This window comes from Hemitrygon akajei, chromosome 9 (assembly GCF_048418815.1).
Source record: "Hemitrygon akajei chromosome 9, sHemAka1.3, whole genome shotgun sequence".
Lineage (NCBI taxonomy): Eukaryota > Metazoa > Chordata > Chondrichthyes > Myliobatiformes > Dasyatidae > Hemitrygon > Hemitrygon akajei.
In genome coordinates, this window is record NC_133132.1 from 63,817,044 (window position 1) to 64,854,435 (window position 1,037,392).

Consider the following 1,037,392-nt stretch of genomic DNA (forward strand, 5'->3'; position numbering starts at 1 on the left):
CAAAAAATACCCCACACATCTCCTTTAAACTTTTCCCTTAGACGTAGTGAGCTGATGATGGGTGTCCAGGCATTGCTACTCTAGGGCTGTGTGTGTGCCCATGAGCACCCGGCATGGGATGTGCCCAATGGTTTAGACAGGACAGAACTGCCAGATACTCTTTCAGCACTACATCCAAAGCAACCCCTTCAGCTCTTGACATTTCTACCCTGCAAAAAAGTATTCTGAATGTCTCCCATATCTATTTTAGTCATCATTTTATAAATTTCTGTCAGCTCTGCCCTCAGCTTCTAATGTTCCAAAGAAAACAGCCCAAGTCTGTCCAACCTCGATAATAAAGGGAAGAACAGAGGTATGAGAGAGGAGCTGGCTGAAGATGATTGGAAGGGGTCACCAGCAGGGATGATGGCAGAACAGCAATGGCTGGAGTTTCAGGGAGCAATTCGAAGGTGCAGGCTAGATACTTCCCAAAAAAGTATTAGTATTCTAAAAGGATGATGATACAATCATGGCTGAAAAGGGAAGTCAAAGACAGCATAAAAGCAAAAGAGAGGGCATACAATATAGCAAAAATCAGTGGCAAAATAGAGGATTGGGAAACTTTAAAAAATAACAGAAGGCAACCAAAACAGCAATGAGAGAAAAGATGAAATATGAAGGTAAACTTGCCAATAATATAAAAGAGGATAGCAAAAGATTTTTCAGATATACGGTATAAAGAGTAAGAGGGAAGCGAGACTGGATATCGGATTGTTGGAAAATGACACTGGAGAGCTATTAGGGAGAAAGAAACAGCAAGTGAACTCAATATTTTGCATCAGTCTTTATTATAGAAGACACCAGCAATATGCCAGAATTTCAAGAACGTCAGAAGTACATGTAGTTACTATTACAAAGGAGAAGGTGCTTGGGAAGCTGAAAGGTATGAAGGTAGATGAGTCACCTGGACCAGATGGACTGCACCCTCGGGTTCTGAAAGAGGTGGCTGACGAGATTGTGGAGGCTCTAGTAATGATCTTTCAAGAATCACTAGATTCTGGAATGTTTCAGTAGGACTGGGAAACTGCAAGTGTCACTCCATTCTTTAAAAAGGGAGGGAGGCAGAAGACAGGAAAATACAAGCCAGTTAGCTTGTCTTCAGTGGTTGAGAAGATGCTGGAGTCCATTATTAAGGATGAGGTTTCAATGTACTTAGTGGTACATGATAAAATAGGGGGAATCTTGCCTGTTGGAATTCTTTGAGGAAGTAACAGACTGAATAGACAAAGAAGAGTCAGTGGATATTATTTACTTGGACTTTCAGAAGGCCTTTGACAAGGTGCCGTATGTGAAGCTGCTAAACTAGATAACAGGCAATGGTGTTCTAGTAAAGATGCTATCATGGATAGAAGATTGGCTGACTGGCAGGAGATGAGTGGGAATAAAGGGGCCTTTTCTGGTTGGCTGGCAGTGACTAATGGTGTTCCACAATGGTCAGTGTTGGGGCTGCTTCTTTACACGTTACATGTCAACGATTTGGTTGATGGAATTGATGGCTTTATGGACAAGTTTGCTGACAATACAAAGATAGGTGGAGGGCAGGTAGTTTTGAGGAAACGGAATCTGAAGAAGGTCTTAGACAGATTAGGAGAAAGGGTAAAAAGGTGGGAGATGAAATGTATAGTCATGCACTTTGGTAGTTGCCTATTTTCTAAATGGGGAGAAAATTCAGAAATCAGAGGTGCAAAGGATTTGGGTGTCCTAGTACAGGAGTTCCTGAAGGTTCAGTTGTTGGTAAGGAAGGCAAATACAATGTTAGCATTCATTTTGAGAGGACTAGAACATAAAAGCAAGGATATGGTGCTGAGTCTTTATAAGGCATTGGTCAGACCACACTTGTGAAAAACTTCATCGATGAAAAAGTTTTCTGGCTTTGGAGAGGGTCCTGATGAGGTTCTCAAGAATTATCCCTCAAATGGAAGGGTTTATATATGAAGAACGTTTGATGTTTCTGGACCTGTACTCACTCAAAATTAGAAGAATGCAGTGGGGGAATCTCATTGAAACCTATCAAATGTTGATAAACTTGGACAAAGAAGACATAGGGAGGAAATCTAGGAGTAGAATGGATAACCAGAGTAGAAGGATGTCCTTTAGAACAGATAAAGAGGAATTTCTTTAGCCAGAGGGTGGTAGTCCATGAAATTTATTGCCACAGATGGTTGTGGTGGCCAAGTCATTGGATATATTTAAGGCAAAGTTGGCTAGATTCTTGATTAGGGAGGCTGTCAAATGTTATAGGGAAAAGGCAGGAGAATATGGTTGTCAGGGATAATAAATCTGTCATGATTGAATGGCAGAGCATACTCAAAGGACCAAATGGCCTATTTCTGCTCTTATGGTCTCTCTTTACAGCTCACATTCCTATCACCAGTGTGAGAGTTACTGCTGCAGGTGAGTGAACCAGTGTCATTGCTCAGTTTCCCTGGTCTCAGGCTCCTGCAACCCCTGTGCCCTCTGTAGTCTTCCTACCTCTGGCTTCTTCATGCTGCCAGAGCTGTATCTGAGGGACTTTTCTTCCATTTATCTAGGCCTTCCACAGCAGCGGGGTAGTTCTTAGTATGAAGGGTGTTCACCCTCCTTGGCTCTCTGATTTCCTGGTGGCACAGATGGGCTTCCTTGGTCACCACTTGTGTGGGTGAATGTCTTCCCTGGATATGTCTAGGACATACGGCATAATGGGGCAGATCCTGGAGGAGACACCATAGGACGTCACAAAGTCAGAGCATGGAAATGGGTCCTTCAGGCTAACTCATCTTTACTAACCAAGATGCCCATCTAAACTAGTCCTATTTGCTTGCATTTGGCCCATATTCTTCTAAACCTTTCCTACCTGTGTAAGTTTCCCTTTAAATGTTGCAATTGTACCTATCTCAACTACTTCCACATATTGACTACCATATAGGTGGAAAATGTTGTCCCTAAGGTTCCTATTAAATTTCCTCTCTCACCTTAAATATATGCCCTCGAGTACTTGCATCTCCAGCCCTGGGGGAAAACAAACTGTACATTCACCCCATCTATGCCTCTTGTGATTTTACACACTTCAATAAGGCCACTTCTCATTCTTCAATCCTGCATGGAATTAAATCCCAGCCTGCTCAATGTCTCACCTTAACCTAGTCTCTCCAGTCCCGGCAAAATCCTCATAAAACTTTTATGCACTCTCCAGCTTGATGGCATCTTTCCTATTACAGAGTGACCAAAACTGAACATGTTCCAAATGTGTCCTCACCAACAATTTGTACAACTCCAACATAACAGCCTCCCCCCTCCCCATGGCTTCTATACTGAATACCCTGACCGATGAAGGCCAGTGCTAAAAGCCTCTTCATCACCCTGCAATGCCACTTTCATGGAACACAGCATCTGTACTGCTCTACAACACACCCCCGGGCCCTATCATTCACTGTCAAAGTCTCTCTCCACATCATTAGCCAATGATTCCAAGTCCCTCGATAGAAGTAAGTAGTAGACATTGACAATGAGTCAAGGAAAGTCTCTTTGCTCCCCTCTCATTCAGCCCTCAGTTACTTCGCCATTACTCGACACAACCACTGCATTACATTGCTTCTCTTTGTGGCACAGCTAGCAAGTTCACTCCTGTCTAAGATTCTGCCCATATGGAGTTTGCATGTTCTCCCTGTAACACTGAGGATTTCCTCCAGGTGCTCTGGTTTCTTCTCACATCCAGAAGCTGTGCCAGTCAGTAGGTTAATTCTAAAATGGCCCTAGTGTATAGGTGAGGAGTAGTATTTGGGGGAAGTTCTTAGGAATGTGGGGAGAATAAAATGGGATTGGTGTCATGTGTAATTAATACGGGGCTGACCTGACACAATGGGTGGGCAGTCGGCATGGTGCAGGCAGTGGGGACACCATTCCAGCCATTTCATACGAGCTCTGGACTGGCACACAGGAGAATCATGGAATTAAATCCCAGCCTGCTCAATGTCAGTGAGGGTTTTCAGTCAGTGGAAGTCAGTCATTGAGGGTCAAGGGTCAGTGCAGGTAGTGGTCAGCCCACAAAGTGGTTGAGGTGAGGAGACAGACGCCACCATTAGGTCTGCCTAAGGGTCAATGGGAAGAAATACTCAGAGAGACCCCTCTCTCTCTGTTACTTGACCCCACGTTTTGGTAAGTGGATTTATTATTGTGACATATACCAAAGTAGCGTGAAAAGCTTTTAGCTTGTATTCTAGACATAAGTACATTGACAATATGGTGCTGTACGTGCAGGGAAAGTGCAGAGCAGGCGGACAAAATGCAAAAGCCATGGCAAGGTAGGTTAGAATGGAGATCGAGAGTTCATCTTTTAGTTTTCTGAGTTCCTGTGTCTGGTAACAGCAGGGTAGAATTTTTCATCCGGACTCTGCTGTGAGTGTACCTGCCTCCACCACTCTCTTAGACTCACCGTCTGGGTGAAATGGTTCTTCAGCATAGACAGACAAGGTGCAAATCAGCAACCATTTAATGTACTGTAAGGTCTGGAGGACCTGTTCCTCTCCCAGTGACCCAGGCACTGGGCATGGAATCACTGGGCTCCTTGTCATCTCTATCTCTTCCAGCTAGGCATGGAGTGTCTGGCTTGGAGGTGAAGCCTCTTTGAGATGACTCCCTACCCCCAGTTGTGGCCGAAGTGGGGTCACACCTATACACTAGCCGTCCCTATTGTCCCTGGGGTGGGGGACAGACAGAGATGGTCCCCTCCCTTGAGCACACCAGCAGAGGCCCAGCCCAGACACGTAACCTCAGCCACTGACTAAGGGCGGGATGTTGAAAGCCTTACTTGGGTGGTGTAAGGACAATGGCCACCAGTTATCTGCAGGAAGTTGCTGCAAGTACATTTCCTGCCCTAGTGTTGGTCTAGAGCTGTCTGTGCTGATCCTCAGCTCTCCTGGAGCAATACCCAGGTACAGACGCATACAAAAGGGAAACAGGCCATTTAGCCCCATATATACATGCTGACCAGTAGGCACCCATCTGTATTCATCCTATTGTCTAGCACTTCACCCACAGCTGTCTATGTCTAGGCGATTCAAATGCTCATCTAGACACCTTTTTGATGCTGTCACCTTTCTTTCCAGCAGGGTGCTCTAGGGCACCTCACCCATAGGGAGAGGTCCACAACAAATCTGCTTGAAATATCTCATGCCGCACCCTAGATCTACATCCCCACTCCTGAAGTGAGATGGGTTATGTTGGAATTTAGAATATCAGTGGAACCCCACTGGGATCCCCAATCCTGTCAACTCTCATACCATGCTAGTCCAACCCCCTCCCCCCACACTGTGTGGCAAACCCAAGTCCAGAAATAGTCCGAGTCCATCACAGGTGCAGCCCTCCCCACCACTTACAGCGTCTGCAGGAGGCAACATCTATCAATAAGGATCTCCACCATCTGGGTCCCGCCCTCTTCTCACTGCTACCGTCAGGCAGGGAGTACAGAAGCCTGAAGTCCCACACCACCCATCAGGTTCGGGGGCAGTGACTTTCCTACAACCATCAGATATTTGAACTGACCTGAACAACTCTAACCCTACCTCAGTAATGGAAAACTACAGACCTCTTCCTGCACTAGCAAGGACTGGTCTCTGTATTTTTTTCTTTTGCAGCGTTATTGCAGTCTTTTTTCTTTATTGTCTTATATAATTTATATTTTGTGCATTATCTGTGTGCTGTGATGCTGCTGCAAGCAAGTTTTTTATTGTACCTGTACCTCACTGTACTTTTGCAGTTGGCAATAAACCAGACAGGAGTCTGTTCCGTTTCTCCCTGTCTCTGAAGCCTCCCCTAGAAGTCTGCTCCTCCCACTGACTCACAGCTCTCACACATTCATTTTTTTCAAAAACTGCACTCTCCGGTTCACTGGATTATGTCTGCAGGAACGCTGGCGGAGAGGTGAAACCCCGGAGTTGGTTTAATCCTGAACCGATCGCTTGTGACTTTTACTAAGAGTGCCTGCCGTCTGCTCCGTCCGCGTGGGTCCTGAGGTGACTGATGTGGTAAGTGTGGACTACAGGTTAGAAGGTAAGTGGCTGACGGGTAGCTTGAGACACAAGAGAGGGCAGCTGTTGGAATCTGGAGCAGGAAACAAACTGCTGGGGGTAACCAGTGTTGCATGGGATATCAGGGCGAGGCTGTTTGCCAGGACAGAGTGCAGAAAGAGACAGCAAGGGGTGAGGCAGGGGTTGGTAGCTGTCAAGGATAGCTTCCATCCCCCTGCTAGTAAGACTCTTGAACTCCTGAGTTTTTAATCTCTCAATCTACCTCATGGTGGCCCTAGCACCTTTTCGTCTACCTGCACCGCACTCTCTCTGTAACACTTTATTCTACATTCTGTTACTGCTTTGTATGACCTTGGAGTGCTTATGTATGGAATGATCCATCTGCATGGTATGTAAACAAGTTTTTCCACTATATCTCAGCACACATGACAGTTGCAGTCTAATCCTGTCACTGGGTTTGAAGAATCTGACGGAAGCAGTGTTGGTAATAGCTGATATTGCTGAGAGGTCCCCTCTGTAAATTTCTCAATGCAAACGGGGTAAGAAACGCTGCCCTCAGAGGGTCATCAGCTCAACACTGACCTTCAAATACTCTTCCCACCAGTCACTGAAACGTTGTCCTGCTGATGTCTGCCCTCAGTGAGAGGAGTCTCCTGGCATGTTGTCCTGATAAAGAGTCTTGGCCTGAAATGTCATCTGTTTTCTTCCATTTCCATAGATGCTACCTGACCTGCTGAGGTCATCCAGTAGTTTGTGTGTTGCTCCAGATTCACTGTCTGCAGTCTTATGCCTGTTGTCATGGGTCTCTGGTGGGCGGTGGTGTGCCGGGGAGGGCAGCTTGATGAATAACCTTTGCCTTCCAGATGCTTAGTGAAGATCTTTCATCTCACTGTCTTAGCTAAAGGAGAGAACCGTGGAGCTCCCCCTGTGTGCTGAGCTCAGTGACCCACCTTGGTTCCGCAGCGGGGTAGGGGCATTTGGTGGTGAAGCTGAAACAATAGTTCAGAACTGAACTCGATGTGAAGCAGTAGTTCCACCAGCTGAGCCACCATGCCTCCCCAAAGTGGCAAGGTGCTAGAGAGCAGGAGGGGGTGCTCAGCCACAAAATCAGGGAAAATCTACAGCACAGAAACAACCCATCTTGTCCTTCTACATCAGTCCTATTTGCCTACAGACGTACCCCTATCCCTCTTCACTTTTCCTATCCAAGTATCTGTTCAAAACTTTTTAAGCATAATTGTATCCATCTCCCCCACTTCCCCTCTCAGCTTGTTCCAGATACCCATCATCCTATGTGTGAAAAATGTGCCTCTCAGATCTCCTTTAAGTTTCTCCCTTCTCACCTTTAACCTGCAACATCAAGTTTGATTCCCCTACTCTTAGAAAAAGATGCAGACTGTCTACACAACTTGTTCCCCTTATGATTTATATAGACCTCAATCAGGGAAGGGAACAATCTGGTGGTCTGTGCTCACTGGTACAACAGTGATGGAACTGTGCCTCTCCTCCTGATGGAGCATCATTAATCCTATCTCCACAGCAGCAGCTGACCAACTGAGTCTCTCCTCCATGATCTGTTTCAGCATCTGCGATGATTTTACTTTCCTTGCTGTGCCTGAAGTTAGTTCCAAGGGAAGGTGTGTACAGGGAACTTACTACCTGTGTAATAATGAGAGGTGGAACAAGCTATCCACCTCAATAGGACATGCCCCCTCACACCCCACCCCAATCCTGCTGGGGTCTCACATCCCTGTGTAAATCACCAATTGGCCAATAGTTGGTCACTAGTTAATCTCACCACAGACAGTGAAGACTGGTAGTTAACAGTGTAAGAACTGAGAGTATAGTGACAACTGTTCCCTTATTTTTTTTCTCCAGCCCAGGAAACAAACATTTCAAGCAACAAACTATCTGATGGGAGGAACTTGAGGGGTCAAGCAGCATCTGTGAAAAGAAGTCCCGCTAATGCAAGATTTTGATCTGAAACATTGACAATTCCTTCTTCTCCCCCCCCCCCCCCCCCCACCCCCATCGCACATGCTGCTCAACTCATCGAGATCCTCCAGGTTGTTTGTCATTTCCAGGTTAGATCTTAAATCACTTCAATATTTCCTTAATTTTCCATTTTGTCATTATTTTCTCTCTTCCATAATCTAATCTTTCTCCTTTGAATGTTGAGGTTTCCATCTGTTGAGTTGGAGAGTAGTTTGAGATAGCCTACACAATCTACAAACACTACCATTCACCCATTCCAAATTTCCCACTGTTCCTGCTCAATGGCCAGACACCTCACAAGGCAGCAGAGAAGACCCTGGGGAGGAGGAGAATGCCTGGAGCTCAGAGATGGGACCAACTGTCAACAGCTTGCGTGTGGTTGTGGACCTGAGCAAAAAGACCAATCCTTCTCCCTCTGCTGCTCTTGTTTCATTCTCTTCACTATCTCCTGAATAATTTGGGACAATTCCTCTTACACCCCTTCCCCACCAGCCATGAAAATGTGCTTTTAGCAGCAGCATGATATATTACAAGACAAAGACAAGCAGGTTAACATATATACTTAAATTAACATGTATAATTTACATAAATGCTGAAATAAGAATAACAATACAGGTGTGAGATTGAGAGAGAAGAAATGTCATGTGAGGTAGTGTTGGGGGGGTTTCAAGTTCTTGTATCAACCTGATGGCAGTGGGGAGGAAACTTGCTGAATTTTGTCTTTAGGCTCCTAAATCTTCTGCTTAATGGCATCATTGAGAAGAGGGTATGGACTGGACAGTTAGGCTCCCTGATGATGGATGTTACATTCTTGAGGAATTGATAATGTGAAGATCTGTACCCAGGATGGTCCACCGGTGTCTAGTCGCTTGCATTTCTGTGCACTGGGGTTCCTATATTAGGTCGTGATACGACCAGTTAAAACATTTTGCACCATAGTCTGTACAATACACCCATTTACACAGAACAAGTGCTGGTAAATGGGATTAGTATAAATGGGTATTATGGTCATTAGATATAGGAGCAGAATTAGGCTGTTCAGCACATGGATGTAGTGGGCCAAAGGGCTTCTCCTCTACTGTGTGACTCGATGCAGAGCAGTGTGAGGGAGGATGGTTAGGGAGACATGATCACCTGGTACCCCAGCTCCTGGTGCAGTGACTCCAAAGCCAGGACAGATGGAAGGGTCCCCTGCCCCTGAGTGCCTCACTCTCTGCAGCCCCTATTCTCTACAGGGCTTACTCTATCTGAAAGTGACAGTAAGAGGAAATGTGACAACCTACGCTTGCAGAAGGAAGCGTTGTCCAACACCCGCAAAGAGAACAATCTGTTCCTCTGAATTACACAACACTCCTTCCTTGAAGTTCCTCCTTCTAAAGATAATGATTAGCTTTATCGTCACGCGTACGTCGAAAAATAAAAACACAGTGAAATGTGTCATTTGTGCTGTATCAGCACCCAACACTGACCAAGGAAGTGCTGGGGACTCTACAAGTGTCACTATGCTTCCAGCACCAGCATAGCATGCTCACAATTTATTAACCATTACTAATCCATATCTTTGGAATGTGGGAGGAAACCAGAACCCCTGGAAGAAATCCATACAATCATGGGGACAATACATAATACAAACTCCTTACAGACATGTCAGGAATCGAATTCCAGTTGCCAGTGCTGTAAAGTGTTACACTAGCAACTATCCTGCTATGTCGCTTTTCTGTTGGGCTAAGTGACTAGTAGATCATCCCTTCATGGCACGTCACCCAGAGAGAGTCGCCTGGTTGTACAGACTACAGTTTGGTGCTGGTGGAAGAGCCTTGACAATTGAGGGGTTATTGATGACATCCATTGCTCCAGAGGCACTGGGAGAGGAGTAACAGCCGGTGCTTGCCCTGCAAGTGCTGAATCCTCAATGCTGGCCTCCCACACAGTGAGAAAACAGGTGGAGATAGAGGAGAGAGGAAGGGGAACTGTTGAGAGATGGGAAGGTGCTGGTGTTGAGAGAGGAACATGAAGATTCAGCTCCAGCTACAGCTGTAGTTAAGTATTTTATTTGTCTTTGTTGCAAGAGGAATTGAGTACAGCAGAAAAGCCTGTTGGCTCCAGATGCGTACATCTTTGTCAGCAGTTCCTTGGGATCAAGGATTATACGGGGTCCTGATGAGAGTGCGTATGAAATATTGTCTCAGGATTCCCTATCCAAGGATGGAGATAATTGACCTATAAGTATACAAGGTATTTGTATCAGTTTATAATTGTCAAATGTTCCAAGAGTGAAAAGCTTTAGTCTGCATACCATTCATTCAGATAATTTGATACATTTCAAGGTAGTTAAGAGAAAACAGAATATCATGTTATAGTTACAGAGAAAGAACAGTGCCAGTAAATAAAAATGTGCAAGGGCTATGAGGAAGTAGAATGTGATGTTGAATTCATTTCTGAATGTGTGAGAGGTCCATTCAATAGTCTGATGACAGTTTCCAGGGTAGGTGGAATCTGTACAAGCAAGATGAACTGAAGCTGCTCCAGTGTCTTCACTGAAAAGGGAGGGAATTAGAATCAGGTTTAATATTGCTAGCATATGTCACTAAATCTATTGCTTTGTGGCAGCAGTACATTGCAATACACAATTTAAAAACTACAAATTACAAAGAACAATAGAAGTAGGGATCTACCACACCAGACAAGACAAGAGCCAAGATGCAGACTGCACAAGGAATCTGCTGAAAGCATCCAGCATGTATCAGCAGGGTGCAGGACGCAGACAGGGACAGCACATGCTGAACGGCACAACCAAGTTGCAGGAATTGTGTACAGGAACATCTGCGCTGAGTATGGATTGGACACTCCCAAGTCCAGATAGTAAACACCCTAGAAGGTAGTGGAGAATAACAGAGCTAAGATCCTGTGGGCCTTCCAAATACAGATCAACCAGGCATATTAATACTGCGTAAGGAACAGAAGAAAGCAATGGTAATAGATGTGGCAATCCTGAATTATAGTGATGTCAGAAAGAAAGAACAGGAGAAGCTGGAGAAATACCAGGGCTTGAAAGAGCAGATAGAAATGATGTGTAAGGTTAAAGCCAGAGTAATCCTTGTGCTGATAGGAGCACTTGGAGCTGTGACTGGGAGAGTGGCTCCAACAAATCCTGGGAACAATGTCTGAGATCTCAGTCCAGAAGAGCATACTACTAGGAACAGCATGGATACTATGCCGAACCCTGAAGCTCACAGGCCTCTGATAGAGGACCCAAGAATGAGGGAAAATACACAGATACATGCCCATAAGGGGTGAGAAAATACATGGATATATAAAATTAAATTAGTAGTGCAAAAAGGGAGAAAAAGAAGAGAAAATGAGAGATAGTGTACGATATATGCATTGTTCATTCAGAAATCTGATGGAGGAGAAGCCATTTCTGAAACTAACTGAGCAGGTGAGGGTGAGGTATAGAAATAAAACTAGGCCGATGGACAGGCCCATGAGAGGACTGAAATGGTTTAATGAAAAGAGCCTGATTGATAGGTAAGGAGATAAGGTGAGAGAGGGAGATGGGAATGCTGAAAGGGGGAAAATACCAAAAGTTTGAGGAATCAATGTTCATGCCATCAGGCTGGAGGATAACCAGACGGAATATAAACTGTTGCTCATCATGGCAGTAGAGAAGGCCATGGACTGACATGTCAGAATGAACGGGTAGTAGAATTGAAATGGGTGGCCACCAGGATATCATGCTTTCTCTGGCAGATGGAGCATAGCTGCTTGGCGAAGCAGTCTCCCAATCTACATCAGGTCTCACCGATATACAGAAGGCCAGACTGGGAGAACCAGAAACAGTACATGACCCCAACAGATTCACAGGTGAAGTGTCGCCTCGCCTGGAAGGACTGTTTGGGGCCCTGAATGGTAGTGAGGGAGGAGGTGTAGGGGCAGATGTGGTACTTATTCTGCTTGCAAAGTTAAGTACCAGGAAGGAGATCAACGGGGAGGGACAAATGGACAAGAAAGTCGCTAAGAGAGTGATCCCTGCAGAAAGTGGAAAGTTGGGGGAGGTGGGAGAGAGGGAAGGACGTACTTGGTGGTGGGATCTCGTTGGAGGTGGCAGAAGTTATGGTGAATTATATGCTGGATGTAGAGGCTAGTGGGGTGGTAGGTGAGGGCAAGAGGAACCCTATCCCTGGTGGGATGGGGTGAGGGTAGACGTGCATGAAATGGAAGAGATACAGGTGAAGGCAGTGTTGATGGTGGAGGAAGGAAAGCTCCTTTCTTTGAAGGAAGAGGACATCTCATTAGTTCTGGAATGAAAAGCCTCAATCTAAGAGCAGGTATGGCTGAGACAGAGGAAGAAGAGGAGAAGGGGATGGTATTTTACAAGTGACTGGGTGGGTAGAGGTATAGTCCAGGTAGTTGTGGGAATCTGATCATACATGGAGACTATTCTTGCAATTAATTCAAGCTGATTGAACAAAGGGCAGGACTGGCAACTCAGCAAGCCAAGGTGCTTACAGGGGTGATGTGATAGAGGAGGGGGCTTTGGAATATTCAACAAGGAGACCATCACTGCAGCAAAGAGAAAGGTATAAGGAAAATAGGGTTGTAATAGAAAAGAATTCTAATTTCCCCAATAGAGACTGGGATCACTTTACTGTGAGAGCATTACTTCGGGTAGAATTAAAATGAGTCCAAGAGAGCTTTTTGTGCCAGAATGGAGATGGGGCACTGCTGGACCTCTCCCAGAGAAATGGAAGTCTTTTAAATGTGACATAGGCCAATATTTTCCAAAGAGGATGAAGGCTATGAATAGCAATGCCAAAAATCCTGAACCTCAAGGGATACTGTAGATTTGATGAAGGGAGGTATATTATACACATGGGCAAAACATATAGAGGGCCCATCCTCTATATAGATTATGGAAGTACTTAACAAAAAGGTACCAGGGACACAAAATATCATGAGCAGGTAAGAGTAAGGAAAAATCCAAAGAAATTTATAAACCATTTAACAACTAAGGGCAACCAGGGAAAGAGTGGGAGCCTGTTAGGGACCAAAGAACGAGAGAGGTCTCAGATGAATATTTTTCATCTGCATTCACTGGAGAGACATTGTAGTTGGAAATTTCAGCTGGGATGGTGAGACTGTAGAATATAGGGAATACTTGTTTTATTAGCTTTGGTTTAGAAAATATAAGCAGGAAGGTCTCCGCCAATTAAACATTGGTTAAGCCACAACTGGAACACTCTGCACACTTATAGTCACCACACAACAGTGATAGGACTGGAGAGGATGCAGAGGAGGTTTACCAGGATGTGAGATGGAACATTCAGTTATGAGACTGGCTTTGCTTTCCTTGGAGCAGAGAAAGCCGAGGGGTCCTGACAGAAACGTGAAGTTATGAGAGGCATAGACTGGTAGAAACTTTTCCCCATAATGGGGGTATATAAAACCAGAGATCATAGTGACTGCAGTAAAACCACTATGTACATAGTACAGTGCAGCACAGGAACAGACCCTTCAGCCCACTATATCAGTGCTAACCATGATGTCCATCTAAATTAATCCCATCTACCGCACATAATCCATATCCTTCTATTCCCTGGAAAATTTTATAAACTTCTATCAGTTCTCCCCTCAGACTCTGGTGCTCCAGAAAAAATAATTCAACTTTATCAAACCTGTCCTTATACAGTCGTTCATAACAATCCATGCAATATTCTGGTGAAGCTTGTCTGCACCCACTCCAAAGCCTCCACATTCTTTATGTAATGTGACCAGATTTGCACACAATACTCCAAATGTGGCTTCGCCAAAATGTTATACATCGGCAGCATGATTTCCCAACTTTTATACCCAGTGCCCTAACCCATAAAGGCAACTAAACTGTGCACCTACTTTTCACCCCATCTACGCGTGGTGTCACTTCAGTGAACTATGAACTTGTATGCCAAGATCTTCCTGTACCTTAGTGCCTCTGAAGGTTCTGCCATTAACTGTTTACTTTCCCTTATATTTGACTTCCCCAAGGACCACACCTTATACATGCCCAGATTGAACTCCGCTTCCATTTCTCTACCCACAGATTTATACCATATTGTATCCTTTTACAACCTGCTTCCCCAGTCTTTGAGTAATCTGCAAACCTACTAATCAGCGTATTTGCATGTTTACCCAGAAACTTTATATCTTAGCAATCACATATGTGGTTGGGAGAACTGTGATTGCCTGTGGCATATTAACGTGATGAGACCTTTCTCTGACTACTCCCTCCTCACCTTCTTCTCTCTCCACGTTTTCTCCATCTAGTCTATCTCTCTGACTTCTCCTCTCTTTCACCTCTCTTCCCACTCTCCCCATCCCTACTCTTCCTCCTTCTTACTCTTGCCTTTCTCCTTCTCGTCCCCCAGCCCCCTCGTTTCACACCCTTTCCCACGTTTCTCTCTAATTCATGTCCTTTTCCACTTTAGTTTTATATTCTAACCACCGTTTTCCGAAGTTACCTTCCTGTAGCCCTTCCAAAATCAGTCTCTACTAAATCGCTCTGCCTCCTCTGCCAGAGGCTGAACACCCTCTTTCAGGTCCAGAAATCCATCAACAGTTTAATGCAATATTCAATATCCTGCCTCGTCTCTTGCTTCAAACACACCGCAATCTGAATAACTGGCTTTCACATCCTGCAAACTTAAAAGGTAATTATGAGTCAACAATTACCTCAGCACTTAGTGTTCTTTTATTGATTAGTCACGCTCACGTTTTGCTCCTCCATCTTACACTGTTTTGATGGAGCCAATAATGGCTGTAACTTGCATTAATATGGGGCTAATAACATTAATAATCTTTACAGTACTGTTCCACTCTAGCAACAAAATCAAAACACTAGGACGTATCACTTCAAAATTTAAATATTTTAAACATTTCAAACACGAGAAAATCTGCAGATGCTGGAAGTCCAAAGTAACACACATACAAAATGCTGAGTTCCTCCAGCATTGTGTGTGCGTGTTTTAAACATTTAATTATTAAACTCTCATCAATGTCCTGCGCCAACCTCGCTATATCCCACTGACGAAGTTTACTCATAAACTTTGTACAGGCATTCTCTTTGGTTCTGACCTAATTATGTGACTCAGTGCTGCAACCAATCCGGACGTAATTATTCCAATCCAGGGATAAAGTCCGAACTTTGTCTCTGTGCTAGTATTGTGTAGCTTCAGTCCTGCTATTTCCTGTTCCCCATTTTGGGTCTTTGACTATGCAAAGCTCGTCCGATCATCACTGTCAGTTCGTCGTTGGAACCAGTCGTAATTATTTATAGTTTCCTGACAGGGATTAGGTCAATTCAGGATCAAACCATCATTTCCTGAATATTTCAAACACGAAGGAGGTCACGAGAGCTCTTTCGCAACGGGAAGCGAAGTTCCTCTTGAATCACTTCCAAATCCAGTCTCTGTCGGTCATCCCAATCCTAAACCCCATCTCTTTTCAAATATGTGAAAAGACGTAGATGGTGGAGATCAGAAATACATAAAAAAGGAACACCAAGTGTGTTAGACAGCTATCTACGGTGAGAGAAACAAGTAACATTTAAGGTGTGAGAACCTTCATCAAGACAGTCTCCAGCCTGAAAAGCTGACCGTTCCTCTGCACAGAATCAATCTCTCTCTCTCTCCTTCCCTCTCCCCTCTCCCTCCCTCCCCCTCCCCTCTCTCTCACCCTCCCCCTCCCCTCCCTCTCCCTCTCCCTCTCTCCCTCTCCCCCCTCTCCCGCTCGCTCTCCCTCCCCCCCTCTCTCTCCCTCCCTCTCTCTCCCTCTCTCTCCCTCTCTCTCTCCTTCTCTCCCTCTCTCTCTCTCCCTCCCTCCCACCACCCCAGTAATGTGAACTCTTTCCTAACCTGCATTTGTCAAATAACTGCACGTCCAACACATGGTTTTGCCGTCTATGTCCACCAGAGTTGTACCAACTGAAATCGATCACAAATTCCACACCCTCTTTGTCAGAGTCAAGGTATCGAGCCTCCCTTACCGTGGAACATTGTCTGGAGCCGTGGTGAGGACAGAACCGGGATCCAAGATGTAGATCAGTATCCGGAGTGTAGACAGAACCGTGGTCCGGGATCAGTAGTAAGGACAGAACCGGGAATAAGGGGCAGACAGAACGAGGTCCAGTCTGTAGATCAGTGTTGGGTATGTGGGCGGAACCGGGGTGTGGGGCAGGACAGGATTGAAATTCAGGGTATGGACAGTATTGGGGTCTGGAGCGTGGAGTAAGGATCGGGTTTGAGGACAGAGTTGCTTTTTTCATGAGCTGTCACTTACTTACAAGTTTTCACACCCGAGAATAGTTATTGGCAGCGGAATTAATAGTATTACTGGAATGTCCATGGAATAACAAGAACAGAATTTTCTTACCATAAAATTGACATATAACCTTTGTGGTTCCTTTCTTCAGCATCTCATTCTAAATCTACCAGTGCATTATTAGTCCCGCCGGGATCCTTCTGTTACAGTCCTCTTAGAACCGGACTGAAGATACATTTTGTCACAGAAAATAATATTCAGACAAATACTAAATCCGAACATTTGGCTGACGAAGTTGCTACAGGACTGTCTGCAGGCAAGTGAACAATACTTGAAGTAATTGGGAACCACTGGACCTCATCTCCTAACATTTACCTCCAGCTGTTTAGAAAGGAACAGAATCCATTATGGTTTAATTTAAGAGCCTGGGGTTAATCTGCCCCTTTCAGAGGAATAGTAATACCTCGGGAAATTATTTGACATATTTTGAGATACAAGATTAATGTGCATGTGGATCAAGTATGGTCAATGTCCCATCCTACAGAACAATTGACAAATATTAATTTCCTCCTAACAGATTTAGCAAACACCTCCGATTTCTTTTCACTTTCTCAGTCTCCCTCTCATTCTGTTTTATTTCTCTTTCCGTGTCACTCCCTCTCTCTGGTGGAACTCAAAAACCTTATATAATACTTTAAAACTTTCAACATATTTAGATTGGTTCAGGAAGAAGATGGCTTTAGGTTCAAACAGATAAAGCAGCAGAAAATCCAACTGCTTGGATTTCAAGAAACAGTTAAACTGTAAGGATTGAATAAGAGGCCAATTGCGACAGGTGAGTGTTGATGGGAATGCGCTGAATAAAGCGGGTGAGGGTGGGGGCAGATAGACAGATTGTCATATACATCAGGGTGCAATGTCAGTATGGACTGGATGCTTTAAAGGGCCTATATCTATCTATATCTATATATATATGTATCTATCTTGCTCTATCTCGATGTGACTATGAGTACAAAGGCTTGTTTAGTTACCTATCATCTACATATTTAAATAACCACACGTTAACACAAAAGGTGCTGCTCGACACCCCTGAGTTCCTCCTGCAGGTTGTATCTCTTATCAGGACAGAGCTCTGGGTTACAGAGCCTGTTGGTCCAAGGCCTTGGACTGTGGGGACAGTCCGACTGCATGCTACAGAGGGCTGAAATGGGGACAGATCATTTCTACATGATTAACCATTTTCAGTGTGGGCTCCCAGACCTCAACCTCTATTAAACACTCATGCACCGTACCTTTTAGGAGACTGGTCTGTGAAATTCGTAGCAAAATCTAGTAGAAGCAACTTTGTTCTCCTCTATGGAGGTGTCTCACTGCAGTTAGAAGAGCTGTTGGGGGATATTTTGGGTTGTTCTAGAACCTGGTGCAGCTGGGTTTTGCTCCAGAGACCGTTCTCCCCTGGTGTGGGGGTAGCTTGTTTCACTGGCTGTGTCAGGAGCTGGGACAAGCAGTTGATGATCTATTTTGTGGAGGAAGTTTCAATTTTATATGGGCAGCCTGAAACCATCTGGTGGAGAAACCAGTCAGGGCTCACAGAGCAACTCCACCATGAACACTCTCTAAATGTTTGTTTTTTTAAAAATTTTAATTGATTTTTTAATGCATTTTCTACAACACTACAAATAAAAAAAACCCAAAAACAAAGTAGAAAATTAGTACTGTGCAAGATAAACATACAATAATAATATAATACAAAATGAAATAATTGAGAAAGCACCCAAGTTGAAGTCATATAAAGTTAGTGTCCTCCCCAAACCCCACAACAAAAAAAAAACTCCAGACCAACCAAAACAAAATGTAGAAAATATAAATCAGAACATTCAAATCCCCAAAACTGTAAATACACTTGAAAACAGAAGATAATAATGCCTACTACCAAAAAAAAAGAGCTGAAAGCAAGGGACTAAAAAAAAACTTAATTAAGAGGAAAATTATGAAAATAGTCAATAAAAGGTCCCCAGACCTTATGAAACTTTATATCAGAATTAAGAATTGAATAATGAATTTTTTCAAGGTCTAAGCAGGACATAATGTTATTAAGCCATTGAGCATCCAGGGCGGGGCAACATCTCTCCATCTAAGGAGGATTAGACGTCTAGCCAGGAGAGAAGCAAAAGATAATATTCGACATTTAGTCGAACTCAAGCGTATATCTGTCTCACCCAAGAAAACAAACAAAGCAATTAAAGGGTTAGGTTCTAAGTGGTGATTCAGAGTACAGGATAAGGTTATAAAAACATCTTTCCAAAATTTCTCTAGACTAGGACAAGTCCAATACATATGAATAAGAGAAGCCTCGCCAATTTTGCATTTATCACAAAGAGGACTAATATTAGGATAAAATTGAGATAGTTTAGATTTGGACATATGGGCCCTAAGAACAATCTTAAACTGTAAAAGACAGTGACGAGCACAAAGAGAAGTTGAATTAACCGATTTGAGAATCGAGTCCCAAACCTCATCAGATAAAGAGATATTTAAGTCATGCTCCCAAGCCATTCTGATTTTATCCACAGGGGCACGCTGTAAGGATACTAATTTATCACGGATAAAGGATATTACGCCTTTACCCAGTGGATTAATAGAAAAAGAAATCCATAGCATTTTTCTCAGGCATTTCAGGGAAGTTGAGAATTAAAGGATTGATAAAGTGTCTAATTTGGAGATATCTAAAGAAATGGGCATTAGGCAGATTGAACTTAGCAGAGAGTTGTTGAAAGGATGTGAAGCGATTATCGATAAAAAGATCTTCAAAATGCCTAATGCCCTTTCTATACCAATCATAGAATGTTGAATCATACATAGTAGGTAGAAAAAGATGATTATGTAAGATAGGACTAGAAAGGGAAAAACCATAAAAACCATAAAATTTCCTAAACTGGGCCCATATTCGCAAAGTATGTCTAACAAGAGGATTAACAATTAGTCTAGACAAACTACTAGGGAGTGCAGAACCAAGAAGAGCAGAAATAGATAGATCTTTAGTGGAATTCAGCTCCATTGCTACCCAATTAGGGCACTCAGATTGGCTATGAAAAAAAGACCAGAAGATAGTGCAACGAATGTTAGCTACCTAAACATTTGTTAAGGAGCCACCTCAAAAGGTGACATAATACAGTGACATATGACGTTTCAAATTAGTAAAATGACTCAAGCCACCTACACTCTAGCTCCCAGAATCCTCTTTGACATATGTACAAAACACACATACAAAACCACACAGACAAGTGGTGATGCTTCCCTGCACCTGTATCTCTGAATATTATTTATCTTTAATCACGTGGTGAATTTACACAGAACTCATCACAGCGACAACTCAAGCAGTTCTGTTACTCTTTGCAAATTGACCCCTTCTCTCTGTCCCATTCTACTGTAATCCAAAACTCCATTTGTGACCTGCCTATGTACCCCATGACATAAGTAGCCCGAGTATGTTCACTCTAACTAGGTAGCACAGGAGTATAGTTCTCATTTACAATTTCAGGCCCTTCTGGCCCAACAAGCCTGCGTCTCCCAATTACACGTGACCAATTAAATTATTAACCTGTACGTCTGGAATGTGGGAGGACCCAGATTCTTCACACATTCCAAAGATCCACACACCAATGATCAGCAATTGTGGGCAGGGGAGGGGTTTCAATTCCTGCCACTCCGTAAGGAGTTTGTACGTTCTGCATGGGTTTCCTCCCACATTGCAGAGATGTACGCGTTAGGGTAAGTAGATTGTGGGCATGCTCTTTTGGTGCTGGAAGCATGATGACACTTGTGGGCAGCCCCAGTAATCCGTGGAATGTGCTGGTCTTTAATGCAAACAACACATTTCACTGTACGTCTTGGTGACTGTGACAAATAATGCTAAACCTTATCCTCTCTTTTTATACCTCTATAAAATTACCTCTCAATTTCTCATCTTGATTGAAGTATGTTCCATCCTGCTCAACCTCTCTCCATAACTCAGTCCCTCAAGTCCTAGCAACGTCCCTGTAAAATCCCCTTTGCACACTTTCAAATATAATGGCATCCGTTCTATAGCAGGGTAACCAAAACTGAACATAATATTTCAAATGAGGTCTCACTAATGACCTGTATAACTGCAACATAAAATCTCACCTTCAATACTGAGTACCCTGACCAATGTGCCTTCATCACCCTGCCTTCCTGGATCTGTAGGGGTTTGTTTCAGGGTTGGTGTGGTCCAGACCAGGATTGCACAGAGTGTGGATTATTCTTGAGATATGAGATCACTCTCAGTTTTCCATAATCCAGTGAATGAAGTCAAAAACTGTTCAAGCTCTCCCCATGAATGGTTGGCCGCTGGGAGTTTGGTGGGGTGACCTTGTTGCTTGATTGATATTTGTCAGTATTGGGCTCTGCCGTCACTGTTTAAATCTCTCGACGTCACAGTGATAGCAATGTTGTGGTTGTGAACTAGTTTGGAACTTCGGCTCTTTTTGTGAAGACACGGAAAAGGAGGAACAAATGCCTCTCTTTAACAGCACAGCGCAGTATAGACCTTTCAGGCTATGAAGTTATCGTGACCTACTCCACTATCAGTCTAACCCCTATGTCCTAAACAGCCCATAACCACCCAGTTTTCTTTCATCCCTGTACCTAAGAGTCTCTTTGATATCCGTAGTGTAACACCCCCGACAGCACATTCCAGTCACTCTCTGTGTAAAACCTACATCTAACATCTCCTTTAAACTTTCCTTCATTCCCCTTAAAAGGATGCCTCCTCTGGTATTAGCCATTGCCACCCTGGGGCAAGATGGCAGCGGGATAGCAGTGGCAGCGGACAGAGGAGGCGGAGGTGGGACAAACACAGCGGGAACCGTGAGAACGCGTCTCTTCCTAAGGAGGGTTGGACAAGATTTTGTGTTTCCTGTTATTTTTTCCCAGGAGCCCACCTTCGCCTGTGACGTCTGCTCGCAGCTCTTCGCCACCGCACCAAGGCTCAGCAGCCACCAGCGCTGCCACTTCGAGCCCAGGCCCAGGCCCTGCTGCTCCATCCCCAGTGTCCCAGCCACCACAACACCCGGCCCAGAGCGCGGCATGGCAAAATGCCCCAGGCCCAGGCCCTGCTGCTCCATCCCCAGTGTCCCGGCCACCACAACACCCGGCCCGGAGCGCGGCGTGGTGAAATGCCACAGGCCCAGCTGCTCCATCCCCGGTGTCTCGGCCACCACAACACCCGGCCTGGAGCACGGCGCGGTGAAACGCCCCAGGCCCAGGCCCAGGTCCAGCTGCTCCATCCCCAGTGTCCCAGCCGCCACAACACACGGCCCAGAGCGCGGCGTGGCAAAATGCCCCAGGCCCAGGCCCTGCTGCTCCATCCCCAGTGTCCCGGCCACCACAACACCCGGCCTGGAGCGCGGCACGGTGAAACGCCCCAGGCCCAGGCCCAGGACCAGCTGCTCCATCCCCGGTGTCCCAGCCGCCACAACACCCGGCCTGGAGCGCGGCATGGCAAAATGCCCCAGGCCCAGGCCTTGCTGCTCCATCCCCGGTGTCCCAGCCGCCACAACACCCGGCCTGGAGCGCGGCATGGCAAAATGCCCCAGGCCCAGGCCTTGCTGCTCCATCCCCGGTGTCCCGGCCACCACAACACCAGGCCCAGAGCGCGGCGCGGTGAAATACCCCATGCCCAGCTGCTCCATCCCCAGTGTCCCAGCCACCACAACACCCGGCCTGGAGCGCGGCGCGGTGAAACGCCCCAGGCCCAGGCCCAGGTCCAGCTGCTCCATCCCCAGTGTCCCAGCCGCCACAACACCCGGCCCAGAGCGCGGCGTGGCAAAATGCCCCAGGCCCAGGCCCTGCTGCTCCATCCCCAGTGTCCTGGCCTGGAGCGCGGCGCGGTGAAACGCCCCAGGCACAGGCCCAGGTCCAGCTGCTCCATCCCCGGTGTCCCAGCCGCCACAACACCCAGCCCAGAGCGCGGCATGGCAAAATGCCCCAGGCCCAGGCCCTGCTGCTCCATCCCCAGTGTCCCGGCCACCACAACACCCGGCCTGGAGCGCGGCGCGGTGAAACGCCCCAGGCCCAGGCCCAGGTCCAGCTGCTCCATCCCCGGTGTCCCGGCCATCACCACACCCAGCCCGGAGCGCGGCATGGCAAAACGCCCCAGGCCCAGGCCCAGGCCTTGCTGCTCCATCTCCGGTGTCCCGGCCACCACAACACCCGGCCCAGAGCGCGGCGTGGCGAAATGCCCCAGGCCCAGGCCCAGGCCTTGCTGCTCCATCCCCGGTGTCCCGGCCACCGCAACACCCGGCCCGGAGCGCGGCGCGGTGAAATGCCCCAGGCCCAGGCCCAGGCCTTGCTGCTCCATCCCCGGTGTCCCGGCCACCACAACACCCGGCCCAGAGCGCCGTGTGGCAAAATGCCCCAGGCCCAGGCCTTGCTGCTCCATCCCCGGTGTTCCGGCCACCGCCACACCCGGCCCAGTGCGCGGCGCGGCGAAACGCCCCAGGTCCAGCTGATCCAGCTGGTAGCACCTGATAAATGGTCCCTTGCTCAGCGTTACGAGCGATGGCCAACAGCAGACCCAGCAGGAGACTGGTGGGGAAGACGGCAGAGCTACGACCTTGGAAGACAATGGTTGCTTTGCAAGCAGATGATCTACCAAGAGAGGTGGTGATCTCCTGGCAGAAGGCAAAGGCAAACCATTGCTGTAACCTGCCGAGTCCACGATTTCCCAATATGTCAGTCTCAATAAAGGATCAAAACAACGATGTTAACGACAAGTGTCGGCACAGAGCGGCGTGAAGGGAAATCGTCCACCAACTGGAAATTCCAGATGTGACCTGACGATGACCCTGGGAAAAGGCACTGGCCCTCCACTCTGTTCCTTATAAGCTAAATTATCACGTTGCTTCTCATCCTCCTTCACTCCAAAGAAAAATGTCCTTGCTTCATTCTCTAATCATGAGGCACCCAGAAATGAACACAATGTTTCAGGAATAGTCTAACCACAGTTTTATAGAATTGCAAAATTTCCTTGTAGCTCTTGACTAATGAAAGCCAACACACCATCACAGCATACGTCTTCTTATCTGTTTCGTGGAGAGTATTTCAACTGGTAAGGGGGGGGGGGGGTGGCTACTGCATAGGACCAAAGTAAGCTGCAGAGAGTTGTAAGCTTAGTCAGTTCCATCATGGACACTAGCCTCCGTAATATCCAGGACATATTCAAGGAGCGATACGTCACAAAAGGTGGCATCCATGATTAAGGACCCACATTACCCAGGATATGCCCTCTTCTCACTGCTACCATCAGGAAGGAGGCACTGGAGCCTGAAGGCACACACTCAATGATTCAGGAATAGCTTCTTCCGCTCTGCCATCCGATTCCTGAGTGGACATTGAAGCCTTGAACACAGACTCACTACTTCCTTATTTTTATTTTTTGTGTACTACTTATCCAATTTAACCACTTACTGAAATTCTCAGTTTTTTCTCCCTAAGTATTGCATTGTACTGCTGCGGCAAAGTTATTAAATTTCACAATATATGCCAATGATATTAAACTTGATTCTGATTTGGATTCAACTTGGTGACAACTTTCAGGAATCTATGTACTTGGACCTCAAGATCCCTTTTTTCTTCCACGCTGCTAAGAATTTGCTATTAACCATATTTGACCTTCCAAACTGTATCAGTTCACACTTCTCCAGATCGAACTTCATCTGCCACTTATGCTGACCTCACATTCATCAAGGTCCCCCTCAGTACTGAACACCAAAGGAGAGTATTCATTAAAGACCTCCTTACCTCATCTGACTTCAGGAACATATTTCTCTCTTTATCCCTTTTGTCTGTGAGAATGCCTGTCACCCTGGCCATTTCCTTCACTTCCTTCTGGCAGGAGATGCAGGAGCTTGAAAGCCTGGAGCACCAGACTCATTAACAGCTTCTTCGCCAATGCTATCAGACTTACTCATAGAGACTGGCAGCACAGAAACAGCCCTTCAGCCCTGCAGGTCCGTGTGTACACCATGATGCCCTATCCAATTTAGTTCCATTTCCCATATGGTCTAAATCTTCCCAATCTACCTGTCCAACTGTCTTTTAAAAGTTGTTATTATATCTGTCTCACATAGATAATCCTTTGTGTAAAAAAAGCTGCTCTTCGTTCCTATTAAATTTTTCTCCTCAACTTATAGTTCTTGATTCCTCAACTCAGGGAAAGACACCATGTGCATTCACATATCTGTGCAGCTCATGATTTTATACACCTCTATAAGATGTGTATACATCAGTCTCCTAAACTCCAAGAAATAAAGTTCTAACCTCCCTGACTTCTCCCTATAACTCAGTCCTGGCAACATCTTTGCAAATCTCTTCTGTACTCTGGAGAGTTTAATAACATCTTTCCTATAGCAGGGTGACCAGAACTGAACACAAAACTTCAACTCTTGAACTACTTTTTTCACACCCATTACCTGGTGGTGCAGTCACATCCTTGAATCCTTACTTCTAGCTTCCCACTATTGTTACTTCAGCATTTCTTTTTCCACAAGTTTAGTCTGCACAACAATCACTACAGTATCCTGCTGTTGTATTTATTATCATCATGTTACTGTTTATTCAAGTCAGGTTGAGTTTATTGGCATGTGTTCCAGTACGGTGAGATACAGGAACAACGAAAGACTTTCTAGCAGCATTGTCACAAGCATGTAGCTACAGGTAACACACAAAACAAATTATACGGACTGGAAGAGAGAGCAAAGATTGCAAATCAAGACATTTGTGCAGAGACAAGTCCATGGTAGTGCAAGAGGTGGTCTCAAGCCCAATGTAGTGCAGGAGGTGGTCTCAAGCCCATGGTAGTGCAGGAGGTGGTCTCAAGCCCATGGTAGTGCAGGAGGTGGTCTCAAGCCCAATGTAGTGCAGGAGGTGGTCTCAAGCCCATGGTAGTGCAGGAGGTGATCTCAAGCCCAATGTAGTGCAGGAGGTGATCTCAAGCCCATGGTAGTGCAGGAGGTGGTCTCAAGCCCATGGTAGTGCAGGTGGTGGTCTCAAGCCCATGGTAGTGCAGGAGGTGGTCTCAAGCCCATGGTAGTGCAGGAGGTGGTCTCAAGCCCATGGTAGTGCAGGAGGTGGTCTCAAGCCCAATGTAGTGCAGGAGGTGGTCTCAAGCCCATGGTAGTGCAGGAGGTGGTCTCAAGCCCATGGTAGTGCAGGAGGTGGTCTCAAGCCCATGGTAGTGCAGGAGGTGATCTCAAGCCCATGGTAGTGCAGGAGGTGATCTCAAGCCCATGGTAGTGCAGGAGGTGGTCTCAAGCCCATGGTAGTGCAGGAGGTGGTCTCAAGCCCATGGTAGTGCAGGAGGTGGTCTCAAGCCCATGGTAGTGCAGGAGGTGATCTCAAGCCCATGGTAGTGCAGGAGGTGGTCTCAAGCCCATGGTAGTGCAGGAGGTGGTCTCAAGCCCATGGTAGTGCAGGAGGTGGTCTCAAGCCCATGGTAGTGCAGGAGGTGGTCTGTAGTGTTCGTTGCAGTGCTGGATTAAAGTTATGCAGATTGATTCAGGAACCTGATGGCTGGAGGAAAACAATTGTTCCTGAACTTGGTGGTTTGGGACTTAAGGCTTCTGTACCTCCTGCCTGCAATAACAGTGAGAAAAGGGCATGGATCCTTGATAATAGATGTCATCTTTTTGAGGCAGAGCCTTTTGTAGATGTTGTCAATGTTGGTGAGGGCAGTGCCCATGCTGGACTCTGCAGCCTCCTGCATTTCCATGTCAGGACATGACTGGCCAGGATACTTTCTGTGGTGCGTTTGTAGAAGTTGCAGTGGCATGCCAAATCTCATTAAGCTGCTAATCTCTGCAAGTTTCATGCAAGTAAGGAATTATATTGCACTCTGGTATACATGATAAAAAAGAAAACATGACAAAAATTATATTGTAGTTGTACAAGACATTGGTGAGGCCACATTGGGAATATTGTGTTTGGCTTTGGTCATCCAGCTACAGTAAGAGTGCAAAGGAGATTGTGGAGATTTGAGGAACTATGTGATGGACAGAGATTGTGCAGCATAGGAGAATGAGGGGTGATTTTATCGAGTACAAAATTATGAGGGTCATAGACAGGGAAATGCCCAGATTGAGAAATCAAGATTTAAAGAGAATAGATTTAAGGTGAGAGGAAAGAGATTTAATAATAACCTGAGGGACTGATTCACTCAGAGTGTGGTCAGTATTTGGAACCGACTGCCAGAGGAAGTGGTTGAAGCAGGTTCAATAACAACATTTAAAAGTTGTTTGGACGGTATATGGTGAGGAAAAATTTAGAGAGATTTGGGCCAAATGCATGCAAATAGAACTAGCTTGGTTGGGCACCTTGGGTAGCATGGACAAGAAGGGCCAAAGGGCCTGTTTCTGTGCTGTATGAATCTATGACTAACAAACTAGGCTGATCTAATCTAAAGGGGGCAATGGCCAAGGGAAAGGGTGCAGGGTCTCAGGGACCTTAGTAATACAGGAAATCACCTGCCCTGAGGGTCAGATGAGGCAGCCTCTGGGGCAGGGGGTGAGGAGGTTGTCTCTGAGTTGCTCTGTTTCTCTGCGAGTTGGGTGGATGCTGAGTGAATCCTGGCAGGCGGAGAGAGAATTCACTAACAGTCCTTTCCCTTCTGTTCCTCTGCCAGGCTAGGACCATGCGACTCTCCACTTTCTTCCTGCTGGTGGCAACTTTCAGGTCTGCCCAGTCTCTCTGCTCCCGATATGGGATTTACCTGTCCTGCGTGAAACAGAATCTGAGTCGGCCACCAGCCGTGCCAGCGGGTGTGGTGTACCTCAACCTCAACTGGAACAACATCAACTACATTGAGAGGAGCTCCTTCTCCTGGACGGACGAGCTTCGCACCCTGACAATCGGGAAACAAGACAGTAGGTGGATGGACGTGGGGCCCAGTGCCTTTGGGAATCTGCCTAATCTGACATTCCTGGATTTAGGAGGCAACATTCAACTGCAGTTGGACCTGGAGGCGTTTGCTGGCCTGGGACAACTGCAGACTTTGCTGCTGGACTATAATGGTCTGAAGGACTCAGTCTTACAAAACGGGTACTTCAGACACTTAACTTCATTGCACACTTTGGTTCTGGAAGGCAACCAGTTACAACACATCAGACCAGACCCAACCTTCTCCAACCTCCGGGCACTGCAGAATGTTGACTTCAGTTTCAATCAGATCCAGCAGATTTGCAAGGAAGACCTGGTTAATGTTCAACACAGGCTTTTCAGAATGTTTGATATATCCTGGAACCGTCCTTTGTATGCAAGTAAATCCCTCAGCTGGGAGAGGTGTGGTAACCCCTTCTCCAACATCTTTCTATACACTCTGGACATATCGGGCATTACTCTGAGCGTTCAACAGCTGGAGAAGATGTTTCTGGCAATGAGGGGAACCCTCATCATTGAGCTGAGAATGAGACATTTGTCTATCGGGGCATCATTCGGTTACAACAACGTTCCCGATCCCAACAACCAAACATTTTCAGGGCTTGCCGAGAGTTCTGTCATGATCTTGAATCTCCACCAGACATACATCTTCTCCCTGCAGCCCCATGTCTTCTCACACTTCCCTGACCTAAAGATCCTCTCCTTAACTCACAACCGCATCAACCTCATACAGAAAAATGCCTTCTTTGGCCTGGAAAATCTACTGACGCTGAACATTTCCTACAACTTGTTGGGTGAGATCTACTCATGGACATTTGCGGGTCTGCAGAATGTTTCCTACATTGACCTACGACACAACCACATTGGGGCCATCCAGTTTGGTTCCTTCGAAGGACTCCCTCAGCTTGTCACTTTAGACCTTCGGGAGAACTCTCTTTCCCATCTCCCTGCCTCCAAGCCATTGCCTGGCCTGCAGTACCTCTTCTTAGGATATAACCGACTAGAAGAGGTGTATGGGTTGGGGAACGTGGACAACATCACCTTTCTCGATCTTTCTAACAACGCGTTTGAGAACTTGCAGGTGTTTTACGAGATTATGAAGCAGCCCACAGTGACTCACCTTCTGCTAAGGAACAACCGCTTATCCGTGTGCACCATCGCACCTACCAACACGATCCCCAAAAGCAACCACCTCCGTCACCTCGACCTTTCCGGTAACTTCCTCCAACTAACGTGGGCAGCTGGCAAGTGCTGGGATGTGTTCCACAACCTCTCCAACCTGACGGAGTTACTTCTCCAGCGGAACTATCTTGCTAAGCTGCCCCAAGGCGTCTTCAGTGGCTTAGTCTCCCTGAAGAGGCTTAACCTGTCCCTGAACTCACTGACCCAGCTCAGCCACGACCTCTTCCCCAGCAACCTTGAGATCCTGGACCTGTCCAGCAATCGCCTGATTTCACCCGACCCAGCTGCCTTTAGCTTCGTCAGGCGTCTGGACCTGAGGAACAACCAGTACATCTGTGATTGCAGCCTCAACCGCTTTGTCCTCTGGCTGAACCGCACTGAGGTGGAGTTGGTGGGACCCCTGACCCAAATGGTTTGCGCCTTCCCGAAAGGGCTCAAGGACGTACCCCTTCTCTCACTCACGCCAGGCTGTGGGATGGAGGAGATGCAGTTTGCCCTGTTTGTCACCGTGACCACACTCCTGCTGATTTTTCTCACCTCTGTTCTCCTCTACACTCACTGCTGGTCCTTGATCCTCCTGTGCTACAGGGTGCTGACCAGGACTGTCCTGGAAGGAGGCAAGACAGAGCCAGACAGGTTGGGATACAGGTTTGATGCCTACCTCTGCTTCAGCGGCCAGGACCTGGAATGGGTGAAAGACAGTCTGCTCTTGAATCTAGAGGAGAACCGGTTACAACTGTGCATCGAGGAGCGGGATTTCATTCCTGGGGAAGACCACATTACCAACATACGGGAGGCCATATGGGGCAGTAGGAAGACAGTGTGTGTGGTCACCAGGCGCTTCTTGAAGGATGGCTGGTGCCTGGAGGCATTCAACATTGCCCAGAGCCGCCTCTACCACGAGTTGAAAGACGTTGTGGTCCTGCTAGTGGTGGGTTCCCTGAGGGACTACCAGCTCCGGAAGTACAAGCCCCTACGGTCCTATCTGCAGAGTAGAGGGTACCTGCGCTGGCCGGCCAAGCCCTACGACCAGTACTGGCTCCTGCAGAGGCTGGCTGACAATATCCGGCAGGACCCCAAGCAGAGAAGGGTCAGAGCCAGGAGGAAAACATTTCTGGGCCTCCTCCCCTGGAGGAAGGAAACAGGAGAGGTCAGGTTACAGAGGGTGGCCACCATCTCTGGCTGACTGGTATGCTAACTCGTGTCCTTGCTGGATCCTGGGGGAGCACAGAGACAAAAGTCACTGAGTCAGATTGTGTGATAGAAATGGGGAGATGGGGAGGGGGAGGAGGAAGAGAGGGATAACATTGGGGACAGAGAGTAAATGGAAGATGGGGTACAGAGGGAAAGAGAAGGAACTGGGGAGATAGGGGCCATCCCGTTTACCGTCCCACCCAGATTCATTATATCAACACACTGAAGTGTTACTACTTGTCCCTTAGACAGATCACTAACGCGCTTAGTGAGCAGTTGGACCTCAACACTGATCTCTGGGGTTTCCCAGCAGATATCACCTGCCACCCAAGGATTCATTTATTCCCATCCACATCTACTTTCTGTGAACCAACTCCCAGTTCATCCTCCACAACTCCCTGTTCACCAACCCAGTGCACAGACCTTATCAACATCTCCAAAACACCATGTTACTAGTCAGATCCTCAAACCCTCAACAGAACAGTCACACTTGACATCCCCTTTAGAAATTCACTCTGACTTCGTTCAATTATTGTTTTCAAGACATCTTAATATTTATAACAGATTCCAACGTTTTCCCGACTACTGATGTCCAGTGAACAGATGTGAATTCCCTGTTTTCTCCCTCCTTACAGGATTGTTGGGGTTACATTTCCACCCTCTAATCTACAGGAATATTTCCAGAATGTGTAGAATTTTCGGATGTCGCCTGTGTCCTCACTATCAACAGCCACCTGCTACTGGGATGTGGAACTTCAGGTCCTTAGGAATTTCAGCTAGTGGGCTTTATTTCTATATTATTATTTCCTCACTTATTCTTTGTCCTGTTTTATTTTCTGCAGACAGATACAAGTCATTGTTTATCTGAGATTGCTGGAGATTTAGATGGTAGTTGTGGAGGGGAGAGGAATTGATGACAGTTCCTTATCCCCCACAGACGCTGCTTGACCTGCTGAGTTTCTCCAGCAGTTTGTTAACTGTTTAATCCCTGCCTGCAGTAGCTGGAATGGAAATATTTTGCTTTTGCTTGATGGAGGAATCAGATGGCTGCGTCTGATTCTGTCAAAAAGGCAGAGGAGCCAGCGGGAACAAGGCAGGGTGGGATAACAGCAGAGACAGAGTGTGCCGGCCTGCAGAGAGCTCAGCGGTTCAGATCTGAGAGACGCAGAGGGGCAGGGGGCAACAGACACTTTAAAGGCAAAACAGGGACAATGTATACACCTGCTGGATAAATGTAAAATAAACTTTTTGGATTAGGATGTAAAGTTGCAGGTAAAAGTATGAAACCACAGAGAAAGTAAAGTTAGAAGGTAGAGGAGAGAAATATTCAGAGACCAAAACCTGACCAATGGTTTATCAGAGATTAAAATCATACTATAGTATCATTACCCTGTGGTTTCTTGTATTACTGTTTGCAGAGCTTTATATTCCTTGTTTTGCTACTTGTTTTTAAATAAACTTTACAAAGGAAAACCGAGCTGTGTTCACAAATTCACAGAATCGCTCACTGTTTGCCAACCACTGCACCTATCTATACTAATTCACAGAATCACAGAATTCCCAGAAATTCACGGAATCGCTCACTGTTCACAGAATCACAGAATTCCCAGAAATTCACGGAACCGCTCAGTTTGCCAACCACTACGCCTATCTATACTAATCTTGCATTAATTCCATACCCCTCTGTGCTCTCTTCAATCAGGTACCTGTACAGGTTTCTCTTAGATGTTTTTACTGTTCCTGCTCCACTATCTCCTTTGGAAGCTCTTCCAGAGATCAACTACTCTGTGTGAAAGATTTACACTTCACAGCCGAGAGAGTTTGCAGATGCTGAAAGTCCAGAGTAACACACACAAATGCTGGAGGAACTCTGCAGATCAGGCAGCTTCTATGGAAAGGAATAAAGAGTCAATGTTTCATGCCGAGACCCTTCATCCGGACTGGAAGAGGCCAGAATACGAAAGTGGGATAGGGGAAGAAGCACAATCGAGAAGGTAATAGGTGAAGCCACATCTTCTTAAGTCTCTTCCCTCTACCCTTAAAGTTATACAGAATAGTTTTAAGCATTATATCATGAGAAACTAACTCTATCTTCCCTATTTCCTAACTATTTTATCTGCTATCACGTTTCTCAGCCTTTCTAATCCCAGTCTTTCAAAACTCTCCAGTCCCAAACACATCCTTGAAAATCATTTCTGCTTCCTCTCAGCTTAATCACATCTTTGGAGGGCAGAACTACACACAACAAACCAAGTGTCACACATGATTGCTGTGAATACTGGTAGCTTTACTACTTCAGAATAGACATGGCATGGGATAACAGCTCACCCTATCCATAAATAAAGCTGGTTGATAATCTCTAACACGAGTTCTAACTGCTTCATGCTCCATTACAAGCTAAAAGGGGAATCCCAAAATCACCAGCAAAAAGTGCACCCTGACATTTATCTATGATGAACCAAATCCTCTCGTTTATAATGCGTAACTGTATTTGCCTGTACTTAGAGTCAGGGCCTCAATGGTAATCCAGTGTTTACGGAGGGTAAACTTCCACCGCGCTTTTAGGAGGGGAGTTTTTGGATTTGGACCTAGTGATAATGAAGGAATGGTGATTTATTTCTAAGTCAGAATGGTGTGCGACTTGGAGGGGAACCTGTGGGTGGTGGGTTCCCCTGCATTTGGCGGTAGAGGGGGTGGTTTGGGATCTGCTGCCAGAGAGACTGCTCTGCATTTTGTAGACGGCTCACACTGCAGTCACTGTGGGCTGGTGGTGAAGGGAGTGAATGTGTAGGGTGACAAATGAGGAAGTCAGTTCAAATCACCAGCAGTATCGATGTCCTGGAGAAGGCCCTAAACTCTCTCCTCCTCCTTCACAATTCATTGACTCAAGCTGCACACACAGCTGCCACTGTTCCCTTCCACACTCTACTCACCATAGGGTACAACAGAGCCAAGGGCCCAGCCTCAGAGCCTCTAATACTCTGAGGGGGAATTTCTTCAGCCAGAGCGAGGTGAATCTCTGCAATCAACGGGCTGTGGAGACCAAGTCACTGGGTATAGATTGGTAGGTTCTTAATTAGTAAGGAGGGTTATGGGGTGAAGATGGAAAAATAGGGTTGAAGAAAAATCAGACAAGACTAAATGGCCTAACTCTGCTCTATATCTTATGACTTATATCTTATATCATAAGACCTATATCTTATGGTCTGTCTCCGCCCCAAACTTAAGTCAACATTTAATTTGCTGTGGGGTTGTGAATTCCCCCCGAAACTCATGTGGTTCCCAACTCTACCCTACCACTTGGAATCCTAGAGACTCTGATTGCTTGCAGAGGCACAGTGTACAGGGAGAATCCTTCGGATAAACCATCAAACACCATTTTATTCTCCTGTCAACTCCCCTGAGATTTTACCCCTCATCATTTTACAGCAGGCAATTATCCTACCTCTCTGGGGTGGAGGAGGCAACCAGTGTACCCAGAGAAAACCCACACGGTTACAGAGAGAACATACACACTCCAAACAGTCAGCACCTGGGGTCAGAATTGAACTCAGGCCTCTGGATCTGCAAGCTGCGAGACAGCAGCTGTATCCCCTTCACCTCTTGAGCTGGCCAAGCAGTGAACAATGCCCCTTTAGCCCAGACACTGGGTTGGTAGCTTAGACAGATTTCTGCTGCCCCCCCCCCCCCCCACTCCCTTTTACTCCCAGAGTCAGTGGCAAAGGGCCAATACCACAAGCCCTGATCGGACTCGGCTTGTACGGGGGCGGGGGGAGGAGCTCATATCCTTGATACTGGATAATGCCCCACTGTTGCATATGATGTTTCAGTGGTGGAACAGCTCCGGGTGCTGTTGGCAGACTGAAGCTCTCAGTGTAAGGACACACTGGGTGCACCAAGCTCGAGGAGATGTGACATTACACCCTTCCTGAACCACTAAATTGGGAACTGCCACCCCCAAGACCACTGTTCGACTGGTGCAACCACTCCTGCAGATCCTGTCTAGTGTGGTCCCATCCTTCTTGTAGTATGGTGAGCAGAACTCCGCATATGGCCTACCCAAAATCATATCATATCATATCACAGAATGTTACCCAGACTCGAGAGCCTGAGTTGTAGGGTGAGGTCAGACAGATTGGGATTTTATTCCTTATAAAGGTGTTTAAAATAATGAAGGGCAGAGATAGGGTGAATGCACACAGTCTTTTTCATTGGGATGGGAAATCAAGAACTAGAGAGCACAGGGTTTAAGATCAGAGGGCAAAGTTTTGAAGTGGTCCTGAGGGGCAACTTCTTCATCCAGAGGGTAATCAGTGTATGGGACGAGCTGTCAGAGGAAGTGGTAGATGTGGGTACAATTACAGGGAAATGGGCCAAATGCTTCATTCTCATGACTGTGTAATGCCATATTTAAGTTTGCTGATGACACCATTGTTGTTGGCTGAATCAAAGGTGGAGATGAATCAGAGAGATTGAAAATCAGGCTGAATGTTCTCATGGGCGGTGGCAATTCTGGAGCGAAATCAAGTGACATCAGTGACAACAGGGCTTCACTTCCAGATGAGCTCAACGACCTCTATCCTCACTTTGACCATCAAAACATGGAGGAACCACCACAAATCCCCACAGCCCCCGATGATCCTGTGATGTCAGTGCAAGCAGCCTACATGAGGGTGACCCAACGAAAAGCAACTGGCCCAGATGGGGTATCTGGCCAAGTACTAAAGAGCTGTGCCGATCAGCTGGCTGGACCATTCATTGAGATCTTTAACCTCTCACTTAGACAGTCTGTGGTACCCACCTGCTTCAAACAGGCTTCAATTATACCGGTGCCTGAGAAGAACGTGGTAATTTGTCTCAATGATTATCATCCAGTAGTATTTACATCCACAGAAATGAAGTCTTTTGAGAATGAACATACCAACTCCTGCCTGAGAGGTGACTTGGATCCGCTCCAATTTGCCCATCGGAGAAACAGGTCCACAGTGGATGCCATCTGATTGGCTCTTCACTCAACCCTGGAACATCCGGACAGCAAAGATGCATACGTCAGGATGCTCTTGATAGACTACTGCCTATCAGCCCTCAAAGCTAATCAATAAGCTGCAAGAACCTGGCTTCAAATCCTCCCTGTGCAATTAGATCATTGATTTCTTCACTTGCAGACCCCAGTCAGTTTGGATTGGCAACAAACATCTCCTCCACAATATCCATCAGCACAAGTGCACCGCAAGGCTGCCTGCCCAGCCACCTTCTCCACTCACTTTACACTTATGACCGTGTGGCTAGGCACTGCTCCAATGCCATATTCAAGTTTGTTGATGACACCACCATCAAAGGTGGTAACTGTTGTGTATTTAATATTTTTTAAATATTTGAGTAATCTTGTGTGTACATATAAGACCATAAGATATAGGAGCAGAATCAGGCCATTCGGCTCATTGAGTCTGCTCCGCCATTTCATCATGGCTGATCCTACTGTCCTCTCAGCCCCAATCTCCTGCTTTCTCCCCGTATCCCTTCATGCCTTGACCGATCAAGAATCTATCAACTTCTACCTTAAATGTACATAAAGACTTGGCCTCCACAACTGCCTGTGGCAAAGAATTCCACAGATTCACCACTCTCTGGCTAAAGAAATTTTTCCTCATCTCTATTCTAAAAGGATGCCCCTCTATTCTGAGGCTGTGTCCTCAAGTCTTAAGACTATCCCACCACAGGAAACATCTTCTCCACATCCACTCTATCAAGGCCTTTCCCCATTTGATAGGTTTTAATGAGATCACCCCTCAATCTTCTGAATTCCAGTGAATACAGGCCCAGAACCATCAACCACTCTTCATATGACAAGCCATTTACCGGTAATCCTGGAATCATTTTCATGAACCTCCTTTGAACCCTCTCCAGTTTCAGCACATCCTTTCTAAGATAAGGGGCCCAAAACGGCTCACAATTCTCCAAATGAGGCCTCACTAGGACTTTATAAAGTCTCAACATTATATCCTTGTTTTTATATTCTAGTCCTCTTGAAATGAATGCAACGACGTATTTACCTTCCTCACCACAGACTCAACCTGCAAATTAACCTTCAGGGAATCCTGCACAAGGACTCCCAAGTCTCTCTGTGCCTCAGATTTTTGTGTTTTCTCTCCATTTAGAAAATAGCCAACCCTTTCATTTCTTCTACCAAAGTGCATGACCATACACTTCCCGACACTGTATTCCATCTGCCATTTCTTTGCCCATTCTCCTAACCTGTCTAAGCTCTCTACTTCCTGAAAACTTCACACCCTGCCACCTATCTTTATATTATCTGCAAACTTTGCAACAAAGCCATCAATTCCATCATCCAAATCATTCACACATAATGTAAAAAGAACTGGTCCCAATACAGACCCCTATGGAACACCACTGGTCACCAGCAGCCGACCAGAAAAGGCTCCCTTTATTCCCATTCTTTGCCTCCTGCCAATCAGCCCCTAGAAACTAGAATCTTTCCTGTAACACCATGGACTTGTAGCTTGTTAAGAGGCCTCATGTGTGGCACCTTTTCAAAGGCCTTTTGAAAAGCCAAGTACATAAGATCAACCGATTCTCCTTTGTCTATCCTGCTTGATATTTCTTCAAAGAATTCCAACAGATTTATCAGGCAAGAATTTCCCTTGAAGAAACAATGCTGACCACAGTCTGTTTTATTAAGAACCTCCAAGTACCCTGAAATCACATCCTTAACCATTGACTCCAACATCTTCCCAGTCACTGAGGTTAGACTAACTGGCCTTTAATTTCCTTTCTTCTGCCTCTCTCCCTTCTTGAAGAGTGGAGTGACAGTCTTCCAGAACCATTTCAGAATCTAGCAATTCTTGAAAAATCATTACTAATTTCTTCACAATCTCTTCAGTCACCTCTTTCAGAACACTGGGGTGTGCACCATTCAGTCCAGGTGACTTATCTACCTTCAAATCTTTCAGTTTCCCAAGAAACTTCTCTCTAGTTATGGTAACTTCACATACTTCATGGCCCCTGACACTGGGAACTTCCATCATACTGCTAGTGTCTTCCATGATGCAAAATACTTATTCAGTTCATCTGCCATTTCCCATTACTACCTCTCCAGCATTGTTTTCCAGCAGTCCTACATCCACTCTCACCTCTCTTTTATATTAATGTATCTGAAAAAACTTTAATATCCTCTTTAATATTGTTGGCGAGTTTACTTTCATATTCCATCTTTACCTTCCTAATGATGTTTTTGTTGCCTTTTGTTGATATTTGAAAGCTTCCCAATACTCTAACTTCTGACTAATTTTTGCTCTATTATATGCCCTCTCTTCGGCTTTCATGATGGCTTTGACTACCCTTGTAGCCACAGTGCTGTCAGATTGCCTTCAGAATACCTCTTCCTCTTTGGGATGTATATATCCTGTGCCTTCCAAATTGCTTCCAGAAATTCCAGCCATTACTGTTCTGCCATCATCCCTGCCAGTGTTCTTTTCCAATCAACTCTAGCCCACTCCTCTCTCATGCCTCTGTAATTCCCTTTGCTTCACTGTAACACGAATACATCTGACTTTAGCTTCTCCTCAAATTTCAGCGTGTTTTTGATCACTTGCCCCTTTATTTTAAGCTCTCTAATCAATTCTGGTTCATTGCACAACACATAGTCCAGAATAGCTGATCCCCTAGTGGGCTTAACCATGAGCAGCTCTAAAAAGCCATCTCGCAGGCATTCTAGAAAGGCAAAACTTGCAGAAAATGCCACAAAGTTCAATGTAAATTTTATTTCAGAGTACATACATGTCACCACACACAACCTCAAGATTCATTTTCCTGCGGGCATACTCAGCAGATCTATAGAATAGTAACCGTGAGAGGATCAATGAAAGATCAACCAGAGTGCAGAAGACAACAAACTGTGTAAATACAAATGTAAATAAATAGCAATAAATAATAAGAACCTGAAATAACAAGATAAGTATCCTTAAAGTGATACTTAAGTATTGGTTGTGGGAACATTTCGATGAATGGGCAAGTGAGGTCACACACAAAGATCATATCAGGTAGTCAGAAATAAATGGACTGCACAGAGAAGAAAAAAAATTAAAAAGTTGCAATTTCAAAATGAGCTCTCGTGCATGCTGTTGATGAAAAATCTGATAATCACACAAGTGACACAGGACTGTGTAGCCTTGAGATTTCCATTGTGAAAATTAACAATTCACAAGCACTATGGCTAACGCCAGAAGTGAATGGCAAATTAATTAAAATGGAATTGGACACTGGTTTGCCTGTTTCAGTCATTTCCTAAAAAGAGTTTTAAAGGCATTTTAAAGATACTGGACTGAAGCCTGCAGAATGCGAGGTTTGATATTGTAATTTAAAGTAAAATTGGATAGGTATACGGACAGGAAAGGAATGGAGGGTTATGGGCTGAGTGCAGGTAGGTGGGACTAGGTGAGAGTAAGTGTTCAGCACGGACTAGAAGGGCCGAGATGGCCTGTTTCCATGCTGTAATTGTTATATGGAATTGTACAAAGGAGACGGGTTGCATCTTAACAGGCGGGGGACCAGCATTCTGGCAGGCAGGTTTGCCACTGCTACACAGGTGTGTTTAAACCAATAAGTGGAGGGGGGGGCGGGGAGGAGATGAACTGGAAAGATAAGGATACAGTTAAAGGGAAAGAGAGAATAAGAAAAGTTAAGAAAGACAACAGAATTAAAGGGGCAGAAAGCTCAGGAAGGGATCGGAGAGTATGGCCAAGTGCAATAGGGATCGATGTGAGAAGCGAGGGGAATAATGGATTAAAAGTATTATATATGAATGCACAAAGTGTAAGAAATAAAGTGGATGAGCTTGAGGCTCAGTTGGGAATTGGCAAGTATGATGTTGTAGGAATAACAGAGACATGGCTGCAAGAGGACCAGGGCTGGGAAATGAATATTCAAGGATATACGTCCTATCAAAAGGACAGACAGGTGGGCAGAGGGGGTAGGGTGGCTCTGCTGGTGAGGAATGAAATTCAGTCCCTTGCGAGGGGTGACATAGAATCAGGAGATGTAGAGTCAGTATGGATAGAACTGAGAAATTGTAAGGGCAAAAAGACCCTAATGGGAGTTACCTACAGGCCCCCAAATAGTAGCCTGGATATAGGGTGCAAGTTGAATCAAGAGTTAAAATTAGCATGTCGCAAAGGTAATGCTATGGTTGTTATGGGGGATTTCAACATGCAGGTAGACTGGGAAAATCAGGTTGGTACTGGACCCCAAGAAAGGGAGTTTGTGGAGTGCCTCTGAGATGGATTCTTAGAGCAGCTTGTACTGGAGCCTACCAGGGAGAAGGCAATTCTGGATCTAGTGTTGTGTAATGAACCAGATTTGATAAGGGAACTCGAGGTAAAGGAGCCATTATATGACTCCATATAAAGGACCATAATATGATGTTTTAATCTACAATTTGAGAGGGAGAAGGGAAAATCGGAAGTGTCATTACAGTTGAACAAAGGGGACTATGGAGCCTTGAGGGAGGAACTAGCCAAAGTTGACTGGAAGGATACCCTAGCAGGGATGACAGTGGAACAACAATGGCAGGTATTTCTGGGAATAATACAGAAGGTGCAGGATCAGTTCATTCCAAAGAGGAAGAAAGATTCTAAGGGGAGTGGGGACGACTGTGGCTGACAAGAGAAGTCAAGGACAATATTAAAAGAGAAGTATAACATAGCAAAGATGAGCAGGAAGCCAGAGGATTGGGAAACTTTTAAAGAGCAACAGAAGATTACTAAAAAGGCAATACGGGGAGAAAAAATGAGGTACGAAGGTAAGCTAGCCAAGAATATAAAGGAGGATAGTAAAAACTTCTTTAGGTATATGAAGAGGAAAAAAATTAGTTAAGACCAAAGTTGGGCCCTTGAAGGCAGAAACGGGTGAATTTATTATGGGGAACAAGGAAATGGTAGACAAGTTGAACAGGTACTTTGGATCTGTCTTCACTAGGGAAGACACAGACAATCTCCCAGATGTAATAGTGGCCAGAGGACTTAGGGTAACAGAGGAACTGAAGGAAATTCACATTAGGCAGAAAATGATGTTGGGTAGACTGATGGGACAGAAGGCTGATAAATCCCCAGGGCCTGATGGTCTGCATCCCAGGGTACTTAAGGAGGTGGCTCTAGAAATCTAGAATGATATAGAATCATTCTCCAATGTTCTATAGATTCAGGATCAGTTCCTGAGGATTGGAGGGCAGCTAATGTTATCCTACCTTTTAAGGAAGGAGGGAGAGAGAAAACAGGGAATTATAGACCAGTTAGCCTGACATCAGTGGTGGGGAAGATGCTGGAGTCAATTATAAAAGATGAAATAGCGGCACATTTGGATAGCAGTAACAGGATCGGTCCGAGTCAGCGTGGATTTACGAAGGGGAAATCATGCTTGACTAATCTTCTGGAATTTTTTGAGGATGTAACTATGAAAATGGACAAGGGAGAGCCAGTGGATGTAGTGTACCTGGACTTTCAGAAAGCCTTTGATAGGAGATTAGTGGGCAAAATTAGAGTACATGGCTTTGGGGGTTGGGTACTAACATAGATAGAAAATTGGTTGGCAGACAAAGAGCAGGGATTAACGGGTCCTTTTCAGAATGGCAGGCAGTGACTAGTGGGGTACTGCAAGGCTCGGTGCTGGGACCACAGCTATTTACAATATACATTAATAATTTAGATGAAGGGATTAAAAGTAACATTAGCAAATTTACAGATGACACAAAGCTGAGTAGTAGTGTGAAATATGAGGAGGATGTTAGGAGAATGCAGGGTGACTTGAACAGGTTGGGTGAGTGGGCAGATGCATGGCAGATGCAGTTTAATGTGGATAAATGTGAGGTTATCCACTTTGGTGGCAAGAACAGGAAGGCAGATTACTATCTGAATGGTGTCAAGTTAGGAAAAGGGGAAGTACAATGAGATCTAGGTGTCTTGGTTCATCAGTCACTGAAAGTAAGCATGCAGGTACAGCAGGCAGTGAAGAAAGCTAATGGCATGTTGGCCTTCATAACAAGGGGAGTGGAGTATAGGAGCAAAGAGGTCCTTCTGCAGTTGTACAGTGCCCTGGTGAGACCACACCTGGAGTATTGTGTTCAGTTTTGGTCTCCAAATTTGAGGAAGGACATTCTTGCTATTGAGGGAGTGCAGCGTAGGTTCACAAGGTTAATTCTCGGGATGGCGGGACTGTCATATGTCGTAAGATTGGACCGACTGGGCTTGTATACACTGGAATTTAGAAGGATGAGAGGGGATCTGATTGAAACATGTATGATTATTAAGGGATTGGACACGCTAGAGGCAGGAAACATGTTCCCAATGTTGGGGGAGTCCAGAACCAGAGGCCACAGTTTAAGAATAAGGGGTAGGCCATTAAGAACGGAGTTCAGGAAAAACTTTTTCACCCAGAGAGTTGTGGATCTATGGAATGCTCTGCCTCAGAAGGCAGTGGAGGCCAATTCTCTGGATGCTTTCAAGAAAGAGTTAGATAGAGCTCTTAAAGATAGCGGGGTCAAGGGATATGGGGAGAATGCAGGAACGGGGTACTGATTGTGGATGATCAGCCATGATCACATTGAATGGTGGTGCTGGCTCGAAGGACCAAATGGCCTACTCCTGCACCTATTGTCTATTGAGAGGAGGTGCAGGGTGCAGCGGCTTACAGACTGGTGCAGAGCCAACAACCTGTCTCTGAATGTGAACAAAAGAGATGGTTGTTGACTTCAGGAGGGCACAGAGTGACCACTCTCCGCTGAACATCGACAGCTCCTCGGTAGAGCCCTCAACACCAGCTCCATAGCAAAGAAAGCCCAGCAGCGTCTCTACTTGCTGTGAAGGCTGAGGAAAGTCCATCTCCCACCCTCCATCCTCATCACATTCTACAGAGGTTGTATTGAGAGTATCCTGAGCAGCTGCATCACTGCCTGTTTCAGAAATTGCACCATCTCGGATCACATGACCCTGCAGCGGATAGTGAGGTCAGCTGAGAAGATCATCGGGGTCTCTCTTCCCGCCATTAAACATTTACACTACACGCTGCATCCGCAAAACAAACAGCATTATGAAGGACCCCACACATCCCTCATACAAACTCAAATGTATTCTCTATTGAGTTGGAGTTTACAGCTAAGCAGGGAGGAGTGTGGTGTATTTAATACCTCAGTAGTATTTGAGTAATCTTGTATATATACACATATTGGTTGATTGAGCATTCTTTTAAATAATTAGTCTAAATAATTCAATATGGGTATGCATATGGGTGCCACCATGTGATACATCCACCTCGCTTACAAAAAATGAAATGAGACCACCTTTCAGGCTCACATGTCTTCCTTTGAATTAGTTCAATATTTTGAAGATGCAAAATTGGAATTGAGATTGAAAATCTGGCTGAGTGATGCCACAACAACATCAGCAAGATCAAGGTGCTGATGATGGGATCATCAGATGGTCAGAGGTGGATAGGATCAGCAACTTTAAATCCCTTGGTGTTATCATTTTGGAGGACCTGTCCTAGACCCAGCACGTAGCTAGACTTATAAAGGAAGCTCAACAGCACCTGTACTTCCTTAGGAGTTTGCACGAGATTTGGCATGACATCTAAACCTCTATAGATGTGTGGTGGAGAGTATATTGACCGGCTGCATCAGAGCTTGGAACGGAACCACCAATGCCCTTGAATGGAAAATCCCACAGAAGGTAGTGGATACGGCCCAGTCCATCACAATAAAACCCTTCCCACCACTGAGCACTCCTACACTGAACGTTATTACAAGAAAGCAGCACCCATCATCAAGGAGCCTCACCACTTATCTCTTTTCACTGCTCATGATCTCTTTTCACTGCTGCCATCAGGAAGACTCAGGACTTACACCACCAGGTTGAGCTATTAGGCTCTTGAACCGATGGAGATAATGTTCCTCAACTACACTTACCCCATCACAGAAATGTTCCTACAACGTATGGAACTTTTAAGGACACTTCATCTGATGGTCTCGACTTACTGCTTATTCATTTATTATTCTTTCTTTCTTTTTGTATTTACAGAGTTGGCTGTCTTTTGCACACCGGATGAATGCAGCCTTTCAATGATTTTATTATGGATTTATTGAGTATGCCCGCAAGAAAATGATTCTCAGGATTGTATAGCATGTACTTTGATAGTAATTTACTTTGATCTTTGATTTCCTGAAGGCAAGCATCCTGTGTCAATACTCCCAGAATGCTGGAGGAGCTCAGCAGGTCAGGCAGCGTCCACAGAAATGAACAAACAGTCGATGTTTTGGGCCGAGACCCTTCCTTGGGACTGAAAAGGAAAGGGGAAGATGCCAAAATAAAATGGTGGGGGAAGGGGAAGGAACACAGGTAGAAGATGATAAGTGAAGCCGGGTGGGTAGGAAAGGGAAAGGGCTTAGGAGGAAGGAATCTGATAGGGGATGAGAGTGAACCATAGGAGAATGGGAAGGAGCAGGGTTCCAGGGGGAGGTGATAGGCAGGTGAGAAGTAAGAGGCCAGAGTGAGGAATAGAAGAAGAGGGAAAGTGGAGGTATTTTTTTTACCGGAAGGAGAAATTTCAGGTTGGAGGCTACCCAGGCAGACAGAATATGAGGTGTTTCTCCTCCACTCAGAGGGTAACTTATTGTGGAACAAGAGGAAGCCATGGACCCACATGTCAATGGGAGTCCTTGATTGGAGTATGGTGCAGTCACATTAAAAGCGTTCCTGCACAAGTCCAGCGAAAAGCTTTAAACCCAGTCTCCATAAAAGAGGGGTACCGTTTAGTGGAGCAGTCATTGTGGGAGTGGTCTGAGTCAGTGTGGTAAGGCTTTGGCTCAACAGGGCTTCGGCAAGAACAGGCAAGTTCACTCCTCATTTCTTTTTTCTTATTTAACTCTTGAGGGAATAGGGGGTATGTTCTGTTCTGGGTGTCAGATGTGGGATGTCCAGGAGTCTCCCAGCCTCCCCAGTGGGCACATCTGCATTGAGATGCAGCTCCACAAGACCCCGTTAAGGAACTGGAGGTGCAGCTTGACAACCCTGGACTTGTTATGGCAGTGATCGTCAGGAGCTACAGGGAGGTAGTTACCCCAAGGCTACAGCAGACAGATAAATGGGTGACTGTCAAGAGAAGGAAGGGGAGTGGAGAACATCCCTGTGGCCACCACTCCACAATAAGTACTCCATTTTGAGTTCTGCTGGGTGGGGGGATGACCTACCTGGGGGAAGCAACTCTGGTACTGAGTCTGACCCTGTGGCCAGAAGGGTGGGGAACTGAAGAGGATGGTAGCAGTAATAGGGGACTCAATATTCAGGGAGACAGATAGGTGATTCTGTGGATGTGAAAAGGAAACAGGAATGGTTGCTTGCCTCCCAGGTCCCAGAGTCTGCGATGTTTCTGAACGCACCCACAATCTCCTAAAAAGGGAGGGCGAGCAAACGGAAGTCGTGGTACATATCATTTACTTGGATTTAGTGAAGGCATTTGATAAGCTGCCACACATGAGGCTGCTTAACAAAATATAATCCTATGGTGTTAAGGGAAAAATACTGGCATGGAGTACTCCATGGTATGGTTGACAGCAGAAGGCAGTGAGTGGGAATAAAAGGGGGCCTTTTCTGGTTGGCAGAATCTAGTGGTGTTCCTCAGGGTCAGTATTGGGACTCACGAGTGAATCTGCAGATGCTGGAGATAAATAAAAACACAAAATGCTGGCAGTTCTGTGTTTTCAGTATTGGGACTGCTGCTTTTCAGATTGTTTGTCAATGATTTAGACAATGGAATTGATGGAAACACAAAATGCTGGCAGACCTCAGCAGGCCAGACAGCATCTATGGGAGGAGGTAGTGACGACATTTCGGGATGAATGGACAAGGGAGTTGTGTAGGGAGCGATCCCTGCGAAAAGCCGAGAGTGGGGGGGAGGGGAAGATGTGGCTGGTGGTGGGATCATGTAGGAGGTGGCGGAAGTTACGGAGGATTATACGTTGGATCTGTAGGCTGGTAGGGTGATAGGTGAGGACCGGGGGACTCTATCCCTGGTGGGCTAGCAGGGGGATGGGGTGAGGGCAGAGGTGCGTGAAATACGGGAGATGCGATGGAGGGCAGAGTTGATAGTGGACGAAGGGCAGCCCCTTTTCTTTAAAAAAGGAAGACATCTCCTTTGTCCTAGAATGAAAAGCCTCATCCTGAGAGTAGATGCAGCGGAGGCGGAGGAATTGAGAGAAAGGGATAGCATTTTTGCAGGAGACAGGGTGGGAGGAGGAATAGTCTAGGTAGCTGTGAGAGTTAATCGTCACTACCTCCTCCCATAGATGCTGTCTGGCCTGCTGAGTTCTGCCAGCATTTTGTGTTTTTATTTATTTATTTCCAGCATCTGCAGATTCACTCGTGTTGCAATGGAATTGATGGCCAAGTTTATGCATATATTAAAAGTGGAAGTTGATCAGGAGGGTCGGGAGAGCGAGAGCGGAGGTGGTCGGGAGCTACCGACCCTATCAGGTCCAGACCCTCCCGACCCCATCCGGTCCCGTCTCTCCCGACCCCCTCCGGTCCAGACCCTCCCGACCCCATCCGGTCCCGTCTCTCCCGACCCCCTCCGGTCCAGACCCTCCCGACCCCCTACGGTGCCGTCTCTCCCGACCCCCTCCGGTCCAGACCCTCCCGACCCCATCCGGTCCCGTCTCTCCCGACCCCCTCCGGTGCAGACCCTCCCGACCCCATCCGGTCCCGTCTCTCCCGACCCCCTCCGGTCCAGACCCTCCCGACCCCATCCGGTCCCGTCTCTCCCGACCCCCTCCGGTCCAGACCCTCCCGACCCCATCCGGTCCAGACCCTCCCGACCCCATCCGGTCCCGTCTCTCCCGACCCCCTCCGGTCCAGACCCTCCCGACCCCATCCGGTCCAGACCCTCCCGATCCCATCCGGTCCCGTCTCTCCCGACCCCCTCCGGACCGTCTCTCCCGACCCCATCCGGTCCCGTCTCTCCCGACCCCCTCCGGACCGTCTCTCCCGACCCCATCCAGTCCCGTCTCTCCCGACCCCCTCCGGACCAGACCCTCCCGACCCCCTCCGGACCCGTCTCTCCCGACCCCCTCCGGTCCAGACCCTCCCGACCCCATCCGGTCCCGTCTCTCCCGACCCCCTCCGGTCCAGACCCTCCCGACCCCATCCGGTCCCGTCTCTCCCGACCCCCTCCGGACCGTCTCTCCCGACCCCATCCGGTCCCGTCTCCCCCGACCCCCTCCGGTCCAGACCCTCCCGACCCCATCCGGTCCCATCTCTCCCGACTCCCTCCGGACCCGTCTCTCCCGACCCCCTCCGGTCCAGACCCTCCCGACCCCCTCCGGTCCAGACCCTCCCGACCCCACCCAGTCCCGTCTCTCCCGACCCCCTCCAGTCCAGACCCTCCCGACCCCATCCGGTCCCGTCTCTCCCGACCCCCTCCAGACCCGTCTCTCCCGACCCCCTCCGGTCCAGACCCTCCCGACCCCATCCGGTCCCGTCTCTCCCGACCCCCTCCGGACCAGACCCTCCCGACCCCATCCGGTCCCGTCTCTCCCGACCCCCTCCGGTCCAGACCCTCCCGACCCCATCCGGTCCCGTCTCTCCGGACCCGTCTCTCCCGACCCCCTACGGTCCCGTCTCTCCCACCCCCCTACGGTGCCGTCTCTCCCACCCCCCTACGGTCCCGTCTCTCCCGACCCCCTCCGGTCCAGACCCTCCCGACCCCACCCAGTCCCGTCTCTCCCGACCCCCTCCAGTCCAGACCCTCCCGACCCCATCCGGTCCCGTCTCTCCCGACCCCCTCCGGACCCGTCTCTCCCGACACCCTCCGGTCCAGACCCTCCCGACCCCATCCGGTCCCGTCTCTCCCGACCCCCTCCGGACCAGACCCTCCCGACCCCATCCGGTCCCGTCTCTCCCGACCCCCTCCGGTCCAGACCCTCCCGACCCCATCCGGTCCCGTCTCTCCGGACCCGTCTCTCCCGACCCCCTACGGTCCCGTCTCTCCCACCCCCCTACGGTGCCGTCTCTCCCACCCCCCTCCGGTCCAGACCCTCCCGACCCCCTCCGGTCCAGACCCTCCCGACCCCACCCAGTCCCGTCTCTCCCGACCCCCTCCAGTCCAGACCCTCCCGACCCCATCCGGTCCCGTCTCTCCCGACCCCCTCCGGACCCGTCTCTCCCGACCCCCTCCGGTCCAGACCCTCCCGACCCCATCCGGTCCCGTCTCTCCCGACCCCCTCCGGACCAGACCCTCCCGACCCCATCCGGTCCCGTCTCTCCCGACCCCCTCCGGTCCAGACCCTCCCGACCCCATCCGGTCCCGTCTCTCCGGACCCGTCTCTCCCGACCCCCTACGGTCCCGTCTCTCCCACCCCCCTACGGTGCCGTCTCTCCCACCCCCCTACGGTCCCGTCTCTCCCGACCCCATCCGGTCCCGTCGCTCCCGACACTCCCCCCCCCCCCCCCCCCCGGTCCCGTCTCTCCCGACCCCCTCCAGACCCGTCTCTCCCGACCCCCTCCGGTCTCGTCTCTCCCACCCCCCTACGGTGCCGGCTCCCGGCACCGTAGGGGGGTGGGAGAGACGGCACCGTAGGGGGTCGGGAGAGACGGCACCGTAGGGGGGTGGGAGAGACGAGACCGTAGGGGGTCGGGAGAGACGGCACCGTAGGGGGGTGGGAGAGACGGGACCGTAGGGGGGTGGGAGAGACGAGACCGTAGGGGGTCGGGAGAGACGGCACCGTAGGGGGTCGGGGGAGACGGCACCGTAGGGGGGTGGGAGAGACGGCACCGTAGGGGGTCGGGAGAGACGGCACCGTAGGGGGGTGGGAGAGACGGCACCGTAGGGGGGTGGGAGAGACGAGACCGTAGGGGGTCGGGAGAGACGGCACCGTAGGGGGTCGGGGGAGACGGCACCGTAGGGGGGTGGGAGAGACGGCAACGTAGGGGGTCGGGAGAGACGGCACCGTAGGGGGTCGGGGGAGACGGCACCGTAGGGGGGTGGGAGAGACGGCACCGTAGGGGTTCGGGGGAGACGGCACCGTAGGGGGGTGGGAGAGACGAGACCGTAGGGGGTCGGGAGAGACGGCACCGTAGGGGGTCGGGAGAGACGGCACCGTAGGGGGGTGGGAGAGACGGGACCGTAGGGGGGTGGGAGAGACGAGACCGTAGGGGGTCGGGAGAGACGGCACCGTAGGGGGGTGGGAGAGACGGCACCGTAGGGGGTCGGGAGAGACGGCACCGTAGGGGGGTAGGAGAGACGAGACCGTAGGGGGTCGGGAGAGACGGCACCGTAGGGGGGTGGGAGAGACGGCACCGTAGGGGGTCGGGAGAGACGGCACCGTAGGGGGGTGGGAGAGACGAGACCGTAGGTGGTCGGGAGAGACGGCACCGTAGGGGGGTGGGAGAGACGGGACCGTAGGGGGGTGGGAGAGACGAGACCGTAGGGGGTCGGGAGAGACGGCACCGTAGGGGGTCGGGGGAGACGGCACCGTAGGGGGGTGGGAGAGACGGGACCGTAGGGGGTCGGGAGAGACGGCACCGTAGGGGGTCGGGGGAGACGGCACCGTAGGGGTTCGGGGGAGACGGCACCGTAGGGGGGTGGGAGAGACGAGACCGTAGGGGGTCGGGAGAGACGGCACCGTAGGGGGGTGGGAGAGACGGCACCGTAGGGGGTCGGGAGAGACGGCACCGTAGGGGGGTGGGAGAGACGGCACCGTAGGGGGGTGGGAGAGACGAGACCGTAGGGGGTCGGGAGAGACGGCACCGTAGGGGGTCGGGAGAGACGGGACCGTAGGGGGGTCGGGAGAGACGGCACCGTAGGGGGGTGGGAGAGACAAGACCGTAGGGGGTCGGGAGAGACGGCACCGTAGGGGGGTGGGAGAGACTGGACCGTAGGGGGTCGGGAGAGACGGCACCGTAGGGGGGTGGGTGAGACGGCACCGTAGGGGGTCGGGAGAGACGGCACCGTAGGGGGGTGGGAGAGACGAGACCGTAGGGGGTCGGGAGAGACGGCACCGTAGGGGGGTGGGAGAGACGGGACCGTAGGGGGTCGGGGGAGACGGCACCGTAGGGGGGTGGGAGAGACGGGACCGTAGGGGGTCGGGGGAGACGGCACCGTAGGGGGGTGGGAGAGACGGGACCGTAGGGGGTCGGGAGAGACGAGAGCGGAGGGGGTCGGGAGAGGCTGGACCGGAGGGGATTGTGGTGAACTACACAACTCCCGCTGACTGCTCCTGTGGCTCCTCCCACAGACCCCTGTATAAAGGCGATTGGAGGCACTGCTCCTCCCTCAGTCTCCAGGATGTTGTGTGATGGTCTCTTGCTGCTGATAGTGCTCTCTCTTCCAGCTAATAAAAGCCTATCTCTCGCCTCACGTCTCCAAGAGTTATTGATGGTGCATCAGGGGTCGGGAGAGGCTGGACCAGAGGGGGTTGGGAGAGACGAGAGCGGAGGGGGTCGGCAGAGGAGGGACCGGAGGGGGTCGGGAGAGGAGGGACTGGAGGGGGTCGGGAGAGGCTGGACCAGAGGGGGTTGGGAGAGACGAGAGCGGAGGAGGTCGGCAGAGGAGTGACTGGAGGGGGTCGGGAGAGGAGGGACTGGAGGGGGTCGGGAGAGGCTGGACCAGAGGGGGTTGGGAGAGACGAGAGCGGAGGAGGTCGGCAGAGGAGTGACTGGAGGGGGTCGGGAGAGGAGGGACTGGAGGGGGTCGGGAGAGGCTGGACTGGAGGGGGTCGGGAGAGGTGGGACCGGAGGGGGTCGGCAGAGGAGGGACTGGAGGGGGTCGGGAGAGGCTGGACCGGAGGGGGTCGGGAGAGATGGGACCGGGGAGGGGGTCTGGAGAGGGGGTCGGGAGAGACGGGACTGGGGGGGGTGGGGTCAGGAGAGGCTGGACAGGAGGGGGTCGGGAGAGGAGGGATTCGGGAGGGTCACAGTGAGGCCTCACCAGTGTTTTATAAATTCTCAACATTACATCCTTGCATTTAGTCCAATCTGTCTCCTGTGGTCCTTCCACTTTCTCTGTATCTGTATCACCCTATTCTACACTGATGTGTAATGATCTGTTTGGATGGCACATAAGCAAATGCTTTTCACTTCATTTCGGTAGATGTGACGATAATAAACCAATTTTCAGATAGACAAATGAATACGAAGGGAGTGTCAGGATATGGATGATACCAAGGACATTTTATATGCTTCCATCAAAAATGGGCTGTTCAGTACTGATATATGTTCTGTGTTAAATTATCAGTCGTGTTCAAGGTGAGACATCGAGACTCCAACAACCCTTTGATGGAACACAGCTGGGCACCAAACAGGAGATTAGCATTAGGGAAGAGTGGCCACAGGACAAATACCAGCCTTGCTCCAGTTCTGCCAGTCTAACTCCTGTCCCTCCTCACTTTAAGAGAGCTCTTCTGAAGCTCCCAACACCCCCCTCCCCTTTGAGATGACCCCTCAGTCCTGGCACAGACAGAAAAATGGAACGCTGTGTGACTGGGGTTAGATTAGGTTGAAAGGTCAGAAGATATAGGTTGAAGTATAGCACCTATACTGTGCTATAATATTCTTTTCCTAGCATAATAGGAAGGAAGCTTAAATTCTATAAATAAATGGAAGTGAAGCACTAATTGCAGATGTGGTTACAAAGCATCTATTTCCTAAAGCACAGGAGAGAAATTCAATGCTGGATCCCTCATCAAACTCCAGGCCTACCAGAACTGCCCTTTGATCAAGCTCCTGGGAGGCCCACAGATTGGTGGGGGGGGGGGCGGGGGGTGTTATTTGGGATATGTAATAAATAATGGTCTTGCTCTCATCGCTCATATCTTCATTTCCTGGTCAGAGTGTTGCCCTTCCTCAGTCCTTCTTGTCTAGATCCCAGTTCGATTTCCCCTTCTGGACAGTTATAAATTACCTCCCAATTCCCAGATATTCCTATAATCTCGTGGATCTCCTCCAGTCCCCTGCAACTCTTTTCCATTTTAAACATTAAAGTCATTAAAAAGAAACAATGGATCTTTAAAATGGGCAGAGTCAGGATTGCAGACAACCCAGGGAGCGACAGCTGAAGGTACAACGTAAATCTTCATTGTCTGAGTTGGGCTGCAGGTAAAACTGAAACACAAGCCCTAAAGTCCCCAGCCTCCTCTCGGCAATGTAGTCTTTAGAAAATGAAATTGAAAACCTCAGAGCAAGATTGCAGTACCAAATGAATGCTGGGGACTGCTGAGTACTCCACTTCACAGAGACACACTGTAGTCTTCACCCGCAAGGACCAGATTACACTGGTGTCAGGTAATCTGGCTGTGTATAAACGTGGCAGTTCTGTCTCAACCTTGCTCCCCTGACCTAGTATCATCTGATGAGCCAAGGGAGTTTATCACCAATGTCCATTCCACCCTCAAGATGGGAGTGGAAAACCTTGAACACTGCAGTCAACAAATGCGAGACAGTGCATCTTTGCAAGTGACTTAAATAGGGCCAGCTTGAAGTCATTGCTGACCAACCACCACCACGTCACCGATGGAATACACTCCATCCCATGCCTGCCCTATTGCTGTACTTTCACTCTCAGCAGACAGGCAGACACTGAGGACTGTAGCAGCTGGGGTGAGGATCATGCCGAAGAAGGGAAGGGCGAGCTGTCTCAACAACCATCACACAGTAGCACAGTGATGATGTGCTTTCAGATTGGTCATAGCTAGAATTAACATAGCAAGAATATGTATCTGCTGCATTGTCTATTGTTACAGTGGATGCAATCTGATTGGCACTCCACCTAGTCTTGAGATACCTGGACAACAGCAATAACTACGGCTGCACATCGATTACCACTTGGTGTTCTACACCATCATCACTAATTAACAAGCTTCAAAACCTGGATCCTTGACTTCCTCACTGTCAGGAGCGATCGGAAATAACATCTCCTCCTCATTGATAGTCAATACACATGCATGCCAAGGATGAGTGTGTAGCCTCCTACTCTACTGTCTCTCTACACCCATAACTGTGCAGCTAGTCATATCTTAAAAGACAACTATAAATTCATCCATGGCACCACTGTCATTGGCAGAATCGCAGATGGCGAAGAGATGTTACAGGGGTGAGATGGATTGGCTGATTAAGTGGTGTTGTAGCAACCTTGCATTCAACATCATATATACTTACCATATATAGTTACTGCCTCTTATGCTGCTGGTGTTTAAGGAAGCCGACTACTAACCAAATGCATATACTAATATACATGGAATACTAATTTTATTTAGTATTAATCCAAAGCATTCTATTCCTTGGTGACTGAAATGTTTGTCTAGATACCTGTCAGTTTCATATGTGAGTGAACCTGCCTCCACCTCAGCATTTCCAAATTTCAACAGCCCTTTGGGTGGAGAAATCATTCCTCAAATACCATCTGAGCCTTTTACCCCTTACCCAAACTTTTGCCTTTTAGTTTTGGTCACTATGCTCTGCTATGGAGGAATGTTTCCTGCTATATTTCCTATTTATTCCATTTAGATAAGTACATGGAAGGAGACTATGGACTCATTGGATAACTCCATCTATGAGCCAAAGTTGCTGGTATGATCTAAAACCAGGCACCATCTATAGAGAGGAGTAAACAGTCTATAAGTTTGAGGCTGAGAACACTCTTCCAAATCATCAATGTAAATGGTAAACAGCTATAGGCTCAGCACCGATTTCTGCAGCACCCCCCTCACCACTGACTACCAACCAGAGAAATACCCATTTTACCAACTCTCTGCCTTCTATTGGTTAACCAATCCACTATCCATGCCAATACACTTCCGCCGACTCCATCCATATCTTACTTATAAGTCTCTTGTGTGGCACCTTATCGAACGCCTTCTGGAAATCCAAGTATATGACATCTATCTGTTCCCCTCTATCCACTGCACTCATTATGTCCTCAAAGAACTCCAGTAAGTTTGTCAAACAGGACCTGCCCTTTCTGAATCCATGCTGCGTCTGTCTAATGGAACCACTCCCTTCTAAATGTTTCACTCTTTCTTCCTTAATGACAGCTTCAAGCATTTTCCCAACCATAGATGTTAAGCTAACTGACCTATTGTTGCCTGTCTTTTGTCTACATCCTTTTAAAAAAAGTGGCATGACATTTGCTGTCCTCCAATCTGCCAGGACCTGCCCAGAGTCTGAGAGTTATGGTAAATGATTACCAACGTGTCTACTATAACCTCCACCAATTCCCTCAGCACCCTGGGATGCATCCCATCAGAACCAGGGGACTTATCTCGAGTTTGCTCATCACTTTAACAACAGTGATTTTATCGAGGTCCTCACCTCCCATTTCATCCATAACATCATTCTTTGGCATATTAGACGTGTCCTCCGCCATGAAGACTGACACAATATAGTCATTCAATGCCTCAGCCATTTCCTTATCACCCAATTATCAATTTCCCCCTCTCGTCTTCCAAGGGACCTACATTGACTTGAGCAGCTGTGTGTCTCAGAACCGAGTCAGCCCAGTAGTGCTGGTGCTGGGTTGAAGAGTATGCTTTGAGTCTTTCAGATATCGTTCAACATGGAGAAGAGCTTCATCAGCTGAGGGAATGCTGGAGGCTGATCACAAGTACATGATTGCACAATCAGGCCATTCAGACTTTTAAACTTGACCTGCATTCCGATCTGATCTGCCCAGCCCTCAACTCCTCCTGTGCCTGTCCCCCTTCAAAGCCTCAAATGATCCAGCCATCACACTGCTCTCACATAGAGAATTCTAGAGATTGACGTCCCACCCTCAGCCTCCCCTCCGAGAAAACTCTGTCTATACTCCTCACTGCCTCAGGTAGGCAGCTAACATAATCAAGGACCACACAGGCCATTCTCCATTCTCCCTTCTCACATTAGGTAGAAGACACAAAATCTGAGAGCACATACCTCCAGGCTCAAGAACAGCTTTTGTTTTGTTGTTGGAAGACTATTGAGTGCTCTCCAGCTATGATATGGTGACCTCCAGTATAATTCATCTTTACCTTTCACCTTATTGTCAGCTTGCATTGCGCTTCCTTCTTCTGCTTTCTTTATTGTTTTTGCGTGAACAAGCTCAATGTAAGGAAATGATCTGGACAGGCCAGATCCAAGACAGCTTTGTCACTCTACCACTATACGTGTGACAATAGTAAATCAATTCATCAAGAGTGAAATCCCAGTAGAATGTGTTTGAATAAATTCATTGCACTTTGCACAACGCATACTTGTCAAATAGGAATATTTTGTTTAATAGCTGTCATAATTTTTTTTAAATAGCATAAAGCATACATTAAGAATGCAAGTATTAAATTATTCTCCCAATACTCAACTCAGGTCAAGAAGAATAAAATGAAAAGGGGAACAGGACGGCACACTGGTTCAGAGGTCTGATCATCAGGAGTTGATCCCAGTTTGTGTACAAAAGTCTATGTGTAAAAATGTGACATGGTCACAGTTAAATCTGATGCAACTGGCAAGATGATGGTAGAGAGAGGAGGGGAAGGTAGTGTTGATGCAGTGAAAGGTTTGGTCGACTTGAGCTGTTCTATGGTTGGGAGCTGAGAGAATGGTGCCATGATCAAAGACTTGATGTTAGGTGTTAATAATCAGATGGTCAAATGAATAAATTGGACTGAGTATTGATAAATGAGTGCCCTGATGTTGGACAGGATTGATCGATGCTTGAGGACACAGTCCGCTGCAGAGTTCCTCCACTGTAAGACAGAAGCCACCCAGAGCTCCAGATGACAGGTGCGGAGAGTCACATTGATACCAGCTTTTGCACTGCAAGAAGCTGGAAGAGGTGGAGGGAGGAAAGATGGACAATGAAACCTTCACCTGCTCTATGAATGTCATTCTATAGATGATTCACAAACAAGGTGTGAAACCTTCCTCTTAGCACCAGACTGCACCTGGTCAAGGGAAGACAGTGAGTAGGGACTGATTATCCGATGGGCCATGATGGATTACCTATGGTGCACGGTCTGGTGGTGGAGAAAGGACAGGGAAACTGATGGTGAGAGTTCAGTCCTGTCTCCCACCCAGACTGGGTGGGGTGGGGGGGGGTAGAGATGGGTGCAAAGATTGAACAAATATAATAGATGTGACACTAGGACCATCTCCAAGTGCTGGGGGAAAACCAAGATGAGAAGCTCAGCTGGAATTCCTACTTCCAAGGTCCCCAAGGGGTTGGGAAGAGGTAATCTGCCATTGAGGTGGAGAGCCAGCTGTCGAGTGGTGGAGCAACACCATGGACAACCCTCACTTCTGCCTCTCGGTGTGAGGTAAGTGACATCAGATCCCAGTCTCCTCACTAACAGAGGTAGGGCGAAAACAGCCGGATGCGGAAAAACTGCTGAAGGACACTGAGACTAATGAATGATGATGGTGGGGCTGGTGGTGGGGTTGTTGGTTATAAAGTGGGAGAAAATAAGTTGGGAAAAACACAAAGAGATACCTTTATCGTGGCACCATCTCCGACCCACATGTCCTTTAATAGCTGGATTTTTTTTGCCTTGATACCATCCCACCCCACTCCTTCGATGTGCTTCTGCCTCGAGTTCAAGCTCCCCAGCATTGTTCACGGGGAGCTCGCGGTTTAGATGGGATATGAGAGTGGACATGGGTTCTGTTAGCCTTTGGAAGAGTGATGTGGACACAATTGCACTTTGCTATGGTGACAGAGGGAGATCAGTCACCGGGACACCTCCCCGCATCCTGAGGACTGACTGTGGTCATCCACAGCCTGCTTCAGCTGGGCGAGCAACTGCAAGGGGCAGTCTGTTCACCAGGGCCCTGCCAGTCTCTGCAGGGGGAGATGCCTGGGTTTTGGTTCGTGCTGTCCTGAGGAATTGCCTTCACAAGGGGCTGGAAGTGGAGGCTGGGGCCAATAGGAGGTCCAGGAGGAGCTCTGTCAGTCAGCTTTAACATGCACACTTCTCCACGGCCCTGGGAGGGGCACAGAGGCTCCCAGGAATGGAGACAGTCTGCAGGACTGTCTACACACTTCTCCACTGGCCACTGGGCTTGGAGAGGCTTCACTGGATCCAGTTACCCCCGGGCCAAGGGAAGGTCCACTGGATCCAGTTGTTCCTGAGTTGGGAGGGTCCACTGGCTCCTTAGGTGCCACTGGTTGGAGAGTGTGCACTGGCCCCAGTTGTCCCTGGGTTGGATCACTGGCCCCCAAGATCCCACTGGTTGTGTCCGTAGTTCCCCTGCAGGTCTTTAATGGGGGTTGATGTGGTTATGCTCTCCGCCCTTCTCCCCCGAGTACCCCGGAGGGCTGCTCAGTCCCAGTGGCAGGAGGAGGGGTGGCAGGCTGGTAGGCAGGTGCCCGGCTCCCATTGAAGAGCCAGGGGTCAGACATCCCGACACCCTTGGGTCCCCCAGCCAGCGGCTCCAGCTCAAAGCCCTCGGGCCGGGGCCCCCCACTGGGTGTGGTGTGGTGGGGGGTGGAGGGGGGCAGGCTCCGCCGGCGGGGCAGGGGTATCTGCCCGCAGGAGCCCTGTGGCCCCAGGCAGCGGCACAGGCACTGGAAGAAGAAGGTGGCAAAGCCCCAGCTGACGCACATGATAAGCATCATGAAGGTGCCTAGCTGGGTGTAGGCCAGCACAGTGGAGGGCATCATCATGGCCCCTGCTACAAAGCTGGTCAGCGCAGCCATGGCGATCGCTGAACCCATACGGCTGAGCGAAAAGACCACCTTGCCCTCACGATCGGCTTCAGGGGCCAGCCGGTAGGCCACCCCATAGTGTACGGCAAAGTCGACGGCCAGACCCACAGCAACCGAGATGGTAACTGACTCCAGCACGTTGAGCTCCCATCCCAGCAGCACCAGGGAGCCAACGGTGACGAAGATGGTGCCGGCAATGGAGGCGATGGCGTAGAGGCTGATCACCAGGTTGCGTGTGGTAAGCAGCATGACACCGAAGGCCACGGCCACTGACAGCCCCATGGCTACCAGGGTGCCGTCAGACAGGCTGTCCTGCAGGTCGAAAAACTCCAGGCCGCTGACAAACCAGCCCTGGCTGAGTCCAGCGGGGGCTCCTCTCAGCTCCTCCGACACCCAGGCGTCCACCTCGGCAAAGAAGCGGCTCATCTTCTCGTAGGCCAGGGTGAAGAGGTAGGTGCTCTGGAACTCCAGCACCACAGCCCGGATGGTGTCGTTGATGTCGAAACGGGGGCCGGGGGTCTTGCTGTCCAGGTGGTAGCCTGTGCTGCGCTCGAGCTCCATTATGGCCCGCTTGATGCACAGCTCAAAGACCTCCTGCTTGTAGGGGAAGGTGGACTGGCTGCAGCAGGGGTAGAGGCTGGGCTCCTCACAGTCCTGGTTCTCCATCCACTGCCGGAAGGTCTCCACAAAGCAGCTGGTGAAGTCCTGCTCCTCGCTCTGCCGGTAGAAGGTTTGGTTCCTCAGCTGCTGGCAGAAGTGCAGCAGCCACAGCTGGGAGGCCGGGCTGGCCACATTGAAGGTGGAGTCCAGCACCAGCCGTCCCTTGTTGTGTGGGTTGAGGGGGTCGCCGGTGTCCACTGGCAAGACGCCCCACACCAGGGTGATAGGCATGTGCAGCTCCTCGCCGTGGTGGACCCGCTCGAAGACGAAGAGGCGGCGGAACTCGGCGTCGTAGCGCTCGAAGGGGTGGGATGACCGGAAGACTTGGAACTCGGAGAGCTCCAGCGAGGGCAGCTTCATCTTGGGGTCAACGCAGACGATGTACGCGCCGCCCACTGTGAGCGCCAGGAACCAGCACAGCCAGATGTAGCGGAACTTGATGACGATGCACGGTAGTACCTTCTCAAAGAAGACATGGGAGGTGTGGGAGGCGGCCTGCAGGAGGCGGTGGAGCCGGTGGTGCAGCTGGGCGGGCCAGCCGTGGTACCGCGCCCGCCCGTCCCCACACTGGAACAGGTGCAGCAGGTAGCGCTCATGCAGCACCACCACTGCTGGCAGCCAGGTCACCATCAGCACGTAGTTGACCAGGATGGCAGTGCCAGCGTATACCCCAAAGCACCGGATGGCAGTGATGTTGCTGACGTAGTTGGCGTAGAAGGCAGCGGCGGTGGTAAAGCTGGTGACAAACATGGAGAGGGCAGCGTGGTTGAGGGTGATGCTCATGGTCTCCACCAGCTCCGCCTGGGGCTTGTCGAACTTAGTGTGGTTCCACACATCGCACAGGACAAAGGCATCGTCGGCCCCAATCCCCACTAGGATGATCAGGGCAGTGAGGTTCATGAAGGGGAAGAACTTGAAGCCAAAGACTATCCGGTAGAGGAAGTAGGAAACAATGAGGGAACTGATGATGGCAAACATGGTCATCAGGGTGATGAACATAGACCTGGTGTAGATGCACATGATCAGGAGGACAATCACAATGGCTATGGCAGGATACACTGTATCCATCAGAAGGTAGTCCTGGAACAAGTTGTGCTTGATCCCAAACTCGATGCCCGCAATGGTGGTGATACCATCCGAGCAATTCCAGTTCTCGAAGTTGTCCAAATAAATGTCCATCATGCTCTTCCCCTTCTCGGTGGGGATGAACAGCATGCTGTACTTCAACGCCGGAATCACGTAGTCCAGAGTTTGGGGGCTGAGGAAGTCCTTGTCCACCAGGTAGTGGAGGATCTGGTAGACTGCATTGTACTTGGTGCACTTGCGGGGCACGGATGTGCATTTGAGCTGATCTTTGCGCCGGGTGGTCATGTCCCAGCAGTCGGGCCCCAACGTCCCGTTGTGGTAATACTTGACACAGGAGCGGAGCAGCTTCAGGGTATGGGCCACGTCCCGCTCAGTGATTTTCTGACATGAGGAACGATTGTTGAGGATGGCGATGTAGTTGCCCAGTGTCCAGCTGGGGCAGCAGGAGGCAGCTGACGCTCTCTGGCAGAGGTCCCCAAATTGAAAGTGTGATCGGATCTGCAATGGTATAACACATAGTCAGAGTCAGCTGTATACACTGGTCATAAACTGGGAGATTAACACATCACATTTGTTCATCAATAAATCTCCCAAAGCAGTATTTCTATGAAGGCTAAGGAAATTTGGCACATCTTTGATTATTTATTTTTTTTACAGATCCACCACAGAAAGGATCGTATCTGGATGTATCACAGCTTGGTATGACAACTGCTCAGCCTACAGCCACAAGAAACTGTACAGAGTTGCAGCTTCAAGGAAAACAAACATAGCCTATTCAGTCTCTCCTCACAACAGGCAAACCAGCCTCCCCTCTGCTGACTACTTCCGCTGCCTCAAGAAAGCAGGCAATGTATCAAGGACCCCTCCTCGTCCGATCATCCTCTCTTCTCCCCTCTTCCATCATGCAGGTTCACTGGTAAACTGATAGACCCTCAGGACCACGGTGATGGGGCGGGGGGGGGAGGGGGGGTGTAGTTTGGACTAAATAGAACAACTCTTTCAGATCCTCTGCCAGAGCAGGTGTAATGAAACAGAGGGACCCAGGAGTATGAGCATAGTTTGTTAAAAGAGGAGAAAGTAGTGAAAAAGACATTCAGAATGCTGGCCTTCATCAGTCGCACACTGGTTATTGGGAGATGCTGGGCAGCTAGATCTTTATTTCTTGAAACGTATGAAAATGATTAAAATTATGAGATGCATAGATAAGGTAGATAATAACAGTCTTTTCCCTATGGTGTGGGAGACCAAAGCTAGGGGGCACAGATTTAGTGAGGGGGAAAGATTTAAAAGGGATCTAAGGGACAATTTTATCAATACAAGTGGTAGTGATATATGAAACGAGCTGCCAGAAGTAGTGACTGAGCTGGTACAGTAGCATCATTTAAGAAGAAATACTTATCTTTTTATATAATGTATTGCATTGAACTGCTGCTGCTGAGTTAAAAATTCATGACACATGCCGGTGATAATAAACCTGATTTTGATTCTGATTCTGAAGCACTTTGATAGGTACGTGGAAGGGAGGGTCTTAGAGGGATATGGGCTGAACGCAGTAAATTAGGACTAGCTGGGGTGGGCACTGTGGTCTGCATGGACTTGTTAGGCTGGAGGGTCTGCATCTGTGTATTGATTTACGGCTTCCTAACTCAATAAAATGCAGCACTGTAGTTTATCCAAGAATCTTATGATTCTTCTTACAGCCGGGGTCCTTCATTGCATTTTTGACACAGGGTGACACCTTTGTAAGATCCAAAATCCACAGGCTTTACCACGTCCTTACCTACTCAAAATGCTGCTTTTCACAACTTGTGAACCAAATCCTGCAGCCCTTCCTGTCCACCCCATTACGGGAAGGTATGGAGGCGTTGGAGAGGGCGTAAAAGAGGTTCACCAGGATGATGTCATCAGCTTAATTTGCTCGGTGCAACATTGTGGGCTGAAGGGCCTGTTCTTGTGCTGTATTGCTCTAGGTCCTATGGCTTCAAAGGATCATGATTAGAAAGTGGAACTCCAAGCAGCAGGACTCAAACCACCATTTGATACAAACAATGATGTTTCAAGTGAGGTTAAGTAGTGTTTTTGAAGAACAAGGCGATAAGCCAGGCAACAAAGTTCACATCAGTCAAAACAAGGCAGAAAATCATTAGGCTTACTGCCCTCTCCATTCTCAAAAGTATCTTCCCCTGTACCTTCCTATTCCAGGCAATATGTAAGAAGTTCAAAGGAGGAAAATCTACACTTGTGATAACAAGGGTGGCCTGTCCTTACCTTGGTGTTGTCAAGATTGCACATGGATTTTATTGATTGCATCCGCCACATGTTCTCCCCGTCAGCTGAGGCAAACACCACCCGCGAATACCGGTCACCTAAAGGAGAGAGAAAGACGATAGCAAGTTAATGACTGGCTAGTTAAGGAATGGGTTCATGGATGGAAGTGCACTCATACCTCAGAGTCCTGATTAAAAACCAGAGGCTAACATTGACATTTGATTTTACTTCTTTGAACTTGGCTCCAAACCAGAATGCGGACAGAAATAACCTGTTTTCTATCAATGTGACCAGGGAGTTGCCACATTGCTGTATATTTTTAACAGTGCTTTGGGAAGGAAGATTCCAGCCCAGTCTGACAGGAAAATATATCAGCATTTTCCCATCATCAACAGGTCTGAATCTTGGAACAACTGAACAAAATCACTTAACCCACAGACAGCAGCAATTGAAGCTGGAGTCACAGGCGACCTGGATGGGCAATGAATGCAGCAATTAGCTGAGGCATTCATTCACCATGAGTGAACAAAAGGAATGTCTTTAAACTACTTGAAAAATCCTCTGGTAGTTTTAGGGATGGTTTCACTGACTGTCTGAGCAGACATGCTTCATCTGGAGAATGATTTTTCAACAGTGCAAGTTGCTTAGAAGTGGAACCTTCGAAGTTAATTTATTAGCACAGGCCTGCTTTGAATCAGTGGACTGGATGTATTCAGGGATTCATCTTTGAACCTGGATGAGTATGCTACACTTGTTACCGACTTCATTAAAATCTGTGTGGATGAGTGTGTGCCGACAAAGACTTACTGTACATTCCCAAACCAAAAGCCGTGGATGAACCAGGAGGTACGTCGTCTGCTGAAGGCTAGATCTGTAGCATTCAAGTCTGGCAACCCAGGCCTGTACCAGAAAACCAGGTATGACCAGGTATGTGGAGGGCTATTTCAAGGGTGAGGAGACAATTTCAAACGAGGTTGGAGGCGATATCAGATGCACAGCAACTCTGGCAAGGACTGCAAGACATTACTTCCTACAAAGTGAAACCGAATAGCATGAATGGCAGCAATGCTTCACTACCAGATGAACTCAACGCCTTCTATGCCTGCTTTGAAAGGGAGAACACAACTACAGCTGTGAAGATCCCTGCTGCACCTGATGACCCTGTGATCTCTGTCTCAGAGGCTGATGTTAGGCTGTCTTTAAAGAGTGTGAACCTTCGCAAGGTGGAAGGTCCTGACAGAGTACCTGGTAAGATCTGAAAACCTGTGCCAACCAACTAGTGGGAATATTCAAGGACATTTTCAACCTCTCACTGCTACGGGCAGAAGTTCCCACTTGCTTCAAAAAGGTAACAATTATACCAGTACCTAAGAAGAATAATGTGGGCTGCCTTAATGACTATTACCCAGTAGCACTCACATCGACAGTGATGAAATGCTTTGAGAGGTTGGTCATGACCAGACTGAACTTCTGCCTCAGCAAGGACCAGGACCCATTGCAATTTGCCTATCACCACAATAGGTCAACGGCAGATGCAATCTCAATGGCTCTCCACACGGCTTTAGACCACCTAGACAACACAAACACCTACGTCAGGACGTTGTTCATCGACTATAGCTCAGCATTTAATACCATCCTTCCCACAATACTGATTCAGGAGTTGCAGAACCTGGGCCTCCCTCTGCAATTAGATCCTCGACTTCCTAGCCGGAAGATCACAATCTGTGCGGATCAGTGATAACATCTCCTCCTCGCTGAGATAAACACTGGTACACCTCAGGGGTGTATGCTTAGCCCACTGCTCTACTCTCTGTATACACATGACTGTGTGGCTAGGCATAGCTTAAATACCATCTATAAATTTGCTGACGATACAACCATTGGTGGTAGAATCTCAGGGGGTGATGAGAGGGCGTACAGGAGTGAGATATGCCAACTAGTGGAATGGTGCCGCGCACAACATCAGTAAGATGAATTGTGGACTTCAGGAAGGGTAAGATGAAGGAATACATACCAATCCTCAAAGAGGGATCAGAAGTGGACAGAGTGAGCGGCTTCAAGTTCCTGGGTGTCAAGATCTCTGAGGATCTAACCTGGTCCCAACATATCGATGTAGTCATAAAGAAGGCAAGACAGCAGCCATACTTTATTAGAAGCTTGAAGAGATTTGGCATGTCAACAAATACTCTCAAAAGCTTCTCTAATTGTACCGTGGAGAGCATTCTGACAGGCTACATCACTGTCTGGTATGGAGGAGCTACTGCACAGGACTGAAAGAAGCTGCAGAGGGATGTAAATTTAGTCATCTCCATCTTGGGTACTAGCCTACAAAGAACCCAGGACATCTTCAGGGAGCGGTGTCTCAGAAAGGCAGCGTCCATTATTAAGGACCTCCAGCACCCAGGGCATGCCCTTTTCTCACTGTTACCATTAGGCAGGAGATACAGAAGCCTGAAGGCACACACTCAGCGATTCAGGAACAGTTTCTTCCCCTCTGCCATCCGATTCCTGAATGGACATTGAAGCTTTGGACACTACCTCACTTTTTTAAATATACAGTATTTCTGCTTTTGCACATAAAAAAAAATCTATTCAATATATGTAATTGATTTACTTGTTTAGTATTACATTTTATTTATTATTATTATTATTATTTTTTCTCTCTCTGCTAGATTATGTATTGCATTGAACTGGTGCTGCTCAGTTAACAAATTTCATGTCACATGCTGGTGATAATAAACCTGATTCTGATTCTTATCGAAGTACATACATGTCACCATGTACAACCCTCGGAGATTTATTTTCTCACAGGCATATAGAGTAAATCCATGAAACACAATAGAACCAATGAGAGACTGCACCCAACAGGATGGACAAACAAGCAATGTGCAAAAGACAACAAACTGTGCAAATACAATAGAAAGATAATAAATAAATGAATGAATGAATGAATGAATGAATGAATGAATGAATGAATAAATAAATAAATAAATAAATAAATAAACAAACACTAAGTATTGCAAACGTAAGGTGAAGAGTCCTTGAAAGTGAGTGCATGGATTGTGGAAACAGTTCGGTGATGGGGTGAGAGAAGTTATCCCCAGTGGTCAAGAGCCTGATTGTTGAAAGGTAATAATTGTTCCTGAACCTGGTGGTGTGCGTTGTGAGCTCTTGTACCTTCTTCCTGATGGCAGCAGCGAGAAGACAGTATGGCCTGGCAGGGATCGCTTTCAAGCGAGAGTGCTCCATGTAGATGTGCTCAGTGGTGGGGAGGGCTTTACTCACGATGGACCGGGCTGTATCCACTACTTTTCATGTGCTTTTCCATTCAAACGCATTGGTGATTTCATACCAGGCTATGATGCAACCAGTCAATATACTCTCCAGAACACATATATAGAGGTTTGTCAAGTTTCAGATGTCATGCTGAATCTTTGCAAACCTCTAAAGAAATAGAGGCTTTCTTCATAATGGCAGTTACATGCTGGAGCCAGGACAGATCCTCTGAAATGGAAACACCAAGATGCTGACTCTCTCCACCTCTGATCCCCTGATGAGGACTGGCTCATGGACCTCCAGTTTTCTCCTCCTGAAGTCAATAGTCAGCTCCTTGATCTTGCTGACATTGAGTGAGAGATTGTTGTGGCATCACCCAGCTAGATTTTGAATCACTCTCCTATATGCTAATTCGTCACCACCTATGATCCATCCACAACAGTGGACAAACTTAAACATGGCATTGGTGCCTTATAGTCAGAAGTATAAACCAAGCAGAGTGGGGGGCTAAGCACATATCCTTGTGGTGTACCTGTACTGATACTGATTGCGTAGATGCTTTTGACAAACTGAACTAAATGGGGTCTGCAACTGAGGAAACTGAGAATTCAATTGCACAGGGAGGTATTGAAGCCAAAGTGTTGAAAATTATTGATGAATTTTGACGGGATGGAAGTATTGAATGCCAAGCTGTACTTGATGAAAAACATCCTGATATATGCATGTGGACTGTCTAGATCTTCCAGGTTTGAGTGAAGAGCCAATGAGCCAATGTTGTGCAGCTCTCTTGGTAAGAGATGGAATTACATCTTTGTGGGTGAAGTTAAGAAACGGCAAGGGTAAAAAAAAATTATGGACATCATATATAGGTCTCCAAAGCTGTGGGGTTGAGATTGCAAAGGGAGCTGGAAAGACCATTTAATAAGGGTAGTATCACAATTGTAATGGGGGACTTTGATATGCATGGGGAATGGGAAAATCGGGTTGGTATCAGATTGTGAGAGAGGTAATTTGTTGAATGCCTATGAGATGGCATTTTAGAGCAGCTTGTGCTTGAGCCTACTCAGGAAAAGACCATCTATGATTGAGGGTTGTGTAATAATCCGAATTTTATTAAGGAGTTAAGGTAAAGGAACCCTTAGGAGGCAGTGATCCTAATATGACTGAAATCATACTGCAATTTGAGAGGCAGAAGCACAAGTCAGATGTATCAGTATCGCAATGGAATAAAGGGAATTACAGATTTATGAGCGAGGAGCTTGTCTAGGTGAATTGGAGGGGGATACTGGCGGAGGTGGCTGAAGTTTCTGGGATAATTCTCAAGGTGCAGGATGGATATGTTGCACAGAAGTAGTACTCAAATGGCAGGGCTGACAAGGGAAGTTAAGGATTGTATAAAAGCTATAGTGTAGTAAAAGTTAGTGGGAAGTTGGATAATTGGAAGGTTTTTAAAATGCAACAAAAGGCAACTTTTGCAGTTATATAAAGAGTATAAAGAAGGTGAGAGTTGATATTGGACCACTGAAAAATGATGTTGGTGAGGTAGTAATGGGGGACAAAGAAATGACGGATGAACTTAACAAGTACTTTGCATCAATCGTCACTGTGGAAGACACTAGCAGTGTGCCAGAGGCCCGTGAGTGTCAGGGAGCAGCAGTGAGTGCCATTGCTATTACAAAGGAAAAAAATTGTTAGGCAAACTCAAAAGTCTTAAGGTGGAAAAATCACATGGACCAGATGGACCACATCTCAGAGTTCTGAAAGAGGTTGCTAAAAAGATAGCAGCTGCATTGGTTATGATTTGGCAGGTCTATGGGGTTGAGTGGGATCCTTGATCAGCCATGATTGAATGGTGGAGTAGAATCAATGGACTAAATGGCCTAATTCTGCTCCTATGTCTTATGGTCTTATGGAAATAGCATCTGCTGTGAACCTGTTGTAACAGTGGGCAAACTGGAGTGGATCTAAGTTGCTTCTCAGGAAGAAAGAAATGATATGTTTCATCACCCATCTCTCAAAACACTTCATCACTGTGGATGTAATTGCTTCTTGATGATCATCATTGAGTCAGGCTACTATCTTCTCCTTAGGCACCGGTATAATTGAAGCTGATTGAAGCAAATGGGTACCTCAGACTGCCGAAGCGAGAGGTTAAAGTTATCAGCGAACACTCCACTTATTTGATCAGTACTTGGCCAGGTACGCCATCTGGGCTGGATGCTTTCCATGGGTTCACACTCCCGAAGGATGGTCTCATGTCAGCATTAGAGACTGAAATCACAGGGTTATCAGGGGCTGTGGGAGTTTGTGAAGATTCCTTCATGTTTTGATAGTCAAAGTGAGCACAGAAGGCATTGGCCTCATCTGGGAGTGAAGCCCTGTTGTCACCTCTGTCGTTTGGTTTCACTTTGTAAGAGGAACTAGCCTTCGAGCCCTGGCACAATGGTCAAGCATCCTTCAGTGACTCAAATTTGGTCTAGAATTGGAGTAAGAGTTACCTTGGAGAAAGGTGAGGGGGTAAGAGAATCTGAGAGGAATTAAGTACCTGGAGAGAGTGATGGAAGCAGATTCACAGGCAGCATTTAAGAAATGTTAAACATGAGCAACTGAATCAGCTAGGTATAGGAGGTCACGGGCCCGAGCTGAACAATACGATGGGCATGGGTATAGTGGGTCCGAGCTGAACAATACGATGGGCATGGATATAGTGGGTCCATCAGCTGAACAATACGATGGGCATGGATATAGTGAGTCCGAGCTGAACAATACGATGGGCATGGATATAGTGGGTCCATCAGCTGAACAATACGATGGGCATGGATATAGTGGGTCCGAGCTGAACAATACGATGGGCATGGATATAGTGGGTCCGAGCTGAACAATACGATGGGCATGGGTATAGTGGGTCCATCAGCTGAACAATACGATGGGCATGGATATAGTGGGTCCGAGCTGAACAATACGATGGGCATGGATATAGTGGGTCCGAGCTGAACAATACGATGGGCATGGGTATAGTGGGTCCATCAGCTGAACAATACGATGGGCATGGATATAGTGGGTCCGAGCTGAACAATACGATGGGCATGGATATAGTGGGTCCGAGCTGAACAATACGATGGGCATGGGTATAGTGGGTCCATCAGCTGAACAATACGATGGGCATGGATATAGTGGGTCCGAGCTGAACAATACGATGGGCATGGATATAGTGGGTCCGAGCTGAACAATACGATGGGCATGGATATAGTGGGTCCATCAGCTGAACAATATGATGGGCATGGATATAGTGGGTCAGAGCTGAACAATACGATGGGCATGGATATAGTGGGTCCATCAGCTGAACAATATGATGGGCATGGATATAGTGGGTCAGAGCTGAACAATACGATGGGCATGGATATAGTGGGTCCATCAGCTGAACAATACGATGGGCATGGATATAGTGGGTCCGAGCTGAACAATACGATGGGCATGGATATAGTGGGTCCGAGCTGAACAATACGATGGGCATGGGTATAGTGGGTCCGAGCTGAACAATACGATGGGCATGGATATAGTGGGTCCGAGCTGAACAATACGATGGGCATGGATATAGTGGGTCCGAGCTGAACAATACGATGGGCATGGGTATAGTGGGTCCGAGCTGAACAATACGATGGGCATGGGTATAGTGGGTCCGAGCTGAACAATACGATGGGCATGGATATAGTGGGTCCGAGCTGAACAATACGATGGGCATGGATATAGTGGGTCCATCAGCTGAACAATACGATGGGCATGGGTATAGTGGGTCCGAGCTGAACAATACGATGGGCATGGATATAGTGGGTCCGAGCTGAACAATACGATGGGCATGGATATAGTGGGTCCGAGCTGAACAATACGATGGGCATGGATATAGTGGGTCCATCAGCTGAACAATACGATGGGCATGGATATAGTGGGTCCGAGCTGAACAATACGATGGGCATGGATATAGTGGGTCCGAGCTGAACAATACGATGGGCATGGATATAGTGGGTCCGAGCTGAACAATACGATGGGCATGGATATAGTGGGTCCATCAGCTGAACAATACGATGGGCATGGATATAGTGGGTACGAGCTGAACAATACGATGGGCATAGATATAGTGGGTCCATCAGCTGAACAATACGATGGGCATGGATATAGTGGGTCCATCAGCTGAACAATACGATGGGCATGGATATAGTGGGTCCGAGCTGAACAATACGATGGGCATGGATATAGTGGGTCCGAGCTGAACAATACGATGGGCATGGATATAGTGGGTCCGAGCTGAACAATACGATGGGCATGGATATAGTGGGTCCGAGCTGAACAATACGATGGGCACGGATATAGTGGGTCCGAGCTGAACAATATGATGGGCATGGATATAGTGGGTCCATCAGCTGAACAATACGATGGGCATGGATATAGTGGGTCCATCAGCTGAACAATACGATGGGCATGGGTATAGTGGGTCCATCAGCTGAACAATACGATGGGCATGGATATAGTGGGTCCATCAGCTGAACAATACGATGGGCATGGGTATAGTGGGTCCGAGCTGAACAATACGATGGGCATGGGTATAGTGGGTCCGAGCTGAACAATACGATGGGCATGGATATAGTGGGCCCGAGCTGAACAATACGATGGGCATGGGTATAGTGGGTCCGAGCTGAACAATACGATGGGCATGGGTATAGTGGGTCCATCAGCTGAACAATACGATGGGCATGGATATAGTGGGTCCATCAGCTGAACAATACGATGGGCGTGGATATAGTGGGTCCATCAGCTGAACAATACGATGGGCATGGGTATAGTGGGTCCGAGCTGAACAATACGATGGGCATGGGTATAGTGGGTCCGAGCTGAACAATACGATGGGCATGGATATAGTGGGTCCGAGCTGAACAATACGATGGGCATGGATATAGAGGGCCCGAGCTGAACAATACGATGGGCATGGGTATAGTGGGTCCGAGCTGAACAATACGATGGGCATGGGTATAGTGGGTCCGAGCTGAACAATACGATGGGCATGGATATAGTGGGCCCGAGCTGAACAATACGATGGGCATGGATATAGTGGGTCCATCAGCTGAACAATACGATGGGCATGGGTATAGTGGGTCCGAGCTGAACAATACGATGGGCATGGGTATAGTGGGTCCATCAGCTGAACAATACGATGGGCATGGGTATAGTGGGTCCGAGCTGAACAATACGATGGGCATGGATATAGTGGGTCCATCAGCTGAACAATACGATGGGCATGGGTATAGTGGGTCCGAGCTGAACAATACGATGGGCATGGGTATAGTGGGTCCGAGCTGAACAATACGATGGGCATGGATATAGTGGGTCCATCAGCTGAACAATACGATGGGCATGGGTATAGTGGGTCCGAGCTGAACAATACGATGGGCATGGGTATAGTGGGTCCATCAGCTGAACAATACGATGGGCATGGGTATAGTGGGTCCGAGCTGAACAATACGATGGGCATGGGTATAGTGGGTCCGAGCTGAACAATACGATGGGCATGGGTATAGTGGGTCCATCAGCTGAACAATACGATGGGCATGGATAAAGTGGGTCCATCAGCTGAACAATAGGATGGGCATGGATATAGTGGGCCAGAGCTGAACAATACGATGGGCATGGATATAGTGGGTCCATCAGCTGAACAATACGATGGGCATGGATATAGTGGGTCCGAGCTGAACAATACGATGGGCATGGATATAGTGGGTCCGAGCTGAACAATACGATGGGCATGGATATAGTGGGTCCGAGCTGAACAATACGATGGGCATGGATATAGTGGGTCCATCAGCTGAACAATACGATGGGCATGGGTATAGTGGGTCCGAGCTGAACAATACGATGGGCATGGATATAGTGGGTCCATCAGCTGAACAATACGATGGGCATGGGTATAGTGGGTCCATCAGCTGAACAATATGATGGGCATGGATATAGTGGGTCAGAGCTGAACAATACGATGGGCATGGATATAGTGGGTCCATCAGCTGAACAATACGATGGGCATGGATATAGTGGGTCCATCAGCTGAACAATATGATGGGCATGGATATAGTGGGTCAGAGCTGAACAATACGATGGGCATGGATATAGTGGGTCCATCAGCTGAACAATATGATGGGCATGGATATAGTGGGTCAGAGCTGAACAATACGATGGGCATGGATATAGTGGGTCCATCAGCTGAACAATATGATGGGCATGGATATAGTGGGTCCGAGCTGAACAATACGATGGGCATGGATATAGTGGGTCCATCAGCTGAACAATACGATGGGCATGGATATAGTGGGTCCGAGCTGAACAATACGATGGGCATGGGTATAGTGGGTCCGAGCTGAACAATACGATGGGCATGGATATAGTGGGTCCAAGCTGAACAATACGATGGGCATGGATATAGTGGGTCCGAGCTGAACAATACAATGGGCATGGGTATAGTGGGTCCGAGCTGAACAATACGATGGGCATGGATATAGTGGGTCCAAGCTGAACAATACGATGGGCATGGATATAGTGGGTCCGAGCTGAACAATACGATGGGCATGGATATAGTGGGTCCAAGCTGAACAATACGATGGGCATGGATACAGTGGGTCCGAGCTGAACAATACGATGGGCATGGATATAGTGGGTCCAAGCTGAACAATACGATGGGCATGGATATAGTGGGTCCGAGCTGAACAATACAATGGGCATGGATATAGTGGGTCCGAGCTGAACAATACGATGGGCATGGATATAGTGGGTCCAAGCTGAACAATACGATGGGCATGGATATAGTGGGTCCGAGCTGAACAATACGATGGGCATGGATATAGTGGGTCCGAGCTGAACAATACGATGGGCATGGATATAGTAGGTCCATCAGCTGAACAATACGATGGGCATGGATATAGTGGGCCCGAGCTGAACAATACGATGGGCATGGGTATACTGGGTCCATCAGCTGAACAATACGATGGGCATGGATATAGTGGGTCCGAGCTGAACAATATGATGGGCATGGATATAGTGGGTCCGAGCTGAACAATACGATGGGCATGGATATAGTGGGTCCGAGCTGAACAATATGATGGGCATGGATATAGTGGGTCCGAGCTGAACAATATGATGGGCATGGATATAGTGGGTCCGAGCTGAACAATATGATGGGCATGGATATAGTGGGTCCATCAGCTGAACAATATGATGGGCATGGATATAGTGGGTCCGAGCTGAACAATACGATGGGCATGGATATAGTGGGTCCGAGCTGAACAATACGATGGGCATGGATATAGTGGGTCCATCAGCTGAACAATACGATGGGCATGGATATAGTGGGTCCATCAGCTGAACAATATGATGGGCATGGGTATAGTGGGTCTATCAGCTGAACAATATGATGGGCATGGGTATAGTGGGTCCATCAGCTGAACAATACGATGGGCATGGGTATAGTGGGTCCGAGCTGAACAATACGATGGGCATGGATATAGTGGGTCCGAGCTGAACAATACGATGGGCATGGATATAGTGGGTCCATCAGCTGAACAATACGATGGGCATGGGTATAGTGGGTCCGAGCTGAACAATACGATGGGCATGGATATAGTGGGTCCGAGCTGAACAATACGATGGGCATGGATATAGTGGGTCCGAGCTGAACAATACGATGGGCATGGGTATAGTGGGTCCATCAGCTGAACAATACGATGGGCATGGATATAGTGGGTCCGAGCTGAACAATACGATGGGCATGGATATAGTGGGTCCGAGCTGAACAATACGATGGGCATGGGTATAGTGGGTCCGAGCTGAACAATACGATGGGCATGGATATAGTGGGTCCATTAGCTGAACAATACGATGGGCATGGATATAGTGGGTCCGAGCTGAACAATACGATGGGCATGGATATAGTGGGTCCGAGCTGAACAATACGATGGGCATGGATATAGTGGGTCCATCAGCTGAACAATACGATGGGCATGGATATAGTGGGTCCATCAGCTGAACAATACGATGGGCATGGGTATAGTGGGTCCATCAGCTGAACAATACGATGGGCATGGATATAGTGGGTCCGAGCTGAACAATACGATGGGCATGGATATAGTGGGTCCGAGCTGAACAATACGATGGGCATGGATATAGTGGGTCCATCAGCTGAACAATACGATGGGCATGGATATAGTGGGTCCGAGCTGAACAATACGATGGGCATGGATATAGTGGGTCCGAGCTGAACAATACGATGGGCATGGGTATAGTGGGTCCGAGCTGAACAATACGATGGGCATGGATATAGTGGGTCCATCAGCTGAACAATACGATGGGCATGGATATAGTGGGTCCGAGCTGAACAATACGATGGGCATGGGTATAGTGGGTCCGAGCTGAACAATACGATGGGCATGGGTATAGTGGGTCCATCAGCTGAACAATACGATGGGCATGGATATAGTGGGTCCATCAGCTGAACAATACGATGGGCATGGATATAGTGGGTCCATCAGCTGAACAATACGATGGGCATGGATATAGTGGGTCCATCAGCTGAACAATACAATGGGCATGGATATAGTGGGTCCGAGCTGAACAATACGATGGGCATGGGTATAGTGGGTCCGAGCTGAACAATACGATGGGCATGGATATAGTGGGTCCATCAGCTGAACAATACGATGGGCATGGGTATAGTGGGTCCGAGCTGAACAATACGATGGGCATGGATATAGTGGGCCCGAGCTGAACAATACGATGGGCATGGATATAGTGGGTCCATCAGCTGAACAATATGATGGGCATGGATATAGTGGGTCCGAGCTGAACAATATGATGGGCATGGATATAGTGGGTCCATCAGCTGAACAATACGATGGGCATGGATATAGTGGGTCCATCAGCTGAACAATACGATGGGCATGGGTATAGTGGGTCCATCAGCTGAACAATACGATGGGCATGGATATAGTGGGTCCATCAGCTGAACAATACAATGGGCATGGATATAGTGGGTCCGAGCTGAACAATACGATGGGCATGGATATAGTGGGTCCGAGCCGAACAATACGATGGGCATGGATATAGTGGGTCCGAGCTGAACAATACGATGGGCATGGGTATAGTGGGTCCATCAGCTGAACAATACGATGGGCATGGATATAGTGGGTCCGAGCTGAACAATACGATGGGCATGGGTATAGTGGGTCCATCAGCTGAACAATACGATGGGCATGGATATAGTGGGTCCATCAGCTGAACAATACGATGGGCATGGATATAGTGGGTCCATCAGCTGAACAATACGATGGGCATGGATATAGTGGGTCCATCAGCTGAACAATACGATGGGCATGGATATAGTGGGTCCGAGCTGAACAATACGATGGGCATGGATATAGTGGGTCCATCAGCTGAACAATACGATGGGCATGGATATAGTGGGTCCGAGCTGAACAATACGATGGGCATGGATATAGTGGGTCCGAGCTGAACAATACGATGAGCATGGATATAGTGGGTCCGAGCCGAACAATACGATGGGCATGGATATAGTGGGTCCGAGCTGAACAATACGATGGGCATGGATACAGTGGGCCAGAGCTGAACAATACGATGGGCATGGATATAGTGGGTCCGAGCTGAACAATACGATGGGCATGGATATAGTGGGTCCGAGCTGAACAATACGATGGGCATGGATACAGTGGGCCAGAGCTGAACAATACGATGGGCATGGATATAGTGGGTCCGAGCTGAACAATACGATGGGCATGGGTATAGTGGGTCCGAGCTGAACAATATGATGGGCATGGATATAGTGGGTCCGAGCTGAACAATACGATGGGCATGGATATAGTGGGTCCATCAGCTGAACAATACGATGGGCATGGGTATAGTGGGTCCATCAGCTGAACAATACGATGGGCATGGATATAGTGGGTCCGAGCTGAACAATACGATGGGCATGGATACAGTGGGCCAGAGCTGAACAATACGATGGGCATGGATATAGTGGGTCCGAGCTGAACAATACGATGGGCATGGGTATAGTGGGTCCGAGCTGAACAATATGATGGGCATGGATATAGTGGGTCCGAGCTGAACAATACAATGGGCATGGATATAGTGGGTCCGAGCTGAACAATACGATGGGCATGGATATAGTGGGTCCATCAGCTGAACAATACGATGGGCATGGATATAGTGGGTCCATCAGCTGAACAATACGATGGGCATGGATATAGTGGGTCCATCAGCTGAACAATACGATGGGCATGGGTATAGTGGGTCCGAGCTGAACAATACGATGGGCATGGATATAGTGGGTCCGAGCTGAACAATATGATGGGCATGGATATAGAGGGTCCGAGCTGAACAATATGATGGGCATGGATATAGTGGGTCCGAGCTGAACAATATGATGGGCATGGATATAGAGGGTCCGAGCTGAACAATACGATGGGCATGGATATAGTGGGTCCGAGCTGAACAATACGATGGGCATGGATATAGTGGGTCCGAGCTGAACAATACGATGGGCATGGATATAGTGGGTCCGAGCTGAACAATACGATGGGCATGGATATAGTGGGTCCGAGCTGAACAATACGATGGGCATGGGTATAGTGGGTCCATCAGCTGAACAATACGATGGGCATGGATATAGTGGGTCCGAGCTGAACAATACGATGGGCATGGATATAGTGGGTCCGAGCTGAACAATACGATGGGCATGGATATAGTGGGTCCGAGCTGAACAATACGATGGGCATGGATATAGTGGGTCCGAGCTGAACAATACGATGGGCATGGGTATAGTGGGTCCGAGCTGAACAATACGATGGGCATGGATATAGTGGGTCCGAGCTGAACAATACGATGGGCATGGATATAGTGGGTCCGAGCTGAACAATACGATGGGCATGGGTATAGTGGGTCCGAGCTGAACAATACGATGGGCATGGATATAGAGGGTCCGAGCTGAACAATACGATGGGCATGGATATAGTGGGTCCGAGCTGAACAATACGATGGGCATGGATATAGTGGGTCCATCAGCTGAACAATACGATGGGCATGGGTATAGTGGGTCCGAGCTGAACAATACGATGGGCATGGATATAGAGGGTCCGAGCTGAACAATACGATGGGCATGGATATAGTGGGTCCGAGCTGAACAATACGATGGGCATGGATATAGTGGGTCCGAGCTGAACAATACGATGGGCATGGATATAGTGGGTCCGAGCTGAACAATACGATGGGCATGGATATAGTGGGTCCGAGCTGAACAATACGATGGGCATGGGTATAGTGGGTCCGAGCTGAACAATACGATGGGCATGGGTATAGTGGGTCCGAGCTGAACAATACGATGGGCATGGATATAGTGGGTCCGAGCTGAACAATACGATGGGCATGGATATAGTGGGTCCGAGCTGAACAATACAATGGGCATGGGTATAGTGGGTCCGAGCTGAACAATACGATGGGCATGGATATAGTGGGTCCGAGCTGAACAATACGATGGGCATGGATATAGTGGGTCCATCAACTGAACAATACGATGGGCATGGGTATAGTGGGTCCGAGCTGAACAATACGATGGGCATGGATATAGTGGGTCCGAGCTGAACAATACGATGGGCATGGATATAGTGGGCCCGAGCTGAACAATACTATGGGCATGGATATAGTGGGTCCATCAACTGAACAATACGATGGGCATGGGTATAGTGGGTCCGAGCTGAACAATACGATGGGCATGGATACAGTGGGCCAGAGCTGAACAATACGATGGGCATGGGTATAGTGGGTCCGAGCTGAACAATACGATGGGCATGGGTATAGTGGGTCCGAGCTGAACAATACGATGGGCATGGATACAGTGGGCCAGAGCTGAACAATACGATGGGCATGGATATAGTGGGTCCATCAGCTGAACAATACGATGGGCATGGGTATAGTGGGTCCGAGCTGAACAATACGATGGGCATGGATATAGTGGGCCCGAGCTGAACAATACGATGGGCATGGATATAGTGGGTCAGAGCTGAACAATACGATGGGCATGGATATAGTGGGTCCATCAGCTGAACAATACGATGGGCATGGATATAGTGGGTCCGAGCTGAACAATACGATGGGCATGGATATAGTGGGTCCGAGCTGAACAATACGATGGGCATGGGTATAGTGGGTCCGAGCTGAACAATACGATGGGCATGGATATAGTGGGTCCGAGCTGAACAATACGATGGGCATGGGTATAGTGGGTCCGAGCTGAACAATATGATGGGCATGGATATAGTGGGTCCATCAGCTGAACAATACGATGGGCATGGATATAGTGGGTCCGAGCTGAACAATATGATGGGCATGGATATAGTGGGTCCGAGCTGAACAATACGATGGGCATGGGTATAGTGGGTCCGAGCTGAACAATATGATGGGCATGGATATAGTGGGTCCATCAGCTGAACAATACGATGGGCATGGATATAGTGGGTCCGAGCTGAACAATACGATGGGCATGGATATAGTGGGCCCGAGCTGAACAATACGATGGGCATGGATATAGTGGGTCCGAGCTGAACAATACTATGGGCATGGATATAGTGGGTCCGAGCTGAACAATACTATGGGCATGGATATAGTGGGTCCGAGCTGAACAATACGATGGGCATGGATATAGTGGGTCCAAGCTGAACAATACGATGGGCATGGATATAGTGGGTCCATCAGCTGAACAATACGATGGGCATGGGTATAGTGGGTCCGAGCCGAACAATACGATGGGCATGGATATAGTGGGCCCGAGCTGAACAATACGATGGGCATGGATATAGTGGGTCCGAGCTGAACAATACGATGGGCATGGATATAGTGGGTCCGAGCTGAACAATACGATGGGCATGGATATAGTGGGTCCGAGCTGAACAATACGATGGGCATGGATATAGTGGGTCCGAGCTGAACAATACGATGGGCATGGATATAGTGGGTCCATCAGCTGAACAATACGATGGGCATGGATATAGTGGGTCCGAGCTGAACAATACGATGGGCATGGATATAGTGGGTCCATCAGCTGAACAATACGATGGGCATGGATATAGTGGGTCCGAGCTGAACAATACGATGGGCATGGATATAGTGGGTCCGAGCTGAACAATACGATGGGCATGGATATAGTGGGTCCATCAGCTGAACAATACGATGGGCATGGATATAGTGGGTCCGAGCTGAACAATACGATGGGCATGGATATAGTGGGTCCGAGCCGAACAATACGATGGGCATGGATATAGTGGGTCCGAGCTGAACAATACGATGGGCATGGATATAGTGGGTCCGAGCTGAACAATACGATGGGCATGGATATATTGGGTCCATCAGCTGAACAATACGATGGGCATGGATATAGTGGGTCCATCAGCTGAACAATACGATGGGCATGGATATAGTGGGTCCGAGCTGAACAATATGATGGGCATGGATATAGTGGGTCCATCAGCTGAACAATACGATGGGCATGGATATAGTGGGTCCGAGCTGAACAATACGATGGGCATGGATATAGTGGGTCCATCAGCTGAACAATACGATGGGCAAGGATATAGTGGGTCCGAGCTGAACAATACGATGGGCATGGATATAGTGGGTCCGAGCCGAACAATACGATGGGCATGGATATAGTGGGTCCGAGCTGAACAATACGATGGGCATGGATATAGTGGGTCCGAGCTGAACAATACGATGGGCATGGATATAGTGGGTCCATCAGCTGAACAATACGATGGGCATGGATATAGTGGGTCCATCAGCTGAACAATACGATGGGCATGGATATAGTGGGTCCGAGCTGAACAATACGATGGGCATGGATATAGTGGGTCCATCAGCTGAACAATACGATGGGCAAGGATATAGTGGGTCCGAGCTGAACAATACGATGGGCATGGATATAGTGGGTCCGAGCCGAACAATACGATGGGCATGGATATAGTGGGTCCGAGCTGAACAATACGATGGGCATGGATATAGTGGGTCCGAGCTGAACAATACGATGGGCATGGATATAGTGGGTCCATCAGCTGAACAATACGATGGGCATGGATATAGTGGGTCCATCAGCTGAACAATACGATGGGCATGGATATAGTGGGTCCGAGCTGAACAATACGATGGGCATGGATATAGTGGGTCCGAGCTGAACAATATGATGGGCATGGATATAGTGGGTCCGAGCTGAACAATACGATGGGCATGGATATAGTGGGTCCGAGCTGAACAATACGATGGGCATGGATATAGTGGGTCCGAGCTGAACAATACGATGGGCATGGATATAGTGGGTCCGAGCTGAACAATACGATGGGCATGGATATAGTGGGTCCGAGCTGAACAATACGATGGGCATGGATATAGTGGGTCCGAGCTGAACAATACGATGGGCATGGATATAGTGGGTCCGAGCTGAACAATACGATGGGCATGGATATAGTGGGTCCGAGCTGAACAATACGATGGGCATGGATATAGTGGGTCCGAGCTGAACAATACGATGGGCATGGATATAGTGGGTCCGAGCTGAACAATACGATGGGCATGGATATAGTGGGTCCGAGCTGAACAATACGATGGGCATGGATATAGTGGGTCCGAGCTGAACAATACGATGGGCATGGATATAGTGGGTCCGAGCTGAACAATACGATGGGCATGGGTATAGTGGGTCCGAGCTGAACAATACGATGGGCATGGGTATAGTGGGTCCGAGCTGAACAATACGATGGGCATGGATATAGTGGGCCCGAGCTGAACAATACGATGGGCATGGGTATAGTGGGTCCGAGCTGAACAATACGATGGGCATGGATATAGTGGGTCAATCAGCTGAACAATACGATGGGCATGGGTATAGTGGGTCCGAGCTGAACAATACGATGGGCATGGATATAGTGGGTCCATCAGCTGAACAATACGATGGGCATGGGTATAGTGGGTCCGAGCTGAACAATACGATGGGCATGGGTATAGTGGGTCCATCAGCTGAACAATACGATGGGCATGGGTATAGTGGGTCCGAGCTGAACAATACGATGGGCATGGATATAGTGGGTCCATCAGCTGAACAATACGATGGGCATGGGTATAGTGGGTCCGAGCTGAACAATACGATGGGCATGGGTATAGTGGGTCCGAGCTGAACAATACGATGGGCATGGATATAGTGGGTCCATCAGCTGAACAATACGATGGGCATGGGTATAGTGGGTCCGAGCTGAACAATACGATGGGCATGGGTATAGTGGGTCCATCAGCTGAACAATACGATGGGCATGGGTATAGTGGGTCCGAGCTGAACAATACGATGGGCATGGGTATAGTGGGTCCGAGCTGAACAATACGATGGGCATGGGTATAGTGGGTCCATCAGCTGAACAATACGATGGGCATGGATAAAGTGGGTCCATCAGCTGAACAATAGGATGGGCATGGATATAGTGGGCCAGAGCTGAACAATACGATGGGCATGGATATAGTGGGTCCATCAGCTGAACAATACGATGGGCATGGATATAGTGGGTCCGAGCTGAACAATACGATGGGCATGGATATAGTGGGTCCATCAGCTGAACAATACGATGGGCATGGATATAGTGGGCCCGAGCTGAACAATACGATGGGCATGGATATAGTGGGTCCGAGCTGAACAATACAATGGGCATGGATATAGTGGGTCCGAGCTGAACAATACGATGGGCATGGATATAGTGGGTCCAAGCTGAACAATACGATGGGCATGGATATAGTGGGTCCGAGCTGAACAATACAATGGGCATGGATATAGTGGGTCCAAGCTGAACAATACGATGGGCATGGATATAGTGGGTCCGAGCTGAACAATACAATGGGCATGGATATAGTGGGTCCGAGCTGAACAATACGATGGGCATGGATATAGTGGGTCCAAGCTGAACAATACGATGGGCATGGATATAGTGGGTCCGAGCTGAACAATACAATGGGCATGGATATAGTGGGTCCGAGCTGAACAATACGATGGGCATGGATATAGTGGGTCCGAGCTGAACAATACGATGGGCATGGATATAGTAGGTCCATCAGCTGAACAATACGATGGGCATGGATATAGTGGGCCCGAGCTGAACAATACGATGGGCATGGGTATAGTGGGTCCATCAGCTGAACAATACGATGGGCATGGATATAGTGGGTCCGAGCTGAACAATACGATGGGCATGGATATAGTGGGTCCGAGCTGAACAATACGATGGGCATGGATATAGTGGGTCCATCAGCTGAACAATACGATGGGCATGGATATAGTGGGTCCATCAGCTGAACAATATGATGGGCATGGGTATAGTGGGTCTATCAGCTGAACAATATGATGGGCATGGGTATAGTGGGTCCATCAGCTGAACAATACGATGGGCATGGGTATAGTGGGTCCGAGCTGAACAATACGATGGGCATGGATATAGTGGGTCCGAGCTGAACAATACGATGGGCATGGATATAGTGGGTCCATCAGCTGAACAATACGATGGGCATGGGTATAGTGGGTCCGAGCTGAACAATACGATGGGCATGGATATAGTGGGTCCGAGCTGAACAATACGATGGGCATGGGTATAGTGGGTCCGAGCTGAACAATACGATGGGCATGGATATAGTGGATCCGAGCTGAACAATACGATGGGCATGGGTATAGTGGGTCCGAGCTGAACAATACGATGGGCATGGGTATAGTGGGTCCATCAGCTGAACAATACGATGGGCATGGATATAGTGGGTCCGAGCTGAACAATACGATGGGCATGGATATAGTGGGTCCGAGCTGAACAATACGATGGGCATGGGTATAGTGGGTCCGAGCTGAACAATACGATGGGCATGGATATAGTGGGTCCATCAGCTGAACAATACGATGGGCATGGATATAGTGGGTCCGAGCTGAACAATACGATGGGCATGGATATAGTGGGTCCGAGCTGAACAATACGATGGGCATGGATATAGAGGGTCCATCAGCTGAACAATACGATGGGCATGGATATAGTGGGTCCAAGCTGAACAATACGATGGGCATGGATATAGTGGGTCCATCAGCTGAACAATACGATGGGCATGGATATAGTGGGTCCGAGCTGAACAATACGATGGGCATGGATATAGAGGGTCCATCAGCTGAACAATATGATGGGCATGGATATAGTGGGTCCAAGCTGAACAATACGATGGGCATGGATATAGTGGGTCCATCAGCTGAACAATACGATGGGCATGGATATAGTGGGTCCATCAGCTGAACAATACGATGGGCATGGATATAGTGGGTCCATCAGCTGAACAATACGATGGGCATGGGTATAGTGGGTCCATCAGCTGAACAATACGATGGGCATGGATATAGTGGGTCCGAGCTGAACAATACGATGGGCATGGATATAGTGGGTCCGAGCTGAACAATACGATGGGCATGGATATAGTGGGTCCGAGCTGAACAATACGATGGGCATGGATATAGTGGGTCCATCAGCTGAACAATACGATGGGCATGGATATAGTGGGTCCGAGCTGAACAATACGATGGGCATGGATATAGTGGGTCCGAGCTGAACAATACGATGGGCATGGGTATAGTGGGTCCGAGCTGAACAATACGATGGGCATGGATATAGTGGGTCCATCAGCTGAACAATACGATGGGCATGGATATAGTGGGTCCGAGCTGAACAATACGATGGGCATGGATATAGTGGGTCCATCAGCTGAACAATACGATGGGCATGGATATAGTGGGTCCGAGCTGAACAATACGATGGGCATGGGTATAGTGGGTCCATCAGCTGAACAATACGATGGGCATGGATATAGTGGGTCCATCAGCTGAACAATACAATGGGCATGGATATAGTGGGTCCGAGCTGAACAATACGATGGGCATGGATATAGTGGGTCCGAGCCGAACAATACGATGGGCATGGGTATAGTGGGTCCATCAGCTGAACAATACGATGGGCATGGATATAGTGGGTCCGAGCTGAACAATACGATGGGCATGGGTATAGTGGGTCCATCAGCTGAACAATACGATGGGCATGGATATAGTGGGTCCATCAGCTGAACAATACAATGGGCATGGATATAGTGGGTCCGAGCTGAACAATACGATGGGCATGGATATAGTGGGTCCGAGCCGAACAATACGATGGGCATGGATATAGTGGGTCCGAGCTGAACAATACGATGGGCATGGATATAGTGGGTCCGAGCTGAACAATACGATGGGCATGGGTATAGTGGGTCCGAGCTGAACAATACGATGGGCATGGATATAGTGGGTCCGAGCTGAACAATACGATGGGCATGGATATAGTGGGTCCGAGCTGAACAATACGATGGGCATGGATATAGTGGGTCCGAGCTGAACAATACGATGGGCATGGGTATAGTGGGTCCGAGCTGAACAATACGATGGGCATGGATATAGTGGGTCCGAGCTGAACAATACGATGGGCATGGATATAGTGGGTCCGAGCTGAACAATACGATGGGCATGGATATAGTGGGTCCGAGCTGAACAATACGATGGGCATGGGTATAGTGGGTCCGAGCTGAACAATACGATGGGCATGGATATAGTGGGTCCGAGCTGAACAATATGACGGGCATGGATATAGTGGGTCCGAGCTGAACAATACGATGGGCATGGATATAGTGGGTCCGAGCTGAACAATACGATGGGCATGGATATAGTGGGTCCGAGCTGAACAATACGATGGGCATGGATATAGTGGGTCCGAGCTGAACAATACGATGGGCATGGATATAGTGGGTCCGAGCTGAACAATACGACGGGCATGGATATAGTGGGTCCGAGCTGAACAATACGATGGGCATGGATATAGTGGGTCCGAGCTGAACAATACGATGGGCATGGATATAGTGGGTCCGAGCTGAACAATACGATGGGCATGGATATAGTGGGTCCGAGCTGAACAATACGATGGGCATGGGTATAGTGGGTCCGAGCTGAACAATACGATGGGCATGGATATAGTGGGTCCATCAGCTGAACAATACGATGGGCATGGGTATAGTGGGTCCGAGCTGAACAATACGATGGGCATGGGTATAGTGGGTCCGAGCTGAACAATACGATGGGCATGGATACAGTGGGCCAGAGCTGAACAATACGATGGGCATGGATATAGTGGGTCCGAGCTGAACAATACGATGGGCATGGATACAGTGGGCCAGAGCTGAACAATACGATGGGCATGGATATAGTGGGTCCATCAGCTGAACAATACGATGGGCATGGGTATAGTGGGTCCGAGCTGAACAATACGATGGGCATGGATACAGTGGGCCAGAGCTGAACAATACGATGGGCATGGATATAGTGGGTCCGAGCTGAACAATACGATGGGCATGGATACAGTGGGCCAGAGCTGAACAATACGATGGGCATGGATATAGTGGGTCCGAGCTGAACAATACGATGGGCATGGGTATAGTGGGTCCGAGCTGAACAATATGATGGGCATGGATATAGTGGGTCCATCAGCTGAACAATACGATGGGCATGGATATAGTGGGTCCATCAGCTGAACAATACGATGGGCATGGGTATAGTGGGTCCGAGCTGAACAATACGATGGGCATGGATATAGTGGGTCCGAGCTGAACAATACGATGGGCATGGATATAGTGGGTCCATCAGCTGAACAATACGATGGGCATGGGTATAGTGGGTCCGAGCTGAACAATACGATGGGCATGGATATAGTGGGTCCAAGCTGAACAATACGATGGGCATGGATATAGTGGGTCCATCAGCTGAACAATACGATGGGCATGGGTATAGTGGGTCCGAGCTGAACAATACGATGGGCATGGATATAGTGGGTCCGAGCTGAACAATACGATGGGCATGGATATAGTGGGTCCAAGCTGAACAATACGATGGGCATGGATATAGTGGGTCCATCAGCTGAACAATACGATGGGCATGGGTATAGTGGGTCCGAGCTGAACAATACGATGGGCATGGATATAGTGGGTCCGAGCTGAACAATACGATGGGCATGGATATAGTGGGTCCGAGCTGAACAATACGATGGGCATGGATATAGTGGGTCCGAGCTGAACAATATGATGGGCATGGATATAGAGGGTCCGAGCTGAACAATACGATGGGCATGGATATAGTGGGTCCGAGCTGAACAATACGATGGGCATGGATATAGAGGGTCCGAGCTGAACAATACGATGGGCATGGGTATAGAGGGTCCGAGCTGAACAATACGATGGGCATGGATATAGTGGGTCCGAGCTGAACAATACGATGGGCATGGATATAGTGGGTCCGAGCTGAACAATACGATGGGCATGGATATAGTGGGTCCGAGCTGAACAATACGATGGGCATGGATATAGTGGGTCCATCAGCTGAACAATACGATGGGCATGGATATAGTGGGTCCATCAGCTGAACAATACGATGGGCATGGATATAGTGGGTCCGAGCTGAACAATACGATGGGCATGGATATAGTGGGTCCATCAGCTGAACAATACGATGGGCATGGATATAGTGGGTCCATCAGCTGAACAATACGATGGGCATGGATATAGTGGGTCCGAGCTGAACAATACGATGGGCATGGATATAGTGGGTCCGAGCTGAACAATACGATGGGCATGGATATAGTGGGTCCGAGCTGAACAATACGATGGGCATGGATATAGTGGGTCCATCAGCTGAACAATACGATGGGCATGGGTATAGTGGGTCCGAGCTGAACAATACGATGGGCATGGATATAGTGGGTCCGAGCTGAACAATACGATGGGCATGGATATAGTGGGTCCGAGCTGAACAATACGATGGGCATGGATATAGTGGGTCCGAGCTGAACAATACAATGGGCATGGGTATAGTGGGTCCGAGCTGAACAATACGATGAGCATGGATATAGTGGGTCCGAGCTGAACAATACGATGGGCATGGATATAGTGGGTCCATCAGCTGAACAATACGATGGGCATGGGTATAGTGGGTCCGAGCTGAACAATATGATGGGCATGGATATAGTGGGTCCGAGCTGAACAATACGATGGGCATGGATATAGTGGGTCCGAGCTGAACAATACGATGGGCATGGATATAGTGGGTCCGAGCTGAACAATACGATGGGCATGGGTATAGTGGGTCCGAGCTGAACAATACGATGGGCATGGGTATAGTGGGTCCGAGCTGAACAATACGATGGGCATGGATATAGTGGGTCCGAGCTGAACAATACGATGGGCATGGATATAGTGGGTCCGAGCTGAACAATACAATGGGCATGGGTATAGTGGGTCCGAGCTGAACAATACGATGGGCATGGATATAGTGGGTCCGAGCTGAACAATACGATGGGCATGGATATAGTGGGTCCGAGCTGAACAATACAATGGGCATGGGTATAGTGGGTCCGAGCTGAACAATACGATGGGCATGGATACAGTGGGCCAGAGCTGAACAATACGATGGGCATGGGTATAGTGGGTCCGAGCTGAACAATACGATGGGCATGGGTATAGTGGGTCCGAGCTGAACAATACGATGGGCATGGATACAGTGGGCCAGAGCTGAACAATACGATGGGCATGGATATAGTGGGTCCGAGCTGAACAATACGATGGGCATGGATACAGTGGGCCAGAGCTGAACAATACGATGGGCATGGATATAGTGGGTCCATCAGCTGAACAATACGATGGGCATGGGTATAGTGGGTCCGAGCTGAACAATACGATGGGCATGGATATAGTGGGCCCGAGCTGAACAATACGATGGGCATGGATATAGTGGGTCCGAGCTGAACAATACGATGGGCATGGATATAGTGGGTCCATCAGCTGAACAATACGATGGGCATGGATATAGTGGGTCCGAGCTGAACAATACGATGGGCATGGATATAGTGGGTCCGAGCTGAACAATACGATGGGCATGGATATAGTGGGTCCGAGCTGAACAATACGATGGGCATGGATATAGTGGGTCCATCAGCTGAACAATACGATGGGCATGGATATAGTGGGTCCGAGCTGAACAATACGATGGGCATGGATATAGTGGGTCCATCAGCTGAACAATACAATGGGCATGGATATAGTGGGCCCGAGCTGAACAATACGATGGGCATGGATATAGTGGGTCCGAGCTGAACAATACGATGGGCATGGATATAGTGGGCCCGAGCTGAACAATACGATGGGCATGGATATAGTGGGTCCGAGCTGAACAATACGATGGGCATGGATATAGTGGGTCCATCAGCTGAACAATACGATGGGCATGGATATAGTGGGTCCGAGCTGAACAATACGATGGGCATGGATATAGTGGGTCCATCAGCTGAACAATACGATGGGCATGGATATAGTGGGTCCATCAGCTGAACAATACGATGGGCATGGATATAGTGGGTCCATCAGCTGAACAATACGATGGGCATGGATATAGTGGGTCCATCAGCTGAACAATACGATGGGCATGGATATAGTGGGTCCGAGCTGAACAATACGATGGGCATGGATATAGTAGGTCCATCAGCTGGTTTCCTTGCTGAAAGCCTCTATTCGTAGGAAGGTCTTTGTTGAACTGTTGTGATGTGAACAAAGTCACCAAAGAGACAGTGAAGCTAGTGGATATAGAAGTGTTTTATTCAGCAAAAATGAGCAACAGGTGGTATATTGAGACACTCTTTGAAGAAGAGAACTAGCCGACCTAATATTACATGACATTTTTATATGCTAAGAATCAAAAGTAACAGCAGGACAATTCTATAGTTACAATGTATCTACAATGCTTTCTTTGAATTGCATATAGTTTTCAAACACCTCCTTCTTTGCACCCACACTCTAGACAACTAAAATGAATGTAAATTCCCAATGACTCTGAGCCACGTTCATGCATATCCAGGCTGCTGCAGTCAAATGGAAGCCGATTGTTTGCAGCTGCATTTTAAATTTAATCTACAATCCATGTTCAGGTCTGAAGACTGGCTGCTGTTAAGATTACTATTTGGAATATACCATAACTCCAGAATATGCCCTAACAGACCATAATTCAAATAAGTACTTACACAGCAAGGACTGTGTTCTAGCTCCTGCTGAAAAGGCCACATGTGGAGATGCTCTATCAGGTACTGTATGAACTTGTATGAAACCCCCATTGTAAAGTAACCTGTGATACAGAGCAAGGATATGCCACTTGCCTTCATGTAATGGAAATGTCACAGTCCAGGACGTGCTTCTACATTTATGGTGACTGCACTTCATCAGCTGGAGAGCTCTCTGAGAGATCCTAACGGAAGGCAGTTTATAAATGCACATCCATTCTGTCTTGCCTGGTCAAGTGAAATAAAACGGGAAGGATGGAGAAATGGTTCTAGATTAATACCGTCTACACTTCTTGCTGCCGTGGAAAAGCAGCCAGCATAATCAAAGAACCCTCCCACCCTGAAAATATGCATCATCAGGCTCAAGGACAGAGTCTACCCCACTGTTATAAGTCTTTTGATGGACCTTTCGTACATTAAAGGTGAACTTGACCTCACAGTCTACCTCATCATGTCCTTGCAGTTCATCTGTCTGCACTTCACTCTCTGTAAAGTGGCACTCTGTACTTGCTTTTCTCTTGTACTAACTCAAAACATTTGTTTTTGAAATGGTCTGTATGGATGGCTTGCAAACTAAGGTTTGCACTGTACCTGTAACAATAATAAACCAATATTCATCACACACACTTGATAAATTGGTTCATTATTATCACATGTACTATGAGGTACAGTGAAAAACTTGTTTTGCATATAGTTTGTTCAGATCAATTCGTTACAACAGCGCATTGAGGAAGTACATGGTAAAACAATAACAAATGCAGAATAAAGTGTTAGGAAGTGGAATGCAGGCAGACAATAAGATGCGAGGTCATAATGAGGAGGATTGTAAGGTGAAGAGTCCATTTTATCATACTAGTATTACAGTAACAAGATAGAACTGTCCTTGAGTCTGGTGGTACTTGGTTTTACGGTTTTGAATCTTCTTTCCAATGGGAGGAGGAAGGATTGAAGAGGGAGAGTGTCTGGTGTGGGTGGGGACTTTGATTATACTGGCTGCTTTACTAAGGCAGCGAGAAGTCTGCTGGCATTTGCACTTCTCTTGTTCCCTATGGGTTTGTCTGATTTTGATAGGTCAACCTGAGTGGACAAGAACTGACGGAGGTTTCTACCACATAGAAACTGCTGCAATATTTGGCATCTATCTGTAATAGACTTTCCTCACAGGATGCCTAAAGAAAGGAATTTTCCAGGTTTATCATGGTTTCCGGTGATACTCTAGACCTGGACCAGCAATGAGCAATGCCACTGGATATCATTTAGCTGCTTAAACAAAGGTACATGAAGATTGCACTTACTTGGAACATCGCAGAAGAAACTGTCCTTGTGGAAATTCCACTCTGCCTGTCGTTTGTCCCTCTCATATGCGTCGTCTGACCACCTGTCCTCTCGGTGACTTTTGTGCAAGCAGAGAACAGGTGTGAAACAACAACGTTACAGGTGAGCTAGAGGCTGATGCACCTCTCACTATGCCTTTCACTTTAAAGTCATACAAGATCTGTCAAAGCCAGCCAGTAACCACTAACAATACAACATGGTGGATTGCTTTGTTCTAGGTTTAAAAAATACATGCTACAAATGCAATGCAAAGGACTTCCTCACACAACAACATAAGTATTATATTCTGCCTATGGCTTCAGGCTGATGAGTAACTCAAAGTTCTTTAGGGAAGTTTACTAACACTTCAAATAGCAATTTCTAGTTTGACATTACATGTGAGAAAAATATTCAGTACCATCTATAAGGATGTTAACCATGAAAGAAAAGAGGTTTCAGACCACACAATTTATCTCTAACATAGTCAAAGATCTTCTGTCCGCCACAACAGACAGGATCTCCCGGTTGCCACTCACTTCAACTCTCCCTCTCATTCTCATTCGGATATGCCCATACATGGCCTCCTCTACTGCTATGATGAGGCCAAACTTTGGTTGGAGGAACAACATCTCATATACCATCTGGATAGTCTCCAGCCCCTTGGTATGAACATCAAATTCTCCAACTTCCGGTAATTCCCTCCCTCTCCCTTCCCCATCCCACCTCTACTCTGTCTCCTCTTCTAGCTGCCTATCACCTCTCATGACTCTGCCTTCTTATAGTGCTTTCCCCTTAGGTTCCCTCTTCACCTCTCCTGCCTATCCCCTCCCTGCTTCCCCTCCCCCACCCCTTGATCTTTCCTCTGATTGGTTTTCCACCCTCTCCCCACCTTCTTTATAGGGCCCCTGCCCCCTCCTTCTTTAGTCCTGACGAAGGGTCTCGACCCGAAACGTTGACTGCTTCTTTCAACGGATGCTGCCCGACCAACTGAGTTCATCCAGCTTGTTTGTACGTCTTCCTTAAAGTTTGCCTTGCAGATGACCCCTTTCCGAAAATGCTCATCCCTATCTCTTGCTGATATTTGAGGTCTTGTTGCTGTTACACTGGAATCTAATTCCCACAAATGCACAGAAAGAGCCAGGACATACAGAGTAAATGATAGGGTGCTAAGGGATGTTTATGTTCAGAGCCCTTGGGGGTTCAAGACCATAGTTCCCTGAAAGTGGCAACACAGGCAAATAATGAGAAGATGTACAGCATGTTAAACTTCATAGGTTAGGGCATGGAATATAAAAATTTGCTTGGTATGAGACAACTTTATAGAATACTTGTAAAACTCCACAGAATGTTGTGTGCAATTCTGGTCACCACACTATAGGAAGGATATGATTGCACAGGAGAGAATGCACAGAAGATTCATTAGGATTTGGCTGGGCTGGATAATGAGAGATTGAATCAACTGGGCTATTTTCTCTGAAACCAAAGGAAGATGTGGGGATGATCTGACAGAGGTATCATAAATAAGAAGGCATGGATTTTAGGTAAGAGGACGAGTTTTAAGGGGACTTGACGGGACAGATCTTTTTAAACAGAGAGAGGTTGATATCTGAAATGTGCCGGCAGAGGAGATGGTGGAATGAGATATTTTTAAGAGACATTTAGTCTGGCATTTGAATAGGCAAGGCATAGAAAGACATGATCCTAATGTAGGCAAATAGGATTCGCGTAAGTGAGCAAAATGATTGTCATGGATATGTTGAGCTGAAGGACCTGTTTCTCAGCTGTGTCACTCTATGACTATGTGCTTTGGTAAGAAGCTTCCAATGTTGTCCAGACCACCGTGGAAATGATCAACAAAGCCCAAAAAAAAACAATTCTGGTCAAAAATATTCAGATGGTTTTCCAGTCTGGATGCAAAATGCGTGTTTCAGGATAAAACGGTCCATTGTTCCAAACTATACCTGTGACACCAAAGAACTTTGATCTGAATCATCATCGCTTTACTGACAGTAGTTACTGGGCTAGGCAGCTCACCTCTTGGCTTGTTCCTCTGCATATCTGAAAGGATAATTTGCAAGAGTCGCCTGATACCCTGTGTTCTTCACCATGTTATTCCAGGTGACCAACCTCTGGCCGATTGTTGTCCCTCTGGGTTCAAACCCCTGGAAACAATTCACAGCAAAGCATCACCTTATCTACAGGAACATCTCTCCAATTCTTCGTAATCCATGCACCACTGTCACACACAAGGCAAGCTGTCAACAGGTTTGTTTTCAACTTTCACTCCTTCCCCGTGACTCCCTTAAGCCACTAGACATTGTCTGGAGTTCTGCTGTTTCCGTAGCTGGGAGGCCAGTTTGTGGAGGAGGTGAGTGGATGCTCAGTGGCGATGTTGTCGCTATCTGATCAGTTAGATGGGAGGTGCTCTCTGTTGCAGTAATCCTGAACCTGTGTGTGGAGACACAGTGGCCAAACCACATGTCTTAGTACCCATATGAACTTCCCAGCAAGGCTAATGCAGCTCCTTTCCCCTCCCTGAACCCTAGGGTGCTTGAGTCAGCCCCTGCTGCTATGCTATAGTCTCTCTTTTCTCTTGCACCTTCGCCAGCCTCCTGCAGGTGGTGCTCCATCACATGCACAGCAAAGGATATCTACTCAGTCACCTTAGGGAAAGCTCAGCAATGTACCTGGAACCCCTGCTCATTACTGGGGGGAGAAGGGGGCTCAGAGTAATTGTTCAGATGGAAATGTGCAATCACCTAGAGGAGAAATAGTGAGGGCAATAGGCAGAACAAGAGGCAAAAGCACACCCAGGAAATTCAAAGCTATTCTCATGCAAGTAAACTAGATAAAGTTTTAAACATTGGGGATGGGGGTGGTCTGCGATGTTTTTGCCATCACTGAAGGATGAGCAGCTCAGTATTTCTGGGGACAGAATTTTCAGGCAAGACAGAGGGAAGCAAACAGGGAGGAGCTATTATACTGTTAGTCAAAGACTGCACTCTGTCTACACTGCTCGCTTGCTCAGTAAAGCAGCCAACATAATCAAACAGGGTTATTGTACTGGGAGATTTCAATTTTCCAAATATTAACTGGGATTGTCTTAGGCATTAAAAGCTCAGATGGGGTGTTATTTTTGAGGCATGTTCAGGAGAGCTTTTTTGAGTGGAGTGGCTAAGAATAATCAGAGACAGCCAGCATGGCTTTGTCAAAGCAGATTTTGCCTGACCTGTTTGATCAAATTATTTGAAGAAGTAATAAAGAATATTGATTAGGGCAGGACAGAAAATGTAATTTATGTGGACTTTAGTAAGACTTTTGACAAGGCTCCACATTGGAGTCTGGTTCAAAAGATTAGAGCCCACGGGATCCAGGGCAAGTTAGCAATATTGATTTGGTATCAGGAGACATAATGGGTGATGGCACTGCCAGAGAGTGTTAGAAGCAGAATCACTGACTGCATTTAAGAAGCGTCTAAATGAGCACTTGAATTACCTCATCACCGCAGGAGAGATGGGATTAATAATATGGATGGGTGATAGCAAATGGTTGGTGTCCCACATGGATCAGAGCTAGGACAGAGCTGTTTGTAATCTACCAGAATGGCTTGGTGGTTCATGTGGGAGGCACAAACAGCAAATTCATGGATGACATGAAGAATGGAGTTGCTGAAAACACAGAGATACCAAAGTGTTGGTGAAATAGCCTGAGAGCTGGCAATTAAGAGTTTAATCTGGTTGATGCATTTTGGGAGATCTGATGAAGCAAGGACATACACCATGAATGGTATTGAGGAACACAGGAATCTTGAAAAGCAAGACCATAGATCATTGAAAGCCGCAACACAAGTAGATAATGTGGTTAAGACGACATAAGGGATACTGACCTTCATTACACAGAGCACTAAACACGAGAGCAGAGAAGTTATGCTCCAACTTTATAAATCATTGTTCAGATCTCAGCTTAAGCACTACACAGCCCAGGTCTCTGTTCTATAAGGAAGGATGTGATAGCTCTGGAGGGAGTGCAAAGGAGGTTCACCAGGATGTTCCTACCAGTTATGAGAGCTGGGTCTGTTCTCTCTGAAGTGGAGAAAGCTAAAGTGGGCATGATTGAAGTATATAATATTATAGAGGATAGACTGCAGAAAACCTATCTCAGATCAGAAGTATACAGAACTAGATTTAGGGGGAGGCGTGAGATATTTAGAGTGGATCTAAGAAGAACCTTTTTCACCAAGAGAAGGGTGAGTACCTGGAATGCACTGCCAGAGAAAGTGTTGGAAGCAGAGTCACTGACCAGGTTGAGTCAGTAGTAAGGAAAGCACAAAGATGGGTAGAGGGAGCAGGGAGTCCACAGGACAATGAACAAACAAGTGGTGAATAGAATAAAATGTAAGGAAGTGTACTTTGGACAGTCTGTGAACCCTACCTCATTATTCCTTTTTCTTGGCACTATTTATGTATTATTGTAGTTTATAGAAATTTTATGGCTTTGCACTGATTTGCTGTCTTAAAACAAATCTCACATCATCTCAAGATATTGATAATAAGTAAATCTGATTCTGATCCTGCATTCTGGAGTGTGAGAGCAGGTATGACCTCAGTATAATGCAGCAGCCAGAGAGCAAGAGCACGAGCTTTGTGCAAAGTATCCCTCTCTTGCTGAGAAAGAGTGAGATTTGACACTTATGTGAACAAGCAGCAACTGGATTAACAAAATCCAATCCTCACTGTTTATCCAGCTGTGACCTGACATGCCATTAGTGGCATCAGCTGCTACTAACTACACCATCATTTTACAGTCTAACTGATAGAGCAGAAGTGACAGCTTTCTAATTGTTCTGCTTTCCACGCTGAGTGGCAGGTCACCTCACCGACACCCTGCGGGGAGCACAGCAGAACCACAGCACAGCAGAACCACAGCACATCAGAACCACAGCACATCAGAACCACAGCACATCAGAACCACAGCACATCAGAACCACAGCACATCAGAACCACAGCACATCAGAACCACAGCACATCAGAACCACAGCACATCAGAACCACAGCACATCAGAACCACAGCACATCAGAACCACAGCACATCAGAACCACAGCACAACAGAACCACAGCACATCAGAACCACAGCACAGCAGAACCACAGCACAGCAGAACCACAGCACATCAGAACCCTGAGCACATCAGAACCCTGAGCACATCAGAACCACAGCACATCAGAACCACAGCACATCAGAACCACAGCACATCAGAACCCTGAGCACATCAGAACCCTGAGCACATCAGAACCACAGCATATCAGATCCCTGAGCTCATCAGAACCACAGCACATCAGAACCACAGCACATCAGATCCCTGAGCACATCAGAACCACAGCACATCAGAACCACAGCACATCAGATCCCTGAGCACATCAGAACCACAGCACATCAGAACCCTGAGCACATCAGAACCACAGCACATCAGAACCACAGCACATCAGAACCACAGCACATCAGAACCACAGCACATCAGAACCACAGCACAGCAGAACCACAGCACATCAGAACCACAGCACATCAGAACCACAGCACATCAGAACCACAGCACATCAGAACCACAGCACATCAGAACCCTGAGCACATCAGAACCACAGCACATCAGAACCACAGCACATCAGAACCACAGCACATCAGAACCACAGCACATCAGAACCACAGCACATCAGAACCACAGCACATCAGAACCACAGCACATCAGAACCCTGAGCACATCAGAACCACAGCACATCAGAACCACAGCACATCAGAACCCTGAGCAGATCAGAACCCTGAGCACATCAGAACCACAGCATATCAGATCCCTGAGCTCATCAGAACCACAGCACATCAGAACCACAGCACATCAGATCCCTGAGCACATCAGAACCACAGCACATCAGATCCCTGAGCACATCAGAACCACAGCACATCAGAACCCTGAGCACATCAGAACCACAGCACATCAGAACCACAGCACATCAGAACCCTGAGCACATCAGAACCACAGCACATCAGAACCACAGCACATCAGAACCACAGCACATCAGAACCACAGCACATCAGAACCACAGCACATCAGAACCACAGCACAGCAGAACCACAGCACATCAGAACCACAGCACATCAGAACCCTGAGCACATCAGAACCACAGCACATCAGAACCACAGCACATCAGAACCACAGCACATCAGAACCACAGCACATCAGAACCACAGCACATCAGAACCACAGCACATCAGAACCACAGTACATCAGAACCACAGCACATCAGAACCACAGCACATCAGAACCCTGAGCACATCAGAACCACAGCACATCAGAACCACAGCACATCAGAACCACAGCACATCAGAACCACAGCACATCAGAACCCTGAGCACATCAGAACCCTGAGCACATCAGAACCACAGCACATCAGAACCACAGCACATCAGAATCACAGCACATCAGAACCACAGCACATCAGAACCACAGCACATCAGAACCACAGTACATCAGAACCACAGCACATCAGAACCACAGCACATCAGAACCACAGCACATCAGAATCACAGCACATCAGAACCACAGCACATCAGAACCACAGCACATCAGAACCACAGTACATCAGAACCACAGCACATCAGAACCACAGCACATCAGAACCCTGAGCACATCAGAACCACAGCACATCAGAACCACAGCACATCAGAACCACAGCACATCAGAACCACAGCACAGCAGAACCACAGCACATCAGAACCCTGAGCACATCAGAACCCTGAGCACATCAGAACCACAGCACATCAGAACCACAGCACATCAGAATCACAGCACATCAGAACCACAGCATATCAGAACCACAGCACATCAGAACCACAGCACATCAGAACCACAGCACATCAGAACCACAGCACATCAGAACCACAGCACAGCAGAACCACAGCACATCAGAACCACAGCACATCAGAACCACAGCACATCAGAACCACAGCACATCAGAACCCTGAGCACATCAGAACCACAGCACATCAGAACCACAGCACATCAGAACCCTGAGCACATCAGAACCCTGAGCACATCAGAACCCTGAGCACATCAGAACCACAGCACATCAGAACCCTGAGCACATCAGAACCCTGAGCACATCAGAACCACAGCACATCAGAACCACAGCACATCAGAACCCTGAGCACATCAGAACCACAGCACATCAGAACCCTGAGCACATCAGAACAACAGCACATCAGAACCCTGAGCACATCAGAACCACAGCACATCAGAACCACAGCACATCAGAACCACAGCACATCAGAACCCTGAGCACATCAGAACCCTGAGCACATCAGAACCACAGCACAGCAGAACCCTGAGCACATCAGAACCACAGCACATCAGAACCACAGCACATCAGAACCACAGCACATCAGAACCGCAGCACATCAGAACCCTGAGCACATCAGAACCACAGCACATCAGAACCCTGAGCACATCAGAACCCTGAGCACATCAGAACCACAGCACAGCAGAACCCTGAGCACATCAGAACCCTGAGCACATCAGAACCACAGCACATCAGAACCCTGAGCACATCAGAACCACAGCACATCAGAACCCTGAGCACATCAGAACCACAGCACATCAGAACCCTGAGCACATCAGAACCACAGCACATCAGAACCACAGCACATCAGAACCACAGCACATCAGAACCACAGCACTGCAGAACCCTGAGCACATCAGAACCACAGCACATCAGAACCACAGCACATCAGAACCCTGAGCACATCAGAACCACAGCACATCAGAACCCTGAGCACATCAGAACAACAGCACATCAGAACCCTGAGCACATCAGAACCACAGCACATCAGAACCACAGCACATCAGAACCCTGAGCACATCAGAACCACAGCACATCAGAACCACAGCACATCAGAACCACAGCACATCAGAAAAGCAGCTCATCAGAACCACAGCACATCAGAACCACAGCACATCAGAACCACAGCACATCAGAACCACAGAACATCAGAACCACAGCACATCAGAACCACAGCACATCAGAACCACAGCACAGCAGAACCACAGCACATCAGAACCACAGCACAGCAGAACCACAGCACATCAGAACCACAGCACATCAGAACCACAGCACATCAGAACCACAGCACATCAGAACCACAGCACATCAGAACCCTGAGCACATCAGAACCACAGCACATCAGAACCACAGCACATCAGAACCACAGCACATCAGAACCCTGAGCACATCAGAACCACAGCACATCAGAACCCTGAGCACATCAGAACAACAGCACATCAGAACCCTGAGCACATCAGAACCACAGCACATCAGAACCCTGAGCACATCAGAACCACAGCACATCAGAACCCTGAGCACATCAGAACCACAGCACATCAGAACCACAGCACATCAGAACCACAGCACATCAGAACCACAGCACATCAGAACCACAGCACATCAGAACCCTGAGCACATCAGAACCACAGCACATCAGAACCACAGCACATCAGAACCCTGAGCACATCAGAACCACAGCACATCAGAACCCTGAGCACATCAGAACAACAGCACATCAGAACCCTGAGCACATCAGAACCACAGCACATCAGAACCACAGCACATCAGAACCCTGAGCACATCAGAACCACAGCACATCAGAACCACAGCACATCAGAACCACAGCACATCAGAAAAGCAGCTCATCAGAACCACAGCACATCAGAACCACAGCACATCAGAACCACAGCACATCAGAACCACAGAACATCAGAACCACAGCACATCAGAACCACAGCACATCAGAACCACAGCACAGCAGAACCACAGCACATCAGAACCACAGCACAGCAGAACCACAGCACATCAGAACCACAGCACATCAGAACCACAGCACATCAGAACCACAGCACATCAGAACCACAGCACATCAGAACCACAGTACATCAGAACCACAGCACATCAGAACCACAGCACATCAGAACCCTGAGCACATCAGAACCACAGCACATCAGAACCCTGAGCACATCAGAACCACAGCACATCAGAACCACAGCACATCAGAACCACAGCACATCAGAACCACAGCACATCAGAACCACAGCACATCAGAACCACAGCACAGCAGAACCACAGCACATCAGAACCACAGCACATCAGAACCACAGCACATCAGAACCACAGCACATCAGAACCACAGCACATCAGAACCACAGCACATCAGAACCACAGCACATCAGAACCACAGCACATCAGAACCCTGAGCACATCAGAACCACAGCACATCAGAACCACAGCACATCAGAACCACAGCACATCAGAACCACAGCACATCAGAACCACAGCACAGCAGAACCACAGCACATCAGAACCACAGCACATCAGAACCACAGCACATCAGAACCACAGCACATCAGAACCACAGCACATCAGAACCACAGAACATCAGAACCACAGCACATCAGAACCACAGTACATCAGAACCACAGCACATCAGAACCACAGCACATCAGAACCACAGAACATCAGAACCACAGCACATCAGAACCACAGCACATCAGAACCACAGCACAGCAGAACCACAGCACATCAGAACCACAGCACAGCAGAACCACAGCACATCAGAACCCTGAGCACATCAGAACCACAGCACATCAGAACCACAGCACATCAGAACCACAGCACATCAGAACCACAGCACATCAGAACCACAGCACATCAGAACCACAGCACATCAGAACCACAGCACATCAGAACCACAGAACATCAGAACCACAGCACATCAGAACCACAGCACATCAGAACCACAGCACATCAGAACCACAGAACATCAGAACCACAGCACATCAGAACCCTGAGCACATCAGAACCACAGCACATCAGAACCACAGCACATCAGAACCACAGCACATCAGAACCACAGCACATCAGAACCACAGCACATCAGAACCACAGCACATCAGAACCACAGCACAGCAGAACCACAGCACATCAGAACCACAGCACATCAGAACCACAGCACATCAGAACCACAGCACATCAGAACCACAGCACATCAGAACCACAGCACATCAGAACCACAGCACATCAGAACCACAGCACATCAGAACCACAGCACATCAGAACCACAGCACAGCAGAACCACAGCACATCAGAACCACAGCACATCAGAACCACAGCACATCAGAACCACAGCACATCAGAACCACAGCACATCAGAACCCTGAGCACATCAGAACCACAGCACATCAGAACCACAGCACATCAGAACCCTGAGCACATCAGAACCCTGAGCACATCAGAACCCTGAGCACATCAGAACCACAGCACAGCAGAACCCTGAGCACATCAGAACCCTGAGCACATCAGAACCACAGCACATCAGAACCACAGCACATCAGAACCCTGAGCACATCAGAACCCTGAGCACATCAGAACCACAGCACATCAGAACCACAGCACATCAGAATCACAGCACATCAGAACCACAGCACATCAGAACCCTGAGCACATCAGAACCCTGAGCACATCAGAACCACAGCACAGCAGAACCCTGAGCACATCAGAACCACAGCACAGCAGAACCCTGAGCACATCAGAACCCTGAGCACATCAGAACCACAGCACATCAGAACCCTGAGCACATCAGAACCACAGCACATCAGAACCACAGCACATCAGAACCACAGCACATCAGAACCACAGCACTGCAGAACCCTGAGCACATCAGAACCACAGCACATCAGAACCACAGCACATCAGAACCCTGAGCACATCAGAACCACAGCACATCAGAACCACAGCACATCAGAACCACAGCACATCAGAACCCTGAGCACATCAGAACCACAGCACATCAGAACCACAGCACATCAGAACCACAGCACATCAGAACCACAGCACATCAGAACCACAGCACATCAGAACCACAGCACATCAGAACCCTGAGCACATCAGAACCACAGCACATCAGAACCACAGCACATCAGAACCACAGCACAGCAGAACCACAGCACATCAGAACCACAGCACATCAGAACCACAGCACATCAGAACCACAGCACATCAGAACCACAGCACATCAGAACCACAGCACATCAGAACCACAGCACATCAGAACCCTGAGCACATCAGAACCACAGCACATCAGAACCACAGCACATCAGAACCACAGCACATCAGAACCCTGAGCACATCAGAACCACAGCACATCAGAACCCTGAGCACATCAGAACCACAGCACATCAGAACCACAGCACATCAGAACAACAGCACATCAGAACCCTGAGCACATCAGAACCACAGCACATCAGAACCACAGCACATCAGAACCCTGAGCACATCAGAACCACAGCACATCAGAACCACAGCACATCAGAACCACAGCACATCAGAACCACAGCACATCAGAACCACAGCACATCAGAACCGCAGCTCATCAGAACCACAGCACATCAGAACCACAGCACATCAGAACCACAGCACAGCAGAACCACAGCACAGCAGAACCACAGCACATCAGAACCACAGCACAGCAGAACCACAGCACATCAGAACCACAGCACATCAGAACCACAGCACATCAGAACCACAGCACATCAGAACCACAGCACAGCAGAACCACAGCACATCAGAACCACAGCACAGCAGAACCACAGCACATCAGAACCACAGCACATCAGAACCACAGCACATCAGAACCACAGCACAGCAGAACCACAGCACATCAGAACCACAGCACAACAGAACCACAGCACATCAGAACCACAGCACATCAGAACCCTGAGCACATCAGAACCCTGAGCACATCAGAACCACAGCACATCAGAACCACAGCACATCAGAACCACAGCACATCAGAACCCTGAGCACATCAGAACCCTGAGCACATCAGAACCACAGCACATCAGAACCACAGCACATCAGAACCCTGAGCACATCAGAACCACAGCACATCAGAACCCTGAGCACATCAGAACCCTGAGCACATCAGAACCACAGCACATCAGAACCACAGCACATCAGAACCCTGAGCACATCAGAACCACAGCACATCAGAACCCTGAGCACATCAGAACCACAGCACATCAGAACCACAGCACATCAGAACCACAGCACATCAGAACCACAGCACATCAGAACCCTGAGCACATCAGAACAACAGCACATCAGAACCCTGAGCACATCAGAACCACAGCACATCAGAACCACAGCACATCAGAACCCTGAGCACATCAGAACCACAGCACATCAGAACCCTGAGCACATCAGAACCACAGCACATCAGAACCACAGCACATCAGAACCACAGCACAGCAGAACCACAGCACATCAGAACCCTGAGCACATCAGAACCCTGAGCACATCAGAACCCTGAGCACATCAGAACCACAGCACAGCAGAACCCTGAGCACATCAGAACCCTGAGCACATCAGAACCACAGCACATCAGAACCACAGCACATCAGAACCCTGAGCACATCAGAACCCTGAGCACATCAGAACCACAGCACATCAGAACCACAGCACATCAGAATCACAGCACATCAGAACCACAGCACATCAGAACCCTGAGCACATCAGAACCCTGAGCACATCAGAACCACAGCACAGCAGAACCCTGAGCACATCAGAACCACAGCACAGCAGAACCCTGAGCACATCAGAACCCTGAGCACATCAGAACCACAGCACATCAGAACCCTGAGCACATCAGAACCACAGCACATCAGAACCACAGCACATCAGAACCACAGCACATCAGAACCACAGCACTGCAGAACCCTGAGCACATCAGAACCACAGCACATCAGAACCACAGCACATCAGAACCCTGAGCACATCAGAACCACAGCACATCAGAACCACAGCACATCAGAACCACAGCACATCAGAACCACAGCACATCAGAACCCTGAGCACATCAGAACCACAGCACATCAGAACCACAGCACATCAGAACCACAGCACATCAGAACCACAGCACATCAGAACCACAGCACATCAGAACCCTGAGCACATCAGAACCACAGCACATCAGAACCACAGCACATCAGAACCACAGCACAGCAGAACCACAGCACATCAGAACCACAGCACATCAGAACCACAGCACATCAGAACCACAGCACATCAGAACCACAGCACATCAGAACCACAGCACATCAGAACCACAGCACATCAGAACCCTGAGCACATCAGAACCACAGCACATCAGAACCACAGCACATCAGAACCACAGCACATCAGAACCCTGAGCACATCAGAACCACAGCACATCAGAACCCTGAGCACATCAGAACCACAGCACATCAGAACCACAGCACATCAGAACCACAGCACATCAGAACCACAGCACAGCAGAACCACAGCACATCAGAACCACAGCACATCAGAACCACAGCACATCAGAACCACAGTACATCAGAACCACAGCACATCAGAACCCTGAGCACATCAGAACCACAGCACATCAGAACCACAGCACATCAGAACCACAGCACATCAGAACCACAGCACATCAGAACCCTGAGCACATCAGAACCACAGCACATCAGAACCCTGAGCACATCAGAACAACAGCACATCAGAACCCTGAGCACATCAGAACCACAGCACATCAGAACCACAGCACATCAGAACCCTGAGCACATCAGAACCACAGCACATCAGAACCCTGAGCACATCAGAACCACAGCACATCAGAACCACAGCACATCAGAACCACAGCACATCAGAACCACAGCACATCAGAACCACAGCACATCAGAACCACAGCACATCAGAACCGCAGCTCATCAGAACCACAGCACATCAGAACCACAGCACATCAGAACCACAGCACAGCAGAACCACAGCACAGCAGAACCACAGCACATCAGAACCACAGCACAGCAGAACCACAGCACATCAGAACCACAGCACATCAGAACCACAGCACATCAGAACCACAGCACATCAGAACCACAGCACAGCAGAACCACAGCACATCAGAACCACAGCACAGCAGAACCACAGCACATCAGAACCACAGCACATCAGAACCACAGCACATCAGAACCACAGCACAGCAGAACCACAGCACATCAGAACCACAGCACAACAGAACCACAGCACATCAGAACCACAGCACATCAGAACCCTGAGCACATCAGAACCCTGAGCACATCAGAACCACAGCACATCAGAACCACAGCACATCAGAACCACAGCACATCAGAACCCTGAGCACATCAGAACCCTGAGCACATCAGAACCACAGCACATCAGAACCACAGCACATCAGAACCCTGAGCACATCAGAACCACAGCACATCAGAACCCTGAGCACATCAGAACCCTGAGCACATCAGAACCACAGCACATCAGAACCACAGCACATCAGAACCCTGAGCACATCAGAACCACAGCACATCAGAACCCTGAGCACATCAGAACCACAGCACATCAGAACCACAGCACATCAGAACCACAGCACATCAGAACCACAGCACATCAGAACCCTGAGCACATCAGAACAACAGCACATCAGAACCCTGAGCACATCAGAACCACAGCACATCAGAACCACAGCACATCAGAACCCTGAGCACATCAGAACCACAGCACATCAGAACCCTGAGCACATCAGAACCACAGCACATCAGAACCACAGCACATCAGAACCACAGCACAGCAGAACCACAGCACATCAGAACCCTGAGCACATCAGAACCCTGAGCACATCAGAACCCTGAGCACATCAGAACCACAGCACAGCAGAACCCTGAGCACATCAGAACCCTGAGCACATCAGAACCACAGCACATCAGAACCACAGCACATCAGAACCCTGAGCACATCAGAACCCTGAGCACATCAGAACCACAGCACATCAGAACCACAGCACATCAGAATCACAGCACATCAGAACCACAGCACATCAGAACCCTGAGCACATCAGAACCCTGAGCACATCAGAACCACAGCACAGCAGAACCCTGAGCACATCAGAACCACAGCACAGCAGAACCCTGAGCACATCAGAACCCTGAGCACATCAGAACCACAGCACATCAGAACCCTGAGCACATCAGAACCACAGCACATCAGAACCACAGCACATCAGAACCACAGCACATCAGAACCACAGCACTGCAGAACCCTGAGCACATCAGAACCACAGCACATCAGAACCACAGCACATCAGAACCCTGAGCACATCAGAACCACAGCACATCAGAACCACAGCACATCAGAACCACAGCACATCAGAACCACAGCACATCAGAACCCTGAGCACATCAGAACCACAGCACATCAGAACCACAGCACATCAGAACCACAGCACATCAGAACCACAGCACATCAGAACCACAGCACATCAGAACCCTGAGCACATCAGAACCACAGCACATCAGAACCACAGCACATCAGAACCACAGCACAGCAGAACCACAGCACATCAGAACCACAGCACATCAGAACCACAGCACATCAGAACCACAGCACATCAGAACCACAGCACATCAGAACCACAGCACATCAGAACCACAGCACATCAGAACCCTGAGCACATCAGAACCACAGCACATCAGAACCACAGCACATCAGAACCACAGCACATCAGAACCCTGAGCACATCAGAACCACAGCACATCAGAACCCTGAGCACATCAGAACCACAGCACATCAGAACCACAGCACATCAGAACAACAGCACATCAGAACCCTGAGCACATCAGAACCACAGCACATCAGAACCACAGCACATCAGAACCCTGAGCACATCAGAACCACAGCACATCAGAACCCTGAGCACATCAGAACCACAGCACATCAGAACCACAGCACATCAGAACCACAGCACATCAGAACCACAGCACATCAGAACCACAGCACATCAGAACCACAGCACATCAGAACCACAGCACATCAGAACCACAGTACATCAGAACCACAGCACATCAGAACCCTGAGCACATCAGAACCACAGCACATCAGAACCACAGCACATCAGAACCACAGCACATCAGAACCACAGCACATCAGAACCACAGCACATCAGAACCACAGCTCATCAGAACCACAGCACATCAGAACCACAGCACATCAGAACCACAGCACAGCAGAACCACAGCACATCAGAACCACAGCACATCAGAACCACAGCACATCAGAACCACAGTACATCAGAACCACAGCACATCAGAACCCTGAGCACATCAGAACCACAGCACATCAGAACCACAGCACATCAGAACCACAGCACATCAGAACCACAGCACATCAGAACCACAGCACATCAGAACCCTGAGCACATCAGAACCACAGCACATCAGAACCCTGAGCACATCAGAACAACAGCACATCAGAACCCTGAGCACATCAGAACCACAGCACATCAGAACCACAGCACATCAGAACCCTGAGCACATCAGAACCACAGCACATCAGAACCCTGAGCACATCAGAACCACAGCACATCAGAACCACAGCACATCAGAACCACAGCACATCAGAACCACAGCACATCAGAACCACAGCACATCAGAACCGCAGCACATCAGAACCGCAGCTCATCAGAACCACAGCACATCAGAACCACAGCACATCAGAACCACAGCACAGCAGAACCACAGCACAGCAGAACCACAGCACATCAGAACCACAGCACAGCAGAACCACAGCACATCAGAACCACAGCACATCAGAACCACAGCACATCAGAACCACAGCACATCAGAACCACAGCACAGCAGAACCACAGCACATCAGAACCACAGCACAGCAGAACCACAGCACATCAGAACCACAGCACAGCAGAACCACAGCACAGCAGAACCACAGCACATCAGAACCACAGCACAACAGAACCACAGCACATCAGAACCACAGCACATCAGAACCCTGAGCACATCAGAACCCTGAGCACATCAGAACCACAGCACATCAGAACCACAGCACATCAGAACCACAGCACATCAGAACCCTGAGCACATCAGAACCCTGAGCACATCAGAACCACAGCACATCAGAACCACAGCACATCAGAACCCTGAGCACATCAGAACCACAGCACATCAGAACCCTGAGCACATCAGAACCACAGCACATCAGAACCCTGAGCACATCAGAACCACAGCACATCAGAACCACAGCACATCAGAACCACAGCACATCAGAACCACAGCACATCAGAACCACAGCACATCAGAACCCTGAGCACATCAGAACCACAGCACATCAGAACCCTGAGCACATCAGAACCACAGCACATCAGAACCACAGCACATCAGAACCACAGCACATCAGAACCACAGCACATCAGAACCCTGAGCACATCAGAACAACAGCACATCAGAACCCTGAGCACATCAGAACCACAGCACATCAGAACCACAGCACATCAGAACCCTGAGCACATCAGAACCACAGCACATCAGAACCCTGAGCACATCAGAACCACAGCACATCAGAACCACAGCACATCAGAACCACAGCACATCAGAACCGCAGCACATCAGAACCGCAGCTCATCAGAACCACAGCACATCAGAACCACAGCACATCAGAACCACAGCACAGCAGAACCACAGCACAGCAGAACCACAGCACATCAGAACCACAGCACAGCAGAACCACAGCACATCAGAACCACAGCACATCAGAACCACAGCACATCAGAACCACAGCACATCAGAACCACAGCACATCAGAACCACAGCACAGCAGAACCACAGCACATCAGAACCACAGCACAGCAGAACCACAGCACATCAGAACCACAGCACAGCAGAACCACAGCACAGCAGAACCACAGCACATCAGAACCACAGCACAACAGAACCACAGCACATCAGAACCACAGCACATCAGAACCCTGAGCACATCAGAACCCTGAGCACATCAGAACCACAGCACATCAGAACCACAGCACATCAGAACCACAGCACATCAGAACCCTGAGCACATCAGAACCCTGAGCACATCAGAACCACAGCATATCAGATCCCTGAGCTCATCAGAACCACAGCACATCAGAACCACAGCACATCAGAACCACAGCACATCAGAACCACAGCACATCAGAACCACAGCACATCAGAACCCTGAGCACATCAGAACCACAGCACATCAGAACCACAGCACATCAGAACCCTGAGCACATCAGAACCACAGCACATCAGAACCACAGCACATCAGAACCACAGCACAGCAGAACCACAGCACATCAGAACCACAGCACATCAGAACCACAGCACATCAGAACCCTGAGCACATCAGAACCACAGCACATCAGAACCACAGCACATCAGAACCACAGCACATCAGAACCACAGCACATCAGAACCACAGCACATCAGAACCCTGAGCACATCAGAACCACAGCACATCAGAACCACAGCACATCAGAACCACAGCACATCAGAACCACAGCACATCAGAACCACAGCATATCAGATCCCTGAGCTCATCAGAACCACAGCACATCAGAACCACAGCACATCAGATCCCTGAGCACATCAGAACCACAGCACATCAGAACCACAGCACATCAGATCCCTGAGCACATCAGAACCACAGCACATCAGAACCCTGAGCACATCAGAACCACAGCACATCAGAACCACAGCACATCAGAACCACAGCACATCAGAACCACAGCACATCAGAACCACAGCACATCAGAACCCTGAGCACATCAGAACCACAGCACATCAGAACCCTGAGCACATCAGAACCACAGCACATCAGAACCACAGCACATCAGAACCACAGCACATCAGAACCACAGCACATCAGAACCACAGCACATCAGAACCACAGCACATCAGAACCACAGCACAGCAGAACCACAGCACATCAGAACCACAGCACATCAGAACCCTGAGCACATCAGAACCACAGCACATCAGAACCACAGCACATCAGAACCCTGAGCACATCAGAACCACAGCACAGCAGAACCACAGCACATCAGAACCACAGCACATCAGAACCACAGCACAGCAGAACCACAGCACATCAGAACCACAGCACATCAGAACCACAGCACATCAGAACCACAGCACATCAGAACCACAGCACATCTGCCTATCTGGTCCATCCTTGTTTGGGCTTGCACTCTTCCTCCCCTGCCCTTTCTTTTAGCACTTCTATGATACTATGAACTCTTTATAATAAGGACTTTGCTACCATGTTGACTGAGATTGGCCATTCGATGGCGAATGAGCTTGGGGAGCCTATGCAGAATCACACAGCATTGCCGGCTGTTCAGCACACTGCCAATGTGCCAGCTCTTTGAATAAGCTATTTTGGTAATTCCATTCTTCTTCCTCTTTCCTCACAGAGTTAAAATGATTCGCATTCCTGTATTAATCCCATTCCCTTTTAAAAGTAACAATGCTCCCTTCATTCTTCCAGATCAGAGCAGCTACATAAAACTAAAAAAAGAAAAGGTTAAGCACAGAGCAATCAAATGATTAATGTAAATTTCAAATAGGCACAAGATTTGGCATGTCACCAAATACTCTAAGAAACCTCTGCAGATGCACTGTAGAAAGTGTCCTGACTGATTGGATTACGGCCCGGTACTGCAATTCCAACACACAGGAAGAGGGGGCACACAGTAGTGGGCACAGCCTGGTTCATCACAAGCGTAGTCCTTCCCACCGCTGACAGCATCTACGGGAGCTGCCTCCACAAGAAAACAGAATCCTTAAGGATCCCCACCATCTGGGTTACTCCCTTTTTTCACTGGTATTGTTGGGCAGGAGGTCCCACACCAAAAGATTCAGGAACAACTACTTTCTTATAGTCATCAGGTTCTTGAACTGACCTGCACAACCCTAATCCTCCCTCAGCAACAGGACACTGCAGACCACTGCATTACTATATTTTCTTTATTTTTCTACTAATGTTCTGTTTTGGACACCTTAGTTTTCTTTATCGTCTTGTAGAATTTATGTTCTCTGAAGTACATGCTTGTGACACTAAATGCATGCATGTTTTTCATTGTGTCTATACCTCACTATACTTGTGCATTTTAGACCATAAGACATCCGAGCAGAATTAGGCCATTCAGCCTATCGAGTCTGCTCTGCCATTCCATCACGGCTGATCCTGGATCCTACTCAACCCCATAAACCTGTCATATTTGACAACAAAAATGACTCAACTCGAATTATAGCAGCACATAAACAGGTTCTGCAGCCCAACTCATCTACGTCAACCAAGCTAGTTCTAACCAAACCAGTCTAAGCTAATTCCATTTAGCAGGCCCATTTGTTCTCCTTCCTGATGACCCTGGCTTGGACTTCTCTTAAAACCTACCCCGCATTTCAATCTTTTTGTAGCCAAACAGCAAGTTAACATTTTTTAAAAAATTAGGCAATAGATGCACAGTGAAAGAAGATAGTTGAGATGCACAGAATTAGGGACAAGGCTACAAAACAGATCAGAAGAGGGCTGGAGGGTTCAAATGGAGAGTGAATTTTGAAAGAATGAGATGGGAGTGGACTGTGATGTTCCCCAGGATTCTGGCTTGAGATCGATTTTGTTCATCATCAGCATCAGCACATGGATTTTAGAGTTAGAGAGCTTAGTGTTACATCTGTGGTAGTCTGGAGGTCAAACATATTGGGAGGCACATGAATTTCAATGTTAGCAAATAAGAGGAGGTCAATAACTGAATACTGACTGGGAAGGAGGTATGTCTGGAAAAAAAAGGGATGCTCAGCTTAAGTATGTAACCATACAATCTCATGGGGTACCTTGTTTTTATTCACTTAGCTTTATGATGCAGGTGTTGCCATCAAGACCAAGGACAATCGTCACTCCTCTGAGAAACAGGAAGCACTCACCAGCAGTGGATCAGAGAAATCTGGAAGATCAGGCACCAGGATTCCAACCAACGCACATATAACTATCAGCACTGTGCAGAGTCCCAGTACCACCACTGGCCAGTCAGCGATCAGAGCTGCATAGCTACAAGGAGGAAACACCAATAACATATTATATTACCTAAAACATGAAGATTCTGCTACATGCAATAAATCAAATCCAACTCCCCAGGCTGACCTGTCACACTGAAATCCATGCCCGTATTCATTGTGAGCATTGTATACTGAAAGTAGGAGCACCAGTTCCAAAGGCTGGCCATCCATCATCTAGAACATTGGTGGACTTCAACAGAGTTAATAAATGCTTTTCAACATAGACTCATTGAAAAGTACATAACAGTAACAGGCCTTTTGGCCCATCCAGTCCATGTTGAACTACCCACTCTCATCAAACTGCACCCGAACCACAGCCCTCCATACTCCTACCATCCATATACCTATCCAAGCTTCTCTTAAACATTGAAATCAAGCTTGCATGCATCACTTGTGCCTGCAGCTCATTCCACACTCTCATGGCCCTCTGAATGAAGAAGTTTCCCTCATATTCCTCTTAAACTTTTCCAGTTTCACCTTTAACCCATGGCCTCTAGTTGTAGTCTCACCCAACCTCAGTGGAAAAAGCCTGCTTAAATTTACCCTATCCATGCCCCTCATAATTTAGTATACCTCAATCAAATCTCCCCTCAATTGCAAGGAATAAAGTCCTAATTTATTCAATCTTTCCCTGCAACTCAGGTTCTTGAGTCTCAGCAACACTCTTATAAGTTTTCTCTGTACTCTTCCAACTTTATTTTCTTGTAGGTAGGTGACCAAAACTGCACATAATACTCCAGATCAGGGCTTACCAACATCTTATACAACTTCAACATAACATCCCATCTCCTGTTCTCAGTTTCTTTCATTTATGAAGGCCAGTGTGCCAGTTTTCTTTATGACCTTATCTACCTGTGCCGTCACTTTCAATGAATTATGGATCTGTATTCCCAGATCCCTTTGTTCTACCGCACTCTTCAGAGCCCTACCCTTTACTGTGTAAAACCTGCCCTGATTGATCCTACCACAGTGCAACACCTCACGCTTGTCAGCATTAAATTCCATCTGCCATTTTCCAGCTGGTCCAGGTTCTGCTGCAAGTCATGATAGTCTTCCTTGCTGACCACGACACCCCCCATCTTGGTATCATCTGCAAATTTGCTGATTCAGTTAACCACATTATTATCCAGATCACTGATATAGATTACAAACAGACTAGCACTGATCCCTTGGCACTCCACTAGTCACAGGACTCCAGTCTGATAGCTACCATTTACTACCACTCTCTGGTTTCTCCCACAGGGCCAATGTCTAATCCAATTTACCATTTTATCTTGAATGCCAAGCGACTGAACCTTCTTGACCAACCTCCCATGTAGTACCTTGTCAAGTACCTTACTATAAAGTCCATGCAGACAATGTCCACTGCCTTGCCTTCATTGTCTTTCCTGGTAACTTCCTCGAAAAATTTCAATAGGATTGGTTAGACATGCCCTACCACATGCCTATTCAAATACTCCTTTATCCAGTCACTTAGAATTCCTTCCAATAACTTCCCAACTATTGACGTCAGGCTCACCGGCCTATAATTTCCTGGTTATTTTAGAGCCATTCTGAAACAGTGGAACAACATTAGCTATCCTCCAATCCTCTGGTATCTCACCTGTCACTAAGAATAATTTTAAAATGTTTCCTAGGGCCCCTGCAATTTCTGTACTTGCCTCCCACAGGGTCCAAGAGAACACCTCGGGAGGCCCTGGGGATTTCTCTACCCTAATTTGCCTCAGGACGTTATAGCTCCTCCTCTGTAATCTGTATAGGATTCATGACCTCACTGCAGCTTTGCCTTACTTCTATTGACTCTGTGTCTCTCTCCTGAGTAAACACTGATGTAAAAAATCCACTTAAGATCTCCCCCACCTTTTTGGACTCCACACATAGATTATCATTCTGATCTTCCGGAGGACCAATTTTGTCCCTTGCAATTCTTTTGCTCTTAACATATCTATTGAATCCTTTAGAATTCTCCTTCACCTTGTCTGTCTGGGCAACCTTATGCCTTCTTTTAGCCCTCCTGATTTCTTTCTTACGTGCTCTCTTGCATTTCTTAAACTCCATAAGCACTTCATTTGTTCCTCCCTGCCTATACCTACTATGTACTTCCTTTTTCTTCTTAACCAGGGCCTCAACATCTCTTGAAAACCAAGACTGCCCACACTTGTTATCTTTATCTTTTTTCCCCTTAACAGGCACACATACAAGCTTTGAACTCTTAAAATTTCACTTTGTTAGGCCTCCCACATATCAAGTACATCTTTGCCAGAAAACAGCCTGTCCTATTCCACACTCGTCAGATCCTTTCTGATACCATCAAAATTGGCCTTTCTCCAATTTCGAATCTGAAGCTGCAGATCAGACATACCATTTTCCATATTTACTTTGAAAATAATGGTATTATGATCACTAGACACAAAGTGGTCCCCTACACAAACTTTTGTGACCTGCCTTGATTCATTCCTTAATAGCAGATCAAGTATCGCACTCTCTTTCGTTGGGACTTCTATGTACTGATTAAGGAAACTTTCCTGAATATATTTGACAATCTCTATTCCATCTAGTCCTTTTATAGCATTGGAGTCCTAGTCAATATGTGGAAAGTTAAAATCACCTACTCTTACAATCTTATGTTTCTTGCAAGAGTCTGCAATCTCTCTGGATGCTTGACAAACTTCTATAGATGAGTAATGGAAAGTGTATTAACTGCTGCAATATGACCTGGTATGGGAACACCAATGCCTTTGAGAAGGAAATCCTACAAAAGATGGTGGATTCGGCCCAGTACATCACAGATAAAGCTCTCCCACCATTGAGCACATCTACCTGAAACATGATTGTAGGCAAGCAGCATTCCTCATCACAGATCCTCACCACCCAGGCCATGCTCTTCTCTCGGTGCTGCCATCAGCTTGAGGGTACAAGTGCCTCGGGACTCACACCATTGGGTTCAAGAACAGTTACTACCCCTCAACCATCGGGTTCTTGAAAAAAAGAGGATAACTAGACTCATCTAAAGAGGTGTTTGCACAACCAGTGATCTCACTTTAAGGTAGTGGTCACCAACCTTTTTAAGCCCAAGATCCCCTACCCCGGAGAGAGCGACTGACCGAGCGAGGAGGAGTGCGACAGGGCGCGCACCCGCCCCCGTTGTAGGATCTATCGGCTGACAAAAGTTTGTTTCAGTAGATCACAGCGAGGTAGCTGCTCTGCTACTTACGAAACCCTGAGGCCGAATTAGGTCGTCTGCGAATATTTTAGCACCAGGTTCCCCACGAACATTCGGTGTGCTGCACAGGTTTAGAGGCGGCGCCCATCTGTCCGCGCTCCAGGCCGGTAGCGACGGCACTTCCCGCCGGCTGCGCAAGGCCAACCAGTGATCCCTGGCGCAAGGGAATCACTGCGTTTAGTCGCCTGATGACTGTCGCGTGGGTTCAAGTTCAACAGCGGGCGTGACAAGGAATGAGGAAAAGTGCAGCTGACTCATATTGTTTCCTCGTGGCCCGGTAGTTGGGGACCACTGAATTACACTGTGTAGTGCCGGGGAGCTACACGCATGCGCACTGGGCAGAAAGAACGGAACTAAAACCTCGCAACCTGGAAACAATCTCTCAACAGTATTTGTGTATTTATTTTTCATGTTTTTTCGGGATCTACTGGGAAAGTCTCAAAGATCAACCAGTCGATTGCGATCGACGGGTTGGCAACTACTACTTTAAGGAATCTTTATCTTGTTATTTATTGCTATTTATTCATATTTGCATTTGCATAGTTTTGCTCTTTTATTGATCCTGTTTAAAGTTACTATTTGATAGATTTGCTGAGCATGCCTGTAGGAGAAACAATCGCAGGGTTGGATGTGGTGACATGTATGTACTTTGATAATAAAAGTTACTTTCAACCTTCCTCTAAATCCTGCAGACTGTTGGGTGGTCTATAATATAGCCCCATTATCGTAGTCGTACCTTTCTTAGTCCTCAGTTCCACCCATAAAGCCTCATCAGACAAGTTCTCCCATCTGTCCTGACTGAACATTGCCGTGACATTTTCCCTGACTAGTGACACACACGTCCCCCAGTGTCGGGTCCAAAACAATGGAACCCCAGAATACTGAGTTGCCAGTCCTGCCCCTCCTGCAACCAAGTCTCATTAATGGTTACAATATCATAATTCTATGTGTTGATCCATGCTCTGAGCTCATCTAAAACACCAGTCTGAAATGGGAAGAGGAAAGGGATAGATGAGGTTCAATGATGATCTGCTCACTGAGGTCAGGTCTGTACTGAAGGAAGGGTCAGGAAGAAATAAGCTCAAAAGACCCTTTTCACATCTTGCTCTGTTTTGAATTGCAAATTGTATTATTAAAGCTTTAGGTAAAGAGGCTCATAATCTTCTAACTCAAATATCAGTTTAACCTTCCAGCTTCCACTGTACTAGAACAATGATCAAAGCAAAACATTAACTGTGCAGTTGCTGATAGTGCTAATTAAAATTCTAAACTACAGTGCAGAGAACTCTCAGCTATGTTGATTCCCACGAACAACACCTACACCAGCCTCCTCAATCCCATGAACACCTAAACCAGCCTCCTCAATCCCACGAACAACATCTACACCAGCCACCTCACTCCCAAGAACAACACCTACACCAGCCACCTCACTCCCAAGAACAACACCTACACCAGCCTCCTCAATCCCATGAACACCTAAACCAGCCTCCTCAATCCCACGAACACCTACACCAGCCTCCTCAATCCCACGAACAACACCTACACCAGCTTCCTCAATCCCACGAACAACACCTACACCAGCCTCCTCAATCCCACGAACACCTACACCAGCCTCCCCAATCCCACGAACAACACCTAAACCAGCCTCCTCAATCCCACGAACAACACCTAAACCAGCCTCCTCAATCCCACGAACACCTACACCAGCCTCCTCAATCCCACGAACAACACTTACACCAGCCTCCTCAGTCCCACGAACAACACCTATACCAGTCTCCTCAATCCCACGAACAACACCTACACCAGCCTCCTCAATCCCACGAACAACATCTACACCAGCCTCCTCAATCCCACGAACAACATCTACACCAGCCTCCTCAATCCCACGAACAACACCTACACCAGCCTCCTCAATCCCACGAACAACACCTACACCAGCCTCCTCAATCCCACGAACAACACCTACACCAGCCTCCTCAATCCCACGAACAACATCTACACCAGCCTCCTCAATCCCACGAACAACACCTACACCAGCCTCCCCAATCCCACGAACAACACCTACACCAGCCTCCTCAATCCCAAGAACACCTACACCAGCCTTCTCAATCCCACGAACAACACCTACACCAGCCTTCTCAATCCCACGAACACCTACACCAGCCTCCTCAATCCCACGAACAACATCTACACCAGCCTCCTCAATCCCACGAACAACACCTACACCAGCCTCCTCAATCCCAAGAACACCTACACCAGCCTTCTCAATCCCACGAACAACACCTACACCAGCCTTCTCAATCCCACGAACACCTACACCAGCCTTCTCAATCCCACGAACACCTACACCAGCCTCCTCAATCCCACGAACAACACCTACACCAGCCTCCTCAATCCCACGAACAACACTTACACCAGCCTCCTCAATCCCATGAACAACACCTACACCAGCCTCCTCAATCCCATGAACAACACCTACACCAGTCTCCTCAATCCCACTATTCCAGGATGCTGGATGGCAACAAGGATATGGGCAGAAAGTGGGCACACAAAATGAAATGCTTTTAACCTGACATCTAAGCAGCACTGCTCTCCTCTACTGCCAGTCTCCCTAAGTTCAAAGTTAGCTCCAAAAGTTTCCAGTAGCCCTAGTGGTGTGCACCCTTGTGGTGTAAAACCATGTCAGTTACCACTACCCTAGTGCCAAATACTTGGTAATAATGGCTGCTCCCCTATCTCTCTGCTCCTAACTGGTGCCCCATCAGTGTCCACCATTGACAATGCCAGTTCCTTGTTGGTGCCTGTTTCTCTGGTCTTTGTACCCTTCTGGTTTGCACTCCACTTCTTCAACTCTTTGTGATGTCCAAATCATGCTATCTTATTGTCTAGCTTCTCTAATTTCTCCACCTGTGAATGCCCATCCCCTCTGTATCCATACTCTTCACTCTACATACCAGCCTGTATCCACCCCTCCAGTTTCCTTATCTTCTGTTATAACCCATGTTATCCAAGTTTCTCTGGTCTCTACCCCAGCCAGTGCCACCACATTAGGTATCCTGATCTTCACTCCCAAGGCATATTAGAAGCGCACCAATTGATGGGTTGATTGGCCAATGTAAATTGTCCCTGACATGTAGACAAGTGATAGAATCCAGGAGGAGTTGATAAGAAAGTGGATTTGTGCGGGGTTAGTGTAGAGGGATGCCCAGTGGTTGGTGAAAGGCCTATTTCCCTGGTTTATGACTCTCAGTGCCTGTGCCTCCTCCTATGAGTTTAGATCTCTGCACTAGATATCCCACTGAAGGCAGATCTTCATGAAGTCTTCTGTAAACCACTTTGCTTCTCTGCCAAGTATCCCCTCTGTATTTGGGGTATTGGGGTACATCTCCCCAAGTTTCAATGTGTAACCTTAGAAACTGTTTTCAAGGTTTGCATAAAGCCAGTCAGAGTAACAATAAGGTCTGGTTCCTACCGAGACAATAATTCCTTCTCTGTGAGTTCTTTGCACCAGTTGGTCCAAAGCCACCAATTAAATAATGTGCAACAATCTTTTCATCAGAGCACTTCTTCACTGCTCGAATCTCCGGCAACACATTAGCACTCACAGCAAAGACAAAAAAGCATGCTCAATAAAACAAGATGCCCGCAAAGGAGAGACTACCATGCAGAACCAGCTGGTTAATCTGTGGAAAGTGTGGGTCTTCTAGTAAGGGCTGGAAGGAAGAATGGCAGTTCCTTTCTGTATAGTTCAGCTCAATGGGTAAATACTTGATCCTATGAGAGATTGATTGATTAGGTTTATTGTGGTTGTTAAGAGTTTTTGGGTTAGCACGTGTAGCAAATAATCTTAACTGCTCTTCTGCCACTAGTCTTCAGATTTGAATATGCATTGAAGATTAAACTTAAAATGCAGCTTGGAACAGTAAAATGCAGACTAGGCAGACCAGGAAACAGGGACTTAACTAATTGCCTAAATATGCACTAACCGAATCAACATCCCATTGCATAGATACAATAATTAACACTTATTTTAGGTGTGATGGTGGGAAGATCCAGGCATTTGAAACTTTGACATGTAGTTCTAAGGAAGCATTATATATATTTGTTTGAATTGTCCTGAAGTTTCCTTTGATTTTTATCATGTAACAAGTTGTGTAGTTTTGGGTGACGCAGACATCTTGCTCTGAAAGTGTCTCTCTCTCTCTCTCATGATTCCAAAGGCTGTCAATTTATTTACGACGTTTTGTTGAATAAAGAAACTGCTTCATACCTACCAGATCATCCAGTAGCCAGGAAGGAAATGCACATCATAGAGTCACAGTGAGATTTGGCACAAAAGCTGACCTTTTCAGCTGACTTGAGTCTAAGCTGACCGTCAACCATCCATTTACATCAATCTTATATCAATCCAATTTAAAAAAATTTCTCTCCACATTCCCATCAGCTCCATCCCTAGATTCTACCACTCAGCCACATGCTAGGGGAAATCTACAGTTGTCAAGTAACTTACTGACTGCATGTCTTTGAGATGTCAGATTTGAAATTTCCCCCATTAGATTCTGGGGGGGGGGGGGACCTATGTGGTCACAGGGAGAACATACAAACTCCAAACTGAGAGCACTTTGAGGTAGCAGCTCTCCCAGCTGCATCACTGTATCCACCTATGTGAATGTGAGAGCACTGAAATAGCAGATTAATCCCAAGCTGTTGGTGAAACTACCGCCCGTCAGATTGTACACATGTTCACCAGTCTAATGTGAAGGTGCTACTCATAAGATTTCTGCAAAAAACTCTTGGATGCAACCACAAAGGATAAGGTATTTCTGGGTATCTTTTGCATTCTTGCTAAATATGGGAAATACTGTAGATATTGGAGGATATGTGATACCTAAAAGGAGGAGATCGGGCCACCTCAAACATATTCCATTGGCATTGTATCCTGAAATGGATAGAGCAAAATAATGCTGAAGGGAACATACAGCCTAGGTGAATGTTGGAGGCAGGTACTCTCACAGCATTTGTGTGTGGACAAGCACTCGAATTGCCAATGTATGGAGGGTGATGGACCAGGTGCTGACAAGTGGGATCAGTATTGATAGGTACTTGATGGTTGGGATGTACATGGGGCTTTTGTTTCTATATAAAATGGTGCCAAATGCCAGAGGTTTTTGCAGATCCAGGTGACTTCTTCCAGTTTGTCTGCCAAACAGTTTTTTTTTCTTCCTTTCTCATGTCTCCTCTTTCTTTTCAAGGTGGTCCTGTTGGAGTCTGTGATCTACCGCTGCAGCTCAAGCTACTGTTCTCCATGGCTGGTGGGTTGTCACTCTCGGACTTGCTATGCGGCCTGGTGTTTGATATCCACAGGTGTGCCTTCGGTGAGGGGGCAGTGCTGTGGTGGCCCAGTTCCTCACTGATGTCACCAACTGAAATGTCGTGGGAGACTGAAACATCGAGACATCAGGCTGTATGTGCTGCTATCGGAAGGCCCTTGCACTCAAGCAATCTCTCTCTCTCTGTCTTGATGGTGAGGTAAAGTTATTGGTCCTCAAGTCAGGCAACAAAGACCAGCAACATCGAAACAGCAAACTGCTAGTTTCCCATTCTCATTGTTTCAGCAACAATAGCTCTTCCTCCTTCACTAGTGAGAGAGAGCCTGCCTGAGGTGTTGAAGTGTTGGGATGGACAGTAGTTTTTTGATGGACTAGATCGTGGTCTCTGGGGGGCCTACATGTGGGTGAGTGGGAGCAGGGTGGTCTGATGCTTTTGCTGTTGCTTGTGAATGGAAAGGGGGAGGGGGGCTTTGGAGTTCTAACATTTTCTGTTATTCATTCTTTGTGTTTTTTTCTGTTTTGTGGATTCAGGTTGTAAACTGTATACATTTTCTGATATTAAATTGAACCATTGAACCACTTGACTCTATAGCTCTATATCAAATGCTGAAACACTAAGGCGGGCAGGGATCAGCATGGATAGAGGAAGTAAGTTACCTCTTCATCAGAACCAGAAACAACTTATTCCTAGGGTTGGAGAATGAAAAACTAAAGGGCATAGATTTAAGGTGAGAGGGAAAGATTTAATGGGAACCTGAGGGACAAATTTTTCCAAACAGAGACTTCACAGAATGATCTGCATGAGGAAGTGGTTGAGACGGGTACAATAACAACATTTGGACAGGTACCTGGATAGGAAAGATTTGCTGGAAAAATGCTTCTTTGCTGTGTTACTCGTTGACTTCATTAACCTTTAATTCTGCTGTATGATCCTATGAGCAGAAAGATTCAAGGCCATTGACCAGATGCTCAGTCTGTTTTCTCTGCACAGTTACTGCTTGACTTCGGGGTGTTTGCAGCATTCTGTGAATTGTGTAGACTGATATACCCCCTGCTACTACCGTCAACTCTGAACATTCCCAGTTCCCATACATATCCAACACCAACCTCCCATTACTTGTCAACTCTGTAAAAGCATTGATCATGCTCTCAAATAAAGCCATTTACCTTCGAGGAAATCGGAACGGCCTTGGAGGTCTGTAAAGAAAACACAAAAAGGTACACAGTTAAATTGGTGCAGAAAGAGCACTACACATTGCTCTCTCGAACATTCACCCTGGGGAGGTAAGGCTAGACAATAACTTTCCTTCCTCTATCGACACTGATGACTTCAGGGCAACACTCCCACATCCTTGCTCCGTGGTTCCATCCTGTGAGTATTACCATTTGTGACTATTGCTGGTGCTAGAAAACACACAAATCAAATCACTCCATCTTGCATCAAGTGACACACCCAGTGCTAATGCAGTACAACCTTCCATTTATTTGCTGTCTTTAACTCCATTAGGCATTACAGAATGAAATAAGGACAGAATATATTGGAAATTCTCACCAGGTCAGGAATGAGAAAGTTAATGCTTCAGATTTCAGAACAGTACAGCACTTCAGCCCCTGATGTTGTGCCAAACTAATTAAGCTAATGAATGAGTTTGACCTGAAATGTTAATTCTGTTTCTTCCTCCTCAGATGCTGCTTGACCTGCAGAGTGCTTCTAGCATTGTTAATCTTTTTATAACTTTAGGAAATAGATGGGGGCTTCACTCTTGAACATGTAATGAACTTCAAGAGTGTTGCTCATCGTCACAACTAGGAAAAATGCTCAATAATACTCCTAGTAAGGAGAGGAAGGGGAGGATATTGCTCCTGTTTCAATTGTCATGCTTGTCCCCGTTTCCCACCACCCCTCCATTGCACCAGTACACAATGAAGATATAATGGAGGCAGCTTACAAGTGGGAAGTAGAAATGGAGATGCTTAGGAAAAATTGATGAGGCTGTGGGGGAAAGGGTGGAGGTGGAATGAGTGGGTTGCTCTGGCAGAGAGCCAGTATGGACATAATGTGCCAAATGGCTTCGCACAGTGCAGTAACCATACTCTATGAGTCAATGAAACTGGCCACCTGAGTGAGCCGTTTCCTGGAGAGGAACATGGTGGAGGCTGGGAAAAAATAACCTCAGTGTTATTTTGGCCTCTTGGATATCGTTATATTTGCATTATGGGAACAGTACAATTTACCATCTGCTATTACAAGCTGCAATAATCGTTAAATAAATTTCCCCAAATCCTCTGGAGCGCAATATAATCCATGGTGTGGCTGAACAGGCCTGATGGCCACCTTCATTTCAGCTGTACAAACAGAAGAGAGAAAATCAACTGCTGATCAAACAGCAGGACCACGCTTCTCTTCCCCACTCAAATACCGTCACATATTTAACTCTCTGCCTCGTGCAGTCAAACCTGAACCAAATTCCATCTGCATCATAGGAGTCAACATCTGTGTTCACTTTCCACATGATTACTTTCACCTTGGAGGGTGGAAAACAAGGGCAAGCTTCACTGCAAAGTGAAATAAAAACCACACTCAGTCTCAGTGGCAAGGAGATCCAAACCACTATTCCAGGTTTCCACAAGCCACCCCCTTTTTGGAAAGCTGCTGATTTATGTCGCTTGGTCGCCTGTTCCACAGCATTAAAGTTCATGAGATCCAGTTGACTTGGTTATGGGCGGCAGAAGGTAGTGGCAAGTTTTGATTTTCTGATTGGAAGTGTGAGATGGTGGTGTACCACAAGAACTGGTATTGATGCAGAAGGCATTAGTTACAGAGAAGCATCAACATGATGCCAGGTCGGTTTGGGGTTGTTTGACTCTATGACTGTACACATAAGCACATTTTCCAGAAACCCCACCATAGGTGGTTCTAAGCCCTGCTGCAAAAGGAGGAGGGTTGGGCATGAGGTGAACAACTCCATCCTGTAAAAACCCACAGCTACAGAAATGACAGCAGAAGCTCCAAAGACCTCATCATTGGGAGAGGAAGGATCTTCACCAAGAAGACACACGAAGCCGTGAGGCAAAAGCAGAGGCACATGGTCGATCAACCTTCAGCAGAGGGCAGAGGACTCTGGTGAGAGGCCCTAACAGTGGTGATGTGCTTAAGAAGAATCGTCAACATTTTCCAGAGGGGCTAACACTACATTGGTCAGCATTCAACTCACACAAAATGCTGGAGGATCTCAGCAGGCCAGGCAGCTTCTATTGAAAAGAGTACAGCTGACGTTTTGGGCTGAGACCCTTCGGCAGGATTTCAGCTGTCAGGAAATCATGGGTAAACGTGAATGATTCTTGCCCTGCATCCATGACTGGAATCCTTGTAGAATCTCAGGTGCTACAGCCAATGGGGTACATTTACCAGGAGAAGAAAATTCAGAATAATTTACTGATGAAATGTCTTGACCTGAAGCATCGACTGTTTATTCTTCTCCATTGATGACATGCTGAGTTCCTCCAGCATTTCAGTTGGGTGTTACTCCGGATTACCAGCATCTGCAGAATCTTGAGTCCAAATAATTATTATTGGGTTTGGTTGACATACTTTCCCACTGGCCTTCCTCTACACTTCACTACCCTGCCTCCTTCTCCTCAACTCTTCCCCCAAACCTACCCTGAGAGGAAGCTCAGCTCAGTTGAGAAATGAGTCTCTAAGCCATTCACTGAGATTGAAGCTGATTCCATCACAATTCTGACGTGGCTCCATTCCAACTGTATTCCCTGAATAAAAGATGTCAACTGTGCTCAGGTTTAAATCCAGGTAGTATCTACTGTCTTTTTGAAAGATATCTCATCATGTGTATTTGTCTTTATTGCCTATCACATTTCCTGCTCAATACTTCCCACTAGCTGCAAAATATTCTCTCCATCAGTCCCTTTGACAGTTCTCTGTATCTCGACTAGGGAAGGAGATTAACTGCACCTTGGAGCAGACACGACTGGGCAGATGGTCTCTTTCAGTGCTGTATTAATTAATGCGTCTGTGAATTCACCCCTTGATCTTCCACGCTGCAGAGTATAAATGGCTAAGCCTCTTATAAGCTAATGCTTGGAGCCTCGGTAAAAATGCTAAGGACAATAAGACATTGCTTTCAGAATTGAAAACAGCACTTTCAATATAGTTTCACTGGAGCTTAGTGTAGATGTAAGAAAACCTACATTTCTACACTTCTCTAACTTCTATCCTGCTAGGCACTAAAGCTAAAATTCCATTAGACCTTTTGATTAATATTTTGCATACAAGGTAGTCTTAAAGCAAAATACTACAGATGATGGAAACCTGAAATGGAACAGCTAATGCTGGAAATACCCAGAAGGACAGGCAGCATCTGAAGGGAGACAGCCAGTTCAAATTGGTGTCCTTGCACCAGGTCACTGACCTTTAATGTTAGTCCTGCTTCTCTCTTAAGAGTTACTGCCTGATATCAAGCATTTTATGTTTTATCGCAGTACACTTTTGTGACCTTTGTGCTTGGATCTCTGAACCCTTTTAAACACAGACTTCCATTTGTATAACACCTTTCACATCCTTTGCACAATGTTTACAGTCAACAGAAATATTTTTAAAGCATAGTTACCATTATAATGCATTAATCAGTTTATGCACAGCTCTCAGTAACAGGAAATAGATTTAATGATGATTGCTACTGCTCCAGAGCAGCAGATTACAGTTCCCAGGAGGGGAAGAGAGGGGCCTCTGAGCAGTAAATTTCTATGTTTTTCCAATCAGGAAGGACCTCCTGTAGCAATTTGTTAGATGAGAACAGCTCACTTAAATGTCCATTTTTACGTGGGACCCCATACAGAATGTTTACCAGAAGAAAACATAAGAGATGGCAGGTGCTGGAATCTGGTGTAAAACAAAAGTGACTTGCTGGAGGAGCTCAGTAGGTCAGGCAGAAACCGTGGAGGGAAATGGACAGTTAATGTTTTGGACTGAGACTCTTCATCTGGGCTTCAGAACGGAGCCCAAATAAAGGGCCTCGACCTTAAACATTGACTTCCTATTTCCATCCACAGATGCTGCCTGACCTGCTGAGGTCCTCCAACAGTTTGAATTTTGGAAGAACGGTAGTGTTTGGATGGGGGAGAAGGTGATATGAAGCATGACAAGTAACAGTAGGCCTCTTGGACATAATGCAGTTTCATATTAGGAATTCCTCGGTGACTGGGCAGCACAGTAGTGTAGTGTAGCATGCCACTATTACAGCAGCAGTGAGCTTTAGTCTTTAAGAAAGGTTATGACCATACCATTGATCATGAATAATGCCAGGCTGGAATTAACTGCGTCGTCATCATTAGGGAATTATTATTGGGGAAAACAATGGGTTTAAATGTTGATAATTCCTTTGATCAAGAAGGTTAGTTCTGCTACTGCCTGTAAGGAACTTGTACCGTCTCTCCCTGACTGCATGGGTTTCCCTTGGGTGCTCCAGTTTCCTCTGACATTCCAAAGACGCATGTGGTGGTAGGTTAATTAGTCACGTTGATGTAATTGGGTGGCCTGGGTTTCTTGGACCAAAGGGCCTATTACCGTGCTGTGTCTCTAAATTTTAAAAAAATCAATCAGATAACCAATTATTCTCCTTTACCATAGTGCCACAGAACCTCTTTTCCCACCAGACAGAGTACATAAAGGTTCAGTTTTACATCTTATCAAAAAGACAGCACTTCAATCAATGCAACATTCCTCAATATTCAACTGAAGCAACACCCTGTACGTTTGTTTTGGAAGATGCCTTTGCCTCCATTACCTTTGAGTCATCAGTTCCAACGGCAGTCAGGTACCCTATGCTTCATCCTGTGGGAAACCATACTGTATCTGGTCAAATGAAAGCAGTACTAGGACTGACCACTCCTTAAAGAGATGCAGAGATACAAGTACATGGCTTCCTGAAAGTATGCAAGGTGATGAAGGAAGAGTATAGCATGCTTGCAAATGGGGCACTGAGTACAAGAGCTGGGATGTCATGTTACAGCTGTATAGAATGCTGATGAAGGATCGGAAATTGTGGACAATTTTGGACTCCACACTATAGGAAGGGTGTAATTTATCTAAAGATGGTGCAGAAATGGGTCACAAGGACGTGGTCAGGATCAGAGTGATTGAGTTACAAGGACAAACTGCTTTCCCTGGAGCAAAGGAGGCTGAAATATGTTCTTATAGAGATTTATAAGATCATGAGAGACACAAGTGGATGGTCACACTCTTTTAATAAGGCAGGAGTGCCTAAAATTAGAGAGCATTGGTTTAAGATGAGTGGGAAAGATTTAAAGGGGACCAGAGGGGGAAATTCTTATTTAATAAACAAAATGGAATGAGCTGCCAGATGAAGTAGTAGAGGAGGGTACAATTACAGCTCTAAGAGACATTTTGAAAGATTCATGAACAGGAAAGATGTAGAGAAGCCAAATGCAGGCATATTACCTCAGGAAGACACTTTGGCCTACATGGAAGAGTTGCACCGAAGAGCTGGTTTCTGTGCAGTATAATTTTATGACTTTTCTGTGCCCTTCAACATGGAATTTGTTTTGTCATTAATTAATTGCAAATGTTAGAGACATATTAGTCAGTGCTGATTGAAGCCTTCCTTCACAGAGAAATCATAAGAAATCTGAAACGTTCCTTTCCCATGAAACAGGTGCCAGGAATTAGTTGAAATTTCTAAACATAGAATGACATTTTTTTTCATTAAGTAGGGGCAGAAGCAAGGGAGAAAACAAGTTCAGGCAATCAGCTGCAAATTCATGGAACGACAGAACTGAGTTGAGCAGCTGAACGGCCTTCTCTGATACCTCTGCTGGGCTGGAGTGAGTACCTTGTATAAAACCTAGGATAGTGCATGTCTTGGCACTAAGTTTTTGGTTAGAGCAGTGTAGATAGAGAAGGTCAGATTGTGAATCTCATGAAAGTACAGTGGCTCTGGTACCCCCTGACTGCTCCACAGAACCCACGCACACTGGCAGGAAGACTGCCTCAGAGCAAGGTCTGTAGTTACCATCAGCTACCGCAGGGAACCAGGAAAGAAAATACAAACTTCTTCAAAGACAAAGCCTGGACAAATGCAAGCCACACAGAAATACGAGCTCCACAGAAGTCCAAGAAATGCTGTAATGGATAACAGATGGCTCTGTGAATAACTGGGACCTCAGTGGAAAGAGCTCATTGTTCACTCATTAATTTAGCACCAAGCTGACTTTTATTCAAATTACTCACATGACCTACAGGACCTTGTTGTGTGCAAATTGGCTACAGTATTTCTTTCCCAGGTTTGGGAGGCCTTGGGATTGAGAATGGTTCCAGTTAAACGAAAGGCCCTCTTAAGGTATTAAGAGAGAACCTGAGGTGAGTTGTGGACAGAGACGATAGTGACAGGCAGCTCAAGGCTCCCCAGGTTGACCTTTACTTTGAGCTTAAAGATGAACTGCTGGCATAGACAGGGTAGACAGTCAGAGTCTTTTTCTCAGGGGAGAAATGTAAAGTATTAGAGGACATGAATTTAGGGTGAGAGTGGGAACTTAAAGGAAATGTGCAGAACAAGTTTTTTTTTACCTGAGTGGTAGGTGATTGGAATGGGCTGCCAGGGACAGCAGTGAAAGCAGAAACTATAGTGGTGTACAAAAGGCTGTTCGACAGAGACATGAATATGCAGGAGATGGAACTACATGGAACACTAACAGGCAGGAGAGATTTAGTTTAATTTGGAATTGTGTTTGGCACAGACGCTGTGGGCCAAAGGCCCCGTTCCTGTGCTCTCAATGTCAACCACATGGCTAAAGTACCGTATCCAGATGCATCACAGCTTGGTACGGCAATGCTCTACCCGAGAGAGTTGTGGATACAGCTGAGCACATTACAGAAATCACCTTTCCATCTATCGCTTCCTGACTGTCTACACTTCTTGCTGCCTCACTAAAGTTCTGCACTTTCTCTCTTCTCCCTCCTCTCATTCGGCACAAGATACAAAAGCCTGAAAGCTCATGGACAGCTTCTATCCCACCGTTATAATCTCCCAATCTACCCTGCTTTTTGGCCCTGCACCTTGCTGTTTCCTTGCATTGCACTTTCTCAGTTAATTCTGCATTCTGTTAATATTTCCCCTTGTGCTCTCTCAATGCACTGTTATAACGGAATGAGCTGTCTGGATGGTTTTCACTGTATTTCAATAGATGTGACAATACTAAACCAATTTACCAATCTTTGTACCATCTATAAAAGCCTCTACTATGGCTGTAGATAACACTTATACAGATGATAGATAGATAGATAGATACTTTATTCATCCCCATGGGGAAATTCAACTTTTTTCCAATGTCCCATACACTTGTTGTAGCAAAACTAATTACATACAATACTTAACTCAGTAAAAAAATATGATATGCATCTAAATAACTATCTCAAAAAGCATTAATAATAGCTTTTAAAAAGTTCTTAAGTCCTGGCGGTAGAATTGTAAAGCCTAATGGCATTGGGGAGTATAGCATATACAACACCAAAAAAGAGGGACTTAGCCCTGAACTCTGTGGAACTTCACTTGTTACAGCCTTCCATTCATAAAACACCCTTAACCACTTCAAACAACACACACAAAATGCTGGTGGAACACAGCAGGCCAGGCAGCATCTACAGGGAGAAGCACTGTTGACGTTTCGGGCCGAGACCCTTCCTTGTGTTTGCTCATTAACCACCTCACTTGGTTTCCTGTTATTGGGCTAATTTTGGATCTAACTTGCTATTTCCCTTGCCAGGATGATGCTCATCAAAGTCTTGGTAAAAATCCATTCACTGTCCTCTCGGGATCCACCTTGTTATCTCCTCTATTAATTCAATCAAATTGTTAGAAAGTTCATCATCATCATCATAATTGGCCTGGCCCAGCATTGTGGACCAAAGCACAGAAGATTCTGCAGATGCTGGAAATCTTGAGCAACACACACAAAATGCTGAAGGACTCAGTAGGTCAGGCAGCATCTATAGATAGGGGATAAAACATTCACTGTTTATTCCCCTCTATAGATGCTGCTTAACTTTCTGAGTTAATCCAGTGTTTTGACTGTGGGCCAAAGGTCCTGTTCCTGTGCAGTCAGAAATTACTTTCACTTAACTACATGCTGACCGTCCATAATTAATCCACACCTTTCAGAAAGTTAAGTTTATAATATCTTTTTGAATGATTAGGTGGCTCGTAAATGTTTGGTTTATTCTTTCCTCTCTTACCAAACAATAGTACAGTGTTAGCCTCCCTCCCAGTCTTCTAGGCCATTTGGGCAGCCAGCGAGGATTAGAAAGCTGGGCTCAGACCCTTCACAGTTTTTTTCCTTGTTTGCTCCTTCCCCTGGATGTATTTCATTTGGATCTGACAACAGTTGCAAATACAATTAAATTCTAATAATTGTCCCCATCAACATTTCACACCTGTCTGTCTTGACATAGGAATCATCACCCAGTTGCAAAGTATTAATCAGGAACTTTTCCTACGTTTCGTCTCCACACACTGGTTATTAGTTCTTGGCTTTGCTCCTTCCTGACTCCCTTTGGATTAGATTTTGCTGGATTATACTTGTCAATATGTTTCGATGCTCTCTATTGGCTTTCCCAATTGCCTTTTTAATCTCACTCCTACACTTTCCAAACCACGACAGAAAACTTGCAAAAGTGTCCTGTGTTCAACAGGAAGACTGTTACCTTTGAGAGACTAATCCTCTTCGGGGTAGCCATGAGAAAGGAAGGTCACTTGACTGTAGTATTTTATATATTTCAGAATCAGAATCGGACTTAATATCACTGGCATATGTTGTAAAATTTAACTTTATGGCAGCAGTACAATGAAATATATGATAAATAAACAGAAAAACAGAATTACAGTAAAAATATATATATATATCTTAAATAGTTAAGTTAAAATATATTGTGCAAAAAAACAAATAAAAAAGTCGTGAGGTAGTGTTCATGGGTTCAATGTCCATTTAGGAATCGGATGGCAAAGGGGAAGAAGCTGTTCCTGAATCGCTGAGTGTGTGCCTTCAGGCTTCTATACCTCTTTCTTGATGGTAACAGTGAGAAGAGGGCATGTCCTGGGTGGTGAGGATCTTTAATGATGGACGCCACTGAGGCTCATACCCATGATGGAGCTGACTAATCCTTTAGTTTCTACAACTTACTTCGATCTTATGCAATAGCCCTTCCCCCCAACCCACCCCATACCAGATGGTGATGGAGCCAGTCAGAATGCTCTCCATGGTCCATTTGCAGGAGTTTTCAAGTGTTGTAGTTGACAAAGCAAATCTCCTCAAACTCTTAATGTAATATAGCCACTGCCTTGCCTTCTTTATAGCTGCATCAATATGTTGTGTCTAGGTTAGTTCCTCAGAGATATTGAGGACCAGGAACCTGAAATTGCTCAAGGTGTTCCAATTTGCTTTACACCCAAAGTACTTGAGTACAGTGGTGTTGGACACAGTAAGATCTCAGTAAGAGTACTGTGAGGTGTAGCATACAACAGCAACAGAATCAAGGTCAGAATAAGACCATGCCAAGGTAAACCAGTGGATTGCTTTGAAAACCAGGACGAGATGGTATTGCTAGGGTTCCTAAGGGTGCTACACACCAAGGCACAGGACAGGTCCTATGCTTACCTCAGCAATCTGTCTAAGCCAGACTAAGTCCTGTGTTCTATACTGATCTTTATAGTTACCAAACGTGGAAATTTCAGAAAAGCTTTCTTATCTTGAAAATCATAAGCATCCCATGTCCAATGCAATTAGTGGTCTGGAGAGAGAGGTGGAATAGACTATCAAATCTCCACACGCACCATCAACTGAAAACGTAAGATGAGCATCACAAAATATGGCTGTCACTTCAAAGTGGCTGCTTAATTAATGAAGACATCTGAGCTATGAACAAATGAATTTCAGTGACTGACTGTTTTCGACAAGTGGGAAAATACCACCCAGTGGAGCAGGAACAGCTGTGACCTCAGTCATACAGCTACTTCATCTCTGAAGTAATGGCACAAGAGCAAAAGGACAGGCAAACCTACTTGCTTCCCCACTAAACTGTACCTCATATGGAGCTAGAAACAAGATTGAGATGGTGGGGATTACTTATGTTTTATCCAGGTCCCTTCAGAAACAGTTCATGCAAAATGTTAGCACCAGTTCATGGCAGAGTAAAAGGAATCAAAAACAGTGAATATTGGAATGAAATACTGTGCATTTTGGTTCATTGGGACACATAGGGACTAGTACATTTTAGCCCAATTAAGTGGCAGCCCCTATTAGTCCAAGTGTTATAGAAATAGTTAAAAGCAATAAAAAGAAAAAACTACCGTTTAACTATGTAACAAACTACACTGTGTATTTAAATGAAATACAGAATAAATTAGAACACTAACAATACCTCTAAAGTACTATAAAACTGTGTATTAATTCCTAGTAGTTATCGATGGAGGATTTCATCTGTTGTGTTCTTTTAATTAACTGTAAATGAACGAATCTGTGCAGACACCTAGTGCAGATAATGGACTGCCTTCAAACAATGCTTTCTATGATTGCACCCTCCAAATCTTCAGTTTCATTGGAACATTCAAGATGATTGTTAATACCTTTGTAATTCCTAACCTGATGAAGCAATGAAATGGCTTGATTTTCACTCTTGGCTGTTTCTGGCATCTCCAAATCTGAATGCTTGAAACCACAGTGAGCAAAACAGTTCTGAATTGTCTTGCTGCTTATTTCTCAACAACTATCACTGACAGAAAGCAATGCTTTTTGAACACAAACACATGCAATTGACACTATTTAAAAACAGATTTCTCTAAGAACAGTTGTGGAAGCGCAAGTGACTGATGCTAGTTAGAAACTGTTCGGCGACAGTCACTTTTCCTGATTAAGTGGCATATTGTCCCAAATTTAAAAGAGGGAATCCTAGCTATTTCCTCAATATAGTTTTTGTTCTTTAGTTGTCTCAAATAAATGGTTGTCCCAATTAACCCAAATCCACTGTATAGACACAAGAATTCAAGCACTTAATTTTATGTCCTGATGAAGGGTCTCAACACAAAATGTCATCTTCCTGAGCCCCTAAAGCGTTTTGTGTGTTGCTTGCCGTTTATGTCAGAGGTTTTCAGTGGAGACACAAGACACTGCAGATATTAGATTCTGGAGCAGCAGCCAGTCTGCTGGAAAGACTCGGTGGATCGAGCAGCAGCTATAAGGGGTGAGGACTGTTGATGTTTCAAATTGAAACTCTGAGCCAAAACTTCAACAATTCATTTCTTCCCACAGGTGCTGTTTGACCCACTGAGTTCTTCCTGCAGATTGTTTGTTCCTCTGGTAACAGACCCTGAATTCAAGATCTTGAATCTTGAATCAAAGGGTTCAAAGGTACATTGAATGTCAGAGAAATGTACAGGTGCCCCTCCCCCTTTACAAAGGTAGAGCGTTCCTATGAAACCTTTCTTAAGCTGAAATGGTGTAAAGCGAAGAACCATTAATTTGTATGAGAAAAATTTTCGTAAAAGCGAAAATCCTCTTTGCAATGCAAAAACAGGTTACTAATGTAGGTCTTTTGTAAAAGCGAAGTGATGTAAAGCGAACATTCGTAAAGCGAGGGACACCTATATACAATATACATCCTGAAATTCTCTTTCAGGATGCATTGTCTTGAATTATAATGCATTCATGATGACCTCTAGCATATATTGATGCACCTTCACAGGGACTCCTGAAAATAATTACAACAAATTTAATTGTGAACTCACTGAATAACTCATAGGCTCGAACAGCACAGAAACAGGCTCTTCAACCTGATCGTCCATGCCTTCCTATACTAAACCTATTTTCCTGCATTTGGCCCATCCTTCTATTCCTTTACTATCCATGTACGTATCTGTCCAAATGCTTTTTAAACATTGTGATTGTACTAACTGCCTCTACTCTGGCAACTTGTTCCATATACCCTATTGCACTCTGTGTTAAAATACCTGCCCCTCAGATCTTCAAGTATTTCCCCTTTCACCTCAAACTTACATCTGGTTTCAGACTCCACATTCTTGTAAAAAGACTGACCATCGACTCTATCGATGACCTTCATAATTTTATAAATCTTCAAGATCACCCCTCATGAAACAGGAATGAAAAAGTTTAGGAGTAGAATATCATTTATGAAACGGGGCAATGCTCCATGATTACAATGCAAAAAAAAAGACACTGTGGTTAAAGTGAATAATTAACAATTTTGTTCTGTGTGGCCCCTGGGTGGGAAGACCTGAACAGAATTTGTCATGGAGTTGAAGAGTAAGCTGGTTGAATCAGTAACCAGGGTGGCGAACTGAAATGAATAAAACCACAAAGGTATAGGATGCAACTTGGCTGTAATAGAATGAGGGATTTTACTAAATAGATAATATTTAAATTATATATTGATGAATTATAACATAAACACAAGATGCTGGAAACCTTGAGGAACACGTAACAAGGGCTGAATGAACTCAGCAAATCAGGCAGCATCTATGAAGAGGAATAAACAATTGATGATTTATCCCCCTCCCTCCCTCCCCCACCTTATTCTGGTTTCTCTATTCCTCTTCAGTCTTAATGAAGGGACTCGGCCAGAAACCTCCATTTGTTTATTCCTCTCCAAACACTGCCTGACTTGCTAAGTTCCTCCAGCACTTTTGTGTTCCTGATGAATTATAGCATTATGAATGATGGATTACAAAGGAAATTACATTAAAAAAGGAGATAAAGTAACACTTCAAGAACAGCTACTTTCTTTTAACCATTCAATTCAAACCAACCAGTGTCAGCACTTCAGTTAGATCCCAGAGTGACAATGCAGCAATGAAAACTGGAGCTTTGAGAGTGGAAAAGGGATAAGGAAACTGGAGGTGGAACTGTAGAGGAAAGGAAGGGATATCAGTGCTTTACACTATTCTAAGTACCAAGGAGCTCCATTAAATAGGTGGACAAAAGCCTGACATGTGCACCAATATTTGGAGTGGAAAAGGCATATTCTCAACTTGCCTTCAATTATCCGGGATATAGGGGAGCACGGAGGTAATGGTTTGTTATGCTACACTTGAAGTACTGTGTGTGGTTTTGGGAAGGAACCTTTAGGTTGTCATAGCCGGGGGTTAGTGGGAATAACTCCTACTACCGGGATGCACTCTCACATTATTTAAGATTCAAAGAATGTATGCAGTATATAACCCTGAGATTTGCCTTCCCACAGACAGCCACGAAACAATGAAAACCATGGAACCCATTCAAAGAAAAACATGAACCCCCAACACACAAAAAACTACAAATCACGCAAACATCAAAATAAGCAAAAAACACAGAATATAAAACACCCACCCACAAAGTCATCACAAAAATGAACTAGACAAGCACGTGGATCACCAAGCCTTAGAAGACTATGGACCATTGCTGGTAAATGAAATGAATATAGATAGGTACATAGTAAAACACAAAGCACTAAAGAAACCTATGGAGAGAACCCGACAGTTGACGTTTCAGGTTGAGCCCCTTCTTAGTATAAATGGGTATTTGTCCTGATGCAGTGTTTTGACCTGAAATCCAGCTTGCTTTATCTATATTTTTTCTCTTTTTCCATTCTCGTTTTCTGCCTCCATCTATCATTCGCCTGCCACAGTTCCAGCTTCATCCTTGCTCACATCCTCTACCTGGCACAACCTGCCCATCAGCTTATACCCCTCATCAGTCCATCAAATGCCTCGGAGTCCTGTCCCATCACCCAATCCCCTTCTCCTCTCTATACTGGCCATCTCACCTCTCCACTCTCAGCCCTGATGCAGACTTTTGACCTCAAATATTTCTTTCCTTCCATAGATGCTGCTCATCCTTTGTTTGTCATAGATGAGCAGTTGATGTTCAGCAGGGCTACAGTGGGCCAAAGGGCCTATTTATGTGATACTCTTAAAAAAATTATCAACAGGATCAAGGTGATTTATTGATTAATCAGAAATTGCTGAAGATCCATGCTGTATACATTGTACAGACAATAAAGGAGTTAATGTAACTGAGGATTTACAATGTAATGACTCTGCCACTAGATGTCAGCATCAGACAGTGACAAAAGAGCCAGACTGCAGTTTCAGTTGGTCCTACGAACTAATAAAGGCTCTGACCTGGTTCCTTTAACAGCATCAAGATCTAATTTTGAAGGGCCCATAGCTTCACCTTAGTAGCTTAAGATTATATTCTTTACAACTCATTACAGAAACATTTGGGATCTTTGGAGATGAGAACAGTAAGGAAGTTATGCTAAAATATTACACTTCTCAGCTGGAGGGCACCACACTTCAAGAAGAAAGTTAAGGTCTTGGGGAAAGCAAGGCATAGATCATGTATTAGATTAGCAGGTCAGGCAGCATCAGTGGAGGGGAATAAAGAGCTGAGATCCTTCAGTTTGAAGGGGAGATTTAATGTAGGTATTGCAAGTGATCATGTCCTGATGAAAGTCGGTGGGCAGAAGCCAAAGGGGAAAATTGAAGAATTTTGTTTCAAGTCAGTTGCTGTGATTGGAAATGTATTGATTGCCTGGAAGATTGGTGGTAGGAGGAGCAGTCGTAGAGACATAGGAGACAGCAAGTGCTGGAATCTAGAGCAACAAGCTGCTGGAAGAACTCAGCAGGCTGAGCAGCATCTGTGGGAGGAAAGAAATTGCCAACGTTTGGGTTGAAATTGTTGCTTGATTGGCTGAGTTCTTCCACCAGATTGTTGATCTAGAAACAGTAAATTGGATAAAGAGGGGAAAAGAACATGGTTGTGGGGGTGAAGAAGAGCAGAATAACTGGGCAAACATGAGCACAGGTACAATGTCCTTTCATCTTAGATTATTCTGTATTTTTTATTTATTCATTGATTTTGAGATGCAAGCTATTTTCCCCTTTGGCTTCTGCCCACCAACTTTCATCGGGACATGATCACTTGCAATACCTACATTAAATCTCCCCATAAACAGTCAGCTTCAAAGATTAGGAGCTCAACCTAAAACATCATTCCCCTCCATTTCTATGCCTTGCTTTCCCCAAGGCCTTAACTTTCTTCCTGAAGTGTGGTGCCCTCCAGCTGAAAAGTGTAATATTTTAACATAACTTCCTTACTGTTCTCATCTCTGTTACGATGCCAAAGATCCCTAAGCTAACTATGAGCCACTTTTGTGAAGCACTGTGGTCCAAGGGAGTTCCAGGAATTAGACCAGGTGATGAGAAAGGACCAGAGATATATCTTTAAGTCCAGAGGTTGTGAGATCCTGCAGCTGGTGATAATGGTTCCAGGCATCATGGCCGGTCAAACGCTGCCCTGATGTCTGAGCAGTCACTCTCACTTCTGGAATTCAGCTCTTTGATCCGTATTTGCTCCAAGCTGTGTTGAGGTCCAGTGAAACTCAAACTGGGTGCTGGCAAGCAGACTGCTTGGTAATAACAGCTTTCCTACAACTTACACTATGTGATGTGACATTCCACTTTGATAAGATTATGTCCTGCCATGAACATTGGAAAAAACCACTACTGGTAAATTATGAAGTATACTGAGGTGTTGCTCATAATGCACTGAAATCTCCATATGGTTAGTTTCAACCTGACTAGTGGTGATTAAATACAAGCTTCTGACTATGTGCCAGCTACACAGCTTGGAACAGCTGGGACTGGGGCTGGGGGTTACAGCAAATTTCACAGATACTAAGCCTCCCCTCAGCATTCCCCTGGCCTGAGCTAATGGACATCAGAAGGCCCCTTCATGGGAGAAACACTGACCTCCAGCTTGCCTGACTAATCTTGTCTCAACCTCGTTTATCATTTCTCCTGAGGCTTTTGCCTTTTCTGACAAAAGTCTGACAGGATTGATTTCACATCTGGAGCCCGCTCAGATGTTAGGGTGGCACTGTATTAATACAACAGAGTTTACACATAACTTCACTGGATGACAGCTCAAGCTCTGCTGTGAAATAAAGTCTAAGGTTTAATATAAAACCCAAGCTCACCTTTGCTTAAGATGATCAGCAATAATAATAGAACAAATATATCTAATTCAGTGATGCTAGAATATTTCCTAAGTGGGCACAGTTCTACAATTCAGTGGACAGGACTGGAAGAAGCTATAGAGGATTGTAGACACAGTCAGCTCCATCACCCTTCCCACTACTGAGGACATCTTCAAGAGACAGTACCTCAAGCAGGTGGCATCCATCACTAATGGTCTCATCATCTGGGACATGCTCTCCTCTCACTGCTGCCATTGGGGCGGAGGTATACGAGCCTGAAAAGGGTCACCAACAGTTTCTTCCCCTCTGCCATCAGGTTTCCGAATGGCCCATGAATCCAACCACATTATTTTTTTACACTATATATTTATTTTTGTAATTTATATCTTTGCACTGTATTGCTGCTGTAAAACATTTTCTTAGGGCCCCAAACTCCTAGTACCCAGTATCCCACCAATAATATTCATGTCCTCAAGTGCTAAACAAAATGGATGAAATACCATTGTTTTTAAAGCCCAAATGATTCTTTGCGTGCTCTGAGAACTTGATTTTTATTTGCGAGAGTCTTCAGTTCAATTCCAACAAGAAGACTGTTAAAAGGTAAATCTTTGTCCAAGTTCCAGCATTCCTTCATGGACCATGTTCCTTCCCTTCCACACTCGTTTCATGTCTTGTTCCCCTCCTACTTTCCATTTCTATTTATTCTCTTTTGAATTTCTCAGTTATTTCTGCCTCTGGAGCACTTCCCTTCCCTTGCTCCTTCTGCAGCGCTAGACATGGTACTTGGGGAGGAAGCTTGCAACTGAAATAAAGACCAAGCAAGTACAGTTGCCAGGAAGCATTTGACCAAGAATCCTGATCTCGAGCTTGTGGCACTCCTTTGCAAATTAAATCCACCACTGGCATCTACATAGCACCATTGACCAATAAAAACATCCTGAGGCATTTCTCAGAGATATTGTGTCAACCAATCAGAGGCAAGGCCCAGCAGATACTACAAGAAGTGAGTGACAAGAGGCTACAGTTAGGAAAACATTGCATCCAGCGGAAAAGCTTCGAGTTTGGAGGTGGTTAAAAGAGTGAATGGGTTCAAGGTGGGTGGAAATTGAGTATGAGATCATTAATTAATCTTTCTCATCATGTAATGAGAAAATCTGTTTCAGAAGCAGTCTCCAAATCAGTCAGTCAATTTCCAATTAGTGTTATGAAGGAAGGTGCAGCAGAACGGACAGTCTGCAGCAGGAGTTTGTGTGGCAACCATTCAACGCTTAGCTCACAGAAAGACATTGGAGAAGATATACTTCAGACATGACCATCCAAGTGAATCTTCAGAAGGAGTTGAACACAAGGATGAGGATTACAAACTGCAGAGAGACCGATGAACCTATATCCCAGAGAACAGAGATGCCAACCCAGAAATCCAAAGGCAGGGGGCTGAGCAGGACCGGGACAGCAGAGCAGAATCAGGAAGATGTACGGAAGATGAAAGATAGGAGGCAGACAGAAAAGCATTTGAAGATTCAAGTATGCGGGTGACAAATGTTCAGTTGAGGGTTTCAAGTGGAGATTGATGGGAATCAGACATTACAGAAGGAAAGAAACTATACCCATTCTCATTGTTGCTCCTTCAGTGTACCACTCCCTTACTCCTAGATCCAATAACCACTCCCCTCTGATCTGGCCTCACTCCCAGTTCCAATAACCACTTCCCTCTAATCTAGTTTAACTCCAAGTCGCAATGACTACTTCCCTCTGGTACTGTTTCACTCCCAGTACTGATAACCACTCCCACTCCAACTGACACTCCCCTCCGATCCAGTTCCACTCCCACTCTGACACTCCCCTCCAATCCAGTTCCACTCCCACTCCAACTGTCACTCCACTCCGATCCAGTTCCACTCCCACAAAAACTGATACTCCCCTCCGATCAAGTTCCACTCCCACAACAACTGATACTCCCCTCCAATCCAGTTCCACTCCCACTCCAACTGTCACTCCCCTCCAATCCAGTTCCACTCCCACTCCAACTGTCACTCCCCTCCGATCCAGTTCCACTCCCACTCTGACACTCCCCTCCAATCCAGTTCCACTCCCACAAAAACTGATACTCCCCTCCGATCAAGTTCCACTCCCACAACAACTGATACTCCCCTCCGATCCAGTTCCACTCCCACAACAACTGATACTCCCCTCCGATCAAGTTCCACTCCCACTGACACTCCCCTCCGATCCAGTTCCACTCCCACTCCAACTGTCACTCCCCTCCAATCCAGTTCCACTCCCACTCCAACATTCCACTCCGATCCAGTTCCACTCCCACTCCAACATTCCACTCCGATCCAGTTCCACTCCCACTCCAACTGTCACTCCCCTCCGATCCAGTTCCACTCCCACTCCAACTGTCACTCCCCTCCGATCCAGTTCCACTCCCACTCCAACTGTCACTCCCCTCCAATCCAGTTCCACTCCCACTCCAACATTCCACTCCGATCAAGTTCCACTCCCACTCCAACATTCCACTCCGATCCAGTTCCACTCCCACTCCAACATTCCACTCCGATCCAGTTCCACTCCCACTCCAACATTCCACTCCGATCCAGTTCCATTCCCACTCCAACTGACACTCCCCTCCAATCCAGTTCCACTCCCACTCCAACTGATACTCCCCTCCGATCCAGTTCCACACCACTCCAACTGACACTCCCCTCCAGTGTAGCTTCACTCCCATTACTCTCTGAGCTGGTTTCATTCCCAGTCCCAATAACCATCTCATGATCCTGAGGAGCACAGAGAAGGTGAGTGATCTTTTTGCAAGCTTGAGAAATCGAAAACTAGAGGACATAGTTCTAAGGTTTGAGGTAAATGGTTTGGTCACAACCTGAGGGGCAACTTTTGTTTTGAGGAGTTGGTGACCACCCAAACCAGTTAAAAGCACCAAGACTCAGAGTCGTGGGTGTCTTGCTTCCATGCTCTATCTGTGATTTGTCCTCTGAAGATGGTGAAGAGTGGCAGGGATGCGTAGAATGACAAAGGGGCAGGTGGCATGTGAAATTTTGGGTGGATACTTATTTGTATGTTCCTGATGTCATGAGTTACTCCTATTGTTCTGATAGAGGCTGCTCAGTGTCTGCTGCTGCTGCTCCTCATTCTGAATAGGCCAGGAATCTGTATGAGTTGACAAGGACGTTATACTTGGAGTTTCAGAACACATACTTGGGAGATTTTTCTCAGTCCTCCTATTAATCTTTTGCCATGATTGAGTGCTTGTTTCAGAAATCTGGGAGCTGGCAAACAGTGTACATGGCCCATAACCTAGCCTGATAAGAGTATAATCTTAATGCTGGAGATATTGCTGTGAGAGAAGGCACTAGTTTACCCAGATCACCAATGGATTTAGATAATATGAAAACAAATGGTGGTGCTTCTCCAGCACGCAAGAGGATCTATCTTACAGTAAACATAGAGAAGATAAATGTCCTCTATTAATCAACCCCTGTGGTTCATCAACAAACCCAATAATCGAGATCCACAAGAAGACCTTGGAAAACATGCATCACTTTCAATTTCCCTGGACAACAAAGATTTTGCTTCCTGAATACTTTTTGGTGCATCTTATGGATTTTGGGCTGCTGATCAGGAGGGATAGACAAGAAAGAAAAGGAGGTGGGGTAGCATTGCTGGTTAGAGAGGAGATTAACGCAATAGAAAGGAAGGACATTAGCCTGGAGGATGTGGAATCGATATGGGTAGAGCTGCATAACACTAAGGGGCAGAAAACGCTGGTGGGAGTTGTGTACAGGCCACCTAACAGTAGTAGTGAGGTTGGGGATGGCATTAAACAGGAAATTAGAAATGCGTGCAATAAAGGAACAGTAGTTATAATGGGTGACTTCAATCTACATATAGATTGGGTGAACCAAATTGGTAAGGGTGCTGAGGAAGAGGATTTCTTGGAATGTATGCAGGATGGTTTTCTGAACCAATATGTCGAGGAATCAACTAGAGAGCAGGCCATTCTAGATTGGGTATTGAGCAATGAGGAAGGGTTAGTTAGCAATCTTGTCATGCGAGGCCCCTTGGGTAAGAGTGACCATAATATGGTGGAATTCTTCATTAAGATGGAATGAGACATAGTTAATTCAGAAACAAAAGTTCTAAACTTAAAGAAGGGTAACTTTGAAGGTATGAGACATGAATTAGCTAAGATAGATTGGCAAATGATACTTAAAGGGTTGACGATGGATATGCAATGGCAAGCATTTAAAGATCGCATGGATGAACTACAATAATTGTTCATCCCAATTTGGCAAAAGAATAAACCAGGGAAGGTAGTGCACCTGTGGCTGACAAGGGAAATTAGGGATAGTATCAAGTCCAAAGAAGAAACATAAATTAGCAAAAAAAAGCAGCACACCTGAGGACTGGGAGAAATTCAGAGACTAACAGAGGAGGACAAAGGGCTTAATTAGGAAAGGGAAAAAAGATTGAGAGAAAACTGGCAGGGAACATAAAAACTGACTGTAAAAGCTTTTATAGATACGTGAAAAGAAAAAGATTGGTCAAGACAAATGTAGGTCCTTTACAGTCAGAAACAGGTGAATTGATCATAGGGAACAAAGACATGGCAGATCAATTGAATAACCACTTTGGTCCTGTCTTCACTAAGGAGGACATAAATAATCTTCCGGAAATAGTAAGGGACCGAGGGTCTAGTGAGATGGAGGAACTGAGGGAAATACATGTTAGTAGGGAAGTGGTGTTAGGTAAATTGAAGGAATTAAAGGCAGGTAAATCCCCAGGGCCAGATGGTCTGCATCCCAGAGTGCTTAAGGAAGTAGCCCAAGAAATAGTGGATGCATTAGTGATAATTTTTCAAAACTCCTTAGATTCTGGATTAGTTCCTGAGGATTGGAGGGTGGCTAATGTAACCCCACTTTTTAAAAAAGGAGGGAGAGAGAAACCGGGGAATTATAGACCGGTGAGTCTGACATCGGTGGTGGGGAAAATGCTAGAGTTGGTTATCAAAGATGTGATAACAGCACATTTGGAAAGAGGTGAAATCATCGGACAAAGTCAGCATGGATTTGTGAAAGGAAAATCATGTCTGACGAATCTTATAGAATTTATTGAAGATGTGACTAGTAGAGTGGATGGGGAGAGCCAGTAGATGTGGTATATTTAGATTTTCAAAAGGCTTTTGACAAGGTCCCACACAGGAGATTAGTGTGCAAACTTAAAGCACACGGTATTGTGGGTATGGTATTGATGTGGATAGAGAATTGGTTGGCAGACAGGAAGCAAAGAGTGGGAGTAAACGGGACCTTTTCAGAATGGCAGGCAGTGACTAGTGGGGTACCGCAAGGCTCAGTGCTGGGACCCCAGTTGTTTACAATATACATTAATGATTTAGACGAGGGAATTAAATGCAGCATCTCCAAGTTTGCGGATGACACGAAGCTGGGTGGCGGTGTTAGCTGTGAGGAGGATGCTAAGAGGATGTAGGGTGACTTGGATAGGTTAGGTGAGTGGGCAAATTCATGGCAGATGCAATTTAATGTGGATAAATGTGAGGTTATCCACTTTGGTTGCAAGAACAGGAAAAGAGATTATTATCTGAACGGTGGCCGATTAGGAAAAGGGGAGATGCAACGAGACCTGGGTGTCATTGTACACCAGTCATTGAAGGTGGGCATGCAGGTACAGCAGGCGGTGAAAAAGGCAAATGGTATGTTGGCATTCATAGCAAAAGGATTTGAGTACAGGAGCAGGGAGGTTCTACTGCAGTTGTACAAGGCCTTGGTGAGACCGCACCTAGAATATTGTGTGCAGTTTTGGTCCCCTAATCTGAGGAAAGACATTCTTGCCATAGAGGGAATACAGAGAAGGTTCACCAGATTGATTCCTGGGATGGCAGGACTTTCATATGAAGAAAGACTGGATCGACTAGGCTTATACTCACTGGAATTTAGAAGATTGAGGGGGGATCTTATTGAAATGTATAAAATTCTTTTTTTAAAATTTTTTTTAATTAGTTTTTCAAAACATTTTACAAAATTAAAAACCCCAAATCCCAATGAGGAGCATTAATACAGTGCAAGATTAAGCATACAATAACAATGTGCTACAAAGGAAGAGAATTTAACAAAAAAGCACCTAAATTAAAGACAAGTAAGCTTAGTGTCCTCCCCAAGCCCCACAACACAAGAAAAAAAACAACAACAACTCCAGACCAACCACCACACAGTATAAAGAGTATAAGTCCGGACAGTCAAACTCCCAGACTGTGAATACACTTAGCAACAGAGGATAATAATGCCTACTACCAGAAAAAAAAGGGAGCTGAAAGCAAGGGACCGAAAAGAAGAAAAAAAAACAAAAAAAAGAAAAACCCTAGTCAGGAGGAAGGTTATGAAAGTACTCGATAAAAGGTCCCCAGACCTTATGGAACTTTAGATCCGAATTAAGAACTGAATAATGAATTTTTTCGAGGTCCAAGCAGGCCATAATGTCGTTAAGCCATTGCGCATGAGTGGGCGGGGCAACATCTCTCCATCTAAGGAGGATCAAGCGTCTCGCCAGGAGAGAGGCAAAGGATAGTATTCGGCATTTGGTCAGACCCAGACATAAATCTGTCTCGCCCCAAAAACCAAACAGAGCAATTAAGGGGTTAGGTTCTAGGTGCTGATTCAGAATACCCGATAATGTAGTGAAGACATCTTTCCAGAATTTCTCCAAGCTAGGACAGAACCAGTACATATGGATGAGAGAGGCCACGCCCCTCTTGCATTTATCACAGAGCGGACTAGTGCCAGGGTAGAATCGAGATAGTTTAGATTTAGACTTATGGGCTCTATGAACAATCTTAAACTGTAAGAGGCAATGGCGAGCACAAAGGGAGGTTGAGTTAACCGATTTGAGAACTGAGTCCCAGCTCTCCTCGGATAAGGAGATATTTAAATCCTGCTCCCAGGCCATTTTAATTTTATCCACAGGGGCCCGTCGTAAGGCTGCTAGTTTATCTCGGATAATTGAAATTAAACCTTTACCTAGTGGATTAATGGTAAGAAATAGGTCCATAGCATTTTTCGCAGGCATTTCAGGAAAGTTAGGAATTAAAGGAGCAGTAAAGTGTCGGATTTGGAGATATCTGAAAAAGTGAGCGTTAGGCAGGTTGAACTTAATGGAGAGCTGCTGAAAAGAAGCGAAGCGATTATCAATGAAGAGATCTTCAAAATGTCTAATGCCCTTCCTGTACCAAACATGGAATGCTGAATCGTACGTAGTAGGTAAAAAAAAGGTGATTATGTGCGACAGGGCTAGAAACGGAAAACCCCTGGAAACCATAGCATTTCCTGAACTGAGCCCATATACGCAAAGTGTGTCTAACCAGAGGGTTAGCTATTGATCTGGGCAGACTGCTAGGGAGTGCAGAGCCAAGAAGTGCAGATATAGATAATTCTTTAGTGGAGCTCAACTCCATTGCCACCCAGTTAGGGCACTCGGGTTGACCGTGGAAGAAAGACCAGAAAGCAGCACAACGTATATTAGCTGCCCAGTAATATAAGCGAAAGTTAGGTAAAGCCATGCCACCCTCTTTTTTAGATTTCTGGAGGTGGATTTTATTAATTCTAGAGCGCTTATTCTGCCACAGATATGACAAAATAATAGAGTCTAAGGAATCAAAAAAGGATTTAGGAATAAAAATTGGGATAGATTGGAATAAGTATAAAAATTTGGGGAGAACATACATTTTAACAACATTAATACGACCTACCAAGGACATAGATAGAGGTGACCATTGTACCAGACTCTGTTTTATAGTATATGAAAGATTGGCAAAGTTTTCACAAAAGAGATCTTTAAACTTCCTTGTGACTGTAATTCCAAGATAAGTAAATTGATTATGGACTACTTTAAAAGGGAGATCACGAAATATTAGTTCTTGTGCTTCTTTATTAATTGGGAAAAGTTCACTCTTATGTAAGTTGAGTTTATAGCCAGAGATCTGGCTAAACTGGTCAAGAAGTGAAAACATTAGAGGTAAGGATGTAGACGGATTTGAGAGAAAGAGTAATAAGTCATCAGCATAGAGAGAAACTTTATGCTCAACACCCCTCTCCAAATCCCGGTCAATTCAGGACAGTTTCGAAATGCTATCGCCAGAGGTTCTATAGCCAAATCAAAGAGAAAGGGACTTAAGGGGCATCCCTGACGGGTGCCACGTTTGAGATTAAATACTTGGGATTTCTGAAAATTAGTTAAAACAGAAGCAGTAGGACACAGGTACAGCAATTGGATCCAAGAGATGAAACTTTGGCTGAGGTCAAATTTTTCTAAGACTGCAAAAAGGTAGTTCCACTCTATACGATCAAATGCTTTCTCTGCATCAAGGGAGATAACACATTCAGGAGTCCCAGTTGGAACTGAGTATAATATATTAAATAGACGCCGAATGTTAAAAAAAGGGAGACGGTTTTTAATAAAGCCTGTTTGGTCATCAGAGATAATGGAGGGAATAATGGTTTCTAATCTATGAGCCAACACTTTAGCTAAGATCTTTACATCAACATTGAGCACAGAGATCGGCCTGTACGAGGAACACTCTGTTGGGTCTTTGCCCTTTTTTAAAAGAAGAATAATAGATGCCTCATTGAAAGAGGTTGGCAATTTGCCGTAATTAAACGAGTCAGATAATACTGAAAGTAACTGAGGAGAAAGAAGTGAAGAGAATGATTTATAAAATTCCACAGGGAACCCATCAGGTCCAGGAGATTTCCCTGAGGACAGTGCAGAAATTGCAAAAGATATTTCTTCTGGTGATATAGGCTCATTGAGTTTGGCTTTGGAATCAGATGAAAGTGAGGGCATATTCAGATTCTGTAAAAATTGATCCACAGAGATATTGTCATTCAGGGATTCAGAGGAATAAAGCCGAGAATAAAAATTTTAAATGCGTCATTAATTTCTAAATGATCCGATGTAAAGTCTCCGTTCTCCTTCCGGATCTTTGTAATATGTTGTTTGGCTTTGGAACGCCTCAGCTGATTGGCTAGGAATTTACCAGACTTATCCCCATGAATGTAAAAGCAGCTCTTGCTTTCGAGAAGTTGGCGTTCGACAGGTTGAGTGGACAGAAGGTTAAATTTAGTTTGGAGTTCAACGCGCTTCTTGTATAATTCAGGGTTCTTAGTTTGGGCATATATTTGATCCAAATCTTTAATCTGGTTAATGAGGTCTGCTCGATCTGCACGGGATCTTCTATTGAGATTTGCTGTGTAAGAGATTATTTGACCCCTCAGATATGCTTTCATGGCATCCCAGACAATCTGGGATGGCACTTCAGGTGATGTATTAGTGTTAAAATAAAAGGTTTTCTGGTCCTTAATAAATTTTACGAAATCATCATCCGATAATAAAGTTGAATCGAACCGCCAGTGTTTGTTCCTCTGAGGGAGACCAGGAAAGTTCAGAGAGAGGGTAATTGGGGCATGGTCAGAAATCAGTATACTCTGATAGTCACAAGAGTGGGCAAATGGGATAAGTTGGTTATCGAGTAAGAAATAGTCAATTCTAGTGAAGGTATGGTGAACATGTGAGAAAAAAGAATAATCTCTCTCCGTAGGATGGAGGAAACGCCATATATCAGAGATACCAAAATTAGAGAGAAACGATTGAATAGCTAAGGCAGATTTAGTAGGTGATCTGGTAACAGAGGACGATCGGTCCAGTTTAGGATCCAACCAACAGTTGAAGTCACCACCCAGTATAAGAGAGTATGAGTTTAAGTCTGGTAGTGAGGAAAAAAACCGTTCAAAAAAGTTAACATCATCAAAGTTGGGGGCATACAGGTTTGCTAGTGTAACTTTAGTGTTATATAGTTTACCAGAAACAATAATAAAACGGCCATTTGTATCAGATATTTTATTATGGAGTTCAAAAGGAATATTTGAGTTAATAAGAATGGAAACTCCCCTAGCTTTAGCGGCAAAGGATGAATGAAAATGCTGACCCGCCCACTTTGACAGAAGCCGGGAGTTATCAGAACAACGAATATGAGTTTCTTGGAGGAAAGCAATGTCAGCTTTGAGTTGTTTAATATGTGAGAATACCTTCCTCCTTTTAACAGGGTGGTTCAATCTCTTTACATTCCAGCTCACGAATTTAAGTGCATTAGCCATTATCAATTACTAATGCATAAAAGGCAGCAGGCATATAAAAAGTCAAGCAGTACAATAGCAGTCTGGGAGCAGAGATGTAAACATAGATTCGTAAGGTCAAAATATAAACATGTCCTAAGCAATAAAGAGATGTTGGAACTGGAAAATCCACCCCATCCGCACAACCCAAAACTAGACGGCTACCAAAACAAGTAGCTAGCTCTACCAAAAAAATTAACCCAAATACAACTTCCAGATCTGTGTCATTAACAACAGTTCCGTATAAATACTATAGCAAATAATAACTAGTTTATGCACTAGAAAACATAACTACAGATTAGAACATCTTCTGCAGAAATATAAAACTTAATACAGAGAAAATCAGAAGAAAACCAAAACTAACCTACCCGTGAAAAATTATAGAAGAATAAAGTAAGAGAAAGGGGAAAAAAAAGGTAAGAAGGAAAAAGAAAAAAGAAGAGGAAGGGGAAAATTATAAATTCAAGACGAGTATTTATCAACCATTTACAGAGAAGGGAGAAAAAAATTCAGAGATTAGAAAAAAAGGGGTGAAGAAAAGAAAAAGATAAAATAAATAAATATTTAAAACAAAGGAAAAATGAATCAGCAGTTGAACTGTGAACCGACAAACAGGGAGGCCTTGACTAAAGACTTCGAACCTCCAAAACAAGTTAGAGTTAGTTGTAGAACTCTGTAGGTAAAGTTATACAAGAATAAAAATAGATTACACACACACCAAATCCCGGGAGAGATTGTCAACAGCCCTTAAAGTTTCAATGAATAATGTCTGAGTGATTCAAGTGAATTCCGAGTCCAAAGAAAGTAATTTTACTACGAGGAGTACTTATCCACCATTTTAGGAGGTCCGATCAGATTCCGAAGATGACTGGATAGCCGGAAGACTTGCCACAAACGCTTCAGCTTCCTTCGCTGATTTGAACCACTTGAATTTCCCGGTATTAAGCTTGATTCGTAGGTCAGCAAGGTTACGAAGGGAAGGTTTGAAACCACGATCAAAAAGCACTTTCATTGCGCCTTTAAACTCAGCGTGCATCTTTAAGGTCTGGGGTGCAAAATCTTCCACAAAGCGAATGGTTGTATCCTGGAAAGAAAAAGAACCTCTGCGACGTGCCTCCACAATCAGACTGTGTTTTACCTGGTATTGATGGAAACACAAGACTACTGGTCGCGGGCGGGAGCCCAGAATTCCGGGGGGAACATAAACTCTGTGTGCCCATTCGAGCTCGGGCGGCTTCGGAAGCAAATCTTTCCCGAATAACTCACAGAGAAACTCGGCGAAAAACTTCACGGTTGATCCCTTTTCAGTCGCCTCTGGTAATCCCAGAATTCTGATGTTGCAGCGTCTGCTACGATTTTCGAGATCCACCATTTTGGAAAGAAGTTTATTAGATTTTTCCTCTAAGCTGGAACAGAGAGTCTCCAAGTATCGAACACGACTCTCTAAACCTTCAGAAGTCGAATTGATGCGAGATAAGTGTTCAGCATGTTTGTCCACTTTATCGTTGATCCGATCCAGTTTGTCTTCTAACTGTTTGAAAGCGGTTTTAAATTCCTTTAAGATTTCATCTCGGAGCTTTCCAAGCGCAACCATCGTCTCGTCCGACGGGGTCATAGCTTCTTTTCTCCCGGATTTAGAACTCTTGCTAGACATTGTAAGTTAGATATATTCACAGGCAAGTAAGAGATACCGAAATAATTCCTAACTAAGGTTTAAAAAATGAAGACATTTAGTGCAAAGATAGCGACAGTAACGGAACAAAAGTTCGGAGCAGCTAAACAATCGCCATCTTACCGGAAGTCCCAAATGTATAAAATTCTAAAGGGATTGGACAGGCTAGATGCAGGAAGATTGTTTCCGATGTTGGGGGAGTCCAGAATGAGGGGTCACAGTTTAAGGATAAAGGGGAAGCCTTTTAGGACCGAGATGAGGAAAAACTTCTTCACACAGAGAGTGGTGAATCTGTGGAATTCTCTGCCACAGGAAACAGTTGAGGCCGGTTCATTGGCTATATTTAAGAGGAAGTTAGATATGGCCCTTGTGGCTAAAGGGATCAGGGGGTATGGAGAGAAAGTAGGTACAGGGTTCAGAGTTGGATGATCAGCCATGATCATACTGAATGGCGGTGCAGGCTCGAAGGGCCGAATGGCCTACTCCTGCACCTATTTTCTATGTTTCTATGATCATGAAAATCACCATGAAATTCCCCTATCACATACCATTAAAAATTGTCTACATTTATTATTTCAATTCATAATTCAAGTTAATTAAAATATTGCCTACAATATAAGTTGAAAAGTTTTCTTTTAGGCATGCTTAGGCAGGGCAAATGCTGCAAGGCAAGACAGGTTTTAGAAAGGCTATGAAAACAATATGGTCAGAGATTTGGATTGTCAGAGGCAAAAACAGAATTACTGGGTTCAAGACTACAAGGATGGAATCTGTTGTCACCAGGCACAAATACTTCCATGAAGGATGTCGATATTTGAGACAGATATTTCCCAGAATAACTGATGCTAAGGTTAAGGAAGGCATTTTTTGTTTTGTTGTTGATTCATAAATCAAACAGGTCATCAATGACAGGTAATCCAAAGAATTTTTATGTGGGGCTGAAGAAAATTGCAAGGAAAGCATTCACGGATATTGTTGAAAACTTTGTTGGCAACCAGAGAACCAAATTATGTGTAACTGGTTGGCCATATGCTTCAAGCATACAAAACCATGAAGTGCATGTCGCTAACAATTCATTTTCTGCATTCCCAGTTAGACTTCTTCCCTGCAAATCTTGGCGCTGTCAGTGACATACATGGTCTTAGGTTTCGCCAGGACATTGCAGTCTCGGAGAAACGGTTATCAGGGCAATTGGAATCCACCAATGCTGGCTGATTATTGTTGGGCACTTGAGCAAGAAACCTCAGACACTGAGTTCAAATGAAAATTATCAATAAAACATCTTCAACTTGGTTGGACTATTGCAAAGTGTCAGCACCATTATGAAATTAAATATATTATCTTCAATAAAAGTTATCTTTTCTTGTTTCTCCAAATTCCTATGTGATACAAGTAGGCTGAAATTATATTTGTGTTCATCCTTAAGCAGTCTATCATAACCACAAAAAGTTTCTGAGGAAGCAATACTTTTCAAAAAAAAAAAATTGTTGTCCAGTGTTTCCCAGGAACCTTCTCTGAACAAAGGTAAACCAGTTTTGGCACTCCTGCTGCCGTCAAGTTGTGAGAAACTAAGGAAACTTGTTCAAAGACCAAGAGCCTGAAATCTGGCACACAGGTCTGTGGACTATAGAGCAGCAGCAATCCCTACCCTTCTGTTTGCTTCAGAATATGAGCAACCTACAGTAGGTATTTCAAAGGAGGACAATCACCCATACAGAAAGGGAATTAAATCTATAAGTCTTTAGGTTTCAACAATGCTATCTTGTACAGAATAAAACCTTCTAACTACTTTAGCTGTATTAATAACTATGCTTATCCCATGGATGATGAAAGTTCAACAGAAGTGCAATGATGATAACGGAACAGATTTTGCTGATCTCTGTTTCCATCTCCATCTATCCCTCATCTGGCATTGCTACACTTGGAAGTACTTTAAAGTTATTTCAAGGCTGAAGCAAAGATTTTGAAAACAAGGTTGATGTGGTTGAAATGGGAAGGTTAAAAGGCCAGAGCATTTTCCTTTTACCTTTAAAAGGGAATCTGTGGAATGCAGTAATTAGGGGGCTGCTATAGGAGTCAGAGGCACAGATAACAACAAGCCACAGGTTGGAATGTTCCACCACAGGGATGCCGTTGGGAAGGCTGTTAAAGAGCCTTTTAGAAGTGGCTAAGGGTGTGAGCACACAAACAGATGTAGGGTAAAGTAAAAAGGAAGAGAGCTCACGGCAAGCTTATTTCAAATGCTGTCATTTTGTTTTAGTCCTTGATAGAAACTCTTTTTGAGCTGAGACCATTTAAAACAAAATTTTCAGAGAATGTGTGTTCTGAAATTAATAGAAATATAGATGTTAATGTTTAAAGGTTGGAACCAGTGAGATGCACTCCTGCCCAGGGTCAGGGTCTGTTTTCCTTGGTAGCAGTGCCTAAAACTAGAGGACGTAGGTTTAAGGTGAGAGGGAGGAGATCTAGAAGGGATCTGAGAAGCATGTTATTTTTAATTAAACACCGGAGCAGTAAGTATCTGAGATAAGCTGCCAGAGGAGGTGGTGGAGGCAGCAACAGTAACAACTGATGCTAATGGTTTTCAAGAGGCTTTCAGATAGCCACAGGGATGTGTAAGGAATGGAGGGATATGGATCAGGAGCAGGCAGAAGGAATTAGTTTAATTCAGAATTGAGCTTGGCACAGACATCATGGGCTGAAGGGTCTGTTCCTGGCTGTACTGTGTTGTGTTAACATTAAAGAGCATATCCAGAGATAAGGAATTCATGCAGGGAAGTGGCATGGTACTGAGAGGAACATTGGTTGGATAAACACAGTTGGCCTAATTATATGCTGTACAACTCTGACTCTAAATTATTTACAGTATTTTCTGGAGTTGCAGACCTTACTGGGACTGTTGCTGCAGAGGAACAACACTGTCGCTGCAGAGGTACAACACTGCGCCTGCAGAGGTACAACACTGTGCCTGCAGAGGTACAACACTGTCGCTGCAGAGGTACAACACTGTCGCTGCAGAGGTACAACACTGCGCCTGCAGAGGAACAACACTGTCGCTGCAGAGGTACAACACTGTCGCTGCAGAGGTACAACACTGCGCCTGCAGAGGTACAACACTGCGCCTGCAGAGGTACAACACTGTCGCTGCAGAGGTACAACACTGTCGCTGCAGAGGTACAACACTGTCGCTGCAGAGGTACAACACTGTGCCTGCAGAGGTACAACACTGTCGCTGCAGAGGTACAACACTGCGCCTGCAGAGGTACAACACTGTCGCTGCAGAGGTACAACACTGCGCCTGCAGAGGTACAACACTGTCGCTGCAGAGGTACAACACTGCGCCTGCAGAGGTACAACACTGCGCCTGCAGAGGTACAACACTGTGCCTGCAGAGGTACAACACTGTCGCTGCAGAGGTACAACACTGTCGCTGCAGAGGTACAACACTGTGCCTGCAGAGGTACAACACTGTGCCTGCAGAGGTACAACACTGTCGCTGCAGAGGTACAACACTGTCGCTGCAGAGGTACAACACTGCGCCTGCAGAGGTACAACACTGTCGCTGCAGAGGTACAACACTGTCGCTGCAGAGGTACAACACTGCGCCTGCAGAGGTACAACACTGTCGCTGCAGAGGTACAACACTGTGCCTGCAGAGGTACAACACTGTGCCTGCAGAGGTACAACACTGTCGCTGCAGAGGTACAACACTGTCGCTGCAGAGGTACAACACTGTCGCTGCAGAGGTACAACACTGTGCCTGCAGAGGTACAACACTGTCGCTGCAGAGGTACAACACTGTGCCTGCAGAGGTACAACACTGTCGCTGCAGAGGTACAACACTGTCGCTGCAGAGGTACAACACTGTCGCTGCAGAGGTACAACACTGTCGCTGCAGAGGTACAACACTGCGCCTGCAGAGGTACAACACTGTCGCTGCAGAGGTACAACACTGTGCCTGCAGAGGTACAACACTGTGCCTGCAGAGGTACAACACTGTCGCTGCAGAGGTACAACACTGTCGCTGCAGAGGTACAACACTGTGCCTGCAGAGGTACAACACTGTCGCTGCAGAGGTACAACACTGTGCCTGCAGAGGTACAACACTGCCTGCAGAGGTACAACACTGTCGCTGCAGAGGTACAACACTGTCGCTGCAGAGGTACAACACTGCGCCTGCAGAGGTACAACACTGTCGCTGCAGAGGTACAACACTGTCGCTGCAGAGGTACAACACTGCCTGCAGAGGTACAACACTGTCGCTGCAGAGGTACAACACTGTGCCTGCAGAGGTACAACACTGCGCCTGCAGAGGTACAACACTGCGCCTGCAGAGGTACAACACTGTGCCTGCAGAGGTACAACACTGTCGCTGCAGAGGTACAACACTGCGCCTGCAGAGGTACAACACTGCCTGCAGAGGTACAACACTGCGCCTGCAGAGGTACAACACTGCGCCTGCAGAGGTACAACACTGCGCCTGCAGAGGTACAACACTGCGCCTGCAGAGGTACAACACTGCGCCTGCAGAGGTACAACACTGTCGCTGCAGAGGTACAACACTGCGCCTGCAGAGGTACAACACTGTCGCTGCAGAGGTACAACACTGTGCCTGCAGAGGTACAACACTGTCGCTGCAGAGGTACAACACTGCGCCTGCAGAGGTACAACACTGCGCCTGCAGAGGTACAACACTGCGCCTGCAGAGGTACAACACTGCGCCTGCAGAGGTACAACACTGTCGCTGCAGAGGTACAACACTGTCGCTGCAGAGGTACAACACTGTGCCTGCAGAGGTACAACACTGTGCCTGCAGAGGTACAACACTGTCGCTGCAGAGGTACAACACTGTCGCTGCAGAGGTACAACACTGCGCCTGCAGAGGTACAACACTGCGCCTGCAGAGGTACAACACTGTGCCTGCAGAGGTACAACACTGCGCCTGCAGAGGTACAACACTGCGCCTGCAGAGGTACAACACTGCGCCTGCAGAGGTACAACACTGTGCCTGCAGAGGTACAACACTGTCGCTGCAGAGGTACAACACTGCGCCTGCAGAGGTACAACACTGCGCCTGCAGAGGTACAACACTGCGCCTGCAGAGGTACAACACTGCGCCTGCAGAGCTACAACACTGTGCCTGCAGAGGTACAACACTGTCGCTGCAGAGGTACAACACTGTGCCTGCAGAGGTACAACACTGTCGCTGCAGAGGTACAACACTGCGCCTGCAGAGGTACAACACTGCGCCTGCAGAGGTACAACACTGCGCCTGCAGAGGTACAACACTGCGCCTGCAGAGGTACAACACTGTGCCTGCAGAGGTACAACACTGCGCCTGCAGAGGTACAACACTGTCGCTGCAGAGGTACAACACTGTCGCTGCAGAGGTACAACACTGCGCCTGCAGAGGTACAACACTGTGCCTGCAGAGGTACAACACTGTCGCTGCAGAGGTACAACACTGTGCCTGCAGAGGTACAACACTGTCGCTGCAGAGGTACAACACTGTCGCTGCAGAGGTACAACACTGTGCCTGCAGAGGTACAACACTGTCGCTGCAGAGGTACAACACTGTGCCTGCAGAGGTACAACACTGTCGCTGCAGAGGTACAACACTGTCGCTGCAGAGGTACAACACTGTGCCTGCAGAGGTACAACACTGTCGCTGCAGAGGTACAACACTGCGCCTGCAGAGGTACAACACTGCGCCTGCAGAGGTACAACACTGTGCCTGCAGAGGTACAACACTGCGCCTGCAGAGGTACAACACTGTCGCTGCAGAGGTACAACACTGTCGCTGCAGAGGTACAACACTGTCGCTGCAGAGGTACAACACTGTGCCTGCAGAGGTACAACACTGTCGCTGCAGAGGTACAACACTGTGCCTGCAGAGGTACAACACTGCGCCTGCAGAGGTACAACACTGTCGCTGCAGAGGTACAACACTGTGCCTGCAGAGGTACAACACTGCGCCTGCAGAGGTACAACACTGTCGCTGCAGAGGTACAACACTGTCGCTGCAGAGGTACAACACTGCGCCTGCAGAGGTACAACACTGCGCCTGCAGAGGTACAACACTGTCGCTGCAGAGGTACAACACTGCGCCTGCAGAGGTACAACACTGCCTGCAGAGGTACAACACTGTCGCTGCAGAGGTACAACACTGCGCCTGCAGAGGTACAACACTGTCGCTGCAGAGGTACAACACTGTGCCTGCAGAGGTACAACACTGTCGCTGCAGAGGTACAACACTGCGCCTGCAGAGGTACAACACTGTCGCTGCAGAGGTACAACACTGTCGCTGCAGAGGTACAACACTGCGCCTGCAGAGGTACAACACTGCGCCTGCAGAGGTACAACACTGTCGCTGCAGAGGTACAACACTGCGCCTGCAGAGGTACAACACTGCGCCTGCAGAGGTACAACACTGCGCCTGCAGAGGTACAACACTGTCGCTGCAGAGGTACAACACTGTCGCTGCAGAGGTACAACACTGCGCCTGCAGAGGTACAACACTGTCGCTGCAGAGGTACAACACTGTCGCTGCAGAGGTACAAAATGCGCCTGCAGAGGTACAACACTGCGCCTGCAGAGGTACAACACTGTCGCTGCAGAGGTACAACACTGTCGCTGCAGAGGTACAACACTGCGCCTGCAGAGGTACAACACTGCCTGCAGAGGTACAACACTGTCGCTGCAGAGGTACAACACTGCGCCTGCAGAGGTACAACACTGTCGCTGCAGAGGTACAACACTGCGCCTGCAGAGGTACAACACTGTCGCTGCAGAGGTACAACACTGCGCCTGCAGAGGTACAACACTGTCGCTGCAGAGGTACAACACTGCGCCTGCAGAGGTACAACACTGCCTGCAGAGGTACAACACTGTCGCTGCAGAGGTACAACACTGCGCCTGCAGAGGTACAACACTGTCGCTGCAGAGGTACAACACTGCGCCTGCAGAGGTACAACACTGTCGCTGCAGAGGTACAACACTGCGCCTGCAGAGGTACAACACTGCCTGCAGAGGTACAACACTGTCGCTGCAGAGGTACAACACTGTGCCTGCAGAGGTACAACACTGCGCCTGCAGAGGTACAACACTGTGCCTGCAGAGGTACAACACTGTCGCTGCAGAGGTACAACACTGCGCCTGCAGAGGTACAACACTGCGCCTGCAGAGGTACAACACTGTCGCTGCAGAGGTACAACACTGTGCCTGCAGAGGTACAACACTGTCGCTGAAGAGGTACAACACTGTCGCTGCAGAGGTACAACACTGTGCCTGCAGAGGTACAACACTGCGCCTGCAGAGGTACAACACTGCGCCTGCAGAGGTACAACACTGTCGCTGCAGAGGTACAACACTGTGCCTGCAGAGGTACAACACTGTCGCTGCAGAGGTACAACACTGTCGCTGCAGAGGTACAACACTGTGCCTGCAGAGGTACAACACTGCGCCTGCAGAGGTACAACACTGTGCCTGCAGAGGTACAACACTGTCGCTGCAGAGGTACAACACTGCGCCTGCAGAGGTACAACACTGCGCCTGCAGAGGTACAACACTGTCGCTGCAGAGGTACAACACTGTCGCTGCAGAGGTACAACACTGTCGCTGCAGAGGTACAACACTGTGCCTGCAGAGGTACAACACTGTCGCTGCAGAGGTACAACACTGTGCCTGCAGAGGTACAACACTGTCGCTGCAGAGGTACAACACTGCGCCTGCAGAGGTACAACACTGTCGCTGCAGAGGTACAACACTGTGCCTGCAGAGGTACAACACTGTCGCTGCAGAGGTACAACACTGTGCCTGCAGAGGTACAACACTGTCGCTGCAGAGGTACAACACTGTCGCTGCAGAGGTACAACACTGTCGCTGCAGAGGTACAACACTGTGCCTGCAGAGGTACAACACTGCGCCTGCAGAGGTACAACACTGCCTGCAGAGGTACAACACTGTCGCTGCAGAGGTACAACACTGTCGCTGCAGAGGTACAACACTGTCGCTGCAGAGGTACAACACTGCGCCTGCAGAGGTACAACACTGTCACTGCAGAGGTACAACACTGCCTGCAGAGGTACAACACTGCCTGCAGAGGTACAACACTGCCTGCAGAGGTACAACACTGCCGCTGCAGAGGTACAACACTGCCTGCAGAGGTACAACACTGCCTGCAGAGGAACAACACTGTCGCTGCAGAGGTACAACACTGTCGCTGCAGAGGTACAACACTGCCGCTGCAGAGGTACAACACTGCCTGCAGAGGTACAACACTGCCTGCAGAGGTACAACACTGTCGCTGCAGAGGTACAACACTGTCGCTGCAGAGGTACAACACTGTGCCTGCAGAGGTACAACACTGCGCCTGCAGAGGTACAACACTGCGCCTGCAGAGGTACAACACTGCGCCTGCAGAGGTACAACACTGCGCCTGCAGAGGTACAACACTGTCGCTGCAGAGGTACAACACTGCGCCTGCAGAGGTACAACACTGTCGCTGCAGAGGTACAACACTGTCGCTGCAGAGGTACAACACTGTCGCTGCAGAGGTACAACACTGCGCCTGCAGAGGTACAACACTGCGCCTGCAGAGGTACAACACTGTCGCTGCAGAGGTACAACACTGCGCCTGCAGAGGTACAACACTGCGCCTGCAGAGGTACAACACTGTCGCTGCAGAGGTACAACACTGTCGCTGCAGAGGTACAACACTGTCGCTGCAGAGGTACAACACTGCGCCTGCAGAGGTACAACACTGCGCCTGCAGAGGTACAACACTGTCGCTGCAGAGGTACAACACTGCGCCTGCAGAGGTACAACACTGCGCCTGCAGAGGTACAACACTGCGCCTGCAGAGGTACAACACTGTCGCTGCAGAGGTACAACACTGCGCCTGCAGAGGTACAACACTGTCGCTGCAGAGGTACAACACTGTCGCTGCAGAGGTACAACACTGTCGCTGCAGAGGTACAACACTGTCGCTGCAGAGGTACAACACTGTCGCTGCAGAGGTACAACACTGTGCCTGCAGAGGTACAACACTGTGCCTGCAGAGGTACAACACTGTCGCTGCAGAGGTACAACACTGTCGCTGCAGAGGTACAACACTGTCGCTGCAGAGGTACAACACTGTGCCTGCAGAGGTACAACACTGTCGCTGCAGAGGTACAACACTGCGCCTGCAGAGGTACAACACTGTCACTGCAGAGGTACAACACTGTGCCTGCAGAGGTACAACACTGCGCCTGCAGAGGTACAACACTGTCGCTGCAGAGGTACAACACTGCGCCTGCAGAGGTACAACACTGCGCCTGCAGAGGTACAACACTGCGCCTGCAGAGGTACAACACTGCGCCTGCAGAGGTACAACACTGCGCCTGCAGAGGTACAACACTGTCGCTGCAGGGGTACAACACTGTGCCTGCAGAGGTACAACACTGTCGCTGCAGAGGTACAACACTGTGCCTGCAGAGGTACAACACTGTGCCTGCAGAGGTACAACACTGCGCCTGCAGAGGTACAACACTGTCGCTGCAGAGGTACAACACTGTGCCTGCAGAGGTACAACACTGCGCCTGCAGAGGTACAACACTGTCGCTGCAGAGGTACAACACTGTGCCTGCAGAGGTACAACACTGTGCCTGCAGAGGTACAACACTGTGCCTGCAGAGGTACAACACTGTCACTGCAGAGGTACAACACTGTCACTGCAGAGGTACAACACTGTGCCTGCAGAGGTACAACACTGTGCCTGCAGAGGTACAACACTGTCGCTGCAGAGGTACAACACTGTCGCTGCAGAGGTACAACACTGCGCCTGCAGAGGTACAACACTGTCGCTGCAGAGGTACAACACTGTCGCTGCAGAGGTACAACACTGTCGCTGCAGAGGTACAACACTGTGCCTGCAGAGGTACAACACTGCGCCTGCAGAGGTACAACACTGTGCCTGCAGAGGTACAACACTGCGCCTGCAGAGGTACAACACTGCGCCTGCAGAGGTACAACACTGCGCCTGCAGAGGTACAACACTGTCGCTGCAGAGGTACAACACTGTCGCTGCAGAGGTACAACACTGTGCCTGCAGAGGTACAACACTGCGCCTGCAGAGGTACAACACTGCGCCTGCAGAGGTACAACACTGTGCCTGCAGAGGTACAACACTGTCGCTGCAGAGGTACAACACTGCGCCTGCAGAGGTACAACACTGCGCCTGCAGAGGTACAACACTGTCGCTGCAGAGGTACAACACTGTGCCTGCAGAGGTACAACACTGTCGCTGCAGAGGTACAACACTGTCGCTGCAGAGGTACAACACTGTGCCTGCAGAGGTACAACACTGCCGCTGCAGAGGTACAACACTGTGCCTGCAGAGGTACAACAATGTCGCTGCAGAGGTACAACACTGCGCCTGCAGAGGTACAACACTGCGCCTGCAGAGGTACAACACTGCGCCTGCAGAGGTACAACACTGTGCCTGCAGAGGTACAACACTGTCGCTGCAGAGGTACAACACTGCGCCTGCAGAGGTACAACACTGTGCCTGCAGAGGTACAACACTGTCGCTGCAGAGGTACAACACTGTCGCTGCAGAGGTACAACACTGTCGCTGCAGAGGTACAACACTGTGCCTGCAGAGGTACAACACTGCCTGCAGAGGTACAACACTGTGCCTGCAGAGGTACAACACTGTGCCTGCAGAGGTACAACACTGTGCCTGCAGATGTACAACACTGTCGCTGCAGAGGTACAACACTGTCGCTGCAGAGATACAACACTGTGCCTGCAGAGGTACAACACTGTGCCTGCAGAGGTACAACACTGTCACTGCAGAGGTACAACACTGTGCCTGCAGAGGTACAACACTGCCTGCAGAGGTACAACACTGTCGCTGCAGAGGTACAACACTGTGCCTGCAGAGGTACAACACTGCGCCTGCAGAGGTACAACACTGTCGCTGCAGAGGTACAACACTGTCGCTGCAGAGGTACAACACTGTCGCTGCAGAGGTACAACACTGTGCCTGCAGAGGTACAACACTGCCTGCAGAGGTACAACACTGTGCCTGCAGAGGTACAACACTGTGCCTGCAGAGGTACAACACTGTCGCTGCAGAGGTACAACACTGTCGCTGCAGAGGTACAACACTGCGCCTGCAGAGGTACAACACTGCGCCTGCAGAGGTACAACACTGCGCCTGCAGAGGTACAACACTGTGCCTGCAGAGGTACAACACTGTCGCTGCAGAGGTACAACACTGTGCCTGCAGAGGTACAACACTGTGCCTGCAGAGGTACAACACTGTCGCTGCAGAGGTACAACACTGTGCCTGCAGAGGTACAAACACTGCCTGCAGAGGTACAACACTGTGCCTGCAGAGGTACAACACTGTGCCTGCAGAGGTACAACACTGTCGCTGCAGAGGTACAACACTGTCGCTGCAGAGGTACAACACTGCGCCTGCAGAGGTACAACACTGCGCCTGCAGAGGTACAACACTGCGCCTGCAGAGGTACAACACTGTGCCTGCAGAGGTACAACACTGTCGCTGCAGAGGTACAAACACTGTGCCTGCAGAGGTACAAACACTGTCGCTGCAGAGGTACAACACTGTGCCTGCAGAGGTACAACACTGCCTGCAGAGGTACAACACTGTCGCTGCAGAGGTACAACACTGTGCCTGCAGAGGTACAACACTGTCGCTGCAGAGGTACAACACTGTCGCTGCAGAGGTACAACACTGTCGCTGCAGAGGTACAACACTGTGCCTGCAGAGGTACAACACTGCCTGCAGAGGTACAACACTGTGCCTGCAGAGGTACAACACTGTCGCTGCAGAGGTACAACACTGTCGCTGCAGAGGTACAACACTGTGCCTGCAGAGGTACAACACTGCCTGCAGAGGTACAACACTGTGCCTGCAGAGGTACAACACTGTGCCTGCAGAGGTACAACACTGTCGCTGCAGAGGTACAACACTGTGCCTGCAGAGGTACAACACTGTGCCTGCAGAGGTACAACACTGTCGCTGCAGAGGTACAACACTGTCGCTGCAGAGGTACAACACTGCGCCTGCAGAGGTACAACACTGTCGCTGCAGAGGTACAACACTGTCGCTGCAGAGGTACAACACTGCGCCTGCAGAGGTACAACACTGCGCCTGCAGAGGTACAACACTGTCGCTGCAGAGGTACAACACTGTCGCTGCAGAGGTACAACACTGTCGCTGCAGAGATACAACACTGTCGCTGCAGAGGTACAACACTGTCGCTGCAGAGGTACAACACTGTGCCTGCAGAGGTACAACACTGCCTGCAGAGGTACAACACTGTCGCTGCAGAGGTACAACACTGTGCCTGCAGAGGTACAACACTGTCGCTGCAGAGGTACAACACTGTGCCTGCAGAGGTACAACACTGTCACTGCAGAGGTACAACACTGTCGCTGCAGAGGTACAACACTGTGCCTGCAGAGGTACAACACTGTCGCTGCAGAGGTACAACACTGTGCCTGCAGAGGTACAACACTGTCGCTGCAGAGGTACAACACTGTGCCTGCAGAGGTACAACACTGTCGCTGCAGAGGTACAACACTGTGCCTGCAGAGGTACAACACTGCCTGCAGAGGTACAACACTGTCGCTGCAGAGGTACAACACTGTGCCTGCAGAGGTACAACACTGTCGCTGCAGAGGTACAACACTGTGCCTGCAGAGGTACAACACTGTGCCTGCAGAGGTACAACACTGCGCCTGCAGAGGTACAACACTGTCGCTGCAGAGGTACAACACTGTCGCTGCAGAGGTACAACACTGTCGCTGCAGAGGTACAACACTGCCTGCAGAGGTACAACACTGTCGCTGCAGAGGTACAACACTGTCGCTGCAGAGGTACAACACTGCGCCTGCAGAGGTACAACACTGTCGCTGCAGAGGTACAACACTGTCGCTGCAGAGGTACAACACTGCCTGCAGAGGTACAACACTGTGCCTGCAGAGGTACAACACTGTCGCTGCAGAGGTACAACACTGCGCCTGCAGAGGTACAACACTGCGCCTGCAGAGGTACAACACTGCACCTGCAGAGGTACAACACTGCACCTGCAGAGGTACAACACTGTCGCTGCAGAGGTACAACACTGCGCCTGCAGAGGTACAACACTGCGCCTGCAGAGGTACAACACTGCGCCTGCAGAGGTACAACACTGTCGCTGTAGAGATACAACACTGTCGCTGCAGAGGTACAACACTGTCGCTGCAGAGGTACAACACTGTCGCTGCAGAGGTACAACACTGCGCCTGCAGAGGTACAACACTGCGCCTGCAGAGGTACAACACTGTGCCTGCAGAGGTACAACACTGTGCCTGCAGAGGTACAACACTGTTGCTGCAGAGGTACAACACTGTCGCTGCAGAGGTACAACACTGCGCCTGCAGAGGTACAACACTGCCTGCAGAGGTACAACACTGTCGCTGCAGAGGTACAACACTGCGCCTGCAGAGGTACAACACTGTCGCTGCAGAGGTACAACACTGCGCCTGCAGAGGTACAACACTGTCACTGCAGAGGTACAACACTGTGCCTGCAGAGGTACAACACTGTCGCTGCAGAGGGACAACACTGTGCCTGCAGAGGGACAACACTGTGCCTGCAGAGGTACAACACTGTGCCTGCAGAGGTACAACACTGTCGCTGCAGAGGTACAACACTGTCGCTGCAGAGGTACAACACTGCGCCTGCAGAGGTACAACACTGCGCCTGCAGAGGTACAACACTGTGCCTGCAGAGGTACAACACTGTCGCTGCAGAGGTACAACACTGTGCCTGCAGAGGTACAACACTGTCGCTGCAGAGGTACAACACTGCGCCTGCAGAGGTACAACACTGCCTGCAGAGGTACAACACTGCGCCTGCAGAGGTACAACACTGTGCCTGCAGAGGTACAACACTGCGCCTGCAGAGGTACAACACTGCGCCTGCAGAGGTACAACACTGTGCCTGCAGAGGTACAACACTGTCGCTGCAGAGGTACAACACTGTCGCTGCAGAGATACAACACTGTGCCTGCAGAGGTACAACACTGTGCCTGCAGAGGTACAACACTGTCGCTGCAGAGGTACAACACTGTCGCTGCAGAGATACAACACTGTGCCTGCAGAGGTACAACACTGTCGCTGCAGAGATACAACACTGTCGCTGCAGAGGTACAACACTGTGCCTGCAGAGGTACAACACTGTGCCTGCAGAGGTACAACACTGTCGCTGCAGAGGTACAACACTGTGCCTGCAGAGGTACAACACTGTGCCTGCAGAGATACAACACTGTCGCTGCAGAGGTACAACACTGTGCCTGCAGAGGTACAACACTGTGCCAGCAGAGGTACAACACTGTCGCTGCAGAGGTACAACACTGTGCCTGCAGAGGTACAACACTGTGCCTGCAGAGGTACAACACTGTCGCTGCAGAGGTACAACACTGTGCCTGCAGAGGTACAACACTGTCGCTGCAGAGGTACAACACTGTGCCTGCAGAGGTACAACACTGTGCCTGCAGAGGTACAACACTGTGCCTGCAGAGGTACAACACTGTCGCTGCAGAGGTACAACACTGTCGCTGCAGAGGTACAACACTGTGCCTGCAGAGGTACAACACTGCCTGCAGAGGTACAACACTGTGCCTGCAGAGGTACAACACTGTGCCTGCAGAGGTACAACACTGTGCCTGCAGAGGTACAACACTGTGCCTGCAGAGGTACAACACTGCGCCTGCAGAGGTACAACACTGTCGCTGCAGAGGTACAACACTGTCACTGCAGAGGTACAACACTGTCACTGCAGAGGTACAACACTGTGCCTGCAGAGGTACAACACTGTCGCTGCAGAGGTACAACACTGTCGCTGCAGAGGTACAACACTGCGCCTGCAGAGGTACAACACTGTCGCTGCAGAGGTACAACACTGCGCCTGCAGAGGTACAACACTGTCGCTGCAGAGGTACAACACTGTCGCTGCAGAGGTACAACACTGTGCCTGCAGAGGTACAACACTGTCGCTGCAGAGGTACAACACTGTCGCTGCAGAGGTACAACACTGCGCCTGCAGAGGTACAACACTGTCGCTGCAGAGGTACAACACTGCGCCTGCAGAGGTACAACACTGTCGCTGCAGAGGTACAACACTGTCGCTGCAGAGGTACAACACTGTCGCTGCAGAGATACAACACTGTCGCTGCAGAGGTACAACACTGTGCCTGCAGAGGTACAACACTGTCGCTGCAGAGGTACAACACTGTCGCTGCAGAGGTACAACACTGCGCCTGCAGAGGTACAACACTGTGCCTGCAGAGGTACAACACTGTGCCTGCAGAGGTACAACACTGTGCCTGCAGAGGTACAACACTGTCGCTGCAGAGGTACAACACTGTGCCTGCAGAGGTACAACACTGTGCCTGCAGAGGTACAACACTGTGCCTGCAGAGGTACAACACTGTCGCTGCAGAGGTACAACACTGCGCCTGCAGAGGTACAACACTGCGCCTGCAGAGGTACAACACTGTGCCTGCAGAGGTACAACACTGTGCCTGCAGAGGTACAACACTGTCGCTGCAGAGGTACAACACTGTGCCTGCAGAGGTACAACACTGTGCCTGCAGAGGTACAACACTGTCGCTGCAGAGGTACAACACTGCGCCTGCAGAGGTACAACACTGCGCCTGCAGAGGTACAACACTGTGCCTGCAGAGGTACAACACTGTGCCTGCAGAGGTACAACACTGTGCCTGCAGAGGTACAACACTGTCGCTGCAGAGGTACAACACTGTGGCTGCAGAGGTACAACACTGTGCCTGCAGAGGTACAACACTGTGGCTGCAGAGGTACAACACTGTGCCTGCAGAGGTACAACACTGTGCCTGCAGAGGTACAACACTGTGCCTGCAGAGGTACAACACTGTGCCTGCAGAGGTACAACACTGTCGCTGCAGAGGTACAACACTGCGCCTGCAGAGGTACAACACTGTGCCTGCAGAGGTACAACACTGTCGCTGCAGAGGTACAACACTGTCGCTGCAGAGGTACAACACTGTGCCTGCAGAGGTACAACACTGTCGCTGCAGAGGTACAACACTGTGCCTGCAGAGGTACAACACTGCGCCTGCAGAGGTACAACACTGCCTGCAGAGGTACAACACTGTGCCTGCAGAGGTACAACACTGCCTGCAGAGGTACAACACTGCGCCTGCAGAGGTACAACACTGCCTGCAGAGGTACAACACTGTCGCTGCAGAGGTACAACACTGTGCCTGCAGAGGTACAACACTGCGCCTGCAGAGGTACAACACTGCCTGCAGAGGTACAACACTGTGCCTGCAGAGGTACAACACTGTGCCTGCAGAGGTACAACACTGTCGCTGCAGAGGTACAACACTGTGCCTGCAGAGGTACAACACTGTGCCTGCAGAGGTACAACACTGCCTGCAGAGGTACAACACTGTGCCTGCAGAGGTACAACACTGCCTGCAGAGGTACAACACTGTGCCTGCAGAGGTACAACACTGTGCCTGCAGAGGTACAACACTGTCGCTGCAGAGGTACAACACTGTCGCTGCAGAGATACAACACTGCGCCTGCAGAGATACAACACTGCGCCTGCAGAGGTACAACACTGTGCCTGCAGAGGTACAACACTGTGCCTGCAGAGGTACAACACTGTCGCTGCAGAGGTACAACACTGTGCCTGCAGAGGTACAACACTGCGCCTGCAGAGGTACAACACTGTCGCTGCAGAGATACAACACTGCGCCTGCAGAGGTACAACACTGTCGCTGCAGAGGTACAACACTGTGCCTGCAGAGGTACAACACTGTGCCTGCAGAGGTACAACACTGTCGCTGCAGAGGTACAACACTGTGCCTGCAGAGGTACAACACTGTGCCTGCAGAGGTACAACACTGTCGCTGCAGAGGTACAACACTGTCGCTGCAGAGATACAACACTGCGCCTGCAGAGGTACAACACTGTGCCTGCAGAGGTACAACACTGTCGCTGCAGAGGTACAACACTGCGCCTGCAGAGGTACAACACTGTGCCTGCAGAGGTACAACACTGTCGCTGCAGAGGTACAACACTGTGCCTGCAGAGGTACAACACTGCGCCTGCAGAGGTACAACACTGCGCCTGCAGAGGTACAACACTGTCGCTGCAGAGGTACAACACTGTGCCTGCAGAGGTACAACACTGTCGCTGCAGAGGTACAACACTGTGCCTGCAGAGGTACAACACTGTCGCTGCAGAGGTACAACACTGTCGCTGCAGAGGTACAACACTGCGCCTGCAGAGGTACAACACTGTCGCTGCAGAGGTACAACACTGTGCCTGCAGAGGTACAACACTGCCTGCAGAGGTACAACACTGTGCCTGCAGAGGTACAACACTGTGCCTGCAGAGGTACAACACTGTGCCTGCAGAGGTACAACACTGTCGCTGCAGAGGTACAACACTGCGCCTGCAGAGGTACAACACTGTCGCTGCAGAGGTACAACACTGTCGCTGCAGAGGTACAACACTGCGCCTGCAGAGGTACAACACTGTCGCTGCAGAGATACAACACTGTCGCTGCAGAGGTACAACACTGTGCCTGCAGAGGTACAACACTGCCTGCAGAGGTACAACACTGTGCCTGCAGAGGTACAACACTGTGCCTGCAGAGGTACAACACTGTGCCTGCAGAGGTACAACACTGCCTGCAGAGGTACAACACTGTCGCTGCAGAGGTACAACACTGTGCCTGCAGAGGTACAACACTGTCGCTGCAGAGGTACAACACTGTGCCTGCAGAGGTACAACACTGTGCCTGCAGAGGTACAACACTGCCTGCAGAGGTACAACACTGTCGCTGCAGAGGTACAACACTGTGCCTGCAGAGGTACAACACTGTCGCTGCAGAGGTACAACACTGCCTGCAGAGGTACAACACTGTCGCTGCAGAGGTACAACACTGTCGCTGCAGAGGTACAACACTGCGCCTGCAGAGGTACAACACTGTCGCTGCAGAGGTACAACACTGCGCCTGCAGAGGTACAACACTGCGCCTGCAGAGGTACAACACTGTCGCTGCAGAGGTACAACACTGCCTGCAGAGGTACAACACTGTGCCTGCAGAGGTACAACACTGTCGCTGCAGAGGTACAACACTGCGCCTGCAGAGGTACAACACTGCGCCTGCAGAGGTACAACACTGCGCCTGCAGAGGTACAACACTGTCGCTGCAGAGGTACAACACTGTCGCTGCAGAGGTACAACACTGTGCCTGCAGAGGTACAACACTGCGCCTGCAGAGGTACAACACTGCGCCTGCAGAGGTACAACACTGTCGCTGTAGAGATACAACACTGTCGCTGCAGAGGTACAACACTGCCTGCAGAGGTACAACACTGTCGCTGCAGAGGTACAACACTGTGCCTGCAGAGGTACAACACTGTGCCTGCAGAGGTACAACACTGTCGCTGCAGAGGTACAACACTGCGCCTGCAGCAAAACAATATTAATATACAATATCCCGCTTCAGACTGGTTTCCAACTCCTGACAGAATCGGTGCACATAGGCAGAACTGGCTGTGGGGGTTGAACAGGGAAATAACCCATTTCCATTCACTGACTGCGCTAATGACAGTGTCCACTTGGAAGATGTATCAGAGGAAGGTTGGTTTCTGGAAGAATACACAACTAGCATTGGGGCTTTCAAATATAACATGATGCTGATGAGGATTCTAACGGGTCCACATCAGCATTTACATTCAACATCAGCTGTAGTTCTAAACACACTCTCATATTCTGAATGACACCTTCCTGCAAATCTTTTTCTATTTAAACATCAATTTTTTTCTCTGCTTCAATCAGATTCCATCAATCTGTGTGAAAAGTTTGCTCCTGCTCCCTGCCATACATTTTCTACAATTAGTTTTACGTGCATATCCAATTGTTTTAGACCAGGGGTGTCAAACTCATTTTAGGTCACGGGCCGGATTGAGCAAAATGCAGCTTCATGCGGGCTGGATCAGTCGGACGCGTGCGAACGCAGCTTTCGTTGCCTCCGTTTTTTCAGCCTGCTCTCGTGTCTCAGTCTCTGCTATAACTACAAAGTGTTTCACTTTACAAATTCCGTTTCTTATGAAGAAGACTGCCGAGCAAGACTGCCGAATAAACACTAAAAACCCTGAAAACCTGGTACCTGAATAAACTCAGCATTAGCCATATCATACGCCATAGGCGCTTCGATTACTGGGGCCAGCTTTAATAGTAATTAGATATTATCTCGCGGGCCAAAGATAATTCCACCGCGGGCCGGATTTGGCCCGCGGGCCTTGAGTTTGACATATATGTTTTAGACCATCAATTACTGAAGGCCATCTTTCAGTCTATTTTACTCATTTTAATTGCCATCCCCAAATTCTCTGTATTTGTTGTAAAGCTATAACAAATCCAGCAGATAGAATGAAAGAATTATACAGAATGGAACAAGGCCTTCATCCCAAATGGTCCACGACAACCAAGATTTCAATCTAAGTTAGTTCCATTTGCCTGCATTTGACCCATATCTCTCTATACCTATCCAACCCATGTATCCACCCAAATGTCTTTTAAAATATTGTTGTTCTATCTGCCTCTACCACTTCCTTTGGCAGCTTGTTCCATTAATGTACCACCCTCTGTTATTAAAATGTTGCCCCTCAGGTTCCTATTAAACTTTTCCTCTCACCTTAAACTTATGTTCTCTAGTTCATAATTGTCCAACGCTGGGAAAAAGACTACACGTTCATCCTCTCTATGCCCCTCATGACTTTATACACCTCTGTAAGATTACCCCTCATTCTCCTATGCTCCAAATGAATAAGGTTTTAGTCAAGGTTCCCTCTAATTATCTTTTTTCTATACAACTGCATGGACCAACCATTGCTGTGAGCAGGAAACTTTTACACAGCCTGAAAGCTGCGCGGCACTTTAATAAAACATTATTTAAAAGACAATTCCAGCTGCGTGTTAACAAAGGCTATGTGTGTAGGAGCATTTCAATGCATTTACAGCATAAAAGTACAGACACACACCTGCACACCTTAAAGGGAACAGTGGTCTTAATCTGCCCTGCCTCTTCTTATAAATCAGTCCCTCAATTTCTGGCAATGTCCCTGTGAATCTTCTTTCACTCTTTTCATTCTAATGGCATCTTTCTTACTGCAGGGTGACCAAATACTCCAAGTACAGGCCCACTGACTTTATTTCCCAAGTTATAGTTACTATCCTCAAAGTGTTTACTACTGGCACTTTGATACAACAAAAAACTAACAGAAGTATTCATTCTTGCAGATGGAAATGAGTTAAATGTTTACTTCAGCTAACCTGCACTATAGCCTCTAATCATGAAGCCTATAGTTTCTCGATGTGGTCTTATCAAGGTTGACTCCCTGACATGTTTACATTCTAATCTCTTGCCTTATCTACTTGAGATGCAATATCTCATTCAGGCTGAGCCCATAAAACCCTTGGCTTATCCACAACTTCCAACTTCATTCCATTTATATGATTATCATGAGAGGGGGAATAGTTATAGTTATAGAAAAGTACAGCATAAAAACAGGCCCTTTGGCCCATCTAGTTCACGCTGAACCATTTAACCTGCTTAGTCCTGTCAACCTGCACCTAGACCATAGAGCTCCATACCCCACCATCTATTTACCTATCCAAACATGAAATCAAGCTCACATGCACCACTTGCACTGGCAGCTTGTTCCACATTCTCACAGCCCTCTGTCTGAAGAGGTTTCCCTTCATGTTCCCCTTAGATTTTTCACAGTTCACCCTGAACCTATGACCTCTAGTTGTAGTCCCACCCAACCTCTGTGGAAAAAGCCTGCTTGCATTTAATCTATCTATACCTCTCATAATTTTGTATACCTGTATCAAATCTCCCCTCAAAATTCTACATTAGAACATAGAATAGTACAGCACATTACAGGCCCTTCGGCCCACAATGTTGTGCTGACCCTCAAACCCTGCCTCCCATATAACCCCCCACCTTAAATTCCTCCATAGACCTGTCTAGTAGTCTCTTAAATTTCACTAGTGTATCTGCCTCCACCACTGACTCAGGCAGTGCATTCCACACACCAACCACTCTCCGTGAAAAACCTTCCTCTAATATCCCCCTTGAACTTCCCTCCCCTTACCTTAAAGCCATGTCCTCTTGTACTGAGCAGTGGTGCCCTGGGGAAGAGGTGCTGGCTGTCCACTCTGTCTATTCCTCTTAATATCTTATACACCTCTATCATGTCTCCTCTCATCCTCCTTCTCTCCAAAGAGTAAAGCCCTAGCTCCCTTAATCTCTGATCAAAATCCATACTCTCTAAACCAGGCAGCATCCTGGTAAATCTCCTCTGTACCCTTTCCAATGCTTCCACATCCTTCCTATATTGAGGCGACCAGAACTGGACACAGTCTCCAAGTGTGGCCTAACTAGAGTTCTACAGAGCTGCATAATTACATTGTGTTTCTTAAACTCTATCCCTCAACTTATGAAAGCTAACACTCCATAAGCTTTCTTAACTACCCTATCTACCTGTGAGGCAACTTTCAGGGATCTGTGGACATGTACCCCCAGATCCTTCTGCTCCTCCACACTACCAAGTATCCTGCCATTTACTTTGTACTCTGCCTTGGAGTTTGTCCTTCCAAAGTGTACCACCTCACACTTCTCCGGGTTGAACTCCATCTGCCACTTCTCAGCCCACTTCTGCATCCTATCAATGTCTCTCTGCAATCTTCGACAATCCTCTACACTATCTACAACACCACCAACCTTTGTGTTGTCTGCAAACTTGCCAACCCACCCTTCTACCCCCACATCCAGGTCGTTAATAAAAATCATAAAAAGTAGAGGTCCCAGAACAGATCCTTGTGGGATACCACTAGTCACAACCCTCCAATCTCAATGTACTCCCTCCACCACTACCCTCTGCCTTCTGCAGGCAAGCCAATTCTGAATCCACCTTGCCAAATTTCCCTGGATCCCATGCCTTCTGACTTTCTGAATAAGCCTACCATGTGGAACCTTGTCAAATTCCTTACTAAAATCCATGTAGATCACATCCACTGCACTACCCTCATCTACATTCCAAAGAATAAAGTCCCAACCCATTCAATCTTTCCTTATAACTCAGGTCCTCCCTTCCCAGCAACATCCTTGTGATTTTTCTCATCACTCTCAATTTCTTTTACATCTTTTCTGTAGGAAGGTGATCAAAACTGCAGACATAACTCCAAAGTATACCCACCAATGTCTTATACAATTTCAACATAACATTCCATCTCCTGTGCTCAGCACTTCGATTTATGAAGGCCAATGTGCTAAAAGCTTTCTTTACAACCTATCTACCGGTGAAGCCATTTTAAATGAATTATGGACCTGTATTACCGGTCGTTCTACCACACTTCTCCAGTTCACTGTTTAAGACCCACCCTGGTTGGTCCTATCTAAGTGCAACACCTTACATTTGTCTGCATTAATTTCCATCTCCCATTTTTCAGCCCAGTTTTCCAGCTGGTCCAGATTCTGCTGCAAGCTCTGATAAACTTCCTCACTGTCCACTACACCCCCAAACTTGGTGTCATCTACAAGTTAATGAGAAATATTCTCTTGAAGTAACCAAGTTTGTCCTTTATGTAGTGGAGATGTGCATCACTTGCATCAACAACTTAACATTTTTGCAACACACAAAACGTTGAAGGAACTCAGCAGGTTAGGCAGCATCTATAGAGGCCTGACCTGCTGAATTGCTCTAGTGTTTTGTATATTGCTGCAAATTCCACCATCTGCACTCCTTTGAAACTCCAGCTTAACTTGCTAGCTTAAAACAAACACACACCCCACTCTACTGCATTCAATCAGCTTTGTGAAGAGACAAGCCTCAAAATTTCTTCCATCCCAAAGATCCTTAAAAGGACATTGAAAATGACGCAATAATGAGCAACATAAAAGTTAAAATCAGGACCACTTGACTAAACCTAGGTGTGCTAATACATTCAGGCATTTGTCCATTTCCTCTCCTTATTTTTCATTCATTTCTCAGGGAAGATCAGAAGCAGGGGATATACATAATGAAAAGTCATTAATAAACCCAACAGGGAATTCAAGACGAGAGTTTACCAAGACGGTGGTGAGAATGTGGAACTTGCTGCTGTAGGAACAAGGAAAGAGGAAAGAGCAGAGGCATGCTGAAGGGAAAGGTAGAAAGGAAAAGGATGGTGATGGGCTTTGAAGAGGTAGGGTCTGTAGGCAGCACAATCACTAGCAAAGACCAGTTTATCCTGCTCTGCATATTCCAAACAAGTATTGTGCGCCAGACGAACAGATTGTTTGACTCTGTCTGCATCAGTCCACCCAAGAAAATATCTGGGTTGATAGGGCAAATTGTTAAATTAGCTTATTATTGTCAAATGTACTGAGATGGGTGCATGCCATTCAGAGAAATCATTTCACTACATCAATGCATCAAGGGAAAAGCAGTAAGAGTGGGGTGTTCAGAAATCACTGAAATGTAAAAGTAGATCCAATAAAATACTAGAAACACTCAATAAATGAGCAAGTTTCTCGGATATGCTGGTTTGCTGCCTTCACTTCTTGACGGGCAAGCCTCCACGACTAACTTATTAACTCTCGATCAAAGACAAACAAGTATGGAGAGAGGGTGCTGAGGAGTCAAAGAATTTGACTGTCTAGTTGCCAGGTATAAAATGGACCAGAAACAAATGGAGAATTCTGATAATATTAATTCTATTCCGCTCTCCACAGATGCTGCCTGACCTGCTGGGTATTTCTCTCAGAGGGCAACAATTTCAAGAGGAAAAAATGCCAGGCCTTATTTAGACCCTGAGAACTGGCCTTGGGGTGGGTATGTTGCAGTCGGATCAGGGCAGGGTGCAGAAACTTGGCTTCTTGTAATTACTGAGAGGTGACCCAATTAATTTGTTTAAAATAATAAGGAGGAATTTTAAGATTAACTTGAATAATTTAAAAGTAAAATCAGAGATTCAGCATAAAAGTAGTGAAGGAAATCCTGGATTCACCTCACATTCTTGACAAAGGATGTAGTGATTTAATTGTGGGAAAATGGAACTGGTTGGAGGGAAGGAATGTGATTAGATGTAATGGCACTGGAGAGAAGTGGCGAGATTGATGTTGCCAGGGATGAAATATTCAGTTATGAGAAGAGACTGGAAAAGCTGTTTTCATTGGAAAGGAACAGGCTAAAGGATACCTGGTAGATGTGCACAAAATAATAAGGGACATTGGGAAGGTGGGTAAGAAACTTTTCCCCATAATAAATACATCTGAAACTAGAGGGTGTGGCTCCAATGTGAGGAATAATGAGTTTAGCAGATCAGGTGAAAGGTTTATTGCCCAGAGGATGGTTGCAATTTGGAACACAGCACTGAGAAAATGATGTAGAAAGGTGCTCTCACAACAGTTGAAAAAATATCAGGATAGGCACTTGAAGTACCAAGCCACAGAGGGCTGTGGCTCAAGTGCTGGTAAATGGGATCACAATGGATGGATACTTGATGGTCAGTATGGAAATGATGGGCTGAAGGGCCGATGTCTGTACTGTATGACGACAGCTCTAACATCAATAGGAGAGTACTTCTGTAGCAGTGATCTTAATTATTATAGATACTGGAAAATGACAAAGATAAAATTGGAATGAATGTTCAAAACCGTGCATGGCTAAATTAACTAGATGATTAGGGATATGGCAGCAGCAGCCGGGAACCAAATACAAGAAGCTCTCAGAGAAATGGGAAGGAGTTGATTGGATTCAAGTAGTTCAGCATGAACATGTTCCTACAAAGAATAAAAAGACTGCCAACTCTTCAGACCCTCAATGATGAAACAAATAAAGGGTACAATAAGGCAGAAAGATATCAAAAACAACGCAGCAGAGGGAAATTCACAAAGTAAAACGACAGTAAGAAAGAAAATGCAGATAAGACAAATTCATGGGCTAAATGCTTAAAGGTACAGACTGAGCAAGGAAGTAAGATTTGTCCCCGATTAGGTAACTTGTGTTTGATGGCAGAGGATGTGGATGGATTTCTAAATAAATGAACAGTACAGAGCAGGATGATGTCAGTGTTGCAGTTCTGAAAAACAAATGCAAACATTGGATGGGATCAACATAGCAAAACAAAAAGGAGGCATTAAAGAGTTTACCTTCTTTTAAAATCGATAAACCAGCAGGTTCAGATGAATTCTTCCCTGATTGTTACAAGAAGCTAGGAAGTCAAAGATAAATGAGGTACTGTAAAGTCTGCTTCTCTCTCCACAGGTGGTACCTGACCAATCGAGAATTTCAAGTGTTTTCTGCTATTACTTCAGATTTTTAGCATCAGCAGAATGTTGCCATTTAATTATGGATAAGTTAGTCTAACCAACAGACGGCATATTATTTCAATTCATTCCAAGGAACAGTATAAACCTTCATTTAGTAAAGCACATATTAATCAGTGATAGTCAAAACAGATTTATTAAGGGAAAGTTGTGTCTAAACTTGACAAAGGATGCAACAAGGAGAACTGATGAGGACAGTGTTTGATGGATTTTAGCAAAGGAGTTGACGTGACAGGCTGGTGAATGAAGTAAAAGCCCATGGGATCCAAAGGAAGTAACATTTAATATAATGATTAGCTCAGTGACAGGAAGCGAAGGGTCAATAGGTGCTGTTGTGACTGTAAAGCAGTTTCCAGCTGGGGTCAACGTTTGGCTTCCTGCTTTTCAAAACCTACCTTGCGACATAAAACTAAATGTCTTACCCCAGAAAGGGGCACGAGACAGGGTTGTGCATGGTCATTGCTACTCGTTGCATTATATCTGGAACCATTAGCTCAATACATCTGACAAAATGAAGATTTCGGGAATTACTATTGAAGGGACAGAGCATAAATTGGCTTGTTACGCGGATGACATTTTGATCTATCTAGGGCAACCAACATACTCTTTACCTAAACTGATGCAATCCTTTGAACAATATGGTCAATTATCAGGATACAAGATCAACATAGATAAAACCCAATTACCTTCATATTACTATAGGCCACCAAGAGAAATTGAAAGTCGATATCCCTGGGCATGGCAAACAGAGTCTTTCAATATAAATACTATTGATAACCCGTGGGTAAAATGGACTCTTAAAATATGGAGAATTATTATAAAAGAATATAAACTAGAGAGAGACATTGCAATTCTTAAATGGTGTGCATATGACTCAGATTTTACACTGAATAAACTGGATGCTAGATTTAAAGACTGGACAGCTAAAGGAATAACAGCTATTTGCAATATAATGAAAGAAGGAACACCGTTCAGTTTTGAAATGTTCGAAGAGAAACACTTGTTAGAAAAACAAGACTTTTATCAGTATTTACAGATGCGACAGTATGTTAAAAGGATGGTTAAAAATGTAACCAAGTCAAGTACATGTCTGATAGAGCTATTTAGAAAAGCATATAATTCAGACAATGGTAGTAGAATCATTTCAAGCATGTATAAGGGTTTGTCAAATCTTAAAACACATTCAACTTCATACATTAAAACAAAATGGGAGAAGGACGAGGGATAATTATATCTGAGGAAGAATGGACAATAATGTGGAGGTATCAATGGAAGTGTACAGTTCACAGAAATGGAGGGAGTTTGGGTGGAAAAACTTGATAAGATATTTTATTACACCCTCTCAGAAATCGTGTTATGATAGTAACATCCCTGTTTGCTGGAGAAGTTGTGGAAATCAAAATGCAAACCATTATCATATTTTCTGGGAATGCCCCGTTATCAAAGACTATTGGAGTGGGATACATAATGCTTTACAAGACATCTTTAAATGTGAAATACCCTTAGAGAGTAACACCACATATTTGGGGTATATACCTCAAGAATGGTTGAACAGAGATAAATATTTAGTGAATATACTGCTGGTGGCTGGTAAGAAGGCCCTTACCAAGAAATGGTTATCACAGGAGAGCCCAACTTTAAATATATGGATGGAAATTACAATGGACATTTACAAAATGGAGAAGATAACAGCATCTGTTAATCATAAGCTGGAACAATTTGATTCATACTGGGAAAAATGGTTTAACTGCATAACACCTCATAGGCCTGATTTTATTCTCACAAATCAATGAATATGTTGTAAAAAAAAGATCACTCCCTACTTTGTACATAGTTTTCTCCTTTCGCTTGTTCTTTCTTTCCTCTCTTTTCTATAAGTGTATACCTCAGATAAATATTATGTGGAGATTTGTGACAAATATGATTATATGATATATATGTACAGTATCTGAAATACATCTTATGGAAATGTTTGTTTGATGATAAACTTCAATAAAAAATAAATTACAAAAAAAAGGAAAAGCTAGGGTAGCTTCCTTGGGAATAGAAAAAAAGCTAAGAAAAGACTTCATTTAGTTGTATAGAACCCTGGGGTTTAGAGAGAGAAAATAGGAAGACATATTTCTCCAAGTAAAGGGATCAAAAATCAATTACTCACCACCTGCAACCATGGTAGAGGCAAAGGCAAAGGCATTGGATGTATACTTGAAGAGCCATGAACTGTGGAACTACAGATACAATGCTAGGAGAGGATGAGCACAGATGCAATGGGCCAAATGGCCTCCTCAACATAGCAAACTTTCTATTATTCCAATGCCAGCTAAAAAGACCATTTTTCTTTAACTGGCCTAATATGTACTCTGCCCAGTCAAGTTCATGTATCACTGGAGAGAACCAGGCATTGCAAACCGGAGACTTGATGTGTGATTAATACAATCTGAAGATGAATGTTTCTAACCTTCCAAGCTGGAACTCGGCTGCTTTACCTGTCCATGCACTGCCTGAGTGCTGATGGACATGATGAATTAACAATATTTTTGCTCTAATCTCAGATTATGAGTATTTGAGGGTTTAGCTTTTTTTCTTTAGAAATGCAAAATACCAATTCAAAGTGTTCATTTCTTTGAAATGTACATTTAGAGTCATTAACATTTCAGTTAATTTATCACTATCTCTAAAAATAACAGCTGGGTAATACTTGTGCTTTGCGTGTGTATTGCTGAGGCTGGGTTTTACCTTGTAGGGAACGTGTGAGAGATCAACAAAAGAACAAGTTTCTAATAACAATCATCAACCTGACAGATAATTAATCCCATAAATCACCCACCATTGAAGAAACATGTATCATTTCCCACGATTGACAAAGAATATTTGAGGGAAGAGGAGGAAAATAGCCACTCACAGGAGACCTGGCCCACGCCCAGGTTTACGGCTGCACAGGTGGAAGGTCAACTGAGGAAGATCTGTACCAGCAAGGCGGCTGGACCGGATGGAGTTTCCCCACGATTACTGAGGGCCTGTGCGACTGAACTGGGAGAACCACTACAGCGCATCTTCAACATGAGTCTAGATCAGAGAAGAGTACCCAGACAGTGGAAAACATCCTGTATTGTCCCGGTACCGAAGAAACCACAACCAAAGGAGTTGAATGACTTCAGACCTGTTGCCTTGACGTCGCACGTGATGAAGACCATGGAGCGGCTGATAATACAGAATCTGAGGCCACAAACCAGGCACGCCCGGGATCCGCTTCAGTTTGTGTATAAGGAGAAGGTGGGAGTGGAGGATGCTATCACGTATTTGCTGCACAAATCACTCTCTCACCTAGATGGGGTCAGTTGTGCTGTGAGGATTACATTCCTTGACTTCTCTAGTGCCTTTAACACCATCCAGCCCAAGATCTTAAAGCACAAACTAACGGAGATGGGAGTAGACTCTCACATGGTGGATTGGATAGTGGACTACTTGACAGAGAGACCTCAGTATGTGCGGTTGGGAGACTGTAGGTCTGACACGGTGGTCAGCAGCACAGGAGCGCCACAGGGAACCGTACTCTCTCCGGTCCTGTTCACCCTGTACACATCAGACTTCCAATATAACTCGGAGTCCTGCCATGTGCAGAAGTTCGCTGATGACACGGCCATAGTGGGGTGTGTCAGGAATGGACAGGAGGAGGAGTATAGGAAACTGATACAGGACTTTGTGATATGGTGCAACTCAAACTACCTGCGTCTCAATATCACCAAGACCAAGGAGATGGTGGTGGACTTTAGGAGATCTAGGCCTCATATGGAGCCAGTGATCATTAATGGAGAATGTGTGGAGCAGGTTAAGACCTACAAGTATCTGGGAGTACAGTTAGATGAGAAGCTAGACTGGACTGCCAACACAGATGCCTTGTGCAGGAAGGCACAGAGTCGACTGTACTTCCTTAGAAGGTTGGCGTCATTCAATGTCTGCAGTGAGATGCTGAAGATGTTCTATAGGTCAGTTGTTGAGAGCGCCCTCTTCTTTGTGGTGGCGTGTTGGGGAGGAAGCATTAAGAAGAAGGACGCCTCACGTCTTAATAAGCTGGTAAGGAGGGCGGGCTCTGTCGTGGGCAAAGTACTGGAGAGTTTAACATCGGTAGCTGAGCGAAGGGCGCTGAGTAGGCTACGGTCAATTATGGAAAACCCTGAACATCCTCTACATAGCACCATCCAGAGACAGAGAAGCAGTTTCAGTGACAGGTTACTGTCGATGCAATGCTCCTCAGACAGGATGAAGAGGTCAATACTCCCCAATGCCATTAGGCTTTACAATTCAACTGCCAGGACTTAAGAACTTTTTTTAAAGCTATTATTAATGCTTTTTTGAGTTAGTGATTTAGATGCATATCATATTATTACTGAGTTAAGTATTGTATGTAATGAGTTTTTGCTACAACAAGTGTATGGGACATTGGAAAAAATGTTGAATTTCCCCATGGGGATGAATAAAGTATCTATCTATCTATCTATCTATCTATCTATCTATCTATCTATGACACCAGATTCATACTGCCCATTACACTTGCTTTCTCTGAAAACAGATGGCAAAAATACTTAAGTAGAGAAGCCTTCATTAATTATTCTTTCTTCCCTGTCCACTTTCCTGAAAGACCAAGGGGTGACCACAGATAACAGCACACATTTAATTTGATATGTTAAAGCCCAGTCTATTAAATCAGACCATATCCGCTGAAGAGCACTTAGAGCCTTCCTCACAGTTAACCATTCTTCTATGTCACCTGAAAGCTCTCATACAAATGAACAGCTCTTTTTGAGATCAGGAGTTTTTCCAACAACAACTCCAGGGGACACCACTTTTTAATCTTAAACACATACTAATTACAATTCTCTGTTTCCCATGTTTTAACTTCCTGTCCATCTATTCACATAAATTGAGTCATACAGCACAGAAACAAGCCCTTTGGCCCAACTAGTCCATGACAACCAAAATTCCCATCTAAGCTATTCCCAAATACTTGTATTTGGCTTATATCCCTCTGAAACTTTCCCATACATGGACATGTTCAATTACTTTTTTATATTTATGTTCAAAACCACATAGCTTTCTTAAACTCACACGTTCCAAAGTAAAGAACTCGGGATTTATCAACCTTAGAACATCTCATATGAGCCACTGCATTGTCACAATGTTAATCTGGGAAAGGCGGCAGCTAATTTGAACAGGGTAAAATGCTACAAGCTACAATGTTATAATGACCAGGTTTGCTGAGTGAGGGATTAATGTTGACCAGGATACAGTGGAGAACCCAAATCTTTTACATCCACCTGAGAAAGCAAACCTAGAAGTTCTGTCATTTTGACAATTTAGACCTAAAGCATTACAACCTTTATCAAATCTCTCAATTTTCTCAAAAGAATTAATATAAAAAATAAGGAGACACAAAATATCATGTAAATGGTGGAATCTGGAGCAACAAGCAATTGCTGCTGAAGGAACTCGGCTTCTGATAGTTGATGTTTTGGGTTGAGACCATTCACCTGGAAAGCAGAATTCAAGAAATGTGACAAGAGTTTTTACCACATTTGCTATAAAACCATCCAGGCAGATCATAGGGACAGAATGTCGGTTCCAGTCCCCATGAAAGGTCTCAACCCAAAATGTTGTCCATTTCACTCCTGCCTGTTCTGTTGAGTTCCTTCAGCACCTTGTTTTTGGCTTAATATATAAAAAAGTTACTTCAGGTTAGAGTAGTATTACAATCCCCTGAAGCTGGGTCATCACCAAAGAGGTAACTAATCTAAAGTAAAATAGCTGATATCCTTCTGCCTTATTAAACAAGTCAAGTCACTTTTTATTGTCATTTCGACCATAACTGCAGGTACAGTACACTGTAAAAACGAGACGACGTTTTTCAGGACCATGGTGCTACATGAACAATACAAAAACTACACTGAACTATGTAAACCAACACAAAAACGACACTAGACTACAGACCTACCCAGAACTGCATAAAGTAACACAGAGCAGTGCAGGCATTACAATAAATAGTAAACAAGACATAGGCACAGCAGAGGGCAGTAGGTTGGTAGACCGATGGCTTGGGGGAAAATCTGTTACATAAATAATCAGCTGAATGGCGGCGTCAGGGATTCTGTCCGTTTCTGTACTCCTGCCGAGTATTTCGTTGCCACAGATGTAGTCCAATTTAATGGCCACTGGAGAGCAGAACGGACAGGAGAGCCGGCCGGCTAGGGCTTGCTTTTTTCCTGGCACGGACTCCTGCCCGCTTGCCTCACTTCCGCTTCCTCGCACACCGCCTACGCCGTCCCCACCTCCGGCCACCGGCATCAGGCGACTCTGAGGACTGCAGGCCCGATTCCCTCGGCAAGCCGAGGTCGCGCAATCTAACCAGCAGATTTTCATGAAGGTTTGATTTTGGGCAATCTCTGTATTGTAGCAGTCTCTGGCGATGGTACATATTCGCTCTGTTATCCATTGCCCTAAACCCTAATTGTGCCTTAAAATTAAATTAAAAAACTAAATTAAAGTAGCACCAGATCCGAAAGGCCCCTGCTGCCGTGTGCCGCACTGCCTACAGGATCACATCACACTGAGAACCCACCTGTGCCATAACAAACTCTGTAGTCAGTCTCTGCTATTTTCTTTCTTGCTTCTTCCACAATCTAAGATATACGCCTCAAGGACCTGTGCCTTTCTCAACTTCTTTGTTTTACAATAGATCATCTGTCTATTTAATTTACTCCCTACACTTATCTGTTAACATCAAATCATTGATAAGAGAGAAAAAGAATGGAAGTGAATGTGAAACCCATAGAAACAAACAGGAAAACTGAATATAACATGTCTTAAGGTGTCCTTAATGTTTTGGAATAAACATTAATCTTGTCCTGGGCAAAACTGTAGAATTATGACCCAATGGGGAACATGATGTGGCATGGGGTGGGGGATGAGGAGTGGTGGGACTTTGATCAGACCTTTGGCTTTTACAGACCCATCTGACGTTGGCCAAGATGGCACTGGGTGTATAACGATCTACGTGCCAGAGATGGCAATGAGTTTGAATTACACAGCTGCCTAGCCCTTTGATATTCTTCACATATGGTGGCACTTTTGGGTGTCCTGGTTGGTAGAGCTATTGCTTCACAGTATGAAAACCGAGGTTCATTCCTCACCTCACATGCTGTCTCTGTGGAATTTGCACATTTTCCCACGTAGGTATCCCCCAGCTTCTCCTCTCATCCCAAAAAAAAGCTGAGGTTGCTGGGTTAATTGGCTGTTGTAAATTGCCTTAGCGTGTAGGAGAGTGTAGAATATGGAGGGGGTGGTTAATATATATGTGGAAAGAATAGTACTAATGTAGGATTGCTGTAAAACGGGAGATTGACAGTCCGTGCAGACTCAGTGGGTGTAACACCTGCTTCTATGCCGTGACTTTGACACCATGACGACGACGATGCGGAGAATTACCGATTTCAGCTTCCCCTCCATGGACACTTCTACACTTCTCGCTGCCTTAGTAAAGCGGCCAATGTAATCAAAGGCTCCTCCCACCTCATACAGTCTCTTCTTCCCCTTCCCATTGGGCAAAATATACAAAAGCCTAGAAACATGTACCATCAGGCTAAAGGACAGCTTCTATCCCACGGTTATAAGAATATTGAATCAAAGTCAGATTTAATATCACCGGCATATGTGGTGATGTTTGTTAACTTTACAACAGCAGTACAATGAAACACATGATAAATAAATATGGAGGAAAAAAAAATGAATTTGTGTGTGTGTGTACCTACTTATATAGATATATACATTACATATATATATCTATTAAATCGTTAAGTTAAAAAAAGTAGAGCAAAATAACAGAAATAAAAATAAGTCTTGAGGTAGTGTTCATAGGTTCAATGTCCATTTAGAAAGGGGAGGAAGCTGTTCCTGAATCGCTGAGTACAATTAGGTGGCCTCTCAATCTCATAATCTATCTCATCATGATCCTTGCACCTTTACTCCCTGCCTGTACTGCACTTTCTCTGTAATGGCAACATTATATCCTGCTTTATGTTATTGTTTTCCCCTTGTATTACCTCAATGCACCGATGTGATGAAATGAACTGGAGAGATGGCATACAGAACAAGTTTTTCACTGTACCTCAGAACACATTACAATTATAAAGCAATCTTACATGGGAAATGAAGGGGTTCTGTGAACGGGCGGACACCTTCAGACAACAAGGATGACAGCTTTCGACTCATTGCTATGTAATACAAATCAGTGGAACAGAACAGGATGTCAGAACTTGGGAAACCATTTTACTTTAATTTTTGTTTATTCCCCAACAAAAAAATGAATGTCAAAAATGTCATATCATCTTTGTGAATGAAAACAAAAGGGAAAGTATAGCTGAGGCTGCTGTTTTACTTTTCGTATAAAAACTATTACGCTGACAACTTTTTTATATATGGAACACAGGCATCATAAATTAATATGACTGCAGCAGTGAACACTGCTACTGACAGTACAGATGACGCTTCAGCAAGTGCTAACTCGACAAAGCCACACTTTCTGTGATTACTGCAGCAACCTTCTTCGGTGCTGTGTTATTACCCATACAGAACAACTCAGACATGTGTGCTCAGCAAATGGGATGCAGGAAATCTTTTCTTTCCCAGTGTTAAGAGAAAGTATTCCTAGGAGCTGTGTGTAGAGATTTAAAAAGACAAATGCTGGAAGAGCTCAGCCAGTCCGACAGCATCTGTGGAAAGAGAAACTAGTTAATATTAAGCTCCATCTACTGCAACTCAATCTGGGGTTGCAAGAAGGTTCCTTTGGTTCAGAGTGCAAAGTGGCATGTTCCCTGTTTTGCTGCACTCTGAAACATCGTCTGTTTAAGAGCAACACAGAGATTCAGCGGATAAAGCCCATACCTCACAGCGTCAGGGACTCAAATTTCATCCTGACCGTGGATGCTGTCTGTGCAGAGTTTGCAAGTTCTTGCTGTGACCATGTGGGTTTCCCTTGGGTGCTCCGTTTCCTGCTCATCCCAAAGATATGCGGATCAATAGGTTAAATGGTCACTCTATTTATTTATTTATTGATTGAGATCTAGCGTGGAACAGGCCCTTCTGGCCCTTTGAGCTGCGCTTTCTAGCAACTGCCAATTTAACCCTTGCCTATCCACAGAACAATTTACAGTGACCAATTAATCAACCAACTGCTACGTCTTTGGACTGTGGGATGAAACTGGAGCACCCAGAGGAAACACACCCATTCCACGGAGAGGACGTACAAACTCCTTACAGAGGATGCTAGGATTGAATCTGAGATTCTGGTACTGTAAAGTGTTGTGCTAACCACCACACTACCATGCCGTCCCTAAGAGTAGGGGGTAATGCTACAGAGAATTTTAGAAAAGTACTTAATGTGGTCAGTATAGACAATGGGTCGAAGGGCCAGGTTCTGTACTGCACCTCTCCATTACTCAGTGTGAAGGATGGCATTTCCAATTGTCAGTCTTTCAGGTTCTGACCCCCTCAGATGAGTTGGGGAAAACATGGCCAGAGCACCGATACACTTAATGGAGAGAGCTGCATACTCAATTCACCTCAATATGGAAAACCAAAGAGGCTGCAGGTGCTACCAATCTAAATGTATGACGCCCTTCCATAAGAGCAGAGGGCTGGTGAATGATCATCAACCTGATTTTGTTCTGATGAAAGGGCATTGATCTAAAGCGTCAAGTCTGTGCATCTTTCCTCAGATTCTGCCTGACCTGCGGAGTGTTTCCAACAATTTTATTTGGCCTATAAAAGATATGCTTTCCTTTATTAGCTGAGGCAAAGAACATAAAGGCAGGGAGTTAAGTTAAACTGCCATATGTCCAACCCACTTAGGCTTGAGTATCCTGTGCAGTTCTAGGCACCACAGTACAGGAAGATGCAACTGCACTGGAAAGGGTGCACAGGAGATTTACAAGGACATTTCCAGAAAGTTGCAGCTCGATTGTTTGGAAAAAGTAGATAAACAGGGGTTGTTTCCTTTGCAAATCTCTGGGAAGACTTCATTGAGGTCAAATAATTGGGGGAGGGGGTAGATAAATTGTAAATTAGTTTATTGCTGTCATATGTACCAAGGTATAGTAGAAAAACTTTGTTTCGCTAGGATCATTTCATTACATCAGTACAAGGAAAAAGCACGAACAGAAGAAGAATAAAGTGTTAAAGAAAACGTGCAGTGCAGGATAAGCTATCTAGGTGGGCCATGAAGTGCCATTCCTCTAGTTTGACTTTGGCCTCACCCTGGCGATGGAGGAGGCCAAGGACAGACAGGCTGATTGGGTACAGGATCTCCAGATAGTCATGGTGGACGGAATATAGGTGCTTGATAAAGCAGTTGCCCATTCTGTGCTTGATTTCACTTACAAACACAGGAAGCTGACTGACAGGTGGGATTAGTGAGTAAGTCCTTCCCCTTGAGCATTACAGACTGCATTCTCCATTAGGCTATTAACTTACTGGTCATAAACCTGTCTAGCTGAAGCAAGGATGAAAGTCTTTGTGAACAGACTCAAAGTGAACAACTTCCTCCAATGAATCCTTCATGAGTCTCATCAGAAGCTAAAAGGATTGTGCAAATGTGAATTAATATGATAACTTGCAATAAGTTGTTTTTAAATAAATGAATCCTCAAGGAAGTTAGGTTTACGAATGAAAATGGCAGAGCGTATTTTTGGCAATGACTTACATACAAATATCACATCGATAGACTGTCAGATTGCCTTCTGCCCACGTAGTATTTTATGTTCAATTGTTGGTATATTTCCTTTCTGTCTAAACATTTCACTGCTCCTCTCCTTAAGGGAAGGTTAGGTATGCGTAATGCAAGGAAGTTATTTACCAGTTACCAAAATTTCACCCTTACTCAACATTACTCAAACAGATTGTGCGTCCATGGGTTGAGGAGGAGGAAAGGTAAGTGCAATTGATGCATTGTAACAGAATGTGCTGATTTGATGGTACAATGAATGTAGAGAAAGATGAGTATTGATTAAATTTCCTGTAGAATCATCCCCCCAGTAAAGAGCAGATTCTGCTTCTGATTTAAGGCTGATTTTGTCCATAAATCAGAAAGCATCACTGTGGTCATTAGCATACTGCAGTTTGTAAGAACTTACTCTGTGTCACAAACAATCTGCTGGAAGAACTTACTTGTGGGAGAAAAGGAATTGTCAATGTTTCAGGTCAAAACCCGCATCAGGACTGATCAGTTGTTCTGTTTCCTCCATTAAAAGGGTCATAATTCTGTGAAGGTACTTTTCTGAACCATTTGGAGTATCACCAAATGATACATAAACCTATTAGGAGAGAGAATCATTCTTTTTCTTTTTATAGCTCTCCCCACCTTACTCAGAATCTTATCCAATCCTTGCAATAATTCCCTTATCCCTAATGCCCAACTTACCTGGGAAGCAAATCAACTTTTAAATGTCAGTCAAACATTCCCTGCCCCAACAAGAAATTAAAAACACAATTATTTTCTCATCCGTGTATGTTTTTTCCCTCCTCTTGGCTGCTTGCAATACCCTGGTGATCAGTATTTATTTCCTGGAGACTCAGGACCAGTTGATTTGACCATATAAATACACCAGACCACTGCTCCTTGCCAAGCTGATACACTTCAACAATCAGATCACAAATTCAAGTCAATTTATTCTTCAATGGAAATTTACATGAACAATGAGAACTGTTGGACAAATGAAAAAGTTCCCAGCTGTCTGGGACCATCACTCTCCACAACAAATTCAGACGGTCAGGAAATAAGTAGTTTCTGTGCTACTGGGAAGAAGCAACAGTTTAGATCCTCCGAACCCTGAACGGGTTACAGGTCCCACCTGCCAACATTAAATTCTTTTGCTTTGAAATGAGAAAGGCAGCGATTCTGAAAGAAGATGAACATTGAAGTGATAGATCCCTGCTGAGGCTGCTCTAACCATGAGCAGTCACTCAGTGATCAGCTGAGAAATATTCGAAGTATGCAGCTTCCATTCCCGTTAACCTGCTGGTTAGTGCCTGGAAATACTGCAGAGTGAGCACAAGATAAACTGCAGAGGATTTAAGTATAGAATAATGGACATCAGGGAGTGACTTTCAACTAAAATCTAATTGAGGCGATCAGACACAGTTTATGTGTGGTATGATAAATACTTTGTGCTATTATAAGGCTCAACTTTAGTTGGGAAAAATATGGTTGGTTTGCATAAAGAGTAGCTCATAACTGGGAGTAATGACATTGCTAGAGTTTAAAAAACAGATTCAGATGTTTTCTGGGCATTGGATAACTAACATCATGAAGAACAACCTACTGGAGATTTTGATGTCAAAAAGCCACAGATGTGAAGTTAAAACGTTCTCTGATATAAAATTAAAACAATGTAATATACTTTTCAAAATGCATTTATAGTTATGCACTTTCCCCTCTACACTTTGTAAACCTTCATGCAAAGAACTCATTTTCTGGTGTTTAGTTTAATTCCATTGACAAGACTCCCTGTGTATCACCAGTTGGCTAACATTAAGTGGCCATGTCTTTGTTGTATCCATCCTTTCTTCACTTTTTCAAACAGAGTGACACACATCTCCACACTCATCTGGCTGTGGTATGCTCCTTCCAAAGGATTCCTGCTCTTTCCCTTCCTCTGCTTGGATAAATTAAACTTATATCTCTTACTAGTCTGGGATATTTCAATGCAGCCTTTGGTTAAAGCCACAGTTCAGGACTACTGGTCTATGGTTTCTGCATTCATCAGATGTACTGTACTTAGATTTAATTCAAAAACATAAAACTAATTTAAAGGAAAAAACAGAGAGTCCGAACTGGGAATCTAATTTAAGTTTTTCCTTTAATTATATGTATATAATATATACATATTATATGACGTATATGACGTGGTAGCATGATGATGTATGGAATCCATGTACTATTACATATAACCTACAAAGCATTGTGTGAACAACAAAGAATGATTAATCAAGAAATATATTTATTATATTACTGAAATACTAAATATACAACATTTCTTCCTGCTTAGTTATAAGCTCCAACTCAATATAGAATGCAACTTGAATACATATACTATATATACAATATAAAACAACTAGTATACAGACATGTTGGCGCGTGGCCTAGTGGGCAAGGCATCAGACTAGTAACCTGAAGGTCACTGGTTCGAGCCTCAGCTGAGGCAGCGTGTTTGTGTCCTTGAGCAAGGCACTTAACACATTGCTCTGTGACGTCACCGGTCCCAAGCAGCATGGGTCCTAGTGCCCTTCCCTTGGACAACATCGGTGGCGTGGAGAGGGGAAGGCCTGCAGCTTGGGCAACTGCCGGTCTCCCATACAACCCTGCCCAGGCGCAGATCCATGGTCTCTCGAGACCGACGGATGCCACCAATACAGCCATACATAGCATATTAAATTTTAAATTATCCTAAATCAGGCCCTAAAGATTTAATAGCTGTGGAGGATTTCTTACTCTGTGGGATAATGTCTTTCCTGACAAAGGGATGGGGTTCACTCTGCTTGGCTGAGGAGACTTGTGGCTGTGAAATAATCTCAGGTTCTAGGGCCTCCTCTGGGGTGGTTGTAGGAGTTGACTCTGGGACTGCAGGAAGTAGTTCTGAGAGCTCTGGACACCTTTTTTCTCTAACAATTGACTCTGCTCTCCACAACTGATCAATGTGTGATCTCCAGATGATATCGGACTCTCCCACACTCTCCATTGTGTGGGAGAGTGGTCCAGTTCTGTCCTTAATCTTTCTGAGTACCCACTTTTGATCACCTCTATAGTGCCTCGCAGGACTGCTTGTCCAGGAGTAAAACTTCGAATCTCTTTGTTTGAGGAGCCCTCAATTTGTCTCAGCCATTTATCTCAAGGCTACCCAGCCCTCTGCTACTCTCATCATTATCAGAGTTTTCATCAACAGCATGCAGATTAGTGATCTTTTTGAAGATTAGTGCAACTTGACTTTTTATCTTTTCTCTTTGCTGTGCAGTCCATTTATTTTTGTCTGCCTGACATGCTGTTTGTATGTGTCCTACTTTGTTACATTTTCTGCAAGTTTCACCTTTAAACCAGCATTGGTCTGGTGTATGTGAGCCTCTGCCAGAACGATAAGACAATTTGTTTGGCCAGGCAGGTATATGTTGCAATTTTGTTCACGCTTACTTTCAATCCTGACTGAAACTCAATTGCGTTCCTGTCCAATGTTTTCATTGACACAGATATCTCAACTGCTCTTTTTAATGTAAGTTGTGTTTCATTTTGGGGCCATTCTTGAATGGTTTCTTATAACATTCCACAAAGTGAACGATCTCTTAGTGCAGCATTAAGTCCATCATTGAACTGACAATGCTCAATTTCTTCAATTCAGCATCATAAGCTGAAACGGACTTCCTTTCCTTTTCATTCTGCTTATGAAACCTAAAGCGATCTGCAATTAACAATGTTTTCAGTTTTAAGTGTTCCTGCATTATATTCATGATATTAGCAAAGCTAATTTCAGCTGGTTTGGTTGGAGCGGTCAAACTCCTAAGCAAACTGTTTGCCTTTAAATCCAAAGCACTCAGCAAAACCAGCACTTGTTTTTCATTTCCTTTAGAATACTGCTCAATCCATTCTGTATATATACTCCAATTATCTCTTGTGTAATCAATATGTCAATCTTCCTGAACTAGCCAGCCATTTCTGCTCTATTTTAAAATGATTAGTATAAGACCATAAAACGTAGGAGCAGAATTAAGCTATTTGGCCTATCGCGTCTGCTCAGCCATTCAATTGTGGCTAATTCTTTTTTTCCCCTCCTCAGCTCCATTCTTTGGCCCTCCCCCCATAACATTTGATGCCATGGCCAATCAAGAACCTATCAACCTCTGCCTTAAATACACCCAACAACCTGGCCTCCACTGCTGCATGCGGTAACAAATTCATCACCCTCTGGCTATAGAAATTTCTCTGCATCTCTGTTTTAAATGGATAACCCTCTATCCTGCAGCTGTGCCCTCTTGTCTTAGACTGCCGCACCATGGGAAACATCCTTCCCACATCTAATCTGTCTAGGCCTCTCAACATTCGAAAAGTTCATCCTTCTAAATTCCAGCAATTATAGACCCAGAGCCATCAAACGTTCCCCATAGGATAATCCTTTCATTCCCAGAATCATCCTTGTGAACCTCCTCTGAACCTTCTCCAATGACAGCACATTTTTTTCTCAGATGAGGAGCCCAAAACTGTTCACAATACTCAAGGCGAGTATTGTGTATTGTCTCAGGTTCTGGGGCCTCCTCTGGGGTGGTTGTAGGAGTTGAGACAATACATCAGTGCCTTATAAAGCTTCAGCATCACATCCCTGCTCTTGTATTCTAGACCTCTTGAAATGAAAGCTAACATTGCATTTGCCTTCCTCACCACCAACTCTATCTGCAAGTTAACCTTTAGGGTGCTCTGCACAAGGACTTTCAAGTCCCTTTGCATCTCAGATTTTTGGATTTTCTCCCCATTTAGAAAATAGTCTGCACATTTATTTGTACTACCAAAGTGTAGGACCATGCATTTTCCAATGCTGTATTTCATTTGCCACTTTCTTGCCCATTCTCCTAATCTGTGTAAGTCCTTCCGCTGCCTTCCTGTTTCCTCACTCCAATCTTCGTGTCATCTGCAAACCTGGCAACAAAGCCATCCATTCCATCATCTAAATCACTAAACAGAACATAGAAAGAACTGAGCCCTGCAGAACACCACTAGTCATTGGCAGCCAACCAAAAAAGGATCTTTTTATTTCCACTCACTGCCTCCTACCAATCAGCCAATACTCTAACCATGCCAGTAATTTTCCTATAATACCATGGGCTCTTAACTTGGTAAGCAGCCTTATGTGTGGCCTTCTTAAGGTCTAAATATACAATATTCACTGCATCCCCTTTATCTACCCTATTTGTAACCTCCTCGAAGAATTCCAACAGGTTCGTCAGGCAAGATTTTTCCTTGAGGAAACCATGCTGACTTTGTCCCATCTTATCCTGTGTCATTGAGTACTCCATTAACCTCATGCTGACAACTGACTCCAACTTCTTACCGACCACTGAGGTCAGGTTAACTGGTCAATATTTTCCTTTCTGCTGCCTCCCTCCTTTCTTAAAGAGTAGAGTGACATCTGCAAATTTCCAGTCCTCCAGAACCATGCTAGGGTTCAATGATTCTTGAAAGATCATTTACTAATGCCTCCACAATCTCTACCACTACCTCTTTCAAAACCCTAAGGTGCAGTTCATCTGGTCTGGGTGACTTATCACCTGGTACTCACTGTTTATGAACCCATGATTTTTTCCATTTTGTGCCTGTGTTTTTAACAATCATCTTTCCTTTTGTGCAGAAATCGTGCTGCTACAAAGAAAAAAAATGTGCTTTTTAAAAAAAAATTTGCCTGTATCTCACTGTACTTTTAAAAAATTCGAACGACTCACTGAGCTTCAAGAGGTAGGTAGTTGTTCAGTTAAAACATCTTCGTCGCTATTGTTACACTTTGTAACTCCAAAGCATAAACTGAAGTTGCCAATAAATTGAAAGGAAAAGGTGGAGAGCCTGAAATGCAGGTCTAACTTCGTTTTCACTTTAAGTGAGGCATGTGCATATGACGTGGTGGAATGTTGATGTATGCAATTCACATACCATTACATATACAGGTTTCCCCAGCAATCCGAAGGAAGAGCATTCCTACGAAATCGTTCGTAATCCAAAATGTCATAAATCGAAGAAGCAATTACCATTAATTTATATGGGAAAAATTTTTGAGCATTCCCAGACCCAAAAAAAACCCTACTAAATCAAAGCAAATAACACATAAAACCTAAACTAACACTAACATATAGTAAAAGCAGGAATGATGTGATAAATATACACCCTATATAAAGTAGAAATATTGTAGGTACGGTGTAGTTTCACTTATCAAACTCGGGAAAATAGTGAGCCAAAATCGATTTGGAGAAAAAAAATCGGCACGAACACGCATACGTACGCACATACGACGCACGTACACGCATGCGCCAACAACTGCCCGCACAAGGCTTCACGGTCATTGTAGTCTTTCTCGGGGGTAAACACACGTATAAAGCGGGCGTCTTTTTTCGTAAAAGTGAAAATCCTAGCGAAAAGTGTAAATCTTTCGTAACAGCGAGTTGTCGTAAAGCAAACGTTCAAAAAACGGGGGCCACCTGTAACCCACAATGCATTGTGTAAGCAACAAAGAATGCTTAATCAAACAATATTACTCAAATATTATTGAAGAATTAAATGCTCAAGTTACTTCCCCGGTAGCTAAATTCATGTGGTTTACTACATCATGGTCACAGGCCAACTATACCCATAGAAAATGAAGATGGCAACGATCCAGCCCCTAACAGCAGTGCACATGAATGTTCAATATCCAAAGGAGTTGGCAACTTTTGCAAGAACGGTCTCAAGAGGTAATCTATTGCTTAAAGTGTCCCTACAAATGTATACCACCCACAACTCCAACTACACGTAGCATGAATCAGGAAGAAGGAACGCCTGGGGAAATTCACACAGTTCATTGTTATTTTTTGCATTAGAAAACATAATATTAATTGGCAACTTCAAATATTTGAGGGCACAGATGGAGGGTGGGTGGTGGTTGGGATCATGCCCAATACTAACATGGAATCTAGCGTTCAATGGAACATTCCTGTTGAGGAAATGTTAAGAGTGTCCCTTATAGTACACATCAAACCCCCAATGACCCTAAATTCTCCTGGTGTGACCTCTTGTATATCGGTGAGACCCGACATTGACTGGGAGACTACTTCGCCAAGCATCTACACTCCGTCCACCAGAACAAGTGCGATCTCCCAGTGGCCACCCATTTTAATTCCATTTCCCATTCCAATATGTCCATCCATGGCCTCTTCCACTGCTGGAGGAACAACACGTTATATTCTGTGTGGGTAGCCTCCAATCTGATGGCGTGAACATTGATTTCTCAAACCTACAGTAATGCGTCTACCCTCCCCCCCCCCTTCACCATTTCCCATCTCCTTGTCCCTCTCTCATGTTATCTTCTTGTCCACCCATCGCCTCCCTCTGGTGCTCCTCCTCCCCCCCTTCTTTCTTCCATCAACTTGTGTCTCTTTCCCCAATCAACTTCCAGGCTCTTTGCTTCATCCCTCCCCCTGCAAGTTTCACCTTGCCTGGTGTTTCTCTCTCCCCTCCCCCCAACCTTTCAAATCTACTCCTCAGTTTTTCTTCTCCAGTCCTGCCAAAGGGTTGCGGCCTGAGACATCGACTGTATTTTTCTCCATAGATGCTGCCTGGCCTGCTGAGTTCCTCCAGCATTTTGTGTGTGAGCCTAAATTCACTATCATCAAACTGTGAATGCCCTTCAGAATGGTGAATAGCTTCTGTCCCAGATATCAGCGGGTAATAGGGAAGGTGAAAGACTCATGTCAGTGCTATTTTCAGTTAAAAATTGGGGACCACTGATCAAACATGGATGTGCACTATCAATATAGTACTGTGCCCATTTAATATAAAATGTTTAAAATTGTAAGAACAAATTATGGAACATTTTCAGCGAGCTTCCTGAACACAGAATAATTCCTGAATAGATGGGCACTACTTCCCCTTGACCCCAATGTGTGGTTCAGTGGTAGAAGCTCGTGGGGGGCAGAGTAGATGAGAATATGGAGAGAATAAAAAATGGTATTAGTGTAAATGAGTGCTGGATGATTGTCGTAGGCAAGGATGAGGAGGCTGGCTCTGAATTTCATAGTCTGCTTATGTACACGTAAGTATTCTGACATCCTTCACCATGACACCCAACACTGGCTTTCATCCACTGCTGTCAGGCTACCATTTAATAAGTGATAAGTGTTTCAATGGGCACATCTGTGCCAGAATTCCAGTTCCATTAATCTCCTTTTCAGATAAACCTGGTTTTCCCTTCCAACATACTGTAATCAGTATTAATATCTTGACAAAAATACTGCACTACTTTAAACTTTGAAATATCAAATGGAAACACCTATCTTCAAAAATTAGAAGCTTCTTGGCATGCCAGGTGAATTAAATTATTCCAGAGATATTCTCTGTTGGGAAATGCAGCGCTCAGAACAAAACCATAAGATCTGTGAAAAACACGGGCATCTGATTGTCTTCGGAAAGACTGCCTCCTCTGCTGAGTGTCACTAAAGCTGGGTCTTATTCTAGGATTTTTGAGGTACAGTATTTTCACTTTACCAGTCCAGACTGTTCACGTACACTTTCATTCATTCACGATGTTTCTACTAACACTCATACAACACAGCAATAAGTAACGATTTTGTCGGGGAAGGCAGAGTCTTTGGTCACATAACTCATGTATCAAAGATCACAAAAGGAACAAACAGACCCTGGTATGGTGACTGTTTTGTTCAAAAGAAGCTGGACTATGTAAGGTCAGCAAAGGGGAAAGACAGAGTGAATGGGGTGGGAAGGGATCAAAAATGAAAAAGGGCTTTAAAGTAGGAAGAGAGAGCAGATGGAGGGAAAGAAAAGGGGATATGGGGAGAAGGAGTGGGAAAGGATTGGGGTAAGATTAACTTGCAGTAGCATTCATATTAATAATTAATTAAGATTGCGAGGATCAGGGAAGTAGTGACAGAAAGAATGTAACATTGGAAAGCCTGCGCACAGCAAGTATAAAAGCAGAGAATGCTGGAAATGTTCTGCATCTCTCACTGCAGAACTACTCGAATTGCTGAATATTTCCAGCATTCTCTGGTTTTGTTTCTGGTTTTCAGCATTGCCAGTATTTTGTTTTACAATTACTCTCACTAGCTTGAATTTTTCAAAGAGGTTACTTCAGACAGTATTGGCCAATCTCCTCTCTCAAGCTCCAGGAATCACTGCACTGACTTCAGGGAAGCTGCTTCAGTGTTTTCATGTACCTTTCTGTGGAGAAGGCAGTAACTTCCAGTTGTATGAAACAAAACAATCTAAGGTGCATTTCAAAAACAGTCTTCACACCACCTTCTACATGATGCCCTTACCAGACATGTATCTTTATTCTCCTCAACTTTCAGATTTGTGAAGGAACTGTTCCTTCTGTTCACTCTCCCATCTCCACCAACACTCCCTCTCATTGTCATCTTCCCATGGAACTGCAGGCCATGCAATGCCTGCATATTTATCTCTTCTTTCCTAATATTCAGGGATCCAAATACTCCTCATGGGTGAGGCAATGATTCACTTCTAGATTTTCTATTTTTTTTTATAATTATTTCTTGATTTACAATAAATATATGAGGATAAGACAACGTGGACAAACAGAATTTTTATTCCAGGTTGGGAATGTCATATAATAGAGGGCATAATGTTTTAGTGAAAGTGGAGAAAGTTGTAAGGAAGTATATGAGGGAAGTTTTTTTTGAAACACAGAGCTTGGTGGATGCCTGGAACAGACTGCCAGGGGTGGTGGTAGCAGCAGATATAGTGGTAGCACTTTTCGATATGCACAGGTTGGGAATGGAGGTATAGGGCTTATGTTCAGAAGGTGTGAGACATTTACCCAGCCATTGTGGATCAACGGACCTGTTCCTGTGATGTACTGTTCTATGAGTCTTTGAAAAGCACAGCGAGTTCTCAAGCAGTTATGTTCAATGCTATAGTAAACACAGGAGATTCTGCAGATGCTGGAAATCCAGAGCAACACACACAAAGTGCTGGAGGAACTCAGCAGATCAGACAACATCTATGGAAATAAATAAATAGTCAACATTTTGGCTCAAGACCTTTCATCAGGCCTAGTCAGGAAGGGGGAAGATATCAAAATAAAAAGGTGAAGGAGGAGAAGCTTGAAGATGATAGATGAAGCCAAGTGGGTAGGGAAGGAACGGATGAAGTCAGAAGCTGGGAGGTGATAGGTGGAAAAGAAGAAATCTGATAGGAGATGAGAGTGGACCATAGGAGAATGGAAAAGTGGAGAGGCACCAGGGGAAGGTGATAGGCAGGAACTTCTGCATCAAATACATCATTCTTGCAATTTACTCCATCTTCAATGGAATCCTACCACCAAACATAACCACTCTGCTTTCCACAGGGATTGCAACCTCTGTAATTCCCTTGTCTATTCATCACCCCCCACCCCCCCATCTAATCTCCCGCCTGGCAGTTATCTCTGAAATTTATTCAGTCTGGTTCAAGTGGCTGAAGGTTGAGGGTTAATGACTCTTCCTAAACTTGGTGGTGAGACTCCTATACCACCTTCTTGATGGCAGCAGCAAGAAGACAGCATGGCCTGGTGGTGGGGGTTATTGATGATGGATGCCACTTTCCTGCGACAGTGCTCCTGGTGGGCTAAAGAGCAAGACTCCAGAGGCAAGGACAACAAAGAGATGGTTGTGAGAGGCAGTGCAGCAGCTATGGGATTACTTTGAGTTGGTGGACTGGGCTGTGTTCGAGGACTCTTCAGAGGACCTGGACAAATACACCATGGTATTCATGGACATTATAAAAAACAGCCATAGACAAGAGTATCCCCACAAAATCATTCAAGTCTTCTGCAACCACAAACCTTGGATGAACAATCTGAGACCCAGATCAGTGGTGTTCAGGTTTGGTGACCTAGTAAAATACAAGAGGTTTAGGTACAATCTCTAGAAAGCCATCTCACTTGTGAAGTGACAATTCTGGACCAAGCGAATCACTGAAGGATGTTCAGCAGTTGTGGCAAGGGTTTGAATGCTATCACCTCCTCCGAAGTGAAGCCAAGCGACATAGGTGACAACAAGGTTTCACTCTCAGATGAGCTCAATGCCTTTTATGCTCGTTTTGACTGTCAAAACATAGAGTCATCTTCACAAACTCCCACAATATGTGATGACACTGTGATTGTAGTCTCTGAGGCCTATATGCGAGCATCCTTCAGGAGCATGAACCCAAGGAAAGCATTCAGCCCAGACGAGGTACATGGCCAAGTACTAAAGACCTGTGCTGATCAACTGGCTGGAGTGTTCACTGAGATCTTTAATCTCTTGCTTCAGCAGTCTCGGGTACCTACCTGCTACAAGCAGGCTTCAATTATACTGGTTAACATACTCTCCATCATACATCTATAGAAGTTTGCCTAAGAAAAATGAGGTAACCTGCCTCAATGACTATTGTCCAGTAGCATTTATACTCACAGTGAAGTGTTTTGAGAGATTGGTCATGAAATGTTTGAATTCCTGACTGAGAAGTGACTTGGATCCATTCCAATTTGCCTACCATCACAACAGGTCAACAGCAGATGCCATTTCATTGGCATGAAACTCAACCCTAGAACATCTGGACAGTGAAGATGCATATATAAGGATGCTTTTCATTGACTATAGCTTAGTATTCGATACTATCATCCCCTCAAAACTCATCAATAAGCTTCAAAACCTCACCTCAATACATCCTTATGCAATTAGATCTTCAAATTCCTCACTTGCAGACCCCAGTCAGTTTGGATTGGCAATAATGTCTCCTCCACAACCACCACCAGTACAGGTGCACCACAAGGCTGTGTGCTTAGCCCTTGCTCTACTTGCTTTATACTTATGACAGCGAGGCTAAGCACCGCTCCAATATCACTGTCACTGACTGAATCAAAGGAGGTAATGAATCAGCATACACAGGTAGGAGGGAGATTGAAAATCTGGCTGAGTGCTGCCAGAATAACAACCTCACACTCAATGTCAGCAAGACCAAGGAGCTGATTATTGACTTCAGGAGGAGAAAATTGGAGGTCCGTGAGCCAGTCCTCATCGGAGGTTCAGCAAATTTAAAGACCTCACTGTTATTATTTCAGAGGACTCGGGGTCCAGCACCTAAGTGCAATTATGAAAAAAAAAAATCACAGCAGCAGCTCTATTTCCTTAGAAGTTTGCAAAGTTTTGGCACGTCATCTTAAACTTCGACAAAGCTCTATGGATGTATGGCAGAGAGTATATTAACTAGTTGCATCAATGCCTGGTATGAAAGCACCACTCTCCCCACCCACTTGGCATCACCTATTGCCTTCTAGCTTGTACTCCTTCCCCTCCTCCCACCTTCTTATTTTGGCTTCTTCTCCAGTCCTGAAGAAGAGATTCAGCCTGAACATCAGCTCTCTATTCATTTTCATAGATGCTGCCTGACCTGCTGAGTTCCTTCAGGATTTTTTGTGTTCCATAGCCTTTGCTATACCTGGCACTCTTGGTGATTTGTTGATACTACGTGCAGTAAATTGAATTGGCTGGAGATGGGTTTCTGTGATGGTGGGGATGTCAGAAGGATAACAACACACACAAAATGCTGGTGGAACACAGCAGGCCAGGCAGCATCTATAGGGAGAAGCACTGTCAATGCCCGAAACGTTGACAGTGTTTCTCCCTATAGATGCTGCCTGGCCTGCTGTGTTCCACCAGCATTTTGTGTATGTTGTTTGAATTTCCAGCATCTGCAGATTTCCTCGTGTCAGGAGGATACTGCGCTGTATCATTTCTTCAACACTAACAAATACTTTGATATTAGCTGAGTTCAGTACAGTATGCAGTTGAGAAAGAAGCAGAGACGGGTTTTGATTGTTTTGGTGGGAAAATAGCGATGAGGGAGAAATTATGGTATGGGATAGGCACAAAAAAATCTGTGCTAGAGGTGCATCAGCTGTATCCAACAATGTAGGGTTCCAAACAGACAAAGCACATCTCATGGAACTGTGTGAAGAAAATGCATGAGGTTCAGATGGTGTAAACCACGTCAAACACTGTAATTAATTGGTTAATTATTGCCACGCTACCAAGATGCTTTCATGCCAACCACAAGTAAGTACATTAAGGTAGGACAACAAAAAGAATGCAGAATGTAGTGCTACTGTTACAGAGAAAGTGTGGTGTAGGAAGACGACAAGGTTCAAGGCTACAACAAGGTAGATAAGACATGTAAAAGAGGTTTGTTCGAGAGTTAGTATAGAAACTGACTTTGAGTCGGGGGGTTCATGAATGAGGAATATTCCAAGTCAGAAATAAAGCTGATAATGAATTTCTGTGATTTACAGCTGGACTGAAGGGATTTGACCTAGATGTTACGAGGCTGGTGGCTGATTGTGCAGAGAACTGTTGGAAATCAAGTGGTAATTGGCTCGGGTGGAAGGCTGGGACATATTTTTAGTTTCTGTCTCAGGTAAACGCTGCAGAGCCCTCAGGCACGGAGCCTGGAGCAGCTAGAACAGGCCACAGCCTCAGTTCAGCAAGAGCAAAATTAAACATAAATTCTACTCATTATTATGGGCAGCAAAGCTTGGGTGCTTGTCTGCTTGAAAAAAAAATTCCAATTACTTGCTAATGACAAATCAAAATTTGGTCTCAGCTTGTCACACCATACAAGGCAGGGCTGATGATCTCAGAAAGGTTCAAACAAAATTTTTACATATAGCCCCACGACGGAGTCATTGTGCCTTCGAACACAACAGCACAGAAATAGCCCTTCAACCCAACTAGTTTGTGCCAAAACATTAATCTATCCAGCCCCATCAACCTGCCCTGGACCGTAGTCTTCCATATCCCTTTCTTTATTTTCTTTTCAAATTTTTTATTATTATTATTATTATTCAGAAATAGCACAAGTACATCGAAGTAACAACATTTACAATGCCTCAAAAAAGAAGAAATTATCTTAAGGATTGAAAATTTTTGTAAATAAAAATAAAGCCCTACTAGGCAAGAAAAGTGAGGAGAAAAAAAAGAAACCCATTGGAGGTACAACTCCGGAGCCATGCGTCATACAGAAAGCTTCTAAAAATAAACATCAAACCGCCAACAAGAAAAAAAGATACATTAAAAAAATTACATTTAGATCGTGGAGGAAATCTATCAGTTAACTGAAATGATAATAACGAGCAAATGAGCCCCATCTCTTCTCAAAATCAAATAAAGGTTCAAAGGTTCGACTTCTAATTTTCTCCAAGCTAAGACACAGCATCACTTGAGAGAACCATTGTGACAAAGTAGGAGCTGCTATATCCTTCCACTGAAACAAGATGGCCCTCCTAGCTATCAATATAACAAACGCAATAACATGTTGGTCAGACACAGAAATACCATGGATATTTTGAGGAATTATTCCAAATAGCACAGTTAATTTATTAGGTTGTAAGTTGATTCTGAGTGCTTTAGAAATTGTCGAAATTTATTATTTGGACTGACTTCCAAAACTGTTTTAATATAGAACATGACCAGAACAGATGTGTCAGTTTAGCTATCTCAGTTTTACATCTATCACAATACTTGTCAACATTGGGAAATATTTTAGAAAGTCTCTCCTTTGTCAAATGGTAACGATGTACAATTTAAAATTGAATCAGTGAATGACTAGCACAGATCGAAGAAGAGTTAACCAGCTTCAGAATCTGCATCCAATCCTCCCATACAAAAGTCAAATTGAGTTCCTTCCCCCAATCCTGTTTAACCTTAAGTAAAGGACACTTATATCCCATTGTAATAATAAATTATAAATTCTTCCAATAGAACCTTTCATATTCATAATAGTATCTAACAAGTCAGCCTCCAATATGTAAGGAAAATTACTTAAATATTTTTGTAAAAAATGTCTAGCTTGAAGATATTGTAACAAGTGTGAATATGAGAGAGAATACTTATCGACTAATTGTTCAAAAGACATAGTTTGCCTTCTTTAAATAAATCCAAAAAAGAATTAATACCTTTATTTTTCCAAAGTAAAAAAAGTTCTAAAGTTACGGATTCTTTTAGATACTTAGGTGTTATAATTACTAAAAAAAAATAAGGATCCTTATAAAGCCAATTTTCCTCCTTTAGTGGACTCTATGAAGTATTCACTTAGTAGATGGAGCCCAGTTACATTTTCACTTGTTGGTCGTATTCATGTAGTTAAAATGATGATTTTACCAAAATTTTTATGTTTATTTCAAAATATTCCTTTTTTTTGACTAAGAAGTTTTTTGATCGGATTGATTCTATTATTTGGGATAATAAAAGAATTGGTAAATGTAATTTGCAAAAGTTGAAAAAGGATGGAGGTCTCACTTTGCCTAATCTAAGAATGTATTATTGGGCTGTTAATTTGCGATATGTGTCCTTTTGGTTATATTGGGGTGATAGGAATGATTGGCCAATTTGGGTAGACCTGGAACTGAGAGCTGTGAAACAGTTTTATTTAACTTCGTTATTAGAAGTTGCTCTACCTATGCAATTAGCTAAAGTTGCTAATTTAAACCTGTATCCTGTGGTTAAACACTCTTTACAAATTTGGCTCCAGTTCCGCAAATTTTTTAATCTTAAAAAATTTAAACTTTGTAGTATAACTTATCGTAATTACTTTTTTAAACCTTCTTGGAGTGCTCCTTATCCCTTTCATTCATAAACCTATCTAAATTTCTCTTAAGTGTTGAAATTGGCAGCTCTTTGCACTCTCACCACCCTCTGGGCGAAGAAGTTTCCCCTGAAGTTCCCTTTAAACATTTCACCTTAACCCGTGACCTCTAGTTGCAGACTCAGAGGGAAAAGCCTGCTTGCATTTACCAACCCCCCATACCCATTCTTATGATGAAGAATGGTTAAATTTAAACACTTGACGGCAGTGTGTAATCATTATCTAGATTGCTTATGCATTCTCAATGCACAAGATTTACTGACTGCCGCAATTACCTCTCAATTTTATAGCCTGGGTTTATCGCTCTTGGGACAGAGCGAGCAATAATCTTTTCGCCACTTCTATAGGGATGTGAAACTGTACGACTCAAGAAAGGCTAGGTGTTTCATCAACTGTCAAAACTATACAATTAATGTTACATTCACATAACAAGTGTGAGCAGGTTGTCAGTCTTTATTGCACTTAACCATCTCCTAATCGGAAACCTTGGGCAGCATATAATGATTTGCCTATATATAACACCACTGCACCACAACCAAGTGTGCACTGGATCGATCTGAGACTTCATTTCTTTGAGGAAGTGGTTTACCTTGTTTATAGTTATGACAGAATGAACAGTGGTAATGATGATCATTTGATTCACTGTACTTAGGCCAGTTGTTTCAGTTATTCAATTACTCCCATTCCACTGCTCTTCTTGAAAAACAAATAATTTTTTCCCCTTCAAATACATATCCAGTTTTCTGAAAAAAATCACATAGCCTTTCAACAACCTTCCAGTTAGTGCATTCTAGATGCTAATTTCAGACCCTTCTCAATATGAAATGTCAACTGTTCATTTCACTCCAAGATCCTGCCCGACTTGCTAAGTTCCTCCAGTATTTTGAGTGTTGCCCTTTAGTTACTCATCTACCTGTTAATAATAAATTAAGACCGAACTAGGTCCCAAGTCATGCAATGAAACTTAGATTTTAAAAAAAATAGGCTGCTGGAGAACTCTCAGCAGGTCAGGCAGGATCTGTGTAGGGAAATGGACAGTCAATATTTCAGGTCAAGACCCTGCTTCGGGACTGCATGCAGTCTGTTGTGTCTCCAAGCAGTAAATTCTATCCAGGGTGGACCCAACCTGTACAAAAACAAGGAGCCTCAGCTTCATTCCCCAAATCCACTGATTTCACATTATTATTTTCTGACTGCTGTGATATTTCATCTTTTCCCAATAGCCTTTCCCAACTCCTGAAACAGGCTAAATGTCCCTATTTTATCCTTCTCACTTTTCATAAACAATGGGCAATACTTCAAACTGCAGGAGGCAGTCCAGAATGGAAGAAACTAACTACAATAGCCACCAACATAACAGACCTCATTCAAAACTAGATGTCAACCATTAGGTCCTTGAGTGAGTAATCAGCTTCAAAGCTGATAAATCCCTAGCAGTATGTTTTTTTAACTCATGTTTATTTATATTATTTCCTCATTTGCACTGGTCATTTTGCTCTCCATTATTTCTGAGAGTCTTTTATGTATTCTCTTCAATAAAGACAGTCAACATATCTGTTTAATTTTTCTGCTTCACATGAGCAAGGAATTTTATCTCAACTTGCTGTGCATGACAAAATATCTAATCTCAATCTGTCACTTCTTTAATCTCCAATATAAATTCTCTATTTCTATTAGTCAGTGACTCACATTTTTCTTTGCTTCCTACTACCTCCGCATCCCCAACCTTCTTTATCCACCTACAGAAGTTTACATATTTTATACACACACACACATGAAATGTTGACTCAATATGAATGCCGACTGTTCATTTCCCTCCACAGATCCTACCCGACTTGCTAAGTTCCTCCAGTGTTTTGAGTGTTGCCCTTTAGTTACTCATCAACATGTCAATAATAAATTAAGACCGAACTAGGTCCCAGGTCACGCAATGAAACCTAGATTTTCTTTTTATTTGTACATTGTCTTTTTTATTAATTCCTTGGTCATCTGTGGTTGATTTCTAAAATGTTCCTAATCCTCTGGATTACTGCTTTTACCGGCAATTGTATAAATCTTCTCTTCGGACGTAATACAATTTTTAATTTCTCCTGAGATCCGTGGAATATTATAACCTAACAGAATAATCTCAGCTGCCATCAGCTAGTAACACAATCCAATAAAAGCTTCAATGAACACAGGTTGCTTTGTTCCCACAGACAAATGCTGGTCAGCAGCTGATAACTAGCCACTGTTTGAATACACTGCTGATGGGGGAATCAAGTAGTCTCACCAAAAATTACACTGAATTCTCAATTTGAGTCGCTGATTTGGCTAAATTGTGTGCTATGGATGTTAAGTGTACTTTGCTGTAGTTTCTGAAATTAATTGCCTGTGAATAACATACAAATTGCTGGAAGATCTCAACAGGTCAGGCAGATCAGGAGAGGAATAAAGAGTCAATGTTTCAAGTCAAGACACTTCATCAGGACTGGAAAGGAAGGGGAGAGAAACCAGAATGAGAAGGTGTGGGAGGGGAAATATAAGTTGGCCAAGAGCAGCAGAGATCACAGACCGTCTCTCTGAACTCCTGTCGAAGAGAAGATTTAAACTTTTTCAGTGCAGGCATACCTGAAAGAGACTTGACAGGGGAGCAGCAAATCATAAACTCAAGAGATTCTGGCAATATCTTCCTCAATGATTTTACAATTTGCTGTGGTTGATGTTGAAATGGTTCAAGGCTATAAGTTCCTAGGAGTGAACCTATAGCCTTTCCTGGTTCAACTATGTGGATACCAAGGATAAGAAAGCTGATCCAACACATCTACTTCTTCAGAACACTAAAGAAATCTGGCATGTCCCGGTGGATCCTTACCAATTTTTACTGATGCACCATAGAGAGCTTCCTTTCTGGATGCATCACCACTTGGTATGGCAAAAAAAAAAGCTCTTCTCATGAACACAAAGAACTATGGAAAGTTCACTACATCATGGAAACCAGCATCGCCCATCTCCCCCCCCCCCCCCGCCCCCATGGATTCTGTCTCTAATTCTTGTTGCCTCAGTAAAGCAGCCAGCAAAATCAAAGAAACCACCCACCTCATTCTGTTCTCTCCTCTCTCACTGGGCAGGAAATACAAAAGTATGTACCACTAGGTTCAAGGACAGCTTTTACCCCACTGCTGTAAGACTACTGAATGGTTCCCTAATCCAATAAGTTGAACTCTTGACTTCACAATCTACCTCATTATCTTCTTAAACCTTATTATTTATTTTATTCAGAGATACAGTATAGTAACAGGCCTTTTGCACCCAATGATCCCAAGTCACCCAATTTTTGGGATATGGAAGAAAACCAGAGAACTCAAAGAAAAACCTGCACAGCCGTGGGAAGAACGTACAAACTCCTTACAGACATCGTAGAGTTGAACCTAGGTCACTGGCGCTGTGATAACATTATGTTAACTGCAACACTATTGTGGCACCCACACGTCTACCTGTACTGCGCTTTCTCTGAAGCTGTTACACTTTATTCTTAACTTTGCTACTGCTTTACCTTCTACTCCCTTAATACAGTGAATAATGATTTGATCTGTAAAAACAGTATGGAAGACAAGCTTTTCACTACATGTGACAATAATAAACCAATTTCAATTCTTCCAGTGTCCCTCCACTATCACCCAGTTTTCTGGGACTGTAGTTTCATTCCTTCTACCTAGGATATCTTCTGCAATGGCTTCCTTGTTCTCCTGTGCCTGTTCTGGGATTTCTGCAAAATCTAACTTTTCTTCCCACTAACAGTTTATCTACTGCCACCCTTAAGATCTTACACACATATTCAGGAGCTGCTTTCACATCAACTTCCAGAAACCTTCTCAATCCCCTGACTGCCTTGTCCAATATCATCCAAAAACAGCTACAATTCTCTCAAGTCTAGCTCAGTATTTTAACAGAAAGAGAAAGGATTTTCCTTTGCATTATCTTGATGTTTTGAAACAATCTGTATGGATGGCATACAGAGCAAAGTTTTTCACTGTATCTCGGTACACACAACAATAATAAGCTAATGACCATTATTCACATAGCACTGTTGTATCTAGAAAAAATGTTACTCCAAATTTAGTGAGGGTGCAGGAAGAGTAGACAATGTAAAATGATTCATTTTAGCAGGAAAAGCATGGAGAGGACAAATAGATTAAATGGCACAGCTGCACAGCATGTGCAGGAAGAGAGGCATTAGATGGATATGTACGTAAATCTTCTAAATTTCACAACACATTAAAATGTAAGCAAATGGGATTCTGTGATTCATAAATAGAAGAGGACAACCTTGGGCATTATATAAAATATTAGGCCACAACCTGAGCATTAACTCCAATTTACATACTTGAAGACATAAAGGGAGGTTGTAGCCAATATTTAATAACATAATTCCAGGGGCCAGGAGCGGATTAGAGAAGCAGGAGTTCTTCTCTTTGGATAAAATGGAATTGGACAGAAGATGCACAAGATTATGATGTGCTTAGTAAAGAACATATTTCCAATAGTAGGTGGTTCAAGGATTGGAGGGCCCAAATCTAAAATTATGGCAAAAAATCAATGGAGACGAGCATACAGAGTGCTCGTCATCTTGTCAGTAAGAACTGTCAGTGGACAGAGTCAATCAGAGCTTTCAAAAGGAAATTAACAGAATCTTTGAAAGAAACTGATCTTTAGGGCTAAGGGGAAAGAGCAGTGTGGCAGAATCTCAGTAATGGAAACAGGCCATTCAGCCCAACTCACCCATGCTGACTGGAAGGCACCATTTTGTATTAAACCTATTGGTGGAACAGAACATTGCTCTGTTAAGGTGCCAGGACAGACCTTTATGGACTGAATGGCATTTTTATGTGTAATGAAAATTCCAAAGGAGTTACACATCAAAATTTGACAAAGAAATGGTAAGTGCCCAGTTGGAATTAAAAGCCAGTGTGCTTTGATAATGTTTAGACATTCTTTTGATGTCTTTTATCTTAATGTGAGCACAAAATAAATCTTATTTTTCACATCAGACCTTGCAGCTCAAGACCACAATTTATGGCTAATTCTACAGTTTGAATGCGATTGAAATTATAGAGGCAAGAAAATGGAAGCTAACATCAGTTCATTGTGTCTGGGGGTTATGGGGTTAAAGAGCAAATGTGGTGAAATCAATACATTTCTAGGAACTGGAAACCTCTTTGCATACTTACAGGTTGAGAGTAAACACAAAAAGATCACAATCTGTTCCTATCAACTTAATGCATAGTGAACATGATCTGCCAGCTACTGTTTTAAGAGTTGTCAGGGAAAAACCCAAACCCTGTCAAAATGTCCTAGTTCTGCCAGTAATATGATGCTCAAGTACCACCAGCTGAACACCATCTCCGTAAAGACTTTGAGAGTTTTTTGGCACCTTTAATGGAGCAAAATGTTGCAGGGTTATCACAAGATTTATCAAGAGATTGTTTTTAAAAAGTAGGTTTTTAAAGTGCATATCAGTAAAGATGAACAGGCAGGAAACAGTGGCATTCAGAAAGATTATTCTAGAGTCGAGGGCTTCAGGAGTAGTGGTGAAGCAATTAAATCTGGAGACAATCAAAGGTCTAGAAATGGTGGATGTGGGTATCTAAGAGAGTTGTGAAGTTGCAGAATTCAAAGGAAGGTAAGGGTGCAAATGTAAGAGTAGCTATCTAGGAGCTAACAGGCCGGCAATTGTGGGCAGGTAAGGTGACTCTGACAGGAAATTATAAAGTAGTGGTGATGGGGTGGGTTAGTGAGTAGAGGTGTTGGTCAGCCTTACTGCTCGGAGAAAGTAACTGTTTTTGAGTCTCGTGGTCCTTGTGTGAATGCTAAGTAATCTCCTCCCTGATGGGACTGGGTCAAATAGGATGGGTGGGATCCTCCATGATATTGATGGCCTTTTTCAGCCATCTTTTTGTATATGTCTGCGATGGTGGGTAGGCTGGTGCCAGTGGTGCATTGGGCAGTGTGGACTAACTGTGTGCCTTTGTGTCCACTGCAGTGCAGTTTCCGAGCCGTGGGGTAATGCAGCAGGTTAGGATAACCTCTGCTGCATGTCTGTACAAGGGCATGAGTATAGGTGTGCATAGTTGAGCTCTCTCCATCCTCCTGAGAAAGTAGAGGCATTGGGGAGCTTCCGTAACCATGGAGGATGTGTTCTGGGACCAGGAGAGGTTGTGCGAAAGGTACTCAGTTTTCACTGCTGTGCCACCAGTACAAAGAGGGGTGTGAATGGTGTGAGTTCTCCAAAAGTTGATAACCATCTTCTTTGACTTGTTGGCATTGAGGAAGAAGCTATTTGCCTGGCCCCAGGCCTCAAACTCTTCCAACTCCCTTCTGTAGGTCGTCTCATCACTGTTTGTGATCAGCCTCATCGACAAACTTGACAATGTGATTACTCAAGTGTTTGCTACAGCATACAGCAATGGGCTCAGCACACAGCATATCCTTGTTGAGGATGATGGGGAGGCAGGAGAAGTTGTGCATCCTGACTATCTGAGGTCTGTTGGCTAGGAAGTTCAACACCCAGTTGCACGGTGGTGTATTTAGACCGAGGAGTAGGAGTTCATTCACCAGGGTCTGTGGAACAACACTGTTGAATGCTGAACTGAAACCCAGAAACAGCATTCTGATGTGTTCTAGGTGAGTCAGGGCCAGGTGTATGACAGATGCTGTGCAGTAGCTTCCACCCCCCATACCAGACTGTGATGCAGCCTGTCAGAATGTTCTCCACGATTCATCTATAGAAGCTTTTGGGTGTATTTGTCTATGACTGCATTGATATGTTGGGTCCAGGTTAGGTCCTCAGAGATCTTGACACCCGGGAACATGAAATTGCTCACTCTCTCCACTTCTGATCCCTCTATGAGGATTGGTATTTGTTCCTTCGTCTTACCCTTCCTGAAGTCCACAATCAGCTCTTTTGTCTTACTGCCAGGTTGTTGCTGTGACACCACTCCACTAGTTGGCGTATTTCACTCCTGTACGCCCTCTTGTATTCATCTGAGATTCTACCAACAATGGCTGTATCATCAGCAAATTTATAGATGGTTGGTTACCCTCCAAGTTGTGCACGTTCGCAGCACGAAGATGGCTTACTGTCACCTTCTCAGAAACATGTAGGTTTGCACAATACGAACTGGCATACATTTCTTTATTAATGCTGACTAAAACATTTCCTTTGCATAACATACAAGGTCAGTAACAACATGATCACATTTTGTAACAAAGTAAAAAATATAACAAAATATAGTCATATGGAACATCCTGGCTGGATGATATCCATCGTGTATGTAGCTAACAGGTGATATATCACAAGAATAAGAAAATCAATTAGTATTCAGCTTATTGTTGAGTGGTGTCAAAGCAATAACCTTGCACTCAGCATCAGTAAGACCAAAGAGCGGATTACAGACTTCAGGAAGGGTACGATGAGGGAACCTGAACCAGTCCTCATAGATGGCACCACTGTCACAGGCCAAATCAAAGGTGGTGACAAATCAGCATTCAGGAGAGAGACTGAAAATCTGGCTGAGTGGTGCCACAACAAATACCTCTCACTCAACGTCAACAAGACCAAGGAAATGATTATTGTCTTCAGGAGGAGGAAATTGGAAGTTCATGAGGCAGTCCTCATCAGAGGTGGAGAGGGACAGCAACTTTAAATTCTTGGTGTTAACATTTCAGAGCACAGCAGCACCTCTACTTTCTTAGAAGTTTACAAAGATTTAGCATCTAAAACTTTAATAACCTTCTATAGATGTGTGGTGGAGAGTATATTAACTGGTTGCATCACAGTCTGGTAAAGAAGCACCAATTCCCTTGAATGGAAAATCCTGCAAAAAATTTAATATCTTATACTCACCTCCAACTGGGATTCCTGAATGTGTTATTTCCCTCGATGCGGAGAAAGCATTTGATCGTATAGAGTGGAACTACCTTTTTGCAGTCTTAGAAAAATTTGACTTTGGTCAAAGTTTCATCTCTTGGATCAAATTGCTGTACCTGTGTCCTACTGCTTCTGTTTTGACTAATTTTCAGAAATCCCAAGTATTTAATCTCAAACGTGGCACCCGTCAGGGATGCCCCTTAAGTCCCTTTCTCTTTGATTTGGCTATAGAACCTTTGGCGATAGCATTTCGAAATTGTCCTGAATTGACCGGGATTTGGAGAGGGGGTGTTGAGCATAAAGTTTCTCTTTATGCTGATGACTTATTACTCTTTCTCTCAAATCCGTCTACATCCTTACCTCTAATGTTTTCACTTCTTGACCAGTTTAGCCAGATCTCTGGCTATAAACTTAATTTACATAAGAGTGAACTTTTCCCAATTAATAAAGAAGCACAAGAACTAACATTTCGTGATCTCCCTTTTAAAGTAGTCCATAATCAATTTACTTATCTTGGAATTACAGTCACAAGGAAGTTTAAAGATCTCTTTTGTGAAAACTTTGCCAATCTTTCATATACTATAAAACAGAGTCTAGTACAATGGTCACCTCTATCTATGTCTTTGGTAGGTCGTATTAATGTTGTTAAAATGTATGTTCTCCCCAAATTTTTATACTTATTTCAATCTATCCCAATTTTTATTCCTAAATCTTTTTTTGATTCCTTAGACTCTATTATTTTGTCATATCTGTGGAAGAATAAGTGCTCTAGAATTAATAAAATCCATCTCCAAAAACTTAAAAAAGAGGGTGGCATGGCTTTACCTAACTTTCATTTATATTATTGGGCAGCTAATATATGTTGTGCTACCTTTTGGTCTTTCTTCCACGGCCAACCCGAGTGCCCTAATTGGGTGGCAATGGAGTTGAGCTCCATTAAAGAATTATCCATCTCTGCACTTCTTGGCTCTGCACTCCCTAGTAGTCTGTCCAGATTAATAGCTAATCCTCTTGTTAGACATACTTTGCGTATATGGACTCAGTTTAGGAAATGCTATGGTTTCCACGGTTTTTCCGTTTCCAGCCCTGTCGCACATAATCACCTTTTTTTTACCTACTACGTACGATTCAGCATTCCATGTTTGGTATAGGAAGGGCATTAGACATTTTGAAGATCTTTTCATTGATAATCACTTCGCTTCTTTTCAGCAGCTCTCTGTTAAGTTCAATCTGCCCAATGCTCATTTTTTTAGATATCTCCAAATTAGACACTTTATTGCTCCTTTAATTCCTAACTTTCCTGAAATGCCTGCGAAAAATGCTATGGACTTATTTCTTTCCATTAATCCACTAGGTAAAGGTTTAATATCAATTATTCGAGATAAATTAGCAGCCGTACGACGGGCCCCTGTGGATAAAATTAAAATGGCCTGGGAGCAGGATTTAAATACCTCCTTATCCGATGAGAGCTGGGACTCGATTCTCAAATCGGTTAACTCAACCTCTCTTTGTGCTCGCCATTGCCTTTTACAGTTTAAGATTGTTCATAGAGCCCATATGTCTAAATCTAAACTATCTCGATTCTACCCTAACATTAGTCCGCTCTGTGATAAATGCAAGAGGGGCGTGGCCTCTCTCATCCATATGTACTGGTTCTGTCCTAGCTTGGAGAAATTTTGGAAAGATGTCTTCACTACGTTATCGTGTATTCTGAATCAGCACCTAGAACCAAACCCCTTAATTGCTTTGTTCGGTTTCTGGGGCGAGACAGATTTACGTCTGAGTCTGACCAAATGCCGAATATTATCCTTTGCCTCTCTCCTGGCTAGACGCTTGATCCTCCTTAGATGGAGAGATGTTGCCCCGCCCACTCATGCGCAATGGCTTAACGACATTATGGCCTGCTTGGACCTCGAAAAAATTCATTATTCAGTTCTTAATTCGGATCTAAAGTTCCATAAGGTCTGTGGACCTTTTATCGAGTACTTTCATAACCTTCCTCTTGACTAGGGTTTTTTTTTCTTTTCGGTCCCTTGCTTTCAGCTCCTTTTTTTTCTGGTAGTAGGCATTATTATCCTCTGTTGCTAAGTGTATTCACAGTCTGGGAGTTTGATTGTCCTGATTTATACTCTCTATATTGTGTTGTGGTTGGTCTGGAGTTGTTTATTTTTTGTGTTGTGGGGCTTGAGGAGGATACTAAGTTTACTTGTCTTCAATTTAGGTGCTTTTTTTGTCAAATTCTCTTCCTTTGTAGCATATTGTTATTGTATGCTTAATTTTGCACTGTATTAATGTTCCTCATTGGGATTTGGGGTTTTTAATTTGTAAAATGTATAGAAAAACTAATAAAAAATAATAGAAAAAAAAAATCCTGCAAAAAGTAGTGGATACAGTCGTTCATCAAGGATAAACTCCTCCCCACCAATTCACACATCTACACTGAGCACTGTTGCAGGAAAACAGCATCTATCTTCACCACCCAGGACAAGCTCTCTTCTCACTACTGCTATCAGGAAGATGGTACTGGAGTGTCAAGACTCACCCCACCAGGTTCAGGAATAGTTATTACCCCTCAACCATCGGACTCTTGAACCAAAGAGGATAATTTCACTCAACTTCACTCACTCCATCATTGAATTGTTCCCACAACCTATGGGCTCACTTCCAAATACTCTTCTCTCACATTCTCGCCACTTATGGTTTATTTATTCATTATTATTTATTTTTCTTTTTGCACAGTTTGTTGTCTTTTGCCCATTGGTTGCTTGTCTGTCCTGTTGGGGTGCGGTCTTACATTGATTCTATTGTTTCTTGTATTTACTGTGAATGACCACAAGAATATGAATCTCAGGGTTGTTTATGATGAGATATGTGTACTTTAATAATAAATATACTTTTGAACTTTGAACAATGACTACATGAAAAGCGCTCTATAAATAACATTATTATTATTACTACTAATCTTGTACTACACCCAGCCCCCAACCCTTGACTTAGCAATACCTGAGCATTTTCTTTCCAATGTTTTATGCTGTTTGGCTCATCTGCTCCAATGGCATGCAAACTAACCCATAGGCTTCTTTGCCGAGAGGGACCATGTCATAAAATGCCAATGCCCCTAAAGTTCCTGCTTTATTCAACTCTCTTCAAGCAGCTGTTATATGAAGTCACAGTCTCTTCCCAATATCCCAGTCAAACAGGTGCTTTACTTAACCAACCAGATACGAAATGGGAGGAATATAATCATTTAAAAAAAAGCAGTACAGTGAGAAGTTTGCAATACAGGTGGTTCTGCTTAGATCAAAGGAGCTTGTGCTTCTTCTTTTTGCATTTGCCCTTGGCATCATACCTGCCTCTTCAAAATAAACTTCATGACATCACCAGCTGCAAAAAATACAAACACAGAATAGTACAGCACTTGACTGGCCAATCAGCCTTTGATATTGTGCCAATCTTGAAGCCAATTTATGCTAAATGTTCACCTTCTGTGTATCATTCCTTTCATAATCACATGTCTATCTAAAAGCCTCTTAAACTCCACCAAACTGTCTGTTTCCACCACTACTCCGGGTACTCCGGGTAACACATTTCAGACATCAAACACTCTCTGTGCACAAAACTTGCCCTCATTTTGCCTTGAATCTTCCTGCCTCTAATCTTAAAAGTCTTTGACATTCCTACCCTGGGGAAAAGATTCTGACTGTCTACCCTATCTACGCTTCTCATAATTTAAAAAAGCCCTATCTGCTTTCCCCTTTGACACTCTATGAGGAAAAACCCAAGTTGGCCTAATCTTTCCTTTATTTAGATGCAGCCATATTTAATATTCTATGGAGTAACGGGCATCCAGCAAAACATATATACAAAATTTCAACTACAGCGCTTTGATCCATTAGAGTTATAAACAGTTCCATGTCCAAGATATTTAAATGTCCATTTAAGGTTGAACTATTCAATAAGTCCCCTGTATTATGTGTTTCCCATTAGCAGGAATCATTAAACCCCATTATGACAAGAACATAAACAGAGATTTGGGTCTCCCAAAGCATATTTTTCTGGATTACTAATGCAATCCTTAAACATTTTTCCATTCCCTTCCAAATTAGTTCCACTGTATCACACAACATTCTCTGGCTGAGAAAGAAAGCAGCTGTCTTAGGAAAATATACTAATCCTCAGGTTGAGCTTCTGTCAGCACAAGTACTCCCACAGCTCCAACAAAACAGACAAATGCATACTTCACCACTTCAGCCATTCTGCCTTTTTTTGATGCACTAAGCATAGGTCACCAGCAACTGTAAAGTTTAAAAATAAATATATACAAGAGCTGATTTTAGGGGCAGAAGGCTAATGTTCCAGCAATTCTCAGTCTGTCCCTAGCACTTGGAGACACAGGAGTTATATATTATGAAAACAGGCCCTTCGGCCAAATTTCTCCATGCCAACTAAGGTTCCATCTAAGCCAGTACTATTTGCCCATGTTGAGTCCAGATTCCTCTAAACCAGCCTTTCTCAACCTTTTGCCCCGGAGGAACCCTTGAAATAATTTTCAGGTCTCAGGGAACCCTGGAAGAAAAATTATTTTATCTGGAGTTCATGGTACATTAGCGTGATCAGTAAGTTTTAGATATAATAATCCAAAAATAATTGTCAATCCTCTTCTGAGTAGTGAATGAATTTTTAGCCAACCAAAAAATAGTTAAGCTTAGCTTACCTTTCTAGCAATTACTCTTTCTATTTCTTTTTCCAATATTTTTATTAGTATCTATATAGAATACAAAGTACAAGAAAGTGCATATAAAAGGGCAGAAAAGATTAGAAAAACTACCAGTTACATTATATCTATTCATAATAACAATTACATTACCCTGTATTCATATAAGTTAATCAATAGTTATATTGAACTATACTAATTTATTACAAAAGAACCATTTTTAAGTGTGATTCTGAGCTGAGCTGGATAGTGAAGGGAGGGTTTAAAACCCTTATTAAAAGCAGCAATGAAAACATGTCAAAATTTCCTTTTGCAGCATAATTTTTCCTTTTAAATCCAAGAGTCTTGTCAGTTGAAGTCAAAACATTTTTTCCAGGGCCTTACAGAGACTTATTCAATTGGTTCATGTGATGAAAAATGTCTGCTAAGTAGGCTAGTTTCTGCAGCCATTCTTCATCTTCAAAGCACTTAGCAAAATCTGGCCCACTATTTCCTTAAAAGTACACCTGCAATCCACCGTTCAGCTCAAACACCCTGTTGAGAACTCCTCCTCTGCTGAGCCACTGGATTTCTGTATGGAGCACGAGATTGGTGTGCTTTTTGTCCAGGTTTTCACACAATTTTTTTCAAATATTCTCGAGTGAACTGGTCTTAAAGCTACTAAATAACTTGCTTCCTGGGTCTTTTTACTGACTGTGACTTTATTTTCAAAAGCTTTAATCTGTTTATTTTGAGATTCCAATAGTTTAGTTTTCACTGGAAGGATATGGTACCAGCTGATTACTTTAGTCGCGCCCACTGCTTTTGTCTGCAGGACCCAGAGGAGGGTGGTGGACAACTTCTAGGGTAACAGTAGACATTGGGTCGTGGCTGTGGTCCTGAGTCTTCTGATCACGGAGGGCGGTCAGTCGTTGGTGTGTGTGTGCACCCAGCTGGCAGCTCTCCGCCTCAGAACCCTGCAGAGATACCTGTATAGTGACCACCTCCTGAGTCACATGCACTGCTGATGCACTTTCTCCACCGGGGACACCTGGCTTCCAGCGGACAGCACCACTTTGTGGGAACCGCCTCGCTTTTACCAAGAGCTGTTGAGGGTATGGAATGTAGTCTCACCCTGACAGGGTGATGGGGGACATTGCTCTAGCTGCAAGGGGTACTCATCCCCATCTTATCACAGTGGGTCCCAGGGTGCTCGGGGAAGTGGAGAGATTTCGGCTACACCACCACCTGATGGGCCAGAGGTGCTCATTGGACCCAGGACCCAGGATACCATGCAGGAGAGGGTCCCACATAACGTGAGTCATCTCCTGGGGGTGCCCACCGTGCCCTTCCGTGACACTCCAAATCATTTCTTGTACGGGCTGCTTTTACACATCTTTCAATTCCTCACCTTCATCTGCTGGCCAGACTTGCCTTAGCGATCTGTTACTGTCTGGCAGCAGAGGAGGTCTCCAGTGGAGATCTCTTTATGCAGTGGTCCTTCCACTGTACATTAGGGACCTGAGGTGGAAGGTGTTGCAAAGGGCAGTACAGTGCGACAGGTCTTTAAGCACCCCGTTCACCTGTCCTTTCTGTGGCCAGAAGGAGTTAGTGTACCACAGTTATATGGATTGTGAGAACCCCCGTTTGAGTATCTGAAGGGGCTGCTCAGGATCTTGTTGCACTTCAGCCCTGTGCTCCTAGTATATGGGCACCCAGTATGGAAGAGGGCAGGTTGCGAGGAGGATCTACTAGTGGGCTTGCCCCTGGGCCTGGCCCTCTCTGAGGGTACATTTGTGGTGGGTTATCCTTGGAGAGGGTGTGTGCAGTCACAAGAGGTACAGTGGGGAATTTCTGGGAGCAGTAGATCCTCCCCCCAGGAAATTTGATTCTTTTATACACAGTAGTAATCATATTTTAATTTGAATTTATTCACTGTCTTGTAAATATTTAATGTTTCGAATTGAATTGAAATGACTTTATTACTTATATCCTTCATATACACGAGGAGTAAAAATTTTTACATTATATCTCCATCTAAATGAGTAATAAAAGTAATTTATAATTAATATTATGTACAACAGTATAGACAATATAGCAGAGAAATACAGTTGCGTCAGCATGAATTAATCAGTCTGATGGCCTGGTGGAAGAAGCTGTTTGGAACCTATTGGTCCTGGCTTTTATGTTGCAGTACCGTTTCCCAGATGGTAACAGCTGGAACAGTTTGTGGTTGGGGTGACTCAGGTCTCCAATGATCCTTCAGACCCGTTTACACACCTGTCTTTGTAAATGTCCTGAATAGTGGGAAGTTCACAACTACAGATGCGTTGGGCTGTCCACATCACACTCTGTAGAGTCCTACGATTGAGGGAAATACAGTTCCCATACCAGGCAGTGATGCAGCCAGTCAGGATGCTCTCAATTGTGCCCCTATAGAAAGTTCTTAGGATTTGGGGGCCCATACCAAACTTCTTCAACCGACTGAGGTTAAAGAGGCACTGTTGTGCTTTTTCATCACACAACCAGTACATACAAACCACGTGAGATCCTCGGTGATGTTTATGCCGAGGAACTTAAAGTTGTTCCCCCTATCAACCCCAGATTCATTGATGTCCATAGGGGTCAGCCTGTCTCCAGTCCTCCTGTAGCCCACAACCAGCTCCTTTGTTTTTGCGACATTGAGGGAGAGGTTGTTTGACACCACTGTGTCAGGGTGATGACTCCTACTCTGTAGGCTGCCTCATTATTATTTGAGATTGGGCCAATCAGTGTAGTATGGTCAGCAAATTTAATTAGCAGATTGGAGCTGTGGGTGGCGACATAGTCATGGGTATACAGAGGGTAAAGGAGAGGGCTTAGTACATAGCCCTGAGTGGCTCCTGTGTTGAGGGTCAGAAGGGCAGAGGTGAGGGAGCCCACTCTTATCATTGTCACATGATTATCACAGGAAGCCCATTGTGGTGATATCACGTACAATGATGTGCCAGTACATGATTGAACAGAGCGCTGAGCATGCGTGGGATTGCTAGAATGTTCCAGCACGTGGCTGGGTTAAGACGTGTTTGTTTATTACTGTAAATAAAAGTTCTCTGATTCTTCCAGAATATGATTCTTCATTGCTAACCCATGGTATGTTTAAACAGAAGTAACATAACATGGTGTCAGGAATCGTTCTGGAAGAATAACATGGGAGAATCAAGAATTGAAGATAATCAAAAAAAAGAGAAAAAAACAAGTTCGAACTGTAATTGGTAAAATGGAAGGGTTACAACACCGATCAAAATTTCAGCTGACTGGCAACGTAGCTGAGAATTGGAGGATATTCAAGCAACAGATTGAACTGTACTTATCGGTGATCAATTATGAAGAAAAATCAGAAAAACCAAAGCTGCGCTTTTGCTCTATGTAATCGGGAATGACACAGTAGAGGTATATAATAATTTTGTCTTTGAGGATAGAGATAATTTCAATTTAAAGTCAATAATGGACAGATTTGAAGTATTTTGAATAACTAAGTGTAATTTAATGTATGAGCGATATAAATTCTTCACATGTATGCAGAGAGCTGCTGAAACAATTGATCAGTATGCTACTGAGTTAAGAAAGCGCAGTAGAACATACGAGCTTAGATTGCTCACGGACACTCTCATTAAAGATAGAATTGTTTGTGGCATTTGAGATAATGCTTTGAGAGGGCAAGATTTAAATTTTGAAAAAACATTGGTGCTTTGTAAAGCTTCTGAGACTGTGGTGTTGCAGGCTGAAGAACTTTTTGTCAAAAACTGCAATGTAAATGCTGTAAAAAACACAAATATGTCAAGAAATATAATAATACGTCGACAAAACTGACAGAGAGCAAGACAGCATTTGAAAGAAAAAAGTAATGTGACCGCTGTGTGCGGGAACATCGTCCAAATCAGCGTCCCGCATACGGCAAAATTTGCAATGGCTGCGGTAAGATTAATCATTTTTCACGCTGTTGTAAAAGTAGAAAGGAGGAAAATAAAATGAAACAAATAAATGCTGTGATTGAAGATGATCGTGAGGAATTTTATATAGATGTGCTTTGTGAAAATAAACAAAGTAAGAATGACTGGACTATTCCTTTGCATGTGAATCAAAACAATATTCTGTTTCAACTTGATACTGGAGCGCAAGTAAATGTTCTTGCAGAACCTGAGTTTAATGCTTTAAAGCCAAGACCGAAGTTACATCAGACAAATATAAAAGTGACTGGGTATTCAGGTGCAGACATTCCAGATAAAGGAACATGTGTGGCAAAAGTATCACACAAAAATATTGTGCACACGCTTTCATTTGTGGTCGTGCCAAAAAAATGTACAGTCAGTTCTGGGTTTATCTGCCTGTGAAAGACTTAATTTGGTGAAAAGAAATTTAGTCCTGGATAGCGACACAGAGTCAGATACAGTGACTTAATGAAGGAGTATGAAGACTTGTTCAAAGGGGTTGGTTGTCTTCTAGGAGAGCACTCGATTAAAATTGACCACACAGTGCAACCCGTAATATACATCCATGCAGAAAAGTACCTTCTGCATTACGTCAACAACTGAAAACAGAGCTAGACGAAATGGAAAGGCTAGGAGTCATAACAATAATTGATGAACCAACTGAATGGGTCAATTCGCTTGTCATTGTTGATAAGAAAAATAGAAAACTGAGGATTTGTTTAGATCCAAGAGATTTGAATTGGGCCATTAAAAGAGAGCATTTCAAATTGCCCACTCATGAAGAAATTATGTTACAGTTTGCTAAAGCAAAGTATTTTAGTAAATTAGATGCATCCTCCGGATTCCAGAAACTCAAATTAGATGAACTGAGTTCAAAATTGTGCACCTTTAACACTCCTTTTGCCAGATACTGTTTTCTTAGGCTTCCATTTGGAATTGCATCAGCTCTTGAAGTGTACCATTCACATGTTATATCAGCACACTGAGGGCGTAGATACATCCATGGACGATGTTATTGTTTGGGGATCGACTAAACAAGAGCATGACACCAGGCTCAGACAAGTCTTTGAGGCAACACACAAGGCTCACCTAAAATTGAATAAAGAAAAATGTCAAGCAACACACACAAAATGCTGGTGGAACACAGCAGGCCAGGCAGCATCTATAGGAAGTACAGTCGACGTTTTGGGCCGAGATCCTTCGTCAGGACTAACTGAAAGAAAAGATAGTAAGAGATTTGAAAGTGGGAGGGTGAGGGGGAAGACAGGAGGGGGAGCGGGGGAAGCTAAGAGCTGGAAAGTTGATTGGAAAAAGGGATACATAGCTGGAGAAGGGAGAGGATCATGGGATGGGAGGCCTAGGGAGAAAAAAGGGGGGAGGGGAGCACCAGAGGGAGATGGAGAACAGGCAAGGAGTGATTGTGAGAGGGGCAGAGAGAGAAAAAAAAGGGAGAGAAAGAAAAAAGGTGGGGAATAAATAAATAAATAAGGGATGGGGTAAGAAGGGGAGGAGGTGCATTAACAGAAGGTAGAGAAGTCAATGTTCATGCCATCAGGTTGGAGGCTACCCAGACGGAATATAAGCTGTTGTTCCTCCAACCTGAGTGTGGCTTCATCTTGACAGTAGAGGAGGCCATGGATAGACATATCAGAATGGGAATGGGATGTGGAATTAAAATGTGTGGCCACTGGGAGATCCTGCTTTCTCTGGCAGACAGAGCGTAGGTGTTCAGTGAAACGGTCTCCCAGTCTGCGTCGGGTCTCACCAATATATAAAAGGCTACACCGGGAGCACCAGACGCAGTATACCACACCAGCCGACTCACAGGTGAAGTGTCGCCTCACCTGGAAAGACCGTGTGGGACCCTGAATGGTGGTGAGGGAGGAAGTGTAAAGGCAGGTGTATACCCAATCTCTCGGAACAGCTTGCTCCATTGAGGCAGCTAACAGAAAGGAGAAATGAATGGAGCTGGAACCATGAACAGGAGAAGGCATGGCAAAATCTCAAGAAAGTACTCACAAAAGAACCTGTGTTGAAATTTTATGATGCTGAGAGACCCATCAAAATCTCATGTGATGCATCTCAAGTGGGCTTAGAGAGAGTATTACTCCAAAAACATGATCAGGAATGGCTACCAGTGCCATATGCATCTCGTGCATTATCTGATCCAGAAACAAGGTATGCCCAAATTGAAAAAGAATTGCTCAGCATTATGTTTGCTCTATGAGATTTCATCAGTTTGTGTCAGGGCAATCTATTTTTTTTTAACCTTTTGTCATTTTATTTCAATAAAATCTGAACATTGAAATTGCAGCTCTTCACTTGAGTTCTTTGACAGCCAAACCTGGGGGCAAGGACTGTTTGAGTTTTTCAGCCTTTTCTTTGTCTGTGATGACTAGTGTGTACAGATACCTACTGCACCGTACTTTAAATTTTACATTATCTTTGTTCTTCTTGATTTTCACAGACTTTGCATCCTTTCTTCTTGCTGTAAGCAAGAAATCTTTGATTTCACAAATATAACGAGGCATGGTGGCGGCTGATCCAGCGGTGGAGGTACGGCACCTGAAGCTGAGCGGCTACCGAGAGAAAGAGGGAGAGCAGGGCAATCTATTGATGTTGAAACCAGTCATAAGCCGTTGATTGCATTGTTTAACAAACCTTTAAGCAACTGTCCTTTGCAAATTCAGCGAATGATGATCAAATTGCAAAGATATGCGTTGAATGTGTCATACACACCTGGAAAATTCATGTACACGGCTGACACACTTTCCAGAGCTGTGGATCCAACAACAAAAGACAGTCATAGGGATGTTAATGATGTTCAGGTATTTATTGATATGGTCGTAGAAACTGTACCTGTTGCTCCCAAAAAGTTGGAACTGCTGCGTCTTGAGACAGAAGGACAAAATTCTCAGTCAGGTAATGCAAGTGGCGATGGATAGATGGCCAGATAATAGGCATGACTGTACCTCAGTAGTACAAAATCAGTGGAACCACAACTCAGAACTGTCTGTTGTGGGTGGGATTTTGTACAAAGGTAGTAGAATTGTTATACTTAAAAGTCTCTGTAAAGAAATGCTTGATAAAATTCATGAAAGCCACCTAGGTATTGAAAAATGTAAGAGAAAGGCACGGGAAGTGATGTTTTGGCCCAGGATGAATCAAGAGATGGCAGAATTGGTGCTTTCTTGTCAAATATGCCTTAAATACCAACATAGCAACCCTAAGGAGCCACTGCATCCACATCCGAATCCTCAGAGACCGTATAAGAAGGTAGGCATTTATCTTTTTATAACTAACAACAAAAGACTATCTATTAATAACAGATTACTACTCATTGTATCCTGAAGTGTGTTGTCTGGGCAGAACAGCTGCAGAAAATGTAATTACATGCATGAAATTAGATTTTTCAAGACATGGTGTACCTGATGAAATTTTCACAGACAATGGTCCACAATTCAGTAGTGAATGCATGAAACATTTTGCTCGTGAATGGGGCTTTGTTCATACAACATCTAGTCCATTTTCCCCTCAGTCTAGTGGATTAGTTGAGAAATCGGTAGGAATTGTCAAGAAACTGATATAACAAAGCAAAAGATAATGGAAGTGATTTTTATAAAGCCTTGTTAGCCTACCGAAGTACTCCACTTGAATGTGGATTTTCGCCTGCTCAGCTCTTGATGGGACGACGTTTGAGATCTAATCTGCCAATGGATGAGAGCCTTCTGAGAACAGAGGGAGGTGAACAAATGAAAAGATGGAAAGATGAACTCAAAGCAAAGCAGAAAATATACTCTGACAGACGTTCTCATCCATTACCTGAACTGCATCAGGAAGATGAAGTAAGAATACAAGACAAAGTGAACACATGGACACAGAAAGCTACAGTACTTGAAGTACAACCCAGATCATACATGGTCCAAACGGAGGAGGGAGCAGTGGTAAGAAGAAATCGCAAAGACCTCAAGAAAGAGCCTACTTCAGGGATTCAGTTAACGGATGCAGACGAGACAAAACATGTAAATAATAACAAGGAAACACAAGATCTGTGTGTACCACTTAGGAGGTCTACACGTGTTCGTAAACCCACAGAGAGACTGATAGAGACTTGTTGAATTATGTATTTGCTTTGATTAATGTTGTTAATTGTACTTTTTAAGGAAAGGAAGATGTGGTGATATCATGTGCAATGATGTGCCAGTACATGACTGGACAAAGCACTGAGCATGTGTGGGATTGCTAGATTGTTCCAGCACGTGGCTGGGTTAAGACGTGTTTGTTTATTACTGTAAATAAAAGTTTTCTAATTCTTCCAGAATATGATTCTTCATTTTTCACCCTTGGTATGTTTAAACAGAAGTAACATAACACCCATGATCCAGCTGCACAAGGCAGGGTGAAGGCCGAGGTCTCTGAGCTTCAGTCCAGCCTGGAGGGAATTATGGTGTTGAATGCTGAACTGTAATCCAAGAACAGCATTCTCACATCAGCATCCCTCTTCTCCAGATGTGTAAGGACAGTGTGTAGAGCTGTGGCTATTGCGTCATCTGTTGATCGGTTGTGTCGGTAGGCAAATTGTAGGAGGTTCAGTGTGGATGGCAGCAAGCTGCAGATGTAGTCTTTGTCCGGCCTTTCAAGGCATTTGCTTATTATTGAGGTGAGTGCGACAGGACACCAGTCATTCAGACATGTTACCTTGCTCTTTTTAGGTACAGGGACAATGGTGGATATTTTGAAGCAGGAGAGCACTCCACACTGGGAGAGGGAGAGATGTGCTGTGCACATCCTGAATACCTGCCCTGGGATGCTGTCTGGTCCTGCAGCCTTGCGACTATCCACTCCTTGGAAACACCTGCGTACTTCGGCCTCAGCGATGACCAAGCTACCGGTCACATCACCTGCAGGTCTCCTCAGGGGCTCAGTGTTGGCAACATCGAATCGAGCGTAAAAAAGATTTAGCTCGTCTGGGAGACAGGCAGCAATGTTGGAAACCCCAGTGTGTTTAGCTTTGAAGACTGCGATGGTGTGCGATCTTGCCATAAGCTGTGTGTGTTGTTGGTGGAAAGCTGAGTCCATATCTTGCCTCTGTACTGTTGTTTTGCTGCCTGGATGACTTTGCACAGATCAGGGCCACATTTCCTGAGCTGCTGAGGATTACTGGCAACATAAGCTCTGTTCACATTGAACTGTTGATCCAGGGTTTCTGGTTTAGATAGACCCTGAACGATTTCTGAGGGACAACATCCTCAATGCACCTCCCAATGAAACTCATGACCCCTTCCATGAACTCAGAGACATTGTCATCATGGAAGACAATGTTGATATCATCAAACCGTCCAATAGTGGATGGTTTTAACTATGGCCACCTCTTGTTTCAGCTTCTGCCTATACTTTGGCAGCAGCAAAATGGAAGAGTGATCTGATTTTCCAAACTGGGGGTGGGGGGGGGGGGGGGAGTGAAGGAGCGCTTTGCAAGTGTGCACAAGGGAGAGTAGCTATGGTCAAGTATGCTATCTCCCCGTGTGCTCACCTGGATGTGTTGACAAAACTTCGGAGAGAAATTTATTCACTGTCTTGTAAATACTTAATGTTTTTACTTTGTGGTATTTGTTATGTAAATAAACTTTTATAGTTTTGCAAAAAAAGACATACTTTTTGTGTCCATTGCTGCATTAGTACAGTGAAATGACTCAGAAGATTAATTCTTCATTAACCTTATCAGAATTGTCCAAATGGCTAGGTCTAGAATCCTCCTCTTCAAAAATCATCACACTGGACTGCCTTTAGAATGAAAATTTTCCTCCAATTTTCTACTACTCTGGTAGAGTTTGTTTGCTCCCATAAGTCAGTCTGCAGCACACACGGAGAAGGTGGGGTAGGGAGAGGCTGCATCGCAGCCCAAGTTGGACAAATCTATTCAGTGCTCAGAAAACTCACTTCATGCTCATCAACAGCCTGTTGTCCTCCCCTCCATGCAACCCAGCGCTCACCATTAACCTACCGTCCTCCCTCTCCATGCAACCCAGCGCTCACCATTAACCTACCGTCCTCCCTCTCCATGCAACCCAGCGCTCACCATTAACCTACCGTCCTCCCCTCCATGCAACACAGCGCTCACCATTAACCTACCGTCCTCCCCTCCATGCAATACAGCGCTCACCATTAACCCACCGTCCTCCCCTCCGTGTAATACAGCGCTCACCATTAACCTACCGTCCTCCCCTCCGTGTAATACAGCGCTCACCATTAACCTACCGTCCTCCCCTCCGTGTAATACAGCGCTCACCATTAACCTACCGTCATCCCCCTCCGTGTAATACAGCGCTCACCATTAACCTACCGTCCTCCCCTCCATGTAATACAGCGCTCACCATTAACCTACCGTCCTCCCCCTCCATGCAATACAGCGCTCACCATTAACCTACTGTCCTCCCCTCCATGTAATACAGCGCTCACCATTAACCTACCGTCCTCCCCTCCATGCAACACAGCGCTCACCATTAACCTACCGTCCTCCCGTCCAGGTAATACAGCGCTCACCATTAACCTACCGTCCTCCCCCTCCATGCAATACAGCACTCACCATTAACCTACCGTCCTCCCCTCCATGCAACACAGCGCTCACCATTAACCTACCGTCCTCCCGTCCATGCAATACAGCGCTCACGATTAACCTACTGTCCTCCCCTCTGTGTAATACAGCACTCACTATTAACCTACCATCCTCTCCCTCCATGCAACACATTGCTCACCATTAACCTACCATCCTCCCCCTCCGTGAAATACAGCGCTCACCATTAACCTACCGTCCTCTCCCTCCATGCAACACAGCGCTCACCATTAACCTACCATCCTCCCCCTCCGTGAAATACAGAGCTCACCATTAACCTACCATCCTCCCCCTCCGTGTAATACAGCGCTCACCATTAACTTACCATCATCCCCCTCCATGCAATACAGCGCTCACCATTAACCTACCGCCCTCCCCTCCGTGTAATACAGCGCTCACCATTAACCTACCGTCTTCCCTCTCCATGCAATACAGCGCTCACCATTAACCTACCATCCTCCCCTCCATGCAATACAGCGCTCGCCATTAACCCACCGTCCTCCCCTCCGTGTAATACAGCGCTCACCATTAACTTACCGTCATCCCCCTCCATGCAATACAGCGCTCACCATTAACCTACCGTCCTCCCCTCCATGTAATACAGCGCTCACCATTAACCTACCGTCCTCCCTCTCCATGCAATACAGCGCTCACCATTAACCTACCGCCCTCCCCTCCGTGTAATACAGCGCTCACCATTAACTTACCGTCATCCCTCTCCATGCAATACAGCGCTCACCATTAACCTACCGCCCTCCCCTCTGTGTAATACAGCGCTCACCATTAACCCACCGTCCTCCCTCTCCATGTAATACAGCACTCACCAATTATCAGCCTACCGTCCTCCCCTCTTTGCAATACAGCGCTCACCAATTATCAGCCTACTGTCCTCCCCACCATGCAATACAGCGCTCACCATTAACCTACCGTCCTCCCCTCCGTGTAATACAGCGCTCACCATTAACCTACCGTCCTCCCCTCCATGCAACACAGCGCTCACCATTAACCTACCGTCCTCCCCTCCGTGTAATACAGCGCTCACCATTAACCCACCGTCCTTCCCTCCGTGTAATACTGCGCTCACCATTAACCTACCGTCCTCCCCTCTGTGTAATACAGCGCTCACCATTAACCTACCGTCTTCCCTCTCCATGCAATACAGCGCTCACCATTAACCTACCGTCCTCCCCCTCCAGGCAATACAGCACTCACCATTAACCTACCGTCCTCCCGTCTGTGTAATACAGCGCTCACCATTAACTTACCGTCATCCCCCTCCATGTAATACAGCACTCACCAATTATCAGCCTACCGTCCTCCCCTCTTTGCAATACAGCGCTCACCAATTATCAGCCTACTGTCCTCCCCTCCATGCAATACAGCGCTCACCATTAACCTACCGTCCTCCCCTCCGTGTAATACAGCGCTCACCATTAACCTACAGTCCTCCCCTCCATGCAACACAGCGCTCACCATTAACCTACCGTCCTCCCCTCCGTGTAATACAGCGCTCACCATTAACTTACCGTCATCCCCCTCCAAGCAATACAGCGCTCACCATTAACCTACCATCCTCCCCTCCATGTAATACAGCGCTCACCATTAACCTACCATCCTCCCCTCCGTGTAATACAGCGCTCACCATTAACTTACCGTCATCCCCCTCCATGCAATACAGCGCTCACCATTAACCTACCGTCATCCCCCTCCATGCAATACAGCGCTCACCATTAACCTACCATCCTCCCCTCCATGTAATACTGCGCTCACCATTAACCTACCGTCCTCCCTCTCCATGTAATACAGCACTCACCATTAACCTACCGTCCTCCCTCTCCATGTAATACTGCGCTCACCATTAACCTACCGTCCTCCCTCTCCATGCAATACAGCGCTCACCATTAACCTACCGTCCTCCCCTCCATGCAATACAGCGCTCACCATTAACCCACCGTCCTCCCCTCCGTGTAATACAGCGCTCACCATTAACTTACCGTCATCCCCCTCCATGCAATACAGCGCTCACCATTAACCTACCGTCCTCCCTCTCCATGCAATACAGCACTCACCATTAACCTTCCGTCTTCCCTCTCCATGTAATACTGCGCTCACCATTAACCTACCGTCCTCCCTCTCCATGCAATAGAGAGCTCACCATTAACCTACCGTCCTCCCCTCCATGCAATACAGCGCTCGCCATTAACCCACTGTCCTCCCCTCCGTGTAATACAGCGCTCACCATTAACCTACCGCCCTCCCCTCCGTGTAATACAGCGCTCACCATTAACCTACCGTCTTCCCTCTCCATGCAATACAGCGCTCACCATTAACCTACCGCCCTCCCCTCCGTGTAATACAGCGCTCACCATTAACCTACCGTCTTCCCTCTCCATGCAATACAGCGCTCACCATTAACCTACCGTCCTCCCTCTCCATGCAATACAGCGCTCACCATTAACTTACCGTCATCCCCCTCCATGCAATACAGCGCTCACCATTAACCTACCGTCCTCCCCTCCATGTAATACAGCGCTCACCATTAACCTACCGTCCTCCCTCTCCATGCAATACAGCGCTCACCATTAACCTACCGCCCTCCCCTCCGTGTAATACAGCGCTCACCATTAACCTACCGTCCTCCCCTCCGTGTAATACAGCGCTCACCATTAACCTACCGTCATCCCCCTCCGTGTAATACAGCGCTCACCATTAACCTACCGTCCTCCCCTCCATGTAATACAGCGCTCACCATTAACCTACCGTCCTCCCTCTCCATGCAATACAGCGCTCACCATTAACCTACCGCCCTCCCCTCCGTGTAATACAGCGCTCACCATTAACCTACCGTCCTCCCCCTCCGTGTAATACAGCACTTACCAAATATCAATGGCCTTACTTACCTTGCATTAAAAACTGAGAATGGGCTCAAGCAAGGAAACATGCTCTTACTACGCATTGCCATACTGGGCTGAGAGACCTCTAAGAGATTACGAACAAAGATGCTCGGTCACTGCCCATCACTGCGATTGTTAGCATTGTGCGATGTGTGAATTACAAAAAAATGTTTTTTTCTAAAATCACCTTCTCTCAGAGAACCCCTAGCAACCGCTCACGGAACCCTCAGTGAGAAACCCTGCTCTAAACCTTTCTTTTCCAGGACCTGTACAACTGCCTTTTAAATGTTGCTATTAAAACCTGTCTCAACCACTTCCACTAGCATCTCATTCCATATATGCACCACCCTCTGCGTGAAGAAGATACCCTTCAGATCCCCTTGAAGCTTTCCTTTGTGGATTGGTGAAAACATCTCCTCCTTGCTGATGATCAACACTGGTGCACCTCAGGGGTGTGTGCTTAGTTCACTGCCCTGCTCCCTCTATAACCACGACTGCGTGGCTAGGCATAGCTCAAATATCATCTATAAATTTGCTACCAGAACTATTGCTGGTAGGATCTCAGAAGGAGATGAGAGGGTGTACAGGAGTGAGATATGCCTGCTAGTTAAGTGGTGTTGCAGCAACAACCTGGCACTCAATGTCAGTAAGACGAAAGAGCTGATTGTGGACTTCAGGAAGGGTAAGCGGAGGGAACACGAACCAATCCTCAAAGAGGGATCAGAAGTGGAGAGGGTGAATAATTTCTTAGGTGTCAAAATCCCTGAGGATCTAACCTGGTCCCAACATATCAATGCAGCTATAAAGAAGGCAAGACAGCAGCTATATTTCATTGTAGCTTGAAGAGATTTGGTTTGTCACCTAAAACACTCAAAAATTCTATAAATGTACCATAGAGAACATTCTGACAGGCATCGCTGTCTGGTATTTGGGAGCTACAGCACAGGACTAAGGAAGCTACAGGAAGTTGTAAAATTAGTCAGCTCTAATTTGGGTAGAAGCTCCATTGTATCCAAGACATCTTCAAGGAGCGGTACCTCAGAAAGGCAACATCCATTATTAGGACCCCCATCACCCAGGATATGCCCTCTTCTCATTGTTACCATCAGGAGGGAGGTACAGAAGCCTGAAGGCACACACTCAGCAATTCAGAAACAGCTTCTTCCCCTCTGCCATATGATTCCTAAGTGGACATTGAATCCAGGAAGACTACCTCACTTTTGAAAATATATATTATTTGGGGTTTTTTGCACTATTTACACTATTTAATATACATACAGTATATATACTTACTGTAATTGATTTACTTATTTTCTTCTTTCTACATTATCATGTATTGCTTTGTACTGCTGCTGTGAAGTTAACAAATTTTACGACACATCCTGGTGATAATAGACCTGATTCTGATACACCATAAACCTACAGTATACTCTAGGTTTTCATTCATGTCTCTCAGAAAAAGATGGGATGCATTCACTCCACCTATGACCCCCATCTATATCTTCTGAAAACTTTCCTCATTATCCACAACTCCAAAGATGTTCATCGTGCTGGCAAATGAGAGTAACAAAAACAGGAAAATTGTGGTTGCCATGGATATGATGGATTGAAGGTCTGTTTCTGTGCTGTACCATCCTATGTTTCTACTTTGCTACTTTCGAAAAAATAATCTAATGTTAGTGAATTTAATTAAAGAATACATATTGGTCAGAATACTAGGGAGACCTTGTTCAAAAATAGTTCCCTGGCTTCTTTACATCCTCTTCAGACAGAAGAGGCAGGTTAGGGTAAACACCAAACATGGAAAAGTAAATACTTGGATACAGTTTTTTCATAGAATGTGCAAACATTTGCAATTTATCTCATAGACCTCAGTCCTGGGAAACAATTGCTAACTTAAGGCTTAAATGCCGCCAACATTTGGACACATTAATTTCCCCTGTTCCTAATATGCATTTTTCTAGGGAAAAATAATCGTTATTTCCAACATATTGTGAACAGAAAAAGGTTTAGCAGCAGATGGAATTTCCTTTCCAAAGAAAATAACCTTCTAAATTCATTGGCTGCTGCTGACATTAGGTGCTCAATCACAGCTTGCTTTGTGCTACAGGAAGATTCCATCACTATTTGATTCCTCCAACAAGCCTACATAAAATACCACACACTGTTGTGAACAGCGCTGTTCCCTCAGTGAATTTAAATGGGTGCTATGAGAAACTTCAAAGACATACATTTAGCAATTACATCAAGATTATGAGTCCAACACAAGAACTGGAGATATTTTATGATCCAGTACTAGTGCAGTGAAAAATTCAGTTTAATTCACAATGCTTTTTTATCACAAAACCATTGTTCCCTATTAGGGTACAATTTACACACATCAACTAGTTTCCAACATACAGTCAGAGTAACCAGGGATTTACAAAGGCATTAATTGCCAAGCCTAGATCATGACAGGATGGACAGCCATTGAGCAGATGCAAGTAGTTTCCTGAAAGTCGCATGGTGAGGAAGAGTTATCTCCAGTCCTCTGGCGCCGATGGAAAGAATGGAACAGATAGTCCCTCTGACCCAACTGGTCCATGGCGACCAAGCTTGTCCCATTTGCATGAGTTTCACCTATAACGTTCTAAATGCATGCACGTTTGAAATACTGTTAAATGTACCTGCCTCAATCACTTCTTCTGGCAGCTCACTCCATATACCAACAGCACTCTGGGTGAAAAAGTTCCCTCATGACCCCTTTAAGAGTTCCTCTCTTAGCCTTAACATTTAGGGAATAGGTTTATGATAGAGATGAGGAACAGCTGCTTTTCTCTGAGAATAGTGAATCTGTGCAATTCTCTGCCAAGGGAACCAGTAGAGGGTACCACATTAAATAAATTTAAGACAAAGTTAGATAGATTATTGCATAGCAGGGAAATTAAAGTTTATGTAGAAAAGGCAGGTAGGTGGAAATGAGGGCATGGTTTGACTGAATGGCAGAGCTGGCTCCATGGGCCAGATGGCCTATTCCTGCTCCTATTTCTTATCTTCTTACTTTAAACCTATGCTCTATGATACCCCAAAGCAGGGAAAAAGACTGTGTGTGTGTTGACCCCATCGATGCCCTTTACAAGTTTGTACAGCTCTATAAGATCATTCTTCATTTTCCTACACTCCGAAAACAAGTCCTAACCTGGTCAAACTTGCTCCATAACTCAGTCCACTCAATTTCAAATGCCCATCATTGTGAAGAAGGGACACTGAATTACTGAGAACAGTGCAGTTTGTGACAACATATGCGCAGCACTAGGTTCAGGAACAGATATTTCCCCTCAACCATCAGGTTTTTGAACCAGAAGGGATACTTCACTCGACTTTACTCCCCCAAACACTGAATTGATTTCACAACCTATGGACTCAATTTCAAGGACTCTACAACCCACGTCCTTGATATTTATTGCTTATTTATTTATAATTATTTTGTTTTTTTCTCTCTTTTTGTATTTGCACAGTTTGTTGTCTTGCATGCTGGTCATTTGTGTATAGTTTTTCATTGTGTTTCTTTGTATCCAGTGTGTGCCCACAAGAAAATGAATATCAGGGTAACAGATGGTGACATATATGTACTTCGATAACAAATTTACTTTGAACAAATTTCTTGTACAAGGCTCTTAATTCACCATTCCAAACTGATGTCACCCCAAAAATTGCATCATCTCTAATTCACCTTAATGTTGCACACTGTAAATATACTTCATAACGGCAGTATGGGGAGAAAGCCATTTAATACATCAAGACCATGCTGGCTCTTCATAGTGGTCAAAGTGATTTTCTCTCAGATAACCACCCCAATTTCCTCTTGAAGACTAGGACTGCTATCTTAGTTCCAGATCATAAATGCTACCAATGCAATAAAATATTTCAATTAAAATACCTAAGTATCATTTGTTCACCACAGTAAATCTATGTCCCACAGTCATCGAACTAACTATGAAAGCAACAGCTTTCCTCCTTTTATCCTGATTAAACTCACATTGTTCTTATACAACTTCCTTGCTCTAAGCAAAATAACCTTAATTCTTGGAACTATTCTATTTTATTGTTTTCTAGTAAATCTAGTAAGATTCTAGTAAGGCAAGTGCATCAACAACACTTAAAAGGTACTTGGACAAGTACATGGATAGGAAAGGTTGAGAGGGATACGGGCCAATCATGGGCAAATGGAACAATCTTAGATTGTAATCTTGGTCACTCGAGACCAGTTGGGCTGAAGGGTCTATTTCTGTGCTGTATGACTGTGTTTCTTCTGGGCATCCTCTGGACTTTCACTTCACTCCTGAACTGTGGTGATCAGTTTACTTCCAAAGACCGAGCTTGAGTAAAGAATCAGATAGTCATTGTACAAAAAGGAAGAAAATAAAATTACTTCATACTATAGCAGGCAAAATGTACTAGCTACCCATACACAGTCACCTGATTTTCTAACCATGACATCAAACATTATGAGTCACTATCATTAGACAACTTAACTATTTTTCTTTCCTTGACAATTATGTTCGGAATTAAGTCGTTAAACCATTGACTCATTGCATGCATGAAAGCTTGCCTTGAAGGAGCATACCTGATGTTTGGGATGTGTTGCTGCTGCAGAGGCTGATGCTGGAAATGGTCGGGCCAGCGATGATGCAGACAAAGCGGAGTGTGATCGATGAGACGTGAGGTTGGCTGATGGCAGCAGCCAGCCGAATGGTTATGGGGATTGTTTTGGCACACAGATGTCGGGTACTCAGAGTGAGGCTGCAGGCAGGAGGGGGTCAATGGAGAGGTGACGGTGGTACTTCCCAAGGAATGGCAATCTGGTTGGTTACCATGACAACACAACGGATGGTGGTATGGACAATGATGGCAACATTGCAGTGCAGGTCTTTGGTTATTTATTGTGCTCTCTGGAAAGAGGGTGGATGGCTTGGCCATACCATATGGCAGCATACTGTTCTGACTCACTTTTGTCCTTGAGGTCTCCTTGGATGACAGGTGTTGGGAGAGGTGGTCTCCATCACAGGCTGCAGGGATGCTGTTACCGTTAGCATTTGATGGGACACTGCCATTGCTCTGAACCATGAAGTCACCATTCCCATTGCTCATAGCCATGCTCTTATTCCACTGGCTCCTTCACAACCGTCAGGCTTCTGGAAACAGAGGGAAAAGAAAACAACATTTTATAATCTTTACAGTCAAGGAATATTACAATTTGTACAGATGACTTTAACATAATACAAACACCAATAAGCACCACATCTTGTTCCAATTGCAACCTCACTCCTTCTGAACGCTCTGCTCTCCACTCCCTCCGCACCAATCTCAACCTCACTATAAAACTCGCTGATAAGGGGGGCATTGTTGTAGTCTGGCGTACTGACCTCTACCTTGCCGAGGCACCAACAACTCGCTGATACCTCCTCTTATTTACCCCTCAATCATGACTCCACTAAGGAGCACCAGGCCACTGTCTCCCACACCATCACCAACCTTATAAGCTCTGGGGGGATCTCCCATCCATTGCTACCAACCTCATAGTTCCCACACCCTGCACCTCCCGCTTGTCTCAGCTTGCTTCTGCCCCACTGAACTCATTTCTGCATACCTTGACACTGTTTTATCCCCCCGTTCAATCTCTTCCCACCTATGTTCGTGACACTTCTCACGCTTTGAATTTTTTCAATGATTTTAAGTTTCCTGACCCCCACCGCCTTATTTTCACCATGGACGTCTAGTCCCTATATACCTCCATCCCCCACCGGGACGGTCTCAAAGCTCTCCACTTCTTTTTGGATTCCAGACCTAACCAGTTCTCCTCTACCACCACTCTCCTCTGTCTAGCAGAATTAGTCCTTACTCTCAATAATTTCTCCTTTGGCTCCTCACGCTTCCTCCAAACCAAAGGTGTAGCCATGGGCACCCATATGGGTCCCAGCTATGCCTGCCTTTTTGTTGGCTTTGTGTAACAGTCCATGTTTCAAGCCTACACATGTATCCATCCCCCTCTTTTCCTTCGCTACATCGACGACTGCATTGGCGCTGCCTCCTGCACACATGCTGAGCTCGTTGACTTCATTAACTTTGCCTCCAACTTTCACCCTGCCCTCAAATTTACCTGGTCCATTTCCGACACCTCCCTCCCCTTTCTTGATCTTTCTATCTCCATCTCTGGAGATGGCTTATCTACTGAAATCTACAATAAGCCTACTGACTCTCACAGCTACCTGGACTATTCCTCTTCCCACCCTGTCTCTTGCAAAAATGCTATCCCCTTCTCGCAATTCCTCTGTCTCCACTGCATCTGCTCTCAGGATGAGGCTTTTCATTCCAGGACGAAGGAGATGTCTTCCTTTTTTAAACAAAGGGGCATCCCTTTCTCCACCATTAACTCTGCTCTCAAACGCATCTCTCCCATTTCCCGTACATCTGCCCTCACCCCATCCACCCGCTACCTCACTCGGGATAGGGTTCCCCTTGTCCTCACCTACCACCCCACCAGTCTCCAGGTCCAACATATAAATCTCCGTAACTTCTGCCACCTCCAACGGGATCCCACTACCAAGCACATCTTTCCCTCCCCCCCTTTCTGCTTTTCGCAGGGGTCGCTCCCTACGCGACTCCCTTGTCCATTCATCCCCCCCCCCATCCCTTCCCACCGATCTCCCTCCTGGCACTTATCCTTGTAAACGGAACAAGTGCTACACCTGCCCTTACACTTCCTCCCTCACCACCATTCAGGGCCCCAGACAGTCCTTCCAGGTGAGGCTACACTTCACCTGTGAGTCAGCTGGTGTAGTATACTCCGTCTGGTGTTCCTGGTGTGGCCTTTTATATATTGGAGACCCAATGCAGACTGGGAGACCATTTCGCTGAACACCTACGCTCAGTCCGCCAGAGAAAGCAGGATCTCCCAGTGGCCACACATTTTAATTCCACGTCCCATTCCCATTCTGATATGTCTATCCATGGCCTCCTCTACTGTCAAAATGAATCCAAACTCAGGTTGGAGGAACAACACCTTGTATTCCATCTGGGTAGCCTCCAACCTGATGGCATGAACATTGATTTCTCTAACTTCCGTTAATGCCCCTCCCCCCATTCTTACCCCATCCCTTATTTATTTATTCCCCCCCTCCTTTTTTTCTTCTCTCTGCCCATCACTCTTTGCCTGTTCTCCATCTCCTTCTGGTGCTCCCCCCCCCTTTCTTTCTCCCGAGGCCTCCCATCCCATGATCCTTTCCCTTCTCCAGCTCTGTATCCCTTTTGCCAATCACCTTTCCGGCTCTCAGCTTCACCCCACCTCCTCCGGTCTTCTCCTGTCATTTTGCATTTTCCCCTCCCCCTACTACTTTCAAATCTCTTACTATCTTTCCTTTCAATTAGTCCTGACGAAGGGTCTCAGCCCGAAACGTCGACAGTGATTCTTCCTATAGATGCTGCCTGGCCTGCTGCGTTCCACCAGCATCTTGTGTGTGTTACCAATAAACACCATCTATCTTTCCCTAGGAAACATTTGGAGCCAATAAAATTTTCTCATTTTATCAAGTAATGCTGCCTATTCCTTATCAATAGATCTGCAGGATATATTTACAGAAATTACTGACGAAGAGAAAGGTCATTCTAAGTGACATGCCAGAATACCCTCCTGAAGAATCCAATATAGCAGCCTTTTCAATCTACAGAACTAGGACTAGACAATTTCTCCTTCCTTTCATTTCTAATTGCAAAACAGCATGGATCACAAGAGACTACAGAGTATTGTAGACTAACCCAGGTCCATCACAGGCACAATCCTCCCTATCACTGAGGACATCTTCAGGAGGCAATGCCCCCTCATCATCTGTGACATGCCTCTTCTCTTCACAGTCAAGGAGATGGTTCAGGATCCTGAAAACTCACACCCAGCAATTCAGGAACAGCTTCTTCCCCTTTGCCAACAGATTTCTGAACGGCCCATGAACTCAAGACACTAACTCATTATTTGTTTTTTATACATAATTTATGGTAATTTTATGTCTTTGCACTGTTGTGCTGCTGCAAAACAACACATGTAAAACAACAATGATAATAAATCTGCTTCTGAATACTAACAACACAAAGCACATACTGGCCATAGAATCCACACTAACTATACAAAAGCAATCCAGCTGTTACAGAATTTCACTCTCTCCCCAAAGCCCTGTAAAGGTAGACTGCTTTGCTTCCTGCTGAATGCTACACCTGGTAATTGGTTTATTATTGTCACATGTACCAAAGTACAGTGAAAAAATTTGTTTTGCATGCCATCCAGACAGCTCATTGTAGTACAAGGAACAGCAGTGACCGAATGCAGAACGAAGAGTTAAGATTACAGAGTTAAGGGCAGCGCACACAGGCAGTAGGGTGCAGAGCTATGATGATATAGACTGTGAGGTCATTTTCTAAAACCATTCAAAAGCCTTATAAAAATGAGACAGAAGCTGCCCTCGAGCCTGGTGGTATGTGCTTCTGCCCGATGGGAGGAGGGTGCTTACAGGGAAAGTCCAGAGTGGGCAGGGTCTCAGAATCTGTCCCCACTTCTGCCTGTGCTCCAGTCCCTATGCACTCATTATATTTCATTTTGATCCTTTATTTTATAAACCCTGATTCTTGACTCCCTACCAAAGACAAGAGTGTATTTCATCTACCCTGCTAAAGTCTTCATGATATTATACAGCCTCTTAATAACCATCTATTCCAAAGAGAACTATAGTTTCTTCAGTCTATCCTGCCCCATCCCCACCACTCCACAATTCCACCTCTTATCCTGTCTTAGACAGCTCGTCAGGAACACGGTGACATGACTTTCCTCTGAGAGGTGTAAGGTATTTGGCTAAGCGGCGTAACTGCCATATCTGACTCTGCATACTATTATTGCTTTTCCTTTTACAACCTCAATGCACTTTTGTAATGAAATTATCCGACTGGACAGTGTGCAAAGCAAGCTTTTTATTGCACCTTGGTACACGTGACAATAATAAACCAGTTTACCAATTTATTCAAGGGATTCCAAAATGTAAACTACTCGGCCTTTGTTGTAATTAAATTTTATTACTTTAATGTTTTACTCAGTATTGTTAAAACCTCATTAATTATGTAGAAATGTAGCACATCTGAAAAGATCCAAGATCATCACAAGCAGTCCCTTCTGTGTTTTGAAGGAGCCTTTACTGGCCAATAGATAAACAATCAGCTTTCAGAGAAATGATCAAAGGACAACTGGCACCAGCCTGCGGGTTGAACTTAAGATGCACACAAACTAAGCAAAGCCGTATGAGGCATGAGACGACCTGTATCGCAGTTTAAACTGCACATATCAAAGGGCAGGAGCACTGGGAATGAGAGATTTAGCTTTCTTTTTGTTAGTTTAATACTGGCTGAAGAAGGCTAGCAGCTGCCAGGTGTTAACTAACACACACTAAGTTCAGGCACGAGCGTTTTTAGATGCTGCTTTTGATTGGGCAGACTGGAGAACTTTGGCTTAACATCTGAAAGAAATGAGATTGTATCCCATTTCCACCTCTTTGAAAATTGTAATAAGGCTTACTGAACTATTCATTTCAGATTGTATAGAATCTGCAGAGATAAAACTGAGACAAGTAACTACTCAGATCTACTGTGTATTTCCAACATTTTTGGTTTTATCATTAAGCTTCCAGCTGCAAGTGTTTCTGATTTTATTAATCAGATCTGACATATTCCTTTGCTGACACCTGAGTACAGCAGTTTCAAAGGTTACTCACTCAGATTCCCATTATTCCCATAGGCCTCCAGAGAGTCAAGATGTACGACTGAGATTGCAAAGGGAGCTGGAAAGGGCATGTAATAAGGGCAATGTCACCATTGTAATGGGGAACTTCAGTATGCAAGAGGATTGGGAAAATCAGGCTTGTGTTGGATCACAAGACAGGGAATTTGTTGAATGCCTTTGTTACGGCTTTTTAGAACAGCTTGTGCTCAAGCCTACTGGGGAAAAGAGTATCTTAAATAGGGTGTTGTGTAATACTCCAGATTTTATTAGTCAATTTAACATAAAGGAACACTAAGGAGGCAGTGATCAGAATTGACTGAACTCATACTGCAATTTGAGAGGGAGGAGCACAAGTCACATGTATCAGTATCACAGTGGAATAAAGGGTATTACAGAGGCATGAGAAAGGAGCTTGCCCTGGTGGATTGGAGGGGGCTACTGGCAGGGATGCAGAACAGAAGTGGCTGAAGTTTCTGGGAATAGTTCACAAGGTGCAGGTTAGATATATCCCACGGAAAAAGTAGTTCTCAAATGGCAGGGGTGGGCAACTGTGGCTGACAAGGACTTCATAAAAGGCAAGGAAAGGGCATATAAAGTAGCAAAAGTGAGTGGGAAGTTAGATGATTGGGAAGCTTTTAAAATCCAACAAAAGGCAATAAAAAGCTATTAGAAGGGAAAAAATGAAATATGAGGGCAAACTAAAGCAGGATACTAAGAGTTTTTTCAGTTATATAAAAGAATAAAAGGGAGGTGAGAGTTGATATTGGACCACTGGAAAATTATACTTAATAAGTACTTTACTTCTGTCTTTACCGTGGAAGACAGTAACTGAATGCCAGAAGTCCGTGAGTGTCAGGGAGCAGGAGTGAGTGCCATTGCTATTGCATAGGAAAAGTGCTGGGTAAACTGAAAAGTCTTAAGGTAGATAAGTCACCTGGACCAGATGGATTACATCCCAGAGTTCTGAAAGAAGTTGCTGAGGAGATAGCAGATGAATTGGTCATGATCTTTCAAGAATCACTTGATTCTGGCATGGTCCTGGAGGATTGGAAAATCGCAAATGTCACTCCGTTCTTTAAGAAGGGGAGAAGACAAACAAGAGGAAATTATAGGCCAGTTAGCCTAACCTCAGTGGTTGGGAAAGGATTAGAATCCATTATTGAGGACGAGGTTTTGAGGTACTTGGAGATTAATAATAAAATAAGCCAATGTCAGCATGGTTTCTGTAATGGGAAATCTTGCCTGACACATCTGTTAGAGTTCTTCAAGAAATAACAAGCAGGGTGGACAAAGGAGAGGCAGTGGATGTCATTCACTTAGATTTTCAGAAGGCATTTGATATGGTGCCTCAGATGAAGGTGCTTAACAAGGTGTTACAGGAAAGATACTGGCATGGATAGAGGAATGGCTACCAGGCAGGAGACAGTGAGTGGGAATAAAAGGGGCCTTTTCTGGTTTGCTGCCAGTGACTATCGGTGTTCCTCAAGGGTCAATATTGTTTGTCAATGATTTAGATAATGGAATTGATGGCTTTATGGCAAAGTTTGCAGATGATATGAAGATAGGTGGAGAGGTAGGTGGTACTGAGGAAGCAATGCAATTGCAGTAGGACAAATTGGAAGAATGAGAAAAAAAGTGGTAGATGGAATGCAGTGTTGGAAGACATAAAACAATGCATTTTGGTAAGAGGAACAATAGTGCAGATTATTATCTAAATGGGGAGAAAATTCAAACATCAGAGGTGCAAAGGGACTTAGGAGTCCTTCTGCAAGACTCCTAGAAGGTTAACTCTCAGCTTGAGTCTGTGGTAAAGAAGGTAAATGCAATGTTGGCACTTAATTTATGGTGAATGGAATATAAAAACAAGGAGATAATGCTGAAGCTTTATAAGACACTAGTCAGGCCACACTTGGAGTATTGTCAACAGTTTGGGCCCCTTATCTCAGAAAGGTGTATTGTCATTGGAGAGAATCCAGAGAAGGTTCACGAGGATGATTCTGAGAATGAAGGGGTTAACATATGATGAGCGTTTGGCAGCTTTGGGTCTGTACTCACTGGAATTTAGAAGAATGTGTGGGGATTTCATTGAAACCTACGGAGTGTTGAAAGGACTAGATAAGGTGAACGTGGAGAGGATGCTTCCTCTGGTGGGAGCATCCAGAACTAGAGGGCACAGCCTCAAAATTGAAGGGCAACCTTTTTGAATAGAAGTAAGGAGTAAGGAGTGGTGAATAAGTGAAATGCTCCGCCACAGACTATGGTGGAGGCCAAGTCTGAAGGTATATTCAAAGTGGAAGTTGATAGTTCGCTGACTGGTCAGGGCATCAAGGGATATGGTGAGAGGGCAGGTGTATGGGGTTGAATGGGATCCAGGATCAGCCATGATGAAATAGCAGAATGGGCTCGATGGGCTGAATGACCTAATTCTACTCCTATGTCTTATGGTCTTATCATTATTAGTATTATTGGTTGTTCAGATGAATAGAACTTGGGAGGGTGAACAACTGAAGTAGGATTTGTTAACAAAATCCTATAAAGCCTCCATTTATACACTACTTCTCACAGCATCACAAAGTGCAGTTATTGTTGCACTGTAAGAAACACAGCAGGTAATTTACATACGAGGTCCCATAAGTATCAATGTCATCATGGCCAAAAAAATTATGTATTTAGGATATTGATTGAGGGAAAGATTGGCCAGAATTACCTTGACCTTATTAGTAATAGAATTAGACAGCACAGAAACAAGCTCTTCAGCCCAACTGGTCCATGCTGATCAAGATGAGCCATCCAAGCTAGTTCCATTTGCCAGCATTTGACCCATAAATTTCTAAACCTTTCCAAGTACATATCCAATCGTCTTTTAAAAGTTGTTATTTGGCCTGCTTGAACCACTCCTTTTGGCATCTCATTCCACATTGATACCACCCTGGCTGTCCTTCAAGTTTCTATTAAATGTTTCCACTCACTTTAAATCAATGTCCTCTAGTTCTTGATTCCCCAACTCTAGGAAAAAGACTGGGTGCATCCATCCTATCTGTGCCCCTCATAATTTTATATACCATTATACGACTATCTCAGTCTGCTAGGCTCCTAGCCTGTCCACCCTCTCCCTATAACTCAGTCCCTTGAGTTCTGGCAGCATGTTTGTAAATAATTTCTGCACTCTGTTAAGCTTAATAACATCTTTCCTCAAGGGCGACCAAAACTGAACAAAATACTCCGACTATGGCCTTACCAGCTGTACAACCACCATGGCCTGACTTATGAAGGCTAGTGTACCAATACTTTTAAATAGTGCAATGAGAACTTTTAAATAATTCCATGACAACTTCACATCTACCTTGGTTTAAAATTTCATTTTGAAGGCCAGTGCTCACTCCTTCAGCTAAACACTATTACTGACAATCTGGATTCTGTATTCAAAGCTCTGGAGAAGGGTTTGAACCCATTCAGCTGCATTTAAAAGTCGTATATTGATCATGTATTTTAATTTCCATTACCCATTTGTCTGTTATTTAGAATGGATGTATGAATTTATTGCATGTAAGTACAGCTGCTTTTGGTGGTGGTGGGGGTAATACATTTCTTTTAGATTCTATTCTTCACTCAGGGAGTTTGTCTCTCCTGAGATTTTTGTACCAAGATAAATGCTGCCTCACAGAACTTTGTGTAATCGTTCAGTGCATTAAGTGCATCCTCCATAATATATGATGTTTTACAGACTAAGATGTTGATGTTGTATTTAACTAGCTTTCGTTGTAGCTGAAAGCCAGGGACCCCAGGCAACCAGAATTCTCATTGCACTAACAATTCTCCAGCTGGACGATGGGATCAGATTTTGTTTCACTGCCTCTCGCCAAGCAGCTGAGTACCTCATTAAAGTTTGTCATCGGGACCTAGCTGAGAAAAAGCCAGAGTGACTACCCTATCAGTCACAACAAATTTGGATCTACCTCAACAAGCTTAGAAGCAAAACCCCTATAAAAGGAGATTAGAGGTGAGGAGTATGGAATTGAAATGGACATCCTTATCATTTGAAATGCTCACAATGCAATTCTTTCTCTTGGTGTTCCCTCTCTCCACCTTTGAACGCCATCCAATTAACCACCAAGCCACCTCTCCTTGTTAACTTCCGTGCCTTGTATACAAGAATGTGCAACATGTTGTATATCACAGTGCTGCTGCCTCACAGCGCCAGAGACTCGGGTTAAATCATGACCCTGGGTGCTGTCTGTGTGGAGTTTGCACATTCTCCCTAGAGGTTTCGTACGACATCACAAATATGCAGATTGACGGGTTAATTGGCTCCTGTAACATGTCGTTAGTGTGTAGAATATAGGGGGAGTTGGGAAGAATAAAAATTGAGACTAATTTAGGACTTGTACAATGGGTGAATGATGGTCAGCACAGACACAGTGGGCTGAAGAGCCTGTTTCTCTGCTGTATGATTCTTGCCTAGCTACAAGGAAATCTCAATTAAACTGGGTAAAAGTTCTCAGCTAAATCATTAAAGTGCAAATATTTTTCTTAACACTCTCTGAAAATGAGTATTAGAACCCAAGTTATGAGGATAGATCTCATACTCCAAAGGAGACGCACTAGGCTAATTCCTGGGATGAAAGGTTGACCCTGTTGAGAGCGATTGGTCAGTTTAGGTCTGTATTCTTTGGAGTTTATAAGACTGAGGGTTGATTATTATTGTCACAAAAGACAGCTTTCCAGACAGGTCATTCCACATAGAAGTAGTACATCAAGGTAGTAAAAAGGAAAAACAGAATGCGATATATAGTGTTACTGTTACAGAGAAAGTGCAGTGCAGGAAGACGATAAGGTGCAGGGGCAACAATGAGGTAGATTGGGAGATCAAGAATTCATTTTTTAGTATGTAAAAACTCTGTTCAATAGGAGCTGTACTTGCATTTAATGGTACATGTTTTCAAGTTTCTGTATCTTTTGCACTATGGGAAGAGAAAGAAGAGAGAATTACCAAGGTGGGAGGGGTCTTTGATTATGTTAGCTGCTTTCCTGTGGTCTCTATTGAGATCTTGGCTCAAACTTAGATGTTTTTTAAGTTCATAGTGATGGTTTTGGGACAGAGAAAGAAGCTAGGAGTCAGGTTAGGATTTAAGGATAGTGATGTGAGGGAGTTAGAGATTAGAGGGACAGAGGTGTTGAGGAGTTAGAGGTCAGGCCTCTGCTCCAGAGTCAATGGCTAGCATGTGAATAGGTAAGAAAGTGCATTCAAAGGCCAAATACCTAGATGTAGGATGAAGGACATCTGGAGTCTAGGCCTCTGCTCTGTGCTCAAAAGGCCAGTGAAGTGGACAGGTGACAAAGGACATCTGTGATTGTTGGGCTGCTCCAGGTCAGTGGGTCCCAGGATCTGATGTTCATGCAAGCAGAAGACATAAGGGCCGGAGAATCGGCACACCCAAGGTTTGTACCTGAGTTCAGAGTCCCGTCAGCTGCTAGTCTGGGGCTTGATACCAAAGATCAAAGCCCGAAGGTTGATCAGAATTCCAGAGGTTGAAGCCCATTGGCCAAATTATGCAGACTGGAGGCCCAGAAACCTGTCCTGAAGTTGGAGGACATGCTATGTATGTTTATTTGCTTGTTGTATTCCATTTTGTTGGATTTTGTATCATTATGTGAGCATTATGGGTATGCTAAGTTGGTGCTGGAATGTGTGGCAACACTTGCAGGCTACCCCAGCACATCCTTATGTGTTTTGGTTGTTAATGCAAATGATGCATTTCACGGGATGGCTTGACGTAGATGGGAATAATAAATCTGGATCTTATTCAAATTTGAAGACTGGATGTCAAGATGTTGACAATGATACACTAATTTATGAATAAATCTCGTACTTAGTGTCTCAGAAAATGGCACCACACACACTATTCAAATGGAGATCATCTCAACCTATCTGTGACTAAAGTTCATGATTCTAGAGCTAGAACAAAGAATAATTAGAATGGAAAACAAGGTAGAACATCAGAGGTATATTTTCCCAAAAATAAAAAGGAAATAAAGCCATTACACACTGCACAGTATTTTAAATATGCACAGGTGTTAAGTTTGAGTTTATTGTTGTTAGCTATGTGTATGGAAACTCATATCCTTTGACAAATTAGCAGTTCAGCCTACTAGTCTAACTCTCGACATGCCCTCTTATTCACTGCAATATTTGAAATATTTATAAGCCTTCCATGGCTTGAACTGCACATTGAAACATTTATTAGTTTCCATTTGTTAAATGCATCGAAAAAAATAATTACAGACCAACTAAAAAATAAAATTACAGCAATTCTAAACAGTTATCAGACACCAAGAAAAGATTCAAATGTACATGTATATCTAACACTTGTGCAGAACTCTTAATTCCTCCCTAAGGAATTGGCAGAGGAAAAAGTGGTTGTACATTTGAACTCAATTTGTCTTTTAACCAACATGGTAAAGTTGGTTGGCAAGACATATAATTAATAATAAATTATCATACAGAAAATGTTTAAAATAATTAATGGGTCATGCTGCATCTTCTGGACAAGAAATAGAGTTAACGATTCTGATCGATGATCCTTAGACGTTAGTCCTGTTTCTCTTCCCAATGGACACAGTCTGATCTGCTGAGTATTTCTGTTTTGGTTTATATCCAGTAAACCAAGGCAGGCTTCTCAAACTTCTTCAGTCTATATCAAGGTAAACTCACTATTTTTAGATAGAATTTTCAATAATTTTGACACCATCCAAGAAGGGATATTAGCACAATTGTTCTGCTGAATAGTGGTTAGTCCCTTGTTGTCTGTTTCGTTCTTCAGCCCATGACACTTGGGCAGGCTGCTATCTTCAAAGTGAGGCTTTGAAGCTTGGAGATTGGCCAAGAGAGGTTCTTGGATTGTAGGCAGCACTAGCAGGGCCCACTTCTGACTGACTGAGAAGATGGTGTTGAGCTATTTTATGAACTGCTCCAGTCTGTCTAATGAAGTTTTCTACAGCTCTTTAAGGTAGGCTGTCTAAGACTGAAATGTTAGAGCAATAAGACAAGAAAATTAGATTTCCAAGTCAAAACAGTGTGCAGGTCAGAGAGGATTAGTAGAGGGGTATAGGGTCAAGGAGTTCATATTTATCTTCCAGAAACCTGGTATCTTATCTAACTGGTGGTGGTTGCAGCTTTTGAAAAAACTGCCAAAGAAGCCTTGATGAATTGTTGCTGGTGCATCTTTGTAATGCATGGATTTAAACATTACAGCTACTGGGAACAGTAAACATTTGGCTGATGGATGGGTCAGCAATCATTTCAGCTGCTTTGTCCTGGATGATGTTTGAGTTTGAGTGCTGTTGCAATTGCACTTATCCATGCAAGTGGAGAGCATCCCCCAAAACTCCTGACTAATGAGTAGAATTCAAAGGTTTAGAGAACCGAGGTTAGGTACTTGCTCTGGAATATGCATCCGTGGCTAAATATTTGGTAATTGCACTGAACTAAGAGTAGGCTACACTGCAGTGAAGATATCATTGAATATCAAAGAGAAGTGATTAGACTCTTGTGTTGGATATAGCAAGGGGCGAGTATTATTTGACACTTGACAGCTTCTGAATTAACGTTGTAAAGCCATCTCACATATGAACATCTAAGGAGGTGCAAGCGGAGGAATTGAGCAATCTTTCATTCCCAGTAGGTTTTGAATCCAAGAGAAAAGCTTAGAGAACCAATGACCACATGACTGATAATGACAAGAAATGGCAATGAAGATAGAAGATTTAAATAGATTGAAGGGGGTTTGCAATAGGAAAGACTACTTATTGTACATCAATATAAAGAAACAGCCCCTTTATACTATTCTCACAAAGCAGTTTTATCTCAAGGGTAGTGTTTAGGCTAGTGCATGGAAGTCTTTCCTGTATCCATGAGAAGAACAAGCTCTTGAGTATCAATTCTGAAACTCACTTGAGCGCATCTGAGGAAGTGTGTGAAGAAGACACATACAACTACTGCTACTAAGCTCCAGATAAGGACCTTAGCCTCAAATATCAACAGTCATTTCCCTTCCCAGGTGTTGCATGACCTGCTAAGTCCCCCGTTTGTTGCTATCGATTCCAGCATTTGCAGTCTCATGTGCTTCCATGCTTTTACCAAGTGCTGAATCAAATTCTCCGTTGAACTGAATAAAAATCAAATACAAGGCTGGTTATCTAATCAATGATTCTCCCTTTATCTCCAGCATTCATCCACACTCATTCCTTCTGTCAGTGCTCCAGTATAGACGCTCCACTCAGCTTTCTCTTCTCATCTATTACAATGTTAGTCCACCATTTGTGCTAATAATAAACAGTTCAAAATGACATGACATGAACTTCTTGTTTAAAAATATGTTGACTATAGCATCCCATTGTCATTAGTCTAACCTAAACAATGGACTTAGGCACCAATGACCAGTAAATAGATTTTTTAACATTTCAAAAATAGACTTTAGTTATCATAAAAAACATTAAACTATTTTTCAATGATTAGAACTAGCATCTCCAATCTCCAAGTGTTTCTTTTTGTAATTTCCTCACTGTTGAACATCCAGCAATGTACTAGCATCCACTTCCCATTGATGTCCATTTTCAACTGACCTACAACTTTCTACACTACACTTCTACTTGAACCATTTTAAATAAGATCTAGTTATTGTACTTAATAGCACAGAGAACAAATCAGTAATCTAATCATTGTCATTGTACTGCTAATCATGGAGGCTCCAATGTACAGGATTGCAAGAGGGTGTAGAGATTGTACACTCACTAGCTTGATCATGGGCACAACCTTCCCCATCATCAAGGAATCTTCAAAGGCAGTGACATCCATCAACGAGGATGCTCATCATCGAGGACGTGCCCCTTTATGTTACCACCAGCAGGAAGGAGGTACAGCTTCCTCCCCTCCTCCATGAGATTTCTGAATGGTTCACGAACCCACAAATACCACCACATTACTCTATTTTTGTAGTATTTGTTTTTGATATTTATTGTAATTTTATGCACTTGCAAAACAGTGAAACTTATTTCATATAGGTAAGTAATAATAAATCTGATCTTCCAGAACCTCAGTATTTTAATCTTTAACTGCTTTGTTCTTATGATTTACTTGCTGTTGTTAATTTCTATTATCTTTGAACTTATTCACGTCATGTTATTTTCTCCATGTTAGAGAAACAAGGAGATGGAGGCGGGATATGGATTATCCTAATCTAGGCAAATGGTGCAACAGGCTTGAGGAAGTGAAACAGCCTGCTCCTATTCCTAAACTTCCTATACAATCAGGCCAACTCTAGAAAAACATTTTTCTCCAGCATGTTTCATATTTTGTGTCAGATTTCAGACACTGGTCTTTTTAGAAACCATGGTGCAGTACATATCTGCCTCAAACCATAATCACTGGAGTTCACACTCACAACAGAGAGGAGACACTGGAGCCCCGTTAACCTTTCCTTCAGGGCCAGAATCTCAACAACTGACCTCCTCAAAGGACAGCCTTAGGAACACTTGTGTGATGTGTTGTAGGGTTTCAGGGACATTAATTTTCTGCTGAGATTTCATTTACCTACTAATTTTAATCATGTAAAAATAGACACTTGCTTAGGAATTGCTGACAATTTCTTCATTATGAAAAAATAATGCTGTTGGATCCTTTGCTCCAATTAAAATCTGTATTTTAATAATATCTAAACTTGCTTTGGAATTGCCAGCAAAGGTTTATCTCTCTACATCACTATTCTCTCCAAACTGTGCTAGTGCACGGCTGTGTAGTAACTGAAATACTCCGATGCACATAGCATTTGTTGTCACACAGCTAAAATGATTATTTGTATAATGTGCTATACAGTTTGCAGGCCACGTAAAAATTCCTGCTCAAAGCAATAGTTGGTCTGTGCAGCTGTAAGAAAATTAGAGGGAACATAGCTTCTACATTAAAAAAAAATCATAATATGCATTTGTATATTTATAAAAAACTTTAAAATATATAAACAAGGGAAGTTTAAATCAGTTTTTTCTTAAGACATACCACAATTTCCATTACTTAACATCAGCGCATCATTAGTTATCATTAAGTTGTAAATTTAAAGTAAATATCCATGGGGTTTTAGGCACGTTACCTACTATATTTGAACAAAGAGAAAAGGAGGGTGATATGGCTATTACTAACATTCCTGCTGACTATAAATGGAGCATCAGACACAAGACTGCCAAGGAGCATTGATGAGACTGGTAAGCACAAAACTGTCCATTCACTCTATCAGAAATGGAACTTGCAGTAATGACATAGCCTGCACTGAAAACCAATCCCAATGTTGTGGCTAAAACACTGCGTCAGGATTTTATAATCCAGAGAGATGCCATTGGGACCCTTCCACCATCAACAATTGCTTAAAATATCTAATTAATTCCCACAGTAAATTAACTGATGTCAGGAAATTTAACAAAAATAGCTTTCCATTAAGTTCTCCAACCCAGTTTTTCCACAATTTGTAGCATCTTGGAAATGTGCATATAACCTCTCAATCCTTTCCCGTGTTCAGGAGCCTGATACACATCAGAAGTATCTGCAGGAAAGTTAATATAGATCACAAGGAAATATCCACATACCTCAACAAACAAAAGATGGAAATCTTCAATGTTAGAAATACAGACAGACATACTTTATTGATCCCGAGGAAAATTGGGTTTCGTTACAGTCGTACCAACCAAGACTAGTATAGAAATATAGCAATATAAAAGCATAAATAATTAAATAATAATAAGTAAATTATGCCAAGTGGAAATAAGTCCAGGACCAGCCTATTGGCTCAGGGTGTCTGACACTCCGAGGGAGGAGTTGTAAAGTTTGATGGCCACAGGCAGGAATGACTTCCTATGACGCTCAGTGTTACATCTCAGTGGAATGAGTCTCTGGCTGAATGTACTTCTGTGCTTAACCAGTACATTATGGAGTGGATGGGAGTCATTGTCCAAGATGGCATGCAACTTGGACAGCATCCTCTTTTCAGAAACCACCGTCAGAGAGTCCAGTTCCACCCCCACAACATCATTGGCCTTACGAATGAGTTTGTTGATTCTGTTGGTGTCTGCTACCCTCAGCCTGCTGCCCCAGCACACAACAGCAAACATGATAGCACTGGCCACCACAGACTTGTAGAACATCCTCAGCATTGTCCGGCAGATGTTAAAGGACCTCAGTCATTCAACACTAGAGAAAGTTAATAACTTTAGTATTACTGCAGGGTGAGTAGCGGACAGGGCTATAACAAATGAACACAAAAGAGAACAAAGACTGTAGGGAAGGAACAGAGCACAAATGTGTACATAGTGAGTTTATTGTCAAAAATTTCATGTAGACTTATAATTATACAACACAGAAACAGGCTCTTTGGCTCAGCTCTTCTATCCCACCAAGATGCCTAACTATGCTGATCCCATTTGCCTGCATTTGACTAATACCACTCTAAACTCTTTCTTATCCATGTACTTATTTAAATGTCTTTCAGATGTAATTGTACCTGCCTCTACCTGGTAGTTTTTTCCATGTACCTACTGCCCTCTGTGTGAAAACTCGGCCTTCAGATCCCCTTTAAATCTTTTTCTTCTCACCTTAAACTATGTCCTCTAGCTTTACACTCCCTTACCCTGGGAAAAATACTGTGCCCATCATATCATTACCCTTCATAACTTTACAACCTTCTATGATATTACCCTCTCAGCCACCTTTATTCCAGGGAAAACAGTCCCTGCCCATCCAGTCCCTCTTAATAACTCAAGCCATCCAGTCTTGGCAACATTCTCATGAATCTGTATTCATGTGCAAGGAACAGAAATCCTAAGAAGGTAAGTGAGAAAGGCTGTTTCGTGGGCAGTGAGTGAATGCAAATATATTAAAAGCAGATCAGATTTTTTACTCTCCTCCCATCCGGTAGGCGCTACAGGAGCCTCTGCTCCCACACCAGCAGGCACAGGAAGAGCTTCTTCCCTGAGGCTGTGACCCTGCTGAACCTCACATCACAGCGCTAAACAGTATTGCACCCATATTGTGCTGTCTCAGTACTTTCATATTTGTGTGCTGGAGCACTTACTTTTTATTCGCAGTTATTTTGTAAATAATACTATTTTTTGCATTTCTCTTTAGATGCTAACTGCATTTCATTTGGCTTTGTATCTGTACTCGGCACAGACAATAAAGTTGAGTCTAATCTAATCTGATTTACAAATTAACCCCCGCCCCCCACTGACTGCACGCATTACCAACCTCATTCCTACCCAAGAATAAATTATGCCTTTTCTGTTCCCTTTCACCTTTTCCAGGGCCTTTCAGGTGACATTGTGTGATGTGTCGCAGGAAGTCCAAAACCGGCACCAGCCAGCACACCGAGAACTTTAGCCTGAACAGCTTACCAGTCTCCATCCATGGACTCTGTCTATACTTCTTGCTGCTTTAGTACAGTAGCCAACATAATCAAACCCCCTCCCATTCCAGACACTCCCTCTTCTCCCTCCTCCAGTCTGGAAGAAGATACAAAAGCCTAAAAGCAGATACCACCAGGTTCAAAGACAGCTTGTATCCTGCTGTTATCAGAATACTAAGTTGTCCCTCGTATGATATGATGGAACCTTGACCTCACAATCTACCTTGTAATGGCCTTGCATCTTGCTGTCTGTTTGCACTGATCCTGTAAATCTAATACTATACTCTACATCTTGTCACTGTTTCTCCCTTTGTACTACCTAGGTGTACTGATGTTATGAAATGATCTGTAAAGATGGTATGCAAAGCAAAATTTTTCACTGTACCTCAGTAAATGTGACAATAATAAACCAATTATTAATTAAATAATTCGCATCTCACTTTATGCAATATTACCTCCAATGTTAATGCTAATTTTGTTTCTCAATGCAAAAGGGAAACAGAAGCCAGAGCAACTCTGGATAGTGAGAGCATTTAAAATGATTCTTTCACTATACCCTCATTGCACGTTCTGGTTCCAATCAATTCACAGCAGGGATCTCTCCATCTAAGAGCAGCTTTAGTTGAATGTGACCTGTGAAATGTTTGGTTTGCCAAGCTTGGCAATTGGCTTGCAGATGTTTCACCACCAGCTGAGGTGGCGTCATCAGTGGGTAGCTGTTGATGTTTCTATCTGGGTGTGAACCCAGAGAGAACATCAACAACTGTGTACTGAGGTTGTCACCTTGACCAATGATGAAATGTCTGCAAGCTCAGTGAACATTGCAACATCAAATGCCTCAACCCGAGCTACAAATATTCAGTTCCATCCTAAGTCTGTTAATCGTATTGTTAATCCTACTTGGATCTGATAAAACTTCTATACCCTGACCCTGCTGTTCCTTGAGACCAGATGGGAAGGGAACATGGAACATTACAGTTTAGTACCAGGCTCTTTGGTTGATGATGTCTGTGCTGACCATGATGCCAAATAAAGCTAATCCCAACTACCTGCACATGAGCCATATCTTTCCATTCTTTCATGTTCATGTGCTTGCCTAAATGCCTCTTATATATCACTGATGTGTCTACTCCTCCACCTAGTTGGAAAAAAAACAAGTTCACATCTTTAATCTGAGTTTAGCTGGAAACTGGATTATTACTTGTGCTTGTGGATTTGAGAGGAAGAGGGGGAAAGCAGCACTAGTTATTATTCTTAATCTTTATTCAGCAGCTCAAACAGAAGATGTGAAACTGATGCTTCTGCCTAAACTAGGGTCAGGTTCAGTTGTCATGATTCCCACTAATAAGTAATGACAGAATTTCTTTCTGACATAAAACTGTAGGTCCAGTTCATCCACCAGAATTGCTGTCTGACTCACGTCTTCCCTGGTAGGTGCTTGTTAAAGTGTTGCCATCAGCTTGCTGTTGGTGTAATTAAACTTTTATGCAGTCAAATCTCATGGCACAAGCATGCTTGAGCATAATCTACTATTCTACAGAATTGCTTCTGCTTGAAGCTCAGTCATACAAGGGCAATCAGCAAAGTTAAATGAAGATGTTCTACAGTAATATACTATAAACATGGACATAAACATCTCTTTATATTACTGGACATGGATAAGCTCGGCACAATTTATGAGATCAGCTCTTTCACAAGTCAATGCAACACTCCTACCTTGATTCTTTGTCGCAAATTTCTGAAACAAAAGCACTCTCTGGAATCGGAGGAATGGGAGTTGAGCAAATGCCTACAAAAGTTAGTCTGCAAGGGATTAGCATGAAAATATTTAATGCAGAGAAAAACCCTCATAGGTATTTGAAGGAGAACAGAACCAGAGCCTGGATATGTAGAGGTCTCTGCAGCTATGTGATCAGAGGTAGACACCCAATCACACTTGCACAATTCTTTATTCTGAACCCAGTCTAAATCGTTTCTTTACAATCCTGTGGGTTCCATCTATCTGCCTCCCTTAGAATTGTTGGCAGTATGGATATATTTGGCTATCCAAGAGGAAGAAAAGAAATAAACAACCTTTGTCAGTGCAGTAAGAATACTATATTATGTATTAATGATCTAGACCAGTCCAAATACTGGTAACTTTTTTAAGTTTGGAGATGACAAAATCTCAAAATTAAAGCTACCTCCAATAACAAATTTCAGGACAGTGGTAAAATGGATAAAATTTAGAAAGTATACAGTCATCTGTTGTGGGAGAAAGAACGAGGAAGTCACCATGTTGCATTTTCATAGGGATTGTAGGAATTGAAAGATTCAGTAAGCACATGAATTCTGGAAAGTTATACTATAAGATGAACAGGCTGCTTAAAAAGCAGAGTAGCTGTACAAAAAAAAGGGAAGATATGCTGATCTCCATAAATCACTTCAGCCGAAGCATTGTAGCCATTCATTTGGTTCAAAGGGTCACAGGTTCATTTATTATCAAAGTGTACAACTCTGAAATTCATATGCTCCAGGTAGCCATGAAACCAAGAAAGAAAAGAACGGCATCACAATCATCAATCCCCAAATTCCCCCTCCCTGTGCCAAAAAAAACCAAACACAACGGAACAGGCACATCAATCCACAAATCCTCCCCCTATGCACAAAAAGACGAGAAAGAGCAGGTGAAACACAGAATATAAAAATCTTCAAAACTGAAAAGATTCTATAGTCCAAGTCCATGTCCAAAGTGCAGAAAACCTGGGTAATATTCTCTGGACATAGCAAGCTCTCTCCCCTCCAGTAGTGGGCCGATTAAAAGGCAGGCAGCCGACACTCACCTTCTGCTTTGCCTCGATGTTTCAATCTCCCTTGTCACTTTAATCAACCAAATGGAATCAAACATCAGCTCACAGCCTGCTTGCCATGAGATTTGCTCCTGCTGCCTCTGTCTCCTGGAATCCTCTCAGAGACTGCAGAGTGCTGGAACACCCAAACAATCTCCAAACAGCAAATCACAGGCACCAACAGTTTCAGAATCACATCCAAGATGAAAAATAAACATAAAAGACATAAAAAGTGAAATACAGGGTTTCATGATCTACCAGAAGGTGTTGTATGCAGTCGCCATCTTGATCGGAAGCTCCTTCCTAATGTTTGGGAGGGACGTTAAGGTTTAAGAGAAATGGAGAGGACTTTTTTTCACCAGAAGAGATAGTGCAGATGCTAGAAATCTGGAGCAGCACACAAAATGCAGGAGGAATTCAGCGGTTCAGGCAGCATCTATGGAGGAAATGGACAGTTGACATTTCAAGCTTTGAAATGCCGACCATCTGTTTACCAGAATGGCATCAGGAATTTGGAACAATTATGTGAAAAGATTGCAGAAATCAAGGTTCTTTTCCAAAGAAAGGTACTCAACATCAAAAAATAACAAACCATCCCCATGGCAGGAGGGTTCATAACAAGACACCATCGTTTTACAAGGAGAGCAATTTTGGATTTTTCTGAAAAACTAATGTGCCCTAGAACCCTATGCTTGATAGGAAGGAGGAATTAGTTTCAGCAGTAATGTTTAAAATAGAATTTACTCAGTATTTTAAAGGCAAAATCAGGCTGTGGGGAAAAGAATGGTGAAGTGGACTAACTGGAGAAGTGTACCAGAACTGGGCATAGGCACATGGATCCTCTACCCCCTCCACAATGGCAGCAATGCCTCTTGAAAATGTTCATGACAGTGGGAGGGGCTGTGCCAATGAAGGAGCTGGCTGAGTCTACGCCCTCTGGAGCCACTTCTAATCCTGTGCATTGGATGCTACACACCAGACCGTGATGCAATCAGTTGCAATGCTCGACACCATACACCTATAGAAATTTGGAAGTGTTTGGAGACATAGCAGATCTCCTCAAACTCCTAATGAAGTAGAGTCACTGGCATGCACTAACAAGACAGGCTTTGATAAATCTTCTGACATGTTGACATCTTGGAACTTGAAGCTGCTCACCCTTCACGAAGACAGGTGTGTGTTCTCCAGACTTTTCTTTCTGAAGTCCACAATCAGTACCTTGGTTTTGTTGATGTTGAGTGTGAGGCTGTTGTTGGGACACCATTCAGCCAACCAATCCACCACACTCTTGTAAGCCTCCTATTCACAATCTGAGATTCCACCAACAACAGTGAACTTACAGGTGGAGTTTGAGCTACGTCTAGCCACAGAGTCATGTGTACAGAGAGAATCGAGCAGTGGACTAAGCTCACGGTCTTGAGGTGTGCCTGAGCTGATCATCAATGAGGAAAAGTCGTTATTACTGATCCACAGTGACTGTGGTCTTCCAAGAAGGAAGTTGAATGTCCAATTGTAATTTTTTTAATAAAATACACTTTACTCATAATTAAAAATATTTACAAGAATAAACAGCGCAGTCTTTTCACTCCTACATTCATAGACAATGTGATTAGGGTTAAATGACATTTTTTAAAACTAATTGCACCATTGTCACTCATGTGGGCCCCTCTAGTGGTACGCGACTACAATAATCAAAGGGTTTCCTCACCTGACAGTCTCCTGCCCAGTAGGGGAAGTACCTTATACTGTGGTCCTTCCCTACCAAGCCCTTGCAGTGACTGCACCATGCTTCAACATGTACTCCTACAGTGTGGAGCATGCCAGTTGGCAGCATTCTGCTATGGATTTCTTGATGCACTGGGAAACTAACAGCTCTAACTGATTAACAGTAGCCTGCAACAGCTGTCGAGATGCTTCAAAGCTGAGTGGAGAGGCAATGAGATTGTCTGTGGTGGAGGAAGGCAAACTGCAGAAAGAACAGATCTTTGCTTCAGCAAGAGTTAATTCTAACCATAGCCAACCTCTTGAAGCACTTTATCTTGGTAGATGTGTGTGCTACTGGGCAAAGGCCATAGCAGCTTTTCTTAGCTCCCAACAGGCAGGAGGGACAGAAGCCTGAGGTCCCATGCCACCAGGCTCAACAACAGCTCCTTCCCTTCAACCATTTGGTTCCCGAACCAACCAACACAGCCTGAGTCACTACAGCTTGGCAACACCTTGATCACTTGGCACAATTGACTTTCTTTTTGTTCCAATTGTGTCTTTCTTTCTTGTAAAAGCAGTGTATAATTTTATGCTTTTCTAGTAAATGGCACTTATATGATGCTATATGCCTGTGATGCCACTGCAGGTTTTTCCATTGCATCTCTGCATTAGACAAGAATTTGACTTTGAAATTATGTACTTTTGCATTTCAAACACTCTGGACTTACTTCTAACGTTTGATTCAATTAGATAACAACTCAGCAATTTTTTTCAGCAAATTGAAACCACAGCACAAGATATGTAAAGAGAACGGAAAGAGGCAAAGTAAGGAGTGTGTTCAGGTGAAATCAAATCTGTGTTATAGCTTGAAAGGAAAATACTGGACAGCGTGGGGGAGGGAGGTAGGAAGTGTGCAGCAAGAAGTCAAGCAAGGATATGGGATTGTGGGGGGATGTTAGGGAGGACAAGTAACCAGGAGAAGTGAGGTGATGAGAAGGTGAGATTGGTGGGAAAAGCGAGACTGGGAGAAGGGCAACGCAAGTGTTGAGGTGAAAGAGGGTGGGGAAGAACTGCAGAACTTTTCACACCCATATGACTCAGGAATTTCCACCACTTTCTGCAGGGATTCTGCAGTTGATTACAGCCACCTGGTGGGTTTCACCTAGGGACGTCATCCAAGATCCAAGTTATTTTTAAATTCTCGCTGGTCTTGCCTTAACTTTTCACTTGAGTCTAATTTCAACCTGTTTTCATTTCAATTAGATGAGTATTCTGTGAGACTTGTGGCCATTGCTGGTGTAAAATGTACATCACACTGCTTCATGAAGTACAGACTCTCAGAAAATGCTTGGAGTGTAAGATACACACACACACACACACAGTATAGAAAGTGTACACAGATACAGAGACTGGGACTGAGATCGGAGCGGGGGGGGTGGGGGGGAGAGGAATGCAGAGCGAGAAGCAGATGAGAGAAAGAATATCCTTAGGAAGAGCACGAGCAAGAGAGATTGATACCCAAAGAGGGAGACATTGAGTTGAAAGAGCTGGTGAAGCAAAAGACAGATGCAGTAACAGCAAGGAAGGACAAGGCAAAATCGAGGCAAGAGTGCTCAGGTCAAACAGAGAGAGACCAATGAAACACTAGATTCTTTCAAACAGGCTGTGGCCCCGCAGCTGACCTCCAAGATTCTCTGTTGCAATCCCGGAACTTAATGGACCCACTCTAACCTAGATAAATCACTCTGAGATATGTTCAAGCAGTAAAGGTTCCTAGGTTATTGAGATCGGTAATGAAATAAACCATTACACTGGAACATACATTCAACAAAGAAAAGTGGCAAAACCCGGGGAAATACAACCTCTCTCCCGTTAAGTAAATGAGCCAAGTCACTTTATTAGACAAGGCTTTCTGAAGTGTACTACTTAAAGCAAGTTCTGTCAGCCTTAAAAAAAAAGGTATCAACTCAGCAGTAGATTTGCCTTGGATTAAAGAGAGATCCAAATTCACAACATTTACAATATCTTTCAGTTCACTGTACACAGTCAATGATCTAATACATCAGAAACTGCAAACCATAACACCAGACAACAGAGACACAGGCTTTACTTCAGCGAGTCATCCAAGGACTAGAAAAATGACTGCAGAATATTACTAACGAATGCCTCCTCAAAAACTGAACTCTTTTACAGCTTTTTACTGCCAAGCCTACAGGGCAAGAAATACGATCTACAGCACTGAAATTACTCTCCACACGGTTTGCTGCTGCTACTGATAGCTGGTGTGCACAGTGCATTGTTTATCAAAAGCAAACACTAACAGCAGTTAGTTCCAACTTTCTGTGCGCCACATATGGTGAGCTCTATGACTTACTTTCCTTTCTTTCTCAAAGCAAATTCAGCAAATTAGCCGTCTCGCTCCCAGCTCTTCTGAAGGTACAGGCAGCACTGTACAGTACACAGGAACATAAAAGAGAACTCTAATTACACAGCAAAAAAAAACAAGAGCTGACCTGGCAACACAAGGGAGTTGAAGTCTGAATGACAAGCATGTGCTGATCGCTTTGGGGTTGGACAGGTTATACACAGGGCTGTAACTTCCAGAGCAAGGCAACTCCTCATGTAAATGACAGCTGAGTTTATCGGCAACTCGGCTGCAAGTGTTGAGATGAATGTGAACAGCTGGCTTTATAAAGGGCCATGCGGATGGTGCAAAGTTAACAGGCATGAGCGGGAAAGAGGAGAGGGGAAAAGGGATGCAGAAAAGGGGCAAGAGGTACATGAGGCAGAAAAGAGAGAAAAAGAGGTAACTGAGACAGGAGAGAGGTATAAAGTGCTGAAAGGAAAAAGTAGATTGCAATATAGAGGTAGTTTGTGTTTTCCTTTCACAACATACATCAGCAGTCTGCTAGTTGTTCTATTTTCCACACCATGGCCCCCCTGGACGCTGATTATTAACAAGTTAGAGGCAGCTGTCTATATAGGGTTATGCCCACAACAAACTATAAGCTTCCATAACACACTCGACATCGATTTTTACTCTATCATTGTAAGATTACCTGACATCAGGCAGAAGATGCAAAAGCCTGAAAGTACATTCCACCAGGCTCAAGGACAGCTTCCATCTTGCTGCGTTAAAACTATTGAACAGACCTCTTGTACAACAAACAGGACTCTTAATCTCACAATCTACCTCACTGGCTTTGCATCTTATTGTCTGCCTGTACTGTTCTTTTCTGTAACTGTAACGCTTTATTCTGTATTCTGTTATTGCTTTTCCCATGTATTACCTCGATATGCTGATGTAATGAAATGATCTGTATAGATGGTATGCAAAACAAAATTGTTCACTGTATAAGAATAAACAATTTGCCGTTATCTCTTACTCCAATTATGAGGCTTAGAACAACGACCATACTACAAAAAAAATTCCCCTAAAATATTTTGATATCTGAAACAGGGAAGTTGCAACTGAAATGCAAGTCTCTTCTTCGTTATTCTGGGTAATGGAGGAATTATTTATCCCAAAGTTGACTGGACTCAAATCAAGTTCAAGAAGTAAAACATCATATATGCATCTTTCCTCATTTAAAACCACAAATAGCGCAGTTATGTACAAAATTAATTATTCAAAAATTTCCAAAAATGGTAATGATTCAGCAACCACTCCTACTTTTCTTTACGCAAGAGTCAAAGGGCTGACTGTCTGCATGTGAACGGCTTAAAGACCAACAACAAGTTTTCAGGTTAAAGTAAATTTGAGGGAGATCTTATTTACAGTAAGACTATTAAATGTAAATGGTTTCTAACAAAATATGTCAGTGTGGAGAATCATTTTTGGCTAGAAGCCATTTACCAATATATCCCACTCTAACTTATGAGACTTACGACAATGACCGCACTAAAAACACATTATTTGGGTCTAAGATAGTTTGGTATCTGAGATGGGGAAGTTGTCCCTTAACCCCGTCTGTAAATTCTCTCCTTTTCAAAAGACTCAACCATATATTCTAAGCTTGACCATTTAGTGAGCTGGGTGATCTTAGTCTAGGTAGGTAACCTCATAAAAATAACCTCAGTATATCCTGGTTGAGATACAAGGGAATAAAAATAACAAGCAATGATTGCTGCCTTAAAATCACTTTCTAGTATTCACTGCCCAGGTTTTACATACAGCATGCCCACTGGGTGAAAATGCAAGCCTAGTTCCTATAAAACTCTATTATTCAGACAGTATCAACTTGAATATTATTACCTCTTATAAAATTAAACCAAGCAACATAGGTGACAACAGAGCTTCGCTTCCAGATGAACTCAATGGCTTCTCTGTTCACTTTGACCATCAAAACATGGCGGAACCATCACCAACTCCCACAATCCCCGATAATCCTGTGATTTCAGTCTCTGAGGCCGACGTATGAGTAGCCTTCAGGAGGTTGAACCCACGAAAAGCATCTGGTCCAGATGAGGTACCTGGTCAAGAATTAAAGACCTGTTCCTAAGAGTAATGTGGTAACTTGCCTCAACACAGTGATGAAGTGTTTTGAGAGACTGGGGATGAAACACATCCACTCCTGTCTGAGAAGTCACTTTCTCGACCGGAGCAACAGGTCCACAGTGGATGGCACCTCATACGCTCTGCACTCAACCCTGGAACATCTGGACAGCAAAGATGCATACACCAGGATGTACTTTATTGACTACAGCTCAGCATTCAATACTATGCTCACCTCAAATCTCATCAATAAGCTCCAAGACCTTTGCTTCAATACCTCCTTATGCAATTGGATCCTCAATTTCCTCATTTGCAGACCAAAGTCAGTTTGGACTGGCAACAACATCTTGTCCACAATTTCCAGGTGCACCACAAGGCTGTGTGCATAACCCCCTGCTCCACCCGCTTTAAAATAATGACTGTGTGGCAAAGTACAGCTCCAATGCCATATTCAAGTTTGCTGACGACACCACTGTCACAAGCCAAATCAAAGGTGATGATGTATAGGAGGGTGAAGGAATATCTGGCTGAGTGGTGCCATAACAATGACTTCAATGTCAGTAAGATCAAGGAGCTGATTATTGACTTCAGGAGACGGAAACCTGAGGTCCAAGAGCCAGCCCTGGCCACAGGATCAGAGGTAGAGAGTGTCAGCAACTTTAAATTCCCTAGTGTTATCATTTCAGAGAATCTGTCCTGTGCCCAGCACAAAAGTACACAAAAATTATGAGGAAAGCACAGTGGTTACTTTGTGATTCTAGTCAAAAGACTCTAAAGCAAACTCTACTTCCCTAGGAGTTTGTGAAGATTCGGCATTGGCATGTCGTCTAAAACTTTGACAGACTTTTATAGATAAGTAGTGGAGAGTATATTGACTGGCTGTATCACAGCCTGGTATGAAAACACCAATGCTCTTGAACTGAAACTGCTACAAAATGTAGTGGATGCGGCCCACTTCATCACAGGTAAAGCCATCCCCACCATTGAGCATATCAACACGAAACTCTGTTGCAGGAAAGCAGCATCCATCATCAGGGGCCACCCAGGACATGAACTCTTCTCACTGCTGTCATCAGGGAGAAATTACAGGAGTCTCAGGACTAACACCACCAGCTTCAGGAACAGTTATACCCCTCAACCATCACGCTCTTGAACCGAAGGAGATAACTTCAGTCAACTTCGCTTCATTGAAATGTTCCCACAACCCTTGGACTCACTTTCAAAGACTCATATTTTATGTTCTCAATACTTATTGTTTGTTTACAGTATTTGTTATTTCATTCTTTGTGTATTTGTACAGTTTGTTGTCTTTTGCACACTGGTTGAATGCCCACATTGTTGCGGTTATAGTTATTACTGTAATATGGATGTATTGAGTATGCCTACAAGAAAATTAATTTCAGGATTGTAAATGGTAACATATATGTACTTTGATAATAAATTTACTTGAACTTTGAACAACTCTTTACATTTTGGCCTACTCTTTCCCCTATTGGCTTAAACCAGCACTTTAAGGAGGAAAATAGCATGCAACAAGTGTAATATAATCACAATATTATTTATTTATTTGAAGCACGCATACGCACATATCATACTGGTGGACTGTCATACACACATAATAACGTAGGTTACAGTGCAACACAATTGATACAGCACTACATGAAACAATTGTTTTTATTTAGTAAACATCTTTCCTGAGCATTGAGGTCTTCTACTGAACATAATCCCAGCGTTCCTTCCATATTTCTTGAAAATATGGAGTGACACTGGCTGCAACTTCCAGCATTTGCAGTCTCTTGAACCCCCTACAACACTGTCCCATCAAAACTCCATCTATTGCCTCCACTTTGATTGCAGCAAATGTCAACAGGCTTTGAAACTCTGGGTAACTAAACAGACCAGCAAGTGTGTCATTTGCGACATAGACGAGCAGCCAGCAATAAGGATAGAAAACTTTTTCTTTTATTTTCACTCTCTGTACCTGAGGCCAATTTCTTTGACCAGCCAAAAGCTACTGTACTTCAGTGCGGCAAGGACTTGTCTTGGCTCTGAATAGGAGATCAGCACTCATTGCACTGGTTCAAAGCAGACACAGGTTGAGGTAATGGGTGACTGGCATCAGGAAAGGAAAGAAAAATTGTACAGGGTGGAGAGCAGCATCCTGAATGATGAAACAATTCCAAGTGATGATATTGCTCAATATTAAGTATGTACAGGCAAAGAAATCAAGTTCCCAATGCTCAAAGTGATCTTGGCACATCAGAAGATAATGGCAATTGTAATCTAACACTGGTGTTTCCAAATTCTTGCAGTAAAACATTATTTCTTTCATATTAATCTGCATTAACACACTGAAAGATTTAAGTCAAATTTATTACCACATGCATAGGTGCAATGAAAAATTTACTTGCAGCAGCATCAAACACACATGGCATCATTCACAAGTAAAATATAAATCATACCAGTTTTTAAACAAAAAACACAATTAGAACAATAAAAGTCAATTTTAGTGCAAACTGGTCAAAGTGGTCATACTGTAGGTTTGCAAAACTGTAGTGATTAGGGCTTTGCATATTGGTTCAAGAACTGAATAGTTGATGGGAAGTAGCTATTCTTGAACCTAATATTCTGGCTATCAGACTGCTATACTTCCTGTCTTGATGGCAGCTGTGCAAAGTTCATGGCCTGAATAGTGGGGATCTTTTATGACAGATGATATCTTTTTGAGGCAGCACCTCCTGTAGATGCTATCAATCATGGAGAAGGATGCTTCTGTGATCTATTGGGCCAAGTCCACTCTCTCTGCTGCTTCTTACATTTCAGTGCATTCAAGTTGTCACAAGATACAATAAGACAGGATACTTTCATCTGTATCTGTAGAAGTTTGATAGAGTGCTCAGTGACAAACCTAATCTTCTTCACTTCCTAAAAAATAAAGTTGCTAGTGTAAACACCAGAGGTTCTGTAGATGCTGGAAAACTTGAGCAACACACACAAAGCATTGGAAGAACTCAGCAGGAACTCAGTCAGGCAGCATCTATGGAGGGGAATATAAACAGTCAACATTTTGGGCCGAGATCCTTCATTAGGACTGGAAAGGAAGCCAGAACAAGGTGGTCACAGGAGCTTAGGAAATACAAGCTAGCAGGTAATAGGTGATAGCAGGTGAAGGGGAAAGTGGGTGGGTGAAGAAGACAGAATGAAGAAGCTGGGAATGGATAGATGAGAGAGGTAAAGGGATAAAGAAGGAATCTTATAGGAGAGGACAGTGGACCATGGAAGAAAGGGAGCTAAAATAAGCTTGCTAAGATACTTAATACTCTCCCATTTTCAGAGATAAAATGTTCTAGAAATTTATTAACCTTCTTCCTTAATTCTCCAACAATAATGCCCTTCACCTTAGTGACTACAGATGAGCAGTAGATAAGAAGTATTTATTGAAGGCCTCACTTACATTCTCTGGCTTTACAGAGATTGACATTTTGATCTCCAATGGCACTTGTTTTTCTTGGACATTTTCTTTCCCTTTATACAAAATACTTTGGGGCTTCTTTAATCTGGTCTGCCAGTGATATTTCACGCCTCCTCTTTGTCCTCCTACTTTCTTTATTTTAAATATCCCCCTATACCTTCTACACTCCTGAAGAGCCTCAGCTGTTTTCAGTTTTCTATACCACCCAAAAGCTTCCCTTTTCTGCTTTATTGAGCCTCTATATCCTTTGGGATCCATGGATCCTTGGATTGCTCTCAATACTTTTCACCTTCATGGAAAGATGTTGGCCATGAACTCGCACTATTACACTTTTAACAATTCCCACCCACAAGTAGTGTTCCTAGTGTAATTTTGCCAGGTCCAGTCCCATGTTATAAAAATCAGCCTACCCTCCACTGCAGGACCTTAATTATTAGACTATCTTTATTTTTTTCTGTGATTTCCTCAAAACATATGGCTATGATCATCATTTCCAAAACACTCTCTTGCTTCTCGTCATTGGGTGCCCAGATCTAATCCCTAAAAATAGGTCCACTACTGCCCCTTCTCAAGTAGGATTATATAGGTATTGGTTTAAAAAGCTCTTCTGAACATACCTTAAAAATTCTGCCTGTTTTTCATACTAATGTAGGGAAAATTAAAGTTCCCTACTATTATAGTCTACTTGCTCTTACATCTCAGTGAGATCTATCTACATTTCTATTCCTCCTTCTACTTTGTCACTTCTTTAGTCTTAACTTGATCAAGTCTGACACATTTTCTTCACATGGTAAAGGAGGACTGCAACTTCGTCCTTTTCTATTTCTGATACTGAACTCAAGAGCATCTGTGGTTTGTCTAGTCGATGACTGGCAGGGAAAATATTCAGCAGTTCAGGCAGCAGTGAAAGCAACACCTGCTTTAGAGCTTTTCTGATGAGAACATTGGTTCTATTGCTCTCTCCACAGATACTGTCTAACCTGCTGAGCGTTTCTAGCATTGACTGTCGACTTCCCTCCATAGATACTGTCTGACCTGCTGATTTCCTCTACCATTTTGTTTTGCTCCAGAGTTCCAGTCCTCCTTCCCTGTGTCTCCATCATCAGACTCTTGCTTTTTAAAAAATCTGTAGCAGAAAAGCCAATTGATCTTTCCTCCAGTTTATCAGTTCTGAAGCAGCATTAGTGGTTGAGTGCAGCTAACATTGTATTGAACAGAATTCAAATCAGTTGCCATCTTATTTGAAAACCACAGATTTGATAATTCTTATACTAATTTTCCCACTAGGGAAAGTTTGGGCGGGCTAGGAATGCAGGAAATGGAAATGTGACTTTAAAGAGGTGTGTAAAATCAGGTGAATGCACACATTCTGTTCTCCCCAGGGAAAGGGAACTAAAGACTAGAGGGTATAGGTTTAAGGTGAGAAGTGAAAGATTTAAAAGGAACTTGAAGGGCAACTTCATGCAGAAGCTGTTAGATATATAGAATAGGCTGCTAGAGAAAGTGGTTGGGCAGGTACAATAACATTTGGATAAGTATATGGATAACAAAGGTTGATGAGGATATGGCCAAATGCAGGCAAATGGGGCTACCTTGGCAGGCACCATAGTTGGTATGGACTAGTTGGACTGAAGAGTTTGCTTCTATAGTATATTACTTTATGACTCTTTGTGAGGCATCGGTAACGTCCATCAGGGAAGCAGATGTTGAATATCTGACCTACGCATATAATCATTTGAAAAGTCTTAAGTAGAGATTAATTGTAAAATAAGAAAAGTCTTTCTACATCATCTTTAGTAGCTTTCTAGAATAATGTGCTATTTAAGCTCTATTGTAAAATAAAAAGTATGGTAGCTAGATTGCACACCCCTTTATTTACTGAACAGTTAATTTGTCTTTAAAATTTTACTTGACTATTGAATAACCACAAAAACATCATTGAAGTCATGTCATCCAATCTCTTACACCTACCTGAGCCCAGGTGGAACCTTGGTTCACTATACCAGCACTTGTGGCAGTGCAATGCCCCTTTGGTACTGCCCTGGACTAATAGCCTAAATATTTGTGCTTATGTCAAGAGTGGGAGACACAAGAGACTGAAGATGTGGAATCCAGAGCAAAACCAAATTGCTAGAGGGACTCAGGGGATCAGGCATCATTGGTGGTAGTTAGGGAGTAGGGAGTAGGGAATGTCAACATATCAGTTATAGACTCTGCATCAGGACCTGCATCAAAAAGTCACCAATTCCTTTTCCCATTTCCACAGATATTGATTGACCTGCTGAGCCCCTCCAACAGCTTGCTTCTCATCTAGAATTGGAAAATTGAACTCAAACAAGAGAAAATCTGCAGATGCTGGAAATCCAATTGAACCTAAATCTTCACAGCAAGTGTGTTACCATCCGGGCACAGATAAAAACAGAGCATAACCGATAATTGGAAATTTGAATTGCTGGAACACGCAACAGTTCCAGAAACAAAACAAAAGACGGATTGACGTTTTGCTTTATTACTGTCACATAATCCAAGATACAGTGAAAAGCTTGCCCTGCATACTGTTCATACAGATCAAATCATTACACAGTGCTTTGAGCTAGAATAAGGTAAAACAATAACAATGCAAAATACAGTGCAAAAGCTACCAAAAAATGCAGAACAGATAAACAATAAACTGCCAGGTGATAATGAAGTAGACTGTGAGGGCAAGAGTCTATCTTATTGTACAAGAGGTCCATTCACGGGTTTGGATACACTGGGATAGACGCTATTCTTGAGCCTGGTGGTACATGCTTTCAGGTTTTTATCTTTTCCCTGATGGGAAAGGGCAGAAGAGAGAATATCTGGGGTGGTAGGGTCTTTGATTTTACTGAGGCAGTGAGAAGTACAGGCACAGTTCATAGAGGGGAGGCTGTTCCAGTGATGTGCTGAGCTGTGTCCATAACTCTGCAGTTTCCTGTGGTGACATGCAGAGCAGTTGCCTTACCAAGCCACTCCGCATCCAGACAGAATGCTTTCTGTGGTGCGTCGATAAAAATCAGTAAGAGTCAACAGGAAGCAAGTCACCACTAATCTCAGTGACAGGCTGAAGTGACACTGAGTTTCCAGTAAACCCTAACACGAGGAAATCTGCAGATGCTGGAAATTCAAACAATACACAAAAAATGCTAAGGGTCTCGGCCCGAAACGTTGACAGTGCTTCTCCTTATAGATGCTGCCTGGCCTGTTGTGTTCCACCAGCATTTTGTGTGTATTGCTCCAGTAAACCCTATTAGTTTAACCCATGCAATCCCTGGCAATACGGATGCAGAGAATTTCTTTAGTCTCCTGAGGAATTAGAGGCGATGGTGAGCTTTCTTGGCTGTGACATCAAGTGGCTGGACAAGTATTTACATTCAAGCATAGATCTATTCTGACAACTTCCTTCTGAGATACCACCAGACATAGCCATATCATTTGCCTTTTTAAATATCCTTGCACAGTGAGGTGGCCACAGATAATTCTGACTTGCAATCAGTGAAGTCACTATAGATAACTCTGATAATAATGTTTCCGCTAAATGTTGTGGGCATACTCTGTTGGTGCCAGAATGTGTGGCAACACTTGTGGGCTGCCCTCACCACTTTCTTACGTTTTTCTGGTTGTTATTGCGTAAAGGAATTAATTCACGAATCAAACTGTATGGGAATTACAAACTTAGGAAAAATTGCAAACAGAAATCGTATTAACCACTAGAGACCGAAATGAAAATATTCTCTTACAGTTTAAAATAAAGACAAAATCAAACTTGATCCAGATTTAGAATCTCAGGTGGAAGACCAAGGCCTCTAACTCACAGCATCAAAAATGAAAATAATTCAACAAACAAGTAGTATGTACCATGTACAAAATACACCGCAGCAATTGACACACCATCAAACCCACAACTCTATCACCGAGGACAAGAATAGTAGATCCATAAGATCATCATCACCTGCAGGTTCCCCTCCAAGTCACACCATCTAAATTTAGAAATATATTGTGTGTCCTTCATTATTGCTGCCCTAAATCCAGGAACATCTTTGCAATAACACTGTAGAATCACTATCACCAGAACTGCTTATTGCTGCCCTAAATCCAGGAACATCTTTGCAATAACACTGTAGAATCACTATCACCAGAACTGTAGCAGTTGAAGAGGCTGGCTCACTACCTACCACCTAACTGAGGGCATTAAGGGAGGAGTAATAAATAGTGACCTTGTCGGCAACAGGCAGATCCCAAAGATGAATATAATTACAGCATGACAAACAGATGCTCAGTTTAGATTGTTTAAAAATTGGCAACATATTTACTTTCTCAGGAGGTTAAGGAGGTTCAGCTTGTCACCAAACACAAATGACAAACTTCTACTCTTGACTGGTTGTGTCATGCATCATTTATCTCTACTACCAAAATGCATGGCCATGCATTTTCCAACACTGCATTTCATTTGCCACTTCCTTGACCATTCTCCAAATCCAAGTTCTTCTGCAGCCTTCCTGTTTCCTCAACACTACCTGCTCTTCCAGAAATCTTCATATTGTTTGTAAACCTGGCAACAAAGCCATCTATCCCATCATCTAAATTATTGACGTACAGCATAAAAAGAAGCAGTCCCAACACTGACCCCTGAGGAACACCATTAGTCATTGGCAGCCAACCACAAAAGAATCCTTTTATTCCCATTTGCTGCCTCCTACCAATCAGCCAGTGCTCTAACCATACCAATAACTTCCCTGTAACACCATGGGCTCTTACCTTGGTAAGCAGCCTTATGTATGTCACCTTGTTAAAGGCCTTCTGAAAGTCCAAATATACAACATCTACTGCATCCCCCTTTATCTATCCTACTTGTAATCTCCTTAAAGAATTTCAGCAGGTTCATCAGGCAAGATTTTGCCTCTAGGAAACCATGCTGACTCTGTCCTATCTTGTCCTGTGCCACCAAGTACTCCATAACCTCATCTTTACTAATTGACTCCAACATCTTCCCAACCACTGAGGTCAGGCTAACTGGTCTATAATTTCTGTTCTGCTGCCTTCCTCCTTTTTTAAAGAATGAAGTGACATTTGCAATTTTCCAGTCCTCTAGTACCATGCCAGAGTCCAATAATTTTTGAAAGATCATTACTAATGCCTCCACAATCTCTACCGCTGCCTCTTTCAGAACTCTAGGGTGCAGTTCACCTGGTCCGGGTGACTTACGTACCCTTAGGCCTTTCAGCTTCTTGTGCACCCCTCTCCCTTGTAAAAGTAACTGCACTCACTTCTCTTCCCTTACACCCTTCAACATCTGGTACATTGCTAGTGTCTTCTACAGTGAAGACTGATGCAAAATACTTATTTAGTACATCTGCCATCCCTTGTGTCCCATTATTACTTCTCTGATCACATTTTCAAATGGTCCTCATCTCTCTTATTATTTTTTAAACATACTTGAAAAAGCTTTTACTATCCACTTTGATATTGTTTGCTTGCTTGGTTTCATATTTCATCTTTTCCCTCCTAATGATTCTTTTAGTTGCTCTCTGTAGGCTTTTAAAAGGTTCCCAATCCTCTGTCTTCCCACTAGTTTTTGTTTTCTTGTATACCCTCTCTTTTGTTTTTGCATTAGCTTTGACTTCCCTTGTCAGCCGCAGTTGTACTATTTTGCCATCTGAGTATTTCTTGGTTTTTGGAATACCTGTATCCTGCACCCTCCTCATTTTTCTCAGAAACTCACGCCTTTGCTGCTGTACTGTCACCCCTGCCAGCATCTCCGTCTAATTTACTCCTTTCTCATCCCACTGTAATTTCCTTTACTCCACCGAAATACTGCTACATCACACTTTACTTTCTCCCTATCAAATTTCAAGTCGAACTCAATGATTTGTAATCACTGCCTCCTAAGGGTTCTTTTACCTTAAGTTCCCTAACCACTTCTGGTTCATTACCTAACACCCAATATAGTTTCGCTGATCCCCTAGAAGACTCAATGACAAAATGCTCTAAAAAGCCATTGCATAGGCATTGAACAAACTCACTCTCTTGAGATTCATTACTAACCTTATTTTCCCAATTAAGATGCAGATTGAAATCTCCAGTGACCATCATAACATTGCCCTTTTGACACACCTTTTCTGCTTCTTGTTGTAATCTGTGGTCCACATCCCAGCAACTGTTGGGAGGCTTGTATATAACTGACATCAGGGTCCTTTTACACTCACAGTTCTTAACTCAACCCACAAGGTTTCAACATCTTCTGATCCTGTGTCACATCTTTCTACTGATTTGATCCCATTCTTTACCAGCAGAGCCATGCCACCCCCGCCTACCTTCCTATCCGTCTGATACAAAGTGTAACCTTTTACATTCAGCTCTCATCTACAACTGTCCTTCAGCCACGATTCAGTGATGGTCACATCATCATCCCTGTCAATCTGTAATAGTGCAACAAGATCATCTACCTTATTTCTTATACTCCATGCATTGAGATTTAACACTTTGAGTACTGTATTTGCTACCCTTTGTGATTCTGCATCCCTAACATCCAGCCGGTGGCTGCAATTTTGTCCTATTTGCCTGCCCTTCCTGACAGTCTGACTGCATGCCATCTTTGATTTTTAACCATCTGGCCTATCCTGAGTCCCTTCACTCCAGTTCCCAACCCCCTGCCAAATTAGTTTAAACCCTCCCCAACAGTTCTAACAAACTTTCCCGCGAGAATATTGGTCCCCCACGGGGTCAGGTGCAAAGCACCACTTTTGAACAGGTCATAACCCCCCCGCCCCCCCAAGAAAAGATCCCAATGATCCAAGAACTTGAAGCCCTGCCCACTGCACCAGCATCTCAGCCATGCATTAATCTGCCAAATCATCCTGTTTCTACCCTCAATGGCACTTGGTACAGGAGGCAATCCAGAAACTATGACTCTGAATGTCCTGCTTCTCAGTTTTCTACCTGGTTTTCTAAGTTCTCTTTTCAGGACCTCTTTGCTTTCCTTCCTAGGTGATTGGTACCAATATGTACCAAGACATCTGGATGCTCTCCCTTCTTCTCCAAAATGCTGTGGACATGATCTGAGACATCCATAACCCTGACACCAGGGAGAAAACATACCATTTGGGTGTCCTGTCCACATCCACAGAATCTCCTGTCCGATCATAAGAGATAGGAGCAGGAGTAGGCCAATCGGCCCCTCAAGCCTGCTCCGCCATTCAACAAGATCATGGCTGATCCAATCTTAACTCTAGTTTTCACCGAATCCCACAAGGCAACAGTGCCAACTAACAGGGCACCATGCCGCCCATTTTATTTTATTATTCATCCCGCCCAAACCCATGTGATCACCCAGGGGAAAAAAACCGAGTTGCCAATTGAGGAGAAAAAATCTGGAAAATTCCTCTCCGACCCATCCAGGCTATCGAAAACTGGTCCAGGAGATCACATGGCTGATCTAAACCTAGCCTCATGTCCACTTACCTGCTCGCTCACCGTATCCCCTAATGCCATTTTTATCCAGGAAAATGTCTATCTCCGTTTTGAATTTATTGAGTGTAGTAGCTTCCACAGCTCTCTGGGGCAGTAAATTCCACAGCCCCACTACCCTCTGAGTGAAGAAATTTCTCCGCATTTCAGTCCTGGAATGGCATCCCCTTATTTTAAGATTATGCCCCCTAGTCCTAGTTTCACCCATCATTGGGAACATTCTCCCCACATCCACCCGATCAAGCCCAACTCTCTGTTTTCTGTTAGAAAGCCAATCCTCCACCCATGCCAGAATATTATCCCCAATCCCATGATTTTTTACTTTAAGTAATAATCTTTGGTGTGGCACCTTGTCAAATGCCTTTTGGAAGTCCAAATACACCACATCCACTGGTTCCCCTTTATCTACCCTATATGTTATGTCCTCAAAGAACTCCAACAAATTTGTCAAACATGACTTCCCTTTTGTAAAGCCATGCTGACTTTGTCTTATTAAGCTATGTTTATCCAAATGCCCTGTTACTGTTTCCTTAATTATCGATTCCAACATTTTGCCAACCACAGATGTTAGGCTAACTGGCCTATAATTCCCAGCCTTCTGTCTATTGCCCTTTTTAAATAGTTACATCAGCATTTTTCCAATCTGCCGGGACCATTGCCGAGTCCAGCGAGTTTTGAAAAATTATCACTAATGCATCCACAATCCCGACCGCCACTTCCCTTAAGACCCTAGGATGCAAGCCATCCAGTCCAGGAGATTTATCCACCTTCAGTCCCATTAATTTATCAAGTACCATTTTCTTGGTGATTTGAATCGTAGTTAGCTTCTCTCCCCCTACAGCCCCCTGTTTATCCAGTGTTCGGATATTTTGAGTGTCCTCTACTGTAAAAACTGATACAAAATATTTGTTCAGCGTTTCCACCATCTCCATGTCCCCTACCATTAATTTCCCGGTCTCATCTTCTAGGGGACCAACATTTACTTTAGCCATCCTTTTTCTTTTTATGTAACTATAAAAACTCTTACTATCTGCTTTTATGTTTTTCGCCAATTTACTTTCATAATCTATCTCCCCCTTCTTAATCAATCTTTTTGTTATTTGCTCCTGATCTTTAAAAGCTTCTCGATCTTCAATCTTCCCACTAGATTTAGCTACCTTATATAACTTTCTTTTTAGTCATATACTTTGCTTTATTTCTTTACTTAGCCACGGATAACTATTTTTTCTTTTACACCCTTTTTTCTGCAGTGGAATATATTTTTCTTGATAGTTGTAAAATAACTCCTTAAATATACACCACTGATCAAGTACCGATCTACCCCTTAATCTATTTTCCCAATCCATCTTAAGCAATTCCGCTCTCATACCATCATAGTCTCCTTTATTTAAGCTCAGTACGCTTGTTTGAGATCCAACCCTCTCATCCTCTAATTGAATATGGAATTCGACCATGTACTGGTCACTCATTCCAAGGGGATCCTTTACTAGGATATTTTTTATTAGTCCTGTCTCATTACACAGGACCAGATCTAATACTGCTTGCCCCCTTGTCAGCTCAGTAACGTATTGTTCAAGAAACCCATCCCGAATACACTCAATAAACTCTTCTTCAAGGCTGCCGTGACCGACTTGATTAGTCCAGTCAATATGAAAGTTAAAATCCCCCATAATTATAGCTGTTCCCTTATTACAAGCCCCAACTATTTCCTGATTTATGCTCCGACCAACTGAGTTACAGCTGTTTGGAGGCCTATAGACTACTCCTACCACTGCCTTTTTCCCTTTACTATTTCTTATTTCTACCCAAATTGTTTCGTTATCCTGATCCTTTGAGCCAATATCATTTCACTTTATTGCAGTGATTTCTTGCTTTATTAACATAGCCACCCCACCTCCTTTTCCTTCTTGCCTGTCTCTCCTAATTGTCGAATACCCTTGTATGTTTAATTCCCAGACCTGGTCACCCTGCAGCCATGTTTCCGTAATTGCCACAATATCATAACCATACGTAATTACTTGTACCGTCAACTCATCAATTTTATTCCTAATACTACGTGCATTCAAATAAAGGACTTTCAAATATGTTTGACACTTATTTCCTACCTTTTCCTTTTGTACAACTTTACGCTTATCTCCGTACATTCTTTCCCCTCCTGACACACTCTGTCTTTTTATTCCTCCACTTTTACCTACATCCATTACCTTCTCCATTGTCTTTTTAATTATTTGCTCTCTGGAATCCTCCCCCCCACTAGTTAGTTTAAAGACCTCTCTGTAGCCCTAGTTATATGATTCGCCAGGGCACTAACCCCAGCCCGGTTCAGGTGAAGCCTGTCCCTCCGGAACAGTTCTCTCCTGTCCCAGTACTGGTGCCAGTGTCCCAAGAAGCAAAACCCACTTCTCCCACACCAGTCTTTGAGCCACGCATTTAACTCCCTAATTTTATTTAACCTAACCAAATTTGCTCGTGGCTCAGGTAATAATCCAGAGATTATTACCCTTGAGGTTCTGTTTTTTACTTTGACCCCTAGCTGCTCATATTCCTGTAACAGAACCTTCTTCCTTGTCCTATCTATGTCATTAGTACCGACGTGTACTAAGACAACTGGATCCTCCCCCTCCCACTGCAAGTTTCTCTCCAGCCCAGAAGAGATGTCCTTAACCCTGGCACCAGGCAGGCAACATAGCCTTCGGGACTCTCGCTCTCGGTTGCAGAGAACCCTATCTATCCCCCAGACGATACTGTCCCCTATTACTACAACATATCTATTGACTCCCCCCTCTGGAATGGCCCCCTACTCCACAGTGCTATGGGCAGGTTGCTCATCCTCCCCACAGTCCCCGCTCCTGCCCTCACAGGGAGTTAAAGCCTCGAATCTGTTGGACAAGAGCAAGGCCTGCATCTCCTCCAGCCCTACCTCCTGGATTCCCCTTCTTGCCTCACTCATAGCCACACCATCCTGTGCTTGACTGCAATCTACATTAGTTAATCTATTAGGTGTGGCTATCTCCTGGTACACAGAGTCCAGGTAACTCTCCCCCTCCCTGATGTGTCGCAGTGTCTGAAGCTCGGACTGCAGCTCATCAATATGAAGCTGGAGTTCCTCGAGCAACAAACACTTGCTGCAAATGTAGTCGCCGTGTCCCTCAATGGGGTCTACCGGTTCCCACATCTCGCAGCAGTAACACATCACCTGCTCCATGCTATATAGTTAATTTAATGTACTAGTATTAGTTATGCAAGAACCCTTTGCCCCAATACAGCTAACTATCACACTATTTAACAATACTTTTAAAGTTATAAGTGTTAAAGGAAGCAGGACTACTTACCAATACTGACCAAGCAACTAGCTGTGAGAGCTCTGCAGCTCCGGTCTTCCTCGCCTCGCCCGGTTCAGCCAAAGCCCTTAGGCCTCCACTCTACTCCCAGCTCACTCCACTGCCCGCAACGACGCATGACTATTGAGTCCCCTATCACTCCCACTCCCCTCTTCTCTCTCGTTCCTTTCTGCACCATGGACCTACGCCCATTCCCAGTAACATGGTCTCTGCGGCATTCCCCTGGAAGGTCATCCTCCACAACAGTATCCAAAGCGGTGTACTTATTATTGTGAGGAAAGGCCACACAGGTGCTCTGCACTAACTGCCTATACATCAAATACCTATCTACTTTCAGGAACACATCATCTGCTGAAGGAACTCAAAGAGGGTCAATTCAGCAGCTTATTTGTTGCTCCACATTCCAGCATCTATAGTTTCTCAGGTCTCCACCTATTTTATTTTTTGTTGATTCCATTTACCTGCACTTGGATTGTAATCCTCTACTCTACAGGTTAGCAACTCAGTTATGTGTCTATCTAGATACTTCTTACACAAGATCAAAAGTCAGGAAGTTATGTTACTGCTTTATAAAACTCTATTTCTGCTGCATCTGGAGTATTGCATTTAGCTCTGGTCACCCCATTATAAGAAGAATGTCGAGGTTTTGAAGAGAGTGCAAAAAAGGTTTACCAGGATGTTGCCTGAATCAGAGGGCATGTGTCATCAGAGGTTGGACGAACTTTCAAATTAATTTCCAGTTCCATTCAATACATTTACAAAGTCTAAAAAGGAAATACAGCGGATTTCAGTTAATTGGGACACATCAGGACCAGTACGTTTTGACCCAATTAAGCAGCCATCCCAATTAGACAAAGTTTCATGGAAATAGTTAAAAAAAGACAGATTACTGTTTAACCAAGTAACAAATTATGCATTTACACTTGGTAAATGAAATACAGAACAAATTAGAAAACTACCAATACTACTATAATACTATATGTGTAATAGTTCCTAATAGTTATTGACAGAGGAATTAATCTAGAATAAGCTGCCATGTTCTTTTGATTGACTGTAAATGAATAAAATCAGTGTAATTAGGGTAATTTTTTCTGCTGGTGTCAAATCTTCTTGTGTCATTTTGGCAAGGGTCTGAAATTTTTTAAAAGTCAAAATAATAAACAAAATGATCAAAAATCACTCTATTTTGAATCAGCATCTACTGGTACAAATGGAATACCATAAGCACATGCAACTGATATTATTTAAAAACTGTTCACTTTAGGCATTGTGTAGTGTCTAACAGCCACAGAAATGCATATGATTGACACTAGTTAGGAACTGTTCAATCTCCTGTCCCAATTAAATAGCATAGTATCCAAAATAAAGAAAGGGAATCCTGGCTATTTTCTCAATCAGTTTTTGTTCTTGAAAAGTTGACCCAAGTTAATAACTGTTCCTATTAACTGATCATCCAATTAACCGGAATCCACAGTATTTACAAAAACACATGTTAACCTTTGAATGAAGGATGATTATTCCATAATCAGTGGATAAACAGAAATGAAAATCTTCACGTTCAATAACTAGGTCTAAAGCTTATTACAGCATCTCTCAACTATGTAGCTACTGAAACCTTTCAGCACATGATTCCATTCTCTTGAGAATGCAGTGAAGGTTCACTAGACTGATTCCTAGGACAATGGATTGTTGTGTGAGTGACCTTTGCTTTCGAAGCATACAATGTTAGTATGGGGTATGACAGGACAGATGCAGGGAAGGTGCAGGAAGTACACAACCTGGGGTCATAATTTCAAAACAAGAGACCAGCTATTTATGATGGAAAAGAGTATATGTGAGTGTTAGGAAATCTCTGCCCATGAAGACTGTGAAAGTTGGTGCTGACTGAGACCAGACATTTTTAGTTGAATTGGGAATCAAGCAACATGGCATTAGAATTGGGTTAAAATCTGGGTTAAAAGATCAGCTGTGACCTTCCTGAACAGTAAAGCATGATTGGCTGAATTGCCTCCTACTTCTATTTCCTATATTATTGCGTTCCCCCGTTGAATTCCCGTTGAATTCCCGTTGAATTCCCCAAATTCTCCCCGTTGAATATTTAAATTTTAAATAATTTTTTAAATTATCAAATATACTGCATTCCCTTCACACTTTCAGCCCACCTTTTGGATATTTCCTCATCATCTGGATCAACATCTGCTTACCAGCCTCGTGATAATGGGGAGGGGGGAATCACCCTATCCAGCACATCAAAACACTAATATTTGAATGCCTCTCGACTTTGTTTGCTTTATGGAGAAACACCTCAATTTCCTCAGAAGCCCCACATGATTGTCGTTCCTCTCCCTTCCCAGGTCTCTAACAATAGATTTCTTACTTCTCCTCTCCTGAGGCTCTACATCATCCATGTACAGTACCAGATCTGCAGATATATTATTCTATAGAGGATTAAACATAGATCCCTTCCCTCCCTGCAGTTAAACTTTGGCTATCTGGACCAATGAAATCAGAGCCAAAGCACTCAAAAATGGGTATTTCAGTTCACCAAAGAAATACCTATCCCACATACCAGCTGAAGTTCTGTAGCATTCTATGCCCTGATGAATAAAGAAACCTTTCTTGTGAATACTGAAGAAATTGTGCTGACTTGGAGAGCTTCATCACATGGATATTAATACTGCACTTGAGTTTTATTTAAGAATTAATTGTTCTTGCTCAGCATTAAAAGGTTCTATTCACTGGTAATATCACATAAATGTTTCCAGTAATGAATAAACACAGCAAAACTTGCATTTACAGCATCGTTAACATCGTTAAATATTCCAGTGTGACTCTTAGGAGGTTATCAATAAAATTTGGCATCACACCATGTAAAAAGATATTATGGTAGATTATCCAAACCTTGGCCCAAGGGATAATTTTTAATTTGTTCTGGGACAATCAAATGAAGAATCAGAAAGTCATGAATAAACTGATGATATAAGAAGGCATTTCCCCAAGCCTTTGCCAGTGAAGAAAGGCTCACCAGCTTCGCCCCAGCTTCCAGCAGCAGATCCACAGCCCTGCAAGATACAGTTCCTCAGATACTAGCCAAATATGGCAGGGGTTTCTTCTTCCACCACCCTTTTGGGTAATAAGCTCCAGACCTCACTAGCCTTTGGTAAAAAAAAAATTCCTCAGCTCCCCTCTAACCTTTCTACCAATTATTTTAAGTCTTATTTTCCCATGTTTTTGATCCCTCTGGTAAGGGAAATTGCTGCTTCCTATTTAACGTACTTATGCTTCACAATTTTATACACCTCATTTAAATGTCCCGAGCCCCTTGTGTTCAAAGAAAACAAACCTAGCCTATCCAAAATGCTGCAGATATGCTAGAACTCAGGTAGCATCTGTCGAGAGAGAAACAGTACAATGACCTTTCCTCAGAATCTAGCTTATTCTTGACTGTTTCCGGTGACGTCATCGTCGAGAATGGCAGCTTAAGTCACAAGCTCCTCCGGAAAAACGCGTATTAAGCCCCATTAAACTGTCAAATATAATATTTTTCAAAAAATATTTGAACTGAAAAGAGGGGCAATGATGGGGAGAAGAAATGGAAATGAAAAAAGCGACACTGCGGAGCCTGCGTCCAAGAGGAGTGCAGTGAGCGGCTCTCCGACCTGACTGCGTGCGAGCGAGGCGGCTGCTGGGCCTCGTTCAGTCGAAGCGGTGAATGTCTTCGAAATCCTGAAAGAAATAATGGAAGTCCAGAAAGATATAAAGCAGCAGCTCCGTGATATTAAGGCAGAGCTCGCCAGCGTTAATCAAAAAATAGCGGTGGCAGAGACTCGCATTGAGAAGGCGGAAGATCGCGTTCAAAACGTGGAACGGATACTGAGCAAGACAATAAAAATAATACATCACCAAGAAGGTAAACTGCTTGACCTGGAGGGAAGATCACGGCGGAAAATATCAGAATCTACAACGTTCCTGAAGGAGCGGAGGGCCCATCTATGACGGAGTTTGTTGGAAAGTTACTGCGGGACACGCTGGATCTTCCCCCGGCTATGGAGCTGGAAATTGAGAGAACTCACCGCGCATTAGTCCCGAAATCTACCCAGGATAGAAAGCGACGCTCAATTATAATTAAATTCCTTTGGTACAGCACCAAGGCAAAGATTCTACGAAGGGCCTGGAGTAAGAAGAGAGTGTTTAACGACGATAAATTAATATATTTCGACCAAGATTACCCCCCCCCCCCCGCGGTCCTCCAGAAATGCAAAGAATACTCTGAAGTAAAGCGAGTACTAAAGCAAAATAAGATTAGATTTCAAACTCCGTACCCTGCTAAACTTCGAGTGTTTTATGACAACGGGACTCAGTTGTACCAGACAGTGGAAGGGGCGACTACAGACATGAAGGCCAGAGGGTTGCCCGTCAGCATGAACAAAACGAAAGAAAGCCTGGCTGAGGAATTATCCTGCTCGGCTTGGGAAATAGTGTGAGAAACAAGAAGGCAGGAGATGGGAGGAGGCCGAAAGAAACATATCAGGAAGAGACCGGGAGTTTCCCAAAGACAGTCCTCACCCCCTTCAAAAGAGCCATAAGGTTTGGCTAACTTTAAAAATGTTGAGAAGCTAAACAGAAGCAAAAGTACACTGTGATATACCTATCTCGAGAAATACTTATTATAATGCGGATTTTATATTACTTAGTTGTTATTCTTTATTCACTCACTTACTCCTTTTTCCCCACCAAAATGAGAATATACATATATATATATGTGTGTGTGTGTGTGTGTGTGTGTGCATATATGTGTATGTGTGTAATGTGTGTGTGTGTATATATATATATATGTGTGTGTGTGTGTGTGTGTATGTATATATATATGTGTGTGTGTGTGTGTGTGTATGTGTGTATGCATATATATACATAGGAGGAGTACACAGGGAAATCTTTTCTGTGTAATGGATTTGTTCACTGACTTTTATGAATACTGCAATGGGGGCCCTCAACTCACAAATAGGAGGGGTTATCCCCCACAGCTAGACATTTCCTCTAGCTCAACGCAGGGTCATTTACTAGAGACCTCAGCCTTGGAATCACACATTCGTTGCCATTTTTGTTATTCGAGTTTCTTGGTTCTTATTTGTTCAGGGAGTAGATCGATTAAGTTTTATTCTAATTTCAATGATACATTGACAGATAAATACAGATGGCTAAGGACAAGGTAAAATTAATTTCTTTTAATGTAAATGGGCTATTAAATCCAATCAAACATAAGAGAATTTTATCCAAAATGAAAAAAGAACAAGCCCATGTAGTATATTTACAGGAAACTCATTTAAGTGATAATGAGCATAAAAAACTAAAGAGAATGGGCTTCACTAATCGGTTTTTCTCCTCATATAAATCAGGACATAGGAGAGGAGTTGCTATTCTTATCTCAATTAAGCTAAATTTTGAAAAAATATTCGAAATGGGAGATAAAGAAGGGAGATATATTCTGGTAAGGGGGAATATAGACTGCAATTCAGTTACTCTATTGAATATATACGCACCCCCGGGAAGTGATATTGTTTTTTTTCAGAAAATTACTGATATTATGGTAACGGAAACAGAAAGTCTCCTGATATGTGGGGGAGACTTAAATTTACAATTACAACCAAACTTAGACTCTTCCAATAGAAAAACCTATGAAACAAAATCTTTACATAAGAAAGTTAATACACTTCTTGAGGATGTTGGTTTAATTGATATATGGAGAGACCTTTTCCCTGACAGAAGGGATTACACTCATTATTCTGCTCCACATTCTGTATATACAAGAATAGACTATTTCAAACATTTGGAAAAGACAAGGACAAAATAAACACCTGTGGAATTGGGACAATAGATGTAAATGACCATGCACCTATATATTTATCTGTTGATTTTGACCTACAACCAAAGAATACTATTTGGAAACTAAATTCAAGTCTACTCAATGATCCGTACTTTAAGGAACAAATTAAAAAAGAAATTGGTCTCTACTTAGCATTTAATGATAATGGAGAGGTTTCACCTCCCATTTTATGAAATACTCTGAAGACGGTCTTAAGAGGGAAAATTATAGCGACACCTTCATATAAGAAAAAAATAAGGAATAAAACATTATAGAGGAATTACAAAATAGGCTGAGGGAACTAGAAAAAAAACACAAATTGAATTTGGCACAGGATACATTAGGGGAAATTAAAAGAATTAGGAATGAAATAAATAATTTGGCTATGCAAGAAATCAGGAAAAACTTAATGTTTCTGAAACAGAGACATTATGAAAGTGGATCGAAATCTATGAAAATACTGGCGTGGAAACTGGAAAAAAAAAAGATAGCAGAAAATACAATTCACAGAATTAGGGACCCAAGAACGAAAATGATAAAAAATAAGCTAAGTGAAATTCAAGAAGCTTTTGAAGTGTTTTACAAAACTCTGTATTCCAAAGTTCCAGGGGGAAGCATAACCCAAACTGACACCTTTTTGAATTCTCTAGAGTTACCCACTTTAAGCGAAGAACAAAATAGAAGGATGACTGCTGACATAACTGAAGTTGAATTAAAAGCTGCAATTAGTAGGCTTAAATTAAGCAACTCACCAGGATCAGATGGGTATATGACAGACTGGTACAAAGAATTTAAAAATGAGTTAATTCCTGTTTTACTCCCCACACTGAACTGGGCTCTAAAAAAGGCACAAATACCACCCAGTTGGAAGGAAGCGATAATCTCAGCTATACCGAAAGAAGGCAAGGATAAAATGGAATGCAGGTCATTTAGACCAATATCCGTTCTTAATGTAGATTATAGGTTATTTACCTCCATCATGGCCAAACGATTAGAGGAGTTTCTACCCATACTGATACGTAATGATCAGACAGGTTTTATACGACAATGCCAGACTCAAGACAATATATGAAGGACACTTCACATTATGGATCATATACAAAAAAATAAAATCGAAGCAATAGTGATAAGCATGGACGCTGAAAAAGCATTTGATTCAGTTAATTGGAATTTTCTTTACAGAGTTTTACATAGATTTGGTTTCCAAGACACAATTATTAAAGCTATACAGACACTATATGACAATCCTACTGCAAGGATTAAAATCAATGGATATTTATCAAATAGTCTTACCCTAGAAAGGGGCACGAGACAGGGTTCTGCATGGTCACCGCTACTCTTCGCGTTATATCTGGAACCATTAGCTCAATACATCAAATAAAATGAAGATATCAGGGGAATTATTATTAAAGGGACAAAGCATAAATTGGCTTGTTATGCGGATGACATTTTGATCTATCTAGGGCAACCAACATACTCTTTACCTAAATTGATGCAATCCTTTGAACAATATGGTCAATTATCAGGATACAAGATCAACATAGATAAAACCCAATTACTTTCATATTACTATCGCCTACCAAGAGAAATTGAAAGTCGATACCCCTGGGCATGGCACACAGAGTCTTTCAAATATTTGGGCATCATTATGCCAAAAGATTTGGCAAAATTATCAGAATGTAATTATCAGCCTTTAGATAAAAAAAATTAAGGAAGATGTGGCAAGATGGAGCCTGATCCCTTTTTTCAGTCTCAGTTCAAGAACTGAGTCTATTAAAATGAATATACTGCCCAGACTGTTATATCTCTTTCAGACCCTACCGATAGAGATTAATCAAAATCAATTCAATGAATGGAACAAGATGGTATCAAGGTATATTTGGTTCGTCTCAAAACTTTGCAATTAGCAAAGGAAAAGGGGGGATGGGGCTTGCCTTCTCTTAGAGATTATTATTTTGCAGCACAGTTGAGAGCTGTGATATGTTGGTGCAACCCATCATATGACGCTCAATGGAAAAACATTGAGGAGCGGGTACTTCCCATCCCCATACAAGCAATTTTGGCTGATAACAACTTGCAAAGGTACATAAATACTATTGATAACCCATGGGTGAAATTGACTCTTAAAATATGGAAAACTACTATAAAAGAATATAATCTAGAGGGAGATATTGCAATTCTTAAATGGTGTGCATATGACTCTGATTTTACACCAAATAAATTAGATGCTAGATTTAAGGACTGGACAGCTAACAGTTCTTTGGAACATAATGAAAGAAGGAACACTGTTCAGTTTTGAAATGCTTAAAGAGAAGCACTTATTAGAAAAACAAGATTTTTATTGATATTTACAGATGTGACAATATGCTAATAAGACGCTTAAAAATGTAACCAAGCCAAATACATGCTTGATAGAGCTCTTTAGAAAAGCATATAATTCAGATAATGGTAGTAGAATCATTTCAATCATGTATAAGGGGTTGTCAAATCTTAAAACACATTCGACTTCATACATTAAAACAAAATGGAAGAAGGAAGGAGGGATAATTATATCTGAGGAAGAATGGACAACAATATGGAGATATCAATGGAAGTGTACCAGTTCACAGAAATGGAGGGAGTTTGGATTTAAAAATCTTGATAAGATATTTTATTACATCCTCTCAGAAATCCCATTATGATGGTAACCTCCCTGTTTGCTGGAGAAATTGTGGAAATCATTATCATATTTTTTGGGACTACCCTGTTATCAAAAACTGTTGGAGGGGGATACACAGTGCCCTACAAGACATCTTTAAATGTGAAATACACTTGGAGAGTAAGACTATATATTTTGGATATATACCTCAAGAATGGTTGAAAAGAGATAAATATTTAATGAATATACTGTTGGAGACTGGTAAAAAGACTCTTACTAGGAAATGGTTATCACAGGAGAGCCCAACTTTAAATACATGGATGGAAATTACAATGGACATTTACAAAATCAAGAAGATAACAGCATCAGTTAATCATAAGCTGGAACAATTTGATTCATACTGGGAAAAATGGTTTAACTATATAATGCCTCATTGGCCTGATTTTATTCTCACAAATCAATGAATCTGTTGTAAAAAAAAAGATCACTCCCTACTTGTACATAGTTCTTTCCTTTTGCTTGTTTTTTCTTTCCACTCTTTTCTATAAATGTATACCCCAGATAAATACTTTGTGGAGATTTTGTGATATATATGATTATATGATATTGTTATGACCTCGGCCCCCTCCTTTGTGAGAATCGCAAGAGCCCTAGTCAAGGGGGGGTCAACTGACCCAAGAGGGGGAGAGACGTGCTGAATAGACACAGGAAATGGGAGAGAGAGAGAGAGAGGGAGACGTGCGGAAGATCACGTTCTCCCGAGAAGCAGAATAAAGGCGACATTGACTATTGTCTCATGGAGACCACGTGAAAAGCCCTCGGGCAAAGTGGGCTGGTTGAGAGAGAGATCGCATCACCTGCAACCTGATTGACACCTGCGATCCCGTGAAGAAGTATAAAGGAGGGTCTGAGGGGGGGACAACCCTCAGACGCACCAAGGAAACACACGAAGGAGAAACGCTAGAAATCCTGCGACAGCGTTTTAATAGCTACAGCCGGTGGTGGGGTCATGTGCGTCCTTCCCTTGCCTGGGATTGGCGACTTCACCACGGAAGACGGCCTAGCTACAGGGGAAGGCCACCGATGAGTGTTCATTCCCCAACGAGGCTCCGACAAACTGAACTACTCCAGGTTGGAAACCCGATCGGGTAAACTCTTAAATCCCTCTCTCTGTCTTTCTAACAAAAGTGCACCAACGCGACCGTTCCGCCGGCAACTAAGTGAAACTGCTGTGATCTAAAAGACCTTTAGATATCCAGCGAACGATATAAAATCTACATTACCCCTAGACGACGATCGAGCTTGTGTTTTGAATGTTTTGTATTAACCATACGTTTGTGCCCCTTTTTGAATAAAACGTTTGAAATTAGTAGCATCCGACTCAGCTGATCCCGCTATCTTTGCTGGTAAGTTACCTGGTTACGAGGTTACGTAACAATATATATGTACAATGTCTGAAATACATCTTATGGAAATGTTTATTTGATGAACTTCAATAAAAAATTAAATTACATAAAAAAAAGAATCTAGCTTATTCATCAGAATATGGCTAAAAAGAGATAGTATACCATAACCAATTATATTATCAGCATTCTGAGGGAGGGGGTCATCAGTGACCAGAAACATAACTATACCAGCCACACAAATACTGCGGCTACAAGGTCAGTTCAAAGATAATTCACTTCTTGGTATCCCATCTCACCATCTGCAAGGCACAAGTCTGGAGTGTGCTGGAATAGCCCCCAGTTTCTTAAGAAGCAGACCTCGTACCTTCTTGACTGGCACCTCATTAGGCATCCTAAACATTTAGACTATAATATATAGGAGCAGCCTTAGGGCATTCAGCCCATCGAAGCTGCTCTACCATTCAGACAGAGCTCATTTTTTTCCAACACCATTATCCTGCCCCATAATCCTTAACCCTTACATCCATCGGTAACCTTTCAATTTCTACCTTAAACACACCCAATATTCTTTCTAACAGCAGTGAACAGTGGCTGAAGCATGTACCATCTACAAAATATATCACAGACTACTCAGACAATGCCTCAACAAATGAGCAGCTGGTGCACAGGATTCCCATGTCCTGAGGATTCCTCACATTAGCCCAACTTGCGTTTTCCTTTTCCCACTCAACTACCCCAACTCTGCTCCATCAACTGGCCTAAACCCTGGAACTCTCTACGCAATAGTAATGTGGGAACACCTTCACCACTGGGAAGGCAGCTCGTCATCGTCTCCAGGTAACTAGAGATTGGCAACAAATGAGCAAAATCTAGTTTCATAATAAGCAATTAATTTGAAGATAAAGAGAATCTTTTTTTTTGATACGCTGTGTATCACTGGAAATCTCAACCCAGAGTGCACTGGAGCTGTGCTGAATAACTGAACATAATCGAGGCTGAGATAGATTTTGGACGGCATGAATATTAAGGATTATAGGCAATAAAACATTGCCCATGATCTGCTTGAGTTTAACCCTGTTATCTCTTGTGTTCAACATCCATCTACTAAATGACAGCCTCCACACAGCAGATCAAAATGGAATTTTTGACATCACTACCGTGTACAAGGTTTAAGAGCACCAAGCTTCCTTGTATTTCTTCTACTGCATATGGCATAGATATACAGATGATTTTTCTTTTATTTTCAAAAACCTAAACTGCAAGTTAAGTGCAGGTGGCTCTGAATCAAAAAACTGCACTCACGTTTCCACTACTTTTTTTTACTGTAAAACTTGTAGCATGAAAATCACTAACTACAGTACTCTGAAAAAAACTATGACTGTTCTGCAGTGCAAGACCAGTTTACTTAAAATGATTTGCATCCAGTTCGTATCCAGATGAAAGACATAACAATACCAAGATGCATGATGTTGAAGTGTTAACTACTTACTGGGGTGTATAGGCAAGTTATACTGCATTAAAATTAGGAATATTTTAAAAATTAGGGCCTTTATAAAACTTATGACTGTCAAATTAACTGCAGAAATTTCTATCTTCCTGTGGCATAAAGTTTTACAAGTTGCAGTTCACACACGAATCCTGAATGAAACACCACCACTGTAATAAAACTGCTCAAATGTTAAAAGACCATTTTTACAATAGTATTAACTTTCCAAAAGACTGCAGATGATTTAGGCTCAGCCAGCTCCATCACAGGCACAATTCCGTCCATCACAGGCACAATTCCGTCCATGACTGAGAATATCTTCAAGAGGTGGAGCCTCAAGAAGGCAGCTTCCACTACTAAGTACCCTCTTCTTGTCACTACCATCAGATTGAAAGTATAGGGGTCTGAAGACCCAAACTCAATGATTTAGGAACAGCTTCTTCTCCTGTGCTATCAATTTTTTGATAATTCCATGAGCACTATTTTTTTGCACTATTTATTTATTTTGTAATTTATAGTAATGTCCGTCTTTACACTATACTGCTGCGCAAATTAACAATTTTCATATCAAATAAGTCAGTAATAAGTTATTTGATTCTACCCAATCTCTTTGCCCACTGTGCACTGATGCAAAAAAATGATCAATTTCTATGATCAGCCTGAGGTGCATTATAAAGAGAATTTACCTCTCTGCAAAACCTGCATCCTTGAATAAACGCAGGCTCACATTGCAGAGAGTAACCTGAATCTCACAGCATGAAGATGGTGTTTACTCTTTAATTGTTCTCAATAAACTATTAATCAGGCATCTCTGGAAATCTTCTCGGTAAGTCTAGCCTTACCTTACAATGAATATTCCATCTGTTTTATGCAATCCTCCCCTCACTTCTTTTCAACTTAAATCTTTTTCTCCTCACAATCTCCATGTTAGGTCTTCAGACTAAAATATTAACCCTACTTCTCTTTCCACAATCACAAAACATATTTATTCACAGCTGAATAGGAACACAAAGTAAAAGAGTTGATAAATACTAGAATGTTTGTAGCAGCTTAGTGATATCCCTCCAGATTGTGGCTTCAAATCCCACTCCAGAACACCATTCCAATGCAGTGCTAAGGGAGTGCTGCATAAAAGTAAGCATTGCCTTATGAAGGGGTCACTAACTGAGGCATCACCTATATTTCTGAAAAATTCTTGAGGTACGTTCAGAAGTTGTCCTCTGTGCTCATATTCACCATACAGACCAAACCACTGAACCAGATATCCAACTCATTTGTGCACAGTGCATCCCCACAAGTCATGGAAAAATCAGCTGCCACATTTACATTAGTGCTTTATGGCATACTTCAATGGTGGAAGTCCTGAAGGGTATTGCCACGGAGAGCATGGTGAATATTTGGAATGAGCTTTCATAACACCTAAAATGCATTTGGTCAGATACTTGGATAAAAGGTCTAACATGGGTAAATGAAATTAGCTGCCAGTTTAATCACTACCACCATGGACTTTATCTGCATATTTCTTAAAAAGAGAAATCAAGGAATGACCTCCAAAAAGCTATCAGAGATGCAAAGAGACAAAGCCAGTCCAAAATCGCGTAGCTGTGTGAGGGCTTTATATAATGGGTCACAAAATTAATAGGGGCAACATTGGCACTAAGAGCACAATCCTTTCCAATGAGCTCAATGTACTGTATGCCTGCACTGAAATAATGTATGTCACCAGCCACCCAACAGTCTCCAGTGCACCTGAACATACAGTCACCACAGATGTAAGAACAGTCTTCCAGAGAGTGATCCCATGGAAAGCACTGACTGGATTGTGTCCCTGGCCATATCCTTGGATCCTGTACGGATCAGCTGGGTGGGGTATTTGCAGATGTTATTAACCTCTCCCTGCTTCATGCTGTGGGTCCCGCCTGCCCTCAGAAAACCACTATCATCACAGTACACAAGTTATGGTAGCGGCTTTGGTGATAATCTACCAAAATTCTCTGGACTTTGGGCAGGTCCTGGCGGATTGGAAGTTGGCAAATGGATGTAGGCAGAAGGCAAGTAACTATAGGCCAGTTAGTCTAACATCTGTAATTAACATCTGAAGCTATCATTAAAGAAGAAATAGCGAGATATCTGAAAAGAAATGGATCCATCAGGCAGACACAGCATGGATTCAGCAAAGTCAGGTCCTGATTGACAAACTTACTGGAATTCTTTGGGGATATAACGAGTGCAGTAGATAGAGGGGAACAGATGGACGTTATTTACTTGGATTTCCAGAAAGCGTTTGATAAGGTACCACATAAAAGACTTAACCATAAGAAAAGGATGCATAGAGTTGAGTGCGATATATTAGCTTGGACAGACGATTGGTTAACTAATAGAAAGCAGAGGGTTGGGATAAACAGGTGTAACTCTAGTTGGCAATCAGTGGTGAGCAGTGACCCGCAGGGGTCGGTGCTGGGTCTGTAATTGTTCATGATACATGTTAACAATCCGGAAGAGGGGACCAAGTAGTGTATCTAAGTTTCAGAATCAGAATCAGAATCAGGTTTATTATCATTGGCATGTGTCGTTAACTTAGCAGCAGCAGTTCAATGCAATACATAATTTAGAAGAAAAAAGACAAAATAATAACAATAATAAATAAATTACAATATATATATATATACACATTGAATAGACTAAAAATTGTACAAAAAGCAGAAATAATATACCGGTATATTAAAAAAGTGAGGTAGTGTCCAAGGGTTCAATGTCCATTCAGGAATCGGATGGCAGAGGGGAAGAAGCTGTTCCTGAATTGCTGAGTGTGTGCCTTCAGGCTTCTGTACCTCCTGCCTGACGGTAACAGTGAGAAAAGGGCATGCCCTGGGTGCTGGAGGTCCTTAATAATGGACGCTGCCTTTCTGAGACACCGCTCCCTGAAGATGTCCTGGGTACTTTGTAGGCTGGTACCCAAGATGGAGATGATTAAATCTGCAACCCTCTGCAGCTTCTTTCAGTCCTGTGCAGTAGCTCCTCCCCTCCATACCAGACAGTGATGCAGCCTGTCAGAATGCTCTCCACCGTACAATTAGAGAAGTTTTTGAGTGTTTTTGTTGACATGCCAAATCTCTTCAAGCTTCTAATAAAGTATGGCTGCTGTCTTGCCTTCTTTATGACTACATCGATATGTTGGGACCAGGTTAGATCCTCAGAGATCTTGACACCCAGGAACTTGAAGCCGCTCACTCTGTCCACTTCTGATCCCTCTTTGAGGATTGGTATGTATTCCTTCATCTTACCCTTCCTGAAGTCCACAATTCATCTTACTGATGTTGTGCGCGGCACCATTCCACTAGTTGGCATATCTCACTCCTGTACGCCCTCTCATCACCCCCTGAGATTCTACCACCAATGGTTGTATCGTCAGCAAATTTATAGATGGTATTTAAGCTATGCCTAGCCACACAGTCATGTGTATACAGAGAGTAGAGCAGTGGGCTAAGCATACACCCCTGAGGTGTACCAGTGTTTATCTCAGCGAGGAGGAGATGTTATCACTGATCCGCACAGATTGTGGTCTTCCGGCTAGGAAGTCAAGGATCTAATTGCAGAGGGAGGTACAGAGGCCCAGGTTCTGTAACTTCTCAATCAGGATTATAGGAATGATGGTATTAAATGCTGAGCTATAGTCGATGAACAGCATCAAATAACCATATAACAATTACAGCACGGAAACAGGCCATCTTGGCCCTTCCAGTCCGTGCCAAATGCTTACTCTCACCTAGAAATAGGTGAAGGTCCTGACATAGGTGACTGTATTGCCCAAATGATCTAAAGCCATGTGGAGAGATGATACTAAATTGCTGATGAATGCAAATTGAGTGGAAAAATTGTGCTGAAGATACGGCAAGTCTGCAGAGAGATATAGGTAGGTTAAGTGATTGGGCAAGAGTCTGGCAGATGGAATACAATGATGTGAGGTCATCCACTTCGGAAGGAAAAATGGAAGAGCAGATTATTATTTAAATGGTAAAAAATTACAGCATGGTACTGAGCAGAGGGACTTGGGAGTGCTCGTGCATGAATCACAAAAGGTTAGTTTGCAGCTGCAGCAAGCTATCAAGAAGGCAAATGGGATGTTGGCCTTCACTGCTGGAGAGACTGAAATTAAGAGCAGGGAGGTCATGCTGCAACTGTACAGGGTACTGGTGAGGCTGCACCTGGAGCACTGTATGCAGTTCTGATCTCCTTGCCTGAGGAAGGATATACTGGCTTTGGAGGCAGTGCAGAGGAGGTTCACCAGGTTGATTCCAGAGATGAGAGGATTAGACTATGAGGACAACAAATTGAGAACTAAACAACACACACAAAATGCTGGTGGAACACAGCAGGCCAGGCAGCATCTATAAGGAGAAGCACTGTCAACATTTCAGGCCGAGACCCTTCGTCAGGACTAACTGAAAGGATAGATACTAAGAGATTTGAAAGTAGTTGGGGGGAGGGGGAAATGTAAAAAGATAGGAGAAGACCAGAGGGGGTGGGATGAAGCTAAGAGCTGGAGAAGCTAAGAAGCAAAAGGGATACAGAGCTGGAGAAGGGAAAGGATCATGGGACGGGAGGCCTCGGAAGAAAGGGGAGGGGGGGGGGGAAGCACCAGAGGGAGATGGAGAACAGGCAGAGTGATGGGCAGAGAGAGAGAAAAAAAACAAACAACTAAATATGTCAGGGATGGGGTAAGAAAGGAAGGAGGGGCATTAACGGAAGTTAGAGAAGTCAATGTTCATGCCATCAAGTTGGAGGCTACCAAGCCAGTATATAAGGTGCTGTTCCTCCAACCTGAGTTTGGATTCATTTTGACAGTAGAGGAGGCCATGGATAGACATAACAGAATGGGAATGGGACCTGGAATTAAAATGTGTGGCCACTGGGAGATCCTGCTTTCTCTGGCGGACCGAGCGTAGGTGTTCAGTGAAACTGTCTCCCAGTCTGTGTCGGGTCTCACCAATATATAAAAGGCCACACCGGGAGCACCGGACGCATTATACCACACCAGCCGACTCACAGGTGAAGTGTCGCCTCACCTGGAAGGACTGTCTGGGGCCCTGAATGATGGTGAGGGAGGAAGTGTAAGGGCAGGTGTAGCACTTGTGCTGCTTACAAGGTTAAGTGCCAGGAGGTTTAGAGAACTAAACCTGCTTCGATCTCAACCTCATCAAGCTCCCTTACATTCCCTTATACTTCTAACAAAGGAGGCCATTTGGCCCTTTGATTTTATGCTTGCTCCTGGGAGCAACCACTTTCAGCTCATTCCCTCTCTATCATTGTTTTCTGTCAACATATTTTATCTTGCACGAACCTAAGGGATAAACTATACAAGTTAACTAGCCCATCAGCATCTCTTTGAGGAAGCTCACATGATCACAGATAAAGTGTGCAAAGCTCCACACAGAAAGCACCTGAGATCAGGATTGAACCTAGAGACCCTAGAACTGTGAGGCAATAGCACTAGCTTGCTGGTTCTCAGATGGGATCTCTGCTCCACAATGCTAATGGTGGCCTTGCCTTCAACCGTCTAGGTATTTGCTGTCAAATTCCTTTCTTACACATTTCTCCTTTAAACCCAAGCATTTTCTACACTATTTGACGGTTGCTTTGGCCTTACATGCATTTTAGTTCAGTTCTGTGGTGCATCCCCGGATATGCTTCCATCATTAGGCTCTTCACACAAATGCAGGCAATTATTGAACTGCTGGACAACATAAGAGAGGGCTCGTCACTGCCCGACACATTTGTGTTGTGTGTATAGCTGAGATCCATACTGCACACAGACAGAAACAGCACAGCACCAGTTCTTTAGCCACAATTTGTCTTGCACTTCTATAGATGGCAGGTTAAAAAAACCTCCAAAATATTAAATTAAAACACAACATGCCCAAAAGATCAGGATCATCTATGGAAAGAGAAATGTGAAATGTATACTGTTACTCTGTCCACAGATGTTGTCTAACCTGCTGCACACTTCCAGCATTCTCTGTTTTCCTCTGCACCCAGCACAGAATTCTCCGTAGCTTCCGCCATCCCCAACAGGATTCCACCACCAAGCACGTCTTTCCCTCCCCCTTACTTTCTGCTTTCTGCAGGAATCATTCCGCAGGTGACTCCTTTGTCCATTCGTCCTTCCCCACTGATCTTCCTTGCAAACCAAACAACCTGTCCCCCTCACTATCATTCAGGGCCCCAAACAGTCCTTCCAAGTGAGGCAACACTTCACCTGTGAGACTGTTGGGGTCATCTACTGCATCCGGTCCTCCCGCTGTGGCCTCCTGTACATCGGCGAGACTTGACGTAGACTGCGAGACTGTTTCGCCGAGCACCTACGCTCCATCTGCCAGACGAAACAGTATCTCCCAATGGCCACCCATTTTAATCCCACTTCCAAATTCCACCCGAAATGTAGACCACGGCCTCCTCTACTGCTGTGATAAGGCCACATCCAGGTTGGAGGAGCAACACCTTATATTCCATCGGGGTAACCTCCAAATTGATGGCAATGAACATAGATTTCTCAAACTTCCTGTAATTGCCCCTTTCTCCCACGCTCTCTTTCACCATTCCACATTCCCCCCTCTCACCTCAGCACCTTACCTACCCATCACCTCCCTCTGGTGTTCCTCTCCTTTCCCTTTCTTCCATGGCTTTCTGACCTCTCCTATCAGATTCCCCCTCCTCAGCCCTTTATCTCTTTCACTAATCAACTTCCCAGCCCTTTACTTCACCCCTCTGGAAAACTTCAACAGATATACTGTTGAGAATATTCTAACTGGCTGTAACACTGTCTGCACAGGACCGAAAGAAGATACACAGAGTTGTAGAATTAGTCAGCTCCATCACGGATACCAGCCTCCATAGAATCCAAGACATCTTCAAGGAGCAGTGCTTCAGGAAGGCAGTGTCCATCATTAAGGACCCCACCACCCAGGGAATGCCCTCATCTAATTGTTTTTGCACTACTTATCTTGATTTAACTACTTAACGTACATACATATTCTTACTGAAATTCAGTTTTTTTCTTTATTTATCAAGTATAGGTAGTTCCTGAGTTACGAACGTCCGACTTACAAACAACTCGTACTTATGAACCGAGGAAGGAGAACGGCGTCCGCCATTTTAAGTCAGATTGCGACACTGTCTGCCATTTTAAGTCGGATCGCGATGCCTTCCGCCATTTTAAGTTGTTGCCGTTGACCCTGTGTTGAATGTGTAACTTTGTATTTGGCTTAAATTTTTCTTAGCAAGATTCACCCTGATCCCCCCTTCCAGTTGGCTGGTTGCACAGTGAGATCAGCGCCATGTTTGAGAACGGAGGTTCCCGAGTTTGATCCAGTGTCAGACCAATCCCAAGCGTGCCGGGTTGATGTCAAGCTCCCAACTTGACCTCGTTAAAAAAAAAACACTGCCACCTACAATTTAAATTCCCACACGGAATATTGAGGAGGATCAAATACCCAAACCGAGCACAGCCCCCATTTGTCCCATTTAACCTGTCTCAGTGTGGTGGAGTTTAGGACCTGGGGAATTCAGTACGGTGGTCCTTAAGATCCAGTGGACCTCGGGAGCCGGCACAACTCGTGACCCGCCGCCCGCAGTGTTTCTGTTCCATTGACGGGAAGCGATCACGATTGGAAATAAAGTGGAAACAGTAAAGCGTTTGGAAAGAGATTAAACATCAACGGTCATTGGAAAAGCGTTAGGCTACAGTCGGTCAACGATCGGAACAATTTTAAAGGATAAAGTGAGAATAATGGAGCATGTGAAAGGCCCTGCCCCGATGAAAGCTACAATTATTACTAAGCAACGCAGTGGTTTAATTATTGGAATACATACATTTCTTAAGTGTTTTATATGCATAGAAAGGTAAAATATATACTATACACTAAGACAAACGTTTGACTAACTGATGCTAAATAATATCAGATGTACTTGTTCCGACTTATGTACAAATCCAACTTAAAGACGGACTCAGAAACGGAACTCATTTGTAACCCGGGGACTGCCTGTATTGCATTGTACTGCTGCTGCAAAAATAAAAAATTTCACAACATATACCAGAGAAATTAAACCTGATTTTGAATCTGTTCACAAACAGGCAATGCTTCAGTAAGGTGGCATCCATCGCTCACCATTCAAAACGTATCTTGTTCTCATAACCACCATTGGGAAGGTGCGACAGGAGCCTGACGATCCACACCCAATGATTCCGAAACAAGCTTTTTCCCTTCAGCTATCAGATTTCTGAACAGTTCGTAGATCATGAACACTGCCTAATTATTCTTTTTTTTACACTTTTAAAAATAATTCATAGTAATTTTACTTCTTTGCATTATACTGTTGCCAAGAAACAACAAATTTTATGTAATATGTCAGAGCTAATAAATCTGACTGATTTTGATATTTTATTTTCTTTCATTCACCTACAAGAAAGTGCAACTTAAGCAGCAGAACAGAGCCTCCAACAAAACTACAGTCATAAAAGTATCTCTCCTTAGTTTCACATTGAGGGCAAGGAGCCGAAGCTTAAGGCTCTTACGTACTGCACTGCTGGCTGACAGAATGAATGCCTGTGCTTTCAACTGCTGTGTGCTAACTCCATTTGTGTCACTATGGACCACCGCCAAGTAGAGGTGGACATTTCCTAATGGGAAAGGAAAGGTAACCTATGACCCAGTCAGCTTTCTTTAATATTTCCAAGCCATTTCTTCTTATAGCTTCGTAGACGCTGAGGTGTCTGTGCCACCTATTACCCTGCCCTCACTGACTGTAAAAAATCAGAACACTGAGAACAGTTTGCAATGGTTGCAACCTCAGTGGGTCGAGACTGGAGGCTACTACAAATGGTTAATTGATGTAGAAATACTAGGAAAATATGCTTCGGAGCAGCTTCTTAATTTTACATTCTATAACATAACTCGAGGACAGCACATTCTGACTCCCAGCAGACTGAAGAGCTTTGATACACCAGCCCACCCAGCCCCTGTCACCCCTAGTAAATAAAATCACAATACATAAAGCAGAGGCACCAGGCTCGTTAGCAACACCACCACAGGCTTATCCCAGGCAAAATACCGTACAAGGAGAAATCCAAAGTCTTTATAATTATTAAAATAAAGCAGGAAAATCAGGTTTCTACATAATCTTCAACCTGGCTCTCTCAAATAAATAAACCCATTCACTAAATTAACTACTTTAGGACATCAGGGATGCATTCAGCAAATAGCGGTCTGGAAAGAGATAGTTAATCCACACACACACACATACACACACACACACACTCGTGTGGTTTCTTCACACTTACCAAACTTCTTGGAAATTAAGAAATAATTTCACATAATGACTGTGGTTTCAATTAGCAACATCAGTGAAGGTTTGGATTTCACTTCCTGTGGATAAAGCAGCTGCGGCATTCTTTACACCTCTCAATATTTGCTTTTGAGCTCCACTTTAGTAATTCTCACATTCTGCTAACCATAGGGTATAAAACCTTCAGCCGCGAAAACAGTCGCTGTCATGTTTCTCTCTGGAGCCTGGGAACAATTCAAACATGCAAAGCAACCCATCAGCAATAGGAGGAGAGAATCAATACAGCAGCTTCATTTAGCCTTACACAAATTAGATCAATATATTTTCTCTCACACCCAACTCCCCAACAAGTTACACCTCCCTCCCATAGTGAAAAATTAATAAAATTGCAACATAGCAACATAATATGCCTTATTATCAGGTCAATATCTCATTTGGAATCCTCTATTATTCCCCCATCGCCATGCGAAAATGTTCCATTTAAAACAATATTTATTAAAAAAGATGGGAATGGGTCTCAAAATTGATAAGTCAATTAAGCTGAATTAGAGCTCAGCTGGTTACTGGAAAAGTACAACTGCACTTGCTAAAATAACTTCTATCTGAAGAAATGCAGCCCAAGTTATTTCCGATCTGTAACACGGAAACAATACACACAAAATCAAACTGCATGGAGAGATACCATTCTGACTGCTGTAACCTAGAGGCTGATGAAGCTTTGGAATTCTCTGCCCTGGAGGATTAGGACAGTCATTGTGGATTATATTCAAAATGGTAGAATATGGAACATAGAACATTATAGCTCAGGAACAGGCCTTTTGGTTCACAATGTTGTGCTGAACTAATTAAATTAGTAATCACATGCCCAACTAAACAAATCCCTCCTGCCTATACAATGTCCATATATTTCAATTTCCAGCACATTCATGTGCCCAACAGCCTCTTCAATGTCCCTACTGTATTTGTTTCCACCACCCTGAGTAAAAATAACTTGCCCTACATATTTCCTTTGAATTGACTCAACTCACTTTAAATGCTTTTGGTATTGGGCATTTCAACCCTGGGAAAAAGATACTGGCTGTCTAAGAGTAGACAAAAAAGCTGGATGAACTCAGCAGGTCGGGCAGCATCCATTGAAAGAAGCAGTCAATGTTTCGGGTCAAAACCTTTCGTCAGGACTAAAGAAGGAGGAGGCAGGGGCCCTATAAAGAAGGTGGGGGTAGGGTGGAAAACCAATCAGAGGAAAGATCAAGGGGTGGGGGAGGGGAAGCAGGGATGGGATAGGCAGGAGAGGTGAAGAAGGAATGTAAGGGAAAAGCACTATGGGTAGTAGAAGAAGGCAGAGTCATGAGAGGTGATAGGCAGCTAGAAGAGGAGACAGAGTAGAGGTGGGCTGGGGAAGGGAGAGGGAGGGAATTACCGGAAGCTGGAGAATTCGATGTTCATACCAAGGGGCTGGAGACTATCCAGACGGTATATGAGATGTTGTTCCTCCAACCGAAGTTTGGCCTCATCATGGCAGTAGAGGAGGCCATATATGGACATATCCGAATGGGAATGTGAAGCAGAGTTGAAGTGAGTGGCAACCGGGAGATCCTGTCTGTTGTGGTGGATGGAGCGGAGGTGCTCGACGAAGCGGTCCCCCAATCTGTGTCGGGTCTCACCGATGTAGAGGAGGCTGCACTGGGAGAACCGGATGCAATAGAATACCCCAACAGACTCACAAGTGAAGTGTTGCCTCACCTGGAAGGACTGTTTGGGGCCCTGAATGGTGGTAAGAGATGAGGTGTTGGGACAGGTATAGCACTTACGCTTGCAGGGATAAGTGCCAGTTGGGAGATCTGAGGGGAGGGATGTGTGGACCAAGCAGTTGCGGAGGGAACGACCCCTGCAAAAAGCAGAGAGGGGTAGTGAGGGAAAAATGTCCTTAGTGGTGGGGTCCTGTTGAAGGTAGTGGAAGTTGCAGAGGATAATATGCTGGAATATGTAATATAATATATAATATATCTGGTGCTCCTGGTGCAGCCTCCTCTACATCAGCGAGACCCGGCGCAGATTGGGGGACCGCTTCGTCAAGCACCTATGCTCCGTCCGTCACAACAGACAGGATCTCCCGGTTGCCACTCACTTCAACTCTCCCTCTCATTCCCATTCGGATATGTCCATACATGGCCTCCTCTACTGCCATGATGAGGCCAAACTTCGGTTGGAGGAACAACATCTCATATACCGTCTGGGTAGTCTCCAGCCCCTTGGTATGAACATCGAATTCTCCAACTTCCGGTAATTCCCTCCCTCTCCCTTCCCCATCCCACCTCTACTCTGTCTCCTCTTCTAGCTGCCTATCACCGCTCTTGACTGTCTTCTTCTACTACCCATAGTGCTTTCCCGTTAGATTCCTTCTTCACCTCTCCTGCCTATCCCCTCCCTGCTTCCCCTCCCCCACCCCTTGATCTTTCCTCTGATTGGTTTTCCACCCTCTCCCCACCTTCTTTATAGGGCCCCTGCCCCCTCCTTCTTTAGTCCTGACGAAGGGTTTCGACCCGAAACGTTGACTGCTTCTTTCAACGGATGCTGCCCGACCTGCTGAGTTCATCCAGCTTTTTTGTACCTCTTGATTTGACCACAGCATCTGCAGTGCACTTTGTGTTTACTAAGAGTAGACAGTAGTCGGCCTAATGAATCCATTTAACTAGTTTATGGGCAAGCCAACTCTAAATCCAAACAGCTCGTTCTCCATGGATCCCATGCATCTTTACCTTCTGAATGAGAGAGTACTGATGTAAGATCACTGGTCATAATCTTATAAATATCTACCAGGTCTCCCCTCAACCTCTTCTAATCCAGAGAAAACAAACCAAGTTTGTTCAACCTTTCCTTACAGCACACGCCTCTAATCCAAGCAGCATCCTGGTAAACCTCTTCTGCACCTTCTACAAAGCCTCAAAACCCTTCCTATAATGAGGCCACCAGAAACAAATTCAATACTCTAGATGCAGCCTAACTGAAGTTTTAATAAAGCTGGAGTTAACTTCCTGGCTCTTGAACTCAATTCCTCAACTAATAAATGCAAGCATACCACAAACCTTCTTTACTACTCTATCAACCTGTGTAGCCACTTTCAGGGAACTATGAACTTGGACTCCAAGACCTCTAGGCTCATAAAAACTGTTAAGGCCGTTGTCTCTTTATATTTGATCTCCCAAGGTACAACACTTCACATTTGGCCGTTAAACTTTGGCCTTTTCTCCACCCATATCTGCAGCTGGTCTACATCTTGCTATATCCTTTGTCAGTCTTCTGCACCATCCACACCACCACCAACCTTCATATCATCCGCAAATTTACTAGCCCATCAATGCTTTTATCCAGGTCATTTATATATGTAATAATAAGCAGTGGATCCAGCACAGATCCTTGTGGAACACCACTAGTCACAGACCTCCAAACTGAATAAGTCTCATTGACCACTACGCTCTGTCTTCTATGGGCAGGAGTTAATTACCATGGATCCCATGCATCTTTATCTCCTGGATGAGCCTCCCATGAGGAACTTCATCAAACATCTTATTAAACTCCACATAGACAACATCCACAGCACTACCTTCATCAAACATCTGCATTGCCTCCTCCAAAAGCCCAAATCAAATTAGTAAGACACAACTTGCTTCGAACAAAGCCCTTTCTGCTTGTCCCTGCTTATGCTATAGTTTTCTAATTGCTCATAAATTCTACCCTTCAGCATCCCTTTCCAGTAATTTCCCTACCATTGACATGAGACTCAACGGTCTATAATGTCCCTATTTCCCTTTTTAAATATTGGAACGTCATTAGCTACTTGCCAATCCTCCGAGACTTCGCCAGGGGCTAGAGGGGACACAGATTCTTGGATATTACAGAAATCAGGGATTTAGGGAAAGGCCAGGAATATTGTTTTGCGGTAGATCAGTCATGATCTTGATGAACAAGACAGCAAACTCAAAGGATCAGATGGTGTACCCTTGCTCCGACATCATACATTTTTATAACTAAAGAAAAATCTCTTGGCTGGTTTCAGGCTAAGAGCGAGCTCTTTGACTGGCTAAAACTGAGACAAAATACAACTTATCATCTCTTGGAGAAAACAATCCACATAGTCATGTGCTCCTGCTCTTTCCCCACAACTCCAAATGTATGTGGATACTGAACTTGAGCAGCATGGCAGTTTAAGATGGCATTGGTGAAGAATACAACTAAATACTTTATAAACAATACTTTTTCTTGTAAGGTTTATGGCAAACGATCACCAAAAACAATAGACAGGTGAGCAAAGTTAAGGCTGAGTTGAGGGTCGAAGTGTGCAGGTGTGAGGTGAAGTCGAGGCATGTTCAAGGCAAAGTCTGGGCAAGAGGAGCAGACCAAAGGCGGAGAGGAGATGAGGCAGATTCAAGGCCCATCCACCTGGACCAAGAGTGAGGTTTGATAAACCTAAGCATCAGACCGATTTGGAAAGGTCAGGTACAGGCCGAAACATGGCGGAAGAGTCCAGGCCCAGAGCGTATCGGTGCAATGGGGCCCAGGTCCTAGTGAAAGGAATGATCCAATGTTTGGATAATTTAATCATGGGGCCAAATTGATTGAAAAATTGGGTGGTAAGTCAAGATGCGAGGTTTGGGCCAGTTCTGCTTGCTGTCCCGCAATGTTTACTCGGCTCTGTGCTGAACTGAGGTTGTGGCCTGCACGGGCTTTCATGTCTATGGACTCACTTTTGTGCTTACTTTTATTGGTTGCATGTTTTCCTCTCTGTACATTGGATGTGTCATGGTATTTTTTTTATGGGTTCTTTTGAGTTTCTTTGTTTTGTGGCTGTGTGTAGGGGGATGAATCTCAAGGTTGTATAATATATACATACTTTGATAATAGGTGTACTTTGAAGTTTTGAGAGAGCTTGAATGTGATGCCTTTTAACATGGAACACAGAACAGAATAGCTCTAGAAAGGCCATGCAACCATGAGGTGCTGATCTATACCAAATGTCCTCTTCCTGTGTATCATCCTAATCCCATAATATTCATGTATCTAAAAGCTTCTTAAAATCCACCAGTACAATAATGAACAGGCCATTTGGCCTACAAAGTTGTTGCCAATTTACACTAAATATCCTCCTACTATGAATAACTCATATTCCTCCATTTCCTTCATAATCTTCTCTTTATCCACAAGCCTCTTAAACTCCATCAAACTGCCTGCTTCCACTACTACCTCTGGAAACTGATTCCAGGCACCTACCACACTCTGTACAAAAAAATTGCCCCTCTAACCTTAAAAGCATGTCCTCTGGTGCCTGACATTTGTACTCTAGGGAAAAGATTCTGACTGTTTGTTCTAATTATGACTCTCATCATTTAAAAAAGAACTATCAGGTCTCTCCTCAGCCTCCAATTCCTTAAGGAGAACAACATGAGTTTGCTCAACCTCTCCTTATAGCTCATACCATTTAATCTTGGTAAACCTCTTCTCCACAGTCTCTGCCTCCTTCCTATATCAGGGCAACCAGAACTGCTGGCAATACTCCAAAAGTGGTCGGAGTGAAGTTTTATAAGCAGAGGATTGCAAGAGACTGCAGAGGACTGTAGACTCAGCCAGCTCCGTGATGGGCACAGCCCTCCCCATCATCGAGGACATCTTCAAGAGGTGGAGCCTCATGAAACTCATCCATCACTCAGGATCTCACTACTGTATGTGGGACAGGCCCTCTTCTTGTTAACGACCAATGGGGTAGAGATACAGGAACCTCAGAAACAACTCATAACGATTCAGAAACAGCTTCATTCCATCCGTTCAGATTTCTGAATGGTGTATGAAACCATGAATTGTTATTACCTTGTTATTACTTTATTGCAATATTTATTATTTATAGTAATTTTATGCCTTTGCACTGTACTGTTGCCACAGAATAATGAATTTCACATCATATAGGAGAGGAATAACAAACTTGATTCAAAGTTACTCAGATTTGTGAAGGCTAGATATGGCAGCTATAAAGTATTTAAGTCACAGTGGATAAATTTTTGAAGCATCAGAGAAATAAGGTCATAAAGTCTTAGAACATTACAGCACAGGGACGGGCATATCTAGTCCAAACCGAACTATTAATCTGCTTAGTCCCGTCAACCTACACCCGGACCATAGCCCTTCAATCTATGTACCGATCCAAGCTTCTCTTAAATGTTAAAATCGAAACCGCATCCACCACTATGCTGGCAGCTTGTTCCACACTCACACCACCCCTGAGTGAAGAAATCCTCGCTCATGTTCTCCTCAAACTTTTCACCTCCAATAACCCCTAGTGCTTGTCTCATCTGCTCTTAATGGAAACAGTCTGCTTGCATTTACCATATCTAACCCCTCATAGTTTTATATGCCTCTATCAAATCTGCTCTCATTCTCCTATGCTCTCAGAAACAAAGTCCAAACCTATTGAACCTTTCCCTATAACTCAGGTCTTCAAGTCCTGGCAACATCATTGTAAATTTTCTCTGCACTCTTTCAATCTTATTGACATCTTTCCTGTAGGTAGGTGACCAAAACTGCACACAATACTCCAAATTAGGCTTCTCCAAATTCTTATACAACTTCAACATAACATCCCAACTCCTGTACTCAGTACTTTGATTTGTGAAGGCCAATATGTCAAAGTTTTCTTTACAATCCTATCTATCCATGATGCCACTTTCAAGGAATTACGGATCTGTATGCCACTTGGCATGATTAACTTATTATTTAATTATTTATGATTTTATATTGCTGTATTTCTTCACTATTCTTGGGGTTGGTGCGGCTGTAAAGAAACCCAATTTCCTTCGGGATCAATAAAGTATGTCTGTCTGTCTGTCTGTCTGGATCCCAGATCCCTCTGTTCTACTGTACGTCTAAGTGCCCTACAGTGCACCATGTAAATCCAACTCTGGTTTGTCCTCACAAAGTTCCACACCTTACACTTGTCTGCGTTAAATTCCATCCGCCATTTTTCAGTCCATTTTCCAGATAGTCTTCCTCACTGCCCACTATGCCCCCAATCTTGTTGTCAACTGCAATTTGCTGATTCAATTTACCACATTATCATTCAGATGGTTAATACAGATAACAAACAGCACTGATCCCTGCAGCAGACCATTAGTCACTGGCCTCTAGTCTGAAAGGCCACCATCTACGACCACCCTCTGGCTCCTCCCACGAAGTGAATGTCTAATCCAATTTAATACCTCATCTTGAATAACCAGCGACTGAGCATTCTTGATCTACCTCCCATGCAGGACCCTGTCAAAGCTCTTGCTGAAGTCCATGTAGGTAACTTCCACTACTTTGCCTTCATCAACTTTCCCAGTAATTTCCTCAAAAAACTTTTTAAGATTGGTTAAACACAACCTACCATGCACAAAGCCATGTTTAACTATCCCTAATTAGTCCCTGTCCATCCAAATGCTTGTATATCCAGTTCCTTGGAATACCTTCCAATAACATACCCACTACTGATATCAGGCTCACCAGTCCACAATTTCCTGCTTAATTCTTAGAGCCTTTCTTTAACAATGGAACAATATTAGCCACCCTCCGATCCTCCAGCATTTCATCCATGGCTAAGGATGTTTTACATTTCTTTGTTAGGGACCTGTGAGTTCTGCACTAGCCTCCTAATTTCCCTTAAGACAGCAAACACCTCTACCTTTGTAATTTGTATAGGGTCCATGAACTCACTGATGCATTGCCTCACTCCTATAGACTCTGTGTCTATAACCTGAGTATATACAGATGTAGATCTCCCCCATCTCTTTTTGCTCCATGCATAGATAATCAATCTGATCTTTCAGAGGACTAATTTTGTCCCTTGCTCTCCCTTTGCTCTTAATACATCTGTAGAAGCCCTAAGGATTCTCCTTCACCCAGCCTGCTGGAGCAACCTCGTCTTCTGTTAGTCCTCCTGATTTCCTACTTGTGTTCTCTTGCGTTTCCTATACTCCTCACTTGTTCCTGTCTGCCCCTACCTGCTATGCACATCCTTCTTTTTCTTAACCAGGGCCTCAATATCTCTCAAACCAGAGTTCCCTAAACCTGTTATCTTTGCCCTTTATTCTGACAGGAACATACAAACTCTGTACTCTCAAAATTCCACTTTTGAAGGCCTCCCAATTACCAAGTACATCTTTGTCAGAAAACAACCTGTGTCTCAATCCACACTTGCCAAATCCTTTCTGATACCATCAAAATTAGACTTTCTCCAATTTAGAATCTCAACCCAAGGACCCGACTTACCCTTCTCCATAATTACCTTGAAACTAATGGTGTTATTTATTTATTCATTTAGAGATACCATGCAGAATAGGCCCTATCAGCCCTTTGAGATGCACTGCCCAACATCTCCGATTTAACCCAAACCTAATCACGGCACAACTTACAATGACCAATTAACCTGCCTGGTATGTCTTTAGATTGTGAGAAGAAACCCGAGGACCCAGAGAAAACTCATTTATTCCAAGAGGAAGACATATAGACTCCTTACAGATGACGTGGGAATTGAACTCCAACCTCTGATGCCCCAAGCTGCAATAGTGTTGCACTAACCACGACTCTACCTTGGATTACTAAAGGCAATGTGTTCCCCTAAACAAACTTCTGTCATCTGCCCTGTCTCATTCCCTACTAACAGGTCTATGGGAATCTGCCCTGTCTCATTCCCTACTAACAGGTCTATGGGGATCTGCCCTGTCTCATTCCCTACTAACAGGTCTATGGGAATCTGCCCTGTCTCATTCCCTACTAACAGGTCTATGGGAATCTGCCCTGTCTCATTCCCTACTAACAGGTCTATGGGAATCTGCCCTGTCTCATTCCCTACTAACAGGTCTATGGGGATCTGCCCTGTCTCATTCCCTACTAACAGGTCTATGGGGATCTGCCCTGTCTCATTCCCTACTAACAGGTCTATGGGAATCTGCCCTGTCTCATTCCCTACTAACAGGTTTATGGGGATCTGCCCTGTCTCATTCCCTACTAACAGGTCTATGGGAATCTGCCCTGTCTCATTCCCTACTAACAGGTCTATGGGAATCTGCCCTGTCTCATTCCCTACTAACAGGTCTATGGGAATCTGCCCTGTCTCATTCCCTACTAACAGGTCTATGGGAATCTGCCCTGTCTCATTCCCTACTAACAGGTCTATGGGAATCTGCCCTGTCTCATTCCCTACTAACAGGTCTATGGGAATCTGCCCTGTCTCATTCCCTACTAACAGGTTTATGGGGATCTGCCCTGTCTCATTCCCTACTAACAGGTCTATGGGAATCTGCCCTGTCTCATTCCCTACTAACAGGTCTATGGGAATCTGCCCTGTCTCATTCCCTACTAACAGGTCTATGGGAATCTGCCCTGTCTCATTCCCTACTAACAGGTCTATGGGAATCTGCCCTGTCTCATTCCCTACTAACAGGTCTATGGGGATCTGCCCTGTCTCATTCCCTACTAACAGGTCTATGGGAATCTGCCCTGTCTCATTCCCTACTAACAGGTCTATGGGAATCTGCCCTGTCTCATTCCCTACTAACAGGTTTATGGGAAATGGGGATAGAAGGGATGTTGAGGCCTGCACAGATTAGCCGAGATCACTTTGAATGGCAGGGGAGCCTGAGATGACAACTGGCCTACTCCTGCTCCTACTTCAGTCTCACAGCAAAGCAATAGGCCCTTTGGATCACTCTGTACTGTCCATCAAAACACCAATTTTTACCACCCCATTTAATTCTACCCATATTTCCATCAACTTCCTCCAGTCCCCCCTCCCCCGATTCTACCACTCTCCTACACATACTAGAAGCGATTTACAGTGATTAATTTACTGACCAATCTGGACATTTTTGGGATCTGGGAAGAAACAGGAACATTCAGTGGAAATTCACAAGTCACACGGAGCACATGCGAGCTCCACGTCGACAGCACTGGAGGTCAGGATTGAGCAAGGCAACGGCTCCATTTTGTGTGATTTACCATTCTTCAAGATCATAGTTTATCTACTACAAAACAATTTTCTTTTCCTATCTGTAATGTCCAGAAATCTATCCAGTTTGGATTAACAAGGTATCGCTGCCACGGACTCTGCCTTGGGAAAACAGCCAACATAATGAAAGACCCCACTCACCCTCCCACTGCCATCGAGAAGTCAAAAAGCCTGAAAGCACATGGCACCAGCTCAAGGACAGCTTCTATCCCACTGTGGTAAGATTCTTGATCGGACTTCTTTTTATGAAGATGGTAGCATGCTGAGATGATGCAGCTTCCCAGCTACCAAAAAAGGAGCTTGTTTTAAATTCTTAGAAATCATTTTTATATTTTTATTTATTGAGTTTTAAAAATTTTTCTTTAGGCTTATTGTGTTTTGTTTTGTGCTGCAATGGATCCGGAGTAACAATCATTTGATTTTCTTTCACACTCATAAAGAATGACAACAAACAATCTTGAACAATAAAAATAAACTCCTGAACACAAAATCTAATTGTTGCCCTTGTACCTAACTGCCTACCACATTTCACTAGGTTCATGTACAGCACCTATCGTGCTGTTAAAAAAACTACTGAACAAACTCTTCGGATAAGAAAATGAATTCGACTTCACAACCTACCTTGTCAAGGCCTTGTACCTTACTGCCTGCACTGAACTTTCTCTATAACTATAATACTATATTCTGCATTCTGTTATTGCTTTTTCCTGGTGCTAACTCAATGTTTTGAATTGATCTTTACCAGTGGTAAGCAAATCAAAAGATACACATTGTATCTTGGTACACATGACAATAATAAACCAATTACCATTAACAGAGTCCCTATATCCTTCTGGGGTAGGAAATCACAAATACTCTACACATTTAAAGTGAAGAAATTTGTCCTCATTTCATTCCTAAATTGCTTGCCCCTTATTCTGAGACAATGTTCCTAGTTTTAAACTCCTCCTTGTAAACATTCTCCTTGTATCCACTCTGTTCAGATGAACAAGAATTTTTAATTTGAAGGAAATTACTTTTCCCTTTTCCCTGAAATACTAGAGGTGTGGCTAATCTCATCTCCCCTCTTTCAGTAAACCTGCTTCTGTTGGATCCAGCAATGCTCAATAGCTATCAAATGAAGGAGAGCAAAAGAAAAAGGCTTGCATTTCTGTAGCACTGTTCTTGTCCATTTTGGGGCATCACTAAGCACTTTATAGTCAATTAAGTACATTTCTAGTATGTTGATAGTAAGCCTGGCAGTGCATTTCCACACAGCAACCTCCTTCACTCACAGTATGGTTCATTCAGTAACGACTGAGGAACAAACATTGGCCGTGACACCAAGTGCAACTCACAGCTCTTCAGAAAAATTACACTGTTGGATCAATTTATCTCCAAATGAGATGGCAGATAGAACCTCAGTTTAGCACTGATAAAACAGTCATCCTTCTGAGAATAGTACAGTAGTCCGTGCATAACTACCAGTATCTGGAAGAGCCTGGAGTGAACCCTGAGTCCATAGCTTTCCCGCTGCACCTATGACGGATTCTTTTTGCACTACCTGTTTAATTTATTATATTTTTTTAAATACAAATACCGTGAATTCCAATTAATTGGTACACATTGGAACCAGTACATTTTGGCCCAAATGGACAACTGCACTAATTAGCTGGTTGCATGGAAATAGTTAAAAAGGTATAACTGTTTAACTAAGCAGAATACCATGATTTGGATGATAGAATTGATAGCTTTGTTGCAGAGTTTGCAGACAATATGAAGATAGTGGAGGGGCAGGTAGTTTTGAGGAAGTAGAGAGGCTACAGGAGGACTTAGACAGATTAGGAGAATGGGCAAAGAAATGGCAGATGGAATACAGTGACGGGAAGTGTATGGTCATGCACTTTGGTAGAAGAAATGAAATAGCTGGCTGTTTTCTAAATGGAGAGAAAATACAAAAATCTGAGCCGCAAAGGGAGGAAATCCTGGTGCAGGATTCCCTAACGGTTAATTTGCAGGTTGAGACTGTGGTGAGGAAGGCAAATGGAATACTAGCATTCACTTCAAGAGGACTAGAATATATAACAAGTATTTAATTTTGAGACTTCATAAGGCACTGGTGAGGCCTCACTTTGAATATCTTGAGCAATTTTGCGCCCCTTATCTTAGAAAGGATGTGCTGAAACTGAAAAGAGTTCAAAGAAGGTTCATGGACATGATGCAGGATTGAATGGTTTGTCATATGCAGAGCAATTGATGGCTCTGGGCTTGTATTCACCGGAATGAGGGGTGACCTCATTGAAACCTATCAAATGGTGAAAGGCCTTGATAGAGTGGATGTGGAGAGGATGTTTCCTATGGTGGGAGAATCTAAAACCAGAGGAAAATTGGATCAGCAATGATGAAATGGTCTTATGATCTTAATGGCAAAAATCTAGAATATGTACGTTAAATGCAATGCACTCAGAAGCACGAAAAATAAAACAGAATTGTGAAGCTCATTTTCCCATTGCAAGATTTGTCCTTTGCTTCTTTCATTATTTCTAATCAATAAAATGACTAGGGCTGTCTACAGTTTCACTGATTTAGACAAGGATATTTTAAAATTTGTAATTTGGTATTAAATTGAGCAAAATAGAATCTAGAGGCACAAGAGACTGCAAAGAAAATACCCTTCATAACATTGATAAAATACAAAATCTGCTAACTTATATGCAACAGCTTCGAATACTGTTTCCCTGCCTTCTAAACCTTGAAACTGAGGGAATGAAAAAGTAAAGTTACAAAGATTGGAGAACATGGAAAGGGTAAAAAAAGACTGTAAAAGCAAGAGTAACAGACTGGGGAGGAACGAGAACAAAAGTGAAGATACAACAGGAAGAACAAGCAAGAAATTAAAAGAAAATGTTTCAAGCTCTGAGATGGACTGAAAAATATCCAAGAGGATACATTAGTCATCGTCATACATCATAGATAGAGCCGTTCACTCCTTTATACCATGTAGTATTGTAGATCTGTTTAAACTCATACAATCCAACTCCCACAGTGCTCTATGCCTGTTTTCTATCAGAAGCCCTAACAGCATCTGGGAGGAGAAGTGACGCTGCCAGATTTTCTTTAAGATTCCCCATTCCTGAATAAAAACTGGATAGTGAAATCTTCACACTCACCAGTCAGCACCTCCTGATTAATTAAAGGTTCAAGCCACACACAGAACAAAGTTACTCCCAGCCTGGTCCTCATCACAAACTCCCAGAAACTGGTGTCTAAACTGCTCCAGAGAAGTAAAGCAACAACTTGGCATCATCATGCACAGAATCATTACTTGCAAGCTACATGGGAGGACAAACCAGGGTAGGACTTGCACAGTGAGCTGTACAGCACAGAAGAGTAGGATCTGGGAATACAGATCCATAATTCCTTGAAAGTGTGTCATTAATAGGTAGGATGAAAGCACTGAGTACAGGTGTTGAGATGTAATGTTAAAATGTATAACAATTTGGTGAGGCCTAAATTGTGTGCAGTTCTGGTAATCTTCTATACCTACAGAAAAGATGTCATTCAGACTAGAACTAGATGTCATGGATAAAGACAGAAAGATGAAATATTTAAGGAGAGCTTCACTTAGAGAGTGGTGAGAGTGTGGAATGAGCTGCTGGCGGAAGCAGCGGACACAGTTCGATTTCAAAATTTAAGAGAAATTTGGATACTTACATGGATGAAAGACGTATAGAAGGCTATGGTCTGGGTGCAGGTCGATAGAACTAGGTAGAATGATATTTTGGCATGTACTAGATGGGGCAAAGGGCCTGTTTCTGTGCTGTAGCATTCTCTAACTCTATGCCAAATTCCTCCATCGTAATCCTTCGGTATATCCTGCCCCACCAAAGGTATACTGGTAGAGGTTTCAAGAAGGCAAAATCTACAGTATCATCAAAGATCCCCACTATCCAGGCCATGCCATCTATTGTAACTATCATTAGGCAAAAAGTACAGAAGCCTGAAGTTCCACACCACCAGGTTAAAGAACAAATATTTCCCTTCAACCTAAGGTGCTGGAGCATCTCAGCTTACCAGGTAGAATCCACAGGTGAGATTGGAGTGCATGATTTTTACATCAAGGTAACATTTAACCAAATGCGGCATCAAGGAACCCTTGTACCAAGAGGATAAAGCTCCAGTGCTTGGTGTAATACCTCATACAAAGAAAGATGGTTGTGGTTGTTTGATGGGTAGTCAATCTTCTCAGTCCCAGGATTCACACCAGGAGTTCAGGGCAAAGTTCTAGATGCAATCATCTTCATGGCTGTTTCATCAATGACTATCCCAGCATATGGTCAGAAATAGGAGTGCATACCTGCCAAAAAGTTCAACTTTTGTCTCATGTGTCCACAGAACATTGACCCAGAAGTGTTGTGGAACATCCAGGTGGTTTTTTGCAAACTTAAGACGTGCAGCAATTTTTTTTTGGAGAGCAGTGATTTCCTTCCAGGAACATAATTCTTGTTCAGTGTTTTACTTATAATGGACAGATGAATAAAGACTTTAGCAAGTTCAAGAGACTTCTGCAGGTCTTCTGCTTGGGTTCTTGGGTTCTTTTTTGCCTCTTCAGCATTCATTGACTGGAACACCTGACTCCAAATAGCTTTTGTAGAAAGCATTACTCTAGAGGTTCACATACTCTTTTGAACCTAGACTGTGATTGTTTAAATGGTGTACGCTGTATTGACGAGAAGAACCACAATTGTTTGAGTGTTGTTAGTTTAGGCAGATTGTGCTTGTGTATTATTGTGACTTAGATGAGGATCAGACCACATTTTATCAGTAATTAATGCAGAAGAACAGTTAATTGCAAAGTGTTCACAAATGTTTTCTTGCAACTGTATGTTCACTACAAAGATCCTGCCCCACTCTGGGGTAAAGTGAGCAATGAGATAAACTTTGGAGAACTGGTGGTGTGGGATTTCCTCTGCTGTGAGTTGTTAGGAATCTGAAGGGCTGAATGGCCTACATCTGCATTATACTTATGCCTGGGAATGTAAAATAAGAGAAACCTCAGGATGATCAAAGAAGTATAAACGTCTGAAATGCTTAATAGGTCAGGCAACCGTCGAGAGAGGATGGAGCCATTTCAGGCCAATGCCTTCTTATCCCTGTCCAACAATGCTCTTTGCCTTGCTGAATATTTCTGGTATTTCATGTGTTTTTGTTGCATGTTACTAATGATTTATTATTTAATTTGCCTTCATTTCTCTTTCAAGATGACCCACCTAGAAGTAGTTCTCATCACATGCATGAATTCAATGAATTCTCACTGAATTCAATAACAAGGGAGTCATTCAGCCCATTTGTGCTCAAGGCAACAGTCTTTACCAGTAACCCAATTAATTCCAATTTTTCTGTTCCTTCCCTGTGGTCCCTTTAAACTACCATTTGTTTTACAAAAATATATAATTCACCTTTCTTGCTCCTTTTAGAAATCTACTTTTGAATCTGCTACCATCACCTATGCAAACATTAGATTTAAACCTAAAAAAGAATACCATTATCGAAACATGTCAAATGATTCCCTCATGCCCTCTGTACCAAAAGAAAACTCAATCCAAATTAAAAATAGTTAAAATAGCCTACACCATTTGCTAATTAATACAAGGAATTTATTGCCATATCCTCATTAACTCCCGAGGGAAGGGAAATAGTACAGTGTTGGCAGTCTGGAGCTCCCAATTTTCAACCATTTTACCTCTCATTCCCACACCCACATGTTTGTCCCTGGCATCCTCCACTGCGGGGGTGAGGCCAAACACAAATTAGAGGAAAAGTACTTCATTATCTGCATGGGTAGTCTACAACCCAATGACATGAACTTTGCATTCTCCAACTTCCAGTAAACAGCTCCCCTGTCTTCTTTTGCTCTCTTCTGAACTAGCTACTCATTTCTTCCAACACCCATTCCAGTTCCCATCACCAAGTTTCTTTCCCCTCCTCCCCCAAATCCATCTGCCAATCACCCCCACATTCCTCCCACTGGTTCCCTCTGATCCTATGAGCCCTACTCACTTCCCTCCCCTAATTCCATGCTCCACCTTCCCTTCCTAGCAGAACTCATAATCTTCAACCATTTTGTCATCTTCACCTAACACCAAGTTTTGTCACTAATTCCACTCTGCTCTCCTCCATTTCCTCATCACACCTCCTCTCTTGGATCCTCCGATCTCTTGCTCCGCCCTTTCCCTTCACCTTCTTGGATTGGATTTCTTCCAGTCCAGATTAGGGGTCTCAACCCAAAATTTCAACTGTCTTTTTCTTTCCAGTTTCTCCATCTTGTGCGATGTTCTAAATTCTAGTATTTGCAGTCTATAGAATATTATTAGGTTTGATTGACTAGAATGAATAAATCTTTATAGTACACAAAATAAAATCATATAATTCAAACCTGCAAAAATGCTGACCAACTACAGTTCAACTACTGGACTGGACGCCTATCTCCTGAACTGCCAGCATTTTTTAGGGAAGTCACAAATTCCCTTTCAATTTCTCCCTTTGCCTCCTTCATTTCTCAGCAGCAGATCCTTTGTTATACATTTCTGCTTTCGCTCCTCTACAGAAAATATGGAGGCCAAGACTGATTTTGCTCTGTACTCTATAGATTAGAAATACAGATGTTTCTCCAAACAGCTAGTCAAAAGCTTTACTTTTTTTTCAGATCCAGATCAAATTACAACACCCCAGATATTCACCTGGAGATTTCTGCTCACAATTCATCCTGCATAGTTAATATGATTTCCATGTCAGAAACACATTAAATGATATAATTCTCTTTGTATTGCTTCTCTGGAGGTTCTGCCAATGAAAGCAGTGCATGCTTTTCCAAGCAACACCATCACTGATTGTTAATGAGCTGAGAACCCATTCAGGCAAGTCCTTTTGGTTACCTTGACCAACTGCCAAATTCAGCCACTGATCGACACAGCTTCCAACCGTGATTGCTCTGACTCTCCCAACCACTGATCAGCCTGGGGATTCGACTCCATGATCACCTCATTTTGCACATGGTACTTCCAACAGATACTGATCTCCAGCCAGGATTCACTGCCATATTACCCCAATCTCAACTGGCCCCAGACCACTGACCTTCTCAAATCACAACCAGCACAACCACCCCTACCTGTAACATGCTATAAAGCACTACATAAAACATGACAGCACAGAAACAGGCTCTTGAGCCATCTAGTATGTGCCGAATCATTAATCTGCCTAATCCCATCAACCTGCACCGAACCATAACCCTCCATACCCCTCTTAAACATGTACTGTGCCTATCCAAATCCCTCTTAAATACTGAAATCCACCCTTGCGCTGGTAACTCTTACCATCCTCTGAGTGAAGAAGTTTCCCTTCATGATCCCCTTAAACATTTCACCTTTCACACTTAACCCATGAACTCTAGTTCTAGTCTCACCCAATCTCAATGCAAAAAGCCAGCTTTCATTTACTGCATCTATACCCCTTGTAATTTTGCATATCTCTATCAAATTTCCCCCAACCTCTACATTCTAAGTCCTAACCTATTCAACCTTTCCTTATAACTCAGGTCCTCAACTCCCAGAAACATCCTTGTAAATTTTCTCTGAACTCTTTCAATTTCATTTACATTTTTCCTGTAGGTAGGTGACCAAAACAGGACATAATGCTCCAAATTAGGCCACAGCAATGTCCTATACAATTTCAACACAACATCCCAACTCCATACATTGATCTATGAAAGACAATGTGGCAAAAGCCTTCTTTACAATGCTATCTACCTGTGATGCTACTTCCAACACATTTTGGATCTGTATTCCAAGGTCTCTCTGTTCTACTGTACTCCTCAGTGCCCCACTGATCACCAGGCAGGTCTTACCCTGGATGGTCATCCCAAAGTGTAATACTTCACATTTTACATTTGTCTACATTAAATTCCATCTGCTATTTTTCAGAGCATTTTTCCAACTGGTCCAGACCCCACTGTAAGCTTTGATAGTCTTCCTTGCTGTTCACTACACCCCCATCTGAAAATCTGCTGTTCCAGTTTACCACATCATCCAGATATTACTGACGTAGATGACAAACAACACTGGACCCAGCACCAATCCATGTGGCACACTACAAGTTTTTGGTCAGAGAGGCAACCATCTTCTACCACTCTCTGGCTTCTCACGCGAAGTCAATGTCTAATAATTACCTCATCTTGAATGGAAAGTGACTGAACCTTCTTGACAAACCTCCCATGCAGTACCTTGCCACAGGCTTTGCTAATGTCAATGTAGACAACATCCACTGCCTTGCCTTCATTAACTTCCCTGGTAACTTCCTCGAAGATCTCTATAAGATTAGTTAGACATGACTACCACTCACAAAGTCATGTTGACTATCCCTAATCAGTCCCTGTCCATCCATATACTTATATGTGTAGTCTCTCAGAATATCTTCCACTTACCCACTGCTCATGTCAGGCTCACCAGCCTATAATTTCCTGACTTATTCTTACAGCCTTTCTTAAACAAAGGAAAAACATTAGCTATCCTCTAATCCTCCTGCACTTCACCCCAGCAAAGGATGTTTTAAATATCTCTGCTAGGACTCTGCAATTTCTGAACTAGCTTCCCACAGGATCCAAGGGAACATCTTGTCAGGCCTTGGGGATTTATCTGCCCTACTTTGCTTCAAGACAGCAAATACCTCCTTCTCCATAATCTGTATAGGGTCCATGGACCTCACTTCTGAATTGCCTCACGTCTGTAGGCTTTCTGTCTATCTCCCGAGTATATACTAATGTAAAAAATCCATTTAAGATCTCCCCCATCTCTTTTGGCTTCACACATAGATTACCACTCTGATCATCCAGAGGACTAAACTTGTTCCTTGCTATGGCTCATCCACCTTTCCTACAATACCCCTAGTATTGAAATATACGCAGCTCAGAACATTAGCCCCACCATGCTCAACCTTTTGATTCCTGATCTTGTATGCAGGCTTAACGACATCTTTCTCCACAGCCACTCTACTATCTGTTCTGGATCTCGGATTCCTATCCCCCTGCATAATCCAATGTCTCCTTGGGAACCATAGCACAAAAAATGTGCAGACTGCCCCCGCTCTCTCTCCATCTATACAATCCAATGACCCCTCAGGACTGTGGCATGCAAAATGTTCCAACTGGCCCCACTCACTTGTTTCAAACTCTCCATCTACACAATCCAATGACTGCAAAATGTGCTAACTGCCCCCGCTCAATTCTTCTTTCTCTCTTTTTCTCTCTCTCCCCACAATCCAATGATTCCTTGAGTTCCTTGGGTGGTGCACAAACTGTGTCTCCTAGGTTTATATAGAATATTCTGCTCCTATATCTCATGGACTAACAGTGCAGCACAGGAACAGGCCCCATGGCCCATGATGTTGTTCCTGACTAATTAGATTCTACAAGTTTAGTGCACTTCGGAGCATATCACAGGGCATCCCGACCAATGGGTAGAAATATCTTCCTCAAACGTTGGATTCCCTGTAGCTGAATGTATTTTGTCGCCCAGTGCTGGTTTTATGCTCGTAGCTGGCAGGCAATGTAATGCAAGAAACAGAATCACATCCTTTGATATTTGCTTGAACCAGGACTTCTGATTCTCCCCTTCCATCTCAAACCCAACTTAAACTAACCTCAAAATTAAAAACCTGCAGATGTTGGAAAGCTGAGATAAAATAGAAAGTTCTAGAAACACTCAGCAGGCCAGGCAGCTACAAGTGGGAAGAGAAACAAGAGTTAACATTTCAGATTGAAGACTTTTCATCAACTCTGTTTTTCTCTCTCCTCAGACGCTGACTTATTTGCTGATTCACAATCGATTTATTATTGTTTCATGTACAAAGATACAGTGAAAAGCTCTTATCCGCTTGAAAAAAATAGCATGCTTAAGCTTTGAATACTTTTTGCTGGTCCCATGAAGATGATTCAGAAGCATTTCTGAGGTTACTTGATGATCATTGGACTCTGTTTCTCAGGTATGAACATTTGTGCTCAATAGACTTTTCCTTTTTATATACCTCCAGGTTTATACTTATGTTACCTGCCAAGTTAATCTCATTTTCCCAACTTCAGACTTGCTTCTTTTTCTTACAAAGGTATAAGCCTTTTCCTGACATTTCATACTATTCTTAACTTGTCCTGTAATCTATATTTGAACCATTTCTGTGTTGTGCCTAAAGGAATCTATGTCATGTATTATGATCGCTGCCTCCATGTGCTCTCAAATTATTATTGATTTATTATTGTCACATGTACTGAAAAACCTCTGGTTACATGCCATCTAGACGGAACCTCAACCTCAACATTATTAAGGGACTGGACATGCTAGAGGCCGGAAACATGTTCCTGATGTTGGGGGAGTCCAGAACCAGAGGCCACAGTTTAAGAATAAGGGGTAGGCCATTTAGAACGGAGTTCAGGGAAAACTTTTTCACCCAGAGAGTTGTGGATCTATGGAATGCTCTGCCTCAGAAGACAGTGGAGGCCAATTCTCTGAATGCTTTCAAGAAAGAGTTAGATAGAGCTGTTAAGGATAGCAGTGTCAAGGGATATGGGGAGAAGGCAGGAATGGGGTACTGATTGTGGATGATCAGCCATGATCACATTGAATGGCGGTGCTGGCTTGAAGGGCCGAAGGGCCTACTCCTGCACCTATTGTCTATTGTCTATCAATGCATCAACACCACTTCAACTTGTGGCTACCTTGGAACTGCAGCCCTAAGTTTAGTTCCTTTCCCACGGGCCAAACAGTATGGAGGGAATCAGTGCAGAAAAAAAAGGAATGGCTCACCCACTGAGCAAGGCAGAAAATCTATAAACTCTAGCTCCTGACAGCATCATCAAGACATGATCTGCAAATTTCCCTGAGCAGGAAAGGGAAGCAATGATGGCTCATTGAGTCAAGAGATGAATGGTGGGTCAGTAGGTGTCCAGGTAGCTGACTTTTATTTCAAATTTTCCCACTCACTAACACAACTTGTGTCATTCTTGGCCAAGGATTTCTCAAATGCCCTCAAGTAACTTGCCAGGTTTGTTACGTTTCCTATTCTCACATAATCCAAGGCAACTGGATCATGGGATCAGAAATAACACAGGGAGCTTGCTTAAACGCTGAACTACTGTGATCCCAAATGCCTGAAAGGTAAACAGAAGCTGATTTAAAATGCAATTAATGAAGATGTTGTGGGGAGATGAGGGTGAATGTAGAGCTAAGGGAAAGATGGCTCTTTCAAAGAGCTAGCACAGTCATGTTGGGCTGAACAGTCGCCATGCAGTACGTGTTAATTCTATGCTTTTGCTTTAGCAATTCAAACATTGATTGAGCTCAGGAAGTATCTTTCCATACTTTACCCGTTTATCACTCTGCTTTTAAAAGATGCAATAAACTTCTTGAACAATTCCCTGTGGCAAAGCATTTGATGGTTCAACAATAAATTACATTTTAAAAGTGCAGCACCACAGAGCTGGCATGGAAAAGCTGGGTTATGTGCTGTGTACCTTATTCTGTGCTATGTGACTTTGACCCTCCAACGTCCTCAAGTCTTAAACCCAGCAATACAAGCTACTTGCATATTGCCCAGTGGCAGGCCATAACCATCCTACAACATCATTTTCACCTCTCAGACCTTCTCTCTCTTTTGGAACAGCCATCATCTACAGTTATATCGTGAAACCTCCACACTCCCTCCTTTCCCTTCTATACTTGGAGGTTTTCTGTTGACGCAAACAAGAACAATCCAAGCAACACACCCACACACACTGGAGGAATTCAGCAGGCCAGGCGGCATCGATGGAAAAAAGTACAGTTGACATTCTGGGCTGAGACCCTTCAGCAGGATTTCCAGCACCCGCAGCTTTTGTCTTGTTAGTGATTTGAAAAACAATCATTGTCTATGTACAACAGCCTCTGCACCAGGACGTACCAGATAGAAATGACACTTAGATAAGAGGGAGGTGGAAATGTGAATGTGTTTTGGGAATCTTATTTATATCAATTCCTATAACACACATTCTGATCCCAAATCATAAAATGCATTTACATTCTTCCATCAACCAGTAGTCTAGAACTCCCAGATGAAAGAGAAATTCAGGAGAATTTCAAATGTTTAAGTGGCTAAATGACCATTGAAATGAAGTTAATCAGTCATGGAGGGAAGCGTAATGAGATTTAAACCACTACGTCTGTGTCTCCTGTAACAGAAAAGCATCCCTACCTGATTTCATCGTAGCCTGTGTAGTGGGCACATCCCTTTCTTCTTCCCTTTATGACTGGATAACTAACTTCTATTCACCCCTCAGCCATGTCATATTACACAATATAACTGAGCAATCACACACAAAATAAGAATGACAAGAGATAATACTTTAAAATGTTTCAATAAATATATAGAAATGATTTTTCTTTGCATGGTACACTTACTAATAAAGGAACATATTGAATTTGCTGTTACGGAGTCAAGAATGTGAGCTGCTTCTTCCATTGCAGAATTGTAGATATGAGCCATAACATTTTCTTAGCAAATATTCACTGCAAGAACAAATGTCTGCCTTTAGCAACGACTGTATATGGTGCAGCACATGTTGGCAGTGTGCAGACTACAAATCAATGCAATGCATATAATGGCTAAAATGTGGCTGCAGTTCGGCAGTAGTGGAAAGGAAGCCTGAGCTAAAAAGGAAACCTTTTCTCGTATGTCCTCAGAGAGAAAGGCAATGATTTTGTGGAGAATGAAATAAAAAGTCAAATTTAAAAATCATACACTCAGCTTCCTTCTAAAGATTCAGAAATAAATCTTTTCTTAACAAGGAAATCAATGAAACTTTTCAACAGAAAACACGTGCTGCTTCTTTTAGAAACTGTGCACTGGTCTTCCATAGAAGTCCTCATAGCTTTGGAATTATTTCAAAGCTTTGAAAATTTTTTTTTAAGATAATATCAAAGAAAAAAATACAAACCATCATGATATGCTCATAAGTCATTTGATAGTTAATCATAATATACACAGATTTTTGAAATGATCAATTTTTATATAAGAAACAAGGCAAAACTCAACATTGTCCAAAAGTAGTTTCACCATTATTCATGTTATGTTATACATCTGCTCCACTTACTGTTGTATCTTGGGGCTGTGCGACCATGACTTAAACCCTAATGAGTTTCCTAGGGTATCACTCTCCCAGTTCAAATCTTGGCAGAACCCTTTTCATGGCTCTGAACTCTGCACACAAGCATGCTCAAATAAAGAGAAATGGTCTGCTCTTTAATGCAGCTTGGAGCTGCAGCACATCGGCCAAGCCTCATCCATAAGATACTGTAGAGAAGCTCCCAGCTCACAGGATGATGACTGGCTCTCTGCCAGGGCTCCCATCCCATCTACTTCTATTTACATGCCTGTACCGGGAATTATCAGTCCTCTGGTGAGTTAAAGGAAAATGCTTCCAAGACTTCTAAATAAATTAGAAATAGATTTACCATTCCCACGTACCAACTGTACGTGTGAGAGCAAGTAATATTTCAATAAAATAATAATGAAGGAAACGCTCATAACCTCTTCAAAAAAAAAAGAAACACAGACATTCTTATTCCCACTCACCTCCTTCTAACAATCACCTCACTCTGGTGCCCCTCCTCCTTCTCTTTCTCACAGAGTCCACTGTCCTTTCCTATCAAATTCCTTCTTCAATCCTTTACCTTTTATCACCACCCAGCTTCTTAGTTCATCCCTCCTCCTCCTCCTCCTCCACCGACCCACACCCTCCTTCCCCAGCAACCTGGATTCACCTATCACTTGCCAGCTTGTATTCCCTGCCTTCCCCTCACTTTTCCACCTGGCTTCTCCCTCTCTTTTCCAATCCCCATAAAATCATTCAGAGTCTTCCCCAATCAGAAGCCCTGGACGCACCACGAGATCCAACATCTGCTGAGAGCCAGATCAGTGGCATTCAGGTCTGGTGACCAAAAAAGTTATAAGAGGTCCAAGTACAATCTTCGGACAGCCATCTCACAGGTGAAGTGGCAATTCTGGACCAAACTTGTATCAATGAAGGATGCTTGACAGTTGAGGCAGGGTTTGAATACTATCACCCATTACAAAGTTAAACCAAGCCACATAATTGCCAACAGGGCTTTGCTTCCAGCTGAGTTCAATGGCTTCTGTGCTCACTTTGACTATCAGAACATGGAGCAGCCATCACAAACTCCCACATCCATCGATGATCTTATGATTTCAGTCCCTGAAGCCAACTTTCCAGCAGTCTTCAGGAGAGTGAACCCCCAAAAACCATCTGGCCCAGATGGTGTACTTGGTCAAGCGCTAAATGCCTGTGCACTCAACTGGCTATTGTGTGTACCGAGATCTTTAAACTCTTGCTTCAGCAGCCTGGAGCACCCTCCGGCTTCAGTGCCTTGGAAAGAACGTAGTGACCTGCCTCAGTGACTATTGCCCAGTAGCACTTACATCTACAGTGATTAGTGGTTTAAGAAGCAGTGATGAAGTGTTTTAAGAGGTTGGTCATAAAACAACTCCTGCTTGAGAAGCAACTTAGATCCACTCCAATTTGCCCAACAGAACAACAGGTTCACAGCAGATGCCATCTCATTGGCTCTTTACCTCAACCCTGGAACATATGAACAGCAAAAATGCATACAAGAGGATGCTCATTATCAACTACAGCTCAGCATTCAATACCATCATCCACTCAAAACTAATCAATGAGCTCCAAGACCTTGGCTTCACTACCTCCTTGTGTAATAGGATCCTGGATTTCCTCACTTGCAGACCCCAGTCAGTTCCGATTGACAAAAACATCTCCTCCATGATCTCCGTCAGCACAGATGCACCACAAGACTGTGAGCTTAGCCCACTGCTCTACTTGCTTAACACTTATGACTGCGTGGCCAAGCACAGTTCCAATGCCATATTCAAGCTTGCTGATGACTCCACTGATATAGTCTGAATTAAAGGTGGTGATGAATCAGCAACACACACAAAATGCTGGTGGAACACAGCAGGCCAGGCAGCATCTATAGGGAGAAGCACTGTCGACGTTTCGGGCCGAGACTCTTCGTCAGGACTAACCAAAAGGAAAGATAGTAAGAGATTTGAAAGTAGTGGGGGGGAGGGGGAAATGTGAAATGACAGGAGAAGACCGGAGGGGGTGGAATGAAGCTGAGAGCCGGAAAGGTGATTGGCGAAAGTGATACAGAGCTGGAGAAGGGAGAGGATCATGGGACGGGAGGCCTAGGGAGAAAGAAAAGGGGAGGGGAGCACCAGAGGGAGATGAAGAACAGGCAGAGTGATGGACAGAAAGAGAGAAAAGGAAGGGGGAAAAAGCTAAATATATCAGGGATTGGGTAAGAAGGGGAGGAGGGGCATTAACAGAAGTTAGAGAAGTCAATGTTCATGCCATCAGGTTGGAGGCTACCCAGCCGGTATATAAGGTGTTGTTTCTCCAACCTGAGTGTGGTTTCATCTTGACAGTAGAAGAGGCCATGGATAGACATATTAGAATGGGAATGGGATGTGGAATTAAAATGTGTGGCCACTGGGAGATCCTGCTTGCTCTGGCAGACAGAGCGTAGGTGTTCAGCGAAACGGTCTCCCAGTTTGCGTCGGGTCTCACCAATACATAAAAGGCCACACCGGGAGCACCAGACGCAGTATACCACACCAGCCGACTCACAGGCCCTGAATGGTGGTGAGGGAGGAAGTGTAAGGGCAGGTGTAGCACTTGTTCTGCTTGCGAGGATAAGTGACAGGAGGGAGATCAGTGGGAAGGGATGGGGGGGATGAATGGACAAGGGAGTCGCGTAGGGAGCGATCCCTGCAGAAAGCAGAAAGAGGGGGGGAGGGAAAGATGTGCTTGGTAGTGGGATCCTGTCGGAGGTGGCGGAAGTTACGGAGAATTATACGTTGAACCCGAAGGCTGGTGGGGTGGTAGGTGAGGACAAGGGGAACCCTATCCTGAGTGGGGTGGTGGGCGGATAGGGTGAGGGCAGATGTGTGGGAAATGGGAGAGATCCATTTGAGAGCAGAGTTGATGGTGGAAGAAGGGAAGCCCCTTTGTTCAAAAAAGGAAGACATCTCCTTCGTCCTGGAATGAAAAGCCTCATCCTGTGAGCAGATGCGGTGGAGACAGAGGAATTGCGAGAAGGGGATAGCATTTTTGCAAGAGACAGGGTGGGAAGAGGAAATAGTCCAGGTAGCTGTGAGAGTCTACAGGTTTATAGCAGATATCAGTAGATGTCTCCAGAGATGGAGACAGAAACATCAAGAAAGGGGAGGGAAGTGTCAGGAATGGACCAGGTAAATTTGAAGGCAAAGTTAATGAAGTCAACGAGCTCAGCATGTGTGCGGGAGGCAGCGCCAATGCAGTTGTCGATGTAGCGAAGGAAAAGAGGGGGACAGATACCTGTATAGGCTTGGAACATGGACTGTTCCACAAAGCCAACAAAAAGACAGGCATAACTGGGACTCATGCGGGTGCCCATGGCTACACCTTTGGTTTGGAGGAAGTGGGAGGAGCCAAAGGAGAAATTATTGAGAGTAAGAACTAATTCCGCTAGGTGGAGGAGAGTGGTGGTAGAGGGGAATTGGTTAGGTCTGGAATCCAAAAAGAAGTGGAGAGCATTGAGACCTTCCTGGTGGGGGATGGAGGTATATAGGGACTGGACGTCCATGGTGAAAATAAAGCGGTGGGGGTCAGGGAACTTAAAATCATTGAAAAAATTCAAAGCGTGAGAAGTGTCATGAACATAGGTGGGAACGGATTGAAAAAGGGGGGATAAAACAGTGTCAAAGTATGCAGAAATGAGTTTGGTGGGGCAGGAGCAAGCTGAGACAATAGGTCTACCTGGACAGGAAGGTTTGTGGATCTTGGGTAGGAGGTAGAAACGGGAAGTGTGGGGTGTGGGAACTATGAAGTTGGTGGCAGTGGATGGGAGATCCCCAGAGCTGATAAGGTTGGTGATGGTATAGGAAACAGTGGCCTAGTGCTCCTTAGTGGAGTCATGATCAAGGGGTAAATAAGAGGAGGTATCAGAGAGTTATCACCGTGCCTCGGCCAAGTAGAGTTCAGTACGCTAGACAACAACAGCTCCCCCCTTATCAGCGGGTTTTATAGTGAGGTTGGGATTGGTGCAGAGGGAGCAGAGAGCAGAGCGTTGGAAGGAGTTAGGTTGGAATTGGAACAAGGTGTGGTGAACTCAAGACGGTTGATGTCCCGTCAGCAATTAGCAATAAAGAGATCCAGAGCAGGCAGAAGACCAGATCAGGGTGTCCATGAAGAGGAGGAGGGTTGAAGACGGGAGAAGGGGTCATTGGTGGGGGTAGGAGAGTCCTTGTCAAAGAAGTAAGCTCGGAGACGGAACCGGCGGAAGAAGAGTTCAGCGTCATTGCGTACACGGAACTCACTGAGGTGTGGGCAAAGGGGGACAAAGCTGAGGCCCTTAGTGAGGACAGAGCGCTCTGCCTCAGAGAATTGAAGGTAGGAGGGAATGATAAAGACCCAGCGCGGATGAGAGATGGGATCAGAGGGGGGAGGGAGGCTGGGTAGTGTCGGTGGAGAGGGAAGGGTTGGGGTGAGAGGAAAATGGAGCCTCTGAGGGCCCAGGAGCTGACGACGGGATCTGAGGGAGGGAATGGCAGAATGGTGGTGGGGGAAGGGGAGACGGGAGTCATAATCACAGCATGTGAAGACCCGGCCTAGAGTTCAAGGCTGGAGTCGCAGTTGGTGGTTGCGCAATCGCTTTGAAGCTGTCCATGGTCGTTGGAACACGCGTTGATGGTGCTGGAGTCCGGGTTGTGAATATGCCCTGGGTAGCTGGGGTAACCGAGATCGACAGCTGGGGCCAATCCATGGCCGTTGGAACCCGTGTTAATGGCGCTGGAGTCCGGGTTGTGAATATGCCCTGGGTAGCTGGGGTAGCTGAGATCGATGGCCGGGCCCGGGGCTGCGATACGAAGTCCATGCCTGCTAGTGGTGGAGCCAGCAGGCTCTGGGGTCTGCAGGTGGAAGATCTTGCGATCCTTGCAGGATGTGATAAAGTCAAAGAAACGGCGATTGCACACATGGATCTGACGTATAGGACCACATAGCTCCTATCAGTATATAGGAGGCAGATTGAAAATCTGGCTAGTGGCGATATAACAACAACCTCTCACTCAGTGTCAGTTATAGACTTCAGGAGGAAGAAACAGAGATCCATGAGCCAGTCCTCATCGGAGGATCAGAAGTGGAGTTAGTTAGCAACTTTAAAGTTTTAAGTGTTATTACGTTGGACTGCAGCACCTCTACTTCCTTAGGAATTTGCAGAGATTTGGCATGACATTTAAAACTTCAACAAACTTCTTTAGATGTGTAGTGGAGAGTATATTGACTGACTGCAACCTGGTATAGAAACACCAATGCCTTTGAATGGAAAATTTTACAAAAAGTTGGTGGATACAGCCCAGTCCCTCATGGGTAAAGTCCACCCAACCACTGAGCACATCTACATGAAATGTTATCACAGGAAAGCAGCATCCATCATCTGGGTCTCTCACCAACCAAGGCATGCTCTCTTCTCACTGCTGCCAACAAGGAAGAAGGTACAAGAGCCTCTGGATTCACACCACCAAGTTCAGGAACAGTTACTACCCCTCAACCATCAGTTTCTTGAACTAAAGAGGATAACTTGACTTGCCCCATTATTGAAATGCTCCCACAAACAATGGGCTAAACTTTCAAGGACTCTTCATCTCATATTTTCAATATTTATTGCTTAGAATCAGAATCAGGTTTATTATCACTGGCATGTGACGTGAAATCTGTTAACTTAGCAGCAGCAGTTCAATGTAGTACATAATATAGAAGAGAAAACAAATAATAAATTAATTACAGTATACATACTTTGAATAGATTAAAAATGTGCAAAAACTGAAATACTGTTATTAATAAGAGTGAGGTAGTGTTCAAGGGTTCAATGTCCATTTAGGAATCAGATGGCAGAGGGGAAGAAGCTGTTCCTGAATCACTGAGTGTGTGCCTTCAGGCTTCTGTACTTCCGACCTGATGGTATCAGTGAGAAAAGGGCATGCCCTGGGTGCTGGGGGTCCTTAATAATGGACGCTGCCTTTCTGAGACACCGCTCCCTAATGATGTCCTGGGTACTTTGTAGGCTAGTGCCCAAGATAGAGCTGACTACTATTCTATTATTATTGTTTCTTCACTTTGTATTTGTAGTTTGTTGTCTTCTACACTCTGGTTGAAGACCCAAGATGGGTGGTCTTTCATTGATTGCATTATACAGTAGTTATTATTCTATAGATTTGGTGAGCATGCTTACAAAACTTGAATCTCAGGGTTATATATAGTCACACACACACACACACACACACACACACACACACACACACACACACACACACACACACACACACACACACACACACACACACACATATATATATACACACACTGATAATAAAATTTACTTTGAACTTTGATGAAGGGTTTCAGCTTAAAACATCAACTGTCTATTCCACTTCATAAATGCTGCCTGACTTGCTGAGTTCCTCCTGTATTTCGTGTACTTTACACAGACAAGGTTTCACATCCAAATAAAAAGCTGAGTGATCATCTCCACACCTTCAGTGAAACAAGCTGGAAAATAAGCTATCACCAGGGTTCTGAAAATTTTAATACCATTATTCAGAGCAAGGGTATACAAGAGTCCCTGTGGCTCCCACTCTCCCTTTATTTGAGAATTTGTGCTTGGCAGTGCTTTCAGTTGCAAAACAAAAATATTGTAAGCCTTAACCCAATAAAATACCTAACAATTCACAGCTACTCAAAGCTTTTAAAAAGAGAGAAATTCAAGCCAGCAATTGAAAAGGTCACGACTGAAATATCTGATTGCTACCGTCAGGTGTGTGACTCTAAGATAAAAGGTGGGGTGCTTTTTAGGGAGGGGGAGGGGGAAGCGGGAAGAGAGAATGATCCCGCCAAACATTTCATTTCCTGTACCAAATGCCATTGTCAGATGATTGTGTTAAATATTTACCCTTCCCAGATTACTAAAGTGAGGCTCTTTGTTGTTCTAGCCATTTGCACAAGCCTGTGGCACCAAACAAAAATTCTCACAACTTCACTGGATGAGGGACTCCTGCAGCCAGGATTTACAAACAAGAATGCAGTTCCTAGCTTTCTCCCTGCAGAACACACAAATGTTTTTGCTTAACCATTCTGCTCTATAGACTCTGCTTGATATTATCAACATCATTCATCGAGAAAGGATGAGAAATCCATGCCAGCATAACTAACGCTGAAATTACACTCAGCTGCGTCTGATAGTTCGTTTGCAGCACCTACTCTTCCTCATGTGGCTTTAGGATAGTCCCTTTAGTCCTTCACACAAAGCTCTAATACATTGCTTACACAACAGCTGCTGAATGCTGTGATCTGCGATGCAACAATGCTCCCGCTTAGCTGTGGGAACCAAGCTGCAAATATATCCACAGTTTCAACTCACTCGAAAGTTGTTACACTCAGTGATAGAAATATCTTTACCCACCTCTCCACTGTCAGAACACCTCTCCAACATCCACTTAATGACAAGCACATCTCCACGTTTCATACTTTGCAAATTCAACTGCTCTCCAGTACTTCATTGACTAGAGGTGTTCTGGAACATTGTGACAGGGATGTGAAAGATGCACTATGAATACAAGCCTTTTTCTTTCAGTTTTTTTTTTGAATTCATGCTAATGGAAAGGTAGAAATTTTGAGTAAAAACTATACAAAAGACAGATTAATCCTTGCAGGTTAGGAAGATATTATTCCATGCATGATTTTGATGAGGATTCTCAGCTGAACTGTTGAAGCTTGAGAAGCAGAATTTATCGTTAAGCCAAAGCAAGTGCCAAATTTTAAGGCGGCTGTAGCTAACAATTTCCCTCAGAAGTGAGATGGGAAAATGGACCACTCAGGGAGGTCAACATCATGCGCTTAGCAGAGTTTTGCTTGATGCTCACTGTCATCCCAGCACTTCCCTACTTTACCTAACCATAGAATACATCAAGCTAACTCATCAAGATTATTTTAACAGCACTTCCTGCCGCTGCAAGAAACGCAATCACTTCATGTGCCAGGCTGACCTTATTACAGAATCCTGTACCTGTCACCATCACAGAGAAACATCACATTGAACAGAATGATGAACAAATGATGAAGGAAAAGAAACTTACAGTTAGCCAGAAACATAAAAAGCAGCACAAGTTCTTATATTTAAAAAAGTGAGCATGGAGATTAATGATATGAAATATGATTGAAGCTGAAATGAACAGGCTATCTTATGAGTAGAGGTTGGATAGGCTTGGATCGGCTTGTCTCCAATGGAGTTCAGAACTTGACTGAAAGACAGGATCCTAAAGGATCTTGACAGGGAGGATTTGGGAAAGGATGCTTTCTCCTGTGGGAGAATCTAGAACTAGGGTGCCACTATTTAAAAGGGGTCATCAATTTAGGGTTCCTCAAAGAAGATTCTTTGACTGTTTATAAGGCAGAGTAATGAACTTTTGACAAGTAACGGGTTGAAAAATTACTGGGAGAAGCTGGGAACTGACAAGTTAAAATACAATCATTTTTTTGAATGATGGAGCAGACAAGGGATTAAGTGGCCTACTCATGCTACTAATTCCTATTCAAATACATGTTCATAACCAGGTCATCATCACCTTCCCATAGCAAATATTCTACGAACACTAACCAACACCATTAAAAATTAGTCTACTGATGACCCCTTCCCAAGACTTGCAAATCCCACTAACACTCAGCCACAGGGCTGAGAAATCCAGTAGACATACCTGAGCAATTTTCAGCTCGATGCAACAGCTTAATGGTTAATAGGACTCAAATAACCTTAATATTAAATAAATACATTTACAGTGGCAATCTATCAAACTGAACACCACTTAATCAAATGCAATTTGACATCTGAACTTGCTGAACTTACTAGTGCTTACAGATATAATTACCTCTGCAAACAGAACAAAAGGACATTAAAAACCTATATAACTAAAATTAACTTTTTATCATTTTTTGAAATTGGGAATTTGTGGTTAAGATAAATGACAACCAACTACAAAAAAGAGGGTTTAACTCTGTAGTCCTGCAGGGGGTTCAGTCCTGGTACATCATCATATTACAGGACTTGTGACCTCAAAATTATATCCAAATACTTTTCTTGAATTACTAGTGAACAAACTTAATCGGGGCAACAGAACTGCGTCTCTGCCCATGTGATTTCTTTCATTACCTACATCCAGATGACAAACAAGAGATTTTGCACAAATAGCACAGAAATAGCCCATCAGCCTAACTTGTCCGTGCTGACCAAAATGTCCTATTTGCCTGTGTTTAGCCCATATCCCTCAAAGTCTTCCCTGTCCACATAACTATACAAATGTCTTACATTGCAATTATACCTGCTTCTATGGCTCCATTTTCCATCCGACACTTTGCACCACATTCCTACCACCCTGTGTGTGGAAAAATTAGCCCTCAAGTCCCTTTTAAATCTTTTCCCTCTGGCCTTGAACATCTGTCCTCTAGTTGTGGATCTCCTTAGCCTGGGAAAAAGATTATGACCATCCAACTCATCTATGCCTTTCATGATTTTATATAACTCTGTAAGGTTGCCCCTCAGCCTCCTTTGTTTCAGGGAAATAAGTCCCAGGGTATCCACTCCCTCCTTATAATTCAAGCTTAAATACAAATTTTCTAGTGAAAGCAATGTCACAAGCATTAAGTGTCATGGATTAACAACTTGAGAATGTATGACATCTCAGTGCAGAATAAGGAGAAGAAGCAAGAAAAATAAATAAATAAATATAGTGTATGTACATTGAATAGATTTAAAATTTGTATAGCAAATGAACAGTCATATTTTTGAAGCGAGATGAGTCAATTGACTTTAAGACAATACAAGTTCAAAATGCAACTATACTTCACTAGGAGATTGAAGATATTTGGTATGTCAACAAAATCACTGAAAACTTCTATAGATGTACCATGGAGAGCATTCTGACAGGCTGCATCAGTGTCTGGTATGGGTAGGCGGCTACTGCACAGGACCGAAAGAAGCTGCAGAGGGTTGTAAATTTAGTTGGCTCCATCTTGGGTACTAGCCTACAAAGTACCCAGGACATCTTTAAGGAGCGGTGTCTCAGAAATGCAGCGTCCATTATTAAGGACCTCCAGCAGTCAGGACGTGTCCTTTTCTCATTGTTGTCATCAGGTAGAAGGTACAGAAGCCTGAAGGCACACACTCAGCAATTCAGAAACAGCTTCTTCCCCTCTGCCATCTGATTCCTAAATGGACATTGAACCCATGAACACCACCTCACTTTTTAAATATATATTATTTCTGTTTTTGCACAATTTTTAATCTATTCAATGTACATATACTATATTTATTTATTTATTTGTCTACTATATTATGTACTGCATTGAACTGCTGCCGCTGTGTTAACAAATTTCACACAAATAAACCTGATTCTGATTCTGAAAATGGATAAATGGGTCTACCAATGTGTAGAGAGAAATATAATGAAAAGAAGCAGCATTCTCTTCATGCACTCAATCTACATTTCTCAGCCTCAGTAGAGCAGCTAACAAAATCAAAGAACCTCTTCTTACCCCTCTCATCAAGCAGAAGATATACAACTCTGAAAGTACATTCTACTAGGCTCCAGGGCAGTTTCTATTCACTTGTATAAAACTACTGAAAAACCCCTTATATGAGATGAATTCTTGACTACAAAATCTAGCTTGTCATGGCCTTACCTTGTCTACCTTACTGTCTGTCTGCACTGCACTTTCTCTGCAATTTTAACATCTATATTCTGCATTCTATTATTGATTTCCCCCTTGTACTACCTCAATGTACTCATGTAATGTAATGATCTCTCTAGACTGCATGCAGCTCAATACTTATAACCATATAACCATATAACAATCACAGCACGGAAACAGGCCATTCCGGCCCTCCTAGTCCGTGCCGAACTCTTAATCTCACCTAGTCCCACCTACCCGCACTCAGCCCATAACCCTCCACTCCTTTCCTATCCATATACCTATCCAATTTTACCTTAAATGACACAACTGATCTGGCCTCTACTACTTCTACAGTAAGCTCATTCCACACAGCTATCACTCTCTGAGTAAAGAAATACCCCCTCGTGTTTCCCTTAAACTTTTGCCCCCTAACTCTCAAATCATGTCCTCTCGTTTGAATCTCCCCTACTCTCAATGGAAACAGCCTATTCACGTCAACTCTATCTATCCCTCTCAACATTTTAAATACCTCGATCAAATCCCCCCTCAACCTTCTACGCTCCAATGAATAGAGACCTAACTTGTTCAACCTTTCTCTGTAACTTAAGTGCTGAAACCCTGGTAACATCCTAGTAAATCGTCTCTGCACTCTCTCTAATTTATTGATATCTTTCCTATAATTCGGTGACCAGAACTGTACACAATATTCCAAATTTGGCCTTACCAATGCCTTGTACAATTTTAACATTACATCCCAACTTCTGTACTCAATGCTCTGATTTATAAAGGCCAGCGTTCCAAAAGCCTTCTTCACCACCCTATCTACATGAGACTCCACCTTCAGGGAACTATGCACTGTTATTCCTAGATCTCTCTGTTCCACTGCATTCCTCAATGCCCTACCATTTACCCTGTATGTTCTATTTGGATTATTCCTGCCAAAATGTAGAACCTCACACTTCTCAGCATTAAACTCCATCTGCCAACGTTCAGCCCATTCTTCTAACCGGCATAAATCTCCCTGCAAGCTTTGAAAACCCACCTCATTATCCACAACACCTCCTACCTTAGTATCATCAGCATACTTACTAATCCAATTTACCACCCCATCATCCAGATCATTTATGTATATTACAAACAACATTGGGCCCAAAACAGATCCCTGAGGCACCCCGCTAGTCACCGGCCTCCATCCCGATAAACAATTATCCACCACTACTCTCTGGCATCTCCCATCTAGCCACTGTTGAATCCATTTTATTACTCCAGCACTAATACCTAACGACTGAACCTTCTTAACTAACCTTCCATGTGGAACTTTGTCAAAGGCCTTGCTGAAGTCCATATAGACTACATCCACTGCCTTACCCTCGTCAACATTCCTCGTAACTACTTCAAAAAATTCAATAAGGTTTGTCAAACATGACCTTCCACGCACAAATCCATGCTGGCTACTCCTAATCAGATCCTGTCTATCCAGATAATTATAAATACTATCTCTAAGAATACTTTCCATCAATTTACCCACCACCGATGTCAAACTGACAGGTCTATAATTGCCAGGCTTACTTCTAGAACCCTTTTTAAACAATGGAACCACATGAGCAATACGCCAATCCTCCGGCACAATCCCTGTTTCTAATGACATCTGAAAGATCTCCGTCAGAGCTCCTGCTATCTCTACACAAACTTCCCTCAAGGTCCTGGGGAATATCCGGTCAGGACCCGGAGATTTATCCACTTTTAAATTTCTTAAAAGCGCCAGTACTTCCACCTCTTTAATTGTCATAGGTTCCATAACTTCCTTACTTGTTTCCCACACCTTACACCATTCGATATCCTTCTCCTTAGTGAATACCGAAGAGAAGAAATCGTTCAAAATCTCTCCCATCTCCCTCGGCTCCACACATAGCTGACCACCCTGATTTTCTAAGGGACCAATTTTATCCCTCACTATCCTCTTGCTTTTAATATAACTGTAGAAGCCTTTCGGATTTACTTCCACCTTATTTGCCAAACCAAACTCGTAACTTCTTTTAGCTTTTCTAATCTCTTTCTTAAGTTTCCTTTTACATTCTTTATATTCCTCGAGCAATTCCTTTACTCCATGCTGCCTATATCTATTGTAGACATCCCTCTTTTTTCGAACCAAGTTTCTAATATCCCTTGAAAACCATGGCGCTTTCAAACCTTTAATCTTTCCTTTCAACCGAACAGGAACATAAAGATTCTGTACCCTCATAATTTCACCCTTAAATGACCTCCATTTCTCTATTACATCCTTCCCATAAAACAACTTGACCCATTCCACTCTCTCTAAATCCCTGCGCATCTCCTCAAAGTTAGCCTTTCTCCAATCAAAAATCTCAACTCTAGGTCCAGTCCTGTCCTTCTCCATAATTATATTGAAGCTAATGCTATTGTGATCACTGGACCCGAAGTGCTCCCCAACACATACATCTGTCAGCTGACCTATCGCATTCCCTAACAGGAGATCCAACACTGCCCCATCTCTAGTCGGTACTTCTATGTATTGTTGCAAAAAGCTATCCTGCACACATTTCACAAACTCTAAACCATCCAGCCCTTTTACAGAATGAGCTTCCCAATCTATGTGTGGAAAATTAAAATCTCCCACAATCACCACCTTGTGTTTACTACAAATATCTGCTATCTCCTTACACATTTGCTCTTCCAACTCACGCTCCCCATTAGGTGGCCTATAATACACTCCTATCAGTGTTACTACACCTTTCCCATTCCTCAATTCCACCCAAATAGCCTCCCTAGAGGAGCTCTGTAATCTATCCTTCCAAAGCACCGCCATAAGATTTTCTCGGACAAGCAATGCAACACCTCCTCCTCTGGCCCCTCCTACTCTATCACACCTGAAGCAACTAAATCCAGGAATATTTAGTTGCCAATCACACCCTTCCTGCAACCATGTTTCACTAATAGCTACAACATCATAATTCCATGTATCAATCCACACTTTAAGCTCATCCACCTTTCTTACAATGCTCCTAGCATTAAAATAGATACATTTAAGATACTCTCCACCTCCTCCTCTCTTTTCATCCCTAGCAATGCATTCAAATTTATTATCCTTTTCTTTCTTCTCCCCTACAACTTCGGGCTGAGCGCATCCCTCCTCCATCACCTGCCTGTCCTCCCTCACACACGGTCTACTTACTTGCTCTACTGGTGAACTAACCTCCTCTCCCATAGTTTCCTCAAATTGATTTCCGCCCCCCCATCTTACTAGTTTAAAGTCTGCCCCGTAGCCCTAGCAAACCTCCCCGCTAGGATATTGGTCCCCCCAGGATTCAAGTGTAACCCGTCCTTCTTGAACAGGTCACGCCTGCCCCAGAAGAGGTCCCAATGATCCAGAAACTTGAATCCCTGCCCCCTGCTCCAATCCCTCAACCACGCATTCATCCTCCACCTAATTCCATTCCTACTCTCACTGTCGCGTGGTACAGGCAGTAATCCCGAGATTACTACCTTTGCGGTCCTTCTTCTTAACTGCCTTCCTAACTCCCTATACTCTCGTTTCAGGACCTCTTCCCCTTTCCTACCTATGTCATTGGTACCTACATGTACCACGACCTCTGGCTCCTCACCCTCCCACTTCAGGATATCTTGGACGCGATCAGAAACGTCCCGGACCCTGGCACCAGGGAGGCAAACTACCATCCGGGACTCCCGATCACCTCCACAGAACCGCCTGTCTGAACCCCTGACTATCGAGTCCCCTATTACTATGGTCCTCTTTCTTCTATCCCTACCCTTCTGAGCTACAGGGTCGTCCTCTGTGCCGGAGGCCCGGCCACTGTCACTTCCTCCAGGTAGGCTGTCCCCCCCAACAGTACTCAAACATGAGTACTTATTGTCAAGGGGTACAGCCACTGGGGTACTCTCTAGTACCTGCCCCTTCCCCTTCCTGATCGTGACCCACCTATCTGCCTCCCGTGGCCCCGGAGTGACCACCTGCCTGTAACTCCTCTCTATCACCTCCTCACTCTCCCTGACCAGGCGAAGGTCATCGAGCTGCAGCTCCAGTTCCCTCATTCGGTCCCTCAGGAGCTGCAGTTCGGCGCACCTGGCGCAGATGTGGACGTCCGGGAGGCTCGGAGACTCCAGAATCTCCCACATCCGACACCGAGAACAACAAGCTGCCCTCACACTCATACTTCCCGAATAACTGAAAATAACAAGAACTAAAAGATAAGCCTACTGTGCCCTCTTCCGCCTAAGCCCTCTGAGCCCAAGCCCTACACTCTGCTCCCGACTCACTCCTCTACCCGCAAACGAAGCTGCCCGCTGCTTAAGGCTGCGTTCTTTTTATATCTTCCCTCCTTCCCAGGCCTCCTTCACGCGCCTGCGCAGTCCCGCCTCTCAGAACTCCGATCTGAGAAGCAATTTGAAAATGGCCGCCGCCGCACTTCTTCTCAAAGCCTCGCTGTCCTCTTCCAAAAGAGAACTACCTCACTCCTTCTCTCCTTTTTATATCTTCCCTCCTTCCCAGGCCTCCTTCACGCGCCTGCGCAGTCCCGCCTCTCAGAACTCCGATCTGAGAAGCAATTTGAAAATGGCCGCCGCCGCACTTCTTCTCAAAGCCTCGCTGTCCTCTTCCAAAAGAGGAATGTATCTCATTGTGACAACAATAAACCAATTAACCAAATTTACCAATTCAGAGAAGGGACTAAGCCCAAACTTACTATAGTGTGAGGGAGTCTCCACATGTCTGCCACTCAGGGGGTAGATAAGCTCCACAAACCCACCTGGTTCATTGATATCCCTCAGAGATACTTCATTGGGTTCATTTATGGGATACAGAAAGTGTAGTACCTTCCTTGCCTAGCTTGGTCTATACTGACTCCAGACCTGCTCTCTTGGTTCACAGTTAGCAGTCTCCTGAAATGCCACACACTGAGTTTTAGGGGGACTAGGTAAACAGTAAATGCTGGCTTTTCTGCTATCATCTATCCATACTCCAGCAATGAATTTTAAAAATGACTTTGAGCACTAGTGATTGTGCTGCCTTTACTCCCATAATGAGATGATAAAGCAATTGGTCTATTTTGTTTTTTTTTAAATAGGGAAGAAAGATGGGATCATCTTTTGTGCAGACATGCTTCCAGTATAGATAGGTTAATAAGGAAAGTCCAAGTGGAATTCTCCATCTTATTGATGTCCTTACCACCTGTCACGGGTCCAGAGTGCGAATGGTATATTTTCACACTCAGCTGAGCCAATAGGTAAAGTGCCAACACAGAATACATTGCTGTCCTCGTTACTATCAGTGTTTTTTCAAGTTAAATTACCATATATGCTCCTGGGGTGGATCAATCACATGCAGCCAATCAATATGACAGGAGACAGACAGACACACACACACACACACACACACACACACACACACACACACACACACACACACACACACACACACACACACACACACACACACACACACACACACACACACACTTGATAAATACAGACAATAAGGGGCCAGTTAGTTTAATATGTCAGTAGGTTTAGGCTAGGGTTAAATTGAAGATTTGCTGGGTGGTGCAGCTCGAAGGGCCAGAAGGGCCTATTCCGCACTGTACCTCTAAATAAATAAATAGATAGAAATGTACAATTGGTGTAATTGAATGGCAGATGGTCAACACAGCCTCGATGAGCTGAAGGACCTGTTTTCGTATTATATCACTCTATGATGTTATGATGGTGTGCCTAGAAAAAAAATAATGGAAATCCAATAAAGTCAGCATGTGTTTTTCATTTTTTGCAAAACGTAGGAGTTTAATCAGCCCATTGTCTATTTAGTCTCTGAGCATGCCCATCAGTACTAATCCCTCACTGATCTCCTCTGTGATCTATTCTCTCACACAACATCAACACATCCAATTCACCCACACAAGGCACAATTTACTGACCTTAACCACCAGCATGTCATTGGGATGTAGAAGTCACCTTGAGCAAACAGTGGAATCCTACACTGTCCTTCCTTCCTTCTTCTTGTTTTACGGTGGTTGGCACCCAGCTTAATGGGGCATTACCGCCACCTTCTGCTCCGGAGTGTGGATCAGACGATAGACTTACATTCTAAATCCCTTCACCCATTCACACACACACACATACCCTAATCTACACTTTATCCTTCCTTCTTTGGCATCCTAGTACACTATTCCTGAGTATCCATCATATCCTTTTTAAAAAAACCCTGTCTCCCTTAAGAAAGCTAAAAGTACCCTGACCTGTGTCCTCTCACCCATGCTCAGTACCCCTTTTAATGCGAAATCCTGCACCCCCAATTCCCTTAGATTAATTCTCATCATCTCTCTCTGTATCCCATACTTCCTGAAACCCAGAATTACATGTTCTACTGACTCCTCTTCCTGACATTCCTCACACAATCCTGTCTGGTGTTTCCCTATCATTTTCAATGTTTTGTTTAGTGCACAGTGCCCTGGCCTTAACCTAGTCCACACAGTTTCGTCTCTTCTGTATCCACTGCCTACCCCAGTACCTGTAACACTCTTTTATATTTGATATAAATGCCTCCCTTTCCCCTCTTTCTTGCCACATTTGGATGATTCTTTCCCAGAATACACTGTCACCAGGAAAATGTACATACTCTACACCAACAGCTCCACCACTGTGCTACCTCACAAAAAAGATGGATAAAGAAGAAACATTGACTGTGTATGTAAGTGTAAGATGGAGGACAGAAAAATATTTAATTTTATACACTTTATTGGTGCACTTGATTTCCTTTTCAAAAGGGAAATCATGTTTAAAGGACAACCACCTGTGGTAGACAAAGGGGAACCATTGGATGTATTATTCTTCAAGTTGCAGAATGCAACTGATAAAATGCTGTAACAAAGGTTATTGCAGTAAAATGAAGGCTCATGGTGTCGGTGGAAGATTGGTTGGCTAACAGGAAAGCAAAGTATAAATGATCTTTTTGTAGTTGGTAAGATGACAGGAATGGTATACCGCAGGATTCGTGCAATTCACATCTCTTACTATTTATGTAAATGACTGATGAAAACACTGTAGGTGTGGTAGCTATATTAGGTAGGTAATAATTTATAAGAAGTACATAAACAGATTACAGTGGTACACTGAAAGGTTTAGTAAGTGCACAGAACTCTATCAAAACAAGGGAAAATATGAAATTTTGTTTTGACAGGAAAGAGCATAGCATTTTAATTATGAAGTGCTGTGAGATGATCTGGACCTGCATTGTTTGCCAAATGTTCAGTGCACAGGTAAGGAACAGTCACTGAACATCATGGCTTATTGTGAGGGGAGTTGGTTGCCAAGTGAGGAGGCTACTCCTTAGTAAAATGTATAAGCTAATGGCGATTCTAAACCTGGTGCACTGTGCAAGATATCGGCCTCAACTTAGTGATGTGAATGCACTGGAGGCAGTAAATAGAAAGTTCACTAAACTCATAACTGGAATGGGTCAGTTGTCTTATGTGTAAAATTTGGACAGGCTAGGCTTGTATCTACTGAAGGCAAGAACAATGTGAGAGGATTCAATTGCAACATAACAGATCCTCACAGTTTTTGACACAATGGATATGGGATGTAGGGAGGATGTTTCTTCAGAGGGAAAAACTAGAACTGTTTAAAAATAAGGGGTCATCCCAGTTAAGAGAGGGGTGAGGTGACATCGTTTTCTTTCAAAGGGTCATGAGCCTTTAACCCACATTTCCTCAAAGAAGCAGAAGTCTCCAAATATCTTTAAGGCAGAGTTTGATAGGTTCTTAATGTGCAAGGAGGTGTAAGGCTCCTATGAATAGTAGTGAAAGTAGTTATCATCTTACTTTATGGCACAGCGAGTCTAAGGACCGAAGTGACCCACTCCTATTGCTAACTTATATGTTCAAAATACAGATGATTTATAAATTATTTTGCAATTCATTTCATATTCTTTTACAAACAAAGAAAAATATACACAACATATGCTGAATATCTCAGATGGCAACGAGGTGGTATACAGGGATGAGATTGATCAGCTAGTTCAATGATGTTGCAATCACAACCTCATACTGAATATCAGCAAAACCAAGGAATTAATTGTGGATTTCAGGAAGATTAGGTCAGGAGAATACACACCAGAACTCAGTGAAGGGTCAGTGGTGAAAAGAGTGAGTAGTTTCATGTCCCTGAGCATCAACATCTTGAAGGAACTATCCTCAACCCAACACATTGGTGCAGTCATAAGGCAGGCCAGCAGCTCAACTTTGTTTGGAAATTTGAGGAGATTTACTAGCACCAAAGGCTCTTGCAAATTTCTATAGATGCATGGTGGAAGGCATCCTGTGGGTTGCAGACACAGCCACCTCCATCATGGGCACAAACATCCCCACCATTGAGGATATCTTCACGAAGTGGCATCTCAAGAAGGCAGCATCCATCACTAAGGACCCTCACTCATCATCTTTGGTGTGCCATCTTCTTATTACAAACATTAGGAAAAAGGAACAAGAGCCTGAAGACCCAAACTCAATATTTTATGAATAGCTTCTTCCCCTCTACAATCAGATTTCAGAACAGTCCATGAACACCAACTCACTGTCTTTTACACTACTTATATAATTTAGTAACTTCAGCAATTTTTATGTTTTATACTATACTGCTGGAAAGCAACAAATTTCACTACATACTTCAGTGGTAATAAACCCAGTTCTGATTCAATAATTCAGGAGCAGATTCTTCCCACCTGCCATCAGATTTCTGAACAGTCCATGTATACTATTTTGTTATTTCCTTTTCTTTTGTACTATTCATTTATTTTGTAATTTGTAGCTTTTTTTGTGTCTTCGCACTGTACTGATGCTGCAAAACAACAAATTTCACATCATACAAGCCTGATTCCGATTCATCCCATAGTATCCTCTGCCAGTGTGTGCTGCTCAATGTCTAATCACTCGGGCCAAACTAACAGGCTCTTTATGTCCTGATTCAGCAAGTTCAAGAAAGCAGCAACTGTGGGCAGAAGATCTGTATCAGCAATTCCCAGATCAATTTTTCAGGACAATTACCAAAGCTCAAAAAGATAGAATATTTTATTTAGGCACTCAGCTGAGATAAATGCATCAATATTTGCAAACTGCGGACCAAGATCATATGATTAAACATTACATTACCCAATAACCTGGAATACATCCAGTGCTTGCAACCTCACATTCATTTTATGAATGTCCCTGCGCCAAAGCATAAAACTTGGCTTCCCTTGAGTTCAGTGAGTTCACAGGATAACAGACCCAAACCAGACCAGACTCCACCTGTCGTTTAGGATGGAGCAGGTAAACCAGAGAAATGGGAACTCTTTTCATTCAGCTGGCGAAGGAGGAGAGATCCAACAGACATGTCTACAATTATGAAGGGCAAAAATAAGTTAATGGTTAACAACTAGAAGACACAAATCTAAGATCAGCACCACATGGCAGAAAAGACTGTTTTAAAAATTACAACTGTGGAATTTCGAATGAAGTGAGGAATTCGAATAAAGAAATTTAAATAACACCTCAAAGGACTGGCAAAGCACAATGGGCTAAAACTCTTCTTTGTAATGTTTGACGTGGAATGTCTTTATGCAAACTTGGTAAACAAAAATAGTGTCAGTAACATAAGTGGGAGCCGATAATGCTGTCAGCATAGCCAACAAGGGTGGCATAAAATGTCCGCTACTCACATGCACGCAGTCCACCAGGGTTCTCAAATCCGATCATCATATGATGATTTCAGGTAGATTATGGATTATGGACTTCAGTAGTGAGACAGATGGACATACTGTGAAGGAAGGAATAAGAGATACTGCTGAGGAACAGAATACCTGTCAGATCGCCGGCAGGTGGTAAGAGTGGGCTCCCTCACCTCTGCCCCTCTGACCCTCAACACAGGAGCCCCTCAGGGCTGTGTCTTAAACCCTCTCCTTTACCCTCTGTATACTCATGACTGTGTCACCACCCACAGCTCCAATCTGCTAATTAAATTTGATGATGACACTACACTGATTGGCCTAATCTGAAACAAAATAATGAGGCAGCCTACAGAGAAGAAGTCATCACTCTGAGACAGTGGTGTCAAGATAATAACTTCTCCCTCAATGTCGCAAAAATAAAGGAGCTGTTTGTGGACTACAGGAGGAATGAAGACAGGCTAACCCTTATTGACATCAATGGATCTGGGGTTGAGAGGGTGAACAGCTTTAACTTCCTCGGCATAAACATCACCGAGGATCTCACGTGGTCTGTACATACTGGCTGTGTGGTGAAAAAGCACAACAGTGCCTCTTTCACCTCAGACAGTTGAGAAAGTTTGGTATGGGGCCCCAAATCCTAAGAACTTTCTATAGGGGCACAACTGAGAGCTTCCTGACTGGCTGCATCACTGCCTGGTATGGGAGCTACCTCCCTTAATTGCAGGACTCTGCAGAGAGTGATGCAGACAGCCCAGCGCATCCATAGATGTGAACTTCCCACTATTCAGGACATTTACAAATACAAGAGTGTAAAAAGGGCCTGAAGGATCATTAGGGACCCAAGTCACCCCAACCACAAACTGTTCCAGCTGTTACCATCTGGGAAACGGTACTGCAACATAAAAGCCAGGACCAACAGCTCCAGGACATCTTCTTCCACCAGGCCATCAGACTGATTAATTCATGCTGACGCAACTGTATTTCTCTGCTATATTGTCTATACTGTTGTACATAATATTTATTATAAATTACTGTAATTACATATTGTACATTTAGACAGAGACGTAAAGATTTTTACTCTTCGTGTATATGAAGGATGTAAGAAACAAAGTCAATTCAATTCAAGCTACAAAATGAGAGAAACTGGAGAAGATGCTCAAAAGTATTAAAAGGTTACATTAAATTAACAATATGACACGCATGATATTTGAGATGAGAAAAACAGACCATATATTGCATTTATTCTCCAATCTATTCTCAGATGCTCCAGTCTTTTATTTTGTTGTACTAAATTACAATGACATTCCTATAATAGTGCACATATATTCCATCTAATAAAGCTCATCGGCTCTTTAGTTGACTAGTTGTTGTTGTACATTAGGCAATTGTCTTATATATGAAACTGCAGAATTGTTATGTGTAGACAGGATAACGGGTGCTTGGGAAGAGGGATACAAGAAAGCAATTCAAATACAGAAAGAGTGATGATGTTATGAATCATGATAGGCGGTGGGGTGAAGATACGTCTCTACCAAAGGAGGTGTAAGGCACTCCTTCCCTCTGCTAGCCTGCAGGTCACTCTTGGGCAGGCAAGGTGTAACAACTGCTTAACCCCCCTCCCCAGATCAGGGTCACGTGAAGCTATGGGAGTAGATGGCAGATTGTTGTATGAGCAGCTGGCGCATATGACGAGTCATGGTCATGCAACCACTGACACCAGGCAGGTAAACTCTGAAGAGAATTGATAATGGCTGCAGTCACCTGTCTTGTAAAGAGGCTGCCCAGAAGAAGGCAATGGCAAACCACTTCTGTAGAAAAATTTGTCAAGAACAATCATGGTCATGGAAAGACCATGATTGCCCACATCTCATGACATGGCACCTAACAAACAAACAATGAATCATGAAACACAGGTTGTCCGTAATGAATATTTGCAAGACTTGCCACAGAATAACCTCCTGCAACACCAGTGTTATGTTGAGTTGTTAGTCTTGCCCCAGATTCAGGAGGTTCATGGTTCAAGACAGAATCAGATTTCTTATCACTGACTTGGATGATGATGTATTTGTTGTTTAGCAGCAAGAGTATAGTGTAGACATAAAATTACTATGAATTACAGAAGTAAATAATTACTGCAGAACAAAAGGACCAATGAAGTATCCATCACGAGGAGGTACCTGGTGTCCCTATCCCAGTCATTTCCACAACTCTGGGATTCTCTCTCCACCGTCTGTAATGGCCTTGTCCGCTGGATCGAGGCTTTCAATCACCGGTTCTTTGATGTTCTCACATTGTGCAAGGATCACTAGTCTACAGACCACAGAACCTGCCGTCTCCAACATCGGCAGGCCCAGACGTCTCCAGACCTCGATCCCTGATTCCAACCTCAATGGCTCTAACAATCCAGAGCAGATTCAAAGCCTTCAGTGCAGGTTCCAACAACCTCAGACATCTTCAGGCCGGATCTTCATGTGCTGCTACTGGAACCCCCATCCCTTTCCCCCACCACAACACTGCAAATCCATCTCTCTCAGATCCCACCACCAGCTCTTGGGTCCTCGGAGACGCCATTTTCCTCTCACCCCACTAACCCTAAAAACCCCAAACCTCCTTTCTCCTTAGACACTACCAACTACCCAGCTCTCATCCATGCCAAGTCTCCACTACTCCCTCTGACCTTCCCCTCTCTGAGGCAGAACATTCTGCCCTCAGTAAGGGCCTCAGCTTTGTCCCCATGCACCCACACCTCAGTGAGTTCTGCGCCCACCATGACGCTAAGCTTTTCTTCCGCCACCTCTGTCTTTGAGCCTACTACTTTGGCAAGGACTCTCCAGCCCACACTAATGACCCTTTTTCCTGTGTTCAAACCTCCTCCTCTTCCTGGACACCCCACCCTGGTCTTCTGCCTGCTTTGGACTTTTTCTTTGCCAACTACCGATGGGCCATCTGCCGTCTCGACTTCAACACTCCTCTCTCCATTTCCAACCTCACTCCTTCCAAATGATCTGCTCTGCACTCCCTCCGCACAAGTCCTAACCTCACGACCAAACCCGCAGGTAAGCAGGACGCTGTCGTAGTCTGGCGTACTGATCTCTACCTTGCTTAGGCCCAGCGACAACTCTCAGACACCTCCTCTTACTTACCTCTCGAACAGGTCCCCACTAAGGAGCACCAGGCCATTGTCTCCCATACCATCACTGACATTATTAGCTCTGGGAATCTTCCATCCACTGCCACCAACCTCATAGTTCCCACATCTCTTATTTCTACCTCGTAACCAAGATGCACAAATCTGCCTGTCCAGGTAGACGCATAGTTTCAGCTTGTTCCTACCCCACTGAACTCATATCTGCATACTTCGACTCTGTTTTATCTCCCCAGTTCAGTCCCTTCCTACCTACATCTGTGACACCTCACACATTCTGGATCTTTTCAACGATTTCAAGTTCCCTAGCCCTGAGCATCTTATTTTCACTATGGATGTCCAGTCCCTATACACCTCCATTCCCCCACCAGGAAGGCCTCAAAACTCTGTTTCTTTGACACCAGACTCAACCAGCTCCCCTCCACCACCACTCTCCTCCGTCTAGTGGAACTTGTCCACACTCTTAATAATTTCAACTTTGGCTCCTCCCTCTTCCTTCAGACAAAAGGTGTAGCCATGGGCACTCACGTGGGTCCCAGCTATGCCGGCCTTTTTGTCAGCTACATGGAACAGTCTATGTTGCAAGCTTACAATGGTGACTGTCCCCAATTTTGCCTACGCTATATTGACAACTGCCTTAGTGTTGCATCATGCACCCATGCAGAGCTTGTTGACTTCATCCACTTGCCTCCAACTTCTGCCCTGCCCTCAAATTTACCTGGTACGTTTCCGACATCTCCCTCTACTTTCTCGATCTCTCTGTCTCTATCTCTGGAAACAGCTTATCTACTGATGTTTATTATAAACCCACTGACCCTTACAGCTACCTGGACTATACCTCTTCCCACCCTGTTACTTGTAAATACGCCATCCCTTTCTCTCAATTCTTCCATTTCCACCACATCTGCTCTCAGGATGAGGCTTTTCATTCCAGAATGAAGCAGATGTCCTCCTTCTTCAAAGAAAGGGGTTTCCCTTCCTTCACCATCAACACTGCCCTCAACCACATCTCTTCCATTTCATGCATGTCTGCTGTCACCCCATCCTCCCATCTCCCTAAAGGGATACTGTTCCTCTTGTCCTCACCTACCATCTCCAATGGGATCCCACCACCAAGCACATCTTTTCCTCCCCTCTACTCTGCTTTCTGCAGGGGTCGCTCTCTACATGACTCCCTTGTCTATTCGTCCCTCCCCACTGATCTCCCTCCTGGCACTTATCCTTGCAAGTGGAACAAGTGTACACCTGCACCTACACCTCCTCCCTCACTAGCATTCAGGGCCCCAAAAAGTCCTTCCAGATGAGGTCGAGTCTGATGGGGTCATATACTCTGTGTCGGTGCTCCTAGCGTGGCCTCCTGTATATCAGTGAGACCCGACATAGATTGGGAAACGGCTTCGCCGAGCACCTATGCTCAGTCCAGTAAAAAGAGTGTGCCCTCCCAGTGGCCACTCATTTTAATTCCATTCCCATATGTCAGTCCATGGCCTCCTCTACTGTTGCGATGAGGCCACACTCGGGTTGGAGGAACAACACCTTATATTCTGTCTGAGTACCCTCCGACCTGATGGCATGAACATCGAGTTCTTGAACTTCTGGTAATGCCGCCTCTCCTTTCACCATTTCCTATCCCCTTGTCCCTCTCTCACCTCATCTCCTTGCCTGCCCATCACCTCCCTCTGGTGCTCCTCCCCCTCCTTTTCTTTCTTCCACGGCCTTCTGTCCTCCATTTAGATTCCCCCTTCTCCAGCTTGCATCTCTTTCACCAATCAACTTCCCAGCAATTTACTTCACCCCTCCCCCTCCTAGCTTCACCTACCACCTTGTGCTTCTCCCTCCCTTCCCTCCACCTTTCAACTCGACTCCTCATCTTGTTTTCTCCAGTCCCGCTGAAGCATCTCAGCCTAAAACCTCGAGTGCACTCTTTTCCATAGATGCTGCCTGGCTTGCTGAGTTCCTCAGCATTCTGCGAGTCAAGCTAGCGAGGATGCAGAGGGTGCTTCAAGGATTAGGGCCAAACACAGATAACTTGGACTAGCAAGGAGGATGTTGTGGTCAGCATAGATCTGTTGGGCTGAAGGGCCTGTTTGCCTGTTTTATTACTATAAGGCAGCAAAAATTCAAATGACTCCATGAAGCATTCAAGTTTCCCAGAAACACAATTGCATTTACATCAGTGAAACAAACTGCATACATCATAGCTTAAGAATTTGAAAACAGCTTACAAAAGAAAACATCAGCCATGACTTCACACAATGTACTCACTTCCAACTTGTGACTGAACCAACAGATGAACAACATTAAAAAAAAGCCAGGACATACCAAAAGGAACATTCATTTGTCACACAGCTTAACTGGTCAGACACTGTAATCCATTCCCATCGTTCAACAACAGGCGATTTCTCTTCTCGGAGAAGCTGCCTTCGGAGCATAACAAATGAAACTAGAACTCAAATCCTCTTTTTGATGACCACAACTGTCCAACAACAATGAAAGCGGCACCATCTAAGCTGTTTTTTCCCAGTAGATGGTATTGTTTTCTTTACATTTACGTAGATGAACAAGTGAAAGAGATAAAGTGTATGAAGTAAAATTCTGCAGCAAATTGCCTTCCAAAATACAAAAATAAAACCAGCAATTCAGCATTTTCTTAAAATCAGCTCAAATAAAGATTTCGAGGACAGATGCAAAATTTTGGCTTATATAACACTCATCACTTCAAAAAAAAATCAGAAAGGGCCATTATAGACAAGCATGAAAAGTGAAATAAATTTTACTTAGCTCCCACAAGCAAAACAGAACATACTGGAAATACTCAACAGATTGGGCCAAATCTGCTGGAGGAGACTCAATAGTCAGAAATGAAAAGCAGACAGCAGAAACTCGTAAAGCTGCAGGGAGTGTGGAGGAGTGGGAAGTCTCTGGAAGGGTAAAACTGGGATAATGCTGTAAACAAGGTTATCTGGTCATTGGGAGCAGTTAGAGTGAGAATAGAAACAATTGAACATAGACAAAGGAAAAATTATTACGGGATTCCAGTAAAATGGCGGCAAGCTCGGGAGTCAACCTAATGTGTTTTTGTCTTTTTTATACGTCTTTTTTGAACATCATTTTTACAATTGCAGGACAATGCTGAAAATTAAGTACTTTGGGTCCAGTAGATGTAGCCCATCAGTGAGCTGCTCTTTGGCGGAGGAGCTGGACTTGGTGCAAACCATGTTACTGCCTGCTACAGGAAGGCATCGGAGTCGATACGCGAAGGCCGTGTGCAATCTAACTGTGTGTGATCGTCTAGGATGTTTCTCTTGCAAACACAAGACCCTGTGGACATTGATAATGTAAAATGCTGCAAGTCTGGTTCCCTTGTTTATTGGTAAGGTATGTGGCAGGGAGAGAGGCATGGCCTCGCACTAAGTCTCGAGCTGCGGCTTGCCTGTTGCAGCAGTCCAGGAGACGGTGTAGTTCGGCATCCATAATGAGATGGGGGTGGCCCATTGGCCCCTCCCATCAGTGCTGCCCTCCGGTGTTCACTAGTGGTAAGACAAGATGGATTGCATGCCTACATTCATTCGTGGACTGCTGAGAATTGCTTGTTCTTGCCAATTACACCCATGCACCATCAATTTATAGGACATGTCACTCAGGGACTTGGGCTATAATATATCTTTTTAAGTTTGTCTATATGCTTTACTGCTGTCTTATATATGCTATATGTGCCTTGTGTGATGTATGATCGTTGGTACTGTCCTCAGAGGAACACTGTTTCATTTGGCTGTGTTCAAGTATGGTTGAATGATACTTAAACTTGAACTTGACGATGCATGGCAGGAAGACCTGCGTTGCAGGTCATGCTCAGATAGCTTTATTAAACTGTATTATGTGCAGTTGTAGTATCACAATGCAGGAAAGATGTGGAAGTAATAGAAAGAGTGCAGAGGAAATTCACCCAGAATGTTCTCTGAAATGGAGGGCAGCTGTCAGCAGAGATAACTGAGTTTATTCTCACATTATGAAGGGCTTAGATAGGGTAGACAGGGTCTTCTTCCCAACAAAACAGAATGCAAAACTAGCGTGCACAAATTTAAGAGGAGAGGGAAGCAATTTAGAGGTCTGAGAGGTAAGATTTTGCACAAGAAGCCAGAGGAAATAAGGGAGATAGCTACCATTACAACCCCCCCCCTTCATTCCATCAAAATGAAGGGTTTCGACACAAAATGTTAACTGTCCATTTCCCCCCATAGAGGCTGCCTGACCTTGTTGAGCTCTGCCAGTTGTTTGTGTGTCTATTGTCTCTCATGTCTAACATTACAACGTTTAAAAGGCATTTGGACAGGAAAGGTGCAGAGGGATACAGGTTTCTTACAGGCAAATGGGATTAGCATAGACAGGCATCACAGTCAGCATAAATAAAGTGGGCTGAAAGGGATTCTGGGTGTCCTATTTTTATTCTAATATTGAAAACCTTTTCCCTATCATCTGTGAGGTTTTAAGTTCCAAAGTTCAGCTTCATCTATTCAGAGTACATTTACATCTTTAGTTGTGTCATCTCTCCCCAATATTGAATGATAGTTCTCAACTTTTTAATCAAAATTCAGCACTGGTAAATGCTCACGATGAAAAATTTTGAAGTGAGATCTTTGATCACTGCTGAGCTGTCAAATGCAAAGAAAAAGCATAGCAGAAAAGGCCATTTGATCCTTTGAGCCATGGTTCACCACCTGACCCTGGCGTCAGCCTCAATTTGCTGTCTGTTTCACAAAACACTCAACTGTTCTAATACCCAAAAGAAAATCCACCCATCTCAAAACATTCAATGGTCTTCACAGATATCTGGTTTCTAAACATTCACAATCTTCAAACCCCAGACAGCTAGATCACAGTGTGAAAAATTCGCAAATTTAAGACAGATGAGGCAAATTTCCTTTCCTCAGGAGTTCTTGAGTCACTGGAATTCTCTTCCTCAATGGGTGGTGAGTCATTAAAGGAGATGGTGGAGGAACTCAATGGGCCAGGCAGCATCTATTCAAGTCAAGACAAGTCAAGTCACTTTTTATTATCATTTCGATCATAACTGCTGGTATAGTACATAGTAAAAACGAGACAACCAGGTGCTACATAAAACAGTACAAAAACTACACTGAACTACGTAAAAACAACACAGAAAAAAAACTACACTAAACTACAAACCTACCCAGGACTGTATAAAGTACACAAAAACAATGCAGGCATTACAATAAATAATAAACAAGACATTAGTAAGTCTGCCAACAATGCAAGGATTGGCAACATTGTGGCCAGTATAGAAGACTGCCAAAGGATACAGTGTGTGCCATTTATGCACCCTATTATTTGTTAATTTACTAGTGGTAATTTTAGTTTGTGTTGTATGTACTGTGTTGTGTACTTTGGTCCAGAGGAACTTTGTTTCATTTGGTAGTATGCATGAGCGTGGTTGAATGACAGCGAACTGAACTTGAACTTTTGATCCATTGCACATGTGGGGGAGGGGGGAATGGCAGATGGAGTTTAATCCGGCCAAGTGCGAAGTGATTCACGTTGGGAGATCAAATGTAAAGGAAGAGCACCCAGTTAGTGGCTTGACCCTTAACAGTGCAGAGGCACCTTGAAACTCAAGACCATTGCTCCCTAAAATTGGCTACAAAGGTTGATAGGATGATAATGAATGCATTTGGCATGCTTCCCTCTATCAGTCGAGGCATTGAGTTCGAGAGTTAGGTAGTTATGCTGCAGCTTTTAAAATCTGGTTAGGACACACCTGGAGTATTTCTGGCCACCACATTATAGTAAGAGTGTAGGGCTCTGTAGGGGGTGCAAAGAGGTTTACCAGGATGCTACCTGGATTAGAGAGGAGACAGAGGAGACTTGGGACAAACTTGAGTTGTTTTCTCTGGAGTGACGGAGACATGATATAAGTTTATAAAGTTCAGAATTCTAAGTACAGTTATTATGAACAACCTTGAAATTTGTCTTCTTACAGGCAACCACAAAAACAAAGAAACTCAATAGAACCCATTAAAAACTGCCAAACACCCAATGTGATTTAAAAAACAAATCCTGCAAACAATAAAAAATAAACAAATAACAATCAGAACTAAAGTTCACAAAAGTGAGTTCACAGCCACAAAATCAGTTTATCTCCACAGCTGGTCCAGGAGCCTGGTAGTCGCAGGCCACATCCTCAGAGATGAGTAAACCTCAAAGAGCAGCAAGCTGAACACCAGCTCACAGTGGCATGCAAAAGTCTGGGCACCCCTGGTCAAAATTTTTGTTACTGTGAATAGCTAAGCGAGTAAAAGATGACCTGATTTCCAAAAGGCATAAAGTTAAAGATGACACATTTCTTTAATATTTTAAGCAAGATTACTTTTTTATTTCCATCTTTTACAGTTTCAAAATTAAAAAAAAGGAAAAGGGTCCGAAGCAAAAGTTTGGGCACCCTGCATGGTCAGTACTTAGTAACACCCCCTTTGGCAAGTATCACAGCTTGTAAATGCTTTTTGTAGCCAGCGAAGAGTCTTTCAATTCTTGTTTGGGAGATTTTCACCCATCCTTCCTTGCAAAAGGCTTCTACTTCTGTGAGAATATTGTGCCATCTTGCATGCACTGCTCTTTTGAGGTCTACCCACAGATTTTTGATGATGTTTAGGCCAAGGGACTGAGAGGGCCATGGCAAAACCTTCAGCTTGCGCCTCTTGAGGTAGTCCATTGTGGATTTTGAGGTGTGTTTAGGATCATTATCCTGTTGTAGAAGCCGTCCTCTTTTTATCTTCAGCTTTTTTTTTCACATACGGTGTGATGCTTGCTTCCAGAATTTGCTGGTATTTAATTGAATTCATTCTTCCCTCTACCAGTGAAATGCTCCCCATGCCACTGGCTGCAACACAAGCCCAAAGCATGATCGATCCACCCCTGTGCTTAACAGTTGGAGAGGTGTTCTTTTCATGAAATTCTGCACTCTTTTTCTCCAAACATACCTTTGCTCATAGCGGTCAAAAAGTTCTTTTTTAACTTCATCAGTCCACAGGACTCGTTTCCAAAATGCATCAGGTTTGTTTAGATGTTCCTTTGCAAACTTCTGACACTGAACTTTGAGGATGCAGGAAAGGTTTTCTTCTGATGACTCTTCCATGAAGGTCATATTTGTGCAGGTGTCACTGCACAGTAGAACAGTGCACCACCACTCCAGAATCTGCTAAATCTTCCTGAAGGTCTTTTGCAGTCAAACGGGGGTTTTGATTTGCCTTTCTAGCAATCCTACGAGCAGTTCTCTCAGAAAGTTTTCTTGGTCTTCCAGGCCTCAGCTTAACCTCCACCGTTCATGTTAACTGCCACTTCTTAATTACATTACGAACTCAGGAAACGGCTACCTGAAAATGCTTTGCTATCTTCTTATAGGCTTCTCCTGCTTTGCGGACATGACTTATTTTAATGTTCAGAGTGCTAGGCAGCTGCTTAGAAGAGTCCATGGCTGTTGATTGTTGGAACAAGGTTTGAGGAGTCAGGGTATTTATAAAGCTTTGAAATTTGCATCACCTGGCCTTTCCGAACGATGACTGTGAACAAGCCATAGCCCTAACAAGCTAATTAAGGTCTGAGACCTTGGTAAAAGTTTTCTGAGAGCGCAAATCTCTTGGGGTACCCAAACTTTTGCATGGTGCTCCTTTCCTTTTTTCACTCTAAAACTGTACAAAAGAAAAATAATACACTAATCTTGCTTAAAATGTTGAAAAGAATGTTTCATCTTTAACTTTATGACTTTTGGAGATCAGTTCATCTTCTACTCACTTAACTATTCACAGTAACAGAAATTTTGACCAGGGGCGCCCAAACTTTTGCATTTCACTGTATCCCTCACCTCTGGCCCTGACACCCCAACTTATCAATCTGGCCCTGCGCTTACAGTCATCAGCTTCTTCCTCACTCTTGGGCCCAGGCCATCCCAAGTCTGCTCCAGCAATCGCCAGATATTGGCTTGTTCCTTGCTCTTGGGCTTGGGCTGAGTATTAGAAACAGTCAAAGCCACTGGTAAAGTATACCACCCCAAAAGGGATCTACTCTCTGGGGAGTGGTTGTGAACTGTGACTAGGTATGACCGGCAGGATCGAGGGCAGGGGAGGACAAATGGGAGTGAAAGAGTCCGTGGGAATGAGGAAAGGCAGGTTTCCAGGACAACTCTGTCAGGAGCTGACACAGGAATATTTCACTTAATGATTCTATAAATGTTGGTGTCCAAGCTACATATGGATTCAGAAAGAGAAAGAAAAGTGGAGACTGGAAACTTCAAAAAGAGATTATCCTGATGGTTAGGCATAGTGAACTAGGACTATGGTAATGTTCCACAGCACTGGAATTTTGGCAGCTCAGCTATCACCAAGGCTCAGAGTCATAGAAATCCAGAATGACACCTGTGAGGAAAAGAGGGTAAAGTTCGCATCAAAAGGAACAGAAAATCAGTGTGGAAAATATCGTTTAGATCAACGATGACTGCAATATCTGGGGCAATGTCTCATGATGAAAGCAGTACTCAGATTAAACAGCTTTTACCAAAATTTACACAATTTAAAATTTGCTCTTAAGTTTTTCATTATTAAATAAACATTTTTTGAAAATATGTCAGGCAAAGAATGCAGCAACCCATTTGCTCACATCTTTGGCATAAATCACAAGTTAATCCATCTTGTATTTTTTGGAAGAATGTTAAACATTAACCAGCACACAGGACTAACCCTGCTACTCTTTAAGTAGTGCTGAGAGTCCATATAGGTCACATTGCTCAATGTTTTCCTCAATCCACACAGAAGAGCAAATATGTCATAATTTCCTTCCTTAGTCAATAACACATTATTTCTTTATACAGATCCTTAAAAGGGCGAGAGACACTTTTTTAAGTTGAGAATTCTGCAGTTTAGAGTCAATGTCTGAAAATGGGTATACCTATAATAAAGCAATCAAAATCAAGATGCATATCAAGGGAGGAATGGGGAAGGCAGAGATCTAGGAGGCATAACGTAATATTAGGGTGGTTCAAGTCATGCCTAGTAACAAACAGGCAAAGAAAAGATGCAACAGAAGTCAAAATCAGAGGAGTAAAGATGTTTCGAATCAATTTTCAAATAGACAGTTATAATCTATGATCTATGAGAATCTATAGTCTATGAGCTTCCACAGATGAGCGGGTGGCCCCAGCTCTCTGCTCACCCTTGGATCACCCCATTCCTTCCAATGGGTCCCCGCCATAGATTTCCTGCAAGAGCATGGCTCCCACTTGATGTGCGATGTCCATGGTGCCAGGACCTCACCCCAAGAGGCACCAATTGCCAGGATTACCAGCTGCCAAAGTCACCAAGATAGAACATTTGAGATATTTAGATATGTTTGGGAATGACAAAAATGAAAATGTGGTGGTGGATTGTGGTTAGTTGGGACATATCAAGTTTGACCCAATTAAGCGGCTGCCCAAATTAGCCTGTTTCATGGAAATAGTTAAAAATATGTATTAAAAAAAGAAAAAGTATCCTTTAAATAAGTAAAAAAAACTATGTTTTTAAATGAAATACAGAACAAATTAGAACACTACCAAAACTACTACAGTACTATAAAACTGTTTATTAGTTCTTAATATTCAAATCTTTATTTTCATTGTAACATTCAAAATGATTGCTGATACCTTCAGATTCTTTGTAGTTCCTAATTTGTTGAAATCGTTTCATTTTCACTCCCAGCCATTTTACCTCCAAACCTGAATTCTTGAAGCCACAATGAGCAAAAGTGCTCTGAATTGTCTTACTGTTTACTTCTCGCAAACTATCAGTGACAAAAATCACTGCTTTTTGAACACAAGCATAGGCAACCGATGCTATTTAAAAAACTGCTTGCTATAAGCACAATATTGTGTCTAAAGGCCACACGTGCACATGAATGACGCTAGTTAGACTCTGCCCCAATTAAGTGGCATAGTGTCCCAAAAATAAATGGAATCCTGACTATTTTCTCTACTCGCTTTTGTTCTTTAAGAGTTAGTACAAATAAGTGGCCATTCCAATTAACCAGAATCCAAAATTACAAGATTTTAAAAATTACAGTAGTAAAAACATGCACATATAAAAAGATTTAGATGTGCTGAACTTAATAAAAAATGAAAATGGCAACTCACAGTGCTCCCAGCACTTGAGACATAGAGCGCAGAAAAAGGCTCTTGAGCCCACAACAGTCATGCTGACCTTTTTGCCCACCTACACTAATCCCATTTTCCCACATTAGGTTCCTATCCTCCTTTAATATGCCTACTTTACTGCCTGTCTAAATGTCTCTCAAGCATAGTGACTGCATTTGATTCCACACCTTTCATTTACATCTCAGATCCCCTTCAAGATTCCTTCCTCTCACCTTAAACCCATCCACTCTTCTTGATATGAGAAAAAGATTCTATCAACCCTATTTATGCTTCTTATAATTTTTATATACTTTTATCAGGTCACCCTTCTGTCTCTTTTGTTCCAGGCAAACAAGCCTAGTCAATCCCATCTCTGTCCATGTCAATCTCTGTATACCTAATGTTTTTTCTCTTACATTCTTGTATGAAATGTATCAGTGGTTCTGATGGAGAACTGAAAGTATCCTTAAGGGGCTAGAAAACTGCCCAAATTGCACATACTTTGTGACACAGAACAACAGTTGTACTTCATTTATTTGCATTGCTGAAGGTCTTTCACATATCCTCATGGTTGAATCAAACCAACAAATTCAGCAACATTCTTTCATTCCCAAGAACAATCAAAGAACTGCTGCATCCAAGTTCGGGAACTAAGTTGATAAATTGATTTATTATTGTCATGTGTGAAGTACAGTTAAAAAATCCTTGCTTTGCATACCATCCATACAGAACAATTCATGAGGTAGTACAAAGGTACAAAAGAACAGCGCAGAACCAAATATTACAGAGAAAGTGCAGTGCTGGCAGACAAAATTTAAATTCCGAAATCACAAGGGACTCTGCAGATGCTGGAAATCTGGAGCAATGCACACAAAATGCTGGAGGACTCAGCAGTGCCTGGTGAAGAGTCTTGGCCCAAAACATCAACTCTCCATTGATGCTATCAAACCTCTTGAGTTCCGCCAGCATTTTAAATTTAAATTTCAATAAATATTCATCTGCCTTTGGATCACTCAGAATTAATCGTTTGTAGGCTTCTATTTTTGGAAGCTATCATCAATTTTTAATTAAAACTGAATTCCAAATGCAGGAAAAAAATGTACTGTTGATTTCAGAGTTTCAGCAACCAGAATTACTTTCAAAATGTATCTCTGTTCAGCACAGAGGTCCACGACATCCAAATCTCTTGTACAGGTACACATTGGAATTCTACTTCGCTCTAGGTTGCAGCTGATCAGTGAGAGATACAAAGGCAGAAGCATCTAGGTCTCCTTAAAAATACAGGGGTGTTCAGGGTTGAGCAAATAATGAGATATATAAAGAATCTATTGATGGGGAGTGGAGGCAGTGGCATTGCAGTAACAAAAGAGCACTGTTCATCTATTACCTCAGCTCCAAAAATAACGTTTTATCATTGATCGGGGAAGTTTTCCATTGATTTGAAAATTTTATCAGGGATTGAATTTCAGGCTTTAAACAATTTACTTCTCTATTTAATTGGGTGATCAATGAGAAGACTGATTAGCGACCAAGACTTTAATTACTCTGGCAATACATCAAGGCAGGCACATCAGCTAAGTGAGCAGTAACACAACTTTTAGGCTGTTTAAGCACAGTCATCTCTTAAAATCCCAATGCTTATGCAAGCAACAAAGACCCCTGCCTAACTATCTATGACCATAAGATGGCCATAGCTACCATATCTGTAATGGGGATTTGCCATGTAGCATGTGTACACTTGGAACCCATTGTATGTCACAAAGTTCTGGACAAAAGCACATGTTAAGTACATATATTTTAAAGGCTCTTGCGACAAAAGATTTAGGACCCAATCTTTGTTCATGACTACAATTTGCAGATGATACCAAGGTAGGTGAAATAACAAGTAATGTTGCAGAAGGACCCAGACAGATTGGAGGAATAGGTAAAGAAGTGGTAGGTGGAATACAATGTAGGTAAGGGTGGGTTTCTGCACTTTGGAAGGAAGAATAAATGTGTAGACTATTTTCTAAAATGAGAAGAGAATTCAGAAATCAGAGGGGCTAACAGACTTGGGAGTCACAGTTTGAGATTCCTTTAAAGTTAAATAGCAGGTTGAGTTGGTAGTAAGGAAGGAAAATCCAATGTTAGCATTCATTTCAAGAGAAGTAAATCATAAAGCAAAAAGGTACTGCTGCTGTTTTAAAGCCATTGGTCAGACCACAAACAAGAGAAAATCTCCAGATGCTGGAAATCCAAGCAGCAACACACACAAAATGCTAGTGGAACTCAGCAGGCCAGGCAGCATCTATGGAAAAAAATACAGTCATTTTGGGACAAAACCCTTCATTAGGACTCCTAATGAAAGGTCTTGGCCCAAATCATCAATTGTACTCTTTTCCATGGCCTGTTGCGTTCCTCCAGCATTTTGTGTGTGTTGACCAGACCACATCTAGAATACTGTGAATAATTTTGGGCCCCATACATAAGAAGATATGCTAACCCTCAGGAGGGTCCAGAGGAGGTTCCTGAGAATGATCCCGGGAATGTAAGGTTTAACATATGAATAGCATTCAGTATCTCAGGTCCTGTATTCGATGGAGCTCATGATGATGAAGGGGGATCTTTTCCTGACATCAACTGTAATGTAGCATCTGCTTTGCTCAATAATATAGCTTGACCTGCTGAGTGCTTCCAGCATTTTGTGTTTTGTCTCATACAATTTGTGCCCGGGCTTTTGCAGTGACGCATTAGAATTGGCCACTGGAAGTGTATACATTTGTTACTGCTGGGATTTTGTTTTTAAAAAGAAAAGATATCCATCATGACATGCCACCGCATATCCACACCAATATCCTTGAAAAAGTATGTGGTTGTTAGTTTATATAATGTCTGCTTGCTCCTTCATTCCAGATACATCAAGAACTGAGAGCCTATTCAATCTTTTCCAAACAGCAGACGTTCATGTGTTCCAAAAGAGCAAAATTCACAGCATAAATTTTCAACACAATATTATTGAGTTGGCTTATTGAAGCTATATAAGAATATTTCACATAAAATGAGCCTAGTACTAATTTATATGGTTGATGGGATAATGTATCTAGATCCTTGGCAGTATTCATTGTCATCTGCTCTTATACCAACCAGCATCAATGTCCCAGGATTAACAAATCTGGGTGTAAGGGAGCTGTAATATGATGATCCCAGTGTTCTTTTGTGCTCCAAGCAGCAGAAGCCTATGACTCACTGTTCCTTGGTTTCATCAGTGAGATTCAATCGGATAATCAGCTATACCTAAAAAGTGACTCATTCCTACAGCTCAGACCTCAACACACAGTAAAAGCTACACCAAACCAGACTGACATCTCATCTCTAAGATATTCCTGAGACCCAGTGATCAAGACTTGGGGATCTTAAAGGCAATGCCCAACTGGATTGTCCAAAAATATAATAAAAGCAGTCACCCAACAGGTAAACAACTCACCAATTACTTATAATGTTTAGAAGGAACTGACGCAATTAATGTGGAGCCACTGAAGAGGAAGTTAAATGTCTAAGAAAAAGGAGTGAAAAGGTTGTTGACAAGGTTAACATAATAGGTGCTGGAGCATAAGACTAAACAGATTAAATGAGCTGCTTCTATGTATACCAATTTTTGGCATACAAGCATTGATGTGGGAAGAAAAGGCAATGGTGTGAAGAAATACCTACTACCTCATCCAATTGTTCTCAGTGATGATATTTGTGGCTGCTTATAACACTGACAAAGAATTGACTGCAGACTTCAGAAAAGGGAAATCGAGGGAACACACATCACCGAGGGGCTACAAGTGGAAATGGTGAGCAGTTAAGTTCTTGGGTGTCAACATCTCTGAAGATCTACTCTGGGCCCAACATATTGATGCAAGTACAAAGAAGGCACGTCAGTGGCTATATTTCATTAGGAGTTTGAGGAGATTAGGCATGTCACCAAAGACTCGCACAAATTTCAACAGAAATACTGTGAAAAGCATTCTAATTGGTCACATTACCATCTGGTATAGAGGGGCCACTGCACAGGATCAAAAAAAAGACACAGAGTTACAAACTCAGGCTACATCCACACTGGACCGGATAATTTTGAAAACACCAGTTTTGCATAAAAACAATAGGCATCCACACCAAGCATTTTTAAAAATATCTCTGTCCACATTAAAATGGATATTTCGGCAAATCTCCTCCCACTGCGCATGTGCAGGACACATCTACTGAAAACAAGCAACATGTTTGGTGTCGAATCTCGCAGTGAAAGACATGGTGCACATTTAGCCAGTTACAGACTAGAAAAACTTAAACGACGGACAGCTGTTGGCTCTCGCGCAGGAGGACTTAAAACTAAAAAAAAACAAATACTGGAGCATATGGAGGCAACCAAAAGGGTGTTCACCGACAGTATGACCCGGCTGATGACGGACATTTAAAAACTGGCGAACTCTGTCGCATTAATAAAGCCCCTTGTTAAATGTATAAAACATGTCTGCATCAGTTTTATCTTGTATTTCCATACAATGTTACATTAGGCTGTTACACATCTATTGTCAGAGAAGTACTTGCATAAATAGGTAAACCATCTTCATGCGAGCAAGGACAGAAAACAGGGCAAAGTGAGTATACTTATTTATTCAGTCAGTTATGGGTCAAAGTATTTGGTGAGTACATTTCTAACTCTTCTGGCTTCAGTCTCATTGCCGTCTGTTCTGAAATTGTTAGATTGCATTCAAGAAAACAATGAGATATTGCGCTGCCGTCTGGCAGAGTTTTCAGATTTCTCCGGTTACCCCATCCACACTGCTCCGGCCAATGCGGCGTTTTTAAAATTACACACTCTGGAGAGCGATTCTGAAAATCTTCGTTTTCAGGGGACGAAAATGCTGTTTTAGTGTGGATGGAGGGTAAAAATGAAGAGAAAAAGCTTCGGTTACGGATTTATCTGGTGTAGTGTAGACGTAGCCTCAGACAGCTCCATCATGGGCACTAGCCTCTCCAGCATCAAGGACATGTTCAAAAGGTGATGTCTTAAAAAGGTGGCATCTATCATTAAAAACCCCATCCCCTAGGATATACTCTCTTCTTATTACTACCAGAGAGGTAGTACAGGAGCCTGAAGACACACATTCAATATTTTAGGAACAGCTTCTTCCCCTCTGCCATCAGATTTCTGTACTGCTGCCACAAAACAACAAATTTCACATGAGATATTAAACTTGATTCTGATTCTGAGTTGCTCACAGGAGATTCATACAATTTGACATTTTTGAATTGCAAAATGTGTTTCTTCAAGGTTAGTGTAAAATTACTGAGGCTACACTTACTGGGTGTCTTCAGATACCACCAACAGGCATGCACATTCTGAAACCAGAGTCATCAGTAGGCTATGCCAGATTTCCATTAAAGGCCATTGTACAGGAACATGTCAATGTCATATCACCTATGAAAGAACCTCTCGGGCTTAAATTCAAATGAAACAACCACATTTATCAATTGGCCCAATTAGACGTATATACAGAAAGATACCAAAACAAAAGCCAGCAATATCGTGAAGTATCCCACCCACACTGCTCAAGGACTGTTTGTCCCACTGCCTTCAGGGAGGAGGCTACAGAGCCTCCACTCCAGGACCACCAGATTCAAAAACAGTTACTTTCCCCAAGCACTAAGGCTGGCCAACACCTCCACCCACTAACCAACCCCAACCAAACCCCCCACATCACTACTTTATCATTTCCTGTCAGAGTCAGCTTATGTACAGACACTCCTGTTCCTAGCGTCACTTTATGTATGTACAATCAATGTCTATCAGCTAACTTATATATTTATATTTATTGTGTTTTTTAAATTGTGTTTTTTATCTAGTGTGTTTATTTTTGTGCTGCATCAAATCCAGAGTAACATTTATTTCATTCTCCTTTACACTTATGTACTGGAAATTACATTAAACAATCTTGAACAGTTTCCTCAAGCAAAGTAACACTGAGAGGTTGTCCAGTGAAGTGCTTCAATACCAACTGACTTTACTTCCAATCACTAGCACAAATAAAGTCTGAAAAGGCTGACACCTGGACAAAGTGTAGATGGTTGGTGTCTATGAATGTAACCCATAAAACATCAGTGATTACTATTGCTCAAATCATAAAGAAGTTCTACACCACTGCATGCTGGATAAGGGAGCAAAATGCACTATTTCCAAGTTGCAGGTGCTACAAAGCTAAGGAGGACAAGAGGTGTGAGGAGCATAAAGAGGCTACAATATGATGCAGTTAAATTGAGCAGGTCGGAGAAGGGAGAAGAGAAGGGTTGGGAGACAGAGGCATTGAATGACAGATGGAGGCAAATAAAGTGAAAAGAAAAAATTGAGAGGCAGATGGAGCAAATCGGGGGGGTGAGAGGAAGGGTGAGAGAAAGTTGGAAACAGCTGCTGAATGGAGATAAGCAGGAACACTAAGGCCAACTAGTGATCTGACAAGGGGTAAGAATGGGAACCATTCAGGGAGATATGTGGCAGTTGGAACCAGGAATATGTTGGGGGTGGGTGGGGGAGCTATGGATGTACTGTGCATGCAGTAGGTGGATAAAACCCAGGAGCAGGAGGGAGGAAACTCAAAGATGGGTGATTGGGGGCTTGGGTGGTGGTTGAGGAAAGGAGACTAAATTAGGGGAACCAGAAGATCTGAGAGAGAGAAAGGAAAGAAGGGGAGGTGAAGGGGAGTTTTCCATCTATAAATGGAAAACTTGTGTTCTTGCCACTGGGTTGTAGACTACACAGGCAGGTGGAAATGCTTCAGGTTGAAGATACTTTGTCAGAGACCCCTCAAAAAGCCCTGAGAGATCATTTCTTTACACAAAGGATAATGACTACCTGGAATGAACTGCCAAATTAGGTGAAGCAAGTACATTTACACTACTTTAAGAGGCATTTGGATAGGTAGATGAAGCAGAGGAGCTTAGAGGGTTATGGGTCAAATGCAAGAAACTAGGACCAACTAGCAAGGAGGATGTTGGGCCAACTGATAGAGGTACATAAGATCATGAGGGGCATAGACAAAGTGAGTGCACATAGTCTTTTCCCAGGAAGGGAATGCTAAAAACAAGACGGCATAGGCTTACTAAGATCAGAGGCGAGAGATTTAAAAGGGATATGAGGAGCAGCTTCATTTTGTCAAGGGTGCCGTGGTTTTGGAGTGAACTGCCATAAATAATTGTTGAGGTGGATGCATTAGCAACACTTAAATGCCATCTAGATAAATAGATGAAGGGGTATATGCCAAACACAGGTTAGGACTGGTTTACTGGGCATCACAACTGGCATGAACAAGTTGGGCTCTATGACTCTGACTCATTCCTGGATGGCAGTTCTAACATACAAGCGAAAACTGGTTGGCTAGTCCTGCATTCACTAGAGTTAAGAGGGAAAAGAGGGGACCTAACTGAAACCTATGTATTTCTCATAGGGCTAGACAAAATGTCTGTGGGAAAGAAGTCTCTCTTGGCCAGGAGGGTTCTAGAATGAGAGGTCAAAATCTTATAATATAGGGCAAGAGATTTAACCTTAAAACCAGGAGAAATGGCATCACTAGAGGGTAGCAAATCTGTGAAATTTATGACAATAGAAGGTATTCGTAGGCAGGTCACTGGATATAGTTTAATTAAGTTCTTAGACATTAAGAAATTAACTACTTCAAAAGAGTACTTAATGGAAAGAGAGAAGGACTATGGTACTGAAATAGAGAATCAGTCATGAATGACCTGAATGGTATAGCAAGCTGAAGGACAAAATGCTTGTTTTTCAATATTTCTTCCCTCAGTTCAAAGACTTTTGAAAAAACTCTTTGCATTTTCAGGTTTCATCTGCTTTCTCCCATAACTCACTTCAGAATTTTCTCTCTGCTCTGTAAAGGCAATTTTTGAGTACTAAAGAAAACTGGAACATTTTTCATTTGCTGGTTATATTAACGGATATGTTTTATAGACTGGGGAAGGGGAGATAAATTATGTGACATCTGGAATTGGACCTGCACACTGTCACAAGTAACAAGTACAAAATTCTGCAGGATTCATTATCAGACTTCTGCAGAAATTTTTTTCTTGCGCAACAGAGAAAATATAACTAAACATTTAAACTCCCCAGTTGAAAAACTACAGACCACAAGTTAGAATCAATGCACATAGTCTGGAAATCCATTTTTGGACTAAACCAGTGATCACTGGTTACAGTAAATGTAATCAAACACCACTTCTAAAATTAGATCAATCTATGTTCCTCAAGAGTTTTCAATATTCTATCTTCTGTACTGCAGATCACCATAATGATGCAGGAACAATTCCTTTATTTAGCATTACAATGGAGAAAAAGATACAGTGTCTCAGCAATGGTAATTCAGCTTCTGAAACACAAACTTCCAAAAGTAGACATCACCACTCCCTCTCCAAACTTTTACATAACACTGTTAATGAGGTGTATTGATTAACTGAAAATATTTCCGTCTTTACAAATGCAAGGTACTCATTCAGCCTTTCAGCAACCAACTGCTAAATGAGTTCCAGAACTGAAGCGGAAATCTTCAGCCAGGTGCCCAAGGCAAAAGCAGATGTTTTATTAGGCAGCAATAAACATACATATCATATTCACTTGCCACAGCAGGAATCTGAAGCAGAATACATTTCAATGCCCCGACATTGCTATTAACATCACTCCACTAATAATTACTTCTGCCATAGTTCCAAATTCTATACAATTTGTCTGTTACGAATGTCATCATCATTTCTGAAATATACTGACTCATCTCTTTTATCAGTCTTCCACCAATTCTTGTCCAAGCAGCCATCATCTGTGCAAGAACCTCGATGAACTGTTCAACTAACAGAGCCACACGAGAAACAGCAGATGCTGGAAATCTGAAGCAACACACAAAAGTGCTGGAGAAACTCAGTTGACCTTTCAGGTCAAAACCCTTCATCGTGGTCCTAATAAAGGGTATCGACCAAGATGTCAATTCTACATTTCCCTCCAAAGGGGTTGCCTCTCCTGCTGTGTCCTTAGCATTTTGTGTGCTTTATACAACTAATAGTTGCTCAAAACATCACCGAATATCCAGAGAGGAGAGGATCCAGGTGCCTGCATTTTGTCTACCTGCAATGTACTTTCTCTGTAACTATAACACAATAGTCTGCATTCCACGTTTATTTTCCTTTCTATACTGCCTCAATGTATGGAACGATCTATATGGATGGGAAGGTTTTACCACTCCATATCAGTACATGTGACACCAATAAACCAGTTACCAATTAATAGGTCGCAATGGACTGAGCTTTCCTTCCTTGGCTCAGAGAGAACCAAGGAAGATGAGATAAAATAAAGCAAAACTTTATTTATTCCTAAGTAAGTTATTGTTACAAAGTTGTTCAGTCAGAAATATATACGTTAAAATACAAAATGTAAGTATTGAAGTACGCAAAAACACAAATTGGGCATTAAAAAGTAATAGTGCAAAGTATAGATGTGTAATGAAACCATACAGTTAAGGAGGAGGAGTTGTAGAGTTTCGTAGCCACAGGGAGAAAGGATCCCCTGTGGTATTCAGTGGTGCACTTCAGTGGAATCAGTCCGTTACTAAAAGTGCTACTCTGTCCAGTATGTTATGAACGTCCATAATTCTCTGTAGCTTCTGCATCATCCTCCTCTCAGCACAACCATCAGGGAATCCGGTTCCACCCCCAGAACAGAACCAGCCTTCTTGACAAGCTTATCGATCTTTTTGGCGTCAGCTGCCTCAGCAGACTACAGCGCAGAATAGAATGTTGGCCACCACTGAGCCGTGGAACATCTGCAGCATAGTACTGACAGGAGCCTCCACAGCTCCGACTGCAGAGAACACAGCAGGAACATTCAGCAGGTCAGGCAACATTGGTTGGGGGAGAAAGACAGTTAACTTGAGGCTCATTATGTTTACTTACTGTCAATATAGCTGAGATCAGTTAAACTAACTCAAGAGTTGTGATTGTAACGGACTATCTTGCTTGTATGGTTCAATAACATTATTGTCCAATAGAAGGACTTTTTACAAATGTTGGTACTATTCAGCTTTTTTAATCTTCTGGAAAAGATAAACAGTTACAGATTAAATATCCTGCTCCTTGAAATTAACCTAAGTCATTTGGGATATTAGTCAGACAGATGTTCAAACAATGACTACCTGTATTTTGCACAGATCCACCTTGATAGGAACAGGATGAATATAACATGCAGTATTAGTCACAAGGTGATCAGTTCATGCCGCTCATGTAGCCATATAGTTGGGTTATTAATGTGAGAGGTGATGGTGGTGGAGGTCATAGTTATGCAAGATCAATTTTGCCGAAGATTTGCTAATTTTGCAGACAAGGTCTCACCTCCCAAAGACAAAGTTCATGTTAAATAACCTTGTTAAGCAAAAACTAATTATGCCTTCCTGAGTCTTAAGCACAAAGAAACACCACTGAAAGTTTAACTTGCTATTCCTGAGAAATCAGGATCTATATATTGCTAGAACTTCCTGTGTAAATACTGTGTACCTATGCTTCATAGTACAACATTGAATACTTACTAAATATTGCACATGTACAGTACATACTCAGAGGCCATTTTATTAGGTGTACTGACCAGTTGTCAGTCTTTGCTTGTGTGTAGTTATCCATGGATTCTACTGGATTTCTTTGCCCTACTCTGAATGCCTACAGCCTGACAAGAAAATGAATGTCAGGACTGAGATCCTACTGAGAGTATGGTGACATATACTCAGCAGCCACTTGATTCGGTCCACCTGTACATTAACACAAATACCTAATCAGACAACCATGTCAGTAACTCAATGCATAACAGCACACTGACATGGTCAAGAGAGTCAGTTGTCGGTCAGACCAAACATGAGAATGGAGAAGAAATGTGAACTAAGCAACTTTGAATGATTGTTGGTGCCAAACAGAAAGGTTTGAGTATCTCACAAACTGCTGAACTGAGATTTTCACAAACAACAGCCTCAAGAGTTTATAAAGAATTGGTGTAATAACATCTAGGGAGTGACTGTTCTGTGGAAGACAATGCCCTAATAATGAGAGAGGTCAGAGGAGAATGGCCAGACCGGTTCAAGCTGAAAGGAAGGAGACAGCAACTCAGATAACCAGGTGTCACAGTAGTGATGTGCAGAAGAGCATCTCTGAATGCACAACACATTAAACCTTGAAGAGGATAGGCTAAAATAAGACCATACTGGGATCCATTCCTCCATCTAATAAGGTGGCCACTGAGTGTACATACAGTGTATAACGTTCTTTACTCCAGATATCACCCTTCCCCACACTGTCCGGATTTAGGATCTCATCATGAAATGTCGACAGTTCGTTACCACCTCACAAATCAAAGTTCAGATTCAAAGTTCAAATTAAAAAGTACATATTTGCCACCAACTACAACCCCAAGATTCATTTCCTTGTGGGCATTCACAGTAAGTTCAAGAAGCACAACAGAACCAATGAAAAACTGCCCCAACTGGACAGGCTAGCAATCAATACTGTAAGGAACAAAGTGTGTGAATATAAAATAGAAATGACAATATATTAATAAGTATGCAATAAATATCAATAACATAAGATGAAGAGTTCTTGAAAAGTGGGTGCATAGGCTGTTGAAGCAGTTCATGATGGGGCAAGTGAAGTTATACATTCTGGTTCAAGAACCTGATGGTTGAGGGGTAATAACGCAACAGTGGGTTGAGTAAATGCCTATCGACGCAGAGTTCCTTCACCAGTTAATTTGTTGCTCCAAGTTTCCAGCAACTTCAGTCTCTCGTGTCTATAGCCACTTCTTTGTAGCATCAATGATTATGACAATAGAGTTCAAAAAGATAATTGGGAAGAGGTTTATGTCAAACACAAACATCAGCACAGCAGCTGGGAAAAATAGCTTCTTCTGATCTATCATACTTCGAGTCAGAGTCATAGAACACTAAAGCACAGAAAATGGTCTTTGGCCCATCTAGTCCATGCCGAACTATTACTCTGCCTAATCCCATCGAGCTGCACCTGGACCACAGCCCTCCATGCTCCCCACCCCTTTCCATGTATTTATCCAAACTTCTCTTAAATGTTGAACTCACTTCTCCATCCACCACTTCTTCTGGCATTTTGTTCCACACTCTAACTACTCTCTGAGTGAAGTTCCCATCATGTTCCCTTTAAACATTACACCTTTTACCCTTAGCCTATGACCTTTAGTTCTAGTTTCACGCAATCTCACCGGAAAACAGCTGCTGCATTTACCCTTATCTATACCCCTCAGAATTTTGCATACCTCTATCAAATCTCCCTTCATTCTTCTATGCTCCAAGGAATAAAGACCTAACTTATTCAATCTTTCCTTTTAACTCAGGTTCTCCAGACCTAGCAACATCCTTGTAATTTTTCTCTGAACTCTTTAAATCTTATTGATATCATTCCTGTAGGCAGGTGACAAGAACTGCACACAATACTTCAAATTAGGCCTCACCAATGTCTTGTACAATTTCAACATAACGTCCCATCTCCCGTACTCAATACTTTGATTTATGAAGATTAATGTGCCAAACGCTCTCTTGACGACCCTATCTACCTGTGACACCACTTTTAAGGAATTATGAATATGTATTCCATGATCTCTCTGTTCCACCATACTCCTCAGTGCCCCATTGCTCACTGTGTAAGACCTACCCTGTTTTCCTCCCAAAGTGCAGTAGCTCAAACTTGTCTGCATTAAATTCCATCTGCCATTTTCATCCCATTTTCCCAGCTGGTTCAGATCCCGCTGCGAGCTTTAATAGCTTTCCTCGCTGTCCCTTGTGCCCCCAATCTTGGTGTCATTTGCAAATTTGCTGATCCAGTATATCCAGATAGTTGACATAGAAGACAAAAATCTCAGATCCAGCCCTGATCTATGAGGCACACCAGTAGTCAGGGCCTCCAATCAGAGAAGCAACGATCTACTACCATTCCCTGGCTTTTCCAATGTCACATCCAATTTACTACCTCACTCTAAATGGCAAGCAACAGAACCTTCTTGACCAACCTCCCACGCAGAACCTTGTCAAAGGCCTTGTTAAAGTAAAGGCCATGTAGAAAATACCTACCGCCATTAGGCACTACATTGTGCTTAGAGCAACCAGTTTTTAAATAATGTCAGTTGCGCGCTTTTGTGTTCAAAAAGCAGTGATTTTTCTCACTGACAGTAGGCGAGAAATAAGCAAGATAATTCAGAACTATTTTGCTCACTGCAAGTTCAAATATTCAGGCTTGGAAAGGCCAGAAACGGCTAGGAATTATGAAGAATTCTGAAGTATCAACAATCATCATGAATGTTACAATTAAAATGAAGACTTGGAAGATATAATTGTCGAAAGCACTGTTTAAAGATAGTCCACTATCTGCATTTGGGGTCCACTCTGATTTTGTTCTTTTTTATACCTTTTTAACTACTTCCTTGAAACTTCAGCTAATTGGGCAACCATTTAATTGGGCCAAAATGTACTAGTCTCAATGTGTCCTGATTAGCCAGAATCCATTGTACTTAAATATCTGGTCCCTTATAATACCTTCATAACTTACCCACTACTGATGCCAGGTTCACTAGACTATAAATTCCCAGCTTACTCTTAAGAGATTTTCTTGAACAATGAACTAGTTATCCTCCAATCAACCAACACTACACCCATGGCATAGGATGTTTTAAACACCTCTGCTAGGGCTCCCGCAGTTTCTGCACTAGCTTCCTACAAAGTCCGTGGTAACACCTTGTCAGGCCCTGGGGATTTATCCATCCTAATTTGCCTCTGGACAACAAGCACCTCCTCCTCTGTAATCTGTATACAGCCCCACGACCTGTATACTGCCTCAGTTCTAGAGTCTGTGATCATCTCCTGAGTAAATACAGATGCAAAAAATCTGTTTAAGGTCTCCCCCACCTCTTTCAGCTCCATGCATCTCCCTCCTTCTTACAGGCGCTCACTGCCATCTCTCTGCTTGGGAAATCATTCCAGGCTTTCAATTAACACATAGATTTTATTTCAGATCATCATTTGTTGCGAAGTTCAAATCCCTTGTTTTGTGGTTTGAATTGATTGAAATTTCTCCATTGGTAACATATGAACAATCTGGGCCGTGCCATCTTTTCACAGCTATCATCAGGCAGGAGTTACAGATGCTTGAAGACCTACACAACAGGTTCAAGAATAGTTACTTCCTTTCAACTGTTCGGTTCTTGAATTAAACAGTAAAAACCCTAATTGACAACGCTATGACCAATTCGATCACATGGCATTAAAATTGACTGCAATTTTTTTGTTTGAATTGTGTTCTTTCATGTAAAATTTGTGCATAAATTACATTTAATTTTTTTTGCGGATGCTAATATGATGCTGTGTGTCTGTGCTGTTGCAGCAAGTAAGACTAGGTACTTGTGCAAGTGACAATTAATGTGACTTTGACATCATCATTATCCGCTCAGTTAGTCCATCTGATTCTTTTCACAAAGGTTAGAAGATTTCAAGAACAGTACACAGAGTAACCATGTAGTGCGTGCCAGACATGTGTGGTTAATTGCAGTTTGTGCTGACACTTTTAATCCATGTTTTGGTGAAAAGTAATTTCTGGTCAGATTAGCCCTGATTTGGTTAAAATAACAGCTGTTGCTGGCCTTTTGCAACTGGCCACTTTGATGAAATGTATGTCTCTAGCTTTTTCAGCTAGACCTAGTTGTGTCTTTTGCATGTCTTTACCTTCCACTGGCGAGTTTCAACATTTGTCTTCACTGGCTCCTGACACATGAGAAATGGCCAAGTTTCTCAGGTCTTACAGTGGATAGGCAAGACCAAAATATGGATTGAAAGTGTCAGAACAAACTGCAACTAACCACATGTCTGGCACACATTTGGTGTTTACTCTGCCATAGTGTTTGTGAAATTTTCAAACCTTTGCACAAACCCTTTAAGATGAGGGAGTACATGGAGGCAAAAGAAATGGGGGAAATCTTAAATACAAGGGAACGGTGACATACAGCAGAGGTACAGAAGCTATGTCTGAAGTTTGTACCCCTTCCCCTCCCCACCCCCTTTTCTAGCCTGTTTCTGTGCTGTTCCCCAGTGATTCTGTAGATTAGCTCCCTTCAGAAAGGAATTTGCCAGACAAAATGCAACTTTGCAGCTATAAAGACTGAAGAGGTCCTGAGCAGAGGGAGTTAGGAAATAGGTTGAAAAGCAGGACCTTAAATTACACCTGGTGCATTAGGCTAGTCAGGACAAGAACACAAACAGATGAATGGCTGAGGAACATGCAGGAGACAGTTTTTCCAGATACTTGGATCACTGGTAACCTAGACAGACATTGAATTCAACATCCTGGCAGGATGGTTTGCTAGTGTTTCTCAGGAGGGTTTATTATCTATTAATATCTTTTAAAAACTTACTTACTCTCACAACTACAAAAAGACACTCATTTCAATCCAACTTCCCATTCCTATTCCAGCATGCTGGTCCATGGCCTCCTCTACCGCCACGATGTGGCCACTCTCAAGTTGGAGCAACAGCACCTCACATTCTGCCCAAGTAGCCTACAACCTGCTGTGATGAACATCGATTTCTCTAACTTCCTGTAATTTCTTCCCCCTCCCACTTCACACTCTTTCCATTCCCCATGCTGGTTCCCCATTCAAGCCTTCTCATCTCCTTACCTGTCAACACCTCCCTCTGGTGCCCCCTTCCTTTTCTTCCATGGCCTACCGTCCTCTCCCATCAGATTACTCCTTCAGCCCTTTACCTCTTTCACCTATCACCTGCCAGTTTCTTACTTCCTTCTCCCTCACCTGTTTCATTATCATCTGCCAACTTGTACTCCTTCCTCTCCCCCATCTTCCTACTTTGGTTTCTTCCACCCCAACCCCCCAGCCTTTCCAGTCCTGATGAAGGGCCTTGGCCCAAACGTCAACAGTTTATTCCCCTCCACAGATGCTGCATGACCTGCCAAGTTGCAGCAGCACTTTGTGTGTATTGTTGAAATGTGTGTGTTGGAGCGTTATGGCAAGGGTGATCAAGTTTAGAGTATGGAGACATACCTGTAACTACGATGTTGTGGACATAATTGAGATTTAGTTGAGAGAGGGATTATACTACAGACCAACCAACCACCCCCTCCTCCCCTAACAGCCACTGAAGGGACAGATAGGGAGGCAGATGAAGGAAAGGAGAGGAAACAACATTGTTGTTGCAGTGGGTAACTTTAACTTTCCTAATATTGAGTGAAACCTCATTAGTCCAAGAGGTATAGCTGGGATAGAGTTCATTGGGTGCATCCAGGAGGGTCTCCTAAATTAATATGTAAATAGTATAACAAGAGAAGGGGTCATTCTGGAAATGGTGTTGGGTATTGAGCCTGGTCAGGTGACTGTCCAGTTTCATTAATGAGAGAACAGATGGAAAACAATTATCACAACTCCTTAAGTTTTAAGGACAAGTATAAGTATGGATGTTGCAGTAGATATTAAACTGAGTAGTGCAAATTACAATTGTATGAAACAGGTACCAGAAAGAGAGTTAATTGGCAACAGCTGTATTTAGGCAAGTTCGAATAGGGTGGAGGATGTTTGAAGACCAACTGCATGGAGTACAGGACAGGTATGTTCCAATAAGTTCAGGTTTAATTATCATTCAGCCATGCATGAATACCCATGAATACAGCCAGAAGGTTAGAAATTCAAATCCATTCACAGTAATCATGTATAAAATCTAATTGATGCTTTTGTTGCAGGACCTTCAACACAGATGTAACCTTTCTGATAAACTGTTCACTCAAGTGACTCGAAGAAAGACCCAAAGCACCAATTGGAAAAGCACGGCAAAACTAACAATGTGCACAATCAAGTTTTTAAATAGTTAACAGAACAAAAGTAGGCCAAACAGATAGATTGTTTCACCCCTCAGTCTGAATTCCAAAGTGCACTCTCCAACACTTCCAAATTTGGGATTTCAACCAGTTGAATTGGACTCTTCCATCACTGACTTCAAAGAGTTGGAAAATACAGATTTTCTGTCCTTCCTGGTGCCACATTTTCTGCTTCCATTTGCCAGATCTCTCTGTATCATTCCACTACTATTAACTACAGCTACAGTTCAGTGGCAGCACTTTCACAGGCTATTCCCTGAGGTCCTTGCCAGGTTTAATCCTTCAACCATACTACTGTAACAGGCCAACTGGTCACTGCCACATCACTGTCTGCAGAGGCTTGTCTAGGTTTCCTACAATATATTGTACCTGGAGAAGAAAAACTCTGATTTTAAACCTCTGCTGCCTAGACCATCCATGGGAAAAGCTTCAGAATTAAACCCTGAGGAAGAAATCTGGAGCCTGGGTCCCTAAGGCAGTTTGATGTTGTTTACAACTTCAGCCTGGAAACCTCTGCAACAACACCGGTGCCAAGCTGTATCAGCACTTGCCCTTCCCTTGGACTACATCAGTGACGTGGAGAGGGGGAACCTGCTGTATGGGCAACAGCCGGTTCTTCAAATCTTCCCGCCCAGGCTTGTGCCCTGGAGAGGACACAGCCCACCAGAGGTGGAAACCTAAGATCCCCTGGGATCGACGGCTGCCTACTGATTATTATACCTACAGTGTCCGTGGTGCTACTGAAGGTAAGCTTTTCACTGTACCTGTGTATATGGCAATAAACTCAACTTCGACTTTGATATCAAATGAAAAGTGCCTTGAAACATTCCAAAGTTAGCAATGATATTGCTCCCAAGCCAACAAGAGTATAACTGAAAATCACCCAGTCTGTACTCCAGCTCCACTGGGGGAGTGTTGGTCTGCCAATCCAGGCACCCAACCCCAGATCAGACTAGAAAATGAGATGCAATGGAAAATGCTGAAATTCTTAACAAGTCACGCAGCATCTGCAGTGAGAGGAGCAGAATCAAGTTTTAGGACAATGAACCATCTGCAGAATTTAGTTTAAGACTGGGAACTGAATGGAGGAGGAGAAAATGAAAGTGCACTCACGCCCCATAAGTTCACTCTTGCGACAATCCCCATCCTGCATCTGGAATTAATATATCATTCATGTCACAGCGCTTTATCAAACCCACTGGAACTGTTTAAACTACAATATGCCTTGTAAGGAGGCTCATTTCCCTCTCACTCTATAATCCAAATTGATACCATATTTTGCCTTTATTGTTTTTACAGTGACTGCAGGCTCATCCTGTTATTTAAGTGAAACAGAATTATTGAAGTCTACGCTAAATTGTATGTTCCTGCTTTATTTGGATAAAGGGGAGAAGTTTGAAATTCTCAATGGTTAGTCACGAAATAAACCTTAGCACTTAGAACATCAGGTATCACCTGTTAAGGAGGCAGTTTGAGAGAATCACGACAGCACAGACAGAAACTATTATGTTAATGCCTTTAGCACATAGAGGCCTCTACATTCCAAAGAGCAATTCTTCACAGTCAGGGAGAAGCAAAGAAGCCCTACTTTCCATGGTCCCTTCCCTATTGTATATCCGTTATTTTAATGAGTTGTATCTCCCCCCCCCCGCCACCCTGTCAAGTTAAAGTAAATGTATTATCAAAGTTGCATGTGTTACCATTTGCTACCTTGAGAATCATCTTCCTGCAAGTATTTACAAGAAATTAAAGAAATACTACAGAATTTATGAAGAACTATACAAAGGCCAACAAGCAGCCAATATGCAAAATACGACAAAATAAGCACACTACACAAAACAGACTACTACTTTATTAACAGGATCAACATTAATAACGGAAGTGCGCAGTGGTGCAGGCGCAGGCGAGAAATGGTCAAAGAAAGCGGATGGAGGTGGGTGGTGGCAGAGGAGGCAGCACTAGGAAGGCATGGTTGAGGCAAGCGAAGGCGGAGGCGAGGTCAAAGTGGAGTCAAGGCAGAATCATGATGTCCCTCAGAGTGAGGAAAGACCCAATTTCTGATCAACTTAAGCACTGGGCTGAACTGGAAAGGTCGGGTATAGGCCAAATTGGCGAGGTTCAGGCCCCAGAGTGGAACGACCTGATGTTTGGATGATCTAAGTGCCGGGCCGGATTGAAAACATCAACGTGTCAGGACCAGAGGCGATGTGAGTGCTGGTTCACAACGTTTACTCAGCTGAACTGAGACTGTGGTCTGCTCGGGCTGCAGTGATGCCTAGCTTTATGTATTTTGTAAAACTTCAATTCTGAAGCAACTTGCTTACTTTTATCGTTTGTACTATTTGCTTTTCCCTCTCTCTGTGCATTGACCATTTGACTGTCTTTTGAAAAAAATGGGATCTTGTTAGGTTTCTTAGTATTGTGGCTGCCTGTAAGGTGACGAATCTTAAGTTTGATAATAAATGTACTTTGAAGTTTGAGCTGCGGAGTCATTGAAAGTGAGTCTGTAGATTTGAGTCAGTTCCAAGTTGCGGTTAGGTATTACCTCTGGCTCTGGCACCTGGATAACACATCTCCCCCTACCATCCAGGCATCGCAGCTGCTCAGCACTCGAGTACATCACACCGCTTCTTACTGTAAGGGAGTTGATTTTCTCACAGATACTGGCACTTAACTATACTGATGTGACCTTACCAGCCCGCATTCAGAAGCACACAATATACCACACCGCCGGGTACCTCCCAGCTACTGAAGGCTGCCATTTCATTCACTACTGCTGCATGACTGATTTCCAAGGGTTAGGGGAAATGCTGCCAGGTTTACTGACAAGGAGCTCAGGAACTGATAAAGGATCACTCACGGGTAGTATGTGCAGTGCACAAGGGGACATGAACACCCTCCAGAGCTAACTGTAATATTACTCTTATTCAGATTCAGTTATTTATCACATGTACAATGAAACATGCCGTAAAATGTGTTAATCTTAATTTCATTTCCTGTTCTCTCCCAAAACCCTTCTGTTGCCTTTAGTGCATATCCCTTCACCAACTGGCCTCTGCAGCCCTCTGTGGTAGCCAACCGCACAGATTTCTCTGGAATTAACCTGATTTCAGTTCTGAATCTCTTCTTTTGCAACCTGAAACTGTGACCCTCAGTTTAGATACTCTGGTCAGAGGAACATCCTCCTCACACTCAGTCCAACTTGCCCCATCAGAATACTGTCAATTCTAGATTTCCTCTCATTCTTCTAATATCTAGCAAATACAGTATAAATCCATTGACCCAACCTCCCCTCACTGAGCATACCCACAATGCCCAGAATAAGTCTGAGAAACATTTGTTACGCTCCCGCTATAGAAAATACAGTGAGCTTTCCTTTATCCAGTATTTATGACACAGAGTTCTCATACAACCAGTAAAAATTTCTACAAATATTAACAAACACACTCAAAATGCTGGAGGAACTCAGCAGGTATGGAGGGAGGATAAGCAGAGGGGGAGGCGAGACTCACCAGTGCTTCCATTCATAGCAATGCATAGCATAGATCTAGTCACATTGTACTGCTGAATTTAATAATATTACAGAAGGTATTCATGTGTGCAGTTATCCACGAGTCTGGCAAAGTAACATGGAGATGGCCTGTATAGTATTTATAAAGTGAGTTTATCCACATTGCTGGAAAAACAGAAAGATAGTTTTACTTAAAAATTAATAGATTTGATTTAAAGAGGCATATAGGTGTTCTTGGACATCATTTGTTGCAAGCAAAGCCTTGGTAAGACTGCACCTCGAGTACAGTATACAGCTTCGGACTCTTTTCTATGAGGGAATGTAGTAAGGATTACCAGAGCTATAGCTGGGAAGGCAAGATTGTCACATGAGGGGAGACTGGGTTGTCTAAGCCATATTCATTAAATTTGAAATCAAATTTTGAACAAAAAGGTACCTCACTGAATCACACATAATTTAGTAAGTCTACACAGATTGGACGTGGCAAGATGTTTTCTCTGGATGGGGAGTTTAAAACATGGAGGCAATCTCGGGATACAGGGTAAAACATTCAGGACTAAAATAAGAAGGAGTTTCTTCTACTACATAAGTGGGTGGAAGCCAAATCATTGAATATATTTAAGGAGTTAGGTTAAAGTGGAGCGGCTATTCTGTGAGTAGGACGGTGCTTGATTGGGGAGCTGAGACTTATGTTTATCAAGACTTAGGACAGGAGTGGTGTAGAATATAAGTATATTTTTTCCCCATTATTTATTCTTTATTCCTTTTGTTATGCCCGTGGCCCCCTCCTTTTTGAGAATCGCAGGATCGCTATTGATTCGAGTCAGGAGACCCAGGAAATGAGAGAAAGACATGCAGAATCCACAAAGAGTTTGGAATGTGTCCTGGCCTCCAAAAGGCGGAACCATTGATAACGGCTATTGTCTCTTGGAGACGGGATTGTGTATTGAATCCTGTACGATGCATCGAAGCCCCAGGCAATGAACCGAGGGGGGCTGGTGGAGGGATTGCATCATCCCAACCTGATTGACATCTGAGGCCCTGTGAGTCAGGATAAAAGAGGGTCTGGGGAACAGCCCCTTCAGACGCACCAGAAGAAATGCTAGGACTCCTGTAACAGCGTAACAGCGAAAGCCAGTGGAACCAGCCCACGTGCGTCCTTTTCCATTTGCCTCGGAATTGGTGGGTCTTGCCACGGAAGCATAGCTTTAGCTAACCTCGAAGGGGAAATCAGTCCCCCAACGACTCTCGAAGGATTGACATCATAAAAGGAATGGGCAAGTTAAACCTCCATCTTTCTCTCCAACCAAAAAGGCTGCAGCCTACAACTTGACTGAACTAAAGTGACTTTTATATTTCCATCGGACAATACATTATCCCCTAGACAACGATAGAGCTATTTCTTATTGATTTTTATTATACCCGCGCTTTTAGATTTAGTATTGACAACGTATATTATCGGTGTGTTTGCATTGATATTATTTTTGTGTATTTTTATCAATAAATACTGTTAAAAATAGTACCATCAGACTTCAACGGACCTCTCTATCTTTGCTGGCAAGTGACCCAGTTACGGGGTACGTAACACTTTCTTATTGCATATTTAGAGTAGTGGAGATGCCGGAAAGGATACTGGAATGCTCCTCTTGTGGGATGTGGGAAGGCAGGGAGACCTAGAGTGTCCCTGATGACTACACCTGCAAGGTGCATCTAGCTGCAGCTTCTCACAGACAGAGCCAAGGAGTTGGAGCTGGAATTGAATGAACTCCGCGAGATCACTCAGGAGGCTGGGGTGTTGATAAACAGGAAATACAGGGAGGTAGTTACACCCAAGGTACAGGACATAGGTAACTGGGCGACTGTCAGGGTGGGGAAAGGGAATAAGTCCCCTGTGCAGAGTACCTCTGTAGCTGCTCCCCTCAACTAAAGTTATATCGTTGGGGGTGGAGGAATGACCTAGCAGAGGAAAGCCACAACAGTCAGGACTCTGGCACTGAGTCTGGCTCTGTAGCTCAGAAGGGAAAGGGAAGAAGAGGTGAGCTGTACAGGGATTTGCTGGTTAGTGGATCAGAAAGGAGGTTCTGAGGACGAGAGCAAGATTCACAAATGGTTTGTTGCCTCCCAGGTGCCAGGGTCAGGGACATCTCAGATCGAGTCCACAGGATTCTTATGTGGAAGGGTGAGCAGCCAGAGGTCATGGATCAATCACATCAGTACTAATGATACAGGTAGGATGGGTGATGAAGTCCAGCAAAGTAAATTCAAGGAGTTAGCTGTTAGACAGAACCTCCAGGGTTATGATCTCAGGATTGCTACCTGAGCCATGTGCTTATGAGGCCAGATTAACACATGGCTAAGGAGTTGGATCATTGGGCTCTCTTCCAAAGAAGGTGGGATATGTACAGAAGGAATGGTTTGCACCTAAACCAGAGACGGACTAATATCTGAGCAGGTTTACTAGTGCTGCACAGCAAGGTGGGGGTGGGGCTTGCCATGGGAATGGAAACCTGAACACCAAAACAAATAGGGGAGTGGCTGTGGAGAAAGATGTTTTTAAGCCTACATACAAGGAGTGTTGTAGGAAAGGCGGAGGAGTTTAGAGCATGGATCAGCATGTGGAATTCCACCATTGTAACAATTAGTGAGACTTGATTGCAGGAGGAGCTGGACTGGCAGTTTAATAATCTGGGTTTCTGTTGTTTTAGATGTGACAGAGCAGGAGGGATTAAAGGGGGAGGGGTGGCATTACTAGTCAGGGAAAATGTCACAGCAGTATTCCAACAGGACAGTCTGGAGAGATTGACTAATGAGGTTTTACGGGTAGAGCTGAGGAACAGGAAAGGTATGACCACCGACACGTCTCTTAACCCAGATACAGCAGCACTCAGAAGGGAAAGGATTTTTGAAAATCAGCTGGGTAAACAAAAAGCTGTGCAGAAACAGTGCATCCGAAGTCTGCATTTGCTCTCAAAAACAGAAAGAAGAGTTAAATAAAGAAAAACATAACAAAACCAAAAGGCAGCTCAGTGTTGTGAAAAAGCATAATAATCCAAGAATAAAAATGCATACAATGCTAAGAAAGTGGAGTAAAGTACTTCAAAAGGGAATTCTGCAGCACAGAAAGCTAAATTTTCTGCATTGAGTACTTCACAAGAAAAGTCTGAATTCACCCTGGAAACTATTCTGGCTGAAACATAAAATCTTGAAAAAACGACTCAATAACTGGGACCCTACAGCTAAGCTACATGAAGATGACGAAGGAAGTAAATATGGTGACACCCAACAGCATATATTATCTTACACCAAGGCCTGTGGATTTAACAAAGACTTGGACAGAGCTCATCAATGTGACACGTTCAATCACTGTATCCTTAGTCGCAGGAAATTTTTAAATGTTAAAACTTACAGTACTTTAATATAACTGTGCGCTAAAACGATTAGTAAATTTATAATTACTGTGTACACACCACAACATTTACACTGAAATACTGCTCTGGGGTTCCTTTATACACCTATTTTTTATTAACTTCAAATTATTGAAAATAGTGCTCCATTAATTAGTTTCCCATGAAATTAGAATAATTTTACAAGAATATAACTGACCTCAGAAGAAAAGTTTAATCAGAATCAGATTTATTATCACCTGCATGTGACGTGAAATTTGTTAACTTAGCAGCAGCAGTTCAGTTCAATACAAAATATAGAAGAAAATAAATAAATAAACAAGCAAATCAATTATGTATATTGAATAGATCTAAAAAAACGTGCAAAGATTCAATGCCCATTTAGGAATAGGATGGCAGAGGAGAAGAAATTGTTCCTGAATTGCTGAGTGTGTGCCTTCATGTTTTTGTACCTCCTACCTGATGGTATCAGTGAGAAAAGGGCATGCCCTGGGTGCTGGAGGTCCTTAATAATGTACGTTGCCTTTCTGAGACAGTGCTCACTAAAGGCGTCCTGGGTACTTTATAGGCTAGTACCCAAGATGGAGCTGACCAGATTTACAATCTTCTGCAGCTTCTTTTGGTCCTGTGCAGTAGCCCCTCCAAACCAGATAGTGATGCAGCCTGTTAGAATGCTCTCCACAGTACAACTATTGAAGTTTTTGAGTGAATTTGTTGACATACCAAATTTTTACAAACTGCTAATAAAGATCCTCAGAGATCTTGACACCCAGGAACTTGAAGCTGCTCACTCTCCCCACTTCTGATCGATCCCTCTATGAGGATTGGTAGGTGTTCCTTCATCTTACCCTTCCTGAAGTCCACAATCAGCTCTTTCGTCTTACTGACATTGAGTGGCAGGTTGTTGCTGCAGCACCATTCCACTAGTTGGCATATCTCACTCCTGTACACCCTCTCATCACCACCTGAGATTCTACCAACAATGGTTGTATCATCAGCAAATTTATATATGGTATTTGAGCTATACCTAGCCACAGTCATGTGTATATAGAGAGTAGAGCAGTGGGCTAAGCACACACACCTGAGGTGCGTCACTGCTAGCTGTCAGCAAGGAGGACATGTTACGTCCAGGGTGGTGGAGGCTCCAGGGATGGTGGTGGATGCTAAAACATTAGGGGTATTTAAGAGCCTCTTGGACAGGCATATGGATTAAAGAAAAATGGAGGGTTATGGGGTAGTGTGGGTTTAGTACTTTTTTTTTAAGGATTATATGGGTCAGCACAACATGGAGGGCTGAAGGGCCTGTACTGTGCTGCAGTGCTCTATGGTTCTATGGTTATCACCAATCCGTACAGATTGTGGTCTCCCAGTTAGGAAGTTGAGGATCCAATTGTAGAGGGAGGTACAGAGGCCCAGGTTCTTCAACTTCTCAATCGGTATTGTGGGAATGCTGGTATTAAATGCTGAGCTATAGTCGATGAACAGCATCCTGACATAGGTGCTTGTGTTATCCAGATGGTCTAAAGCCGTGTGGAGAGCCATTGAGATTGTGTCTGCCTTCAGGAGACCAAAGACACTCAGATTGAGAAGGCAGCCCAAGTATCCCAGAAAGAGTGCTCCCAGGAGGAACAAGTTGGACCATTATGCTATTATTAAATTCCCTCTCACCACTGAGTCTGCTATGAAGAAAACTGAGGACAACAATACCTTGGTTTTCATTGTTGATATAAAAGCCAACAAGCACCAAATCAAACAGGCTGTTAAGAAACTGTATGATATTGATGTAGCCAAAATCAACACACTTATCAGGCCTGATGGTGAAAAGAAAGCCTATGTACGCCTGGCCCCAGACTATGATGCATTGGATGTCGCTAATAAGATTGGCATCATCTGATCTGTTTACAAGACCTTTATAAATATTGCAATAAAATATTTAAAGAGAAAGAAAGAAAAAAAAAGAGATTGCATCTGCCGTTGACCTATTGTGATGATAGGCAAATTGCAATGGGTCCAGGTCCTTGCTGAGGCAGAAGTTCAATCTAGTCATAACCAATGTCGATGTGAGATTTTATATGTAATTTAAATTTAGTAACTATAGCCTAAGTCTTAGTGGTTACAGTGAAAGTATCCTAAGATTGCATCTGGCAGAGCCCATATATTGGCATTTTTCTCCATTTTCCATTAAAACAGGAGCAGAATTAGGTCATTTGGCCCATCAAGTGTGTTCCACCATTCAATCATGGCTGATTTATTATCCCTCTCAACCTGATTCTTCTACTTCTGTGCTTAAATACAAAAGAACTTTCCCAACTTGTTCAAATACATTTGAATGTCCCTCTGTCTCCCCCAGTCACTCGATGCTGCCAGAGCCCGGGGTATTGGGCGAGGTTTAATCAAATCGGTTTGTGGTTTGGACTCTGTAGTTCATGTTATGATGTGCATCTGGTTGCTCCTTTTCTTGATGCTATTTTGTGCATTTCTGACTGGGGCAGATAGCTCTGCAGCCTGAAATTAAAGAACAGCACAGAGCTAGATTGAACTGAACTGATCTGAACTGAAGATGCCTAGACTGGTTCAATGATTGGTTTCGTGTTCTGTATTCAATGCTTTTTGATCTTTTTTTTTCTTTTACCATTTGTTCTTTGTTCTTTGTTTTTTTTGGGGGGGGGGTTTGATGTTTTTCTTTGAACAGGTTCCATAGTTTTCTTTATTTCATGGCAGTCTGTGGGAAGCAGAATCTCAGGTTGTATACTGCATACATAATTTGAAAATAAAAGTACTTTTGAATCTTTGAGTCTTTGAACCAGTTAGTCTTTCCTTGCAAGAAAAGAGAGAGAGTTCGTCTAAGGACACAGTTAAGAATAATGAGTCGGGGAGGTTCTTTCCTAAATAAGCACACAGAAAGAGTAATATTCTGTGGCTTGAATCTTTTTTCCTTTTCAACAAGTTTGTGCCTCAACCTTTCTTACATGCTGCATCATCAGCTTTGGAATAAAAGTAATATTGCTATGCTAATTTTGTAATTTCTGCACAGGATAGCCATATTCCTCTGTTCTTTCCATTTAATGTGTTTTTTTGAAATTCCTACCAATTGCATATTCTTCCACTTTTCTATATTGTAGGAACATAAGGAATAGGAGCAGAAGTAGGATGTGGTTAATTTGCAGGTTGAGTTTGTGGTAAAGAAGGTAAATGCGATGTTAGCATTAATTTAAAGAGGACTAGAATATAAAAGCAAGGATGTAATATTGGGCTTTATAAAGCATGGGTAAGGCCTCACTTGCAGTCTTTTGAGAAGTTTTGTGCCTCCTATCTGGGAAAGGATGTGCTGACATTGGAGATGGTTCAAAGGAGAGTCACGAAAATAACTCTGGGGCTAAAAAGGCTTATCATATAAAGAGCATTTGATGGCTCTGGGCCTGTACTCAATGTAATTCAGAAGAATGTGGGGTGATCTCATTGAAACCTGTTGTGTATGTGGCCTGATTACACAACAATGCTATTAATAAAACGCTGGAGACGGGAGTTAAGGTTCATGGTTCTTTACTGGCAGAAACCGAACTCAGCACACACGTACAGATCAATACGCGCCTAATAGTGCATGCTCAATACGTGCCTAATAGCGCATTCAACAACGTGTTACTAAAACGAAGTAGTCCCTTATTATACTGTATACTGTACAAAACCTATCAAATGTTGAAAAGCCTCGATAAAGTGGACATGGAGACAATGGTTCCTATGATGGCGGAGCCTAAGATGAAGGGACATAGCCTCAAAATAGAGGGGCATCCTTTTAGAATGGAGATGAGGATGAATTTCCTTAGCCCGAGAATGGTGAATCTGTGGAATTGGTTGCCACAGATGGCTGTGGAGGCCAAATCATTGAGTATACTTGGAGGCAGAGGTTGATAGATTCATGATTAGGTAGAGCATGAAGGGATACAGGGAGAAGGCAGGCGATTGGGATTGATAGGGATACTGGATCAGCCATGATGAAATGGCAGAGCTGACTCAATAGGCCAAATGGCCTAATTCTACATCAGTAACTTATGGTCTTAATGGGATGAGATTATAGACCATCCAACAGTCTGTGGGATTTAGAGAAGCAGATTTGTAGAGAGACCACACACTGTTGCAACAAACGTAAGGCTGTGACAGTGCATGATTTTAACTTTCCACATATTGACATGGACTCCCGTACTCTAAAGGTGCTGGATAGGAAGGAGATTGTTAAATGTGTTCAGGAAAGTTTCCTTACTCAGGACATAGAAGTCCCAGCTAGCATGTGCAATATTTGATCTTCTATTACGCAATGAGACAGTAGGTAACAGAGTTTGTGTAACAAAACACTTTCTATTTAGTGATCACAATGCCATTCATAGCTGTGCCCCCCAGCTATGTGGAGTACTTCACCATGTCTTCAACCTGAGCTTGAGTCTCCAGAGGGTTCCTGCGCTGTGGAAGACGTCCTGCCTCGTCCGTGTACCGAAGACGCCGCTCCCCAGTGGCTCCAATGACTACAGACCGGTGGCACTGACCTCCCACATCATGAAGACCTTGGAGAGACTTGTTCTAGAGCAGCTCTGGCCTATGGTTAGGCCACACTTAGACCCCCTCCAGTTCGCCTATCAGCCCCAACTAGGAGTTGAGGATGCCATCGTCTACCTGCTGAACTGTGTCTATACCCACCTGGACAAGCCGGCGAGCACTGTGAGGGTCATGTTTTTTGACTTCTCCAGTGCGTTCAACACCATCTGCCCTGCTCTGCTGGGTGAGAAGCTGACAGTGATGCAGGTGGATGCTTCCCTCTTGTCATGGATTATTGATTACCTGACTGGCAGACCACAGTACGTGCGCTTGCAACATTGTGTGTCAGACAGAGTGGTCAGCAGCACTGGGGCTCCACAGGGGACTGTCCTGTCTCCCTTTCTCTTCACCATCTACACCTCGGACTTCCAACTACTGCACAGAGTCTTGAAATCTTCAGAAGTTTCCTGATGACTCTGCCATAGTTGGATGCATCAGCAAGGGAGATGAGGCTGAGTACAGGACTATGGTGGGAAACTTTGTCACATGGTGTGAGCAGAATCATCTGCAGCTTAATGTGAAAAAGACTAAGGAGCTGGTGGTGGACCTGAGGAGGGCTAAGGCGCCGGTGACCCCGTTTCCATCCAAGGGGTCAGTGTGGACATGGTCAAGGATTACAAATACCTGGAGATACGAATGGACAATAAACTGGACTGGTCAAAGAACATTGAGGCTGTCTACAAGAAGGGTCAGAGCTGTCTCTATTTCCTGAGGAGAATGAGGTCCTTTAACATCTGCCGGACAATGCTGAGGATGTTCTACGAGTCTGTGGTGGCCAGTGCTATTATGTTTGCTGTTGTGTGCTGGGGCATCAGGCTGAGGGTAGCAGACACCAACAGAATCAACAAACTCATTAGTAAGGCCAGTGATGTTGTGGGGGTGGAACTGGACTCTCTGATGGTGGTATCTGAAAAGAGGATGCTGTCCAAGTTGCATGCCATCTTGGACAATGACTCCCATCCACTCCATAATGTACTGGTTAGGCACAGGAGTACATTCAGCCAGAGACTCATTCCACCATGATGTAACACTGAGCGTCATAGGAAGTCATTCCTGCCTGTGGCCATCAAACTTAACAACTCTTCCCTCAGAGTGTCAGACACCCTGAGCCAATAGGCTGGTCCTGGACTTATTTCCACTTGGAATAATTTACTTATTATTATTTATTTATGGTTTTATATTGCTATATTTCTACACTATTCTTGGTTGGTGCGGCTGTAACGAAACCCAATTTCCCTCGGGATCAATAAAGTATGTCTGTTTGTCTGACATTCGTTTCAAGGCAGTTATAGAAAAGAATAGGTCTAGTCCATGCGTTGAGATTCCAAATTGGAGAAAGGTCAATTTTGATGGTATCAAAAATAATCTGGCAAGTGTGTTTTGGCAAAGATGTACTTGGTACTTTGTACTTGGAAAATCAAAGTGGTAGTCTATGCGTGGAGCAGAAAGAGATGGGGGACATGTTAAATTGATTTCCTTGGGAGACGGAAGCCAAGTCTATACATGTGAGGTAATGCAGCAGCAAGCCCATGAACACTATAAAGATTATAGAGAAAGAGGTGTTCACTGTCTTGAGGCAAATTAAGGTGGATAAGGTGCCTAATAAGGTATTCCCTTGCACTTTCTGGGAGGCTAGTTCAGAAATTGCAGGAGCACAGATATCTTAAACATCCTTAGCCAGAGGACTGGAAGATAGCTAATGTTGTTACATTGTTTAAGAAAGGCTCTAAGAATAAGCCAGAGAATTATAGACCAGTGAGCCTGACATCAGTTGCGGGAGAGTTATTAGAAGGTACCCTAAGCGACCAGATACATATGTATTTGGCTACGTAAGGATTGATCAGAGATAGTCAAAATTACTTTGTTTGTGGCAAGTTAAGTTTAACCAGTCTTATAGAGTTGTTCACAGAAGTTACCAGGAAAGTTAATGAAGGCAAGACAGTGAATGGTGTCTACCTTGACTTTAGCAAAGTTGGTCAAGGAGGTTCAGTCACTTGGCATCCAAGATGAGGAATTAAATATTGGCTTTGCAGAAGAAGCCAGAAATTAGTAGTAAATCATTGCTTCTCTGACTTGAGACCTATAACTAGTGGACTAGTGGTGAGCCATAATGATAGGTGCTGGGTACATTGTTGTTTCTCGTCTATATCAATGGGCTGGATGATAATGTGGCAACCTAGATCAGCTAATTTGTAGATGACACCAAGATTTGTGGGGGGGGGGGGGGCGCGGTAAGTAGGGTTGTAAAGAAAGCTTTTGGCACATTGGCCTTCATAATTCAATGCATTATGATGGATTTATTATTATTATTTATTATTAGGAATAATGGCGCATAGTTCCCTGAAGGTGGAATCTCATGTGGATCGGGTGGTGAAGAAAGCTTTTGGAATGCTGGCCTTTATAAATCAGAGCATTGAGTATAGGAGTTGGGATCTAATGTTAAAATTGTACAAGGCATTGGTGAGGGCAAATTTGGAGTATTGTGTACAGTTCTGGTCACCGAATTATAGGAAAGATGTCAACAAAATAGAGAGAGTACAGAGGAGATTTACTAGAATGTTACCTGGGTTTCAGCACCTAAGTTACAGAGCAAGGTTGAAGAAGTTAGGTCTTTATTCTTTAGAGCGTAAAAGGTTGAGGGGGGGACTTGATAGAGGTATTTAAAATTATGAGGGGCATAGATAGAGTTGACGTGGATAGGCTTTTTCCATTGAGGGTAGGGGAGATTCAAACAAGAGGACATGATTTGAGAGTTAAGGGGCAAAAGTTTAGGGGTAACTCGAGGGGGAACTTCTTTACTCAGACAGTGGTAGCTGTGTGGAACAAGCTTCCAGTAGAAGTGGTAGAGGCAGGTTCGGTATTGTCATTTAAAGTAAAATTGGATAGGTATATGGACAGGAAAGGAATGGAAGGTTATGGGCTGAGTGCAGGTAGGTGGGACTAGGTGAGAGTAAGCGTTCAGCACAGACTAGAAAGGTCGAGGTGGCCTGTTTCCGTGCTGTAATTGTTATATGGTTATATGGTATTGAGTACAAGAAATGAGATGTTACGTTGAAGTTGTACAAGACATTGGTGAGGCCTAATTTGGAGCATTGTGTGCAACTTTGGTCACCTACCAACAGGAAATGTGTAAATAAGATTGAAAAAGTGCAGAGAAGATTTACAAGGACGTTGCTGGACTTGAGGACCTGAGTTATAAGAAAAAGTTGAAGCGGTTAGGGCTTTATTCTGTAAAACATAGAAGACTGAGTGGAGACTTGATAGAGGTATACTAAACCATGAAAGGTATAGATGAGGTAAATGCAAGCTGTCTTATTGAATTGACGTTGAGTGAAATGATGACTAGAGGTTATGGGTCAAGGGTGAAAGGTGAAATGTTTATGACTGTTACACTGAAGAGGTAGCGAGAGCGTGAAATGAGCTGCCTCTGCAATAAAGAACATTTGCATTGGTACATGGATGGGAGAGCTATGGAATGCTATAGTCCAGGTGGAGGTTGATGGGACTTGGCTGGTTTGGCACAGACTAGGTGGGCCAAAGGGCCTGTTTCTGTTCTATGACTCTAAGGGGATGAATGTCTTTCTAGACAAACAGGGAAATGGGGAGAGAAGGAACGCGTTACTTATGTACAGAGTCGGCCCTGACCATAGTAGTCAAGCAGACTCAAAAGTGCTGAAGGCCTACTCCTAATGTATCTATATTTCTACATTTAGATAAATAAACACCCCAAGAGTCACAAATTTATGAACTACAGCATCCAAGTATCAATGCTCCTTTACAATTCAGTATGTCATCTGGAGGACAGTCACCTTCCTGGGTCTTATATATCCGCCATGGAGTATGCACATGTATATCTATGTTTATCATAAAAACCAGCACCACACAGTCAGCTCAAGGGAAGATTCATCTAGTCAGCAGTGCTATATCAGAGGAATGCACCCCACCAGTGCAAGGTGGTTAGGAGAAGGCACTTGCATAGCTAATAAAAGGCTTGGAACAATGTTCACCTTCTCAGACTGATTCCATGAGATAACCGGGAGCAGAGTTAATATTCTCTGGGGAGCTAGTGCAGAGTAGGTGGACCTCTCTTCCACCCTGTTGATGGCAATGACAAGGAAACAGGACAATCAAGGAAGCAGTTTTCTACCTCCATTGAGGTGCAGGACAATCTGGAGGCCAGTCATGCAATCCAAGCAATGTCAGATGTGCACCCTGGGCCTTACATAGAAACATAGAAAATCTACAGCACAATACAGGCCCTTTGGCTCACAAAGCTGTGCCGAACATGTCCCTACCCTAGAAATTACTAGGGTTACCCATAGCCCTCTATTTTACTAAGCTCCATGTGTCTATCCAGGAGTCTCTTAAAAGACCCTATTGTTTCCACTTCCACCACCGTTGCCGGCAGCCCATTCCACGCACTCACCACACTCTGCGTAAAAAAACTTACCCCCGACATCTCCTCTGTACCTACTCCCCAGCACCTTAAACATGTTGCCTCATGTGGCAGCCATTTCAGCCCTGGGAAAAAACCTCTGACTATCCACACGATCAATGCCTCTCATCATCTTATACACCTCTAAGAGAGCCTTGATCTCTCTCTGGTATTTAATACTACTTGTTGATTGGTTTTGATCATTTCATCCCCATTTAATACACTAAGTATTTAAAAAAGAATTGTCTGCCCCCTGCACGTTCACTATTTTCATGTTTCAACTTCTTCCAGAAACAGTGTCAAACATTACAAGGCAGATAATCTGATGGACATCTTGAAGCAAACAAACCTGTATCATAAAGCAAAAAACACAAAAGATTCTGCTGATGCTAGAAATCCAGAAAAACACACAGAAAGTGCTGGAGGTGCTCAGCAGGTCAGGTAGTATCTATGGAAATGAATAAACAGTCAACGTTTCAGGTCAAGACCATCAGAACCAGAAATGAAGAGGGAAGAAGCCAGAATAAGGTGGTGGGGAGGGGAAGTAGCAAAAGCTACAAGGTGATAACTGAAACTGTAGGTGGGGGGGTGTTGAAGAAAGAAACTAAGAGGTGATGGGTGGAAAAGGCAAGGGCTGGAAAGGAAGGGATCTGATAGGAAAGAAGAATAGACCATGGGAGAATGGGAAGGAGAAAAGGCACCAGGGAGAGGTAATGGGCAGTGAGAAGACAAGAGATAAGCATTGGAGAAATCAATTTTTATGCCATTGTGTTGGAGGCTACCAGACAAAATATCAGGTGTTTCCTCCTCTGACCTGAGTAGGGCTTCATTATAGCAATAGAAGAGACCATGGACCAACATGTCGGAATGGCAATGGGGATTGGAATTAAGATGGTTGGCCACTGGGAAATCCTGCTTTTTGAGGATAGAGAGAAGGTGCTCAAGAAAGCAGACGCCAATCTTCACCAGGTCTCACTGTGCCACTCTGTATCATGAAGGAAGAGCAGTAGATGTAGTGGATATGGATTTCATCAAGGCATTTGATAAGGTACCTCAAGCAAAGCTTATTGAGAAAGTAAGAAGACATGGGATCCAAGGGGACCTTGCTTTGTAGATCCAGAATTAGCTTGCTCACAGAAGGCAAAGAGTGGTTGTAGACGGGCCATATTCTGCATGGAGGCCGGTGACCAGTGGTGTGCCTCAGGGATCTGTTCTGGAACCCCTTCTCTTTGTGATTTTTATAAATGACCTGGATGAGGAAGTGGAGGGATGGGTTAGTAAATTTGTTGATGACACAAAGGTTGGGGGTGTTGTGGACTGTGTGGAGGGCTATCAGAGGTTACAGCGGAACATTGATAGGATGCAAAACTGGGCTGAGAAGTGGCAGATGGAGTTCAACCCACATAAGTGTGAAGTGGTTCATTATGGTAGGTCAAATATGATGGCAGAATATAGCATTAATGGTAAGACTCTTGGCAGTGTGGAGGATCAGCGGGATCTTGGGGTCCAAGTCCAAAGGATATTCAAAGGTGCTGCGCAGGATGACCCTATGGTTAAGAAGATATACAGTGCATTGGCTTCATCAACCGTGGGATTGAGTTTAAGAGCCGAGAGGTAATGTTATAGCTATATAGGACCCTGGTCAGACCCCACTTGGAGTACTGTGCTCAGTTATGGTCACCTCACTACTGGAAGGATGTAGAAACTATAGAAAGGGTGCAGAGGAGATTTACAAGGATGTTGCCTGGATTGGGGAGCATGCCTTAGGGGAATAGGTTGAGAGAACTCCGTCTTTTCTCCTTGGAGCAACGGAGGATGAGAGGTGACCTGATAGATGTGTACAAGATGATGAGAGGCATTGATCATGTGGATAGACAGAGGCTTTTTACCAGGGCTGAAATGGCTAACACGAGAGGGCACAGTTTTAAGGTGCTTGAGAGGAGGTACAGAGATGTCAAGGGTAAGTTTTTTTTACGCAGAGAGTGATGAGTGTGTGGAATGGGCTGCCAGCAATGGAGGTGGAGGCAGATATGATAGGGTCTTTTAAGAGACTCTTGGATAGGAACATGGAGCTTAGAAAAATAGAGGGCTATGGTAACCTTAGGTAATTTCTAAAGTAAGTACATGTTCGGCACAGCTTTGTGGACCGAAGGGCTTGTATTGTGCTGTAGGTTTTCTATGTTTCTATGAAGTGCTTCTGACTGATGAGTAACTGGCAGACTTTGTTTTTTTTTTCATTCATAGATGTGGATGTTGCTAACTTAGTATTTAATGGCATCATTATTCTTCCTGAGAAAGGTAGAAAATTCTACCTTCTTGCTGAACGTATCTGTAGAGATTAAAGATTAGCTTTATCTGTCACATGCACATCGAAATATAGGAAGATACAATGAAATGCATCATTTGTGTTGATGACTAACACAGTCAAAAGATGTGCTGGGGCAGCCTGCAGGCATCGCGTGCTTCCAGCATCAGTATAGCAACTTACCAGCCTGCACCCCTTTGGAATGTGGGAAAATACCAGAGTACCACGGGCACGAGAAGACCATACAAACTCTTTACAGTCAGCAGCAGGAATTTAATGCTGATCACTGGTAGCTGGCACTGAAATGTGTTATGGTAACCACTATGCTCGTGCGCCACCCTGGTATAGAAAAGATTGGTATTTTTACCCAAACAAGAAAGTCTGCATTTGCTGGAAATCCAAAGCGACACACACAAAATGCTGGAGGAACTCAGAAAGTCAGGCAGTATCCATGGAAGTGAATAAACAGTCAATGTTTCAAGCCAAGGCCCTTCATCAGGTCTGGAAAAGAAGAGGGCAGATACCAAAATAAATATGGGGGAAAGGGAAGGAGGCTAGGTAGAAGGTGATAGGTGAAGCCAGGTGGGTGGGAAAGGTGAGGAGCTGGAGAGGAAGGAATCTGATAGGAGAGGACAGGACCTGGGAGAGGAGATAGGCAGGTGAGGAAAGACAAGAGGCCAGAAGTGAGAGAGAGTTTTTTTTTAAACCAGCAGGAGAAATCAATATTCTTGCCATCAGGTTGGAGGCTACTGAAACAGAATATAAGGTGTTACTCCTCCACCCTGGGGATGGCCTCATCCTTGGGATTTTTACCTAGTAGGGTTGAAGGAACAGCAATACATTTTCAAATTAGAACAAAGCATAATTTGAAGGAGAACTTGAAAGCATTCGAACAGCCTAATAGCCTACTCCTGCTTCGGTTTCTCATGTTTCCTGATCTTCTTGTCTTGTTAGGTGATAGGGTTTACCGATTTGGGAGATAATGTTGAAATCGCCTTACTGAGTTCCTTATTTTGACAGTACAATGCACTTGAGGGAGTGGATTTTCACAATGGTGGATGGAGTGCTAATCAAATGGACATTCGATTGCCCATTTGAATGCGGTTGTCAGACAACATTCCACCACACACCCAAGTTCTGTCTTGAAGTTGATGTAAATAATTTGGGGAGAAGACAAAACACTTACCACAGAATATCCAACCTCTGTCTGCTTTTGAAGCCCACAGTATTTCTGGGAACAATCTAATTAAGCTTGTAATGATCAAACCGACACCAAATCCCACCTCAAGAATAATAAGTAGTGGAGATATGGTTAGGTGCTCTCATACGGGAAAAGGTTAGCACTAGTGATTGCTAATGTTATTTTCCATTTATACCTTTTGGCTTAGTGTCGTCTAGGTCTTCCTACATGCAAGATCTGAGGAGATAGGAGCTTGGTAAAATTTCAAGATAAAAATAGTCTGAATCAGTTTTGAAACCAGCAAAAAAAATGTTTAAAGCCAGAAATAATTTACACCAAAATAAAAGGAAAGGTATAGGTATCTAAAAAAATTCCTCTATTGAGAAAAATATCTTCAAGATTCGTTAAATTCTCTGTTTGAAACTAATCTCGGATATAGAGCGGGAATATTTGAAAGAAGTTTGTTTTAAATCAAAGCATTGGGACATCTGCTTCTGATTTCATTCACACCTATAACATGACAATTCAAAGTGAAAAGGAACATTTGGAAGTGATGTCTAAACTTTAGCCCATCTCCTTCCAGTCCAATGTGCTCTGTGAAAGCAGTAGGGGGAGGGAGGTTGGATTGTCCATAATTACAGGAAACCTGATTCTACTGCAATTATTGCCTGGTTCCAAGATTTAAAAAACACGATCTTTAATTAAAACCAGGCTTGAAATCAAACAACAGCAAACCTTTTAAGATAAAGTCTAATTACAAAAGTTTATGGGGGTGGGGGTGGTTGGTGTGAGGGGGGAATGAATGGAATCCATCTACAATGAGCTTTGTCCTATTTGTCACAAATACAGCAGCTGGATCCCTTCGGTACAGAATTCCAAACACCAGAGTTATCCCACCCGCTGAGTAAAATCTTACGAAGAAGTGCTGTTCATCCAACTGTAAAACAGAACAAGAAACCTTTGACTCTTTGTATTTAAAATCCTATTAGATTTTCACTGTAACACAAAGGTCTTCACTTTAACTGATAGCATAATTAAGTATACAGTAGCCTTCTGTTTAGTGTCATTGTGAAATGCATTACCAGCAGGAATAAAAATAAAGACAATATAGGACCAGCAGCATTGTTACCTCTGAGTCACCAGTCACTGGAAAGGCTTTGTCTTTTCTTCACCTCCATGGTCAACACACTGGATTGTCAATGTTAATCCACTACCAAGCTGTTCAAGGTAAAAGTTGCCATCACTGCACCAAAGCAGCACAGCTAGTAAAGCCACTGCCTCACAGCATAGACCCAAGTTTGATCCTGACTTCCAGTGCTATCGATGTGGAGTTGGTACATCTTCTCTGAAACATCACAGGTTTTTGTGGGTGCTCGTCTTCTCCCATATCTCAAAGACATGCAAGTTGGTAGGTTAATTCATCACTGTAAATTGCCCCTAGTGTGTGGTAGAATCTACAGTGTTGATGGGAGTGTGGGGAGAATTTAAAAATGGGGTTAAAAGGTGTTACTGCTATAAGAATGCTCCAATGACTACAGACCGGTGGCATTGACCTCCCACATCATGAAGACCCTGCACAGACTTGTTCTAGAGCAGCTCTGGCCTATGATTAGGCCACAGTTAGACCCCCTCCAGTTCGCCTATAAGCCCCGACTAGGAGTTGAGGATGCCGTCGTCTACCTGCTGAACTGTGTCTATGCCCACCTGGACAAGCCGGCGAGCACTGTGATGGTCATGTTTTTTTGACTTCTCCAGTGCGTTCAACACCATCCACCCTGCGCTGCTGGGTGAGAAGCTGACAGTGATGCAGGTGGATGCTTCCCTGGTGTCATGGATTATTGATTACCTGACTGGCAGACCACAGTACGTGCGCTTGCAACACTGTGTGTCAGACAGAGTGGTCAGCAGCACTGGGGCTCCACAGGGGACTGTCCTGTCTCCCTTTCTCTTCACATTCTACACCTCGGACTTCAACTACAACACAGAGTCTTGCCATCTTCAGAAGTTTTCTGATGACTCTGCCATAGTTGGATGCATCAGCAAGAGAGATGAGGCAGAGTACAGGGCTACGGTGGGAAACTTTGTCACATGGTGCGAGCAGAATCATCTGCAGCTTAATGTGAAAAAGACTAAGGAGCTGGTGGTGGACCTGAGGAGGGCTAAGGCACCGGTGACCCCTGTTTCCATCCGAGGGGTCAGTGTGGACATAGTGGAGGATTACAAATACCTGGGGATACGAATGGACAATAAACTGGACTGGTCAAAGAACACTGAGGCTGTCTACAAGAAGGGTCAGAGCCATCTCTATTTCCTGAGGAGACTGAGGTCCTTTAACGTCTGCCGGATGATGCTGAGGATGTTCTACGAGGCTGTGGTGTGGCCAGTGCTATCATGTTTGCTGTTGTGTGCTGGGGCAGCAGGCTGAGGGTAGCAGACACCAACAGAATCAACAAACTCATTCATAAGGCCAGTGATGTTGTGGGGGTGGAACTGGACTCTCTGACGGTGGTGTCTGAAAAGAGGATGCTGTCCAAGTTGCATGCCATCTTGGACAATGACTCCCATCCACTCCATAATGTACTGGTTAGGCACAGGAGTACACTCAGCCAGAGACTCATTCAACCGAGATGTAACACTGAGCGTCATAGGAAGTCATTCCTACCTGTGGCCATCAAACTTTATAACTCCTCCCTCGGAGTGTCAGACACCCTGAGCCAATAGGCTGATCCTGGACTTATTTCCACTTGGCATGATTAACTTATTATTATTTATTTATGGTTTTATATTGCTATATTTCTTCACTATTCTTGGTTGGTGTGGCTGTAACAAAACCCAGTTTCCCTCGGGATCAATAAAGTCTGTCTGTCTGAATATAGATACATTAGAATTTACTGGAGTTTGCAGTGTAGATCCATGCACTTGTATTTCAGTAAATACAAAAGAATTTTAATAATCCAACACACTCGGGAGTTTGGGGATCCTGGATTAGCAAATTGTCCAGACCATCAGATGTTACTCCTGTTGAAATGAGTGTTTGGATATCTAATGTCTTTTTTAAATACACACACACACACACACACACACACACATACACACTACACAGTAGTACAAGTTTTTTTTCCCCAAAAGAACCCGTAAGAGTGCAGGAAACAGAACCTAAGCGCCCTTTAATAGATAAACAAAACTGAACAAACAGCAGTCCAGGCCCCTGCTCTGTTAACAAACCAACCACAATCCTGACTATGGGTCTGTTTCTATTCCAAACCCCAGCCTCACACTCTGCACTAAAGGGAAAACCAGATTCTCAACCACTAAGATTTCTAAACAATGGAATACTGGTTTAATCAGAGTTTTACTGTATGTACACATGTAAGTCTATGCATTGCTTATGAAGAAGTTTGTACAAATCTATATATCCTATATGTAGCTGCAAGGTCAATACCCCTTAAAGGAGGGCCTTAATATAGCATCCAGTTAGTTTAGCTTCTTCAAAACCCAAAAGCCCTTATTACAAACATCAAATCTACAGATCAGACAGAAATAGTTTTAAATCAAAATTCCTCTAAATCATTCAACATTGTTCACCATATTCGTGAAGAATGGCTGTCACTTAGCTTTCCTTCATATTAATTTATCTGAGTTTCTTTTGCCAATTTTATTCCGCTACTCATACTGTATACACAAGTTACACACTTTTTGGTCATGCCGACATCCTGAAGAGAGCAGACACACAAAATGTGTTGATTCAGTGCAACATACATGCCCTGAAGTGTTTGAAGCCTGTCCTTAGAAACCTCTGTATTACCAGTGCAGTTGACGGCCCTTTATTCCCCTTCGGGTAGCCATGGAAGAGGATATTCATGTAGTCAAAATGTCATAGAGTCATGGTAACAGGCCTTTCAGTCTAACTTGTCCATGACAATGTATATGCCAGTGAGCTAGTCTCGTTTGGCCCAATAGCTCTCTAAAATTTCTCCTATGTACATAACTAGTTGGCTTTTAAAATTTTGCTAAATGTGCCTGCCTCAAAAACAATTTCCAACAGTTCATTCCAAATATGCACCATCTTTTGCATAAAGAAGCTACCTCTGATGTCCACCTTAAATCTCTCACCTCTGACGTCTTCCCAACGCATGCAAAACCAGAAATTTGAAACAACAGAAAAACAGGATATTAGAGGGAGTCAAATTCCATGGTCTGTACCTTTAGAATACATTCCATTTTCCCTCTCAGAATATGCTCCGGTAAGTCTTTAAAGGCTACCTCAGACCACTATAAAACTTGCCTGCAAAAGGCCTACAAGCAGAAAATATTGACCAGATTAAATCACCATTTTAAAACAATATATTCTTACACCTTAAATGAGTGTAGCCAAGAACAAGTCTCTCCTTAGTCAAAGTCAGTTCAAAGGGCATACAACAGCTGCTTTTAGTTTTTTTAAACTGTAATTTTAGCAATATTTTTTATTTTCCTCCAAGCTTCTGAGCAGCAGGGTGCTATTGCAGTTAATTATCCACACATTAAGGAGTCTGACAGTCTTCACTAATGAGCAGTGAGCATTCCTTGGTTCAGCACACAGCTGCCAAGTTTCATAAACATCAATTTTACAGAGCAATAATTTCCCTCCTTTGTCACCCCTGGCCCATCAGTCTAAGTTACTACCTAACTTCAGAGCTTGAATCTCAAAACAAACATTAAAAAATATTTTGATTGTTGGATGTGGAAGTGTTTCCAACACCTGTCTGGTCACAACCTAAGATGCAGGACATTAACCAGCTTATTTTTTAAAAATTGGATGAGGAGAATGGTGGAAGATCTGTTATTTTTTCAAGTTAAACTATTTATCACTCAAAGGGTCCTGCCGAAGGGTTTCAGTCCAAAACTTTGATAATACTGTTTTCCATAGATGCAGCCTGGCCCGCTGAGCTCTTCCAGCATTTTGTGTGTGTTGCTCGGATTTCCAGCATCTGCAGATTTTCGCTTGTTTGTGATTGTGTCACTTAAAGTCACAATTCCACACTTGCTTTAGGAATGTTGGAATGCAAATAGATTGACGGGGTAGGAGGGAGACAATGCTTTCCCCAATGATTGTGCCATGTGAATTTGAATTCATTTAAATCTTACATACGTCCCATAACATGAGGGAGTGAAAATCTTTGTGTTATGACTCCGTTGCAAATTACAGACATGTGAATTTATGTCTAGTGACTTGTGGAAAGAAGCTGTCCCATAGCCTGTTGGCCCTGCCTGTAATGCTGCGGTACCACTTGCCAGATGGAAGTAGGTGAAACAGTTTATGGTTGGGATGACTGGTGTACCCGATGATCTCCCAGGCCTCCTTTACGCATCTACTGCTGTAAAAGTCCTCAACGGAGGGAAGTTCACATCCACAGATGTGCTGGGCTGTCCATACCACTCTCTGCAGTGCTCAGTGATCAAGGTTGGTGCAGCTCCCTTACCAGGCGGTGATACAGCAGGTCAGGATGCTCTTAATGGTGCCCCTGTAGAAGGTCTTGAGGATTTGGGGTTCGTGCCAAACTACTTCAGTTGCCTGAGGTGGAAGAGACTCTGTTGTGCTTTTTTATTTTGCCACACAGCCGATGTGTGCAGTCCAGGTGAGATCTTCAGTGATGTATATACCAAGGAACTTGAAACTACTCACGCTCTCAACTGCAGGCCCATTCATGTTGATCAGCTCTTTTGTTTTTGGACATTAGGTTGTTATCTTGGCATCACGGTCTCAGGGTGTTAACCTCTCCTCTGCAGGCTGTCTTGTCACCGCGATAAACAAGGTCGATCAATATCGTGTCATCTGCCAATTTGATCAGCAGATTGGAGCTATGTGCTCAGCACAGATGTGGGTATAAAAGGAGTAGAGAAGGGGACTCAGGACACAAGCCTGGGGGGGGGCACCTGTGCTGAGGGTCAGAGGGGCAGGTGAAGGAGTCCATCTTTACCACCTTTATCAGCGCTCCAATACAAGTCTAGGATCCAGCTGCACAAGGTGGGGTGCAGGCCGAGGTCTCTGAGATTCCTGGCAAGTCCATGAGGAAGAGCATCATCACCTCATCTACAAACAGAAGGGGAAAAGGAGGACATTAGGAACTGGAGGCCCATCTCTCTCCTGAATGTCTTGTCCAAGGCTAACGCCAACAGGGTCAAGTCTGCTCTGAGACAGGTGATTCTCCCAGAAACCTGTGCTGTGCTGTACTGGGCAGGAAAATCTCGGACAGCCTCGCTCTACTGAGGGACACCATCACCTACATGCAGGACAGGAGGGGCAGCCTGGACCAGGAGAAAGCCTTCAACAGGATATCGCACACATATGTGGCAGACGTACTCTCCAAACTGGGATTCGGGGAGGGTATCCAGAATTGGATCAGACTGATCTAGACAAACATCTGTAGTGCAGTCCAAGTCAACGGGTGGGAAACAGACAGCTTCCCCATCAGGTCTGGAGTCAGGCAGGGTTCCCCTCTCTCCCATCTTGTTCATGTGCTGCATAGAGCCCTTTGCCGGGACCATCAGGAGGGATGAGGGCATAAGAGGGATGATGCTGCCAGGCAGTAGAGGGACGCAAGTCAAAACCTCCCTGTACATGGACGACGTCACCATCTTCTACTCTGATCAGAGGTCAGTTCGCAGACCTATTGGCATCTGCAAACAGTTCAAGCTGGTGTCGGGGGCCAGGGTCAACTGCATGAAGAACGAAGCCATGCTCTTAAGCAACTGGCCCGACCGATCTGGTGTTCCCTTCACTGTCAGGTCTGATCACGTGAAGGTGTTGGGGATCTGGTTCGGAGGGGCCGAGGCATACAACAAGAACTGGCAGGACCGGGCTGCCAAAGTGAAACAGAAACTGGGACTGTGGGGAGGGCGCTCCCTTTCGATAATGGGCAAGAATCTGGTGATCAGGTCTGAGGTGCTCTCAGGGCTGCTGTACTTGGCGCAGGTGTAGCCCATCCCCCGCTCCTGCAGCTCTGAAATTACCCGAGCCGTCTTCAGATTTGTCTGGGGATCGAGGATGGAGCAGGTCAGATGGGCACCATGCACAAGTCCCTGGACAATGGGGCAAGAACATCCCCAATGTCACCCTCACCCTGATAGCCAGCTTCGTGTGTGGCTGCATCAGGTTGTGCGTGGATCTCAGATACATGGGCACTAAGTACCATTGTGTGCCCAGGTTCTACCTGTCACCCTGGCTACAAAGAATGGGTGTGGCCCCTTTCCCACGCAACACCCCTGTCAGCTGGTTGTTGCTGTCATACCTGTCCTTTGTAGAAAAGTTCTTCCAGGTCAACGCCTTTGACCACAGGGCCATCAGGCAGTGGTCAGCACGTAAGGTCCTGCACTGCAGGAGAAGGATGAGATGGACTCAGTGGGGAGGTTCCCTGAGCAGACTGTCCAGTACATCTGGCAACATGCCTCATCGCCAGACCTCACCAACAGGCACCAAGACCTCACCTGGCTGGCCGTGAGAGGGGCCTTCTGGGTCAGATACCTCCTGTACACCTGGAACATCGTCTCCACACCCCGCTGCCCACTGGAGGACTGCAATGAGGCAGAGACAGTGACCCACCTCTTTGCACACTATGGGTTCGCAGAGAGGGAGGATGGAAGGAACGGTGTCGAGATTCATGCCCAGCAGCTGCGTAACCGAGGACTCCCTGATTTACAGGCTGTTCCCGGGGCCGCACACAGAGACAAACATCCAGTGCTGCTGGCAGATCATCAACTCAGAGAAGGACGCTCTTTGGTCAGCCCGAAACTTGATGGTCTACCAGTACATGGAAATGTCCGTGGCTGAATGCTGCTAACTGGCACATTCTCGCCTGCAGGAATATGTGCTGACGGATGCACTCAAACATGACGCAGCCACTGTTCATCACCTGTGGGAGTGGGAGGGGTCGGGCTGGGAGGAATATACCCCTCATCAACATAGTGCCACAGGAGTGGCTGGAAATGTGGAAAGGTATAGACCATAAAGGAACTTAGGTAAAGAAATAAGAGTCAATGCCTAGTTTTATTGTAAATAGGTTTTATTCTTGACTAAGGTTTGAGAGTCAACGAATGATTTATTGTAAATAACTTTATTTATTGAATAAGGACTCAGACTCAACAAGTGGTTTTTTGTAAATAATTTTATTTTGTAATATTTCTGAATAAAGTATATTTTTGGGAAAAAAACTCTTCTCCAGGTGAGTGAGTTGTGCTACATGAAGGTTAGTGTACAGCAGGATCCGATATGAAGCTATCCTTTGTACAAAGTTAGGTTCCTTCAGGTACCAAAAATCTTTCAGAAGAGGTTCCTTGGAGCAGAACCATGGAGCCAGAGAGCTACACAACACTGAACCAGCAGGGAGGAGGAAGTACAGAGTACTGCCTCCTCTACACATTGAAGAACTAGGCCTTATTTAATGTTCCCTCAAATGCTTCATGGGTGCATTGATTAAGGAGATCATACCCCAGAAACTGGTGGGGAAATTGTCATCACTGGGTCTCTCCACCTCCCTCTGCAGTTGGATACTGGACTTCTTAACAGCAAGGCCACAGTCAGTTCGTATGGGCACCAAAGTCTCTAGACCTGTTATGCTGATGGCTGGCGTCCATCAAAGCTATGTGTTCAGTCCTCTGCTCTTCACACCATTGACATGACTGTGTCACAGGATCCAGCTCAAACTGTGTCATCAAGTTTGCAGATGATGCAACAGTGGTTGGCCTCATCAAGAACGATGACGAGACAGAGTACAGAGAGGAAGTGGAGTGGCTGGTTGATTGGTGTGAGAAGAACAACCCAAGCCTGAACGTGGAGAAGACAAAGGAAATCATTGTGGACTTCGAGAAGGTGCAGACAAACCACCGCCTCTGTGAATACACGGCTCCTCCATAGAGAAAGTTAAATGCATCAGGTTTCAGGGAGTTCCCATCACAGGTCACCTCACCTGGTCCCTTAATATCGCCTCCCTGAACAAGGGGCACCACAGCGTCTCCACTTCCTAAAAAGATTGAGGCAACCACAGCTCCCAGACCTCATCTTAACTGTGTTTTACAGGAGCATCATTGAGAGCATCCTGACAGGTTGCATCTCCATCTGGTATGGCAGCTGTTGAGCACTGGACTGGAAGGCCCTAAAGGGACTGTGAGAACAGCTGACAGTATCGCAGGGGTCTCCCTACCAAGCTTGGGGACATTTATCAGGAGCACTACGTACTCAGGGCTCTTCGTATTATTAAGGATCCTACCCTTCCACCCAGCATTCTCTTTGACTTTCTACCATCAGGCAGGAGACTACGATGCATGAAAACAAGACATTTTCTTCCCCCAGGACATTAGGCTTTAGATCTCCCGGCCACATCGTATTCAAAGTATCACTAGTTAATCGGTTCCACTCTTTCCAATATTTAATAATAATGCACTTTAGTTTGTTATTTATGTGATTCATCTGTAGATGTTATCCATACCTTTATAAGTTATTGTGTAATATGTACAACTATGCTTTACACTGTTTCGAAGATACATCTTGTTTCTATATACATTATATGGTTATATATGTTATATACATGTATATAGATAAATGACAATAAACTTGACTTGGGAAATCATGAGTAGTAATGAATGGCACATTGATACAATGAATACAGAGAAAGACACATCCTAACTGTATTTGGGTAAATATATTTCTGAAATATAAAAAGGGAGAGAAACAAACTTTTTTGCCAAGATGTAAAATATATTGAACATTTCCTTCCTTGTCAAAATATATACTGCATGCAGAGTAAGGGAAAGATTGTTGAAAACTTTCTTTCCTGTTGTATGCCTATATACTTCATTCATAAGAGGGCTAGCAATAACTTTACTTGAGTGTGCTCCAGTCTTTGTGAGTAACTATATTTCTGCACCCTCCCTGAAATGATGTATTTCCCTTGTCAGCAGTCACCAGCAGGGGCAGGACCTGGTGAGGTCACTGATGCAAGTTCAAAAAGATTTTCAACAAAGATGGAGAAAAGTTCCATCAGCAACCACAGCACAAACCCACTGACGAAGTCAGAGCTTCGATGTACAGATTTATTTAGTCCTGTAGATTCCACTGCTATTGCAATCAGACTATAATACGTTAAGGTCCGTATGCACTTGTGGGAAGGACTAATAACAGACCTAATCACACAATTCTGAATCTCCCCAGAGTCATGGCTCCAAAACACAGAGCTTGGACTTTTCCAGTTGACACAATTTCCTGAAATGAACGCAGAAGACAGCAGTACAACACACAAACAAGATCTTTGGTGCATGATACCTGGATTGACCATGACATCCTAGTCTCTATCCATTAATTTCCTGCCTGTTTGTGGACTTGCTAAAAGCCACAATTGAATCTGCTTCCTCAGTTTGCCGTGGCAGTGTGTTCCAGGCACCTACCACTGTGTGTGTACAAAACAAAAAAACTTGCCTTCTAAATTTCCTTTAAACTTTTCCCTCTAGTGTTTAACATTTCCACCGGGGGGGGGGGGGGGGAACCTAACTGCCTACCCTATCTTTGCCTTTTAGAATTTTATATGCTTCCATCAGGTCTTCCCTCAACCTCTGATACTCTAGAGAAAACATTCCAAGTGTATCCAACCTCTTCTTATGGTAATATGCTAATCCAGGCAGCATCCCAGTGAACCACTACTGCAACTTTCCCAATACCTCCACATTCTTCCTGTAATATGGTGACCAGAACTGCACACAATACTCCAAATCTGTTCTAATCAAAGTTTTGTGATTTCACAACATTTATACTAAACACTCTGACCTATGAAGGCAAGCATGCCATCTGCCTTCTTTAACACACTATCTTCTTGCTTTGCCACTTTCAGTCAAGTTCACTGACAGAGAAAGTAAAGGATCTGGATTTGATGTGGATCACATTGCCGCCTGTGTTAAAGAAGTGTCCGAGGATTCACTGCATGAAGGAGGTGCGCAGTCCAACAGTGAGTGATCATCTTAGTCACTTTCTTTGTGATCACAAGACCTTGTTAATATGGAATGCTGCCCGATCTGCTGAGTTCCTCCAGCGTGTTGTATGTGTTGCTTTGACCACAGCAAGGTAAGACTCGCAGTGGTAGTGCGTGTGTTTACTCAACATGGAATGGTGTAAGAACTCTGTGCTGGTTTCCAGACACTGCTCATTGCTAGTGGAGTTTGTGGCAGTACGATGTAGACCATTTTATTTGCCACGGGAATTCACCTCTGTTCTTATATTCGGTGTCTACATTCCCCCTAGCGCTAATGCTAAGGAGGCGCTCTGTGAGCGGTACGGGGCTATTAGCGAACTGCAGAACGCACAACCTGATGGTCTGTTTATTGTCGCTGGTGATTTTAACCACGCGAACCTTAAGTCAGTGCTCCCCAAATTCCATCAGTATGTGGGCTTTGCAACGAGAGGGGAGAAAGCATTGGACCTTGCTTATACAAACATCCCCGATGTGTACCGGGCAGAGCCCCGCCCCCACCTCGGTTACTCAAACTGTTATGCTAATCCCAGCCTACAGACCGCTCGTCAGGCGCTCCAGACCAGTTCAGAAGCAGGTGAAAACCTGGCAAGCAGGAGCCATCTCTGCTCTTCAAGACTGCTTTGAGAACACTGACTGGCACATGTTCAGGGAGGCTGCAACCAATGGCGACTCTACCAACTTAGAGGAGTACACAGCATCAGTGAGCAGCTACATCAGCAAGTGCATTGATGATGTTACTCTGTCCAAGACCATCACTATACGCACTAACCCGAAGCCATGGATGACAGCAGAGGTGCGTGTGCTGCTGAGGACTCACAACTCCACCTTCAGAGCAGGCGACAAGGCAACCCTAACAACAGCGAGGGCCAAACTGTCCTGAGCCATCAGAGGGGCAAAGCGTGCACACGCCCAGCTAATCCACAGCCACCTCCAGGACAGCGGCGACACACGGCGCATGTGGAAGGGCATCCAGGATATCACCAATTACAAGACAACATCACCTGACTGTGCAGGTGATGCCTCCCTCCCAAATGCGTTGAATAACTTCTACGCCCAGTTTGAGGCGGAAAATGATGTGGCAGCGAGGAAGTCCACCCCTCCTACAAATGACCAGGTGCTGTGTCTCACCGTGACCAATGTGAGAAGAACCCTGTGCAGGGTCAACCCACGGAAGGCTGCTGGACCAGACAACATCCCCGGTAGAGTGCTCAGAGGATGTGCAGAGCAGTTAGGAGATGTTCTCACTGACATCTTCAACATCTCCCTGAGCAGTGCCACCGTTCCAACATGCTTCAAGGCCGCCACCATCGTCCCCGTGCCGAAGAAGTCTTCAGTGCCCTGCCTAAATGACTACCATCCCATTGCACTTACATCCATCATCATGAAGTGTTTCGAGAGGCTTGTCATGAGGCATATCAAGACCCTGCTGCCCCCCTCACTGGACCCCTTGCAGTTTGCGTACCGTCCCAACCGCTCAACAGATGACGCCATTGCCATTATCCTCTACCTGGCCCTAACCCATCTGGACAAAAAAGACATACGTTCGGATGCTGTTCATAGACTTCAGTTCAGCATTCAACACAATCATCCCTCAGAAACTGATTGGAAAGCTGAGCCTACTGGGCCTGAACACCTCCCTCTGCAACTGGATCCTAGACTTCCTGACTAGGAGATCTCAGTCAGTCCGGATTGGGAGCAGCATCTCCAAAACCATCACACTGAGCACGGGGCCCCCCCCAGGGCTGTGTGCTCAGTCCACTGCTGTTCACTCTGCTGACCCACGACTGTGCGGCAACACACAGCTCGAACCACATCATCAAGTTCGCCGATGACACGACCGTGGTGGGTCTCATCAGCAAGAACGACGAGTCAGCTTACAGAGAGGAGGTGCAGCGGCTAACGGACTGGTGCAGAGCCAACAACCTGTCTCTGAATATGAACAAGACAAAAGAGATGGTTGTTGACTTCAGGAGGGCATGGAGTGAACACTCTCCGCTGAACATCGACGGCTCCTCGGTAGAGATTGTAAAGAGCACCAAATTTCTTGGTGTTCACCTGACGAAGAATCTCACCTGGTCCCTCAACACCAGCTCCACAGCAAAGAAAGCCCAGCAGCGTCTCTACTTTCTGCGAAGGATGAGGAAAGTCCATCTCCCACCCTCATCACATTCTACAGGGGCTGTATTGAGAGCATCCTGAGCAGCTGCATCACTGCCTTGTTTGGAAATTGCACCATCTCGGATCGCAAGACCCTGCAGCGGATAGTGAGGTCAGCTGAGAAGATCATCGGGGTCTCCCTTCTCGCCATCACGGACATTTACACTACATGCTGGATCTGCAAAGGAAGCAGCATTATGAAGGACCCCATGCACTCCCCCCCGCCCCCCATCCCCATACAATCTCTTCTCCCTCCTGCCGTCTGGGAAAAGGCTCCAAAGCATTTGGGCTCTCATGACCAGACTATGTAACAATTTCTTCCCCCAAGCTATCAGACTCCTCAATACCCAGAGCCTGGACTGACACCTTGCCCTATTGTCCTGTTTATTATTTATTGTAATGCCTGCACTGTTTTTGTGCACTTTACGCAGTCCTGGGTAGGTCTGTAGTCTAGTGTAGCTTTCTCCGTGTTGTTTTGTTTACATAGTTCAGTCTAGTTTTTATACTGTGTCATGTAACACCATGGTCCTGAAAAACGTTGTCTTATTTTCACTATGTACTGTACCAGCAGTTATGGTCAAAATGACAATAAAAGTGACTTGACTTAGCAACTGCAGTGTACTGTTGTGTTTAATATGGAATGCTGCAAGTCTGATTCACTAATTAATTGGGAAACGGTGGGGTAACTGCATGGCTTCGGTCGTAAGGAGGTCCTCAAGCCGCAGTGTCACCTATTTACAGCTGCCGAGGAGAGAGGTGTTGCAGTGCGCTCCTACCACAGGCAGTGTGGCATGGCATTCAAGCTGGAATCAGTGCTGCCCACAGGGCTCGCTTGGCAGAAGACTAGCTGTGTTGTGGTCGACTGCAACATTCGTGGACTAAATCTTGAATTATATTTCTTGTAAGGACTGTATTTCCTTTGTGTGACTATATTTTACATGTGCTATATGTGCCTTGTGCTGTGTGTGACTGTTGGTACTGAGTTTGCACCTTTGCCCCAGAGTAACAGTGTTCTGTTTGACTGCATTCACGGATATCCACGTGCGGTTAAATGACAATTAAACTTGAACTCAAAAAAAAAAATGCTATGGATTAGCATCAGGATCCCTCTGTATATCAGTGCTCCTAAGGGTCCTGCCATTTACTGTACACTTTCCCTTTACATTTGACCTTCCAAAATGCAATATCTTAGACTTGCCTGAATTCTATCTGCCAACTCTCTACACACATCTTCAAAAATCTATATCCATCCAAAAACTTGCTGATCAATCCAGCTACATTCTTATCCAAGACAAAGTCATCAAAAACAACACAGGTCCCAGCACTGATCCCTACAACACACCGCCAGTCACAAGCATCCAGGGAAATATCTTCTCTGGCCAAGCCAATTTGGAATGTAATCTTACAAGTCTCCATGGAGTCATGCATCTTAATCTTCTGCATCAGCCAACTATGAAGGACCTTGCAGACATCTACTGCCCTTTCCTCATTAATCATCTTTATCATCTCCTTTAAAACTCAGTTAAGTTTGTAAGACATGACCTTTCCCACACAAAACTGTGCTATTTATAATAAGACAATGCTTTACCAAATCTGAGTAAACTTCATCCCTTGACATCTGTCCAACAGCTTCACTAACACTGATGAAAGGCCTACAAACCTATTGCCCCTCTTACATTAGGTTCCTTTGTCCTCTGAGATCCCAGCACCCCTTTCTTGCTTCTCTCAATAACCTTGGATTGAGCCCATGAAGGCTTAATGTTCTCTGAGAGACCAAATATCTCCTCCTCCTTGATAACAACATCACCTAGAACATCATCATATCCCACACATACTCATTTAATACCTCACATTTCTACATGCTCCAGGCATGAATTCCAACCTTCATTCTTGAACAACCCTATCCTATCCCCAGCTCCCTAGTTTTTAATATAAAAAATACCTTCCTTAAAAAAAAAAGTGGGGTGGGTCTGCAGGAGTAAATGCACCTGAAGATGTGTGCATCTGAGAAACTGATGGCAGCAAGACAGGATGAGAAGTTGATCAATAAGCTATATACAATTTAGCAAAACATGAAAGGGAGTGAAGTTATGTTGGACCGTTATAAAGCATGAGTCCAACCAGAACCAGAGTATTAGTGCACTCTGTTCAATTCTATAGGAAGGATATGAAGTCATTAGAAAGAGCCACATAAAGGACCAGAAGTTTAAATTATGCTCCTTAGAGAAAGACAGGAACCAGAGATATAGAAACACAGAAAACCTACAGCACAATACAGGCCCTTTGGTCCACTAAACTGTACCAAACTGTACCTTAGAAATTACCTAGTGTTACCCATTCTCCTCTATTTCTCTAAGCTCCATGTACCTATCCAGGAGTCTCTTAAAAGACTCTAACACCATCGCCAGCAGCCCATTCCACACATTCACCACTCTCTGTGTGAAAGACTTTACCCCTGACATCTCCTCTGTACCTACTACCAAGCACTTTAAAACTGTGCCCTCTCATGCTAGCCATTTCAGCCCTGGGAAAAAGCCTCTGACTATCCACATGATCAATGCCTCTCATCACCTTATACACCTCTATCAGGTCACCTCTCATCCTCTGTTGCTCCGAGGAGAAAAGGCCGAGTTCACTCAACCTATTCTCATGAGGCATGCTACCCAATCCAGGCAACATCCTTATAAATCTCCTCTGCACCCTTTCTATGGTTTCCACATCCTTCCTGTAGTGAGGCGACCAGAACAGAGCGCAGTACTCCAAGTGGGGTCTGACCAGGGTCCTAGATAACTGTAACATTACCTGGAAAGCAGCCAGTGAAGGAGTGGAGATTTGGGGCTTTGACTCGAGAGGCTTCGACGAGAAGAGGCTGAGGACGAGCTTCACTCCAAGTGAAGTAAGGCCGGGTAAGTTCCTTTCAAAGGAGAAAGTTTCAAAAGTTGAGACAAGAATTGGGTAGGTCATGGCAGCTGAGATCGGCCCCGTGGTTTGTTCATCCTGCAGCATGTGGGAAATCAGGGATACTTCCATTGTCCCTGACGACTATGTGTGCAGGAAGTGTGTCCAACTGCAGCTTCTGGCAGACCGCATTGAGCGTCTGGAGCTGCGATTGGTTTCATACTGGAGCATCCGCGATGCTGAGAAAGTCGTGAATAGCACGTTCAGTGAGTTGGCCACACCGCAGGTAAAGGCTACACAGGCAGAAAGGGAAGGGGTGGCCACTAGACAGCGTAGCAGTAGGCAGGTAGTGCAGGAGTCCCCTGGGGTCATCTCCCTCCTAAACAGATATACTGTTGGGGGAGATGTCTCATCAGGGGAAGGCAGCAGCAGCCGAGTTCATTGCACCATGGGTGGCTCTGCGGCACAGGAGGGAAGGAAAAGGAGTGGGATAGCTATAGTGATAGGGGATTCGATTGTAAGGGGAATAGATAGGCGTTTCTGCAGCCGCAAACGAGACTCCAGGATGGTATATTGCCTCCCTGGTGCAAGGGTCAAGGATGTCTCTGAGCGGCTGCAGGACATTCTGGAATGGGAGGGTGAACAGCCAGTGGTCGTGGTGCACATAGGTACCAACGATATAGGTAAAAAACGGGATGAGATCCTACAAGGTGAATTTAGGGAGTTAGGAGATAAACTAAAAACCAGGACCACAAAGGTAATAATCTCTGGATTACTACCAGTGCCACGTGCTAGTCAGAGTAGAAATAGGAGGATATTTCAGATGAATACGTGGCTTGAAAAATGGTGCAAGGGGGAGGGATTCAAATTTCTGGGGCATTGGAACCAGTTCTGGGGGAGGTAGGACCGGTATAAACAGGACGGTCTGCGCCTGGGCTGGACTGGAACCAATGTCCTAGGGGGAGCGTTTGCTACTGCTGTTCAGGAGGCTTTAAACTAATGCGGCAGGGGGATGGGAACAAGTGCAGAGAGACAGAGGGGTGTAAAATGAGGGTAGAAGCAAAAAGTAGTAAGGTGAAAAGTAAAAGTGGCAGGCAGGCAAATCCAGGGCAAAAAGCAAAAAGAGCCACTTTTCAACATAATTGTATAAGGGCTAAGAGTGTTGTAAAAACAAGCCTGAAGGCTTTGTGTGTCAATGCGAGGAGCATTCGTAACAAGGTGGATGAATTTAATGTGCAGATAGTTATTAATGAATATGATATAGTTGGGATCACAGAGACATGGCTCCAGGGTGACCAAGGATGGGAGCTCAACATCCAGGGATATTCAATATTCAGAAGGGATAGACAGGAAAGAAAAGGAGGTGGGGTAGCATTGCTGGTTAGAGAAGAGATTAACGCAATAGAAAGGAAGGACATTAGCCTGGAGGATGTGGAATCGATATGGGTAGAGCTGCATAACACTAAGGGGCAGAAAACGCTGGTGGGAGTTGTGTACAGGCCACCTAACAGTAGTAGTGAGGTTGGGGATGGCATTAAACAGGAAATTAGAAATGTGTGCAATAAAGGAACAGTAGTTATAATGGGTGGCTTCAACCTACATATAGATTGGGTGAACCAAATTGGTAAGGGTGTTGAGGAAGAGGAATTCTTGGAATGTATGTGGGATGGTTTTCTGAACCAACATGTCGAGAAACCAACAGGCCATTCTAGATTGAGTATTGAGCAATGAGGAAGGGCTAGTTAGCAATCTTGTCGTGCGAGGCCCCTTGGGTAAGAATGACCATAATATGGTGGAATTCTCCATTAAGATGGAGAGTGACATAGTTAATTCAGAAACAAAGGTTCTGAACTTAAAGAAGGGTAACTTTGAAGGTATGAGACGTGAATTAGCTAAGATAGACTGGCAAATGATACTTAAAGGGTTGACAGTGGATATGCAATGGCAAGCATTTAAAGATCGCATGGATGAACTACAATAATTGTTCATCCCAGATTGGCAAAAGAATAAACCAGGGAAGGTAGTGCTCCCGTGGCTGACAAGGGAAATTAGGGATAGTATCAAGTCCAAAGAAGAAACATATAAATTAGCAAAAAAAAGCGGCACACCTGAGGACTGGGAGAAATTCAGAGACCAGCAGAGGAGGACAAAGGGCTTAATTAGGAAAGGGGAAAAAAATTATGAGAGAAAGCTGGCAGGGAACATAAATACTGACTGTAAAAGCTTTTATAGATACGTGAAAAGAAAAAGATTGGTCAAGAGAAATGTAGGTCCTTTACATTCAGAAGCAGGTGAATTGATCATAGGGAACAAAGACATGGCAGACCAATTGAATAACTACTTTGGTTCTGTCTTCACTAAGGAGGACATAAATAATCTTCCGGAAATAGTAAGGGACCGAGGGTCTAGTGAGATGGAGGAACTGAGGGAAATACATGTTAGTAGGGAAGTGGTGTTAGGTAAATTGAAGGAATTAAAGGCAGGTAAATCCCCAGGGCCAGATGGTCTGCATCCCAGAGTGCTTAAGGAAGTAGCCCAAGAAATAGTGGATGCATTAGTGATAATTTTTCAAAACTCCTTAGATTCTGGATTAGTTCCTGAGGATTGGAGGGTGGCTAATGTAACCCCACTTTTTAAAAAAGGAGGGAGAGAGAAACCGGGGAATTATAGACCGGTTAGTTTGACATTGGTGGTGGGGAAAATGCTAGAGTCGGTATCAAAGATGTGATAACAGCACATTTGGAAAGAGGTGAAATCATCGGACAAAGTCAGCATGGATTTGTGAAAGGAAAATCACGTCTGACGAATCTTACAGAATTTTTTGAAGATGTAACTAGTAGAGTGGATAGGGGAGAGCCAGTGGATGTGGTATACTTAGATTTTCAAAAGGCTTTTGACAAGGTCCCACACAGGAGATTAGTGTGCAAACTTAAAGCACATGGTATTGGGGGTATGGTAGTGATGTGGATAGAGAATTGGTTGGCAGACAGGAAGCAAAGAGTGGGAGTAAACGAGACCTTTTCACAATGGCAGGCAGTGACTAGTGGGGTACCACAAGGCTCAGTGCTGGGACCCAGTTGTTTACAATATATATTAATGATTTAGGCGAGGGAATTAAATGCAGCATCTCCAAGTTTGCGGATGACACGAAGCTGGGCGGCGGTGTTAGCTGTGAGGAGGATGCTAAGAAGATGCAGGGTGACTTGGATAGGTTAGGTGTGTGGGCAAATTCATGGCAGATGCAATTTAATGTGGATAAATGTGAGGTTATCCACTTTGGCCGCAAGAACAGGAAAACAGATTATCTGAACGGTGACCGATTAGGAAAAGGGGAGATGCAACGAGACCTGGGTGTCATTGTACACCAGTCATTGAAGGTGCCATGCAGGTACAGCAGGTGGTGAAAAAGGCAAATGGTATGTTGGCATTCATAGCAAAAGGATTTGAGTACAGGAGCAGGGAGGTTCTACTGCAGTTGTACAAGGCCTTGGTGAGACCGCACCTAGAATATTGTGTGCAGTTTTGGTCCCCTAATTTGAGGAAAAACATTCTTGCCATAGAGGGAGTACAGAGAAGGTTCACCAGATTGATTCCTGGGATGGCAGGACTTTCATATGAAGAAAGACTGGATCGACTAGGCTTATACTCACTGGAATTCAGAAGATTGAGGGGGGATCTTATTGAAATGTATAAAATTCTAAAGGGATTGGACAGGCTAGATGCAGGAAGATTGTTTCCGATGTTGGAGAAATCCAGAACGAGGGATCACAGTTTAAGGATAATGGGGAAGCCTTTTAGGACCGAGATGAGGAAAAACTTCTTCACACAGAGAGTGGTGAATCTGTGGAATTCTCTGCCACAGGAAACAGTTGAGGCCGGTTCATTGGCTACATTTAAGAGGAAGTTAGATATGGCCCTTGTGGCTAAAGGGATCAGGGGGTATGGAGAGAAAGCAGGTACAGGGTTCAGAGTTGGATGATCAGCCATGATCATACTGAATGGCGGTGCAGGCTCGAAGGGCCGAATGGCCTACTCCTGCACCTATTTTCTATGTTTCTATGTTTCAGTTCTTAAATTCAGTCCCACGGTTGATGAAAGTCAATTCACCGTATGCCTTACTAAACACAGAGTCAACCTGCGCAGCAGCTTTGAGTGTCGTATAGACTTAGACCACAAGATCCCTCTGATCCACAACACTGTCAACAGTCTTACCATTAATGCTATATTCTGCCATCATATTTCACTTACCAAAATGAACCACTTCACACTTATCCGGGTTGAACTCCATCTGTCACTTCTCAGCCCAGTTTTGCATCCTATTAATGTCCCACTGTAACCTCTGACAGCCCTCCACACTATCCACAACACCCCCAATCTTTGTGCTATTAAGAAATTTACTAACCCATCTCTCCACTTCCTCAAAATCACGAAGAGTAGGGGTCCCAGAACAGATCCCTGAGACATACCACTGGTCACTGACCTCCATGCAGAATATGACCCATCTACAACCACTCTTTGCCTTCTGTGGGCAAGCCAGTTCTGGATCCACAAAGCAAGATTCCATTGGATCCCATGCCTCCTTACTTTCTCAATAAGCCTTGCATGGGGTACCTTGTCAAATGCCTTGCTGAAATCCATATACACTACATCTACTGCTCTTCCTTCATCAATGTGTTTAGTCACATCCTCAAAAAATTCAAGCAGACTCTTAAGGCACGACCTACCTTTGATAAAGCCATGCTGACTATTCCTAATCATATTATGCCTCTCCAAATGTTCATAAATCCTGCCTCTCAGAATCTTCTCCACCAACTTACCAACCACTGAAGTAAGAATCACTGGTTTATAATTTCCTGGGCTATCTCTACTCCCTTTCTTGAATATAGGAACAACATCTGCAACCTTCCAATCCTCCAGAACCTCTCCCGTCCCCATTGATGATGCAAAGATCATCGCCAGAGGCTCAGCAATCTCCTCCCTTGCCTCCCACAGTAGCCTGGGGTACATCTCGTCCAGTCCCGGTGACTTAAACAACTTGATGCATTCCAAAAGCTCCAGAACATCCTCTTCCTTAATATCTACATGCTCAAGCTTTTCAGTCCACTGTAAGTCATCCCTACAATCACCAAGATCTTTTTCCGTAGTGAATACTGAAGTGAAGTATTCATTACGTACCTCTGCTATCTTCTCCGGTTCCAGACACACTTTTCCACTGTCACACTCGATTGGTCTTATTCTCTCACATCTTATCCTCTTGCTCTTCACACACTTGTAGAATGCCTTGAGGTTTTCCTTAATCCTGTCCGCCAAGTCCTTCTCATGGCCCCTTCTGGCTCTCCTAATTTCATTAAGCTCCTTCCTGCTAGTCTTATAATCTTCCAGATCTCTATCATTACCTAGTGTTTTGAACCTTTCATAAGCTCTTCTTTTCTTCTGGACTGGATTTACTACCCCCTTTGTACACCACGGTTCCTGTACCCTGCCATCCTATCCCTGTCTCATTGGAACATACCTATGCAGAACTCCACACAAATATCCCCTGAACATTTGCCACATTTCTTCCATACGTTTCTCTGAGAGCATCTGTTTCCAATTTATGCTTCCAAGTTCCTGCCTGATAAGCTCATATTTCCCCTTACTCCAATTAAACACTTTCCTAACTTATCTGTTCCTATCCCTCTCCAAAGCTAATGGTAAAGGGGTTAGAATTGTGATCACTATCTCCAAAATGCCCTCCCACTGAGAGATCCGACACCTGACCAGGTTCATTTCCCAAAACCAGATCAAGTACAGCCTTCTCCTCTTGTAGGCTTATCTACATATTGTGTCAAGAAACCTTCTTGAACACACCTACCAAACTCCACCCCATATAAACCCCTCACTCTAAGGACATGTCAATCAATATTTGGGAAATTAAAATCTCTCACCACAACAATCCTGTTATTATTACACCTTTCCAGAATCTGTCTCCCTATCTGCTCCCTGATGTCCCTGTTACTATTGGGTGGTCTATAAAAAACACCCAGTAGAGTTATTGACCCCTTCCTGTTCCTAACTTCTACCCAGAGAGACTCAGTAGACAATCTCTCCATGACTTCCTCCTTTTCTGCAGCTAGGACACTATCTCTGGTCAACAGTGCCACGCCCCCACTTCTTTTGCCTCCCTCCCTGTCCTTTCTGAAACATCTAAAGCCTGGCTCTCGAAGTAACCATTCCTGCCCCTGAGCCATCCAAGTCTCTGTAATGGCCACAACATCATAGCTCCAAGTACTGATCCACACTCTAAGCTCATCCGCTTTGTTCATAATACTCCTTGCATTAAAACAGACACACCTCAAACTATCGGTCTGAGCGTGTCCCTTTTCTATCATCTGCCTATTTTCCCTCTCACACTAAACATGAAGTACACTGCAGATGCTGGGGTCAAAGCAACATGTACAAACAAGCTGGAGGAACTCAGCAGGTCGTGCAGCGTCCGTGGAAACGAACAGTCAACGTTTCGGGCCAAGACCCTTCGTCTCGCTGAGTTCCTGCTGAGTTCCTCCAGCTTGTTTGTACGTGTTGCTTTTTCCCTCTCACACTGTCTCCAAACTTACTCTATTTGTGAGCCAACTGCCCTTACCTCTGTCTCTTCAGTTCAGTTCCCATCCCCCAGCAATTCTAGTTTAAACTTTCTCTAATAGCTTTAGTAAACTTCACCGCCAGGATATTGGTCCCCCTGGGATTCAAGTGCAACCTGTCCCTTTTGTACAGGTCACACCTGCCCCAAAAGAGGTCTCAATGATCCAAAAATCTGAATCCTTGCCCCCTGCTCCAATCCCTCAGCCACGCATTTATTCCCCACCTCATTCTATTCCTATACTCACTGTCATGTGGTATAGGCAGTAATCCTGAGATTACTACCTTTGTGGTCCTGCTTCTCAACTTCCTTCCTAACTCCCTGTAGTCTGCTTTCAGGACCTCCTCCCTTTTCCAACCTATGTCACTGGTACCAATATGTATCACAACCTCTGGCTGTTCACCTTCCCACTTCAGGATATCGTGGAACCTGGCACCTGGGAGGCAAACCACCATCCGTGTTTCTTTCCTGCGTCCACAGAATCACCTATCTGACCCCCTAACTATAGAATCTCCTATTACTGCTGCCATCCTCTTCCTTTCCCTACCCTTCTGAGTCACAGGGCCAGACTCTGTGTCAGAGGCACGACCAGTGTTGCTTCCCCCAAGCAGGCCGCCCCCACCCCCCAACAGTACTCAAGCAGGAGTACTTATTGTTAAGGGGTACAGCCACAGGGGTATTCTCTAGCCTCTGACTCTTGCCCTTCCCTCTCTGGACTGTTACCCACTTATCTGTCTCCCCAGGCCCCAGTGTGACTACCTGCCCGTAGCTCCTCTCTATCACCTCCTCACTCTCCCTGACCAGATGAAGGTCATCGAGCTACATCTCCAGTTCCCTAACACGTTCCCTAAGGAGCTGCAGCTCGACGCATCTGGCACAGATATGGCCATCCGGGAGGCTGGGTGTCTCCAGAACTTCCCTCATCTAACACCGGCCTCACACACATACTTCCTGTCTGTATTCTACACAGGCAACCTACCTCGCCTCGACCCGTTACTGCCAAAGCCCCGTTGAGCCAAAGTCTTCCTACTCTGCCTCCCGCTCTATAAAGCTGTCTCCTTTTAAACTCTTCTTGCTGTTCTACCTGGCTGACGTCCATGAGCTTGCACAGCCGTGCCCCAATCAAACCTCTTGTATATCCTTAGCTTGAATGTTGTAGATAAAAACACAAAATGCTGGCAGAACTCAGAATAAAAGAGAAAGAAAGGTAGGGCTGGGGGGAGATTATAGTGAGGAGGGAGAAAAGAGAGAGAAAGAGAACCAGACTAAAATAATAGAGAATTTAGAAGTGCTACACCTTCCCCCACACTTCTTCCCTCACCACCATCCCAGGCCCCAGACAGTCCTTTCAGGTGAGGCACCACTTCACCTGCAAGTCAACTGGGGTGATATACTGTATCCGGTGCTCCCGATGTGGCCATTTATACATTGGGGAGACCCGCCACAGACTGGGAGACTGTTTCGCCGAACACCAGCGCTCAGTCCTCCAGCAGTGGCGGGATCTCCCTGTGGCCACACACTGCAATTCCACAGACCACTCCCACTCCGATATGTCTGTCCATGGCCTCCTCTACCGTCAAGATGAGGCCACACGCAGGTCGATGGAGCAATACCTTATCTCCCGCCTAGGTAGCCTCCTATCTGCCGGCATGAACATTCAACTCACAGACCTCTGTTGATACCCCTGCCCCCCCTTACCCCCATCCCTATCTATTATTTTAGTCTGGTTCTCTTTCTCTCTCTTTTTCTCCCCTCACTATAATCTCCGCCCAGCCCTACCTTTCTTTCTCTTTTATTTCCCATAATTCTCCACCTTTCCCCTAGCCCATTTCCCTCCAGCCTATCACTTCCTAGCTCTCTACTTTATCCCTCCCCCCACTTCTTATCCCCCCTCGACCATCCCATGTTACTTCACTCCTGATGAAGGGTTTCGGCCCGAAATGTCGTCACTACCTCCTCCCATAGATGCTGTCTGGCCTGCTGAGTTCTGCCAGCATTTTGTGTTTTTATTTATTTCCAGCATCTGCAGATTCGCTCGTGTTGCCTTGAATGTTGTAGCTTGGCTGAATTCAAGTTCACTGAAGGTGGAAGATGGAAAGGCAGAAAGAATAAATGTTTTAATATCAAACAAGCCACAATAGCATAGACTAGGTGTGGGAAAGATAATAGGAGTCTAGAACCAGAAGTTACAATTTAAGAATACTCAGATTAAGAGATATTTCTTGGCACAGACAGTAGTGAACCTGTGGAATTCCCTGCACAGAAAGTAGCTGAATATGCAAAGGAGTTAGGCAAAGGAGTTTGGGCTAAATGATCATGGAACATAGGGCAAACAGGAGCAAAACATGTGCTGAATGATGGAGCAGGCTCAAAGAGATGAATGGACTACTCTCATTTCTGATGTATTTGAATGTATTTTCTTGCTAATTCATAAAAACCACTGACGTGATTATAGACAGGTACATGCAGAATCTAAGAACAAGTAACATCCCAAGACATTCACCCATCTATCTATCCTATCAAGAGCCTCCTGTCCCACTTGTGACAAGAATCACTGGATCCCACAAGGCTTAACCACCACCATAGAATCCACAGCATTGTTGTGCCCAACTGAAACCAAATGAAGCTTGTCCTCTACTAGACAAAAACAAAAGGAAAGACATGAACCAAAGACTGCATGGAGAATGCTGGGTTGATGCAACACTGTCTGAAAATTAGCTTTGTAACTTTGATCTAATCTATCTCAGTCGTATGGCAAGAGTAGGAACTTGTTTGGACTGATGTAAGAGAACAGTAGGGATCATCTTAGGAGACAAGTTCAAGACAAAAAGGGAGGAGGTTCCAATATGGGTGTTAGTTTACTAGAAGAGGGATTAAGGACTCTTCTTTTTTATTAAACAGGGTTAATTAACACTGCATTCTTCTTGGCTTTCTGACCAAGTATTTTAGTTTGCATTATTTGTAGAATCTTGCTCCACAATCTAAAGTGATCCAGTGGTGAGAAGCATTTATGTAAACTGTAATTTCCAAAGAATGTGCAATAAAAATATGAATGACTTGGCCTTAGTTTAATTAATGACATGCACTTGTATGGTGGTATTAACTTGGAACAGCTAAGAGACATTAAAATTCATATGTACCACCATATTTATGACAGAATGTGTCTTAGTCACTGTAACAAGAGACTCTTAATTCATAGCACACACTGGAATGAATTGGTTGCAATGATAAATATTGCCAACTGTGTATTCTGGGCCACACTGGGAAATAGTTTATCACAATCTTAAGGAACTAAACATTATTTTCCTCTGCAGTTAATGACATAGTAGCGATGGCCAGTAGTGAGCACTGCAGTGCAGTCTTAAAGAGTGTGGAATTACACAAAGCCACCAAGGAGTGGTGAAGAAATTTCACAGCAGTAAAGATGTGCTCCAGCTAATAGCACAGAATGTTAAAGTCACTTGTGAAAACAATTGAAATGTTATTGATAACCGAGAAATTGTCTTTTCTTGGGATGGGGAGCTCATTTCAGATTATCTAACCCTGCTTTAGCAAATCCTTTGGGTTATTCATTTCCCAAGATTCTTCATTGTACAGAAACGCTGGAAGGTTTTGTGGAACCTGGTAACCCAGCAACTTAAAGTGTACTGTTGACATTTTAACACAAAAGTTTATTTCCCCTCCTCCTGAAAAAGCAGCAAAATTCCAAAAAGAACAACCAATGGTAACCTTAACCCTCACCTAGTGAGATTTGGGAGGGATAGTCTCCTTGAACAGATCTCTAGCTAAGGATTCATTGTGTACTGCATTAAGGAATTTTATGGAAAGGATTCAGGTGGGAGCGATACCACAGAGAAAGTGGAGCAGATGTGGCACTGCCCACCTAAGCCTAGTTCTCTCTCACATTTTGTCCCTTCAATATTTGAATACGTCAACTCTCTCACTGCTGTTTCTGCCAAGACCCTTACACCAGATGCTACTTGTTCTCACTAGCTTTCCCTACAACAAACATATTCTTTCACATTCTCCTTTCAAACCTTAAATGCTGAAAATATTTTGTCCTCCTGAGATTTGCCCAAAAGACTTGAAGCTCCACACTACCCCTGTGCTGCCTTTATGGCAGTTATTTAGTTTATAATATTTTCGCGTAGTAATTTGTTAGCATTTTTTTAGTTAAAGTTAGGATTGTTTAAATCAATTGATTTGTCTGTAATACATCGCGGCTGCGATGACGTCACATCCGGGTTCGCCGCGTCTTGTGGGGAATTACCGGTTTGAGATTCACGCAAGGGTGGGGGTCACTCACATGTGCCACCATAACGCTGACTAGGGTCTCTCTATGCACCAAAGACACAGTGAAAGCAACGCTGTAAGTCATTAGATAATCGGTATTTTGAGTTAGAATGTTAACGCCGATTCTGTTAAAAGTAACGACGGTCGGTAAGGTTTACCTTTTCGTCAGTTAAAGAGTCGGGATAGTTTGTATTGAAGTGTATCTAAAGCAGCCAATGGAGCAGCTAGATTCTGACTGTATGCTGCACTTTAATGTAATGTAGTTATTGTAGTTTTACCTTTGCAAGTATTCACAATGTAAATGTGATATTTAGAAGGGAACAAACACTGTACCAATCCTGTATTGTTTTTCAACAGTTTTCACCATGCGTTAATGTGAAGAGTGAACAGTAAATGGTTAATCTTACTGCGGTCTCGTTTGCATTGATTCTGGTTTATCTCGACGTTTACCTCGGCGTTACTTCACACCCGAGCGAGAACGTTACAACCCCTATGCAGCCACCCCCCATAAACTACCTGCTAAGTGAGAAAGGGAAAGACGTGAATAATGAGGGGAAACTACTTCAGGATTGGGCTGTGTACATTCCTCATCCTTCACCACTCAATTACCAGAGGTGTCCTATAGTCTAAAATTGCCTACTCAAAATCATTATCTCTTTGACCAAGCCACTAGTTGTCTTGCAACCTCTGACCCCTGCTCAGTTTTTATTTTCATATGGCAGTGCAAACTGAGACAGGAACGTTTGCCAGCAGTGAATAAAGAGGGAAAAAGAAATACCTGGTAAGGAAGTCATGTAGATAGACAGAAGGATGCCTGCACTAACTGAAGGATCAAATTGGGGTAAAAGCATGTGAACTCTATTAGAGACAGAGGAATGACTGATGAAGTATGTTCTTTAATTGTAAAATAAAGGCAGAAAATGTCTGAAACCCTCAGCTGAATGCGCAGCATTTGAGAAAAGGGGAAGCAAAGTTAATGCTACAGGATTTTCATCAGATCTGAGAAGAGTAAGGAATCGTAAGTTTCGTTCTCTACAGATGACATCTGAGGAGTTGAGTACCCAAGTGGTCTCTTTTTAGGATTTCCAAAATCTACAGTTTTCTAGTTGAAAGTTTCTTGCCTGCATGGTATGCATTCCACAGGTCCTTTCGTCTATGCAATGAGAATGTGCTACAGGAGCTTTCTGCAGAACCATAAACAAGGAGACCACGTACGAGGCACCACTGGTTTTCCAGTAAAATAATGTATTATCAGCACATGTACAGAGCACAATGAGAAACTGCGTTCTGCATACCATCACTTCGGTGTACTTCAGCAAAGGGAAAGGCAACAACAGAATGCAGAATCAAGTATTAGAGTGACAGAGAAAGTGAAGTGTAGGCAAACAATAAAGTGCAAGGCCATCATAAAATAAATTATGACGTTAGGAGTTCATCTTATCCTATTAGGGGAGTGTCCTATAGCTTATAACAGCCAGACAGAAAAAGCAAAAGGGTAGTTGTGACAATTATCTAGCTTCCTACTTTATAAATAATTGTCAGTTTCACATATAATGAAAGACAATGTAGTGACTCCGGCAATTACCACCACAATTTCCCACACTCCAGGGTGCAAGTTGCAGCAGAGATCTGAATGCCATTTGGTTGAGAGTAGTACATTAACCTGGACTCCAAGAGAAATTATTACACTTGTCTGAATTGTACTGCAGGATACTTTACATCCACTTGAAGGAGGCATGTTTATTGTCTTAGCTGAAGAGATACACCCCTGCAAATGAAGTGTCTCTCAATCCAGTGACACTGCTTATCAGCTTGCCCTGAGGTGTGCCGACGTCTTTCTGACTATAATCAAAATATTCTCAATATCCCCTCAGTCAAAAGCCCTCATGAGTAACCACTTAGTACCTATGAATGCATGACACTGAAGTGCATTTTCAAACACTTCATGGGCAGTAAAGCAGTTCTAGCTCAGGACCAACCAGCTTTTACTCGAGTTCCTTCCCAACTTTGCATGCAAGGAGAAATTATTAACTCAGATCTAGAAAGAGGGTATTCCACCCATCTTACAGCAGAGGAATACCAGCAGTCCAAACTCTCCTCGCATCATTTCTTTTTAAACCTTTTCATTGACAGAATTAATGAAAGACCATATCAACTTGATCATTCAAACAGTATGCGACAGACTGCAGACAGGCGATAGATATCAAGAACATGAGATGAAGAGTCTTTGAAAGTGAGTCCATAGGTTGTGGAAACATTTCAATGATGGAGCAAGTGAAGTTATCCCCTATTGTTCAAGAGCCTGATGGTTGAGTGGTAATAACTGTTCCTGAACCTGGTGATGTGGATCCTGAGGCTCCTGTACTTCCTTCCTGATGGCAGCAGCGAGAAGACAGCATGACCTAGGTGGTGGAGGTCCCTGGTGATGGATGCTGCTTTCCTGCGATAACATTTCATGTAGATGTGCTCAGTGGTGGGGAGGGTTTTCCCTGTGATGAACTGGGTCATATCCACAACTTTTTGTAGGATTTTCCGTCCAACGGTTCAATGCTTACTATTGCACCACTGCTCATTTATGTATCCACAAGGACTCAGGGAAATCAGAACAAACATGGTAAGAAGTGTTTCACATATAAATCTGCCAGCATGCTTCCTGCAGTCATATTCGCAGTTCAAATGGTTAGTAACTCATGCATCTTTGAAAGAGAAATACACATGCAGGGGGTATACATGACAGATGAATCAATACACATCCTTGCATGAATCACATTTCAAAAGAGGAGCATTCCAAATGAGCTATAGTTCCAAGTGATTCACATGGAGGTTTGCACATATCTATTCATTGGTCAGCAGCTTAGGAGAGTCAATCATTCCCAAACTGGGTTTTACTGTTGTAAAATGAGTAACTAATGAAATCCACCTGAACAATTACAAGAAAACAGTCCCTACAACTACTTCCCAGACAATCAGGACAACACAAACAAAATCTGCCATTTGTCTCTGGACACCAAGAATACTGCGTGAACAGAGAATGAAGAGACACACATTCTCATTCATATCCCTTTCAAATGTTGTTTTTTTCTCCCCACCTTCTCAAATTGCCAGAAAACAGGATCAGTCTGTGGCCATAGGCAAGTGTTCCTAGCCTTCCATTTTCCCTATGTATACTTAAACTGTATATGCATATCAAAATACTCATCAGTAGGAGGCAACATCTATCATCAAAGATCCTCACCATCTACTCACAGCCATCACTGGGCAGGAAGTACAGAAGATAAAAGTCCCACTACCAGCTTCAAGAACAACTACTTCCCTTCAGACATTTGGTTCCTAAACCAAGAACTCCTTCATCACCATAGTTTAATAATACTATGATCACATAAACTAAATGGACTTGGTGTTTCTTTTTTTGGTCTAATTGTGCCCTATCTTGTAAACATTGCATATCATTTGTGTTTTTGTGAGTGCTGCCTATAAAATACCATAAAGTGCGAGAGCAGAATTAGGCCTTTCAGCCATTGACTCTGCTCCACCATTCGACCATGGATATTTTCCCTCTCAAACCTCATTCTCCTGTCTTCTTCACTTAACCTTTAATGTCTTCACTAATCAAGAACCTATCAACCTCCACTTTAAACATACCCGATGACTTGGTCTCCACAGCAATGATTTCCACAGATTCACCACCCTCTGGCTAAAAAAATACCCTCCTCATCTCTGTTCTGAAGGGTTATCTTTCTATTCTGAGAGTCTGCCTTGCGGTCCGACACACTCCCACTATTTGAAACATCCTCTCCATGTCTAGGTCTTTCAATATTCAGTAGCCTTCAATAAAATCCCCCTCATTCTTCCAAACAGTGAGTGCAGGCCCAGAAACAAACAATCATCTTATGTTAACCCTTTCATTCCTCCAATCATTCCCAAAAACCTCCTCTGGACTCTCTCCAATGCCAACACATTTTCGAGAATATGCAACACAAAAGCAAACACAGTACTCCAAACTTGGTCTAACCGATGCTTTATAAAAGTCTCAGCATTACATCCATAACTTTTATATTCTACCCCTCTTGAAATGAATGCCAACATTGCATTTGTCTTCCTTACTACCAACTTAACTTGTAAGTTTGCCCTTCCAGAATCTTCCAGTTGGACCCCTTGTATCTTCAATTTCTGAATTCAATCCCCATCTAGAAAATAGTCTGCTCCTTTACTCTTTCCACCAAAGTGCATGACCATACACTTTACTACACTGTATTCCATCTGCCTCCTCTTTCAGCATTCTTCTAATCTGTCCGAGTTCTTCTGCACACACAGTTTCCTCAATACTACCTGCCCTTCCACCTATCTTCATATTATCCACAAATCTTGCCATAAAGCATCAATTTCATCATCCAGATCAGACATATAAATGCAAAAAAAGAACCCAACACCAACCCATACAGAACACCACTTGTCATCAGCAGCCACGCAGAAAAGGTGAAATTTATTCTTTGCCTTTTGCCAGTCAGCTAATCTTTTGTCCATGGTAGTACCATGGGCTCTTGTTTAGCAGCCTTGTGTGTGGCAACTTGTCAGAGGTCTTCTGAAAATCACAATAAGCATCATCCACTGACTCTCCTTTGTCTATCCTGCCTGCTATTCCTCAAAGAATTCCAACTGATTTGTCAGGCAACATTTGCCCTTGAGAAAACTTGCTGACTTTGGCTATTTTATCACGTGCCCCCAAGTAACTCAAAACCTCATCCTTAATAATGGACTCAAACATCTTCCCAACCACTGAGGTCAGGTTAACTGACCTATAATTTCCTGTGTTTGCCTTCCTTCTTTCTTTCTTAAATAGTAAAATAGTAGCATAGCAGTTAACATAACGCTATTATAGCATCAGTGACTTAGGTTCAATTCTGCCATTATCTAGAAGGCGTTTGTACGCTCTCCCCATGAGTTTCCTTCGTGTTTGTCTTGTTCCCCCCCCCCCCCCCACATTTCAAAGAGAAAATTTTAAAGTTAACAAGTTTTAGGCATGCTATGTTGGTGCTGAAAGCAGAGCAACTCTTGAAGCTGCCCCTAGCACATCCTTAAGACTGGGTTGGTTGTTGATGCATTTCACTACATGTTTTGATGCATATCTTACAAATCCTCTGGTCCTCCAGAACCATTCCAAAATCTAGTGATTCTTGAGAGACCACTACTAATACCTCCACAGTCTGTTCAACTTCTTTCAGAACAGCAGGTGTCATCCATCTGGTCCAAGTGACCCATCTACCTTTAGACCTTTCCTTAGTAATAGCTACTACACTCATTTCTGCCCCTGACTATCTCAAATTTCTGGCATGCTGCTGGTGTCTTCCACAGTGAATACTGATACAAAGTACTTATTCAGTTCATCCCACAATTAAGAGAAAATCTGTAGACACTAGAAATCAGAGCAACACACAAAATGCTGGAGGAACTCAGCAGACCAGGCAGCATCTACAAAAAAAGAGTAGTCAACGTTTCAGGCCGAAACCTTTCAGCAGGACAGGAGAAAAAAAGCTGAGCAGTAGATTTAAAAGGTGTGGGGAGGGAGAGGGCAACAGCAGGTGATAGGTGAAACCTGGAGAGGTAGTGATGAAGTAAAGAGCTGGGAAGTTGATTGGTGAGATGAGGTGAGAGAGAGAAAAGGGGATGGGAAATGGAGAAGGGGGGGGGAGTGTATTGTCAGAAATTTGAGAAAGCAATGTTCATGCCGTCAGGTTGGAAGCTACCCGAACAGAATACAAGTTGTTGTTCCTCCAACCTAAATGTGGCTTCATCATGACAGTGGAGGAGGCCATGGATGGACATATCAGAATAGGAGTGGGAAATGGAATTAAAATGGGTGGCCACTGGGAGATACCGTTTCTTCTGGCAGACAGAGCGTAGATGCTCGGTGCAGTGGTCTCCCAATCTCTGTCAGGTCTCACCAATGTACAGGAAGCCACACTGGGAGCACTGATCACAGTAAATGACCCCAACAGACTCACAGGTGAAGTGTGGCCTAACCTGGAAGAACTTTTTGGGGCCCTGGATGGCAGTGAGGGAGGTAGTGTAGGGGCAGGTGTTGTACTTGTTCTGCTTGCAAGGATAAGCACCAGGAAAGAGATCAGTGGGGAAGGACGAATGGACAAGAGAGTCGCATAGGGTGCGATCCCTGTGGAAAGCAGAAAGTGGGGGAGGAGAGGGAGGGAAAGATGTGCCTAGTGGTGGGATCCTATTGAAAGTGGTGGAAGTTGCAGAGAATTATGTGCTGGATGTGGAGTTTGGTGGGTGGTAGATGAGGACAAGAGGAACCCTATCGCTGGTAGGGTGGTGGGAGGATAGGGTAAGAGCAGGCGTGTGTGAAATGGAAGAGATGCGGTTGAGGCAGCATTAATGGTGGAGGAAGACAAGCCCCTGGAGGAAGAAGGAGGACATCTTCATTCTACAATGACATTGACAATCGCCTGGTAGTACTCAAATCAACAGTGATGAAATGCTTTGAGAGGTTGGTTATGACTAGCCTGAACTCCTACCTCAGCAAGGACCAGGACCCATTGCAATTTGCCTATCACCACAATAGGTCAACGGCAGATGCAATCTCAATGGCTCTCCACACAGCTTTAGACCACCTAGACAACACAAACACCTACGTCAGGATGTTGTTCATCGACTATAGCTCAGCATTTAATACCATCATTCCCACAATACTGTTTCAGGAGTTGCAGAACCTGGGCCTCTGTACCTCCCTCTGCAGTTGGATCCTCAATTTCCGAACCAGAAGACCACAGTCTGTGCAGATTGGTGATAACAGATCCTCCTCGCTGACGATCAAGACTGGCGCACCTCAGGGGTGTGTGCTTAGCCCACTGCTCTACTCTCTGTATACACAAGACTGTATACACATAGGCATAGCTCAAATACCATCTGCAAATTTGCTGATGATACAACCATTGTTGTATACAATGAATCTCAGGTGGTGACAAGAGGGAGTACAGGAGTGAGATATTCCAACTAGTGGAATGGTGCCACAGCAACAACCTGGCACTCAACGTCAGTAAGATGCAAGAGCTGATTGTGGACTTCTGGAAGGGTAAGACAAAGAAACATATACCAATCCTCATAGAGGGATCAGAAGTGGAGAGAGTGAGCAGCTTGAAGTTCTTTGGTGTCAAGACCTCTGAGAATCTAACCTGGTCCCAACATATCGATGTAGTTATAAAGAAGGCAAGACTGTGGCTATACTTTATTAGGAGTTTGAACAGATTTAGCATGTTAACAAATACACTCAAAAACGTCTATAGTTGTACCGTGGAGAGCATTCTGACAGGCTGCATCACTGTCTGGTATGGAGTGGCTACTGCACAGGACTGAAAGAAGCTGCAAAAAGTTGTTAATCTAGTCAGCTCCATCTTGGGTACTAGCCTACAAAGTTCCCAGGACATCTTTAGGGAGAGGTGTCTCAGAAAGGTAGTGTCCATTATTAAGGACCTCCAGCACCCAGGGCATGCCCTTTTCTCACTGTTACCATCAGGTAGGAGATACAAAAGCCTGAAGGCACACACTTACTGATTCAAGAACAGCTTCTTCCCCTCTGCCAGCCAATTCCTAAATGGACATTGAATCTTTGGACACTACCTTACTTTTTAAAAAAAAAAATACATCTGCTAGATTATGTATTGAACTGAACTGCTGATGTTAAGTTAACAAATTTCATGTCACATGCCGGTGATAATAAACCTGATTCTAATTCCGATTCTGATAAGCCTCATTCTGAGAGGAGATGCATTGGAGACAGAGGAATTGAGAGAAGGGGATGGCATTTTTATAAATAGTAAGGTGGGTCAAGGTGTAGTCTACATAGCTGTGAGAGTCCACGGGTTCATATTAGACGTCAGTGGATAAGCTTTCTCCAGAGACAGAGACAGTGAGACTGAGAAAGGGGAGGGAGGTGTCAGAAATGAACCAGGTGAATTTGAGGGCAGGGTGGAAGTTGGAGGCAAAGTGGATGAAGTCAACAAGTTCAGCATGGGTGCAGGAAGCAGCACCAATGCAGTTGTTGATGTAACATAGGAAAAGTGCAGGATGGTCACCAGTGTAGGCTTGGAACATAGAGTATTCCATATAGCTGACGAACAGGCAGGCATTGCTGGGACACATGCGAGTGCCCACGGCTACCCCTTTTGTTTGAAGGAAGTGGGAGGAGTCAAAGAAGAAATTATTGAGAGGGAGGACAAGTTCTGCTAGACAATGGTGTTGGAGGGGACCTGGTTAGGTCTGGTGACCAGGAAGAAACAGAGAGCTTTGAGGCCTTCCTAGTGGGGGGTGGAAGTGTATAGGGACTGGACATCCATAGTAAAAATGAGATAATGGGGACCAGGGAACTTGAAATCCTTGAATAGATCAAAAGCATGTGAGGTGTCATGGATGTAGGTAGGAAGGAACCAAACTAAGGGGAATAAAACAGAGTTGAGGTAAGCCGAAATGAGTTCAGTGGTGCAGGGTCAAGCTGAAACAATAGGTCTACCTGGACAAGCAGGTTTGTGGATTTTGGGTAGGAGATAGAAATGGGACGTGTGGTGTGTGGGAACTATGAGGTTGGTGACGGTGGATGGGAGATCCCCAGAGTCAATAAGGTTGTTGACGGTGTAAGAGGCGATGACCTGGTATTCCTTAGTGGGTCCTGTTGGAGGGGTAAGTGGAAGTGTCTGAGAGTTGGCGCTGGGCCTCTGCAAGGTACATGCCTGTATGCCAGACTACTACAGCACCTCCCTTATCTACAGGTTTGATGGTAAGCTTTTAAATCTATTCCTCAGCTTTTTTTTTCTCCAGTCCTGCCAAAGGTTTTCGGCCTGAAACATCGACTGTACACTTTTCCCACAGATGCTGCTTGGCCTGCTGAGTTCCACCAGCATTTTGTGTGTGTTATTCAGTTCATCCACCATTTCTTTGTTCCCTATGACTATCTGTCCAGTGATATTTTCAGCAGTCCAATCTCCATTCTTGCTTTTCTTCTACTAATATAGCTGCAAAACCTTTCGGCATCCTTGTATATTGGTTAGTTACCTTTATATTTCTTCTCTCTCATCAATTTTTTAGTGGCCTTCATTTGGTGTTTAAAGCTTCCCACTAATTTTTGCCATACTGTATATCCTCTCTTTTGTTTTTATGCTTTGACTTCCCTCATCGGTCATGGTTACCCAATCCTCCTTTAGAATGCTGTTTCTTCTTTGGGATGAACTGATCCTGTGCGTTCTGAATTACTCCCAAAAATCCATCCATTGCTGCTCTTCCAATCAACTCTGGCCAGCTCCTCTCGTCTGCCTCTGTAGTTCCCTTTACTCAACTATAACACCCATACATCTGATTTCAGCTTACGCATTTCGGACTACACAGTGAATTCCATTATTATGAACAGTGCCTCCTAAGGGTTCCTTTACCTTAAGTTCCCAAATCAAATCTGGTTTACTACACATCATCCAATCCCAAAAAGCATTTTCCCTAGTGGACTTGACCACAAGTTGCTTTAAAAAGCCATTTAGTAGGCAATCTACAAATTCCTTCTTCTACGACCCAGAACCAAACTAATTTCCCAATCTATCTACATACCAAAATCCCCCATAACTATAGTTACATCGTCCTTTTACATGCCTTTTCTCTCTCCCATTTTAATTTGTATCACATCCTGGCTACAGTTCGGAGGCCGTATGTAATTCTCATAAGTCTTTTAATCCGTGACGTTTCTCATCTTTACTCACAAGTATTCTACATCTTACATGACTTGAATGTAGTAGTACAAGAGTGGGGTAGCAAATTTGCAGATGACATGAAGGTCACTGGAGTTGTGTATACATGGAGGGTTGTTAGAGGTTGCAGCAGGACATTGACAAGATGCAGAACTGGGCTGAGAAATGGCAGATGCAGTTTAACTCAGAAAAGTGACAAGCGCTTCATATTGGAGGATCGAATTTGAAAGCAGAACACTGGGTTAAAAGCAGGACTCTTTGCAATGTGGAGGAACAAAGCGATCTTTGGGTTCACATCCACAGATCCATCAAAGTTGGCACACAAGTTGATTGACCACAAGACATTGGAGCAGAGCTAGGCCACTGGGCCCATCAAGCCTGTTCTGCCATTCAATCATGGCTGATCCTTTTTTCTCTCCATCCTCTGTCCCACTCCCAGGCCTTCTCCCCATAGCTTTTGATGTCATGTCCAACCAAGAACCTATCAAGCTCTGCCTTAAATATACCAAACACCCTGGCCTCCACAGCTCCTGTAGTAATAAATTCCACAAATTCACCATCCTCTGGCTGAAGAAATTTCTCCACATCTGTTTTAAATGGATGTTCCTCTATCCTGAGGCTGTACCCTTTTGTCCTAGACTCCCCCACCATGGAAAACATCTTTTCCACATCTACTCTGTCCAGGCCTTTTAACACTCAAAAGGTTTCACAATGAGATTTCGTCTCATCCTTCTAAATTCCAGCGAGTACGGACCCAGAGCTATCAAACGTTCCTCATATGATTACCCTTCCATTCCCAGAATTATCCTTGTGAACATCCTTTGAACCCTCTCCAATGATGGCACATCATGAGTCCAAAACTGTTCACAATACTCAAGGTGAGGCCTCACCAGTGGCTTATAAAGCCTCAGCATCACATCCCTGCTCTAGTATTCCAGACCTCTTGAAATGAATGCCAACATTGCATTTGCCTTCCTCACTGATAAAGTCAGTTAAACAATAGCAGCCTATTTTTCTGTAAGAAACTGCTGATGATCAACAGATGTGCTAAGCCATGCTGAGCCATATTTCTTCTTGGAGTTGGACAGTGTTTCAATGTCTTTGCCTCTTTGTGCAGTCATGCACACAGATAAGACCGCTCCAGCCTGTTCCATGTATGTGAGGCATTATAATTATTCTGTAATTTGTCTTTCTGTACTGTCATGTACAGAGATAAGGCTGGCTCCAGCTTGATATGTGTGGGGATATATGAGCAACTATATCTATTCTGTAAGAGGACCTGCCAGTTAGTTGGTGGACCGAGCAGGAACAGTCACGACTAACTGAAATGCCTTGGAGGCTTTGAATAAAGAGTTTATACTTACACGGTCTCTGAGTGAGTTTATCCGGATTCGACTTCCACATTACCACCAACTCAACCTGCAAGTTGTCATTTAGGTTGTTCTACACAAGGGTTCTCAAGTCCATCTGCATCTCAGATTTTTGTATTTTCTCCCCACTTAGAAAAAAGTCTGCACATTTATTTCTACATCAAAGTGCATGACCATGCATTTTCCAACATGGCATTTCAGTAGCTACTCTCTTAACAATTCTCCTAATTTGTCCAAGTCCTTCTGCAGCCTTCCTTTCTCCTCAACACTACCCGCCCCATCCACCAATCTTCATATCATCTGCAAACTTGGCAACAGAGGCATCTATTCCATCATCTAAATCACTGATTTATAGCATTAAAAGAAGTGGTTCCAATACTGACCCCAGTGGAACACAACTAGCCACTGGCAGCCAACCAGAAAAGCATCCTTTTATTCCCACTCGCTGTCTCCTACCAATCAGCCAATGCTCTAAGCATGCCAGTAACTTTCCTGTAACACCATGGACTCTTAACTTGATAAGCAACCTTATGTATGGCACCTTGTCAAAGACCTTCTGAAAGTACAAATATACAACATCTACTGCATCCCCTTTATCTATCCTACATGTAATCTCTTCAATGATTTCCACCAGGGTCACCAGGCAAGATTTTCCCTCAAGGAAACCATGTTGACTTTGTCCTATGTCATTCGGTGTCACCAAGTACTCCATAATCTCATCCTTTACAACTAACTCCAACATCTTCCCAACCACTGAGGTCAGGCTAACTGGTCAATAATTTATTTTCTGCTGCCTTCCTCCTTTCTTAAAGAGTAGAGTGATAGTTACAATTTTCCAGTCCTCTGGCACCATGCCAGAGTCCAATGATTTTTTTTTTCCTCCACAATCTCTACTGTTACCTCTTTCAGAATGCTAGGGTGCCGTCCACCTGGTCCAGGTGATGTAAATACACCTGGGTCTTTCATCTTTTTGAGCACTTTCTCCCTTGTAATAGTAGCTGCAGTCACTTCTCTTCCCTCACACCCTTCAACACCTGGCGCACTGCAAGTGTCTTCCACAGTGAAGACTGATGCAAATTACTGATTTAGTACATCTGCCATCTCCTTGGCCCCTGTTATTACTTTTCTGGTCTCATTTTCTAGCGGTCCTATATCCACTCTCATCTCTCCTTTACTATTTTACACACTTGAAAAAGCTTTTTCTATTCACTTTGATATTGTTTGCTAGCTTGCTTTCATAGTTCATCTTTTTCCTCCTAATGATTCTTCTAGTTGCTCTCTGTAGGGTTTTAAAAGCTTCCCAATTCTCTGTCTTTCCACTAATTTTTGCTTTGTTGTACATCCTGACTTTTGCTTTCACATTAGGTTTGACTTCCCTTGTCAGCCATGGTTGTACTATTTCGCCATTTGGGTATCTTTTCCCCCAGAAACTCATGCTATTGCTGCTCTGCTGTCATCTCCTTCCAATTTACTTCGGCCAACTCCTCTCTCATTCCACTGTAATTTCCTTTAGTCCATTGTAATACTGCTACATCAGATTTTACTTTCTCCCTATCTAATTTCAAGTTGAACTCAATCATATTGTGATCACTGTCTCCTAAGGGTTCTTTTACCTCAAGCTCCCTAATTGTGTCTGGTCATTATACAACACTGAATCCAGTGTAGCTGATCCGCTAGTACGTTCAATGACAAACTGCTCTAAAAAGCCATCTCATAGGCATTTAACAAACTCACTCTCTTGAGATCCATTACAAGCCTTATTTTCCCAATCGACCTGCATGCGTCTCTCATGACTATCATAACATTGCCCTTTTGACAGCCTTTTCTATTTCCTGCTGTAATCTGTGCTCCACATCCTAGCTGTTGTTGGGAAGCCTGTTTATAACTGCCATTAGGGTCCTTTTACCCTTGCAGTTTTTTAATTCAACCCATGAGGATTCAACATCTTCCAATCCTATGTCTTATCTTTCTACTGATTTGATGCCATCCTTACCAGCAGTCACACCACCCCCTTCTGCCTACATTCCTATCCCTTCAATACGTGTAATCTTGGACATACAGCTCCCAACTACAACCATCCTTCAGCCATGATTCAGTGATGGCCACAACATCATACCTGACAACTTGTAATAGTACAACACGATCATCCACTTTATTTTTTTATACTCCGTGCATTGAGATATAACACTGCTACTCTTTTTGATTCTGGGTGGTTAAGAAGGTGTATGGCCTTCATTAGTCGGGGAACTGAGTTCAAGAGCCGCAAGGTAATATTGCAGCTGTGTAAAACATTGGTTTATTGGAACATTGGTTCACATGGAATATTGTGTTCAGTTTTGTTCTTTCCATTTTGGGAAGGATGTAAAAGCTTTGGAGAAGGTGCAGAGGAAATTTACCTGGACTAGAGGGGACACCTGAGGAAGTTATGTTGAACAAGCTAGGGCTTTTCTCTTTGGAGAAAAGGAGCATGAGAGGTGACATGATTGAAGTGCTTAAGATCGAATGGACAGCCGGAGACATTTTCCGAGGGTGGAAATGGCTATTACAATGAGGCATAATTTTAAGGTGATTTGATGAAAGTACAAGGGAGTTGTCAGATGCAAGCTCTTCACACAGGGAGTGGTGTGTGCATGAAACACCTTGCCAAGGGTGGTGAAAAGAGGCAGATACGTTAAGGGCACTTAAGAAATTCTTAGATAGACACATGGATGATAGTCAAATGGAGGGGTACGTAGGAGGGTAGGTATAGATTGATCTTGGAGTACATTAAAAGGTCGGCACAATATCGTGGGCTGAAGGGCCTGTACTGTCCTGTAATAATCTATGTACATATTTTAACTTCTGATTCATTGTCACTTCTTATATGCTACTGCAAGTAAGCTTTCCATTGTACCCATGCATACACGTACGTGTGTACATAATAAATTCAACTTTGACTATGATATTTTAGATCCTGAAGGATCGACTATAAAGAAGAGTAGATAATAGCTCAACTGTGCAAGGCAGGAAGACCACAGCTAGAAAGGTACAAGGGTACAATCATTTTTTGGGAGGGAACAGACTTTTTGTTGTCCTTTTCACAATGAAATTAAGACAAATTTGGGGGGGGGGGGGGGTTGCTGGCAAGCTGTAAGAAACATTTTATCAGAGCATTCCAAATCCTATGAATAGGATCATAAACATTGTTGAATTTGTCCTGACTGAATTATGACTCTTGCAATTTGGTCACTGACTTTGACTAAGAAAGGATATTCTACGGCAATTACTTTCTCCAGGAGAGCACAAGAAGCATTAACCAGCCCATCAATTCACTTTCTTGGCACTTGTGTTAATTGCGACAAACCTTGGTTGCATCACCCAACATTTATAGTGTGCTCTGCAATTCTAAGTGCTCACATTTGGCAGGAGAGTAATGCTCATACAGCTTTCTCACCCATTGCAATAGAGCAGGCATGCCACAGAATCCAGCCCAACTAGACAAGTTCACAGACCACACTAACTTGCTGCTACAATTCAAAACAAACAAATGTAGCAGAGCCCTTTTGCCAAATGATTTAGCTCATTCATCAACAAGCAGTTCCTTCAAAGTGCATCGGAGACATCTAGGGTCACTTCACAGCTACTGCAACAGCGTCGAGTCCTGCACTGTCCCATTATTTTAACTTTGTATAAACCAAGTCTCTGCCAATTATTTTTTGCAAAAGGAGATAGAATTAGGATGAGGAATTATTCAATTCAACTCAAAGTGCTCAGAGAGCCACACTGCTTGTCATGACTTGCCAATGGGGGTGTGAAGCCAGTCAAGAGACTGCAAATGCTGGAATCTGGAGCAACTAACAAACCGCTGGAGGAACTCAGAGAATTGAACAAAATCTGTGTGAGAGGGGGAGGGAAGGAGGAGAGGAAATGTCAACATTTTGGGTAAAAAAAACACACACTAGAACCCTGCATTGAGGACATGAAGCTGATTGAATAGTTTCACAAAGCAGCCCGAATGGACTCATTGTGATTTATATCATTCCACTGTTTTCCCCCAAGTCAATCTTCTCCAAAATCAGAATCGTTTAATATCACTGGCATATGTGGTGAAATTTGTTGTTTTGTGGTAGCAGTACAGTGCCATAAATAATCATTTTTAAAACTGTTTAAACCTACACATTACAATAAGCAGCTCAGGTGGCAGGCAACCTGCTCTCCAAGTCCTGTCCTTGTATATTTGGCCAGCCTGAGAAGGGGAACCATTCCAGTCACTATAGCATACACTCATCACCAGAGCACTGCACAATGATTCCATCATGACAAGCACTGGAACTTCAAAAGTGCTGTAACCTTGACACAAATTTAAATGTTTAGCCCCAATAAGGAAATCAGCACCATATGACATTCTTCTTCATGTTGTAGTCATACAGCACAGAAACAGGTCCTTCGGCCCAACTTGCCCATGCCAACACCCAAGTTAGTCCCATTTGTCTGTATGTGGCTCACATCACTCTAAAACTTTGCTTTCCATGCATCCAAATGCCTTCTCCTGACAGTTAATTCCACATACCCACCAACCTCTGTGCAAAGTTTGCTCTTCAGATCCTTTTAAAAAAATCTTGTAGTGTTAAGTTCCTAACCCTACAAAAAGACCATGGACCATATCTACACCTTCATCATTTTATATGTATTTATTGACATACAGTGCGGAACAGGCCTTCCAGCTGAGCCGGCCAGCAATCCTAGCCTAATCACCAGACAATTTACAATGGCCAATTAACCTACCAACCAGTATGTCTCTGGGTTCTGGGAGGAAACTGGAGCACCGAGAAGAAACCCACTCAGTCACTGACAGAATGTACAAACTCCTTACAGCAGCAACAGGAATTGAACTCAGGCTGCTGATATTGTAAAGCACTGTGTTAACTGCTACGTTACCATTTATAAACGTCTAAGATTACCTCTACTCCAGGGAATGAAGTCCCAGACTCTCTTTATAACTCAATCTCACCAGTTCTAGAAGTGACCTTGTGAATCTTTACAGCACACTCTCCAGCCGGAATTACTGTTAGATTACAGCTATACATTTCTTAAGGTGGCTTTGTGGAAAAAAATACATGTTCTCCAGAAGTTATTTAAAGGCATGGAGCTCAAGAAGCAATAATACACATTTCAAAAGAAATAATACACAGAAGAATGCCTAACATTGCACAGGACATACAACCGGGAGGGAGAGAGAAAGTGGCTGACGGGTACTGTACAATAATAAAGTAGACAGTGCATCACGTGACCTTCTCTACAAAAGGCAGGTTAAATGAGTACTTTGCAGAGTACTTCTATTCAGTCCAAAAGGGTGATCATGACATTTTTTCCATCCCACTCCCACTCTGCATCTCCAGCTTTCGTCCCCTACATCTCAGGTAATCAGCCACTTCTAATACAGGGGTCACATTAAGATTTCAGGACAAGGGTGTGAGAGAGTTAGAGGTTATGCTGGAGACTAGCCCTCTGCTCCACACTCCATGAAATGAACATGTGGACAGATGTCTGGCTGGCAAGCATGGTGCACGAAGAACAGCAGGATTAGGCTGGTGGCTTCCAGGCCAGTGAGTCTCACAAAGTGAGCGTGTCCCTGGATTGGAGGTATACACAGGCAGGAGATACGAAGGCCAGTGAATTCCTAGGCTGGTGAGTCAGCGAGTCTGGAGTTCAAGGCCTTGATTTGAGGATCCTGCCATCAGCGAGTCCCAAGTTCAAGACCAGCAGTTCAGGATCCCTTCATCAGTGAGCCTTAGGGTCGAATGTCGAAGACCGGGAAGTCCTGATCAAAACACAATGCCTGAAGACCTGAACCTGCAAGTCCACTGGGGAAGACAAACGGTCTTGATGTCTGCGAGTCCTCTTGTTTGGTATTCCCAGTGTCTACCGAGTTCTACATCTCACAGTTCTAGCAACTGCCCTCATTCATTTGTTAATTACAACAATGAAAGCACAATGTCACCTGGCTGCCTCTGAAAACAGCTATTCCCTCTCCCCCTAACTTCTCTACAAGACTTGTTTCGCTTTTAACTTTGCTCTCCATATATCAAATCTATTCAATTAATTTGGCCTGAAGGATGATGAATGTGGGGTTGAATCTCAGAGAAGAAAATCTTGTTGTGACTGGTTAAAGCAAAATGTAATTTCCCATGTGCTACTCCAGTGCTGGGAAACCAAATAACAGGCCAGCGCCGAAGTAACCGTGTAAACTTGTTTCAGGGTTCTGTCCTTGCCAGTGAAAGAGGCACAAATACATCAGCATGATACTGAGCAAAAGAAAGGAAGGAAAAGTGTCTGCACATTAGATTTAGAGGTATAGATTTAATAATTTCTGCAAGATTTGTGTAACATTCTGAGGAGAAGCGTCTCATTCCATTACAAACCAAAAGCATGCTATGTTGTGTCAGCCTTACACAAAAACAGGCACTGTTGCTCTGGTCACAGTGTTACTTTGTAAAGAATTCCTGGCAACTCTGCTACCGTATTTACAAAACTATCAGCAAATGAAAAACGGATTGTTTCTTCTTTTCAATATAGTCACTGAAGAAATGTCACTTAATTGACCTTTAAGAGTGCAAGGTATAAAAAAAATAAGAAAAATGTAGATTTACAAGATTCATTTAATGAAGCATCGGATAGTGACAAGGAGAGGTATGGCAGTGACATAGCTTGGCTGAATAAGTGGTGTCACCACAACAACCTTTCAATTAGCGTCAGCAAGACCAAAGATTTGATTGAATTAGAATCAGGTTTAATATCACTGGCATATATCATGAAATTTGTTGTTTTGTAGTAACAACAATACATAATCACAAAAAGTTATAAATTACAGTAAGTGTATATCAGAAAAATCAAATTACATAGTGTGCTGCAAAAAGAGAGGAAAAAGAGCGAGGTAATCTCCATGGGTTTACTGTTCATTCAGAAATCTGATGGCAGAGGGGAAGAAGCTGTTCCTGAAAGATTGAGTGTGTGTCTTCAGACTCCTTAACCTCCTGCCTGAAGGTAGCAATGAGAAGAGGACATGTGGGTGATGGAGTCACCATTCGAAGGTGTCCTCGATGCTGTTGAGATCAGTGCCTACTTTCTTTGGGGGTTGATAGTTTTCATGGAAGTGACAGTTCTTTGCAACATAATGAAAGAATGAACACTGTTCAGCTTTGAAATGCTTAAAGAGAAACACTTATTAGAAAAACTTATTAGAAGATTTTATTGTTATTTACAGATGCAACAATATGTTAATAGGACGCTTAAAAATGCAACCAAAGCAAGTACATGCTTGATAGAGCTATTTAGAAAAGCATACAATTCAGATAACAGTACTAGAATAATTTCAAGCATGTATAAGGGGTTGTCAAATCTTAAAACACATTCGACTTCATACATTAAAACAAAATGGGAGAAGGAAGGGGGGATAATTGTATCTGAGGAAGAATGGACAACAATATGGAGATATCAATGGAAGTGTACCAGTTCACGGAAATGGAGGGAGTTCGGATGGAAAACTTGATAAGATATTTTATTACACCTTCTCAGAAATCCCATTATGATAGTAACCTCCCTGTTGGCTGGAGAAATTGTGGAAATCAAAATGCAAATCATTATCATATTTTTTGGGACTACACTGTTATCAAAAACTGTTGGAGGGGATACACAATGCCCTACAAGATCTCTTTAAATGTGAAATACCCTTAGAGAGTAAGACCTTATATTTTGGGTATATACCTCAAGAATGGTTGAAATGAGATAAATATTTAGTGAATATACTGCTGGTGGCTGGTAAAAAGCCTCTTACTAGGAAATGGTTATCACAGGAGAGCCCAACTTTAAATGCATGGATGGAAATTACAACGGACATTTACAAAATCGAGAAGATAACAGCATCTGTTAATCATAAGCTGGAACAATTTAATTCATACTGGGAAAAATGGTTTAACTACATAATGCCTCATTGGCCTGATCTTATTCTCACAAATCAATGAATCTGTTGTTAAAAAAATAGATCACTCCCTACTTGTACATAGTTCTTTCCTTTTGCTTGTTTTTTCTTTCCACTCTTTTCTATAAGTGTATACCTCAGATAAATACTTTGTGGAGATTTGTGATATATATGATTATATGATATACGTGTACAATGTCTGAAATTCATCTTATGGAAATGTTTGTTTGATGATGAACTTCAATAAAAAAAATTACAAAAAAAAGTCATGGAAGTGACTTTAATTCACAACAATGTCTTTCATTATTTACAATCTATAGGGCTTTTTGTGGTAATTTAGTTTTCATTTGATAAAGAACTAGCAGGGGTTTTACTTCCCAACTCTACACCACACTCCAGTTCAGTTGGTGGTAGTAATGCACCTTTAAGTTGGAGTGCTAACCGCCATTAAAAGAAGAGCTTACAACTTCCTGCAGTTTTTCCCGATCTCATGCAGAGGCCGTCCATACCGGGGAGGTAGAATGTTCCCCACAGTACATTTGTAGAAATTTGTGAGAGTCATTGGTGACATATCAGTTCTCCTTAAGCTCCTAATGAAGCATAGCTTCTTTGTAATTGTATCAATGTGTTGGGCCAAGGGTTGAACTTCAGAGATGTAAACTCACAGCAAGTTGAAACTGCTCACTCTTTCCACTGCTGATCCCTCAATGATGATGATGTGTGTTGCCTTGACTTCCCCTTCCTGAAGTCCACAATCAATTCCCTGGTCCTGATGACATTAAGTACAAGGATATTGTTGCGGCACTACTCAACCAGCTGATCAATCTCATTCCTTTATGCCCCCTCATCACCATCTGAAATTCTGCCAACAATAGTTGTTCTGTCAGCAAATTTGTAGATGACATTTGAGCTGTACCTAGCCACACATTTGTGGGTGGAGAGAGAGTAGAGCAGTGGACTAAGCACGCATCCTTGTAGTGTTGATTGTCAGCAAAGAGGAGATGCTATTTGTGATGTGCACAGACTCCCAGTGAGGAAGTCAAGGATCCAGGGATCCAGTTGCAGGGGGAGGTACCGAGGCCCAAATATTGAAGCTTCTTGATTAGAACTGAGGGTGTGATTGTGTTTAACACTGAGCTGTAATCAATAAACAGCAGCCCGACATCAGTATTACTGTCGTCCAGGTGATCCAAGGCTGAGTGGAGACCCAGTGAGGTTGCATCCACTGTACATCCATTGTGACGATAGGCAAAATGCAGCGGGTCCAGGTCCCTACTTAGGCAGGATTTGATTCTAGCCAACCTCTCAAAATACTTCATCACAGTTAATATGGGTGCCATGGCCAACAGTCATTCAGGCAGGTCACCCTGCTTTTCTTGTGCATTGTGCACCTTATGATTGTCACCACTTTGAAGCAGGAGGGAACCTTTGACTGCAGCAGTGAAAGATTGAAGATGTGCTTGAACACTTCTGTTAGTTGGCTGGCACAGGTTTTCAGAGCCCCAACAGATACACTATCAGGGCTTGATGCCTTGAAAGGGTTCACCTTCTTGAAAGACGTATTGACGTCAGCTTTCGAGACTAAAGTCACAGGGTCATCAGATACCACAAGGATTTGCACAGGTGTAGCTTTATTCTCCCTTTCAAAGCATGCATAAAAGGCGCTGAGCTCATCTGGGAATGAAACATCACAGCCATTCACGATTTTAGGTTTTGCACTGTAGGAAGTAATGGCCTGCAAACCCTACCAGAGCTGACATGCATCTGATTCCATCTCTTACCTCAATCAGAAATTTTTTTTTGCTCTTAAACTAGCCATTCATATGTCATACCCGGAACTGTATAGTTCTGGATCACTGTTCTTGAATGTCACAGATCTGGCCCTCAGTAAACTATGAATAGCTTGATTCATCCATGACATTTGGTTTAGGTATGTCCAGTATGATCTTGAAGGCACATACGCAACCACAATCTTGATGAAGTTGGTGACAACTGTGACATATTCATTCAGATTCGAAGATGAATCCCTGAATATTGTCCAGTCCACCAACTCAAAGTAGCCCTGTAAGCACTACTCCACCGCCCTTGAGCATAGTTTATTTTTCCTCATCACTGGTACCGCGGTCTTTTGTCTCTGCCTATACGCCACAAGTGGTACAGCCAGATGATCCGATTTTCCAAAGTGTGGGTGAGAGATGGCATAGTAAGCATTCCTGATTGTGGTTATAACAATAGTCAAGTGTGTTGGTTTTTTGGTTCCACAGGCGGCAGTCATTCAGAGATTTCTTCAAGCTGGCTAGTTGAAATCCCCCACAATGATAAAGGCATCAGAGTGTGCTGTTTCGTGCCTGTTGATTACAGAGCTTCATCCCTCCAGTGCCTACCTGACATTGTCCTAAGGTAGAATGTACACTGCTACCAGGATGATGGCAGAAAACTCCCTCGGCAGATAAAATGGACGACATTTGACCACTAGATATTCCAGGTTGGGTAAGCGGTACTGAGACAGAACAACTATGTCTGTGCACCAAGATGAGTTCATCATAAAGCATACTCCATCTCTTCTACCTTTAAAAGACTCAGTTGTCCTGTCTGAAGAGAATGGTGAAGTCATTGAGCTGCAACAATGGCAGGGTGAGCCATGTTTCTGTGAAACAAAAGAACACAGCAGTCCCTGATGTCCTTCTGAAACAGCAATCTTGCTTTGAGGTCTTCAATTTTATTTTCCAGAGACTCGACATTCCCCAGCAGGCTAGTCAGGAGTGGGGGGAGGGTCTAAAGACTCTGCGTTTCAATCATACCCATAGACTGGCTCAGCATCAGTGCCTCCATTTTCTTAAAAGGGATCTGCACTCATGACCAAAGTCTGCCACCCAGGATTTGTCAATCTTGAGGACTGACAGACTTTTTAAACGACTTAAAATGATGTTGTTTACTGAAGTACCCATGGCTGTGATTGTGGATTTCAGCTGTAGTAGTACCGAACAGGAACATCTGATGATTTCCATCAGAGTTACACACAAAGAATCGCCCTTTATCAGCGCACCTTGATGATCAACGTGGACTTCAGGAAGATGATGTTGGAAGAACACACAACAGTCTTCATTAAGGGGTCAGTGGTGGAAAGAGAGAACAGCTCCAAGTTACCGGACATCATCATCTTGAGTCCAATACATTGATGCAATCAAGAAGGTGGCACATTAGTGATTCTACTTCATTAGGAGTCTGAGGAGATTTGATATGTTACTAAAGACTCTTGCAAGTATTTGTAGATGTACAATGGAGAGCATTCTAACTGACTGCATAGTCAACCTAGTATAGAGACCTTAATAAACAGAATCGAAAGAGGCAAAAAAAGGTTTGTAGATTCAGCCAGCTCCATCATGGGCATAAGCCTCCCCACCATCCAGGTCATCTTCAAGAGGCAGTGCCTATCATTAGGAACCCTCACCATCCAAGACATGCCCTCTTCTCATTACTACCATCAAGGTAGTGGGAGGTGGGGCTACAGGAACCTAAAAACCCACACTCCGTTTTAGGAACAGTTTATTTCCCTCTGCCATCAGATGTCTGAATGATCTTCATTCCTCTTTTGCACTCTATGTTTTGTAAATTGCTGTACTTTTTATGTCTTGTACTCTAATCAAGCCAACGGTTTTCATGACATTCTGATTAAAGCAAGATTACAAGTATTAGCCAGCAATGGAAGATTATTTCATTGCAACTTGCGCCCTTCACACATTTAAAATGAAGCTGATTACCCTCTGGAGCTGTAAGTGTCTGACTGTCAATAATTTGACTTCATCAATATTCTGATAGATGAACCAGAGTCTTAACCACAGAAACATGTGACCTTGCCCCATTAGCTCTTTGAAATAGCTATACAATTGAATAAAAATACTTGCTTAACTGTTATTTCCCAAGGAACATTTTATGTGGAAACACATCACCTCATGATGTGAATATCAAGTAGATCAGACTAGAATATACAGTAAAAGCTACCAGAATTCGTTACCACAATCGACTGTGGAGGCCAAGTCATTGGGTATATTTAAAGTGCAGATTGCTAAGTTCTTGATTAGTAAGGGGATGAAAGGTTACGGGGAATGAGCAGGAGAATGGGGTTGAGAGGGCTAATAAATCAGCCATGATAGAATGGTGGAGCAGATTCGATGGGCCAAATGGCCTAAATCTGCTCCTAGGTTTATGGACATCCCCAATAGCATGAAAATAGGTGAAAGGGCAAGTTGTAATAAAGATATTGTGAGAAAATCCTTTTCATTGTATTAGATTGGAATTGGAATAGATTCATGGAAAACTTGGCAAATGGAATTTAATGTGGGAAAGTGCAAGGTCCTGCCATAAATGGGTGCAAAAATGAGTAAACTTGAGAGGAACCATGAATCATAAGTGCAGTAACAGTTTAAGAGGGTAAATGGTATATTGGCCTTTATTCAAATACAAAGTTTAAAAACAGGAAAGTTTCATTATAATTGTACTGGGTATTGGTGAGGCAATACCTAGGCTGTGGCACACAGTTTATTCTCCTTACACAAAAAAGGATAAATTAACCTGAATCGACGTTGAATGTTATCCATAATCAAGGGACAGAAACTTCTTCTCCGAGATCGCAAATAACTGGAGTTCTCTGCCCCTGAAAGTTGTGGAGGACAACTTAATAGAAGTAGTTTAAATGGGAGTGGGGAGGGGGGTGGTGGGTAAGAGAAAACAATTTTTTTTGAAAAAAATCAGAAGAATTAAGGCAATGGGGATCTGGCAGGGGAAGATCTGAGGCCTTGGTTAGACTGGCCATGATCATATTGAATGGCAAAGCAGATCTAAGGAACAGGTGACTACTCCTGCCCCTACTTTCTTGCGTTCTCCCAGTTCCACAACTATTAATGCCACAGGAGCAAGTCTGTCTTTAGCTACATTTGATTGAGTAATGAACTGGCAATTGGCCTCAACTCCTTGGTACCAAAGACAACCAGTGAATGTCCCTGTACCTATTCACTAGCCAATAGCCAAAGATGAATAAAATATTTGCATCTAGAATGGAGGAATCAAGAATTTTAAAGAGGTCTAACATTAGAGGACGTGTATTTAAGCTGATTGGGGTGTGGGGGGGGGGGGGAGAGAAAGAGTTCAAAGAAAATGGCCAGGGCAAGTTCTTTCCCTGCACAGAAAGTAGTGAGTGCCTAGAATGTGCTGTCAAGGTTGTACTGGAGGCAGATATGATAGAGTTATTTAAGAGGCTCTTGGATTGGAACATGAATATGCAGCGAATGCAGAGATATGGAACATGTTCAGGCAGAAGGGATCAGTTTAGTAGGATGTCATTAGCTTAATTAGTCCAGTACAATACTGTGGGTCAAAGGGGCTGTTGCTGTGCTGTACTGTTCTTTGTTCAAATTGTGAACTTAATTTTGTATCAATAAGAAAGATTGATTTATGGGCAATGTATCCTGGATGCTATGGACAATGTTTTAATCCTTCCAGGATTGGATCAAGTTCAGAATCAAGTTTATTATCACTGTCTTATATGACATGAAATTTGTCTTGCAGCAGTACAATGCAGAGACATAAAATTACTATAAGTTACAAAGTAAATAGTACAGTGTTCATGGATCATTCAAAAGTTTGATGGCGGAAGGGGAGAAGGCATTTCGGAACTGCTTAATGCTTTGGGACAAAGATAAATCTTATTTTGATGATTTAGATTAGAATACATGAGAAATGGCAAGTTTGCAGATTACACTTAAATAGGGAGCAATGCAAACAGTAAGGTATCAAGATTTATAACAGTGTTTTGATCATCTGGATAGGCAGACCCAGGAATGGCAAATGGAATTTAATTTGAATTAGTTTATTAAATGAGTCCTGTAATAGAACAGAGGAATCTCAGAGTACAGGTACATAGGACTGCAGCAATTCAAGAAGGTAACTCACCAGCTGGAACGTTTGAGTAATAAAAAAAAATTTCCTCAATGCCCTTCATTGGACATCCCAGCAATCTGGCAAGTGAATATAATCACACTGATTCTGAGACAAGTAAAAGTCCACTCCATTAGGAGACAATGAATTAATTATTCTATTGTGGACCTTGTCTCACAGACTTAATGTCTAGAGGGAACATTTCAGTGAAGTTTATTGTAGTGTTCAAAGTTCAAGTTAAGTAAAATTTCTGTACATCTTGATGACATAATTCACCTTGACAAATGTACTGTTTTTCTTCCTACTATTTAATTTGTAGAACACCACAATACCCGTTCTGTCTACTATAATCTTTACAAGTCACAATCTCATCCAAAGATTTATCAAAGAGCAACAGTGTTAGAGATTGAAACTGTGATGTCAAAAGATTCCTCTACCAAGATATATGCGTAATTGAAGCAAATAATCTGTGGCCAAAGTGTGCTTGATTAGCCCGTGGTCAGTAATTGGATACTTGTATCCTAAACATGTTCCACTACAAAGCCAAAAATAATTGCCATGAGCACCAGAAAAGATGCAATACAAGTCTTGTTTCTACCATAACTCTTGCCAGGATTATTGCTTTCTGGACTTTATCTTCTCTCTGTTTGCATCATTTAACATTAAATACACTGGTTCACTCAACACAAATGACCTTCTTCATGTTACTGGATGCAATGATCCACAGACATCATTAATACCAGAGATGCCATTTGCACATGCCAAAACTACTGCTAATTATTTTCCACTTTGCCTTCAGTTTTACATCAGTCACATTGCAACTTGCTTTCCAAAAATGAACTCTGCTGCTATGGTCAACATGCCAGAGGCAATAGTGAATATAATGGGGTCAGAATCTTTAAAAAATTCAGGCACGCATTTATACCATAGAGAAGCTCCTTGGAATTAATTTTCATGTGTTCTGTCATGCAATATATAGCCATTTTCTATCCTACCACATTACATAACACTCAGTCAAAAAAACCTAAAAGAAACTTACAGTTGTTCCAGGACAACTTTTATTTTGGTTCAAGCATCAAGTGATCCAGCAAGCAGATATTCTTTTGTTTTTCCATTTGGTTCAAGGGTATCAGTACATGTATGGTAGCCTGAAAGGAGACAAAGTATCTGTCATTTCAACATCATATCAAAGTAACACAACAGAACAAATAAATGCTAGAAACTAACATTAGGTCATAAGGCATTTATTTTTGCCTTCGCTGTGAGTGACCATGAGAACAAAAATCTAACATATCAGAAACTGAACAGGCTATAGCACAGATGCAAGATTATTGTTCCTCACAATGTGAGGCACCAATCTGTCACAGTTTTCTTACCTGGCATTCCAAGCAAAAAGCCCATTTGTACCACAAATTCCCAAACTCAAGCTGCCAAAGGTACATCTACTAAATACTGACTTGAAGGGGGTAAATATTTATGCACTCAATTATTTTGTGTTTTATATTTGTAATTAATTTAGATTACTTTGTAGGGATGTTTTCACTTTGACATGAAAAAGTATTTTTCTGTTGATCAGTGTCAAAAAAGCCAAATTAAATCCACTGTGATTCAATATTGTAAAACAGTAAAACATGAAAACTTCCGGGGGGGGAGGGCATGATTTCTTTTTTATAGGAACTGTATGTATATACATATGGATCTATGTTAATAAATGGGTAGATTCAGAAGTCATAATGAGAATCAGAATCAGGGTTAATATCACCGGCATACATCATGGAATGTGCTGTTTTGTGGCAGCAGTACATTGCAATACATAATAAAAAACTATAAATTACCATAAGAAATAGATATTTAAAATTAATTTAAATAAGTAGCACAAAAGAGAGCAAACAAAAATAGTGAGGTAGTATACATGGGTTCATTGTCCATTCAGAAATCTGGTGGCAGAACGAAAGAAGTTGTTCCAAAAACGTTGAGTATTTGTCTTCAGGCTCCTGAACCTCCTTCTAGATGGTAACAATGAGAAGAGCACATATCCTGGGTGACGGGGGTCCTTAATGATGCCGCCTTTTTGAGGCATCACCTTTTGAAGGTGTCCTGGATACTGGGAGGTAAATGCTCATGATGGAGCTGGCTGAGTTTGCAACCTTCTGCAGCTTTTTCCAACTTTGTGCAATGGCCCCTCCATAACAGATGGTGATGAAGCAACCAGTTAGAATCCTCTCCAACATACATCTGTAGAAATTTGCTAGAGTCTTTGGTGAAGTACCAATTCTCCTCAAACTCCTGATGAAATATACCCACTGTTGTGCCTTCTTTGTAATTGCATCAATATGTTGGACTCAGTATAGGTCTTCAGAGATGTTGACACTTGAGAACTTGAAACTGCTCACCCTTTCCATTGCTGATCCCTTGATGAGGACTGGTATGTGTTCCCTTTGACTTCCCCTTCGTGAAGTCCACAATCAATTCCTTGGTCCAATGGTTTATTGACCACTGTTATCAAAGGAATGGTATATGAAAAGGGTAAAGAATTCTCACTGTAGTTAAACCTCAGCCAGACAAAAAACTCTCCTTACCCTAGGATGATATATTTGGCTTTACGGGGAATACAGCAAAGGATTATGTGAAGTCCACAATGAAAAGATCTGTCCTGTGAGGAAAGATTGGAGTTTAAATAATAAATCATCTGCTTAAACGTTAGTGAAATATGGAGTGCTGCTTGCTACAACTCTGGAGTCATCAACTTGGGGCAGTAGTCTCAAAATATTTAGGACTAAATTGAGTAATTCCATTACTCAGAGTATCGTAAATCTATGAAATGACTAAGAATATCAAGACCAGGAGAATGAATTAAAGATCCTTTATCCCACTCTTATCCACTTCCTATTCCCACTCTATCAGATGAGCTGCTTTGAGGTGCTGAATGGTCTGGCCCTGCCTCACATGTAGTGGACAAAACTAGGAGGACCAGGACCTCCACTGGTTAAAGTCAATTATGGATGCTGAGTCCAAGCTATCTACATTGTATATGCAAGTCAGGGAAGTACAATATGGAGAGTAAGCTACTGTCCATGCAGCATGCTCTCCCTCTCCACACAGCTAACAAATCCAAATGAACAATATAGAACAACAGAGTTTGGCACCAACGGCATTGCAGGAGTTGCCAATCAGCATTAAAACTCAACATAGGACTGCCTTAGTGAATATTTCCTCTGGGTTTACTCCTAAAGCCTTCCCCATGAATGGGCATAGCTGCAAGGCAGCAGAGGTTTGAGATCAGAGTTTTCTTCTCCTTGATGACCTGCCAACCATGGCTGACAAGCTCCATCTTTCTGAAGAGATTGGTTTTTAGGCACCAGTAACACACCTTTGCACCTTCTCCTGTCAGTAGAAACAGTTCTGCTCGCCTTATTAGCGAAGCCCCATGTGAAGGCTAGGAGCTCAACTTGTTTATAGAGGCTATTTGAGATGCAAGCTACTGGGGGCATTTAATAGATAGCGGGAGCTTACCTCCACTACTCCGCCCCTCTCCCAAACGGCTACGATAACCTTAAGGAACTGGCAAAAACTAGACAAATACATGAAGAACAAGCTCAGGAGAAGGGCAAACAAACAAGGCTACTGAATACTCACACAATTCTTCAAAACTTACTGATAAAGAAATCCATTACCAGCTTTTCCAATACAGTTTAATATATTTAAAATGAGAAACCAGGGAGTGCACTTGTGATGGGGAGAGGAAGAAGGTGAAGTAAAAACAATCATTCCAATTATCCAACACAGTGTACACATGATAGAGGATAATCTCTGCACAATGCTAGCATACTATAGTCAAATGGGGAAAAATAAGCATAATTTCACACACTGGACAGCAGACACACAGAAAACTCAGCAACATTTTGCAACATCCCAAATTACAAACTAATAATCCATCGCATGTACTGCTTCTGCCAAAAATACAATGTATTTATGCATTATTTGTGCCAAAAAGTGCAGTCAGCAGACAGGATGTTGAAAAATTGGCACCCTGATGGCTCAGTAGACAGTTGCATCACTCCAGTTTTGGTAATAATCCAATTAAACCTGGTGGGTGCTCATTTGCCCATCTCACTTTGACTAAGATATACATAAATATGAGGGGGCTCAAAGAGATCGAACTAGAAGACAGGAAATGATTTGTTTTTCCCCAGAGATTTGTAAGTCTTTGGCATTTTCCTTCTCAAAGTGGAAGCATGGGACAACTGGACTCTAGATTCCAGGAGGCAGAGGCAGCAAGTGTAAACATCGCGGCAAGGAGGCTGCAGGACGAGACGTGAGCCAATGTTCGACTCCATTTCACCGATTAAAGCTTCCATTGTTCGCTGATTAAAGCAATGAGGGAGATTGAAATATCAAAGTGAAAACAGAAGTTGAGCACCGGCTGCCTGCCTTTTGATCACTAGTGGGATCACTCTCCTACCAGAGAGGGGAGAATGCCTTCTGAATGCTGGTGGGATCACACTGCCATTGGAGAGGGGAGACTACCTTTTGATTACTGGTGGAATCGCTCTACCGCCAGAGAGGGAAACCTGTGTGGCCTGCTGCTGTGCCCGGAGAATGTTACCCAGGTTTTGAGTTTTGGATATGGACTTGGACAATGGACTTTTTTCATATTCTGTGTTTTTCACCCGATCTTTCTCATTTTTCTGTGCGCGGGGAGGGGGATGGGGGGTGATGTGCCTGTTCCGCTTTGGGGGTTTTTTTGCACAGGGAGGGGGATTTGGGGGTTGATGATCATGCTGCTGTTCCTTCTTGGTTTCATGGCTATCTGGAGAAGATGATTTTCAGAGTTGCATATTTTGATAATGAATGAACCTTTGAGATTCCTTGCCATTTAATTTCCCTTCCCAGTCACACATGGGCCTGTCTTATCCTCAACCTCCTCCATTGCCAGGGAGAAGCCAAATACAACCAAGAAGAACAACACCTCATATTCCACCTTGGTAGTCTACAACCCAACAACAAACATGGAATTCCTCAATTTCAGCTAACCTGCACTTCTTACACCCCTTCTCCTGATCTACATTCTTCTTTCCAAAATCCATTCCCCCATCCTCTAAACACCCAATTTCTTTTATCACCCCTACCTATACCATTTTTCCATCACTCATACATTCTTCCCAATGAGTCCCATATCACATCTTCCTCCAAATGCACACCAACCCCACCATTCGGTTCCATTCTTCACCTTTCTTATCAGATTCCATAATCTGCAACTCTGTGTTGACTCCACATCACTGCCAGTTTCTGTTGCTATCTCCACACTTCACTCCAAATGAAGGATGTTGACTGTCCAGTCTCCTTCGATGATGCCACCCACTGCCTTCCTCCAGCAGCTTGTTTCTAACTTCAGGGCTTCTGTCAGTGAAGTATAGATGCTTGATGAAGAGTAAAAGATTATCACAGATACACAGAAAGGTGATTAAACATATCAACTCCTGCTTGAGAAGCAACTTGGATTCACTCCAATTTGCCAACCAACAAAAAAAAGGTCAACTGCAGATGCCATTTCATTGGCTCTTCACTCAACCCTGGAAAATCAGGACAGTGAAGATGCATACATCATGATGCTCTTCATTGACTACAGCTATCCTCCCCTCAAAACTAATCAATAAACTTCAACACCTTGGCCTCAATACCTCATTGTACAACTGGTTCCTCAATCTCCTCACTTGCAGACCCCAGTCAGTTTGGATTAGATAGATAGATAGATAGATACTTTATTCATCCCCATGGGGAAATTCAACTTTTTTTCCAATGTCCCATACACTTGTTGTAGCAAAACTAATTACATACAATACTTAACTCAGTAAAAAATATGATATGCATCTAAATCACTATCTCAAAAAGCATTAATAATAGCTTTTAAAAAGTTCTTAAGTCCTGGCGGTAGAATTGTAAAGCCTAATGGCATTGGGGAGTATTGACCTCTTCATCCTGTCTGAGGAGCATTGTATCGATAGTAACCTGTCGCTGAAACTGCTTCTCTGTCTCTGGATGGTGCTATGTAGAGGATGTTCAGAGTTATCCATAATTGACCGTAGCCTACTCAGCGCCCTTCGCTCAGCTACCAATGTTAAACTCTCCAGTACTTTGCCCACGACAGAGCCCGCCTTCCTTACCAGCTTATTAAGACGTGAGGCGTCCCTCTTCTTAATGCTTCCTCCCCAACACGCCACCACAAAGAAGAGGGCGCTCTCCACAACTGACCTATAGAACATCTTCAGCATCTCACTACAGACATTGAATGACGCCAACCTTCTTAGGAAGTACAGTCGACTCTGTGCCTTCCTGCACAAGGCATCTGTGTTGGCAGTCCAGTCTAGCTTCTCGTCTAACTGTACTCCCAGATACTTGTAGGTCTTAACCTGCTCCACACATTCTCCATTAATGATCACTGGCTCCATATGAGGCCTAGATCTCCTAAAGTCCACCACCATCTCCTTGGTCTTGGTGATATTGAGACGCAGGTAGTTTGAGTTGCACCATATCACAAAGTCCTGTATCAGTTTCCTATACTCCTCCTCCTGTCCATTCCTGACACACCCCACTATGGCCGTGTCATCAGCGAACTTCTGCACATGGCAGCATTGAGATTGGCAACATCTCAAAAGTTCAAAGTACATTTATCATACAAGTATGTATATTATATACAATCTTGAGATTTGTTTCCTTACAGGCAGCCACAAACCAAAGAAACCCAGTGGAACCCAAAAGACAGTCGAACACCAAATGTGCAGAAAAAAAATTGTGCAAATAATAAAACTAAGCAAATAGCATTCAGAACTGAAGTTAAAGAAAGCGAGTCCACAGCCTGAAAGCCAGTCATAACTATAGCCAATTTAGGAGCCCAACAGTTGCAAGCCATAACCTCAGTTCAGCACAGAGACAAGTAAACCTTTCAGAGCAGCGAGCTGAATCAGTCCATCCCTCACCACCGACACCCTGACCTTTTCAATCTGGCCTGGCATTTAATCGTCCAACCCTTGGGCTCGGGACCTACTATCTCGATTCGGCCAGGTGCTTAAGCAATCAAATCTCAGATCTTTTCCTGTTTTCAGGCCTGGGTCTGGTCTCACCACCTTAACGCTGCATCGTCTCACTTTAGTTCTGCCACAAGTCAGCTCCAGTAGTGGTCAAACATTGGCTTTATCTCCGCTCTTGGGCACAGGCCCTATTGCCTTGATTCAGCCCATACACTCCACACTGCGAACATCCTGACCTTTGAGACTTCAGTTTACAGCACAAAAATGCCAAGTCGTACAAGTGGTTCAACAGCTCAACTCCGAAAGGCAAGTTACAAACTTCTTCATCATCTCCTTCAGCATAGTTGCACCACAGGGCTCTGATATTTGTTGCTTATTTATTTATTATTATTTCTTTTTTTAATTTCTTTTGTATTTGCACAGGCTATTGTCTTTTGCACATTGGTTGTTTGCCTGTCCTGTTGGGTGCAGTCTCTCACTGATTCTATTATGTTTCTTGTATTTACTGTGAATGTCAGTAAGAAAATGAATCAAAAGGTTGATTATCGAGACATATATGTACTTTGTTAATTCAGCTTACTTTGAACTTTGAAATTTGTGAGCAAACTGTGCAAGCCATTAGCTTTTCATCACTGCAAGAATACATCACCCTTATCAGGTTAACAGTGTTTGATATCTGACTTTCTGTGACAAGAAGATAATACCTACAGATATGTGCTAGCAAATAAAGGATGCCAAATTCTTCAAGAATACTTGGGTACAGAAAAGAGCAGTTTGAAAGAAATACAAATTGAACTAAATTTCTCACAGACGTAGGGAAAACGTTTTTTCATTACAGCATAGCAAAATGCCCTTCAGCGCATCTAGTCCATTAAAACTATTATCAACTTGCACCTGGACCATAGCCCTCTACATCCCTCCCATCCACTTAACCAAACTTGTCTTAAATGCTGAAATCGAACCCACATCGCTGACTTCCACTTGCAGCTCATTCCACACTCTCACCATCCTCTAAGTGAAGAAGTTCCCCCAAGGTTCCCCTTAAACATTCCACTTTTCACGCTTAACCCACAACCTCTAATTCTTTTTTTCTTTTTTCCTTTCTTTCTTTTTAAATCTTTTTATTAATTTTAAGAAAAACATAAGTGAAATATGAATACAAAATGTTTGAGAGTACATAATTAATAGTTTAAATAAACAATCAGATATGTAATAATCAATATATAAAGCCTTCCAAACTCATAGTATTAATGTAAAAGAATCGAAAAAGAGAAAAAAAAACAAAAAAAAACTAAAAGAAAACTTTTAAAAAAACTAACCAACATGGGCAATTGCATAATGTTAAATACATACAGTAGTGCCGATACCTCCGAACCTCCATCCAAATAATTAAGGATAATAACAGTGAGGTTTAGGATCAGACCATTTAACTCATATGAAAATGTTGAATAAATGGTCTCCAAGTTTCCTCAAATTTAACTGAAGAATCAAAAACCACACTTTAATTTTTTCTAAACTCAGACAAGAAATAGTTTGAGAAAACCACTGAAATACAGTTGGAGGGTTAATTTCTTTCCAATTCAGTAAAATAGATCTTCTAGCCATTAATGTAACAAATGCAATCATTCGTTGAGATGAAGCGGATAAACAATTATTATCTATCATTGGTAAACCAAAAATTGCAGTAAAAGGATGTGGTTGGAAATTGATATTTAAAACTCGAAATAATATTAAAAATATCTTTCCAATAATTTTGTAAACAAGGACAAGACCAAAACATATGAGTCAATGAAGCAACATCAGAATGACATCTGTCACAGGTTGAATTAACATAAGAATAAAATCGAGCAAGTTTATCTTTAGACATGTGAGCTCTATGTACAACCTTAAATTGTATTAGGGCATGTTTAGCACAAATAGAGGACGAATTTACCAATGATAAAAAAATTTCCCATTGCTCAGTAGATATAGGACAATGCAATTCTTCTTGCCATTCCGTCTTAATTTTTTTTGATACATCTGGCTGTACACTCATAATCATATTATAAATGATAGCTACTAAACCCTTTTGACAAGGATTGAGGGCTAAAATTCTTTCTGTAATGTCCAATGGACATTCTTTCGAAAAAGACTTTAATTCATTATACAGAAAATTTCTGACTTGCAAATATCTAAAAAAATGGGTTTTAGGTAAATTATATTTATTAGATAGCTGTTCAAAGGACATAATGTTATCATCCAAAAACAGATCACGAAAACATGTTATACCTTTTGTTTTCCATAATAGAAAAGCTTGATCTATAGATGAAGGCCGAAAGAAGTAGTTAGATATTATAGGACATGACAGCATAAACTTATTCAAGCCAAAAAATTTACGAAATTGAAACCAAATTCGTAATGTATACTTGACTATGGGATTAGTTATCTGTTTATTCATTTTAAATAACGAAAAAGGAAGTGAAGATCCTAAGATTGAGATCAATGAAAAATCTTGCACAGATTTACATTCCAAATTTACTCATTGTGGGCAAGCAGCTGTAGTCGATTCTTGTGTCCAGAATATTAAATACCGTGTATTAACTGCCCAATAGTAAAATCTTAAGTTTGGTAGAGCCAAGCCGCCCTCCTTCTTAGGCTTCTGTAAATATTTTTTGCCTAGTCTAGGATTTTTGTTCTGCCACAAATAAGAAGATATTTTAGAGTCAACCATATCAAAAAAAGATTTAGGAATAAAAATTGGTAATGCTTGAAATAAATATAAAAATTTAGGTAGTATCATCATCTTAATGGCATTAACTCTGCCTACCAAAGACAAAGATAATGGAGACCACCTATTAGCAAGTTGCTTAATTTGATCGATTAAAGGTAGAAAATTAATTTTAAATAAATCTTTATATTTTTTAGTAATTTTAATACCTAAATAAGTAAAATAATCTGTAACAATTCTATATGGTACATGATTATAAATTGGAACTTGCATATTTAATGGTAATAGTTCACTCTTATTAAAATTCAATTTATAACCAGAAAAGTTACTAAATTGAGCGAGCAAAGAAGAAATAGCAGGAATAGATCTTTCAGGGTCAGATATATATAATAACAAGTCATCCGCATATAATGATACCTTATACGTCGTCTCCCCACGGGTAATACCGAAAATATTGGGTGATTCATGAATAGCTATAGCCAAGGGTTCTAAAGCAATGTCAAATAATAAAGGACTTAAAGGACAACCTTGCCTTGTACCACGAAATAGCTGAAAAAAAGGGGATCTTTAATTATTGGTAAAAACCGAAGCTAGGGGTTTATGGTATATTAATTTAATCCATGATATAAATTTTGAACTAAAATTAAAATGTTGCATTGTATTAAATAAATATGGCCATTCGACTCTATCAAATGCTTTTTCGGCATCTAAAGAAATGACACATTCTGGTATTTTAGATGAAGAGGTATAAATAATATTAATTAATTTTCTAATGTTAAAAGATGAATAACGATTTTTAATAAATCCAGTCTGATCTTCAGAAATAATTCGAGGTAATATATGTTCTAATCTAATAGCCAAAATTTTACTAAAAATCTTAAAATCCGTATTCAACAAGGATATAGGCCAATAGGATGCGCATTCAGTAGGGTCTTTATCTTTTTTAAGAATTAAAGAAATAGCTTCATAAAAAGATTGTGGTAGTTTACCTATACTTAATGCATCTTTTAAAATTTTACAAAGTCAAGGAGAAAGTATGGAAGAAAAAGATTTAAAAAATTCTGTAGAAAAACCATCTGGACCAGAAGCTTTACCCGAATTCATTGAAAAAATAGCCTTTTCTATTTCAGACTCCGTAATAGGTGTATCCAAAAATACACTATCCTCAACAGTTACTTTTGGAATATTCAATTTCCTTAAAAATTCATTTATTATAGAAGAGTCCTTAGTACATTCTGATTGATATAAGGAATTATAAAAATCTTGAAAGGCTTTATTTATCTCTTTGTGATCGATCGTCAAAGTACCATCTTGTTTACGAATCCTAGTAATCTGTCATTTATCCGAAACAATTTTCAATTGATTGGCTAGTAATTTACCAGACTTATCTCCATATATATAGAATTGGGCTTTTGATTTAATTAACTGACTTTCAATCGAGGAGGATAATAGTATATTATATTATAAAGAAGTTCCACTCTTTCTTTATAAAGTTCTTTGCTAGGGGTCATTGAATAAATCTTGTCAATTGCTTTGATTTTATCAACTAGTATTAATATTTTAGAATTAGTTCGTTTCCTAACTCCAGCAGAATATGAAATAATCTGTCCACGAATATATGCCTTAAAAGTATCCCACAAAGTTCCACTAGAGATCTCTGCCGTAAAATTTGTTGAGAAAAACAAATCAATTTGCTGTTTAATAAAGTTGACAAAGTCAGGATCCTGCAATAAAACAGGATTAAACCTCCAACCTTTAGTATTAATATATGAATCCGTCATCTTAATAGATAACTTCAAAGGTGCATGATCAGATTTGGTAATAGAGTCATATTTACAATCCATAACATCTGTAAGTAAATGGTGATCAATGAAAAAGTAATCAATTCTTGAGTAATTATGGTAAACATGGGAAAAGTATGAAAACTCTGTCGTTAGGGTGTAAAAAAACGCCAAATTTCACAAATAGCTGAATCAATCATAAAAGAGTTAATGAGAGAAGCCGATTTATTCGGAAGAGTTTGGATGGGCTTGGATCTATCCATCAAAGGGTTTAAACAACAGTTAAAATCCCCACCCATTATCAATCTATATTGATTCAAATTAGGAAAGGATGTAAATAAACATTTAAAAAATTCAGGACAATCAGTATTTGGAGCATAAACATTAACTAAAACAACTTTTTGATTAAAAAGTAGACCAGTAATAAGCAAAAATCTACTTTGCGGATCTGAAATTGTTTCATGATGTATAAAAGAAGTTGATGAATCTATAAAAATGAAACACCTCTCACTTTGGCTTGCGAATTTGAGTGATACTGTTGTCCCTTCCAAAACCTAAACAACCGTTGACTATCCACCTTCCTTACACGAGTCTCTTGTACAAAAATAACATTAGCATTCATTCTATGGAATACTTTGAATGTTTTTTTCCGTTTGATCGGATGATTTAAACCATTAGTATTCCAAGAAACAAAGTTAATAGTCCTATCCATATTGACAATATTTATTACAATTAACACATAAGTTTGAAAAAAAAGTGAACTCATGAACCCGGAAGAAGGAAGTAAGTTCAAGGAGAAACTGGAAGTCACGGCACTGCGACCATTTTTGTAGTTTCATATAAGCCCATGAAATAAAACTAAGCAGAAAGCAAGCAAAAAGAAAAGAAAAAAGAAAAATCCCCCTCCCTCCACCCTCAAAACCCCAGGAAAAAAGCCAAAAAGAGGCAAGCAAGCAATCTAATACTAAAATTACCCCCGTGTCTCAAGACGGCAACTCAGACGCAACAAAGTTTAAAAAAATACAAACAACCCACATTATAAGAGAGAGTTGGTATAACAAAAGTTAAAATATAAAATTAGTATTATAAATGTATATAAACAAAAGGGTTAAAAAAGAATTAAAACGATAAAACCCATAAATGACTAATACTGGATTGGTATTTTAAATGAAAGTTTAAAACTTTCAAACACATCAAAACAGATATGACGTTCCAAGCACTAAAGTCTGCCGGGAAGAAGAAACGACATTTTTTTTTTAATCTTAATATTTAAATGTTAAGAGTATAAAAAAGCGTATATCAGCTTAAAAAGAAAAGCAAAAAGGAGAAAAAAAACCTAATAAGTTATTTTCAATGCTAATAGATTAATAATATGGAAAAATAATAAAGTCAAAATGAACCGAGCAAAAAGAGCTTTAACCGTATATAAGAAATACATGTAAGCCATACCCAAAAAAAAACCAAACATCATTCTGTAACAGATCCAAATCTATAGGCTAAATTACATTAGTCAGCCCGATAGAATGTCATTGTTCCAGGAAACTTTGAGCATCCACTGGAGATTTAAACAGCCGAAAAGTTCCGTCATCAAGAGTGACTCTCAAGTGTGCTGGAAATAACAGCGCTTGCTTGCAGCCTTTCTGGTGAAATTTCGACATAACCGATCTAAAAGCCATTCTCGGGTTTAAGACTTCAGGGCTATAATCTTCCAGAATGCGAAATTTAAACTCTTGATAGCTGATCATACCTTTTTTTCGAGCCGCCCGAATCAAACGTTCTTTGGTATGAGGGTAATGGATCCGAAGAATTACATGTCGTGGTTTCAAACTTGAATCCAACCGAAAACGGGAGACACGGTGTGCCCGATCGATTACCGGGTGAGAGTCCAGTACCTCTGGACCCAAGACATCCATTAGAAATTTAGAGAAGAAAACGGTAAGATCACCGCTCTCAAATTTTTCCGGAATCCCAATTAATCGAAGATTTTGTCTTCGAGAGCGAATTTCCAAATCAGTAATTTTAACTTTATAACGATCCATCTGTTGAGAAGTCGAAGTTTGCTCTTCTTGTATTTTTTCAATTATACGATCTTTCTTGCGAGCGGCTTCTTCAAGAGCCAAAATACTTGCTTGTTGTTTTTGTGATTCCAGTGAAAGTGCCTGGAGCTTTTCTTCAACTAGTTTCAAACGCTCATCAAACCGAAAAAACTTTACGGTTATTTTTCTCTCCAGTTCTTCAAATTTGTCTTCTATAAGCTTCACAATTGATTCTAAAGTTATCGGTTCTTTCGTCTGTTTCGATTCTTTTGCTCTAGACATTTCAGCAAGTTGAGAATAATTCAAATAGTTAAAAAGAAAAATTCTGTATGTTTAGACCCCTTTAGAATAAGTATAAAAAGATCCTTTAAGGGGTGTTTGTAGGTTAAAAAGACGTAAAAGGTTTGGAGCAAAGCCTAGAAGCGGTTTACTCCATGAGCGCCATCTTGAGACCTCCTCACAACATCTAATTCTAGTCTCACCCAATCTCAGTGAAGAAAGCCTGCTTGCATTTACCCCATCTATACCCCTCAATTTTGTACACCTCTATCAAATCTCCCCTCATTTCCTACACTTTAGGGAATAAAGTACTCACCTATTCAACCTTTCCCTATAACTCGGGTCCTCAAGTCCCAGCAACAGCCTGGTCTCCACACTCTTTCAATCTTATTCCTATCCTTCCTGTGGGTAGGTGACCAGAACTACACACAATACTCCAAATTAGGCCTCACCAATGTCTTACACAACTTCAATATAACATCACAATTTCTGATTTATGAAGGCCAATGGGCCAAAAGCTCTCTTTACGACCCTATCTACATATGATGCTACTTTTACTCCGCACTCCTCATGCCCTACCACTCACTGTGCAAGGTCTACCCTGGTTTGTCCTCCCAAAATGCAACACCTGACACTTGTCTGCATTAAATTCCAGTTGTCACTTTTCATCCTAGGTTTCCAGCTGGTTCAGATCCTGCTGCAAGCTTTGACTGCCTTCCTCGCTATCCTCTAAGTTCCCAGTCTTGGTGTCGTCCACAAGTTTGCTGATCCTGTTTATCACTTTGTCATCCAGATCACTGCTATAGATAACACACAGTGCAATGATTCCTGATCATTCTGAATGTCAAGCAACTGAACCTTCTTGACCAGCCTCCCATGCAAGACCTTGTCAAAGGCTTTGCAAAAGTCCACATAGACAGTGCCCACTGCTATCAACTTTCCTGGTAGCCATCTCAAAAAAGCTCTAAGATTAGTTAGACACAATCTACCACACACAAAGCTATGTTGATTATCCCTAATAAACCCTTATCCATCCACATACTTACAGTGTATATCAATACCTTCCAGAAACTTATCAACTACTGACATCAAGTTCACGGGCCCATAATTTCCCTTCTTCACCAGAGCCTCAGTATCTCTTGGAAACCAAGGCTGCCTAAACCTGCTAGACTTGCCTTTTATTCTAACAGGAACATACAAACTCTGCAGTCTCAAAGTTTCACTTTGAAGACTTCCCACTTACAAAACACACCTTTGTCAGGAAACAATCTATCCCAACCCACACTTGCCAGATCCTTTCTGATACCATCAAAATTGGCCTTTCTCCTATCTGGAATCTCAACTCATGGTGCAGACCTATCCTTCTCCATAATTATCTTGAAACTAGTGGAATTATAATCACTAGCTTCAAAGTGTTCCCCTACACACACACTTCTCTATTATTTTTATTAGTTTTTCTATACATTTTACAAATTAAAAACCCCAAATCCCAATGAGGAACATCAATACAGTGCAAAATTAAGCATACAATGACAATATGCTACAAAGGAAGAGAATTTGACAAAAAAGCACCTAAATTGAAGACAAGTAAACTTAGTATCCTCCCCAAGCCCCACAACACAAAAAAAACAACAACTCCAGACCAACCACAACACAATATAGAGAGTATAAATCAGGACAATCAAACTCCCAGACTGTGAATACACTTAGCAACAGAGGATAATAATGCCTACTACCAGAAAAAAAAGGGAGCTGAAAGCAAGGGACCGAAAAAAAAACCCTAGTCAAGAGGAAGGTTATGAAAGTACTCGATAAAAGGTCCCCAGACCTTATGGAACTTTAGATCCGAATTAAGAACTGAATAATGAATTTTTTCGAGGTCCAAGCAGGCCATAATGTCGTTAAGCCATTGCGCATGAGTGGGCGGGGCAACATCTCTCCATCTAAGGAGGATCAAGTGTCTAGCCAGGAGAGAGGCAAAGGATAATATTTGGCATTTGGTCGGACTCAGACGTAAATCTGTCTCACCCCAGAAACCGAACAAAGCAATTAAGGGGATTGGTTCTAGGTGCTGATTCAGAATACACGATAACGTAGTGAAGACATAATTTTCCAAAATTTCTCCAAGCTAGGACAGAACCAGTACATATGGATGAGAGAGGCCACGCCCCTCTTGCATTTATCACAGAGCGGACTAATGTTAGGGTAGAATCGAGATAGTTTAGATTTAGACATATGGGCTCTATGAACAATCTTAAACTGTAAAAGGCAATGGCGAGCACAAAGAGAGGTTGAGTTAACCGATTTGAGAATCGAGTCCCAGCTCTCATCGGATAAGGAGGTATTTAAATCCTGCTCCCAGGCCATTTTAATTTTATCCACAGGGGCACGTCGTACGGCTGCTAATTTATCTCGAATAATTGATATTAAACCTTTACCTAGTGGATTAATGGAAAGAAATAAGTCCATAGCATTTTTTGCAGGCATTTCAGGAAAGTTAGGAATTAAAGGAGCAATAAAGTGTCTAATTTGGAGATATCTAAAAAAATTAGCATTGGGCAGATTGAACTTAACAGAGAGCTGCTGAAAAGAAGTGAAGTGATTATCAATGAAAAGATCTTCAAAATGTCTAATGCCCTTCCTATACCAAACATGGAATGCTGAATCGTACGTAGTAGGTAAAAAAAAAGGTGATTATGTGCGACAGGGCTGGAAACGGAAAAACTGTGGAAACCATAGCATTTCCTAAACTGAGCCCATATACGCAAAGTGTGTCTTACAAGGGGATTAGCTATTAATCTGGACAGACTACTAGGGAGTGCAGAGCCAAGAAATGCAGAGATAGATAATTCTTTAGTGGAGCTCAACTCCATTGCCACCCAATTAGGGCACTCGGGTTGGCCGTGGAAGAAAGACCAAAAGGTAGCACAACGTTTATTAGCTGCCCAATAATATAAACGAAAGTTAGGTAAAGCCATGCCACCCTCTTTTTTAGATTTTTGGAGATGGATTTTATTAATTCTAGAGCACTTATTCTTCCACAGATATGACAAAATAATAGAGTCTAAAGAATCAAAAAAAGATTTAGGAATAAAAATTGGGATAGATTGAAATAAGTATAAAAATTTGGGGAGAACATACATTTTAACAACATTAATACGACCTACCAAAGACATAGATAGAGGTGACCATTGTACCAGACTCTGTTTTATAGTATATGAAAGATTGGCAAAGTTTTCACGAAAGAGATCTTTAAACTTCCTTGTGACTGTAATTCCAAGATAAGTAAATTGATTATGGACTACTTTAAAAGGGAGATCACGAAATGTTAGTTCTTGCGCTTCTTTATTAATTGGGAAAAGTTCACTCTTATGTAAATTAAGTTTATAGCCAGAGATCTGGCTAAACTGGTCAAGAAATGAAAACATTAGAGGTAAGGATGTAGACGGATTTGAGAGAAAGAGTAATAAGTCATCAGCATAAAGAGAAACTTTATGCTCAACACCCCCTCTCCAAATCCCGGTCAATTCAGGACAATTTCGAAATGCTATCACCAAAGGTTCTATAGCCAAATCAAAGAGAAAGGGACTTAAGGGGCATCCCTGACGGGTGCCACGTTTGAGATTAAATACTTGGGATTTCTGAAAGTTAGTTAAAACAGAAGCAGTAGGACACAGGTACAGCAATTTGATCCAAGAGATGAAACTTTGACCGAAGTCAAATTTTTCTAAGACTGCAAAAAGGTAGTTCCACTCTATACAATCAAATGCTTTCTCCGCATCGAGGGAAATAACACATTCAGGAATCCCAGCTGGAGGTGAGTATAAGATATTAAATAAATGCCGAATGTTAAAAAAAGGGAGACGGTTTTTAATAAAACCTGATTGGTCATCAGAGATAATGGAGGGAATAACGGTTTCTAATCTATGAGCCAAAACTTTAGCTAAGATCTTTACATCAACATTGAGCAAAGAAATCAGCCTATACGAGGAACACTCTGTTGGGTCTTTGCCCTTTTTTAATAGAAGAATAATAGATGCCTCATTGAAAGAGGGTGGCAATTTGCCGTAATTAAACGAGTCAGATAATACTGAAAGTAACTGAGGAGAAAGAAGTGAAGAGAATGATTTATAAAATTCTATAGGGAACCCATCAGATCAAGGAGATTTCCCTGAGGACAGTGCAGAAATTGCAAAAGATATTTCTTCTGATGATATAGGCGCATTAAGTTTGGCTTTAAAATCAGATGAAAGTGAAGGAATATTCAGAAAAATTGATCAACAGAGATATTGATCAACAGAGATATTGTCATTCAAAGATTCAGAGGAATAAAGCCGAGAAAAAAATTTTTTAAATGCGTCATTAATTTCTAAATGATCCGATGTAAAGTCTCCGTTCTCCTTCCGGATCTTTGTAATATGTTGTTTGGCTTTGGAACGCCTCAGCTGATTGGCTAGAAATTTACCAGACTTATCCCCATGAATGTAAAAGCGACTCTTGCTTTCGAGAAGTTGGCGTTCGACAGGTTGAGTAGACAGAAGATTAAATTTAGTTTGGAGTTCAACGCGCTTCTTGTATAGTACAGGGTTCTTAGTTTGAGCATATAGTTGATCCAATTCTTTAATCTGGTTAATGAGGTCTAATCGATCTGCACAGGATCTTCTGTTGAGATTTGCTGTGTAAGAGATTATTTGACCCCTCAGATGTGCTTTCATGGCATCCCAGACAATCTGGGATGGCACTTCAGGTGATGTATTAGTGTTAAAATAAAAGGTTATCTGATCCTTAATAAATTTTTAAAAATCATCATCCGATAATAAAGTTGAATCAAACCGCCAGTGTTTATTCCTCTGAGGGAGACCAGGAAAGTTCAGAGAGAGAGTAATTGGGGCATGGTCAGAAATCAGTATACTCTGATAGTCACAAGAGTGGGCAAATGGAATAGGTTGGTTATCGAGTAAGAAATAGTCAATTCTAGTGAAGGTACGGTGAACATGTGAGAAAAAAGAATAATCTCTCTCCGTAGGATGAAGGAAATGCCATATATCAGAGATACCAAAATTAGAGAGAAACGATTGGATAGCTAAGGCAGATTTAGTAGGTGATCTGGTAACAGAGGACGATCGATCCAGATTAGGATCTAACCAACAGTTGAAGTCACCACCCAGCATAAGAGAGTATGAGTTTAAGTCTGGTAGTGAGGAAAAAAAACATTCAAAAAAGTTAACATCATCAAAGTTGGGGGCATACAGGTTTGCTAGTGCAACTTTAGTGTTATATAGTTTACCAGAAACAATAATAAAATGGCCATTTGTATCAGATATTTTATTATGGAGTTCAAAAGGAATATTTGAGTTAATAAGAATGGAGACTCCCCTAGCTTTAGCGGCAAAGGATGAATGAAAGTGCTGACCCGCCCATTTTGACAGAAGCCAGGAGTTATCAAAACAACGAATATGAGTTTCTTGAAGGAAAGCAATGTCAGCTTTAAGTTGTTTAATATGTGAGAATACCTTCCTCCTTTTAACAGGGTGATTCAATCCCTTTACATTCCAGCTCACGAATTTAAGTGCACTAGCCATTATCAATTACTAATGCATAAAAGGCAGCAGGCATATAAAAAGTCAAGCAATACAATAGCAGTCTGGGAGCAGAGATGTAAACATAGATTCGTAAAATCAAAACATAAACATGTCCTGAGCAATAAAGAAAAACAATAAATACAGTGAGTGATGTTGGAACTGGAAAATCCACCCTATCCACACAACCCAAAACTAGACGGCTACCAAAAAAAGCAGCTAGCTCTACCAAAAAAATTAACCCAAATACAACTTCCAGATCTGTGCCATTAACAGCAGTTCCGTATAAATACTATAGCAAATAGTAACTAGTTTATGCACTAGAAAACATAACTACAAATTAGAACATCTTCTGCAGAAATATAAAACTTAATACAGAGAAAATCAGAAGAAAACCAAAACTAACCTACCTGCGAAAAATTATAGAAGAATAAAGTAAGAGAAAGGGAAAAAAAAGGGGGAGGAAGGGGAAAATTATAAATTCAAGAAGAGTACTTATCAACCATTTACAGAGAGGAGAAAAAACAATCAGAGATTAAAAAAAGGGTGAAGAAAAAAAAATAAAAAGAAAAAAAAAATCAGCAATTAAACTGTGAACCAACAAACAGGGAGGCCTTCACTAAAGACTTCAAACCTCCAAAACAAGTTAGAGTCAGTTGTAGAACTCTATAGATAAAGTTATACAAGAATAAAATAGATTACACAAGTACTATTTAAACATCCATAGGGAAACATTAAGCACAGAATGTCTATTTAAAAAAGACACACCAGATCCAGGGAGAGATTGTCAACAGCCCTTAGAGTTTCAATGAATAATGTCTGAGTGATTCAAGTAAAGTCTGAGTCCAGAAAAAGTAATTTTACTACGAGAAGTACTTATCCACCATTTTAGGAGGTCCAATCGGGTTCCGAAGATGACTGGATAGCTGGAAGACTTGCCACAAATGCTTCAGCCTCCTTCACTGACTTAAACCACTTATATTTTCCAGTATTAAGCTTGATCCGTAAATCAGCAGGAGTGCGAAGAGAGGGTTTAAAACCACGATCAAAAAGCACTTTCATTACGCCTTTAAATTCAGCGCGCATCTTTAAGGTCTGGGGTGCAAAATCTTCCACAAAGCGAATGATTGTATTTTGGAAAGTAAAAGTACCTCTGCGACGTGCCTCCATAATCAGACGGTGTTTTACCTGGTATTGATGAAAGCACAAAATTACCGGTCGCAGGCGGGAGCCCAGAATTCCGGGGGGAACGTAGACCCTGTGTGCCCTTTCGAGCTCAGGCGGGTTTGGAAGCAAATCTTTCCCGAATATCTCACAGAGAAACTCAGCGAAAAACTTCACGGTTGATCCCTGTTCGGTGGCCTCTGGCAACCCAAGAATTCAAAGATTACAGCATCTGCTGCGATTTTCGAGATCCACCATTTTGGAAAGGAGTTTGTTACATTTTTCCTCTAGGCTAGAACAGAGAGTCTCCAAGTATCGAACACGACTTTCTAAATCTTCAGAAGTCGTATCGATGCGAGATAAGTGTTCAGCATGTTCGTCCACTCTATCGTTGATCCGATCCAGTTTGGCTTCCAGCTGTTTGAAAGCGGTTCTAAATTCCTTTAAAATATCGTCTCGGAGTTGTTCGAGCGCAGCTAGGGTCTCAGCCGACAGAGCCAGAAATTCCTTTCTCCCGGATTTAGAACTCTTGCTAGACATTGTAAGGTAGATGTGTTCACAGGCAAGTAAAAGAAACCGAAAAAGTTCTTAACTAAGGTTTAAAAAATGGAGACATTTAGTGCAAAGACAGCGACAATAACGGAACAAAAGTTCGGAGCAGCTAAGCAATCGCCATCTTATCCTACACACACACTTCTGTCACCTGCCTGCTTCATTGCCTAATAGCAGATTCAGTATCGCACTCTCTCAAGTTGGGACGTCTATATACTGATAAAGGAAAATTTCCTGAACACATTTGATAAACTCTATCCCATTCAGCCCTTTGACTTAATTTATTTGTCATGTGTCTGTCCATCTCTCTGTTTATTTATTTACAATACAGTGCAGAGTAGGGTCTTACAGCTCTTTGAACCATGGCTCCACCAACCCCCGTTTAACTCTACCTAAACACGGGAAAGCTTACAATAACAAATTTACCTACCTAGTACATCTTTAAACTGTGGGAGGAAACTGGAGCACCCGGGGTAACCCCATACATTCCACGGGGAGGACATATAGACTCCTTACTGTATGGAAGTCCTAGTCAATATATGGAAAGTTAAAAATCACCTACTATCACCTTGTGTTTTTTTGCAACTGTTTGCAGTGTCTCTACAAATTTGCTCCTCTAAATCCTGCTGACTATAGGACAGTCTAAAACATAATCCCATTAACATGGTCATCCCCATCTTATTCCTTAGGTATTATTATTTGAAGTTAAGTTGGAATAAAAAGAATAACAACTATTATTCTATTTCACTTCACTGTGTGAAAAAGCAGGTTAATAGTTTGCACTCATGCTCACACTGCCAAACAAGCTAATAAAATAACAAGGCAACACGAGTGAATCTGCAGATGCTGGAAATGCTGAGTTCTGCCAGCATTTTGTGTTTTTTTAATAAAACATCAATGCCATCAATTGCTATGGATTGTGGATAGAGTTACAGTTCACTTTATGGATCAGAATAGAATGATCCATAGGTTTTACCTAAATTATTGAAAAGTTTTCATTTACTTTTGCACCAATCTCTGTGGCATCTCACTGAAAATAGACTTCACAATCTGAAAATAAACCATTCCTTCTTGGCCTGAGTTTTTTTATTTGTTGATCAATCCACACCAGTATTTACCCCCAACACACTATGTTCCAATTTTGATAATAACCTCTCAAAGGCTTTCAGAAAGTTCAAACCTCCTTTATCTATTTTGCAAACTACAATCTCAAAAATATCAGATAAGCTTAAGCTTGAATTTCCTTTCATACACCCATGACAGCTCAGTCCAATCCTAATTTTTCACAATTCTTTCAGTGAAGCTAAAAGCAAGATTTTCATTTGCATTGCACCTACCAGAGCCACTGAACTTGCCCAAGTGCTTCACAACCAAAGAAGCTCTTTTGAATGTAGCCAATGTTGAAATGTAGGAAATTCATTCAGCTCATTCAGGCACTTCGAGAACCCACAAATAACAATGGAGAAATTACCATCATGCTGGCTAAGAGGTACAGGTAGTCCCCGAGTTATGAACGTCCGACTTACGGACAACTCGTACTTACGAACTGAGGAAGGAGAACACCGTCCGCCATTTTAAGTCAGATCAACCTCGTAAAAAAAAACACTGCCACCTCCAATTTAAATTCCCATGCTAAATATTGTGGAGGATCAAATACCCAAACCCAGCACAGCCCCCACTTGTTCCATTTAGCCTGTCTCAGTGCGGTGGTCCTTAGGACCCAACAGACCTTGGGAGTCGGCGGAGGTCGGGACCTGTCGCCCGCAGTATTTTTGTTCCACTGACAGGAAGCGATCGCGATTGAAAATAAAGTGGAAATAATAAAACGTTTGGAAAGAGGTGAAACATCATCGGTCATTGGAAAAGCGTTAGGCTACAGTCAGTCAATGTTTGGAACAATTTTAAAGGATAACGGATAAAGTGAGAATAATGGAGTGTGTGAAAGGCCCTGCCCCGATGAAAGCTACAGTTATTACTAAGCAACACAGTGGTTTAATTATTGGAATACATACATTTCTTAAGTGTTTTATATGCATAGAAAGGTAAAATATATACTAAGACAAACATTTGACTAACTGACACTAAATAACACCGGATGTACTTGTTCCGACTTACGTACAAATCTGACTTAAAGACGGACTCAGGAACGGAGCTCAGATGTAACCCAGGCACTGCCTGTATACAATTGCAAGAAAAAGTTTGTGAACCTTTTACAATTACCTGGTTTTCAGCATTAATTACTCATAAAATGTGGTGTGATCTTCATCCAAGTCAAATAACAGACAAACACAATCTGCCTAAAACTAATAACACAAACAATTGTACTGTTTATCGTCAATACGGAGTACACCATTGAAACAATCACAGTCTAGGTTCAAAAAACATATGTGAACCTCTGGGGTAAAGGCTTCTACAAAAGCTAATAGGATTCAAGTGTTCCAATCAATGAGATGAAATTAGAGGTGTGGGTTGCAGAGGTACCCTGCCCTATAAAAAAGACACACAAAGTCAGGTTACTGACAGAGCCTGCTCTTCTCAAAAAAGGTCTGTCTGTGCTCCATGCCTTGATCAAAACAACTTTCAGAGGATCTTAAAAGAAGAACTGTAGAGATGCATGAAGCTGGTAAAGGCTACAAAAGCATTTCTGAGTGTTCATCAGTCCACAATAAGAGAAACTGTCTAATAGAGGAAATTCAGAATGGTTCCTTCTCTCCCCAAGAGTGGACGTCCTGCAAAGATCACACCAAGCACAACGTGCAATGCTGAAGGTGAAAAGGAATCCAAGGGTAATGGCAAAGGACCTGTACAAACATCTAGAATTTGTTAAAGTCTCTGTTCATGTCTCCACCATTAGAAAAACACTGAACAAGAATCATGTTTCCTCACGGAGGAAACCGTTGATCTCCAAAAAAAAATTACTGCACGTCTCAAGTTCGCAAAAAACCAGCTGGACATTCCACAACACATCTGGGACCAAGTTCTGTGGACAGATGAGACAAAAGTTGAACATTTTGGCAGAAATGCACACCACTATGTTTAGAAGAAAAACGGCACTACACACAAACACCAAAACCTCATCGTAACTGTGAAGCAACTGGACAGCTTGCAATAGTTGAGGGAACAACAAATTCAAATTTTTATCAAGACCAGGAACCCAGTGAAAATTCCTGTTGTCATTGTTTTATGGCACACTGTTCACCAGAGAGCACTGGGCACTTTGAAACCTCATATGAAATGTTATCGGTGTTTATCAAAAACTACTGGAAATGTTTAATCTTTGTTATTTTACTGTGGCCAGTAAATTTTCAAGTGGAACTGGTCTTACTGCCAATTAAGGTTTTTTTGTTACAAATTTACCCAGGGATATACAGTGTTGGGAGTAGATGAGCACATTTAATGAGATCAGGATTTCAGATCTTGTCAAGGATACAACAGAGGTTTCCTAATCTGGAGGCCTTCTCTCACTGCACTGGAAATGGGTATAAATTTGGTTCCAAGGCAGTTTTTCTTTCCTTCCTTTGCATAGAGGTTGAGAGAGAAGATAACCTTTCTCTTACTGCCTTTTTGCAGGAAAGGCATAGAGCTCAACTGGGAGAGAAGCATCTCAGCCAATCACTTTGTAGGAAATAATGGCCTGCAAACCCTGTCAGAGCTGATGTGCATTCATTTCTGTCCCTAACCTCAATCATGATTGTTTTTTGCTCTTAAAATAGCCTTCAGTAGGTCGTACCTAGACTTCTTGCAGAGTTCTAGACCACTGGTCTTGAATGCCATAGATCTTGCCTTCAACAGACTATGAACCACTTGGTTCATCCATGGCATTTAGTTTTGGTGTGTCTAGTATGCTCTCAAAGGCAATAACTTATCCACACAGCTCTTGGTGAAGTTGGTGACATCCATGACATATTTGTTCAGATTCGAAGATGAAAGCCTGAATATTGACTTTATGCAATTTAGTCATCTGCCTTCTTTGGCCATACTTTTCTCGGTCCTCATCACTGGTGCTGCGAGCTTCAGTCTCTACCTATACACTGGGAACAGAAGTACAGCCAGCTGATTGGACTATCTAAAGCATGGCACTTGGATGGTACAGTAAACATTTTGATGGTGGTATAACAGTGGTCAAGTGTGTTGACTCCTCTGGTTCCACATGCGATATGTTGGTAGTAGTTGTTCACAGATTTCTTCAAGCTGGACCGGTTGAAATCAACCGCAATGATAACAGAAGAAAAATCAACCGAGCAAAGCAGAATGTTCACAAAATGTTAGCAAAGAGCCCAAACTAAAATGGACAACGGTGATCCCACAAGAATAAAATTTCCACCATTGGGGATCTAATCTAAACTTCTGACATGATAAGAAAGAATCTATGAAGGGAAATGCTTCTCCTGCCAGAGGAGTTGAGAACAAGGAATCAAAGTCTCTGGTTACAGTGTATGAGATTTGGGAGTGAAATGAAAAATACTCAAGGACTGCTGAACCTGGACCACAGAAAGTGGCGGAGGCCAAGCCATGGAATAAATTTAAGAAAGGGATAGTTAAACTTCTAAACAAGAAAGGCATCAAGGGAGTATTGGAAGAGAGCAGAAATGTGTTGTTGAGAGGGGATTCAGGCATGATCTTACTGAAAAATGCAACAGACAAGAAAATACAAGGGTCACACAACAACATCCCTGCCCAAAAAGACACCATATCCCTCAATTTAAACCTACCCAGGGTGCAGAATTTAACATAAAAACAAAATGCAAGGAAGGAAAACCTCTAAAATTTGGGTAAACAGGTTTATTATCATCACATGTACCAAGACACAGTGAAAAGCATGTTTGGCATGCAGTTCATACAGGTCTCTTTATTACAACAGTGCATTGAGGTAGTTCAAGGGAAAACAATAAGAGCGCAGAATAAAGTGTTACAACTACAGAGAAAGTACAGTGTCACTGGGGAAGAAGGAGGGCTCAAAATTGTTTCTCCCTTTTTAAAAAATAATATAACATTCTTATTATGCATGATACTGGAGATCTTAAAACAAATTTCTTCTATATTCTTTGTTTGCATCAAACTGTCTGTATAAATATTTAAGTCCCAAATTATTAATAACTCCTAAATTATTAATAACTCCCAAACCCATTCTAAAAATGTTAAAGAAGCTAATTTGCTTGAGCTTGGTTTTTAATCTGCACAGAACTGTAAAATTATTGTATAAAAATGAAATACTAGAAATTATTGAATGCAATAGAAAGATTACAATAGAGCCATAAAGAACAGACGATGGATTCAGGACATGAACTGTATACGTTACTAAATGATGACTTGTACCAATAAGTTTTTGATTTTATTGGCAGAACATACTCAAAGATTTATTTTAAATTAAGACATTGTATTCTAAATATTTTAAGTACCAACTTCCAGAGCATGAACAAACCAGCAGGACTTGCTTCAAAAACAAATTGCTTTCAGCAAACCAAACAACTTTGACAGAATTTGAACAGGCATTCAGCAGAAATGGCAACTTTTGAAGATGTTAAATAAGAGCACACTCGGATACATGCATGAAAAGTTAGAGGAGCCATACTTGCTTCTAGAATTTCAGTTAAGTGGGACAAGGAATAGAGTATGATGCAATTATATTTGTGATCATCTAGATAGAGATGAATGGAAGAGGATTTGAGCAGGATAAATGAGGGTCACAGAGAGGGTCCATGCTGCCATCAACCATCTATTTATACTAATCTTATTTTAATTCATTTTTATTCTCTCCACATTTTTAATATGTTGATTGTTGGATCATATCTAACCAACAACAACATGTCCAGTTTGAAATAAAGACCTTGAAGCCTGAGGTTCCACACCACCCAGGATCAAAAACTGTTGCTTCCTTCAACCATTCAGCTTCTGAACTAACTGGCAGAACGCTAATCACCATAGCTTAGCAACATTATGATTCCTTTGCAGTACATTGGTTGTACTTTCATTCCATTTGTGTTCTTTTCTTATAAAAATTACATCTGCGCATATATGTGTATATAACAATAAACTCAACAGACTACCATTTTCAATTATCAGAACATCATTATTTGGAAATACAGTGCATTCCAGTTAATTGGGTCAATAGTTAATTGTGGCAGCCATTTATTTGGGACAACTCTTACTTAAAGAATAAAAGCTAATTGAAAAAATAGCTGGGATTTCCTACATTTATTTGGGACACTATGTCACTTAATTGGGGCAGGAAACTGCTGCCGGACAGTTTTTAACTAGTGTCAGTTACATGCACTTGCATGGTCATTAGATACACAGTGCTTGGAGCAAACAGTTTTTTTTAAAATAGGATCCCATGTGTGTGTGCTTATGTTCAAAAAGCAGCGATTTTTCTCACTGGAAAGAAGCGCAAAATAAGCAGCAATGCAATTCAGAACTGTTTTACTCACTCTGGTTTCATTGTTTGAAGGCAGTCCATTATTTATCCTAGATGTCTGCACTGATCTTGTCCATTTATAGTCAAAAGAATGCAATGCAGATTAATTCCTATGTCATTAAGTATTAGAATCTAATACAGTTTTATAGAACTGCAGTAGCATTGGTAGTGTTCTAATTTGTTCTGTATTTCACTCAAACTGATTAACAAATTGTGTCTTTTTTATACCTCTTCAACTATTTCCATGAAACTTCGTCTAATTGGGGCAGTCATTTAATTGGACCTAAACATACTGGTCCTGATGTGTCCTAATGAATCTACTGTATAATCACTAGTTCTTTACTATCATTAGGTCTAAATTCCGGAACTCTCTTCCAAATAGCACCAGAAAGACAGCAGTAATTGAAGGTGGCAGCTCACCTACAGATGCTCATTGGCAATTCAGTATGGCCAGATAGATAGATAGATAAATAAATAAATAGATTGCCAGTCCACCAAGCGACTCCAAAGTACCAAAAAAAAAGAAATAATGCTGTGAATGTGTTCAGTTCTTCACCCCCAAGTATTTACATTTCAGCAGAATATCATTTGCTACACCGGACTCCTCATTTGGCTTGTGACTTTTTCAACCTCTTGTCAGTCTGTGGTAGCAGAGAGTACTTAGTGTGATTTGAGGTGTAGTCAAGGACAGAATTTTGATTGAGGAATACTTGAAAGCATTCCTTCCACAAGTGTGACTGTCTCTGTCCTTGAAAAACCCTCCTGCATTCTTGGTTCTCAGGTTAACTATCTCAATGTAAAATCTGCTCCTGTTGTGGTTATTGGTGAGTTATTTAATCTGACTTTTTCACCTTCCATCTTTTTTTAGGTCATGAGATTGTTTTTCATGTGCCTGATGAGCTACTTTTCTTCCTTTCAAATGGAGATTTCAAACCTTCAGTTCATAGTTAATTAGCTCCTGGATCTCCCGGTCATTCTCAAACTAGACTAAGTGTTTGAATAAAGAAACAACAGTACCTTCACAACCGTTAGTTATGGTGGACCAGGATAGTTCAAGCACCAGATATTCCATGCCTACTGTTTGTTGCAAGCCATCATCTTGTTTATAGGTACAAAATTAAAGAGTTCTGTAATGCAGGGTCCTCAAAAACCTCAATCTTCATAAGGGTCATAGAATTGTACAATATGGATACAGGCCATTCAGCCCAATTTGCTAACCCAACTGGGGGGGGGGGTACAATTCCATATTAATTGCATCTCCTTGCACTTGGTTCATTGCCCTTTATACCCAAGCAATTCAAGTGGTCATCTAGACACTCAGTAAATTGCATCAACAGCCCAACTCAATCACTTCTCAAGCAGTGCATTCCAAGGACTTGCCACTCTCTGGGTGAAGAAGATTCCTTCATTATCTCCTCTACATCTCTTCCCCTTTATCTTAAATTTATGTTCTCCAGTTTTATCTTTGATTTAAGGAAAAGTTTCCCCACTTAACCTCCTCCATTCCAGGGAGATCAGACCTGGTTTCTCCAGTCTCCTTTCCTAACTGAATTTCTCCATCCTAGGCAATTCCTCTGTATCTTCTCTAATGCTATCACATTCTTCCTTTAGCATGGTGACCATAACTGCACACTAAAGCCTAAGCAAGGTTTATAAACTTTGAGTATAACTCCCCCCTCCCCCATTTCTGTATTCAATGCTCTAAGGCTATTATTCCATAGCCTTCTTAACCATATTTTCTACCTGTTTCCACCTTCATGAACTGATGGACCTGTACTCCAAGGTTCCTCTAGTCATCACTGATCTCTAAGCCAAGAATTCACGACCTTTGTTCATGCCATGGACTAATACCATTAACCAAGAGTTCCATGGACCCCAGGTTGGGAACTCCTGCCCAAGACCCTATCACTCATGGTATACATCCTGGCATCAGTAGTAGAGACCACCCATAGGTGACAAATGGGTTTGATTTTTACCTACGTCCATTGATCAATTTTGGTCGTAAGTCAGAAAATACACAAAAATCACTATTTGGTAAACATATCTCCACATATGTAATTAATGCCATCAAAAGCACATAGGACTGATAAGGAGGAACGAACAATAACGTTGGAGAGAGGAAGGTAACTAGTTATATGTTCATTGAACCTATAAATTTAGTAATGGGAGCTCAATCATATGTGAGACTGTCCAGACGTTTGGTATTTGTAACACAGCGAGGGCCTGGTCTTCAAAACTGTATCCTCACATTTACCTGGATTAAATCCACCTGGCATTTTCAGCCTATTTTACCAACACATCAATATTACTCTACAGCCTACGACTATCTCATACACTATCAACAACTCTGCCAATCCTTATGTCATCTGTGAACCTACTCCTCATGCCTCCCTCTCATGAACCCTTAAGAGTTTAACCATAGTGTGTTGGGTCTAGAGTCATAAGACTAGACTAGGTAAGACTGAATGCACATTAGAAACTAGGCAACATTTTACAACAATCCTGCAGTTTGATGGTCTCTATTCCTGATGTGTATTTTATTCCACATTTTTAATTATTTACATTTAAATTCCCCAATGACCCAGGGGAGTCCAAATGCTTCTCTCTGGATGACAATGACCCACAACCAATAAACCACAGGATGCCAAACAGAGTTAAGCGTCTATCTATGCTGCTCCATAAGAACCAATTGAGAATAGTGACATTTTCATTTGTAAAAACAGCAAAAACATATAATGAAGACAGACACTTGTCCACTTTTTACGAATGTGTTTTACAGTCTGTATTCATCGCTATGGTGCTAGACAGTGCCAAGTAGAGCAAATAGAAATCAGGTCATTTTGGCTCAACTTCAATCAGCAGTCAATGGATGTTATTCAGGAGAATCAGACTTTATTACAGTAAATGCAGAAAAACATAAAATCTTGCCAAGCTTGGAAAGATTTGAACTTAACTACATAAAAAGGCTCCTATCCCTAAAAATGAAAAAAATACTACATTCAAAATCTCAATCTGGAGAAGACTGAGCATTGCATATTTGTCCATTAAACCCAGCAATGAGACATTCTCTGTATTTACTATTTAAACAAGTTTCAATATCACGTATAAAATCTAATGAAGTAAAGCTGTTTTTCAATGTACTGCAGCTCTAAGGACTATCAGTCGATTTTACAAATGATAATTGAACCAGGCTCTACAATAAATAGGCTGCAGTAAAAATAATGACTGAACAAATCTCCGCTACGATATTATAAAACTGTTCAAAGCTCCATCATTTGTAAGTCTGAATTATGTAAGAAATTGCAATTTGGTAAGCACAGCACAAGGGAAAAGATTTATAACATTCCAAATAGCCTGTTAAACTTAAATATGCCAAAATCTTATCCTGCTGCATTTATTTCATTTTAATTAAGCTTAATCATGCTGTTGAAGGGGAAAAATGGTTATCTACCTCTTCGCAGAATTACTGACACAATTCGCTCCACTGCTTCTAGGACAGTCTGCTCCACATCATGTATGAAATGGTTAAGTCTAAATCATCTTCTCCACCCTTTCTTCTCTTGCATCCCTAATCACAGTGTCTGCACCTACTTAAAACTAATTATTATGGTTCATTGTGTAGAACATTAGAAATAAAATTCCAGTTTCCTTCATGGTTGACATATTACACAGCTATAGTACATGACACTGGACCGGTTTACAGTCTAGACACACGCACATACACACAAATTAGAAAACAGTAACAAAACACCAATTAAATACCAAATAGTTAACAAATGATATATTACACTTTATACATTAAACTGTTCATATGGAAGGCACTGAACTTCAGCCCTAATTAAAGCCAGACCTCTTGCTCCAAAGTTTATTCCATAAAGAGATGGAAAGGTTTCAAAGGATCTTCTCCACTGCTTTAACAACACACATACCCACAGACTGCTTTGTCATCCTGTCTCACACACTGTGATCTGTGTGAGAGATTATCAAAGTATTAAAAACAACTTCAGTATTTAAGGAAACATGATTCTCAGGGATGGTGCTCTGAATGCAACACCCCAATAGAGTAAAATGGTTTACACAGGTACCAGAGGATTATAGGGAAGAGGCTCTATCCTCATTCAGGGAAGTGGTAAGGGAATAGTGTAAACAAGATAGCTTAAGCTGTTTTAAGACTATATTCCTTGGTTTTAGAATGTTTGAAGTCTAAACAGTATGTTGAATGGTTAAAAGGATAATTTGAGGCTTTGGGAAACTAAACATTTTTATATCAGGTTTTAAGGTTGCAGGAAACCACAGGAGGTAAACGGAGAGCAGCAGTTGGCATCCACAGCAATTTCCAGTTTTAGAGTTTCTTTAACTTTGTGAACTTGTCCCAAACCACTCCACATGCAAAAGAATATGTAGTAACTGAATTCAGTGTCAAAACCAATAGATTATACCAAAGTCAGCAGCACAGTGAGATTTAAGAAATGGGTTCCAAAGAAAACAATTCAAGGTAACTACCCTGTAACCACATGACAGATGCCCAAAGGACAAAAATGCACGTGGCCAGGGTCAGAGAAACAGAATTAATTGGCATGTTTGTTATGAAAAGCATATAGCATTACTGGGGGCATTCTGAGAGCAATGATATGGTGGAGTCAAATGCAAAAGTTTAAACGGGAATTAATTAATGCACAGGAGTCTCCAAAGGCAGGATTTGGAAAATCACGGCAAGAGGCTGAAGAATTCATGGATAGCAGGCGCATGAGGTGGGGGCAGGAAGGATAGAGATACACAGCATTCTGGAAATAACAGCACAAGAACAAAATTATGGTAAAATAACATATATGGATGAAAGCTGAGAAACCAGTGAAGTGAGTTGCAAAGCCCTCACTCTTTTTAGAGGTACTTATAAAAGAGTGTGACATCTTTTAAGAAAGTGAAAGGCCACTGATGACACATTTATGTTTTTACTTGTGATCTATGAATATCAAAAGCAGATAGAAAGAACTATTAGGGGTACAAGAGGCAGAGAGAAAATGTGGAGCAACCAGGAACAATTAAACAGGTTAACGATCAGGATCTCGTGAAAAATGTACCTCATGTACAGATACTACTGTGCCTAGTGTCACTTATATAAGCTCTCTTATGTACTCATATTTAGAACATAGAAAACTTACAGCACAATACAGGCCCATTGTATCCACCATATTTGTTGTGATTATTATTATATTATTATGTTTTATCTTTTGTGGGGTTTTTTTAGTCCTGCATTAGATCCAGAGTAACAATTATTTCATTCTCCTTTACACTTGTGCATAGGAAATTACATTAAACAATCTTTAATCATGTTCTTGGAATTACCTTCTGTGCAACGTGCTTATGGGGATGGAAATAATCATTGGGATCACTTGTGGTATCTGCACGAGGATAGGTTGCATCTAATTGAAATATCCTTGCTGGGAGGTTTGCTCACACCACACAGGAGGGCTTAAATTAACCTGCCACGAGGGTGACAAACACAGAAGCAGGGCAACAGGTAGGAGAAAAGTGTAGAAGGTAAATCAAGCAAGTCCAATGAGCAGAGCAGAGCAGATAGATGCAAATTAAATTAGGGAACGTTCAGGCTTATTATTAGCACTGATGTATGTCATGAAATTTTCTTTTTTGTGGCAGCAGTATAGTGCAAGATAAAGAATTACCATAAGTTAAGAATAAAAAAACAAATAGTGCAAAGTACAGGGAAGTAGGGTTCATGGACCATTCAAAAATCTCACGGCAGAGGGGAAGCTGGTCCTAAAACAATGAGTATAGGTCTTCAGGCTTCTGTAACTCCTCCCTGATGTAGTAATAACAGGACACGTCCTTCAGGTTGGATACTACCTTCTTGAGACATTATCTTTTAAAGAAGTCCTCGATGGTGGGAAGGCCGAGTCTACAACCCTTGACAGTTTTTTGCCCCCATCCTGTGCATTGGAACCTCCATAACAGATAGTGATGCAAATAGTCAGAATGGTCAAACAGGTATGCTCCCAAGGTGTTATTCTGCGCACGACTGTTTAACACGGAGAAGCTGATGCGTGGACAGCCGTCATACGATCCTTGACAGATCAGGGTCAGGGTCCATGGCATGGCATGCACATCTGTAGAAATTTGCAAGAGTTTTTGATGAGATGCCCAATCTCCTCAAACTCCTAATGAAATATAGCCATTGGCCTGCCCTCTTCATAACTGCATTATCTGTTGAGCTCAGGAAAGATCTTCTGAGATGTTTCATTCCAACTTGAAGCTGCTCACCCTTTTCCACTGCTGACCCTTCATGAGGACTGCTGTGTGTTGTCCCAATTTCCTTTTTATGAAGTCCAACCTTCATAATTCCTTGGTCAAGCAATTCTTTGGTCTTACTGATATTGAATGTAAGATTGTTGCTGTGACACCACACAAACAGCTGATCTATCTCACTCCTGTACATCACCTTGTCACCATCTGAGATTCGGCCAACACTAGTGTCAACAGCAAATTTACAGATGGCATTTGAGCAGTGCCTAGCCACAGTCATGAGTGTAGAAAGTGGAGAAGCAGGCTTAAAAATTGATCTTTGAGGCACACATGTATTGACTGACAGTGAGGAGAAAATGTTATTTCCAATGTGCATTGTTGTCTTCAGATGAGGAATGGAATAACAGAACTAATGTGGGTAAATAGGATTAGTGTGGGTGGCATAAACATCTGCACCGAAATAATGGACAGCAGAACCCCTATTTCTACTTTGGGGCAACTAGGGGCAACTCATATGGCAGCAAAACTCTCAATGGTTAGAAGTAAATACATATCCTTGTTTCAGCCTGATACAGCTAAAAAACACAACTGCTCCTGAGGTCAGTACAAAGATGCCTTAATGCATTTAAACAAACTATCATTGCTTAAAACCGATGGAAACAATGCCGATTGGGGATGGATTCATTCTTGTAGGATTCCACACAGGGAATGTGGTTGCAGGTCAGGGATATAAGTACATTTAAGGAAACGGGGCTTTAAACTCCCAGTACCGACTTATCTTGCTGGAAAATGTGCAGTCTCTGGTGAATAAAATCGATGATCTCAGAGCTAGGGCGTTGAATTAGAGGGACATTAAGACCACGGAATCCTGATTAACCCCTTCCGCACTGAATGCAGGCAATTCTGCAATTCAGATCGATGGGTTCACTATACACCATCAGGATAGATCTATAGAGACTCTCAAAAGCAGAGGTGGAGGAGTATACCTCAGGATCAACTCCTCGTGGTGCACAAATATATCAGTGCTGTCCCAATTCTGCTCACCAGACCTGGAATATCTAACAGTTAAGTGCCGTAATTTTTGCCTATCACAGGAGATTTCTGGGATCATTTTGGTAGCAGTATATATTCCACCTCAGGCCAATGACAATCAGGCTTTAGATGATCTGAGCAATGGGATCAACATGCATGAAACAGCGCACCCTAACACCTTCACCATCGTTTTGGGGGATTTTAACCAAGCCAGTCTGATTTAAAAAAACCACTAAGCAATTATCATCAACAGGTCACTTGCAATACCAGAGGAAATAACATACTGGACCACTGCTACACCATCAAGAATGCCTATGGTGCTATTCCACGCCCTCACTTCGGGAAGTCTGATCACCTGGCTGTACTTCTACTCCCTGAGTATAGGCAGAGACTGAAGACTGCAGCACCAGTAGTGAGGACCAAGAAGGTATGGACAAAGGAAGCACAAGAGCACTTAGAGGACTGCCTTAAATTAGTGGACTGGACTGTATTCAGGGATTCATCTTCGAACCTGGATGGGTATACTACAGTTCTTACCAATTTCATTAAAACCTGTGTGGATGAGTGTGTGCCTACAAAGACTTACTATACATCCCCAAACCTAAAGCCATGGATGATCCAGGAGGAACATCACCTGCTGAAGGCTAGATCTTTTGCATTCATGTCTGGTAACCCAATCCTGTACCAGAAAACCAGGTATGATTTGCTGAAGACCATTTCCAGGGCGAAGAGACAATTTCGAACGAGGTTGGAGGCAACATTAGAAGTACAAGAACTCTGGCAGGGTCTGCAAGATATTACTTCCCACAAAGCAAAACCCAATAGCATGAACGGCAGTGATGCTTCACTACCAGATGAACTCAAGGCCTTTTACGCCCACTTTGAAAGGGAAAATATAACTACAGCTGTGAAAATTCCTGCAGCACCTGATGACCCTGTGATCTCTGTCTCAGAGGCTGATGTTAGGCTGTCTTTAAAGAGGGTGAACCCTCGCAAGGCAGAAGGTCCCTGGTAAGGCTCTGAAAACCAGTGCCAACCAACTGGCAGGAGTATTCAAGGACATTTTCAACCTCTCTGTGCTCTAGGTGGAAGTTCTCACTTGCTTCAAAAAGGCAACAATTATACCGGCGCCTAAGAAGAATAAAGTGAGCTGCCATAATGACTATCGCCCAGTAGCACTTACATCGACAGCAATGAAATGCTTTGAGAGGTTGGTCATGACTAGACTGAACTCCTGCCTCAGCAAGGACCTGGACCCATTACAATTTGCCTATTGCCACAATAGGCCAACGGCAAATGCAATCTCAATGGTCACCTGGACAACATAAACAGGTGTTAGACCACCTGGACAACACAAACACCAATGTCAGGATGGTGTTCATCGACTATAGCTCCCTCGATCCTGACACAGAACCTTGGCCTCCCTCTGCAACTGGATCCTCGACTTCCTAACCAGAAGATCACAGTCTATGTGGATTGGTGATAACATATCCTCCTCGCTGACGATCAACACTGGTGCACCTCAGGGGTATGTGCTTAGCCCACTGTTCTACTCTCAAATACCATCTATAAATTTGCTGATGATACAACCATTGTTGGTAGAATCTCAGATGGTGATAATAGGCATACAGCAACAAGATATGCCAACTAGTGGAATGGTGTCACAGTAACAACCTGGCACTCAACATCAGTAAGACAAAAGAGCTTATTGTGGATTTCAGGAAGGGCGAGACGAAGGAACACATACCAATCCTCATACAGAAATCAGAAGTGGAGAGAGTGAGCAACTTCCAGTTCCTGGGTGTCAAGATCTCTAAGGATCTAATCTGTTCCCAACATATCGATGCAATTACGAAGAAGGCAAGACAGTGACTATACTTCATTAGGAATTTGAAGAGATTTGGTATGTCAACAAATACACTCTAAAATTTCTATAGGTGTACCATGGAATGCATTCTGACAGGCTGCATCAGTGTCTGATATGGGAGGGGAGCTATTGCACAGGACTAAAAAAAAGCTGCAGAGGGTTGTAAATTTAGTCGGCTCCATCTTGGCTACTAGCCTACAAAGTACCCAGGAATGGTGTCTCAGAAAGGCAGCATCCATTATTAAGGACCTCCAGCACCCAGGGCATGCCCTTTTCTCTCTGTTACCATCAGGTAGGAGGTACAGAAGCCTGAAGGTACACACTCAGTGATTCAGGAACAGCTTCTTCCCCTCTGCCATCCGATTCCTAAATGGACATTGAACCCTTGAATACTACCTCACTTTTTTAATATATATTATTTCTGATTTTTGCACGATTTTCAATCTATTCAATATATGTATACTGTAATTGATTTACTCATTTACTTATTTTATATTATGTATTCCATTGAACTGCTGCTGCTAAGTTAACAAATTTGATGACACATGCTGGTGATAATAAACCCGATTCTGATTCTTTGTGCTGTACAACTCCGTGACTACAAACTTCACAGTCAACAAGCACAGATAAATATACAAATGTAGATTCATTCTATTTCATATCCAAAGAGAAAGCAATCATCTTAAGAATATGGGGGTGTTGAGAAATAGTAAGGGAAATGAAGAAGTCAACAGTGTGACCAAGGAAAAGAGGATGGATAAAAATTAAACAAAATGATGGATCAATAAAACATGCAGAAAGATTTAAAATTATTTTTAAAATAATTTTGAAGTCAGCAAATCTTTAGAGAAATATGAAGAGTTTTGCAAGAACATAAGAAATTTTAACTCAAAAATATTAAATGAATTAGCTTACAATTGAACAGAAGATTGACCAGAAAGCTATTAAAAATCCCTTCTCTGCACCCAGTGAATTATTTTTCAATTATAAATTGCCACAGGTTCATTTATAACAAAATCAATCCCCAAACGGAGCCTGAAAAACTCTACACTTATCATATTAGTGTGGCAAGATTGTGGAATTAAAAATTTTGAGGCTTGAATGTCTTGGGTTCTAACCTGCCCATTCCATTCAGCAAATGAAGGTTCTGTGGGAGCAACCATTGACCTGCAGCTACAATATGAGAGGCAATAAGGTGAAAACAGCCTAAAGTTGTAACAGAAATAAAATCACAGAAAATTTACAATGCAGGAAATAGCCACTTGGCCCATTGCATTTATACTGTTTGACAAGAAGCTTCATTCACCAGGTCCAAAGCCCTGCAGGTAACAGCTCTTCAAATTCTGTTTAAATGTGTTGAGGATTTCTGCGCCTACCACTTGTTTAATTAGCAAGTTCCAATTCTTCCTACCTTAAGGGTGAACATATTTATTTTTGCTCTCTACTGATCCTTCTACCGATTACTTTAAATCTATACCCACCAGTTTTCCCTTCCCCTTAAGAAAATCAGGGGAAAGTACTACCAGACCATTACAATTTTATATCCCATAATTAAATATCTCTTCACCATTTGCTACCCCAAAGTAAAGGAAACCAATTAGTCGTCAAAGTTAAAATTTTCCAATTCCACCAACAACCTCAATCTTCTGTGCCATCTCCACCCATAACTCACTAATAAATTGCTGACCAGATCTGTGAATCTGTGGTTTAAATAGTACAATAAAATTCTAATATTCCAGCACATTCAGCACTTGTGGTAGTAGACTTAACAGATTATCCAGGCTATCTCGTGCTATTTTATTAGTATTCCAACATAATTTTGACACAAATACAACAGAGTCCAAATGAAAGTCCTTGACCAAAAACGTCAACTGTCCATTACTCTCTCCAAAGATTCCGTTTTACCAGCTTTTCCTCAATCTTCTTGTTTGAAGAATCAGGTTTAATATCACTGGCGTACAGTATGTCATGAAATTTGTTGTTTTGTTGCAGCAGTACATTGCAATGTGTGTGTGGCCTCCATCAGTCATGGTCGAGCATGGGTACTGTGCCTCTGGTAGTAGGCTGGAGTGGCCTCTCCAGGGCACAAGCCAGGACAGAGTTGATATGGAGATCCGTCTGTTGCCCATGCAGTGGGATACCCCTCTCCATGCTGATGACCGGTCCAAAGGAACGACTAAAGTCGATACAGTTTGGTGCCAGCAGCATCGGAGGAGTTGCCATGCCAGTGCTGGGTACAGCAGTCAGCCGCCTTTGGGACTCTGACTCTGGATTTTTCCCCGGGGTTTACTCCCAAAGCCTTTCCCGTGAGCAGGTATAGCCGCAAGGCAGCAGAGGTTTGTAATCGGAGTTTTCCCTCTCCTAGGTGAGCTACCATCCATGGGTAACAAGCCTCATCTGCCCGGAGCAACTGGTTTTAAGGCTCCCGTCAGTGAGAACAGCTCCACTAGGCATAAGAACTATGCCACACGCGAAGGCCAGGAGTTGGACTTGGTTGTCAGAGGCTGTTTGAGACGCACGCCATGAAGAGCATTTGTTTAGCAGTGGGAGCTCAACCCCACTACCACCCTTCGGTTATGACTACCTTTACAATACACGATAATAAAAACTATAAATTACAATAAGAATTGGAAAAAGCAATTTAAATTAAATAGTGCAAAAAGAAAGGGAAAAATACTGAGGTAGTGTTCATGGATTCATTGTCCATTCAGAAATCTGATGAAGAAGAAGCTGTTCCTGAAACGTTGAGTATGTACCTTCAGGCTCCTGTACCACATCCTTGAAGCTAGCAATGAGAAGAGGGCATGTTCTGGGTGACGCCTTTGAAGGTGTCCTGGATGCTGGAGAGACTGTCTGAGTTTGCAGCTCTGCAGCTTTTTCCAATCCTGTGCAGTGGTCCTTCCATACCACTCGGTGATGCAGCCAGTTAGAATGCTCTGTAAAAATTTGCAAGTGTCTATGGTGACATACCAATTCTCCTCAAACTCCTAATGAAATATAGCTGCTGTTGTGCCTTCTTTGTAATTACATTAATTGTTGAGTCCAGATAGGTTCTCAGAGATGCTAACATCCAGGAACTTGAACCTACTAATCCTTTCAACTCCTGATCCTTCAATGAGGACTGGTGTTCCCTCAACTTCCCCTTCCTGATGTTCACATCAATTCCTTGGTCTTAATGACATCGAGTGCAAGGCTATTGCTGAGAAACCACTCCACCAGCTAATCTGTGTTATGCCTGCATGGCTCCTCATCACCATCTTAAGTTGAGTCATTGGTAAATTTAGATGGTGTTTGAGCTGTGCCCAACCACACAATCGTGGGTGTAGAAAGAGAGCAGAGCAGTGGGCTAAGCACACATCCTTTAGGTGCGTCAGTGTTGATTGTCAGTGAGGAGGAGATGTTATTTCCAATCCGTACAAACTGTGGTCTCCTGGTGAGGAAGACGGAGTTACAGAGGCCCAGGCTTTGGAGTTTGTTGATTAGAACTGAGGGTATGATAGTGTTGAATACTAGGCTGTGGCATTATGTCGGTATTACAATTGTCCAGGTGATCCAATGAGAGCAAGTGAGATTGCATTTGCAGTCGATCTGTCCTGGCGATAGGCAAATTGCAGCGAGCCACGTCCTTACTTTGGCAGAAGTTGATTCTAGCCATGACCAACCTCTCAAAGCACTTCATCGTAATAGATGTGAGTAGCACTGGGCGATAGTGCGGTAGCTCACCCTGCTCTCGAACACTCGAGCATTGGTACTGTGGGGTACTGTAAGGGGTGGAAACATACATAATTCACAACCACTGACATTGAGTTGGGGTTCACTTTCAGAAGCTGGTCTGACATGATGACATAATTATGTAAAGTACTTTTACTACACTTTGTGTTCGGTATTTGATGGTCAATAAATTAGTTATTACGGGTTTCCTTAAACACAAGTCTCACATCATTTTATTTGCAAAAACCTAGGATGATCCTGTGATGCCCTAGGATGATTCCAGTGTTACTAAACGTGTCGGCCAATGCAGTCACTTTGAAACTGCTGGAGTCTTGTGAGCAAAATGAAGCTTAGTTTGTATAAGCTGAGGCCCAACTCCGCTGCGAGAAATCACTGTTCAAATCACAACATCAAATTCTAGTCTATATTACTACCGCTCAGCAACTCCACAGCTGCGAGAGTGGTGAGTCTACTAGAACACCTGCCTGAACGTGATCAATACCGATCACTGAAAACTCACCTTTTACAGACTTTTGAACCATTGGAGTCTGACTATGCCAAACAGCTGCTAACTTCACCCAGTCTCGGTGATGCTAGGCCTTCAGAGCTAATGAACCACATGAAATCACCATCCTTCTTTTACCTTTTTTTAAATCTTCACTCAGTAAACGCATGATTAAGTTTGCATAGCCCTCGCAAATGCACCCATGAAGAACTACAGGCAATTTGCTAACATGGCTGATAGTCTATGTCATTCTCGCTTCGGCTAGTGGCTTAATATAGGAGGTGACATCCCTCAGCCCGGCCAAACTTAAGAAATCGCGTTTGGGTGGATGCTGTGCGATGTGACCCCGTTACAAATCAGTACCCCGAAGTAACAAACAACACAAAATATGCCATTAAACGATTGAGCTTTATAATTCTTACTTTGACTATATGGTTAGTAAAGAAAACAACAGAAAAAGAAAAAGGGCCCATTCTCATGAATGTTGGAGCTCACTGATAAGCCAGTTGTTCATCATCAATCCTCCTCTGACTGTCACTGACCTTTGAACCCTCACTCCATTCAGTGGTCTACCAGCACTCTCCACTCGCGTCCCCTCTGCTCCTCTCTCCCCGGCAAAATACCGCAAAAAACTCACTTCCAGGCTCACGAGAAAGAACAATATTTCTCTCATTGGATAGCCCCACATTCCAAAACCCCATTATCTTTAGTTGCAACCCATACTTTGCTGCTACAGAGAAACCACTACCTTAGCAGTGAAACATTAGAGAAAGGCCATTACATTAGCAGTGAAACCTTACAGCATGTTACATCAACACTCAGCCAGGCAAAGGTGCATCATTCCTCCTCCTTTCTCTACCTCAATAAGCCCAGTCAGCAAGGCCCCCAATGCAAGGATACCAGTGCCTACAAAACAGGCGACGCCGGGTCTGTGTTTTCACCATGCTCACTTTGGCATGAATGCTAGGAAGTGCCGACTGTTTTTTCAGCTTTGACAGTGCCAGTGCATCAGGACAGAGGTCTGTGAACAACATGGGTTCCAGCTGCTAGGGCTGTCTACTGTTCATCATGGACACCTTTTCAGGGTGACACTTCCTGTGTGACACAGTTACTCAAGTGAGGGAAATAGACAGAGTTATAAAACTTCACTGGAGGCCACCAATGGAAACAGGATCCAGACTTACTGGACACAACAGGAGACACTTTGCTTCAGTGGGCAACTTTACATGTAGGACTTTGTCCCGGCTAAAGTGGCTAGACCTCTGCCTGGTGCAGATTTCCTGTGTCGCCAAGACTATTGGTTGCTCTTACAAACTGCTGGCTTGTGGATGTCAAGGACTTTGGGTTGTTATCCTGCTCCCCCAGTAAGTTCCCCACAACGATTCTGTCAGGTGCATGCACCACCGCATGTGAGTTTACTCGACTGCTGGGCAAATTCCCAAACCTCATCAAGCCCACATTCTCCACGAGAGTCACAAAACATTCCCACAAATGGTACGCCAGTCCACGCCTGGAGAGTTTGCCAACATGGAAAGACGGCATTGTATGCCAGTGAAAGAACCCCTGGGCTTCACCACTCCATATGGTCCCCAAGTTGGATGGTGTTGCCGCCCATGTGGTGATCACTGACACCATAAGGAGGTCACAACCCCAATCATCACCCAGTCCCACACATCCAAGGCTTTTCAGCATGTTTGGCCAGGAAGTTAATTCGCTGAGCAAAGGTTTGACCACGTCAAGGTGGACCTTACTGGCCATCTCCCCCCCCCACCCCCCGTGGTTTCACGTACTTCTTTACCATGATGGACCATACCACAAGGTGGCCAGATGTTGTTCCTCTAGCATTGATAACAACAGTAGACATCGCTCGGGCGTTCATCAGCACCTGGGTTGCTCAGTTTGGCACCTCAGCTGATATTTCCTCTGACCACCGTCCCCAATTCATATCAGACCTCTGGGCTGCAATGGCCCAGACCCTAGGCATTGGGCTACATCACACCACAGTGTATCACCCACAGTTCAATGGCCTATGTGAGCGGCTTTACCACACCTTAAAGGCTGCTCTGAAGGCTTCCCTGACTGATGAGTGTTGGCATGATCATCTCCCATGGGACCTGCTGGGGCACAGAACAGCTCCAAAAGAGGAACCGCTGTCATCTGTGGCTGAGTTGATATACGGGCAGCCATTATGAGGGCTAGATGATTTTATTCCTCCACGTCAACCCAGTTGGCCTCTACCCTCCTCAATTCAATTCCTTTTCACCTATTCCTACCCCCATCCTGACGTACAGCACTCTTGGGTCCCTGTATTCCTACATTCCACCTTGTTTGTTTTCGTCCACCATGATGCACACCAACATCCCTTGGGCTGCCTTACAATAGCTTGATCCATATTTTGGAACAGAGAGAAAAGACTCATCATAGATAAGGGTAAACCTGAATGTATTTTGGTAGATTGCCTTAAACCAGCCCACCATTGTAGGCTTCTGCTACCATACTCCTGCCATCACAACATGACCATGAGTGTGACAACAAAACTTTGGATGAGCCAGAGGCCTCTGCTGCTCCTCCAGCCATGGAACATAGGACCTGAGACTGGTGGTTCATCTGACAGAAGCTCACAATGTCAGTTTTAGTGAATTCTGGGGGAGGGGAGGGCCTGTTTAGGGTAATGTAATTGGCAGAAACGTACATAATTTATGGTGACTGACATTGAGTTGGGGTTCACTTTAAGAGGCTGGTCTGACATGCTTATGTAATTACGTAAAGTACTTTAACAGTGCTTTGCGGTCACCATTTGGAGTTCAATAAATGAGTTGTTTCAGTTTTTCTTAAACAAGAAACACCTCACGCTGTTTTTTTTTGTGAAAACCTACATTGCTACATATTTTAGCAGCTGAAGTCTTTTCCTTCACAATTTTAATTCTTTTATTAAAATATAAAAATGGGTTATGCAGTAACATTCCAATGAGCCCAGCAAGTTTCAGATCATGGGAACCAGTGCCCTGGCAAGTGGATCAAGCATACAAGAAACAGGGCCACAGAAACAAAAATACCAGGATTTCCAAATGGTTAAATACTTATATATTATTTATATTATTACTTATATATTATATAGAGTCAGAGGCTCTCTGTTATTCCCTACCACCAGTACTCTTCAGTTTGTTGTGTATTCCCTTGCCTGGCAACTCCTACTCAAATGCATTACCTCACTCTACCATGGACTGAATTCCATCTGCCAAGTTTCTGCCTGGCTGACCAAATCAACTCTATTTTTGTGCAGTATAAAGTCTTCTGGCACTATGTTACCTACAAGGTTACTTTTTTGCTCAATTCTAATGCCTGTTCACCAATTTGAAATGTCAAGTCAGTTTCTCTCTCCACACAGTACTGTCTGTCCTAGCCCTGTTCCTAATATGTACACTTGAGTACTGAGTTTTGTGGAATTTGCAAGAACGCCCATCAACTATTGTTCTGTCCTTCTTGCCACCTCTGCAACTTTTTCCTTTATTTATTTAAGAACCAAGGAGTATTTAGTCTAAATGTGGTGACTTATCAGCATTCAAAAATTCTAATCCTTTTTGCAGTCCCTCTTGTATTACTTGCTTGTTATACGATCAAAAAATTTGCACACTTTCCACATACAGTAACTACATAAACAGCATCATTTCCCTCTTCTGGGAAAACCATCACAAAATATTCATTGGAATGCAGCAGGCCAGGCAGCATCGATAGGAAGTACAGTCGACGTTTTGAGCTGAGACCCTTCGTCAGGACTAATGAAGTCCTGACAAAGGGTCTCGACCCGAAACGTCGACTGTACTTCTTCCTATAGATGCTGCCTGGCCTGCTGCGTTCCACCAGCATTTTGTGTGTGTTGCTTGAATTTCCAGCATCTGCAGATTTCCTCGTGTTTACAAAATATTCATTTACCTGTTAACTTTGCTCTTTAAAAGGTCCTATACTTTTCTTGCTCTTTACAGATAAAACAGGGTTTTATAATTTAGACTGTTACTTCTTTTTAGCATAATACATTTTCCTGTCAAACACTTCATTAAAAATATTTCCTATCATTATTCCACAACATTGCTAGCCAACATTGCCATCCATCTTATCTTCCCAAATTTTGTTTTCAGCTTCTCAGAACCACATTTTCTTTAACGTGTTATCATTGTATCACCATACTTCCATACTTCTCCAATATCGCCCTGATATATACTGTATTATGTTTATTATTGTTCCCCTACTTTCATTAATCAACTGTTCTAATGTACTTCACTTCCCATTTTAAGATTCAAAGACGAATCCTCCCTCACTGGGTTACTTAAGTAATAGATTAAGTTAAGAATCCTTTATATAGAACTGGAATACCATTCCTTGTCTACTATCAATATTGGGATAGTCTGAATTGCTGTAATTCATTATTTTAGAGTTATGGAATTGTACAGCATAGACACGGGCCCATTGACTACTTTCTTCATGCCAACCACGATGCCCATCTATGCCAAGCCCATTTGCCACATTAGGTTCATATCCCTCTGATCCTTCCCTTCTTTTCAAATGTTATAAAAGGGAAGAGCAAAGTACAAATACAATGGCAAAAAACTACAGGATGATTTTATACATAAATATAGTGGGGTGCTCTGTTTACCGAGATTGCAGTAGTACTCGGGGCAAAAAGGAAGAAATGTTTCTAAAATCTATGATGACTTTCAAGAGCAGAATATTTCTATTTCACAAAGGAGTTATTGCTAGATCTGGTTTTAAAGGTCACTCAACTACACCAGGTTTCAGAAGATCAACATTCAGGAGAGGGCGTTCAAGGCATTACAAGACTCAGTTTAATTTTAGGAAAAGTGAAGCAAACTAAATTAATCATAATTAATTGCAGAGGTTCAATTTCAATGGGCTTAAAGTGGATCTGTCCCAAGAAAATTAGAGTCAAAAGTTATCAGGCAAAACTACAAGAAATTCAGATTTATTTATTACATGTACATCAAAACATAGAATGAAATGTGTCATTTGCATTAACAACCTACACACCTATGGATATGCCGGGGCAGCCTGCAAATGTCGCTACATATTCCGACACAAATATAGATGACAATACCCAGAAGAACAACAAAGAACTCAACAAAACACGCCCCTTCCCCTTCTCACCCACATAGACAGACAGAACTTCAACTCCAGAACAGGCCTCCAGGCCTCTAAACTTCAGTCACTGGGCTACGACTTTCGGACTTCCAATCGACCTTTGGGTTCAATCTTCAACATTGACCACCAAACTAGCTGATGACAAGGACCAGTGGCTTGAATTCCGAGCACACCAAATGGCCAGCCCTCGTGCCTCCTGCTGGTACAGATGTGCACCAACCTAGAAAATGCTGATCACTACATGTCCTTCATTCCCACACCCACATTGCTGGCCTTGAGTGTGGAACCGGAGGTCTTAATTCTGGATGTCCTTCATCACCTGTCCATGTTGCTGGTCTTGGAGGCCTGACCTTTAACTCCTCCACATTCCTGACCCTGAACCCTAACTCCCCTCTGTCCTCAAAACCATTCCTGTGAATTTGAAAGAAACAAATCTAAGCCACGATCTCAATGGAGGCCACAGCTTGGTGCCATCTTGAAATCCTGAGATGTATTAGTCTATACACTCTGCAGTAGCTCAACAGGGATGGAATCTACTTGCCACGCATACTTCACACTTCCATACCCAAGGACGCATATCCCAAGATTCACCAGCCTGTTTCCTTGAACAGGGGCTGCAATGATAAGGGATTATCACTGAAGTTGTATAAAATGGATTTATTCTCAACAAGTTGTAGGAGGTTGAAAGGCGACTTTATAATAAAATTATGTGGAGTATAGACCAGGAAGATTGTCAGAATCTTTTTCCCAGATCATGGAAGCCTAGAAAGAGATGGCACAGACTTAAAGTGATAGGGGAGAAATTTAAAGATTTGAGAGATCAAATCACCCTCTACACCCCATCCAGAGGGGTGTGTTTAGATGGAATAAGCTACCAGAGGATATGGTAAAGGCAGATGAAATTACAATGTTTAAAAGGCATTTGGATAAATACTTGGAAAGGAAATGTAGGGGGATACAGCCTAATACAGACAAATGGGATTAGAGTACATTGGAGTCAGTCGGCATGGATTATGTCGGCAGGTCTGGCCAGAATTGAATTGCAATTCAATTCTATGAAGAACAAGGGGTTATCTTTAAAGAAAAGGTGGTTCAGGTACAGATAGAGGCATATTCCCACGAGGAGGAAAAGAAAAAGTAAATCCAAAGCTCCATTAATGACAAGAGATACAGAGGAAAATAAAGGGAAAAAACATCTTTGACAAGCATTGGGTTGCATAACAGTGAGAAGCAGATTGATTATAAAAGAAACAAAAGTGAAGTGAAAACTAAAATGAGAGGCAAAGAAAGCATTAGAGATTTTATAGTTGTCAAAGGTATATAATTATAGAAGGGAGTAATTGAAAGAGTAGGGCCTATTACGGACAAGAAAGGGAACACGCTGAAGATACTGCTAAAATACAAAGTTGGTAATCAAACAAGAAAAATTGCTAGAAACATTTAGCCGATTAGTCAGCATCAGTGGAAACAGAGTTAATGTTTCTGGGTCAAAACCTCTATCACATGTTGGGTACTAAATGAGTACTCAATGTTTCTAAGAAAGAGGAGAGACATAGCAAATAGTTGAGACATTAAACACTTTAAAAATTGGCAGCATGGTATCAAAAAGGTTGGTTAAACCACAGCAGGTATATTATCAGGAAAAGAGAAAAAAAAAGAGGCACTGTCAAATATTGAGGAAAGATATCAAGGGGTATTAACCATACTCTTTCATTGCTCTTGGGATATGGAAGTGATAGTAGGGTAAAGTGGTGAATGTAACTCCTTTGTTCATAACAAGCAGCAAGGATCCCTGAAATCACAGACCAATCGGTTAACCTCAGTAGAGGAAAAGTTATTAGAAATATTGGATGCAAGACTGGATTAATAGTTATCTGGGGGAACGTAGATCAATTGAGGCAATTTGTGAAGGGCAAATCATGTTTAACCAATCTGATACATCTCTTTTAATGAGGTAATGGATAGGGTTGATGAGAGTAATGCAGTTGAAGTCATGCATGTGGACTTCCGGAGGGCTTTTGAAAGGGTGCTGCACAACAGGCTTAGAAGTAAATTATACAAGAACATGCAAAATAGGGATATTGATAACATGGACATGAACCTAGCTATGGCAGAAAAACAATAGGCTATGGTAGTGGTCGCCAACCAGTCGATTGCGATTGACCAGTCGATCTTTGAGACTTCCCCAGTAGATCCTGAAAAAAGTGTAAAATAAATACACAAACACATTATGCTTGATAAACCTTTTGATGCAAATATGCAGTAACTTCTACTTTGAAAAAGGGCCACTCGACAACTTCATGCCCAAAAGGAACAACTTTATCTAGGTTGGCAAAACGATATTTGCATACAGAAATTTTCACTAATGCGCACCGGGCAGGAAAGACCGGAAGGAAAACCTTGCAATCTCTCTTTACAAACAGTTTCCGTAGCGGGAGTATTGCTATATTACCATGACCCTAACTGGTATTAACTTATCTTTATAATGCTCACATTACAACACTTCTCCCCCTTTAAATTCCAACATTCCCCAAATGTAAAAGAAATGGGAAACAAAAACAGTGGTGTCATTAGCTTGCGTACCTCTGATACTTATACTAGTGTCTCAGTAAGTTTACCAATACCAGGAAAGTTGAGGAGCTGAAATTTGGGTTGAAGGCCAAGCAAACATGCTGCTCAGAGGACGTGGATCGACAAGTGTTAAAGGACTTGGCACTCTGAATATTTTTCACGACAGTTCGATGAATGCCTGGATGTAATGCAAACAGCTCAGCTTGTTGTATTAGTCAGAATGGCTTTCCAGGATTTTACAACAAAGGAGGACTTCCTCACTCTTTGGCACTTGAAGGAGAGAACCAGAGGTGAGGATATTTACAATGAGTTTTTAAAAATGTCCATGAAAATGACATCCCTATTTATAAACTGGTGGCAATTATTACTGATGGGGCCCCAGCAATGTGCGGTGTGCACGTTGGTTTTATAGCACTGTGCCGTAATGACCCTGATTTTCCCGACTTCCTGGATTATCACTGTGTGATTCATCAGCAGGCCTTGGCTGGGAAGGTCGTAGACTTTTCTCATGTAATGACTCTGGTAGTCAAACTGATAAACTTGATTCAAGCAAAGGCGCTTCAGCACCACTTATTCAAGGTGTTATTGGATGAGCTCGATGCTGCCATGCCATGATATGCTAGTTACAGTGTTTTCTTGGTTGAATTAATTTGAAAGTTTGACAAAAGCATTTTATGTAATTAAAATACAATTAGCCCAAATAAAAGGCCTCAAGTTGGAAGTACAATCTGAGCTGTTTTTTTCTCTAAATGATTTAGTAGGTCGATCTTGCCTTTCACTAAGGCTGAGGTAGGGGATCTCGGGCTTAAAAAGGTTGGTGGCCACTAGGCTACGGTAATTGTTCTTTTTGGACAGGAGTAAGATTAATAGGGGTGTTTTCCAAAGAATGATGCTGGGGCCATTTTTTTTTTTAAAAAGATACTGATGATCTAGACTTGGAAATAAAAGCCACAATTTCTAAATATGTGGGAGGTAAGATGGTGGTATTGTGAACTGTAAAGAAGACAGTAATAAATAGCAGCAGTATGTAAACAGGATGGTATAATGGGCAGATAAAGTTTAATGCAGAGAAAACTGAGTGATAAATTCTGAAAAGACATTGAGAGACAATATGAACAAAAAACAATACAGCGACAATATGAACAAAAAACAATACAGCACAGGACCAAGCCCTTTAGTTCACAAAGTCTGCTTTTAAAAAGAAAATTGTCTTGCAAATCTCCTTTGAACATTCCTCCTCTCTACCCTCTAGAATCTGAAATTTCCATCTTGAGAAAAAAGACTGACTACCTACTCTATCTATACCACTCATAATTTGACAAACTTCTATCAGCCCTCCCCTCAGCCTGCAGAGAAAACAATCCCAATTTACCCAACCTCACCTTATATTCTCTATTCCACACGGCATCGTGGAGAACCTCTTCTGCATCCTCTTCCCATAATGCAGCAACCAGAAATGCACACAATACTCCAAATATGACCCAAAATTTTAAGCAGCTGAAATATGACTTTTATACTCTATGTCCTGACCAATGAAGGCAAGCATGCCATACAACACTGTTCATAGACCTCCAGTTAGAAACACCAAACACTGTCTTCTGTCGCCAAGTCAATATTGAATCCAGACTAAGGCTCTATTAATCCCTTAATTGTCCAGATCAGTAAACCATAAGGGACATGGTCAAAAATGCCTTAAAGTCCATGTACACAACATCCACTTCCCTAACCTCAATAAATTCTGTCACCTCCTCTAAAGATACAATCAAATTCATAAGACATTCCCACATAGAGCCATGCTGATTATCCCTAATAAGCCCATATTTTTCCAAATGTGAATCAATCATTGCCAAAAGCTTCCCTACCACTGACAAAAGATTCATCAGCTGCTCTCCAGTACCTCTGGGACCTCTGAGACCCATGGCTAGAGAGGATGAAAAGATCATTGTCAACAGCCTGACCTGCTTCTCTCAGTAACCTGGGACAGATCTCATGAGGCCCCAGGAACTTAACTCCCTCAATATTCTTGAGACCCAATATCTCTTCCTTCTTGATTAAAAAATGTCAGAATAATAGTATATCCAACATTGATTTTGGTATCCATGTCCTCCTCCTTTGTGAATACCAATGCAAAGTATTCATTTAGTACTTCACCTACTTCCTCTGACTCCAGAGTTAAATTCCATCCTCATGCTTGAGTGAGTCAGAATTAGAGTACTACAGCATGGGAACAGGTCCTTCCTCTTCCTAGCTAAGTTATTGAAAGTAGCAAGGCTGACTGAGAAGCTAATTAATAAAGTATACATAATTCTGTGCTTTATCAAAAGATTATGGTTTTGGTCAGGAAAAAAAGGATGTGCAAATTGCTTTTAGACAGCCAGGTAAAAATGAATCCCTCGACAAATATAAGATTAAGGGCAAAATGACGGTATGAGATGGATTTGACAGGCGAGGTTAGAAATAATCCCGTGGCTTTTCTGTTATATTAACAATAAAAAGGGTGACTTGGCATTGGGATTTGGGGTTTTTAATTTTGTAAAATGTTTTGAAAAACTAATTTAAAAAAATTTTTTAAAAAAGGGTGACTTGGTCCTTAAGAACAATCAAGGTCATCAAATGTGTGGAGCCATAGGTGATGTCCAAGATTTTTAATGTCTATTTCTCCTTGGTGTTTAGCAAAGAGAATTTCATGAATACCAAATAAGTTAGGGTAATAAATAGTGAGGTCTTGAATTAAATGCACATGACAAGGAAGGAGGAATTTGCAGCCTTGGAGCACATTAAGTGGTGGGAGTGTGGAATGAGTTGCCAGATGAAGTGGTAAATGCGGGCTCACTTTTAACATTTAAGAAAAACTTAGACAGGTACATGGATGAGAGGTGTTTGGAGGGATATGGTTCAGGTGCAGGTCAGTGGGACTAGGCAGAAAAATGGTTCTGCACAGCCAAGAAGGGCCAAAAGGCCTGGTTCTGTGCTGTAATGTTCTATGGCTCTAAGGTGGGCAAGTCCCCAGAACCTGACCAAGCGCATCCTCAGACCTTATGGAAGACCAGGAAAGAAATCAGAGGCACTTGTGGATAGCCACTGGCAAAGTTGCAGAAGACTACAGGTGGGATAGGGAGGGTTAACATTGTTCCATTGTCAAGAAGGGCAACAGAGACAGGCCGAAGAATTAGAGGCCAGTGAGCCTGACTACAGTTGTAGGGAAACTGCTGTGGAGGTAGGGCGGGCAGGGTTTCTGAGAGACAAGATCTACCATCTTTTGGATAGTCAAGGATTGATCAGGTATGGTCAGTAAAGTTTTGTGCATGGAAGGTCATGTCTGACAAATCTTTCGAAGTTTCTTTTGAAGAGGTAACTAAGGAGATTTATGAAGGCAGAGCAGTGAATTTAGACTTCTACAAGGCCTTAGACGAGATCCTGCATGGTAGGTTGATGTTAGGACACATGGAACTCAGGGGCAGCTGGTGAGCTTGATGATAGGAAGTAGACAGTAATGAATGAAGTTCAATTCTCCTCATGGAGGACTGATTAGTGAGACTCTCCATGGTTCAATGTTGGGTCCCCTGTTATTCATCTATGCAAATGATATGGATGTGAATATACATGGCATGATTAGTAAGTTTGTTAATGATGCTAAACCAGGTTGTCTTGCTGATAAGGAATTGGGTTACAGTGGATTACAAAGAAATTTTGATCTGCTTGGGAGCCAGGCTGAGAAATGGGGGCAAACGTTTTTCAACTTAGATATGTGTGAAGTGATGCACAGGGTAGGATATATACAGTGAACAGCAGGCTACTAACAAGTTTTGTGGAACAGAGGGACCTGGAATTACAAGTACAAAATTCACAGAAAGTGGCCGCGGAAGTAGACAAGGTGGTAAAGAAGGCATTTAACATGCTGACTTTCATCAGACAGAGCACAGAGTTTAGAAATAGGGACATCATGTTGCAGATATACAAGTCATTGGTGAAGCTACATTTTGATATTGTTTAGTTTCAGAATCTGTTTTAATATCACCAGCATATGCTGTGAAATTTGTTGTCTTTGCGGCAGCAGTACAATGCAATACATAATGAGAGAAAAGCTGAATTACAGCAAATATATATTACATAAAATAGTGCAAAAATAGAAACAAAAAATAGTGAGCTAGTGTTCACGGATGCAATGACTATTCAGAAATTTGATGGCAGAGGGGAAGAAGCTATTCCTGAATCCATGAGTGTGTGCCTTCAGGCTTCTGTACCTCCTTCTTGTAACAAGAACAAGGCAGAACATAGGTGATTTATATTACCTTTTTGAGCTATCGCTCCTTCAAGCTGTCTTGGATATTAGAGCCTAGTTAGTGCCCGTGATGGAGCTGACCAAGTTTACAACACTCTGCAGCTTATTTTGATCCTGTGCAGTAACCCACCACCATACCAGATAATGATGCAGCCAGTAGAATGCTCTCCACAGTAAAACTGTAGAAATTTGTGAGTACCTTTGGTGAAATACCAAATCTCCTCAAACTCCCAATGAAATATAGCCACTGTCATGACTTCCTTATAGCTGCATTGATATGTTGGGTCCAGGTTAGATCTGCAGAGATCTTGACACCCAGGAACTTGAAATTGCTCACTCTTTACACTTTCTGATCCCTCTATGAGGACTAACATGTGCTTCCTCTTCTTATCCTTTCTAAAGTCCACAATCAGTTTTTTGGCTTAATGACATTGAGTGCAAGGGTTGTTGCCACGACACCACTCAAGCAGCTGATAGATCTTGCTCCTGTACATCCTCTCATCACCTTTTGAACTTCTGCCAACAATAGTTGTATCATCAGCAAATTTACAGATGGCTTTTGAGATATGCCTAGGCTCTGGGCTAAACACACATCCCCAAGGTGCGCCAGTGTTGATCGTCAGTGAGGTGGAGATGTTAAGTCCAATCCACACAGATTGTGGTCTTCCAATTAGGAAGTCGAGGATCCGGTTGCAGAGGAAGATACAGAGCTTTTCGATCAGAACTGTTTGATTCAAACAGTTTGGGAAACCTGTTATAGAAAATACATTGTCAAGCTGGAGAGATTGCAGAAGAGATTTATAAGGATGCTGCATGGACAGGAGGGGGCTGAGATATATAGGGAGAGGTTGGTCATGCTCATCTTTATTCCTTGAAGTACAGGAAACTCAGTCCTGGAACATCTGGACTGCAAAGATGCATACATCAAGATGCTCTTCATTGACTACAGCTCAGCATTCAATACTAATCAATGTTCTTCCACACTTTGGCCTCAATAACTCCTTGTACAATTAAATCCTTAATTCGAGACCCCAGTTAGTTCAGTTTGGCAAACACATCTCCACAATCTCCAACAGCACAGGTGCACCACAAGGCTGTGTGCTTAGCCCCCTGCTCTACTTGCTTTATACTTATGACTGTGAGGTTAAACACAGCTGCAACACCATATTAAAGTTTTCCAATAATGCCCTGTCATTGGCCAAATCATGGGTGGTGACGAATCAGCATATGGGAGGGAGATTGAGTAAGAGGTGGTTGTTGTGGCTCCACTAGCAAGATTTTCAATGCCAACAATGAAAAAGAGCTGATTATTGACTTCAGGAGGAGGAAACCAGAGGTCCCTGAGCCAGTCCTCATTGGAGACTCAGAGGTGAAGAGGATCAGCAACTTTAAATTCCTCGATGTTATCATTTCAGAGGATCTGTCCTAGGTCCAGCAAGCAAGTGCCATTACAAGAAAGCATAGCAGCACTTCAAGAGGTTTGCAAAGATTTTGCATGTCACCTAAAATTTTGCCAACCTCTAATGTATCGACTGGTTGCATCACGGCCTGGTATGGAAATACCAGGAAAGTCCTACAAGAAGTAGTGGATATAGCCCAGTCCATCACAGGTAAAGCCCTTCCCACCACTGAGCACATCTACAAGGAGTACTGTTGCAGGGAACCAACATCCATCATCAAAGATCCCACCATCCAGGCCATGCTCTCTTCTCGCTGCTACCATCAGGAAAAAGGTACAGGCGCCTCAAAGACCACATCAACAGGTACAGGAGTAGCTTTTACTTCTCAATCATCAGGCTCTTGAACAAGAAGGGACAACTTCACTCGCCACTGAACTGGACTCACTTTCAAGGACTCTTCAGCTCATGTTCTTGATATTTATTGCTTTAGAGTCATAGAGTCACAGAAGAGTACAGCACAGAAACAGGCCCTTCAGCCCATTTAGTCTGTGCCAAACCATTTAAGCTGCCTATTCCCATTGACCTGTACTTAAGAACATAGCCCTCATTACCCCAAACATCCATGTGCTTATCCAAACTTCTCTTAAGTGTAAAAATCAAACTTGCATGCACCACTTGCACTGGTAGCTCATTCCACACTCACTCCTATCTACCTGTGCCACCACTTTCAATGAATTATGGGTCTGAATTCCTAGATCCCTTTGTTCTACTATACTCCTCATTGTCCTACCATTCACCATACAAAACCTACACTGGTTTGTCCTCACAAAATGGAACACCTCACACTTGTCTACATTAAAGTCCATCTGCACATTTTCTCAGTTGGTCCAGATCCCTCTGCAAGTTCTGATGTGCTCTTCACTGTCTACTGCAGCCCCAATTTTGTTTTAAATAAATAAACATAAAACAAAGTTAAATAGAGTTTTGCATAGTAGGGTAATTAAGGGTTATAGAAAAAGAGAGGATGATGGAGCTGAGTCCACATCTAGATCAACAAGGACAAGCCAGATGGCCTACTCCTGCTCCTATGTTCTTATTAATAACATTAATAATAGTAGGAAGTAAAGAAAAATATTTTAAATTAAAAGCAAAAAAGCATGTGGTTGGTACCTAGAATTAATTGTAGTCCCTCTTGCGGCCTTCAAGAAGGAGTTGAATAAACATGTGTCAAGAAAAAAAGAATCTGCAAGGCCACAGAGACTGGGGAACTAGAACTTGTGATTTGCTCTGGGTGGGTACCAGTACAGACACAATGGGCTTAAAAGGCCTTATTACGTATTGTAACTATTCAGTGATTTCATACTACTCTCAAATATACTGAACCCATTCCTATTAATCAAACAGAAAAAATGCAGATACGAGAAATAAAAACTGAATAAGTTCCATTCTGCAGGTTTTATGGCATGTATGGAAAGATAACAGCATTAACTTTACAGGTGAAAGGTGCTTAGTCAGATAAAAATGATTCTGACAATCCAAGATGTTAATGTCATCTCTCCCTTCACAGATGCTACCTAACCTGTTAAGTGTTCTTGCTATTAGTGAAAAGGTTAAGAACCAGACACACAGATTTCAGAAGTGCAGAGACTGTCTGGAATGGGGAGCTGTGTGGAGGGAGGCAATAGTTATAAAGAGAGACTGGATAAACTGGGTTTATTTTCACTGGAACGTAGGAGCTTGAGGGATGACATTAAAATGTTTAGAAAGTTATCAGATAGAGGTTTTTTTAAACCCAGTGTAGGGAGATTAGATCTAGCAAGCACAGGTTTGATATGAGGGGAGATATGTTATAGAGATCTGAGGGATATGTGTTGACCCTATACAGAGGATGGTGTTTATCTGGAATGAACTGCCAGAAGATGTTGTAGATGCAATTTAAATGTTATAATTTCTTTAAGTATTTGAATAGGAAAGGTGTTGAGCAATATGTGCCTAATGTTGCAAGTAGTATTAGTGTAGCTAGGCATCACAGTCAATGTTGACACAGTGGGCCTAAAGAACCTATTTCGGCCTTGCATTATCTTATCATTTACAGAGAAGAAAAATATTTTACAGGGGTACAAGGAAAAAGCAGGAAAATGGATTATGACTGGGTTGATCTAATAAGAGCAAAGACTAAATGAGTCAAATGAACCCTTTTGTTGTATAAAAGTTCTATGATTTTTGCATCCCCAGAACTTTAGGACCCAGATCTTGGGATAACAAAGAATCTGCAAAAGGGAAAGCAGACAGATTATGTGAATTGACAAAAGATCCCCTGGATGACAGATAAAGAAATAAAGTATGACAAATCCATTTCAGTAGATTAGATAAATACTACTATTTAGATGCCTCGAAGTTATTAAATCTTGTTGCCTTGAATTCTAGATGCCTTATACAAAACAACATTAGTATGGGGGTACAGTAAATAATAATTGAAGCAAATGGAACAGTACATGCACTAACTATACAAGGTGCTGGTGAAATATACCCATAGATCCGTGTATAACTTTGGTCCCCTAATTTAAGTAAGGTTAAGTTTGCCTTGAAGGCAGTGCAGCAGAGATTTACTTCACTGTGTGTGTGAGATGACAAGTCTGTCTTTAAAATGGCCTATGCTCTCTGGAGTTTCAAAAAACAAGGGGCAAACTCATTGCAACAGTCTAGGAAGCTTAGAATTTTCACTTTAAGACTGAAACCTAGGAAGGCTGTAAACCTTTGAAAATTTCTGCTGCAGAGTCCTAGGAATCCTAAGCCAGTGGGCATATTCATTACTGAGTTAAATACGTTTTTGGACTACAGAGGAAATAAGACCAGCAAACGAGTTGAGGCTGAAGATCTTAATTAACAGCAGCACAGCTTTGAGAGATTATGTTCTAACTAATAAGAAAATAAATTTCCAAAAGCACAAGAAATGAAATATTTCACAGGTATGACAGCAAGGTGGCAGAAGATAGATTGCGTCCATCATGTATCAAGGCATGAACCATTAAGTTATACAAATAGTGTAAATAGCACAGACACTCATTAAATCCGCTGACTATATTGGAACCAAGAGGAGTGAGAGAATGCAGAAATAAATCCAAAGAGATTTGCAGCTTTGATATTCAATTAGGCAGAAAAAGCCTTATGGCAAAGAATGCAAATGAAAAAGAAAAGCAGGCTAGACGTATACAGAGGTTATGTTAAGGGTTAATAATAAATTGTTCAAGCCACATATGGAGTCCATGGTCATTGGAACAAATCCACACATTCTTTGATGGGAAAATAAGAAGGATATTATGTAATCCAAGCAGCTATATTTCTGTACAAATATTCCACCCCTTTTTCCATTAAGCATAGGTGCAACTATTTAACAAAGTTCAGAGAGCATGTGAGAAAGAACAACAACACTTATTGGAAAATACACTTAGTCTAATACACAAGAAGAAAGATTAAAGAACATCAAGCTACATTTCCAAAGCAGGGTTGGCAGATTTCAGTCATGTAGTTTGGTGGCAAAGCAACAATATGTAAGTGTCAGCTTTAAGGAGGTTTAAACTAGTGATCGTTAGCTGAAGAACTCAGGTAGAGAATCCTAGGGCATTGGAAGTTGTGGCAATCATTGGTGGAGAGAAATGTGGAATGCACAAAAGAAAGGAGATGGAAATCAGAGAAATCTCAGGTATTTGGTGGAATGGAGATCATGAAGATACAAAGATAGGTGGAGGGGCCGGTAGTGCTGAGGAAACAGAGAGTCTGCAGAGAGACTTGGATAGATTGGGAGAATGGGCAAAGAAGTGGCAAATGAAATACAATGTTGGAAAGTGTATGGTCATGCACTTCGGTAGAAGAAATAAACGGGCAGACTATTATATAAATGGGGAGAGAATTCAAAGTTCTGAGATGCAACTGGACTTGGGAGTCCTTGTGCAGGATACCCTTAAGGTTAACCTCCAGGTTGAGTTGGTGGTGAAGAAGGCAAATGCAATGTTGGCATTCATTTCTAGAGGAATAGAGTATAGGAGCAGGGATGTGATGTTGAGGCTCTATAAGACATTGGTAAGACCTCACTTGGAGTACTGTGTGCCATTTTGGGCTCCTTATTTAAGAAAGGCTGTGCTGACATTGGAGAGGGCTCAGAGAAGATTCACTTGTATGATTCTGGGAATGAGAGGGTTAACATATGAGGAACGTTTGACCGCTCTTGGATTGTACTCTTTGGAGTTTAGAAGAATGAGGGGGAACCTCACAGAAACATTTCGAATGTTGAAAGGCATGGACAGAGTGGATGTGGCAAAGTTGTTTCCCATGGTGGGGGAGTCTAGTACAAGAGGGCATGACTTAAGGATTAAAGGGCGCCCATTCAGAACAGAGATGCAAAGAAATTTTTTTAGCCAGAGGGTGATGAAACTGTGGAATCTGTTGCCACGGGTGGCAGTGGAGGCCAAGTCATTGGGTGCATTTAAGGCAGAGGTTGATAGGTATCTGAGTAGTCAGGGCATCAAAGGTTATGGTGAGAAGGCGGGGAGTGGGACTAAATGGGAGAATGAATCAGCTCACGATAAAATGGCGGAGCAGACTCGATGGGCCGAATGGCCAACTGCTGCTCCTTTGTCTTATGGTCTTATATAGTGGGGTTGAATGGGTCAACCCAATGAAAGAGTCTGAATTCAGCACAATGGAAAACAAAGTAAGTGAGTACAGTACTTGCTATAAAGAAGGCAAGTGAAAACATGGGCAGAGACTTGAGGAATCGAACTTGAGAGAATGGAAAGATGAGTGATTTGCACGGAAGGCACAAAAACACAGCTGAGGATTCAATTTTAAATTTAGACCAAAAAAAAGAAAATCTGAAAGAACACAAATGAAATGCTTAAGGAACTCAGCAGGTCACACAGCATCTATGGAGAGAAATAAAAAGTCGATGGTTCGAGACAAGACTATTCACCATGATTGGAAAGGAAGACAGAGACGCCAGAATAAGGAGGTGAGGAAGGAGTACAAGTGGGCAGCTGATAGGTGGGTGGATGGAGGGGGTGGCGCCCAACCACCTTTCCCCTCACCTGGTTTCACCTATCACCTGCCTGCTTGTACTCTTTTCCCTTACCTTCTATTCTGGCATTCTTCCCCTTCCTTTCCAATCCTGGTGAAGAGTCTTGGCCCATAACACCGACTGAGCATTCCTCTCTATAGATGCTGCCTGACCTGCTGAGTTCCTGCAGCATTTCTGTGTGTTGCTCGAGTACCAGCATTTGCAGAATATCTACTACTACAGAAAACTAGATGAGGGCTTGTTCGCAAATCACTGTCAAATCCGTCCATGAATGGAAATGGACACAATAATGGCAAAACACACACAAAATGCTGGTGGAACACAGCAGGCCAGGCAGCATCTATAAGGAGAGGCACTGTCGACGTTTTGGGCTGAAACGTCTGTGTGTTTCACCAGCATTTCTGTGCGTGTTGCTGACCTGGAGTTATACTCAGACTTCAGTTCCTTTGTGGCGGCAGGACCTGTTCCTGGGGGCTAACGACTGGCCGCTTTTCGAAATCCCAAGGATGTGACCTAGAAGGCAAGCGTACCTTCGGGGTACCGAGGCTTTGCAGCCCTATGGATGAGCTGATTCTATGCCAGTACTGCCAACTGAAGTGTTGCAGGAGAATACAGAAGATTGGATCAGCTGTTGGAGGCTCTGTACTCAGCAAATTCCCTCTCTCCCACCTATTGTTGCCGATTCTCGAGTTAGAGAACTCGGGGGGAGGGGGGGGCGAGCCTGTGGTACATCGAATTGTTGAGTGAACAATTAGTTTTTGTCATACTGCTGATTGTGGTCTTTCTAGGGGGCTTTGCTTTTGCTTGCTTGGAGTGTGGAGGGTGCTGATGCTTTTTTGTGGAATTGGGGGAAGGTCATTGCTTTGCTGCTTTGGGGGGCTTTGGGGTTCTAACATTTTTACTGTCACTCATTCTTTGAGGCACCCTTCTGTTTTTGTGGATATCTGTGAAGAACAAGAATTTCAGGATGTATATTGCATACATTTGATCTTAAATGGAACTATTGAACTATTAACTAAATAACAAATTATATATTTAAATGAAATACAGAATAAATCAGACACTATCAATTGGACTACAGTAGTATAAAACTGTGTATTAGTTCCTAATAGTTACTGACGGAGGAATTCAGTGTATGCTGCCACGTTCTTTGATAGACTATAAATGAAGAAAATCAGCACAGATAATGGACTGCCTTCATACAATGCTATCGATGATTGCATCTTCCAAATATTCATTTTCATTGTTACTTTCAAGATGATTGTTGATACCTTCAGATTCTTATTAGTTCTTAACTTGAAGTAGTAATATAGTTTCATTTTCGGCCACATCTGACATCTACAAGCCTGAATGCTTGAAACCCCAGCGAGCAAAACAGTTCTGAATCGTCTTACTGCTTATTTCTCACCAGCTATCAGTGACAACAATCATTGTTTTTTGAACAACGCACAACTATTTAAAAACTGTTCTCTCTAAGCAAGGTACAGTGTCAGTTGGCCACAGAAGGCGACACTGTTTGGCAATGGTCTTAGGCATAGTATTCAAAACAAACAAAGAGAATCCTGACCATTTTTTCCAATTAGTTTTTGTTCTTCAACAGCTGTTCCAATGGCCCAATCAACTGGAGTCCACTGAATTTGGAATCTATAATAGAATAAGCATGAATGCATGGAACTTCGTAACCCTAAAAGTGAAAGGCAACTTTGTGCTCCTTGTTGGATCCATCAGAGCTACCTACATACTGAGATTTCTGTAATGTGAGATTCAGGATTGAATATTTAGAAATATATGTGCATTTTCCTGTAATAGGGATTCACACTATGAGCAACTCCGTCCATGTTGAATCAATTCCTTCCCAGCAGCAGTGACATCTCACACCTAATGCCACACAAACTGCACAGCACAGCTAGGATTTCACACAAAAATATATTTAAAGTTTATTTCTGTGTTTCGTTTCAATCCTGGTTGTTTTTGCTCCAGAAAATATATAATGGTCAATCTAACAAATTGTTCACGAGGCAAATGTATTTCATACAATGTCTCACTTTTAAAAAATAATTAGGAAATATAAAACTTCTCTACCAAAAAAAATTGGTTTGCAAAGTATATAACCATGGAAAGAACACTAGTACAAACAACAGAAGCAGAAGACTATTCAGCCTCTTGTATCTGTTCTGCCATTTAATAAGACCATGGCTAATTGTTTACCTCAGCAACATTCTTAAAACAACGTGAATGAGAACTCAACAATTTTGCATGAATGATATTTACTACCACAATGGAACTTATCAGAGTAAAATAATAAAACACACTTTCCAAGCAAGTCTTTGGGGATAATTTTAAATGTTAAACTGACAACAGATAAGCTCTAGAGATATGTTAAACAGATGATATGCTGCAATTGATATCAAAAAGAAGTTGTTCAAATTAGAATCTCGGGCTATCCCTGCTATTAAAAACATAAATAAAAGATAGTGATAATACTACTGCAGAACAAGGAAAACCAAAGCCGTGGGCACATCCTCTGAGCTATTAAGTGCATGCTATGGATAGAGCAGGCAATTCTGACTGAAAGGACACCCACGCTTTCAGAGAATCTATACTTCATTAGTGAGACGCTCTTTCAAAAAAAAAAAGAAAGGATCAGCAAACACTTAGAAAATGCAATACAGAAATTTTGGCAGGTTTCAAAGATTAACACAGCAAAATGTCGAAAGCAGCAAACCAGTCAGAAAGCCCAGGTTATCACTACAATGCAGGATTGACGTCAGCATCAAATCAATTATTGGCAATGTACCCCAGGACCCATTTCTTCAGTACCTTGTGAGAATACAGCACTGGAGGAATTGCACTTAATTCTGATGATCAACAGCACTCTTTATTTTCATTTTTTGCCTTGTATGCCATTCTTGTCCAAAGACCATTAGTATATTCTTTTAACTAGGCACAATATCTAATTTTAAAAGATCTTAAGCCATTTATCCCATTATTTCCTTTATTCATCAGATACCCTCTAGTACCTTACTGAAATTATCATTACTCAGATACCAAGGAAAATTACAGTATCAACTTTATTATGGAGATTTGATAACTACTAGTCAAGCTCAAATGTACACATCTTCAACCCTCAGAAAATGTTTTTAGTAGACTGTGCCACAGAGCAAAACACAATCCAATTATTTCCCACAAGTCAAAACAGAAAATTCTGGAAATACTCAGCAAGTAGGGGAACATCCATGGAAAGAGAACATTCCAAGTTGAAGACCCTTCAGTAGAACAGAAATGTTAACTGTTTCTCTTTGACCTTCCAAGTTCTTCCAAAGTTTTCTGTTTTTATTTCAGCTTTCCAGCACCTACAGATTTTTTTGATTTATAGCTATTCACTATGAAAACAGGCCCTTCAGCCCAAATGGTCCATGCCAACTACATTGCCCAGTGAGCTAGTCACATCTGCCCACATCTGGCCCATGGCCCTTTGAACCTCTCCTATCCATGTACTTACCTAGACAAATTTCAAATGCAGCTCTTGCACCTGCCTCAACCACCACTTTTGGCGACTCATTCCAAATACATACCCCCCCAACCCCCTCGGTATGAAGAAGCTTCCTTTTTAAATCTTTCCTATCTGATTTTAAACCTATTCTCTCTTGTTTTTAGCATGCTCTCCCTGGGTAAAAGACTAGTGCTTTCATTCTATGCCCCTCATGATCTTGTATACCTTGATCAGGTTAATCATGTGTTCCAACTATTTCCCAAGCTAATTCTGAAGCCAATTCATATACCAACGTCAACTAAGTAGTATACCCATGAATGTCTTTATATCAAACAAGCCAGCACAAATTTGGAATAAGCACAGTGGTATAGCTACTGCCTGACCTTTGGTGCTATTTGTACAGATGAATTTTCTCCCTATTATTTGTGTGTTTCTTTCAGGTGCTTCATTTTTTTCCTATAACCCAAGTACTTGATAGATTAATTGGCTCCTGTAAACTACCCCAAGTGTGTAGGTGAGGGATAGAATCTGGGGGGGGGGGGGGGGGGAAGAGTTGATGAGAATGTTGGAGGAACAAAATAGGTTTAGTGTAAACAAACAGTTGATACTCAGCATTGATTCAATGGACCAAAGGGCATGTTTCCATGTTGTATGATTAACCAAGGGCTTCCCTGATCTACACAGTTTATTAACTGTCTGAATAAATTTGATAAACTATGAAGGGAATGGTGCAAAATGCATAATTTACCAGCTTGCTTTTATTGAATATTTGCCTGCAGAGAGGCAAGGGATGATATAGATGCAAGAAAATCTATTTCTAATATTTATGACTAACATTAGCATCAAGCTTTCAAACAAATTTTGTATTTCCCCAGTTTGTGAGCATGTGCCAAAATTTTAATTTTGCAGTGCAGACACAAACTCCACGGGTCTGCCATGATTTCGATGAACTGACAAAGGAGGCAAGAGAAGCAGTAGGTAGTGATATGTATTAGATGCTTTGCTCTCAGAAACTGGATTTAAATTCAATCCCTCCATGCGAAAAAGAAATTGCCTATTTTTTTTCTGGCTTTAAGATACTAACACAAATTAAACTTAGCTTCAATTTATTCCAATAAGTCCATGGACTGTGGCCATTGCAAGTTCAAAGCAACCCCACAGTACATGAGAATGCAGATGCTGAGCATGGATGAAGAAAGCATGAGAGATGGAAATTTGTTTAATGGCTAAATTGTTCCAGATTCCAGAATACAGAGTACTGAATGTCTTGAATTTCTTTGAGCTGAACAGTGAGGTCACATGATTTGTAAGGAGCAAGTTATGCCCAACAAACCTGACCATATTCTTTTGGAGATAGTTAGTATACAAAGAAATATCTTTGGATGGAGCTTGCATAGATTTCTCCTTAGAAATTGATAGGTTAAATAATACTGGCCCAGGAAATGGCTAAATGACAGGAGACAGGAATGAAGGGCAGGTTGTCAAACTGACATATTACTAGTGGAGCCTCACACCTTATGACTGAAAAATATTGAGTAGAAAACCAGATATCTAAATTTAGCAATAACTGAAAAATAGATGGCACAATGAACAATGCTGATGAATAAATTAAATAGCAAAGAGAATAAATAAATAAAGCTGTGGCAAATTACTTTCAAAAGAAGAAAATGAAGTCATCCACTTTAAACCCAAAGGATTTAAAAAAGTACTAGATAAACACTGAGTAACTGGAAGCCACAGAGGTCCTGAATTACAGCTTGGAAGGAGGCCATCAAGTTCAGACTGGCTCTACGCCAGTCTCTTTCCCCCCCACCCACTCCCCAAAGTCCTGAAAAGCCTTTCTTTTCAGTTTCTTATCCAGCTCTTTTACATGTTGAGTCTTCCTCCACTGCATTCAGATCTAGGCACTAGATGTATGTAGAGAAACGATTTTTTGCCTGCGTCACTTTAGCTGTTTTGCCAATAGATATACTCTGTACCCTAGTTCTTGATTGATCTACCAATAAGAACAACTTCGCTTTTCACCATTCACGATCATAAATACCTTTATCAGATCCCCTCAAAACCTCTGCTCTCCCAAGGATTTTCCAAGATGGATTTAGGAACAGCTTTCCCACTCTGCCATCAGATTTCTGAACTGTCCATGAACACCATTTGTTTCACACTTCATTTTTTGTATAATTTATAGTGATTTTTGTTTTTGCACTGTACTGCGGCAGCAAAACAACAGATATCATGTCATACAGCTTGGTGATAATAAACCAGATTCTAAGGGCAATTCAAGCTGCTCCAGTCTCTACCATGCCGAATCCTTCATCTCCAACAGCATTTTTCAGAAGGCAATAATCAGAAAATGCTGAACATGTCTGCCAAGGAAATAAAATCTGAAATAATTACTCTATTGTTCTGTCCATAGATCCTGCTTAATCCAACATTTTTTATTTCAGGTTTCAGGCATCTATAGATGTTGGTCCAGGAAGGCAAATGATGGGTGGCGAGGGGATGGAGGCAGTAAAAATATTACAAGCAGCAAAACTTGAAGACCAACTGAACTTGAGATTATTATCCACAAAACAACATCAGATAATACAAAGTTATCTCCATAGTGCTTCTGCTTGCTTTCCCTCTCTTTGCACTTTTACTTTCCCAATCCAGACGTTACTTAATTTAATGGGCAGATTGTTGAGCAGGTTAGAAAAAAAAACTCTTATTAGATCTCTGTTGAATTCACTAAATTGACTGAGGACAATTTTCTCCGTCTTTAGTTAATTATTTGTTATCTCTATCTGCTCATCTTGACGATCAAGTACAATTTCTTTTGACATCAGAAGCCTTACCCTAACACACCACTTCCCACACAATAAAACCTCTCAAAGCTAAAAAGCAAGGAACCCACAGTTTCTCACTGCAAGGTAGTAGGTGGGGTGGCAAAGGTGGAAAAAAACAAATAGAAACACTGCACACTACCAGAAAAGATTGCCAACATAATTGTTTAAAACTAGGAATGTTGTTTTAAATTATGCTTTAAATACTAAATAATACAACACATAAGCTGACTACGTCAGTGTACTAATTACATAGGTGGAAGCCCTTGATCTTTCTTAAAAGATATATCAATTGCAGAAAGATAAAAAAGCAGCCATGCAAAACCAGGGTGAACTGTTGGCCTCCACTGGTAATGATAAGCACACAGTTTAGAACAACATTAGCAAATCACAGTCTTTATAAGTAGTTCCATTCAAATTGTCAAGTGTCATATTATAATTATTGTTATGACTACATTTGATAGTTTGTAATTTCCTCTTTTCCTCCCACTTCAGAGAAAATGTAATGCAAATGTTAATGTCAAGACAGCAGTATGCAAGCAGATACAGTGGACAACAGCGATCCCAAATCAGGAAAGACAATTTCTATTAAAGCAGTCTTTAACGAGAGTTCCAAGGCTCCTCACGTGGAGATATTAGGATGAGTCACCTAAAGTTATTGTTTTATCTATTTACCTACTTATTGAAGGAATATATAGTCAACACCAGGACTTGTCAACCACTTCAAACTGCTTAAGGTACAGTACTTCTGAGCCACTACAGCCATAGAGCTACTGAGCAGTATTTGGACTCGATGTTGATAAGAAAATGCAAATAAAATTTCAAGTCAGACTGATGCGTGAACGCAGGAGAATGCAGGTGCTGGAATGGAGCAAAAAAGGAAAAGCTGGGGAAACTCAGAGTCAGGCAGCATCTGTGGAGTAAAACAGAGTTAATACTTCAGGTCGAGGTTCTTCATCTGGGTTGAAGTGGTAGGACAATAGCTAGAACAAAGAGGAAAAGGGAAGCGGGGCAAAGCTAAAAAATAGATGAATCCTGACTTATTACTCTTTCTCTCAAATCCGTCTACATCCTTACCTCTAATGTTTTCACTTCTTGACCAGTTTAGCCAGATCTCTGGCTATAAACTCAACTTACATAAGAGAGAACTTTTCCCAATAAAGAAGCACAAGAACTAATATTTCGTGATCTCCATTTTAAAGATAGATAGATAGATAGATAGATAGATAGTTTATTCATCCCCATGGGGAAATTCAACTTTTTTTCCAATGTCCCATACATTTGTTGTAGCAAAACTAATTACATACAATACTTAACTCAGTAAAAAATATGATATGCATCTAAATCACTATCTCAAAAAGCATTAATAATAGCTTTTAAAAAGTTCTTAAGTCCTGGCGGTAGAATTGTAAAGCCTAATGGCATTGGGGAGTATTGACCTCTTCATCCTGTCTGAGGAGCATTGTATCGATAGTAACCTGTCGCTGAAACTGCTTCTCTGTCTCTGGATGGTGCTATGTAGAGGATGTTCAGAGTTATCCATAATTGACCGTAGCCTACTCAGCGCCCTTCGCTCAGCTACCAATGTTAAACTCTCCAGTACTTTGCCCACGACAGAGCCCGCCTTCCTTACCAGCTTATTAAGACGTGAGGCGTCCCTCTTCTTAAAGTACCGGTAGTCCATAATCAATTTACTTATCTTGGAATTACAGTCACAAGGAAGTTTAAAGATCTCTTTCGTGAAAACTTTGTCAATCTTTCATATGCTATAAAACAGAATCTGGTACAATGGTCACCTCTATCTATGTCCTTGGTAGGTCGTATTAATGTTGTTAAAATGTATGTTCTCCCCAAATTTTTATACTTATTTCAATCTATCCCAATTTTTATTCCTAAATCTTTTTTTGATTCCTTAGACTCTATTATTTTGTCATATCTGTGGCAGAATAAGCGCTCTAGAATTAATAAAATCCACCTCCAAAAATCTAAAAAAGAGGGTGGCATGGCTTTACCTAACTTTCGCTTATATTACTGGGCAGCTAATATACGTTGTGCTGCTTTCTGGTCTTTCTTCCACGGTCAACCCGAGTGCCCTAACTGGGTGGCAATGGAGTTGAGCTCCACTAAAGAATTATCTATATCTGCACTTCTTGACTCTGCATTCCCTAGCAGTCTGCCCAGATCAATAGCTAATCCTCTGGTTAGACACACTTTGCGTATATGGGCTCAGTTCAGGAAATGCTATGGTTTCCAGGGGTTTTCCGTTTCTAGCCCTGTCGCACATAATCACCTTTTTTTACCTACTACGCACGATTCAGCATTCCATGTTTGGTACAGGAAGGGCATTAGACATTTTGAAGATCTCTTCATTGATAACCGCTTCGCTTCTTTTCAGCAGCTCTCCGTTAAGTTCAACCTGCCTAACGCTCACTTTTTCAGATATCTCCAAATCCGACACTTTACTGCTCCTTTAATTCCTAACTTTCCTGAAATGCCTGCGAAAAATGCTATGGACCTATTTCTTTCCATTAATCCACTAGGTAAAGGTTTAATTTCAATTATCCAAGATAAACTAGCAGCCTTACGACGGGCCCCTGCGGATAAAATTAAAATGGCCTGGGAGCAGGATTTAAATATCTCCTTATCCGAGGAGAGCTGGGACTCAGTTCTCAAATCGGTTAACTCAACCTCCCTTTGTGCTCGCCATTGTCTCTTACAGTTTAAGATTGTTCATAGAGCCCATATGTCTAAATCTAAACTATCTCGATTCTACCCTAACATTAGTCCGCTCTGTGATAAATGCAAGAGGGGCGTGGCCTCTCTCATCCACATGTACTGGTTCTGTCCTAGCTTGGAGAAATTCTGGAAAGATGTCTTCACTACATTATCGGGTATTCTGAATCAGCACCTAGAACCTAACCCCTTAATTGCTCTGTTCGGTTTTTGGGGCGAGACAGATTTATGTCTGGGTCCGACCAAATGCCGAATACTATCCTTTGCCTCTCTCCTGGCGAGACGCTTGATCCTCCTTAGATGGAGAGATGTTGCCCCACCCACTCATGCACAATGGCTTACCGACATTATGGCCTGCTTGGACCTCGAAAAAATTCATTATTCAGTTCTTAATTCGGATCTAAAGTTCCATAAGGTCTGGGGACCTTTTATCGAGTACTTTCATAACCTTCCTCTTGACTAGGGTTTTTTTTTCTTTTTTTTCTTCTTTTCGGTCCCTTGCTTTCAGCTCCCTTTTTTTTCTGGTAGTAGGCATTATTATCCTCTGTTGCTAAGTGTATTCACAATCTGGGAGTTTGACTGTCCAGACTTATACTCTTTATACTGTGTGGTGGTTGGTCTGGAGTTGTTGTTGTTTTTTTCTTGTGTTGTGGGGGTTGGGGAGGACACTAAGCTCACTTGTCTGTAATTTAGGTGCTTTTTTGTTAAATTCTCTTCCTTTGTAGCATATTGTTATTGTATGCTTAATCTTGCACTGTATTAATGCTCCTCATTGGGATTTGGGGTTTTTAATTTTGTAAAATGTTTTGAAAAACTAATTTAAAAAAATTTAAAAAAAGATGAATCCAGGGGAGAGAGGAGAGGTTGATTGTCAGATGGGTCAAGTGGAAAGGGAAGAATTGAGATAGTGACAAAGGCTGGGAAATGGTAGGCAGAAACAAGTAAATACTATGGTTGACAGAATCTGATGAGAAGAAGAGTGGAAACAGACAAGGGAGTTCCTTGACTAATGGAATAGGTGACAGAGAGGAAAGAAACCAGGAGAGAGGAAGCTAGGGGCTAGAAATTTGGAAGGTTGTGTGTGAAAGGACCTGGACTGATCAAGAGAGAGAAAGACACAGATGGAGAACAGATTACCTGAAATTAGAGGATTTGACACATGCCATTGGGTTGTAGACTGCCCGCAATGATGTGCAAATTGGGGGTAACTTACTTGAACGATAAAAGGTTCAATTTCACAGGCTGCATTATCCTGGATGGTGCCAAGCTCATCAAGTTTCTTTCATCCAAGCAAGAACCAAGTGTATAGTCGTACTTACATTATACACTATATATGGCAGAAAGACTTCCAGAAGTCAGAATTCATAAAACTGTTGAAGCACAGAAAGTCTGACAGATTAATTCCTCTGTTTTCTCCATGGCTCTTCAAACTGTTCTTTCAACTGCCAATCTAATTCACTTTTGACACCATTAACAATTGCTTCCAGGTTGTGAACTTGGCCCAAATGTTTTAAGTATGTTAAGACTGAAAGAGAAAAAGATGTCCATTAAAAAAATGTCAACAGAAACCCCACATCCTTTACACTACAATAATTTTCTCCTTTTTAGGGCACTATTGCTTCTCTTTCATACTTCTTGTGTTCAGGATATTTTACCTATACTTTGTGCAGTTCATCAGTTTTATTTTCTGCATCTGGCATTGGTTTTGTGTCTCAAATATTAAATTAAGCTGATAACCAGTTTACAGATGATTTCAAAATGAAAAAGTTCATTTTCAGATAACAAACATTAGCTGTGCCGTGTTTATCCCTTGACTAATCCAGCCAGTCTCCTGAACCTGGTCAATTGCACATTGCTGCTCCTTTGGATCACTCAGTTGTTCCACTCACCATGTTCTTTCATTAGTGAACCAGGCTTTGATGGATATCTAGTCTACCAGTAAAAGCTTTGCCCTTGGTCTCCGCCTGGCTATACTTTCCACAATTCACCCAGATCTAGATCATAGTTTATTGTCACATACACCAGGATACAATGAAATTCCTTACTCACATGAAGCTTACAGAGTAATAAATATGACAATAAATTATCAATAAATCACAAACATCATGGGCCAAAGCACTTGTTTCTGTGCTGTATTGTTCTAAATACAGCAATGAGCACTAAACAACAGAATGGTTTGAAGACTGTAGTGCAATCTGAAGGAAAGCAAAAAGGGATGGTAACTTGACAATAATGGAATGACTGCGAGAGGCAGAATTAAGAGACTGAGAGCATATCATCATCACCAGGAAAAGGGGAGAGCGTGGAGAAGAGGTGATTAGCTCAGAAGTCTGACAGCAGTGGGGAAGCAGGTGTTCTCAAGTCTGGTTGTCCCACACAATCCAGGCAGTGGTATGTTAACCAGGATCTGGATCTTCCCTTATATACTGAGATGAAGCAGCTGATGGACCTCTTCTTCAAAATCCACCTCTATTCTCACCTCATATTTCAAAACACTTTCATTGGCACAAGTGTTACTTTTATTTATTGATAGCTGGTCTTATTATTGCACATAAAGGACAATTTTCTGAGGACGTGCAAATGGATCTGAAAATTATATAATTATTGGCAACAGTTCCTAAATCTGACCCAGTGATGGATGTAAGGCCAATGATGAAGCAGATGCAGACAGCTGAAGATGCACTGCTCCAAGGAACTCCTAAAGTTACATCCAAGGTTGGGATGACTGACCAACAAACAGAACCATTTTTGTGCAAATTACTTAACACAATGAAGTATTCTCCCATCTCCCAACAGCCTGTATCACCAGTACTACTTAGTACTACACTTGGTTAGATGCTGGGGTCATCACTCACTTCATCCTAGAATTTAACATTTTGGCTCTTGCACCCATTTGGACCAGGGACGTAATGAAATTTAAAGCCAAATGGTCTCTAACAAAACCCACATTAAACTTCAGTAAAATTAGATATTGTGAGTAAATATCACATGATAGCATGGTCATCAACAGCTTGATTGTTCTCCCCTTTGAGCACAGGAACACAGCTAGCAAATTTGCTATAGTGCTGAGTGGATGTCAGTGTTGTAACTACACTGGAGCAGGACTAGAGACAGGCAAGTTCTGAAGTGCACTAAAAATCAGAATACTACTTGGTCTAACTGTCTTTGTCATTACCAAAGCTCGTAGCCATTTCTGTTCAAATAGAAACTACAATCTACCCTTCAAGCATGCTCTGCTCAATACGATTATGGCTGATCTTCTATCTCAGTATTTCTTCTATGCCTCCCTCTATTGATGGACACAGTAGGGTAGCAGTTAGCATAACACTATTACAGAGCCAGCAATCCAGGATCAGTTCCACTGCTGTCTGTTAGGAGTTTGTACGTTCTATCCATGACCTCATGGGTTTCTTCCAAGTACTCTAGTTTCCTCCCATATTCCAAAGACTTACAGGTCATTAGGTTAATTAGTCACATGGGTGTAATTGGGTAGCATGAGCTCGTTGGGCTGGGGGGCCTATTACTGTGCTGTACCTCTAAATACCTATTTCCTTCTTTAATAAATTCTGCAACCCTGCTTTTAAAACACTTTGGTGGCAAATTCCATAGGTTTGCTGCCCTACAGAACTCAGATTCTCCTCTGTATCTCTATCTGAAGACTCTTGTCTTGACTCCTCAACCTAGAAAGCCAGCCAGCAGAATATGCCTCCCATGTCTTGTCAGAATTTTGTACATTTCAATTAAATCTCTTCTCATTCTTCTAAACTCTAGAATTGTTGGGGGGTGGGGACTGAACTAAAGAGACAGAGGAAGGGGTGGTTGGGTCACAAATAGAGAAACCTTGTAGGCAGTGTGAGAGGGAGGATAAGCAGATGATAGAGACGGGATGCATGCAGACTGATGGTTTGAGATGTATCTATTTTAATGCAAGGAGTATCGTGAACAAAGTGGATGAGCTTAGAGCGTGGATCAATACTTGGAGCTATGACGTTGTGGCCATTACAGAGACTTAGATGGCTCAGGGGCAGGAATGGCTACTCAAGAGTGGCAGGCTTTAGATGTTTCAAAAAGGACAGGGAGGGAGGCAAAAGAGGTGGGGACGTGGCACTGTTGATCAGAGATAGTGTCACGGCTGCAGAAAAGGAAGAAGTCATGGAAGGATTGTCTACTGAGTTTCTGTGGGTGGAAGTTAGAAACAGGAAGGGGTCAATAACTCTACTGGGTGTTTTTTATAGACCACCCAATAGTAAAAGGGATATCGAGGAGCAGATATGGAGACAGATTCTGGATGGTGTAATATAACATTGTTGTCATAATGGGAGATTTTAATTTCCCAAATATTGATTGGCATCTCCCTAGAGCAAAGGGTTTAGATGGGGTGGAGTTTGTTAGTTGTGTTCAGTAAAGTTTCAGGGCACAATATGTAGATGAGCCTACAAAAGGAGAGGCTGTACTTGATCTGGTATTGGGAAATGAACCTGGTCAGGTGTCAGATCTCTCAATGGGAGAGCATTTTCGAGATAGTGATCACAATTCTAACTCCTTTACCATAGCTTTGGAGAGGGATAGGAAAGATAAGTTAGGAAAATGTTTAATTGGAGAAAAGGGAAATATGAGCCTATCAGCAGGAACTTGGAAGCATAAATTGGAAACAGATGTTCTTAGAGAAACGTACAGAAGAAATGTGGCAAATGTTCAGGGGATATTGGCATGAAGTTCTGCATAGGTATGTTCCAATGAGACAGGGATAGGGTGATAGGGTACAGGAACCGTGGTGTCCAAAGGCTGTTGTAAACCTAGTCAAGAAGAAAAGAAGAGCTTATGAAAGGTTCAAAACACTAGGTAATGATAGAGATCTGGAAGATTATAAGGCTAGCAGGAAGGAGCTTAAGAATGAAATTAGGAGAGCCAGAAGGGGCCATGTGAAGGCCTTGGCAGACGGGATTAAGGAAAACCCCAAGGCATTCCACAAATATGTGAAGAGCAAGAGGATAACACGTGAGAGAATAGGACCAATCAAACGTGACAGTGGAAAAGTGTGTATAGTACCGGAGGAGGCAGTGGAGGTATACTTTGCTTCAGTATTCACCATGGAAAAGGACCTTGGAGACTGGTGGGATGACTTACAGTGAACTGAAAAGCTTGAGCATATAGACATTAAGAAAGAGGATTTGCTAGACCTTTTGGGAGGCATCAAATTGGATAAGTCACCGGGATCAGGCGAGATATACCCCAGGCTACTGTGGGAGGCAAAGGAGGAAATTGCTGAGCCTTTGGCAATGATCTATGCATCATCAATGGGGACAAGAGAGGTTCCAGAGGATTGGAGGGTTGCAGATATTGTTCCCTTATTCAAGAAAGGGAGTAGAGATAGCCCAGGAAATTATAGACCAGTGAGTCTTACTTCAGTGGTTGGTAAGCTGATGAAGAAGATCCTGTGAGGCAGGATTTATGAACATTTGGAGAGGCATAATATGATTAGGAATAGTCATTGAATTGAATTTTTTGAGGAAGCGACTAAACACATTGATGAAGGTAGAGCAGTAGATGTAGTGTATATGGAGTTCAGCAAGGCATTTGATAAGATACCCCATGCAAGAGTTATTGAGAAAGTAAGGAGGCATGGGATCCAGACAGACAGACATACTTCATTGATCCCGAGGGAAATTGGGTTTTGTTGCAGCCGCACCAACTAAGAATAGTGAAGAAATATAAAACCATAAATAATTAAATAATAATAAGTTAATCATGCCAAGTGGAAATAAGTCCAGGATCAGCCTATTGGCTCAAGGAGTTCGACACTCCGAGGGAGGAGTTGTAAAGTTTGATGGCCACAGGTAGGAATGACTTCCTATGACGCTCAGTGTTACATCTCAGTGGAATGAGTCTCTGGCTGAATGTACGTACTCCTGTGCCTAACCAGTACATTATGGAGTGGATGGGAGACATTGTCCAAGATGGCATGCAATTTGGACAGCATCCTCTTTTCAGACACCGCCGTCAGAGAGTCCAGTTCCACCCCCACAACATCACTGGCCTTACAAATGAGTTTGTTGATTCTGTTGGTGTCTGCTACCCTCAGCCTGCTGCCCCAGTACACAACAGCAAACATGATAGCACTGGCCACCACAGCCTCATAGAACATCCTCAGCATCATCCAGCAGATGTTAAAGAACCTCAGTCTCCTCAGGAAATAGAGACGGCTCTGACCCTTCTTGTAGACAGCCTCAGTGTTTTTTGACCAGTCCAGTTTATTGTCAATTCGTATCCCCAGGTATTTGTAATCCTCCACTATGTCCACACTGACCCCTTGGATGGGAACAGAAGTCACCGGTGCCTTAGCCCTCCTCAGGTCCACCACCAGCTCCTTAGTCTTTTTCACATTAAGCTGCAGATGATTCTGCTCGCACCAGGTGACAAAGTTTCCCACCGTAGCCCTGTACTCAGCCTCATCTCCCTTGCTGATGCATCCAACTATGGCAGAGTCTTCAGAAAACTTCCAAGGGGACTTTGCCTTGTGGATCCAGAACTGGCTTGCCTACAGAAGGCAAAGAGTGGTTGTAGACAGGGCATATTCTGCATGGAGTTTGGTCACCGGTGCTGTGCCTTGGGGTTCTATTCTGGGACCCCAACTCTTCGTGATTTTTATAGATGGCCTGGATGACGAAGTGGGGGGGGGGTAGGTTAGTAAATTTGCAGATGACACAAAGGTCAGGGGTGTTGTGGATAGTGTGAAGGGCTGTCAGAGATTACAGTGGGACATCAATAGGATGCAAAACTGGGCTGATAAGTGGCAGATGGGAGTTCAACCCAAATAAGTGTGAGGTGGTTGGTTTTGGTAGGTCAAATATGATGACAGAATATAGTATTAATGATAAGACTCTTGGCAGCGTGCAGGATCAGAGGGATCTTGGTGTCTGAGTCCATAAGACTCTCAAAGCCACTGCGCAGTTTGACTCTGAGATTAAGACGGCATAGGTGGGATTGAGTTCTAGAGTTCAAGAGCCGAAAGGTAATGTTACAGCAAAATAGGACCCTGGTCAGACCCCACTTGGAATACTGTGCACTGTTCTGGTCACCTCACTACAAGAAGGATGTGGAAACCATAGAAAGGGTGCAAAGGAGATTTACAAGGATGTTGCGTGGGATTGGAGAGCTTGCCTCATGAGAATAGGTTGAGTGAACTCGGCCTTTTCTCCTTGGAGCAACGGAGGATGAGAGGTGAGCTGACAGAGGTGTATAAGATGATGAGTGACATTGATTTTGTGGATAGTCAGAGGCTTTTTCCCCAGGGCTGAAATGGCTAACACAAGAAGGCAGTTTTAAGGAGCTTGGAAGTAGGTACAGAGGAGATGTCGGGGTAAGTTTTTTTTTTTGAAAACGCGTAGGGTGGGTTTTCCGGTGACGTCATCGTCAAGAATGGCAGCTTAAGTCACTAGCTCCTCCGGAAAAACGCGTATTAAGCCCCATTAACCCATCACATATAGTAATTTTCAAAAAATATTTGAACTGAAAAGAGGGGCAAGAATGGGGAAAAGGAATGGAAATTTAAAAAAGCAGAGCCTGCAGCTGAGAGGAGTGCAACGAGCGGCTCTCCTACCCGACCGCGTGCTAGCGAGGCGGACGCTGGGCCTCGTTCAGGCGAAGCTGCGAATATGATTGAAATTCTGAAAGAGATAAGGGAGTTTCAGAAAGCAATAAAGCAGCAGCTCCGTGATATTAAGTCAGAGCTCGCCAGGGTCAATCAAAAAATAGCGGTGGCAGAGACTCGAATTGAGAAGATGGAAATCACGTTCAAAATGTGGAACAGATACTGAGTAAGACAATAAAAATATTAAATCACCAAGAAGGTAAACTGCTTGACCTGGAGAGAAGATCATGGTAGAAAAATATCAGAATCTACTACGTTCCCGAAGGAGCGGAGGGCTCATCTATGACGGAGTTTATCGGAAAGTTACTGCAGGACGTGCTGGATCTTCCCACGGCTATGGAGCTGGAAGTCGAAACAGCCCACCGCGTGTTAGTCCCGAAGTCTACCCAAGATAAGCCACGCTCAATAATAATTAAATTCCTTCAGTACAGCACCAAGGCAGAGATTCTACGAAGGGCCTGGGGTAAGAAGAGAGTGTTTTTAGATGATAAATTAATATATTTCGACCAAGATTACTCCCCCCACCACGGTCCTGCAGAAACGCAAAGAATACTCTGAAGTAAAGCGAGTACTAAAGCAAAAAAAGATTAGATTTCAAACTCCGTACCCTGCTAAACTTCGAGTGTTTTATGACAAGGGAACGCAGTTGTACCAGACAGTCGAAGAGGCGACTACAGACATGAAGATGGTTGCCCGTCAGCGTGACCAAAACAAGAGAAAACCTGGTTGAGGAATTATCCCGCTCCACTTGGAAAATAGTGTGAGAATCGATAAGGCAGGAGACGGGAGGAGGCCGAGAGAAATATATCAGGAAGAGACCGGGAGTTTCCCAAAGACAGTCCTCACCCCCTTCAGAAGAGCCATAAGGTTTGGCTAACTTTAAAAATATTGAGAAGCTAAACGGAAGCAAAAGTAGACGGTGATATACCTATCCCGAGAAATACTTATTATAATGTGGATTTTATATTACTTAGTTGCTATTCTTTATTCACTCACTTACTCCTTTTTCCCCACCAAGATGAGAATATGTGTGTGTGTGTGTGTGTGTGTGTGTGTGTGTGTGTGTGTGTGTGTGTGTGTGTGTGTGTGTGTGTGTGTGTGTGTGTGAGTGAGTGAGTGAGTGAGTGAGTGAGTGAGTGAGTGAGTGAGTGAGTGAGTGAGTGAGTGAGTGAGTGAGGAGTACACAGGGAAATCTTTTCTGTGTAATGGATTTGTTCACTGACTTTTATGAATACTGCAATGGGGGCCCTCAACTCACAAGTAGGAGGGGTTATCCCCCACAGCTAGACATTTCCTCTAGCTCAACGCAGGGTCATCTACTAGAGACCTCAGCCTTGAAATCACACGTTCATTGCCATTTTTGTTATTATTTGCGTTTCTTCATTCTTATTTGTTCAGGGAGTAGATCGATTAAGTTTTATTCTAATTTCAATGATACACTGACAGTTAAATACAGATGGCTAAGGACAAGGTAAAATTAATTTCTTTTAATGTCAATGGGCTATTAAATCCAATCAAACATAAGAGAATTTTCTCCAAAATGAAAAAAGAACAGGCCCATGTAGTATATTTACAGGAAACTCATATAAGTGATAATGAGCATGAAAAACTAAAGAGAATGGGCTTCACTAATCTGTTTTTCTCCTCATATAAATCAGGACATAGGAGAGGAGTTGCTATTCTTATCTCAAGTAAGCTAAATTTTGAAAAAGTATTTGAACTGGGAGATAAAGAGGGCAGATATATTCTGGTAAGGGAGAATATAGACGAAAATTCAGTTACTCTATTGAATATATACTCACTCCCGGGAAGTGATATTGGTTTCTTTCAGAAAATTACTGATATTATGGTAACGGAAACAGAAGGTCTCCTGATATGTGAGGGAGACTTAAATTTACAATTACAACCAAATTTAGACTCTTCCAATAGAAAAACCTATGAAACAAAATCTTTACATAAGAAAGTTAATACACTTTTTGAGGATGTTGGTTTAATTGATATATGGAGAGACCTTTTCCCTGACAGAAGGGATTACACTCATTATTCTGCTCCCCATTCTGTATATACAAGAATAGACTATTTCAAAACATTTGGAAAAGACAAAGACAAAATAAACACCTGTGGAATTGGGACAATAGATGTAAGTGACCATGCACCTATATATTTATCTGTTGATTTTGACCTACAACCAAAGAATACTATTTGGAAACTAAATTCAAGTCTATTCAATGATCCGTACTTTAAGGAACAAATTAAAAAAGAAATTGGTCTCTACTTAGAATTTAATGATAATGGAGAGGTTTCACCTCCCATTTTATGGGATACTCTGAAGGCGGTCTTAAGAGGGAAAATTATAGCGATACCTTCATATAAGAAAAAAATAAGGAATAAAACATAAGAGGAATTACAAAATAGGCTGAAGGAACTAGAAAAAAACACAAATTGAATTTGGCACAGGATACATTAGGGGAAATTAAAAGAATTAGGAATGAAATAAATAGTTTGGCTACACAAGAAATCAGGAAAAACCCAATGTTTCTAAAATAGAGACATTATGAAAGTGGATCGAAATCTATCAAAATACTGGCGTGGAAACAGAAAAAAAAAAGATAGAAAATACAATTCACAGAATTAGGGACCCAAGAACGAAAATGATAAAAAAAATAAGCTAAGTGAAATTTAAGAACCTTTGAAGTGTTTTACAAAACTCTATATTCCAAAGTTCCAGGGGGAAGCATAACCCAAATTGACCCAAAAGAATTTTAAAATGAGGTTTTTTTTCCTGTTTTACTCCCTACACTGAGCTGGGCTCTAAAAAAGGCACAAATGCCACCCAGTTGGAAGGAAGCGATAATCTCAGCTATACCAAAAGAAGGCAAGGATAAAATGGAATGCGGGTCATTTAAACCAATATCCGTTCTTAATGTAGATTATAGGTTATTTACCTCCATCATGGCCAAATGATTAGAGAAGTTTCTACCCATACTGATACGTAATGATCAGACAGGTTTTATACGACAACGCCAGACACAAGACAATATACGAAGGACACTTCACATTATGGATCATATACAAAAAAATAAAATCGAAGCAATAGTGATAAGCGTGGATGCTAAAAAAGCATTTGATTCGGTTAATTGGAATTTTCTTTACAGAGTTTTACATAGATTTGGTTACCTAAATTGATGCAATCCTTTGAACAATATAGTCAATTATCAGGATACAAGATCAACATAGATAAAACCAAATTACTTTCATAATACTATAGCCCACCAAGAGAAATCGAAAGTCGATACCCCTGGGCATGGCACACAGAGTCTTTCAAATATTTGGGCATCATTATGCCAAAAGATTTGGCAAAATTATCAGAATGTAATTATCAGTCTTTATATTAAAAAAATTAAGGAAGATGTGGCAAGATGGAACCCGATTCCTTTTTTCAGTCTCAGTTCAAGGATTGAGTCTATTAAAATGAATCTACTGCCCAGACTATTATATATCTTTCAGACCCTACCAATAGAGATTAATCAAAATCAATTCAATGAATGGAACAAGATGCTATCAAGGTATATTTGGCAGGGTAAAAGGCCTAGAGTTTGTCTCAAAACATTGCAATTAGCAAAGGTAGAGGGGGGATGGGGCCTACCTTCTCTTAGAGATTATTATTTTGCAGCACAGTTGAGAACTGTGATATGTTGGTGCAACCCATCATATGACGCTCAATGGAAAAACATTGAGGAGTGGGTACTTCCCATCCCCATACAAGCAATTTTGGCTGATAACAACCTGCAAAGGTACATAAATACTATTGATAACCCATGGGTGAAATTGACTCTTAAAATATAGAAAACTACTATAGAAGAATATAATCTAAAGGAAGATATTGCAATTCTTAAATGATGTGCATATGACTTGGATTTTACACCAAATAAATTGGATGCTAGATTTAAGGACTGGACAGCTAAAGGAATAACAGTTCTTTGCAACATACTGAAAGAAGGAACACTGTTCTGTTTTGAAATGCTTAAAGAGAAACACATTAGAAAAACAAGATTTTTATTGTTATTTACAGGTGTGACAATATGTTAATAAGATGCTTAAAAATGTAACCAAGGCAAGTACATGCTTGATAGAGCTCTTTAGAAAAGCATATAATTCAGATAATGGTAGTAGAATCATTTCAAGCATGTATAAGGGGTTGTCAAATCTTAAAAAACATTCGACTTCATACATTAAAACAAAATGGCAGAAGGAAGGAGGGATAATTATATCTGAGGAAGAATGGATAACAATATGGAGGTATCAATGGAAGTGTACCAGTTCACAGAAATGGAGGGAGTTTGGATGGAAAAACTTGATAAGATATTTTATTACACCCTCTCAGAAATCCCATTATGATAGTAACCTCCCTGTTTGCTGGAGAAATTGTGGAAATCAAAATGCAAATCATTATCATATTTTTTGGGACTGCGCTGTTATTAAAAACTATTGGAGGGGGATACACAATGCCCTACAAGACATCTTTAAATGTGAAATACCCTTGGAGAGTAAGACCATATATTTTGGATATGTACCTCAAGAATGGTTGAAAAGAGATAAATATTTAATGAATATACTGTTGGTGGCTGGTAAAAAGACTCTAGGAAATGGTTATCACAGGAGAGCCCAACTTTAAATACATGGATGGAAATTACAATGGACATTTACAAAATGGAGAAGATAACAGCATCTGTTTATCATAAGCTGGAACAATTTGATTCATACTGGGAAAAATGGTTTAACTACACAATGCCTCATAGGCCTGATTTTATTCTCACAAATCAATTAATCTGTTGTTAAAAAAAAGATCACTCTCTACTTGTACATAGTTCTTTCCTTTTGCTTGTTTTTTCTTTTCACTCTTTTCTATAAGTATATACCTCAGATAAATACTTTGTGAAGATTTATGATATATATGATATATATGTACAATGTCTGAAATACATCTCACGGAAATGTTTGTTTGATGATGAACTTCAATAAAAAAATAAATTACAAAAAGAAAACGCGAAGAGTGGTGATTGCATGGAATGGGCTGCCTGAGACAGCGGTGGAGGCAGCTACGATAGGTTATTTTAAGAAACTCTTGGATAGGTATGTGGAGCTTAGAAAAATAGAGGGCTATGGGTAACCCTATGTAATTTCTAAAGTACGTACATGTTCGACACAGCATTATGGGCCGAAGGGCCTGTATTGTGCTGCAGGTTTTCTATGTTTCTAACTCCAGTGAATCTAAACCTAGTTGACAATCTCTCCTCATAGGGTACTCTGCCATCCCAAAAATTAATCAAGTCAACTTTTATTGCTCTCGATCTACGGTAAGTCTATACAGTCGTCCCTCCTTATCCGTGAGTTCTGCATGCGTGGATTCAACCAACCGCAGATTGGGAAAACCCGGAAATTGAGCATTGTTCGCCTCACGTCTTGTTCGTTCGCTACTTGTGTTGTGAGCGAGAGGAAGGAGTTAAAGGCTAGTAAGGGATGGCTGGCTCGCTACGTAAAGTGTTACAGCCTCAGGAACTTAAGGATCATGGGAGAATCAGGATTGGCTGATTCCGAGGCAGCACCAGCGTTCCCAAAAGAGCTACAATGGTTGCATCTGTACTGAACATGTACAGACTTTTTTTTCTTGTCATTATTCCCTAAACAATACAGTATAACAACTATTTACATAGCATTTACATTGTATTAGGTATAAGTAATTTAGAGATGATTTAAAGTATACAGGAGGATGTGCGTAGGTTATATGCAAATACTATGCCATTTTATATAAGGGACTTGAGCATCTACGTATTTTGTTATCTGCGAGGGGGTCCCGGAACAAGTCCCCTGCGGATAAGGAGGGCCAACTGTATTACAAAAGGCAAGGAAACCAACACTCCCAAGTGTCGTCTCTCAATAGGCCTATTTAAATGTAGCAAGACATCATTAGCCTTGTGCTCAAGTTCCCTTGTTATGAAGGCCAGTATACCATTTGTCAGCTTAACTACTTCCTGAACCTGCACGTTTGTTTTCACAGAATTATGTGCAAGCACAAACAAGTCTACCTGTACATCAATGCTTCCCACCTAATATTTAAATATAATGCTGCCCTTGTTTTTTCAACTGATATGCACAACGCATTTATCCACATTCTACTTCACTTGCCATGTTTATGTCCAATCACTCAACCTTAGTTGCTTTGAAGACTCCTTGTGCCCTCTTCAAAATCTCACCCACTTTAGGGTTGGTAGCAATTTTCAAAACATTACCTTCCGTTCAGTTGTCTACGTCATTGAAATATATGAATGCTGAGCCTCCAGCACCAATTCTCCACTAATTTCTGCCCACTACTCTGAAAAGAACTCATTTATTCCTATTCTATCTCCTGTCAGTGAACTAATTTGCAATCCATGCTACTAAAATTATCGCCAATAACACCTACTTAAATTCACAAGGGACTTTACCAATGACTTTCTGAAAATCCCAGGTTTCAAAATTTACATGGACTAGGTCGTATTAGATGAAACTTGGTTTCTATTATGGTCATCTCAACTCTAAACTGTTTATACAACCAATGCCATTTGGCCACTTTCAAGGATCCTACAACTCATGTTCTCAGTAACTCTACTCGTCTTACACTTACCACTGTGTGGTTAAGGACAGCCGAAAGCCATATTTAAGTTTGCTGACAACACCACTGTCATCAGCTGAATCAAAGGTGGTGACAAATCAGCATATAGGAGACAGATTGAAAGTCTGGCTGAGTGGTGTCAACAACAACCTTGTACTCAATGTCAGCAAGGTCAAGGAGCTGATTATTAACTTCAGAAGAAGGAAACCAGAAATTGCAAGAGCCAGTCCTCATCAGGAGATCAGAGGTAGAGAGGGTTAGCATCCTTAAATTCCTCAGTGTTATCATTTCAGAGGACCTGTCCTGGGCCCAACACACAAATGCAATTACAAAGGAAGCACTGCACCACTTCTACTTTCTTAGAAGTTTGTGAAGATTGGGTATGACACCTAAAACTTTGACAAACATCTATGGGTGTGTGGTGGAGAGTATGGAAACACCAATGCCTTTGAATGGAAAATGCTGCAAAAAGTCACAGGAAAGCAGCATCCAACATCAAGGAACCCCACCACCCAGGCCATGCCCTCTTATCGTTGCTGCATCAGGAAGTACAGGAGCCTCAGGACTCACACCAACAGGGTCAGGAGCAGTTATTACCTCTTAACCATCAGCCTCTTTAACTTCACTTGCCCCAGCACTGAACTGTTCTTACATCCTAGGAACTCACTTTCAAGAACTCCGCATCTCAGGTTCTCAATATTTATTGCTTATTTATTTATTATTTATTCTTTTTCTTTTTATATTTACACATGTTGTTGTCATTTGCAAACTAATGTCTGCAATTTAATGAATCTCAGGTATTCTATATGGTGACATATATGTACTATGATAATATGATTACTTTAAACTGCAACTTTGAGATCTGAAAAGGAAGTTGAGATCATCCACCCAGTATGTCTGGCTGAACAGAACACTTCATCCTTTCCTTTGCTGAACCTCACTATTACTGAGAACACGGATTTCATTGAGCCTTCCCTTCAAACATCCTACTCTCCATCAGGATCATCGCACTCATTCTGACCATCATTCTGCATGTGGATATGACTGTATCTCTACAAGAAATGTCCCCCCCCCCCCCCACCTTCATTCCTACCATCCAGTTTGGGCAGATATATCCATAAAGAGAAGATGGGGAAGTGAAATTAAGCACGCTTATTGTTAATTTTCTCACTACCTTCTGCAAAACCAGATTGGTAAATATTTCCTCAGGCAAGATCACTCAAAAATAATCTTACTGAGCCCGCTCGTGTTCCTCATTCACACTACTCAATGCTTCAACTTGGATGCTGGTCTATTCATCAGCCGAGGAAGGGCAGTAAATAATAATCAGGAAAATCTCTCCTTGTCCAGGTCTGAACTCATGCCATGGGAAATTCCAAAGGGTTTAGAGTGAACACTGCAGATTCCCAGGGCGATTCGTAGAGATTGTAAAGAAGTCTGGGATGTTGTTGAAAGTAATAATTCTGTGCGTCAGGCTTTAACTTGCTAAGTCTGCAGATGGGCCAAAAAAAAACCATAATATGCCAAATAATGATGAATCAGAGTATAGTAAGGATAAAGAGTGACATAGAATCACAACACCAACCTTTCCTTTAAGGTCATCAAAACCAAAGATCTGGTCATTGACTTCAGAAAGTAGGGGCGGGGGGGGGGGGGGGAGGTCTGTGAGGGCAGTGCACATTCTCCTGTTTATGTCAACAGTGTTGACATTGTGAGGATTGAGAGCTTGAAGTTCCGAGGAGTGGCCCATATCCACCAACTTATTCAATTGTCTATTAAATGTTATAATACCTGCCTCAACCACTTCCTCTGGCAGTTTGTTCCATAAATGCACAACCCTGAGCGTAAAGCTGCCCCTCAGATACCTTTTAAATCTTTCCCCTCTCACATTAAACCATGCTCTCTTCCATGGGAAAAAGACTGTGTTTATCCTATCTATAATCCCTCATGAGTCTACGCAACTCCATAAAGTCATCCTTCTATCTGCTATGTTTTGAAGGAAGAAAGCCCTAGCCTGACCAGCAGCTCCCTATAACACCGGCCCTCGAGTCCTGGCGGCATCATCACAAATCTCTGCACTCTTTCCAGTTTAATTATACCTTTCCAATAACAGGGCAATAGGGCTACACAATATTCCATGCAGGTCAACCAAGATCTCATACAACTACAACACAATCCCCAACTGACAAAGGCCAGCTTGCCAAGCACCACCTTCATCACCCTGTCTACTCATGAAGCTATTATCTGCAAACTATATACCCTTCTGCTCCAAAACAGATGATACTGAAAGGCTTCTCGCCTTTTGAGGCCAAACCTCATTACAGACACAGACCAAGAGATATTGCAGATCATGCCAGAACTGCGAATCACTGAAGTACTATGAGATTGGAGTAAGCCCTGCCCTGACCACAGTTGGCCTCAGATGTGTATGCTAACTTCAATTATCATAAGCTGAGCTCAACAAAATGTTACTGGTGACATACCATAGTCACTGTGCTGTGCTGTCAGGGTCAATCAATTAAAGTTATTAACAATCAACCATATTGCTATGGATCTATGTCAGGATGCTGTTCATCGACTAGCTCAGCATTTAATACCATCATTCCCACAATCCTGATTGAGAAGTTGCAGAACCTGGGCCTCTGTACCTCCCTCTGCAATTGGATCCTCAACTTCCTAACCAGAAGACCACAATCTGTGCAGATTGGTGATAATATCTCCTCCTTGCTGACTATCAACACTGATGCACCTCAGGGGTGTGTGCTTAGCCCACTGCTCTACCCTCTATAGATACACATGACTGTGTGGCTAGGGATAGCTCAAATACCATCTATAAATTTGTTGACGATACAATCATTGTTGGTAGAATCTCAAATGGTGCCGCAGCAACAACCTGGCACTCAACGTCAATAAGGCAAAAGAGCTGAGTGTGGACTTCAGGAAGGTAAGACGAAGGAACACAACAAACCTCACAGAGGGATCAGAAGTGGAGAGAGTGAGCAGCTTCAAGTTCCTGGGTGTCAAGATCTCTGAGGATCTAACCTGGTCCTAACATATTGATGTAGTTATAAAAAAGACAAGACAGTGACTATACTTCATTAGGAGTTTGAAGAGATTTGGCATGTCAACAAATACACTCAAAAAACATCTATAGTTGTACCGTGGAGAGCATTCTGACAGGCTGCATCACTGTCTGGTATGGAGGGGCTACTGCACAGGACTGAAAGAAGCTGCAGAAGGTTGTAAATCTAGTCATCTCCATCTTGGCAACTAGCCTATAAAGCACCCAGGACATCTTCAGGGAGCGGTGTCTCAGAAAGGCAGCGTCCATTTTTAAGAACCTCCAGCACCCAGGGCTTGCCCTTTTCTCACTGTTACCATCAGGTAGGAGATACAGAAGCCTGAAGGCACACACTCAGTGACTCAGGAACAGCTTCTTCCCCTCTGCCATCTGATTCCTAAACAGACATTGAATCTTTTACACTACATCACGTTTCCTTTTAAATATACAGCATTTCTGTTTTTGCATGTTTTTTAAATCTATGATTGATTTACTTGTTTATTCATTATTATTTTTTCTCTCTGCTAGATTATATATTGCATTGAACTGCTGCTGCTAAGATAACAAAATTTCACGTCACACGCCAGTGATAATAAACCTGATTCTAATCTGAAGTTACAGGGGAAAAGTGGAAATTTTCCTTCCTTGAAGGTCCTTTATGAACCAGATGGCTTTCTCATTTCAACCCAGTAGTAATGTGTTACCTAGGGCCATTCTCCACTTCCACCACCCTTCAAATCTTCTTGGATGAAAAAAAAATGAACTTTTATTTTACAGCTGAGAAACTTGAACTCAAACCCTTGGATTATTAATCCTAGAATTTAACTACTGTTCCACCTTTCCTGCCAAATAACTCCACCACCACACCACAAGGCCAGTAGCTGTTACAATTATTACAAATGGAGGCTACCTGACTGAAGCAGTGGGTGCCACACTGTAAGCTCTTAATGTCACAGGCAGAAGAACAGGGAAAACTCATTGAACCTGCATAGAAAAGTTTGAGCAGTAAGCCAGAAGAAACATGGAGGTATTAGCTCAAAAATGAAGGCTGCAAACTATGAAGCATAAAATTGGCTACTCATCATACAGCTGTAGTTTTCTGTTGGATCATTCTTCACTATTCAGTCAGCAGCCTGTGACAATTAAGTTTATAATACTATATAAATGCAAACTGTTGTTGCTGTTTATTTGACTTTATCTAGCATGAACTTTTATTGCTGTTCTGTCATCTCCCAATATTCCTTCCCCAGATCAATGACTTTTCTTACTCAATTCTTACTCCTCATTTTCTTGACAAGCAAATGATTTTCCATCAGACTTCAGTTTCCGAACTTAAAGACGTCTATCCTCTTGATACAGCGTAACTGAAATACAACCTGCTCTCCACAATTTTCAATGGCAAAGTGAAGATATTGCAGTTTTCACTTCTTTGAAAACAGTTTTTTTCCAGTATCTTAGCCATCACCTCATCCATTGCCCATCAGACATCCTTCTTTCATAATTGAATAATTTTACTGGATTCTTTATCTCAAAAGGAACCCTCATCAGAGCTTAGAGTCATAGAGTACTACAGCACAGGAAAAGACCCTTCAGCCAATCTAGTCAGTGCCAAACTATTATATGCCTAGTCCCATTGACCTGCATCCAGGCATAACCCTCCATACCCCTCCCATCCAAGTATCTATCCAATTTTCTCATTAATATTAAAATCGAACCCACTTCCACTGCTTCCTCTGGCAGCTCATTCCACATTCTCACCACCCTCTGAATGAAGTTCCTCCTCATCATCCACTTAAAATTTCACCTTTCACCATGACCTCGAGTTCTAGTCTCACCCAACCTCCGTGGAAAAAGCCTGCTTGCATTTACCCTTTCTATACCGCTCATGATTAGCATACCTCTATCAAAACCACCCCCCCCCCCCCAATCTTATATGTTCTAGGGAATAAAGTTCTAACCTATTCAGTCTTTCCCTATAACTCAGGTCCTCCAGACCTGGCAACGTCCTTGGAAATTTTTCTGCACCCTTTCAATCTTATTGATACTTTTCATCTAGGTAAATGACCACAACTGGCCAAAATACTCCAAATTAAGCCTCACCAACATCTTATTCAACTTAAGCGTAACATCCCAAACCTGTACTTGATATTTTAATTTATGGAGATCAATGTGTCAAGAGCTCACTCTTTAACCAATCTACTTGTGAGCCACTTTCAAGGAATTATGGATCAGTATTCCCAGATCCCCATGTTCTAACTCCTCAGTACCCTATCATTCACTGTTCAAGTCCTACCCTGGTCTTTCCTCCCAAAGTGCAACACTTCACACTTGTCTGCATTAAATTCTATCTGACATTTTTTAGCCCACTTCCCTATCCTCTCAACAACCTTCATCTCCTGAGAATGATGGTGTAGCACAAAAGATATCATAAAAAGATTGTTTCGAATTTAAGACTGAGCAGTGGATCTTCTCTAAATTTAAATAAGACATAATATCACGTAGCCATGGAAGATGTGTAGGAGGGGTAGACTCCTTCCATTTAAGCAAGATTGCTCTCCTTGCTAAAAGACTAAAACCTGTAGGTTAGGAGCATTTAAAGTTATATCTTCATTTGCAATAATACCAAACAAGACAGTAAGGAGATTTGGGTCAAATTGGACCCTAAAAAGTTGTGAGAAGGTATGAAATACTTCCTGCCAAAATTTTTCAATTTTAGGGCAAAACCAAAACATATGAATTAAAGAGGCATCAGCAGAGTTGCATTTACTACAAAGTGGAGAAACGTTCGGATAAAAACTGGGCAGCTTCTGTTTAGAAATGTAAGCTCTATGAAACACTTTAAATTGTAGAAGAGAATGACGAACACAGAAAGATGATTTATTAACCCATTTAAGAATTTTATTCCATCTTTCATCAGAAATCTGACAATTTAGGTCATCCTCACAAGCTTTTTTTATTTTATCTAAAAAGTCTTGTCTAGAATCAATCAACAAGTTATAGATACCGGTAATAGAACCATTAACAATAGGTTTTAAATGTAAAAGATCATCCAGTAAATTTTTTATCAGGACCTATAGGAAAAGTAGTTAATTGGGAACATAAGAAATCTCTAATTTGAAGGTATCTGTAAAAAATGTGTTTTTGGCAGTGCAAATTTAGTTGACAATTGGTCAAATGAAGCAAGAGATCCTGAGATAAACAGGTCTCAAAAACACTTAATACCTAGTTCATCCCAATCCTTAAAGACTTTGTCAGTCATAAATAAGGGATAAAAAAAAATAATTAAGGAGAATGGGAGATGATAATGAAAAATTCGCTAAACCAAAAGATTTTCTAAATTGAGACCAGATCCTTAAACTTTGCTTAACAATTATGTTATCTGTTGTTTTATTTGCTGAAAAAGAGTATGATCCAAGAAGAGAAACAATAGAGAAAATTTTTACAGAATTAACTTCTAAGGAGACCCATGATGGGCAATCTTTACGATAAATAGGACCAAAAATTAATATTCCTTTTATTGGCAGCCCAATAGTAAAACCTAAAATTGGGTAGGGCTAATCCACACATTTCTTTATTTCTTTGTAGGTAAACTTTACTTAAACGAGCTTGTTTATTATTCCAAATATAAGATGTTAAAATTGAATCTAAAGAATCAAAGTAGGTCTTAGGAATAAAAATAGGTAAAGCCTGAAAAAGATATAAAAATTTAGGAAGAATCTTCATTTTAATCCAATTAATTCGGCCAATTAGGGATAAAGAAAGAGGAGACCATCTAGAAAGCGTCTTTTTCACATAATTCAATAAGGGGTTTAAGTTTTCTTTAAATAAATTCTTGAAGTTTTTAGTAATTGTTACATCTAGATATGTAAATTGACTTGTAACAACTTGGAACGGAAATCTGGTATTTGATGACAATAGGTCATTTAAAGGAAATAGCTCACTTTTATGTAAGTTCAGCTTATATTCTGAAAAATAACTGAACTGGGAAATTAAAGAAAGAACCGAAGGTAAAGAAGTTTCAGTGTTAGAGATAAAAAGTAAAATATCATCAGCGTATAATGAAACTTTATGAGTCATACCTTCCCTTAGTATACCAGAAATGTCCTTAGATTCTCAAAATGCTATTGCTAAGGGTTCTATAGCTAAAGCAAAAAGTAAAGGACTAAGAGGGCAACCTTGTCTAGTTCCCCGCTGTAATTTAAAGGGCTTAGAAATTTGAGAGTTAGTAATAACCTGAGCGGTAGGAGACAAGTAAATTAATTTAACCCAACGAATAAAATTAGGCCCAAAATTAAACTTTTCTAAGGTCTTAAAAAGATAATTCCACTCAATCCTATCAAAGGCTTTTTCTGCATCTAAGGATAATATACACTCTGATATTTTTTTGGATGGTGAATATATCACATTCAATAACCGACATATATTAAAATTCTTCTTCACTAAACACAAAATCAATTCTTATCAAACTGCAGAACTTACTAATTTGCTCCGTTTTCATCCCTCACAGTCCACAAAGGTCTTAAACATGGGAAAGTCATCTCATTGTTGAGTACTAATTAGCCTCTCAGGTACTCTTTTCAGCTGTGGTAGAGATGTCACACTATAGTTCTTGGTACCCCCAAGCCAGTTTAACAATTAAAGCACAAATCTATTTTTCAGAGCCACTGCTTAGCCGCTGCAACAATCCTTTCAATATTTCAGCTCAATAGCTCTTCTGAAGCTCCATTTAAGAATGTGAAGGATTAAACTATCCATGGACAACCAGGCACTGCCAGAGTCATACAGCATGGAAACAGGTACCTCAACCCATAAAATTCACACCAACTGAGAATTAACATTAATCCAAAGTTATTCTCCTTGCCTTCCCATTTTACATCAACACAGTAAGGATAATTTACAGATGACAATTAACCTACTAGCAGAAAACCAGAGCACCTTGAAACAAACCACATGGTCTCAGAGGACATGTGACATCCACACCGAACACATGGTGCTAGATTTACGCAGCATCTCTACCAGTGGGTGCAGATGAAGAGTCCTCGCCTCCCATTTCATCTATAACATCCTTCTTTGGCATATTAGATGTGTCCTCCACTGTGAAGACTGACACAAAACGGTTGTTCAATGCCTCAGCCATTTCCTTATCAGCCAATATCAATTTCCCCTTCTCATCTTCCAAGGGAAATACATTGAATTTATATATATTTATAAAAACTTTTGCTATCTGTTTTTAAATTTTATGCTAATTTACTTTCATGCTCTATCTTCCCTTTCCTTATTTCTTGTTTAGTTGTTCTGTGTTGCTTTTTAAAGTTTTCCCAATCCTCCAGTCTCCCACTACTCTTTGCGACTTTGTACACATGAGCTTTTAATTTGATATTATCTTTTATTTCCTTAGTTATCCAAGGCTGGCTCTCCCCACACTTACTGTCCTTACTTTTGACTGGAATATACTTTTGTTGAGCACTGTGAAAAATCTCTTTGAAAGTATTCCACTGTTCCTCAACTGTCCTACCAAATAGCCTGTGCTCCCAATCCACATCAGCCAACTCCTCCCTCATCCTGTTGTAGTCTCACTTGTTCAAGCATAATACACTAGTTTTAGATCTAACTATTTCATCCTCCATCTGAATGTGAAATTCAATCATAGTATGATCATTCTTTCCAAGAGGATCCCTGACTACAAGATCGTTAATCTTACCTGTCTCATTGCACATGTCTAGATCTATGTTGAGACTCAAGTTGTGTTCACACCATTCTATCAGCTGCCCTACTTCCTCCCTGTATGCCATCTCATCATTGTTGTTGATGAGGTCATCAGCGAACTTGATGATTCGGTTTGAATTAGATGTAACAGTGACTCACCCTTCATTCTTTCCTCCCTCAATATCATTAAAAGTAACTGGTCTAAGCTATATATAACTAAAAATAAGCAACTACGCTTTCCAAATACTTAGTCAATTTGGGTTCCTTAAGGTTGTCATGGCCAGCAGAGGTATTGAGAATAAGCTCCCACTACCTCCCAATAGCGTGCATCTCTAGGCTCTGACAACCAAGTTCAGATCCTGGCCTTCGCTGTGGCTTAGCTACTAACCCCAGCAAAACTGGTTCTAACAGGAGAAGGGCAGTCAGGTTACTGGTGCCTTTAAAACCAGTCACTTTGGCAGATGGGGCTCATCAGCCATTGTTGGCAGCTCATCTAAGAGAAGGAAAATTGATTCCAAACCTCAAGTGCCTTGCAGCTATACCCACTCATGGGAGTAAATCCATCAAAAGTAAACCCAGAGGGAAAAATCCAGAGCTGGAATCCCCAAGGCCAGTCCAATGTTAAGCTCAATGATGAATGGCTCATCCTGAGACCCCAGTGGTGCCAAACAGTACTGGTCTTTGCTATTCCTTTGGATTCATCAGCTCTGTGGATAGGGAGAGCTTGCTGCATGACAATAACTTGCTCTCTGTATTGTACTGCCTGCTCTGGCTTGCGCATCACAAAGAAAGCTAGGGCGCAATAGGACCCTGACCAACGGAGGGCCTCATTCAATTTTAGAAACGTACAAAAATATTTCTCCAATTGAACCACAACCTTATCATGACTTGGAGGCTTGCATGCCTCAATGACCCAGAGAACTGTGTTGGCTGGATTCATGGCTTTGTGCTTGGCTCTTGGTAGGGTCATTCATGCCAAACAGGTTAAAGGGTAGACTATATAGAGTAAGAGTGATCAACTGGTCCTCCTGGTTTGGAGTTTGGCTCAAGTCTAATGACCTTGACTGGTAAAACAAAATTGTTACGAAAGCAGCAATGAAGAATTCTTCTATTTCTGAGTGTGATGGTATTCCTGAGTCTCCACCCGGGACTTGCATGATTGACAGTAGTGAAAACAGAGAAAAATACTGACATGACGAAGGAAGCCCTGAACACCAGCAGAGATGGAAAATCTTCACTGCTGCCCTAAATGTCAGCAGCATATCAGGCAGCAAGTACAATAAATATTGCACATTTTTAAGTTCCTATTTTGAACTGCTTCTCATCAAGGTTTGTATCGGTGCCCCTTTTTCACCTCAAAATGGAATTTTCCATAATAAATGTTTTTTTTTTAAGTGCACACTACTATTTACTTCCACTGTTCCTTTAACATCTTTAATATTTAGATCAGAATCAGAATCAGGTTTATTATCACCGGCATGATTTGTGAAATTTGCTAACTTAGCAGCAACAGTTCAATGCAAAACATAATATAGAAGAAAAATAATAATAAATAAATAATTTGCACTATACATATATTGAGTAGATTAAAAATTGTGTGAAAAAACAAATAATATACATTTTAAAAAGTGAGGTGGTGTTCAAGGGTTCAGTGTCTATTTAGGAATCAGACAGCAGAGGGGAAGAAGCTGTTCCTGAATCACTGAGTGTGTGCCTTCCGGCTTCTGTACCTCCTACCTGATGGTAACAGTGAGAAAAGGGCAAGCCCTGGGTGCTGGAGGTCCTTAATAATGGACGCTGCCTTTCTGAGACACTGTTCCTTGAAGATGTCCTGGGTACTTTGTAGGCTAGTACCCAAGATGGAGCCAACTAAATTTACAACCCTCTGCAGCTTCTTTTGGTCCTGTGCAGTAGACCCCGCCCCCCATACCAGACACTGATGCAGCCTGTCAGAATGCTCTCCATGGTACATCTATAGAAGTTTTTGAGTATTTTTGTTGACAGACCAAATCTCTTCAAACTCCTAATGAAGTATAGCCGCTGTCTTGCCTTCTTTATAACTGCATTGGTATGTTGGGACCAGGTTAGGTCCTCAGAGATCTTGGCATCCAGGAACTTGAACTTCTGAGCCCTCTATGAGGATTGTTATGTGTTCCTTCGTCTTACCCCTCCTTAAGTCCATACTCAGCTCTTTCATCTTACTAACATTGAGTGCCAGGTTGTTGCTCTGACACCACTCTACTAGTTGACACATCTCACTCCTATAAACCCTCTTCTCACCATCTGAGATTACAGCAACAATGGTTGTATCATCAGCAAATTTATAGATGGTATTTGAACTATGCCTAGCCACAGTCATGGGTATAGAGAGAGTAGAGCAGTGGGCTAAGCACACACCTCTGAGGGTGAGGAGGAGGAGGTGTTATGAACAATCTGCACAGATTGTGGTCTTCCAGTAAGGAAGTTGAGGATCCAATTGCAGAGGGAGGTACAGAGGCCCAGGTTCTGCAACTTCTCAATCAGGATTGTGGGAATGATGGTATTAAATGCTGAGCTATAGTTGATGAACAGTATCATGACATAGATGTTTGTGTTGTCCAGGTGGTCTAAAGCCGTGTGAAGAGCCATTGAGATTGCATCTGCCGTTGATCTATTGTGGCAATATGCAAACTGCAATGGGTCCAGGTCCTTGCTGAGGCAGTAATTCTGTCTAGTCACGTCCAACCTCTCAAAGCATTTCATCACTGTAGATGTGAATCCTACCAGGCGATAGTCATTAAGGTGGCTCACATTATTCTTCTTAAGCACTGGTACAATTGTTGCTTTTCTGAAGCAAGTGAGAACTTCCATCCGTAGCAGTGAGAGGTTGAAAATATCCTTGAATACTCCCGCCAGTTGGTTTGCACCGGTTTTCAGAGCCATACCAGGTACTCCATCGGGACCTTCTGCCTTGCAAGGGTTCATCCTCTTTAAAGACAGTCTATCATCAGCCTATGAGAGGGTCATCAGGTGCAACACGGATCTTCAGAGTTCTAGTTACATTCTTCCTTTCAAAGCGGACATAGAAGTCATTGAGTCTATCTGATAGTGAAGCATCGCTACCATTCATGCTATTGGGTTTCACTCTGTAGGAAGTAATGTCTTGCAAACCCTGCCAGAGTTCTTGTACATCTGATGTCGCCTCCAACCTCATTCGAAATTGTCTCTTGACCCTTGAAATAGCCCTCTGCAAATCATACCTGGTTTTCTGGTACAGGCACCCACATTGACAGACTTGAATGCACAGATCTAGCCATCAGCAGACGACATACCTCCTGGTTCATCCATAGCTTTTGGTTTGAGAATGTACAGCAAGTCTTTGTAGGCACACACTCATCCACACAGGTTTTAATGAAGTCAGTAACAACTGCAGTTTCTGGTGAATAAAATCAATGATCTCAGAGCTAGGGTGCTGAATCAGAGGGACATTAGGACCATGTGTGCCCTTTGTTTCATTCCAAGTTCGAAGATGAATTCCTGAATACAGTCCAGTCCACTGATTCAAAACAGTCCTGTAAGCGCAAACACGAGGAAATCTGCAGATGCTGGAAATTCAAACAACACACACAAAATGCTGGTGGAACACTGCAGGCCAGGCAGCATCAATGAGGAGAAGCACTGTCAACGTTTCGGACCGAGACCCTTCGTCAGTCCTGTAAGTGCTCCTGTGCTTCCCTTGTTCATACCTTCTTGATCCTCAGTATTGGTGCTGCAGTCTTCAGTCTCTGCCTATACTCAGGGAGTAGAAGTACAGCCAGGTGATCAGACTTCCCAAATTGAGGGTGTGGAATAGCATGGTAGGCATTCTTGATGGTGGTGTAGCAATGGTCCAGTGTGTTGTTTCCTCTGGTATTGCAAGTGATCTGTTGCTTAATTGCTTAGTGATTTTTTTTTTAAGACTGGCCTGGTTAAAATCCCCCAAAACTATGATGAAGGTGTAAGGATGCACTGCTTCATGCAAGTTGATCCCATTGCTCAGATCACCTAAAGCCTGATTGGCATTGGCCTGAGGTGGAATGTAAACTGCTACCAAAATGACCCCAGAAATCTCTTGCAGTAGGTAAAAAGGACGGCACTATAACTGCTAGATATTCCAGGTCTGGTGAGCAGAATTAGGATAGCACTGATACATTTCTGCACCAAGAAGAGTTGATCATGAGGCATACTCCTCCACCTCTGCTTTTGAGAGTCTCTATAGATCTATCCTGATAGTGTATAGTGAACCCACCAATCTGAATCGCTGCATCCGGTACAGAAGAGTTTAACTAGGATTCCGTGAAACAAAGGACACACATGGTCCTAATGTCCCTGTGATTCAGCACCCTAGCTCTGAGATCATCGATTTTATTCACCAGAGACTGCACATTTGCCAGCAAGATGGTCAGTATTGGGAGTTTAAATCCCAGTTTCCTTAAATGCACATATCTCTGATCTGCAGCCACGCTTCTCGCGTGAAATCCTACGAGGACAAATCTGTCTACAACTGGCATTGTTTCCGTCAGTTTTAAGCAGCGTTAATTCGTTTAAATGCATTAAGACATCTTTGTTGGCTGTACTGACCTTGGAAGCAGGTGTGCTTTTTAAATGTATCAGGCTGAAACGAGAATATTTAATTGTGTCCATTGAGAGTTCTGCTGCTACACAAGCTGCCCCTAGGTGCCCCGGAAGTATTAATAAAACTTTATAATTTTAAATAATAATAATAAAATGTTATAACCAATAAAACTTCTTCATTGTGATGATAATACCAATATTCACTCACTATTCTTCAAACTCCAAGGCTCAAATAATTTAAAGCATATACTTTATTCTAGTTATTAAAATGTTTTCAGTCACTACTTAATACACAAGACACATTATCCCCAAAAGCATCCAGATCTGTGGAAACAGAGTTAAATAATGCACTGCCAAATATCACACATATTTCCAAGTTTTCACAAGCCAGTCTTCTGACATCTTTCAAGATTTAGCCAAATCAAATTTATTGCTACAAGGAGACATTCTGCTCCTTCTGAAAGTTCTTTCTTGACAGTTCAGCTAGAAAATGTACAGCTAACTACATCCCTCAAACCATGCAGGTCATCTCTCTCCACCAAAGTTTGTTACTCTAAATCCTGGGTTGACTCAAATTGCTAAGTTTTCCTTGTTTTTGTGGTTTCCCTTCTGGCGTCATCAAAGATGCCCTCACCTGCATCTCCTCCACTTCCCGCACTTCAGCCCTTAACCCATCCTCCCGTCACCACAACAGGGACAGGGTTCCCCTTGTCCTCACCTACCACCCCAGCAGCCTCCGGATTCAGCATATTATCCTCTGCAACTTCCGCCACCTTCAACAGGACCCCACCACCGAGCACATCTTTCCCTCCCTTCCCCTCTCAGCTTTTCGCAGGGATCATTCCCTCCACAACTACCTGGTCCACATGTCCCTCCCCACAGAACTCCCACCCGGCACTTATCCCTGCAAGCTCAAATGCTACACCTGTCCCCACACCTCCCCCCTTACCACCATTCCGGGCCCCAGACAGTCCTTCCAGGTGAGGCAACACTTCACCTGCGAGTCTGCTGGAGTCGTCTATTGCATCCGGTGCTCCCGGTGCGGCCTCCTCTACACCGGCGAGACCCGACGCAGATTGGGGGACCGCTTCATTGAGCACCTCTGCTCCGTCCGTCACAATAGACAGGACCTCCCGGTTGCCACCCACTTCAACTCCGCCTCTCATTCCCATCTAGATATGTCCATTCATGGCCTCCTCTACTGCCATGATGAGGCCAAACTCAGGTTGAAGGAGCAACACCTCATCTACCGTCTGGGTAGCTTCCAGACTGGTGGTATGAACATTGAATTTTCCAATTTCCGGTAATTCCCTCCCCCTCCCCCATCCCAGGTCCCTCTCTGCCTCGCTCCCCTTTCAACTTTCTGCTTCTTTATCTCTACAGTTCTTTCATGCTTATCCCCTCCCCCTACCCCCTTTATCTTTCCTCTGATTGGTTTTCCACCTGGCACCTCTAGGCCCTACCCCCTCCCCTATCTCTATTACTGGACTTCGGTCCTCTCTTCCCCCCCCCCCCCCCCATTCCTGATGAAGGGTTTCGGCCCAAAACGTTGGTTACTCTTTTCTCACGGATGCTGCCTGACCTGCTAAGTCCTTCCAGCGTTGTGTTCATATTTTTTGATCCACAGCATCTGCAGCTGTATTTTTGTGCTAAGTTTTCTTCTTTCTCTGCAAAGTTATCAGCCCACACTGAAATGTACTTTGCCTTATCTGAGGAAAGGGATATATTTCACACCATGTGGCCCATTCAGTACTCTTTGAAAGCTATTCACCAACTGAGCCCAATCGGATCTTAGAATCAGGGAAAGTATATGTAGTATTCAGCTAGGATGTGCCTGTGCCAATTCAATGCAAGAACAATCCAGATAATCTCACTCTATCCCTTCTTCCCAAAAGCTGCTGCAATGTTTCCTCCTCAGTTATTTACCCACTCCATACTCAACACAATTAATCTCTTCCCCATGACAGTACAGAATTGATCCTAACCACTTACTGTGTACAGTAGTACTACTAAAGGCACTTTGACTTTATTCTGTGACCTTCATTCAACACCCTCTCAATTTATTTGTCTGGACTTCATGAGTTTAATTGTCTTTGTCAGATCCCCTTAAACTCCCCCCCCCCACCCCCCCCCCCCCCCAGCAAGAGCCACCACAGCATCCCCAGTTTCTCCTGAATCCCCTCATCCCTGGAATAATAGTAATGAATCACTTCTGAAACCTCTGGAAGGACTTCATTTTTTTTCTTTTGAAGGAAAGCACCCTTCCACAGCATACTCCTTGTTAAGATTCATCATTACCTCCTCACTCTTGTACTTTTTGCCTCCATTTATAAAGCCCAGAATTCTGAGACACTTTAAAATCATTCTTCCAATATGCCCTGCCACTTTCAATAATTTATAGCCATAACACCCCAGATCTCTCTTTACTGATACCCTTACAGAATTCTGCCACTATTTTTACTCTTCATTCACCCCACCAAAACTTCATTTTTTACATTGTTTCATTTGCCGTTTCATAAATTGATTTATGGTCACATGTATCAAAGTACAATGATAAATGTTTGTTTTACTTCTACCCATATAGATCATTTCATCACATGAACACATTGAGATAGTAGAAGGGAAAAACAGTAACAGTATACAGAATAAAGTTAGTTACAGAGGAACTGCAGTGCAGGCAGACAATACAGTGCAAGGTCCCGGTGACGGAGATTGAGAAATCAAGAGTCCACCTCATCATACATGGGGACTGTTCAATAGTCTCATAACACAGGATAATATCTGCCCGTGAGTCTGGTGGCTTACCTAATGTGAGGGCGGAAGAGAAAATGGAGTCTTTATGTTAGCTGTTTTTCTAAGGCAGCAAAAGGTGTAGACAAAGACCATGAAAGAGAGCCTCTCTGCAGTTTTTTTAAAGCGGGCTGGAGCACAGCAATTCCCATTCCAACCTGTGATGTATCGTGAAAGGATATTTTCTATGGCTATTTCTCTAACCTGCCTTCAATTCCTTTAAATTCTGGTTTCTATCTTCAAACTTCACCACTCTTCCAAATTTTACATGGACTACAGATTCTTGAAATGTGCCTTGTATACTCAAATCCAAGACTTTAATAAATATATTGACAAAAGCAGCGACCCCAACACTCATGAATACCTCAAATTTCACCCAATCCAAAGAATATTCACTTCCACTCTGTTCCTTGTCACTAATCAAATTTTTTATCCAGACTACTAGTATTGCCTTTCATACTCCAAGGGCTTCAAACTTTATGATAAGCTGACCCCTTCTGTTCAAACTGCTCTACTCTGGGGAAAAGGAGGGTCATAGACAAGGTGCAACCAGATTATTTTATAAACCTCGAAGGTCATCCCTCCGGCTCCTGGGCTCTAATGAGGAAATTCCTACTATATCCAACCTCTCCCTATTACCCAAACCCTTCAGTTCTGGTATCATGCTTTAGATTTTTTTTTTAAATTCACCCCCTCCAGTATAATGGCATCCTTCCCACAGCAGGGCACCCAGAAATATGAACTTGCCAACATCTTGCACAGCTGTAACATGACATCTCAATTCCTGTACTCAAAATTCTGACTGATAAGGCAAGTGTGCCAAACTCCTCCTTCACCACTGTCTACCTGCTTTGTCATTTTTAAAGAACTATGTACTTATACTCCTAGTTCTCTGTTTCATAAACACTCTATGGAGTCCAGCCATTTACTGTATAAATCCTGCACTGGTATGTCTTAGCAAAATGCAACACCTCACATTCACTTCAAACTATCTGACTTTCTTCAGATCATTGGCATTATTGATCAAGATCCTGTTCTAATGTTAGATAACCATCTCCACTGTCCACTACAGCACCAATTTTAGTGTCATCATAAACTTAATCACACTGTTTATATTCTCATCCAAATTATGAATATAAATGTCAAACAGAGGTCCCAACACCAATCCCTGTGGCACACTGCTGGTTATAGGTCTCCACCAACCTACCACCAAGACAATTTTGCATCTCATTGGCTAGCTTGCCCTGGATCATGTGATCTAAATTTTCCTGACCAGCCTACCGTGCAGTATCTTGTCAAAAGCCTTACTAAAACCCACTTTCCTCATCAATCACCTCTTCCAAACACAAAATCACCTAAATTTGAGGTGGACAATTTACCACATACAAGGACATGCTAACCATCCCTAATCAGTTTCTGCCTTTCCAAACACATGTAGATCCTATCACTCAGAATCCCTCCAATACCAACCCTTGATATTGGGCTCACTAAGCTGTAGTTCAAAGGCTTTTCCTTATAGCCTTTCCCAAGTAAAGACACTACACTAGCTAACCTTCAGTCTTCTGGTACCTCACCCATAGTTACTGATGATACAAATATCACCACAATTTATTTTCTGGCTTCCCACCGTGTCCCAGGATACATCTGATCTCTGGTATCCATGCCACAAGTGACTGTCCTGTCTCCGTTTCTGTTCACACTGTACACCTCAGACTTTCAGTACAAATCTGAGTTTTGTCACTGATGACTCTGGAGTGGATGGGTGTATCAGAGATGGGCAGGAGTACACAGGACTGGTGGACTTGTTTATGGAGGGGTGCAGGAGGGATCACCTACTCCTGAATATGGCCAAAACCAGGGAGATGGTGATTGATATTAGGAGGAAGAGGACTGTGACAAGTCCTGATTACATTTTGTGAAAAGAAGTTGTGGTGGTGGAGGAGTATAAACACTTGGGTGTTCATCTCTTTCCAGACTTGACTGGAAAACCAACACCAAGGCTGTTTACAAGAAGGGGATGAGCAGACGCTATTTTCTAAGGCAGCTGAGATTTTTCAATGTGTGCAGCAAGATGTTGAAGATCTTTTACCAGTCTGTTGTAGCTAGTGCAGTCTTCTTTGCAGCTTTATGCTGGGGGAGCAGAATCGGTGCTGGTGATGCAAAAAGACTAAATAAACTCAAATAAGTTGGATTTGTCCTTGGCTACAATCCAGACTCTCTTGAGTTAGTGGTGGGGAGGAGGTCAATAAACATACTGTAATCCATTATGGACAATCTGGCACATCCTCTGCATAACCTACTGAATAAGCAGCAGAGGACCTTTTCGAAAATACTCATTCAGCTCTGCTGTCACAAGGATTGTTACAGGAAATATTTCCTACCACATGCAATAAGCATATACAACAGATCATCTCTGTGTGACAGGAGAGCACACACCCTAGTACAGTAGTCTGTTTATTATTTCGTACATTATTGCAAATTATTGCACACTGGTAAATTGTGTATATTATTCTGTACTTTATTATTAGTTAAGTCTGCACTTTGCTCAGTGTGTTTTTAAATGTTGGTGTAACAAAAGAATTTCCCACTCGGGATCATTAAAGTATTTTTTATTATTGTGTCTTTCTCCATGGTAAAAAAAAACATAAGATAATGATACAAACAAAAGAAAATATGCAGATGCTGGAAATCTGAGCAACACACAAAATGCTGGAGGAACTCAGCAGGCCAGGCAGCATCTATGGAAAAAGTATAGTCAATGTTTCAGGCTGAAACCCTTCAGTAGAATTGGAGAAGAAAAGCTGAGGAGTAGATTTTAAAAGGAAGGGGGGGGGGTGGAGAGAGAACCACCAGGAGAAAGGTGAAACCTGGAGGGGGAGGGATGAAGTAAAGAGCTGGGAATTAGTGAAAGAGACAGAAGGCCATGGAAGAAAGAAAAAGGGGGAAGGAGCACCAGAGGGAGGCGATGGGCAGGCAAGGACATGAGATGAGAGAGGGAAAAGGGGATGGGAAATAGAGAGGGCACGGTTTAGGGAGCATTACTGTAAGTTTGAGAAATCAATGTTCATGCCATCAAGTTGGAGGCTACCCAAACAGAATACAAGGTGTTGTTACTTCAACCTAAGTGTGGCCTCATCACAACAGTGGAGGAGGCCATGGGTGGACATATTGAAATGGGAATGGGAAGTGGAATTAAAATGGGTGGCCACTGGGAGATCCCACCTGTTCTGGCGGATGGAGCATAGATGCTTGGTAAAGCAGTCTCCCAATCTACGTTGGGTCTCACTAATGTACAGGAAGCCACACCGGGAGCAATGAACACATTAAATAACCCCAACAGACTCACAGGTGAAGTGTTGTCTCACCTAGAAGGACTGTTTAGGGCCTTGGATGGTAGTGAGGGAGGTGGTTTAGGGACAGGTGTAACACTTGTTCCATTTGTAAGAAAAAGTGCCAGGAGGGATATCAGTGGGGAGGGATGAATGGACAAGGGAGTTGGGGAGTTTCATAAGGAGTGATCCAGTGATCCCTGAGGAAAGTGGAGGGGAGGGGAGGAGGATGTGCTTGATGGTGGGATCCCATTGGAGGTGATGGAAGTTTTGGAGAATTAGGTGACAGACGCGGAGGATGGTAGGGAGATACAGTAAAAGGTACAATGGCACCTTTATCATGACTCCAAGCAAACAGACACAGTCCTTGATCTTTTCAAGATGTCTTCTTTCTCCAGGACTGCAATTGTCCTGTTGATTGGGACACATTGAGACCAGTACATTTTAGCCCAATTAACAGCTACCCCAATTAGCCAAAGTTTCATAGAAACAGTTAAAAAGGTATTTAAAAAAAGACAAACTGAGTAATAAATTATGCATTTAAATGAAACATAGAACAAATTTGAACACTATCAATACTATATACACTATCAGCTGCAGTGGCCCCTTCATACCAGACAGGGATGCAACCAGTTAGAATGCTCTCCATGGTACAATTTGAGAGTGTCTTTGGTGACATACCTGGTCTCCTCAAATATAGCTGCTATCATGCCTTTGCTCTAGTTGTATCAATATATTTGGGCCCAGGATAGACCCTCAGAGGTGTTGACACCCGAGAACTTGAAACTGCTCACCCTTTCCACTGCTGATCCCTCGATGAGGACTGGAGTGTGTTCCCTCGACTTCCCTTTCCCAGTCCTGAATTGTCTTAATGCTTATTCCTTGCCAACTATCAGTGACAAAAGTTGCTGCATTTTGAATACACACGCAACTGATGCTATTTAAAAACTGTCCGTTTGAAGCTCAGTGTTGTGTCTAATGGCTACGCAAGTACAAGCAACTGATGCTGGTTAGAACCTGTTCAGCAACAGTCTCCAGCCCCAAATAAGTGGCATAGTGTCCCAAAGAAAGAAGGTAAATCCCAACTATTTTCTCTATTAGTCTTCGTTCATTAAGAGTTGTTCCAAGTAAGCAGCTGCCCCAATTAACCAGAATTCACTGTATTCTCCTTAATCATTGTATTCACCACCCTGCACTCCCTCAGTTCTTCCTTCCTTATCCTCTTGCATCAACGTGATCTTGAAACATTTTATACACAATCTTGTCCTGCTTTATTCTTGTTTTCCCTAAATGTCACAACAGAATCCCACATAACTAATTATATCTGCATCTCTCCAATCCCCTTCACAAGTGCTATGCATTTATGTACATCTTACAACCAGAATAAGGAGTTCCAACTAAAACTACATTTCTCACAAATGCTATTAATCCCTCACAAAGCTCTGGAATGTTTTGTTTTTCTCCCCCCCCCCCCCCAGTGTAACAGCCCGGGTACACCAGTCACCCCAAATTAGATTAACCTTCCCCTCCACAGTGTCATTAAATCTATTCACAGGACATTGTTTCACAAACATTTAAGCTCCACAGGTGTACCTGCTCCAGAACTGGCCCCAACACCCTATATCGAATCTTCTGTCTTGCACCAACCTTCCAACAAGTATTCATCAACCATCTTCATATTTCTGTATCCACTCACATTTAGTGGCAAAAGTCATCCAAAGGTGACCAACTTTGAGGTCCTATTTCTCAACACCCTTTCCTTAATGTCCACCTACAGAGTTTAATGCTGTCTTCTACTTTTGTTACAGTTAGTGCCTCGTACCACAGCTTGGATATGCATATCCCACTCTGATTCCCTACAATACTCTGCACCATTTTAAACATCGATGTTACCCTGGCACCAAGAAGACATGCAAACAAGAATGTAATAAAGGTTACCTAGCACCCACCAACATACAGAATCTCCTATATTTACTGCATTTCTATGTTTGGTGGTTCTGCTGTACAACCCACTAAATCATAAAATTATGTTCTGGATGGTATTCTTTCAAGACATCACTTCCACCAGTCCTTAATATTGAGTATCTGTTTGCAAGTTGCACCCACATTTAGGCTTCTTGCTCCTTCTGCCCTTTCAGGTCCCTCAGAATCATGGGATCAAAGTAAAGTCAATTGCAAACCACTTCACACTTTCTATCCCAAACACTGTCCAGTTGCAGAGTGGCTACCTCCTGAAACTCAATCCAGGAAGCTCCTACCCTCACTAACATCACCAGATGTCCTTCAAGTTTAAAAACCTGAGCATGTTAGATCAGAGGTATTACTACATAGAGGTATTGCTGAACAGTTTCCAAGGGGCAAGTGAAGTTTTTATATGACACAAGAAATGCTGGCCTTGGGCCTCAGCTGTCAAATCCATAATCTGAAAAACTTTGTTTCACTTCTCTGTACCAACTTGAATGAATCAAATATTTCTTCAATTACCTTAGCTTCACAGTTTAGATTCAAGTTTGTTTAATGTCATTTCCAGTACACAAGTGTAAAGAAGAACGAAATAAGTGTGACTCCGGATCCAATGCAGCACAAAAACAACCACAATAAGTTAAAGAACACAATTAAAAAAATACAATATAAAAGCATAAGTTAGCATATAAAATATAGTTAAAATACATAAGGTATCTACACGCAGATTGATTAGTTGTCCATAAAGTGACGCTAGGCACAGGGTTGTCTGTGCACAAGTTGACTGACAGGAAATGATAAAGTAGTGGAGGTACAGAGGAGTGGGTTAGTGGGAGGAGGTGATGGTCAGCCTTACTGCTCGGGGAAAGCTACTGTTTTTGAGTCTGGTAGGCCTGCTACAAGTTTAAGTTATTGATTAAACAATAATTTAGCTGTGCATTTTATTTTAAGTAACAAGCAGCATCACTCTCCCTACTTTGGCTAATATCAGTGCTCAGCAAATTCCTCCAAACTGCACTCTATGATACACAGTCATCAGTCATAAAAACGTAGAAAATAGGTGCAGGAGTAGGCCATTCGGCCCTTCAAGCCTGCACCGTCATTCAGTATGATCATGGCTGATCATCCAACTCTGAACCCTGTACCTGCTTTCTCTCCATACCCCCTGATCCCTTTAGCCACAAGGGCCATATCTAACTTCCTCTTAAATGTAGCCAATGAACCGGCCTCAACTGTTTCCTGTGGCAGAGAATTCCACAGATTCACCACTCTCTGTGTGAAGAAGTTTTTCCTCATCTCGGTCCTAAAAGGCTTCCCCTTTATCCTTAAACTGTGACCCCTCCTTCTGGACTTCCCCAACATCGGAAACAATCTTCCTGCATCTAGCCTGTCCAATCCCTTTAGAATTTTATACGTTTCAGTAAGATCCCCCCTCAATCTTCTAAATTCCAGTGAGTATAAGCCTAGTCGATCCAGTCTTTCTTCATATGAAAGTCCTGCCATCCCAGGAATCAATCTGGTGAACCTTCTCTGTACTCCCTCTATGGCAAGAATGTCTTTCCTCAGATTAGGGGACCAAAACTGCACACAATATTCTAGGTGCGGTCTCACCAAGGCCTTGTACAACTGCAGTAGAACCTCCCTGCTCCTGTACTCAAATCCTTTTGCTATGAATGCCAACATACCATTTGCCTTTTTCACCGCCTGCTGTACCTGCATGCCCACCTTCAATGACTGGTGTACAATGACACCCAGGTCTCGTTGCATCTCCCCTTTTCCTAATCGGCCACCGTTCAGATAATAATCTGTTTTCCTGTTCTTGCAACCAAAGTGGATAACCTCACAGTTATCCACATTAAATTGCATCTGCCATGAATTTGCCCACTCACCTAACCTATCCAAGTCACCCTGCATCCTCCTCACAGCTAACATCGCCGCCCAGCTTCGTGTCATCCGCAAACTTGGAGATGCTGCATTTAATTCCCTCGTCTAAATCATTAATATATATTGTAAACAACTGGGGTCCCAGCACTGAGCCTTGTGGTACCCCACTAGTCACTGCCTGCCATTCTGAAAAGGTCCCGTTTACTCCCACTCTTTGCTCCCTGTCTGCCAACCAATTCTCTATCCACATCAATACCATACCCCCAATACCATGTGCTTTAAGTTTGCACACTGATCTCCTGTGTGGAACCTTGTCAAAATCCTTTTGAAAATCTAAATATACCACATCTACTGGCTCTCCCCTATCCATTCTACTAGTTACATCTTCAAAAAACTCTATAAGATTTGTCAGACATGATTTTCCTTTCACAAATCCATGCTGACTTTGTCCGATGATTTCACCTCTTTCCAAATGTTCTGTTATCACATCTTTGATAACCGACTCTAGCATTTTCCCCACCACCAATGTCAAACTAACCGGTCTATAATTCTCCGGTTTCTCTCTCCCTCCTTTTTTAAAAAGTGGGGTTACATTAGCCACCCTCCAATCCTCAGGAACTAATCCAGAATCTAAGGAGTTTTGAAAAATCATCACTAATGCATCCACTATTTCTTGGGCTATTTCCTTAAGCACTCTGGGATGCAGACCATCTGGCCCTGGGGATTTACCTGCCTTTAATTCCTTCAATTTACCTAACACCACTTCCCTACTAACATGTATTTCCCTCAGTTCCTCCATCTCACTAGACCCTCGGTCCCTTACTATTTCCGGAAGATTATTTATGTCCTCCTTGGTGAAGACAGAACCAAAGTAGTTATTCAATTGGTCTGCCATGTCTTTGTTCCCTATGATCAATTCACCTGCTTCTGAATGTAAAGGCCCTACATTTGTCTTGACCAATCTTTTTCTTTTCACGTATCTATAAAAGCTTTTACAGTCAGTTTGTATGTTCCCTGCCAGCTTTCTCTCATAATTTTTTTCCCCTTTCCTAATTAAGCCCTTTGTCCTCCTCTGCTGGTCTCTGAATTTCTCCCAGTCTCCCAGTCCTCAGCTTTTTTTTGCTAATTTATATGTTTCTTCTTTGGACTTGATACTATCCCTAATTTCCCTTGTCAGCCACTGGTGCACTACCTTCCCTGGTTTATTCTTTTGCCAAACTAGGATGAACAATTGTTGTAGTTCATCCATGCGATCTTTAAATGCTTGCCATTGCATATCCACCGTCAACCCTTTAAGCATCATTTGTAAGTACCAGTCTATCTTAGTTAATTCACGTCTCATACCTTCAAAGTTACCCTTCTTTAAGTTCAGAACCTTTGTTTCTGAATTAACTATGTCACTCTCCATCTTAATGAAGAATTCCACCATATTATGGTCACTCTTACCCAAGGGGCCTCACACGACAAGATTGCTAACTAACCCTTCCTCATTGCTCAATACCCAATCTAGAATGGCCTGCTCTCTAGTTGGTTTCTCGACATGTTGGTTCAGAAAACCATCCCACATACATTCCAAGAAATCCTCTTCCTCATCACCCTTACCAATTTGGTTCACCCAATCTATATGTAGATTGAAGTCACCCATTATAACTTCTGTTCCTTTATTGCACACATTTCTAATTTCCTGTTTAATGCCATCCCCAACCTCACTACTACTGTTAGGTGGCCTGTACACAACTCCCATCAGCGTTTTCTGCCCCTTAGTGTTATGCAGCTCTACCCATATCGATTCCACATCCTCCAGGCTAATGTCCTTCCCTTCTATTGCGTTAATCTCCTCTCTAACCAGCAATGCTACCCCACCTCCTTTTCTTTCCTGTCTATCCCTCCTGAGTACTGAATATCCCTGGATGTTGAGCTCCCATCCTTGGTCACCCTGGAGCCATGTCTCTGTGATCCCAACTATATCATATTCATTAATAACTATCTGCACATTCAATTCATCCACCTTGTTACGAATGCTCCTCGCATTGACATACAAAGCCTTCACGCTTGTTTTTACAACACACTTAGCCCTTATACAATTATGTTGAAAAGTGGCTCTTTTTGCTTTTTGCCCTGGATTTGCCTGCCTGCCACTTTTACTTTTCACCTTACTACTTTTTGCTCCTACCCTCATTTTACACCCCTCTGTCTCTCTGCACTTGTTCCCATCCCCCTGCCACATTAGCTTAAAGCCTCCTGAACAGCAGTAGCAAACGCTCCCCCTAGGACATTGGTTCCAATCCAGCCCAGGTGCAGACCGTCCTGTTTATACCGGTCCCACCTCCCCCAGAACTGGTTCCAATGCCCTAGAAATTTGAATCCCTCCCCCTTGCACCATTTTTCAAGCCACGTATTCATCTGAAATATCCTCCTATTTCTACTCTGGCTAGCACGTGGCACTGGTAATAATCCAGAGATTATTACCTTTGTGGTCCTAGTTTTTAGTTTATCTCCTAACTCCCTAAATTCACCTTGTAGGACCTCATCCCGTTTTTAACCTATATCGTTGGTACCTATGTGCACCACAACCACTGGCTGTTCACCCTCCCATTCCAGAATGCCCTGCAGCCACTCAGAGACATCCTTGACCCTTGCACCAGGGAGGCAACATACCATCCTGGAGTCTCGTTTGCGGCCGCAGAAACGCCTATTCCCCTTACAATCGAATCCCCTATCATTATAGCTCTCCCACTCCTTTTCCTTCCCTCCTGTGCCACAGAGCCACCCATGGTGCAATGAACTCGGCTGCTGCTGCCTTCCCCTGATGAGACATCTCCCCCAACAGTATATCTGTTTAGGAGGGAGATGACCCCAGGGGACTCCTGCACTACCTGCCTACTGCTACGCTGTCTAGTGGCCACCCCTTCCCTTTCTGCCTGTGTAGCCTTTACCTGCGGTGTGGCCAACTCACTGAACGTGCTATTCACGACTTTCTCAGCATCGCAGATGCTCCAGTATGAATCCAATCGCAACTCCAGACACTCAACGCGGTCTGTCAGAAGCTGCAGTTGGACACACTTCCTGCACACATAGTCATCAGGGACACTGGAAGTATCCCTGATTTCCCACATGCTGCAGGATGAACAAACCACGGGGCCGATCTCAGCTGCCATGACCTACCCAATACTTGCCTCAACTTTTGAAACTCCACTCCTTCACTGGCCTGCCCACTCACTCACTGGTCGCTTTCCACAGGCCGCTCTGCTTGAGGTAACCCTCTATTTATTTGTTTGAGCTTTTCAAACTGCTTGGTCACCTGACCTCGATTGCCCAATCAGCTACTTTCTGCTGAGTCTGAGCTATTCAAATCTTGATTGACTTGATTGCACAGTCCAACTGCCAAAACTGCCAGAATCTCTCGAGTCAAAGCCTCAAATCTCCACTCCTTCACTGGCCCACTCACTCACTGGCCGCTTTCCTGGGGAAGAGAAGGAGGGAGGGGAGGGAGGGAAAGAGCAGTGAGTAACTTGATAACAATGATATAGCAATACACAGCAGCTATGGATCATTTAAATTATCCATTCATTGTTGCTTTAAATAACATTCTAGCACCACTTTTCTTCATCAGATCATTCCCTTCCTTTCTTCCTCCCTCAAGTACACATCAGTTCTGCCTTAAATCCATCAATGCTAATCACAAGAGTCCCATTCTCACCACTCTAAGAAAATGTCTCCTTTTGATTTCTTGACAACACCTACAAATCAGAGTTCATTCTTCCCAACAAGTACCCTTGCCATTTCAGCCATAAACATTTTCATAATCTTAAACAACTCTATTGAGTTACTTCTCAGGTTAAAGTTTGGCTAGCTGATAGGACATAACTACATGCACTAGCTCAGCTGCGCAATGCTAGTCTAACTCAGTACTACCCAGGTCAAACTGACTCACTTAATAGTAAAAGTCCTGTGTTCTTTGTCAATAGCAAAGAATACAGTATATAGCATATTTTTCTATTTTATTGAAATACATTCAAGATGGGTACAGATATAACAAGTTCTGCGATTCGGATTAGTCACTTTTTTATTTTATACCCACAGCAGATCCATCCATCATGGTTCATTTTGCCACATAGATAACACAAAGGAATTGTCAGGAGAAAAATCAGAGCCTGAATACCACCAGACACTCAAGAGAATGTTGACACTCAGTAAGGAGGTGCAGCTGAATGCAATCTCACAAAATGTACAGCTTCTTCCTTCTCATCTCAATGACTTATCAATTGATGCCCCATTTTAAAAAATGTTCTGTGTCTTCTCAGGCCAGGAAATGCACAATTATGAAAATATCAGAATCAGGTTTAATATCACTGGTATGCGCCTGGAAAATTCATTGTTTTGTGCCAGCAGTACATTGCAATGTAAAATAATAAAAGATAACTATGAATTACAATAAGTATATGTTAAAAATATTAAATTATTGCAGAAAGAGAGGAAAAAAGCTGAGGCAGTGCTCAATGATACATTGTACATTCAGAAATCTGATGGTGAAGGGGAAGAGGCTATTTCTGAAATGTCAAGTGTGTGTCTGAAGGCTCCTGTACGTCCTCCTTCATGGTAACAATGAGAAGTGGGCAGGTCCTGAGTCATGAGGGTCCTTCACCTTCGAGGCATCACCTTTTGAAGGTGTCCTCGATGCTAGGGAGGCTAGTGCCCATGGTGATGTTATGTATTAATATTTCAGTAATATTTAAATGTTATTGATTAAGCATTCTTTGTTTATGCAATTCATTATGGGTTATATGTAAAACTACGTGAATTGCATACGTAATGACGCTACCACGTAATGCGCACGCGCCTCAAAGTAAAAGTTACTCACATTTCGGACTCACGTCTTTTTCTTTTATTTAGGTTAATGTTTTGGAGTTACCAAACATTAACAGCTGAGATTACACCTTTCTACAGCTGCAGTGGCCCCTCCATACCAGACAGGGATGCAACCAGTTAGAATGCTCTCCATGGTACAATTTGAGAGTGTCTTTGGTGACATACCTGGTCTCCTCAAATATAGCTGCTATCATGCCTTTGCTCTAGTTGTATCAATATATTTGGGCCCAGGATAGACCCTCAGAGGTGTTGACACCCGGGAACTTGAAACTGCTCACCCTTTCCACTGCTGATTCCTCGATGAGGACTGGAGTGTGTTCCCTCGACTTCCCTTTCCTGAAGTCCACAGTCAATTGTTGATCTTACTGATGTTAAGTGCATGGTTGCTGCTGCCTCTCAACCAGCCGGTCTACCTCACTCCTGTAATTCAGTCAATTCTGCCAATTGTTGTTATTGTCGAAGTGTAATATTAAGAAGTTAGCATCTCGCAGGCTGCTTGTGACCCTGGCTATTTTTTAAAGATCATAGCAGCTATGAGCTTGAGAAAAAGAGTACAAATGCACAAATGCTTTCCCATAAGATAAGCTGAGCGGGTGACAGCAGCCTTGCTGTGGGGAAATATATCATGCCTCGTGTTTCTTTGGCACCTATAAGATAAGCAATTAGAGGGAGTGACTATTTCCATGGTCAGCAGACTTCAGGTGGTGGGCTTGTGCATGTCTGTATCCAAACATAGTAGCAATTAAAACTGTTATACAAACAATTTATGACTGATAACGTTAACAATACTCATCTGTAGAGAAACTAAGGAGGGTGTACCCACATGTATCTGTGTACGTGACTGCATTATATAAAAAGAACTGTATTTGCTTCAGGAGAGAGAGAGAGAGACCCTCGAAGCAGCCTCCGAGAGAGGGTTCTTTCGAGTAACTTGCTAACAAAGAGTTAAAGTTACTTTCACCATAGTATGTGGTGTCTTTGCATCGGGTAGATTGAAAGAAGTTTATAACAGAAGGAGGTACAGAAGTCTGAAAACACACACTCAGCAATTCAGGAACAACTTTTTCCCAAATTTCTCAAATTTATAGATGGCATTTGAATTGTATCTAGCCACACTGTCATGGGTGTAGAGAGAGTAGAGCAGTGGGATAAGCACACATCCTTGAGGTACACCAGAGTCAATTGTCAACAAGATGATCATAAAGCTATCCCTGCTCTGTCCCACAAGTGTGGTGCTTTCCAAAGTAAATTTGTGACAATTTATGGGAAGTGTCACATTGCATGATGCAACAAAATGCACAAAATGAACAGAGAATGCAATTTTGACACATTACAACTGCAAGGTCAAAGACTTGATTCTGCAATTGCTCGTATTCAGAATCAGGTTTAATATCACCGACATATGTTGTGAAATCTGTTAACTTTATGGCAGCAGTATAATGAAAACCGTGGTAACAAAATGTAAGCCCAGAGCAATGAACCACGACAGGACCCAGATCCTAATGTGAGGTACGATCTGCTGTTTGGAGAATTTAACCACCAGCCCAGAGAGACACAGAGCTCCTCTCTCCACAATGCCAAGTCTGTGAGACTGCCCTCAGCTGCTGCGCTTCATGTCTGCGACTTTGCGGCAATTTGCCCCATTAATATGATAAACCAACCACGGCTTTGGGCCTATCCCGGGGATTTGGATCAAAGGACTCAGTTTGGTTCAGATTGCCATTGTTGTTGGTGCTTGCTTCTATTGTTTGCATGATTTGTTTTTCGCTCTCTCAGTGCACATTGGGGGCTGGTCTTTCAGGTTCCTTGCTAAGCAAACAAATCTCAAGGTTGTATAATTTATACATTCTTTGACTTATACATACTTTGAATAACTAAAATACAAAAAAAACTTAAAGTATATGTCTGTTAAATAGTTATTTTAAAATAAATAGAGCAAAAAAAAAACAAAGTCATGAGGTAGTGTTCAAGCGTTCTGCTGTGTATTCTGTTTCACCGAGACCTGGCTCTCTCCTGCCACGCCCGACTGTGCCATCTGACCGCAGAGATTTTCGATCCATCAGATGGACCACACAGCGTCTTCGGGTGTCTGCCTACTGATCAACACTGCGTGGTGCTCGGACACAGTGGCACTGACAAGCTCCTGCAGTCCGGACCTGAAACATCTGTCGGTGAAGTGTCGTCCCTATTATCTGCCACGGGAATTCACCTCGGTCATACTGACAGCAGTCTACATTCCCCCCCAGGCAGACGTGGAGTGTGCTCTGAACACACTGTAGCCAACATCAGTGAACTTGAGACCAGGTATCCGGAGGCTTTGCTCATTACAGCCAGGGACTTTAACCAGGCCAACCTCAGAAAGGCGCTGCCAAAGTTATACCAACATGTCTCCTGCCCCACTAGAGGCCTGAATATACTTGACTGCTGCTACACAGCAGTCAAGGATGCCTACCGTTCCGAGCCACGACCTCACTTCGGAAAATCGGACCATCAGGCCGTACTCCTCCTCCCGGCTTACAAACAGAAACTGAAGCAGGAGGTCACGGTGTCAAAAGTGGTGTCGCGTTGGACAGAGGAAACGGATGAGGTCCTCCGTGACTGCTTTGAATCAGTGGACTGGTTAGTATTCAAGGACTCAGCAGCTAACCTCGATGAGTATGCCTCAGCTGTCACAAACTTTATCTGGAAATGCACAAAGGACTGTGTGTCTCGAAGACGATTCAGGTATTCCCTAACTGGAAACTTTAGATGAATTATGAGGTCCAGTCCCTTTTGAAGGCTAGAGCTGCAGCTTTTAGGTCCGGGGATACCAGTCGCTACATGGAATCCAGGCGTGAACTCTGGAAAGCCATTAACAGTGCCAAGAGGCAATAACGAGCCAAGTTGGAAGCCCAGGCTAACCAGAGGGATGCCAGTAGACTATGGCAGGGTCTAAATGAGATCCCTGGGCGCAAAGAAAAGGCTGGGAATATTAATAACTGTAGCACTTCTCTTTCTGACGAACTTATCGTATTCTACACAAGATTCGAACAGAAGAGGAGCATCCTGCCCCCACTGGATGAACCAGACCTGGTAGCATCAAGATTCATCGTCACTGAGGAGGATGTTAGAAGGGCCCTCCTGAAGATAAATCCAAAGAAGGCGACAGGCCCAGATGGCATCCCAGGACGGGTTCTCCGGGCCTGTGCAAGCGAGCTAGCTGGAGTATTTGCTGAAATCTTTAACTGCTCCCTGCTTCAGTCTAAGATCCCCTCATGTTTTAAGAAGGCAACGATAATCCCGGTGCCGAAGAAAAGCAAGGTGGCATGTCTGAATGACTATCGACCTGTGGCTCTGACATCAATTGCTTTGAAGTGCTTCGAGTAATTGGTTATGGCACACATCAACCATAGCCTACCGGCCAACCTCGACACTTTGCAATTCGCCTACCAGAGCAACAGGTCAACGGCAGATGCCATCTCTCTGGCACTACATTCCTCCTTAGAACACCTGAAGAATAAAGACGCATATGTAAGGCTCCTTTTCAGTGACTACAGCTCTGCCTTTAATACCATCATTCCAAATAAACTGATTCCTAAGCTCCGGAACCTGGAGCACTCAGATCTGCAGCTGGATCTTCAACTTCCTCACTGACAGGACCCAGGCTGTAAAAATAGGGGACAAGCTCTCCTCTACAATCACTCTGAGCACCGGTGCCCCACAAGGCTGTGTACTCAGCCCTCTGTCGTACTCACTGTACACCCATGATTGTGTAGCCAAGTTTCCATCAAACTCAATATATAAGTTTGCTAATTACACCACAATTGTAGGCCGTATCTCAGGTAATGATGAGTTTGAGTACAGAGAGGAAATTAAGAACCTGGTGGCATGGTGCGAAGACAATAACCTATCCCTCAACATCAGCAAGACGAAGGAATTGGTTGTTGACTTCAGAAGGAGGAACGGACTGCACGACCCCAGCTACATCGGTTGTGCGCAGGTGGAACAGATCAAAAGCTTTAAGTTCCTTAGGGTCAATATCACAAATTACCTGACTTGGTCTAACCAAGCAGAGTCCACTGCCAAGAAGGCCCCCCAGCGCCTTTACTTCCTGAGAAATTACTTCCAAAAATTTGGCCTGTCCCTTAAAACCCTCACTAGTTTTTATAGATGCTTCTAGGGTGCATCACAACCTGGTATGAAAGTTGTCCTGTCCAAGACCGGAAGAAGCTTCAGAAGATCGTGAACACAGCCCAGCACATCACACAAACCAATCTTCCGTTCTTGGACTCACGTTACAACGCACACTGTCGGAGTGGTGCTGCCAGGATAATCAAGGACACGACCCACCCAGCCAACACACTTTTTTCCCCTCTTCCCTCTGGAAGGGGTTCAGGAGCTTGAAGACTCGTATGGCCAGATTTGGGAACAGCTTCTTTCCAACTGTGAGACGGACTGCTGAACAGATCCTGATCCTGTTCTCACACCTCGCTGAATGGATCCTGTACGGCCCAGATCCCGGATCTGGGCCATACCTTCCAAATATCCGGACCTGTCTCTCGGGCTTTTTTTGCGCTACCTTACTTTCCCTTTTCTATTTTCTCTTTATAATTTAAATTTTTATTATATTTACTATCGATTTGTACTCCAGGGAGAGCGAAGCGCAGAATCAAATATCGCTGTGATGATTGTACGCTCTAGTATCAATTGTTTGGCAACAATAAAGTAAAAGCTTTCAATGTTCATTTAGAAATTGGATGGCGGAGGGGAAGAAGCTGTTCCTGAATTGCTGAGTTTGTGTTTTCAGACTTCTGTGCCTCCTTTGACAGTAACAATGAGAAGAGGGCAGGTCCTGGGTGGTGGGATCCTTAATCACAGAGCTGTCTAATTTTACAAGTTTCTGCAACTTTTGTGGTTTCCAATAAGATGAGAAGTTTCGAAGTTGGTTCTCACTTGGTGGGTTTGTGGAAGAGTCAGGCCAACCTTTAACGAATCTCCAAGTCTACTAAAGAGGCAACGTCAGCCACACACAATCTCAGAATCAGTTTAAACAGATGATGAATAAGCTTGCACACACACTGGGAACAATGACATTTCCACAATGACAAAAAGAGAGGATTGTGGGCCCACACAAATAGTGACCAGACCTGACATATAGGCCCTTTCTCTCTCATAACTATATCCGTGGAAGAGTGTGTTTAATTAATCAGACAGATTGCAACTACAACACACCACAGCAGATTCCACCTTTTTTTGGGAATTTGACACTCCACTACAAATGATAACAATAAATTACTGTATTACTGCACAGCTGTAATCTAGCTGGGAGTTCAAGCAGACATCCAGTTAGCAAAAATGCAACCATAAATTAGCTTTTTTCTAAGATTTATAACTAGCATCACTAAGGATGAAACTAGAATAGACTAGCTTACAATACACAAGTGCTCATAAGCTAAACATTTTTCTGATAACTTGGTAAATTTGGGAATTAGTTGCAGTTAAAAGTCAAACTTTCTATTTGTCACAGTAGGCTATATTCTATAGGGGTGTCTATGAATGTCAGATATAAAACTATTTAATGAGAATGCCTATATTGTATTCTACAAGACTTGTAAAGACCAGGGGTGTCCATTCCACAGCAACCACTTTGTCCAATTCATTCTGTCCCACCACAAGACCATTCCTCCCCCATCCACCACTGAATTGTAAATTTCAGCTGAGTACTTGTTAGGATGTGTAACTAGAGAACAGCAGAGAAACAATTCAAATTCTAGTTAACTTACATCCTGTCCAGATTACTCGGTACGGCAATTGCTCTGCCTGTGAATGCAAGGAAGTGCGGAGAGTTGTGGACACAGCTCAGCAGCACATCACAGGAACTAGCCTTCCCTCCATGGACTGTCTACACTTCCACTGCCTTGGTAAAGCTGTCAACTTAACCAAAACTCCACCCACCCCAAACATTTTCTCTTCTCCCCCTCTATCGGGCAAAAGATACAGAAGCCTATAACATCAGGCTCACAGCCTCTATTTCACTGTTTCATTAGTATTGGTTACCACATGTACAAAAAGAATGCAAAGCTTGCCTTGCATACTTATTCATCCAGATCACATCGTTACAGTGAATGAGCTAGCATAAGGAAGAACAATACCAATGCAGAATAAAGTGTAAAAGTTACCCAAAAAGTGCAGTGCAGGTAACCAACAAAGTGCCAGATCATAACAAGGTAGATCGCAAGATCAATAGCCCACCTTATTACACAAGAGGACCATTCAAAAGTCTGATAACAGGTGGGTTAGAAGCTATCCTTGAGATGGTAGTGCATGGCTTCTGGCTTTTGGATCGTCTATTCAATGGGAAAGGGAAGAAAAGAGAATGTCCAAGATGGATGTGGTTTTCGCTTTCATGAGGTAGCAAGAAATATAGACCATAGAAGCAAGGTTGGTTCCTGTGATGTACCGAGCTGTGTCCACAACTCTTTGCAGTTTCTTGCAGTCAAATGCAGAGCAGTTGTCTTACCAAGATGTACTGCAATCAGACAGAATGCTTTCTATGGTGTATTGATAAGAATTGATAAGGCTCAACAGGAACAAACCACATTTCTTTAGCCTCATGAGGAAGTAGAGATGTTGATGAGCTTTTTTAACCATGACATCATGGCGGTTGGACCAGGACAAGCTATTGGTGATATTTGCAACTAGGAACTTTAAGCTCTCGACCTCGACATCACTGAAGCAGACAGCGCATGTGCACTGCTCCCCTTTCCAAACTTTATTTTGTTGGCATTGAGGTAAAGGTTGGTGTCATGACACCTTGTCTCTATCTGCTCCAACTCATCATTATTTGAGATGCAGCTTCCATATAGTGGTGCAATCTGCAAACTTGGAGACAGAGTGTAGCTGGAATTAGAAGACTGACTGTTCAGTAGTTCTTCAGAATGATAAAATGGACTCTTGACCTCACAGTCCAGTTCAGGATGATCTTGCAACATATTGTGTAGCTGCACTGAACATTCTCTGCAACTGTAACACTATTCTACACTGTTAATGCTTACCTTGTACTACCTCAATGCACAGTTGTAATGAATCGATCGCTATGCAAGACAAGTTTTTCACTGTATCTCAGAACAGGTCAAAGTTCTGTCCAGCAACCACTCAGACATCTGAAGTTTTGAGAGGGAATTTCAATCAAGTCCACTGCCCCAGTAGTTAAGACAGCAGTGGGTTGCTACAGCAAAAGAGTTTTGAACAGCGACCAATCAGCATTTGGGATTGACTAACAAGAGCAATTTAAAGGAAGGCAGCTGTCATCTGAATGGGCAGAGTCAGAACGATGACCTTGAGGCTTTAGCTCTTCAAGGCTTCACTTAGAGAAAGCAAAGGAAAGAAAAACTCTAAGTAGTGTTTTTGTTCTTCCCTTCTTTATATCTGCTCAGCTAGGACAGTAAAGATGCCAGGCAGAATAGTGCAATGCTGCTCTTGAGGGATGTGGGAAGGCAGGGAGACCTCCAGTGTCTCTGACCACAATGACTGCAAGAAGTGCATCCAGCTGCAGCTTCTAACAGTGTGAAGGAGTTGGAACTGAAACTGGATGAATTTGGATCATTCAGGAGGCTGAGGGGGTGGTAGATAGGACACAGAGAGAGGTAGTTACACCCAAAGTACAGGACACAGTGAACTAGACGACAGTCAGGAAGGGGAAAGGGGCTAAGGAGCCAATGCAGTGTATCCCTGTGGCCAGCCCCTTCAACAACTTACTTCAACAACTTCACTTTTGATACTCTTTGGGGGGGGGGGGAAAGAGAGATTGACCTATCAGAGAAAAGTCACAGTAGTCAGGTCTCCAACACTGAAGGGAGGGAGAAGAGGCATGTTGTGGTGATAAGGGATTCATTAGTTAGGGCAACAGAAGGAAGTTGTGGGCTAGGACATGATTTAAAGATGGTATGTTGGCTCCCAGGTGCCAGGGTCCAGAACATCTCTGACTAAGTCCTCAGCATTCTTAAGTGGGAGGATGAACAGCCAGAAGTTGTGGTCCATGTAGGTACCAATGACATGGGTAGGATAAGTGATGAGGTTCTACAGAGGGGGTTCAAGTGCAAGTTAAAAGGCAGAACCTCCAGGGTTGTGATCACAGGATTACCACCCATGCCATGTGCTAGTGAGGCCACAACTAGGGAGATTATACAGCTTAATACATGGCTAAGGAGTTGGTGTAGGAAGCAGGGCATAAGATTTTTGGATCATTGTGCTCTCTTCCAGGGAAGGTGAGACTTGTTCAGAAGGGACAGTTTGCACCCTAACTGGAGGGGGACTATTATCCTAGTGGAAGGTTATGTTAACGCTGCACGGTGGGGTTTAAACTAGAGTTGCAGGGGAATGGGAACCAGAATGCCAGAACCGTTGGTGGAGAGGTCGTGGAGGCAGATGTTGGTAAGACCTCAGACAAAATTAGGAATCAAACGGTTGAGCATGGTACGACGAGTGTCCTGAGCTGCATATATTTCAATGTAGGAAGTATCGTAGGAAAGGCAGATGATAGTGCTGATGAGGTAGCTGGTTTACAAACTGAGGCAATGTGCACTGAGGAGAGGCTGTTGATGGGGCAAAACTGTAGTCTACAGGATGAGTTGCAACATAAAAAGGCAGACAAAATCAAGAAGGGTGAATACAGGACTGAAGGTGTTATACTTGAACGCACGTATACTTGAATAAGGAAGATGAACTTGAAGCGCAGTTGCAGAATGGCATGTATGATACTATGGACATCACTAAATCATGCCTGAAAGAAGATTATAGCTAGGAGCTTAATGTCCAAGGATATGCACTGCATTGAAAGGACAGGAAAGAAAGTAGAGGGGGTGGTGTTGCTGTGTTGGTAAAAAACGAAATCAAATCATTAGAAAGAAGTGACATAGGATCGGAAGGTGTTGAAACATTGTGGATAGAGCCAAGGAACTGCAAGGGTAAAACAACCTTGATGGGAGTTGTATGCAAACCCCTGAACAGTAGTAAGGATGTGGTGTACAAATTACAATGGGAGATAGAAAGTGCATGTCAAAAGGGCAATGTTATAATAGTCATGGGGAATTTTAATATGCAGGTAGATTGGGATAATCAGGTTGGTGCTAGATTCCAGGAGGGGGGGATTTCTAGAGTGCCTACAAGATGGCTTTTTAAGAGCAGCTCGTGGTTGAGCCCACCAGGGGATAAACTATTCTAAATTGGGTGTTGTGCAATGAACCAGAATTGATTAGAGAGCTTAAGGTAAAAGAACCCTTAAGGGCAAGTGATCGTAATATGATCGAATTCATCCTGAAATTTGAGAAGGTGAAACTAAAATCAGGTGTATTAGTATTACAGTGGATTAAAGGGAGTTTGATGCAGGAGAGTGGAGTTGGCCAGAACTGATTGGAAAAGAACACTGGCAGGGTTGAGGCAGAGCAGCAGTGCCTAGAATTTCCGGAAGCAATTTGGAAGGCACAGGATATATACATCCCAAAGAGGACAAAGTACTCTGAAGGAAAGAATGCATAACCATGGCTAAAAGAGAAGTCAAAGCCAACGTAAAAGCCAAAGAGTGGGCATATAATAGAGCAAAAATAACCGGGAAGCTGGATTGGGAAGCTTTCAAATACCAACAGAAGGCATCTAAAAAAATCATTAAGGTAAAGATGGAATACAAAAGTAAGCTAGCCAATAATATTAAAGAGGATACCACATGTTTCTTCATACATAAAGTGTAAAAGAGAAGTGAGAGTGGATATCAGGTTGCTGGAAAACGATGCTGGAGAGGTAGTAATGGGACCCAAGGAAATGGCAGACAAACTGAATAAGCATTTTGTATCAGTCTTAACCATGGAAGACACTAGCAGTATGGTGGAAGCTCCTGGTGTCAAGGGGGATGAAGTATGTGAAGTTAACATTACTAGGTTCTAGGAAAACTGAGAAGTCTGAAGGTAGTTAAGTCACCTAGACCAGATGATGTACACCCCAGGGTTCTGAAAGAGGTAGCTGAAGAGACTGTGGAGGCATTAGTAATGATCTTTCAAGAATCATTAGATTCTGGAATGGTTCTAGAAGACTGGAAAATTGCAAATGTCACTCCACTCTTCAAGAAGGGAGAGAGGCAGAAGAGAGGAAACTATAGGCCAGTTAGTCTGACCTCAGTGGTTGGGAAGATGGTGGAGTTGATTTTTAAGGATGAGGTCTCAGGGTACTTGGAGGCACGTGGTAAAAATCGGCATCCTCAAGAGAAAATCTTGCCTGACAAACCTAATGGAATTCTTTGAAGAAATAACAAGGAGGATGGACAAAGGAGAATTGGTTGATGTTATGTACTTGGATTTTCAAAAGGCCTTTGATAAGGTGCCTCATGAGGCTGCTTAACAAGCTATGAGCCCAATGTATTACAGGAAAGACTCTAGCATGGATAAAGCAGTGGCTGATCGGCAGGAGACAGAGAGTAGGAATAAAGGGAGCCTTTTCTGGTTGGCTGCCAGTGACTAATGGTGTTTCACAGTAATCTGTGTTAGGACAGATTCTTTTTATGTTATATGTCAATGATTAGGTTGATGGAATTCATGGCTTTGTTGCAGTTTGCTCTGAAAACCTGTGCCAACCAACTAGTGGGAATATTCAAGGACATTTTCAACCTCTCACTGCCACGGGCAGAGGTTCCCACTTGCTTCAAAAAGGCAACAATTATACCAGTGCCTAAGAAGAATAATGTGAGCTGCCTTAATGACTATCACCTGGTAGCACTCACATCAACAGTGATGAAATGCTTTGAGAGGTTGGTCACAACTAGACTGAAGTCCTGCCTCAACAAGGACCTGGACCCATTAAAATTTGCCACAATAGGTCAACAGCAGACACAATCTCAATGGTTCTCCACACGACTTTAGACCACCTGGACAACACAAGCACCTATGTCAGGATGCTGTTCACTGACTATAGTTCAGCATTTAACACCATCATTCCCACAATCCTGACACAAAACCTGGGCCACTTTACCTCCCTCTGAAATTGGATCCTCAACTTCCTAACCGGAAGATCACAATCTGTGCAGATTGGTGATAACATATCCTCCTAGCTGACGATCAACACTGGTGCACCTCAGGGGTATGTACTTAGCCCACTGTTCTACTCTCTATATACACATGACTGTGTGGCTAGGCATAGCTCAAATACCATCTATAAAGTTGCTGACGATGCAACCATTGTTGGCAGAATCTCAGGTGGTGACGAGATGGCATACAGGAGTGAGATATGTGAACTAGTGGAGTGGTGCCTCAGCAACAACCTGGTACTCAACGTCAGTAAAAAGAGCTGATTGTGGACTTCAGGAAGGGTAAGACAAAGGAACACATACCAATCCTCATAGGGAGATCAGAAGTGGAGAGAGTGAGCAGCTTCAAGTTCCCGGGTGTCACTATCTCTGAGGACCTAACCTGGTCCCAACATATCAATGCAGTTATAAAGAACTATAGTCAGTGGCTATGCTTCATTAGGAGTTTGAAGAGATTTGGCATGTCAACAAATACACTCAAAAAACATCTATAGTTGTACCTTGGAGAGCATTCTGACAGGCTGCATCGCTGTCTGGTATGGAGGTGTTACTGCACAGGACCAAAAGAAGCTGCAGAGAGCGGTGTCTTACAAATGCAGCATCCACTATTTAGGATCTCGTGTACACAGGGCTTGCCATTTTCTCACTGTTACCGTCAGGTAGGAGGTACAGAAGCCTGAAGGCACACACTCAGTGATTCAGGAACAGCTTCTTCCTCTCTGCCATCCAATTCCTAAATGGACATTGAATCTTTGGACACTACATCACTTTTTTTTTAAATATGCAGTATTTCTGTTTTTGCACCTTTTTTTAATCTATTCAATATACACAATTGATTTACATGTTTAGTTATTATGTTTTTAATTTTTTTATATTTTTCTCTCTCTGTTAGATTATATACTGCATTGAACTGCTACTGCTAAGTCAACAAGTTTCACATCACATGCCGGTGATAAGAAACCTGATTCTGATATGAAGATAGGTGGAGGGGCAGGTAGTTTTGAGGAAGTAGAGAGGCTACAGAAGGACTTGGGACGTTAGGAGAATGGGCAAAGAAACAGCAGATCATGAACCTCCTTTGAATCCTCTCCAGTTTCAGCATATCCCTTTTAAGATAAAGGGACCAAAGCTGCTCACAATACTCCAAGTGAGGCCTCAACAATGCTTTATAAAGTCCTTGCTTGTTGGGAAGTGTTTGGTCATGCACTTTGGTAGAAGAAATGAAAGGGTTGGCTATTTTCTAAACGGAGAGAAAATACAAAAATCTGAGGTGCCAAGGAACTTGGAAGTCCTTGTGCAGGATTCCCTCAAGGTTAATTTGCAGGTTGAGTCTGTGGTGAAGAAGGCACATGCAATGTTAGCAATCATTTCAAGGGGACTAGAATAAAAATGCAAGAATGTAATGGTGAGACTTTATAAAGCCCTAGTAAGGCCTTGCTTGGAGTACTGTGAGTAGTTCTGGACCCCTTAACTTTGAAAAGATGTGCTAAAACTGGAGAGGTTTCAAAGGTTTAGAAAAATTATTCTAGGATTGAAAGGCTTGTCGTATGAAGAGCTTTTGATGGTTCTGGGCCTGTTTTCACTGTAATGTAGAAGAATGAGGGGTGACCTCATTGAAACCAATCAAATGGCGAAAGGCCTTGATTGAGTGGATGTGCAGAAGATGCTTCCTTTGTTGGGAGAGACCAGGACAAATTTCTTTAGCCAGAATGGTGAATCCATGGAATTCCTTACCACAGGCGGTTGTGGGGGCCAAGTTTTTATGTATATTTAAGGCAGAGGTTGATAGATTCTTGGATTGGCCAGGACATGAAGGGATACAAGGAGAAGGCAAGAAACTGGGGCTAAGAGGAAAATTGGATTAGCATGATGAAATGGCAGAAGACGTGATGGGCTGAATGGCCTGATTCTGCTCCTATATCTTATGCTCTTGTATGACAATAATAAACCAATTTATATAGTGTCTTTAGTGGAAATTACATCCAGGGTACATTTAAACCTCATTTAAACTACACTTTATATTTCAAAGTACACTATTGCATCGTACCAAAGAACACAGGGGGCAATTTGCACAGAGCTTGCATGAACTGCAACATAATAAGTGATAAAATGATCTATTTTTGTGAAATTGATGAAGGGATAAATATGGGCCAGCACAGGAGAAGGTCATTCCACAGAGTTGGCCCACCACAACTTTTATATTAGACACAGCCACTCTACAAGAATAAAATCAAAAAAGTGCAGATGCAAGAAATTTCATTTCATGTAAGTCAGTGATAATAAATCTTATTTTGATGCTGGAAAGCTGATGTGGAATCAAATTATTGCTAACATTCAGTGGTCATTTCAGGTCAAAGACCTTTCAGAGTGAAACTGAGAGAAAACAAGTCCACTTTAAATTATGAGAGGGTGGGTGGGGGGGAATCAATAGTTTTAAGGCAATGGTGCAGGGTTTTAATCCCAAATGTCAACTATCCACTTCCCTCTACAGAGGCTGTCTAACCCACTGAATTTCTCCAGAACTTGCTTTCTGCTCTAGATTCCAACATCTGCAGTTTCTTGTGTTTTATATATAGGCCATCTTTAAAAAATATACTGGGAATAAGTGTGAACAATACCACAACCAGTAATTGGGAAAAAATCAACAAAGCCATTTACTACAAAACAGTGTATGCAGATTAGGTGAGATGAAATCAACTAGGAGAATGCTGGCTGCAGTCAAAGTCCAGAAACAGGCCATTCAGCCCATCTCATCCATGCATATTGTTAATTTCTTGAGCTACTTCAGTTTCCCTATATTCAGCCCATACCCATCTAAACCAGTAGCTCACAGAGTGGGCAATATCGCCCCATGGGGGCTGTGGGGGCTTTAAGGGGGTGATAAAGGTAAAAGGGGTGGTGGGGGATCAATACTTGGTAACAAGGGGGCAGCTATGGGATGACAGGCTTAATTTAAGAAACAAATTATTTATTACAAGTATTTGATCCTCAGTGCCTCATAATTGATTACAATGATCACATAATCACCCCATCTCTTGATAACCATGGTTCTCTTAGAGTTTGCTCTAAGTGTGTTATAGTTATGAAAAGCAATATGACACTTCTGAATTTGGTATATCACGAGGAAGTGTTATTTTCAGGCCTGGCCCACACATTACTACCATTCATTACTGTAGTACAGTGTTGGCTAGTACAATTCCCATACTGTAATCATGCATTAACCTAATTCCTATGAATTAGAGTATGACATTCAATGGGGTAAAGCTCAGAATTTGCCTTTTCCAATAGTCTTCACCACATTTAGCTAGTCTATGACCCAATCAAAATATCGCTGCCCAACTTTACGTACCTTCAGGCAGAGTCAGGTTTTGCCTGAGCTGTGATGAAGTCATAACTTTCCCCTTTATTGATTGCAGCACTTGAAGAAGGACCTAAACAATAGGCGATTGACCATGGTCATTAATCCATAACAAAAATGGCAGAAGCAGACCAAACAAAGTGTAGACACTATAGTGTGGATTTCTACCAGCACCAAGCAAACAACAACAGCCAATGTGTGTACTGTGTGAAAAAGTTTTCTCAAGTGAGGCAATAAACTGTCCAGGCTCCTTGAACATTTGAAGAGAAAACACTTTGATAAAGCAAACAAGAACTTGGACTATTTTAAGTTACTTCGTGAAAACTTTCAGAAACGGAAAATACTTCAAAACATATTTGCCAGCACATCACAACAAAACAGTGATGGTTCACGTGCTTTGTACAACATTTCACTGCTCATTGCCAAATCTGGAAAGCCCCATTACAATTGGAAAAAGACTGATTCTGTTGGCAGTAAAGTTCTGAGTATGGTTTTGCATAAGTCACCAGAGGGAATAATTAAAGCAATTCCACTCAGCGACAACTCTGTTCAAAGACAAATATATGGCTGAGAATGTGGAAGACATATTGTGCCACATACTTAGGACAACAGAATTTGCTCTGTAGTTGGATGAGTCAACTTTGCCAGGCAATGAACCTTTGCCTCTTGATTACATTCGCTTCATAAAAGATTAACAGCATGGTTCAGGAGTTGCTATTTGCAAGGAGTCTGGAAACAAATATGAGGGGGGGGGAGGAGTCAACAGTTGGGTTTAAGAAATTTTTCCAAAACGAAGGATATTCCCCTCACCAACATTCTTGCCAGTGCAACAGATAGGGCATGATTAATGGCAGGATGCCACCATGGGGTTATTACTTTCTTGAAAAAAATCTGTACCCCACATATTCACTGTGTAATTCTCAAACATCTTGTCGTAAAAAAAACCTAAGTGATTAGCTACATAAGATGATCAATTGTACTGAGAATGATGAACAGTTGGAATGCTTGCTGCTGTACACAGAAGTCAGATGGCTCTCAAAAGGAAGCTGCTTCTAGAAACTGTGATAAAATTCTTTGAAGACTCAAATGCTTCATTCAGTAATCAACTCAAGAATATTAGGCACAACATTGCTTATGTATCAGTATTTTTCACAAAGTTCATGAAATCAATCTTCAATTGCAAGGAAATAATGTGAACCTTAGCAAAGTCAAATCAGTCATTCCACGTTTCTGTCAAAGTTAACTATTCCAGTGCAACAATGGCCATCCTGGCCTTTTCCCATTTCCGAGCCTCTCTGAGCTGGAAGAGAAAGAAAGAATACCAGATGATGATCTTCAAGTATATTGTGTCCACCTGGCTGATCTACTCTCAATCCAAATACCAGATTGGATAATGAAGCCATTCCTGAACACCTGTAATGAGGAATTAACAGGAAGGACAGAGGAAAAACTGATCTCACTACAAAATGACTGAGCTGAAGCCAAGGTTCAAAAAAATTATACCAAGGCTTTTGGTTGCAAAAAGAAATCTCCAAATGCTGTCCTGCACTATGAAAGAAAGGTCAAGATGCTCTTTATTACCTCTCCAACATTATATTTAATAGAAGGTAATTTCAGCACAGTTGCTCAATTTCTTTCAAAGCAATGAAACAGACTGCAAATTACTGAACTTGGGGATCTGAGACTCCCGAGTGGCATTCAGCTGTTATCACTGCACCAAGCCCATCCATCTCAATGGAAGGTGGAAAAGCAATGCCATGAATAGCAGGACTCCTACTGAACACTCTAAAATTGTTGAAAATTGTTTTAATGTAATCAAAGAAATAATTTTATTTGTAGCTTTAAATAGATTTGAATAATGTTTGCAATTATTTGACACTGCTTTCAATTTGCAGTCCTATTTTCTTTCACTGTGCATTGCAAAGCCAAATTCTTTATAGTTTTCATAAACAGAGTGTGTTCTGGGAGCCAAGACTGTAATCCAAAAAGATTTAAGAATCACTGATCTAAACCTTACTTCTCCATGAACCTGTTTAAATGTCTCTTCAATGTTGTAACTATACACACCTCCACCACTTCCTCTGGCATATACTAACCATCTGTGACAGTCTTGTCCCTCAGATCTCTTAAATCTCTCCCTTCTCACTTTAAATTCATGTCCTAATACCCACCACCTGGGAAGAGACTGTGGCCATTCTCCCCTCATGATTTTTTTAAACCTCTAGTTCATCCCTCAGCCTCCTTCACTCCAGGGGAAGTAGTCTTAACCGATTCTGTTTGTCCTCATAGATCAACCTCTCCACTCCCAGTAACACCCTCATGAATGTTTTCACCTTTATGACATCCTTTCTATAGCCAAGCAACCAAAACTACACAGAATATTCTAGCAGTACTGTACACAAATACCTGGCCAATGAGGGCAAGTGTGCCAAAAGCCTTCTTCACCACCCTGCTTACCAGTGTCTCCAGTTTTAGAAAACTATGTACCTGTACCACTAAGTCCCTCTGTTTTATAGAGAGTGAGCATTTAATGTGCATTTGAACAGCTGCATTGCAAGCTAAACAGCCTGCTTCTAACGCTGTAAATTATGAACAGACCATTCAACCCATCACTTCCACCCTTCTCCACAAAACCCTCATTTCTGCAACTTACATAGCCAAGTCCCACAATACTAAGGCACATTTTGAAATGTGACAAAGGCTTGATTTTCCCTTCTTTCTTCCAGGAAGCAGGTTGTTTTGTGTTGAAGAAAACAGAAATTAAATACATGAATAAAAGCAACATGAGGGACAGAAGTAACTAAAGACTAATTAAACAAGTTCAGTCAGGTTCAACCACTGGCTACACTTGGCTTCTCCATGCAAGCTAATACGTGAGAAAGTAGAACTGTTTGAGGCTCCAGAGTCACTAAGGGGAACCACAATACATATCACTGCCAAGATGGCCTGTGGAAAAGCACTTATAGCTTCCCGAAGCTTCCATGCTGGCAACCCCCTTATGCCTTCAATTACACTGACCACCAGAAATGTTTATGGGTTAAGATGGTATGCACTCTCGTGCCCTGAGTGGGATGGGGCAAGGGATGCTGTTCCAATGTCAGCTTAACCAAACCCAGAGCAGGCACCTCCAGTCCGTTGCCTCTCTCACAAGAGGTGGAGGGGTAGGGGAGAAAGGAAAAGGATTGGCACTTCCCTTCCCAAACCCCTGAAGCATAGGTTGCAAATACAACAACCTCAAGCCTATTCTCTCAGCTCCAACACCACAAGCCTTGAGCCGCTCCCCTTCCCTACACTCGCACCTCTTCCAATTACAGCCTCACTATTTCCCCTACTCGACCTGAGCCAGATGCTCAGAAGACTCGGAGCTGGTTTTGTTGCTGTATTTTAAATTACACTTCCTTCCAACTTTGAATAGAAAATTACCCCAAACCTATCCAATCTTTTTTCATAGCTAAAATTCTGAAGCTCCTGCAGCATCCTTTTTACATGCTGTTTAGTATTATCATATCCATCCCATAATGTGGTGACAAGACTGCATGTAGTGTTCTGTAATGACCTAACAGGTGTTTCCTACAGTTTCAATATCATTTACCTGCTCTTAGGTACTATGCAACGGCTGGTGGATCCAAGTACCTCACAATGCATGTATTTCTACCTGAAGTTCCAAGGCACTTCAGACAGATTTATAGAAAAGCAAGTGCAGAGCCAGACAAAAGTTAGGAGGGGTAATAATGGATTAAAAATGTTGGTCCTAAATTGATTACAAATGCCAAATAACTGGAATTTTGACAGCAAAACTCATTAATCATGGAGGTGTTTCTCTACGAGCAAACAAGATTTCATCTGCAGCTTCTGTTTTAATTTAAAGTTTTCAAAAAAATATCATTGGAACATAAAGGATCACTTGATCATCCAGCTAATAAAAATGGCAAGGAATCGTTCCAGTTTAAAAGTATTTAAAAAGAATTCTCTTAAGAATTATGGAAACAATTCAATTTCTAAATCAGCCCTACCTGAATTACGTGTAACTGAACACAGAAAATTTGGCAGGGATTAACAGAGGGAGGCACCAGGCTCCTACTGCAGTCATATGCATCAACCTACTTCTTTTCCTCTGCTGGCTCCAGTCAGCCTGGCAAAACAATAATAGAGCTCTTGGGGTGGGACTTCCCACACTCTTTAGCTTGTTTATTTAAAGTAAATAAACAGTAAGATAATATTTCCTACCCACTGAATGGCCAGAAAATCACATCAAATCTCTTAAAAAAAACTGACACCATTAATTAAGCACTGAATTAAAAACATCACTTTTCCCACCTCTCTTTCCATAAATCATACTGTTGTTACAGACTGCACAAGACTATTTCTATTGCTTTCAGACCACTTTCTTTATACTGTTTAAATTAGAGATCAGATCATTTATCAGATAGCAAATCTTAAAAACTTAAACACACGCTTTCCATTCAAATCATATAATTTAACTATCAACCTAGGGAGACTTCTGCAGACTAAGTATCTAATAATAGAATTCTTTCTAGACTTCCTTCTTTTCTGAGTAGTTCAAACTATTTCCTGACTGCTTCCTGCCGCAGGACAAATGGAAAGTTAAGCCCCTAACTAATTATAGTGATACACACAAAATGCTGGAGGAGCTCAGCAGGACAGGCAGCATCTATGAAAATGAATAAACAGTCGTTTCCGGCTGAGATCCTTCATCAGGACTGGAAAGGAGGAGGGAAGACTTTTTTCAGTCCTGATGAAGAGGTCTCAGCCTGAAATGTTGACAATTTATTCATTTTCATAAATGCTGTCTGACCTGCAGAGTTCCTCTAGTATTTTGTGTGTGTTACTCTGGATTTCCAGCATCTGCGGAATCTCTTACTATAGTGATGTTAAAGGTCATTAAAAAACGATAAAAATCACAAATAAGCATTTTTCTAAGCTAGGTTGATGTTAGCCTAGACTGATCAGGAATTTAAAAACCCCATTAGAATTAAAATTATTTTAAAGGGTCTTTTAAAGTACAACTAAAGAAACCGGCAATAACAGTAAACCTCGCACCTCCTTCAAGATGGTTATAAATATAGTTCAATAGGATGGATTATCTTTATTTCCTACATAATCTCTGACCATTGTACAAAACGAAGCAGAAAGCATGCTGAAACTGTGGTTCAGTGGTAGAAACTTTACACTACATCTAATCGTGCAGGGTTCTTTAACGTTCAATTCCAAAAATGGTATATAATTCCATTTTCCAGCATCAACATTTGAGCTACTGTAGCTATGCATTGCTTTTGCTGCAAGGTTTGCACTAAAATACACAAGGTAAAATAACTGTAAAAATCTGGAGGCAAATATCTTACTTTATAGCACACTACACGACTCATGTCATAAAATCTTCATTATCTTTCTCTCTACATTTATCGACACTTTCGAGTTTCAATATTCATAAAATTAGCAACAATATCAAGCCTTGAATGCAGTGAAATTGGTATACTTTAATTGCACTATACAGACCTAAAATATATTTGTATTACCGTTAATTCCTTACAATTTTAGATTAAATCTGCATGTTGGCAATATGTACGTGTGCGTTTAGCATTGCCAAGATTAAAGCACGTCCAGTACTTCGGAACGTTCTCACTGCCATAAAACCACGCTTTACAGAGCAACATGTGCATTTCATGTTATTTCCAAAAGAAAGATATACCGATATAAAGTGCGAGCATTCCCCTAGATCCCTCTTGCAAGATATTTAATGTACATCACTAGTTTGGCACGATCTCCAGTTGATTGTGGGACAAATTATTAATAAAATAAATAACTCAGCCCGCTTCATTTGTGTTCTGCACAAACAATAATCTGCGACTTTATTTTCAAACAAAATCACCAAAGAAGTTTTGCAGAACCTTTCGCCGCCGGCCGAGTGGAAAAGTTAGGACAGCCAGTCGGCGTGAGCTGAGGGACCTACCTGAGCGGAGATGGCCCACACGATTTCAGCCTCGTTCCCTCCGCGTTTCCTCAGTCAATTAAACCCAACCTGAGAGGCGCGGTCATCCCGGGACACAACCGCCGCCGCCGCCGCCGCCAGCACCAACCAACCAACACAAGGAAGAGACGCACGACGACGACAAAACGACAACGTACCACAACCGCCGCCGCTCGCCACCCCCGTGTTGACGTTTCGCAAATTGCCCTCTCCCTGGCGCCAATCGCAGAGGGAGGCGGGTGACTGACGGCCTCCGCTAACCAGTCATAGAGGCATCTATGTCCGTTTCCGCTTGATGATTGGTGAACAATCTGAAGGGACAGCGCTATCCCGCCCACTATCAAGTCCCCATTGGCTGATTCTAATTACCTTGATCTCAAGCGTCCCGGCCCCTTTTTCTATGATTGACAAACATCCAAACCAACGACCAACGGATTCGCTGGAGCGCGCGGCTCTTGACTGAACCGTACTTGCCCAATCACAGACTGAGTTGAGAAAAATCCTCATTCAACCAACCTTACGTTTACTTGTGCATCTAACCTGATGAGAGGATAAGAAGGGAATGACGGCACAATTAACCATCGGGAAGAGGAGGCTGAAGAGAATATTAGCCAATAGAGAGCTCAAGGTGGCAAGAAGATCCGCCCCTCTGCTTCCAGTCTGACCTGACAGTTGACAGCGGGAGTCTGGGGGTGTCGAGCGAAGTGGCGTCCGAGGAGTTCATAAACTCCAGGATAGTGTCGGCATCTAGTATGGGGCTTTCCAAACAACTTTTCATTCAGCGCGAAAGCGAGCTGATACTTTCTGCAGATACTGCTGCTGCGAAAAGAGGTGGACTCCACAGCGCAAGTTAACCGAGGCTCAGGGTGTAGAGGGGGGAGGAGGGAAGGAAAGGGCTGGCATTTGGTTGACTTGACATGGGCAGAAGATAAAATTATTTGTGTGGAAATGTCTCAACGGGAGAATTAGTTGATTGGCTACTGTAGGTTCGTAAAAGGCGCCAACAAGACGAGGTGGCCGAGTGGTTAAGGCGATGGACTGCTAATCCATTGTGCTCTGCACGCGTGGGTTCGAATCCCATCCTCGTCGAACTTTTTTGTGTTAGTTCTCATTGTATCAGTTTCTGTACCGATGCATTGTACAGTATTCCGTGCGTTTTCACTACATTCATGAATTTCCTTTGCAAATATGTAAAGTCGTCATTCTCAACCCAGTTCCAGGAAAAGGCTCCCCAGCCACATTCCGGCTTTAGGTTCTCTGATCACTTCTCCTCAAGTACATTATCCAGGTAGCTCCTGAAATGTGCTGAGAGTTTCTGCCTCTTGCAGACATTCAGTTCCAGGTTCCTTGCACTCTCTGGGTGAACAATCTATGCTCCTCTTTCCCATGTTTTTCTATCAGTTACTTTAAATCCACGTCAATAGGTTTTGAAAGCTCGCATAAGAGAAATAGGTTCAAATTATTTTATTCGCATACACAGGAGTTCAATGAATTTTTTTGCTTGCCTGAAGCTCTCAAATAGTATGTATTGTATAAATGAAAATGATGTCTGGGTGCGAAGATGTAGTGCAAATCTGAAACAACACACACAAATTATGGAGGAACATCTGTGGAGGGAAATTAACAGTCGGCATTTCAGATTCATATTTGGATTTATCACATGTATATCGAAACATAGTGAAATGCGTCGTTTGGAGACCGTGTACAGGACATCAGAGCGAATCTGAAGTAGTTGTAAAAATGCCAAAGAGACAAATATAGAATAACCGAGAGAAGTTGAAAGAGATGATAGGCTCTGAAGTCAGAAAGCAGTGGAGAAAAAACTATTCTTAAGTCTGGACGTCCAGGCTTTAAGCTCCTACGTCTTGTCCCATAAGGTAGAAGAAAGGAAAGGAAATGGTCAGGAGAGTCGACATTTTTAACCACACAGTTAGCCTTCTTGATGCAACACCTTATGAAGGAAGTGACCAGTCTTTGATGAACTGGACCGTGTTTACCACTCTGCAGGTTCATTAAGACCAGAGCCGAGCAATTGTCACACCAAGCTGGGATGCATCCAGATAACGGTACTTTCCAAAAAAAAACTCTGGAATTTCAAGAGAATCCTGGTGTACATGCCAAATCCTCTCAAGTTAATATGCTGATGCATGTTTAAATCTCCGTGACAGTGTGAAGGTGAGGTTGCTGATAACGTGGATGTCAAGGAACCCGAACCTGTCAACCATCTCGACAGTGTTTCCATTGATGAGGACAGGGTTATATTCACTCTTCTTTTTTTTAGGGCAACAGCCATCACTTTCATCTTGCTGACATTTATGACAATTGAGCCAGCCCCTCATGAGTTGATGCACCTCAAATACATTTCTCCTTAAATGAAAAGCCTCCTCCTGTTCCAAAGCTACAGCTTCCAGTTCCAGAACTATCCCTGTAAATCCTCCCTGGCTTTCTCTGGTGACATCATAACCTTCCTATAATGTAGAACTGTACCAATGTTTTCACTATAGTTGTTATCCCATGCATTTCCAATGCCTTGTCATTTCAATACAATCATTTCCATTGCTTTGAATTTTCATTCTGTTGTTTCTGGATAATAATCCTTAACTGAAAAGAACATTTTATATTTGGCTTTTGTTTAATTAAAAAGCAACAGAAGGCCAGGATTTAAAAATAGTAGTAACAGAGGCTGTGAAATTCTAAAAGCAGCTGCAACAGTAGTTCAGAGTTTACAAGATGCAGCAATAGAGGCTCGGAGACTTTAAAAGGTCCTTTGATTATGTGGGAGAATGTTGAGAGTAAAATAAAGCCTGGTGGTAATTAGTAAATTCTAATTTAATTTAAAGTAATTAGTAATGACAGGAAAGCACACACCCTTCTGCATTGTGAAAGCACAGACTATAACACAAATAGGCTACATGAGCCTATCACAGGCAAACAGTGCCGCTCTATGTCTTCCACTGTCACTGGTGACCACATGTGCATTGAGTGTGGGTCTTCAGGCTCCTATAGCTAATCCTGATGCTAGTAACAAGAAGAGGGCATACATGAATGGTGAGGGTCCTTGATGATGGATGCTGTCTTTTTGAGGTACCATCCTGTGAAGATGTCCTCAATAGTGGGGAGGGTTTTGCCCATAATGGAATTGACTGAGTCTACAAGCCTCTGCAGCCTTTTGCAATCCTAAATATGCATTGAAGCCTTCATATCACACAGTGATGTAACCAGTCAGAATGCTCTCCACGGTAATCTATAGAAACTTACAGGAGTCTTCGGTGACATACCAAATCTCCTCAAACTCCTAATGAAGAAAAGCCACTGGCATGCATCAATATGTTGGGCCCAGAATAGATCCTTCGGGATGTTGACACCCAGGAAATTAAGGCTATATATCCTTTCCTACTTTTCTGTGGACAACCAGGTTCAAATACAGGTTTTTCCCCACTGCTATGAAGCTTCGGAACCAAGCACCTATTTCACATTCCCCTTCCAAGTTCTCAGATTCTTAATTCTACCCCTCTTTGTTATTCTGTATTCAACACTTCAGTATTTCTTTTTCACTACTTTAGATTGCACTGTTTGTAGATTTTAAAGACAAATCTTTGTAATGTAATTTAATTTTTCAGGAGTGCTTTTGACAGGTGCTGCAACCAGTGTCACTTTTGATATAATTTAATAACCTAGATACAGTTGTACAGAGTAACAACTCAGAATGTGCAGGTACCTCAAAGCTGGAAGTGTAGTGGGCACTGAGAAGAATGATCACGGAACAAGAAGATACAGACTAGGTGTTGGAATGGGCAGATCCACAGAAGATTTAGTGCAGAGATGTGCAGGGATGTATTTTATTAGGAAGATAAAGAGAGACAATATGACTAAAAGATTTAGAATTCCCAAATGAAGTGCAGGTAGAGAGAGGTAAAGGTGGCAGAAGGTTGTCAGAGTCAAAGCTGAAATTATCATCATATGCATAAGTACATGTATGCACAAGAATAATGAAAAACTGACTTGCTAGCAGCATCACAGACATGTAGCATTATATTAGCAACATTCACAAGAAAAATATAAATTAAACAATTTTTGCAAGAAACAACACCATTGAAACAGAAACAACGAAGTCCATCTATAGGGAGAATCAATGTCGACATTTCGGGCCGAGATCCTTCGTCAGGACTAACTGAAAGGAAAGATAGTAAGAGATTTGAAAGTAGGAGGGGGAGGGGAAAATGCGAAATGATAGGAGAAGATCGGAGGGGGTGGGGTGAAGCTGAGAGCCGGAAAGGTGATTGGCGAAAGTGATACAGAGCTGGAGAAGGGAAAGGATCATGGGATGGGAGGCCTCGGGAGAAAGAAAGGGGGAGGGGAGCACCAGAGGGAGATGGAGAACAGGCAGAGTGATGGGCAGAGAGAGAAAGAAAAAAAGGGGAGGGGGAAAAAAACCAAAAAAACTAAATATATCAGGGATGGGGTAAGAAGGGGAGGAGGGGCATTAACAGAAGGTAGAGAAGTCAATGTTCATGCCATCAGGTTGGAGGCTACCCAGCCTGTATATAATGTGTAGTTCCTCCAACCTGAGTGTGGCTTCATCTTGACAGTAGAGAAGGCCATGGATAGACATATCAGAATGGGAATGGGACGTGGAATTAAAATGCTGCCTGGCCTGCTGCGTTCCACCAGCATTTTGTGTGTGTTACTTGGTTCAAAAACCAAATAGTTGAAGGGAAGTAGTTGTTTGATAAAGTATATGAGATCTATAAAATGAAAAGCAACATGAGTGTATTAAGTGAGTATAAAACATTGCTTGGGACATAACCTTAGTATTACATCTATTTCTGATCACTCCATTTTGTGGGAGATGAAAGGGTCCCAATGAGGTTGCAGAAAAGATTTGCCAGTATGTTTCCAGGTTTGAGGGGATTAAAAGATTATAGATCCTGCAGTTGTTTGGCCTGGAACATGAAAGACTGAGAAAACATCTTCCTTTGAAACCATAGCAGTGATGCACAAGGCGTCAGTTTTCATTACCGTTGCAATGGCTGAAATTGTTGATAAGACCAATGTGGAGACTTCCAGGAAGTGCCTGGCTGGTGGTAGTCTGTGAGGTGGTGCTTTCCTTCCACACTTATATAGAACCTTGAATAGTATCAAAGTTCTCAGTACCGTCCTGAATACTCCATCTCCATTTTGAGCTTCATGAAACAAAGATTCCCAGAAGTAAGAGAGAATGCTGAGACCTTGAGCACACCCTTTAATCTGTATTTTTTTTCCAGCTGGTGATTTCTTCCTATGACAGAGTTTGGAATACGTTATCTGTTTCAGAAGTCTGGTGTCAGGCAGATGAACAACGGCTTGCCTGTTGGAGCTGACTAGGTGTAACTGGGTCCTCAAGGTAGGGTATGTTAGCCTGGGAAAGTGAATTTGGAGGATTTTGTTGATATAGAGTAGAACATAGAAGAGTACAGCACAGGAACAGGCCATTCGGCCCACAATGTTGTCCCAAACCAGCTAAAGAGCAAATCAAAAAGATCCAAATACTAAACCCAACTACACCATGCCCATATTCCTCTACCTTCCTTGTATCCACATCTCTAAAAAGTCTCTAATATATTTGCCTCTACCACCAGACAGCACATTCCAGGCATCCACGACTCTCTGAGTAAAAAATTGCCCCTCGCATCCCCCTTGAACCTACCCTTTCTCACCTTCAATGCATGCCTTCTGAATTAGACATTTCAATCCTGGGAAACAGATACTCCCTGCCTACTCTATTTATGCTTCTCAGATCTCCCCTCAGCCTCTGGTGCTCCAGAGAAAAGAAACCAAGTTTGAGTAGCCTCTCATGATAGCACAGACCCTCTAAACCAGGCAGCATCCTAGTAAACCTCTTCTGCACCCTCCCCAATGCCTCAACATCCTTTCTATAGTGGGGTGACCAGAAATGCACACAACTCTCCAGATGTGGCCTAACCAGAATTTTATAAAGTTGAAACATAAACTCCTGACTTTTGAACTCAATACCTCGGCTAATAAAAGCAAGCATTCCATAAGCCTTCTTAACCACCTTATCGACCTTTGTAGCCACTTTCAAGGATCTACAGTATGAACCTGGATCCCAAGATCTCTGCTCAGCAACACTGTTAAGGATCTTGCCCTTAACAGTGTACTGTCTCCTTGCATTTGGCCGACTAAAGTGCAATACCTTTATCTGGGTTAAACTCCATCTGCCATATCTCAGCCCATATCTGCAACTGATCTATATATTGCTATATTTTTTGCCAGTCTTCTACACTTCCACAACTCCACCCATCTTTGTATCATCAGCAAATGTACTAACTAACCCATCTACAGTTTCATCCAGGTACAAACAGCAGAGTCCCAGCTCAGATCCCTGCGGAACTCCACTAATTACAGATCTCCAGCTTGAGTAAGTCCCTTCAACCACTACCCTCTGTCTTGTATGCAAAAGCCAGTTTTGAAACCAAACAGCCAATTCGCCCCGGACCCCATCCATCTTAATCTCCTGGAATAGCCTCCCATGAGGGACTTCGTCAAACACCTTGCTGAAGTCCATGTGCCCTACCCTCATCAATCTGTCTCGCCACCTTCTCAAAAAACTCAAATCAAGTTGGTAAAGTATGACCTGCCATATACAAAGCCATGCTGGCTCTCCCTATTAGGTCATGGATTTCCAAATGCTCATACATCTGTCATAAGGGGGGTGTTGGGAATGGACCCAAATGCAGGACACAGACACTGAAGTACTAGGAACAGGACAGGACAAAACTAAAGGACGGGACAGGTCGCAGACTAGGCTAGGGAAGCTGTCAGTAGGGACTGGGAACAAGAAGCCTAGGCGTGGACTCCGAGCCCGAGACTGGACAAGGACCCAGAACCTGGGTCTTGACTCGGGCTCGGACCCCAAACCAGGTGAAGACGTGACGAGGCCTGGGTTCTTGGAGCTTGAGACTGGGATCTTGAGGCTTGAGGCTTGCAACTGGGGGCTGGGGGCTTGAGGCTTGCATACCTCAGAGGCTGGAGCTTGGAGGCAGACTAGGAACTATACATCAACATAGAGCCGGGACTTATCCTTCGACAAACTGGGACTCAACTTTCACTCCACACCAAGGTGGGGCAGGTCCATCCGTCGGGTAATGGCATAACAGCCTGACTTACCCGATGGAGGCAAAGACAAACACGAGGAAATCTGCAGATGCTGGAAATTCAAACAACACACACAAAATGCTGGTGGAACACAGCAGGCCAGGCAGCATCTATAAGGAGAAGCACTGTCAACGTTTCGGACCGAGACGTCGACAGTGCTTCTCCTTATAGATGCTGCCTGGCCTGCTGTGTTCCACCAGCATTTTGTCATTTTCAATCTTTTTTATTGCTTTCCAAATAAAGAATATACAAATCAGAAGAGGAGTTTAACAAGTAGATAATATAAAAGACATATAAACAGCAATAGTAAAAACAAAAAGTATATAATATAAAAATCAAATAAGTAAAATATTATGTTATTATATATTGTTATATATACAATAGTCAAAAAAAACTACAACTCCTCATAACAATCATAAAAAAAAGATTGGAAATTTTATTGATAAGGAAAAAAAACCCTACTAACTAAACTGAAACAAAAAAAAAGAAAAAAGGAAAGAAAAAGAAAGATTGGGCAGTCCAATTGAGGATAAAATTAGAAAAAAAAGAGAGAAAAAAAAACACATCCTTCCAGTCATCTCCAAACCTTCATGGATAAGGATTTTCCCCAAAGAGAATAAAGAAAAATAAATAAATAAAAATAAATTAAATCATGTGAAAATATTGAATAGAGGGTCGCCAGACTTGTTCAAAATTAAAGGATGTATCAAATGTCCGGCTTCTAATTTTCTCCGAGCTTAGACGTGACATAATGGAGGAGAGCCAATAAAAAACAATAGGTGGATTAGATTCTTTCCAGTGTAGCAAAATAGCTCTCCTAGCCAGTAAAGTTGAAAAAGCTATCACATGGTGGGCGGAAGCAGACACTTTGCTTGCTTCCTCTGGAATAATCCCAAAAATTGCTGTAAGTGGATTAGGTTGAACATCCATATCTATAACTTTAGATAATATTCCAAACACATCCCTCCAAAAATTATTTAAACTTACACATGACCAAAACATATGAGTTAGAGTAGCCATTTCTGCATTACATCTGTCACAAATAGGGCTTATATTAGGAAAAATATGTGCCAATTTATCTTTGGACATATGGGCCCTATGTACTATCTTAAACTGAATTAAGGTATGGCATGTGCAGATAGATGAATTATTGACTAAATAATAAATTTTACTCCATTGATTATCTGAAAGTGAATGTTGAAGTTCTACTTCCCAGGTACATTGAACCCTATCATTAGGCGACATGCGAGCATTCATTAACTGTTTATAAATGATTGCTATTAATCGTTTTTGAAAAGGTTTAAACTGAAAAATAACATAAGCCAAATTTAAAGAGCAGGCCAAGGGGTAATTCGGTAAAAAATCACGTAAAAAATTCCTAACGTGTAAATACCTGAAAAAATGTGTATTAGAGATATCATATTTATCCATTAACTGTGAAAAAGACATTAAACAGTCTTGTAAAAACAAATCTAAAAAAGTTTTTATTCCCTTAATTTTCCATGTTAAAAAAGCCTTATCCAAAGTTGATGGTTTAAAAAAAATTAGAATAAATATTTCTAAAAAGTAAAAAATCATTTAATTCAAAAAATCTACGAAATTGAAACCAAATTTTTAAAGTATGTTTAACAATAGGGTTAAGAGCTTGTCTACCTATTCTGGAGAGTGAAAACGGAAGAGGAGCTCCTAATAAAGAAGCTAACGAAAACCCCATTACTGAATTTTCCTCCAACTGTAACCATGAAGGGCGATCTTGGTCGTCTATATCATAAATCCAAAAAATAATATAATGAAGATTAATTGCCCAATAATAAAACCTAAAGTTTGGTAAAGCCAGTCCTCCATCTTTTTTTGCTTTTTGCAATAAAAGTTTATTCAATCTAGAGCTTTTATTATTCCAAACATAAGATAAAATCAGAGAATCTATTTTATCAAAAAATGTTTTTGGAACAAAAGAGGGAACTGCTTGAAATATATATAAAAATTTCGGTAGAATAACCATTTTTATAGCATTTATTCGACCTATCAATGACATCGACATAGGTGCCACCAGCATTTTGTGTGTGTTGGAGGCAAAGACAAGACAGATTCCCCCCGCAGGACAACAGCAGAACAGCATGACTTACCCTATGGAGGCGAAGACTAGATAAGACAGATTCTCCCCGCAGGGCAACAGCAGAACAACCTGACTTACCCCACAGGGCAAGGACAGGAAGAGACAAACACCAAAGAATGACAGACAGTTCGATCTCTGCATCGGGGTTGCTCTGAGTCGCAGTTACGGCCAGCAACCTTGGCTGGCTACGAAAACAACCGGATCCCTACCTAGCTCAGAGTGGCTGATGGCCACCCAGCTGGCCCGGGAAACGGCCAAATCCATATCGCCATGACAGCTCTGACTACTGACAGCAAGGCTCCAAGAAGCAATGGTTCTCCAACGCAGTCTAAAGATGGCAAGTGGCCATTCTAGCCTTCCACCAGCCATTTGCTCCCAGGGAATCTTGACAAGAGAACCCAACCACACTCAATCCCAGGGCCACTTATATTCCCAGCCCCAAGATGAGCATCAGGTGCTTATGATTAAGTCCAACCGAAACAAGGGACAGCCGGAGGACCTGAAGTCCGGAGCCTGCAGACCGGACCGTGAACCGAAATGCAGACTTCGGACTGGACCATGACAATATCCTATCCCTAAGAATTTTCCCCAGCAATTTCTCTATAACTGATATGAGACTCACCAATCTATAGTTCCCAGGATTCTCCCTTGTTCCCTTCTTAAACAGAGGTACAACATCAGCCACTCTCCAGTTCTCTGGGATCTTGCCTATGGTTAGAGAGGATACAAAAATTCTGGTCAAGGCCCCAGTAATCTTGTCTCTTGCCTCATTCTATAACCTGGGGTAAATCTCATCAGGTCATGGGGACTTATCCACCTTAATACTCATCAGTAGGTTCAACACTTCCTCCTCCTTGATCTCTAAACGCCCTAGTGTACGTATATAGTTAGCACAGATCTCCTGGTCTTCCATATCATTTTCATTGGTAAATACTGAAGCAAAGTCTCATTAAGTACCTCACTTACATTCTCTCCATCCAAGTAAATGTTCCCCTCTTTATCCTTGAGTGGTCCCAACCTTTCCCTAGTTACCCTCTTGCTCTTGATGTAAGTATAGAATGCCTTGGGATTCACCTTAATCCTACTTACCAATGACTTTTCATGGCCCCTCCTGGCTTTCCTATTCTAATTCCATTCTTCAGTCCTTTTCTGGCTTCTTTATACTTCTCATGTGCTTTGTTTGATCCTAACTTCTGAAGCTTTACATCACCTCTTGACTAAATTCACCACCTGTCTGGACATCCAAGGTTCTCTTATCTTTCCATCCCTGTCCTTCCTTCTAACAGGAATATACCTTTCCTGTACTTTATGTAATTGATCTTTAAACACTGGCCACACGTCTGAAGTGGACTTGCCAGAGAAAATGATGTTCCCAATTAACGCTTCTTAGTTCCTGCCTAATGCCCTTGTAATTTGTCCTACTCCAATTTGCTTAACTATAGCTATTCTTGAAAGTTAAGGATTTGTGGTCACTGTTCCCTAACTGCTCACCCACTGAAAGGTCAGTCACCTGGCCATGCTCATTACCCAACACCAAGTCCAGTACAGTCCCTCCTCTTGTTGGACCGTCCACATATTGATTTAAAAAACCTTAACAAGTTCTGCCCCATCTAAACCCCTTACACTAAGAAGGTTCCAGTTTATATTAGGGAAGTTGAAATCCCCTAATATTTTTGCACATTTCCTTAATCTGATTACATATCTGTTCCTCAATTTCCCGGTGGTTATTGGGGAAGGGGGTGGTCTGTAGTACAATCCATTCAGTGTGATTGCACATTTCCTATTCCTGAGTTCCACCCAAATGGACACAGTGTCTGATCCCTTCATATGAGTGTAACTGTGATGCTGTCCATAATTAGTAGTGCAACTCCTTCTCCCCCACTTTTACCTCATTCTCCATCTTTTCTAAAACTTCAAAAACATGGCACATTAATCACCCGTTCCCGCCCCTCCCTCAACCAAGTTTCGGTAATGGCTAAAACATCCTAGTTCCATGCTCTAAGTTCACTACCCTTACCCATAACACTCCAAGCATTAAAATATACACTCTTCAAACTATCTGACCCATCATACCTGTTGTTTTGATTTTGCCTTTCAATACTTTTCATAACATCTCCTTTCTGGTCCGATCCTTTCCTTACTGACCTGGGGTTCCAGTTCCCAGCCCCCCCCCCCCCACCCCCACAAAAGTAGTTTAAACTCTCCCAAGTAGCTTCAGCAAACCTCCCAGCCAGGATATTGGTTTCCCTCCAGTTCTGGTGCAACATGCCCCTCTTGTACAGGTCACTCCTTCCCCAGAAAAGGTTTTAATGGCCCAAGAACTTGAAACCCTGCCCCCTGTACCATCTCCATAGACACTCATTCATCCGTGCTATTATCCCTTTCCTACCTGCACTAGCCCATGGCATAGGGAGTAATCCAGAGATTCAAACCTTGGAGGTCCTTCACCAACCTCTTTCCTCACTGCTGAGGACCTCTTCCCCTTTTCTGCCTATGTCATTGGTGCCAATATGTACCATGATTTCTGACTATTCACCCTCCTCCTTGAGAATATTCTGCAGCCGCTCTGATACATCATCGACCCTAGCACCTGGGAGGCAACACACCATCCTGGGATCTCTTTTGCAGCCACAGAATCTTCTTTCTGTCTCCCTAACAATTGATTTCTCCTATAACTACTGCACTGTCTAACTCTACCCTTGCCTGTTAAGCCTCAGAGCCGGCCACAGTTCCACAAGCTCAGCTGCTGCTGTAATGATCTGATGGCACATCCCCCCAGTAGCATCCAAAGAGGAATACGTGTTGCTGAGGGGAATGCCCACTGGGGAACGCTGCACTGACTTCTTAACACCCTTACCTCTCCCGGTGGTCACCCAGCTACTGTGTGATCACCTCTTCAAACGTCTCACCTGTAATATCTTCAGCCGACTGAATGATCCTGAGTACGTCCAGCTCCAACTCCTTGACCTGGTCAGTGAGGTGCTGAAGTTGGGTGCACGTCCCACAGATATAGTCATTAGGGAAACCATCAGGTTTCCTGAATTCCTACATCTGACTGGAGAAACATTCCATCCTGACTACTCTATACTAAAAAAGAAAAAGGTTTACCTCTTCTTACAGGGCCTTCGCCTGTTCATGCTGAGCCCTGTTAAACCAAAGCCTTCACACTCTATCAAGCACCTTGATGTGCCTGAAGTAGGTAGCCCTGGTCTCAGGATTTACGAGGACAATAATATAAAGCGGGATACTAAAAGTCTTTTCAGTTATATAAAGAGTAAAAGGGAGGTGAGTTGATGTTGAACCTCCGGAAAATGTTGCTGGTGAGGTAGTAATGGGGGACAAAGAAATAGCAGACGAACCTAATAAGCACTTTGCATCAGTCGTCACTGTGGGAGATACTAGCAGTGTGCCAGAGGCTTGTGAGTGTCAGGGAGCAGGAGTGAGTGCTGTTTCTATTACAGAGGAAAAAGGGCTAGGCAAACTGAAAAGTCTTAAGGTGGATAAGTCACCTGGACCAGATGGACTACATCCCAGAGTCCTGAAAGAAGTTGCTGAAGAGATAACAGATGCATTGGTCATGATCTTTCAAGAATCACTTGATTCTGGCATGATTCCGGAGGACTGGATAATTGCAAATGTTACTCCACTGTTTAAGAAGGGAGGAAGGCAAAATATAGGAAATTATAGGCCAGTTAACCTAGCCTCAGTGGTTAATCCATTATTAAGGATGAGGTTTTGGGGTACTCGGAGACTAATGATAAAATAAGTCTAAATTAGCATGTTTTCTGTACAGGGAAATCTTGCCTGACAAATCTGTTAGGGTTCTTCGAGGAGGTTACAACAGGAAGGACAAAGAAGAGGCAGTGGATGTCATTTACTTGGATTTTCAGAAGATATTCGATAAGGTGCCACATGTGAGGCTGCTTAACAGGATAAAATCCTATGGCATTATAGGAAAGATACTGGCATAGACAGAGGAATGGCTGACAGCCAGGAGGCAGTGAGTGGAAATAAAAAGGGCCTCTTCTGGTTGGCAGCCGGTGACAAGTGGTGTTCCTCAGGGGTCAATATTGGGATCACTACTTTTCACATTGTTTGTCAGTGATTTAGATAATGGAATTGATGGCTTTGTGGCAAAGTTTGCAGATGATACAAAGATAGGTGTAGGGGTAGATAGTTCTGAGGAAGCAATGTGATTGCAGCAGGACTTAGACAAATTGGAAGAATGGGCAAAAAAGTGGCAGATGGAATACAGTGTTGCGAAATGTATGATAATGCATTTTGGTAAAAATAACAATAGTGCAGACTATTATTTAAATAGGGAGAAAATTCAAACATCAGAGGTGCAGAGGGATTTAGGAGTCCTCGTGCAAGACTCCAGGAAGATTATTTTACAAGTTGAGTCTGTGGTAAAGAAGGCAAATGTGGTAAATTTGGCATTCATTTCAAGGGGATTAGAATATAAAAAAACAAAGAGATAATACTGAGGCTTTATAAGATGCTAAGACAGGCTGCACTTGGAGTATTGTCAAGGGTTTTGGGCCTATATCTCAGAAAGGATGTGTTGTTGTTGGAGAGAGTCCAGAGGAGGTTTACGAGGATATTTCCAGGAATGAAGGGGTTAACATATGAGGAGCATTTGGCAACTTTGGGTCTGTACTCACTGAAATTTAGAAGAACGCGGTGGGATCTCATTGAAACCTACTTAATGTTGACAGGGTGGATGTGGAGAGGATGTTTCTTATTTTGGGGTATCCAGAACTAGAGGCCACAGCCTCAAAATGGAGGGGTGACCCTTTAGAACAGAGATAGGGAGGAATTTTTTTTAGCCAGAGAGTAGTGATTCTGTGGAATGCTCTGCCACAGACAGCTGTAGAGGCCAAGACCGTGGGTATGTTTAAAGTGAGAATCGATAGTTTCTTGATTGGTCAGGGCATCAAAAGTTTTGGTGAAAAGGCAGGTGTATGGGGTTGAGTGGGATCTGGGATCAGCCATGATGGAATGGTGGAGCAAATTCAATGGGCTGAATAGCCTAATTCTGCTCCTATGTCTAATGGTCTGTAACGTGCTGTAAGGTTTCACCTCTAATGTAATGGCTTCTTTGTAATGTTCACTGCTGAGATAACGGTTTCTCTGTAGCAGCGATGTTTGGGTTGTGGCTGGAGATAACAGGATGCATGTTAGCCAATAAGAGATTGTTGCTGTGTCTTGTGAATCTGGAAAGATGTTTGTTTGCGGTCTTTTGTCAAGGAGAGATGAAGAAGGACGTGTGTGGAGAGAGCTGGTAGACCACCGGACGGAGTGGACTGGGATCTGAGGGTCCGAAGGTCAGCAACGCTCGGAGGAGACTGATGGTGGAAGAATGACTACTGAGTGGGCTCCAACGAGAACTTTTGACTTAAATTGGACCCTTTTTTATTTTCATTACTAATATTCAGATTAAGATTCATAAAATTCAGTCATTTAATTGCATATGGTGATATTTTGCATTGTGGGTTTGTAACTGGGGGTACTTTACACAGCTTCCACACAAATGTGATTTCCCAGTTTGGTGGGGCCGAAGGCTGTTTCCCCTAGATGAACATGAACTGGGCAAGTCTGAGGGTCACAGGTCTTATGGTCTTATCCCTCTACACATCAACACTGTTAGGAGTTTAGCCATTTATATTTGATCTCCCAAAGTACAATGCTTCACATTTGCCATCCATCTGGAACTGATCTATATCTCTCTTTATCCTTTGCCCAGCTTTTATGACACCACAAATCTTCATATTGTCTGTAATTTACCAACCAACCAATCTACGTTTTAATCTAGCTCATTTATATGTAAACAGCAGAGGTCTCGGCACGTATCCCTGTGGAACTATATTTGTCATAGACCCCTAGCCAGAATAAGTCCCATCAATCACTACCCTCTTGCTTCTATGGACAATCCAATTCTGAATCCAAATAGCCAATTCAATATGGATCTCATGCATTTTAATATTCTGGATGAGCCTTCCATGAGTGACCTTGTCAAGCATCTCACTAGAATCCATGAAGATAACATTCACAACTCTACTTTCTTCAATCACCTTTGTCACCTCTTCGAAAATTCCATCACGTCAGTAAGACATGTCTTGTCCTGCACAAAGCCATGCTGACTGCTGGAGCAATGGCATATCATTGCTGCAAAAGAGTCTGGGCAAAGTATTAGGACGTCAGCAACCAGCCAACAATTTGCAGATAAGATGGAGGACTACCATCAGACCTACTTGTAGGCAGTTATAGAATCATGTAGGACAGAATTAGGTCCTTTATTCCACTGAGTATGTACCTACTGTCAACCACCCACTTAGACTAATCCCTATTTATTCTCCCCACGTTGTCAACTTCCCCACTCACCACTCCCCTCAAATTCTATCACTCACTATAGTAGCCAATTAGCTTACCAATTCAAATGTAATTGGGATGGGACAGCCAGAGGAACCCCACACAGGAAGAATGGCAGACTCGACACAAACAGTGTGGGGATCAGAATGGAGCCTAGGTTGCTGGAGCTGTGATGTGATTTGAAATTTTGGTCATCTGAAACCAGGCCAAGGGTGAACCTGAAATATGAGGGGAGCTGTAGATCTTCCAGGAGCCAGTGATATTGCCATTGTGATAAACAGCTCCAATTCTGCATGTGTTAGAAATGAGTACTTATTTCTTTTCTACCCTTGTACAAAGTAATTGTCACAGGGCTGCCACAAAACTTGAAATTAAGTTATGGAGACTCCACTTTAATATGGCACAACAAATTACTTTGCTTGAGCTATCTGAAATACTCTGCTAGTTAGTGGGTTTTAAATGGCACCTTTGTAATCTTCCCAAAATGGCACCTATCCAGGATATACATGGATGGTTCAGACGATGAAGACTGTACATATTGACTGAGTCATTAATGTGGCTGAAATCTCAGCATGATTCAGCAAAGGTAGACACCACAGGACCTTAAACATCCCCCTGAATCATCAGAACTTTGGCTTAATGACCCATTCAAGGGAGAACACATCCTACAATGTGGCCTCTTTCAGTAACCGACTGCTGTGTCAGCCTGGATCATGTGCTCTCACAAACAACTAGAAGGTTCACTGGCCACAGTGGAACCAACCAAGTCAAACCAGGAAAAAAAACTCAACCAGCCTACTTTTATGTCTCATTTTTCCATGTATCCTCAGACCAGATCAGATATAGTGAGGGAAATTGTGACTCCTGCAGTAGTACCTGCCTAAATATATCATGTGAAGAATCTTTCAGTTAACTGCTATACAGTATGAAGACATCACATTCCTGTCACGCTTCCTTCCATGATTATACAACACACAATCAGGCCTTTCAGCCTACCATGTTCATGCTGGCTTTTACCCCAATTTACACAGGTTCCTCTCTAGTGGGTTTGTCATATGAACAGGATTATCAGCAGGGCTTGTGGTTAATTTTGGAATTCTCTGCTGCAGCACTGTGACGGTTAAGTAATCAAATTCCTTTAAAATAGAGAGCAATATTAAGGGAATCCTATTAAGGGTACGGATATAGTGCAGAAAGTGGCATTGATGAATGGTGAAGCAGACTCAAAGCTTTGTAACTCTTGTATGTTATGTTATTACAATTGTTAGTTAACTTCAAATCGTGACCTGGATTAACATCTCCTCTTTCAGTAAGTGAACTTGTGACAAAAACATACAAAAGATATATTTTTTAAAACATGGACTCAACTTTTAACATATATTTGATACTGCTTGAAACATTGCAATTAGATGCCATTATATCCAATCAACTTTGTAAATGAAACAATGCTTTAACTGACAAACGGAAAAAAAGCTACGGATGTTTATAACAAAGTCAGAATTATTTTTCAATTGGTAAGTATGTCAGTAATCACAGGTAATTGGCCAAAAATTCAGAGGAGTGATAAATATATTAATGCACCATTGCTACTGTCTGAAACTTGCTTCATGAAAGGCTGATGGAAGCCTATGTAGTCGAGGCTTCATAAAGGGAATTGAATAGATACTTTAAAGGAGGACCCTGACAAAGCTTAGAAAGAGCTGGCACATATATAACAAGCCAATAGCTGCCTCCTGTGGTGTATGATTCACTATATTCTTCATAGGCGAACCCAGAAAAGAGAAAAAAAAAGATGCAGACGAAGCGAAATAAGTAATGGTTAAAGAACGTAGGGAGAGTACACTTACTGCTAAGTACAAAATGGACACAGTAATGGAGTCATACAGCACAGAAACAGCCCTTTGCCCCATCACATCTCATGCCAACTGTTTACCTACCGATCTACACTAATCCCATTTTTCAGCATTAGGACTGTATCTTATTAAGTGTCTCTAGATGTCTCTTAAAGAATGAATTTGTGCTTACATAGTGGCTTTCAGGATGTGCCAAGATATTTCATAGCCAATTAAGTATTTTTTAAGTCCAGTTATTATTGCAATGTACAGAACCCAACCTTTCAAAGGGCAATGAGATAGATTGGTTAAATGTTTTAGTGAAGCCAAGACATCTTGGTACTGCATGAAAGAGTCAGTTCAGACAAGGTACAGCAGAGGGTTTGTACTTACTTCCTCTGCCACTAATGAGAGCAGGGCTGGTGAATTCAGTAGCATTGCTGTGATTAGTACTAAAACTGAGTAAACAGTAGCACATTTGATCTGAGTGTTATCATTACAGGAGTGCAAACAGTGAGGTGAGAATGCTACCCTGATGATGCCTGAGTCACACCTACAGCAATGCTGCCATGATTTTGTATTACTTCAGAATTTAAATTCTTTAGGATTAAATTGTCACTTTGCTGTGTCATTTACATTTTATAATTGAGATTACTAGGAGAATTGGTCATTCAGCACAAGAAGAACAACTTTTAATGTATCACAAGTAATCTATTCAAGGTTAGAGGTGCAAATTGTGGGTGATTTCACTCCTGTGCTGGATGGGGCATGCTTCTCTGAGGGAGAAGTCAGTGCTGTCACCAACACTGCATGTTTACTCTCTGGTGCATAGGGAACAGAAACACAAGTACAAAGGCATTCAGATAAAGAAAAGAAGGGAAACTGTACATCATCATTTGGAGCTAGATGATTTTGTTTCTTATCCATTCCAGGATTTGACTGCATAATCTAGACTGATGGTATTTGAGGAAGGGTGAGAGGAGCTGCAACTGGAATAGAAGGTCAGGATGGGTGGTTGATAATGGGTTGGCATAGACTTGATGGACCAAAGGGCCTGTTTCCATGCCGCATCATTCTGTAACTCCGACTCAAACTGAAACTTAAGCCAGCAAAAACAGAATCATAAGGAATTGTGTACAATTTTCATTAGCAATTTCCTTTATTCTGATATGAAAATTCCAACAAATTTGTACTAATATAGCTAATGAAATTGTGCAGCAATGTGCCCCTGCAAAGTTGCAACAAAATCAAGGCTATGAACCACGTGCCCAGGCTTGGTGCCATTGAGAAGGATTTAACACAGCTCTTCAGCTCCCCCAGCTGGAAGACAGTGGGAATGTCACCATTAGATAGATAGATAGATAGATAGATAGATACTTTATTCATCCCCATGGGGAAATTCAACATTTTTTCCAATACATTTTTGTTATTACATCCATAATCGGAATCAGGTTTAATATCATGGCATTTGTCATGAAATTTGTTGTTTTGTGCAGCGGTTCATTGCAATACATAATAATAAAAAATTATAAATTACAATAGGAAATATATAAATATTAAATTAAATAAGTGGTGTTAAAAGAGCCAAAAAAAGAAAAAAAATAGGTAGTGTTCATGAGTTCATTGTCTATACAGAAATCTGATGGCAGAAATGAAGAAGCTGTTCCTGAAATGTTGAGTGTGTGTCTTCAGGCTCCTGTATCTCCTGCTTGATGGTAGCAACGAGAAGAGGGCATGTCCTGGGTGATGGGAGTACTTAATGATGGATGCTGCCTTTCTGAGGCATCGCCTTTTGTAGGCATCCTTGATGTTGGGGAAGCAAATGCACATGAAGGAGGCAGAGCCTAGGAGGATGATGTCCCCTAACAGTGACTCCTTTGATTGCATCTTTGGAAACAGCTCTATTTCTATCTTTCATATCTCTTCTTTTCCCTTTCAAGGTTCTTTTGAAGACCCTGACCTGGAGTTACACGCTGACTTCGGTTCTTTGTGGAAATGTGTCCCGGTCTCGGGGCCTCATGACCAGCAGCTTTTCGATATGCCAAGGATGTGGCTTGGAAGACTAGCGCACCTTCAGGGTGCCGGATTTTCTTGGCTCTGGAGACGGGCAGATTCAAGGCCAGTACCACTACTTGATGCATCGTGGGAGACAAAAGATCTCCCACAGCAAGCTGGCTGTGCGCCCAGAGACCCGAGTTCTTTGAGCACAGAGCTCTGAAAAAGCAACACAACAGACTTTTAACACCATAAATCAGTGAGATGCTTTATGTCTTCCTTCTTGGTGTGAAATGCGGACACCTTATTAGAGAGAGAGCCTGTGGTATGTCGAGTTACCATGAACAGGTAAGTCCTTGGGGTACTGTGTCTTTATTGATGCTTTGCTGCATGCCTGAGTGCTTTGTGGGGGTGCCGATGCTTTTTTGCTGGTGGGGTGGGGGGTATCGTTGCTTTGCTGCTGCTTGTGCGTGGGTGGGGGGAGCTGGGGGGGCTTTGGGGTTCTGACATTTAACTGTCATTCATTCTTTGGGGCACTCTGTTTTCGTGGATGTTTGCGAAGAAGAAGAATTTCAGGATGTATATTGTATACATTTCTCTGACATTAAATATAGCTATTGATGAAGCTGGCTGGGTTTACAACTTTCTGCAGCTTTTTCTAATCATGTGCAGTGGTCCCTCCGTACTATATGGTGATACAACCAGTCAGAATGCTTTCCAGGATACATCCGTAGAAATTTGCGAGAGTCTTTGGTGACATACCAAGTCTCCTCAAACTCTTAATGTCGTGCCTTCCTTGTAATCATATCAATATGCTGGACCCAGGATAGATCTTCAGAGACCCAGAAACTTGAAACTGCTTGCCCTTCCCACTGCTGATCCCTCGATGAGGACTGGTGTGTGTTCCCTTGATTTCCCCTTTCTGAAGTCCAGTCAATTCATTGGTCTTACCATTGAGTGGCTGAGTGGCAGCAACACCACTCAACGAGTTGATCTATCTCGCTCCTGTACTCCTCCTTGTCATCATCTGAAATTCTGCCAACAATAGTTGTGTCATTGGCAAATTTATAGATGGCATTTGAGCAGTGCCTAGCCACACAATCATGGGTGTAGAGAGAGTAGAGCAATGAGCTAAGCACACATCCCTGAGGTGCGCCCGTGTTAATTGTCAGTGAGGAGATGTTATTTCTGATCCGCACAAACTATAGTCTCCTGGTTATGAAGTCATTTGCTAAGAGAGGTACAGAAGCCCAGGTTTTGGAGCTTGGCGATTAGAACAGAGGGTGTGGTGGTGCTGAACACTGAGCTGCAGTCAGTAAATAGCAGCCTGACAGGACAATATTGTTATTGTCCAGGTGATCCAAGGCAGAGTGGATAACCTGTGAAATTGCATCCACCGTAGCCCAGAAAGGCAAATTGCAGTGGGTCCAGTTCCTTGCTTTGGCAGGAGTTGATTCTGGCCATGACCAAACTCTCAAAGCACTTCATCACAGTAGATGTAAATGCAACTGGGCAATATCGTTGAGGCAGCTCACCCTACTCTTCTTCGGCACTGGTATGATTGTTGACCTTTTGAAGCAGGTATGAACCGTCAACTGCAGGAGTGGGAGATTGAAGATGTCAAGACTGAAAGCAGTTCTTTAATTGCTTCTCTGACTCCCTTGACCATACCTTCTTGGTCCTCACCACTGGTGCTGCGACCTTTACTCTCTGCGTATTCATCGAGAGTAGAAGTACAGCCACGTGATCAGACTTTCCAAAATGTAGACAGGGGATGGCATAGTGAGTATTCTTGTTGGTAATATAACAGTGGTCCAGTGTGTTGGCTCTTCTGGTTCCACAGGTGATATGTTGGTGGTATTTGCTGGAATCTGGAATCTGGAAGCTGGAATCCCCCACGATGATAGGGAAGGCATCAGGATACAGTGCTTGATGGCTGCTAATTATGGTGTTCGGCATCTCCAGTGCCTGCTCGTCATTGGCCAGAGGTGGAATGTACACCCCTACCAGGAAAACTTCCTCGGCAGATAAAATGGATGTCACTTGACTGCTAAATGTTCTAGGTCGGGTGAGCAGGACTGCCAAATCTGTGCACCATGATGAATCAATCATAAACTTGTACTCCATGTCCTCTTCCTTTAGAAGACTCAGTTGTCTTGTCTTTGCAGAGAATGTTCCAGGTCGGGTGAGCAGGATTGCCATATCTGTGCACCATGATGAATCAATCATGAAGCGTACTCCATGTCCTCTTCCTTTAAAAGACTCAGTTGTCTTGTCTTTGCAGAGAATGTTCCAGGTCGGGTGAGCAGGATTGCCATATCTGTGCACCATGATGAATCAATCATGAAGCGTACTCCATGTCCTCTTCCTTTAGAAGACTCAGTTGTCTTGTCTTTGCGGAGAATGGTGCTATGTACAAAATGGCAGGTGTGAGCCATGTTTCCGTGAAGTAGAGTACACAGCAGTCCCTGATGTCCCTCTAGTACTGCAATCTTGCTCTGAGGTCTCCAGTCTTAATTTCTAGAGACTACATTCGCCAGCAGGAGAATTGGGTTTAAGGCCTGTGTGCTTCAATGGGACTTGCAGACCAACTCACCTTCCATGCTTCCTTTTTATTTAAAGGGGAACTGCACTCATGACCTGAGTCTGCAATCTAGGATCTGCTGATTTTGGGTATCAATAGATTTTTTTAAACATCTTAAAATGAAGTAAGCTACTGAAGAAGAATGGTGCCAGCGAATAACCTGACCAAGGGTGACATCCTCCAGAAGGTTCATGAAACTACTTCTTTCACTTCTTTTAGATCTTCTTTTTCTTTCAAGTGTGACTTTGCTTCTTCTGGAGCCCATGATCTACATTTTGGCGGTGTGTTATCGGGTCGATTGAGTGATCTGGCATTTTGCTGTTGCCCTGGGTGTTCCAGGAGGCTTTGAGCAAAGAGTGTGGCCTTGAGGCTGAGGAGCCTGGAGAGGGGGTGCAAATAAATGATCAACTCCATTTCTCACCGATGTCACTGATTAAAGCATTGAGGAAGATTGAAATCTTCGAGTTGAGTGTGGAAGTCTAGAATTCAGCGCTATCTACCAGCCTCTCGCTCGCTGCTGCTAGAAGGTATCTATGTGAGATGGTCTCTCCCTCCATCTCACTTGCTGCTCCTGAAGTATTTGAAAGTTCCTGCGATGCTGTCAGAGGATGGTGCTGGAGTTCTTCGGTAAAGTTTAATCAGCGCAGTATATGGATTGGACTCTGTAGTTGATGTGTTCCTGGTTTCCGGTTGCTCCCTCTTTGTTGCTATTTTAGGTGACTTTGAATCAGGGATTGGAATGATGGTATTAAAAGAAGAGCTGTAGTCAATGAAAAGAAGCCTTACATATGTGTCTTTATTCTCCAGGTGTTCTAAGGAGGAATGTAGTGCCAGAGAGATGGCATCTGCCATTAACCTGTTGCTCCAGTAGGCAAAATGCAAAGTGTCGAGGTTGACCGGTAGGTCATAGTTGATGTGTGCCATAACCAATCGCTCAAAGCACTTCATAGCAATTGATGTCAGAGCCACAGGTTGAGAGTCATTCAGGCATACCACCTTGCTTTTCTTCGGCACCGGGATTATCGTTGCCTTCTTAAAACACGTGGGGATCTTAGGCTGAAGCAGGGGGCAGTTAAAGATTTCAGCAAACACTCCAGCTAGCTTGCTTGCACAGGCTGTCTGTGGGAAGACGAATCTCGGGGTTATATACGGCATACGTTCTTTGAAAATAAATGTACTTTGTATCTTTGAAACTTTGAAGTACTATGGGTGTGGCAGTGGATTTCAGCTGTAGTATTCCTGAACAGGAATACTTGATTACTCCCATCAGAGCAGCACACAAAGAGTTGCCACTTATCAGTGCCATCTTGGGACGATCCTAAAGACATATTTGTCTAGATTCACTGGTCTTTAGCAAGCTTCTGGTCAGTAATTTGATTAGGAAATACACCCAGTCCTAGCAGGTCAGACTCTTAGGATTGAAATGAAATATATCTTGGTATTTAACTGTTACCAATTTTAAATACCTCTTGGTGAAGACACTGCCTTCAAAGTTCAAAGTAAATTTATGATCAAAGTGCATATATGTATGTCACCGTAGACTACCCTGAGATTCTTGTGGGCATTCACAGTAGATACAAAGAAACAAAATAGACTCAATGAAAAACCACACACGACAAAGACAGACAAATGTGCAAAAGATAACAACTGCAGATACAAAAAGAAAAAAAGTAATAATAAATAAATAAGCAATAAATATCAAGAACACGAGTTGTGGAGTCCTTAAATGTGTGTCCATAGATTACAGAATCAGTTCAGTGTTGGGGTGAGTAAAGTTATCCCCTCTGTTTCAAAGTCTGATGACTGAGAGATAATAACTGCTCCTAAACCTGGTAATGTGGGACTTGAAGTTTCCTGATGGCAGCAGTGAAAAGGGAGCATGGCCTGGATGGTGGGATCCTTGATGATAGATGCTGTTTTAGCAGCCTTTGATCAATTGTGGAAAAGGGTATTTTAAGTTTAAGACCTTGGACCTGTTATGGTCTTAAACCTGTTATGGACCAGTTAGTGACGATCACAGCTCCCTTGACTACCTACAAAATGCATCTGAAAGCACTCAAAAAGTACCACCGAATTGTCTGAATTAACTTGAACAAGTATTAATGTTTTCTGCTGGGTCAGCAGCTCTAGTATCAAGGTCCTAGTTACACTCAGACAGCTAAGTTGAGTTGACCATGTTGATCATATGCTCAACACCAGACTCCCGAAACACACTCTATTCCAAGTCTCCCATGGGAGGAGAACATCAGGCAGACAGAGGAAAAGATTCAGCGCCTTCTTGAAAGCATGCAACATGCCCACTGACCTGGGTATCCTTGAATCATTCAAAGGAGCACTCGGTGGTATTGAGTCCATGCAGTGGGAGCAGGCAAAAGCCCTGAGTAAGTAGGGGAGGAAGACCATCACAATAAAGCACCTCCTTCCCCATCTGTGGCAGAGGCTACAGTTCCCACACCGGCCTCATTAGTCACATCAGAACCCAGAGGACCAGAGTGAAAACAATTCATCCTCAAGGGAAGAGAACTCAGCATGGTAAAGAGAAGAAGTGACTGACTTTTTCTGCCCATTGGAAGGGGAAGATTAAACCCTGGACTTTTAAATAACATTTGCACTATTCACGTGCCAAGAAATGGAAGCATCTAACCACCCAGTGTTAGCATTGAATACATTGCCATTGACTGTGTCTGAGGGAACACCATTGACCAGGATCTCAAGTGAACCAGCCATGAAACTACTGCGGCTGTAAGAGTTTGTAAGAACCTGGGTATGTTTCTTACTTTCTTCCACCATGCAGTCAGAGTTTACAGAATGCTTTTTACATGTATAAGTGAGTGTAAGTCCAGTACAAGCTCCATATCACTCACAGCAAAACAGCCCATTTGATTGGCATCCCATCCACCCTCCTTTACCGCTGCACTGTGATCCTTCACCCGGGTTCTCAGACAGCTTTTTACCAACCCCTGAACTCCACTGAAGCCAGTATTGCTCATAGAAAAGCCATGAACTGTGGGCTCCCAACCAACTCTCATATCATTTTGCATTGGAAATACATGACAATCATTTACCATGACCAGATATAAATCCGGGAGGAACACCATAGGACCACTCTCACTGGAAGCATTCCAGTAGCTCAAGAGGTGGCTCACCATGACCTTCTCAAGAGTAGTTTGGGAGAAGCAAATGTTAGCCTTGTGAGTAATGTCCAGATCGTGTAAATGCTTTATAAACATATGTAGCTAATTGCAAATCCATGTACTTTTGTGACCAATTGAACTTTTGATTAAGATATAAAATAAGAATAGTTGTTGGGCTTGTTAATACTAACTTCATTGTGGAATACCCTCAAGTCTGCTCTTAACTTATTTTTGGGATCTAGCTGTCACTGGAAAACCTGGTATTTATAACATAATTCTGATTGCACTAGAGATGGTGTGGGGGAGGGGGTGGAGGCGAAGGTGGTGATGAACTCCCTCCTTGAGTGCTGTAGTCCACCTGATGAAGGTGTTCCCACACTGGTAGGGTGTTCTAGGGTTTAGATCCAGTGGTGGTAAAGGAATGGAGATATAGTTCTAAATCAGGAATGGTATGCGACTCGGCATGAAACCTGCGAGTGGTAGTGGTAGTGCTATTTGCCTGCTGATCTTGTTTATAAATACTTAAAATCTTGAATTGAAGCACTTTGAAGAAGTCTTTTAAAAAATAAGTAGAGTTACAAGTAGCAATTTTCCCCTTCCGTTTGTTCCACCATTTAATAAGGTTATGACTGGCCCACTGACCTGTTCCCCAGAACTCTCAGCTCCCTAATAATCCAAAAATCTGTCCACCTTGGTCTTGAGTTATTTAATAACTACACCTTCAGAGCTCTCTACCACAGAGAATTTCAAAGTGTTAGGAGAAGAAATCCCTATTTAATTCTGGTATAAATGGCCCCTTAGTCTAAAATTGTGCCCCATTGGTGTATTCCCCAAGAGGGGAAGCATCCTCTCAGCTGCCACTCTGTCAAAGCCTCAGAATGTTATGTATTTCAATAAGATCACTTCTCTTTCTTCTAAACTCCAGTACAAGTCTGACCTACCCAACCCTCCAACTCTTTCTTCCGAGGTCAATGTCTACATTCCCAAGAATGGTGGGATTTGTAGAGCATGCACACTGCAGTCAAGGTGTGCCAGTGATGCGGGAATGAGTGTTTGGGCTGGTGGATGGAGTGACAGTCAAGCAGGACACTTTATCCTGCTTGGTGTTCGGGTCCATGATAGTTGTTAGAGCTACATTCATGCAGGCAGTGGAGAGTCTTCCATCACATTCTTGATTTGTCCCTGTAGTTGGTGAAAAGGCTTTGAAGCATCATGAGGTGAGTCCCTTGTGTGACACCAAATCTTGTGTGGAAAAGGCTGTTGCATTTGTTTTCAAAACCAATCAAAGAACTACTACAGGACAGTGGAAGGCCAATCAAAAGGGAGATGCTCCAAAAGAGGAAATCATGACAGTGGCTGGAGCAGGAAAGGGTCTGGTAGGATACAGTTTCAGAGTCAATCATTGTGATGAAGTCTTGATCATCTGTAATTGACTATAGTTTCCAGGACCATTTCAGGCTAAATGGAGATTTGTCCCAGACAGATCCATTAATAATATCAGGAGGAATCCACTAGCCTCCTCAGCTTGTTTAACCATTCAGCATGAGCATGTCTGATCTTTGCTGGACTCAGCTCTTCTGTGCCAGTTGCAGATAGTTCTCAATTTGTCAATCTTCCAAATAATAATCCATCTTTACTTCTAATACATTTAATGATCTGGCCTCCACTGTGCTCAGGGGTCGAGAATTCCAGAGGTTCCTTATACTCTGAGAGAATAAATTTCTCTGCACCTTAGTATGAGACCAGCTCCTTATTTTATAAACTATCGGCCCCTGTTAGTGACTTTTCCACTAGTGAAAATATCCCATATCAAGCCCCCTTAGGATTTTCTATGTTTGAACATGGTTACCCCCCATTTTTCTAAACTTCAAGGAATACAGAGCCAGAGTATTTAGCCTATCTCGATAGGATGATCTAATTTTAGAAGCTTCCATCGGATTGCCTTCAATGTTACTAAGTTAGGGGACCAAAACAGTACACTGTATTTCAGTCATAACCTCAGCAACACTTTGTACAACAGAAACAAAATCTTCCTATATTTAACCTCCAGCTTCTTTGAAGTTCAAAGTAAAAAGATCAAAGTATATAAATGTCACCACGTATAACCCTGAGATTCATTTTCTTCAGGCATACTCAATGAATCTATGCAGCCCGCAGAACATCGCCAAGGTCCACCAGCACCATCTTGCCTCAGCTTTGCTTCGCATTGAAGGCCAAAACGTTGCTGCTTTTTTAACTACTTGTTGGACCTACAGGACCTGATAACATTTTGTGATTTGTACACTAAAATACTGAGGTCCCCAGGTCTCCAGTATCTCCTGTTGACAATTTATCAATGGAACTAGGTTAGGAATCTCACTACACAACTCTTAATTAATCAAAGCTTGCAATTTATTGTTCCTGCAGAAATAATGAACTATGTTGACCAGGGCCAATAACTTAAAACATGAATTCTACTGTTCCCTTTGTACCAATACTCACTCAGACCACTTTTCCAATTTATAACACTGAAACAGGGGATCTCCAGTTAACCAATTGATCTTTTCTTTTCCCAGCCCCTGGCGTGGGGGTTCTTCCTTGCGACAGTCTGAAAACGTCTGTTTTTATTTCCATTCCTTACCGGTTCAAATGTTGCCTTTCAGTGTTATTGGCTATGGGTCATTTGACTGACCTTTAACTCCTTATTCACCCTGATCCAGAAGTGACAACTGGTAAATTATGGCTCTTTGTTTCTCTTCAACTCTAACATTTAAACTGTCAAACAAGTGACCCAGACCCTGGGTCTAGTGAGATTACTTCCGCGAACCTGGCATTGTACACAACACACAGCTCGATCTCAGGTTTAGCAGGTCAATACCAGAAACAGTTGCTCCGATTAGAGTATCCCAGAGCAAAAATCAGTGTATAGGAGGGAGATTGAAAATCTGGTTGAGTGGTACCATAACAACAATATCTTACACAGTATCAGCAAGATCAAGAGACAGATTATTGACTTCAGGAGAAAGAAACCAGAGGTCCATGAGCCGGTCCTCATCTGAGGATCAGAGGTGGAGAGGGTCAGCAACTTTAAATTCCTCTGTGTTATCTTTTCAGAGGATCTGTTCTGGGCCCAGCATGTAAGTGCAATTACGAAGAAAGCACAGCAGTGCCTCTACTTCCTTAGGAGTTTGGGATGTTACGTACCCCGTAACTGGGTCACTTACCAGCAAAGATAGAGAGGTCTGCTGAAGTCTGATGGTACTATTTTTAACAGTATTTATTGATAAAAATACACAAAAATAATATCAATGCAAACATACAGACAATATACGTCATCAACACTAAATCTAAAAGTGCGGGTATAATAATAATCAATAAGGAATAGCTCTATCGTTGTCTAGGGGATAATGTATTGTCCGATGGAAATATAAAAGTCACTCAGTTCATTCAAGCTGCAGCTTTTTGGTTGGAGAGAAAGACGGGTTAAAACTTGCCCATTCCTTTTATGATGTCAATCCTTCGAGAGTCGTTGGGAGTTGATTTCCCCATTGTTAGCTAAAAACCGTTCTGCTGTGGGAAAGGGCCCACCGATTCCAGGGCAAATGGAACCGGACACACGTGGCCTTTCCACCGGTTTTTGCTATTACGGGATTGCTAGCGTTTCTTCTGGTGCGTCTGAAGGGGCTGTTCCTCAGACCCTCTTTTATCCTGACTCACAGGGTCTCAGATATCAATCAGGGTGGGATGATGCAATCCCTCCACCAACCCCCCCTCGGTTCATTGCCTGGGGGCTTCAATGCATCGTACAGGATTCAATACACAAGTCCGTCTCCAAGAGACAATAGCCATTATCAATGGTTCCGCCTTTCGGAGGCCAGGACACATTCCAAACTCTTTGTGGATTCTGCATGTCTTTCTCTCATTTCCTGGGTCTCCTGACTCGAATCAATAGCGATCCTGCCATTCTCAAACAGGAGGGGGCCACGGGCGTAACAGGGAACATTCCACATGTCATCTAAAATTTTGACAAACCTCTATAGATGTATAGTGGGGAGTATATTGACTGGCTGCATCACAACCTGGTATGGAAACACCAATACCCTTGAATGGAAAATCCTACAAAAAGTGTGGATATGGCCCAGTCCATCACAGGTAAAGCCTTCCCCACCATCTACACGAAACATTACAGAAAAGCAGCATCATCATCAGGGACACCCACCTCCCAGGCCATGCTCTCTTTTCACTGCTGCCAACAGGAAGAAGGTACAGGAGCCTCAGGACTCACACCACCAGGTTCAGGAACATTTATTACCCCTCAAACATTAGACTCTTGAACCAAAGCGGATAACTGTTGTATCTGTGTAACTACATATCAATTAAATAAAAGCATGCACATGGGAGATGGCTTTAACTGATGTATTTACATTGCAGCGAGAGAGAGCAATCAATATCCATGCATAGACAACAGATCAATGCACATGCACAGACAACAGATCAATACGTAGTGCTAAGCCGAATTGTATTCGAAAAGAAATAGATCCATACATTACTATACATCACTCAATTTCACTAGCCCTATCCTTGAAATGTTGCCACAACACATGGACTCGCTTTCAAGGACTTCATCTCATGTTCTCAATATTTATTGGTTATGTATTTATTATTATTTCTATCTTTTTGTGTTTGAACAGGTTGTTTTCTTTTTGCACGCTGGTTGAACGCCCAAGTTGGTGCTATCTTTCATCGATTCTATTATGATCATTATTCTATTATGGATTTATTGAGTATGCCTGCAAGAAAATTAATCTTGAAGTTCTATATGGTGACATATATGTACTTCAATAATAAATTTAGACCATAAGACATTGGAGCAGAATTAGGCCATTCAGTCCATTAAGTCTGCTCCTCCATTTCATCATGGCTGATCCAGTTTCCTCTCAAACCCATTCTCCTTCCTTCTCCCATAACCTTTCATGCTCTGACTTATCAAGGATCTATCAAACTCCATTTTAAGTACCTCCACAGCTGCCTGTGGCAATGAATTCCAGAGATTCACTACCCTCTGCCTGAAGGCCACCTCTTCTCATCTCTGTTCTAAATGGACGTCTCTCTATTCTAAAGTTGTGCTCTCTGGTCCTAGACTCCCCCACTACAGGAAATATCTTCTCCACATCCATTCTATCTAGGCCTTTGAATATTCAATAGGTTTTAATGGGACTCACCCTCATTCTTCTAAATTCCAGTGAGCACAGGTCAAGTGCCATCAAACACTCCTGTAATAATCCTGTAATAATTTTTGTGAACCTCCTCTGAACACTCTCCAATATCAGCACATCCTGTCTTACATAAGGGGTCCAAAAGTGCTCACTATACTTCATGAGGCCTCACCAGTGTCTTATAAAGCCTCAGAATTACATCCTTGTTTTTATATTCTGGTCCTCTTGAAATGACTGCTAACATTGCATTTGCTTTCCTCACCAACTGACTCAATCTACAAGTTAACCTTTAGTGAATCCTGCACAAGCACTCCCAAGTCCCTTTGCATCTCAGATTTTTGAATTTTCTCCCCATTTAGAAAATAGTCTTCACTTTTATTCCTTCTAGCAATGTGCATGAGCATACAGTTCCCAACACTGCCCATTCTCCTAATCCAAGTCCATATGCAGACTCCCTGCTTCCTCAACATTACCTGCTCCTCCACGTATCTTCGTATCATCTGCAAATCTGGCCACAAAGCCGTCAAGTTCGTCATCCAAATCGTTGACCTACAATGTAAAAAGAAGCATTCCAACATAGACCCCTGTGGAACACCACTAGTCACTGGTAGCCATTATTCCCACTCTTTGCCTCCTCCCAATTAGCCAATGCTCTATGCATGCTGGTATCTGTACTATGGACTCTTATCTTGCTAAGCAGCCTCGTGTGTGGCATGTTGTCAAAGGCCTTTTGAAAATCTAAGTACACAACATCCACCAGTTCACCTTTACCTACCCTGCCTGCTATTTCCTCAAAGAGTTCCAACAGATTTGTCAGGCAAGATTTTCCCTTAAGGAAACAATGCAGACTCCAAAATCTCATCTTTAACAATCGACTCCAACATGTATGCAACCACTGAGGTTAGGTTATTTGGTCCATAATTTCCTTTCTTCTGCCTCCCTCCATTCCTGGAGAGTGGAGTGACATGTGCAATTTTCCAGTCATCCGGAATCACGCCAGAATCTACCGATTCTTGAAAGATCATTACTAATGCCTCCACAATCCCTTCAGTCACCTCTTTCAGAACTGGGATGTACACCATCTGGTCCCAATGACTTATCTACCTTCTGATCTTTCAGCTTCCCAAGCACCTTCTCCCTGCCAATTGCAACTTTAATCATTTATTCCCCCTGACACTCTCAAACTTCTGGCACACTGCTAGTGTCTTCCACAGTGAAGACTGATGCAAAGTATTTATTCAGACAGTCTGCCATTTCCTTGTCCCCTGTTACTACCTCTCCAGCAATATTTTCCAGCAGTCCAATATCTACTTTCACTTCTCCTTCAAATTTACTTTGAATTTTGAACTTTAAAACAATAAACAAGGGCAGAATAGAGCTTCAACTTGATGTTTCTTACAGTTTATCAGCAGCTGATCTGAAGCACGAAGTTCTGAGTAAGGGTCTACGAAGCGAAACATCGTCACTGTTTCTCTCTCCACTGATGCCACCTGATCTTTGGAGTGTTCCCAGCACTTTTTGTTTCAGATTTTCAGTACTTACATTTTTTTTAGGCACAAAAAACACCCTTAGAATGTTTCTCATCTACTTACTCAGTGGATGTGAACACAATGGCAATACCAGCATTTATTGTTCATCCTTAATTGCCCCTGAACTCAAGATTATTAACAGTTAATACTCTGGAATTGCATATCCTTGGGTGTCTTGGTTGTTAACAGAAACAATGCATTTCACTGTATGTTTCAAAGTACACATGATAAAGTAAACTTGGATCTTGAACTCTATAGTCCAGACCAGATAAGGACATCTAATCTCTTTCTCCAGAGAACATGTTTCATCGTCACTTTGAATGATCCTTAATGATTCAGTTGTCATGTCAGGATTTAAATTCTGCCAATTCCAGGTGCTAGAATTCCAATAACAAAATAGTGCTGGAAGTAGTCAGTAGATCAGGCAGAATCTGCCAGGAGGGAAGCAGAGTCAACATTTTGTGTTGATGACTGGGACTTGACCACTATGCTGCCACATGACTCTGCTACAGGATGGTTGGCAGTGACGGGTGCATATATAACTTGTGAGATCGTCCCCTATAGGAGAGGAGGCACAAACAGAGGATACTTTTTGTCCCGGTTTATGAACTCAAGTCAATCTCTTTTCAAGAGCTGCAACTATTGGCAAGGGAGGAAATTATACATGAGGAGTTTTAGATCACGATGGGGTTAGTTGTCTCCCAGTACTTCATTGCTGTATGATACTTTGTGCTTGCATTCAGCTTTGCTGTTGATTCCTGGGCACTCTGCTGTATGTAAAGTCCCATATTCAGATGTCTGGAGGGGGAGATGCTTCCTCTCATAACATTCCACCTCCTCCATTTCTGTGATCTCTTCTCCATCTTCATCTTCTTTCTGGAAGTAGAGAACAGTTATTTTAAATCATCGGGGGTAGGGAGAAGCATTTTCGACCATTTCCCATCTCCTTCCAGACCTACTCTCCTGGGCTGGGGACTCCAAAACCAGGAATACCAGTCCCAAGATAAAGGGCCAGTGGTTCAGGATGGAGATGGGGAGAATATCTTCATCCAGGTTGGTGAATCTTTCCAGAAGGACTGTGGAGACTCAGTCACAAAGTACATTTAAATCAAAGATTGAAAGTGGTTTGGATATTAAGAAAAGAATGTTGCTCATGTGAAACAATCATAAACAAGGGGAAATCTGCAGATGCTGGAAATCCAAGCAACACACAAAATGCTGGAGGAACTCAGCAGGCCAGGCATGATCTGTGGAAAAGAGTACAGTCGACATCTCAGGCCAAAACATCAACTGTTTACTCTTTTCCATAGATGCTACCTGGCCTGTTGAGTTCCTACAGCATTTTGTATGTCGCTTGCTCACATGAAAGATCAGCCATGACCTTATTGAAAGGCAGAACACATTCAAGGGACTGAATGGCCTGTGCTTGTTTCTAGTTAGACTCACAAAGTAATCAACACAGAAATAGGCTTTGGCCGAATAAAATCTCTCTGAGCTAGTCCCGTTTGTTTGCATTTGGCTGATGTCTCTCTAGGCATTTATTACCCATGTACCTGTCCAAGTGTGTGTCATAATTGTACACACCTCAACAGTGTCTTTACGCAATTCATTACAAATACAAGCCACAAAAAATGCTGCCGCTCGGATCCCTTCTAAATCTTCCCCCGCTAACATTAAATCATGCTTGCTTGTTGTAGACTCCCCTACCCAAGCGAAAAAGACTGCAACGTGTAATCTTGTAAATGTACCTCATGATTTTAAATTTCTGAGAGATCACCCCTCAGCCTCCTACACTCCAGGGAAGAAGTCTCAGCCCATCTAGCTTTTCCTTACAGCTCGAGCCCCCCAATCCCGGTAATGAACTTGTATTTTCTCCTTCCCTCTCCTCCTTTGTCCCTGTACCTGGCTCTTCTCCAACCTCCCTGCCAGAATTCCCTTGGTCTTCCTGTCACTGCTGATTGAGGACAATGTATACCTGAGCTGATTCTTGCCTTTGTCAACAAAATAGTCACTGTTCTTCAAAAGTGATTCATTGTATTGATTCATCATGTTAAACTGCCAGGTATCAGCATGAAAAGTTTATCAGAAGCCTTTTGATTACTTTTAAAATAACAATGCTGGTGTCATTTTAAACCAAATTACCAATTGGTTATTTTATCAATGTTTATTATATTTATCTTCTTATTATTATTTTGGATGTGGGTGGCACATTGGTTGAATTCTGTATTAAAAATTCAGAGGCCATAAAGAGCGTCAGTTCAAATCCCACCACCAGCTGTGGAATTTAAATTCAATGTAGAACCTGGAGCAATAATTAATCATAATACTAATTATCACAAAATCATCACAAAACGTATCTAGTTGATGATGTTGCACAATTAGAGTGAATGTACAATGCCTGCTGATGGCTGGGAATTCAAGAACTAGAATGTTTAGGTTTAAAGTGAAAGGGGAAAGATTTAATAGTAACCTGAGGGGTAACCCAAAGAGTGGTTAGTATATAGAATGAGCTGCCAGTGGAAGTAGTTGAGACAGGAACATTAACAGCATTTAAAAGTTACTTGGACAGGTACATGAATCAGAATGTTTAGATAGATTTAGGCCAAAGACAGGCAAGTGGAACTAGCTCAGATGAGCATGTTGTTTGGCATGGAGTAGCCAGGCCTCTGTGCTGTATGACTCCCTTCTCCTCACTTGGTCAGGTCTACGTATGACCTCAGATCTACCCGATATGGTTGACTCTTAAAAGCTCTCTGAAATACCTCAAAGGGGCAACTAGGGTTGGGTAAAAACACTAGCTGGTCAACAATGCCCAGATCCGCAATACATAAAGGAAACAGTACTGTAATTAATTAAAAACCTGTTAATAACTTATATATGAATGTGCAAACTCATCTAATGATACCCTGAAAAATAATATCCAATTAATATCTAAATTAAATCTATTATCGTTATTAGTTAATATTATTAGTTAATAGCTATTGATTGTATATCAGATATCAGATATATGAATATATATTGCTTGGAGCAGAGGATATGGGGGTCTGGAGGGTAAAGGGGAGAACCTGATGTAGTTATCTAAATTGGTGAGTGGCACAGATAGAACAGATAGCAGCAAATATTTCCACATAGCAGCAGTGTTTTAGAGCAGAAGGCATAGGTATAGGATGAGGGTAGAAATATTTAGAGTGGATTAACTGATGAACGTCTTTCACCAGAAGATGTTTGGAATCTGAAATGCACTGCCTAAAGAGTGTAGATAGATAGTATAGTATAGATAGATATTTGAGGGTCAGCAGCAATATGGTCAGCCAAAGGGCCTGTTTCTGTGCTGACTGACTTTGTTATTGTTAAATGATCTACTATATAATATATATACAATGTATATAATTATTAGTATCAAGTGGCCTGTTGATCACCCATAGGAAATTATTATGATGTGTATATTAGTATGAAATAGTTGTTGGATAATCTGTTGGACCATTTACACAAATATTTGCTGTGTTCCATGGATAACCTGATAATTGCATCATGTTTACATAACGTACAATGCAACATATATTTTAGAGAGTTCAAATGTGTAGGAGACCTGGTCTTGAACACTGAAGAATTCATCCACAGCATACTGGTACTTGGCTGTCGTCAGTCCAAACAAGTCAGCCAGCTTCCCTCCAAGAAAGTCACAGGCTAGGAGAAAAGAAGCAATAGAACGTCACATCACTGTGTCAACACCTCCTCACTGTAAGACACAGGCAATGAAAATCCCGAATTCAATTCCTGATCATGCCGAATTAGCTCATGGTTTGCTGCGATGTTGTGTTATTTCAGTGGTCCTCTGTACTAAGTGCCGTGTGTGCGGGGAGCAGACACAGTTTGCAAGGACCAGGCTCCCGCAAACATCATGTTATAGTGGCTGAAGTGCATGGTATATACTTGCAACAGATTACACTTTCTTTGGCAACATGGAAGCAGAGACAGGGCCTGTTGCAAGAAAACTGACAATCAAAAACCCTGCAGATGCTAGAAATCGGAAATAGAGTTCTGATGAAGGTCTCTGAGCTTTAAGGTCAATTCTGTCTCTCTCTTCACAAATACTGAGTATTTCCAGCATTTTCAATTTTTAGTTAATGCAAGAGACCAGTTATTCTGGAGAAAACTCCATTGCTACTGTCCCATCAAGCTGCCAGACATGTTAGACTGAAGAGAAAATGCTGGTAAATCTCAGTAGATCAGGCAGTATCCGTGGAAGCTGAAACGATTAACTTTTCAGAGCCAGGGCACTTTATCAGAAAGGGGAAAGAGAGAAAAGTTATTTTAGGTAGCAATGAAATGGAGGGGGGCGATGGGTCAGTTTCTGAGAGGATGACCTAATATGGCAATTCAGGAATAGTTACCAACAGATTAACGTCCTTTGTGTATTTGTTGTTGGTGTTCTGTGGGCTGTGTGATTTGTACAGTCTGTGTCGTGTTCTGCAGTCTTGGACCAGCTCCTTACCACAGTGCAATACTCACTGAATAAGGATCTTCTGGCAAAGTGTATCACCCAGAACCACAGGAAGTGCCTCCAGGGGAGTGTAGACTGTAGGCCATTAGAGCAGAAAACATTACACGTCAAATTGTTCAACAGCTCAATCCCTCCAGCAAACCTGCATTACCCAAGTGTAGCTCCCCACCCTGATCTCTGCAAGCTCCCAGTCCAAAATGTTTATCAGAATAACCACATTACACTCTGCTTTGTCAGAGAGTTCCCTTACTACAACTGCGTTACAGGATGAGCTGAATCTCTTTCCCCACACACCCGTCACTCTCCCCCCACACACCCGTCCCTCTCCCCCCACACACCCGTCCCTCTCCCCCCACACACTCTGATCCCTCTCCCAAACACTATACAGGTTTTATAGGAAGTCAGTCAGATGTGGGGAGAGTGACGTGGTGTGTGCCAGGTGCTGCTAGGTTGTGTGGGGAGACAGTGGGGTGTGCAGAGAGAATGTTGGATGTGTCGGGAGCTGGTGGATGAGCGGGGAGGGCTTGCGATTCACGGAGAGGGTGTGGGAATGTGGAGGGAGGGTGAGGGGTGGGTGCTGGGAACCGGTGAGACCCGCGGAGTGGGAAGGCTGACTGATGGAAAGCTGCTGTGTGAGTAATGGTGACAGTAACGCCCGACGCCCTGGGCACTCACTGGGTCAGTTCGCTGCACCAGCTGCTCCTGCTCCTCTTCCATCTCCTCCTCACTGCTACTCTCAACCATCGTCTCTCCGCTCGCAAAGTGAATCACTCTTCCCAGCTTCTTCTTGCCTGCCTCCAGTTCGTGGGAAAGATCTCCCTCTGCCTGACAAATCAAGGGTTGGATAGGTTGTTGCAGTACACAGCCACCATTCTTTAAGAGTGAAATGTGGACATTGGTAGGGGTTTGGGGCACAGTGTGTAACTGTGCCCGAGACAAAACCCTGACTCTCTCAATACACAGGATCAACATCAGGGCAGAGCGGGCAGCTTCTGGGCAGAATCCCACTCTCAGAAATGCTCCTGCTGCTTTGGGATGGCCTTCTGACAATTACTCCTGACGTCACCAAGTGAATAGGACATGCCAACTTGAATCCGTACACAAAACAGCACAGAAACAGACCCCTACCCCAGTCTGTCTGTGTCAGCCGTTGTGCCAACCAATGCTGCCCCATTTACCAGCACTTCACCCATCACTATGCACATCCTGGTGATTCAAATACCAAACAGGGTGTTTCAGAAATGCAACAGTCTCCACCTCCAGTCCCCTTCGGTAATTAATGTATCCTAGAACCCAGCCACCCTTTGGTTGAAAGGGCTGCCCATCAGATGCTCTCTAAATCTCCCACGAGGCAAGACTCCCGGGAAGGAGAGGAGGTAAAGGTGGAAGAGCTCTATGGGGAGGAGGAACAGGAGAAGGAGTAAAGTTAATGGTTTATTATTGTCACATGTACTGAGATAGAATGGAAAGCTTAGTTTTGTGTGCCATTCATACAAATCCTTTCAAGATATAAGCAGACTGAGGTAATGCATAAAGAAAAGCAATAACGGGATGCGGGATATAGTGTTACAGTTACAGGGAAAGTACAGCACAGACAGACAATACGGAGACAGAGCAGATTAAGAAATCAAAAGTTCATCTTCAACATACAAGAGGTCCATTAAAGAGTCTTATAACTGTGAGATAGAATCAGTCCCTGAGCCTGGTGTTTTCAAGCTTTTGTGTTTTCTGCCTGTTAGAAGGATGATGAAGAGAGAATGTGTGGGACGGAGGAACAGAGGAAGCTGTGAGTCCATGTACGTAACCCTCTTTTGGTAGTGGTACACATTGAGTGATGTGGGGTAAAGCACAAGAATCTTGGATTCAAACTTGAGAGTCAGAGTACAAAGTCAGGGATGTTCCATCATACAGGAATGCAACAGAAGACTGTCGCTCCACTGGTTGGTCTAACCTTGGCTGATTCTACCCCAGGCCTTGGCACTGGCAGTTCCACATGGGCCTCAATTCCTTTCACAAACGTATCCACCACCCCCAGTGATCTGGCCTCCATAAGCCTGTGGAGATGTGAGCCAGTACAAAATACCACTGACCACTAATGGAGAAGGGCATCCTGTTCAGGTTACATCATGTTCAGAGGGTGTGACAGTTGCAGAGAAGCTGGAACAGTTTTACTGGAATGGTGCAGCGATGACATTCAGACGTTGATTACTGGGGATGAAATTTCAGTTCTGGAGTTACTGGGATGGGAGATTTGAGTTCTGATGTTAGTCTGGATGGGTTGTTCAGTTCTGGAGTTACTGGGATGGGAGATTTGAGTTCTGATGTTAGTCTGGATGAGTTGTTCAGTTCTGGAGTTACTGGGATGGGAGATTTGAGTTCTGATGTTAGTCTGGATGAGTTGTTCAGTTCTGGAGTTACTGGGATGGGAGATTTGAGTTCTGATGTTAGTCTGGATGAGTTGTTCAGTTCTGGAGTTACTGGGATGGGAGATTTGAGTTCTGATGTTAGTCTGGATGGGTTGTTCAGTTCTGGAGTTACTGGGATGGGAGATTTGAGTTCTGATGTTAGTCTGGATGGGTTGTTCAGTTCTGGAGTTACTGGGATGGGAGATTTGAGTTCTGATGTTAGTCTGGATGGGTTGTTCAGTTCTGGAGTTACTGGGATGGGAGATTTGAGTTCTGATGTTAGTCTGGATGGGTTGTTCAGTTCTGGAGTTACTGGGATGGGAGATTTGAGTTCTGAAGTTAGTCTGGATGAGTTGTTCAGTTCTGGAGTTACTGGGATGGGAGATTTGAGTTCTGACGTTAGTCTGGATGGGTTGTTCAGTTCTGGAGTTACTGGGATGGGAGATTTGAGTTCTGACGTTAGTCTGGATGAGTTGTTCAGTTCTGGAGTTACTGGGATGGGAGATTTGAGTTCTGACGTTAGTCTGGATGGGTTGTTCAGTTCTGGAGTTACTGGGATGGGAGATTTGAGTTCTGACGTTAGTCTGGATGGGTTGTTCAGTTCTGGAGTTACTGGGATGGGAGATTTGAGTTCTGACGTTAGTCTGGATGGGTTGTTCAGTTCTGGAGTTACTGGGATGGGAGATTTGAGTTCTGACGTTAGTCTGGATGAGTTGTTCAGTTCTGGAGTTACTGGGATGGGAGATTTGAGTTCTGATGTTAGTCTGGATGGGTTGTTCAGTTCTGGAGTTACTGGGATGGGAGATTTGAGTTCTGATGTTAGTCTGGATGAGTTGTTCAGTTCTGGAGTTACTGGGATGGGAGATTTGAGTTCTGATGTTAGTCTGGATGAGTTGTTCAGTTCTGGAGTTACTGGGATGGGAGATTTGAGTTCTGATGTTAGTCTGGATGGGTTGTTCAGTTCTGGGATGGGGGTTGAACTGGAGAAGGAGGCCAGTTCCCCCTAGGGTGTGAGGTATTTAATGGAGGTGGATGGGATTGAGGATAAACTGTGGGAAGTGGCCTCTATTTGTGGAGTGTTAGAGAAAGGATTCAAGGGGCATGAGAGGGAAAATTTCTTCCCATGGAGACTCATTCTGCGCTGAAAGTCCTTGTCTGAGAGGGTGCTTGTACTTCAACCCAAGCTGCAGCTGGCCACTATGTGACATAATGTTAGGGTTAGGATGCAGGTGAGGTCATCCTCCCTCCTGAAATCCTGCTGGTTCAGAGAGGCCAGGTCGAGTGCTGAGTGTGGTGGGAGTGTCAATAGCAGTGTAATACATCCCTAGCAGTGATGCCCACACTGGACCTCTCACCTCAACTGAGGGTGGGTGAGATGAGCTCAGAAACAGAGGATCATGAGGGGAGATCAGGGAGACATGCTTAATTTAGTGCCTGACCACGCATGAGACCTTTAACCATAAGGAGCTGGCATACTCCACAATGGAAGTGGCAAGGACCGTAAAGGGTTAAAATACCTTTTAAAAAATCAGCCAGTTTGCAGCAGCTCGGACAAATTTACTGGAAGATCCCTGATCAGCTGGGGTAACGTCTGGTAGGAAGAACCAGGACAATCTCTGGTTGGAAGGTCCCGTCCTGATCAGCCTCTCATTGGAAGAATGCACTAGGGGCACAGAGAAGGAGACATGGTGAGCTCCTGATGTTGTGTGATTGTCCTGCTGAGGTGGCCTTGGGAAGATCTGCCCCTTGAATGCTGGAGATCTCCGGTCCTTTGCATCTGCCTACATATGACTCCAGACTCTCAGTGAAGTGTCCAATTACTACAGCCCGGCAAGCTGCTCAGTTTGGTGCAGTAGGTAAACAAGGATGTGGAATGAATTCTAGAAGAGTAATGTCCTGTAAGTAAACGAGGAACAAAAATAGATGCAAGAGAATGTACAGTAAATGGAGGAATGTGGAGCAACACACAGAAGTGCTGGAGAAGCTCAGCAGGACAGGCGGCATCTGTGGAGGGAAATGGACAGTTTATGTTTTGGGTTAAGACACTTCATCTGGACTGAATGACAGAGGGGAGGTAGCCAGTATAAAGAGATGAGGGGAAGGGGTATATCAAGAGCTGGCAGTGATCGGTGGATCTAAATGTAGAAGGGTGATAGGCAAGTGGGAAAGGGGAGAATAACAATGAAACCTGATCAACAGGTTCAGGCAGAGAGAAATGTGATCTCCACATAACTTAAGAGGGTTTCACAATAGTACAGAAGAGAGCAGCCTACTTACACACAGAAAGTACAGGTACAGCAAGTGAAGACAAGTGACTGATATTATCATTTTCATAATGGGCAACACATGGAGGAACTCAGCAGGCCAGGCAGCATCTATTGGGATGGGGGAATGAATTGTTTATGTTTTGGGTTGAAATTCTCATTAGGTTTTCAACCCTGATGCAAAATTTCAACCCGATATATCAGCAACCCCTTTCCTCCCACAGATTCTGCTCAACCCACCGAATCCCCCCAGCAGATTGTTTGTTACTCTACATTCCAGCATCTGCCTTATCTTGTGTTTACATTATCATAGGAGGGTCTGAGTGCAAAACAAAGGAAACCTGGGTCAACTGTCATGACTCGGGTAAATCTGTACTATCAGTTGTTCGGATCCTTGTACCCAACAAAAAAGCGTTATACTGGGCTTGTGGGCTTCAGAGCAGAGGTTTGCTGAGCAGATCTCTGGTAGGAGTCAGCCATCCTGGGTAAGAACGGCTGCTGACTAGAGTTTAGAGAGAGAGATTTGTTTGAACTATTTAAAGTTGTTAGTGGGTCAAGAGGTTTTGTTTAACCTAGACTGGACAAATCTAGAACTAGGATACATGGTTTCAGGATTAGATCTGGGATGAGAAGAAACGTCTTAACTCCAAGGTTTGAGTCTGGAAATTTTATCCAGGCATTTCAGTATCCAAGGATAAGGTCGCAAATTATTGGATCAAGGGAATTGAGGGATATAGGGATCAGCCAGGAATGTGGAGTTAAAGTAAGGCTAATCCATGATCTTACTGAACCATGATTTAGTAGCTTGACATGTGAGATGATGCCTGATAAGACAGGAGCTTGACTGTTGGCAAAAAGTGATCTTTACAGAGAGCAAAAGTCCATAGATGCCAGAAATCCAAAATAAAAGTGGAAACACTCAAATTAGGCAGCATCTGTATAGAGACTGATTACCTGTCATTAGAACACTCAGTAAAATCTTAAGAAAGGAAGCCAGGGTATAGAATTTTAACAGCAGGAAGGTTGGAGTTCAACTATATAAAATGTTGGTTAGACCATATCTGGGTACAATTCTGGTCACCACACTATAGGAAAGACATGACTGCACTCGAGAGGGTGCAGATTCATCAGTTTGTTGCCTGGGATACAGCATTTCAGTTATGGGGAGAGACTGGAGAGGTTGGGTTTTACTGAAATGGGGGACTTGATAGAGGTGTACAAATTTACTAGAGGCACAGAAAGAGTAGGAAACTTTGACCCCTTAGCAAATGTATATGACCACAGAACATTGACTTAAAATAAGGAGACAAAATTTGAAAAAATATTTTCTTTCATTCAGAGTGTGTTTAGGATCTGGAAGAACTGTCTGAGGGGGTGGTGCAGGCAGAGACTCATTTAAAAAGTACATGAAGAAGCACATGATTTATTAAGAAATAAAAGGTGAAGGGCCAAGTTCTAATAAATGGGGTGAGTACAGTTGGGTATTTGAAGGTCGGTAAGGACATGGTGGGCCGAAGGGCCTTCTCTGTGCTGTGTGACTCTATTGCCTAATATGCTGCACTTGAATCAAGGAGCAAGTGGAATCAATGTTCTTTAATGGAATCAGAAGATATTCTATAGTAGGAACTTACTTCATACCTGAACAAATTTTTTTTAAACTGCAGATGTTGATATCTGAAATAAATACAGAAAGTGCTGGAAACATTCAGCTGGTCAGACAGCGTCTGTGAAGAGAGAAGCAACAATGCTGAGGATGTTCAACCTAAAATGCTGACTGTTCTCTTTCCATGGATGCTGTCTGACCTGCCAACATTCTTTGTTGTTATTTTAAGTCTAAGCTTGCTGGTCTGTCGTGTAGCTACAAGAGCAGGTCAGAAGCCAATGACAGTTAAGGTGTTAATTATGTCATTCCCAACTGTTAAGTTCTGTAACTCCAAAAATTAATCAAAAATAAAAACACAGGAGCCTGGGATAACTTGCCTACTCAGATCTTTCTCTGAGTGAGGTGCTCACATATGATATGGTGACGTAATGACATTTGCCATTCACATACTTCTTACCTGTAACCCGCAATTATTTATGTAAACAAAGAAAGAATACTTAATCAAAAATATATTTACAATATTACTCAAATGTTGCATAAGTTTTAACCACTCCTCTCTGCTTAGCTATAAACCTCAGCTCAATATAGAATGTATCTCAACTATATACACAGTATACCATACAATAGAACTACTATACAGACATCTACAGCATAGTAAATTTTAAATTGTCCCATTCAGGCCTAAAGATATAATTGCTCAGGAGGATTTCTTAGTCTGTGGGACAAAGTCTTTCCTGACTGGGGTGGGGAGCGGGAGGGGGGGGTCACTCTGCTTGGCAGGTGAGACTTGTAGCTGTGAAACAATCTTATGTTCTGGGGCCTCCACCATGGTGGTTGTAGGAGATGACTCTGGAACTGCAGGAAGTGGAATTGACAGCTCTGGACACCTTTCTTCTCTAACAATTGACTCTGCTCTCCACAACTTATCAGTGTGTCATCTCCAGATGATATAGGACACAATCTCCATTGTGTGGGAGAGTGGTCCAGTTCTGTCCTTAATCTTTCCGAGTACCCACTTTTGATCACCTCTATAGTGCCTCGCAGGACTGCTTGTCCAGGAGTGAAACTTCGAGCCTCCTTGTTTGAGGAGCCCTCAATTTGTCTCAGCCGTTCGTCCTACATTCTCCTTCTGAGACGGGGTTTGAGGAGATCCAAGCGTGAGTGCAAGGGACGACCCAGGAACAGCATAGCTGGTGAGCTGTTGGTTGTGGAGTGCGTACATTGTGATATACAAGGAGGAAACTGCTGAGCTTCTGATTCAGCATCAGTACAGTGTGCTCTGCTGACATTGCTCATAGTGTGGTCTTTAGACCCTGGACAAGCCTTTCCATCAAACTCTTAGTAACTGGGTGGTATGGTGCAGATGTAATATGTCTTATTCCATTCACTTTCAGGAATGACTGTAACTGTTCCACATCAAACTGTGATCCATTGTCAATGAGAAGAGGCTTCTTAACAGTGTGTGAGGCTGTACTGGAGTTATTGGGAACACTTCTGGCCATTCCGTAGTTGCATCCACTACTACCAAGAGATCTGTGCCCATGAAATGACATGAATCGTCTGCCAGGGCAATGTGGGCCATTCCCAGGGATGGAAAGGCACTGTTCTTGGCATCTTCAGGATGTATTGGCATCCTGAACAGTGCATGGCAAGCTACTGATCTATCCCAGAACACAAGGCAAAGTTTCAAGCCAACACTTTCATTTTGTCTATGTCTCGATGACTGGCATGTAGCTCCTCGAACACTTTAGCTCTCAGCTTCAATGGTACAATAACTCTCAATCCCCACACAAGGCAGCCTCCTTCAAGGGCAAGTTCATCCTGGCATAGTAAAAATGGGGGAAATGGAATTCCTCCTGCACATTCCAGCCATTTTAGGTGGCAATGTAGACCTGAGACAGCGTGGAGTCTTTTCTGGTTTTCCCTTGATTCATCGCTACCATAATAGGAAGATTTTCAATTTGTGTTAGAGAAAGTGTATAACTGTGTCCTCCAAGAAACAGATCCCATCTCTGCATTCGTGCTGCTGCTATTTGTGGAACACCCTGCTGAAGACTGAAAATGGGCACTAGCGGTTGATGATCAGTAACGAGGGTAAACTGTATCCCATACAGGTATTAGTTGAAATGTTTTACACCCCAAGCTAGACCCAAGGCCTTTCTGTCAATCTGTGAGTAATTTTTCTCTGCAGTGGTAAGGAAAAGGCTATGGGGTGTTCACTTCCATCACTCATAACTTGTGACATGACTGCCCCTAAACCGTAAGGCGAGGTATCACAGTCAAGCTTCACTGGACCACGTGGATCATGTGTCAAGACAGTCTCTAATATCACTATTTCCTTTGCCTTTTGGAAAGCTGTCTCACACTGCTTTGTCCATTGCCATTTCTTCCCGATCTATAGTAATGAGTTTAAGGGGTGGAGCACAGTAGCCAGATTTGGTAGTACCTGTTACACTGGAATTTAGAAGAATGAGAGGGGATCTGATTGAAACATATAAGATTATTAAGGGATTGGACACACTGGAGGCAGGAAGCATGTTCCCACTGATGGGTGAGTCCAGAACTAGAGGCCACAGTTTAAGAATAAGGGGTAGGCCATTTAGAACAGAGATGCGGAAAAACGTTTTCACCCAGAGAGTGGTGGATATGTGGAATGCTCTGCCCCAGAAGGCAGTGGAGGCCAAGTCTCTGGATGCATTCAAGAGAGAGTTAGATAGAACTCTTATAGATAGCGGGGTCAAGGGATATGGGGAGAGGGCAGGAACGGGGTACTGATTGTGTATGATCAGCCACGATCACAGTGAATGGCAGTGCTGGCTAGAAGGGCCAAATGGTCTATTCCTGCACCTATTGTCTATTGTTGTAGTAATTGACATATCCTAAAAAGGATTGCAACTGAGACACATGCTTTAGCCTTGGGTCATCCACCACCGCCCAAATTTTCTCAGCACATTTGTGTAACCTTTGTGCATAAATGGTGTGACCACAGTAAGTAATGTTTGGTTTAAAGAATTCACACTTGCTGCACTGTGCTCTGAGCTCATAATCTGCTAATCTTTTGGACACAGTCTTCAGATTTTTGAGATGTTCCTAGTCATCCTCACTGGTAGCAGTGGTGTTATCCAGGTAACACTGAGTGCCTGGGCAGTCTTGCAACACCTGGTCTATAGCTTTCTGCCAGATTTGTAGGTGCAGAAGCCACTCCAAACTAAGGCTATTATAGTGATAAAGCCCTTTAAGTGTTTATGTTGAGAAACATGTTGCACTCTTCTTCCATCTCCATCTGTAAGTAGACCTCAGCTAAGTTCTCCTTGCTAAAGTGTTTTCTTCCAGAAAGGTTTGCAAAAATATCCTCTATCCTGGGCAGAGCGCTTTGATCAACTTTCAGTACTGGGTTGATGGTGACCGTAATATCACCACAGATCCTGACAGACCCACCCTTCTTGGCTACTGGAACCACTGGTGTTGCCTATGGGCTTCACTCAACTTTGGAAAGAATTCCTTCAGCCTCCATGCAATCTAGCTCACTGGCTACCTTATCACAGATGGTATAAGGAACCAGACAGGCTTTGAAAAGATTGGGAATGGCATTTTTATTTAACACAATTTTACCCTTGATATATATTTGAGCTTTCCTATGCCAGCCTTGAACACTGCTGTGGCACCATCCAGTATATTTCTTAATTTGCTTTCAGTTGACTCTACTGCAGGGGATATGGTATGCAAATTGTAGCTGGATCTCCAATCAAATTGCATTTGTTTCAGCCAATCACAGCCTCCAAATACTGGGCATCCTGTTTTTAACACATACAAGCCCAATGGGGCTTGTTGGTTGTTGTCTTTCATTGCAATAAATGTCATTCTCACAGGAGTTATCTTCTCCAATATACCTTCTTAGCTGGATATCTGCAGGCTTCAGTTCCCTATCCTTGAAATGGCTTTCAAAATCATTTTGTGTAATGACTGAAACAGCTGAGCCAGTGTCCAATTCCATTTTAATTAATTTGCCGTTCACTTCTGGCGTAAGCCATATTGCTTGTCTATTATTATTTTTCACATGTAAATCTTAAGGCTACGCAGGCCTACGTCACTCTCATCATTCAGATTTTTCTTCAACAGCATGCAGATTAGCACTTTTAGAAACTGCAACTTGACATTTTATCTTTTTCTCTTCCCTGTGCAGTCCATTTATTTTTGTTTTCATTTTTTTCATTTTTAGAATCCTTTTATTGGTACTTAATCTTCTACAGCTATAAAATGATACAAAACTTCAACAAGTTGATATATATACAATTAATAAAGCTGAAGAGAAAAAAAAGCTGATCATAGTATATGAAACTGAAAAAAAAAATGTATATATGGAAAAGGGAAAAAAAGAACCCTAACTGAAAAAAACCCACTGACTACAAAAAAGGGGGGAAAAACCCATTAGGAATCAACTCCCGCAGCAATACGTCTTATGTGTATATATATATATATATATATATATATAAATAAAGAAAAAGAAGCATCGACCGCCAATTCATGTTTATATAGTATAAGATTGGAAGGAAACCATATAAAATAAATCAAATTAAATGATAATATTCGGCAAAAGAGCCCCATCTTCTCTCAAAATCGAATCGAGGATCAAAAGTTCTACTAATTTTTTCCAAACTGAGACATAACATTACTTGAGAAAACCATTCAATTAATGTAGGGACAGAGGTATCTTTCCATTTTAATAAAATAGCCCTTCTTGCCAATAATGTAACAAATACAATTACATGTTGATCTGAAGATGAAATACCCTGAATATGATGCGGAACTATTCCAAATAGAATAGTCAATCTATTAGGTTGTAAATTAATTTTCAGAGCTTTAGAAATTGTAGAAAAATTTTAATGAAGAACATGACCAGAACATATGTGACAAAGTAGCTACTTCAGTTTTACACCTATTGCAGTAATTGTCTATACTAGGAAATATTTTGGATAGCTCTCCTTTGTTAAATAATAACGGTGAGCAATTTTAAACTGAATTAAATAGTGATTGGCACATATAGAAGAAGAATTTACCTTTTTTTAAACTCGCAACCAATCTTCATTAACAAAGGTCATATTAAGTTCTCTCTCCCAATCTTGATTAATCTTTAATGAGAGGTTCTCTTTTTGTAGTAAAAATAAATTATAAATTCTACCAATGGAACCCCTCACTAAAGGATTCAAATTCAAAATGGTATCCAACAAATCAGATTCTTGCAAATATGGAAACTTAGATAAATATTATTGTAAAAAATGTCTAACTTGAAGATATTGCAGAAAATGTGTATCAGTGAGAGAATATTTGTTAATTAACTCTTCAAAAGTCATCAATCGACCATCACAAAATAAATCTGTAAAAGAACGGATCCCTTTATTTCTCCATAGGAGAAAAATGGGATCAGTTATTGAAGGTTTAAATAAAAAGTTTCGATATAAAGAACTAGACAATTTAAGTTGTTTAAAATTTTTAAAAATTGCGAAACTGAAACCAAATCCTTAAGGACTGTTTAATAACAGGGTAAGGATTTAAATTTGGAATTTTAGAGAGCTGTAAAGGTAATGGTGCTCCTAATATTGAAGTTAAATGAAATTGTTTAACAGCTTTCAATTCCAAATCAACCCAAACTGGTTTTTGGCTCTTGTCGAGCCAATATAGCCCAAAACATAATTGTCTGATATTAACTGCCCAATAATAGTCTTAAATTAGGAAGTGCAAGTCCACCATCTTTTTTAGATTTTTGTAAATGATACTTATTAATTCTTGGTCTCTTATTGTTCCAAATAAAGGATGAAATAAGAGAGTCAGTTTGATCAAAAAAAAATTTAGTTAAAAAGATAGATATATTTTGGAAAATATATAAAAATCTAGGTAAAATCATCATTTTCACAGCATGGATACAAGCTATTAAAGAGAGAGTAAGTGGATTCCATCTAGAAGATAGTTGTTTCATGGAGTCCATTAAAGGAACTATATTAGCTTTATAAAGATCTTTATATTTTTTAGTAATTATAATACCTAAATATTTAAAAGATTTAACAATTTTAAATGGAATATCATTATATATAATAACAGGGGCAGTTAATGGAAACAATTCACTTTTATTCAAGTTAAGTTTATATCCTGAAAATTTACCAAAATCTTTTAGTGTTTCCAAAAGATTAGGAATTGATTCCTCAGGATTCGAAATAAAAACCAAAAGATCATCTGCGTAAAGAGAAATCTTATGTATGGTTCCATTCATAGAGATACCATGAATATTTTTAGCTTCATATAATGTTATAGCTAAAGGCTTCAATACAAGATTAAATAATAAAGGGCTTAATGGACATCCCTGTCTAGTACCACGTGAAAGTGAAAAAAGGAGGATCTGAAATTATTAGTAATAACTATGGCAATAGGATTCTTATAAATCATTTGAATCCACCTATTGAAATTATTACCAAAACCAAATTTTTCTAATGCTTTAAACAAATATGGCCACTCAACTCTATCAAATGCCTTTTGATCCATGTGATAACACATTGGGATTGCTTACATAGTGATGAATATATAATGTTCATCTATCTCCGAATGTTAGAGAAAGAGTAACGGCCTTTAATAAAGCCCGTTTGATCCATAGAAATGATTTTAGTTAAAATATTTTCCAAGTGGTTAGCCATTATTTTAGAGAGAATTTTTGCATCCATATTTAATAGCGAAATAGGTCTATATGATGAACATTCAGTAGGATCTTTATCTTTCTTAAGGATTAAGGAAATAGAAGCTTCATAAAAGAAGGTAAACTACCCTTCTCAAAGGATTCATGAAATATTTCCAAAAGATAAGGAGAAAGTAATCTTTCAAATTATTTGTAAAATCCTACCGAATAACCATCAAGTCCAGGAGCTTTACCTGATTACATTAATAGAATAGCTTTCTGAATTTCATGCTCAGTAATTGGAGCATCAAGAATCTGTTGATCTTCAACAGAAATTTGAGGAAATTTAATCTTATGTAAAAAAGCCTTAATTTTGGAGGAATCTGCAGGAAATTGAAATCTATAAAGATCAGAATAGAAATCTTGAAAAATATTATTGATGTCTTCATGGTTACTTGCTATATCTCCATTATTTTTGTGAATCTTTAAAATTTGTCTTTTAGCTCAAGCTGCTCTTAATTGGGAAGCTAAGAGCTTATTATTTTTATCCCCAAAAATATAAAACTGACTTTTCAATTTAAGCAAATATCCTTCAATAGGATAAGTTAATAATAAATTATATTGTGATTGTAATTCTACTCTTCTTTTAAACAAAACAACATTTGGAATGGTTGCATTGATGTTATCTAATTCTTTAATTTGTTTAGAGATTTTATCTAATTCTATTCCTGTTTGTTTCTTCAGTTTAGCTATATACGAAATAATCTGACCACGTAAATAGTCTTTTAATGTATCCCAGATTACTAACTTTGAGACGTATCCTGTATTATTAAAGAGAAAAAGCTCTTTTATCTGTGTTTCAATAAACTCAACAAATTCTGAACTTTGTAACAAGTGTTCTGGAAAATGCCAAAATGGTCTGGTAGGAGCAACATCTTTCAATTCAAATATTAGGTTTAAAGGAGCATGATCAGAGATAGCAATTGCATCATACTCACATTTCTGAACATTAAATAGAAGTCCAGGATCGACTATAAAATAGTCGATTCTCGAATATTTATTATGAACATATGAGAGAAAAGAATATTCTCTATCACTGGGATGCATATGCCTCCAAACTTCAATTAAGCCATAATCTATTAAAAAGGAATTAATAAATGATGCAGAATGATTAGGAAGTTGATGTTTGGATGATGACTTATCCATTAAAGGATTTAGACAAGTATTAAAATCAGCACCCATTAATAACATATATTCATTTAAATCAGGTAATAGAGCAAAGACAGCTTTAAAAAATGAGGGATCATCAACATTTGGTCCATAAATATTAACCAAAACAGCTTTCCTATTATAAATTATTCCTTTAACAAACAAAAATCTAGCATTGGTATTGGCTATAATATCCTCCTGATTAAAAGGAATATTGGAATCAATAAAAATAGAAACGCCTCTAATTTTACTTTGAGAGTTTGCATGAAACTGAGGACCCTTCCAAAATTTAAAAAATTGATTTTTATCACATAACCAGATATGTGTCTCTTGCGCAAAGATTATATCAGGTTGGAATCGGTTAATAATTTTAAATGTTTTCTTGTGCTTAATAGGATGGTTCGAACCACGGACATTCCAACTTAAAACATTTAACTGTTTAGATATCATCATGAGACTTTGTATCTAAAAAGAGTAGTTAGACGCACGCATGTCAGGATAAGGTAGTCGAAAATGGCGGAGATAAACAACAATAATAATAATTAGCGTATGCTCCGGAATTCTATAATGGGGATTAAAAAAAAGGAAAAAAGAAAAAAAGCCACCCAAACTACAAAGCCCAGAAATAAATTGATATCAATCGACGCAAGCCCCAAAGAAAGCATAGAAAGTGAATATAAACTCCACCTACCTAAATAAAATGTAAAAAATGAAAAAGGTAAACTCTGTCTCCCTCTACGGACATAAAAATCGTTATAGTTGACATATAACTCAATATAACTAAGTTGGAAGGAACAGTGTTTTTTTTTGTAAAACAAAACGACCTTCAATTTTGAGATTACCTTCATAATATTAGATAAGGGAAGAAAAACACATCCAAAACAATTCTTGAAATATTTGCGCAAAAAAAACAATCGCCATCTTTAAAACGTAAGGAAATCGAGATAATTACTTAAAAGATCTTTACAAAAGCATACGGAACAAAAAAAAACAATTAGTTCATTTAAATGCTACAGAGAAAAAATTCTAGATGGTTCAACATTATCTACAGTCTTTCAACAGTTCTCCTGCTATGTCTTCTGAGGTTAAAACCATCCAAACCAGTCTTTTTCAGAGATTAAAATACACTTTAACGTAAAGACTTTCTATAACCATCAAATCTTCTAATTTCATCACTCCTTATGTCGTGAGACAATCAAACAGTTGTAAATCATTCAAACTTCAGGCTTCAGACTCATCAGGCAAGGAATTGATAAAACGCAATGCTTCGGCTGGGTCATCAAAAATATGAGCCCCAGAATTTTTGACAAAAAGCCTTAATTTAACTGGATATTGAAGTAATGGATAAAGCTTTTTTTGGTAAGCTAAACGCATGGCCGAGGCAAATCCAGCATGCTTCTTAACAATTTCATGTGGAAAATCTTCAAAAAAGTGAACCTCCGAACTTTGAAATTGAAACAATCTTTGTTTTCTTGCAAGCTTAATAATGCTGTCTTAGTCTCTAAAATGAAGGAAACACACATCAATATGCCTGTTTTTACCTTGGTCCAAAAGTTTTAAAGCACTGATTCTGTGAGCCATTTCAATCTACAGGGGTTGCGAGCAAGCCTCCGGAAATAAAGACTGAAACATTTTAGTAAAATAATCCAGTGTGTCGGCAGATTCTGATTTCTCTTTAATCCAACAATTCGGATATTGTTCCGACGTGACCGAGCTTCTAGATCGACGATTCATTGTTGAGCCTTTTCCAAACAAGAAGAAAGGTCAGCCGCATTTCGACTAACTTCTTTAAGATCGAGGCTCAGAGAGTCAATTTATCTTTTAGTTGAGCTATTTCAATGCCGATACAGCTGATTTGAGACTCTAATCTCTTCACCCAGGGGAGTTCCTCTGAGAACTCATCAGCTTTTTTAGGCTTTCCGTTGCCTGGATCCAGATTCCTTTTGGTGCTTCTTAGGGTAGCCATAATTATAACTGTTACTGTACAGACCCGACTAAATAAAGTTATAATTTCAAAATTTAAGTCAGAAAAGGCAGAAATTAAAGTCAGACAGTAAGAAACTATGTCTTACATGTCCGTGAGTGGACATGTCTGCTTGACACGCTGTTTGTATGTGTCCTACTTTGTTGCACTTTCTGAAAATTTCACCTTTAAGCCTGCATTGGTCTGCTATACGTGAGCCTCTGCCACAACGGTAACAAAATTTGTTTGATCAGGTGGGTTTCTGTTTAGACATTGCAATTTTGTTCTTTCTCACTTTCATTAGTGACTGCAACTCAATGCGTCTCTGGCTGCTGTTTCCATTGATATAGTGATTTCAACTGCTCTTTTAAATGTGAGTTGTGTTTCAGTTAGGAGCCATCTTTGAATGTTTTCTTGTAAGCTTCCACAAACTAAACAATCTCTCAGTGTATCATTAAGCCCATCACTGAACGGACAAGGCTCAGACAATTTCTTCAATTTAGCCATGTAACCTGAATGGGTTCCCCTTTGTTTGATTCCACTTATGAAACCTAAAGCTTTCTGCAGTCAACAATGGGTTTGGTTCTAAGTGTTCCTGCAATACATTCACGATATCAGCAAAGCTCATTTTGAGTGTTTTGGCTGAAGCAGTTAAACTTCTAAACAAACTGTATGCTTTTCCACCTATTCCACTTATTAACATTGGCACTCACTTTTCACTTGTTTCCAAATACTGTTCAATTTATTCAGTATACATCATCCAGTTATCTATTACGCAATGGAATGCATCTGTCTTTCCCATGTAGCCAGCAATTTCTGGCTTTTTAAAAATTATTATCATCGGGTACTCACAGTTTATGATCCTGTGGCCATTACTTGTTAACTTTGATCATTTTCTGCCTTTTTTTAAAACTCAAATGTCTCTCTTCCCTTCCAAAGAAAAAATGTTCTGCACTTCAACAGGTAGGTAGTCATCTAAGGCTTGTTTTAAAACTTTCTCATTGCCATTGTTATGTTTTGTAATTCCAGAAATTAATTGAAAGAAAAACACAGGAGCCCGGGACAACTTGTCTACACTGTTTTTTTCTTTTAGTGAGGTACTCATATATGATATGGTGGCGTAATGACATATACCATTCATGTACTTTTACATATAAACCACAATTAATTATGTAAACAAACAAAGAATGCTTAATAAGACCATAGGACCTAGGAGAAGAATTAGGCCATTTGGTATATCAAGTCTGCTCCGCCATTCAATCACATCTGATCCTTTTTCCCCTCCTCAGCCCCATTCCCCGTAACCTTTGATGCCACATCCAATCAAGAACCTATCAAGCTCTGTCTTAAATACATCAGACAACCTGGCCTCCACTGCCACCTGAAAATTCCACAAATTCACCGCTCTCTGGCTAAAGAAATTTCTCCGCATCTAAGTTTTGAATGGACGCCCCTCTATCCTGAGTTGTACCCTCTTGTCCTAAACTCCACCACCATGGGAAATATATTTTCCACATCTACTCTATCTAGGCCTCTCAACATTCAAAAGGTTTCAATGAGATCCCCCTCATCCTTTTAAATTCCAGTGGGTAGAGACCCAGAGCTATCAAACTTTCCTTGTATGATAACCCATTCATTCCCAGAAACATCCTTGTGAACCTCCTCTGAACCCTCTCCAATGCCAGCACATCTTTTCTTAGATAAGGAGACCAAATCTGTTCACAATACTCAAGGTGAGGCCTCACCAGTGCATTATAAAGCCTCAGCATCTGATCTCTGCTCTTATATTCTGGATCTCATGAAATTAATGCTAACATTTCATTTGCTTTCCTCATCACCGACTCAACCTACAAGTTAACCTTCAGGGAGTTCTACACATGGACTCCCAAGTCCCTTTGCATCTCAGATTTTTGAATTGTCTCCCTGTTTAGAAAATAATCTGCACATCTATTTCTACTACCAAAGTGCATGACCTATGCATTTTCCAACATTGTATTTCATTTGCCACTTTTTTGTCCATTCTCCTAATCTGTCCAAGTGCTTCTGCAGCTTACCTGTTTTCTCAACACTATCTGCCCCTCCACCAATCTTTGTATCATCTGCAAACTTGGCAACAAAGCCATCTATTCCATCATCTAAATCATTGATATAAAGCATAAAAAGAAGTGGTCCCAACACCGACCCCTGTGGAACACCACCAGTCACTGGCAGCCAACCAGAAAAAGATACTTTTATTCCCACTCGCTGACTCCTGCCAATCAGCCAGTTCTCTAACTATGCCAGAAACTTTCCTGTAGCACCATGTGCTCTTAACTTGGTAAGCAGCTTCATGTATGGCACCTTGTCAAAGGCCTTTTAAAAGTCCAAATATACAACATCCACTACATCCCCTTTACCTATCCTACTTGTAATCTCCTTAAAGAATTCCAACAGGTTTGTCAGACAAGATTTTCCCTTAAGGGAACCATGCTGACTTTGTCCTATCTCATCCTGTGTCACCAAGTACGCCACAACCTCATTCTTAGCAATTGACTCCAGCATCTTCCCAACCACTGAGGTCAGGCTAACTGGTCTATAATTTCCTTTCTGCTGCCTTCCCCCTTTCTTTAAGAGTGGAGTGACATTTGCAATTTTCCAGTCCTCCAGAACCATGCCAGAGTCCAATGATTCTTGAAAGATCATTATTAATGACTCCACAATCTCTACCACTATCTCTTTCAGAACCCTAGGGTGCAGATCATCTTGTCTGGGTGACTTATGCACCTTTAGGTCTTTCAGCTTTTTGAGTACCTTCTCCTTTGTAATAGTAACTGTACTCACTTCTCTTCCCATGCACCCTTCAACATCTGGCACACTTCTAGAGACCCCCAGAGTAAAGACTAATGCAAAATACTTATTTAGTTCATTTGCCATCTCCTTGTCTGCCATTATTATTTCTCCAGCCTAATTTTCTAGCAGTCCTAGTCCTAAACCTCGCAATGTCGCAAAAACAAAAGAGCTGGTTGTGGATTACAGAAGGACTGGAGACAGGCTAGCCCCTATTGACATCAATGGATCTGGGGTTGAGAGGGAGAACAGCTTTAAGTTCCACAGCATACACATCACCGAGGATCTCACGTGGTCTGTACATACCGGTTGTGTGGTGAAAAGGGCACAACAGCACCTCTTTCACCTCAGACAGTTGAAGAAGTTTGGTATGGGCCCCCAAATCCTAAGAAATTTCTACAGGGGCACAATTGAGAGCTTCCTGACTGGCTGCATCACTGTCTGGTATGGGAACTGTACCTCCCTTAATCGCAGGACTCTGCAGAGAGTGGTGTGGACAGCCCAGCGCATCTGTAGATGTGAATTTCCCACTATACAGGACATTTACAAAGACAGGTGTGTAAAAAGGGCCCAAATGATTATTGGCAACACTAGTCACCCCAACCACAAACTATTCCAGCTGCTACCATCTGGGAAACAGTACTGCAACATAAAAGCCAGGACCAACAGGCTCTGGGACAGCTTTTTCCATCAGGCCATCAGACTGATTAATTCATGCTGATACAATTGTATTTCCATGTTATATTGACTGTCCTGTTAAATTATTTGTAATACTATTTATTACAAATGACTATAAATTACAAATTGTGATTTTAGATGGAGATGTAAAGATTTTTGCTCCTCGTGTATTTAAAGGATGTAAGTAATAAAGTCAATTCAATTCAAATGAACTCAAACCTCAAGGATTCAACATCTTCCGATCATGTCATCCTTTACCAGCAGAGCCATGGCACCCCCTCTGCTCATCTCCTATCCCTTTGATACAACATATAACCTTGGACATTCAGCTCTCAAATACAACCATCCTTCAGCCACGATTCAGTGATGGCCGCAACATCATACCCGAAAATCTGTACAAGTACAACATGATCATCCACCTTATTTCATACTCAGTGCATTGAGATATAACAGGTTGACTACTGTATTTGCAATCCTTTCTGATTCTACATCCGTAATTCACTGATACTCACCTTGTTGGCTGTAATTTCATCCTATCATCTGCCTACCCTTCCTGACAGTCTGAATGCACGCTATACTTTTTTACCATCTGTCTTGTCCTAGGTCCCTTCACTCCAGTTCCCATCCCCCTGCAAAATTAATTTAAACCTTCCCCAACAGCTCTATCAAACCTGCCTGTGAGAATATTGGTCCCCTTCGGGTTCAGGTAATACCTCTCTCAGAAGAGATCCCAATGATCCAAGAACCTGAAGCCGTACCCCCTGCACCAGCTTCTCAGCCACGCATTTATCTGCCAAATCATCCTGTTTCTACCCTCACTGGTGGCACAGGTAGCAATCTAAAATTACTACCCTGGAGGTCTTGCTTCTCAGCTTTCTGCCTGGCTCTCCAAATTCTCTCTTCAGGACTTCTTTGCTTTTCCTTCCTATGTCATTGGTACCAAAATGTACCAAGACAGCTGGCTGTTCCCTCTCCCCTCCAAGATGCTGTCCCTGATTCTGGCACCTGGGAGGTAACATACCATTCGGGTGTTCCATTCATGCCCACAGATCTCCTTTCTATTCCTCTGTCTGTTGAGCCACATATTGCTACCACTCCCCTCTTCTCCCTCCTTCCCTTCTGCACTACGGACCCAAGCTCAGAGTCAGTAATCTGGTCTCCATAGCATTTCCCTGGGAGTTCATCCCCAACAACAGTTAAACAATATCCAACAGTGTCCAACAATAATCAAACAACATATTTCCAATATTACACTATGCCAACCCAAACCAAAATTCAGCACTGCGCAGAGTTCTGATCCCCTTACCTAATAAAGGATAATAACAGCAATGGAGGTAGTCTAAAGAAGATTTACATGATTAGAGGTTTCAATGTATATTTATTATTGGTGGTGAGAAGAGGGCATGACCTAGATGGTGAGGGTCTTTGAGGATGGATGCTGATGGATGCCTTGGACCAGCCAAGATCATATTGAATAGTGGGAGAGGCCTGGGGAGCTAAGCGGCCTAATTCCTGCACCTGTTTCCTTGTGTTTTGAGAACAATGTGGCTGTTGTAATCAATAGGATAGGGCTGCAGTTAGAGGGCAGGGTACATATATCTGTACAAAGCAAAGTGTATTTTGTGAATGTTGTTTGTGTGTTTTTTGATGGTTCAACCACTGACTCATTAATATATGTGAAACTGACGAACAGATTCAATATTTAGTTTGTGTCACACCTGCTGAGAAAGTTAAAGGGGAACTAAGGACTGGAACTTACCGAAGGCGATGAACAAAGAAAAACAAAAGAACCAATGCCATTGAAGTCCCCTGGTTCTATACTCCAGCGCCTTGACCAAGCTTCCCAAGTTCTTTTGGTTCAGGAATTGTTGAATTGGAAAATTTGGAAAACGTGAGATGGAAACTAGGAAATTTTAAAACTAGCACCATCGACAGGAATCTATAATTATGGGCAGACTTGGAGAAATTAGTGGTGGTGTAAGCAACAGATCACTGGTCAGTTGGTGTAGGTTATATGGACTTCCAAAGGGATTTTGAATTGAGCCATTCCAGTTGCATTTTTCCTTTCTCCTTTGCTAATCTTTCCAGTGCCATTCCCCTCCTCATATCTACTGTGTGCTTCTTCCAAAGGTACCACCACCTCCAGTGTCACACAGTCTTCCACACTACTTTTTGCTCTCTGAAATCTCGGGTTTCATGTCCAAGTTTTCCCTTTTCTCAGGAGGGGTCAGCTCCACACCTGCTCAGTAGATTCTGCCCAGCCTACTGTGCGTTTCCAGCATTTTTATCCGAGCATTCGGACAGGTCAAAATGCGACTGTTGGTGAAAGTTGAAGCTCACGGTATTTCCAACAGTTCTTTCAGCTCTGAGTACGGGTTGGGAAAAGGATTCTTTTGGGAAGTCAGCCACAGATACGAGGAGTACTCTAGCCCTACATGCTGAAAACTCAGAGGCTTACAGTACGGAAAATCCCTTCGGCCCAACTAGTCTATGCTGATGCAGGTGTCTGCGTTCGTGTCAAATACTCTAACTTTTCCTATTTTCGTACCTGTCCACATGCCTTTTTAACATCGTTTAAGTCAGTAGAACGTCAGCGAGGGGTCGGGGAAGAGGCGCAGGGACTGGATCCCGGACAGTGGGACAACGTGGAGGAGGAAGACAGGCAGGATTGCACCTGACCAGAGCAGAGGGCTGAAGTATCCGCTCTCTGCCAGGACACTGGAGTGTCACCTCCAATCTGCGCTGCTCTTCGGTTAGCGAGCTCACTTTGAGGTGCCGGACGTCCCATTGACGAAGGGTCAGGGACCATGGCGAGAGCTAATGTCCGATCGCGGAAAATTAAATAATTCCTCCCTTCCCCAGAGATAGTCTCCCACCTCTCGTCCTCTATCTCCAAGCTCCATTTTCTGTCCTTTCTTTCGGCGAGGAACTCGGAGGCGGCGGCAGCAGTGCAGGAAGCAGCAGGTAGAGGAGGTAGGACCTGCGGGTTCAAACAGGACTTTTGTTCCGGCACCGCACCCTCCCCTTCGGGGTGAGGCTCTGGACCTCAGGATCCTGAGAAGGGTGGAACCTGGAATCGGTGACAGGCTGAAAGGCTCCGAGACGCTCCGACAGAGTAAGGGAGAAACAGCGAGACTGAGAGAAAACCTGGGGGTAGAGCGTGTGATACAGCGTCCTTCCCTCCAGGACTGGGGTCAGTGGGCTGACCAGACTGCCTCTCTGTCTGGTGAGCTCAATATGCTTCCGCATTAAACTATTTTACCCATTCATCCTCCGCTTAATGCAGATTTTAATCGAGGAATCTAATCGAACATCATTAATTAGGAACCCCTGCCTCTTTCCTCTCCAGCTGAGCAGGAATGATGGGTTGGTGCTGTGTAGGAATGCTGGGTTACTCTGCAGTTTCGCTGGTGTACCCGAGTGCAGGTGGGCGATCACATGTATTCGGGCAGTCCGTGAGCTGCATGCTGTTGCTGCAGCTGCTGGTGGTGCTCAGTGTAACCATGCTGGGAGTTCTTGCTTTCCCTATCCACAATGCAAAAATACTCATTTTCTCAGCACTGATCTTTCGTTAGTACTTACAAACGGCAATGTAAATCCCGAAGCAGAGCCCCCTCAATATTACCACTCAAGGTACGCTGGCACTTCCGCCACAATTCGTGCTTGTTTTGTTACATCATCTCCTCCATAAGGGCCAGTAGATGGGGACAGAGGGCCACTGTCTTGACAGAGGCGACGGCATTGCCCAGGGATACCTGATCCACAGGTATCTAGACCAATCGTTGTTTCTTTCTCCTCAATGTCCCCTCCCTCTCTCCCCAGATGTGGGCTTCCTTTCCACGAAGAGGCGTTTCAGGGAAAAAATTACAACAGCAGAGATAACAGGAACGTCGCACAGACCCAGCTGCCAAGTCAGTCTTACAGCCCTTCGAGGTTGATCAATGATTTAATTATAAAGATGTGTTGCCCCTGTCCCGGATTCTCTTGCTACTCCTTACATACAGGTCTCCCATTCCCCTTTCTCTCTCACCCTTGTCCCAGAGATTAAATCTGGAATTAAGCAGCTGGAATCAGAAATGAAATGGCCAGTTGTTCAGCTAACACCAGGAAATCTGCAGATGCTGGAAATTCAAACAACACATACAAAATGCTGGTGGAACACAGCAGGCCAGGCAGCATCTATAGGGAGAAGCACTGTCCTGATGAAGGGTCTCGGCCTGAAACGTCGACAGTGCTTCTTCCTATAAATGCTGCCTGGCCTGCTGTGTTCCACCAGCATTTTGTGTGTGGCCAGTTGTTTATCTCCCTGATTACATTCTCTGTTCCACTCCAAGAGGTACTTCAATGCCAGTTAAGCTATGCCTGATTTAGGCAGCAAGTACTGGCCTCTAGAAATCAATTAGCCATTGGAGGGTCACTGCTAAATCTGGGACATTGGTAGTTAGAATGGGGCCTGGTCAAATACCAGACAGCAAACCCCAGCTTCACCAGATGCCAGCTTGGCTGAGAGCAGACCCAGGTTAAATCAAACTACAAGCAGCTTTTGACCAATACAGCCCACTCTGAGCATCCTCTCCAGACAGGCCTGCCTGCTCCAGAGCTGCTGGCTTAATGTACTCCATCAGAAAACTGTTTAATGTATAAATATTTATTTTTCCTCTTCAACATAAATCATTTAACTATAGAGCAGCAGAGATTACAGAGTTACATGATAAACAGGTATCTTAACAAGAAGCAGGGATAATATTATAATCAAACTAATATTCACACCCTCATTCATCCACAGAATTATACAATTCCCCAGAAAGATTAATGGACTTTATGGCTGAATTTACATGTTTAATGATCTACAGATTTGCTATTGTCTCAATGTGAAAGTGTTTAAGGACTGGGGTGATCTCTACCTACACTGACAGCATTCCCCAGTGGAGCCTGCTGGGGATGAACCCATCACATTCAGACTGAGGAGGTGACTAGCCCAGGTCTAGAATACAGCTTTGAAACAGCACAGGTTCAGCAGGGTATCGAGTATCCAGGATTTCAGTTGTTACCCCTCTTCTGTTCACAAGCCACATCTCAAACCCTCCTGAATCCATTCATTCCAAGCATCAAACCTCATGCAACGCCATGGACAAGCACAGGCTTGGGACTGTGGAAAGTCTCACCAGCCTATTCAACTGCAGATGGTCACACAGAGAACTCTCACCCATCTGCTTGCTCAGCTTGTACAGCAGTGAGCAGCCACTAGGAGACACCCTCCTTGATTGCGAGCCCCAGTATGGCTGAAATACAAGTCTGATTAAAGGCTGGGACCAGGGATAGAAGCTGGCTGTAAGGCAATGAGCTAGTCTGGCTCTGGGCCTTGCTTTCCATCCCGTTCAAGGAAAAAAATCTTACAATTAACCCTAACCAAGATACTATATTGAGCTTTAAGTGCATTAACTTGAAGCCTGGTTACAGCAGTGCATAGGTATATCACACATCATGGTTCTTCCTTCAGAAGAGTTGGAGATTCACCAATTACAATCTTCCCGCCCCCCCCCCCCCACCCCACCCCAGATCTACTCTCACCTACATATAAGGGCTAATTTACAGTGCCAATTAATCTACCCACCTGCACACCTTTGAGTTGTGGGCAGAAATTGAGGGAAACCCATGGAGAATATGTAAACTCCACATAGATAGCACTGGAGGTGAAGCTTGAACCTGGTCTCTGACGCTGAGGCAGTGGCTCTAACAGCTGCTTAACTTCCTTGTATCCTTTTCTGATTCACTGGCTGATTTTATATTGTTAACAACATTGAAGTGCTCTGGAGACTATTGGGAAACTTAACTATCACAGGGTTAGTGTTAGAATTAGTGGATGACAGGATTTAAGAATAAATTGAAAATGAAGGCAGTCTTTGGAGGGAAACTAACATCTTGTGTCATTGTCTTGAAACATTGCACACAGGCAGTGCCACATTGCCAATGGAACAAGATATTACAAGCAGCTCAGCTGACAAGTAGGAAAGCCTCCAAGAACTTTGACTGCCACCACTGAGCATGTCAGAATTCAATATACTGGGCTTCTGTTCTGGCCCAGGTTTGGTCAGAATGAACAGAATAACCTACTTGTGTGTTGGCTCATGGGGGAGAAACTGACTAATCAAACTGCTGCTGGTAAAATGAAGTGTGGAGGACCTGGGGAATATGGAAGCCCCTCTCACTCTCGGCCCCACCCAGATGACTGAAGGAAAAAAAAAGCTTCAGATGTGTGACTGAAATTAAATAAGTAGGAATGTTTGTCAAGTGCTCTGGAATGATCCAGTTAGGGTGTTTAAGGCCAGTTACTGCAAACCAATAGGTAAATGGGAGAATGACTACAGTTTATATCAGCTCCTGGGTATCAATCTCTCACTTTCCCAGGATGAGCAGAAGAGTGCTTGTAGACAGGGCAACACTGACCAGAGGGTAACCTCTTCTCGTTCCTGTATCCGAGACAACTTGATGACAGAATGCAAGCAGCCACTGGGTTACTTGCAAATATACCTGAAGTTTCATTGCAAAGAGCACTCAATGAATGGGGCGTAATAAAAGAAAAACAGGCTGTGTCTCAGTTCTTGGCTGTTGCATAAAAGTCCTTTCAGAAGATAAATTCGCACTCAGTGCAGAGGAGACCATGCATTTGAGTCAGTTCCCACTGCTCGTCTCTTTATGAAATAGAGCAGCCAGTGTCTTTCTGGGGTTTCAGGTCTGGCTCCTTCATTGGCTTCACCTCTTCCTCCTTCACTTTGGCCTGGAAAGGAGATGAACATGACATCCAGTGACATATTAAGCAACTGAGAAGGAAAAGACTACCGTAGATTCCGGATTTTAAGCCGCTACTTTTTTCCCACATTTTGAACAGCTTTGAACTTTGCGGCCAATAATCCGGAGCGGCTAATGCATTTTTTTTTCATGCCGCCTCGTAAACATTTTGCCTCGTAACAGTAGACCAATAAAATTGATGAGTAGTTCACAGAGGTCCAATGAAATTGTACGATAAATCAAGCGCACTTTCACAATTAAATTATTGTAAATCAGTCATTTGTACTCACCCTCATCAACATGGAAAACACTCGAAGCATTGTGCTACCTACCCTCTTAGTTTAAACTATATTTGTTTTCTGTACTACATCGCGGGATGCTATGACGACACACCCGGTTTCGCGGCGTCTTGTGGGAAAATGCCGTTTGCGATGAAACGGAAAGGAGGGGGTCGAGCGGCGGAGCGGCTTTGGATCTGAGCGAACTCTGCTTTTAAATGCCGTCTGCGATGAAACGGAAAGGAGGGGGTCGAGCGGCGGAGCGGCTTTGGATCTGAGCGAACTCTGCTTTTAAATGCCGTCTGCGATGAAACGGAAAGGAGGGGGGGAGCGGCATTACGCGAGCGGCTTTGGATCCGAGCGAACTCTGCTTTTAAATGCCGTCTGCGATGAAACGGAAAGGAGGGGGGGAGCGGATTCCGCGAGCGGCTTTGGATCCGAGCGAAATCTGCTTTTAAATGCCGTTTGCGATGAAACGGAAAGGAGGGGGGGAGCGGATTCCGCGAGCGGCTTTGGATCCGAGCGAAATCTGCTTTTAAGTTAAAGGTATCAATAACTTTTCCTGGTAGGCTGCAGTATATATATTTTTTACCAGTCGTTAGGAGATATTGGAATGTTGTTCAGTAAAGAAGTATACGCAACGTATATTTAAAAGTAGCCGCGTACGGGCACGGTTCGAAAAAAAGCATTTGCAATATGTATTTGTTTTTGTTACCATATGGATTTAATTAAAAGTTAAAAAAATCCTCACGTGTAATATCTTTCTGTGTAAATATCTCATATTACAACGTGGGACACCTGCGGCCGAAAATCCGGTGCGGCCTAAAATCCGGTGCGGCCTTTACATTTAAAAAAATGATTTTATTTCTAAAATTAGTGCCAGCGGCTAAAAATCAGGTGCGCTCTGTAGTCCGGAATCTACGGTAAGTGGTGCTGGCTAGTGGAGGACTGCCACGCTGATAGGCACTTAGCAAAGGTGCTATTCAGAAAACACCTCTGCACAAGATGAACTTGCTGTTTACAGATATGGAACTGTGTTGTGAAAAACATACAAAACACTGCACTTGGAATATCGTGTATGCCACACTACAGGAATAACAAGGTAGCGTTAGAAAGAGAGCAGAGATCATTCAGGATGCTGCGTGGAAGGGAAGACCTCATATACAAGGAGAGTTGGATAGACTGAGTTTATTCTCACTGGAAATTAGGACACTGCAGGGTGTTGCTATGGAAGTTTATAAAATCATGAGTGGCATAAATAGGTACTTTTTCCTAGAGTAGGGCTATCTAAAACTAGAGGCCACAGGTTTAAGGTGAAAGGGAAGAGATTTAAAAGGAATTTGAGGGGCAACTTTTTCCTCCACACAGAGGGTGGAGGATACATGGAACAGGTGCTAGAGAAGTGGTGGAGGCAGGTACAATATTTTACTGGATAGGTAGTTGGGGCTTAGAGGGGTATGGGGCTAATGTGGGCAAATGGGATTAATAAGCTTGGTCACAGAGCCTATTTCTGTGCTAAATAGCCAATGACTATCCAGTTAACTGTGATTTTCCAAATTACAAACAGGCCTTCAGGAGGTCAGACAGCATCTGTGAAAGAAGAAACAGATTACACTTTATCTTGATTTCTCTTTCCACAGATCTGTTCCACCCTGGCCAGCCTGCTAAATTCTTAGCACCTGCAGCTTTGTTTTTCAGTGTGGGTCAATCCCAGGTTAGAATTGGAAATCAGTGGGAGTCTCAGCCACTCACAACTCATGTCATAGACTGGGATGAGGATAGCTTTGTAATCCAAGTTTGCTAGTGATATAAAGGTAGGTAGATATGTAACATGCACGAAAACCACAAATAATATACAAAGGGATTTAAAAGGTCAAGTCGGTCTACTATGGCAGCTGGTATACAAGGTGGATAAAGGTCCAACTTTTGGGGTAAGAATATGTAGGGTTATTTATCTGCTACAGCAGGACTTAGGTTAGACACATGATCAGTCCAATTGTCTCTGTCTGTGCTACAACAATTCTATTTAAATAGTGTGATGCTCTAAAAGGAAATCAAGGTCAGCACACAGCTTTATCAACTAAAAAGGTTCTTGGAATGTTGGCCTTTAATTGCGAAAGGGGGTGAAATTCCATACAAAGTTCTTGCCACATCTGAGACCACAAATGGAGCACTATGAGGATTTGGTCTCCTTAATGAAGATGTAATTGGGGAAAGTAGTTCTGAAACAGTTTACTCGGACAATTCCAGAGATAGAGGATTGACATGGAGAAATGTTGGGCACAGCATCGCTGGTGTTTTCAAGAATTTGAAATGACCTAATTCTGAGAGAGTCTAACAAGGTGAACAGTGGTAGTGGTATTCTCATAAAGTGATCACTCACTGAAGGAAGGAGGAACTGTTTTCTCTCCAAGAGGATTATGACTCTTAGAATTTCCACCTCAGGTGGACGTGGGATCGTTAACGGACTCTGGGTGAAGGTATTTTAGGAAAAGGGGAGTTGAGGGTTCAGAGGAATAGACAGGAAAGAGGAGCTGAAACCAGGATCAAATCTCAGGTCAGCCATGATCTTTACTGAATGGTGAAGCAGGCGAGGGCCTCAATCTAATATTCCTGACATTCCCAGAGGGAAGAGAAGCAGAGTTAAACTCAGAATCACCAGAAGAGATGTCTTCTCCTACCTTGTCATCCTTGGGGCCTTTTGTGATGTCAAATGCAGCGTACAATTCCTGGTTCCATGCAGCTGCCAGTGCTGGGAGCTCAAACATCTGAGGTTCCACCAAACCATAGCTTGCCTTCAATTCCAGCTGTGGAGCCTCTGGAGGAACTTTCTGGAAATAGCTTGAAAAGGACAAAAAACAGGCAGTGCATGACCAAACTGCTTCTTGGATGAGATCTTTCAGATTGCCATGATCAGGCACATCAATATTGCATTCAAGCAAACTCCCGTCCCACACATCATCCTGCTGGTTTAAAGCAGTGTTTAGGAGCTTGAGGTAAGGCCCAGTTTCCTATTTGTTAGTTAACTTTGACTACAGCCTCTAGCCTGGCCCAGACCAGAGGGTGTCTGCACCCCAATTCAAACTTCAATGGTTTGTCGCACCTTACCATTTACCCAGTGGCCCTCAGGAGAGGACCTTCTGCTGATCCAGGTGAATCTACTCACAGTTGCAGCTTCCTGGGCTCTCGAACCATGACAATGTCAACTTGAACAGGGACTGGCAAAACACATACAGGGTTGCCTTTCAATGAGACAGAGTCGAACATGTGATTTGATCCCCGTTATAAATAATAACTTTAAAGAGCAATAACCATAAAGCAGATACTTGTACAAGGGGTTCTGAGGAAGGATGCTCTCACTCAGGTGGCTGGAATCTGAAGCACACTATTGAGGCAGAGACTCTCATGGCATCTAAACAAGCACCTGAATCACAAAGGCACAGTAGCCACAAACCAAGTCCTGGTAAGTGGGATTAGTGTAGACAGCTACTTGACATTTGGTATAGATGTGATGGGTTAAAAGGCCCGTTTCTGTGCAATACAAATCCATGACTAACAATCTCACATAGATTTTCAGACAAGTAATTTTGCAGAAGGTGGTTCCAAACTACTACAACCCTTGGTATTCAGAAATATTTCTTTTAACACCTCAAGGCCAGCTCCTGGTCCTTGGATCCTTAATGAATAGGAATATCTCTTCATCTTCTGTCTTGCAAACTCCTTCAAATTCCCTCAATACTGTGGTGAGTATGATTCGAGTTTGTGGCATTTCTGCTCAGGACTTAACCCTTGGAGACCAAGGACCCGATGGGTCAGGGTGAATCCTGGATACACTGACTTGAATACCAGTTCAAACTCCACCACATGGTTTGTAATCTGACTCAGTTACTAAATGGTATCAGCTCATATTTTATAAGTTCTGTATGACTCTACGTTAACATAAAAATTGCCTCAAGCACTAATTTCTCCTGCTTTCCTTTTGTGAGTCTAGTCCCACACCAACTTGGTGACTTTTCATTGCAAAAGACACTTACATGAACCCATTCTCTCTCTGACATTTTTCCAAGGTGTTCCTGACGTATGTTCCCAGCTTCCTGAAGAACAAGTGTTCTGATGGTTTGGCAGTAGATCCCGGCCCCTTTGTCTGTCCATACTCCTTGCACAAGGTCTCTGCCTTGGAGTAGTCTGCAGGTTTGAAAGAGTAGATGGAAATTAAGACCAGGAGACAAACAAAATCTCTATTACATCAATCCATGTGGAAAAGATCACTACCACCTTATTACAAAACCAATGTGTCCTTGGTGTGGGGGGGGGGGGCTACATTTTGGCCTATTAAGCCCCTTACTAGTTTGTTGTAGAACAATCCAGTTCTGAAGGAAAACAATTTTTAAATGTCTATAAAATTCCCTTTGGAAAATTCTAAGTGATTCTATATCCTCATAGACTCAGAATTTTACAGCATGGAAGTAAGTCCCTCAGCCCAATTTGTTCTTGAAACCATGGTGCCCACCAAGCTAATCTCATTTGCCCACATTTGGCCCATATCCCTCCAAATCCTATCCATGTACCTGTTTAAGTACATTTTAAACATTAATGTACCTGCCTCAACCACTTCCTTGGACAGTTCATTCCATCTACCGACCTCTAGGTGGTAAAGTTGGCCTTTAAGTTCCAATTAAATCTCTCCTCTATCTCACATTAAACCCCTGCCCCCACATTCTCGATTCCCCAACCCTGGGAAAATACTGTGCACATTCATTCTATCTATGCCCCTCAATTTTATGTACCTCTGTACGATTACTCATTTTCTTACACTTCAGTGAAGAAAGTCTAGTCTGCTTAACCTCTTTCCATAACTCAGTCCCTCAAATCCCAGCAACATTCTCATGAAATCTCCTCGGTTCTCTTCCCAGTTTAACAGCATCTTTCCAAGAGCAGAATGACCAAAACTCAACACAATATGAATCAACAACTGCAACATAACATTCCAACTTCTGTACTCAGTGCCCTGACTGATGGTATAGAGCAGAGGCAGGCAACCTATGGCCCATGAGCAAATACTGGGATACTATGCTTATCCGGCCCGCGAGTGATTTTTCCTTATTCTGAGTGTTTCACGTGACCACACTGATGGACATGTATGGCATCTTGTTACACTGGCCCCAGATTCCGTTTTGTTCCAAACCAAACACTGGTATATACGAATGACGGGAAGGCATACTACCTTATTAATATGTATTAGATCATCTCCGTGCACGCGCAGGTTTTCAGATGGTATCGTTCAAATTTGTAAATAGAAACCGCGTCACTGTGCTTTAACAAGAAATCCACGCTAAATATCCAGATATTTACAAGTGCTACTATACTTGTTGAATAACTTGTGTTTCAAAATAAGATCAAAGAAAAAAGTTCCAATGGCAATGAATGCAAAAGGCAGGAAGGTAGACACAGAGCACTGAAATTTCCAAGACATTTGGACACTAGATTACCTTTTCATCGAGTAAGCTGGGAAACTAGTTTGTCTCATTTGCCTAGAAAGTATTGCTGTGAAGAAGATGGCAAATATCAGGTGACATTATGAGACCCGCCATAGTGGAAATTTTAACGAGTTTACTGGGCAAGCAAGGAAAGATGAAGTTGAGTGAATGAAGGCTAGTTTCGGAAAACAAACGTCATTTTTTGCCAAGAAAAGCAGTGAAAATGAAGGAAATACCCGTGCCAACTACGAAGTCTCAAAATGTATTGCAGAGAAGACGAAGCCTTTTACAGATGGAGATTTTTGTCAATGAATGTTTACTGGCAGTGGTGGATATTGTTTGTCCTGAAAATAAATCTTTATTTGCATCTTATCAGCCTGTCAGCAAGAATGATCACATGGCATGTTGAAGAAAAGTCAGATGTTAAAAGTTGTTTAAGGGATGCTTGCAACAAATTGCAATTTTTTTCAATTGCGCTTGATGAGAGCACGGACTTAAGAGGCACTGCTTAACTTGCAGTGTTTATGCGAGGAGTGACCTCAGCTTCTCAAATTTTTGAAGAGTTTATTCAATTAATTCCTATGAAGGACACGGTTCCTGGAGCAGACATTTTTGAAGCTTTGTTGAAAATGATGTCAGAAATGAAACTTAATGTGTCAAAGGTAATTGGCATCACAACTGATGGGGCACCAGCAATAGTGGGACAGAAAAAGGCATCATGGCATTGCTGCAGGGACAAATGGAAAACCTGGGCATCGCACAGAAACTGGTTAAAATTCAATGCATTATCCATCAAGAGGCATTAAGTGCCACGTCTCTGAAATTAAAGAGTGTTATTGACATTGTTGTGAAGGCAGTGAATCTGATCCTATCTCGTGGATTGAATCATTGCCAGTTTCAGCAGTTTTTGTTGGATACGGAGGCAGAATATGGGGACCTGGCTTATTTCTGCAATGTACGCTGGCTTAGCCAAGAGTCAATGCTGGAAGGAGTATTTGCATTGCATGAAGAGGTGGCAATATTCCTTGAAATCAAAAATGACGATGCTTCACATTTTTGTGGACATTACATCTCATTTAAATATATCCTCGTTATATGCGTCTTCAGTCTATGCGGATCCACAGTTATGCGAGGAACCTATTTCTACCAATGTCTCCTTGCATACGTCCAAAACTCAGAGTTATGCGAGGAGCCCTGCTTTCCCGCCAATACAAGTCACATGCACATGCCTCTCAATCTCACTCCCGCCAGTCCTGCATTGGTTTTGGCAAGGTGAGGATGTGTGATCCTGCGCTCTTAAACTTTTGCTGGTTTTACCTACAGTGCAGTGATTCTGTGCTTGAAATATTTAACTAGGCCTCCTAAGTGTCCAATGTCCAGTCCTGGGCCACCAGCCGAGCAGCAGAGAACCGCTTTAAACACTTGAAAAAAAGTTGGAAATTATAAACAGCGCAGCATCAGCTGAAGGTAACACAGCTCTGGGACGCTACTGCCGGGAACAGAATCTTGCCTTTAAAGTTCTTTTGTTGCTTGGCAATGCGCCAGCCCATCCTAAACATTTGGGCAGCATTCATCCTAACATAACTGTGCGTTTCCTGCCACCTAACACAACATCGCTGATTCAACCACTTGACCAAAGTGCGATCCACATTCAAGGTGTTTTTTTTTACGACTAACTATCTCTCAGATGCTGCAAGCAACAGACGATTTTGAAAATCCCGGGAGGTTACCAACGGTGAGGAAATGGTGGAAGTCGTAACACTTGGAACAAATGGCAATGGACATGGACCCAAGTTTAGAACGGAGTCAGCATTTCAGTCATTCCCTGCCGTCAACCCTTCTTCCCTACAAACAAATTTATGCTGAAAAACAAAATGCTGCCAAGCAAACAACCCTCACCACTTTCTTCAAACCGGTGTTGTCATCTACTGCCGGTAGTTCTGAGAGTTCTGAGAGTCTTCCTTCACCCCTATGATCCTGACACCACAACAACCACTCATCTCCCGGAGCGAACACACCTGCCACTGTTGGTGAGTACTGTACACCCTAGTATATTAACTTTCTATGATTTATTACATTGAATATTACCTTAAATTGATGAAATATAATACGAATGTTGCCTTTGTGGTACAGCTTTTGTGTCATATTGGTATGAAAATGTGAATAAATTACAGATATACTTAAGAAGCCCTCTGGAACGCATCCCTATTTTCTCTATTTAAATAATTATTCATATTATGCGCCGACTGCAAGGAACGTATCCCCCGCATATAACGAGGATAGGTGTAACTTGAATTTACAACTTCAAGGGAAAAAAAATCAGCTGATACATGAGATGTATGGTCATATTGTGGCCTTTGAAAGAAAGCTGCAATTGTGGGAGTACCAGCTTCAAAAAGGAAATTGTGCACATTCTCCCACTTTTCAAAAAAGTAAAGCACAAGATCCAGGGGCATTTTTGTGAATATGGTCCAAGAATTGAGAAAAGAGTTTAAGCTGTTTGCTACTCCATTTGATGTGGAAGTGGACACTGCATCAGAAATTTTTCAAATGGAATTGATTTGAGATGCAGTGTGATGACATATTGAGATCGAAATTTCATTCTGAAGATATGTCAGTGCTTGACTTCTATATAAAATATATTCATCCAAGTGGGAAGTATCCTAACTTAGTGAACCTTGCAAAAAAAGATGGCATCATTGTTTGGCAGTACTTATCTGTGTGAGCAATTATTTTCAAAAATGAAGCACACCAAGAGCCATTTGAGAACAAGATTGATTGATGCCCATCTGGATAATGTTTTGCTCTTGACACCCAATATTGAGAAGCTATCAACCAACAAACAGCATCGTTTCAGACTGATTTATCAACTGTTTACATTAAAATTTTCTTTTTTATTATACTTAATTTACCACCATTCAATGCATCATGTTCATACCTTTTATGTTTAAAGGTTCTTTGTGTCTTTTTAATAGATTCAAAAGATGCCTTGATTGAAATAAATTGCAACTAAACTGAGTTATTTGATTACTAATTGGCATTCTTGGTTAAGCACAAATGATTTTCTAGCATGCGTTATTCATTAATTTGAGGCAAAACATAACTAGATGTATTTAAATGGATAATTCCCATATTTCAAGTTTTTTATGGCAATTATCTGGCCCACCGTCCGCTCATTAATATGTGAACCGGCCAACAGAGGCAAAAAGGTCGCCGACCCCTGATATAGAGCAAGCTCCAGATTAAAATCATATGAGCTATCCCTCATTTATTTTGAGGCTGTTAAGAATCAGACAGAACATATAGGGGCCCCGCTGCACACAGGCCATAAAGTACTCACTTAGAGAGATTCAGCAAGGAAACAGACACCTCAGCCCACCAATTGCACAGAGGCTAGTGAACCTTCAAGTGCAGAATGCTCTCAGGACAATGATTTATTTATTTATTAAGAGACCACACAGAATAGGTCCTTCTGGCCTTCATGTCAGATACTTGGAGAAGTAGTTGGGAACAGTGCACCAGAATGCAATGGATGTGCAGTTAAGTACACTCAAGGCAAAGATCAATTGATTTTTAGATTGGTGATGAATCTAGAGACGTGGGAACTAGGTAGATTTTACATGGAGAGGAATTAGTGGGAAACTCTAGTATCCAAGGCCACATCCTCAGAATAAAAGGATGTTTCTTTAAAATTGAGACGAGTAGGAATTTCTTTAGCCAGAGGGTGGTGAATCTTTCAAATTGGTTGCCACAAGTCATTTGGTTTATTTATGACAGAGAATGATAGGTTCTTAATTAGTAAAGGGGTTAAGGGTTAAGGGGAAAAGAAAAACAGAAGAATGGAGTTGAAAAATAAAATCAGCCATAATTGAACAGCGGAGCAAACTTGATGGGCCATTTCTTTCCTCATATCTTATGGTCTTAGGTGGGAATGGAGAGCGATTAACCATGATTCTATGGAATGGTAGTGAGGCTCAAGGAAGGAGCAGTGTGCTCTTTTAATGTGACTAATTTGACCAGGGTTACGTCTGGTAAGCTTAAGGCTATGAGACATCTTAGGCTGCCAAAGGAGCAAAACATTGACAGTTTCTTTCCCCCCTCCACAATAGTGCCTGACCTGTTGAGTTCCTCTGGCAGATTGTATTTTGCTCAGGAGTCCAATATCTGCAGTCTCATGTCCCTACTGAACAGCTGCCACTTTAAACATCTTGCTCATTCTCACTTGCAATGTCTAAAAGCACATTACATGCTGAGAATTGCCTTCCAAAGCACCAGACACCAGCTGCTCAAGGAAGCACCTGCCACAACCCTTCGTTTACAGGTGACTCCTGTGACCAACACAGCCAACACCAAAGGGATTTCCATCACCACATGTAATCCGGGTGACCAAGCCACCAGAAATGCCAGGCAGTAAAGACTCAGCGTACTCACACTTTTCTGCTTCTTGTAGAGATCGGATGGCTTCCCCACATTTATCACTGGCCAGCAAGGTCTGGCCATGGTAACAGTATGCCTGCAAGGAAAAACACACAGTCAGGACGCGGAATCCTCCCCCTCTCCCCCTCTCCAACATCAAATGGTTATCAGGACCAAAATTAACTCCAGCCAAAAGAATCCCAAGCTCACCCAACATCACAACATCCATCCCTAGGCAGTAGCTTCAACTCCTATCATTATCCATTGGCTGCATTATTTTGTTCTAAAGTGTTATAGCTTTAAGTTGCAAAAGTTAAGTTTATTTATAAAATATATATACATGAAAAGAATCAGTGCACATCTGATTACATTACTTGTGCCACTAACTCAACACATTCTCTCTACAATGCACCAAAGCCACTCACATTTCCTGTTTGAGCTACAGTGAAATGTTTTGAGAGATTGTTACACTGTGCTCAGTCCCTCTGTGTCCATTGGATCAGGACCCTGTGGCTACAGAGCTTCAGAACATCCCTCAGCACTTATTCATGTATCCCTGAATGTGCCAGTTAGCAACATTCCCTTACAGATGTCTTGTTACACTCAAAGACCAACACACTGTATTTTGTACAGACCAAAGCCAATACTCCCGCAGCAGCTGATATTTGCCTTAAAACTGTCTAATGATCACAGACCTCTGTTTGCAGCTACTTGGGATGAATTTTGATATGTTCCAGAATTATTTGATAAAAGCATAGTCCACATCCTCACTGTAGCCATATGGATGGCAAGGTACTTGAACATTGCAACTGGACTGGACAGGACTCCCAAAGTGAAACAATACAGTGATACTTCCCCTTGTATGCCATTGCTTAAGAATGCCTCCCACATCCGTGATGGGGGAATAATTGTTTGAGTTTGCAAACTGAAAGAAACAGCAGAAAATAAGGCCAGGGACATCACTCAGATACTCACCCCTCCCCCCCCCCACTCAGTTTTTTTACTGTTGCTCGTGTCATTGGGTGATTGAATGGACATCAGTACTAAAACAAGTCACTGGACACAAATTCGTCAAACAGCAGGAACATCATACTGACTGATCCAAACTCAGTAGACTCAGTGGGGGAAGAGGACAGGAACAGAGTCTAAGATGATGCCCTGAGACAGTCTGGTCTCAGGTTTCCCTCAATGTGAAGATGGTTCTTTCCCTGTAGAGGAGCTATTGAGGTGTAAGCCTCAAGTGATGTACTTTCACTAAATGATACAAAATAAATAAATTTTATTAACTAAAATTGATAGCTTACTGCTTTACTTGCCAGTTTTAACACTTACATAAGCCAGGTAGAAACAGTTTTTGAGCTGTAAGTACTTCCTCCATTTTGCTGCATAGCTAGGATCCAAGGTGGTAAGGCTGTTATCTGTAGCACAAAGATAGTCAGATGAGAGCTGTAATCTCAGTCTTCAAATACACTAACACTCTGCTCTATCCACCACTGTCTCAACTCATCTGCTCTTAAATCTTACTGACACTCTGTAAATTCCAAATCATTCCTGCTCATCATACACACACTACCGTCTTTAAACTGTCCTGTCTGCCCCCGCCATTAAGCCACGCCCAGCCCCATCCCCTGCCATTAAGCCACGCCCAGTCCCGCCCGTCATAAAGCCACGCCCAGTCCCGTCCCCTGACCTTAAGTCACGCTCAGTCCCGCCCCTGCCATAAAGCCACGCCCAGTCCCGCCCATCATAAAGCCACGCCCAGTCCCGCCCCTGCCATTAAGCCACGCCCAGACCCGCCCCTGCCATTAAGCCACGCCCAGACCCGCCCCTGCCATTAAGCCACGCCCAGCCCCATCCCCTGACCTTAAGCCACGCCCAGTCCCATCCCTGCCATTAAGCCACGCCCAGTCCCGCCCATCATAAAGCCACGCCCAGTCCCGTCCCCTGACCTTAAGTCACGCCCAGTCCCGCCCCTGCCATAAAGCCACGCCCAGTCCCCCCCGTCATAAAGCCACGCCCAGTCCCCCCCGTCATAAAGCCACGCCCAGTCCCCCCCGTCATAAAGCCACGCCCAGTCCCCCCCGTCATAAAGCCACGCCCAGTCCCGCCCCCTGCCATTAAGTCACGCCCAGTCCCGTCCCCTGCCATTAAGCCACACCCAGTCCCACCCCCTGCCATTAAGCCACACCCAGTCCCGTCCCCTGCCATTAAGCCACGCCCAGTCCCGTCCCCTGCCATTAAGCCACGACCAGTCCCGTCCCCTGCCATTAAGCCACGCCCAGTCCCGTCCCCTGCCATTAAGCCACGACCAGTCCCGTCCCCTGCCATTAAGCCACGCCCAGTCCCGTCCCCTGCCATTAAGCCACGCCCAGTCCCGTCCCCTGCCATTAAGCCACGACCTGTCCCACCCCTGCCATTAAGCCACACCCAGTCCTGCCCCCTGCTATTAAGCCACGCCCAGTCCCTTCCCCTGCCATTAAGCCACACCCAGTCCCACCCCTGCCATTAAGCCACACCCAGTTCTGCCCCCTGCCATTAAGTCACGCCCAGTCCCGCCCCCTGCTATTAAGCTACGCCCAGTCCTGTCCATCCATCACTCGGGTTTCTCCTTGGACATTCACTCATCCCTACTTTGGTAATTTCTTCCAGACCCATAACTTTCCAGAACTCTATATGCCCCCATTTTTTCCTGTATTTTAAAGTCACTTCACCATGCACGGCTGCGCCTATACTTGTCAAGATTCCAAACTATGGAATTTCCTTCCCTATCCCCCCCACTTTTTTTTTTAAATCTTATGATGCTCCTTGAAATATTTTATTCACCACCTAAACATTACCTGACTTGACTGAGCATTAAGTTATATTACACGGCATGGAATAGAGATTTAACAGCACCACAGGAAGCCCCGTCTACTCCCCTCAAGTTACAAAAATTGATCCAGCAAGTTGCTGAACTGTAGTGACCAAGACAGAATCAGACGAAGCACATCTGTGCTAAATAAACTAATAAACGGCTGCAAGTGTCCTACAAGAGACCACAACACCACCAGGGTAAGAAGCGTTGGTCTAGCCAGTGATGCCAAGTCAGAACAGCATCGGAACAAGCCCTTTGGTCCAGCTGATCCATGCTGACCAAGGTGGCCATCAAAGCTAGTTGGATGTACGACAACTCTGGCAGGGCCTGCAAGACATTACTCTATATCCAGGACTGTGTGGCTAGGCAAAGCTCAAAAACCATCTATAAATTTGCTGATGATACAACCATTGTTGGTAGAAACTCAGGTGTACAGGGGTGAGATATGCCAAATAGTGGAGTGGTGTCGCAGCAACAACCTGGCATTCAACGTCAGTAAGACGAAAGAGCTGATTGTGGACTTCAGGAAGGGTAAGATGAAGGAACACATACCAATCCTCATAGAGGGATCAGAAGTGGAGAGAGTGAGCAGCTTCAAGTTCCTGGGTGTCAAGATCTCTGAGGACCTAACCTGCTCTCAACATATCGAAGCAGTTATAAAGAAGGCAAGACAGCGACTATATTTTATTAGGAGTTTGAAGAGATTTGGTATGTCAACAAATACACTCAAAAATTTCTATAGATGTATCTTGGAGAGCGTTCTGACAGGCTGCATCACTGCCTGGTATGGGTGGTGGGGGAAGGGGTGCTACTGCACAAGACTGGAAGAAACTGCAGAGGGTTGTAAATTTAGTCGTACTAGCCGACAAAGTACCCAGGACATCTTCAAGTAGCAGTGTCTCAGAAAGGCAACATCCATTAAGGCCCTCCAGCACCCAGGGCATGCCCTTTTCTCACTGTTACCATCAGGTAGAAGGTACAGAAGCCTGAAGGCACACACTCAGTGATTCAGGAACAGCTTCTTCCCCTTTGCCATCCAATTCCTAAATGGACATCGAACCCTTGAACACTACCTTAACTTTTTAAATATATATTATTTCTATTTTTACACAATTTTAACCTATTCAATATCCATTTACTGTAATTTATTTTTTATTATTTTACTTTTTTCCTTTTATATTATGTATTGCATTGTACTGCTGCTAAGTTAAAAAATTTCACGACAGATGCCGGTGATAATAAACCTGACTCTGATTTTCCCCATATCTTTTAAACCTTTCCTTTCTATATACTTATCCAAATGTCTTTCAAACATCATTGTTGGATCTACCTCAACTACTTTCTCTCGCTGCTTGTTTCATATACCACCAACCTCTGCATGAACTTTCCCCATCAGATCCCATTTAAATATTTCTTGAAGTAAGATGTACATTAACATGGAATAAAAAAACAATTTTACATATCGAAGAAACTCTCTCCCTGTCTGTACAGGATTGGAATCCACAGAACCAGCAGCAGTCACAACAGGGCAGAAGCAAACACAGACCTACCCAGCGTTTAATTCATTGCTCAGTTCATGCATCCAAACAGGTAGAATATTTTAACGCACGTGAGCTCGGAGTGGAGTGGGAGATAGTTCAGCGGGATGAAGAGAAAGAAAGTAAGCTCACACCCCTCTGACACTACTGGATGTCAGGGTTTGCGCCCAGTGTCCAAGGAAAATTTCATCCCTGCTTTCAACAACAGATCCAACAGACAAGACCACAGAGTGATTAGTAACCCAGGCTGACTTGCCAAGTTTGATCAACTGAGCCGCCCTTCCGGTAATACTCTTATTGGGAAGTAAGTCTGGCCTAGATTACTAGGGCCACCAGGAATGTTCCTACATTCTTTGCATAGACAAACTTGGACAGCAAGGTAAGTCAGCAGATGTGCCAATGGCCAATAAAAGGTCAGGGGAACCCCCCCCAGAACTTTAAATAACATTGCTTTCAGTGATCAACAAGTTCTTTCTAATACAATGGAAAAGAGCAGAAGGGAAGTCAGCAAACTCACCAGCTTTCTGGTAAAAGTTAGCCGTTTCATAGGCCAGAGCTGCAATTAGACCTGGATTGTGCTTCAGTTCAATGGCTCTTGCGATGGTCACTTTAATTAAAGGCAAATAGATGGTTACTTGGTGGTAAAATAATGCGCTCAATTTTTAAATCTCTTAATATTGTATCAGGTGAGTAATTTATATACATTTATCTGAGCCTTCTCCATGAGACTCGGAGCTGATGGAGAAGAATTATCAGCAACAATAATGGAGCACATCCTCCTATCTAGTGCACAACATGAGGTGGCAACATTTGGAGTCGGTTATGCAGAAACATGCTGCTCATGTGAAAGTGTGTGGCACAGGATAGTTTTTTATTGGCATATTCATTATTCCTAGTTTTAGTTCTGATAAGAATCATACAGCATAGAATCAAGTCCTTTGGCCCAAATTGTCCATGTTAATCAGGAACCGCCAGGAGTAAGATATGTTAAAGTACCGGGGTTGATTGTATTTAATGTATCTAAGTAAACTACTTAAGAACTTTTTAAAAGCTATTATTAATGCTTTTTGAGAGAGTGATTTAGATGCATATCATATTTTTACTGAGTAATTTATGTAATTAGTTTTGCTAAAACAAGTGTATGGGACATTGGAAAAAATGTTGAATTTCCCCATGGGGATGAATAAAGTATCTATCTATCTATCTATCTATCTATCAAAGCCAGTCTAATTTGCTCAAGTTTGGCCCATTAACTTCTCTGGCTACAGGGTCTAAACTTAACCTTACCAGATGCTGCCTGACCTGCTGAGTTTTTTTTGGCCAATATCTTGCTTATTGCTGGTTGCCTCAGGAGATGGCAGTGAGACGACCTCATGAACTGTTGTACTGTAACTGGGCTGCCACAGTAGCATGGCAGTGAGCAGGAGCTTGGAGTTCAATTTCAGTGCCATCTGCAAGGAGTTTGTACATTCTCCCGTGTTTCCTCCGGGTGCTCTGGTTTTCTCCCACAGTCCAAAGACATACTGGTTAGTAAGTTAATTTGGTCATTGTAAATTGTCCTGTGATTAGGCTAATGTTAAATATCGGTGGATTCCTAGGCAGTGCAACTTGTTGGGATGGAAGGGCCTGTTCTGTATCTTTAAATAAAAATAAATCAACCTCCTGGGCTGCGTGAAAGGATAGCAGCTAAAGGGCAGTATTTAACCAATTGGGCTTTTAATGATAATCTTTAAGTTTCATGGTCACTTTTACAGATAATTTTTTTAGTTTTGGATAATTACAGAAACTGAATGCCATGCAGCATCTGAAGTCTCATTCTCAAGGCTTTTTGTCTGGTAAAATTTGAAATTTTGCCTTCTGTTGACAGGGTTATATTGCCTTGGCTACAATGGGAAATAGTTTGATGTTCTGGGCACTGTCTCCCCATTTGTACCTTCTTGAGCCTCAGCTTGACACTGAACAATGTAGGTATCAAGAACCCGTGATTCAAGGTCTTTTCCTTTCTCAGGAGCGGTCACAAGTTTGGCGACTTCATTTTCCTAAGCAAAACAAAAGTGACTTACATTAAAGCCAGCTCTAACTTGTGAATGCAGATAATGACTGAGGATCAGAAACAGAAAACTAAAACAAATGCATGTTCTCCAGCACAGGAAAATGGGCTCCAGGGTGACATCACGCACACACACATTACAGACTGCAGGGTCACATTCCACATTCCACATTCCAGGCTAGAAGTGGCAGAAAGCCAACAGGGAAAGGAAAAAGCACACATCCAAAATATTGGATCAATTCTCATCCACTGGCAGAATATAGCCACCAGTGAAGATCCCAATGATAGAAGTATGCCTGTCATATGAAATTCATGAATGTGTGAAATTCAAGGCATTGAGGCTGAAAAGAGTAATGAACTGCTATTCAGCTCACTACTCCCAAGGGGCTTTTACTTGCCACAGCACTGAACTGGCTCCATGGCTGTGGCCAGCAGCCACTGGGCTCCTAGACCAACTCTGTGGCTGGCCAGTCGCAAGGCACTGCTGCTTCACCCTTGTCACCAACTACTGCAGTGCAAGGAAAAATGATGAGCTGTGGAGGAGAAAAGGCGAAAGAGTCTAGATACCCTTTTCTCGTTGGGTGACAGAACAGCCGTTTTCTAGTTTATACTGAAAACATCACTGACAAGCAAAATGAATTTGGTGCCGTACCTGCACCATTTGTAGCCACAGTGAATGACAAATTGTGCCCCTTTTCTGACATTATTAAATGTAGCCACTCTAAGTAAAAAAAAAACCACATCTAGCATTGTGGGGTGGGGGATGGATTAAAGTAAATGGAAATTAAACACTTATTTGTGGTTTACCTGCCAGTTTATTGTGTAAATTTAATTTATTAGAAAACTGATTTGCAATTTTAGCTGTGTATTGTCAAGCAGCTATTCTGAAACCTACTGAAAAGATAGTATATCATAGCATTTGACTTCTACCCATGGTCTATAAAACCATATACAGCTACAAATCCAAGAGAGATTCACAATTCCATTTCAAGGGAAGTTTTATTTATTTCCTCACCTCATCCTGAACTTGGATTTATTTATGAAAATTGTAACTGGAAAGAGCCAGATTGCAGCTGCCTATATCCAGGAGTTTATGAAATGTAATCAAAAGCTGACAGACACAAAAGTAATTTATTTCTTCTTGAAGTGCGAGTGATTTGTAATGCACTTGTACTGTTTTACAACGTACTGTTTATACTGACTGTACATGAAAACTATTCTACTTGTCAAATATAAGCGAGAATTAAAATCCCTACACTGGAAACAATTTCTATACGATGGGCAACCTCTGCAATATGGGTTACAGAAATTCACCTTTACAGAATTCACAAATCACTGCCCAAAAATTTGATATACAGAATAAAGTTTGCTTATAAAGTTTATGAAATTTGTGATCACAAATCTGAATTTTTTTCCCCCCAAACTCTCATTCCTTGATGCATGCATAGATGTCATGGCCTTGCATTACAGAAAGTTATGCTACAAACCATTTCATAACCACTGCATCCCTGTAATACAGGGTTCACCTGTACAATATTTTGAAAAGAAAGTAGGAAGATAGCGTTATGTCTATTTAATTCACTGTTCTAGAGCAGCTCCAGCCTATGGTTAGGCCACACTTAGGCCCCCTCCAGTTCACCTATCAGCCCCGACTAGGAGTTGAGGATGCCATCGTCTACCTGCTGAACCGTGTCTACGCCCACCTGGACAAGCCGACGAGCACTGTGATGGTCATGTTTTTTTGACTTCTCCAGTGCGTTCAACACCATCCACCCTGCTCTGCTGGGTGAGAAGCTGACAGTGATGCAGGTGGATGCTTCCCTGGTGTCATGGATTATTGATTACCTGACTGGCAGACCACAGTACGTGCGCTTGCAACATTGTGTGTCAGACAGAGTGGTCAGCAGCACTGAGGCTCCACAGGGGACTGTCCTGTCTCCCTTTCTCTTCACCATCTACACCTCGGACTTCAACTACAACACAGAGTCTTGCCATCTTCAGAAGTTTTCTGATGACTCTGCCATAGTTGGATGCATCAGCAAGGGAGATGAGGCAGAGTACAGGGCTACGGTGGGAAACTTTGTCACATGGTGCGAGCAGAATCATCTGCAGCTTAATGTGAAAAAGACCATGGAGCTGGTGGTGGACCTGAGGAGGGCTAAGGCACTGGTGACTTCTGTTTCCATCCAAGGGGCCAGTGTGGACATGGTGGAGGATTACAAATACCTGGGGATACGAATGGACAATAAACTGGACTGGTCAAAGAACACTGAGGCTGTCTACAAGAAGGGTCAAAGCCGTCTCAATTTCCTGAGGAGACTGAGGTTCTTTAACATCTGCTGGACGATGCTGAGGATGTTCTATGAGGCTGTGGCCAGTTCTATCATGCTTGCTGTTGTGTGCTGGGGCAGCAGGCTGAGGGTAGCATTAACCAACAGAATCAACAAACTCATTCGTAAGGCCAGTGATGTTGTGGGGGTGGAACTGGACTCTCTGACGGTGGTGTCTGAAAAGAGGATGCTGTCCAAGTTGCATGCCATCTTGGACAATGACTCCCATCCACTCCATAGTGTACTGGTTAGGCACAGCCAGAGACTCATTCAACCGAGATGTAACACTGAGCGTCATAGGAAGTCATTCCTACCTGTGGCCATCAAACTTTACAACTCCTCCCTCAGAGTGTCAGACACCCTGAGCCAATAGGCTGATCCTGGACTTTATTTCCACTTGGCATGATTAACTTATTATTATTTAATTATTTATGGTTTTATATTGCTATATTTCTTCACTATTCTTGGTTGGTGCGGCTATAATGAAACCCAATTTCCCTCGGGATCAATAAAGTATGTCTGTCTGTCTGGATCTGGGACACATTTACAACCTGTCATTCATATAAAATCCCACCATATGATTGATACATATGCTCATGAATTAATTAAACCTCATGCTTCTGTAGAACAACTCTACTGTTTCACGAGTGTCCAGCTAGGCTTGATCAGTACTGTATTTGGAGCCAAAGTTGATACCACTTGCACTCTATGATATCTAATTGGGACATGGGAATGCTGTGAAGCCAAAAAATATTCTGAAATAATTGAAACTTTTCTACTGTGCTTGACAATTCTCTAGGACTGTGTTGCATCAGGTATGGGTAGCGTTGAACTCTGCAGCTGATTATTGGGGGAAAATCAGATAGGAATCTCTCTCTCCCACCAAATCTTCAGTGAAGGTGCTGTAAATGTGCACATCTTCAGGCAGTGGGCAGGAAGGCAGCCATTGCTTACCTTGATATGTTTGAAGATCCCAGCTGCAGTCTTTAAGCTTCTGTGTACTTCTTTTGCTTCATCCACTGTAATACTAAGAGTGAATTGACATACACATCATTCAACTTCAATTCAGAAACAGCTTTCACACAAGGATGTTTAGCTTTGAATAATCCAGTTACTTACTCCTCCTTTCCAGCAAGTCTGGAGGCATACTTTGTGTGCCAAAGAGCGACGTTAAACTCCACAGAGACGAGGTCAAAGATGGCATCCTGTTGAGCACTGAGATCAAAGTCAGAATATTCCAGATAAATCTTTGATAAACTCCAGAGTAATCTACATCTACATTCAAGATTTAAATTTTTTGGGGAGCCCATTACAAAAAAAAAGGAGAAAGAATCAGCATTACAAAAAAAAAGGGAGTGCAACTTGTCAAGCTTCCAAAGGTTAGCTTGATTAGCAAACTAGGGAATGGTTACCTATACACTACAGAGAAGACTACCCATGTCTTAAATACCTCTGGAGTGACCCAGCTAGAGACAACTAAGCCAGCAGGCTTCCTCGTTGCGTGGCCAACATTTAGAAAGAATGCAAGGAGTATCTTCATTGTCAAGAAGGAATGTGGGTAAAACTTCCCTCTAGTGTAAAACTATGTGGTTCATTCATTTCCTTCAGCAAAGAAAGGTGTTGCAGGTTTCAATTTAGTTAAGAAAGCTTATCTGCTTGTATGACAGCTCAGGACATACAATATTTCTGTGACAACTGGCTCAATAAGTAATTATCTTCTTACAATTTTGCTTCTTTTCTGGCTATCTTGAATTTTGTGAAAGTTTTAAAAAAAATTTACAGTGGAAGTGTTAACCTTTCCCCAAGCCAAGATTTGAAAGAAAAATGCCAAGTGCTTGAAACCAGACCTCCAACACAATTAATTGCCTGTATCTGTAGTATGGGAAACAAATGCTGGAAGCTGAAATAAAAAAAAGAGTAACGCTAGAATAACTCAGTCAGGTGGGCAACATTTGTGGGAAGAGATGCCAGTCAAAGTTACAGGTCATTGTAGTAATGATTTGAGGAGATTTCTTATGTCACTTAAGACTCTTGCAAATTTGTGTAGACATACATTAGGGAGTATTCTGACTGACTGCATCACCACCTGGTATGAAAACTTCATGCACACGATCACAAGAGGCTACCAAAAGTTATAGATATAGCCATCTCCATTACAAGCACAACCATCCCCCCCATCATGAGGTGATGCTTCAAAGTGACATCCACCTCTAAGGACTTTCACCATCTAGAATATGCCCTCTTCTTATTAATACTTGTTACTACCATTGCGGAGGTGGTACAGGGGCCTCAGATACATACTCAACATTTTAGGAACAGTTTCTTCCCCTCTGTCATCAGATTTTTGAGCAGGCTATGACCATGAAGACTACCTTGCTATTCCTTTTTGTTTACACTATTTAGTTTCTAATTCATATTAATTTGATGTCTTTGCACTGTACTGCTGCTGCAAAACAACAAATTTCACAATATACAAGTCAGTAGTAATAAAACTAATTCTAATTTGGTTGAGAATAGAGGTGTCATGATTAGCAAGCTTCTTGATGACACCAACATTGGTGATCAGTGAAGAAGGCTGTCTCAATATATAACATCAATTAGGAAAATGGGGAAAGGAATGCAGATAAAATTTAACCTAGATATGCAAGGTGATACTTTGGGAAGTACCAGGGCAAAGTATAGACAGTGCTAGACAAGACCCTGGGAGTAGAATTGAATGGAGAGGACTGGAGCTATAAGTACATAGTTCCCTAAGTGGCATCACAGGTAGACAAGGTGATGAAGGTGGCATGCTTAGCTTCATCAACTGAGGCACTGAGTACAACAGTTGGGATTCACATTCAAGTTGCACAAAGTCACTGGCTAGACAGCACCTGGATAATGTGCAGTTCTGGCCTCCCTCTGTATAGGAAGGAAGTGAATGAACAAGAGGATACAGAAAAGACAAGGATGTTGCCTGTGCTGGAGGGCTTGAATTACAAGAAGAGGTTAGGGCTCTTTTCCCTGCAGTGCCTGATATGGAGGGGTGAGCTTATGATTTAATAAACTTCTGATGAACAGCCAAAGCCTTTTCCTCCAAGGGAGGGATGTCTAAACCCAAAGGGCAAAGGTTTTAAAAGGGACCTGAGAGACAATTAACAACCACCCCCATCTAGACACAGGAAATGAGCTACCACAGGAAGTGGCAGAGGTGGGTACAAATACGTTTCAAAGATATTTGGGCAGCTACATGGATAGGAAAGGTTTAGGAGGGTATTAGCAAGGGCTAGATGTCACTTATAATGTTTTATAGTGGCTTTTCCACTGCAGTCTAAAGTCTTCCAACTATAGCAATAACAAATAAGCAGCTTTTGAGGGTCAGTTAAGGTTACGAATTTTCAATGAGGGAAGAGGCAAGTCCTTACAATTTGCACTCAACTTCACATAACAGCGCCACACTACTCATGAATCAAAGTGCTCATTTGTTTGTAGTTATTGTTCCGACACGTCATCACTCCCATGGAATTTTATTCTGACTGTCCTCATTGTAAGAGGCTCAGACCATGACAGTTACTATAACACCATCCAGTTTTTTTAAAACAAGACACATATCCCCATTGTTTATGGCAGTGCATACTTTCCAAGCCCTACTTGGGTACTCAATACAGTTTGTGCTGAAATAACTGCCCAGCTTTTAAGCTCTGGCTCTAATTGTTTTTGCAAACAGCAATACTGCACAACTATTTTATGTGCATGAGTGTGTACGCTTTTTATAAAAGACAGGGCTATGGGTAAAGAGAGTGGTCATGGATGGTGTTGAGGATGAGTCATGCAAGATCTCTTCTGTGCCTTATGGAATAGAATCCTATTTCCTGCACCTCCGCCTGGTCTTTCTTTTCCCACTTCTGACAATTTCCTTTTCTGCACAAGTTACATAAATAGCAAATAAAGACCTACTTAGATAATATGAAGCTCAGAAATTGCATAGAGAATTTAAAAGAAAAAGGGTTACATCTCTGGATAATCATCACGGAGTATAAAAGATACTGGAATTTTGGATGGCATGCTTAAAACATTAATTCTTTCTAGAGCAATTTCCTAAAATGATCTAAGGGTTTAAGTAGACTCTTCCAGGGAATGAAACAGCTGATAGTGAAGATAGTGTTCTTTGGGAGGGATCAGTTGGGAGAATCAAAATGCTTAGCATGGCTTAGTCTCTAGCTCGTAAGAGATGTGAGTGGCAAATTTTTCACTCAGTGGTATCTGGCATGAGCTGCCAGAGGAGGTCAATATGGAAGCAGGAGCAGTAATATTTAAGACATCTAGCCAGATATTTGAATATGCAGGACACAGAGGAAAATGGAATTAGGCATAATAGTTAACATAGATGCAGGGGGCCAAAGGGCCTGTTTCTATGCTGTGCAAGTTCAAGATATGGTCTATTTTCATTCTGGTTGATTGCATTTTACTGTAAAACTGATAACCTGGCAGCCTTGGGTCTGTGGTAGTGCCAGATCAGCACGTTTTCTGGACCATTTACCTAGATGCACTTATCTCACTTTTAAAAAATATTTGCAGCGTAGTTGTACAATAATTTTGCAGTTTTAATGAGAGTAGGAAACATACAAGCATATCCGACCTCAACTCCAGCTGTAAACCTATTCATGTTCCTGACCACAACCCTGACTCCAGCCACACCCTTGGCCCACAGTCTGCACCCCAGACCCCCAGCTCTGCACATACCCACAGTAAACTCTCAGCTCAGGCTCAGTTCAGACTGATGAGTTTGCCAGATGCCAGGCCAACAAGACTTCCATAGTTAAATTATCAGAGTTTTACTGTGGTTTGGGAGATTCCTCCTGTTCAAGTCTTGACAGCAGGCAACTTATTCAACCTCACAGCAATTAGTATTTCTGCAAAGCTCATGCTGATGCTTTCAACTGGTGTTCCAGGATAAGTGGCTATGGGTTTCCAATCTCACTGCATCCAAGCTTATAAAGTACTACCGTCTGAGTCAGAGTAACGCAGCATAGAAACAGGCCCTTCAGCCCAACTGATCTATGTCAACCAAGGTGTCCTAGCCAGGCTGTACCTATTTCCAGCACTTGGCCCATAACCTTATAAATCTTTCCAATTCATTTACCTGTCCAACTGTCTACACAGTTGTTACTGAATCTGCCTCAATTACTTCTTCTGTCAGCTCATTCCACATAGATCCTACCCTTCATTTAAAAAAAAATTCCACTCAAATTCCAGTTAAATCTTTCCTTAAACCTTAGCCCTCCCCTTCCTGACTCTCTAACCCTGGAAAAAAGACTGATGGTACTAATGCTTTTATACACCTCTATGAGATCACCTCTCATTTTTCTACACATCCAGGAATAAAGTCTCGGTATGTCCAACCTCTCCAACTCATCCCTCAAATCCCGGCAACATCCTTGTAAATCTTTTCTGCACTTTTTTCCCCCCCAGTTTAATAACATCTTAGCAGAGCAACCAAAACTGAAAATAATACTCCAATCATGGCCTCACCAGCATCCTGTTCAACCACACCATGACTTGTGTACTCAATACCTTGACTGATGAAAGCCAGCAGGTTAAAAACTTTCAACACCCCGTCTAACCCCACTTTCAGTGAATCATGTACTTCTACTCCAAGGTCCCTCTGTGCTACAACACTACCCAGGACCCTGTCATTCACTGTGAAATTCCTACCTGCATTTGTCTTCCCAAAATGAAACACCTCGCTCTTATCCAAACTAAACTCCATTTACCATTCCTTGATCAGCTGAGTAAGTGGGCCAAGAACCTGCAATAATTTTTGAAAACCATCTTCAATGTCCACTGTACCAGTCGGTGACTTTAGATTATTTAACCCTGAGATCAGAAGTAATCAGGAATTATTTTGGTTATTGGATCTCAGCTCACCTCTGGTGCTTTAGGGCGACAGGCCAAGTAAGCAAAGTAAGAATTTAAGAAGCGATGATATTGTGGCAGTAGAGTTAAGTTTGCAAATGGTAGTCTATTCGGGGATGTTCCACCGTATAACACTCTGGGTCCTTCAATTCCATCACTGACTGATACGTAACCCACTGAATTTTAAATGACATCAGCTTGGGCTTCACACCGGAAACCTGTCAACAGCAGGCAGGAATTTATGCAATCTACTCCACAGCTCAGTATACAGATACTACTTGAGTGGGTTGAGGGCAAGCAATGTGACCCTCAGCGCTGAGATGTGGGGCTCAGGCTAGACTTTAGTCAGCACCTCAAGACGCAGCCCATTGCCAAGTCTTACAATGCCAGATCACCTGGGATCCTACAACTCTCTCTGTCTCCGCACCATGACTTAGATAGATGGGAGCAGCTACCTCCCTTTACTTACTCACATCTCGCTCCAGCCCAGAGATGTCTCTGTAATAACAAGTTCATTGAGCTGGTGAAAGCTAGGCAGCCAAACAACCAGGGGGAGACAGCAGCTTCCATCACATCCAAGTGATGGCAACAAGGGAGAGCACAGGATCTGGGCAATCTGCTCAGTTCCAGGTAGCAGCTCAGACTAGTGTGCTGGCCAGGGTGCAACCTCAAGCCCTCCGTCTTCACTGAGCTGCTACACTGCTGGCCCTTGTCTGCTCAATACCAGCCCTCACAGAAAGCACCTTTGCACTGTGCCCAGGGCAATTCATTGCTGGATTCACACCAAGCTCCTGACACAGAGGTGCGTGTGCGTGTGCTTGTGCGCGTGCGCGCGCGCGCGTTCATTAGATGTGCCTCCAGAAGTAGGCCAAGAACCAATGTATAAATACAATGGTTTAGCAAGTTGGAGAGGCAAGGACTGCTTCGTGGCTCTCTTCATCAACAACACTTTGGTTTAGGCCATAGGACACTGGTCTGTGCCACATTAACTCAACACTTCAACCAGAACAAGTTCATGGGCTAGACAGCCAAATCCTGGCGCTATTTCTTAGATTATATATTCCAGGCATGTTTCTTTCTGATGCCTTGTAGAGCTTAAAGTAATTGCCAAGGTTACCTGCCAGACTTTCAAAGCTATTCACTGAGTCAACTTTTTTTAAAAAGGGTGCTACATAGTCAAACAACTTAAGAGTAAATAACCATAGAAGATTTTCTTAGCAGTTTGGCGAGGCCACACCTATGCAACATACCGTTTTGGTCTGCACAGGAACGTACTACATGTGCTTTAGATAAAGTGAAGCAAAGGCCAACTGCCCTGAGTTTTATAGATGAGAGGCCCTCTGAAAGGGAGACTGAGTAAAAAGGACCATGCTCTACCAAACTACTGAGTTCTCAATGAAGTATGAAAACTCTTGATGTCTGAAACCTGCAGTCAAACTCTGGATAAGGGCTTAGCCATTCAGAATTGTATCAGGAAGAACTACCTCCCTCAGGGTTAGTGAACCTTTGGAGTTACCACCTAAAGTGCTGTGGCATTCAGTTCCTCTTGGCATCTGGTGTGGTAATCTGCAGACATGCATTCCAGTAAACAAGTCTTTAAATGTGCACATTAATTACAGTGTACATAATTCAGGGCTTTCAACTCTGACAATTCTCAGCAGTGACACAGGTAAAAGACTAAAGAGTCCCAGGTTTGGTCTCAGTCATCTGAGGCCTCATGTAACTTGGATGCTCTTCATGTTTGGTGAGCACAAGAGAAGGCTTAAGATTGGTTGATGCATAGAATCAGCCACTATTCAGTATCAGGTAATTTACTTACCTGAAACAATTATGGGCTCGAAGAACAGGGTCACAAGAGACTGCAGATGTTGGAATCTGGAGCAACAAATGATCTACTGGAGGAACAGCACCTGTTGTGGGAGGTAGTGTGGAACTGTCGCCATTTCAGCTTAAAATCCTACATCACCTCCCAACCCACTTTGTGAATGCCACTTGACCCACCAAGTTCCTCCAGCAGACTATTCCTTGCTTGAAGACTTGCGGGTTCTGGTGGAGGTACAGTACCCTTTTTCCTAAGGCCTTAAACAAAAGGTCAGGCAAATGCAAGTGATTTGCAGCATTACTCACTTGTGCTTTCTATTTCATCCTGACCAATTGCAAAGCAAATTATCTGGGGCAAAAGCAAAAATCTTTAAATGCTGAAAATCTGAAACAACATAATAGAAATAGTCAGCAGGTCAGGCAATTTCTGTGGAGAAAGAATCAGGGTTACCTTGTTGCATCAATATCCTCTCATAGACCTGAAATGTTTCTTTCCCCTCCGATGTTACCTGGCCTACACAGTATTTCAGGCAAAATTTTTATTTCAGATTATCAGCTTATTACATCACTAGTTGTGGGGTATTTTTGGATGAAAATAGATTGATACGTCTTCTACTCTACACTTAATGTAATTAGTTATAAAATGCTTTGTCATGCACCCTTGCGATAGGCTCACTTTTATGCATCATGAATGCCCGGTCATTGAACAGCATGTGGCACCAGGGTCAAGGTTTAGCTATCATTAATAGACAAATGACTGGCAGTTAAATACCACCCACCTGCAGCAGTGACAATACAAGGAATCAACACCATCGGTTAAGGCAGAGGTACCAAATGCTGTGGGATGGCCACGTAAACACCAAGTCAACACATTTCAGTCACAATGTAAATACATTAAACAATTATTTGAGACCCACCTTGCTATGTTTCCCTGCAAGGTATCAGTCCATTTAAAGTTCTGAATAAAACGCAGTTTATTTTCTTGTGTGGTGCCATCTAGCGATGTTATGAAACCTTGGAAGGTATAAGGTAAAAGAAATATGAGTAAATCATGATTATCTATATAATTTTTTTCTAAATTCAATGTTCAAAATACATTTATTATCGAAGTACGTACACGATACATAACCTTAAGATTTATCTCCTTACAGGCAGCCACAAAACAGACAGATTCCATTAAAAAAGACTGTCATACACATACACCCAATATTAAAAAAACAAAAACCCATGCAAAAAAAAAGCAAATAACATTCAGAACTGAAGTTCATGAAAGCCACAAAGCCAGTCACAGCCAATCTGCGAGCTTTAGTTGCAGGCCACGGCCTCAGTTTGCCTCCAGCCCTGATACCCTGACCCTTTCAATCTAGTCCAGCACTTAAATCAGCCAAACCTTGGGCACTGGCACCTCAATACACTCTCAAGCCCAACCTTTCAAATATTACCTGGCCCTTAAACTGGACAAACCTTGGGTCATTGCTCACTCCTGGAAGCTGTACAAGTTGCATTAGAATTGCTGACGTAGGAAGATTTAAAACTCTGAGGGTCTACAATGACTTCCTTATGCAGTCTAACCAAAGTTTTATGCAGCTGCAACCGGACCTCCTTACTTTTATACGCAATGGCCCTACTGACGAAAGCAAGTTTGCCCTGTGCCTTCATTACCACACTACCTACTTGTAGAGCCACTTTCAAGGAGCTCTAGACTTGTACCCCAAGATCCCCAATGGTCCTGTCATTTATTTCACAAGCCTGTAGGTTCAACACATCACTCTTAGTGTCATCCGCCACTTCAATAAGAGTCCGCCAGATACATTCTCCTCTTTCCACCTGCAGCATTCCTTCTGTCATTTGCTAGTCTACTCTTCAGTCTCTGCCAACCACTCCCCTTCTCCTGTTACTTTTCTGTGCATCTATAAGATGCAACTGCTCTCTTAGAACAAAGCAGTACAGCACAGAACAGGCCCTTCGGCCCCACTATATTGTGCCAACACATATAAAGTAACTCCATGATCAATCTAATCCTCCCTTCCTTGTTAGCCCATGACCCTCCATCTTTATTTTTTTTCATGTGCCTGTCTCTTAAATGCCCCTGATGTATCAGCCTCAACCACATATTGTATGCACCTCTATCAAGTCACGTCTCATTCTCCTTCACTCCCAAGAGCAAATTGCTAGCTTGCTCAACCTTTTCTCACAAGACATGCTCTCTAATCCAGGCAGCATCCTAGTAAATCTCCTTTACACCCTCGCTAAATCTTCCATATTCTTCCTGCAATTAGGCAATCAGAACTGAACACAATATTCCAAGATTGGTCTAACCACAGTTGTATAGTGCTGCAACATTAACTTGTGGCTCTTGAACCCAACCCCCCCCCCACCCCCACCCCCACAAATGAAGGCCAATATACCATATACCTTTTTAGTCATCCTATCAACTTGCGTGGAAACTTTGAGGGATCTATGGACTTGGACCCCAAGATACCCCTGTTCCTCCACATTGTTAAGAATCCTGCCATAAACTTTGTACTCCATAAACTAAGTTCGATCTTCTAAATGAATTACTTCAGTTTTCCTGACTGAACTCCATCTGCCACATCTTTGTCCAGCACTGCATCTTGTCAATGTCCCACTTTAACCTAAGACAACCTTCCACACTATCCATATCACCAACATTTATGTAATCTGCAAACTTACAAACCCACCCTTCTACTTCTTCGTCCAAGTAATTTATAAAAATCACAGAAGAGCAATGTCCAGGAACAGATCCCTGTGGAACAACACTAGTCACGGATGTCCAGGCTGAATATGCTCCATCGACCACCACCCTCTGCCTTCTGTGGGCTAGCCAATTCCAAATCCATGATGACATGTTTCCATGGATCCCTCATGACTTTCTAGATGAGCCTTCCACAGGGAACCTTGTTAAACACCTTACTAAAATTGATATACACCACATCCAGCACTCTACCTTCTTCAATTTGTTTGGTCACTTCCTTTTAGATCTTCCCATCATCCAGATAAAACTGAGATTCATTTGCACATCTCACAATCTCAGTGCTCACACTGTGGCCTCCAACATCGGAGGAACCAAAAGTAGGTTGGGTAGCTGCCTTGCAGGATGCCTCTACTCAGTCCTGGGCACTTTGGTCTCCTCTCATAGCCCAAAGACATGCTGATGGCTTAGCTACAGTTGATTTGTTTGGAGATGCAGAACACAAATTTTGAACTATGCAGTATGAAATGCTGCAGATTCTAAATCGGATGAATATTAGGTCCCAAGAGCTATAATGTGCTGAGTCAGAAGGAAAGTTTTCCTCCGTTTGATTAATGGGGAGGGGAGGGAGGTTAAAGATATCAAGGCGGCAGGAAGCAGGGTTAAATAAGAATCAGTCATAATTGAATGGGGTACAGTTTAGATATACTACTCTGGTATCTTATGGTCTTATAGTGGGCTTTGTTGGCAAAATGCAAGAGACTAAACAGAATTCATGTGACAGGCAACTAGAAGTTTAGGGACACTGAAGTTCTACAGCAAACTAGTCACTCAATCTCTGATTCCTCCTACATAAAGAGCAGCACATCATGTAACCAAGTTAGAAGAGGCACAAGTAAATCAGTCCTTCACCTAGAAGGCATGATTGGAATCTTTGATGGAGAGAAGATATGAGGCATAAAGGCAGGTACTGCACGACACCCAGTTGCACGGATAAGTATTGTGAAATGTCAAGTTGGTATTGGTTGAGGTAGAAGAATCACCCAGGGACTTAACAGAAGAGCTTGCACCCTTTGTAATGTTGAACGCAGAGGAGAGGGAAAGATGGGATAGTTGTTTCAAGGTGGAGATTTTTAGGGTGGGCAATGAGGATAGGGAAATCTCATTTCACTTCTGAGTAAGAGAGTCCAATGCAGAATTCAGGAAAAGAAGCAGACATGGCTACAAAACCTATTAACTATAATGCAGGGAAAAACAAAGACATCTAGGACACATTGACACCCACCATCCAGGCCATGCTCTTCTCCTTGCTGTTGCCATCAGGAAGGTGGCGAAGGAGCCTCATGACCCACACCACCAGGTTCAGGAACAGGTTATCCTCAACCATCAGGCTCTTGAACCAGAGCGGATAATGTTACTCAATTTCACTTGCCCAATCACGGAACTGTTCCCACAACCTATGGACTCACTTTCAAGGATTTTTTATCTCATGTTTTCAATATTTATTACTTCCTTTTTTTTGTTTTTCCACATTGATTGTTTGTCTGTTCTGTTGGATGCAGTCATTCATTGATTCTATTTTGTTTCTTGTATTTACTATGAATGTCAGCAAGAAAATGAATCTCAGGGTTGTATATGGTGACATATCCTGGCAACATTGTTGTAAACATTCTCTGTGCTCTTTCAACCTTATTAATATCTATCTTGTAATTTGGTGACCAAATTTCCATACAATACGCCAAATTCAGCCTCACCAATGCCTTATACAACCTCACCATAACATTCCAACTCTTACACTCAATACTTTGATTTATAAAGGCCAATGTACCAAAAGCTCTCTTTACTACCCTATCTACCTGTGACACCACTTTTAGGGAATTTTGTATCTGTATTCCCAGATCCCGCTGTTCTACTGCACTCCTCAGTGCCCTACCATTTACCTTCAATGTTCTACCTTGGTTTCTCCTTCCAAAGGGCAATACCTCACACTTGGCTGTATTAAATGCCATCTGCCATTTTTCAGCCCATTTTACCAGCTGGTCCAAATCCCTCTGCAAGCTTTGAAAACCCTCCTCACTGTCCACTACACCTCCAACCTTTGTATCATCAGCAAATCTGCTGATCCAATTTACCACATCATCATCCAGATCATTGATATAGATGACAAATAACAATGGACCCAGCAATGATCCCTGTGGCACACCACTAGTCACAGGCCTTCACTCAGAGAAACAATCCTCCACTACCACTCTCTGGCTTCTCCCATTGAGCCAATGTCTAATCCAATTTACTACCTCACCATGTATACCTAGTGAATGAATCTTCCTAACTAACCTCCCATGCGGGACCTTGTCAAAGGCCTTACTGAAGTCCATGTAGACAACATCCACTGCCTTCCTTTCATCCACTTTCCTGATAACTTCCTCGAAAAACTCGAATAGATTTGTTATACATGACCTACCACACACAAAGCCATTTTGACTCTCCGTAATAAGTCCCTGTCTATCCAAATACTTGTAGATCCTATCTCTTAGTACTCCTTCCAATAATTTACCTACTACAGATGTCAAATTTACCAGCCTATAATTTCCCGGATTACTTTTAGAGCCTTTTTTAAACAACAGAACAACATGAGCTATCCTCCAATCCTCCGGCACCTCGCCTGTAGATACTGACATTTTAATATATCTGCCAGGGCCCCTGCAATTTCAACACTAGTCTCCTTCAAGGTCTGAGGGAATACCCTGTCAGGTCCTGGGGATTTATCTACTCTGATTTGCCTCAAGATAGCAAGCACCTCCTCCACTTCAATCTGTATAGGTTCCATGACCTCACTACCTGTTTGCCTTATTTCCATTGACTCCATGCTAGTTTCCTTAGTAAATACAGATGCAAAAAAACCATTTAAGATCTCCCTCATTTCTTTTGGTTCCATACATAGCCGACCACTCTGATCTTCAATAGGACCAATTTTATTCCTTACTATCCTTTTGCTCTTAATATACCTGTAGACGCTCTTAGGATTATACTTCACCTTGACTGCCAAAGCTACCTCGTGTCTCTTTTAGCCCTCCTGATTTCTTTGTATTTTTTGCACTTTTTATACTCCTCAAGCACCTTATTAGCTCCGTTTCCTATACATGTCATACATCTCTCTCTTCTTCTTTATCAGAGTTCCAGTATCCTTTGAGAACCAAGGTTCCTTATTCTTATTCACTTTGACTTGAATCCTGACAGGAACATACAAATTTTGCACTCTCAAAATTTCTCCTTTGAAGGCCTCCCACTTACCAATCATATCCTTGCCAGAGAACAACCTGTCCCAATCCACACTCTTTAGATCCTTTCTCATTTCTTCAAATTTTTGCAGTTTAGAACCTCAACCTGAGGACCAGATCTATCTTTATCCATGATCAAGTTGAAACTAATGTTATTATCACTGGAACCAAAGTGTTCCCCAACACACACTCCCATCACCTGTCCTAACTCATTTCCTAATAGGAGATCTAATATTGCATCCTCTCTAGTTGGTACCTCTATATCGATTTAGAAAACTTTCCTGAACACATTTTACAAACTCTAACCCGTCTACACCTTTAACAGTATGGGAGTCCCAATCAATACGTGGAAAATTAAAATCCCCCACTATCACAACCTGATGTTTCCTGCAGTTGTCTGCTATCTTTCTGCAGATTTGCTCCTCCAATTCTCGCTGGCTATTGGGTGGTCTATAATACAACCCCATTAATGTGATCATACCTTTCCTGTTTCTCAGCTCCACCCATATGGCCTCGGTAGACAAGCCCGCTAATCTGTCCTGCCTGAGCACTGCTGTAACATTTTCCCCGACTAGCAATGCACCACCCACCCTTCATCCCTTTGCCTCTATCACATCTGAAACATCGTAACCCTGGAACATTAAGCTGCCAGTCCTGCCCCTCCAAGTTTCACTAATGGCTATAACGTCATAATTTCAATGTGTCAATCCACGCCCTCAGCTCGTCAGCCTTCCGCATAATACTCCTTGCATTGAAATGGACACACCTCAGAAGATTATTACCACCACACACAACCCTTCTATTTGTGACTTTGCATGAACTTTTAACATCATTTATTTTCACCCCTGCTCCACTATCTGCTCTGGCACTCTGGTTCCCATCCCCCTGCAAATCTACCGTAGTTTAAACCCTCCCCAACAGCACTAACAAACCTCCCTGCAAGGATATTAGTCCCCTGGTAGTTCAGGTGTAACCCGTCTCATTGTATTTAAATGTCATCCAGCCTGCGAGACAAGTACTGACAGGACTGTAATACACTGCTGCATACCTTCTAGCCCTGCTCCCAACTTCAGTCGTCTATCTTACCAGAAAGCCATGCATTTGAACCGTGTCTTTTAAGGCCTTGACATCTACTACACTGGAGCTAATGATGCTTTCCTGATGATTGCAGGGGACTTCAACAAGGTTAGTTTGGAGATGTCTCTGACAAACTATCACCAACACGTCACCTGTGGAACCACAGAAGTCAACAGTCATTCTTAACTATTAAGACTTAATGTACCATCTCACATCTACACTGTGGCGAGTCCAATCACCTGGCTGTACTTCTACTCACAGAGACTGAGGACTGCAGCTGCAGTGCTGAGGATCATGAATGTATGACGAAGGGAGGTAGAGAAATACTTACAAGACTGCTTTAAATTGGTGACTACTTACTCAAATCTGAATGTACATGTCACAGCTATCAGTGACTTCATCGTGACCCGTGTGGATGAGTGTGTGTCTTTGAGAACATACTGGATGTACCCAATCCAGAAACCTCGGAAGTTTTGCAGCTTGCTGAGGGTTAGACCTGTGGCATTCAGAACAGTCACTCCAGAACCCACAAGTCCAGGTATGACCTACGAAAGGCCATTGTGAGAGTAAAAAGGTAATTCCATGTGAAGCTAGAGACACAATCAAGTGCACGACAGCTGTGCATGGCATTACTTCTGTACTGCAAAACCTAATGTTTCAGTCCCCAATGAGCTCAATGCCTTTTAGGAACACTAAGAGCGAAAAACTCACTATGCCAGGGTGAATCCCCAAAGCATCCAATGACCCTGTGATCTAAGTCTTGAAAGTTAAACCCTTCTAAGACATCAGACCCCTGGCAGGGTTCTGAAAACATGTGGCGACTAACTGGCTGGTGTGATGCAGGACATCTTCAACCTCTCACTGCTGCCAGTGGAGGTTCCCAACAGCTTCAAAGGAGGATCAATCACTTTGGCACCCAAGGACAGCAGGGTAAGCTGCCTCAATGACAGTTGGTCAGCAGCACTCACATCTACTGTGATAAGGTGCTCCATGAGTTTGGACATGGCTAGAATCAACTCTTTCTTGATCAAGAACTTGGACCCACTAAATTTGCCTTCTGCCACACCAGGTATACCGTGACTACAATCCCATGAACTTTACACTCAGCTTTGGAGCACCTGGACAACACCTATAGATATAGCAGGCTATCTATTGATATAGCTTAACTTTCAACACTGCCACCTCTCGGTACTAATCAAAGAGCTTCAAAACCTAGGCCTCTCTCCAACTGGATCCTTGACTTCCTTATAATGAGACCATAGTCAGTGTGGATCGGTAATAATATCTCCTTGCTAGCAATCAACACAGGTGTGCTTCGTTGTTGTTTATCCCACTGCTCTACTCTCTACACTTGTGGTTATGTAGCAAGGCATTATCTCAAAGGCCATCTGCAAGTTCACCAAATACACTACTGCCATTGGCAGAATCTCAAGATGGTGATGAGGAGGCTTACCACAGGGAGATACAGTTGTAAGAAAAAGTTTGTGAACATTTTGCAATTACCTGCTTTTTTTGCATTAATTACTCACAAAATGTGGTCTGATCTTCATCTAAGTCACAGTACTAGACAAACACAATCTGCCTGAACTAATAACAGACAACAATTGTACTTCTCGTCAATATTGAGTACACCATTTAAACAATCAGTCTAGGTTCAAAAAGTATGAACCTCTGGGGTAATACCTTCTACAAAAGCTATTTGGAGTCGGGTGCTCCAATCAATTAGATGAGATTGGTGGTGTGGGTTGTAGAGGTGCGTAGCCTTACAAAAAAGACACCCAAAGTCAGGATACTGACAGAGCCTGCACTTCTGAACAGAGATCTGCTTTATATGCACCGTGCCTCAATCAAAACAACTTTCAGAGGACCTCAGAAGAATTGTAGAGATGCATGAAGCTGGAAAAGGCTATAAAATTATTTCTAAATACCTGAGTGCTCATCAGTCCACAGTACGAGACAATGTCCACAAATGGATGAAATTCAGTACTGTTGTTAACTCTCCCCAAGAGTGGGTGTCCTGCAAAGATCACACCAAGAGCAAAATGTGCAGCGTTGAAGGAGGTGAAAAAAGAACCCAAGGGCAACAGCAAAAGACCTTCAGAAATTTCTAAAACTTACTGAAATCTCTGATCATGTGTTGACTATAAGAAAACAACTGAACAAGAGATGCGGTGGCATGACCCGAAGAGGGCAGTTTATTCAAGGTATCCCAGAGATATTGATGAATTGTAACAGTTTGGTATGGAGGAATGGTCTAAAATTTCTCCTTGCCATTGTGCAAGTCTAATCATTGGGCATAGGAAATGTTTGATGGAGGTTATTGCTGCTAAAGGAGGAGCTACCAGTTATTAAATACAAGGGTTCTCATACCTTTTTCCAGCCTGGACAGTGAATGATTAAACAATATGATCCATAAAGATATGAAAAATACAACTGTTCGTGTGTTATTACTTTCAGCAGATTGTTTTGGTCTATAACTGTGACTTTGATGAAAATCAGACCGCATTTTGTGAGTAATTAATACAGAAAAACAGGGTTCACAAACTTTTTCTTGGAACTGTAGATTGATTAGTTGAGTGGTATCACAATAACCTGCAACCAACGTTAGCAAGACCAACGAATTGATCGTGAACTTCAGAAAAAGGGAAGTTGGGAGAACATAAACCAATTCTCATTAAAAGGTCAGCAGTGGAAATGGTGAGCAGCTTCATGTTCCTGGCCATCAGCATCTCAGAGGATGCAATCATAAAAAGGCACATCAGCAGCTGTATTTCATTAGGAGTTCTGAGGGGATTTGGTACATCACCAAAGACTCTAGCAAATTTCTATAGATGCATGGTGGAGAGCACTGGACTGTCTTCATCACTGCCTAGTATAGAGGCTGCAAAGAACAGGCTTGTAGATTCTGCAGGTTTAATCTTCCCCACCATTGAGGATATCTTGAAAAGGCAGTGCCTCAAGAAGGCAACATCCACCACTAAGGACTCTCATCATCTGGAAAAGGGCTTCCCAACCTTTTTTATGCCACAGACGAATACCATTAAGCAAGGTGTCCGTGGAACTCAAGTTAAAACTCCTGATCTAGAATATACCCTCTTGTTACTGTCAGAGAGGCAGTACAGGAGCCTGAAGACCCACGATCAACATTTTAGGAACGTCTTCTTTCCCTCTGCCATCAAATTTCTGAAAGGTTCTAAAACGTGGCCTTGCTATTCCCCTTCTGCACAATCCACTAATATTCTCTAACTCATAGTAATTTTAATGTCTTGAGTGCACTGCTGCTACAAAAACAACTCACAACACATGTCATTGATACTAAACCTCATTCTGATGAGGATCTATTGAAACTTGCCAGCGTTATAACATTATATGCGTACACCAGGATCCCACAAACAAGTTTTGGGACACCTATTTTTGTATTTGTAGGGATAAATATTAGCCAGGTCAAGACAATTCTTCTAAGCTTCCTAATAATTTCATACAACGTATTGCAGGGATATGATTGGAGGCAGAGCCTTAGTTTAACGTCACATTCTAAAATGGGCCCCAATTACACAACTCGCCCCCAGTGTAGACTTCTCTGCTCAAGTATCTTAAGTAGACCTTGAACACACTTACAACTTAAGCTTGCAAACACTGAGTAGCACTGCTCTACTAACAGTCTTCTAACCTGACCTGTTTATACCTACCATCTTTGTTCTTGTATTACACCTCCAACTCCACGTGCCTACACTGCAGCACAAATCACACAGAATGGTAAGCATATGGGACAGGCAGCCATCAGAAGTGGTTGAGGTAGGAATAATACTATCTTTAAGAAGCATTTGGATAGCCACATGGAGTAGTAGGGTTTTGAGGAATGTGGCCAAACATCGGAAATTGGGACTCGCTAGTTGGAAAACATGACCAGCATGGACTAGGGGCTGAAAAGGGATATGTCTGTTCTATGACTCCCCTATTAAGCCTTTCCCATCCACTGGTTTTCTGAGTGGTCTTTCTGAAAACATTTATTTATAGGAAGTGTGGATTGCAAACAGGACAGTCAATTTCCACTCATCCCTAACTGTGCTCCAGGAGAAAATGAAGCCAAAAACAAATTACTTGCAATTTAGATATAGATAGTGACAAAGTGCTAATGAGAATAGTCTTTACAGATGATTAGAAAACTAAGTTGACCAGGATTATTAAAACTATTTTCTGCATGTTTTCTCTTTTGGAACACATGCTTTGAGAAAGCCCAAAATATCAGAAAGAAAGCTTTCACACAACTTTCACTGCCTAGGGATAGCCCAAACACTTAACTAATGAAGCTAACTGCATTCATGTAGTATTTTGACTGCATCCAGAATGGCACCAAAGATTTCTGTCCACTTAAAGACTTCAGGAGATGCCTCAGAGAGTAAAGTAGAAGTTCAGCCATTATCATGTTCAAAGGCAGACAAAGCACAAGGGGTCATATGGTCTGCCCCTGTTCACAAATGTGGTAAATCCATGGAATTCTTCACCCTGGAGAATTGTGGAAGTTCGATCATGGGGGGAACAGGCAGGGGAGGTATTTAACAGGGAATAGATACAGCTTTGAAAGATCATTTCCAGAAGCTTCCAACCTAGCCTATTCATGCTAAAACTATATAAAACATTGCAGAGAAGATTTACAAAGATAGTCTGCCTAGGCTGTGTGTTATTTCCCCATGGAACAAATGAGACAGAGAGAAGATTCAGTTGAGCCAAACAAGATTATAGGACGTCCAATCACAAACAAGAGCAAGTACTAGAAATCCAAGCAACACACAAAATTCTGGAGGAACTCAGCAGGCCAGGCAGTGTCTATGGAAAAGAGTACAGTCAATGTCTCAGCCAAAACATCGACTGTATTCTTTTCCATAAATGCTACCTGGGCTGCTGAGTTCCTCCAGCATTTTGTGTGTGTTGCTAAGATGGTAGGAAGCCTAAATTACAGGTTAAACATAGCTGTTTACCATAGCTGTTGAGTTCAGTTACCATAAAATTATATTTATGTTAATTAATAGAAGAATTACAGGGGAATTAAAAGGAGGGGTCTCAATATATGGTTGGGTCTTAAGTTCTTCACCTGGAAGAATAATGGAGGCAAAATCCCTCCACACATGTAAAAATACAGAGGTCCTAGTACTGGGAACAAGGATTAACCTTAAAACCATTTCTAGCCAATACAAAAGAGATGCAGTGCAGAATACAAAATACTCAAATCAAAGCTTCTAAATTCATTGCTTTTACGTCACAAATGTCTTCATTTCAAACCCTTTCACAGAAGAGAGAAGAATCCACAAAAGCTGATTTTAAAGCCAGTTCTCTGGGATGAACTTTTATTACCTGCGAGGTACAATCAAGATTTTTTTAAATTCTCAGAACACATCAGAAAGAAAAACAGATCCCCCACCAAACCAACAGTGTTAACATTGTCAAGCACTTTACAACAAACACTAAAGTACTTTTGAAGTGTAGCTATGTGATGAAGGGAAATGGGGTAACCTAATTTTATAAAGGTAATGTACAGTACATAAAGGGAGAATTTATGATATGCTTTAAGTAATGTTGGTTGAGGGATACACATTGACCAGGGAAAACCACAGTTCTTCTTTGAAAAGTGCTCTGGGATTCTTTACTTTCAGTTGAGCAAACAGTAGCAGCTTTGTATTTTAGGACTGCACCCCTAACACAGCAGTACTTAGTACTCCAGCAAACTAATAGCCTGGATTGTGGCCACACCACAAGAGTAGGACTTGACACGAAAGCCATTTCAAGGCACAAGTACCATCACAAACCCACTGATAAATCTAACTTCAATTAATGCAAGTTAATAGAAGGATGAGAGAAATATTGATAAAGGATTTTCTCACACTGCCTGAAAAGACATTGTCCTGAAATTTATCAACATAACCAAAAATTAAGTACCACTACAGTTCTTGAAATGCAAGAATATGGACCCTGTGTTGGGAGGTAGGATTGATCCCATTGGGTCACATTTCACAAATCCCCAAAGAATGGGGACAAAAGCATACCCAACACTACCATTCGCCCCACAAACAAAATGCTGGAAGGACTCCAACAGGTCAGGTGGTACCGATGGAAATGAATAAACAGTTGACAATTTGGACCAAGACCATTCATCAGGAGGTGAAGGTGGGGGGAAGTGGGGGAGGGAGGGAGGGAAGAAGTACTACCTTTAGCCTGATGACCATCTTCAAATGTGTTGTATCATGCTATGTGTGCAGCACCAGGTGTCACTCAGTGTCACGAATGGCACATGAGTACACTCAGTGGCCACTTTATTAGGTATGCCTTTCTAATACTAGGTAGGATCCCCTTTTGCCCCCAGAACAGCCTGAACTATTCATGGCATGGATTTAGCAAGGTGCTGAAAACATTCCTTAGAGATTTTGGTCCATGTTGACATGATAGCATCACGTAGCACCATACCATTAATCACCACCAGCCTGAACTGTTGATACAAGGCAGGACGGATCCATGGATTATGTTGTTTATGCCAAATTCTGACCCTTCCATCTGCACGTTGCAGCAGCAATCAAGATTTCTCAGACCAGGCGATGTTCTTCCAGTCTTCAACTGTCCAGATTTGGTAAGCCTATGCCCACCCAGCCTCATTTTCCACTCTTAGTTGACAGGAATGTGTTGTGGTCTTCTGCTACTGTAGCCCATCCACGTCCAGGTTCAACGTGGTAAGATACAAGATAAGCTACAGGAGCAGAATTATATCATTTGGCCCATCGAGTCTGCTTTGCCATTTCATCATGGCTGATCCAATGTTTTTCTCAACCCCAATCTCCCGTATCCTTTCATGCCCTGACCAATCAAGAATCAAGCAAACTCTGTCTTAAATATACGTAAAGACTTGGCCTCCACAGCTGACTATTGCCAAGAATTCCACAGATTCAGCACTCTTTGGCTAAATAAATTTCTTCTCATCTCCCTTCCAAAAGGACACCCTTCTAAGGCTGTGTCTTCTGGTCTTATACTCTCCCACCATAGGAAACATCTTCTCCACATTCATTCTCTCAAGGCCTTTCACTATTCAATGGATTTCAATGAGGTCACCCCTCATTCTTCTGATTTCTAGAGAATACCGGCCCAGAGCCATCAAACACACTTCATAAGACAAGCATTCAGAGATGCTCTTCTCCACACTACTGTTATGACATGTGGTTATCTAAGTTACTGTCGTCTTCCTGTTACCATGAAAGAGTCTGGACATTCTCCTCCGACCTCCCTCATGAACAAGGCCTTTTCACCCACAGAACTGCCACTCCAGGAGCTGAGCTTTGTTTCTCACACCATTCTCTGGAAACTCTAGAGACTATTGTGTATGAAAATCCCAGGAGATCAGCAGTTTCTGAGATACACAAACCACCCCATCTTGCACCAACCATATTCTATGGTTAAAGTCACTTAGATCACCTTTGCTCCCCGTTCTGATGTTTGGTCTAAACAATAAATGAACCTCTTGACCATGTCTGCAGGCTTTTATGCATTGAGTTATTGCCACATGATTGGCTGATCCCTTTTCTTGATATCTCTCTGTCTCCATCTCTGGAGACAAACTGTCTACCAAGATCTTTTATAAACCTACCAACTCCCATGGCTATCTTGACTATACCTCGTCCCACTCTGTCTCCACACTTATCTCATTTCTTTTGTTTTCACTGGATCTGTTCCCAAGATGAGGCTTTTCTTTCCAAAACATCAGACGTGTCCTCCTTCTTCAGAGAATGGAGTTTCCCTTCCTCCACTATTGATGCTGCCTTCACCAGGCATCTCTTTTCCCGAACATCTGCCCTCATCCCATCTTCCTGCCCCCTTAACAGGGATAGAGTTCCTCTTGTCCTCACCTGCCATTCATGAGCCTCTGCATCCAGCACATCATTCACCGCAACTTCCGCCATCTTCAACGGAACCCTACCGAACACATCTTTACTTCTACCAACTCTCCACAAGGATCATTCCTTCCGTGATTCCCTTGTCCATTCGTCTCTCCCCACTAATCTCCCTCCTGGCACTTATCCCTGCAAGTGGAAGAAATGCACCTCCTCCCTCATCTCCAATCAGGGCCACAAACAGTCCTTTCAGGTGAGGCAACACTTCACCTGCCGATCTGTTGGAGTCGTCTACTGATGTGCCCTCCTCTATATTGGTGAGATCTGATGAACAGTGGGGGGAAATCGCTTTATTGAGAACCTTCTTTCTATCTGCAAAAACAGGATTTCCTGGTGGCCAACCATTTTAATTCCAATCCACATGCTGGTCTATGACCTCTTCTACCTGCTATGCTCAGGTTGGAAGAGCAACACCTCATTCTCTCTAGGTAGTCCCCAACATGATGGCATGAGCATTGGTTTCTTCTCCCCTCTTCTTCTGTTCCTCACTCTGCCCCCCCTTTACCTCTTTTCGCCTCCCCTTTGGTGCCCCCCTCCTTCTCTTTCTCCCATGGTCCTTCTGTCAGAGTCCTTCTTCTCCAGCCCTTTATCTTTTCCATCTATCATCGCCTAGCTTCTTACTTCATTCCCCCTTCCCCACCCACCTTTTAGCTTGTACTCTTTCTCCCACCTTATGATGGCTTCTTACCTTTTCCTTTCCAGTCCTGATGAAGGGCCTCAGCCAGAAATAAAACCTCTTTATTAATTTCCATCTATGTTGCCTGACCTGCTGAGTTCGTCCAGCATTTTGTATGTTAGATAATTGCATTTAGGAATAGGTATACCTAATATAGTGGCCACCGAGTATCTGTAGAGAGGATGCACTGAAGCTTGGTACAGCCAAAGCTAAGACTCTGTGGGGAAGAACCATATTCTAGGCCCCTTCCACTACTGCACAGACAGGGGCTGAGTCAAGTAGAGAAGCTCCTCGAAAAATGGAAGATGCATCACCTCAGGGAGCCACATTGAGGCGCAACAGTGCTACATTCGTGTTTTTCCCTTTAGAAGTTTACACCACTGAATGGAATACCATTAATTTAAAAACTCTTTGCATTGTTTCTGCCTTTGCATATATCTATGAATAAAGTCTAATTCTGAAATAAAATTTTGTTTTCATATCTTCATTTTGAGTGCCTGTCACTTTATATTCCAGCCACTCCACGTCAACGTCTCTATTTTAGCATCCACACAATTCCAAAGTTCAACACAAGCTGAAGGAACAAAAATCTAATCTATTGTAGCTCTTACGACACAGCATTAATCCAACAAAGTTAGGTAACCAGCATTTCTAATTTGTTCAGAACAGTAATTCTGCTTAACTCTCTGTTGTTGGTTGACCTGTGAAGTATTCTCATCCTTCAGAATTTCCTACAACTGTGTTCTACATTCCATAATTCCAGCTTCTTTCTTTACCTTTAACTCATCTGTTGTCCATCTCCTATTTACATCTCCTCTACACAGCAATGACTAATAACAGCTTCTATCAGACAACACCAACAGCACCCGGATTCCTTATCACCCATTCATTTATCATTCCTTTACTCCATTCCTTCCTCTTCTCTACAATTTAAAACAACTATCACCTCATGTTCCACATTTCTAAGAAACACTGACTTTGATCTCCACAGATGCTACCTGACCAAGGGCTTGCAGCAATTCCTGCTTTTAAATTATCACACTTTACCTTCCTTGTACAAAATTCAACACATTAACATCAGACCTTTAATCTTTAATTAAATTTTTACCTTGTAAAAGGGAGAAGTATGCATCTACTGCATTCTTCATCATTTCCATGTTACAATTCACATCTAGAAATAACTCCAGAAGTTTCATCCTTGTGCTTCTCAAGTCACTGAAAGAAAAAGAAATTATTACAAATACAGGAAAAAAAATTTAAAAATCAAGATTCAAGATTCACAGGAGATTTAGGATGGAGATGAGGAGAAACTGTTTTTCCCAGAGAGTGGTGAATTTGTGGAATTCTCTGCCCAGGGAAGAAGTTGAGGCTTCTTCACTAAATATATTTAAGACACAGTTAGAAAGATTTTTACATAGGGGAATTAAGGGTTATGGGGAAAAGGCAGGTAGATGGAGTTGAGTTTATAGAAAGATCAGCCACGATCTTATTGAATGGCGGGGCAGGCTCGACGGGCCGGGTAGCCTACACCCGCTCCTATGTAGACAATTAGCTCTAAATCTGTCCCACCACTCCATGCAGGTTATGCAATCCAACTCTGAACCCCGGACTTTGGTTAAAAGTCAATCTCAGATTTGTAAGTCACTTGTTCCTGGTAACAACAGATTTATTGAAGACAAGCACAAACAGCAGATTTCTTACTATGAATAAGATCACATATTCATTACATTTACCAACACCAGTAAGTTCAATCACTATGCGTGTACACATCAAAGGTGGTTTGATTCCATTTATTTTAGGATCCATTTTAGAACTTTGTAGCAAGATTGATGTTGAGAAAACTTTGATAACTCTGTTCCACTCCATTTCAGTGGGCTACCCTGTTGTGTAGCAGTTAGCATAATGCTTTACAACACCAGAAGTCAGGGTTTGATTCCCATCGCTGCTTTAAGGAGTTTGGACTTTCACCCCTGGGTTTCTTCCCACATCCTTATAGACTAACTGGTTAGGGTCAGTAAGTTGCAAGCATGCTGTATTGATGCTGGAAGTGTTATGACTTGTGGGCCATCCCTAGCACATACTTGGACCGTGCTGGCTGTTGATGCAAACAACGTATTTCACTGTACGTTTTGACGTACATGTGACAAATAAAGTTCATCTATCATTCAAATTGTGAATATAAATGATTAACAGATTCTTTGTCAGGGATGGTTTTGTTATTATGCTCAACAGTGGAATTTGAATAAATTAATGCCTATATTTTTTGTACACAAATTCCCAGATAATCTACTCACGTATGAGAGGTCAAGAGCAAGATATGCTCCACGAACAGCAGAGATACTATCGTGTACTGATTTACATGGTTTCATTCAAATGTATTCAAATTTACAAATGCCAGTTCTCAAGTGTAATACTGGGAATACAAATATGGGATTAATCACCGAGTGTAGAATTATTTCAGATGCTTTCGTGGTAAGGAGATGGCAATTAGCCTCAAAGATTCTGTAACGGAGTCAAGAATTGATAGCACCATCCATCACTGCTCATTACTGTTCTTGAATTCAGTGATCTCTCCAAGGGAGCAGCTCACAAGGATGAAAACACAATGTAGCCCTACTGTAATATCTCTCACTGTTGAATATCTGGATGATACTACTGGGGTTCTTAAGTGAAGAATTACCACCAGTACAAAGAACACCTAGGGTGGTTTTAAAAAGCCCATGAACCAAGCAGTTTAGAAAAAATTCTACAATGTATGAGGATATTTATTCACTGATACACTTGTCTGAAGGCAGAGACAATGACAAGAAAATTACAAGGCAGCTTACAACAACATCATTCCATCAGCAATGTTCGGATGCAACTGCTACAGTAAACAGGATGAGCGCCAGAGGACCAAGTAGTGCCTTTCTTCCGGTCCATGAATCAGTACTTTCTCAGCTTCAGTTTGTTAGTTGGATGTACCATGTACTCTCTAAGTTTACGTTGGCAGCCTGCTCCCAGCTCCAAGATGTGTACCACAGAGAACAATAATTAGTTCACAGAAGCTTCTTCCTCTCCGCCATCAGATTTCTGAATGGACAAGGAACCCATGAACATCACCTCACAACTTTTTGTTTTACTTTTTGTGCTCTTTTTGCACTAATTTAATTTTTATATATATTTCTAAGGCAATTTATATATTTTTTTATTTTTAGGTATTGCAATGTACTGCTGCCACAAAACAAACTTCACAACATATGCCAGTGATATTAAACCTAATTCTGAGATCGAGGGACAGGTTTTTCCCACATGTACATATGGAAGAGCTGTCAGAGAGAGTAGCAGGGTCTGCTATGGTTACAGTGTTTAAAAGGCCTCTGGAAAGGAAAGTAGAAGGATGGGATGTAATACTGTCAAGTGGGATTAGCAAAGGTAAACCTATTTGTGAACTGTACAACTCTACAACAATGTCTTGGGAACACAATTAGCACTTCTCTTTCATTGTTATCAAATCACAACACAACACCATAACTAGACTGTGGCGACCCATTACCAACATCTGAAGCCAATTACGGAATCACTAAGATGTGACCAACATTTCAAAATGCACCTCGTAATCTGATCAAAAGTCATTCACTCACAAACTGTATATTCCCCTCCATTCAGCAGATAATGTAATAGAGAGGATATGTCAGGAGACCTCAGATATACCATAAACATGGTCACCTGCAATGAAAGAAACAAATTTGACTGCAGGTACAAGAGGGAGCTTCCTGATATGTGCCACAGGGCAAGATTATCATGGTTCTCCTTGACAAATCGCCTCAGTTGCCAAAGACTGCTCTCCTAGTCAATGTGGACTACCTCACACAGGTCTGTGTCAGTCTGGAAATCAAGGCCCAAAGGTCAAACCCATGGTTAGCATCTGAAGTTGGAGGCCTGATGTCTGAGAATCTGGGTACAAGGATTGGAGACCTGGAGTTGGCCTGCACTGGGGTTGGAGGCTTGGCTGGGTAGAAGGCCTTGTTTTGCTGTTGTTGCTGCTTGTATTGTGTGGAAAATTGTGCACGTGCTAATACTGGCAGCAGAATGTGTGGTAACACTTGCAGGCTGCCCCTGAACACCCTTGTGCGTGCTGGTTGTTAATGAAGCTGACACATTTCACTGTATGTTTCAATGTACACTTGATAAATAAATCTGAATCAACCTGGCAGCACAGTGGACACAATCTTCAATCCATGACATCCCTGAGAAAGGTAGGGTGTACTATCAACAATTGCCTCTTAAAGTCCAACACTCCGTCCCCATCATGAGGCAGAAATGCATAAAGCAAGCCAACCAGGCTCTGGTGAAGCTGTATAGGCCAAACCCCTGTACAGTGGATACAATGGATTACAGAAACATTGATGACCATTCCATCAACTTTGATGATCTCCCATCTCCATCATCCAAGGCCTTTGTTCTACTGGGAGTTAGCGCCCAAGAAGATGACAACCATCTATACATGTCCTTTTTAAACTCACTAATTCCCTTGATTCCTTAGGACAGGAGGACAAGTAGAACACCCTGTCCAAATATGTCTAACTGGAGAAATTTGTCTCAATCTTAGGTTTGTATCTTGATGGCATTCAAGCAATAACTAAGAGGTTCACAGTGGCAGTGCAGACCAGTGTTAAACAAGGCTGTGTCACTGCCGTGACATTTGAAAAAAATAGCTTTCATTGTGGCAGTGCTGCACCTCACATCCAACAAGCTTCTTTCTGAGTGAAACTAATGGGAAACTGTTAAAATCACCTCTACTCCAGATCAAAAGTCACCCAACTTGTCATTAATCTGTGGCGTCTAGACATTAATTAACATTCATACTTGGAAATTAATCTCCAAGTCATCAATTCATTCGCCAAACAAACCTCACATTCTTTGCCCACAAAATGAACATATTTTACCAATGTGCCCCAGCTATATACAACAATGGTCCACAATGAGTCCCTGGAAACTGTGGATCATTCCCAATAGGAGCCACCGCTCCCACAGCCTTCAGTTAACCAGCACATCTGAGGGAGAGGCTGCCTAAGATTCTATCTTCAAGACTGACACAAAGCTCACTCAGGCAGCAATGAACCCTGTCTTGCAATAAAATATTAAGTAAAGAGGAGGCATAAGAGACTGCAGCTGTTGGAATTTAGAGCAACAAACTGTTGGAAGAACTCAACAGGTCAAGAAGCATTTTGGGAGGAAATAAAGTTGTTACATTTCCTGTCAAACCTCTGCATCAGGTTCAGTGAACAATAAACTGTTGAGGGAGGGGCAGTTTCTCTTTTCAAAGGAAGGTATTTTCCCCATTATACCTACACTGCATCTTCTCTATAACTACATTATCTTTTGTTTCCTTTTCACTACCCAAAATGTACATTTGCATGAAAAGATCTGTACTGATGGCATACAAAAAGCTTTACACTGTACCTCAATAGGTGCGATAATAATAAACTATATGATTAAACAGCGGGTCAGGGAGCATCTATGTAGGTACATGAATACTGTCAGAGGATTGGAATTTTACAACATGAGAAACAGGCCCAATTCATTCATGCCAACCAACTTGCCTAATTGCATAAATCCCAGTTGACTCAATAAGCCTTTCCTATCAATATTTCTGCCCCCAGCAATCTCGTAAATGTCATAAATGCACTGGTCTTTAACACTTCCTCTGCTTATTCAATGTACGCACCAACTTCTCTGTGAAAACATGTCCCTCGGGTTCTTTTTGCGCCTTTCCTCTCTCAATTTAAACCAATGGATTTTATTTTAGACTCCCCTGTTCTGAGGAAACAGAGACTCCTATCAACGTATCTCACGTTTAATAAACCTCTGAGGTCACCCCAGATTCCAGCATCTGCAGTCTGATACGAGACTGAGCAGTAACCTTTGTAGAGGAGTAGTTGAGGTGGGACAAACCTAGCCGGCTGGGGAAACTCTTGCGAATTTAAAAGGCCTAACTGAATTCGGAGACACCATGTTAATTGCTTTTTCATCCCGATTCCAAACCTTACTTGCATATCTTGGCCGCCGCGTTGTTAGTCGCCACTCCGTAGAAGTTGAAGGAAACCGGGGCCGTGGCTTTCAAGGGATTGCGATGAAACCAGTGGGTCATCGTAGCGTTCCAGCACCGTCTCCAAAATCAACAACCGGCAGGAAGCGACGGACGAATCGCTGCAGCGCGGTGACGTCATCCCCGCTCCAGACGTCACAGCCCATTGGCCAATGACCGAACACCCCCTTGCGTCTTTTAGCTTTCCTATCTCTCTTTTGTTTCCCTTTAGTTTCAGGTGGATACACTGTTTACTCCATTACTGTTAGAAAAAAGCTGTATTCATGATGAACCACTGCCGTGCTATGCCCAGGTCCCTAGGTTTCGCCTGACGTCATTCAGCAGTCTGCTTTCTCATTGGCTAGTTGGTCCGTCCCGCCGGGCGCTCGCGAGCTGGTAGTTCGAGTTGTTTACAGTTACCTCACCTCAACCATCGCGTCACCTGCCGCCTCAACCTAACTTTTAAGAACGCGGTCAGAACGTCAGCGAAGGGGCGGGAGTGAATAATGATGGACAACAGACTAAACCATCAGATTTGCCAAAGACCAATACGTGTGGGCTGAGGGCCCAATCGGATCGGTGTAAAGTGGAGTGGGCGGGGAAGCGAGCGGGACTTTCAGCGATCAGACTAGGTTGGCTTTGGATCGGCTTCCACACACAGCTCAGATGGGCTTGGTCACTGGCCGGGTTTGGTACTGGTTGGAGTGTGTGACTTGACAATGTTACTTTGGGACTAGTTTATAACCCGAGCCCAGATGTTAACCCGATATCTTTTGGGACCATAATATTTGTGCATTATTTTAAAATGACTGATATTAATAAAATGATTCAAAAATGGCACGCAAGTTTCAAAAAGGGTACAGACTTCGATTCCTGGGGACAGTTAGTGGAAGCTATCGACGAGTACCAAATGTGAGTTACCACTAATCGTGTTCAATTAACCGTTTGAGCTATTATTGACCTAACTCTTCTGAGAAAAAAACATTTCTTGCAATGTAGAATTGAGTTGGAACTTTTTAACAAAAAATGCCGAAGATCATTCCAGTGTTTGGGTTTGGAAGAAGCAGAGCCATGTTCAGTTTATTCAGCATCCACACCCTCTTTTGTTATGGGTGGAGACAGCAGGATCTGTTGATGCTCGCTCAGTTTTGAAAGAAAATAGTTGTATTTTTTGTTTGTTTGGAATAAAGTTTACATTTATTTATTTGTTTTAAAGATCTGCTTTCACATCAGTTTCTTTATCCTGGACGAAGATCTTGCATGGATTTACCTACTAATAAATTCTATAGTTAAACGTGGCTGTATTTAGCGAGATGCCAGGTTATTTGGAAAATGCAGCGCCATCTGTATTAGATCTATAAAACTGGGAAGATACTGACAATGATTTGTGGTTTTGGTATGTTTATGCAATGTTCACTTTATATATAGCTCCCTTAATAGTTACCTAACATGTTTCTTCAGGTTCTCCTTGTTTATATGCCTTATGCAAGACTAGCTCTTTTTTTCTCACCATGTGAAAAGTTGAATGCTATCTGGTTCCAAATTATTTATTTGGGGCAGTTTGGACTGAAGTGGTTTCTGACCTTAATTGTGATAGAGGGTGTCAGATTGTTTCTGCTTTTCGTCCTCACTCTGGTAGTTCACAACTAGATTTGTGGAATTTGTAGCTTGGGTTAGTGGAGATGTAATCTTCAGAGATGTTCAGTGGGGTCTGGAAGTGGGTACCAAAACTGGATTATCATTTGAGATTATGACCTGTGTTCCAAATTTTTTTTTAAATCTGATTTTTTGCTGGGAAAACAATGTTAGACTAATGTTGCTTTATATTATGCAAATACACTCAGTGATGATGCAGTATATAGACTTGTGTTTCAGCAGAAGCGATGGGATTATTTATTTATTAGTAAACTTTCGAAGTCTGGATTCAGAAAGTTCATATAAAAAAGGAGTAGTTACTTTTGTGGCCAGTATCTTTGTAATGTTTTTCCAGTATATATTGGCTGGTCTGTAAGGTATTTTCCTCAAAACAGGAAATGGGTGTGCAACCTGTTTTTGCAGGAAGGTTTTGTAGTGGACTATTCCTGGAAATGTCCTCTTGAGAGATCCTCTGCCACATCTTTCCCTAATTGGTAATTATAGATGGATCCCAAGAAGGACAGGACATGGCTAAATAATATTTAGGATTAATAATTGTGGAAATAGGAGTAGAATTATACTTTGCCAATTTGATTACTGAAATAGTTGACACCTTGCTTGGGGTTCTAATCCTCTACAATTATGGAGTACTAAATCTACAGCAGCATTCTATCGTTACCCTGACTGATGTTGGCTAACTCAACAGCAGAGTCTGAGCCAAATACCTGAAGAGCCATTTCATAACTCTTTATAAATATGGATTCAACTGAGAAATAAAGACACTGAAAGATATTGAAGATAGTATTAGGTTGAAAGAAAAAGCTTTTAACATTCGGAAGATTAGTGGTAAACCAGAATATTAGTAACTTTTTAAAAAATAAACTGAAGTGAATTTTGTATCTGTCTTCATAGTTTAAGTATTCAAGTTACAGTAGAATTATAAAGGGGGAGAGAGATGGACAAAACATCTTAAAACTGAGATGAGAAGGAATTTCTTCAGCCAGAGGGTGGTGAATTTGTTGCTGTGGAAGGCTGTGATGGCCAAGTCATTGGGTATATTTAGAAATAGATGGTTTTTTGATTTGTTGGGAGATGGGGTAAAGGCATCTTTACAAAGAAAGGCAGGAGAATGGTATATCCAGAGAGTCGTAAAGAGTCTGTCTCATTTCCATCACAACAAATGGGATTAAAAATTAGCCATGTTTGATGGGACAGACTGGGTGGGCTGAATAGGCTAATTTTGCTCTTATCTAGTGGTCTTAGCAGCAGACTTAGGCCACTCAGCCTCCCAAGGCTGCCCTCCATTCAATATATCGTGGCCAGTCTGTCTTGGGCCTCATTCCCTCTTCTCTGCCAGTTCCTTTGATCTTTTAAAAAATCATTCAGTATTTCTACTTTAAATGCATCTAATGACCTATCTTCCATAACTATCTAGAGTAGAGAATTCCATGGATTCGTCACCTCTGTGAAAAGCCCGTTTTAAACAAATTACCTCTAATCTTGTAAGTATGCACTCTCATTTGAGCCTGTCAGGCCTCTTAAGGATTTTATATGTTTCAATAGGATCAGTCTTCTAAACTCTAAAAAATAAAGCTTTATTATCTTTTAGCCTTTGGGTTGATGATCTATTGAGGGGAGTTCTTAACTATCTTCAATCTATGTTAAAGACTTGAATGAAGGGTACAAGGGTTTTGCACCTAAAGTTGGTGGGAAAATGGATAATGAGGAGAGAGAAAGAGAGGCATAGAAGTTAAATTAGCGGAGGGATAGAAAACATTGGTACGTGGAGAACAACATAGGGAAATGTGAAATTATACACTTAGGAAGTATGAATAGAAAAGCAGATGGTCTTTTAAATTTAGAGGGACTGCAGAATACTCAGTCAAGGAGCATTCAGTGTTTATATACACAAAGCATGGACAGGCAATAATAATGTAGGCAAGTAGAATGGAGTATAAAAGTGGAGAGCGCTTGCTAGAACTACAAGGTCTTACTGACACCATACAAGAACTATGGTGATCAGTTTTGGGTTTTTTTTAAGGGGAGATGTTCGTACTTTGAAGGTGGTTGGAGAAGGATCACTAGGTTCATTGAAGACAAAAGAGACTATACCTTTTGGAATCTGGAACAAAAAGCAGATCTCAGCAGGTCACGAGGTCTGTTCCTGGGATGGAGGGGTAAATGTACAAAGAAGGGTTGAGTAGGTTAGGCACATACTCACTGGATTACAGAAGAAAGAGTAATGATCTTACTTACATAGGTGACTTGACAAGGTGGACATGTAGCCTCTCAGGGATTTTAAAATCAGGGGAGATAGTCTCATGATTGAGGATCACTTGTTTAAGGGGAAGGTATGGATGAATTTCTTCTCTCTGATAAGAGTTGTGGAAGTTGTATCAATCAATATATTCAAAGATTCATTTTTATTATTGAAGTGTATAACTCTGAATTTCTTCTTCTCCAAATACAAAATCGGGGGGAAAAAAGCAAAGAAAGCCAGCACGATCATCAACTCCCTATTCTCTCCTTCCCGCACAGTATCGGACAAAAACAGAATAAGCACATCAATCCGCAAATCCCTCTCACCTGCACACAGAAAAAGAGAAAGATTGGGTGAAAAACACAGAATATAAAAAACTAAAAGACTGTCCAAGTCTTATTTTCAAGGTCCATATCCAAAATGCAGAAAGCCAATACTCAGTCCCAGTGGCTGAAGGTGAAGGGAGTGGGCAGGAAAGTGGAGCTGACGCCAAGATTAGGTTGAATGAATGATGGAGGAGGCTCAAGGGGATAATGTGGCCAGCTGCCATTTTCTCTTTATCTTCTTGTTCTCAAGACATGCTGTTTGTTAATTAAAACTGCCAACTCCAAGGAGTATGCATCTTTCAGACATTTGTGGAATGAGAGTGAATTACTTGAGCAAGCACGCTTTATGCATAATCTTTCAGCTGTATTGTATTATAGTATCAGCAGCATTCTACCCTCGGTGAAATATTCTTTCAGCTAAACAACCTGAGATTTGTTGTGGAGTATGATACTTTCTTTCTGTACTTTTCACTGAGGCACAATGCTCGGTTTGAGTGGAGAATGCCATCCAAGCTTCTGCGAACGTTTCTGAGCTGATGGGAATAATTATCAAGTTTAATGTTCAGTATGCCATATACATGTATTTTTCCTTTTATGAGAATTGTTCTGTTCATGGTTTGTCACACCAAATTTTTGAGAGATAACCATTTTATAAAAATCATGTTCACACAGATTAGCCAGGCATTTGCAGAAGGAAGTGCAGTCAACGGCCAGTTCTTCTGAACTCTCAGAGGATCAAAAGGTGAGTGGTGTAGCATTACAAGGACCACTAATGTTACCTGGTATTCCACGTCTTGGTGCTGTCTGCTTTCAGTGTTTTGGCAAAACAGATCAGATGTTCCTATCTTCAGGGTTATTGGTAAGATCATTAAAATGATCACAGGTAAAGATTCAAGATTTTTTTTGGCATTTGTCCGTATAGAAGTGTAAATGAAAACAGAATGATGATTTTTCTGAATCAGATGTAGCATATAAAAATATAATACAAGTATAAAGAATGCAATAAATTCAAGTACATGAAATTAGCTTGTATGCTGATTGTATGTCTTAAGACTTGTCTAAGATTTCTGCTTCAAGATACACAACAATGACATAATTATTTTACTTCAAAAATTACTCTCCAAAAACTGAAGTTTTGCAAGAGTGTGGAATGCTTATATACTGTCTGACTCTGTATCTGACTGTGCTGTGTGTGAATCCATAACAGGTTCATTAGTATGTATTCCTTGATATTTCATTAATTAACTACCTGAGGTTTAGTTAAGGTTTATGTTAGAGTATACAGTATATCATTTACTTTTAATTATGTTTGAATATCTTGCTTTGTGTAAGAAGAAAGCTCTGCTTTTAATTTGCGATTTCCCTTTTCATTTCATTTTGATCTTTTCATGCTTGCAGTCTTTACATGCTGACTTCCACCTTGGCAAAATTCTAGAGTTGCTAGCATCCCTTGAATACCAAACCCAAGTAGCATTTCTTCATGTAAGTCTATATGCTTCTTCCAGCTATTTGTGAGGGCTCTGTATTTTGTTTTATTAGTCATTCATGGCAAGACAGGAATCTTCTGCCTATCCCTACTCAAACTTGAGAAGATGATGGTGAGCTACGCCTGACTGTAGTTTAAGTGAGCCGGTCCGTCAGTCAGGGTCAACCGTGGATGTTGTGTCCTAACTATCTAGATATGCAAGCCTGGGCAATACGATATGGAGAGCAAGCTGTTGCCCATGCAGCAAGCTTTCCCCCTCTCCATGCTCTCATGAACCCAAGGGAACGGCAGAGGCTGATAGAGTTTCGTACCAGCCGTATCACTGGAGTTGCCAGTAGGCGTTGAACTCAAGATAGGACTGCCGTAGGGACTCCAGCGCTGGATTTTTCCCTCTGGGTTTACTCCCAAAGCATTCCCCATGAGTAGGTATAGCCACTAAGCAGCGGAGGTTTGAGACCAAAGTTTTCCTTCTGCTCGATGAGCTGCCAACCACGGCTGACGAGCCCCATCTACCTTGTTTAAGGCTCTAGTAATCTGCCTTTGTCCCTTCTCCTGTCAGTAGAAACTGTTCCGCAGGGCTTAGTAGCTAAGCCATACATGAAGGCCAGGAGCTGAACTTGGTTGTTAGAGGCTATTTGCGGCACACCTCATTGGGAGCATTTAATAGGTAGTGGGAACTTGTCCCTGTACTATTTCTTTCTGTACTATTTGTACTGTATCTATTTCTTTTAGAGCAATGACGCCCCACCCCTTAGCAATACGTATTGATCTGTCAACTCTGCAATGCTGTTGTCTATACAGGTGCATTGCTGTCCCTCTCATGCTTGCTGCAGTGTGAATACACCAGTTAAAGCCAACCCCGTATGTGTGCTTATATTTAATATATATGTAGTTGTGTACAGACACAACAAATTGGTGACAAGTATGAACCTGAATGTCAGAGAATATCACGAACTGCTCTGAAAGTTACGGGACAAAACAGTGAGGGTTAAAGTGCAAGAGAAAGCGGAACAATGCGTGAGTAATAGTGAAAAATGCGCTGAATTTAAAGTGAAAATAACGGGGTGATGGCTTCAGTCGGGAAAGTTGACGAATTTGATAATGCTGGGAGTCCTATATTGAGAAGGTTGAACTATATTATAATGCAAACTATCTGGAGGAGCAAAAGAAAGCCCCCACAGGTCTTAGCTCAAGAACATACAGCCTGTTATGCGACTTAGTAACTGCTGCAAAGCCAGCAAGCAGGACATCTGATGAAATTGTTACAATTTTACAAAATCTCTTGAGCCCTAAACCACTGGTAATAGCTGAGAGGTTTAAATTTTACCAAAGGACCGGTCAAAAGATGAAAGCCTTTCTGAATAGATTGCAGAACTGCGTAAGCATTCCCAGTACCATGACTATAGAGATGGACTTACTGATGCATTAAAGGACAGGCTTGTATGTGGCATGCATAGTCAAAGCACTCAAAAGTGGCTACTATCTAAAAGAGACCTAACCTTAGAACGGGCATTAACCATTGTAATATTGTTAGAGACTGCAGCAGAAGATGTAGTAGAACTACAGAGAAGGAGGTTAGAATGTGAAATGCATGAAATGCCCCTGGATGGTGCAAAAAGCCAAAAATTTTATTGATGTGGCAAATGATGCAAATGACTGGTTCAAAGAGAAAGTGTGTAAGGCAGACAAAAAACACAACTGAGTGAAAGTTCTCCAACACAAAACTAAGCAAATGCATGAAGTTACCAAATGTACAACAGAATCAGTCAACATTGAGTCTGACAAAGGTGAACTGCCATGCATAGAACTGAACAGTATAAGGATAGAAGAGGATCGCAAAATCATCTGGATCACAATAGATGTGTCTGGTGTAAAACTGAAAATGGAGAGGGTAGAGGGTCAGCTTTGTCCATAATTCCAGGTGCTGACTATAACAGACTGTTTTCTAAGATACCATTAAAGAAGACCTCAGTGATGCTAATGACGTAGACAGGTGAAGAAGTGTCTGCCAAAGGCAAATTGAAAGTAAATGTGACCTAAGGAGCCCAAACATAACAATTAAAGCTTCATGTATTGAAAAGTGGAGGGCCAGCACTTTTTGGATGTGAATGGTTGAGAAAAATCCAACTAGATTGGCACTCAATTAAAGCTCTCAGTGTGACATCAACAGGCAACAGCAGCCCAAATGGGGTAACCAGAGACTGGCACAGCTGCTTAATGCTAATGAGAAGTGGATTTGTAAACGCAAAAGGCATGAAGTCCAGAATTGAACTGGATGAAACTGCAACACCAAAATTCCATAAAGCATGTCCAGTGCCTTACCCACTGCGTCCTTAAGTGGATGCTGAACTGTAGAGCTTGGAGGCATCTGGAATTTTCTCAGGGTTGAATAAAGCGATTGGGCCATGCCCATTGTCCTGATGATCAAGAAAGGGAAGGCCTGAGCCTTTGCATATGTGGTGATTTCAAAGTGAGCATCAACCTGGTGCTGCGTACTGTGCAGTAACACCTGTCATGAATAAAAGATATTTTCCCATCTTTGGCAGGTGGAGAGAGATTTTCAAAGATTAACTTGTCACAAGCTTTTCAGGAAATGGAGTTTGAGGAGTCAAGCAGGAAGTTCCTCACAGTCAACACTCACAAGGGACTGTTCCAGTATAATTGTACTATCTTTCATTGCATCAGCTCCAGCAATTTGGCAAAGAGCAATGGACCAGATGCCCCAAAATACCTCAGGAACACAATGTTACCTTGATGACATCATTGTGACTGGCAAAAGTGATGAAAGCTCCTCCAGAACCTCGGTGAAGTGCTTACTCGACTGAGTGAGCATAGTCAGTGCGCAGAGAGAGAGAAATGTGAGTTTTCCAAGAATGAAATCTCATATCGTGGACACGTTATTGACAGGCATGGCTTATATAAGTCACAAGAGAAGATTGAAGCAGTGCTATTGGCACCCAAACCGGAAAATGTGTCACAACTCAGGTCATACGTGGGTCTTGTAAACTACTATCACTGGTTTCTCCCAAACATTGCTACAGTGCTGCACCCATTGAACATATTGTTACAGACAGGAGCAAAGTAGGAGTGGTCAGAAGGATGTGAAAAAGCATTCAAGGAAACAAAGAGACTAATAACATTCGATGAACTGCTCACCTATTATGACCCATCCCTACCCAACAAACTGGTTGCAGTGCATCCCCTTATGGCACTGGAGCCGCTTTGTCGCACATTATGAAAGATGGATCTGAATACCCAATTGCATCTGCCTCAAAATCACTGATGAGCACAGAATGCAACTATGCACAGATTAACCAAGAGGCCCTTAGTCTAGTATGGGGAATAAAGAAGTTTCACCACTACCCTACAGACAAAAGTTTACCTTAGTGACAGATCACCAGCCCCTTCAATTTTCAATCTCAGGAAGGGAACTCCAGTGATGATTGCTACCTGGTTACAATGTTGGGCACTATCCTGGGAGCCAACTCTTATAGAGTTCAAGAGTACCAAACAACACAGCAACGCTGATGGGTTGTCACGTCTTCCATAATTGGCAACTGAAGAAGAAAAGTCTTCATACTGTGAACCAGCAGTAGTGTTCCACGCTGCATTGGTTGTCAAGTTGCCGGCAACAAATTCCAAAGTACAAAGGGAAGCGAGGAGTGACCTGAAATTGTCAAAAGTCTATGAAATCACCATGCAAGGTTGGCCAGCTCATGGTAACCCTGTTTCCAGATCTCTGAGCAAGGTGAGACCAACTATCACTATGTCAAAGAACACTAATGAGTGGATACCATGTTGTGGTTCCCTCTAAACTGTGCACTAGAGTGTTAGAAAATCTGCATGAAGGAAACCTGGGTACAGTCAAGATGAAGAGTCTTGCCCGGATCTAGGTGTGATGCTTAGGAATAGACAAACAGATTGAAGTCATGGCCAAAAGCAGTTTGGGATGCCAGAAAGTTCAAAATGCATCCCCACAGGCACTTTTACACCCAAGGGAGTGACTGCTGTCATCGTGGCAAAGAGTGTATATTGACTTTGCTGGCCATTCATGGACTCTGATTCATGTTTCTGATTGCTGTTTCAAAATGGCTGGAGGTTATGCCAATGAAGTCAACCACCTTAGCAAAAACTGACTCCACGCTGAGGACTACCTTTGCCAGAAATGTCTTACCAGAACAAATTGTGAGTGACAATGGACCACAATACATGTCAGAAGAATTCCAACTGTTCATGAAGAAAAAAAGACATCAGGCATTTCAAGTCGGCTCCTCACCGCCCAGCAATGAATGGGTTAGCTGAAAGGTTTATCCAAACCTTCACGAAGTCCATTTCTCAACAGCACAAGGTGGACAACTTCCTTTTTGTGTATTGGAACTCTGATGACAAATCATGCACTTGCAATGCTGTTCATGAGCAGGAATCTGCAATCTCGCATAGACCTCCTGAAAGCAGACCGACAGAGGGAAATGCAGAATAAATAGTTCAGCCAGTTGCAAAGCAAAGCAGCAAGGACCTTCAAGATTGGACAGGAAGTCCAAGCGCGTTATTACTGAGCAGACAAGGGGGCACCTGGTAGGGTAGCTACAAGAACTGAACCACTGACATACACAGTGAATGTCGGAGATCAGACGTGGACTAGATACTGGATGCTCAACTGAAGAACACACCTGAGTTGATTGCATCCAAGACGGACATATTGCAGCCATCATGACACCAGAAACCAAGAATGTTGTCTTAGACAGGACACCTACCAAACTGATGCCACTCCACAGCTCCTGAGGTGCTATCCTGAAAGAAGCAGAGTGCCACCCGAAAGACTGAACCTTTAGAACTGTAAAGTTAGTTATGGACTGTTATTGTGAAAGCACGTTTATTAGGAATATGGGTTTATGAAAGGGAAATTGAATGTTTTTTACATATACAGTTTTATGGTACGTTAATCTAAAGAGGGAAGAAGTGTAATGTATGGATCTATTTCTTTAGAGCAATGAGCCCTCCTGCCCCTTAGTACTATGTATTGATCCATTGTCTGCACATGTGCATTGTTCTGTCACTCTTGTTGCAATGTTAATAAACCAGTTAAAACCATCTCCTGCGTGTGTGCTTTTATTTAACATACACATGTAGTTGTGCACCGACGCAACAGTACCCATTACCACCCCTGGCTATTACAACCTTAAGGAACCTTAAGACTGTACTTTACATACTACCAAAGACATGTGAAGATAGCACTTGATGTATTGACTGCCATGATTAACAACAAGAAACAACCCATCTATCCTGATGCCATTCACATCCTTGCCAGGAAATTCAGTCAGGTTAGCTTAAGAACTCTGCTCAACTACAATAGACAATAGACAGTAGGTGCAGGAGTAGGCCATTTGGCCCTTCTAGCCAGCACCGTCATTCACTGTGATCATGGCTGATCATACACAATCAGTACCCCGTTCCTGCCCTCTCCCTATATCCCTCGACCCCGCTACCTATGAGCTCTATCTAACTCTCTCTTGAATGCATCCAGAGACTTGGCCTCCACTGCCTTCTGGGGCAGAGCATTCCACATATCCACCATTCTCTGGGTGAAAAAGTTTTTCTGCATCTCTGTTCTAAATGGCCTACCCCTTATTCTTAAACTGTGACCTCTAGTTCTGGACATCAGCGGGAACATGCTTCCTGCCTCCAGTGTGTCCAATCCCTTAATAATCTTATATGTTTCAATCAGATCCCCTCTCATCCTTCTAAATTCCAGTGTATACAAGCCCAGTCGCTCCAATCTTTCAACATATGACAGTCCCGCCATTCCGGGAATTAACCTTGTGAACCTACGCTGCACTCCCTCAATAGCAAGAATGTCCTTCCTCAAATTTGGAGACCAAAACTGCACACAATACTCCAGGTGGGGTCTCACCAGGGCCCTTTACAGCTGCAGAAGGACCTCTTTTCTCCTATACTCAATTCCTCTTGTTATAAAAGCCAGCATGCCATTAGCTTTCTTCATTGCCTGCTGTACCTGCATGCTTGCTTTCATTGACTGATGTACAAGAACACCTGGATCTCGTTGTACTTCCCCTTTTCCTAACTTGACTCCATTTAGATAGTAATCTGCCTTCCTGTTCTTGCCACCAAAGTGGATAACCTCACATTTATCCACATTAAACTGCATCTGCCATACATTTGCCCACTCACCCAACCTGTCCAAGTCACCCTGCATTCTCATAACATCCTCCTGACATTTCACACTGCCACCCAGCTTTGTGTCATCAGCAAATTTGCTAATGTTACTTTTAATCCCTTCATCTAAATCATTAATGTATATTGTAAACAGCTGCGGTCCCAGCACCAAACCTTGCGGTACCCCACTGGTCACAGCCTGCCATTCCGAAAGGGACCCGTTAATCACTACTCTGTGTTTCCTGTCAACCAGCCAATTTTCAATCCATGTCAGTACTCTGCCCCCAATACCATGTGCCCTAATTTTGCCCACTAATCTCCTATGTGGGACTTTATCAAAAGCTTTCTGGAAGTCCAGGTACACTACATCCACTGGCTCTCCCTTGCATTTTCATAGTTACCAACTACCACCAACACATCACCTGCAGTACTAGACAACCCAACATACTTGACCACTGCTACTTTACTATCAAGAATGCATACTGTTCCATCCTTTGACTGCATTTTGGGAAATCTGACCTTTGACCTATATATAAGCAGAGACTGAAGAACAAGGTACCAGAGGTAAGGACAGCAAAGAAGTGGTCACGAGAAGCAAAGGAGCAACTATGGGACTGTTTCAGGTTGATGGACTGGGTCACGTTCAAGCATTCGTCAGAGGACCTGAATGAATACACTATGATTGTCACGGACTGTATAAAGATACAGGTGGATGAGTGTATCCCCCACAAGATCATTCAGAGTATTCCCTGGAAGTATACTCATGATGAAATTTGCTGAGGGTTAGATTGGTGGTATTTAGGACTTGCAATCCAAGAAAGTACAAGAGATCCAGGTATGAACTCCAGAAGGTCATCTCACAAGCAACGTGGCAATTCCAAACTAAGCCTGAATCTCAGAGGGATAATCAACATCTGTGGCCGGGCTTGAATGCCTTCACCTCCTATAAAGCAAAACCAAGCAACATAAATGGCATTGACATTTCGCTCCTAGATGAGCTCGGTGCCTTTTATGCTTGTTTTGACTGACAGGAGATGGAAGCAATTTCATGAACCCCTCCAGCCCCTGATGACCCTTTGATCTCAGTCTCTGAAGTCAACATGAGAGCATCCTTCAGGAGGGTGAATCCACATCTGACCCAGAGAGGTTACCTTGGCAAGTACTGAAAAGCTGTGCTAATCAACTGCCTAGAATGGTTACGAACATCTTGAACCTTTTGCTTCAGCAATCAGGTACCCACCTGCTGGCATCAATTATACCAGTGCGCAAGGAGAATGTGGTAACCTGCCTCAATATCTATCATCCAGTAGCACTTGCATCTACTATGATGAAGTGTTTTGGGAAGTCATAAAGCATATTCAGATTCAGTTTATTGTCATTTAGAAACCACAAATGCAATGCAGTTAAAAAATGAGACAACGTTCCTCCAGAATGATATCACAAAAGCATATGACAAAACAGACTACACCAGAAAATCCACATAACTTTTGGCAATCCCCAATCCAGAGCCCAGAGAGGCTGCTGTGTATTAATATCGCACCACCGTTCTTAGCGTGTTCCCCGGAAAGGAGCTCCAAATCCACCAGACAAACAAGACCAAAAACTAAAGCTACAAGACCTGCACAAAACCACATAGTTACAACATATAGTTACAACAGTGCAAACAATAGCATAATTGATAAAAAAAAACAGACCATGGGCACAGTAAAAATAGTCCAAAGATGTTAAAGGACTATAAGTTCAAAAGAAATCACCACACAGTTTCCACAAGTCCCCAGGGTCCCGACAGACTCGCCATCCCACGCCGGTGCAGAAGGGAATACCCCCACTATGGACTTCCATGGCGCCGCCCGACTCAGCCTCGCAGACGCAGCAGACAATGAAAGCTCTGTCAAAACCAGCCTTGCAGACGCAGCACACACCGAAAGCAACCTGACCGCAGCGGACTCCGAGTCCGTTGAACCTCTGAGCCGACGACCATCCCCTCTGGCACAGCTTCTCCGAGCACCATCCTCTGCCGAGCGTATTAAGATGGCCCCGCCAACAGCCATCGGCAGCGCGGCCCCGAGGACTGGGGGCCTGTTCTTCCCAGCAGAGTCCCGGACCTCACAGCAGCAGCAGCAACGAAGAAGGTCTTCCTGGAGATTTCCAGATGTTCCTCCGTGCTCCCACTCCTGCCTGAGGAATGATCTGGATCCACTCCAGTCAGCCAACCATCACAACAGGTTAACAAGAGATGCACTTCATTGGGTCTTCACTCAGCTCTGGAACACTTGGAGAAAGAGTATGCATACATCAGGATGCTTTTCAATGACTACAGCTTTGCATCCAACGTTATCTTCCTCTCAACTCATCACTAAGCATCAGACCCTGGCCTTGATACCTCCCTGTGCTATTGGATCCTTGATTCCCTTACTGGCAGACCCTGGTTATGAATTACAATCTTCTCCACACTAGTCACCATGCCCCACAAGGCTGTGTGCTTAGTTCCCTGCTCTACTCACTTCATACCCATGATTGTGTGCTAAGTACAACTCCAATGCCATATTTAAGTTTGCTGACGTCACCACTGTTGTTGGGCAAGTCAAAGGTGGTGATAAATTGGCACATAGGAGGGCAATTGAAAATCTGGTTGAGTGGTGCCACAATAACAACCTTTCACTTTTGTCAGAAAAAACAATGAGCTGATTATCCACTGCCAGAGGAAGAAACCAGAGATTTTTTTTAGAATCTTTTTACTAATACATAATCGTCAACAACTAAAGAATAATACAAAACTTCAACAAATTAATATGTATACAATTAATAGAACTGAAGAAAAAAAACTAATCGTAATTTATAAAAATGAAAAAAAGATTTATATATAGAAAAAAAGAAGGAAAAAAAAGAACCCCATCTAACTAAGAAAAAAAAATCCCATTAACTACAAAAAAAACCCATTAGGAATCAACCCCTGGAAACAATACGTTTAACCGTCATCTAGATATATAGGAAAAAAGTCATCAACCACCAATTCACATTTTTTTTAAAAGATAATAAAATTGGAAGGAAACCATATAGAATAATTCAAATTAAATGGTAATATTTGGCAAAAGAACCCCATCTTCTCTCAAAATCAAATCAAGGTTCAAGAAGTTCTGCTTCTAATTTTTTCCAAGCTGAGACATAACATTACTTGAGAAAACCATTCAATTAATGTAGTGGAAGAGATATCTTCCCATTTTAATAGAATAGCCCTTCTTGCCAACAATGTAACAAATGCAATTACATGTTGATCTGAAGATGAAATACCCTGAATATGATGCGGAACTATTCCAAATAGAACAGTTAGTCTATTAGGTTGTAAATTAATTTTCAAAGCTTTAGAGATTGTAGAAAATGAAGATTTCCAAAACAGTTTTAATGAAGAACATGACCAGAAACCAGAGATGTATGAGGCAGTGCTCAAGGGATTGGAAATGGAGAGCGTCAATAACTTTAAGGTCTTTTGTGTTAACATAATAGAGGATTTGTCCTGGGACTAGCTATTAAGTGTCATCACAAAGAAGATATGACAGTGCATCTACTTTCTGTGTATCTACTAAGTTTGCGTGGATTTGGCATGTCACCAAAGACTTTGACAAGCTTCTATAGATGCACAGTGAAGAGTATCATAACTGATTGCAACATGGCCTGATATGGAAACACCAATGCCCAGGAACAGAAAAGGCTTCGGAAAGTGGTGGATACAGCCCTGTCCATCACAGGCAAAGCCATCCCTATGATAGAGAACATTTACATGGAACGCTACCACAAGAAAGCAGCAGTCATCATCAAAGACTCCCACCATCCTGGCCATTCTCTCTTCTCTCTACTACCATCAGAAGGAGGTACAGAAGTCTTAGGACCCACACTACCAGGTTTAGGAATAGTTACTACCTTACAAGCATCGGACTCCTGAACTGCTGTGGATAACTTCATTGACTACAACTCTGAACTGATACTACAACTTAGACTCACTTTTCAAGGACATTTTACAACTCATGTTCTCTATTTTTTAATTTGCACACTTTGTCTTTTGCACATTCTTTATCTATGTCAGTCTGTATCTATTCCTGTATAGTTTTTCATGAATTCTATTGCATTTTTTCCTCTGAATACCTGCAAGAGAATGAATTTCAAGGTATTATATAGTAACATACACTTAGTGGCTATTTTAATAGGTATGCTTGTACACCTGCTCATTAATGCAAATTTCAAATCACCCAATCATGTGGCAGCAATTCAATGCATAAAAGCATGTAGACATGTCAACAGGTTCAGTTGTTGTTCAGACCAAACATCAGAATGAAGGAATGCTACCTATGTGACTTTGACCATGGAATGATTGTTGATGCCAGACAGGATGGCTTGAGTATCTTAGAAACTACTGATCTCATGGGATTTTCGTACACAACTGTATCTAGTTTACAGAGAATGCTGAGATAAACAAAAAAAAAATTCAGTGAGCATCAGTTCTACAAGTAAAAACGCCTTAGTAATGAGAGAGGTCAAATGACAATGGCCTGGCTTTCAAACTGACAGGAAGGTGACAATAACTCAAATAACCACATGTTACAACAATGGTGTGCAGAAGAGCATATATGAATGCACAACATGTTGAACCTTGAAATAGGTGGGCTACAACAGCTAAAGACTGCCTTTCACTCCTGTACCTAGTAAAGTGGCCACTAAGTGTGGCAGCTTTGATAATAAATTTACTTTGAACTGCATCAGTCTGTGTGATGGAGATGCATGCACAATGTTGTTGAGGGGCAATTCTTGGATTTTCATTCAGTCTTATTGAAGGAATAACTTTATTTCCAAAATCAGGAGGGTGTGTGTTGTTCTGAATGTGCTGAAGGTGATGAAAGTTTTCAATAGGACATGTGCACTTTTTCTGCCTATGTCTCAGGGTTTTAAAAGGTGTTGTCAAAGAAGCCTTGGCGAGCTGTAGTAATGCATTTAGTAAGTGCACGTACTATAGTCATTGTGCAGTGGTAGTGGGAATGAATGTTTATGATTGTGGATGGGATGCTGATCAAATGGGCTGCTTTGAACTGGATATATTGTTTTTAACCATATAACCATATAACCATATAACAATCACAGCACGGAAACAGGCCATTCCGGCCCTCCTAGTCCGTGCCGAACTCTTAATCTCACCTAGTCCCACCTACCCGCACTCAGCCCATAACCCTCCACTCCTTTCCTATCCATATACCTATCCAATTTTACCTTAAATGACACAACTGATCTGGCCTCTACTACTTCTACAGGAAGCTCATTCCACACAGCTATCACTCTCTGAGTAAAGAAATACCCCCTCGTGTTTCCCTTAAACTTTTGCCCCCTAACTCTCAAATCATGTCCTCTCGTTTGAATCTCCCCTACTCTCAATGGAAACAGCCTATTCACGTCAACTCTATCTATCCCTCTCAACATTTTAAATACCTCGATCAAATCCCCCCTCAACCTTCTACGCTCCAATGAATAGAGACCTAACTTGTTCAACCTTTCTCTGTAACTTAAGTGCTGAAACCCTGGTAACATCCTAGTAAATCGTCTCTGCACTCTCTCTAATTTATTGATATCTTTCCTATAATTCGGTGACCAGAACTGTACACAATATTCCAAATTTGGCCTTACCAATGCCTTGTACAATTTTAACATTACATCCCAACTTCTGTACTCAATGCTCTGATTTATAAAGGCCAGCGTTCCAAAAGCCTTCTTCACCACCCTATCTACATGAGACTCCACCTTCAGGGAACTATGCACTGTTATTCCTAGATCTCTCTGTTCCACTGCATTCCTCAATGCCCTACCATTTACCCTGTATGTTCTATTTGGATTATTCCTGCCAAAATGTAGAACCTCACACTTCTCAGCATTAAACTCCATCTGCCAACGTTCAGCCCATTCTTCTAACCGGCATAAATCTCCCTGCAAGCTTTGAAAACCCACCTCATTATCCACAACACCTCCTACCTTAGTATCATCAGCATACTTACTAATCCAATTTACCACCCCATCATCCAGATCATTTATGTATATTACAAACAACATTGGGCCCAAAACAGATCCCTGAGGCACCCCGCTAGTCACCGGCCTCCATCCCGATAAACAATTATCCACCACTACTCTCTGGCATCTCCCATCTAGCCACTGTTGAATCCATTTTATTACTCCAGCATTAATACCTAACGACTGAACCTTCTTAACTAACCTTCCATGTGGAACTTTGTCAAAGGCCTTGCTGAAGTCCATATAGACTACATCCACTGCCTTACCCTCGTCAACATTCCTCGTAACTACTTCAAAAAATTCAATAAGGTTTGTCAAACATGACCTTCCACGCACAAATCCATGCTGGCTACTCCTAATCAGATCCTGTCTATCCAGATAATTATAAATACTATCTCTAAGAATACTTTCCATTAATTTACCCACCACTGATGTCAAACTGACAGGTCTATAATTGCCAGGCTTACTTCTAGAACCCTTTTTAAACAATGGAACCACATGAGCAATACGCCAATCCTCCGGCACAATCCCTGTTTCTAATGACATCTGAAAGATCTCCGTCAGAGCTCCTGCTATCTCTACACAAACTTCCCTCAAGGTCCTGGGGAATATCCGGTCAGGACCCGGAGATTTATCCACTTTTAAATTTCTTAAAAGCGCCAGTACTTCCACCTCTTTAATTGTCATAGGTTCCATAACTTCCTTACTTGTTTCCCACACCTTACACCATTCGATATCCTTCTCCTTAGTGAATACCGAAGAGAAGAAATCGTTCAAAATCTCTCCCATCTCCCTCGGCTCCACACATAGCTGACCACCCTGATTCTCTAAGGGACCAATTTTATCCCTCACTATCCTCTTGCTTTTAATATAACTGTAGAAGCCTTTCGGATTTACTTCCACCTTATTTGCCAAACCAAACTCGTAACTTCTTTTAGCTTTTCTAATCTCTTTCTTAAGTTTCCTTTTACATTCTTTATATTCCTCGAGCAATTCCTTTACTCCATGCTGCCTATATCTATTGTAGACATCCCTCTTTTTTCGAACCAAGTTTCTAATATCCCTTGAAAACCATGGCGCTTTCAAACCTTTAACCTTTCCTTTCAACCGAACAGGAACATAAAGATTCTGTACCCTCATAATTTCACCCTTAAATGACCTCCATTTCTCTATTACATCCTTCCCATAAAACAACTTGACCCATTCCACTCTCTCTAAATCCCTGCGCATCTCCTCAAAGTTAGCCTTTCTCCAATCAAAAATCTCAACTCTAGGTCCCGTCCTGTCCTTCTCCATAATTATATTGAAGCTAATGCTATTGTGATCACTGGACCCGAAGTGCTCCCCAACACATACATCTGTCAGCTGACCTATCGCATTCCCTAACAGGAGATCCAACACTGCCCCATCTCTAGTCGGTACTTCTATGTATTGTTGCAAAAAACTATCCTGCACACATTTCACAAACTCTAAACCATCCAGCCCTTTTACAGAATGAGCTTCCCAATCTATGTGTGGAAAATTAAAATCTCCCACAATCACCACCTTGTGTTTACTACAAATATCTGCTATCTCCTTACACATTTGCTCTTCCAACTCACGCTCCCCATTAGGTGGCCTATAATACACTCCTATCAGTGTTACTACACCTTTCCCATTCCTCAATTCCACCCAAATAGCCTCCCTAGAGGAGCTCTGTAATCTATCCTTCCAAAGCACCGCCATAAGATTTTCTCGGACAAGCAATGCAACACCTCCTCCTCTGGCCCCTCCTACTCTATCACACCTGAAGCAACTAAATCCAGGAATATTTAGTTGCCAATCACACCCTTCCTGCAACCATGTTTCACTAATAGCTACAACATCATAATTCCATGTATCAATCCACACTTTAAGCTCATCCACCTTTCTTACAATGCTCCTAGCATTAAAATAGATACATTTAAGATACTCTCCACCTCCTCCTCTCTTTTCATCCCTAGCAATGCATTCAAATTTATTATCCTTTTCTTTCTTCTCCCCTACAACTTCGGGCTGAGCGCATCCCTCCTCCATCACCTGCCTGTCCTCCCTCACACACGGTCTACTTACTTGCTCTACTGGTGAACTAACCTCCTCTCCCATAGTTTCCTCAAATTGATTTCCGCCCCCCCATCTTACTAGTTTAAAGTCTGCCCCGTAGCCCTAGCAAACCTCCCCGCTAGGATATTGGTCCCCCCAGGATTCAAGTGTAACCCGTCCTTCTTGAACAGGTCACGCCTGCCCCAGAAGAGGTCCCAATGATCCAGAAACTTGAATCCCTGCCCCCTGCTCCAATCCCTCAACCACGCATTCATCCTCCACCTAATTCCATTCCTACTCTCACTGTCGCGTGGTACAGGCAGTAATCCCGAGATTACTACCTTTGCGGTCCTTCTTCTTAACTGCCTTCCTAACTCCCTATACTCTCGTTTCAGGACCTCTTCCCCTTTCCTACCTATGTCATTGGTACCTACATGTACCACGACCTCTGGCTCCTCACCCTCCCACTTCAGGATATCTTGGACGCGATCAGAAACGTCCCGGACCCTGGCACCAGGGAGGCAAACTACCATCCGGGACTCCCGATCACCTCCACAGAACCGCCTGTCTGAACCCCTGACTATCGAGTCCCCTATTACTATGGTCCTCTTTCTTCTATCCCTACCCTTCTGAGCTACAGGGCCGTCCTCTGTGCCGGAGGCCCGGCCACTGTCACTTCCTCCAGGTAGGCTGTCCCCCCCAACAGTACTCAAACATGAGTACTTATTGTCAAGGGGTACAGCCACTGGGGTACTCTCTAGTACCTGCCCCTTCCCCTTCCTGATCGTGACCCACCTATCTGCCTCCCGTGGCCCCGGAGTGACCACCTGCCTGTAACTCCTCTCTATCACCTCCTCACTCTCCCTGACCAGGCGAAGGTCATCGAGCTGCAGCTCCAGTTCCCTAATTCGGTCCCTCAGGAGCTGCAGTTCGGCGCACCTGGCGCAGATGTGGACGTCCGGGAGGCTCGGAGACTCCAGAATCTCCCACATCCGACACCGAGAACAACAAGCTGCCCTCACACTCATACTTCCCGAATAACTGAAAATAACAAGAACTAAAAGATAAGCCTACTGTGCCCTCTTCCGCCTAAGCCCTCTGAGCCCAAGCCCTACACTCTGCTCCCGACTCACTCCGCTGCCCGCAAACGAAGCTGCCCGCTGACGAAGCTGCCCGCTGCTTAAGGCTGCGTTCTTTTTATATCTTCCCTCCTTCCCAGGCCTCCTTCACGCGCCTGCGCAGTCCCGCCTCTCAGAACTCCGATCTGAGAAGCAATTTGAAAATGGCCGCCGCCGCACTTCTTCTCAGCCTCGCTGTCCTCTTCCAAAAGAGAACTGCCTCATTCCTTCTCTCCTTTTTATATCTTCCCTCCTTCCCAGGCCTCCTTCACGCGCCTGCGCAGTCCCGCCTCTCAGAACTCCGATCTGAGAAGCAATTTGAAAATGGCCGCCGCCGCACTTCTTCTCAGCCTCGCTGTCCTCTTCCAAAAGAGGACTTGTATGGTGTTAGAGCTGATCTTGTACAGGAAAGTAGAGAATATTTCATCACACCTGACATGCTTTGACAATGGAAATGCTTTGCAGAGAAAGAGGTGTCTGACCTGATAATGTACTTAATTTTGTTTATGTGCTTGGTCATGTTCTGTTTCTGGTTATTGGAAACCTTCCCTACACCCACACTGATCTCTTCATTATTCAAAGGTCACTTGATACTTGTGTGACAAAATTGTAGGTAATTGGTTTATTATTGTCACGTGTTTCGAGATAGTGAAAAGCTTTTGTGTACCGTCCACTTAGATCATGCTATACACAAGTACATCAAGGTAATATAAAATAAAACAAAACAGAATGTAGAATATAGTGTTACAGTTACAAAGAAAGTGTAATTTCAGGTACACAATTACTTGGACTGTACAATTCATACCAGATTATTGCTGGGGTATGTTTGGATCTGGAACACTGCCCTGAGGAATTCTGTGACACAACAATCATTACCCTTTACAGCCTGCATTTTGGAGAGATTTCCTTTAATTCCTGTTTTGATACCACATTTGTTCAACTATCTCAATATCAAAGGTAGTTATTTCCACTTTACTTCTGATATGGGCCAAAATCATCATGATATTTGGAGCTGCTTGATCCCTTGGGAAAATAATTTGTTCACTGGTGTTCGGCTTATTGTCAAGTGCCACATGTAGCCATTATCAGTGACGCTGCCAGTCATACAGTATTACGCATTGAGATTAGATTGATGGCTTGGTCAACGTCTGGATCAAACTGTGGTCAATATTTAGCTGGGCAATTTTTCACAGATAGCTTAACTAGAAGCAAACTTGTGAATGAGCATTTCCTCAATTCCGCTATTGCCTTTACAATTGCACTGATTATTGTCATCAGCGGTGAATTGAATTGGCTAGATACAGGTTCCTCTGGAGAAGAACAAGGTATGCATTGTCACTCAGAACCTCTGACTTGTAAGTACGTAGCAATGTCATTGACATTTTGTATGCTGGTGTTTGACATAGTTGAAGGTGGAGCTGACCCCATGGTCTTCTACACTTAATGGTCACTTGGATAATTGTTCATTAATAACACATCCAAGGTGACTTTGCTGAGGGTAAATAATATTTAGCTAGCTTCATTATTTTTGAGGTACACAAACACATTGGAGGCCATTGTAAGTGATGTTTTGTATAGGGAATTTCAAATAATGTAAGATTTTTGCCAGAACATTGGCCCATTGAATACAGGGGTGTTGGCAGCATGAATATGAGGATCAGGAAACTGAGCACAGTGCTGAATGCTTTTGGGTGGGAGCTGGGAAAACAGTGCTGTTATCCAGGGACCAATTGCAGTACCAGTGCTTTTCTTGACATGCTACTTTACCACAGAAGGCTAGTTTTATAATATGCAAACAACACAACTTGGAAGTGCTGTAAGTGAGTGGAGGAGAGTGATAAATTTCAAGGTGTCATAGTTGGGCTCCTGAAATTCCCAGACATGTGGTAGATAGACACTTAACTCTGAGGGGTACATCTTGGTAAGAGAAGTAATGAAAGGAAGCAAGACAGTCTCTAAAGTATAATTTTGAATTGGGTGCAGGAAGAGAGATGCATGGATATTGATGCACAAAATCTGGGCGAGGTTGAAAAGGTGGTTAAGGGCCTAGTCTTTGTAAACAGAAGTTTAAAATAGGAAAGCAGTGTTCAACTGGTTAAGTTAAAACTTAAGTACATATTCTGGATACTGTACTTTAAGGAGGATGTAGAATGCTCGGAAAGATTTGATTGATTGGTTCCACTTCAATTATGTGAGTAGACTAGAAACAACAGAGTTGTTCAGCTTAGAGCAGAGAAGTAGAAGTGAGTAAAAATGTCCAAAGCTAGATGCACTCAATTGATTTGTGGAAAATTGGAAAAGCCACATATCCTGGAAATGCGAAATAAAAAGAGGTAACAAGGCGATTTGGTGGGTATACTTGATATCACAAGGACTTGAACAAGTCAAAAGATAAATTAGATTCATATTTATTATCATTGACTCAGATGGTGTGAAATTTGTTGCTTTATGGCTATAGTACAGTGCAAAGACAATTATAAGTTACAAAAATTTAAAAATTGCATAAATCAGTGCTGCATGAGACATGCCCTTTAGCCCACAATGACTGTGTTAACATGATGCCAACTTAAACCAGTCTTTTCTGCCTTCATGATTTATAGTATTTCATTTCTTGTATATTCACATGCCTACTTAAAAGCCTCTCAAGTGCCATTGTCATATCTGTTTCTACCCCCAGGCATTCCAGGCACCCACCTTTCTCTGCATAGTAAAAATAACTTTCCCCCCACATCTCCTTAAATCTGTGCTCTCTAGTATTTGACGTTACATAGCTGGTAAAGATTCTGTCTACCCTGTCAGTGCCCTCTCATAATCTTATAAATGTGTGTCTGGTTTCTCTTCGATCTCTGACACTCCAGAGAAAGCAATCCAAATTTGAACAACCTCTCTTTATGGTTCATACCCTCGAATGCAGGCAGCATCTTAGTCAACAACTTATACATCCTTTTCCAAAAACTTCTCATCCTTTCTGTAATGCAGACACTGGCACTGCACACAATGCTGAAATGTAGCCTAACCGAAGTTTCATACATCTGCAACCAGGGTTAGTGTTTTGTTGTAAGATATGTTCTGGGAATGTTCTTGCCATGAGTGTGTACTCATGTAACCAAGGTTAGTCACTTGTCTGATGTTAATACTAGAGAGGGTTGAGTGCTGAACTGGGAAGTGACAGATTATGGTGGTATAGATTTTGCTCCATTTGGTAAATAAATACCCTAGCACAAGGCCTTGTTTGTACTGCTTCCTGAATGATATCTATGATGGCGATCTTTATGATGTCTATCCCTGATTAACCTCTATATTTCCAAATGTACATAAAATTCTGTCTCTTAGGATTTTCTCCAGTAACTTCCCTGTCACCTGAAGGTCACCTTTGGGAGTTCTGATCTCCAAGGAACTGTACATTTAAAAAGATGGGGAGGGAGGGGAAGTATTATCATAAATTGCTGGGATAAAGTTCAACGTCCAGTTTAAGTAAAATTGGTACAATTTTTTGTGTTCTCATTAATTGAATAGAACAATTGAAATGGTGGGAGGATGGTTAGCTCTGCTTAGATATAAATTTAAAACCTGACCCAGTGGTTAGTATGAACTTGACTTGTAACTTTTTGGATGTATGACAAAAACCCGACATAAGTAGTGGGTGTCATTGGGATTGAGTTGGGTAACCAGCCACTAAGTGTGGTCAGACGTTGGGAGAAAGGAGCTACTTCTTATGCTCTCTGCATCACCCAGAATCTTGCAGGTGCAGAGCTCTACCACATCCATTCTGCCCCGCTGTGCATTCATTAAAATTGATAAATTGTTTTATTATTCCACATGTAGTGAGGTATAGTGAAAAACTTGTCTTCATACAGATCAATTCATTACAAAATAGTGCCTTGCAGATAAAACAAAAGCATCGTGCAAAATGAAGTATTAGTGTTGTAGAGGAAGTATGGAGTAGTCTGACAGTAAGGCACAAGGTCATAACAAGATAGATTCTTTACCTCACTATCTTATTGTACTAGGGAACCTTTAAGTCTATAACAGCAGGATAGAAGATATGCTTGAGCCTGGTTATATGTGCTTTTGGGCTTTTGGGCGTATCTTCTGCCCACTGGGAGTGAGGAAAAGAGATAACGGCTGGGGTGGGTGGGTCTTTCATTATGTTGGCTGCTTTACTGAGGCGTAGAAGTAGCCAATGGAGGAACTGCTAACTCATGTGATTTACTGAGCTATGTTCGTAGCTCTCTGCATTTGCAGTTGCCACGCCAAGCTGCGATGCGTCCGAATAAGATGCTTTCCACGGTGCATCAGTAAATATTGGTGAGGGCTGAAAGGGACATCTCTTTAGCCTCCTGAAGAGTTTAGATCAGAAACAGATGCAGAAACATCCTTGTGGGTCCTAGTAGCCATTGAATAGACGTACTCTCATGAATCCATCTCTTTCCAATTATAGTGCATGTTGTAAAATGTTTTCATTTCTATTTCACTTCTCAAAACACTGAGCAGAAATGGAACCAGTGATAAGGCATCTATGTGGTTGAACCAGGCAGATTATTGGTGATGTTTACTTCTAGGAACTTGTAGCTCTTGAACCTCTCAACTTCAACATTATTGATGTTGGCAGAAACATGTGCACCACCCTCTACTTTAAGTCAATGACCAGGTCTTTTGTTTTGTCGGAAGATCACACAAAATGTGTTGTATCGCTGTTAAAAGTGACCTCTTGGTGTAGTGGATGCCTTGTGTGGACTTTTGACAAGCAGTATAAATTTAATTCCATGTGAATATCACTGGTTCCATCTCTGCTCAGAATTTTGAGAAGTGAAATAGAAATGAAAACATTATACAATATGCACTATTATTGGAAAGAGATGGACTTCCTTGGATTACCATGATAGTACCTTTGTTCCTGGCTACTAGCTCCCAAAAGGATGTTTCAGCATCTGTTTCAGACCTAAATTCCTCTTTTCTGCCACCTCCCCATAACCCTCAAATCCTTGATCTTTCAGATGTTTATCTTTCTTCACCTTTACATCTAATGATCTGGCCTTCACCTCCCTTGAGAGTATAGAATTATATAGGTTAACCACCTTCCTGAGAGGAGAACTTTCCATACACCACAATTTTAAATGACCTTTCTGTTTTCGTTTAACTTGTCTCATCATTTTTATCAGTTTTGTTTTCTGTCCAGAATATCTCTGCTAACCTTGCCTTTGATTTTCCCTACTTAGTGCTCAACACAATCTTAGTTTATCTAATGCTGCCATGACTACATAGTTATTTCACTGGAGACTATCACAATGCACAATGTGTGCAGTGACTTCTTCAACAGACAGTTCTTTTTCCTTCTCCCCATGAAGTAGGAATGTAAGAAAGCATTTGTGCATTTTTGGACATGTTGTACATTAAAATTAATGTTTGTTTCTGTTATTAATCCCACTATAAAGATACACAATGCTTTTGAATGTTAATTTGCATAATTGCAGCGTTGTTCAATTTATGTCACTCAGGCAGAAGACGTGTAGGTACAAAACCTCTCAATGGAACCAGACCACATATATTTGTGTGATCCTGCAGTCTGATAACGGAATGCAATGTTGTTTGGTAGCATTGTCTTTTGCATGAGGGATTGTGGCCAAGTGACATAGAGTAGATTACAGAGAATAAAGTGGCAAAGGGGGGTGGAGTCAATGGGATTGCCAGCACAGATTGAATGGGCTGAATATACTTCTATGTTGTAAGGAAATGTAAGTGTTACAAATCAGCAACAAGGAATATATAATTGAGGCAGGTTTTTTTATAACAAATAAAGCATTTATTAAACACAGTAAAAACCCACAAGTAAACAAACGACTAACGTAACCGGAAGTCAGCTGCGATACGGCAGCTCGAACAGTTCTTAAAGCAGTAATGCCAAAACAGTTCTTAAAGTAGTAATGCGAAAAGTCCAAAATGATTTACAGTTCGTTAAAGGAGAAGCTTTCCTTGATAATAAATTCTCTTCCGTGGTGTTACTGCTGAGCCCAGTCGAAGTATGTTTCGATCAAAGGATTTACGATGAAGAAAAATGAAACGGCTTAAAGGCACTGACCTTTCTTTGGCGAAACTTTACCCAACCCTCTGTTCTTCTGGCAGAACAGGGGTTATCATGGGGATAGCTGACGAATTCCTTCCGAATGAGAATCAAACAAAGTTGAACCTGCTTTACCGTCAAAATCAACTTTCCTTGATCTTTCAGCTTACCGGACTTTGACGAATCTTCACTCTCCACTGACTTTACTGGCAGTAATACAGCGAAACTGCCGACAATAATCTTTGAGACTTAAGGCAGAAAATAAAACTCCACTTTTATACAAAACTGCATCATAATATCGGAATACGCAGCAGCATGGAGTCAGTAGTGAATTCAGCCACGAACTGCCCACGTCACAGGGTGGGGTTCTCGTATTATACCCAGTTGAAAAAACTATCACATGACCTCTCACTGGTGGGAAAATGGCGTCACTCTCCCATCACAAGACCATTACCTCATGTCCAGTGTTATGAGTGATGAACGGACCTGATGGACAATGGGGTGCAGAGTTAACCATTCCCAACCCCCTCCTGAGAACTACGAACTATTGCTGTTGTTATGCTGCTCATGAGAGAGAGAGATAAAGCCCAGGCAAGAACATCTGCTACAGATAAGAGGGGGAGAGAGACTGTTGATTTACTGTATTATGACTTCTACAAGGATTATTTACCTTCTACTACAAGGACTTTACTTTGCTCATTAACATTCCTCAGGAGATAGTAGGAGTGGCCTGATTTGATGGACACGGTCATTCAGAGTTGATGGATAGCTGAGTGGGGATAAAAAGACAGGTCTGGAGAGACACCCTTCAGACACACCAGTGGACACTGACTGAGTGTTGGGAACCCACAGAAAGGTGGGGACTTCGGAGACCGAACCAGGAGATCGGTCAGTAAAGCAAAGAGTGTTACAGCAGGGCTGTGTGGACTTGTGTGTGTGTCCACTCATGCCAGAGTGACAAGTCCACCACAGAAGAACGGTCTAGCTGAAGACCAGAGGAGTCATAACTGAATGACCATAACGATACGACGGATTAAGAAAGCCACAAAAAAAAGGTTTGCCTGCCGCAACTGTTGCTGTTACGTCTCGCTCTCTCTCTCTCCCTCTCTCTCTCTCCAATGATTTCAATACAACAACCATAACTACTTCAGCATTTATGAACTGAACTCTATACTTTCCTATGACAATTCATTTACCCCTAGTCATCGATAGAGCTTGTTTATTATTGATTATTATTATTCCTACACTTTTAGGTTTATTACTGCTAACTTGTTTTATATGTATATTTGCATTTTTCATATTGTATTGTGTAGTTTACTAATAAACACCTTTAGTTTGGTATCACGAGACTCCAATGGATTCTTCTTTCTCTGCTGGTCAGACACCCAGTTACGGGGTACGTAACACCAGCATAACTTCAATTGCGTCATGGTCACGTGACAGGTACAAGACACCCATGGGTACGTAACATAAGAAAATACAAGAGTCAAACACAGGCTTGCTTATGTAACACCCTGGGAAAGGTTTCACTGCTAATGTAATGGCCTTTCTGTAGAAGCAGTGTTTGGGTTATGGTTAGAGATAACGGGTGCTTTGGAATGTGAACCATCCAATGACGGGAGGGTTTTTTTGTGCCATGTGCCTGATACCGGGGTGATCCTGGTCTTTTGTTTGGTGGGAGATGAAGAGAAAAGATGCCCATGGGAAAAGGTCTTAGGACTCAACCTGGAGCGGGTCCATGATCCGATGAAGGCCAGGGAGATCAAAGGAGGATCAGCAAAGGGGAAACCATGAGCTCCAACTTGTGCACATTAAACTGCTTCAGGAAAATGGACCCTTTTCTTTGCTTTTTCATCACTAACCCTGTGGTCAAATTAAGAATTATAAAGCTAACTCGTTTAATTGCATGTGTTGTAATGTCTGTTATTTCATGGTACTGATTTGTAACAGGGTAACACATCATGCAGCATCCACACACACAGGAAGGTTTGGAGGTAGACTTGCATCAATCTCACCCGTTTGGTGGGGCCAGAGCTTGTCTTCCCTAGACTTACACAGCCAACAGAACCTGAGGGTTACACTTAGTTAGGCAACTTGGATAGCATGGATAAATTGGGCTGAAGGGCCTTTTTCCCATAATGTATGATTCTTTGAGCAATCAAGCTTGGTCCTCATCTGCTATTTCTAATGTTCCTTGAATATTTTAAAGATTTCATGGTACTTGTTGAATAAGAAAAGAAATTCAATTCAATTTATTCCAATGTCTAATGAGCTCAGTTCTGGTCGCCTCACTACAGGAAGGATGTGGAAACCATAGAAAGGATGCAGAGGAGATTTACAAGGAGGTTGCCTGGATTGGGGAGCATGCCTTATGAAAAGAGATTGAGTGAACTCGGCCTTTTCTCCTTGGAGTGATGGAGGATGAGAGGTGACCTGATAGAGGTGTTTATAAGATGATGAGAGGCATTGATCGTGTGGATAGTCTGAGGCTTTTCCCCAGGGCTGAAATGGCTGCCACAAGAGGACACAGGTTTAAGGTGCTGGGGAGTAGGTACAGAGGAGATGTCAGGGGTAAGTTTTTTATGCAGAGTGTGGTGAGTGCGTTGAATGGGCTGCCGGCAACGATGGTGGAGGCGGATATGATAGGGTCTTTTAAGAGACTTTTGGAGAGGTACATGGTACTTAGAAAAATAGAGGGCTATGGGTAACACTAGTAATTTCTAAGGTAGGGACATGTTCGGCACAACTTTGTGGGCCGAAGGGCCTGTGTTGCGCTGTAGGTTTTCTATGTTTCTATGTATTCAGAGTTGGTTGAGAATTGATGAAGTAGGTTGATTTTGTTTAAAACATTTTTGAAATGACTTCTTGCAAACATTTAAAAGTTTAGAATAAAGGTGATACTAAATAAACAGTTAGGAACATGGTTACAAGATGGGAATCAAAAAAAGGGACAAAAGGATGTTTCAATTTTGGTAAAACGTTGCTGGGCCATATTCTGCTGTTGTGTGTCACCTCCAAATTATTTTTAAGAAGCACAATCTATATTGATGAAACTAAATTGAAAATGAAGGGAAATTGGCAGAAGACAAGTTTGAGAATATCCTGATGCACATAAGTGAAAAGAAATATGAAACGGTATGTTTGGGGTATAGGATCACTGCCAGAGGAAGTTTACAAGTGCAGATCCATATTCAGTGGTGAAGATGCAGGTAATAAGTGGAAACAAATTCTTGATTTTGTGTGTGAGACTTGGGGGAAAAAAGGACAGTATTTTTGGACAAGGTATTGGTTACTGATATTTGAACTGTTATATTTAATTCTGCTTCATTTCGGAAAAAATATTTGAGTACCATGAAAATGACTAGAATAATGAGAATGAACATTGGAATTGGTTTATTATTGTCACATGTACAATAGATAGATAGATAGATAGATACTTTATTCATCCCCATGGGGAAATTCAACATTTTTTCCAATGTCCCATACACTTGTTGTAGCAAAACTAATTACATACAATACTTAACTCAGTAAAAATATGATATGCATCTAAATCACTCTCTCAAAAAGCATTAATAATAGCTTTTAAAAAGTTCTTAAGTAGTTTACTTAAATACATTAAATACAATCAACCCCGGCACTTTAACATATCTTACTCCTGGCGGTTGAATTGTAAAGCCTAATGGCATTGATAGATAGATAGATAGATACTTTATTCATCCCCATGGGGAAATTCAACTTTTTTTCCAATGTCCCATACACTTGTTGTAGCAAAACTAATTACATACAATACTTAACTCAGTAAAAAATATGATATGCATCTAAATCACTATCTCAAAAAGCATTAATAATAGCTTTTAAAAAGTTCTTAAGTCCTGGCAGTAGAATTGTAAAGCCTAATGGCATTGGGGAGTATTGACCTCTTCATCCTGTCTGAGGAGCATTGCATCGATAGTAACCTGTCGCTGAAACTGCTTCTCTGTCTCTGGATGGTGCTATGTAGAGGATGTTCAGGGTTTTCCATAATTGACCGTAGCCTACTCAGCGCCCTTCGCTCAGCTACTGATGTTATACTCTCCAGTACTTTGCCCACGACAGAGCCCGCCTTCCTTACCAGCTTATTAAGACGTGAGGCGTCCCTCTTCTTAATGCTGCCTCCCCAACATGCCACCACAAAGAAGAGGGCGCTCTCCACAACTGACCTATAGAACATCTTCAGCATCTCACTACAGACATTGAATGACGCCAACCTTCTAAGGAAGTACAGTCGACTCTGTGCCTTCCTGCACAAGGCATCTGTGTTGGCAGTCCAGTCTAGCTTCTCGTCTAACTGTACTCCCAGATACTTGTAGGTCTTAACCTGCTCCACACATTCTCCATTAATGATCACTGGCTCCATATGAGGCCTAGATCTCCTAAAGTCCACCACCATCTCCTTGGTCTTGGTGATATTGAGACGCAGGTAGTTTGAGTTGCACCATATCACAAAGTCCTGTATCAGTTTCCTATACTCCTCCTCCTGTCCATTCCTGACACACCCCACTATGGCCGTGTCGTCAGCGAACTTCTGCACATGGCAGGACTCCGAGTTATATTGGAAGTCTGATGTGTACAGGGTGAACAGGACCGGAGAGAGCACGGTCCCCTGCGGCGCTCCTGTGCTGCTGACCACCGTGTCAGACCTACAGTCTCCCAACCGCACATACTGAGGTCTATCTGTCAAGTAGTCCACTATCCAATCCACCATGTGAGAGTCTACTCCCATCTCCGTTAGTTTGTGTCTTAAGATCTTGGGCTGGATGGTGTTAAAGGCACTAGAGAAGTCCAGGAATGTAATCCTCACAGCACCACTGACCCCATCTAGGTGAGAGAGGGATTTGTGCAGCAAATATGTGATAGCATCCTCCACTCCCACCTTCTCCTTATACGCAAACTGAAGAGGATCCCGGGCGTGCCTGGTTTGTGGCCTCAGATTCTGTATTATCAGCCGCTCCATGGTCTTCATCACGTGCGACGTCAAGGCAACAGGTCTGAAGTCATTCAACTCCTTTGGTTGTGGTTTCTTCGGTACCGGGACAATACAGGATGTTTTCCACTGTCTGGGTACTCTTCTCTGCTCCAGGCTCATGTTGAAGATGCGCTGTAGTGGTTCTCCCAGCTCAGTCGCACAGGCCCTCAGTAATCGTGGGGAAAATCCATCCGGTCCCGCCGCCTTGCTGGTACAGATCTTCCTCAGTTGACCTTACACCTGTGCAGCCGTAATCCTGGGCGTGAGTGGCTATTTTCCTGTGAGGGAAGTAAGCCTGGTGTGGATTTCTGCGGTGAGGATGAGATTGAGCTGTCGAACCTATTGAAGAAGTTGTTCAGCTGGTTCGCTTTCTCCACATCTCCACTTATGTTTGCCCCCCGCTTTGCACCGCATCCGGTGATGATCTTCATCCCATCCCACACCTCCTTCATGCTTTTTTTCTGCAGCTTTTGTTCTAGCTTCCTCCTATACTGCTCCTCAGCGAAAAGCTTGACTTGCATACTGTTCATACAGATGTAACCCTCCGGTTCGGCTAGCGGCTTAATCTTGGGGGAGACCGCCTCCAGCCTGGCCAAACTTGAGAAATCTTGTTTAGGTAGATGCTGCGTGATGTGTTCCCCTGTTACAAATCAATACCCCGAAACAACAAACAGTACACAATATGCAATTAAACAATTGAGCTTTATAATTCTTAATTTGACTATAGGTTAGTAAAGAAACAAAAAAAATGTTCCCCTTGGGCATCGACTCTCAACCCCATTCCAAGTCCACTCTGTCCTGCAGACTATGACTTCCCTGTTCTGGCACCTTGTCTCCCCATCTTCCGCCAAACAAGACTGCAAAACTTTTGCTCAGGCACACTAGAAAGAAAATATCTTCCCTCATTGGCTAGCACACATTCCAAAGTCCCCATTATCTCTAGTCATAACCCAAACACTACTGCTACAGAGAAGCCATTACGTTAGCATGAAACGTTACAGCGCGTTACACTCTCCTACCAAATTTAGTCATGTCCTCATGATGTTGAGATAATTCGCCAACCCTTCCTGCAAAGCGCCAAGTCCAACCAAGGTGTAAAAGGCAGTGACATAGCAGGGACCCCACTGTGTTCTACCAGTACTACATAGGCCAGTTTATCCGGTGGTCTCCTAATTCTCTGAGACCTTCGTCCCCCGTCACCTAACTCTTCAGGTTCCGACACTACTGGGGATACAACTGGTCTACCTGGCGAGGCCTCCCCTGGCCTCTCACTCGTGCCCACTGACAACTTGGACCCCTCTGTCCCCTGGCCAAGCCCTGCTTCATCCCTTGCAGGGTCCTGCTGCAACCCAGGCTATCCACAGATAGTCTCCCCAATTTCACCTGACTCAGCAGAAGGGTTGGGAGTCTCTTCCTCAATCAGTGAGAGGTTAGCAAAAGGCAGCATATACCACACATCCAGGTCCTCATCCTCCGAATCAGTATTCCTCTCAGGAGTGGGGGCCGGCTTAACCTCTCCTGCTATGGGCCTTGTAGTCACCCCACGTTTCCGCAGAGTCCTCTTACTAGGTGTAGGCTCCAGTTCAGGCTCTGTGTTTACATTCACCTCTTGTGCAGCAGGTGGTTCTGATGGAAAATCTTGAAAGGCCCATTCCCATTCTCTGGTTTCTCCCGGAAAACTGGTAGGTTTGGCATCTGACTCTCACCACATAGGGTTTAGCCGCCCAGCGGTCAGCCAACTTATGCTTCCCAGGTAGCCCCAACTTCCTGATGAGAACTCAGTCTCCCGGCAGGAGGTGGGAGAACCTCACCTTTTGATCATACCTCCTCTTATTTCATTGATTTAGCTTGGCAGCCACGACCCCAAGTAATTCATAAGTCCTTTTCAACTCTTCTCATCTCAGACACATACTTCAGATAAGTCTTCGGTGGTAATTTGCCCTCGTCAGTCTCAAAACAAAGGTCAATAGGCAACCTCGCCTCGCACCCAAACATCAGGTAGTATTCTGAGTACCCAATAGCTGCATTTCAAGTACAGTTGTAACTGTGGACTAGATGTCCAATATGTTGACTCCACCTGCTCTTCTTGCTGGTCTCCAAGGTCCCAAGCATGTCTAGCAAGGTCCAATTAAACCTCTCTGGCTGGGGATCACCCTGCGGGTGATAGGGTGTGATCCTCAACTTCTCGACTCCAAGCATGCCCAGTAACTCATGGATGAGTCTGCTCTCGAAATCCCATCCCTGATCACTATGTATCCACATGGGAGGCCATAATAAATGAAATACTTCTCCCATAACAGTTTGGCCATGGTGGACACCCTCTGGTCTTTGGTAGGAAAAGCCTGGACATATCTGGTGTAGTGGTCCGTGATGACTAAGACATTCACCATGTTGCTGGCATCGGGTTCTACTGACAGGAAATCCATACGCAGCAGGTCTGGGGCCCCGCACCCTGCAAGTGGGACAGGGGAGCTGCCCACATAGGCAGCATCTTCTGCCGTATGCATAGAATACACAACTCGCAGTATTCTTCGACCTCCAACTTCATTCGGGGCCAGTAAAACCGATCTCTGAACAATCTATAGCTCTTTTCCACCCCAAGTGCCCAAAATAATCATGAAGTGACCTCAATGCAATCCTGCGATACTTCTCTGGCAGTACCAGCTGGCAGTGCCAAGGTCGGTCCAGGGGTGATGTGACCCGGTACAGAATCTGGTTCCGCAACTCCAACCAAGGCCATTCTCTCAGTAATGGAGGCACCGCCACATGTTTTGTCTTCTCTGCCTAGGTACCTGGGGGCTCAGTCTCCTCCTCGCGTGACACTTGCTGCCAGCAGCCCTCTGCATTGTTCGTCCCTTTAGGGGATCCATCCCCACCATCAGCTCCATCATATGGGGGGGGGGGGGGGGTCACACCTGTTGATAACATCCAAGACATCTCATTTCTCCTCTACCGCTCCCCGGGTAGGCTATTCGTGGTCACTTCACCGCAGGGGACCACTACCAAGAACTGTGAGGCCTCCCGCACCTCCGACACATTCTCCTCCTCTCATACTCTCTGATCAGCTCAACAAAAGAGGGAAGGGGGTGCGTCTTATGAGACAGTCGGAGACCCCAAGCAGTCAGGTCCTGGGACTGGGTGCCTTTGGCTATCTGGTCCACTGTTAACTGACCCACCTCAGCCGCCTGAATGACCCCTCTGCGCCGCAAGCAAGTTAGCTGGCTCTCTGGCTGAAAAATATAAGCAGAAAGCTTCTCCCCCTTCTCCTGATGCATGTTCTGAAACCCTACCATGAGCTCCATTGGGCTTCCTGATGTGCCAAATGTAATCGCTTATAGTTGCTAGGGGATACCACAACCAATCTCTCGCTTTACGTTATCAGAGTACTGCTACTCATCTAACAGCTGGGAGGTTTCATACTCCTTTTCCCTTTAGGGGTAGGCGTTATTCCAGAGAATAGCTGCAGCCTACCGTAGCTGGGTCTTTGAACCTGGGCATTTTTCTATTAATTTGCCAGAGAGGTAAGGGCGGATACTAACTCAGAATTCTCACTCTCCCCGGGAGACAGGGTCTAATTAGACATTCCAAATCTGACCACTCCTTCCCCTCACTCCTCAGCAACAATAGAACCCTGTCTTTGAAATCTCTGCCCCCAAACCACCACTACGTCAGCGCTGGTCTGCATTAAAGCAAGAGCTGTGCCCGCCAGTTTATCAAACCTCCATCCACAATTGCAACTTTAACAGTACTTAATAGGTGAATTAACAATTCATCTGGAGTATGAATATCTACCCCACAGGTTCAATGCTCAGGGTGATCACACAGCATACAACGAAATCAATCCCGGACAAGGCCCCAGTTGTAACCTTCAGGGCTCATGGCTTAATCTTGGGGGAGACTGCCTCTGGCCCAGCCAAACTTGAGAAATCTTGTTTGGGTGGATGCTGCGTGATGTGTTCCCCGTTATAAATCAGTACCACAAAATAACAAAGAGTACACAATATGCAATTAAATAATTGAGCTTTATAATTCTTAATTTGACTGTAGGTTAGTAAAGAAACAAAAAGAGGGGGAAAAAGGGCCCATTCTCATGAAACAGTCTAATGCGCAACTTTGAAGCTCACTGTTTTCCCGTCTGTTAGTTCTCCATCGATTTTCCCCTCTGGCATTGACTCCCAACCCCATTCCGAGTCCACCCCATCCTGCAGACTGCGACTTCCCCGTTCTGGCATCTTGTCTCTCCATCTTCCACCGAACAAAAGACCGCAAAGCCTTTGCTTGGGCACACGAGAAAGAAAACATCTCCCCTCATTGGCCAGCGCACATTCCAAAGTCCCCATTATCTCTAGTCATAACCCAAACACTACTGCTACAGAGAAACCATTACAGTAGCATGAAACATTACAGCACACTACACAGATTATTTCATTACACAGTACATTGAGGTAGGACAAGGTAGAACAATGACAATGGAGAATAAAGTGCAACAGCTAAAGAAAAAGTGCAGTGTAAGTAAACATTAAAGTACACAACCTTAAAGAAGTAGATTGTGAAGTCAAGATACCAAATGATCATCCTACTGAACCATTCAATACTCTTACAACTGCGGGTAGAAGCTGTCCTTCAGCCTGGTGGTATGTGCTTCCAGGCTTTTGTGACCTCTGCTTCACAGAAGAGAGAATGTCCAGAGTGGGTGGGGGGGGGGGGGGTCTTTGATTATGCTGGTGTCTTTACTGAGGCAATGAGAAATATAGACAGTACATACAGGGGAGGCTCATTTTAGTGATATGCTGAGTGTGTCCGTAACTCTCTGCAGTTTCCTGCAGTCACATACAGAACAGTTGTTTCACTAAGCTGTTAAGCATCCAGATAGGATGCTTTTTATGGTGCATTGATAAAAGAGTTGATGGGGACATGCCATTTTTTTTCAGTCTCCTGAGGAAGTCAAGGTGTTGATTAGTTTTCTTGGCTGTGGTATCAATGTGGTTTGACTAGGACAGGCTATTAGTGATGTTTACTCCTAGGAACATGAAGTTTCCAACCCTCTCAACCCCCACACCATTGATGTAGACAGGAGCATGTACACCATCCCTCTTCCTGAAGTCAATGTGTACATCAGTATGTGGACTTTGTAACGAGGGGGGAAAATGTGTTGGACCTGGTTTACGCAAATATTCCAGATGCGTACCGGCAGAGCCCTGCCCCTACCTTGGTTAATCAGACCACATCTCTGTTATGCTAATCCCAGCATACAGACTGCTCGTCAGGCGCTCCAGACTAGTTCAGAAGCAGGTGAAAACCTGGCCAGTAGGAGCCATCTCTGCTCTTCAAGACTGCTTTGAGAACACTGACTGGCACATGTTCAGGGAGGCTGCAACCGATGGCGACTCTACCAACTTGGAGGAGTACACGGATGCTACATCAGCAAGTGCATTGACGACGTCACTGTCCAAGACCATCACTATACGTGCCAACCAGAAGCCATGAATGACCATGGAGGTGCGTGCGCTGTTGAGGACCCGTAACACCGCCTTCAGAGCAGGCGACAAGGCAGCCCTAACAAAGCAAGGGCCAAACTGTCCCGAGCCATCAGAGGGGCAAAGCGTGCACACGCCCAGCGAATCCACAGCCACCTCCAGGACAGCAGCGACATGCGGCGCATGTGGAAGGACATTCAGGACATCACCAACTACAGGACAAAATCACCTGACTGTGCAGGTGATGCCTCCCTCCCAGATGCGCTGAATAACTTCTACGCTCATTTTGAGGCGGAAAATGACGTGGCGGCAAGGAAGTCCACCCCTCCCCCAAATGACCAGGTGATGTGTCTCTCCGTGGCCGATGTGAGAAGAACCCACAGAAGGCTGCTGAACCAGACAATATTCCTGGTAGAGTGCTCAGAGGATGTGCAGACCAGTTAGCAGATGTTCTCACTGACATCTTCAACATCTCCCTGAGCAGCGCCACAATTCCAACGTGCTTCAAGGCCGCCACCATCGTCCCCGTGCCAAAGAAGTCTTCAGTGTCCTGCGTCAATGACTACCGTCCTGTTGCACCTACATCCATCATCATGAAGTGTTTCGAGAGGCTCGTCATGAGGCATATCAAGACCCTGCTGCCCCCTCACTGGACCCCTGCAGTTTGCGTACCGTCCCAACCGCTCAACAGATGACGTCATTGCCATCATCCTCTACCTGGCTCTAACCCACCTGGACAAAAAAGACACGTACGTTCGAATGCTGTTCATAGACTTCAGTTCAGCATTCAACACAATCATCCCTCAAAAACTGATTGGAAAGCTGAGCCTACTGGGCCTGAACACCTCCCTCTGCAACTGGATCCTAGACGTCCTGACTGGGAGATCTCAGTCAGTCGGGATCATAGGCAGCATCTCCAACAGCACCACACTGAGCACGGGGGCCCCCCAGGGTTGCGTGCTCAGTCCACTGCTGTTCACTCTGCTGACCCACGACTGTGCTGCAACACACAGCTCGAACCACATCATCAAGTTCGCCGATGACACGACCGTGGTGGGTCTCATCAGCAAGAACGACGAGTCAGCTTACAGAGAGGAGGAGCAGCAGCTAATGGACTGGTGCAAAGCCAACAAACTGTCTCTTAATGTGAACAAAACAAAAGAGATGGTTGTTGACTTCAGGAGGGCACGGAGCGACCACTCCCCGCTGAACATCGACAGCTCCTTGGTAGAGATCGTTAAGAGCACCAACTTTCTTGGTGTTCGCCTGGCGGAGAATCTCACCTGGTCCCTCAACACCAGCTCCATAGCAAAGAAAGCCCAGCAGCGTCTCTACTTTCTGCGAAGGCTGAGGAAAGTCCATCTCCCACCCCCCCACCCCATCCTCATCACATTCTATAGGGGTTGTATTGAGAGCATCCTGAGCAGCTGCATCACTGCCTGGTTCGGAAATTGCACCATCTCAGATCGCAAGACCCTGCAGCGGATAGTGAGGTCAGCTGAGAAGATCATTGGGGTCTCTCTTCCCACCAATACGGACATTTACACTACACACTGCATCCGCAAAGTAAACAGAATTATGAATGACCCCACACATCCCTCATACAAACTCTTCTCCCTCCTGCCATCTGGGAAAAAGTTCCGGAGCATTTGGGCTCTCACGACCAGACTATGTAACAGTTTCTTCCCCCAAGCTATCAGACTCCTCAATACCCAGAGACTGGACTGACAGCAACTTACTGCCTTTTACTGTACCTATTGTCTTGTTTATTATTTATTGTAAGCCTGCACTGTTTTGTGCACTTTATGCAGTACTGGGTAGGTCTGTAGTCTAGTGTAGTTTTTGTGTTGGTTTACGTAGTTCAGTGTAGCTTCTGTATTGTTCATATAGCACCATGGTCCTGAAAAACATTGTCTCATTTTTACTGTGTACTGTACCAGCAGTTATGGTCGAAATGACAATAAAAGGCGACTTGACTAGAAGCTCCATGTCTTTTGTTGACAAGGAAAGGTTGTTGTCATGGCACTAATCTCTATCTCTTATCTCTTTCCTGTACTTCAACTTATCATTACTTGTGATATGATACCCTGTGCAACTTTGTAGAGGGAATTAGAGCAGAATCTGGCCACACAGTAATAAATGTACAGGGAGCAGAAAAAGGAGCTTGGGGCTCAACCTTATGGAGCACCAGCATTTAGAGTAATCATAGCAGAGATGTTGCTGCCAATACAAGAATCCAGTTGTAAAGGGAGGAGTTGACTCCCATGGTCTGGAGTTTGACAATTTGCTTGGAATTATAGCATTTAAAGCAGAGTGTAGCTGAGGTTGTCTGGAAGCTGGTCATAGCACATTAACTCCAGGCTTCTCGAAGCACTTCACGATGGGAGGTATCAGAGCCATTGGGTGTTCGTTGTTTTTCTGAGGTACCCGGATGACATTGACTTTGTTAAAGCGGGAGGGATTCTCATATCAAAGTGGGGAGAAGGTAAAGATTTCTGCAAATACCCCACCAATTCATCTGCACAAGTTCATTCTCTGGAAGACTAATCTTATGTCGCAATGGTAACTGTGGGTTAAGGTGAACTGGAGACTGTCAAGGTGGGTGGTGGTGTACCCATTCTCTTCTGTTCAAAATATGCATAGAATGGAGGAATTTCATTGGGAAGGGATGGACTGTTGGTGATTCTGCAGCAACATTGGTGGTTAATGAAAAAGGGTTAATATTGGTTGTTCGTCATTCTGGACCCCTCTCAGCCCTCTCAACTATCTTCACACTCTCCATGCTCTTCTTCCTCCCACCCTGCCTCTCTTTTCCCACCTTCCCAGGATACTATTGAAGCTGTGGAGAAGTCTTGCTGTATTTTAACTTAATCTTTCCCTTGGTTAATATTTGAACAATACACACTGTTATTCATTTTGAGGTTTATATCTGGAATCTTACAGTGTGGGAAACATGTTTGTGTTGGTAATGATGTGTTTCAAAGTAATTTATAACTGATAAGTTTGCTGAAATCCACCAGACTTTATATAAATGTAGTTCCTTTGGCAAGTGAAAGACTGCGATAAACATTAACACTATTTTTGTTCCTAAGAGTGCTTTGACTTCTTTCCAAAAGACTTAATAATACCTTTTTTCTCCTTCACAGAAAACACTCAGCAAAATAGCAACATGTCTTGAATTAAGAAGCACGGCTCTACAGGTACTAATGATTGGTTAACTTCTTAAAATTTTATAAATTCAATCAAATGAAACGCATTCTGTTTTCTGAAGGATAATTTCTGTGGAAATAGGTGTTGAAGTTGCTTTGAGAAACAAAAGGAGTACAGGATAAATACAAGACATTCTCTGCAGATATTGGAAATCTTGAGCAACAGGTGCAAAAATGCTGTAAGAACTTGGCAGGCGTCTATAGAAGAGGAATAAATAGTTGATGCTTTGGGCCAAGGACCTTCATCAAGACTCATAAAGGGTCTTGATATCATGATGAAGGGTGTCAGCCTGAAACATTGACTATTTATTCCCCTCCATAGATACTACCTGACATACTGACTTCCTCCAGCATTTTGAAACGATGTACAAGCCAAACAGGCACTCAGTGAAATGGCTACCTCTGATATTTTTCTCCCTTAGCGAACAGAATGTTAAAAATGGAAGATAATTAGTTCCTATCTGACTATTTGTTATCTTCTGGTGAAAGGTTTACAGGCGGATGTTTGTGGAAGACAAGATTGGGCTGAGCTGTAAAGTCAAACAATGTTGAAGGATTTTGGGCACTGATGTGTAATCGTACTTGATTGAGATGCTGGAAACTGCTTTGCAGGAGATAGTACACACAGAAAAGGAGGGGAAGGTTTATTGTGGAGTTTGGGACCAGTCTGGTGAGGTAGCCTGAGAGAAATGAAGTGCTATCTCAATGTCCTTTGGTGCCCTTTGAACAGATCTCACTGGGTATTCTGGTGTTGTCCCAAAGGACTGTGGTGCTGGAATCTGAAAAAACAAACAGCTGGAGGAACTCAGCAAGTCAGGCAGCATCTGTGGAGGGAAATGGAGTCTTCATTTCAGGTTGCAATGCCTTCTTCTTCAGCCCTTTGCCACTTCACCCATCTTTTTCCAGCTTCTGACTTCATTCCCACTCCTCTCCTCTCCCTTATCACCCCCTCAATTGAATAAAACTATCCACCTGCCAGATTTTGCATCACCCCTTCCCTCCATCTTTTTATACTGGCTATCCCCTCCCTCTCAGTCCAGCTGAAGGGTCCCAACCAAAGGTATCAGCTATTTTCCTCCATAGATAGGACCATAAGACACAGGAGCAGAATTAGGCCATTTGGCCCATCAGGATAATTGCATATCCAGTGTTCCAACAACTTGTGTGCTGTTTGAAATGTAGTCACAATGTGGAATGTAGAATGCTGCAAGTCCAATCCACTGATTTATTGGCTGATGGTAGAGGTGGATGGCTGGAGAGTTGCGTGGCCTCATTCATAGTGAGGAGTAGGCCTCAAGCCGTGGTGTCACCTGTTTACAGCCACCCAGGAGAGAGGCATTGAAATCAGTGTGCTTCACTGGAGGTGGTGTGGCCTGTCAGTGTACACAAAATACTCTGCAGATGCTGGGGTCAAAGCAACATGCTGGAGGAACTCAGCAGGTCGGGCAGCATCTGTGGAAACGAACAGTCAACATTTCGGGCCGAGACCCTTCGTCAGGACTAAAGGGGGGGGGCAGGGGCCCTATAAAGAAGGTGGGGGAGGGTGGGCTGGTAGGTGCCAGGTGAAAAACCAGTAAGGGGAAAGATCAAAGGGTGGGGGAGGGGAAACAGGGAGGCCATAGGCAGGAAAGGTGAAGAAGGAATGTAAAGGGAAAGCACTGTGGGTAGCAGAAGGAGGCGGAACCATGAGGGAGGTGATAGGCAGCTGGAGGAGGAGACAGTGAAACTGGGATGGGGGAAGGAAGGGGGAGGGAATTATCGGAAGTTGGAGAATTCAGTGTTCATGCCAAGGGGCTGGAGACTACCCAGACAGTATATGAGTGTTGCTCCTCCAGCCTGAGTTTGGCCTCATCATGGCAGTAAAGGAGGCCATGTATGGCTCATCATGTGAGTAAAGGAAAACAGGACCTCACCACTAAGCACATCTTTCCCTCTCTACCCCTCTCCACTTTCCGCAGGGATCGTTCCCTCCGCAACTCCCTTGTCCACATGTCTCTCCCCACGGATCTCCCACCTGGCACTTATCCCTGCAAGCTCTACAAGGCCTTGGTGAGACCGCACCTAGAACATTGTGTGCAGATTTGGTCCCCTAATCTGAGGAAAGACATTCTTGCCATAGAGGGAGTACAGAGAAGGTTCACCAGATTGATTCCTGGGATGGCAGGACTTTCATATGAAGAAAGACTGGATCAACTAGGCTTATACTCACTGGAATTTGGAAGATTGAGGGGGGATCTTATTGAAACGTATAAAATTCCAAAGGGATTGGACAGGCTAGATGCAGGAAGATTGTTTCCAATGTTGGGAACGTCCAGAACGAGCGGTCACAGTTTAAGGATAAAGGGGAAGCCTTTTAGGACCGAGATGAGGAAAAACTTCTTCACACAGAGAGTGGTGAATCTGTGGAATTCTCTGCCACAGGAAACAGTTGAGGCCGGTTCATTGGCTATATTTAAGAGGAAGTTAGATATGGCCCTTGTGGCTAAAGGGATCAGGGAGTATGGAGAGAAAGCAGGTACAGGGTTCTGAGTTGGATGATCAGCCATGATCATACTGAATGGTGGTGCAGGCTCTAAGGGCCAAATGGCCTACTCCTGCACCTATTTTCTATGTTTCTATGCTACACCTGTCCCTACACCACCTTTCTTACCACCATTCAGGGCCCCAAACAGTCCTTCCAGTGAGGCAACACTTCACTTGTGAGTCTGTTGGGGTCATCTATTGCATCCGGTGCTCCGGTGTGGCCTCCTCTACATCGGTGAGACCCGACACAGATTGGGGGACCGCTACGTTGAGCACCTCCGCTCCGTCCACCACAACAGACAGGATCTCCCGGTTTCCACCCACTTCAACTCTGCTTCACATTCCCATTCGGATATGTCCATACACGGCCTCCTCTACTGCCATGATGAGGCCAAACTCAGGTTAGAGGAGCAACACCTCATATACCGTCTGGGTAGTTTCCAGCCCCTTGGCATGAACATTGAATTCTCCAACTTCTGGTAATTCCCTCCCTCTCCCTTCCCCCATCCCGGTTTCACTCTGTCTCCTCCTCCAACTGCCTATCACCTCTCTCATGGTTCCGCCTCCTTCTACTACCCATAGTGCTTTCCCCTTACATTCTTTCTTCACCTTTCCTGCCTTCTCCTTCCCACCCTCCCCCCACCTTGTTTATAGGGCCCCTGCTCCCTCCCTCTTCAGTCCTGACGAAGGGTCTCGGCCCGAAATGTAGACTGTTCATTTCCACGGACGCTGCCCGACCCGCTGAGTTCCTCCAGCGTGTTGTGCATATTGCCTGTCAGTGTACGCCTGGCAGAAGACAAGCTGTAGTATGGTCGACTGCGGATTTCTACAGTGTTCGTGAACTCGGGGTTTTGGACTATATTTTTTGTGTGACGGTATGTTACCGATATTTTCTATGTGCGTGCTATCATGTACAGTTGAAGTTAGAAGTTTACATACACCTTAGCCAAATACATTTAAACTCAATTTTACATAATTCCTGACATTTAATCTTAGAAAACATTCCCTGTTTTAGGTCATTTAGGATAGCTACTTTATTTTAAAATGCCATATGTCAGAATAATAGTAGAGAGAATGATTTATTTCAGCTTTTATTTCTTTCATCACTTTCCCAGTGAGTCGGAAGTTTACATTGTTACGGATTCAGCAACAATAAATATATGAGTGAGGCAGGGGTTTTTATAACAAATAAAACATTTATTAAACACTGAAAAACAAACCCCCAAAAGTAAACAAATCACTAACGTAACCAGAAATCAGCTGCTGTGCAGCAGCTTAAACAATTCTTAAAGCAATGAAGCTTAAACAGTTTTTAAAGCGATGTTGCAAAAACAGTTCTTCAAAGTAGTATTGCAAAAGTTCAAAATGCTTACAGTCCATTTAAGGGAGAGACTTTTTAAGACAATTTAAATTCTCTTTCACGTCGTGTTGTTGCGGTTCCCAGTCAAACTACTTTTCCCACGAAGAATTTACGAAGATGAAAAATGAAACGGCTTAAAGGCACTGACCTTTCCTTTACAAAACTGTACTCAATCCTTTCTGCTATTTCACAGGGATTAACACGAGCACAGTCAACGAATTCCTTCCGAATGAGGATCAAACAAGGTCGATCCTATTTCACCATCGAAATCGATTCTCCTCGATCTTTTAGCTCCCGAACTCCGATCTTCACTCTCCACTGATTCTTAACTAGCAGTATTATAAAGAAACTGCTGGCAATGACCTTTTAAACTTTAGGCATTTAATAAAACTCCATCTTTCAACCACACTGCGTCATAATATTAAATCACGCAGTGGCATGAAGTCAAAATGGCAATTCCAGCCATGAACTGCCCCTCCTCACAGGGAGGGGTCCTCCTTTTATACCCTGTAAAAAAAACACCTGTCACATGACCTCTACTGGCAGGAAAATGACGTCACTCCACCATCACAAGACCATTACCTCAAATCCAGTATAGCTTCAACACCTGTCACGTGACAAGTACACCACTGTCACGTGTCACAGGTATGTAACAACATACACTTTGTTAGTATTTGGTAGCATTGCCTTTAAATTGTTTAACTTGGGTCAAACGTTTTGGGTAGCCTTCCACAAGCTTCTCACAGTAAGTTGCTGGAATTTTGTTCCATTCCTCCAGACAGAACTGGTGTAACTGAGTCAGGTTTGTAGGCCTCCTTGCTCACACATGCTTTTTCAGTTCTGCCCACAAATTTTCTATTGGATTGAGGTCAGAAAATGATGTCAGGTCTGTTTCATCCTTGGGAGCAATTTCCAAACGCCTGAAGGTACCACATACATCTGTACAAACAGCTGTCATACCACTCTGGAAGGAGATGCATTCTGTCTCCTAGAGATGAACGAACTTCGACGTGAAAAGTGCAAATCAATCCCAGAACAACAACAAAGGACCTTGTGAAGATGCTGAAGGAAACAGGTAAACAAGTATCTATATTTGCAGTGAAACAAGTCATATATCGACATAACCTGAAAGGCTGCTCACCAAGGAAGAAGCCACTGCTCCAAAACAAAAAGCCAGACTACAGTTTGCAGGTGCACGTGGGGACAAACATCTTACTTTTTGGAGAAATGTCCTCTGGTCTGATGAAACAAAAATTAAACTGTTTGGCCATAATGACAATCGTTATGTTTGGAGGAAAAAGGGTGAGGCTTGCAAGCCAAAGAACACCATCCCAACCGTGAAGCATGGGGGTAGCAGCATCATGTTGTGGGGGTGCTTTGCTGCAGGAGGGACTGGTGCACTTCACAAAATAGATGGCATTATGAGGAAGGAAAATTATGTGGATATATTGAAGCAACATCTCAAGACATCAGCCAGCAAGTTAAAGCTCGGTCACAAATGGGTCTTCCAAATGGACAATGACCTCAAGCATACCTCCAAAGTTGTGGCAAAATTGCTTAAGGACAACAAAGTCAAGGTATTGGAGTGGCCATCACAAAGTCCTGACCTCAATCCATGTCTACTGTTCACTCTGAGTTTCATGCGAGCAAGAATTGTCAATGTATCCTGATGTAAAGAAACTAATCTGAATCCAATTTAACAATTCTTAACAAGTAATGCCATGTTGAGTTAGAGAGTTGTGTACTAAAGTTAAAGTGTTAAACTGGCCCTGATCGCTCTTGAAAGCAACAGATCCCGTGGTCAAAGTGCTTTAACCAACATTTATCTTTCATCCAATACTCCCAAACGAGATTATTTCAGTGTTTCTGTGTGTGAGATCTTGCTGTGTGTAAATTGGTGTTTGGAATTGCACTTCAGGTGTACAGTATGTAATTGCTATGGATTGATTTGAGGCTTGCACTAATGTAAGTTTCAAGTAACTCTCCATAGATGAGTTCCTCCAGCGGTTTCTGTGTTATTCTCGATTCTAACATCTGCAGTCTTTTGTACCCCTTTCAGCTTGTTGTGTTCCTCCTGAAGATGTACGTTGCTCTTGTGTGCCACACAGTGTGATGTTTTTCAAGAGATATAGCACAGTAGCAGGCCCTTCAGCCCAATGAGCCCTGCTGCCCTATTACCCCCATGTGACCAATTACTACTAACCTGTATGTCTTTGGAATGTGGGAGGAAACCAGAGCACTTGGAGGAAACCTGCATGGTCACGGGGAGAACGCGCAAACTCCTTACAGACGGTGGCGGAATTGACCCTGGGTCGCTGGTGCTGTAATAGTGTTATGCTAACCACATTGCTACCATACTGTTATGAGGCCATAATGAGCATTTGTTCTTTATTTTTAAATTTTATAGACAACACAATCTCAGGAAGCATTCAAATTGGAAGATTTGAAGACACTAGAACCAAGTGAGTATCTCTTGGGAATTGAGTCATGGTAAGGGAAGTACAGTGTTGTGCTGCAATACAGGAGAACTCTTGTCTGTTCTGAACTAATGCTACTCAGAAGTCATCCGTCCTTTTCTTCTGTAAATAAACTGCCATGCTTTTGATTAAGGTTGGGCCGGGAAACTGTCTGTACAATACTGATCTATTGAGTGATAAAGTCAGATCCTGCCAACAGTGAAAAAGTTCAAGCAACACACACAAAATCCTGGAGGAGCTTAGCAGGCCAGACGGCATCTGTGGAAAAGAGTCAGTGTTTTGGACCAAAACCCTTTATCAGGACTGGAGAAAAAAAGATGAGGTCAGAGTAAGAAGGTGGGGAGAGGGGAGGAAGAAATTCAAGGTGATAGGCGAAACCGGGAGGAGGAGGGCTGAGGTAAAGAGCTGGAAAGTTGATTGGTAAAAGAGATAAAGGGCTGGAGAAGGGGGAATCTGATAGGAGAGGATAGAAGGCCTTGGAAGAAAGGGAAGAGGGAGGAGCACCAGAGCGAGGTGATGGACAGGTAAGGAGATAGTGAGAGAGGGAAATGGGAATGCGTAATGGTGAAGTGGGGGGGGGGCATTACCAGAAGTTCTAGAAATTGATATTCATTCAATCAGGTTGGAGGCTACCCAGATGGAATATACGGTGTTGCTTCTCCAACCTGAGTGTGGCCTCATCGCGAGACAGTAGAGGAAGCCAAGGACCGACATGTTGGAAATGTTCAGCCTGATCACTGGATGCATCAAATTTGATTGTGATTTCTGAACCTTCCTCTCTACCCGTACGACTTTCACCTTGACTCTTTCCCTTGATTCTCTCCTTTTGCCTGCCTCTGATGACCTAGTTGCCAAGAATCCATGTTCAGAAATCCTGTCCTAAGCAGCATCTCTACAATAAAGGCTTTCAATACAGCATCCTCTGCTGATGGCAACTTAGCTAAATTGTTTTGTCTCATTGATACCACAATGCAATTATAAAAATAAAAGCAATACATCAGTAAACTTATCTGTGCTGAACTCTGGCTCATAAAAATAAGTATAGCTGAGTGATACTTGATGTCCATTTGTTAATCCTATCTCAGCATTTACCTGCCTCTTGAAAGACTCCTGAATGTTTTCTTCTTCAGCCTCCACTTAGGAGCAGGAGCAGGTCACTCAACTCCTGCCAGGCAATAAAGTCCTTAACTCCATTTTCCCAATTATAATCAAAGCCACCTCTTCTACTGCCTTTTGTGGAAGAGAATACAAAGACTCATGATCTCCTCAGAACACTTTTTTTTATATTAGTTTTTTTATACATTTTCTACATAGCTACAGATAAAAAAAACCCGGATCAAAATGAAGAACGTTGATACAGTGCAAAAATAAACATACAATAATGATATGATACAAAGAAAGATAATTGAGAAAGCACCCAAATTGAAGACATGTAAAATTAGTATCCTCCCCAAGCCCCGCAACAAAAAAAAACTCCAGACCAACCACAACACAATATAGAGAATATAAATCAGGACAATCAAACCCCCAAAACTGTAAATACACTTAGCAACAGAAGATATTAATGCCTATTACAAAAAAAAGGAGCTGAAAGCAAGGGACCGAAAAAAAACCCTAGTCAAGAGGAAGGTTATGAAAGTACTCAATAAAAGGTCCCCAGACCTTATGGAACTTTAAATCCGAATTAAGGACTGAATAATGAATTTTTTCAAGGTCTAAGCAGGCCATAATATCGTTAAGCCATTGAGCATGTGTGGGCGGGGCAACATCTCTCCATCTAAGGAGGATTAAACGTCTAGCCAGGAGAGAGGCAAAAGATAATATTCGACACTTAGTCGAACTCAGACGTAAATCTGTCTCACCCCAGAAACCAAACAAAGCAATTAAAGGGTTAGGTTCTAGGTGGTGATTCAGAATATACGATAACGCTATGAAGACATCTTTCCAAAATTTCTCCAAGCTAGGGCAGAACCAGTATATATGAATGAGAGAGGCCTCGCCCCTTTTGCATTTATCACAAAGCGGACTGATGTTAGGGTAAAATCGAGATAATTTAGATTTAGACATATGGGCTCTATGAACAATCTTAAACTGTAAAAGGCAATGGCGAGCACAAAGAGAGGTTGAATTAACCGATTTGAGAATTGAATCCCAAGTCTCATCGGATAAAGAGGTAATTAAATCATGCTCCCATGCCATTTTAATTTTATCCACAGGGGCACGTCGTAGGGCTGCTAATTTATCATGAATAAATGATATTAAACCTTTACCTAGTGGATTAATAGAAAGAAATAAGTCCATAATATTTTTCTCAGGCATTTCAGGGAAGTTAGGGATTAAAGGAGTAATAAAGTGTCTAATTTGGAGATATCTGAAAAAATGGGCATTAGGCAGATTGAACTTAGTAAAGAGCTGTTGAAAAGAGGCGAAGCGATTATCAATAAAAAGATCTTCAAAATGTCTAATGCCCTTCCTATACCAATCATGGAAGGCTGAATCATATGTAGTAGGTAAAAAAAAGGTGATTATGTAAGATAGGGCTGGAAAAGGAAAAACCATGGAAACCATAAAATTTCCTAAACTGAGCCCATATACGCAAAGTGTGTCTGACAAGAGGATTAACTATTAATCTGGACAAACTACTAGGGAGTACAGAGCCGAGAAGTGCAGAGATAGATCATTCTTTAGTGGAGCTCAACTCCATTGCCACCCAATTAGGGCACTCGGGTTGGCCATGGAAAAAAGACCAAAAGGTAGCACAACGTATATTGGCTGCCCAATAATATAAACGAAAGTTAGCTAAAGCCATGTGATGCACCATCAATAACTCACTCTGCGACGTAAAAGCGAGGTATCGGCTTTTATTGATTGGAAGAAGGAACAAGCAGTGAGTGACCACCATACTACATCCTGGAGACTGAGAGGCTGGGCTCAGACCTCCATCACCTTTATACAGGGGTCTGTGGGAGGAGCCACAGGAGCAGTCATCAGGGGTGTGTCCAGACAGGTATATGTAGTTCACCACACCATGCCACCCTCTTTTTTAGATTTTTGGAGATAAAACTTTATTAATTCTAGAGCACTTGTTCTTCCACAGATATGACAAAATAATAGAGTCTAAGGAATCAAAAAAAGATTTAGGAATAAAAATTGGGATTGATTGAAATAAATATAAAAATTTAGGGAGAACATACATTTTAACAACATTAATACGACCTACCAAAGACATAGATAGAGGTGACCATTGTAACAGACTCTGTTTAATAGTATATGGAAGATTGGCAACATTTTCACGAAAGAGATCTTTAAACTTCCTTGTGACTGTAATCCCAAGATAAGTAAATTGATTATGGACTACTTTAAAAGGGAGATCACGAAATGTTAATTCTTGTGCTTCTTTATTAATTGGGAAAAGTTCGCTCTTATGCAAATTAAGTTTATATCCAGAGAACTGGCTAAACTGGTCAAGAAGTGAAAACATTAGAGGTAAGGATGTAGACGGATTTGAAAGAAAAAGTAATAAGTCATCAGCATAAAGAGAAACTTTATGCTCAACACCCCCCTCCAAATCCCGGTCAGTTCAGGACAATTTTGAAAAGCTATCGCCAAAGGTTCTATAGCCAAATCAAAGAGAAAGGGACTTAAAGGGCATCCCTGACGGGTGCCACGTTTGAGGTTAAATAACTGAGATTTCTGAGAATTAGTTAAAACAGAGGCAGTAGGACACAAATACAGCAATTTGATCCAAGAGATAAAACTTTGACCGAAGTCAAATTTTTCTAAAACTGCAAAAAGGTAGTTCCACTCTATACGATCAAATGCTTTCTCCGCATCAAGGGAAATAACACATTCAGGAATCCCAGTTGGAGGTGAATATAAAATGTTAAATAAACGCCGAATGTTAAAAAAAGGAAGACGATTTTTAATAAAACCAGTTTGATCATCAGAAATAATAGAGGGAATAACAGTTTCTAATCTATAAGCCAAAACTTTGGCCAAGATTTTAACATCAACATTAAGCAATGAAATCGGCCTATACGAGGAACACTCTGTTGGGTCTTTGCCCTTTTTTAATAAAAGAATAATAGAAGCCTCATTAAAAGAGGGTGGCAATTTGCCGTAGTTAAACGAGTCAGATAATACTGAAAGTAACTGAGGGGAGAGAAGTGAAGAGAATGATTTATAAAATTCTACGGGGAACCCATCAGGTCCAGGAGATTTCCCTGAGGACAATGCAGAAATTGCAGAAGATATTTCTTCTGATGATATAGGTGCATTAAGTTTGGCTTTAAAATCAGATGAAGGCGAAGGGATATTCAGATTATTTTAAAAATGATCGATAGAGATATTGTCATTCAAAGATTCAGAGGAATAAAGTCGAGAATAGAAATTTTTAAATGCGTCATTGATTTCTAAGTGATCCGATGTAAGGTCTCTATTTTCCTTCCGGATCTTTGTAATATGTTGTTTGGCTTTGGAACGCCTCAGCTGATTGGCTAGAAATTTACCAGATTTGTCACCATGAATATAAAAACGACTCTTACTTTCAAAAAGTTGGCGTTCGACAGGTTGAGTGGACAGAAGATTAAATTTAGTTTGAAGTTCTACACGTTTCTTGTATAGTTCAGGATTCTTAGTTTGAGCATACGGTTGATCCAATTCTTTAATCTGATTAATGAGGTCTAATCGATCTGCACAGGACTTTCTATTAAGATTTGCTGTATAGGAGATTGTTTGACCCCTCAGATATGCTTTCATGGCATCCCAGACAATCTGGGATGACACTTCAGGTGATGTATTGGTGTTAAAATAAAAGGTAATCTGATCCTTGATAAATTTTAGAAAATCGCCGTCTGATAGTAAAGTCGAGTCAAACCGCCAGTGTTTATTCCTCTGAGGAAGGCCAGGAAAATTTAAAGACAGAGTAATTGGGGCATGGTCAGAAATCAGTATACTCTGATAATCACAAGAATAGACAAATGGAATGAGTTGATTGTCGAGTAAGAAGTAGTCAATTCTAGTAAAGGTATGGTGAACATGTGAAAAAAAAGAATAATCTCTCAGTAGGATGAAGGAAACGCCATATATCAGAGATACCATAATTAGAGAGAAACGATTGAATAGCTGAGGCAGATTTAGTAGGTGGTCTAGTAACAGAGGACGATCGATCCAAACTAGGATCTAACCAACAATTGAAATCACCACCCAGTATAAAAGAGTATGAGTTTAAGTCTGGTAGTGAGGAGAAAAAACGTTCAAAAAAATTAACATCATCAAAATTGGGGGCATACAGGTTTGCTAGTACAACTTTAGTATTATATAGTTTACCAGAAACAATAACAAAACGGCCATTTGTATCAGATATCTTATTATGGAGTTCAAAAGGAATATTTGAGTTAATAAGGATGGAGACCCCCCCCCCCCTAGCTTTGGCAGCAAAGGATGAATGAAAATGCTGACCCGCCCACTTTGACAAAAGCCGGGAGTTATCAGAACAACGAATATGAGTTTCTTGAAGGAGAGCAATGTCCGCTTTGAGTTGTTTAATATGTGAGAAGACCTTCCTTCTTTTAACAGGGTGATTCAATCCCTTTACATTCCAGCTCACAAATTTAAGTGTATTAACCATTATCAATTGTTAGTGCGTAGAAGACAGCAGGCATATAAAAAGTCGAGCAGTACAATAACAGTCTGGGAGCAAAAATGTAAACATAGATTCGTAGAATCAAAACAGAAACATGTCCTGAGTAACAGAGGAAAGCAAAGGAAACAGTGAGTGGTGTTGGAACTGGAGAATCCATCCCAACCTCCCAACCCAAAACTAGACGGCTACTAAAGAAAGCAGCTAGCTCTACCAAAAAAATTAACCCAAGTATGACTTCCAGTTCTGTGTCATTAACAACAGTTCCGTATAAATACTATAGCAAATGGTAACTAGTTTATGCACTAGAAAACATAACAAATAGGAACAGCTTCAGCAGAAGTGTGAGACTTAATGCAAAGAAAATCAAAAGAAAACCAAAACTAACTTACCCGCGAAAAATTATAGAAGATTAAAAGGAAAAAAAAGGAGGGAGGAAAGAGGGAAATTATAGATTCGAAGAGAGTACTTATCAACCATTTACAGAAAAAAAAGGGCAAAACTTAAACTATGAATCAACCAACAGGGAGGCCTTCAATAAAAACTCCCAACCTCCAAAACAAGTTAAAGTCAATTGTAGATCTCTATAGATAAAGTTATACAAGAATACAATAGATTGCACAAGTACAAACTAAATGTCCGCAGGGAAATATTAAACTCGGATTATCTATTTAGAAAAAACGCACCAAGTCCAGGGAGAGATTGTCTACAGCCCTTAGAGTCTCAATAGATAATGTCTGAATTATTCAAGTACAGTCAGGAAAAAAAATAGCTTTACTACGAGAGGTACTTATCCACCATTTTAGAAGGTCAGACTGGGTTCCTGAGGAGACGGGATAGCCGGAAGACTTCCAACAAATGCCTTAGCATCCTTCACTGATTTAAACCACTTATATTCTCCAGTAGTAAGCGTAATTTGCAGGTCGGCTGGATTGCGAAGAGAGGGTCTAAAACCACGATCAAAAAGCACTTTCATTACACCTTTAAACTCAGCGCGCATCTTCAGAACCTGGGGGGCAAAATCCTCCACAAAACGAATGACTGTATTTTGAAAAGCAAAAGTACCTCTGCGGTGTGCCTCCATAATCAAACGGTTTTTCACCTGGTATTGATGAAAGCACAAAATTACCGGCCGTGGGCGGGAACCCGGAGTTGCACGGGGAACGTAGATCCTGTGTGCTCTTTCAAGCTCAGGTGGAGTTGGAAGAAATTCTTTCCCAAAAATCTCACTGAGAAAATCGGAAAAAAATTTCACGGGAGAGCCCTGTTGGGTGGCCTCTGGCAAACCAAGAATTCGTAGATTGCAACGTCTGCTACAGTTTTCAAGATCCACCATTTTGGAAAAAAGCTTACAAATCTGCTGCTCTAGGCTGGAGCAGAGGGTTTCCAGATATTGGACACGGCGTTTTAGATCTTCAGAAGTTGAGTCGATGCAAGATAAATGTTCGGCATGTTCGTCCACTCTAGCATTGATCCGATCCAATTTGACATCCAGTTGGTTGAAAGAAGTTCTAAATTCCTTTAAAATATCTTGTCGATGCTGTTCCAAAGGAGCAAGAATGTCAGCCGGCAGAGCCATAGAAATGTCTTTTTTCCCGGTTTTAGTACTTTTGTTAGACATTATAAAATAGATGTGTTTGCAGGCAAGTAAGAGAAACCTAATAAAATACCTAACTAAGGTTTAAGAATGGAGACATATAGTGCAAAGGTAGGGAAAATGATGGAGCAAAAGTTCGGAACAGCTAAACAGTCGCCATCTTGCCGGAAGTCCGCCCCAGAACACTTTGACTCATATTAAATTGCTGAGCCCTTGGCTTTAAGCAATGAGGAGGTGTAGGAGTCCAAAGACACACACTCAGCATTTTATGATCAGCTTCTTCCCCTCCGTCATCAGATTTATTATTGGATAATGAACTCATGAGCACTACCTCACTGTTTTTCACTTCTCTTTTTGCACTACTTATTTAATTTTATAGTGTTTTTATCATGTATTGCACTGTACAGTTGCCACAAAACAACAAATTTCATGACATATGCCAGTGATATTAAACCTGATTCTGAATTCTGGATTCTGATCTGATTCTGACCTTCACCTCATTTTCCTTGGCAAGACCTTTTAGGAACTTGTTTGTTTGCATTGTTTCCTCTCCGTTCTTAAGACTCCAATAGATACAAGCCTATCTCCTCCAACACATTCCAGATAAATCTTTTCTGAGATGTTTCTGATACATTGAACATCCTTCACGACCAGCAGCTCCAGATGCAGTCTTCCCATAATTGAAGCAAAACCTGTGAACATTTATATTCATTTCTCTTTCCAAAAAGTGATCGCGTCTGCTAGCTTAATTATTTGCTTTAATCTTAAATCATTCAAATGACTATTTCTTTGTAAAAATCAAGATATATAGGATTAGTGCAGAAAAGCGCTGCTGAGGTAAAAAGATGAACCGTGATTTTATTGAATGATAGAACAGCCACTCAGGGTGGTATAGTCTGCCCCTGCTATTTCCTCTGTATATTTTAGTAAATTTATAGGCTTTCTTTTCAAATATTTAGTCCTGTAGTCCTGGATCAGTGTAGCTGCCCTACACCAAATCTTCTGTAAAGTCTTTGTAAGAAAAAGTTTGGTGAGGACCAAGGAACATGATTGATGAATTCTCTGTCCAGTGTGGATAAAGCTGTAAAATCTTTAATTTCTCAGTGAAAGAGCCTTATTGATTTGAAAGATGGTGGCAGCAACTGTGCTGTACTCCCATAGAATGGCACTGAAAATCCTGTCTGATTAATAAAAAACAATCCAGGAAATACTTAGTGATATCGGATACCGTCTGTGGAGAGTGAACAGAATTAATGATTTGAGTCAGATAAAGGGTTAACCATGTTTCTCCCTCTACAGATGCTGCATCACATGCTGAATGTTTCCAGAATTATGTTTTTAATTGTTTTAACATGTATAGTTTATTTCCCTTTGTTATTACATGTTCAAGTATTTGTCTGGAACCCAGAGACGAGCTACCACTGACCTTAAAGACATAATTTAATTGAGTCCCTGCCATAAGTGCTTCTTCTGGCAGCATGACTATTCTTTAACATTATAAACTTGCTGTTCCCCTTGTTGTAAGTTATCCCTATCTAAGATATAGTAAGGACCCTGTTAAATTTTGAAACTGCTTGCCAGGGAGCATTACCTAGGGCTGCTGACCTGCATCTCCAAACAACTCGTTATCAGCCTAGCACTGACAGGGACCCATGAGTTGATTACATGTTTAGCAAATCTTTAAGATGGGTACCTGCAAAAGAGAGATTTAAAACTTGCCACTTTAAATTAAACTTGCTTACGGGAAGCCATTAGGTCCAGTGAGCCGAAGGTAGCTACCAGCAGAATCATTCCATCTGTCCCACTCCCCCTCCTCTACCTCTGTAACCTGTTATCTTTCACTTTCTCCTCAACTCCTCCTGATTCTCCTACCACTCAACTATCCCAAGGGTAATTTACAGGATCTTTGGGATGCGGGAGGAAACTGGAGCATCCAGGGGTGACCTTGTATTCACAGGGAGAACGTGTGGTGTTTGCACAGACAGCACCAGAAGTCAGGATCAAATGTGGGTTGCTGCTGGAACTTCTGGGCCATTATGGTGAAATTGAGTGAAAATGTGGCCTCAGTTGTATAATCACCTCACAGTAGCTGTAAAGTCCCAACTGTCACATTGCAAAGATAGCCTCAGTGTTATAGTCATACAGTGACATAAGGATATCATGGTTGCCTAACGGTTAGCACAGCGTTATTATAGCTTGGAGCATCAGAGTTCAGAGTTTAATCCTAGCATCTTCTGTAAGGAGTTTGTACGTCCTCCTTGTGGAATGCATATGGGTTTCTTCCGGGTGCTCTGATTTCCTCCCACAGTCCAAAGACATATTGGTTCATAGGTTAATCCATTGTAAATTGTCCAGGGATTAGGCTAGGGTTAAATAGGTGGGTTGCTGATGGCATGGCTCAAAGGACTGGAAGGACCTATAAACTGCAGAAAGTTGTAAACTCAGCCAGCTTCATCATGGGCACTAACTTCCCCAGCATCCAGGGCATCTTCAAGGAGTGATGCCTTAAAAAGATGGCATCCAGCATTAAGGACCCCCATTACTCTGGACATGCCCTCTTCTCATTGCTATCACTGGGGAGGTACAGGAGCCTGAAGGCACACACTTAACTATTCAGGAACAACTTCTTTCCCCCTGCCATCAGATTTATGAATGGACATGAACCCATGAATACCAACTTTTATATGTATATAAAATCTCGCTCTCTCGCTCTCCCTCTCCCTCTCCTCCCTCTCCCTCTCCTCCCTCTCCCTCTCCCCCTCTCCCCCCTCCACCCTCCCACCCTCTCACCCTCTCACCAATATGTCCGCCCATTTCATCTACACTCACTTGCCTGCTTTTAGGTAGGTATATGGATAGGAAAGTGTCTTTTAACTTTTTATTGTACCTGCCCCTGGCAGCTTGTTTCATATTCCCTCCACCCTCTGTGAAGAAGTTGCCCCTCAGGTCCTTTGAATCTTTCCCCTCACCTTAACCTTGTGGCCACCAGTTTTTGATTTATTTTCCCTGGGGGAAAATATGTGTGCCTATGTAACCCTACTTTTACTACTCATGATTTTATACACCTCTACAAGGTTATTCCTCGGGCTCCTACACTGCAAGGAACAAAGTTCTCGCCCATTCTCCCAAGGGGTTAGATTCTCATTCTAATCCCTTGCATCCTTGCAACATTCTTGTAATTGCATTACAAAAAATTAGGTATCAGTGGACCAGGCCCAAACTATCCTACAGAGGGTGAAACTATTGCTTTACACTCTAGGGCATGATGCCATGATAACTTCACAAAACTGAAGGGCAGGTTGCTTCAGAGCAACACACACAAAATGCTGGAGGAACTTAGTAGATCAGTCAGCACCATACAGAATATGGAAATGAATGAACAGTTGACATTTTGGGCGGAGACCGTTCTTCGGGACGGAAAAGAAAGGGGAAAGACATCAAAATAAAAGGTAGGGGGAGGGGAAGGAGAATAACTAGAAGGTGAAAATTGAAGCCAGGTGGGTGGGAAAGGTAAAGGGCTGGAGAAAAAGGAATCTGATAGAGGAGAGTGGACCATGGGAGAAAGGGAAGAAGGAGGGGCACCGGGGTGGGAGGGGGTTGAGAGGAAGAGAGAGGAGTCCAGAATGGAGGATTGAAGAAGAGGGAAGGGGAAGGAACAAAAGAATTTCTGAAATCAGTGCTTTTGCCATCAGGTTAGAAGCTAAGCAGATGGTATGAGGTGTTGCTCCTCATGCTGAGAGGCCTCATCATGGCAAAAGAGGAGGCCATGGACCGACATGTCGAATTAGGAATGGGGATAGGAATTAAAATGGTTGTCCACCGGGAATTCCATTTTTGGTGGATGGAGCGGAGGTTCTCGACAAAGCGGTCCCCCAGTATGATTGGTTATCACTGATGTAGAGGAGGCTGTATTGGGAGAACCGGATGTAATAGATTACCCCAATAGATTCGCAGTTGAAGTGATATCTCACTTGGAACGACTGTTTGGACCCTTGAATGGAGATAAGGGAGGAGGTGAATGACAGGTTAGCATTTATGGCTCCAGGGATATGTGCCAGGAGGGAGATATGTGGGGAGGGACGAATGGTCAGGAGGAATCATGGAAGAAGCGGTCCCTATGGAAAGTGGAGCGTGGAGGGGGAGGTATAGTAAAGATGTGTTTGGTGGTAGGATCCTATTAAAGATGGTGGAAATTGACAGATTATTTTACACAGGTTGTGCCACAGCTATTTTCTGCATCCTCTCCTTCAGGAGAACTAGAGATCTGGATATCAAAACACTGTGTCAAAGATTCTTAAATGTGATTGTAGTTAAATTCCTGCATCCATTTAAGCATCATCATAAGTGAAATCAGTGTGGGTTAAAATATGATTGCAACCATCAAAGATCGTTAATTTATTCATCTAGGGGGTTGCACATTTATTGCCCATCCCTAAATGCCCCTAATGTGGCATATTTTGAGTTGATTACATTCGCTTTAGGTCTGGAATAAAGGGGACCAGATCTGGGAGGGGATACTGGCTTTCTCTCCTGAAGAGCAGTGTGGATAAGATGGTTTAAGGCAGATTTTGAGTTTCAGGATCACTGTAACTGATACCAGGTTTTTGGAAATTCTGAACTTACTAATTATTGTAGTGGAATTTGAATTGGGGCTTCAAATCAATAGTTGACTCTTTTGGATTTTAGTCCAGTAATTTAACCACATGAATTCCAATATGATTGCAAAGTTTAAAGATTGAATCTGTCTGTTTGAAAACAACTACAGGGTCTGGAGATGAAAGCCCATATTTACCTGCACTGCTGCTTTTAATAGTAGACATTGGTTTGTTTTCTGCTTTTTTTCTTTACAGTTTTAAAGAACATTCTTTCTTATAACAAAGATTTTCCTTTTGATGTTCAACCTGTCCCTATAAGGTAAATGATTTAATTTGGCATCTTGTCCATTAAAACTCTTAGTTTAATAAAATTGATCCATCTTGATAATGAGTTGCTTCTGTTCTCTTTCTTTTGGGCATGCGATTTTCCAACAGACTATCAGGATTTGTCCATGATTTGTTCATGCCACAGAGCCTCAGCTTGCTTTCCATCCAGTCTTCCTTTTCTGCTGCATCAGCTGATTTCTGTCCTAGTTAAGTGAATAACTAAAATAACACTTCATTTTGCTTGATGACTGAATGAATCTTTACTTTATGGTGGGTTTCTCTAATAACTTTGGTGATCACATTGATGTTGAATTCTTGTTCCTGTGGTTTGATGAAATTGTCTTCTCTGTGAACGGAGAAGAGTGATCTTACTGATGTCCCGGGCTCACAGTTTTCCTCTGTAGGTTAGAGGTCCCAGATGTTTCACAAGACAGTCATGGCTGCAGTTACTGATGCTGACAGGCATAATTGGAGTGACCATTTAGTATTTTAATTGCTCAGGCTGTTCCCTTTTTCAATAAACGTTTACAATGGAGACACAAGAGACTGCAGATGCTGGAATTTGGAGCATATACAATCTGTGGAAGAACTCAGCGGGTCAAGCAGCATATGTTGGGGTGGGTGAGAAGTTGTTGACATTTCAGTTTGAAACCTTGCTCCCCTCCCCTACGAGGCAATAACCTACCTATTATTTTACACCCTTCATCAGCCAACATATCATCCCAGAATGCTTTCTCACTACTCATTTTATACCAGCCATCTTGCCTTTCAATCCTTATTCAGGGTTTCAACCTAAAATATCTCAAAATCCTTTCTTTTCTCTGCTCAGGCCTCTGAGTTCTTCCAGCAGATTGTTTATTGTTCAGTAAGTGTTTAAATAGTCTCTTAATTTAAAAAAATGAACTTAATAGTAACTAATCAATGAGCAAGGAATCCTTTCACCTTCACAGGTCTTTCCAGGGGATAGGGGGTGCATTGAACACTCTTGGTGTAGAAATAGCCATTTACAAGGACAGGTTGTGATGCATTGAATTGTTAGGAGCTTTATGTAATGAAATGCAGCTCATTGTCTGTGTGGTCCCATATTTCAACTTATGGGCTCAACTTCCTGTAGCATTTGGATTTATTTTGAGTCAAGGATAAGTTGCCGGAAGGCTGGGAATCTTCATAAGCATTGGTTTTGATTTGTGTGACAGGAAAATCTTAGCACCTGGAGAAGAGGAGAACTTGGAGTTTGAGGAAGAGGAGGATGGCGGAGCAGGAACCCCTGACTTCTTCACTACCAGAGTTCCAGGTTGGCTAATGGGGCACTGATTCCTGTACTTGAGTGACTGGGCTTGTTGATGAAGGCAGAATGATGAGTGCTGAATTGAATAAAACCGGCAATATTTGGCCATCTGTTCCTGATAGGAATCAAAGAGAAGCATTCACAATGCTGAAGGGATTCAACTTGGTTCTTATCTGTTCCAGTGAAGTAGGATTTATCATCTCTACAGCAGGGAATATCCCTGGGTAGCTTCACCCATACCTAGTGGTTAGGTCTGGTGGACTCTCCCCACATTCTGTGACATATGAACCTTCAGTCTGAAGCCACTGTCCTTTCTCCTTTCTGTGTTCAAGGTTAAATGGCCCATTGAGTTGTGGTGAGGAAAGCAGCAAACCAGTCTCGGCATTTCTCTAGGTTTTATTGTTCAGTGATTATAGCAGTGCTGGTGGGTGAACTGTAGACTTGCTTACATTTCCTTGTGACATTTGGCCCATTGAGTTCATGCCAGCTCTCAGCACAAGCCATTATCCCCTTCCCTCTTACTTCCTTGTAACCTATTCTCTCTTACATTCCCATTAAGTCCCTTCTGACTTCCCTGCCACTCACCTACACTCCATCTTGCTCTGTAACCAGGTGATAGAGCCTCTGAGACATACTCATCTACATGGTTTGTAAAAATCACAATGCATCATAAATGCTTACCCTTCCAGATAAAACCCACGTTAGTTTGACAGACACAGCTGTTTCCACATATGTAAGAATAATTGGGACTGTTTGGTTAAGCTGTTCTTCATTCATTTATTGAGTAATAACAGACCTGTCACAGTGAGAAAGCCATTGTTTTCCTCAAGAAATTCTACCATACTTTCAGTAAGGACAGGTTCATATTCATGGATTGTGTAATTCTAGGACCTGGAAAATATTTCCATGGGATTCCTTTTAGTTTATTCATTATCTACTCTATTCATCTCTGCCCTAAAACAGAAACACTTGATAGTCCTTAAATGGGGACAGATGTTTTTAAAAAATCAATGAATTAGACTATCCATTTTCCACAAGTGTGCTCTCCAATTCAACGAACCCTCTCAAAGTCCCTGTATTGCTGAATGCTTCTTCTGAGCAGCCCTTTATTTGTGAAACTGTTTTGCTTTGAACCAGTGTTCACTTGGTGCTGTAGAGTAGTGTGTCCTGTGTTGATCCAGTTCCCCCAGGCCCCTCCAAATCAGAACAAGATCATTATCTGTGCATTTTCTTCACTTATTTTTCACAAACTCCATTCCAGTTAAGTACCCAGACAAGAGCACTTATGTTCTATTGACATGTTATGACAGTGTTCAACTTGTGTTGTCAATGAACAACCTTCTACTGTACCCAAGCATACCCTTAGCCTTGATATCAACTGTCAGTGATCCACCAGGGATTAAAGGATACACATTACCACCCCTCCTCCATACTAAGTGAGAAAGGACTAAAAGAAACTTTACCACTTAGTATTGCCATTGTAAGGACCGTGTAACTCATTCCCCTGTGACTGAGACGATTGATTTTCTTCCCCCCCCCCCCCCCCCAAGCTGATAGTTGCTCCTGTTTCTTCAGTTGATCCCCATGATGATGGGGATCACAGGGGTTGTGCAAACTCATGACCAAGGATTCAAAACTTAATCGTGACTTGCAAACTTTTGCTTTTTGGCAAATTTTACTTCTTGTTCTGCTTCATGGTCACTGCCAGTCTTTTGCCATCACTGTATAATTGCGGCGTGTTGGGGTTGTAGATTGTATTAAGCTGATGCATTAACATGTGATCCTGTCTTTCATCTGCATGGTCTGGTTCTGTTGGCTCACCTGCTTCTGACCTGCATGTCCTGCGTTCTAACCCTAGGAGCTGTAGAAGGTAATGGGGTTGCTTTTGATATTTACCATGATGGGTTTGTTCTGTGGGGTCAAATCAACCTTTTTACTTCAGTCATTGATCTTTACAGAAAAGTAGATTAAGGTAATGATTGGAAGTCCATTGACAAGAGTGCAGAATGTACCTTCAGTCTTCTTCTCAACTGCTCTTAGTGTTGTTCATCCATTCCTGAAGCTGCATCCACGTTGCTCCTGCAGGATACCCAACTCCACTGGTCTCCTGACTGTTCCACGCCACTGGCCGTCCTTAGCCCAGCAAATTAATTTTTTTACAAACATTCTCTTTGCAGACCTTCTTCAACCTTCAATAAGCATTTCTGGCCTCTTGCATTCCCTTCATGCTACTATAGGCTGCCAAGATCAATTTGTCTTTGTGCAATTCTCTGCCACTGTTCCATGTGCACCTGATTGTTTGGCCAAGCCGTTAGAGTCAGAGTCAGCATCAGGTTTATTATCACTGTCATATGTTGTGAAATTTGTTGTTTTGTGGCAGCAGTATTATTAGTTCTAATATCTCCTATCCTGCATGCCATGTGATCTCTTGGGGTGTTTTACTGTTTAAGGTGTTTTAGAAGTGCAAGTTATTTTTGTTGTAAGTTGATCCTCTTTAAAAATATTTCTGCCTGTAAGTTTTCCATCTCTTTGCCTCCTCACTTTGGTCTACAACTGTCCTGCAATTTTTAAAATTGAAATCCTGACCTGTGCCTTTGTCAGTCAAATGTTGTATCTGATTGACAGCCATGGAAGAGCAATCCATGGTATCTGCACATTTCCACTTCACTGCTCTTTCAGCATCTCTATTGTGGTTGCTGTTTTAACCTACCAGTGTTTCCAAGCAGAGTGAAACACCAGTATTTCTTCAACAGTATAGTGCAGTTTTTGTCTTCATTCACTAGATTTGGGCAGAGACAGAGAGAACTTTAGCTCAGGGTATCAATCACATGGACAATGATAATCCTGAAGAATCTTTGCATTGTTTGTTCAAGTGGGCTTGCTACATCAATTGGAGTTGTCTTGTGTCTCCCCTTTTTCTTTCCAGTTTTGATTAAGTCTTATGAGTTGTAACATAAACTGTCCATTTCCCTCCATAAATCTCTGCAGGTCAGGCAGGTACCTCCAGCATTATGTGTATTGCTGTGATGGTGGATGAAATGTATAAGTCTGGAGCATGCGTCCAAAGAATAGATGTGGGCCTGTTGTGGTATTAGTTTTGCCGCTTACTGTACTTGTACCTGGTGTCTAGAACATCAGAGAGCACCACAGGAAGCAGGAAGACTTCTTGCAATGATCCTTCCCCACCATCCCACCCTTCTATCCAAAGGGTCACGCTGACAGCTTGCCAGGTATCGTGCAACATTGAATTTATCGCAGAGTAACAGGTCCTTTGGTGCACCATGTCCATATTGACCTTTTTGCTCATCTAGGTAAATCCCATTTACCTGCACTGGATCCATATCCTGCCATGCTTTCCTTTCTAAGTGTCTCATAATGTAGTGATTATATTAGATACCATCACCTTCTTTGGCAGTGAGTTCCAGATATCAATTACTCATTCTTAAAAAAGAACTTCCCTGATCCCCTTTAAAACTCCTTCCTCTCACCTTAAACTCATGCCCTCTTGTTCCAACCATGGGGGGAGGATTCTGTTATCTACCCTCCCTAGGCCTTTGATTACTTTACACGTCTCTATTAAATCACCCCTCAGTCTCCTTCACTCTGGGGAAAACAAAGCAACCTATCCAAACCTTCCCAATAGTTAAAACCTTCAATCCAGGCAATATCCAGATGAATCTCCACTGCACTCTCACCAACACAACCACATCTTTAATCTAGTGTAGTGACCAGAACTGCACATAATACTGAACTGTGGTCCAATTGGTGTTTTGTAAAGTTGCAACATAACTTTTAAATTCTATGCCTGGACCTACAAGGATATGTATACTGCATGCCTTCACCTCTTTGCCCACATGTAGCCAATTTAAAGGAACAATAGACTGTTCACCAATGTTTATTTATGTCCCACATGTTGTGTATTTATATTTCAGTAATATTTGATTAATATTATAAATACATTGATTAAGCATTTGTTTACATAATTCATGACAGGTTATAGATAAAAGTAAGTGAATGGCCTATGTCATAAATAGGCTCCTCACTGAAGTAAAAACAGAACGAGACATGCATCTCCCGGCTCCATGTTTTCTTTCAATTGCTTGTATGTTTTGGAGTTACAAAGCATAACAGTGGTGATGAGTAAGTTTTAAAACAAACCTGAGATGACTACCTAACTGTTGAAATGCAGTAAGATGATGTTCAAGTTTTTTAAAAAACACAGCATGTCTTCTTTGCAAGTGGAAGAGACAGAAGGTTGAGTTTTAAACAAAAGGCAGAAATCAGACAAATTCATGGGTTCATAAGCTGTGAGTACCGTGTGATGATATTAATACTTTTTTTTAAATGGCTGGCTACATCAGAAAAATAGACACATTTGATTGCACAACTGATAACTGGGTGATATATACTGAGTGAATTGAGCAGTATTTTGAAATAAATGAAATAGCTAATGAGAGGTAAGTGCCGGTTTTGCTGAGTGTAATTCATAGAAAAGCATATAATTTGCCTAGAAATTTAGTTGCTTCAACCAAACCTGCCAAAATGACCTTTGCTGATACTATGAAGGTATTGCAGGAACATTTAGAATCAAAACCATTTTTGGTTGCAGAATGCTTTAGGTTTCATAAGTGGAATCAAAAGTAAGGGGAGCCTATTTCAGCATCTGTAGCTGAATTGAAGAGATTGTCCAAGCATTGTCAGTTTGGTAATGGGCTTAAAGATGCACTGAGAGATTGTTTAGTTTGTGGAATCTTACAAGAAAACATTCAAAAAACAGCTCCTAACTGAAGCACAACTTTAATTTACAAGAGCAGTTCAAACTGCTGTATCAGTGGAAAGAGCATGCAGAGACGTAATTAAGTTGTAGTCAGGAATGAAAGTTAGAGAGAACAAAATTACATTGTCCAAACAGAAGCCGGCCTGTCAAACAGATTGGATTACTACTGTGGCAGGGGTTCACGTACACTAAACCAATACAGATTTAAAGGTGAAACTTACAGAATTAGGTAATCTTGAGATTTACAATGTGAGAACTAACCAGAGACAAGCAATATGGCCTACATCAGAAATGAACAGCAAATTAATTAAAATGGAATTAGACACTGGCTCAGCTGTTTCAAAATGAATTTGAACATCATTTCAAAGATACTGAACTGAAGCCTGCAAATATCCAACATAGGATGAATACTGGAGAAAAGATAACTCCTGTAATAGCATCATGCTAACCTCTACACTACCATGCCAGTAATCTCATAGGGCTATATAAAATGATGAGGGGTATAGATGAAGTGAATGCATTCTGTCTTTTTCCCAGATTTGGGGAATTGAGAACAAGAGGGCATAGGTTTAAAGTGAGGGTTGAGAGATTTAATAGGACCCTGAGGGGCAGCCTTTTTGTCCAAAGGCGGTCCATATATGGAGTGAGTTGCCAGAGTTCACCTGTTTGAGGCAGGTGAATTAACAACATTTAAAAGACACTTGGACAGGTACATGGATAAGAAAGATTTAGAGGAGTGTGGTCCAAATGTGGGCTAGTGGGACAAGCAGAGGAGTTTTTTGGTCAGCAAAGACTTGTTGGGCTGAAGAGTCTGTATGACTCATGACATGCCATATTGTCAGCAGCTTTGTCCATTGCATGAGGTGTTTAAATGAGATTTGTCAGGTCTTTTTCAATCCATTCACAGGACATGCATGAAGGTGCTTATGGCCGTGATCACGACATGAATGAGTTCAACTTGAAATTTGATAGGTAGAAAGTGAAGTCTGGCGTAGCAGTATTTCAGTTGAGTAAAGGAAATTACAGTGGTATGAGGGAGAAGTTGGCCAAAGTAACTTCGAAAAAGATGCTGGCAGGGATGATAGCAGGGCAACAATGGCATGAGTTTCTGAGAAAAATGAGGAAAGTGCAGGATAGATGTATTCCAAAAATGAAGAAATACTCTAATCACAAAATAGTATAACTGGCTGACAAGGGAAGTCAAACCTAATGTAAAAGCAAAAGAGAGGGCACGCAATAAAGTAAAAATTAGTGGAAAGACAGGATTGGGAAGCTTTTAAAAACCTGCAGAGAGCAACTGAACGAATCATTAGGAGGTAAAAGATGAACTATGAAAGTATGCCACTACAAACAATGTCAAAATGGAAAAAGCTTTTTCCAAGTATGTAAAATTAAATTCAAAAAATAAATAAATAAATAGATAGATAGATAGATAAATAAAAGAGAGATGAGAGGGGATATAGAGCCACTTGAAAATGAGGCTGGAGAAATAATGGGGGACAAGGAGATGACAGATGAACTAAATGAGTATTTTACATCAGTCTTCACTGTGGAAGACACTAGCAGCGTGCCAGATGTTGAAGGGTGCGAGGGAAGAGAAGTGAGTGGAGTTACTATTACAATGGAGAAAATGCTCAAAAAGCTGAAAGACCTAAAAGTACATAAATCACCCGGGCCGGATGAACTGCACCCTAGGGTTCTGAAAGAGGTAGCGGTTGAGATTGTGGAGGCATTAGTAATGCTTTTTCAAAAATCCTTGGACCCTGGCTTGGTGCTAGAGGACTGGGAAAATGCAAATGCACTCTACTCTTTAAAAAATGAGGAAAGCAGCAGAAAGGAAGTTATAGATCAGTTAGCCTGATCTTAGTGGTTGGAAAGATGTTGGAGTCAGATGTAAAGGATGAAGTGATGGAGTACTTGGTGACATGGGACAAGATAGGACAAAGTCAGCATGGTATCCTTAAGGAAAAATCTTGCCTGATGAACTTGTTGGAATTCTCTGAGGAGATTACAAATAGGATAGATAAAGGGGATGCAGTGGATGCTGTATATTTGGACTTTCAGAAGACCTTTGACAAGGTGCTTACCAAGTTAAGAGCCCATGGTATTACAGGGCATGGTTAGAGCACTGGCTGATTGGTAGGAGGCATGAGTGGGAATAAAAGGATCCTTTTCTGACTAGTGTTATCAGGACCGCTTCTTTTTATGCTTGATTTCAATTATTTAGAGGATGGAATAGATGGCTTTATTGCCAAGTTTGCAGATTATACGAAGGTTGGTGGAGGGGCAGGTAGTGTTGAGGAAACAGGTAGGCTACGTAAGGTCTTAGATTAGGAGAATGGGCAAGAAAGGGGCAAATGAAATACAATATTGCAAAATGCATGGTCGTGCACTTTGGTAGTAGAAATAAATGTGCAGACTATTTTCTAAACGGTGAAAATCCAAAAATCTGAGCTGAAGAGGGATTTGGGAGCTCGTGCTGAACATCATAAAGGTAAACTTGCAGGTTGAGTTGGTGGTAAGGAAGGCAAATGCAATGTTAGCATTCATTTCAAGAGATCGGGAATATAAGAGCAGGGGTACTAGTGAGGCCTCACCTTGGGTATTGTGAACAGTTTTGAAAAGATGCTTCTGGCATTGGAGAGGGCTCAGAGGAGGTTCACAAGGATGATTCCAGGAATTAAAGGGTTATTATACGAGGAATGATTGATAGCTCAGGGCCTGTACTCACTGGAATTTAGAAGGATGAGGGGGATCTCATTGAAACTTTTCAAATGTTGAAAAGCCTAGACAGAGTCTATGTGGAAAGGATGTTTCCCATGGTGGGGGAGTCTAAAACAAGAGGGCACAGCATCAGGATAGAGGGGTGTCCATTTAAAACAAATGCGGAGAAATTTCTTTAGGTAGTGGTGAATTTGTTGCCACAGGCAACTGTGGTTTGGTGTATTTCAGGCAGAGCTTGATAGGTTCTTGATTGAACATGGCATCAAAGGTTATGGGGAGAAGGCCAAGTAGTGGGGCTGAGGAGGGGAAGAAATGATTAGCCATGATTGAATGGTGCAGCAGACTAGATGGGCCAAATGACCCAATTCTGCTCCCATGTCTTATGGTATGCCTTTGAATGCAGTGAGCTGCCTTCAGGATCTGCTGCATGCTTGTGTTGAAGTATCCTTCAGAGTTATTGGGGTAAGAGTTCCAGCAGTGGTAAAGTACCTGTAATATTTTTCCACGTGGGGATGGTGTGTGACTTTGAGGAAACCCTGTTCGTGGTGCCATTGCCACCTCTGCCCACTTTGTCTTCTAGTTGATAGTGGTCATGGGTTTTCACATAACAATAGTGCACGGTTAGGTTGGTAGATAGGAATCAGTCAACCAGGCTGCATTGTCCTGCATGCCATTGAGTTTGTGCAGTTGGATCTGCACCCATCCAGACAAGTGGAGACTGCCATTACACTCCTGGCCTGTGCCTTTTGGATTTTGGAAAGGTTTTGAGGAGCAAGTTGAAGAGCCTTTGTTGGGTTGGTGCCTTTTGTTGTGGTCAGAGAGATGTTCTGAGAGAAAGAAGTGTGGTGGGGAGATCTGGGATTATTTTTAAACTAAGTATTAATAATGGTAGTGTGATTAAATGGTTCATATATTGCCACACTGCACTGAGATAGAATAACTAGCAAGATCACATTCATGATCAGTATTAGATTGTTCGAATTCAGAGGCAGGCTGATGTAAGAAGCATAAGGCTCAGAAAGAAGCCATTTGTCCTACGAAGACCATGCAAGATCAATTCAGCTTGTCCAACTCTGCAATGGCCTGCCAATTCCTTACTTTCAAGTATTTGCAACTCTCTGTAGTTGAACCTGTGTGTACATTGTCTATGTACAGTACTCCAGACCTGAACTACTCCATGATTTTTCATGAAAAAAATCTCATGTGGATATAATTATAACACTTTAAAGGCTCTTGGACATCGTTTTGTAGATAGGAAAGAGTTAGAGACAACATACACAAAATGCTGGAGGAACACACAGACCAGGCAACATCTATGGAAAAGAGTAAACAGTTGATGTTTCAGGCCAAGACCCTTTGTAAGGACATCAAGATTTAGGTGGGTCAAATCTAAATGGATCTAGCTCAAGAAACTATCTTGATTGTCAAGGATGAGTTGGACTGGAGGGTCTGTTTGCCTGCTGTATTGCTCTGACTCCTGTCTCTGTCTATTGTCTCCTATTTCTTGACCTCTGCATAATGGATTAGTTACTTTGGTCTTCTTCTGTCCTTCCATTTCTTCAAATCTCTCCACCAAATCTCCTCAGCCTCTGTTCCATTTTGCATTCCCAGAATCATTCCCTTTTGCACCCTTGTCAAAACCAAAGCTGGTGCCCAGAAGTGGACACAATGCTTCAGTTAAGGCTGAGCTAGTGTTTGATCAGGGTTGATCACAAATTTTTTTTTGCTGCTACAGGTTTTTGGCCCAACTTGTTCATGCCAACTGTGTTGCCTAGTAAGCTGGTCCCAACTCCCCATAGTCTTCTAAACCTTTCCTATTCATATACTTATCTAGATAGCTTTCTAATGTTGCCTCAGTCACCATTTCTGACAGCTCATTTGAATACAGGCACTCTTTGCATGAAGAAAAAAATCACTTTTAAATCACTCATCTCTGATCTTAAGCATATGCCCTCTTGCATTTAGCATCCCCTTTCGGCAAAAAGACTGTGCTTTAACCCTGTCTATGTCCCTCACAGTCTTGCATATTTCTTTAATAATTTCTCTGCCCCATACAGCCCCAGATCCCATGTTTTTATTACACCACTTTCTTAATTTGTCTTACCATGTTCATGGAACTAAACAAGTACCCCAATTCTCATAGCTCATTCAAAACTCTATTGACATTCAAAATGGCTGACCTCATTCTTCCCACAAAATGTAACACTTCACGATTCCCTGAATTAAATTTCATCCTCCATCATTTTATTAATGATTGTATTGATTGATGGAGTGAGTTACTTACTCATTTTCTTAAGTCTTGTGTTTGTATGTTGTCTCTGGTACTGTTTCTAGAGTTTTTCACTGAAATTAAATGGACTGGTGTGTACCCTTTTGCAAAAGGGTCTCACTTTTGCCATTTTCCGGGCCTCAGGCACCACCACTAATTCCACTGAAGGCCTGTGGTAATAAGTGTCAGCAATTCCCTCCCTCTCAGCAATCTGGGATCCATTCCATCTGGTCCGGGTGATTTACCCACTTGAACTACAGCCTCCTAGGGCCCCTTTCGTGTCAAATCTAAGCCCATCCAGAATCTCAGCTACATCTTCCTTTACTGAGGCTCCTTCAGCAACCTCTTCCACAGTGACTTAGCACTAGAGCCTTGCTCCCTGCCCCCATGTATCAGTTTCTTTTCTAGCCTCGTAGAAAAACTGAGAGCCCTTTCTGGTGCCTTCTGTGTTGAATAACTGCCTACACTGAATGTCTATTTGTGCATGATAGGAAAATGGACTGACTTCTGTCCAATCTAGTTAAAGCTGAGAGAACTTCTCCCTAGTAATTCTCAAAAACTTGCAATTCAGTCTCACTTTTCACAGCCAACAGTGTTAAGTAAAGCAACATAAAAACAACTTCCACATTGAACAAACACTGGCACTGAGGAACAATTGTGAGAAATAGCAAGGTCATTGTGAGAAATCACCAGATGTATGAACAGTGTTAAAACCCTGCAAGGGAGGGGAGTGGGTAATGTTGAATTACTGTTTTGAATACTCAGTACAGGTGGTGTTCTGATGATGACAAGGCACAAGCATTGAGACTGTGGTAATGTCTGTTCTCAGGTACTCTCCTACCACGACTGCCCTCTGAACCAGGCATGGCTCTGCTTACTGTAAAGATAGAAAAAATTGGACTCAAGGATGCAGGGCAGTGCATTGACCCCTACCTGACAGTCAGTGTAAAAGGTAAAGCAGGGTCACTTTGAAATGGGTCTGTGGTCCATATAATTCTGATGCTTACAAAATATTAATACAGGAAGTACCTCTATTACACAGATATTAATGGAGTGGATCTAACCCCTGTACAAGATACCCCTGTGGCTACAAGAAAGGAAGACACGTACATACATTTTGCTGTTGATGTGGAAATCCAGAAACACATCGAGAAATTGCCAAAGGGTAAGTCAGCTTCCTTTTCTACCTTGGAGAAGGCTTTTTGTGTAGCAACACCATGGTAGAGAATGTCCTGGTACCCAGCGAAATGTGTTCACAATGCAGAGTGAAGCACTGGCTTGTGTGGGAGTACATTACACAGAGATCACAGTGATGAACAGGTCCTTCAGCCTATTGAATTGTACAAGATGCTGCTAGGGCTGCATTTGGAACATTCCATTCAGATTCAGCTGCCCAGCTACAGGAAAGATGTAAACTGGAAAGCTTGCAGAGGGAACTTATAGGGATGTTGCTAGGACATGAAAGAAGTGAGTTATGGAGAAATGTTGAGCAGGTTGGGACTTTTTTCACAGGGGTGTAGCAGAATGAGTGGTAATCTGATAGAGAATTCTCATGAATTCTAAAGAATCGTCTCCAATAGTCTTATCACCAACATTACACTTACCAGTCTATATTTTCCAGGATTGTCGCTTAATAATGAACAACCTCTAGTAAAACCAGTCCTGAAGAAGGAACTTAGCCCAAAGTGTCAACTGTTTATTCATTTCCATAGATGCTGCCTTACCTGTTGAGTTCCCGCAGCATTTTGCGTGTTACTGTAGATTTCCAGCATCTGCAGAATCTCATGTTTATAGTAAATCTATTGAATTTTGTGAAGTAATTAAACCAGAAGATTTCTGAATATAATTCGTAAGGTTATTGAGATGGTATTTGATAGGAATTTTTCAACCTCATGGAAGTGAAGAGCAAGAGATGGAAGCATAGGAAAGAACTCAAAGGAAGCATAGGACCGAGGAATCCAAAGTATTGTGACAAACTATTCCCCAGATTTTGTAATGACTTAATGTTGGAGAGCTTCATATGAACTTGAGAGAAGTGGAGGTGAATGTTAGGTGTTCTAGAACATGTAAGAACAGGCCCTTCAGCCTATGATGTCTGTGCTGAATATGATGTCACTTTAAACTAATCCCATCTGCCTGCACATGGTCCTTAACCTTCGCTGCCTGTTCACATGCCCATTTAAATGCCTCTTAAATGTTACTGTCCTATCTGCTTCCACCACCTCCTCCGGCAGCACATTCCACTACTTGCCTCAAACCTTTTAGACTTTCCCCTCTCAGCTTAAGGTTATGCCCCTCTAGTTTTTGACATATGCACCCTGGGAAAATTATATAGATTGCCAACCACGTGCATGCCTCTAAAAACTTTATTAACTTCTGTCAGGTCAGCCCTCAGCCTCTGATATGCAAAGAAAACAATCTGTATTTGTCCATTCTCTTATAGCTAACATCATCCAATCCATGTTTTGATTTAGCAGATGTACTACTGGAAAAAAGAGGTAGTCTAAGGTAACCAACTTTAAACATGAAACAGAAAGAAGAGGATTTTCTAAATAGTGAAAAGAAGGAAATAATGGAGATCCCATGAATATTAAATTTGTGAGATAATCTGAGATTAGCAGAAGGTCTTTACGTCCAGAAGATGGCGGCATTTGTGTAGAGCTTTTACACGTGGAGCTGATCAGATATGGTCCGTTGGAATTAACTCAAATATACTGAATGACTCGGTCCTCTCCTTATGTTACTGGACATAGTAAATTGGTAAAATGGTTTATTGTCTGTGACGTTAGGGAACTGGAGCAGGAGCTGGATGACCTCCGGATCTTCGGGAGAATGAGAAGTTTCTAGATAAGTTTCAGGGAGGTAGCAGTGGCCTTTCGGATCTGGTGCTACTTTAATTTAGTTTTTAAATTTAATTTTAAGGCACAATTAGGGTTTAGGGCAATGGATAACAGATATGTACCATCGCCAGAGACTGCTACAATACAGAGATCGCCCAAAATCAAACCTTCATGAAAATCTGCTGGTTAGATTGCGCGACCTCGGCTTGCTGAGGGAATCGGGCCTGCAGTCCTCGGAGTCGCCTGATGCCGGTGGCCGGAGGTGGGGACGGCGTAGGCGGTGTGCGAGGAAGCGGAAGCGAGGTGAGCGGGCAGGAGTCCGTGCCAGGAAAAAAGCAAGCCCTAGCCGGCCGGCTCTCCTGTCCATTCTGCTCTCCAGTGGCCATTAAATTGGACTACATCTGTGGCAACGAAATACTCGGCAGGAGTACAGAAACAGACAGAATCCCTGATGCCGCCATTCAGCTGATTATTTATGTAACAGATTTTCCCCCAAGCCATCGGTCTACCAACCTACTGCCCTCTGCTGTGCTATGTCTTGTTTATTATTTATTGTAATGCCTGCACTGCTCTGTGTTACTTTATGCAGTCCTGGGTAGGTCTGTAGTCTAGTGTCGTTTTTGTGTTGGTTTACATAGTTCAGTGTAGTTTTTGTATTGTTCATGTAGCACCACAGTCCTGAAAAAAGTCTCGTTTTTACAGTGTACTGTACCTGCAGTTATGGTTGAAATGACAGTAAAAGAGACTTGACTAGTTACGCCAAAGGAGCAGTGCACAGGTAATTGGGTTACCGTCAGGCGAGGGAAGGGGCAGGCAGAGCAGGGCTCCCCTATGGCCATTCCTCTCAACAAAAAGTATACCGATTTGAATACTGTTGGGGGGATGACTTACCTCGGACGAGCTGCGGCAGCCAGATCTCTGGCACTGAGTCTGGTTCTGTAGTGCAGAAGGGAGGGGGGGAAGAAGAGGAGAGTGGTAGTGATAGGGGACTCGATAGAGGTACTGACAGGAGATTCTGTGGTCATAACAGAGACTCCCGGATGGTTTGTTGCCTCCCGGGTACCAGAGTCAGAGATGTCTCTGATCGCATGCACAGCATTCTGAAATGGGAGGGTGAGCAGCCAGATGTCATGGTACACATCGGTAACAATGACATAGGAAGAAAGAGTGAGGAGGTCCTGAAGAGTGAGTATAGAGAGCTTGGTAGGAAGTTAAAAAGCAGGACCTCGAGGGTGGTAATCTCAGGATTGCTACCTGTGCCACGTGCCAGTGAGGGTAAGAATAAGATGCTCTCGAGATGAACACATGGCTCAGGAACTGGTGTACGGGGCAGGGTTTCAGATTTCAGGATCATTGGGACCTCTTCTGGGGCAGGTGGGACCTGTACGAGAGAGACGGGTTACACCTGAACTACAGGGGGACCAATATCCTTGCAGGGAGGTTTGTTAGTGCTACTCGGGGTGGGGGCGGGGGTGGGTGCAGAACCAGAGTGCCAGAGTAGATAGTGAAGCGGGGGTGGAAATAAATGATGTTAAAGGTTCATGCAAAGTCACAAATAGAAGGGTTGTGTGTGGTGGTAATAATCTTCTGAGGTGTGTCTATTTCAATGCGAGGAGTATTGTGGGGAAGGCTGATGAGCTGAGGTAGATTGACATGTGGAATTATGACATTATAGCCATTAGTGAAACTTGGCTACAGGAGGGGCAGGACTGGCAGCTCAATGTTCCAGGGTTCCGATGTTTCAGATGTGATAGAGGCAAAGGGATGAAGGGTGGGGTGGGTGGGGGGTGGCATTGCTAGTCGGGGAAAATGTTACAGCAGTGCTCAGGCAGGACAGATTAAGGGGCTTGTCTACTGAGGCCATATGGGTGGAGCTGAGAAACAGGAAAGGTATGACCACATTAATAGGGTTGTATTATAGACCACCCAATAGTCAGCGAGAATTGGAGGAGCAAATCTGCAGAGAGATAGCAGACAACTGCAGGAAACATAAAGTTGTGATAGTGGGGGATTTTAATTTTTCACGTATTGATTGGGACTCCCATACTGTTAAAGGTCTAGACGGGTCAGAGTTTGTAAAATGTGTTCAGGAAAGTTTTCTAAATCAATATATATGGGTACCGACTAGAGAGGATGCAATATTAGATCTCCTATTAGGAAACGAGTTAGGACAGGTGACGGAAGTGTGTGCAGGGGAACACTTTGGTTCCAGTGATCATAACAGTGATCAACTTGACCATGGATAAAGATAGATCTGGTCCCTGGGTTGAGGTTCTAAACTGGGGAAAGGCCACATTTGAAGAAATGAGAAAGGATCTAAAGAGCATGGATTAGGACAGGTTGTTCTCTGGCAAGGATGTCGTTGGTAAGTGGGAGGCCTTCAAAGGAGAAATTTTGAGAGCGCAGAGTTTGTATGTTCTTGTCAGGGTTAAAGGCAAAGTGAATAAGAATAAGGAACCTTGGTTCTCTAGGAATATTGGAACTCTAATAAAGAAGAGAGAGATGTATGACATGTATAGGAAACGGAGCAAATAAGGTACTTAAGCAGTATAAAAAGTGCAAAAAAAATACTTAAGAAAGAAATCAGGAGGGCTAAAAGAGGACATGAGGTAGCTTTGGCAGTCAAGGTGAAGGATAATCCTAAGAGCTTCTACAGGTATATTAAGAGCAAAAGGATAGTAAGGGATACAATTGGTCCTCTTGAAGATCAGTGGTCAGCTATGTATGTATGGAACAGCTATGTATGAAAAAGAAATGGGGGAGATCTTAAATGGGTTTTTTGCGTCTGTATTTACTAAGGAAACTGGCATAGAGTTAATGGAAATAAGGCAAACAAGTAGTGAGGTCATGGAATGTATACAGATTGAAGAGGAGGTGGTGCTTGCTATCTTGAGGCAAATCAGAGTAGATAAATCCCCAGGACCTGACAGGGTATTCCCTCGAAGGTGACTAGTGTTGAAATTACAGGGGCCCTGGCAGATATATTTAAAATATCCATATCTACGGGTGAGGTGCTGGAGGATTGGAGGATAGCTCATGTTGTTCTCGTTTAAAAAAGGCTCTAAAAGTAATCCGGGAAATTATAGGGCGGTAAGTTTGACATCTGTAGTAGGTAAATTATTGGAAGGAGTACTAAGAGATAGGATCTACAAGTATTTGGATAGACAGGGACTTATTACGGAGAGTCAACATGGCTTTGTGTGTGGTAGGTCATGTATAACAAATCTATTAGAGTTTTTCGAGGAAGTTATCAGGAAAGTGGATGAAGGGAAGGCAGTGGATGTTGTCTACATGGACTTCAGTAAGGCCTTTGACAAGGTCCCGCATGGGAGGTTAGTTAGGAAGATTCAGTCACTAGGTATACATGGCGAGGTAGTAAATTGGATTAGACATTGGCTCAGTGAGAGAAGCCAGAGAGTGGTAGTGGAGGATTGCTTCTCTGAGTGAAGGCCTGTGACTAGTGGTGTGCCACAGGGATCATTGCTGGGTCCATTGTTATTTGTCATCTATATCAATGATCTGGATGATGATGTGGTAAATTGGATCAGCAAATTTGCTGATGATACAAAGGTTGGAGGTATAGTGGACAGTGAGGAGGGTTTTCAAAGCTTGCAGAGGGATCTGGACCAGCTGGTAAAATGGGCTGAAAAATGGCAGATGACGTTTAATACAGACAAGTGAGGTATTGCACTTTGGAAGGAGAAACCAAGGTAGAACATACAAGGTAAATGGTAGGGCACTGAGGAGTGCAGTAGAACAGCAGGATCTGGGAATACAGATACAAAATTCCCTAAAAGTGGTGTCATAAGGTAGATAGGGTAGTAAAGAGAGCTTTTGGTACATTAGCCTTTATAAATCAAAGTATTGAGTATAAGAGTTGGAATATTATGGTGAGGTTGTATAAGGCATTGGTGAGGCTGAATTTGGAGTATTGTGTGCAGTTTTGGTCACCTAATTACAGGAAGGATATTAATAAGGTTGAAAGAGTGCAGAGAAGGTTTACAAGGATGTTGCCGGGACTTGAGAAACTGAGTTACAGAGAAAGGTTGAATAGGTTAGGACTTTATTCCCTGGAGCGTAGAAGAATGAGGAGAGACTTGATAGAGGTGTATAAAATTATGATGGGTATAGATAGAGTGAATGCAAGCAGGCTTTTTCCACTGAGGCCAGGGGAGAAAAAAAACCCAGAGGACATGGGTTAAGGGTGAAGGGGGAAAAGTTTAAAGGGAACATTAGGGGAGGCTTCTTCACACAGAGAGTGGTGGGAGAGTGGAATGAGCTGCCAAATGAAGTGGTAAATGCAGGCTCACTTTTAACATTTAAGGAAAAACTTGGACAGGTACATGGATGAGAGGTGTATGGAGGGATATGGGCCAGGTGCTGGTCAGTGGGACTAGGCAGAAAAATGATTCGGCACAGCCAAGAAGGGCCAAAAGGCCTGTTTCTGTGCTGTAATGTTCTATGGTTCTATGTCTGTACAGAGATGGGGTGAAAAACTTAATTTTGCTTGCTACCAATAGAGATTATTTCATCACATCAGTACATTGAGGGTTTACAGGGGAAAAGCACTGACAGAATGCAGAATAAAGTGTTACAGTGACAAAAAGAGGTGCAGGCATGCGACAAGGTGCAACAGCCATGATGAGGTCTGTCCTATCGTACTAGGGACTGTTCCATAGTCTGGTATAGAAACTTTGAGATATGTACTTTAAGACTTTTATATTTTCTGTTGATGTGTGGGGTTGGGTGGGATTTTATGAAACCCTCGTGGATGTTTGATGTTGAGCTTGGTTATAATAGTGATGTATTTTATCAGTGTGAGACATCACTGCTTCCTATTTAATCTTCAGCAATCCACTTTTTCTTTTATAGGAGCTGCTATTTTCTTTGAATTCAAACATTACAAACCCAAAAAGAAGTTTACAAGCACAAAGTGCTTTGCATTTATGGAAATGGATGAAATCAAAGCTGGAGAGATTGTTATAGAGCTGTGAGTACTAAGCCACCTGGTAAAGATTTTGCCTGGTCTACCTATACCCTTCTCAGTGTTTGACAGATGTTGCATTTCATTTCCTGCTAAGTTAGCTATTAAGGGAATTATTTAATAGGAACCTGAGGGCAACTTTTTCAACCCAGAAAGTGGTCATAACATGGAATTAACTGCTAGAGAAAGTGCTTGAGGATGGTGCTTTAGTAATATTTAAAAGGAACTTGAATAGGTACAAGGATAGGAAAGTTTTAGGGAGATGTGCACAAAACCCAGGAACTAGCTTAGATAGGAATATGTTAGCTTGGAGCAGTTGAGCCAAAGGACCTGTTTTCATGTTGTGTGACACTGACTCACCTGCTAGGTCTCTTTCACAGTTTTATAACAGCTTCTAATCCTCCTGCCTGTTCTAGCTCTCAGGTTGAGCATCCCTGCAGGTTATCCTTCCAAGTGGCTATCCCATTTCCTTTGGAAGTCCCAGTTAATTCTGGGCATAGAAATATTTTTCTTCACATCATACTTGTACTTCTTGCAAAATTTAAGTGTGTGCCACCAATTTCTTGAACCATTAGTGAGAACAAGACCCTGCCCTTCTGCAAGACAGTGACTGACCATTTACCACTTGCTGCACTCCCTTGATTCTCTTAGTATACAAAATTGTTGATTTTAGTTGTGAATACACAGCAGCTGAGCTTTCATAGTCTCCTGGTATTTCCTTTCACCTATGCCCTGAATAATTGCCCCCACCCCATTCTGAAACTGTAACTCCTAGTTCAGAGGAAGCATCAACTCAAGCAGCTTCAGTGAGAGATTATCTCATTCTTCCAAACTCCCAAGTATAGACACAGTCTGTTTGATAAATGCCTAGAGAAGTGTACAGCATTAAAATAGGTCTTTAACCTACTGCATTTATGCCAGCCATTGCACCCATCTCTCCCAATCCCATTGACTCGCATTGGGTTCATGTCCATCTATATTCACCAGTTCCTGTATGAAAATGCTGTGAGAACCTGCACCTTTAGGGTAGTGTTCTCCAATGACTTTGCAGGAAAGAATTCCCTCAGGTCCTTTTGCACCTCCTACCCTTTACCCTGATAACCTTTGAACATCCCCATCAGAGGGGAAAAAAGTTTCTTAAATCTACTCCCATCAGTTTTGCATACTTCTATCAGCTCAATCATCTGCTCCAGGGGCAACAGGCTGTCCAATCTCTGAAGTAACATCATGGTGAATCTCCCCACTTTCTCAGAATCCTTTACTGCATGCACACACTATTCTAGCTGTGATTGAATCAGCATATAGCACTCTTTGCCTTTTTAATTTAATGATTATGGACAGAGTCACCCATGTCCCTTGGAACACAGTCCTTTCAATCTCTCACCATTAGAAACTGTATAGTGTGTTTCCATATTCTGATTTTTAATATTCCATCCATTCACAGCCCATCTCCAAGCACCTCTATAAATCTAAGGTCATGCTTAAAAATGCTAAATGCAGACTATTATTTACATGGTGGGAGACTGCAAGTGACTAGAGTGGAAGGGGATCGAGCTATTGTGCATGAAACACAAGAAGCTAGCAGACAGGAGGAGCAGGTAGCTTATAATGTATGGGCCTATATTGTTGGAGGAATTAGTTTAGAAAGAACAAGGTATTGTCTCAATTGTACATGATATTGGGGAGGCCAAACCTGGAGTGCTGTGCACAGCTTTGGTCTTTTTTTAAGAAAAGATAGGCTGCCTCCACAATCAGTACAAGTCCAACTGAGATTGAGCTCTGTAATGAAGGTGTTGTATAATCAGAAACAGATTGCCTTGTATTCTTTGGAGTTTAATGGAATGAGGAGTGATTGGTTGTTCAGGGACAGGTAGCCTAGACCTGCTCATGTTTCCTGTCTTATGGAGTTTACAACACAGAAGCAGGTCCTTTGGCCCACCATGTCTGCTCATCTGTACTAATCTATTTCCTAAACCGTGACCTCCTGTGCCTTGCCTGTTCAAGCCCCTCTCCAAATTCCTCTTAATGCACGAAGCTGATTCCATCATCTCCTTTGGTTGATATCTGGAACATTCCTCATCCCCTTAAATCCTCCTCCTCACCTTAAATCTGTGCCCTCTTGTTTTTGATACCTCTAGCAAGGGAAAGATTCTGACTATATTCACTTTGTGTCTAATGAAAATATGCACCTGGGACAGTAGGCTGTTACCAAATAATTTTTAATTAGCATTGGTCGCGTGCACATTGTGTGGCCGTTAAACACTACACCGTGCTTACAGCAAACATTTAAGGGATGGCTGGCTTGCTACGTAAAGTGTTACAGCCTCAAGAACTTAAAGATCACGGGAGAATCGGGATCGACTGATGCTGAGGCGGCATCAGCGTTCCCAAAGGAGCTACGATGGTTGCGCCTGTACTGAACATGTACAGACTTTTTTCTTGTCATTATTCCCTAAACAATACAGTATAATAACTATTTACATAGCATTTACATTGTATTAGGTATAAGTAATCTAGAGATAATTTAAAGTATACGGGAGTATGTGTGTAGGTTATATGCAAATACTACGCCATTTTATGTAAGGGACTTGAGCATCTGCGGATTTTGGTATCCGCAGGGGGTCCTGGAACCAATCCCCCGCCAATACTGAGGGACGACTGTATATCATTAATTCATAATGGATCTGTTTCTACAAGTACATTTCTACATTCTAAATCTTAATTGTTCACATTATCTTAAATCTATATGTATCCTTTCTAACAGCATAACAGCTGCCAAACTCTCAAGTTAATTCAATAGAATAGCTGTGAACTATTCAGAATGAAGGTTGAGAGATTTAATATCTGTCCACAAATGAACTTTTGTCACCTTGAGCTTAACTTCAGGCCTTGACACTGAAGCATCACATCCCACATCTGTGTAGTTTTTCAACTTAAAAAACGAGTAATAGAATAGAATTACAACTTGTCTTTGCCATGCTCAGACTTGAAAGTGAACACTCAGCCAGTCATCATAACATTAAATACTTTCTCTCTCTCTTCAGATACAAAAAGCCAACCGACTTTAAGAGAAAAAAGCTGCATTTGCTGACCAGGAAACCGCTGTATCTTCACCTCCATCAAACATTGCACAAGGAATGACTTACTGTAGATACTAAGGCAAATGAACAAGTGTTGTGGTAACTGTGTGTGTGTACAGCAGAATCCCAGTCATGCTAGGCAGCACATCTGTGATCAACAACGTGCAATAACAGTATCAGTTTCTCGAAGAGAACATCTTGTGTCCAGAACTGCTGCTGGTTCAATTCAGGGGAAAGTTTCATGCTGATTAACATCCAGTTTATTACTTTAGCAACTGATTAATACTGAACTGTTGGAGAACAACTTCACAAAGCAAGTCATCACTTTTTAAATCCAGACTGTGTGCTGTGATCATTGAGGCAGCAGCTTTATAGGTAATTGTTACACTAAAGGGAAGCATTAAGTGGACAAAGGATCTTGGCTTCTGTGTTTTAATGTAGAGGTGTGAGTGGTGAACAGTATGCAGTGGTACTTTTAACAAGAACCCTTCTGTCTGGCTGGAAACTTTGCTAGAAATGTATTTGAAGCGCCCTAGTGAGATGTGTTTGGCCAAAGCTCTAAAAATTGTATTCTTTGTCTAATCATTGCACTACAACTGCATGTAGCACTGTTTTTCATTGTATATAACTGTTCAGTACCCTGTTCATTAACATTTGTGGAGTTTATAACAAATTTTACAGTATGATAATGGAGGTGGGTGGGAGGGGAAGAGAACGGGGACTTGGAAGCAGGACATCTGCAGGCTGTTTTGATTCATGCCGTGCCAATCTATGTATTCCTACTAACAGAGACTTACATGGAAAGAAAATAATGAGGCCCAAATATCACCACTGAACATTATTCATTGACAACCCAGTAATTTTAATCTTTATTAATAAATTCTCAATAGTAAAATAAGTTACATCTGGCCTTACTTATACAGGGTGTTCCTGTGTTTTGTTTTCCCAAAGAGAAGTCAAACTAAAATCAGGCTGGCTGACAAATGGATGGTTCATTGAAATAGTTTGTGTATGAATTACAAATGTATTGCCATGACAACATAATCAGGCTGCTCTCATTAGTTATTTCCACAGGAAAAGTTTTTTTTGCAACCATGAAGACTAAAAGGCCTCAGAACAATGCTGACAGATTAGCAAGAGATTTACCACACGAGACACAGGTACCCTAATATTGCACTATTTACTCCTTGATTGGCAAAGTGGCTACCTTTTGACAAATTCTCAGAAGTTTGAAGCTGTAAACAGCATGTTATACTTAATTTGCAAATCTCCCATAAACATTCCTATCCATTTCCAAAGCTGGAAAGTACAAAACTTTAAGCTGTCCAAGAGTTTTCTGGCTGCAGAATAAATTGATGATTGACTGCGCCTGATCATCATTCACAAGGGTAAAGCCACTGCTACGATGAATGGGATCCTCCAACAGCCAGCACAGTTTAAACAGGTCCAATAATCAGACCTGCTAGTTAAATAATTCCCAATTACACGTAACTGAGAAACAAACCAGGACCCTGGAATACTTGAAGGATTCCATCGTAGATCTGGTTTACATACATCAAGTACATTTGCCTGAGGTGAGTGATCAGTCCAGTCGAATGCCTTGTCACTGTCGGTTATCTTGCCCAGAGGGAATGTCATGGGCTCCAGGGGGCAGAACTCTGGGTCCACGTGGGTATTCCCTTACACCAGGTGGGAAGTCTCTCAGAACTTGTGGAGGTGGTGGTAAGGGTGCAGGAAGAAACTGTCTGTGCCCTGGTGGCGGGAACGGGCCTGGAGGGTAATCACGGAGGGCTGGAACACGGACTGTGAATAAAAAAACACGCATATCAGACAGAGGGCAAGCAGTTGTAATTTGAAACCTCATGAGGTTAAATAACAGTAGGGATGCAGAGGACTGTTCAGCCTACCTAGATGGCTCTGCGGGAGTGGCACTGGCACTGGCCCGTAGGTGCCTCTGGGTGGAGGGGGTCCATGTCGGGGTCCAGGGGGAGGCATCCCGCCCAGAGATGAATTCATGATAGGTGTTCCTGGGAAAGACATTGCAGCCTGAGAGGCATCAGCATTCACCTGGTGGGGAGAAGAGAACTTTAAAAGCTTCTACATTCCTAAGATGAGCATCTCTTTAAAGCAAGCCTTTGTTTTTAACCACCCCAATTTTATCCAGCAACATCCATAACAATCAAAGCTTTTGAAATAACAAGCACCAGCAAGCTTAACCCAGAACGAACAGGCCTTACAGTGACATCGATAAATGCAAGGTTAGTTCATCTGATAACTGACCAAAGCACAAGAGGACAGTCATTTCCACAAATGTACAATCTGGGCTTATCAAAGTATCCAATTGGTTAGTTTTATTAAATGTGCAAACTACTAGTGGGTTATGAAATTCAATTTCCTATGCCCATTACTCACTGCCTTTGATTGTTCAGAGGATGGATTAGATAAAGATGCCGGCTCTTCAGCCTTAGCAACATCATCTTGCTACAGAGAAAACCAACAAATTAAAAACAAAACAGAGTGCAAAATTGAAGCAAGTCACCTAAGTGCAAAAGTCCACCAAACCAACATCTTCATCACACTAACCAGCTTGGTGGAAAGGCAGCACAACAGGGAGGATAGTACTGATTCCGCTTCTCCAAAAGGATCCCACTGCCATATAGATTGACCAAATCATCAAAAGCAGAGGTTTAAATCCAGTAATTCTTGATACTCTTATCAAGCTTAACCAGCAGGGGATGTGGAAACATTTTAAAAAGCATTTCAGGTGAAACTATCATACTTCTTTCTGTCAAAGCAATTTCATTACAAAGTGATGAAATCAAAATTCAGCAGAGGATCTACAGCAAAAGGGAAATCCGATTTTAGCAAAAAGTGGTGGGTGCAAAACTTACCATCGCACATTCCGTCACATTTGGGGAAGATGTTCTTGGCCCACTGGGCAACTGACCCGATCCTCCAGAGCACATTTCTGCTGAAGATGAAACTCATTATGAAACAACTCAGCTAAAAGCTGTTTTTTTAAAAAAAAAAGCCTGTACCAGTCTCCGTGATTAACAGGAACATCAAGATCTCAGTAATATATAAAATGGAGGGATTGTTGGCATTTGACATAGTGAGGGTTTTATGGGGTAGATATAGGAAAATAGTTCCTATTGACAGATCAGTAGGCAGAAATCAGAATAGATAATTATTGAGGTGCCCAGTGTGTTAAGTCAGGGAATTAGTTTTATGTGGCGAAATGTGATCTGAAAAACAAGGCGTACAAAGTGTCCAAGCATGTGAGGCACGCGGACCAGTGCAGCACACGGGACAGCACCACAACATTGGGTGGGGTAATGCACAGGGTTGCAACAAGGTTTAGATCAGCTAAGCATCTAAGGTTCAAGGGCTCATTTCTCTCCATGGATGTTGCATGATCTTCTGAGTGCTTCTGGCAGATTAATTACAATTTCTAGCATCTGCACATTTCTTTTTAAAACCCTGTCTCATTTTTCTGTGGATATAGATTTATAAGACTGAAATTATCCAGAGATAATCAAACATTTTTTTCTTTCAAACAACAGCAATTGAATGTTTCAGTGGATTTCATTGCAAGCCACCACTTGCTTTAGTCATCATTTTATATTTATTTGTTTTATTTAAATATACCTGCTCTGTTAGCTGGTGGAAGTCCACGAATTTCACCTGGACCAGAAATTCGTCCAGACATTATATTCGATTCCGAAGGTGGTCTCCGTAGTCCAGGATAACCATCCATTGGACCTGAAAGAGCAACATTAAATTAAAATTCCAAAGCTATGCTGATTCACAGGTTTTTTGTCCACCGTAAATTATTGGCAATGCATAAGGGAGTGGTAGAATCTGCAGCGAGCACAAGTTATGGGATAAAGAGTGGGGACTGGGACTACTTGAACTTGATGATAAAATGGCCTTTCAACATTGAAAGGAAAGTATAGAAAAGTTCACACTAGAAAGACTGCCTGTCCATCTCTGGATAGGGTTCAAAAGAGATTCATAACAACAGTTCCACGGATTCAATTCTTGTTGCCCCATTCTTGTCTAAAGCCACAAGAATTTGGTGGCTTTAGACAAGGTACAGAGCAGATTTACCAAGAAATTTGCAAGAATAAGAGGACATGCACTGAGGAGAGGTTGGACAAATTTGATCTGTTTTCTCTAGAATGTTGGAGGCTGAGGGCAAACCTGACAGAAGGGTCAAAATGTCTTATACTAGAGGGCAGGGATTTAAGGTGAGAGGGGTAAGTTCAAAGGAGATGTGCAGGGCAGTATTTTTAAAGAGTGATAGTGGAGGCAATTGTGATAAGGCATTTATGAGGCTCTTAGATACGCAGAGAATGAAAGGACACAGGCAGTACGTCAACGAAGGGTTAGTTTAGTTAACATTAATTACTTCAGCACAACATTGTTCCTGTGCTGTAATCTATGAAGAGTAAAGAATAAAACAGATTACAGATCAGTTACAGATATGGGAGGAGAAATGGCAGATGGAGTTTAACCCCCCCCCCAGCCAAACATTAAGTGTTGTGCCTTGATAGGTCAAATGCAAAGAGACAGAACGCTGCTCAGGGCAAGATCCTCAATAATGTTGACAAGCAAAGGGATCTGGAATCCAAGCTCACAGCTCCCTGAAAGTTGCTACACAGGTTGATTGGTGGTTAAGAAGTCACATGCTTGCTTGTTTTAGTCGAGGCATTGAGTTTAAAAGTCAGCAAGTTATGTTGCAACTTTAGAAAACTCTAGTTTGGCCACATCTGGAGTAATGCATACAGTACTGGTCACCCCATTATAGGAAGGATGTCAAAGGTTTGTAAAGGGTGCAATAGAAATTTACCATGATGTTGCCAGGATTCGAGGGCATATGCTATAATGAGAGGTTGAACAAAGTTGGGGTGTTCTCTCTAGAGTGGCTGAGGGGAGATCTGATCGAGGTTTATAAGATTATGAGAGGCACAGATAGAGTAGATAGATGATACATTCTTCCACATGTTGAAATGTATAATAATGAGAACATGCATTCAAAGTGAGAGGGGGTAATTCCAAAGGAGATTTGAGGGGTAAGTTTGTTGCTTTTTTATATATACAGACTGGTGGGGGCCTGGAATGCACTGCCTGGTGTGGTATCAGCAGAAACATTTTAAGGTAATTTCGGATAGGTACATGAATGTGAAAAAATGGAAGGATATGGACATTGTATAGGCATAAGAGATTAGTTTTGTTAGTCATTTGATTGCGAAATTAATTGGTTTGGCACAACACTGTGGACCAAAGGGCCTGTTCCTGTGCTGTACTGTTCATGTTATTCTCCTGGGGAGGGGGATTAATACAATTTAAAATCAAGCCCCTTTGTGTATGAATAAGGTTACCACTCATTTTTCTAAACTCCAAACTACTTGGTCTCTCTTAGAAGGACAACCTTCTCATCCCGAGAGTTAACCTGGTGAATCTCCTTTGTACTGCCTCCAACGTTATTGTCTGATGTTAGGTACGGCATCCAAAACTATAGACACTCTCAGTGACAATTCACCCTGTACAATTGTCTTAACCATTTGTTGGAGCTGCTATTCATGTCAAATCCCTCTGTCTTTCACTCATTTTGTCTCTCCATTTAGATGATTGCTCACACTTCCTCCTGGCATCATGGTAGTGTAGCAGTTAGCGTGACGTGTTTACAGTTTGGGTGTCAGAGTTCAATCCCAGCATCCTCTCAGAAGTTTGCATGTATTCCCTGCGGAATGCATGGGTTTTCTTTGACCGCCACAGTTTATTCCCATATCGGTTAGAATTGGTCATTGTAAATTGTCCCATGATTAGGCGTGACTCGAAGGGCTGGGAGGTCTTGTTCTATGCTGTATCTCTAAATAAAGGCCAGTTGCTAGTCTTTTACCCACTCACTTAATCTATATCCTATTGCAGAATTATTTTTTATAACTCACTGGCAAAAATGGAAATCTTACATACTGGACATTACTGAAAATAATGAGCCAAGAACTGATGCCTGCGATAGTCCACTAGTTACCCCTCTGAAGTCTGAAATGACCCATGTTTTCCAAACTTTGTTTTCAATCCACTCTAACACACTTTTTTCTGATACCATAGGTTTTTAATTTATGTAGCAGCCTCTGATGTGACACTTTGTCAAATGCCCTTTGGCAACTAAACGCAAGATCCCCTCTATGAAGTCTCCCTGTTACATACTCAAAGAATTAGAGAAAGTTTTGTCAAACGTGTAACCTATCATAAATCCATGTTGACTAGTTTAATTTTCTAAAAACGATTAGCTATTCTGTTTCATTGATATACTGCCGATAATAGCTGTTAAACTACCAGACCGGTAGTTCCCTGCTTCTGTCCTTTTTTGTACAAGAGTGAGGGGCTAGGGGCAGGAATTCTAAGCCAGGAGCAGGAGTGGAGAAAATTCAATTGTGCTGTCAACAGTGATAATACCTGGCCGCCGGTCCCACAGAGGAGGTGGAGAACCATGATCAGAAGAAGGACCTAACCGATCTGGGCCCGGACCAACCCACTCACGAGAAGGCAAAGCACCGGGAGGAACTCGATGGCCTGTAATTTACAAACACTATGTGGTTACTTCATATTTGGCCAATTCACATTTACAGAATGGCAATTATGCAACAACAGCTCTAAGTAGCATCTGAATACACTACCTCCATCCCCCCGATCCCGGGGAAAACCACGACCTGCATTAGCTGAGGGTGGCCGTACAAGGAGCTCCATCATCATGGGGGGTGAAGGGGGCCCAGTGCTTACAGGAGAAGGCCCATAGGAGTCATCACAAGATACTGGAGCTGGAATACAACAAGCAACATTTTGATTCCAGCACATAGCATTTGTTTCTGCAAGCCACACAGGAATAAAATGTCTAAGTGCAAACTGTTTGAAGATTACTCCACAGTGTAATCTTTTATGAGTCTATAATTTCCACAGAGTAATTGTTTATGAATCTAAAAGTGCAACTTCTTAGAGGTGGTTAATGCATGGCAAATTGCCAGTTTAGACTAGATAGTGTATGAGCCAGAACAAATCAAATTTTAAATTAGATGAACTTGCTTTTAATTACAATCAAGAAACACTAATCATAGGGTACAGGAGCCTAGATTCTGCTCCACCATTCCATCATGGCTGACTTATTTTCCCTCTCAACCCCACTTTTCTGCCTTGTCCCTATAACCCTTGACACCCTAATTAAGAACCTATCAACCTCTGCTTTAAATACACTCAATGATTTGGTCGCCACAGCCGCCTGTGGCAATGAATATCATTGACTTACTATCCTCTGGCTAAAGAAATTCTTCCTCATCTCTTTTCAACAAGAACATCCATCCCTTGAGGCTGTGCCCTCTGGTTCCAGACTCCCACACTACTGGGAGCATCCCCTCCATGTCCACTCTATCTAGGTATTTAAATATTCAATAGGTTTCAATGAGATCTCCTCCTCATTCTTCTAAAGTACAGACCCAGAGCTACCAAACTCTCCTCATACATTAACACTGTCATTCCTGGGGTCATTCTTGTAAACCTCCTCCAGACTCTCCAAAGCCAGTGCTGAAGGAGCCCAGAACCACTCAATATTCCAAATGTAGTCCGATCAATGCCTAATAAAGCCTCAACATTATATCCTTGTCTTTTTATTCTAGTCCTCTTGAAAATAATGTTAACATTGCATTTGCCTTCCTTACCACTGACTCACCTGCAAATTAACCTTTAGGGAATCCTGCAGGAAGACTCCCAAGTCCCTTTGCACATCTGATTTCTGAATTTGCACCCTTTATGGAAAATAGTCTATGCCTTTATTCCTTCTAATGAGGTGCATGACCAAACACTTCCCTACACTGTGTTCCATCTGCCACTTCTTGGCCCAATCTCTCAATCCAAGTCCTTCTGAAGACTCCGTTAACACTCCCTGCCCCTCTAAACTATCTTTGTATCTTCCAAATCATTGGTATATAACGTGACAAGTAGCGGTCCCAATACCGACTACTGTGGAACACCAGCAGCCAACCAGAAAAGCCCACTTTATTCCCACTCTCTGCCTGCTGCCAGTCAGCCAATCTTTTTATAAATACTAGTATCTTCACTGTAATACCATGGGCTTGTTCAGCAGCCTCATGTGTGCTACTTTGTCAAAAGCCTTCTGAAAATCAAAGTAAACAACATCCACTGACTCTGTTGTTTATCGTGCCTGTTACTTCATTACAGAATTCCAACAGATTTGTCACACACGATTTTCCCTTAAGGAGGCCTTTCCCTTAAAGGTCTCTCTCCCTTCTTAAACAGTGGAGTGGCATTTGCAATTTTCCAGTCCTCCAGAATCATTCCAGAAACTAGTGATTCTTGAAAGAGAATACTAGAGCCTCTACAATCTCTTCGGCTACCTCTTTCAGAACCCTGGGGTGTAGTCCATCTGGTCCAGGTGACTTATCTACCTTCAGCCCTTTCAGCTTCCCAAGCACCTTCTCCTTAGCACAGGTTGAGCACCCCTTATGTGAAGTTCCAGAATTTGAAAATCTCCAAAATCCAATTGCTTTTTGAGCACTGACTTGACATAACAACCTTGCAAAACTCCACAAGGCACTGGGAAGATTCCCAGGCGATACGCAGGTCTCTGCATCACAGACGGATCTCAGAAGTAATCTCACGTATGTAATAAACAGAAGTCAATTAAAAATACAAAAACACTGCATAAAGCGGAAAATGGAGATCTCAATTGTGTATTGAAAGAGTGGATTCATCAGCATCAGAGTGAACATATGCCGCTTAATTGTATGCTGATCCTGAAACAAGCAAATATCTATCATTGTGAACTGAAAATTTTAGGTAATTGTGAATATTCAGCAAGCTGCTTGCAGAAATTTAAGTCATGGCATAATTTTTTTTAAGATTTAAAAAAAAAATTAAAGATAAAGTGTCTGCTGATGATGAAGCATTGATGAGTTTGTGAAGATGGTCACTGATGAAAATCTAACACCAGTACAAGTCTACAATGCTGATTGTTTCTATACCTCACAAAAAATCCAAAAAAGTAAAATACAAATACAATGTACTGTAAACTTTTAATCAAAACACAGCATCATAAGCGGAGACTAAAAGATTACTTTTATTACCCTGCACACATTACATTTTCATTATATTAATGGTATGTAATAATTTTTACTGTGCGTGATGATCAAGTATAAGGCAAAGTCTGCCTAGGGCAGTCAGAATCAAAGAGATTAAAATGCACCAAACTGCATGAATTTGACTTCCAGAAAGTCCACCTCAGCAGGTAAAGCAACTGAGCAGGGGCAGTACTTCACCTCAACAGAGGTGGAAAGTTGCTGAAGGCCAGATGTTCACAAAGGAAGGGAAAGAACTTGCTGAGTGACCTACTTGTTTCCCCCCTACCCCTCTCTCGTCTCTACCCTATTCACTCCTCTTTCTCTTCTACCAGTCTCTACCTCAGTTTAACTTGTTAGAGGCTTATTTGATGAAAATGATTTGGAACCAAGATACTTTAACAATCACTAAAATTGATTTATAAGATGCTTGGGTTCCTAACAACCATTAAAACATACAGTTCGTGCAATAATATCTCTTATCCAGAGACTCAAATGCAGAAATCAAGGCAAATAAATGAGGAAATGGTCAAATATGAAGCAATTCATTCTCATAGGTGGATTAACCATATAGTTCCTCACCTCTGCGTGCTGGTCCTAGAGGTGGAGGAGCTCCTGGAGGAATCTGCCTGTCAGGCCTACCTGGCGTTGGCTTAATTATCGAAGGTCTTTGGAGCTGAGAGAGCTTCTGATTCAATTCGATCAACCTGCAATAACAAAGATCAAGCATGCAATTCTATTCCACCTAAATACTTGATTTTTAAGCAACGTGAACTAGATTTAGTTTATCAGCCAAACTAAATTTAAACAGCCAAAATTTACTAAGTTATGTAAATTTTGTTCATCTACATACATCTTACTACAATTTACACAGGTTTTATGCCGTTTCAGCCAACAAAAATCCATCAATGCTTGCAACCACAACCCTTCACGCAATGTAAGAAAAACTGACTTCACGACTGAGCACACCTTCAGTCCACATTCTCAGTGGAAGCAGCATTCATTCACACTGTCGTTCTACTTTATTGTATAGTGTTCTAGTTTTTTTTTCAAGCCTTAATTTTAAATAGTTAATTTAAATAATTAAATAAATTCACCCCTTGACCATGCAACTGTATGAGAACACAGGCTACTTATCATTACCATCTTCAGACTAACCCTTTCGAGCTTTGGCATTATTCTAGTAAATCTATGCTTCACCCCCCCATATCCGAAATCAGAGTATGGCTCCAGTCTAAAGGAGACTGACAAATGTCGAACCATTTCTGAATTCCAACTAACGTCACATTTGGTCTTTTAAATATTCCTGTCCCTGAGCACCAGCTTTTACTGGTTAGCAGAAGATGACACCCTTTGCTCCTCCATAATTAGAAGTCTCACACCATGAACTAAATACTTTGATCCCAGCTGAATAACCACAACACATTATGACACCAAACTCCATCCCCAGAATAACATCTTGCCCTACTATAGACACTAGCGGCTAGAGGAACTCTACAGGTCAAGTAGCATTTGTGGTGGAAAAACAAATGGGTGACGCTTGGACTGGGACCATGCATCACAATTCCAGATACTGTTTGACTGAGTTCCTTCAGCAATTTGTTCTGTTTTGTCTTACTGTGACTTCCTGCTCTGAACTACATAACTCACTGTGCCTACAGTGGAAAGTCTGCTGCAAACCTGTACACAGTAATATTGTTATTTATAATTTATAAATAATATTCACACTGAGGCTCTGTGTTTATTTGTTCCATTTCATCATTATTTCTGTTCTCATCTGACTTCCAACCGATTATTAGTCAATGTCGCAAAATAATTTATAATTGCATTAATCTGTAGACCATCGTTAAATGTCTGTTGGAAGTTCACTGACATCTCCTGATTAAGTCAGATACAACACCCTCCGCATAGATCCAGATTGAAACAAAGCACTGGACACTATTCAACACAGAAACTTACTTTTGTCTCAAATTTGCAGACTCTCTCTTCTCTTCGGTAAGTGTTCTCTCAGCTGAACGTGCACTTAACTGGGAGGAAACAGTACATCTTGCTATTTATTTTGTCTAAATAGACATGTTAAGAATTATAAGCATAGCAAGTATTTTCTCTTTAAACATTCTTATATCCCCATCACACAAGGTATGCAAGAATGCAATGCTGTAACTACAGCATCCTGTGTAGAGAGGTAATGTAAACCAATTCCTCAGTCAGCATTCTTACAGTGGGAAATGAAGTATATCTGCATGCTGGCAGTGGCTGCCACACCCAACCTAAACAACACCCAGAGGTTCAACGGGAGTTGGAACAGCAGTCCTTTCCTGCAAATTTTTAATAATATTCTGACACTTTCCAATGAAAGATTTAGCTAACAAATGACCTTTGTCTTACAAACTTGAAGAAAACATTATTGTTTTATCTGTCATTAATATGCTCAAAGCTGTGGCCCAGCATCCACCTGAGAAAACTTCCCTCAACATTACTCGATTTCCAACTTATCACAGTTACCTCTAATTCTGAGATCAAATATCTTATCACGTCCACAGACATCTTACAAAATCAATGACCAAGGTCAATAACTAGATTCTATCACATAAAGATGAAATAAAGCCAGCGTATCCCAGCCCAGAAATCAGCACCAAAGGAGACTTGACCTGTCAGAACAATTCCCTTTTCCAGAATTAATGGGCAGAGAGTTTGCTTCTGGAGTTTAATGCTGGCACAGAGCTTGAATGGTGAGTTTGACGACAATAGTGCAAGAAGTAATCATGTGAAAAGCTGCACAACATTTGCAGCAATTTTCGAAGCCTCCACAACAGAGGACCTGAGATGAGCAATTAGCCAGTCATTGAGAGAAGGGGTGGGGGGGGGGGAGGAAAATGGTCCCGGACCCTATTTTCCATAACACTGTGAAACTCCCAAAATACTGGGAGGTGCACAATATAGGAGAAACGGATGATCACCCACGGACAAGCAGCGGTTCTCTGTATCTGGTCTACCCAGCAGATCCAAGTAGACAGGAGAATAAGGCCACACAGTATACAGATACTCTGCTAGATACTCCACACGGTATACAGATACTCTGCTAGATACTCCACACGGTATACAGATACTCTGCTAGATACTCCACACGGTATACCGATACTCTGCTAGATACTCCACACGGTATACCGATACTCTGCTAGATACTCCACACGGTATACAGATACTCTACTAGATACTCCACACGGTATACAGATACTCTACTAGATACTCCACACGGTATACAGATACTCTGCTAGATACTCCACATGGTATACAGATACTCTGCTAGATACTCCACATGGTATACAGATACTCTGCTAGATACTCCACACGGTATACAGATACTCTGCTAGATACTCCACACGGTATACAGATACTCTACTAGATACTCCACACGGTATACAGATACTCTGCTAGCTGACTTCATTTGTTGTGTACTTCCAGATGTCACAGTGATTTATAGATTTATCATCTGCTGTCACTATTTTTAACATCAAGGATAGTTATTTCCAGATATCTCTGCTCTGCCAATAAGTGGGGCTCCTACACTTTGCTATAATTATTTGACTTTAGTCTGCAGATTTGAACAGCCTGGTTTTCTTCTCCTCCATACACCTGTTTAACTTGCTAAGATATCAAGATTTCAAAATGCTTGCCTTTAGCTTCATTAGTGATCCCTGTCAGGTATCATTTCCCACTGTCTGGCACTGAGAAACCCTGGGATAGGGTTTGTGATAGGAAACCCCAGTCGGTATGGGTGAGGTGGGCTGAACAGGCTATTTTCGTGCTGTATGACTCCAGAAACAGAGAGGTCAAATGAACAAATGGTTTTGCGGGCGAGGGGATTAAAAAAAACACACACAAGCTTTTGAGATGCTGAGGAATAAAGACAAGAGCCATACTTATACAATACAAAAAAAGGACCTTTCGCCCTCATTCATCAATGTTGACTAACACATCTAACTAAACTCGTCGCATTTTGCCTGGGTTTGGTCCACAACTCTCTAAACCTTCCTCATCCTGTATAACTACCCATTCACAAAGTGAAATGAAAATAAGAGAACAAAAGCCCAAAACTAAATATCAGTCAAGTTTGAGAGGCATCTGAGTGACTGATAAAATTGGGACATAGGAAGTGTCATGAACAGACAGAGAATATAGAACAAAGTTTTGCAGAGATTTGAAATAAATAGGGAACTGAAGCCACACTTAGAATAAGAATGAAACCAGAGGTTGCCATTAAAATAAAACACCCAGTTCATTAATGTCCACTGGGGAAGTGATTTGCCTTTTTTAAAATCCTTTCTTGACTTTAGGCAAGTCTAAACTCACCAAAGTGCTCAGCTCTCTAGAGCCTTCTCAGTTCAGGTCAGCTGGCATTGGTCGTCAAGTCCCAGCCTTTTGTAAATGAAGCCTTTTACAAGTACAAAGATTATAAACAGTGGGGATGTGAGGAAAGCAGGAGTGGAATTATACTTGTTTAACTTGTTCTAGTTATGGTCAGGATGCTTCCTTTGCATTATAAACTTCAAAAGGGAAATAAACATCAGCTATCAGGCAAAGGTTGGTGGATTTCAATGAAATTCAGTAATTAAGGTCACTTCTTGGTAATCCACTTTAGAGTGCCTTTTAACATTGAAAACCCTCTGCATGGCCAGGATGACACTGCAGGACCATCATCCTTTCCTGGGCACGGTAACCAAAAGGTAAAGAACCAACGCCAAAACAATGGACACCAGGACAACATATCAAACTCACCCAGTTTTCATGAGCCTTCTTCTCATGAGCGGCAATCTGAAAAATAAAACCTTCATTTGAAGAATGCAACAAGGGCAAAAACTAAAACAGAAATCATCATTTGCATCCATTTGGAGTTCAGTGTAGAAAGAGGGAAAATATTTAACCAATATATTTCTATTAGTGTACCACACTAAATCAGTAAGCCACCTCCACCACTGGGTACTCTGAGCTCTTATTAGGGTGGTAAGCTGTGTACAGAGAGGCTACAAAAGAACCGTCCAGCCCGTCAGTACCCACTGCTCGAAGATCCCTGATGAACAAATCCAAGCTCAGTAACTCCAGCTCTGATAAAGGAGTAAAAATTAATTAAAGGAAAAAAATAAGAACCTCATTCCTAGTCAATAGCTTTTTCCTCAAATAAACAGTATCACTTGTCTTCCATAAACCTATGAAGGTTCTTCTTAATGGCGTCCCACAGGTCAATATTCTTTTTAATTATTGTTTACAGCTTCTAATGTGCTCATTACCTATACAGCTCACTGGTTCAGAGTAACTGAGCACAGAATGTAACAGCACAGTACAGGCCTTCAGCCCAAAGTGTGCCAATGTTTTAACCTACTCCATCAATCTAACCCTTCCCTCCTATAAAGCCCTCCACTTTTCTATCATCCATTTGCCTATCCAAGAGTCTCTTAAATGCCCCTAATGTATTTGCGCTACCACCACCCCTGACAGAACATTCCACGCACCCACCGCTCTCTGTGTAAAGGACTTAACTCTGACATCACTTCCCCTCCCCTATACTTTCCTCTAATCATCTTAAAATTATGCACCCTCGTATTAGCTATTTCTGCCATGGAAAAGGTCTCTGGCTATCCACTTGACCTGCGCCTCTTGTACACCACTAACAGGTCATCTCATTGTCCTTTGCTCTAAAGAGAAGAAGCCAAGCTTGCTCAGCCTATTTTCAGAAGCCATGTCTTCTAGTACAGGCAGCATCTTGGTGAATCTCCTCGGCACCCTCACTAAATCCTCCACGTTTTTCCTTTAATGAGGAAATTAGAAGTGATAGAGCTGCAACATTACCTCACAGCTTTTGAACTCAATCCCATGACTAGTGAAAACCAATGCACTATATGCCTTCTTATCCACTGATCTATGGATGTGGATACCAAGATCCTCTGTTCCTTCACACAGCCGAGAATCCTGCCATTAATCTTGTGCTCTGCCTCAAGTTCAACCTTCCAAAATATATCATTTCACACACTCCAGCCTGAACTCCATCTGCCACATTTCAGCCCAGCTCTGCATTTTATCAATGTCCCACTGTGTAACCTACAACAACCTTCCACACTGTCTACAACACCATCAACCTTTTGTGTCATTTGCAAACTTACTAATTCACCTTTCCATTTCCTTATCCAAATTATTTAGACAAATCACAAAGAGCAGAGGTTCCACAACAGATCCCTGCTGAACACCACTGGTAACTGACCTCCAGGCAGAATACACTCCATCTCCTACCACCCTCTGCCTCTGTGGGCAAGCCAATTCCAAATACACGCAGCCAGCTTTTCCTGGATCCCATCCCTCCTGACTTTCTCAATGAGCCTACCATGGGAAACTTGTCGAATGCCTTACTAAAATCCATATACACCACATGTACCACTCCAGCTTCATCAGTTTGTTTTGTCACTAATTCAAAAAGTTCGATCAGGCTCCTCACAAGGCCGTGCTGACTATCCTTAAATCAGTCCATGCTTCTCCAATTTCTCTAAGTCCTGTCTCTGAGAATCCTCTCCAATATTTTGCCCACTACTGAAGTAAGTCTCACTCAACACACTTTACCAACACACTTTTTGTCTCTCTTCCCTCCAGGAGAAGGTTCAGGAGCATGAAGATTCGTACGGCCAGATTTGGGAACAGCTTCTTTCCAACTGTGATAAGACTGCTGAACGGATCCTGACCCGGATCTGGGCCGTACCTTCCAAATATCCGGACCTGACTTGCACTACCTTACTTTCCCTTTTCTGTTTTCTAATTATGATTTACAATTTAAATTCTTATTACATTTACTTTGATTTGTACTTCAGGGAGCACGAAGCACAGAAACAAATATCACTGTGATGATTGTACGCTCCAGTATCAATTGTTTGGTGACAAAAAAGTAAACTATAATGCCCAGGATTATCCATGCTGCCTTTCTTTGACAAAGGAATAACATTTGCCACTCTCCAGTTTTCTCATCCTACTCACTGTGAGGATGCAAAGAATAGCCATTATCCCTTCTGTCTTACTCATGTAAGTAATTGTCAGATGTGGTTGGGTGCATTCGGTTTCACTGTTATATGGAGAAACAGTTTAATTGTCAAAGTGAAAAATTGCGACTTACAAAAAAATCACGACTTCAAATAAAAAACAAAATCCAACTTGGCTAATCACTGCCAATAAACTATCAATTGCAAAAATAAAAAAAAAACTACCTACAGTTTAACTGATCGCACTTCTACAGGATCCTCAACAAAAGCCATAAACAATTTTCAGGATGTGCATGCCACTGGCAAAATAAAAATTTATTTTCTATTCTTGACTGTCCTTGAGGTGGCAATGTTGAACACCTTCTTGAACTCTAGAGTTCTGGCAGAAATGCTCCCACAGTACTGATACATAGTTTCAGGGTTCAGATCTACCAAAAATAAACACACAACGTATTTTTAAGTCACCATAGCAAGTAACTTGGAGCAAAACCAGTAGGTGACACTTTAATGCACTGAGTTGCTGGTAGAAAGGAACACAAGTATCAGAGATGCCAGATGTCCTAGACTGGTATCAGCAGTGCATTTTGTACTGGGTACACTGAAGGGAGTGAATATTTTAGAATGGTGCACTGAGTGTCAATCTAGCAGGATGCTTTGTCTTAACTGGTGTTGTACTTCACAAACACTGTTTGATGCACCAGAGAGGGGTGATGTTTTGTGTGCAGCTCCCAAAGGAATCATCAAGTATTCCCACTTGCAACTACTACAGCTGAAATCTACAACCACAAACACTGCGGTGTCAAGAGAACATGCACTAGTTCTCATTGAGGGGTTAATGGTCCTGAAGGGCATCAACATCTCAGAGGGTCACTTAATCTTCTAGTTCGTTGTATATTCATGGAGACACTGCAACTAAAAAGACATATTTTGGATGCTTGGCTTCTGGTGCAGACCCTGGTATTAAATATTCAAAGGTGTTCTTATTGTTGGAATATGCTGTCGTTGTAAATATGTAATTCTGTAAATTTTACCGACTATATTCCAAATGTTAAAGTAGGTGATTGCAGCAACTGAAACTGCAGTTAATCGTTTATTGTTATCCTTGTGTCAAAGAAGTATAAAACATTGTGTCAGGAGAGTGAGATTCTCCAGGACTCTCTCTCTCCTGGAGGCTGCTGTGTGAATAAAGACTTTTACATTTCCCAGTCACAGCTGGCTCAGTTTTAGCCAGTCACACAGTGACCCTCAGGATGTTGATGCAGGGTTCTCAGCAATGCTAACAGGGAGTACCAGAGATTGGGAGTTGTTCTGGAAGGAAACCACAATTGCCTGGCACTTTTGTTGTGAATGCTATTCATCCAGTAGCACCAACTATTGTAAAACACTTTAAAACTCCAACACATCACTGAGCCACGTAACCACATAACATAACCAGGCACCCTGCCCACCTACCTGATTCTTGAACGATCTCTCAGTTTTCTGCAGCTCTTCTTCCACCTCCTGAATTCTTTGTCTAGTAAGTTTAAAAGAGAATTAGTAAGGTCAGTACACAGGAAAACAAGATAAGTGAACAGCTTTACAACAAAGATAATTCACAGAAGATTCTTTTGGATCATATTTTATATAACCATGCTGCAAATAAAGACAAGTGGTTCCCCCATAAAATAACTTTAATTTAAAAACTGAGTGAAAGTTGAGTTCAATTAAAAAATATTTTTGTAGATTGGACTGCATGTGTGAACTTGATTTATTCGAAGAAACTAAAGGACAAGGAGCCAACAGATGAACAGACTGTGAGACCAAGCCTGTGTGCTGTGCTTTTGAAACACTTGGGTTAGATATTCCGACGACAAAGGTCTACAAGGGCTGCAGAAAAAGCTGCACCAAAACAAAGTGCACACCAACAGTATAAACATCACATAAAGTACAAGCAAACCATCTTGTGCAAGGCAGTTCCTTCTCTCTAAGGTGGTGGGCCCCAAGATCCACACCAAAGATTTGAGCACAAAGAAAACTTCTGGTATCACTGGCCTTCATAAATCAAAGTATTAAGTACAGGAGTTGGGACATTATGTTGAGATTGTATAAGATGTTGGTGAGGACTAATTTGGAGTATTGTGTGCAGTTTTGGTCATTACCTAAAGGAAAGATGTAAAAAAGGTTGAGAGTACAGAGAAAATTCACAAGGATGTTGCAGGGACAGGAGGACCTGAGTTTTGGGGAAAGATTGAATAGGTTAGGACTTTATTCCCTGGAGCGTAGAAGATTGAAGAGAGTTTTGATAGAGGTATACTAAACTATGAGATGTTTAGAATGGATAAATGCAAGCAGGCTTTTTCCATTGAGGTTGGGTGAAACTAGAACTAGCGGTCAAGGGTTAAAGGTGAAAGATAAAATGTTTAAGGGAAACATGAGGAGAAACTTCTTCCCTCAGAGGATGGTGAGAGTGTGGAATGAGCTGCCAGCATAAGTGATGGATGCAGAGTCATTTCAAAGTTTAAGAGAAATTTGAATAGGTGCTTGGATGAGAAGGGTATGGAGGCTATGGTCCAGGTGCAGGTCGATGGGACTAGGTTAATGATTCAACACAGACTAAATGGGCTGAAGGCCCCACTTCTGTGCTCTGGTGTTCTATGACTCTATGAGCACGTAACCCACAATGACATAATGACTGCACTGCTGAAAGTGTAATCTGTTGGACATGATTTTAAAAAATAGGCCAGACTTGGTTGTAGAAGATTGGAGGAGCCACTATGAGTTCTGCAATGTCACACCTCAATTCGCACTGAGACAGAGCAGCATAGCACAGGAACAGGCATTCAATGTTGTGGCACGCTAATTAAGCTAACGACATCCAATTTCACTAATCCCTTCTACTTATACATAGTCCATCATCCTTCCATTCTCATATTTATGTGACTAAGAGCCTCTTAAACACCTTTATTGTAACTGTCCCCACCACCAGTCCTTGCAGTGCATTCCAGGCAGACACCACTCTGTGAAAAAACTTGCCCGACACATCTCCTTCGAACTTCCCTCCCTCGCCTTAAATGCATGTCCTCTGCTGTTAGACATGTGAGCTCTGGGAAAGAGATACTGGCTGCCTACTCTATCTATGCCTCTTATAGTCAATAAACTTCAGAGAAAATAACCCTAGTTTTGTCCGTCCTCTTCTTACTGCACCATGGCCTCGAATCCAGTCAGCGTCTTCTGAACCTTCTCCAAAGCCCCATGTCCTTATGAAAAGTGGCAACCAGAATTGAATGCAGCTTTTGCAAGAGTTTTATAAAGCTGCAATGTAACTTCCTGACTCCTAAACCCAATATCTTGACCAATAATGGCATGCATGCCATATGCCTTATCACCCTCCAACGTGTGAACACTTTCAGGGTGCTTCGAAAAGACTTGTTACAAAAGATGCCTCTATATATTAATTTTGTTAGGGTCCCATCATTAACTATATACCTTCCCCATTACATTTAACCTCCCAAGGCTTAACACCTCATACTTGCCCAGATTAAACTCAATCTGTCATTTCTTGGCCAACAGTATCTACAATGCCACCCATCTTTAAATTGCAAAATAAGTTTATCAAAGTATACACATGAAACTATACACTACCAGGAGATTGTGTCTTGCAGGCATTTACAAGGAAAAAATACAATAAAACTTTACAAAAACTATACATAAACAAAGACTGACAAACAACCAATGTGCAAAAGATGACAAACTGTTCAAATATAAATAAAACTGAGAACGTGAGTTGTAAAGAATCCTTGAAAGCGACTGCAGGTCACAGAATCAGTCCAGAGTCAGCGAAGTTATGCACACTGGTTCAGGAGCCTGAGAATGGTAGAGTAATAATTCCTGAACCTGATGGTTTGCGACTAAAGGCTTCTGTACCTCCTACCCGATGGTAGTAGAGAGATGGCCTGGATGGTCCTTTTGTGTAGCAGTGCTCCATGTAAATGTACTCAATTACGGGGAGGACCTTTGCCAGTGAATACCACTGACTACCATTCTGTAACCTTTTTTCTGTTCCTGGGCATTGGTGTTTCCATACCGGGCTGTAATGCAACCAGATAAGATACTTTCCAATGTGCATCTATAGAAAATTGTCCAAGTTTTTCATGACATACCAAATCCACACCAACTTCTAACAAAGTAGAGGTGCTGTCATGCCTTCTTTGAGATGGCATTTACATGCTGAATCCAGTACAGATCCTCTGATGATATTAATGATTCACTTCTGTTTCCCTAATGAGGACTGGCTCATGGACCTATGGCTTCCTCCTGTAATCAATAATCAGCTTTTTGCTGAGTGAAATGTTGTTGTTGAGGCACCATTCAACCAGATTTTTGATCTCCCTTCCATTCATCACCACCTTTAATTCGGCCAATAACAACGGCATTGGAACTGCACATAACCACAAGCATGCAGCGATCAGAGCAGGCAGAGGGATAAGCACAAAGCCTGCGATGTAACTGTGCTGAGTGTGGAGATGTTTTTGCCAATCCGTACTAACTGGGGCCTATAAAATTGAGAATTCAGTTCCACAAGGAGGTACTAAGGCCCAGGTCTTGGAGCTTTGTAATGAGCTTGGAGGCGATGAGTGTTGAATGCTGACCTATAGTCAATAAAGTCCAGGTGTATTCACCTTCGTTGTCCGGGTGTTCCAGAACAGAGAGAAGAGCCAATGAAATGTCATCTGCTTTTAATCTGTTGTGACAGTAGGCACGTTGGGGCAGATCAAGGTTATCTGTAGGCAGGAGCTGGTATGCTTGATGATCAACCTCTCATGGTGGATTCAAGTGCTGCTGGACGATAGTCATCAAGAAAGGTTTCTGCATTCTTCATGGGTACCGGTATGATTAATGCCTGGTTCAAGCAGATGGGTACCTCAGACTGCCAATGTGAGAGGTTGAAAATGTCTGTAAATACTCCAGCCAATTGATTAGCACAGCTCCTTAATAATCAACCGTGCGCATGCAAATTGCATGCAAATTGGGAATTCCAAATTAAATTTTAATCACAGAAGGATGCTTGAATGCCACCACGTCCTAGAAGGCAAAACCAAGCAACAAAAATGGCAACCAGATTTCACTTACAGACCAGTTCAGTGCCTTTTATGCTTGCTTTATATAGAACGTGCCTTCCACGGATTCACCCTCCTAAAGGATGCTCTCACATCAGCCTCACTGGGGGCTGTGGGTGTTTGTGAAGGTATTTACATGCTCGATATAAAGCAAACATAAAAAAGCATTGAGTGAAATCTCGTTGCCATTTTTGTTGCTTGGTTTTGCTTTCTAGGACGTGAGGACATTCAATCATCCTTCTGTGATTCAAATTTAATCTGGAATTCCCAATTTGCATGCAAGATGGCTTTCCGGAGATCATACCTGGACATTCTGCACTTTCCTAAATCGCCAGTCCTAAATGTCACCGATCTAGCCCTCAGCAGATTGCAAACCTCTTGGTTCATCCAGGGCTGCTGGTTGGAGAAGACTCATCTGTATTATCTGCAAACTTACTAACCCACCTATCCATCTATTTTTATACATCACAAACATAAGAGGTCCAGTTATAGATCCCTGCATTCCACATATCACTGTCTTACAGCCAGAATAAAACCCATCAATATCCCAAAGACCCAATGATATTTAGATATTATCACACTGATTTTTGGAGAAGTTAGCAAGTTACAACACTGACTATAATCACACTTTAATAAAAATTTCATTTTGCAATTGCCCCACAAATAAGAAGCAGTCATGTAAATTAAATCATGTCTATATAATGCACTCTCAGCATGAATGAACTAAAGTGATAGAGCCACTCACTTGTACATTTTCACCTCCTCTAGTGCCTGAAGTGCCTTCTCATCAGCCACAGAAAGCTTCAGCTCCTTTTCCTGACGTTGGCACTCTTCTTGAGACAGCTTCCTATAAAAGGAAAAGAGGAAGAAACACTTAATGAAAATCACCAGGTGCCCCCAGTAACAAGTCAAACAGAAAACAAGTAACTGATAGAAACGTTAGGACAACAAATGCTGGAAATACTGGTATCATCTCCCATTCTAATCAGGAATGACACTGGCAGTAACCCCCCAGTGAGTTCCTACGCCCTCTGCTAGAGGAAGCACAATATGGTGTTCTTTGCACCGTCCATACAAAGCCATTAAGACCATAAGGCATAGGAGCAGAAATAGGCCATTCTTCCATCGAGTCTGCTCTGCCATTCTATCATGGCTGATCCCAGATCCCACTCAACCCCATACATCTGCCTCTTCGCCATATTCTTTTATGCCCTGACCGATCAGGAATCGATCAACTTCTGCCTTCAATATGCACACAAGCTTGGCCTCCAACGCAGTCTGTGCCAGAGCATTCCACAGATTCACCAATCCCCAGCTAAAAAAATGCCTCCTTACCTCTGTTCTAAAGGAGTCACCCCTCAATTTTAAGGCTGTACCCTCTAGTTCTGGAAACCTCCACCATAGGAAACACCCTCTCCACATCCACCTACCTAGTCATTTCAACATTTGATAGCTTTCAATGCGATCCCCACGATTCCAGTGAGTACAGGCGCAAAACTGCAAAATACTCCTCACATATTAACCCCTTCATTCCCAGAATCATCCTCGTGAACTCTCTCCAATGACAACACATCCTTTCTGAGAAAACAGTAAGGTTGTTCCAACTGACTATGGAGTTAAGAGGAATTAGCCAGCTTCTTACAAAGAGTAACACTATGCTGCTGCATTGAGGTCAATGTCAAGAGCAACCCCACATTCATTTCTCAACCTGTACCAAATTTGCCCTCAGCTAGGGCAATTACAATGAGCCTTATCACACTGAAAGAACTAGCTAATGCTCAATAAATCTCAGGTGAAAAGTTACAGTTCTGCATGGAACGGTGAGAGACCTTTATTCATAGAGTGAACATGGAGAGAATGCTCCCTTATGGTGAGACAGACTAAGACCCAGCCTCAGAATAGAGGGGCATCCTTTTAGAACAGAGATGAGGAGGAATTTCTTTAGCCAGAGAGTGATGAATCTGTGGATTCCTTTGCCACAGGCGCTGTGAAGGCCAAGTCTTTATGTATATTTAAGGCAGAGGTTGATAGATTCTTGATTGGTCAGGGCATGAAGGGATACGGGGAGAAGGCAGGAGATTGGGGCTGAGAAAAAAATTGGATCAACCATAATGAAATGGCAGAGCAGACTTGATGGGCCAATTAGCCTAATTTTGCTCCTATATCTTAAGGTCTTTGGAATCATTGAGATAATACACCAACTTGCCAGGAGTTTTGGCTTCTATTTTCCTTCAGAACTCAACTCCTTTTCACTGCTGTCAGGAGTTGGTCACGTGCATCAACATTACACAGCAAAAAGGCACCCCTGCCCTTTGTTGAGAAGCACAATAAGGAAATCTTACCTCACCAATCAAATCACTAGAGGCAGAGTGGGGGTTTAGGTAAGAGGTGGGGATTTACATGAAAGAGGGCATTCTTCAGTATGGAAAATACTTTAATCCCATTCCTCAACACTGGAACTAAACTTTCTTTCCACTATACTGTTCATTCATCATAGTATATCAAACACCCCTGTGATGTGATATGAAAATGATCCCATCTACTTTCCTCCCACTCCCCGCCACCCCCCACCACCACCATCTGTACTCAGGTCTCAAATACACTGCTGACATACTTCTGCAGAGCCATCTCCTTCTGGTGGTAGAGCTCAGTCAGGATTTCCAACTTCTGTTGCATTGTTTTAAATTCATTCTCGAGCCTTGATTTCTCAGTCTCGGTGGCTGCAAAGTTGTGTTCAAGTTGTTTAATTTGTTCTGCGCAAGAAATAAATGAAAGTAAATTGCCAGAATATACCTGACAAAAAACAGGTATACATAGCTGTAGTATATCTAGCAGTTTTCTTCAAGTTTTCAAACTCCCTCATCATCGTGAAGCTCGAGTTACAGAAGTAGTCGAGGAAAATGGCAAGATAACCCAACAAACAATAAAGTGGTGAAGAAATCTCTCTCCAAGCAGCTCTGCGTCTACAAACAGGACAGGTGAAACAGGAAGAGAAAGTCAACCTCCACTCTGTAATGTTAACAGAGGAGCTAAAGTCATTAATGAAGAAAATGTTGTCAAATTTATCAACTAATTGATTTTGGTTACACGATTAAACCTCCACCTAGTCACACCAAACAAAAACACATCCTACCTTCCAGTTCATGTCTGGCTTTTATTTCATCTGTCAGCTTGGCCTGGAAATGCTCTTTTTCCTCTTCAATGATCTTCAATGTGGTTTTTACCTGATGAGCACAAAGCAAGAGTCAATGACACTCCTGTACATCAATAGCAGCGATCAAACACAGTTGCTTTCCCTTCAACTCACCCTTGAAACGTCCATCATTTGTTGTATCTTCATCTTTGTCTTCTTGTTTTTATCTAAAAGAAAGCAAAACGTAAAATATTATAATGTGTACATCAGCCTGATTTCACCACAGCTTACTGTGAGAAAACAGCCTCAGTTATTTCTATTAAATCTAAAGTTATTTCAAGATGCTTGGTTTATTAGGGGAGTGGAGGGAAGAATGAAGGGTTAAAAATTAGATGCTATTCCCAAAGGAGGGATATGGTCAATGTGTAAGGAAGAGAGATTAGATTAATTAGGAGCCATTGGTTTAGAACACTGAAGCAGGCCCTAATTTGTCCATGCCAACAGTGCTGTCCAGTGAGCTAGTCCCATCTGCCAGCATTTGGCCCATAGTTCTCCAAATCTTTTCTATCCAGGTACGGATCTAAATGGCTTTTAAACGTTGCTAATACACCCACCCGAACCTCCGATTGTGGCATATCACTCCAAATGTCCTTTGCATGAAGCTGCTGCCAATATTGCCCCTTTTAAATCTCTTGCTTTTGATCTTAAACCTAAGCCCTCTTGTTTTTGGCATCTGTGCTTTTACTCTGTCTATGCCCCCACAAAGATCTTCGATCTTACACATCTCTACAAGGTGAGATCTACACATCCCTTCAATCTCCTACATTCCAGTGAATAAAGTCCTAGTCTACACAACCTCTTCTTGTAAATCAGTCCAGGTAGGATTTGTCCTTGTCTGATGGCACAGGCTTTTAGGCTTCTTAATCTTCGGTGCAATGGGAGAGTAGGGAAGAGAGGATCTCCAGGGTGTGTGAGGTCTGATCATGTTGGCTGCTTTACTAAGATAGTGAGAAGTATCGGAAGCCATGATATGCTAGCTGTGTCCACACTCTGCAGTCACCACACTAAGCCAAGATACATCAGGATATAATGCTTTCTGAGATACATCGATAAAAATTGCTAAGAATGGACAGGATTGTGCCAAATTTCTTCAGCCTCTGTGGGAGATAGACATGTTGGCGAGCTTCCATGGCCGTGGCATCTACATGGTTGGACCAGGACAGACAACTGGTCATCTTGAACTTGAAGTTCTCAACCTCAGCACTGCTGATGAAACATGTTCCAAGGTGTGAAATAAAAGGTTTATTAGTCTATGTTAGTAAAAGAAAATATACTGTTGTTAGTATTGCAAGATACAATGTAGAATACAGTATAAGAAGTTAAGATTTTTTTTAGTTTATGTCATGGTTGTTGCAATGTAAGAAAGGCAAACCTAGAGGCATTGTTTTGGGAATTCAGTGTTGTAAAATAAAACATCTTGAGAACGGGGAGGTAATGTATTGTGTGAGTATTTGTAGCGTCAGAGTGCGTATGATGTCAGGACGTAGGTAAGTAAAGTGGAAGTGTGTTGAATAAACGTGGTTGTTCAATCTACAGCAGTGTCCGTGTCACATCAATACTACATACACCCACTTCCTGAAGAACCTGATATTTATCAGGATTGGAAGCCTCAGCTCACATACCCTGTAATTTTCTAGACAATCAATACCACATCGTATGCTGAAGGGTCTGTCCTGTGCTTTACTGTTCTACACTGAGTGGCCACTTTATTAGGTACACCTGTTCATTAACATCGATATCTAATCATGTGGCAGCAACTCAATGCATAAAAACATGCAGACATGGTCAAGATGTTCATTTGTTGTTCAGACCAAACAACAGAATGGGGAAGAAACATGTTTAAGTGACTGACCGTGGAATATTTTTTGGTGCCAGATGGGGTGGTTTGAGCATCTCAAAAACTGTTGATCTCCTGGGAATTTCACACACAACTGTCTCTAGAGTTTACAGAGAATGGTGCAAAAAACAGAAACAAAAAAATAATCTAGTGAGTGGCAGTTTGGTGGGCAAAAATGAGAAAGGTCAGAGGAGAATGGTCAGACTGTTTCAGGCTGACAGGAAGGCAACAGCATCTCAAATAACCATCCATTATAACAGTGGATGCAGATAAACAGCTTTGAACACACAACAGATCGAACCTTGAAGTAAGTGGATGGACTACAACAGAAGACCATGCTGGCTTCCACTCCTGTACCTAATAAAGTGGCCACTGAGTGCATGTTCTAAGGTGTGAGGAATATTTCCAAACATGCTTTGATCATCAGTCTATTCTACACTCCTGCACTTCACAGTAACTTGTCTGGCTATTTCACAGGAATGTATTAGTGCAGATGGAAGACTGGCTGACTAACAGGAAACACAGCAAGTACACATGGATTTGTTTCAGATCGTCAAGATGAAACAGGTAGTATGTCACATGAATCATAAGCGAAGGCACTAAAGGTATTGTTGCTAAATCTGTGGAGTTGTGAAGAGTACTTATAGGCTACAAAGGGATGAAGATTAGCAGAAGGACTTTAACGTGGGAAATGTGCAAGTGTCTATTTTGGCAGAAGAAACTTATCTAAATGTTAAACAACGTAGAGCTCCAAGATGCAGAAGGATCTGGGAATTTGGGAAGGGCCTAGTGCATGACTTCCAAAAGACTTCTGCAGGTAATCAGGTACATCAACAAGATTATGTTTATTGCTGCAGAAGTCATGCTTCAATTACCTGAGAACATTTGTGAGATTGTAGGTTTTCATAAATAAAATTGCAGTGGTGTTTTAAGTTTAAGGGAAACTGTAACTCCTTTATTGTCCCCCAAACACAGAATATAAAGTGCGGTAAAAACTTGATATAATTATGTCATCACATCAGACCATGGAAACAGCACTCTGAGCAACAACTGTCAACCCATTCCATTGGGCTTCCAACACAGTGTCTGAACTCGTGGAAAATTTGCACAATTCATCTCCCAGAGTGAGGTCAAGCTTAGTGACCATGCTTCTCATCTTTACATACCAAACCCTATTTATCTCTAACTCGTATTCACACTGACCTTCAGTGGCCTCAGTAATGTCATGATTTAACACATTTACCCTGGTGTGAAAATACCTCCAAAGCTTTACTGCCACTTTAGCTCCCTCTCCAATCTCCATAACTTTCACCAACTTGACAGCCCACATTTCCTCTGTGATTCTGACTTCCTCACACTTCACTATGCCATCAATTTCCTCACCCTTGTTCTTTGGAAAATCCCTTCTCCACTCCCAGCCAACAATTCCAAATCTAAATTCACACTCTTTGAGTGAACTTTCAGTTCCCTAAAAGATTGTGATGTGGCCTGAGTTTTTTTTTCCCACCATGAGAAGCTTGGAAATCCTTTACTACATTAGAGGTGCCATATAAACACAAACTGTGTTCTGGTACATTAGCAAATAATGAGTGAACCCAAGACCCAAGTACACATAACCTTTCAAATTCTGTGTTAATGGGACATTTTTGCAGAAGTACTTATCTTCCCATCCCCCTTCCTTTATCAGAAATAAGGCAAACAAACCACCGTTTGCCGAGAGATCTGGAGTGATTGCATTATTTTCACCTGGCAGTTCACCGTTAGCCACTTCACCATCCACTTCTTTGTCCCATCCACGATCTTCATTGTCAGACTCTGTATCAAGTTGCCTAAGCTGCATCACACAGTCGGTCAGCACCTGGACATTGGTCAAGAATGAGGAACATTACACTACTAGCTTAACAAAGTTGCTGCAGAGGTTGAAATTCCTAAAAGCTGAGCTGGGGACTGTTTTTCAGCAGTCTGCTTTAAATTACTGAAACACAGGAATCTTATGGTAAATGTATTTTCAGATTTTTAGCACAGATCCTATAAAAATGGCCCATGGCGCAAAATTTTTCCAATCTGCTTAGGTGACAAAATGCCTGGCATTTCATGCTGTTTATAATAGGTAACCCAGCATTTTGGCCCAACACTTCATATCATGGCGTGTTTACGTCTGGGAAACAGATTAAGTGACATGTCTGAAGTTGTGTGTGGTAGGTTGAGAGGTGGTTGGTGGGAAAGAGCTTGTGGAAGTTATGCTCCAGACTAAAGTTAGCAGCATAGGGTGATGTGACTATGATAGAAAATAGGGAACTGAACTCTGCAGCTGACCACAATGGGCTAGTATGGAATCTCAAACACCCAAAGATAACAGCAAATACTGCACATTCCAACACCATTTTCAACTCATAGAAAAACTTGCAAGCAAGACAATCATTTTAGGAATGACACATGTCACAACTTTGATTTCTTCCACATTTGCGAGGATTTTGACTGATTAAGGATGGGAAGCAGTTTAACAAACAAATCAAAAACAGTTAAAGACCTGGACTCAAATTGGGCTTTTCAACCACCATACTTGTTAACATGAGAAACAAAAATTCAGAAACAAAGGCAGCTGAAGGTAATCAGAAAATTAAATGTTTATATTTTAAACCTGATGTTTTTCATGAATATGCTTTAATACATTGGTTTTCAATCTCTGTGGCTCCTGCCCGCCATAGTGTCCTTTAGTTGCTAAAGTTCTTTTTGGTCAACTGTTCTAATTATTCTAACATAATCAATATTTATGTTTTAATAGACAATAGATACTATTACATGTTAAATACAATGTTACAGGTGTATATGAAACTATTTCAAAGCTCTGAATAGGATACTTAATTTATAAAATACATATTTTTCCAACCAGCAATGACAAAGCACTTAATATTATTACTTAAGGTATTTAGTGAGACCATTGTGACTGATGCAAACTAGCAAGTTTTTTCTTTTCTTTTCAATCTTTTTATTGAATCTTTCTGAACAAATACATAGTGGTCATAATAGTACAAAAGGAGTGGGATTCCATTGCTGGCAATACATGTGAGTAGAGACTACAGGTAACACCAATATAATTGACCTCCCAAACTCTTAATATAGACAAGATACAAGGAAATAAAAAATGGGGGAAAAAACCCCAAATTGAAAAAAATCAAAAACAAAGTAAACTAAACTAAACAGAAATAAAACTAAACAAAGCTGGGCTATTCTATTATATTGGATAAAATCATTAGTGTCATCAACTCTGCTCCTCTACTCAAATTAATAAATAATACAAAGGAATCGGAAAAGGTCAAATTACATTCTATGAAAGGATTGGATAAATGGCCTCCAAGTTTCTTCAAATTTAACCGAAGGATCAAAGGTACCACTTCTAATTTTTTCTAAGTTTAAACAGGATACAGTTTGGAAAAACCATTGAGAAATAGTTGGAGGATTCATCTCTTTCTGATTCAATAAAATAGATCTTCTAGCCGTTAAAGTAGCAAATGCAATCATCCGCCGAGCTGATCAATCATTGGTAAACCAAATATTGCAGTGATAGGGTGAGGTTGCAAAACTGTGCAAAACTGTCGAGAATGTATCAAAAATATCTTCTATAGCAAGATCAAAAGAATGTATCAAAAATATCTAGCAAGTTTTTAAATATCTGATTGCAACATAATCAAAGATCAGCTCTTTTCACAACATCAAGATAGTTACAAGCTTTTGATAGCAGTGAAGAACTTGACTAAAACCACATTCAACTAGATAAGAGGTGTGAAATCCAATTTAAAACAACTTTGCTTTCTCCCACAGCTGTGGAATCTTATTTTGAATATCACTAGTTATCCAGAAATTTTGCTTGAGCTGTTATATAATCCTGCAGCTCAGTAAGATCCTTGCAAAGTAGTGTCAACACCATTCATTCACCCCAAATGGACCCACCACCCAATCTGGAATATACATCTCCAGCAGGTCTCTGAACCAAAATTCTGGCAGATGACCCCACTGCAGTAACTTCAGCCTTCATGTCACGTTTTATGTATTATAACATGCACGGATCAGGGGAAGGCAAACAGAACTAGCCTCCCACTGACTGGCCTTGATACAGGCAGCCCACTTGATCAGCGGTTTGTGATTTGGGGGTTGATGTGGAGCTGGGTAGGCTTTTGCCCAATGGAAAGGAGGGAAGAGAGAATACCCAGGACACCACTAAAGTGAGACAGAAAGACACAATCCACAGAGGAGAGGCTGGTTTCCCTGATGTCTAAAATTGGATAATTGAAGAAAAAAAAGTCAGAATGCTTGCAAGGAAATGGTTCCATTTTATTACAGCAGCTTCCCTAGTGCTTTCCAGGAGATGGTGAGGCTTATTATTTAGAATCAGAATCAGGTTTATTATCACCGGCACGTGACATGAAATTTGTGAACTCAGCAGCAGCAGTTCAATGCAATACATAATATAGAAGAGAAAATAACAATAATACATAAAATAATAAACAAGTAAATCAAATGTGCAAAAACAGAAATACTGTATATTTTTAAAAAAGTGATGTAGTGTCCAAGGGTTCAAAGTCCATTTAGGAATCGGATGACAGAGGGAAAGAAGCTGTTCCTGAATCACTGAGTGTGTGCCTTCAGGCTTCTGTACCTCCTACCTGATGGTAACAGTGAGAAAAGGGCAAGCCCTGGGTGCTGGAGGGGTCCTTAATTATAATGGACGCTGCCTTTCTGAGACAACGTTCCTTGAAGATGTCTTGGGTACTTTGTAGGCTAGTGCCCAAGATGGAGCTGACTAGATTTACAACCCTCTGCTGCTTCCTCCGGTTCTATGCAGTAGCCCCTCCATAGCAGACAGTGAAGTTTTTGAGTGTATCTGCTGACATGCCAAATCTCTTTAAACTCCTAATGAAGTATAGCCGCTGTCTTGCCTTCTTTATAACTACATCGATATGTTGCAACCAGGTTAGATCCTCAGAGATCTTGATGCCCAGGAACTTGAAGCTGCTCAATCTCTCCACTTCTGATCCCTCTATGGGGATTGGTATGTGTTCCTTCATCTTACCCTTCCTGAAGTCCACAATCAACTCTTTCGTCTTTCTAATGTTAAGTGCCAAGTCGTTGCTGTGGCACCACTTCACTAGTTGGCATATCTCACTCCTGTAAACCCTCTTATCACCATCTGAGATTATACCAACAATGGTTGTATCATCAGCAAATTTATAGATGGTATTTGAACTATACCTAGCCACACAGTCATGTGTATATAGAGAGTAGAGCAGTTGGCTAAGTATACAACCCTGAGGTGTACCAGTGTTGATCTCAGCGAGGAGGAGATGTTATCACTGATCTGCACAGATTGTGGTCTTCCGGCTAGGAAGTTGAGGATCCAATTGCAGAGGGAGGTACAGAGGCCCAGGTTCTGCAACTTCTCAATCAGGATTGTGGGAATGATGGTATTAAATGCTGAGCTATAGTCGATGAACAGCATCCTGACATTGTGTTGTCTAGGTGGTCTAAAGCCGTGTGAAGAGCCACTGAGATTGCATCTGCTGTTGACCCATTGTGGCGATAGGCAAATTGCAATGGGTCCAGGGCCTTGCTGAGGCAGGAGTTCAGTCTAGTCATGAACAACATCTCAAAGCATTTCATCACTGTCGATGTGAGTGCTACCAGGTGATAGTCATTAAGGCAGCCCACATTATTCTTCTTACGCACTAGTATAATTGTTGCCTTTTTGAAGCAAGTGGGAACTTCCACCCGTAACAGTGAGAGGTTGAAAGTGTCCTTGAATATTCCCGCTAGTTGGTTGGCACAGGTTTTCAGAGCCCTACCAGGTACTGCATTGGGACCTTCCGCCTTGCGAAGGTTAGCTCGCTTTAAAGACAGCCCAACATCGGCCTCTGAGACAGATCACAGGGTCATCAGGTGCAGCAGGGATCTTCACAGCTGTAGTTGTGTTCTGCCTTTTAAAGCGGGCATAGAAGGCATTGAGTTCATCTGGTAGTGAAGCATCGCTGCCATTCATGCTATTGGGTTTCACTTTGCAGGAAGTAATGTTTTTATAGTGCTAAAGATCTGAAATTAATGAATGGACATTTTGGAATGCCAATTCAGAACGAGACTGGAGGAACTCAGTTGATCAGGCAGAAAGCTCTGGAAGGAAATGGACAGTTGTTGCTTTGGGTCACAAACCTTTAAATGGACTTAGAATTACTTTACCATTTAACAGATGGGAAGGCAAAAGGTGTTTTTGCTGAAATGTTACATTTGTTACAAATGCTCACATTCATTGTATTGTCAGGTTAAAGTGCTGTTCTTTCAGATCCGACAGTCATTTTTTCCACAAGCTGTACTAATGAAGGAGCTAGAAACAAGGTGATAGAAGGGCTCTTTGGTCTTGAATTTGATTTTAGCATTTACAAGATGTTCTCAAATCAGAACTGCAACTCAAGTCTTTCCCAGAACTTCAAAACAAGAGCCTTGCCCTTTCATCTACATCTTCCCAATATGATATACATCTTTTCAAAATCAGATCTTCTATTAATAACTGCTTTTCAATCTCACATTGTCGCAAGTGGAAGTCTATTTTCCATTAACCAATAACACAAAAATACTTCTGATGATCAAATGAACAACCTAAAGGAGCTTCCTCAACGTACCTCAATCTCATTATCCTTGTAGGCCAAGGTTTCCTCCAAGTCTCTCTGAGCTTTCTGGCAGAGCTTGATTTGCTCATTAAGCTCACCGTGTCGCTCACTCCAGCCTTCTGCCTCTTTCAGCAGCTGCAAACCCACAAAACAAAGCCTTTGTTAGTGGCTTTGCTTACTTCAGGTGGACTCCTGAAGCAAAAAGGGACACTCACCTGATCTTTGCTCTGCTTAAGTTGAGCATTTTCCTCAAGCACAGCCTGCATATCTGATTGCAGTTTCTCTTCATTTGTTTTGGCACCACAAAGGGCTTCTTGTACCTAAAATACACAACCGTGTTAGGTAATGTCCATCACCACCACAAACTAAAGTCTCCTGAAAACAGTGACCAAGACTAGAGAACAAAATGGATGCACAGTTGCTAATGGCTATGCTGTTTAATTCCCGCATTAAGTTTCAAGCTCTAAGACTTTCCAGGATTCCTCTGGCTGACACTGGGTGTGGTACTGAGGTAGTGCTGGATTGTCAAATGGTTTATCTTGTTTTTCATTTAATTTTGGCGTGTGACTTTGCTGGCAAGGTCAGAATTTACTACCCAAATCAGTGTCCCTTGAGAAGGAGGTGGCCGCTGCTGGAGTCTCTCTGGTGAAGGTACACCAAGTGAGGGAGCTCTAGGATCTGGACTTACAACAATGAAGGAACACCAATATAGTTTCAAATCAGGATGCTGTACAACTTGGTGAGGAAACTCCAGGTGGGGGTGTCAGCAGGGACCTGCTGCCCTCATCCTTCTTGGGAATAGAGATCATACATTTAGGAGATGTTATTGGAGTAGCTCAAGTAAAGAAAAGCAGTGCATTTTGTAGACTATACACACAGCAGCCAAGGTGGAGGAAATTACTTTTAGAACTGAGTGCCAAACAAGCAGGCTGTTTTATTCTGGAACACACAGAGCTTCATGAAAGATGTTGGGGACATGTTCATTCAGAAACGTGCGTTGTAGATGGTGGAGAACCTTTTGGGTTGTAAGGAAGGAAGACTACCAACATCCACAGGTATCTTCCTTACTGCAAGTGACTCTAACCATTGGAATATTTTCCCTATCAAGCCACTAAATCCAGCATTACCAAGACTCTGGTCACCACATTCTGTCAAGCGTTACTCTGATATCATCTTCAGCTCTGGTCCATGATCAGCCAAGAGTTGGAGCCCAGTGACTCAAGTAACGCATTCTGCCTTCAAATTTAAAGTTAAATTTGAGTCTCTTATCTACTCTTCAGTAAGTACTGGTAGTTCTTTTAGAACACAGTGAAAATAGCCAAACAGCCTCACCTTGCTTGTGGGATTTTGCCATGCACAAACTGGCCACTGCAGCTGTCTATAAAATATTGACCATACAGCAAATGAAATCTATTGGAAATGAATTGCTTTAAAACCAAGAACAAAATGCAATAAGAAATAATGAGCTGCATTAACATTGCTTGCTCTATCAGTTTCTTTTTACTTTAGCTGAACAGAAAACATCCTTCAATTTCCTGTTATAACTAGGAGCAGGAAAAACTCGGTTCAACATTTGCAATCTACTACTCTTCCCACCAAATCGCTCAAGCCTCAGAAATTAATTTCTCTCGCAAACATACTGCATGTGGAATGAAAAATACAAAGCATCTGTTCAATTAACATTTCCAGGGAATTATTCAGGAAGAATGAAAACAGGTTTGACAGAAGTTCACACTCAGAGCATTTGACCATGTAATTTTGATTATTCCCCCTCTGGTAGGCCTAGCATTACAGATCTGTTGTTTTTGCAGAAGCAACTAACATCAGCTCAAATTATAGTGCTGCAATGCTTTGTATACAGTCATGATGCCCCACATTATTCAGCTGTAATGCTATCCACACAGATATATTAGCCCACATTACACAGTTACCGCCAGAATAAGCCAGCTCATAATACAGTATATAGCAATCATGCTCTGTATCGAGTAATTTTGGTCAATACATTTCCACAGATATCATAAGTGAGTGAATATATACTGCCGTAATACTCTCTTACAGATGGGGACATCTGCTCACACTGCATGGCCATGGTGCTTGTCCACACCACATAGCTACAGTGCTCTGTATATATACACCGTTCAGGCCCATATTTGCCTGGTCAGATTTTTTCTAAACTCAAAGGTCCCTTACCTGTAACAGTTCTGCTGAATGAGCCGAAATAACTTTTTGCAATTTTTTCATGGACTGCTGTGCATCTGCGATCTGCGTTTGCCAGAAAGAAAAATAGGGGGGTAAAAAAGACAAATGTTCAAAGGTAGTGACAGCAATATATCTTGAGAATGACCTACCATGTTCAAACACTGCAGATACTCCAGCATTAAGAAGCTGGTTCTTCCCATTAGTTACATTAGTATTGAAAAGCTATCCAGTTAGTCCCACTTTCCCCACAGTCATCTACTTTCCTTACATGCAGCTTAGTGCAGATAAAACATTTTTCTGTGTGTCCCTTGGCATGATAAACACTGGTGCTTTAGTGTTACTAACTCTCCAGCATGTATTTTGTTTCAGATACTTGTATAAAATCTCCCCATAACCTTACATACTCCAGAGAGAACATGCCCAGCTTCATTTCAAAATAAGAATTAATATGAAAATGGATCTAATGTTAGAACTAACATTTCAGGAAATCTCTACACCCATTTCAAGACACTGATGCCCTGAAATACAGTTGCCAAGATATCCAAGCTTGAGAAAACCTGGTTTTGAACTCCACACCACTAAGCAGAGAATGCTGCCTGCTTCACAACATGGCATCATTTTCAAATGTAAACATCTGCGCCCCTGCGCCTAATCGCTGTGAACTCCACTGAAAGTCATGCAGCCATAAAGTTGAACAGGACAAAAGCAGTTCCTTCAGCTCACCATACCCACACCATTCACTGCACCCACGTACACTAATCCAAGATCATTTAAAGTCAGTTCCAGTACACAAGTGTAAAAGAGAACAAAATTATTGCCACTCCAGACCTGATACAGCAAAAAAAGTACAGTAAGTACACAATAAAAAATACACAAACAATAAATATATCTTACACATACAAATATCTTGATTTATTATATGGTATGTTCATAAAGTGACACTAGACACAGGAGTGTCTGTACATAAAGTGACACTGACAGGAATGATAAAGTAGTGGTGGAGGGGAGGGGTTGATCAGCCTTACAGCTTGGGGAAGGTAACTGTTTTTGAGTCTGATGGTCCTAAGTAGCCTCCTTCCTGATGGACTTGGGACAAACCGTCCACGCAGAGGGTAGGTGAGATCCTTCATAACGTCACTGATCCATTTGTGGCACCTTTTTGTATATAAGCATTGTATATAACCTTCTATGCATTGGCATGCAATGAGAGTACATACGATTAACTGGAATGATAATGGGAGAGCCAGTAAAAAAATGTAACACACCTCATCTTCTGACCAGGCACATCACAGCCTTCCAGTCTCAATGTTGTTCGGATAATGATTCTGCCTTTCTCAGTTATATCTCAAGCTCAGTTTCCTGTTCTTCACTTGTTCCATTAGCCTCCCCTTTGTCTCTGTGCTCTTAAATCTGTCATTTTATTGCTCCTACCTTCCACTCCAAAGCTTGCTATTTGCTTCTGTTCTGCATGATGGTGAATTTGTACGAGAGGAAATAAAAGGCTGATCCTCTCATATAAAAAACGCTGACCTGTGTCAACCAAACAGTTTAAGATTCTGGCAACTGAATTAAAGTATTAAAGACACTGCACATGTGGAAGGTGGGGAGTGAGGAGGTAGAAAGTATGCAAATAGTTTCAGAATACTGATAATTCAGAGGATCACTGAACCCTGTTGTAGGGATAAAATAGACCCAGTGGATCACTTGCCAACGAGTCTTTTCTAAAGTGGTTTAAGAAAGTCTTTTAAACATTCTGAAAATAATTTAAAACATGCATTGGTAGATCAAAGCTCAAATTTCAAAGTAAATTTATTATCAAATTCACTTTGATAAAACGTGGGTTGCTTATAAAAATAAAGCTTACACTTTAAATGTAAACAAGATGTTTTAAGATTCAAACTAACATAACCCCAACTACCTCCCAGATAAGCTTTCTCTATTTACGCTCTCATAATCTTACTAGCAACTAAACTGGTAAATTGGTTTAGTATCATAACGTGTATCAACGTACACTGAAATCAGTAGTTTTGCGTGCCATCCATACAGATCATTTCATTACAACAGTGCACTGAGGTAGTACAAGGGAAAATAGCAGAATATGATGTTCCAGTTAGAGAAAGTGCAGTGCAGGCAAGACCCTAATGAGGCAGCTAGTGAGGTCAAGAGTCCATCTTTATTGTACCAGGACACCATTCAGCAGCAGGACAGAGGCTGTCCTTGAGCTTGGTGTTATGTCCTTCCAGGTTTTTGCATCTTCTGCCCGATGGGACGGGAGAAGAGAGGTTATGAATCCTGCTCCTGGCATTGATCGTATTTCAACAGTTCTGATTTAAACTTGCCAGCCCAGGCATATTATCAATATAATTTAAAGGAAAACACCATGTCTGAACCCAAGCCAACAACAAAGCAGGAGCAGGGCCAACCTTTCAAGACTGCTCTGCCATTCGATGACAACAGCTGCACTTACACAACAATTCTTCTTTCCCTCCGTATCCACCAAACCCTTCATTTTTGGCACCCCATCAATAAGTCAAAAATACACTCAACTGAGCACTTCTTCCCCAAAGGCCCTCCAAAACTGAGTCATTGGTTGAGCCCAAAATTCCCTTTTCCAATCTGCCTACACTGGATCCCTTCTTAAACTCATCAAAAAGGCTGGATCCATCCCACTCTTCTGAGTTAGTGGTGGAGAGGGCATCACTAAACAAACTGTTGTCCATTATGGACAATACGACACATCCTCTCCATGACCTACTGAATAAGCAGCCGAGCACCTTTTCCAACAGACTCATTCAACTCCACTGTGACAAGGATCGTCACAGGAAATCTTTCCTACCACATGTAATATGCATATACAACAATTCCTCTCTGTGTGACAGAACACACATCATAGCACAATGATCTGTTTTATTATTTCATACATTATTGCACATTGGTAAATTATTATTTTGTACTTTATTATTAGTTAAGTCTATACACTGCTAAGTGTGTTTTTAAATGTTGCTGTTGTAACAAAAGTACTTCCCACTCTGGATCAATAAAATACGTATTATTAGTATATCAATTAAAGAGCTCTTCCATAGTCAAGAATAACTTCTGGTCTCTTTCTATTGTAACTGCGTTAATACTTTAATACATAATTACTTTATGCTGCATGCTGGCAAAATAATCTTTGCTTGTAATACACTCCATTTATTCCCATTTATCTTCCATATTCCAACACAATGTTACTTTCCTTTGGAATTAAGACACACTGAACATAGAACACTACACCACAGTACGGGCCCCTTGACACACAATGTTGTGCTAATCTTTTAACCTACTCCAAAATCAATCTTCTGAAATTCGTCCCTCCCACATAGCCTGCCATTTTTCTTTCATCCACGTGCATAAGAATCTCTTAACGCCCCTAATGTTTCTGCCTCTACCACAACCTCTGGCAGTGCGTTCTAGACACTTACCAATTTCACTGTTAAAAAAATTACTGCCTCTCCTTCCTCATTCCTGTCCAACCCACTGCCTCTCCTTCCTCATTCCTGTCCTACCCACTGCCTCTCCTTCCTCATTCATATCCTACCCACTGCCTCTCCTTCCTCATTCCTGTCCTACCCACTGCCTCGCCTTCCTCATTCATATCCTACCCACTGCCTCTCCTTCCTCATTCATATCCTACCCACTCCCTCTCCTTCCGCATTCATATCCTACCCACTGCCTCTCCTTCCTCATTCCTGTCCTACCCACTGCCTCGCCTTCCTCATTCATATCCTACCCACTGCCTCTCCTTCCTCATTCCTGTCCTAACCACTGCCTCGCCTTCCTCATTCATATCCTACCCACTGCCTCTCCTTCCTCATTCATATCCTACCCACTGCCTCTCCTTCCTCATTCATATCCTACCCACTGCCTCTCCTTCCTCATTCATATCCTACCCACTGCCTCGCCTTCCTCATTCATATCCTACCCACTCCCTCTCCTTCCTCATTCCTGTCCTACCCACTGCCTCTCCTTCCTCATTCATATCATACCCACTGCCTCGCCTTCCTCATTCATATCCTACCCACTCCCTCTCCTTCCTCATTCCTGTCCAACCCACTGCCTCTCCTTCCTCATTCCTGTCCAACCCACTCCCTCTCCTTCCTCATTCATATCCTACCCACTGCCTCGCCTTCCTCATTCATATCCTACCCACTGCCTCTCCTTCCTCATTCCTGTCCAACCCACTGCCTCTCCTTCCTCATTCCTGTCCAACCCACTGCCTCTCCTTCCTCATTCATATCCTACCCACTGCCTCTCCTTCCTCATTCATATCCTACCCACTGCCTCTCCTTCCTCATTCATATCCTACCCACTGCCTCGCCTTCCTCATTCATATCCTACCCACTGCCTCTCCTTCCTCATTCATATCCTACCCACTGCCTCGCCTTCCTCATTCCTGTCCTACCCACTGCCTCGCCTTCCTCATTCATATCCTACCCACTGCCTCGCCTTCCTCATTCATATCCTACCCACTGCCTCTCCTTCCTCATTCCTGTCCTACCCACTGCCTCGCCTTCCTCATTCATATCCTACCCACTGCCTCGCCTTCCTCATTCATATCCTACCCACTGCCTCTCCTTCCTCATTCCTGTCCTACCCACTGCCTCGCCTTCCTCATTCATATCCTACCCACTGCCTCGCCTTCCTCATTCATATCCTACCCACTCCCTCTCCTTCCTCATTCATATCCTACCCACTGCCTCTCCTTCCTCATTCATATCATACCCACTGCCTCGCCTTCCTCATTCATATCCTACCCACTGCCTCTCCTTCCTCATTCATATCCTACCCACTGCCTCGCCTTCCTCATTCCTGTCCTACCCACTGCCTCTCCTTCCTCATTCATATCCAACCCACTGCCTCTCCTTCCTCATTCCTGTCCTACCCACTGCCTCTCCTTCCTCATTCATATCCTACCCACTGCCTCGCCTTCCTCATTCCTGTCCTACCCACTGCCTCTCCTTCCTCATTCATATCCTACCCACTGCCTCTCCTTCCTCATTCATATCCTACCCACTGCCTCTCCTTCCTCATTCCTGTCCTACCCACTGCCTCTCCTTCCTCATTCATATCCTACCCACTGCCTCTCCTTCCTCATTCATATCCTACCCACTGCCTCTCCTTCCTCATTCATATCCTACCCACTGCCTCGCCTTCCTCATTCCTGTCCTACCCACTGCCTCTCCTTCCTCATTCATATCCTACCCACTGCCTCTCCTTCCTCATTCATATCCTACCCACTGCCTCGCCTTCCTCATTCCTGTCCTACCCACTGCCTCTCCTTCCTCATTCATATCCTACCCACTGCCTCTCCTTCCTCATTCATATCCTACCCACTGCCTCGCCTTCCTCATTCCTGTCCTACCCACTGCCTCTCCTTCCTCATTCATATCCTACCCACTGCCTCTCCTTCCTCATTCATATCCTACCCACTGCCTCGCCTTCCTCATTCATATCCTACCCACTGCCTCGCCTTCCTCATTCATATCATACCCACTCCCTCTCCTTCCTCATTCCTGTCCTACCCACTGCCTCTCCTTCCTCATTCACATCCTACCCACTCCCTCTCCTTCCTCATTCCTGTCCTACCCACTGCCTCGCCTTCCTCATTCATATCCTACCCACTGCCTCTCCTTCCTCATTCATATCCTACCCACTGCCTCTCCTTCCTCATTCATATCCTACCCACTGCCTCTCCTTCCTCATTCCTGTCCAACCCACTGCCTCTCCTTCCTCATTCCTGTCCTACCCACTGCCTCTCCTTCCTCATTCATATCATACCCACTGCCTCGCCTTCCTCATTCATATCCTACCCACTCCCTCTCCTTCCTCATTCCTGTCCAACCCACTGCCTCTCCTTCCTCATTCCTGTCCAACCCACTCCCTCTCCTTCCTCATTCATATCCTACCCACTGCCTCGCCTTCCTCATTCATATCCTACCCACTGCCTCTCCTTCCGCATTCCTGTCCAACCCACTGCCTCTCCTTCCTCATTCCTGTCCAACCCACTGCCTCTCCTTCCTCATTCATATCCTACCCACTGCCTCTCCTTCCTCATTCATATCCTACCCACTGCCTCTCCTTCCTCATTCATATCCTACCCACTGCCTCGCCTTCCTCATTCATATCCTACCCACTGCCTCTCCTTCCTCATTCATATCCTACCCACTGCCTCGCCTTCCTCATTCCTGTCCTACCCACTGCCTCGCCTTCCTCATTCATATCCTACCCACTGCCTCGCCTTCCTCATTCATATCCTACCCACTGCCTCTCCTTCCTCATTCCTGTCCTACCCACTGCCTCGCCTTCCTCATTCATATCCTACCCACTGCCTCGCCTTCCTCATTCATATCCTACCCACTGCCTCTCCTTCCTCATTCCTGTCCTACCCACTGCCTCGCCTACCTCATTCATATCCTACCCACTGCCTCGCCTTCCTCATTCATATCCTACCCACTCCCTCTCCTTCCTCATTCATATCCTACCCACTGCCTCTCCTTCCTCATTCATATCATACCCACTGCCTCGCCTTCCTCATTCATATCCTACCCACTGCCTCTCCTTCCTCATTCATATCCTACCCACTGCCTCGCCTTCCTCATTCCTGTCCTACCCACTGCCTCTCCTTCCTCATTCATATCCAACCCACTGCCTCTCCTTCCTCATTCCTGTCCTACCCACTGCCTCTCCTTCCTCATTCATATCCTACCCACTGCCTCGCCTTCCTCATTCCTGTCCTACCCACTGCCTCTCCTTCCTCATTCATATCCTACCCACTGCCTCTCCTTCCTCATTCATATCCTACCCACTGCCTCTCCTTCCTCATTCCTGTCCTACCCACTGCCTCTCCTTCCTCATTCATATCCTACCCACTGCCTCTCCTTCCTCATTCATATCCTACCCACTGCCTCTCCTTCCTCATTCATATCCTACCCACTGCCTCGCCTTCCTCATTCCTGTCCTACCCACTGCCTCTCCTTCCTCATTCATATCCTACCCACTGCCTCTCCTTCCTCATTCATATCCTACCCACTGCCTCGCCTTCCTCATTCCTGTCCTACCCACTGCCTCTCCTTCCTCATTCATATCCTACCCACTGCCTCTCCATCCTCATTCATATCCTACCCACTGCCTCGCCTTCCTCATTCCTGTCCTACCCACTGCCTCTCCTTCCTCATTCATATCCTACCCACTGCCTCTCCTTCCTCATTCATATCCTACCCACTGCCTCGCCTTCCTCATTCATATCCTACCCACTGCCTCGCCTTCCTCATTCATATCATACCCACTCCCTCTCCTTCCTCATTCCTGTCCTACCCACTGCCTCTCCTTCCTCATTCATATCCTACCCACTCCCTCTCCTTCCTCATTCCTGTCCTACCCACTGCCTCGCCTTCCTCATTCATATCCTACCCACTGCCTCTCCTTCCTCATTCATATCCTACCCACTGCCTCTCCTTCCTCATTCATATCCTACCCACTGCCTCTCCTTCCTCATTCCTGTCCAACCCACTGCCTCTCCTTCCTCATTCATATCCTACCCACTGCCTCGCCTTCCTCATTCATATCCTACCCACTGCCTCTCCTTCCTCATTCATATCATACCCACTGCCTCTCCTTCCTCATTCCTGTCCTACCCACTGCCTCTCCTTCCTCATTCCTGTCCAACCCACTGCCTCGCCTTCCTCATTCATATCCTACCCACTCCCTCTCCTTCCTCATTCCTGTCCTACCCACTCCCTCTCCTTCCTCATTCCTGTCCAACCCACTGCCTCTCCTTCCTCATTCCTGTCCAACCCACTGCCTCTCCTTCCTCATTCATATCCTACCCACTCCCTCTCCTTCCTCATTCCTGTCCAACCCACTGCCTCTCCTTCCTCATTCCTGTCCAACCCACTGCCTCTCCTTCCTCATTCCTGTCCAACCCACTGCCTCGCCTTCCTCATTCCTGTCCTACCCACTGCCTCTCCTTCCTCATTCCTGTCCAACCCACTGCCTCTCCTTCCTCATTCCTGTCCTACCCACTGCCTCTCCTTCCTCATTCCTGTCCTACCCACTGCCTCGCCTTCCTCATTCCTGTCCTACCCACTGCCTCTCCTTCCTCATTCATATCCTACCAACTGCCTCGCCTTCCTCATTCATATCCTACCCACTGCCTCACCTTCCTCATTCCTGTCCTACCCACTGCCTCGCCTTCCTCATTCATATCCAACCCACTGCCTCTCCTTCCTCATTCCTGTCCTACCCACTGCCTCTCCTTCCTCATTCCTGTCCTACCCACTGCCTCTCCTTCCTCATTCCTGTCCAACCCACTGCCTCGCCTTCCTCATTCCTGTCCTACCCACTGCCTCGCCTTCCTCATTCATATCCTACCCACTGCCTCACCTTCCTCATTCATATCCTACCCACTGCCTCTCCTTCCTCATTCCTGTCCTACCCACTCCCTCGCCTTCCTCATTCCTGTCCTACCCACTCCCTCTCCTTCCTCATTCCTGTCCTACCCACTGCCTCTCCTTCCTCATTCATATCCTACCCACTGCCTCACCTTCCTCATTCCTGTCCTACCCACTCCCTCTCCTTCCTCATTCATATCCTACCCACTCCCTCTCCTTCCTCATTCATATCATACCCACTGCCTCTCCTTCCTCATTCCTGTCCTACCCACTGCCTCTCCTTCCTCATTCCTGTCCTACCCACTGCCTCTCCTTCCTCATTCCTGTCCTACCCACTGCCTCTCCTTCCTCATTCCTGTCCTACCCACTGCCTCTCCTTCCTCATTCATATCCTACCCACTGCCTCTCCTTCCTCATTCCTGTCCAACCCACTGCCTCGCCTTCCTCATTCCTGTCCTACCCACTGCCTATCCTTCCTCATTCCTGTCCTACCCACTGCCTCTCCTTCCTCATTCCTGTCCAACCCACTGCCTCTCCTTCCTCATTCCTGTCCAACCCACTGCCTCTCCTTCCTCATTCATATCCTACCCACTGCCTCTCCTTCCTCATTCCTGTCCAACCCACTGCCTCGCCTTCCTCATTCATATCCTACCCACTCCCTCTCCTTCCTCATTCCTGTCCTACCCACTCCCTCTCCTTCCTCATTCCTGTCCAACCCACTGCCTCTCCTTCCTCATTCATATCCTACCCACTGCCTCTCCTTCCTCATTCCTGTCCTACCCACTCCCTCTCCTTCCTCATTCCTGTCCTACCCTCTGCCTCTCCTTCCTCATTCATATCCTACCCACTGCCTCTCCTTCCTCATTCATATCCTACCCACTCCCTCTCCTTCCTCATTCCTGTCCTACCCACTGCCTCTCCTTCCTCATTCATATCCTACCCACTCCCTCTCCTTCCTCATTCCTGTCCTACCCACTGCCTCTCCTTCCTCATTCCTGTCCAACCCACTGCCTCTCCTTCCTCATTCATATCCTACCCACTCCCTCTCCTTCCTCATTCCTGTCCTACCCACTCCCTCTCCTTCCTCATTCATATCCTACCCACTGCCTCGCCTTCCTCATTCATATCCTACCCACTGCCTCGCCTTCCTCATTCATATCCTACCCACTGCCTCGCCTTCCTCATTCATATCCTACCCACTGCCTCGCCTTCCTCATTCATATCCTACCCACTGCCTCGCCTTCCTCATTCATATCCTACCCACTGCCTCGCCTTCCTCATTCATATCCTACCCACTGCCTCTCCTTCCTCATTCCTGTCCAACCCACTGCCTCTCCTTCCTCATTCCTGTCCAACCCACTGCCTCTCCTTCCTCATTCATATCCTACCCACTGCCTCTCCTTCTTCATTCATATCCTACCCACTGCCTCTCCTTCCTCATTCATATCCTACCCACTGCCTCTCCTTCCTCATTCATATCCTACCCACTGCCTCGCCTTCCTCATTCATATCCTACCCACTGCCTCTCCTTCCTCATTCATATCCTACCCACTGCCTCGCCTTCCTCATTCCTGTCCTACCCACTGCCTCGCCTTCCTCATTCATATCCTACCCACTGCCTCGCCTTCCTCATTCATATCCTACCCACTGCCTCTCCTTCCTCATTCCTGTCCTACCCACTGCCTCGCCTTCCTCATTCATATCCTACCCACTGCCTCGCCTTCCTCATTCATATCCTACCCACTGCCTCGCCTTCCTCATTCATATCCTACCCACTGCCTCGCCTTCCTCATTCATATCCTACCCACTGCCTCGCCTTCCTCATTCATATCCTACCCACTGCCTCTCCTTCCTCATTCCTGTCCAACCCACTGCCTCTCCTTCCTCATTCATATCCTACCCACTGCCTCGCCTTCCTCATTCATATCCTACCCACTGCCTCGCCTTCCTCATTCATATCATACCCACTGCCTCTCCTTCCTCATTCCTGTCCTACCCATTCCCTCTCCTTCCTCATTCCTGTCCTACCCACTGCCTCGCCTTCCTCATTCATATCCTACCCACTGCCTCGCCTTCCTCATTCATATCCTACCCACTGCCTCTCCTTCCTCATTCATATCCTACCCACTGCCTCTCCTTCCTCATTCCTGTCCTACCCACTGCCTCTCCTTCCTCATTCCTGTCCAACCCACTGCCTCTCCTTCCTCATTCATATCCTACCCACTGCCTCTCCTTCCTCATTCATATCATACCCACTGCCTCTCCTTCCTCATTCATATCCTACCCACTGCCTCTCCTTCCTCATTCCTGTCCTACCCACTGCCTCGCCTTCCTCATTCATATCCTACCCACTGCCTCTCCTTCCTCATTCATATCATACCCACTGCCTCTCCTTCCTCATTCATATCCTACCCACTCCCTCTCCTTCCTCATTCCTGTCCTACCCACTGCCTCTCCTTCCTCATTCCTGTCCTACCCACTGCCTCTCCTTCCTCATTCCTGTCCTACCCACTGCCTCTCCTTCCTCATTCATATCCTACCCACTGCCTCGCCTTCCTCATTCATATCCTACCCACTCCCTCTCCTTCCTCATTCCTGTCCTACCCACTGCCTCACCTTCCTCATTCATATCCTATTGATTGCCTCTCCTTCATCAGTCTCTCTACACATTACATCTACCTTTATACCAACTTCCCATCCTCCGACCTGTCATTCTGGTTCCCATCCCCACCAAACTAGCTTACATCTGCTCCCCCCACAAAACAGCCAATGCAAAGATGCCCACAAGGAAATTAGTCTCCATAGAGATCAGTTGTAACCTGCCACTTACTGTTATACTTTTCCCTGAAGAGATCCCAATGATCCACAAATCAGCAACCCTGTCTCCCGCACCCATTCTTCTGCCACTCATTCATCTGCCAAAGCATCCTATTCTTACCCTCATTGGAGCGTGACGCAGGCAGCAATCCAGAGATTACTAATCTTGAGGTCCTGCGTTTTTGCCTCATACCTAGCTCCCTTTATTCATTCTTCTGGACCTCATCCCTTTTCATAGCTGTATCTTTGCTATCAATTTGTTCCACAACTTCTAGCTGCTATCCTCCCCTTAAGAATGCTATGGACACGATCTGAGATGTCCTTGACCCTGACATCTAGGAAGTAACATATCATCTGTGAATTTCTTTCATGGCCATAGAATCTCCTGTCTGTTCCCTTAAATATTGAATCACCATCACTCTTCTCCCTTCTGAGCCAGACTCAGTGCCAGAAACCTAGTCACTGCAACTTTCCCTGGTAGAATATCCCCAACAGTATCAAAAATGGTTTACTTGTTAACGAGGGGAACAGAACACAGGGCTACTTGGAGTTGGTCATCCATCTCCAACTCCCTAACGTGGACTGCAAGGAGCTGCAGCCAAATGCATCCATCAGGACACTCGAGCTCTCCGGTATTTCCCACATCACGCAAGAGGAGCTCACAGTGCCATGGGATCCATCCTCATTGCTCTACCTATGCAATAATGAAAGAAAGAAAACTTGACCTAGCCTCCGCTTCTTCTTGCCAAAGCCTCAGTTCCTGACTCTAACGGTGGCCTCTCCCACTTAAACCTTACTTCCCTTAATTGGCCCTTGTCAATTACTTCATTACCTGATCAATTTAAAACTGAACAGGAAGTCTCAACAGACTCTATTTTTTAAATCACCCTCTTCTCGAGACAAGTAACAGCTTTGCCAACTGAAGTCAGCGAACATTTGAGGTTCCTCTCTTCCCACACACTTTATTTCCCATTTTAGGAAATAATTCTAATTAACCCTTTTCAAAACGTGCCCATGATTTCCTTACCAGAGTCTGCTGTTTTGCAGTCTCTTCCCTCTCTTTATCCAATGATGCCTGGAGATTTTTCACACGGGTTTCCAGATGAAGATTCACCTGTTCAAGCTCCCGGCAAGACTCCTTAGGTTACAGAGAAATTATAATGTTAATGCACAGAATTTCAATGACCAATTGTCACACACCGTAGGATACTGGCTCTCCCACCTCAAGCTCCTTGGTCTCAACAGAAGCTGTAGACTCGACATTCTGGGCCTCACTTATAAGGGCTTTGGTTTCCTCCAACTAAATAGTTCAGGGGCGGTCGGGCAAGGGGAAGGTGGAAATAAAAGAAAAAGTACATTTTAAATACAAAATTACATTTAAAACCATGATATAAATTTCACCAAGTCCATTCAGGAGTATTTCCCCATCCACGGACACTCTCTGATCACCTCAAATGCTTGAAAGTACAGAAGGAAATCACTGCCGTCAGACCAGAAACAGGCCCCTTTACCTGGGAAGTCCATGCCAACCACCATTTACACTAATGTATTTTTATTGTATCTATGTTCTCCTCAACTTCCCCCAGATTCTCCCACTCAATTATACACCGGGGCAAGCTGACCTAACAACCTGTACGCCTTTGGGATGTGGAAGGAAACCTGACCACACACAGCAAGTCCATGTGATCACAGGAAGAACATGCAACTTCACACAGACAGAACCAAGGGGTATTCTGCACTTCTACTTCACAAGACAAAAAGGTATCAAAGTAGACCAAAAGTAGTTGTTTAAATAATGAGAAAGTTGAAGCAAACATAGAAGTTAGACAAAGCAACTCCAGTAGACAGGACAGGAAATGAGAAAGGCCTGATTGGCTAAACTGTATCTACTTTAATGCAAAAAGCCTCATAGTTAAGGCATATTAACTCAAAGTATGATCAACATGTTAACTCAGCCATGGTCGGCCCCAAGCCCAGCTGTGAGAGGAGGGGGGTTGGGCATGGGACTAGCATTCCCTTCCCTTAAAATCCCAGTGCTGCAGAAATGCTGACAGAACCTCCAAAGACCTGATCTCTGGGAGAGAAAGGATCTTAAGATGGGCTATACCTGGGGACAACTTGAAAGACTGGCCTAAGACTAAGCACTCTGGCGAGCTGCTGTTGGGAACCCATACCCCAGTATGGGTGATGGGCTAACTGTGTATGATTAGCACAGTGGATTGTGATAGTACAGCTATTACAGAAACACGGTTGAGGAGTGTACAGAACTGGCAGAAGTGTCGGCTCACTGTTCCAGGGTACAATATTTTTAGTCAGGACAGACGTTAGAATTCCTCAACATACCACTTGGAGGAGGTTTAAATAGACTCAAACCAAATAAAGTTTGCATGTGAACTCCAAGGACCTAACACTAAAGATCGTGGTTTTATTTGAGCTATGCACAGTTCACTGTTCACCAATATCATAACAAGTTTGCTTCACCCCCTACCCAACCGTCCCATCCACACACTTACATATTATAAACTCCATGAAAATTTAGATCTGTACCTTCTTTTCATAACTGGTCACTTTCTCCAAAGCTTCAGTCTTTTCCTGAATAAGCTGTTTGATTTTCTCAGCTAGCTGTTTTTCAGTAACTGGATGAGAGAGAAATGTTTTACACTCAACTTAGTTTATGTAATAATATGGTTTAAAGTACCAATTATCTGAAGAATACTTGACACAATGCTCTACAAGTCACACAGGACTCCAACCTGATTCCCAACATCTCCAGAATTAACAGATCACAACTGGTTGAAGAGACTTAAGTGGCTTCATCTTGCTGGACGTGGCAACTTTTTTCCTGCTCCTGACATCTACCAAGTATTAACTATCTTGGGATACAGAGGACAATCACAGGTTTATTCGCCCTGAAGCCCCACATCCCCTAACACTCCCCAGTTAAGTAGTCTGGTCATGCTCTGCAAAGCCTGGCTGATGAACAGTTAAGTTATAGGGAACGCAACTTAACAGCAGCAAACAAGACCAACAAAGCAGATTATAAACCACAAGGAAAGGCCTTCGTTATCACTATGATCATGTGTAGATTCATTACTATGCAAAACAGTAAACGCATATTATTTATAAGATTTCAGTATGAGATTTAACCCAAGTACCCGCTGGACACTTACTTTGATATTTTCTACTTTTCACCTGAAAGGAAAGAAAAGAAATTCTGTCAATTACAGAAATCATAACACAGCATAACAAGGCAAGATGTCCTTCAGATTCAGCACCAAAAAATGTGGCCCAGCAGAATCTCCAGACAACTCAAGAAGGTTAATAAATCTGGCTTTGCCAGACAGCTTGTTGCCATCAGCTATCAAATTCATCCTCATAACCACAACCACTACCGTCAATGCTCCAACACGGTACGTCAAAACATCAGACTTGAAACAGTGCAGAAAAGCCACCAGTGAGCCAAACAATAACATTATTTTGCAAGTCCAGCCATTTCTATCAAACAACAATTAAGCTGAGCATTAATAAAAAAATTATCTGGGTCTGTGGATGGTAAAATTAATCTTACTTACTGAAAGACAGGTTCGCCACATAAAGATAAAGAAAGTAAGAAATCCCAGAGCAGCAGTTATCAGAATGGGTTCCCAGGGCACTCCATGGAAATCTGGGCCTGGCCTCATTTCATCAGGCAAAGAGGAAATAAGCTGTAAATGTAACAGGAAGAACATTAGGAAATTGCTGGCTTACAATCAAAGATGCAACTCAAGGCTGCCTGATTAACTCTTTGCTATATTCTCTTTATACCTATGAACGTGTGATTAAACATAGCTCCAACACTATCTATAAAATTCGCAAATTGTAGCACTGCTGTTGGTAGAATTACAGACGTTGACAAGGAGGTGTACAGGAGTGAGATAGATCAGCTGGTTGAGGCTACTGTTTATTGATTACCACTCAGCATTCAACACAGTCAAACCGTCTGTTGACCAACAAGCTCCAAAGCCGAGACCTCTGTACCACTCTCCGTATCTAGGTCCTTGACTTCATCACCGGGAGACCACAACCAATGCCATTCAGAAATAACTTCTCCTCCTTACTGACAATCAACACCAACGCCTCAAAGGTGCACGCTTAACCCACTGCTCTACTTTCTCTACACCCATGACTGTAAGGCTAAGCACAATTTGAATGCCATCTATAAATTTACCCATGACACAACTATTGTTGGCAGAATTTCAGATAGTGATGAGCAGGTGTACAGGAGTGAGATGGATCAGTTGCTTGAGTGGTAATGCAACACCAACCTTGCACTCAATGTCAGTAAGGCCAAGGAATAGACTTCAGCAAGGGTAAGTTGAGGGAACACACACCAGTTGATATGTCATCAAAGATTCTCACAAATTTCTATAGATGTACTGGGAGAGCATTCTAAATGGTTGCATCACCATCTAGTGTGGAGGTGTCACTACACAGGTTCAGAAAAAGTAACAAGAAGTAAACTCAGCCAGCTCCATCATGGGCACTAGCTTCTCTAGCAGCAGGAACATCTTCAAAAGGACCCCCATCAGCCAGGACATGCCCTCTTCTCATTGCTCCCATCAAGGTGGTGGTACAGGAGTCTGAAGTCACACACACAATGTTTCAGGAACCACTTCTTCCCTTCTGCTATCAGATTTCTGAATGGACAAACACTACCCACTATTTTTTTCTCTCTTTTGGCACTACATATGCTAGTGATATTAAACTTGATTCTGATTCCAGATTCCACTCTGAGAATGCATGTTTCTTCCACTAAAAAGAAAGCTACAACTGTAGGTATTCAAATCATGTGCAAATCTTCCTGTTTTACAAGATGTAGCCAACTGGAGAGCTCGTACACGTCACCACATGAAGCCTACACACAGTTCCTCTTACAGACAACTAAATGGAAGCCTTTTGTCATCAGAGCAACAGATATTTGGGGAATATTCTGCCAAACTTCTCATTCATATGACTTTTACACTTCTGCTCCTTTTTCCAAAAAAGAGATAAGGAGATCAGCTTTATCTGTCACCTGTACATTGAAACATACAGTGAAATATGTTTGCTCAAAATCAATTCTACGAAGATTGTGCTGGACAGCCTGCAAGTGTCATCATGCTTCTGGGCACCATCATAGCATACCCACAATTCACTAACCCTAACCATACGTCTTTGGAATGTGGGAGGAATTATTGGCACAAATTAACTGAAATCTAATCTCCAGGTTCAAAAAGCATCTAAGCTTTGGTCTGAACACTATCATAACTAAACCATTTAACTTCCTGCAACCAACTCCTTATCACTTTAAAGGCTGATGTTTAAATAATTACTTAGGTGGACTCTGACAAGGAATGGCATGTGCCGGATTACAAGGATTCACAATGAAATAAAAGGCTAATGTCTCCGTAACAAGGAGAGCTCACCCCTTGCTTCCATAAATATTATTTCAAAACTTAAACTCAAGATACAAAGCCCAATCTCACTCCAACCCAACTGCTTCAAAAAGCAAACGACTTTTCACCTTGTCAAACTTTCACACATTAAGCACCGAAATTCAAATTCAGTTCAATGACCTGTTGTGGAGAAGGCATACAAAACCTCACCAGCTGGCACCACACAGTCCTGAACCCAATTCACTGGAGATAATGCAGGCAACTAAATGTATAATCTATACTGGAGATGCAGTAACATATATACAAGCAGACATATAATAATTACAAATATAACTGAACTTGCCTATGATGTCAAAATGTAAAGGAGAAAATCCAACAAGTAACTTGTGTTTTCTAGGATCACAAATAGTGATCTTAACAGCCAAGATGTGAGGATGGGGAGGATTAGCACTCTGCTCTTCTTTGAAACAGTGTCACCAGGGTCTGCGAGCATAGACTGAGCCTTAGTTTTAGATCTCGGATATTTATTAATGTACTACAAGCATCAGCCTCCAATTTTGTGCCCAGATCTCTGGATTGGAACTTTCACTATCAACCTGCTATTTCCAAGCGTGTCATCTACTGAGACACACCTGACTAAACATTACTGATATATTATTTAAATGTATTTAGAGATGTGAGGTAACACCTTTGGGAAATATAAGGGAGGCAGATGAACGCATGAATGTTTGGATATAAAAGTATAAAGAAACAGGTATTGTGGGGTGGTAGCAGACCCAATGGTTGAAAACTTTCAAAGCTCATTGATTTCTGGGAAGGTACCAAACATTACACGTGATTTCGAGGTTCAAAAAGGAAAGGAGACAAAATGTGGGGAAACTGAGAAACTACAGCATTGTGCTGACAATACAAAACCATATGTAATTGGCAAGATGCTACAGTCAATCAAAGAAGAAACAAACCAGCATTCGTGAAAGCCTAAATATAATGAAACTGTCAGTATGGTTTTATTAAAAGAATTGCGTTTGACAAAACTGTGCCAGTTCTTTGCAAAGTTGAAAGAAGGACATCTATAGATGAAGTCTGTTTTGATTTCAAAAAAGGTACTTCATGAAAGGCCACTACCTAAGAGTACAATCTGGTTGAAAGACATTACCTCTGAAGATGGAGGAGGAGTAAATGGGTCTTCTGCATAACCAGAGATATATCTATCTATTTATTTATTGAGATACAGCGTGGAATAGGCCCTTCCAGCCATGCCACGCAGCAACCGGAGCACCCGGAGGAAACCCAAATGGTCATCGGGAGAACGTTAAAGTTCCTTACCGGGAGCAAAAGGAATTTAACCCGGATCACTGGCATTGTAAAGCGTTGTGCTAACCACTATGCTTCTGCGCCCCAGGGATCTGATTTTGGCCCCTAATTACTGACTGCTTATGTTAATGACCTGGAAAGGGTGGGGGAATAGAATATGTGGCATCCAAGTTTGCCAATAACACACAAATAGTGGAAGAACATGCTGAGATGAGCGACAGGATAGACAGGCTGCCTAATCAGGAGAAAACTTGGCAAAAGGATTTTAATACAGGAAAATAGGAGGTCATATACTTCAGTAAGTGAAACCAAAAGGCAGACTGCAAATGATGGCCTATTGCTTTTGTGCATGAATTAGAGAGTCAACTGCAGAAGCAGCATGTTGCACGCAGCATACTGCTTTTATTGTAAGATGCTGGGTTTGAGAAATGACAAGTACTGCTACAAATGTACAAGGTGCTGGTGAAACTACACCGGGAGTGCTGCGTACAGTCTTGGTCAAGTCACTAAAGAAAGGACAGAGTAGCATTGTTGGCTGTCCAAAAGAGATTCCTGGAGTAAGAGGAGATTCCCATCGCAAGAGGCTTACAAAGTTGGATCTGTGGGGTTTAGAAGAATAAGATATTATTACAAGATTCTGAGGAGGTATAGCAGGGTACATGTTAAGATGTTTCTACCAGTGGGGGTATCAAGTATGGAGACAAGGTGACAGTCATGTAAAACTGAGGTGTGAAGGAATTGCTTTTCACAGGTGCATTTTCTTAATTCTCTATCCCAGTATGTCAAAATGTGAGGGCAATAAATCATGAGATCATGCATCATATTCATATTACGATGAAGAAAATATTTGCACCTTACAGTACATTGACATGGGCAAATCCCCAGGACCTGGCCAAGCGCACCTCCAGATCGTAGCCATTGGAAAAAAAAAGTCACAGACTGAGAAATTTGCTTTTTTGTTAGCCATTGGTGAAGTTCCTGAAGACTGCAGGGTGGCTAATGTTGTTCCACTGTTCAATAAGGGTAGAGAGGACAGGCTAGGGAAATACAGGCCAGTGAGCCTGACTTCAGTTTAGGGAAGCTACTGGAGGGAATTCATTGGAGGGAATTCTGAGGGACAAGATCTACCATCATTTGTATAGTCGAGACCTAATTTAAAATAGTTTGCATGATTCTGTGTGTGGGAGGTCATGTTTGAAAAACCTTTTGGAATATTTTAAAGAGACAACAGAGGAGAATGATGAAGATATGGCAGTGGATGTTGGTTATATGGACTTCAGTAAGGCCTCTGACAAGGTCTCACATAGCAAGCTGAACTGGAAGATAGAGTCGCATGGGATTCAAGGGGACTGACAAGTGAGGTGGGTTCAGAATTGGCTCGATGACAGGAAGCAAAGGGTAATGATTAAAGGCCGATTCTCCAACTGGAGGACTGTTACTGGTGAGATGCCCCGGGATCAGTTTTGGTACTGCTACTATCCAATAATATGGACAATGTTAAGAGTTTGTTCGACAGCAAGAAGATCCAACAAGTCAATACTTAAAGAAATACAAACCGACTGCTCACTAGGAGACTTGATAATGAGAGATAAGCTCAAATATTTTGGCCACATCATGAGAAGACAGGATGCCTTGGAGAAAACTTTCATGTTTAGTAAAACAGAAGGAGGAGGACGACAGAGGCTGCGATGGATCGACAATATTACTCAGACAATGTGCATGACCTTGGGGGATCTTAGAGAGGCAGCTTCCAACCAGAAGTCTTGGTGCACAGGAGTCCATGAGGTCATGAAGAGTCGGACTCAACTTGACTGAACATGAACAAATTATCCAATATGGAAATAAGTTGGTTGTGAAAGTATACTAAACTAGAGGGTCTTGTTGATAGTTAAGCAGGTTATAGGGAGCATGCGGTCATGAAGGGTACAGTAGGGGATTTCTAGGAACAGTGGGCTTGACTGTTCCTGGAAAACCTACTGTTTTATAGTTAGTAATAATCATATTTTAATTAATGCTCACAGACTTGTAAATGATGTCTGTATTTTGTGTATTTTTGTGTAAATAAACTTTTGTAGTTTTGGAAAAAAATAGGTAATGTATTTTGTACATTCAAACCAGTTTAAGACCTATACAGTGAATCAAAAGGCACTTACAGGTGTTGTGCAAAAGAGGCAACTCAGAGAACAAGTGCAGGCACTTTCACTGAACTTTGCACAAGTAGATAGAGTGGTGAAGGTGTTTTGTATGTTGACCTTCATCAGTCAGGGCTTGAAATTTAGGAAGAGGGACATTATGTTGCAGTTATACAAGTCATGGCGAGATAGCACTTGGAGAATCGTGTGCAGTTTGGTCACCCTATTACATAAAATATACTGTCAAGCTCAGGAGAGTGCAGAAGAGATTTATGAGGATGCAGCCTGGACTTGACAGTCTGAGTTTTAGGGACCCATTGGACACACTGGATTTTTTTTTGGAATGTAGGAAAATGAGAGATGATCTCATTAAAGTTTATAAAAATCATGAGGGATATGGATGAGACAGATGATCAGCCTTTTCTCCCAGGCTTGAGGAGCTTAAACCAAGAGGGCACAAACGCAAGAGGGGAGAAATTTAAGAGACCTGAGAGATAACTTCTTTACACAGTGAGTAGTGAGTACTTGGAATGAGCTGTCAGAGAAGTGGCTGAAGCAGGCAGAATTGCAATATTGAAGAAGCATTTGGATACGCATATGAAGAGGAAGGGCATGGACTGAACACAGGTGACTGGAACTAACGGGGAGGATGCTATGGTCAGCATGAACAAGTTGTGTCAAAGGGCTCAGTTCTGTGCTGTATGACTCTATGGCTATTAATGCTCACTGCTTTTCATAATCCTGATATTCAAACCTGTCAGTATATTTTAAAGCCAAATGATGGCACACTGTGCAAGCAGATGTGTATATAGTTCCAGTATAAATCGTCAATACTGAGGGAGGATCTCTCAATATAACACTGTTTGCTGATTCCAATTGCACTGATACTGCTGCCTAGAATTAGATCAACATGGCCAGTCACTGAATAAAACACAACTATCAGCTGGGTAACCTTGGCAAGCTACCTGGAGGATTAAACTCTGATTAACGCACTTCGTTTCTCAACTTTTACTTGAAGCGACAAGTCACAACGTGGCATGCAACTGAAAGTGCTTATTAACCCATAGTCAGCACAGTGAGAAGAGATAAGAACAGGTCAGCTGATAATGTATACATGGACTTCAGTAAAGCATTCAACAAGATCCAAGATAGGCTGACCTAAAAGATTAAGGCCCATGGTGAGTTGATAGTTTGGATTTAAAACTGGTTTTGGCCAAAGAAGAGCGTAGTTTTAAAGGGGTATTTTTCTGACTGGAGGTTTGTAACCAGTGGGGCTCTGTGGGGATCAGTTCTGTCCTTTGTAATCCATATAAATGATTTGGAGAATAATATAGGTGTGCTGATAAACAAATTTGCAGACAACACAGAAAGTGCAGAATTGTGGATAGTAGAAAGGCTGATAGAGGCTAGAGCAGGATACACAGTAAACTAATTTGAAATATGGGCAGAGAAATTGCAGGTGGAGTAAAAATAAAAGAATTGGACAATATGACACTAATAAAAGTAGGTCCCTGGTCCAAGAGTAGACCTGGTCCAATATTTCACCATAAATATTATTTAATTTCAAGACTGCCCCAGCTCCACGTAAACAGTGTCCCAGATGATTTAGTATACAAAATATTTTTTAAAGAACTTAATAATCATAAACTAGAATAGCACATCAAGTTTCGTCAATTTGAGATGCATGGACATATTTATAAAGATCACAAGAAAATGTCTATCATTGCTTCCATTTTGCAAACTGGCACATGCCACATAGCCAATACAGTACTGTTATCTGAATTCACTTAAACTGCCGCTCTACAATTGTTCAAGAGGATACCCTCCACTTCTCTCTTACCACTATCTTTAGTAATGAACAGCCTATAACCCAAAAATAACATGCAGTTCAAATTGGAGAAGATTTAAGAGTATGCATTAAAATTATCATGCAGATATAACTGATATGACCAAAAACATGCACATGTGTGTAAAAACAACACTGTAAAAACACCCAAAGAACATCATAGGTGAGTCATCCTACAAAAACAGGCACCAAGCAAAAGACAACACCAGCACAGATGATCAACCATCTGGCCAACGTAGGTCTTAGAGAAACAAAACAGCAAGATTTGAGTGGTCAGGGGAAAAGGGACTGGAAGCTCAATGCTCTTATAACCAAGACATAGCACTGCTGAAGCTCGGGTGAAGTTTATGGACAATGCACAAGAGACTCAAGTTGATTGAGTCCAGAAATCTAAAAAAACACTGCAAGTGGTTATATAAAAAAAAGAGAGGAAAGTCTGTTAGGAATTAGAACTGAAGAATTGGATAAATTCTTTATATATATGCACTTATCAATATGCCAAGGTATTGCATGTGAAAAGAAGTGGCAAATGAGGCATTCAGTTAATGAAAGTGTTAAGAATAAAGATCTTCCAAATTACAGCAGGGTTCAGTTCCTGAGAACTGCTCATAATCAGAAGTTTGCAAGTGACAAATGCCAACTACAGAGCAATATAGAGAGGGAAAAAAAAACACACCAGCCAAGGATAACATAATTAAACTAGGGTGCTTAGCGCAACCATTAAGAGACTACTTTCATGAATTCTGCTAGCGATAACAAGACTAATTCTGAACTATGTTTGCACGTGGTAAAAAACCTGCAGCATCGCAGCAGCTGACAACCTCATGTCTCTGGTCTCTCAAATGGTCATTCATATGGGTTCTACAGAAAGTCACCTGTTCATAACACAGGGAGGACTGGTTACATTAACATATTTAAATTCAAGTATTTAAGAAATTACTTCACAGACCAAGAGTTACGTTAACTTTACATCTAGCAAAGACATCCTAGACTATTTCTGTAATTTTAAAACAAACCTAATAGGTGCCTGAGATTTAGAAACTTAGAGGACAAAGGAAAGAAAAGCAGAGATATACAACATAGCATGCAAAATTGTTAGGGCTCAGCAGTTTCCCATATAGTAGTTTCTATGATTAACCATTCACTGCTTTTATTGTAAATGTACAAGACGTTGGTGAGGCCGCATTTGGAATATTATGTTCAGTTTTGGTCACCCTGCTATAGAAAATATGCCATTATGCTGGAAAGAGTAAAGAGAAGATTTACAAGAAAGTTGTTGTAATTCAAGGGACTGTTTCAAAAGATTGAACATGCTGGGATTTTATTCTTTAGAGTATGAGAAAATGAGAGGTGACATTATAAAGGTGTGTAAACTCACGAGGAGCACAGTTAGGATGAGTACAGTCTCTTTCCCAGGAATGGGGAAATCAAGAACTAGGACACACACTCAACAGCCACTTTTTAGGTACACCTGCCTATTAAACCCATCAGGGTTTAGCCCACTAGGGGATCAGGACTGGGTGTTGTGTAATGAAATAAATTTCATTAAGGAGCTTAAGGTAAATGAACCTGTAGGAGACAAGAGATCATAATATGATACAATTCATCCTGCAATTTGAGAGAGGGAAGTTAAAGTCAAATGTATCGGTATTACAAAGGAGTAAAAGGAATGAGAGGCGTAAGAGAGGAGCTGGCCAAAGTTGACTAGCAGGGATGATGAGGGAGCAGCAATGGCTGGGATTCCTGAGAGCAATTCAGAAGACACAGGACAGAATTATCCCAAAAACAAGGAAGTATTCAAAAGGCAGGATGGCAACTATGGCTGACAAGGGAAGTCAAAGCCAACATGAAAGGAAAAGATGGCATACAACGGAACAAAAATTGGTGTGAAGGTAAAAGATTGGGAAGCTTTTAAAAAAACAACAGAAGGCAAGTAAAAAAAAAAAGCAATAAGGAGGGTAAAAATGAAATATGAAGGTAAGCTAGCCAATAATATCAAAGAGGACAAAAATAGTTTTTTCCCCAATTTATAAAGAGTAAAAGAGAGGCAAGAGTAAATAACAGATCCTGGGAAATTACCCTGGAGAGGTAATAATGATCAGAGCACAGAAGTGGGTGCAATTCCTTTTACTAGGAAGATATTTGGGAAGCTGAAAGACTTGAAGGTAGATAAGTCACCTGGACCAGACGGACTACACCCCACAGATTTGAAAGAGGTCGCTTAGGAGATTGTAGAGGTAATAGGAATGATCTTTCAAGAATCAAAAGATTTTGGCATGGTTCCGGAGGACTAGAAAATTGCACATGTCACTCCACTCTTCAAGAAGGGAAGGGGGCAGATGAAAGGAAATTATAGGCCAGTTAGCCTGACCTCAGTGGTTGGGAAGATGTTAAACTCGACTGTTAAAGATGGGGTTTCAGGATACTTGGAGGCACATGGTAAAATAGGCCAAAGTCAGCATGCTTTCATTCAGTGAAAATCCTGCCTGATAAATCTGTTGGGAATCTTTGAGGAAATAACAAGTAGGAAAGGCAAAGGAGAATTAGTGGACATTGTGTATTGGATTGCCAGAAGGCCTTAGACAAAGTGCTGCACATGAGGTTGCTTAACAAAATAAGGGCCCATGGTATTACGGGAAAGACACTAACACAGATAGAGCATTAGCGGATAGGCAGATGGCAAAAAGTGGGAATAAAGGTAGCCTTTTCTTTTTGGCTGCTGATGACCAGTGGGGCTCCACAGAGTTGGTACTGCTTCTTTTTACGTTGTAAGTCAATTACGGATGATGGAACTGATGGCTTTGTAGGCAAGTTTACGAACAATAAGGAGATAGGTAGGTAATGTGAGGAAGCAGGAAGGCTGCAGAAGGACTTAGATTAGGAGAATGGAGAAAGAAGTGGTAGATGCAATACAGTGTTGGGAAGATTATGATCATACACTTTAGCAGAAGGAATAAAAGCACAGACTACAGTCGGCCCTCCTTATCGATGGGGGATTGGTTCCGGGACCCCCACCCACAGATACCAAAAAATGCAGATGCTCAAGTCCCTTATTTAACCTGTCTCAGTGCAGTAGTCTTTAGGACCCAGTGGAACACCGGACCTTATTTGACCTGTCTCTCAGTACGGTGGGCAGCTCTGAATCCGCAGTGTTTCTGTTCGTGAAAACAATGACAATCACGATTGAAAATAAAGTGGAAGTAATAAAGCGATCAGAAAGAGGTGAAACGCCATCGGTCAAAGAGTTAGGCTACAGTCGGTCAACGATCAGAACAATTTTAATGGAGCATGTGAAAGGCCCTCGCTGATGAAAGCTACAATAATTACTAAGCAATGCAGTGGTTTAATTATTGAAATACATACGTTTCCTAAGTGTTTTATTTGCATAGAAAGGTAAAATATATACTATATACTAAGACAAATGTTTGACTAACTGACACTAAATAATACCGGATGTACATGTTCCGACTTCAAATCCGACTTAAAGACGGACTCAGAAACGGTACTCATTCATAACCCAGGGACTGCTTGTACTTTAAAATCATCTCTAGATTACTTATAATACCTAATACAATGTAAATAGTTGTTATACTGTATTGTTTAGGGAATAATGACAAGAAAATAGTAGTCTGTACATGCTCAAACAACGAGTGCTGGAGAGAGAACTTCCGGGTTTTCCCGAATCGTGGTTGGTTGAATCTGCGCGTGCGGAACTCGCGGATAAGGAGGGCTGACTGTACTTTCTAAACAAGGAGAAAATCCAAAAGTCCAAGGTGCAAAGGTACTTGGGAGTCCTTGTACAGGATTCCCTTGCAGGTTGAGATGATGATGGTGGTGAGGAAGGCAAATGCAATGTTAGCATTCATTTCAAGAGGACTCGAATATAAAAGCAAGGATGTAGTACTGAGGCTTGTGAACATCTCTGAGCCCCGTATCTAAGTAAAGGCTGCAACGGGTTTAAAAGAGATTAATGAAGATTCTTCCAGGAATAAAAGGCTCATCGTATGAGGAATACTTGATGGCTCCGGAACAGCACTCGCTGGGATTTAGAAGAATGGGGGGGGGGGGGGGCATCTCATTGACGTATATCAAATGTTGAAAGGCCCAGATAGAGTGGATGTGAAGAGGATGTTTCTAAGAGTGAGGGAGTCTAGGACTAGAGGTCATAACCTCAGAATAGAGGGGTCCATTTATATCAGAGATGAGGAGCAATTTCTAAGCACTAGATCCTTTCTGTTTTTAACCCAACTCTTGTTAATCTCTGCCTTGATTGAGCCTTCACAGCCACCTATGGTAGAGAAGGTTATTCAGCAAATACGAGATATGGGATAATATCTGGTAAAAGATCAACATGATCTGACTGAGATACAAAAGACCAAATTGTTTTTGCCTGTTTCTACCACTCAATGAACAATACACTCATAGGACACCTATGAAAAACATACAGCTGCATTAACGGTACATTTATAAAACTGAGATCGTGGTACCAGCACATTTGTGTTACTACAGTAAGAAAATAGACAGCAATATAAACAGTAAGCACATAAAACACACAGATATATTGAATATTAGTTTATAAAGTCACAAGGATATTTTCATATATACAAATTACAACGAAAAATTTTGAAGTTACCACTAAAGTGCAATAACCCACAACTTTATACATTTTATACAGTTACTATACGTAAACTCACTCACACAGATATGACAGAAATACATTTATAAAGTTACCATATGCACATTAATCAAGTTACCTTAATGCATCTTACAAGTTACCATGAGTACATGCATATAGACAATACATCTTGTAACTATGGCTACATTCACACCCACACACAATGTTTAGTGACTTCTTAAATTTCAAAGTAAACTTAATTCATCAAAATACACATAAATACAAAGAAAATGTGCATTGCTTTATTTACCATTAATTATGTCAATCAATCTAAGCATTCACAGTGTTACTGATTCTATACATTTGTAGTATGATCACCTTCATTATAAAGTGTGCCACTACCACCCAAATGACCCGTACCATCCCCCTCTTTGGGTAACACAATTTAAGAAACTTTTTCATAGGACTTTGTCCTACAGTAAAGTATCTGCCTGCAGGAAATCCACACCTCTCCATTCCCTACACGCTCTGTGAACTATCTGCCTGCAGGCGATCCACACCTCTCCATTCCCTACACACTCTGTGAACTATCTGCCTGCAGGCGATCCACACCTCTCCATTCCCTACACACTCTGTGAACTATCTGCCTGCAGGCGATCCACACCTCTCCATTCCCTACACGCTCTGGTGCCTCTTAAATGCTACTACCATGTTTGCTTCCACCACCAGTGCATTCCAGGCACCTACCACTTCATGTAAAAATAAAGTTTACAGCAAACATCTCCTTTAAACTTTCCCTCTCTCATTTTAAATGCATTTTCTAGTATTTGACATCTTCACCTAGAAGAAAGATTGAGTACCTATGCCTCTCATAATCTTACAACCCTCTACAAAGTTTCCGTTCAGCCTCTAGTGCCTCTGAGAAAACAACACAAATTTGATTAATATCTCCTAATATTCCCTCATCCAAGCAACATCCTGATGAACCTCTTTTTCACCCTTTCCAAAGTCTCCACATCCTTCCTGTAAACAACAACACACACAAACTGCTGGTGGAACACAGCAGGCCAGGAATCCTGACGAAGGGTCTCGGCCCGAAATGTCGACAGTGCTTCTCCTATAGATGCTGCCTGGCCTGCTGTGTTCCACCAGCATTTTGTGTTGTTGTTGTTGTTTGAATTTCCAGCATCTGCAGATTTCCTCGTGTGTACATCCTTCCCGTAATGGGGCAAACAGAACAGCAGATAACACTGCAAATGCAGCGTCACCAGTTTTATATACTGCAACGTTTACTTTACGATTCCTGTACTCAGTGCCTTCAGTGAAGACTGATATGTCTTCTTTACCAGCCTATTTGTGTTGCTACCTTCAGAGAGCTATGGACTTAGACCCCAAGATCACCGGTACAATAATGATGCAAAGATCCTGCCATTTACTGTATACATTTCACATTTACATCTGACCCTAACCCCAAAAGTGCAATACATCTCCCACTTGCTGGATTAAACTGTGTATCCATTTCTCTATATCTGCAAATGACCTACATCCTCCTGTAACAATCTTCTTCAGTAACATCTCCACCGATTTTGGCATTTGCAACCTTCACTAAGCAGCCCATCTGATCACACAAACACACACAGTATACCCACACTGACCAACCTCGGGTACACACACAGTATACCCACGCTGACCAACCTCGGGTGCACACACACAGTATACCCACGCTGACCAACCTCGGGTATACACACAGTATACCCACGCTGACCAACCTCGGGTATACACACAGTATACCCACGCTGACCAACCTCGGGTACACACACAGTATACCCACGCTGACCAACCTCGGGTGCACACACACAGTATACCCACCCTGACCAACCTCGGGTGCACACACACAGTATACACACGCTGACCAACCTCGGGTGCACACACAGTATACCCACCCTGACCAACCTCGGGTACACACACACAGTATACCCACCCTGACCAACCTCGGGTGCACACACACAGTATACCCACGCTGACCAACCTCGGGTGCACACACAGTATACCCACGCTGACCAACCTCGGGTGCACACACACAGTATACCCACCCTGACCAACCTCGGGTACACACACAGTATACACACACTGACCAACCTCGGGTGCACACACACAGTATACCCACCCTGACCAACCTCGGGTACACACACAGTATACACACGCTGACCAACCTCGGATGCACACACACAGTACACCCACCCTGACCAACCTCGGGTACACACACAGTATACACACACTGACCAACCTCGGGTGCACACACACAGTACACCCACGCTGACCAACCTCGGGTGCACACACACAGTATACCCACGCTGACCAACCTCGGGTATACACACAGTATACCCACGCTGACCAACCTCGGGTATACACACAGTATACCCACGCTGACCAACCTCGGGTGCACACACACAGTATACCCACGCTGACCAACCTTGGGTATACACACAGTATACCCACGCTGACCAACCTCGGGTGCACACACACAGTATACCCACGCTGACCAACCTCGGGTGCACACACACAGTATACACACGCTGACCAACCTCGGGTGCACACACACAGTATACCCACGCTGACCAACCTCGGGTGCACACACACAGTATACCCACGCTGACCAACCTCGGGTGCACACACACAGTATACCCACGCTGACCAACCTCGGGTATACACACAGTATACCCACGCTGACCAACCTCGGGTGCACACACACAGTATACCCACGCTGACCAACCTCGGGTGCACACACACAGTATACCCACGCTGACCAACCTCGGGTATACACACAGTATGCCCACGCTGACCAACCTCGGGTATACACACAGTATACCCACGCTGACCAACCTCGGGTGCACACACACAGTATACCCACGCTGACCAACCTCGGGTGCACACACACAGTATACCCACGCTGACCAACCTCAGGTACACACACAGTATACCCACGCTGACCAACCTCGGGTACACACACACAGTATACCCACCCTGACCAACCTTGGGTGCACACACACAGTATACACACACTGACCAACCTCGGGTGCACACACAGTATACCCACGCTGACCAACCTCGGGTACACACACACAGTATACCCACCCTGACCAACCTCGGGTGCACACACACAGTATACACACGCTGACCAACCTCGGATGCACACACACAGTACACCCACGCTGACCAACCTCGGATGCACACACACAGTACACCCACCCTGACCAACCTCGGGTGCACACACACAGTATACCCACGCTGACCAACCTCGGGTATACACACAGTATACCCACCATGACCAACCTCGGGTGGGTGTATACACACACACACACACACACAGTGTACCCACCCTGACCAACCTCGACACACACACACACACACAGTATACACATACACACATACAGTGCATTTACAACTGGCTTCAGATAACAAACACGGCTGTGTTAACCGAACATTTATAGTGCTATCACTGCCCGTTATCTCGCTCCCAAGTGATTGCCTTCTGCCACCCGTCAGACCAGGCCCGCCGGAGTCCAGTGGCGGGATCGGACAGGTGGACCTGCTCCCAGTCCCTGGCCGCCGCTCTCCTCACCTGGTTAATGCGGCCCACCAGAGCCGAGTAGACGAGTGCACCGGGCCCGAGTCCATGAGCGGTCGGCGCTGCCTGCTCCTTCCCCGAGTTCATGGCGTTGAGGGCGGAAGTCTGACAGCAGAGGGTCCGGTGAGACTGCCCTGTTAATGGAACAGCGGCAGCGAGAAGACCCCAGACAACCGTCTCAGTATCGGCCTCATGCCGACCGATACCGATCGCCTCCCATTCAACACGTCAACCGAAAGTGAGCAGCGCCGGAACTAACAGCGCCACCTCCGCCATCACGGTTCCGGATGGCTCCGCTCCGCCGGCAGCGCCCCCAGCCGCCAGCCGCCAGCCCTACGTCGATCCGGCTCCAGTTCGTTGCATAAACCGCGAAAGTAGGTGCTTTTCAGTTTCTTAAGAGCCTTTGGAAGCTTTCTTCACCTTGAAGAGCTTCTGCAACCAATGCAGAACTTTGAAGCCCAGTCACGATTATCATCCCTCCATAAATGCTGCCTGACCCACTGAATTCATCCAGTATTTTGCAGCATCTGCAATCTTTTCTATTTCCACGATTGTAAACCTTCCTGTTAAGCAATCCTTTGGGATCGAGAATGGCTTGTTTCCATTCCAAAATTATCAGACTCTGAAGTGGCTCATGAAGTCAAGGTGACATCCACAGGCTGGGTCAGGAAGCATTTGAAGCTGGCAGTAAAGAGGTTCACTACTCTTTCAGGCTTCAGCATACTCCCACAAAAAGATCTCTTGGCTCTCAAGTGCAATTCCACCTGCTGCTCCTCCAGTTCATTGAGTCAATGGCTACAAAAGCTCATGGTGACCAGCTCATTCTTCTTTAGCGAGGCTTTGAGAACAACATTAAAGCCTTTCCCCTTTCCTCCTACTAACCTTGTGCCATGTGAGCCTGTTTCAGTTGTCATCTTGGTCCGACTATTGGAATCACACTATATAATTCAGGACTCAGCATTAGCCAAGGGTAGGATGACAACACCGGTTCGCTTATCGGCTAGTGGGTTTGGAGGATTTTGCAGTGAGCATGCTGTTTTGTCTGCTTGTGGTAGGATATCATATTGCAAAAGCACTTTGTGATCAGGAATCACAGGGATCACTTTGTGCCTGGTTTGAGGTCTTCATTTTCAAGCACCCTTTTCCTCAAACAGATGAAGGCAATTTTGGGTAGTGCAGTGATATAACTAGCCATGCTCAAGCAACCCAACTTCAATCGCGACCTCAGACGCTGCTTGTGTGATGCTCCCCGTGCAGTGCGGGCTTCCCCTCCCCCCATACACGTTCCAAACACAAGTCACCCTTCAGTAAAAAATAACGAGTCAAAGGGAGAGGGAATAAATTGCAAGGCTTCAGGGAAATAAAGAGGATAATGGGACTGTTGGGAGCTAAGCTCAAGCTACGCGGCCTCCTGCATTGATTGTAAAAAGTCCACTGGATTATAAAAGCTGAGGTCCTCATATTCTGGCCTCATCTCCAATCCTGATTTAAAAAGGACTGCACCAAGGGCAACGTTTTCAAGTAGCCCAGGTGACTGGCTTTCGAATTTCTTCCCCGAACCACTCCTACTTGCTGAGACGGCACTCACTCCTCCTTAAACAAGATTTCAGTCACCATCCAAGTATTTCCTGGTGCCCCAGTGCCAAGTTGGCTATATCACCATGGGATAACATGATAGATTAAGTGCTACATGTATACGTTCATCATAGTCATACAACATAGAAACAGGCCAAGCCTATCCCAACAAAGATTCTTATCTAAGCTTTTCCCAATGCCCATATCCTTTCCCATCCATGTGCCTATCCAAATACCTTTTAACTGTCATTAATGTGCCTGCCTCAACCGTTTCCTCTGGCAGCTCATCCCATACATTGATCAGCCTTGAGGTGTAAAATTTGCCCCTCAGGTTCCTATTAATTTTTTCCCTTCTCACCTTAAACCTATGCTCATTAGGTTTTAATTCCCCAACCCTGGGAAAAAGATAGTGTGCATTCATCCCATCTACATCCCTTACGATTTTATATGCCTCTAAATTCATCTCTTATTTTCCTATGCTCCAATAAAAAAGTCCCAATTCACTGAACTTCTCTCCATAACTAAGTCCCTCGATTCTCGGCAGCATACTCATGAATCTCATTTGCACTCTTTGCAACTCAATGCCATTTTTTCCATAGTAGGGCAACCAAAACTGAACACAATATTCCAAATCACCAACATCTTGCACAAGTGCAACATAACATACCAATTTCTATACTTCATGCCCTGACTGACGAAGGCCAGCATGCCAAAAGCCTTCTCCAGCACCCTGTCCACTGGCAACACCACTTTCAGGAAATCATGCACTCCCACGTCCCAAACTGTGGTTATATATGCAGAAGATCAGATATGGGACTTCAACACACATGGACCCAAGGGTAAGAATTACCAATGACAGAAGCATCATATTCTCTCAGAACTACATATAACAGAAGTAGGTAAACTGGGAGTAAATAGAGATACTTACAAATTCCGAGAGTGAACGGACAACTGGTCTCACAGTGTTGCTCGTAGTCAGGATGACTCCGTACAGTGCTGAGATAGTCCATGGCAGCCACTGAATCCTTTCCTGGGAGTGCAGAGAACCTGACGTCCAACACGGAACAGAGACAGTGAATGAACCAGCTTACCTGCCGACAGCACACATCATACTCATCGAAGCATGGTAAGAGATTATAAAGTCTTCATAATTCCCATGTGTTGATTCATGATTCATGCCCAAGAGCGTCCAAGCTCCACGGAACAGCAACAATTTATAATCTCTCACCATTTCAAAGGAAAACCTCAAAATCAAACAAAAATCTGCAGGTGCTGGAAATCTAAAATAAAAATAGGAAATGCTGGAGATACTTTGTTCAAAAGTTTCTCAATCCACAGATGTGGCACAGCCAGAATATTCCCAGTACTTCCTATCTTTTATAATTATTCTGCTTTTCAATTCCATCTACTTTATATTCCAATCACAAACAAGAGAAAATCTGCAGATGCTGGAAATCCAAGCAACACACAAAATGCTGGGGAACTCAGCAGGCCAGGCAGCATCTTGGAAAAGAGTACAGTCGAAATTTCTGCAGGACTTCCTATCAAAGGGTCTCGGCTCAAAACGTCGACTATTCTCTTTTCCACAGATGCTACCTGGCCTGTTGAGTTCCCCCAGCATTTTGTGTGTGTCACTTTATATTCCATCTGCCATGTCCTTGCCCATTCACTTAGCCTATCCATTCCCACTGCTCCCAAAGCCTCTCTGCACCCTGCCTGTAATCAATACTGAAGACACAAGAAACTGTAAAAGCTGTAATCTGGAACACACAAGGTGCTGGAGGATTTCAGATTTGAGCAGAATCTATTCCCCCCAGATGCAGCTCGATCTGCTGAGATCTTCCAACAAACTGCTTGGAGCTTACAGTGATTCAGACATCTCTCTTCAATGGCACCAAGATATGGAGTCATGGAGCCGTGTAATGGCCCCTTAAGTCCCTGGCTGTGGAGAGACACAAGATTTGCTCTGCCTTTATCATCTCAGGATATGCCACAGTGTTTCATAGCTCATCAAGTACTTCCTCTGAAATCATCATGTGGGTTTTACACTTTTTACCAAGGAAAGCTCACGAGAGGGAGAACGAACTTAAAGTGGTGCAGGCTGAGGAGAGAACTTGTAGAAGTTTAAAAGCTTATGACAGACGTAGAGACAACCAATATCTTTCAGCAAGATTGAAATATATAATATTGTACGGCATACAAACTGAGAGGGGTTAAATTCAAAAGACACATGCAAATAGATATTTTCTAAAAACAAAGTGGTGGGAGGCACTACCAAGGGTGGTGCTGGAAGCAAATACAATAGAGGCATTCTAGAAGCTCTTCGGTAGACACATGAATGTACAGAGAATGGAGAGATGTGGAGGTAGTGTTGGCAGAAGGGATTAGTTTAGTTAGGGGTTTAATTAGTTCAGATTGTGGGCCAAAGAGCCCATCTGTGCTCTTTGTTCTGTGTTCTATAAGGAACTCTACAGGTGAATGTATGGAAGAGACAAATGATTGTAACCAACAGTTAGTTACTCTACACCCACCTCTCTCTGTCTCCAAATGAGCCCCGTCGGCAACACTCTCAGATGTGATCGCACGCACACTGTCCACCTCTTGCCACTCTTGCTTAAGTGGACTGTCATCCACGTGGTCCATTTTGTCAGACTTTCCATCTCTCATTGTAGGAGGTCCCATCTGTGATTCCTTCCCGCCTTCAGCGTTCAGGACACACCGTTCTCCCAAAACTTCCTCCTCTGATCTCCCTCCAACCATCATGGAGCCTGTTCCTCTGGCACACTCCCCGTCATTCCTCCGTTCAGCCGCACCAAGTTCTACACCATCCTCTGGAGGTGGTTTACTCCCTGCATCTTCCATGCTCCCTGTAACATTAGAAGGAGTTGCTTCTGTTTCCTCAAATTCTCCACTGGGATGTTGCTGTGTAAAATCTGGATACATTGGTTCTCCCTCTGTCACCTGTGTGTGACCTGCTCCACCCTCTGGACCATTAACAGAAGGAAGCTCTTCCTCCAGATCCTTCGGAGGCTCTGGAGAAAGCACCTCCCCCAGTTTGTTGTCGTGCTTTTTGCTCTCACTCTCTGTGGAGTCTAACTTTCCAAGTCCCCCTTCACCTCTGCTTGCATGCTGCCTTTCCTCCAAATGTGATACATGCTCTGAGAAATGTGGAGAAGGCAGCCCTCTTTCCAGTTGTTCCTCCTTCTCCTCTTCCTGTCTGTCTGGTGCTTCCGGTTTGCTTTCATCCGCTGATTCTGTCAGAGGAAAACAAGAGCAAAGTCTTGGAGTTTCTGAGAATAGAACTTCTGGGGGGGGGGGATGAATACTTTTTATAGACACTGTAATTTCAGCGGACTGGAACATTGCACATATCACTCCTCTCTGTAATGAGAGAACCAAAATACAGGACGTCATAGGCCAGATCGCCTGATTCCAGTGGTTAGTAAGATGTTGGAGTTCATTATTTAAGGATGAGGTTTTGAGCTACTTGGAGGCAAATGATAAAATAGGCCAAAGTCAGCATGGTTTCCTGAAAGGGAAATCTTGCCGAACAAATCCATTGGAGTTGACGAATTAACAGGCACAGGCGAGTCAGTGGATGCTGTTTACTTAGCTCTTCAGGCCTTTGAAAAGGTGCTGCATGAGGCTGCTAAGCAAGATAAGATTAGATATTACAGGAAAGATACCAGCATGGACATAAGATTGCTGACTAGCAGAAGACAAAGAGTGGAAATAAAAGGGGCCTTTTCTGATTCGCTGTCAGTGACTAGTGGTGATCCACAGGTGTTGGAGTTGGGTCCGCTACCTTTCACGTTACATTTTAATGATCTGTATGATGAAAATGCTGGCTTTGTGGTAAAGGTCTGTTGTAAGATCATTAACCCAACTCCGACACCTGTGGAATACCACTAGTCACTAACAAAGATAGGTGGAGGGGCAGGAAGTGTTGAAGAAGCAGGGATTCTGCTGAAGAACTCAGACAGATTAGGAGAATGGGCAAAGTGTAGCTGGTGTAATCGGCAGCGTGGGGAACTGCGTGGCCGCTGCGCGTGATACAGCGTGGGGAACTGCGTGGCCGCTGCGCGTGATACAGCGTGGGGAACTGCGTGGCCGCTGCGCGTGATACAGCGTGGGGAACTACGTGGCCGCTGCGCGTGATACAGCGTGGGGAACTGCGTGGCCGCTGCACGTGATACAGCGTGGGGAACTGAGTGGCCGCTGAGCGTGATACAGCGTGGGGAACTGAGTGGCCGCTGCGCGTGATACAGCGTGGGGAACTGAGTGGCCGCTGCGCGTGATACAGCGTGGGGAACTACGTGGCCGCTGCGCGTGATACAGCGTGGGGAACTGCGTGGCCGCTGAGCGTGATTCAGCGTGGGGAACTGAGTGGCCGCTGAGCGTGATACAGCGTGGGGAACTACGTGGCAGCTGAGCGTGATTCAGCGTGGGGAACTACGTGGCAGCTGAGCGTGATTCAGCGTGGGGAACTACGTGGCAGCTGAGCGTGATACAGCGTGGGGAACTGAGTGGCCACTGCGCGTGATACAGCGTGGGGAACTGCGTGGCCGCTGAGCGTGATACAGCGTGGGGAACTACGTGGCCGCTGCGCGTGATACAGCGTGGGGAACTGCGTGGCCGCTGCGCGTGATACAGCGTGGGGAACTACGTGGCCGCTGCACGTGATACAGCGTGGGGAACTGCGTGGCCGCTGCGCGTGATACAGCGTGGGGAACTGCGTGGCCGCTGCGCGTGATACAGCGTGGGGAACTGCGTGGCCGCTGCGCGTGATACAGTGTAGGGAACTGTGAGCATAGGGAAGCGCGTGGCCACTGTACATAACACAGCATAGGGAAGGGTAGAAGGAATAAAGCATAGACCATTTTCTCAACAGTGAGTGAATTCAGAAACCCACAGTGGAAAGGGACTTGGAACTCTCTGAGAGCAGGATTCCTCAAAGATTTGTTTGCAGGTTGAGTCAATATTCAGGATGGCAAATGCAATGTCGGCGTACATTTCCGGAGGATGAGAATATAAAACAAGGATATAAAGCAGAGGCTTGTAAGACATTTCTCAGACCACATATGGAGGACTGTGAGCAGTTCTGGGCCCCATATCTAAGAAAGGATGTGCTGGCATTGGAGAGAGGGTTAACTTACGAGGAGTGTTTGATGGCTCTAGGCCTGTACTCACTAGAGTTTAGAAGAATGGGGGAGGGGTGTTCTCATCATAACCTACCAAATGTTCTAAGGCCAGAATATAGTGGATGTTGAGAGCATATATCCAATAGTGGGAGAGTACAGGACAGAGGGCACAGCCTCAAAATACAAGTATATCCCTCTAGAACAGAGATGAGGATGAATTGCTTTAGCCAGAGAGTGGTTACTCTGTGGATTTCACTTCCACAGACAGTTATGAAGGCCAAATCACTGTGGAGGTTGGCAGATTCTTCATCAGTAAGGGCATCAAAGGTTACAGAGAGACAGCAAGAGAATGGGAGTGAGACTAAAGATAAATCAGCTATGATCAAATGGTAGAGCAGACTTGACGGGCCAAATGGCCTAAATCTGCTCTGATATTTTATGGTCATGTCTTACGATCAGGAGAAATACAGAAAATGCTGGAGTAGCTCAGTGGGTCAGACAGTATCGATGGAAGGAAACAGGCAGTCGACACTTTGGGTTGAGACCCTTCATCAGGACTGGAATGAAAGAGGGGAGATAGTCAATACAAAGAGAGGATGGGGTAAGTGCATTCAGCAACGGCTGTGCTCTGCAATCATCCTGAGTAGTCGCTGGTTGGCTGAAGCAGCATAAGGTTTAGAAAGAGCTCAGGGCCTTCTGGAACTTTTCAATGGGCTACAAGCATAACGATCTCTCAGGCACACAGCAAAGGCCAATATAAAGAAGTGAGCTGTAAGCAAAGCAGCCATTCTTGGAGTGGCTATTGTGTGAGTGGGCTGGGTTAAGAGTGGCCAGCCTTTGGCTCAACAGGTTTGGTGAGAACAGGCTTGGTGTGAACAGGTTTGGTGAGAAAAGTTCCTAGCATTTCTTCACCCCTTCTTTCTCTATTAGTATATAGCTAGGGCATGGAGAGTGGATTCAGGGTTAGTGGTATGTTGTTTGTGTGAGATGTGGGAACTCTGTGAGGCCATCAGTTTCCCTGATAACTACACCTGCATGAAAGTGCATCAGGCTGCAACTCCTTAGTGACTGTGATAAGAAACTAGAGATGCAGCTCAATGATCTTCGGGTTATACAGGAGAATGAAGTTGTAATAGAGAGGGAGGTTGTCACCCCAAAGATGCAGCAGGCAGGTACCTGAGTGACTGTCAGGAAAGAAAAAGGGCATAAACAGCCAGTGCAGAGTACCCCTGTGGCCATTCCCCTCAATAATAAATACACTGCTTTGGAAACTGTTGAGTTGGGGGGATGGGACTAACTAGTGGGAAGCAACAACCACTGGGTCTCTGGCACTGAGTCTGACTCCGTGGCTCAGAGGGAAGTGGGGAGAAAAGGCGTGCAGCAGTGGCAGAAGATTCCAGAGTTAGAGGAGCAGACAGGAGATTCTGATGTGGACGTGGAAGAGACACCTGAATAGTATGTTGCCTCCCAGGTCCAAGGTCAGGGATATCTCAGATTCTGAAGGGAAAGGTGAGCAGATGTAAGTTGTGGTATATATTTGTATCAACAACATTGTTATGAGAAGGGAGGACGTCCTGAAGAGAGATTTTAGGGAGCTTGGTAGAAAGCTGAAAAACAGGACCTCCAGGATAGTAATCTCTGGATTGCTGTCTGTGCCACATGCCAGTAAGGGTAAAAATAGGATAACGTGGAAGATGAATGTATGGCTGAGGTATTGGTGCAGGGGGCAGGGTTTCAGATTTCTGGATCATTGGGATCTCTTCCGGGGAAGGTATGACCTGTACAAAAAGGACGGGTTACACCTGAACCCAAGGGGGACAAATATCCTTGCGGGCAGGTTTGCTAGAGCTATTGGGAAGGCTTAAAGTTAATTTGACAGGGGGATGGGAACCAGAGTGATAGGGCTGAGGATGGGGCAGTTGGTACGCAACTATCTGCAGTGTGTAGTGAGACTGTGAGATGAAACAGGCAGATATGGCAAAATGAGTTGAAGTATAACAAAGGGGCAAAACTGAAAAGAGTGATGAATACAGAACTGAAGGTGTTATATTTGAATGCATGCAGTGTACGGAATAAGATGATTTGCAGTGCAGTAACTGTTTGGCAGGTATGAAGTTGTAGGCATCACTGACGTGGCTGAAAGAATATCATAAATGGGAGCTTAACATCCAAGGATACACTTTGTATTGAAAGGACAGGCAGGTAGGCAGAGAGGGTGGGGTGGTTCTGTTGACAAAAAATGAAATCAAATCCTTTAAAAAAGGAAGATGTAGAATAAGAAACAGAAAGGTAAAAACACCCTAATGGGAGTTATATACCAGCCTCCGAACAATAGCCAGGATGTGGGATACAAATCACTACCAGAGATAGAAAAGGCATGTAAAAAGGGCAATGTTATGATAGTCAGAAGATTTCAGTATGCAGGTACATTGAGAAAGTCAGGTTCCCAAGAGGGAGAATTTGCAGATTGCCTACAAGATGCCTTTTTAGAGCAGCTTGTGGCTGTGCCCACTAAGGAAAAGGCAATTCGGGATCGGGTGTTGTGTAATGAACCAGGTTTGATAATAGAGCTTAAAGGTAAGGAACCCTTAGGAAGCAGTATTCATGATATGATAGAATTCGCCCTGCAGTCTCAGAGGGAGAAGCTAAAGTCAGATGTATCAGCATTACAGTGGATTAAAGAGAAATACTGAGGCATGAGTGGGGACATGGCCAAAGTTGGTTGGAAGGGGTTACTGGCAAGGATGACTTCAGAACAGCAATGACTAGAGTTCCTGGGAGCAATTCTGAAGGCTCAGGGTAGATACAGCCCAGAGATGAAGGAGGCCTATTAAAGAGTTCATGGCTTATAAAGAGGCCAATTTTATTTTAAACACTTGCATTCACCCTGGGTTTTAATCTGCTTCTGCTGACCAGCTACTTTGGATTAGAATAGGAGACCTGCAGCACAGCAGCGTAGTCCATAGAGCTGCTATCCCACAGCTCCAGGGACCCAGGTTCCAGCCTGTCCTCGCACACTCTCTTTGCACTTTCTCCCAGTAACCAAGTGAGATCCTCCCCTGGGTGCTCCGGTTTCCTCCACATCCCAAAGAAAGGTATGCTGATAGGTTAATTGGCCATTATAAATTGCTCCAAGTGTGTGTGTGATTGGTGGAATGGGAACATGGGAGGAGCAAAATGGGATTCGTTTCAGTGGCTACTTGGTCAGTTTGGACTCACTGGGCCGAAGGATCCATTTCTGCACTGCCTGGCTCGACAACATCTTCCATAATACTTTCTATCACTGAAAGACCCGGATGTAGAGTGGATCTTTTCAACAGAAGGAGAGTCATGATCTGAGGGCACAGCCTCAGAATAAAGGGACAGCCCATTAGAACTGAGATGAGGAAGAGTTTTTGTTCTGCCAGAGGGCGGTGAGTCTGTGGAATTCGTTGCTACAGAGGGCTGTGGAGGTCAAGTCATTGGGTGTATTCAAGACAGACATTGATAGGTTCTTGATTGGTAAGGGGGTTAAGAGTTACAAGAAGAAGGTATGAGAAAGAGATTGAAAAAATATCAGCTATGATGAAATGATGAAGTGGACTCAATGGACCAAATGGTCTAATTCTACTCCTATATGTTATGGTCTTTAACCTTCTCCAAATGACTAAATGGCCTGACATTTCCTGCTTTTCCTTCCTCCATTTGAGTTTAAATGACTATGGATTTCTTCAGGCACCTGTCTACCACACACAGTATGAAATTGTTTATAAAGTTTATGAATGGATGGGGACGCAGATCAGCCTTTCTTAATACGTGATAAAACGTTGAGGCCTGGCACAGATCACATCCATTCTTTCTGTCTGTCTGACAAAATGCCCTTCAAGTTCACTGCAGCCTTTGTGCTGCACAAGAGCATCAGACTTGGATTCTGTGCTTATGTGTTCGATCGGGACTTCAACCCATAATCTCTGACTCGGAAGCCAGAACAAAACCCACTGAACAGAAGTTCTCACTTGAACAGGTGGACTGTTTTTTGGTTCTGATTGTAAAAATTGTACATAAGTTATACTTAATTTATGTTTTTGTGGATGTGTATCTGACGCTATATTTATTTATAGTTAGAAGAAAAAGTTTGTGAATCATTTGCAATTACCTGGTTTGCTGCCATTAATTACTAATAAAACATGGTCTGATCTTCATCAAAGTCCCAATAATAGACAAATACAATCTCAATCTGCCTGAACTAATAACGTACAATTATACTTCTTCTCATCACTGAGAAGTACATCATTTAAACTATCACAGTCTAGGTTCAAAAAAGTATGTGAACCTCTGGGGCAATGCCTTCTACAAAAGCTCTTTGGAAACACATGTTCCAATCAATGAGATGAGATTGGAGGTGTGGCTGTAGAAGTGCCCTGCCCCATTAAAAAAAAGTCTGACAGAGCCTGCTCTTCTCAAGAAATATCTATTTATGTGAAACATGCCTCAACTAAAACAACTTTCTGATTACCTTAGAAGAAGCACAATGTGCAATGCTGAAGGACGTGAAAAAGAACCCAAGGATAACAGGAAAAGACCTGCAGAAATTTCTAGAACTTGCTGAAGTCTCTGTTCGTGTGTCCACTACAAGAAAAACACTGAACAAAAATGGTGTCCATGGAAGGATGCCATGGAGGAAACCACTGTCTCCAAACAAAACATTGCTGCAAGTTTCACATTTGCAAAAAACCACTTGGATGTTCCACTATGCATCTGAGAAAATGTTCTGTGGACAGATGAGATAAAAATTGAACTTTTGGCAGAAATGCACACTGCTATGTTTGGAGGGAAAAGGGCACTGTACAGCACCAAAACCTCATCCCAACTGTCAAGCATGGTGGAAGGAGCATCATGGTTTGGAGCTGCTATGCTGCCTCAGGTCCTGGATCAAGTGGGGTGGAGTCAGGGAGACAATGGCATCTAACGGTGACTCCTTTGATTGCATCTTTGGAAACAGCTCTATTTCTATCTTTAATATCTCTATTTTACCCTTTCAGGATGCTTTTGAAGACCCTGACACACTGACTTTGGTTCTTTGCGGGAATGGGACCCACTCTCAGCATCTCCCGACTGGTTGCTATTCGATATACCAAGGACACGGCCTGGAAGATCAGCTCACCTTCGGAGTTTCAGGATTTCATGGCTCTGCAGGTGGGCGGACTCAAGGTCGGTGCCACTGCAGGAAATCGGTCTTCTGTCAGGACAGACAGAAGATCTCTGGCTGTGTGCCCAGAGACCCGAGTTCTTTGGGCAAGAGCTCAGAAAAAGCAACGCAACAGACCTTTAACATCGTAAATCAGCAAGTTGCTTTGTTACATCTCCCCTCTCGCTGCGAAATGGAGACAACTCTTTTTCTCTTATTAGGGAGAGAGAGAGAGAGAGAGTGCCTGTGGTATGTCAAATTACTAGATGAACGAGTAGTCTTTGGGGTACTACGTCTGTGCCTTTGATGCTTTGTTGCACGCTTGAGTGCTCAGTGGGGGGGATGCCGATTTTTTTGCAGGTGCGGAGGCGATCGTGGCTTTGCTGCTGATTACTCGTGGGAGGGGGAGCTGGGGGGGTCTTTGGGGTTCTAACTTTTAAATGTCATTCATTCTTTGGGGCACTCCTGTTTTCATGAATGGTTGCAAAGAAAAAGAATTTCAGGATGTATATTGTATACATTTTTCTGACATTATATGTACCTTTGAACCCTTTGACAGCTTGTAATCATTGAGGAAACAATGAATTCAAAATTGTATCTAGACATATGTCAAGATAGCAGTCCATTATCTGAAGCTTAATAGAAGTTGGATGATGCAACCAAACAATGATCCGAAACACAAGAGCAAATCAACAACAGAATATTTTGAAAAGAAGAAAATTCATGTTTTGGGATGGCCAAGTCAGAGTTCAGACCTTAACCCAATTGAGATGCAATGGCATAACCTGAAGAGGGCTGTTCATGCAAGGTATCCCAGCAATATTGATGAACTGATACAGTTTTGTATAGAGGAATGGTCTAAAATTCCTCCCTGCCAATGTGTAAATCTGTTCAGCAGCTACAGGAAACATTTGGAAGTTATTGCTGCTAATTGAGGTTCTACCAGTTATTAAGATGCAGGGGTTCACATACTTTTTCCAGCCTGGAATGTGAATGATTAAACAATGAAAAGTACAATTGTTTGTGTGTTATTAGTTTAGGCGGATTGTGTTTGTGTGTTATTAGTTTAGGCGGATTGTGTTTGTGTGTTATTAGTTTAGGTTGCCTAAGGTGAAGATTAGAGCATATTTTATGAGTAATTAGCACAGAAAACTAGGTAATTGCAAAGGGTTCACTTTTCCTTGCAAATGTGAGTGTATATTATTTACACACACACACACACACACACACACACACACACACACACACACACACACACACACACACACACACACACACACACACACACACACACACCCCCCCCCCCCCCCCCCCCCCCCAATCAAATCAATATTCTACTCTACCATGGAGGAAATGATTCCTTTCATCTCCAGAGGCGAGAGCAACACTGTCCCTGATAGCTGAATATTTCAGTCTTAATTGAAACATAAGCTCCTGAAGGTCATTCAAAATTACAGTCTCTTCATCACTGTCCAGAGGGTTTTCATCTATCTTTTGTTGGTTCACGGCAGCTCTTTTGTCCAACATATTCTCCACCATGTCAAGGATCCTTGACTCTGATTCCTCAAGTATGTTGTCAAGAATGTTCTCAGTACCTTCATCATTCGCTTCAGATAACTTAGTGAGATTTAGCTCCTTTTCCAAATCATAAAGCACAGCTTCAACCTCCAAAACTTGTTGAGGACTTAGATACTTCTGCACAAGTTGAAAGCTCTTTTCACTCAAGGAGCCTTTCAAAATTGTAAGCTTTTCCACAGCCTCCTGGTACTTGAGATCTTCATACTCTTCGTTTGCATCTTCTGACCCAATATAATTGCTTGGTTGTATGGAATCTTCAGTCTTCTTCTCTTCAACTTTAAATGGGTTTGAGGCATTTTCACTTCTGGAATACGTCCCAGGCCACCTGCCCTCGCTCTTTGCACTCTCTTCAATATGAAGACTCTTATCAAACTCACCATTTTCTTTATGCAAAGTTCCTGAAAGATTCTTCAGGTCCTGAGTCTGGTCTACCAACTCTTCATGCTCATCTACAGATCTAAGGGAGGATTGTTCTGATTTCTTCTCATTTTCAATCCAATTTGCTTGTCCTTGAATGTTCTGAGCATGCTCCTTTCTTACTTCATGGTCTTTCTCTACAGCTTCCTTTGCAGCATCTCCTCTTCCAGCTTGCAGATCTACCGGCTCCACAGTATTCTCTTTTTCTGTAACATTCATATCACTAACACCTAACTTCTGATCATCTAACCCATCTCCAAGAGATATGTTGGCACCTCGTTCTTTAGCCATTCTGGCATCTGCAGCATTTTCATCCTCTAACAACTCTTCTGGCTGATCTTCATCAAGGAATTCATCTAAAACTTCACTGTCTTCACTGTTCAAATCTCCTTGGCTATCATCTGAAATTCCAGTGTCAGGCAGTTCTGAATAACTATCTGAAGTTAGAGTTACATCTCTCTGGTCATTCTTTTGCATGTCATCTTCATTCTTCACCATCCTGCGGTCTTCTGGGTCCATCATTTGATCTTCAGCTTGCACTGCATCTTGTGAAAGGGTGGTATTGGCATCTTTTGCAGGAAGCCCTTCACTTGTCAATACCTTTATCCGATCTTCCGATTTTAACTCTTCATTTACAGTATCTATCCCTTCAGGATGCCCAGATGGTTTGTCCATTCCAGTTTCTAGTTCTGACTGGATAAACTTTGGGAGTTCTTGATTCATCTCAGTTGCCAATTCAACTTCAGTGTCAACTTGTGGTTCAATTTTTAGACTAATTTCATCTGTTTCTGGGACAGTCACAGATTCATCATCCACAGCATCCTGTGACTGCAATTTCCCCTCTTTGTGTTGCCCTGAACTTTGACTATCTACTGTAGACGCAACATGTTGCTGCTGCTTGATTCCCTTGTCTTCCATAACCAACATTTCAACATTGGTTTCAGTTTCCAGGCTTGTGTCAAGCGCCTGAACTGTGGCTTCAGGATCTTCTATCTCCTTTACAGCAACATCAGTTTCAGCTGTTTTACCAAATGAAGATCGAAGCTTATTGCCAGCATCTTCTGACATACTCAACAAATAGATCCTATTTTCTTCTACTGGATTTTCACTATTTCCCACACTTGGATCATTCAGCATGTCTTCAGAATCAGAACCATCTGGGTCTGTAACCTTGAATGTCATCTCATCTTCAGTTAGAACTGCAGAAAAGGTCTCTCCAAGAGTTGTCCATAGCCCTCCACTTTTTCTGTCTTCTGAAGTTAGTGTTTCCCCACTTTCAGTAGTTTTCTCAGTTACTTTATCTAATGGTTGTCCCTTTTCTGGACTAATAAAAGCTGCCAGAGTATCTACAGCTTGAGTTGTAGATTTAGTGTCAGCCTCACTAGATTTTAAATCTTCCCCAACTTCCTTATCCTGTTGAGGAAGTGAATTCTCATCTGAGCTGGAGAGTAGGGTTATGTTTTCAGGAGGCTCAGCCAAATGATCTTGGTCCAATTCTACATCCAACTCTGTCTTTTCATCCAATGTAGTGACTTTGCTGCCCACTTCATGATCTACCACAATCGCATCTCTTGTTGACTCAGATCCAGTTTCTAATACTGAAGAGCCCTCAAGTTCTACAAGTTCTTTCTGTCCACCTTCTGATTCAAGTTCTGCTACAAACAGCAGTTCCTCAGCGTCCAGGGAAACTCGAGTGTCTCTGCCATCTCGACTTAGCCCTTCACTCCCTGCATCTTTTGGAGATGTGGTTGCTGGCTCCTGAGAACTGGATTCCAAGTGTGTGCTCACTTTAACGTGGCTACTACCATCCCCTTCCATTGAATGGTCTTCCAAAGAGGAAGTATCATCACCCACAACAGCAGGTTTTTCTTCAGGAACTTCATCTTCAACATGAAGAGTTCTTTCATCACTTAATGAACTATCTACAGAGTCAGCTCCCCTCCCTTCAGTCTGTGTTAGGGAGTCCCCACCTTCCTGTTCTGCAGACTGAACAGCTTCGTTGCTTGCTTTATCGCCCACAGACTTAATTCCAGGTACTTCTGATGTCTTCCCAGATTCATCATCTGGAATCTGTTGCCCTGTATCATCCTCCCTCGGACTTGCATCCCTTTCTTCAATGTGCTCCTTACTCTCACCCTCACTGGAGCCTGCAATTCTGACAAGCTTGTCAATATCCACCTCTTCAAATTCTTCTGGGCCTTCGTCAAAACAAACGAAGTCTGTGTCCTGCAAATGTGCAAGAGGTAAAGATTAAAGTCAAGCCATTAGCTTTTCAAACCTGACACTCTGCCTTCACCCTGTGAACACCCTACAGAATACAGCACAGGTCCCTGAAATGACCACTACCCCACTTCAGTAACCCCAAACACCTGTCTGCAGACTCCCCAGCAAGTGGCAACTTTACCCACTACTGGGGGAGTGTCTACAAACACTGGCATATCCTCCAACCCAGAGATCTCACTACGAACACCACCTCACCAAACCATGTGACACGGAATATCTTTGCAAATACAAGGAGCTGCCTCCAACCAAGGGCCCCCTGAAATATTAGTAAACCACTTCCTCAAGGATCACCCTTGCAAATCCACCCTTTGCAGGAGGTCCTGCTCGGAGGAGAAAGGTGGAGGGTCTGGGTGTTTCATGTTGTCCAAGAGAGAATATGAAGCTGAGGGAAGAGTGGAGGAGGCAGCTCAACTGTCAGTAAACAAACAGGACAAAGGATGGAATTAAGAAGAACTGATGCTGTTTTGCCCCAAATTGGACAGGGCTGACTAGGGAAAAGGCACCATAACCCTCCTCAGGTTCAGCATCCTGAGGGGGAATCTTGCCCAAAACAAAAATGCCTTTTGTCCCACCCTCCATGTGAGGCTACCGATATATCACTTTCAATCAGTTAAAGTGAAGTGGCATTGTAATTTGCCAATTTGTAATCCATTAAAGGTCAGAATTTTTCAATATGCCATTAGAAAGTTAAAGGGAGAGAGGGTTCTAGTCATTTAAATGAATGAAATGTGGGCTGGATGAAAAAAATTATTAGCCATGTTTAAAACAAGCATCATAGACTCAGGTCAAGGCCCTGGGCATTGAAAACTGAGAGTAGTAGGAGAAATTTCTTTAACTGGAGGTGGATAAATCTTTGAAATTCTCTGTGCCATGGGGCTGTGTAGACTTAGTCCTGAGTTCATTCACAACAAAGTTCAATGAAATTCTGGATATTGTAGAATCAAAGGATATAGGTGAGGGAAAATGACACAGGTCGATCAGTCGTTGTTGAACAGTGCACGTGCTCAGGGGGCCGAATGGCCTGATCCTATATCTTCTGTTTCCCCTTTCTCCACCAGACACCACTCTGCCTACCACCGTTCAATATTAACTCATAAAATTCACACAGGCAGCAAAGTAAAGGAACATCTATATCAGTGTGTAATCTACATTGTAAAATGCAACAAAAATAATGAAAAGTAATTTGCTAATACAGAAGAGGTGAGTAATTACCTAAGGGAAGCTCTCCTGGCATCTTGCAGGTCTTTGTTTATGCTTCAGATTGGGTTAGAAAGCATCCTTAAGTAGAGCCTGCTCTTTGACACTGTCACATATGCACACACTTAGACCAAAAACTCACACTTACCTCAGTTGGCAACTCCACCTCAGTAGTCGAGTACACTAGATTTACTTCAATCAAGTTGCTGGGAAAATATCCAAACTGACTCCCCACCTGCGACAGAAAGATTTCATATCAAGAAATTTAACATATTTCTGACTGATCAGGAAAACAGCCAGTGTGAAACTTCCACTTCATGTATAATATTAAAGTTGATTTTCATATTACATTTCACAGAGCATAATCTGCACCATCATAGTTACACAAACAAAACTTAAGATTTTTTTTTGCTTGCAATAGGTTCCACATGGGATAGAGCACTCTCTAATCCTCCTGTATGCAAGCTCTGTAGCAGTCTCACTTGCATGTGAAGGAGGTGAGGATGGCATTACAGAGTGGCTTCCACCCCTGGCTCCCTTACCTAGGTCCTAGAACATTTACAGGCATTCCTCAATAGGTCCTCTTGACCTTGGAGTGAAGCCAGTCACCAGGACTAGCCCATGGCTTGGTATCCCACGTTGCAGTACATGGTCAGCACGTTGATGGTGGATCACGACCTGTTTCTATCCCTCCCTGTCCTCAACTTTGGTTATAGTTCTGTAAAAGCTTGAAGTCTGGACCACTGGTCTGCAGAGCTGTGTTCAAAACCCACCCCACAGCTGAGGAATTTATGTTAACATAAGTGAACAAATCTGGAACTTAAAAAAAAATGTTGACCTCAGTTACCACAACCATAAAGCAGCAAAAACCCTTTCAGTACATTAGTTTATGATTGTCACAGATCAACATACTGTGAAAAACTTGTTCTGCATACCACCAATACAGATCAATTCATTACATACAGTGGCATGCAAAAGTTTGGGCATCCCGGTCAAAATTTCTGTTACTGTGAATAGCTAAGCAAGTAAAAGATGACCTGATTTCCAAAAGGCATAAAGTTAAAGATGACACATTTCTTTAATATTTTAAGCAAGATTACTTTTTTTATTTCCATCTTTAACAGTTTCAAAATAACAAAAAAGGAAAAGGGCCAGACCAGGACAAGATTTTGGTGATCCTCACTCCTAACCACTTGAAACTCTCAATCCTCTCAATCTCAGCACTTTTGATGTAGATAGCGGAATGTCTATTGTCCCCTTTCCTGAAGTCCATTTGTTTTTCTGACATTGAGGGAGAAGCTGTTGTTGTGACACCATATTCACCATAATTCTCTACCTCATTCCTGTACTTTTACTCATTATTTGAGATAATTTGGCAAGACCTTTCACAAGGTCCCACATGGGGGCTTGGTCAAGAAGGTTCAGTTGCTTGGCATTCAGTAGTAAATAGGATAAGGTATTAGCTTTGTGGAGGAAGCAAAAGAGTGGTTGTAGATGGTTGCCTCTCTGACTGGAGGCCTGTGGCTAGTGGAGCATCCGATGAGTTTGCCATTGAAACGTCAGTTATAATCGATATTTGTGGAGCATCCAATGAGTTTGCCATTGAAACGTCAGTTATAATCGATATTTGTACTGGCTGGAAGCACAATAAGAGTTTATCATATACGCCAGGAAAGCACTAGATCCTTTGAAGATAGATTTCTCTTTGTTAGCCACAGTTGAGGTACCAGAAGACTAGAGGATAGCTAAAATAGTTCCTTTATTCAAGAAGACCGGCAGGGATAAGCCAAATAACTGCAGGCCAGTAATCCTTACATCAGTGGCAAAATCTGAAAGGTAGAGACAGCGACTGATCAGGGATAGTCAGCCTGGCTTCATACAGGGAAATTATTAATTCGAATGAGTTTCTCTTTTTTTAAGAGTCGGTAATTGAGAACATTGAAGAAGGCAGGGAGGTAGACATCGTCTGTATGGGTACATGAATTTTTGCAAGGCATTTGACAAGTTTTCAAGTCCGTCCAAAAAGAATAAAGCACATGAGATCCAAGGTCAGATGACTAAACTGGATCCAAAATTGAATGTGATGGAAAGATACTTTTCTGATTGGAATGTTAGTGGTTAGGGCACACTTGGAGTTCTGATCACATTACAGGAACAATACGGTTGAGCTGGGCAGAAATAAACCAGGAAGTTACCTGGATTGGATGACTTTAGTTTTGGCAATTATATACAGCAGGCTTGTTTTCCCTGATGGTATATAAAATTACATAGCATCTTCTTCCCATGACAGGGGTACAAAAAAACAACAAGAAATGGGCTTAAGATGAGAGGGAAACACTTTAAAACAGATTTGAGGTGAAAGTATTGTGTTATTTTTTTTCCCAGAGAGAGTGGTTGATTTCTAGAATGTTGCCAGAGGAGAAGGTGGAGTCAGATACAATCGATGCGTTAAACGACATTTAGACAAATGTCAGCAAGGCCGAGAAGGATATGGAGCAAATGCAAGCAAATAGGATAATGTGGATGGGCAAAAAGGTTAGCAAGGATATGATGGAAATGCACACAAGGTAAAGCAGCATCCACTGTGAGAGTGTCAAGTTCTATGACAGCCTAATGCCTGAAATGGACAAACTCAGAACAAATATTTACCTTTTTCCAGTTCTAACTGAATGTCTTCAAACGAAATGCTACATTAACTGTTTCTCTTTCTCAAATGAAGCCTGATTACTGAGTGTTTCTAGAATTTTCTGTTTTTATTTCTGAATTTCAACATCTGCAACTTTTTTGATTCGTAGGAGTACTTTGAGAAATTCCATCATTGGGAAAACTCTCAATTCCTGCCTGCTAGCAAGCTCCCAACAAGGATTCCGCAACCAAACTGCTGCATTAGATATTTACATGGGTTGGGGTTATTTAGGCATTCAAACACTCCTGACTCAATTTGAACAGTATCACAGTGAGGCAGATCCATTACTGATTGATCATACAACCCTGAGATGTTGAAAGGTAAACTTCTTTAAGTGCCCAGCAATTTTTGCAGACAGAGGAGAATCAGTTTATTCCACTGAAGCTGCATGTAATATTCTGCTGGGTTAGATTGCTTGCTGTAGTTTTATCTGAAAATTTTAAACCTTCAGTGATTGCATGTGAGATAGCAGATGTCTGGGGGATGGCAAATATGGCTCCACCTTTCAAGAAGGGCAGCAGGGAAAAGCCTGGCAATTAAAGGCCTATGAGTGGTATGGAAACTACTTTTTAAAAATTCTGCGAGAAGAGTTAATGAAAGACTAATCAAAGAGAACCAACACGGCTTTGGCAAGACAAATCCTGTCTGACCTGATCTGAACAAAATTTTTCAAAGAAAAAACAAAATGTACTAACAAAAGCAGTGCAGCAGATGTGGTTTAAGTGAACTTCACTAAGGCCTTCAACGTGTAGTCCAAAAGCTCAGGGCCCATGGGATCCAGGGCAAGTTGGTTTCAAAATTGAGCTTAGCAAGAGGCAATAGTATGGCTTGCTTTTGTGATGGGATACCTGTAACTTGTAGTGTACCATATGGATCAGTGCTGCAACTCTTGCTGTTTATTATATGTGAGTGACAATGTGGATGTGGGAGGCAAGATCAGCAAGCTCACAAATCAAAAAAGTGCAGAGGGCTGAGAGAGTGTGAAAGGTACCTTTAGGATACAAGGTGTTAACAATATGTTGGTGAAATGAGCTAAGAAATGATTGATAAATGTGAGGTGAAGTACGAATTAGGCCTGGGCATACATCTTGAATGGAAGGGCCATACAGAGTGCTTAGGCACAGAGGGACCTTGGTGTACGTCCAAAGATCCTAGAAGATGGCAGCGTAGTTATTTAATATGGTTAAAGCATACTATAGGAGATTGGCCTCCATTTGTCATGCCAAAGAATATAAAAGCAGGAAGGCTACGTTCCAAGTTTACGAAGCACTGGTAAGACCTCAGTTGGAGCACTGCGTGCAATTCCGGTCACTACACTACAGAAAAGATGGTAAAGTACTAGTCTTCATCAGTCAAGCATTGAGTTGCAAGAGTTAGGGCATCATGTTACAAGTCATTAGTGAGGCCACACATGTACTGTGTGCAGTTTTGTTGCCCAGCTAAAGGAAGGATGTCTTTAAGCTAGAAACAGTGCAGGAAAGATTCATGTAGATATTATAGTGGCATTACAAGGAGAGGCTAGATAAGCTGGGATTTTTTCATTGGAGGATAAGAAATTGAGTGGTGACCTTCATAGAGCTTTATCCAGTGTGAATCCGGACATCGAAAGCTTGGATAGGAGGAGACTTCAATCAGGTCCACTGTCCAAAGATAAAAGGTCGCAACAGCATAATAGAGCTTTGACAGCAGCCAATTGGCATTTGGAATTGATTAGTAAGAGCAAATTAAAGGAAGGCAGGGACAAGTACAATGGCCACGGTCACAGTGGCTGTCATCTGAGTGTACAGAGTCAGACCAGCCGTTGTTAGATTAGAGATAGTGAGAGTGGTGATCTTACGGTTTTAGCTCTTCTTAGCTTCGATTAGAGAAAGCAAAGGGGGAAAAAGCTCAAGACAGGACAGATATTATGCAGGATAGTGCAATGCTCCTCTTGTGGGATGAGGGAAGTCAGGGAGATCTTCAGTGTCCCTGATGATTACAAATGCGAGAAGGGCATCCAGCTGCAGCTTCTAACAAACTGTGTTTAGGAACTGGAGTTGGAACTGAATGAACTCCGGATCATTCGGGAGGCTGAGGGGGTGATAGATGGGACAAAGAGAGATAGTTACACCCACCCAACGTGCAGGACACAAGAAATTGGGTGACAGTCAGGTAGGGGAAAGGGGTTAAGGAGCCAATGCAGGGTACCCCTGTGGCCATTCCCTCAACTTGGATACTGTTGAGGGGTGATGATTTAACAGAGGAAAGTCACAGAGGTCGGGTTTTCTGGCACTGAGTCTGCCTCTGTGACTCAAAAGGGAAGGGGGAAGAAGAGGCACACTATAGTGATAGGGGAATCGTTAGTTAGGGAAACAGACAGAAGTTTTTGTGTGTGAGAACGAGATTCCCGGATAGTATGTTGCCTCCTAGGTCAGGGTCTGGGATATTTCGGATCGAATCCTCAGCATTCTTAAGTGTGAGAGTGAACAGCCAGCGGTCATTGTCCATATAGGTACCAATGATGTGTAGGATGAGTGACAAGGTTCTGTGTAGGGAGTTTAAGAAGTTAGGTGCCAAGTTAAGGGCAGGACCTCCAGAGTTGTGATCTCAGTGTTGCTGCCTGTGCCAAATGCTAGTGAGGTTAGAACTAGGGAGATTATACAGATTAATACGTGGCTAGGGAGTTGATGTAGGAGGGAGAGCATCAGATTTTTGGATCATTGGGCTCTCTTTCAGGGAAGTTGGGACCTGTGCAGAAGGGACAATTTGCATCTGAACTGGAGAGGGACTAATATCCTGGCAGGAAGGTTTGTTAATGCTGCACAGTGAAATTTAAAGAAGAGTTGCAGGGGGATGGGAACCAGAGTGCCAGTGGAGAGATTGTGGAGGCAGATGTTGGTAAGCCCTTAGACAAAGCTAAGAATCAAAAGGTTGAACATGGTGCAACAACATTAAAAAAGGTGCATATAGGACTGAGGGTGTTATATCTGAATGCGCACAGTATATAGAATAAGGTATATGAATTTGCAGCACAGTTGCAGATTGGCATGTATGATGTTGTAGACATCGCTGAATCATGGCTGAAAGATTATAGCTGGGAGCTTAATATCCAGGGATAAACATTGTATCAAAAGGACAGGCAGGAAGGTAGAGGGGATGGTGTTGCTCCTTTAGTAAAAATGAAATCAAATCATCGGAAAGAGGTGACTCTGGATTGGAAGTTGAAGAATTATTGTGAGTAGAGATAAGGAACTTCAGGAGTAAAAAGACCCTGATGGGAGTTAGACACAGACCCCCCAAACAGAAGTAAGGATATGGGATATGGTCTACAAATTACAATGGGAGATTAAAAATATATGCCAAAATGGCAATGTTACAATTTTCATGGGGGATCTTCGATATGCAGGTAGATCGGAAGCTATTCTGGATTGGGAGTTATGCAATGAACCAAAATTAGTTAGAGATCTTAAGGTAAAAGAACCCTTATAGGCAAGTGATCATAATATGATCGAATTTACGCTGAAGTTTCAGAAGAGAAACTTAAGTCAGTTGTATCAGTATTACACTGGAATAAAAGAATCACTGGAGAGGAGTTGTCCAGAACTGATTAGAAAAGAACACTTTCTGTTGAAATTCTTTGAAAAAATAACAAGGAGGATAGACAAAGGAGAATCAGTTGATGTTATATATTTGGATTTTCAGAAGGCCTTTGACAAGGTGCCACACGAGGCTGCTTATCAAGCTACAGGAAAGATTCTAGCATGGATAAAGCAGTGGCTGATTGGCAGGAGGAAAAGAGTGGGAATAAAGGGAGCCTTTTCTGACTGGCCACCAGTGACTAGCGTTGTTCCACAGGGGTCTGTGTTGGGACCAATTCTTTTTACATTATATGTCAATGATTTGGATGATGGAATTAATAGCTTTGTTGCAAAGTTTGCAGACGATATTATGATAGGTGGAGGGGCAGTTAGTTTTGAGGAGTACAGATAGACAGATTAGGAGAATGGGCAAAGAAATGGCAGATGGAATACAGTGTCAGGAAGCATACAGTCATGCAGTTTGGTAGAAGAAATGAAAGAGTTGACTCTTTTCTAAATGGAGGGAAAATACAAAACACTGAGGAGGATGAGAGGTGACCTGACAGAGGTGTATAAGATAATGAGAGGCATTGATCATGTGGATAGTTGGAGGCTTTTTCCTAGGACTGAAATGGCTAACACAAGAGGGCACAGTTTTAAGGTGCTTGGAAGTAGGTACAGAGGAGATGTCGGGGTAAGTTTTTTTTTTTACGCAGAGAGTGGTCAGTGTGTGGAATGGGCTGCCAGTGACAGGGATATGATAGGGTCTTTTAAGAGACTCCTAGGTAGCTACATGGAGCTCAGAAAAATAGAGGGCTATGGGTAACCCAAGGTAATTTCTAAAGTAAGTACATGTTCGGCACAGCATTGTGGGTTGAAGAGCCTGTATTGTGCTGAAAGTTTTCGATGTTTCTATGTTTCTACTGAGGTGCAAAAGGAATTGGGAGTCCTTGTGCAGGATTCCTTAAAGGTTAACTTGCGGGTTGAGTCAGTGGTAAGGAAGGCAAATGAGATGTTAGCATTCATTTCAAGAGGACTAGAAAAGCAAGGATGTAATGTTGAAACTTTACAAAGCACTGGTGAGGCCTCATTTGGAGTATTGTGAGTAGTTTGAAGCCCGTTATCTTCGAAAGGATGTCCTGAAACTGGAGATGGTTCCAAGGAGGTTCGTGAAAATGACTCCATGATAAATGACTCGTCATATGAAGAGTGTTTGATTGTTTTGGTTCTGTATTCACTAGAATTCAGAAGAATAAGGGGTGACCTCATTGAAACCTATCGAATGGTGAAAGGCCTTGATAGAGTGGAGAGGATGTTTCCTGTGGTGGGAGAGTCTAAGACCAGAGGACACAGCCTCAGAATAGAGGGGCATCCTTTAAGAACGGAGATGATGAGGAATTTCCTTAGCCAGAGAGTGGTGAATCTGTAGAATTCTTTGGCAGCTGTGGAGGCCAAGTCTTTATGTATATTTAAGGCAGAGGTTGATAGATTCTTGATTGGTCAGGGCATGAAGGGACATGGGAAGGCAGAAGATTGGGGCTAAAAGGAAAATTGAATCAGCCATGATGAAATGGCAGAGCAGGGGCGATAGGACAAATGACCTAATTCTGCTCCTATGTCTTATGGTCTAATGTTCTTATAGACTTTATAATATAGTTATATAAGATTATGAGGAGCATAGGTAAGGTAGACAGTCACAGGCATTTTCCCAAGTCAGTGAAGTCTAAAACTAGAGGGAACAGACTTAAGGAGAGAAGGGACAACTTTTTCCACGCAGAGTGACCAGTAAACAGAATGAGCTCTCGGATGAGGTGATCAAAGCTGGAACAAATGCAGTATTAAAGAATATATATATATGGATGGGTAAATGGACAGAAAAGGCATAGAGAGATACAGACCAAATGTAATAAATAGGATGAGCTCATTTCGACATCTTGGTCTGCATGGACAAGTCGGGTTAGAGGGTCTTTTCCTTGCTGTATGATTCTAAGAATCTATGATAAAGCTGAACAGCATACAGAGGAGATTCGGGTTGTTGCCTGTATTGGAAACCACAGTGTATTTTTAATAATACTTTTTATAAGACGTGTACTTTTTAAAACAAACTCATGTAAAAAATGATCTAGTGCTTTCCTGGCATATATGACGAATTGGTGGTAGCAGAACATTGTAAGGCACAGAGTCGACTGTACTTCCTAAGAAGGTTGGCGTCATTCAATGTCTGTAGTGAGATGCTGAAGATGTTCTATAGGTCAGTTGTGGAGAGCGCCCTCTTCTTTGTGGTGGCGTGTTGGGGAGGAAGCATTAAGAAGAGGGACGCCTCACGTCTTAATAAGCTGGTAAGGAAGGCGGGCTCTGTCGTGGGCAAAGTACTTGAGAGTTTAACATCGGTAGCTGAGCGAAGGGCGCTGAGTAGGCTACGGTCAATTATAGATAACTCTGAACATCCTCTACATAGCACCATCCAGAGACAGAGAAGCAGTTTCAGCGACAGGTTACTATCGATGCAATGCTCCTCAGACAGGATGAAGAGGTCAATACTCCCCAATGCCATTAGGCTTTACAATTCTACCGCCAGGACTTAAGAACTTTTTAAAAGCTATTATTAATGCTTTTTGAGACAGTGATTTAGATGCATATCATATTTTTTACTGAGTTAAGTATTGTATGTAATTAGTTTTGCAACAACAAGTGTATGGGACATTGGAAAAAAAGTTGAATTTCCCCATGGGGATGAATAAAGTATCTATCTATCTATCTATCTATTTGCATTCGCCATAGGACAGACTTCGGAGGTACGAACAGACTGTGCCACACCAATGGTGGTAGCAGAACATTGTATTTGCATTCGCCATAGGACAGACTTCGGAGGTACGAACAGACTGTGCCACACCAATGGTGGTAGCAGAACATTGTATCTGCATTCGCCATAGGACAAACTTCGGAGGTACGAACAGACTGTGCCACACCAATGGCTTTTGGGACTGCCTGGTGAAGGAAGCCACTGAAATAAAACTTAAGGAAAAGAATTTTAACAAAGATGAAGGTTTCACTCTAAGAAAGAACTGGAACTTGACTGTAAACAAGGGAAGTCAACAGAAACCTGATTGGATGAGGACTAACCAATCAGGAGGGACAGACGATGGGGGTATAAATACCACCAGACTAGACATGCTCAGGCATCATCCCTGATGAAGATGGCAGAGTCTGTCATCAAAACATCTGTTCAAATCAATATCTGTATCTGGCTGGAAACATTTATTTTTCAATTCTTATTTTTTCAATTGCATTCACAATTTTTGACTCCTAGAAGAACCCCAAGGATCAGAAAATAAACGAAGATCCACTAACTTGACACCAACTTGAAGAAAAAGAACTAACAAGAAGGGAGTTTTAAGCATGTAGCTGGAAGGTAAGACATTCCTCCATTCCTTAATTGTCTGAGAATAAATTTCTTCAGTACATCATTTAAAGGGAGTTTACGAGTGAGCGGAGTCGTAGTTGTACAACCCACGTAGGGTCAGTATAAATACTGGGTCAGAAACCCAGGTCTGATATTATTGTCACAACGAATTTGTGTGACTTGTAGGACAAGAGGCTGACAAGAGTTTTAAGATACTGGATGGATCTTTGTTTGGTTGTAACCTGATATTATACTAACAACAGGGTTGCGAGTTTCATGAGATTTCTGGTGTCTTAAGGTTAAGAGTACTCCTTAAGATCAAAACTAATACAATGACCAAAGCCAAGAGAGAAAAGTTAACTAAAATCTTAAGCACTTCTTTAAGTGATGCATTTAAACTTGATACAATGGTAAAAAGATACAGAAGTAATGTGCTATCGATCCTAAGTCAAGTGAGGACTGGCTTATAAATAACGTTGGAGTGATTAGTTGTAAAATCAATAAGCTGTGGTCGGGAACTAAAAAGACAACTTGAACATTGGTGACTTTAACAGAGCTTCAAAGGTACAAGTTTATTGAGTTACAGATGTAGATACTTCGAAGCACGAATGCGCTGGTTTAGGAAAAAATGCATAACATGCTAAAAGAACAGTATGAAAAAGATGATAAAGCAGCAGAAACACAGATCTCTGCATTGATGGAGCGTGTTAAAATACAGCATACAAATTATGTCCACACTCAAAAGTTCTATTCAGAGTTGCAAAGTGAAATCAGGCAAATCTACGTGGCATTGGGGAGACCTTCGGTAGGCAGTTCTGCCAACCCAGTGAGTGGTGTTAACTGTGATGTCAATCATGCTGAAAGGCAGCCACTGACTAGACCCCAGAAACAGTAACAGCTAGGGAACTCCAAGGAACTGCAGAGATAGTGACTCACCAGAGACCTCTAGTGGCTTAAGACATGATGACAGTAGTGAGGTAACTGGTCTGGCAGCCATGGGAAGACTAGCCCAGTACTTAGTGAGATACATCATGCAATAGGCCCTTCTGGCTCTTTGAGCTGCACCACCCAGAAGTCCCCTGATTTAATCACGGGACAATTTACAATGACCAATTAACCTACCAACTGGTAAGTATTTTGGACCGTAGGAGGAAACCAGAGCACCTGGAGGAAACCCAAACGGTCACCGGGAGAACATACAAACTCCTTATAGGCAACAGCAGGAGAGAAAACACACAAGACTGATGATCGAGATTATGAAAGGAAACAGGAGGTAATCACCAGATCTGGAAAAAATTGACAAATGACCTAGGGAAATTCCACTTCCTAAAAAGGGAAGCTTAGGGACTTGGACTAAACTTCAACTAATAAAGAATATATACAATTTGCATCCATATGATGGCATCAAATTTTACATCTCAGAAAATAAATCAGTTGACACAGTGGGATGAAGATAATATAGGAGAGGATAAACAGAATTTACCAGCCGGTTGGGAAGCAAATAAGACATGGTTGGAGGGACAAGTCTGAAACCAGACTGATTCGAAGATGGTGGTCAATTGCAAACAAATATTAGGAGGACGTTTCTGAATATGAAGACTGCTATAGGACAGTTTGGCTCAGTTACTCAGGAGTCCCCGGAATAAAAGAAGGTTGGCGTCATTCAATGTCTATAGTGAGATGCTGAAGATGTTCTATAGGTCAGTTGTGGAGAGCGCCCTCTTCTTTGTGGTGGCGTGTTGGGGAGGAAGCATTAAGAAGAGGGACGCCTCACGTCTTAATAAGCTGGTAAGGAAGGCGGGCTCTGTCGTGGGCAAAGTACTGGAGAGTTTAACATTGGTAGCTGAGCGAAGGGCGCTGAGTAGGCTACGGTCAATTATGGATAACTCTGAACATCCTCTACATAGCACCATCCAGAGACAGAGAAGCAGTTTCAGCGACAGGTTACTATCGATACAATGCTCCTCAGACAGGATGAAGAGGTCAATACTCCCCAATGCCATTAGGCTTTACAATTCTACCGCCAGGACTTAAGAACTTTTTAAAAGCTATTATTAATGCTTTTTGAGATAGTGATTTAGATGCATATCATATTTTTTACTGAGTTAAGTATTGTATGTAATTAGTTTTGCTACAACAAGTGTATGGGACATTGGAAAAAAGTTGAATTTCCCCATGGGGATGAATAAAGTATCTATCTATCTATCTATAATATCGAAGAAGCTATATATGGCCCTTTGAAGTCGACTTTCGAGGATGGCTCGATATGAGATGTTGCCAAAATGGTGAAGCTAGCAAAAGCAAATTGCAGTGGAACTTCCATTTCCTGCAGTGAAGTGGTACAACCTGCCAAATAAAAGGAGCGGATATCAACATCTGATAAGCACTGTATAGACCAGTCAATGGTCTCCAGCTGATGAAAAGAGGACTTTGGGCTAGATCGTGTTGGCATTTGAGATCAACTTGACCACAAGGTCAACAACAACCTCAACAGCAAGCTGAACCCCCACTTCACGAGGAAAAATATTGACTGGACGGCATAATTTCAGAGTAGAATAACAACTGTAATGAAGATGCTGTCAAAGTTGCAACAATGACTAGACCAGGCCTCCCAGCCTTCGTCTGCAGCAATAGAACAAGAATCGGAGACGGCTTATATACGCTGTTGTCAGTAGACATGGAAGACCATGATGATCGTGACTGTGCAAGAACTATAACATGCCAAGGAGATGCAAATTATCATAAAGAAATGCCTTTGTTGAACCCAGATCTGATTCTATACATTGATGGCTCCTCAACCATTTCAAAGTACTTCAAATGGCTGGTTGGGCCGTTGCCACGGAAAATGAAGGGATAGCCTCAGTATATATGACTCCTGGTACTTCTGCAAAAGAGGCTGAACTGAAAGCTTTAATTGAAGCCTGTAAACTAGCAGAAGGAAGATCAGCTAATATCTACATGATTCTCAAAATGCTTTTGGAGTTGTTCATGTCTTTGGAAATTTATGGGGACTAAGAGGATATCTCACAGCCATGGGAACTTCAATCAAGAATGGCAACCTAGTACAAAAACTCATGGAAGTCATACAACTGCCGCCAGAAGTTGAAGTGACCACAATGGAAAGCTGTGGAATTCCATTTGCAGATGAAACTGCAAAAAGGGCAGCAGAAAAAGGAATGAAGAAAACTGAAGAAATGGGAGAAAACCCGAGAACTGAAACCAAGTGAAACACTGTCACAGATGAACATGCGAGATATTCAAGAAATACAGCATCAGCGTTCAAATGAAGAAAAGTGGTACTGGATGGAAAATGGGGGGTTATTAAATGACGATGGAGTATGGTGATATGGCACTAGAGACAGACTGATGGCCCCAGCTCAGCTGCTTCCTTACTTGGCCCAGCAGGTACATTCCTTACGACACATCGGAGTACAAACAATAATCAGCAGATTCTCGCAATGGTAGTGGAATCCAAAGTTCAGGATGCAAACTCCACAAACAGTTGAAAGACGTATGACATTCCAGAAAATAAACCCCAGATCAACAGAGAAGCTACCTCAACTTAGTACTCCTGCCCCATCTGATCCATTTTTACATCTACAAGTGGACTATTATTACTTTACTGAAGTGCCAAGGATATTCAGATGTGTTAATAATAGAGGGCACATTTTCAAGATGGGTGGAAACCATCCCAGCACAAAAAGCTACAAAATCGATTCGGACCAAAGAACACATTTCACTGGGAGTGCTTCTCAAGAATTATGTCGACTGATGAACATGGAATGCTCTTTAATCGTCCACATCATCCAGAGCCATCAGGACAAGTTGAAAGAATGAATGACATTATCAAACAACGGCTGACTATCATGGCCTACAGTCCTCTTTTTGGTGTTATGCAGCATCAGGGCACAAGAAAACAAAACTGAGACCATTTGAGGTGGTAACGGGACGACCTACATCACTACCAGGAGCTCTCGATCTCAGAGAGGCTGAAGTACGTGTTACGTCAGATAGCTTAGTTGATTATTGTGCAAAACTAACACAGTCTGTTCCATTTGCTTTTTAACAGGTTTCTGCTGCTTGGAGTGGTCCATCGAAAGGAGGACACACCTTGATTCCTGGCGAGTGAGTCCTAATCTGGAAACTGCATAAGGAATCCCTGGGAGCTCACTGGGAAGGTCCTTACAAGTACTGTTAATTACCAATTCAGCAGTTAAGGTAGAAGATGAAAGTAAGTGGATACACGCCAGGCAAGTTACAGTGACTCCAGATTGAGACGAGTACTGTGGGAAGACTTCGAGACCAAATACAATTGTTGCACATTCTCAATGAACATTACTACCAGAGTCTACATTTTTTGTGTTTGTTTAAAAGTGATTACCTTGAATTTTTAAATGTGATTCTACTAGGGTCTGTTACTGAAAAAAAAGGGGGGGGCTATTGAAAACTACTGTTCCTTTAATAATACTTTTATAAGATTTGTACTTTTTTAACAAACTCATCTAATTTTCACACTCACTGGCAGGAAGCGGTATAGCAGCTAAAATAATGGTTTTACTTTATTTTTCATTGGCTATGTGCTAGCACATTGCCCACGTGATGTAATTTTTTTTAAATTATGTGGCTGATAAACTAATTTATCACTAAGAAATGTCTTATCTATAAAAGTGATGGATTTTTCAGAAGCACCTTCTTTTATTCCTTGTCTTACACTCATTAATTCCCCTCAGAGTCATTTTTCAGCTCTTTATTTAATTTGCTTAGTATTTGGATGTTTGTCTGTACTTTAAAATAAACTGAAATATTGGAATTAAGACTGCTTTCCATGTTTGATTCCTGGAAGAAACCTAACAATCAGAAATTAAACGGAGATCCAACAGCTGGGGTGGGGCAGTTCAGTCATGAGGAGAGACTGTTGCAGCTGGCCCTGTTCTCCCTGAAGAAGAGGATGGGATTGATGTACTGAATATAAAATAATAAGATACATAGATAAGGTGTAATTTCCTGCAGTCTACCCTACCACAGAAAAATAAATGTAAAGGACGTAAATTCAGGGTAAGGACAAGAAATTTAGAAGGCATCTGAGGGGGACTATTTTTGACAAGAATACCTGGAATGCACTGTTAGAGAGAGCACTGGAAGCGGTGTCACTGAGAATATTTAGGAAGTGTTTTGACCATCAGTGAAGGCAATGGGCCAAGAGGTAGAGGTAGATTAATACAGATGGGTTGGGCGAATGACTCTTAACATTGCAGCAGTGAGATCAGGTGCTTGTCATGGATGAGGGGTTGAACCCACAACTCTCAGCATCAGAGCCAGTTTTCATGATGCAAGAACAGAGTGAACAGGCCCTGTTAAAGGGTATTTAATGTGACAGACACATACACAGAGAAACACAGTCATAAAACACTACTCACACTTCCAGCCCAGAGGTCATTTCTCTTCCCTGCTAATTTATAATACACATAAATGGTTTCACCCGCTTTAAACTTTAGGAAGCGGCAGTCAGGACCCACGAAATCCTTCACAGCTTTACCACGACACATCAGCACTGGAAGATATGGAAAATAATTAGCTGTAGCTCCCCAAACCACCTCATCAATCAGAGCCCCAACTGCTTCTCCCCACCATCCCCACAGACAAAATCATTCCCCAACTCAACCTGTTTCTACCACCCACTTCCCACCTCACCCAACAGACAGAAAGGCTTCTCCATCCTCTCTGCCCCCCTCAATCATTCAGTACATTTACTTACCACATGCTGGAAATACAGAAAATATTTTTAAATCAGCATCTGGAGTTCCGGGAAAAACTGCTGTTAGTTCTAGGAGGAGGTTGGAGACAGGGGCTCATGAAAGGTATTCTTGGGAAAAGTTACCCCTCAGACTCCTAATAAATCTCTCCCCTCTCACCTTAGACCTATGCCCTATATTTAGTGATTCCCCAGTCCTGGGGAAAACAAATTAAGTACGTCACCTAAAATCCTCATGACTACACTACAGAAGATTCTGGTTAATTGGGACACATCGATACCAGATCACTTTGGCCCAATTAAGTGGCTGCTCTAATTAGCCAAAGTTTCATGGGAACAATTAAAAAGGTTTACAAAAAAGACAAACTACTGTTTAACTGAGTAACAAATTATGTATTTAAATTACATACAGAACAATATCTATACTACTGTACCATAAAACTGTATTAGTTCCTAAATGTTATCGAGGAATTCATCCAATGTACGTGTATGCTACTACATTCTTTTGATTAACTGTAAATGAACAAAATCAGCACAGTCACCTAGTGCAGATAATAGACTGCCTTCATATAAAGCTATCGAGGATTGCATCCACCAAATCTTCACTTTAATTGTAACATTCAAGGTGATTGTCAATACCTCCAAATTTTTCATAGCTCCTAACTTGTTGAAACAATGAAATCATTTCATTTTTACTCCCAGCTGTTTCTGTCATCTCCAAGCCTGAATGCTTGAAATCGCAGTGAGCAAAACAGTTCTGAATTGTCTTACTGCATTTTTCTCGCCAATTATCAGTGACAAAATCACTTACTTTTTTAACACAACTGCATGCAACTGGCACAGCTTAAAAACTGTTTGAACTAAGCATGGCGTAGTATCTATTGGCCAAACAAGTGCACACATCTGACCCCCAGTTAGAAACTGTTAGGCAACAGTCTCCTGCCCCAGTGAAGTGGCATAGTGTCCCAAATAAAGGAAGGATATCCTGGCGATTTTCTCAAATAGTTTTTGTTCTTTAAGAGTTGTCCCAAATAAGTGGATATCCCGATCAACCAAGAGCCCAATTAATCGGAACCTACTGTATTTTAAAATATATTTGTTTTTTGAATATAAGAGAATCTCGGGATATCGGGTCATTGCAGGAAAATCAAGCTGAGAAAAGTGGTCAACCATTAGCTCACAGACTGCCAGGTGTGAGAGGCATAGTAGCCAACTGCAACTTCTCTTTCATATGTTCTGACAATAATACGTCCTCTTTATGACACTGTTATCAGCTCCTGATAACCAGAAGCAATACACACACGCAATTAAATATTTCTCAAATGCTGGCACAATTGTAGCTCCAAATGTTCCTAGGTAAAGAAAACCCAACGTATAGATACCCCTCTATACAAATGAGTTCCCATATTATAAAAAAAAGTCTAACCCATGTACATACATTTATTCTATAAACTGAATTAGTTTCCTCTTTCCTTTCACTTTTAGTTGCTTCTTTTTATCATCTTGTTTACTTTTACTGCTGTTCATTACAATACAATGGAGATACGATTACGACATCAGGAGCCTTTTAATGTATCTTATGTGGACAAAATTGACTTATAGATATCTGCATAATTTAAACTTGTTTGTTACTGGGGAAGGCCTGTGTAAGAAAATTACCATACCACCTCCCCCACCCACCGTTTCCCTGTTCGCACTCAGCAAGATAGGAAAAAGTGCCCAAAAAAACACAGGAAATTTATGAAGATGTTGCCAGGAATTGAGGGACTGAGTTATGAAGGGTGAGATTCAGCAAGTCGTAAGTTTTTCATTGCAGCATTGGAGAATGAGGGATGACCTCACAGGTGTGTAAAAAATCATAAGAGACAAAAACAGGGTGAAAGTGCAACCTCTTTACCAGGGCTGGCAATGAAGCACCAGAGGGCATAGATTTAAGGTGAGGGGGAGAGATTTAATAGGAATCTGAGGGGCCACCTTTTTCACCCAGAGGGTGATCACTGTATGAAAGAGGAAATGATTAAGGCAGTCCATTAGTAATAATGGATAATGATATGGATAGAATATACAGTGGGTTCTGGTTAGTTAGGACACATTGCGACTAGTACATTTTGGTCCAATTAAGTGGCTGCCCCCGGTTAGCTAAAGTTTTATAGAAATAGTTTAAAAGCTTCACGCTGATGTCCTCTGGGTTGAGTCTGTTCCCTCAGAGGAGCCACTAGTTCATGTCACTGCCCTCAGAGGGGCCAGTGGTTCCAGCTCACTGCCCTCAGAGGGGCCCCGATGCTCTGAGAGACGTTATCGAAATTCTGAGATTTATGGATTGGACTGTAGTTCATATTGGCCTCTTTCAGTTCTGTGTTTTTTTTCGTTTTCTCGTCCATTCTTCCTTGTTGCTGATTGGTGGGCTGGGGGTTTGGCGTTTGATGTTCTTGTTGTTTCTCCATCTGGGTGATCTGTTAGCTTTTATGCGAGGGAGGGGTTGAGGGCTTTGGGATTTGTGAGTTTTGTTTCTTTTTCTTTTTATGCGGGGGGGAAGATTACAACTAAAGGACGGGGGGGGCAGAGGATTGATGTTTTTCTTTCAACTACTTCCATGGTTTTCTGTACTTTATGGCTATCTGGAGAAGACAAATTCCAGAGTTGTATTCTGCATACATACTTTGGTAATAAAATGAGACTTTGAACCTTTGAAAAAAGACAAACTACTGGTTAACTGAGTAACAGTTTATGTATTTAAATGAAAGACAGAACAAATTAGAACACCAATAATACAACATACTATATTTTCATGTATTCATTCCCAACAGGTATCAACAGGGGAATTCATCCAGTGTATGCTGTTGGTTCTTTTAACTGATTGTAAATGAACAAAATCAGTACAGACACATAGTGCAGGTAGTCAACTTCCTTCATGAAGTAATGTTGTAAACCGCCGGCCATCCTGTGTAGTCGCTAGCTCTTTCAGATGCATCATCTTCCTCATCTTCCTTGTCTTCATATTTCCCACCTTGCTGTTTTGATACAATCCTTTCAATGATTTACAATCCTCCAAACCTTCATGTTCATTTTAACATTCAAGATTATTGCCAATGCCTTCACATTCTTCGTAGTTCCTAACTTAAAATCGTGAAATCATTTCATTTTCACTCCGGTTGTCTCTGGCATCCTCAAGCCTGAATCCTTGAAACTGCAATGAGCAAAACCTTTCTGAATTGTCTTACAGCTTATTTCTTGCCAACTCTCATTGACAAGCTGTACTGTCTATAAAAGATTAACCCTTGCACTCACTTGCCTGGAAATTTTTTAAAGTTTAAAAACAATAAAGTTATCAAAAATCACTGCTTTTTGAATTGGCGTCCATCTGCCCAAATGGATAACATAACACAAGCACACACCACTGACGTTATTTTAGAAACTTTTCACTCTAAGCACTGTGTAGTGTCTAACAGCCAGACAAGTGCATGCAACTAACAATAATTAGAAACTGTTCAGAAGCAGTTCCCATCTCAGTTAAGCAGCGTAGTGTCTCAAATGAATGAAGGGAATCCTGGCTATTTTCTCGATTAGGTTTTAGTCTTTAAGAGTTATCCCAAATAAATGGCTGTCCTGACTAACCAATTGTCCAATTAACTGGAATCCACTGTAGTTACGAGGATCTGGACCAAATGCAAGCAAATTGAACTAGCTTAGATGGAAATCTTGGATGTATGGAACAGCTGGGCCAAAGATCTGTTTCCAGGTTATATGACTCCATCCACAAACACCACCAAAATAAATGGTCAGATAATATTATACAGCTGATCAATGTTGGCCAAGACTCCAGGGGCATTCACCAGATGTTTTAACTGCATCTGAGCAGTGTAAGTTCTCCTGCAGAAGCAGCAGTTGAGAGGCAGCACCAGTTCTGCAGCCTGTGTCAAGGGAATCTGCCCAGGCTCTGACTTTGGGTCTTGGAAAAAGGCCACATCCACACGACAAGAAAAACAACATCACAAACGGAAAAACTATTTGAAGGAATGTTCATGCAATTCCAGATATTGTGGCAAGCAGGGAATTTCAGAGCAAAACACAATGATAAGTGCATTCAAATTTTAAACAATTAATCAGAGCCCCTTCCCCCCCCCTCCACCACCATCATCTCCACACACCCCTCCACTATCCATCCCTACATCTGATCTACTCTAAATCTCTTAATAAAAAAACACCCACCTATGCCCCGAGTCACCCCCACACCTAACTTCTGTCCCTCCCTAACATCCTACCATCCCAACATCCCCCTCTTGCACTATCTGTGTCACTATACCTCCACACAGCCATGCCTGCCACAACCTCAGTGTGTACACGTTCCAAGTGTGCCATCTCCAATCCTCCAGTCATACCCTACCACATCCACACATTATCCGGTCTCTCTCATCATGCTTGCTAAAGTAGCCTGGGGCAAATTCTCCTCTCTGAAGAATCATGACTCTGAGCTTAAAACAACTGCATGTTCAGCCAATGGTAAAGTTACAGCACATCATCACATAGAGCTTGGTATGAGGAAGTGATGCAGGAGTGGAGATCTGCCAACTTTTAAAAAACAAAATTACAGGAAAGATTTCAGGGAGGTAGTTCACACAGAGAGAAAGTTGGATCAGCTCAATTCAGGAACATGATACCAGATTAGACACAGACAAGGTTAGTGGCCAAAGCAGGGTGAATACTGCTTGTATGGAAGACAAGCATAAACACAAACACGGTCAGTCAGACAAAATCATCTGCCACCATGGTGCAGTCTTTGAATCAGCTGCTCACAAGTGTGGTGATGGACAAGTGCAGTTACCTTCTGTGGACCTCATACTGAGGAGGAACATTCACAGATTCACACTCCTCAGGAGATTTGGAATTTTCTGAAAGCTGTACAAGGCCATGGTTTCCTATCCAGGCTATCGTATTCTAAAATATCCTGTTGAACTCAATTAATTTCCCAATGAAGAATATCTCCATCAATTCTTTCCTTGAATGAAGGAGGCCAAGTGATTTATAAAAATTATAAAAGGCATACGTAGTCCTTTCTTCCCTCATAGTAGGGGTATCAGAAACAAGAAAGCATAGGTTTAAGGCAAGAAATAGGAGTTCTAAAGGGAATTTGAGGGGCAAGATTATATTTTACACAGTGTGGCTGATATTTAGAAGTCTGCAATCAGATATGTTTTAGAGACATTTAGACAGACACAAATAAGCAACACTTACAAGAGCACCCTCCCAATCCAGGCAAATGAGATTAGTCTAGATAGAGAAAAATAGGTCAACATAGACATGATAGTCTGAAGGGCAGGTTTCTGAGCTGCAAAACTCCATGATTCTATACCATTCCTCCATCCCCACTCCTTCAGACCCAGAGGTTGTACTTTAGAGCATTTTTTTAAAACTCCCTTTTCCATAACCACACCAACTCAAATATCATTCCAATTTTAAATAAAATTTACAACCTGAATTACTTCCCTCAAAATCTTTCTCAATTATCCCTATCACCCTTCCTCCTTCAGGAGAAGACAAGGTGGAAGTTCTCACATTCATGGTTTTTACTGTTTGTTACGAGTTCTGTGTTTTTTTTTTGGTGCCCAGTATCTGGGCATCTTTCACATACCCAGCATTTACTGCTCATTCCAATTTGCCCTTGAGAAGGTGGAGGGGCAAGCCCCCTTCTTGGACTACTGCATCCCTTCTGGTGAAGGTGTTGAGGAGGGAGTTCCAGGATTTAGACCTAGTTATAGTGAATAAATTGCAAATTCAGGATGGCATGCAACTTGGAGGGAAATCTGTGAGTGGTAGTGTTCCCCTACACCTGCTGCCCTTGTGCTTGCTGGCAAAGACTCAGTAATGTTTCACTGGAGTAGCCTGGGTGCATTTTGTAGATACTTTATTTAGGAAGGGTGAGAGCCAGTATTATAAGATGGATCCAGTTCTAAAAGGGCCACAGGAACAGAACCTTGGGAAGGGGTAGAGAGGCAAACATGAAGAAATATCTGCAATTGGTAGGAAGAGCTTGGAGGAAAGATTAATTGATTACTGATATTGTGCTACAATGAGTCTGAGGAAAACAGGACTGTTCCGGAGCTCAAAACAAAAGCTTTATGTATGTAACACTTAACCAACAGGCTGGTATATGTCTAGGGGAAAAGGAGATCCAGCCACACACCAACCCCACCTCCCGTACACGCAGGTGCTGTGAGAATCAAGTTTATGCCTCGTGCCTGCACACAGTATCAAATTCACACCAGATACCGTTATGAAATACACTTTAAAGAGTTTACTAAAACTAAAAGAGTACTAGGCAATACGATATATATGAAAGGAAAGAAAAAAAACAAAAGGCGCCGACTTATCAAAGTTCAGTCAGTTTAGTGCACATCGTTGGAGCTCAACCATCGAACCATTCGACCCCTCGTCGCTTGCCTCCGACCTCCACGTCTTCGCACCTGGGACCACCCCCGGTGGTCAACCAAGCAGTGCAGCGCACGTCCACCTTCCTCGGCGTCTTCCTCTCGACTCTCCTCAAAAGACCGCAAACCCCCCCCAAGTTCCCAGCCTCACAAGACAAAATAACATTCCCCATTGGTTAACAAATGAATACAATCCCCATATCAGCAAGTCTAAAGCTAAACAACTGCGAGAGAAACACTTATCAGACAAAGAAGCATTCCTACTCTTAACAAACCAAAGAAGCCATTTTGAGTAACATACACAGGACATTTTACATGTACAAGAGTTCAAAAGAGTTTCACAAGCAAATATTAGAAGGCTGCATCCTCAAGCTGCAGAAACAGGACCGGGGTGGAGTTGCACGTTCAAGGGTCAACCATTTACCGGTGAAGAGAGAAGGAATTTCTTTGCTCAGGGATCTGCAAATCTTTGGAATTCCCTCTATCCCAGAAATCCATGCATGCTCAGACAAGTTTATTCAAGGCCAATTTGGGTGATTCAGTCAGCCTCCAAAAACCTTAGAGAACAGTGATTTGCCAAGGCAGATTTGTTCTGTAAACAGCAAAGCAGGCTCTGGAAACTTGCTCCTGCACCTCTTCCCCACTCTTAAAAAACAGAACAACTATATTGATAAGACAGTAACAATATTGATAAGAATACCCATTTCCCTCCATAGATGCTGCCTGACCTGCTGAGTTCCTCCAGCAATATGTATGTTACTCCAGATACCAGCATCTACAGACTTTTATGTCTCCTGCTGATAAGGCAATGGTCCAAACACAATAAAAATACTGCATCCAATTCGGGATACTTTCAAATGAAAGTGAGGACATTACTTAGGCAGTCCCTCAGAAAGGAGGATGAGTTGCTTCCAATGTAGTTCACTGGGTGCTCAGATGGCTGATGAGGTCAATGTGGGAGCTGTAGACTCTTTCACACATGGGGCAGATGTGAGTAATGGACTGGGAGGTGGGGGGATGTGGGGGCGGTTTATGAGCTGGTGCATTCCTTCTACCACTTACACAGAGCTTCTGTGTTCTCCTGAAGCATGGACTCAAGGTTCTCGATACCATCTTGAAGGCTTCCTCCCCAATTTGAAGGACAATGGGCCAGAGGTTCCTAAAGGTCAGAGGGGATATTATATTTCTTCAAGGAGATTTTAAGCAGATTTGTTAATTGTTGGCAATGAACAATCTGCTGGAGAAACTAAGCAAGTTGGGCAGCATTCTTGGGGGAAAGGAACTATCAACATTTCAAGTCAAAACTATGCATCAGGGCAAGACCAAGTCCCAACGTAGTTTTGACCCAAAATATCCACAATTCCTTTCCCCTCCCACAGACAGGTCTCTGTCCTTCTAGCAGATTGTTTGTTTTTCCAGATTCCAATATCTGCAGTCTCTTGTACATCTTTCATAAATCTTTTCCTCTATCTGCTTGGTCATCGCTTCCCATGATAGAACTCAAAGTAGAATGTCTGATTCAGGAGTCTGATTCCAGGCATGCGAATGGCACAGCCTGCTCAATGTGTCTGCAACCAAAGCCTCAATACTCAGGATGTTGATCTGGAAGAAGACAGTGAACTTGAATTATGCAGAGGACATTTGTGGCACTTTTGCTTTGGAACCATCTCTCAGGAACGGGGGAGACACAGAACACAGAATATAGTAGAGCACAGGAACTGCCCTCAATGTTGTGCTGGAGTAATTAAACGACTAACTATGGTGACACATTGTCCACTTTGGTCCATTCTCTACATATTCATACACCTATCTAAGAGTCCCTCAAATGCCTCCATCATATTTTCCTCTACTACCATCCCTGTCAGTGCATTCCAGGCACATAGCACACTGTAAAAATAAATTACCCCTGCTCACCGTAAATCCATGCTCTCTAAAATTAAACATTTTGACCACGTGGGTAAAAGATGTGGGCCGTCTATTTATAGTCTATCTGAAAAAGTGCAGCCAGACAGGACAATAGTGATAGGAGACCTGATTAAGAAGGTGGCGGTGGAGGTTCTGTGGCTGCAGTACAGATGCCCGGAGGGTGTGTTGCCACTCAAGTGCCAAGTCAAGAATATCTCTGAGCAGCTGCAGAAAATTCTGAAGGGGAAGGATAATTAGCCAGAAGTCAGTGGACGCATTGGTACAAACAACACAGGCAGAACAGGGGACAAGGTCCTGCAGAATAACTATAGGAAATTAGGGATGAAATTAAAATGCAGGACTTCCAAATTACTCCCGGTGCGCCAAGCTAGTGAGTCCAGAAACAAAAAGATAAGCCACGTGAATTCATAGATGAGGGGCAAGTGCAGAGGGCAGGGATTCAGGTTCACGGATCATTGGGATCTCTTCTGGGATTTGAAGAAATCTGTTCAAGAGGGATGGGTCGACATGAACTGCAGAGTGACCCATACCCTAGTGGGGAAATTTGCCCCTTGTTACCAAGGAAGGTTTAAACTAAATTGGCAGTGGGTGGAACTCAAGAGTGAGGTCAGCGAAGTGACAGGGTATGTGCAGCAACTGAAGAGTATAAGCCTAACAATCAGGATAGCCATGCTTAGGCAGATTTCCTAACAGGCAGACAAGTAGGTAGAGGCAGGCAAGACCACTGATTCAAATTGCATCTATTTCAATGCACTTAGCTTAGCAGGTAGGGGGGTACAAACTGAACACATAGACTAATATGACTAACACATAGACCCTCAAGGGACTAGGGTATTGTGGCCGTAACAGAAATGTGGCTGAAAGGCAGCCAGAACTAGCAGTTCAATGTTCCGGGATTCCAATGTGCGACAGAGAAACAGGTCAGATTGGAGGGGTGTTCCCTTTAGATAAGAGAATGCATAACAGCAGTGTTTAGAGAGGATATTCTTGAGGAACCATAGAATGAGGCTAAGTATAACTTGAAAATCAGAAGGGAATGATCTATAGACCACCAGTAGATCTGTATTATAGTCAATGGGAACTTGAGAAGCAGATAAGTCAAGAAATTGCCTGTAGTTGTGAAAATAGTAAGGTGCTGAGATTTCAATGTTCAATTCAACTGAGCATTCAGAGGGCAAAGGGCCTGAAATGGGCAGGATTTATGTGGTGCATCCCAGAGGGCTTCCTGACACAATGTATAGAGAAACTTACCCAGAAAGAAGCAATGCCAGACCTCTAGGGAACAAGGCGGGCCAAATAACTGAAACGGCAGGAGGAATACATTTGGTCCAGAGTTAGTCCTGAAACAACAACCTGCTGATTGAGAGGGGAGGGAGAGTGCATGATCATCTCTCAGAGGCTGGTGGGTGAACTGTCCTCAATGGGACTCACCCCTCTCTGTAATTGGTTCTTGGACATTGTGACAAAAGACCCCAATTGGCAGCAACATCACCAGCTCCATCATACTGAGCACTGGTGCTCCCCAAGGGCCATGCACACAGCCTGCTGCTGATTCACAACTGCAATGCCAGGTCCAACTGAAACCACGTCAAGTTCACTGATAATACAACAGTGGCTGGCCTCATCAGCCTCCAGAGAGGCTTGTCAAGTGGTGTGAGAACAACAATCTGAGACTCATTGTATACAAAAGAGTTGACTGTGGACATCAGGAAGGCACAGGTCAACCATACTCCATTGCACATCAATGGCTCTGCCAAGGAGAGTGAAGGGCACATAATTCCTTAGTGTGCACATAACGGAGTCTAACCTGGCCATACACCTCCTCAATTGTCAAGAAGGCTCAGCAACGTCTACACCTTCTGAGGAGACTGAGGCATGCAAGGCTCCCTGCCCCCATTCTAACAACTTTCTACAGCACCATTGAGAGTGGCCTGTCCAACTGCATTGTGTGGTACAGAAGCTGCAAGGCATCGGAACACAAAACCCTACAGAAGATAGTAAAAACTGTCAAGAGGATCACCAGGGTCTCCCTCCCCACTATTTGTCACATTTATGGGAAGCATTATATGTGAAGGGCCCAAAGCATTATAAGAATCCCCACCACCCATCCAACACTCTCTTTGACCCACTAATGTCAGGAAAAAGGTACAGGTGCATCAGGACCAAGTCTGCCAGTCTGGCTAACAGCTTCTTCCCTCAAGCTATGAGGCTAATGAATATCCCACCTCCAGCACGATCTCATCACTCTGACAGTGAGCCTTTTATTGTACTGCCTACTTGTACAAAACACTACTTGCAACTTGAATTATATTTAACTTATTTGTGGTAACACCTTGTTTTATGGGCTATGTATGATATATATTTTGTGGATGCACCATGGTCTAGAGGAACTTTGTTTCTTTTAGGTTGTATTATATATAAACAAACACACAGTCAGGTGACAATAAACTTGAGCTTGAGAGTATTGCACACCGAACCACAACTTGTACCACTGGCAACAAAAATAAAAAGTGCATTGGGAAGTCTTGGCACTTCCTCACGTTATGGAATGGAAATTTGCTAATTTATTTGACCAGCAGTGCAACAGTTAAATCATCTGATTGGTGTCCAGTGGTTTGCACTTGTAACGCAAACTCAAATCCCACTCCTAACAGCTGACGAATTAAATAAACCTGAAATGAACCACCAGCAGCAAACTACAGAATCACAAAATTCTAACTGGTTGTCTGATCCTCCTACGTGAGGAAAATACACCACCCTACCTCCAAATGGTAGTTTGGGCTGGCAGCACATATGGACATGAACAGGATGTGGGTGGCGCTGTCAATTAATGAATTAATCAATTAAAATTCTTGAGTCTACCCAGATTTGGAACTGCATGTATGGTTAAAATTAGAACACCCCGTCAACAACAAATGCATCATTATCTTTGCAAAGCAATAATCTGGAGAAAGAGCTGATATTTTAGATATGATAACTAATTATGTTTAGATTACAACAATTATAAGTAATTTAGACCTCTGATATGCTTTCAATGAGGTGATAAAATGTATCCAAAGTTAGCTCCCGTGGTTTGAAGAGTTTGGAGCCCGCCGACCTCGTTATTCACAAAACATCCAGGCGGCATATAAAGTTCAGACTGATGCTTTGGGTGTCCTGCAGCTGCCAACAGGTCAGCAGTTGGAGCCTAGGACATCTTTTCTGTTCATGACTTATTAATTTATTAAAACAGAACCTACGGGCTGGGCTGTTTACAGAATAGGTTACTTACAGCTGCATTCTTCGTCCAGGCAGCGTTTGAAGTCGGACAAAAGCTTCTGCCCAGAGCTGACGGCAGCGACAAGCAGCGCCCATAGACACAACTCCTTCAGCACTGCAGCCATGTTGCGCGGCGCTGGATGACGGCGCAAGCGCACTGACCGCCGCGACACGTCAGCACCGGAGCCGGAGCCGGAGCCGGAGCCGGAGCCGGGCTCGGGCAAGGAGGGAGTGGGGTTAGCTGGGGAGTAGGGAGTGAATGTGTGGAGGGGATAAGGGAAAGTAAAAATAGGAAAGGAGGCCGAAAAGGGACTGGTGGTGGGGAAGGTCAAGTGGGCCAAGAGAACTGGCGGGGCTGGGGGCGTTGAGGAGAGGACAAGGAGCGGCTGAGAATGCAGAGGAGGGGGTGGGGGGTATGGTGAACAGAAGGCTTAGAATAGAGGAGAGGAGAGAGGGGACTGAAAAGGGGCTAACTATGGGGAGGGGTGTCTGAGAATGAGGGACAGACATAAAGGAAGAGTGAAAAGTAGATTCCTCAAATCCCCAAGAGCGCTGAAATTTACTCAGTGATACTGAGCAAAACAGTAACTATAACTTCTGGAACCATTGTTTAACAGTAAACCTTAGTGAAATAGTTAATATTTATAATTAATTCGTCCCTCCACACTGCTTTCAATATGTAACATCTTTAAAATGCATTGCAGTTACCCATCAGAGGTTATAATCCCCTGCTAGTTGGGAGAAGGGCAGAAAGCACCCATGGGTTTCCAACTAAGTTACACCCCCATCCTGCCTTGGAAATAAATTACTTATCTTTCATCATCGATGTGTCTAAATCCTGGAACTCCCTACACTGCACATCCTCACCACACAAACAGTTCAGTGTTGTACCTCAGTAGCTCCCTCTCCGGGACAATTAGTGATAAGTATTAGTTGCCAGCACTGCTAACAATCCAAGAGTAAATATTTTATAAAGATTTAACGTGCAAACTATTTAATTAAGTTCTGTGATTCTGGAAAACAAACAATATTGTGGAAAATCAATGCTAATTTGTAATTGATTTATTATTGTCATACGTGTGGAAAGCTTTTGTGTTTCCATGGTATCCAGACAGATTACTCCATATAGAAGTATCTGGAGTTGAGAGCTGGGATGATATAAAGATAGGTAGAGCGACCGGCAATGTTGGGGAAGCGGGTATCTGCAGGACTTAAGAGAGACTGAGGGATCGGACAAAGAAGTGGCAGATGGGATATTGTATAATATGAGATAAAGGCATTAACAATTTTCTGAATGGGGAGAAAATTCAAAAATCAAAAGGTGCAGAAGAGGATGTGGAAGCCCTCAAGCAGGATTCCCTCTTGCTTAACTTGCAGGTTAAGTCAGTGGTAAGAAAGGCAACTGCAATGTTAGCATTCATTTCAAGAGGACTAGAATACCAAAGCAAGGATGTAATGCTGAGGCTTTATAAGGCACTAGTCAATCCACACAGGAGTATTGAGAGCAGTTTTGACTTTATTACTTACATCCTTCAAATGCATGAGTAAAAATCTTTACATTACATCTCCATGCAATTATAGTAATTTATAATAAATATTATGTACAACAGGATAGTCAATATAACATAGAAATACAATTGCATCAGCATGAAATAAGCAGTCTGATGGCTTGGTGGAAAAAGCTGTCCCGGAGCCTGTTGCTCTTGGCTTTTATGCTGCAGTACCGTTTCCCACATGGTAGCAGCTGGAATAGTTTGCGGTTGGGGTGACTCGGGTCCCCAATGATCCTTTGTGCCCTTTTTACACACCTGTCTTTGTAAATGTCCTGAATAATGGGAAGTACACATTTGCAGAGCCCTGCGATTGAGGGAAGTACAGTTCCCATGCCAGGCAGTGATGCAGCCAGTCAGGATGTTTTCAATCATGCCCCTATAGAAAGTTCTTAAAATTTGGGAGCCATATCAAACTTCAACTGTCTGAGGTAAAAGAGGTACTGTGTTGCCTTTTTCACTACACAGCCAGTATGTACAGACCACGAAATCCTCTGTGATGTTTATGCCAAGGAATTTAAAGCTGTTCTCCCTCTCAACCCCAGATCCATTGATGCCAATAGGGTTTAGCTTGTCTCCATTCCTCCTGTAATCCACAACCAGCTCCACTGTTAAGGGAGTTGTTTTCTTGACACCATGTCAGGGTGATGACTTCCTCTGTAAGCTGCCTCTTTGAGCAACACACACAAAATGCTGGTGGCAGCATCTATAGGAAGAAGTACAGTCGACATTTGGGGCCATGACCCTTTGTCAAGACTAACTGAAAGAAAAGATAGTAAGAGGTACAAAAGTGGGAGGGGGGGGGAAATCCAAAATGATAGAAGAGGGGTAGGGATAAAGCTAAGAGCTGGAAAGTTGATTGGCAAAAGGGATACACAGCCTGAAGAAGGGAGAGGATCATGGGACAGGAGGTCTAGGGAGAAAGAAAGGGGGAGGGGAGCACCAGAGGAAGATGGAGAACAGGCAAGGAGTGATTGTGAGGGGCAGAGAGCTCACAAAAGGGGGGGATAATAAATAAGGGATGGGGTAGGAAGGGGATTAACATAAGTTACAGTAATCAATGTTCATGCCATCAAATTGGCGGCTACCCAGACAGAATGAATATCAGATGTTGTTCCTCCAACCGGACTGTGGCTTCATCTTGACAGTAGAGAAGGCCATGGATAGACATATCAGAATGGGACGTGTAATTAAAATGTGCGGCCACTGGGAGGTCCTGCTTTCTCTGGCAGACAGAGCGTAGGTGTTCAGCAAAACAGTCTCCCAGTCAGAGATTAGGCCAGTGTAGTGTTGTCAGCAAATTTAATTAGCAAATTGAACTGTGGGTGGTGACACAGTCATGGGTATAGAGAGAGTAAAGGAGGGGGCTTAGTACACAACCCTGAGGGGCACCTGTGTTAAGGGTCAGAGGTGAGGGAGCCCACTCTTAGCACCTACCAGCAACCTGACAGGAAGTTCAGGATCCAGATATACAAGGCAGGGTGAAGGCAGAGGTCTCTTGAGTTTCTTGTCAAGCCTGGAAGGAATTATGGTGTTGAATGCTGAACCCTCATCTAAAAGGTGTGCTGGCATTGGAAAGGATCCAGGAGGTTAACCAGAATGATCAGGAGTGAAAGGCACTTGAAGGCTCTAAACCTGTACTTGAAGTTGAGAAGAACGAGGGGAGGATCTCATTGAAACCCATCAAATGTTGAAAAGGGTAGACAGAGTGGATATGGAGAGGATGTTTCCTATAATGGGAGAGTCAAGGATCAGAGAGCACAGCCTCCGAACAGAGGGACATCCATTTAGAAAGGCAATGAAGAAGATTTCTTTAGCCAGAGGGTGGTGTATCTATGGAATTTATTGCCACAGAGAGCTGTGCAGGCTAAGTCATTGGGTTTATTTAAGGCAGTGGTTGATAGATTCTTGAGAAATCAAAGCATCAAAGGTACAGAGAGAAGCAGGAGAATGAAGTTGAGAGGGATAATAAATCAGCCATGCTGGAATAGCAAAGCAAACTTCTTTAATAGTGCAACATATTTACAAACACAAATTACAATATATTAAAAAATTATCAGATCTGAAGAAAGGTCATCAACCTGAAAGTTGGTTCTTCTCTTGCAGATGCTGATTGACTCCACTTCGTTTTATTTTTGATTGAACTGATAGTCCATTATATCTGTTATCCTCGCCATCGTCCCTGACATTCAGCTTTATATGTATTAACCCACTATTACGTGGGACAGAGGTCATTGTTGAACCAAGTCAATCATGCTCATTTCAGATAGAATTTGTACTCAGAAGAGGCCACTATTCCCACTGCCATCAGGTCCAAGCACAGCCCAGACCGAGTTGAACCAGCCCAACCACATCAAGCTCAATCCATTTGTACCGTGTCCAGTTCATTCAAAAATCTTCTACACTTTGTCATCAGGACTTTCAAGGCTTCAGACACAAGCACTTCTGGTGGAAGAATTCCCGTTGATTCCACTGAAACTTTAAAGGTACAGAGGCTTAGTGGATAGCAGCACACAAAATCTTGGGGAAACCTCCCCCCCCCCCCCCCAGGACAATTACTGTTTTTAATAGGATAACTCGTCACTCATTGCCAAAGGATCAAGCTTGCCAAAATCTTTCTAGAACCTTGCACATTCTCTGTGAATAAACATGACAGATACAAGAGAAAGACACCATTACAGAACTCCTTTATCTAATGGTCAATATTCAACTATACAATCAATCAAGTTCCCTGTCTCATCAGGCATTCTATAAAACTTTTAGTCACCAAGTTTTTGGATACATAGCCCAGTGTCTCCCATATAGGAAAATCAAAATAAAATGTGTAAATGTCAGAATTCTGAAATAAAAAACACAATATGTTGAAATAAAGTTAAGGTTACAGGTTAAAGATTAGGTGCAGGAAAGAATGGGCAGGACAAAGGGAATATTTGTGATGAGATAAAGCCAAGGGATAAGCTGAAGTGATCGTCCAACAATCTTGGATGACGTTTACAAACTACTCTCTCTCAGCTCTGACTAAAAATCTTCTACCTTAAGTATCTAGTCCAGATGAAGGATTTTGACTTGAAACATCAACTGTCCATTTCCCTCTTCAGAGGCTGTCTAACCTGCTGTGTTCTTCCAGCAGCTTGTTTTTTCTCTCACTTCCAGTACCTGCAGGCTCGTGCCTCTGTCCACCTTAGATATTACTGCTTTCTCCCAGATACTGCTCAAATAGAATGTGTCTGTAATTTTCTGTTCCTTATGACTACTGGTGGAATAATAATCTTGCAAAACACCTTGCAAAATGTTACTACTTGATAGTTAAAATGCAATTTGTCCTGATGACCAGGATCTCTGATCCAAAACTAGCTGTATCTTTCTCCACAGATTCTACCCAACTTGTTAGGCGTTTCCAGCATTTTGTTTGTTTTACAGTCTTCTAGCATTGGAGATGGTTTGGACAGGATAGGAGTTGTGGACAGTAGCCAGTGAGCACAGACCAACAGTTGTCTAGAGATTGGACTGCCCAGCATCAATCCAGTTGTCTGCACTATGGACTGGGGCTCCAGTCCAGCTCTGGTTGTCTACACTATGGGGAGGGAGTTCAGGCATGTCCCTGTTCTGCATACCTGAGGCAGCCAGTTGCAGTTGTAGAAGAATATTATGAATATATCTACCAAAGGGTGCCAGTGGAGGAGACCGTTTCTGAGTGGGCTATAGGGACAAATTGAGGAGACAGCGACAAGGGTGAAGGAAGTAATACCTGAGAGTCTGCAACATGCTGTGTAATTGTTAATATAAGGTAGGATAATTCAGTAGTATTGCAAATGCAGGATGAAACCTCCCAAACCATTAACACAAAATGTTGGGTATGTATCCATTACCTCACCTGCCTCCTCTAAACTCTTCCCTCTGGATGAGGTTCAGCCAGAACTACACTGACTGGCACCTCCAACACATTAGCCCTAGATAATTCTGGATTTGTAGTAACAGTGTCTATAAAATCCTACCCTAGGATTGAGCAGGTACATGTATTACAGGAATAACTGATCCTGAAGCTGACTAGGTAAAAATTTATGCACATGCTCATCACAATTATTACCCCAAGAAGAGTCACCATAAGCAGGAGGTAGAGAATCCTTATGGAACACTGGGTTTCACCAGTTCATCTGAGCCCATTTACCTTATCTAGACATGGCAGAGTGCTGTGATTAATATTTCAGCCACCATAGAAAAGGTAGAAAACGACACCATACATGTGATACAGGTCCTGCATATTCAAATAGAATCCTTACCTAAACTGGTGCTTCAAACATTCCACCACCTGGTTCCCAGCAATTATTTTGCAGTATTGGAGGCTTAAACGTGCATTGGGGTGGATAAATACTGTTAGGGTTAATTCGAGACTGCCATTACAGGTCAGGAGTGGCTCACGTAATAGCAGGAGGCCGGAATGCGAGGGAGGGGGGAGCGAAACTGGGGACCCCGCTACATCGAAACTACTAGTGTCACGCGATTCAGTAAACAAAAGAAACAGGTAACTCGTGAGCATATGGCTGCGGGCCAATAAGATGGACACAAGTGCCCGATATTACCTAATATGCAGCGGGGGGTTGTGCTGGGGGGGAAAAGGGATATAAATAAGAGAAGATTGTAAGGGAAAGTCGGAAAGCGCGCCTTCTCCAGCGACTCCGTCGATTCGCTGTGCCAGTTACGATTCTGCCAATAAAGCCACGTTTTGCTATATTCCGCTGTTGGTTGTCTCTCTTCCAAACGAACACAGGGCATAACTTGAGCCCAACATTACTCAAGGCTTGACCTAGTGCATTCAGACCTTGTGGAGGGACTGGAAGGAGGGAAGCTGTAGAGCCCCTTGCAGAGATAATTGCTTCATCTCTGGCTACGGGCAATGTTCTGCAGGATTATTGAGTGGCTGATGGTTTAAAATGGGTAGCAAAAACAAATCAGGAAACTGCAGACTGGGGGGTCTGGGCATCAATGCTGTGGAACAGGATCAACCAAACTTTGAAGAGAGCATCTGATTTGGGCTTTGTACATGAGAGGTCACATCTGACAAATCTCTGGGATGTCTTTGAGGAGGCAACATGAGGGAGGAATTTCAGATTTCTGGATCATTGGGATCTTTTCTGGAGAAAGAATGACTTGTACAAAAATTACAGGTAACACCTGGACCTGAGGGAGACCAATATCCTTGCAGGCAGGTTTGGTAGAGCTATGGTGAGGATTTAAACTAATTTGGCTGGGGAATGGGAGCCAAAATGATAGGACTGAGGATGGTGCAGTTGGTATACAACTAGATACAGTGTGTTTTGAGACTGTGACAAAGATCAGGCAAATGATAGGACAAAATTGCAGTCAGTGGGATGAGTTAAAGTTTAACAGGGGACCAAAATCAAAAAGGATAATGAATACAAGACTGAAGGTATATTTTAAATGCAAGCAATATATGGAATAAGGCAGATGATCTTGTAGTACACTTAGAGATCAGCAGGGATGATGTTGTGGACATCACTGAATTGTGACTGAAGAATGAAAGATCATAGATGGGAGCTTAACATCCAATGATACACATTGTACTGAAAGGGCAGGCAGGTAGGCAGAGGGAGTGAGGTGATTCTGTTGGTAAAAAATGAAAACAAATCTTTAGACAGGTGACATACGATCAGAAGATGCCGAATCCTTGTGGGTAAAGTTAAGAAACTGCATGTGTAAGAAAATCCTGAAAAGAGTTATAAAACATCAAACAGTAGCCAGGATGTGAGCTGCAAATTATATCTGGATATAGAAAAGGCATGTAAAAAGGGCAGTGTTGTGATAATCATAGATGATTTCAATATGCAGTTAGATTGGGATAATCAGGTTGGTGCCAGATCCCAAGACAGGGAATTTGTAGAATGCCCATGAAATGACTCTTTAGAGCAGCTTGTGGTTGAGCCCATCAGGGGAATGGCAATTCTGGATTGGGTGTTACGTAATGAACCAAATTTGATTAGGGAGGTTGAGGTAAAGGCAGTGGAGGCAGTGATCACAATATGATAGAATTCAGCCTGCAATTTGAGAGAGAGAATATATCAGTATTACAGTGGAGTAAAGGGAATTACAGATATATGAGAGAGGTAGAAAGTTGACTGGAATGGGACACTAGCAGGAATGACTGCAGACATCAATGCTGGAATTTCTGGGAGAAATTTGAGAGGTGCAAGAAAGATGCATCCAAAGGATGAAGTATTCTAAAAGGAGGATGAGGCAACTGTAGCTGAGAAGGGAAGTCACCATGGCTGAGAAGGGAAGGTCAAAGACAACAGAAAAGATAGAGAGAGCTTATAATACTGTACAGCAAAAAATTGTGGGAAGGTAGTGATTGGAAAGCTTTTAAAAGCTGGTAACCAAAACTATTTATGGCTTATAAGTAAAAAAATGAAATATGAAGATAAGCTAGCCAATAATATTAAAAAAGGATACATTTTTTTTCCAGATATAGAAAGAGTAAGAGGCAAGCGTTTATATTGGACCACTGTAGAGATAATAATAGGAGACAAAGAAATGGCAGACAAACTTAAGTATTTTGCAACAGTCTTCACTCTGGAAGAGACAAGCAGTATTCCTGAAATATGCGTGTCAGAGGGCAGAAGTGAGTATTGTTATTACTAAGGAAAAGGTAGATAAGTTACCTGAGCCAGATGGACTGCACCACAGGGTTCTGAAAGAGGTGGCTGAGAGATCGTAGAGGCATTAGTAATGACCATTCAAGAATCTCTAGATTCTGAAATGGTTCCAGAGGACTGGAGGATTGCAAATGGCATTCCACTCTTCACAGGAAGGAGACAGAAGAAAAAAAAATTAGAGGCCAGCTACCCTGACTTCAGTGGTTGGTAATATGTTGGAGTCTATTATTAAGGATTAGGTTTCAGAGTACTTGGAAGTACATGATAAAATGAGCCAAAGTCAGCATTGTTTTCTAAAGGGGAAATCTTGCCTGACAAATCTATTGGAATTATTTGAGGAAATAACAGGTAGGATAGACAAAGGAGAGTCCGTGCATGTTTATTTATTTGGCCCAAAGAACCTGCGCCATCCAATTAACCTACTAAACCGTACATCCCTGGAATGCAGTAGGAAACTGGAGCACCCGGGAGAAATCCACAAGAACACACAGAATGTGGCAGAATTGAACCCGGGTCACTGGCACTGCATAGCATTATGCTAATCACAACACTATCATGCCACCCATGCATTCCACTGCATCTAAGTAAACTGTTGTTTACTTAGATTTTCAGAAGGTCTCTGATAAGGTGCCGCATACGAGGTTGCTTAGCAAGATAAGAGCCCATGGTATCACAGGAATGATATGAGCATGGATAGAAGATTGGCTGACTGGCAGAAGGCAGAGTGGGAATAAAAGGTGCCTTTTCTGGTTGGCTGCCAGAAACTAGTGGGTCAGTTTTGGGACCATTTCTTTTCAGATATGTTAATGATCTGAATGATTAAATTGATGGCTTTGTGGCCAAGTTTGCAAACAATACAAAGACAGGTAGTGTGACAAAGCAGGGTGTCTGCAAAAGGACTAGGACAAATTGGGAGAATGGGCAAAGAAGTGGAACATAGTGTAGAAAGGTGCATGGTCATGCACTTTGACAGAAGGAATAAAGGACTATTTTCTAAATGGGGAGAAAATTCAAAAGTCAAAGGTGCAAAGGGACTTGGAAGGCTTCGTGCAGAATTCCCTAAAGATTAACCTGCAGGTTGAGTCAGTGGCAAGGAAGACAAATGCAATGTTAGTATTTATTTCAAGAGAACTAGAATAGAAAACCAAGCATGTAATGCTGAGGCTTTATAAGGCATTGATCAAACTACAATTAGGAGAATTGTGAGCAGTTTCGTGCCCTTTATCTAAAAGATGTGATGGCACTGAAGAGGGTCCATAGGCAATTCATGAGAATGATCCCAAAAATAAAAAGGTTAACATACAAGGAACATTTGATGACTCTGGGCCTGTACTCACTGGAGTTTAGAAGAATGGGGGGAAGAGGGGAGAAAGAATCTCATTGAAATCTATTGAACACTGAAAGGACTAGATAGTGTGGATGTGGAGAGGATGTTTCCTATAGTGGAAGAGTCTAGGACCGGAGGGCACAGCCTCAAGAGTTGAGGGACATCCATTAAGAACAGGGATGAGAAAAAAAATTTCTTTAGCCAGAGTGTGGTGAATCTGTGGAATTCATTGTCACAGATGGCCATGCAGGGCAAGTCATTGGGTATACTCATAGGGTTTTGATTAATCAGGGCGTCAAAGGTTACAGGAAAAAGGCAGGAGATTGGGTTGAAAGGGATAATAGACGACTTCCGGTGGCTGTAATGGAGTAGGTTGCAGTAGCTACGTGCTCCGAAATTATTTACTTACTTTGCTGTTTAAACCTATCTCGGTGAGAGCACCATGAGTAGAAAACACTCTAGAAAAGAGGTTACTTTTGAGACTTTGGCTGAAATGTCTCAACAAATGTCAGAGACACTCGAAAAATTGGATAAACTGGATGACTTGGAATCCAAGTTTGACTTGTTACAGAATACCTTCGACCTGGTTAAATCTGAACTGAAAACACTTAATCGGAAACTTGGAAGTATACAGCAGACTGTGAATGACCATGAAATTCGTATTAAGCTACACGAAGAATCTCTGCTGGAGTTGCAGAAGGATATCGAAGGTTTCAAGAAAATTTCTAAGGAACAACTTAAAAAATACGACGTGTTACTGAAGAAACTGACAGATTTGGAGACCAGGAATCGAAGGTGCAATATCAGAATTCTTGGGCTTCCTGAAAAACTGGAGGGTAATCAACCTATCGATTTTTGTGCTCAAATGCTGAAAGATTTATTCCCTGATATATTATCGGAACTACCAAAATTTGAGCGCGTTCACCGAGTTACCCCGCCTAATTGGGATCCTGCCAAACCTCGCTCTATTATCATTCGCTTTTATGACTATCAGATTAAAGAACAGATCCTTCGTGAATCAAGGAAGAAACGCATATTACAATTTCGTGATCAACAGTTTCGGATCGTTCAAGATTATCCACCGGAAGTTTTAAGAGCTAGACAGGCTTTTAAAGAGGTCATGTCTGACTTTTTTAAGCTTGGCTGTCACCTTTCTCTCAGAGATCCGTGTAAACTCAAGGTTACTACTTCTGATAACAAGGTTTCTTGGTTTACAAAGCCTGAAGAAGCTAAGAAATTTTTACATAGTCTCCATTCTTAAATTCAACCTTGAGTTGCTTTATGCTAAATGTTTTAATTTCAGGTGTTCAATCGAGTAATTGGCGCTTTGTTGATAACAAGGTTTCTTGGTTTTATGAAGTCTTAATCATTTGTTTGATTAAGTAACTGGCACCTTGTTATCTTTGTTAACTTGTTATCTTGTTAACTATGCAAAATATGCAGGCAAACTGCATCCATTTTCTCTCTTGCTGTTTTCCACCTTTATATGGGTCCTCTAATGTTACTTTCTCGCAGCTCTTTTTAAACAAAATGTTATATTGTCTCAGTGTTATGTTGATTTTTACCTTCCTTTTAGTAATTTGACTGAAAGTAATTATGTAGGGTGTACATGTAGTAATTACTGAGGAATGAAACTATAGGGTGTTTTGCTTTACTTTAAATTCATTCAGATTTTTCCTATCTTTTGATTATTTATACACCTTTCGGTCTTTTACAGTTTTTCAATAGTATACAATATTCTATATTTCTTATTGCTGGCTTTTGGTTTTTCATTATTTTGCCATTTTGTTTTTTTTCCCCTTGAATGCCTTAAATTAGTCATGTAGGAAGCTATCTAAACCGCTTCCCTTTCTAATTATTTTCTATTTGTTTCTTTACTCCTTTTCTTTGCACCCGCAAATATATGTTGTTTTACTTATTGATTTTCCTTATTTGTCTTTCCTTTTTACCAAGACTAATACTTGTATTTTCCCATGGTTTTTTCTCCTAAATAGCGAACTTATTTACTTTGATATTTTGTTTTTGTATATATATATATTTACAATCGTTTATTCAGCATAGCTATACATATATATTTTTTTGGAGCCACCGGAGTTTTGGGTTGGGAATGTTAGAATTAGTCTTCAGCCTCCCTTGGCTGATTTCTCTCTTTGGGGGAGGGAGGAAGGAAATGGGTTCTTCCAGAAAGCTGATTGGAGGTTTTTACTGGTTTTTTTTATTCGCTATCTACATGTCTGTGATTACCTTTTATACATTACTAAAGGATACTTGATGGATTCTTTTATTAATATACTCAGCTTTAATGTGAAAGGTCTAAATAACCCTGTTAAACAAAATAATATTTTTTCTTATATCAGGAAACTTAAAACTCGTATAATCTTTCTCCAAGAAACCTTTATTCATAAAGATGATATTTCACGCTTTTTCAAAGGATGGAAGGGTATACATTTTCACTCACCCTCTCAATCTAGATTGAGAGGCGTCTCTATCATGTTTGATCAGAATGTATCCTTTATTCAACATAATGTAATTTCTGATACAAATGGGCGCTTTGTTATTGTTTCAGGTAGTCTTGAGAATAAACTAATCGTATTTGCGAATGTATATGCTCCAAATACAGATGACTCCTTGTTCTTTGAACATCTTTTTTCTTTTCTGCCTGATTTGAATTGGTATTCCTTAGTGATGGGTAGAGATTTAATTTTTGGCTTGACCCTATATTAGATTGCTCTTCAAGTAAAACCCCTGTCACTAATAAATCAGTCCTACTTTTTAAAATCTTTTCTATTTCAATGTGGTATTCTCGACGTGTGGCGTTTTTTTTTTTTACACCCCCAAGAAAAGGAATATTCATATTTCTCTCAGGTTCATCATATGTACTCTCGGATTGATTTTTTTTTATAGATAGAAACTTGTTTCCACTGGTTCGATCCTGTAAGGAGATAAGGAGATTGCTTTGTCTGATCATGCACCTGTGCTTCTGGCTTTAAGATTACCTGTTTACTCTGTACCAACTAGAAGTTGGCGTTTTAACTTATCATTGTTATCTGATAAAAATTTTCTAAAGTTTTTGGAAAACCATATTACTTCTATCTTTAAAGAAAATTTTAAAGGAGATACTGCTGGTACTATAGTCTGGGATACTTTTAAAGCATATATTCATGGAGAAATTATCTCTTACTCTACCTATATAAAGAAAAAAGCTGACAAAGAAAGGTCTGACCTAGCAGTGATATTAAAAGATCTTGAACGAAAGTATGCCCTATCTCCAGATCCAACTATATATAATAAGCATATTGAAATCCAATCCAAGTATAATCTTTTGCTGACTTACCCAATTGAACGACAGCTGTTGAGAGATGAAACTCAATTTTACATTCACGGGGATAGAACAGGTAGTTTATTAGCCAATCGCTTAAAATCTTTTACAGTTTAATCGTCAAATCACAGAAATTTTTAAAGATAATGGTACTAAGATATCTGACCATTCTGAAATTAACAACGTATTTAAAGACTTTTACCTTAAGTTGTATCAGTCTGACTCTTCTTTAGATGATACCTATATGAATGCTTTTTTCAGTAATATCAACATTCCTACATTGTCTGCTGATAGCCTAACACAATTAGATCAGCCTATTTCCAATGAAGAAGTGGCTGAGGCTATACGTGCTTTACATTCTGGTAAGACCCCAGGACCTGATGGCTTTCCTGGGGAGTTTTATAAAACTTTCACTACGTTACTTACACCTTATTTATCCTCTGTTTTTATCAGAGTCCTTTAAATCAGGTAAACTCCCTCAATCTTTTTATGAAGCTTTTATTTCTCTTATTCTTAAAAAAAAAATAAAAATCCAGCTGAATGTTCTTCATACAGACCAATCTCTTTATTAAATGTTGATGCAAAAACCTTATCCAAAATCTTAGCTCGAAGACTTGAAAATATTCTACCATCTATTATATCACATGACCAGACAGGATTTATTAAAAATCGTTACTCACATTTTAATATACGTCGGTTGTTGAATGTGATATATTCACCATCCAAAAAAATATCAGAGTGTATATTATCCTTAGATGCAGAAAAAGCCTTTGGTAGGATTGAGTGGAATTATCTTTTTAAGACCATAGAAAAGTTTAATTTTGGGCCTAATTTTATTCGTTGGGTTAAATTTAATTTACTTGTCTCCTACCGTTCAGGTTATTACTAACTCTCAAATTTCTAGGCCCTTTAAATTACAGCGGGGAACTAGACAAGGTTGCCCTCTTAGTCCTTTACTTTTTGCTTTAGCTATAGAACCCTTAGCAATAGCATTTCGAGAATCTCAGGACATTTCTGGTATACTAAGGGAAGGTATGACTCAAACTTTCATTATACACTGATGATATTTTACTTTTCATCTCTAACACTGAAACTTCTTTACCTTCGGTTCTTTCTTTAATTTCCCAGTTTAGTTCTTTTTCAGGATACAAGCTGAACTTACATAAAAGTGAGCTATTTTCTTTAAATGACCCAATGTCATCAAATGCCAAATTTCCATTCCAAGCTGTTACAAGTCAATTTACATATCTAGGTGTAACAATTACTAAAAACTTCAAGAATTTATTTAAAGAAAACTTAAACCCTTTATTGAATTATGTGAAAAAGACGCTTTCTAAATGGTCTCCTTTTTCTTTATCCCTAATTGGCCGAATTAATTCAATTAAAATGAAGATTCTTCCTAAATTTTTTATATCTTTTTCAGGCCTTCCCTATTTTTATCCCTAAGACCTACGGTACTTTGATTCTTTAGATCCAATTTTAACATCTTATATTTGGAATAATAAGCAAGCTCGTTTAAGTAAAGTTTACCTACAAAGTAATAAAGAGATGGGTGGATTAGCCCTACCCAATTTTAGGTTTTACTATTGGGCTGCCAATATAAGGAATATTACTTTCTGGTCTTGTTGTATTTATCGTAAAGATTGCCCATCATGGGTCTCCTTAGAAGTTAATTCTATAAAAAATTCCTCTATTGTCTCTCTTCTTGGATCATATTCTTCTTTTGCAGCAAATAAAATAACAGATAACATAATTGTTAACCAAACTTTAAGGATTTGGTCTCAATTTAGGAAATTTTTTGGTTTAGCGAATTTTTCATTATCATCTCCCATTCTCCTTAATTATTTTTTTTATCCCTTCCATGACTGACAAAGTCTTTAAGGATTGGGATGAACTAGGTATTAAGTGTTTTTGAGACCTGTTTATCTCAGGATCTCTTGCTTCATTTGACCAATTGTCAACTAAATTTGCACTCCCAAAAACACATTTTTACAGATACCTTCAAATTAGAGATTTCTTACGTTTCCAATTAACTACTTTTCCTATTGGTCCTGATAAAAATTTACTGGACGATCTTTTATATTTAAAACCTTTTCTTAATATTTCTATAACTTGTTGATTGAATCTAGACAAGACTTTTTAGATAAAATAAAAAAAGCTTGGGAGAATGACCTAAATTGTCAAGATTTCTGATGATAGATGGAATAAAATTCTTAAATGGGTTAATAAATCATCTTTCTGTGCTCGTCATTCCCTTCTACAATTTAAAGTGGTTCATAGAGCTTACATTTCTAAACAGAAGCTGTCCAGTTTTTATCCAAATGTTTCTCCACTTTGTAATAAATGTAACTCTGCTGATGCCTCTTTCATATGTTTTGGTTTTGCCCTAAAATTGAAAAGTTTTGGCGGGAAGTATTCCATACCTTCTCACAACTTTTTAGGGTCCAATTTGACCCATATCCCCTTACTGCCTTGTTTGGTATTATTGCAGATGAAGATATAACTTTAAATACTTCTAACCTACAGGTTTTAGTTTTTACCTCTCTTTTAGCAAGGAGAGCAATCTTGCTTAAATGGAAGGAGTCTACCCCTCCTACACATCTTCAATGGCTACGTGATATTATGTCTTATTTAAATTTAGAAAAGATCCGCTGCTCAGTCTTAAATTCGAAACAATCTTTTTATGATATCTGGGGACCTTTCCTAAATTACTTTTCCAATTTATAAAGTTTAACAGTGCACAGACTTTTATGTATATTTTTATCTTTTCTTCTTAAGCGAATATGTTTTCTTTTCTAATTTATCCATTATCATCCATCAGCGTTTTTCTTTGGTAGTTGGTAGGGGGTTGACTTTTTTTTATATAAAAAAATTTTTTTTATGATGTATGACCTATCTTTAAATTTTTGATTACAGAGTGGTATACCTTTATGTGTTATGCTATAACATTTTGATCAATTTTATCACAATATATGAACGTACACAAGTTATGTTGAGATGTATCTATGTGTTGCACTCTGTAAATCTTGTTTTTTTTCTTCTGAATAAAAATATTGTAAAAAGGGATAATAAATCAGCCAAGATGAAATGCAGAGCAGACTGGAAGGGCTGAATGGCCTAAATCTGCTCCTATGTCTTACGGTAGCCAAAAGGTTAGGTGAGGGCAGGACAGTTTAATGTTCAATATGTACAGTTTTGCACAACTTTGACAAGGTCCCTCCCTAGTCTGGAAGGTTAGATTGCAACGGATCCAAGGGAGATAATAGATCGGATTCATAATTAGTTTTGTGGTAGGAAGGTCAAATCCTCAGTGATCGTTGAGGGTTGCCTGTGATTAGTGGTGTCCTACAAGGGTTGGTGCTAGGAGCTTTATTATAATTTATATAAATTATTTTGCTGTGAATATACAAGCCATGGTTTGTAAGTTTGCACATGATACTAATATAGCTAATGTAGTGGAGAGTGTAGAGATTAATGAAAAATTACAAGGGATCTTGATTAGCTACGTATGTGGGCTAAGGATTAGCAAATGGCTTACAATACACATAAACAAAGTACTGCATTTCGGGAGCTCAAACCAGGGTAGAATAGTAGGGTTTTGGGATGTTATAGAACAGAGGGACCCAGGAGTTTAGGTACATAGCTAGAATAGTGATGAAGGCATTTGTCAGGCTGACCTTTATCAATCAGGACATTATAGGAGTTGCAAAGTTATGTTACACCAAGACACTGGTGAGGCTGCGTTATGTAGTTTGATCACCCTGTTATAGAAAAGATGTTAATACACTAGAAAAAGTGCAGAAAAGATTTACTAGAATGTTGCTTGTACTTAGGGGCCTGAGTTACAAGGAAACATTGCATGGACGAGAACTTCATTCCCAGGAACCATATGGTCCTAAACCTCCCTATGACAGCTAGTGAAGGAGTCTGCACCTGCTATCAATGAGTCCTGCTGCTACCTTGTTGATCATAGTGGTTGTGTAACACAGGGATGCAGAACAAAAGCAGATTTTACATAAAGTGGCGGAGAATGAACCTTCTGACTGGTGGGGGTGGATACCAGATATTGGGATACACTGTTAAGCATCTGATAACTAACGTTTTCATTGCATTGGCAACAATAATGGTGACCTACCTATCCAAGTGGCACTATATTTGGGTGACACCTTATGTGGGACTATAAGACAGCAAAGGCACCCCCCCAGACCTATAGCTATCTCCATGTTCCCCATAACTAAACTTCCAAGAAGCTCTCTATGCCTTAATCTACACACAGTATAATGATCACACACAGTATGATGATGAAGAGCCATCTTGATTGTCCTTACAGGACACAAGAGGGGAGTGTAGAAGAACATGAACAACATGGTTGCATAAGGTTTAATGATTTAACCACACATCCTTGCTACAGCACCACCATTTTTGTCATAATCTTTGTCTGTATGCATCTGACCACTATGTGGAGAAGAACAGTTCACGGAAAGTTAATGAACAAGAAATGAAGTTTGCTAGAGCTTGGTGCTTTCCCTTAACTGTTCCCTTGCTAGCAAGATAACAAAAGGATTTAGCTGTTAACAGTCAGTGTGGAGATTATTTACAAGTCACACAACTGAAAACAACCCCAAACCCAAAATTCCTTACAGTACTACACTTCAAATCCTCCCCCAATATATACTTACAGATGTAGTGATCTCGAACTCTGCCAAGACGGACGAGGTTTTTAAGGTCATCATGACGAAAAATCTCCCGACTGCAAGTGTCCAATCTTGAGTTCACAACATTTGCAACTTTTTTTCCTAAGACCAAAGGAACAGACGACTTTTCAACTTCCAAAAAATCAATATTGTACATCAGACCAGTCACCAAAATCATCTGGTTCCCTGCTTGTAAAACTTCAAGTGTTACTAATGCCGGCTAACAGTGTGTCAGTTGGAAAACTTGTATCAACATGGATACATAAAACAGGGTTTTCCCAGTTTATGCAATCACACCACATGTAGAGAAGCTGAAGACAACAGATCTGATGAGACCAGATGTACATCTCTGAATGGTTCTTTCATTCATTATGTGCCATGTCATATGACATGGACGATCATGGTCTTTCCATGACCATGATTGTTTTTGGCAATTTTTACAACTGAAATGGTTTGCAATTGCCTTCGTCTGGGCAGTGTCTTTACAAGACAGGTGACCCCAGCCATTACCAATACTCTTCAGAGATTGTCTGCCTGGCGTCAATGATCGCATAACCAGAACTTGTGATATACACCAGCTGCTCCCATAGTTTCACATGACAGTGATTGGGGTGCTAAACCTTGCCCAAGGGTAACCTGCAGCCTAGTGGAAGGAAGGAGCACCCTACACCTCCTTTGGTAGAGACTTCTCCACCCTGCCAACCAGAAAGGTTACATTCCACAAATTCAATAAACTGATGCATTACCAGTATGAATCTTAGACTTTGCCAGGAACTTGTAACAACAGGGCATTTAGCCCAAAAGCCTTGCATCCCACTTCCTCCCATTCTTCAGCTTTGCCTGTTGGCATGCATCCATACCATCCACCACAGCAAGCTCATAAAGGACAGGCAACCTGTATCACTTGGGAATCTTCATTTCTCTGGGTTTGATTTGAAAATCCAAATTCCTAAACTTCTTATGTATAATGTCATCAATAGAAACCTGATTTAAAGAAGCCAAGAATGGAAAAGCTCTTTCTATCCTTGCCCCACTAAATACACTAAGGAAATTGCAGTCCACTGCAGGACCCCCTTCTTAAAGGGGACTTCCTGAATATACTATCTCCTTTTATGAAGTATACAATGATTCTCACAGCTCTGGTAAGACTTAGGTTTAAATATAAAATAGCTTCATTTATCTTTTAAGGTAACCTGTTTCAAATAACTTATATGTCCCCACTTCCCATGCCAACTATTTTAAGTTGTCCTGTACAAACCTTTCTTTCACTTCTTCCACTAGAAAGATCCTTCCTTGACATAAATAGCTTATGATTCTGCACACTTGCACTAAAACCAGATTACAGGAGATGCTGAAAATCTGAAATAAAAAGAGAATGCTGAAAATATTCAGGCAGCATCTCTGAGGGGGAAAAGTTAATGACCTGAAACATCTCGACAGAGATGGTATCTTTCTTGATGAACATTTACAGTTTTTTGTGTTTATTTATGTTGAGACTCACCTTGTTGTCCTCTGATCTAAACAGCACATCTAGATCAAGGACACAATTCTAAAAAACAGGGATTTCAAATTCAACAGTAGAACTGACTCACCGTTCACCATCTCAATCTCAATGACACCAGGGGAGAAACACTGCTTGAGTTTCTCTGCAAGCTCCCCTTCTATGGGACTCAGTAGAGTTATTTCGGGTAAAAGTCGGTAGCTTGCTGTGGCAACAGGAGAGAACTTGGCATGGTCTTTAGCTAGGAAGTGAACACAAAGGAGATTACATTCATGCACTATGGTACAGCTCATATCATGATTTATTTTGCATTCTTTCCTCAGTTTAATAGTGGTATTTTTACACCCAGCACCCTCCTCCCACCCAGTCCTGAACTCCTCAAGAAGAGAAAATATTTTCTCTCCATCACCCTACTGGACACTTTTTTTTAATACACTGATTAAGCCAAGTGTTGGCCTACTTCTCATTACACAGTAGAGGCCAAGGCCAATTTTCTTTTCAACAAGGCCATTCAGTACCTGTACTATTGACCCAAAGAGGACTGTTATAAGCAACACGATTCCCTCTCCTACCACTGCCTTACCAATTCCTTTCACACAGTGTACGACGACATCAATTTCTTGCCCTGGGCGAAGCTGAGCAATGAGGATATCATCGTGTACAGGCTGAATTTCAACCTGTCCAAAGACATCTGCCTGGTTCCCAATGGGTACCCACTTCAAGTGCTTGGAGTAGACTGAAACGACAAATGGAAGAATGCAGGGCCCGTACTGCAGCATAACTGAATTATGGAAGAAACATGATGAATCACAAAACTGTAATATAAAGAACAATCCCAATACCAGCTCATATTGATTTGCATTCATTTCTGGTCTGCCAGTTACAAAAAGGACATGGAGAGGGCTCATGTGAGATTTATTTATTATCTAGAGATACTGCACGGAATAGGTCCTTCTAGCAACCCGCGATTTAACCCAGAGCAATCGCGGGACAATTTACAATTACCAATTGAACTACTAACCAGTACGCCTTTAGACACTGGGAGGAAACTGGAGCATTCTGAGAAAACCCATGCATTCCACAGAGGGGATGTACAAAGTACTTACAGAGAATGCCAGAATTGAACTCTGAATTCTGATGCCCCCAGCTGTAATAACATCACACTATCCACTACACTACCATGAAGCCATTTTCACAACTTGGGCTTGCAGACCCTAATCTTTCTGATGCAGTTTTCTAACACTTGCAAATCTCCCTCTGAATCAACTGATAAGTGTTCATGCAAGTGTCAGAAAATTCCCTATTTCAGTAAGATGTCAACTCATAGAGCTTTAGTGAATAGGGAATGTAAAATAGCAGAACTGTGAATTTCAGATACCTTTATGATTTAGGTACAGCTCTTCAGGGTCGGAAGAGTCTTTGAGTGCTTTAGGATTTCTGGTACATTTCACTTTCAGGTGGAATTGCAGAGTATCAATTTCTGTTCCTTCTTCATCTCCTGAAAAAGTAATAAAGCTTAGTCCCCTGAATGTTCGGGCACTTCAACATGTTCAAGCACAGTAACTTCACTGAAGCACACAGTGACCCCTGCACTTGACAGCAGAAATGTAGGATACAAATGAAAATGCTGCAAATACTCAAAAAGTCAGGCAAAATCCATGAAGAGAACAAAAGAGTTAATCAACCCAAGATGTTAACTGCTTCTCTCCACAGATGCTGCCTGACTTCGGGAATATTTTCAATATGTTTTGCAATTATTTCAGGTGGAAGTTTTTTTTTAAATAGGAGATATGAGGAAAGGATTTTTCACCTGTTGCCTGAGAAGGTGGTGGAGGCAGGTACACTTGCAAATAAAAGACTACAGACAAAGTCCCAGTTACAAGGATTAATATAATTAATAGACAAGTAGAATGGCAAGCCCAGATGTGCTGGACTGAAGGATTTGTTTCTGTTTTGTATGACTCAGATGCAAAGATGTTTCTTTGTTGTTCTGTTAATAGTACAGTAGCTGTTCTACATCAGTCCCACACAGTGGGTAACACATCTGCTCACTGGGGCAAAACAACTCCCTCACCTGTGCTCCTGTACTCAAACAGTCGTGGGTCTGCTTTGATGGGGATGAGGCCCAGTCTGTGTGCCAGAACCTCATCCTGAACTATGGAGGTGTTGTTGTAGATAAATGCCTTCTCCACAGCCATGGTCGGGACCTGAACAGCAGAAAGGTTAGATTCACAGTGGAAGTAATGTATTAAGTGTCACCTTTATTCATTGTTTGACAAGTTCTACAAAGAAAATATGGTTAGCAAAATTAATGTCTTCTGGACAGAAGTCAAAGTAACATAAATATTATTAAAAATTGGAAAAGAAAGTAGAGACTGAAAAATTGCAAAATGTTCCCTTGGAGTGCTCACTCTAACAGAATAAAAAAGTTAACATTCACAGATGAGACAATATTTAAACAGAACAATTGTAATAGATCATGAGAACATAAATTAACTGAATAAGTAGGCAAGAAGCCAATTAAATTCTATGTGCAGAAATGTGAAATGATAATAATTTGGCAGAAGGAAAATGAAAGACTTCTTAAGGCATCCAATTCTGTCCACCTCACTTTAGAGAGGATAGGAAGGCCCAGAAGGGTCCAGAGATGAAAGATTTCAGCTACAATGTTCAACAGGAGAAGTTGGAGCTCTTTAATATATATTATCGAACTATGTACATGTTACCACTTGCAGACATCTACATGAAAAAAACTACAATAGAATATTAGAAAAAACAAACAGACAGACAGAACAAGTTAAGGATAGGTGTACTATAATATAGAAAAGTATGAAAACATCACTTCGGTAGAAACTAAAACAGCAGAGTACCTTTTAAAATGACAAGGGACTGAAAGATGATCTGTGGTCAGAAGGACAGAGGAGTCCCTCTGTGTGAACACTGAAAATTAATGTGACTATCATCGACAAACATGAACAAATGGATTCCTGTCAGCCAGGCCATTAATAGATACAACAAATGGGTGTGCCCACTTTTCAGAGCCTTGACAGATCTCTTCAGTTACATCTCAACTCAGTACAGTAGGGATTTACTGGTGATCCTACTGGACTGTGAAGTGCAAGAACCTAGAGAGCTTTTCAACCCAGTCTGTATGTTTCCAATGTGCTCACAGAAATTTCAACATATATTGTAACACAAATGCCATAAACATTTGAATCATGTACAATATTCAAGGAAATTCCATTAACCTGAAGCACTAACTCCACAGATGCTACCTGACCCATTGAGTCTGCTAGTTTCACATATTCAAAGGGTCTCAATGCAAAACGCAAGCTATGCACAGTAACAACTAAAATACTATCGTAATGCTAATGATCTAAAATGTTGTAAGGCAAATACAATTCATAATATGCAGTATAACAGCCTGCAGTTTTATTACCTCGGCAAGCAAGATCCTGCGGAAAGCATTTGCAATAGCAGCATCGATTCCAATCATGTCAAACTCCAAAGTGTCGTCCTCCAACCGAACAATGTCAATCCTAAAATTCTGATGAAGACATAAATCTCACACAACTTTCACTTTACAGGGAATTCACACGAATTTTCACTTCTGCACCTGAGTTAAGTGGAGTTAATTCTGGTATGGACAGTTCTAAAAGCCAGCAACAAATTGTTCCAGAGCATTAAATGAAGCTGAGTTATGCAATCAGCAACCTCTGAGTTCAGAGGGAAGTGATTATCTGGAATGAGCTACAAGAGAGGCATCTGAAAGGCAACTGGAAGGCATAAAGAGATACTGGCTTAATGAGAGCAGATGAGATTAGCATAGATAGGCATCATAGCTGTGAGCCAGAAGGACACATCTGTATGTTGTATGATTAAATGAAAATGCCTCTTCAAGGGACAAAGATGGGTTTAGGAAACATAAGCAAAAGACTGGCCTACAAAGCCAGGAAAAAGACAGGGGTCAATGCAACAGTGAATTTTTCCCTCCTTGCAGCAGTAAAATCTTTTGTCTACAGTTTGGTCCGTAGACTTGGTTTTTGAATTAAGCTTTCTGAATTAACATCAAGTTTTAAACAATGACAAAGGACCTTTAACTATTATCTAATGTAAACCCTCCATTTCGAAAAAAGCTAATTTCTTCCCTCAACACAAAAATCAACAAAGAGGACATTAGAATAAAACTGCAGAAGGCCTGATATGGCTGACACTGAAAGGGTGTTTCCTTGACCAGTCTATTCATTCAGGAGACTGAAATGTGGAGCAAATTTTTTCTTGGAATACAATGAATCTTTGAAATGTTCTACCTCAGAGTGCTGTCAATGTACATTTGATAAATTCCAGATTAAGACTAGAGTTGCAGGGTGATGGGGACCAGAATGCCAGAACAGACAGTGGAGAAGTTGTGGAGAGACCTCATAAAGCTGTTAAGACCTCATGAAAAGTCAGGAATGAAAAGGTTGAGCATGGTGTGACTAATGTGTTGCATATACTTCAATGCAAGTAGCATTGTAGGAAAGGCAGATGAGCTCAGAGCATGGATCAACACATACAATTATGATACTTGGCTGCAGGAGGGGCAAGATGTAAATACAAGAGCAGGGATGTGATGCTGAGGCTTTATAAGGCCCTGGTGAGGCCTCACCTTGAGTATTGTGAACAGTTTTGGGCCCCTCATCTTAGAAAATATGTTCTGGCATTGGAGAGGGTCCAGAGGAGGTTCACAAGGATGATTCCAGGAACTAAGGGGTTATCATACGAGGAACATTTGCTGGTTCTGTACTCACCGGAATTTAGAAGGATGGGGGGGGGGGGGGGGGGGAAAACAGAATCTCACTGAAACCTTTCAAATGTTGAAAAGCCTGAACAGAGTAGATGTGGAAAGGATGTTTCCCATGGTTGGGGCGTCTAGGACAAGAGGGCACGGAGGAGTGTCCATTTTAAAAAGATGCAAAGAAATTTCTTTAGCCAGAGGGTAGTGAAATTGTGGAATTTATTACCACAGGCAGCTTTGGAGGCCAGGTGTTTGAGTGTAGTTAAGGCAGAACTTGATAGGTTCTTGATTGGACACAACATCAAAGGTACAGAGAGAAGGTCAGGTGGCTGAGAAGAAAAAACAGATCAGTTATGATTGAATGGCAGAGTAGACCCAATGGGCCAAAAGGCCTATGGCATGAGACAGGGCACGTGACAGAAGTCTATGTAAGAAAACATTTTGTATCTAGTGTCATTAATTTCAAAATAAATATGGAAAAGGTGGGTCTCATCTGGATGTTGACATGTTAAATTGGAGAAAGGCCAATTTTGATGATATCAGAAATGGATCTGGCAAGTGTGGATTGGGACGGGCTGTTTTCTGGGAAAGGTGTACTTGGTAAAGGGGAGGCATTCAAAAGTGAAAGTTTGAGAGTACAAAGTATATGTATATACCTGTCAGAATAAAAGGAAAAGATAACATGTTTGTGGAACCTCGGTTTCCAAGCCTGGTTAAAAATTAAAAAGGAGGTGCATAGCAGGTATCGGCAGGTAAGACCAAATGAGGTACTTAATGGAGCATAAGAAATGCAAGAGGACCCTTAAGAAAGAAATCAGGAGGGCTAGAAGACATGATGTTACTGATCCTCTGCGGTGTCACCACGATCCCCCAGCAGAGACATCAAGTAGATAAGTGTCAGTCCCAGAGGCCAGTCCCCACCCCCACCCCAAGCTTGCGTTCATCCGGCCGCCTGTTCCGTACCTGCTCGAAGCGCCGCTGGTCCCACGTGTCGTCGTAACCGGGGTAATTGCCAGGGAAATCAGTGGTATGGACCTGAACAGAGGAGGGAAATTAACAGCGACGGTAACGTTCCCCCGGACAGCATTTACAGCATACATACAATCAACATTAATGCCGGAGGAAACACTCACATTCTGGACACCAAACTCCTTCAAAACCACTCGGTTGCGTATCAACTCAATGCGCTCCCGGCTGTCCGCCATTACGGGGGGGTTTTAAATTTGCGCGAGATTCCAGCCCCGCTCCTCCCACCGGTAAAGCTCGCGATTTTTCAATCACGCGAGATCTGCCGACACTTCCTCGCTGGGTCATTGAGATCACGTGAGTTTACGTCACCGCTTCCACGGTTGGGCGGTGACGGTGAGCATCGTTTGAGTGGGCCGCCGGTGCGGTGCTGCGGGCGATGGCGACGACAGCGGCCGCCGGTGGTGGAGGGACGAAGAACGGCGAATGGGGAAACTTCGAGGAGGCGCTACTGCAGGTTAAATAAACTTTGCCACTCAGGACCCGCAATGCGTATCACCTGACTTCTCGTTGGCTCACGCAGTGCCCCACCTACAAAGTGTTCCCCGACTGAGTGTGTCACCCCCACATTGCTTCCACAATACCTATCCCCATCCATTGTTACCCCTACCCTCAGTTTCACCACTGAATATTCGTCTGCATTGTGTATACTCTGTAGTGTGTTCCCCTCCTTGTTGTCCCCCCCCAACAGTGTGTGCCCCTCCTTGTTGTTTCCCCCCCCCCCCCACATTGTCTAACCTCCGAATCTTTTAGACATGGAGTCATAGACTACAGCACAGAAACAGGGCCTTTACCCCATCCAGTTTGTACTAGCCTGGTTTGTCCAGTCCTGTATGCTGTACAAGTTGTATGCCATCTTGGACAATGTCTCCCATCCACTCCATAATGTACTATTTAGGCACAGGAGTACATTCAGCCAGAGACTCATTCCACCGAGATGCAACACTGAGCGTCATAGGAAGTCATTCCTGTCTGTGGCCATCAAACTTTACAACTCCTCCCTCGGAGTGTCAGACACCCTGAGCAAATAGGCTGATCCTGAACTTATTTCCACTTGGCATGATCTACATATTATTATTTATTTATGGTTTTATATTTATATATTGTCTACACTATTCTTGGTTGGTGCGACTGTAACGAAACCCAATTTCCCTCGGGATCAATAAAGTCTGTATAGGTACACCCGGATCATAGCCCTCCATACTCTCTCTCATTCATATACCTCGCCAAACTTATCTTAAATGTTGCAACTGAACCCACTTCTGCTGGCAGTTCATTCCTGTCACACCACCTGCTGAACGCAGAAGTTACTTCTGATTCCCCTGAGATATATCACTTTTCACTATAAACCTATGGTCTCCAGTTCTAATCTCACCCAATCTGAGGACTGCATGTATTCACCCTATCTATACCCTTAATGATTTTGTGCGCTTCTATAAGATTTTCTCTCATTGTCCTGCAATCCAGGGAATAAAATGCTAACCAATTCAACTGCTTCCCTGTAGCTCAGATCCTCAAGTTCTAGCAACTTCTGTATAAATTTCCTCTGCACCCTTTCAAGTTTATGTCTGCTCTGTTATTCAGTAAGATCACAGCTGATCCAATCTTGGCTTTAATACCATATTACTATTTCACATAACCCTTGAACCATGTGCATTAAATGTTAGTCTCTTTGTCTTCTTGGCTCTCTGGGGCTGAGAATTCTGAGGATTCATGAGCCTTGAATGTTATCTACACTTGCATCTTAAATGAGCAACCCCTTATGAAAATGTGTCCTGTAGTTGCAGTTACTCCTATTAGGGAAGCAAACAGTTGACATCCATCTGATTAATCCACGATCAGAATCTTATTCAGTTCAATAAGATCACCTCTTCAGTAATCCAATGAGGCCTCACCTAAATTACTGCATAAGATTCTGCAACACAACAACTTACAAGATACTACAACTAACAAGATACAACAATAAGACAACTTACCGGTACTACAAAAGGTCAAGCTTTCTTCGTACATCACCCTTTTCTGCAACACCTCAGTGCAATACACAAGATCAGCATTGTATGCAGTATTTTAGATGAGGCTTCATTGCACCATGTAGTTACAACCTTTGTAATCTTTTCCAATAAAGACCAATTTCTTATTGCTTTCTGTTTCTGCATGCTGATTTTTTAATGTTTCAGGTTCTAGGACCTTTCGGGTCCTTTTGTACCTCAGCATTTTATAGTCTCACTTCATTTCAATCATTATCAGGTTTATCATTCTTCCATCCAAAGTGCATTTTCTTCATTGTCTTCTATCTGCCTACATATTCAAATTACTTGCTGTAAGCTATAATTCTTTTGCAGGCCCTATACCCTCCCCACAATTTGCTAATCCATCTCTCTTTATATTACCGAAGCTGCTAACAAAACACTTTACCAAAAATTACTCACTTATCTTGACTCTTAGTTATCTATTAGTTACTATCTCTAAGTATTCATTATAGCAGATTCCAGTTAATCAGGCTATTGGTTAATCGGGGAAAATCATAAAGAGCAAAAACTAATTGAAAGAAGTATTGGGATTCTTTCGTTTATTTGGGATATTAGGCCACTTAATTGGAGCAAGAGCCTGGTTCCAACTGGCATCAGTTTATAGCACTTGGGTGGCCTTTAGACGCTACACAATCCTTAGAATGAACAGTTTTTAAATGGCAGCAGTTGTGTGTTCTAAAAGCAGTGATTTTTGTTACTGATAGCGGGTCAGAAATAAGCAACAAGGCAATTCTAAACTTTTTATTTATTTTTATTGAGATACAGCATGAAATAGGCCCTTCGAGCCATGCCACCCAGCAATTTATTCCAAGCCTAATCAGGGAACAATTTACAATAACCAACTAACCTACCAACCAGTATGTCTTTGGGCTGTAGGAGGATACCAGGGCACCCAGAGGAAACCTACACAGTCATGGGAAGAACGTACAAACTCCTTACAGGCAGCGGCGGGAATTGAACCCAGGTTACTACTAAGCTTCCCCTTTGCTCACTGCCGTTTCAAGCATTCAGTCTTAGAGATGCCAGAAACAGCCGGGAGTAAAAATGAAATTATTTCACTACTTCAACAAATTAGGAACTGCAAAGAATTTGAAGGTATCGACAATCATCTAAAATGGAAATGAAGTTTGTGGAGGCAATTATCGCATTGTATTATCTGTGCTTATTTTGTTCATTGTGTAAATTCCTTTGTTGATAACGTTTAGGAACTAACACATAGTTTTGTCGTATTGTACTATTGGTTGTGTTTTAATTTGTTCTATATTTCTTTGAAGTACATAATTTGTTACTCAATTTTTTTGTACTTTTTAAGTATTTCTATGAAACTTCAGCAAATGGGGGCAGCCACTTAATTGGTCCAAAAGGTACTAATTAACTGGAAACCACTGAATATTATCCCCAGGCCCGTGTGCTTTTATCGAATACCTTCTGAAAAGCAACACATTGCAGTGTTTGTTGATTTCCCCTTTACTCACCCTGTTTTTTTTTTACTTAAATTTATCAAACACTGTTTATCATTTTTCTAAGTAGCCTACTGTTAGCTTTCTAAAGGATTCCATTAAGCATTGGAGCAGAATTAGGCCATTCTGCTGCACTATTTGATCATGGCTGATTTATTTTCCCTCTCAACCCCATTCACCTGCCTTCTCTCCAATGCCTTTGACACTCTCATCAAGAACCTAGCAACTTCTGCTTTAAATATGCCTAATCACTTGGCCTCCACAGCTATCTGTGGCAATGTATTCCACAGATTCACTACCCTCTGGCTATAGAAATTCCTCCTCATCTCTGTTCCAAAGGGATGCCTTTGTATTCCGAAGCTGTACGCTCTGGCCCTAGACTTTCCTACAACTGGAAACATCCTCGCTGCACCCACTCTGTCTTGGCTTTTCAATATCCCATAGGTTTCAATGAGATTTCCCCTCTCATTCTTCTAAATTCCAGCAAGTACAGGCCCAGAACCATTAATGGCTCCTCATGTGTCAAACCTTTCATTCCCAGGATCATTCTTGTAAACATCCTCTGGACCTTTTCCAATACTGGCACATCCTTTGTTAGATATTGGCCCAAAATTGCCCTCAATATTCCACGTGGTCTGAACAATGCTTTATAAAGCCTCAGCATTACATCGTTGCTCTTGTATTCTAGTCTTCTCAAAATGAATGCTAACATTGTATTTGCCTTCCTTACCACTGACTCAACCTGCAAGCTAGCCTTTAGAGAATCCTGCTTGAGGAGTCTGAAGCCCTTTTTAACCTCCAATTTCTGAATTTGTTCCCCATTTAGAAAATAGCATACAACTTTATTCCTTCTACAAAGTGCATAACCGTACACTTCCCTACACTATTCCACCTGTCACCTCTGTCCATTCTCCTAAACTGTCCAAGTCCTTTTGCAAACTCCCTGCTTCCTCAACACTATCTGCCTTTCCACCTATCTGTGTATCATCCACAAACTCAGCCTCAAGCAATCAATTCCATCGTCCAGATGATTAACTTATAACATGAAAATTAGTGGACCCGACATCAAGCCTTGCAAAACACCACTAGTCACTGGCCACCAATCAGAAAAGACCCCTTTTATTTCCACACTTTGTATTCTGCCAGTCAGCCAATCTTTTGTCCAAGCTTGATTCTTTCCTGTCGTACCATGGGCTCTTATTTTGCTTAGTAATCTCATGTGCAGCACCTTGTTTAAAGGCCTTCTGAAAATCTAATTAAACAATTAGATTTAATTGACTCTCCTTTGTCTATTTAGCCTGTTATTTCCTCAAAGAATTCCTGCAGATTTGTCTGACAACATTTTGCCTTAAGGAAACTATGCAGTTTCGGGATATTTGCCTTAAGGAAACCATGCTGTGTTCCCGAAACATCATCCTTAATAATGGACTCCAACATCTTGCCAACCACTGAAGTCAGGCCTGCAGTTTCCTGTCTTTTGCTTCTCTCCCTCCTCAGAGAGTGCCGTATTTTCCTAATGAAAGATAATGTCATATAATGCCTGTATAATTCCTATAATGCCATATAGTTGCTGGTTTTCTGTCTCACTCCTTTCTTAAGTAACTCAGAATCAAATTTATAATCACTGACATATGTCGTGAAATGTGTTGTTTTGTGGCAGTACAGTGCAATGCATAAAAATTACTATAAATTATAATAATGTATTATATAAATATATAATGCAACAAGAGAACAAAATAGCAAAATAGTATTCATGGATCATTCAAAAATTGTTTGGTAGAGGGGAAGAGCTGTTCCTAAAACGCTGATTATGCATCTCCAGGCTTCTGATCCACCTCATTAATAGTAAGGAGTAGAGGGCAAGTCCTGGATAGTGAGGGTCCTCCATAATGGGTGCTGCTTTCTTGAGGCATCACCTTTTAAAGATGTCCTGGATGGTGAGGAGGATAGTGCCCATGATGGAGCAACCTGAGTTTATAACCGCCTACAGACTTTTCCAATCCTATGCAGTGGCCCCTCCATACCAGAAATCAGAATGCTCTCTGTACATCTGTAGAAATATGCTGGTCTTTGGTGATATACTAAATTTCCTCAAACTCATAATGAAGTACAGTCTCTAACATGCTTCATAATTCTATCAATTTGTTGATCTCAGAGTATATCTTCAAAGATGTTGACACCCAGGAACTTGAAACTCCCCACCCTTCCCACTGCTGATCTCTCAGTGAGGACTGCTGTGTATTCTCCCTTGAATCAATTCCTTGGTCTTAGTGACATTGAGTGCAAGGGTGTTCTGGCGACACTGAAGTGCATATTGAATTCCTTTCTAAAGGCCCTTATTGATTCTTTTTCCACCACCATTATAGACAAGGAGCAGTTACTTTCTGTTAGCCTAAATCCCACTGTGTAGCCCAGATGTCCCAGGTACTTTCCTCTATCTTCCACATGTTAAATCACTCATTTGATTCCTTTAACCATTTGCTTACAGCAATAGTTTCTCTCAATGTAAACCTGTCTAAACCAATATTGATCTGGTACACCTCAACAACTCATCTCAACCTTCTTTTGCTCCAAGGAGAACAATACCAGCTTGCCTAGTCTAACCTTGAAGCTGAAATCTCTTCTGTGGAACAGCTCCAATAAATATTTTGTGCACCCTCTTTCATGACTACTATTGACTAGTGTAGCTTCAGGTCTAAGAATGTTATGTTTAAATAATCTGTATATTTTTCTGGTAATGTTCTAAAATTCTGCCAATATTTAGGGCAGCAGCTCAGCAGTGATCGACATGGAGAACATGGATGACACGTCTGGCTCCAGTTTTGAGGATATGGGAGAGATGCACCAGCAAATGAAGGACGAAGATGATGTGGGTGAGGAACCTGTGACCACAGAGCAGGAGGATGCAGCATTCCTTGGTATGAAGGGATTGAAAGGACAACTGGGCAGAGAAGTAGCAGATCAGGTGTGGAGCCAGGTTTGTCTTGTGTTGGGTCTGATGTTTTCTTTCAAGGTGAAGCACTTTGCAATGAAATTTCTCTTGCTTAAAGTCATCTTTCACCATGAGAGTGTGAGAAAAATTGTGGGTCAGGAGGGGTATTTGAATGTATCCCTAACCAGTGAGTCTGATTGACCTTGAAAATCACAGTCAGTGTCAGCACCATTACAAACCAGATTCTTGCATCAAGTACTGATTTTTTTTAAACCCATGCAATATTTGTCAACCTTCCAGCATCAGGAGTGTCTACAATAGTGTGTATTCATTTGTTATACCACTTAGTGACATAAATTACTCGAGCACTAGCACCTAGCACTAGCACCTTCTAGCAGCCATCTTGATCCCACTGTGTAGCCTAGATGTCCCAGGTACTATATTGCACTGTATCCAATGCCAATCTAAAGTTTTGTGTTGACTGCTCCCCCTTTTCTGATTATGGGTCACTCTTTGGGCCACTGTTTCATTTGTAATAGTGGTGTAGACAAATTACAGAAGTTATTCCTGTGTTATGTTCCAGTGTTAAAAAGAAACAACTCAAAATATCCACAGTAAATTGTAACTAAAAATGAAAAAACAACTCTAATCTCTATCTCAGTCCCTCTACTGCAAAAATACTTATTCATGTCTTTGCCATAAGTGGTCTTGAAATCTTACTGTTGCCAAAGTAAGTTCTGCATATAACCTGTCCCATATTAAATCTGGTAGGTTTAAGTAACACTAGACACTGGAGATTCTACAAATGCTGGAAATCTTAAGCAACACCCAGAAAATATTGGAGAAACTCAGCAAAGCCAGTAGCATTAATAGAGTGGAATAAACAGTTGATGTTTCAGGCCAAGTCCCTTCATTTGCACAAAGGCCCAAAACACTGACTATTTCCTTCTGTAGATGCTGCCTGACTTGCTGAGTTCCTCCACTATTTTGTGTGTGTTTAAGTACCACTGCAATGCTCTGTGCTGAACTGCATTGCCTTCTCAGCCACGTAATTGTTGTTCGGGAGTGTTCTATTACTTTAGAGGGCATCAGCTCAATAATTTGCCAAGCTAAGTTTGGATTATCTGTTTTAGGTGTGGCAAGCAAGCAAGATTCAGGCATCAAAGGCATTCAATCTATACGGTAATATTGATATACTCAGACCATACTTTGATGTTGAGCCCATCCAAGTGAGGAACAGGTAGGTGAGCTTTAATTTAAATGTTTTAGCTCTGTTTTTCTATTGACGGATAAAGCTCTATAAATGATGATAGTTGTCTGGCTGACACCCCAGTTGTAGCAAAGCACTTAATAAGAGTGTTAGCAAATAGAATTTGATACCAAGGTTACATTAAGTTATATAAGCAAAAACTAACAAAGTCAGAGACATAGGTATTAAGCAGCAGCATTAAGATACAAAGGTTTGTGGAGGAACTCTGGCACCTGTGGAGCCACAAACAACAGTCTTCTTCTTGGGCTCTTGGCTCCAGTGGAGCACAGGTTGTCAATGACCTCCTGTCTCCATCGTCCTTTGTTCTGAGCCAGTTTCTTGTAGGTGCACTGGGAGTGTCTCCATCATCCAATTTTGGCATTGACATCTCTCCTCCATGTGTTCTTTGGATGTCCCTCTTTCCTCTTCCATTTTAACGCCTGCCTGGTGATGTTAGTTGCTTCCTCAAAGTGTGGCCAAACCACCTCCATTTCTGTTTCCATGTTTTTAACTCTAAGTAGATTCATGGTTGGTGTTTTCCCATAGTTTCTGGTTGGTTACTTTGTCAATCGTTCTGATGTTTAGGACCCTTCTCAGGCACTGGTTGATGAAAGCCTGTAGTTTTTGTCGTGTCTTTGTTGTTCTCCAGTTTTCAAACCCATATGGAAGCACTGTTTTAAGATTTGAGTTAAAGATTCGGTTTTGGTTTTCCTTGATATGATTCTGGATGTCCACACTTTCTTCGAGATGTTGAATACAACTCTGGTCTTGTTGATCCTGACTTTGACATCCTCATCCGTTCCACCATAAATACCCATAATGCTTCCAAGAGAGACAAAGTGGAGCCATTAAATTCTGGGATAATTGTCAGTCATGTCATGGATATGTGGTTCAAAATCATATTTTAAAAAAATACAGAAACAGGTCATTCACCCTAAATTAAGTTACTTATCCTCCATATTATCTGTAGTTAAGGTTCTGTAGACCTGAGTTATTGCCATATTCTTTGTCCACTTCTATTACAGCATCTCCATCCATTCTTCAGAGTACATGCATCTTTTAAAACTAATCCCAACAATGTTCTGATTTTCCTGTTTTCTTAAAGTTTCCCTTCTCTGTCCTAAATAACATGCATTTGATTTGTGCCTGTACCATTTAATGCAAATACTCAATTGAACTAGATTTATTTCTAAGTGCAATTTTATGTTGGTCATAATTGCATAACCTCTGTGAAGTTTGTACAACTGTATATATTACTCTTGTTAATGGTTTAAATATCACTTTCCTTTTCTTTTTCTTTTTAAATCTTTTTATTAATTTTAAACAAACATAAATGAAACATGAATACCAGAGAGTTTGAAAGTACATAATTAATAGGTTAAGTATACATTCATGTAGATGATAGTCCATATATAATAACCTCCCAAACTCATAGTAATTACAAAAAAAGGGAGTAAAAAAAGAAAAAAATCCCCAAAAAGAAGAAAAGGGAAAAAAAACCTAACCAACATGGGCCATTGCATTATGTCAAATATACACAGTAGCATCAATAACTCCGCACCTCCATCCAAATAATTAAGGATAGTAGAAGCAGGGTTTAGGTAAAGTCAGTTTAACTAATACGAAAATGTTGGATAAATGGTCTCCAAGTTTCTTCAAATTTAACTGAAGAATCAAAGACAACACTTCTAATTTTTTCTAAGCTCAAACAAGAGATAGTTTGAGTAAACCACTGAAATATAGTTAGAGGGTTAATTTCTTTCCAGTTCAATAGGATAGATCTTCTAGTCATTAATGTAACAAATGTAATCATCCGTCGAGCTGAGGGGGATAAGCAAATATTATCCACCATTGGTAAACCGAAAATTGCAGTAATAGGATGCGGTTGCAATTTGATATTCAGAACTGTTGAAATAATACTGAAAATATCTGTCCAATAATTTTGCAAGCAGGGGCAAGACCAAAACATGTGGGTCAATGAAGCTACTTCAGAATGACATCCGTCACAGGTTGGATTAACATGAGAGTAAAATCGAGCAAGTTTATCCTTGGACATGTGAGCCCTATGTACAACCTTAAATTGTATTAGGGCATGTTTAGCACAAATAAAGAGGAATTGACTAATTGTAAAATTTTCTCCCACTGCTCAGTGGGTATAAGACAATGAAGTTCTTTTTCCCATTCCTTCTTAATTTTTTCTGATACTTCTGGCTGTATTTTCATGATCATATTATAAATGGTGGCTACTAAACCCTTCTGGCAAGGATTCAGAGCTAAAAAAAATTCCGTAATGTCCATTGGACATAATTTCAGAAAAGACTGTAACATATTATTCAAGAAATTTCTAACTTGCAAATATCTAAAAAAATAAGTTTTAGGTAAATTATATTTATTAGATAGCTGTTCAAAGGTCATAAAACTATTATCTAAAAATAGATCACGAAAACATGTTATACCTTTGGCTTTGCCAAACCCGAGATTTTACTATTGGGCAGTCAATATTCGATATTTAATATTTTGGACACAAGAATCGATTATAGCATCTTGCCCACAATGGGTAAATTTGGAATGTAAATTTGTACAAGACTTTTCACTCTTTTCGATTTTAGGATCTTCACTTCCTTTTTTCTTTATCTAAATTGAATAAACAAATAACTAAACCCATAGTTAAACATACATTGCGAATATGGCTTCAATTTCGTAAATTTTTTGGCTTGAATAAGTTTATCTTATCAAGCCCTATTATATCTAACTTTTTTTTTTGACCCTCTTTTATGGATCAAGCCTTTGTATTATGGAAAACAAAAGGTATAACATGTTTTTGTGATCACTTTACTATTAATTATTTTCTGTAATTTTCTTGTTGCTCAAGATAGTTCATGCCTTTTAGAAATATTTAAACTACATTCAGTACCTTGAGCGCTGATGAAAGATTTCAGAGTTTATCTGTGTTTCAAGTTTAATGAGTCCTGCTATAAATAGAAAATGTTGAAAAGAGGCAACAGGTCAGAAGGTCAGGCAGCAGCTATAGAGCTAATATTTTGCTTGAGATCAGAACTCAAGCAGTGCAGTCTCGTCCCTCTGCGCCCACATAAACTTCCTGACATACTGAGTTACTCCAGCAGTTTGGTTTTTCTGTTTTGTTTTTGCTCCAATTACAACACTACCTAATTTTTGGTCTGATTCTGTACCATTTGGACTCATTTAAGTCTAGACTCACTCACATTCTACTTTGTTTACAATTCCAGATTGGTGGAGTCTCTAATTCCAGTCCGGATGATCACTTTCCCTCAGGTCTGTTTAATTCAATTTCTATTTGTAACCTACTAGCCACTCATCCTTACCTGTTGGGGACTATTACTTGCAGACAGCCTATTAACATTGTACCTACTGTAAATATTTTGAATATAAGCTAACCAAAGTGATTTTATTAGACATACATTTATCTAATGTGGTGAGAAGGAGGAGGAGAGGAGACTATTACATTGGAAATCTGGTTTCCGTGGCCTCCCAGAAACTGGGACGAGGGGCGAGGATCAACTGAAATTTTGAAACTAAGGCTGCTAGGTTTTTTTTCCTTGCGAGGAACTTTAGGGTAGTTTGATAGATTTAAAGAACAGATTGAATAGGATAATGGGTCAAAAGGGCTGACTAGTCTCTTCCTGATACTATAGAACCAAATACCTTGGCTTTTAGTTTGTTTAATGCCAGTGTTTGGGAGAAATGTTCTACTAGGGATTTAAAGAATGGCATTTATTGTGTCTTTCTCTCCTAGAAAGTTGCAGGCGAGTTGTATGGCCCTTTAATGTTGGTTTTCACACTGGTGGCCATTCTTTTGCATGGAATGAAGACGTCTGGAACAGTAATCGTAAGTGTCAACTTGATTGTGTGAATTGTGTCACTGTTCAATTATGGATTGGCAGATGGTCCCAGTGTACTATACATAAGTAATAATCAATGTTTTCAGAAAAGTACTATGCAATAAATACACAGGGATCATTCAACGATGGGCAAGTTTTGTTCTTGCCACTTATGACTCCACCCACTGCGTGAAGAAGAGTTGCCCCTCAGGCCTATAAGGTCATCCCTAAGTCTCCTACATTCTAAAGAATAAAGTGCTAGCCTACCCAACCTCTCCCTTTAACTCAGCCCCTTCTTATACACACTTTACAGTTTAATCACATCCTTCCTATAACAGGGTGACCAAACTGCACACAATACTCCAAATGCAGTCTCACAAACATCTTGTGCAACTGCAACATAATGCTCAAACATAATGAAGGCCTACGTGCCAAAGGCCTTCTTCACCAATCCGTCTACCACTTTCAACAAACTATATACTTGTGGAGCAGAGAGACCCAGGGGTACAACACTCTCAAGGCCCTACCATTAACTGTAAAAGTCCTATCTTGGGTTTGCCTTCCCCAAAATGCAGCATCTCACACTGCATCTGGTTGAATGGCATTTGCCAATCCGCAGCCCACTTACCTCAGGGATTAAGATCTTTCTAAAAGTTTTGATAACTTTCTTCTCTGTCTACAATACATTCTATTTTAGTACCATCTGTACACTTACTAGCTATGCCTTCTCTATTCACGTCCAGCGTATGAAAGTCTCCTGTGGCACACCATTAGTCACTGGCCTCCAGACTCGAGAAACAGCCTTCCTGCATTACCCTGTGCTTCCTAGCCTCGTGCTAATGATGAATGTAGTTAGCTGACTCTCCCTGTATCCCATGCATTCTACCTTCCAGACCAGCCTCTGTCCACTGCCTTGCCCTCACCTTTCTTCTTGGTTTCTTCAAATAAGTTCTAACAGATTTGTCAGACATGATTTCCCACTCTCAAAGCTGTGTTCACTACTCCTAATCAGATCTTGTCCATCCAAATGACGGTTGGTTCTGTCTCTCATCATGAACAGTAACTTAACCGTCAATGATGTCAGAGTCACTGGTTCCCTGGCTTATTTTTGCTGTCCTTCTTAAATAACAGTTTAACATTAGCCATCTTCCAGTCTTCCAGAATTTCACCTGTGGCCAAAGGCAAAACAAACATCTCTGCAAGGGCCCCGCAATTTCTTCACTAACTTCACACAACTCCAAGGATGCCCTTGGTCATTCAAGATTTATCCACCTTAATGTGCTTTATGACCATCTATACCTCTTTGGTAATTTATTTGTGGACCAAGGCATCACTACACATTTGTCCCAATTCCTTTTCATATTATAAGGGATAAGCTGCCAGAGGAAGTGGTTGAGACAGGTACAATAACAACATTTAAAAGACACTGGACAGATGCCTTGATAGTCAATCTTTAGAGGGATATGGGTCAAACAGAAGGAAATGGGTCTAGTATAGTTTCACTTCCTGGTTGGCATGCTTCTGTACTGTATTACTTTGTGACTCCAAGTTAACAGATGTAGACTGATGAACATAATCCAAATGGATTCATGAATTGATCACAAGTGAAATGTCCTGCAGAGACGGAGTTCAACAAATCCAAAAACAGACAGCTGAAAATCTGAAATAAGGCCAGTACATCAGTGCAGCTGGTAGACCCACTGCCTCCCACAACCAGATACCTGAGTTCACCCCTCACCCTGGGTGCTGTCTGTGTGGAGTTTCTTGTTTCTCCCTGTGACCATGTGAGCTTCTCCTGGGTGCTCTGCTTCTTCCCATGTCCTAAAGACGTACAGGTTCTTTGGTTAATTGGTCCTAGTATGTCAATGAGTGGTAGAATCTTGGGGGAATTGATGAGAACTTGTGGAGAGTACGTGCAGGGCTGGTGTAAATTAGTGGTTGGTAGTTTGCACCCACTGAATGGTTCTGTATCTGTGCTATATTTCTTTGACTTTAAAACAGAAATAGCCAACAGGTCCTGTAGAATAAGAAACAGCACCAATGTTGCAGTCCTGCGAAATCAAGGAAAACTGGAAACATTGAAACTTACAATGCTGTGTAGAGTTTTGTTTGCCCTGTTATAGGAATCATGGGGCTAAACTCAAAAGAATGCAGAAAAGATTTATGGGGCTGTTGCTAGGATTAGAGGGCCTTAGTTATAGGGAGAGGTTGGCCAGGCTTATTCTTTATAAGAAAATGAAGGGGACCTTACTGAAGTGGACGGTAACAATCATTTCCCCAGGATAGGATAGTCTAAATCTAGCAGGCGTAGGTTTAGGCTGAAAGGGAGAAGATTTAAAAGGGGACCTGGAGGACAACATTTTTTAAGCAGAGGGTGATGAATATCTGGAAAGAGCTGCCAAGGAAGTAGTTGAGGCAGGTACGGTAGTATCATTTATGAAGCCCTTGGTTAGCTACAGGGATGGGCAGGATCAGCATGGAGTGGTTAGGCAGAAGGACCTGTATCCACACTGCATTTCTCTGAGTCTAAGAGACAATCCACCAGAGGCTTTTGTAGATTGAAACTAGGATGAAATGGTATCCCATCTTCATGTGTCTGGTTTACCCATGCCTTTAAATATATTTTGTCCCATCATTTAAGCATTTCAGAATATACTATGGAGAGTTCAGAATTGGTTGTTGCAGTAGTTCTGATTGATTGAAGCTACTGAAACATTAAATGTCTTGGATCCAGTACATTAGAAGAGGGTAAACTGGAAATATGCATTGACTCTGATAAATCTGATATTATTTTCTGAGTAAGAAATGCAAATCAGTAGTAATAGTCAATACAGTTAAATGTGAATATGTGCCACCTGTAAGGTGGTTGTTGATCATCCCTACTATTCATTGAAGAACAAGAGAGTCCTCCCACTATTCCTTTCTCTACTACCATTATAAAATTTGGTCAGGCATCTGTCTGATTTATGGGTTAATGCAGGGGTGTCAAACTCATTTTAGGTCACGGGCCGGATTGAGCAAAATGCAGCTTCATGCGGGCCGGATCAGTCGGACGCGTGCGAACGCAGCTTTCGTTGCCTCCGTTTTTTCAGCCTGCTCTCATGTGTCTCAGTCTCTGCTATAACTACAAAGTGTTTCACTTTACAAATTCCGTTTCTTATGAAGAAGACTGCCGAGCAAGACTGCCGAATAAACACTAAAAACCCTGAAAACCTGGTACCTGAATAAACTCAGCATTAGCCATATCATACGCCATAGGCGCTTCGATTACTGGGGCCAGCTTTAATAGTAATTAGATATTATCTCGCGGGCCAAAGATAATTCCACCGCGGGCCTTGAGTTTGACATATATGGGTTAATGCGTCATTATATGTACAAAGTGCCTTATTTTCATAAGTCTTAGCACTACAGTTTCATAAGTCTTAGCATTACAGTGTAGTTTTTTGTAAAACATGGAGGTGTTTGTAATGAGGATTTAACCTAACAAAGTGCTTTATTGGTGGCTGGAATGTATTTCAGTGGGAGCAGTTTTACACCTTCAGTAATGTACCCTAGCTACTGCTTAGACAGCTAGTGAATGGGGAAAATAAGGCAAAAGCAGGGTTTACTCATGACCTAGCAGAGTTGTTAAGCTGTTATGTATCGCTGAGGGTCCACTGTCATATGTTCTCACAGAGAGAAGGCACGCTGATGGGCACTGCAATTGGAACCTGCTTTGGCTACTGGCTGGGTGTCTCCTCATTTGTCTACTTCCTTGGCTATTTGTGCAATGCCCAGATCACGATGGTACAGATGCTGTCACTGGTGGTGAGTCTGAGATGGTTGGGAAGTTTGTTTGGTAAATAGTAAGTGGAAGAACACAACACCCACTTTGTTTTGGTTGGGGCGGGGGTGGGTTGGAACACATTTGCTAATCATTATCTTTGTGAAGTAGGCAACATTTTGTGAAGATTAAGCTGACCAGGAAGATTCTTCCTTCCCATTCAGTAATCGTTCTCCTGAGCACTGACACCACAGTCATATTTTTACCTATGTATTGTACCTCCTAGCAAAAAAAATACCATTAAGCAACTTTAAAATTCTCCCCCTCTAAGGGTCATCCAGGTTGTACAGTTTCCCTGTTGAGCTCACCCAACAGTCAAAAGCTGTGAATTAAACTTACCCAGTCACTGTGCTGATGTATAATGCCAAGGCACCATCTTTACCCACTTGGATGCAAATAGACATTTGTGCACTTTATTTAACCCAGTAGGGGGAGTTTCAGTTTCTGAGTAATGAATTACTGAGATCAGGTTGATCTTGAAAGTATCCAGTCTATGAAAAATTAGCTTCATACAGTTCAATATAAAATAAATTAAACTTTAAAACTTCATATACGGTACCTCCTGTACCTAATAAAGTGGCCATTGAGTATGTGTTTGTGGTTTTCTGCTGCTGTAGCCCATCCACTTAATGGTTCAACGTGTTGTGCATACAGTGGTGCCCTTCTCCACACTACCGTTGTAATGTGTAGTTAATTGAGTTACTGTCACCTTCCTGAGCTTGAATATGTTGGCTATTCTCCTCTGACCTCTCTCATCAACATCAAGGTGTTTTCACCCACAGAACTGCTGATCTCTGGATTTTTTTTGCACTATTTTCTGAAAATCCCAGGAGATCAGCAGTTCGTGAGATACTCAACCACACCATCTGGCACCAACAAATATTCCACAGTTAAAGTCATTTAGATCACATTTCTTCCCCATTCTGATGTTTGGTTTGAACAGCTGAACCTGTTGACCATGATTGCATGCTTTTCTGCATTGAGCTGCTGCCACGTGATTGGTTGATGAGATATTTGCATTAATGACCAGGTGTACCTAATAAAAGTGGTCACTGAGTGTACTTTATATAACAGTAAATAACTGCAAATGAAATTAAATTAGCAGTAGTGCAGTAATGGATTTAGAGCAAGGACTGCGGGGCACTCCTTGGTGTGATGAGTTTAATATATTGGTGTGCTAGTAAGAAAGTAACTGGATGATCAGCACTAGACTATATTTCTCACTGTTAGTGATGAAGGATGTGCCAGTTGGCTTAATAATTTGTTACTTGTGTTAAATATCTGTACCAGTGCTTTATATTGATTCTACTGTCTTGTTCACAGGGTTATGGTTTGTTTGGACCTTGCATTGTATTGATTGTCACCTACAACGTACATCTTCATTCTCTTTTCTACCTGTTATGGCTTATCATTGGAGGGCTGTCCACCCTCAGGATGGTAAGGCATTATTCTTCGGTCTCCTGTTAACAGTACCAGCTTCTCGATGCTGATTACCACGTTACAAAAAAGTGTGTCATGGCTTTAGATCATAAAAGACATGTTGAAGACTGTTCCCATAGCTGAGAAGTAATACCTGTATGGATCAACAGCCTCTTTCCTCTGCTAGTTAAGAATAGTTTGACAGCACAGATTTACAAAACATATTGCACTCCATCTCATGAGGGAGAAAGAAGATTTAGAGTCTCTAAATACAGTTTCGTCACAAGTAATTCAGGAAGACACTGTGTAATCAGAGAATAGATAGAAAACCAAGCCTACTATATCAAGAAGAAGTATTTCTGGGGAAATTGGAAGAGCACAAAAAGAATGGGACAGTGTTAAAGTAGAGTTAGGTGAAGAATGTTGAGTGTTGTATATAAAATCTGGTGCAGATCTGTGAGTCAGAAGACCTCTTTTTGTATAATCTGTCTTACTTGAGTAACACAAATGGGTGAGGGAGGGATGACGAATCATTTGCTGAAAGTTTGAGGAGGCTTGTTCATATTGGGAATGAAACCTGAAAACTATGGTGCCATTTACCCTCTGAGCAACAGGGAGCTATAGTTTAATTTATCTGTGTCAGAAGTGGGGCTCTTGTGGTGAGGCACAGGTTTGGAGACTTGTGAGTGTAAGATACAGCTTGCTTCAAGTTACCTGTTCTGTGCTCTGAATCCCTTCTGTTTTCACAGGTGGCTGTGATGCTCTCCCGCACGGTTGGACAAACTCAGCGGCTCACTGTTTGTGGGGTGCTCGCTGTTCTGCACATGGTTTTCCTGCTTTACCTGCACTTTGCATATCACCGGATTGTGGAAGGTACTGAAATGGTGCATGCTCAGTGGCTGTTGATAAAAGGCTTCTGATCTCAACTTGGCTGATAGGATAGCATTCTTCAGGGTGTTGCTCATTTATTCCCAGCTACACAGGCAGACTCGGAATTCTCAGTTGGGAAGCAGACATTTTTCAGCAGAAGAAGGCTGTTTAAGGATGAGATTTATACTCACAGGCTCATTGAAGGTGAATAAATTGGAATCTTTCAGAATCCATTAAGTTTTAATCACAATTCCTTAAAAACTCAAGGAATAAACCCTGAGTAGAAATCTGGAGCTGGAGTCCCTAAGGCAGTCTTGCGTTGATTTCAACGCTAACTGGCAACTCCTTCAATGTCGCTGGTGCCAAACTGTATTGGTCTCTGCTATTCCTTTGGGTTCATCAGCTGCATGGAGAGGTGGAGTCTGCTGCATTGGCAACAGCTTGCTGTCTATTAGGTATTGTCCTGGCTTGTGTACTGGTTTGCATATGATAGCTAAGATGCAACATCCATGGTCAACCCCAACAAACAGAGGGCCATCATCGTCATCTGAAGGCTACTTAGCTGCAAGACTGGAAGACAATTCTTTCTCATTACATAATACAGCTAAAATAACGTGGCCTTGATTAGATCAGCTGGTCCACTGCAGTCCAGTGATCAAAGCTGGCTTGCTGCCACATACTGACTCATTGCTACAAGGTGCATTTACCACAGATCCACCAGTAGATTGCTTTTCTTCCTAATTCTGGTGCTGTGTCTTGTTCTATATAAGCTTTAACGAATTCTTTAACTGGGTTGAATTGATTAGGTGTCACCAGCTTTCAGTTTTGGAAGGCAGCTGAAGATCTGAAATAACGGGCAGTTGTAAAACACTTTATTTTAATCCAACAGGTATCCTGGATACTTTGGAGGGAGTGAATGCTGGCCCAATGAGATTCCCCCGAGACGTCTCAGCACTTTCTGTGACTGTACCAAACAGCACAGTGAGATGGATTGGTGCCAGCCTACAGATGCATTGACCATGAGTAATCTTGGGATTTCTGTTTCCTTCTTGCCTTCAGAGATCTGAGGGTACTGCATACAGACTGTGCAGGGTGGCGGGTACTGAGGGGAAGTGCTTGTACTCTGCTGTAGACAGCCATACATGCAGAATAAACTGCTTCATCTTACTAGTAGGGACGGGGCTGTGGTTCAAAACTTCCCCACGTCAACAAACCAAGACAACTGTATATAATTCAGCATTACTTTAAAAAATACATATATATGTGATTTTTTGTTGTTTGATTTCTCATTGCTTGAAAGAGTTATTGGATTGTTAAATAAATGCACGTCACTTGTACAACTTTTATTTAGTTAAACAAAAATCCAACATTTTTGGCCCAGGAGTGTGAAAATCCTTCCTCTAGAGTGGAGCAGAGCTGTAGAAATTGGCATTGACTCCCAGAAGTAGCTTCAGGTTAGGGCTGTTGACTTCTGCAACCAGGGTAGGAGAGATGGCCTCAGTAGATGAAAGAAAGGATGAATTCTCACTCTCTGTGATTCAGCAACAAAAGAAACAGCAGAATTAAGTCACTATCCTCGCATTGAATAAAATTAATGGATGAACTCCTGCTCAATCCTATGCTGCTATGTCAACCCTCTTCCCCGGTGTTGGTCTTAGACTGTGCCTCTTCCCTGCTCACCAGCACCCCTTCCTGCATCACTGCTCATTGTCATCCTCTCTCTCTCCCCCATGGTTCTCCCTTATCCTCAGTCCCCTTTGCATGATGCTGCTGTCTCTTACCTCACCTCCACTGGTACACTTCTCCCCTGCCTCCCTGATCCCCTTACTCCTGCCTTGTACTCCGTGCAGTGTGAGTTACTGAGAGTGGTGGGAAGGAGGAATTTTGTACAAAAAGGATATTCAGGAGGTTCATTTTCCTGAATATTCCACTGGGATTGAAGATGGCCTTCCATATGAGATTTTAAGTGACTGATGAGAACACTGGAGAAATGGCAAACTCTTCTACACAAGTGTGCTAGAATGGGTGGATGACTGATTTGGGAAGTGATCTGTTCCTCATGCCTTTTACGTTGACTTCTGATTCACCCAACTCTAGATTTCCTTTGCCATCCTGGCCGCCACTGACTAGCATTGTGGGCCAAGTTGGTGGGGAGATTAATTTTTTTTTAAAGAGATTTTGAGCACATTATTTAATCTTTTCCTCTTTCTGCCTGGTATTCTCTTCCTGAGACAGTGTATTTGTTTCAGGAATTTGGAGTCAAGCATATTAGCAAGGTCTTAATGCCTGGGCTTGGGAGAAAAGACTGATATTAGTTTGTTTGTCCATCTGTTCAATTTGGAGAAGGTAGCGTTGTAAGTATTTTTCCAATGCCTTCAGATGCCTGCTGTAGGTGGACCAGAGTCTCAAGCAGGCATCACTGCTGCTTGATAGACTATGAGTTCTGTGTCTGATCTTCAAACCTATTTCCTCAATCACTGGTGCAGTGAAGATGAGAATGAATTTCTTCATTGATAATTGCTTCACTGAGAAATGACTCCTGAGACAGAGGTTAAGTGGAGCCTCCTGTGGAAGGTATGTCTGTTAAATTGTTAATGATGTATAGATAGACCAAATATTAGAATATAGAACAGAACAATTCAGGGTGCATTGAGAGTTCCTCACTGCATCATGTTTGACATATCGGGCAGCAACCATACCATTTCTCTTGCATTTGTGTGTTTTATGAGGCCAAGTTGATAGCTCAATGCCTCAACCCAACACAGATGGAAAGCATGCAAGAAGCTGGCTGGATTTGAACCCGGGTTCTCTTGTTCCAAAATCTGGATGCAGATACATTGAGGTCAGAGTAAAGCAAAAAGGTTCGTGTCGAATACCAGAAGATTAATACACCAGAATCTTTGAAGAATATAGAGTGTATAGGAATGAAACTGGAGGAGAATAAAGGGAAATAAAGAGAGGAAATTAAAAATACTGGCAAGTGAACTCCATGAAAATACACCCCAAATACACTCCCCTGTACAAAAAAAGAAATATCAGGCAAAAAAACTCAGAATATAATAAACAATAAGACTGAATAAAAGAAGTGCTGGCAGTTGAATGTCATTGTCTGGCAAATTACTAGAATCAGTACTGATATTTCATCTAAACCTCTATTTTAAAAGGCTTAAATAAAGTACAGTCAGTTTGGATTTAAGAGATGATTGTGTCTGACTAATTTGATTGAATTATTTGAAGAGGTAACAAAAAAGATCAATGATAGCAGTGTATTTGATGTGGTCTACAGGAATTTTAGCAAGGCTTTTGATAAGGACCCCTGTAAAAGCGAGTGGAAGTAGTAAAACCCATGAGAACAATAAGACATAGGAGCAGAATTAGGCCATTTAGCTCATCAAGTCTGCTCCACCATTCAATCATGGCTGATCCTTTTTTCCCCTCCTCAGCCCACTCCCTGGCCTTCTCCCCATAACTTTTGATGCCGTGTCCAATCAAGAACCGATCAAGCTCTGCCTTAAATACCCCCATTAACCTGGCCTTCACAGCTGCCTGTGGTAATAAATTCCGCAAATTCACCACCCTTTGACTAAAGAAGTGTCTCCTCTTCTTTGTTTTAAATGGATGCCCCTCTACAATGAGGCTGTGCCCTCTTGTCCTAGACTCCCTCCCCCACCATGGGAAACATCCTTTCCGCATCGACTCTGTCTAGGCATTTCATCATTCAAAAGGTTTCAATGAGATCCCCCCCCCCCCATCCTAAATTCTAGCGAGTACAGACCCAGAGCTATCAAATGTTCCTTGTATGATAATCCTATCATTCTTGTGAACCTCCTCTGAACCCTCTCCAATGCCAGCACATCTTTTCTTAGATGAGGAGCCCAAAACTCTTCACAATACTCAAGGTGAGGCCTCACCAGTTACTTATTAAGCCTCCGCATTACAAACCTACTCTTGTATTCTAGACTTCTTGAAATTAATGCTACCATTTCATTTGCCTTCCCCACCACCAACTCAAGTTAACCTTTAGGATGATCTGCACAAGGACTCCCAAGTCCCTTTGCATCTTAGATTTTTGGATTTTCTCCCTACTTAGAAAATAGTCTGCATATTTATTTATTCTACCAAAGTACATAACCATGCATTTTCCAACATTGTATTTCTTACCACACTCTTGCCCACTCTCCTAATCTGTCTAAATCCTTCTGCAGCGTTCCTCTTTCCTCAACATGAACTGTCCCTGGCACCTTCTTTGTATCATCTGCAAACTTGGCACCAAAGCCATCTATTCCGTCATCTAAATCATTTATATACAGCATAAAAAAAGTCCCAACACCAACCCCCTGTGAATCACCACTAGTCATTGGCAGCTAACCAGAAAAGGATTCTTTTATTCCCATTTGCTGCCTCCTGTCCAAGAAAGAATGGCAAACGGCATCCAAAATAGTGACAGAATTGATGAGTTTTGTTGGCCAGAGTGCCTGGTACTTGGTCACTTACATTTTGTTCTATTCATTAGTTACTTAGAAAATGTAAAGGGAAATATAAAGAAGTCTGCAGGTAATACAAAAATTAGCTGTATAGTTAACAGGGAAAAAATGCTTGGATTCCAGGGAGATGGTGGTGGTCTGGTCAGTGCGGCAAAAATAATTGACAAATTTAATCCAGGAATTTCTTAAGTGTAGAAGGTGAGAGAATATATACTAAATGGCAGAATACCAAGTGGTGTGAACGAGCACATCCACAGAGCCTTAAAGGTAAATGACAGGTAGATACGGTAATGTAAAAAGTCATACTTTATTAATAGAAGCCAGAAAGGGAAACCATGGCAGTTGCTGAAAGCCTGAAACAAAATGGAAAATGAATTAGAACTTGAATTAGTTTATATTTGTCACGGGTACCTAGATACAGTGAGTTGGGATAGCATAAGATAAAATTTTCAAAGTTCTGAGTAAATTTATTATCAAAGTATGTGTTACCATACACAACCCTGAAATTCATTTCCTTGCAGGCACACTCAATAAATCCAGTAACCATAATAGAGCCAATGCAGTGCACCCAATATGGTAGACAACCAGTGTTCAAAAGACAACAACACACTGCATAAATTTTAAAAAACAATAATAGATCAAATGAGCAGACAAGCAATAAACATTAAGTACATGAGATGAAGAGTCCTTGAAAGTCCACAGGTGGTGGGAACAGTTCAGTAACCCTCTGGTTCAAGAGCCTGATGGCTGAGGGGTAGTAACTTGCTGAAGCTTGTGGTTTGAGTCTTGAGGTAGCTGTACTTTCTTCCTGATGGCAGCAGCAAGAAGAGACCATGACCTGGGTGGTGGGGGTCCCTGATATTAGATGTTGCGTTCCTACAATGCTCGGTGGTGGGAAGGGCTTTACTCGTCGTGAACTGGTCATATCCACTAATTTTTGTAGGGTTTTCCATTCAAGGGCATTGGTATTTCCATACCAAGCTGTGATGCAGCCAATATATGCTCCACCACACATCTATAGAATTTTGTCAAAGTTTTTGATGCCATGCCACATCTTCGCAAACTTCTAAGGAAATAGAGGTACTGACGTGCTTTCTTCGTAATGGCACTTTTGTGCTGGGCCCAGGACTGGTCCTCTGAAATGATAACACAGAGGAATTTAAAGATGCTGTCCCTCAATAACAAAATGCAGAATAAAGCGTAACAGTTACAGAGAAAATGCAGTGTAAATAAACAATAAGGTGCAAGATCACGAAGTAGATTGGGAGGACAAAAGTCCATTCTATTGTACTAGGAAACCATTCAATGGTCTTATAACAGTGGCGTAGAAACTGTCCTTGAGCCTGGTGGTATGTCCGTTCAGGCTGTTGTACCTTCTGCATGATGGGAGGGGGGGAAGAGAATGTTTGGGGTGGGTGGGGCCTTTGATTATGTTGGCTGCTTTACTGAGGCAATGAGAATCAGAGTCAGGTTTATTATCACCAGCATGTGATGTAAAATTTGTTAACTGAGCAGCAGCAGTTCAATGCAATACATAATCTGGCAGAGAGAAATAAAAATAATAATAAATACACAAATCAATTACGTATATTGAGTAGATTTTTTTAAAATGCAAAAACAGAACTACTGTATATTAAAAATGAGGTAATGTCCAAAGATTCAATGTCCATTTAGGAATCAGATGGCAGTGGGAAGAAGCTGCTCCTGAATTGCTGTGTGTGCCTTCAGGCTTCTGTACCTTCTACCTGATGGTAACAGTGAGAAAAGGGCATGCCCTGGGTGCTGGAGGGGTCCTTAATAATGGATGCTGCCTTTCTGAGACACCGCTCCCTAATGATGTCCTGGGTACTTTGTAGGCTAGTACCCAAGATGGAGCTAACTAAATTTACAACCTTCTGCAGCTTCTTTTGGTCCTGTGCAGTAACCCCTCCAAACCAGATAGTGATGCAGCCTGTCAGAATGCTCTCCAGGGTACAACTAGAGACGTTTTTGAGTGTATTTGTTGACATGCCAAGTCTCTTCAAACTCCTAGCGGTATAGCTGCTGTCTTGCCTTCTTTATAACCACATCAATATGTTGAGGCCAGATTAGATCCTCAGAGATCTTGACACCCAGGAACTTGAAGCTGCTCATTCACTCTACTTCTGATCCCTCCATGAGATCATGTGTTCCTGTATGTATCATGTATGTGTTCCTTTGTCTTACCCTTGCTGAAGTCCACTATCAGCTCTAAGGACAAAGTCCATGGAGGAGAGGCTGGTTCAGTGATGTGCTGACCTATATCCACAACTCCAAACACAAAGTGCACTGCAGATACTGTGGTCAAATCAAGACGTACAAAAAAGCTGGATGAACTTAGCAGGTCGGGCAGCATCCGTTCGTTGAAAGGAGTAGTCAACGTTTCGGGTCGAAACGCTTTTTTTGGCTGTGGTGTCTGCATTATTGGAAGATGTTCACTCTGAGGAACTCCGTTGATGTAGACGTCAGAATGCGCATGAAGGGTCTCGGCTCGAAACGTTGGCTACTCTTTTCTCACGGATGCTGCCTGACCTGCTGAGTTCTTCCAGCGTCGTGTACGTATTCTTTGATCCACAGCATCTGCAGTTGTATTTTTGTGTTTTGAATGCGCACTGTTCCCCTTCCTGAAGTCAACAAATGACCAGCTCTTTTGTTGACATTGAGAGAAAGGTTGTCGACATAATACAATGTTACTAACCTCTCAACTCCCTCCTGCCCTTAACAATGGTTGTGACGCAGCCCAATGCAGTGACATCATCTGCAAACTAAAAATGAAGTTAGAGCAGGACCTGTCCAGATAAACATGCGTGTGCGAACAGTAGAGGGCAGAAGATGCAACCTTGCGAGACTCCAGCGTTTAGAATAATCATGGTGGAGGTGTTGCTGTCTATCCTTACTGATCGCAGTCGAACAGTCAGGAAGTCGAGGATCGAGTTGCAGAGGGAGTCTCTAACTCCCAGGTCCAGAGTTTGGTGATAAACTTGCTTGAAGATGTAGCTTTTTGCAGCAGCAGTACAGTACAATATGTAATGTATACGATAAATTATGATAAGATATATATGAAATAATTAGTGCAGAAAGAGAGCAGTAATAGTGAGGTCGTATTCATGGGTTCATTGTCCGTTCAGAATTCTAATGGCGGAAAGAAAGAAGCTGTTCCGCGTGTTCTGATCCTGTGTAGTGGCCCCTCCATACCAGACGGTGGTGCACCCAGCATGCAGACCGGCAGAAATTTGCTGGAGTCGTCGGTGACATCCAAATCTCCTCACACTCCTAATGCAATAGAGCCTCGGCTGGCGTGCCCCCTTTGTACTTGCATCAATATGTTGAGCCCAGGAGTTTTAAGAAGCATAAAAAATAAAATCGATAAACCTTTCAGCTAATACATAACCCTGGGAATAAAACTGCATATAGGGGCGCGTTTAAAATATATATTACAAATGCTTACTGGTTTCGAATTTAGTGTGTACAAAAACAGTTTAATCTGCAACTTGTCATTAGAATGGAGGATGAGTGGGGGTAGAGAACAAGCTGTTGAGCTCAATAGTAGACCAGGCCGAAATGCAGCTTCTCCCCTCCCCCAGCCTCCTTTGTTCCAGTTGTTTAAAGGCTCCACTTTCTCCAGGAAATATGTGGCCTCTGAAAACACTGGTGGGTTGCAGTGTTGGGGGAGGGAAGCAATAAACTGCTGATAAAGGCCCATGTCCAGAAATTGGCTCTGCTAAATGTTCCCTGCCACCTCTGTACTGCAAAGTTCAAAGTAAATTGATTATCAAAGTATGTATTGAAAAAGTATTCGGGCGCCCACCCCCCACAAATATTTTCACATTTTATTGTCTCATTTTCTAAATTTAAAATATAACTTAGTAGGATTTTTGAGCTAATCTACAAAACATTGTGCTCAAGTCAAATCAAAAGATAAAATTCCAAAAGCTGTTAAAAAGTATTCACACCCTTTGTAATTCGATGCTAATTTTCCCCAGGTTCTCCTTATAAACTCACACAATTTGTTGATGTAGAAATTTGGAGGATTGCCTGTTTTCAATGAATTCATAAGAATAAATACCTCCTCTCTCTGTAGGGTACAACAGTATGGTAGATTTTCAACAGACCAAATCAACATGAAGACAAAAGAGCATTCAAGGTAAGTCAGGGAAATGATAATAGAGAAGCACAAATCTGAGGAGAACCATCTTAAAGGCACTGAACATACCTCAGAGCTCATTGTGAAAACTGGAAAAAAATGAAACCACAGCTACACTGCCCAAGTCAGGCTGCACCTCTCAACTTAGTTGCCGGAGAAGAATGGCACTTGTAAGAGGAGCTACTGTGATGCCAACAGTCTCTCTGAGTGGCTGCAGTGGCTGCATCTGGAGGTGAAGTTCATAACTCCACAATCTTTAAGGCCTAGTACAAAAGGGTATTTAAGGAAGAAGCCCTGGCTAAAAAAAGGTGTCATTTATAAGATACTGTAAAGATGTGGAAGAAGTTTTTGTGGTTAGATGAAACCAAAGTGAAATTTTTTGGCCTCAACTCTAAGCCGTAAGTGTGGTATTAATCTAATACTGCATATCAACCAGGTAACACCACTCCTACAGTAAAGTATGGTGGAGGTAGCATCATACTATGGGGATGCTTTTCAGCACCAGGGGCTGGAAATATGGTGAGGATTGATGGCAGGATGAACGCTGCTAAATATAGAGAGATCCTGGATAAAAACCTGTCAGTCTCTGCCAGAAAGCTTAAACTGGGGAGGAAGTTGGTACTTCAGCAGGACAACAACCCAAAGCACACTGCAGAGCAACCATGGAGTAGTGTCAAATGAAGAAAATTTATGTACCTGAGAGGCCCAGTCAGAGTCTTGATCTTAACCTGATTGAACATCTCTAGCAAGACCTCAAGATTGCTGATCACTGCCCCCTCCCCATCTAACCTGGCACAGCCTGAACAATTTTGCAAGAAGGAATGAGCAAATCTTGTTTCATCACATTGTGCTAAATTAATAGAGATTTATCCAAAAAGACTACTGGCTGGAATATCAGCAAGAAGTGGTTCAACTAAGTACTGAGCAGAGGGGAGGGGGGTGAATACTTTTGAACTACTGACATTACAGTTTTTGAATTTGTAGTGTTTCACACTTTACAATTTTCCCTGTTGTTTGAGCTCTTTGTGAAAAAAGGAGCATGTGATTCACAAATAGAAATTCTCGGTTAAATTGATTGAAATCCTTGGTTGTAATATGATGTGAACAAATGGTTGGGGCTGAAGAGATACTGTATATCACCATACTACCCTGAGATTCACTTTCTTGCAGGCGTACACAATTGAATAAAGAAACATTATAGAATCAATGAAAAACTACACTCAAATAAAGGTGGTCAAACAAGCAATGTCAAAATAAATGAACTATGAAAATACAGAAAATAAATAATACTCAGAACATGAGTGTAGAGTCCTTAAAGAGAGTCCATGGGTTGTGGAATCCGTTCAGAGTTAAGGTGAGTGAAGTTATCCATGTTGGCTCAGGAGCCTGACGGTTGAAGAACAGTAACTTTCTGAACCTGGTGGTGAAGCACCCAAGGCTCCTGTACCTCCTACCCTACCCAGTGGTAGTAGGGAGAAGAAAGTATGGCCATGATGGTGGGGTGCGAGATGATGGATGCTGCTTCCTCGTGGCAGTGCTACTTGTAGATTTGCTCAGTGGTGGGGAGGGTTTTGACTGAGATGAACTGGGCTGTATCCACCTCCTTAAGCTTTTCTGTTCTTGGGCATTGGTGTTTCCATACCAGGCTGAGATGCAACCAGTCAGGATACTCTCCACTCTACATCTACATAAGTTTATCAAAGTTTTAGTTGACATTCTGAATCTTTGTAAGAAAGTCCCAGGACAGATTTTCTGATACGATAACAACCAGAATTTTTTAAGTTACTATCCCTCTCCACCTTTGATCACCTAATGAGGACAGGCTCATGGACTTCCAATTTCTTTGTCCTGTGGCCGTTAATCAACTCTACAGTTTTGCTGAGTGTGAGATCGTTGTGACACCATTCAACCAGATGTTTACTCTGCCTCTTAGATGTCTGTTCATCACCACCTTTGATTCGGCCAGCAACACTGGTGTCATTAGCAAACAAATACGGCATTGGAGCTGCACTTCGCCTCACAGTCATAGGTATAAAGCGAGTAGAGCAGGGGGCTCAAGCGTATAGCTTTGTGGTGTGTCTGTGCTAATGGTGATTGTGGAAGAGATACTGTTGCCGATCAGACTTGCTGATGATACTGTTGGAACTTTTGATAAGTTTTGAGGGGATGTTAATATTGTTGGCTGTAAACCACAATTACTTTATAACTAACATCAGAAGAAAATTATTTCATGTTCTTTGGCTATCTTGCCAGACACTGGATTTTGCAAACATGGTCGAATGTGAGAGTCCATGTGTTCAATAACTTACATTAAATTCAACTCACAAACATGTCATGCACACTTCCTTGAGAAGCACAGAATCTATGGTGCCAGGACATAAGTTAATGTACATGTTGACATTTCAGCCCCTGATTACAAGCTCTGTATCTCCAGTAACCAAAAATCTATAAAAACTGTAGATGCTGGAAATCTGAAATAAAACCAGAAATGCTGAAAATGATTGACAGGTCATACAGTATTTTATATACGCCTTTTATGCAATCTTTGAAAGGGAGAATGAAACTATACCCATGTGAATCCCTGAAGCTTCTGGTGATCTTGTGATCTCTATCTCAGAATCTGACATCAGAACATCTTTCAAGAGGGTGAATTTTTGGAAGGCATCAGGGTCTGATGGTCTACCTCGTAAGACTCTGAAAACCTGCGCCAACCAACTGGCAAGAGTGTTCAAGGGCATCTTTAATCTCTGACTGTTACAGTTGGAGGTTTCCACCTGCTTCTTCAGAAGGACCAGTGCCCAAGCAGAGCAGGGTGAGCTGCCTCAATGATTATCACCCAGTGGCCCTCACATCTACTGCAATAAAGTGCTTTGAGAGGTTGGTCATAGCTAGAATCAACTTGCTGATGACACAACTATTGTTAGAATTTCAGGTGGTGACAAGGAAATGTAGAGGAGCAAGATAGATCAGTTGCTTGAGTGGTGTCACAACAACAACCTTACACTCAATGTCAGTAAGACCAAGGAATTGACTGTGGACTTTAGGAAGGGAAAGTCGAGGGAATACACCAGTCCTCATCGAGGGATCAGCACTGGAAAGGGTGAGCAGTGTCAAGTTCCTGGGTGTCAACATCTCTGAAGATCTCTCCTGGGCCCAACATATTGATGAAATTACAAAGAAGGCACAACAATGGCTGTATTTCATTATGAGTTTGAGAAGAATTGTTACGTCACCAATCATATTAGCAAAATTTCTACAGGTGTAATGTGGAGAGTATGCTAATAGGTTATATCACTGTCTGGTATGGAGGGGCCACTGCACAGGATCAGAAAAGGCTGCAGAAAGTTATAAACTCAGCCAGCTCCACCATGGGCACTAGACCTCCCAGCATTGAGAACACCTTCATAAAGTTATATCCATCATTAAGGACCCACATTACCCAGAAAATGCCCCTTTCTCATTGCTACCATGGAGGAGGTACAGAAGCCTGAAGAAACAGACTCATCATTTCAAGAACAGCTTCTTCCCCTCCACCATCAGATTTTCTCATTATTTTTCTCCCTTTTTACACTTATTTAATTTGATTTTTATATATACAATATACTCATAGTAATTTATAGGATTTTTATTACTATATATTGCAATGTACTGCTGCCACAAGACAAAACACTTTACATTTTCCAGTGATATTCATCCTGATTCGGATTCATTTGTGGAGTGAAAAGTAAGAGTTAACATTTCAAATTTATGATCCTTCTTCAGTTCTGACAAAAAAGTGACACATAAAATGGCTGCCTCTTCACAGATGCAGCCTGACCTGCTGAGTATTTCTAATTTGTAGCTTAAATACAGTAGTGTAATGGTTAGTGTACACTATTACGTCAGCAACCTGGGTTCAATTCCATTGCTGTCTGTTAGGAGTTTGCATGTTCTCCCCATGACCTCATGGGTTTCCTCCGGGTGCTCTGGTTTCCTCCCACAGTCCAAAGGTGTAGTTTAATAGGTCACATGAGTGTAAATGGGCAACAAGGACATGTTGGGCCGGAAACATCTGTTAATGTGCTGAATGTCTAAATAAATAAATAGAAATTGGTTGGAAAGAACCAACAGATACTGTCTATACAGACCATGATTTCCACGTGACTCCTATAAATATCCCTGGACCCAAAGTTAGAGTAACCACACTATGGTTTGGCTCCTTTAAACGGGGGTAAGGAAAGTGAGACAGGATACATTTGAGATTCGGTATACAATGTTGTAAACCAGTGTTCTAGGAGCCAGGCCAGAAAGTGGGAAGTCTCTGCCACATCTGTTCCATTCCAGAACATCTGCAATGTCCTCTTTCTTCAAAGGACGAGTTTCCCGTCTTCTACCATTGATGCTACTCTCACTGCATCTCTTCCATGTCCCGGACATCTGCCCTCACCCAGTCTTCCTGCCGCCATAACAGGGATAGTTTCCCCTGTCCTTAACTACCACCCCAGGACGTCCACATCCAGCACATCATTCTCTGTAACATCCACCATCGTCTGAAGAATTCTACTACTAAGCACATTTTGTCTTCTACTTTCCACTTCTGCAGGAATCACTGTCTCCTTAACTCCTTTGTTCATTTGTCCCTCCCCATTGGTCTCCCTGCTGGCAATTAACCCTGTACGCAGAACGTGTGCTACACCTTCATCCTCACCACTATTCAGGGTCCCAGACACTCAACACTTTTCACCTGCAAGTCTATCAGGGATCATCTACTGTATCCAGTGCTCCCCGTGTGGCCTCCTTTACATCAGTGAGACAGAATATAGATTGGGGGACCTCTCTGTAAGCCCCTTCTCTCTGTCTGCCACAACAGGTGGGATTTCCCAGTCACCACCTCTTTCAATTCTTCTTCCCACTCCCAATCCAACATGTTAGTCCATGGCCTCCTCTATGACCATGTTGAGGCCACCTCAGGTTGGAGGAGCAACACCTCATATTCCATTGGGTAGCCTCCAACTTGATGGCATTGATTTCTCCATCTTCATCCTCCCCTTCTTTCTTTTTCCATTCCCCACTCTGGTTGCCCTTTCACCCCTTCTCTTCTCACCTGCCTATCGCCTACTTCTGGTGTCCCTCCTCCTTCCCTTTCTCCCATTGTCCACTGTCCTTTCCTATCAGATTCCTTCTTCTTCAGCCCTTTACCTTCTCCATCTATCACCCACCAGCTTGTACTCCTTCATTCCCCTCCACATTCTTATTCTGCCCTCTTCCCCCTTCTGATGAAGGTCTCAGCCCAAAAGGGCACCTGTTTCTGTCTGATCTGCTGAGTTCCTCCAGCACTTTGTGTATCTTGCTCAAGATTCCCAACATCTGCAAATAAAAATAATACCAAGAACATGAGTTGTAGAATCCTTGAAAGTGAGCCTGTAGATTGTTCAAGAAACAGTTCAGGTTGTAGGCCAGTAACTGTTCCTGAACCAGGTGGTGTGGGTTCAGTACCTTCTTCCCAATGGTAGTGGTAAGAGGGCATGGCCTGGATGGTGGGGGTCATTGATGATGGCTGCTGCTTTCCTGTGGCCTTTGCATCGGTAAAGGTTTGTGAGTGTTGGGTGACATCCCATAAGACCATACGATATTCAGGCTATTCAGCACATTGAGTCTGCTTTGCCATCGCACCATGACTGATCTGCCTTCTCTCTGTAACCTTTGATGCTCTGACAAATCAAGAACTCTCAACCTCCACTTAACACATACCCAATGATTTGGCCTCCACAGCCGTCTGTGGCAATAAATTCCACACAAATTCATCACCCTCTGGCTAAAGAAATTCTTCCTCATCTCTGTTTTAAAGGAATATCTTTGTATTCTGAGATTAAACCCTCTGGTCCTAGACTCCACACTGAAGGAAACATCCTCTTCAATAATTCTATCTAGACCTTTCAATATTCGATAGATTTCAACGAGAGCCTCCTTTATTTTCATAAACTCCTGTGAGTACAGGCCCAGAGCCATCAAATGCTCCTCACAAGTTAACCCTTCCATGCCTGGGATCGTTCTTGAGAGCTTCCTCTGGACCCTCTTCAATGCCAGCACATCCTTTCTTAAATAAGGTGTCCAAAACTGCTCACAATACTCCAAGCGAGGGCTCGCCAATGCTTTATAAAGCCTCAGCATTACATCCTTGCATATATATCCTAGTCCTCTTGAAATGAATGCTAATATTGCAATTGCCTTCCTTATCACTAGCTCAACCTACAGGTTAACCTTTAGGGAATCATGCACAAGAACTGCCAAGCTTCTTTGCACCTCTGATTTCTGAATTTGATCCCCATTGAGAAAATAGTCTATGCCTTTATTCCTTCTACCAAAATACATGACCATACACTTCCCTACACTGTATTCCATCTGCCACTTCTTTGCCCATTCTCCCAATCTGTCCAAGACTTTCTGCAGACTCCCTGCATCCTCATACCTATCTGCCCCTTCATTTATCTTTGTATCATCCACAAATCCATCAATTCCATCATCCAAATTATTGACATAAAATATGAAAAGAAGCAGTCCTGCAAAACACCAGTGACAGCCAGCCAAAAACAGGCCCCCTTTATTGCCACTCTTTGCCTCCTGCCAGTCAACCAGTCTTTTATCCATCCTAGTACCTTTACTGTAATAACATGGGCTCTTATCTTGTTTAGCAGCTTCATGTATGGCACCTTGTCAAGGGCCTTCTGAAAATCCACTAACCCTCTTTTATCTATCTTACGTAGTATTCCCTCAAAGAATTCCGAGTGATTTGTCAGGCAAGATTTCCCCTGAAGGAAACAATGCTGAATTCACTCTATTTTATCAAGTGCCTCCAAGCACCATGAAACCTCATTCTTAATAATCGACTCCAACATCTTACCAACCACTGAAGTTTGTACTATGATTTCATATCTTCTGCCTCCCTCCCTTATTAAAGTGTGGAGTGACATTTGCAATTTTCCAGTTCTCTGGAACCACTACAGAATCTAGTGCTTCTTGAAAGATCATTACTAATGCCTCCACAATCTCTTCAGGCACCTCTTTCAGAACCCTGGGGTGTAGTCCATCTGGTCCAGGTGACTTATCTACCTTCATACCTTTCAGCTTCCCATGCAACTTCTCCTTAGTAATAGAAACTACTCACTTCTACCCCGACCTCTTGAATTTCTGGCATACTGCTAGTGTCTTCCACAGTGAAGACTGCCACAAAATTCTTAAGTTCATCCATCATTTCTTTAACCCCCATTACTACCTCTCCAACATCATTTTCCAGCAGTCTGATTTCCATTTTCACCTCTATGTAGTTATAAAGAAGGCAAGACAGCAGCTATACCGCTAGGAGTTTGAAGAGATTTGGCATGTCAACAAATACACTGAAAAACTTCTATATATGTACCGTGGAGAGCATTCTGACAGGCTGTATCACTGTCTGGTATGAGGGAGCTACTGCACAGGACCAAAAGAAGCTGCAGAGGCAGTTCCATCTTGGTTACTAGCCTACAAAGTACCCAGGACATCTTCAGGGAGCGGTGTCTCAGAAATGCAGCGTCCAAGTCTTGCCTTCTTTAAAACTACATTGATATGTTGGGACCAGATTAGATTCTCAGATCTTGACACCCAGGAAATCGAAGCTGCTCACTCTCTCCACTTCTGATCCCTCTATGAGGATTGGTATGTGTTCCTTTGTCTTAGCCTTCCTGAAGTCCACAATCAGCTTTAAGGACAAAGTCCATGGAGGAGATGCTGGCTCAGTGATGTGCGACCTGTACACATTCAGCTCTTTCGTCTTACTGACATCGAGTGCCAGATTGTTGCTGCAGCACCACTGCACTAGTTGGCAAATCTCACTCCTGTACACCCTCTCGTCACCACCTGAGTTTCTACCAACAATGGTTGTACCATCAGCAAAGTTATAGATGGTATTTGAGCTATACCTAGCCACATAGTCATGGGTATACAGAGGGTAGAGCAGTGGGCTAAGCACACGCCCCTGGTGCACCAGTGTTGATCGTCAGCAAGGAGGATATGTTATTACCGATCCGCACAGACTGTGGTCTTCCAGTTAGGAAGTCCTGGATCCCATTGTAGAGGGAGGTACAGAGGCCCAGGTTCCGCAACTTCTCAATTAGGATTGTGGGAATGATGGTATTAAATTCTGAGCTATAGTTGATGAACAGCATCCAGTACCCAGGGCTTGCCCTTTTCTCACTATTGACTCAAGTAGGAGGTACAGAAGCCTGAAGGCACACATTTAGTGTTTCAGGAACAGCTTCTTCCCCTCTGCCATCCGATCCCTAAATGGACATTGAACCCTTGGACACTACATCACTTTTTAAAATATACAATAGTTCTGTATGTATGTTGTAATTGATTTACTCATTTATTTTAAAATTTATTTATTTTTCTCTTCTATATTATGGATTGAATTGAACTGCTGCTATTAACAAATCTCATGTCACATGCTGGTGATAATAAACCTGATTCTGATTCTTTTACTCTCTATATATCTGAAAAAATTGTAATTTTGATGCAATTACAAACAAGGCTCGCCAGTCTACTGTATTTAATCAGGAGTTTGAGGAGACTTGTTATGACAACAAAGACTCTTGTAAATTGCTATAGAAGAGCATTCTAACTGGTCACATCACCATCTGGTAAGGAGGGGCCACTGCCGAGAATCAAAAAAAGCTGCAGAAAAGCTCTCCCCAGCATCGAGGACAGCTCAAGGCGCAATGTCTCAAGAAGGCAGCATCCATTGTTAAGGACCCCCATCACCCAGGACATGTCCTCTCCTCATTGCTTCAGGGAGGAGGTACAGGAGCCTGAAGACACACACTCAATGTTACAGAAACAGCTTCTTGCCGTCCACCATCACGTTTCTGAATGAACGATGAACCCATGAATACTACCTTTCTATATTTTTCCACTACTTAATTTATTTATATATATATATTTCCTATTGTAAATTTAGTTCTTTTATTACTATGTACTGCTACCGCAAAACAACAAATTTCACAACGCATGCCTGTTATATTAAATCTGATTCTGGTTGTATCCTCTTCTATATTATTGACCTGCTTACCTTCATGCAGTATTTCATCTTTTCTCTCTATATTGTTTTTTTAATTGTCTTCAGTTGTTTTTTTAAAATCTCATTCCAAGTTTATCAGTTTAGAAGAGGGATTGAAAATCTAGCTGAGTGGTGCCACTACAACAACCTCTCACTCAGTCAGCAAAACCAATGAGCTGATTATTTACTACAGGAGGAAACAGTGAGACAGTACTTATTAGAGGATCTGAAGTGGAGAGGGTGAGAAACTTTTAAATTCCTTGGCATGATCGTTTCAGAGAATCTGACCTGGGACCAGTGTGGAAATTCCACTACAAAGGAGGCACAGCAGCAATTGTACTTTCTTGAAAGAGTGCACAGATTCGGCATGTCATCTAAAACCTTGACAAACTTCTATAGAGTGGCCTGCTGACTTCCTCCAGCATTTTGTGTGCATTGTGCAGAGGATTCTGACTGCCTGTCATTGGAAGCACGCAGAAGACTACACAGAGTAGTGGATATAGACCAATCCATCCCCAGCACTGAGCACATCTCCGAGAGGCGCTGCCACAAAAAAAATGCAGCATCTTACACCAAGGACGCCCATCATCCAGACCAGGTTCTCTTCCCTCTTCTGCCATCGGTAAAGAGGTACAGGAGTTCTTACCATACAGTCATCAGGCTCCTGAAGCAGCATGGATAACTTCACTTACCTCAACACTGAATTTATTCCACAACCTACGGACTCACTTTCAAGGATACAACTCATGCTTACAGTATTAGTTGTTTACTATTTTTACTGATTTACTATTTGCTCAGTTAGTCTTTTGCACATTGGTAGTTTTTCAGTTATTGTGCGTAGTAGTTAATGATCTACTGTGAATAGCTGCCAGGAAAATGAATCTCAGGGTAGTATAATTTTTGCTATATTTTACTCTTTTGCTTTCCTGCTGTCGTCGACTGTTTTCGAAGGGTCTCGGCCCGAAACGTCACCTGTATTTTTTTCCATTTTCTGTGCCTGGCCTGCTGAGCATTTTGAGCGTGTTGCTTGGATTTCCAGCAGCTCAGATTTTCTCTTGTTTGTGAATGGACGTCTCTCCTGCCTCTTTTTACCTTTACTCCACTGTAATACTGATACCTGATTTTAGCTTCTCCCTAACGAACCGCAGGTTCCCAAATCCCTAAAAGGTAGGGGCCTTCGCCCAGTTTGGTCAGCAATAACCCTAAAAGGCTCAACTCGCATTGAGCCTGAAGAACAGCTGGCGACAGCGAACGCGGGCTAAGGTTATGCTAGAAAGATGAGCGGATGGCAGTCGGCGGTGACCAATGAGGTTGAGTCTCGTGGGCTAGTCTCTTCTCTATGATTGGGTAATTTAGAGCCGGCGCCACCCGACGCATTTTCATTGGATTACCGCGACAGACGCCGTGTTAGGATTGGTGAATCCGCTGGGAGGGTGGGCCGTGTTACCTGGGCTCTAATTGACAGGCGGGCAGGGTGCCCGGTCTGTCGAAGCCGCGGTCATGGCGCAGGAGCTCACTGGCCTCACGGATGAACAGGCTTATGCCGCTTGTTCGGAACCGGACCCGAATACCAAGGTGCGGGGTGGGGGCTCTATCACGGGGCGTCGTTTGCTGCATCGGTGCCCGGCGCCTTGGGCGTGAGCAGTGGCGGAGCAGACTCGATGAACCGAACGGCCTAAGTTCGGTGGGATGGCTGGGGACGTCGGAGGGCTTGAGCCGCTGAATTGGTGAAACACGGCTAGGCAATGCGATGATCGTCTGCCGGTCAGTGTATCCGAGCCGTAAGGAAGCTCTGTTAAACACTGCCGGCGGGAGGCCATGCGGCCCATCATTCCCGTACTGGTGGGAGAGTTACCCAGCCTATCCCCCTCCCGGTTGCCGTAGCTTCTCCAAACTTCAGACGTTGTTTGCATCTGATGAGGGGTTTCTGTCTCAACCATCTTTTGAGACACGTTTTTCCCCTGTGACTAATTATTTTTAATCTCTGCTTCCACTTTTGTTGATCCCTCCCCCATTGCCAAAGAAAGTGAGTGCTATCTTTGTGATGTTTGCATGTTCTCTATGTAACTATGTGCATTTGATAATAGATTTATTATTGTTTCATGTACAGTACTGTGGTACAGTGAAAACGTTTTATTTGTTGCCATCCAGACAGGTCAATTCATCCACATCACTAGTGCACTAGAGGAAAACAATAAAGTAATGAAGAATTCTATCACCGTTACCTGGAAAGTACAAGTAGACAAATAAGGTGCAAAGGTGCAACCTGTAGTTGCCCTGTTCTCCCCACCACCACCATCAATCTCAAAGACCTGTGGGTTGGTTGATCAGTTAGCTGCTGTAAATATGAATGTGGGTGAGATGCTGGGAGTTTTGGGACAAAGGTTATTGGGAAAATTAGCTGGTAGAGGCTTGGAATCTGAAACTGCATGTCCAGGGGAGTGGGTGGGGAAACAGTCTTACTTTGAACATTCCAAAGCACTTGAATCAGAAAGGGGTAGATGATGGACCAAGAGGTGGTTATTGGTTTAGCATAGGTGTGTACTTGATGGTCAGTATGGATGTCATAGAGTACTGTAGGCTCTTCAGATTATCTAGTCTACAACAAAATGGCTTGTTTTTATTCTGTATGTTTCTATTAAATAACTGGGGGGGGGGGTTGAACTAGCCCATTGCTATTCAAGTTATTCCCTAGTACCCTCCTGTAGATGGACAGGGGATGAGGAGAAAGTAAATGCCTTACCAGTAACTTGATTTCTCCTCCATTCAGACTATTGAACGGATCCTGACCCGGATCTGGGCCGTACCTTCCAAATATCTGGACCTGACTTGCACTACCTTACTTTCCCTTTTCTATTTTCTAATTATGATTTATAATTTAATTTTTTTAATATTTATTGTGATTTGTACTTTCTGCGAAGCGCAGAAACAAATATCGCTATGATGACTGTACGCTCTAGTATCAATTGTTTGGTGACAATAAAGTAAAGTATTATCGCATTGATTTCCCAGTGTTCTCATAGTCTCTCTCTTTCAGGATTTTATAATGCAACAGACAATGCTGAGAGTGAAGGATCCGAAAAAATCTCTTGATTTTTACACCAGAATCATTGGAATGACGTAAGGAACATTAAAAATTGAGTACATGGAAAAAAAATGAACGAGCGATTTAGAGTTGAGAGTGAGAGTATAAAATACTCCAGGATCCCACAGGTTAAACAAAATGAAATGCACCATTCAGTTTGTCTGATCTGTAGTTGCTTTCTGAGGTGTTGGTCTCTGTTACCTAAAAAGTGAAATGATCCAGTTTGCTTTCTGGTGTTGACTAATCAACATTTCCCACATTTTCTGCTGATGGTATCTGTCTCTACGTCAGATGGTCTCTGGAAGCTTAATTTTTGTGCTAAAATAATTTCCTTTCTAAATAGTTGTTTTTCTAAAGTAATTTCCCATTTCTTTGTTCAGTGCATGTTCTGATTCAGCTCTTGCAAGTAAACACATGACAGAAATGTTGTCTACATTCTCTTAATGTTACTCATTAATATTTCCTGATGTACCTCCTTGTTAGAGCATGGGTTACTGTCACACCTAACACAGAGTGTGTGTGATCTGGGTCTTGTGTGACACTTTGTCCCAGTAATAGTTTTCTCTCTACCGTTGTCTTCTCACTTTTCCCTAGTATTATATCTCCATGTCCCACCCAGAACTCATATTAAACCAAAAGTATCCATTGTTTGTCAGCTTAACCTTGTTAAACTCCATTAAACCCGTATGTTGCCTTTTAATGTCAAAATTATTGTACAACTGGTTGCCCCATAGCCATCTCAGGTAGCTCCCAAATCGTTCTCTATTCACACCACCACTCTCTGTTTCATTTGATCTCCCAGCATTTGTAAAAGCACAGAAAGGTTACAGAAATGAGGGAGACCATTTGGCCCATCATGTCCAGGCCAGGTCGATGCAAAAGCAACCCAACTCATCTCACTCCCCACAGGCCTGTACATTTTCCTTGCTTGCCATGATTCAGTCATTCTCCACTGAACAGCAATTCATGTTCTGCCTAGGTAGTCTAAACTCTGGTGGCATGAACAGGGAGACAGAGGTAACCTGCTCTCCCTCTGTCCTAACCCACCCAAGTCCTCCTGCACACATCCACTTCCTTCCAATTCCCCTCACTCCGCAGCCCCCCACAACCCAGTTTCTTTCCCCTCACCTATTCACTCCATTACCCATCTACACTCTCCTCCCACTGTTCCCATCTGTCCATCTCACCTCCCTTATTTGGTTCCATGATCCACCTATCAGATTTCATCATTTTCAGTCTTTTATGCCTCCACCTACCAACTTCCAACCTCTGCCAGTACCTCCACTCCTCCCTCCTCACCTAGACCCACCTATTTGTCTCTCTTCCTCTCCTCTCTATTTTGGCTATCTCCCTTCTACACAGATGCTGCCTGACATGCTGAGTTCCTCCAACAATTTGTTTTCAGCCGCCTCTCCCCCACTAATCTTGGCAGTGCATTCCAAATTTTAACAACTTACTACATTTATTTAAATCAAATTGTACCTAAATAACTTTTGGTTCCTTTGGCAGTTCAGGACCTCTTTGCCAATGGTTTCTCCCCAGCCACATCCTTCACGATAATAAAAATCTTCATCAGACCTACTTTCACACTTCTCTGTTCCAAGGTAAACAAACCCCGTGACTACAATCCCTTTTCCTTGCAACTAATATAATGAATCTCTTCACCTTGTCCAAGGTCATTACGTCTTCCCTAATGTGTGGCTTCCAGGACTGAACACCTGTTACAGTAACACCTATTGTTCCAGTAAAAATTCCTCGTGGAGGGGGTTCGGACACCTCTGCTCTGCGGTTATCCCCTTTGTAAATTCATCCAGCTGTTCGAGTTTATTTTTATCATTGGCATTTTGGGGTATAAATGCCTTTAAAGATGAGATTTCTGGAGCAGCAGTACAGTAGATTACCAGATGAAGATAAGTATCAGTTAGGAATAGTGTAAATGAACATAAATTACAGATATATGTACCTGGTGAGTGCCCTGGGCCCTCCTCTTCCTGCTGAGGTATATTTAGCTATACAGGCAGAAATTACCGGTACTTGGCAACTATTGCATTTTACCAACTACTGCTTTTTAAAATGGACCTTTACCTATCAGTGATTTGAGATTTAGCCCACGTCCAGGACTGAATGTTATTTGGTGCCTGTCCTCTCTGAACTTCATCATGTAGAGAAGGTTTAAGTACACCTTGCCTGTTGGAAGGGTTTATCCAGCCGAGGCAGGGCCTGCACTTCTCCTTTGATCTTGCTGGGTTAAACGTATTTAGTTGGCATTAAAAAAAAAAGAATCCAATCCAATAAATTCAATGCAACAAGTCAACGGCCTGGAGGACGTGACAGCTGCTTCTGTTATAAAGTACCCTTACCAATACAAGCGTGCCCCATGATACTTCATAGAAACAGAAAAACAAGAGCAAGAATAGGCCACGAGGCCCTTTGAGCCTGATCTGGCATTAACTGTGATCATGGCTGATCCTTTCAGTACCATATTCCTGTTCTTTCCCCATGATCCTTAGAGCCCTTTGAACATAAAGTACAATACAGGCCCTTCGGGCCATGATGTTGTGACAACCTTTTAACCCACTAAAATCAATCTAACCCTTCCCTCCTACGTAACCCTCCACTTTTCTTTGGGTTTATAAATCTATCCATCTCCTTGAATACATTCACAGAGAATTCTACAGGTTACCCACCCTTTAAGTGAAGAAATTTCTCATCATTTTACTTTTAAATGTCTCACCCAGTGGCCTGAGATTGTGAGCATTCATTCTGGGTGAAACTTCCTCCTGCGTTTACTTTTGTTCCCAGTGGGAATAGTACAAACATTTCTGGACTTGTGGATAAAGCAGAGGTGAGGAGTGGGGGGCAGTGAGAGTACTGTGATCAGTGCCTGTCAGGAAGATGAATTCTAAAGGTATCCCTTGTTTGTGCCTGAACTGATGTCCTTTGTTTGGTGTCTGCATGGTTACCCAATGCCAGACCTCTGAGTGTGTGCAGCGTTGCTGGTATGTGTCTTTTAACTGAGCCCAGCAGGAGCCAAAATGAGTGGATGGGAAATGGAATCCTGTGTAGTTCACTGGTGTGTGAAGCCACAGTCCTCCTCTTCCTCCTCGCTCGTGCTGAGTGAGTCATACAACATAGAAAGAGGCCCTTCAGTCCTTCAGACCCATCCATGCTGATCAAATTACCCATTTTACCCATATCCCAATGAACCTTTCCTGTCCATGTTTTTCCCTGCCTCAATCACTGTGTTCTCATTTCATATAACCACCATCCTCTGTAGAAAAAGTTGCCCCTCGTGTTCCTATTAAATCTTTCCCCTCTCACCTAAACGTATAGTCTCTGGTCCCTGATCTCCCAGTCCTGTGAAAAAGCTGTCTTCATACTATCTGTACCATTCAGTATTTTATACGCCTCTGTAAGGTTACCCTCGGTCTGTTGTGCTCCAAGGAATAAAGTCCGAGCCTGTTTGCCCACTTGCTGTAACCCAGTCCCCTGAGCCCAGGCAATACTGTTGTAAATCTTTCCTGCACTCATTCTAGTTTAACGGCTCATCCCTCCCTCTCAGGACCTACTCCTCCTCTTCTGGGACTTTACACCACTGCTACTCTGTTCTGTGCTGTCCATGCTCTCTTTCTCTAATGGTTATTTTTCCAACTTGCTCCTAGATTGCTGCAGAAAATTGATGTTCCCTCGATGAAATTCACACTCTTCTTTCTGGGTTTTGAGGACAAAAAGGAAATCCCAACAGAAAAGAACGAGCATACGGCCTGGACCTTCTCTAGGAGGGCTACCATTGAGCTGACGCAGTGAGTGCAGCAGGGTACTGAACAGAGGGTGGGCTGCAGTACTGAGAGCATGGAGGCGTTTTGTCCACGTCGGATTCTCCTGCCTGAATGTTACCAGAAGCATCCAGTGTTTTCCTTTGTAATGTCTGACAGCGCTGTGAATTGTACCCCATCGCCAGGCATGTTCTGTATACACAGCTCATTCTTCCCATGCAGCCTGGCTTTCTTATGAAGTTATATTCACTAATGTGCACTTGCGCGGCAATGTGCAAAACTCACTAAGACAGTCTGGCAGAAAAGCCGCACGATGCAGTGCTGGAAGATTCAATGGGTACAGATGGATAGCAGAGACACAATGGGGTGAAGGCCCTGGTTCCGTGACCTGTGACTCCATTTTCACTGGTACCTTTAGTGCTGTAAACTGTCCTAAGTAGGAATATTCTCAACAAATCATGTGCCCAAAGGGGGAGATTCTGAAAAGAATCTGGGAGAGATGGAGGTTACTGGGAAATTAATTCCCAACTTGGGGCCAAGACACGATCACCAATATGTCAGGTAAAACTGGAGATGGACAAGATGCAGGGGTGAGAGCAAATGGGAGGGGCTCTGGACTGGAGAGGTAGAAGGCCCCAAGATTGGAGGTTTGGAAAGTGGGGTTAGGCTTTCAAACTGAGGTGCAGAAGCTGATGTGGGTGATCGAGCCCAGGGTGGTCTTGACAGTACCTGTGAGGCGGGAATCAGCTGGGAAGGGCAAGGCCCAAATGGCTGCCCTACGCAAGAATCCTGGTGACCTCCAACTGAACCCGGAGTTGGTCTTTTCCCCACACTCACTGGAGATTTTTATTCATCTACTGTAATCTCCTAATGCCCTTACTTCATCCTCCTTCCCCTCCTGGTTCCATCCACCTACCCACCACACATTTCACCCTCCACCCTGGCTTCCCATCTCCTTCTTCTGGTTCATGGTTCCATTTGTCTTGCCTCTTCCTGATAATGGTTCCCAATATTCATATTTATTTGTCAGATTCCAACACTGGTAGACTTTGTGTTCCTCCAGCTGTTGTCTCCATCTTCACCTTCCCCTCCCCTCACCGGGTTCCTGGTTCTATCTACCCCATGTTGCCTGCCTCCATCTATCATACTCCTGCTTCAGGTTTCCAACTCTATCCCCTCCTCACCCCTAATCTAACTCTATCTGCCCATCATCCTTCACCCCCCCTTCATCTACAATCACTTCTGGCTCCTGTCTCACCCCTCCTCCTTTCCTCTCTATACTGGCCATCATCCCTGTTCACTCAGTCAGGGTTTCAGTCTGAAATGTCAGCTCTTCCTCTCTCCCCGCCCATAAGTGCTGCTTCACCCACTGAGTTCCTCTGGCAGGTTTCTGGTCCACATTCCAGTTTCTTGTCTCCCTCACTGCTGGTTCCTTGTACTGACCTGACAATCAGGGACCTTCTCTCATTCCCCATTATCAGGATTGCATGGAGTTCCTGCCAGAGCTCTGTAAGGAGGCCCACAGTATAAGGGTTGTGCTCATTGTCCAGCACTCCTGGGTCCTAAAAACGACTGTCCTTCTCTCATTGTGATAAATGTAGAATGTGACGATGAACTGTTCTCTGACTGCCAAGATCTCCTGACAGACAACAGATTGACTGGGCGGATTGGCTTCTGGTCTTGTCTTTGATTGCATTTCTGTTTAGCATATGTCAGTGTGGAGAAAGCTGAAGATGTTGAAAAAGATTTTAATAGGGAAGACTGGAGGGGCAAGGGGAAGATGTGTACAGTCATTCTGCAGAATGAGGAATGGTATCTTGGCAGCCAGCACAGAAGGAGGAGTGAAGGCATGGGTCAGGGGCTGATGGGTGGCGTGTGAGGGTGCTGGCCGAGGTAGTATATGATTAACTGAAGTGGCATGAATGGAGGAGACTTGAAGTTCAGATATCCTGGTAGAAAGTTCCTGCTGGAAGACCATTAGGATACTATGTATGTTTCTGGTCATGCTTATGAGATCAACAGAGGAGATCTGAGGATAGCAGCAGTACTGGAGCATGTTAACCAGAGGCATTTGTCCAACAGAGATGGACTTCTTGTCTTTGTGCTAAATAACAGTGTGGTACTGTGTAAAGTTACTGAAAGTGACCACTTCCCCAAAAGAGTAGTTACTGGGGACGTGGAAGATTGAAAGATTAGGGTAGGACCTGAGGAAAGAAAATTTCTTCTCATCCAGGCAGTGTTGGGTGTTAAAACTTGCTGCTTAGATTGTTGGTGAAGGCAAAAGCTCCCACCACAGATACAGGTCAGTCTGCCAAGAACATGAGTGAAAGCTGGGGAGATCCACCTCACTGCTGTTGATCAGATGGGCTCTTTCGCTGTGATGAATTGAATGATGGTATGAAGCTAGTGAAGCCATTCTTGGGTGGGCCAGTTGATGAGGGAATGTGCTGGGTGGAGCAGCTTCCTGATCATTCACTACTTTTTGTACTTTGTAGCAACTGGGGCACAGAGGTGGATGAAAACCAGGCCTACCACAACGGCAATTCTGACCCCAGAGGATTTGGTAAGTCTAGTCTCCTTGATTCTCCTAAAAGCTTTGTAAGTCATTTGGCCCAATGGGAACAAAATTCCTAGATCAGGAGGTGTGGCCTCTGCTTGCTTTGTAGCTCTGAGTAAGGGGTGTGGTGGGAGGGGTTGGCAAGAGGTCACAGTGGCAGTCTACGGTCAGATTTCTCAATTGGGCTTGTTAACAGTCTTGGGTGAGAGGAAATTACAGGTTCCTACTCTAGATCCATCTGCGTGGGAATGTGTTCCTTGCCTTTCCTATTGCCAATCTGTGCCTGATAAAATCATACAATTTAACAGTGGAGGCCATTTGGCCTATGGTAGATGATTGGTGCTGGACAGAGCTCTGATTCCTATTTATAGGCTGACTTTGAAGGAGGTAGCTTCTACTGCACCAAGTTTGGATGCTACAATTTGGGAAGTTAGTGATTGTCCCTCCCTGTATTGCGACAATGACAGGTGGCTGCACAGTCAGTCATCTCAGGTAGCCAGTGCCTTTAATTTTCACCTGGAGATGCTCCTTACCTGCAGGTCACTTGGGCATTGCTGTCCCTGATGTTTATGCAGCTTGTAAGCGGTTTGAGGAACTTGGAGTAAAGTTTGTGAAGAAGGTGGATGATGGTGAGTCCTTTTGTCTCTGTGCTTTCCTGTATGACAACAGTTGAATGTACTGACAGAATAAATTCCAGGTCCTTGTTGTACTCAGCAGGTCAGGCAGTATCTGTGGAGAAAGAAACAGAGTCAATACTTTAGGTGGATGACCTTTTGTCATAACTGAAAATGTGAGAAGGTGAGATAGAGGGCAAAGAAAACAGAAAATGATTGGACTGGGGTGGTGAACTAAGCTTGTCCAGGTGACACAATGCTTTTGGTGCTGAGCAAACTGATCTGTCTGTAGGACATAAATATGGGCAGATGAATCAAGGCAGTGGAGACCATGCTCGAAATGGACATCTGACCTAATACAGACTCTTATTGTTTTCCAATTCCCTCCCATTTCTGCAGCTTAAAAGTGCACTTGCTTATTGTTCTGGTTCTGAAAAATTAACACTGTCTACCCTGCTGATTGTTTCCAACATCTCTTGTTCATATTTCCAACATACTTTTTGTTTCTGCATTCCTTTTGTTCTAGGGCAAGTAAGGTGAGGGGAGGTAGTGAAAAAATATGAAACCCAGTACAATCCATTTTGTTTTTGCTTCAGGTAAAATGAAGGGGCTCGCTTTCATCCAGGATCCAGATGGTTATTGGATAGAGATTCTCAGCCCAAACCAAATGCTTGCGATAGTATGAATTGCGGAGCATGAACTCAACAACAGATTGGATTCTTCAATACAGAGCAGTTGTCATTGAACCTATGCAGCGTGAGATTTAATGCAATTGAACTATTATGGAATTTAGACAAATAGAGTTTTTGTGACCTGGCATTATTAATATTCATCTTTGGGTGGTCACTACCAGCTTCCTGGGAAATTATGAATTCGTTAATTACCAAGGATGATTGAAGCTTAAATTTTCTGCGGGCACAAAGTCTCCAAAAAACATTTGTGTGAAACCTTTGACTAATCCTAGTGTACAGTGAAGAACAAGTCCAGATTCCTCAGTGATTTCTAATATCTGCTTGGATTACCTCTTAATTTCAGCAAAGGGGGCAGAAGATAGAAGGTTGAATTCTTTTGCAGCACCTAAAATATATATAATTTAAGTCCACAATTTCACTTCAATTGAAGTGGTTTCAAACTGCAGTGTAGTTGTAAATTCAGAGCAAAATGGTTGGATTAAATCACCCTCTAATCATTATTAGTGATTTTGATTCAAACTTGTTAGAAAACCATCAGGTGTCTTGTCAATTAATGGAGATACGAGGGGTGATTGATAAGTTTGTGGCCTAAGGTAGACGGAGTCAATTTTAGAAAACCTAGCACATGGAGGGGACTATGTTGAAAAATAAATGTGCTAGGTTTTCTAAAATTGACTCCTACCTTAGGCCACAAACTTATCAATCACCCCTCATAATCAAAGAGCCATTGCTATTTAAAATTGCAATCAAGAATTGTGTTGAAATTTGGTTCCCTTCTTCCATCCAGCCTTAAAATAATTAGAGTGGGGAAATCTAGTCCCAAAACTGCAGATTATAATCTGTCACCATAGCCCAGGGATTTGATTTGTGTAAAGCATACCCAGCCTGCTCACTCATTAAAATCTTGTTGATATTTAAACTGTCTTAATCAGGAAGATTCGCTTTTGTGTTTTGATAACATCAGTGTGCAAGGCAGACTCTTGGCACAGTGTTGATGCGAATTTGGAGATTAACAGAGTATTAATTTATGTTAAATAACAATTATTATCATGTAGATCCAAATCTATAATAAATGTTTACTTCACTGTTCATTTCCAAAATTGGACTTTTTTAAAATCAAGTGTAAGCTGGACTTGAGATCCTTTCAAATTAATAGACCAAAAATTCTTTCCTTGTACTTTGGCACACCAACAAATCCACCTCTTGTTTGTAGAATACCACTCTCCTGAAGTATGGAAACAGTCTGACTGTGCAGCCCAATTAAAATTGGTAAATTGGTTTATTGTTGCATGTACCAAGGTACATTGAAAACTTGTTTTGCATGCCATCCATACAGATCATTTAACTGCAATAGTGCATTGGGGTATCAATATAAGACAATAACAGAATGCAAGATAAAAGTCCACCTGCACTGCATTTGGGGGCAAGGCTATAATAGAAACATAGAGTAACACAGAAACCCTACAGCACAACACAGGCCCTTCGGCCACAAAGCTGTGCCGAACTTGCCTTTACCTGAGAAATTACCTAGGGTTCTATTTTTCTGAGCTCCATGTACCTATCCAGGAGTCTCTTAAAAGACCCTATCTTATCCACGTCGCCAGCAGCCCATTCCATGCACTCACCGCTCTCTGCATAAAAAAAAAAACAACTTACCCCTGATATCTCCTCTGTACCTACTTCCAAGCACCTTAAAACGGTGCCCACTCATGCTAGCTATTTCAGCCCTGGGAAAAAGTCTCTGACTATCCACACAACCAATGCCTCTCATCATTTTATACACCTCTATCAGGTCACCTCTCATCCTCCATCGCTCCAAGGAGAAAAAGGCCGAGAATTCACCTGCATCATGTTCTTTTGACTGTAAATGAGCAACCTAGTGCAAATAATGGGCTGCCTTCATATAATGCTGTTAACAAAAGCATCCTCCAAGTCTTAGTTTTCATTGTAATATTCAAGATGATTGTCGATACTTTCAGATTCTTCATCATTCCTAACTTTTTGAAGTAGTGAAATTATTTTGTTTTCACTCCGGGCCGTTTCTGGCATCTCTAAGCCTGCCTAATTGCTTGAAACCACAATAAGCAAAACAGACAGTATTATCTTACTGCTCATCTCTCAGCAACTATCAATGAGAAAAATCACTGCTATTTGAACATAAAGACATGGAACTGATGCTATTTAAAAACTTCACTTGAAGCACAGTGTTGTGTCTAATGGCCACACAAGTGCACTCAAGTGATGCTGGTTAGAAACAGTTCAGCAACAGTCTTATGCCCCAATTAGGAGGCACAGTGTCCAAATTAAACTAAGGGAATCCCAGCAATTTTCTTGATTAGTTTTTGTTCTTTAGGGGTTGTCCCAAATAAGCGGCTACCCCAATTAACCGGAATGCATAATCAGGTAGAATTTGAGGTCCGGGGTCCATCTTATCAGGAGACCAAAGGGGAACGTTCAAAAGAGTTATTACAGTGAGATAGAAAATCATTGAACCTGGCTTTATATCTGCTTGATTGGAGGGGATGGAGGCAGTGTCTGGAATGGGTGGGTCTTTGATCATGTTGGCTGCTTTACAGAGTCCATGGTGGAGAGGCTAGTTTCTGTGATGTATTGGAACTATATCCACAACTCTTATCACTCCTTCCCATCACAAACTGTCCAGCTGTCATATCAAGCTGTGATTTTTTCCAATTGAACCAAATGTCTGTAGTCCCTACAGAGGCCATTGGCCAACATGTCTGTTACTAGGGAAAGTCATAACCAATCCCACTGTCGTTCTTCCCCAGAGTTTTGTGCCTCCTCTACATCAAACATTGCTCTGGTTTTCCATCTTTTAAAGAAGCATGACAGTCTCTAACTTTTAAGTAAGTTTAATGCATATTTTTAGAAATATGCTTCATTCTCAAACTGTTATCATTATTCTCAGTAAATCAATATCATTTCTAATCTTCCTACACAATTTACATTGAGTTATCAATATTTTCCCTGTACACACAAACGGTCTGATGTGGGTTCCAGCTCCTTTTGTGCAACAGTGAGAGGACCGGAAACTGGACTCTACCTATGGAGCCTCTGGCAACAGCACTAAACTTAGTGTGTCCCCCAACATGTAGTCCTGAACCTTGGAACAGTGGGCAGTTCCTTATAATTCTGCTGCGATTGGCTTATCTTGACATGTGCCCCTGAGAACAGATCATATGTCATAGACCTCCTCTTCACAGAGGTATGGTCGGATATTCACTCTCACTTCTCTTTTGCTCTTTATATATCTGGGGGAAAAAACTTTTGTATCATCTTTTATATGATTGGCTAGCTTACCTTCATAGTTATCATGTTTTTTTAGTTGCCTTCTGTTGGCTTTTAAAAGCCGCCCAATCCTCTAGCTTACCACTAATTTTTGCTTAATTGTATGCTCTCTCTTGTGCTCTTATGGTGTCAGTCACAGTTGCCTCATCCTTCCTTTAGAATACCTCTTTGGGTTGTATCTATCCTTCACCTTCCAAATTGCCCCAAGAAACTCCAGCCATTGCTGTTCTGCCATCATCCCTGCGAGAGACCCCTTCCAATCAATTTTGACCATCTCCTCTATCGTGCCTCTGTAATTCTCTTTACTGTTATACCGATACATCTGATTTTCTCTTCTCCCCCTCAGACTCATGATCACGGCCTCATCAGCATTCCTTTACCTTAAGAGCCCTAATCATTAAACAACACCCAATCCTGAATTGCCTTTTCCCTAGTGGGCTTAACTACAGGCTGTTCTAAAAAGCCATCTTGTAGGCATTCTAAAAAGTTAGGTTGGTGCTTGGTTCCAGCACCAACCTGATTTTCCCAATTTATTTGCATATTGAAATCCCCATGACTATTGTAATATTGCCCTTTTTACATGCCAATTTATACCCCACATCCTGGCTACTGTTCAGAGGGCTGTATATAACTCAAATCAGGGTCTTCATACCCTTACAGTTTATTAACTCTATCCACAAAGATTCTACATATTCAGATCCTATGTCACCTGTGTGCCCTCTCCTCTCCATACAGCGTCTACCCTTGCATGATAAACTCCCAACTATCATCTTTTAACTATGACTCAGTGATGCCCACAATGTCATACCTGCCAATTTCTAAATGCAGTACAAGATCATCTACTTTTGTCCACATACTGCACACATTCAAATATAACATCTTCAGTCCTGTATTCATAAACCTTTTTCAATTTTGCCATTGTTACCGGAAGTTAAATTCTAATTTTTTTCTTGTTATTTATTCTGGAGACTTCCATAATCTCCCCTGCACTCTCTATCCCTTTTACATTATCCTCACTTTTCCAAACTGTTGAGCCTACTATTTAGCTTAAAGACACACTTCAACCTATTCCCACTGACTGCAATTTTGCCCCATCAAGTGCTTATCCTTCTTCACAAACTCACTACACACAACATCTACTTGTACACCAACTGCCCATTCTCTGTCTTATCACACCGGTTTCTGTTCTTCTGCCAAATTAGTTTAACTCCTCCCCAACAGCTGTAGCAAACCTGCCACAAGAATATTAGTCCCAGTTCAGGTGTAATCTGTCCTTTTTGTACAGGTCATACCTTCCCCAGAAGAGATCCCAATGATCTAAAAATCTGAAACCCTACATCCTGCATCAATTCCTCAGCCATGCATTCATCTGCCAAATCATCCTATTCTTAACTTCACTGATCTATAGCACGGGCAGCAATCCAGAGATTATTACCCTGCTTTTTCACAATTCTCTTTAGCTGCCTATATTTTCCTTTTTCCTGCTATGTAGCTGGTACAAATATGTACAATGAATTCTGGCTGCTCACCTTTCCCATTTAGAATGGTGTGGACCCACCCAAGATGTCCCTGACCCTGTCACCTGGAAGGCAACACACCATCCGGGTATCCCTTTCACATCCACAGAATCTCCTGTCTGCTCCTTTGACTTACTGAGGCCCTCCATTGGTCAGGGTTGACCATGGATATTATGTCCTAGACATCTACGTAACCCTCTGACTATCGAATCCCTTATCACTACTGCACTCCTCCCTCACTTCCCTTCTGAGCCTCAGAGAGCAGGACTCAGTGCCAGAGTTCTGGTTGCTCTGGCTTTCCCCTGATAGATTGTTCTCCCTCCCCAACAGTAACCAAAGTGGTATATTTATTATTGAGGGGTTTGGCTACAGGGTGCTCTGCATTATCTGCCTATTCCCTTTCCCTCCCCTGACAGTCACCCAGCTACCTGCCTCCTGCGACTTAGTGGTGACTACCTCCCTGTAGCTCTTATCTATCACTTCCTTCTCCCAGATGAGCCAATCATCTACCTGCAGCTCTAGTTCCCCAATACGGTTTGAAAGGAGCTGCTACAGCTGAATGCACCTTGTGCAAATGTAGTTATCAGGGAGGTGTCTCAGAGCTCTCACATGACGAATACACCACTGACTCTAGACCCATTATCACTACACTAGCTATTCACCAATACACATAGAAAGAAATAACCTTCATGTCTTCTCACCTAAACATTTTGAGCCTGCCTGAAACTAACCACTCTAACACTGTCCTATTCCCACAGTGTCCGATCAGCTTAAACCTAACTTCTTAATGGCCTTTGCCAAGTGCCTAATAAATTGCGATTGAAGCCCATCAGAAAGTCCCAAAAGCCCCACTTTTTTAATATATATATTGCCAAGACAGTACATGTAGTGAAGACTGATGACAGGTATGATGCCTTTGATGGGAAGGGCCATTACTAAGCTGTGTTGTGGGTTTTAAATTACCTTCACTGCCTGTATAACTCACTCAGTATATGATGGTCACTGCCAGGCCATCCCAGAATGTGGTGAAGGAGCCAATTAGCTGTGCAATTACATAAAAATCTAGCTTGCATTATTTGGCACTTAAAAAGGCCTGACAAACCGGTAGTGTGAAAGGAGTCTTCAAGAACTAAAGTACTGGAGTATCTATTTATCTTTAGGGTATCTTAGTCCATCCTACTATGTACATGCACCAGACTTGTACATTTCCACTTTTTTTTTGCGGAGGCAACCCAAAGCTTCGACCATCCCTTTGACTTCAGACAGTGCTGCTGACTTCAGACAGTGCTGCTGACTTCCTCCCAGCAGTTTGTTTCTTTTTTGGACTAGATTCCAGCATCTGCAATCTCTTGTCAGAGATTTCACTGCCATATCTATCCACTGTATAAGTTGAGCAGTTGACGTTTTACCCTTTTCCAATATAATTTCATTTATAGATACTCCAAATGTGTTAAAAAAAATTGTTTGGCTCCTTCCCTTGACATTTCATCATCGTGCCAAACTCTACCAGAAACCATATGAGTGCATGAATGATACTTGTTGCTGCTGCACTGTGTATAGCAACTGAGTTGTTCACCTACAACAGTTTATTCATCTGATTCTACAGACCAAGGTACTGGTGCTGTGCTTTAAAATGTTCATTCCCAAACTGGAATATGGATGAAGTGGTGCCCTCTGGAGACAAGAATTCTTTGAAAGAATGGGAAGAAGTGATGAGGTCAAAATGAGTAGCAATATTCACACAATGAAGGGCTGAAGCTCTGGTTTTTAGATTTCGCTGCATGCTATGGGCCAAGGTTTGGACAATTTGCACTTTCACACTATGAAGAGCCCTGGTGGATCAGTTGTTGTGTTCATTCTAAGTACAGTAGTTCTTGTGCCTGTAACAGCGGTCACGTGTGCAGGATTTCTCTGCACAGCGTGGGTACCGGAACCTAACTCCGTGGCCATTGTGGCGCAGAAGTCGTTTTGAGGCGGTGCACAGAACCACTATATAAACGGGCCCGCTTCCGGTGGGTGCGCATTTACGTTTGGCAGTGCTGCAGAGCTCGTTGGTTGTCTTCAGACGAAGCCCCGCCAAAACGACAATATGTGCGACGAACGAAAGTTGTTCGTCGGCGGACTGAGCTTTGAGACGGACGAGCAGGCGCTGGAAGCCGTTTTCTCCAAGTACGGCGAGATCGTTGACACCCGGGTGATCAAGGACAAGGTCACCATGACATCCCGCGGCTTCGGCTTCATCACCTTCGAGAACCCGGAGGATGCCTCCGAGGCCTTACAGGCAATGAACGGCAAGTCTCTAGATGGCCGCCAGATCCGGGTGGACCACGCTGAGAAGAAATCGGGTGACGGCGGTTACGGAGGAGGTCGCGGCGGCTACCGACGAGGCAACAGTTACTCAGGCGGCAGTGGCTACGGAAGCGGTGGCTACGGTGGTGGTGGCGGATACGGAGGTTACGGCGGCGGCGGTGGCTACAGCAGCGGAGGCTACAGCGGAGGTGGTTACGGTAGCGGAAGCGGCGGTTATGGTGGCTACCGGCAATACGACTCCAAGTCGGGCGGCGGCTACTCCCGGGGGTCCCGTGGTAATAACTACGATCGGTACGCTACCAACAGATAGAAGCCCACCACCGGCTGTGCTTTCCAGGTCACCGTGATCCTCGACCACTTGCTGTTTCTGAAGGGACTTTTTTTTGGGGCGAACGCCGTCTAATCTCTTGAATTCAATCTCGCTTCTTTGGGACGTTGTCTAATTCTCCGTCCGCTCGTATTCCCATCCTTTGTTGCAGTAAAGGTTTCTCACAGCAACGGCGGGGCGGGGGGAGGGTTTGTCGGACCTTTTCCTAAATTCCGAACTTAATTAGTCCCTTAGCAGTGTTTCTCTCCCACAATAATTTCCCAATAGCTTTTGTTCTTTTTGTTTATTTTTGACTATTAAGGATGTAGATCCATTGATCTCCGCATAATAGCCCAGCAGCTCAGTGCTGCCTCTCCCAGTGCCCGGGCGTTGCATTAGCTGCTGATTTTTGTTTGTTCCGTTCTGGTTTTAAAATGGCGTACTCGCCTTGTGCAGAGACATTCAATGCTCAAGTGTGTCGGCAATGTGCTCCAACTCCTCCTTTTCCCCTGCCCGCAGTAATCTTTAGGACCGCCAGGGTATCTGGCTGAGTAACTGCATTGTAACATTTTCGTCTTTAGTCAGACATCAATTTTGGAAGTGGGAGCATTTTCTATTTTATTCTCGAGGTTTTATGGGGCCATATTACTGATTTAAATAGGGAACAACGATCCAATTGATTTTTAAGTAGGCTGGGAAATCCGCTGTAGTTTCAGCTGGTTGGGGAAAACGCCACATTTCTGGAGATTGCATTCGTGAGCAACAGTTTGACTTTGTATATTCTGTTACAGATATGACTGTTTTAATGAGTGCAAAACATTAAAGAACATTGATCCGGGGGGGGGAATGGTGCAGTCCATCCCCGTCAATTGTACACTTATCTAGTTATATTGTGGGTTATATTGATATCTGACAAACTGTTTTCAATGTAAATCTAGTGCCACCCAGCCAGTAAACCACTGTATGCTGGTTCGGAGTATGGCCTCTGCATTAAGTGAGAAGTCTACAGTTGAAACTTTAGTACTGTCCTACTATAAGTAGTACAACATTAAGCTAACAGTTTTTTTAATGGCAAATTGTTAGGAAGTTGATAGCTGTTTCTTATTGAATTTTCATGAGTTAGCATGGAATGTTTTTGTACAAAAACTTGCCACTTTGGAGACATGTCAATGGGAAAAATAAAAGTTAAAGATATTCAGTTGCTGTCTCGATCAAGCTTTTTGGAAACTGGTAAAAAAAATACTTGTGTGCCAACAGTCCTTGGGAGAGGATTTCTGGTAGGAAAGTTAACTTTTGTTCTGTCCACAGATTCCACACATGAGATTCTGGTGCCTGGGGGATTTTGCTTGGTTGAAATTAAAATGCCTTGTATCACATTTGGACAATTTGAGGATCAAGTGATCTACTGAACAGGCCACTTCAATACTGGTCTGTGGAGGTGACATTTTACAGCTGATGTCTGAGGTGGAATTCATCAATGCAGCACATTAAAACAATAGTCATCAACTCCTTGATATTCAGGCAAATATTCTTGCTGTGAGTATCTAATACAAGTAACTGGTAGGTCTCACATCAGAAATTCACACAGGGTGGTGCCAGGGTTTTAGAATAAGCAGCTGACTATTGCTGAAGATGGATGGAAAGAATTTCCTGTATTCTTGTCACATGTGTCACATCAGTATTACTATTTAAAACAATGCATTTGACTCACAGATTTCTGTTAAACCTCTTGTCATCATATATTCTTCCAAATATTTGGCGAACTTTTGGCCCAATGTCTTTGTCCCTGGGCTAGGTGAATTTAGGTTTTAAATTTGAGCTCAACTGAGTGGTGGCAACACATCAGTTACAAAGAGCGCATTAATGTTGTTATTTATTTAATTAATAATAAATGAGATGGATTTCTGTCTTTTACCAGGGTAGGGGAGTCTAAACTAGAAGGCCTATTTTTAAGGTGAAAGGGGAAGCTTTAAAGGCTTTCGTAAACTTCTACACCGTCTACCACATCACCTATTCTGGTAACATCAGTTGTGTTCCTAATGATGTCTTTGTACATTCACATCCAAATTGTTTATGTAAATAATTTACAACAAAAGTTCCAACACCAACTCCTATGGTACACCACTGCTTACAGATCTCCAACCCAGGAAGCAAATCTTGACAAATTTAAAGGTTTTTTCCTCACACAGAAGGTGGTATGTTGAATGAACTGCCAGAGGAAGTGGATATAAAGACACTTGGATAGCGATGGTTTGGAGGGATATGGGTGAAATGCCTACAAATGAGGTGAGCTCAGGGAAACTTTCCCATGCATATGTACAAATGCTCTATGCTCTTGCCTCCAGGAAGGGTAGGAGACCACCTAAGGAAGAAGGTAGGAAGGCAAAAATTGGATACGAGAGGCATCTGATGGGTGCGGTTGGGGGAAAAAATCACAAGGTTCTTCAGGTATGTTAAAAGGCTGGTTGGGAGAGAGAAGGTCCCCTTAAAGATCAGCATATGTGGAACTGAAGGAAATGGGAGAGAGATTTCTCATCATCATACTGCAAAACATTAAAGCCCAGGTAATGGGGAAAGTGACCACATATGAGTTAGCAGGGAAGTTTTGGAGGCTTTAAAATGCATTAAGGTGGATCAATCCTCAAGGTCTGGCCTAGTGTATTTTTGGACCTTATGGAAAGAGAAGAAATAGCTTCATTTCTGACCATGAGTGGTTCCAGAGGCCTGGAGGATGCCTAAATGTAGTACCTTTTGTTTAAAAGGGTATGAAAAGCAAGTCAGGAAACTGCAGGCTGGTGAGTCAGTGGTAGGCAAATTGCTGGAGGGACAGGATTTACTAATATGGCTTTATGTGGTGGAGGTCCAGTCTCAAAACTAATTTGAGTTCTTTTTGTAAAGGTGATTGATGAGGGTAGGGTAGTGAATGCTGACAGGATCTTTGACAAGGTCCCCTGTGGCAGGCTAGTGTGGAAGGTTAGATTGCATGGGATCCAGGGGTAAATTGCTGATTTAAGATTTATAAGTCTGGTAGAAAGCAGACAGTGTTGGTCAAGATTTGTTTCTTGGTTTGGATGCTTGTAAGTAATGTAACTAATTTATATAAAACAATTTGGATGTGAATATGCAAGGCATTATTGGGAAGTTGGCATTTCACACTAAAGTAGGTGCTGAAGACTCTAGAAGGTTATGAAAAATTACAGGTGACGTCTTGATCACTTGGGTATGTGGGCTGAGAACTGGCAAATGGTTTTCAATCTAGATAAAAGAGGGAGATGGCATTTTGGGAGATCAAGCCAATTTAGGACTTGTATAGTGGATGGTGGGGCCATAGGGAATGTTATGTAACTGAGGGACCAAGGACCACACACATAGTTTGTTGTAAGCAATGAAGGTATTGGTATGCCTTCATCATAAGAGTTTTTAATTCATGTTGCAGTTAAGATATTGGTGTGGCTGCATTTTGAAGTATTGTGTTCAGTTTTGGTCACCACCTGCGAGGGTTAGAATGGGATGATTTTGCAGATGAATGTCGCTTTTTACAGCAGATTGTGGTTGAGCTAGGGAATCAACTATTTTGGATTGGGTGTTTTGTAATGAATTGGATCTGATTAGGGAGATTAAGGCAAAGGAACCCTTGAGAGGTAATAACATTCACCCTGCAGTCTGAGAGGAAGCAGTATTAGTATTACAGTGGAGTAAAGTGAATTACAGAGGCATAAGAGGAGCTAACCAATGTTGATTGGAAGAGGACACTAGCGGGGATGACAACATAACAGCAATGGCAGGAGTTTCCAAAGATGCAAGATAGATGCATTTCAAAGAAGTATTCTGAAGGCAAAACACAAATGGCTGACAAGGGAAGACAGAGCTAACATGAAAGCAAAAGAGAGGCATATAATAGTGCAAAAATAAGAGGAAGTTAGAGAATTGGGAACCTTTTATAAATCTCCAGAAAGCAAAAAGATGAAATATGAAGGTAAGCGAGCCAATAATATCAAAGAGCATATTCAAGTGTTTTTTTTTTCAGAAATATAAAGAGTAAAATAGAAGTGAGTGGAGATATTGGACTGCTGGAAAATGACTCTGGAGAGGTAATAATGGGGGACAAGGAAATGTCTGTCAAACTGAATGTGCATTTGACATCAATCTTCACTGGGAAGACAATAGCAGTATGCCAGATGTTCAAGAGTATCAGGTGGCAGAAGTGGTATTACTGAGAAGAAGGTGCCTGGGAAGCTGAAAAGGTCTGACGGTAGATAAATCATCTAGACTGGATGGACTATATTTGATGGTTCTGAAAGAGGTTGCTGAAGAGATTGTGGAGGCATTAGTAATGAGCTTTTAAGAATCACTAGATTCCACTATGGTTCTGGAGGACTGGAAAATTGGAAATGTCACTTCATTCTTCAAGAAGGGAGGTAGGCAGAAGGAAGGAAATTTTAGGCCAGTTAGCTTGACCTCAGTGGTTGGGAAGATGTTGGAATTGATTGTTAAGGATGAGGTTTTAGTGTATTGGAGGCACAGGATAAAACAGGCCAAAATCAACAGTTTCCTTAAGGGAAAATCTTGCTTAGTAAATCTCTTGAAATTCTTTGAGGAAATAACAAGCAGGAGAGACAAGGGAGAGCGAGTGGATCCTGTGTACTTGGATCATCAAAAGTGACTAGGTGCCACAGAGCAGGCTACTTAACAAGATGAGAGCCCATGGTAATACAGGAAAGATACTAGCATGGATAGAGCATTGACTGATTGGCAGGAGGCAAAGAGTGGGAATAAAGAGAGCCTTTTCTGATTGGCTGCTGGTGACTAGTAGTGGCGAGGAAGGCAAATGCAGCATCCTTTTTGTGAGGACTAGAATTAAAAACAAGGAATTAATGCTGAGGCTTTATAAAGCACTGGTGAGGCCTCACTTGCAGTACTATGTGCAGTTCTGGGCCCCTTAGAAAGGATGTGATGACATTAGAGAAGGTTCATGAAATGATTCCAGAATGGAAAGAGCATTTGATGGCTCTGGCCCTGTGCTCACTAGAATTTAGAATGTTGGAAGACCTATGTAGACTGGATGTTTTCTATATTGGAGGAGTCTAGGACCAGAGAGCACAACCTCAGAATAGAGGGATATCCATTTAGAATGGATATAAGAAGAAATTCCAGACAGTAGTGAATCTGTGGTGGAATTTGTTGCCACAGGTAACTGGTGGCCAGGTCATTGAGTGTATTTAAGGTGGAGATTGATTGACAGATTCTTGATCAGTCAGGGTCTGAATGGGGTTGAGAGGGAAATGGATCAGCCATAATCAAATTGTGGAGCCGACTCAATGGGCCGAATGGCCTAATTCTGCTCCAATGTCTTGTTATGGGAATCATGCTATTAAACAAGCAGAATTGCAGAAAAAATTGACTGGGATGTTATGTGAATTTAGTATCCTGTGTTACAAGCGGAGGTTGTGTAAACTAGTGTTATGTTTTGTAACTTCAAAATGCTAAATTCAAACTAAATCAGATTCTGAAATGTGAGTTTTAACTTTGTGTGTACTTAAGCAAGGCATGCATATATCACGTGGTAGCGTGATGTATGTAATTCATGAATTTTTACATACAAATTATATAAACAACAAAATATTAAATACACAGTACTCCTCCCTGCTTAACTATAAACTCAAACTCAATAGAAAACGCATGTCAGCTTTATACAAAGTGTACAACTGCTGCATAGACACCTATAGAATAGTACATAGTCCAATTCAAGCCTAAAGATTTAATCACCGTGGAGGATTCCTTACTCTTGTGGGATAACGTCTTTCCTGACAAGGGGGATCACTCTGCATGGCAGCTCAGATGATTTCGGGTCTGGGGCCTCCTCTGTGGTGGTTGGAGTTGATTCTGAGACTGTAGGACGTTGTTCTGATAGCTCTGGACATACTTCTTGCATGTTTTAGATTGTGCATCTTGATCTTGGGACCATGCGTTTAGCTCCCTTTACAATCTGATCCCTCCTCTTGGTTTCCACATCTACATCATCTGATGAATCCTATTTTTGTATGTCCATTGAGCCTTTCTCTTTGGCCTTCTATTCATCCAGCTGGGTTTTGGTGTTTGTATCTAATTTTACATGGAGCTGTTTGTCTTCCACTTGAAGTTCATGCAATCATCTTAGTGCACACAGAATAGATTTTGGTTCTTTATACTCACAAAAGCTGAATGCTTGCAACTTTCCTGAAGCTCTTTGAACCCTCTTCCAGCTTAAAAGCAAGCCACCTTTTGCAAGTAACTGGCTGATTAATATATCAGAAGCTTTCTCAGATGTGTTCCCAACAAAAACTATTGTAGTTTGACCACTGCCTTCATCACTTCCATGATTTCTCCGAGCAGCATGGTCCTTCCTTGGTTCAATATGCTTTCCAACCAGAGGCACAGAGTTTGACCCCAACACCAGTCTGCCCTCTGTTGGACAATGGTTCATGTTGTACATATAGCATAGAGAGACAATTGTGACGTCATCCTTTCTGAATTTGTTTTGCAAGGGATGTGGCATGCAAATGGTGAATGGATCTCCAATCAAGTAGTGGTTGTCTCAGGGAATCACACCCCCACAATGCTGGATCTCCTGTTTTTACCGCATACAAGCGCAATGTGGTTTGTTGGTTGTTGTATCTCACTATTATGAATGCCATTCCCACAGGCATTACCTTTTCTCCAGTATTAGTTCTTAATTGGATATGTGTAGGCTTCAGTTTAGTATCTTTGAAATGCTGTTCAAACTCGTTTTGTGGAATGACTGAAGCAGCTGAGCCAGTGTCCAATTCTATTTTAAGTTGCCATTCACTGCTACTGTAAGCCATATTGCCTGTCTGTTGCTAGTTTTCACATTGTAAATCTCAAGGCGACACAGCCCTCTATCCCTCTCAACAATATCTGATTTTTCATCAACAGCATGCAGTGTAGCCCTTTTTATGAAACTGCAACTTGACTTATTTTTTCTCTTCCTTGTGCAGTCCATTTATTTTTGTCTGCCTGACATGCTCTTTGTATGTGCTCTACTTTGGTGCATTTTCTGAAAGTTTCACCTTTAAACCTGCATTGGTTTAGTGTATGTGAGCCCCGCCACAGAGGTAAGACAATTTGTTTAGCCAGTCCGATTTCTGTTTAGACCTTGTCATTTTGTTCACACTCACTTCTATTCCTGACTGAAACTCAATTGCATCTCTGTCTGATACTTTCATTGATACAGCAATTTCAACTGTCCTTTTAAATGCAAATTGTGCTCCAGTTAGGAGCTGTCTTTGAATGCTTTCTTTTAGATTCCAACAAACTAAACAATCTCTCAGTGCATCATTAAGCCCATTCCCAAACTGACAATGCTCAGACAATTCCTTCAATTCAACCAAGTATGCTGAAATGGACTCCCCTTACTTTTGATTCTGCTTATAAAACTTAGTGTTCTGTAATCGGTTCTAAATGTTTCTGCATTTCTTTCACAAAATCAGCAAATTTCATTTCTGCTGGTTTGGTTGGAGGAGTCAAACTTCAAAGCAAACTGTATGCCTTTAAACTCAGCAAAATTGGTACACATTTCTCATTAGTATTTCATTTGGTTCAAAATACTATTCAATTTGCTCAGTAAACCCATTTACCAGTTGAGCAATCTTTCTGATGTAGACTGCTTTCTATGGTTATTATCACCTGGTACTCACTGTTTATGAACCTGTAAATTCTTACATAATTGCCTTTTTTTTTTTAAAAACTTAGTCATGTCTTCCCTTCTGAAGAACAGATGATGCATTGTCTTTATTTAAACTTGACTGTTCCCTCATTGTGCTTCAACTGTTTGGTAGTTGTCTCGGGCTTGTTTTAAAAATGCCTCGTCACCACTTCAAAATATTGAAGTTTCAAAGTTTCGTAACTTCAAACTAATTCTAAGGAAGGCACAGGAGACTGAGTTGTGAGTCTAACCGTGTATACTTCAAGTGAGGCACACTCATATCACATGGTAGCACAATGACATATGCAATTCATGTATTTTTACATATAATCATAATGAATTATATAAACAAAGAAGTATGCTTAATCAAACAACATATTTACAATATTATTCAAATATTAAATGCACAATAACTGGGACTTTATTCCCTAAAATGTAGATTGAGGAGTGACTTTATAGGGGTCTATAAAATTGTGAGGTGCATAGACAGTGTAAAAGCACATGCAGGGGTGCTAAAACCAAGAGGGCATCAGATCAGAGGCAAGAGATTTAATAGGGACATCAAGCGCATCTTCTTACATGCACAGGGTGGTGTACAGTTGCCAGAAATCGTGGTTGAGGTAGGCATATTTACAACGTTTAAAACTATCTAGAGAACTACATGGATAAGAGATGTTTAGAGGGCTATGAGCCAATTTCAAACACATGGGATTGGGTCACTTGGCAACACAGTTTGGCCTAAAGGCCTGTTTTCATGCTGTAAGGCTCTATGATTTCTGTTGCTCTATTACCATTTGTAATTAACAGAGATCTTCCATCTTCCTGTCCTTCCCAATCAACAACCCTTCAGTATAGAAGACGTGTCTCCTCTCTGCTTACTTATGATCAACAACTCTACAGTTAGCATCATTTCAACATTCAGGTTCCTATGTCTGATGTAGAAGAACCGTATCTCCTTCATTAACAAAAAGGCTCATTAGAGATGTACTTGTGACAATTGGTAAAGTTCTATCTTCCCCAAACCATACTTACACTACCATCATAAATAGCATCCTCACGACAACCACTACTGGCTGGTTTTGCAGCATCCTCTCACAATATATGAAAACTACAGTGGTCTACCATTGATGCAGGACTTCTGTGTCCAGGAGAAAGAAGTGAGCAAAAAAAAAAGCACTGCACTGTATTCTCTTCAAACCTTTTTATTATGCTGTTTACATTGTAAATACATGCCGGTATTTATGTATTTATGCACATTTTATTCCATATCTGACTTTAACCTCTAGCTTTATAACAACTCAAATCTATGTCAACCATCAAATACACATTTTCAATAATCCCATTTTATTTTCTATGTTTTGTCTAATGCCTAATTTTATTTAAACTACGTCCATATTCTGCAATCATTTCCTCCCAGATCCCATCAGCTGCTACACATTTGTGGCAGTTTACAGTGGCCAATTAATCTACCAACCCTCACATTTTTGATAATGTTGGATGAAAACAGATCACTTAGAGGAAACCCATACAGACTCACGACTTGAATTGTGAGGCAGTAGTTCCACTAACTGCACTACTGTGCTGATAGTATGGAAATATGATTAGTATGCTTGCAGATGATAGCAAGGAGGGTAGTCTTAGACTACAGAACGATAGTGATAGAGTGGTAAGATGGGCCAGAGGCACGGCAGGTAGAATTAAATTCTGAAAAATATGAGGTGAATTATTTAGGGAAGACTAATCAGGCAGGTATAAACATAATACTGTAATAATCAGAAATACAAATATTCCTGAAGGCAGCAGCACATTGTTTTTTTTAATTTTATTTTTTCACTTCATTGAACAAACACATATCTACAAACGAGCACTGGCTATCGGTCCACAATTCGCTGCACAATGGTAAATGCCTACATTAACAATACCAGGGGTAGAAGAGAGTAGGAACAAGAAAAAGAAATAAAAAGCACATACCTACAATTACATACATACACATGATCTACATACTTTACATCAGCCCTCAATGTAGATTTACATCTATTTTAAATCACAGTCCTCAGTAAGTCAGCTGAAGTCCCACATTTTGCCAGGTCCCTATATGATGGGCCTTTCACTGTGCCAGGTACACTAAAACAGAGTTCCATCTTTCTAAGTAAACTTGCAGTGATATTTTCCATACAGTTCATTTCTTTCAGTCTCTGTACCCATTGTTCCAAAGTGGGTGGGTGAGATTTAAGCTAGTTCACAGTTATCATTTTATGAGCAATCAGAATCAAAACTCTTAACATATATAGTTTATTCTTCTCTATTGCAGATTGCGGGAGGTTGCCTAAAACTAAATGACTAGGTTCAAAGGGTACACTTATATGTAAAATCCTCCTTATTTCCTCAGAAACCTTGTACCAATATTCCCTTAATTTAGGACAGTCCCAGAATATATGTGCAAAATCTCCCACTAGGCCACATCCTCTCCAGCAAAGTCTGCAGTTTTTTTCTGCATATAATGACATTACTAACAGGGTTTTAAAGTACCTCATCCTTATTTTCCAAGCAAACTCCCTCCAATTGGGACTATTCAAGCATCTATGCCATGTCTCCCAAGACCTCTCCCACTCTTCCTCTTCTATTATGGTATTTGCCTCCAATTCCCACTTATGTTTAACATCTAATGTGTTATCCATTGTATCCAGGTGTATTTTGGATAGAGAGCATCATGGGTAGGACGCAATCCCAGAAAATTATATCTTGTCTATATAAAAAAAATACACCTGGATACAATGGATAACATGTTAGATGTTAAATATATTTTTTAAATAGGTTATGAAGGCAAATGGAATATTTGCCTTCTTTAGCTGACACACAGAATATAAACATAGGGTGATTATGGTATAATGTTATGAAACATTCACTAGAGTACTCTATGCAGTCCTCAATGCCATTGAAATGGTGGAGCATACTGAATGGATCCATCAAGTCCATCATTTTTTTTTAAATCTCCTCCTCAACCCCAGCTCCTGGCCTTCTCCCCATAACCTTTGATGCCATGTCCAATCAAGAACTTATCCATCTCTGCCTTAAATACACCCAATGACCAGGCCTCCACAGCTGCATGTGGCATAAAATTCCACAAATTCACTACCCTTTGGCTAAAGAAATTTCTCCACATCTCAGTTTTGAAAGGTTGCCCCTCTATCCTGAGGCGCTGCCCTCTTTTCCTAGACTCTCTCACCATGGGAAACAACCTTTCTACACCTACTCTGTCTAGGTCTTTCAACATGCGAAAGGTTTCAATGAGATCCCCACTCATCCTGAATTCCAGTGAGTACAGACCCAGAGCCATCAAAAATTCCTGATATGGAATTATTCTTGTAAACCTCCTCTGGACCCTCTCCAATGCCAACGCATCTTTTTTAAGATAAGGGGCCCAAAACTTCACAATACTCAAAGCGAGGCCTCACAGGGCCTTATAAAGCCTCAGCATCACATCCTTGCTCTTGTATTCTAGACCTCTTGATGTGAATGCTAACACGGCATTTGCCTTCCTCACCACTGACTCAACCTGCAAGTTCCACACATGGACTCCCAAGTCGCTCTGCATCTCAGATTCCTGGATTTTCTCCCCATTTAGAAAATAGTTCACACATTTATTTCTACTACCAAAGTGCATAACCATGCATTTTCCAACAATGTATTTCATTTGCCACTATCTTGTCCATTTTCCTAATCTGTCTTAAGTCCTTCTGCATCCTGGTTCCTCAACACTACCTGCCCCTCCACCAATCTTCGTATTATCTGCAAACTTGGAACAAATCCATCATCAAAATCATTGATGTACAGCATAAAAAGAAGTGGTCCCAACACCAACCCCTGCAAAACACCACTAGTCACTGGCAGCCAACCAGACAAAGATTCTTTTATTCCCACTTGCTGCCTCCTATTTTCTCTTAAGGAAACTATGCTTACTTTGTCCTATCTTGACCTTGTTAATCAAGTACTCCATTAGCTCATCCTTAACAATTCACTCCAACACCTTCCCAAGCACTGAGGTCAAGCTAACTGGTCTATAACTTCCTTTCTGCTGCCTTCCTCCTTTCTTAAAGAGTGAACTAATATTTGCAATTTTCCAGTCCTCTGGCACCAAACCAGAGTCCAATGATTTCTGAAAGATGATTTCTAATGCCACCACAATCTCTTAACACTACCTCTTTCAGAAAGGTGCAGTTCATCTGGCCCAGATGACTTATGTACCTTTAGGTCTTTTGGCTTTTTGAGCACCTTCTCTCTTGTAACAGTAACTGCACCCACTTCTCTTCCTTCACACACTACAACATTAGGCCTACTACAAGTGCCCTTTTGACTAGCCTTTTCTCTTTCCTGTTGTAACCTGTGGTCCACCTCCCAGCCACTTTTGGGAGGCCTGTATATAACTGCCATCAATGTCCTTTTACCCTTGAAGTTTCTTAACTCAACCCACAAGGATTCAACATCTTCTGATCCTATGTCACATCTTTCTACTGATTTGATGCAATTCTTTACTAGTAGAGCCACACCTCTGCCTACCTTCCTATCCCTCCAATATAATGTGTAACCTTGGACATTCAGCTCCTAACTACAACAATCTTTCAGCCACGATTCAGTGATGGCCACAGCATCATACCTAGCAATCTGTAATATTGCAACAAGATCATCCACCTTATTTCTTATACTACGTACATTTGAGTACCATATCTGCCATCCTTTCTGACTCTGCATTCCTAATGATTTGATACTCAGCCTGTTGGCTGCAATTAAGTCCCATCACCTGCCTGTCCTTCCTGACAACCTGACTGCACGCTGTCTTTACTTTTTTACCACCCACCCTATCCTGAGTCCCTTCAACCCCCTGCCAAGTTAGTTTGAACCCTCCCCAACAGCTCTAACAAATTTGCCCACAAGAATATTGGTCCCCCTGGGGTTCAAGTGCAATCTATCACTTTTGAACTGGTCATACCTCCCTCAGAAGAGATCCAAATTATCCAAGAACCTGAAGCCCAGCCCCCTGCACTAGCTTCACAGCCACACATTTATCTGCCAAAGCATCCTGGTTTTACCCTCACTGGTGCATGGCACAGGCAGCAATCCAGAAATTACTACCTGGGAGGTCCTGCTTCTCAGCTCTCCAAATTCTCTTTTCAGGACCGCATTGCTCTTGCTTCCCATGTTATTTATACCAATATGTACCAAGACATCCGGCTGCTCCCTCTCCCTCTCCAAAATGTTGTGGATGTGACCCTGGCACCTGGGAGGCAACATTCCATCTGGGTATCCCGTTCACATCCACAGAATCTCCTGTCTTTTCCCCTCACTATCAAGTCCCCTATCACTACTGCTCCCTTTTCTTTCTTTCCTTTCTACACCACAGACCCATGCTCAGTGCCTGTAACCCGGTTGCAGTGGCATTCTCCCAGGAGGTCATCGCCCACAAAAGTATCCAAAGTGGTATACTTGTTTTTGAGGGGAATGGCCACAGGGGTGCTCTGCTCTAACTGCCTATTTCCATTTCTCCTGACAGTCACCCAGCTACTCACCTCCTGCAACTTCAGGGTGACGATTTCCCTGTAACTGATCAATTATATCCTCACTCCCGTACAAGCCAAAGGTCATCCAGTTGCTGTTCCAGATCCCTAACACGGTCTTCAAAGAGCTGCAACTAGATGCACTTCATGAAGATGTAGTTCCTCGGGAAACTCTGGGTCTCCCAGTTCTCTAACGTCCGGCACAAAGAACACACCACAGCCATTTAAATGGTGCAGTAAGAGAGGAAATAAGACAAAGGAAACCTTAACAGACACTTTACACAGAGCCAACGCTTCCTTTGAACCAAAGCCTCTCACTTCTGCTCTAGCCACTGACCTACTCCCAGCAATGGCTGCTCCACTTATCCCTTCTGTATTTTTATTTAGTTCGTTAACTACCACCAACCTGCGAGAAATACCTCTTTGTATAGCTCTGTTGATGCCACTGATAGGCCACATAATTCTGCTCCTATATCTTATTATACACTCAGTAGCCACCTTATTAGGTATTTGCAGTACCTAATAAAATGGCTAGTGAGTGTATGTGCACGATCTTCTTCTGCTGTTGTAGCCTATCTACTTCAAGATTCAATATGTTGTGCGTTCAGAAATGCTCTTTGGCACACCACTGTTGTAATGCATGACTATTAAGTTACTATCACCTTCCTGTCAGCTTGAACCATCTGGCCATTCTCTTCTAGAAGTTTTTGAGTGTAGTTGTTGACATGCCAAATCTCTTCAAACTCTTAATGAAGTATAGTTGCTGTCTTTATAACTGCATCGATATGTTGAGACCAGGTTAGGACCTCAGAGATCTTGACACCCAGGAACTTGAAACTGCTCACTCTCTCCACTTCTGATCCTTCTATGAGGATTGGTATGCATTCTTCTGTCTTACCCTTCCTGAAGTCCACAATCAGCTCTTTCATCTTACTGACATTGAGTGCCAGGTTGTAGCTGTGACACCACTCTACTAGTTGGCATATCTCACTCCTATACACCCTCTCATCACCATCTGAGATTCTACCTATCATACCTGGTTACATTATCAGCTAATTTAAAGATGACATTTGAGCTATTCCTAGCCACAGTCATGGGTATATAGAGAGTAGAGCAGTGGACTAAGCACACACCCGAGGTACACCAGTGTTGATTGTCAGATAGGAGGTATTATCACCAATCCGCACATATTGTGGTTTGCCGATTAAGAAGTCAAGGATCCAATTGCAGAGAGAGGTACAGAGGCTCAGATTCTGTAACTTCTCAATCAGGATTGTGGGAATGGTGCTGAATGCTGAGCTATAGTCGATGAACAGCATCCTGACATAGGTGTTTGTGTTGTCCAGGTGGTCTAAGGACATGTAAAGAGCCATTGAGCCATCTGCCATTGACCTATTTTGGCAATAGGCAAATTGCAATGGGTCCAGATCCTTGCTGAGGCAGGAGTTCAGTCGAGTCATGACCAACCTCTCAAAGCATTTCATTGCTGTCGATGTGAGTGCTACTGGGCGATAGTCATTAAGGCAGCCCACATTAATCTTCTTAGGCACTGGTACAATTGTTGCCTTTCTGAAGGAAGTGAGCACGTGCATCCATAGTAGTGAGAGGTTGAAAATGACCTTGAACACTCCTGCCAGTCAGTTGGCACAAGTCTTCAGAGCCTTTTAAGATACTCCATCAGGACCATCTGCCTTTCGAGGGTTCACCCTCTTTAAAGACAGTCTAATGTCAGCCTCTGAAACAGAGATCACAGGGTCACCAGGTGCAGCAGGGGTCTTCACAGCTGTAGTTATATTCTCCCTTTCAAAATGAGCATAGACCGCTATGGATTGATATGGAATTAATGCAGGCAAGTGGAATTGACTCTGTACTCTAACAAGCTTAGCCAATTAACATATCCCAGACCTTTTGTTCTGCATCTCCCTCCCATTTATCCTATCCCATCAATAAATTTATGAATTTGAATATAGTCTCTTCCTCTAGGTAGTAACATAGATTTTAATGATGTGCAGCCCAGTGTTGATACTCATAAATTACAGCTTCACAGCCATTTATCCTGTCTTTTTCTTTGTTACCCAAACCTTTATTCACGCTAATTATCTCTATTGCTGTACAATCTTACTCAAAACAGTAAGCTGGCATTTTCTTGACTGGTTCCCCATTATTCACGCTGCTTATTGCATTCTCAAAGAATATCTAAATTTTTTTTAAACAATCCCCCTTTCATGAAACCATGCTGACTTTGCTTAATTACAAAAGCCCTACTACTACTGCTTTAATAATACATGCCAGCAATTTTTCAGTGACACTTGTTCAGCTAACTGGACCAGCTTCCTGATCTGTCCTCTTTTTATGGACTGGAGCATAATTGTGGTTTTCTAATCCACCAAGAACTTCACAGAATCTGAAAAATTATTAAAGACCAAACTGATTTGAACCCACAACCTCTATAATCAATTAAAAGCCAGAGAATTTACCAGACATTAGCTTCAAGATTGGCCAAATCACCTTCTCTAGTGAAAATAAAAATAATTGTTTAAAAGTTCCTCATTTTATCCATTGATTTTCTATCATTAAGGTGATTTTGTCTTCTAAGAGGAAGATGGAAACAAATTATTCAAAGTCTCTGCCAACTTCTATTTTCCCTTATTAACTTTACAGCCTAATCTTCTAAGAGACAAATTTTCCTAAGTCACTTTCTTCCTTATTTTGTACTTGCAGAAGCTCCTAGTTTGTGGTTTCCTATTTCTCACCAGGACACTCTTGTAGAACATTGTGAATTAGAGCAGAATATTCTGCATTCTGCATTAGAGCAGAAGATTAGGAATTTTGGTAAACACTGCCAAAAGGGAAATAAGTAGATTCTAAGTGTGCTGGTATCCTTACATTCTTTAGATGGACATTCCTTTTAGTTCAAGACGAACTCTGTCACAGTAGAAATAATGGAATAACTAATTAGTCTAAAATAGTCAAACTATCAAGACTCTATGGTCTGTCTCAAAGGTTCAAGTAGCTGCATAAGCAATTGATTTTTTCCTTCAAATCCTGCTGAGCTCTGGGAAGATACCAGTGGAAAAATGCAGATGTGACACTTTTTGTTCAAGAAGGGAGACCAAAAAGCAGGTTTTCGCCAGATAGCTTAACATCTTTTGTGGGGAAGGTGCTACAGTCTACAAATTTACTAGTTAACTCAGATTAACTGAATGCAATCAAAACAAGTCAAAATAATTAATGAAATCAGTTTGGTTGAGTTCTTTGGGGGAAGTATCAAGCAGGGTCAAAAAAGTATTTCCACAAGGCATCTGTTAAACAATTTGAAAAGGTCAGTTTACAATGGGTCAGTGTGGGGCGGAATTTGCCACTTTCCAGCAGCAGTACATTGCAAGAGTGAGGTAGCGTACATGGGTTCATTACCCATTCAAAAATCTGATGGGAGAAAGGAGGTAACTCTTCAGGCTCCTGTACCTCATTCTCAATGGTAGCAATAAGAGGGCATGTCCTGAGTTTACAAACTCACTGAAGCTTTTTCCAATCTTGTGCAGTGGGCCCTCTATACCAGGTGGCGATGCAACCAGTTATAATCCTCTCCACATGAGGGGATTTCTGTGGAAAGTATATTGACTCACCACCCAGGTTGTGCTCTCTTCTGACATCAAGAAAGTGGTATAGAGCCTCAAGGCCCACACCACCAGGTTAAGGGACAGTTCTCTGAACGATCAAGCTCTCAAACCAGTGCTTCACCTGCCCCATCACTGAACTGTTTCCACAACCTAAGGACCATCTCCTGTATTTATATGTATTATTTATTAGTTTTGTCCAGCCTGTTAGGTGGAGTCTTTAACTGATTATGTTTCTTGGACCCGAGTATGCCCACAATAAAACAAATCTCAGGGCTGTCTCTGTGACACATGTACTTTGATAAAATTTTGAACTCTTTGAATTCATGTCTTTGCACACTACTGCTGCTACAAAAAGTTCATGTCATATACATCAGAGATAATAAACCTCACTCATGAATCTGATGACCCGTGGAACTCAAATTTCTGACATTCACCCACAGAACTTGTGAGCATGCATGAACAATTGCTTTACCTAATTACCTAATCCTGGGCATCTATGATGGGATCTTAAAAACTTAAAATTACTGCAGCAACTGACCGCAAATGAGCAAAATTATTTCTATCACCCATTAATTTCCCTTGCTGAGAAACTTAATTTTCTATCAAGGATAAATCACAAGACCAGACATTGGAGCAAAATCAGGCCATTCAGCTCAGATTCTGATTCATCAATTTTGCTCTACCATTCCATCCTGGCTAATTTATTATCCTCGTAATCCCTTTGTCCTGCTTTCTCCATGTAATCTTTGATCACCTTATAAATCAATTACCTCATCAACTTCCACTTTAAATGTACCCTTATGACTTGGTAATACCCACAGCCATCTGTGGCTATGAAATTGTGTAATTCAACTATTGAGGCTGTACCCTCTAGCCCCAGACTCCTCCCACTGAAGGAAAAATTCTCTCCACGTTTCAATTAAATTCCCCCTCATTCTCCTAAAGTCCAGCAAACAGACCTGGAGCCATTAAATTCTCCTCATACATTAAACCTTTGATTCCTAGAATCATTTACAAGACAACCAATGTCCTTTAAGGGATCAGCATTACATGCTTCCTTTAATATTCCTTTCTCTCAAAAACGATGTTAACATTCTATTTGCCTGTAGACTCCCAAGCCCCTTTGCACTTACTTAGAAAAGTCCAGGCCTTTAATCCTTCTACTAAAGTGCCTGACGCCACAGCTTCCTATAGTACATGCCATCTGCCAGTTTGTGCTTTCTCCAAATCCTTATTTTGCATGTCCTGCTCCCCAAAATCTACTTGCCCCATTAAGAGCTATCAATTCCAATCAAATCTTACTACTGAATAACCCTATCGAAACCAACTTGACAGTATCTCTTCCCACCACTCATAAGTTCCCTCATTTCCTCCATCACTGCTGCATCTTTTCCCAGGATAAGGCTTTCCATTCCTGAAGATTGGAGATGTCTGACATTTTCAGTCTTCCCCTTCCAATGTTGTCCTTACCCATATTTCCAGTACTTTCTACACATCCAGCCTCATTCATCCTCCTGCCATAACAGGGATAGGGTTCACACATCTGCAACAGGTTCCTACCATTAAGCACCTCCCCCACTTTCCCATTCATTCCTCCCTATGATCTACCTCCAGGCACTTACCCCTTTCACACCACTCAGTGCCAGCCCTTCCAAGTGAGACAGCACTAGTTGGAACCTGGTAAGATTAGGATGAGGGGGGTACTGCTTCAGGTTTTAAAGTGGCTATCTATTAACATTTTCTAACTTCTGCTATATTCTCCAATCCCATTTTGGACCCACCACTCACTTCATGCTGCAGTGGCCTCCTCCATGATCAGCTATGCTCTATTATCTCAACCTAGAATATGAACTATTCCTCTCCATTGATGCTACCTTACCTGTTGAGTTCCTCAGCATTTTTGTTCCTATTTCACCATTCTGCCTAATCCCATGTAATTTTGAATCCACTTTGCTAGCTCATCCTGAATCCCACTGGCCATACGTGTGGAAGATTATCAAAAGGCTTACCAAAGTCCATGTAGATACCATGCTGCACTTGTCGAGTATCACCAACACTGCATTGGCTTAATGTCCCTGGAGGTCACCAATGCCAGAAAGGCAGTGGGGTTTAGGTAGTAAAGTCAGCAGGCAGTAACTAGTACTAGGTTTCGGGCCTTGGATCAAAGACCATGAATGCATAAAGCCTTGACTGACTCTGATAGGGCATTCATTTTATGTCAAAATGTGAATGTTTGAACATCAGATGGAGACATTGATTATTGAAAGGGAGAATACGGAATATTAAAAAAGTTACAATTAACCCTCATCAAGGTTTTGTTGGGGGCTGCTTTAAGTGCACAAATTAGGTTTCTGTACAGGATAGAAAAATCAAATTTCAATGTAGTGACAGGCAATTTAAACGTAATTGCATCACATTTGATAAAAAAAAGCTATCATTCGGATGTGAATGGTTGTCTTGTACCGTTTGCAGGAATCTCTCCGGTCTGTTCCTGTATCACTGCAGTTACCTCTTAAATTAGATTTTTATAACTTGGCTGTGAAAATGATAAAATATAGCAGCTCCCACCTCATCTGGAATTAATCTTACTAAAGACCTACATTAGCAATATGCAAAAAAGAGCTTTAATTAATTAGATCAAAACCAAATGCTTCATTTAAATGCCTAAAATACCGCAATGTAAAAAGTACAATTTCCGGAAGCCATCATTTTAATAAACTGTTTGGAAGGTGAACATCGTATGTAAAAAGGGCTCTGAAAACATGGCGAGTGAACAGCAACGTAGCTGATATATTAGCGCACTCGATTCCAGGTGCAACATGGCGCGGGCCACGCAGGACGGCGCTGGCTCCTCCCCTGCACACCACGAGTCGGCGGGGCACGGCGAGCAGAGCCGAGCCGAGCCGAGCTGGGCCGGGCGAGGGTCCGGCGCTAACACGTGGGCATGGCTGCTGCAGCCCCGCCGCAGTGCCCCGTCCGCCCCTCCCCTCCCCTCCCCCTCCCCCCGGGCCGGGCCGGGCCTAGGCGCCTGGGCCCCGCCGCCACTCCACGTGTCACACACGGAGACCGAAACCGCGTCCCGCGTCCCGCGGGGCAGCTCCGACCCACCACTCACCTGATACACCGACCACCGCTCCCCACGACCTGAACAAAAGCATTTTGCAGACAAAAATTCAATTCCATTTTTAATTTCTCACTTTTGCAAAGAATTTCATACAGAACGTGTTCAGCTTTCCATCAAAATAATTTGTCTTAAGTAAATAAAGTACCCAGGCTTCGGAAAGCGGGATTTTGCTTCTCAAACGACACATTTTCACCATTAGAAGAGACCAGACTGCTTCAACGCCAGAGGCGCTGGGTCACTACGCACATCTACCGCCCGCCACAACTTCCTCCGCGTTAATTCAAAGTAAAAAAATGTCTTTTAAGTTACAAACTGGCTGAACTTTTAAGCTATAAAACTTCGCGACGAACAAAGGAGGGGGTGGAGCAGGAAAGCGAGTGGAGCATAAGAGGGGAGAGGCGTTTGGCACCAACAGAGGCAGTCCTGTAATGGCGGGACGGGACTCGTGGATAGGAACCTTCCGCCTCCCCGCTCCTCCTCCCTCAGTAGGGTGTTAAGTATAGGGTGGGGGAGGGAGAGAAGTGGGCCTCGGTTTCAGGCCGGGTACACACACGCAAGTCACTGGTAGGTGCTGCGGCCTCCATAATTGTAGGAGCCTGAGCCTCGGCCTCGGGTGTAGTTATCTTGGCGGTAGAAGTTGTCCCTCGTTTCATACTGCCGGGCACCGTATCCGCCGCCTCGCCCGCGGCCGTAACTTCGTCCTCCTCCGCCGTAGCCGCCGCCACCTCCCGTCTTCTTCTCAGCGTGGTCCACCCGGATCTGGCGGCCATCCAGAGACTTGCCGTTCATCGCCTGCATTGCATCGTGGGCATCACCCGGGTTCTCGAAGGTGATGAAGCCGAAGCCACGGGACGTTTGTGTGTCCCTGTCCTTGATAACACGCACCTCGGAGATCTGCCCGTACTTGCAGAACACCTCCTCCAGCGCCTGCTCGTCCGTCTCAAAGTTGAGGCCGCCGATGAATAACTTTCCTTCCTCAGACATGGTGCTGGTGCGTGTTCTCTCCGCTCTCGTGTTCCCGGTCTGCTCCTTCGGTGGCGGCTGCAGCTCGACTCTAGCTCAGCTCGCTCCGCCCACCAGCCCCCACGCCGCTGCTCCATTGGCCAGTCACTGTGGACACCAGCCAATCGCACGGCAGGTGGGTCTTTCCGCGCCACAACTGCGCGAGATCTTCCCTCCGACCGCAGTCCGCTCCCGCCCGCCCGCCATCTTGTTGGTTCGCAGTTCTTCAACCTCCATTCCGAGCTGCTTGATCCTCCTGAAAAGTGGCGCCGATGTGCTGCAGAGTCCAGTAGTCAGAGTTTGAGACTTCCACTATAATTTGACTTGGGTTTCACCCGTACGGCTTGCCTCAAATTTTAAGGATAGTCGGACAACATTAAAGTCTTTTATATCTACAATAAAAATTTTATTCACTTGCTATTAAAATTTAATGATGCCGTCAACAATCAATACTAAACATGGCTCCTGAAATTACAAACACTGCGCAGCTTACGTCAGCTATTTCAGAAACTTGGAACAAGCTTTCAGACTTGTGTCCGCAAACGCCAGTTGAATTCTGCAGATGAAGGAATGAACAATTTATATCTCGTCTCCCCACAGAGGGCATTAGTCGTGATTTCTCACTTAACAGAGTGGGCCACGTGAAGGCTGCCATCTTCCGCTCCTCGTACAATTAAATCCTTGCGAATCATATTAATTCAAAATAAGATAAGCTCTGATCAATATCATTAAAATATAAGAAAGAATTGGGTATTTCGCTAAACGCACGAGCAAATCCAAACCACAAAGAAAATAATAAGTATTAAGCCATTCGTCCCTTCTGGTCTAACTTAAGAGTTACATAACCACACGTCCCATAGCAGCTGTGAACCTACTCTAAGGCCCAGTAATTCCAAATCTGATCACAGTTTTCGTCAAAACATTAACAAACGAACCAAAGTCCAGAAGTGAGGTGACAGTGAAGTACATCTAACAATTTGTCTATAACAACCTCTGAAAATGAAGTCCGTGAACAAAGGGAAAACATACTAGATCAATACTAGACAAAGTAACTTACAAGAGAACTAAAGAAGACATGAGCATTTCATCTGTATATAAAATGTTCATCAAAAAGAACTTTAAAGTGGAATTGAATATAAGTGGGACTGGGAAGAATAGCCCTAAAAGGCATATTCTAAAGATTTAGCAGAGGAATGCTGAAAAGACCAGTATTAATCAAACACTTAAGTGTTTGAGCCTTAATATTACAGGGAGAAATTTCAAATATAAAATGTATTTATCAAAGTACATACATGTCACTACATACAACACTAAGTTTCTTTTTTTCTGTGGGCATATTTAGCAAATCTATAGGACAGTAACTGTAAATGGGGTAAATGAGCAAATGCAAATATAAATAAATTGCAATAAATAATTAAGTGCCTGAAATAACAAGATAAAAAGTCCTTAAAGTGAGACCATTGGTTGTGGGAACACTAGAAATAGAATGAGTGTAGTTATTCCCCTTTGTTCAAGAGCCTGATAGTAGAAGGGTAGTAACTGTTATTGAACCTGGTGGAATGGGTCCTGAGGCACCTGACTGCAGCAGTGAGAAAAGAGCACAGCCTGGGTGGTGAGGATCTTTGATGGTGGATATTGCTTTTCTATGGTAATGTTTCATGTAGATGTGCTCAGTGGTTGAGAGGGCTTTACCATGATGTACTGGTCCGAATCCACTACATTTTGTAGGATTTTCCACTCAAGCACATTAGTGTACCCATACCAGGCCATAATAAAGCCACATAAAGAAACACATAATAAATATTTGAGTATTTATTATTTTATTGAAAGTTCAATGGTATGATATCATTGTATTGGCCATTAGGAGATAGTTTTTTGGTATTCATTTTACACTTTTATGAAATAGACACCAAGGAAAAAAGGACCCAGCTACCTTGCAAATGTTGTGTTCTACATATTTTCATGCAACTGTCTTATTTAAAAATCACTGAAACACAAATCAATGTCGAAGCTTAAAGTAGCAACAATTCAGGAGTTTTTTTTAATTTGACAGAGAGTAACCTGCTAGTACCATTGACATTTGTCCTGCAGATTTGGCATCAGCTTGCTCCAAGAAAAGAGTTTACTTCCAGCCCTATAATTTGATCAGGAAGACCAGATAAGTTGTAGGATCAGAGGAATAAGTAAATTAACTGCAGTTTAATAATGAGGATGCTAATATAAATACATGAAACTACCTTGGTTTCCTCGGCTGCGCAAGTCTATGGAAGAGAACTTCTGGCCCCACCAAACTCATGAGATTGAGGCGCACTCAATCCCACCACAAAGTTCAGTTTGTGCAGATGCTGTGACATTTGCTAACCTGCTACAAATTAATGCCACAAAACAACTGACGGTACACCGCACACGATTATAGGAATTATATTTATGAATCTTAACTGAAGAGTTAGTAAAGAATAACAAAAAGAAAAGAGCTAATTCTAATTAAACAGTCAAATATGCACAAGTTGGAGCTCATCTTGAACTTCTCTGTCATTCACACGCTGGGCTCTCGGTCAACGTGAAAGCACACATCACCTTCTGAATGACACTCACAATCCATCTTGAATAAACGAGTCTCCCACCAAATCGTATGCTGCGACTGGTTCTCCCCAGCATCTTCTCTCTTCATCTCCTCTCAAACAAGAACCCCAAGCTTAACCTTTATTGTCCTTTACCAAGAAAACCTCCCGCTAATTGGATGGCACACATTCCACATCATCCCTTATCTTCAACAATAACCCAAACAGGCTGAAAGCAGAACAGACAGCTCTTACAGAACTGTTAAATGAAATACCTACGGCGTAACAGTAAAGATGCGAACCGGGCATTACATACAGAACAATATTGTTTAGTTGATTAAGTTGCATGAGAGGTAAATGGATACATGGTTATCCTAATGAAATTTAGCCACTGTTGTGCCTTCTTTGTAGCTGCATTGATATGTTGGGTCCAGGATACATCCTCAGATACTGACATCCAGGAACTTGAAATTGCTCACTCTTTCCACTTTTGATCCTTCTATGAGGACTGGTGTGTTCCCTCATTTTATCCTTTCTGATGTCCACAGTCAATTCTTTGTTTTTATTGACGTTGAGTCCAAGGTTGTTGCTGCAACACCACTCAACCAGTTGATATATCTTGCTCCTGTATGCCCTCTAATTACAATCTGAAATCCTGCCAACAAAATTGTATTGTCAATGAATTTATAGATGATATTTGTGCTGTGCCTAGACACATAGTCATGGGTGTAGACAGAGCAGAGCAGTGGGCTAAGCTCACATCCCTGAGGTGCACCAGTGTTGATGGCCAGCAAGGTTAATACATACATATTAACCTGCAGGCTTACCGAACTTCCACTAAAACAAACTGGGGATGGGCACGGTAGATAATGCTACTGCCACAAAGTTTCAGTGATCAGGATTTGATCATGACCTTGGGTATTGTCTATGTGCTTTGCATGTCCTCCCTGTTACCATGCTCCCATCGGCTCCAGTTTCTTCCCAGAGTCTAAAGATGAGCTATAGTAAAAGCTACACTTGGTACAAGTGAGTGGTTGGAGATTCAGGAGAAAGATAATGGGCATGTGAGAGATGGGGTTTTTAGTAAACTTAGTGGGAAAGTGGGTCAGCTAAGAATGCTCTGAGAACAGACACAGATTTGTTGGGCTTTATATAATTTGTTTTTCTTGTGAATATTGTACATGCTATGTACATACCTGTGATGTTGCTAAAAGCAAATTTTTCATTGCACGTGTGCATACATATACTTAAGCATATGACAAACTTTACTTTCGAATAGTTTTTGTCATAAAACTACAAAACATTTACAATAGATTGGGTAGAAATTGTATTGGACAACCAAAGATAAAAATGGCAGATAAAAACTCACTTAACTGAGAATAAATAAAACAGGTTTGATAAAGAGTTTCAGATGTGAAGTGTCAACTCTGTTTCTCAAACACCTACTGATTGTTTTTAACTTATGTTTTTACTTGGAATCCTTTTCCCTAGAGGGGAATGGAAGATCAGTCATTGGTTATATTCTAATTAGAGACTGATCAGTCAATTAAGAGATAACATAATAGGATTGTAAAATAGTGGAGGTAGAAAATTAACCCCAATCTTGTTAAATGGTCTCAAGAGATAACCTGTATCTGCTTTGATACTGCCACAATAGGTCATAGAGGATCTACTTTCTCTGGTTCTTTACTCTACTTTGGAACACATATGTCATTGAGTACAGTTTGGCATTCAACATAAAATCATCCCAACCAAACTTATAATCGAGCCCTGTATCTCCCACTACAACTGGATCCACAACTTCCTCATTGGCAGACTTAATCAGTGAGAATTGGTGACAACATTGCCTCCAAGCTGACCATCAACACATATGCGCATCAAGACTGTGTGCTTAGCTCCCTGCTCTACCCCTATACAGACATGACTGCGTAACTAAGCAGAGATCCAATGTCATATACAAATTTGCTGATGACACCAGTTTCTGGACAAATCACAAGTAGTGATGATTCAGGGTACAGGAGCAAGATAGGGCACCTAGTTGAATGGTGCCACAACAACAACTTCTTGCTTAGTTTTAGTAAAACTAAAGAGCTGATTATTGACTTTAGGAAGGGAAAAGTGGGAAAATGTATGCCTGTCTGCATTGCTGAATTGGCGGTGGAGAGTGTGAGCAGCTCTAGATTCCTGAGTGTTAACATATTGGATGACCTCTCCTAGACCCAGCACAGAGATGCAATCACAAGTAAGGTATGTCAGCATCTTTACTTTTTAGAAGGTAAAGAAAGTTCAGCATGTCATCAATCATTCTAACAAACCTACACATGTATCAATGAAGTATCCTATCTCAATGCACCATAGTCTGATACAGCAATTCAAATGTTTTTTTTCTTGGGTGTGTTGTGTATTTCATGCTATATGCCCACAATACTGCTGTAAGTAAGTTTTTCATACACCATTGCATACATTTATTTAAGCATATGACAATAAATTTGACTGATTTGGGACATAGGCTCAAGGGCCAAATGGCATTGTCCTGACTTTATTAATGCTGTTAATGTTACTTCCCTCTTCATGGATGCTGCCCAACTTTCTGTATTTCCCATACATTGTTTTTCTACTAAATAAAATTTATAATCTAATTACTGTTATATTACAACACAAGTCCGCTTTCACTGATATTCCTTCCAACTGCCCACCTTCAAAGGGATCTGAATTCCACAGTCAATTATTTGATTCCTTATTTATGTTAATGCATTGAAAGCAGCTTAATGGTGTTTTGAAGGGCAAGAGTGACTTGGTTGAATAAAGAAGATCCTGGTGGAAGTGAAATTGAAGGAGAAAATAGAACTAAAGGGTCATACTTTTGAAAATAAGGGAATTTTTCAGGTAGTTAGTCTGTGCACATGTTCAGTTCAACCACCAGAGCTGCCTCCTCTCTTGTGGGGTTGCTACATGCTGGCTGTAACAATTCAATGTCTAGTAATTGTATTCCAGATAACATTTGGATAATTTTAATCCCTTGGTATTACTGCATGTTCTGCCATTTATCAGAAATTTGCCCATAAATCTATGCTTTGATTTCCTTAGCTGTTTTCAGATATTTATTGTCCACTCCCTTTGACTGACATTCTGTTTCTTCTTTCAATCATATTTTTCACAAATTAACTCTCATTGCTATTATTAATTTGTGAACCAACATTTATAACACAACCTTCCTTTATCCCCCTTTATTTGAAAACTGTAACCAGGAATGTTGAAGTACCATTTCCACCCTTTAAATCAAGCTTCCATAATAGCTACAGTTTATATCATATCATCTCACCTTACGCACTATTATTGTTGCAATTACATACATATTTACTGTCCAGTACAAACTTATACCTTGTCTATTCATCTTCCAGTCTCTGTTGTTCTGCCCTCCAAATTATCTCATTTCCACGTTGCTTCTTTCGCTCTGAATATTTACTCAGCTTTTCATCTCCCTGTCAAACTAGCCTAGTTAGACCACAACCGTGGAGAAAATAATTGAGTTACAGAGCAATTGTTTCCCATCCTGTTTTAAAACTTCCAATTAGGTTTAAGTCACTGCCACAAAACCAAAGTAACAACATTAGAAGTCTGAAATGAGATCCTGTAAGATGTTCAGTCTCCAAGTCACTTGAATTCTCCATCCTTGGGGGATCGTCCTGCCAGGCTATATGGGTAGAACACAGAAACAAGAAAGAGATTATCACTTAGATGGGACTGTATTATAGGCTCTCAAACAGTCAGCGGGAATTAAATCAGATGTGAAAACAGATGGCAGATTGCTGTAAGAACAACAGGGCAAATTGGTGGGTTACTTAACTCCTCTAATATCAATTTGGTCACCCATAGTGCAAAGGGCTTAGACAAAATCAAATTTGTTATACATTATGAGTCCAAGAAAACTTCCTTAATCAATAAACAGATGGACCTACTAGACAGGGCACAAAACTAGACCACCACTTAGAGGTAATGTTGAAGTTTCAGCTGTGGAGTCTATTGGTACCAGTGACTTTAATTCTATTAGTTAAAAAAAAAGATAAGGAGAAAGGTAAATCTACAAGGTCTTAACTCAGGGAAGGGCAAATTTTGGAGAATTTTTAAAAACAGGAACCTGTAGAGATCAGTTGAATGAAACAATTCCAAGTAAACAAATGCCTGGCAAATCAGAAGCATTTAAAACTATGATTTCAAGACATCATGAACAGCATGTTCCTGTCAGGGCAAAGAACAAGGCTGGCATTGCCCTTGCCCTTCACTCTTACAATGGCAAGGATAACAGATATTGAGGCTCCGGCTAAGAAGACAATGGCTTACATCAGGTTTAAGCAGTGGTGATTAGTACAAGTGTAGGCGGTTTTCTGAAAAAGCAACCAAGTGAATTTATGAGTGCAACAAGATGGTGATTGTTTAAGTGGACTTCAGCAAGGCCTGTAACAAGGTCCCACATGGAAGACTAGCCTGGAATGTTAGATCACATGGATTTCAGGGAGAGCTAGCACTAGTGGATCCATAACTGTTTGAATTGAACTGACATCCTTCATACATGAGGAGTTAAATCTTCACGTTACATCTCCATCTAAATGTGCAATTTATTAAAAATACTATATACACCAGGACAGTCAATATAACATAGAAATACTATTTTATCAGTGTGAATTATTCAGTCTGATGGCCTGGTGGAAGAAGCTGTCCTGGGACCTGTTGGTCCTGGCTTTTATGCTACGGTACCGTTTCCCGGATAGTCAGCTGGAACAGTTTGTGGCTAGGGTGACTCGCCCTAGCGATCCTTCACATCTGTCTTTGTAAATGTCCTGAATAGTGGGAAGTTCACATCTACAGATGTGCTGGGCTGTTTGCACCACTCTCTGCAGAATCCTGTGATTGAGGGAAGTACAATTCCCATACCAGGCAGTGATGCAGCCAGTCAGGATGCTCTCAATTGTGCCGCTGTAGAAAGTTCTTGGGATTTGAGGGCCCATACCAAACTTCATCAACCGTCTGAGGTGAAAGAGGCTCTGCTGTGCCTTTTTCACCACATAGCCGGTATGTACAGACCATGTGAGGTGCTCTGTGATGTTTATGCCAAGGAACTTAAAGCTGTTCACCCTCTCAACCCCAGGTCCATTGATGTCAATAGGAGTTAGCCTGTCTCCATTCTTCCTGTAGTCCACAACCAGCTCCTTTGTTTTTGCGATGTTGAGGGAGAGGTTGTTTTCTTGACACCACAGTGTTAGGGTGATGACTCTTTCTGTGTAAGCTGCCTCATTATTATTTGAGATTAGGCCAATCAGTGTAGTATTGTCAGCAAATTTAATTAGCAGATTGGAGCTGTGGGTGGCAACACAGTCATGGGTAGAGAGAGTAAAAAAGAGGGTTTAGGACACAGCACTGGGGGGGGTCTCCTGTGTTGAGGGTCAGAGGGGCAGAAGTGAGGGAGCTCACTCTTATCATCTGCTGGCAATCTAACAGGAAGTCCTGGATCCAGCTACACAAGACAGGGTGAAGGCTGAGGTCTCTGAGCTTCTTGTTGAGCCTAGAGGAAATTATGGTGTTGAATGCTGAACTGTAGTCCAAGAAAAGCATTCTCTCATAAGCATCCTTCTTCTCCAGATGTACAAGGAGCAGATACTTAATAGTAAAAGTAGCAGAGGTTGTTTCTCAGAATGGAACCCTGTGATAAGTGGTGTTCCACTTGGATTGGTGGTGGACCCATTGCTGTTCATCATTTATAGAAACTATTTTAATGTGAAAATGCAAGGCATGGTTGGTAAATCTGCAGATGACATGAAAATATGTAGTATTGCAAACAGTGAAGGTAGTGACTAAAAATTACAGGAGGATTTTAATCAGCTCGCTAAGTGGGTCAAGCAATGGCAATCAATTCAGATAAGTGCAAGGTGTTTCATTTTGGGAAGACAAATAAGGGTAGGACATTCACTGGGGAGTGTTACAGAAGGACCTAGGAGTCCAAGTATAAGTGGTATCACAGATAGACAGGGTGGTGAAATATGTGTTTGGCATGCTTACCTTCATCAGTCAGGACAATGGATATAGAAATTGGGATGTTATGTTGCAGATGTACAAGATATTGATGAGGAAACAACTGGGGTACTGCGTACAGTTTTGATTACCCTATTATAGAAAATCAAAATTAAGCTGGAAAGAGTGGAGAGATTTACCATGGATGTTGTCACAACTTGATGGTCTGAGAAAGAGGTTAGAATAATAATGATAAGAATTTACTCCTTGAAGCACAGGAGATGAGGGGTGACCTTATCACGATGTATAAAATTATGATGGGCAATGCTAAATTAAATGTACATCAGCTTTTTGCCAAGGGAATGAAAACAAAAACTGGATGGCATAGATTTAAGGTGAGAGGGGAAATAATTGAAAAGGATCTGAGGGGGAACCTCCTCATTCAGAGGGCATGAGCTACCAGGAAATGAGGCTGGGGCAGGTACAATAACAACATTTAAAACATTTGGAACATATTTGGATAGAAAAGGTGTACAGAGAGTTATTTAAACTGATTTGGGTCAAATGATGGCAAATGGGACTTGATTAGATGGGCATGTTAATTGTCATGGATGACCTTTAACAGGATGATCCACAGGGGTTGGTTCCACGCTGCATTGCTCTACTCCACTCTTGACCACTTGTTTTGATCTCCTCTTTTTTCAATAAAGGACAAAAGCTTAATGAACAACATCTCATCCAACTTGGCACATTACAACATTCTGGACTAAACACTGAATTCAACTACAGTCAGCCCTCCTTATCAGCAGGGGATTGGTTCCGGGACCCCCCCCCCCCCCCCACGGATACCAAAAAACACGGATGCTCAAGTCCCTTATTTAACCTGTCCCAGTATGGGAGTCTTGCAGGACTCCGGACTTTATTTAACCTATCTCAGTGCGGTGGACATTAGGACCTGGCGGTGCAGCTCTGAATCCGCAGTGTTTCTATTCACGAAAATAATCACAATCACGATTGAAAATAAGGTGGAAGTAATAAAGCAATCGGAAAGAGGTGAAATGCCATCGGTCATTGGAAAAGCGTTAGGCTATAGTCGGTCAACAATCAGAACAATTTTAATGGAGCGTGTGAAAGGCTCTGCCACAATGAAAGCTACAATTATTACTAAGCAACACAGTGGTTTAATTATTAAATACGTATGCTTCTTAAGTGTTTTAGATGCATAGAAAGGTAAAATATGTACTATATACTAAGAAAAACATTTGACTAACTGACGCTAAATAATACCGGATGTACCTGTTCCGACTTCAAATCCTACTTAAAGATGGACTGAGGAATGGAACTCATTCCTAACCCGGGGACTGCCTGTACTTTTAAGCCATTTCTAGATTACTTATAATACCTAATACAATGTAAATACTGAGTAAATAGTTGTTATACTGTATTGTGTGGAATAATGACAAGAAAAAATAGTCTGTACATGCTCGAACAACGAGTGCTGGAGAAAGAACTTCCGGGTTTTCCCGATCTGCGGTTGGTTGAATCCGCGCACGCGGAATCCACAGATAAGGAGGGCCGACTGTATTTCAGATAACCTGTTCTTTTTAAGTCTTGTCTCACATTTCCAGCATTCAGTCTTACCACTCATAATTTCATATTTCATTCATCTTCTACTTACACCTACTCTAGATATGACCATTGATATTCACCAGCTGTCACCATCCTCTTTTATCTAATATAATCATCGCCTCTACTGTTCAACCTCTTTGTCTCCAGCCTACTGTAAACCTCACCAGTGTTCTCTCTGCTCCACCCCACTGCACTACAATTTAAGATGATATCATTCTTTCTAACTGCTAACAGTTTTGATGAAAGGTTAATGACCTAAACGTTAACTATTTCTCTTCCCACAGATGTTGCCTGCCTTGAGAGAGTGGATAGGATAAATACAGGAGATCTAGCTGGATCCACTCACCATGACATGATGATTCTTCAGAGCTATAAATGGTCCAAACACCCAAGGCCTCACCAAGCTGACAGACAAGGACTTATTATGGATAGAGAAGCAAGCAGCACCTGCTTCGAGGTGCAATTTCAAGATGTTCTCAACTGGGACTCAGTAGTTGAGGGAAGTGTCCATCAGAAAGCTATTTGTTACAATCTTGTCAATAAAAGGAACAGTTTGAAAGATCAATCAACAACTAATAAAACTTGTTTTAGAAAATAAAGCACTAGTGAACAGGTGAAATTCGTAATTCTGTACTCAGAGTCCACTTTATTGTTTGTTAATGCAAATAACCAATCGGCCAATAACATTGCAGCAATTCAATGCAAAAAAAGAATGCAGACATGGTCAAGAGGTTCAGTTGTTGTTCAGACCAAACATCAGAAAGGGGAAGAAATTAAATCTCATCTACCATTCCCCTCCCCTACCTTCTCTGCTACCCATATTCACTTGTTTTCTGCTACAAATGGGTTTATGGTCTTGACAGTTTTGCTTAATATCTCCCAAATAAAACTGGTAAAAGCCCAAACTTGTTGAGGTACAACCCATTCATCTTGACTAACATGCCAATGCCTCAGGTCCTCCCTCTTAAGTCTTATTTTTACCCACATATTAATCTATTTTTTTTCATTTCTAATTACAGTAACAAATAATTGTGGCCTGCATGGGAAATTCAGATTAATATACTCCACCTTACCCCAGTTTTAAAAACCCGCCCAAGTTCTACATAATCAAATATAAAAACTCAACCACAAAATATGCCACAGCATCAGTCCATTGTTTTATGGTGACGTGTGCGGACCGCATCACTAAAGATTCATTCTCCCAAAAGTGCAGAGTACTGGTTTAAAAATAGCATGCACCAATTTTGCAAAAAACCTTCTAAACAAGAATCCAGAAAAACTTGGGGCCTTACATGTTGTGTGACTTCAACCATTTTTCAAAAGCTGAACAAGCACAATTGTTTGGAGATACCGAACATGTACTGTTCTAAAAGGACATAGGAGAAGAATTAGGCCATTCAGCCCATCAAGTCTGCTCTGTCATTCCATCATGGCTGATCCCAAATCCCACTCAACCCCATACACCTACCATCTTCCCATATCCGTTTATGCCCTGACCAATCAGGACACGATCAACTTCCGCCTTAAATATATGCACAGACTTTGCCTCCACCGCAGTCTGTGGCAGAGCATTCCACAGATTTACCACTCTCTGGCTAAAAAAAATTCCTCTTTACTTTTGTTCTAAAGGATCACCCCTCAAATATGAGTTTGTGCCTTCTACTTCTTGATACCCCCACCATAGGAAACATCCTCTCCACATCCACCCCATCTAGTCTTTTCAACATTTGTTTCAATGAGATTCCACCCCGCCCCCATGCATTCTTCTAAATTCCAGTGAGTACAGGCCCAAAGGGGCTAAACGCTCCTCATATGTTAACTTCTTCATTCCTGGAATCATCCTCATGAACTTCCTCTGGACTCTCCAATAAAACATCCTTTCTGAGATATGAGGCCCAAAACTGTTGACAAAACTCCAAGTCAAACACAAGGAAATCTGCAGATGCTGGAAATTCAAGCAACACACAAAAAATGCTGGTGGAACGCAGCATACCAGGCAGCATCTATAGAGAGAAGCACTGTCGATGTTTCGGGCCGAGACCCTTCGTCCACCAGCATTTTATACAATACTCCAAGTGCGGCCTGACTAGTGTCTTATAAAGTCTTAGCATTATCATCTTGTTTTATATTCTATTCTCCTTGAAATAAATGCCAACATTGCATTTGCCTTCTTTACCAGATTCAACCTGTAAATTAACCTTCTGGGAGTCTTGCACAAGAACTCCTAAGTCCCTCTGCACCTCTGATGTTTGAATCTTCTCCCCATTAAGATAATAGTCCGCACTATTGTTCATTTTACCAAAATCATTATCATACATTTCCCAACAGTGTCTTCTATTTGCAACTTTTTTTGTCCATTCTTTCAATTTGTCTAAGTGCTGTTGCAATCACATTGCTTCCTCAGCACTGCCTACCCCTCCACCTATCTTTGTACCATCTGCAAACTTTACCACAAAGCCACCAATTCCATTATCCAAATCACTAACAATGTGAAAAGTAGTAGTCCTAATACGGACTCCTGAGGAATACCACTAGTCACCGGCAGCCAATGAGAAAAGGCTCCTTTTATTCCCACTCACTACCTCCTGCCTGTCAGCTAGTGCCAGTATCTTTCCTGCAACACCATAGGATTTAATCTTGCTAAGCAGCCTCATGTGTGGCACCTTATCAAATGTTTTCTGAAAACTCAAGTAAATGACATCCACTGTCTCTCCTTTGTCCACTGTTACTTCCTTGAAGAACTCTAAAAAATTTCCCTTTACAGAAACCATGCTGACTTTGACTTATTTTATTAGTCTCCAAGTATCTTGAAACTTTATCCTTAATAGTAGATGGCAAAATGATGTATCCACCTTAAGACCTTTGAGTTTGCCTAACACTTTTCCATTATAACAATGGCACTCACTCCTGCTCCTTGACAATCTGGAACACTGCTAGTGTCTTCCATAGTGAAGGCTGATGCAAAGTACCCATTAAGTTCATCTGTCATTTCTTTGTCCCCATTACTAACTCAGCAGCATCATTTTCCAGTGGTCCAATATCAACTCACCTCCCTTTTACTCTTTATTTCACTGAAAATAACTTTTAGTATCCTGCTTTTTATTATTGGCTTTTCTGTCCTCATATTTCATCTTTTCCCTTATGTTTTTTTAAATCTTGATTCTTGTTCTGTTGAACAAAACCTTCAAATCTTCAGCACTAAATATTCATAAAAGGAAATAAATATGAAAGGAGTCATGTTTAGCAGGAAAAGATTATCTTCAGATTCACCTCTTCCAGTGAATTTGAATGGTTTATAACAAAGAAAAGTTATTAGAATACCTGCAGCTATTTCAGATACATCCACTGGCAAAGAAAAACTGCTCTCTCAGGTGGCAATTTGGTATCCAAATAGGGCATGCCAGTAAATCAATGTTCAATAAATGTTCCAACCTAACAGACCAGAATCTGTTTACTTTCCAAGAGGCTTGTGATAAACTATATGAGTTAGCTATTTTCTCAATATGTTTTAGTGACAAGTGACTTCTGGCAGCATACAAAAGAAAGTCTCACGCTCAAATGAATGGTTTCTGCAGGTTCTATGTTACTATCTTCATATGGACCAGTAACATGTCCGCATATTCATGAAAACGTTATTATGCAGAATGTTTTAAGGTTTTTTAAAAAGTGTTCAATCTTCATGATCAAACAATTAAATCAAGAAAATCGGTCAACGGATGAAAAGTAACTCGAACGATCCGTATTCCATGACCAGTTATCTTAAGAAGAGCAATTATGAAATGTTCAGGAAATGGAACTTAAGAATATTTCTCGGCCTGATTTCCTTCATTGCGCTACATGAAATTGTGGAAAGAGCTCACCAGAAAGCAAAACGATTTTGACAATTCCAAAAGGAGATCATGGAAGAAGAGAAGGGCAAATTAGAATAGCGAACACAGTCCCAATAACAGGGGCTTACTGGGTCGGATTTTTAAATTATCACAGAAGACCATGTGATAAGCGAGGTTCAAAGTTCAATTTAAGGAAGACCCCAGGACAAACAAGTTAACAAAATTAATCATGACAATGTTCAAACTGGGTTTCTAGCATTTTTAACGTAACAAGCAAATCAATTCATTCACAGCGGCTTTCTGCGGTTCCAGAAGCTGTTTATTCAGCGGCAGGAACACGGAACCATTAGATTGTCCGTCATTGTTCTTCGTAGCCGCCATCAGGGACGTGGCTTCGTTGCACAATTAAATAGCCGTCACCCTCGACCTCGCCATTCTGGCCTCTACTGCCAAAGCCACTCCTTTCATTCACCTCGGCTTCTGCCAAAACCTCCCTTCCTCTCGCTTTGATCCACCGGATCTGACGGTCGTCGATAGACTTGTCACTAATAGCCTGCAATTACAGCTTTTCGGTTGTCTAAATTTACAAAACCGAAACTCGCGACGTTACGGTCTCTGATTTATTAATGAATCGGACAGCGTGATTTGCACGTATTTGAATAAGTGTCCAGGCCAATTCCGCCGCCAATGAATAATTTCCCCTTGGTCGACATTTTAACACTGAGCCGAGTGCACACCTCTCAGTGAAAGAGAAGCTTAAAATGGCGTCGGGCGAAAAGAGAAAGAATGCCAGGAATTCTGCCACTGAGAACGCGGGAAGCTCGCTGCTTTTTGTCTTCCTTTTGCCCCCTCTCACCCTGTGTATCGGTGCGTTCTTTTGGAAATAAGTGTCAAATTATCTTTCAAGATAACAAACACGAAGGGTTTGAACAGAATTCTTTTCAGAATTCAACCAAAGTAGAATTCATTTGAACAATAAGTGTCATCAGGCATGCAATTTAAAGTAAAAGAATCTGACTACCCAAGTCAAATAGAAATATCTCAAAAAAATTATTTACTGTATAGCCAGGTCTATTCTTCTATTAATAGAACTATCATTTTAAGTCAACATTGTCTCCCTGAATTATCCACCAAAATATGTTTATTATTTTCCATTAATTTCCCCATTAACCCTGTAGTCAGTGATGTACATCAAAGAAAGCAGTCATCCACACACTGATCCCAAGAATATCACTGTCACCCAGCTCCAGCCTTAATCATGTATCACGCCACACTGACAACTACTGGCACTAAGTTCACAAGAATGAAGACAGCTGCTTGAAAATTTCAAACCATTAAAGGGCCTGATTGTCTAAATGCATCACAGCTTAGTAAAATGACAACTCTGCCCTAAACCACAAGAAACTAGAGATGTGTGTCTGTAAACCAGACTTGTCATTTCCCCATTGCTTTAGGAGAGCAGCCAAGATAATCAAGGATCCCTCCCATCCTGGTCATTCTCCCTTGTCGAGTTAAACCGAATAAACAAAAAGCTTGTCAGGGATGAAAAGACTAAAAACCATTCCCTCCTCTCATGCACTTACCTCACCCTGGCTCTTGCACTTTGTTCTTCTTAAAATACACATTCTCTGTAGTTGCAACAAACATTGTGCATATTTTTCTCTTATTGCCTCTGTAATTACGTTGGCAAAATCTGCCTTGGATGGCATGCAAGCAGATTTTCTCTCTATCTAGGTACAAGTGCCATCATAGTAAACCAAAACCAACCCCCGACCAATTCTAGCATCAGGGTGCATAGTGTGAAAATAAGGGATAGGCTATTTATGATAGAAGTTAAAAATTTCACTTAGCGAGAGGTGAACCCTCAGAATTCTCCATCATGAGGGACTGTGAAGTCTCAGTCATGGAGTTTATTGTAAACAGAGGTCTATAGGATTCTTGATTATCAAGGGACATGAGGACAGTGATGGAAAATGGTGTCAACTTGGATGATTAGCCATAATCTTCCTAGTCTTAAGATCACAAAGGGCTATCCTTGATTCTATTTGTTATTTCTCTGAATTGGAAAATTACAAACAAGGTTTTGCAATCTATTACCAACAGGTGCAGTGCCACTTTTTTCTCAACTTATCTAAATATTTGTGTCAGACAAAAGTATCACTGGTTATTAAAATAAACTACTCCACTTTATGGTTAACATCATGCATTTTTTCCCTTTCTCTTCTGGCTGCATTTGACACATCTCCTTCAACTTTGTAATGCTATGTGCATTTTAAACCTTCATATTAACTTTGATTTCCAAGATCTATTCCTGGTTATCCTCATGCCATTTAATTCTACTTCACAATATTCTCCCATGTCCTTTCCCTCCAACTCTTTCATAATTCCTTCCTTTGTATATCTACCAGTACCGAACCCCTATACAATGATTACCCTAGTCAGTACATTCAACATCATCGAAGATGCAGATATGAACTCCTTCCACTGCTCCAATGCAGATATACTTTCAAGCAACTTTTTCCAGTCAACTTGCAGGAGACCACATTTCCGCATGAAATTTGACTTTCCTTCATTCCTTTTATGTTTGATCTATTTTACTTTCTATAACAATACTTCATCTAAAGGAAATAATGATAGCTAGAGACAAATGCATTGCACACATGAATCCTGAGTGCAAGAGGAAGCTAGATTTGAAGAATCGGTGTATCAATACAAAAAAAAATGCATTAAGCTTTAAAGGCAGTTTAAAATGCATTTAATTTATTTGGAGATTCGGCTTGTCACCGAATACTTTAACAAACTTATACAAATGTGCTGTTGAAAGCATCCTGACTAGTTGCTGTCATAGTCCGCAGTGGAACACGACAGACCACTAATTAATCAATAAAACCATATTTACTACAATCTAGTAACACTGTAACCCCTTTATCCACCTTGCACTAAAATAGATCTTTTTCTATTTCTAATTACTCTTATAAAATTTATGTATAATTTGTTTATCTTGTGAATGCTGGACTGTTTAGTTCTTTTCCACTGCACCTGTGCATGCATGTACATATGAACAAAAAACTGACTTTTGCTATCTTAAACACAACTACAAAAGCAACTATTAAAGGAAATAAGGGCACAAAAAATGGTCACTTCCAAATAGTATACCCTAGGAAGGAAGATCAAAAATGTAAAAAATGCTTTGAATACACATTCGATAAAGGAATGGAAAAATGCAGAGGTAAACAATACTTGCACAAATCCACAAACTTAAGTTTATATCCATTGTAATTAACCTTTAGAATCTTCATTAAAGACAAAGTTATAGAAGAGAGTTAAAACAATGTTGGTTACTGAAAATATTTGTGACAAAGGAGATAAACAGATTTACTTCAGTGGAATATTGAACTTCATTGAGGAGATTGGAATTCTATGTGGTACTAAATTGAGTCTTTGATAGGCAAATATTTGGTTAACTATAGATTTGTTGTCAGATTAGAATAGCGATACTGGGGGTCTGAGTGTAGGTCACCATCTTTAATAAATATTGTTATGTGTCACCAACATTTATACCAGGAATTTTAAATATAAATGTGAATGAGATCCTGATTACATTTAGCTGCAGCATTAACTGTCCCTTTAGATGGATGCTGCTTAGTTTATCCCCGCATTCCAGAAATGTCAAATACGAGACTACATACATTTAAGGGGAGAAGGTGAATTTTAAAGATGTACATGACAAGCTTTTTAATATATATATGTGGTGAACTACATATACCTGTCTGGACACACCCCCCCACTGACTGCTCCTGTGGCTCCTCCCACTGACTGTGGCTCCTCCCACGGGCCCCGGTATAAAGGCAATTGGGGACTCCGCCCCGGCCTCAGTCTCCAGGATGCAGTGTGGTGGGTAACTGCTGCTTGTTCTTTCTTCTAGCCAATAACAGCCTATATCTCGCCTCACATTTCCAAGAGTTATTGATGGTGCATCAATTTTATTGGCTGGAAGTTTTAAAACATGGAAAGCATTTTATGTCCGGAAAAATTAGACCTTGATCCTCAAAACTCAGAAGCAGCTCTTGCCTTTGAACTCTGGCTTGCATGCTTCCAATCATACTTGGAGGAGGTTCGTGTGACTGAGCCCGCTATTATGCACAGAATCCTCCTTTTGAGGGTCAGCCCCAATGTTTACTCACTTATCAGGGCCTGCCAAGTCTGCGCTGAGTGCAAACCACACTTCTACCATCCTGAAAAGGCGTAACTTATCAAGCCCACCCGCCCCTTTGAGTGACTGAGTGTTGACTTTAAGGGCCCCCTTCCCTCCACCGACTGCAATGTCTACTTTCTCAACATTATCGACGAGTACTCGCGGTTCCCCTTTGCCATCCCCTGCCCCGACACCACTGCCACGTCCGTCATAAAAGCCCTGCGCCAGCTCTTCACTCTGTTCGGATATCCCTGCTGTATCCACAGTGATAGAGGGTCCTCCTTTATGAGTGATGAGCTGCGCCAGTACCTGCTGGCTAGGGGCATTGCTAATAGTAGGACCATGAGCTATAATCCCCGGGGAAATGGACAGGTGGAGAGGGAGAAGGCCACACTTTTAGCCCTTAAGTCAAAAGGGTTGCCGGTCTCTCGATGGCAGGAGGTCCTCCCCGAGGCACTCCACTCTATCCGCTCCCTGTTATGTACGTCCACCAATGCCACCCCTCACGAACGCCTATTCTCTTTTCCCAGGAAGTCTGCCACTGGGACCACCCTACAGGCTTGGCTGACATCCCCAGGGCCAGTGCTGCTCTGGAAACATGTGAGGAGCAATAAATACTCCCTGCTGGTCGAGAGGGTTCACCTTCTACACGCGAACCCCCAGTATGCCTACGTGGTCTTACCTGATGGGCGGGAGGACACGGTCTCCGTCCGCGACCTGGCGCCCGCAGGAGCAGCAGACCACTACCCCGAACACTCCACGGTAACTATGAACCCTATACCCGAGGTGACACCGCACACACTGAGCCCTACAGACTCCTCACGACACTCCTATACCGGGCAAGCACGCGCATATACCAGGCGCCTCGCACACGCATGAGGGATCACTGATGCCTAGTGGGCTGACACCTCCAGTTAGGCCGGAACCAGCACAACCACTGTCTCCGGTGCAATCACTACCTGCACCTGTGCAATCACAGCCGGTGCTACGTAGATCGCAGTGACAGATTCGACCACCTGATAGACGTAACCTGTAAATATACTTGTAAGAAACTTCGCCCCATGGTGATTCTCTTTTAAAACAAAGGGGGGGTGAATGTGGTGAACTACATATACCTGTCTGGACACGCCCCCCCCTGCTGACTGCTCCTGTGGCTCCTCCCATGGACCCCGGTATAAAGGCAATTGGGGACTCCGCCCCGGCCTCAGTCTCCAGGATGTAGTATGGTGGTCAATTGCTGCTTGTTCTTTCTTCCAGCCAATAAAAGCCTATATCTCGCCTCACGTCTCCAAGAGTTATTGATGGTGCATCAATATAGAAAAAAAACTATGCAAGTCCTGGAACTGGCTGCCAGAGGCAGTGGTGAAAACAACTATGATAGTGGTATTCTAGAAGTTGTAGACAGATGAATATATAGGGAATGGATCATGTACCAACAGAAAAGAAAATCAGTTTAATTGGGCAGACTTGAGGCAAGGGGCTTGTACATGTGCAACACCCAAAATGGAGGAACTCAAGAAGTCAGGCAGCATCTATTGAAATGAATGAACGGTGAACATTTCAAGCCCAGACCCTTCTTCAGGACTGGAAAGAAAGGGGGAAGACACCAGAATAAAAAGGTAGAAGAGGTGAGAGGGGAAAGAGGACAAGCTTTGGTGATAAGTGGAGCTAGGTGGGTGGGAAAGACAACAGGCTGGAGAAGGAATCTAGGAGAGGAGAGTGGACCATGTGAGAAAGGGAAGGAGGGTCACCAGGCGGAGGTGATAGGCAGGTGAGTAGAAGAGGTAAGAGACCAGAGTGGGAAATAGGTGAGTGGGAGAAATTTTTTTTAAACTGGGAGGAGAATTCAACGTTCATGCCGTCAGGTTGTAGGCTCCCTAGATTGAATACAAGGTGTTCTCGTTGTGGCAAAAGAGGGTGCCATGGACCGGCATGTCTGAGCAGGAATGGGGATAGAAATTAAGATGGTTAGCTATTGGGAAATCCTGCTTTTAGCTCGTACCTGTACTGTTCAATGTTCATATACCATTTTTCTCTTCCCTTACGTACTGCCAAGTCTAGCATGCCAGGCAAGTTGCACTGCCTTACCATTTACCTCATTATACAGGGCTATTTGTTTGTGGATCACTATTCCCTTTAAGCATTTCAGCTCATCCCATCAGAGACTCCCTTTGTTCTACACAACTTCCTCAGCAAAGGTTTAGAAGGATGAGCCAAGTGGGATCAGCACAGTTAAGCAACTTGGATGAGTTGGGTCAAAGAGCCTGATTTGATGATACGTAGCTCTATGACCTTCCCTTCCATTAAAAATCTATTTGCATCTTGCAGATCTGAAACACTGGCCATTTATCTTTTCACAGACGCTGCCTGCTTTGTTGAGTTTTGCCCCTGCATTTTATTTTTCTTTCTAATTGTGATGACGTATTTGTGAATGCTGCTTATGAAGCTGTGTGCCTATGCTACTGCAACTAAGTTTTGCATTGCAGCTGTGAATACATGTGCTTGGGCACATGACAATAAACTTGACTTTGACTACCGGTAATTGCATTTCATCTGCTCTTATGGCCAGTTTGCATGTCAATACGAGACAAATTTGACACCATTAAGAGAAATCTGCTACAAAAGATCACCAGGCAGAGAGAAAGGAAGTAAAGGTCATTCTCAAAGACGCCTTGTTAAAAAAAAAAGCCACATTCACAATAATTTCAGAAGCCCTGGGCCCACAACTACTTAAAAGGCAACATTTGGGATGCACTGAGCATGGAGGCCATGAGTCAGTAGCACCCACCTTAAACTAGCAGCGCAGTTATCCTACTTGACTCTTCCTACCTTCGTGGTACAGTCCAAACACTATAATAGTTTCAGTTACTCAAGAACTCTCAAAACTTAAACTTACAAAGCAAGTAATCCTTAATCCTGAGTAATTTTCTAAGTCAATGAAACCAAATTATAAGTCAGACTGACTGCACTTGTGATGCACTTTTGAAGGCCACTCTTTCCACATATGCTGCTTGACTGAGTTCTTACAGTGCTCCGGCTTCTTTTGCAATACATGGTCCAAATATCAAGCCATAATGAAACTGAAACCTTGAATCCACTGGCTAGAATCAAAGCTAACACGAGGGTGGGGGAAGAGAGCAATTGTGGCTGTTTGATGCCAGTCAAACCCAATAGTCACAAAGCAAAAAAAGCTGCTGGAAGAACCCAGTGGGTCAGATAGCAGCTGCAGAAGCAAAAAATTTGTTAAATGTTGTGGGTCAATACCCTGCATCCCTTCACCATCACTGTCTGATGTGCTAACTTTCTCCACTACTTCTCCCTTTGACCCATTTTTTAAAAAACATACACCAGAAAAAGCATCCTATCCAGATGCACCACACCCTGATTTGGCAACTACTCCGTCAAAGACCAGAGTTGTGAATACAACCTAGTCCGTTACAAATTAGCCCCCCTTCCAGTAAATGCTACACCTCTCGCTGCCTCAGGAAAGCACCCAATATAATCAAGGAGCCCTCCCACTCCGACATTTTTTCTCCCCCCTTCCACTGGGCTCAAAGATGAATTTTTGATCTCCCATCTGCTTTGGCATGGTACTTGCAATTTGTCTAACTACAATCCACTCTTTAAATGCAACACAATTCCACATTGCTTTCCTTTTCACTACTCCAATATACTTGTGTATGAAATGATCCACACGTATATAAGGCACAAGGACTGCAGAAGAAACACACACAGGAGCTGGAGAAACTCAGTGAGTCAGGCAGCATCTATGGAGGGAAATGTACAGTCCACGTTTCAGTTTGAAACCCCTCATCTGTTCTGAAGAGCCTTGACCCAAAATGACAACTGTCCATTTTCCTTCATAGATGCTGCCTGATCTTCTCAATGGAATGATCTGTCTCGGTGGCATGTAAACAAAAGCTTTACATAGGATCTTGGTACAAGTGACAATGTTTTCGAACTCTTAGCTGCCACTCTAGCAATAGCATCAATAACTTCAGGATCATCTCATAAGCCTGACATAATCAGATGTCTTATTAAATTTATTATGTCATGAAGTCATGTGAGACCATTTGTTGGGGGGCAGGGGATAGAGTTGAAGAAGCAGCCCTTAAGGATAAAGGTTGTATCTAACTGGGAATACCAGACTGGTGGTTACACACAGATCACACACCATTCCCACAGGGGAAAAATAAGAAAACAGTTTCAGCTAATCAAGGATATTAAATCAGAGGCAAAATGAGTTTCTCACACCTGATATTTAACTTGCAGAAGAAAACAATTTCTATCAAGTTTAATAAATCTGATGTGCCCTGCTGAAGGGTCTCAGCCCAAAATGTCGACTGTTCATTCTTCTCCATCGATGCTGCCAGACCTGCTGAGTTCTTCCAGCATTTTGTTAGTTCCTCTGGATTTCCAGCATCTCATGTTTATAATATATCCAATATATAAGCCACCTGCTGGTAAAAAGCTTCTCTGCACTGTATCAATGGTTAAAATATTGAACATTTCTTTGACATAGAACTTACAATTTTCAAATCCAAAGGCAAAATTTCTGACAGAATTTGGGATGATGACACACAACATGTTTATTAGGTAACCAATTTATTACAGCACTCTTGGATCAAAACCATCTGGAGTTTGACACAATTCGTGTGAAAATGTTGGAGGAACTCAGCCCAAGCAGCATCGATGGAGGGGAATAAACAATTGACATTTTGGGCAAAGACCCTCCATCGGGACTGGAAATGAAAAGGACAGAAGCCAAAATAAGATAGTGGGTGAGGGGAAGGTGTACAAGTTGGCAGGCGATAGGGGAGACCAGGTGGTGGGGATTGAGGGACGATGCAAGCAGCTGGAAAGGGATAGGTGAAAGAGGTAAAGGGCTGATGAAGGATATAATCCATTAGGAGAGAACAGTGGACCATGGAGGAAAGGACAGTAACTAGAGGGAGGTATTTGGCAGGTGAGAAGGGGTGAGGATAACCAGAAAAAGGAAGAAAAGGGATTGGTGAAAATTTACAGATGATAGAAAAATCGATGTTCGTGTCATCGGGCTGGTGGCTACCCAGATGGAATACAAGGTCTAACCCGAGCTTGGACTCATTGTGGAGGCCGAGGACAAACATGTCATAATGGGAATGGGAAATTAAATTGAAATGGGTCACCCCAGAAAAATCCTGCCTTTTGGGTGGATGGAGCAAAGGCACTCAACAAAACAGTCACCTAATCTGCATCAATTCTTACCAACATAGAAGAGCCTGCACCAAGAGAACCTGATATAATAATAGATGACTGAACAGACTCACAGTTAAAGTGTTGCCTCACCTGGAAGGGCTGTTTGGGGCCCTGAATGGCAGTGAGGGAGGTGGTTTTAGCTGCTGGGTAATTGCCAGGTGGGAAATCAGTGGGGAGGTATGAGAGGACAAGGGAATCATGTGAAGAATGATCCCAATGGAAAGCTGGGGGGGGGGGGGCATGAAAGTGGGAAGTGGAAGAAAGAGTGTGAAGATGTGCTTAGTAGTAGGGTCCTTTTGGAAATGGCAGAAGTTGTGGAGAATGATGTTCTCTTTATTCATTCCTCACTGCGCTCACCCTCTCATTCTCTTCTGTTCTCCTCATCTCCCTATGGTTTGATGAAGTTATTGGCAGAATATTAGATGGCAATAAGGCAGCATAAAGGAGAAAGACATTATCATCATGTTGACTGGTATCAAAAGAACAACCTTGTACTCAACATTAGCAACACCAAAGAAATGATTGTGCACTTCAGGAAGGGGAAACTGGAGAAAAGATACAACAGTAGCTTCAACTTCCTGGGCATCAATACCTCAGGGGATTTATCCTGAGCCCTGTATGCAATCATGAAGGCAGCATCACAGGGACTATCCTTCATTAGGAGTTTGATGAGTTTTGGTCCACCAAAGACCCTAGAAGATTTCTACAGATACAAGTATGGTGGAGCATTCTGATGACTGCTTGATATGAAGACTCCAATGCACAGAATTGAGAATGTGTCCAGATTTTATGTCTTGCACTGTACTGCTGCCCCAAAACAAATTTCAGTGATGAAAACCTGATTCTGATCTTTCACCATTTTCAATGTCTTATTTCCTAGAGACCCTATGTACTCACCCACCAGGTGAATTCATTTTTACTTATCTCCCTCTGATGCTGTCTAAATCAACACCTCCCATTTCCCTTTCCACCCCATTGTTACAGGGAACAAAATTGCAATTTCCTATACACACTACCTCAATGACAAGAAACCCAGCACTATCCCCAGCACACCATCTCCTCTGATGTAAAAACAAAACTAAGTTATTACAACTTTGTTCATGACTGCTGTTCCCAATTCTGACATCCTGAAATCTCTGTATCTACTCTCTCCACTGTAATCGCATCTTTCCCATAATCTGGTGACTAGAACTCATGCCCAAATTGCAGTCTATTGCTTTTGAATTAATGCTTCTTGCACAATGTATGGGCTAATAAAGACCAGTAGCTGTATGCCTTCCTTACCATATTGAATTTGCACACTGCCATTTCCATTACTGGTTGATGCATCTTCGAAGGTCCTTGTTCCTCCACAGTGCAGCTGGACTTGTAGCAAAAAACACATTTAACTTAGAATTAACTCAACATTAATGGGTTGGGGAACTGTACGAAGTTTGTGGCCTTCACTTAAAAATTGACCAAGTGTCATATCACAATTGTGTAGAAAGATTGGCTGCAACAGACGAATCCATACGGGGAGAAAAGGTGCCCTTCATCCTGATGCAGGGTTTCAACCCAAAACAGCAACCATCTCTTTTGACTCCACTGATGCTGCTTGATCGAGCTTTTTTTAAAAAAAATCTTGAATGGGTTTGGTTGCTGCTCTAGCAACCATGTCCAACTCTAAACCCTGGAACAATACCATTCAAACCATAGGGAAGTTATTGAGAATGTTAAAGCTACAGACTATTCAGACTGAACCATCTGCTAAAAAATTTGGCATATTATTTATTATGAGATAATGAACATTATAAATCAGAATCAATGAGACACCTCTAATGACAGCCCTCACAGATTTATTGCCAATATAGCCAAGCCAGGATTTGGTTTGAAAGCTGCAGACATGACAGAAGTTCAAATGATCAGATCTTGGGAGAGTAAGTAGGATGTGTAATCAGAACTAGATAGTTTGGTGAAAAATACAGAAAAATAAACAAAATTTCAGAAAACAGCCCAAGAGCAGTGGCAACCTGAAGCAGCCAAGTTACAGAGCTCCCCAAGGAAAAACCAAATACACACAAGCACAACAGAGTGTTGTGGGAAAGGCTTGGGCACAAAGGTCATCTACACAGCAAGGAATAGGAAGGATAGAGAAAGAATCATAGGGATAGAATCTCAGGATCCAATGATCCTGACTGAAACAATTAAGTATTCAACTGTCCACACAAGTACGACAGCCACAGCAAAATGACCTGCATTTAGTTGTAAAAATACCTCTTAGATGCAGTGATGGCACTCAGCAGCTATGTACCTCAGGATCTATGGATTCAAATTGAACGGTACTGATCCAAGGCTATTAAACTGGAGGTGCTCAGTTTTTCCATTCCCAATGATGCTGTCTGACTGATTCAATTGCTTATACCTCACGTCTGGGATTCTATACCCATTCTGCTTGCATTCATCTCCCTCTCATAACAAGTCTCCACAACTAACATTATGAACAGCATCAAGCCTGCTGGCTTCATTCCTGTTAGAGCCCTTTTTCACATCTTGAAAGAATTGCTTCCTCAAAGTTCAGCTCTGATAAGTAGTAATGTGAATTCATTTACTCTTGCCCAGCTGATTTCCTGCAATTTTTTACTCCAGATCTAAAGTAACTGCAATTGCTTTATGATTGAGGACAAGTTTTACTGAATCTATTGATAAACATGGAAAATAAGTAAAATTGCAGTCCAAATTAATAGATGGAAAATCAAGGAAGTCAGATGCATCAGTGTAAACTGAAACCAAATCAACATTTCAGGTCAGACTTCTTGTCACTCCTAAAAATCTCTTGTAATTATATTAGAAGGCTGAGCTGATGGAAATCACTACAGGAATTAAAGGTGGTAAATTCCTTTTTACAAGGTAAAAGGTGGTGCAGTTTTTGACACAAAAGGTAGGTGAGAGAAATTGAGTAAACAAAGAAAGTAGTAGTACAAGGGTTACAAATAGCAGTTGTTTCAGTTTTGAGTTTATGGAAATCATGCTGGTTTTGACAGACCTTTGTACGCATTCACAGAGATCAACCAGATTGGAAGCCATCTGAACAATGTGAGATAACTTTATTTAAATAAAAACAGCTTCCGGTTGAGGGACCATTTTACAGAAGCTGGATTATGTGCATAATTAGTAAATGGAAACTGAGATTAGGAGTTGGTATCTAATAGGGAAGTACGGTCATGAAACATCAAATGGGGCTGTTTTCACATTTAAATTGTGAGTGCTAGAGGTAATTCCAAGGTAATGAATGATTTAATAGGGAAGGCTCATGAAACAACCACTTTAGGCATAATGTATTATGGGAACATTTTAAAATTCAAGTCTAGTCTGAGGCAGAAAGATCAGTTCAGTGTTTGTGTCAGTTAATTTCATAGTTGACGTTGCAATGCCATGACAGTACAACTGCGCATGTATATCGCTAGGGTGTCTAAAACCTTTGCACAGTAGTGTATTGTCGACGAGAAGTGGAGAGCAAGTTTGTAAATCTGGTGGGAGCGAGGGATGTTGGGAATGGCGAGGGTAGAGAGTCAGGAGTGCCAGGGGCTAGTGCAGACACACCCAGCCCTGAGTCACAAGGCAAGGTAATTTAATTCCAAACAATTGGTTAATTGATGATTACAGAATGTCTCTCTGGTGCTTTCCACTCCCTCCCCTTTTCAAACTATGATTCTCCACTCCCTGCCCCCTCCTTAGTCCACACTAAAGACTCATAGAGCAAACACAAGGAAATGTGCAGGTGGTGGAAATTCAAGCAACACACACAAAATGTTGATGGAACACAGCAGGCCAGGTAGCATCTATAGGGAGAAGCACTGTCGATGTTTTGAGCAGAGACCCTGCATCAGGAATAACTTAAAGGAAAGATAGCAAGAGATTTGAAAGTAGGATGGGGAAGGCAAAATATGAAATGATAGAAGACTGGGGCAGGGGGGTGAAGCTGAGAGCCAGAAAGGTGTTGGCAAAAGGGATACAGAGCTGGAGAAGGGAAAGGATCTTGGGACGGGAGGCCTCGGGAGAAAGAAAGGGGGAGGGGAGCACCAGAGGGAGATGGAGAACAGGCAGAGTGATGGGCAAAAAGAGAGGAAAAAAAGGAGGGGGAAAAAAACTAAATATATCAGGGATGGGGTAAGAAGGGGAGGAGGGGCATTAATGGAAGTTAGAGAAGTCAATGTTCATGCCAGCAGGTTGGAGGCTACCCAGACCGAATATAAGGTGTTCCTCCTCCAACTTGAGTGTGGCTTCATCTTGACAGTCGAGGAGGCCATGGATAGACGTATCATAATGTACAGACCTTATATACCAGCTGGGTAGCCTCCAACCCGATGGCATGAACATTGACTTCTCTAACTTCTGTTAATGCCCCTCCTCCCCTTCTTATCCCATCCCTGATATATTTAGTTTTTTCCCCGTCTTTTTGCCCATCACGCTGCCTGTTCTCCATCTCCCTCTGATGCTCCCCTCCCCCTTTCTTTCTCCCGAGGCCTCCCATCCCATGATCCTTTCCCTTCTCCAGCTCTGTATCCCTTTTGCCAATCACCTTTCCGGCTCTCAGCTTCACCCCACCCCCTCCGATCTTCTCCTATCATTTGGCATTTTACCTTCCCTGTCCTACTTTCAAATCTCTTGCTATCTTTCCTTTCAGTTAGTCCTGACAAAGGGTCTCGGCCTGAAACGTCGACAGTGCTTCTCCCTGTAGATGCTGTCTGACCTGCTGTGTTCCACCAGCATTTTGTGTGTGAAACACAGAATCAGGTTTATCACCCATGTCATTAATTTTTTTTCCCTGTGCAGTGCAGTTCAAAACATTAAATTACAGTACAGACACTAGTATCTGACTGATTGCCAATGGCCTCCTTTCTGTGTATTCTATTTATAGTTTTGTAGCACAAGATCTTTAGTGCCAAGTATCATTTGTTCCACCGAACTGCTTAATGTTGGCTCTCTCCAACAACAGGATGTGCCTACCTAACACCTGACATTCCAACCAAGATCTCACCATCAAGGTCACCAACTTTGAGACTTATTTTGTCAAATAAGCTTTTATGTCATTGTAGAGACTGATATAATGTATTTCGTCATGCAGGAGTTCTGGATCTTTCTGCAAAAACATTCACCCTGAACTACTCAGGTTTCTCCAAGACCCTCACCCACTGCTTAGACCCTTGACAGTTGACTGAATGCTTTCCACAACCCATTCTGCTAAATCCCACTTTTACCACACAACTCCAAGTGAACATTGTTTTGGACCCTGGTTTACCCATATTTAAACTACTACCACACACTAACTAGTTTGCTTATAAATGCAATCTTCTTTTCAATGGAACAATTGCACAGAGACGCAATTGAGAGAAATTTTAGACACATTTTCTGGTCCAGGACCACTGTCTCTATTAGTTCAATAATTCAATACAAAGGTTTGATAACAATCCAATCCACAAAATTTCATTCAGTAATACTAATTCGCTATCACGAAGCCAATAATGTTCACTATATGCCACCAAATGACACACTGTGAACCATATCAGATGATGGTAATTTGCTAATATTTCTGCATTATAAAGAGTAACTAAACGGCTGAAGGTTAAAGAGGAATAATGAATATAACAATTACATTTGTCTGCACAGCCAAAAGGTATACAAGTTCACTCAACTAAATATCCAGTGCTCTCTTTACCTTAGATTTGGCAAATTTTTTCAGGATCACCTCCACATCTTCAGTAGCACAGGGATCAAGTTACCAGGACGAGATATGTTTAGCAAGAAAGGATAATCTTCAGACTCACCTCCTCAAGAGTGAATTTGAATGGTTTATAACAAAGACAAGTCACTAGAATACCTGAAGCTATTTTATTTCAGATACATCCACTGGCAAAGATTGGTCTCCCAAGTGGCAATTTGGTGTCCAAATGGGCGTACTAGCCGATGAAAGTACAATATAAAATGAATTTTAATGTATACAGTTTTCAATAAATGTTTCAAAATAAAAGACCACGATCGGCTTGCTTTCCAAGAGGCCTGTGATAAGCTGCTCTGTAGTCGATTTTCTCATTATGTTTTAGTGACAAGTGACTCAGCACTCGGGTGAATGTTGGCAAAATACAAACAAGGTTTCTCACTTAAATGAATGGTTTCTACAGGTTCCATGTTACTGGTCCAAGTGAAAGTAATTAAAAGGTTACATTGCGGGACGTTTTAAGATTTTTTTTTAAAAAAGTGTTCAATCCTCATTACCAGATAATTAAGTCAAGAAAATCGGTCGATCGATCAAAAGTAACTCGAGCGATCCGTATTCCGAGACCAGTCATCTTTAAGGATAGCAATCATGAAATGGCCGGGAAGTGGGAATTAAATCGTTCTCCGCCCGATTTCGTTCTTTGCGCCGCATGGAATTGTGGAAAGAGCTCACCAGAAAGCAAAACGATTTCGACAAATTCCAAAAGGAGCTCACAGAAGGAGACTAGGGCAATTTAAAATCATCAACATACTGTATACAATGATACAGAGGCTCCGTGGGTCGGATTTAAAAAATTATCACAGAAAACCACGTGGTAAGCGAGGTTCAAAGTCGAAAGCCCAATTTAAGGAAGACCCCAGAACAAACAACAGTTAACAAGATTAATCATGACAATAGTCAAAACTGGGTTTCTAGCATTTTAAACATAACAGGCAAATCAATTCATTCACAGCGGCTTTCTGCGGTTCCAGGAGCCGCTCGCCCGGCGGCAGGTGGATGGGAATCCGGCACCATCAGTCGCTCCAGCCCCTCAGTCATAGTCTCGGTTATAGCGGCTTCCGTAGCTGTTGTAACTGCTCTGGCTCTGGCTCCGGTACCCACCCAAGTAGCCATCACGCTCGCTCTGGTCGTATCGGCCTCCTCCGCCATAGCTGCTCCGCTCGTTATCCCAGTAACCACCGCCTCTTCTGCGGTTACCATATCCGCCGCCGCCTCGGCCTCCACCGTAACCACGACCACCTCCCCTCTTCTTCTCTGCTTGACCCACTCGGATCTGACGGCCGTCGACAGATTTGCCGTTCATGGCCTGCAAAGCGTCCTTGGCGTCCTCCGGGTTGTCGAAAGTTACGAAGCCGAAACCACGGGACGCCATGGTCTCTCGGTTCTTAATAACTCGCACCTCGGTGATCTGCCCGTATTTGGAGAAGTGTTCTTCCAGGGCCTGCTCGTCCGTGTCGAGGCTAAGGCCGCCGACAAATAGTTTCCCCTCATCCGACATGTTAATAACGAGCTGACTGCGCACCTCACTCGCTGACAGGGGAGCTTAAAATGGCGTCCAGCCTTTCACTGCACCAGACAAAGAGGAAGAGAAGGCCGGAAGTTACGTCACTCAGGGGAGAGCGGAAACCGCCCACCCGGAAGCTGACAGCCCTTCCGCCTGAGTATCGTCAGCCCCAGAACCGCTGTCTGAAGCACTAAAGTGAGCACTTATCTACGGCTGCCGCAGTCAACAATTTGGCGTCATTTAAGATAGTGATAATAAACCTGATTCTGCATATGCTTTACATAGAAATGGGGTCACCAGACGTGTAATTCAAAGCACATAGTCCCAGCATCGAATGCCCCGCTAAATCATCATGATTGCCATAAAAACTCGGAGAGATTCTGTAGATGCTGGAAGTACAGAGCAACATATGTAAAAAGCTGGAAGAACTCAGCAGGTCAGCCAGCGTCTATAGAGAGAAATATAGAGTCGAAGCCCGTAGTGATTATCGACAATTTATAGGACATCTAACATGGTGGAAGGCGAGGCGAGGCGAGTTCAGTTTATTGTTTCAAGCACAGGGCGCCACGGTAGCGGAGCGGTTGGCGCGTTGCTATTACACTCAGAGCTCAATTCTTTTTCTTTTGACTTAATGGCGGTTGCCAGTCCCGCTTAATGGCGCATTGTCCCGCCACCAACTGGACTGGGTGTGATGTAGATAATTGGGGGGAAATTACCCCCAAAAGCCCTATAATTTACACAACACAGAAAGATGTTTCCAACAAGATATAAGGGAAAAAAATAAGCATTTATGCCCAATTTTAAGACCCGTCAATATAATTCCTTACTTTCTTGTTTTACCTCCTCCCATAAACGAAGTTTTATATATTCTGTAAAGGTGTCTCCCCTTATGCCTATTATTCCATAAGACTAGCCAGAGCCCCATAATTCTTAACCCTACTAACCACAGAAATTCTGATTTGCTAAGTGGAAGATCTATATTCGCTGTCCAACTTTTAACAGCTTTTTAGCTAAACGATCAACCCGCTCATTCCCCTCAACACCTCTATGTGCAGGAACTCCTAAGAATCAGACATGTAAACCAAAAGTTTGAATATGAAGTAATGTTTGATGAGCTGATCTATAGCTGGAATGACCTGTTTTAAGACTCATCACAACCAAAAAGGAATCTGAACAAATTATAACCTTGTAAGGACAAATTTCCTCCCCCCACTGTAAGCCTAAAATGATGGCAACCAATTCAGCTATAATTACTGACAAATGGTGAGTAAGTTGTTTCTTTATCGTTACGTGTAATTTCAGCACAAAAAAAGCAACACCGTCATTTCCAGCTAAATTATCTTTTGATCTATCTGTTAAATGGTTAACATATCATAATTTTCTTTAATGTATTGATGAACCAATAGATTCTCAAGCATAACAGAATCCTTAGACTTTATTAAATTGTGTAACCTGAAATCAACTAAAAATCATTGGAAAAAAACAAGGTGGGGTTACCAAGAAAGCAACACTGGGACATATTGCATAATCCAACAACAAACCTATATTCCTAGCATGATAAGAACCCAGCCACCTAAAATTATAAACACTCTTCTTGTGATGTTCCCAATTGTCCTCCACACCTTTAACAGGGTGATCATTTCTTTGTCCCCTCAAATTAATCTAGTATGTTAACATCAACAGCAACCTCTGCAACTGTAATGGTAATTGTCCCAATTCAACCCAGTAAAGCCAAAACAGGGGACAACCTTACTGCTCCTCAACACAGTCTTAAATCCTGTGCTTGTATCACATCCAAACATTTTAAAGTTGAAAATGAAGCTGATCCATAAGACACACGGCCGTAATCAAGAACAGATCCAATTAAACTAATGTAAATGGTCAACTAAGATTTGTGTGTAGCACTCCAAGAATACCCACAGTGACACCTGAGAATGTTTAATGCCCTTTTACATTTAGCAATTATTTTACTGAAATGATACTTCCATGTCAGCTTGGTATCCATCCACATGCCAAGAAATCTTACCACTGACACTTCTTCGAGAGTTTAACCATATAATTTCAATACAAGTGCAGGTCTATTAATCCTCTTTGTAAAACACGTAACGAGTTTTAGCCACTGAAAGCTTAAACCCATATCTATTTGCTCACTGTTCGACTTTAATAATCACTAATTGCATCCTATATACGGTAAAATTGAAATTTCTGCCTCTAATCCATAAAGCTCATCACCTGCATATGGTTTACCCACCCTGGTACGTATTTCAGAGAATATATCGTTAATCATAATATTAAACAATACAGGACTACAATACTGCCTTGTGGGGTCCCATGCTCTGTCTCTTAGAAACTTGAATATCCCTTCCTGCATAGGCCGTCCAAATAAAAAAACAGAAAGAAACGCCTTTTAAATATCAAAAAATACTGCTATTACAACTTTATGTAGCTGTGCTTTCCTAATATCATCTTCCAAACATAAAACTGAAACCAATGTCATTGTACCCTTCTGAAATACACTTTGATATCACTTCCCTTTTCAAATGTATTAATCAATGTTTGTCATATACATTAATGATCTGGATGATGGGGTGGTGAATTGGATTAGTAAGTATGCAGATGATACTAAGGTAGGTGGCGTTGTGGATAATGAAGTAGGTTTTCAAAGCTTGCAGAGAGATTTAGGCCAGTTAGAAGAGTGGGCTGAACAATAGCAGATGGAGTTTAATGCTGATAAGTATGAGGTGTTACATTTTGGTAGGAATAATCCAATTGGACATACATGGTAAATGGTAGGGCATTGAAGAATGCAGTAGAACGGAGTGATCTAGGAATAATGGTGCATAGTTCCCTGAAGGTGGAATCTCATGTGGATAGGGTGGTGAAGAAAGCTTTTGGTATGCTGGCTTTTATAAATCAGAGCATTGCATATAGGAGTTGGGATGTAATGTTAAAATTGTACAAGGCATTGGTAAGGCCGAATTTGGAGTATTGTGTACAGTTCTGGTCAGCGAATTATAGGAAAGGTATCAACAAAATAGAGAGAGTACAGAGAAGATTTATTAGAATGTTACCTGGGTTTCAGCACCTATGTTACAGAGAAAGGTTGAACAAGTTAGTCTTTATTTGGAGCATAGAAGGTTGAGGGGGGACTTGATAGAGGTATTTAAAATAATGAGGGGGATAGATCGAGTTGACGTGGATAGGCTTTTTCCATTGAGAATAGGGGAGATTCAAACAAGAGGACATGATTTGAGAGTTAGGGGGCAAAAGTTTAAGGGTAACATGAGGGGGAATTTCTTTACTCAGAGAGTGGTAGCTCTGTGGAACGAGCTTCCAGTAGAAGTGGTAGAGGCAGTTTCGGTATTGTCATTTAAAGTAAAATTGGATAGGTATATGGACAGGAAAGGAATGGAGGGTTATGGGCTGAGTGCAGGTAGGTGGAACTAGGTGAGTGTAAGCGTCGGCATGGACCAGGAGGGCCGAGATGGCCTGTTTCCGTGCTGTAATTGTTATATGGTTATAAATGCTGCATTACCATATGTTCCATAAGTTTACATGAATGAGACATTAATGATAAAGGCCTGTAACTTGAAGCATCTAGCGAGGATGGCCAGGTTTTAGAATAGGCACTGCTAGTACTATTTTCCATGAGGAAGAAAGGTGGCCTAACCTCCAAATATGATTCAAAAATTTTAATCTTTTCTCGAGAGTTGAAAGTCATATGTCTAATCATGCAATAAAATATATCATCCTTTCCTGAAGATGTCTGACCTGCATTAACAATAGTCTTCAGAACTTCACACAAGGAAAATTCTAAATTAGTACACTATCATTGCTACAGCTGGTTTCCAGAACATGAGGATGATCTCTTAGAAACTTATCACAACATTGTTTAACCTCTTCACCTAAATTATCTTGATTATGAATTGCTGCAAATGACCCAACCGGTAACTCAACCTTCCCTACTTCAGTAACAATTATTATACCTTCATCAATCAATGATGGAATATTATTATCCCTACGAATCACCCCCATTTTCTTAATCATTGCCCAAACATCTCCAAGTTTAATATCCTTTCAAATATCATCATAATATGACCTCAAGTGTTTTGTAACTTTCACCACTTTTCTCACCACAGCGTGTGCCTTTTATACTTGGAGAGTGATGCTTCTAAACTTCCCTAAGTGTCTTATTTCTCTTCCTAATCCATTTTTCTTTGTTTTTTTGTGCAGGGAGGAGGGATTTGCGGGGGGTGGGGTGGTTGACGATCATGTTGCTTTTCTTTTCTATCTTGGTTTCATGCTACCTGGAGAAGAAGAATTTCAGAGTCGTACTCTATGATAGTAAGTGAACCTTTGAACCTTAACTGCCTCTGCACACCCCTCAGTCCACCATGGCCTTTCTCCTACTAATGCCCTTTTTAATAGGAATCACTTCCAACTCAGCTTGGTGAATAACGTGACATAACCTTACATTATGAAAATCCACATCAGCCTCAACAGCCAGCTTTGACAGACGTTCATCACACAAAATCTTAAATTTCTCCCGATTTGTTTTACCAGGATTCCCGCTCCTAGTTCAGTTCCTGTGCTGTCTGTAAGGAGCCTGTATGAGGCAATGCGAGCGTTTTCCCCGGGCGGGCGAGTTCCTTCCCACAGGTTAATTGGCCATTGCAATTGTCCTGTGGTTAGATTAGGGTTAAGCCAGTTTGTCAGGGTTTTCTGGGCTAGAAAGGTCCAATAAATGTAGGTAGAATGTAAACCTTGACGACACATAAATTGTACAAGACGGTGAAGAGAAAAACACGGTGAGAAGTCTGAGGTGGTGTGAGCAGGATGAGAGTTGTACAGATCAGTTTAGGAACCTGATGGTTGTAGGGAAGTAGGTGACCCTCAGTCCAGCTTATGATTCCTCAGGCTTCCTGCCAGATGATAGCAGTGAGAACAGGGCATGATGGTGGTGGGGACCCTTGATGACAGATGCCACCTTCTTGAGGCAGCGCCTCCTGTAGATGCTGCCAGTGGTAGGGAGGGCCATGTGCACACTTCTCTGCAGCCCCTCGAGTTCCTGTGATTATAGTCAGAAATCATGCGTGGTATGTGAATGAACGAGCTATCCAGTCTGCTGAACTTAATCAAGTCACGTACAGGAAAACTGAGCAGTCAGCCAGAATGAGCTGTAAGAATGCTTTTACATTACATAAAAAACAAGAATAGACCATCTGGCCCGTCGAGCCTGCCCCGCCATTCAATAAGATCATGGCTGATCTGGCCATGGACTCATCTCCACCTACCTGCCTTTTCCCCATAATCTTTAATTCCCCTACTATGCAAAAATCTTTCCAACCTTATCTTAAATATACTGTACCTACTGAGGTAGCCTCCACTGCTTCATTGGGCAGATTCACCACTCCTTGGGAAAAGCAGTTCCTTCTCATCTCCATCCTAAATCTACTCCCCCGGAATCTTGAGGCTATGTCCCCTAGTTCTCATCTCACCTACCAGTGAAAACAACTTTCCTGCCCCTATCTTATCTATCCCTTAAATATCTTGTTTATCTCATCTATCTCTTATTTTTATCAGAAACCACAAACTGATCAGTTCCTGATTTTACTTTTGCATACAGGTCACTTTAGTCTGCCAAGAAAGTGTCATCGTTCGTTCAAGTTTAATTGCCATAAAACCATACATATATACCCATAAATACAGCCAAATGGAACAGAGTTACTCTGGGACCAAGGTGCAAAACACAGTACAGTCAGCCCTCCTTATCTGTGAATTCCGCATGCGCGAATTCAATCAACCGCAAATCGCGAAAACCCGGAAGTGCTCTTCCAGCACTCGTTGTTCGAGCATGTACAGACCTTTTTTTTCTTGTCATCATTCCCTAAACAATGCAGTATAACAACTATTTACATAGCATTTACATTGTATTAGGTATTATAAGTAATCTAGAGATGATTTAAAGTATACGGGAGGATGTGTGTGGGTTATCGTGGATCGGGATCGAAAAAAATCAGAAGTTCTCTTACTAAGTAAGTCGGAACAGGTACATCCGGTATTATTTAGCGTCAGTTAGTCAGACGTTTGTCTTAGTATATAGTATATATTTTACCTTTCTATGCATATAAAACACTTAAGAACGTATGTTTCAAAGCTGGGCTTGGGAACAGAAGTTCCCGAGTTCGATCAAGTGACAGACCACTCCTGATTGCGCTCTTCATTCGCGCCAGGTTGATGTGGAGGATCAAAACCCCAAAACCCAATAATTAAACCACTGCATTGATTAGTAATAATTGTATCTTTCATCAGGGCAGGGCCTTTCTCACTTTATCCTTTAAAATAGTTCCGATCGTTGACCGATGTAGCCTAACGTTTTTCCAATGACCAATGGCATTTCACCTCTTTCCGATCGCTTTATTATTTCCACTTTATTTTCAATCGTGATTATTTTTGTGAACAGAAACACTACGGATTTAGAGTTCTGCCGCCGGGTCCTAATGTCCACCGCACTGAGACAGGTTAAATAAGGTCTAGGGTTCCGCTGGGTCCTAAGGTCCACCGTATTGAATAAGGGACTGGAGCATCCGTGAATTTTGGTATCTGCGAGGGGTTCTGGAACCAATCCCTCACGGATGAGGAGGGCCGACTGTACTAACAGTCAGTCACAGCACAAGGCACATGTAGGATAGCAAGTACATATTAAACATCAGTAAAATACAGTCACATAAAAAATGGTCCAGTCCCTGAGTCCATGACTGCAGTCGAACACAATACGGATTGTTTTCTGCTGAGCAAACACTGGGCTTATTACAAGCAGCAATGGTGTGAAACTTAATATTGGAATTATTCCATGTTCAACAATGACAAAGATAAACAGTGAAACTAGCAAGTAACATATGAGACCAGCTCCTGGTGCATGTCACAGGATGGTTAACTATCATAATTATGCATCTTAAAATGTAGAAAATGAAATCCTTAAGAAGTATGTGGACATTATGTATTGAGAAAAGAATATTGTCAACATTTGCTAATGAAGGAAAAGTAAAGTATTAAAAACCAGTGTTTGTGATTACATAAAATTATGAATGTAAATTTAGGTTGGGTAGTTACAGGTTTTTTATGTGCTGTTCAGGAATGGGTTAGTGGGTAGAGGCAAATAAGAACCTCCTCGATTTGGTTTTCTTAGAGAACTGGAAGTTCCTTCTGAAAATTGGGGAATAATTTTTGTGAATGATACAGCAGAGAAAGTGGTCCTTAATGCCCTCCTTTGTCAGGAAAAAGGTTATCCCACAAGCTGAAGACAGCCGGTCAGCTAGCGCACTATAAAAGAAGTTTCATCTAGCGAAGCGGCCGTCGTCAGAGCTTGAGAAGGAGAGGATTCGCGGGCTTTTTCGTTTTTTTAAACGGCCAACCAATTGGGAGTGGAGGAGCTGAAGACAGCCGGTCAGCTAGCTCACTATAAAATAATTTTCGTCTAGTGAAGCGACCATCGTCGTAGCGGCTAACGTTGGAGTGGGACGGCTTTGGCTCAACAGTCTTTGGCTCAACAGGCTTTGGCTCAACAGGCTTTGGCTCAACAGGCTTTGGCGTGAACAGGCAGAGGCGAGGGTAGGTTCCGGTAAGTAGTTGTTGTTAATTTTTGTCATTCGATTTCTTTTTTAACGTGTAAGTTTAGAGAGAATGCCCAGCAGGATGTTGGAATGCTCCTCTTGCAGGATGTGGGAAGTCAGGGAGACTTCTGGTGTCCCTGACAATGACACGTGCAGGAAGTGCATCCAGCTGCAGCTTCTAACAAACCGTGTTAGGGAACTGGAGAAGGAGCTGGATGACCTCTGGATCATTCAGGAGAATGAGGTGTTTATAGATAGTAGTTTCAGGGAGGCAGTGTCGCCAAAGGAGCAGCGCACAGGTAATTGGGTTACCGTCAGGTGAGGGAAGGGGAAAGGGCAGGCAGAGCAGGGCTCCCCTGTGGCTATACCCCTCAACAAGTATACCAATTTGGGATACTGTTGGGGGGGGGTGGGGGGGGGATGATTTACCTGGGACAAGCTGTGGAAGCCGGATCTCTGGCACTGAGTCTGGTTCTGCAGTGCAGAAGTGGGGGAGGAAGAAGAGGAGCGGTAGTGATAGGGGACTCAATAGTTAGAGGTACAGACAGGAGGTTCTGTGGTTGTGACAGAGACTTTCGGATGGTTTGTTGCCTCCCGGGTGCCAGGATCAGAGATGTCTCTGATCGCCTGCACAGCATTCTGAAATGGGAGGGTGAGCAGCCAGATGTCATGGTACACATTGGTACCAATGATGTAGGAAGAAAGAGTGAGGAGGTCCTGAAGAGTGAGTATAGGGAGCTTGGTAGGAAGTTAAAAAGCAGGACCTCGAGGTTGGTAATCTCAGGATTGCTACCTGGGCCTCGTGCCAGTGAGGGTAAGAATAGGATGCTCTGGAGGATGAACACGTGGCTCAGGAACTGGTGTACGGGGCAGGGTTTCAGATTTCAGGACCATTGGGACCTCTTCTGGGGCAGGTGGGACCTGTACGAGAGAGACGGGTTACACCTGAACTACAGGGGGACCAATATCCTTGCAGGGAGGTTTGTTAGTGCTGTTGGGGAGGGTTTAAACTAGATTTGCAGGGGGATGGGAACCAGAGTGCCAGAGCAGATAGTGGAGGGGGGGGGGGGGTGAAAATAAATGATGTTAAAAGTTCATGCAAAGTCAGAAATAGAGGGTTGTGTGTGGTGGTAATAATCTTCTGAGGTGTGTCTATTTCAATGCGAGGAGTATTGTGGGGAAGGCTGATGAGCTGAGGGCGTGGATTGACACGTGGAATTATGACATTGTAGCCATTATTGAAACTTGGCTACAGGAGGGGCAGGACTGGCAGCTCAATGTTCCAGAGTTCTGATGTTTCAGACGTGATAGAGGCAGAGGGATGATGGGTGGGTGGGGGGTGGCATTGCTAGTCGGGGAAAATGTTACAGCAGTGCTTAGGCAGGACAGATTAAGGGGCTTGTCTACTGAGGCCATATGGGTGGAGCTGAGAAACAGGAAAGGTATGATCACATTAATGGGGTTGTATTATAGACCACCCAATAGCCAGCGAGAATTGGAGAAGTAAATCTGCAGGAAACGTAAAGTTGTGATAGTAGGGGATTTTAATTTTCCACATATTGATTGGGACTCCCATACTGTTAAAGGCCTAGACGGGTTAGAGTTTGTAAAATGTGTTTACACATTTTACAAACTGTTGTTAGGCGTGGCTCATGTCCAGCTTTGTGAACAGCTTAACCCCTGACAGGGTTGCAAACAGGTAATCCACCCGTGGCAATGGGTACTCCTCCAGCTTAGAGACCTGATTCACCGTAAGCTTGTAGTCCCCACATATCCTCACCGTTTTATCTGCCTTCAAAACTGGAACAATAGGAGCGGCCCACCTTGAAAACTGGACGGGCTCAGTGATGCCCAGCCCCTGTAACCATTCCAGCTCTGCCTCGACTTTGCCTTTCATGGCAAAGGGCACTGACCTGGGCTTAAAAAAACATGGTGTGACCTCAGGGTCGACATAGAGTTTCATGGTCACACCCTTCAGTGTCCCCAGCTCGTCCCTAAAAACGTCACTATACCTCTGCAGAATGTCCTCCATTGTGTGTGCATACTTAATTTCATGCCAGTTGAGCCGGATTTTACAAAGCCAATCGCGGCCCAAAAGGCTGGGCCCACTGCCCTTAGCTATCACCAGACTGGCTTCAGCCTTCTGGCCCCCGGCTGAAATATCCACATATAACACCCCTAAATGAGGTATGGGCTGCCCCGTATAGGTCCTGAGTTTGAGCTTAGATGGTCTGATGGGAGGCAGGTTGGATCCCCATGTCCTCCTGTAGGTCTCTTCACTAATGACCGATGCAGAAGCCCCTGAATCAATCTCGAACTTAATGTCCTTTCCCTTAACAGTGACTGTGTCATAATATGGTTCAGGGGCCCTCATCCATTTCCACCCCAAACATGTTGTAGACACACGCTGCCTCTTCGTCTGCTTCTCCCAGGTGGTGTGTGGCTGCCTGAGTCTGTTGAGCTTTCCCCTGCCCAGGCTTAACCTTACCCTTTATGCTCCTGTACTTATTAACTAAATGTCCCTTCTTGCTACAAGCATGGCAGACAGTATCTTTGAACTTATAAACATTTGCATAGTGCGTTCCTCCACACCAAAAACATTCCACCCGCTTTTCCTGTCTACCAGTCTCCCTCCTGACTTGGAGCACTGCCGCCGACTGCGACCCCCCCTCCCCCCCATATCCTTTCTGTATATCATTGGCATTATTAGCAGTCAAGTCCATGCCCTGAGCAATCTCTAGGGCTGTCTTGAAAGTCAACAGTGGGGTTTTCTCCAACAAGCGACGTTTTGTGGCGTCATTATTAATGCCGCATACTAATCTATCATGGAGCATGTCATCCAACACGGCTCCGAAATCACAATGCTCTGATAGTTGCTGAAGCTCGGCCACAAAATCACCCACAGACTGACCTGGCTTCCGGACATGGCTGTGAAACTTGAACCGTTGAACTATCACCGAAGGCTTCGGATTCTGGTGGTTCCCCACGAGCTTGACCAGTTCATCGTATGGAATTTCTCCCGGTTTCCGTGGTGTAGCTAAGTTCCTTATCAGCTTGTACGTCTTTGCCCCACACACACTCAGGAGAAAAGAGTGCCTCTTAGCCTCCTCAGTAATCCCATTAGCACAGAAAAAGTGTCCCAACCTTTCCTCATACTCTGGCCAGTCCTCGGTCTGTTCCTCGAATTCACTGATATTTCCGAAAGTAGCCATCCGAACACGAGGCTCCTCGCCCGCTCACAGCTCCTGATCGAAAACGGGGCACACCTGTCCACAAAACCAGTTTACCTCGTCGCCAAAAATATGTGGTAACTTCTACTTTACGAAAAATCCACTCGACAACTTGATGGCCAAAAGAGCATCTTTATCTGGGACGGGAAATGATATTTACAATACAGAGGCTTCCAGGTACCTCGTGCGGCCTGGGTGGAGGAACTATATACAATGCATACTGGGAGTAAAAAGAGCGGAAGTAAAGACCCCGCCAACCCCGGATCCCACCTCTCGTTACCAACAGCTTCCCAATTAGTATTAACTTATTTCTAATAATACTCACATTACAACAGTTTTGGTCACCTAATTACAGGAAGGATATTAATAAGGTTGAAAGAGTGCAGAGAAGGTTTACAAGGATGTTGCCGGGACTTGAGAATCTGAGTTACAGAGAAAGGTTGAATAGGTTAGGACTTTATTCCCTGGAGCGTAGAAGAATGAGGGGAGACTTGATAGAGGCGTATAAAATTATGATGGGTACAGATAGAGTGAGTGAATGCAAGCAGGCTTTTTCCACTGAGGCTAGGGGAGAAAAAAACCAGAGGACCTGAGTTAAGGGTGAAGGAGGAAAAGTTTAAAGGGAACATGGGGGGGGGGCTTCTTCACACAGAGAGTGGTGGGAGTGTGGAATGAGATGCCAGATGAAGTGGTAAATGTGGGCTCACTTTTAACATTCAAGAAAAACTTGGACAGGTACATGGATGAGAGGTGTATGGAGGAATATGGGCCAGATGCAAGTCAGTGGGACTGGGCAGAAAAATGGTTCGGCACAGCCAAGAAGGGCCAAAAGGCCTGTTTATGTGCTGTAATGTTCCATGGTGCTATGGTTCTAGTAAGAAATTCTCTATAGCAATTAAATCTTTAGGCCCGAATGGACAATTGACTATGCTGTGAATATCAATATTGTAGTTGTATTATATAGTATACTGTATATACAGTAGAGTGTGTTTAAATTGAGTTACATTTATATTGATTTGGAGTTTATAGATAAGCAGGGAGGAGTGCTGTGAATTTAATACAGGTAGTCCCCGAGTTACAAGCATCCGACTTATGAACAACCTGTCCTTACGAACCGAGGAAGGGGAATGCTGTCCACCATTTTAAGTCGGATCGCAATGCTGTCTGCCATTTTGAGTTGTTGCCGTTGAAACTGTGTTGAGTGTGTAACTTTGTATTTGGCTTAAATTTTTCTTAGCAAGATTCGCCCTGACCCCGCCCCCCCCTTTTTGGCTAGTGGTGCAGTGAGATAAGCGCCAGGCTCGAGAACACTGGTTCCTGAGTTCGATCCAGTGACAGACCACTCCCGAGTGCGCCGGGTTGATGTTGACTCGCAACTCGACCTTGTAAAAAAAACTGCCACCTCTAGTTTAAATTCCCCACACGGAATATTGTGGAGGATCAAATACCCAAACCCAGCACAGCCCCCACTTGTCCCATTTAACCTGTCTCAGTGTGGTGGAGTTTAGGACCCGGGTAATTCAGAACGGTGGTCTTTAGGACCCAGCGGACCTCAGGAGCCGGCGGAGGTAGGGACCTGTCGCCCGCAGTGTTTTTGTTCCATTGATGGGAAGTAATCGTGATTGAAAATAAAGTGGAAATAATAAAGCGTTTGGAAAGAGGTTAAATGTCATCGGACATTGGAAAAGCGTTAGGCTACAGTTGGTCAACGATCGGAACAATTTTTAAGGATAATGGATAAAGTGAGAATAATGGAGCATGTGAAAGGCCCTGCCCCATTGAAAGCTACAATTATTACTAAGCAACACAGTGGTTTAATTATTGGAATACATATGTTTCCTTAAGTGTTTTATATGCACAGAAAGGTAAAATATATACCAAATACTAAGACAAACGTTTGACTAAATGACGCTAAATAATACTGGATGTACTTGTTCTGACTTATGTACAAATTCGACTTAAAGATGGACTCAGGAATGGAACTCGTTCGTAACCCAGGGACTGCCTGTACATCTGTAATATTGCAATATATTGTTTGATAAAGCATCCTTTGTTGTTTAATTAGTTCATTATGTTTAAAAGTACGAAGTTGAAATACCGTACATGAATGGCATATATCATCATGCCACCATTCATACATGCGCATCTCACTTAAAATATAAATAAAGTACATACATTTCTCACTGGCTCTTTGTTTTGCTTTCGAATCGTTTGAATAACAAAGAGTTATTTTTAAAAGAAACCCAAGGCGACTACCTAACCTGTTGAAGCGCAGAAGTAAAAAAAGCACAGCGAGAAACGGTCGAGTTTAAGAAAAAAACACAATAGAACACATTTTTTCCTTCAGTGCAGCTCACCGCCATGTCTTAAGTGTGCGTCCTGCTTAAAGTAAAAACAAAATTCACACATTTATCTCCCTGCTCCTTGTTTTGCTTTCAATTAGTTTCAATGGTTTTGAAGTTACAAAACAGAACAGGCATTTGAAGGAGCAACCTTAATAAGAACATACACCTTTCCTTTTTTCAGAAACGTTGTTGTCAAAGCCCCTAATCACATCAATTTGTTACATAATGAATTCTTGACATAGTGTATAGCCCTTTCTCCAATTACCAAGAATCCTGCCTTGTCTACGTTCTCTCTTGATGTGCATATTTCAGCTTGGGTTCAAAATATCTGTTCAATCCAGTCTTGCATTTGACTGAAAATCAACAACTTTCCATGTGAATGCATTAGGTTTTTGGCTCCAAGGCAGAACTGAGTCAGAGCTGACCATCTGCAGAAAAGAAAAGACAATGGAAAAAGATTTATTGGAAATCTCAGCCAAAGAGCTGATTCATACACAGTGAACCAAGTGCTGACCCAGGTCACAAATACTTACCGTTTTTACAAGTGTCCAGAAGTCAGAAAATACACAAAAATGATATGTTAACTATACCTCCATAGTTTGTAATGAATGGCATCAAAAACATAAGACTAATAAAAAAGAGCAGTTACTAGAAGTGGAGAAGGTCGAAGCTCTTTCTGCTGTTTGGAGGAAAGTACATGTGCTGTACATATATTGGACTTCTGAATTTAATAATTTTATGGAAGCTTGTTCATAGGTAGGGGTGTCCAAAAGTTGGATGTATTGGGTTGACCCTGAGTCAAATCATTATGATACCATAAGATAGCGGAGTGTACAAAGTGTCTGCACACTACTAGCACATCATTTTAACCCCTTCCTTGCTGCATGTTACTAGGAAACAACAGTACTCTGAAATGAACCTCATGTTAATGTTAATGGCCCCACATATTCCTTGCACCTTTTTAACATCCTTCATAGTATTTTGTCTACATCTGATAATTGGGAGACTGGGCCAAGGAATGACAGATGGAATTTAATTCAGAAAGTATGAAGTGTTGCATTTTGTTAAGTTCAGGACATTTATAATAAATGGTACGGCCCTTAGAAAGTGTTGTACAACACTGAGACCTGGTGTACAAGTTCATCATTCCCTGAAAATGGTGACACAGGTAGACAGGGTGGTGAAGAAGGCATTTGACGTGTTTGCATTCATCAATTAGGTCATTGTACTACGAAAGTTGAAATGTCATGTTACAATTGTACAAGACATTGGTGAGACCGCTCTTGGAATATTATGTGCAGTTCTGGTTTCCTAGCGACAGGAGGGATGTCATTAAGCCAGAAACAGTTAAAAATGATTCACTGGGATGTTAATGGGACGGTGGGCTTGAGTTTTAAGGAGACACTGGATAGGCTAGGCTGTTTGCTCTTGAGCACCTGGGGCTGACAGGTAGATTTATAGAGGTACATCAAATAACAAGGGGCATAAATAAGGTGGATAGTCACAGTCCAAGGGTAGGGGAGACTAAAACTAGAGGGTAAAGAATTTGGGTGAAGGAACTAAAAGTTAAAGGGGTCCAGAAGGTGGTAGCTATATGGAATGAGTTGCAAGAGGAGATGGTAGAGATAGGTGCAATTACAATATTTAAAAGACATTTAGGCAGGTCAGTGTATAGGAAAGGGTTAGTTGATATGGGCTCACATAGACTATCTGGACAAGCTGGGCCAATGGGCCTGTTTCGGTGTGTATTAGTCTAACACTGGATTTTGGTGGTGTTGGATATGCAGGAATTCCAACTATTTTTATCAATACCTCAACACATTTTTAATTCACTTTTTTAGATGTTATGGAGTACTATACATAAACAAATTTAAAATGAAACTAGCAAGTTGAGAAAGAGTGCAGAGCCAGGGTCCTGGAGTGGAAAGAGAGCACGGCAAGCGTCCCCTGGGTGAGGCTGATGCTGGATACTGAGTAGATTATTGAAGTTTTACTGGACTCACAGGTCTCTCTCAACTGGCTCCTGAATAACATTTTCCACTTAGTTTATTGCCCTCTCCCATTCTTCCTGTCAAAATTATTCTGCTTTACGCTGTGTCTGTCTTTATCATTAGGTCTGTTTTGTCCCTGGGTAAAGTGGTACAACTATGTATTCCAGGACAAATTATAGATAGTATTAACTTTAAGGGGAAAACTTGCACAAATGACAGAAAAAGCAGCAACTTTGAGGATCATGAGCATTTTAGTATTTAGCAACTGAAAAACAAGATGATGATGAAGAAAGATAATGCATGAAAGTACATGCAGTCTGTAGCAGCATATGTGTGTGTTTGAAAAGGAAAAGACAGTGATGGATAAGCAGATCAGATCAATTAGAAAATATAAATAGAAAAATAAAATAAAATAAAATACAAATACAAATACAAAAGCTGTAAATATGGACCAAAGTTACTATCTGTAGAGAGGTAACAGGTAATTCTGGATGATGGGTGCAACAGAAACTTATTTCCCTTCTGAGCATTATGTCTACATGTTTTATTAGTGTTCACAGGGTGAGCTGAACCCAGAGATTAACACAAGCTGTTTGCCATTGTTCAACAATCCAACACTGCCCTATACTTGCTAGGAGAGTTATGTCTTGCATTACGCTGGAGGAGCTAATCGTGTTGGAAGATACAGCACAGAATGAAGCTGCTTAGGTGAATCGGGAGTGCATGGAAGAAATCTTTGAGCAACAAGAACTGCTTTTTGCTCATTGGCAAAGAATTGCCAATACACATCAGGTATTGGCAGGAACCTTGAGCGGATCTTCCTCACAAAACAGAACAAAAAAATACAGTCAGCTGTGTTCTGAGAGAGTGTAGTCATTTGATGACAGCTCCCTATTGTAGACTTTAAATTGGGATAAACACATTACTTTTCTTTTTAGACAGCAGATTCTTTACAATTCCTTTATTAAACTGCTCATCTTAATACATACATGCTTGCTGAAGTTTTAGAGATACTATCTGGCCAACTGCTAGGTCCAAGATGGCACTTTTAATCTACAAGCCTCATAATTACAGTTTATAGTGCTAGGCCAGGATGCTAAAGCTTATATTAACATCAAATGAGGTTGCTAAAATCTTTATTTCATTAAGGCACCAACCTGCAATGTGTGAGACATCCAGCTGAGAGAATTACCAAATTGCAAATCGTCCAGTCACTTAATTGAGACTGCTTTTCTTCTGTCATAAATATTGAAATATACTTTGTAGTTCACTGTTTGCTACGTATTTTGCAAGATACATTGCTTACCAAATCCTGCTTAAATTATTGCTGATGCTGAATTTTGATGCCAGCTGAGGAAGTTTCATTTGAAAAAAAATTCACAAATGTGGTTATTGGGACTCAAATTGTCAAGATATCACTTGAGAAAATGAGATATGGATTGGAATTTCTCACCTATTCTCTAAGTTCATATGTACACCTTGAGTGGATCTTCAGGTAGCAATCTCTTCAAAAAGCACGGGTTTTCCTGACCGGAGGGCACAACATGATGAGACTGAACAAGCTCTGCCTACAGTAATGCAGAAAAACTGTGGCAGCCAACTAAGCTGATATTATTATCAAATAATTTAAATGTTGGTGAATATTACTGTTATTTAGATACATTCAAAGTTATTCCAATTAGTTACATTTTAAGAACTAATAAAGGTTGAAATAACTATGCATTTAATCCCAATATCTTTCTACCTTTTAGGGATGATTTTTCTCATTGCTCATATCTGAAATTAACATGCCACATTTCTCAGCACTGATTTTCATCTGTCGTTTATCTCCCTGCTCCACCAGCTTTGTCTTCGATTCCATGAGATGCTCCCAATGGTTCCCCACTCACATTTGTTCCATTTGGCTGGCTTACTTCCTGGAACCTTCCGGCAATGCAGGCCTTTATTTTGCGACACCCTCCCCCGATATTCCTTTGTCTATTTTTCTTTCTTGTGTGCTCATTCTCCATTTTGCACATTGACCAGATAACTTGTTTATAGCTTATTTATTTTGTGGTCCCGCATGGAGTGGGCCTCTCCAGAACTTCAAGCCACGCCACCCCAGAAACCCCACAACCCTTATTAACCCTAACTTAATCATGGGGCAACTTACAATGACTAATTATCCTACCTAGTACGTCTTTGGACTGTGAGAAAAAACTGGAAACCCACTCATTCCATGGGGAGGACATACAGAAACTCCTTACAGAACAGCACTGGAATTGAACTGTGAACTCCAGAACTGCCTGAGCTGTAATAACAACATGCTACCTGCTACGCCACCATGGAGCTCTGCAGCTTAATAGACCTCTTTTCTCTCTTTCCCCATCCACATGAAGAACCTTCAACCTGCAATGTTAATTACCCAGATGCAGCCTGACCTGTTGAGTGTTTCCAGCAACTTCTGCTTTTATTTCAACAATGCCTCTTTCCTTGTTGGGCCAGAAATTTACTAATGGTGATGCATGTCCAATCTAATTTAAAATCATGATGTATTCTGAAGTATGTCAAATTGTTTATGGCGCAACTGATCATAATCTTGTCTTTTAGTAAGCAAATAGTTGGCTCAAATGTCACCCTAGAGGTTTACATGCACAGATCTAACCTGACATTCAGGATATTCCTGAATGACTGGGTCCATTGTCAAGTGGGATGTTAAAATGGTGGCTACACTGCTCACACAGGTGAAACTAAAAAACACGCAGCACTACTTTGAGGAACAACAAAGGTTATTCTGGCCAAAAGTTATCCCTTTGAGAGATCCAGTAAACCAGATTATCTGAGTTTTACTTGAGTATATGCACATAAAGGTGCTTGCAGTTTCCGACACTGTAACAGCAACTACATTTTAAAAGTTGCTGTAGAGAGATTTGGATGTCCTGTGAAAAGCATAAAAGACGCAGGTATAAACTTAAATTAAAAATATATTGTAACTTATTCTGACAGCCACTTGGTTATAATGACGCCAACAACTGTATGGGCAGTGCAGTAGCATAGTCGATAGTGCAACGCTTTCCTGTGTGGGCAATCACTGATCAGGATTCAATTGTCACTCCGGTCTGTAGGAAATCTGTACATTCTTCTCATGACTGTGTGGGTTTCCGCCCACATTTCAAAGAATGTGTTGCGATTAGGGTGAGTGAATTTTGTGCATGCTGTGTTGGTGTGAGAAGCATTGCGGCACTTGTGGGCTACTCCCAACACAATCCTCAGACTGTGTCGGTCGTTGGTGCAAATGATGCATTTCTGTGAGTATTTTGATGTGTATGTAACAAATAAAGCTAATCTTCAATCTTTAGCAAAATCCAGAGGTACTCAGCTTGTCAGGCAATATCTAAAGAAGGAAGTGAAGAGTCAGCATTAGGGGTTGAGGCTCTTAGTGTGGACTGAAGGAGTCGAGAGGAGATCATTTGTATAGAGAGGTGAGAAAAAGGCATGGCGAGGGATATTGGAGAGTGACAGGCAAATGGAAGAGGGAGGAGTGGAAATAGTAACAGGTGAAAGTGTTGGAAACAGGGCTGCAGCAAGTGGAATCTGAGAGGAAAGGAAGGTGGAGCGTGGACTCAGGTAGAGGACATGGATTGGGCAGATGGAAACAGAGTGTAGAGGGGACAGTGTAGTGATGGGTAGGTGGGTTAGGGGAAAGAAACTGGATGATACGGGGCTGGGAGGAGGAGTGTTGGGAGTGTGTAGAAGGAACTGTGTAGACCAAGAGGAAAAAGAAAGTGACAAAGACATCAAAAGATGACAGAGAAAAAGAAACGGGTTTTTATCTGTGAAAAAGTTGATGTTCATGAAAGCATGGTAATTACTCAACCTGTGATTGGTACAGGGCAGGCTGGGAAGTGACATTTAGCAACTGCTTGTGGTTTCAGCTGTGCAAACCTGTCCTCAGAACAACCCGCACTTCAACAATGAACTTTTGTTTGCCCAGTTTGGTGAACTAGTAGGCACTGTGCTCTTGTCTTGCAAGGCATTTAACTCAAGTCAAGCATGGAACTAATTGATCCCAAATATGAACTAAATTTCCAAAGACAAGCACCAAAACCTATTTACAATTAATCAAACAAAATACATTTATTCTTAAATATTGAAAGGTATAAACTAATGGATGATTTTTTGTGTTGAAGTATTTCATGAGGAATGCTTGTACCCAGCCGGGAAATGGCCTCACGAGACCACACGAGAAATACTTTGTCAACAGTGCATTCCTCAGGTATTAATGAGACTAATGTGTTAGATATTGGTGAAAATTCAGCAGGTGTGAGAAAAGGATAGCTCTTGATATTGCGAACCTATTGCAATTGATTTTGCTGAAGTCTAAATGCATTTTTTATAAATTAAATTGTGCTGTTTTTTAAATTTTCCTCCCCACTTCCCCCTCTTCTTCTAAAGGTATTCCAATAGATGATTCCATGGGATTCTGCACGCTTGGATATCCTACTGAAGTAGACAACTTTCACACCTAATCGTGTGCCAGACAGACCAAGTAGCTCAGCACTGGGCCTACTTGAGGTATGATCGACAAGAGCAGCAGAAAAGTGCACCACAACAATCTGCTTCCACATGGGCCACACTATCATCATTGAACAACCATGGTCAATTGAGGATTGCAGAAGAGCGTGTCAAGAGTAGGTTCAGGGGGTAAAAAAAGGCAGATCAGAGCCTGGGAATCCAGTGGCAAGTGATTCGCCTCCTGACAACCGAAAGTTTATAAGTACAAGTCAGAAGCATGAGTGAATATTCTTCACTTGCTTGTACGAAGACAGCACCACCATCTCAACACTCAACAAAACAAAGCAGTCCTTATGAATGGCATACCGGTAAAACCCTAAATATTCATTTCCTCCACTACTTGTGCATTGTGACTGCAGTGGATACCATCTACAAAATACGTTTACACACCAGGGCTACTCTGTATGACCTTCCACACCTGTCAGCTCTGCCACTAAGAAGGGCAAGGGCAGCAGGAGCAAGGAAACACCGTCATCTGCAGGTGCTCACCATCCTGACCTGGAGATATATCGCTGGACCTTCACTGTAACTAAATCCAGCAGAAACTGTGGGAGCACCTTCATCAGAACTGCGGCAGTTAAAAAAGGTGCTCAACGCTACCTTCGATGAGAGAAAGGCAATAAACATGGCCTTGTTAACAACACCGCAATTCCAGAGATGGAAAAATCCAAATCTCTCCTCCCCTTGTATTCATCCTTATCAATTTTCTGGAAATATCATTGAGACCTTGCTGCTATTTCTCAACCTCTCAAGGGTTTGAGGGCAATTGTATTATTGTTTTGACCCTATTTTAACCTAAATGAGAGCACTCATCAATAATTGAGTTTGATATCTTTTGGTCTTCAATATTTTCTGTTAAATAATGGGTGGTTATTCAGTTATCGGTAAAGCAGTCCTTCATCTGTTAATTACATTATACATGCTTAATGTTTATCATTCACCATTGTCCTGGAATGCATCCTCTCTCCTGTATTTTCCTTCCTGTCCAGGTCACTTTCTTGGTATAACTATACACATCATGAAAGAGATACAATCAAAGAAGAAAGGAATGGTCTTCTCCAGGACATCATCACTGGGTACTATACACCAGCACACTTTCAAGACCAGCCTCCTCCGCTAGTAGATCGAGACATTATAATTACAGAATTTCAGGCCAGGAGCTTTATCAGTAGGTGAGTATTTTGGTAATTGTTGACCTATTATCTAGAAGTTCTGAAACAATGTTTTACTTTAAATCATCAGGAGTATTTGGAGCCAATATGCAATTCTGGAGGTATCAGTGTTCTCAGGAGCAGGAGGATTGACAAAGAAGCTGATAGCAGTTATCATGGAGCTTTACAGCGGAGAAGCAGTCTTTCTGCCGCACCCCATCCCTTTCCACCAAATACCCATCTATTCTAACCTCATTTATTTGCTCTTTGTGAGTAGCCGTCTATGCCTTGGTGATTCAAGTGCTTATTTCTTAAATGTTGTGAGAGTTCTTATCTCCACCATCCCCTCAGACAGTGCATTCGAAATTCCAACCGTCCTCTGGGTAAAAACGTTCTTCCTAGATCTCTTCCAAACCTCTTAGTTCTTAACCTAAATCACTACCCCCTAATTTTAGATACCTCTCCTCTGGGAGAAAGTTCACTACTATTTATAAATCTATAAGCTTCATAATATTATATAGTTCAATCATATTTTCCCTTAACCTCCTCCACTCCAAGTACAACAAACCCAGCCTACGTAGTCTTCCTTATAACTGAGACGCTCCATCTCAGACAAACTCTGTACCCTGGTTAATGGAAACAAGTATACAATATGCCATCATGATCACTTTAACTACCTCTGCATTCATGTTTATGGATTCTTGGACCTGAACTGCAATGATCCTGTCACAACCATGGATTCAGCAATTGCGCTCGTGAATGTGCACATGCCAGCTAATTTTTATTTCATTGTGATAGTATTTAACTCCATTCATCCCTTCGTAGTGCTTGTCGAGACTTGGACACAGCAATGCTTCGTTGCCTGTTTGCACTCTGCCTTGCCTGGGAAATGGGACTGTCGAGTCTGAAAACCAGCGCTATTTGTTTTATTCTTCGTTGTCCATGTGAGAGATTTAGCCAACGGTCCTGTCTGGCCTAGCGTTTATTATTTTCTTTTCCCTTTAACATTGTTCGCATTAAAGTCTGTGAACTATCGACCTGCTTCAGTGTCTCTCACTCCACGCTTGGGCCATTTCCAAAGCTGGTGACAGTTCCTCTGTTCTTCAATGTCTCCTATCAGTCTCAAGTATGCCATTTTCTTATGGGTCTTCCCAAAGTGCATTACTTCACATTTATTAGGATTGAAATCCATCTGATATTGCTGTGCCCATCTTACCAACCCTGTCCTTATCAATGGAGATGTTGTAGATTGAAATTCCTAGGCATCGTATCACCAGCAACCTTACCTGGTTCCTCCACACTGATGCAGCGATCAAAACACTCATCTCAGGCATCTGAGGAGATTCAGCATATCCACTAGGATTCTCTTGAATTCCCACAGATAAAATTGTTCCGATGAGTTACATCTCAGATAGGTATGGCAACTGCTCTGCTTTGTACCGATTTAACCTGCAATGAGTGGTAAATACAGTCCAGTCCATCACAGGCTAGTCACGTCCTTCCATTCATCCATCCTCACGGTGTGTTGCTTCAGGAAGGCAAACAGTATCATCAAGGATTCTTGCTACCCCGGTCATTCTGCTTTATGTCTTTTATCTCCTGGGAAAAAATACAGGAGGTTGAAAGCCAAGATTTTAAAACGTAAGAACAGCTTCATCCCTCTGCTACCACACTTATGAACCAGTAAAGTCTTTCACACTGCCTTCCTGGTGGTGTGACCACATTGTGAGTTCAGGGATTTAGTTTTATTTTGCACTACATCTGATTCCACTAAAGTCTTTGCTACTGTTTTGCACTCATCATTGTATTTATTATTACCATGTATACAATTTATTCTTTGAGTTTCTGAGCAAGGAATTTCATTCCACCCTAGTGTATGTGACAGCAAACTAATTGAATCCTTACTCAATCAAATGATTTGCTGTTGTGAAAAGTTTTATCTTTTTCAGGCATTCAATTTTGGATCATTGCCTGGATGTAAGGCATATCTTCGCTGATTGGGTAGTTCTGCTCAAACCATATATTAATAATCTAGTATTGATTTATGACTGTTCACAACATGTTTCATAATCTTATTGCATCCACAATTTTACTAATGCTTGTGTTTGAATCTGTTGCTTTTAAAATACTTTTTATAAGATATTAATTGAATTGATGCAAAACTAAAATCGTAGCTTTAATCGTTTTTTACAGACATGTATTTTTAAGTTTATTTAGCAAATCCATGTATTTTTCCTGACGAAGGGTCTCGGCCCGAAACATCGACAGTGCTTCTCCTTATTTGCTGCCTGGCCTGCTGTGTTCCACCAGCATTTTGTGTGTGTGTGTGTGTGTGTGTGTGTGTGTGTGTGTGTGTGTGTGTGTGTGTGTGTGTGTGTGTGTGTGTGTGTGTGTGTGTGTGTGTGTGTGTGTGTGGTTATTTTTCACAATATGTGGTGTTTTGCCTCCACCTACTGGCAGAAGGCGGTATAGCAGTTACAGCACCTTAGCAAAACACATGGTGCTGGAGTAACTCAGCAGGCCAGGCAGCATCTATGGGAAAGAGTGAATGGTTGACGTTTCAGTCCAACACCCCTCACCGGGACTGGAAAGGAAGGGGACAAGTCAGAGTAAGATGGTGGGGAGAGGGGAGGAAGAAAGATAAGGTGGTAGATGGGGGGGGGGGGGGTGACTGGGAGAGGGGGAGGGGTGAAGTAAAGAGCTGGGAAATTGATTGGTGGAAGAAATATTGGGCTGGAAAAGGGGAATCTGGTAGGAGAAGACAGAAGACCATAGACGAAAGGGGGGTGGGGGGGAGGAAGAGTACCAGAGGGAGGTGATAAGGAAATGGGAATTGAGAATGGTGAAGTAGTGAGGGGGCATTACTGGAAGTTTGAGAAATCGATGTTCATGCCTTCAGGTTGGAGGCTACCCAGGCTGAATATAAAGTGTTGCTCCTCCATCCTGAGGGTGGCCTCATCACGGAGGTAGAGGAGGCCATGGGCTGACATATCAGAAAGGGAAGTACTCTCAGAATAATCAAACTGCTGTTTTCCATGAAGCTCTGTGTTTTCCTCTGATTTTACCAATTTCCAGGAGGGAACCAGAAACTTTTTGTGGTGAGAATGTTCCCACTCCTGCCTACTTGGCCCTGAGAGGGTGGTTGTGGTGCTGAGTGACCTTCCTGAATAACTTCAGTCCTTTCTCGAGAAGCTGGTGCTATGTGCTGTGATGCTGTTGAACAGTGAGTTGTAGAATTTAGATCCTGCAGTCATATATTTCAAACTCAGGATGGTATATAATTTGGAAGAGAAGCTGTGGGTGTTAGTATTTTCATGTGTCATCTAACCTGTCCTTTTTTTGTGGCAAACATTCTGGATTTAGGATGTGCTGTTGGGGTGATGAACTTTGTTGGAGCTACACACATTCAGGGAAGTAGACAATATTCCATTATGCCCTGACTCCTACCTCAAAGGCAGTGGAAAGGCTTTGGGATTTGAAAGGTGTACCATTTGCCACAGGATACCAAGATTCTAGCTATCTCAGTTGCTGAAGTATTTAAATAGATGTTCTTGTTGAGTTTCCAGAACATGATAACAACTAATTGGTGCCAAGATAAAATGGATAGAAACATTCTCAACTTCAAATGATCTTTCTCACACCATATCCATTTTTATCAGTTACCTAGTCTTTGACAGTCTATTAGATAGTGACACTATAAATACTATTGTCTGAGATACAGATTCCAAAGTTTCATAACACTGAGGAATTTTTGCTTGGGCAGTCTTCCAACTGTCTGATTTCATTTGTTTTGACACAATGGCCTTGATTCCTGAGCCAGGGACACCATCTTACCGTTAACACTGCAAAAGATCTTAAGAATTTGAACTGATACAAAGAGATTGCCTCACATTTATCTCACACTCTGGTTTACCCAAACTCTCATGGTAAACGAGTTTGCTCATTCCAGGAATCGGTGTAGAAACACAAAACTGCATTTTGAGATTGATGTGATGAGATTTTTGGATTAGTTCACTGAGTACATGTCACCATTAGCTGACATTTTCCGGCAGATGTGTTTTCTTTCTGCAGTGTTCAATTCTGTCAGTAACTAACTTCCAGTTAAACAAAATAATTTCAGTTATTTCAATAAGATTCCGTAGTTTTAAACATGTAAAATAAAGAATATGGTAAACCTGTTTTCAGTCTTTGAAGTCTTCATGCTGCTGATTTTCTTTGCTCTTTATTTTCTGCTATTGGTAAAATAATAAGATATGGGTGACATTTTTCCAGTAACTCACCCCACTTTCACCCATTTATTCACCCTTACCCCAACAGTTATCCACAGTATTTCCCTCTTTCCAGAACTTCAATTCCTAAGCTTTTCTTGTGTTTGATCAAAGTTCAATTTTTGGAAGAAACTATTTTAGAATGAGTAAACCACATGTCCTTCTCATGCAGCATCTCTGCCATTTCACAAAGAACAGGATAAATATCAAACTATTAGTAAATTTCAGTACACAAACACGAGAAAGTCTGCAGATGCTGGAAATTCAAACAACACACACAAAATGCTGGTGGAACGCAGCAGGCCAGACAGCATCTATAGGAAGAAGTATGGTCGACATTTTGTGTCGAGACCCTTTGTCAGGACTAACTGAAAAAAGAGATAGTAAGAGATTTGAAAGTAGGAGTGGGAGGGGGAGACCCGAAATGATAGGAGAAGACAGGAGGGGGAGGGATGAAGCTAGGAGCTGGGAAGGTGATTGGCAAAAGGGATACAAGGCTGGAGAAGGGGGAGTATCATGGGATGGGAGGCCTTGGAAGAAAGAAAGGGGGAGGGGAGCACCAGAGGAAGTTGGAGAACAGGCAAGGAGTGACTGTAAGATGGGGGGGGGGAATAATTAATTAATTAAAATTAGGGATGGGGTAAGAAGGGGAGGAGGGGCATTAACGGAAGTTAGAGAAATTAATGTTCTTGCCATCAGGTTGGAGGCTACCCAGACAGAATATAAGTTGTTGTTCCTCCAACCTGAGTGTGGCTTCATCTCAAGACTAGAGGAGGCCATGGATAGACATATCGGAATGGGAATGGGACGTGGAATTAGAATGTATGGCCACTGGGAGATCCTGCTTTCTCTGGCATTTGAAGTTTGAAGTTAATAACTCATCTCCTTCTACATTAGGCCACAAACTTATCAATCACCATAATGCATTATTAACTGTTGAGTTATTAACTTCAAACTTTCTGCATAATCACACTAAGAGTTGAACTGCATGTGCGTGTAATGAGAACTGTATAACTCATCTCCTTATACCTTAGGCCACAAACTTATCAATCACCCATCTGTGGACACTTTCTGGAGGTCCAAGATCCGTATGCTCCACAACCACTGGACTAAATGTGTAAATGTAGGAGGGGACTATGTGCTAGGTTTTCTAAAATTGACTCCTTTTACCTTAGGCCACAAACTTATCAATCACCCCCATATAGACAAAATATTAATTACTGAGTGATTCTTATAAACCTACCAAATTTGTACTTCTAAGACAGAAGTGGTGACCGAACTGGGGAAGGGTGCCTCACTTAAGCAGATCCGCACACACCAGAGATTCTGCAGATGCTGGAAATCCAGAGCAACATACACAAAATGTATACAAGGTTATAAACTTCTTTGGTCTAGGATGCCTCAGTTAAACTTCATCATGTCATTACATCAACCAGAGGTCACCAGGCAGCAAGAAGAAAAATAAAATATGTTTATATCTTGGAGAAACATATGAGAAATACCAGCTGGATTTTTGTTTAGCACTAGACATCGGGCCCAGAGAACAAGTTCATCACATGCCTAGCGTTGCCTATTCAGCATAGAGTCATAGGGCACTACAGCACAAGAAGCAGGCCCATCAGCCCATCTATTCCATGCTGAGCTGCCATTTTGCCTAAGCAACGCACACAAAATGCTGGAGGAACTCAGCAGGCCCTTCAGCCCATCTATGGTAAAGAGTAAACAGTTGGGCCAAGGCACTCCTTCAGCATCTTGTGGGTGTTGATTTGGATCTCCAGCATCTGCAGATCTTCTGATGTTTGCTATTCTGCCTAGTCTTATCAATCCACACGGACCATAGCCCCCCATACCACCCTCATCCATGTACCCATCCAAACCGCATTTACCACTTTCAATGACAGCTTGTTTGACACTCGCACAACAGTTAAGAAATGTTACTTTTATTGTACTGTATTATTTACTTTTTTATATAATTCTTAATTCTTTATCATTTAATTCTTTATTGTTGAATGTTGTGGGGTTCTGTTGCATGTCACACTCTGACCAACACACCACAGCAAACACCTAACACCCCATCTGTACTCCTCATAATTTTCTATACCTCTATCAAATTTCCCCTCGTTCTCCTAAGCTCCAGGAAATGAAGTCCTAAACTATTCAAATTTTCCCTGTAATTCAGGTCCTCAAGTCCCAGCAATATCCTTGTAAATTTTCTCTTTTAATCTTATTGATATCTTTCCTGTACATAAGTGACCAGAACTGCACACAATACTCCAAATTAGGCCTCACCAACGTCTTAGACAACTTCAACATAACATCCCATCTCTTGTACTCTATACTCTGATTTATGAAGGCCATTGTGCCAAAACTCTCTTTATGAATCTATCTACCTGTGACACCACTTTAAATAAATTATTATGCTGTACTCCTAGATCCCTCAGTTCTACTGCACTCCTCTCTGCCCTCCCATTCACTGTGTAAGTCCTATCCTGGTTTGTCTTCCCTAAGTGCAACACCTCATGCTTATCTGCATAAAATTCCACCTGCCATTTTTCAGCTCATTTTTTTCCAGCTGGTCCAGATCCTGCTGCAAACTTTGATGGGAAACTGTCAAGGCTCCACACTATCCAGAACAAAACAGTCTGCTCTGCATTCCATTAGCAACCTTAAACATTTATTCCCTCCACCAGCAGAGCATGGTTGTTGCGTAGGAGTTTTATGAATATTTCTCCTTGTGTTTACTGAGGAGAACATTAAGTGGAGATGTTTTGGAGGACATTCATATTTCACTGTAGCAAATTAAGGTGGATAAATCCCCAGGGCCTGACTGAAAACATCCTCAGACTTTATGGGAGGTTGGAGAAAAAAAATTACAGAGGTAACTTGCTTATTAGCCGCTGGTGACGTTCCTGAAAAGTGGAAGATGTGTAATGTTGCTCTGCTGTTTAAGAAGAGTAGGAAGGACAAGCCAGGGAACTACTGGCCAATCAGCCTGACTCCAATGGTGGGGAGAATTCTGAGAGGTAGGATCAGAATCAGACATTAATCGCCAAGTACCTATGCACATACAAGGAATTTACTTCCGGCAGATGTTGTCTCTCTGCTCATAACAATAATAATGATAAATATAAATGAAAATATAGATTATACATACAGGTAGTGCAATCCAAGTAATAGTTAGCCGACAGTTAACCGGCAGTTAACTGTTCAGCAAAGTGACCGCAGTAGGGAAAAAACTTCTCCAGTGCCTATTAGTCTTAGTCTGGAGGGATCTGAAGCGCCTACCAGACGGAAGCAGATCAAACAGTTCGTGCGCAGGATGAGAGGAGTCCTTTATGATGTTCCCCGCCCTCTTCTTCAACCTGGAAGAGTACAGGTCCACAATAGAGGGCAGGGAGGCTCCAATGATGCTCTCGGCAGTCCTCACTGTGCGCTGTAGTCTGGTTCTATCCTGCTTGGTGGCGGCTCTAAACCACACAATGATGGAGGTGCACAGGACAGACTCAATGACTGCAGTGTAGAACTGCAGCAGCAATTCCTGAGGCAGACTGTATTTCTTCAAGATCTACCAGAACTTAGATAGACAGAGTTCAATGAGGAGGAGTCAACATGACTTTGTGTGTGGAAAGTTGTGTTTGACAAACCTTATGAAGAGGTAGATGAGGGTAGGGCAGTGCTTGTTTCTATTTGGCCTTCAGCAAGATCCCACACAGTAGGTTGTACCATGGAATGTTGGGAGAGCTAGTTTGGTGCTTTCAGGGGTATGAAACAAAGGGTGGTGGTTGAATGGAGGCTGACGTCTAGTGCCGCAAGCCACAGGGTTGAGATGTTGAGATTCAAAAGCACAGAGCTTGATCAGTATTTTGCAGAAAACATGAAGCGAGAAGGTGTTTTTGGTCATGAAGAAGGCTATCATAGATTTCAGGGCAATCTTGATCAATTGGAGAACGGGCTGAAGACCTGCAAATGGATTTCAATGCAGATAAGTGTGAGGTGTATTTTGGAAAGTCAAACCATGTATGAATTATACTATGAATGACAAGGTATAGGCAGTAAAATGGAATAAAGCAGTAGGAGGGCATAGTTCAACAAAAGTGGCATCACAGGCAGATGGGGTGTTTAGCATGCTGCCCTTCATCAGTCAGTGCATTGACTATGGGAGTTAGGACATTATGTTGCAGCTGTGTAAGTTGGTGGTGAGGCCACACCATCAAGCCATTCAATCCATTTCCGTGAACATCCTTTGAACCCTTGCTAGTTTCAGCACATCCGTTCTAAGTTAAGGGGCTCAAACCTGCTCTCAATACTCCAAGTGAGGCCTCAACAGTGTTTTATAAAGTTTCAACATTACATCCTTGCTTTAATATTTCAGACCTCTTGAAATGAATGCTGACATTAAATTTGCCTTCCTCACCACCAACTCAACCTACAAATTAACTTTTATGAAATCCTGCACAAGGACTCTCAAATCCCTTTGCATCTCAGATTTTTGTATTTTCTCTCCATTTAGTAAATAGCCAACCCTTTCATTTCTTCTACCAAAGTGCATGACCATACACTTCCCGACACTGTATTCCATCTGCCATTTCTTTGCCCATTCTTCTAATCTGTGTACGTCCTCCTGTAGCCTCTCTACTTCCTCAAAACTACCTGTCCCTCCATCTGTCTTCATATTGTCTGCAAACTTTGCAACAAAACCATCAATTCCATTATCCAAATCATTGACAAAATAACGTAAAAAGAATTGGTCCCAACACAGACGCTTGTGGAACACCACTAGTCACTGGCAGCCAACCAGAAAAGACTCCCTTTATTCCCACTCTTTGCCTCCTGCCAGTCAGGCACTGCTTTATCCATCCAAGAATCTTTACTGTAATATTAAAGATACTGCAATATTAGTTTGTTAAGCAGACACGTATGTGGCATCTTGTCAAAGGCCTTCTGAAAATCCAAGTTCACAAAATCAACCGATCCTCCTTTGTCTATCCAGCTTGTTATCTCTTCAAAGAATTCCTCCTTTACTACCTCTCCAACATCGTTTTCCAGTGGACCAATTTCCACTCTCAGCTCCCTTTTACTGTTTATATATCTGAAGAAACTCTTGGTATCCTCTTTAATATTATTGGCTAGCTTACTTTCATATTCCATCATTACTTAATGACTTTTTTAGTTGTTGGTTTTTAAAAGTTTTCCAATCCTCTAACTTCTCACAAATTTTTTGCTCATATATGCCCTCTCTTTGGCTTTTATGTTGGCTTTGACTTTTCTTGTTAGCCAAGGAAAGTATTCTTTTCTTTAGAACACTTCTTCCTCTTTGGGATCTATATATATCCCGCGCCTTCTGAATTGCTTCCAGAAATTCCAGCCATTACTGCTCTGCTGTCATCCCTGAAAGTGAGTGAGTATATACTAGACGAAGTGGTTATGTCAGGTACAAAGGTGTCATTTAAGAAGCACTTGGGTAGGAACATGGAATGAGCCAAACACAGGAAGCTGGAACTAGCTAGGTGGGTATTGTAAACACGAGGAGATCTGCAGATGCTGGAAATTCAAGCAACACACACAAAATGCTGGTGGAACTCACCAGGCCAGGCAGCATCTATAGGGAGAAGCACTGTCGACATTTCGGGCCGAGACCCTTCATCAGGACTAGACTAGGTGGGTATTTTGGTCAGCACGGACTGTCTGGACAAAGGGCCTGCACCTGTGGAGTAATGCACAATGACTCTATGACTCTAAACATTTAAAAGTTCCTATAGTTCATTTTCATTTTTCTCACCAATTTTCTTGGATATTCTATCTTAGTCTTCCTTTGCTAAGCTCCAAAATTCACCCAATCTTCAGGATTCCTGCTATTTCTTATGTTTAGAAGCCTTTTCTGTTGATTTAATATAGTTTTTAACTTTACCCTATTTTTTTTGTTACTGAAATGAAATTTGCTGTAATCCATTAATGGACAATCTAATATTTTAAAATTTTCATAAGATTTCAAAGGTAAAGAATGCTCCTCTTTTGGTGGGCAATTTCAGAGCAGGGTGGCCTGTTGCAAAAATTAAAAGCTCAGCTGTTCTGGGTTGTTGTCAGGATGTCTCTTGACACAGAGGATAATACAAATCTGGAACTCTTTTCTCCAGAATTATAAAAGGCATAAATTTTTGTTTGAGTGGTGTTTTAGGTGCATGAAGCCAAGGCAGATAAATAGAGTTGAGATACAAATCAGGCAGAATAGAGGAACAGTTTCAACGGACAGAATAGCGTAATCTTGTCCCCATTCATAAATGAGCAGCCAAAAACAAGGCCAGAAAAGATACAAACGCGGAATGCATTTTCAGGAAACTTCAGGAAAAGTGGGGAGAAATATACAAAATAAATATTTAATTAGGGATCAATCCACTTTCTGAGAGGCAATTCTAACACAATAGTGCAGTGGTTACCATGATACTGTGACTGCTCAGGTTTCCGGAATTTGGAGTTCAGTTCCGGCATTATCTGTAAGGAGTTATTTTTTCTCCCTGTAACTGCACGGGTTTCCTCTGGGTGCTCCAGTTTCCTCCCACAGTCCAAAGACATACCGGTTGGTAGGTTAATTGGTCATTGTAAATTGTCCTGTGATGAGGCCTGGCTTGATTAGAGGGGTTGCTGGGCATTGTAGCTTGTTGGCCGGAAGAGCCTGTTCTGCTCTGTTTCTCCAAATAAATGAAGGCATGGGCAGTGGTTCCTATTTTGGAAAGCCAGCTTAACCTTTCAACCACACCTGCCTTAATCTTGCCGAGAATTGACCTGGTTTTGCTCCTGGTACTGCTGCGGGAGAAAAGGACAGTGAGAACTGGGGATGTGTCAGATCATTCTTTCAAAGTTGTAGGACAGGTTTGGGAGGTGGTTCGAAAAAACACTTGGCCATGGGGGATATATTGTGCCCAGTCTGGATCCCACTTTTTTTTTTTAAATTTTTTAAATTAGTTTTTCAAAACATTTTACAAAATTAAAATCCCCAAATCCCAGTGGGGAGCATTAATACAGTGCAAGATTAAGCATACAATAACAATATGCTACAAAGGAAGAGAATTTAACAAAAAAGCACCTAAATTAAAGACAAGTCAGCTTAGTGTCCTCCCCAAACCCCACAACACAAGAAAAAAACAACAACAACTCCAGACCAACCACCACACAGTATAGAGAGTATAAGTCCGGACAGTCAAACTCCCAGACTGTGAAAACACTTAGTAACAGAGGATAATAATGCCTACTACCAGAAAAAAAAGGGAGCTGAAAGCAAGGGACCGAAAAGAAGAAGAAGAAAAAAAACCCTAGTCAAGAGGAAGGTTATGAAAGTACTCGATAAAAGGTCCCCAGACCTTATGGAACTTTAGATCCGAATTAAGAACTGAATAATGAATTTTTTCGAGGTCCAAGCAGGCCATAATGTCGTTAAGCCATTGCGCATGAGTGGGTGGGGCAACATCTCTCCATCTGAGGAGGATCAAGCGTCTCGCCAGGAGAGATGGATGCCACATTTTTGAAAGGATGAAAAGTGGACGCTCTCGGAGGATACAGAAGGAATTAACAACAATTATTCTTGGGGTGAGGAAATTTAGATATGTGGATAGACTAGAGATGGCGGAGTTGATCTGATGGAGGTATTTAAAATTATGAAGTGTATAGAAATTAGATAAATTATAAGACATAGGAGCAGAATTAGGCCATTCATCCTGTCAGTCTGCTCCACTGTCTCATTATGATTGATTTGTTATTCCCTCTCAACTCCCCTGCCTTCTCTCCATAACTTTTGACACCCTTACTTAATCAAGCATTTATCAAACTCCACTTTAAATATATCTAATGTCTTGGCCTCCACAGCTGTCTGTGGCACTGAATTCCAAAGATTTGCCACCCTCTGGCTAAATAAATTTCTCCTCATCTCTGTTCCAAAGTGATGTTGTTTTATTCTGAGGCTGTGCCCTCTGATCCTAGATTCACCCTTTATTGGCAAAACCCTCTCCATCCAGACCTTCCAATACTCAGTGGGTTTCAGTGAGATCCCACATTATCCTTTTAAACTCCAGCAAATATAGTCTCAGAGCTATCGAATGCTCCTCACACATTACCAGGATAATTCGTGTAAACCTCCTCTGGACCTTCTCCAGTACCAGCATATCCTTCCTTAGACCTTGCTTTCAAAATGAACTCTGATGTTGCATTTTTTTCTTCCTTTCTACCAACTCAAATTGCAAGTTAACCTTAAGGGAATCGTGCAGTGGGACTCCCAAGTTCCTCCGCATCTCTGATTTCTGAATTCTCTGCCAATTTAGAAAATAGTTTACAATTTTTCTCCTTCTATCAACATGCGTGGCTATACAGTATTCCATTTGTTATTGCTTTGCCGTTTCTCCCAGCATGTCCAAATCCTTCTGCAAGATCCCTGCTTCCTGAACACTACCTGTGCCTCCATCCATCTTGGTAACATCTGTAAACCTGGCCTCAAAATCATCAATTCTGTCATTTAGTTCTTTAATATGATAAGAATCAGACTAAACACTGGCCCCTGCACAACACCAATAATCTCTGGCAGCCGACTAGAAAAAGCCCCCTTTACTTCCACTCTTTACTTCCAGTCAGTCAATCGTCTATTGATGTTAGAATCTTTCCTGCAATACCATGAGCTCTGATCTTTTTTAACAGACTCAGGTACAGCACCTTTTCAAAGACCTTCTGAAAATCTAAGTACCATCCACTAACTCTCTTTTGTCTCTTGAACCGTTCCAGGCTCTAGTGATTCTTGAAAGATCACGATTAATGCCTCCGAAGTCTCTTCAAATGCTTCTTTCTGAACCCTGGGGGGTAGGTTGTCTGGTCCATGTGACCTAAACACTTTCAAGTAACTCTTAGTAGTGCCAATTCTGTCTCCTGCACCCACCTACTCTCTTGAATTACTGGCAAGCTGCTGGTATCTTTCACAGAGAACAACACCAAATTCTGAATCAGTTTATCCACCATTCCTTTCACCCCCGTACTACTTCTTCAGCTTCATTTCGCAGCAGTCTGATCTCCATTCTTGCAGCAGTCTGATGTCCATTCTTGCAGCAGTCTGATCTCCATTCTTGCAGCAGTCTGATCTCCATTCTTGCAGCAGTCTGATGTCCATTCTTGCAGCAGTCTGATCTCCATTCTTGCAGCAGTCTGATGTCCATTCTTGCAGCAGTCTGATCTCCATTCTTGCAGCAGTCTGATCTCCATTCTTGCAGCAGTCTGATGTCCATTCTTGCAGCAGTCTGATCTCCATTCTTGCCTCTCATTTAATCTTTATATATCTGAAATAACTTTTGGTATCCTCTTTTACAACTCCCTTATATTATCCTTTCCCAGCTCAACCACAGGCTGCTCCAAAGAGCAATCTCATCGGCATTCTACAAATTCCTTCTCTAGGGATCTACTGCCAATCTAATTTTCCCAGTGCTGCAGATTGAAATACCCCTTTGTCTTCCTTACATGCCTTTTCTAATCTTTAGGTGTAGTTTGTACTCGACATCCTGGCTACTACTCCAGTAACATGACAACTCCACTGTGGGACCCACTAGATAGATAGATAGATAGATAGATAGATAGATAGTTAGATAGATAGATAGATAGATAGATAGATAGATACTTTATTCATCCCCATGGGGAAATTCAACTTTTTTCCAATGTCCCATACACTTGTTGTAGCAAAACTAATTACATACAACACTTAACTCAGTAAAAAAATATGATATGCATCTAAATCACTATCTCAAAAAGCATTAATAATAGCTTTTAAAAAGTTCTTAAGTCCTGGCGGTTGAATTGTAAAGCCTAATGGCATTGGGGAGAATTGACCTCTTCATCCTGTCTGAGGAGCATTGCACTACAGTGCTATTGTCTTTTGTAAACTTTTTACAAGGCACTGCTGGACATTCAGGAACTGCAGGTCTACCCCAGCAGTGAGTTGCTTGTTAGCGGAGGAGCTGGACTTGGTGTGGACTGTGTTACTGCCTGCTACAGAAAGACATTGAAGTTAGTGTGCAAAAGCAGTCTGCAGTCTAACAGTGAGGGTTTGTCTTGGATGTTTCCCTTGTGATCGCAAGACCCTGTTGGATACTGGTAATGTAGAATACTGCGAGTCTAGTTCCCTGGTTTATTGGCGAGATCAATGGGAGAGGAGCTGTGTGGCCTTGGTTATAATGCAGACTAGGCCCCGTGCCGTGGTGTCGCCTGTTGCAGCTGCCCAGGAGACGTGATGCTGGGTCCGGTGTGGTATGCTGGATTAGGGGCTGGCTCCTCCCGTTCAGTGTTTGATCAATAAAAGACAAGCCGGATTATGTTTGTCTGTGGGCGGCTGCAGGCTTGCTCTTGCTGACAACATCCAAGAAGTCAGGGATTTGGGCTATATTATATTTGCCTTGTGTTACTGTAGCGGTGTGCTACACACAGCGCTGGAATAATGACACGCAGACGGTGAGTTGCGGTTGCGTTAAAGATTTATTCAAACTTCGCTGCCTCGCTTTTAAGCCTTCCTGTTTCTGCCCTCCCTGAGCGGGAATGCTGTAGGGAGCGCATATTCACAGTCGCTTCCCGCGCGCGGGCTTTCCCCCTTGCTGGTGAAGAAGGCCTGGCGCCCTTTTTGGGGCCGGCCTCTCTGCCGGTGCGCAGCGTTTTGTGAGCCGGTTCGAGTGCACTGGGAAGTGGGTCGCCACATAATCCCCACTCCCCCAGAACCAGCAATACACCTCCCAATGTCCACAGTCTGAGTCGGCCTCTGTTTGAGAGATCTGCCTCTGCACCGCGGTGCCTGAGCTCCGACTGGCTGTGCCAAGTCCACATGGGCCAGTTTGAGTCGGTCCACTGTGAAAACCTCCTCTTTCCCCCCAATGTCCAGCACGAACGTGGACCCGTTGTTCCTGATCACCGTAAACAGCCCCTCGTAGGGCCGCTGTAGCGGTGCCCGGTGTCCGCCCCGTCGTACAAAAACAAACTTACAGTGCTGCAGGTCTTTGGGTTCGCAGGTCGGGCTCTGTCCATGCTGTGAAGTGGGTATGGGGGCCAGGTTACCGAGCCTCTCACATAGTCTGCCCAGGACTGCAGCGGGTTCTTCCTCTTGCTCCCTTGGGGCTGGTATGAACTCTCCTGGGACGACCAGGGGCGCACCGTACACCAACTCGGCCGACGAAGCGTGCAGATCGTCCTTGGGTGCCGTGCGGATTCCGAGCAAGACCCAGGGAAGATCGTCCACCCAGTTAGGCCCTTTGAGGCGGGCCATGAGAGCCGACTTCAGGTGATGGTGGAAATGCTCCACTAGTCCGTTCGATTGTGGGTGGTAGGCAGTTGTGCTCCCAAAAGGCTGACCACAGGCTGGAGGTGAACTGGGCGCCTCTGTCGGAGGTAATGTGGGCCGGTACACCAAAGCGAGATACCCAGGTTGCAATCAGTGCCCGGGCGCAAGATTCGGACGTGGTGTCGGTGAGCGGGACCGCCTCAGGCCATCTCGTGAACCGGTCCACGATAGTCAGGAGGTGCCGCGCTCCTCGCGACACTGGCGGGGGCCCACGATATCCACATGAATGTGGTCGAAACGCCAGCGGGTGGGGTGGAACTGCAGCGGCAGAGCTTTGGTGTGCCTCTGCACCTTGGCTGTTTGGCAGTGCATGCACGTTTTGGCCCATTCACTGACCTGCTTGTGGAGTCTGTGCCAAACGAACCTGTTGGAGACCATCCGGACGGTTGTCCTGATGGAGGGGTGCCCTAAGTTGTGAATGGAGTTGAAAACTCGCCGCCGCCAGGCTGCCAGGACAACGGGGCGGGGTTGGCCGGTGGTGACGTCACACAGTAGGGTCCTCTCACCTGGGCCTACGGGGAAGTCTTGGAGCTGCAAACCGGAGACTGCAGTTCTGTAACTAGGGATCTCATCGTCTGCCTGTTGCGCCTCCATCAGCGCTGCATAGTCCACCCCTGGGACAGGGCCTGGACAGCTGGTCTGGATTGTGCGTCCGCCACGACATTGTCCTTTCTCGAGACGTGCTGGATGTCCATAGTGTATTTGGAGATGTAGGACAGATGTCGCTGCTGGTGGGGCGACCAGGGATCGGACGCCTTCGTTAACGCAAAGGTAAGCGGTTTGTGGTCCGTGAACGCGGTGAAAGGCCTATCTTCTAAGAAGTACCTGAAATACCGGATTGCCAGGTATAGCGCCAACAGTTCCTGGTTGAAAGCACTGTATTTGA

The 1,037,392-nt window shown here is 42.8% G+C and overlaps 12 protein-coding genes, 2 long non-coding RNA genes, 1 other non-coding gene and 1 pseudogene across 49 annotated transcripts; 8 read left to right on the forward strand and 8 right to left on the reverse strand.

The window, feature by feature from the left end:
- Nucleotides 1-5,515: 5,515 nt before the first annotated feature.
- tlr5b (toll-like receptor 5b) lies at nucleotides 5,516-31,139 on the forward strand. Of its 5 annotated transcripts, none has more exons than XM_073056131.1 (3): nucleotides 5,516-6,066; nucleotides 16,486-16,650; nucleotides 27,037-31,139. In XM_073056131.1, the coding sequence occupies exon 3, from the start codon at nucleotides 27,046-27,048 to the stop codon at nucleotides 29,656-29,658; it is 2,613 nt and encodes an 870-aa protein (XP_072912232.1). In that variant the 5' UTR covers nucleotides 5,516-6,066; nucleotides 16,486-16,650; nucleotides 27,037-27,045; the 3' UTR covers nucleotides 29,659-31,139. The 5 variants fall into 5 exon arrangements, with proteins under 5 accessions (XP_072912232.1, XP_072912233.1, XP_072912234.1 ...); XM_073056132.1 differs by having other exon boundaries at nucleotides 5,516-6,041; XM_073056133.1 differs by lacking the exon at nucleotides 16,486-16,650 and having other exon boundaries at nucleotides 5,516-6,041.
- A 22,804-nt stretch (nucleotides 31,140-53,943) lies between these two features.
- disp1 (dispatched homolog 1 (Drosophila)) lies at nucleotides 53,944-567,835 on the reverse strand. Of its 17 annotated transcripts, XM_073056147.1 has the most exons (11): nucleotides 567,633-567,802; nucleotides 561,653-561,734; nucleotides 437,347-437,455; nucleotides 334,643-334,740; nucleotides 229,342-229,909; nucleotides 118,991-119,020; nucleotides 109,139-109,262; nucleotides 90,302-90,429; nucleotides 88,249-88,346; nucleotides 60,408-60,505; nucleotides 53,944-58,637 (listed from the first exon to the last, which is right to left on the reverse strand). In XM_073056147.1, the coding sequence occupies exons 5-11, from the start codon at nucleotides 229,869-229,871 to the stop codon at nucleotides 55,965-55,967; spliced, it is 3,681 nt and encodes a 1,226-aa protein (XP_072912248.1). In that variant the 5' UTR covers nucleotides 229,872-229,909; nucleotides 334,643-334,740; nucleotides 437,347-437,455; nucleotides 561,653-561,734; nucleotides 567,633-567,802; the 3' UTR covers nucleotides 53,944-55,964. The 17 variants fall into 17 exon arrangements, with proteins under 17 accessions (XP_072912248.1, XP_072912252.1, XP_072912247.1 ...); XM_073056151.1 differs by lacking the exons at nucleotides 561,653-561,734; nucleotides 567,633-567,802 and adding an exon at nucleotides 567,809-567,835; XM_073056146.1 differs by lacking the exons at nucleotides 334,643-334,740; nucleotides 561,653-561,734 and adding an exon at nucleotides 270,969-271,060.
- On the reverse strand, nucleotides 217,486-217,838 carry LOC140733182 (large ribosomal subunit protein eL38). The gene has a single exon (XM_073056165.1). It carries the CDS (start codon nucleotides 217,757-217,759, stop codon nucleotides 217,547-217,549), a length of 213 nt encoding a protein of 70 aa, XP_072912266.1. The 5' UTR covers nucleotides 217,760-217,838; the 3' UTR covers nucleotides 217,486-217,546.
- On the forward strand, nucleotides 364,621-373,740 carry LOC140732655 (large ribosomal subunit protein uL23-like). Its single transcript, XM_073055349.1, has 2 exons — nucleotides 364,621-364,655; nucleotides 373,354-373,740. The coding sequence occupies exons 1-2, from the start codon at nucleotides 364,621-364,623 to the stop codon at nucleotides 373,730-373,732; spliced, it is 414 nt and encodes a 137-aa protein (XP_072911450.1). The 3' UTR covers nucleotides 373,733-373,740.
- Nucleotides 567,836-568,657: 822 nt separating the features above from the next.
- trnas-gcu (transfer RNA serine (anticodon GCU)) lies at nucleotides 568,658-568,739 on the forward strand. Its single transcript has one exon. It is a non-coding gene; the product is annotated as a tRNA-Ser (tRNA).
- A 27,382-nt stretch (nucleotides 568,740-596,121) lies between these two features.
- LOC140733183 (protein FAM177B-like) lies at nucleotides 596,122-627,362 on the reverse strand. 3 transcript variants are annotated; one of them, XM_073056168.1, is made up of 6 exons: nucleotides 626,552-626,972; nucleotides 607,989-608,134; nucleotides 604,742-604,891; nucleotides 604,075-604,141; nucleotides 603,152-603,249; nucleotides 596,122-600,438 (listed from the first exon to the last, which is right to left on the reverse strand). In XM_073056168.1, the coding sequence occupies exons 3-6, from the start codon at nucleotides 604,808-604,810 to the stop codon at nucleotides 600,253-600,255; spliced, it is 420 nt and encodes a 139-aa protein (XP_072912269.1). In that variant the 5' UTR covers nucleotides 604,811-604,891; nucleotides 607,989-608,134; nucleotides 626,552-626,972; the 3' UTR covers nucleotides 596,122-600,252. The 3 variants fall into 3 exon arrangements, with proteins under 3 accessions (XP_072912269.1, XP_072912268.1, XP_072912267.1); XM_073056167.1 differs by lacking the exons at nucleotides 607,989-608,134; nucleotides 626,552-626,972 and adding an exon at nucleotides 627,258-627,362; XM_073056166.1 differs by lacking the exon at nucleotides 607,989-608,134 and having other exon boundaries at nucleotides 626,552-626,974.
- A 945-nt stretch (nucleotides 627,363-628,307) lies between these two features.
- On the reverse strand, nucleotides 628,308-679,132 carry brox (BRO1 domain and CAAX motif containing). Of its 2 annotated transcripts, XM_073056170.1 has the most exons (12): nucleotides 678,831-679,118; nucleotides 673,907-674,013; nucleotides 658,041-658,137; nucleotides 650,527-650,622; nucleotides 650,362-650,434; nucleotides 646,961-647,066; nucleotides 645,545-645,634; nucleotides 641,968-642,053; nucleotides 640,651-640,732; nucleotides 634,777-634,927; nucleotides 633,424-633,583; nucleotides 628,308-630,453 (listed from the first exon to the last, which is right to left on the reverse strand). In XM_073056170.1, the coding sequence occupies exons 1-12, from the start codon at nucleotides 678,929-678,931 to the stop codon at nucleotides 630,370-630,372; spliced, it is 1,233 nt and encodes a 410-aa protein (XP_072912271.1). In that variant the 5' UTR covers nucleotides 678,932-679,118; the 3' UTR covers nucleotides 628,308-630,369. The 2 variants fall into 2 exon arrangements, with proteins under 2 accessions (XP_072912271.1, XP_072912272.1); XM_073056171.1 differs by lacking the exons at nucleotides 640,651-640,732; nucleotides 641,968-642,053 and having other exon boundaries at nucleotides 678,831-679,132.
- A 380-nt stretch (nucleotides 679,133-679,512) lies between these two features.
- Nucleotides 679,513-760,620, forward strand: aida (axin interactor, dorsalization associated). 3 transcript variants are annotated; one of them, XM_073056176.1, is made up of 11 exons: nucleotides 679,513-679,780; nucleotides 683,762-683,831; nucleotides 719,663-719,716; nucleotides 726,016-726,070; nucleotides 738,174-738,237; nucleotides 739,442-739,539; nucleotides 741,392-741,403; nucleotides 750,133-750,255; nucleotides 750,346-750,468; nucleotides 757,016-757,133; nucleotides 760,172-760,620. In XM_073056176.1, exons 1-11 carry the CDS (start codon nucleotides 679,674-679,676, stop codon nucleotides 760,266-760,268), a joined length of 921 nt encoding a protein of 306 aa, XP_072912277.1. In that variant the 5' UTR covers nucleotides 679,513-679,673; the 3' UTR covers nucleotides 760,269-760,620. The 3 variants fall into 3 exon arrangements, with proteins under 3 accessions (XP_072912277.1, XP_072912278.1, XP_072912279.1); XM_073056177.1 differs by lacking the exon at nucleotides 741,392-741,403; XM_073056178.1 differs by lacking the exons at nucleotides 738,174-738,237; nucleotides 739,442-739,539; nucleotides 741,392-741,403.
- A 425-nt stretch (nucleotides 760,621-761,045) lies between these two features.
- Nucleotides 761,046-870,060, reverse strand: mia3 (MIA SH3 domain ER export factor 3). 4 transcript variants are annotated; one of them, XM_073056173.1, is made up of 30 exons: nucleotides 869,915-870,060; nucleotides 857,958-858,091; nucleotides 843,043-843,129; nucleotides 838,763-841,640; nucleotides 829,643-830,365; nucleotides 828,040-828,158; nucleotides 810,160-810,291; nucleotides 809,758-809,779; nucleotides 809,135-809,223; nucleotides 807,810-807,887; nucleotides 807,615-807,725; nucleotides 795,333-795,404; nucleotides 793,358-793,462; nucleotides 793,155-793,277; nucleotides 788,233-788,344; nucleotides 784,764-784,816; nucleotides 784,590-784,680; nucleotides 784,071-784,209; nucleotides 782,202-782,303; nucleotides 777,813-777,873; nucleotides 774,121-774,156; nucleotides 771,301-771,368; nucleotides 769,924-770,048; nucleotides 766,894-767,034; nucleotides 766,673-766,789; nucleotides 763,856-763,969; nucleotides 763,099-763,175; nucleotides 762,620-762,688; nucleotides 762,115-762,274; nucleotides 761,046-762,010 (listed from the first exon to the last, which is right to left on the reverse strand). In XM_073056173.1, exons 1-30 carry the CDS (start codon nucleotides 870,024-870,026, stop codon nucleotides 761,811-761,813), a joined length of 6,450 nt encoding a protein of 2,149 aa, XP_072912274.1. In that variant the 5' UTR covers nucleotides 870,027-870,060; the 3' UTR covers nucleotides 761,046-761,810. The 4 variants fall into 4 exon arrangements, with proteins under 4 accessions (XP_072912274.1, XP_072912273.1, XP_072912276.1 ...); XM_073056172.1 differs by having other exon boundaries at nucleotides 763,099-763,178; XM_073056175.1 differs by lacking the exon at nucleotides 762,620-762,688.
- A 3,376-nt stretch (nucleotides 870,061-873,436) lies between these two features.
- Nucleotides 873,437-895,696, reverse strand: polr1c (RNA polymerase I and III subunit C). 5 transcript variants are annotated; one of them, XM_073056180.1, is made up of 9 exons: nucleotides 895,581-895,695; nucleotides 894,704-894,775; nucleotides 892,403-892,510; nucleotides 891,038-891,170; nucleotides 890,342-890,461; nucleotides 889,547-889,699; nucleotides 889,055-889,204; nucleotides 887,448-887,564; nucleotides 873,437-873,929 (listed from the first exon to the last, which is right to left on the reverse strand). In XM_073056180.1, the coding sequence occupies exons 1-9, from the start codon at nucleotides 895,692-895,694 to the stop codon at nucleotides 873,811-873,813; spliced, it is 1,086 nt and encodes a 361-aa protein (XP_072912281.1). In that variant the 5' UTR covers nucleotide 895,695; the 3' UTR covers nucleotides 873,437-873,810. The 5 variants fall into 5 exon arrangements, with proteins under 5 accessions (XP_072912281.1, XP_072912284.1, XP_072912282.1 ...); XM_073056183.1 differs by lacking the exon at nucleotides 895,581-895,695 and adding an exon at nucleotides 894,874-895,020 and having other exon boundaries at nucleotides 892,403-892,502; XM_073056181.1 differs by lacking the exon at nucleotides 895,581-895,695 and adding an exon at nucleotides 894,874-895,020.
- On the forward strand, nucleotides 895,055-913,681 carry yipf3 (Yip1 domain family, member 3). 2 transcript variants are annotated; one of them, XM_073056185.1, is made up of 9 exons: nucleotides 895,055-895,223; nucleotides 901,021-901,233; nucleotides 902,322-902,428; nucleotides 905,686-905,731; nucleotides 906,213-906,305; nucleotides 909,973-910,104; nucleotides 911,444-911,557; nucleotides 912,289-912,412; nucleotides 913,299-913,681. In XM_073056185.1, the coding sequence occupies exons 1-9, from the start codon at nucleotides 895,146-895,148 to the stop codon at nucleotides 913,424-913,426; spliced, it is 1,035 nt and encodes a 344-aa protein (XP_072912286.1). In that variant the 5' UTR covers nucleotides 895,055-895,145; the 3' UTR covers nucleotides 913,427-913,681. The 2 variants fall into 2 exon arrangements, with proteins under 2 accessions (XP_072912286.1, XP_072912287.1); XM_073056186.1 differs by having other exon boundaries at nucleotides 895,058-895,223; nucleotides 901,021-901,221.
- Nucleotides 913,682-917,184: 3,503 nt separating this feature from the next.
- LOC140733189 (uncharacterized) lies at nucleotides 917,185-919,738 on the reverse strand. The gene is made up of 2 exons (XR_012100238.1): nucleotides 919,610-919,738; nucleotides 917,185-918,029 (listed from the first exon to the last, which is right to left on the reverse strand). It is a non-coding gene; the product is annotated as an uncharacterized lncRNA (long non-coding RNA).
- Nucleotides 919,739-931,558: 11,820 nt separating this feature from the next.
- On the forward strand, nucleotides 931,559-941,938 carry glo1 (glyoxalase 1). Of its 2 annotated transcripts, XM_073056188.1 has the most exons (6): nucleotides 931,559-931,700; nucleotides 933,163-933,245; nucleotides 936,873-937,013; nucleotides 939,482-939,549; nucleotides 940,083-940,172; nucleotides 940,754-941,938. In XM_073056188.1, the coding sequence occupies exons 1-6, from the start codon at nucleotides 931,626-931,628 to the stop codon at nucleotides 940,840-940,842; spliced, it is 546 nt and encodes a 181-aa protein (XP_072912289.1). In that variant the 5' UTR covers nucleotides 931,559-931,625; the 3' UTR covers nucleotides 940,843-941,938. The 2 variants fall into 2 exon arrangements, with proteins under 2 accessions (XP_072912289.1, XP_072912290.1); XM_073056189.1 differs by lacking the exon at nucleotides 940,083-940,172.
- Nucleotides 941,939-947,584: 5,646 nt separating this feature from the next.
- Nucleotides 947,585-949,487, forward strand: LOC140733191 (cold-inducible RNA-binding protein pseudogene; annotated as a pseudogene).
- Nucleotides 949,488-968,335: 18,848 nt separating this feature from the next.
- LOC140732656 (uncharacterized) lies at nucleotides 968,336-1,000,092 on the reverse strand. Its single transcript, XM_073055350.1, has 3 exons — nucleotides 999,535-1,000,092; nucleotides 969,399-969,566; nucleotides 968,336-969,341 (listed from the first exon to the last, which is right to left on the reverse strand). Exons 1-3 carry the CDS (start codon nucleotides 999,999-1,000,001, stop codon nucleotides 968,846-968,848), a joined length of 1,131 nt encoding a protein of 376 aa, XP_072911451.1. The 5' UTR covers nucleotides 1,000,002-1,000,092; the 3' UTR covers nucleotides 968,336-968,845.
- Nucleotides 1,000,093-1,018,327: 18,235 nt separating this feature from the next.
- LOC140733192 (uncharacterized) lies at nucleotides 1,018,328-1,023,278 on the forward strand. Its single transcript, XR_012100239.1, has 3 exons — nucleotides 1,018,328-1,018,473; nucleotides 1,019,621-1,020,912; nucleotides 1,021,717-1,023,278. It is a non-coding gene; the product is annotated as an uncharacterized lncRNA (long non-coding RNA).
- Nucleotides 1,023,279-1,037,392: the final 14,114 nt, after the last annotated feature.

What these genes read in the sequence shown, in the direction of transcription:
- tlr5b (XM_073056131.1), top strand. Translation starts at nt 27,046, where the DNA reads ATGCGACTCTCCACTTTCTTCCTGCTGGTGGCAACTTTCAGGTCTGCC.
- LOC140733182 (XM_073056165.1), bottom strand. Translation starts at nt 217,759, where the DNA reads ATGCCTCGTTATATTTGTGAAATCAAAGATTTCTTGCTTACAGCAAGA.
- disp1 (XM_073056151.1), bottom strand. Translation starts at nt 229,871, where the DNA reads ATGGCTATGAGCAATGGGAATGGTGACTTCATGGTTCAGAGCAATGGC. An exon ending in GCAGAGGAACAAGCCAAGAG is followed by an intron (nt 88,347 to 90,301) that starts GTGAGCTGCCTA and finishes CTTGCACAAAAG; the next exon opens with TCACCGAGAGGACAGGTGGT. An exon ending in GCAATCTTGACAACACCAAG is followed by an intron (nt 58,638 to 60,407) that starts GTAAGGACAGGC and finishes ATACCATTGCAG; the next exon opens with ATCCGATCACACTTTCAATT.
- LOC140732655 (XM_073055349.1), top strand. Translation starts at nt 364,621, where the DNA reads ATGTTTGAAGACCAACTGCATGGAGTACAGGACAG. An exon ending in CTGCATGGAGTACAGGACAG is followed by an intron (nt 364,656 to 373,353) that starts GTATGTTCCAAT and finishes TGTGTTATCCAG; the next exon opens with ATGGTCTAAAGCCGTGTGGA.
- LOC140733183 (XM_073056166.1), bottom strand. Translation starts at nt 626,578, where the DNA reads ATGGAGCTTGGAGATAGAGGACGAGAG. An exon ending in TGCCAGAAGATCCTTATTCA is followed by an intron (nt 603,250 to 604,074) that starts GTGAGTATTGCA and finishes CTTTTCTCCTAG; the next exon opens with CCTGTGACTTTCTTGGAGGG. An exon ending in TCTTCAGTGTTCAAGACCAG is followed by an intron (nt 600,439 to 603,151) that starts GTCTCCTACACA and finishes CTCTACTTCCAG; the next exon opens with AAAGAAGATGAAGATGGAGA.
- brox (XM_073056170.1), bottom strand. Translation starts at nt 678,931, where the DNA reads ATGACCCACTGGTTTCATCGCAATCCCTTGAAAGCCACGGCCCCGGTT. An exon ending in TCAAGCTGAGGCTCAAGAAG is followed by an intron (nt 645,635 to 646,960) that starts GTACAAATGGGG and finishes CTTTAATTAAAG; the next exon opens with TGACCATCGCAAGAGCCATT. An exon ending in TCTACAAGAAGCAGAAAAGT is followed by an intron (nt 634,928 to 640,650) that starts GTGAGTACGCTG and finishes TCAAACCTGCAG; the next exon opens with ACTACTCCAAGGCAGAGACC.
- aida (XM_073056176.1), top strand. Translation starts at nt 679,674, where the DNA reads ATGACTGATATTAATAAAATGATTCAAAAATGGCACGCAAGTTTCAAA. An exon ending in TTTGAAGACACTAGAACCAA is followed by an intron (nt 726,071 to 738,173) that starts GTGAGTATCTCT and finishes TTTTCTTTACAG; the next exon opens with TTTTAAAGAACATTCTTTCT. An exon ending in GTTCAACCTGTCCCTATAAG is followed by an intron (nt 738,238 to 739,441) that starts GTAAATGATTTA and finishes TTTGTGTGACAG; the next exon opens with GAAAATCTTAGCACCTGGAG.
- mia3 (XM_073056172.1), bottom strand. Translation starts at nt 870,026, where the DNA reads ATGGCTGCAGTGCTGAAGGAGTTGTGTCTATGGGCGCTGCTTGTCGCT. An exon ending in AAGGAATCATTTCCTCCATG is followed by an intron (nt 830,366 to 838,762) that starts GTAGAGTAGAAT and finishes TTCCTCTGACAG; the next exon opens with AATCAGCGGATGAAAGCAAA. An exon ending in TCTGCAAATTTGAGACAAAA is followed by an intron (nt 770,049 to 771,300) that starts GTAAGTTTCTGT and finishes TTGTTATTGCAG; the next exon opens with GTTGATCGAATTGAATCAGA.
- yipf3 (XM_073056185.1), top strand. Translation starts at nt 895,146, where the DNA reads ATGGCGACGACAGCGGCCGCCGGTGGTGGAGGGACGAAGAACGGCGAA. An exon ending in TCGAGGAGGCGCTACTGCAG is followed by an intron (nt 895,224 to 901,020) that starts GTTAAATAAACT and finishes GCCAATATTTAG; the next exon opens with GGCAGCAGCTCAGCAGTGAT. An exon ending in CCCATCCAAGTGAGGAACAG is followed by an intron (nt 902,429 to 905,685) that starts GTAGGTGAGCTT and finishes TTACAATTCCAG; the next exon opens with ATTGGTGGAGTCTCTAATTC.
- polr1c (XM_073056180.1), bottom strand. Translation starts at nt 895,694, where the DNA reads ATGAGTCTCTGGCTGAATGTACTCCTGTGCCTAAATAGTACATTATGG. An exon ending in ACACTGTGTGAAAGGAATTG is followed by an intron (nt 889,205 to 889,546) that starts GTAAGGCAGTGG and finishes TTCACTTCCTAG; the next exon opens with CTAAAGACCATGCCAAGTTC. An exon ending in TGAGATTGAGATGGTGAACG is followed by an intron (nt 887,565 to 889,054) that starts GTGAGTCAGTTC and finishes CTTTGGTCTTAG; the next exon opens with GAAAAAAAGTTGCAAATGTT.
- glo1 (XM_073056188.1), top strand. Translation starts at nt 931,626, where the DNA reads ATGGCGCAGGAGCTCACTGGCCTCACGGATGAACAGGCTTATGCCGCT. An exon ending in GCTACCATTGAGCTGACGCA is followed by an intron (nt 937,014 to 939,481) that starts GTGAGTGCAGCA and finishes TGTACTTTGTAG; the next exon opens with CAACTGGGGCACAGAGGTGG. An exon ending in TGTGAAGAAGGTGGATGATG is followed by an intron (nt 940,173 to 940,753) that starts GTGAGTCCTTTT and finishes TTTTTGCTTCAG; the next exon opens with GTAAAATGAAGGGGCTCGCT.
- LOC140732656 (XM_073055350.1), bottom strand. Translation starts at nt 1,000,001, where the DNA reads ATGTCGGATGAGGGGAAACTATTTGTCGGCGGCCTTAGCCTCGACACG. An exon ending in TATAACCGAGACTATGACTG is followed by an intron (nt 969,567 to 999,534) that starts AGGGGCTGGAGC and finishes TGGACTCTGCAG; the next exon opens with CACATCGGCGCCACTTTTCA. An exon ending in GCGATTGGCTGGTGTCCACA is followed by an intron (nt 969,342 to 969,398) that starts GTGACTGGCCAA and finishes GAGCTGAGCTAG; the next exon opens with AGTCGAGCTGCAGCCGCCAC.